Source organism: Euleptes europaea, chromosome 6 (genome assembly GCF_029931775.1).
Source record: "Euleptes europaea isolate rEulEur1 chromosome 6, rEulEur1.hap1, whole genome shotgun sequence".
Taxonomy (NCBI): Eukaryota; Metazoa; Chordata; class Lepidosauria; order Squamata; family Sphaerodactylidae; genus Euleptes; species Euleptes europaea.
In genome coordinates this window covers 47,542,901-48,696,333 of record NC_079317.1, presented here as the reverse complement: position 1 = coordinate 48,696,333, position 1,153,433 = coordinate 47,542,901, and the positions used below count along the sequence as shown (strand labels likewise).

Genomic DNA, 1,153,433 nt, shown 5'->3' with positions numbered 1-1,153,433 from the left:
CCAGTCAAAGGGCAGACAGATCACCACTGTCATTCACACTTAGATAACACATTGATAGACAGATCATTTCTGCCACTCAGGGCCAAACTAGAACAATAGCAATAAGGAATGGGAAAGAGGGTTAACATTTTCTCCATGCCGTATTCACCGTGTCATTCCCTACCAGTAGGACTGTCCCATGGTAAAGAAACACAAGTACCTGTATATATCCCCACAGAACAATTCAACCCATGTTGACTATCACTCAGTCAAGTCCCCTTTTCTATAACTTTGTATGGCTTTCTCCTTACTGGAGTCTTTGCTGCTAATTATAAACAATCATAAACAATCAGTTTTAAGCTTTATCCTTATTCTGTATATTCAATATTAGTATCATTCTCATCTACAGAAAAAGACCTTTCATTTGATAACATTCATTAAGTTCTAGGACCTAGCATTCATATTTAAATCATAAAACACAATTATAGTTTACATTTCAACTTTAGTATCTCAGGAGTAGACAGGCATCTTATGTGGATGTAGCCCTTGAAGCTTTATCATTGAAGCCTGTAGCTACGAAGGACCTGTGAAGGACTGTGAAAGGCTTCCCTGTCTTAGAAGTCAGGTAGAGGACAATGACAGTATCTAAGTCTAGAGGACATTCCAGATGTCATGCAGTCTAGAGGGCACTCTCTCCGAGAAGGTCCTTGGCAAGGACATGTCATTTGAAAGTTACTGCAGCCTCTGTTAGAGTGTTAGAGACAGAAACTTTTTGCTTTTAGCATTCTTCCCCCTCTGTTAAAGGGAATATAAAGTTCTTCATGTATGCAAAGTGTGTGTAGTTGTGTTATTGTCTGAATTATTCTGCATATGTACAACTTTAATATTATGTTTATGTGCTCTAATATGTTAAAGCCTGTAACAAAACCACCGTTCTTAACCACTACACCACGCTGGTGGAGCCTAGTACATATTTAACTGTCTGATGTCCCATAATACCATACTTTAACTCTCTCTGGATGGTACCCAAGTTGCATAAATACGGGCATAATAGTTACAATAAGTGAGAAATTAGCCAGATTTGTTAAAGTAAATATTTTGGTATTCCATTGGTGCTTATATGCAAGCTGCAGGAAAAATATTGCTGCAGTCTAAATGCTATGCTAGAGCAAACAAAGAGCCAGTTTAGTAACTTTCTGCTCTGGAGTTTGGAATGACTAGAAGAGCCCTCTTTTTTTTTTCTCCACAGGTAATTCTGTGGATTTACCCTCCTCCTGTGTCCTTTGCCTCCCTTCTCGTCTCAGCATGAAGGCCTTGTGAATTTGCAAAAGTCTGTCATTTTATCCTGGGAACTAATAGAAACCTGGCTCTGAGCTACCTTGTTGGTAGGTCTGTTGGAGAAACAGACTGACATATTTGGAAGCATTGCCTAAATGAACAACATAGCTATGGTTTAAACATTACATTTTTCACAACTTACAACTGTAACTGTTAATATTTAAAGTAGAACCAAAACATGTAAGGCTTTGTAAGTTTATTCTGCAGGCAATGGCCAAGGAATATATTGAGTATCTTAAAACTTAGATTCCAAATATATTCTTAAACAGTTCCTCTTAATATTTTGTTATGAAACATGGGCAGTGCCATCCTGAGGCCCGGCAAGGCAGAGGCAGCTGGATGCTGGTGCAACAGCAGTGCCACCGGCCCATTCTCTAAAGGGTATTGGCATAGGCCAGGGACAGGGCAAAAGACTTGGCAGTGGGTCACATGAATAGGGTTGCCAGCTCCAGGTTGGGAAATACCTGGAGATTTGGGGGTGGTGGAGCTTGAGGAGGATGGAGTTTGGAGAGGGGTGGGACTTCAATGCCATAGAGTTAGGGTTGCCAGGTCCCTCTTCGCCACCAGTGGGAGGTTTTTGGGGCAGAGCCTGAGGAGTTTGGGGTTTAGGGAGGGGAGGGACTTCAATGCCATAGAGTCCAATTGCCAAAGCAGCCATTTTTTCCAGGTGAACTGGTCTCTATCGGCTGGAGATCAGTTTTAATAGTCTGAGATCTTCAGCTACTACCTGGAGGTTCTGCACCGGAGTCTTCAGTATAAAAGTAGCAAAAAATCTTATTGGTGCTTACACATATGGCATCAACAATACAAGAGTGAAAGATACATATAAGAACAGTCAAAGTTATATACAGTATGTACAATCTAAATAGGGTGCAGTCTCAGTGCACCAATTGCCATGTTCTTTCAAGTAAATGTTGTATTTTCTTCAAAAAGTCCAATATTAGGTACTATCCCAAAAGCACACTTTTTGGGAAAAGGTGGGGGACGGCCGTTTCAAATCTTTTCTTGGTGGCAAAACCTTGTACTTGGCTTCACTTTAGAGTATCCCTCGGGGAACTGAGAACAGAGTGAAAGATTTGACTATTGGGTACTATTTGGATATGTTTACTGTTTGGGGCTGAAGAAAAGATCTGAAACGGCCGTCCCCCACCTTTTCCCAAAAAGTGTGCTTTTGGGATGGTACCTACTATTGTACTTTTTGAAGAAAATACAACATTTACTTGAAAGAACATGGCAATTGGTGCACTGAGACTGCACCCTATTTAGATTGTACATACTGTATATAACTTTGACTGTTCTTATATGTATCTTTCACTCTTGTATTGTTGATGTCATATGTGTAAGCACCAATAAGATTTTTTGCTACTTTTGTACTGAAGACTCCATGGCAGATTTTCTAACCATTGGTACTGGCACGGAGGTGCCTATTTTGTATTGTAACTACCTGGAGGTTGGCAACCCTAGCTGTAACCCAGATCAAGACCCCCTTGCCATGTAGCAGCATGTAGTATTTAAAAAAACAGGGAGGTACTAAAATGTATCATGTGTATCTCAGTCCTCAAACCTAAAAGAAACATCAGCAAGATCCGATCTGAACTTTACCTCCATCATTTTTTTTCAAAGGCTAATCTCGGTTATAAAAGGGATGAATAATTTATTTTAACTTTCTCCAATCAAGAAAAAAACTAAAATGGCTTGCATACAAGTAGTGTGTAATGCATTCCGCTTGGGAGAGCTGCCATGAGGCCAAATGAACCTCTCAGGTTGATAGTTGATTGGCCACAGGAGAAGAAAATGCTTTCTAATGGATTTAGCAGAAAATATTTCCAGTTTGAAAGTGACTACTTAGAATATTTTCTTTACCAAATTGGGATGATGGAATTCTGACCAATGAAAAAAACACCCATAATAGTTGCACATGATTCTGAAAGTTTTCTTGGCATGTGAACTAAGCCTGTACTTTTGTTTGTTATTACTGGCTTCCCTTATCTCTAAAATTAATCCTTTTCTTATCATAACCTTATCTTTTGTTAGCTAAGTCAACATGTTCTATTTTTTGGCAGCAGTGGATTTCTTGACTAGAATTCTCAAAATGACTTACTGCCTAAATCTTCTTTGTGGATACCTAATTTCAGCCCAGAAAGAAGGGATTGTCATCAATATGAGAACAAGCCTAAGAAAAGTGTACGAGTGCATACACAAGGTTAAACTACCTGATTGCAATTGACTGTACTTTGTGCTCCATCTTAAATTTATCTCACATTGTTAATATAAATACTACCAAATGTTTCCTTCTGCTTTCAGCCTTCAAAGAGAAATGTGCTTCTCACCTGGCTTTCTGAATGACATTTGGACTTGGCTGGACTTTATCTTTCCAATGTGATCGACCCTCAGTTGTTTAGTTCTTCTTCCCAGGAGGCCAGTGCTGTAATCAAAGAGAAAAAGCAATTCAAAATGACAGTCCGGCATAGCATTTACACCAAATCCTAGCATGGCCTGAAAAAAAAGCTTTTTTTCTCCCTTCAATTTTTTTACTTTTCTTTTTGTAACAGCTAGCCTGATGAAGTGTTCTGGCAAGCCAATCAGGGCTGCCAACATTGCCAATGGCGGGGGAGGATGCATACTGGCAGACTGCATCAGGGAGGTTCTCCATCTGGCCTCGTGCCTTCATCCCATGCAGCCCACCCTTTACTGTGTTGTTATGGTTTTGATTCTGTTCATTTGCTTTGTCACAACGTGGTAGTGTCATCATGGGATAGGGCTGCCAAGTCCCTGTTTGCCACCGCTGGGAGGTTTTGGGGTGGAGCCTGAGGAGGGCAGGGTTTGGGGAGGGGAGGGATTTCAATGCCATAGAATCCAATTACCAAAGTGGCCATTTTGTCCAGGTGAACTTATCTTTATCAGCTGGAGATCAGTTGTAATAGCAGGAGATCTCCAACTAGTACCTGGAGGTTGGCAACCCTAGCATGGGGCCAGATCCATTTATTCCTCTGCCACCCCAAGTGGCAGAGGAAACAACACTGTGGCCTACACCACAGTGGAATCCCACATGCTACTATCTCATGGTGTCTCCCCCAGCAGGCAGACTAGGGGTAGGTGGTCTGCACATCAGTCAACAGGCGGATCAGCTGACGCTCGGATCTGTTGCCCTTATGCTGTGCCAAGGCTCTGTCAGAAGTAACCAATAGAGTTGTGTCCTGTTTTACTCTTGCTACTTGTCATCTGTCTTTCTTGCATGCTCGTGAGGGGTGTTTGGTAGTGTTGCCAACCTCCAGGTACCAGCTGGAGATCTCCTGCTATTACAATTGATCCCCAGCCGATAGAGATTGGTTCACCTGGAGAAAATGGCCGCTTTGGCAATTGGACACTATGACAATGAAGTCCCTCCCATCCCTAAACCCCATCCTCCTCAGGCTCCACCCCAAAAACCTCCCGCTGGTCATGAAGAGGGACTATGCAACCCTAGTGTTCAGGCAGGAAGGTTGGGCTTCACTGTCCTCTGGCTAGGGTTGCCAGGTCCCTCTTCGCTATTGGTGGTAGGTTTTGGGGGCGAGGCCTAAGGAGGGCAGGGTTTGGGGAGGGGACTTCAATGCCATAGAGTCCAATTGCCAAAGCGGCCATTTTCTCCAGGTGAACTAATCTCTATGGGCTGGAGATCAGTTGTAATAGCAGGAGATCTTTTGCTACTACCTGGAGGCTGGCAACCCTACCACCCTAGACGCTGGGTCTGTAAGATAGTTTCAGGAGAGTATCCCTGTTGGTTTGCAGTAATAAAGCTAAATTCAAATCCAGTAGCACCTTAGAGACCAACAAGGTTTTCGGGGTATAAGTTGACAAAGGAAGCTTTGATTTTCAATAGCTTATACTACAAGAATTTTGTTGGTACCTAAGGTTCTACTGGACTCGAACCTAGTTTCAGAACAGTATCTCAGTATGTGTTTTGATAAATAAAGAACATCTGAGAGGTGGTTTAGCAGCTTGTAGAGCTGTGCTGATTATCGTCAGCATTATGCTGAAGTTCTCCAGTGAGATATCATACCAACCGTATAATCATTTTTGGTTCAATTTCGTCTTTTTTATTTGCTTAGTGAGGTGTATTTAGTCAGTCCTGTTTAGTTAGCATTTTATTTGAAGACGCCTGCATGTAGTAACAGTTGGCACTGATATAATAATTACTAACTTGGACTAAGCAAAGAATAATTCAAGGTAAATGAGTGCCGTGGCAAAGGGATATGTTAAAATGTATTTATTTATGCATTTATTACAAAGCTGAACAAGCCGCTTTCCTGGTTGGTGATAGCAGCAAACCAAAAAATTGAAAGAAAAAACAATAAACATAAAAAGATGAAACAAACCATAATATCAAGAAACCAAAACAGAATAGTCACCTGGTGACATCATAATGAAACCACTTTTTAAATACATTACTGTGTAAAAAGTAACATATGAATCTGCCCTTAGGTTGCACCTTTAATTGCATCTTTAAGGGTCTATTGGACTTGCCTATGTTTCTCAGGTAAACTGCCAAGGGGGAATTGCTGTGAAGGAGATCTGCTTTGCTCTGTGAGATCCACAAACACATCAACCTTTGTACTTTTTAGGTGGAGTTTAATGAAAAGGAAATGGAATCTAGGAATATTAATACCTTGATCTTGGAAACAAATTACTATGGTTTATTTTCTCTCTACAACATTAGAGGGAGAAATTTCTCCATGAGGCAGCCCATGAATTATTGCACAATGGTGTACTCAGATTGTCCCTGTGGTTTGCAAACCTGCAATAAATTATCCATAATTTGAAGCCCAGATGTGATCGTATCATCCTTTAAAAAAAATAATCTTTCTGCCCAGTAGACTCTATGTCTTTGTACAAGGCAAAGAAAATTTGGAATTCATTATGCTTATTAAAATAATGTTTTCGAACCATTAAAAACTGATTTCACACGTTAACCTAGTAGTTTTAGGCATACACAACCTGCTTTTATTCCCCTCCCTGTATCTCCTTGTTAACAAGGAGCACATCCATCTCTACATGAACACATCCATCTCTTCTGCATGAACCCAAGAGCAGGATCCCTAGTGAGTACACTATTCCTGATCTGCAAGCGAAAGGAAACATCACACAGCTCATATTTAGGAGGGGGAGTGCAGAAAGGAAAGTGAGCCTGCCATGTGGCAGCATCATCCTCCCAGATGCACCTGTTGCTCACTAGCTAGGGTTGCCAGCTCCAGGTTGGGAAATCCCTGGAGATTTCTGGGGTGAAGTCTGAGGAGGGCGGGGTTTGGGGAGGGGAGGGACTTCAATCCCATAGAGTCCAATTGCCAAAGCAGCCATTTCTCCAGGTGAACTGATCTCTATGGGCTGGAGATCAGTTGTAATAGCATGAGATCTCTAGCTAGTACCTGGAAGGTGGCAACCCTACCTGAACACTAGGGTTGCCAGGTCCCTCTTCACCACCGGCAGAAGATTTTTGGGGTGGAGCCTGAGGAGGGTGGGGTTTGGGGAGGAGAGGGACTTCAATGCAACAGAGTCCAATTGCCAAAGTCGCCATTTTCTCCAGGTGAACAGATCTCTATTGGCTAGAGATCTGTTGTAATAGCAGCAGATCTCCAGCTAGTACCTGGAGGTTGGCAACCCTACCTACCACTAACAGACACACAAGACTGAGCAGCTATACCTGAACTTCACCCTCATGCTGCCTGCTTTCCATGGCAGGACACATGTGCAGTCTTCTTTTGGCAATCGTATTTGGGGGTATCAAAAGTAAAATATCATTCTACTTCAAGGTATGCCTAAATCTCTCTCCAACTGGTGCTTAGCTCCCTTCACGTACTTTACTCTTTGGCATAGGTGCCAACCACTTTATTATTAGACTGAACAAGTAGGGGGCTCACAAGAAATCATAGGAAGGAAGGAGTAAATAATTTGAAGATTACCGCATACACAGAAATCTCCAGGATTCTGTAAACTCCATTGAGCGTGAATCAGCCAATTTTCTCATCACCTTCTCAATCTTCCCCCCTTTAAAGAACTCTCAACATTCTATGTGTCCTACCATGTGCTCACTCTCCTTCTGAATAGTTTTGACTGTTCCCTTTTTGGTTAATTTATAGAATCATGTTCTTTTGCATACCAGGGACGCATGTGAGTTGCTGGTTTTGCTGGTTTCATGACTGTCAAGACTCACACGTGTTTTGCAGGTGCCACCCTACATGGGCAAAATCAACAGCTTCCTGTACATGTGCCTTCTCCGTTGTGGCCCCCACCTTGCGGAACAGCCAGCCTGAGGTCAGGAAGGCTCCCACTCTCCTAGCTTTCCACAAACAACGCAAGATTGAATTATTCAGGAGGTTTGTAGTAAGATGATTATTATTTTTTACAGTAAGAGGGCTGTACTGTAAGGAAATGGTTCAGAAAGATGCTTTGGTAAAGGTGTAGGGAGTGTTGACTATACTACTGTGTACAGTCTCTTGATGTAAGTATGCTCCTACTAGATAATTTCTGCATCACTTAATGGGGCATGTTCAAATGCCTAGGCTTTATTTAAGCATTGTTTCAGCTCTGTGTCAGATTTCTGTTTGTTTGAAATTTTCTGCAATATTGCATGCTTATTGGATGTCCCAGCCATTGATTGTATTGATTTACACATGCATAAAAAACAAGGCATCTCAGCATAGGTGAACTATTTCAAAATCCCCTTCCCATACCACCAAGATCTCTCCCTGCAGCTCTCAGAGGCTTGAGCAGGCTAACTTACACTCCCATTTTTTCCTGCATGGCTAAAGAGTTCTTCAGGATAAAGATGTGTCACTGGCCACCAAGATTAGGTTAATTCATACCATCATATTCCCTATTACTATGTATGGGTGTGAAAGCTGGACAATGAAGAAAGCTGACAGGAAGAAAGTAGACTCCTTTGAAATGTGGTGTTGGAGGAGAGTGTTACGGATACCATGGACTGCCAAAAAAACAAATCAGTGGGTTATAGATCAAATCAAGCCTGAACTGACCCTAGAAGCTAAAATGACTAAACTGAGGCTATCATATTTTGGTCACATTATGAGAAGGCAAGAGTCACTAGAAAAGACAGTCATGCTAGGAAAAGTTGAGGGCAGCAGGAAAAGAGGAAGACCCAGCAAGAGATGGATTGACTCAATAAAGGAAGCCACAGCCCTCAGTTTGCAAGACCTGAGCAAGGCTGTCAAAGATAAAACATTTTGGAGGACATTGATTTATAGGGTTGCCATGAGTTGGAAGTGCCAGCACACACACACACATAGTGCAATTAGAGCACAATATCCAGCAGTGTGTAGATGCAGCCTGTGAATAGTCTGATTTTGCTAGTGTCATGATTGGCATGGGGGCCAGTCATTTCATTATTGTATATAGTCAGTGTTAAGTCCGCGTGGGGAGGACACACGAGGTCAGAGACGGAGTTCCAACAACAACCACTTTATTGAGAATGGGAACAGAACTGCTTACAGTGGTCAGACCCCCCGCTTATATGCCCCCCTGGCCGCCTGCGGCCACTTCCCCCCAGTCCGTGATTGGGGGGCGGAATACACCTCTAGTGACCAATGGCCACATGCAGTCTTAGGAGCCTTGGAGAACCCCAAGCTCAGCGAGGTCCCCCCTGCTTACTGTAATATACAAACATACATACATAACAGTCAGAATGATATCTTGTAAACAAATGAATGTCAAGAATAAACTTAAGTCATTAACACTCTGCCATGGAGGATCACTGGGTCAGCCACTTTCTCTCAGCCTGACATACTTCACAGGGCTGTTGTGAGGATAAATGGAGGAGGGAAAGAACAGTCTTGTAAGTGGCTTTGGCTCCTCATTGAGGAGAAAAGTAGAGAATAAATATCTGAACGAATGAATAAAATTACTGTGTTTAGGGAGCATCCGTACCATATTTTGAACTTTGAAGAAATTAACTGAAAACATACACCAGTTTTGTAACACTGACAGGCAAGGTGCTGGTTTATTGCTCATAGTCATATTTATATGACATGTTTATACTCATTGGCATTGGTAACTAGGACAAGGAAAAAAAATAAGAGGGAAAAAGAGGGGTACCTGAAACAAAGTTAAAAAAATATAACTGGAGGATGGACTTAATTACAAAAACATTCTGTATTGACCAGAATCTAGGATAATTACAATTCCACTCATATATGCATTCATAAGTAATAGGGCTCTGTTTTTTAATCATATATCAACAAGGAAAATGTAAATTATTTCATGAATATAATATTTTTTTCTCTTGAATAAATTCAACATCAGTTTGAAAATGAACAGTAAAAAAGTGGCATTTAAAATAAGGACCAAGTGAAGATATAGCTGTATTATTTACTCATTTAGTTCATTACAGAAGCCATCTTATTCAGATCTACTCAGAAGTAAGTCTTGTGTTATTCAACAGGGCTTACTCCCAGGAAAGTGCCCTGAGTACTGCAGTTTACCTCAGCAAATAGGTAACCAGAATGGCACACAATATGATGGAGTGACATCACAAGCTAGATCATTACAGAGTTGCTTCAATCACCATACACCTACTATTGAGTGAGACTACTGGTCTATCTACCCAATATCTTTCACTCTGGCTGGCAGCAGCTATTCAGAGTCCCAGGCAGGGGTCTTTGCCATCCCTGCCATCTGATTCCCTTTAATTAGGGATGACTGGGATTGTATCTGGAACTTTATACATGTAAGGCATCTTCTCTCTACCACTGAACTATGGTCCTTCTCTATTTTAATGAACTAGCAGTGACATCTCATTAGCAATGGATTATTTTCACCCTGATTGGTTGCATACATGGACACAAGAATCTGCTATCTCATGGAGAGTAGGTTGAAAGGTTAAAGTGATGCAGGCGAACCTTTTCTTCAATCATCACTGCATTGCTTAGAATGCAGTTTGTTTTCCCTCAGTAGTATCATCACTGTTACTCTGAAATCCCCGATTAGCTAGGATACAACCAATTCAGAAAGCGTTGCCCATCTCTGAACTGCAGCCAAATGTGATGAGTTACATAGCACTGTGACACTACATAGCTTCTGAGTACCTGGAGAGAAAAACAAGCGAATGGGAAAGAAACCATGGGATGAAAAAGTAAAAATTTAGTTCAGGGCAAACATGCAGCAAAGCACTAATCTCTTATAGGAGATCTTTGAGTGCAAGGTGTAATAACATTTTTTCCCTTCTGGAGTTTTGCATTTATGATAATACAACAGCAGAACTTCTTCAGATGTCTGACAAAGTAGGCTTCGGCAAACAATAGTTTCTTCTGCAACAAATCTGGTCATCTTTAAAAGTACAGGAGGGAAAAACTGGAGGGAAATTCCAATAAGTATAGAAAACAAGATAAAAAGGTGTTGTCCTCATGGCTCTTCACTGAGACCTGTGGGGGTTTTTTGCACCCCAAGATCCAGTCTAGCCTATATCATGTAATGTGTTTAGCTTACTGAGACTAGGATCCTGCTATGTATTTTTTGTGTCATTTCATGTGTCATGTTAAGACTGATGCTTATGCTTTGCTTCAGTTCTGTTTTTAGATTTCTGATTGGTTCTACAACCCTAATCCTTTTGTATTGTTTACTGAATAACCCATCTTGTCAATTATATTGACTCATGCTGTGTAATCCGCCTTGAGTCCAAGTGAGAAAGGTGGACTATAAATGACGTGAATAAATATCGAGGACATTGTTTACATGCCCACCCTGACACAGGGACCAATTTGGCTTAGGAACACAGCGGCTTAGGAAACTGTTCTTTATAACAAAGAAATGCAGTTGCCCAAGACATATCAGTTGAAAACCTTTCTTCTGGGGCACAGATTTCAGTCACAAGAAACTGTCTCTCTCTGGTGACACAAATAAATTATTAATATTATTTATTTATTGTGTGTGTGTGTGTGCATGTATAAAGTGCTGTCAAGTCGCAGCTGACTTATGGCGACCCCTTTTGGGGTTTTCATGGCAAGAGACTAACAGAGGTGGTTTGCCAGTGCCTTCCTCTGCACAGCAACCCTGGTCTTCCTTGGTGGTCTCCCATCCAAATACTAACCAGGGTACCCCGCCCTTAATCCCCGGCTGAAGCCGGGGTCAGGGTTGCTTCTGAAGAAGTATTTTAGCCAGACAATTCTGAGCTGCCATTTATTTTTTACCTTAAACTGTTTTCTACTATCTGTTCAGGTCTTTTTGTTTCTTGTTTTCTTTTCATTTAAAGGTGCCACAGCACTGTGGGGAGCTTTGCTACAACAGACAAATACTGCTAGCCCTCTGAATTTAGAGCTACACAGCTTAGTCTTACATAATGGCTCCTCCTTTCTTGAGATAATGGAATCTCTTGTGCCTCAAAAGACATGAAAATACATTAAGGAACAATAATAATTTTATAGGAGGAGTTTATAGTTTATTGTTCTGTTCCAGTTTGCTTACCAAGAGCAAATTAACTTTAGAAACCTAAACAGTTACAGCCCGCACATTCTTGAAAATGTTTAGTAAGAACTTCAAAATGTCTGAAGGAATAACAGTGCAATCCTAAACAGAAATATACCCTTTTAAGTCCATTGAAGTTTAGAGACGTAGAAGGGTGTAACTTTCCTTAAGACTGCACTTTATGTCAGCGAGACAAACTATTACTAACAATCTGTGTACATTCCTTGAAGTAGTCAATACCCCCTTTAAAAATCAATGAGACTCTAATCTCTATTGAAAGAGGTTCAGTAGCGTAGCTCCTTTGATTTCAACAATATCATTTTGTTTTGTCAGCATTAAACTCTCTAGAATGTTCACCTAAACTCTCATGATTTATGATTTATTTTTAGATAATGACTCTCAAGATCATGTATTTAAATATCAAAAGTTCTTGAATATTGTTTTCATAACATGCAACAATGGGTGTGACAGGAAAAAGATTAACTTACTTTTATTCAGATCAGCTCCCCGAATTTCTCTAAGCTATAGTGATAAGTTTTATTGTAGGGTATTGGTGGATAGTTCCCCTTTCTATTACTGTTAGCATTATGAAAGCCAACTATAGCAAATTCAAATGCTCCATTGTAAATATTTCTGAATTACATTGGGTACAACTTTGATTAGAATGCCTTTATTCAGAGGGTTATGAAGAAGTTCATAAATAACAGTTATAAATATTAAATTTGTAAGGTATTTTTAACTTTAAAATTGATGGGGTAAGTATACTAACAGCGCATTCCTGAGCTTTAAGGGCGAAAGCCCTTAGGAAGCCAAGAAGGCCAAGAAAGCCCTTAGGAGGCCAAGTCTGGGCTACTTGGATTGGCATTAGTGGCCCCAACGCTGGCAGGGAAGCCTGGACCATGCCACAGCAGTGCCACCCTGGGACGCTGACATGGCCTTCCACCAGCGTCCCACTGGTGTAAGGGCCCACGCCGGCAATCCAGGGGGTGTTCTGGCATCCTGGGAGGAGTTCCCAGGGCAGGCCAAGGGGAGGAGCTGCCGTTAGGCAGCCTCCTGTCCTCTTTCGCCTCGAGTATGCCAGTGGCGAGAAGAGCAAAGCTGAGCCTGATTTTTAGTAGGCACAGACTCACTTTTCTCTATGGGGGAAAAAGCCCCATTTAAAAATTAAAAAGCCTTTTAAAGGCATTTTTTGAGTTTTCGGCGCCAGGGAAACGAGTTAGGAGGAGCTGCAACAACGCCTCCTCCCTGCCATTCCCCCACGCCGAAAGCTCAGGAATGCACTGTAAATTGAGCATCTAATGACTTCGTGGTGTTTTTTCTTGGAGTGACTTTCAGAGCAATCCGAGGGGAGGGGGTACTTGGGTCAGAGGCTTCCCAGCCCAAAATAACAAGGAAAAAAGGTGATCCACACAAAACCCTGTGAAACTCCTCCATTGAGTTTCATGGAGCTACGGCAGCTATTTTGCAAGAACAAGGAGCCACCTGCAAAAGGGGGCGTTCCCAGGGTGATAGGGCTTAGGGAGCTAAAGTCAGCTCCGTCCCCAGGAACACTCCTGGATTGACCCCCTCAATTCCAGGGCGGGCTTGTGATGGAAAAACACTACCAGTGAGGCAGCACCGATGCCCAAGCCTCGTGCTGCTGCATCACTCCCTGGAGCCAGTGTAAGTGGCCCTGCACCAGCATCTGTGCCACTTTAGATGGCGTAAATGGCACATATACCAGCACTGGGTCATACTGGCTCCTAAGCAACTCTGCTGCCTCCCTTCAGGATTGCACGGGTAACTGCTTAACTGTTATTGAATACATGAAAAGGGAACCATAAGGGCAAGGAATGCTGTCATCTCTTTGACTTGAACCTCTTCCATTTCTCCATTTGGAACAGTTTAGAAGTTGTAGGATTTATGTGGCCAGGATTCTAATCGTTACATACACAGCCATTTTCTCTTGATGTTTTTTAAATGCTTTTCCTGGCCCATTAATGCAGTTCCCCTGGATGTTTTTTCCTGTGCAAGCTCGTTAAAAGAAATGACTAAAAAAATCCATCTATGTACCCATACTTGGGGGAGGGGAAACTACATGTTACCATTCAAACTTTGCAGACCATGCAAATGTTTGGATTTAAATTAAATTATTGGGAAGTTTTTGATAATGCTTCATTTAAGCATACTTCTTGGAGTCAGCGGCTTCTTTAGCCTTGTGGCACTGTGACCCCATAAATTTCCCATGTGCCACCATTACAACATTTAATCTCTTAAGGCTGTCAATGGGGTTAAGGTTTTCAAAAGAAATTGTGAGAATAATCACAGAGGAATAAAAACAGTTACTTTAAAACTTTGAAAGATAATTCTGCGTATCTTGTATAAATAAATCTGATAACAGCCAGCTAGGTAGGTCAGTAGAAACCAGGGTTAAAGACTAATTTTCCCCCAGCCCTGAACGTACAGAGTCATAGAATCATAGTTGGAAGGGACCACCAGGGCCATCAAGTCCAACCCCCTGCACAATGCAGGAAATTCACAACTACCTCCCCCACACACACACCCCTGGTGACCAGAAGATGGCCAAGATGCCCTCCCTCTCATCATCTGCCTAAAGTCACAGAATCAGCATTGCTGACAGATGGCCATCTAACCTCTTCTTAAAAACCTCCAGGGAAGGAGAGCTTACCACTTTCAGAGGAAGCCTGTTCCACTGAGGAACCGCTCTGACAGTTAGAAAATTCTTCCTCATGTGTAGACGGAAACTCTTTTGATTTAATTTCAACCTGTTGGTTCTGGTCCGACCTTCTTGGACAACAGAAAACTACTCACCACCCTCCTCTATATGACAGCCCTTCAAGTACTTGAACATGGTTATCATATCCCCTCTCAGTCTTCTTCTCTTCAGGCTAAACATACCCAGCTCCTTCAACCTTTCCTCATAGGACTTGGTCTCCAGACCCCTCACCATCTTTGTTGCCCTCCTCTGGACACGTTTCAGCTTGTCTACATCTTTCTTAAATTGTGATGCCCAAAACTGAACACAGTACTCTAGTTGAGGTCTAACCAGAGCGGAGTAAAGCAATACCATCACATCACGTGATCTGGACACTATACTTCTGTTGATGCAGCCCAAGACTGCATTTGCCTTTTTAGCTACCGCATCACTGCTGACTCATGTTCAGTGTTTGGTCTACTAAAACCTCAAGATCCTTTTCACACACACTACTGCTCAAACAAGTCTCCTCCATCCTATAATTATGCATTTGATTTTTTCTGCCTAAATGCAGAACTTTACATTTGTCTTTGTTGAAGTGCATTTTATTAGTTCTAGCCCACTTCTCCAGCCTGTCAAGATCATCCTGCATCTTGGCTCTGTCTTCTACCGTATTTGGTACCCTTCCCAATTTAGTATCATCTGCAAATTTAATAAGCATCCCCTCTATTCCTTCATCCAAATCATTTAGAAAGATGTTGAACAACTCAGGGCCCAGTACAGATCCCTGAGGAACTCCACTAGTCACTTCTCTCCAAGTCTAGCTATATTACTGCCTCTACAGTAACACTACTGTTGTACAACTTATTCAGTGTAATAGATAGCAGCTTAGCAGGTTGCATGTGCATGTGTTCTCTACCAGCTCTACTGACAACATATAGGAACTGGTGCAGTCATTGTAAACTGCTGTGCTCTGAGGATGAAACTTACACCGTCCTTAAAACTTTTCCAGCTTCGATGTGTTGCACTGCAAAAGGCAGAAATGATGTGAATCTGACACAGAAATCATCATAGTTTTCTGCTCAAGCTAATTTGTATCAGTGAGATTTATAAGGGAGAAATGAACAAGAACTGTTTCTCAATGATATTTTGCAAACGTGTACCATTTCAGTCCCAACAATTTCCCCACAGAAAGATAAACCCAAAACAGATGTGATCAGTACTCAGAATGCACAATTGAGAACCATGTGGTAACATGGCAAGGTTGGTGAGCTTTGTTGTGTTATCATTCATATGTTACTATTGTGAAGATGTATACTTCATAAACAAAGAGGCTTATGGATTTTATTTGTACAATAACCATTGCAGTTTCTCAACTGGGGAGTAGAGTGGGGATCAAAAAAATCCATACTGTGGGGCCAGAGACACCCAAAGGGGGATTTATACAAACCTGAGGGAAGTTCCAGTGTGCAGATACATATGAAATCTAAACAAAACAAAACATTGGGGGTTAAAACTCCAGAATTATAACAGTAACATTTGTAGCTTTAGGAAATGAAAGCCCACAGAGATCTCTTGAGACTACGGTGTGAGATCTTGGTGGCCATTTTGGGGGTTGCCAAGTGACCACAGCAATATTGCTAAGCTATCCAAGCCTTTCTGTCAGTCAAAGGTGATGGGGGAAGTCTGAAAAAAGGTAAAATATGGAATGGAAGGAAGGAAGCAGGGGAAAGGGACAGGAGAAACTGAAGGAGGGAAACAGGAAATGGTAACATGGAAGGAGAAAAGGAAGGAACACTGAAGACTGAGCTTCTTGGAAGAAGGGCTGGATACAGATGCAGCCAATCAGTGAATAGTTCCATATAATAATAGCAGTTATTTCTTTTTTTCCTTGATTATACATTGGACATCTGCATAGCATCAGCTCCATGTTATTAATAAATTTGTATACAAAAAATGGCAAGGATAATAAATTCAAGGAATGCTGTATTGGACAATGATTGCCATGATTTTTGAAGGGAGAGGGGAGGAGAGAGGACCTAGGGAGGTGGAAACTAAGCTGTGTGTGGTCAGTTGCCTCTGAATAACCCCACTGTATGCAAACATTGGAAGAGATTTTAGTGTGACAGCACTGGGAAAGTTCAGATGCCCAAATGCAAAAGCAACAAGGTTTAAAAATCAAGCCAGAAAAAAGCACAGCTGCTTTCATGATAGCTGTTCAAAGAATCACTAGCTAATCTTATGAGTGACGCTGCTAAAACAGCCACTCATAGGGCTGAGAGTGAGGATCCTAGCACCAGCCAAAGGACATATCAAATGCTCTGAATCATGATGCTTTGCCTAAACTGCAGTACGGGTTTTAGTACAACTATGCTGCAGCAGTTGCAGCAAAAGCACACATTTGTACATGAAACATGCAACACAGTGCCATCCTAAGCAGAGTTACCTTCTTCTAAATCCATTGAAGTCAATGGGTTTAGAAGGATGTAATTCTGCTTAAGACAACGCAGATAGAAGGATAAGAGTTGTACCAGAATGGCAATGATTCCTGGCACAGCATTCAACATGCCATTGAAGAAATGACAATTAAAAAGACTTACACTTGCTTCTTAGGCCAGATGTATAAACTTCATCAGACATAAAGAGGTGGACATAATAAGCAGAATTTATTTATTTAAAATATTTATATACCACCAAAAGTGCAATAGGGAGTTTTTCAGTGCTGTCCTAAGCAAAGTTACACCTGTCTAGCCTCTGACTTCAGTGGTCTTAGAAATGTATAGATAGAATCTGCTTCGGATTGCACTGCTAACTAATAAAACAGCACATATAAAATATTATCTAAACCAAAAAATAAAACCAACCAGGCCTACTAGAACAATTTTAAATTGGCAGCAGCACTAAAAAAGCAAGAAACAAATAGCATCTCAACTCTCATTTGAACTAACTACCCTACTTTTATCTAACATAAGAAGCTCCGTGGGAGGGAAGGTGGCATGATATATCCTGATCTCATCAGATCTTGAAAACTAAGCTGGGTCAGTATCTGGAATTGAAAATGGGAGTTTGAGTGGAAACTGGCCCTTTGCAATGCAGCACTTCTGGGAGCGCGTGACCCCCCTGCCCCTCAACTCCAAAAACCTAGAAGAAGAGGGACCTGGTAAGCCTATCCCTAAGGCCACTTAGCTAATGTCTGGCAGATTGCACTGCCCTACTGTTTTATAGTTCAAAAAAGATTCCAGATGTGCTTCATACCCAGGCATGAATTATTTCTTGGAGGCTCTTCATCTCTTGGTCCTGCATAATAGTTTTTTGTTCACCTTCTTGCTTGACAATTCCCAAGCCAGGCTTTAGCATTTTTTCAGCTCCACAATCTTGATTGCTAGTGCCCACCCTCGGGAGTTGCAGTGAGTAGAATGTAGAGAGCTATGGTGTTTAAAGTGCAGAAAGGTTGGGGTGAAGGAGGCATGCACCCTGTAAATGTAGCCTAGGTTCTATGTAGCCTACTGGATTCATTGGAGGACGCATAATTCTATGTATTGTAAGAGAGAGGAAACATTATTTCTACCCCTTGATTTTTCCCCTCACAAAATGCCTTTGAGAAAGAGTGGCTGGCACAAAGCCACCTAGTGAACCTTGTGGCAAAAATTGGGATTTGCACCCAGGCCTCCCCAGCCCTAGTCCAGTACTCTAACCATTGTGCACACTGCCCTTCTCTGTATGCTAGAAAGAAATTTTAAAGTTCATTTTGCACATCACCCTTGGCCATGGCTAGCTGTGTTCATTTTGCCTCTTGGATGATATGCCTGCTTATTTGTAGCCATCTTTTTTCATTGAACTAATCTATTATATTCTGCTAAACTATGTTGGTTAGAGACTGTTAAAAATCTGAATCAATGCTAAATATATTTATAGTCTGCTTATCTCACTGAATCTTTGATGATCTACCTGCTTATCTGTAGTCAACTTACCTCACCAAACTAGTCTGGTCTAGTAAAAAGTCCAGATATGGTAAAAATTGGGACCAGTTTTACTTGTATTTGTTTATTTGTAATGATTAATTGGCATTGGTGATGTTTTATATATCTGTGTTGAAATGGTTTGTTGTGATCCTTAATTGATTAATAAAGGAAATAATAAGATGTAATGTAGAATCTTGTTGTTAAATTTCCGATATCTTGTGGGGGAGGAGTCGATATATTTTTATGATGTGTCCAGTATTTTTGTTGAAACCATCTGGCACCCCTAACTCTGCTTAGGATTGCACTGTGAACTACCATTCTTCTTTCGCCTGGCTTCCATCATATCAAGAAATAGGAGCTAAAGTAGGACCAAATGAAAGATCATAAAAGAAGCCAAGCGCCTGCTGTGAGCAGCTGAGAACCTTCATTTTGAATTAAGTTTACTAGAACTAGAAGAGCTCAGCATCCAAATAGTAACCATCTGGTAACTCTCAACGCTTTCAGTGCTAAGAGCAAACTTTTGAGCAATGAGCAAGATCGGTTGAAAGATGAGCTCTAAGGACCATGTAAATGTACTTGAAATTTCCTCATTGATAACTACTAGTTTTTCCAAATCTTGATGTATTTAAGAAACCTTTTCCTTTAGGTTTTTAAATTTGTTTTACTGAAAAATATACACTTGCCATGCCATGTTTCACATTAATCAAAAGCATCTCGTTTAACAGTCTCCAACCCAAATGTGCCACTGGGAAGAAGTCAGTATGTTTTTAAGTAGTCCTGTAAATAGCATCATGCATATAATATGTATACAGACAAATCTTAATGTGACCGTACAGTTAATGGATCTCTTTGTGGCTTTGGAAACTGAGTCAATTTATAATAGCAAGTTTATGATTAGAGCTCCCTTTGTACAACACTTGGGTGGGTTCATTAATTGCTTTCCAAATCATCACATGTGATGATTACCTCAGTTCATTCTGGTAGAAATTTTAAATGTTTACCATAATGGGCATATTGAATTTTACAAGAACTGTTTTTCAGCGAAGGGAAAAAAGGACATGGAAAATATAATGTAATGCCAAAGGCTTTTCACATTAGACAATTGGCTTTGACATTTTAAAATGTGGAATTCAGGGTCATGCTGGCTAGGTCACATATTCCCTCAGGGCCATCTTTACTTGTCCTTTTTCTGAAGAGAGGAAAATTGCCTTGCTATCTAGCATCTACATCAGCCCCAGAGATTTCACTTGAATCCAGTTCTACAGAATGCAGACCCCCGGCCCCAAAAAAGGCACTGTTGGAAGAGCCCTCTCTGCTCAGGCTCTGTACAGATGAGGTACCAGGATCCAGAACTCTACTCTACACATGAGCATGAGGTCCAAATGGCCTTTTCATCCTCCATAAACCAAAAATGGGTACCCTATAACATGCAGCTTTTTCATTTAAAATGTGCCAATAATATTTTAATTTCTGACCCACATCTTCTAATAATTTCGATTAGCTTTTGTATAATAGGCATTCTATGCAAGAACAAGGAATGCTGCGAATTTTGCTGCAAACACATTTAACTGTCGAACTTCCCATGTTCGAAGGTGGGTGATCTGGTGTGAGCCAATCACTTCAGTTCAGTTCATGCCAAGCAGTTACAAAGGCTGCCCAACTGGTTTGCAATGGGTTTTTCCGAAACTGAGCAGGCACAAAGATGTTGCTGATTCAAAATGATTGGTAGCTATTAGCATCTCTAGGACTGCGCTGATGAACACTGAAGGGTAGGATTTATTTAATAGATTTATTGATGATTGGTTTATATAATTTGTGAGTGATCTAATCAGTGTTTTGTTTTGTTTTGTTTTTAAAATGCTGGCACTCATTGGTTGCACCAATTTGCACTAATCTCCCATCAGGACTTGGGAGAGCCCTCCCAGGTGCCAATACTTACTATTGGTGAGTACCACCACAAAAAAAGCAGTAGTGTAAATTGTCCTTTTATCCCCAGCTGAAAGAATTGAGTTTGGTGTTTCTGTTTAGGAATGCCTAAGGATTATAAGCGCAGCAGTACTAACTATATACTGTAACAATGTTTATCATGCTTGATTGTGCAACGTGCCCTTTTGGTAGCATTCCGACCAATAAAGTCCCTCTCCAATGTATGTTGTAAGTGTTTACAACATGAGGCCAGAGAGATGTAGCTTCATGCTGTGCAGACTGTCATCTGAGATAAGGATGCTCTGACTGGAGTTTACATAGGTCTTTGGAGAACTGTGATTGGCTGCAGATTTAGCATCCTGGGATGCCCTGTAGTGCCGTAGGCATGGCAGGAGACTGGCAGAGAGACTTTCTGCCCCATGGAGATCCATTTGAGATTTTATACTTGTGCCAGCATTTTCGCTGGAGCAGCATTCTTCTGGCACAGGGAGCCAAGCAAGGCTGAAAGAATTCTGAAAAGGTCTTGCTCCCTCCCTGCCACATCCCCAGTTGCTAGCTGGCCATTATGCCAGCATATAGCTGAGTTACACCCACATTTCTCTATGGCCATTAACGCATGGCTGATTTGTCTTGCGATTCTCCCTGTCATGTCTCACGCTTTTTTTATCCCGGGAGCCATATGTTATGCTGACACGGGGCTTGGTTGCTATCCTATGTAGTTGTGCTTGAACACCTGGCAATTTAACTTGTTTCCTACTCACTGGTCATGCTCAGGGAGCTGATCATTTTCCCATGGGTTCAGATGCGTCCAAATACATTTGTTTCTGTTGTTCTCTCTTTCTGATTAGACTACTTTCTGTTATAATTGCAGCTGTGTCCCCTCCTCCATCTGTTGCTTCCAGTTAGGCACATAGTTAAAAGGGGGAGAGGTTCTGTTTCAGATTTTAAACAGATTTACTTCTTAGATGTCTGTTTAAATTGAGATTTACTACCTAGAGTAGTTACTACTTACCTCAATGTGCCTTCAGATTATGTTTGCCCATAAACCTATGGCATCTTGCAAAATGTCATTGATTGCTGAACGACACTGGATGCATTGCATTGTCTGCTTGTACCACCTACAGGCAATATAGCTAGGGTTGCCAACCTCCAGGTGGTGGCTGGAGATCTCCCGCTATTACAACTTATCTCCAAGCAATAGAAATCATTTCTCCTGGAGAAAATGGCCACTTTGGCAATTGGACTCTATGGCATTGAAATCCCTCCCCTCTCCAAACCTTGCCCTCTCAGACTCCACCCCCAAAATCTCCAGGTATTTCCCAACCTGGAGCTGGCAATCCTAAATATAGCGAATGTTGGTATTTAAAGGATACATCAAACTGGAAAGAGAGATTAATTCTGTGCTTGATAAGTAGGTCACTTGAATGACCTGACAATGACACTGAGGAATATGTGCTTCTTCTCTGGCAACCGAGAAGATTTAATCAAGTGTTTTTGTTTGTTGCTTATAGTTATTGCCAAGGCATGACCATTGACCCTGTAGCACAAACAGCTACTGCCTAGGAGCAAAGCTGCTCAGCATGGTGCCTGAGGCAGATTTCCACAAAAGCTATCAGGGTGATCCAATTAGGAACTCACCTCACATACAATTGAATATGTTTGAGCAAAGTAGGTTTGCTTGGTCATTGTGTTCATGTTAAAATTCTCAGAATCTTAAGCAATTTATTTATTGGCCATTGGATTGCACTTTCAAGACTGAATATTTGTCTGGACTTCTGTTGCAAGAAGAGGAGTTGGATTCAGCATGAACTCAAATGCCAGATGCATTTCAGAAAAGTCAGAGTCATTAAGATAGTTTACCCATCTAGTCTGAACTGTATTTTGTTCTGACTTTTTAATTGCCTGTTTGAAACCTCCCAGGCCCTGAGCTAACAGAATATGAAAGAGATTTTGTGGATTGTTCCCCTGTAAAAAGTTCACAACGATGTGGCTAATCTCTTCAGTACATTTTAGAAAGTGCTCTGGCTGCCGTCCCTCCTTCCTTCTGTTCACAGGTAAAAAGGTGTTCTGTCCTACCAACCTTAACTCTCTGCTACCACCAGTTGTACAAACATGTCTCTTGGCATTTGAAACCACTCAAACGAAGCTGGGGAAAGTTAAAAACACACAGCCATTTTTCTCCCAGTGTCTCATCACCTCTTTCTCTTGTGATGTACATTTGTGGACTGTGAGAAGCCATTTCCACAATTGTTCACAGTTGATCCAAATGTGTTGGCTGTGTTTGACATAACATAAGTAGGCATCAGTATAATTGGTAGCTATTTAAACCTTGTTATTAGTGCTAAATAAATCCTTCCACCTAAACGCATAGTTGGAAACAAAGTGATTCCCAGCAACATAACAGCATCAGGCCATGGCTGCAAAGCAAAAATTGCAAAGGTTTCTACTGTAACCGTAGCTGCCTTTTGAGAGAAGTATGGGCCAAATTCATTCTATTTGTTATCAGTTACAGCCCCACACAATAGGACCACCATATCATTATCATGAAAAAAATTGCCTTTAAAGCTCTTGAGATGAAATGGGAGATAGTGTCTTGGATTCATCCATGGGCTGTCCGTATGGGCCTGCAGAAAGGGGGGAAGAGGCAAGAAAGCTGTACTCTGTTAATGGAAATATTTCCACCCACAGAAACGCTCCATTGCATCCATACTAGTACTTGGCCACTACTGTTCAGCAGAAACCAAGAGGGCAGGGATCCTACATCCTTACTGGTGGGCAAGAAGAAGCGATATCAGAGGCAGAGGTGGCCAGCAGTGCCCCATGATGTCCTTTGACCTCAGTGCAGGCCAGTCATCTACAAAGACTAATACCACCCAGTCACTTCTTGCCAACACTACTTCTAGATAGCTGGTACTCGGTACTGGCCAAGTACTATCTCCCATAGCACCTCACTAGCCACATTCCTGGTTCCCAGCTATGGAGACAGCCAAAAGTCAGGAAAAAAATATCCCTTATATGCAACTATACATGGGTGCATTTCCCCTTTCAAGAAGCTACTCAGGATATAATGAACCACAATATAGGTGGACCCAGAAAGCCAGCAACTTAAATGGCCCAAAAGGCTTATCTGGATCACCATTCCCCATTTATAAACATTAAATTATATAGCTGGGAATACTTAATAAGCCCAAAATCTTCACTATGTGCTACTGGCACAGTGGTCTACTTATGTGAGCAATTAGGAGCATAATTATATTGGGGGGGGGGGTATCACACAGTAGTATTTCTTTATGGGTCTAGGTCCTGAACAAAAATATTTCCTTTAGATTTTATTTGACTAATGCTTTCTTCAGGTGAGCTCTGGCAAACACCATTAACATTGTAAATCTGGGAATCTGGGAAATATAGAAAAGGGAAGGAAATTACCTCAGTTTGGCATACGGTACAATGTTACCTTCTTTAAATAAAATTTATCCTCTGTCCTTACTAACCCCATCTAGGCAAATTTAACATTTCATTGTATTCTTTCACTTACCCTTACCCCTTGCCAGACACTGGCTGCTTATGTTACAGTGCCTGGAGTTACAAAGGGCCTATGTTTCTAATCTATACATGATTTCTCACTTCCGTTGAAATCTTTGGTTGACTGGCACCTTTTCATTCAATTAAAATACATTTTGGCTGGAGGCAACAAAACTGCTATGAAATAATCATTATAGGTGCATTATTTGTGCACAATTAGAAATATCACCAAATAATTGTAGTATCAAACATATTCACTTGGATTCAAAGAAGCGCAAGCAACAGTCACACTTGAGGAAGGCACTTTCTTCACTTTTTGCCTCCCACTGCAGCCTTCTGTGCTTCTGAAATGGTGCTTCGGTGGGTCCATGGACCTCCAGAAACAGTGTAGGGAGCAAACTGAATCTCTACAGCAGTAAGGAATCAGCAAAAATCATGCTCAACTTCTCCACAAACAAAAATTCCATTCCCTTAGAGGAATGGCACCTTAGGAACCAAGCCGTTGTCCTCATTAGACGAAAATTACAACCTTTTCTTTAAGGCTACGTTCAATTGTTGCTTGGCTCCTGAACTTGTACCCCAGGTGAAATACCAAGCAGGGTTTGGGATCGCATAAACCATTTCCCTCCTTTCCCACCCCTCACCCAAAGTTTCAGATAAGCACTGAAGATTTTGAATTTATTTGGCTACAGGATTACCCTGATCTTAGGAGATAAAACCCACTAGAAAGTAATCTGTTCAGTCATTAACTTTTACCCACATAGAGGACATAAAGAAGAGTGATGAAGAAGAGTGAAAGGGTTACTAACCTCAAGGTGGGACCTGGAATTTTCCTAGAATTACAACTGATCACTCCCTTGAAGAAAATGGTAGCTTTGGAGGACAGGGTATGCCATGGAGTCTAGAAGAAATAGAAGTCCAAGTGTGGCATCACATCCCTGCTGAGGCAGGGATAAGATTGTGTAATGTGATTGTGAGTTTGCTATTGATTTTGATTTTATGAGTGAACCTTTAGACCTCAAGTTAGGTGACAGATTGAAGATAAATTTGTAATTTAAAAATCACCTCATGCAAATTAAAAATGACTGTCTAGATGTTATATACTCCCTGAAGCAAGCTTCCATGTGCATATCTATTGTGAGATGTGGCATCACATGCACAAATAAATTTCATATTTACAATTCCCCAGCTTGATCCAACAGCTGAGGTTGTACAAATGAAATCATATCAAATCACTGGCAAATGTACAGTTGGATGCTCGAAAGCAAGGGGCTGGTTCTGTGGCCCACACAAAGTAGCTGATCAGCCATTTAACTGAAATGCCTACACACATGTAACTTCAGTATGAGAGTGTTTATTAGGTAGGGTTGCCAACTCTTGGTGGGGAACTACCTAGATATTTGGGGGGGTGCAGCTGGGGATGTCAGGGTTGGGGATGGGAGGGACTTCAGCAGGGTACAAAGCCGTAGAGTCCTCCCTCCAAAGGGATCATTTTCTCCAGGGCAACTGATCTCTATTGCCAGGAGATCAACTATAATAGCAGGAGAACTCCAGGCCTTAGCTGGAGGTTGGCAACCTTATTATTAGGCCAAACAATATCTAAAAGTCATATTGCATGATTCCCTGATAGCTTAATCAGTTTATAAGGCAACCAAGGGAAATTCTTAAATAAAAGTTTCCTTTTCCAAAAGTGTCATGATTTCATTTTAAGCAGAAATAGGTCACCATTAAAATCTTCAATATCACTTTACACTGCATCAGTAAATAAAAAATAAAAAGAGCAGGCAGCCACAAAGCTGCCTTCTAGAGCAGCACTGACCTGTTTCAAACATAAGCCTGTAGGCATCATTCTGACAGAAAATTTTTATGGAAATAGAAAAATCAGTAAGGTTATCTTTTATTTTCATTCTGCCTCCATCTTTAAATCATGACAAAATGTATATAAGATTTCAATGTGCTTTAGGGTTGCCAGCTCCAGGTTGGGAAATACCTGGAGATTTTGGGGGTGGAACCTGAGGAGGGTGGGGTTTGGGGAGGGGAGGGTCTTCAATGCCATAGAGTCTAATTGCCAAAGTGGCCATTTTCTCAAGGTGAACTGATCTCTATCGGCTGGAGATCAGTTGTAATAGCAGGAGATCTCCAGCTAGTACCTGGAGGTTGGCAATCCTAGTGTGCTTTTAAGATGAAGTTGGGTGCATGATCTCAGCACCATCTTTTACAAGAAAATTATTGCCTTAAACACAAATTCATATAAAGGAAATAACATAAATTTAAACATTAGAACCAACGACGTCCAAAAGCAAGGCCTTTGACCAGTTTCTCATCTAACTACAGAGGATTTTCCTTATATATTTAAATCGTAATTCACAATACATACAAAAAAATTTACCCTCTTGACATAACATATTCTATATTATACCAGGTGCTGCATGTACAGTTGGACTGGGGCCAAAGGCAACAATTGCATCCATTTCCTGTTGCTATTTACAATGCTTAATGTTCTCTACAGTCCAAATCATTAAAGCCTCTGATAGATTTCATCAAAGTTATCCCCCCAATCAAACAGAAATCTCTAGCAGATTTCAAGAAAGAATGGCAAGTTCCAAATCAGTATTCAGCATTCAGTCCCAGATGTGATCTCAGTTTACTTTTTAGTACTTTCTACGTGCCTTGAAAATATGTGTTCATAAGGTGGTTTTTTCATTGCAAATTTAGAGTAAATTGGCCTGACTTCTGGTATGTGGCACCATGGCCCACTTCCTCACAGCAACTGAAAGTCTGTCTGGAAAACAAAATAACATCTCCAAGACAGCATGCCGAGGTGGCCAACGTACGGTTTCTGCGGCAACTTTGTCACGCCACATCAAAGGCGTTTCAAAGGCACGCTCACCTGATGAAAGCATTAACTGTTTTGCCTTTACCTACTTGTCATGGAAGCAGCTGGCTCATTTGCTCAGCTCAACCCAAGCAGGAAAGTGTAACACACAAGCAGATGTTTTCATACCCAAGTTTTGTCAACTTTCCTTCAGCTCTCCTCAAGGCAGAAGTACAAAGGTAGCAGTGATAAAAATTCGCTGAACCCAAAGATGGCTAGGAGAAAGCAAACATTTGGAAAAAAAGTTCTGCCAAATATTTTGCGGTTTGAAAAATTAGATAAATGTATCTGAGCTGTATTAGACTGGCTACAAACTGTATGTATAGACAAGATTTTGGATGATAGCAAAGCACTGAAGGTTTCTAGATTGATTTCATTTTAATATGCTGCTCTGAGGGTAGGCTGGCAGAAGTAATCTAGTTAAATTTAATTTCACTTTATTCCTGAAAAGAACACAATGTGTGGACCTTGCTTCTCATATTTGCTCATATTTTCTGACTCAAGATCTATTCTAGAAGTTCCGTTTGATCAGCACCATGTTCACAAATCTAGTGGCCTGTCCTTTAATACATATTTCTTGCCATATAGCAGCCTTTGTGTTTCAAAGACACATTTTGCAGTACTTTCTTAATATTCACAAAAACCAATAACATACATCAGCTGCAAAATGAAGCAAACATTTTGATGGGTTGAATCCTAGGAAACCTCATTAGCAAAAAAAATAGCAGAGCAGACTTCCCCCCTGCCTTTTTCTCTTCCTCCAGGAGCTCCCTTTATACCCCAAAACTCCTCAGCTGAGGCTCATAAGCAAAAGACACCACTGCACAGGTGGCTGCAGTGAGAAATCAAAACCAAGTGAAATCCCCACCTCCCTATTGGAAGACAGAGAAGGAAATGATTTCATATGATAAAATGTTGTAGGATCCAATCCTTTTGATTTGTTTTTCTTATTATTATTTTAAGGGAGAAAAGATTTCCCCCTTTTTCATTCTCAAAAGCCAAAACACTGGTTCTGCAGTCATGTAGCATTATGTGGCTACATTTCTGTTGGGATGAACTCATAGGTGCCATTGACAGTGTGTTATGAAAGACCTGCATCACATGGTCTATTGGCTTCTCAATGTAAAGAGTGGCAAGGAGTATTAATATATGTTGTGCTTGGAATTGGACCTCAGTTAAACTCCTGTGATGTCTGCTGGGAGCACAGATATAATGAGTGAAATACTGCAGAAACAGAGCTAGATCTCGTAATTCAGCAAACCTCAACTTCCTGCCACAAGCAGGAATCTTATCTTACATTACCTCCTTTCCCTGAACAAATGATTGTAGAACAGCAGGTGGAAGAGGGCCACTGGCCCTACCAATGGCCCTACCCCTGATTTCTAAGGCTGGATTGGCACTTCTTTTTAAAAAAGACCCAACTGTTGTAAGCTCATGTAACTTTTATGCATGTGGGTTCTGTAGAGAAAAGCTATCGAATGTATGGACATTGGGAGATTGGCCTGCAAGCTTCAAACCACCCACACCACCTCTGTGGGTTGATTTGTGGTATGAGAAGAGCTACTGTCTTTGCCAAAAGACTATGTAACCTCATCTCTAACACTTTACAGTGTATGGCTGAGAGTGATCATGCAAGGTTTCTCAACTGAATGTAGCTAAACATGTCTAACATGCTGTTTTTAAAAGCCTCTGCTGGTGAAGATTACGGTATTCAGTTCAGTGTTACACTTAGAAAATTCTTTCTGATGAAAATTCTTTAAACCCTTTTGTTGGCATTTGTGTACATTAGGTTAGGAACATTGACCTGTACTGAAATAACTACAGTGATTGGCCATGTAGTGTGCCATCCTGTGCTCCAAAGAAGTGGTCCTACTGTTAAGTGGTTTTGTGGCGGGGGAAAGCGGTATAATTTTGGCAGGGAAAGGTACATAAAATGCAGCCTCATTCAGTTCTAGAGTTAGCCATCCCATCTCTTCCTACCATATAAAATATTTTTCCATTTCTGAAGCGGACATAGACTGCTAAAGCAGTTGACAGCATATGCCGGCATGTGTTCTTCAGAGGGGACAGATCACTGCAAACCACAACATTGCAATGCCGGGAAAGCAGATATGCCAGCACAAATATTTAGTAACTCCCTGCCAGTTACCAATGTCACAGGCTTTTCCATACCTACATTTCCTATGACTCTCCATAAATATAATTTTCACATATGACCTCTCTCAGTCATAACCAGAGGGCAGAGGGAAAATGGAAACAAATGTTCTCCCTTGTAGCAATGAAACTGTTTGGTTCTCACTCTAATATTATATTTATTAGATTCGAGTCCAGTAGCACCTTGGAGGCTGTCAAGATTTTCAGGGTATAAGCTTTTGAGAGTCAAAGTTCCCTTCATCAGTGTGACAGGCCTTTTCTATCAACTTAAGGGAACTCACACAGCCTGCTATGATTTTGGGGAACCAGGTTTGTTTTAAACTATTAACATTCCCCTCAGTTAGCAGGTATTCTTAAGGTAGCAACTGTCCAGGTTTGCTGCCATCAGGTAAGTTTTGTGTTGCCCAAGTTGAATATGGAGATCACTGAGGGAGGATTTGTATATAAATAAGACAGGTTAATTTTTTTACAGGTTGGTTTCAAAGAACAGATCAGCAGCACAAGTCTCCAGGTAATGGCTAAGGCACATTAACCGAAGCTAGTTACGGCTTCAGAGTGCGGTTTAAATTTTCTTCAGTGCTTTCAGGTACAAACAGGCTTTTACTGACTAGCCACTAGGTTGGATCATCTCTCTCATACGGGATTGCATCCACAACTGCCTGCCCTTTCCCAAGAGTCAGACTAAATGGTACAAGGTCCGTTCATTAACAGTGACGGGACTAACAATCAGGTACTCTATTCTCTCCCACGGGTAGAGCTATACCACTCTGACACACTACTGAAGTGCCTGTGTTAAGTCTTAAGTCCCAATAACTATAACACAGGAAGAGGTTGATAATTCAGAGTAGTTTGTTTATTAAGCTTAATAATACATACCGGGTGGGAGCTTCCCAAATGCGCAGGACAGCTCGCACACCAGAACAAAGGATTGCCACAACATTTATAACCTCTGGTCAGGAGTGTTACCATATACATAATATAGTGCATAGATACACAAAGACCCAATGATGGACACCTTTGGATTAGCATAGGCCTATCAGTGGCAGTTGAGGCGGCACCTTAGCTGGTTACATGATCTGGGGCAGGGAACATTCCTTAGGCCATAGGTAATTCTGGGCCCTGTCTTGGTGGATGGCTGTATCAGGCACCGACAGCCTGATTCCCTGACTCCTGGCTCCTGGTTGCCACCCTCCCAAAGCCCCCATGTGTGTGTGCCCATGAATGCATAGTATCTCAAACCTGCTTTTATACTTTAGGCCTAGCTTTTCCAGAAGAGCAATTATGCAAACTGAACACATAAGCATACAATAATGATTACAGGCATTACACTACCAGGCAGAGCTACCCTTCATTTGTCTGCTCTTTTGCTGAGCCAGATCTGCTCTCTCTCTCTCTCTCTCTCTCAACTCCTCCTGCTGCGCTTCCCTCCAACATTCCACCTCCCTTCTGAATGTGATTGGATGCTGGAGCAGAACCCAGAGGCTCAGCTGAGTGCCTGTTCTCCCCTTCAGGGGCAGGCAGCCTCCTGTCCATCACAATCACATTCTCTCAAAAGCTTATACCCTGAAAATCTTGTTGGTTTCTAAGGTGCTACCGGACTTGAATCTAGCTCTTATACTTCAGGCCAACACAGCTACCCACTGAGATTATATTTGTTGTATGTTAACTGAACAGTGTTATATTTTCGGTTCTTGTAGGTTATCCGGGCTGTGTGACCGTGGCCTTGGTATTTTCTTTCCTGACGTTTCGCCAGCAGCTGTGGCAGGCATCTTCAGAGGAGTCACACTGAAGGACAGTGTCTCTCAGTGTCAAGTGTGTTTGGATGAGTAATATATATATAGTCAAAAGGGGGTTGGGTTTGAGCTGAGTCTTTGTCCTGTAAGTATCAAGATAATGTGCTAATGAGGGTGTGGTATGTTAATGTGGAACCATTGTATCCTGAAATGATCTGATAACATGTGGAATCCAAAGCTAATCTGCATGGCTATTGTGGACTGTAGTCTTTGTTAGTTTGGAGTTTTTCAGGACAGGAAGCCAAGCCTTATTCATTCTTAAACTCTCTTATTTTCTGTTAAAGTTGTGCTGATGTTTATGAATTTCAATGGCAGCTCAAACCCAACCCCCTTTTGACTATATATATTACTCATCCAAACACACTTGACACTGAGAGACACTGTCCTTCAGTGTTACTCCTCTGAAGATGCCTGCCACAGCTGCTGGCGAAACGTCAGGAAAGAAAATACCAAGACCACGGTCACACACCCTGGATAACCTACAAGAACCGATGAACTCTGACCGTGAAAGCCTTCGACAGTGTTATATTTTGTTCAACAATAAAAAATACAATGTGTAGTAAACACGGGCATTAGTATGCATCATTGGAAAATTGCTATGGTTATTTTTAACACATGAAGCTCCAATGTTATTAAACACTAAAAAAAATTGTCAGATGGGGAAAGCCTTTTAAAAAAACAACTATAGTGCTGGATCAACAGTTACACCCTGAAGCTTAACATGTCTATGTTATATTGGTCTTCATGGAATCTGCTTTCCCATGATGTGCATACAGTCAAGAAAATCATGATAGTTATGCCTTTGGATCCTCATGGATTTGATTGACAAGACCAATGAAACAATCAGTTTTAATTCTGAATTATGAAATACCGTTATTATTAAATTCTGATCTGGAGCTGTGTTTTAAAGGGCACAAATAGACATCTTTGTTGCAGCTATGAATGACTCCCTCTCTGTCTCGGTTCAGAATAAGATATAAAGATGTCTTAGATAAATATTATATAATTTCTTCATTCAAAAGTCTTTAAAACAGACCTGTAGCAAATTGTGGACATGTGGGGAGGACAGAGGGGGTTCAGGCTTTCAACCCTGCCTTGGTTTTGGTATTCCTATTTAAAACACATTACACTGAATTTGTCCTCGTAATTTCAGTACAGTGCATCATGAATCCCACAACAACATGGTTTTAATTATCTATATAGATGTGTTGGTTTTAATATTATTTATATGCATATTAAATGTATTGTTGTTTGCCACCCTAAGACTAATGCCATTGGGAAAGGACAGGATATAAAAAAACAAACCACTGGTCTGATCCATCAGGCTCTTCTTGTGTTCTTATGCTTCAGCTGGGGCATATGTCCGCAGATGACAAATTGCATATGCAAATTGTAAAATTACTGTTGTCTGACCCCATTCACATGCATAGATCTAACCAGATCATTACAACAGTTCCACTCATCTGTTCAGAGAATGGAAGTATGCCCCACAATTTTTGCCCTGCTAACAAATTATTGGGACTATGCCAGTGATTTGAACATGGAAATGTTTCCACGGAGCCCCATACTGTACATTCTGCTGAATGAGGGGAAGGACATTACATGAAACATTTAATTGGGCTCTGGACATCACATGTCTTGAGTGGCCATGTGCAAAACATTTGTGCAGCACTTCACACATAATAAATCTCATAAATACAGAGATAAATACAAAGATAAATATTATCTCTTTGTATGAAAAGTAGTCTGTAGTCTTTATGTTGCCTCTGTGTCACAGTTCACTTTCTTTTCAGGTCTTCTAACTCCAGTTACACATCTTTAAAATACAAAATATGTCTGAAACTGTAAATGGATATATATTGCAAATTTGTGGTAGTTGTGGCAGACTTTCTATCCTGCATACTTCTTGCATGAGTTTTGCTACTTCTAAACCAAATGCTGTAATGGAAGCAAGCATCTGTGAAAGCCATGGTTCTTATCAAAAGCAATTTTTGCTTATTGCAAATGCTCCTATAAATTGAACTGTAATTCATTAAAGCTGATAATAAAATGTTATCAGCTTAATAAATAGCTCAAATTTTTGCTTAAAAATAAGTATCAACAGTTTGATTCTTCATGTTCTTCACGTGTACCATCATGTACCCATATATAATTCTGTTGAAGTGAAAGCAATCATATTTGAAGAAAACCACATATTTAGCAACATTCCAGACAGATTACATGAAGTAGCTGCATGCAAACTTAATGAAGTACATGGAGCACCCTTTTAAAAACAGGCATTTCTGTAATGCCGCCTTTCTACAAATTCCAACTCTTTCATGAAAGTTTTGGATTAACTGCACAGAACTCATCAAATTTTATCTTTTGATTGCGCGCTCCTTATAGGGCAGGCCCATCCACTAGGTGCACTTAGTCAATTGCCTAGGGCACCAGAGGTGAAGGAGAACCAAAACAAACCTTATCGCTGCCTCACTTACCAACCCATAGCATAGAGGACTGTGGGTGCTCCTCTCCATTGGAGGGGTAGGCCCTCGTCCTACTTTACTCTTCCTTCCATTGGGGGAGTGGGACTGTGGGAGGGCTGGTGTTTGTGGCCCTCTTCCAGGGCCATTTCTGCCTCCTAATTAGGGTTGCCAGGTCCTCTCTTACCTTTGCCAGGAGTTTCTTTCTTGCGGGGGTTGGGGGGGGGGTTAAAGGAATGGGACCAGAAACCAATTTGATTGACTGTCCTCAGATGATAACAATAATGATGCAAAGACACTTGAAAGTAAAGGAATAATCTACAGAATGGACATGATTAGGCTGTTGCTTAAAAGGATGCAGCTGAAATGGAGTTGCTTCTATATTTTCCAAGAATCAGTTTGAATGTCCAACTTCCAGAGTGTACCTGGGATACATCAACTCTAGAATAACTTGTACTCTTTGAAAGACTGCTTTCTAGAAAATGAAAAGAAATTACAAAGATTACATCCTGGTAAATTATTACCTGTACTAATACTTATCATGGCCAAACTAAACACATACGTACCATGTGGTCATTGTATGGTAATTCTGAGACCTATCTTCCTTTTCCTTGGTGAGCCTCCCCTTTTTGCCATTTTTACTTAACACATATTAATCCCTATAATATGTGTTAAGTGTGTGTGTAATGGCAAAAATGATACTATTTAAACATTTCATGCATGCAGGTATGAGACTTCAACATCAGTATCATAAGCAGGAGTTCCAATATCAGCATTCTTTATTCTTCAGATGATCACTATTACAAACCCTTTATCTTTCCAAATGCTAGATACAATTCCAAAGTAACCCAAGATGTATTAATCTTACTGCCCTCCTATGAATACTCCATTAAATATCAGAACCACACAGATAATGGAGACTTCTGAAGATCCACATCTGGCGTCAATCCTGAAAACTTAGGATGGTATCCTATGGTCAGTTCTAATCATTAGGAGTGCCCTTCTATCAGTGAATGAGGAAAGAGATTTGGGGTAGTCCTCTTCCCACCGCAGATACCCACCTTGCCTCCATGTTGTCAGTGCCCCCTGACCCCAATCAGAAACAAATCTGGGGGAGGGGGCAGTGGGCTTCACCAGGAGGGGAAAGGCAGAAGAGTTCTGTACTGTGGACTTCATACAACTCACAGATCATAAAAGTACAAGCCACTATCTCAGGACAGGGATGTAGAGCAGATCAGTTCGACCACAGGAGCATAAACCCTAATGGAAAATAATGGAAATACACATCATAGAAACATAATTTCTTATGCTACCACTTCTACAGATATAATATCTAAATGAGTCAGCTGCAAAATTTAACAAGCAAGATGTTGTGCTTTTAATGGACATTCCTCTGGAGGCCTTGTCATCATTCGCTGCAGCAATAAAGGCCAGTTCCCTTTCACCATATTCACCATATGCATAAAAGTTATTTTGCCTCCTTTCCCCACTCAAGGCAGATGCACTGGTAAGAACAATATGAAAGATTACTATGCCAATGTGACTTTAGCTTGTTTCATTTTTTTTTTCTTGTTTGGCATTGCTCTTTCTGCACTGCTATTACTATCTTTCCATAATAGTGTTATTTATAAGTATCTCCCTTTTCTTTATTTTGCTGGTCTCTCAGTGTTAAGTTTTCCTATACCAACCGTATTTTGTGTTCCCCACATAGTAGAATAAAGAGAGCCAGCACAGTGCAGTGGCTAGAGCAGGGGTGTCGAACATAAGACCTGGGGGCCGGCTCAGGTTTGAGAACTCTTATACAGCCCACGAGCCATCCATGACAGCCACTGCCCTTACTCTTGATCTGAGCAGGCAAGCCCGCTGCGGGCTTGCCAGCTGAGGCAGCTACACACCCCAGTCCCAATCTAGGCTGGGGAGCCTGCTGCGGGCTCGCCCACCAAGACAACCACCACCCACTCTCGATCTGGGCTGGCGAGCTCGTTGTGGGGTCACCAGCCAAGGCAGCCACCTTCCCCAGTCCTGACCTGGGCTAGGTAGTCTGCTGTGGTCTCACCAGCTGCTGGAGCCATCTCCCAACCCTGGATCTAGGCTGGCAAGCCGGCTGCTGGCAAGCCCGCTGCTGGCCCACCAGCTGAGGCAACCCCTCCCCCCGGTCCCAATCTGGGCTGGCGAGGCATAGCCCTGCCCAACCAAGTGACATTTATGTCATATCGGGCTCTTGTAACAAACGAGTTCAACACCACAGGGTTAGCTTGTCAGGCTAGGATCTTGGAGTTTGAATCCTACTCTCCCATGGAAGTTTTCATCCTAACCACTCTTTTTCATCCTAACCTATTTCACAGGGTTGTTGTTGTGAGGTTAAAATGGAGGAGAGGAGAACAATATTGTAAGCCACTTTGGGTCCCCATTTGACCAGAAAAGGAGGGTATAAATATCTAAATAAATAAATAGTGCCTCATGTTCAATATAAGCATTTTTCCTGCATTATTATTGTTGTTATGAAAATTAACAGTATGATTCTCCCAATATACTCAGAAGTGAACACTACTAATTTCAGTGAGATTTGTTGCCAAAGGAGTTAGCTTAGAGTCCCAGAGGGAACAGCCAGAATGTTTTGTTTTCTGTTTCTCTGATATTAATTTACAGAAGCTACCTTAGGTCACCGCATAGTACAGTAGCGGTTGCTCATCACTCCATCTGACTGCAGGACTTTCTATTTTTCACAAGGCTCTTCTGAATGAATGGAAGCAGAGAAGACCCAAGTTTCTTTCACAGCAGCCCACAAGGCATATGCCCTCTCAGGTTCAAGTCTTTAGTAAACATCTTGCCGTGCTTCTTTTTTTGCATGGATTTTCATGGAATTTGAAATAACAGGAAAGAGAAATACACAGTCTTTCAGTGCTTGGAATGGCAAATGTGTCATGTGGTAGGAAAGGTATGTCTGAGAGTATCATATAGCTGTTAGCCTGGACACAGAGGAGCTTTGTATGGCTAGCAGAGGCATCCTGAGTAAAGAAGGCCAAAACACAGCCTAATAGCTGGGATAGAACTCACTCCATCTGACAGAGATGAGTTTTTCAGTCACCAGAACAAGAACCCCTCTTTCTCCCTCCCCTCATCACTTGCCGTTTCTAAAACTACAACATAATGTTTTCTGTACAAATGTTAAAAGCCCAGTCTCCTTCTCCTTCCCCATGCTACTCCTCTTTTCAGACTAAATATCTAGTCCAAGGGTAAGTTCTTCAGGATTCTAGTTCATACAGTGGTCAAATTAATTTTTGTTTGAAAGCCTCCTTACATGCCCTCGCTTTCTCATGCAGTGGGAAGTTCCAGAGGAACTGCTGCATGATTTACAGTGCAATCCGAACTAGAGTTACTCCACACTGAGCCCACTGATTTCAAGGACTAAAACTAGAGTAACTTTACATAGGGTTGCACAGGGAGCTTCCTTTATTTCAGAAAGAGAACGAAAGGCTTACAATGACTTTGTCACATTTGTTCTATTTACAAGCATAACATAGAGGAAATATACAGATTCCTAAAAGCAGGGAACCAAGCCACTGTTCCAGCATCAGATGCCTAAAAAGAGCATCTTCACCCCAGCTCTCTGTTTATCCTAGTTTGAACTAACAAACTAGCCTCAAACGAATCAATGGACTCCACAAGACATCCACAATCCTGCCATTCTCTTCCTCTCTGTTAGGCATCCAGTCGTTGCCCCAGCAGCTGTAACTTCTTACTTATGGCCAATCTGTGGTTGCTTAAATCCAGAAAATGGGGCCATGGACAGACAAGACATGTCTTGCCAGAAACCTGAAAAAAGCCCCAGATTTGCAGGAAAATATGTAATCTAAAAAAAAGGGGAGGGTCAAAACTCTTCAAAATTATAGCAGTGCCTGTACCTTTAAGAAACGAATGCCCTCAGTGGCCATTGCTAGTCAACCATTGCCATCCATTAAGCCTTGCTTTATGTCAGTAAGAGGCAGTTGGACTGGGCAGGGCCTTTTCCAGTGCTCTTTTGGCCTTTGAGGGAGGAATCACTAGGCCCTGGCCTGGCAGAAACCATTAGTGTCTTCATACCCCACAACCTGCATGACTCACTCAGGACTGGCTGATAGGGCTGTGCACCATTTTTCTAGTATTTTTCGGGTTCAAGTTTAATAGACCTGGAGTTTTTTGAAAAATCTGGAAAAAAACCAAATCGCCATGTTGATTTTCCCAATTTTTTGAAAATTTCAGGTTTATTAAACTCGAACCCAAAAAATATGTGGCACAGAGCTGAACGCTGGTCTCAGAGTGAGTTTTGCCTTCAGTCCTGTGTCGCCACCAGCTCCGAGACTTCGGAGCCCATGGTGACACAGAACTGAAGGCTGGGCTCACTCTGAGCCCAGCCTTCAGTTCTGCATCACCGCCAGCTCCAAAGTCCAGGACTTAGGAGGTGATGGCAACACAAAACTGAAGGCTGGGCTCAGAGCGAGTGCAGCCTTTAGTTTTGTGTCGCTGCTGGCTCCACGGTCCAGGTGGACCCAGCCAGCAGGTAAGGGAGGGAGGGAGAGGGGGGAGGGGTAAAAAATGGTGGGGCCAAAACGGCTCTGAATAATGCCAATTAAATTTGATATTATTCAGGGATCCGCTTTTCAGGCACCATGTTTTTGGTACCCTCAACCCCCCCCCCAAAATACTGAAAAAGTACTTTTCGGGGGTTTTCAGTTGGACTTTATTCAATGCACACCCCTACTGGCTGACTGCTACTGTTCAATAGTAGCCATGCCACAAAGGAGAAAGTTAGGTGCTCCCCATGAGTCCTTGCAGGCTCCCCACCACACAACTGAGCCCAGAGGCTGGCAACACGCCTTTGTCTTTGGCTAACAGTGCACAACTCAGCCATAGTTTTCCCAGGCAGAGGCTTCCAGGGCAAGACAAGGAGGGAAAGATGAAGAGTGGGGAGAAGACAAAAGTAGATTGGCTGGTGGATGGGAAGAAAGCAGGAAAAGGAGAGAGGCTATGAGGACTTTTGGAGAGGGGAAAGAAGAAATAGTGGAGGAGGAGAAATGAGATGCCCCCCACAGGTCCTTGCAGGTCCCCTGCTTATTTATCTATCTTCAGCCTTCTCTACTATAGTTTATGTTAATTGATTAGTCTGTTTTTCCCTTTCATGCTGCCATGCTGTGGATAAAATTCAGCTCCGACATACCTTGACGGTCTTTTCCATCTCTTTCCCCTGTCTTCATCATGCATTTTCAGCCCAGGCTAGAGTCCCCCTACTGTTGGTGGTTCTTTGGGTCAGGTGATTAAAAAAATAACGAGGTGACATATTTATGTGGCTCTGGCTTATAAACACTCTGTGCACTGAAAAAACAGTCCTCCAGGTTTTATATTGCATGAGTTGTGAGGAAAATCACAGGCAGCAGTTTGTAAGACAGCATACCATTTGGAGACAACTCCAGAAACAACATAATGCTAGTTATTTGCAGTTCTTTTATCCTGTATATGACTCCAAATACTGTTCTTGTGCTAACATAATAAAAAGACAGAAATAATACCACCAGTGAAAGACAGGCTCCAACGCCACCAGATGATACAGGGGCCTTTATTTATATGTGTATTTAAAGATTACATCTCAAGAGGCAATGTGGTTAAAATGACAAGCTATTACAAGGTAGTGGGCCAATAGGCAGGCCAATCTCCTGCCTATTGCCAAGGCTCTTAATGCATAAACTTTCTCACAAGAAACAGTGACTTTTCCCTCACACTAAAAGAAAGAAGAACAAAGGGCTATGGGTTTAAAGTCGACAGAGTATAAACATTAGGTGAAGTTTAGGAAAGTCCTCCTAACACGCGAGAAAAGGTGGGGAAATAATCCAGTCCCACACATGCAGAATTGCTTTCAATAAAATTGACAGCGATATGATTTACAAAAGACATTAACTAATTATAGCCTTTACATCAGCAGAAAGACCTTTGGGATATAAGAGCTTCCTTACAGGTAGGGGGAAGCACAACAAGAGGGAAACAAGAGAAGCATTCAGTAGTCCTTGAACAGCACAGAGAATATACAACAGCTTACCCTAGAGTTCAAATGGACTAAACACACCCTATATCAGTATTTATGTGAATGAAACCTTTCATATGCTGCTGCCTCTCCAACACAACTGCTAGAAGATGCAAAGGAAAACCTCAGTAGTGAACACTAGGGGATGGGGTGTGCATCAAAAACAACTGGGGAAATTTGGATTCGGGTATATTGGACCTGAAAATGTTTGGGATTCCTGAAAAATCCCAAATCCCCATACCAGTATGGGCTTTTGGGAGGGGTTGGAAATCCAATTTTTTGTGTGCCATATACCCTTTGGGGAATCTTTCTGGGGCTCGGGGGAGGCAGTTTTTCAAGATAGAGGCACCAAATCTTCAGGGTAGCTGCTGGTGCCTCTTCTTAAAAGAACCCCCAGGTTTGGTAAAGATTGGGTAAAGGTGTCCAATTTTATGGGCCCCCAAAGAGAGTGCACCATCCATCTGCCATAACAGTTTCTGAGGGCTTTTCAAGAATTCAAAAATGTCAGGGTCTATTATACCCTATGGAGAATCTTTCCAGGGTCTAGGGGGGCTGTTTTTCAAGGTAGAGGCACCAAATCATCAGAATAGCTGAAGTTTTTCTAAGGAGAACCGCCAGCTTTGGTAAAGATTGGGTCAGAGAGTCCTTTAAAAAAAAACGTGTTTCTAGGTTTATATTTTTCAGCCAAAAAAAAAAAAAATACACAACGAAAAAGTGCCAAAAAGGCATTTTTGGAATTTTTCAGTTTGGCAAAGCCAAATGCACACTCCTAATGAACACTAGACCCTCTATTAACATCAGCTTGGTTAACTAGTTTCCTTAGAAATGTCAAATTCACCTTTGAAAATAAGTTGCAATAGCAGGAGATCTCCAGCTACTAACTGGAGGTTGGCAACCCTATTTTATAGTAATCAATAATGAATACATATTCTTGATGAAAAGCTTCGTATTCGGGGATTACCTTTGATTCCACTGCATATTTCATGCCATTTTTGTTGCCTGTTTACTCTTATATCCAGCTTTTAACTGGTGCCGCTTGAAAAGGCAGCCAAAAGGTTCCTTTGAGATTTGAGAAATGTTAGAAAATTTATTAGCTGTTTTTCCTCCTGTCACTGGAGCCACTGCCAATGGAAGCAAAATCCAGACATTTGCAGCTCAACACCAGCCACGACAGGCTAATCTCATCAGGGGTGTCAAGACTCAAGACTGTGATCTCAGGAGCATGATATCTAACAGAAGCCAAGCCACTGTTGCAAAGTCCAATTCGCATGGTTATGAAACGTTCTTTTAGAATCTAGCATGCTGCCATGCAGTTCCACAACAGTTATGCCCATTCATATTTTTCTCTTTTCCCCCTCCCTGAAGGCTTTGGAAAATAAAATACGCCCTGATTTGTGATAGGCAGCTCTAAAAATGACCAAAGGCATAGCCTGGCATGGTCAAGATCAAAACGTCAGAAGCTAATCTGAGCTAATAGGTAATATAAAGTAAACTGAAAATATCTACCTCAATAAAAAAATTATTGAAAGATCTTAGTCATGCCAGACAGTCAGAAGTAGCAGAAACTGCTTTTTAAAAAAAATAACAAAATGTCTTGTGGCATCTTAAAAACAAATGCAAATAACTTAAAAACTAATAAATGTATTGAAAAGCATAAGCTTTTGTGAGGCAAAGGTCATTTTGCCAGATACATGAAGTGTTAAATTCAGTCTGCAGAAATTTTATTTAAGAGATTTGTATCACACCTTTTTCCTAAGACTGAAAGAGGCTCACACAAGTTGCGCTAAAAATTAAATCAACGTGGCAGAGTTCAACTAACAAACATAGGACAAAAACGTAGCCAGGTTTTCCCAACAGTACTTTATATGTGTATTATGTGCCATCAAGTGTATGGTGTAGTGGTTAAGAGTGGTGGTTTGGAGCAGTGGAGTCTGATCTGGAGAACTGGGTTTGATTCCCCACTCCTCCACATGAGCAGCAAAGGCTAATCTGGATTTGTTTCCCTACTCCTACACACGAAGCCAGCTGGGTGACCTTGGGCAAGTCATGCTCTCTCAGCCTCACTCACCTCACAGGGTGTCTGTTGTGGGGAGGGTAAGGGAAAGTGATTGTAAGCCGGTTTGAGTCTCCCTTAAGTGGTAGAGAAAGTTGGCATATAAAAACCAACTCTTCTTCTTCAAGTCACTTCTGACTTAGGGTGACCCTATGATTTAATGAACTCCAAAATTTCCTGTCACTGACTGCCTTGCTCAGGTCTTGCAAACTGAAGGCCATGGCTTCCTTTATTGGGTCAGTCCCTCTCATGGAAGGATAATCAGTGCTGTAATACCAAAGTCAGGCCAAATGGCACGAGTCCCAGGTCTGTACCAATCTATTGTTGAGTACAGATGAAAACAAGATCCAATCAAAAGAGTAAATAATCCACTCAGATTGATTGTGGATTGTTTAGACCATGCCACAGTTAGGGCTGTCAGGCTCAGCCCGCAGCCACCAGGAGCATTTTGGGGGTGGGGACTGGTGCAGCACCTGCGGACTGACGTCACTTTAGGTGAAAACCAGAACCGACATCATGATGTCAAGGGGACACTCTAGGATTTGCAAGAACTCAAAATAAAACCATAGAATTTTTGCAGTTCCTATAGGGGACCCCACATCATGATATCTCTACCACTAAAAACTGGAAGTGATGCCAGTGCACCAGCACGCAACTAACAGGTTTCCCACTATAGTGAAAGGCCTGTCAACAGCAATAGGAGAGGGACATTGCTAGGAAACCTGCAAAGCCAGGAGACCTTGCAAGATCTGAATTGAGGGTGTGGGCTTGGAGAGATTGCTGGAGAATATTTAATCCTCTGCACCCTCGGGCCAAGAGAGTTTCCCTGCTTGACTCTCAGTTGCCAACCTCAAAATGGGGTCTAGAGTTGGACCAGACTCTGGACTACACAGATCAGTTCCCCTGGAGGAAGTGGCAAGAGAAATGGAAGTCTTAGATTGGCTACAGAGGGTGGATGGTCTAGGATTTTCACTGCTCCTATGGTATACCGTAGAGACTAGGACAAACTGATTGCTTGTAACCTGTAAAAACATTAAGTTCACACCAGTTGGGGATTGAGAATTGGATGGGGCTGTTGACTAGCATCCTCCTATGAGCCCTCAAAGTGGATTTTTCTCCTTGATGCTAAGAGAAACCTGAAGAGGATTTTGAGAGCAGGTTTTTTTTTTAAAGATTGAGTGGAATACAACTGGATAACAGTTATACCAGTATAAATATTTAGAATTAAAGTTAGTACAATATACAGAACACCTACAACTAATGCAAGGTGGGAGAAAAAGCAGAGGAAATTTAATATGAGGCAGGAAGTGTACATTTAAAATGTGCATTTTGAGGGGAGGAGGTGATCTCACAGGAAAGGGAGAAGTTGGATAAACTGAACTTTGACCTAGACATAACATCATAGGATGTGACAGCACATCCCCTGATGATCTCCCTCCCTGCTCCAAACTCCACCCTTCCCAGGCATCCCCAGGAATTTCCCAAGCTGGAGTTGGCTACTCTGCTCCCAACATTGAGAAAGAGGTAAAGTGAATAGACCCAGGACAGAGTGTGAACCCTCTACTGTCCTTTGTTAATGTCCTAGTGACGTGACGGGATTATGGCTGGCAGGACAGAACTGGCCCACCACATATGGTGGAAAACATGGTTGGCTGTGGCCACATCCCAGAGAAAGTAACCAATGACATCAATAATAGACCTAACACAGTTTGGCCAGTGGCTGTTTAAGAGCCAGTATCAGCTGCTTAGCAAGTTAGCCGGCAGCATAAAGCTCAAATGGAGCTAGGGTTGCCATCAGCAGGAGGTTTGGGGGCAGAAGCCTGAAGAGGGTGGGGTTTGGGGAGGGGAGGGACTAAAATGCCATAGAGTCCAATTGCCAAAGCAGACATTTTCTCCAGGTGAACTGATCCCTATTGTCTGGAGATCAGTTGTAATAGCAGGAGATCTTCAGCTAGTACCTGGAGGTTGGCAACCCTAAATGGAGCTCATCCATTCTATGCTATGTAATGGCCTGCCAACCCACTGCTTCATACCCCATGCAGAAACTACTGGGCCATGTGGGAGTTCACTCATTACAGCATTATGCATTGATAAACTTCTCTCTGACCTTTCCCTTTTGTGTTGTGCTGTTTTTTATATCAGGAGCACATTGGCAGGGATTGGATTATTTCAGTCTTCATTCTTTGTATAAGTACAGTTGTACTAGATGGGAAAGTTGTACAGCAGTCGAAAAATCAATGCAGATTAATGGATTATTTCAGTCTTCATTCTTTGTATAAGTACAGTTGTACTAGATGGGAAAGTTGTACAGCAGTCGAAAAATCAATGCAGATTAACCATGTTGACCATGTTATACTACAGGTTAACCATGTTATACTACATTCTTTCACATTGCTTATTCTGTGGACTGGCTGACTAGTTTAGAAATTGTGAGCTGAATATAAAGTCGGGTGAATGTCTATTTCTTCTGCTGCCATGCTGGACCCAGAACCGGGGCGGGGTAGTGGTCAAAGCCTGGTAAACAGCCTAAATTATTGGCTCACTGCTGCTCCCAAGGCTGCTTGTCAGAGGGAAATACTAGTGGGTGCTCTACCTCTGTTCTCCCCCTCCCCTCCAATCCATTGCCATTCATGTTGGGGATGAGCTCAGTCTGAGGCTACTGCCAATGTTTCAGTGTGTCCTTGTAGGGCTCTTATTCAGACGTTTCCACTCCCCCCCCCCACAAAAGCCAAATGCTTAATCTTGGGGCTGGGCTGCTGTCAAGGATGACAGCAAGACTGCCTGCTCAACTAACACCTCTGCTTGGGCCAAACACCTCCTTTTGCCTGCTGCACAATTCTGCCCAGCTTCCCCCCTCCCCCATACTGTAGCAGGACTCTTCCTTGGAGATATGCTTTGCCAGAGGTACCTGAGCATTTTGAGCACGTGTTAGTAGATATTCAGAGAGGCACATGGAGAGAATCATGGCTGCCTTTATGGGGCTGTCAAAATTCAAGACTCCCTGCTTGCTATATATCTCTGCCTGCCTTTTTGTTGTTTTTGCCAAATACCTCCCTGGCCCTATCTGCTGTCCTATCTGCTGAGTATCTGCTGCCCTTGAGTTACCAAATGCAAGTTTCTGTATCTACCAAGTAACCCCATCTCTTTCTTGAGGTGCCAAATACCTTCCTGCGCCTACTCTTTAATTTTTCCTGCCCTCTAGAGGTGCCAAATGTCTGCTTCTGTCTGCTCTGCAAGCAAGAATTTTAATTGCTTATAAAACTGAATTGTACCCTTTCTCCTGTCTGGCTGAGATTGGCAGGGAACCTAGCAAAAATGTCTTGAATTTGGTCTTCTTCAAGAAGCTTATCCTGAGGCCTGTTAATCACTCAGGACCCTCTGAGAAACATGCAAAAACATTTGACAGAATGGGGAGAGAATGATGATTGATTGCTCTTCAGCTACCCCAGCAAAATAGGACCTCTACCCAAATAGCCATCTTTGATTTCTATTGACAGCACTGCCATAATCCTAACTACACTTTCATCCAAACTCTTAAAAATAGATGGGAAAAGATTATTCCTGTCTGATCCCATGAAGCGGATAGGTTTCTCATAATGTTCTGAGATTGCTGATATGACCTTGAAAAAATAACCTAGTTCTTTCACATATAAAAGTTGGAAGTCAGTTCCGCCTCGTGCTGCTCCTAGTGCTCTGGCTTGGCCTGACTCTCTACTCTGCATTCCTGTTGCTTTCTGTTTTCTCTTGGCTACAGCCTTCTTGGAAAAGTATGAATTTGACATTAGGTAACAAAAGCAAAATAGAACTCTTACCATGTGGCTTTTACATTGCTGGGCTGGTGTGTTGTGGCTTGATACGCTTAATAACACACGTTGCGTAATGGAGGTTTGCAAATTGATGCTGAGATTGTCTGATTTTTTTTTAATGGTGGTTTGTGCTGTCAGTGTTCCTACCGTAGACTTCTCAGTGATTTTCTCCATTTCTCTTTTACAATACAGTTCTCTGTAGGATCATTTAGATAAATATCAGTTAAGAGCTAACCATTTATTCAGTACTAAACAATGAGCTGATATAGAAGAAGATATGCACTGCTTGTTGTATATATGGACTAGTTTTGCAGTTTGGGCTGTCCTTAAAATTCTAAATGTATATTGTAGGAACAAATGCAATATGTATATGGTGCAATGTGTGTCTCCTCATTTTAAGTGTAGAAGTCCCTTTACCCAGTTTACTTTTAATTTCCTGATATATGCTTGAACTTGTTACGGTCTGGATGCTACATGCAGAGGTACATACACACGCCTTCAGTAGGGTTGCCAGCTCTGGGTTGGGAAATGCTTGGAGATTTGGAGGTGAAGACCAGGAAAGGCAGCATTCAGGGAGGGGATGGAGCTCAGCAAGGATGTGATGCCATACAGTCCAACCTCCAAATCAGCTATTTCCTCCATGGGAACTCTGTAGCCTAGAGATCAGTAGTAAATCCAGGAGAACTCCAGGCCCCACCTGGAGATTGGCAACCTTACTTCAGAGAATTCAGCCTCCAATTGTAATTTCATGACACAGACCTCTCCATTTCACTTGCTCATTCACATAAATGGTATTTTTTTGTTTCATTGGTTCATTTCCATTCTTCCATTGGCTTCAATGGGAAACACATAGCTGTAACATCTTTATTTTTCATCCACTTGGGGTGAAATTTACAGTAAATATATTCCTCATCTAAGGGGCCTTCTGTGCCAAATGTCAGACAGATGAGAGTGTTGGCCTCCACACCTGATTTGTTAGCCTACCAGTGCAACTCGTTGGCAACTGTATGAAACAGGATGCTGAACTAGATGGACCAGTGGTATGATCCAACAGGGCTCTTCCTTATGTTCCTAAATTCTAGTGTGCCCATGCAGCAAAACTGTGGTTTGGATTATGAGTATCATACATCTAAACATATCACATAGGATTCATATCCCCAGTACATGTATACAAGCAGCAAAATATGTACTGCGTTGTGTGATGTCTATGAAGTAGCATGAATTGGTCTAGTCTAGTCCAACATTCTAACCGCTATACAGATCTAGCTCTCTGAAGATACTTCAAGCCTTTTCTTTAGGTTTGGGGTAACCTTTCGAAAAAGGAAATTTTGTTCTTGTAAAAAAATTGAAGTTGAAATGGTGTTTTTATTACTCTAGTGGCAATTAGAAAAGCAATCTGTATGACTCAGAGAATAACTGATTCCTCCAAAAACTGCCATGTGCCCAGATAACTCAGTTTGGCTTTTGACTCTTGGAAGCACTGGCTTTCAACAGAAACTTGGACACCATACAAAAAAACATATAGCTAGGCACACCCTACACTGCAACACTGTGAAACACAGGCAGAATAATGCTGCTGCAGTTGTCTTGTTTGTGGGCTTCCTAGAGGCACCTGGTTGGCTACTGTGTGAACAGACTGCTGGACTTGATGGGCCTTAGTCTGATCCAGCAGGGCTTTCCTTATGTTCTTAACCCCAAGACAGTTTTTAAAAAAATGAAGCCCTCTTTCTCCACTATAAGGCTAAGAAGGTTGAATGCTAGCCTTGCATGAGAAATTATTATTTTGTTCCAGATTCTATAAAATGCTCAAGACTGTGTATCTCTAGAGTGGATCAGCATTGTCAGTGCTTTTGAACATACCTACAGGTAACAAAATGAATGAGGCAGTCCCAGTTCCATGCAAAAGACTTATATTAGTTTTCTTTCCTCACTGCTCGGTAATAGGAATGCAAAACTAACAAGATATGCATTTGGATTATAAATGTGTCTCCTCTGCTTTCTTTCTCTTTGGCACGATCATTGATTAAAAGTTAACCACTAATACAACAGAGCCCCAGATATAAATACACCAGAAGTTGTTCGTATAGTTTATGATAAAACATGTAATAGGACACAGGGAAAGGTTTCTGTTTTAGGTACTTTGATCCAAGTAGGGTTGCCAACTCTGGGTGGGGAAATTCCTGGATTTTAGAGCCCAGGGAGAGTGAGGTTTATGGAGGGACTTCAGCAGGGTATCATGCCATAGAGTCCATCCTCCAAAACAGCCTCTCTTTTTTCCGGGGGAACTGATCTCTGTAGTCTGGAGATTAGTTGTAATTCTAGGAGATCTCCAGGCTCTTCCTGGAGATTGGCTACTTTAGCTCAAAGCCATTAAGACTAACAACTCAATGCACATTAAATAATCTATCAAGTGTATAGAAATGTTATATTTTGGCCCCAGCTACCCAGTATACAGCCAAAAGTCTGAACAGGATCTATGTTAAGTACAACTATTTGTGAATGTGGTCTGTGTATATGTACACACATTCCAGGGGTGTACTGTCAATAGACATAAAGGGGAGAGAGGGAATGTGCCCATGTGCTCACTAATTCCTCTGTTATCCTCTGCATGTTTGAAGGAGCTTATGTGCATACAAAACTGTATGTGCATATGCTATGTATGCCTTTTCAGCATACTTTGAGCCAAACTAGACGTTACTTGTGACACAAGTCTCCCAACCTGATTGTGTCCTTTTTGGAGACTGAAAGTTAGTTGGGGAACTAACTTTTTCCAAGCATGCAGGGGCACAATTTGGCTTGGGAGTGTGATCCAAAGACAGAGCTTATGTGCATATATTTTGTCCAGGCATACACTCTTACTGTATGATCTTTATCATAAAGATTCAGGAAATTCCTAGAGCATCGCTCATGCACTAATGTTACTTCTGGGTCTTCCCTTGGAAGTGATGTTGCCAAGTTGAGCAAAGTCATTTTCTTATACACTGCCCCCACAGGCATGCCCCTGGCTATCCTAATTCACACTAGAGAGTTCATCCTCAGCGCCAGGGTTGTGAACTTTGGGCTGGGAAATAGTTGGAGGCAGAGCCTACCAAAGGATGAGCTTGGAGATGGATCTCAGTGGAAATGTGATAACACAGAATCTGCACTCTACAGCTGCCATTTCCCCCAGCAACCTTACTCGATGCATTCCAACTGACACTCAGAGTAATAAAGCTAGATAATTATTTCATGAGTTTTCTACAAGTCTGTGCCAGGAAACCAATGAATTGTTTGTTTGCTGGAAGATTGTTTATTTAGGACTTCTTTTGATATTGTACACTCTGCAAAGGCCAGGGCAAATCAATAACATTCTTTGGTTGCTTTTCTTTAAGGTAGGCCTGAGGTGTAGAAAATTCAGGTTAAGATATTCTTGGCAACCACAATAGCAGTCAGCTTGGGATATGTATTTGTTCTCTGAGAAATTAGACAAATTATTTCAGTATGTTTTATAAAGGTGCAGTGTGTTCCTTTAAGCATCTACTCTCAAGGCTATATTGTACTTGGAATTCTTCCTTGTTTTCACTGCAATGCCAGGTTAAGAGAAACACAGAAAAACAAATTTCTTTCATTTAGATAACCAATGGGTAGTGGGCTAAGCTCACAGCAATAATATAGTGGCTTTAGTTTTTTGGTAAATATCCTCCTGTATGTGACTTAACATTTTTTTTTTGATGCTCAGCATGAATCTATATACTCATAGTGCACTGCGTCATAGCTACTGGCAACATTTAGTTTGCAGATAACTCAAAGACAGAGATCTAGCTGTACAATTTCTTAGGAATTTTAGCCTTTAAGGGACCTTTGGCTGAGCAGGCAGAGACTCGGCAGAGGGACGGGACCTGTAAGCGGTACCTGGTTAAACTGGTAAAAACATTATGTCCTTCACTGTCCTGAAATGACTGTCTGAGAACTGCAAGAGTCTGTTCACCATTTGTGGCTACAAGCTTTAATTAGTCTTGTGTATGTGTAAAGTGCTGTCAAGATGGAGCCAACGGATGGCAACCCAGTAAGGTTTTCAGGGCAAGAGACTAACAGAGGAGTTTGCCATTGCCTTCCTCTGCATAATGACCCTGGTATTCCTTGGTGGTCTCCCATCCAAATACTAACCAGGGCTGACCCTGCTTAGCTTCTGAGATCTGACAAGATCAGGCTAGCCTGAGCCATCCAGGTCAGGGCATAATCAGTCTTAAAAAAGAGTATATGCAAGCCAGTATCAGTAGTGGTTATAGTTTTGGACTTTGACTGGGGACCCAAGCTTAAATTCCTCCTTTGCTCACTGGTTGATCTGGCCAGTCATTCTTTCTCAGCCTGGCTTAGCTCACAGAGTTGTCTTTGTGCAGCTAAAATAGGAGGGTCCATGTACAGCAGCAACATGGCATAGTGCTTAGAGTGTCAAACTAGACTCTGAGAGACCCAGGTTCAAATCTCTGCTCAGCCATGGAAGCTCACTGGGTGACCTTCGACTAGTCATTCTCTTTCAGCCTAACCCACCTCACAGGATCATGTTGTGAGAATAAAATGGGGGGGAGAGAATAACATGGTAAATTACTGTGGGGGCCCTCTTGGAGGAAAAAATGAGGGTATAAGTATCAGCAGTACACTGAGGTGGGATGCCATTCTAATAACAAAAAATCATGTTTGATCGCAAAATACTGGCCACAATCCAACATAGTGTTAAGTATATTTAAGCCCATTGAAATCAGTAGGTTTACGTGTGTTTTATTTGGTTTTGGATGCTATAATTTATTTTTGTTTATTTACTCTAAATAGATAATATTTCACTAGCGTTTGATATGGAGAGTCAGCTGTCTCATATACTCCTCCTGTTATATGATTCCTTATCATTTTCACAGTACTCCAAAGTCAAATTAAAAACACTTTATTGTTTTTGTTTCACATCTATCAACATTGCAATTTACACCTCTCCCTGTTTCAGCCTAACTACATGATACACATTGGCAGGTGTAACAGCACCCCATGCAGGGTTGCCAACTTCCAGGTGATTATACGTCTGTACTGAATCTTGTTTGTACATAGTCATCAATTGTACTGTATTTTTTGCTCCATAGCACGCACCTGACCATAACATGCCCTCCCCAGCTGGCCGTCGGGGCGGGGAAAGCCGGCTCGCGCTGGAACGACGTGAGCCGGCTCTGTGTGCCACGCCCACCTTTCAGCTGGGAGGCAGGAGGGGAAAGCCGGCTCACTGTTCCAGCGTGCCCAGCCGGCTCTGTGCGCACATTCGCTCCATAACACGCTCAGACATTTCCCCTCACTTTTGAGGTGGAAAAAAGTGCGTGTTATGGAGCGAAAAATACGGTATATTATTTCATGCAAAGGAGTGTAATGAATTAATTACATGTAAAATTGTGGTCTACTCAATAGTAGTGGTCTACTCAAGAGTAAAGATAAGACTTTAACATTGCATATGAGCCTTGTGCTGTTGTTTCTTATTGAAAACCTCCAGGTGATGGCTGGAGATCTCCCTCTATTACAACTGATCTCCAAGCAACAGAGATAAGTTCATCTGGAGAATATGGCCACTTTGGAAGGTTGACAGTATAGCATTATATCCTGCTGAAGTACCTCCCCTGCCCAAACTTTGCCCTCCTCAGGCTCCACCCTCAAAATCTCCAGGTATTTCCCAACCCAGAACTGGCAACCCTAACCTCATGGCTTTATTTTTTAAAAGCAAAGCTGCTTAAGAAAGAGGAAGTTGACATCACGAAGAGGTAGGGTTACCAACCTCCAGGTACTATCTGGAGATCTCCTGCTATTACAACTGATCTCCAGCCGATAGATATCAGTTCACCTGGAGAAAATGGCCGCTTTGGCAATTGGACTCTATGGCACTGAAGTCCTTCCTCTCCCCAAACCCCACCCTCCTCAAGCTCTGCCCCAAAAACCTCCCACTGGAAGCAATGAGGGACCTGGCAACCCTATGAAGAGGGAAGGAAAGAGGAATGTTCCATCTCTTCCCTGCCTTGCCTACCATTACTCTTTTCCAAATGTGTTTGTCAGAGGCTTTGGAATGAGGGGATGTGGAGTGGAGAAAGGGTTAGGGAGGACAAACATGCATTTGAATTCTCACAAAGCAAAAACAGAACATTTGTTTGGACCAAAAGATTAGTTCCCTTCCTCATCTCTACCGAAGTGGCTTTTTTAAGCCACTGTGGCACTATTATATGTGCAAGCGTATGGTGAATATTTGTCCCTCATACTGAGTAAACTTTACCTTCAGTTTTGCCAATGTATAATTCTAGAAAGAGAATTCACAAGGGACTATACACATCACTTGGTTTCTTTTCAGCTGATTACTCAACATTTGATGAGTCGCAGCTGAGAGCTGGCCTAGCCCTTACTAATATCTACAAACAGCTCATGAAATAGTGTCATTATGTTGTGTGAGCTTCCCCAGCCTTCACGCAACTGCCATACATATAGAGGAGAAATAAGGATTTACCATGTGATCATGAAACACCCACTGATGAATATTTGGTATAATGGTTAGAGAGTGGGACTCAGGCTCAAGTTCAAATCCCCATTCTGCAATGGAAGTTCACTGGGTGAGCTTGGGCCAATCACACTCTCAGCCTAACCTACCTTGCAGGGTTGTTGTTGTAAGGATAAAATGAAAGAGGGGACAACAATGATGTAAGCTGGTTTGGGTCCCCATTGGGTATATTTACTCTAAATAGGGAGCCAACATGGTGTAGTGGTTAAGAGCAGTGGTTTGGAGCGGTGGACTCTGATCTGGAGAACCAGGTTTGATTCCCCACTCCTCCACATGAGCGTCGGAGGCTAATCTGGTGCTCTGGATTTGTTTCCCCAGTTCGACACATGAAGCCAGCTAGGTGACCTTGGGCTAGTCACACTCTCTCAGCCCCACCTACTTCACAGGGTGTCTGTTGTGGGGAGGGGAAGGGAAGGTGATTGTAAGCCAGTTTGATTCTTCCTTTAGTGGTAGAGAAAGCATAAAGAAACAAACTCTTCTTGATGTTCTTCTTCTATGTGTGTGTATGTATAAATAAATAAATATTGTAAATATTGCAGCCTAGGTAGAAACTCAGCTTGTGAGAGTTACTTGGATGAAGCTGATGGAATAATATGTATACCAGTGATGGCCTTGACCTGGATGGCCAAGACTAGTCTGATCTTGTCAAATCTCAGAAGCTAAGCCTGGTCAGCCCTTGGGTGGGAGACCTCTAGCGAAGTCCAGAGTTGCTACACAGAGGCAGGCAATGGCAACCCACCTGTGTTTGTCTCTTGCCTTGAACATCCTATGAAGTTGCTGTAAGTTGGCTGCAACTTGATGGCACTCTCCACCACCAAACCAGTGACGAATGTGTGAATGGCCTCCCTTAAACTGCATTGCACTGAAAATTCCATCTGTCACATTTGACTTTCAATGCCACATTTGCTCACACAACATATTACATGATACTGCAGTCATTGGGCCTACCTTGCTTGGCTGGTTCTTGACTTACTTTCTCAGCACTATGAGTACAACATGTAAGAAATGTGGTGTCCTGCTTCCTAACCACATATCATAGGGACAAGGGAAAGTTCCATAATTGTGGGTGTTAAAGAATTCAAAATAATACTGAAGATACACAGTGTTAGTGCATTTAAAGATGGTTGTATGTTTATATAGGTTTCTGGAAAGGTGACAGCTGATGGTAGCATTTCTAGCATTATTATTGTCTCTCTCATGTGAAGAAATGAGATCCTAACAAAGAGACACCCTTTTCTAACCACCACAGGGATATATTTATTTACAGCTGGAATGATAATTACATATGTGGCTCATGTACACTAAAATTTGGATCCTCCTTAAATTTTAAAAACGGCAATCCTACCACCAAATATGTTATTACCAGTGCTGTATTCTTTTTCCTGTTACACATCCCTGACTGCCAACTTGCCAGCTCAGCAAAGATATAACAAGCACCTGTTTTATACAGACAGAGAAGCCCTGCTGGATCAGACCAAGGATTAAAAGTACAACATGCAGTTTCCAATGGTGGCCAGCCAGATTCTTTCATGAAGCCCACAAGCAGAGTATGAAAGCAACAGCTCCTTCCCTTTGCCCCCCAGCAAATGATATTCAGCCTCTCAAAAGAGTGATTCCATTTAGCTATTCCATTCAGCCATTAAAGATTTCTCGGAGCAAACGGATTATTTAGATCCCTTTCAGTCTGCTTTCAGCCTGGTTTTGGCACTGAGTCAGCCTTGGTCACCTTAGCTCAGTGGTCGGCAAACCGTGGCTTGTGAGCCGCATGAGGCTCTTTGGCCCCTTGCGTGCAGCTCTCAAGGAGGAGGAGGAGGCGGCGCGCTGCGGCTCCTCCCTGCAGGTGGAGGCAGAGAGCGGCCGGCAAGCGAGCGAGCAAGCGGGCAGGCGGGTGGGGGTTGGGCGGGTGGCTGTCGCCTCGCCTCTGCTCCCCCTGGCTCGCGGCCCTCCGCCAGGGGGCGGAGGTGTGGGGTCGCAGCCCGGGCAGGCCGGGCCGGCTGGCTGAAGGGCTTGGGAAGCACGCCCCCTGGAGCCGGAGGGCGAGGAGCCGCGGGGAGTTGGCTGCAGCCAAGGTAGGTGCGTGTCAGCCCTTGGCCCACATCTGAACCAAAAACCACTCAGAGACAGTCAGGTCCAAAGTAGCTGGTTTTTACTGGTCAAAATGGGTTAACAGAGCATGAAGGAAAGGTGTCAGCAATGAGGCCCGCTGACCCAGGCTTGGTAATATAAAGCATAGAAAACAGGTTAGAGATTACAGAACACAAACAGTGCTGTGATTCCCACAGCTTCAAACGGGTTAGGAATTCATAACAATCCTTGGGTCTGGGCAGTGGGAAGTGAAACTCACAGATATACCTACAGAGCAACAGAAACCGAGATACAGGCCTGACACAGGGAAGAGCGGGCCGGGGGTGCTGCCCTCTGCCCCGCCCTCCGCTTCGGAGTCTCCCTCATGGAGTCAGAGAACTTTTGGCCAGGCGTGGCTGCGGGGCATGGCGGCGCATTCACACGTGCACGACGACAATGCGGGAGCCGGGCGGAGGCAGCTGGCCAGTGCTACAGTGTCTCAGCTGCCGCCCCGCCCCAGCGGCGCCCCCACAGATCATCTGGCAGGAGAGGCCCCCTGTGCCCCCCTCCAACTTTCTCTGGGGGTTGGGGGGCTCCTGTCTTCGCTGGGGGGCACGATCTGGCGGGGGGCGGCATACAATGGCTGGACCCAGCTGGAAGGAGGCGCGGTGAGTGCGGGTGGGGGTGATATGGGGTGGGGGGGCTGCAGGAGGTCACCGCCGGACCCTCCTCTCTCCTCCCCTCCCCTCTCCTCCCCTCCCAGTCTGGGGTCAGGATCAAGGGGGGCGGCAGGAGAGGAGGGAGGGCAGCCAGACCCCCAACCCCTGGCCTGGGGGTGTCTCCTGGTGGGAGTTTGGCATCAGGCGCAGTTGGCTGCCAAGTTTCGGGGGTTTGGGAAAGTTTTGTTTGAATGCATTAAGGGTGGGGTTGGGGGGTGGGAGACACGGGGAAGACCTTCGCCCTGAGCAAAAGTGTGGGAGAAATGACAGATCCCAGAGGTTGGATGCCCTGGGTTTTATTGACAGCTTTACACATGGGGGGGGGGGCTTTTGCAAATGCAGGTCTCCTTCCCTTTTTAAAATTTACATCCTGCTTGGCTCCCCCCCCCCCCAAGTTGGGACTCCCAGCGGCTTTAGAACATCATTCTGGACAGCCACTGCCAGCCTGAGTAGGCAATACTGACTTCAATGGACAGAGGGTCTGATTCAGTATTAGGCAGCTTCGTGTGGCACTGGGTGTGTGTGTGGGCATGTGCAGGTGATGATAGCTTTTCTCCTTCTCGTTTGTGCATGGCCGTTGATGCACGGGAGGTTTTGCCTTGGGTTTGCCACTCAGATGCATATTTTCCCCATCCAGATTCTCAAAACTTTGCATAGGGGGTTATTGGCCATTTATGAATGGGAGGTTTTGCCTTGGATTTGCCACTCAGATGCACATTTTCCCCATCCAGATTCTCAAAACTCAACAATAAGCCCCCCTGCAGAGTTTTGAGAATGCAGATGGGGAAAATGTGCATCTAGAGAGCGGCAAATCCAAGGCAAACCCTCCCGTGCATGAATGGTTGTTAAAAGGCGTTTTGGCTCTCAAAAGAAATATCAATCGTTGTACTGTTGATATTTGGCTCTGTTGACTAATGAGTTTGCCGACCACTGCCTTAGCTGAAAATTGACACTGGGCAATGGACAAGGAGACTGCAATCCTATCAGTCCTCTTGGATCTCTTATCAGCTTTCCATACCATCTTCTGTACTACCCTCTTGGGATGTGATTGGGTGGTGCCATGCTCTAGTAGGTCCAATCCTTTCTGGATAGCAGGGTACAGGGAGTTGTGCTAGAAACTTCTGTTCTTCTCCATGGCCTTTTAGGCTATTGGGTCACACAAAGTTCCATCTTATCTCCCATGCTATTTAACATCTACATGAAACTGCTGGGGGAGGTTTTCAGGTGGTCTGGAATGTAGGCCAGTATACCTATGACACCCATCCTTACCTCTCTCTTTTTTTAACTGGAACTCAGAAGACTGTGGATCTGCCTGGAATCTGAATAAGGGTGATCAAACACCAGTTGAAGCCTGAGGACAAGATGCAGATGCTGATGGCTAGGAGTTCAACCTGTTTAGAAAGTCAGTCTCAACCTGGGAGGGATGGTGCTATACTCTCCCTGAAGGACCAGGATTGCTGTTTTTCTGGCTGGGAGGGGAAGACCAGGAATATTTCTGCCAGAATCAAAGCTGAACTTTTGTTTCCCCTTCCTATTACAGATATAAAGTTTGGGCTTAGCCAGAGACATGAGCCCTTTTGAGTGTTCCTAGTTCGAATGTATGGTGGCACAGAAACTTGCAAGAGTAACATACATTATGACCTGAGGGTTTGTACACATTACAGTGTGTGGTTAGAAAGTCACCAAGCAGAAACAGCTGGTCCTTAGGTAAAACAACTGCTCACTGCTGAGAGCAATCAGGTGCTGATCCATCAATTGATGAGAAAGCAATTAATGCACAGGCCTTTGTGAACTAGCCCTGGTTCTTTCTAGTATCATATAATGGCACAATGCAACAAAAAGACTGATCAGTAACAATAATGCAATATGCCAGTGTGGCTAGAGTATTGCACTAGGATCTGGGAGATGCAGGTTTGAATCCTCATTCTGCTGTGGACGCATGCTGTGTGACCATAGGCTAGTCACTTTTTCCCAGGCTAACTTTCCTTACAGAATTGTTGTTGTGAGGATAAAATGGAGGGGAGAATGCTGTTGTAAGCCACTTGGGGTCCCCATTTGGGGAGAAAAGTGAGGTATACACATCTAAACAAAATAAATATTGAATGGGCATGAAATGTAGTTCCACAATAAAAAACACTGGGTTGCCACCTTCCTTGTACAAGAACCTTGTCCTATATGGTCTGACTAATAAGTTTCCTTCCCCACCTCCAGTTCTGCCCCAAGCACAATGAATACAGGAAGACATATCACTGGCCACCAAACTGATGTCTGTTCTTGTAGGCAGTCAATAGTTCCTACATAGAAATTAAGTCTGAGCACCATTCTTCTTTATATTCTGAAGAGAAATGATTTCAGCTACTATGGTTTGGTTATAAAGACAGCCACAGAGGCAACCTAACAAAATCTCTCTCCTTACGCTACAGTTAACTTGAGATGATCACAGAGTACTGATCTGTCTGAAAAGCAAGGAAAACCACATGCAGAACCCATCAAATCAAAATCAAAATTAGAAGGAAGAAAAAGCATATGTGTAATTCACTGCATTTTTATACTTTCTCAAATGGAAAACTTCCCTTAGCTTTGTAACAGTACAAATAAACAAGTATATGTGAGGTGCCTTCCAGAATGGGAGAGGAGTAGGGTTGTGCATACTGATAAACCCGAAATTAGCCATTTCAGTAAATTTCAGGATTCAGGTTTACGGGATACCACAACCTGGGAATAAAGCCAAAGCTGAATAGGTTATTCCAGAAAAAGCCAAATAGATATTCAGCTTTTCGGGTTCGGCTATTTGCCTTTGCTCAGAGGCATGGCTCTGTGCTTTCTCCCCTTTTTCTTTTTCTTTTTTTCTTCTTTTTTTGGACTGGTTTAGTTAGAGCCCCATAGTTGGGACCCATTTGAGGTCAGGGTCATGTAATTGGAGCCAACTTGGTCTGACCAACTTTCCAGGTATATTACCCAACAGAAGACTAGTCTGCCTAGCAGAAGAGTCATTCAAAAGTCAGGGCTCACCCAGTCCATTCCAGAGAGATATACCCTGCAGATAAAAAGAGCAAGCTTCAACATCTGTTGACACCACCTGGCTTCCAAAGGAGATTTCTTTATCCATGTGGATGAGCAATCTCCTTTAGACAGGCCCCGTGCTTGAGACTTCAGCTGGTTCCAATCTCACCTCCTTAAAATCTGCTTTTCAAAAGAAGGTCGCTGCGAGTAGAAGCTTCATTTCCCCGCATTATGACCATCTCTTGAAATCACATTTTTGATGACCATAATAAAGGATTGTTCACAGGATGTCATTTGCCAGCAAAAGAAATGTTTTCCATGTCTTATTTCTCTTGCATTTAAGCCTTTTTCCTCTGTTTGGCAGCTAACTTGCATGGACATCATGCAAAGTGACCCAGAAATGAAGGCAGCCCCCAGACTTGGAGGTGCCAGCCAGGGAATAGGCTCTTTCTGTCAGTCCTTGGCAATGCTGAACTTTTGAACCTGAAAATCAATGGACAGCTCATCTTGCAAATGCCTGGAGGGTGGGGGTGACCCCTTTGTGGGCCCATAAAATTGGACCCCCAGTCCCAAAGTTCACCAAACTTTGGTGACTATCTAAGGAGAGACCCTTGCTGCCACACTACAAATTTGAGGGCACTACCTCCAAAAATGCCCCTCCAGGAGCTTCAAAAAAATCCCCATAAACTATAATGGACCTGATTTTTTGGGGAAACCTGAAAATAAGGCAAATACCAAAATTTATCAGTATTTTTGCTTGTGCCTTAATTGTGCCATGCGTCACCCCTATGCCAGTGTAAGTGCCCTTGCACCAGATTCTGTGCCCACTTAGTTGGCCCAAGTAGCACTTATGCCAGCATAGGGGGTCACGCCGCCTCCTCATCAGCTCCAGCCCCCTGTTCAAGATTTCTCAGTTAAAGGTGAAAAAACAAACCCCTTTTTAAACTTGCATTCAGTATGTTTCCTCGGGAGGTAGATAGCTTCTGAAATGTTTAAATAAACAAACAGGTCATCTAAAGAATGAATCCACTAGAACTGACAGATGAAATATGCATAACTTACATTGTAAGAACACATGATTCCATCAGGGCTCTTGGGACAGAAAGTGTCCCAATCTGTTACTCAACAATTGAAACAGATTGAAATGTGTTGCAGCTGTGCTTTTCCTGTGAGACCCTATGATAATTTCTGCTACCATGAGTCACACAGTCATAGTGACTTGATGTTACTACAGCATGTGTCTGAAAACTTGGAGGAAAGTTGCCAAGAATAATCAAACAAAGAAATGAAAAAGTTTATCTTTCCAATTTTACACAAAGACATTGAACCGTGAAAGATTATTAATTCTCCTGAGGGCCAGATGATGTGTCCCAAGGACAAAACTGAAGGACTCTAGTAAGTTTAAAATGCCATTCGGGAAAACTCTTTTAGACTCAAAGGAAACCAGCTGCTTTTCCAGTCTTCATGGTTATGTTTATTGATGATTATTGCTCATATGGGTTCTTCAAAGTATGGCTCTTTGCTGAATTTTTACTAATTGCACAATTATGGGTAATTCTGATGTGACCTGTATCAAGCCTTTAAACTAGACTAAGATTTGGACCCAATATACTGCTTCTGGTATTAAAATAAATTCAAGAGACAAATAGCAATTTAATCTTCATTTCATCAGAAGGAAACCGATACATCTAAATACACTTTTGGGACTGACAAGGTCAAAGTGCATTTACAGTGATCTGCTCTGTTCCCTCCCTCTTCTGTGTAATATGAATAAACATCTGTCAAGACAATTAGTTATTTATGTGTTTGAGTAACACAGCCTTTACAAAAAATCACAAGAAGGCTTGAGTACATTGACGCGGGAGCAGTCCTAACCAAGCCTACTCAACAGAAAATGTCATTTTATTCAATGGGGTTTACTCGCAGGAAAGTATTCTTAAGATTGCAGCCTGACTAAAACTTCCCAGATTTGAAAGAGTATTGTGAAACAAAGTAAATTAGCATTGATGGGGGGGGGGGGGAATGCTCAAGTAGTAGTTGGCTTCTAATGACCAATTGAGTCACCAATCACCTCTTAAAAACACTGACATTTATGGAGGTCTGGTCAGCCCTTGTACCCTTATAAAATAGTTGAGCAAAATAGTTGTGCAGTGTTATTCTTGTGGAATGGTTGGCACCATTAATCAAACTTCCAGCTGACAATTGAACTTCCAGCTGACAATTGAGCACTGACTGTCTCCGCAACGGGCAATGAGATCAAGCTCCAAGCATCCAGCTGTCTCTGGCAGCGAAAAAAGCGGTAGCCAAGGAGGACCACGTCTGGGTGTGGCGTTTCTAAAATAAGAAAATTCTTTGGGGTGATTTGAGGACATTAGAATAACAAGACATTTTTCATACGACGTAGTGAAAAGCATAACAAAGCCTCAATGAGCTAATAGTAGAGGTTAAAGTTACACTCCATGGATGTTACACCATGGGATCCCCCCCCCACAAGTCTCCTAGGTCCCCATCTGTATTTTCTATCAATGAAAACAACCAAGATTCTTTAGCCTTTCCTCGTATGAAAGGTGCTTCAAGCCCGCAAACATTTCGATTGTCCTACACTTTTTTCAAGTTCTTCAATGTCTTTTTTGACATATGGCAACCAGAACTATGCACAGTATTCCTAGTGTAGCTGCATTTCAGATCTATGGAAGGGATTACAGTACTGTGATTTTAGCACCCAAGACTCGCCAAGTGTGTGTGTGTATGTTGCAATCATAATAGCCAAAGAACCACAAATGAGGTCACCAGTTCTTTGCTGGTAACTGTGAATTATTTCTTTGAGACAGACTACACAACTATTGGCAGTGTATTCAACGATCCAGAGGAATTAGGGGAGGGAAAAGGTCAACATCTGCCCACTCTGGAACTGCAGGCACTTGGAAAACAGCAATGGCTTTTTGCATAATGTGCTGTGATCACTCACCATGCATGGGAGGCATTCACAAGCAGCAAGAGGGATTCTCACTACTTCCAAGGGCCAGCAAATCCCAGCACAAAGTAAGAAGCAACTCATGTTCTGCCTCTCAGGGGGCAACATCATGAGTGTGATGATGCCATTTCCAAGGGAATCCCAGAAGCGATGGCAGAAGAAACAGCCACTGCAAGGGAGGAAGAGCTCCCGCTTTGCCCGCCCCCCAGCCCCCTCGCCATTTTCCCATGCAGAAACAAAACACTGGGGGGAGTTATTCCCCCTTTTTTGCTGCTCCATGTGCACAGAATACTCCACATGAAACAGCAAAAATGAGGAAATAACTCCCCCGTCTCCCATGCTGCTTTGGTGTGAGAAAATGGCTTGGAGGAAGGCAGGAGCTCTTCCTCCTCCCAGAATGGTGGTCTAAGCCTATTTGGCCTGTCCTTTATTTTTTAAAAGCTTTCCCCACAGTTGCTATGTGGCTGCAGGGAACCCAAATTGGGTCTGGAGAATCCAGGCCCCACTCTTTAAAAACTCAAACATGCAGTTTGGCTAGGGTTGCCAGCTCCAGGTTGGGAAATACCTGGAGATTTTGGGGGTGGAGCCTGAGGAGGGTGGGGTTTGGGGAGGGGAGGGACTTTAATGCCATAGAATCCAATTGCCAAAGTGGCCATTTTCTCCAGGTTAACTGATCTCTATCAACTGGAGATCAGTTGTAATAGCGGGAGTTCTCCAGCCACCACCTGGAGGTTGGCAACCCTACATTTGGCCCTCAGTGCTCCTATTCTGATCTAATTCAAGCAGCTGCATGGAACTCTTTGATTTTTCTATGAGATCATCAGTTGTGCTCTTTTCCACACTTATGGAAAGGAAACTTACAAGTGTGTGGGGGAATCAAGTCCCAGGCTTTTAAATCTATATTGCTTTCTCTTTACCATGTCACAATTTAAGCGTTGTTTTTTTTAAAAAATATATTAGTGAAGCTGCTTAACCCCAGTGGAATTGAAAATAATGTTTAAAAAACCTTTCCACACTTGCAACAAGAATAAAATGTGTTTCCTCATATATGCATCTAACACATATAGGCCATTTGGAGAAAGTGTACATACATATGACTTGAACACATATGAGTAGGGTTAGCATCTTCCCACTGGGGGTGGGAGATCTCTTGCCTCCAGCTCCTATTGCCCACCACCATTCAGCTAGGAGGTGGGAGGAAATGACGGGGAGAAATGGGGGCGGGTGTCAGTGCTCCCAGTGTGCTATTGCTTCTGGCACAACCCAGGAGTGACCTCATAATGCCAGGTGACACTCTAGCATTTGCCCCAAACTCTGCGGTCAAGCCATAGAGTTTGGGGCAAATGCTAACGTTGCATTTTACTGCATTTCAGCAATTATTTTATTGCTTTAGTGCCTAGCAGCAGTGAGTCAGTACAGCACTTTTTTCAGTGCTGAGAGCCAGCATGGTGTACTGGTTAAGAGCGGTGGACTCTAATCTGGATAATCTGATTAGATTCCCCACTCTACCCCATGCAGCCTGCTGGATGACCTTGGCCCAGTCAAAGCTCTCACAGAACTCTCTCAGCCTCACCTACCTCACAAGGTGCCTGTTGTGGTGGGGGAAGGTGATTATAAGCGGCTTTGAGACTCATTTCAGGAGAAAGCAAGGTATAAAAACCAGCTCTGCTTCTGCTTCTTTAGCAGGTTTGGTACAAGCCTTTTCAGCAGAGGTGGACAAGGTTCAAAGGTCCATTTAGGTGTCTGTTTTTCTTCATATATTTCAAGCTTTGCCTAGATCTTGTAGATGGTTTCTTTAGTTTATAAAAATGCTATGCTTCCACTATGCTGTTCTCAAAATACAAAAGAGCAAGGGTTGCAAACCTTTTTCTTTAATGAGAGCTACTTCTGGGTTGGTTGGTTTTTTATGATCTTTTTCTGGGTCTTCCAGGGGACACAAGAGCTACTCTACAGCAGCTGGTGAACTAGCAGTAGCAATCTCTTGGAGACCCTTGCAATAGACTGTGCAACTGACATGTGAAAGGGTTTGCAATGGAAAGAATAGGAACAGAAATCTTCACTTTGGCCAGTCCCTGTCACCAAACCTTTTCATGAAGAAAAAAATATTGTTGATGTTCTAGAAACATTAAAGGCTTGGGACTAGTCTAGACAGTAGAGACATCATGGGGACACTTATACTTTGACAGAATATATTTGCTCTTTTATGAGACTTACTACATGTATCTGGTGCATTGAGTTAGTAGTTTGCCTTCTCAAGAACATCTCAATAATTCCATGATCTGTTTGGCCAATATCCTTCTCAACATTTGCATTAAAGTCCTGGAGAAGGAATCTTTCAGTATTGGCTGCCATAGAGTTCAATTCTGTTGGGAAGCGTGCAATGACTCATCGGATAAGAAGCCTCTGGAATGCCAGGGAAACATTGCAATAATTTACACTCATGGCACGTACTCTTGCCAGACTTTGCATCACCAGCCAGGCATACGGTAAGCATATCATTTAGACAAGGCCCTTTATATATTTATATGGGTGCAAGAAGTTCTTAACAACCCCAGACTCATTGTTTCCCCCATATTTGTATTCTCTGTCTTTAAAATTTTTATTTTTCCAGGTGTTACCTATGTCACAAAACAATGCTAGGTGTATTGTCACCATGATAATAAAATAGCAATTAAAAATAGGACATAGTCACTATCATGGGAGTATGAGGGAGCCAAATGGAAATTGCTTATCACCTATAATAAACTGTCAGTCCCTTGTGCAAATTATGAAAGCAGCAAAAACAAAAAAACAAAAAAAAATATGCTACCCACAGACAAGGCTGTCTTGTCTGATATGATTTAGCAAAATTGGAAAAATGTACATGCACAAAATAAGAAAAATGTACATGTCAAAAATTGCCTGATAAGGCCTAGATATGTTCCAGAGAGCATAATTTTGGCAGATGGGGGGGGGGTAAATCAGTCACCTCAGGCCACCTTAAATCAACAGCATATGGAATTCTGAAGGGGGAGCTTTTAGGAAGTAGTAGGGTTGCCAGGTCCCTCCTCACCACCAGCGGGAGGTTTTTGGAGTGGAGCCTGAGGAGGGCAGGGTTTGGGGAGGGGAGGGATTTCAATGCCATAGAGACCAATTGCCAAAGTGGCCATTTTCTCTAGGTGAACTGATCTCTATCGACTGGTGAGCAGTTGTAAAAAGCAGGAGATCTCCAGCTAGTACCTGGAGATTGGCAACCCTAGGAAGTAGATAGTTGAGTGAGATTTCCAAATCCCTCACCACACACACACACGGTTTCCCATTTGTAATGTTATAATCCTAATCCTGTCATTAACTGCCTCCTGTTTCAAGGGACTGAGCTCTTCATCCTCCTAAACAACACTGTAGTCTGTGTGACTCCACATTTATTGTACCTACCACAGATTGCTTCTATAGCACTTTCCATTTCAGGGTCTCACAGGATAAGCAAACTATCAAATCTAAAAGAACTTTAAGAGTGTGTAGCCCTAGATCCAAAATCATTAAAACATTTAAAGATAGCTTTAGTTTCACAACCTTGATTTTTGTTTAAAATACACCTGGAAGAACAAGAAGCATACATTTTGATGGGGTTTCCATATAAATTGGTTTTGTGGGAGCTTTCAAAAATCTTTTCTTCAAAATCTCCAAGCACAGCCAAAAATCTGAAGTGCCAGCCACATCCAGCTCTTGAGTAAATACAGCCAAGGGTTTGAACTTCTCTCGTTCACATGAATATAAGGGGTCCAAGAAGGAATATCTCCTTAAAAAGAGAGCTTGTTCTTAATGCCTGCCAGTCTTTTCTTTCCTGTCTGCCAAAGACATGAGAGAGGCCAGCTTGCAGTTCGCCTTAGTGCACAGTGAAATAGTCAACAGTGATGTCAAATGTTGATTCCAAATAGAATTCTCGGTCACTAGAAGCAGAGTTCTTAACCAGTTGGCCTGCCTGAAAAGGCTAGCAAATACTGCAACAAGTCTTCCCTTTTCTGGCTCCCAGCCAGTCTCATTTGTTGGAAGAATATATGTGGGTGTGCATTGCACACTTTTTGGATTAGACTAAACCTCAGGTCTGACCTACACATTCGGCTGAATGAGGTGGTACTATTCTGACACAATAGAATTGTACTATTTAAAACTGCAGGTGAAAATCTTTTTGCATTATTAATGAAAATAAAAATTAGTAGGTCATAGGGAAATGTTTTAGCCTAGCCCTTTGCTCATTATGCCAGTTTTCTACTTGCAGGAAATTTAAGGGAGCTTCAAAAAATGTAATCCTCCCTCTGCAGTGGTACAGTCCATTCTGCCATCTCCGCAGTCCGCACTCTGTGACCTCATGACCAGCTCATTCTGCTGCATGTGAAGACCAAGCCCCAGCCTTCAACTTCCACTTGGAGTGACTGTGGCTGGCAACCTGGGCTTATTCCATTCTATGTCTATTGCGTTTTTATTATTTAAAATAAAGCAGAACTGTTTTCATTAGGCAAAAACCTGATAAACAGATGCAAATTAACCTACAAGTACAGAAAATACCTTAATGCACACCTTAACGTGGTGAGGGGGTTTGTGTGTGTCAGGGAAGCTGAGAGCAATACCGTAAGGGATCTAGACTCTATCAAGAGACTAAACTTCTAGCAGAGTCACTCAAGATGGAATGGTCATAGCTGAGACACCAGACGAAGATGCATCCACCCCCTTAAGGGATCAATGGCCACATCCGCAGAAGAGAACAGCAGTTCCAATGGGGATGGGGGCAGAGGAATCCCTGAAGGTTAGCTACTGGGCAGCAGCAGTAGTGGAAGGTGACACTGGCTGAAGATCTTTCATAGACAACGGCAGTGCCATTATGGCTAACCATTACGGCTAACCCTGGTTAGAAGAAGGCACTGGTAAACCAGTGCAGAAGAAGGCACTGGTAAACCACTTCTGACCAACCTTTACCTTGAAAACCCTATGATGAGACAATCCAAAATGAAAAAAGATATAGTGCTGGAAGATGGGACCCCCAGGTCGGATGGCACTCAATCTGCTACTGGGGTAGAGACGAGGACGAGTAGCACTGTTCTTAATGATGTGATTGGACTAAAGCCGAAAGGACGTTCAGTGGTTGACATGAATAGATGCAAAAGGAAAGTCCGAAGCTGTTCGATGCATATAATAGGAACATGGAATGTGAGGAGCATGAATCAGGGTAAGCTTGAAATTGTTAAACAAGAAATGGAACGTATGGACATTTCAGTCCTGGGAGTAAGTGAATTAAAGTGGACTGGATTAGGACATTTTCAATCAGAAAATTACAAAGTGTTTTATTCAGGGAATGACAAAAAGAGAAGAAACTGAGTTGCTTTAATAGTGAGGCAAGATGTAGCAAAGGCAGTCAGGAGCTATAATGCAAAGTCTGACCGAATAATATCAATCAGACTTCAGGGAAAGCCTATCAACATAAGTATAATTCAAGTTTATGCCCCAACTACAGATCCTGATGAGGAAGAAATTGAAAGTTTTTATGCCAGTGTTCAGGAAGAAATTGATCAGACACCTAAACAAGATATGCTGATAATCATAGGTGATTGGAACGCAAAAGTAGGAAACAAAGCAGAATCAAATGTTGTTGGCAGATTTGGGCTAGGAGCACGGAATGAAGCAGGAGAACACCTCGTAGAATTCTGTGAAGACAACAATCTGTTCATTGCAAACACATGTTTCAGGCAACCAAATAGACGATTGTATACATGGACATCACCAGACGGCCAGTATAGAAATCAAATAGATTATATAATTGGAAACAGAAGATGGAGAAGCGCTATTCTCTCAGCCAAAACAAGAACAGGAGTCAACTGCGGTACAGATCATGAATTGTTAATATCAAAAATCCAGATAAAGCTTAAGAAAAATACCAAAACATTCATAGCACCGAAATACAATCTAAGCAATATTCTGGAAGAGTTTAAAGACCATGTAAGGAACAGATTTGCATTACTGAGTTCAAGTGAATGTAAACCTGAAGAACTATGGGTGGTAACTAGAGATATTATCAAGGGAGAATGTGCAAAGACTATTCCTGTAGCCAAAAGAAAAGAAAAACCTCGATGGATGTCTGAGGAAACTCTTAAAATTGCCAGAGATAGACGAGAAGCAAAAGTAGAAGGTGACAGAAATAGAATCAAAAGTCTAAGTGCAACGTTCCAGCGACTCACATGTAGAGACAAAGAGACCTATTACAATAACCAGTGTAAAGAAATAGAAGAGACAACAAAAAAGGAAGAACAAGAGATCTGTTCCACAAGATCCAAGAAATCAAAGGGAAATTTAAAGCAAGGTAGGCATGCTGAAAGATCAGCATGGAAATACATTAACTGAACAGGACAAAATAAAGAAAAGGTGGGAACAATACATTGAGGAACTATACAAAAGAGATGAAAGGATAAAAGATTATTTCCAAGAAGAATCTTTTGAAGAAGAACCTACAGTTTTAGAAAGTGAAGTGAAAGCTGCATTGAGAGCAATCGGGAGAAACAAATCACCAGGAGCAGATGGGATATCAATAGAGCTATTCCAAGCCACAGAAACAGAGTCCATCAAAATCTTGACAAGAATATGCCAACCGATATGGAAAACAAAACAATGGCCCACAGACTGGAAACGGTCCATTTACATTCCAATTCCCAAGAAAGGAGACATCAAAGATTGCAGCAACTATCGGACCATCGCATTAATTTCTCATGCAAGTAAAGTGATGCTCAAAATCTTACAGCAAAGGCTGTTACCATATATGGAACAAGAAATGCCTGGTGTTCAAGCTGGTTTCAGAAAAGGAAGAGGCACTAGAGATCATATTGCAAATATACGCTGGTTACTAGAGCATACGAGAGAATTTCAGAAGAAAATCAGCTTGTGTTTCATAGATTACAGCAAAGCTTTTGACTGTGAGGATCATGAAAAGCTATGGCTGGTTTTAAAGGAAATGGGTGTGCCACTACATCTGATCGTTTTGATGCGCAAACTGTACTCGGGACAAGAGGCCACAGTTAAAACAGAATATGGAGAAACGGAATGGTTTCCAATTGGCAAAGGTGTCAGACAAGGATGTATTTTATCTCCCTATCTCTTCAATCTATATGCAGAACATATAATTAGGAAAGCAGGATTAGATTTAGATGAAGGTGGGGTGAAAATTGGAGGGAGGAACATTAATAATTTGAGATATGCTGATGACACTACATTATTGGCAGAAAATAGTGAAGATTTGAAACGACTACTGCTAAAAGTTAAACGAGAAAGTGCCAAAGCAGGACTACAGCTGAACATCAAGAAAACAAAAGTAATGACTACAGGAGAATTACACAACTTTAAGGTTGACAATGAGGAAATTGAAATTGTTGAAGACTTTCTATTCCTTGGCTCCACCATCAACCAAAAGGGAGACTGCAGCCAAGAAATCAGAAGGAGATTGAGACTAGGAAGGGCAGCCATTAAGGAGCTAGAAAAGATTTTGAAGTGTAAGAATGTGTCACTGGCCACCAAGACTAGATTAATTCATGCCATCGTATTCCCTATTACTATGTATGGGTGTGAAAGCTGGACAGTGAAGAAAGCTGATAGGAAGAAAATAGATTCCTTTGAAATGTGGTGTTGGAGGAGAGTGTTACAGATTCCGTGGACTGCCAAAAAAACAAATCAGTGGGTTATAGATCAAATCAAGCCTGAACTGACCCTAGAAGCTAAAATGACTAAACTGAGGCTGTCTTATTTTGGTCACGTCATGAGACGACAAGAGTCACTGGAAAAGACAGTCATGCTAGGAAAAGTTGAGGGCAGCAGGAAAAGAGGAAGATCCAACAAGAGATGGATTGACTCAATAAAGGAAGCCACGGCCTTCAATTTGCAGGATCTAAGCAGGGCTGTCAAAGATAGGACATTTTGGAGGACTTTCATTCATAGGGTCGCCACGAGTCGGAAGAGACTTGACGGCACTTAACACACACAGAGAGAAAATATGCATACAATACAAATCAGGTCTCCTAACATTTCTCAAACTTAGCTAAATAAATAAGTGTTATAATTCTTTTAAAATTAAGGCAATTCTGGTTGAAAGCTGAAAGGCAAAATGTTATGTAAAGTGGGGAGCGCCAAACACAAGATACACTCACCCAACGTAAGGTCTTTTTTGACTAGAAGCCTCTAGCAGAAAGCCTGATTAGATCCTGACGTGACTTTTTTATAGTTACAGTGATGGTTAGCAAGATAAACCAATCTCTCTAATGTGATTGTCCTGTAAACAAGACAAGTGGTCCCCAAAGAGATTAAGCAAATGTATAACAGGTAGATTAGAATATAGATAACTGCCATTAAATTCTCAAAGCAAAGTTAGGTCAAAAAGTAGCACTCGTTTGCAATTAAAGAGCAATAAAGTTGCTATTTCTTCAGCTATACTAAAGAACTGTCAAGTTGAGATGAAGTCCCTCCCCTCTGCAAAAAAGAATTCCCTGCATCCATGCATGATTGGGACACAGTGAGACATTTCCTGCTTGTGCCAAACAGACACAAACAGCCAAACAGCTTGTCGATAAACTAGCTTCCCAATGGCAGCTGGCAATCTGATTGTGAGTCATACTGTTGGGTGCTTGAGCATTTGAACCTGGGTCTCTCCAGTTTTATCCGTGACTCTCATCATTACATCATACTGACTTCCTTTCACTGGTCTCCTTTAACATGCTATGAGTGGACTGATGAAATCTCCATCCCCATGAAATCCTTGCTCCCTCTTGACTCTCCCTCGTGTGTTGATATGATCATGTCTCAAAGCAGATCCCAGCAAGAAAAATGGGAAAGAACCTGCATATCTGCCTTGCCCAATTCAGTCTATTAGGTCCTAGTGGAAGGTCTAGCACTTGGTTTGTTACGTACTCCCTTTCTTTCTTCACGAGTCTGTGCTCACAAGCTGTTAAAGCAGATCTCAGGTTTACAAAGCTACATGTATTTCCAGTCCCTTTCTCCTTCCAATATTTAGGTCAGAGTCACGTTCATAACTTCAGATCTGCATACTGCATGATTAGGGTTGCCAACCTCCAGGTACTAGCTGGAGATCTACTGCAATTACAACTGATCTTCAGCCGATAGAGATCAGTTCACCAGGAGAAAATGTCCGCTTTGACAATTGGACTCTATGGCATTGAAGTCCCACCTCTCCCCAAATCCCACCCCCCTCAGGCTCCACGACAAAAATCTCCAGGTATTTCCCAACCCGGAACTGGCCACCCTAGGCATGATAGATGGTTGTCTGGCTGCTAACTCTCCTCCTTCTGAGAGTGATGTGTATAGTTAGTGGGCCAGAGGGTGTTCTCACAGCTGGAATTTGATCTAGGCATAACAGAGGGATTCCTAACTGCTGCCTGCCTTCTCTTGATGGCCTCACTGAAGACAGGCGGTGGCTAGAAGAAGGGTGTAAGATGAAAAGGTGCCTGGATTTTGCTTCTGATGGCCTCACTGGTGAAAATTACCAACTACAGCAATATTATCATAAACACAAAGACTCTCTCCTGAAGGTCAAAACTGACATATCTACATGGGAAAAATCTGATGATTTCTTTGATATATATCTTTCCAGATTGTAATCCCCAAACATTAAAAGACATTCCCCACACAGAGCTAAAGCCAGCTTTGGAAGGTCATTTTAAACCATGCAAGAGCCATAAAGTAAAAGTAAAGGTCCCCTGTGCAAGCACCGGGTCATTCCTGACCCGTGGGGTGACGTCACATCCCATTTACTAGGCAGACTTTGTGTAAGGGGTGGTTTGCCAGTGCCTTCCCTAGTCGCCTTCCCTTTACCCCCAGCAAGCTGGGTACTCATTTTACCGACCTCGGAAGGATGGAAGGCTGAGTCAACCTTGAGCAGGCTACCTGAAACTGACTTCCGTTGGGATCGAACTCACATTGTGTGCAGAGCTTTTGACTGCAGTACTGCAGCTTACCACTCTGCGCCATGGGGGGGGGGATTAAACACTGTCTCAGCCAGAGACCTTTTCCTCACCTTTAAAGCAGAGATATCTGTGGCTGCTTATTAACTTAAAAAAGAATATTCCAGCTGCAGATCTTTCATGTTGAGTTGCCACTTGACCAGGAAAAAGTTGAGTTGCCATGACTTTATCCACACCATCAGGACATTCGTGCAGATGATCACTCTACAGTGAACCAAACTGATCTCAAGATTGCCTTCTAGGCCTGACCTGTACTTAGTTTAGTCAGGTGAAACATTGCAAAAACTGCCCTGCCTCCATTTCCATCCCCTGGACGAGTGCATATGCTCCTGGGACTGGTCTGTTTGTTTTTCAGCATTTCAACTCCAGCTTCACGAACCTCAAATCAAAGAAGAACCGTTCCCACTTCAGTATGAGCTAAAACATTGACCACAGCAGCCAGTTTTGCTTTGCACGTGTGCAGCTGCTAACCAAAAAATGATGAGAGGGAGGGAAAAAAATCAAACCTCTTCCCTTCATCCATGCTTTACTTCCAAAAAGCCTTGTCTTCTACATAATTGAGCAGGTTTATTTGAATTAGTGTGTTTGCACAGCTTTGGCAAGCAAACGTTTTTTTTTAATTCTCGTCTCGAGCTGGAAGGAACAGTTTATTTTGAGAATTCAGCAACCACAAAGCCCCTTGAGATGCACTATATCCTATAGCTGTGGTATGTGATCTGCTATGCCTTAAACCATATACTGTGCAGCAGTCTCCCTTGGAGGAAACGGCTATGTAAACTATCTTACAGAATCTTTTCCTACCCGGTCTAAAGGCCTAGTGTCCGCAGACGTGGCCCTGGCAATTCCTGTAATTGGAAAAATGGCTACTGCTTGAAAGAATCAACAACAGGAAAAGGAATGAAATGAGTAGTAATCCAAACACATACCTAAAATTCCTTAGTTAATAATGTAATTGGCACTAATACTCCTGACAATGTACCACTGTTCATTACTGGCAGAGTTGCGCTTGAGATGGTGCTGGGCTACTTAAAACAATATTTACCATACCTTAAAAATCCTGGAAATAAGGCATGTTAAGAATAACATATAGGATAATCCCTTGATTAGTTTTATGGTTTGTATACATGAGGAAGAAATCAGCAACAAGCAAGTAACCAACAGCGCAATCCTATGCATTATCTGCACAGAAGTCCCACTGCATTCAGTGGGACTTATTCCCAACATGCCTACTCTTATGCTCTTCTTTTATATGACTTGGGAGATATGTGAACATGGTTGCCCCATCACACCTAGTTTATTGCATCTTTGAGCGTCAGAGACAGTAATGGGTATTTGAATGTGAGAAGGCACTGAAGAGAGGGGGAAATGTTCTTGTTTCTTTTTTGTCAGTAATAACCCTTGTCAAATATGAAAATCAATTCTTCCATTCTGCTGGCCAAGAAAAAGTGCAGTAGAATCCCCATCCTGGCACTGGGCAGTGGAGCAGCTGACAGAGAAAGGAGGAGGACTCCTTGCCCATTCTATCTCCCTGAAGCTCATCATGGTGTCTTGGAGGTTCCATGATATTTCTCCAGGCCAAGCAGAATTACACAGTAAGTTAAATGAAAGGGAGGAAGAAAAGAGGGATTTTCCATCGTGATCCTCATGTCACCACCTAATAGAGTCACTAAATAACAGTCACCACCTAATAGTAAACTGGCTACCAAAAGCTGCATTACTGGGCCACCAGAAGACAATTTCAGTAAGTCTGCAAACCCCGATAAATCCCCAAGTATACTGAAAATTATGAATGCTTAAATTAACCAAATGGAGGGGGGAAAAACCCTCAAAACATGGCCTGATGAGGTCTAAATATGCCACACAAGGGATGGAATGTTGAGTGCTGCTGAGAGCCCATTAAAAGGGAATGTGATATTTCAGTCTGTTGAATCCCCTGTTCTGGAGGGGGAGATGCTGTGGTGGGATATGGTGGGCTATCCAAACTGTTCCTTCCCTCCTGGGATTCCTTGTGGTTCCCTGACTGGTTTTATGTGTTGTTGATTGCTACATTACATTATGTTTGTAAATGATGTTACTAGGGTTGCCAACCTCCAGGTAATAGCAGAAGATCTCCTGCTATTACAACTGATCTCCAGCCGACAGAGATCAGTTCACCTGGAGAAAATGGCCGCTTTGGCCATTGAACTCTATGGCATTTAAGTCCCTCCCCTCCCAAACCCCGCCCTCCTCAGGCTCCGCTCCCAAAATCTCCCACCGATAGTGAAGAGGCATCTGGCAACCCTAGATGTTACCAGCCCTGAGGCAGCTTGCTGAAAATAAATAAATAAAATTTCATTTTCAAAATCAACCAGAAGAAAATACCCTTAAAATGACATTGTAAAGACTAAGTACACTCCAAAAGGGATGAATGAGCTGGGTTTCAGTTAAAAGAAAAGGGGGGAAGAGAAATCATCCTGCTCAAGCCCTGAAAAATCCTGGAGGAGATTCAAGAAGCATAGCTTTAGCTTTGCTGAAATTAAAGTCTCACACATGCATGAGGACAAGAGTAAATTTATAGGCATGGTTGCCAACTCTTGAAACTCACTGTTCTAGTGGGCTGGTTATGACACAGGGGTGGAATCCAGCAGCAACAGTGGGAGGGACCTGGAAGGTATGGGTAAGAACCAAGCAGGAAAGAGGGAGAGCCCCGCATCAGCACAACCAAAAATGCCCATAGAAAATGTTCTTTTTGTATAAGGGGTAACAGCTGCCACTAGAACAGCTGCCAGGTCCCTCTTTGCCACCAACGGGAGGTTTTTGGGGCGGAGCCTGAGGAGGTCTGGGTTTGGGGAGGGACTTCAATGCCATAGAGTCCAATTGCCAAAGCAGCCATTTTCTCCAGGTGAATTGATCTCTATCGGCTGGAGAACAGTTGTAATAGCAGGAGATCTCCAGCTAGTACCTGGAGGTTGGCAACCCTGCTGGAAAAGCATAAGTGCATTTCCCACATCTTTGACAAATGGGGCATATGTACATATGTGATAGTAGGATCAGGGTTGTGGTACGAGAGAGTTTAGTCTTTTCCCTCCATACTGTTTTACTAATGTCAGTTGTACACACACACACACACAAACACATGCCCTGTTGAGAGGAAGAAGAGACATACAGACCACATAACAACTCTGAGAAGGGACACTTGAAGATGGGAAAATAGTGCAGAGGAAAAGAGAAAATGACATCCTGCCATGACATGGCCCCATTCCAAGTCTTTCCTCCCCGGCAGCTGCTTTTAACATTTTTTTAAAAAAATGGGAGATCCTGATAAGAATAGTTGGGACCTTATTGGTTCTTGTAGGTTATCCGGGCTGTGTGACCGTGGTCTTGGTATTTTCTTTCCTGACGTTTCGCCAGCAGCTGTGGCAGGCATCTTCAGAGGAGTCACACTGAAGGACAGTGTCTCCCCCGGGCCTGACGTTCCCCACCCCTGACCTACAAGAACCAATGAACTCTGACCGTGAAAGCATTCGGCAATAAGTTGGGACCTTAGTTTGGCTACACAGATCATGTCTGAGTAAAGCTTGCCAACTAATAATGATTTTAAATTCTTATCATTTGTAAAATTAACTGGAGTCCAGTCATTTGCAAATTTCAATAACCTTATCATTACGGAAGGAAAACAGTTTGCCAAAATATTAGCTATTGTCCCATCTGTTTCTCTTTTTCTCCTCTTCCTGTTTTTGTAATAAGCTAGTTTTCTGGTAATGTGCGATGAGTGCTGTACATCACAATCTATACCAGCTTGAAGGTAATTTCATACTATTGGAAATGTTCCAGTGACAAAAGACTTAAAGGGCAGAGGTTGACATACAGGGAAACCTCCCTCATTTTATTTCCAATTTAGCTTGTGTGAGGAAAGCACTTTTGTGAGGGGAACAAAGACAACGAACCTCCTGGGTAATCCATCATATCTGTTGTTTTCCACTGGAGCAAATGTATGTCAAGTGGCCAGGATGCTGCCAAATTCTTATGCTGTTTATCAGTCACATAAGGGCTCTGCTGTTCAACTCTTTCAAAATAAGTTTATTCTAAATAGCCAAGTCACAGACATGAGGAGGTTTTTGTTGTTGTTGTAGTAGTAGTTTTTGTGAGTGAAATAAAAAAAAAATCTTTCCATTGTTTCTAACAATGTTGCAGTTAGGTAATTTTAGACTGTATTGATGGTCTTAGCTCTCCTTCATTAATTTCAGCCATTCTAAAAAAATACAGTTCTCAGAACGCACTGGAAGAAGGAAATGGAGGAATAAAGTTGAATTTTAGCAGGGCAGAGCACTACAGTCTCTTGATACAGCCTACATGGGGGGCTGCTGAGTCAAGCTAGCTGGGACCCAGGATTTTTGCCCCCAAGTCTGTCCCTGACTAAATCACTGGTTTCTAAGAGACAAGCAGATAATTTAATGATAAGACTTTTCCTGACCTGTACAACTTTGGATGGATGGATGGATGGATGGATGGATGGATGGATGGATGGATAGATAGATAGATAGATAGATAGATAGATAGATAGATAGATAGATAGATAGATGATAGATAGATAGATAGATAGATATCACATTATTGAATACTCACTCATATAAAATTCTCCCTGTACATGGAGAACTATTTTTCTATACTTACAAACTTTCAGCACATAGGCTTCCAAGGCGGCTTCCAATAGAAGTCAGTAAACGGACCAACAGTAAACCAACAATAAAACACTAAAATCAAGCAGAATGTTCAATTTCATGATTTCCCTATCTGACTTCTGAAGTGGTACAGTCCAGAAACAGTCTTATCACATTATTAGTTATTTCCATATCTTATTTCATACACATTACTGGTGTAGTTGCTGCCACCACTGTATTTTCCACCCTTCTTCAAATGCAAGTAAAGGCTTCAAGCCACATGGCCCTTCCTGACAGCATGTTTAACATAAGTGACAATCAGCCCTTCAAAATGTGAGGGACATGCAAATTAAGTTCTTCCATCAGGAAGTACCACGGGGTGATATTTTTACACATAATTGGATTTGCATGGGAGCATCTGCATATGCAGCAGCAGCTGTGACAGCTCAGGTGCATGTACATGTAAAAAGGTAAAGGTCCCCTGTGCAAGCACCAGGTCATTCCTGACCCATGGTAAAGAACATCTAATGGACACCCAACCAACAAAAGAAGACACTGCACATTGTTTAAAATAATTTATTTTTAATGGTAACCAACTTATGCTTATTATTATTATGGTGGAACGTGATTGCCCTCTCCTCCCACGGATCTGCTTCAGTCATACAGCTTTTTGTTCTACAAAGAAGTAACTGTCTTTGTAATCTACACTGGTCCATCCCTGTGAACTGAATCACTTTGCATTTTATCAACATGTGCCCTGGGGACAACTGGGGAATTATATGGTCATTTGAACTAGCCCCTAAGAGAATAACCTTTAAGGTGAAGAATTTTAACAAATACAAAGTTTTTCAAAATGGAATTTTTACTACAATAACAATATTTGAGAAACAAGTTATTCTTCCCTTTATTATGTAATTCCCTGGATACGTCTCTATTTTCCACCCCAGCTTTCCTGGATATATCCCTACTTTTTTTTTTTTTTTAGTGAATACCTACTTTTGATCAGTACTTAACTGCAGTATCCTGCTTTGTGTCTTTAGAAGGATATGTACTTTGCAGTACTTTCTTATTAGCTTGGAGCCAGCAAAAGATTGTCTATTTGTGGAAAGATTTCTACCAGTAAAATGCCATTTTCTTCTCTCTCCCCTCTGATGTAGCCCAAAGGGGCATTGTGGACTACAATGAAAAGGGAGGAGGGGGAAGAAAACCCCATCAAAAGAAAAAATGCTTTGGAACATTTGCGCTGAGTTCCTCAGGGCTTTAAAGTTTGAAACCCCCCCCCCTTTGGCTCCATTATAGCCTATGGGAAATCTTTCCAGGGCTCGGGGGCGGGGGGCTTTTTGTAAAAGTAAAACACCAAATTTGCAGCATAGCTGCTGGTGACTCTCCTTAGAAGATCCTCTAAGTTTGGTAAAGATTGGGTCAGGAGGTCCAATTTTATGGGCCCCTGAAGAGGGTGTCCCCATCCATCCTCCATTGTTTCCCATACTAGTGTATGAATTCAGGAACTTTCAGGGAACCTTGAAATTGTTGACTCCAATATAGCGGAATCCGAATTTCCCCCGAAATTTTTTTGTTTTGTTTTTTGCATACCCTTACTTGTGGCACCTTAGCAAGTAACACATTTAAAGTGGCATAAACCTTTGTGGGTCAGAACTCACTTTGTCATATGAATGTGTTTCCTTCATTGTCAAATACGTATGTGTGTGTGTGTATTCAGAAGAAGTACAGGGGATGAGGAAGAAGACGTTCCAAAATGAGACCAGAAGGTCATGTAACCAAGAAAAGGCATGCGGCATTACTATACAGAGCACATATGAAAACATTGCCCAGTGAAGAGAATAAATTGTCTCATCAGAGAGGGGTATGGACCACTCCCAACTAGTGAAGATAAATTTGCAAAGTAAGCTAAATAATGTCTATAAACCTTGAAGGAAAGACAGCTGCTTTTCTGAATTGAGCTAGCCATTCCCTGGTTGTGCTGAGATGACTAAATTGGAAAATTTGAATTCAGCAGCCTCAAGCTACTTTAATTATGACCTCCCCCCTTTCCCCTTGAAGCATAGCAACTTTAATTTTTTTTACTGAATGACAAGCTAAAACATTTGCCTACTTGTTTCAGGGTCTAACTTGTGTCCATCTATTCTTTGTCATAATCTATTTTGGAACTGTAAATGAGATAACGACATAGGTGGAACAAATATGATAGCAAATATCACATCAGAAGATATATATGCATTAGGATGCCTTTGACAATCTGGCTGGTGTTGTTGGTTCCTATGATAGTAACGTATTTACCTAAGGAAGATGATCCTGAAGGTAAGACATCCTCTTTAAAAAGGTTATGCATTAATGGGTGTGTTTTTTTTAATTTCTGCATGCAACTGTAACTTGTATGTGAATTTAAGACAGCCCCCTCTTTTTCTTGATGGCACAACTGGGGGGGGGGATTCTTTCAGGTCTAGACATAGATATGATGCTTGAGAAGATATGGGCAGAGTTGGCACCAGTGTTGTTACAGGGGCTAATGCCTGCATTTGTACCTCCACAGAGTGGTTCATTGTTGCAGCTGAATAGTTGCTTCAGGTTGGGTGGATGTGTGTAATTTGGGGTTTGTCTTCCAGCGTGGTGTAGTGATTAAGAGCGGTGGTTTGGAGCGGTGGACTCTAATCTGGAGAACTATGTTTGATTGCCCACTCCTCCACATGAGCGGCAAACACTAATCTGGCGAATCGGGTTGGTTTCCCCACTCTTACACCCGAAGCCAGTTGGGTGACCTTGGGCTAGTCATAGCTCTCTTAGATCCTTCTCTGTCTCGCCTACCTCACAGGGTGTCTATTGTAGGGAGGGGAAGGAAAGGTGATTGTAAGCTGGTTTGATTCTTTCTTAAGTGGTAGAGAAAGTCAGCATATAAAAACCAATTCTTCTTCCTCAAAGACTTCAGGAAAAACAATTCAAAGAGAGATTCCAGCATTACAATAGAAAAGAGTCTATATCAAAAGATTTTCAGTTGAGTATATCACCATATGTTCTATGTATTGGTAGTTACTGTATTATCCTGGAAGGTTTACAATTAATCATGATTATCTGTAATTACAGTACTATGGGAAGAACAAGCACAGATGTTGCAGCAGTACTGATACGTGCCAAAAATTTCTATAGGAATAACAAACTATATATCCAAATAATCTTTTAATGACTCATACTCTTGGAACTAGTAGTGCTTCTTCAGTCTTTCAGCAAAAAAGTATGTCAAACAATGCATTTTAATCTAATCACAGCCAGGAAATGAAAAACTGGGAATGATCATTATACTGGTGCTGTGAGTGCAAATTCTTGGAAGTTAGGTCAGGCTGAGGATTGGCAAACCACGCATAAGTGCTTTCTTTGCAGTGCAATCCCATGCAATCACACCAGTCGAAGCCCATTGTTTTGTTACAGGGGAATCCTAAACAGAGTTATACCTTTCTGAGTCTGTTGAAGTCAATGGGCTTAGAAAGATGTAACTCTGATTAGGATTGCACTGTAGGTGTCCCTGGTGGATTGTTGGACCAAATCACTGAAGATAATTCACAGTGGGTAGCCGTGTTAGTCTGTTTGCAGTAGTCAAAAAGGGCAAGAGTCCAGTAGCACCTTAAAGACTAACAAAAATATTTTCTGGTAGGGTATGAGCTTTCGTGAGCCACAGCTCACTTCTTCAGATACAGCTAGAACTTAAAGACCGATGGATTCACATTCTAGCTGTATCTGAAGAAGTGAGCTGTGGCTCACGAAAGCTCATACCCTACCAGAAAATATTTTTGTTAGTCTTTAAGGTGCTACTGGACTCTTGCCCTTTTTGACCAAATCACTGAAATGAGAGATTCAGAATAATTGTTGTTTCTACTATTGCCCAATGGAGTACAGGTCACTGGTACATCCTGTTCTTACAAAACTGACATACCACTCCCCAAGCAATTTCCAAGAGCCCAACTAAGGGGCATCACTAATTAAGGTAATAAGATTAGGGATGGTCCAGAGGTTATTTAGTCACTTGATGTAAATACGGGGAAAAGAGAAACTGGTTCCAGCACCAAGATAGAGGAGGGAGGGTGAAACAAAATGGTGGGTTGTTGGCATCCTTCTGATATCTGAAGGAGCTCCCAAACAAAAAATACAAGGCTTGTCTAAGCCTTCCCAGGGGTGAAGTTTGGGGGTGTATCAAACACTACAGTTAGGATTGGCTAGGAAACTTTTCCTTTTGGTCAATGAGAGGAGAATAGAAGTCTAGAAAGCAGATAAACACAGCACTGATTCCTCATGCATAGGATGGTGACTTTGAATCAAGCACCTGAGAAATATTAGACCATTAAGCATTAGATAGGTAATTTCAGAATCTGCATAGAATAGCTTGGCCTGATGCAAGAAAGTCCCAGTGAAGTATCTTACAAAACTCAAGACAGTTTAGCATGGCATTTACATGAGGGAAGAATCTGTGGACTAAATTGAGGTAGTAGGCCAAGGAGTTCTATATTCATATACCAGATTTCTGATACGGGAAAAAGAGGTGGCTTCAACTTGTAGATAAAACAGAACTGGATAAGTTAGCTAACCAAACTTTACAATTCAGCCAATAAATATGGGGTTTATGACACACCCAGTAAGGAAACCAAAACAGTGAAAAAATTGGTATATTTAGGAGTACTGTATAAACTGAGGAAAGTAGGTGGAAGCTTCCTGCAATGTGCCCATGCAGCAAAATAGATAAACTCCATTTCTGAACCAGCTCTATCATAGAAAATGTGCACCATATAAAATTTCCCTTTTCCTAGTTCAAGGATACCCAGACTCATTTCTGATTCATAATATATGAACACATCCTATGTTCATCATGTATTAGTCTGTACATAAAGCTGTTCTTGTGCATTCCATGAATTGTCACAATCCCCAGAATTTTTCTAATCCTGTGCTTTAAGAATTCAGTAAGAACACACTATTGCATTTCGAGGGCCAGCTAGACATTTGGCAGAGACCAAGGTCTGCATCGAGCATCTAAAAAACACTAAATGTTGCGAGTGTCATTTGTACATCTTCTCTTTCTTATATTTAAATTGTACTTCTATCGGATTGTATTTTTATTTGTTGTAAGCGGCTTAGGGGCCCATTAGGGAGAAAAGCAGCCCATAAATATACTAAACAGTTCAGAAAAGTATTGAGGAAGTGGGGGATAGGAGGTATTTAACCCTTCCCTGGCCTGACACTTATTTCATATGAACTTCTCTCCCACCCATTTTTCTTCAAGCTACAGCAAACACACATCTGCAAATTCTAGCTAGGAAAATTTGAGCACAGGAGAGAAGCAATGGCTGGAGAAAGGATACTACACCACCAATAGCCACTCTGCCTCCAAATCACCCCCCTTCCCATTTTTTAGAAGTTTGGTGGAGTCCCAGATTCCCTGATAAATGTCTTCTGACAAATAAGTACTTTGGTCCTCAGCATCCATGCCTTGGGAATGCACACTGTTTGTTGTTGTTGTTGTTGTTGTTTTTGCTTTTGTTTTAGGTTTGTTCTCTTTTAAAACATTTTATATTTCAGTGGTGAGCCATGTGATGTGCTTACAAGTGTCCGTGACACCATCATATCAGATGTAGCATTGTTAGGGTTGCCAGGTCCCTCAGCCACCAACGGGAGGGTTTTGAGGTGGAGCCTGAGGAGGGTGGGGATTGGGGAGGGGAGGGACTTCAATGCCATAGAGTCCAATTGCTAAGCGGCCATTTTCTCCAGGTGAACTGATTTCTATCGGCTGTAGACCAGTTGTAATAGCAGGAGATCTCCAGCTAGTACCTGGAGGCTGGCAGCTCTAAACATTGTGATGGAATTGACCAAATAAAGTGAGGAGGAGCACAGGGAGGGCTAAGAAGAAGCACTGAAACAACATGATTGTATCCTGAACAATACACAATAAGTACTGGAAACTGCCAGAAATGGGAGTCACTTTTCCACACTCAGGAAAACAAATACAAATTAAGGAAAGTCAATTCAGCTCAGCCCTAACTGGAATGCATGCCTTTGTGGAATTGTACGTTGATAAAGTTATAACGGACAGATGCCTGCTAAAAACATTGCCCCGCTCAAATTGCTAACTGTATCCCTGCATTATAAAACAAGAACAGGAAATCTTGTCAAAGGCTATGATTATGTGAAGTTCTTAGCAAAACAAAAATGTCTAACTCTTTTACTCTTGTGGCTTATTATGATGTCATTAAAAATTCTCAGTGAGCTTGTATATGGATACATGTGTGTATAAATAGCTCCTTAGTCTGAGACCTGTCATTTATTCTTTAAGTTAACGTTAGGATTTTTTTTTAAATACACAATGTACCTGGTAATTGTGAAATACCACAACCTCTTGCATGGTGTTTTTGAAGCCTGCACTGTTATTGCTTTTTCATTAAAAAACCAAAAAAAAAATTCAAAGGAGATCACCAAAAGTGGTCCTCAAGAGGAAGCTATTAACAGATGATCTGAAGACATTACACTACCAGCTATCTTATTCTATCACAAACATGTAATTATTTTCCCATAATTGTTCCAGATTTCCATGAAACAAACACATGAAGTATTGGTCTAGCAAGGTCAGTATTGCCCACTCTGGTTGGCATTGCCTCTCTAGGGTCTCAGGTAGAGATTTTTCTCAACACTTACTTCCTGACTCTTTTAAGTGGAGGTGCCAAGGACTGAACCTGAAATATTCTGCATGCAGAGCAAATGCTCTGCCACTGCTCCATGGCCCCTCTTGTTCTCCACCTTAAAAGTTAAAGGTAGGAGGCTTCCGGTGGTGCCGTTGGAGAGAGCACTCCATTTCCCCAGGTTGTCCTGGGAGAAATCCAAGTTTGCGTTATTTTTGGGGTACATAGATACCCCAATCCGACCCTTGCAAGTGGGTTGGAAAGCAGGAACTCCCTGCAGCCCGCAAACGCGGTTTGACCTCCTAGGTACTCTGAGGGGGCTTTTTTAAGCCCCTCGGAGTCCTAGACGCCGGTCCTGCGAGGGCACTAGGGAAGGACATCGCCAAAACGCAACTTTGGCAGCAAGCTCTACCCTCCACCGCCTTAATACCAACATAAGGACTACATAAAGAAAAGAACCTCACCTCTTGACACCCAAGTGAGTACAAAAGAACTCTTCGTCTACTTACTAGAAATTTGAACAGACGGGAGGCTGATAAGAATATTTCTGGGACCCCCACCCCTCCATAATCCGAACTGAAAAAGTTTGATCTGAGTTAGTCATCGGGATTAGCGACAGGAGCCTTATCGGATCGATCAGCCTAAACCATAACAAAGAGTCGGAAGGATACCTTTTAGACTGACAAGAATTATCACCAATGAGAGGTCCGAAGGAAGGGGAGGGTGATTTCTCTTCCTGATTTTCCGGCGAATTCCTGCCACGTTTGCAGTAAGGGAGTGCCTGGAACGGAAGACTCTCTATAACACCCTCTCTATCATTGGAACTAAAACAACAGGAAGTAGCCGCGGGACTGAATATCCGTCGCACTCGAGTTACTTTCAAATCATTCCTGAAGGAATAACCATCGAGAAGAGGCGATAGAAGGTCTGCAGCACTAGTAACTTCCTGTTTACTTCCTGATTAATCCGATCTAGAGCGACCGAAAAAACTCACTGGTATTTTAAAACTTTAAAATGCAATTTTAAAGCCAATTTCGACTCTTTTCAACCCGAAAAAATTACTAGGCTGATCTTTGAACTATCATCTTTTAACCAGCACCTTAAAGGCCCTGTCGGTGGACATGTATTTTACCAGCTTTTTTTGAATGTAAATGTCTCGACCCCGCTCTGGCTCACTACATAGCCCTGCCTATACTAAACTAAGGGACTCTTTACAAACCTCGACCATGGAAAAAAAGTTACAGGATATGCTAACTAAACAAACTGAGGCAACAAATAAACAGTTTGAACAGATGTCTGCACAGATGGCACAGTTGACTTCTATGATGACAAATCTTGGTCAAGCATCCCAAGCTATTAATCAGAAGTTGGATGTGGTCACTGGAGAATGAGCACAAGGACACAAAGAAAAAATTAACAAGCCAAGAAAAACAGATTGAAACAATACAAGCGGATCAGATGGCGGCAAAAAATCAAATGGCAATGATGGAGATGAGAGTGAAAGAGACCAACCTTCGTATACGCAATTTTCCAGATATGATGGGAGATAATAAAGAATCTGCAATACCAAATTTGGCCTACTTATTTCAGATAGATGAACAAGAATTAAAACAAGCCATTAATAGAATATACAGGATACCACTACCTGCTAGAATGAGAAGATCTAAGCCAAGAGATTTGATGATAGTGTTCTATGACACCAGAGTTAAAGACAAGATTATGAAGATTCATTATGAAAATCCAGTGTCAGCAGGAGACTCCTCTCTTATACTACTGAAGGATATTCCAAGGCATCTACTTTCACAGAGGAATAACTACAAAGACTTTGTGTCTATACTGAAAGCTAATGGCATCAAATATCGTTGGATTATGCCACAAGGTTTGGCTTTCACCTATAAGGAAGTGAAAACGACAATTCTATCCCAAGCAGATGTGGGGAAATTTTTGAGAAAATATAAAATGGACCTTAAAGAATTACCTGGAGAGAAGGAGGAAGAAGAAGAGGAAGAAGAAGAGGTACAGGGTGCAGAAGGTGGTACTAAATTATAGACTTTTTATTTTGCTAAAAAATACTACATTATGGCAAAAGCAATTTCTTGGAATGTAAATGGACTGAATGAGAAAACTAAAAGGGCCAGAATCTTCAAATATCTACAGAAATATAAATACTCCCTAATCTGCCTACAAGAAACCCATATAGCTTCAAAGCATAAAAAATACTTGGAGAAACAGATGCTTGGACAAGCATTTATTGCTTCTGCTAAAACTAAAACAAAGGGAGTGGTAATCTATGCCCACCCCAGTCTCTGTCCAGAACTAGTATATAAAGACAATGAAGGAAGAATTGTAATTATCAGAACTAAAATATTGGGACAAAGGACAATAGTGGTTGGAATCTATGCACCCAATGAAGGGAAAAAATCCTTCTATGAAAAATTACATGACCTGATAACCCAGTACTCACAAGACCAAATTTTATTGATGGGCGACTTCAATGGAATTATTCTCCCATCTCTGGACAAAAAATCAAAAGCAAAAGATATCAATGATGGATGCTTGCCTAAAACTTTCTTTGCCATGGCTTCAGAATTAGAATTACAAGACATTTGGAGAACAATGAATACAACAGCTAAAGAATACACCTTTTATTCAGCAAGACACGATTCACACTCCAGAATCGATATGATATGGGCCAGTAAATCAATTTTCACGCAACTACGTAAAATTCATATTTTACCTAGAACTTTTTCTGATCACAATCCTGTTACCTTTGATTGGAACAATAAACAAGCATTTAGATGGCGAATGAACGATAAACTTTTAAAAGACAACCAGATACAAAAGGAATTACAGGTTTTAATGAAAGACTTTTTTGAAATTAACCTTAATGGGGAAACTTCTTTAAATACAGTTTGGGACGCATTCAAAGCTGTTCTGAGAGGTTTTATGATACAGAAACACTCGGCCTGGAAGAAGACTCAATTGCAATTTACAAACAACATACTTTGGAATTTACAAAATTTGGAGCAGAAATTGGTAATGGTAACACAGGAAGAGGAGAGAAGAGAAATTCAAATACAGATTTCTGCATCTAAACACCAATTAAATTTGGTAATAATGGAGGAAATGAATAAAAATCTGAAACTTGCTAAACAAAAGTATTTTGAATATGCAAATAAACCAGGAAAATTTTTAGCAACACAACTGAAGGACTCATTTCAAAAGAAGATTATAACAAAAATCCAAACTGCTAAAGGACCAGTTTATTCAACTTCAGAAATTCAGAAAGAATTTGTTTCATTTTACTCTAAGTTATATCAGAAAGAAAATACTCCAAAACAGAAAATAGACAAATTTCTAAACTCAATACAGATGAAAGCTTTGTCAATGACCCAGAGAGAATGTATTGAAGCTCCAGTAACAAGGGAAGAAATACAAGAAGCAATACTGAGACAAAAAACGGATAAAACACCTGGACCAGATGGAATTACTGCACTATTTTATAGAACTTTTAGTGACAATTTAGTTGGATTTTTTGGTTCACTTTACAATGCAATTTTGGACGAGGGAACATCCCCGGAGACTTGGTCACACGCATTTATATCACTGATACCCAAAGAAGGAAGAGATCCAGAAAAAACATCTAATTACAGACCTATATCGCTCTTAAATGTGGATTACAAAATTTTTGCTTCGGTTTTGGCATGTAGGATAAAGCAATTTATTAAGGATCTTATACATGAGGACCAAGCAGGTTTTATACCAGGAAGGCAAATAAAAGACAATGTAAGAATTTTACTAGATTCACTGGAATATTATGACCATAATATTCAACAAACTGCGGCTTTTGTATTTTTGGATGCAGAAAAAGCCTTTGATATGGTCTCTTGGAACTTTTTGAAACGGATTTTGGATAAATTGAATTTTGGAGATCGTTTTCAGAAAGGTATATCGGCTATTTATACCTCCCAACAAGCTAAAATTTTGGTTAATGAATCAATGTCAGATAACTGCCAAATCACGAAAGGGACTAGACAGGGATGTCCCTTGTCTCCACTTTTATTTTTGTTGGTGTTGGAACCGCTATGTGTGAAACTAAGAAGTATGGAGGACATCCGCGGGCTAAGAATTAAAAAACATGAATTTAAGTTGAGAGCATTCGCGGATGACCTACTGCTAATTTTGGAAAACCCAACACAGTCAATGAATATACTTCAGGAGACTTTGGATGATTTTGGAAAAGTATCAGGCTTTAAAGTGAATCAAGAAAAAACAAAGATAATATTTAAAAATTTATCGGAAATACAACAACAGGAATTTATATCATATACTGGCTGGGAGAAAGCTAACAAAGTTAAATACCTGGGAATTTGGATCACTGCAAAGAATAAAGATCTGTTAACCAACAATTACCTCAAGTTATGGGGTAAGATTAAAACTGATATGATTATATGGTCAAACAAAAAATTGTCATTAATGGGACGTATCTCAACGATCCAAATGAATGTCTTACCGAGGATGCTCTTCTTATTCCAAAATTTACCAATAATATCACAAACAAAATATTTTGAAACTTGGAGGAAAGACATTTCAAACTTCATCTGGCAAGGAAAAAAACCAAGGACTGCTTATAAATACTTGGTGGATCTAAAAACTAGAGGAGGTTTAGCACTGCCTAACTTTCAACTCTATGCTGAAGCGGTAGCTTTAGTATGGCTAAAAGACTGGATGAATTTGTCAAATGTACGTTTGCTAGACTTGGAAGGTTATAATAACTTAAGTGGATGGCATGGTTATTTGTGGTATGATAAAATTAAACTACAAGCAACATTCCGTAATCATATAATCAGGTCCTCTCTACTTCGTATTTGGATGAGATATAAACACATTTTGGAACCAGAAACACCGATGTGGATATCGCCCCAAGAAATGCTAACTTTGCGCCCACTTAGACCAGACAAATTTATTACTTATCAAGATCTAACTAATTGGGAAGGAAAGAAATGCTCACTAAAAGACTTTCAACTGCTTAAGGATGATTTACAATGGCTTCAATATTACCAAATCAAATCAGTTTTTGTACAAGATGCAAAAAAAGGTTTCTCTAAAGAAAAATCTCCTTTTCAAAGGATTCTACTAGACAATAATACAAAGCTGATTTCTAAAATGTATAATCTCCTTTTAACAATATACTGTGAGCAGGACACGATTAAACTAACTATGATCGATTGGGCTCAAAATGTGGGACATGATATTGTTTTAAATAAATGGGAAAGATTATGGTCTAAAGATTTAAAAGGAATAAAAGCACAGTCAGTGCGAGAAAACATCTATAAAATGATGTATAGATGGTATCTAACACCCAAGAAAATTGCAAAGATTTATAAAACGATGTCCCCTATTTGTTGGAAATGTAACAAAGAAATTGGTTCCTTTTATCACATGTGGTGGACCTGTGACAAAGCTAAAGACTTCTGGGACATGATTTATAACGAACTGAGACTAATACTACAAAAGAATATATCCAAAACACCAGAAATGATGTTATTGAGTATGATCCCAGACGACTTAGCAACACAAAGAACCTTTTTGATATATGCCACAACAGCTGCGAGACTGCTTTATGCAGCGAAATGGAAAGGGCTAGAAACTCCAGAGAAAAAAGACTGGATTGTTAAAATGTTTGAAGTGGCAGAAATGGCAAAACTCACAGCTATTCTAAATGAAGAAAATGACGTTCGGTTTTTGGGGGAATGGGGGGCGTGGATGCATTATTGTGAATATGAGTTAAAATTGGGAAGAATGGAAGAATATTTTCTAATCTGATCCAGAGGATTATTTTTGATTTTTTTTTTTATATTGAATAAGCATAATTATATTTACTAACAGATTATGGTTTTTTATATATGGTATTGATATTTTATCAAGATTAGATTACCTATGACGGGAGGAACTTTTTATTAAGAGGCAGATAGAGGTGATGGGGAAGTCAAAAAATTTTCCATTTCTTTTTTTTCTTTTTTCTTTTCTCTTTTTTATTATATGATATGGAATTATAACAACTTTAGGTTAGAATTGAAATTTGATATTGTTATAGATGTTGTTTAATGCAATGGAAAATTTCTATTATAAAACCCAATAAAATTTATATAAAAAAAAAAAGTTAAAGGTAGTCCCCTGTGCAAGCACCGGGTCAATACTGACCCAAGGGGTGACATCACATCCTGGTGTTTACTAAGCAGACTTTGTTTATGGGGTGGTTTGCCATTTCCTTCTCCAGTCATCTACACTTTACCCCCAGCAAGCTGGGTATTCATTTTACCGACATCGGAGGGATGGAAGGCTGAGTCAACCTTGAGCTGGCTACCTGAAATCAACTTCCATTGGGATTGAACTCAGGTCGTGAGCAGAGCTTTTGACTGCAGTACTGCAGCTTCCCACTCTGTGCCATATAAATACTTGGTTACATCTGTAAATTACTCCTATTAAGCCATAAAAGATCTGCTCTTTGAATGTAATAATGGTGGCACAAAGGATGTCAAAAGAGTAGTTGAAGAATTCTGCATAGTACTGAGACAAATAAATGCCCAAGTGAGGACGCTGCTGGTGAGCTGTTGCTTATAGTAAACTGACCATTCCTCTACTTAATTTCACTTGTTTGTGGTTGGTTATTTTGGGAAGTTGTGAAAGCAGAACGTTTTAGGAGTGTTATTCAGTTAATATTTATTTTACCATTTTAAATATCCTGCTCAGTAGATTTTCCTTGGAAAGTTTCAATGAAAAGATTTTTTTCATATTCATGTTTTCATGGAATAAAAACTTAAAGGTTTTGTAACTGGTTATGCATAGTATAGTGTTCTTCCCAGTGCCTCTATGGAACATTACTTAGAAGACATAAAATGATATATTGGACAAATTTCTGGGGAGAAAGTTAGGGTCCATAACGTAGTCAAGGTCTTTAGGCAACACTTCCAAAATTGCAAATGTTTTGCTTTCTATGGCATGCACGTCCATAACTCTTGACTAATGGAACACCCCTGTAATGCTTCTGGGTTTCAAAATAGACCAGAAGAATGAAGAGTAGTTCAAACTGTTTTAATCTAAGGAGCAGCTCCAACAGGTTTATGCAAGCACTTTTAACTTGCTGAACTGCCTACTTGAACATGTGACCTTAGGAAAGGTCTTCAAATTAACGCACTAGACTAATACAGGAGAATATCTTGAAATTATAAATGCTATCACAACAATCTCCATGTCAATTACCTGTACCTGCATGAAGCACTGCTAGCCATTTCAAGAAGTACTCCTGCATGCTTCTATGTGAACTGAATATTCACCAGATGCATGGGGTCACATCCCCCTTGGTCACTGCTCAGCAACAAAGCCAGTTATGTATTCTCCTCTATCTCACTGGCTTCCACTGATCCCCACTGAACTCTTTTAAAAGAACTCCCTGTGGAAAATATATCTGCAAAACAGTGTGTATTAAATAAATAGAGAAGCCTGGATTACATCAATTTAAACTGGGTGTTGATGCCACCTCCTGGTTCATATTGGTAAGCATTCTTGCATCTAGTCCCAGTTGCAAATAAAGAGACATTTTTGCACCAACGTTGCAGCATCAAAAATACTTGGGAAATGAAATTAGAATTAAAACAAATAATTAGAAATAAAATGTGATTTTTCTTCCAGGCCAGAGCAAGGCAAATATAACAAAGATCCAAGAAATTTTTCCTCTCCCTTAGACTAGGTAAATGCAATTTTTTAAAGAGATTTTTAAAAGTGCAAAGTTCATAGAGAAATAATTAATATCAATTAATGCCATGTTAGTCTCTTTTTACTAGCATTAATAAATTGTTTGCTTGGTAAATTGAGGGTGTTATATGGGCACTATCTCTTCTAGGTTACCGTTGCAAAACTCCTCCAGATCATTTACTCGATCTGCGTACTTGAGTATTTGAACATTTCATAGCTCAATCCTGAGGGCCACTATGATGGAGGCAGCTGGCTGCTGATGCAAGAGTGTCACCGCTGGACTTTTCCCTAAGAGGATAGTGCGCCTGGTTGGAGGCTGGGCAAATGCCCCCACAGCAAGGCAGCATGGGCCATGAGTGCACCAGCATCCCCAGCAACTGTGCTCTCATCTCCAAAGGATGTCACAGGGGTGCAACAACATGGCAGTAATGGACAGGGGAAAACCACCCACAGGGTGGTAGCCACAGCAATCTGACCCTGGGGACATGTAAAGAGGTGTGAGGAGGGGCAAACCCATGCAATGTCAGGCCACACCCATGTTCCCCATCCCTTTAAAGGCACCGGCCTCAGTCTAACAGAATGGAGACAGAAACATGAACAGAAAGGGACCCCGCCACCCCACATACCATCACCCAAAGAATGCCCACAAATCCCCAGGGCCCTCTGGGCCCAGTTCATTGTGTATCATCCCCGGAATATGGGGCCAGACACAGGCACACAGCAATAAGTGGTGAGGGTGCATCACCTTGGGTACACTGGTAAGGGATTCCCAGGGACACCAGCTGCTGCAGGGGGAGAGGGAGGGGGGCTGCAGGGGCCACTTAAAGCACACAGAGCACTGCTCCCATGTCCATGAGAAGCCCCTCAATGTGCACCTGCCACCCATCCATGCCCTCAGTGACAGCCACCAGCTGTTCATGGCCAGTAGCCATCCCCTCTGCAATACCATCTAAGCACTGCTGATCCCAGGACACAGCATCCATCCATCCATGCCTGGTCTCCAGCCACTTTCTCTCAGTGGATATGGATAAGAGGATGGGGAATGTGCTGTGAAGGCTGTGGCCCCTATGCCCAGGGCCTGGGCAGTGTCTCCAAATCCCTAGCCACACCTGGAACCACATCAGCTGCCACATTCAAAGCAGGACCAAGAAGCAACAGCTCTTCACCAGTCTCCCCATCCCCCACCACACTCCTATGTCGAGCCCACCCACTGCGATGGCTCAGCCACATCCAGTTGCTCCAAGAAGTCTCCAGTGCCCAAGGCCAAGAGGACAACCAGTCCAGGCTCCATGGACAATTTCAAAGGGGTGAGGGTGCTCCAAAGCACTGAAGAAGAAGAAGAGTTGTTTTTTTATATCCCAACTTTCTCTACCACTTAAAAAGAAGATCAAACCAGCATACAATCACCTTCCTTTCCCCTCCCGACAACAGACACCTTGTGAGGTAGGTGGTGCTGAGAGAGTGTGACTAGCCCAAGGTCACCCAGCTGGCTTCATGTGTAGGAGTAGGGAAACAAATCCAGTTCACCAGATTAGCGTCCACCAGTCATGTGGCGGAGTGGGGAATCAAACCCAGTTCTCCAGATCAGAGCTCTTAACCATTACACCATGCTAGCTCTACACCACACTGGCAGAGAAGGTCAGGGCAACAAAACCTGGGGGCAAGGGAGAGCAACACTTCAGTCATTGGAACCTGCAACGCAACAGGCAAACCCACAGCCAAGTCCCACTCCAATGACCACCTAACCTCCATCCTCATCTACCCCAGCATCTGCTCTGATAGAGGAGGCTGCCCCATCACTGATCTCCCTCTCCTAATGGCTGCCCACCACAAGTTAAGTGGCAGGGAAATGGCCGGTCAGAGGACCCCACGGATTGGTCGCCCAATGGAGCTGAAAGGCCCACCATGGTACCAATGCCCTACTCCGTTGGGGCTGTGACCAAGGCCACAATCAGCAGGCCAGCATATGGACCAGCCTGCTTGGTGGCCCTGCCACCTGATGGCCCAGCTCCTGCCTCTCTGCTGAGTCACTGCAGGGGGGAAGACAGGAGTTCGCAGGCAGCAAGGGGCAAGCCCTGGCAGCCCCCTGGTACAATGTGGCCACAAAACCACATACTCACTGAACAGGACCTTGACACTGCAGCCACCTGCCAAAACAGGCAGAATCACAGCATTCAGCATAGCCTTGGACCCAGGCTGACCCTCTACCTCTGCCTGGCCATATGGAACACCCTGGGCCATGTGGGCCTCCTCAAGACTCCGAGGTGCTCTGAAGCTGTTGGTCTACCACTTCAAAGCAGACAGATCCATCAGTAACATGTGGCCCAGGACAGATATGCTCTTCCACCATGCACCAGAAGGCGTGGCAAACAACATGCACTCTTGATCCTCTTAAATGTCTATTTTGTATTTTCCTATAATTCCCTTTAGTGTTTTTTTTAATTAATTAATGTAGACATCTAATTATAAAGTGATGCAACAACAAATTGCTGCTACAGGAATCAAACTTTAGTTTAATTACCACAGGATCCTTACTACTGTTTACAACTGTCATAACCGACTAGTATGCCCGCAGCAACAATGAACTAAGCCAGCATGGTGTAATGGTTAAAAGTGGTGGTTAGGAGCGGTGGACTCTGATCTGGAGAACCGGGTTTGATTCCCCACTCCTCCACATGAGCAGTGGATGCTCATACAAACCAAGTCTGCATAAATGAATTGAGAGGAGTCAATTTGGGTCAGGAGTCAATTTGGGTCAGGACTACAACACTGGGGTTATATAACTAACTTCTCCTCTCCATGAATGCCATTTGCCCAGTAGAAATTGCCCGAGCATAGTTTTAGCCATAGTGGGTGGGAGGGGGGATCCATATGGTAATTAACTTTTTCCACTACTGCAACTCATAGTAGCTGTGGGGGCCAGTTCCTATGAAAGAGACAATGTGTGGGGGAGAGAACTGGTTCAAAACCTTGCCCCAGCACCATGACCCTAATCCAAGTTAATTTTCATAATTTGTAAAAGAAACACATTGGGAAATACAGGCTGCATTCCTAAGAACCCTTACCTGGGAGTTAGTCCCATTGATTAAAATGGACCTACTTCTGAGAAGGCCTGCATAGGATTCCTCTCATATTTGTAGATTTCACATGTAACATGTAATCTGGCCATAAACATATTGATGGATGCATTGCGGGGGTGGGGAGGCCTTCTTAAGACACAAGTCCCCAACCTTTTTGAGTCTTTGGACACCTTTGGAATTCCGACACAGGGTGGTGGTGGGAGAAACCACAAAATGGCTATCACAAGAGGTGGAGCCAACCACTAAATATCTGGGAGTGAGTTTATGCTTAACTCCAGTAACAACTATTCAACATTTCAGGCAGAAGTTGTCTTTACCAGGATCCCTTTTAAAATTAATATATTATTTAAAAATATTTTCTTGTATACACAAAGCTTGATGTAGGCCAGGTTGAGTGTTTGTGATGGGCCCTAGGTCACCCAGCAAGCTTCCGTTGTAGAAATGTGGTTTCGAACCCAGGTTGCCAAGGGACCTGGTTGGCCACTCTGTCCAGGACACCACACTGGGTCCTTGTGCTGTGGTGGCAGTTCCTGCTGAAGCAACATTTTCAAAATCTGCACAGCCATTTAGAAGCCTTGCTGCACAAAAGCCCCACTGACTTTTCTAAGGTTGCCAGATCCCTCTTCGCCACTGGTGGGAGGTTTTATGGCAGAGCCTGAGGAGGGCGGGGTTTGGGAAGGGGAGGGACTTTAATGCCATTGCATCCAATTGCCAAAGCGGCCATTTTCTCCAGGGGAACTGATCTCTATCGGCTGGAGATCAGTTGTAATAGCAAGAGATCTCCAGCTAGTACTTGGAGGTTGGCAACCCTAGGCTTTGCCCACTTTCTAAAAACACTTAGCAAGCACCAGAAAAGGTGGCAGCAGATTCCATGGTGTCCATCGGCGCCACATGGGGGATTCCTGCGTGAAGTGTTGCCAGTCTCCTTGCCCTTTCATGCCCACTTTCACCACCGGATATGACATCAAATGAGATATCTGAAAGAGTGCCATCAAATAATTCCTTTAAAAACCAGCTTGGGAGTCTGAGACAAGAGATCTTTAAGAAAAACCAGGGGGAAATGCCATAGAAGGAACAGCTGCAATTTTCCTTGGAGACGAGGGTTTTTAATTTTCGGAGTTTTACCTTCACCGTTATTTTATTTTCAAAGTAATACTGACCAAAACAAACACAAGAAGACATTTGAAAATACCAAAGAACCACGTTTTTGTGCACATAGAATTTCTTGTATAAATATTTTGAAGATTAATCTTCAGATTATAATGGCCCTTAACCAAAGGGAAGGTATTATAGAAATGGATGTGATAAGTGAGGTACCAGGACAGTTTCCTGAAGTCACATCCTTCCACAAGCTCCCAAAAGGGAGCTGGAGAGCCTCATGTTTTCCCCCCAAGATTCCTTATTTTATTTTTCTCTTGCTTTGATTGGCAACTAAAAACAGTTTAGAATGATTTTTTATTACTGAGGAAAAAGGATTATTTCATGAAGATTACATTGGAGATATATTCCATACCTCTAATAGCATGTTATTCACTGACAAAAATATTTATTCAGCTGTTCTTCTTACTGAACTGCCACAGAGGCACATGGCCCTTGACAGCAAGGAAAACAGCACCAGCTAGGGCATGTGACAATACAGGAAGTCCGACATGCAGTTCTATCCTGTGCAGAATTACCTCCCTTGAAATCAGTGGGCTTAGATTGGAGCAAGTCTGCATACGAATGCCCTCTTGGTGGCCTATGGGTATTTTGGAAATAACAAGGAACAACTTCATATGTTAATTTGAAGGCAATATTTAGAAGAATTGGTTTTTATACCCCACTTTTCTCTACCGTGAGGAGTCATAAAGTGGCTTACAATTGCCTTCCCTCCCCCCAACAGGCAACTTGTGAGTAGGGTTGCCAACCTCCAGGTACTAGCTGGAGATCTCCTGCTATTACAACTGATCTCCAGCTAATAGAGATCAGTTCACCTGGAGAAAATGGCCGCTTTGGCAATTGGACTCTATGGCATTGAAGTCCCTCCCCTCCCCAAACCCCACCCTCCTCAGGCTCCACCCCAAAATCTCCCATCGGTAGCAAAGAGGGACCTGGCAGCCCTACTTGTGAGGTAGGTGGGGCTGAGAAAGTTTTGAGAGAACTCTGACTGGCTCAAGGTCACCCAGCAGGCATCATATGGAAGAGTGGGGAATCAAACCCAGTTCTCACCACACCACTAGTGCATGTGTAATGAGAAGTGATCTGGGATGGGAGGACAGTTTAATGGGGGCTAAACATGACCATCCTCTATGGAAAGACTGGGGAAGCCTTGGGCTGTGAGTCTATCTGTAGCCAGGAGGCAAAGTCTGAAAACTCACTACCCAGACAGATTTATGTATCTGCATCACATTGACAAAGGGCTTTCCTACATTTTTACTTCAGGACTCTCATACTCATGACTCATACTCCCAGGGAAGTCTCCTCTTTGGTCTCTTGTTAGATCCACAACACAGCATGAGCAGAGAAGGCAGAGTTATATCTATCATGAGTGCCACCACAGACACTGTCTAATAGATGCCCATAATATTTGTGCAACCACATTTCAGGAAGTGTTCCAAAAAGCAATGGCCCTGCTAGGTGAAGAAAGAATCTCATTTTCCCAACAATAATAGACGGCAGTTCAAATGTAGGGGAAAGACAGTATCCCTAAATCACAAGTGGTTCTTTTTCTGTTTCCAGGAAATATGGAATGATGCATCTGTAACACTTCCCATACAGTTTCTCCACAAATCTGTTCACCTTCACTTGCTTCTTCTCTGCTTGTTGTAACAAATAAGACTCTTCAGGTCTTCATGGCTTGGCCACATATGGCATCTAATAATTCAGAAATGTGTATTTCTTGCCATTAGTGTATATCTTAAATTATAAATATTATTTCTAAGGTACTGAAATATTGCTCTGGAGAGTGTGAGATGATGACATCTGTCAGTTGGTGGATTCAAGCTACATCTACTTCTAAGAAACATTTACCTTCCATCCAGAAAACATTAACATTGGTGGCGCCTAGGATTAAAAATGGTTTTGAACTTGGCAAGAACAGATTAAGAGAAGGAGTGAAAATCTGAACTGCCAGTATCTCTGATCTGTTTCAATGTGAATATGCAAAAGAATACATCCGTGATTTTTAACAAAGGCAATGTACACATTTGGAGGCCATTCAGAATTAAAAGGGGGAAAGGGGAAGTGTTTTGCCCCAAGGATAAAATCTAAGATCCCAGACATCTCTCCCATGCCCATAAAAAAGTGACACCCAGAATCAAACCTAGCATTAATGTATGTCTAAGATCTGTGCATCGAATAAACCTAACTATATACATAATTCCAGGGGAGTAGCCATATCACTATGTTGCATTTTGTCCTGCACTTTATGGGTCCTTGACCCCGCTGTTCACTTTTTTTATACCCCTACATAAAATAGTGCATCCTCTCTTTCCAATTGAAGAAGTGGACTGCAGCCCTGCAACAACGTATACCACAAAAAGTCTTTACTTGTAGATTTGTTTGTTTGTTTGTTTGCTTGCTTGCTTTATAAAGTAGCAGCATCTTGGATCTGATGGAGTTGCCCTCTTTTCCAATTTCCCCTCCCAACTGCAAACTTCCCACCCCCAATGGTGTTCCATGAGTCCTCTGACACCCAGGAACAGCATTTGGAAGGGCATTTTGGGCTGCAGTGGAAGAGGGAGGCAAGAAAGTCATGCTCTGCCAACATAAATTCCTTTGGTCCATGAAAATCCTCTGTGGGAGTCAAGCCACAGTCAAGTCTGGAGTGTTTTTACGTCCTAAATCTTTGCTTGGGGCATTCAGTCACAATGTTATGCACTTGGTGTGAGATAGATTAAAGGTTAAGAAACTCTGGAATAGAACATATGTCAGAATGCCATATGGACATGGTGTCAGAAACAGTAATAGGCAAGAAAGATGTAGGCTAGTCAGTGTTGATAAACAGGAAGATTAGCAAATTGTGTGTGAGCGGGCACAGATACATACAAACTACTGTCATGCTTGAGCAGGGGAAGCCCTTGTGTGACCTATACTGGAGGGAAGAAAAGTGCTAACAAATCTGCCCCTAACCAACCTTCTTAGGGTTGCCAGTTGGTTTCAACAAAAATACTGCACACACTTGACAAAAAATTGTCAACGTATGCACAATTCAGCCAAGGCCAAACATGTTGAAATCCCACATTGTCCTGAAAGGGAAAAGGCATATGCTTAACTCTCCCACTAAAATCCCTTGGAGAATTACCATGGAATCCTAACCATGTTTACTCAGAAGTAATCCTCAATGAGCTCAGACACTCACCTGTGTGTAAATATGCATAGGCTTGCGACCTAAAAGTAATTAACAGGAATAAAGTGCCTGTAGTCACCGGGTCTGTGCAAAAGATAAAAATGCAAGGCAGAAACCCTGTACATATACTGCCCTGCAAAAGGACTCTCTGCCTCCAAACTCTCCAGGCGTGTTTCCCACCATGACCCTCTCAAGAGCTCTTTTTCACATTTCTTTAGAAGATTCAATCTTGCCAGCAGTACCTCCATGAACAGCGGGATCCAATATGGGAATCTGATTGGTTGGCCACAAATGTCTCCCCCTTTCCAGCTTTCTTCAGTTGAGTCAATAGGATTTCTCTAGGAGTGTCCTATCTGGCCGCTGAGTGGTGGATTTGCTGGCTGCGATGGAGAACAAGCGGACAGGGGTGTTACCACTTTATCAAGCCACAGAGGAAATAGTGTGTACATGGAGTTTGTCCCCAGTGATTGCAGGCTCACTTAATTGAAAATACTGGACGTGTATTTGTCCAGCTGAGCTTGCATGGCCATGCACCACCTCTCAGACCAGAGTCTTATTTGAAAAACCACTGCAAGACTAATAGTTTCCCCTGAAGAAGCCTCTTGGGCAAAACGCATAGGGAATTTTTATCTGAGTAATAAAATATATATTTTACCTATTTTGCACCATCAGTCTTGGCCTTATTTTTTTTCATCTCCTGTGACTTTTATTTCTCAGTGTTACAACTGGCACCTGATCCAGTGATCCATCAGAGAAATTCCATCCTCCAAACTCCTCTCTCTACAGGAACCTTCCCCAAGGCAGAGGTGGCAACCCTAACTGCACCCCAGGACCACTGAGTCTTTGTTTGGCTTCTGCCTTTTTATAAAGGTAAAGGTAAAGGTCCCCTGTGCAAGCACCGGGTCATTCCTGACCCATGGGGTGACGTCACATCCCGACGTTTTCTAGGCAGACTTTGTTTGCGGGGTGGTTTGCCAGTGCCTTCCCCAGTCATCTTCCCTTTACCCCCAGCGAGCTGGGTACTCATTTTACCGACCTCGGAAGGATGGAAGGCTGAGTCAACCTTGAGCCGGCTACCTGAAACCAGCTTCCGTTGGGATCGAACTCAGGTCGTGAGCAGAGCTTCAACTGCAGTACTGCAGCTTTACCACTAATCTGGCTGGGCTAGGGTTGCCAACTCCAGGCTGGAAAATTCCTCGAGATTTGGGGGTGGAGCCTAGAAAGAGTGGAGTTTGAAGAGGGGAGGGAGCTTGGCAGAAATGTGATACCATAAAGTCCACCCTCCAAAGCTGCCATTTTCTCCAGAAGAACTACTCTCTGTCATTTGAAGCTCATTTGTAATTCTGAGAGAACTCCAGGCTCCATCTGGAGATTGGCAACCCTAGGCTAGGTCAAACTGCTTCCCAACAGTTGGACTCAGGAGTTTATGGCTCAAGTTTCTCATGCATCAAACTAACAGGCCTACAGTTAATAAACCATATCCAAGAACCAAATCCTTCAACAGATCTAGGTGCCAACTTTGTCCCAATATATACTCAGGTGTGAGGGAGGGAAGCTTCAGCTTCAGGGTCCGCATGTCAGACCTGTGCCAACACTGATACAGCTGGATGTAAGCACCTGCAGGGCAGAAATGTTGTTGGACTCGCATTGTTGGGGTAGCCTTCCCGAACCCCGAGCCAATAAAAGGGCTGGTGGGGGAAGAGGAAGGGGAGGGCAGGAAGAGGGCAGGCACTCAGCTCTCTGATGGATCAGGTATCATCGCTTGGGGAAGTAACAGGACAGTTGGCCTTGACAGGAATCTCAAGAGGGTTGAGGACAGCCTCAGTATGGAGGGAACATCTGTTTGAAGATCCCAGCGGCTGGCTGGACCTCTCTCAGGTGAGGTGGAGCCACAAAGAGGGCAGACTCCAAACCCAGGGGGGAAGAGCATTTAAAGGGAGAGGTCGCCTTTAGGGTTGCCAGCCTCCAGGTACTAGCTAGAGATCTCCTGCTATTACAACTGATCGACCTCCAGCTGATACAGTTCACCTGGAGAATATGGCCGTTTTGGCAATTGGACTCTATGGCATAGAAGTCGCTCCCCTCCCCAAACCCTGTCCTCCTGAGGATCAGCCCCAAAAACCTCCCACTGGTGGCAAAGAGGGACCTGGCAACCCTAGTCACCTTTAATGTACAGCATCCTTGACACAGAATAAATACTTACATGAGCTGATAAGGAGGGTGGGACAGGGGAACACACTCAGCTAAGGGCAATCCCTCCCACTAAGGCTTGAACAGGAAGGAGTCTGATGATTTATGACATCAGGCAGTACCAGCTGGAATTAATAAAGCTGCAGCCTGTTATTCACCCAGATCTGTGAGTCACCTCCTTTTACAAACTTCTATTTACATATCCCAGCTTTTAAGTACAAAATGGACCTTCATAGTGGGTTACCATAAAAACAAGACCACCAACCAGTAAGCAGCATATAATTCTCTTTTTAACCAACGATATTAAAATCATCATCAGTTAAAACCAACATCAGTCAAGGGAGCAATCTTAAACAGGCCTAATCAGAAGTAAATCCTATTTTATTCAATGTGGCATACTCCCGGGAAAGCTTTTTTAAGGATACTGTCAGTCCCTCTTCGCCACCGGTGGGAGGTTTTTGTATCAATCAATTTATCTGCAGTCATAGTCCATCAAATAGAGTGAATTTACATAACTAAATATTATGAGCTAAAACAAGTACAAAATATACTTGAAGATACTGTAGTAAAAGATATAAAAACCAGCCTAACAATCAAACAGGAACATAAACAACAATGGCCTTATTAAAAAAAAAACGAGGCGCCGTCTTAAGAATGGTGGTAAGACTGGTGAAAGGCAAACTTCCCTTAAGGCATTCTCTTCCTCTCTTTCTGTAGACATAATTGTTTCAGCATCATTTGAAGCATACAGACAGGAGATGGTTTCTCATTCTACATTCAACATCTGGAATCAAGTTGCAGCCTGCATAGCATCTGAGATGACATTGCAAATTTCTACTGGCAGAAAAGATTTATTGGCCGATTTCAACGCATTATGAACATAACAGCTTCTGTATTCTGTATCTCCATGGAAGAAAATTATGTGGACAGAAAAATTATTATGGTGTTTAAATTGAAGACTTCAGTAGAAGTTCTACACGAGATGCAAACTAACTGCATGGCTGTGGACATGGCTTCATTCCAGCACATTGTACAGTATATCCTTCTGATCCCTAAGAATCTCAACTTTCATTTTTGAAAAGAGCAAATTTCTAGCATTTATAGGACTGGAAGTTCTGCTAAAACTGTGAGTCCAGAAAGTTACTAGAAAGGCAACCAGATCTGGCAACAAAAAATAGATTCTTCCTAGCTCCCTGTTTTTCTTTATGGGTTCTTGCACAATGACTCTTTCTTCTTGTGTGTGTATGTTAAGTGCCATCAAGTCACATCTGACTTATGACAATCCCTCGTGGGGTTTTCAAGGCAAGAGACGTTCAGAGGTGGTTTGCCATTCCCTGCTTCCGAATCATGACCCTGGTATTCCGTGAAGGTCTCCCATCCAAATACTTGCCAGGGTTAACCCTGCTTAGCTTCTGAGATATGATGAGATCAGGCTAGCCTGGGCCATCTATCCCATCTATCCTATTGCCTACTATATTCCCCTAAGCCTGTTTTGTTATTTCCTACATGAATCAAATGAAAACCTACATTGCCTAGGGCGGCTGATTCCACACAAAGGTCTCTCCCCCCAAGATGGTCATGTTGCTCTAGTGGAGCAACCATGAATGCCACTCGGAACTTCTTGGAAGAGGGGTAGGATAAAAATGAGATTAAAGTGTCAGATGTAAAAATTAGGGTCCCAATAACAATTTCTTGAGCACACCATTAACTATCAGATATTATATGCTTGTGGACTGAAATAAAAATTACTGGATTATTAAGTTATTAAAATACTTTTGCTCTACTTTTCTGGTTTACATAAAACAAGGAAGAATGACAGTCCATTGTCTAAGTTTCTGTCAAACTATTGCCTAGGACAGCAGAGAAAGGCAGTCTGAATAAGAGTAGGTTCTGAATAGAATACAAATTGGGAGGAAATCCTCCTTGAGTTTTATGTTGCCTCCAGCTATAGCAAAGTCATATCTGGAGTACTTCAGGATCATATCTTTGACAGATAGTTCTGATAGTTTTAAGAACCAAAACACAATTACTTTCAAGCATGAGCCATTATTACTTACATAATGCACACTTTGATTTATATACTAAAACAAGGAATGAGGAAACACTTGCCTTTCCCTGAAAAATTATTTGAATTGGAGGAAAACATTGCAAAATGAAGGTATTCAATAGGAAATTAAATCCCAAAATAAAGGAAATTGTACGGCCAAAATATAATTAGATTCATGCCGTCCTTGTAACCCGCTAGGACTATTGGAAGACGTGTCTAGAGGGAAATGACTTTTCCTTCAAGATTACATTTTATACAAGATTGATGACTTGTGTTTTTTTTTCTACTCAGTTAAAATCAACTTCTTCCTGCAAACGTTCTTTTGATTTTCTGTATTATAAATCAAATTAGCACTTTTCAGAATACAAATTGCTCTGTACTTCTCGCCACATATACATTTTTCAAACTTGAAAGCAATGTCTGTGTTTTATTCATTAGAGGAGGCACAGCCATCAGCCAGGTCTGAGTCAAGTGGCCCACACAGTCCTGGATAATCCTGAGGGGTTTAGGGTCAACCATCGCATCATCTGGTGCCAGTGCTGGCTAAACATATGTCAAGCATCTCTGTGACTTGGCCAGTGATGGTGTGGGAAGAGGCACCAAAACTGGCCAGGTCTAAGCCAAGTAGCTCTGGGTCCAGCTGAAAGTGGCATGGAAGGAGATGTTACCTCCAGTGAGGGTAGGGTTGCCAACTGCCAGGTAGTAGCAGGAGATCTGCTAATTCAACTGATCTCCAGCCGATAGTGATCAGATCACCTGGAGAAAAGTGGCCGCTTTGGCTATTGAACTCTATTGCACTGAAGCCCCTCCCCTCCCCAAACCCCGCCCTCCTCAGGCACCGCCGGTGGCGAAGAGGGACCTGGCAACCCTAAGTGAGGGTCCAAGACCAGTGGTCACTCTGGGCCCTCCTGAGCAGCATCCCACTTGGGATTTTCATTGCAGTCCAGTTCTGCTAAACCATTTCAGCATCAACACTGTAACTGCAGATCAGAGGAAGGGACATTTGTGTTTCTTTAACTATTCCTAAGCCACACCCTAGCCAAAAACTTCTCATGGCAGCAATGGAAGTTGAACCACCTTGTACAGACTACTAAACTTGCAGTGAATTACCTTTTTATTTGCAGAACACTTAATACTAGCCTTTTCAGAGTTACTGTGTATGTAATGGTAGGCATGAAGTTCTACATTTTCCTCTTACAGCATCTATTAAAAGCATCAACCTGTTTGGAAATATTTATCTGCCTAAATACAGCAACTAATGATGCTATGGAGCAAATGAACTATTCAAAAACACACCATATAACCTAACCCTGCTGAAGTTTACAGATAAACATACACTCTTTCAGCACTGAAGATCTAGACTTAAGAAAGAAATCATCTTTCATAAAATCGAGATGTTTGTCTTATTAAATACTTATTCATCCAGTTTTATGACGAGAATCTTTGAATGTTTCCAATTTGTCCATTGGCAAAATCAGTGATGTTACTTCTGAGGAAGAGCCTGATTGAAAATTAAGAATGATACCAAGTCCACCAGAACACATCAGCACAAACAAAATCCATGGCTATGGGGCTAATTTTATTTTGTATCCTACTTGAAAGAAGAATTCCTGTGCGCAAACATTTCATATTTTTCTTCTTCCTTTGAATTTTCACTTTAAAAAGTCACTCTTTAAGGAAGTAGATGAAGAAGACTCCCACATTCAAAACTGAACTTTCACACACAAAAATAGCATGAGGAAAAATGGAAATTTGGGGAAATTCTAAATATTTGCAAAAATCAGCTTTCGCTTTTTTGTTAGCATAAAAGACTGACTTATTTTGAGCTTTTAAAGGTTTCTTGAGAAAGTATGCATTGACAGTATAGCTTCAGTTGCCAACAATTTTTAATATCCTGCTAAGTTGACAGATGGAGGCAAATCAAACATTCAGAGGGGCAAATGGTACAGTAACAGTACTGCATGTCAGATCATTGGTGAGTAGTCAAGCATCCCTACAAGAAAGAAAACATAATTTGTGACTCCTCTTATATATTTCAATTAGTAGAACTAAGTGGAAAAACTCAAGTTCCAAAGCAGTAAAAAAGGACAAAGCAGTAAAGAAGAGGACCAGGATTCCTTGGGCAGGATTTGTTCTGTTTGGTACAACATGAGAATTTCCCCTACATTTACACCAACCTTGGGGAACGATATTTCATACCATCTGGAGTTTTGGAGCAAGTAAAATTCATATACTAAAAATCTGTGTGAGATGCGTTACTGAGCAGAGGATTATCTCCAAGCTGATTTATGGTAGAATTAGGAATCAGTAAAGCAGTTCCTCACATGAAACATTTTTTTCCATGAACATATCAGAAGTTCCTCTAACCACAAAAATCCAACAAATTAAATACCCTAGAGGATTTTCTTACACTGAGTTGAAACATAAGCTGAGCATAAAGCTACAGATCACATGCCCTAAATGTATAAGCCCAAATTCTTTACATCTTAATATGTTCCATTATTTTTAAAAAGAGGCAGTAAGAAGGGCATATAAAAGTAATTACTTTACAAAAAAAAGAAAGAAAAATAAGTACTTATCTTGGCACATACAGAAAGCACTGCTTATGAGTGGGGGAAACGGTGAGGAGGAAAAAGGAATCACACAAAACATCAGAAATATGACAAAGGTGACTTCCCCATTGGCAATTTGCTCTGGTTTGGAGTGCCAAACTGAGCACATTATTTCCGAGCTTCGTTGCCCTCACAGTTTTCCTTATGCGTTTTCCCCTTGTGTTCTCTGCGGTTTCTCAAACCTTCTTTGATTTGATGTTTTCTCCTGGTGCATAATTTCAAAAGGAGCCACCCATGTTTCAGGGCACTTTCACACATGCCAAATAATGCACTTTCAATGCACTTTCAGTACACTTTAATGATAGTTTGCAAGTGGATTTTGCCAGTTCACACAGTAAAATCCAGCTTCAAAGTGCATTGGAAGTGGATTGAAAGTGCATTAGTGTCACTATTGTGCAGCAGTCAAGTCACTGAAACCTTTAGCAGAGGTACTACATACAGGGACTTGATGGTTTGAAAGATTTTTTTTGAATTTTTTTTCATATTAATTTATTTAATATATTTGTTGTTGGTTCTTGTAGTTAATTATTTATTATGTATTTCTTTGGGGTGGGGTCTTATGACTCTTTGGGCACCCAATGAACAACCACCAATAGAGGTCCCTCCAGAGAAGCCAACCAAACAGGGATGTTTCTCAGTCACTTTATGGGTCAACCAACCAGAGGATTCCTCTGGAGATGCAACTGGGTGTGTGTAAAGTGCCGTCAAGTCGCAGCCGGCTTATGGCGAGTTGGTGACCCCTTTTTGGGGTTTTCATGGCAAGAGACTAACAGAGGTGGTTTGCCAGTACCTTTCTCTGCACAGCAACCCTGGTGTTCCTTGGTGTTCCCATCCAAATACTAACCAGGGCTGACCCTGCTTAGCTTCTGAGATCTGACGAGATCAGGAGATGCAACTAACCCCTACATATTCAGAGGTAAGAAACCAATTGTCCAATCATGGAGTACTTGAAAGGGAGAGCTGGTGAAAAATGAGGCTGCATGTAGAATAGGGTTGCCAGGTCCCCGCTCACCACCAGTGGGAGCTTCATTTTGGTGGGGCTGGGGGAGGGTGATCGGTGCAATAACATCACTTCCGGTTTTACCCCGGAAGCAATGAAGATGTTCTAGCATATTCCTCCAAAAACTCTATGGATTCCATAGAGGAGTTTCTATGTGCTTTTTTAGGAAAGTACTAGAGCGTCCCCATCACTTCTGGGGTACACCTGGAAGTGATGTTAATTGGCCCCCTTCAGCTGACCTGCTCCCACCCCTCAGCCAGCTGAGGGGCTGTGGGCAGCCCCCTTAATTGGCAGGCAATTGCCCACCATTACCTGGTATCTGGCAACCCTAATGGGGTAGGGAAAGAGTGCTACAAGAAGGCTGCAGGATTGGATTAAGGGACAAGTTGGAAGTTCCATCATCACAGCACTTCATCAGTAACCTCAGCAGTCACAAAAATACCACTAAATACCCAAGGGTGGTCTTAGTGATTCTGGGGCCCTCTACGAAAGTCCAGGATGGGGCATCAGTATCACTGCTACCCTACCTCCACCATGGCCAATATCTTAGTGATATTGTTTGTTTTTCTGTGTTATGTACTGGGGCTTGTTCAGAGCTTTACCACAGAAGCACTTCTAGTGGACTGCTGTTTGCTTTCTTTCGTTCTGTTCCTATTTTTGCAAGGCCTTTCCTTTGGCCTTGGTCTTGACTCCAGCACTTTTTGCCTGTCCAAAATATGTAGACAGTAAACTTAAATCACTTGTTTTGTTTATGTGGCAATAAGTTCAGAGTCCTGGCTGAAAAAAAATGCTCTTGGCCTTGCACAAAGCAGGCCTGAAGATACCACCATCTGTTTTAAATATGCCACAAATTGTAGTATGGAAACTATTGGCCTCAAATAGTAGCCCATGTGCTAAATTAAAAAAAATGCAAGAGTAATCCAAACACAAGATGTTTTTTAATTGGTTCTTGTAGGTTATCCGGGTTGTGTAACCGTGGTCTTGGAATTTTCCAAGACCACGGTTACACAACCCGGATAACCTACAAGAACCAATGAACTCTGACCGTGAAAGCCTTCGACAATATGTTTTTTAATGTTTGTGCGTAGATTACCTTTGAAGAAGTTTAGTCCTTCTAAGGAAGGCATTTTAATTAGTGTTTGAAAATGTCCTACTGATTAGGAAACATCTGGATTCAAAGAGATTAGTGAACTAAAGTAATCATATAGCACTAACTAAAACTATTTTTAAATGCACGTTTGTTTGTAAATGAATAGGGATATAGTTAAGTAACAATGAAGTAGGATTAAATAGCTTGCAACTCCTCAGCTGCCTTTTTTATTGATTTCTGGCATAGTGCCAAATTGGGGAGTGTCTTGGAGCTGGCTACTTACTGCAGCCCCCCAACCCTGGCCACCCTTGGCATGCAATAACCACCCCATGTTCCTTATACTATGATGACCTTAGCATACAATTAAACATGTGGAGACAATAGCTGGAATGGAAATGGTCACAACTTTATTGGTTACAGCATCAGGCATTGGCGTTGGATAGGGACTGGATCCAAGGCATCAGCCCGAACCGCCTGCCGACCGATGCATCCCACTCCCAGCCCGCCTGCTGGGAGTAGCCTGAGATGGCAGTATGTGGGACCCACTTGGGCAAAAGCCTGCTGTGTGGTCCCCTGCCACTTGGCAGGAGGCCACCCCACGGACAGCCCCTGACTGGGCATGTCCCACCCTGACAGCCCCCAACTGGGCATGTCCCTATTTCAGGCCACCCCCAAACCAGAATGGGGAAAAGGGGGCACATTTGTTTGTAAATTAATAGGGATATAGTTGGGTAACATTGAAGTAGGATTAAATAGCTTGCAACTCCTCAGCTAACTTTTATTGATTGTTTAAGCTTCATATGCTTCTGTGATGCATAATGTCACATAGCACGAAAAGGGGGCTCTAACAGTGCCATCCTAAGCAGTATTACATCCTTCTACGCCCCCTGACTTCAGTGGATTTAGATGGGCGTAATTCTGCTTAGGGTGGTTCTGCAAAGGTGAACTTTAGTGGGCTACGTAGACTAATTATCTTAGAAAGGTTGTTCTTGCTATTATGATTTATTCTGAATTGTTTATTAACTGCATGTGAGACATGTAGACCAGATGAGAGTGAGTGCTGGAATCAGAAACTTAACCCGCTCTTGTGCATGGTCTTATGTGACCACTGACTTTGTTTATTTCACTGCTTCTCCAGTATGCTCCAAAGTAATTTCAGATGTCTTGCTGATACCGAGGGTATGACTGGAGTGATGACACAAATCATATACAAATTGGGCCCCTGCCCAACCTGGCTGGGGGAAAAGCCACTTGGAAGAGGATGGGTCATTTGCCGGCTGATATTAATAATGCCTCATTCAGGGACAGCACAGTGCCAGACAGATGTTCAAAAGAAACTAATTTTCCCAGATTCGCTAGATTTCCCAACTTTGTATTCTTGGGAAAGGATGTTGACCTGTGTTTGCCCTCCAACTGAAGACATACAAGAATAATGCCACTAGTTTTCTAGACATCTGCTAGTCTTTTTTCATCTCTTGATCCAAGGATAGTATTGATACTGCGCTTGTTGGTGATATTTATTTATTATTTGAGGCATTTTAGTCCTCCTTCCTCCAAAAAAAGGACTCAAGGCAGGTTACAATGTTAATGAAAAGTACAAAAAAATAAAATCATAATAAAAATCCACAAACAATGGATATAACCTCTGACAGTTCACAACCTATCAAATAAGGTTTCATCCATACATCATAGAACTATGCACTATCATCACAGCAGGATTTTTTCTGAGCAGACAAGGCAGCCCAGTTGTGAATTACTGCTACAGTGCAACAATCGTGCCATATCCAACAGTGAATGAATGCTGTCCAAATATTAGCACTCAAAATGATTAACTCTCCATTGGAAACACCTATCTTAACTATTTAACCTTGAATTGCTTCCAAAATGACAACACCGAGAGGTCTTCCTGACCTGCTCAGAAGACCTTTCCATGAAATGGAAGCCATTGCCAACAAAGGTTTGACATGGGCAGAAGCTGCCCAAATCTGCTTATATGATGGCACCACAAGCAGGCATTGCACAAAAGAAAAGAAAAGTTGTTGCACATAAGCATACTGGGAGATATGCAGGTGCTTAGCCATCAATAGCTTCATAGGTAATAATCAGTATCTTGAACTGAACTCAAAAACAAATCAGTAGCCAATGCAGTGTTCCAAGATAGAGTAACATAGAAATTTTGGCTGCCTCCAGACCATCAATGAGCAGTCCCAGTCCATACCATCTGATGTTCCAACCCATGTATTGTGCATTACAATAGCCTAACCTCAAGATAATTGTGGAATGGGTCAGCATGGCCATATTGGTTGAGTCCAAGTAGGGGACCAATTTCCAAGCTAATAAAAATAGAAAGCACATTTTATCACCACATTTTCATCAAAACAGAACAGTACAGCATCTCCTAAACAGTTAATAGAATTAGATAGAAGCAAATTAAATCCCATCAAAAGTGAGAACAATACCCTCCAGACCAGCAATACTTCCATCCTGTCTAGATTCAACTTCAACTTCAGCCACTTAACCCTGACCGACAGATACTGGTCCAAAACAGAGATGGCTGTCTCTGGTGACTTTGATAAAGAAATATAGAAATGGCAGTCATCAGCATATTGATGACACAATACGCTGAAACTGTGGATTCTCCTCCCCCACCGCTGCCAAGATTTCACATAAATGGTTAAAAGTATCTTGGACAGGACAGAACCCAATGGTCAGTAATCTTGATCTGGAAACCATCAGGGTTAGTTTTCCCTTATTGATCCTGTTAGCCCATTCTTCTAATTTTTCGTATTTTTTATTACAAAGCATTACTCAAAGAACTGGGGGACCTGAAAACTACGCAAGCAAGCATTTTGGAATGCTTTTGCACATTACTGATGGGGAGCTTTCAAAGGACTTTGATGGCCAAATCCCTTCCTAGACAGATTCGATGCTTATGTGCAATCCTATGCTGAGTTATAACAGTATAATTTCATTGATTAAAATGGTTGTGGTTTTTTTTTTTTTTTTTTTTTTTTTTTTTTTTGCTGTAAGTCACATGTGACTTATAGCCTCTGGTAAGAACCCAGGATGATCTTTCGTTCCCAGTCTATTATTGATAGTATTCTATTAACAACATAATCTAATGCAATCAGCAGAAAGAGAGGCATAAAATAGGTTTTGATTGTGTTTAACAACATAAGCAAGTCTAAGAACAAGTTTAGAGGTATCATTACTTAGATATTTTAAAGTGGTATATCTACTTTCACATTGATTTCTCAGCTAAAAATGATAATGAAGCCAATAAGTATAATACAGTACTGATTATCAGTATTATAGATAGTATACCTTGTACTTATCAACTACATTATAACTTTTCCAGGCTTTTTGTACATAGTGAGAGTGTGGGTTTTTTTTTCTTTTTTCTTTTTACCTCTTTCATGCTATCTTGTAATCTTTTGACTCAGACTTCTTAGATGGCATTCTGGCACTTAACTTTCCAGGATGGATGAGTCACCGCTAGAAGCTTCTTTGGCTATGTGTGATACCAACACAGTTGTATATTTTCCCATTAGATTTAATTACCAGAACTGACTTAAAACATTGCCAGTTTTGGAATAGATATTATTACATATTTAATGCATGTTCCAAGAATTGGCAACATAAAAAAAATTCCATTTTGAATAGAGAAATGGGTACTTCTTTAAGGTTTTAGCTCAAGTTGATGATTCCTACACCCTGGCAATGCAGGAATGCAGGTTAAGGGTGCCTTTTCCCTAGCTTATTTCTTGTTGTGCCCTGACCTAGATGGCCCAGGCTACCCTGCGTGCTGTCACCAGATTTCAGAAGCTAAGCAGCATCAGCCCAGGCTAGTACTTGGATGGGAGTCTACCAAGGAAATCCAGGGTTGCTATGCAGAGGCAGGCAATGGCAAACTACCTCTGTTCATCTCTTGCCTTGAAAACTTTACAGAGTTGCCAAAGGTCGGCTACAACTTGATGGCACTTTCCACCATGTTTCCTTCCATGGAGATAGATCACGATGGGTTAGTCTGTCTGTAACAGCAGAAAAGAGCAAGAGTCCAGTAGATAGCATGGTGTAGTGGTTAAGAGCGGTGGTTTGGAGCGGTGAAGTCTGATCTGGAGAACCGGGTTTGATTCCCTACTCCTCCACAAGAGTGGTGGAGGCTAATCTGGTGAACTGGATTTGTTTCCCCACGCCTACACATGAAGCCAGCTGGGTGACCTTGGGCTAGTCACACTCTCAGTTCCATCTTAGCTGGACTCCCAACCCATCTATCCTATCCTTATTTACTTCTTATTCCCTATCTTTTCCTCACCCTGGGGACTTTTCATTTGTTCCTTTCCCCTTCCCCTTTCTCTCTTCCTTCTTTGATGGGTCTCTCGTTACTGTTACAAGGTTTTAAGGGCGCTATTGGAATTTTTTTAAAAAAACTGATGGTTTATGTATATGTAATATATTATTTTAAAATTGTTGACTTTTGTTGTTGGCCGCCCTGACCTTGGTGCCATATTCACCCTTGGCCTGATGTGTGAACCTGTTGGCAAGAGCTGAAGGGTTCCTGGCCCATGGCTCACAGCCCTTGGCCCCTGAATAGACTAGCCCACTATATCCAAAGCCTGCCAGGGAGGGGTCTGGGTCTTTGTTATTCCTTGTTTATCTGAACTGTATTTTTTTGTAATTGTTTGTTAAAATTATGATTGTAAGCCACTTTGGGTCTTCATCGGGGAAAAAGTGGGGTAATAAATTTCCCAAATAAACAAAATTGAGTTCTAGCTTCAGTTTCCATATATAGATATTGTACCTGTGGAAGGAAACATTTAAATGTGATTCCCCCACCTGTATTCTGGACAGATGTAGTCTAGGAAAGAGGGTACCATATTCATTTTTCTTGACTGAATAATTATATTGACTAGTTTACATCACCAGCCATACTGCTTAAATTACATAATGTTAAAAAGGTATTCATCACTCTCTGACTATTTGCAGTCTTTCTCAGAGTACAAACAGGGTGAAAGATTCATAAGTGCACATCACAGGTTGTTTTGTTCTTTGCCTCAGAAACTCATCCTACTTTCCGTCACCCATATTATTCTCTTCAATCTTCCTCAATTTCATCTCTTGCACCCCTCTCTCATTAGACACACCAGATGGCAATGTTGTGATTCTGACCAATAAGGTCCATAAAAACCTGTGGACCAGACATAAATGCCAGAGTTCATGTCTAAAAAAACATTTGGCAAGTTAATAAAACTCATAACAATAGAGTATTACAATAAGTTCTTGGATGAAATGTCATGAAACAGTGCTATTTTCATTAGCAAAATACTTCCTTAAGGACATGAAGTTAGACATTTTGTTAAAGCTTTTACTTCACCAAAGTGGTATTTCTCTGAATTCATAATTGCATCTCTCTCACACATTCTACTATAATGTTGTTCTCTCTTCCTTCCCTTCAGCAAGCCTGGAATTTTCAACTGTTATCACAAGGATTGTTTGTAAAATAAACCACTAACTAGGGCATCAGTCCTTCATGTTCACACAGATTATGCAGCTAAATATACACCTTTTGCTCAACTCTTCCCTCCAGAAAATAACTAGATTAGAAACACCCCCAGATTGTATATACATATGCAGAAACTTAAATACTTTTCTTTCTACCTTTCATCACTAGTTTAAGGCATGATTCACACAGTAGTGTGGTAAGTACTTGAAAGCAGGCTGAAATTGCTCCATTCTGCAAGTTTGCCATGTCACTTAAAAATCATTTAAGTATTTCTATCCTGAGTTTTCTCATCAGTAGTGAGCCAAAGCAGTTTACAAAACAAACACAAAAATATAATTTAAACAAAGAGGGGGGGAAGTTAATGGTATAATACTGCAGGGTCCATGGCTGGTCCTGGATACACTGGCCTGGCTCATTCAGGGCCACAGGCAAACATGCCTAGACTTCTTTGGCTCACATGAAAGACTTGAACCTCTGCCAACATCCAGGCTTAAATACCTGTAACACAGGAGGGAACAGAAACTTAGCCCAGACCTCACTCAGCTAGCAGAGGTGTTCCCTGCCTTCCTCCCCTTTTTCACCATACCTATAGGATTGCCAGGTCCCCCTTGGCTACCAGCAGGGGATGGGGGGTAGGGTTGCCAAATCAAGGTTAGCAAATTCCAGGAGATTTGAGGATGGAGCCTGGGCAGGACAGGGACCTCAGTGGGGTACAATGCCATAGAATCTACCCTCCAAATAATCCATTTTCTCCAGGGAGAACTGATCTCTGTAGTCTGGGGATGAGCTGTGATTCCAGGGAATCCCCAGCTCCCACCTGGAGGCTGGCATCTCTACATACCTCTGTAACTCACCTATCCGCCCCCGGCATTAATGGTGGTGTAATGAAAAAAGACCAATTCCATGTAGAGAAGGTTAAGCCTTTATCAGCTACATACTTCACAGTGCTGGCACAAGTTTCTTGCTAGTGGCATTTAAAAATGCTTAAATTAGGCTTGATCATTCCAGCTTTTGTTTTCTATAAATCTTACTAAGCCAAAACTGTCACTAGATTCATGATGTGTTCCAGATCCTGAAAATCCCCTGTGTGTGGCTACCACCCTCAGAGAAACCTCATGCCTGTTCTTTAAGATCACCAGTATGACAAATTGCTTGGTTACCAGAAGTGGGGATCTGCCTCACTTCAATATTATTCAATGCTACTTTACATTTGCTACAACAAAGGGAGCTTGGAGCCTCAAATGTTCATCCCCCCCAAATCTTGTGGGTCTCTAAGATGGTACAGAACTCGAAGTTAGCTCTTCTACTGCAGACCAAGACAGCTACACTTTAAAACTACATTTGCTGTGCTATCGTTGGTTGGTTGCATTTCCGGGAGACAAAGCAATCTCGCACATGAGTAAAAGCTGATATATAAAAAGCTCCACGCATACCTTCTGTGGTTTCTTGGCTTCTAAACACATATTAAACATGATTCTCTTCCAAAACACAATTTCAGCACTTGGGAGTTTTCGTTTTCTGAGAAGTGAATGAACAGAAGCTATGTTTCATATGAATTCTGTAGCCTCTGCTGTCTGGCTTGTATTAACTTTCCATTACCAGTCCTCAAACCTTTTCATAACGATGCTGTCTGCATCTGCAGGGAGGAGAGAAAGGGCATTTTTTCCTGTGGGTGGTTTTGATCAGCTATGCTGCTTCCAGCCATCATAATGGGCTGTCATGGAGACAACTTCTACTTAGAGTGCCAGCCTAGAACCATTAGGGATTTTAGCCTTTTATTTATTTAGCCTAAATTTTATTTATTTAGCCTTTTGATTATTGGTATATAGTATCCTTGAGGTACACTTTTGTTTACAAAATGTGCATATATATGGAGGAAAGATCATCCTGAACGTGACATTTGAAAGTGGCTGTGTAAATTCTGCAGCAAATATAAGAAATTCTATACTCAAAATGTATTTTTTAAAATAATTTTTATTGGTTTTTAGGATACAAAATTAAAAATGGGGTAGGAAGGGAAAGGGGAAACAAAAAGGGATAATTTTACATTTTATGCTTACCTTGTAACCCACCTCCATAATCATGCTAAATAAAACTTATCATTTGAATTAGATGTTTTCTTTTTATAGACCATTCATCCTCTGGGACTCATCTAACTATTACTGCAATATATCTATTACTGTATTTCTATGCTTAGCCATAATTTAAATACAATACTATTCGTGATGATTTTATGAACAAATCTAAAGTAAAAACATTATCATCTGTACTTGTTATAAAATGGTTGCCATTTTTGTTGGTGCTCTTCATTCTGTTTTTCTTGTAATTGATTGGTGAGCCTTGCCATGGCAGCAAATTCTATCATTTTTGTAATCCATTCCGTTAGTCCAGGTATCTCTTTATTTTTCCAATATCTTGCGTATAAAACCCTTGCTGCAGTAACCGTGTACTGAAAAATTCCTTCTGCGTAGTTTGTAGTTGGATTGGAATCATCCCTAGGAGCATACATTTTGGGCTTAGGTTGAATTCCACCTGGAGTATTGCCATAATCTCTTTATGAATTTGCTTCCAATATCTCTGGGCCTTTTTACAGGTCCACCATTGATGAAAAAAAGTCCCTTCAGTCTCTGAGCATTTCCAACAATTCGCTTGGTTAGATTTATACATTTATTTGTAAGTCTTTAGGTGCAAAATACCATCTGTAGAACATTTTGTACCAGTTTTCTCGAACATCCTGGGATCTTGAGAATTTTATTCCAGATTTCCACATTTTCTCCCATTCGTGCATTGGGATCATTTCACCAAAATTTTGCAACCATTTTATCATGCCGCATGTCTTAACTTGTTCCTCCGCAGTCTCCATGTCTAATAACATCTTGTAAATTTTAGAAAGTAAGTGGGCTTGTGATTTCGTTACTAACTGTTCAAAGCTTGTTGGTTTATCTGATGCTTGATAGTCTGATTTTAATCCATGTATCACTTGGTGATATGCCAACCATGTTATTCTGGTATTTCCTTCTCTTAATTCTTCGAGTGATTTAATCTGACCTTCTTTTTTCACTAAATCTCCATACCTCAGGAAGTCATTAGATTTTCGACTCGCAAAGTCCATACACGCTTCTGTTGGAGACATCAATCTGGACACTCTCCGGCTGACCATTGGTTTTAGAAAATTCCATGTTTTTATCAAATGAAAAGTTGTAGATTCTCGAGGTAGATGCTTAGGTATTGTCTTTGCAGCCTTGGACCATAACCAGTAATGGAATCCTTTTTCTAGCAGAGCCTTTTCCAGTCTGATTACATGACTCTCGGGTTGTAATATCAAATCTGTAACAGCCAACAATGCAGCAGCTTGGTAGTATAGAAGTAAATTAGGTAGTGAAAGTCCTCCTCTCTCTTTAACGTCTTGTAAGACCGCAAATCTAACTCTGGGCTTCTTCCCTTTCCAAATAAATTTGTTGATGATTCTTTGCCATTTAGTTATTGTAGTTTTGCTGATGTCAATTGGAAGCGTCTGAAACAAAAAGTTCATTCTTGGTAGCACATTCATTTTGATTGTTGAAATACGGCCTAATCAGAAAATTTGAAGTCTGCCCCATCTTTCCAAGTTTTTTTCGATTTTTGACCACGTCTCTTTGTAATTCAAATCAAATAGTGAGTTGTTTCCAGTTGGGATTTTGATTCCTAAATACCTGACACTTTTTGGGGGGATCGGACATGGCAAAAGTTTTGAAATCTCCAATTTTTCTGATTTTGGTCGATTTGGTATTTTATTTCTGCCACAGAAGGTTTCGGATCTTGATATATCAACACCACATCATCTGCATAGCTCCTAATTTTATACTCCTGGTCTTCAAATTTAAGTCCTTTGATTTTGTCACTTGATCTTATTTTATTAGCCAAAACTTCCATAGTTAAGTTGAATAGTAGAGGTGATAGAGGACATCCTTGTCTTGTACCTTTCTTAATTTCAAATTTGTCGGTTAGCATTCCATTAATTAACAATCTTGCATTCAGTAATTTGTATATTGCCTTTATCAGCATCAAAAATTCCTTCCCACAGTCTATATGGTGTAATACCGTTGTTAGAAAGTTCCATGACACATTATCAAATGCCTTTTCTGCATCCAGAAATAACATGGCCACCTTCTTCTTACTGACTTTAGTATAGTCCGTGGCCACTAATATTACTCTTACATTGTCTTTCAGTTGTCTTTTTGGAATAAACCCTGTTTGGTCTGGGTGTATTATTTTATGGACCCATTTTTTAAGCCTCTCAGGATAGATGTTAAAATTTTGTAATCCACATTTAACAGAGATAGTGGTCTGTATGCCTTTGGTGATTGTTTCTCCCGTTCATCTTTGGGAATTAATGAGATATGAGCTTCTTCCCAGGAACTTGGTATCTGACCTTCTGTGATTATGTCATTGTAGACTCTTTTGAGGTGCAGAATCAAAGTGTCTTGGAATGCTCTATAGTATTTAGCAGTCAGTCCATCTGGACTTGGGGCTTTGTCTAATTTCAGTTTTTTAAAAGCTTCCACTATTTCTTGCGTCGAGATCCTTTGATTTAAAATTCGCCGATCCTCATCTGAAAATTTCTGTAAATTTGCAGTTTTGACATACTTTTCTAATCCTGTCTGATTGGTATTTGTATTTTGATAAAGTTCCATATAAAAGGTCCGAAAGATCTCCTGTATGTCTTCTTCTTTATTAGAAAGACCATTTCCCTTTATAACCTCCAAAATTCTTCTTTTCTCCGATTCTCTCTTCAACATATTCGCTAATAATTTGCCTGGTTTATTAGCTTGTTCAAAATATTTCTGTTTGACAAATCTCAACTTTTTTTGCATATCTTTGGATGCTTTCGTGGCAATTCTAAGTTTCAACTTGGAAATATCTTGAAAAGTCTGTGGGTCACCTAATTCATGGTGTTTCTCTTCTAATTGATGTAGTTGTTGATATAGATCGTTTAACGCTTGTTCTCTTTTCTTTTTTCAACGTAGATGTTATTGCTATAAGTTTCCCTCTCATATGAGCTTTACTCGCGTCCCATATTGTTCTGTGCGCTGGTCTGGGAGTCATATTCATCTCAAAAAAGAATTTCAAGTCTTTCTGACATTGCTCCAAGATATCCTTCCTTAAAAGAATATTATTGTTCATCCTCCATCTTCTTAACCCTATTCTAGGGCTCAGCAAGTTTAGTTCCATTGGATTGTGATCTGCATAAGTTGCAGGTAGAATGTTAACTTCTCCCAATCTGTTGAGCAAAGTACTGGCAACCCAAATCATGTCAATTCTGGAATATGTCTTGTGTAGATTAGAAAGAAGGTGTAATCTTTCTCCTTCCGATGTTTATATCTCCAAGCATCTATAAGTTTCCAATCTTCCATAAATTGAAAAACCATCTTTGGTAGTTTTCCTCCATTATATTTAGCAGACTTGTCTAATTTGGTGTTCATTACTCCATCCATATCTCCAACAATTAGAAGTTCTCCTTGGTGAAAGTTGGTCAATTCTCAAAAAAGTGTCATGAAGAACTATTTCTTTAGCTTGATTTGGTACATAAATGTTAGTTATAGTGAATTTCTGCCCATTGGCTCCTTGTGCCAGTAAGATCAGGTATCTTCCTCTTTCGTCTTCAATTGAATCTATTACCGACAATTTATTACTTTTGACATAAATAGCTACTCCTCGCTTTTTGGTTGATGTTGAAGATGCATACAAAGTCCCCAATTTTTTACATTGTAAAAGTTTAACATGTGATTGTTTGATATGTGTTTCTTGGAGGCAAATGATGTCCGAAGAAGTTTTGAGAAGTTTGTGAAAGATTTTCTTCCTTTTAGAGGGAGAGTTGAGACAGTTGACATTCACTGATGTTATTTTGAGGTTCTCCATAGTTAGTCAATAGCTGTGGCTTCTGCCAACTTGAATTCTTCCTGTTCTTCTAGGGAAAGTTCTTCCATTACTTGGATACTCAGTTGACTTTCTGCTTGGTTGATCAGTTGCCTTGTTTTGGGAGAAACCACTGTTTTGATTGCTTTCACAACCTTGTTGACTTGAATCCTTTCTGTAATCGGTGTTCCTGGTTCTACTTGTTCCAAGCTAACCACTGCCTCTACAATTGCTTTCCTTTTCTGATATTTGTCCGCCTCTGCTTCTTGTGTTGGTGTATTTCTACCTTTTGGGTATGGTTCTCCTCCTGATCCACCCGACTGGAATGAATGCTCATATGTGAGCTCATCTATGAGTTGGTCAGCCTCTTCTTAATTTCTGATTATCCTTCTGCCTTTTGGTAAGGAGATATTTAAAGCATACGGTGCAATCCAACGAAATCTTATATTCCTTTTGTGTAGAATGGTTCTCAATTTGTCAAATTGTTTTCTTTTCTGTATTACTGCCGGTGGTAAGTCAGTGAGAACCAAGACTTCTCTCTCTTGGTAGGACAGTCTGTTGTCTCTTTGCACTCGAAGTATTTCGTCTCTGGCTCTCTGACTGGAAAACTTAACCAATATGTCTCTGGGTGTATTATGTTTTGAAGAGAATACAGAATTGATTCTGAATATCTTGTCAATTTGGAGAAGTTCTTGTTGGAAACCATAAGTTTCTTGGAGTAGTTCTTGTAGTTCTACTTCCAAATCCGTTAATCCGAATTTCTCAGGCAGGCCTCTAAATTTTAAATTGTGTTCACGATTAATGATGTCTTGGAAGTCAAACTTTTCATCTGCATCTTGATGTTTTTGCTCATGTGCCCGTATTGATGCCAATTGTTGTTCAAGCTTATCTTCTAATTTTTGATGTTTTTGCTGTAAAATATTTATTTCTTTGGGGTTGTCATCAATCTTCTTTTCAATCATTTGCAAGGATTCTTTAATGCTTTGTTTTGTATCTTCTTGTTTTTTTATTCTCTTCACTGAGTTGTATTATTAAGGCCTTAAGTTCTTCCATTTGCGATTCTTCCTCTTTTTCTTGGTTTTTGGTTTTCTTCTTCGACTTGGGCATTTCTTTTGGGAAGGCTCTTTGATATTGTATTAGCTCAGGAGATGTCAAGATTTTGGATGAAATTAAATGCTTCTTAGATTGTTGTAAGAACTTTTTCATAATCCAAAACAATGAATTTTATGCCTCCATTTATCAGGTCTACACCAGCAACCTAACAAGTATACAATTTGAAATCAACCACCAATACAATTAAATTCTAATTCATCAGATAAATAATTAATTGATATAAAAAATCAAACAATGGAAATTAATTTGTCAATATTTAAAGTTATTAATCAACACCTCAGCAATAAAAATTGCATCTTCCCAGCAAGATACACAGTCTACAGTCAGCTACAATTAGAATCAATTTTTAATACATCAAATGCACATTTAAAAAAAAACAGTTAAAGTCAATTTCTCATTCATCAATATTCAAACCACATACATTTGTGTCATTTATTTTGCACAATTTTGTTTCCAAATTTTAAATTTTCAGATGTTAATAATAACTGAAGTGAGAAAGAGGGAGCAGAGAATGGGGATTAACAGTTGATGGACAGGAGAGATTAACAGTTGGTAGACAGGAGGGCCTGGAAGATAGTCAGAACAGCAGGATACTGAAGTTCCAGGTCCCTGACCTCTGAAAGCTCTGCCTAATCTTCTCCAGCTTCTGAGCTTTCATTAAGAAGCTGCCTGTGCCTTTTCAAGTTTTTTTTTTAATAACCACTGAAACTTCTTTGGAAGGGTGGGCCAGGAAACAGGCTGCAGTGACCACCTTATGCCAGCAGGAGCCAGAGGAGAAGCCCTATAAATCTTCCCAGGGGGGAGGGGCGGGGAAAATGGGATCCCAGCCAGGCAAGTGCCCATTAGGCCTAGGACCCGCCACTACTATAGGCCCATCTCCCAGGATAGAGGGAGTGGGTGAGGCCAGAGTTGTCCTACATCCAGGGAGCCCTTTAAATGGTGCACCCTGGGAGAACAAAGGAGGAAGGGCCAGATCTCATCTAAGGCAATCAGGGAGAAGTTACTGTCAGAAGCAGGAGAGGGAAGAGTGTGTTGTAACCCCCCTGTGTTCTTTTCTGAGGTTCTTCCTCCAGGGCAAGTTCTGCTAAAGCAACCCTGGAGAAGGAGACAGCCCCAGACTCTAGCCCAATTAGGCTAGAGTTTTCTAAGAGTTTTCTGATTTTCTAAGGTGACTGCTGTGACAAGAAGCACTCCCAAGCTGTAAACCTGTCTTTTCAAAGACAGGAGAGATCTCAAGTCTCTGATCTAACCCAAAGCATCACTGTCTTGCCAGGATTCAGTTTCAGTTTGTTCATCCTCATCCAGCCCATTACTGACTACAAGCACCAGTTCAGAACATCAATAGCTTCCTTGGTAGAAAAGAAAGGTAGAGCCACATATTGATGACACCATAGCCCAGACCTCCTGATGACCTTTCCCAGTGGCTTCACATAGATATTAAGTAGTATGGTGGATAAGATTGAACCCTGCAGAACCCCAAAGGCCAACAGCCACAGGGCAAAACAAGAATCTCCCAGCATCACCTTCTGGGACCAGCCTCCCAGATAGGACTCGAACCACCATAACACAGTGCTCCTTTGGTCCCAGCACTAAGAGGCAGCCCAGTAGGACACCATGATCAATGGTATCAAAGGCCTATGAGAGATCCAGCAGAACTAGCAGGGTCACATTCCCCCTGTCTAGTTCTAGGTACAGGTCATCAACCAAGGTGAGCAAAGTAGTCTCTGTTCCAAATCCTGACCTAAAGCCAGATTGAAATGGGTCCAGAAAATCAGTCTCTTCCAAGAGCCCCTGCAGCTGAGAAGCAACCACCCACTCTAGCACCTTGCCCAAGAATTGAAGCTTGTAAACTGGCCAGAGGTTTTCCAACATGGTAGGGCTCAGGGAGGGTTTTTTTTTCAGCATAGGTGGCAAAAACCCCACTCCAAAGGAAGCATTTACCATTCCCCTTACCCACTCAGTCTGGCAGCTCTTATCAGCCAGGAAGGGCAAGGCACAGGTGGGAGGCCTCACCTCTCCAAGGATCCTGTCTACATCCTCAGGGGCCACAAGCTGAAAAGTATTCATGTAAATTGGACAAGCAGATGCCAAAGGTACATCATTTGAATATGCATCCATGCATCTAACCCAGAGTGGATATAAGCAATTTTGTCTGCTAAGTAAGTAGCAAATTGATTACACCTGGCTGTTGTGTGGTGAGAGTCCAATTCCCTGGGGCTATGAGGTAAGAGCCCCTGAACTACACAGAACAGCTCAGCTGGACAATTATATGCAGATGCAATGATGATGGAGAAATATTGTCTTTTCATCATCATCACTGCCATAGAATAGGCTCTATTATAGGTTCTATGCCATGTTCAGCCCCACTTCAAGTTTTCTGCCAGCGATGCTATAGCCTTCATCCCTCCCATTTCATTGCCTTCAACTCCTCTGCAAACCAGGGAGACTGTTTGGCTCTATCTAGGGGGATAGGGCGCTTGGAGGTGATTGTATCAACAGCCCGGGCCATTTCCCTATTCCAGGGCTCTGACAGCTGAAGGGGGAAATTCCCAAGGGCAGTCAACAAACCATCAGGATCCATTAAGCACCTGTAGGGGACCATCTTAATGGGTCCACCATCCCTGTAGAGGGCAGAGGAAGCAGTAAGTCTAAATTCTATCAAGTTATGATTCTGTCCATGACACGGGAGTAAGCTTTAACTCCCCTACCTTCTGATCACCCCCGCATCTGCACAGTAGACCAAATCCAGTGTGTGCCCTGCTAAATATGCGGGACCAGTCATTACTTGGGATGGGCTATTTGGTATGAGATTTTTCAGTAAAGAAACATGCTCAGTACAAGGGGCCTTGGGAAAATTCCCAGTATCATCCACTCATATAGAATGTGGTCTTTGGAATGCCAGTGCATACACTGATCTTGCAAGTGGTGGCGCTGCAGGGAAGGATGTTATGATGATAGAGAGCTGGAGGTGCTCATGTGGGATATGTTGGACACTAAAGCCCCAGCTTGGTTCAAAAAGTGAAATCAGAATGTTTATCAAAAGAGCATATATTAGCCAACCAGAGGGGGTAGTAGGGTGATTAGAGGATTACAGAGATTAATGGGTGGGGATATAGGTGTAGATGAAGAAAGACCAGTGGGAGTGGAAGCCACCCCCAAGTCCTGACAGAACATTGATATCAAAGAGCAAAGAAGATGCAGACAACTTTTTTCTTTCATTTGAGACTAATTTCCCCATGACTCCTATTAAGGCAGAGGTAGGGCCAGGAAACACAGGAGGTGGCTCATTATACAGCATGTGTGAAGCCAAAAGCTGAATACTGTAAACATAAAGAAGCTACCTTATATCAAGGCAGACTATTGGACCACCCAGTACTGTTTACTCTAAGTGGTAGAAGTTCTCCAGGGTCTCAAGTACAGGAAGGTTTTCACCAATACCTGTTACCTTTTGTCCTTTCAAGTGGATTTTGAACCTGGGATCTTTGGCTTATAGTTCATGTGTTCTAATCCTGAGCTACAGCACCTTGAGCACTGTGTATGGTTGTCAATTCTCATGATCACTCTGTGACAGTCACTGGAATTCAAAATGTGCAAAGTTTTTCTGGGTTGCCACATGGTGAAGTAGACATGTGATCCTTTCACTTAAGGATATATACTACCTAATAGGCACAGAGTGAGAAGTAAACATACCATTAGAAAATCCCAAAGTAATGTGATTTCAGCATAAACCTGTAGCAGAAGACAGATGGTAAGATTAATTACATGTGCTTCAACCACCTGAGAAAAAAAGGTGATTGTATATGCTCTATAAACAGCCCCTTCAGATTTTTAACATTGCTAAATTTCTACTGACCAGAGACCAGAAGAAGCCTCCCAATGCTGTCAGCTTCACAAAATAACTTCTGCTAAAATAATCAAGCTGCAGACGAGTCACTGAAAAGGGTTGTTTTTAAGTTCAAAAATTCTAGCTCCCAAATAAGAGCAGGATAGGTTAAATAAAACATTGGCAGCGGCAGTCAAAAGATGCCAAATGGTCCACTAACTCCCTTGAAGGAAATTCTTGACTACTTTGTAGTTTTCCACAAAGACACAAGCTGCAAAAGGACTGGTTTTCTCATTCATTTCAATAGGTGTGTTAGAAGGGCTTTCTGCCTGATAAAATCGCATCAGCATGCTAATTTTAGCTTTATTTTTAAACCATTTCTGTGTTTAGCTTACTAGGTCTTTGCTGATGCATTTCTAAAAATATACCTGTATAATTTCACTTCTCCTCTTCAAAATCTTATTTAAAGCTCACATTTTAAAAACTATATACAATGAATGTCTTATCAATATCTGGGAATCTAAGAATCTTCTGGAAACCCACTAAATTCATACCAGGATTCATATTGAAACTATGGCCTGGAGTGATTTCCATCCACTTCACATGGCAGGTTCAGACATGATGTTGCTTGTCACAGGACAATGCTGAAACTACTGAGGATTGTTTATTTGATCAATTCCTAGACCCAAAAAGGTCAGCTGATTGGTTCTGTGTGGTGTAGTGGTTAAGAGCGGTGGACTGTAATCTGGAGAACCAGGTTTGATCCCCCACTCCTTCACATGAGTGGTGGACTCTAATTTGGTGAACCAAGTTGATTTCCCCACTCCTACACATGATGCCAGCTGGGTGACCTTGGGCTAGTCACAGCTCTCTTCAAGTTCTCTCAGCCTCACCTACCTCACAATGTGTCTGTTGTGGGGAGAGGAAGGGAAGGGTTGATTTTTCACGGAGCTTTGCTGCAGTTTAAAATCTGATTTGTGTCGGTGCAAATTTTGGATTATTCATGGCAGCTCCAAATTTTTCTCCTCTGCCAGTGAGAAGAGGAGAGGGTGGCTGGGAAGTCTCCCAGCCAGTTAGAACTCTGTCTCAGCTGGAGCACTGTTTTGGGGAACAGGTCTATGCTGGTCTACTTAGAAGTAAGTCCCATGTTCTTCAGTGATAGAACTTATTCCTAGGAAAATGTCCTTTGGTTTATAGCCTTGACCACTTAAAACGTCTTACAAACAGCTCTTAATTTATAATTTGGCACTTTCTGTTTAAAGAATAGAGGGTTTTTTTTCAGAATAGTCAAACGTCTGGTTTTAAAATCCTCCTTTACAACTGTAACTATGAGCGCGGCAGTATTCTTAAGGAACTCAAATCAGGAATAACCAATTTCTTCAGCCTGGGGACTGGATTCTACTCAGCCATGATATCCTCCTTCCCTCCTTCATGCAAGATACTACTTTGTTGACCAGTTAAGAACCGAAGGCAAGGTTTTTAGAACTGATACCAGGAGTTTTTCCACAGTTGACTTACTCCTGATTTTCTTGGCAGTTGATCCACAACCATTAGAATAAGTTTGGCCATGGTTCTTCCTCAAGTCAGCACTTTCTGCATTTTCACAGTTGTGGAGTCAGTTTATTTTCTTCCATACATGCCTTAAATGATGAAATTACCCTCCCTTGAAAATTCTGATCATCGGTGGTGTCACTGATGTCATCATAGCACTGCTCCCCCTTTTTGGCTGCATTTATAAAAATATCAATATACTGTTGTAATGATAGGTTTAGCAGGTTCTCTGAATTCCCAGCTTTCTTCAAAAAAAAAAAAAAAGTCTCCAGCTAGGGTTACCAGACCGCAGCCTGCAGTAGGCCTGGTTTGTGAAATGCTAGAACATCCCCCTGTGTTTGAACCAAAGGTGACATAGGCACGCTGGTGCAGTGCCACCCTAGGGTTGCCATCTTCAAGTACTAGCTGGAGATCTCCTGCTATTACAACGATCTCCAGCCGATAGTGATCAGTTCACCTGGAGAAAATGGCCACTTTGGCCATTGGATTCTATGGCATTGAAGTCCCACCCCTTCTAAACCCTGCCCTCCTCAGGCCCCGCCCCAAAAATCTCCAGGTATTTCCCAACCTGGTGCTAGCAACCCTATGCCACTCTCCAATTGCTCCTGAAGGTTGCAGGCTGTGACCTGGCAACCCTAGGACCTTCCCTCACAGAGATATAAGACAAAAGGCATATCTCCACAAGGTAGGATACTACAGCCTTTTTTTTTTAGGGCACTTTCACGCATACTGAATAATGCACTTTTGTGAATTCCAGTCACCTGTTGGTACATCTTCATCTCCTCTCCTCAGCTGATCTTTAGGGGAGGGGTTTGCACCTTCTCAAATGTCAATGATGATCTTGAGAGATCTTGCAAGATCTAGGTTGGCATTGTCCATTTGGGGGAGGGGGAAAGGAAGTTAAAACCTCCCTTTTTTATTTTGAGATTTTTCAGCAAACCTTGAGGGATTTGAGAATCATCTCCCTTGTCTGTCCCTGGCCCCTATGTGCAGAATTTTTAATTCACACTCTGGGATCATTTTCAGAATTGTGTATAAGCAAAGAAAACCCAACCACCACCAAATTTGAGCCTTGAGAGGTCTGTATGAACTACTAATTCATTAGAGCCTCTTCTCATAGCTGTATTGCTTTCTTAGGAATAGGGCATCTTTCACCAGATGTCTAAAAACAAACCTTTCTTTAAATTGTTCCATGAAGTATTCGTGGAACTGTCTAAAAGGAGGTGAACAAGCTTGGGTCTGGCTGTTTTCTCATAAGACTTAAACTGGAGACACCAAAGCTTATAATGGAAAATGTCAAACTCAATTCCATCCACCTCATTGTTTTGATGGACTTCAGTCATGCACGTGTTGTACAACTAGCGCCATGAGAATTCTTTGGATAAAAATATATATTTCGTATTTCTAGTAAAATCCTCACCAGTGGCTTTTCGCCCTGCAATGGAAAAGGCAGAAATTTCCTGCCAAAGTTCAATTTTGTTAAAAACAAAAAATGTCAAAAACACCCTCACGTGTAACTTTGCCCTACTACAAATCCTTGATGCTTTCTTTTTCGTTTCATTTAATAAAAAACTCATTCAATTTTAGCAAACTTTTAAAAAGAGTACTTAATACAAACATTTTGAACAAAGTACTTAAAACAACCCTAGTAGCATTAAAACAAATATTGCTTTCAGTTCAGCAAGTTAAAATGAATGAGGATAGGAGCTATAAAAAGAGTAACAAGAAACTACGGTATGTTTCCTTAAATTCCATAGAGAAAAATCCATGACTTTTAAAAATGAGAGCACTGCAGATACTTTATTGTAGATGCTGCATCAGAACTAAAATGTATTAGAAGATATTATTGATGTTATTGCTCTGGAATCTCCATTACAATCATTATAGCACATGAAAGATCAAATTGTTGACATTCTTGATGTTTTCTTATTGCATTTTTTCTGATCATTCTGTAAATTGATATTCACATACAGCCACTACTTTTAACTAGGTATTTTCCTGAATGTCATAACCTTACCACCTCAACTTGATAGTCCTCCATTTATGTTCTTTGTGTCTGATTGCAAATGGCCTTTGGCTGTATACAATAAATGCTACTTGTACCTGTTTTGCTCACGTGCTTCTCATATGTGGATTGAAAGCACTGAGTTTTTGTACCATTTTTTGTTTCTTTGCAGCAATTTTTTTGACTGCTAAATTGAAAGAATTTTAATGCTATTTTTTCTGGAAATTTGTAAATGACAGTATATAGTATATAAAGGGCATACAGTGACATAAAATGGCATGAAAGAAAATACATGCACTGGGAATACCAGCAATAAAAATGGGGGAAATGAAAAGGGCTCCAAACAAACCTAAATATATAAAACAAACAGGCATATTTGTAAATCCTGAATTTAAACTTGAAGTAACTTCTACCACTTTATCATGCTATGTTCTTAAATATATATGCACTGGTAAACCTCACTCAAGAAGGTATTCTCGGGAGAGAGAATTATCTCCTCTGGACCCTATTTTATTAGAATTAGAGATAGGGAACTCCCCCTTACACACCAGCTTTCCTTGAAGTTCAAGCAATCTGAGCTCTTTCTGGAAACAGATCATACTGATAATGAGCACTGAATCCACTCAGAACTTGCCCCCATTTCAGTCTGAGCCATGCATGTTTACTCAGAAGTAAGTCCTTCTGTGTTCAGTGAACTTATTCCTAAGTATGAATCATTGCAGTTTTTCGCAAACTACAGCATTTCTTACATGGGAGAGTCCCCCTTCTTTGTTAAGGTAAAGAAAAGGGAGACAGGCTGTTTTCCCAGCAGAAAGATACACCTTCTCCCTGTCCCTGGTACATACTGTGTAGATGCACATACACATGCAAAAATAGAAAAGTGATCTCTTTGAGCTCCAAAAAGGGCTCTCGGTTGAGTAACAACTCTCCTCTAATTTCTTCTGGGGATAACAAATAGCACAATTTCAAGCTGCTAAGTAGAGAAATTCAGTATTGTCACTAATTAGGACTTCCCATGGTTGAGGATCCTGAAGAAGAAAATGGTTTTAAAAAGTGGAGAAGTTCATATAGGAGACAGAAAAGGAACCGGAAATCTTAATGTAGACATGCTGCCAATCAGGATAAATTACCAGTTTAGCAATTTAACAAGGCATTTGGAGGGGAAACGTACTCAGTATCTTAGCATGCTGTGCTGTTATTGAGGTCTTTTCCCAAAAAGCCATTGGTGCCATCTACATGATTATATAATCCATTTTGAGTTTTGAGTCTCATTGAGAAAGGCAGACTATATATGTAGTAATTAAATATATGATTCTTCAGCAACCAGACCCATGGCTTCAACTGAAATGTTACATATGCAATCACTTGGAAGAATGTAAGGGTTTCATATTAATGGATGCAATGTGCAAAGCTATTGCTACCCATAGCTTTGTGTGGACCCATTGCAAGCATTCATGGGAAACTGAGTATTCCCACGACTCTTGGGTACGGATGTGGTCGTTACAGACTGTGAAAAGTACAATCGCCTCACAATCACCTTCCCTTCCCCTCCTTACAACAGACACCTTGTGAGGTAGGTGGGGATGAGAGAGTATGACTAGCCCAAGGTCACCCAGCTGGCTTCATGTGGAGGAATGGGGAAACCAACCCAGTTCACCAAATCAGCATCCACTGCTCATGTGGAGGAGTGGAGAATCAAACCCAGTTCTCCAGATTAGAGTTCATCACTCCAAACCATTGCTCTTAACCACTACACTATGCTGGTTCAAGGGACTCTTCTTCCATGAAACCCAAAGCTTGGTAAAGTTTGGGACAAGGGGTCCAGTTTTATGGGATCCTGAAGGGGTCAACACCCTCTTCCATAGAGAAGCATTGTAAAGTTTATGGAGGAGTGGAGCAACCCCTTTGGGACGCCATAAAATTGGACCTCCTGACCCAATCTTCACCAAACTTCATGCAAGGAGAGTCCCTTGAGGCTACTCTGAAAAACTGGGAACTCTATCTCCAAAAATGCCCTCACAGGAGCTTCGAAAAAAATCCCCATAGACTAAAATGGGCCCAATTTTTTTCGGTAAACCCGGAAATAAATTTGAATACTCCTTTACCAGTATGGGTAATTCAGCTTATTTCAGGTTTACCAAAAAAAAAAAAAAAACACCCAGCCCCAATAAACCCAAACCCGAATTTTACTGAATTTATTTTGTACAACTCAGATCAGCAGTTATAGTTTTGCATAAACATATACATGCACCTTTTCTCTCCCTTCAGCTGGGTGCCATCTCCTCCAAGACCTATGGACATTTAACAGAACCAGTGATTCCTTCTGATATCTCTCTTTCCTGCCTAATGTTGTAATTGCTGATTTTATGTTTTTGTACGTCTATGTTAGCTCTGCCCTGGCCTAGATAGACCAGGCTAGCCTGATCTTGTCAGATCTCAGAAGCTAAACAGGGTAAATCCTGGCAAGTATTTGGATGGGAGACCTTCAAGGAATACCAGCATTGTGACACAAAGGCAGGCAATGGCAAACCACCTCTGAACGCCTCTTGCGTTGAAAACCTCACAAAGGGTCACTATAAGTGAGATGTGACTTGATGGCAAAAAAAAGCTCTGGTTTTAATTGCTGTTAAGGTGTGATTTTATTATGTATGTTTTTTATTTGTTAGCCGCCACGGTGGCCCATATAGAGCAGAAAAGCAAGGTATAGATTTGGTAAATAAATTAGTAAATAAATACTGTAAATTGCTCTGCAATTGCCAGATGCATCGAATACACAAAAATCTGTGGGAAAGTATAGCAATCACCAGATCAAAAGCCATTTCATGAGGTGTCTGTGATTTTGACATAACTAAATTAATTACATTTTATTTATCTTCATATGAATGGCTTGATATTTTAATATCAGAAATGAAATACCCAAAAAGTGAAAATACAAAAATGTCATGGAGGAAATATAAGAAGACAGCTAAACAAAAAGTGCAACTGTACTTCCTTAGGCTTCATATAACCAATCGGAAGAACCATTTGGTGTTGTAATTTTGAAGTACTAAAACCAATACACAGAAGCAAGGAAATTAAAATGAAGACTGTAACTTCATCCTTCACTCATGCCACTCAACCAAACTGCGTTCTTTAAAGACCACCCAGAGGAAAGGGGATCCAGCAAACCGTAGGCTTACCCAAGTATATTATATATAGAATTTTGAGTGAAATAAATTCTTATGGATTTCAGTTACTGACTTAATTCAGATCAGGAGCATAGTTTGTCATGGTTCACTTACCTTGTACTTCATTTACAGTGACTACAAAACCTCTTTGTAGAAAGAGCCTACCAGTGAAATCCAACAGTTTTCAAATAATGTCAATGAGCAAAGATTGAATTTCATACACATACATGTAACACTATCTTTAGTTGGCTTTATTTTCATAATTTCAATATGAAATGAAGAATAAAAGACTTAAAAGTTTCTCAACTTCATAAAATCAGTTTCATTACATCCAAATATGGGAGATTTCAAATAGGAATTGGAACTACTACTCAGGGATTAAGTTCAAAAAGATGTTTTGCTGCATTTTTCACTGCAGAAGTTTGGGGGAGGGGACTTCTTTATTAAATGTACCATTCTCTTACTTGTGGTAAGCCATGGAAAGTCCTTCTGCAAAACTGCTTTCAGACGTGGGCTACACTCCAGAAGATCATGCAGCGAGCATGATATATATGCCAGGGCTTCTGAAACTGTTGTTCTCTACCATGCCACACAGCACATTGCTTTTGAAACTACAGGGAGAGTTTCCAAAGGGACTTCCATGCTTCATTGGGACGTGGGATTTATGGGGGGAAATGAGATGCCTTTATGCACTTGTACGTTGTTGTGCCTTCCCAAAGGGGCTCTCTACAAGTCAGCTACAAAGCATATGCCAACAGAAAGGAAAGTGTACACAAACAGGGGCTGTGTGTGCACTTCCCCAAGCTGAAAGCTGGATCTAAGAAAGTACAAGTTATCATGTACAAGGAGAGAAGACGGATGGATTTAGTCCTCCTTCCTTATCTGCTTCCTCATAAACATATAATCAGCATGGAGTACAAATCTATCAGTTAGGGTTGCCAGGTCCCTCTTCGCCACTGGCGGGAGGTTTTGGGGACAGAGCCTGAGGAGGGCGGGGTTTGGAGAGAGGAGGGACTTCAATGCCATAGAGTCCAATTGCCAAAGCAGCCATTTTCTCCAGGTGAACTGATCTCTATCGGCTGGAGATCAGTTGAAAGAGCAGGATATCTCCTGCTACTACCTGGCAGTTGGCAACCCTAATCAGAGTTCCTAGATTGGACTTTTAGTCTAGGGAAATACACACATAACCTCCCTGTAGTATGCTTCCTCTAGCTGGTTCAGGGAAGATATTTCTTCCAGATGGTCTTCCATCATTTTGTATGAGAATAGGTGAGCGACTTTTATTTCACAATGGCATATCTGTATGAAATATCATGGATTTGTTTTATTTCAGACATTTCAACAAAACTTTAATCTGGTTTTACTAATTTTATGGAGCTCCCTAAATCCCCAACCCCAACCCCAAGTATCAGAATGTCTTACAATATTTTATCTTACTCTCCATTGTGGGTTATGTACATCTGCATTGCGTTATGCCACATTTCCATATTTCCAATCTGAGAAGCAAAAGAAGCATCTTGCATATACCGGCTACATAACAGCATAAGAAGAGCCTACTGGATCACACCAACATCCATCTAGACCAGCATACCATTTCACATAGTAGCCAACCAGTTGTCCTGGAGAACCAAACATAGAGGCCTGGAGGACCAAACAAAGTAGCCAACCAGTTGTCCTGGAGGTCCAAACATAGAGGCCAAACTCTTTCCCAGCTGCTGCCTCTTAACACCGGCACTTAAAAGATTTGCTGCCTCTGTAGATGGAGGCTCCCTTCAGTCACCATGGCTAGTAGCCATTGATGAACTTCTCCTCCATGAATCAATCTGACCGCTTTTTAAAGCTATCTATGCTTATGACACCCTGACCTGGATGGCCCAGGCTAGCCTGATCTCGTCAGATCTCAGAAGCTAAGCTGAGTCAGCCCTGGTTAGTATTTGGATCGGAGACCACCAAGGAATACCAGGGTTGTTGTGCAGAGGAAGGCACTGGCAAACCACCTCTGTTAGTCTCTTGCCATGAAAACCCTAAAAAGGGGGTCGCCATAAGTCAGCTGCGACTTGACGGCACTTTACACACACACACATGCTCATGACTATCATTACATCCACAGGCAGTTAATTCTTTAATTACTTGTTGAGTAAAGAAGCATTCCTTTTGTCCTGAACCTATTTCCCAACAACTTCATTGGGTGCCCATGAGTTTGGTATTATAGGAGAAAAAGAAAAAGTTATGTCTATCTACTATCTGTCTACTTTCTCCATCCCATGCAAAATTTTATAAATGTCTATCATGTCCCCCCTTAGCTTTCTTTTTTCTAGACTGAAAAGTCCCACATTCTCCGAACCTTCCTCATTGGAAAGGTGCTCCAACCCACTAATCATTTTGGTTGCCCTCTTCTGTACTTTTTCCAGCTCCACAATATCCTTGTAGAGATAATGGTGACCAGAAGTGCACCCGGTATTCCAAATTGGGCTGCACCATAGATCTATACAGGGACATTATAATATTGGCTGTTTTATTTTCAATCCCTTTCCTAATAATTCCTAGGATGGAGTTTACCTTTTACACTCCTGCCACACATCAGATCAACATTCTCATCAAGCTTTCCTCTACACAAGACTGTTCGTATACAGCTTCCACTTTATTAAGAACAGCATTGTCTGAACATTATCATGATTTTCAAAAAATAGGTGGATTTCTAACACTCATGGAAATAATATCTTAACATTTTGTTTTCTGTTGCTGAACTGTTCTAGTGGCGTGGCCAAAGAGAAACCACAGTGACCACTAGAAGCAAAGAATACATCTTGCTGTCACATTGAGTAACCAAAAAAATAGTTTGTCTATTTAAAAGAAATATTTTAAATAAAAACAGAGTTTCACAAGTTGCAACACAGTTGACCAGCCACTCCTCCATCCCACCAGTCTCTGTGATACTGTTCTCAGTTGGTTTCCTCCAGCCTATTGAACTGCTTATTCAACATTTTCTCTGGAGGAAATGCTCCTTCCCACCTGTCATTGCAGGGGTGCAGCAAGAAAGGAGAATTGGTGGAAATCACATCCCACCCCCATACAAACTCTTGCTCCTGTGCCAGATGGGGGACAGCAGTGATTTCTACCAATTCCCCCCCACACACACACACACTCTTCTGTTCCCTCAGGAGACACTTTTCTGGGAGGTGCAGGGTCTGAAGGGAAATGGGAGAGATCTGATCCATCATGGTTCACCGGATCCAATCCAATGAGTACAAGACCAAACTTACTTTTTTTTTTCCCTTCCAGGCTTTCATTTCTTCAGTCACAATCTTGGGGAATTCCATCCCATTTGGATAGGGGAATGAAAAGTTAAAAATAAAAATGTGGTGTGCCTTTAACTGCATATAAAAGTGAGGGTACTTTCTTCTATCCACCTGAGGGGTACAATCACTGAAAACCTCTTCCTGATTGGAGGGAAACAAAAAAGGTATCAGCCCGAAATGAGCTTCCCACTGGAATCAATGGTAACAAATAAGGGATGGAATTTAAAAAATGAACACAGGTAATTATAAAGCTAAAGAAAAGCATTATTGAGGAATACACTGAAAACAAGTATGAATAAAACGTTGATTCTCATGCTTAATCTTTAGTAATAAACAGAAGCAGTTAACTATAGACATTTGTGACACCTACATTCTAGAATGCGTATTTTTGCCCAATACAAATTAGCCTCAAACTTTCTTTTCAGGAAGTTATTTGTCTAAACTGAAATAAAACTGGCAGTCCCTAATCCTTCCTGGTATACACCATTGTGGGTGCCAGTGACTCTCAGTCTACTGCCCTCTAATATTTACTGACAATACCTTAAAGTTCTAGTTCAACTATAGCCAATATATACAAAATACCGTGAAACAGGCAATGCTAAAAAAAATGCTTCCGTATGTAATGGAATGTAAATATTTCTGACTGAATTATTTTCAGCTCAATAGAGCTACATTGTCTGAGGTACCAAGCAACTTGTTTTCATCTGGGAGCAAACTTGCCTCAAATAGTCTCAGATGCCATGTTCCTGACACCCTAAGAAGGAGGTGGAAATATCCTTTATCAATTCAATTGGTTATGATAGCTGTACATATAGGCATACCCTGCAAATGGTTCAAGCTGTGTCCCTTTCACCTTTGTACCCTCATCCCCACAGGCACGATGCCCTCTGATGATCACTTCCTGATTGTCTATATTATCTTTCTCATCCTATGGAAACCACACATGACTAGCTGTCATAACTCTCTGGAACTAGCAGCCATACAAATCTCCACCTTGGCTATTTTGCTAATAGTGAGCTTGACTCACCTTCTGCTTGGCCCAAGCTAGTGCTTTTGTTGTTGTTGTTGTTGTTAAAAAGAAAACAACTAGTACTTACCCACCGGTGCATCAGATCATGGCCCCAGCTGTCAGTGGGCTCCTTCCTACCCCTGGTCCATTTGCTGATCAAGATGCATCCCCTCTAGGGTTGCCAGGTCCCTCTCCAGCACCGGCAGGATGTTTTGGGGGTGGAGCCTGAGGAGGGCGGGGTTTGGGGAGGGGAGGGACTACAATGCCATAGAGTACAATTGCCAAAGCGGCCGTTTTCTCCATGTGAACTGATCTCTATTGGCTGTAGATCAGTTGTAACAGTGGGAGATCTTCAGCTAGTACCTGAAGATTGGCAACCCTAGTCTCTTCCCCAGCTTCTTTCCTGACACTGGGTCTAATGGGTGGGGCCAATAGCTCAGGTGCAGCTTGGCCCATCTTTTCCCATGCCCTTCATACTATACTGGCTACTGCAGTCAGGGGCAGGCTCTAGCCCACCTGTTGCCTTCTCCATTGCCAGCCTCTGGACTGCAGCCCTGACCTCCCCAACCTCCACCAACCCAAAAGATGCTGGTATGCTGTACCAGTGCACAATGTCACAAAGAAAGCTCCGGCCCAACCAAATGGATGGCATGAGCAATCAGTTCTCAAAAGTAACAGCCCTAAAGGACATGGAAAGAGAAGAGGAATGCCTAACTAGGGACTGTTCCTGGGGAACGTACTATATTTCTAAACCAAATTAACCACTTAAATATATAAGAAAACACTGTGACCAGAATGATAACTTTTACAAAATAAAATAATTAATATGCTTGATCATAAGAAAAATGGATAATTCCATGAACCAGCTGCAATTTCTAGAGATATTTCTTTAATTATTTGCCATAATAGCAGCTCATGAGTTCTTGCAGTTTCTGCAGACGCCATATATTTATTTGAACAAGCTCCTACAATTGCTATAAACCCCATGACAGATATTCTGTACTGGTATATATATTTGACTAAGGTATCTGTGGTTACCATACAGAGAAACAATTACTGGTTCTTACCAGGACCAGTTGGGGCTGGGCAGAGCCCTCCTAACCAAATTAACATGGTGTTTTCAAGTCACAGCAGATTTGTTATAATGATTTAACATATCATACGAAATTTCTACATACCTCATTTTTCATGAATACAGACTGATCAATAAATCATTTTACAGAACATTAGCACAGTTATTTCTATCAAAAGCAGAACAGAAGAAAAGAAGTTCGAAATGCTTGGTGCAGTTCATATATTTTATAAATGATCTCTAAAAGACTGTCAATCCCACCTTAAAGCTTGTTCTCTGGGAAAAGTATCAGTTGAAATGCAGCATATTGTAATGCTCTTTTTGCGGTAGTAAGAACTGCACATCTTCTGCTTGGCAAGGAACAGTAACCAAATGCTTGGAATTCTTTATAAGAAAATACATCTTTAATATGACAGAAATTTCCCAAGCTGCTTATTAGAGTGGGTATTTATTAAGGAACACTTAGCCAGAGAAATGATAGTTATCTAGAGCAAAACAAAAAACAAAAAAAAAACCCTGAATTGACTTAACCAAACTTAGGGAATGTTTAGGAGCCCCGTGGTGCAGAGTGTTAAGCGGCAGTACTGCAGTCAAAAGCTCTGCTCACGACCTGAGTTCGATCCCGACGGAAGTCGGTTTCAGGTAGCCGGCTCAAGGTTGACTCAGCCTTCCATCCTTCTGAGGGCGGTGAAATGAGTACCCAGCTTGCTGGGGGTAAAGGGAAGATGACTGGGGAAGGCACTGGCAAACCACCCCGTAAACAAAGTCTGCCTTGGAAACGTCGGGATGTGACGTCACCCCATGGGTCAGGAATGACCCGGTGCTTGCACAGGGGACCTTTACCTTTTAGGGAATGTTTGGGAGTTTTCCCCCCTCAAACAAAGCCATAATTTAAATGACAAAAATGAAAAGATAACAGAAATATATTTTGTATGTTTCTCAACTACTTAAAAATAATTCCATTTGTAAACTGTTGCTTTGTGGTTGTAGAAGCAAACGTGGCCCAACAGATTCAGTATCTTGTCGGAGTGCAGCCCATTCTCTTGGAGCCAACACAGGAACAAAATAACTTCATCCTTTGGTAATGCAATCCTAAACAGAGGTATGTGTAACTCTGCAGGATTGCACTGTGGGTCTCTCATTTCACCTACATTTTTACGTGTTTGAGAACCATTCTTGGAGAACTAAAATGTACAAAGTGCTTTAAATAGGGCTGTGGTGACCTGGGAGGGATTTCAATCCTCAGATTAGTATTTACCCTGTTGAAGAGGTGGGAAGTTTCATCAAATCAGTACTAATGTTTTAGCTGTAGCTTTAATACCATCAGGTAAAGCACAGATCCTTTACACTCAGTATACCCAGATTCACATTAGTACATATCTTAGAACCAGGTCAAATGTGTATTTGCTTGATTCAACTTTATTCTTTCTGGGTTCCCTGAGCTAATTGGTTGTCAGAGTAATGTATATAATTTGTTATACGGTGTTTGTAGTGTTGGATATGCTCTTTTTGATGTGAATGTGATGGTAAAATTTTGGTTCTCTAATAAAATTAATTAATTAAAAGGGCTAATGTTAGCATACAATAAGTCTTTCCCTACTTTTTGTCCACTGCTGTCCTAAGTATCTACCAAAGTTCTCTCCAACAGAACTCTCAAAATGTGGGACAAAATGTGGGATATGTACTAATGTGAAAGTCCAAGCTTTCACTGGCCATAAAAAGAGTCACCTTCTGCTCTCTGTTAAAAGCATGCCACCTACTTTGCAAACAGAACGGCTTTTATTTAGCTCTACCTATGAAGGCAGTTATTTGAATCAAAATCTGAGGTAACAAAGCCCCAGCATCCTGTTTATTTGGTTCCGTTTCAATCACTGTCATTTACAGTTTGAAGGGGCTGCCTGAGGATATAAGAGCAATGAAATCCAAGTTGAATCTCTCCACCCATCTTGGCTGGTAAAAACCACCTGGGAGAAGTATACTGTTCACTAGCTAGGGATATTTTTATTTCGTTCACATTGAAGCCTGTCAGGTTGCAGTCTGAGATCAACTTCCTTATGTATTTTCAAGGGGGAAATCAAAACTGGGTTCTCTGTCAGTGAGAACTTTAAACGGAAGAAGAAATAGGAAAAGCAGCTACAATTCTGTATTTCTCCTATATGAGATGTCGCAAATCCTTTTTGCCTGATATAAAAGGTAAACCTGATCAAATGTGACCTTAAACTCCATTCACATCTTTGATTCTTGTTGTCACCTGGCTCTGTCCTCACATTTACCAGTGCTTAGAGTACCAGCATGTACTGAGTGAGGAAAAACTTGTTCTTTTTCCAATCTTTAACCAGCTGGTTGTGATCAGGGATCATTTCAGAGAATGATCCTCCACATATGACTGCAAAACACTGGATGGAACTAGAGTAGGTCGGATGGTACATAACTACTTGCATCAGCACTTTTCCATAAATATTCATCTGCTGAGTATATCAAAGTACCATATGGAATGCAACCCTTGTGAAGCACCTGAACTGAGCCCCTAGCTACCAACTACCATTGTAAGCAGTGGCCATTTATTGTCTTCCATGAGCAGTACATGGCATAGTGGAATGCTCCGACGTTGTTCCCAAAGAAAAACTGGTGTATTCATTTTTGCCACTGTATCCAGTTAGAAGTGTGAAAAGCATTAATTCAAATTTTTTCCAAGCATTCCTTCTAGTGATAACCAAAATCAGCTGTTTCGAATCCTTCAAATGAGTTGTGGCACATACAAACTGTACTTGGAAACAGCTGGAGGAAGAAAAGTTATATAACTGAGCTGCTGTTCCAGACATTTACCAACTGTGAATCTAATTTGTTTATGCAATTTATCTCCTAGAAATTAAAGTCAAGTATGTGGCTTTTACAGGATAAAAGTAACTTGATACAACGTTTATACAATCATTTGTGGACTGCAAAATGTGATTAATGCAATGATACAGCAGCAGGGTAGAATAGAAATTCTTTCACTTAGTGTGTATGCCTATTTTTGAAAATGTGTATACTTTCTAATTTTAAAAAGGCAAAAATTACAGAGGAATAAACATTATTGTTTGGCACCTTCACCCAAGGCAATTACTAAGGAAGATTACTAGGTCTAGTAAATAGTGAAGCTTTCCAGAACAATGACTGTTTTCGATAAGATTTTAAAGAGGAAAATATTTGCAGATAATAGAAAACATTACAAGTCCTATGGTGAGTATTCAGTATCCCTTCAGATCTATGGCATAATCTAATAACAGGGCAGAACCCTGGTATGAAAAACAGGTTCCATGCCACAGCCCAGGTACACTCCTCTTCAAATTAAGTCTTGCCATTCCCCCTAACTCATATTCTCTCTAGGTAAGTCCGTGATTTCTTTCTATTTAAAACAACTGATGAAAAAGCAGTCTGGCAGGACCACCTTAAGTAGGTCTACTCAGAACCCTCCTCAGATCTATTCAATAGGGCTTACTCCCAGAATAGGGCTGGAAAGTTCCATGGATGCGGCCCCATGATTGGTTGTAGAGATCAGGAGGTAAGAGCCAGCTTTCTCCAAAAGTATAGCTAGTGAAAATAACATTTTCCTTCACCTTTTCCCCTTATCCCTCCTTGCTGCCAGGAAGACACTTGTATTATGCTCTGGAAACAATTTGCCTCAAGAACCAACTTTGCTCTGTTAAGACTTTGCTCTGTTAGGACAGCTAGTCAGCTTTATGATTTTTATGCATTCTACTGCCATTGAGCTGTATGCCTTTTTAATGTATTTTCTAATATCATTTTTTGTTTATAGAAATATATAATTGGTGAAAACAAAGCTTAAAAGGAAGTCAGTTCTGCAATATCCATGATTTCTTACCATCTATTCAGATCTTGCAGAGCCTTAGACACTCATGACATGATGGCTCTGCTAAGGCAGTTTGCAGTGAAAACTACAGACATTAATGAAGAAAAACTGGACCCTACTAATATAGGGTTACCAGGTGCCCTCTGGTGGCAGATAAATTCCCGGCCATTTACCCCTCTGCCCGCTGACCACCTGAGGGACGGCAGGCAAACATGCATGCAACCGTGAACTGGAAGTTCCGCCTTGCGAGGGGCCTTTACCTCTTAGTTTGAGTGGTAAAGGGCTGCGATTACAAAGAAAGGCCTCCCGCTCGAGGAGAGGAGGCACCTGGCAACCCTACTACTAATACCATGGGACAGCATATACAAAACATCTTGCCAGAGATAAACAAATAATAACAAAAGCTGTGTCCTGATTTTATCAGTTTTGTTATAGCGAGCCTTAGGAGTTAGCTAAAACTGAGGACATTGTGAAAGGAGATGAAAGTGTTCCCCCATTATCCAGGAGTGGTTGTTGAGGAGAGGGGTTGCATTCCCTTTGCCCGATAGGGTTGCCAGCCCGCTATTACAACTGATCTCCAAGCTATTACAACTGATCTCCAAGCAACAGAGATCAGTTCCCCTGGAGAAAATGGCTGTAATGGAAGGGGGACTTTATGGCATTATACCACATTATACCATACAAGACCCTCCTTTCTCCAAACCCTGCCCTCCTCAGGCTCCACCCCCAAATTCTCCAGGTATTTCCCAACCCGGAGCTGGCAGCCCTATTGCCCAAGCAAATAGGCCAATGCTCCCCATCACTAGCAAGAGCAGGCAATAAATCCACTGCAGCACAGCATGGTAAGACAGGGAGTGCCAATCCAGTTACCTCAGCAACAAAGACACATCTCAATACCCCTGAGACCACCCATTCAAAGTGAGGGCAATGTGGTTTTGCCCGCCTTCAGTGATGTCACCACACAGCCAAATCTGAATGGCCACATAGCACCATAATGTCACTGTATGTATGATCCCTGATTGTTAGGGTTGCCAACTCCAGGTTAGGAAATACCTGATGTTGGGGATGGGGAGCCTGAAGAGGGCAGGGTGTGGGGAGGGGAGGTACTTCAATGGGGTCTAATGCCATAGAGTCTACCTTCCAAAGTGAACATTTTCTCCTGGTGAACGGATCTCTATCGCCTGGAGATCAGTTATAGTAGCAGGAGATTTTCAACCACCTCTTGGAGGTTGGCAACCCTACTGATTGTAAAATTATATAGTTGAAGAGGAAACTGAACCCCTGTGGGGAAAATATGTCACCAAAGCAAGGGGAAAGGTTATCATAGCTGCAAGATGTTAAATCAAATTAAGGGCTACATGATGCATGTTTCTTACTGGCTGGGGGGAAGTTCTCAGAAGAGAAGATGAAACAAAGCTATTTTGAAGATTTTATAGTAAAGATCCACTGATTGCTCCACCCAGGATTGCATAAATGTTAAAAAGAAAAACGTTCTTTTAAAAGAATGTTTCTTGTTTACAATTTCAGCAGTCTAGCATGATTCATTCTTCAACCAAAGAAGAGATCTCCTAAAAATGGGGGAGTGTATTTTGATTTTTTTTAAAAGATGTTTCCAAGAAATTAGAATAATAAAATGATAGTATGTTATGGACAAAAGTTAAAAATCCTACTGCCAGCTGTCACCAGCCGTATAATTTCTTATAATTATATGTACTGAAAATGAAAACTGAAAAACTAGGAGACAGGATCTGTTTTATTTCAGAGTTTTCAAATGACAGCTATTGAAATCCTAGATGGGGAATATCATAATCTGTCTCCCACAGATATTTCCAAAACAGAATATTTGCCCAATGTAGGACATTTTGTTAGGTTTTTTTCATACTTCCTAGCAATTTAGTGAACAATTTTTAACCACCTGCTTGTCCACAGAAAAGCAAAAGAATAGTAAAGTGGTACATATTCATTGCCAGTTCTAATCTGTACAAGTTATTGCAAGCCTCAGGGTGATAGTCCTAATTTTATTAATCAAGATGTCGCGACCCAGACTAGTGGTCGCCTTGTCTGGGTCAAGTTCTCGGGCGGTTACCCGTGGTTGCGGAGTTTCCTCGGCCTCAGACCACTCAGCCGGGGAACCCGAGCTGTCTTCCCCGTCTGAGTCCGCCAGGGTTGTGGGCTCCTCACAACTAGCCCGTCCCAGCCGTATCCTCCTCGGCCTCCACCTCCACAACCCTTTTGGGCACTCCCCCCCTGGCTTCGCCCTCCCGAGCCCATAAGGCCCTCGGGTCCCCCTAATTTCTGGGCCCATCCGGTGACGAGGCTGTTTCCGCAGCCCCGCCCCCTCCCGGCTCTTGCCCTGCCGCTGCTCAGCTGTCTGTCGGGCGGGGTTCCCGGCGCCCGACCCCACCGCGGTCCGTCGCACTCCGGGGATCTCTCAGGCTCTGTGCCTCGCGGCTCCTTGGACCCTTCGCTTGATCCCCCGTCTGGTATCCAGCCTGCAAAGGGGAGAGGAGGGTTCCCTGAAGGGGAGGCGGGTCGACTCGGCTCCCGGGATCTAAGGACGCCGGGTTCCTCCTCCGCCGCTCCCTTCCTGGCCGCCCCCCTGTTCGGCTTCCCCCCATCCGGCCCCCGCTTCCCTCTCCTACTGGCGGGTCGACGCGGCCGCCTTCCGGTTCTCCCGGGTCCCAGGTAAGCGGCGGGAACAGGGGAGAGCCTGCGACGCCGGGGAAGGGCCTGTCGCAGGACACAAGAATAGGCAATAATAACGCTGAGAGATTTTTAATAGGTAGTAAGCTCATACACTTAAAATCTTGTTGGTCTGTATGGTGCGACTGGACTCATATCTAGCATTCATATGTACTAAAAGGTTCCCTATCTTTTGTGTAGAAAAGCTTGAGGCGGCAAATATGACTAGTCAAAAGCCTGGAGAAGACAGAGTTAATCAACTTCCCTTTCCCCCTCCTATTCATGCCAGTCTTCCACTTAGGGATGCGCGCCTCCAGGTGGAAACTGGAATTACAGCTCATCTCCAGACTACAGAGATCAGTTCCCCTGGAGAAAATGGATGCTTTGGAGGATGGACTCCATGGCATTGTACTCCACTGAGGTCCCTGTCCTCCCCTGGCTCCATCCCCAAATCTCCAGGAGTTTCTCAATTTGGATCTGGCAACCCACCCCCATCCTCCGGTGATGGTTAGGAGGACAAGCAACCCTACCTCCACTCACTCTGAAGACAGAATTATGGTTGTGTATATTTTATGCTGGCCTTTGGCTGTAATAAAGATGATGATGAGAATTATGGTCAAACAAATTTCCAAGTTCTGAGTTTCCTTATCTCTACAGACACACGTCATTCATCTTTACAGTCCTCGGCATACTCATAACTTCTTCTGACCTAGAGTTGCCAGCTTTTAGGTGGGGCCTAGAGTTCTCATGGAATTACAACTGCTATCTATACTATAGAGATTGGTCACCCTGAAAGAAATGGCAGCTTCAGAGGGTGGAATCTATGGTATACTACAGAGTCGAGGAGCAACAGAACCCCTAGAATGGCACTACATCCCCACTGAGCTCCCTCCCCTTCCCAAACTCTGCTCTCCCCAGGTACGGCCCCCAAATCTCCCAGAATTTCCTCAGCTGGAGTGGGCAAATGGCAACCCTATTCTGAGATTTTGTGCCAGCAAAACCAACAAGTCTGCTTCCTCATATTGAGACCAGACTGTGGTTCGTTCTGCTGTTCCTGGAGATACTGGGATGGTCATATTCTGTGCCATCACACAACCTCACAATTCTCTGGGGGTTTTATGTTCTGGAATGTTTGTAATATTAAGAAGAGAATTGTGAAGTTGTATAGAGCGTTAAAGCCTATTATTGCCATCACGTTCAGGCTATTTGCAGCTCAGAACTTTATTGAAAAAAGAGTATTACCCATATACAATGTTCATATTGTAATACTATAGAAGTAAAGTTGCATATGTTGAAACGATTAGTGGCTGTGTACTGAGATTATCTTCTTAGGGATTTACTAGCTATATATCAGATATAGTACACCTCCAGTTTATAATAATCACACAACCTCAGCCTACTCATGTAAGAGGCTTTACCACCATAAATGCAATACAAGAAAAGTAAGTCAATAGATTTGTAAAACACTTAAATGCTATGTCTGAGTTGTGACTCTGGCTTTTCTTGCCCTTTTTATATGTCACTGAGGTTACCAATAATCATAGATCTGTGTGCAAGAGAAATCTATGAGCAAAATTCTTTCTTCTGATTCCATTTCTTCATTTTTAAAAATATTTTAAATGCCAAAAGTTAGATCAGAATGAAAATGCCATGACATTTTGTTTGATGTCATTAAATGTAATGAACCAAAAAGACACGAAAAATGAAATTCTCTTCCAAGATCTGAGGAAGCAGTTGTTCCCATCATTTAGCTGAAATGTTTATCTTTTGGATCATGCCAGACTAGTAATACAGTTGGCCATAACAAAATTTCTCTATGAATGGCTTGATTTCTACCCTAGTATCCAAATTAGGCCATTTGTAAGTATAAATTTAATTTTGGCATATCTAGCTAAAAATAAATCAACAATTACAATTTAATCTAAAGAGCTAGCTGGGTTGTTGTTGTTTTTAAGTTTCCCTGTAATAAGAATTAGTGGACATTGGGGAATCGACTACTGCCTTCAGCTCTTTTCATTTATAATCTTAGAGGTTTTTAAAATATCACAAGTTAAAAAGGCCCATTTTTTCCCTGCAGATCTTGAGGAAAGGTGTTTAATGAAGCCTGTGCAGCAAAGGACCTATACTGTGCTTTAATTTTTTTCTCTGTACTTGGGGGGTTAAATCTAAATGAAAGTAGCATGGTTAGACTGTGTTTAAACACACCTTGAGGAAAAGACCAGCTTCTTTGCATCAGGTAATAAATAAGTGAACTGTTTATCTGCACCTTTATTAAGTGTTTGCATATCACAGGAACTTACACGTGACATTCTGTGTAACGCTATACAAATGTTCATTGTCATTAATAAGAGGGTGCTTATATTATTAGTTGAGGGGCAGGGGTGATATTTATTGGGAGGGTGATATAACCATAAGGAAATTCCAGACTGTCCACAAACATTTCAGGAGTCTTGAGGATTTTTCCAGTATGCTAATGAGAAACGGGAGGGGTCCAACAGACCTAAAAGGCTGTCACTTCATAGCACCTTCATATTGTTTGTGATACAGAAATCTTTCATCACTTTAATAACCCCCAGGCTTTCCTTTTAGAGGTCAAAGGAGCCAGGTTTCCCAGGAAAAGCATTCAATAAAACACAGAGGAAAAATACTAAACTAATCTTTTTGGACAGCTTCTTTACAGCATATACCTAGGGATAAGCATCAGGTTTCTGCTTCTGTTGGCTTTGCTATCACCACAGGAAACTGTAGAGTTTTACTTCACCCACAGATTTATCCAAGGGTCATAGAAAGACAGTAGTGCTTTTCATAGGAGGCACAAGATGCATCCTTATTAGATGGAAAACAGCAGCATATAATATAGGCTTGAGCTATAGTATGTATAGCAACAGGTTGTACTTAGAGGGCTGTATAAGAAAACTAAGGCAGACAGGATAATAAACACTCAAGGACAAAAAGGCCATTCAGAAGCATGAACAGAAATGCCAAAAATGAGCAATCCTGGGTATGGGACCCACAAAAATGAAAAAGATGTCAAGTATGAGGAAAGGGTGACAGAGAAGAACCTGCTGCCACCTGCTGCACACATATTCAGGGCTCAATCCTGGCTAGAGTCCATAATTCTGATTACAGAGACCTTAGGCTAGAAACCACATACTCCAGGTATGGTTTCTGATATAGATCCTCACAGGCCCAGCTCATATGGGTGTGGGATTTTGGATCTCAGCCAATAACCACAGGCTAGCCTGATCTCGTCAGATCTCAGAAGCTAAGCAGGGTCAGCCCTGGTTAGTATTTGGATGGGAGACCTCCAAGGAATACCAGGGTTGCTGTGCAGAGGAAGGCACTGGCAAACCACCTCTGTTAGTCTCTTGCCATGAAAACCCCCAAAAGGGGTCGCCATAAGTTGGCTGCGACTTGACGGCACTTTACACACACACACACACATCCATGTACCCTGTCATTCTTCAAATGTTATTAAGAACATAAGAAAGGCCCTGCTGGATCAGACCAATGCCCATCAAGTCCAGCATTGTATTGTTATCTATACATCTATATATGTATTGTTATCTATACATCTAATAGTCATGTGTGTTCCCACCTGAGGATAGCTAAATCTGTGGATTGGGACCACACTTATCGAAAACAGATAGTTCTGAAAACTTGGGGTACTCCCCAGGTCTGGAGAAAAATCTAAAAATTAAAAAAAAAAAAAAAAAACATTGGGGGTTTAAATCCTGCCAAAACACATTTGTTGTCTGTGCATACGCAGACAACGAACCTACCTTTTCCTCAGTTGCACGGCTCACTTATGTCTTCCTCCTTGACATGTGTGGGGTGTGGGGGAGAAGCTTCAGCAGGTCCAGCAGCAGAGGCCAAGACCTGTATCAGTCATGGTGGCTGGGGGACAAACCTTGGCAGCCAGGAACCATGTGGGGTTAGCAGGCCCATGTGAGGCCAGTGGTAGGGTTGCCAACCTCCAGGTAGTAGCTGGAGAGCTCCTGCTATTACAACTGATCTCCAGCCGACAGAGATCAGTTTACCTGGAGAAAATGGCCTCTTGGGCAATTGGTGCAACTCCTCCCATCTTCCTCCTTGATGATGTAGGTGGGCGGAGGAGAGAAGCTTTGGTGGGTCTTGCATCAGAGGCCAGGATTCACACGGGGCTTGCCAGCATGGGGTGGGAAAAGCCTTAGTAGGCATAGCTGGCAGGAGCTGCACTGGGCTTGCTGCCGTCAATCTATCTCATATTGGGTCTTCCTCTTTTCCTGCTGCCCCCAACTTTTCCTAGCATTATTGTTTTTTCCAGTAACTCTTCTCATAATGTGAGCAGATCACAATAGCCTCAGTTTAGTCATTTTAGCTTCTAGAGAGAGTTCAGGCTTGATTTGAGCTAAAACTGACTTATTTGTCTTTTTGGTGGTCCACTGTATCCAGAAAACTCTCCTCCAATACATTTCAAATGAATCAACTTTTCCTGTCAGCTTTCTTCATTGTTCACACCCATACATAGTAATGGGGAATACTATGGTATGAATTATCTTGATCTTAGTTGCCAGTGACACATCTTTACACTTAAGAATCTTTCTAGCTCATTCATGGCTGCTCTTCCCAGTCTCAATCTCCTTCTGATTTCTTAATTGCAGGCTCCCTTTTGGTTGATGATTGAGCCAAGGAATAAGAAATCTTTAAGAATTCCAATTTCCTCATCATCAACCTTAAATTGAGCATTTCCAGTCTGTGGGCCATAGTTCTGTTTTCATTTTTGTTGGCATATTCAAGATTTTGATGGACTCCATTTCTGTGGCTTGGAATAGCTCTATTGATATCCCAGGCAGCTACTCCTGGTGATTTGTTTCTCCCAACTGCTCTCAGTGCAGCTTTCACTTCACTTTCTAAAACTGTCAGTTCTTCAAAAATTTCTTCTTTAAAGGAATTTGTCATCCTTTCCTCTCTTCTGTATAGTCCTGCAGTGTATTGTTCCCATCTTTTCTTTATTTTGTCCTGTTCAGTTAATGTATTTTCGTGTTGATTTTTCAGCATGCCTAACCGCTTTAAATTTCCCTTTGATTTTTGGATCATATGGAACAGATCTCTTGTTCTTTCTTTTTCGTTGTTCTCATCTATTTATTTGCACTGGTTATTATAATAGTCTTCTTGGTCTCTATATGAAAGTTGCTGGAATGTTGCATTTGGACTTCTAATTCTATTTCTGTCACCTTTTATTTTTGCTTCTCTATTTTTAGCAATTTTAAGAGGTTCACCAGTCATCCATCAAGGCTTTTCATTTCTATTGGCTACAGCAATAGTCTTTGTGCATTCTTCCTTGATAATATCTCCTGTATCAACCCACAGCTTTTCCAGTTCATATTCACTTGAACTTAGTAATGCTAAAATGTTCTTTACATGGTCCTTAAACTCTTCAGAAATGTTGTTTAGATTGCATCAACACCTGCAGCTGCACTGAGGCTGCCACAGTTCTAAAAGGCATGCATATTGATTTGTGTGATTTGCCCAAGATAGAATCAGTCCCGATGCCTGGGGAAATGGGGAAGCTTCCCACATCTTCTCACAGTCTATTTACACACCTTAAACTGCTGGATACATTCTCATTCCCAACACTAACCAAAGAATAACCTAACTGGGTTATTCAAAAGCTATTCAATAATTAGAGCAAACAATGAACAGGAGGTGGGTAGATTCAGAAAATTTGCCCCAACTATTTTCACAGAGATTGTCTGCATTTGTTCACCAGGAACACATTTGCCCAAGATAAGTAAATATTCAGTGCCCAGACTCAACTGAAAGGTATATAGGGACTCCAAGATGTGAAAAGAAGCAAGAGTAATTAATACTCACCACAGAAATAAATTATTGGCAACAATAATATCATTCCTGCTTGTACTGATTTATACCAGACTATGGTATATATTTATTCCATATGTTTTGTTTTAAAGTATCCTAACCTTCCTTGCAAAGCCTGCATGGGAAAATTAGTTATTGTCCTATATTTACTTTTTCTACAATGATACAGTAAGTTAGTTCCTTCCCCCTTCAACTGCTAAGAAACAAGCAAGTATCTAAAGCCATCCGCGAAGAGAGGCATCTCAGGGTCTTTAAAGACTGCTTAAAAACCTACATCTATTTCTGTTTTTAAAAATAACACAGGGAAAATTCCTACATCATTTCCTCAGCATCTGTTGCAGAGAAATCATATTTTCATATGTGTAAGGAAAATGCATCTCTCCCACCCCACACCCCCAGCCAGCACAGCTATCCTGCATGTCAGTGCTGTGCCTTAGTATCACAGGCACTGATTGGATGATGTGTCTCAAGACAATTTAATGACAAGCACAAATCCCTCCCTGTTGTTGTGCCAGTACATGCCAGTACATACCCTGTTGTTATGCCAGTACATCCCCTATTTTTAATGGGTAAAAAGATGGGGTCGCCATAAGTCGGCTGTGACTTGATAAGTGCTTTACAACGGACAAAAAGATACTTTCCTAAGGGATACCTGGGAGGCTGAGCTTGTCCCTTATACCATGACTTGGGACTAGCATACCTGAAGGGCTACTGACTCCTTTACGAACCTACCTGATTACTATGATCATCTTCCAAGGGTCTGCTTGGGGTGCTCCCACCTTCTGGGATTAGGAGGGTGGCAACCCAAGAGAGGGCTTTCTCAGTTGTGGCATCGAAATGCTGGAACTCTCTTCTCAGAGAGCCTCTCCTGCCCCCTTCTGTTGCCATCTGCCAGCATGTGAAGACATTTTTGTTTTGTCTGGCGTTCCCACCTTATTGCCGTTTCTAATTGTTTTTAGATATGTATATTTTATTGTATTATGTGTGTATTTTAACAATTTTAATTATATGAATGATGTGTTTTTGTTTGGTTTTAATTGTGTATGTTCTGAACCCATTAGCTGACTTGGTGGCCTTGATGAGGGCTGAAAGGTGGGGTATAAATTTTCTAATTTTTCACATTTTTATCCATGAAATCACATTTTTCATCCTTAAGCTCCATGACCCGATGTAACCTCTGCTTCTAGGAAAAAAAATGCCTGAAGGAGAAATCTGTGGAGGGGAAGGTATGTTTGGGGGAAGGATTCATCTCACTCCAGTCTTCAATTATGTATTTTAAAATATGTATAAACTTTGTATCCAACAGGATCTACAGTGGTTTAGGCTGCCATCTTGTCTCATTTTCCCTAATATTTCCTCATTGACCTTCCTAGTGAAATATGGAGGACAAAGATAGACATAACCAGCTATGTAGGAAAGGGGTGATACAGTCAAACTGCATTACTATGCATTGGGACCAACCTTCCTCTAGCTGAGTGAAACAGAGCAAAAGCAAAGGGTTGAAAGCAGCTCAGATTTGTCATATCAGCATACATTAGCACCACCTTATGGATAACTCTAGCAAAGGCACTTGAAGGAACAGCACAGTAAGGTACACCACCTATTTGAATCCACTTTGATCTGTATGGCTTCCTTCAAGGACATTGCAGTGTCTAATTCTTTGTTACAGATCCTTAGACAACTCTCACTGTTACTTAAATAACATACTCTATCTTAGGTAAAGTGCTTAATGTTTTAAAAGCACTTTATGGAACTTAGCACCATGTGGTGATGGACTTTAACTTAGAAGGCTTTAAAAAAGGATTGGATGAATTTATGAATGGCTGGCAGATGTGATGGCTGAATGGGGCCTTCCTGTTTGCAGACACTATACAGGGAAGAACCAAGGCTCAGTGGGAAAGCATTGGCTTTGCATGCAGACGGTCCCAGGTTTAATCCCTGGCATCTTCATATAGCCAGAAGTTATAAACCCATCTCCTTGCCTCTGGATATTCCTACTGACCGGTATGCTCTCTCCTTTTCTTAGTAGGGACTTTAGATCACCCCTGCTGCCACCATATCTTTTGATACATCTTCAGTGACAGATGCAGCCACAAATGACTCTATACTAAACAAAAGATGTTATCCAGAAAAATAGTAATTATTCCAGTCATTTTTATTCTGCACTAAATTAAACATTGCATGCAAAAACAGCATGGGTATCCTGAAAACAATTCCAAGCATGTTACATTTTGGTCAATTATGTTTTTATTTTAAACTCTACCCTCCCCCCACCACTCACAGATAGTAGTTAATTTATATACTCTTTAAGGGCAGCAGATTATATACTTTGAAGAACAGTTCCGTTGAGAGTGCTTGATCACTACTAAATATAAACAAACATTCACAGAATATAAATCCATTGTTTCTTTGAGTATACCTTTATTAATAACAACAGAAAACCAGGAAAAATCTTACTTTGGCTCAACTTGCTTCCAAACAAGTTTCCTTCTAATATGGATTTTAAATTGTTTTTATTTTATTTGCAATATTTCCCAGCTTGGTGAAATATGCACAGGATATCAGATAGGTACAGTAGAGCCTTCCTCCCCAACTCTTCCCATGATTCCCTAAGGCGTCTGTGTTAAAAGACAGCTACTTCCGCAACCAGGGGAGTACCTTTTTTTTTAAAAAAAAAAAAAGCAGAACATGAATATTAACTTATTTCTTAAGGCAGTAGCCATTTTATGAAATAAACTTTAAAATATGCTTGGATAGGTTTTATAGAATTCTATGAAGGCCACCAAAATTCTATGAAGGCCTTATCTGGTTATTCTCGGTATTTGTTCCATCTGTAAAGTGTCAAACTGCACTAGATACCTGCCCACTGGGAGCTGGAGGGAGACTACAATTTATTCTTCATAGGTCATTATGCACATAACAGATGGTTAACATTCTGTCTCCATTAATCTGGGCTAGAGTTCAATTGGCAATTTAGAGGTGAATGACTCTATCCTATTAGTAGTCTCTTGAGCCATCTTGCCTCCAACTGGCGAGCTAAAGCTTATCAGATAAGCATGGCGGCTGTTACCATCCCCTCAGATAACTAATTTATGTCACATTTGAGAGTACAGTTTGATCTCAACAGGAGTTCCATTGCATAAACAGGAGTTCCAAGACATTTTATTGACTGGATCAGACACTTATCTCAAGAAAAGGAAGTAATACTGGAAAACTAAGATAACCAGTTGGCCTAATATTGCCTTATACAGATAAATAATGAACGTGAATTGGCAATGGTTAAAATATCAGGGGAAGTGGAAAATGCAACATGCTATGTTTTTATAAAAAGCCATCTGGAAACATAGAAAGACTGATAAGAAATGAAGTTTATTATGAATACGCTATAAGATTTTTAATAATGCTTACATCATCCTGCACCCAAATAAGAGATCAAAATATATTCACAATTTCATGTTGTTATAGAACAGTATTGTTCTTCTTGGTAAAATGTCCTCCTTTGATGTTTTCCCAAATAATGAGTCACATTTACCTGATTACAGGTTATATTGGGGATGCACAGTTTGTTAGACTATACAGCTCTAAGATCAACAGCAAACTCTTCTGTTGTTTAATGTTTCATAATGAATGCTACCGTATGCTGTATGACCCTTGAGCACAACTCAGGCTGCCATCAGATCATGCAACTACTGAGTTCTTCAATGCCACCATTTTCTATGTTATACGGAAAGACTGCCAACATGACCAAAGAAATTGCCAGACCCCCTCCCCACAAACAAAACATTATCAACCCTAAAGAATACAGTGCCAACCTAAGTAGAGTCACACATTTTTAAGTCAGTGGGCTTAGAATGGTGTGGTTCTGCTTAGAATGGCACTGTTAAGCAGTGCCATGGCCAGCTATTCTATCACATGGAAAGAGAAAGAGTTAACTTCCCTAATCTAGTAGGTAATTGTAAGGCTGTTATATGAACTAGTTGTGTTGTATACTAACAGAGTCCAGATCAGACTGAGTGCATGAGGGTAACATACAAGCTTGAATACCAAACTGGCCTTAGAAATGATAACAGTGTCAGAACCAGGGGATATGTCCAGGATGTACCAAGCATGTTAGGAAAACAAACCGAAGTATTGGTTCTTGTAGGTTATTCAGGCTGTGTGACCGTGGTCAAACCGAAGTATTGTTTACCGAAAGAGGGATAACAGGAAAGGAATGAAGAATCAGCAAAAACAAAAGAACATAGGACCTATCCACTACACAGTACTCAGGAAACTGAAATTGTCTTATGGTGTAGGTAAGGAATGCAGTTATCCCTAGAATAACTAGGGTTATTTACATACCAACTAGAAGACAGATGGAGTTAGGATAAAAAGCAACCAATGCAGGATATTACCTTAGGCAGCAGCTAATTCTGTGGTTAGTTAGTCAGATACTGGAGCTGGGTGACCCTTGATCTAGTCCTGAAGTATTTACCACTCATGTATACATACTTGCACCATGGAATCCTACTATAATATGGGGTTGAGCAATCCAAAAATCCATTAAGACAAAACTCTTAGAAAGTATCCTCAGCTTAAATAGGCACAGATCTTGAGCATGGTATTGAGTGAAATTAGTTTGTAAAAATGGCATACTGCTAAATTCTACATGATGGAATATGTTCTCATGTTATATAATCTCTGTCTACCATCTTTGCACCTAATGGAGTTAAAGTAGTGTAGCATTGGCTTATATATTTTGAGGCAGCTGTGGGGAACGCCTAATAATCTCCAGCATAGAGTTTTCTTTTTTCCCTGCTGCCACACACTGGGTTGACATGTTTATCATTTTATGCCACTGTCAATAATTATAACATCAAATACTAGAGCTGCAGTTTATCTATGAAAACAGGTAAGTTTTTTATTGTATACTACTTTCAGCTTAATCCATAAATCAATTAAACTAGAGTATTCAGCTATAAAATGCTTTAATATGATTAAAATATATGGAACTCTAATGCTGCTTTCGCAAAAGGAGTAGGAAAAGGCGCCTCCACTGTGGAGACAACAGCCAACAGCATGGGAGCAGGGAGGGAAATGTCTGTACACCCCACCCCTGCACTCTCCCCTCCCCCTTTCTCTCCATGTTGGCGCAATCAGGCTACGCTTGCCCCTGCAGCCTGGAAACCTTCCCTTCCTCCCTTCCCAGCTGAGCCACAGTGCAAAGCTGTGCTGCAGCTTTGCTGTGTGTGTGTGGGGGGGGGGAGCATGTTAAAGGGCTAAAGAGGGCTAAATAGTTCCACCGTTTTGAAGGACCTCAGCTCTGCACCCCTCCCCATATTGGCTACAAGTAGAGTATGAGGGTCCTCCCTTGCTGGTTCTGCCCCCTGGCCCTGAGCTGTTTTTACTCCCCAGGTCTCCCCAGGCCTCAGAATCGAAAGGGCGGTTGTGTCACCCAAGTCCACCCTCTCTTTCCTGGAGCATTGCTCTTGTCTGGGCAGTACAATCCTCCCTCTCTCCTTCCTGGCCTGGTTGTGAAGCTGCCATTTATGTTTCCTCCTCACCCTGAGCCAATCAGCCCTGGCCCCGTCTGCATGGCCTGGGTCATTATCTGGGCCAGGGGTTGGAGCACCATCTCCTACCCCATCCTTGCTGGCCCTTCCCCTTTCTCTCACTGGCCACTTCTTGGGAGGCCTTCAGTCAGGCCCTCCTTGTTTGGCTCCTCCCAGGTTCTTGCATGGCTGGGCCCTCCTGTGCTCTGCCCAGGCTATCACAGTTGGGCTTCTGCTGGCTGCCTCCATGTTCACTGGCTGGCCCAATGGCCTCTGAGGCTTGCTCTCGTCGGTATCATTTCTGTTGTCCTGGCGCCAGGGGATAATGTCATTAGCCAACACACAAAGCTCGGAGGCCCAGGAGGAAAAGAAATGTGGTGAGGCCTATGTCTGGTGAAGTTGGCAGGCCCTAGGTTTGCCAGCTCTGGGTTGAGAAATACCTTAAGATTTTTGGGGTGGAGCCTGAGGAGGGCAGGGTTTGGGGAGGGACTTCAATGCCATAGAGTCCAATTGCCAAAGCGGCCATTTTCTCTATCGGCTGGAGATCAGTTATAATAGCAGGATATCTCCAGCTAGTACCTGGAGGTTGGCAACCCTAGCAGGTTCTCTGCCCCCTGGAAGCAAGGTCAGACAGGCTGCCTAATTACTTTAGTGCAGAGGGCCCATGCCAAATGACATGGGGCCTGGGCGAGATCTGCCTGGACACCCCTGTATGTTCCCACTACTCGCAAAGCGGAGACCTACCATTGGCTGCCAAGGATGTAGGGGAGAGAAGCAGCATACACAGGTCTGATGCTGCAGCACCCTCCATGGACCCCTCCAAGCTGCTGCCCGTTCTGGTTGATGAGGATGATGACTTGGTTGCAGATCCCCTTCATTTTGCTTTTTGGTAATTTCCTCTTTGGTTAGGAGTAATGAAAGCCAGCAAGCTGGAGGCACTGCTACTTTCTCCTTTCACCTCTGCTTCCATTAACCAACCCATGTCCGTACTTCCTTCCCTCATCTGTAGCTGGTGGGAAAAACTGGGGTTACAAAAGCATGACAGGAAACTAAAAATGGGTAATTTGTTCAGTTGGGCTGGCTCTAATTTGGCTGGACAAACTTCTTTCAGACAAGGAGTTTTTGTAGTCTATCAAGAACTGCTCTTGGAACAGGCATTCTGTTACCTATGTTACGTTTTATGTTTTTTACTATCTGGTAGAGCATCACAGAAAGAATTATCTGTATCCATTACAATTATATGATCAAAAGGGCAATGAGATAAGGAAAATGGCAAACCTTTCACCTCTGCTTCCATGTCGCTTGCCTTGAAAACCCCACCAGAGGTTGCTGTAAGTCAGATGTGACTTGACAGCAAAAAAACAAAACAAATGATGTGTGGATGGATCATTTCCTTGTTGGGTACAAAATGAAAGCTTTAAAATACTAACCCTGCAAAAACATCTCTTTCCCTGCCTGCCAACCCTGGTATTCCTTGGTGGTCTCCCATCCAAATACTGGCCAAGATCAACCCAGCTTAGCTTCTGAGATCTGACCAGATCAGGCTAGTATGGGCTATCCAGGTCAGGGCCCACACCTGCACAAGCTTGTACCTGCACAGGCTGCTGGAGTTGGGCCTACACATACACCCACTAAGATCCAATGGCAGCAAAGCAAGTGTCATGCTTAGCTGAACTTGTGTACATTTGTAAATATTACATGGCAATGCTGCAGTTTAATCAAATCAGATACTTAAGTAGGTGTCTAGCAGAAATTACAACACTGTTAACTGACTGAAATCTAAGAGTTGAATAATAATACTTTCTTGAAGTACTTGAAGCATCTGATGTTCAAATTAGCAAAAAATGTATTAATTATAGTGGCAGTCCTGAGTAAACAAACCAGTTCTACCATCCTGAGAACTAATGCAAGGTCATGTGATCTTTCCTGCTAAAACAAATCCTTGCAAACCTCTGATGTACGTGTATGTTATTCCTACACTTGGAAGAACCATTGTCTATCATATATAAACAGAAAACTGCTTTCAAATAAAATTATTCAGCACATATCAGAAACCGAGAGTACTTAGTTTATTTTGTGTAGCTGATAGCAACTAGTGACAAAAGGGAACATGTAATCGTGGTATACCTTCCAGCAAAATGTGTGTATGTTCAATCAGAATAGAGGTGGAATGATAACAATATGGGTAAAAAGAAACTTTGTGGGTCATATAGTTCAAGTCTTTTAGATATTTCCAAGGTGTTCCACTGCCGATCTGCCCTTTCTAGAATTTAATTTAAAACTGTGATCTTGTGGTTTAAACTTTATGGCAGAGATCCAAATAACTGTGCCCTTAGCACTATATGACCAAGGAGGCTTGGAGCTTTTGTCAAACGTCATCCCTCCCATGCTGCAAGGCAAACCAATTTTCAAATGGGCAGGGTTTCGAAAAAGCATTGTGTGATCCTTTTGTGTTTTGTCCTTCTTTCCTGTTTTAGATGGGGTTCCACTGCCCTTGAAGGGTGCATAGACTGGGGGTACTCTTGGACCCAGGCTTACTACTGGATAAGCAGGTGGCAGCTGTGGCCAGAAGTGCCTTTTACCAGCTTCAACTGGTTAGCCAGCACAGGCCTTTACTGGGCAGAAAAGATCTGGCCACTGTGATGCATGCTCTGGCCCGTGAACGCACCAGCAATTTACCTCGCTATTTACACACGTCCAGTACAAAAGCATCCAAGACGAGTTTAAATTCCTGTTCCCACCGCGTCGCCTTTATCCGCAGCATGTGATAAGCCGGGATCAAAGGGCTCCCACGCATGCCCAGTCGGCGCTCGAAGCAAGAGGATGGCGATTGGTCCAGAGTCCATTAGGGAGGCGAGAGGAGTGGGGGGGGGGTTGGCTGGCAGCAGGAAGTGGATTCAACACTGATTGCATGTTCCCACTTTAAGCTCCGGATGAGAAAGACGCTTCGTTTTTTTTACTTCGCCGTATAAGCGGATCCTCTTACTGCGGAGAAATTGTGCTCTGATGACGCTTCAGAAATCCTTCAATTGAGAGTAAGTGGGAACATGCAAGGAAAGCCCGCAGAAGTCGGTGCCGCAAACGCACAGTGCAGACATGGCCCTGGTTACAGCTAGATTAGATTACTGCAATACCCTCCACATACTGCTGACTTTGAGAAGTGTTTGGAAACTTCAATTGGTGCAGAATGCTGTCACTAGGATGCTGACTAGAGTGGGTCATAGGGACCATATCACTCGTCTTGGCCATCTATACTGGCTCCAAATTTGTTTTCGGGCACAATTCAAAGGGCTAGTGTTGACATTTAAAGCCCTGTATGGTTTGGGAATAATGTACCTGAAAGACCACTTATTCCCTTATGAGCCTACCCGACTAATAGTCATTTTCAGAGGCCCTGCTTTGGATGTCTTCTGACATTAGGTGGGTGACAACCCTGGAGAGGGCCTTTTCAATCATGGCAAAACTAAAATTTAGAACTCTCTCCCCTGGGAGATTTGTCTGTCCCCCTCTGTTGCCATCTTCTGCCAGCAGGTTAAGACTGTTTTTGTTTGGCATTCCCTCTGTGATCCTTCTTTCCTGAAGAATGTTTTAATTGTTGTTATTGTCTTTGTATGTATTTTAGCTCTGTTTTTAATTATATTTTGTGGCAGTTTTTTGGTTGGTTTTAATATGTGATTTGCCAGCATAGTGTATTGGTTAAGGTGTCAGATTAGGATCTTGGAAATCCAGGTTCAAATCCCCACTTGTGCCATGGAAGTTTACTGGGTGACCTTGGGCCAGTCACAAGCTCTGAGCCTAACCTACCTCACAGGGTTGTTATGAGGATAAAATGGAGGAGAGAACAATGATGTAAGATGCTTTGAGCCCCCGTTGGGATGAAAGGAGGGATATAAATCAACGGGGCATTTTCTTTTATTTTAAAAATGTTTTTAATGTCTTCTTGGCAGCCAGGAAGCCTCTGTGGAGGCGGTGTGGCTGCGGCTCTCCCGGCCACTACCTAATTGCCCCCCCCCCTTCAGGAATGGGCTGGTAGTCTCCATAATTATGATGTTCCTTCCGCTAGTGCTGACATTGCTACTAACCCTGAACATATATGAAGTTGCAGTGTGTGATAACAATACACGTCTAGTCCCTGGACCAAAGCCTAGGATATGGAGTGACTTTCCTCCTAGAACAGATAATTTGGCTATCCCTCCTTTAAAGTATTATCAGTGTTCCCACATACATATCATCATAAAATTTGACAAGTATTTTTTTCAGAGATAACTGTTCCTGCCATCAATGACCATGTATACAACATGATTGTAAATATGTTAAATCAGAAATTCACACAAGTGGGATAGGCTACTAAGGTCTATAGCCTTAACAGCACTACAACATGAGGTAGTAAAAGGAATCAAGACCTCTACAAAATGAACAATACAGGCATAGCTACTATTCTGACCAAAGAGGATACGAACTGCTCAATTCTGCAGATTCCTGATTGGGAGTTAACTTTGCTTCGCTTCTACACTTAACAAAATTAAGTTGCCATTAAGTGTATATTTATGGCTGAGAACAAGCATGGTAGTGGTCAGAGTGTCAGACCTGGGAGACCCAGGTTCAAATCCCCACTGTGCCTTGGAAGTTTATTGGGTAACCTTTGGGCTAGTCATACACTCTCAAACTAATCTACCTCACAGGGTTATTGTGAGGATAAAATGAAGCAATGGCCCCATTGGGGAGAAACACAGGGTATAAGTATATTATTCTGGTAAATGTATTAAGAAAACACCATTAACAAAACCATTCTGAGGCTCTGTACTACTTTTTATTATCTGCATATCTACATACATTGAGTTCTTCATACAGAAATAGTTTTAATTTAACCTAACATTCTGGATGTTTAGTCACCGAATCACTTGACACATCTTAATTACCTCATGACACTACTTAGAAATATGATCATATACATTACCTTACAATCCAACCTGCTGTTGCAACATCACACAATTGTCACATGTTTGAACACAGTACCTGAGTTCTATAAGTCATCGCATTTCAGGAATGATTACAGCTTTGAAAAAATGTCAGGTAAATCTTAAAATTAATACTGCAATCCTAAAGACATTTACCTAAAGCGCATATTCCGAATCAGTGTAGTAGCATCAGGCTGCCTAACTGGGAAGGAGGAGAAAAATAAGATGTGGCATTTGGCAGCCAGATTTCATTAAAGCCGATTGAGTGAAAATGGGGAAAGGCCCATTGCAAAGGGAGGGAAGAGTCGTGCACCTGAAATCACCGTGTATTATTGAGTTCACACAAGAGAGGTGTTTCGTCCTGTTTGGGGGGCTTCCTAGAGGCACCTGGTTGGCCGCTATGTGAACGGACTGCTGGACTTGATGGGCCTCGGTCTGATCCAGCATGGCTTTTCTTATGTTCTTATATAGAGTTTAATGTACCTATGACGAGAGAAATGCAGAACTCTGTTCCTGTGAATACCTGAGCACTTAAAACGGCAATTTAGAAGGTGATCGTTTGCCTGTTGTGCAAAATAGAAGAAAAAAAGGCAACCGATTTGCAATAAGACCAGAGGTCTTCCCCAGCGCAATTAGCGAATATGTTTCCAGGACTAAGACCCATGTGTTGGCACTGTAGACAATCTAAGGGTTGGTTCTCCCACATGTGGTGGGAATGCCCAGAGGTTAGGGTCTTTTGGACACAAATACTAAAAATTATAAGGAGAAAATGTAAAGTATCTTTAACCAAAGATTTTAACCTAATGTTAATGAGCACAACGGGGGTAAACAAGAGGGATCAGGCCATATTCAAGGCTACGTTATTAGCAAGCAAAGCAGTAATAGCTCTGGGTTGGAAGGATAAAAGTAAATGGACTATAGAAATCTGGCACAACTATTTGTTTGAATTTATACAGTTGGATATCGTCGAGACGATGCGCCAGAAGACTTCATGGGAAGACAAGAGCAGGGAAATCACAAGTAGATGGAAGACCTATTTAGAGTGGATATCAACGGAAGGAAGAAAAGACATTTGGTGGAAAATCCAGACTTTGTGCCCGTGGCTGGGGTTAAGAGCCTAAAAAATCTAAGAAGGGGAGGGGGATGGGAGGGATGGAAGGGAATGAGAAAAGAACGTTATACAAACAATGTATGTAGAATAAGAAATATATATTTGAAATTTGTATAAAAAGAAACATTTTTTTAAAAAAAGACCAGAGGTCTTCCAAGCATGGAGGCAAAGGCGAGGAGAAATAAGTTGTGATGATAACGAGATGGACTGGTCGACAAAGGCTCTAATCACAGACCAATCTGGCTACAGGATGGCCAAACACCCGCAGCCTCCTGCTCTTAATTCATTCCCTCGCTCCTCCCGCAGCCCCACAGAGCAAAACACCTGCTCACTTGGGAGAGGGTGACGACCCCTTCTCCCCCACCCACCCCGTTGCTCTGAAAGAACCGCGGGAAGCTGGGCGCGAAGAGCGAGGGGGAGGAGCTGCAGAGGCTGCCCGTTCTTTGCGGCGCCTGCCTGGGCCTCCGGGGCCAAGGCCTGGGCCGCTGGGCGTGTGCGCACGTGACTGGAACGCACGACGACGAGGAGGCGGGGAGAGAGCAGTCTGGGCCTCACCCGTTTTGCCGGACTCCCCGGTCCCAGCATGCAGCGCGGCGGAGTTTGAATGGCGCTGGCGACGCTGAGTGGACCCCGGCGCTAGGACTCCGCCGCTGCCCAATCCCGGCGGCTCCCATTTGAGGCCGGGCCAGCAGCAGCTACAGTGGCAGCGCTGGACCATGAGCGGCAGCAGGTGGGTGAACCGCTGGGGGCCCGGAACTTTTCAGCTGGCGGTGTGCCAGGCCGCTCCGTTCACATGGCGCTGTTTCACGCCCCCCCCTCCTCTCTTCTGCTGTACGGACCGGGGTCAGGTTATGCTTTTGGTGGGATGAAAGGGAGTGCTGCTTTCTCGACCCTTCTGTTTCCCGAGGCGCCCGCGGGTGCGGAGGCCCATGGCTTGTTGTTCCTGTTGGGAGGAGTTCTCATGGGCGGGGATGGAGTCAGCTAGTCTCTACCTGTCTAGTAGTACTTGTTGGGAAGGCTACACCTGTGTCGGAACGGGAGGGGATCCCCAGCAGGTACTCTCTGCGGAGCTCGCCTGCGAAAATAGTACAATAGTAAATCAAATAGGCCACCCCAAAAGATTAAACTTACTCTTGAGACGCAGAAGTGTGTGGGATAGTACCTAAAATTTCCCCCCGAATAAGTTCTCTTTTTCTGGGCCTCTACTAAAGCCAGGTGAATATGAAATGTTTTTAATGAGGAATTTTCTTAAGCAGTTGCTAAAAGTGTTGCTCAGTATTGTGTGATCATACAAAACAAAAAAAAGGCCTGGTGATGGTTTTTCTTTGGGGGGGGGGGTTATACAAAGAAATAAATACATCAGCAGCGTTGAAGGTATTTTTGAATGCCCCATCCCTGTAAGGGAAGTTAAACATGCAACAGGTGGTTTACTAACTTAATTTCATTGGGTGCTGTTACTGATAAAGAAAAACAAAATGCTTGTTAGAGGTGTTTGAAGAAATGATTGGATACTTAAGAGGAGGTGTGTTTGTAAAACCAAGTAACAGCTGTATAGGGCACATTCAGTAGATTCCAAGTTTTTGTTAGCTCAGTAGGTCAATACGCTTTGTCACGTGAAGCCATTTAAAGCTTAGGAAAATATGGTATTAACAATATTTTATCTGTAGCATAGCATATGGAGTATTTGTATGTTTAGAAGTGGCTTTCTATCTTTCCAGTGAAGTCCTGATGTGTTTGTTATTGTAATTATACATCTGAATCAGCTGTGTAGTTTTGACATTGTTCATTTTTAAAAAGTTTAGGATTTACATGTTTTTATGGGATAAACACAACCAGTATAGAGCTGAAAGAGACTTCTGCGAGCTCTGATATGTAGGCATTAGTACTTGACTAACAGGAAACCTTATGAGTTACCTTGCTCACTGAGGCCCATCAGCCTTCTACTCACCATGATAGAGGGTGTGACTGAATCTAATCCTTTGGAGTTTTCAACAGATCCTGGTTTGGGGGGCTGAGTTCAGCGGGATGCCATTGTGGTGTAGTAGTATTTGAATGCAAGTTTGTAAACAACCCCAGCTGATCTGTGGAGGGTAACAATTGTTCTCAGGCAGTCAGGTGAGCCCTGGCTCACCCTTCTAAAGAGGTACTTGCTCATTAACATTGGCTGGGAGAAGATAGTCCCACTCCAGAAGATATCCTCTGACTGCAAGTTGAAGCTAGCTCCTTGACTTGTCCCTGGGATGCTCTAGTGCAGGGGTGTCAAAGATAAGGCTGGAGGGCCAGATCAGGCCCCTCGAGGGCTCTTATCCAGCCTGCAAGTCAGCCAAGGCAGCCACCTCCCCCCCCTCCTGATCTGGGCTGGCAAGCCCACTGCAGGCTCACCAGCTGAGGCAGCTGCCACCCCCTCCCCCCAGTCCTGAGGTGTCAATGATCAAAGACCGTTAAATAAAAGAAAATACTTTAAGAGTTCATTGGTTCTTGTAGGTTATCCGGGCTGTGTGACCGTGGTGTTGGTTTTTTCTTTCCTGACGTTTCGCCAGCAGCTGTGGCAGGCATCTTCAGAGGAGTGTTATTGTTTTAAGCATGTTCATATTTTAAGTAAAAAATAATATATTTAATTGGCTTTGCCTGTGTCTTCTATAGAGCTTGTATCTGCAGTATCTGGCATTAAATTTTATGGTACACATGGCCTGGCCTGACCAAGTGACAATTATGTCATATCCGGCCCTTGTAACAAACGAGTTTGACACCCCTGCTCTAGTGGCTGCTACAGATCCTTCAGTACTGGAGCCTCTTCAATTTAATAATATTGTCACTATATTCTGAACCTATTCACCACATCAGCTTGACTCTTGATTTGGACAGAAAGGAAAAGAGTACCTTGGCATCACTATATCTGACACTTCACCTAGTGGCTTCACATAGATATAGTAATATTTGGAAGGAAGACTTTGTAGAGCATGATTGCAAAAGAATCATGGCATCAAACAATTGTTCTTCAATACCACTTTCCGGGACCTATTTGACGGGTTGGGGAGGGGAGTCTCTGTCTGTCTGTCTGTCTTTCTTGGCCCACCCTGGTTAAATATTATAAACAAGTGGGTTCCAGATTGAGATATTGTGGATGGCTATATCCAAGCACAACTGTTGATTCCTAAGGCTACAATAGCTAAAAGTCTTCCAAGCAAATGCAACCCATTTCATTATCCAAGTTTCCAGATATCCATTTTAGTTCTGCTTCTTGGGCCAGGGACCACCAGTTGGTTCTTTCTAGCTGAGTGTTACACTCTTTGGGTGGGGTGTATTGGGAGAGGTGGTCCCACAGGTCTGATGGTCCTAGACCATTTAGGGCTTTACAGTTTAATACAAAAACATAGAACCTGATCCAGTACTCAACTTAGAACAAGTGCCGCTGGCGGAGCACAGGTTATATGTGCGCTTCTCCATGGGGAACCCGTAAGAACCCTCACTGCTGCATTCTGGACCAGCTGAAGTTTCTGGAGCAGCCTCAAGGGTAGGTAGCCCTGTGTAGAATGAGTTACAGTAGTCCAACCTGGAAGTGACTGTTGCATGGATCACTGTGGCTAGATCAGGGCGACACAAGTAGGGCAACAGCTCTCTAGTCTAGTGTAGGTTGAAAATGACAATGGCTACATTTGTGACCTGAGCCTCCCTTGAAAGAGAGGCATCCAGAATCACACCCAGACTCTTGACAGTTGGTACAGGTGTTAATTTCACCCTGTCCAGAGTCAGAAGCTGGTGTCCCAATCCACAGGACCTCCATCTTCGATGGATACTGTTTCAACCATTTCGACACAGCCTCCGGACACCTGCCCAATGTATCTGGGATTGTATCCAGCTGCCTATCAACAGATACTGCTGCCCTGTGGAATGGCCTCCCTAAAGAGGTCGGAGGGTGGGTCCCTCCTTGAAGATCTTCAGGAGGTGCTGCAAGGACTCCTTGTTTGCCAGGACTTTTGAGGGGATTTGAATGGCAAGCATCTTTGGGGGTGGAGTTGTTATTTTAAGAACTGATGTTTTTTAATTATTGTAAGCCACCTTGAACCACGAGGAAAGGCAGGGTATAAATGTTGTCCTAAATAAAAATAAATAAACCAAATAGTGTTCTTGAAACAAATTACACTTTAACTGCCTCTGAATTCTAACTAAGGGTGAAGGGAAAGTCTCACCCAGTGATTCCAGGACCCTGCTCTGTTGGGAAATATTTTCTGGAAGATTCTGTACTCTTCCATCTTTTGTGGCCCTATAGCCCAAGAAGAAGGAGTGTGGAACAAAGGGAAGAAGAGCAGATGGGGAGGGGTAATGGGATGAGTGAGAGGGGCAGAGACAAGGCTGACTGGATATCAGACGTTGAAGTATTTTAACACAGCTTTACAAGATTGGAGGAAGATCATATCCACTTCATTGTACAGATGGCTTGATTGACTCTGTTTCACATTGCCTTACTTCACTTATGTCTTCTGGGTCTTGCAAATTTCCTGAGTTAAAAATGAAGAATGTTAATATTTAGCCCTGGTTTGCAATGTTGTAATCACTCAGATGCAGATCCAGGACTATGGCTACTTTTTAGCCTTAATTAGAAAGAAATTACAGGTAGTTGTGCTGGTCTGTTGTAAAAAATCCAGAAGCAACAGTAGGGAATGAACTCTTAATTATTCTTAATAAAGGGGTTCCCCTGCTGTTGTGTGTCGATCCTAGCACTCTTGGTTTATGCAGGTGATTCCTCACATCTTCCAGGGAGCCCTGGGCAGTATGCTTTGGGGCTTTGGCTTGACCAATTTTGCCTCCCAACAGCACGGTGGTCTGAGAGAGATAGTGATGGGTAGTTTTCTTCAGGCAAGGTAGGAACCTCACCCACTTTTAATCTTTTTCACAGAATTCTAGGGTTGGAATCTGCAGCGAATGTTCAATTTAAAAGTGAACTCAGTTCACTCTGGGTTATCCTGGTTCCTTAATTATTACCTGCTTTTTGCTGGGAAGGGATGGGGGCTTCCTGAGTTTAATGTTCCTACCTCTAGTAGGTTGTCTGGTCTCGATGTAGCCCCTCAAGGGGAGACGCCCTTGGCTAATACTTCTCCCAATAACATTATACCCGGCCTAGGGAAGGGGTTGGTCTTAGATGGGATCATCTCAGGTCTTGATAGGGTGGGGAAGGATGGGGCTTTTTGATACTAGGACAGTGATTTTTGATCAGTTGAATTCTGTCCTCACTAAGTTGGATTATTTTACTAGTCTAATAATGAAATCTAACCACAGCAGTTCTTTACCAGTGACGGCACTGATACAATCCCAGCCTCCTGTTGGCTCCTTTATTGAACAGCAATTTTGAGATGTTTCTGGTATATCAGATACTAGTCAGTTGGTGCTACAACCTCATCAGATTTGTCTGAATGCTTTATTGGATAGTAGGATCCCCTTTGGGAACTCCAAATTTGGCATAGTTTGGTTTTTAAAGGCCCACCTGAATGTCAAGCGGTTCACCTATCACCCTGAGGTTAATTGAAACATTAAACAGCACCTTTAGGGCAAGAAGATTACTTCTATCCTTTGATGGCCCTTTATTCCAGTAGTGTTTATATGACAAAAAAACTCTGATTTCCAGGGGGATTTTCTCTTCCCAAGTTTCTAACTATGCTCTATGCTTCTCCCCTCTTTAGCTCTGGGTCTTCAAGTGACGAAACTGATGCTATGACTAAATGTAGGTTGGGTAGTTCAATATATTGCAGCATAAAATATTTGTTATTTTATAGTAAGAGGGCAATAAGTTCATCATTTCTTTATTAGTCAGTAGAAGGTCCTTTGTGACTCCTGATTGCATGAAGTAATGCTGATGAAAGTTTTTAGAAAGTACTTGCCACAGAAAACCTTTGCAAGATTTATCAATGTATAGCCATACCTTCCCCATCATGTACATCCTACCTTTAATAGTTGAAATTGGGAAACCATGTAAAATGTTACTATTTTCATCTTGTTTCTTGCCCTTCTTTATATTTTTTCTATTTTCTCTTATTTCAGGAATAGGTTAATCCATAAGTGTCCCCTGCAAAGCAGTTTCCAGTTGGCAGTTCTGTTTTATCCTCTAAGGCAGTTTACCAAATAGTCACCCTTGAGACACTGTCAGCACTGGAAGCTGCTCATAAGGTTGAGAAATATCAGCTTCATGTTATCAGAAGCTTCACATGGTTTGGGGAAATCATTTTCAGACTGCAGTTGGGGCTACATTTTTAAAAACACATACATCCTATTTATAGTCTGGAGAAAAAACCCAGCATATATAAAGCAGGATTGTTAGTCTGACTCTCAGTTTCAATCCTAGAAGAAGAATCTTTCAATTTTCAGAAAACACTGGTAATGAATTCTGCTTAAAGTTGTGAAGAAAGCCAGCCGATCACCTTTGTTATGCAAGTTCAGCTACTATTTTTACCCACTTTGCAAAGGTTGCTGTCATTTTCCTGAATTTCCCTCAGGAAGTTCTTCTCCCAAAGGAAAGAAAATGATAGAGGACTGCAGATCCCTGATGACAGGGAAAGCGGAAACAGCAGAACATACAAAGTGGCTAAGGGAACAACTTAAGCTGCTCTGTAGGGAGAGTTTTCAGAAGTTTTTGAAGTCTTTTCTCTCACGATGGTTCCTTGTATTACTTTTGAGGCAGTCTGAGAATTCATGTGCTTAATCCATTTTTTAAAAAAGTCTGCCTACATGTAAAGCCTCTGTAACATGGTAAAAATGATCATATTCTCAGTGAAAAACTTAACTATAACATGTTGGCTTGTGTTTTCAAGGAAGTAAAGCAGGCTTGTAAATACATAGGCTTGGATCTTATGGCACTGTTTCCCCCTGTGCTTATATCTGCCTTCTGCAGACTCTCACTTCCTTTGCTGCTAGCACTTCAGCCAATGTTATTGAAACACAGATAAGAACATGAGAAGAGCCCTGCTGGATCAGACCAGTGGTCTGTCGAGCTCAGCATCCTGTCTCACACAGGGCTTGGCAGATCCCAGGTGCCTAGAGATAGCCAGCGTGGCGTAGTGGTTAAAAGCAGTGGTTTGGAGCGGTGGACTCTAATCTGGAGAACTGGGTTTGATTCCCCACTCATTCACATGAGCTGCAGAGGGTAATCTGGTGAACTGGATTTGTTTCCCCACTCCTACACGTGAAGCCAGCTGGTGACTTTGGGCTAGTCACACTGTCTCAGCCCACCTACCTCACAGGGTGTCTGTTGTGGGGAGGGGAAGGGAAGATGATTGTAAGCTGGTTTGATTCTTCCGGAAGTGGTGGAGAAAGTCGGCATATAAAAACCAACTCTTCTCTATTGTGACACCGAGATCAGTAATTCATTGTAAGAGCCCTTTGGTGATTCTCGGTAGAAGTACAAAGCTTATTTAGATGGGGCATATAGGTAAGCTTTTTGTTGTGATGACAACCAGGATTACCCCATCTTTATTTATATGCCACAACACTTTTGTTACATCTTTAAAAGAAATGACAAGAAACTTGGAAGAGTTAAAGATTAGGTTTTGTGTCAGCAGTAATTAAAAAGTATGGTCATCAAAATAAAACCCCAAAGTCTGAAAAATAAGTCTGGCTTCTAAATTTTTGGGGTGGCTCATAAAGACGAAGAAAATTTGCCAAGGCCTGAAATAATCAGTTTCCTCCCACATATCATAGAGTTGCATACCCACCATTTGTGGTTTTTCCTTATTAGTAAACCCAGTTATCATCCCTATTTTTTAAATGTGTATCATAGTATTCATGGTTTTAAAAAACAAAGCAATCCTTCCTGTTAGGGGGATACAGCCCAAGAGTCCTACTAGATATCAATTTAAAAAGTTCTGTCTTGCATCAGCTTCCCAGTCTAGTAAGGAAGAAGATCATCTGACCTTTTCCATGATGCCGTTGTATTGCCGTGTGGTTACCCTTGAAACAGCTCATGTCCAGGCCATATCTGTTCTTACAGACCTATATGAAGAAGGCATGTTTAATAAGAACTACTAAGTAGAGTGCCCTGACCTGGATGGCCCAGGCTAGCCTGATCTTGTCAGATTTCAGAAGCTAAGCAGGGTCAGCCCTGGTTAGTATATGGATGGGAGACCACCAAGGAATACCAGGGTTGCTGTGCAGAGGAAGGCACTGGTGAACCACCTCTGTTAGTCTCTTGCCATGAAAACCTCAAAAAGGGGTCGCCATAAGTCGGCTGCGACTTGACGGCACTTTACACACACACACACACACACACACACACACACACACACACACACTAAGTAGAGTGCCTGGGTTGATATAGGGAGAGGAAGTCTTGCAAGTATCTTGGTCTCAGAAAATGAAGGGTTTTAAAGGTAAACTCCGGCACCTTGAATCAGGCCTGAAAACAAATGGCATGTTCCAGAACAGCCCTTGCATTTTGCATTAGTTGTCTTCAGCCTACATAGACCATGTTACAGCAGTCTAACTCTGAGGTTACAGTGGATCAGCGTGGTCAGGTCAACTGAGTCCAAACTTGTGTGCCTGATAAGAGTTGGAAAAAGGTATTCTTTGCCACCACTAATTTGCTTCGCAGTCAGCAAAGCTGAATCAAGGAGTCCCCTAAGCGAACCTATGGCACGTGTGCCGGACTTGGCACGCCGAGCCCTCTCTGTGGGCACGCGCGGGTAAGTTGAGCAGCCGTCACATCTGCCTTCCCTGGACTCCCCGCCGCCCAGCTTAGGGGCTTTGAACAAACATTAATTGTTCAAAAGCATGCCAAATGCAAACTTTTACCTTTCAATAAAAAGTTGTTTGTATCATTGAAAGCTCTGTTATTGTGTTTTTCTTTTAAGGAAAAAGATGTTAATAATGTATGTGTTGTTTTTTCTAAACTAAAACTTCAGTATTCAGGTTAAATTGCTGTGTTGGCACTTTGCGATAAATAAGTGGGTTTTGGGTTGCGGTTTGGGCCCTCGGTCTCTAAAAGGTTCCCCATCACTGCTCTATAGTGATTGTCCAAACCAATCCAAGTCCATCCGAAATGGGCAGAACAGCCCTAGGACAGAGCCTTTGCCAACCAGCATGGCCTCCATTTTATCTAGGTTCAGCTTTATCTTGTTCCTTCTTAGCCATCCGATCAGCGTCTCAAGACTCCATCCCAGGAGGGAGACAGAAGCTTCTGATGGCTGACACAAAGAAATACACAGCTTTGTGTCATCATTATAGGAACACACAACTCTACATTTCTTGATCTTATTAAGCAGTTAAGACAAAAATGTTGAAGAGCATCAAGAATAATCCAGATTCTTGTGGGATTCCATATGTTTCCCCTCATCTGGGTCACTATCATTCACAGTCATCCTCTATGTGTCAGAGTTTGAAACCATTCAAAACCCACTCTTCATACGCCCATCTTCAGCTTTGAGTATCTCCATGAGGTCACACATTCATTGGTATCAGATGCCTTAGGTATATCAAGCAAGATCAGGAGTGATGCATTCCCTTCATCCATTTGTAAACAGATCATCCACCAGAGCATTTTTAAAGCCATCTCTATCCCATAGCCAGGCCTGCAACCAGATTGAAAATGTCCGAGATGAGTCATTTGGGCAGCATTATGTCTGTACCAAACTGCTGTGGATGAAATGCATTATCACTTTCATTTAGTTAGTTCATTTATACACCATTTTCCCCCAAGTGGCTTACGTTGTTTTCCTTTTCTCCATTTTATTCTCACAAGAACAACTCTGTGAGGCAGGTTAGTCTGAATGTGTGACTGGCTCAAGATGACCAAGCAAGTTTCTATGGCAGAGTGAGGATTCAAACCTGAGTCTCACAGACCAACATTCTAACTGCTACAGCACACTGGCTCTTTTAGAAATTAGCGTGAATGTGTTTTTTCATTGTGGTTATATTAATACATTGTGAATGTTGCTCTTCCGTGATGAGAATGAGAGAGTACATCCTCATACTCTTCATTCTTCCTCCCCTTGTGTGCCAAGTTTGTAGGCTTCCTGATTTGTCTTGGTGAACAAGAGAATTGGTGTCTAGTTCTTTATCATTTGTGATATGTGTATGTAATTTGTGATAAAGCCAGACTACACACTACGTTTTTTGACAAGTTGGGTCCAGGCAGCCTGGACTCAGCATGCTTGCCTCGCATTCACACGGCAGCTCCAAAGATGAACAAATTGCTGTCCCTTCCCAGCCATTTTTACAGATGCTGTTGTCCCTAGCGCTATCAGACTCCATAGGGATTTTAAAAATGCTTTTTCTCTGCATTGTATGTGCTGCTTGTGCAACTGGTAAACAAGTGGTTTCAGGATTCTATCCTGGAGAGCTAATTTAAAATGGTCATAGGGCCCTTCAGTACATTACTCATGTACTAACTGATGGTTTCAGCTGAGCTAAGTAGCTAAACAACTTTTAATGTGCTAAATAGGATGACTAGCACTTTGGTTCTGGAAGTGGTGGATTGAGCAGCTCTCTGTTCTTAATGTATCTTTGCAAAGTCTTCAGGCAGTACTGTTCTGTAAAAATGTGAACCATTCCATATGTGTAACCACAGTTTAAATTTTTCTATAAACCTATCCCTAATTCTCACGAATATCGTTGATCAAAGTTTCTACAAGCAACTTTGTACCATTTATACCAGTACCATATGAAGCTGGCTTTATCCTAATAATCTCTATTAACAATAAAATGTACAATTTTATTAAAAAGCAGTGGCAAAGAATGTTAAATTGCCAAAATGGTGGGGTAAAAAAAATCAGTGCATGGTGACTCTTAAACATATCAGATGTGACTGTGAAATCAGGTTTCAAACGTAGATGAGATTGAGGGGGAAAGCTGGCTGAATCCAGCTCTAATTCTTCTCCTTATGCAAGTCCCTATCTCACACAGTTTTTGTGCATGCAGGTCCCATTATTCTCAGCATAGCTCTTTTGGGGTCAATGGAGACACCCCTCTTCCCTTTTTCTGCAGCAAAAACTGGTTGGATCCAACCTTTGAAATAGTTATAGTTCGGTTTGCTTGATATGGAAGCTAATTACAATGCTAGGTTTTATAAACAGAGGACCTAGGGTTGATGATGTTACTTATATTAATTTAAAACATAATTAACACAGTCAACACATTGTAAGAATGAATCACTGCATACCTTTGATATCCTAATTATTGATGACTATCATGTACAACCACAATCTGCATTGAATGTAATGGAGATTCTAGAAGAATTTAAGATTGGAGATGCAGTTGTCTTCACTAAAATTTATGAGTTTGTAAATAACTTCAGAAATTTGACAGTTTAAAAATGTCAATTTAATAAAATATTCAGTTGGCTCTGTTAACTGAACATATAGAGAAGTTAAACATGTTCTTAACATGCCATTCCAGAATAATTGGCTTTACTGTATTGTGATATTTATTTAGAAAAAAAATTGCCGCCTCTCTAGGAACCTGCTTGTAGTGGCTTACAAAATAAAAGTAATACAAATAAAACATTAAAATATATTAAAATTCAGCATTGAAACCCAGCCCAAAATAAAAATATAGATCATAAAAACCAACATCTTAAAATATGTTTCCATACTAAAAGGGTATTAAAAGATCAATCCCCTTAATTAAAAGCCGAGGTTAAAAGAAACTCTTGGCCTGGCCCCCAAAGAAAGCAACATATAGGTGGCCAGATGAGCCTCAGTGGGATGGGTGTTCCATAAGTGAGGTGCCACTACTGAAAAAGCCCTGTCTCTGGTTGCCATCTGTCTCACCTCTGAAGGTGAGGGCACAGAGAGCAGAGCTTGTGAGGCAGATCTTAACCAGCAGGCTGGAGAATATGGGAGGAGGTGGTCCTTCAAGTATCCCAAAGCATACCCTGGTTCCAAGCCATTTAGGACTTTAAAGGTAAGCACTGGCACTTTGAATTGTGTCCAGAAAAAATAGGTAGCCAGTACAGACATTTCAGCACTGGGGTGATATCCCTGTATCCTGCCCCTGATAATAGCCTGGCTTCTGCATTTTGGATGAGTTGAATTTTCCAAACTGTTTTCAAAGGCAGCCCCACATAAAGCACAGTGCAGCAATCTAACCTAAACTGGAGGCAATCAGAGAGCATTGAACACCAATATTGTTGTCTTTTTATGTATAATGAGGCTGCAGAGCCTGCATATTAGATATGTTTGTACTATTGTTAATATTGTGCAGGTATTGATGTTTGAAGAATGGTATTGTATTGACCTGCCTTCCCATTTTTTGTCGAGAGGAGGGGTTAATGCTTTTCTTTTGTTATAGCCCATGACAGAGCACAGAAAAACTTTCCATAAAAATATAACAGTAATATAAAATTTCCTCCTACCGTTTTTGGGTGGGATTTTCTATCATTACATTGCTTCATAGAATTAGTGATTTACACCTAGTTTAATCATGACTAAATCTTATTGGAAGCAATTAAGCTTATAGTTGTCATGAAGAACAAGTTTGTTTAAATGTGGCCATATCCCTTGACACCAATGGCACAACTATGGATTTTATATTGTGAAGTATAGAGCAAGCTAATATTTGTGTTTCGGGGTTTTTTAGGTTTATATTTGCTTTGTAAGCTACCCTGAGTACTTTTATTGGGTAGAAAAGTATGATAGAAGTCTCAAATGAAAAATTACTCTTCCCACAGAAAATCTAGAAAGTGTAGAAACTTCAGATATTCACATGGGACTGAATCACTAGTAGGGAAACTCATTTTCATGTTGGGTGTAGTAATCCCCTAGGCACTGAATTGCAGACAACTAATGTGTCTGCAGTTGTACACTGCAATTTTGTACAGTTTAGTGGTTACTGTGCTCTCTGCATTTCTGCCAGTATGCTAATGATTGATCACGGATTTCTGCCAGTATGCTAATGATTGATCATGGTTTTAGATATTGGCCAATCTTAGATGTTCAAAATGTTAATGTTTAAGAGTGTACAATTGTTTGTCTTTGAAACAGGGATTTTAGAGATTATGGCATCTGAAGCCCAAAATGTTAGAAAACAGAACCTGTTGTTCCTTGAGGGCCATCCTGTTGATCTCCCTAGAAAAAGGAGCTCTCGTTTCATTAATGAGAACATGAAGGAGGTAAGTTTATTCAGTTCAGTAAGTTTATCTATTTACTGCATTTATATTCCACCTTTCTCCCCAGTGGGGACCCAAAGCATCTTACATTGTTCTCCTCTCCGCTATTATATTGTCATAACAAATCTACGCGGTATGTTCAGCTTGACAATGTCTGACTGGGTCACCCAACAAGCTTACGTGACAGAGCTGGGATTCATACCTGGATCTCTTTGTCCAACACTATAACCACTACACTACACTGTATTATTCAGTCTAGACTCTCATCTAAAATAATTTGTATTCTACTTCAGGCTTGTACATCAATGTGAATATCAGTTCTGAAAACACATCACTATAGTGGTTGTTCTCCTTTTTATCCCACCCTTCCTATGAGAGGAGCTCAGTATATCATATGTGTTTCTCTCCTCACAAGAAGCTTGTGAGGGTAGGTTAGGTTGAGAGAGAGTATGGCAGGCCCAAGATCACCCAGTGGGCCTTATGGCTGAAAGATTTCATTCCAGGCTCCATCATTCATAGTGTCATGTTTTAATTGCTACACCTCACTGGCTCAGCTTTCATCTTAATACACTGTTACAATTAGTGTGAGCTTTATGTGCCCAGTACCTGTTTTTGTTTATTTACAGCTTTTGCCAAATATAGCAATTCTCCGAAAAATGGCATTTACTTATAACTTCATACAAAGGCATTAAGCTAGAAACTGTCTTAAATATGGCGAGTATCAAGGAGAAACAAAACACATTACCTTTTTCTAAGCAACCAGCATATAGTTGTCTAAGGCACAGCAATGTCTGTGCTCTGAGAAGCAAGGAACATTAACCTTTTCATAGTCAAGAAGAGTACTACAAGTCATACTACAATGACCAAGTTTTCTCATACCGCTGATGTCATAATCCCACCTCTTGCCAAGGATGTCACAATATCCTGCCCTCAGCTAAATGTCAGGGCAGCCATTGGTGGTTTGCTCCTTTGAAACACCCAAAAATAATTTTTCCCCAGTACCAATTGTACAGCACTTGAAACAAGGTGAAAAGGCATTATGTACTGTAAACTAAGGCGTTTGTAGCAGCTTTTTCAGTCTCTGTTAACATACGCTTTTATTTCTAGGGTAAGAAATCTGCAAAACATTTGGCTTCTTGCGCAAGCAGGTAAGAACTGCTTTTGTGAATTCTGGAAAAAAGAATTCTGTATACCTCCAAGATTCAAACATAGAAAGAAATCCTGTTTCTGACCTATAGTTGGAAAAAAAAATTAAACCAAAATGAAGTTTAATGGCTCGGTGGTTTAGAGCAGACTTGGACATGTTATGCCTCAGGACAGCTCACCAGCCCTGTCTGATGGTTTATTGGCAGTCCCTACACTGTTTCTATTGCTTACCTAGGGCCAGAAAAAGACGAGGTTTATGCAACCTCCTGTGGACTGCCGTGTGTTCAGTATAGTAAATCCCAAGGTGTGCAGGACTGTTTATGTGAGGGTGGTGATTGGGCTGCTGAAGTCACCACTCTTTCCGCCTTCCCTTTATTAAAAATGTTCTGGGAGCAATTGGAGATGCTCGAGTAGTTCAGAGGACAGGTCCTTAAATAGGCCCAAATTCTGGCTGTCCTACCAGTATAATTGATGGACGTTTTAATATATCTCGATTGTTAGTCCAGTCTTCCTTTATAGAAACATCCTAGAAGCATGCGAATATGCTGTTTTGGAAAGTAGAAAATTGTTTATTTATAGTATTTATTGTCTGCCTTCCTCAAACGACTCGAGGCAGCTCACTAAGATATTTTAAACTAGTAGATAGCAGTAAAACTAAAAAAAAATTAAAACCAATGAACAAAAAATTGATTTCTTGGTTTAAAGTATCATATTCCAAACAAATATTAGGTCAACACACCAGAAACCATAAAACATTGCATATGTATGCGGTATACATGATGTTTTGCCTTACCGGTAACTCAACTTTCTTGTTGTTGCAGAACAACAGTTGGACAAACTGTGACCAGCCCACATCCTCTCTTCAGAGTAGTATACTGCAGAAGAAAAGTTTTGTATTATTCTCCAAAGCCTTGTTTCAGAAAGAAACAGCTCCCTAAAGTCAGGGGCCGTGACATGGCAAATAAAGAAAATGAACTGGCATGTGCAGGTAATCTGCCAGCAAAACTGCCTGCTGATGGCCGAACGTTCTTATTGAACTCCAGTGATTCTGGCCGCTCTCAAGCAGAAAGTCCTTCGTCAAAATATAGTGGATTTTTTTCAGAGGTATGTTAAACTTTATTATATGATGCTTGTTTTTTCTATGTCCCGGGACGACTCTCAGCCTTAGCATCTCGGGTCTACCCTGATGGGAGACGTTCCAGAGCCATCCAAAGGGCCACTGAGCTCATGATAGCCACCGCACACACTTTCCCTGGTGCCACCCGCCTCGCTGACTGGACAGGGAAAAGGAGCAGGGGAGGAACCCAAAAGTCAGGCAACTCAACCCCAGCCGACACAGCAACCAGGTGGAGACAGCCCGGCATCCTGGCACAATGCCTCAAGGCTGCCACAACCCACGATGCCTAGCCCCAGCAAAGGAGGGGCTGGCGGCTTTAACAGTAGCCTTGCGGCAATATGCCACACCCCAGGCCCAACCGCCAGACAACTGAGGGGCAACTGGGCGAGGGCAGTACAGAGATGGGCCAGATGGCTTGCCTGCGACCAGTACAGGGAAGAGAGTGGGGCTGGAGAAGGGAAGGTCCCTATGTGGCCTCCCAGGGGAGGGGCCTGGGAGGAAGGGGAGAGGGGCCGAGGGCATACCTCTGTATAAAAGGGAGTTGTGAGCGGAGGCTGAGGAGGACAACAGGCTGTGAACGGGCCACTCACACGGGCAACCTGGCAGCCATGGAAAGTGAAAAGAGTTCTGACTCGCCCTCCGACTGGTCTGAGGACGAGAAAGCTCCTTCCGCCCACAGTGGGGCTAGCGTGGAGGGGCTGAGAGAGGAGACTGTGGATTAGAAGCCTTACATTCTAAAAAAAACAAAAAAAATCCTGATGCTACAAAATAGAATAGTATATTTCAGACTAACATGCCAGCAAATAATGATACAAGAGCTAGTACAGTCTAGTACAGGCTAATTCCTTTCTCCCCTTGAGAAAGCCCATTTCATTTTAGATTTAATCAAGGTGTGCATTGCACACAGGGAAACCAGTGAGACTGTGTGTTTCTTTTGTATTGCTATCTTGTGCTTTTTTGTTTCTGCAAAGCATCCAAAACTGTGACACCAGCTGTTACTGAGCCTGCTAGTCAATGAGGGGGTGGATTGTTCCAGCCCTCCCTACAAAGGCAGAATGAAGTATCCCCTAGCATACAAATGTTGGCCATTCATGAATTAGTGGATAAAACCTTTTTATAAATGGCCAGTTCTTTATATGGTTTGGTACCAACATACCTGAAGGGCCACCACCTATTCACTTATAAACTTGCCAGACAACTATGGTCCTTTTCAGAGGCCCTCCTTCAGGTGCCCTTGCCTTCTGAGATTAGGTGGGTAGGAATCCTGGAGAGGGTCTTCTCAGATGTGGCACCAAAGCTCTGGAACTCTCTCCCCAGGGAAATTTCTCTGTCCCCTTCTGTTGCCATCTTCCATGAGTGAGTGAAGACTTTTTAAAAATTTGGTTTAGCATTCCCTCAGTGACCCCTTCTTCCTGACCAAAGCTTCAAATGTTTCTATGTCTTTGTATGTATTTTTGGTCTGCTTTTAATTGTTTTAATGTGTGGGGGAGTGGTTTTAATGGTTTTAAAAGGTGATTTTGATATATGTGTCTTGATTTGTTAGCTGCCTTTGGAAGGGCAGAAAGGCAGGATATAAATTTTGTAAAATAAAATTGTAAAAAATAAAATTCACCTAAATTCCTGAAGTGAATAAAAATTACTAGCGAGTTCAAACACAAAATGCACAGCATTCTGCCCTGTTTCTGCAACAGGAGAGGAACATTAGCATGCTGTCACTTTGCTCTGTTTAGAAAGACAAAAAACGTTTAGGCTCACCATTGCTGTTCTCTAGTGGTCAAATACATTGGTATGCCATGGTTGCTGTCTTTGTAGAAAGGAGCAAGTGAGATGAGTAGGGTTGGGCCATCACTTCTTGAAGTGTTGATTGCAGGGTTTCTTTGAGGTTGAGTGTCAGATTGAGCTCTAGGACACATGCTATAGAAATTTCTGCTACTAATAATTGTTAAAGAACTGCAGAATTGCTATTTTTGTTAGCATATGACCCATAAGAAGCTGTACTTGGGTTTATTTCTTAATGCTAATGAGACTGTACAGGATTGGGGGGGATGTAGGAGAATTCATTATCAAATAGTTCATAACTGGTAAACCTTTTCCATGTACCTAGGTTTCTGAAGATCATGACACAATGGCACAAGTCCTCTTCAGTAGAAATCTCAGACTGAATGTAGCTCTAACCTTTTGGAGAAGAAGAAGTATAAGTGAGCTCGTAGCCTATTTAGTAAGGTAAATATGAACAAGATTAAGGACATGATCCAGCCCACTGTAGGGGCACCACCTAGATTAAAAGGATTTGATAAACTCAGTGGAGTCCTGTTTTTGTTTTTAAATCCTCTCTGAGTGGCAAAGGGAAGTATAGGTAGAAATCTGGTAGGATTGCACAGAATTGCTTTTTCCTGTAATGGCCTCTAGTGCTGCCTTTAGGGATTCTCAGTGGGTGCTGTGCCTGCATTAGCCTAGATCATGCCTTAACAGTAGTTTTTTTCTCTGTATATCTTTAACAGACTGCTATACTTTGCTTAACTTGAAAAATGTTTGTTCCATCTCTTGAAATACAGATGGTACAGAGCAGTATCTAATAATTTTTTTAACTGATGATTCCAGGATACAAGACCTTGGTGTAGTCGTAGACTGTCTTCCGGTGCTTACCAGCAGGTAGGTAAAAATCTAGGGGAGAGGTTGAATGATGTTCGCAGTTTCAAAATTGCAAGTTCTTGCTTATTAATGCTTTCTTGTTTCAGTTTACAGGAAGAAAAACCATATATTTCTGTTGGCTGCTGTGTAGATCTTCTGCCATTAGTAAAATTACTGCTTAAAAGTAAATTTGAAGAGTAAGTTGAAAAATATTATCCTTTCTTATGAACATTTGGATGCTAACAATTAGATATCTGCTGCAATTTATTAATCCTCCAGACATTCATAGAATTGCATGTCTAGATGGGGCAGTGAGAAAATCAAATCTAACTTTCTTGTATTTATGAACTGTAACACAGACACAACATCATCACTTCAGTTGCTCACTTTCTGCTTGTAATATGCTATAAATAGGTGGTCATGTTAGATGTGTCATCTCCCACACAAGGTGTAATTTAGCCAGGCTAAAAGGTGTTTAGTGCAGGTTCCATTTTTAATAATTCACACAGAAAAGCAAAACCCTAGGCTTGTTATCCTGAGTGATCTGATAGAAAATTTCTTCCTACCAACAAATGTGATAATCAGATATTGAGTGTGAACCCTTCAACTTTACCTCCAAAGAGAATAGGTCCATGATCATTTCCGCCCTGATTATTTGCCCTGGGTTCTACGTTATACAGAAATATTTTTTCCCTGCTTCCCCATAGCAGCATAATGCTTTTGTGAATTTCCAGAGGTTTTCCTGGCTTTTCTCCAGTCTTTCTCAAGCCTGCTTTGTTGCAGAGTTTTGGGAAATAGCACAGAAAAGCCTGGATGGGTGCTCTGTGGGTGGGAAAGTTTGGATTTTCTCTGCCCTGTACCAATGGCAGCCATTTTCCACCTGTCAGCGGGCAGTTTCTTTTTAATTGGAAACTGGATATTGTTACAGCATCATAATGTTATATCAATATGTGTATTAGGTTCTCTGAATCCCCAGGTTTCATCTTTGAAAAATGTCTCTAGCCCTTTTAGTTGCAGTTATGTAAGGGAAAAGACATATGTCTGGAATGAAAGGGATTAGAGAATTGCTTGCATTTTTAAAACGAAATCTAGGAATTCAAAGAACCTGAAACACAGATGGTTATAACTATATGATATTCAATAGAAGATTAAACAAAAAACAGAAAAGCCCTAGTGGCTGGGCCTGACCTGGATAGCCCAGGCTAGCCTGATCTTGTCAGATCGCAGAAATTAAGCAGTGTCAGTCCTGGTTAGATTTTGGATGGGAGACCTTCAAGGAATACCAGGGTTTCTATGCAGAGGCAGGCAGTGGCAAACCACCTCTAAATGACTGTTGCCGTGAAAATCCTATGGGGTTGCCATAAGTCAGCTGTGACTTGATGGCATACACATACACAAAGGTGGCTGGGCAGGGTGACTTACCACTTCTAGGGGACTATGGCAGAAAAACTGCAGGGAAACATGCATTGTGAACGCCCTGTAGCCAGTGTGATGTGTTAGTAGCGGCAGCAACAACTGGGAAATGACACAAATATGTCCTTGTGGGGAGAACACACGTGACATAATAGCAACTGTAGTTGTAGTTTTGTAACAGCCTCCTCTATGTCATGTCCTCCTTGTATAGGAACATTCCGTTTGCAGTTACATTGTCTGTATGGGTTTCCTTTTAGTTACGGAGTCGCTGACAATATCTGTAGAGCAGAAGGCTACATTTTGATAGCCAAAGAACAGATTATTTATCTTTTTCTTTACAAGAAACTTATAATGGATTCCTTTGTAATTATCATTCCTGCCTAACTGCATGTTCATCCCTCCACCTTTGGTCTGGTCTCCTATTTCCCACCCCCACAGGGACATGAGAGAACTCACGGCAGAGGGGAGAATCTTGCACACCTTCCCCTCACTCCTTTTTTGCTTCTTCTGCCTTCCATTCTGACCTCCTCCTCCCCATCATTCTGCCCGCCATTCCCCTCCTACTATTCTGGACTCCCAGCTGTCTACCTCCCCAACGCTTTGCCTACCCTCTGCCTACTTCCTTGCCCCTCTGCCCACCCAGCTGTGGGGATCAGCTCCCATTCTCCTTTCCAGGTCACATGCAGCACTACCTTTTCCAGTGCTCTTGGTGGGCAAATGTAGTTGTATTGTCTGTGATAGCACAGACAACGCTTGCCTATTCTGGGGGGATTTTACACCCCCCTTCCATTTTTTAAACTCTTCACATTTTCTGCAAACCTAGTCTTCTACAGCTAGACTGCTATGGAGTGGAAGGAAGAAAAATACCCAAGCGCTATTCTCTTTTCCACTCAAGCATGGAGTCCTGGGGGTGAATAGATTTCAAAAAGGAGCCCTCACGTCCGTGATCCAGGAAATCTAGATCATAATCCTGTATATCAGTGGCCCCCAGCGTGGTGCCTGAAGGTGCCATGGCACCCGTGAACACCTTTTCTGGTGCCTGTAAAGTGTTCGTAGGAAATGGGGCCAGCTAGTGCTTTTGCCCAGCATGGCTTCTGATTGACATTTGGAGACTTGATTGGCTGTGCAGATTTTTTAAAATGTTGCTTTGTTAGCAGCTGCCACCACAGCAGGAGGATCTGCACTGTGTTACTGAAGTTTAGCACTGGCAATCATTTTATGGCTGGTTCCATCTCCTGTGGTAGCCATTTGGTGGCAGCCATTTTGCTGCTGCGCCCACTATGCCGTGTCAGAATTCCAAATGTGCCCTCCTTCCTTTAAACTCTGTAACATAGTTCACAGGCTGAGGACCACTGGAACTCTACAAGCAACCTTCAGGTCACAGTGGCAACCTGGAATTGTTGAGGCCTGGGTTGGAGTGTCAGACTAGGATCTGGGAGACCCTGGTTTGAATCCCCATCCTGCCATAGAAAGCCTGGGGCCAGCCACCCTCTCCACACCCTAATCTACCTAACTCACATAGTTGTTGCGAGGATAAAATGGAGGAGAATGGTGTAAACTGCTTTGAGTCCCCATTGGGAGGAAAGGTGGGGTATAAATGAAGTAAATAAGTAGAAAATACCCAGTTGCATAGGTTATTTTGTTATAACACTAAAATATTCTGTTCCAGATATGTGGTAGTTGGTTTAAATTGGCTGCAGGCTGTGATTAAAAGATGGTGGTCAGAACTCTCTGCCCATTCAGAAAAGATAGAGGATGGGTAAGTTGCATGTCTTAAGCTGATAATGTGTGGCATATAATGTAATGCTTGTATTTTAACTTACATTGACTCCTAAATGGGGAATTGAAATTACAGTTGCAGAATGATTGTATCATTTTCCTAAGCTTGTATTGCTTGGAAGAATAAATACAGTCAAAATTTGAGGGGTACACTGCAAACATTTATTTTAGGCCTTTTTTTAGATTCCAGAGTTTCTGAAATTAAAAAGAAAATCAAAAATCCCTCCCCTTGCAATAGCCCTTTCCCTTTTTTTTAAGCTGGTAAAAGTAAAAGAAGACATGACTTACAGTTCTATTGGCAGGAGTCAGTGGAGCCCTTCTGGCCCCCAACAGCTGAAGCACATTTCTGAAGCTTCATAAAGGCTTCCAAAGCCCTGGCCAGCTGCTGTTTGGAGCCAGGAGCCAGTGCCACTGTCCCTGCAGCCCCACCACTCTCCTCCAGCTGTCAGGGTCCAGGTGGGATCCACTGATTTTTACCGACAGAATGAAGAGCCGGCAGGTGGTTGCAGTGCATCCCTGCAGAGCCGCCAGTGAATGCTGGCCCAATAAGCCATGCATGCCTTCCCTTTCTTCTTTTTTAAATGATATTGGGGGGGGGGGAGACCTGTCCATTCTGTTCCCTCCTCAAAACCCAAAATACCCATAAAATTCCAGGAGTAATGAAAAGCTATCTCTTGCCATTCCAGGAGTATTTTTCTTTTGTTTGGATATACCCAAGTCAATCCAAAATGGCTAATGTCGGTTATATTTTTGGCTATGCTATATCCAAATGCTCACCCCAGTGATCCATGTTAACAAGATTTTTTTTCTGTTCAATACAAAAGCTTTGATCCTTTGATGTTGATCCCCTTGTGCTTTTCTCCAGTCTCTGCAGACACTTCCTTCTGTTGCTAGTGCTTCTGTGTTTGCAAGAGCCATGTTTTTAAGAAGCCCTTGTGAATGTAGAAGTACTAGCAGTGTCAAAAGCAAGGGAAGGGCACCTTTGGATCCAGCCAGCTGCCTCAGACTTCCTAACTTCTGCTGAAATATAAACTTGCTGGTTACTAGAAATCTAAATATGCCACCCCACCCGGTTTAGAGTCACATTTGCAGAGTGCTTATAAATACGAGGTGAATTGCCTGATCTAACTTTCTTTTTAACAAAGTTCTTATTTAGAAGTTTGGTATTGCTTTTTCTTTTGTTTAATCTAGTAAAGATTACACATCATACATAAACAGTAAAAGACTTGGATTATAAAGTGTTCAACTTACTGTGCAAAATACTACATTGTTTGTGTAAATAATATTTAAGTTCTTGCAAATGTATATGACATAATATTAAGGCCTCCATTACATACTATCAGAAGATATATTTATAATGGAAAATCTGTACTAGGAGAGCTACCATAACACATGTCTGACATGTATCATTCCATATCTATTTCTTTTCCTACTAGAAATATTCAGATTTTAAAACAGCAGTTAAGTGGATTGTGGAAACAAGAAAATCATCTTACTTTAGTTCCAGGATATACGGGTAACATAGCAAAGGTAACCTATTTTCAGTTACGTTGGTTAACCAAAATAATTAAATTTAACAGGTTATACAAATTTGATGGCGAGCTGCTCTATTTCTTTGAAATATATTAAGTGAGTTAATCAGTTGGAAATTCAAATTGACTCTTTAGATACCTAATCAGGCAGTGTTAATATGTAGCCCTATTTTTTGATCTGGATTTGGAGCAGCAGACATTGAGTTAGCTTACCTTTTTATCACCTTATCAGACTTGCCCGTTATCACCTTTCATGGTGACCCATTAGGACAGTCTAAATACATCTAGCTTGATCACTTGTGCACCAGTTCACCTTTGCTTTAGCTCAGATTTTTGTCCCTTGGTTCGTTGCCTAATCCTTAGTCTGTTTTGCACATTCCTTTCTGTCTCTTCCATGATGTTGGCCCAGGATTTAGTGCTAACCCCTCCAGTCTTATTGCCTTTGTGTACTTGGGCTTCGTTTTGGGGAAAAAACATTAAACTTGTCTCCCTGTTCTTTGGATTATTAGAGAAGAGCAAAGAGTAACAATATGCAGAGTGATTCTCATTGGCTCCCTTTAACTTTAAAACAATCCAGGAAAATAGGTCACCTATATTATCTCCATAAGAATGGGGGACTGAGCCAGAGAGGGGTTTTTCTAAGATCTTCTAGTGAGCTGATGGCAAAAAGCAACGTTTAAACTGAGGGCTTCCTGAGTCATGGCCTGTCTTAGTGAGCATGCTGCACCAACGCATGGAGAGGCAGGCAGGGGGAGAAGAGGGGGAAATCTGCCCTGATCCTCACACCCAGCTGGATGTGTCTGCTGTCTCCTCTGCTTTCTGATGCTTTTGGGATTGGAGGAGGGAAAGCACACACAGAACGAAAGAGGCTTCTTCCTCTACTTCTGATAACTCTGACCCAAGGTGTTGGTGCTATTCTTGCAAGAGCAATATAGGAAGACATATGGAGGAGACAGGGAGATTTCCTGGCATGCATTTAGTACTGTTTCCTTCCTGCAAGAACATCTGTTACTAGAAGAATTAGCAGGGTGCATGCAAGAAAACTGTGCTTAATGTTCTATGGTAACCCAACAGCCAAAGTCTAAAAAGGTTTGCAAGTCAGAAGAGGCCATTAACCAGCCAGTCAGCAAAACTTAACTCTATGAGAATGCTTAGGTGTGATTTCTTTCCTAGTTACCTATGTTAGGGCAGGGACAGAATCTGCCATCCATGTGGATTTTTAGAAGGAAATGTTATCTGAGCAAGATCGGACATTCCTGTAGAGTGCAGTTCACTGAATCATTCTAGAAATATCCATGTGGATGTATAATTCTGAAAATGTGCTTCATGTCTGGAGGCAAACACCACTAGGCAAAAGTCTTCAAATGGTGGTACAAAAGGTCAGGGGAAGCCTACCCCAGGCAAGGAGGTGGAGGAAGGAGCGCCAGGGGCAGGGGGGAGGGAGGGTGTGTGCTGCGCGTGCACACGCACTGGAGCCAGGCATTTGGGCTCCAGTGGTTCATGGCAGCCACCCCCACAGAAAGAAAGAGAGCAGCAGCCGGTATGAGCTGAGGCCGAGTGGCATGCACACCAGCCGTGCCTCAGGCAGGCAGCTGTGCCTGAGCCGCTCCTTCTCCCCATGTCAGTGCTCCCCATGCCTGTGCAGGCGCCCTCCCTCTCCTTGCGCCCAGGGCAAGTGCCCCCGCCAGCCCCCCCCCCAAGATCCTGTCCTGGCCTACCCTTGGAATCCTACTGTGCGCCATGAATTCCTTTGAAGTAATGTAACTGACTTTCACCTTTGGCTTTTTAGGATGTGGATGCTTATTTATTACAGCTGCACTGACATTCTTGGAGGTCATAGTGTTTCTGTCTGTATGTGCGCATTTAACTGTCGGCTAAAAAAGCCCTTCCAATAGCTCTCGACAGTGTACTACTGCGAAAACGACACCTCTTTTAAGAAGAACTGTCTTGACAGAAGAGGACTAGACCTTCAGAACTGTTGGCTATAACCACTAAAAATCCATCTGCTTCACATTGAAGTGGAAAAATTTCTAACTGGAGCAACTTTTACTTCAGTGAGGTGAAAGTGCACTCTGAAAACTATACAGGCTGCATTTGGGGATTTGTTCAGTTAATTGGTCATGAAACTGCTGCTGTGGTCATGAAACTGCTGCTGTGTTTCTTCTACATCATTGTACCAAACAACAAAGCTTAATCATGAAGATGGGATTACAGAACCAGTTACTAGGAACCACAAGAGACCAGTCGCCATAAATATTTTTAAACCTTTTTTTTGCATATGAACTGTAAAATGTGTTTGTATAAATGTGTACATATTGAAAATTATGTTAAAGTTAAAAACATTGATCTGCTGTATTAAAACTCTGAAATGTCTGCTATATTAATCAAGGCATTAAAGACTATTTTTGTTGCACTCCTGAGAAACTCTATATAGTAAGAGGCCTTAACTGCTAGCATTGCAAATAGCCAGTATTTTAAGATAGAGCATAGAAAGATGAAAATTCTTTATTAGAAGTTATCAGGGTGGTGTTCATACACTGTGTACAAATCATTTTGGAACAGTTTGTAGTCTTAAATATTTCAGTGAGTATTTCCCCTATCTGACCAGCATTCTAAAAATTTAGGCACAGAGGAAAAACTATGTGCAAATGTCAACAGAATGGTGAATCTGCACATGTAACTTTTTAAGTGCTCTGTTCTGTAACCATTCAAATTACATGCATTCTCAATATTACTATGTTCGTTTCTAAAATTATGTTCAAATCATTTTACCTGGGTCCCCCCACCCTACCATAAACCTCATCTGCTGTACTCCAGATATTTATATCTCCTGCTCCAGAAATGTTTACAGCCAAGATAAGCCTGTGCTTCTCAGTTTCAACAAATCATATGCTACCTCCATGATAAATGTTGCTGGAGATCTTGCAGGTGTACTTGCCCTATGGCTGCTTTTCTTAACAATTACTCTGAGTGGAAGAGCAGTGCAGTACTTAAACACAAAGGTTTATAGCTGTATCTTGTCCTGCTAACTTGTGATTCTTTAGTTCAGTCTGCTGTGGTTTACCAGCTAGATTCAAAAGAGGGCTTGATGCTTGATGGGTATGACGGCACCTGTTTTTATGCAACTAGTGAATATGCTTGTCTGAATAAAATTCTATGAAGTGCCAGATGTGCACTAAAACAGATGTATTTTTACAGTACAACCAAATTAATTGTTGAATTTTTATTAAATATGACTTGAGACTTATACTTCAGCTGCCTCTGTTTATGCAACTGCAGCATGTTACACAGAAGAAGCCAGTTTGCCCCCCGCACCCAGACCATAATGAAGCATTTTTTCTGACATTTCAGAATCGGGAGCAAAGTACATGTGTGAATTTATTAGAATATTCACCCTACACACACATGTACAGCAGGTTCCTATAACAATTGTTCCCATGCCTGCAGACATTATGACAGATTATACATGCTTTTAACTTTGGTAAAATAACTTTGGGTTTCAGACAACACATAATGAATTGAACAGACTGCAATAAGCTTTATATGATTATAGAAATTGGTACCTAATCCACCCCTTGGCACAATCTTTGCTTGTGATCTACAAAGATACAGCATGTTGTGTTCAAGAATGTTTCCTCATTGCAGTAGCAATTGGAACAGCTTGAGGTTAAAAGCATTTAGGCCTGTATTAAGCAGGACATTGGTTGTTCCATAAAGTGTCAATGGGGAAACACTCAGGCAATCTTCTTCTAAATACACCCATAAAAAGCCAGTTTGAATTGTATATTCTAGCGTTGCTGGATGCTCCACTAAAGATTGCTTGTGGAAAGGCAAAGTAAAAAATTATCTGTCTTACTGCATTCCAGAAGAAATCTGATGCCCTGATCCTAAATACTTGAGCCACTGTGTCTTCCTACAGTGGGTTCAATTATTCTCTTTGAGGAAAGACTGCCATGGGATCAAAGCTACAGGAACCTTGCCCTGCACTCTACCAGTTCTTGTAATGATTCCATCATGAACTGTAGGTAGTTAGAGGGGCAGTTCTTAAAATAAGCAGGAACCAGGCCGTTAGGTACCCAGGCCTGATGTCCAGTGGCATAAGAAAACTTACCATGTTTACTCATGAGACTGCAGATTAAGTTCAGTAGCTGGCCAAAATTTAAATCAGTAGATTGGTGAAACAGACTACCACAACCTTATTCTGCCAGAGATACTGGGAGGTCAGCACAGATTTCATATGAGTTTGATTTATAAGAACTCTGGTGGTCAACAGCATTGTCAGAACTCATTTGTTCAGGCTTTATTAGGACTCGCATTGCAAAAATTTATAGACAGAGAGATTAAAAAGCAAGGCCAAACTAGAATATACTTCTTGAGCCAAAGACAATTAATTGTGATGTAGCTGCCAAGAACACTATGCCTGGGACCTGCAACACAATAGATACTATCAATAAAAATGCTAAACGGTTTCTTCTATTGTAAGGAATAGATGCACAAAATAGCTTGCAGCTTCCTAAGCTAACAGCTGCCACCCTGTCATCTAAATGAGAGATTCGGTGCCCTTAAATGCCAACCCAACAGATGTCTCGGTGGCACGAGAGATTTATCTCAGTAGCCAAACAAAATACTTCAGATGGAACAGTTAGAAGAAACAGCTACTTGGCAGGGGTGGGGAGAGGGTATGGTCATATCCCTGCTTGCAGTGCTTAATATTCTTGTATTCTATGGAGCTGTTTAGAGACTGAAGGTTATTTTCTATTCCCAGCAATCTGACAGGAGTCACAGTGATAAGAGTCCCGGTATCAATCAATATGGCACAGGTTTGTATTCACTGCCTCCAAAGAGAACAAGCTGTTTCTCCGGATAAATACTGACCTATTATAATTTCATAATTCTAATGATGTCTAATGGGTAAAAAAAATAAAGGTCAATATTGTGATTCAAGCTTTTTATTGCTATTGTAGCGTGTCTTCATTGTGTGTTGAGCTCCTGGAGAACAGGATTTACCACTCAAACACAGCATACATGGCCATAGCAGGAAGTTGTGCTGCCTAATTTGCTGATTGTTAGACCTAATTTTTAAAACCCATAAAAACAAATCAGGGTCATTGTTGGGACTGTGGGGTAGAGAGTGTTGCTGCTGATATTCCTGAAGGAGCTATAACTACCCACTCACCTCACAGCTTACAGTAATTACTTTGGCTGTTCTTTCATAAAGTTAACATACAAAGCACATGATTTCTTGTGTGCTTCCCTGTGGTTTCCACAGGCTTAATTGAAACCATACAGATCTTTGCTTGGAGCAGGCTTTCCATAATCACATCTGAACCATTTCAATCAAGGATATGGGAGGCAAGAATCCCTTGCCATAGCAGATGTCCTGGAAGCTCAAGCAAAGTCTATTGTTCCATTCAGAGGACTCTGAGGCTGTCCCTGAGCCTCGAGAAATTTGACAAAATATCACGGAGAAGCTTGAGAGACATTTCTCCAACTTGCAGTTTGGCAGATGCATCTCTGTAGTCCAGCAGGCGTTGACCTATTTTTCTGTAGTGTATATTACAGGAGAGAGGCAGCATGATATAGTGATTAAGGTGTTGGACCAGGACCTGGGAAACTCAGGTTCAAATCCCTACTCTGCCATGGAAACTTGCTGGGTGACCTTGGGCCAGTCACACACACTCAGCCCTGACCATTGCTAGTATTTGAATGGGAGACCAGAGTTGTGACACGGAGGCAGGCAGTGGCAAACCACCTATGAATGTCACTTGCCTTGAAAACTCTATGAGGTCACCATAAATCAGCTGTGACTTGACGGGGGGGAGGGGTGGATTACAGGATATCACGACAGGCCACCTAGTGGTTAACCATAGGTAGGGATTATCTTTTGCACAGGTGACATAACCACTTTGGAAGTTAAAAAGACTAGCACTTCAAGAACAAATTAAATCAGGAAAGTTTCAAATTGTACATATGCTTGGAGTTCCAGATGTGCATGTTTACAATGTTGCTATTTACTCAACATTGTGTTACTAACTGCAGTTCTTCCAATATCTTCTTACTTCATCCACTTTTGTTCATAACGTCCAACATGTTAACCTACACAGTAAAAGCAGGATATCCTTTAACAATGTAATTATATGTTAAATTTGACAACTAGTTGCCTTTAATTGCACAAGAGCAAGCTAGAGTTTTAATAGAAGTTCCATGTATTTTTGAGAGATTTCTTAATTTAAAAATTAGAAAGGCCACAGCCTGTATTTTTATGACCAATCTGTTTACATTTATTCATTACCCTTGCTTTCTCCTTTTTTCATTTCATTTTAATAGTGAAGAGTATTAAGTTCAGCATAAAGAAAGCATGGAATTGTGTAAGTAACATACATTTGAGGTGGTAAGAATGGAGGAAAAGATATATTTTATAGCAAATTTGTTTAATTGTATAAAATAATTGATCTGTAGAAAGTTGACCAGGGTAAGTGTGAAAAGGAAATTTAATATTGCAAGCCACAAAAAGAAAGAGCAACGTATACATTCAAATTAATTAAATAAGTAAAACCACGTGTATTATTTATTGATTTATTTATTGGATTTGTATCCCGCCCCTCTCCCTGCCAAAGCCAGGCTCATGGCAGCTCACAATCATTAAAACATCATAACATACGATAAAAACATACAAAATAATCAATTCCAATCTAAAACCAACAGTTCAAAATAACATTGGTAGGTGATCAATATTTGGCAACAGGGTCAGGGCCAGCCTGGAATATGAGCTCTCAGTAGGGTCCCAGTAAGGACCCTCACTACTGCATTTTGTACCAGCTAGAGCTTCTGGATCATTCTTGAGGGGCAGCCTTATGTAGAGAGAGTTACAGTTACCTAGCCTGGAGGTGACGGTTGCATGGATCACTGTGGCTAGGTTGGGGTGGGAGAGGTATGGCACCAGCTGCCTAGCCTGGTAAAGATGATAAAAGGCTGCCTCGGCTATGGCTGTGACTCCATTGATAAGGAGGCATCAAAGATCACACCCAGACTCTTGACTGCGGGAGCAGGTGTTAATCGCACACCATCACACCTCTGGGCCGCCCCAACCCAGCCACAGGACCTCAGTCTTCAATGGATTTAGCTTCAGCCAGCTCTGCTTCAACCAATTAGTCATGACCTCCAAGCACCTGGCCAGTGTGTCTGGGGCGGCATCCGGCTGGCCGACCATTAACAGATAAAACTATTACATTTGCTTGCAGTGGAATTTACCACTGATCAAAGTTGTGCACCATTGGTTCATGTACTGGAATGTTCCAGTAGGAGAAGGAATACTAGATTAGATACACTTTTATAGAAACACAGAGCTGGAATGGATGCTAAGGGTCATCTAGTCCAACCCCCTACACCATGCAGGAAAGTCACATCTACCCTCTCACTCCCCCAGTGGCCCCTGCTCTATGTCCAGAGGAAACTAAAACAATCTCCAGCATCCCTAGTATGATGATCCCTGTATCAGACTCTTGATAGTAGCCTGGCGTCTGCATTTTGGACCAATTGAAGTTTCTGAACAGTATTCAAAGGCAGCCCTACAAAGAAAGTATTACAGTAACCTAACCTGTATACAATCAGAACATGGGTGATGGAGACCAGATCATACTTTTTGAGGAATGGCTGTAGCTGGAATGTTAGTTATACCTTGACAAAAGGACTATGTGTTGTGGAGAAGATCTCACTTTCCCATTATTCTGATCACATGATGGCCCACTGTGATCAATTTGCTACCTACTTTGCAAGCAAAATTGCCCAGATTCGCTCTGGGTTAGATGCTAGTGTGGATGCATGTTCAGATGATGTACCTTTGGCACTTGCCTGTCTGGTTTACATGAATACTTTTCAGCTTGTGGAGCCTGAGGATGTGGACAAGATCCTTGGATGGGTGAAACCTACCACCTGCATTCTCAACTCTTGCCCTTCCTGGCTGATAAAAGTTGCCAGAGGTGGGCTCAGTAAGGAGAGTGCTTCCTTGAGGGCAGGGATTGTAGCACCCGTGCTCAAGGAGGCAGTGATTAGACCTGGTTTTGGGGGAGGGGATCCTTCCTAAGTTCTACTATGTTGGAGAACTTCCAGTCAGTCTTCAATGTTCCACTCTAGGGCAACGTGCTTAAGCAGGTGGTTGCCTCTCAACTCCAGGGGCTCTTGGAAGAGACTGATTTCTGGACCCATTTCAGTCTGGCTTCAGGCCAGGATTTGGAACACAGTCTGCTTTAGTCACCTTGGTTGATGACCTCTACGGAGAAAAAGTGACCCTGCTAGTTCTGCTGGCTCTCTGAGCAGTCTTCAGTACTATCAACCAAAGTATCCAACTGAGCCACCTCTAAGCATGGGTACTGGGGGAAACCATGTTACGGTGGTTCGAGTCCTATCAGGGTTACTCTTGAGCAAGACTTTAAGCTGCATGAAGATTTAAACTGCATGAAGTATAGCTTTTCACTAAATTTCATTGAAACTATCCATGGGATCTGGTTTTTTTGAGGGGTGGGGGAATGGTGGAACAAAATGCAAGTGAAACTTTAGGAGCATCTGCTGAAATTTCAGAATTTCCTGCCACCTCATTCGCAAGTCGTCCTCATAACTGACAACCCCTATACAGGGCTGTGCAGTTGCCAGGCAACCAGCCTAACTTCCGTTCTCACCTTAGACTCCTTATTTCTTTGCATTTGCTGAAGTGAGTTCAAACTCATGAAAATCTATGCGGCACTGTCACTCGGGAGTTAATGTTGTTTAGTTCAGTACTTCCCCCCCCCCCTCACTGCAGCTATCATCTGTTCAAATTTCTGCGCGTGGTGGGACATTTAAAAGTGTAGGATCCATACCAAAAAGAAGATAATCGTTACCTAGTAAAAGTCCCCTGTGCAAGCACTGGGTCATTTCTGACCCATGGGGCGACGTCACATCCCGACGTTTCCAAGGCAGACTTTGTTTGCGGGGTGGTTCCCCAGTCATCTTCCCTTGACCCCCAGCAAGCTGGGTACTCATTTCACCGACCTCGGAAGGATGGAAGACCGAGTCAACCTTAAGTCAGCTACCTGAAACCGACTTCCGTCGGGATCGAACTCAGGTCGTGAGCAGAGCTTTGGACTGCAGTACTGCAGCTTACCACTCTGCGCCACGGGGCCCATTATCATTACCTCGAGGATCTGAGTAATTGAAATAAAGGGATCTTCCTTTTATGTGAGGAGGATTTTTCAAACTCTATTCCTGTGCATTTGTAAACTTGACGTAGTAGGAGCCTACAAAAGGCCAAAGCCAATCGGAAGTGGTGTTAGAGACTGACACACGCCCTCTTCCTTATTCGTCATAGGCCTGCGCGCTTTCCTTTGGCGCGTGATTTCACGCGTTGCGCGCATGCGCCGTTAGAAGAACGGGTCCTTTCCGGTGGTTCTTCTGCCCCCCGCTGCTTCTCTCTCGGCCCTCACAGAGCGGCTGTCATGGCTGCTGGGCCGGGCAGCCTCCCTCTGGCGCGGCTGCTCTTCTTCCTGGCGCCCTTGATGCTTCCCAGCTCTTGGGCCTCGGAGGTAGCCGGCGGCATGGAGGCCCCGGGATCCGGGGAGCGGTTTAAGATCGAGGGTCGCGCCGTGGTGCCCGGGGTGAAGCCCCAAGACTGGATTGCGGGGGCTCGAGTGCTGGTGGAAGGGGAGGAGCACGTCGGCTTCCTCAAGTGAGTACCGGCGGCGGCGCCGGCCTTCGCCTCGCGGCGGTTTCCCCGCAGAGAGATCCCGCGTCTCGATCCGGGCTCGCTCATGGGGGGCCGCCGTCGCACACGGCGACCCTGTTCTGAAGCGGTGGGTTGTCCCACGGGCTCCTCGTAGAGAGGGGGCAGGAAGGGGCCAGTCTCCCCTGTGGGCCCGTGAATGCGCGCTTCTGAGAATAGGGGAGGCTGTTTTGGAGGTGAGCCGTCCCTCTGCCTTGCATCTCTTAGTCCGGAGAGTCGAGACTTGTCTGGATGAAACCTTCTCGGTATGGGGCATGTTTGATGGCATGCTCGGAAGTTTTTAGAGTTGAGAAGGTGTGTAGTTGCAGCTCGTTGCTTGTGCTGATTTTGAACTTCTTGCCCCGAGGAAACGCTCCTTTCAGGAGTTCAGTGGCACCTTGGAGAGACTGAGCCCTGACTCTCACAATCTTGTGCTGGAATAAATGTTAATATCAAAGGCTCAGCTGTGCCTCTGGTTTGTTTTTTATGCCTCTACGGGATGGACAAAACCTCTGTTTATTATTGGGCTTATTTTCCATTTGGGCTTAGATATCTGTTCAAGTACTGTCTTGGGTGCCTCCCTTTTTATGAACTGTAGGAAGCAATCCAGGAGCCCCGTGGTGCAGAGTGGTAAGCTGCAGTACTGCAGTCAAAAGCTCTGCTCACGACCTGAGTTCGATCTTGACGGAAGTTGGTTTCAGGTAGCCGGCTCAAGGTTGACTCAGCCTTCCATCCTTCCGAGGTTGGTGAAATGAGGACCCAGCTTGCTGGGGGTAAAGAGAAGATGACTGGGGAAGGCACTGGCAAGCCACCCCATAAACAAAGTCTGCCTTGGAAATGTCGGGATGTGACGTCACCCCATGGGTCAGGAATGACCCTGTGCTTGCACAGGGGACCTTTACCTTTAGGAAGCAATCTCATGCAGTATTTCAAATGTGAGCGCTGTCCATTACTTTCAGTAATATGTTTAGATGTACATTCTTCCTAATCCACTGGCTGGTTTGTGTATGTGCTATCAATCCCCCTCCCAAAAAAGAGGGTGTAGAGAAGGGCAACTGAATCAATCAAGTAGTTGGACCATTTTCAAAAGGTTGGGACTCTTTTGTTGTTGTTGTTTTAAAATGAGCATCAGGGAAATGTTCTCCAAAATTATGCATGATGTGGAGATGGAGTAAAAAAAAGTTTATCTTCCAAAATCCTAGAATTTGGCGGCAGCCAATAATATGGAAAGGCAGTAGATTCATGATAGAAAAATGTACATATTTCACATAATCTGTAATTATCTCTGGAATGTGTTAACACAAGCTGTGCTATAGGGGTGCTAGTTTAGGTGATATTAAAAGGGGATTTGGTAAATTCATGGAAGATAGATCAGTGACTATTAACCAAGGTAACTGGATGTTTGGAGGTAGTGTACCTCTGAATGCCATTGGTGGGACAGGAGCAGAGATAAACTTTGGCCTTTGTGTCCCTGATGTGGGCCTGCAGTTTGGTAAGCCACTTTAGGAAGCTTGATGCTGGGCTAGATGGAACGTTGTTTTGATCCATCAGAGCTGTTCTTATGAAAGTAACTCAGAATGAAGTAGAATATGGTTCAGGGTGATTGTTTGCATCAGCAGAACTACAATACCTTCATCAAACTAAATCTGATGGATTACGGTAACATCCTGAAGCAACATTTCATTCCTGCATAACTATAATTCCTTCCCGAACCAACAGGGCCATTAGTATTTGAGTGTTTCCAGAATGTAGTTGCATGTGTTACAGGCAACTATTGGGTAATGTCTGTTTCATCATTAATAGTGTCACACCTACTTCCTGTATTGCCCTATTTAGTGACCAAACCCAGTGTTGACTTTATAGAGGAGGAGGATCCCTTTCAAGTACATGTTAGTCTGAAGGTGAAGTCTGAGGCTCTTCCGTCCTTCTCTTTTACACTTACACCTACCAGCTTTTCATTTGAGACTAGGCAGTATCAAGTCTTGTTCTTTACATACTGCTCCCCATTCATTCAGCCTTCTAAAAAACACAAAGGTGTGTGTAGTAGAAGAGTCACTCAGCTTGGCTATGCACCCTCCAGCAAAGATGCCCTTCCTGCTTGTGTAGACTGTGAAATTTCCTATAGTCTTTACACTGTATTTTGAACGAAGCCTAAGATTTAATAGCACACACTTGGAAACGGCAGTCTGAGTAATTTAAAACATTTGAGATCCCTGGCTGCATAAATGATGAAGGCAAATTATGTAACCTATCTGCTCTGTGCAATATGGGGCTGGCACAGCCTTCACAGATCTATTTGAACAATCCTGGTCCTGCAGTTCTGTTGTCTTTCAATATTAGACATAGTTCCTCCTTAACAGAATAGACTCTTGTATTCGCTGATGACGTGAAATTACAGTTGCCATTATATCAGTCACTTGTGTTGTGGTGGTAAGTCTTCCTCTGTTCCCAGGCTAATGGTGAGGTAACGTTTTGGATTTGGGAGCTGTCTGTCTGCATAGCATTTCCAGAATTGATCTTGTGACCATAACCTTGGATTCTTCTTGTGCCTGCTCAAGGATTCATCCCTTTTTGAAGATATTGTGGGTTATCAGCTTCAGTGTAACTGTATCTTTTCCCAAGTTGCATTTAGAGGATCACTTGAACAATTTATCTTGTAAGAGAAGGACATGAAAAATGTGCCAATCTTTCCTTTGTCTTTCTATGAATTTGTACTATGGTTATAACTGCCAGGATTTTTCAAATGCTCTTCACATACATCATCTCAGTATTGCTAAAAATAGCTATGTAAGGTAGGCATTTTCTCACCCCCACTTTACAAAAGAAGACTCTGAGACTGAATAAGTATGGCTTGTTTTAAAGTGCTCTAATGATTCTTAAATTTAAACTCCCAGCTCATTTACTGTGCTTCACCAGCTCAGTGATGTTGTGGGTCAGTGGTATAAAGAAGAAAAGTTGGTTTTTATACCCTGTGTTTCTCTAATGTGTCTCAAAGCAGCTTATACTCATCTTCCCCTCCTCCAACTTGCACCTTGTGAGGTAGGTGAAGCTGAGAGAGTTCTGAGAGAACTGTGACTGGCCCAAGGTCACCCAGCAGGCTTCATGTGGAAGAGCGGGGAATCAAACTCGGTTCTCCTGATTAGAGTCTGCCACTCTTAACCACTACACCACACCTGCTCTCAAAAGCAAAGAGCTCCAGCCTTGTTGGGCCTTTAGGTACTTTTGGAATTTTGAGAGAGGTCAGTGGGTGCTACTAAAAATAATTGCAGTAGATGTTAGGATCAGTCACAAAATAGATGCTAGGGGCAATCACAAAATATTGAGAGATTCTAAACCCAAGTGTCATCCTATGTTGGGAACTGCTATTTCCGAATGAGTGGTCCAGGTCCAAAGTTGATGCTTCCTGGGTTTTATGAATGAAGTACCTCCTGCTCCAGCGAGGTAGAAGAAAGCCAGGGTCTTTTTGCTTTGAACAAGAGGTGGACACCAGGAAACATATTAGTGGGCATTATGATGCTCATGAGTGCCATATCTGGGGTCAGTGGTGTATAGAGTTGAATTGGTAAATAAGAGTTGTAGTTCCGTCATGACCAATGAATACTAGTACTGGGATGTCTAAATAACCATGGTATGTTTAAAATATTGCATCTCTTCTGGGGTGGAGTTAAATATATTATAATTTTTATTTTATCAGGACAGATGGAAGCTTTGTGGTTCACGATGTCCCTTCTGGATCATACGTAGTTGAAGTTATATCTCCAGCTTATAAATTTGAACCAGTACGAGTGGACATCACTTCAAAAGGCAAAATGAGGTATGAAGTTTATCTTAATCTGTTGAAGCAAACAAATTTTCTATATAGGGTGAAAGTGGGAAGAAAAAAACAACTACACTGTAAGCGCTTCATAAACATTTGCTGTTGTTTTTTCAGAGGCATTCTTATGTCAGGCTGTATATTCCATGTAGTTCAGGAAAAGAATTATTGTAAGTGTACATACATACATGCACATGTGTGGCTTGACATAATCGCAAGACTTAGGCCAGGGAATTTCTACTAAATGAACACTTTTTGGGGTTATGTTGTCCAGTTAATGAACAAAGCTATGTTACTGTATGTTTTGTCACAAATTCATAGTTGAAAAGAAAAGATTGATTTTTTATCTTCCTCTGCTTAAATAGTTTCATGGAAAAGCTTACTGACTTAGTTAATTTCTTTGTGAATAGAATTTAGAATGGTTTTCAACTAGTAACACAGGGATGGATCCAACTAACTTTTTTGCTCAATCTCATCCAATATCTCTCCTTATTCCAGCCCCCATTCGATGTGGCTTTTGTCCATGTAAGTCTCATGATCCCCAGCATAGACTTTTCTGGGCATTAAAGGGAATTCCCTCCTCCATTGTTCATTATTGGATAATCTGGCTGGATTCAATCCGTAATGTGTAATATAGCTATTGCTGAGAGTAATTTGGCAGTATTTTCTATGACTTCTGTAGTATTGGCTTTATCCGTGCTTTAATGTTTATGATGGATCAGTGTCCATTTGATATATTTGTAATACATACCAGAGTTAGATTGCCTTGCATCTATTGATGTGGTGAATTTTTGTCCCACCCTTCCTTCAAGAGGCTCAGGGTGGCATACAGCTATTTCCCTCCCATGGCTTCAATATTTACAGGCATTCTCATCTCTAATCAGCATATTATGAAAAACAGTTGTGGGCATGATACAATTCTCCAAGTCAGAATTCTGAGAGGGAAGTTCAGAACTATAAGCCTCTTGGGAAAGAAAAGTTGTATCCAAAAACTCAGGGTGTGTAAACATAGGATATAGCTCTAATACAGAAGCCCCAGAATAAAAGTATGACTATGCCTGTAGACCAGCACATGTTTAAGGCGTACAAGTCCTTTTGAAATCATATTTAAGTGGCTTGACTGTGCACAGAATAGCAGCTTAAGTACAAATTCACTGATTAGAGGGAATATGAAACCATTGTTACAATTTGCTGATGAAATTGTGTAGAAAAAATGTATTTAAATTTTCCGCAGAGCAAGATATGTAAATTATATCAAAACGTCAGAAGTTGTCAGGCTGCCATACCCACTTCAGATGAAATCTTCTGGACCCCCTTCTTACTTTATAAAGAGAGAGTCTTGGGGATGGACTGATTTCTTAATGAATCCCATGGTATGTATGGAAGCACACATGCAGGCACTTATTCGTCACTAATTAGCTAATTAATCTCAACATTTCAAAAGTTGTGTTGGTAGGAGTTTAAAAAAACTGAATAGGCACATGCTAATTATGTCTTTTCAAGAGGGAAGTAATGCAGCAAGCAGATACCATTAAGTAAGGCTTGTTTTCAGGCAAGTATTAGCTGTGGGATGTACAAGAGGCATCTCTAGAGAGAGATGGTTACATCATCTTAACATGAATTTATTTTCATACAAGCAGCTAGGAAAAGCTAGAATATTATGAAGCAATGCAGCCTTTAAAAGGCATTCTCTCAGCCAGGTATAGTTGCTTATATTTGTGTTAAAAAAGAGCAACATGACACTAGTATTGAACACAGCATTTACAAATATGTATCAAAGTCATAAATATACATGTACTAAAATTCTTAGCCTACCCAAACTATACATTTGGCATGAAGAAGGTGGGAGGCAGGAAGACAGATGGAACAACATCATGGAGATGGTTGGGCAGGCGTGTGTTTTGTGTTAGAACTGCTGCAGTCATTCTGAATTTCTAGGAATGCTGTGAAATAAGCTTCATCCGTATTTGTCATTTTAAGGTCTGCTTCCCGCCCCCCCCCCCCCCGCCCCCCAAAAATGATATTTCTGAGAGAAATTAACATTCTATTAATATCTACTGTTTAAGGTTATGATGATGATCCTTCCATTGCTGATCTTCGTATTGCTGCCTAAAGTTGTCAACACAAGTGATCCTGATATGCGGCGGGTGAGTAAGCTTTGGGTAGTTGATATTGAAAATATTATCTCTGAATGGCAAAAATATAAGAAGTCACCAAAGTAATCTGGAGTGCAGGCCAGAAAGAGTCTGCAAAACCATGATGAGTTAGTGGCTGCTGAGGTAGAAATACAGGTGTGAGTCAGAAAGGCAGTTGGTGAGGCATAGCAGTACCAAGCCTGCTGCAGGAAGTTCAAATTTTGAAGAGATGCTTAGTGGGATAAATTTATTCGGGTTGTATATTTTTGTATAACTTATTCAGAAGATGGTATTTTATATTTAGATGTAGAAACCACTGGAGAGTGTTCCACTAAAAGAACAGAAAAGGCAAGCAGGAAAAGGATGTAGGAAATGATAAATATATTAAGGGCAGGAGGACATGGACCAGGCTTGATAGGCAAATTATTGTGCTTGAGTTTATCAGGATAGTCTCCTTCCCTTCAACAAGGCCTTCAGCAACTTTCTGTTCCCATCAATTAAAGGGATTGTGATTCACTGTAAGGTTTACAATCCCATCTTTGCAGAAATCATGCAGGAGCATACCCATCAGCCCTTTTGTCCTGTTATTGAAAAATGATAGGGAGTTGTGCTTGGAAGGCTTTCATGAATTTGGGTTTCCATCTGGATGCTGGAAGCACAGAGACTAATATAACGGACTCTGCTTCTGCTAGATTTATTGGGATGACTGCCAAGAGGATCCAGTCTTGTCTGCTAATTAAAAAAAAATAGCTGCCTAAGAATTCTGTGCTGACAGCAGGAACAGCCCGGGGTGGGAGCTCTGGTGAGAAATGTGTATCCAGAAGAGCCACTAAGTAGATATCTTGTCGTTGTGTTGAGTGGTGCTTTGATCATCTGGCAAAGTATATACAGATATAATGTGTCATTAGATATGTTTCATGAGCGTCTGAGTATCATAGAAGAAAGTCTGCTGATCTCTTATGATGTTGTATCAATATCTCTGTTGAGATGTAAGATAAGGGTTGTTCTGCCTTTCTGCTTTTTCCCCTCTCCATCTTAATAAAATATCCTAGCCACATTCTGCTGTAACAGATCCATTGTAACATGAAATTAAGCCATGATACTTACTACATTATCCTAACTTATTGTCCTTTCACCATGCATTATGCCGAATAGCGGAGGGCTAGAACAAAATGGACATTCAAGGTGTTTACTAAATCTTCTCTATTTAGCAGTGTTACTGTCTGTCTTTGGCTGCTGCTTTTGGGGGTTCAGTTGGTATTGATTTCCCTTTCCTCTGAATAACCACTGTCTTTAGTAGTTGTCTATAGGTGTCCAGGTTGTTTTCAAGTTACACCTATTACAGTCTAAATCCTGAGATATCTGAAGCTTCTGGTTTAACTAAATGCTCAATGAAAGATAAAAAGTTATAGATTCTCTAGGAGACATGGAACTAGGGTGTATCCATTTGGTCATCTGAAGTTACACATGAGTTGCTTTCTTTTGGATAGCAAATCAGTTGACTGTTAGAAAGCTCCAAGTTGAAAGACTCTTGATTGCACATCTCTGTGGAGGAAGTTGGCTAACTGAAGTAACATTTTCTGTTAGTAACTTTTCCCAAACTTTCCAAATCAAAGGGGTTGTCAAATTGTAGCAATCAGATATTCAGGTCACTCACATAAACTTGGACTATTTTAAGATGGGTGCCAGGTATTATTTAAATACAAGGAAATAGTTGGAAGGAAATTGTTTTGTAAAAACGCTTATTCCTTGAGAAAGGTATGTTCAGAAACTTCCCTTGAAATTTTTAAAAGAAGAGCAGTTTTTGTATTTGAGATTGGGAGGTACTTCCAACATTAAGTGGGCTTTTAGCAGTATAAAGCTTTATGTAGCATTCATTTACCCTGTACAGCTACTCTAGACATGGTTATCTTGCTTACTGCTTTTAGATCTTTTCATTTTTACCAAACTTTTATCTTTAAGTTGTAGTTTGGGCTGTGGCTGTCTAAAGGAGTCTGTAGTGGGGGTATATGGTAGAGAGCAGCTGCAAAGTGACAACCACTGAAAGAACAATGAAACTACTGGATTTATCATTATATATGATTTGGAAATGTTGTCCTGGAATTTCACTGACGCATTCTTCTTCTTTTTTGTGTACATTTAGGAAATGGAGCAATCAATGAATATGCTGAATTCTAACCATGAGCTGCCTGATGTATCAGAGTTCATGACAAGACTTTTCTCTTCAAAATCTTCTAGCAAGTCTAGTGGTAGTAGCAGTAAAGCAGGGAAAAGTGGGGCAGGGAAAAGGAGGTAGTTGTTTCTCCCCCTCCACCCAGAACCACAATTTGCACAGCTCTGTTATGTGGTACCATCTGTACATTCTGTGGAAGAACAAAAAGCCACTACTGTAACCTTAATCAAATGTCAAATTGGACACAACACAACTATTGTGTCTGGTGTAGCTTTTTAACCTATTTATGTATCTTGTTCTTTAAATATGTGAGGGTGTAGCTGCAGTTCTGTATCACTATATGGTCAGTGCTGAACAAACTCCTTTCTAGAGAATGACATTAAAAGGTTTAAATTATGTGCAATATATTAATGGTTCTTAACAAGGCATCACTGTAAAATATTTGGTATCAAGACATAGAAAATATTGTTTGTTTTTAAATAAGCTTAATGGTATGTTTTTTCTTCTATATAGTGTCTAAGTATACAACTTTATTTTCTTTTAAATGTACATGACTTGGGCTTAGTAAGGGAGGAGCTTTGTCTGTCAGCAGTTTGGTTGTACAGCAGTACTGTACTGGGGCAGTTTATGTGGAGCAGAGAGGATTTTTTGGGGTGTTGAGGCTTCTTTAGGGGAAGGCTCATCTCCCTGGTGGTGCCTTCAAGTTCTTCCATTCATCCCTGACACCTTCTGTTTAAAAACACTTGTTTCATAAATGTAGAGATCTATGGTGATAACCTCCTTCATTGCAAGACATTTTTAGCTGTTATCAGGTACAATTAGGCTGAAGTTCTTACTAGTGCAAGACTAGTTAGTATCCAGTGTGTTCTCAACAGAAAGTTAGATACAAGATGATGTTATCAAAAAAGAACACTCCCAAACTCCGAAGACACTACCAATAACATTATTCACAGCTCAGGGCTTTAGTAAACCTGTACCAATTAATAGGCAGCAGTATCATAAATGACCTGATTCATATAGCTTTCCTCCCTCTCGTCTCACATACTTGTAGCTGAGGAGACTGGTAGGCAGAAATGAGCAGCTCTAGCTTCAGTTTTTCCCTTCTTGTAGAATTGGGAAATGCTAGCTGTTGTTCAGTCAGTGAAGTTCAATTCCATCTTTGACTAATACAGGCTGTAATATCAGTACAATGCCCAGTGATAGTGAGGAAGCCACCCATTTGTAGACAAAAGGTGTAGGTGCACACAGAAGTCACAGGGGCTACAACAGTAAAGTGGACAGCCAGCCTCTGCCCTGGTAAAGGCTTCGTGTGAGTGGCAGAACTATGTCTAGAAGGAATTACTTTCACGTTTGTTGGCTAGATCAGTGGTTGTGTTCAGAATTCCTCAAATGCTCATTACCAGTGCTGTCTCTCATTTTGTTCAATTTGATTAGCATCCCTGGTGGTGCTGCAAATAATGCTGAAGTGTGCCTAACAATATTTTGTATTGTCACTGAACGTAAATCAGACAAATGTGTTTTCCAAAATGGAATGGTTATGACAGTCCATTTTGAAATATGTGGCATCTTTGCAACTTGAGAGCTAGGCTGTACCTAGTAGATCTGAGTTTCCAGTCGAACTAGAGAAGAGGGAACACTTATATTTGCCACCGCTGCTGCCAACTAAAATAACAGGATAGGAGCGCCAGGCCTACATTAGTCACCTTGGGAAGGAATATTGACACTACTACAGTGGGGCACTCTTTTAAACATTTGTACACTTCCTAGCAATTTTAGGCATCTTATGTTGTCCAGCGTGGGTGGAAGATGGTATGGGACTTTGTTGGAGTAATGCTGTCGCTCTAGCTGAAGAGTTGCTATTGTTTCTTTTGAGGGATAGGGTACTTTAAACCTAATGACCATTAATGTCTTTGACATTTGTATTGCACTTGGAAAGGCCACTCAGAAGATCATGATGGATGGGGATGATATGGCAAGTCAAGACTGTGTATCAAAAGCTGTTGAATTGTGCTTGGAAGACAATGCAAACTTTTGAGCACTGTGCTAACATGCTTCTGATAACTGTTATGTTAGTGGCGGTTTGATTCTACTCTTGATTTCCAGGTAAGGAAGAATGCCTGTGATATAATTTCAGTTTTATCTGAAATAAATTTCTCTGCTTACTTTACACCTCATCTCCAGAGGTTACCATGTGCTGTATGAAGCTGATGGATCAGGGTGTAATAAAGGCACAGCCAGCATCCCCGAAACACCTGTGCCACTTCATTCCAAAGTTGAAGGTATAAGGGCAGTCTCTGTGACCATCATACTTCCTCTGGAGCAAATGTTTCTGACAGATCTCTGGTGCGAACTGTCCTGTAGTTCTGCTAGTGGTCACTTTTCTTACATGTCCCAGAAATACATTCCTAAAACTGCTTGATACCTTTTCTGTATGTGAACCTAGATCATTGCCAGGATCACATGTAGACCTTTGCAGCATGCTAAGGCTGGAAGTCTGCGGCAACAGGGATGTCATCAACATGAATGATGGCTTGATCTCTAGATTTAAGCCTTTCTGGCCAAAATGTCAGGCAGGTCCCACAGCCTGATCCCCAAATAGTCTAAATATTCAAGGCCTACAGCAATTGGAGCTAAACTGAATTATTATTAAAGAATTAACAATGAAATGCAAATTATGAGATTATGGATGGTTGGGATTAAATCTGCTCTGGTTTATGTTGCTGGGAATGCTTTTAAAGGACCACCAAATTAGTGTGTGGCTATAACAAGAAACGGTGGGATTAATTGAAGAATTGTATCAACTGTTGAGTTCTCATAAGAAACTAAGCTGGGGGGAAGCTTGAACATTAATAGCAGAGGGGATAAATTTGATCCTTGTGTTGAAGAAAACAGTTCTGGCTTCTGCATATCAATGATAATTTTTGCTATGGAGGTCATCTGAGAAAGCACACAGAACAAACATGCCCTTAAGCATAATCATTGAGGAGAACTAGCACAGCATGAGGGCTGCCCCTGAGGTTGCTACTTTGCTGTCACCCAGTGTGCCTGCTTTGCGTCAACAGAACCTGTGGGGGGGCAGGTACAGAAGAGTAACGCCTTTCTCACAATTTTCTCACAATGGTCCATCCTGTGACATCGTACGAAGGCCGCAGTCTCCTACACACTTGGGAGTAAGCCCTGCTGAAACGAGTAGCCTTTACTGAAGTTTAAAGGTTTATACATTCAGTTTGTAAAGCTAGAACATTTCTGATAACATTAGGGCAGTAGTTGTCTTTTTCATGGCTGGCCTGGGGAGGCCTTCCTACCGTGCTCTTGGCAACCATTGCTTGAGAAGGCCTTGACTGTACAGAGTTATGATCCCTGGGAATTTTTGAATGTTGAGGATCTCTCTCTTTCTCTCACCCTGTCTCCCTCTCAACTCTCTTGCATTCCTTGGCTGTCTGTTCACACAATGTTGGGAGTAAGATTTTCTCCCCCACTATCCACAATATCTCAAATGGTATTAGATTAAATAGACAGGACTCACACTGAAACACCAAGTGCCTCGGCTTGTTTTTACACCTGTACAGAAATAAAATAAGGATTTAGAAACAAAAATCTGTTAGTCCCAATTATATCTGTCTAATTTTTCCCTTCTTTCTTCAGCCCTCCCTTTTACTTTGTTTGCTGCTAATTGTATTTTTTATGGATGATTGAAATCTGGCTGTAATGGCTTGTTATTTTTTTAAAGTTGAAAAAAAAAGTGCACTCATAAGAATGCAAATTACTGTACTCCTGTATCATAGGTCAGAAATTCAAATGATATTTTCTCAACACAGAACACTTTTAGAAGCATTCACTGAAAAGAGATAATATCCTAAACTGGTGTATAGGTCATCATCATCACTGGCATGGTTTGAGTTCTGAACACAGGCATGGCATAGCTCTAGGTTGGATCCTATAAATCATACGAACATAGAGCTGGAACGGCCTCCAGGGTTATCTAGTCCAACCCCCTGCACAATGCAGGACATTCACAACTACCTCCCCCCACACCCTCAGTGACCCCTGCTCCATGCCCAGAAGATGGCAAAACAATAACGAAAACAACCAGGATCATGATCTTCCCATTCCTCTGTTCCCCTAGCAGCTGCCTGAGTTTGTTCCAAATGTGGCAGATGTTTCCTTCTTAAGCAGAATTAGCACTGTGTGTGGTTAAGATTACCACAGCAATACAAACCTGTTGCTTTCCCATCCTAGTCCGATGCTCTAACCGCTACTCTACACTGGAATCACATTGTATACATGCACTGGCCTTGCTGGATCCCTGCCAGTGTAACTTACTATATTGTTTGTTTATTGAGTTAAAATAAATGGGTCAATGCTGAAGCTCTCTAGTAGAATATCCCAATACACATCTATGAAAAGGACAATTTTAAGGAAGTGATTCTGCAAAACTGCACCATAAAAGTAATGGTTGCCCTAACAGTTCTGTGGGTACTTCACCTTCTGGATTAAATGATGTGGCTGTAGTGTTAAATTTCCAGTGGATTTTGCATAGTTCTCGCCAATAAGTTAAGAATTGCTGGGAAATCCTGGTGAGGTTTCCTCTATAAAAGTACATGGTATAAATTCACCCTCAGTATCAGTTCATTATAAAGTTAACGAGATAAAGCAAAGGCGAAGAATTTCCCACTAAAACAGCTCCTTGTCTCACTCCTATAATTTTGGCTCTACCATGCGCTTTGGCTTACCAAACCCTATAACCAGCAAAGTAATGCAAGCTCTGGGTAACTGGCGTCCTGGGGGTAGGGGATGAGTGTTGTAATGTTGAAGGTATAGATACAGAATCCAGAATCTGAAGCTTCTCGGTTTGCCGTGTTTCCCAGCAGAGGCCCTCGTACACCTTTTTATTCATTCCCACAAAGGAGGAAACTGTGGCTGAGGATATCTGGAGGAAGGACACCGTGTTTTTGACATTCCATTCACCTTTTATGTTCTTCCTGGAGAGAATCCAAACGATTGATTTCATTACAGTATTATTACTGTTTGGAGTAAGACCTGAGATTTTATACATGATTCTTTTATTGATGAATTTCATTGGGCACAATCTGCTTCTGTACTGGGTTTTAATTCAGGGGCGATGGCCTCGAGTGGGCAGTGGCCCGGTCAACTGCCACTGCTTCTGGTCACCAGGAGGTAGGTTGAGCAGCAGGAGTGATTAAGAGTATCATCAGATGTGGGATTGCTGGGATTCACTTTGCGCAGGTCTCTCACACTGTGTTTGGTTAATGGTGCCCCAGAATTCTTTGCATTTGGAATGCCAATTGGAGTTTATACGAGGCACTATCCAAGCTAGAAGCTTCCTAGAGGCACCTGATTGGCCACTGTGTGAACAGACTGCTGGACTTGATGGACCTTGTTCTAATCCAGCATGGCCTTTCTTATGTTCTAACACGAGACCTCCAAATTTTCATATTGGTTCCAGCATGGCAACTGCTCAGGTGAAAACTGGTACCACTGGAGCAGTCGTTCCTAAACTGTGTTCCCCAGAGATCTGCCAGTGTGTTGTGAGAAATACATTAGAAGAAGAGTTTGTTTTTATATTCCGACTTTCTCTACCACTTAAGGAAGAATCAAACCGGTTTACAGTCTTCTTCCTTTCCCCTCCCCACAACAGACACCCTGTGAGGTAGGTGGGGCTGAGAGAGCTGTGATTAGCCCAAGGTCACCCAGCTGGTTTCATGTGGAGGAGTGGGAAAACCAACCCAGTTCACCAGATTAGCATCCGCCGCTCATGTGGAGGAGTGGGGAATCAAACCTGGTTCTCCAGATTAGACTCCACCGCTCTTAACCACCATGTTGACTTATTCAATAATCAAGGATGCTTTTGGTCCAAAAGTACCCAGAGTCACAGGAGGCTGCCCTCTGAATGTCTGCATGAATCACTGTTCTGGCTTTGCCTTCCCGGCTTCCGGCAGCAGACAGCAGTGTAGGTTTCTTTACATGCACAGCGCTCCAGAGTATGCACTGCTTGAACTGGGCCTTCCTCCTGCTGAGGGATATGGCTAGGAAGCACATCAAACCCCCATTTCAAAGGCCATCATTTGGCCCTAGGATGTCACACTGGGTGGCTAACACTGATTTCTACTTATTAGGGTGCCATACAAAGGGTTCTGTGCAACACAGCTGCATTGAAGCCAGTAAAAAACCAAAACTGATTGGTATTTGTTATACACAAATGTGTGTAACAAAGCCCTGGCATCTTTAAAATTACAAGCAGTTCTGAAATATTGTAATTTTGCATGCAGGAAGAGTAAGGGGAAGGGTGCTTAACCCTTACCAGCCATTTTTTCCACGCAAACTTGCCCCAAAGTAGATTTTCCAGATTTCTATTTGTGCAATTACACATCTGGAAATTTGGACGAAAGCAACTGAGAGAGAAAGGGAGTTTGAACGAGGAATCAGTTGGTATGGAAAACTTTTAAGTCCCCCCCCCCCCGAGCCTAAAGTCCATGTACTCAAAACTGCTGCCTAAGAAGGCTGCCTTTCATTTACAAAAAGTTGGGGCTTCCTTACATGCTATTCGCATCCAGCATTCTTCTTGCTCCTAATTCTGCTGCACTGGCGCCTGAGCAAGGGTTATCTTCTGTCATCAGCACTGTACCACCAGAAAATAATTAGCACCCACCTTGAGGCCTTCTTTGTGAAAATGTTTGTTTACATATAGATTGTGTGTATTGATTTAAATGGGACTAATCCTGACCTGCATAGCCCAGGCTAGCCTGATCTCATCAGATCTCAGAACCTAAGCAGGGTCAACCCTGGTTAGTACTTGGATGGGAAACCACCAAGGAATTTCAGCGTGGCTATGCAGAGGTAGGCAATGGTAAACCACCTTTGAATGTCTCTTGCCTTCAAAACCCTATGGGGTTGCCGTAGGTTGGCTGTGACTTGATGGCACTTTACAAACGGAGGCAAAAAGCAATTGGTGCAAGGGGAAAATATTTAATAATTAAATTGCCCCACACGTTTCGCATACGCTTCCTCGGGGGAATCTTTCTTAACTCAAATGTCCTAAGCAAACAATAAAACAATCATTAAGCCTTGCTTGGGACTTTTGAGTTAAGAAAGATCCCCCCGAGGAAGCGTATGTGAAACGTGTAGAGGCAATTTAATTGTCAAATATTTTTCCCTTGCACCAATTGGTGCTTTTTGTCTCCATTTGGTTTGGTGTGGCCCTCTTTTCTTTTGTTTGATTACTGACACTTTACATACACAAACACACATCCATTTTAAATCCAAGTAACCGCTCTTAGTTGGTGTGTGATTTGGAGGTTGTCAAGGTTTCACCTGTGTGTGGTTCTAGTATTGGTACTTAATCTGTTGAAGGGCATATTTTGAAGTATATAACTATGAATTGACATATTTAATGAGGAACTGAAGCCTTTAGTTCTAGTGTATATTTTTATTAATACCTAGGACCATCCAATCATGTGGAAAATATGGTAAAGGCTAAGAATGCATGGCAGAAAAAAATTATAGGGTTGAATCCAGCCAGCTTTCCCTCTCAATGTTACCTAATTCCCTTTCTTACCTCAGCTGCCCCCCAATCCCACATGGCTTTTGTGTATGTAGGTTCCATGCACCCCAAAATAACCTTTTTTGGTGATCAAAGGGGACCCCCTCCTTCCTTTTCCATCCATGGAAAATCTGGTTGGATCCAACCCATAACACAGCAGTATTGATGATCACACAACCACCTGGTAGAAAACTATGGTGTGGTAAAATGATCATTTATCTTTTTTCACCTTCTGGTAAACATCATCTCTGATATTTTGTGTACTTTAAAAAAACACTATAGAGAGTACATTAATGTGTCTGGCAGTACATTCAAGAATGCCAGGTGGTCTCCTACTGACCTGTGCAATGACTTGGCATTTTTGCTAATAACATGGCAGCAAAAAGCTATTGGCTTCAGTGGAGTCAAGACTATGTCCTTAGACTTTCTTTTGTGACTTTCCCCTCCTGTTGCCCTCATTAAAAATGAAAGGCCTTTAGGAACTGCTGCCAGAAAGGACAATTCTGTAGGCAGCCTGCACACTAATTTTCCCACTGAGTCACTTTTGACAAACATTTCCTTTCTGTGATGCGCCACTCATATCGTTCACTTTGGCACTCACTTGGGGGCCTCATTATTACACCTATAGCAATAAATTGTTAATGAGCCAGACTGTAGACATTTGTTGTCTTCCCAGCTAAACTTTGTCCTTTCCCTGCTGCTTCCGATAGGACAAAATGATTGGGAGACAATGGTTTGCAGGATTTAAGGCACTGGCTTTTCTTTAAATGGGTTCATGCTGCTTATTCCCTCTTGTATATTTAATGGTTTTTCCTGTAGTTTGCATCGGCCCATTTTTATTGTCAGACAGGACTTAAAATCACAGGCGTATTTCTACAATTATGGGACATGTTACTTACGATATTAAAGCAGTTTATCCAAAACTGAAGTTGAAAATTATTCCTCTTTCTTTTATTACAGCCTATATTCTTATAAATGATAACCTATTTGCTCCCTTTATTCCGATGAAACTAGCTCTAGAAACAGTAAAATAGTCCTTTTTCCTATGTGTTCCTCAAGCTTCTTGTCATTAAGAGACTATATTTGGAATTGAAAAATCCCCACAAAACTGGCAGTCATGTCAAACTCTCTGCAGAGAAAGCCTGTAGTGATTATGTACATCTGTCTACCTCATTCAAGGGGCTGGCTAGAGCACTACTCTTCAAGTGGTGAGTTATAACCCACAACTGATTCATGTTTGACTGAAAGCTGGATCACACTGATACCACTATTTTTGGTTGTGTTTTAAGCAGGGTTGCCAAACTCCAGGTAGTGGGGGAGAAACAGGCACCTCTATACTAATACCAAAGGTTAGGAAAATAGTATAGGAGCGAAGAACATTTACAAACAAGGTGCAATTTATATAAGCTACTGAGATACCTATATACATACAATGTACAAACACAAGTAACCACACTATAACCAACACACAGTATGTACAAAATATACAATCAAAGGGCAAAAAGTCTTTCAAAGGTCTCAGCAGAGTACCAAGTAAGTAATGAGTTCAAGTTCAATATTCAAGATGAATGAGAAGTCACAATCTTCAATAGGATACGGCCCTTTCAAATTCACAATAATGTAGAATCCTTCTTCAGTCCTTCAGAGAATTGCTTCTAAAGAGTGTATAGTCATACACAATCATTTTCATATCCCACATAGGGTAAGTATAAATCAGGTTACTATAAGACGTCCAAAAGGTACTTCACACCATGCAGCAATAAACTCCAGGTAGTAGCTGGAGATCTGCTATTACAACTGATCTCCAGCCGATTGAGATCAGTTCACCTGGAGAAAATGGCTGCTTTGGCAATTGGAATCGATGGCATTGAAGTCCCTCCCCAAACCCCGCCCTCCTCAGGCTCCACCCCAAAACCTTCCACAAGTGGCAAAGACGGACCTGGCAACCCTAGTTTTAGTCCTCATGCATGCAACAACAGAAGGTGGGAATTAGTTGTCTGAGCCCTGGAGCAGTGGTGGAATGAACCACTGTACTTCAAACTGCAACAACAAAAAATCCATACAAGTAGAATAGGAAAGAGAGGACTAGAGCCCTGCTCCCCATTGGGGTAGTTTTTAACTTTCAAGTTTTTACAGAAGGGAACATAACTAGAAGCTAAAATTGCTAAACTGAGGCTATCTACTTTCGTCACATTATGAGAAGACGAGTCACTGGAAAAGTTGAAGGCAGCAGGAAAAGAGGAAGACCCAGTGTGAGATGGATTGACTTTATAAAGGAGGCTATGGCTAGAGTTGCCAGCTCCGGGTTTGGAAATACCTGGAGATTTTGGGGGCGGAGCCTTAAGAAGACGAGGTTTAGGGAGGGAGGGACCTCAATGCCATAGAGTCCAATTGCCAAAGCTGACATTTTCTCCAGGTGAACTGATCTCTAATGGCTGGAGATCAGTTGTAATAGCAGGAGATCTCCCAAGTATTCCCCAGGTTTCTTCCCATATTGATGAACTATAAGTTTGTTGTTATCCCTGAATCAGGCCAGGGAAAGTGAAAATGTTGCTTATGGTTGGGGGCACTTGGATTTTAAGTTCTGTGTGTGTGTTAAGCGGCATCAAGTCACTTCCAACTCATGTCGACCCTATGTATCAATGTCCCCCAAAATGTCCTATCATTAACAGCCTTGCTCAGGTCTTGCAAAATGAGGGCTGTGGCCTCCTTTATAGGGTCAATCCAACTCCTGTTGGGTCTTCCTCTTTTCCTGCTGCCTTCAACTTTTCCTAGCATGATTGTTTTTTCCAGTGACCTTTCCTTGTCATAATGTGACCAAAGTACGATAGCCTCAATTTGGTCATTTTAGCTTCTAGGGTCAGTTCAGGCTTGATTTGATCTATAACCCACTGGTTTGTTTGTTTTTGGCGGTCCAAATTATCCGTAACTCTCTCCTCCAACACATTTCAAAGGAATCTACTTTCTTCCAATCAGCTTTTGTCCTTGTGCAGCTTTCACACCCATAGACAGTAATAGGGAATACGATGATGTGAATTAACTTGTAATTAGTTTTAATTGTAAATGATGGTGTTTTAACTGTTTCTGAGCCACTCTGAGCCTGACCTGGTCAGGAATGGGCGGCATAAAAGTCCAACAAACAAATAAATTCAGATAAAGAGTTAATGTACAACAAATAGACAAGAAATCAGCATTAATACAAAACAAAACAAAATTACAAGTATTGCAGTATTGCAGGCTGATTTTATAAGTGGTTCTGGAGAAGTAGAGAGTACTGAGTAGAAGCCACTGGGCCGCCATGATTGTGTCAACTGTAGCAGTGGTGGTAGGGGGGTTATGTCTGTGTATGACATCCTGACTAACTTGAACCAGTGAAATTAAAGACCTAATTCAGACAGTGAGCATGCGCCCCATGTCATTGCTCCCTTTTTGTGACCTAACAAAAGCCTCATGGAGGTACAAATTATATGAGCCAGAGCGTATGTATGTATGTATGTATGCGTGCATGCACGCACACATGTACGCATGTAGCGAGCTGTGAGACTGCAGCAGTTTACAAAAGAATATAGCCAGGTCAGTACTTTCCACTGAAAATAGCTCTCCTTTGTATCATGTGGGTGACTCTGCAGTAGATACTGTTATGGGCTGCTTAAGATGATGTTGTAAACTGTTTCTGGGATTAGAAAGGGCTTTTATGGTGCGCTCAAACTGAGGTGGATTAAGTGGTGGGTACTTATCCTGAAAGTTCCCCAAACCATTTGAAGGTAAAGGATTGAGATTGCATTTTACTGAGCCTCAAACCAGGCAAGAGAAGGATATGAAGGCTCTCAAGAGTAAAATGGCTCTTTCTCTGAGAGAATCAGGAAAGAACTTCAGCTGCCTCTTCTAGCTGTTTCTTAAACCTCCCACTTAACTTCTGCTTTTCCAGCTTGAAGGAAAAGAGGAGAGAGAGGGGGAAAGAACTGAGGTTACATGAAGGAGTCATGTCAAAACAAATATAAATTGAGAAAGAGGGAATCACAAAAGTGTGTTGCAAATAACTGTTGTTGCTTACCTTCAGATCCACTGAGCAATAGAAATTATACAGCACAAGAGCCTCTTGAACTAATGCTTAGAAAATTTTCACATAACCCATACTGAGAAGACAGTAGTTTTTCATTATTTTAACCTAGCCTTTCAGATTTTATACTGTAGAATAATTTTATTTGCTTTTGAAGATAACTGTATTAAAGAAACTTTTATGAGCCAATATGTGAATCTGTTTTGTTTATGGGGCGGTCTTATGTTTATTAACTCTGTTTGTGAATTGACGTAAAACATACAGTGGTTATTTTTAAAACTGTATTTGTGACGGCACTTTACACACACATTTGTGTTTTAGAAAAAAACAGTGCAGTCTGACATGCAGTCTGATTCTATGCATGTTTACTTAAAATACATAGCTCCTCTTAAAATGAAGATTCAGCATGCTTGATGGTGGTTAAATTGTTAGACTAGGATCTGGGAGATCCAGGTTCAAATCCCCACTCTTCATAGAGCAGTGGTTAAGAGCAGTGGACTCTAATCTGGAGAACTGGGGTTGATTCCCCACTCCTCCACATGAGTGGTGGACTCTAATCTAGAGAACTGGATTGGTTTCTCCACCCCTACACATGAAGCCAGCTGAGTGACCTTGGACTCTCTCAGCCCCACCTACCTCACAGGGTGTCTGTTGTGAGCAGGGGAAGGGAAGGTGATTGTAAGCTGGTTTGATTCTTCCTTAAGCGAGAGAGAAAAGTCAGCATATAAAAACCAACTCTTCTTCTTCTCTGCTCCATTTTATCCTCACAACAATCCTGTCAGGTAGGTTAGGCTGAGAGTATGTGAATGGCCCAAGGTCACCCAGTGAGTTTCCATGGCATGAGTGGGGATTCGAATCCAGGTCTCCAGAAACTAGTCTGACATACTTAACTGTGACACCACACTGGCTCACTGTTCTTCTTGCATGCTCTCTCTCTTGCTAAATTTGCTTAGCAGTGGTTACAATCCAGCATATCCTTATAGATAAAACTTTAAAGCCTGTTTACTTAGGAATAAGTCCCACTTTATTCAGTGAGGTTTAGTTCCAGGTGCAACCTCACAGTACAATCCTAAAGAGAGTCACATCCTTCTAATCCTAGTGCATTTAGAAGGGTGTAACTGTTTAGAATTTCATTGTTAGCCGGGAATGTCTTGTTGTACGCAATGAGACCTAAACAAAGATTGGACTGCAGTTGTTTTGTTGGTTCTTTTTAATCTCACTGTTATAGCAGCTTTTCCTCCAAAACTAATCGTGTTAGCCATTTTGGATGCAGTCATCAAGACAGGATTTAGCCTGGGAGCGTGAACTGTAGGCTGTAAGTATTTCGTTCAATGGGTTCACTAAGTAGGAAAAAAAATCAGTGTTATCCACGGCAATATCTTTCTTAGATGAACAGAACTTTGGCCTTTTAAGATGCTTATTTGTGGATACAACGTGTCAGAGTAAAGTCCACCGGTCGAAAGATAAACACACTAAAAATGCAACGTCTTGTAAGATAGCTGGCTTTCCATGCTGGAGACAGAGATCTTGGCTGAGCTGTTCACCTAGACTTCAGTAGTAGGCAGGATACATATCCAAAGAATTATCCCATGGGTTTATGAGTTCTGTTCCTGCAGTTTGTTAATTAGAACAAGAAAGGTGAGCTTTCCTCTTGTTATATTGTCTTTATACCTTTCCTTGTCTGTGTCCTAGTTCAAACCTACTTTCTTTATAAAGCAGAGAACTTTAAAGGCAGCATGTAGATTTCATATGAAATTTAAATATTGTGGGGAGAGAAAACATTTGATCTCTTTTCAGCCTTTTTATATATTCTGTGACAGATATTTATCCCATTTTAGATTTACCACAATTAAGATCAGTTTGGATCTTGGGTCAAAATCACATTTTAACTTAGTAATAATAAATTCATTAGCTCATTTTGAGATCACTTGAAAAGGAAAACTACCACCTGGGGTAGGATTTTACTTCAAGGAATACCATTTAAGAGCAATCGCATGACATACACAAATCCTTTTGTAATGTATACTGCCAATATTTGGAACTAAACTGTTTGAAGTGGACTAGAAGCAAGAAGAATTTTGCTTATAGTGTAGTTCCAATATATGATACAAAGTTAATACTACGGCTTTTGATGTACTTATAGGAGGATGTTTTTGCAGCTCCAAGAGAAGTCTATTTTTAAGCTGGTCTGTTTTATGCCCAAACATTTTTTTTACTTTCTTCACAGGAAGATTTTTACATAATTTTTTACATAAAAAAGCCACAGAATTCCAGTCACTAGAGATAGCACAGACAGGACTGAAGTCTGAGGCTTCAACTATTGTCAACTATTCTATGGGTTAACTGTTTTTTGCCCTGACCTGGATGGCCCAGGTGAGCCTGATCTCCTCAGATCTCAGAAGCTAAGCAGGGTCGGCCCTGGTTAGTATTTGGATGGGAGATCACCAAGGAATACCAGGGTTGCTGTGCAAAGGAAGGCACTGGCAAACCACCTCTGTCAGTCTCTTGCCATGAAAACCCCAAAAGGGGTCGCCATAAGTCGGCTGCAACTTGACGGCACTTTACACACACACACACATACAACTGTTTTCTCCCCTAATAGCTCCCATGCAAGCACCTAGTGTTTTGGCATGCTTTAGTTCTTCCTTTCAATGGCACATTTTCATTTCAGATATGGTCCCGGGAACATGGCACATCAGATCTGATAAAGGAGAGACGTGCTTTTAAATTGAAACTTTGCCGTGCCATTATTTCCCATCAGTTGTTATCATGCACACACTTGTGCTATATCACACTGATAACTATAACAAGATTTAATGTCTTCTGCATGACATGAAAGTTCTACATGTCACAAATGCAGTGTGACACGTTTTAAATGACCTGTCACAAATGCAGTGTGACACATTTTAAAAAGTGAGTTTCAAAAGAGAAAAAAAAGATTTAATGGCTTTAGCAGATCTTGACTGAGAAACCAGGTGTTTTCCATTTCTCTTCAAGAAATTCTCTGCGCAGGCAATCAGTCTTTTAATGCTAAATGCCAGTCTCTGTTAGGTTTCCAGCATCCATCTGAGTGAAGAGCTTAGAAGAAAAAATGAATTTGAAAAATTCACTGGGGTGTATCCTACTGCTGTTCGTTCAGTGTGGACGAAGGACAAGCGCAGAAGAGGTCCTTGAACTTGCCAACGCTCACATGCTTTTACCAGGAGACTATTCAAGGCTGCTCAACATTAATACAAAAGGTAATGAACAAATGTATATGTGGGAGAGAGAGAAATTTATTAAATTGGCTTTATCCTATACTTTGATTATGTTCATCATTATAGTACCAGGGTGGTTCCTGAAAAAAATATTCTGTTTGTTCTGCCTTAATAATAATATAGCTTTATGGGTAAGTACATATAATCATTTACCAAATGATAACATACCAGATAGAAACTTAACACTTGCCATTGTAGCTCACTACTTAGTAAGCCCTTCGTCTGTATTGCCCTACCAAGCTGAAAGGACTTCGGCACCTGATCAGAAGTCTGAAGAATCAAGTGAATGAGAAGATTCTCTTCATCATGTGGCAGGACAATACAGATGATCAGCTTACCCAAGTGGTCACACACAGCATCGTAAGTTGCTGCTTGATACATGGTCTTCATTCACCTATGAAACAAGTTGCAACAACATGTTTACTCTTTAAAGGCTCATTTAACCTTGAAAAAATCAAAGGGTACTGAACTACTTACATGAAAAATAAATTTTCTCAGTCCAATCGATTTTCTCAGTATTCCTTAACACAAAATCCAAAATAATTAACTCAATACACCTTAACTCTATATAAGTAACATTTATGTGAATGGTTTTGTATGCTTTGTAGCACAGACAGTTTTGGGGAGTGGGTCCTTTCTTTATTTGGGGCACCTCACAATATTGTTCCGCATATGGTCACAAGTAATTTAATCTTTACTTTTGTTAGTCCTACCTATAAGAAGAGAGTTGAATGGTGTACATACTTCAAAACACTAGAATGCTGTCAGAGCCAGCCATTTTCCTGGATGACTTTTTAAAAAGATAGGCCTATCAATGGCTATTACTCATCACAACCAAGAATACTTATAAAGTTCAGAGGCTGTATCCATTTAAGTACCAAGAGATGATGGTTATCCCCATCATTCTCTGCTTGTGAGCTTTGAGGAGCACCTGAAGACAAAATGGTCAACTATGAGTCTTAGGCCTGACGTAGTGTTTGTTTGTTTGTTTGCATGCCTGACATTCCTTATTTGCCTCTTCAAGGCCCCTTTCCATTGATTTCAATAGAACCTGAAAATACTACGTGGACTTTGAAATGCATAATATTATGTTGCAAATTCTGATGGGAATAATACTTTTTCCTATATTTAAGTGCAAGTACTTATTCTTGAGGATGGTTTGCAAGCCAAACAAAAAATGATATGAAGTGTTCTCTTCTCTCCCATTATGCACAGATTATCCATGGGACTGCAGTGAAATTTTTAAGCAATCTGAACAGACTTCCAAAGATGGCATTTACATCATTCAGCCAGCAAAGGAGCCCATTGGTGTATACTGTCATATGCAAGATGGTGGCTGGACAGTGATTCAGCACATTACTGCCAACAGTACTGTGGACTTCGATAGGACCTGGCAGGATTATAAATATGGATTTGGCTCCCTTAAAGACAACTACTGGTTAGGGAATGAATATATGCACCAGTTAACCAGTTCTTCAAGACCATATATGCTTAGGGTTAAACTTGTTGACCTAAATGCTGAAATCAAGTGGGGAGAGTATGAGCCATTCCTCATTGAGGATGAAGCATCTCAATATAGGATCAGGCTTGGCTTGTACAAAGGCAATGCTGTTGACGCTCTGACTCAGGATACAGAAGCATATCTTCATGATAACCAGAAGTTCACTACAAAAGACAAAGATAATGATAACTATTTTCAGAACTGTGCCAAACTGGAATACAATGGTATTCCTGGTGGAGGCTGGTGGTACGATGCTTGTGCTGGAGCAAATCTGAACCGCAGGAATGTTATATATTGGCAGAAAGACTGTAACAAAGAGCACATGTGTAAATATGCCTGGATGATGGTCAAGCCAGCAGACTACAGTCAGGACTCTGCCAAAGCTTGTCCTGCTCAGAAAGATGAACTGTAAAAAATGCTGCAAAACTGAAATCAGCTCCTCAAGTTCTGATCTGGGGATGGAATAGAAATGTTCTATTTAATTTGCATGTAGAAACAGAATGTTTCATTGGGTTGTATGTTTTTAAAGGTATAAATTAAGGTGTAACTAGTACAAAAAGATCAGATAACAAGATATGAATAATGAGCACCCCAAATTTTAATGTTTGCACCCTAACAATAACTCCTGAGTGATCATCTAACCAAGAGGATGACCTACATATTATTAATGTAGTGGGTGAGGTAATGAGAAAGCATATTAATTGTTTTCATAGACCACAGGATGCCTGGAAGGTTATTGGGCCCTGTGAACATAAAGAAATATCATATAAAGTTAGCAACTGGAGGAACACCAAGACAAGATTTTTAAGGAACGTGAATTGATCATGGAGTAAATAAACAATAGCAGTTACATACATCTTAAATTAAATAGGATGGAAAACGGGAAAACTAGCATAATTAGTGAGATGCAGCTTTTATTTCCCTTGCTATTTTCCACTATTTTCTGTGATTATGTATTTCTTTTTTCCTAGCTTTCTTTCATCCTCAGTAATCCATGCTAACAATGAGTTTTTCAGCTGCCGCTGTTGTCTAAGAAAGGAAGCAATTCCCTGGAAGATCCAACGCTCTGTATGTCCCTTTAGGCCAAACTTATATGAGATGCTAGAAGACTTGTAAGCAATCCTCCAGAGTGCTTTTTAAAAATTAGTAAATAGCATCCATGCCCTCCATTTCACACGGGAACTGCAGGAGAGAGCTTAAGCATTTCCACTTGCATCATTACTTGTGACTGCAATTTGCCCTCCAGAGCTGTTACTTGGCTATTGGGGTAAATATGAAGGACACCTATGTGTGTTGTGCCATCAAGTCGCTTCTGACTCATGGCGACCCTATGAATCAATGTCCTCCAAAATGTCCTATCTTTGACAGCCTTGCTCAAATCTTGCAAACTGAGGGCTGTGGCTTCCTTTATTGAGTCAATCCATCTTTTGTTGGGTCTTCCTCTTTTCCTGCTGCCCTCAACTTTTCCTAGCATGACTGTCTTTTCTAGTAACTCTAGGACACCTATATGTTGCCTTATTTCCCTAATGGGGCAGATGACAGCAACAGGGGGCTGTTCTGATGTCAAGGGCGGGGGAATGGGTGAAAAAAACTAACCCCCACCCTTGCCATGGTCTCAGTCCATATTTGGTGTGTGTTGATGTTATTTTCCAATTTAAAAAAATGGTTTAACTGTTTGAAAGTAGCTGTTTATTGAAGTGATGAAACAGATGCTTACCAACAAAGTTTCTCAGCACAATATATCTATCTTGAGTGTCAACACAAAATATGTGTGATTCATGCAATAAACAAGTAAATAAAATTTGAGGAACCTTAATTGTTAAGGTATCACAGCAGTTTTCAACTGTTAGGTGCTTCAAAGTAACCGTGCCATAGTTTTGAAGAAACCTAGTGTTGCTTGTCTTGGAGAGAGACTGCCAGACTGGATGCTCCCCTTTAGTGATTCATCATCAAACAGCATACTTCATAAAGGGAGAGCAAAATGGTACCCAAAGACATGGCTTCTAAGAACAATTCTACTTTTTCAGTGTTGATCAAGGATGGATGAGCAAATGTGCAGATCTGAGATATGGATCTAACAGTGGACAGGGATGTATACGAATGTCTACTAACCTATTGTTTTGGAATGTGGCTATAGATTGTATCTTTCGTGCAGAGACTGATGCAAATTCATCTCATATTTATCTCATAGCAAATTTATCTCAAGCAAATTTATCGCTTAGAGAAAATGTTCTATAGTTTAATTTTTAAAGACATAGAATAATATTTGCTTAATCTGCTCTTTCCTTTTCATTAGCACTTTTGTTTAATATTTAAGTCAAACTTTATTTTCTTAGATTTCTCATTATCCTTATCTTTTGCATTTTGTTTCCTTCTCCCAAATTCTGATTCAGATGAAGTCAAATTTCTTTGTATCATTATTCACCTTTCTTATCTTAGAAAAAGTGTATATGGTCACAGAATTATATAAGCACAATGATTATTTTTAAATTCTTGCTCACTGGCAAACTCAACTACTTTCCCCACCTCCAACAGTGCAAACCTAAGCAAAGCTGTCCTTTAAAAGTCAACTTCAATGGACTTAGGAGGGTGTAACTCTGTTTAGGGTTGCAATACAGGTTGTCTGACTGCAGATCTCTAATTATATGTTCCAGACTGGGGTTTCCTCTCAGTTCTTTGCTGTGTTCCCCAACACTGTTGGTATGTAAGCAAAATGGTTATTCTTATTAGTGAAAACATACAATGGGATGGTTCGGAAGGAACCCTTCCACATGCAGATGGTAACTCACAGAAAGGCATAAAACAGATATGAATCTTGTGCTAGAGCATTGAGCAACAAACCAGTTCTAACAATGTTCTTCTTATTCCACAAGAGCTTATACAACCTCTTGCGGAAACATAAGAACTGATATAGAACCTATGGCACTTTGTGCTTGTGTAAGCTCTTGCTCAAGTATTTTAAATGATGTTAAGGCTCCCCCCCTCCACTCAGTTCTTTGGCTCTTACCCAGTGATATTTTATATGCAAAAATATAATTCGGTACTAGGGTTGTGAGCTCCAGGTTGGGGAATACCTGGAAATTTTGGGGGTGGGACCTGAGGAGGACAGGATTTGGAGAGGAGAGGGACTTCAATGCCATAGAGTCCAATTGCCAAGCAGCCATTTTCTCCAGGGGAACTGATCTGTCGCCTGGAGATGTTGAAATAGTGGGAAATCTCTGGCCACCACCTGGAGGTTGGCAGCCCTATTCAGTACAGCCTGGTTCCCCATTTGCTCAAAGATTAGCCCCATTCATTTCACAGAGGCATGTCAAAATATTAGGAGGTGACTAATCTCTGGGTATTTAATTAATAAAATGTCTGCTGTAGTGCTTTGCCTTTTATTTTTAGGATTTTCAGCTACTAAAAATCTGTTACTTTTTAATGGATTATTTAACTTGGCATTATTCAACTGTATGTGAAATTATGAACAAGCTCATTTAAAGCAGAGTTCAGCAACATCTAGAAGAATTATATAGCATTCATATGCACTTTACTCAAAGGTATGCCCCAGTGAATTTGACAAGACTTGCCATATGTAATTATATATACGATGGCAGCTTTAGCTAAGCAATTATAATATGGGGAGATGTAGCCCCTTGTGTGTGATGATTGTTTCCTCCATTCTTTCCTAATAAACTGAAAATTTTTAGTCTACAATGATCACCAAATTTCATCTAATCCAACACCTCAGAGGAATCATTACATTATATTGTTAACATTGATCATTGGGTTCATATTTGACTTGTATTGGGGGAAGCTTGTAATTAAGCCCTGTTGTGTACATCTGCATTGGTATGTATGTGTTTACACAGATCACAATCAAGATAAAAGTAAGCATATTGAAATCTCATTGGTATCAAAGGAAGAGAGTTAAATATGATGTGTGTGTGTGTGTGTGTGTGTGTGTGTGTGTGTGTGTGTGTAAAGTGCCGTCAAGTTACAGCTGACTTATGATGACCCTGTAGGGCTTTCAAGGCAACAGATGCTCAGAGGTGGTTTGCCATCGCCTGCCTCCACGTGGGCTGAGAGAGTTCTGAGAGAACTGTGACTGGCCCAAGGTCACCCAGCAGGCTTCGTGTGGAGGGGTGGGGAATCGAACCCAGTTCTTCAGATTAGAGTCCGCCGCTCTTAACCACTACACCATGCTGGCTCTCTTAAGTATGATATAGAATCTATTAACATTGTCAGTCAAAGCACCTTTTTGGAACTACTGCTTCAGAAGGTAAGTCAAGAAACCAAGACTTTGAGTGTTCCTTCATGTCAAAATTCCATATGCATAGTTAGGGAGATGGTTGACCGTCCTAGACCCTTTTTAGGTTTGAGTGGACAAGGTTTTTCTTTAAACTTTTTTACCTCTGAAGTTCTAAAGTGCCGCAAGGCTGTGCCAAGTAGTCCCCCCCACCACCACATATGTTGATCGGTCATATGATTAGTCATAGCATCCCAGCATGAGATAGAATCTCCAATTTCCTCCAACTCAAAGGTGAGGGGGTTTGAATGGGCATTTGGCATGCAGCAAATACATCTCCCTTGACCAGCTTGACCAGATTTTAATGGTTGCTGACTTGTGTCATCAGTACAACCAAAAACTATATGCGAAATATTTTGAACAGGCAAAATAGAACACTAGGAAGGAACAGGAGTGAGAATACTGTTCTGTACTTTGGAAACCCTGACCAATACTGAGGAGGTCTCACGGGGTGTTATGCAGTCTGTGATTCTGTACTGTCTTGGAATTCTTATGTGCTTTTGCTGACCATCTGTGTATTTATAAGGTATCAGCTTTCTGGGCATCTCTTCCAAGGAATGTCTCATCTCTGCTTCAGGAATCGATTAAGCTGGCATGGGAAGGAGCCACATAAATCACTTATTCTGCTTGGTTCTTTCTTTAGAGTGGAATGGGATCTAGCTACAAAGAAGCAGCTCCTGTTCAGCTCTGATACTGTTTACAATTTTTTTGTTCTAATCTACAGCAATAGTCTACTGTTCCTAGCCATTCCAGTTCTACAAGGAAGCATATAAATATTTTAAACAAATAAAGACATAATTAAGGATGGTCTCGTCCTTCTCTTCCTGTTTCCTCAAAACAAAAACATTCCCTTCCCCCATTATTTAATTATAGCATACAGGAAAGCAACAAACACATTTCATTTTTAATACAGTTCCGGATATTTACAATGTATCCCAGAGTTTGGCAGTGTAATGTCTCAGTTTTTAGCAGCATAGGTTGAGTACATACTTAAACAGTTACACTTAACTGATACTTTGGCATCCATCACTGTGAAATCTTATACATCTACTCAACAAACAGACCATAAACATAAAACATTCCTGTTCAACAGAAACTGGTGATAAGAATTACTTCCCATTTAACTTCAGTAGTAGAAGGCAAAGCTTTTTCATTGCAGCTAGCAGAAACCTTTTTACGGTCTTACATATTTTGCTGTTATTACATAGCTTGTGCCACAGTAGTGCACATTATTAAAACCAAGCACACATATTATACACATATGTATGCTTGATCAAATTCAAAACAAGCCAGGAAGAAAAAACACAATGCATACACTATACACAAAAGATGCTCTGATGGTGCTTAAAAAAAAACAATCAAAGGTTTCTATAATAACCTGCACTTTCCTTTAACAATTATATGCAAGAGCACCAAAAACAATTGGCACAATACAAAATAGAATCAATCATATTGAACCCAAAATACACATTTTTCACATTATTGTACAACTAGTTTAAACAATATCTAATCCCTCTGCAAAAGATGGGGAATCTTTTGTAAATAACTCAGTTCAGTTATTTACAGCGCTGTTTAATTCCTTATCTGTGGATAAACCTTTTCTTTCCCACTATACCCAGCTATTACTATAAGTACTTAATGAGGTCATAGGAAGCAATGATAAATATATAATTGCATTCATGAGATTCACTTCGCAATCTCTGAACTGTTCAACATGACATTTCACAACTCTATTATTACCATACTAAGCTATATGTAGATGATGCAACATGGCGATGAACCTTACACCCAAACTGTGCACGTGTACATTCTTGAACTCTAGATTAGGATAATATTTTTGTGATCTTTAAGCTGCAGTCGAATGTCTGAGGACTGCACTGTCAGCTAAAGAGCTACAAAACTGAATTTATCCCATGAAAGTGTAGATCTTTAAAGTTCTGGAGCTAGCAACCAAGACTTCCTAGTTGCTCCTTAGTACTGGATTTCACCTTAGTTTCGGATTGTGGACTTAGCTCCCAACCCACAGCCTGTGTACACCAGTGTGTAACTGGAACTCCTGCAGGAATGGTCTTCTGTATTTGCTTCAATGGAAGAGGTGATTCCACATATGAGCAGCATCCCATGGCATGCGCTGAACTGAACAGGGAAACCCTTGCTAGCAGAGAGCTCTCTGCGCACTTAGATCTCCCAGGTCTGCCAATAAAAGAATGGACCAGGGAGCTGGGATAGATTTTCTAGGCCTTTTAACATTTAAAAACGTGAACTCTCTATTTACTTGTATGTATAAATATCACCTTATTTTCATACTACATCGTACATTGTAATACTGCTGTGCTTTGTGCCAGTATTGGTTTACTTTGATAGCTGATTTTGACTGCAGTTCTCAGATCACTTACAGTCTAATCAGATGGTCATGCCTACGACAACACAAAAACTATGTGTCATAAATTCTTTTCTTTATGTACAGAGGAACTAAAATAGCCATCAAATAAATATTTTTCTTCCTCCTATTCTGGCAGAAGGGACATAGCTTCAGCAACTTGTGGCTGATGCTATGTTAGCTACTGCAGGGGAATATGTCATTCAAGTATTGAAACCAACAATCCAAAGGACAGAGAAGTAGGTGAGTGGAATGTTCCCTTTTTCTGATTGTCTTAGTCTTTTCAGTTTGACAACGCTAGATGATGTCAAGATGATCCATGGAGAAAACTGACTAAAAGCCATTAAATGAATAAAGCACCTGTAAAACTCTGGATAAAAAGGTGCATAAGTTCTAGACTTATGATTGTGAACATACACATTTTAAAAGCCTGACCTGTTTCATCTTTTAAGTAAAACCCATATTTTAATATATGAACTGGAGTCTTGTGGTAAACTAACAAAATCTTATTCCAGTATAAGCTTCCATGGAGCGGAGCCCACTTCTCTGGATAGTGGGTTCCAATCCAAGAAAGCTTATATTGGGATAAAATGTTGTTACTCTGTAAAGTGCTACAAGATTCCAGTTCATTTTTTTGTTGCTGCAATAGACTAACAAACCTCTGGAATGATTTTAATATGTTATTTGTAAACAGACCAACAACCCATTTAATTGATTTCTTGCACCTGCTTTAAAGACTAGAGAATAAAATTCCAATCTCAAAAACAATTGCCTATCGACAAATTTAATGGCACTAATACCTTTTAATGAGCCTCCCCTATAAGTAAGTGAAGTTCAGATCATCACCTAAGGCTGCAATGCTCAATATGCATGTTTGGATGTCCCATAGAAATTGAAGGGAGGCTGTTCAAATGCCAAGTCAATATAAGAAATAATGTGCCAACTGCATGCAGAGGTGTGAAACAGCCTTCTGTTTATGGGTAAAGTGCCATCAAGTCACAGCCGACTTATGGAGACACTGTAGAGTTTTCAAGGCAAGAGATGTTCAGAGGTGGTTTTGCCTTGTTGGTGTCCCATCCAAATACTAATCAGGGCTGATTCTCCTTAGCTTCTGAGATCTGACAAGATTGGGCTAGCCTGGGCTACCCAGGTCAGGGCTTACTGTATATGTATTTGGGATCAGTGCCAAGACAGTTATCTGGCAAGGTAACAAAAAAGTTAATAAGCTATTTTTTCCCATAGAAGCCATATCCTAGATTGCAGCCATGAGAAATGTAGTCAGTTCTGTAATGAAAAGTTCACACTAATACGTTGGATTTAAAAAATAAAATAAAACTCCTTCAGAACTATCCAAGCATGGATAAATAAAATTCAAAGGGAAATCAACTGAACCCTTCTTTGCAGTTGGCGTTCTTTGACAATGTTTGTGATGTAAATGGCTTTTCCATTTTCATAAGACATCATACCATATACTCCCTACAAGCCTTCTCTCTGTTGCTACAGAAAAATTAATGATCCAAACATAGTAGCATTGCAATTCAGTAAAAAAAAAAAAGGTTTGTCTTCTAAAATCTTTAAAGTCTTAACACTGGCGTTTTATTTCCTTTTGTTTCCACCCAATTAGGATACAGTTTTGCAGAGTAAATGATTCAAGCCTCTTTTCACTGGAAAGCTCTAAGTAAAGTAGACAAAGCTTTAGATTTGTGTGTGTGTGTGTGTGGGGGGGGGAGTACAGAGTTACTTTCCAGACAGACGGATCTGATGAATTTACGGGTCTATTCCATCACTAATCATTAAGGTCCCTTATTCTTTATCTGGCTGAAATGTGGACAGGAGACCTTCTATAGTGACATTAATACTCTTCCATTTAGTATAAAAATGTTCATTATTGTGGCAGCTCTTCATAGCCACAAGGATCTACCATCATCATACAAATTGTGCTTCTTGTGTCTCCAGACATGCAAAACGACGACTTTATAAAGAAAGAATTGCAGCCAATTTACAGTGCTTGGCCAAAATCAATTATTTTTTCAAACTCTTTAATTTAAATTTAAGGCAGCTTTGTATTACCCTGCCAATATAACTTTTCTTCCATTTTTTTCTTCTTCCACTGACAAAAGAGCAACAATTTAAAGGTTTTTCTGAAAGTTTTGTTACAGAGAGCATAACAGATTGGATTAACAGTACTATTCACATAGCATAACCAGTAGCCAAGGTGCCACAGTGTCGGAGGAATACAATCTGAGCAGAATGTGGAGACCAAAACCATTATATTATAGGGCGTCCAAGTGATTATGAAAGCTAGAAGAATGGCACTTAAAGTCTGTGCTGCTTTACGTTCCTTAATAAGAACCATTCTTTTTCTTTTAGTGATTTGATGGTTTATATTTGGATCCATGCTTTTGATGGAAGGGTCCTTGGATAAAGAAGCAGAACAAGGAGTGATTTTTACTTTTCGGCAGCCATTGTTGGTTTCTGGGGTTCCATCAGCTTTAACCACCAAGCGGAATTTATAAGCTACGCATTTGTTACTTTTTTGAACATGGTCTTTGGTTGGTGTTAGAAAGTATTTCTGGGTTTCATAGTCGATTTCCCTAGACTGGTCTTTTATAAAAGCTTCCCTTTTCTCTTCTTTATGCTCTTCATCATTGGCTTTTGCTGGGTTACTATAAGCTACTTGAAAGACGGAATCAGAGGCATGTTTATCCTCCTCTTCTGAGGATGCATAGCTGCTGCAGGTGGTTAGCTGGTCTGCCTTAGACCAGTCATGACAAGCATTTTGGATCTGAGATACTTTTGCTGTTGCGGAAGTACTTCGGCTGGATGAAGACCATGAAGCCTGGCATCTTTCCCTTTTGACCAAATTTTGTTGCTTGCAACTAAAGCAGGACTTTAGAAGAGCTTTCTGAGGCTTTATCATTTCAAACTCAGCCACAGAATGGGACCCTTGAAGTTCAGCCAGGTCCTTGGTGCGTTTTTCAGTCTCTTTATAAATACGGCAATACAAAATTGTCATCACTGAAACTGGGATATAGAAAGCCGCAATTGCAGTACCGAAGGTGACAATGGGTTCATACAAAAATTGTATCTGGCATTCTCCTGGTGGGACAGTTCGCTCCCCTACAAAGTACTGCCAACATAAGATTACTGGTGCCCACAGGACAAAGGAAATTAACCAAGCTAGGCCAATCATAATGCCAGCCCTTTTGGGTGTGCGTTTAGCCCTGTAGGTCAATGGTCTTGTAATAGAAAAATAACGGTCAAAGCTGATAACTAGCAAATTCATCACTGAGGCATTGCTAGCTACATAATCCAGAGCTAGCCACAAGTCACATGCCAGACTTCCAAGAGACCAGTGACCTATTAATATGTAGGACGTATAAAGATTCATAGAGAATATTCCAATGATAAGGTCTGCACAAGCAAGACTGAGTAAATAGTAATTGTTCACGGTCTTGAGTTGGCTGTTGACTTTGAAGGATATCATTACAAGAACATTCCCCACAATGGTTATTAAACTTAAAATGGCTGTTACAGTAGCAATGGTAATTACTTCCCAAAGACTGTGTCCTTCTGGATGTTTATGGTTAGTAGTTGTACCATTGGTTGAATTGTTATAGATTTTTTCTTCCATCCTTTTTCTTGGTGTGTTAACATCAGGCTCTTAAACGTTGCTCTAGATTTTTCATGTTGCTTTGAAGACACCTTTTTAATGAGAGAGAAAGAGAGAGAAAACTCATTAAACAATAATGGGTTGCTGCTAAATTTATTTGCATAAGAAAACGGTGAAACCATTGTATAACTTCAATTTTAATTACCCTGAATTTGAAATATGTTAATATTTTGTGACCCATTTTCACATACAAAATAGTCACAGTGACACCTTTTATCAGATAAACCTCCATTTATTTTGTATTGATTAAAAATATTATGAACTACTTTTTTCACTTTAAAAGTCCACAAAGCAGTTTTAGTAAAACCAAACTACAAATAAATAAAAACAATATATGACAACAACCAGAGGCAATAAAAACAGTCATAATCAAAGGAAGTAGAAAATGACAGATGAAATAAAAATTTCAATAAAACTGTCATAAAAGAGAAAAAACATTTTCAAACATATGGAAAATAAAAAAAGTATTGGTAACTAAAAAATTAATGTAGATGCCTGGGCAGAGTATTTCATAACCAGGCTGCCAGTACTGAAAATGCTCTCTTTCATTGCTATCTGCTTGATCTCAGATAGAAAGGGGCCTGGGAGAAACTTGGTTGGTTCATTCTCTTGCTGTTAGTATGCAGGATGCTTACTGATGCAGAATTCATCGGGCAAAAGTCTCATGAATAGTTTAACAGAACTATTAATCCAGCTGTTAAAAGGAATGATTAGGTGTGTTTTGGATTATTCTCTCAAGATAATGTAATAAAAACTATCTACATGGGACAGAAGTGATGTAAAATAATTCCTTAATTTTAATTTAGTATGATCAGATTTGTCTCATAGATTGTTTGTTTTTCTGCCATTGTACATAAAGGCACAATCCATCAGGTAGATGTGCTTGAACCCACTTATTTTATTGGTCTTAAACACACGTTGCTCAGAGCTGGAGTAAATAAACCTTATAAGGACATCTGTGAATGTAGCAATTGTGTGTAAATATCAAGAAATTTTAAACTGAGTAAAAACAAGTGTTCCGTATTGACTCAAGCTGTCTCTTCTTCATTTCATTTCACTGCACTGTACATCAGAGTAACTATTATTAAATAATTATGCTAGGACCATACTGCAAACAATTTTTAAGGAACCACTGTAAGATCTGGAAAGTTACATGGGAATTACTGAGAAACAGCTTTTGCAAAGGGAACAGGGAAACTAACAGGTCAGCCCTAAACCTGGATGCCATCACATCACTGGTGGTAGTGCAGAACTGGCATTGCTCACTGAGAAATGCCCCCAAAAGACCCAGTTCCAAGAAGGTGGGAGTATAGCAATGGTACTGGAGTCCATAATGACACCACAGACAACCCCAATCATCGAGACGCATACTGACAGCCCTGTATCAACCATAAAGGGAAAGAGCCAATCAAAAGACTGATGTTGGCCGGTCACCCTGTCGTCACCCTGCTCTCAACAGAACAAACAAGGGAAGGGACAAAAGCAACAGAGCACTTGCTGCTGTATGGAGGGTTGAGGCATGTCCAGTGGGAGCCCTGTAACTGCCTCATACCTAGGATCTATGCAGATGAGAATTAAAATATTTTGAAAATGTTCAAAATCTTTTGACAGATGGGCATACAGGGAAGGAAGCATGGGCTCCCCAACCATATCATTCCACTCATTTGGCAGAAGAAACCACAGTGGAAAAGCCACAACTTTCCCACAGAAGGGTTCAGGTCCTGGTGGTGTCTCAAGGAGCAGCTTTTTACAAGGGAAGGGGTACACAGACATTAGATAAGCAAGAAGAGAACACGCAACTACACATTCACAGATGTCCTATCCCCAGCAACTCACTGAAGTGAGGGGGTTTGAGTCCCACTAAGGGGAAACTGGAATAAAGCAAGGCTCACATTCTTGTTATTCAGCAGCAAAACAGGAGGAGGAAGAAGCACTAAGAATACACTTCTGAGCATTCCTGTAACCGCACACCCTGTCGCATCTTGGTGTATTATACTGAAAAGTTTAAATGTTCTTCAATTTTTTCTTTTATAATATCTACTCAATAAACCTTTAAAGATCCTTACTTTGTACATATTTTCTTTAACATCAACCTTCATCCCTTTATCTGCTCACTGCATCCGTACTTCTTTGCTTGTTGCCCAGCTTTCTCATCTCCCTATATTATAAAGCTTTCTATTAATATTCCTTGCCTATGCTTCTGGAGTGGAAGACAATATGTTCCAAAGCGGAACAGTAAGTCTCCCTTTCATTTGCTGCTTCAGAAGAAGCACTCTTAATACGATTTTATCATCAAGTTTTGACTGTTTAGCTTGGAGATCTTTAGCTATCCTCTGGGATGGTTCCTATGGAGGATTTCCATGGATGGAAGCAAGGGCGATTTTTGCAAATTCTCTCCTCTCATGACAGACCTCTGACTCTCCCCTTTGTGCTGCTTCTGGGGTTCCCTTGTCCTCCAGAAGCAGCTTTTTTTGGGGGGGGGTATTTGGAGATGCAGCAGGAAGGGGAAGTGAGGAAGTCACACTTTGTGGATGGAAACCCCATTTGTGGAAATTACTGGTGGATCCAAGTCTGTGCCTGCAACAAGACAATCACGTTTCATGAAATTGAATTGTGCCATACATAATTTCTGCTGGTAGGTTAGTATTTGGATGGGAGACCACCAAGGAAGTCCAGGGTTGCTGTGCAGAGGAAGGCACTGGCAAACCACCTCTGTTAGTCTCTTGCCATGAAAACCCCAAAAAGGGGTCGCCATAAGTCGGCTGCGACTTGACAGCACTTTACACACACACACAGGTTTGTTGCAGATAGAACAAAGTTGTCAAATATTAAATATTGCAATGTTTTTATAAAATTCTAGAACTCAATTAACAACTAGTATACGCACAATCAAAGCCAGAGGAAAATGAGTACATCTCAGTGACAATCATGTGTATTTTGAGAATTTATCATTTGTGCAGGGGATTAACACTCTCTACATACTTATGTGCAGAATAGTTTTAACAGCACTAATAGTTACTGTGCCTTATGCTACCCAACTCATTCGGTTACTTTATACAAAATGCACTGGGAAAGAGGAAACTGAGAGACCGTGTGAAATTGGGATTTCCAAGAGAATTGGTATTGACTACATGGTGTAGTTGTGTCCAGCTGATACCTACTTGAAGCAATTATGTGTATGGATTTCTACCTATTCTGTCCTTCCCAGAACACTTTTATTGTGGATTAGTTTCCCATAAGATAGTTTATAAATGCTACTGCACTTTCAAATGTGAAACTTAAGTTTTCATTTAACTTGTTTGTTAACGCAAATATCTTATTGACCACGACAAAGGCGGTTTCAAAATGTTTTTTTTTCCGCATTCTGATGAGGATGTTAATATGTTTTATACAAAGTACAAATAGTACAACAGAGGATGAGAAGATTTGTGTGTCTGTGCGCGTGTATCTAAAATTGCCCTTGGAAATAATATCTAGTTCATCCCTTAACTGAGCTTTTATCAGGATTGCAAGAATTTCACGAGGGAGAGAAAAATTTTATGCCACAACAAAAATTTTAAAAGTATAATTGATGAATATGTGGAAAGGAATGCAATGAGGAGGGAGACAAACATAATGTATTTTATTGTCAAAGGCTTTCACGGTCAGAGTTCATTGGTTCTCGTAGGTTATCCGGGCTGTGTAACCGTGGCCTTGGTATTTTCTGACGTTTCGCCAACAGCTGTGGCCGGCATCTTCGGAGGAGTAACACTGTCGTGTTACTCCTCTGAAGATGCGTGCCACAGCTGCTGGCGAAAAGTCGGGAAAGAAAATATCAAGACCACGGTTACACAGCCCGGATAACCCACAAGAACCAATAATGTATTTTATTGAACTTTGTTATGAATCAGCTATATTGTACCGAATGTATAATTACAATGACAAGTTATTTAACAAGGGCTTGATCCGATTATCTGCTGGGTCGATCTGTGGTGCAAATGGGTCTATCAAGGGCTTCCAACTGTACGCGTGGCCCCAGATTTTGATGGATACTTTTTCTTTTAATAGGGTTGCCAGCTGCAGGTTGGAGACACCTGGAGATTTTGGGGTGGAGTCTGAGGAGGGCAGCATTTGGGAAGGGACTTCGGTGGGGTATAATGCCGTAGACTCCACCTTCCAAAACGGCCATTTCCTCCAGGCGAACTGACCCGTCACCTGGAGAGCAGTTGTAATCCCGCGAGATCTCCACGGGAGATCCCGTTCGTGTCGCGACACGCTCCGCGCGGTGCTAAATCGCGGAATACTATTTACTCGTCCTCCAAGTATTATAATTCCCCAGAGCGGAGCGCTGCCCTCGCGCCCGCCTCCCCTGTGCGAGTTTGCGGTAGGCCTCAATCTAGGAAGGCGCGAGGCCTGGCCGGGCCTCCTGGGCCTCGCTCGCTAGGCCCAAGCCTGGCGCTCCTTCGGACGAGGAGAGACGCGTTTCCTGCAGGGGGCGGGGACCCCGAGCAGGGGCCGGCGGGGAGAAGCGCGGCGGGCAGCGCCGTCCGCGATGCAGCCTGAACGCGGCGGCCGGTCCCGAAGGGGAGGCGGCCAGCCCAACCCGAGGGGGCCAAGCGGTCGGAACAGGCAGGCGGAAGGGGCCGGGGGCCGCGGCCGAGGAACAGGCGGAGGAGGCCGCGGCAGGCCAGACTCTCGCGGCAGAGGAGCCGCGCCGCCTTCCTCCGCTCCTCGTTATGACGAGCCGGTAAGACAGAAGGCCGCCCTCCCCTTTTCGAGGCGGAGCTGAGCGGCGTTTCTTTTGCACGCCCGCCCCTTCCTCCGCCGAGGCATCGTGGTTATTTGGCACTCCTGTCTGGGCGCGTTACACTCTTCGAGGTTTGGAGTCTTTGACGCGCACGCGTGTGAATAATTGCCCATTGGAATTACGTTGTCTGAATCCAGGCTTTCTCTCCCCCCCCCCCCACTAATCCAGATCCTAATATGTATGTTCTTGGAAGTCACCAAGGGCGAAAACGCACGGGCGCTTGAGCCTCCTTTCTTCCCTGTTCCAGCCAGGATCGAACGCACGGCCGTGCGTTCGATCCTGGCTGGAACAGGGAAGAACGGCCGTGCGTTCGATCCTGGCTGGAACAGGGAAGAAAGGAGGCTCAAGCGCCCGTGCGTTTTACATAAGTATTCTTACGACAGTGGTTCTCAACCTTGTTGTTTTTTTTGCCCCATTTCCCCCCTTTCACCATTGTTCAGAATATAACAAAGAATATAACAATATGGGCAAAGTGCCCTGACCATGTGTAGAGTATTTTTCTTTTGTAAAGGGATAAGGGAATATTTCCTTTCTTTCTTGGAGACTGGGTAGGCATGCTATGGAAATGTGTCCTGTGCCTCATCCTGCCTGAGAAGCTGTAAGTGGTGCATTGCCTGAGAAGGAAGTGCCAGTCGTTGTACGCTAATTTGGGTTTGCTGGCTTACCTGCTTGGCAGATGAAAGATTCATGCTGTCTTGCAACATGTACCCTGTAAAATGGTATCAATATGATAATGTAGCAAGAATGGATTGGCGCCGAGAACAGGCAGTCTTCACATCAGGTGCTTTGTGCTGCAAATGCAGCCATCAGCGGTGTATGATGCCTTATAAAATATGTGTATGCTCTTATTTACTCGTTAACAGCCATTTATTTATTTTTTTGGCTTTGCAGCTTTCCGTTCTGATAACTGGAGAGGGGAGTAAAATGCTAAACAGGTAGCACCCTTATATGTTTACATAAGAAAAGCCATGCTGGATCAGACCAAGGCCCATCAAGTCCAGCAGTCTGTTCACACAGTGGCCAACAAGGTGCCTCTAGGAAGCCCACAAGCAAGATGACTGCAGCAGCATTATCCTGCCTGTGTTCCACATCACCTAATATCATAGGCATGTTCTAACTAGTGTACCTTTTAAATTCAAGTCATTATATCTAATTCTGAATTAGGCCCTAGAGTGTGGCTCAAAAAAAGCTACACAATGGGGTAAAGGGACAGATAGATTTTTAACAACAACAAAAAATTGAAATCTAAAAAACAAAAACAACATACATTGAGGGGTTTCCCTTCAAAGAACAGAGGCCATGTCTGTAGCTTTAAGAGACAGGTACTCTTTAGATCGCATTGAGATCACACAAGTAGGTTCTAAGATCTTGGTTGCCATTTTGGGGGGTTACAAAGTAACCACAACAATGCTGCTGAGTCCAGGGTTGTCAGCTCCAGGTTGGGAAGCCTGAGGAGGGTGGGATTTGGGAGGGAAGGGACTTCAATGGAGTTTAATGCCATAGAGTCCACCTTTTGCTCCAGGTGAAACTGATCTCTGTCACTGGAGATCAGTTGTACTAGCTGGAGATCTCCAGTCCCCCCACCTGGCAACCCTACTGCTGAGCCTTCCAAGACTTAGTTTCTGTCAGTCAAAAAGGCAAAAAAAAAAAAAAAAATGGTAGGGATGGAAGGAAGAAGGGAAGGATGTAAAGCTGGAAGGAGGGAGCAGGTAGATTTGCTTTCTCTGAAGGGAGACAAGGAAGAAGGGAGGAGGAAGGGCTGCTGTGGGAGGGTAAGATGAAATATTTAGGGAGGGGGTACAGGGGGAAAATGAGATGTCCCCTGCACTTTAAATATATATATATAAGCCAAACTGTATGTGACCCTGGGAGTTCTGTAAATGGAGCTCCTAGCATTTTGTCCTCCTAAGTAGGATGGGCATGAACCCCACAGTTTAGATTGGGACCATGGCATGAGGGAAGGGAGTGGGGTTAAACCTTCCCCCCACCTTTAGCATTTGACCTGAGTTGAAACAGCTCCTCAGGGCTGCTATTTGCTCTGCTGGGGAATCACAGAGATACTGATATGGGTACTTCATATGTTTGCACCAGTGAGGAAAATCATGGCTCTTTGGGGTGTTTAAACTTTCCAAGCAAAGTATGGCTCCAGTGGCTCAGTGTAATTAAGAGTGCTGATAATCTTTCTAGCCCTACATGGACCACACTGTTCAGTACCATGTTCAATACCAACACTTCAGCAGGCGTTAGTCAGGTGCCTTGGGGAGCTCACAAGCAGAGTAGGGAGGCCTCTATCTGAAAATTGTCCTCAGACCCTTGTATTTACTGGTGTATTTGCTTGCTGACCATCAGATGAGGTTCTGTTCTGTTGATAGACCTATCCTCCATGCATGTATTTAATCTAAAATAATATAATAAAGGTGCAGCCTCCTTCATTCCCTGGGGGAGATGTTGCAATGGATTAAAATTGGCAAATGCAGCAACAAGAGACTTGCCACAGGCAGCTGTGACTGCATTCATTAAAATTAGAAATGACGAGATAATATTCTACTGGCATGTAACACATATTACTTTTTTATTTGTATTTATCACAAATATTTCACAGGAGCTGATTGGAAGATATTTAAGGATGACGCACGTAGCCTTTGATTAGCACTACCAGTGTTTAGAATGCGACCTTAAATGTTCTGTCTAAATTAAGGAGTATATGTAACTTATTTTAAGGGACACCCCTTATTTCAAAATATTACAATATTAGATGTTCTTTCCCCCCAGACATTATAGTTTGAACTGACAAACCCTGAATTAAGAAATGTACATACAGTTTTGTCCATGCCAACTTTATGGCGACCCTGTAGGGGTTTCAGGGCAAGAGACATTCAGAGGTGGTGTGCCATTGCCTGCCTGTGTGTAGAGACCCTGGTATTCCTTGGTGGTCTCCCATCCAAATACTAACCTGGGCTGACCCTGCTTAGCAGCCAAGATCTGACCGCACTGGGCTATCCAGGTCAGGGCTGTTTCCAGTTACTCATTACACCAAAATTATATATTTTGATTTTGATTAGTTGCTTTGTTTGCTGTGATCAGTAAAGTGGCTCTTAAATTATCATTGCTGTTTTTGTTGCTTCACAATACAGAACAGAAATGGAAATTATTTTATAAATATGTTGAGACTTAAAGTTAATAAAGATGAAACAATAAAGTAGATACTAATTAACGGTAATGACATTTTAAGTATAAAGTTAGATAACCATTCCGGTTGTAGAGATACTACATAAGCTAAATAGATATAATAGGTGAACACTTGCCAATTATATTGTATGCTCAATTCTCCTGAATGTTTTTCTTTTCTTTTCTGTTTTACAACTTGGGCAATTATTGGATTGGGGTGGGGGAAGACATTGAAAAGCAGGACAATGTAGTCTGCTCATTCTGCTCTTAAATCTATGTTTTTTCAATTTTCTGCTGGGTATCCTTATATTTTCTCTTTCCCCCCTTTTTTCCTCTGTACCCTTTATTATAAAATAAAAAACATTACAAAAGAAAAGAGAACAAACCGAAGATAGGTTCCTGCCCTGAAGAACTTGTAGCCTAAAGGAATTCAAAATGGGTACTGCATGGGTGAGAGGCAATTGGGGGTGGGACTGAGGAAGGGTACAATTTCTCTATAAAAATGAGAGATTCTAGGATTTAAGTTTGCCTGGCAGTATGTTATCTGCCTTTGAAGTCCTTCTTGTTTCTTCGAAACCTGTGGGAATAGGCTGCACTTTCTTAGCGATAGGAGAAGGCATTCTGCACACTCTCAATCATATTTCTGTAGCATGGCTTCATAGTCCACAGAGACAGATTCCATGCTCGACTGTGCCACAAACTAAACCCAGAATGCAAGTCTTGTAATCTGACTTGTAAAATTAGTGGTGACAAAGGCAGAGCCAGTAGTTTGGATCCTGCCAAACTCTTCTGCAGATGGAAAGATTTCTGTCAAAAGAGCAAAACTTTCCTACCTTCAGTACTGCTCTTGGGGTTTGGGGGCCCCTAGGAACAGCAGGAGGGGGAAATTGGAGGTCTGTAGCAGGAGCCCTGGCCCTTCCATCAGTGGAAATGCTCTGTGGGATCCAACTCTATATATGCATATCTCCTTTAGGAAGGTGTATTCATACCTCTGACAGCTTAATACATTGCTTTCAACCACTCCTTTCACATTTGCTAATTTTTGTGTAAGTTTCAGCATTGTAAGCTAATAGCTGCAATAATATTTCTGAACAAATCTGTTAAAGACGCCCTGCTTGTGTCACAAAAAATGGACATGTGGTTTTGTCACACGTGGTGTATGTTCATGCTCATTCTTTGTCCTACACAAAAATGTTATGTGTCTGGGAAAGCAACAGCAATTTTTTGTATGTGAAGTGGCCCTTTGATGAACATTTGCAATAGCAGTCTGTGTCCACTGAGTGGCTCAGTGTTCTGTAGGATGCGTTCAGTAGGAAGTATCCATGCACCACACATTTCCCCCCTTGATCTGAATGAAATTATTCTGTTAGGTGCTGGGTTTAACAATGTTGGTGGGCCAATGTGGTTGTGTATCAGTGGCTGATTTTTGGTTCATGAACAGGCAGATTGCATATACTGATGTCACAGTATATTTTGACTTCAGCATCACATCTGAAATATGTCGAAGGATATTTTTAAATAGAAGCATACATTTAAATAGAAGTTTTTATAAAATTCTGGACTATTCTGTTAGCTAGGTCCTCAGTTCTATCTTAACATCCCTTACGTCTGTGAATGTTTGGTAACTACAAACTGTTTTTATTTTAATGTAAAGACAAAGAGATGTCCATGTAATTATATTGAGAATGAAACTATTGCTGGTGCTGTTCTAGCAACTGTAGCCTATTATGGATGTAGTTGTAATAGCCTATATAATTTCTGCGCTTATCCATAGATGTGCATAGGAGGTCTTTGACTGTGAATTCTTTGGCTTCTTGGCTACACATAGAAGACCACACCAATGCACTTGGTGTTGTCTTGCAAGGCTGGTCATTCCCTGGTTTTGTGCTTATGTACACTGATGCGGATTCAAGTTGCCTCTCTCCTGCTTCACCCATATTGAAAGGGATGTAGAAATTAATATTTTCACTGCCATGATTGTAAGTTGTAGAAATTAATATTTTCACTGCCATGATTGTAAGTTGGTTGTATTCACTGATCTTATGTGTGCCCTGAAGCATTTCCTCCTTGTTTATTATGGGTTTCTGCTTATTTACACCTTCATCTGGAGGGCCCCAGTGGGCCAATCTTGTCAGATCTTGGCTGCTAAGCAGGGTTGGCCCTGGTTTGTGCTTGGATGGGAGACCACCAAAGAATCCCAGGGTTGCTATGCAGACCACCTCTGCTGGTCCCTGTGGGCTTGCTATAAGCCAGTTGCGACATGATGGCACTTTCCACCACCACCGATTTCCAGGACCAGAGATCTGTACTTCTGTTTTATTCCCCCAGTGTTGCCAATGTTTGGGATAATACATTGTTTTCTACTTAGGTCCACTTTCAGATTATGAGAACTGACTTGCTGGTGTTATAAGAGCTAACTTCTTGCACTTGAGTACATTGAATTGTATGCTGCAAAGTCTGAACAGGACCTTTTTATGTAGAAAGCTATTGAAGATAATATGTCTGATATTTTAATATCTTGTCTATGTTGGCATTTCTGTCTTTAATATTATGCCCGTAATTGTGAGAAAGCTGGGCTAAATCTGTAAAGATGGTGTCAAATTAAATTAATACCATATTCCTGTCATTCTCATTGACTGGCCTCATTGCTGTGCAGATGAAAGATTAAATAAAATTATCATGTGGAGAAAAGATTTGAGTATAACTGTAATTACCAGAAAACAGAAATGAGTATTTCATCAAACTTATTTTGACGTGCATGTTTATGAACATACTTGCTTGGCAAAAATACATATATTTTCTTTCATAGCCAATTAGAAATGAATATTTTGATTTGGCAGTAAGCCGTTATACAAGGTTGTGATGAGGTACCGGTACCAGTTGCTAAATCACAGAATTAAATGTTTTTGATCGATTGAAAGTCAGTGAGTTAGATAAAGAAATGATCTTCTGTTTTCTGAACAGTTGGAACACTGTGTGATTACAATGGCGAGAAGAAGTTTCCTGGTCAGCTTCCATCTTGGAAAAAGCCAGTTGCTTGGGGCGGTGGGGGGGAGAGCCCATTAGGACTGCCAGTCTCCAGGTGGGAACTGGGGATCCCCTGGAATTACAGCTCATCTCCAGGCTCAGAGTTCTGTACCTCTGGAGAAAATGGCTGCTTTGGAGGGTGGGCTCTATGGTATTGTACCCCACTGAGGTCCCTGTCCTCCCAAGGCTCCAACCCCAAATCTCCAGGAATTCCCAATCTGGCAACCCTACCCCCACCCCCCACTGGTGGCCAGGGGGGACCTGGCAACCCTAGAGTCCATCAGTGCAATAACATGAACGTACCGTTTGCTAATTACGTTGTTGTTTCTGCTATTTTAATGCTGATTTTAAGGTTTTAATTCTGTAAACCTTGAGGGTGTAGCATGTTCAAATGCTAGGTATAAATCATACAAATGAATAAATAGTGAAAGAGATGCATACTCCCCTTTCCCGTTTTCCTAATTACTGTGCAACCTACCTTCTTATGAAGAGTAATGTATACCAAGTTTTTATCATCTTTCAGAAATCCCATATGGCCTTCCTGTTGAGGATGGCTTTAGTCTTTCTGATTTTAAAATGGCAATTGAACATTTCCTTGACTTGCTTTTCTTTAAACTGTTGTTATTGACTTCTGGGCCCTAGGATTAGGATAGGGAGGGGGAAAGCTGAAGATATAAATAAAGCCACTATGGGGTAAACAGCCTTGGGATGGTTACCATGGCCACAGAAGGGATAAGAAAAAGAAAACGCTGTTCTTTATGCATGTAGCTACTATTACACTGATCTGTATTGTAGATCAGAGTGAATGTAAACAGACCAAATTAAAAGGATAAATGCTACCTTTTATTATGTAGCTTATTAAAGCATATATCAGAAATAACTGTTCATATATTTATTATAATATCCTACTAACAAGCTGTAGGAATAATCCTCATTACGATAAAACAGAGCAACATGTCTTAATGTTAGGGTTGCCAGTAGGGTTGCCAGGTCCTTTTTCGCTACCGGCGGGAGGTTTGGGGGTGGAGCCTGAGTAGGGTGGAGTTTGGGGAGGGACTTCAATGCCGTAGAGTCCAATTGCCAAAGTGGCCATTTTCTCCAGGTGTGCTAATCTCTATTGGCTGGAGATCAGTTGTAATAGCAGGAGATCTCCAGCTACGTCCTGGAGGTTGGCAACCCTACTCAATGTATATCTAAATCCTTAGTGCTGGACCTTTATTTATTTGTCTGTCAAGTCACCGCTAATTTATGGCGATCCCCCCGTAGGGTTTTCAAGGCAAGAGATGTAGGAAGGTGGTTTGCCATTGCCTGCCTCTGAGTCACCCTGGTATTCCCTGGAGGTCTCCCATCCAAATACTAGCTTGGGTCAGGGCTGAGAGTGTGTGACTGGTCCAAGGCCACCCAGCAAGCTTCCATGGGGTGAGTGGGGTTTTGAACCTGGAGCTCCCAGATCCTAGTTTGTCACCTTAACCACTACACCATGCTGGCTCTATGGACCTTGATAGCATGGGCTAAATTTGTTCCAGAGACTGCTTGCCACTGACCTATAGCATGAGTGCTGGCCTTCTCAGTCTGCTGCCTGGGAAATTCCTAGAGATTTGGGTGCAGTGCCTGGCAAAGCTGGAGTTGGGGAGGGGTTGAAGCTCAGTGAGCATGGGATGCTGTAGAATCCACCCTCTGAAGCTGCTATTTCCTCTGAGGAGCTCTGTATTCTGGAGATCAGCTGTAAACCCAGAGCCCCAGGCCCCACCTGGAGGTTGGCAACCCTAATTAGTGAGCAGAATAAGAAAATATAGCTAACTAAACAAGGAGAATTGGAGCTGAAATTTGAAATCACCAGTGCCCTCCCAACTCAGATCCTGCAGAATTAGTTCATTATCCTCTTCTTCAATAGCAGGAGATTAAGGCCCCTTTCTTACTAGGAGTCACAAGAGTGTGGAAGTAGCTTTCCTTCACTGAGAATTTTCTGCAAACAGTTGTGTAGCTTGATCTATCAGCATGAATGTACCAGCAGTTCATCAGTCAGTTCCCTAGGAAATTTGATTTTGATTTTTGGTCTTAAAAAGGGTTTTGTTTACACAACCCTGGTTGATGTTCTCTCATTCTGATTGGAGCCTAGGTATCTTTTTGTTTATTTATTTTGATGCCATGGTATGTATGTGCTGCAGGCTTCCATGAGTGGTCTTGATATTTTTCATGGGGAGCAGGTGCTGTTGCTGTAAGAAATGTAAAAGGTAGGATCTTGTAGTAAAGAGATTGGAAAGTATATATTAGGTAGTTGTGCTAGATGTAAACAGACAAGTGTACTTAAAGAATTAGGAAATATTGGGTCAGGGTGCTATTTTTACATGTCCCTTTGTATTTCATTTCTTAGACGCTCTGCACCACATTAATAAATTAATTTCTCAACCAAGTTGACTTTATGCCTAAACATTATTTTCCATTTTGAGCATCACATATTGGGAAATTGCCTGATTTGATTTCTCTGAGCAGAGGTTTGAGTCCCTCAGCTATAGCTGAGCTCTGCCTGTTTAAGGAAAGCTACAAAAACGGGGCAAGAGTGTTGCTGTGCCTACTGTCTTCCCACTGAGCATCTGTTAGGGTTGACGGTCCGGAGGTAACACAGGAAACAAGCATTCAGGAATTGGAAGGCTGAAGCTCAAACTATATGTAACGGTGCCAGATGCATTTGTGTTTGCCAGTGTACTATACAAGCTTGAGGTGAGTGTCCTGAGTTTTAAAGAAATATACACGCGCAACTGGGCAATGCAAACTCCTTCTCCCTTCCTTATGGATTACCTTCCCATAACCTGGTACCTAAGCACTGTTCTCCCAGCTGAGCTCTGATATTGGAAGTTAGCTCTGATGGGGAGAAACATGCATGGCTAGGGTTGCCAGGTCCCTCTTTGCCACTGGTGGGAGGTTTTTGGGGCGGAGCCTGAGGAAGGTGGGGTTTGGAGAGGGAAGGGACTTCAATGCCATAGAGTCCAATTGCTAAAGCGGCTGTTTTCTCCAGGTGAACTGATCTCTACCGGCTGGAGATCAGTTGTAATGGCAGGAGATCTCCAGCTAGTACCTGGAGGTTGGCAACTCTATGCTTGGCAGGCAAGCTACTGGCCGATACAGGGGAGGGTTCAAGTACTCTAAACTGTTTACACTTTTTTGCTCTAGAAGTTTGATATTCACCTTCATGTTTTAACCTCTACCTGCCCCAATCATACATAAATATGCTATCATTTGTAATTTGCTGCCATAATTTGTAATTTGAGCTCAAGAGTTGATAAATTGTTCAGTCTGAGGAACCAGGTCAGAGTCAGCAGCTCCGTAAGGCCAGGCCCAGGCCAAATGGTCTTTAACGTCGCCAGACTTCTAGGAAAGGTAGCCAGCCTGTAGCTATTGACCAGTCATTTTCCTAGCAAAGATATGAGTAGGATTTTGGCTTTTTTCCATAGGGACAATGTTCTGTATTCTAGGAGGAGAGATGCTGCTGGGGTGAGAGCTGTAGACAGGCACAACACTGTACTTCACCCATTTTCCGTATCTTCCAGTCCGTATATTTGTCCTCATCTGCTGTAGTGAGCAGAACAGTTGCAAAATTGTGTTGGTGGTGGAAAGTGATTTGTGGTGACTCTGTAGGGGTTTAAAGGCAGGAGACTTTCGGAAGTGGTTTGCCGTTGCCTGCCTCTATGTGGGCTGAGAGATTTCTCAGAGAACTGTGACTGGCCCAAGGTCACCCAGCAGGCTTCATGTTGAGGAGTGGGGAATCGAACCCGGTTCTCCAGATTAGAGTCTGTCACTCTTAACCACTACACCACTCCGGCTCTGTACAGTTATAAGCACTAACTTTAAAGGAAACGAAGCCTTTCATTGTATTTAAAAATGTCTTAATTCTGCTGCAAACCCCGGGTGCTGCATCCATCCAGATGAGCTCCTGAATGCTGGATGATTGGGATTGTAAAACTACTGGAAATAGAGATCTTTTGTCAAAAATTAAGGGATAGGAGAACAGCCTTTTTTATGAGATGGAATTTCGTACTGCTGGCTTGCAACTTGGTGATTCTCCACTAAATAGTTTGGATAGGAGAGAGCTGTAGCTTCTCAACTGTTTTTTGTCCTCTCATCTTTTAATCTGCTCTGCTCCTTCATGTGCTATAGTGAGCAGGACTCCATCTGTGCTGGATAGAAAATAATGGAAGGGGAGGGAACGGGCAATCCTTTTATCCATCTTCCTCCACACTTTCCAAATGACAACCTGGAATCCTGCAGTAGGCAAGGGAAGTGATGGAAGCAACTGAAGGAAACTCCACAGCTTCCTACATGCCCTTGTTCATTGGCAAACTTGAAAGAAAGAATCTCTAGCTTGCAATCTCATCAGGCTGTTTGGTAATGTTTAATGTTACATCTTACTTACATCTTACTTGGGTCTCAAGGCTGCATATGCATGATAGAATTGCAACACTGCTTATGGCCCTCTGGTTTATGGTCAGCATGTCATGGGCAAGTTTTAAAAGAAGAAGAGTTGGTTTTTATATGCCGACTTTCTCTGCCACTTAAGGAAGAATCAAAGCAGCTTACAATCCCCTCCCTCTCCCCACAACAGACACCCTGTGCGGTAGGTGGGGCTGTGAAAGTATGACTAGCCCAAGGTCACCTAGCTGGCTTCATGTGGAGGAGTGGGGAAACCAATCCAGTTCACCAGATTAGTGTCCACTGCTCATGTGGAGGAGTGGGGAATAAAACCCGGTTCTCCAAATTAGAGTCCACCACTGCAAACCACCACTTTTAACCACTATACCACACTGGCTCTCCTATTATCAATCTATGAGGGTGGCATAGGTATACCTTTTTGAATACTCATTTTAGCAGATTATCATCCAAGGATGTGTGTTCTAAACTCCACTTGTTGATTTACTGCACTTAGCACTCTGTGTATTCTTGCCTACTGAGTTTTTGTCACTGAATGACATATCAGGCATGCTTGTGAGTACTCCTCCAAGGAAGCAGTACCTTCTTTTAAATAAATGGTGGCTCCTATTTTGTTCACTTTTGTGTGGTGGAGAAACAAGCTTCAAATGGATACTTGTTCTCATTCTTTTGTTATTCTTATTGGATAGTTTTGTTGTTTAATTTACATAAGATACCCAATCAACATACATTAGTATCTGCCATTGGCAACCCAAATTGTACTGTTCATTCCATTTTATACTGTGCCTTCTCTCTGCTGCAATATCTGGCAACAGCCACATCAAAAACCAATGCAGTCTAACCCTAGGTAAGTCTGAAGGAAGCATAAAATGTAGAAGTTGCTATGGTAGTATAACCTAAGCAATGGTCATCGGCTCTGAAATCCATCAAAAATTCAATGGCAGATTTTCAACTAAGATTAATTCAGCAAAAGATAATATTTAGATTACATTGACATATAGTCAAATCCTTCAAACATGGAACTTGACTGATCAGTGCTGGAGATATAATACACCACAAACAAACCTACAATATCTATTTTGACTTTGCCCTCTGATCACAACATTCTGGCATGAAGTGGAAAGATAGATTAACCCGATTCTGTCAACCTGCATAAGTTTCTTTTTCAACCATTGCATTTTAGGATATATTCCTGCAGTTTGGATCCTTCCAAATTAATGAAAAATAGATGTTGAGAGAGACTCTAGTTGCTAGACTTCTATAAGTAGCTAGACTTCAATGCTGGAAGTCTACGGAAACTTATTCAATAAAATATCAGACTGAGGACTTATCGTTTCTGGCAATACAGTAAAATAATATTTATAATCGATAGCAAAAGCCTAGGAAAATATAAAGGGATTTAGAAGAAATTGTAGAATTTATTCAAGAAGAGGTCAAAGCAACTGCACAATGGCGTTAGACTGCAGTTCTGGTTAGTCATACACTCTTCCTTCCTAACCTATCTTTCTTTCTGTTCCTCCTCTGCTCATTCTGTTCATTCCCTTTCTATGAATGAACACTGAGACAGGATAGACCAGTGAAGAATGAGAATCATAGGGCTAGAGTGGATATCAGGTATGGATTTGGGGTATGTAACAGATGCTTCATTTTATTACTATTTTGAGCATTAATAACATGCAAATAGAGAAAAAGTAAATTTAACCAACTTTAATATGATTGCAGTCTTATGCACACTTAACATGGACATAAGCCACATTGAAAAACATGGGATAGACTTCTGAGTAAACAAGCACAGGGTTGCCCTGCCAGTCTTATGAATAAGATTTCGCTTATTTATAATGTAATATGTCATTGTGAATGTCAATGCCAATGTTGTTATTGTTGTTATTATCTTTGCATGGGTATGGACCAGTCGTACCTCTTTCAGCGGATGCCCCATTTGGCCCTGACCTGTGTTTAGTCACCATTGCTCTAAGTATTTTGAGTTAAAATGTATTTGTATGCCTTGGGGGGGGAGGAGAAGCTCTGTTAAACAAATGACGTATATTTTGTTAAGGATGAAGGAAATAATAGGATTCAGTATTGGTGGTTTGTGATTGAAACATTTTCTGTTCTAATGCAGAAATACTTAAAACTAAAGTAATGTCTGAACTAGTACAGTGTGAAGTACATAAGGTGTTGGATTGAGCCCTCAACATAATGTGGACTATCATTCTAAAATAATGAAATTATCCTTTATCTTATTCCTTAAAAACCAGTTGTTGTTTGGTTTCCTTCTGACTGCTAATAACATTTATTTAAAAGTTAACATTTTCTGTGTCTGGATTAGACATAAATATGATTGACTAAGTACTTAGTCAGTAATGGTACTAGTGGTATAGTCTTTCAGAAGCAGTATTTCATGGATTTCCTTGGGAACGGAAAACCAAAGTAACCAACATTGGCGGTTAATCCTGGACGTACATCTAAGACATATATCTTTAAAAAATTTAAATAGTTGGTGGCAATGAAACCCAGGGGTATGACATTGGCTTTCACAGTGGAAGAGCCAATTTCCATTCTAAAATATATGTTGTAATTAATTATCAGTGGTAAAAGAAGCGTCAGTAGAGGAGTAGAGCAAGTGTTGAAGCTGCTTTAATTTCCCACCTCTGATAAGACCGCTGTGTTAGGAAATATGGGGTTAAATGGGAATAATTAAATCCCTTTTGACCCACACACTCTGTCTCACTCCCTCAGTCTCCTTTGTGCCATACAGCTGGATAGGCTCGCCTCTGTTCTGATGAAGAAGAACGAAAGAGCTTTGAGGTTGCTTGGCAACTGCCAAGCATACGTCAGAACTTGAAAACCAGAAAGCCATCTTGCCGTTCAATTTTTTCCTTCTTTTTGCTTTGTGAAAAAAAAAAGCAATGTTACTGTCATTATTGCTGTGGTGGCTGGTGGGAGTCTAGCTCTTGACCTCTTTAATTTTGTTCAAGGCTGTAAGTCTATGCGTACTTACATGGGAGTAAGCCCCATTGAACTCAAGGAAATATCATCCCAAGTAAATCTTCACAGTATTTATTTTATATCCTATTTGTTGTGCATGTATTTGGGAAATCTTTGAGACTCCTCACATGAATAAACTGAGTGATCAGTAATTAAATGATTGGGAGAAAATATTTTTCAAATATGCTCTTGCTCCATGGTAAAACAATATAATGCTGCGAACGAGGAAAAGGCCTGCTTCCAGTGATGAGGTGATGCATGTAGAGCCTTGCGTTACCCTGTCAGATTCCATACTTGTCAGCTTTCTTTGGTGTACCCATAAGTACTTTGCAGGACTCATTCCTGCTCGGTCCTGCCTTCCTGCTGTTCTTGTGTCTCTCTGCATTGGTGTATTGCAGTGGTGACAGAGATGCTTATCCTAAAGGTACCGAGAGTGAATAGTTAATTTCTTCAGCTGCGTGTAACTGCATTGCCAGTACACAATAACCTCAAACTCCTTTCTTGTTAGAAAAAACTTATAGGTGCTGACAGGAACAGTATTATTGCTTTCCAGCTACATTTATAGTAATCATGTTCTTTTGATGTCACTAGAAGAATTTAGTTGAATTTAAAGAGAATGGGTAGGTCATGTGAAATGACTCACTGGTAGCAAAGAATGACTGTCAGTAATCATACTCTTTCTCTTTGGTAGAAATCCTGGATTGCTTTTGTGGTGATTAACAACCGCTTCTCCCCCCCCCCTCGAATTGTCATGTCATTTATCTTCATATCGCTACCTGGTGTTTCTTTTGTTGTCCTAATGAAGCATTACTTCAGTTTTTCCTACAAACCTCAATCCAGAAGTTTTGTATGTAAAATCTTTATGGTTCAGGTATCTTTAAAAAAACATTTCTGTCCCATACTGTAATGTATATAATGTATTTATAGTAATGTACATTAAAAAAGTAATGTATATAAGAACTGCTACGGGTATTGCCCCTGCCCTTTACAGGTATACTTTAAAGCAGGCCAGCTAGACTTCACTGTGAGCCAAAGTGCTCTTGGTCTTTAGCTCTTAGCTGGTGGCTTGTGGGACCCATGGCTGTTGTAGGGGAGGGTACTGCAAACACCACCACCAGCATCTGAGAAATTTGAGGCACACAACAGTTGGCATCAGCAGCAGTTGACTTCCAGAAATTTCAATTTCCTAAAAAAAATCCAGTTTTTCCCCCCCAGGAGGGAAAAGGGTAAAAAGAGGGGGTTTCGTAGGGTTGCCAGGTCCTACCTCTCCTCCGGCGGGAGACTTTTAAGGCACAGCTTGGGATCGCACAGCAACGCTCTTAGTTTGAGTGGCATAAGGCCCCTCGTGAGGCGGGACTTCCGGTTGTAAACCGGAAGTGACCTGCAGCGGCGTGTACATGCGCGCACGTTTGCCCGCCTACCGTCAGCTGGTCAAGGGGCAAAGGGGCAAATTGCTGGGGGTTTGCCCGCCACCACCAGGCACCTGGCAACCCTAGGGTTTTCCCCCTGCAGAATTTAAATTTCTGGAAATTTTACATCCAGGTTAAATGACTTAAACGCTGTTTATGTGAGAGTGCCTTTGAAAACGGTTCAGAAACTTCACTCCAAAATGCGTCAGCCAGGTTATTGTCAGGGGCTGGATACAGTGATCATATCTCCACTGTGTTAAAAGATCTGTATTTTTTGCCAGTCTGTTCCCGGCTCAATTCAAAGTGCTGATTCTTATCTTTAAAGCCATAAATGGTAAGGGGCCAGGGTAGCTGAAGGACCACTTCCTCCCATGTTGTCTGGCCCACTAGTTAAGAGCCTCTTCTGAAGCTTTGTACCTCTGCCTTCAGAGGTGAGGCAGGTGGCAACCAGAGATGGGGCTTTTTCAGTGGTGTGGTCCTCCCTTTTGAACACCCTCTCCTGTGCAGTTTGCCTAGCTTTTTACCCAGCTTTTTATCCAGGCTTTTAACGTACAGGTTTTATCTTTCCAACATTTTATAGTCTGCTTCTGGCCCAATGATCATTTTATCTACATTGCTTTAGTCTGCTTAGTGTGTTTTTTATACTGTTAAGCCCCGGCTTGTTTTAATGCCATTGTATTATTTTTTAATGGTTGGCATTTTAATTGCTTTATTCTCTTAGTTGTAAGCTGCTTTGAGCAGGTTTCTGGAGAGACAGCATATACATTTCCAAATACATAAAGCAAATAATAAATAACAAGGCCAGCATAAGATTAATAGTTAAAAGGCTTGTATAATATACACCCCTAACAGCCCCGTGGCGCAGAGTGGTAAGCTGCAGTACTGCAGTCCAAGCTCTGCTCACGACCTGAGTTCAATCCCAACGGAAGTTGGTTTCAGGTAGCCGACTCAAGGTTCACTCAGCCTTCCATCCTTCCAAGGTCGGTAAAATTAGTACCCAGCTTGTTGGGGGTAAAGGGAAGATGACTGGGGAAGGCACTGGCAAACCACCCCGTAAACAAAGTCTGCCTAGTAAATGTCGGGATATGACGTCACCCCATGGGTCAGGAATGACCCGATGCTTGCACAGGGGACCTTTACCTAACAGCAAATAATACAATAAATGTTTGCAAACTTATAAAAGGAAACAGAGTGCAGCAGTGAAGAAACAAAGCAACTGTCATGGTCTCTGACATAATTATGGTATTTTGTGTACATGTGCAGAATTAATTCCATATAAATTCCATATGTAAAGCTTGCAAACTGAACTATAAAGCTGCAGAGGTTTGTGTAATGAAAAGCCTGTGTAACGTGAATGTCCTTAGAACAGGCAGACAGAATTCTCTATCTGCTAGAAAATGTTAAATGTAAGCTGTCAGCTGAAATCTCCAAGGCAGAACAGTTTTTCCCTTCTCAGTGCAGTAATAGCGTAAAGATTCCTGCAGTCCTATCAAAGATAAAAATAATATGCTTTCTTGCTTTCTGTAATCTGGCAAAAGGCTATGTGTTACTGACAGATAGTCACAAAGTGACAATGTAAGCAATAATTGTGCTACAGATTTCTAAGTAGTCTCATTTAATGCGTATTGTACTAACAAAGAAGATGGTATAAAAATTAAGTATATAATGTGATCCTGAAACTCAAAAATGATTGTTTATACTTTAAGCAAACTAGACTGAAAGGAAAGGAAGCCCATATATGGTCATGGGGAGATGAGCAGCTGCTACTAAAACATTACTGCACTGCTCATGATATCTGACAGAGGGAATGTGAAGTGTAAAAAGTATTCCTCCTGTTGGATGAAAAAGTTGTCTAACAATGGGGAAAAAAGAATCTCTCTTTACTCTTAATGAGTCTAGAAACAGTATAAATACAGCTACAGTTAGCCCAGAGATTTAGAAGCTTCCCAAAGACTCTCAGAAAAGGCTGAATGGTATGTATGGCTCAAATACTTACTCTAGACTTTGTGAATTAGATACTTTGTACTGAATCAGAATAATTTGACTGTTATATTTTATAAGTTGGATTTTGAAACTGAATAGTATGTAAGACTTGCTTGCTTTTACTGCATACATTGCTTTTACTGCATACATTGTACATACATACGTTGTATTTTTATAAGAGTTTTTATAGAAGTGTTAAAGACTTGATAATCTGCATTTATACATATTTTACTAGAAGTATTTCAATAAAAAGACTTGCTTTTTAAAAGTAAGTAAAGTTGTTGAGTCCTGCTTACTCGATGATTGGCTGAATAAGATATCTTCACTTCTCAGTAAGTGAAACATTCTAAGAGCCTATCATCTGAACAGCACGACCCGCTTCACAACGTCACTGTCTACTAGAAGAGCTTGCCTTCAGAGAATTTATATAAGCATTCAAGAGCCCCCTTAATCAGATACTAATGGGAGTTTTGACTCTTGAAAGTTTATACCCCCCAAATTTTATTGGTCTCAAGGTGCTGCTGGATTTTAATCTAGCTGTTCTACTGCAGTCCAACACGGCTACCTCTGAAACTGTCTTCAAAAGTGAAAACAACTGACTCGTTTCCAATAACACAGAGCACTGTAGCTCCTTAAAAACAAACTAACATTTGGTGGCAAGAGTTTCTAGATTAAACAGCTCTTTTTCAGAAACAGTTCATCCAGATTGAGGGGGGTGTTAGTTTAGTGGAAAAGCATGCTTTTCAGTCAGAAAATCCTCAAGATAAGACACTAGCATCTCCAGATAAATGGATCTCTGGTAGCACACCTGGGAGTGATATCAAACTAAGACCCTGTAATCCACTGCCAATCAAAATATACAGTGATGGGATAAGTGGACCTGTGTTCTGTGCCAGTATAAGGCAGGTTTATATGTTTGAGGCTGCAGTTCTATCAGCACAATTACATGAGAGTTAAACCTAGTGGGGCTTACTTCTGCGTTAATATGCACATTATCAGACAGCCCATCATTGGGGTTTGAAAAACCATTTTAGTAGAAATCTGTATGATAAGGTTGCCAGATACCCCTTGGCCACTGGCAGGAGATGGGGGGAGTAGAGTTGCTAGATCCAGGTTGGGAAATTTGGAGATGGAGCCTGGAGAGGACAGGATCCTCAGTGGGATACACACTGGCTAAGGACTCGCCTCCCCACGCATTCTGGCCCTGTCCCCTTTAACCCCTCCATTGTCGCCACTTCTGCCGCCAGCCCTCTTGTAATACAGAGGGAATACGTTTCTCCATGGCCCGGGTAGGAAAGGGTTAACACAGTTTCTTGGGTGGTCCTAGCAGCTCCATAGCTAACAACTCTTCTGCAAGGGGGAAAAAGGTTGTGCAAAACAAACTCACTGCAAAACAAACACACATCCACCTTGAATAGAGGCTATTCCTGTCTGCGGGAGGGGGCGGATCGCCAGTCTTAGATCCTTCTGAGCTAGAGATCTGCCAGGACCCATGAAGAACCAGACCAAATGATTTTGCGGGCCTTAAACGTGACGTTCCCCACCCCTGCCATAGGGTTTTCCAGGTTTGATTCAATTTTTTTTTTTAAAGAACTAACCTGCTAGATAGCACAAAATGGAGTGCTTTCTATAGTGGTACTTTGCACTCTTTCCCTTTTTGTATGTCTCCACCCTGTTTCTTTCTGGCTGAGTCTGAGAAGTTATCAGGATGCAAAGACAAACAGGAAAGTCAGCCAACATGCGGTGTTTAGGGAAGCTGCTTTTGAAGCACAAAAAAACCTTGGCAGAAAAAAAATGGCTGTTGCAGAGGTCTTAAAGGCACAGCAGATGCCGCTGCTTTTAAAAAGCAGTAAAAAACAAAGCCACCATGGTGTAGTGGTTAAGGTGTTGCATTAGGATCTGGGAAATCCAGGTTTGAATCCCCACTCTGCCATGGGACATTGCTGGGTGACTTTGGACCAGTCACACACTCTCAGCCTCGACCCTGGCAAGTATTTGGATGGGAGACCTCCAAGGAATACCAGGGGCATGACGCATAGGCAGACAATGGCAAACATCTCCAAACATCTCTTGCCTTTAAAACCCTATGGGATCACCGTAAATCAGTTGTGACTTGACAGCACACACATACAAAAAAAGAGTTTTTAACATATACACATACCACCAGCTTGGCTGTTTTAATTGAAACCTCTCAGTCCCTGCATTCTTGTTAGTAGGGGCATGCATGACTGTAATCTGCCTTTGAAAGTTTAACAGATTTGAGTTTTGTCACATCTACTTTGAGCTTAATGTTGCGTTTTAAGTGTTCTATGTATTGTCATTAAAAGAGAATTAAGGCCCTTCTTGCCTGGTAATGTTTGTAACATATCAACATAAGAAAAGCCATTCTGGATCAGACTGAGGCCCATCAAGTCCAGCAGTCTCTTCACACAGTGGCCAGCCAGGTGCCTCTAGGAAGCCCCCAAACAAGACGACTGCAGCAGCATTGTCCTGTCTGAATTCCACAGCTCCTAAAAAATTGGCATGCTCCTCTGGTACTGGAGAGAATAGGTATGCATCATGGCTGGTGTCCATGTTGACTAGTATCCATGGATAGCCCTCTTCTCCATGAACATGTCCACTCCCCTCTTAAAGCCTTCCAAGTTGGCAGCCATCACCACATCCTGGGGCAGGGAGTTCCACAACTTAACTATGCGTTGTGTGAAGAAATACTTCCTTTTATCTGTTTTGAATCTCTCATGCTTCAGCAGATGACCCCGTGTTCTAGTATTATGCATAATTTTATAGACCTTTATCATGTCTCCCTTTACCCACTTTTTTCTAAGCTCAACAGCCCTGAACTTCCTATTATTTGTGAAATTGTACACAGGAATGCCTAAAAATCACTGCAGTTGGTTGAGGCATCTCATAATCTTATTTTCTAGATGTGCAAAGCCGGATTGGTCTAAACCAGTGGTTCCCAACCTTTTTCGAGTCGCAACCCCCTTTTACAATCGCCAAGTAACCTGCAACCCCTGCCACATTTGCATAAAGCCATAAAATGACATTTTCAATAGGATACACATTAAAAATAGATTCAGCACTGAGAACAACATTGCACAAAATGCATTGTGGCTTCTCTATGCCATTGCTGATCAAGGTGGTAAAGCCAAATTTTAGATAGTCTTCTGAATATTTACGTTTTTTCTAAAACTTTTCAGGCTGCCCAAAAGAAAGGCACACAGGAAGGCCAGAATAGCGACCACGCTGCAGTCTCCTTTTAGTCTCCCTCCCCATTATTGCCTGTTTTGTTTTCTTCAACTTCCGGCCTTGTTGCTTCCCCCCCCCCCCCTCCGGGAAGGGGAGGCAAAGCAAGGTCGCTGCCGCAGGAGATCCTAAGAACATAAGAAAAGGCCCAGCTGGATCAGACCAAGGCCCATCGAGTCCTGCCGTCTGTTCACACAGGGGCCAAACCAGGTGCCTCTAGGAAGCCCCCCAAACAAGGCTCTATCCTCCCAGGAGCCGGGGAAGGAAAGCAGGAGGAGGAGGAGGAGGAAGGGGGGGGGGAAGAAGAGAAGTTGTCTCCCATCCCCGCCTCCTCCCTCCTGCGATCCCAGCGGCAGGAAGGGAAGGGGCAGACCGGGGAAGGAAGAGGAGGGCAAGGAAGGAACTGCCTGCTTGGCTGTGTGGAAGAGGAGGAGGAGGAGGGGCCGCCACCGCCGGGCTGTCGAGGCTGAGCTAAGCAGCGGTGGAGGCGCTGGGGCCTTGGACATGGGGAAGGAGAGGCGAAGGAGGAGAAAGAGGAGGGGAGGCGAGCGGGAGGCCAGTGCCCCTCCCCCCGCCCTCAGGAGGTCGTGCCCAGCTGCTGGAAGGTGGGCAGGAAAGAAAAAGCGACCAGCGACACCCTTGGGGGTCGCGACCCCCAGGTTGGGAACCACTGGTCTAAACTAAATTCCTGTGTTTATTATTTCTGACATGGTAAAGTTTTTGAGCAGCAGTTTTCCTTACCATCCTTGCATTTGGGGAGGCATTTGCGAGAGATGCTTTTTCGAGCATTTCAGATTTTCCATCAAGGCTGTACCACATTAATGTAAAAATGATACAGCAAGGCAGCTTTATGAATTAATTCATAAAAGGGCTAAATGGTGTCTGTTATATGCACCGTTCAATGTCCTTTGACTTCCTCTGTCCCTCTTGTGCCTTATGCTCTGTTAAAGTGTGCCTGCCAAGAAAAATATCCTTAAATAAAACATGCAGATAAAATGTTAATTTGCACGATTTAATTGGAACACTCGGCACCCTTATCTGGATCCCTAGGGTGCTGTGGCCAATGTCAGCTGCCATTCGGTAACAGAAGTTTTCAGTCAGTCTGATTGTCCTTAGTTCTGTGAGTTAACCAATATACCTAGAGGACAAAAGGCCATCTTTTTCTGTATTATGTTCCACATGAGGTCAAAGCTAATGGCTTGATATTTCACATTGATTAAGTGGGTTTTGTAGCTTTATGTTCTTCCAGAAATGTACATGACCCAGATTAAAAAGCTGTGTGCCCAGTGCTTGACTTTCTACCTGACCTTTCCCCCCTAATTAAACCTCTTTTTACCTTTCGAGAATCTCTCTGAAGGTCAAAGATGGAGCAGGTAAGTACAGAGAATTATGAATGAATATTTTCCCCCACAAGGTGGTTGCACTAGATAAGAGGTGTATTATTGGGACACAGAGGGTGATTGAGGAGAAGTAATAATAAATTACTCTAGTAATCAAAGGGCAAAAAGTGAAGGTGTATCCACCCATGGATATCTCTATCTTTGAATGTCATTATAAATTTAGCGTGATATGCTAACAAATGCATTATAGCGTTCTCGTACTTGTTCTCTTTGCTGTCCGATCTTACAGTTTTGACAATTCCTATGGATAATTTTTGTCATACTGTTTTCTTGCTTAAAGCTTCTATATGTTATCAGCAGAAAGGCAGAAAAGAACATCTTGATGCTAGGAAAAAAGCCATGCAGTTATGCCTTCAGACCATAATAGTCATCTTCAGGCAAGGTTTAAAGCGAACAAAGCGCAAAGGCGTGAGGAGTGCCAACATCTACTTTAATTTGCCTGCAGTCCTGATAAAATTGTAGCTGAATTGTTTTTACAAATGGTTACTTTCTAGAGAATAGTTAATGATTAATTGGAAGGAGAATAGGTTTATCTTTGTGCCATGAAACAAGGAAAGCTGGAAATATAATGTTGGATGATTTAGTTGACTTCAGTGAGACAACAAACTAGATTTGTTTCATTCTTCATCGTGTTGTCTCTTCTGTCAACCGCTAGGTTGCTAAAAGAGCACGCCATATAATTTAACATGCCAGACTTATGGGAAAAAACATAGAAAAGATGTACCTTTCCCATATTTAATGCATATAGTGTAGGACTGGCATTTTGACTTTCATCGTGGAAAAAAACAAGCCTGTTTCTGTTTGTAGAAATATTTGCTCAGAACTCTCATACCCTCTTTAGTTTATTCGTTTGTGATTTCATCTGTGCTTTACCTAGAGGGTTGTCTGCTGGCTAGCGTTTCTGAATTCTTCTGGATTCTTCGTGGGCAACTCTCTTGCAGAGGTGGGATCTGAAACTAGTGCTCTGCAAGAGGTATGTGTGAGAGAAAAGAAAGCAGATGGAATTTAAATGAAGGGAGCGCTCTAGGGATCTGATGCAAGGGTCAGAAGATTTTCTGCCTACGATACAAATGGCTGTTTGATTCTACTATGCTCTACTTGTAGAACAGTACATAAAACAAGTAGAACAAAGACACCATAAATCTCCTGTGCTTTCTCATCAAAAGGAAACCTAGCTTAATCGCACTGCCCCTGGAACTTCTCACCACTTGGGGAGTGCACAACATTATTTGAGTAAGGGAATTTGCCCATTTAGTATCTTCAGAACCACTGTATGAGGTAAATTAGTCTGATAAATGGTATCTGATCTAAATTCACCCAGGGAGATTCCTCGCTGAGCAGTGAGTTAAACACAGCTCTCCCTGGTCTAAGGGCTAGATCAGATTAGGAGTTCCGTGCCTAGAGTGCCTGCAGTTTATCAAATTCATTTATTGGACATTCTGGGGCCTGATTCTGATTAGGACTATGGTGTGAGGAGGAGAGAGTTTAAGCTTCCCCTCACACTTTTTTTCAACCTCAGACAAGCCCCATTAGGGCACATACCACTTCTGGGGATGTATTGGGTTGAGAAAATGGCGTGGAGAAAAGGTTTAAACTTCCCTCCCTTTGCAGTTTCATTCAGAATTGGGTCCCGGCATGAATGATAATTGCACTAAAATTCCTGGGAGCTCCAGTCATGGACCTCCTAGTGCCTAATCTAGCTTGCTTGTGATTTTAAAATTCTGTCTGCTTTATCAAACAAACTCATGATTCCAGTCCTTTTTCTGGTATGTCTACTTTACTTGCACTAGGATTACCAGTGCCAAGGTGGGGCCTGGAGTTCTCCTGGAATTACAACTGATCTCCAGGCTATAGAAATCAGTTCCCCTGGAGGAAATGGTAGCATCAAAGGGTGGGCTGTTTGGAACTACCATAGAGTCTAGGACAGTGGTTCTCAACCTTCCTAATGCCGCGACCCTTTAATACAGTTCCTCATGTTGTGGTGACCCCCAACCATAAAATTATTTTCATTGCTACATCATACCTGTAGTTTTACAGGTACACTGTTTATTAACTTAATAAATAATACACTCGCTGACTTGGATCATTCATCCTCCCCTTTCCTCAATGCCTTTTAACAACCATTCATGCACGGGAGGTTTTGCCTTGGATTTGCCGCTCTCTAGATGCACATTTTCCCTATCTGCATTCTCAAAACTCTGTAGGGGGGCTTATTGTTGAGTTTTGAGAATCTGGATGGGGAAAATGTGCATCTGAGTGGCAAATCCAAGGCAAAACCTCTCATTCATAAATGGCCAATAACCATCCCCATGCAGGATGGGGAAAATGTGCATCTGAGTGGCAAATCCAAGGCAAAACCTCCCATTCATAAATGGCCAATACCCCTCTGTCCCGGGTCACTCTCCCAAGCCCAGGCCCAATCCCGACCCCAGCGCCCCAGGCAGAAGAAGAGGGAAGAGCCCTTGAGCCTCCACTCACCGGGAGAGCAGTTGGGAGAGGCTGCGAATGGCAGCCGGCTAGAGCCTCCTCCCAGAATCCGGGGTGGGTGGGCCAGAAGCCCCCACAACCGCCGAAGGCCCGCTTGTCAGCTGGCGAGCGGGAGAACCGGCCCAGGCAGACCACGCCCAGCCGACAGGGCACCGCAGTGGCTGCGACGTTCCCCGGCCCCCAGGCTGGCCAGCCAGCCGGGTCCCCGGGGAGAGGCCAAACAGCCCGCCCATCAGCTGGCCGGTGGAGGGGGGAGCTCGCTGGGAGAGGGAGGCGCCGCGGGCGGTTCAGCGCGGCTCCAGCTCTGGCGCTCCCCAAAGCAGGCCCGCCAGCATCAGCAGCACGTGGTCGCTCCTTCATCACGCGAGCGCCTCCTGCGCAGACCCTCTCCCGCCCTCCTGTGCAGACTCTCTCCTGCCCCCTTTCGGAAACCTTTCGGTACTGCTGTGCTGGTATTCGTCTCGTCCCCCCCCCCCGTCTCGACCGGCATTCGTCTCGAGTTGACCGACACCCCCGTGCGTGCCTGCACTCCAGGGGCCAAAGAGTAGTTTGCCTACCCCTGGTCTTATGCGACCCCTGTGAAAGGGTCGTTCAACCCCCAAAGGGGTCGCGACCCACAGGTTGAGAACCGCTGGTCTAGGAGAACTTGAAGTCCTAGAGTGATTTCACATCCCCAGTGAGTTCCCTCCCCTCCTGAAACTCTGCCATCCCCAGGCACCCCCACCAAATCTCCAAGAATTTCCCAAGCTGGAGCTGGCAACTCTAACTGGAACAAAGTTATGTCTGTCTGATCTTGTGTTGTATAGTATTGCATGCATTTCCTGGTTGCCATCCTCCAGGTGGTGGCTGGAGATCTCTTGGGATTACCTATTTGGAAAGGGGACTCTGTGGCATTATACCCCACTGAAATCTCTCCCCTCTCTAAACCCTGCCCTCCTCAGGCTCCACCTCCCAAATCTCCAGGTATTTCCTAATCCAAAGCTGGCAACCCTAACCACCATCAAGTTCATGTGCTGTTTACTCAGACACTTGTAGTAAAAAGGAGTTTGTATAAATATTTATGGTTGACATTTTCTAAATACTTTGTGAAAATGGGAAAATTAGCAGTATCAATAGTTGTTTGAAAACATTCAAACGACCTGACTCATGAAAACCAGTTTTTATTTAATGTTTATAAACCTTTACTGACAAGCAAGAACAGTTGGAACACACAGGTTGTTCTACTACGTCGTGCATTTAAATGTTGTCCAAATTAAGGTAAATTGTTTCCTAAAACATCAGTGCATTTTGAAAACAAATGTAAACACTGCTTTGGAAACGTTTGGAATATATTGTAAGTTGGAGTTCTGTTTTTTTCTGATCCGTCTCTGATGTGTATAATGGAATTGCATTCTGCCTAATTTAAGTATGTCCACTCAAATATAGATAACAGTATAGCAGTAGAATTAGCCTGCGCTATGTACTTCAACAGTTATGAGTATGTCATGGTTTATTTCATGCTGAAATGGAAAAAATATTGCTGGAATATTGCTTATTTGTGGTTGATCGATGTTTTACCACTTTCATTTCCACATGCAGAAAATGGTGTTTTGATTTAATCTTACTGTAAGTATGGGGTTGTGGGTAGAACCATCTGGTTGCTAAGACAACCCTGGAGTGTTCATTCAAAAGCTAGCAGCTTGGTGTGGGCGTAAAACCAGTAGAACTTGTCAGCTTCAATTGGCTCATTGGGGACAAAACATAAGAATATTGGTGATGGTACAAGAGCAAAACTCTGATATTATTTTAGAGGGAGGTCTGTGTTAAAATGGTAAGTAACTTGGTTACTGTGGATGTCAACTTTAATAAAATAGTTACAATCCTTACTGAAAATGGAAAAGAAAGGTGCAGTTTTTCACATTTGGTGTGACCATATTAACCTTAAGTACCTTCCATATGGTGTTCACTTAGAGAGGAAGTTGAACTTCAGCTGCTATACCTAATAATAGTGGCTATGCTGCGCTGCAATGACCAACCAGGAAGTGGGAGATAATTAAATGTTTGGGCTAAAATTTCCGAACCGGGAATAGGAAGATGACAACATTCCCTGGAGGTGGGTTGCCTGCCTTTGAATGGCGGAAATGTGGTACTTGGAAGGAGCCAAAGTATGAGTCCTGTCTCGGTCAAGTCCTAGAGCCCGCATGCCAGGGGTAGAGCACTGGAAAAGTGTAGAGCAGGAGTGTCAAACTCAATTGTTACGAGGGCCGGATATGACTTGGCTTGGCCATGCCTCACCAGCCTGGATAGAAAGTGTGTGGGGAGGGGTGGCTGCCTCAGCTGACTCGCGGGCTGGCTAAGAGCTCTCAAGAGGCTGGATCCGGTCCGTGGGCCTTATGTTCGGCAACCCGGGTGTAGAGTCCTGTGGCAGAAGGCAAAGCTCATAGAGAAGGAGAGCCATCAGAAAAAGCTCTATTAATCTAACACAAATAGCTATTCTACATGTTTACCAGTTCCTTCCCACCAAGCAATGCACCCATACATGCTACCAGGTCATTTTCTTCCTTCTACTTCCCCCCTCCCACAGGGGCAAGCATGCAGGAACTCTTTACTGTCCCAATGGCCTGTAGAGGGCTGAAATGAATCACAGTGGAAAATCAGCTGCCTCAAGCATAGGGTTTCCAGGTGCCTCTTTGCCACCGGTGGGAGGTTTTTGGGGTGGAGCCTGAGGAGGGCGGGGTTTGGGGAGGGGAGGGACTTTAATACCATAGAGTCCAATTGCCAAAGCAGCCATTTTCTCCAGGTGAACTGATCTCTGTCGGCTGGAGGTAAGTTGTAATAGCAGGAAATGTCCAGCTAGTACCTGGCGGTTGGCAACCCTACTCAAGTATGTTTGGAGAGTCGACATACAAATGAATCACCTTCTTCCAGGCTGCTGCCCTACTGAAGCGCAGTGGGCATTGCTGCTGCTGCTGGCTTGGGCCAGGGCAGCTGGCTGTGGCCACATTTTCTCTCATTTCCTCTGTGGTGCTCAAAACAATTCTGCTGGCAATTCTAATAATGATTCATTAGTGGTAGAAAGCAATCATTTACTGTACAGCTAGTTTAATTATAGTAAACACAATGGCTGCTGTGGTTAAAATGGCCTACAAAGTGTGTAGTTTCTGTCAAATTTACTGCGGGCAACAATGCAGGAAAAAGCCTTAGCCGGCTTGTGTTTTAATGTCTTTATCTATTGTTGTATTTGCATCTATAGTCTGAAACAGCAATAGGTTAGTTAAGTAGTTTTCTTCAATTCTGTAATGTCCATATTGTCAATGCACATTACTGTTCCCTGAGTTGCCTGAGCAAATTGGAGAATATTACTCCTGCAATAAATCACTGATGTTTGAGAGTGTCAGAGTGAATACACTTTATGTTTGACCAAGGGCTTTCAACAGCTCAATCATGGTTCCTTTCAACCCTGGAAAACCTGTGACTGCCCTGAAGTGTTTCTCTTCTGTAGTAACGTGTTCAATTTATTTCACAGAAGAAGAAAAATGAATTACTTAGAGTTACTGTTTTGGACTTTTGGCGTGAACTTTAATTTTTGTAGCCCTTTTTTTGTGGCCAACCATGGCAGGTATGGGCTAGTTCATCTTGTCTGTGAATATAATAAGTGGCCTTAGACAACTAGCCATCTCTCAATCTCATTTGGGGCTAAATTAGTATGGTGGTTGTGATCACTTCTGCCCTATGAGAGTGTGATGCTCTGAGCAACAAAAGGTACCATAAAGATGCTGGTGGTGAGCTTTTCTCCCTCTCTCATAATACTAGAAAGCGGGGTCACCTGCTGAAGCTGAAGAGTGAGAGATTCAAAACAGATAAAAGGAAGTATTTCTACATACAACTCATAGTTAAATTGTGGAACTCCCTGCCCCAGGATGTAGTGATGGCTGCCAACTTGGAAGGCTTTAAGAGGGGAGTGGACATGTTCATGGAGAAGAGGGCTATCCATGGCCATTAGTCAAAATGAATATGAGTCATGATGCATACCTATTCGCTCTAGTATCAGAGGAGCATGCCTATTATATTGGGTGCTGTGGAACACAGGCAGGATGCTGCTGCAGTTGTCTTGTTTGTGGACTTCCTACAGGCACCAGGTTGGCCACTGTGTGAACAGACTGTTGGGCTTGATGGGCCTCGGTCTGATCCAGCATGGCATTTCTTATGTTCTTATGGGTTTTAAAATGATGCAATTAACTGGGTGTGTGTGTGTAGAAGTAGAACATTCTTTGGCATACAAGTAGCGTGCCTATATTGCCAGGCTTTGGTCTGGTGTAACTGGTAGCCTTCAGTGTGCTACTACAGTTAATTTAAAATACAGTATTTAGAATACTGGAAGTATAAAGACTAAGTTGACTAATAAAATTTCACTGTGGTAGTATCCTCTGCTCTAGTTACAAGGTAGTTAAGGTTTGTTTATTGAGATGTTAAATGAGGAACAGTTGTCTACACATGACATCTATTTCTCTCCCACAAACACTGGCATGCATCCAGCTATGCAGTTCCAAAGACTTAGTCTTCGTTTAAATCTCCAGAAGAGGGGGCAGCAACATCTGTGGATTTCCTCTTACGCACTGCGGACCATAATTTGTTGTTGATGCTATTGCTGAGTGTCTTGCTGATTCCCAGGAACAAAATGTAGGGAGGGATCAGGTAGGAGCTGGCATCTGATCTTCAGCTGGGGTAAATCTTGCTCTGTAATCAACAAAGTTTTTAGGGGAGGGGGAGCAGGAGCCAACTCCCAGCTGATTTTGGGGATCAGCTGGAAGTCATGTTCTTCTAATTTCCCACCCTGGGACGTTTGCTGCATCCCATTCTTGCTAAGATGCAGCAAATTGGAGAGGCTGACCAGAAGAAGCCCAGCTGATTCCCCTTAAAAACCTAAGAGCATAAGAAGAGCTGGCTGGATCAGACCAGTGGTCTGTCTAGTCTAGTATACTGTTTCACACAGCAGTTAACCGGTTGCCCTGGAGAGCCAAGCAAACATAGCGTAGAGGCTGAGGCCCTGCTGCTGCCTCCCAGTACTGCTATCCAGAGGTTTGCTGCCCCTTTAGATGGAGACTCTCTTCAGTAACCATGACTAGTAGCCATTGAAGGACCTCTCCTCCATGAATGTGTGTAACCCTCATTTAAAGCTAGCAGTGCTTGTGGCCATCACTTCCTTTTCTGGCAGTGAATGCCACCATTTAATAACTTGTTCAGTAAAGAGGTATTTCCTTTTGTCTGTCCTGAACCTATTTCCAAACAAATTCATTGGGTGCACCTTCTTTTCACAGTTTGGGATGGGGAAAGAAACATAATTTCTTTTATCCCCACCCCAAGCTATTTTCAAAGAAAAGGAGAGAATAAATCTTCTTTTGCCTTTTGCTATGGGCAGATCAGGGGCATCACTTCTGTTTCTCCCCCCCCCCCCAGCTTGGAGGGAAGGAAGAGAAGGGACCCCTTTCCCCCCCTCTTTTACAATGGGGATATCAGAAGGTGATTGTCTTCTGTTTTCCAGCTTCACCGCATACCATTTTTTCCCTAAGGGCGGATGAATCCATTTCCAGCTGATCCTCTTATTATTTGTGACTGGCTTCTAATTACTTCTGAAGCCCTTTTGTATCTGTGCATAACATAAGATGCAGAACAGTGCAGGGAGATCAGATGCTGACTCCAGGGAGTCGGCTTCTGATCAACAGGTAGCTGCAAACATTTTCTACAATTATTCAGGTTGCTTTATGCAAGCCATAAAGCTTATGGTCTGATCGTGAGTGTTGAATAGGGTAACTGCTGAACAGGTTCATTGTGAAATTCACATCATCCCTGTTTGTAATACTAGTGAAGAACCTGCATGATCCATAGTAAACAGCAGCACATGGATGACGGCACACCTATGCTGAAATTTAAACTGGCTGTTTCTTGGCAGCTATAATGTGTAAACCTGCATGAGACTTGTTATATTGAAATGTAAGTACTTGGGTGAGATTTACCCAGCAGCTAGGAGTAATATAAACAAATCTTTTAAAATAATAAAACGTAAGATTTGTCTCTGCTACAGCATGCAGTGTAACAACCATATTTTTCATTTCCCAACTATATTACCTGATGTGTGCCATTGAAAATCACTGTTTCTGTTTTTGCCTTTTGGAAATGTATTTTGTTCACTTGAATTGCTAGGAGTTGCCCTTTTGGAGGGTTCAGCTCCTTTTCAGTATTTTCTAGAAGTTAAGTCTCTGAGTAGGGAATGGATGCATCATTCTTGTTTCTAGAGGTTTTTTCTCTCCATCTTCTGGGTATGAAGTAGGGGTCAGTGGGGGTGTGGGGGGAGGTATTTGTGAATTTCCTGCATTGTGGAGGGGTTGGGCTAGATGACCCTGGTGGTCCTTTCAAACTCTAAGATTCTAGTGCACATGGGGGTAAATACAGAAGCATGAACACTAAGGTTGGCAACTATTGAGGTATATTTTGAAGTGGTGGTAATATTATTGTAGAATAATTATGTTCTCCTTTAACCAAAAGAACTATCACTGTCTTGGCTATTTAAATCAGTGGATCAGTTGTTGTAGAGAAAATCAATGAAGTAGGTGGTGAAGAGCCTTCAGTTGTGGGGTTCATGAAGTAATTCTTGGTATGAAAATATTGGTATCAGAGGCAAAAGAAATTCTGTGCAATGTTGACGGTTATGCTATTCCAACGTGTCCAGTTCTGCAACAGAGTGAGAAACTACCAGATTGTAATTCAAGATGTTTTAAATTTTCATTGTGTGAGACCAAAAAAGTAGCCTATACGAAAACTAAACTAAGAATTTGATGTTGGTGCTGTACAGATGAGAACCAGTTACCAACCTGCCTTTCTTTCAAAAACCTCTGTGAAGCTTTTTGCTGACAAATTGCTCAAAACCACTTGTAGAAGTATCTAATGCACTGTCTAACCCATTTATGGGTAATTACTACTTGATCACCATGATGTCAACAGGATCTTGGGGAGTGTGAAAGCCACCATGTGTACTCTTAATTCCTGGCCATTTGTTATTATTGAAATCTTGTAAAGAGCAGATTAGTGAAGCCAGTCACAAATAATATAAATCAATCCTTGACTGGAGGTGTTCTTCCTCAACTGTCAAAGGAGGTAGTTATTCATCCATTAATTCAAAAACCATTGCTGGTTAAGAATGTTGTAGCCAATTATCATTCAGTCTCTAATCTGCCCTTTCTGGGAAAGATAAATTAGAAAGTGATGGTAAAGCAACTGTAGGTCTGTTCTAGACCCCATTCAGTAAGGTTTTAGGCTAGGCTATTAGACAGAGACAGTGCTGATGGCTTTAGCTCAGGGGTGGGGAACCTCTGGCCCGGGGGCCGGATCCGGCCCGCGAGCTCATTTTATCCGGCCCCCGGCCTGCCTGTCAAGGCCGGGAGCTCCACTGAGCTAGCTGTTGCTAGCCGGAGCCTCCTCTTGGCACTTCGAGTTTTGCTGGGAGGCAGGAGTGCATGCTGGCCCCAAACCTCCCCCCTCCCAGCTTGCCTTTGTCTGTGGGGCGTGGTAATCCCCTGATCACACCCCCATGCCGCAAGCTTTCGTGCCGCCTGGGACCTCGCCAGCCTGCGAGCTGGCCGCGCTGCCAGCTCAGGGCCCTTGTTCAGCCCTCCCCCTGCTCGACCCCACCCCCCGGGCACACTCCCGCGCTGCGGCCTAATGCTGAGGTGGGGTGAGATTCGGGCCTCTGGGGTCTTGCCAGCCTGCATGCTGGCTGCGCTGCCGGCTTAGTGGGCCCCTGTGTGCGTGGCCGGGTTCATGCAGGAAGGAACCTGGGACCTTCTGCAAGCGGGTGGGTGCCTTTGTGTGTGTGCGGGGGAGGGGGGACCGGGAAGGAACCTGGGAGTTTTTGCAAGCGGGTGGGTGCCTTTGTGTGTGTGCGGGGAAGGGGCGTGAACCGGGAACGAACCTGGGATCTTTTGTAAGCCAGTGCGTGCCTTTGTGTTTGCGGGGAGGGGGGACCGGGAAGGAACCTGGGAGCTTTTGCAAGTGGGTGTGTGCCTGTGTGTGTGTGCGCGCGCGCAGAGGGGGGGAACCGGGAAGGATTCCATGTTCCTTCCTGGCTCCCCCTCCCCTCCCCTCCCCTCCCCTCCCCTCCCCTCCCCTCCCCTCCCCTGCACGCACACACAAACAGGCACGCACCCGCTTGCAGAAGGTCCCAGGTTCCTTCCGAGTGATGGGGGGAGGGAGAAAGACGCTTCCCCCAAGGCTGCCCCTACAACCGCGGTGTGCAGGAATGTCGTGGCACACTTAAAAAAACCCTTTCACTGCCTCAGCTGTTCCTGCATGCTGTGGCGGCGTGCGCAACTGGGCTTCAACCTTCCCGCCTCCCTACCTCTCTCCCTGCTGCCGGGAGCGGCTCGGCTTCTTCTCTTCTTCCCCCTCCCTCTTGCCACTCAACAGCTGACAGGTGGCGAGGTGGGGGGGAGAAGAAGCCAGCCGCTCCCAGGAGCCGATTAGGCACTTTGGGGGTGGGGTGGGGAGGTGGGAGAGTTGAAGCCCAGTTGCGCGGGATTGCGCGCGCTGCGGGGTGTGTGTGTGTGTGGGGGGAGGCTTTTCTCTCTTTTCTTCCTTTTTCTGTCACTCCTTTCTCTCCCTTTCTTTTTCTGTCTCTTTCTTGGTCTGTCACACTCTGTCCTTTTCTTTTTCTCTGTCCTTTTCTTTCTCCCCCCTCCATCTTTCTTTCTTTTTCTTTCTTTCTCTCCCTCTCTCTCCCTCCCTCCTTCCTTCCTTCTGCCATTTATGCATGGGAGGTTTTGCCTTGGATTTGCCACTCTCTAGACTAGATGCACATTTCCCCGATCTGAATTCTCAAATTCTTATTCAACAATAAGAATTCAAATGGGAAAAATGTGCATCTAGAGCAGGGCTGGGGAACCTTTTTTCTGCCAAGGGCCATTTGGATATTTATAACATCATTCGCGGGCCGTACAAAATTATCAACTTAAAAATTAGCCTGCTATATTTGGTCAAACATTTAGCCAAGAGGCATGACTGGAGACAGCTCCAAGTGTCTTCCACATAGACCAACTCGCGTTTGAGCTCTGCTGTCCCCAGCTGGGCCCAAGAGATTCAGGCAGGGCAGCATCCTTCTGAGCTAGAGATCTGCCAGGACCCATGAAGGGCCAGACCAAATGATTTCGCGGGCCTTATATGGCCCCCGGGCCTGACGTTCCCCACCCCTGATCTAGAGAGCAGCAAATCCAAGGCAAAACCTCCCATGCATAAATGGCCTTTCTTTCTTTCTTTCTTTCTTTCTTTCTTTCTTTCTTTCTTTCTTTCTTTCTTTCTTTCTTTCTTTCTTTCTTTCTTTCTTTCTTTCTTTCTTTCTTTCTTTCTTTCTTCCTTCCTTCCCTTCCCTTCCCTTCCCTTCCCTTCCCTTCCCTTCCCTTCCCTTCCCTTCCCTTCCCTTCCCTTCCCTTCCCTTCCACCCCAAAAACCTCCCTAGCCTCTTCCTCCCACCCCCCACCGGGAGATCTACAACCGGTATGGCACTGGTATGGCTCCCGAATGATGTGATAAATATGCAAATGGCCCTTGGCAGAAAAAAGGTTCCCCACCCCTGCTTTAGCTGGTGATCTGTGTTTGAAAGTAGAAAAGGGCCATGATTCTTTGTCTTTGTTGGATTTATCAACATCCTTTCGTAGATTGAACCATGCCATCCTTCTAAGAAGTAGGTATCAAGGATTATGCTTTGGAATTGTTTAAATTGGTACTTACGGATTTGACTCAGAAGGTTGCTGTTGGAGACCACTTATCAGCAGTGTGGGACTTTTCCTTGGGGTTCACAAGGCTCAATCTTATATCCCATGCCACTCAATCTCTATGTAAAGTTCTTGGTAGATACCATTCATAGTTTTGGGGTTGTGTCATCAATATGTTGATAACCCAGTTCTGATTTGCTTTTTCTAGACTTCACTGCTGTAGCTGTCCTGAGCCAGTGCCTGGCTGTGGCAGTTAAATGGTTAAGGTGAACCAGTTGTAACAGAATCCTGACAAGGCTGAGATGATGCTGGTCAGGAAAATTTGGAGATCATTGTGTCTCCCACATTTGGTGAGGTTCAGCTAACCCTTGCTGACTCATTTAATATTCTAGCAGTTATACAGGGTCCAGCATTATTGCTGGAAGAGCGAGTAAAATGCTTTCTTCCATCTTCAGTTAGCACAGAGGATGGCACCCTACCTTTGATTTGGCCATGTGGATCAATACCAAAGTAATCTTGAAGCTAGATTATTGTAATGCACTCTACTGGCTCTGCCAGTGGAACCTCCAGCTGTTACAGATTGCCACAGTTAGTTTTTTTATTGGGAACTAGGCAGAATATGCATATTACACCTACTCTGAAGTCACTCCATAGGTTACTAATTAGTTTCCAGGTTCAGTTCAAGGTACTGGTTATTATCTATAAAGCCCTCCATGGCCTAGGACCCACATACCTGCAGAACTGCAGGTTCTATTGATACGTTCTGCTGACCCAGCTTTACTCATTTGACCAAAGCCTTCTGACGGTAGCATCCTCCAAAGGGCTAAGGTCAACAACTTCCTGCTCCCTGCAAAGGGCTAAGATCAACAGCTTCCTGTTCTCAAGCATTCTCTTCTGTGGCTCCCAACTGGTGCAATGGCCTATCTGTAGAGATCAGGAATGCACCCACGCTTCTGTCATTCTTAAGAATGTGTAAAATTGGACTGTTCAGGAGGGCACTTTTTATAAAGTGAATGAGGTGGTATTATCTGTAAAAAAAATAAAAAAATGGTAGGGAGTTTTTTGTCTCCCCCTTACATTGCACTGTTGATTGAATGTATTGTACTATTTTTATTTCATTTTTTCTTTAACTGTGTAATCCAGTTTTATTGCATTGTTTATTGGATGTATAACACTGATCTTTACTACATTGTATTATAATTCTGTAATCTACCTTGACTCTCAAAGAGAAAGGCAGGCGATGAATTAAACAAGCAACAAATAAATAGATTGGGAGCTATAATATGCAGTTTGTCAAATGTACATGGTGTTCTTCTAGCTGGGAAAATCATTCCTTGATGATGCATTACTTTCAAATCTTTTTGTTGTATCCATCCATCTGGAATAGTTTTGCTCAGTTCCTGCTGGGGGTGGGGGATCCCCTGCCTCCAGCGGGCCCTTCCTGCAGCCACTCAGCTATATGGCGGGAGAAAAATGGGGTGGGGGTGGGAGGGATGATCCAAGCATGCTGACATCACTGCTGGCATGACTGGAAGTCCATCACTGCGTCACTGCTGATGGTCTAGCATTTGGCCAAAACTCTGTGGTTAAACCATAGCATTTTGGCCAAATGCTAGAGCATCACTGGTGATGTTGCACCAGAAGTGACATCAGAACATCAGTGCATTGCAGGCAACACCATTACATTGCCGGAAAGGTTCCCTTCCTCCTACAGTGAGTCTCCCACCATTTGCCAGGTTCATGCTGGCAACCCTAATCTGCAAAAAGGTTTCCTGTTACAATTGTAGTATTGTTTGATGAATGACTTCTTTGGGAAATCTTCAAACTTGGAAATTCATGACCTACAAAGTAGAGGAAATGGGATGATGTCTGTATGGGGGAAGGAGGTGCAGTGCAAAAATAGATAAACTCCTCAACCCAAAATACCTGCCTTGCTTTAAATCTTGACTCTAGTTCCATTCCAGATGAAAAGACATAAAAACTGATAGTAGATTACTGGAATCTAAGGAGGTTCCTTTTATAAAAACTGTTACAACCGTATTCTGGATCTGAAGGAATCTATCATACTTACAATGATTAGCACCTTTTGTTTGCAACACTAGGGAAGCGTTACCATGATAAGATGGACATAATAATGCAAGTCTGTAGTAGTACAATTAGTGTATGTCAATGAATGTAATTTTAGGTGGGGACATTGATTCATGGCACCTGTTTAATCCTTGAGAAAACCTAATTGAGGGAAATCTAATTAAAACTGTGATTCACACATCTTTCTCCTCCATGTTATAGGCTGCTGCTGATCTAGAACTGCAAGAGGAGGAAAAGGAAGAACAGGGAAGTTATTCGAGAAGAAAGGTAGTTTCCAACTGGCATCGTTACGAAGATGCTGAGAAGGAAACACAAAGTGACAGCAGTGAATCTCAGCGTGGGACTGACTTTAGTGTCCTGCTTAGCTCTGCAGGTAAGCAATAGAAATCACAAATAACCGTTAATTTGATATGGTGCAGTTTTCATATAATGATATTTGGAACTTCTCACTCTCACGTCTGGTAACGAAACACTTGTTGGAAGGTTACTTGTGTGTCTTACTGCTTAGAAGTCCATAGTCACAGGCTAGTTGGGTGGGGTTTTTATGGCAGAAGGTGTTTCAAGACAGAATAGTCCTCATGCACTTCCATGGTCAGTTTTTTAAAAACATGGATAGTCGCATAATCTCAACAATGGTAGGGTGCTATAAAAATTCATTAGGGATATTCTTGAGTCATGTATGACTTTGTAATTCCACTCCAATTTTGTCAGAAGTTTCCTTTATGCTCGATCTAATCTGTTTTGCAAGCCAAAAATTGGAGTGCCTTTGGGCTGTATTTTCATCTTGAGGTAAATTTGTTCCATTCTGAGAGAGAGAGCAGCACAGAATAATTTTGTTTTTTGGGCTGTACGCTTAATAATGATATTACAAGAAAGCAGTTGATTTTACTATCTCTTTTTCTTCAGTGTAATTTTCATTAATGAGAGTCCTTTCCTCTCAAAATGAAGCTATATTTTAAAACAAACAGTAAGGGTGTGTGTGTGTGGGGGGAGGGGATTTATGCTGATTTCCACCTTCTCACTGCCGCTCCCAGTTCCGCATCCTTTGCATTCCCCACACCCCCTGATCCCATCAGTTGCTTTTTGGGTGGCACAGTGCTTGCAGCAGACTACACTATTTGTAGTGTTCTGCTCACACTTCTCTGGGCCCAAACTTAAACGTTTGTACATTTTAAAAGAATTTACTGAATCTTTATGGTTGCTCTTAGCTGCACTCATAAGGATATGTATAGCAGTAACCATACACAGAAGAATATGTGTGATTCCCATCTAGAGCTGGTTTCAGGTGTATCTGATGAAGGGAACTTTGACTTGGAAATCTTGTTGCTTTTTAAGGTGCTGATGAACTCAAATCTAGCTCTGTCTAAAGCTGTTTCTGGAGGAGGGTAGCTGGAATAAATAAATTCTGCTACATGGTCTTGTCAAGTGCAGTCTTCTTAAAAACAACTTAACAGTATGCATTTTTGGAAAGTTCCATCAAGTTGCAGCCAATTTATGGCAACCCCCTAGGATTTTCAAGGCAAGAGATGTTCAGAGGTGGTGTGCCATTGCCTGGTGGTCCTTGGTGGTCTCCCATCCAAGTACTAATCATGGGTGATGCTGCTTAGCTTCCAAGCTCTGACAAGATTGGGCTAGCCTGGGCCATCCAGGTCAGGGAATAGTATATATCACATACATACATTTGTATAGAGATTCATAGCTCTAGAAAAGTGTTTTTTAAGTAGTTCAAAGATAATTTCACTCCAGTCCTGCCTTCACCATTATGCAAATGTTACAGCTTTGTACTATTCTTCACATTTGTTTATATTTACCATAACTTTGGATGTTAAGAATGTGTTCACATCCCTTTACCCAATAGTTACGTTGCTGTCTTGAGTCTATGCAGACATTATGCTCCTGATTCTTTCACTATGATTAAGGGATTGTAGGCGATTTATAGAAGCAGGGCCTGTGAACTCTCTATGGACAACTTGTGAAGCTAGGGTTGCAAAATTGGATGTGGATTTCAGTGGAGATCTTGAATATATTTGAGGTGAATGATACAAGTCTTTAATACATACTGCTTCAAATAAGAAAGCAGGGTAGAAATGTAACAAACACTGTTGTGGGCTGAAGTGTGTTGCACAAAATATGCTGTATTAACAAAGACTTGATGGCACTTTACACTCAACTCCCATATGTCAGTATCTTGGCTTACATGAGGAAGTCAGCAGGTAAAGTGCATGGAAAGAAGGCTCAGCCTAAACTTCCCCTGTTGGGGAACAGGTAGTTAAGAGACTTTTTCGTCTGTATATTTGTTTGTATGGTAACTAGTGAGTTAGCAGAACCAATGTTGATGGTTGTCCTTATTAAAAATTATTGGCTGATCACAGAACTTGGTTTTTATGGTGATATAGGGAAACTGTCTCCTGGTTGCATTGTTCTTTTCCCCTTACACCAGTGTGGTGTAGTGATTAAGAGCAGTGGTTTGGAGTGGTGGACTCTGATTTAGAGAACCGGGTTTGATTCCCCACTCCTCCACATGAGTGGTGAAGGCTAATCTGGTAAACTGGATTTGTTTCCCCGCTCCTTCACACTAAGCCAGCTGGGTGACTTTGGGCTAGTCACACTCTCTCAGCCCCACCTACCTCACAGGGTGTCTGTTGTGGGGAGGGGAAGGGAAGGTGATTGTAAGCCAGTTTGATTCTTCCTTAAATGATAGAGAAAGTTGGCATACAAAAACCAACTCTTCTTCTTTCTTCTTCTTATTGCCTACTGTGATGAAATAGGAAGCATATGGGGAAGGCTCTCTTTTGCTTGCAAATAAGCTACCTCACTTTCTTTCTCTAGATGAGCAAATGCATCCTTTCGGGACCAGACATTAATGATCAATTCTAAAAATACTGTGCATTTGCTCTCTCTTTATGCCACTGTAAATAAATTCCAAGAGTCTACCTGTGAGGGAAGCTTTAATATTTTGGCATTTATGTCTGCAACAGACAATGAGAATATTAAAATCAATTAATTTGTTATTGGGGATTTTTGCCTAAACACAAACCTTGCCCCACTTTGGGTATGTATGTGTGTGAGCAGTATAATGCCATGATTTCTTTAATACCTAATTTTTGCAGCTACTACAAAATCTTTTCTGGAGATGTAATTTAACTTAATGAAAATATGAAATGTCAACATTTACTGCTTAATTAAATAAGGCTATGATATTAGAATTCCCTCTAGATTTACAGAGGTGTTAATGTTTATTAAAATCTTTGCTTAAATAATTACTTTTGAGTACATGTAGCTTTTCCATTCAGGAAATTGAATTAGAAGATACACTATGTTTCTGTTTGTTTTTAGCAGTTGTGAGATAATTTTATAGCATGTGTGTATTGCATGCTTCCGTAAGGCAGTGCAGTGGGACAAATGATCTTGTTCCCCCCCCCATTTTTCAAGTGCCAAAGCAACCAAGTGGGGCTTTTTTGGCACTTGAAAAGGTGGGGTGGGTGGGAAATAAAATTAACTGATTCCTCCACTCTGTGGACTTGATCAGGATTGGGCCCTTGTGGGATTTTTTAATGGATGAGTTCTGCTCTAAAACGTCATCACCGTCCAAGGGTCCAACCAGTAGCCATCATGACTTCTAGCTTGGCCCCCAATGTTAAGATGTGATATCCCAGGCTAATGGTAATGCACGTTTCAACTCTGATATAGAGGCTATGCTGTTAGGGGTGGTTCAGAACTTCAGGGCTACCATGTCAACTGAGGATCTATTTAATTTGACTTTGGATCTGGTGCATGTAGCAGGGCACATTCTGGAAATGGAGTGTTGGTCCAGATGCAAGAGTGATATGGATATGGAGTTGTATGTGATTCTGTTGTCATGAACAGATCATTTCCTGGTAGGGTTTTGACTTACAGCTTCACATATCCCCTGCAGGTGGGGGAGGGGTCAATTGTAATGACAGATCCAAGTGTTTTTTCTGACAGTTCTGGGGTATTTTCCAACTGGAGTATCTGGCAGTCATGTCCAGGAACATATAGCTTCTGAAAGTAGGATACCATAAGAGAAAGAGATGGGATTGCTCCTAAGCATTACCTGGTTTATCCTGTTCCCCCACTCCCACTTTACCACATGTTTTGTGATATTGTGAACCAATTTAATTATCATTCTGTATTAAGAGACCATAACATTCAAATGTAATAACTTCTTCTGCTGTTATAATCTCATATATGACTTATAAGGCACAGAAAGCACTGAAAGAAAACACAACCATACAAGTAATTAAATTTCATGTTTTCCATCTACAAATGAATGAATTAGTATGCACAAGAGAATGTTGCTGAATTTTGATAGTACCAACATTGGATAACCAATGGTCAGAGTATGAGAAGTGATAACACAACAACAAAATACCAATAAAATGATAGTTTAATTCATAGTAAATATGCATATAAATATATGGAAAATGAAAATAAAATCCAAGCTATCCCTTCAGACTTGTACCAAAATACAGAGTCGTGCAGTACATGATTACATTTAACCCTGAAAAGCATGACAGCACAACTTAAGACTTCAAGCAAAATGTACTCTACCAGTCACATATTCTGGCCTGAATGAAATCCCTCTAGTGCTCGTAGAGCAACTGTAAAAAACAAGTTTATCAGTCTCTGGTTTGGGAAAGAATAGACCAAAGCAGGGGAAACCACAGAAGTGGATAATTGGAGGATGACTGAAAGACAGAGTTGAGTGGAAGCTAAAAAATAAAATGAACTATGATTTTAGACCTAAGCCAAAGCAAAACACTCGTGTGGAAGCAACTCAAGTCTTGAAACCATTTCCTCGCACAAAAGAAGTTAAAATCAAGACAATGAGATTATTCAGAAGTAAATGCAAATGAATGAAGAAATAAATTATCTGAAATGTATCCTGCCTACCCATGTATAAAATGTATTCAAAGTGACCTGCAAAGTTAAAACACAGAAAACAGAATATTCATAAAATCTTTAAACACAACGAGTGAAACAAAATAAAACCCAGATATGACACATACTTTACATCTGAAGGATATGGTCAAGTCTATTTGTATTTGAGACCTTGTCCATGCATTTTGAAGTTTTTTCTCCAGTACAATCATAGCCAGGAACATAATCATTTTTCAGTGTTCTGAGAGAGGACAGAATGCACACAGACTTGCTTAGAATCTCGTACTCAAAGCACAAACTTCTACTTCTTTTGCCATATGTTGAAGTCAGCAGGATATCTCATTATAGTGTTAGAATTAAACTGGACTGACTGAATTAGTAGTGTTCCTCTGTATATAAGTTTACTAAGTGCACAGAGTGTTGCTTTGTTTTTGAACAGCATGTTGAAGCTCTGTGCAGTCTTTGCAAGCTGTTTCTATTGAACTGCTAGAAATATTACATCTTATTGGCTTAGCAAAGCTTTAATGAATCCACTTGATTAAACAAAGCAATGAATGAATTTCTGGATTTTATTTTCTGATTTGTTTAGAGCAGAAATCTAGGCTTTTTACCGTTTTAAAAATAATTTTTGTTTCGCATTTTAAAGCTGGATTTTAAACAGCAATCTGAAGCCTTTCTCTTTCTTTTTCTGAAATAATGCTGACATAGATGAGGTGAACTTCAGGTCTCTTGTAGAGCCTTCTGGGAATAAATCTTGGACTAGTAAAATATCTATTCATGCAGAAGAAACAAAAGAAGTGGAAATAATGGAATAACTAGACTGGGTCCGAAGATTTTCACTGTTTGAAGAGTTATGCTCAGTTACTTATTGATCTGTCTGACTTAAGTGTCCAAAAATAGATTTTTTGCCTCAGTCCACATCTTATTTAAGCCTGCATAGGCTAGCAGTAAGCAGTGTATCTCAGCCGGTTTTACTTCATTTAAACTTGATTTGTGGATCAATTTTTTTCCTGAATGTGTGTTCAATTATTATAGCTCTTTTTTGCTAAGAAACCGATAAGTGGTATATTGTTGAGTAATGTGTTATGTATTGTGTGAATATAAAAGTTCTGTATCACAAGGATTTCCTAGCCCCATAATCATTCTGTTGGTTAAATCCCAAGTTTATTTTGGATAGCCTCCTGGCATAATAAACATCTTCTGTTTTTGCACTTTTGTAGGTGACTGGGCATCGGGGGAAACATTGTACATAGCTGTGTTAGTCAACAGTAAACTCCAGAAACAAAAGCCATGTAAGACCAACCAAAATAACATAATACCATGTACGAAGTTTCAAGTTCTCCAGAACTTGTCAGGCTGGATGTTTAGAAAAAAAAAAGGGGGGATTAAGGTGCTTCATGTCATGATCATAGGGTTTCTTCTTAAACAGACTGTTTTGTTGACTTCAGTGGGCATAGTCTGTGGCTAGTATAAACTTGCCCCTTTGGCGTGTTGGGAACAAGAAGCAAAAATGATAGTCTTCCAGTTGAAAAAATAATCCTATGTATTCGCTTTGCTCTTGACCCTTTTGTTGGACCCATTTGACATCAGAGAGACATTTAATCAACTATTGGTTGTTAGGCTTTATTTGGATGATGTTCCCAGCAGGGGTGCAGCTTAATACTAGCTGCACCCTGTGCTCAGTGAAGTTGAGGTTGATGCTGATGCAGAGGTCTGAAGTTCATGGCCTAAGAATTCTCCTTCTCTCCTCCCTTCTCTCTTTTTTCCCCCCACATCCAGCCTTGGCATACAAAGTGTTGTGCTTTGATTGGTCTCAAGTAAAAGGTATTACATGGCTTTTGCTTCGGGAATCTCAGGTGACTATTCATAATAGCTGTGTTATAGCTGTGCATAAGCCTGTGAAAGACTTCAATTATGGGAAGACACTTCCCTTAAAAAAAAAGGATTTAAAAAGGATAAAAGCATCAAGGCTATCAAGTTCCTTTATAAAAACTAGTTTGGAATATGTTTGACAACTACTTTTTTATATAGATTTTTCTGATTGTATTTTTTTTTAAATAAGGAACACTAAAAGTATGGAATTGCAGGTTGCAGTTGGATCATAGCTTTGAAGTGATATGGTGTGCCAAAATTAGGTTACTCTATTTAAATTCCCCCAAATCTGGGCAATTTAGGTTGTATAATATGCAAATTGTTGATAAATGATGCAAGCCATGCATGTTAATTGTTTCGTCATCTGCCACTTGCTTTGCATCTCCTCCTGTTAAATGCCACGAAAGAATGGGAAAGGATCATAAGAAAGATCTGTTTATCTGACCCTTTGCTCATACCAGGATTTGCCCAGGCTTTCTTCTGAGACAACCACAAAGCTTGTCTGGGAGAGAGGCAGATGGAGCAAGGCACAGTGCCCTAAGGTCTCTGATTTAGTTGTGCCAGCAATACTTGGCACTGCATCTGTTCCGTTAATATGCAAGTGGAAATTCCTGTGTGGGAGGTTCTTGTTCTGGTTTGTTGTTCTCCCAAGTTTTGAACCTTTGACAGTTTGTAACATTTAGGCTTGGTAGAAGTCTCGTAGTCAGGATTGCTCTGCCACCAAAACAGCAGCTTGGGGTGTCACATTGGTAGAAGGAGGTGGCCTCTGAGGAAGCAACATGTGGCTTGTCTGTATTGTTGATTCTTGTGCTGCAGCTAATTTGGGGTTCAAGGCAGGCTTCAGAAGCCCATCCTGTACAACCGGCACATATCCTGCTGGGGCAGCACAGGAGGAGGTGTGAATCTCTTCTTGCATGGCTGCTGCCTCTGATCCATCTGAGGTGGAATGCAGAATGAAGTACTCCCTCTGCAGCCAGCCGTGGATTCTGCTGAGGGAGGTGTACACCTTCTCTAGTGTGACTGCTGCCTTGGATCCATCTATGATCCATCTGGAGAGAGAGATGTTGTTTCTGCAGCTTTCCTTGGATGCTATGGGAGGTTGTCATGGGAGGAGGGTGATTGGGGCAGCTCAGTAGCCAGATGGAGGAAAATCTGGACAGGTAGTTTTGTGCATGCCTCTCTCCTATTGATTTCAGTAGGGTTTAATTGGTTGCCATGAAACTTGCTGTCAAAAGAAATTTGAATAGGGTGCAGCCGTGAAGTCTACTTGTAACTTAAAAGTAAGTCATGTTCATTTAAATGGAACTAACTTCCGAACAAGTGTGCCTATTATTGGGATTGCTGCCTTAAGAGTCAATGAGTTACTGTCACACACCACTAAGAAATTGACTTGAAATCACAAGATTAATATATCAGTTGATAACCTCAGCCACTTTGCTGAACTCGAAGAAGAGCTGTCGCAGAATCCTTACCAACTGCAGACTGTACTGTTGATCCACCCCTCCCCAAGTTTGCTGACCCTCAAAATGCTTTTTAATTGGCATACTTGATTAAACACATGTTAAATATCATCAATTAATAAGATTAATACTCTTCAGAGTATTCAATGTACAACTAGATTAGTCAGACTGTGCTGAATGTCCAGACATCAATGTTTTTGTGACCAAAGTATACTGAATCCTGCCCCTCCTCCAGATGTACGAAACCAGGCCCTATAGAAACAAATTAATTACAAACCAGTCACTTTTATTTAGATTTTTCAGTAAGCTAAATTCTCCCCAGTGTCCACAGCTGCCAGAGAACAATGTAGACCTGGAATATATGTAAAATGATAAAAAAGGAAATGGATTATTCAAGTATGTGTTGCTCTACAAATATGGGAATAGGGCTTCTGCTAAGCTTGAGCCTTGGTATCTTTACATAAAAAGTGTTAATTCTGGAAGTCAATGCCAAAATACTATTTATCTTGATGTTAAAAGCATTTAATAAAGCCAGTCAGCAGTACAAAGATGAAAATCTATATATTTTATAGAGAAGTTGGCAAATCTTTGGATACTTAAATCCAGTGACTGGAACTGTGGACGGGCAGAGAAATCTGAAATCTACAAAAAAATAGATTAGGGAGTATAAAAAAGCCAAAAATGATAAAAGGAGTGCCTGTAGCTTTAAGCAATGGATTTCCCTCAGGGACAGTTGCTAGGCAACTGCAGATTCCAGGCTTGGTTCTGCCAGTAAAAGGCGGGGGGCGGGGCGGGGAAGGGCCCTTTCCAGGCCTATTTTGGCCTTTGTGGGAAGACTCGCTGGGGCCAGGTCTGGTTAGGTTTGCCAGCTCCAGGTTGGGAAAATCCTGGAGATTTTGTAGTGAAGTCTGAGGAGGGCAGAGTTTGGGGAGGGAAGAGGCCTCAGCAGGGCATAATGCCATAGAGTCCACCCTCCAAAGCAGCCATTTTCTCCAGGAGGACTTATCTCTGTTGTCTGGAGTTCAGTTGTAAGCTAAAACATGCACTCTATTTGCTCGTTTTACCACTTGCCCCAGCTGCAGACTTTGACCTTCTGCTGACATTGTGAGCCCAAGTATGATTCAGCTTTATGCATCTGGTTCTTATATAGGGTTGCCAACCTTCCAGGTACTAGCTGGAGATTTCCTGCTATTGCAACTGATGTCCAGCCGATAGCGAAAATGTTCACCTGGAGAAAATTGGACTCTATGGCATTGAAGTCCCTCTCCTCCCCAAACCCTGCCTTCCTCAGGCTCCGCCCCCAAAATCTCCAGGTATTTGTCAACCCAGATTTGGCAACCCTATTCTTATAGCCTAACTCTTGAATGGGCTCCATCTATCTGCCTTGTCTTAATGGCGAGGAAGCCTCTAAGAGTGCTTTGTTGTCTGTTTACAATAAAAAAAATTAAGACAATCTTGTGGTGACCTAGGCAGAATTAATTTGCTGAATTAATTTGTACTAAAAGGTGCAAGTGTTTCTTCATAATTTTAAAAAATATTGGCAGTGTCTAATCTCAGAAGAGTATCTTGACACTTTTATTTTGTACTTCATGAATTGTGAAGTAGATGAAGGAAATTCTAATGTACTAACAACTTTAAAATACCTTGCTATTCTGAAAATATTTTTTTTGTTTTTAACATGTCTGTGAATTGTCTGTGTTTTAGTTACATTGAAGCATCAAATTATAGAATACCTAGCATTGCTTGGAAACAAACAAAAAAAAGCTTTAAAAAAGAAACCATCTACCTATTGTGACAGTACATAAATAAAAGTAGAAAATGGGACTACAGGGTATCTGATTAGTGATGTTCTAAACTCTACAGATTTACTTATAAAATAATTGTGGTATCTGGGGGTACCAGCCATCGTGGTGTTCAGTAATGCTGGTGTAAATACCTAAATTGGTAAACATTCTGTGTAAGAAACAAAGGAGAGGATTTCAAAATCTCCACACAATTTCATTTTGGTGCCTCAGATGGAAATAAAGAAAGATGTAATTGGTTTTCCATAATGGAAAACGGAAGAGATGAGAACATCCTGATTCCACAAGGGTTCAAAAGGAAGGAGCATCTTGTACCGTGTCTAGGAATATTCTTAGTTGTGATCATAAGTCATATGTCAACAGATGCAGAATCCACAACTTAAGCAGAGTCCTGAGAACATTTGCCACTATTTAAATGTGAAGACTTTGCTCTAGTCTGTGAAGCAGAGGGTAGAAGTACTGTATTTTCTGGCGTATAAGACTACTTTTTAACCCAGGAAAATCTTCTCAAAAGTCGGGGGTCGTCTTATACACCGGGTGTCGTCTTATACTCCGGATGCTGAATTCCGAGCCGGACTGGAGAATCTGCCTGGGAGCCGCCTCCGCTCTGTCCATGTCCGGCAGAAGAGGGAGGGGAGGCGAGCCCGGCGAGGGCGCTCACTGCCCAGCTCGGAGTCGGAGCCAGGTGCGCCGGGGTGCACGGAGGGAAGTGCTCGGCTGTGCTCCAGCGGCAGCGCAAGGCAGGCATGCGGCTGGCTGGCCAGCTGGCCGGGGCTGGGGTGGCCACTCTCTTCTCCCGGCACAGGGTGTTTTGGCTGCCGCCTAGCACACCCAACATGCCCCCTTTCCTCCCCGGCCTCCGCTTCAGCTTCTGTCTTTATGGGCTTCCCTCCCCTCCAAACCCTCCTTTAGCCCCGCCCTCCATGGGCCGTCGGCTCAGTCCTCCCCTCTCCTTTAGCCTCGCCCTTCTCGAGGGCCCTTACTCTCGCCCCCGTCCCCCTCTTCTTCCCCGCTCCCTTCTCCCCTCGCCGACTCCCCTTGAGAGCCACGTCCCGCCGCTCCGGGTCGGCACACACTCTTCCATGCCGGGAGGTCAGCCCCCGGCCTCCTCCTGTTCCTCCCGCCAGCCCCGCCTCCCGGAGCGCTGCCAGCTCGTCCAGCCGCCCCGCCCCCTCTTTCTCCCGCCCCGGTAAGTGGTGTTGTTTCCCCGGGGGTTGAGCCACCCCAGGAGGACCGGGGGTGGCCGCAGGGTTGGGGCGCAGTCCCGAGGGCCGGCCCCAGGCCGCGGACTCGGGACAATCCCAAACTCTATATTTTAACTGTAAAAATGGGGGGTCGTCTTATACGCCCAGTCGTCTTGTACGCCGGAAAATACAGTATATTGTCTCCTCCTGCTAAATGTTTAGGCTGTGTTATAATAACACCCCTCCCCCATCTCTTATCCCTCCTCCAAGAGATTTTAATTCAACACGTTTCTACCTCTTCGCATAATTCTAGTCACAGAATTTGAGTCTTATGGCTTCATAATATATTTTTTTTAAATCCAGAATCCTAGAATCCCTTAAATGTCATACATTGATGATCATCAGTTTCATCTTCTCTGTCAAATGTCTAGCTGGCACTAAGTGGCCTTGAAACTGGTAGGTGGACGATTTGTTTGCTGTCAGTTTCTGGGGCAAGGTTATTAGCACTGTTGAGTCACTATAAACTGGGGTCTGTATCTGAAGGAATAGTTTGTAGTATGAGGCAGGGAACAGACAAGGAATGATAGGAGTCACTGACAAAGAAAAAAATCAAGTGGGCTTGGGCTGATGGGTACCAGGCATTTGTGTCTTACTGACAGAAGAGTGCTTGTACAATGCCCAGGACTGAGGCTAACATGACTTAGGAAGCTTATCAAGGACTCCCAGTCAGTTTACAAGGCTTCAGTCCACACCTTCCCCCTCTCCCGATACCATTTCAATTATATATGTCTTTAAAATGTATTGCATGATAGCGCTGAACAACTATCTCAGTCTCTAAATCAGTCTTCGATATCTGGCTCTTAGAACTGCCTCATATGTTGTTTAAAGGCTGTGGAAGAACTCACTGACGGAAGTGGTGTAACTGATCTTTCCCTATCTCCTCCCCTCCCCGTTGCTTGTCATGAAAATACTGGGAAGACAGCATGAAATTTCTTTATGAATAAATAAATCACAGCACAAGGGGCAGCTGTGAGAAGGTGATACTGGGAATAATCACTCCCTCCTCCTACTTTCGCAGGAGAGTTGAGGAGGAGGGAGGAGGAGCTGATTTATCCAGGTATTCAACCCTCCTTAATCAAGTCCATTGTATTGTGGTACATCCCTCCCCCCCCCACCATGAAGTTCTTCCAACCCTCATAGTGGATTTTGAGGAGCAGAAGACTGCTGTGGGAAGAGAAGGTAGGAAAAAAATCAGATCCGCTAACTCCTCCTACATACTTTTCTGCTACATCCAACTTCAAGATTTTCTTAACTCCTTAGGAGCCAGTTATGACTGTGTGGATTTAATAGCCAGATTACGTTTCTGGTCAATTCTTGGGGCATAATGTTTTCGAGATATCTTTCTTGTTGAAGGCATAACGGTCACTAATGGGACTGTATTGCTGCATTCATATAGTCTAGTTACATGGGATCCCCAATATGCAGAGATAGTTAAAAAGAAATACAGTAATGAAAACCTCACAGTACAATGGTTGCATGAATCTATCCTTAGATGCTTAATTCTGAAGGAATATTTCAGTTGTCTTCAAAATATTTTTTTTCCTTTTCTACTAAGTGATCTTCCAGCTAAGAGATGGACTTTTAATGCAAATTAGTATCATGGGCCTTTACTGGCTCAAGTTTTTCTTTTAATTGTGCTTTATCCACTCAGAGCTAGGAGGAGGGTGTGCTTTTGTGTGTGTTTGTGTTTGCTGTGCAGGACCTGGCAACGGGAATTGGCCATATAAACCCAAACAAGGCTGGCCTGTTAAATCTAGTCCAGCACTCTTAACACTGGCTAGCCAGGTTTCTCTGGGAAGCTCAACAATAAAGCATGATTATTTATTTATCCAAACCTTTACACTGCATTCTAGTTAAAAGTTCTCGAAGCAACTAACAACGTACAGCAAATCAATGAAACATTTTAAAAATATCTCTTTTCATACCCTACCAGTCTAGATTTGCAATCTTTTATTGATTGATTGAATTTCTAACCTGCTGTACCCTGGCCAAGGCCGGGCTCAGGGCAGCTTACAACGTTAAAACATCGATACAAACATCAATGTGTTAATACAAAATACAAAAATAATTTACAATTAAAACCTAAATTATAATTCTAAAATCCATTTGGTGCATAATTTGCAACACACAGGGCGGCAACTAGCTCGGAGAGAATGCTCAGAGCCTCCAATCAATCAATTCAATCAAATGAAGATTGGGGGAGGGGAAGGCCAACTGTGATGGAAACTGTTGCTGCCCTCAACCATAGGCCTGGCATAACATCACAGTCTTACAGGCCCTGTGGAACTGCATCAAGTCCTGCAGGGCCCTGGTATCATTACATAGAGTTCCACCAGGCCGGGGCCAGGGCAGAAAAGGCCCTGGCCCTGGTCAAGGACAGCTGGACACTTTTCAGACTGGGGACCACCAGTAAGTTGTTATTTACAGAGTGCAGCGCTCTTCGGGGGCATACAGGAGAAACGGTCCGAAGATACAATGGTCCCAGATCATGTAGGGCTTTAAAAGTTAATATCAGCACCGTTAACTTGATCTGGAATGCCACCTGAAGTGGAGGTGGTAAAAGGCCGCCTTGGCTATGGCTGTGACCTGGGCCTCCATAGACAAGGAGGCATCCAGAATCATACCCAAGCTCTTGATGGTGGATGCAGGTGTCAGTTGCACACTATCAAGAGCCAGGAGCTGGCACACTGTCTCCAACCTGCCCCAACCCAGCCACAGGACCTCTGTGTTTGATAGATTGAATTTCAGTTGGCTCTGTCTCAACCATTTCGTCATGGCCTCAAAGCACCTAGCCAGTGTCTCCAGGGCGGTATCTGGCTGGCCACCCATCAGCAGTTAAAGCTGGGTGAGGTCATCAGCGTACTGGTGACAACCCAGCCCAAAACTCCAGACTAGCTGGCGCATGTAGATGTTGAATAACATAGGTGAGAGGATCACCCCCTACGGAATCCCACACACCAAGGGGTGCTGCGGTGATACCTTCTCCCTAAGTGCTACCCTCTGTCCTGACCATGGAAAAAGGAGCGCAGCCATTGAAGGGCTGTGCCCCGAATTCCTGCGTTGGCAAGGCAGTGGTCTAGAAGATCATAATCAACCGTGTTGAAGGCTGCTGAAAGATCTAATAAAATCAACAGCCTTGCCCTCGATCCAGCTGCCAATGGAGATAGTCTGTGAGGATGGCCAAAGCTGTCTCCGTCCCAGTCACCTCCTTTCTCTTGCTCTCGCGATGCTGTGTTGATAGTTGGAAACCCCCAGTAAACGTCATATGGAAATATCAATGAAATAACAATGCTATGCAGCATAGATGTTAACAGATATTACACACCTGGAAAAACATAGTATTTTTTTATCTTTTCTCAGAATTAGGCAAGTGAGGGAACAAGTAAATGCCTGAAGGGAGGGAGTTACTTGTGGTGGGGGATGACCAGCTTTGCTCCTGATGGATGCCAATTTACAACTACTAAAGATGGTGTCTTGGGCAGGGCCTTGCAGGTAGATCTTAAAGAGCAGAGGTACTCATACTGCAAGTACTGTGGATCCAAACCATTTAGGGCTTTAAAGGTCAAGACCAGCATCTTTCATTGTGCTTGAAAGCATATGTAACTAGTGTAGTCCCTGTAGCACAGATATTACCTCCTGCTTATGTCTGACAATAGATTATAACAGTATTTTATTTTGTCGAAGGCTTTCACGGTCAGAGTTCATTGGTTCTTGTAGGTTATCCAGGCTGTGTGACCGTGGTCTTGGTATTTTCTTTCCTGACGTTTCGCCAGCAGCTGTGGCAGGCATCTTCAGAGGAGTAACACTGAAGGACAGTGTCTGAAGATGCCTGCCACAGCTGCTGGCGAAATGTCAGGAAAGAAAATACCAAGACCACTGTCACACAGCCCGGATAACCTACAAGAACCAGTATTTTATTTTATTTTAGTGCATTTGTATGCTACCTCTTCAGGGAACTTGCCCAAATATTTTGGTCCACTGAAGCTGCTAGACAATCTTGATGGATAGCCCTAAGCAGAATGCATTCTATGACAGTCTAGATGTCACCAAGGCATGAATGACAGTGGCAGTGCCATCTTGTTACATTTAATGGGTAGACGAGTCTTAGCTGGGAAAAGGGCAGCAGTTCAATACTCCCTGTTCCAAACCTCTGAAGCGCTTCTCTCAGTGGTTTCACATTGAAACTAAACAGACAGAACCCTGAGGAATTCTATTGAACATCGCATAGGAAAGAATGGTAGTCTCCTGGAGTTTTTCAAAGAAGGACCAGAATCACAGAAAGCTGTGGTCCTGAGACCAAATCTTGCGAGATACTGAAGAAGGACACTGTGGTTAATAGTATCAAAATAATCTGGGAGACTTAGCAGGATCATGCTTCCTATGTTGCTCTTTTGGTGACGATCACCAACCAGAGTGGACAAAACAATTTAGAAAACGGGTCTTATGCCTGATTGAAAAGATCAAGATAATCTTTTTTACTAGCTGTCTGTCACTGGAACCATGCATAAGGAGGTTTATGTTCTCCAAACATGGGACACTCATTGATAGACCTATCTTTCATAAGTTTGTCTAATTCTTTTTTTAAACGATCTAAAGTAGTGGACATAACATCGTATGGCAATAAAATCCCTTGTTAATTACGGTTATGTGTTTGGCAGCTTACAATAATTTGTTTTGATGAGCCAAAAATAATAAATAAATAACAGGCAAAACAAAATCTTTTAAGGCTTTCATTGTACGTCAGAAAGGCCAGTTATAAATTTTGTAAAATAAAATAGTTTTCCCACTAGTGACTGAGGGCTTCTAGATTACTCTCGACAACTTTAGTATGTTTGTGGTTGAAAGTATGACTAGTCCACTCCACATTTTTTTCCAGTTCTTGAGAGTTTGTTCCCTTGGTAGAAGACTTAACACCTCCTTCTCATTTCTGCATATCCCTTAGCATGCAGAGCATCTTGTGTTCTAGTGGGGGGGATTTGGAAGGATACAAATATTATTTTTCTTTTCAAGCTTCACCACTGAGACATGTTGATACAATAAATAAAGAAAAAGAGTCACTGTCTTTTATTTCTTGGCCATCTTTTGAGATTTGGGACAATCTTCAGGCCTGTATTGCTTCTGTTCAGTATACTCTCCCCTCAAGTGGCTGTGCTACATTCATTGCATTTCAGATTGCCAGCATATAGTTGGCTGTGGTCTGCTTGAGCAACTCACAGCTTGAAAGAGCAAACACCTGCTCACTGTGGTGGCTGCCTGTCTCTAGTTCTGCTGGGTGCACACTGTGTTCTCTGTTGCTGGCCTTGTGCACAGATTTGGTTGCTTGACTTCCGTCTAGGTTACAAATCATAGGGTCTATAATAGAACTTTTGTTAATAAATAAAGGGAAATTAGCCACAAGCTTTTGAAGATGAACACAAGCAGATATATAATATAATATGGATTCACCCTTAAATGTAAATAAAGCCATATGTGTGGTTTGCATTTGCAAGCGAATACAGGCACAGGTATTTATTATAACTTGACAAGAAGAGTTGGCAAAGAAGGCGCTTTGAGTTAGTGACACCTAAATATAGATCATACTCAAAATGTCTTATAAAATCTCTTCCGCTGAAAAAAAGTTTTTTTTTATAAATTATAGAATCACTTGAAATAAATAACCTTGCTTCAAATGAAACCCTACTTTAATACAAACATGTTAAAACATACATTTATACAAAATGACTGCTATAGGAGGCGGGGCCAACCAAAAATGTCAGGGAGTAAGATTATGCATGCCCTGACCTGGATGGACCAGGCTAGCCTGTTCTTATCACATCTTGGAAGCTAAGCAGGGTTGGCCTTGGTTAGTGTTTGGGTTGGAGACTATGAAGGAAGTCCAGGGTTCTGATGCAAAGGCAAGTAATAGCGAACCACCTATAAATGTCTCTTGCCTTGAAAACCCTACAGGGTAACCATGAGTCAGCTGTGACTTGATAGCAAAAAAAAAAAAAAAAGATGTATGAATAATTCAAATAGTAATTCATCAACATTTCAAGCAGGAGCTCTTTTTAACAGGATGCCTTTTAAAATGAACAGTGTTTTAAAATATTTTCTTGCATACACCTTCAGTCATGCAGTAAAGATCCTTGTGCTCTGGTGGCAGCTGCTGCCAAAGCAACATTTTAAAAAATCTGCACATTCGATCAGATCTTCAGGGGCCAATCAGAAGCCCTGCTTAGCAGTAGCCCTATCTGGCCCTGGCCACTTTCTAAACACACTTGGTTGGTGCCAGGAAGAGTGTCAGCAGGTGCCACATTGAAGACCTATGGATTATGTGTCCAGCAACAGATTTTACTGACACCCATGGGCACCACATTGAGGACCCCTGCTCTAGTCAGGTATAATTCTGCCATGCATGTGTGGCAGTTAACCAAAAGCTTTATATCAGGGGTGCCCAAGGAAGCCATGGAACCTGCTGAAATCTTTCTTAGAGTTGTGCATGACTTTACTCTATGGTTGCCAACCTCCAGGTGGTCCAAACTACATTTCCTGTTTTTAGCACTGTTTTTAGGTGGTGGCTGGAGATCTCCCACTATTACAGCTAATCTCCAGGCGACAGAGATCAGTTCCCCTGGAGAAATGGCCGCTTTGGCAATTAGACTCTATGGAACATGGTGCCCAAGGAAGCCATGGAACCTGCTGAAATCTTTCTTAGAGTTGTGTATGACTTTACTCTAGGGTTGCCAACCTCCAGGTGGTGGCTGGAGATCTCCCACTATTACAGCTGATCTCCAGGCGACAGAGATCAGTTCCCCTAGAGAAAATGGCCGCTTTGGCAATTGGACTCCATGGCATTGAAGTCCCTCCTCTCTCCAAACCCCACCCTCCTCAGGCCCCACCTCTAAATCTCCAGGTATTTCCCAACCCTGAGCTGGCAACCCTACCTCACTCCCTGATATTTTGCGGTTGGCTTTGCCTTTTGTGGCAGCCGTTTTGTTGTTAGGATTCCAAGGTCCCCACAGGCTCAAAAATGTTTGGGGACTCCTGCTTAGACAGTACACTAGCTTAGTATAAAGACTATTTAATTGCAAATCAGTGGGTTGGATCTAAAGAATCACTTGCAGGAATAATCCTTCCCTCTTCTTTAGATCTTCTGCAACCCAATGTGTACCACAAATAAGCTGACTCTCAAAGCCAAGAGATCCTCAGGAACAGAGTGGGCTTCAGTGTGGGGGAATACAACTTGAGTGGGAAATCCACAAAATAATGGATGCCTCCTTGCATGAGCAGAATTGTGATCTGTTTACACAACTGCACCTTAAGATCTACCTCATATATTTTAATTGTTTTAGTAGTCAATTAGTATGCATCCTTATTCATGAAATATATTAATTTTGAAATAGGAAAGCTGAATTAAAACTCTTCTACCCTGAGAAGCCGTAGTTGATTTGGTGGCCTTGGAAACAATGGAAGTTATGTTGTTGTTGTTTTTTTACTGTCAAGAGCCTGCTTGCAATGTTCACTGGGAAAATAATTGGTCATCAGACTAGATAGGCCTGGAAAAGTGTGGTTGAAAGGCAGGATATAAATATTATAATCAAATTTAAATACTCAAGTTAGTTGGAAGAAAACTTTGGTGTGAAAATAGAAATTCATCAGGGCCCTTTAAATATGTACCAATATATCAAAATCTTATTTTTTTAAAGCAGAAATTGGCATCATTGTAGGCTGGATTTCCATCTGTTCAACATTTCCTTTCGAAAAGTTTCCAACATTACATAATTTTTTTTCGTTATTGAACAAGCTGTCCCTTTTCAATACATTCTGAAGTGCTAAAAACAGGAAATGTCAGAATTTAAGCTATCTTTATTCATTTCTTGTAGCTCGCATAAAGTTCCTTAATTTCAAAGCTTGCTTACTTTGACTAGTCTTTTTTTTAAAAAACAGACCAGGACATTTCTGAGTAACATAAGTAATTGAGTAAAAATGGTAGGAAGTAAAATGGCAAACTTGCTGAATTAAAACAATATTTTTGTGCCAGCGCAAATGCTTACAGTATATACTAAAACAGTGTTTCCTTAATTTGGTTAATGCTTTTAGAAATTCATATCTACTATGAATATGTTTTAGTTTTCTGAATGTGATAGGAGAGAAGATACAATGGGATGAATATGTTGGACGGACAGAACACCACATTTGACATTTAGAATCCTAAAATAATAGGTCCAACCTACACAAGGCATTTGGCTAAATATGTCATGTAGTTTTCCCCTACATTTTTAATTATTTTGAAACAAGTTTCTGTTAAAAATGCATTACTGTAACACAACATGCGACTAATGCATTGCTTGATTTTAAAAGTTGTCCTGTCCTCTGATTTTGAGCATCCAGCATTAGCAAAACTAGGGTTGGTTGAATGGTCTGGAAGATACAATCATGGAAAGCTAGTTTGTTTGTTTTTTTGAACTGGTAATTATTTGCCTTGAGGGCTGCGTCTCTGTCAGCCGTTCTTTAGGATTAATACACCCTAAATCACATCCAGTCTCTCCTGTTTTGTTATGAGTGACCTCTTGAAACTTTCATCTGTATTCAACATTCTGCTTATTATGTTTTATCAAGCATCAATCACCCTGTAGGATAACTTAAGGCCTCTATTTTTGTGACTGATAATAATCAGTTGTTGGCTTTATTTCACATAATCCGTGATTGCTTTGGTTGGTCAGTTCTGTTTTCAGTTCTGCTGGTTATGGCTGTTTTACTTCCAAGAAACGTTAACACAACCACATGGGAACTACGTGAATACATGCAGCTGCCTTATATTGACTCAGACCCAGAGTCCATCAAAGTCAGTATTGTCTACTCAGACTGGTAGTAGCTCTCCAGGGTCTTGGGCAGAGACACATTTCCAAGGAGCTGATCCTATGGGGGAAAGCCTCACCCTTATGGCTGCATCGTTCAGATTTACCTCCCAGCTGCAAGGGATCTCCTCACAGAAAATCATCTCCAGTGCAGCTGTTTGTACATCTGAAGGGCACCATATTAATCAATAAAATCATCTGTACTTCACTTTTATTGTCTCTGCTTTCAGTCAGGACCTTGAAAATAAAGAATATGCCTTATCAGTTTCCCAATCTGAATTGTCTACATTAGTTCTCTAAATATCACACTTTTCATGAGCTACATTGTTGAGTGTACATTTCTAAAGGAAGGTCATCTGATTCACCTCCCAGTAAAGGTTGAAAATGAGTCAGTTATACAAACAACCCTACTCTCTCTCTTCTGCCTAGCTCTTCCTGAAAGAGGCTGTAGGACAATTTAAAACAGTGACTTCTATGGTTATTTAGCTCTGAAATCAGAAATTGAGAGTGTGCTTCACAATTTTTTAATACAGCTGCACACCATTAAATCAAGTCACACTGCAATCTGCTTAGTAACAAATGTGTCTTTGTGAAGGACAAATTTATTTGAAAATGCTGTGCACTACTTGTCTTGGCTATTACTTGGTGCACAGTGACAAAATGGAAAACATCCAAAATGATGCAAAGATCCTGCTACCTTTCTTGTCTCCATTTCAAGCCTTAATTCTTCCTTAGGGAAACAGTTTTTGTACAGAGACAGAGGAACTGGTCTGATGGTCTTTATACAAAATTTGTTCCCATGAGGAAGACCTGAAACTTGAAATGTGTTGGGATTCTTTCATAATGATTTGTTTGCACCACTTCAGGTATTTTATGGACATGATGATCTATTTACACCATCTTCTCCACCTAAGAATGTGGGCAACAGACTCATCTTAAGAGAATTGGTACACTAGGTTTTACTCTTCTGCCCTACTGTGACAAGAAAAACACCTATAAAATATCCAGCCTCCATGTAAGGCACATAAAAACAATAAATAACATAATGAAATTATCTTAACATCCTGTGGCTAATATGCTGGGGACCCTGCTTCTTCCTATGTCTATGTTGAGAAAATTCCATTGAGGAAACCAATAACAAGAGTTCAGCATTGGACTACAGCCAGCAGTTCCCAAACTGTGCTCCACGGAGCACTTGGTGCTCTGCAAAACATCTAGTGCTCCGTGAAGAAATTTGAAAGAAAAATACTACTGTAATTTGGTTTAATATATAGGTGCTAGGTGAAAATTAGTGCTCTGTGATGAATTGGGGAGGGGCTGTGGCTTAGTGGTAGAGCATCTGCTTGGCATGCAGAAGGTCCCAGGTTCAATCCCCAGCATCTCCAGTTAAAGGGACTAGGCAAGTAGGTGATGTGAAAGACCTCTGCCTGAGACTCTGGAGAGCCACTGCCAGTCTGAGTAGATAATACTGACTTCGATAGACCAATTCAGTATAAGGCAGCTTCATGTGTTCATGTGAATTTCTCTCCTGAAAAGTACTCCTTGACTCAAAAAGTTTGGGAACCGCTAGACTATATAATGTGATTGTTCCAGGTAAACCCAATGACAGGGCTACAATCTCAGTGTGCACTGGATATCAAAACATCATTTGGAATATGTACTTGGCAGCACAGGCTGGATTTACAGTCAAATAACACCTATGTTATGTATATTAGGCAAGCATGCCTAAGCCCAAATGTGACCCCAGAACTGTGCAATAGTTCCTTAGAGCAATAGTCCCTTTAGACCAGGGGTGGGGAACGTCAGGCCCGGGGGATGTTTAAGGCCCGCGAAATCATTTGGTCTGGCCCTTCGTGGGTCCTGGCAGATCTCTAGCTCAGAAGGATCTAAGACTGGCGATCTTCCCCCTCCCGTGGACAGGAATAGCCTCTATTCAAGGCAGATGTGAGTTTGTTTTGCCAAGAAAAGGAACATTTCCCCCCCTTGCAGAAGAGTCATTAGCTATGGAGCTGCTAGGACCGCCCAAGAAACTAATTTTTAAGTTGAAAATTTTGTATGGCCCGCGAATAATGTTATAAATATCCAAATGGCCCTTGGCGGAAAAAAGGTTCCCCACCCCTGCTTTAGACCTCCACTAGAGAGGAGAGGAGCCAGGGAAATATTTGTTTTCTGTGGAAAGCTGGCTGCTGACTCACTGCTCCTGAATATACCTTCTCTTTAGCCACCTCCTTTCCTTCCCACCCAATCCAGGAGCTGGTTTCCAATGCTCCCATTACCTTCCAACCCCTTGAAAATCAAACTTGTTTCTGATATTCCCTGATCCCTAAAACAAGAGCTGCATCTTAGGTTTCCAGCTGAGCTTGGCTTCAGAATGTGTCTGTATCCTGAGGGTCTAAGCTCACTTAGTTTCTCTCAGTCCTCCTCCACATGTTCTGTCCCCACCCCTGGATCTATTATCTGAATTGCTTCCTGGTTTTCTCCTTGGCCTCTTGCCAAATGACCCTTCCTGGAACTTCAAGAGATCAACTTGGATCATCAGATGTTTGTGCTCTGATAAAGAAATCTCAAGATAGCATGTCCACACAGAACAGGATTGGTAATATCTCCTTCCATCCTCTTTCTGCCCTTCCCCTTTATTTCTTCCTGTCCTGTCTTTTCCTTTCGTTTCGTTTCCTCTCCCCTTAGAAGCTCCTTGATACATAATCTTTAGCACTGGAATTTTTAAAACCTGTTGCTTAAGGGACATACGGACTGAAATAAATTTTTCAACTGCCAGTGTAACTTTAACATCCCTATCACTCAATAAAAAGGGTATTACCTCAAACACAGATAATCCAGGCCAGTCAATTAAAAGAGGAGTAATGTAATACAGTCTAAGAAGCTCATAAAAGGGACATTCCAATAACATATGGGCCAGAGAGAATCAATCGAACCAGAGGAACACAAACAGGTCCTTTCTGAATAAAGTAGTTTAATATATCTACCTTTTATAATCATTGAAGAGTTGGCATTTAATCAGGCAAGCGAAAAAAAGCTCTTAAAAGGCAGGGGTTTGTCAAATAAGTATATGATGGCAAACGTCTTGGGGGAGGAATACCAAAAAAACTGAGATGAGGAAGCACGACAAGCTGGAGTCACCATACTAGCATAATCAGTCTCTTTAATACTTTTTTCACTATGATAAACACCTCCAAATTCTCAAGTTCGCTAATCATACCTAATGATAAACCAATCAATGACAATTTCTTATCAATAGCTTTTTACCAGGAGGACCTATAAGAATTGTGCTTCAGAAGAGCACCAAAGAACAACTTATGCCATAGCTTGAGAGCAAACAACCATACCCTAATTTCAAAAGACATTTGACCAAACTTGGCACAAAGGACAACACTTGCAACACACCGTGGAATATTCAGCAAGATCTTGAGGTATGGGTGGACTGTAAGCTAAATATGAGCAGCCAATGTGATGCAGTGGCAAAAACGGCTAATGCAATCTTTGGGTGTATCAACAGAGGCATAGCATCAAAATCACAAAATGTCATAGTCCCACTGTACACCGCATTGGTCAGGACGCACCTGGAATTCTGTGTGCAGTTCTGGAGGCCTCACTTCTAAAAGGATGTGGACAGAATGGAGCGTACCCAGAGGAGAAAGATGAGGATGATCAGGGGCCTGGAGACCAAGCCCTACAAGGAAAGGCTGAGGGACTTGGGAATGTTTAGTGTGGAGAAGAGGAGGTAGGGGGACATGATTGCTCTCTTTAGGTATTTGAAGGGCTGTCGCTCAGAGGCGGGCAGGGAGCTATTGCTGTTTGCAGTAGAGGAGAGGACTCAAAATACTGGATATTAGGATTTTTTTTTTAATAGAGTTGTTCAGCAGTGGAATCATCTGCCTAGGGAGTTGGTGAGCTCCCCCTTACTGGCAGTCTTCAAGCAGTGGTTGGATGAACACTTGTCAGGGATGCTTTAGGCTGATCCTGAATTGAGCAGGGAGTTGGACTAGATGGCCTGTATGGCCCCTTCCAACTCTATGATTTTATGATCCTATGAATATATTTTCTACCTTTAGTATAAAAGAAATTTACAATAGCCCCAACACTGTTTAATTTTATTACATACCTGCCTTTTGGTGCAAATTCCGATTCAGATTATGCGAAAAAAAGAATGCCAAGATAAACCTGTTCAATTTCAATACTATCCAGTAGACAAAGAAAAGAGGTCAATTTTCTCTTCTTAGAGAATATCATAATCTTAGGTTTGTGATGATTTATCAACAGATCTTCCCTAGAACAATAGAGGAATTTTTTAATGATCTTTTCGAGCCCACCCTTGTACAGGACAAATGAACCGCATCATCCGTGTACAACAAGATTGAAATAGTACAGTATGCTAACTTTGTGTCAGCGAGGGCATCCAGTCGGGCCACAGATAAGCAAGCCCCGTCTCCTCCCCCCCCCCCCGTTCTCATTCCTTTGCTCGACAGGCATTAGCGTTTCAATAGAGATCCGCTGTGAGATCTCTGGCACCGCGGAACAATGCCTGGGAGCCCGAGAGATCGCTCGGTCGTTTGCTAGTCAATTTCACCAGGAGGTTTAGTAGTGGGCAATCACCGGCGAACACTTCCTTGTTGTCACCTTGTATCCTTTCATATTCAAAACAACTCTGCTGCGCCTCACCCTTTCATGTCCTACCATTGATGTAATCTATTGTATTGTATGTTCCCTATAAAGATGACCAGTGTTCCCCCCATCTGTATTCTGACCTTAAGTTTGTATAGACCTACTGAACCCGTTTGCTTTCTTAATAAAACTTTAAACTCTCTGTAACGTCTGGAGTGAAGTTTACTATTGCTGAAATGCAACGAGGTACTGAAGTCTGACACTTTGGTGGGTGACAAGTTTCTTGCAAATTTCCTCATAAATCATTCAAATATGAATCAAACAGTAGGGCAGCCAAAAGACATCCTTGTCTAACCCCTTTATCCAAACAGAAAGGCTCAGTCAATTCCCCTCATCACCACAAAGGGCCTGAGTTGTATGAAGTTGTTGTATGAGCCATAGCAATTCATGGTGGAATCTTTATTTCTCCCACATTCTCTGAGATAAATGCTGTATGGTGTAGGTAAATACTGTGTTAGCACTGAGATTGGGTAGAAGTATCTGTGGGCTTAGTATTTTCGCACTGTATCACATTTAAAAGCTACTCAGACTGTTTGTACTTTGATTCCTATCAATGAACTTCCAATGATTTTTCTAAATCCCTGTCTATCTTGATTGCAACCTTGCATCAGAACTTGGTCACTTTGTCAAAAAAGTATCCCTAAAATAAAGGTGGTGTGGTTTAAGTCCAAGTCTAGGAACTTTATCTTGCTGGGTATTAAAACAGCAGCTCTATCTGGGACAGGAGCGAGGGACAATGGAGGAGAGGTTGCTTTCCTACACTTGGCTATTTATATTAATGTGTGCAGTTTGGAAAGAGGACTCATTCACTTAGGACACATGTCTGACATGTGTATAGTCCACATACAGTAACAAGGACAGTTGAAGGAAATCTTTGGATGACCACGACTGAACACAGGCTAGAATCAGTCATGGTGCCTACACTCTAGGGGTAATGGAGGTGAAGAATTATTTTTCCGTAACACTACATCCTCTTAGCAGAATTGTTTCAGGTGGTAAGAGATCTCCTTTCATATTGGGTAAGATAACAATACAAGGCAACCACTGACAGATTGCGATGATGTGATATTATCTGCCCTTTGCAGATAAGATTGTTCACATTTATTCTGAACTGGACACCACTGTTGGTACAATTACTATATCTGATGTTACCAGAATTCTGTATTGTCCAATGTCTTGGGATGAGCTTCAGTTCTTGCATCTTAAGGATATGAACAAAGTGTCTGGAGAAGTCCAACCTGCAATTAGTTTGTTCAAGTTTTCCCTTTTTGATGCCTGATATGTGACTGGAGCAGATTGACAAGCTGGATCCAGGGAACTGTGATTTTATTAGAGATGCAGGGAACTGGCAACCTTGAAAGACCACCTTGAGGCAGTCATGAGACCACCCCTGAAAAAAAAAACCTTTCATGGGTCCATTAGATTAGGGGTCTCCAATTGTGTTGTCTGCAGGCACTTCTGGAATTTGGACAAAGTGTAGTGAGTGCCAACGCCTGGTAGGTGGGCATAACTTTCCCCATCCATATTCTTAAAGTTGAGTTTTAATGAAATGACTCATTCAGGAGGAAAAATGGAAGGTTTCAGTTTTTGTATGAGGACAAAAATCTTTCAGGTAATTGTGCAATTTCCTGAGTTTACTAGTACTTAACCAGATGAAATAAATTTTGGTGGGCACCCTTAGTTACCGTCTGCAAGCCTTGTGGTATCAGGGACTCTGATAGGGGAATTCAGTTAAAGTTAATACTGGAGAATCTATAAACCTGTGTGCAATGGATTTTATTTGTGTGTATGAGGGGGTGGCATTCTAGATATCGCAGGTGCTAGGGAGTAAAGTGGTCATTCCTTGTCTGAAATTGTGAGAACACAAATACTTCATTCTCACCTGGAACTGACTGCATAATTTACAATATCAGGTGCTGCCTTCCCATGATCCATTGGAACCAGTTGCAATAACTGTCACCTCCCTGGGTGACACCTCCATGCCCTTCTCTGTTATTTTCTTGACTATATGCACAATTGAAAGCATTGCTTGTGACCTTTTGAATCCCTGCATGGTCTGGTCCCAGGGTATCGGAAGAGCTGCTTACTTTGTATCTACCTATCTGTTAAGATGTTTTATGCAGAGAGTGCAGAGACGGCCTTTTCAGTGGTGATACTACATTTGTGGAATTCTCTCCCCCTCAGGCTCTCCTGATATCTTCTCTGCCTAGATTTAGGAATCAAGTGAAAGCCTGTTGATTTTTCCTGTTATTTGAGTTACATTACTTTGAATGGTATCTTCCAAGTCGTAATCCGTTTACTGTTGCTGTCATTTTTATTACTGCTTTTTGGTTTTATGCTTTCACTTCTCCATTTTAATTGGTTTAAAAATATTTTTGTATAATTTATCTTAATTGTATTGGGAACCACTTTGAACACTGGTAAAAGCAGACCAGAAATAAATACATAGTGATAGCTATGGGACATAAAGGAGCCTCTTAAAGGCGCTTTATAGGGCTGGCTTCAAGAAGCCTTTCTCTTTTTCCTCTAAGAGGTTTTGGGGTGCAGAGCTTTTGAATTGTCCTCAAAATCAGTCAGGAACCAGGAAATGTGAATAAGGAACTGGGAATAGGAAACGAACTGGGAACAGGGAACCAACTTCAGCCTCCTTTACCTCAGGGACTCTAGCAGACCCTCCAATGTTGGGCAACCGCAGGGTGCAGCAAATAATGTTTCCCCAGAGGTGAGGCAAATTGAGAGTAGAAGGCAATAAACACATATTCAGAGTAGGAAGGGAGTAAAATAGATAGGCAAAGTGATTTTTTTTTAACCAGACTAGTAAATAATTTTTAGCAAAGACTAGTAAATAATTAGCTAGGGACACTATCCCTTTCTTTGTTTGTTGTCCCTAGCCTCTTCTTCCCCTGTCATTGCCTGTCAGCTACCCGTAGCTGAGGCAGGTGCCACTATCATACTGTGCTCTACTTCATCATTAAAGGATTCATGGGGTTCTCTGTGCTTTCTGCCGTTAAAGCATCCCATTCGTGCCTGAAGGAGAGAGTCAAGGTGAGCCTTTGTTATACCTGCATCCTATGGGCCCAAAATGCCTTCTGTAACAATCACAGATGTGCATGCAAGTTCTTTTAATCTTTCAAAAGTAATGAGAACAAGCAAGTCTAGCACCATGGTGGCTGCTAATCCTGGCTTTAAATGGCTGGATCCAGTGATAGCTTGGAGTTCCAGGCACCGGCAAACAGGAAGCCAAGGAATAGAATTGGGCAATTTGCTGTTGGGTGGCTCATTGTAGGGTATTTGCCGTTAACTTCAGGCAAATGTGTAAGTGGGAAATTGCATGGTTCTTTCCAGAACCTGGTAGGCTACAGGATGTTCTAGGTTCAGGGTTAATAATATGGTTTGATATTGACTGAACTGCCAGCCTTCCTCAGCACTTTCTGGGCTTTCCAAATTTTTTTGGAATATGTTTATTCGGAATCTTGCCTGCCTCTTTAAAGGAATGTCTTGTGTGAGTTTCACTTCCAACAGGAATTCCTAGCAATTAGGCAAGTGTGACAAGTCTTATTGCCAGCAAAATAGCTTCCTTTGTCTTATTACTATTTTATTTTGTAGCAGAGTTCTAAGATGATGGTTTTTATATTTTTTTAAAAAAGAAAACCCCACCCTTTCCTGAGGCAATGCCTAAATGCTAGCAATATTTTCCAGTAATCTTTCTGCGCTGTTCACTGCAGTCAGCAAACAGCCTTGATCCAGCTAGTGCTAGTCACGATTAAGTGCCATTGAAATCAATGGGAATGTTAGTTATGGTTAACTTACATCCCATTGAATTCAGTGAGACACAAGCACACTGACATTATTTTGGCCAGAACCATAAAAATTTGTATTTCCATTAAAAAAAGGATATCTCATGGGATCAAATATCAACAATATTGCTATCAAACTAGAGTTTTCCTAACCTGACTGAAGAACAACCTTAGCAAAAGAAACAAAATGCTTTCAGTTATAGCATTTTCTATCTGTTTGGCATGTATTGCACACAGAAATTTGAGCTCTTGCTAGGAGTACACACAGTTTTTCCTCCTTCCTTCCTTCCTTCCTTCATGGAATTTTCACCTTAGCCCTATATAGTTTTATTTTAAGTAACTAGTAATGTGGACCTATCCCCCAGAGATTTCAGGATGACTTTTGTCCAGATAAATGTCAGATTTGAACTTTGGCAAGCTCATCTACTTGAGCTTCAGAAAAGCAGGGAGACGTATATTCTAGTCAAAGTTCCATTATTTGCTTCTGTCAAATAGTACACGTATTGCACTCCCAATTCTCCCACTTAAAGAATAAGGTTGAAGGAGTGTTGGCTGTGGCCATGTTGAATATTTCCTTGTAATCCAGGAACTGGAATGTAGGAAATTCTCAACCATAGAATTGTTGACTTTTTTGTACTTCAGGAGAGCATTGCTGGCAAGGATTGTTGTGGGCACAGTCGAGTAATATGGTTCTAAGACTACTTATGGAAATGTTTAAACAACCACTAGGACTAGAGTAGTTTAGTAATGTATAACCATGCATGCTGGCAGCCTTGGCCTCTAGGCCCTGTTTGTTGGCCCTCCAAGGCCCTTCCTTTCTGCCCCCTTCCTTTCCCTCCATTTTCTTTCACCCTATTAAAGGATTTTTCTCTCCCCCCCCCCATTTTTTAACTTGTATCCATGAAGGAATCACCATTAGGGCACCATTTTAATTGTTAATTTACATTTTCAAAGATTTTATATTATGTTGTAAACCTCCCTGAGCCTGGCTTGTGCAAGGAAAGGGGAAGCTAGAAATCTAATAAATAATAAGAATCAAAGCAACTGGTTGGCTGCTATGTGAAACAGGATGCTGGGCTAGATGAACTGCTGGTCTGATCCAATAGACCTTTATTCTTATATATACTTTTAAAGCTTTAGGCTTTGAAGATTCTGAAATAATCTACATGTGATAGAATTTGGGCCTGAGTCTCAGGACTGTGCTGATAGAAAGAAATACTACTGCCAGTAAGAGACTCCTGCTCCCCGGTGGTGATCTGTTGACCATAATTGAGGACCTCTGCCTTCACTAATTATAAGCTACATTATGCCCATTAGGAGGAGGAAAAGTCTTTTGCTTTGTGCCTGGTAGGAGAGACAGATCCCACCCCTCTACTTTTATGCCAGATAACATGAGAGGAGGGGTTAACCTCTCATTTTTCACCTAGCTGAAAGAGACTGAGGGCCTAACAATATGTTACATTTTTCCTGGATCAGGTTGATGGATGTGGTCTGGTGATTCTGAGGAGCCTGCAAGTTGTATTCAAATTGGCATGACAACATGAGGATTGGGGAATTTATTTATTTATTAACACATTTATATACGGTACCGCCTTTCCTCAATGGTGGAATCTCTTGGCACAAAATGAGAGCACCAAATTCTCTGTGATGCACAGAGACAATGAGGGAAAATATGAGACTGTGCAGTCAAATGCAGTTTTCCATAAGGAGAGTTACCACTAGAATTCTGACTTTGATCGTTATTATGTGTTCTAACTGTAAAATCTCTGCATCAAACCCAGCTCAAGTGGCACTTGAGTATGGCAAGTTTTTTAAATTAAGGAACATAATTTTAATTTGCATAATGCCTATTTCAGTTGTAGGTTATAAAAAATAATCCATCCAGTTTGGAAGTACCATATTTAATAAGCTCAGGGATGGTGACTGCATTACAATGAACGGTTTTTTTTTTTTTAAACTGGGCTTTGCTGTACAAATTTCAGTCTACCACTCATACATGACAGGGCAGAGTTTATTCATAAAACCCACATACATACACGAAGCTGCCTTACGCTTGGTCCCTCAAGGTCAGTATCGACTAGCACCAGTCTGACCTCTGCCTGAAACTCTCCAGGGTTTCAGGCAGAGGTCTTTTACATCATCTACTGCCTGATCCTTTTAGATGGAGATGCTGGTGATTGAACCTGGGACCTTCTGCATGCCAAGCAGATGCTCTACCACTGAGCCACAGTTCCTCACAGTCTGCTGCTTGCACTCTTTCCTGCCTCCATGCAGAATCCCAGGATGCTATCCCACACTGCTATTTGGTTGTCTGGATTGAATAAAAGGGGAATGGGGGGGGGGGGGGCAGCAGCAGTCAGCCTTGGGCAAGCCCTGTTCTTCCTCTTTGTACTTGGCTAAGGATCGCCATTTCCTTTCCCATTCTTCCCTTTTCTCTTGCAAATTGCCTGCCACATCCTGTAACCCAGTGGTTTAGTACCTGAAAGTGTGTGTGACTGCTGGGGCTTGAGGCCAGGTGGGAGGTTGGAACAGGATGAACTAGGAGAGGAGGCTGATTTTGCCTCTGCATGATGTATTAAATGGCCATAAAATACAGTCTGTTGCTCCATAATGCTATATATTAAATACTAAAAATCAAAAATATAAAATTTGTTCAGTTTCAGCTGATGTGAGATTTGCATTTTATGTTGCGAAGGAGAAAGTAGCATGGTGTTATTTTGCAAGGGAGTCCTGAAAAGTAAAATAAGTTTAGAAGCTGGTTGTACTTCAAAAAGTTTGAGAACCATTTTGTTCTCCAAAACAGAAGAAATAATGTACAGCCATCTCTCCTCCTTTATTTCTTGGCCATTTGGTCTCTTTCTCTAACCAACTTCTCTAAGAAAATAAATTTGTGGGGAGAAACATGTTCTGGGTCCCTCATTCTCTCCTGGAATAAAGAAGGGGTTGGGGGGCTCTTTTTTTCAGGAATAAGATATAGTAGTTGACCAATAACATTTTGTGTAGAGCTTGCATTGGCAGATTGAATAAAAGCAAGCTATTTTGTCCTGCAGCCTTTTAAAGTTCTCATTGGGAAGATGCTGAAGTCTCTGAAGCACATAATGATCCATCATTAGCAGTGAGATGGGCATGGAGATAAGGCAGAGGGAAAGGAGGGAGAAAGTGTTCTTAGAATGCATACATCTGGTTAAGAGGAGCAGGGCTACTGAATAAACATCAGTTTCTGCATTCAGATCTTATGGCTAATCACATGATGAGCCAAGTACAAACCATGGTTGAGAATCCCAGTTTAGCACCTGTCAACAAACCACAGTTTGGGAAACCTGCATTCAGATATTGGAACTAATCTTGATTTAAGAACTGTGGGTTATTGTGACATCTGAATTCTCCCTGTCTGTATTGGTTCATTTCTTTGATTTAGTTATACCTTGCTCTCCCCAGTATTCATTATTGCCTGCTTGGTGTCTACCCTAGTTTCGGACTCACCAATCAGAATATTTTAATAGGAATCGTACAGATTCATTTCAATCTGCATTCAAGCCTGGGTCTGGGGTTGAAGCAGGGGCTTATCCTGATCATTACCAGGAGTTTGGCAGGGACATCCCTCCTGATTCTCCTGGACCTCTCAGCAAGTTTTGATACCCTTCACCATGATAGACTTCTGCAGAAGCTGGCTGTGTTAAAAATGGAGGCACTGAACTTTGGTGGCTCCATTGCTACCTGGCCAGCTGATTTCAGAGGGGGTGCTGGGGAAACTACTGCTCAGCCCTGTGGCATTTATGCTGTGGGGACCCACAGGGGTCCGTCCTGTCCCCCATGCTTTTCAACATCTATGTGAAAATACTGGGAGAGATCATCTGTGGAGGGAGGGGGCCAGTTATCTGAAACTCAGACAAGACAGAGGTTCTGTTGGCCAATAACAAAGCCACACAATCAACATGTCCTAGAGGAGGTTGCAGTGTCCCTGAAAGAGAAGCTTTTGGGGGTGCTCCTGGATCTTGGCCTATGGTTGAAGCCTGAAGTCTCCTCCATGGCATATACCGTATTTTTCGCTCCATAGGACGCACCTTTCCATAAGGCGCACCTAGTTTTTAGAGGAGGAAAACAAGAAAAAATCTTGTTTTCCTCCTCTAAAAACTTGTCCTATGGAGTAAATGCCCTGGGAGGCGGGCGGGCGCACAGAGCACGCCAAGCCGGCTCTTTGCACCCCCCCCTTCCCAGCTGGGAGGTGGGCGGGGGCTCAGAGCGGGCTGGGAGGCGGGCGGGCGCTCGGGCTGGGAGGCGGGCGGGCGCTGAGAGCGAGCTCTGTGCTCCCCCCCCCGCTTCCCAGCTGGGAGGAGGGCAGGCGCACAGAGCCGGCTGGGAGGCGGGCGGGCGCTCAGAGCAGGCTGGGAGGTGGGTGCGCGCGCCAAGCCGGCTCTTTGCACACACCCCTTCCCAGCAGGGAGGCGGGCAGGCGCTCAGAGCAGGCTGGGAGGTGGGTGCCAAGCCAGCTCTTTGCACCCCCCTTCCCAGCTGGGAGGAGGGCAGGCGCTCAGAGCGGGCTGGGAGGCGGGCGGGCGCTGGGGCTGGGAGGCGGGCGGGCGCTCAGAGCGGGCTGGGAGGCGGGCGGGCGTGCCAAGCCGGCTCTGTGCTTCCTCCCCCCGCTTCCCAGCTGGAGGCAGGCAGGCGCTCAGAGCTGGCTGGGAGGTGGGTGCGCGCGCCAAGCCGGCTCTTTGCACCCCCCCTTCCCAGCTGGGAGGAGGGCACGGGCTCAGAGCGGGCTGGGAGACTGGTGCCAAGCCGGCTCTTTGCACCCCCCCTTCCCAGCTGGGAGGAGGGAAGGCGCTCAGAGCGGGCTGAGAGGCGGGTGGGTGCTGGGGCTGGGAGGCGGGCGGGCGTGCCAAGCCGGCTCTGTCCTCCCTCTCCCACACTTCCCAGCTGGAGGCAGGCAGGCGCTCAGAGCCGGCTGAGAGGTGGGTGCGCGCGCCAAGCCGGCTCTTTGCACCCCCCCCTTCCCAGCTGGGAGGAGGGCAGGCGCTCAGAGCCGGCTGGGAGGTGGGTGCGCGCGCCAAGCCGGCTCTTTGCACCCCCCCCTTCCCAGCTGGGAGGAGGGCAGGCGCTCAGAGCCGGCTGGGAGGTGGGTGCGCGCGCCAAGCCGGCTCTTTGCACCCCCCCCTTCCCAGCTGGGAGGAGGGCAGGCGCTCAGAGCCGGCTGAGAGGTGGGTGCGCACGCCAAGCCGGCTCTTTGCACCCCCCCCTTCCCAGCTGGAGGCAGGCAGGCGCTCAGAGCCGGCTGAGAGGTGGGTGCGCGCGCCAAGCCGGCTCTTTGCACCCCCCCCTTTCCAGCTGGGAGGAGGGCAGGCGCTTATAGCCGGCTGGGAGGCGGGCGGGAGCTCGGGCTGGGAGGCGGACGGGCGCTCAGAGTGGGCTGGGACGTGGGCTGGCGGGCGCGCCCAGCCGGCTCTGTGCTCCCCCCCCCGCTTCCCAGCTGGAGGCAGGCAGGCACTCAGAGCGGGCTAAGCCGGCGCACAGAGCCGGCTGGGCGCGCTGGAACGGCGCGAGGCGGCTTTCCCCGCCTGCCTCCCAGCTCGCCCAGCCGGCTCTGTGCACACATTCGCTTCATAAGACACACCAACATTTTCCCTCACGTTTGAGGAGGAAAAAAGTGCGTCTTATGGTGCGAAAAATACGGTAGTTCCTTTTATCAGGTTTGGATGACACACCAGTAACAGTCTTTCCTTGCTGCTGAAAAGTATCCATAAGCTACCATAAGTCTAAGACATAACTTTCAGGTTGCTTTGGGCGGCTGTATAGTAGTGACCATATCACCCATGTGCTGAAAGACCTACTCTTGCTGCCTGTTTGTTTCTGGGCGCAATTCAAAGTGATAGTTGCTCACTTGTAAAACCTAAATGGCTTGACACCTTGGGATCTAAAGGACCATTCCTCCAGTGCAGTCCAGCTCAGGTCCACATCTTAACCCTTGCTCTCTTTGCCCTTAGTCATGGAGGAGAGGAGGGTGGTAACTCAAGACCAGGCATTCTTGGTAGTGGCATGCCATCTTTGGAATGCCGTCTCTTTGAGGCCTGCTTGGCACCTACTATGTAGGCGTTTAAGTTGCCAGCTAAAACATTATGTTTGCCTGACTTTGAATTTCCTATATCTCACATGTTTTGTATGACTTGCTCTTACGTTGTTTTATGCTGCTGAAGCACTGGTTTGTATGCGTGTGTGTGTGGGGGGGGCTTAATGATTTTTTAAAAGACTGTGATAATTTTATTGCTCATGGGCTTAGATTTCTTGAGAAGTTTTATTGGCCTGATCTATTAATTTAATTAAATTTTGTGAATTGGTAGCCACCTTTAGCAAGTCTCTGAAGAGGCAGTATGTAATTTCTTTCATAAATAAATAGTAATCAGCCCTTGTATGAGTAATGTATTATTTCTAGCCCCTTTCCGTACATTGTTGTAACTTGTAAAGATGCTTGCAATTACAAGAGAAACAGAGGTCGGCACACAGAATTGGGATGTCCAGAACAGCACTGGTAGCACAGAGTAATATCCAAAAGTTAACTGTGCAATGTAAACTTGATGGAATGACTTTGCAGTGGCGGCTTTCTAAAATCCTGTTCCGTGCGATTTTCTTCCATCAGTATTGGCTAAGGCACACTTCTTTTCACATTAAACCGGAAAGTGATTTCTGATTGCCTCATGGTGTAGCCCCCTGAGTCTCTGTGTAAGCACAGCAGGAGAGCCCTGTGGCCTCAGTACGGAGAGTAGAGCACAGCTGGTGCCATTGGGACTGGAGCAGCTGCCTCCTGTTAATACAGCAGTGGAAGGACACAAACACCAGTCAAAACAGGATCTCCTGCATGGCCCTTTGTAGATTACATGTTTCTTTAGGCTATGAGTTACAGTAATGAGGGTGCCCTGCTCAGCTCCACTTACCATACTGAGGATGTTTGGTGCTCAAAAGGTGAAACTCTGCCTATCAGTGCACCACTGGGCAGCAGATGTCTCTCAATAGGTTTAATGTCCTTAATCTGTACTGGCTGATTCTACACGGTGTGATTGTAATGTGTGAGCAATATATCAAGGTATTTTCAAAATCTTCCACAGCATGGGCGTGTTCAAGATCACACAGTACATCTTTGGGGCAGGATCTACATTTTCTCTCTGTTTGCACAAAGCCATAATAATGTTGGTGTTTTTAGAGTGCCCACCCACACCTCCATGTATGCCAATAGTATTTTCTGGGGCTGAATTTAAATGGCATAGCGTTGTTGACCATCAAGAAGGGAATTTATTACTATTTACTGAGTGTAATAGATGTTGTTCAACAGAATTTGTTCTTCATACAATTGAAAGCAGCACAGATCTGACAGACTGCTCAGCGCTGATTCTTAAATTGTGCTGAAGTTTGCTGTGACCTATAGTTGTCAAAGTAAAGGGACCGTGAGTAAATACTAAACCATGGCTTTCCGTAAGGTTCCTCTATTGTCTCTTCGTGTACTTTGCCTAATCCCTTTCCCACCCACATTCTCCTCTCATTCATACCAGACCCCACATTAATTATCTGTTCTTTTCCCACTCACTATTTATTTCATTTTGCCAACCTCCTCGTCAGTTTTATAAACTCTTGAACGCCACCCTTTCTGTTCATTGTTTTGTGTTGAAAGTGGCATAAAAAGGAAGGTGAAAGTTATGAGAAGCTCAGACTTCAGATGAGGGAACAATCTAGCAATCTACATAGGAAATTTAGACATCAATATGATGGTTAAAATTAGCTGGTCTAAATATAACTTGATAATGTTCACCTTTCAAAGCATAATCTGAGCATTCTAGCTTGTCAGAATCTTGTAAATCATATTTTTACCTTAGAGCTTCTGATATGAGCCACTATACTGAGCAAAGACCAGAATTTCAGGCAAAGCACAGAAAAGACACCAACCGGGGATTATAACAGAAAAGTCTGTATTCACCTCTTCTGGCAATCTTTTAACACTCTTTGTGAATGGCTTAAGCTGTTTGTCGTATCTAGTAAGGTATGGGTTTTCTGCTAGGCCTCACCATTTTTAGGGTTGCCAATCTCCAGGTGGTGGTTGGAGATCTCCCGCTATTACAACTGATCTCCAGCTGATAGAGATCAATTCACCTGGAGGAAATGGCTGCTTTGGCAATTGGACTCTATGGCATTGAAGCCCCTCACCTCCCCAAACCCCACCCTTCTCAAGCTGCACCCTCAGAATCTCCAGGTATTTCCCAACCCAGATCTGGCAACCCTAACCATTCTGGTTGGTTGTAGGCAGCTCAGACCACCAGTTTCATACCATGAGGGCTGGTAGGGCTGAAAGTTGGTTGGTTTTGTACATTTAGGACCTTAGAGAGCCTTGCAAGTAAATGTTCCCAAGTACTTGCCCCCCAGGCCATCCAGCTGCTCTTCTGCTTCACTCTTCCTTAGAGCAGCTAACTAGAAAATGTAGTGCTGTGACAGTCAATGGTCACCCTCTTCCCTTTTTAGTGTTAAGCGCTAATGTTTTAATGCCTTGATATTTGCAGCCTTGGGGACCCTATTTTTTGGGTGGAAAGTTGGCATATAAATATTTTAAATAAAGTAATGTTTAAATTTTTTAAAAAATGTTTTAAATAAAAATAAACAGGGAGAAGAATTAGAGGGGATACAGCTGCTGTAGTACAGTACTGTTTCCTTAACTGGAAGCTATAGTTGCTGTTGGAGCTACAGCCCTTCAACACTAGAAAACAATTAGTGCAATTGCCAAAACATTGAGCTGTGACCTCTCCTGGCCAGCAAACATAAATCACAATACAGTAGTTGCAGGAATGTAGGATGTAATTTTGCTACTTTATTGCATAATTGCAACTGCTGTTATAACAAGAAAAGGCATAAATCAAAGTACTAAAGAAAAGCCTTCCTTGTGTTCCTTGACACAGTTGACACCATTGGCTGCTGTTGATGTGATGGCAGACAAACCTTTGCTTTCCATTTAAACGCCAGGTTTCATGCCTCTGGTACCAAACAGAAAGATTCTCTGTCATGTGTTGGTGGTCTTAATGAAACTTCTGAATAAAACATCAGTATTTTGTATAGAATTTTACTTTACCTGGACTGATCTGTGTTGCTACCTGTTCACTGGCACATGTCACCATGGTTTTAACTTTTTGTTTAAGTTTTCTCAATTGTTTTTCATGTTTTTAATATAACGGGCTGTTTTACTAGCCTTAGAACTGCTTCTTTGCAAAAATGGTTCACTCTAAGTCTTCTAAAGTACCGCTTCACTGTCTTCTGCTGCAGTGATTGTAGAAGTTGTGTGCAGCAAATGTAAATTTCCCCCCAAGGATAGAAAAATGCAATATGATGGAAGAACAGTGCTTAGAAACTGTGGCCATACTAAGAGCTATGAATTTAAAGCATTTTTGAAAGCTCTTCCCTAATTTAAAATTCAAGCAGTAGGTTTTATAGAAAAACATAGAGTTTGGAAATATGATCTTTGAAGTGATAAGCACCCTGTAAAGTGGAGGACACTATTAAGATTATGGAATACAAGTGGGTGACACACACGTACTAGTGGGGGTCATCTCATTTCCCCCTCCCTCACAAAATCCTCTTTCCTGAAAGCTCCCATGTACTCTCCTCTTTTACTGTTTCCTTCTCTCCTTTCCACCCAACAGCCAACCTGTTGAACAGTACCAAGCAACCAGGCCTGAGTGAGTCAAGCAATTTGGGTGGTATCAAGTTGCCTGGTGGTTGCTATCAGGGTTGGCCCCAATGAGCCCTTCCTCAAAGGCCAAAAAATCCCCAAACACCAAAACAGATTTGGGAGTGGAGTCTTGGGAGGGCGAGGTTTGGGGAGGGAAACAGCCGCAGCAGGGTATCATGCTATAAAGTCAGCCCTGCCTCATTCTATTCTTCTCAGTAGGGTTGCCAACCTCCAGGTACTGGTAATCAAACACTGGCTACAAGTACAAAATAGGAGAGTAGGAAATCAAAAGTCTGCACTTGTATAAAGCTCAATAAAGCACATACAAAGCACTTTGCAAGCAGTTATATTGTGAGGTGGAGCCTCACCAAAACAATATCCCAAGGATATAAATACAGAGCAAGAACTTGTTATAATGCGATAAATTTACATCAGGTAAGTGTATATACACAACAAAATCAGGTGCACAAAAATTGACAATCCAGAATGGTCATGTCCAAATGAAGCACGGAACAGATTTCAAACACAATGGGCTTCCAGTAAAATCCCCATTTCAGAGCTTTCGTCAAGCTTCAAGGAGTATCACGTGCAAGTATCACCTGTAATAAAATGCATACCTACATAATATCTCAAAAAATCACAGGTTTGTACTATAATAAATAATTCATGGTTCTTAAAATATTTCGTATATACAAAAATATTTTAGCTTACAAAAATATATATCTTATTAATCTATTATATCTTACATACCAAAGTTTGGAGAGACATCTATTCTGCCATTCTGTTTAAGAGGCTAGCTGAGAGTCTGAAGTTAAACTCAATGCAATCTTTCTTAAGGTTTTCTTGATCCCACAAGTGCAAGCAATCTACTCAATAGTACAAACTCATGCTACCGTAAGTAGTGTGGAAGAAGCGAATCTACTAATTAGAAAAGTTAAAGGAAACTGGAGAGATCCAAAAATGAATTTAATCCATTAGGCATTAAAGTGTCAAAAAGGAAGATGAAGCGTGATTCTTGTTGTGCTAAAATTCTATCTATATTTTGATAATGAAATGCTCGACCATGAAACTGCCAAATAACAAAAAATTGCATATCAGTATCTGAATGTTTTAACTCTTTGTAGTGTGCTGTGAGTGGGGCTTCTAAATTAGAGTTCCTAATCCGGGACCTATGCTCCCCTATACGAAGCTTGATCTCTCTTTTCGTTTTGCCTACGTAAAGTAGACCACATGGACAGCGAATTAAATAAATAACCAGTTTACTATTGCAGTTACTAAAGTGCCTAAGTGTAAATGTAAAGCCCGTTCTGGTGTCTCGAAATTCTTTCACTGGGAGCGCTTGTGCGCAAACGCTGCAACTGCCACACTTAAAATGGCCGACTGGATGACTATACTGCTGTGGAGGGAGACAGTCCGATTTTACAAGTTTGTCTCGTAGGGAAAAAGTTCTTTTTAAGTCAAATCTTGGTGGCTCTTTACAACCTGGTATATTTTGTACCAAGTGCCAGTGTCGTTTAATGATGTTCTGTACTTCCCTAGTCTTATAATTAAATTGCAGAGCTGAAGTTTGGAAGTTTGGAAGTCGCAATGACTTCTGGGGGAAAACCCCTATTGGCTAGTGTATCCTTTAAGATCAATAACTAGGGGAGACACAGGGAGGGATTTTTTACCCCAACGAGGCAACCGACGGAGACTAACCTAGTTGTCAATCTCTCCAGTAGAGTACTAACAGAAGCAGAAAATAACGTTTTAAATAAAGGCTTGAGCTTTGTGCCTCGCCCTAAATATTCTGCTTTCCAAACCAGAATAGACATTTTCAAACTAACCCGCCAATTGAAACTACGTGAATTTTTTGGAAACACCTCCTTCAATAGAACTCCCTTTAGAGCTAAGTCCACCGTTATCCCCTCTACATGTAGCCATCTTATTACATCATTCCAGCATTTGGTTCTTAGAGATATCCAAGCACTTGAGAACAAAAAGAAATCTGTACAAGATAATTTTACTGAGGCTGATCACAAAATTATTGAGAATTTAGCTAGAGATAAAAATATTACCATTAAGGAGGCGGACAAGGGGGGGGCGCTATAGTCCTCTTGGATACAAAAGATTACATAAAAGAAAATCTACAACAATTGGCTGATCAAATTACTTACAAAAAACTAGCTGCAGATCCCAGTGAAAAGATCAAATTGAGCATCAAAACCACTATAAATGATGGTCTAGCTTTAGATTACATCACAAAGTCTGAAGCAGATTTTCTTATAAACAAATTTCCCAAAATTCCAGTTTTTTACACCCTTCCTAAAATCCATAAACAGCAACTCCCACCCCCAGGACGTCCGATTATTGCAGGTAATAACTCTGTCACAGAACCTTTAGCACAGTTTTTAGAGTACCACTTACATAATTTTGGTACAAATACAGATTCTTATATTCTAGATACAAAGCAATTTATCAAGGAAATAGAGGGACAAGCAGTTCCTGAAGGGGCAATTTTAATATCCTTAGATGTTGTTTCGTTATACACGAGCATACCATTAGAAAAAGTCAGAGAGATCACAGAAAATCTTCTAGCCACTAGAAGGAAGCCTATTCCCCCCACCCATTTCATTATGGATCTGCTTGACTTGGTTCTGGACAATAATGTGTTTCGCTTTCAGGAACAATTATATCTGCAGCAACATGGAGTGGCCATGGGATGTGCGTGTGCCCCAACATTGGCTAATATTTATATGGTTAACTTTGAGTACAATTTCATTTTCAATAATAATCCTTTCTTACCATGTATCACTCTATTTAAACGTTTCATAGATGACATTTTCTGTATTTTTCACCCAGCTGACCAATTTTCTCTATTTTTGTCTTGGCTCAATGACAGAGACCCACACATCAAGTTTACTTCTAATATCAGTTCTGCTAGTATTAACTTTTTAGACGTCACGGTCTATTTAAAGGAGAACACTCATACATTAGCAGTGCGCCCTTATAGAAAAACAACAGATCGGGGAGCTTTGCTACACTATGATTCCTACCATCCAGGACACTTAAAAAAGAACTTGCCAGATGGGCAGTTCTTGCGCTTAAAGCGCAACGCAACAGATACAGAGGATTATGAAATTGCTTCAGCCCACCTTAAGGATACACTAGCCAATAGGGGTTTTCCCCCAGAAGTCATTGCGACTTCCAAACGTTGCGCGGACAGCCGACAGAGATTTGTTTCCTGGAAAGGAAACAAAAAAATGCCAAACCGGCTTTATTAACTTCAGCTCTGCAATTTAATTATAAGACTAGGGAAGTACAGAACATCATTAAACGACACTGGCACTTGGTACAAAATATACCAGGTTGTAAAGAGCCACCAAGATTTGGCTTAAAAAGAACTTTTTCCCTACGAGACAAACTTGTAAAATCGGACTGTCTCCCTCCACAGCAGTATAGTCATCCAGTCGGCCATTTTAAGTGTGGCAGTTGCAGCGTTTGCGCACAAGCGCTCCCAGTGAAAGAATTTCGAGACACCAGAACGGGCTTTACATTTACACTTAGGCACTTTAGTAACTGCAATAGTAAACTGGTTATTTATTTAATTCGCTGTCCATGTGGTCTACTTTACGTAGGCAAAACGAAAAGAGAGATCAAGCTTCGTATAGGGGAGCATAGGTCCCGGATTAGGAACTCTAATTTAGAAGCCCCACTCACAGCACACTACAAAGAGTTAAAACATTCAGATACTGATATGCAATTTTTTGTTATTTGGCAGTTTCATGGTCGAGCATTTCATTATCAAAATATAGATAGAATTTTAGCACAACAAGAATCACGCTTCATCTTCCTTTTTGACACTTTAATGCCTAATGGATTAAATTCATTTTTGGATCTCTCCAGTTTCCTTTAACTTTTCTAATTAGTAGATTCGCTTCTTCCACACTACTTACGGTAGCATGAGTTTGTACTATTGAGTAGATTGCTTGCACCTGTGGGATCAAGAAAACCTTAAGAAAGATTGCATTGAGTTTAACTTCAGACTCTCAGCTAGCCTCTTAAACAGAATGGCAGAATAGATGTCTCTCCAAACTTTGGTATGTAAGATATAATAGATTAATAAGATATATATTTTTGTAAGCTAAAATATTTTTGTATATACGAAATATTTTAAGAACCATGAATTATTTATTATAGTACAAACCTGTGATTTTTTGAGATATTATGTAGGTATGCATTTTATTACAGGTGATACTTGCACGTGATACTCCTTGAAGCTTGACGAAAGCTCTGAAATGGGGATTTTACTGGAAGCCCATTGTGTTTGAAATCTGTTCCGTGCTTCATTTGGACATTACCATTATGGATTGTCAATTTTTGTGCACCTGATTTTGTTGTGTATATACACTTACCTGATGTAAATTTATCGCATTATAACAAGTTCTTGCTCTGTATTTATATCCTTGGGATATTGTTTTGGTGAGGCTCCACCTCACAATATAACTGCTTGCAAAGTGCTTTGTATGTGCTTTATTGAGCTTTATACAAGTGCAGACTTTTGATTTCCTAACCTCCAGGTACTAGCTGGAGATCTCCTGCTATTATAACCGATCTCCAGCTGCTGCTTTGTTCAGTAGGATTCTATGGCATTGAATTCCCTCCCCTCTCCAAACACCACCCTCCTCAGGCTTCGCCCCCAAAACCTCCCGCCAGTGGTGAACAGGGACCTGGCAACCCTACTTCTTAGCCATTCATCAACCTACCTCCTGTTTGCCTCCCATCCTCAACTTTATTTAAATATTTATTTATTTATTTTTATCCCGCCCTCAATCCCTGGCCAAGGCTGGGCTCAGTGCAGCTAACCACAATAATTAATACATAAAATGCAGTAAAATCACGATATAAAAATAAAATGATTTAACTGCCCCATAAAATCATCATATTGAAATAATAAACAGAAACAATAAACAGATGGTGCTCACTTTTGAGGCACAGGGACCACTGTTGGGCCCCAAAAAACAACCAGGACCCCCACATTTTAGTTGAAACTGTTTACAGCAACCTGGGGGGGAGTATTTATTTACTTTATTTATACCCTACCTTTCTCCACAGTGGGGACCAAAGCAATTTACGTTATTCTCGTCTCCTTTTTATCCGCTAAACAACCCTGTGAGGTAGGTTAGGCTGAAAGTATGTGACTGGTCCAAAATCACCCAGTGAGCTTCCACATTCAGATGGGGATTCGAACCCAAGACATTACTCTGAAGTTCTAACTGTTACACCACACTGGCTTTTGTAGGGTGCCTGCTGTTAACAGTAGCTAGCAGCTAGGCCTTGTTGAGTCATGCATATCTGGTGGTATCAAGTGACCCATAGGTTGTTTGTTTTTGTTGCCTACTTTCTTTTGTACTCTAGCAAAAGTCTCTGTGCATGGGTTTGGCTTCACCCCCCCCCCCCAAAGAAAAACTTATTGGCCCTAAAGAACAGACACTACTATGCTAAGAAGAGGAACTAGATAGGAACTTGAGATGGGAGGAGTATTCAGGGACAGCCATGAAGAAACTCAAACAAAACACTAAAATAGATATAGCAGCAGTGGGCAGACATTACTACTGATTGGGAGCGAGGGGAATGAAATTCTCAGTCCTGGTCACACTGGAAGACCATGGAACCATGCAGGTCATGTGATATGTTTTCATGTGATTAATTAATTAAAATAATTATACTCTGTTGTTTCCTTGTGGCTCAAGGAAGCTTGAAATCCAAATTAAAACTGTATACAATACAGTAAAACCCATTAATAGCTTCTTCAAGAAAATGCCTGCAACGTCAAGCCCCGGCAAATAAAACAGGTTACAACACCTTTGGAAAACATAGAGCTGCCCTTGAAAAGTGTTTGGAAACTTCAGTTGGTGCAGAATGCTGCTGCTAGGATGTTGACTAGAGTGGGTCACAGGGGCCATATACCTCCAGTCTTGGTCTGTCTACACTGGCTCCTAATTTGTTTCCAAGCACAATTCAAGGTGCTGATGTTGACCTTTAAATCCATATAGCTTAGGTTGAGCATACCTGAAGGGCCGCCATACAAAGCTACCCAATGACTATTGTCATCTTCTTAGGCCCTGGTTTGGCTGCTTCCACCCAGGAGTGGGCCTTCTTGGTCATGGCACCAAAACTCTGCAACTCTCTCCCCAGGGAGGCTTGTCTGTCCCCTTCTGTTGCCATCTTCCACCAGCAGGTGAAGACTTTTGCTTGGTGTTCCCTCAGTGATCCAGCCTTCCTTCTCAATGTTTTAATAGTTGTTTTAATGTCTTTGTATGTATTTTAGCTCTGGTTTTAATTGTTTGAATGATGGGGTTGTTCTTTTTGGTTGGTTTTAATGGTTTTTAAATGTGAATTTGTTGGCTGACTTGGTGGCCCTTGTGAGGGCACAAAGGCAGGACATAAAGTCTGTGTAAAACAAATAAATTAACTTCTAAAGGTAGTGCCCTCTTCACTTCCTCAGCCTGTTTAACAAAGTGGGAGCCACTACTGAAAAGGACTGAGCTCTACTAGATGCAGAGTGGGTACCTTAAGCTGGAAAACAGCCAGAACATGAAAGGATGAACACATTTGGAGGCTTGGGTAATGAGACATAGAGCTGGATTTCAGCTGCATATTGATGACACCTCACCCCCAAACTCCAGACAATCTCATTCATCAACTTCATATGAATATTGAAGATTATGGGTGACAAAATCGAACCCTCTCAACCTGCTCCTATGGTCTATAAGTTGTGTATTATAAAAAATAATACACGCTTTCAAAAATCGTGGCTGATGCTATCAATCTGTGTATCAGTGTGAAAACATTTCTGTACAGTCATGATAAGAAACAGGGTGATTTTGAACACACGCATCATGTTTTGATGGCCTCTATAATATAGTCTTGTAGTGTAATGCAGAAGAAAATGATAAAGACCACACTGATTGCCAGTCAAATATGCCTGATCTGACATGGGGTTAATTAGTCTAGTTAATAAGTGTCTGATATGCATATTTTTCACTTAGGTGTAGTTCTTGGTAAGTCTAGATTGTTGAAATGTTACAGGTTTTGGAAGTTGTGAAAATTTAAGATGAGCCTGGGATTGTCAACAATATTTAATCTATTAAGAATCAACCCATAGATAGAAAGATGAATCCTCCTCTAGGGATACAACTACATATGCTTGCATAAATGGTATCAACCAGCTGAATATGGTTTATGCTCAGAGTTCTTGGTTTGATACACAGACATTGTGGTTAAAGAACAGGTAGCCATGATATATTGGTTTCTTAAAGGCCTGATGAAGAGAACGCTGTTGTTTAAGAAACTAATTTTTTCTGTATTCTTTTTTTGCTTGACAGACTGGCATAACATTCTCGCAACAAGCTTTTATCTTAAAATATTTTAATACAAATGTAATTTGCAGTTCTATTTAATAATATCAGCAGATGTATTTACTGATTTTAACGCAAGCATAAGTTCTATGTGAAATTTCCATTACAGTTTTAAATTAAACATCTTTTGACGACATACTTAAATTTTAATTTGAAAATCTGCAACATTGTTGACAAATGACAAAACCCCACAGGAGTAGACAAAATGGATTTAAAAAAGCAGAACTGATCCTTCCATTTAGTTTGTCGTAATTGACTTATGACTAAAATCCTTGCCATACTTTTCAGTCATGTTTTGAAATGAACACACATTTTTATTGAGCTGGTAATAGAGTTCTCCTTCCAATGTATGCATTATCTGGGCTTGAATCCTATGACCTTATTCCCCTTGCACCTCTCTCCTGCTACTGTGGAGGCTTCCCTCTAGGGTTGCCAACCTCCAGGTAGCAGCTGGAGAACTGCTATTACAACTGATCTCCAGCCAATAGAGATCAGTTCATCTGAAGGAAATGGCTGCTTTAGCAATTGGACTCTATGGCATTGAAGTCCCTCCCCTCCCCAAACCCCATCCTCCTCAGGCCCCATCCCAAAAACCTCCCGATGGTGGTGAAGAGGGACCTGGCAACCCTACTTCCCTCTGCTGCAGTGCTTGCTCCCTTTGGCGCTAGTGCTTTGTGTGTACAAGGGCGTTTTGAAGAACATTCATCTTGTGCAAACACAAGTGTTAGTGGCAGAGAAAGTGAGCACTGCAGCAGAGGAAAGCCTCTGCAGCAGCTGGAGAGAAGTCTGAGAGGAACAGTCTCCTAGCATTCAAGCCATGGCTGTAATAACTAATGGAGGATAGCATTTCAGCCACTATATGTAATTTCTATTAAGGATGCCTATCTGAGTGGTAATTCCTCTCCCGAGTAATCAGGTTTAGTTGGCCTAATCTGTGAGAAAGAGCTAGGCATCTGTTGTATATGTAGTCACGCTGAGGGAAGAGCTAAAGTTACTTTCTTTTTAAGGGGCAACTAGCTAGGCGTAGCTACAGTCTAAATAGCAGATCCTCTTCTGGAGGGAAAAATACTATGGCTTGGATCCAAAGGTGGTAGTGGTGTACCAGCGTAAAATAACTGATGACAGTAGAAAGGAACTTATGTTGATAAGGAGACAACTTTCCTATTCTCCTGTAATACTGCAGACCCCACCACCCAAGAATCTGGGAAGAGCTCTGTTTAGGGTTGCCAGGTCCCTCTTTGCCATCAGTGGGAGGTTTTTGGGGTGAAGCCTGAGGCGGGTGGGGTTTGGGGAGGGGAGGGGCTTCAATGCCATAGAGTCCAATAGCCAAAGCAGCCATTTTCTCCAGGTGAACTGATCTCTAACAGCTGGAGACCAGTTGTAATAGCAGGAGATCTCCAGCTAGTACCTGGAGGTTAGCAACCCTAGCTCTGTCTGGGGTACTTTAAATCCAACTATATGCTTTTCTCTGACAGTATATCCTTGTCTCACTTGAAGAAATGTTTCCCACTTGAAATGAGGGAGGAAAACATCCACTTCTTTGTTTACTAGTACTCTTCCACCCAAGTGGCCAAATTTTGCCTTCAGTCTTGTGGGATTCGAAAACGGCTGACTGAAAATCTTACCCCATAGCTGATCTTTCCTCCTCCTGTTCAAATCATCTCTCCCAGAACCATTAACATATGTTTTCTTTTAATTATTTTAACCTAACTTTTAATTTTTATTTAGAGCTGATCTTATGTTGAAATAAAGATGATTTGATTTAGAACTCTTCTGTTTCAGTGTACACAAAGCAAGGAACTACTTTGCTGCCTGTAATATGGGAGTTCAGAATCCCATTTTGATGACATCATTACTCCTTCACTTTTGGCAACCTCAGTCCGTCAGTGTGACAGGTAGTGTGGAAGAATTTAAATCTGGGATGCCGTTCCTCCAGATTTAGCTTAGTTAAGACCACTGTTCCCTGTCAGCCCTTTCCTTTTGGTTCCAGTATTCTACATACTTCTCTTTCTTGTCTTCATTCTGTTTTCTAAACTTTGCCCACACCCTCCTTCATACACCCCTCTAGTTCTTTCAGTTTTTGAAGCATGCTTTGGTATTGCTGCAGGCACGAGCATTGTACATGTTATGAAAATTGAATGGTAGTTTTGAATATAATCATGGATACATTTACTTTCAATTTGTATGTAACGACAAATCTTTTGCGTGCTTTTTGGGTTAGCAATTAATATACAGACATCTTGCAACACAAATGAGACAGATACCACTGTAGGTGGCTGTACCACAATTACAGTGCTTCAAAAAGAATAACTAAAAGAGCAAAGGGTTGCGAAATCAGGAAAAAAATCTCCTTATTTCTGATTAAAAGTCATGAATGTGGACTCCTTTGTAGCGATGTGCAAGTTTTTTTTTAAGTTTCTAGAGCTTCATTCATTTTCATTATATTGTTATTACACTGATTCATTTTCATTATGTCTGTTTCATTGGTTTCAGTGGAAAAGAACCTTGCCAGCTCCTGCTGCCGCCTCCTCACCGGAGGAGGAGAATGCACACATGTAACTGGCTTATACTGAGTCAGACCGTTGGTCTCTTGCAATCGGTATTGTCTCCAAGCTCTCAAGGTCTTTCACATCACTGATTACCTGATCCTGTGTTAACCTGGAGATGCTGAGGATTGAAGCTGAGACCTTCTGCAAGTACAAAGCAGATTCTTTACCACTGAGCCATGGCCCCACCCAGGGCTAGTTCCAGGTGTTCAGAGGCCCAGGGCAGAGAGTACCCATGGCCCCTGCTTCCCTCCTCTCTGTCCTACCGCTCACATCTCTCTTCCTGCCCACACTCACAAGCCACCCACACATCCTTTCCTCAACAGCACTGAGTGGTTTGTGCAGCTGAGAGGGTCGCTGCTGTGACCTTCAGGAATACCGTTTGCATCACCTGTACACTCCTCTGTGGTGGTGCTGGGCGGCCCAGGAGGTACAGGCAGTTAGCAGAGGAGAATCATAGAATCACAGAGTTGGAAGGGACCACCAGGGTCATCTAGTCCAACCCCCTGCACAATGCAGGAAATTAACAACTACCTCCCCCCACATCCCCAGTGACCCCAACCCTCCCCCCGCCATTCAGGATCCCACAATCAAAGCACTCCTGACAGATGGCCATCTAGCCTCTGCTTAAAGTCCTCCAAAGACGGGGACTCCACTACCCTCCGAGGCAGCAGGAGGTGTGGGGGGTTAGTGGCAGTGGGCTCTGCCAGAAGCCCTGAGACCTGGCAGATGCCCCACCTTCTAGTGTGCTGACGCCAGCTCTGGCTCATTCCCTGTCAGAGGTGTCAGAGGCTCTGGAGTGGCTTGAGTAGCCAAGTGCCACTGCTACAGCTGCCCTGATGCCTCCTTATCATGCCAGGGTGCCTTTAGCCATGCAGCAAGCAAACACTGCCAGTCATACAACAGCTGAGGGCTGGCTGGTATAAAAAGTCCAAAGCCTGGCAGAGGGAGTTAGTAGGTGGCTGAGCATTGGAGCCTTTATATTTTTGTAGAGTTTTGAGAGCTTTTCCTGGACTCTGCATGCCCGATTCTTCTGCTTACCCTAACCTAACACTGTTGCTATGAGGGTCCAATGGAAGTGGGGAGAACCATGTGCTCCTTAGAGAAAAGTGGGATAAGAATATAATTGAAAGGAGGAGCTGGCTGGGCAACTGGGCTGTTTGGGAGGTGGCGTTTGGTAATCCCACCGCTGAGCACCCCTCCTGGCAGGAGGAGGCAGCCCAGGCACTTGGTTCTCCTGGCAGCAGCTCCCAGTGCTGAAGTAGCTTTGGTGCTGCCACCGCCTGGCAAGAGGAGGCAGCAAAACATATGAACAACTGCCGTTGGCTGTTTGGTCCTCTTTTTAAAGTACATTCTGCAATGCACTTAACAAATTTGGCCTTTTAAATGAATGCATATTCCTCATTTGCATTTTTAGAATGAAGAAACTGATAGTAAAAACTTCAGGACTCTATTACTGATTCCGTCAGCTGCTGAATTTATAACTTGAGCTAATTTTCTAATTAACTATTTTGTATTCCAGGAAGTCTTTGTGCTAGATTAGCCTATGAAGTATGTTGCTTATTAGATGCTTACCTTTTGACAATAAAGACCATTGAGCCAAAGGCACTTGTGAATCGCTTCCAGTGTAAATACTTGTACACAGTCATTGTGTTATAAAGAATCTCATTCTCAGGAAACAGTATTACCTTGAAAACTGGCTATTTAAATCACATTGTTTGTTTTGTACTATGATGATAGCATTATTTTAGGGCTCATGTATGCTGTGACTTTGCCAGAGATTGGTGTTACATTGAAAATGACTTTTTTTAAAAAAAGCTGACCCACATGGTCTACACAAAAGACACTTGGGGTAGGTAACAATTAGAAGCTGAATTTTCACACTGTGATTTGTAACACTTTTAAAAATGCCCATTAAAATTTATCTATTTTTAATGTGTTCTCTGTACCGAATTGTGTGTTTGCTGACCCCTATTCATCTCTGCCTTATATGTCTACTCCCCCCTGCTATTTCATTGCATCTGGCACAAAGAGTGTATTAGGACTATGTTGTGTTAAACTGTACGAGAAGCCTTCTTTGATGGTCATATATATATTATTTATGGGTTCTAAAGCGTGATAACCTTCAGCAATTTTAATTCAGATTGAAGGAGTAATGCCATATAATTAAAAGACCCTGTGATCTTCATGGCTTTAATATGATGAGCCTGGGATTGTCAACAATATTTAATCTATTAAGAATCAACCCATAGATAGAAAGGTGAATAGCTCATATAAAGCAACTCATTGATGCTATTTATTTATGTGCCCTGACCTGGATGGCCCAGGCTAGCCTGATCTCCTCAGATCTCAGAAGCTAAGCAGGGTCGGTCCTGGTTAGTATTTGGATGGGAGACCACCAAGGAATACCAGGGTTGCTGTGTAGAGGAAGGCACTGGCAAACCACCTCTGTTTGTCTCTTGCCTTGAAAACCCCCAAAAAGGGGTCGCCATAAGTCAGCTGCGACTTGACGGCACTTTACACACACACACACACAGTTGGTAAATTCGTATTTATATTTGATCTTTTTATTTGGAGTACAGAAGCACCAAACTGAATAGGATTTCTGAAGTGATACATTTTTTCGTAGGTTTTTAATCTGTAGGTTGAATCCCCTCCCCAACTTGGTCTTGTGTTATACAAAGTGAACTTAGTTGCTGACTCGTCAGTCTTCTTAACACTTTAGTGTTTTAATATTTGATACTGTCCACCGGCAAACTCACGGCTTTTTCATCCATGGCAAATAGAAATCTTTTGGATGAGACAAGCGTCTTATTTATCGATACATATAACCCTTTGTAACCCTTATAGTTGCCAGGATGGATTTTGGTGAGCCAATGTAGTGTGCTGATACTTCCCGTGTCTCCTGAAAACTGTTTCCACAGCAAGTTCTTACACTCAACTGAGTCAGAAAACTTTGACATTTTCACTGTTGGGTCAAAGTATGAAATAGCAGTAGAAAAGTGAAAGGCAGATTGCTAGCCCTTATGGATGCTAGCTATCTGGGAGATTAATTAAAGTGGAAACCTCCCTTCCACTTGCCAGCCAAGTGATGCTGAAGAGGTGGGCAAAAGTAGCTTGAAATCCAGAATACTTCCTCCTTTGGTACTTACAGCAGCAACACCAGTGGTTGTCTGGAAGGTTCCACATCTATAGATGAAGTACTAACTAGCATAGAAGGGGATGTGAATCTACGATTGAATCGGGCTCAGCATTCGGGTAGGATTCCCACACCTAATTGTACGAGGGCTATTTATTTCCCATTTGGGCATGACTCCTCAGTGTGGGCTCTATAAGTTTTGCTTCAGGGACTACCAAAAATTCCATAATCTTTGTCGAAGGCTTTCACGGTCAGAGTTCATTGGTTCTTGTAGGTTATCCGGGCTGTGTAACCGTGGTCTTGGAATTTTCTTTCCTGACGTTTCGCCAGCAACTGTGGCAGGCATCTTCAGAGTAGTAACACTGAAGGACAGTGTCTCTCAGTGTCAAGGGTGTAGAAAGAGTAATATATAGTCAGAAAGGGGTTGGGTTTGAGCTGAGTATTGTCCTGCAAAAGTATTGTCCTGTAAGTATCAAGATAATGTGCTAATGAGGATATGGTATGTTAATATGGAACCATTGTATCCTGAAATGATCTGTTAATGTGTGTAATCCAAAAATTTGGATTACACACATTAACAGATCATTTCAGGATACAATGGTTCCATATTAACATACCATATCCTCATTAGCACATTATCTTGATACTTACAGGACAATACTTTTGCAGGACAATACTCAGCTCAAACCCAACCCCTTTCTGACTATATATTACTCTTTCTACACCCTTGACACTGAGAGACACTGTCCTTCAGTGTTACTACTCTGAAGATGCCTGCCACAGTTGCTGGCGAAACGTCAGGAAAGAAAATTCCAAGACCACGGTTACACAGCCCGGATAACCTACAAGAATCCATAATCTTTGTGTGTATGTACTTGGTATGAGAGAAGACAGAGCAGTTAAGAAATATAAGAACATGGAGATCATCTGAACAGACTTCAGCAAAAATGTTGCAAGGAAACATATGAAGGAGAAAAAGAAGAGACAGACGCTCCATATAATAAAATATTAAATGGTGGCCAAATGTTTTACTGAACTGTTGTTTTTTCCAGCCAGTCCCAAAAGCCTTTTAACAAGATGCTCAGTAGTCTACCTGTTCTGGTTTTTGAACTAATGGCTCTTGTCCAAGCCATGCTATATATTAGATTTGAACTATGAAATTATATGCTCTGTTTATTTTGTAGTACATAAAACCACTTTACCAATGATCTTGCAGAAAAATGTATATATTCAGATACTATTGAACTCTTATCCTCAACTTACGTTCAAAGTGTGTGTTAAGCCTTCATGGTTTAAACACTGTGCTTTTACTTCAGTTACTATAGTTTCACAGCCAAACTATAATTGACACTTTTGGTTGCTTTAGCTAGTGTATTTTAAGCATGGGTTTTACTTTAATAAAATGTGCCTTTAAAATGTGAGGCTGCCATTGTATTCAATTATTTGCTTTAACAGCTTGCGTTAGAATCTGAATCACAGTAAATATTACTTTGCAAATAGTAAATGAGGTGTATAGCATTATATATGTGGGTATTTATGTATCTAACAGCTTTAAATAAACAGTAATTGAACAATTTAAATTTTTGCAAACAGTTCTAGTAGAAACCTGCTGTGAAGAGTTTAATAAGGTAACTTGTAAAAAAAGACACAATCAATTATTTGTACCGTGCAGGAAATGGAGCAAGAATATTTACCTTCAAGGTTTGAAAATCAGTCTCAGTGTGAATGAGGATGCAACTGAAATTCACTGATAAGTGTAGCCACAAAATGAGAGGAATATTATTTTTATGAACAAAGCTAAAATGATTTTATTTAAAATGAAAACTTACCTAACAGATGATAGATCTGAAGACCATTTCTGGATGCTGTGCCTTCAAATACGGAGACACAGTCCCCAGGTAGGAAGCTTTCTGTGTTAGAAATGCATTCTGCATGCTTGCTTTGTGATTTCTTTTTCTGTACTGTGGCTCGTTTGCTGCTGCTGCTGCTTCATTTGTTGATGCTTGCTTCCAGTTTGCCCCCAGTTATTCCAAATCGTTGGTGTGGCTCTCCAAATGGTACTTTAGATTATTCGTCTCTTATGAGGTTATTTTAAAAAAAGAGCAGTGAACTTTGCATCTTCAGACAATAGAGACAGATGCATCAATTTGAGTTAATTCAAATGTTCTGCATTTATCAAATATTAATTTAAAAGCTTCCGTTCTCAGTAAATCCCATCTGATTTTTGGTTTTTTTACGCAAATTCCAATACTGAAAACTTCTTTCTGTTCCAGAAAATCCTGTATGTCGAGGCTGTATGTTGCACTGAAAAGCAAGAAGGGCAGGTTAGCCGGAGTCCAGGTTCTGCCTTAACTTTTCACCTGCCTTGCCTCCTTTTTGTAATGAACGTTGAACAGTCTGCTGTTCTCTGCGTCTGTCAAACACAGATGTGAAACGCTGTTTACGAACAGGGGAGAAACTCCCAAAGGGTGTAGTGTTGTGTCATATCTCAAGACAGGGAGTACGCATGGCATCAATGAGTTGCTTTATATGAGCTATTCAAGTCAGGCACTGAACTGATAGGATGACGTTTTTCATACATAATCCACTAATTATTTCTTCTGATGGACAGCAGTATCTATTGGAAGAAAACTCAAATGATGCTACAGGCTTGATAGGGGTTCCTGTCTGGAATGTCTTGTCACCCCAGAAAACCTTCTATTATAAGCTGAATGAACAAAACAATGATTTTAGTGAAGTAAGTGTTGAAAGGAGGTGGTGGGCTTTTATCTCCCAATCAGACCTTTTTTTGCAGTTACTGCCTTAAGAAAGCAATAGTTACCAAAACTATTTTTATTGGAATAATCACTTTTCTTGGTGTATTTACTGCAAATAAAAATCTTAATCTTCTAGCTGTAAAAAAAATGACCTTAACAGCCCAATCTGAACCATGTTTACTTGGAAGTAAATCCTACTGATTTCTATGGAAATTCAAGTTATGTTTAGGATTACAGCCTAAGAGGTCACTAGTGTTAAAGAGAGCATTTAAATCCTCATTAAAATAAGATTTCTGGCTTATGAATCCGTTTGTTTTAATTTTTAGATGACCATTCTTTTTCTACTACTTGTGAATAAATGGTCCATTCCTGTTATGCAGGAAGGAAGGAGTAAATATGCATGTAAGATAACTGCAAAGTTTTTACTATGTTAGTTATATTAAAATATTATATATTACATAATATAAAATATTACTTGTATTTTCTTCTGAAAATAGCTGAATTTTAAAGATTAGACAATATCACCAGTTGGACTTTTATTTCATTAATCTTTTCCCTTACGCATGGGGAATAGTAGCAAAGGCATGACATTTTACCTGAAAAAAATAGATAGAAAAAAGATCATTGAACAGGAAGAAATGTGAGAAAACAACAAAATCTGGGGATATGACTATAACCCAGTATTCTAAGCAATTCATCATAATTTTGTCCCAGTCTTCCTACTTCTGTTCACTACCCAGTTTATCAACCTTTTGCTTGCTTGGTTCTTCCATGTAGTTAAGGGTGGCTGTTTAACTCTGTTCTTCGTACATCCAACGTATTTTAAGAACAGTAGCCTAAGAGATAGAATTCTTTGATCCAGAACAGGCAAGGCAGTTAACAGGCAATACAGTCTTGGCTCATGCAGCTAGGGTTGCCAGGTCCCTCTTTGCCACTGACAGGAGGTTTTTTGGTTGGGGCCTGAGGAGGACGGGGTTTGGGGAGGGGAGGGACTTCAATGCCATAGAGTCCAATTGCTAAAGCAGCCATTTCCTCCAGATGAACTGATCTCTATCGGCTGGAGATCAGCTGTAATAGCAGGAGATTTCCAGCTAGTACCTGGAGGTTGGCAACCCTACATGCAACTGATCCCCTTCAACCCACCTCATTGATAATAGCTTAACTGTGTACACACTTGTGAAGGTTGCATGATTCTGGTCAAAACAGGATACAACTGGGGTTACTATTATTATTGTTCAGTAATGCAAATTACGAGAGCCAGTGTGGTGTAATGCTTAAGGTGTTGGACTAGGATCTGGGAGACCCAGGTTTGAATCCTCACTCTGTCATGGAAACTTGCTGGGTGGTCTTGGGCCAGTCACACATTCTCAGCCCTGACCCTGGCTAATATTTGGATGAGAGTCCTCCAAGGAACACCAGGGGCAAAACGCTTAGACAGGCAATGGCAAATAACCTCTGAACGTCTCTTGCCTTGAAAACCCTACCAGGTTGCCATAAGTGAGCTGTGACTTGAGAGCAAAAAATAAATACATGCAAATTACCGATAGCTGTTGCTGATATCTGTAATTGTTCAGGTCATGCATTTGTCTACATTGTGCCTAGATTGGTTTGCATGATCCTAGAAAAAAAGTTTATTTCTCTCTCTGTAGGTTGTACGTACATATACAATATGAAATTCAGGGAAATCTTGATTGAAATATGAAAATGGGATAATTCTGAACTAACCTAGTTTCAGTATTCTCTAAATGTTGAGCAGAACCTAGGTATGTACTCCATAGTGTGACTTGAATCTCAGTCCTGTCTGCTGCTTCATATATTATTAAAGGTGGAAAAAGAGGGAAAGTGGGTGACTGTGTCACACAAGACCAGCTGTTGTACTGGAGCTGACCATGTGCCTCTGCTTAAAGATAATTGGAGGAAAAAACTGCAAAAAATCTACAACCTTTATTACTCCTTTCTTCCTCCTCTCATTAGTGGGAATGGGCCTTACAGTAGTTTGACTTATCATCCCAACTTTGTAAGTTTCATTCCTCTTTTGTGTACTGTATACAGAGATCAGTGAATGGATCTCCCAAGTGGTGTGTGTTGTTGAACAGCCAGTGATTTTAATTCAGTAAATGCTGAAGAGAGGCATAATTCAGATTTTGGGGGGGAGGGGTAACAGTTTTCATCCACAATCCTACTTCTGACCTCAAACACCTTATTGGAGCTGCTATTTGTCCCACTGAAGTAAACATATAGGTTATTTGTGTGGTGGTTTTATACTTTCCCCAGTGTGGGAAATAAATAACATCTGTTGGGGGGATTTGAGATGAGGAAATGGCATTGGAGGAAGCATTAAATGACTAACTTCTGCCATTGTTGAGACCCAATTTTAAGGGTGGGTATGGTCTGTCCACCAACAATTCTCAGAAAATCTATTCACAGATGTCTCAGTACTTTGTCTACTATGGTCCTAAACTGCCATGAAGGTCCCTCTTGTTGCTGCTTATGCCATGGAAAAGCCTTTACTACACAAAAGTGTCTGTTTAGCAGATTTGCCTTAACTAACCAGAATGTCCAGCAAGTTAGTGTCTTGGATCAGGAGACTGATATTGTGCACTTTAAAAAAGAATAGATAAGGAAATCTCGTAAGACTAGGCCTACGAGTTTTGGAAAAGATTATTAGTCAAAACTGTTACTCTAAGTACAACAACAACAACAACAACAACAACACTGAAGTGGGTTGTAGTTTGCTATTGAATTGTTAAATACAAATAGTAGAAGAGGAGTTGGTCTTTATTTGCTGACTTTCTCTACCGCTTAAGGAAGAATCAAACCGGCTTACAATCACCTTCCCTTTCCCTCCCCACAACAGACACCCTGTGAGGAAGGTGGGGCTGAGAGAGCTCTAAGAGCTGTGACTAGCCCAAGGTCCCCCAGCTGGCTTCATGTGTAGGAGTGGCGAACCAAATCCAATTCACCAGATTAGCGTCTGCCGCTCATGTAGAGGAGTGGGGAATCAAACCTGATTCTCCGGATCAGAGTCCATCTCTCCAAACCACAGCTTTTAACCACTACACCATGCTAGCTAGTATCAAACAAGTGCTCACTATGTAGCAACTCAAAGTGCAAAAAAATGGTAAACAGATTTTGGATAAAGGTTGATTTATTTTGACTAACATCTTCCTCAAGAGCACCATCTGCTGAATGCATTAATAATCCAGTATATGATACCATATATCTATACAGGATGGACCCTACTTAGGGTTGCCAGGCCCTTCTTTGCCACCGGTGGGAGGTTTTGGGGGCAGAGCCTGAGGAGGGTGGGGTTTGGGGAGGAGACAGACTTCAATGCCATATAGTCCAATTGCCAAAGCAGCCATTTTCTCCAGGTGAACTGATCTCTATCAGCTGGAGATCAGTTGTAATAGCAGAAGATCTCCAGCTAGTACCTGAAGGTTGGCCACCCTGATACTCTTTGTTTGACTGTTAAATGCTTGTTGACCATATTATTTGCACCAGTTCAAAAAACCACCCAAGAAAACCCTATTAACACTCAGTTATCAGCATATTTAGAAACGTTACATGAAAGAGGCGAGAAAGCCTTTTTATTATTCATGCATCCAAATACTGATACTCGCAGAGATGCGATATTCGCAGAGATGCAACAACTCGAGAAAGGCCATAATTAAGAGATATTTCTAAATAGTCAATAATGTCTTATTTCAATTTTAAAACTTTGCACATACTCTTACAAAAAACTTCTCTCAAGGAGGCAGATATGGAGGATTCATGAACTCATCATTGGTGCCAATAGAGTGAGTGAGAATTCAGGAAATCAAGAAAATTGAAGTCCTGTTTTTTTTCTTTTTCTAGCATTTCCCAAAAATACAGTCCTGTTTACATATGACCAATAAAAGCTTTGTATTTAAAGTGTTTCTAACAGATGGTGTATTTTTAAATTTTTCGTGATGTGAAGGAAGGCAGGGAGGGGCAAGTGGCATATTTGTGAAATAAATTTCGATGAGGCTCATTGCTTCCTGGAGAAAATGTAGTTATTGTTTCAGTTCTTTTGTGCTTGTGAATAGATTTGGCAAAATGAACAGAATAAGCCCTTTACTTTATTTTTCAGTGCTTCCTGTTCTTGTACTGTGGGATTTTTTTTTTGTGCGCTGCATTGCTTTTGTACAGTAATTATTCACTATTTCAGTTGAAATGGTTGTACTCTGTGAGCTGAATATGTGATTACGGCTCAGCTAAATTAAATCCATCTTTAAAGCTGTAATTTTAGCAGTCAGTTCATTCTTCTGTACATTATATTATTTGTGTTAAGGGAAATCAGTAAATATTTGTAAAAACAAAGAGGTCAAGTGCTTAGTTATTAGATAGCAATATAAGATTATTTTAGCTTTCTTACTTTGTGACAAAATAACCATTCTTAACATTATTTTTGGAACTTAATATTGGATGAGAGCATTTGATCCACCTTTATAAAATCGGAAGATTAATCCTGTATAAAATGGTAATAAACATGTAGAAAAGTAAACCACATTGAAGGAGAAGCAGGTTTAGTCGTAGATGGTAGGTAGGAATACAAGTCAAATTACAAAGGAGACATCAAAGGTTGGATAATGAGATCTTCTTCCAGCCTGGTAAAATAGTACCAACTACTTTCTGAGGGTTTTGTTTTGTTACCACTGCATGACAGCACAGTGACAAAGTGTAACTATTTAGAAATTCTGTATGCTTTTGGTGTAGGGCAGTCAGCTGGATAAGAAGTGCATTAATCTTTCTGACACTACTTTTATCTTTGCTGATAGTACTCCCCATCCAGAGTTGAACATGTGAAGTGACACCAACTGGGACTAAATCAGTATATGAGAGTTTGTCATGCTGCTTCTGATTTGTATTCCCTCTACAATTCTGAGTTTGGGTTCAAAGTGCCCTCCAGCCTACACTACAATTCTCACAAATAGATGTTGCGATTCCACTTCAGTCCTGTGGATGCTCTAGCTGAGTTGGGTGCCAAAAGAGGACTGCCTGTCATGCTTCTGTACCCAAAACTGAGGATCAGCACACACCTGTGTTGGTGGGAACAGTTGCTGCATGCATCTACAGAAATGGAGAGAGAGGCCTCATCTACATGCAGCTGTCATGTTACCTTCAATTCCCATTGCTTCTCTCTTGCCAGTTCTAGCAGCAACCACAGTTCTGATGTTGGTGACAACAGCTACCCCTCTATTTTTAATCTGAACAGCAACCATTTGTACAATGCAAAAGTAACTGTTGCAAATTCAACATTGTTAACTTTGCTATTTGCTATTGTTTGGTCTGATAGTTATTTTATCTTCTCATGGAGTTACATTCATATTTTATGGAATTTGCTGCCACAAGGTGTGGTGATGGTCATGGGTTTAGATTACTTTTAAAAGGGATTGGACAGAGTTCTGATGACTAATACCAGTTTTCTCCTGAATACTAGTAGCTGGGGGAAACTCCAAGTGAGGGCTGTTGCCTTCTTTCCCTACTTGTGGGCTTCCCAGAAGCATCTGACTTGCTCTTTTGGAAACTTGGGATGTTTTAAAAGGGGAGTGAACAGATTCACAGAGCATGGGGCTATCAATGGCTACTAGTCATGACATATAGTAGTCAGGATGGATATCTGCTCCCTCCACTACCAGAGGCAGCATGCTTCTTTATATCAGTTGCTGGGGGAGCACAATCAGGAGGGTGCTGTTGAAGTCATCCTGCTTGTGAGCTTCCTAGAGGCAGCTGGTTGGCCCCTGTGTAAACAGAATGCTGGACTAGATGGGCCTATGGTCTGATTCAGCATGGCTCTTCTTATGTTCTTAAAGTAGGTTTCTGGACTGGATGGACCATTTGATCTGATCCAGTTCAGCTTTTCTTACGATTATATATCTCCATACATGCCTTCAGCTGTTTCAGTCTACTTGTGCTGTTCCCCTGTTCACCTTAGTATCGATCACTATCCCAGCAACCACACCTTCTTTGCCAGAATGCTCTACATCTTACATTTTAGGTTCAGGGCTCTTTCTCTGTTGGCTCAGAGTTTAACTTTGCAGGTAAAGGCAGACTCCTTCCCAGATCATAAGTAGATGATCAGAAACTATTATTAGAATTTAATGACATGTATAACCCAGATAGCTTAAGAAAATGGCCCAGGTGTTGGGTCTTGAGATGTACCAGCCAGCTTCCCATAAAAAGTATCTATATTTAATTTTACTGCCAGGAACTGCTATCTATATTTTTTAAGATGTTACTCCTCTTAGAGTTGCTAGAGATTCCTGGGATAAGCCCTTGTCAAGAGAATTGACCTCAAGGAATTCTTTGGAAGGAGAAACATTTAGTGTCAAGAGATGTAAACATTAACACCCAGTAGATAAGAAAGGGGAAGAAAAGCTGACTATCACAAGAAGGACATTTTCACTGCACCGTCCTTGATAGTATGTGTGGCCATTTGTCAATATTTCTTAAGAAAGACATTATCCTCTTTCTTTGGTCATCTTGCTGTTGATCAAAAGAAGTTGGCACCGTTGTTTTCAAGTTGAATCTTTTCATATTCCCTAAGAGATTAACATCTTCAACACTGGCTACGTATCAAACATCCTACATCAGGTGTGGTGATTGGGCAATTTCTTGATACTCCCTAGCACTATGCTGTTTCTTTAAACCCTTATGTAACCTCTTCTCAGAAGGGGATGTGACTCATTTGCATGAAAAGTTCCAAGGTTCAGTCTCTTGCATTAGCAGTTAAAAAATTTCCAGATAGCAGTTGTTGAGAAAACCTTTTTCTGCCAGGACATCTGAAAACTTAGTCAAGATATTGGGCATCTTGAAAAATAATAAAAGGGTACCTTTAAGCTTCTGTGAAGGCTTTTAAAAACCACTATCAGGTAAATGTGTGGGGGGAATTGAAGGAGATGCATGGCAGGCTAGAGATGTGAAGAGCCAGAAAAAAGGAACATTTTGGAGGAAAAAATGTTTGGATGTATGTTTGTCTAGGAACTTAAAAAAAAATCAGTAGAAAAAATGGAAATTTGGTGGAATATTGAAAAAAGTATTTTATTTTTTGGAATGAATAACATTTTTTTAAAAACTAAACTTTACTCACTCATTCTGAATGAGTAAAAAGTATGAAGATCCTTATGCAGGACAATCTATAACATTAGATAATAATTTCTGTGCATATTCTAGACTACAAATGGGAACATCCCCCCTTCCCCCACTGCTTCCTTTTTCCCTTTCCTGAAAGCCTCCCATAGCCTCTCCACATTACTTGCTTCCTTCTCTTTTTCAAGGGTTGTCGTCCTCCATGTGGGGCCTGGCACTCTGAATGCACAGTAGATATCCCAACTACAGAGATCAGTTGCCCCTTAGGGTTCCCAGCTGCAGGATGGGAAATTCCTGAAGATTTGGAGGTGGATCCTTCAAAAGGTGAGGTTTGGGAAGGGAAATGACTTCAGCAGGGTATAATGCCATAATGCCACAGAGTCTACCCTCCAAAGCTGCCATTTTCTCCTGGAGAACTGATCTCTTTCATTTGGGATCAGTTATAATTCTGGATGATCTCCAGGCCCCACCTAGAGGTTGGCAACTCTAGTTCCCCTAGAGGAAATGGCTGCTTTGGAGGGTGGGCTCTAAGGCATTATACCCTTCTGAGGTCCCTCCCCTCCTCAAACTCCACCTTACCCAGTCTCCACCACCCTATCTCCTTCCCACCCCAAAGCCAACCTACCTTTATCTGCCCTTCTGTCATAAGCTTTACCTCCCCCGCCAGCCTCTACCTAGGAAGACTGTGGCCCGGTTGTGTGGTGCCACCTATTGGCCAGGCTTACTTGCAGGAAACCCTTAAGGACTTGTGGGATGACACCTTACTTTCTCCCCACACTATTTTCTCTTTCCTACCTCCTGGCAACTCCCATATCCTCTTCCCTTTCACTGTTCATTTGTTCCTTCTGAGCCATTCACCAACCTACCTTTTATCTGCCTATCATCTTCAGCTATATTGTTATTTACTTCATTTATACCCCACCTTTCTCCACAACTGGGACCAAAGCAGCTTACATTACTCTCCTCTTTTTTTTATCCGTACAATAACCCTGTGAGGTAGAGTAGGCTGAAAATATGTGACTGGCCCAAAATCACCCAGTGAACCTCTACAGCAAGATGAGAATTCAAACCTGGGTCTCTCAGATTCTGCTCTGAAGCTTTAGCTGCTATACCACCTTGGCTTTCATGGGGTGGTTGCTGTTGAAAAGTTGTAAGCAGCCTGGGCTAGCTTAGTCATGCAAGTTGGGTGGTATCAAAGCGCCCAGAGATTGCTTCCAGGCCTAGGGTTGCCAATGACCAGGTGGGACCTGGAGATCTCCCAGAAATACAGCTGAACTTCTGATGACAGGGACCTGACCCCCTGGAGAAAATGACTGTTTTGGAGGGTGGACTCTATGACATTCTATCCAGCTGAGGGCTCTCCCATCCCCAAACGCTATCTTCCTCACACTTCACCACAAAATCTCCAGAAATTTTCCAACCTGCAGCTGGCAACCCTAGTCAATTCTGACCCCATTGAGTCCTCCCTCAAAGGCCAAAATAGGCCTGGAAAGTACCCTGCCCTCCTTCCCTTCCTTTTAACTCTCAGAAATTCAGCCTGGAATACGGTGGTGGCCTAGCAACAGCCACTGTGGGAATCCATTGCTTAAAGCTACAGGAATTCCTTTTATCATCTTTGGGTTTTTAACCTCTATTTGGCCAACTTGGCTATTGGTATATAGACAAGTGGGGACCCACAACAAAATGTTGCACAATGTGTTGTGTTTTTTGCCCCCTGCCCTTCACTCTTTCTCTTTCTTTCTGCCTCCCCAACCCCATGACTCTCTTTCTCCATCCTACCACTGCTTCTCATACTCTCTCCCCAATGCCCCCCCCCACAACATCACTCTAACTTTTGGCCTTCCATCTCATCACCCTCTCTTTTTGCCTCTTTCTGTCCCCCTACCCCATCAATCTCTTTCTCACTTTTACTGCCACCTACCCCAGCATTCTTTTTTCTCTCTCTTTCTATCTCCCCATCTCAGCACCCTCCATGTGTTTGTCCCCCCACCAAGGCTTTCTCCTGCTGCTCCCCCCCCACTTCATCCCATTTCCCCCCATCTCCCACCTCTCCCAACTTCGTCCCTTCCCCATCTTCCCCATCACATCCCATCATCCTCCCATCCTGACTTCTCCCCACCACATCCCATCTTCCCCTCCAGCTTCCCCCACCACATATCAGCTTCTCCCCTATCCCAGCTTCCTCCCCACCACATCCCATCTGCCTCCCTAATGCAACTCACCTTGGACCCCGGCCACAGAGGTGGTAGTGTCTGGGAGCTGTGGCAGGGCCTGGAGTGGCTTCCGGCGACTGCTGCTGCTGTGGCTGGGCCTGCAGTGGCTCCCAACAACAGCTGTTTGCTGCAGCCGGGCCCAGAGTGGATCCCTGCAGTGGCCACCACCACCATTTCAAAAGGTAACAGAGGACATCAGAGGACATCAGACTCAGGGTATTAGTTGTTTCTACTATCACCATCCAGCTAGATCAAATCACCATCCAGCTAGATCAAAGTCACCAGAAGGCAAGCAGCAATGCACAAGCAAAGAAGAGACTGGTTCTTGTAGGTTATCCGGGCTGTGTAACCGTGGTCTTGGAATTTTCTTTCCTGACGTTTCGCCAGCAACTGTGGCAGGCATCTTCAGAGTAGTAACACTGAAGGACCACTACTCTGAAAATGCCTGCCACAGTTGCTGGCGAAACGTCAGGAAAGAAAATTCCAAGACCACGGTTACACAGCCCGGATAACCTACAAGAACCAATGAACTCTGACCGTGAAAGCCTTCGACAAAAGAAGAGACTGCCCATTTGTCTCAAAGATGTCAGCACCCTCTTCAGTGCAGAAATAGATCTTGCATTCTGGCATTATATCTATAAATCTAATTTCCAAGTGTGCCTCCTACCTGCAGGTACCTAAATCTGCAGATAGAGGACACACTCACCCCAAACAGATGTTTCTGCAGACTTGAGGGACCCACTAGGTCTGCAGAAAAGCTGAATTTTTTTTAAACGGGAGGGGGTTGAAGTCCCCCAAATAAGGCATTCTCTGTGAGAGAAATTAGAAATTGGAAATTAGATTTATAGATATAATGCCAGAATCCAAGTTCCATTTCTGCACCAAAGAGGGTGCTGACATCTTTGAGACAAATGGGTAGTCTCTTCTTTGCTTGTGCATTGCTGCTTCCCTTCTGGTCTAGCTGGATGGTGATAGTAGAAACAACTAATACCCTGAGTCTGATGTCCTCTTGATTTGGTCCCCAGTAGTTCAATCTTTTCAGATCTCTCTTCAAAGGGTTGTGACAAAGACCCTTATAGACTAGGTATAAGAAGCTTATTGCCCTGCTGGAGGTGATGCTGGTAGTTAGAAGATACAATTGTATTATCTGGAATATTTATGAAATTTAAAAGTATAAATTCTTTAGTTTTCTGTAATTAACTGCTGCACCTTGTGCCACTTTATCATATATAGCTTAGTTTTTGCCATGTTGTGGGGGGAGAGGAAAACATACATTTGCATTTTGTGGGAAACAGAAGAAAGTTTGCTACTTGGACAGAAGCAGGCTCATATACAGCCCATTCCTGAGGGGAGGGGCTCGCTGGTGGCTGGAGGCAGCGAAGCGGTGCCACCTCCAAAGGAGGATTCAACCCCCCCCCCGAAGCCGGGAAGCTGCCCTTACTTGCAAGCCCTGTGGAACCGCTCCATAGCGTTCCAAAGGGCTGTGCTACCTAAAAAGGTGGCATCAATGCAAATAAGGGCAAAGGGGGCATTCCCGGCTGAAGGGGGGTTAGGAGGCTGCCTAAAGGTGGCTCTGCCCTGGAACTCTCCCTGGGACAACGGTGCACCTGGGACGATGGATGTGCGCTCCCGCCAGGATGCCAGCGGGAGGCTGAGCTGGCGTCCCAGGGCTTCGCTGCTGTGGCAGCACTGGGAGGCCAGCGTCTGCGGCCCAACACCAGTGTCTGTGTGGGTCACGGCGGTGCAAGTGGCCTGGGTGCCAGTGCAAGTGGCACAGATGCTGGTGCGGGCCCTTTTGCCCTCCCGGGCAGGAATGGGCCCATGGTCATGATACGACTAACAGTAACGTTTGATGTTGAGTTGGACCTGCTAACTAAATTATAAATTATGTGTTTTAGGTTAAAGCAGTAAAACTGAGCTTGCAAGTTCTGAGTTATTTCAAGGGGGGGATGCTTTTTCATGAATTCAAAATTTCTGGAAATGGGAGTTGTGGGCAGACATGCAGGCCCTGCCACACTCCCAGTTCTGATGCTGGGAGTGCAAAAGGACCTGTACTTCAGACTGGAGCTTGGATTGTAAAATGAGTGATTTTCTATTATTATTATTTTAAAAAAAACTTCTAGCAGCTGAGCCCAGGAATGCTTGCACATGGGATGCTAGTGGTAAAATAACTATTGAAAGGGTTTTTTAAAAAAAAAAAAATCTGTGATAAATATGTCAGATTTTAATGAATTTTAATAACAGGATTATAATGTTGGCAGGATTACAACTATGCATGTTCTTTGTCTTTTTCTCTATCTAACTGCTCTAGTTGCCATAACAACTTGATTGTACCATAGCATTTCCTGCTTGGTTAACATTCTTTCAGCACTGCTGTTATGAAATGCATTTGCTCAGGAATTAGCAGTTTATACCCTCCAAATGGCAGCTACAGCGCACTAGGGCTACCAAGGCAAAAGAAAGCAGTTTTCGCATGACGGGAGGACATCCTAGCTAGGCAACCCTCCTCAGAAGAATAGAGGGTTGTGCTGGCATGCTTTCCCTTATGCTGCCATGGAAACATGGGGGCATGGCAGCATGAGGGCAGCAGACAGGTGCAAGCAGAGCCATTAGTGTATTTGGTGGCCACTTGGCTGAAAGGAAAAAGCTGCTTGCTTCCTTTTAATACAGTACTCAAGGGATAAGTACCAATGGGGGTAGTGACCACAATGCTATTAAGTTCATAATTCATATCAATAGAAAGCTACCTCTAGAGTACAAAACAGTAACATTTGATTTCAAAAGAGGGAATTTTACAAAAATGAGAATAGTTAAAAGGCAACTAAAAGGGAAGCACAAGATAGTCAAATCCCTAGAGCATGCTTGGAAGCTATTTAAAGCCACACTAATTGAAAGTCAAATAGAATGCATTCCACAGGTAAGGAAAGGTACTGTCAAGTCTAAAAAGATGCCTGCATGGTCAAGGAAGCCATAAATAAAAGGCAGAGAGTCTTCTTTTAAAAAGTGGAAGTTCTGCCCCAAAGAAGAGGTGGCCATTTTAGTGGTTGCTAGGCAATCCCAAGCCTTCTAAGCCTTGGTGTCTGCAAAGCTGTAGGGGGCACTAGAAAAACTCCTGTCTCCCTTCCCTGTCATATCCCCCTGGTGGAGGACTCATGAGGGACAGGTCCAGTGACAACCCAGTGACAAACTGGAAACTCACAGCCTGTGTAACTGAGCCCGTTGTCTCAGGGAGAGGCTGCTGGGGGTTGGAAGGAGAAAAAGCTGAAGACGGGGCAGGTAAAGGTAGGTTGGCTGGTAAGTGGGAAAGAGAGGACAAGCAGGAGAAAGGGAAAGACTATGGTGCCTGGCAGGGTAGGGAAAGGGGAGGAGGGGACACCAAGGGAAATTTATTTATTTATTTATTGCTAAAGTTTCTAGCCTGCCCTCCCCAGCCAAAACCAGGCTCAGTTGTTGCAGGGCCCCCACTTGTTTTGTCTATATACCACATCAGCTTAATCTATTTGTAGTAGCCTACTGAATAGATAACTTCTCAATATCATTACATTTTCATTAGTGCAATGTGTCTTTTTGAAATTCCCTGGGGACTGCTTGTCCAGACAGGAGCTTGGGTGCAAGGAGGACACAATTTTTGCTGCCCCCCCCCCATCCCTCAGGAGCAGCATTTCGGCATGTGTTTTAGGCTGCCACAGAATGGAGGAATTGGTAAAAATCACCCCCCCTTCATCTGGACATTCTAGGCAGGATCCAAGCGAAGGAGTGGAGGCCAAAAAGTTTAGAATTTTAATCCTTGGATAGTTTTTAATCAATACAATAGTAATGTATAAATAAGAACATTTATGTAATTACTTGGACTTCAAAAATAATGGAAAACTCTGTCGTGCCTACGACAGAGTTCAATCCATATTGTTTTTCAAGACAAGTACAATTTTCTCATATTCAAAAATTAGTCTGTATAGTTTAAATTGTGATTATATCTTACTGTGGAAGTGATAATTTAAAATTTAAAACAGGTTTTTCAACTATCCATGTACTAGCAATTTAATATCCAATCACACATCTAAAAGGCTATTGAATTCCCATTGAGAACAAAGTAAAAATAATTTTGAGCATCTATTGCTCTTTAAAGAAGGGATTAGAGTTTTAATTAGTGAAAGAATCATAGTCATAGTTAATATAATTCTTGCCTTTAGACTATATAACATAATGGTATAGAACAATGATCTTTTAAATCCGTTTACCATCCATTTTAATGTGAACTGTGTACGCTCAAGTCCCGCTTCTAAAAAGTGCTGCAGTTATGCTGATGCAGCTGTTCTACTGTTACTAACTTTATGTGGCTACTTGATTTCTTTGTGGAGTAATGACTATTAAACTGCTTCTCAGGCAGTGGAGTTAGTGTAACATATTTAGGAAAAGGACAAAAGGTTGAATTTCTAAGGCCCTAGACTTACAGCATATGGTTTCCTTTTTATGCAAGGGCAAATCTATGGGCAGATGGAGACTGTGGGTTATGGACAGAATTTGTGTAAAGCAGGGTTTGTGAGTGAGTTGATTATGAGTTTTCCAGTAGCTTGCCACCTCTCCAGAAGTAGCTCATGAGGGACACTTCTTCCTCCTCAGCAGTGGAGCACTGAATGGTGGGGGTTTCCCTTCCAGCACCAAACAGTTGATGGTGCCAGGATGTGCCCTGTGGACTGTTGCGTCCAGGCATCCCCTGGCCTCATCAACTGTCGAGCATTAATAGAAGGGGGTTTGAATGCATCGGGGACGGGGAACCTCTCACCGCAGCTGCCCCTCAGGAAGCAGCTTTGGGGCTCTCACTTCCTTCGGGAAGCAGCCCTAGCCAGCAAAAATGTGTGTTACCCCAATGTAGGGGATTCCATTGCAGACAAAGGCAAAGCACATTGTCTCATGTTCGTGGCACAAGCGTACATCCTAGTTCAGAGTACACAAATCAGCTTTCAGGTTTCCAAGGTAGCTTTCTCAGAAATGCTACCTGTTCCACGTGCAGGACCAGCTAGGCAGGCACAGTTGGTGAGTCTCAGTGCGTTGATCAGATGGTGGTGCAGGGAAGAGGGCTTTAGATTTGTAAGGAACTGGGCAACATCTTGGGACAAGCTGGGCCTATACAAAAGGGATGGGCTCCACTTGAATCAGGATGGAACCAGACTGCTGGCGCGTAATATAAAAAAGGTGGCAGAGCAGCTTTTAAACTGAACCTGGGGGGAAAGCCGACAGGAGCTGAGAAGCATCCGGTTCGGGCAAACTCAGTGCACATGGACAAAGGGAAAATTGCTTCAGATTGCCCACATGGGAATTACTTGGACATGAATGGGAATGGGGGAAAAATGATGGATAGCCACTTAAAGATGCCCAAAGGTACAGGGCAGGCAAGTCGAAAGAGAGAAACAGTGTGGAGGTGTTTCTATTCTAATGCTAGAAGCCTCCAAGCAAAAATAGAGGAATTAGAGTGCATGGTTTTAAGGGAAAACATAGATATAGTGAGCATTACAGAAACCTGGTGGAGGGGAGAGAACCAGTGGGATACAGTCATCCCTGGTTACAAACTGTATAGAAATGATAGGGAAGGGCGTATTGGAGGGGGTGTTTCTATGTATATCAAGGAAGGCATAGTGTCTAATAAGCTAGAGACCATAAAAAGGGCAGACTCGTCCACAAAATCCTTATGGGTGACGATTCCGGGCCCCAAAGGACATTTAGTACTGGGGATGTTCTATCGGCCCCCTGACCAAATGGCTCAGGGTGATCTTGAGATGGAGAATGAAATTAGGGAAGCATGTAAAGGTAATGAAGTAGTAATAATGGGAGACTTCAACTTCCCTCATATTGATTGGATAAATGTATGCTCCAGTCAAGCCAAAGAGATAAATTTTTTAGATATCCTAAATGACTGTGCCCTCGAACAGTTGGTCATAGACCCAACCAGAGGGGAGGCGATCCTGGATTTAATACTCTGTGGTGCTGCCAATGATTTAGTGCGGGATGTGGATGTAGTTGAGCCAGTTGGCAATAGTGATCACAATGCCATCAAATTTAATTTATCTGTAAGTGGGAAAGTGACTGGGAAATCTCACACAATTACCTTTGACTTTAAAAGAGGGAACTTCTCTAAAATGAGAAAACTGGTAAAGAGGAAGTTGAAAGGAACAGTTAGGAGAGTTAAATCTCTTGAAAAGGCTTGGGGGTTACTCAAGTCCACATTACTAGAGGCTCAGCTAGCTTGTATACCACAGGTCAGGAAAGGTAGTAATAAGTCCAAGAGGTCACCACCATGGCTAACAGGTAAGGTGAAGGAAGCAATTAGAGAAAAAAAATCTTCCTTCAGAGACTGGAAGGTCTGCCCAAACGAGGCGAACAGAAGCAAACACAAACTTGCACAAAGGAAATGCAAGCAGATAATTAGAGATGCAAAAAAAGATTTTGAGGGGCATATTGCTAAACACATCAAAACAAACAATAAGAAATTCTTTAAGTATATTAGGAGTAGGAAACCAGCTAGGGAAGCGGTTGGACCATTGGATGACAATGGGAGTAAAGGAACTCTAAGGGAGGATAAAGCGATTACTGAAAAAATAAATGAATTCTTCTCATCTGTCTTCACTGTTGAAGATGCAGGGCAGATTCCTTCTCCTGCACAGAGATTTTGGAGAGGGGAAAATGAGGAACTGAGGCAAATAGTGGTAATAAGGCAGGAAGTCCTAGAAAGTCTAGACAAACTGCAAACTAACAAGTCACAGGGACCAGACGGTATTCATCCTAGAGTTCTTCAAGAACTCAAATGGGAAATTGCTGAACTTCTAACAAAGATATGTAATATGTCCCTTCGATCAGCCTCTGTACCAGAGGACTGGAGAATGGCCAATGTAACACCCATTTATAAAAAAGGTTCCAGGGGGGACCCAGGAAATTACAGGCTAGTTAGCTTAACGTCTGTTCCGGGTAAATTAGTGGAAAGCATTATTAAAGATAGAATTGTCAAGCATATAGAAGGGCAAGGTCTGCTGGGCAAAACCCAACATGGCTTCTGTAAGGGTAGGTCCTGTCTCACTAACCTATTAGAGTTTTTTGAAAGTGTCAATAAGCATGTGGACAGGAATGAGCCTGTGGATATTGTGTATTTGGATTTCCAAAAAGCTTTTGACAAAGTCCCCCACCAAAGACTGCTAAGCAAACTTCATAGTCACGGGATAAGAGGACAAGTCCTCTTATGGATTGAGAGCTGGCTGAAAAATAGGAAGCAGAGAGTAGGAATCTATGGTCAGTTCTCACAATGGCGGGATGTGAGCAGTGGGGTGCCTCAGCGATCTGTGTTGGGACTGGTGCTTTTCAACCTGTTCATCAATGACCTGGAGTTGGGGTTAAACAGTGAAGTAGCCAAGTTTGCAGATGACACCAAATTATTTAGGGTGGTTAAAACAAAATCCGACTGTGAAGAGCTCCAGAAGGATCTCTGCATACTGGAAGAATGGGCATTAAAATGGCAAATGAGATTCAATGTGAGTAAGTATAGGGTGATGCATATTGGGACAAAAAACCCCAACTTCACATATACACTGATGGGATCTGTGCTGACAGCGACAGACCAAGAAAGGGATCTTGGGGTGGTAGTTGATAGCTCAATGAAGATATCAACCCAGCGTGCGGCTGCTGTAAAAAAGGCAAATTCCATGCTGGCTATAATTAGACGAGGAATAGAGAATAAAACTGCTGATATCATACTGCCCTTGTACAAATCTATGGTGAGACCACACTTGGAATACTGTGTACAGTTCTGGTCACCACACCTAAAAAAGGATATTACAGAGCTTGAAAAGGTGCAGAAAAGAGCAACCAAAATGATTAGGGGACTAGAGCAACTGTCCTATGGAGAGCGGTTAAGACGCTTAGGGCTGTTTAGCTTGGAAAGAAGGCTGAGGGGAGACATGATAGAGGCCTATAAAATTATGCATGGTTTGGAGAGAGTGGACAGGGAGACGTTTTTCTCCCTCTCCCCTAATACTAGAACATGAGGTCATTTGCTAAAGCTGGAGGGTGAGAGATTCAAAACAGATAAAAGGAAGTATTTTTTCACACAACGCATAGTTAAAGTGTGGAACTCCCTGCCCCAGGATGTGGTGATGGCTGCCAGCTTGGAGGGCTTTAAGAGGGGAGTGGACATATTCATGGAGGAGAGGGGCATTCATGGCTGTTAGTTAGAATGGATACTAGTCATGCTGCATACCTATTCTCTCTAGTATCAGAGGAGCATGCCTGTTATTTTGGGTGCGGTGGAACACAGGCAGGATGGTGCTGCTGCACTCGTCTTGTTAGTGGCTTCCTAGAGGCACCTGGTTGGCCACTGTGTGAACAGACTGCTGGACTTGATGGGCCTTGGTCTGATCCAGCAGGGCCTTTCTTATGGTCTTATGTTACATATTAAAACTTCGTATGTGAGTTTGCAGGGAACAACCAATCAGTTCAGTAATTATATTTAATATTCTTTTAAGTAAGATGCATAATATCTCGCATTGACCAAATCATCTTTAAATTAAGTCACAGTTCAAAAGTCAAGAAACATCTTTCCTAATTAATGCCCTCAGTAGGAAATACCAAATCCAGTTTCCCAGGAAATGCTTTCCTTAGGAAATATTTCTTAACCAGTACTGTCATTACAGCCAGGATGAGAGTGTTTGTGGAAGTCACAGACTTCTAAAAGTGTTTCTAATTTAAAGAAGCTTTGATTATGACATACTTTAGATCTTACATGCTTGATGGGAAATTCCAGCATCCTGGGAGCCTTTCAGACTGAAGACCAAGAGGTCACAGGCCTTGTATCAAATACACCATGAATATATAGCAGAAAGGATATAAATCCAGATCCAGTCAAGAGCATGCCTTGTAAAGGTTGGGGGAGGGGGGGAAAGGTAGCCCAAGTATAAAATATTTTATATTAGGGTTGCTAAATTCCAGGTGGAGCCTGTAATTCTGGGAAAATTACAACTTATCTCCAGACTACAGACTACAGAGATCAGCTCCTCTGGATCAAATGGCTCCTTTGGAGGGTGGAACATTATACCCCACTGAGGTCTTCCCCTCCCCAAAGCCCATCCTTCATAGACTCCACCACAAAAATCTCTAGGTATTTCCCAACCCAGAGCTAGCAACCCTATTTGATATATAGCTTGGACTTGACATCTCTCTTACGTAGCTTCCTACTCTGACTTAATCTTGAGTACCTGTCTGTTCTGCCCCCTTGCTTTGCCAGGATAGTTCCATGTTCTTTTTGGACTCTGGTCTGTGTGGTTTGCTGATAATTCTGCTGCAGGGCTTTGCGTGTAGCCCAACTATTGGACTGTTGACACTAAACCCAGACTGTAGAATACAACTAATAAAAAGGTTTAGTACCACTTTATACCGGTTGTTTATGTGATTGTTTAAATGCACTATGTGGGATTGCTCCTGAAGACCATTGGGAAACTGCACCTCATATAATACACTTCTTATTGACATTCAGGGATAACTTGCTAGGAACATAACCATGTCTGCTTTGCTGATTGTATTGCTTGCTTGTTGGCTCATGGTGCTGATAAATCCTGCATATCTAAGAGAGCACCTTTTTGGCATATAAATATGAAGAAATGCATACACAGACCATCTTGCTTAGACTTTATCTGCACTTGATACACATCTGCTTGGGAACAGAGCCAAGCCTTCTCAATAATGGTTGAACTCAACCTTCCAGCTATTCAAGAGGTATGTAAAGATCCTATGCACACTCTTGCAAATTAGAGACAAGAGGAGTGCAAATAAGACAAAACCCACCCCTAAATTGTTAATATAAAAGTGTGACTATGCACATAATACACATTATTAATTTCCCTGAGGAAGAACATCTACTTTCCAGTTGATAAGAATGACTTTTTTTCAATTTGCTGCTTCTACTCTGAGACTTTTTCTTTTTGCTTACACAGTTCACTCATTCCGCAGCATATATATCAAATGTGCAGTGGTGTTGCATTAATTTGTTCATTTCATTTTTCAGTGTTCGCAGTAGAATCTAGATAAGGTATACTTATTCCAGTGCACTTGGCAGGGTTTCACACTTTCGATGTGATAGGAACCCCACTTCTTCTCCAGATCCTGGAGAAGGATGTCAGCTCTTACATCGGCTTCAAAAGCAATGAAATGCCTTGCTGCTTTCTGAACATCATTGAGAACCCCACCTTTCCCCCCTCTGATTATCTGAGGCTCAGTAGCACAGGGAGGAGCTTCTTCCATCTTAGCTCAAAGCAGGGGAGAGGTCTTGTGCTGTAGGTATGTTGGCCCTTGGAGGTTTTGGGAGCAACCCCCCCCCCCAATAATGTTTCAGTGAGTAGGCAGAGTTATCGATCAACAGAAATTGTGGCTGGCTGTTAATGGGACTCTACCATTTGGAATTTGGAGGTGTGATAGATAGCACACAGATAAATGTGTCTAAAAATGTATGAGCATATAGCCCTGTCTACATGTAGCCAAAGTAACAAAGTGGAGATAACACATGACACATTCAGCATAGACACTTTGGTGAATGTATTTGTAGGCTAAAACAACTTTTAAATACATGTCGACTTTTATACTTGAGCTTTTCTTGTCATCCGGTTTGATTTGTTTTCATTTAGTTGATTTTCCTTTTGGAAGGAAATGGCCAGATTGGCCAGGGATCCTGTTTTTTTTTTTTTTTTTGGCATCTTCTGGGCGTGGAGTAGAGGTCACTGGGGGTGGGGGTAGGGAGGTAGTTTTGAATTTCCTGCATTGTGCAGGAGGTTGGACTGGATGACCCTGGTGGTCCCTTCCAACTCTATGATTCTATAACATTTATAAATCTTTAAATAAATAAATAATCTTTCCAGCAATGAAAACTCATTATATATTTTTGAATCTTTCCTGCTCAAGAGACTCAAGAAGCATTTTGTCTTGCTAATTAAAAGTAACATTGCTCTTTTACCTTTTAGGGAGAGTTTTTAATCTTTCAAAATACCTTGTAAAATTATATTTTTTGAAGCTAGTCCAAATGAGGCAGGGAATTAGAACAAACTGGGCTGCAGTGAACCACAGAAGTATATCACATGTGCAGATTAGTTTTACAATGATAAGGCACTGGTTTAGGTATATAAATCGAATTGAAATTATTGGTAAACTATTTGCCAGGTAAAGTTGACTTCTCCATTAATTCAAAAAATGTATTTTTGATCATTCTACAGGCATCTCTAATAGAATATTCCAAGCTATAACCCATTGCAAACATTCATGGGAAACTGAAATCCCCATAGACTAAAATGGGCCTGAATTTTTCATTAAACCCAGAAATAAAGCTGAATACCCCTTTACCGGTATGGGTATTCGGCTTTTTCTGGGTTTACTGGGGTGGGGGGAATCAGGCCAAATAAACCCGAACCCAAAATTTACCGATTTTTTTTTTTTTTTTTTGCACAACCCTATTGGTCTCCCATCCAAATACTAACCAGGGATGCTGCTGCTTAGCTTGCAAGATTGGGCTAACCTGGGTGATCCATAAGGCTCTTAAATATAGTACAGTGTATGAAAAACATGAGGAAGAAATGGAACCTGTTTTCTGTATAAGATTCTTAATGATCTGACCTCTGCTAGAATTATACATGAGCAACAAATACAAGTGCAGCAATGCTGAAAATAAATTGTGACTATTCACTTGAAATTTGTAATTGCTTCACTGATATTTGAGAAAAGATATACTAAAGTTAACATTTTAAATAAATGGTTGGCTAGGTTATTAGGGGGATGTTTAGTGATTGTAGGTCAAAATGTTCCTTTTTGTAAATAAGGGAAAACTTAAATGACACATTTATTTTGGCTATAGCCCTTGTAATTGGATAATTTCTTTTTCCTTTTTCAACAACTTGGACAAAGTTGTAGTCATCTTATATGTCTCTAAAATGGCTCAGATACTATATAATATGTGCATAAGGGTACAGTTCTTCCCCACCCTGTGCTTTTCCCCAGCAACCCCTTGAGACCTCCAAAATGCTGATAATGGAGGTTGCTGCCAGCCGGACTTGTGTGGACAAAAGGGGGCTGCCGTGAGCATAGGAACCACTTGAAATCACCCTTCACTTCCTCTTCCATCAGTGGAAGTTTTTTGGCCATCTACTGGGCATGGGTAGGGGTCACTGGGGGTATGGGGGGAAGTAGTTGTGAATTTCCTGCATTGTGCAGGAGGCTGGACTAGATGACCCTGCTGGTCCCTTCCAACTCTATGATTCTATGATGCTATGGTTCTATGATTCTATGAAATGAAGAAGAGTTGGTTTTTATATGCCGACTTTCTCTACCACTTAATGCAGACTCAAACCAGCTTACAATCACCTTCCCTTCTCCTCCCCACAACAGACACCCTGTGAGGTAGGTGAGGTTGAGAGTGTGTGACTAGCCCAAGGTCACCCAGCTGGCTTCATGTGTAGGACTGGAGAAACAAATCCAGTTCATCAGATTAGCCTCCGCCGCTCATGTGGAGGAGAGGGGAATCAAGCCAGGTTGCCCAGATCAGAGTCCACCACTCCAAACCACTTCTCTTAACCACTACACCACGCTGGTAAATGCCACTGGTATAGGAGCTGTGCCACCCTGATTCTACTTACTTAGGGCAGCCCCCCTCCCACCAGTCCCAACTCCACGTGGCCTTTTTCTCCATGGGCATTCTGCAACCTCCAGAATTAACTGTAGGCTTCTGGCAGGAAGAGTAATGCGTGAAGATGCAAGTCCATATGGGCAAATGCCATAGGATTTTCAAGCTGTTATTTCTTTCATTGCAAATTACCTCATAAGGGATTCTGTACTACTTCAATGGGCCACTGGTTGTAATTGTTAGGCAATTCTGTGTGGCTTAGCTGCTGCTGCGTCTTCTTTTTTAATCAACTTCATGTTTGGTAAAAAAAGATTGAGCCTATGTGCCAGGCCATTTCTCTCTCTAGCCATGTATTCTTCTTGTGGCCAATTCCTATTAAAAGCATAGTAGTGAAGATCTGTTACACAGTAAAATTCTGTAGATAGTACCCCCCCTTTCCATTTCTGAATCAGGGAGACTTCATCAATCTGAAGAGCCAGTGACCTGGGGTCTTTTAATTTTAGGGTGAATATGATATAAGGAAGCGGTTGGTAGTTAGCTACGATGCGGTCTAAAAGCAAAGAATGGGATGTATATTGTAGTTGCTTACCACCTGCCTTTGCCATCTCCTGTGAAGAGAGCTGGTTGATTGTGTGTGTGTGTGTGTGTGTGTGTGTGTGTAAAAGTGCCGTCTAGTCGCAGCCGACTTATGGCGACCCCTTTTTGGGGGGGGTTTCATGGCAAGAGACTAACAGAGGTGGTTTGCCAGTGCCTTCCTCTGCACAGCAACCCTGTTATTCCTTGGTGGTCTCCCATCCAAATACTAACCAGGGCTGACCCTGCTTAGCTTCTGAGATCTGAGGAGATCAGGCTAGCCTGGGCCATCCAGGTCAGGGCTGATTTTAAGTAACAAAGTAATTAGGAGAGTCATTCCTGATCAGCAACTTGCAGGGTTTTTTACACCCCTACCCATCAGCTCTGGAGTCCTTGACTTTGAGAACCAGGCCATCCTGATCTACCCTGATCACAGGTGGTTTTCAGTGCAATTCTAAGGAGAGTTACTCCAGTCTAAGCCCATTGAAATTACCCCCCTCCATATTGCTAATCTGACTGAATACCCATCCCTATAGGACATGTCATTCAGATATGGGTCCTTCATCAGCCACTACCTAGCTCCCAAGGCAAGCCTATCAACCTCACAGAAGGACAGGATGCAGACTTGAAACCATGCCGTCAGGCTTATGGATCCAGCTCCCAATATTGATTTGGAACCATCACCCTCTGATGTGGTAGCAGACACTTCCATGCCTTCTCCAAATGAAGAAGGTTGTACCTGGAACAACTCGTCAGGGGGCAAATGCCCCATTCTAAACCTGCATCTGCTAAACCAGTTTGTTTCCATAAACAGTTTTGTATAGTTTCCTTAAGAGATACTCTTCTACTGTTGGCATCTCATGTTTGATTTGCTACCATAGGTTTACAAGATGCATACTTCTATGTCTCAATGAAAAAAGAGTTCAGAAAGTTTATTTGTTTTCAGTGAGGGCGCATGTTACTCCAATATGTCTTTTTACCTTTCGGCCTTTCTTCTACCCTAAGGATCTTCACAAAGGTTTTGGCGGTAGTTGCTGCCCATCTCAGAGAACAGGGTTGCAACATACATCCTTATCTAGACAAATGGCTGGCTACAGTTTTGCCCAAAGGGGTGCTTTGAACACACCTCAGTCTGATCCTCCACACTCTCCAAAACCCAGACCTACAACTAATGCATGAGAAATAAATTCTCCTTCCAACTCAACACATAACCTTTGTGGGAGCATCCCTTGATTCAATCCAGGGGTGCACCTTTTCTCCCGAGCACAGGATTGCCAACACATTGGCAGCCCTTTGTTGCAACAAAACTCTTGAAATACCCAAAGAATTCTAGGTTTCATGGCACTAACAACATTTATAGTCCCATTTGCCAAGTTAAGGCTGAGGCTACCTCTGAATTGGTTCATAAGAGTCTTCTTCCCTCATCATCATATCTAGGGAAGAGATTTTCTATCCTTTCTATCTATTCTATTCTATGCTGGTTCTCAATTCCTTGACCTGGTGGATGGTTCAAGACATTCTACTAGCAGGAGTCTTATTTGGCTTTCCTCAGACGCCTCTTCCTCTGGTAACAGATACTCCCTTCTCCTGCAACAGGATGCAACTGAATGATATAAGGACTCACCACAAAACAACCCTGCATATCAATATTCTAGATCTGAGGATGATATGTCCTGTCCTCTTGTCTCAGGAGGAAAAATGTGTAAGTCTGCACCAACAACACCACAGCCATGCACTACATCAACAGGCAAGGGTGGGAGTTTCCCAGGTGTCATGAGGCTTCTCTCATATGGGAATGGGCCAGCTGTCACAAAGTAGGCCTCCATGCCATACATATTGCAGGGGAAGACAATGGTTTGGTGGATGGGATGCCTTGAGCCTAGGGTTGCCATCTCCGGGTTGGGAAATACCTGGAGATTTTTGGGGTGGAGCCTGAGGAGGGCAGGGTTTGGGGAGGGGAGGGACTTCAATGCCATAGAGTCCAATGGCCAAAGCAGCTATTTTCTCCAGGTTAACTGATCTCTATCGGCTGGAGATCAGTTGTAATAGCAGGAGATCTCCAACTAGTACCTGGAGGTTGGCAACCCTACTTGAGCCACACCTCTTGGGAGAGTCACAAATGGTCTGTTTCTGCCAAGTTTTTTCTCCCACTTTTCTCCACCTGGGAGACATCTTCTATAGACCTCATGCCACCTCTCTCAACACAAAATGCAGGAAACTTTGTTACCATTGTGGGGAGACACTCCTAATCCTTAGAGGATGCATTTCAGCTCCATTGGCATGGCACCCTTTTCTATGTCTTCCCCCCTCTTCCTCTAATACCTTCAGCAAGGTGCTACTGGGTGGAACAATGGGCATTGTCATAGCCCCTTACTGGCTGAGATGGAGCTGGTTCATCACCCTACTTCGGATGATCAATCACAGAAGCCATCCCTTTTCCTAGGCTCCCGACATCAGCTACAGGGAAGCTCAACCATGTTTTATTTTATTTTTTGCTTAAAAGGACATGTACAGCTTTATCATCCTTCTTTGTTGCAAACAGATGAACAGAATTTATTTAATTACATTGAAATGTTTAAATGGTTTGTCATGTCAAATATAGTTGTTCCCACATGCTTAATCATATTAAGGATGTTTCTTGACGTGAACTATTGGGTTTTCTTTTTATTTGTACTATTCCTGTCCTTCACCCAAGTTTTCTGTTTAAAAGTAAATTGTGTATATTACTATACAGCATTCAGTCTTCAATATTTATTTTTAGAGCAGCTCTTCTGTATTGCAATCCTTTTATTAAATGTTTCTTCTTGTTAGTAACCTATAATGTAGTGAACATGATTTAATTGTACCCAAGATTATAATGAAAATTTCAAGTATGATAGTGATCAAATGAAATTAAATTATTTACCAGGCTTGTGGATGACTGTATAATTACAGCTTGTTTGTTTTTATTTCTATTATAGGACAGTAAAGATTTTTCAATTAGAAATTAACAGAGCTCTGTTTAGAGATTAATTATTAACTGTTGTAGACTTCCTAATAGTTCCAACATACGCAATATGTACTTCACTTTATTCTGTACATATACTCATAAGCAACTTTCTTTGTGATACACATTTACCAGGTTTCCCCTAGAATTGTATTATCATGGCACTGAAAAAACAAAACTCCACCACCATCACTATGGAAAAAGAGGGTTGACTGATATTTATGGGGAAATTGATGTCTCCTATTAAAATTTTATGTTGCATTACAATTGTGCAAGATTTAGAGCTGGTTCACAAATGCATATGTTTCAATTTCCTACCTCTAGATTACTCCGTACTTCATAGCAGGCAGCTTGAAATATGAACAGAAGTGTATTGTGTTTCAGGTGATGTGAATTGAAAGCTCTACCACTGAAGTTTGGTTTATGATGTTCTGTTATCCACGAAATCTCTGTTTGATTCGGCAGTCATAAAATGATGAATATTATGAAAGCTGCAGGATATACTGATCTTGTTAACTGTCATGCAAAACTGTTTTGCAGAGGGAAGCGGAAGGTATGTGCAAGGGATGGCAACCGTGGATTATTGCTCCTGAGTCATTCTCTTGAGTTCTGTGGCTTTTCACACCTGTGAAATCTGATCACTTCTGAGAGGGAGAACATGTTAAGGACAGTATTCTGCCTTTCCCCGAGTGGAACACATGATATGCATTCCTAGCTGCTATTAGCTCTTACAGGCAGGAGGATTCTGCTAATACAAAGTACATATAAGTACAGTTACAAGAATAATTGTACTAAATTTATCATATTTTTTTCTTAGTGTAGTAGCATATGTTTAGGAATCAAAGCAAGTAAAGCTTTGGTGCCAAATTTTTGTCTTTATTTCGGCCTTATAATTGTTCTTCTAACCTCTGGGTAACTGGTGTTTGCCATCAGCGACTTTGTTACAGATATGATGGATTCTTCCTCGGCTGAACAAGTCTGGTCAGGGTGGTGAACGTCATATGAACATATCTATTTAGAAGGTTTTAAAAAGTGTGCTGTGTTCTGCCCATATCTGCTCTACAAAGCAGTTCACAATGCAATTTAAAAACCTTTTTATGGCGGCCTTATACTGCTAGTCTATCTATTGTCTACTGTGGCTGGCAACAGCTGTCTAGCTTTTCGGGCAGAGAATGGTGTTTTCCAGTACTTGCTGCCTCAGAGACTTTATCTAGAGACACCAGAGACTGAACCTGGGACCTCCTGCATACAAAACATGTGTTCTGTCTCTGAACAATAGCCTCATACAAAATAAGCCAACTAGCATAGAAATATTATGCTTTGGGGTTCTGTTGCTGAACAGTTCAGTCCTCTTTTTCAGATCTGCCTCCACAAATTCAGCGGAGATGAAACAGGGCTTTTGACATGTTTAAATGGGAAGAAATTTCCCTTTCCTGTAATCATTCTGTTTGCTCTTATGCCTGTGGATTGGCTAGGTAGGGAAGTGCAACATTCAGCGGCCTGAGTAACTATCTTTGTGACCTTTGATAATGATGATTTGTTTAAAGTTCAGTCTAATATGTTCATATTGTGTCTTATTTAAAGAAAATGTTTGGGATGTTGCTTTATCTGAACAAACAATTTTTTTCATTGTATTGTTAAAGCATGGTTAGAATTAGCAGTATCAATAAGCACTTTAACTTTTATTTAAGTAATTGTCTTTTAGGCCAATGGTATGAGTAGTGTTGTGCCTGATGCAGAATTCTTATGTGAAGCCAGTTAAAAAGAAAATTGTTGAATTTTGATAAAATGTTAGCAGAAAAGAATTGTATTTTGATTTGCTTTGAAGTGACCAGAGCAAAATAAATGGCCAGATATCTGTGAGCCTTTCCTGAGCCTTCATCCAAGATTTTCCATTTATAAGTGAAAGTCAATTGGAACTGCAAACATACTTCTCTCTCTGAGGCTTGTTATCTATTCGTTGCCTAGCAACCATGACTTTGCATACATGCAAGACATTAACTACTTTTATATTACTTCTTTGCTTTGTGTTTTTAAGCATGAAAACCGATAGAACATCTGAAGACTGAATATATCTATGCTTATCAATAGTCAAATGGCTTTAAATGACTTCACAGATAAATATGCATAAGTTATTTGCATGGGAAGTATAATGGAGTGCTAATATATATTCCATGTCTGAAATAAGAACAAGGTTCAATTATGAAATTATGCTGAACCACTTTATGTGTTACTAATTTGACTTCTGGCTTCTAATTTGACTATTAGCACAATAGTCATTTAAAAAAAATACAGAGCAGCAATTAAAAATAGTGGCAGGGAACCAAATGGCTGTGTGTGGCACCGTCTTCTTACACTGGAATACTCCGCCCCCCCTGCTTCCTGTTACAGCCTCTCACAGTCTTCAAAAAGCCATTCCTGAAAGTCTTGAGGACCTTCTGGAACAGTATGCAGTAATCCAAAGGATGACTGGGTGGTGGTAGCAGAAACACCAGTGTACCCATGGAAGTTCTCCCTATTTGTGCATGGGGGTATTGGATATTATTAGGGTTGCCAGCCTCCAGGTACTAGCTGGAGATCTGCTATTACAACTGATTCCAGCCAATAGAGATCAGTTCACCTGGAGAAAATGGCCACTTTGGCAATTGGACTCTATGGCATTGAAGTCCCTCCCCTTCCCAAACCCCACCCCCCTCAGGCTCTGCCCCCAAAAACCTCCTGCCAGTAGCAAAGAGGGACCTGGCAACCCTAGATATTATATCCCCCCCCCCCCCCGCACAGATCTGGGCCAGCTTTGTACAACAGTTAATAATTATGTCCTGCTTCTAAGCTTGCAAAAAATTAAAAATAAATTTGGGACATTTCCATGGTATATGTGTGTATTAGTGCAATTCTATGACTCACTGGCTTCCAGTGCTTTTTCATTTAATTTTCTTTAGTTAACAGTGCTGGCCCTTTATTTGAGAAAACTGTATTCCAAGCTGTGTGCTGTTTTAGTAAACTATTATGGAAATGAACACACAGGAAGAAAAGTAATAAATTGACATCTGGTAACAACGTTTTGATTCTTATTTATGTATATATTTAATCAGAAACAAAGCAATGATATACATTTCCTTTTTATACAAGTTTTGCTTGTGGCTAACATATCGTGCCCACCGGCTGTAATGTGGGGAGTGTACCCTTCCACTCTGGGTCTTTGTTGCTCTATCCGTTCAGCTGCTGCTTTATCTAGCAGACATATTTATGCAATCCTGATGCTCCTACGATGCACGTAGTGATGTTTCCTAAACATTTCACTACTGTACACAATTATTTCTTCTTCTTCAAGATCTGTATATAGCAGTCCTAAAACCAGGAGTCTGCTGCCTGGAATATGAAAGAGATGTGTGAACGGTGTATGTGTCAGCCATATGAGAAGTGTGAAGAGAGGACAGAACCTAATTTCAGCTTAAAAGCATCTCCAAAGCAAGCACTAACAGTGAATTACTATAAATAGAGTGGGATATATGAAAAAATTACTAGGTGTTTGGCAGGCAAGAAAGGGAAGGTAAAACAGAAATAGTGGTTTTGGGGTACCAGGTGAAAATAAGCGAGCTTGGTAGAGGATAAGGATACCACTCACTGTAAAGTTTTGGAGTCACCAGCTAATGGGGCCCTAAATTATTCACACAAAATTATGTGCTACTACTTTATTATTGCATTCAGAATATTTGAGCTTTGTATCTTAGGGTTTCCCCCCCCTCAGATGCTCATGTACATTGTTGATTTCTCCACCATGTTACTGTATGCAATAACTGGCAGCTAGATATGTGGTAATGAAAAGCAGTTCTGCAAGTTGCAACAGTGTACCTCAGCATTTGTGTTTTAATCAGGCTAGAAGCAACAGTGTTAAGGCTCTTTGTGGTAGGTAGAGTTGACCTCTCCCCATTTCAGTTGGAAGTATGTTCTCATGGTTTCAAGTAGGGTGTTCTCAAGAGGCCTGTGTAAAGACTGCAGGTGAAATAAATTAAATAGAATTTTGTAAGAAACACCAGGAAGTGAGAAATTCAAGATTGTAGTAGGTTTGAAACAGTAATTAAATCTTCATTCAAAAGCGGCTCTTTCCCACTTGGAAGCTTTGAGAGGTCTCAAAAGGCTGCCTCCAGTGGATTATACCAGTGACTGATGGAGCTTGCTGTGTCTGGTAGTGCATGTTCAACACAGTGAAGAACAAGCAGTCTGAAAGCAAGAATAACTGTTTGTATGCATTCTTATTATTATTATTATTATCATGCCAATAAAGGTGACTGAAACTGAATAACTATGTTAACAGCAGAATAGGGTATGAGAGAGATTTTGTCTAAATTAATTGTCAATACATGAGAAAAGACCTCATTTAAGTTCCCCCATTTTTTCAGTATATATGTGAAAAGTGATGTTTCAATCACAGTATGAATTTCCATTTTGTTTATGGCTTATGTGCTAGTCAAGATGAGGGCCTTTCCTTATCTGTGTTTGAAACTAGCTTATTAAATTATCTTTATATCCTACATAGAGGTTTAAATTACTCTTGAATATGCTGTGACTAGGATTTTGGAAGTATCCCTCTGAAACATAAATAAAAGGAGAAAAGCGAGATAAGGGTTCATAGCCCCAGAAATTATATTTAGAAGTGCTGGTCAGTTCTTTGAAAGTGACAAAAGCATTTGATAGATTTAACCATTGTTTATGATGTAGCATTATGCAAGGGTTTAGGGAAGTAATGAAAGGGTGAGAAAAATTCAGTTAGATACTACAGTGATTAAAAATGTACAGTGCTCTGATTCCCTTTTCCTCCCCTCTTCACAACAGACACCCTGTGAGGTACAGTGAGGGAAAAAAGTATTTGATCCCCTGCTGAATTTGCCCGTTTGCCCTCTGACGAAGAAATGACCAGTCCATAATTTTAATGGTAGGTTTATTGTAGCTGTGAGAGACAGAATAACAACAGGAAAAACCCCAGAAACCCAGAAGACAAAAGTCAGAGATTGATGTGCATTATAATGAGTGAAATAAGTATTTGATCCCCTATCAACCAGCCAGATTAGGGTTAGGGTTAGGGTTCTGCTGTCGACAGAAGCAATCATTCCATCAGATTCCAAACTAGCCACCATGACCAAGACCAAAGAGTTGTCCAAGGATGTCAGGGACAAGATTGTAGACCTGCACAAGGCTGGACTGGGCTACAAGACTATTGCCAAGCAGCTTGGTGAGAAGGTGACAACCCTAACTGTCAACCTCCCTCGCTCTGGGGCTCCATGCAAGATCTCATCTCGTGGGGTTGCAATAATCATGAGAACGGTGATGAAGCAGCCCAGAACTACACGGGGGGAACTTGTCAATGATCTCAGGGCAGCTGCGACCATAGTCCCCATGAAAACAGTTTGTAACACACTACGCCGTGAAGGACTGAGATCTTGCAGAGCCCGCAAGGTCCCCTTGCTCAAGACAGCACATGTACAGGCCCGTCTGCAGTTTGCCAATGCACATCTGAATGTCTCAGAGAACTGGGTGAAAGTGTTGGTTAGATGAGACCAAAATCGAGCTCTTTGGCATCAACTCAACTTGCCATGTTTGGAGGAGGAGGAATGCTGCCTATGACCCCAAGAACACCATCCCCACCGTCAAAAATGGAGGGGGACATATTATGCTTTGGGGGTGTTTTTCTGCTAAGGGGACAGGATACCTTCACCACATCGAAGGGACGATGGATGGGACCATGTATCGTCAAATCTTGGGTGAGCACCTCCTTCCCTCAGCCAGGGCATTGAAAATGGGTCGAGGATGGGTATTCCAGCATGACAATGACCCAAAACACTGCCAAGGCAACAAAGGAGTGGCTCAAGAAGAAGCACATTAAGGTCCTGGAGTGGCCTAGCCAGTCTCCAGACCTTAATCCCATCGAAAATCTGTGGAGGGAGCTGAAGGTTCGAGTAGCTACACATCAGCCTTGAAATCTTACTGACTTGGAGAGGATCTGCAAAGAGGAGTGGGACAAAATACCTCCTGAGATGTGTGCAAACCTGGTGGCCACCTACAAGAAACGTCTGACCTCTGTAATTGCCAACAAGGGTTTTGCCACCAAGTACTAAGTCATCTTTTGCAAAGGGATCAAATACTTATTTCACTCATTATAATGCACATCAATCTCTGACTTTTGTCTTCTGGGTTTCTGAGGGTTTTCCTGTTGTTATTCTGTCTCTCACAGCTACAATAAACCTACCATTAAAATTATGGACTGGTCATTTCTTCGTCAGAGGGCAAACGGGCAAATCCAGCAGGGGATCAAATACTTTTTTCCCTCACTGTAGGTGGGGCTGAGAGAGTGTGACTAGCCCAAGGTCACCCAGCTGGCTTCATGTGTAGGAGTGGGGAAACCAATCCTGTTCACCAGATTAGCCTCCGCAGCTGATGTGGAGTAGTGGGGAATCAAACCCGGTTCTCCAGATCAGACACCACCGTTCCAAATCACCGCTTTTAACCACTACACCATGCTGGCTCTCTTTTCTCCCTCATCTACCATTAAGAACACAATGTTAGGGTGGGCTTGTACTATAAAAATTCATGGCTTGTTTTTTTGTTTTGTTTTTTAAATCATGTGTCTTCCATGTAGCTCTTTGGCTGAAATGAAGGCAAATATTTTTTGGAACTGTTTTTCTACAGTTTATTCTGAAGGCACTCCTGTACTTATTTGACTCTGGGTTCCTCTTTGTTTCTTGCTTATATGGATCATGTGCTATCTGATAGCAGCACCCCCCAGTTGGGTGGGATGAGGATGGGGGATGAGGAACAGGAGCTGCCACTGCATGAGCCAGGTTGGCAGAAGTGCTACAGGCAATCAGGGGAAGGAGCATGAGCCACCACGGCCCATCGCTGCCATGTGAGCCAGGCAGGCGGAAGAAGCAGCACTGCAAGCAGGGGAGAGCAGGACACACCACCATCAAGTTGAGTTGAGAGGGTAGGGGCCCCTCCCTGTTTTATTTACATCATAAGCCGCCTGGAGTTCCTCAAGGTAGCTAATAAATGTTAAAAGGAAGGAAGGAAGGAAAGGTAGGTAGGTAGGTAATGGAAATGCCCAGGAGCAGCTTTCAGTGACAGACCATGAATGCAAAAGCAATAAGGAAAACCCCCCACCATATCTTTACATCTAAAGAAAATGCACGGTTTAAAATAGAATTCACAGATGTTTGCTCCTAAACAGAGATGACACAGAAAGATGAGCAAAAGGAAGTCCAAACTCATATGAAACACTAAGCTCTCTGGAGGGATTAGGTAAATAGCTTAGAAATCATAATTTTAAAAGGACGTTAAATTTTTACAAACTTGGGTTTACTATCAATAATCCTATTATAAAATGCTAGCGGAAGTATAATTTCAACATCTTCAGACTATTTCAGACAACCTGTTTATAATGGGATGAGAGGGGGATTATAAAAGCAACAAGTTGGAACAGAGTTCCCTATTTTCCCTTTACTTTTCTTATTTTTCAAGTAGTTATGAGATGGAGAGTAGCGCATAGAGGTCCAACAGAAGGAAAAGAGAATGAATCCTTGATGTGAATCCTTGACCTGAAAAGGTATGAAGAAAACCCATGATCATTGCACGAAAACAGATATATTCTGAACCATACAACAAAAGAGTGCACAGAGACATATTTACTACCTTGTAAAGGTTTTGTTTTGTATGCATTTAAGTGGTATGAATTTATTTCTTCATTTCCATGCTCCTTCCAACCAAAGATCTTGAAGGGACTTACAGTTATAAAAAATATAATTAGAAAATAACTTCAAAACTCTTACAAAGATTTCAAGTTTATATAAAATAGGCACTGCCTATAATTATTACACGGGCAGCCCATTACTGAAGGGAAGGGCTGAGACAGTGGCTGGAGGCGGCGCCACTGCACCACTTCCAAAGGATGATTCACTCCCCCACCAAAGCCAAAATGCTGCCCTTACCCTCGAACCCCATGGAACTGCTCTATAGGGTTCCATGGGGATACGCCACCTAAAAAGGTGGCGTACATCAAAGTAAGGGCAAAGGGGGCGTTTCTGGCCTGAAAGGGCTTACGAGGCCGCCTAAAGGCAGCTTCTCCCCTGGACTGCCCCAGGAACACCCTGGGAATGCCCCCACCCTGGGAAGATGATGCACAGAAGTATGCTGTCAGGACACCGGTGAGAGGCTGAGTCAGCGTCTCAGGGTAGCACTGCCACAGCATCACAGGGAGGAAGGTGTTAGAGGCCCAATGCTGGCGTCTGTGCCAGTCTTGCTGGCACAAGGGGCACTGGTGCTGGCGCAAGTGGAAAAGACACCAGCATGGGTCCTTGCACTCCTCCTAAGGACTTTCAGCCCTCAAGGTTAGGAATGGGCTGAGAGTCTATGTACTTGGTTTTTCATCCATCTATTTTTTGTGTCTTTTATCTTTATAGTTATTTGTGTTCATGTTGTTGTCAGTCTTATCCGTGGCACTCTCAAAAGGCTTGTTCCATCCACCCCATATTTCAGTTGATATATCTTCCCTGAGAGTGGTGAGCCCAGGATTGGTGCTTGTCTCCTTTTCAGTATCACACCTCTCTCAAGCATATTCAGAACCAAGGGGAGGAGGGTTACTGCTGTGGGTAAATGGCTCACTGTATGCTATATGACTAACTTTAACAGCACCCTGTAGGAACAGAGACAAAGGGTGTAGCTTATGAGCAGAAAAAGGGACTAAATTTCAGTCAGCGGGTGGGGTTTATAGATTCATTCAGGTCTCCTTTGTCTTTTCCTTCATTGTTTGAACACTGGTTCAGAGAGGTGCAACAAAGATGAGCAGGTGTCTTGTAAAGCCCTCTGAAGAAAGTGTGAAGCAATTACATATGTCCTGGAGAAGAGAAGACTGAGGGGGGGGGGGACACAGTCACATTCTTGGAGGGCTGTCACATAGAAGAGGTCAACGATTTGTACTTTTCTGCTTAGAAGGAAATACTAGTTCTATTGTTTAAAGTTATAAGATGATAGATTTCAGTTAAAACTTCCTAAGGATATGAACAGTTTAGGTCTCTGCCTTATAGAAGTTCTTTAAACAAATATTGAAGAGACATCTGGATTCCACTTCTGGATTTCTTGCACTGAGTAGGGGGTTGGGTTAGATAGTCTGTGAGGCCCCTTCCAACTCTCTATTTCAGCAATGAGTTGCAGAAAGGCAGATTAAGATATTGTTCAGCTGCCCGAACTCACTCAGACTTTATTGCTGTGTGATTTTTTTTAAAGCCAAAACTTGTCCTCAATACTCTCCTCACATACATCTGATTCCTTATGACTCACAGCAGAAGCTAAATCCAGTGCAAGTCCAGAACTGGTAAATGACTCAGAACTTTGCGTTAAACATCCTTAGAAAAGAAGAGGAACATTTGAAGGCCTTAAGCTGTGCTAATAATACAATGCTTAGCACTTCTTCCTAAGCCTCAAAATACAAGAGACATATGGAAACTACTAACCATGAATTGATACCACTATTCCGTGCAGTAAATAAAACCAAGGATTCATGTATTTTTAAAGTAATACTTCGGAATACAGGACAATCAACAGCAAACGGCACAGTGTATGAGGTAAGCAGCTCGCTAAAACACTAAAAGGCTTCCAGGTATTTTTTTAATGAGCAGAAATGCTCCAGAGTCCTCCACTCTTCACAATAGCTATTTTTAAATGGTTATTGGCTTTAAAGAGCTTAACGAAATTTGAGACCCAACATAGCCTGGGAAAGTCCCATTTACTAGCCAGCTAATGAGCATGCCTGTCACATCTTTCGTTCTAAGAGCAGTAGACCAAGTTAAATAGCCAACAACCTGAATCGATAGCAAAAGCTTGTTTGTTATGAACATCATCTGCTGAGTGTCCCCATTCCCAGGAAAATGCTAAATTGCCAGGTGACAGGATGCCAGAGTCATGACAATTACGGTTTGGATGCTTCAGTTTATTGGTGCTTTTAAGCTGCAGTTCAGAGGTCAGAAAATTATCATCATCAGTCGACCATTAAATCAAAATGTTCCTTCCTTTTAGGTCTGAGAAAGAGTAGGTGAAAATGGAGCATTGTTTACTCACCGTGAATGCTCCTTCTCTCCTGAGGCGAAGGCGTCTTGGATTTGTGGGTTATTTCCCTCCATCATCCGGGTAGGCAGGACTAAGAACTTTCAGACTTCCTGTCTTCCCTTGGCGGGAAATAGCCTGCAAACTCTCAGTTCAAACTGTCAAAGCTACTAATATAGGAATAAACACTCCTTTAACAAAGAACATGTAACAACAAGCCATACAGTGACCCAACAGGTTAAGTCGTAATGGAAAAAACTGCCAATAATTCCGAATAATAACAACCAATAGAACGGGTGGGCCAAGACGCCTTCGCCTCAGGAGAGAAGGAGCATTCACGGTGAGTAAACAATGCTCCATTCTCCTACTGAGGCTACGGCGTCTTGAATTTGTGGGACCTACCAGAGCTCCCATTAGGGTGGGTAGAGCACTCTATTCAACTACATTCTGCAGAACCCTGCGACCAAAGGCAGCCTGAGCAGAAGACCAGGTATTTATCCTGTAGTGCTTCGTAAAGGTAGAAACCGAAGCCCAGGTTCCGGCTCTGCAAATTTCTTCTACGGGCGCTTGACGGTCAAATGCCGCCGATGCGGCTGCGCTGCGCAAAGAGTGCGCTGTGATGCCTTCTGGGACAGGGATACCCGTGGACTCATACGCCTGACTAATGCACCTTCTAAGAGAGCGACTGATAGACGCTGCCGACATTCTCCTTACTGGGATTACTAACCCCTATGAACATGAAGTCTGAAAGGCGGAATTCCTTGGTTCTGTCAATAAAAATACGCAGAGTCCTACGTACGTCCAAGGTGTGCCAGACTTGTTCCCTAGGATTTGAGGGGCTTGGACAAAAGGAAGGTAAATTTATTTCTTGCGATCTGTGAAAGAATGAGTTCACCTTAGGTAGGAAGGTAGGATCTGGGATCAAGACTACCTTGTCTTTGTGAAAAGTACAAAGTCCCTTTCTTATGGAAAGGGCTCTGAGTTCAGAGATACGTCTGGCGGAAGTAATGGCAACTAAAAATAGAACCTTCATAAGAAGGAACTTCAGGTGCACCTTACGAAGAGGCTCGAATGGAGCCTTTGTAAGAGCATTAAGCACAAGATTAAGGTTCCAAGAAGGAAACCTGTGTAAAACTGGGGGTTGGGTTTGTCTAACCCCTTTAAGGAAGGAGAGAATGTGATGGTTCTTGGAAGTGGAGACTCCTTCCAACTCTGGGACCACGGTAGCAATAGCTGCTACTTGTCTCCTCAAGGTGGAAGCAGAAAGCTTCTGATTTACTCCTTCCTGCAGGAACTGAAGAATTCCCTGTGTACCTGGATGCATAGGATCTGTTTTCTTACGTTTTGCCCAACGGACAAAGGCCTTCCATGATGTGTTATAAATACGTCTAGTCGAGGGCCTGTGAGCCTCCAAGATAGTGTCTACCACTTCACTGGAATAGCCTCTGTCAAAAAGGGTTCCCCTCTCAATCGCCACGTGGTCAAGGAGAACCACTGGGGATCTGCATGCACTAGATGGCCCTGATGTAGAGTTCCCCATTGAGATGGTATGGGGAACGGTTCCTGAACCGACATTTGGCGAAGGAAGGTGAACCAGGGACGACGAGGCCAAAAGGGTGCTATCAGAATAACTTCGGCCTGTTCCTGTCTGATCTTTCTCAGGACTTTTGGAAGAATAGGAAGGGGAGGGAATGCGTAAAGCAGACCCCGAGGCCATGGGCTTAACAGTGTGTCTAAGCCTTCCGCTTCTGGGTGAAAAAAGCAAGAGAAAAACCTGTCCACTTGACGGTTTTCCGCGGTGGCAAATAAATCTACCAGGGGCAAACCGAAGGTATCTGTAACAAGCAAGAAGGTTGTAGGGTCCAAGGACCATTCGCCTTCGTCGGCGAACTGCCTGCTTAGGTTGTCCGCCAACACGTTCTGAATTCCTCTGATGTGTTCGGCTCGAATTGATTTCAGATTGGTTTGCGCCCATGAAAAAATTTGTACTGCCTCCCGATGAAGGGGAGCAGATCGGGAACCCCCCTGCTTGTTCAGATACGCTTTGGTTGCAGTATTGTCCGTTCTTACTAATACATGCAAACCTCTGAGGAGGGGGGCAAAGGCCTTGAGAGCCAACTTTACTGCCCTCAATTCCAAAATGTTGATATGTAGGGCAGATTCTCTGGTCGTCCATTTGGCTTGAGTTGTGTGGGATAACAGAGTGGCTCCCCATCCTTGGAGACTGGCATCTGTTATCAATTGAATCGGTTCTGCGTGTATGTAAGGGGTCTGCCTTATCAGGTTCTGTGGATCCGACCACCATAGAAGACTCTTCCGAGTTTCTAAGGATAAAGAGATTGGTTTGTCCCTTTTTCTGGCGATGTCCTTCTGGAAAGGATGGATCTGGAGCTCCAAGGGCCTGGAGTGGAAACGCGCCCAGGGGGTGATTCCGATTGCTGAAATCATTAACCCAAGAAGGTGAGCCAGAAACATGAGCCTGGCCCTCTTGGAACTGGCTGTGGAAGAAGCAGCCTTCCTTAGTTTCTGAACCTGTTCCTGGGACAGAGAGATAGCATTCTGGGCCGAGTCTATGTGAACCCCCAGGTGAACCATAGACTGTGACGGGAGCAGAGAGCTCTTGGCAAAATTTATGAGAAATCCGTGTTCTTGAAGAACCCGAATAACTCGAGCTGTGTGTAGTTTGGATAGAGATTCTGTCGGAGCACAGATCAAGATGTCGTCCAGGTACGGATGTACCTGGATGCCCTCCTGTCTGAGCATGGCGATGAGAGTAATAAGAATTTTGGAGAAAACCCGGGGAGCAGGACCCAACCCAAAGGGGAGGGCCTTGAACTGAAAATGGGACTGTCTGAATGTGAAACGAAGGAAGCGTCTGTGGGAGCTGTGAATGGGAATGTGAAGGTATGCTTCCGTCAGGTCCACCGCCGTCATGAAGGTGCCCGGGAGTAGGGAGTCCAAGATTGATTTTACAGTTTCCATGCGAAAATGCTTCCGAGCCATCCTTCTGTTCAGATATTTTAAGTCCAGGATGGCCCTCCAGTCCCCGTTCTTTTTGGGGACTGTGAAGAATATGGAATATACTCCCTGGCACCTCTCGAGAGCGGGGACCTGCTCTATAGCGTGAATAGCTAAAAGGTGTTGGATAGCTCTTACAGTTCTGTTGAGTTTTTCTATTAACGGGGACTGGAGACCTTAGAAAACGATCCTTCGGGAAGGAAGTGAACTCCAGTCTGTATCCCTCGTTGATGACTTGGGATACCCATCGGTCCGGTCTGGAGGCAGTCCATCTGGAACTGAAAAACAGAAGTCTTCCCCCCACCGGAACCTGATCAGAGTCACTGAGGGTTAGGTTTTGGAAACTTGTCTCCCCTGTCTGACCGAGGATGCTGCCCTTGAGGCCTAGAGAACCTACCTCCCCTGCGAAAGGGCCTGGAAGCATTCCAGGAGCCTCTTCTAAGGTCAGAGCGGAATTTAGATTGGGGTCTGGAAGCACGAAAGGACTGAAAAGAGGAATTTCTGGGCTCCTTCTTAAACTGCTTTGGGAGAACGTGTTTTTTGTCTTTTGTTTCAACTAGAATTTTATCTAGCTTGTCCCCAAACAGCCGACCCTCTTGGATGGGATAGGCCATCAAATTAGTTTTAGCCTTGAAATCGGCAGGCCAGGCCCTAAGCCACAGGGCCCTCCTGACTGATGTAACAGAGGCCATAGATCGGGCTGTGAACGTCATAGCGTCCAACGAGGCATCAGCCATCAAGGTAATAGCTGCTTGGACCCTCTCTAGGCCACCCAAAATTCTTTGCTGCTCAGGGGACACTAATTGAATCAATTTTTTGACCCACAGAAAGGAAGCCCTGGCAAATATAGATGTCGTGGCACTGGCCTGTATGGCCAAGGCCGCATTCTCATGTGCTTTCCTAGTGAGACTTTCAGCCTTCCTGTCAAGTTGATCTCTAAGAGATCCCAGTCCATCCTCGGGAACAAGACCCGGGGCTTGTAAATCCACCACGGAAGCATCCACCAGGGGAACCTTTAAGAGGTTCATTGCATGAGGGGCAAGAGTGTAAAGCTTTTTGATAGACGGTGGAGTCTGCCTATTAGAGGCAGGGTTACTCCATTCCTCCTGAACAGCTCTGAGGAAAAATTCAGGAAAGGGAACCAGGTTATGCTGTGTTCTCTTGCGAGGAAAGCACTCAGCAACCCCCTGTTTTAAATTAGACTTGTTTACCTCTAATTCAAGTGAATCCTCATTGAGATTCTTCATAATTTTAACAACAATGTAAAAATAATATCACAATCACAATTACATTAATTGTTGTCTTGATTACCATTAAACATAAAAAATAAATCGACTTCCCCATCACCTCCATCTACCTCTTAATGAAGTGTTATTATCCTTCGTTAACATATTCTGATCCTAGTATTAATCTCATTCTAAAGTTTCATGTTATATAAAATTTTACATTCTGGATCAGAGTAAAAAGTAACCTTCCGTTTTTCCCAGATCTTATACATTATCACAATGATTCCTTCAATTCTCCCCTTTTCCCTAGTTTCTCCAACTCCACCAGTTCTAACATTTAAATGATTTAATCCCTTTATTCTGAAACCTTTGTCCCTTTCCATTTGGCTGCATAAGATTGCAGCCAGTATAACATAAATTTAATCATATTAAACAACATCCTCTCCAATATTTTAGGGATATTTCCTGTTTAATCGATCTTATTTCAGTGTAAATCATATCCCAGATCCATATCACAAGTCCACCCCTTATAAAAAAAGGAGAAGAAACCAATATCCTTAGTACATTCCAACATTTTCCTTAAAGTAATAATCACATATTCCAGTATACTTTTATATCAATTGATAGTCTATATAAGGAGGACTTGTTTACATAATCCCAAAATGATGTCTAAATCTTAATTCCACTACATCGTTAATAGCCATGCCACCCATCCACACTGTCAAAGCCTTCCAATCCAGCAATCATATTTAAATCAGTCCTTTAACCATGGTCTAATACTTCCTTCTGCAACTGAAATAAGTCAGTCAGGTATGGGAACAGGATTTCTTTAAGCTCTCTCATTTCCTCAGACAGGGTGCGTGTCCAAAAATAATTATTTCTGGGCTTCATTTCCATCATGGCTTCAATCTGTGTTCCTTGACCTGCTCTCTTCTTCCTTATATCCACACGTCCTTCCATGACTTTTTTAGATGAAAAGTCCATTTCTTGTATGTCTGATCTCTTTGTCACCAACTGGTTACCTTCTTGGACTTCTGTCTTCTTCTTTGTATCCTTGTATTCTTCCATGACTTTTTGGACAGAAGAATCCATTACTTGTATGTCTGTATTTGTGGCCATCATTTGAATTTTCATGACTTTTATATCTTCTGTAACCAGATCCAACTTCTGATTACATACCTGTGATGATTGGTCAAGAGTCATCATCATTGAAATCAGTTGAGCCATCTGTGTTGATATCTGTTTTACTTGTTTAATTGTCGCCTCAGAATGTTTAGCAAGCATGTCCTGTACTTTTTTTCCCATGGTTAAATTCTGTAAAGTTTCCTTTAATTTCATAAGGGCAGGGCTATGAATTTAGCCAGATCAGGGAGAGGTTCCAGACATTTACATATGTAACTTAGTTAAAAAATTGATGGTCATCTAGCAGGAGTCCATTACATGTAGTTGATAGAGAATATTTCATTGACCAGCTTAATATCTTTTTCGGGTTGAAGAAGTGAGTATTTAAGCTTAAAATAACTTTTTAAAGTTGAAAATACCAACGAGTTTTACCAGACGCTCTAGATCGGCAGAACCAGGAAGTATTCCAGGAGTTGCCTCATCGCGGACCTTCTATCGTCTCTTCTCTATGGTTGTTACCTTCAGGAATGGTTTTGGTGTATCACGAGTAAGACGAATTTCCGGTCCTACGACCTTCTTCCTGTTGATTTGCTTGTAGAACAATAGAGAGGGATATTGAATGAAGCACAGAGTCTTCCGGTCAAGAAATCCTCTTTGTTGTAAAACGTGGCTGGAGGACCTTTTTTACCCCAAGCAAATTCTCAAAGGTTTCTCCCTCCCCTTCCTTTAAGAACGCTTCGGATTGGCAGATCTTACGTCAATCATTCAAGCTCGTTGTTTTAGTTTAAGTTGATCAGTTTGATAAGGCTCCTGCTGCTTTGTCTGATGGATCTCATGCAGCAAAATCATCCAGTTCAATTAAGGGAGGGAAACGGTTACCAGGAATGTTTTCTTCAACCCCCTGTTATTCGATAACGCCAGTGAAAAGCGAAGGATTCTTATCTACTCACTTGGGCGTCTGGAGGTGAGGCTTTAATCTTGATGTAGTCCTTATGATGTTTATAAGGTGCTGGAGGGTAGATTCTAAAGCCGAAGTTGCGCGCTGGCGATTTCAATCCCTTCGTGCCCACGGGATCAAACGTCTGAAACTCCGGGGGACTTAATAAAGCTTCTTCGGAGTATTCAGGAGATCAAACCGCATATATGGCTGCAGGGAATTCCTGCTTCTCAGCCCACTTGCAAGGGCTGGATTGGGGTGCGGTAAAACACCCCAAATTACACGCAAACTTGGATTCTCCCCAGGAGCCCCTGGGAGGACGTGGCAATCAGCCCAGCGTCTGCACCGGAAGCCTCAGTTTCTGTCCCTCATTTAAGGCAGAACAGCATATAAGTAGCACAGGAGTTTTTCTGAAAGGATCTGCCTCATGATGATAGCGCTGTTCTAGCATCCCAAAGGGTAAAGAATCTTCCACACCTTTGATTATGGATTAGGAAAGAAGATAGGGGAAGTCAGATCATGGATGATGTGGAATTCAGATATGTTAGATAGAAAGGAAATGTCTGGATACTGCCCGCCCTTGTCACTTTGTAGCTGCAGATATGGAAGATCACAGTGTAAAGCACACACTTTGCTAGACCTCAGCCCAAGTAGAAAAACAGCCCATTCCAGAGGCTGGGGGCTGCAGCCACTGCCAGTCTCCAGGGGCCGCTGCAGCAGTAGCCACCACCTGGCCCTTCTCCAGGTTACCAATGGTAATTTGATGGAAATTTAAACCCCCCAGTGATTTTTTTTTAAACACTTCAGATTTATCTACAAACTTGGGATGGGGGGCAAGTTTGCAGAAAAAAACTATTTTGGGTAAATGGCCCTGATCCATGGCTTCAGATATCTGCAGATGTCTATTTCCCACAGTGGGAAACAGAAATGTAGATGTATATAAAAATCTCTTGCACATAAACTTATAAACCTTTGCGTGATTAACGATATTTCATTGGACACTGTAGCGTTAATGTTTAAATCATTTACCAACACCTCAGGAGTGTTAAAATTAGATTCTTGTTTCCCCTTCCCCAATTTGATGCTGCTGTAAATCTAAGGTCTGCAGCACAGTATGCCTAGTGTAGTGGCGTGCCTTGCAAATGCAGGGCAATGGAGCATCACTGTGAAACATCAGATCCCCAACATCAAACTACTCAGGTATTTTAGGCCAACACCTCTGTTAATTATTCATAAAGGATTTATATATAGGACTTCAAGCACTGCCGATGCCATCAATATAAAAGACTTCAGACATGACTGAACTCGTTGAGACACCAGGCTCACGAGTCACAGCTAACATTACTATATTTCTTTTGTCAAGTCTCATTTATGCCTTGAAAATAAATATTGATGAGAAACCTTCAGCATAAACGCAGGGATTATTTCCTTTGGAATAGGTAGTATGCACCATCAAGCAGCACAAATAAAGCTTGGCTTGTCATGAACTTCAGCCTCATTACCTCCCTCCTGGGTTTGTGTTCGTTCTCTCTCTCTCTCTCTCTCTCTCCCTCTCCCTCTCCCTCTCCCCTCCCCCCTCCCCCCTCCCCCCTCCTGTTCCTATTCTTCTTCAGGTTATTGGTTGGTGTTTGATCATGCTGTTTCCATCCTGTGTTATATTTAACAGCCTGTGTTATGTTTAAATTTTATTACAGAATTTCAAGGGCCTGATTGTTTAAATTTTAATGCTGTGCCCCCTCCCATTGAACATACACTGTGTGAGGATCAGAGCAAAGTAACTGAAGATTATATGGCATGTGTTGCCCTCTAGCACGTGATATAAATGTGTATTTTTAGGTGGTCTTCTAAAAGGTGCCAGTAAGAGAGAGACTTGTTGGCTGTGAGCTGCTAGTAACTGACAAAGAAGCTTATTGGATATGTAAGGATGGTGATGTATTCACTTCCACTATCTACGTCTGAACATTCACTCTTGAAGTATAAGTGAGTTCCAAACTGTCTCTTCAAAGAGAATTAAGTGCCCATTTCAATAATAATTTGTAAAAAGTCATACAACACTGTAATATGTCATTGACAGAGGAAAGTGGGAAAGAAAAGAATGTAACATCTTTCATCTTTGGTACTGTTTCCAAGCACAAGTATTGGATGTGTTGTTTGTTGTATTCCACTGTCTCTCAGTCAGTGGATAATCCAAATGTCTGTTCAGATAATACTATGACCCTCTCTGCATCGTGAGCTCAGGAATGGGTCTTGGGCTCGTCTTCCTAGTATTCCCATTCTTAACTCTCCTCCTTACCTTTGATGTAGATGCGTGCTTTCAGTGATGGGGCAACCCATCAAAGGATCAGCTTGGGATGGCATACTATGAGCAGAGTGTATATAGTGCCCCCTTATCCCTTGCATTAATGTCCCTTCTTGGGCTTTGGTGGGTAGGGAGCCCAGAAACTGAATTCTTTCTAAATTCAGACATGGACAACACATCTGTTGCTTGAGAGAAGGGCCTGCAAATGCTCCTTGACTAAGGTTTCATTGATAGGACGCGAAGTGTGACACCAAAAACTTTACTTTTACTGCCATGATTACTAATGAATTCTATGGCTGACAAAATTTTAGGATACAGGTTTTCATTTTTCTTTAAAAATCTTACTGGACAAGCATTCCAAGGCCCTGTTTCACTTGAAAGATATTGGAGGTGTTCCAGTTTTTATAACTCCATACAGCTTTATCGTAGGACTTCGAGGATGTGCTAGAAAAGGAAGTGATTGTCTCATCCCTTGGTAGGTGGCAATCTCTAACCATAGAAATGGACTTGATGCTAGAAAATGCCATTGTGCTTCACCTAAGCTGCAGGCTCATTTAAAACTGGCCATTAGTGGGGGTTACCGCACTTGTATTCCCAGCAATGTATTAAGAGTTTGAAAATGTTATAAAAAATAGTGTTCGCACTTTCTATGTATTTCCACCGATGTATTAAGAGTTTGAAAACGTTATAAAAAATACTGTTCACACTTTGTTTGGCCCCTTTAGCTGTGAAGACGTCTTCCAACCATTTATAAGCCGTGGTATCCAAAAACCCTTTTAAAGCAATGTTTTTTATAACATTTTCAAACTCTTAATACATCGCTGGGAATACAAAATGTGGTAATTCCCTATATTGTCCAGTTTAACTTTATACACCTCAAGCACTGTGTGTTAAGTACCAATGATAAGGATGTTCACAGATTCCCTGCTGTGGATCAGAGATATGTGCTCACTATGGGGAGAGATTGCATGAGGATAATAGATGTGAATAAGCTACACAGTGTGTGGGTTGTAATGGTACCTACCCACCATTCTCTAGTTCCTCAGTTAATTGGCAGACTGAAAAATGATTCCAAGTGAAATAAATTGCAACAGGGTATTTCCTGGTCTGAGGCTGGGTGGCCTTTTCCAGTTATGCAGCAATAGTTAAGGAGGCAGCAGTACAAACTGTTATTTCTGTATCCCACCTAATAAATACTTCCCATATCAATGGCGCTCTCATCTGAATGGCAGAATTAGATACAGACTGCATCTAGTAACATTAGATCTCCATATGGGTCTAGTGAAGTAGAGACAACGTAAAACCAAAAAATGGATGTTGAAAATACCATTCTGTGAAGGAAGTGTCTGTCATTGAGAACTTTGGAAACTGAAGAAATTGATATCAAATAGAAGCAACTCCCCTCTTGAAAGAAGTTGATGGGGATCACAGAACAGCCATACCTCCTTCATATCTGGCAGTCTAATCAAACTGCCATAGTACCAGATCCCAGTGTAATAAAGTGGAATAATTGATTGCCACCTACCATCTTAGGAAACTTTTCCACCTACTACACAGGGGTATACCTTCTGAAATGATTCTGTCCTGCAGAAAGACATTGCTAAGGAGAGCCTTGCATCTGGAATGATGGCTATTTTAGTTCAAGATATCGGTGTTCACACCCATTTCACTGATTACATCTCTGCAGGCAGCCAAAGTGGCTTCTCCCAGTCTAATTTACATTCTCTAGGAGAGCATATTAACAAGGCTTTGTTGGAAAATCTGGCAGAGCAGTTGCTCTACTATTTTTGCTCCTTGGCAACTAAAATGGGCACCACAAGCTTTGAGAGTCAGCAGTTTACAGCACAAGATTGCGTATCATGGATGACTATATTTCCAGTAACTATCTGTCTATGTTGAACACTACATAGGTTTGTAAAGGAGTAGGCGGTCCTTAGGGCATGCTTGTCCCAAGCCATATAAAAGTCGATACCAGCACCTTGAATTGAGCCAAGAAATAGACTGGGAGGAAGTGCTGCTGCTGTTGGGTTTTTTTTTTTTTTTTAAGATTACGTGGTTTTTTCCTACTAACCTGGGGCGTTTTCAAATTTGTAGAAATATCTGTTGTAGCTATTCATGGACCCAGTCTTTGGATTTTAGCCACAGATCTGGCTGTGTAGAGAATTAGATAAATTGATATTTTTAATTTGTTAGCCTCTTTTGTGGCCCTGATGAGGGCAGAAAGGCAGCAGGGTATCAATTTTGCAAATAAATAAAATCTTTTTTTCCCCTCAGTCTCTCACTTTGTTCTTTGTACCGTGAAACTGCACTTTCTCAAAGCTGCTCACACCAGGTCCAGGAGTATTCTTGCTCAGATCAAGTGCTAGGGCTGAGTGATAAGAACAAAGCAGCGAGGAGGGAGGTGGGGGTTATTTCCTTTTGCCCTCCTCTCCCTTGTTTGTCACTCAGCTCACTGCTTTGTCATTCTCTGTGTGCAGAAGGACTGGATGGTGATCACAACAGCTTGCTATAGTAGTCTTAACTGTAACTCCATTATTATTGGCACAAAAGTAACACTCCTTGAGCAGCCAGTAATAATAACACAGATCCCTTCTGCCAGTCCCCCTTTTTACTTCAAGGTTGCTGCTGCTCTTAGTTCACATGCAACACAGCCCTATCCTGATCACTGTGTAATATTAGATGCTATGTAACCTCAGAGGATTTGCATTACCATCATTTGGTACTGCCTCTGTTCTGGTTGGAATGAAGTTGCCTGTGTATTTCCACTTTATCTCCTGGCAAGATGTATTTCACTTTGCATTTCCATCTTGTGCCTCTTTTGACAGAATTATCTCTTGGAGTACTTACTTCTGCAACTTTCTCCTGTTCCTCTAGCAACTGTTAAACATTCTAACTGTCTCTATCATGTCAGTTCCTAGCATCAGCTTTTTTTATTGTGCCTTTCTGTATTAGTTTTATTTCTAACAGTATTTATCTTAGGATATATTTTTTATTGCTTGCCTTCATAATGGTGCTTATGTTTATATGAAAAATATAACCTTAGCACAGTATGGCAAAGTTCAGACAGAATGTCAAATCTCTCAGCTTGTGTGGAGTCAGTTAATAATTTCCACAATCATGGTTTGCCATTGCATCCCGACTGGCAAATTGTGCCTGTGTGCTTCTCCTATAAACCAGGATTGTGGACCATGAGCAAGGAATGGTTTGCTATCCAAATTTGTACTGAGAATACATGCCATTATTCAGTGTCCCTGACCACTAGTGACCCGCATTATCATCTAATGCCTCCAAGCCACAAGTAAATAAAATGAGAACGTTAAAAACAGCATTCCAGACAAGGCAACTTTATTTCTATAGGTTACAGTTACGATATAGGCACATACATTCAGTGAAACTCTTGCCTAGGGTCCATAGTGTGTGTGCCGTCAAGTCACAGCTGACTTATGTTGACCCCATGGGGTTTTCAAGGCAAGAGACATTCAGAGGTAATTTGCCATTATCTGCCTCCGCTTGGGCTGAGACAGTTCTGAGAGAACTGTGACTGGCCCAAGGACTGGCAGAGGGGTTTAAAGACCCCCCCTCTTCCCGGGAGTCCTGGGAAGAGGGGCGGTGGGTTGACAAGCCCCTCTGCTCTGCCCGTGCAGGCAGGGCAGAGGGGTTTAAAGACCCCCCAGCTGGGAGGTGCAGATCTGTTTAAACGGGGGTGTGTGGAACAGATCTGCGCCTCCCAGCTGGGAGGCACAGACCTGTTTAAAGCCCCCCCCCCCGCCTTCATGGAAGCCCCGTGAAGGCGCACAGGGCCCCCCGAATCTGCCGAATTTATTCGCCGAACCCCCGAAGTCGGCAAATTCGGCTCCCCGTTTCCCGCCTTTTTTGAGTTCGGTTGTCCTGAACCAAAAAACAGCCGAATCGGGGAAAATTAGGCTTTTTTTTTTGTTTGGGACGAACCGAATCAACAGCCCTATCCAGCAGGCTTCCCGTGGAAGAGTGGGGAATCAGACCCAGTTCTCTAGATTAGTCTGCTACTCTTAACCACTACACCGCACTGGCTGTCAGTGACCATAGACCAACTATTTAATGTTAACTTTGATTCCTGTTTGCTGTGTGCCACTTTTATAAGGGCCTCTGGAAGAAATCTGGGATCTTGCAGGGTGGCTGTCAGAAGCTATTGCAAGTGGGGAGGATGAGGGCATCCTAAAATCCTCTGCCCTCACATTTATGGATTGATGCCATTAAGAATCACTACCATAGTTTGTCATTCAGTAGTTTTAGTTGCTATTTGATGTTGTTTTGTGTTTTAGTTTAGTTTTAATTATGTGTTTTTGTTTGATTTTAAAGGTTTTTAAGATGTATTTTTATTATGTATGTTCTTAAATTGTTAGCCACCTTGGGGGCTGAGATGAGACAGGAAGGTGGGGTATAAATTTCTTAAATTAAATAAATAAATAGAAATGTTTGGTTTGTACTAAATTGGAAGTTTCTAATTGACTCTAATTTGCATAAGAGTGATGGCAGAAGAGTATGGGTATAGATTTCATTCATGCATAGGGTTGCCAGCCCTATGTTGGGAAATCTCTGGAGATTGTGGGGGTGAAGCCTGAGAAGGGCAAGGTTTGGGGAGGGGAGGGACTTCAATGCCATAGGGTCCAATTGCTAAAGTGACCATTTTCTCCAGGTGAACTGATCTCTATTGGCTGGAGATCAGTTGTAATAGCAGGAGATCTCCTGCTGGAGGTTGGCAACCCTATTCATGCAGGGTAGTATCAGACTGGCATGTGTTTGTGTGCTTAAAAACAACTTTGAATATTGGACCAGGAGGCCTGGGTTTAAATGACACTCATCAGGTCACTTAGGGTCAGTCACACATACTCTGCCAAGTCTGCCTCACATAGTTGTTAGGAAGCCAAAATGGAGTAACTCTCAGGTATGCTGACCAGAGCTTCTAGAATGAAGGTTGGAATACAATGTTTATTGTTTAGCTTATTATTAGTCATTTCTGGAATGAAACATAGATAGCGTCTCTTTTCTTTTTTAATATTATCTTTGCATTTTGAGAAGCGGTTACATTGACTTGGAGAGAGTAATAGAAAATGTTCTGTTTACAAACGTTTAATCCAAGCACATTTAGCCTTGTTTTCAATTCCAATTTCTTTTGAGTGGAATTATGATCTGCCAGTTTTTAAAATATGAAAGCATTCACAGGCATTGTCCGATGGTTTATTAGTATGCATGGTGTAAAAGGAAATTATTTTCAAGCTAAGAGAGTTTTTTTTTAAAGATAATTGGTTAGACCAACATTCTTATTAACCTAACTTGCATTCATTGCGATTCTGTGAATTGGAGTTGTTGCTGCTGTATTAGAGAAACTTATTCTGTGATTTTAAGTGCCATCCTCAAACTGCTCAGTTGGGGACATTCTTACTGATTTCACTGGTAGCACTGTGGGTTGAGCAGTTTGAGGACTGTAATCTTTATGTATTTAAAAAGATAGTTTATCATCAAGTCTGGTTTCATTTACAGTTTGATTCAGTTCGTTTCAGTCTGATTGTTCCTGACTGCTTCAAGGGATAAACTGTCAGTAGTTTGTTGGAAGGGATATCAGGCCTTTTTTTGTGTGTTCACTGAGTGTTCGAGAAGCTGTCAGTTGTGAAATATAATATTTGTAGATACAGAGAGAATACAATCAACTCATTCCCCCAGCTTAACTAGTCCTTTGAAGAGCAGAGATACAATGCAAATGTTATCAGATGGAAATCCCTCCGTTACGTCTTCAGAAGACTAATAGCAGCTCAGATGATCAACCAATGGTTATTAGAGCTCGGAATTGCAGTAGTTGACTTAATTGGCCGTATTTGACTTCTGCGCTGTGTGCTAAGGTCTGTGTGATAAATTTATATTGCTACGTCAACAAGGTGCTATTGGGAAGCTCTTCAGAATATTACTAATGAGCTTGTTATTTGTGAGTAATGATTCTGTTCTCCTCATTGGGTGTTAGATTGGCCAACATGTGGCAACTTTTTTCATTCAGATTGTTTTCTTTCCTATTTGTTTTCACATTTAGCTTGACATATGTTTATATTACCTTTTGTTTTTGCTGGTTTAAAGACTTTACTTTAAAAAAAATCAAGGATTTAGTTTGGCATTATAATCCCATACCTGCCCACTTTACTTCAAGTCATTTTGCAGCATCTGGATTATATGTTTATTTTTAAAAAAATGTGTATTCTGATTTCAATAAAACCCTCAAGACTTTACAGTGAAATCAAAATGTATAGTTACAAATATACTCTAAAATAGAAGGACTGAAAAGCAGCAGCGATCAAAGACAGGCAGCTGATTAATAAAGCAAATGACCAGCAGGTGCTGTGGAACAGTGGTCCACAACGTGGTGCCCATGGACTCCATGGCACCTGCCAACACCCTTCCTGGTCCCCGCCAAGTGTTTTTAGAAAATGGGTGGGGCCAGGTGGTGCTTTGCCCAGCAAGACTTCTGATTGGCCTTTAGAGATTTGATTGGCTGTGCAGATTTGGCAGCAGCTGCCCCCACAGCAAAAGGATCTTGACTGTGTAACTGAAGGTAAACTGCAGCAACCATTTTGTGGCTGGCTTCACCCCCTGCAACAGCTGTTTTTTGCAGCCATTTGGTGACTGCGCCCGCCATGCTGAGCCAGATTTCAGAAAGGCCCACAGGCTCAAAAAGGTTTTATTCCCCTGATGTGAAAACTAAAATTCAAGATGAAGAGATTACTTTCATTCTGCTTAGCTTATATACTTTTGAGGTTTGCACAGAATTGTCACAGATTGTACCCCATGAATTTTGTGCCTGTTCACCCTGCTGTTCAGAGATTTTCTTCCTCTATGCATGTATAAATTTTCTCACCAAGCATTCAAGTCATGTATCTAATGAAGTGGATTCTAAACAAAGAAAGCTTATCCTACAATAACTCAGCGTGTTTGAGGTGGCGGCTGGAGATCTCCCGCTATTACAGCTGAGCTCTAGGTGACAGAGATCAGTTCACCTGGAGAAAATGGCTGCTTTGGAACATGGACTCTGGCATTATACCCCATTGCAGTCCCTCCGCTCCCCAAACGCCACCCTCCTCAGGCTCCACCCCCAAAGTCTCCAGGTATTTCCCAACCCAGAGTCAGCGACCCTATGGATAATCTTTGAAGATTCAAAAGATATGGATCTAAGTGTGATTCTGGAGAAAAGGTGTTCCAAAAGCTTGGTGTAACTACTAAGGATGGTTTTATGTTATATTATTTTTAATAATTAATTCATATAACTTTAGTTTTAAGTTACATTAAAATTTATTAAATGTTGTAAGATCTGTGCTACATGTGTGTTTTTACCTTTGTTGTTATAGGCGATTCTTTTACGCAGTTCAGATTTGCGGAAGAAAAGGAGTGGATCACAAAAAACCTTTGCCCTAAACAGGTAGCACAAATTATTATCATTATTATTATTGCAAGGGGTTGAACAGTGTTTATCTTTCTTTCACTTTCTAGTCGGTCCAATGTCCAGGACTCAGTTTGAGTAACAATTTAAACACACAGCCTAATCCTGAAGTAATATAGTGGCTAAAATTGAGTGCTGTGAGTCAGAAAGTTCTTCATTCAAATCTTACCTCAGCATGACCTCAGAAGATGGCTCAGGCAAGCCATATTTCTCTTAGCCTCATTCTCCTCCCCTCCTCCCCTATCAGTAATGTGATTATGTTAATCACATACCATAACAGATTCATGGAGATAATGTATGTGAAATGAATTGGCTATTTTAAGTGCTCTATAAAAGGATTTTGTCGTGTTTTAAAGTAACGAAGCTAGAATAAAATAGCTATTATGTACTGAGGAATGGAACAAAACTTCTGATTGGGTTCATGTGTCATTTTAAAACTTTGAGTCAGATTCTTCTTTTACATTGCAATTTTTTAAAAGTTGTTTTAGCAAATTATGACAGCATGGTATGTTGATATTAACTATAATAGCAGAATACAAGTTAGGCCTTTATAGTTTCCTTAAACTAGTGCTGGAAAGTAATGGCACTCAACCAAATATTGGAGCACTGACATATTATAATCTCAAAGCCTCCTTGTCAGGAGGTTGGTTTCTGCAGCTATCCTGCTACAAGTGAAATTTCATCACTGTGGTTCCACATAGGTACTGCACATATGCAGGCCTACCATGGAGAGGTTTTTGAAGCTCAAAAACCACCTGAGAGCACTCTGTTTCCCTCCCCTACACTGTTTCCCATCTTTAGCAGCACAATATAAGAAGGGGGATGGAATGCCCTTCCCTCAGTTCTCTGTTCTGCTGCCCCTGAGAGAGGTTCACCATTATATGCTCTGTTGTGTCTTCAACCAGTGCAAACTGTCAATAATTCTACCTCGTTCCTGCCTCCATAGAGCCTCATGTCCTGAAAATGGTGTGAAAAGCTTTTTTCAAAAAATGCGGGTCCTGTGGGTTGAAAATCCCCCACACAGAGACCTCATGTGCCTTGACAAAGAGCACAATGTGCCACACTGCTCTATTTGTCACAGTTTACTCCCAAACCAAGGCACAATAGAGCTTTCCTCCTAAAAGCAGCACTCTGGGAAAAGGCTTTTTCGAGGATCACTCAGGAGAAAGAACCAAGCACAACACCAACATCTAATGCCAACAGATTGATCTGATCATCCTTGGTTCCAGCAGTTCTGAGACCACACCTGGCCACTTTGGGTATTTTGAAAAATATGGGGAAAGCCTCAGGCTCAACCCCTGTGCCTTTGGAGCATAGCTCCTTGGAACCACTCAGCATAAACATAAACCCCCAGAAAACCATCCCAAGTAAAAGTTGTTGCCCAACCCACCCATTCCCACCCTGAGGGCTCAATTCCTCGCAAGTCAACTTTGGAACTGATCAAGGAGGCAGTTTCCATCTGAGGATGCCCTCTCCTTCAGGTCGTTCACTGTACTTATCCCGTTCTGTTTCGAAAGCTAAGGTACAAAACTCAGAACCTCCTATCCTATGTCATCAACCAAATACCTCAAGCTACCATTTGGATCCACCACCCAAATCGGATCCAATGGATTTTTGTCTTGCAACATCCCTATCCCCTACCAAGAGTTCCAGTGTGACTACTAATGACCATAGCTGGGATCCCTGTGCTTCCCTTGAGTCCAATCAAACAGAAGGAGGCCACTATCCTCTAGATGACCCAGAACTTCCCCTGGATCCCCATGAGGAAACCCAATCCTTCATCTGGCCTTTATGATCAACCTTCTTATGAGGACAGACAGCGCTGACCACACCGCTGAACCCTCACCCAACAATGCTATTCCAGAACCATCTGTATATTCCCCCAGCAAAGATTTGCTCATCTATAATGAACAACTCATTAGAATCCCAATAAATTGATGTATCTTGCTCTCGTGCAGAACTCCCCAGAACTCCTTGCAGAGGTTGACATCCTCCTCAGCAAATAGCAATTGTGACAGTACCTGCAAAACATCAGCACTTGGGATTTCACTCCAGATACTCAAGAAAGGGGGGAGGTGATACCTTGCACCTCATACTACGGATGCTCAAAGCACTGAACCTACAGATCAGTGCAAAGAAGTCCAAACTAGAACCTGTATAGAAGGTAATGTTCATAGGCACCACTTTAGAATGCACTCTGGCCAGAATTTCTCTGCCTCTAGGCAGGATCCTGGCAATCTGACTAAACATACTTTGTTGCCAAAAACTACGCTTCCAGCCTGCCATATTAATTCAAAGGCTACTAGGATCTTCATGTACCTTTGCACAGCACTACTCCATGGACATAGATGTCATGAGAGACTTGGTGGTGGGAAGAGTGGTCCTACAGTCTGTATTGAACTTGCTGTCCTAAGATTGGTAAGTCAACTCGCAACTTTCCCATGTGGGACTATACAGGTGACACCTCGATTAAATTAAATTAAATGCAGTCCTGTTTTCTAGGCAGTCAGGAAGGGATGACACATGTAGTTCACATAGTATTTGTCTAGCTTAGATGGCATGAGTGCAAGTTTATTAGGTCTTTCCTTCCCTGTGGAAGTAACAACATGAATATAGCAATAGTCAACAACATTCCAAGGAATAAATCAACAGGAAGCAACAATTTTGCATGCTGCATTCTCACCAAGCCATTGGGTAGATGGACATCATTATTTGATGACAGCATTCTAAATGCATATTTACTTGTGATTTAACAAGAGCCACTGTCAAAAGAGAGTTGTGCTTATAACAGTAAGAAGTATTTAATGGATTCTTTCGCAACTTCATTATGCCACACAACAGGAGTGATACTGTGTACTAACCTAGAGAAAAATAGTAGGAAAGTCAGACCTGTTCAAACTGTAACCTACTGTGTTGCATCTGTGAATGTGAACTGAACATGAATATGACATGCTGGCTCAGAGGAAGACAAGGGAAGGAATGAGGGTAAATAAGTATTCTAGAAAGAAGAGTGCAGCCAAGCTTGACAAGCTCCAATTTCTCTCCACTGTTGCTCAAGCCAGTATCTCAGTCACTTCATATCCCTTAGTTATTCAGAGAACCGGGGGAATTGTGTCCCTTAGAATGCAGAATAAGGTGGTTAGGGACAAGTCATATCTACTACCCACACAGCCTCCCAATTCCAGAGGCCAATAAGTTTTGCCTCCCAATTGCCAGCCATGCCAGTTGGAGAATCCCCAGAGTTGTGGAAAACAGTTCAGATCCATCTTTCTCCCACCATCTAAGGATTCTACCCTATCCATAGTTTAAAATCCTGTATTGGTTTGTCCAGAACAATAGAACCACATTAAACTCCTCCATTTCCAAATGCAGAATATGTCGTGCTATGTGTGTTAATTGAGAGAGACGCATGGTTGCTATGGCAATCATGAAATCCTGAGCAGCTCTGCACAGCACAACCTCGTCATGGATGTTGAATTCTCCAGGAATTCCAGCTCCAGCACAGACACCAATTTAGCCAGCACTTGCTGGCAAACCTATTTGGGGGAGGCAGATTAGGAAGGATCAAAGCTCCCCTGTCTCTGAACTCCTTATCGTGCCAATCTGATGTTTGTGTCCACTCGGTGGATATTAGAATTTCCTTGGTTGAGCTTTCTAACACTAAATTATACTAGGCAGTAATAAAGAATGGCCAAGGACCATACATCTGAAGGGCTCCCCCTCTTCTGATGACCACCGTCTAGTTGTTCCCCAGCATCCGATGGCCTGCTTGGCATCTGCTAGAGCCCATTCTTTCTGTACAATGGTTCCCACTTTGTGGAACAGGCTCCCTGAGGAAGGGCAGAGGACATCATTTTGAGATGTTTTTAAGAGGTACACAAGAACACATGAAGCTGCTTTATACTGAATCAGACCCTTGGTCTATCAAAGTCAGTATTGTCTACTCAGACCGGCAGCGGCTCTCCAGGGTCTCAGGTAGAGGTCTTTCACATCACCTCCTTGCCTGGTCCCTTTAATTGGAGATGCCGGGGATTGAACCTTGGACTTTCTGCATGCCAAGTAGATACTCTACCACTGAGCCACACCCCTCCCCCAAAGCCTGTAAGGCTGCTTTATTTGTGAAGGGTCTTTATTTGAGTCTAAGCTCCAATAATTTTCTTGAGGACTAGGCTTAATGAGATTTTACTGTATTTTGGGAGAAGTGGGTCATATCTCTTGTAATAAATAAATGTGATGCAAGGATGATGTTTTTACTGCAATCCAGTATCTGATATAATGTTTAATTCTTGTCTTAATTTCAATAAGACCTTCCAGTTCATTGTTGGGGACTTTAGCTGCAGCACACAGTTGGAGAATTTCCTGTGTTTTCATAAAATCTATGTTTAAGTCTGTGCATGCCTCAGACATTTTGAAAATTATTCTATCAAGTCATGGATGAACTTCAGCCACATTTTAAATCAAATGATTAATATTTTGTGGTTATCACACACCTGCATATCAATCAAATACCTTTTGTCACAGACTTTTGACATGTCATTTGATGAGAAGTAGACGATATAATTTATTCATTTGAAAAGCTGAGTTCTCATATTAAAATATAATTGCAATGAGATGAGTAGCCTTACATTATATTTCTACTTAAGGGTATTTCAGACTTCAAGTTAGCACAGATGACAAAGGCTAAATATTAAGCTCTGTAGACTTTGAGCTCTATGAAGCTCCTGTAGTATTTATTTTGATAGAGAAAATATAAATTTGGGCCCTGTCCTAAAACTTATGCTTTCATGCATCTGCCCATTTCCTATGGTGGCTTTCTTAGTCTTGAATTGTTTCTGATAATTCCAGGATTTCTAATTCTTGTTGCAAAGAAAGCTGAGGAATAACCTTACCCGATCTTGGTTTTTCCATGCAGTGGTGTTCTTTCAGAGCTTTGCTTATCCTCCAATCTGGAATTCTTGCCTCATGGGCTACCTAATCCAGGGGCTGTGGCTCAGTGGTAGAGCATCTGCTTGGCATGCAGAAGGTCCCAGGTTCAATCCCCAGCAGCTCCAGTTAAAGGAACTAGGCAAGTAGGTGATGTGAAAGACCTCTGCCTGAGACCCTGGAGAGCCTCTGCCGGTCTGAGCAGAGAGTACTGACTCTGATGGGCCAAGGGTCTGATTCAGTATAAGGCAGTTTCATGTGTTCATGTGTTCACTTTAGTGAGGGAGGAGGCCATACAGGGCTCTACTGCCTCTGTGGTAGTGACTAGAAGCCATTTGGTGACAAGCGAGGTGTTTTTGAGATAAGTTTTCTTCCAGGTTTAACCTACTGTACTGAGTGTTTATTTTGTTTCAGTTACCTGGGTTCTATGTCAACTGCCAGTCCTTGGTCCAAGCATTTGAAGAGCTGCCTCTGCATCTTAAACTGAATGTGGCTGCTGATCTGGTGCAGGTAATATCCACCCTGCTCATTAATACAGTGGAAGTTACGTTATGCCGAAGTAGCCTCATGTTCTTGTAATGCAATTGGCCTGTGTTGTGGCATATACATGCTGCATTGGGTCTGAAAGGGTGGAGGCCTGTGAAAGGAGGACTTAAGTGTCAGCACTTCTTATGCTTGGTTGCATCCTTTAAACAAAGTGTTTTCCGCATGCCGGGTTCATCTCGGTCAAAGCTAGCATCCCCAAAGAGTTGCTTGTTCTAATTTGGTTGTTTCCCCCCCTCCCTTCCTATTTCTTAGGAACAGAGCACTGAAACCGGAGAACGGTGTCAAAATGAAATGTGTGTTGGGTTCCGTTCCTCTATTTTAACTTTTTTGCTGACCTATATAGGATTCCTTGTATTAATCCTACACAGTGGCTCTGGTTCAGCACAGGGGCTGCCAGTCAGGCATATATCAAATGGTTGTTTATGCCCAGGGTTTAGAATATTAGGCAGCAACATGACAACAAAGTGTGTGTTTTTCAGATGCTGTAGAAGAAAATATTCAGGTAGAAGGAAGAGAGCTAGGAGTTAAGGATGGCTGTCATCTAAGATTACAGTTCATCAAAAGCTAGAAAAATCAATCTGGACTGGAAAGGGAAGGCTGGATAACTACTAAAAGCCGTTTTGCTGTCTTGTGGGAACACCTAAAGTGATTCAGACACTGACATTGCTCACTTTTTTTCTTTGTGCAGCTCAAAGGTGTTTCTGTGAATGTAGCAGGGAAATTCATATTTGTTTTGCACGTGGAATGCTTTTTTACTAATGAAATGCCAAGACTGGGTATTATTCCTTTTCCTACTGTAATTTCGTAGAAGCATTGGCTGGCTTTCTTAAACACCTTTAGGGACATTTGGTTCTGTTACAAAGTAAATATTCTCCTGCAGCACATGATTAGAGGTAGGAGATCAATGAAATTCAGACAGTAGTGTGTAGATTTACATCCCTTTTTTTCTTTTGCCCCTGAATTGAGCAGTGTGCTTACCTGGGTTGTTGCATAGTGACAGTGTCTGGGTAATCAGTGACCAAAGGTCTACATCAGGGGTCCCCAACGTGGTGCCCGTGGGTGCCATGGTGCTCACTGACACCTTTTCTGGCGCCCACCGAGTATTTTTAGGAAATGGGTGGGGCCAGATAGGGCCTTTTACTCAGCAAGACTTTTGATTGACTACTGGATATTTGATTGGCTGTGCAGATTTTTTTTAATGTTGCTTTGGCAGCAGCTTCCACCACAACACAAAGATCTACGCCAGGAGTGTCGAACTCAATTGTTAAGAGGGCCGGATATAACATAAATGTCACTTGGTTGGGCCAGGCCATACCTCGTCAGCCCAGATTGAGGGAGGGGGGTAACTGCCTCAGCTGGCTCGCGGGCCGGATAACAGCTCTCAAGGGGCCAGATCCGGCCCTCGGGCCTTATGTTTGACACCCCTGATCTACGCTGTGTTACTGAAGTTAAGCTGTGGCAGTCCTTTTGTGGCTGGCTCCATCCACCTCCTGCGTTAGACATTTGGTGGCAGCCATTCTATTGCTATGCACACCATCGGGTGTCAGAATTCCAGATGTGCCCACAAGCTCAAAAAGGTTGGGGACCCCTGGTCTACACTGTTTAGCAGGGATGGCTGCCAATATTAACGGGCTGTCCAAGAGCACCCCATCACATCTCCCAGGCAATGGGAAAGGTGCCTAGGAGCAGCACATCCATGGTGTTGCTTTGACCCTCGCCAGCACTAATAATGCTAAAAAGAGAGAAAAGAGCTACATTATTCAGGTGTCCTTCCTTTTGGAAAATAGGAGCTTTCCCGTGAACCCCCTACAACATCATACTGAACCCATGTAGTGCCACTCTCTTCATACTAATGGCACTAAAGAGTTATACACTGATTGCTGCAGCATTCCTCCTACTGGGAAATGGGAGATTGCCCTAGAAGCCCCTGCCACAATCTCTGGGCAATCTTCCATTTCTCAGAAGCGCTGGCTGGAGCAGTCCACAGGCCATGCTTCTCCTGCTCTGTTTCTTCTGGTGCTCCCTTATGTTCCTGCTGTCAGATGAGAGACCATGGTCTTCCAGGCTATGGGCCTCGGCAGGTGTTTTGAACATGCCAACCCCCTGACACCAGCCCTGTTGCTTAATAAACTGAAGCTTTTCATTCCGTTGTTGTCGAATAGGATTTAAATGTGGACCAACCTGGGAAGAAGAATATCATCAATATTTTACCGACTAAGCCCTTCCCTGGGGAAAAACAAGCCTGCCAACCTACAACTCTTCTGATTCATCTCTCTCTACTTCAAGTTTATTCATGTTTTTAACCCTTTTCTTAGAAGGAAACACATACACACAAATACAATGTTACATATCCAAGCCCTTCCCCCTGCAATGAATGCAAACAGTAACATAGTGTAAATAAGCATATCATAAAAGGACATCATTATAGAAGATGAGAAAAGAAATGGGCACTTCTTATAACGTTTAAATCATCAAGTCGGTTCGAACTGAATGGGTGTACTAAATGAGCGTCTTACTACTTTTTCTTTTCAGCTTATGCCTTCAAGCAGCATACATTTCATTTCAGTGCTGCACAAATGACGTACTCAATTTTTGAGAAATTGTTCCTTCTTTACATGTAAACGGCTTTCCCATTGTGAGTAGTTGTGGGACATTTCAAGAGCGTTCCCCATTGCCTAATTTGCTTTTCTCACACTCATAGGATGCAGTGCCTGTCACACTCCCCACAATTAAATCGAAAAGTCATGACATCTCCATGAGGAGCGGTGCTCATTTACAGCAGCCGGTGGGGCAAAGTCCGGTCGTGCCAAGCAGTTGCTCTGCCACAGTGTCTGCTGCCCACTTGATCCGACCTAATAAAGATGGATTTGAAATTATTTCTTCAGAGGCCCCCCAGAAGGGCCCTTCAGTTTCACAGCAAGGAACAGATCAATTGGACAAAGACCTTGATTTACTCCTGAAGTTGGATGCGCCCGTTGATTATGAAGCCATCTCTGTGGTGGAAGCAACATCCCACGGCGAAATGTTTAAGGAAGATTTGAAAATGCCTCATGAAGAAAATGGTGAGCTCCCTCTGTTAATTTGAATTTTTTTTTTCAATTTTGTAGTGGTGCTTTAGTTTACAGTTAATCAGGAACTTGCCCAATTATCTTCGTTATATAACCTTTTGAATTTCAGGGTACTGAGCTGCATTGTGCACTGACAATTCTGCAGATTCTAACATCTTTGCATATTGAAATATCTAGTTCTTCTGTCTCTTGCTTGCAGGTAGCAATTGTTATTTGTGTTTTGTACATAAGCCTGACATTTGAGTTTAAGGAGGCATTTCTTGCCCATCATTTGGCAGCGTATACGGCTTAGCCTAAAGCTGTCCATTGAAGTTTGTACATAGTCTCCAGAGGCATGCTGACACATGATATGGAGAGCACTTTAATATGATGCAATAAAGTATTCAGGGTTGGCCTCTGTGGGAGGGTCATCACTCCTGGTAAAACCACTTACCATCATCAGTGGAGGACAGCAAGTCTTCATTACTGTTATGTTCCAAGTTTTTTTATTCTAAAGCTGTAGCTAAGGCGGTGCCAATGCTCTTGTAGCGTTTCATTTCATTTTTGGCCATCCTTTCTTAGAAATAATCTTTGTACAGTTCCTAGGCACACATGCTATATGAAATTTTCTCCTGCAATGGATCCTTAGGGATTTTTTTTCTTTTTTTTTAATTGACTCTGAATTTGCTCAGTTGCTGTTAGGGACTCCTGCCCACCCAATAAATTTGATGTAGTGTGCCAGAGAAAGTGAAAAAATGTCAAGAAGAAATCTTAAAGTAGCCATGTTAATAAACTGGGGGCTCATAAAGTACCCTCGTTTTTCAATTCTGCTAATCAATAAACTTTACAAGATAAAATGTTTGGATGGTGGCCAGTATGTGAGTTCTGCAGAACTAGTATGTTACACAAAGAAATATTTTGGTCTCTGTAGCTGTGGTCTACACTACCTTCCAGGATGCTGTGAATTGCAGGGCCCAGAGATGCACTATTAGTTGAGTACACTGTGAAGGAGAGCAACAGAATGCTTAGAGACTTTCAAAATGCAGCAGTAAATCCATTTAGAAGAAGAAATACAGACCTTTTTTTGCCTCTATTGATTTTGCCATAATTAACCAACAGGAAAGAATTCTGCTTTGAAACATTCTAAACTGGAAATAAGAATAATCCAGTGAGACCCAGACTTTCTTCTGAGAAAGAGAGCGATTAAGGCAGAGACAAAGCAGCACCAAATCTTGAGTTAAAAAGTTCTAAAGGGGCTTACCTCATTCTCCTTTCCCCCATTTTATCCTCACTCGCCTTTTCCCCATTTTATCCTAACAACAACCTTGCGAGGTAGGTTAGGCTGAGAGTGTGTGACTGGCCTATGGTCATCCAGCGAGCTTCCATGGCACGAGTGGAGATTCGAACCAGCAACTTCCAGAAACTAGTCTGACAATCTTAACCGCTGTACCACACTGAAGAATCCATAAATTGGCTTGGACTGACAGGGCTTATTTCTTTTACTCTCTCCTAGCCCTAGTAATACCTAGAAGAAAGGTTACCTTAAAATAAAAGAACTAGAACTAAAAGGTATATAACAGCACAAACGGAGAACTGACTAAAGATTTTCATAACACATTTACATTGTGTGAGGGAAGCCTGTGGATGTTAGAGGGAGAAATAGAATACCTTTAAAAATTAGTACGTGAACGATGCATGGAGATTGTATGTGACTGGGTGCAGAAGATGACACATCTTAAAGACACATCTCCAGTATCTCCAGTTTTTGGTTTATGGTCCATATCCGTTTATGTGTGTTAAGTACCATCAAGTTATTCCAACCTATGGCAAGCCTATGAATGAATGTCTTCCAAAACATCCTATCATTAACTGCCTTGATCAGGTCTTTGAAACCGAGGGCCATGACTTCTTTATTGATTCAATCCATCTCACATTGGATCTTCCTCTTTTCCTGCTAGCTTCCACTTTACTGAGCATTATTGTCTTTTCCAATGAGTTTTGTCTTCTCATAATGTGACCAAAGTACAATAGCCTCAGTTTGGTCATTTTAGCATCAAGGGAGAGTTCAGGTTAGATGTGATTTAGAACCCGCCTTTTTGGTTTTCCATGGTATCTGTAAAACTCTCCTCCAACACCACATTTCAAATGAATCACCTTTCTTCCTGTCAGCTTTCTTCATTGTCCAATTTTCACAACCCATACATAGTATTGGGGAATACCATAGTATGAATTATCTTGATCACTAGTAGCACATCCTTACATTTAAGGATCTTTTCTAGCTCCTTCATGGTTGCTCTTCCGAATCTCAACCACCTTCTGATTTCTTGGTTGCAGTCTCCCTTTTGGTTGATGACTGAGCCAAGGAACAGAAAATTTAGAACAATTTCAGTTTATTCATTGTTTAATTTGTTTAAATTTATTTAATTTGTTAAGTTGTTTAATTCATCAGTAGTCATTATTGTTATTTTCTTGATGGTCAGCTGTAATACTTCTTTGACACTTTCTGCTTTAACCTTCACCAGTAGTCATTTCAGGTCTTTAGTATTTTCTGCCAGTAACGAGGTGTTTCCTGACAGAAGTCAGTGTCAGGTAGCTGGCTCAAGATTGACTCAGCCTTCCATCCTTCTGAAGTCAGGGAAATGAGTACCTAGCTTGCTGTGGGTAAAGTGTAGACTACTGGGGAAGGCAATGGCAAACCACCTAGTAAATGTAGTCTGTCTAGTAAACGTTGTGATGTAATGTCACCCCATGGGTCAGTAATGACCTGGTGCATGCACAGGGGGGGACTACTTTTACCTAATGAGGTGCCATCTGCATATCTCAAAATGTTAATGTTCCTTCCACCAATTTTCACTCCACTTTCATCTAAATCTAATCCAGCTTTCCTTATGATATGTTCTGCAAATAGATTGAAGAGCAAGGGAGGTAAAACACATCTTTATCTGACACCTTTGCCAACTGGAAACCATTCTGTTTCTCCATTTTGTCCTAACAGTAGCCTCTTGTCCAGAGTATAGGTTGCACATCAAAATAATCAGATGTTGTGTCATACCTGTTTCTTTTAAAACCAACCATAGCTTTTCATGTTCCATATCAAAAGCTTTGCTGTAGTCTAAGAAACTCAAACTGATTTTCTTCTGAAATTCTCTCATATGCTCCAGTAACCAATGTAAATTTGCAGTATGCTTTCTAGTGCCTTTTCTGAATCCAACTTGAACATCTGGCATTTCTCATTCCATATATTGTAACAGTCTTTGTTCTAAGATTTTGAGAATCGCTTTACTCATGTGAGAAATTAAGGCGATGGTCCAATAGTTGCTGCAGTCTTTGGCGCCTCCTGTTTTCAGAATTAGAATGTGGCTTAAGAGTTTCCAGTCTGTGAGCCATTGTTTTCTTTTCCTTATTTGTTTACATATTCTTGTTAAGATTTTGATGGACTCCGTTTTTGTGGCTTGAAATAGCTCTATTGATATCCCATCTACTCCTGGTGATTTGTTTCTCCCAGTTGCTCTCAGTGCACATCACTTCCTAAAACTGCAAGTTCTTCTTCAGAAGATTCTTCTTGGAAGGGATTTGTCATCCTTTCATCTCTTCTGTATAGTTCTTCACTGTATTGTTCCCACTTCCATCTCTTCTGTATAGTTCTTCACTGTATTGTTCCCACCTTTTCTTTATCTTGTCCTGTTCAGTTAATGTATTTCTGTGTTGATCTTTCAGCATGCCTCACTATGCTCGAAATTTCTTGATTTCTTGTGGAACAGATTTCTTGTTCCACATTTCCTGAGAATCTGACAAATAACAGCCTCAAGAGTTAGTGTGTAGGACTCATCTATCTCAGAGGTCTGTTCCCTTTCTAATGCAAAGTTTTTTGCTGGCCCTGTGAAGAGGAGGCCATGCACATGCTAGTTGTGTTTTTATCATTGGCCTGAGGGAGCTGGAGCATGTTTACTTTGTACCTTCTTGTCATCTTTGCTACCATAAGGTTGGAGTTTAGTTGTGGCATGGGTCACAGAGTACTGAAAGGTTTGGTAGTTGTAAAAGTGTCAGAGAGATTAAAAGGAAGGTTTGGAAGGGTCAAGAGTAAAATTTTTAATATACATGTATTGTATCATGGAGCAGGTAATCATAAAGATCCTTGAATAGTATCCCCTAAATAAGGCAGAGCAGGAACATATGCCTTTGATGGGGGGTAGAGCTCCAGAACCTGAACCTGAAGCACCTCCTGGCTAGGATGCCTGCAGGTAGTGCTTGACAGACAATCCAGCTGAATTCAGGCCAGCGTCTGCCATGTAAGTGGCAGCCAAAGATATTTTGTTGATGGTTGCCCTAACCTTTTTGTTCTTCCGAAGCTGAGCTTTAAGGTCAAGAAACCAAAGGAAAAGGAGCTCTGGCAAAACAAGTATTTGTTACAGAGGCCTTCAGGGCAGTAAGAAGAGGCATCAGCATTTCTCTCGCGCACACTTTCTAACTTGCAGTCTTCAGACTGAATGTCACCAACAGTGGGAAGCATTGTTTTATGGTAAAAGAACAACTGATGCTTTTAGCCTAGGTAAAGAAAATATACTTCTTGTGGGAGGTTGTCCACAGCTTCTGGTTGGCTGTTGGCAGAGCAACCGACATGGTGGCCAAATGTTCACTAGAGGAAGTAGTCCTGTGAGCTGTCTATGTGAGTTAAAAGATCAACACATCTACCTCTGCTGTTCCCTCTAATAGTATAACTGCATTGCTGCTTATGTTATTGTTATACAGATATATTGTTGGTGCTGTAGTTGAGGGTGCCTAGTTTTATTGTGTAAATTTTATGTAATTTATGGAATGGTTTTGTTTTAAAAGGTTGTGAGCCTGGCTTTGGCCAGGAAAGGGTGCCCTATAAATCCAGTAAATCAAGTCAAACACTTGTCTACATACTGAGTTTCTCATTATTTTCTCAAATTAAGAATTGGTACTATCTGTTTTTAATTAATCATAAAGGACATTTTCAGCATGATCCTTTTCCTCCTGTAAGTGCAGAAAGGTAGTGTGCTAAACTGAGAAGAGACCCCAGTGAAATCCTGTGTGTGTGTGTGTGTGTGTGTAGGGGGGTCTTCCTTCCATACAAAGCTGAGTGCTCATGGGGTCTGCACCCTTGGGAATGTCAGATATCCCCATCACTAACTTTCTGTAATACCAAGAGTTTATGTGGTACAAATTACCAGTTAGAAGGAACCTATTCAGTTTTGTTAGTGTAACCTCTTCACCTTTCCCATGGGGAGACACTGGTTTGTTTCATTATATCTTCCTGCAGCTGTTGGCTTACAACTTGTGGTGGTGGTGGAAAGTGCCGTCAAGTCACAGCTGCCTTATGATAACCCCGTAGGGTTTTCAAGGCAAGAGATGTTGGGAGGTGGTTTGCTATTGCCTGCCTCCACATTGGGGCTGAGAGAGTTCTGAGAGAACTGTGACTGGCCCAAGATCATCCAGCAGCTTCATGTGGAGGAGTGGGGAATTGAACCCAGTTCTCCAGATAAAAGTCTGCCTCTCTTAACCACTATACCACGCTGGCTCTCTTTACAGTTTGTAGCTGATGCTTTTCAGAACTCAAAGCAGGCCACCAGCTCTCCCTTAGAGGTCAGAGTGTCTGTTTTCTCATTGGTTGTCAGGCATGTCTGTATCACTGTCAGAAAGCTGCTTTTCTTGTTTTGTCATCTGCAGAGTTGGGGGTTTCAACAATATTTTGTAATTTGTTTCCAATGTTTTTAGAGGTTGACAAGACTGGAGCAAAAAGTACAGTATCTCAACAGCAGCAAGTTGTATCCAAAAGTATTACCGAGGAAGATCTTGAAGACTGGTTGGACAGCATGATTTCCTAAGGCCTGTGTTTTGGCTGTAATACTAGTAACTGAAAAATGAATTAAGATAGTAATGGCTGCATATGAAATATCCATTTACAAGCATTCAAATTAAGTAGCCGTTTCATCCTGATTTCTAATTATATTGCATGACATTTTGAAAGGCATATGTGGACAATTTCCAGGAAAGATATGTGTTTTCAGCAGAGAATTATTTGTATCAAAACGTCTAAAGAAATGTAATTACATTAATCTGAAATTCTTGTAGAAAAAGTCAGAGCTTTATCAGTGGCTTAGGCTGCACCCCAACACTGAAAAGCAAAACATGTTCTGGTTTTTGTTGTGCAACTGTAAAGCGCAATTGTGTGTTAATTCTGTAGTTTGAAATACAGCTTTCAGGGTGGTTTCTAACAAAATGTAATAAAGTATGACAAAATTGGAATTTGGTTTGTAAATTCTTTATTGCCATGGGCACTTCTTATTTGAAGGGGGGAAATGCATAAACATAGCAACTTTACCACTAGTTGACCATAAAGCATTATTTGGCCTAAAATTTACTTCTATAAGATTGTGAGACAATATATTTCTTTTACCAGCTGCATCTAACAAGCTGTTATTGGAACAAGTATGTGACTACCTTTCAAGTATTTCATACAGTTAGACAGGAAAGCAACAACTGATTTAACAAAAATGTCAATCTAAAATGCTAACAAACACTTTTGCATAGTTATTTTTGCAAAGATTTAAGGCACTTAATTAGGATTTCAGGGGCAATAAAGTGTTTCAGCAAAACTTTCTAACTTCCCATATTAACTAGGAATTGGCATGGGGAATATCAGGGCTGGTTGAAATATTGTTTAATATCACAACATGTGAATAAATGACACATTGTTCACTCCGTGTTCAAGTTCTTAAGTTACAGATGTTGTGCATGTAACACAATATATTAGCCCTTGTAGCTCCACTATCTCTTATTTCATGACTGGGTTTACTAATGTATTCATTATTTATAAATTATGCCTTATTGAGTTTAATAATAATACAAACTATTCCTGAACGAGAATAATAAACTGAAAACTTTAAGGTAAGCATATTTCTTTGTCCTTTTCCAATATGAAAATTGAAAATCAGACAATATAAGGGCCTGTTTTTTGCTAGGTGCAAAAAGCCCAGCTGATCGACCTACAATGAAGCAAGTTAGTTTATTGTATGGAGAAGTTAAACATATATAATATTTGCAATATAATGTTTGCATTATACCATTAAATGGCAATTGCTTGATTTGTATTTCTTTTTAGTTTTGAGTATGATAGCTTTGTTGCTGATGTGTTTATCCAAGTTGATCTTCATATTGTTTACGAAAGCAATCTCCAGCTGGGAAGAAATCCCAGCATCTTTCTTGATACATTTTCCATACATAGGACTCCTGAAATTGAGAGAGAGAGATTTTTAAAAAAGAAGTATTCTAAAATTTCTGAATGAAGCAGTGATGACACCTTCTCTAGAAAGCCTTCAGCGTACTCTTCAGATTTAAACTTTCTCCCTGTCCCCAGGTGGGGGCAGTGAATGTTGCTTGTCTGAGTGGTAGTATTTTAATCTGGCTTCTACCCCTGTTCAGATGCAGTAGTTGGTCACCCTGCTGGAAGTACATTAGCAGGCATCTTACTGGGGGAGAATATCCCTGTTAGTTCTCTTGGATCTGAGAGGCTTTCGATGTCATCAACCACGATAGCCTTCTGCATCATCTAGGTAGGTTTAAAGATAATACTGATTTGCAATGGCTGAGGTCATTCCCACCAGACAGTTCGTAGGGAGTGTTGGGGGACTGCTGTTCTACCCCACAGCCATTTGTCTATAGAGTTCCACGCAGTCCCATCTCATCTCCTGTACTTTTTCATATAGATGCTATCCAGAGATTTAGTGTTAAGATGCTGACAACACAATTCTCTCTTCCTCCCAATTAATTTTAGAGAGGTGGTCGAAATAAGGTTTGGAAGCAATAAACAATTAGATGTGGGCAAACTAACAAACTTAATCCAGACAATACAGATATACAGTTGGTTGGAGGCACAGTTGATCCAGGATTACAACTTAGCTTTGGATGGAATTGTATTTCTACCTACAGGACCAGGTTCATTGTCTTGGTGTAATTATAGACCCAGCTCTGCTGCTTCAAAAGCAAATTATCCAGGCATGCTGTTTGCCAGCAGTAGCTGTTCCCAGAAAGAGCTGATCTGGACACAGTCATCATGCCTTGGTAACAGCCAGGTCACATTATTGCAACATGAACCTTTTAAAAATGCCCAAAAACTTCAACAGAACCAGAAAATGGATGGAAGGGCTCTAATCAGAAACCATATTGCTCCAGTGTTGTCAGCTGCACTGGCTGCCATTTAGTTTCTGGGTTCAATTCAAAGTGCTGGTTTTAAGTTTTCATGCCCTGAATAGCTTAGGATCAAAATATAAGGACTCTGCCTGTGATCTACAAGTGGCTGCTGATGCCCTGCTCTGTGTCTCTGCTCAACAGAGGTGAGCCCATTGAGTATGCAGGACAAGGGGTCCTTTCAACCATGGACCTCCAAAGTATCCTCCAGGAGATCTGTCAAGCCCCTTTCTCTTGGCTTTCCAAAAACATCTGAAAATACTTCTATTATAGAAAACATTTGCTGCTTTTATTCTCTGAAGCTGTTTTATTCTGCAGATTCTACTGGTGGCTTCTTTAGCTCTGGTATTTTTAAGCCTTTGCTGTTTTTATTCTGTCACTGGCTATTGTTTAAGATCTTTTAGATTTCTGAAATCAGTTTATAATTTCATGCTGCGAGCCTCTTGGTGTGCTATTTGTATATCAGAAAGGCAAATATAAACCCTTTAAATAAATGCACATAGACACAGAGATTACTTACCTGTCCAGTGTGTTCTGTTTCATCCTTATTAATTAGGTACATCAGAAAAAATCTGAAAAAATTACATGAACACCGTGTTTCAACTGCAGAATTCTATTGCATGACAACATTGATTTAGTGTAAAAAAAATCCTTATGACTATGTTCTTTGCATGCAGGGTCATGGAGCCACAATCACCAAGAGGCAAAGAAAAAACTAAATGATACAAATTATTCTCTTTTTTTAAAAAAAAATGGTGACCTGATAGACATTATATACCTGCTCTTTCAAAAGGCCCTTTGACGAGGTACATCACCAATAGACTCCTGAGTAAGTTTAACTGTCATGGAATAAGAGGACAGGTCCTCTTATAGATTAAAAGCTGGTTACATGACAGGAAGCAAAAAGCAGGAATAAGTGAACAGTTCTCTCAATGGAAGGAAGTAATCCAGTGCTATTGAATTTGTTCCTAAATGATCTGGAACTGGGGGTGAACAGTGTAGTTCCAAAGTTTGCAGATGACACACAATTATTCGGGATGGTGAAAACCAAGGCTAACTGTGAAGAGCTCCAGTTCAGCGTAGGTAAGTGTAAGGCAGGGCACACTGAAACAAAAAATCTTAACTTCAAGTACATGATAAAGGGGTCTGAACTCGCTGAGAGCAAGGGGGAAGAAACCTTGGGATTGTAGTAGATAGCTCAATGAAAGTGTCAACCCAGTGTGCTGCAGGAAAGGGATTGAAAACAAAATGGCCAATACTATAATACCCCTGTATAGATTTATGGTTTGGCCTCATTTGGAATACTGAGTGCAGGTCTGGTCATCATATCTCAAAAAGGACATTGCTAAGATGGAAAATGTACAGAAGAAGGCAACCAAGATGATTAAGGGGTTGGAGCGCTTTTCCTATGAAGAAAGACTGAAGTGTCTGTGACATTTTTGAGTTTAGAAAAGAGATTAGTAAGGGGAGAAATAACAGGGGTTTCTAAAATTGTGCATGGGGTAGCGAGAGAGAGTGGACAGAGAGAACTTGTTCTTCCTCTCCCAAAATATTAGAACTTGAGGGTATCCAATGAAGGTAATAGGCAGTAAATTAACAATGGACAGAAGGAAATAATTTACACAATGAGTGAATAAAATGTGGACTTTGCTACCAGGGGATGTAGTGATGGCCACAAACACACAGCTTTAAAAGGGTATTAGGTTCATGAAGGATAGGTCTATTAGAGGCTACCAGCTATGGTGACTAAAAGGAACCTCCACATTCAGAGGCAGGAAACCTCTAAATACCAGTGCCAGAAGGCAACATCAGGGGAAGGCCTCAGCCTCTCTGTCCTGTTGTTGGCCCTCCATTATAATTGGCTGGCCACTGTGTGAAACAGGATGCTGGACTAGGTTGGCCACTGGTCTGAACCAGCTGGGCTGTTATTATGTCCCATCACAGGAGTCCTACTTGGAAATTTATTCCATCATTTTTATCCTCAAGAAGGCAGAATAGAGAGCTACCCTGAACTCAAATGAGCTCAATGAATTCATTATGAGTAACATATAAGATGAATACCCATTGACCATTGCCAAAGGCAAAAGACAAGGGAAGTATCTAAAACCATGGATTTCATGCCAGCCTATTTGCATATCCCAAGCCATCTTAACCACAGACGAACTTTCTTTTTTCACAGGAGCACTCTCCTGTTCAGATTCTTATCTGCTCCATGAATGTTCACAAAGCTGATGGTGGCACTTACAGCACACATCCAAAGCATCCACATTTATCCTGTATAATGTGGTCATCTCTACTACAGGGTTTCAGGGATGTTTGTGCTACTGTTCACTGTCTCTCAAAACTTGGTGTCATGGTCATCACCTAGATGAGCTTCCTCATCCTTGTCAGCCACAGATTCCCAACCTGCCATCTGTACAAGTTCCAAAAACCACTTAACAAAACCTTCCTTCAAACCACTGGGTTGGATCCAGCAATTAATGGGTGCAGGGCTAGCAGCTCTTTTGTTCTCCTTCCTCAGAAGTCCTTTTTCAGCTTGGGAAAGTTTGCTTCCAGGTTTGCAGGACCATGTGGACTAATAGCTACATGGGCCAGAAGACTGCACTGAGGACTTCCACCAGCAGAACTCTAGTGACAGAAGGAGAGGGACGAAAGGAGTGATTTCACCTCTTTTGCAATGCAGTCCTCCAGCCACAAGGTTTTTATTCCATGTGGGTCATGTGGACCTGGGACTTTCCCAGGGTTAGAAAGAACTTCTGCAAGGAATGAACAATCCCCCCCCCTTAAAAAAAAACAACCATCTGGACCAGAGCCTTCCACTGTTAGATTGTCGAATCCAGCCCACGGACGCCAGTTTCCCTTATGTAACTGTCATGTCAGCCAAAAGGATATCAGAAATAGGGGCTATTCTGGCCCACAGGAAAACATACCTTGGTCATAAAGGTACACTGTGAGGAAGAAAGTTGGCCCATGTCAGCCCAGATATGTTAAGTCCCACATCTCGTTTCAACATCCTGAATGCAATAAATGAGTGTATTCACACATAGCACAGCTACTTCAGCAGCCAAGGCAACAATGCTCTTGTAGAGGACAGCTGTAGGGCGTATAATCTTCCTCTTCTACTTTTGTTAGGCATTATAAATTGGATGCCTTTGCCTCTGCAGAAACTGCCTTTGAGTGATTTCACCATCTAAAATACTAGTACATGATTTTATGGGAGACAGGGTGTTATAATTTGGGTGTTAAACACGAAAATGGTTGCTGGCTGTCCCTATGTACTGCCCTGTTCACCTTTTTCCATACAATTACATGCTGAAATACATAAATGCTTGGAGGCATTTATTTGTGGTACCTGGCTTTCCCCCCTTACACAGCTATTATCTATCTCTAATTATCTGAATTACTGAACATCTCTATTTTTTTTATAACTATAGCCACGTGTCTGCACTGTTCTGTTTTGGCAAATTACTTGGGCTGCAACCTAACAGAGGAATGGGCATTCAGTCAAAGCTTTCTTTGAAGAGTTTTCTTTTAAATTTCATCAGCTTCCACTGCCAAAAAACCAAGCTGCTTTTGCAACTTCCTGCTTGATTATTTGTGAAACTTATTTCTGGATATGTGATTGATCTGAGGCTTTCATTTGTAAACTTTTAAAATTCATAAACAAAGACAAGACATTGTCGAAGGCTTTCACGGTCACAGTTCATCGGTTCTTGTAGGTTATCCGGGCTGTGTGACCGTGGTGTGAGACACTGTTCTTCAGTGTTACTTCTCTGAAGATGCCTGCCACAGCTGCTGGCGAAACATCAGGAAAGAAAGAAAGAAAGAAAGAAAGAAAGAAAGAAAGAAAGAAAGAAAGAAAGAAAGAAAGAAAGAAAGAAAGAAAGAAAGAAAGAAAGAAGGAAGGAAGGAAAGAAGGAAAGAGAAAATACCAAGACCATGGTCACACAGCCTGGATAACCTACAAGAACTGAAAGACAAGACAAATCATTTTAAAATAAGCAATGACTTTTGGTCAACTGAATGTTAACTCTTTGGCAGGAGGACACCTCCATTAGCTCACATGATTCCTACCAGCACATGGGTATGTCTCCCCCATCTTGGATCGGTATGCTTAGAAGTTTTAGTTTGGGCCGTGGAAGGAAAAAAGGATGGACTATTTAAATGTTACCTCTCTGAGTATTTTTATAAGGGCAGTTATAGAGCTGAAAGAGAATGGACATATACTTACAAGTAGTTGGCTAAGTTGTGCTCTTGCAAAGTATGCATTTCAAACCCATGTGGAATTGTGTCAAAATAGTCATTGCCAATTCCGCAAATGAAACATTTTGTCTAGAAATAAAAATAAATTTTAGTCAAATTTACCTGGTACCATGATTTAACTTAGATACTTATTAGGAAATGGTCTCAATATTAAACAAAGCAAAATATAGTATTCTTATTAAAGTACCTCCATGTCTTCTTTGACTTGCTCTTGCTGATCCCTCAATTCACCAAAAGCATCAATAATTAGACCTAGCATTCGAGTGAAAAAGAAGGCATGAGTTTAGAGCTGACATTTTTTTAAAAAAAAAGAACACAGCATTACACTTTTACTGTTTGTACCCCTCAGATATTAAAGTGTTGTAACATGTTCAAAAAGTGCTTTACTTGAAGGCCAGATAAGGAAACAAAGCATGACTTATATGGGAGGGATTGTGGTGAAGAAATATGTCAGCTGTGAGCAAAGCAATACTGGGGGTACATAAAACGCTATATTGTGAGGTGGGTATTGATCCATACAGGCACAATATTTATGGACACTATTTCAAGAGGGTTCAGTGCTAGAAAGGGGAACTACAATTGGAGATTCCTCTTAGGCAACAGAAAAGAAGAAAGAACGGCAAAACAAAGAAGGTGAGTATGGAACATGGATAGTTGAGAGGACTAAGGTGGAAAGTATACCTTAACTATCAGCAAGCTACAACCACTTCTTTAGACCTGATGGTGTGTGGGGCAGATGTAGAAGTATAGCAAATACAAGACACTTCCATTCCTTGTTTGTTCCACAACACCATCACATCTGAAGCTGCCCTCAAAAGCATGTATCACCCAGAAATTCCAGAAATTCCTTCCTTAGTAGCCAGCACTGAGGGTGTTGAGCACGATGTTATGCAGCATATCATGTGACATTGAACAACTGTTCGAAACATGGTAGTTATACCATTGTTAATAAACTTGAGGGAGGCAAGAACATAAAATAATACTTTTAAAATTATAACTTTACTTAGTACTGTGTGACTATGAAATGGATGGCCAGTTCATGAATGTTTACTGAGTCTTCCACTGTCTGCAGCTCCGTTATAGGACTACGATCCTGGCTAATGAGAGCAGGAATGTCTTATGCTTTTCTTTATTTACACTCTGAAGATGGTCTTTTTAAACTTTTTTCTTGAATCCCGTAATCTTCAATCTTTTCAGACCTGGTATCCACCTTTAACCAAAACGCATCATCATCATCTTCATCACTACCACCACCACCACCAAGATGCACAGGAAAGGAAGAAGATGAGATAGAGTTATGAACTCACTGAAATCAGGGCCAGGACCATGGACAGCAGACCCAGAAAGGGACAGGCAACACAAGACAAGCACCAGGAGGTGTAGCATAGAGGGACAGAAGCCGGCACAGACAGTTTCAGAGCCCCTTCCACCAAAAACAGTCTCTTCTACCTTCTGCATCTCCTCACATAGCATAGCCTGGCCCAGCCACACCCCATCCCTCCAGTCATCCTGTATTCCTTGCCTGAGCTTCTGTCCCTTACCAGCAAAACATCAGCTGTCTCACAGAAAAGGGCTTTAATTGTAAACACTGGCTGTAGGCCTGGTAGGGTGGATGGTGGGCATGCTAAATGGTATGAAAAGAGAAAAGGCACATGAGAGCTTTTATGGGGGGGGGGCGCTCCACACTTCAAGCATGTTCATGAAGCACGGGATGACTAACGGGTGTGGGTTGGCAGGCAGGATGAGGGACAGGAAGAGAGAAGGCACAACAGTGTTCTTTTTGTGTGTGGAGATGGGGGGAGGAGTTTGTGCACCTGCTGGTGCTTAAAATGAATCCTTTTCATTGCTGAGTGACCTCACCATACTGCTATCCTTTCTGCATGTATATAGAAACCAGGCAGGAGACATGGTGCCTTTGCTCTCTGCATGCCCACTAGTGGAGGTTCTTCAAACAAGTAGCAAAAAATGTTGGCTCCAAGGATGTTCATATCCCAGCTGGTGGGGATTCAACCCACCTAAGAGTCCCAAGAACACCACTGTTCTAATCTTATTCCTTAACGGTGCTTGGTTTTATGCCACTGATTATAAGCCTGTTACTAGGAAAGATGAGTAAAATCCATATTATCTTAGCTGTTAAGTCAACATACCTTGAATGATGGCCAGCAAGATGACAATGACAAAGAAGAAAAATGTGATATCAAACACGATTCGATACATTTCATAAGGGTCTCCTGCAGGGTCTTCAATTTCGTCTCCAATACCACCACCTGCTCTTACACCCACATACATGTGGAACAAGTAACACTAGGAAGAATAAAGTACTAAATTAAACCAATTCAACTGCTTTAAATTTTTTTTTTTTGCTGCTACTACATCCTGCATTGCATTCTACAGAATGGAAAAAAATTCAACAGAACGTAAGGCCATGTTGTATAAATGCTAAAGACACACTCCAATAGCATGCTTTTCATGCAGTTCCCATTGATTGTATTTGAGTTAGTACAGGAAAACCTTCTAGTGGCCTATAATCCACTTCTTGTGTTGTGCTGGGATAGCTTTCGGAATTAAGGCCATGGAGAATTACATGTACATGATACATGTTTTTCTCTATTATCCATAATTTGGTGAAAGAAACTTGAGCTAAACACATCCATGCAACCCATGGGAATGTGAACAAGTGGAATGAATGCTGTATTAATAAAGTCATTTCTGCATCCTTAGGAATTACTCCAAAAGCCACTGCCTGCATGCAAGCACTTTTTAAAAATAACAGTTCTTTCTTTGTTCTAATCCCGCCCCCAAAAACCCTTTCGTTTGAACAATTGCAAAATCTCAAATTTTAATTATTCCCAGATATTTTTAAAAGTCTGCCAGAAATTCTTTCAAATAAATTGGCTGATTAAAATCAATGTTTACAATTTAAATAAATTCTTACAATGTTAAAATCAAATCCCAGAAATGGTCCATTCGGCTAAGGGGGGTGCATTTCATTAGCAGGCATGATTGACAATATCCAGCTTACAAATCGTTTTATTTTCTTTGATAAGACATGTTTAAAATGCAATTTATTGGACAAAATACAATAACAACAAACTAATGTGCATGTGCTTGCATCAAAGGAAAAATACAATAGGACGGATTTTATCCCCCATCAACTGTGAAGACTTGTCTTGAATAAGCTCTGCATGTTTCTGCACATAAAAGGATAACTTGCAACTCTGGCCTGGTGGGGCTGGGGTGGGGGGAGTATGTGGCTGAATTATAATTGTGAAGGTAATTGATCTATTGGCATCAGCTGTTACTTTGCACTGGTCAGCTGGAACTGGGAGACAATAAAGCCATCTCAGTTAGTGATTTGTAAGCTCTATACATCTTGGGAGGCATTCAAAATCTGAGGGGACATTTGGGATTTTAGGCTGGCCCTTCTCACCACTCACAATGGATTCTGACAGCAAGTGAAGGAGAGATATTTTAAACTGATCACCCTGCACTGAGGATAAAAACCCAAATTTCTCACACGAGCCTTTTCAAAACTGGCACACAAAAAACTGGAGTCAAACCTAACATTAAGGAGTTGGTTGGTGGCCATCACACATAAAGGTCTAATTGAATAAAAGCTTGAGATGCTAGTAACATTTCCATATAGGTCATCAATATACCTATATAACATTGTCTTATCTTGATGGTTTTAATATCATTAAAAAAACTTGTTTATTCGTTCTGAGTATCTGCCACCTCAGATCCTCCCAGGACCATATACTGGTTGAAATCCTTTGAGTTATCTGTTAATTCCACTCCTTTTCTGCTCTTTTTCAAAGATGGTTTCTGAGTTATAGACCATCCTCCTCAAGGAGGTACAGCAAGCCCCCATACTGTTTGCTTTTCATATGGAATGCAACACTGTTCTCTGTAAGCAGGCATTTTGCAGTTAATTTCACAGGGAAGGTCATATTTTGAGAGAAAGTTGTATAGTTGAGTTTTTTCTTTCTTTTGTGACTTTGATTGTGTCTGTTTCCTGTCCAGCAGGGTGGGTTTTTTTGTAAACTGCCTGGAGTTACTGCATGATGGAAAAAGCAGCTTATTAATATTGCAATAAATAAATGAGGAGGGTATTCACTGATAAGTTATTTGGGACACCATAATGGATTAAAAATGACTGCCTTATCTAAAGACTTGTGAAAATCTATGGTGGACAGTCAAGGACGTGCAAGCAAGAAGATGACAATGATCCTATAGTCTGTGTTATACGAGTGGGGGGGATACATAATGAGTAGCTGTTAAGATAAAAAAAGAAAAGCATTGACTGGAATTAATATTAAGGCAAGCTACAAAAAGTGCCTGGTGCAGTGGCAGAGCATCTGCTTGGCATGCAGAAGGTCCAAGTTCAATCCCTGGCATCTCTGGTTAAAAAGATCAGGTAGCAGGTATAGGAAGGACCTCTAGCTGAGATCCTGCTGAGCTGTTACCAGTCTGAGTAGACAGTACTGACCTTGGTGGACCAATGGTTTGATTCAGTGCAAGGCAGCTTCATGTGTCCATGTACCTACCTCTAGTGTTAACATAGGAGTTATATATAAATGCACTGTATTGGTAAAAAGGTAAAACACCGGGTCATTACTGACCCATGGGGTGATGTCACATCACAATGTTTACTAGGCAGACTATGTTTACCAGGTGGTTTGCCATTGCCTTTTCCAGTCGTTTACTCTTTACCCCCAGCAAACTGGGTACTCATTTTAACAACCATGGAAGAATGGAAGGCTGAGTCAACCTGAAACCGACTTCCATCAGGATCGAAATCAAGTCGTGATCAGAGCTTTGACTGCAGTACTGCAGCTTACCACTCTGCACCATGGGGCTCTGTATTGGAGATGCCTATATTTTGGGAAACTAATCATTTGCCACTATGCCAGCTTGCCTGTATATGCACTTTGGTTGGCAAGGTGTGGCTAAATTAGAGACTGCAAGCAATTACAAGTTTAGTGTGCACATCTCTTGTTTCTAGATGATTATAATAAACACAATGCCTGACCTATACTTTTAGTATAATTCCTTCAAAAAATCCCAGACATCCTGGTTTGGTTAAAATATAATAAATTAATTAGCACAGGTTGTAGAAGCTGCACACCTGGTATTAAAAAGGCTAAGATAAATGAAACTAGCTTTGGATATTTGGGATCTTGCCTCTGTATTACACCAGCCACACACGTGTCAATCCGAGAAGATGATTTCACTAAATGTAGAGTAGGGTGTTCCCAGATTAACTGATTTTCAGCCTGATCAGGAATAAGTTGGTCAGGATTTGGATCAAGTGACATCTAGCAAATGCACTTAAAATATTCTACTTTGACTTGATAGCACTGGAAATTACAAACAGAACTGGCAAACCTTTTCATCAATTTTCATTTCACATAACAGTCACTTGTGAAAGACAATTTTTTCTAGTTTATTTAAAAGTTTCTTAGACTTGCAGGATGACTGAAGCACTCTCCCTCAGGAATTCCAAATACCAATCGTTTGTGGCCCTCTCCCACCTTTGGTGAGAATTTTTTTATTAGAGTTTTAAGAAAAGTAGTATCAAATACAGATACTGTACAGCCACAATGCACAGCCCACACTATCCCCACCTCCACAAGTCTCATAACTCAGGAGTACCTTTGCTAGGGAGAGATTAGGGAGCTGTAAAGGGGTCAGAGGGAGGGGCAAGAAATAATTCCCTTGTGTGAGTTCTTGCTTTGCATGTGAAAGAGGGGGATAATATCCACCAATTCCCTCTGTGCTTTACCCAAGTCTATTCCACTGAAGGGTCCTCAAACCTCAGAAGTAGCTTTTTTTAGGTCACAGGAAGGGCAAAGGGGGATAAGCAACAATCCCTTTCACATCTGAGGTGGTTTACATCCAAGCCAATATTTGTGTGATTTTAAACTTTTGTCTGTACAACATTAGTATTTTACAGCTGAGTCCATGGTGGTATTTCTGGTTTAAATTCTTTCAGTGATGTCCTCCAACTTACTGTCATCATGTCATCACACTTCATGTCTGGTTCATCCTCATCTTCACTCTTGTTATAGAATTTGCGGAAGAAGTTGAATGCCACCACTGTGTAGAGGTATACCACTACAGCCAGGAGTCCAACAGTCAACACGAGCTATGCACAGCCAAAATAAAACATCACACAGAATTAAAAGGCAATTAAGGACTGAAATCTCTCTCAATGTTTACGAATTACCTAGAATACCTACACAATAAATCTGAAACATCATGATTTTTTAACCTGGTGACATTATCATAATATATTTTGGATGGCATACCACTTATAATATTTCAAACAGGGTTTCAGTACATAAGTTCTTCTTGATGCTTAGAACAACACTGGCCAAGTGAGCCAGTATACAGGCTTTAAATCACTCCACAAACTGGTTCTTATCAATTGATAAGTCGTTCATGTGGAGTAGCTCACCACATGGGGCAAGTTTCCCTGAGTGGAAGCTGGAACATGTAGATTGGCTCTGAGGTTGTCCTCTGAAATGCCCTTTTCAGCATTACTGATTAATGCCTACAGTGGGTGTGCATGTATGTGTGTGTGAAAATACACACCAGCATCAGGAAGCCAAAATGACTAAACTGAGACTATCGTATTTTGGTCACATCATGAGACAACAAGAGTCACTGGAAAAGACAGTCATGCTAGGAAAAGTTTAGGGCAGCAGGAAAAGAGGAAGACCCAACAAGAGATGGACTGACTCAATAAAGGAAGCCACAGCCCTTAATTTAAAAGATCTGAGCAAGGCTGTCAAAGACAGGACATTTTGGAGGACTTTCATTCATAGGGTCGCCATGAGTCGGAAGCTACTTGACGGCACTTAACACACACAAAACACTGTTATTTTACAGACTTATTAATCTGGCTCTATCCCATCATTCGGCGAATAGAAAATGTCACTATGCAGGACAATCACATGAAGAATATGACTAAAATAGTGCAAGATACAGTCTGTTCAATACATGGGAATAAGACTGGCTCAACTGCTTGCTAATCCAACAGCAGGGCAGCCACTGGTGAAGTCAGCTGACTTGACATTGGATTCTAAAAGAGGCCGAAGTTCAACAAATAATACCAATGAATAGGCTTAAGCATACTTAACACTGCCTTTGACAACTAAACAATTTATAATTATTTTTAAATGCTTGATGTAAACAAACAAAATTGTATTTCATGTTGATCAGAAACGGAAACTGACATTTTACTTATGGGTAAACAGCGGACAGTTTTTGTTGTACAATGTAGATGAAAAGCATATAGGGGTACAACAGCATAATAACATGGTAAATCTCTAAATATGCACAGCAGTGTTAAGAAGGATATGGCTTCAGTCCAGAAAATGCAGCTGTGCTCAAGCCCCTTTTCAATCCAGTGGCCCTGGGGCAAATGGAATGCTTCGAGGCTGAGAGATGCTGAGCCAGTGTTGTCAAGTACAGCTGTTAGTTAGGATGTATCACATTACCTCCCAGAACTTCAACTGCAGTAGTTTGTTGCTGGGAAATGCTATTCTTACCACAACTAGTGAAACTTGGATGAACATTGGGAATATGGTTTGCAGGCTCCTGCGTCATCACTGATGCTGAGCTAAACGTTCCCTTGCCCCCCTCCTCCCTTCCCCCAAGCATCTTATTATGCAACAAGCATCACCAATAGGGGACGGGAGCAGTAGCTGACAGTGAATTGCCTCACAGCAAAGATTCACACATGCCCAGCAGTGAGTCAGTCTCTCCCTTGAGGTTTCTGCTACTCTCACCTGGAGGAGAAACTGACAAAGGTTAGAATTTTCCAAGCTTTTGCCTGAGTCTGGTCAGTTTCAGCTCCCATGCAATCTACCAATTGAAGGCTCTTAAAGAAAGGAGCAGGGTGAGCAACAGCAGAGCAATCTATTCTCTTGGTATCAAGGTTCCCCCTGGGAGCAAAGTTTTTGTTTAAAAATAAACTTTATGTTCCTGTCTGTGCTCGGATGAGCTGAAAAAACATCAGTGCTAATCATTGCATGTAATAGCTCATCTTATTTTTATGGAAATCTATGACCTTGGTGAAATAAGTTTTATCACTATGAGAAAGACAGAGAATTGACAAAGTGCAGAAATGATGGAATTAAACGCCGTTATTCTGACAAAGTAACTAGAGTGGGAGGGCAGCCAGAACCACATATGAATTAGCAACAGCCAGCTCCACCGAGAAGGAACAAAAGGAATATACCATTTCCCTTGCAACTTCTGACATTGACCCTGAAATTTTTTGCAGACATTGAGAGAAGAAGGAAAATAGAATACAGGTGTAAACGTAGGGAAGAAGCTGTATCAAATTTCACATTTTTAATCAGTATAAAAATGGTTTCTCAAGGATGTGTTGGTGTCTCAGGACAAAGAAAAGGCCAGGAATGGATTGGAAGAGGATGGATGTTGCTCTGACGCAATAAATTCTGTAGGAATTTAACAATGCATAGAGGGCATCTGCTTTTAAATGCCGAGACAAGACTGATCACTGAGCCAAGATGGATGTTACATTAAAAGACTGTACAACATTCAGGAGAGATTTTGGATGTTCTAATACAAATATCTTTTTTCAAACTCAAAAATGGAAACATGTGTAAATAACAATATTTTCCCATCACCTGAGAGAAGAGGTGTTACTCTTGCCTTGAAGTGGACAGTGGTGCATCCACTTCAAAAGAAACCTATTCTGGACCCAGGAGAGTTGAATAACATCCAGTCTCAAATGTACCATTCTTATTCCAGAGAAGAGCCTTCATGTTGGCAAGATTATTAAATGCCTTTCCATCGGCAGTGACTCATGGCAGATTTCTTTGTACACCTCACAATGCCCGACTATGCGCCTGTGACGCAGGAGTCCCTGACTCTTAGTCCCTGTTCTTAGAGGGATTTTTTGTTTTGTTTCAAAATGAGGGAGCATTTGGTGCCATTACTTGTAATCTGTAGCGGTATAGTCCATTGATGGATACATCACGTGAAGTTGTGGATAATATATAGCATCCCTAAAACCTAGCCTTTGTATACGCTTACATGACTAACACAGTATTTCTTTGACATTTCAGGTTCATTGACAGTAGGACTGTTTCGTTGAGTAGGTGACTTACTGTGCATTCCTGAAGGTGGGGCAGAGTTGGCTTAGGAGTTGATGTGATCCCGCAGCAGCGTAAGTGCCCATTTTCTGGAGATAATGGGCACTTACGCTGCCCCAGGACGCCATGCCACAGGGACTCAGGCTCCGGCGGAACCTTCCACCAGCATTCTCCCTGTGCAAATCCCTATGCCGGCATGCTGGGAGGCATTTCCGGGGTGTTCCAGGGAGCGGAGCTGCTTTTAGGCAGCTTCCCAACCCCTTTCTCCCTGGAAATGCCTCTCGGGATGCTGGCAGTCTTGCACCAACTTTTTAGGCTGTGCAGGCTCGCTTTCCCCTATGTGTGTGTGGAAGGGGGGGAGAGAAGCCTTTCCCCTTGATTTTATTTTGGAAAAAGGCTTCCCCCCCCCTCCACGATGGCCAGAAAGCCTCTGAGGAGGCTTTTCAGCTGCACCATCCCCAATGCTGAGGTTCGCCGTCCCCCTCAGGAATGGGTTCTTACAGTGCCACCCTAAGCAAAGTTACATTCTTCTATTGAAATCTATTGAAGTTAATGGGCTTAAAAGGGATCATTTCTGATTATGATGTCATGGTTAGTTTGATAGACATGCATTATAGTTACTGGAAACTTACCTGTTTGCCATTGTGAGTTACAGAAGACAGAATGGTACGCAGAGTCTTAAACCCCATAGCAATATCAAGCAAGTGAGCAGCAAAGAAGAAGTTGTTGTAGTGGCCGAGGATGGACATAGTTGTGTACCAAGCTAAGTACAAGAAGGACTGAAGAAAATGTTGTCAAAGAGAGAGAGAGAAAGAGAAAGAGAGAAAGAGAAAGAGAGAGCGCTCTTAGGTATTCCAGGCCAAATGAACAAATGGGAGTTGCATCAGTCAAGGTGTTGTTTTTTTGCAATTTTACAGAGTGATTTTATACACACACACACACACAGAGTATATTACACATTGCGACTTCTTTGCATTGTAAATTCCCAGTAATTAACATTGATATCAGAGGTCTGAGGGTACAAGCATGTTATGTTTTGCTGTATTTTTGGGTCTGTGGAGTGCATGCCAACACATTAGACTTTATGCTGACAGCTTAGCCTCCTAAATCCCAGATATCCCTTTCCTATATTCTGCCACCACCCAGAGAATGTGAGTATATTAAGTGGCTGCTCTAGGCAAAGCAATAATTCTCTTCTTGAACACAGGATGCATGAGTGTGTGAGATAAGGAAGGGATCTCACCTCCCTTTTCTCCTTCAAAAGGTAGCGTGAGCTTAAGCAGCCAGCATGTCAGGGAAGTTACTCAGAAATCAACGAACAAATTGTAACATGGTTTGATTCTATGCACACACAAACGAATGGGGGAAAACTAAGTGGTGAAACTGCAGAATGCAAAAAACAAAGGGAAAGAGTACTGTTTCTTGGTATCTAAAACACAAGGCTTCAGAATTCTCCCCCCTTTGATCGGGGTCACTTTTCCCATACCAGGCATCTGGCCTTGGCAAAGAGTGGCAAAAGCTTGCTCCTTGTTGCCCTTTATTTCAAGGGTCCCTCAGAAGCAGAGGGTTCCTTTTTGCCACAGCCAGAGAGGAGGGGGCTCATTCAGCCTTCCCGCCAATTATTTTCTCATACTCATAGGGCTCTTTGTATACAGCCCCTATAGTGCAAAGTGCAAAGGAATTGGGTGGGGTGCAAAGAGGAATTAACGGGTGTCAGACCATAAGAAATTCTCCACTGGTCTCCCCCCCCCCTGCATTTACTGTTGTCAGGTTATTGGGACAGATTGCTGTGACATCTGTATGCTGATTTTACCACTCCACCCCTCCCCTGGCCATCTGAGATGTTACATGCTTTGCTCATCTCTGTATAATAGAGTTTGTGGTTCACTGAAAACATGTGACAAATATGAAAATATTTTAATTTTTCTAAAAAACATAATGGATTGAATTATGAATATATTTTTTCATGGAGCTGCTGAACACTTCTTAAACTTTCAAACAAGTTCCTTTTTAACAGTACAGTGCTTACCACAAGTTCTGATTTTAAGGGGGACTGTGAAAAGTGGTGGGGTTTTTTTGCATTTTCCAGAAAATTAGCAGCCCAAAACATCATAAATGCATGAAAATACTGCAATGAAGCCATTATTGTGGGGCAGCTGTTTTGCTTAAAAAATGGAGCTGGCCCATCCTCAGGGCTCCAGGCCCTTTGTGCAGCCTATATGTAGGCTCAGGGGCGGCCTGCCAGTCAGGCCAAGTGGTGAAGGTGGAGGATATAGTTGGGCTGGTGTTGCCCCGCCTCCGTGGTCTACTTAAGGCCACACTGTCTAGCAGCCTGGCCTTGTTCTCAGCACAGTGGACCCTACCTCCCCGTTTCATGGTTTGTTGCTGTTTTCTTTTGTCACAGCTCAGGCGGTTTTGGCATCGGGATGGATCCAGTTTGGGGAAGATGAGTCTGTGTACGTGCCTTCCTCCTTTTTGGGGACTCCCATAAGAGATCTTGGGGTGGAGCCTACCATGGATTTCCAGCTTGGGGGCTGTTGTGTAGTTCCACTCCCAGGTGGTGATTTCTGTCCTAATGGAACCACTGGTTCACCACCACGGTTGCTACCCCAACAGTTGGGTTGGGGATCATTCAATTGAATGACAGGGTGGTCACTCGATGCCTGGATCTGTCCTCATGCCTCGCCAAATGCTCCTTTCTGTTGTAATCAATAAAGCTGTGGCCTTTTACAACCCATTTTCTCTGTGTTTGAACTTACTGATTTATCATTTTTGTGGCAAAACTGCATCTGCCCCTAGGACTGCAATACCTACAGTTTACACACCATTAAAAACCCCAGTGAATAAACACTGTAAATGCACTGGAATCAGGGACTATTTCTGGTTATGAAGTTCAGTAAAGAATCGTGCAAACATAACACTACACAGGCACACATGTGCAGAGATAAGCAGAACAGTCTTTCTGTTTATCTGAGCACATGCACCACATTTGTTGAATGTTATTCCCATACTACATCTCTCCCCTTCCTCCACATGCTGAATAACAAATAGATTTTAAAATGCTGGTGGGATTTTAAACACCACTTGGGTCATGCTTTGTAAGAACTGACCTCAAGAATAAACACATGAACACATGAAGCTGCGCTTCTACTGAATTAGACCCTTGGTCCATCCAAGTCAGTATTGTCTACTCAGACCGGCAGCGGCTCTCCAGGGTCTCAGGCAGGGGTCTTTCACGTCACCTACTTGCCTAGTTCCTTTAACTGGAGATGCCGGGGATTGAACCTGGGACCTTCTGCATGACAAGCAGAGGCTCTCCCACTGAGCCACAGCCCCTCCCCAATTTCTTGATTGGAGCCTTTTACGCCTGTTACATGCACTACGGTCTAGTTTCAGGTTCTTACGTACCTCATTCAAACTTCAACAGTTCTCTAACTTTTAATGTGAAATGTAGGGGTGCTGCTTGCACCAAGGACCTGTGGGCAGATCCACCTTGTTCAGGAATTCACGTTGGCCCAGTTCACACTAAAAATTGTACTTTTGATAAGAAAGGATGTATGAGCATGAGGGTTGTTCCTTATTCACACCAAGCCCTGTGCAGCCCAGCTAAAAGAATAAGAATGCAGAGATATTTTTGTAGAGAAATATTGTATACTTACATTATCCGTAAAGACTACACCAAGCTTCCAGATATGGTACTTGGCATCAATAGAACCTAACCTAAAAAAAAAGTCAACATTAATATCAGTATTCGTTATTTGATTAAAACATTCACATATTTTGTCACATTTTGTGCTGGCTATTTGTTTCTCCAACACTAAAGATATTTTTGGACTATTGTGGAGGTGTCAGCGAGGGCGTCCAGTCGAGCCCCGGATAAGCAGACTCCGTGTCTCCTTCCCACCCACCCACCCGTTCTCTTTCCTTTGATCGCCTGGCATTAGCATTTCAATAGAGATCCAGGTGAGATCTCTGGCACCGTGGAACAAATGCCTGGGAGCCCAGTGATCGACCGGCCGCTTGCTAGTCAATCTCACCAGGAGGTTTAGTAGAGGGCAATCACCGGCGAAGATTTCCTTACTGTCACCTTGTATCCTTTTATATTCAAAACAACTCTGCTGCACCCTTTCAGGTCCTACCGCTTATGTAATCAATTGTATTGTATGTTCCCTATAAAGATGACCACTGTTTCCGCAATCCGTATTCCAACCTTAAGTTTGTTAGATATCCTGAACCCGTTTACTTTCTTAATAAAACTTTAAACTCTCTGCAACGTCTGGAGTGAAGTTTACTATTGCTGAAATGCAATGAGGTACTGAAGTCTGACAGGAGGTGTGTTGGCTATATTCTGAAGAAATGGAGAAGTACATTTTCCAGCTCTTATGGATGAACTTCAATAAATGTTAGCACTGTATTTTTGCTCAGAATTGTGCATAGTGTATGTTGCTTTTTGCCTTCCCCAAACTGCTGACTTGTGCCAAATCACTGTTTCTGGAAAGAAAATTCAGAAATCCCTTTGAATGTTATGATTAGAGATGTGGGAGAAGTACTGGGATGTACAATGATTTTACATCCTCATAACTTCTGAATCTCCTCTCATTCTGCTCAGTTCTCTGATGTTCTGCTTTCTCTTGTCCGAGGATAACTAGGCACATTACCTTATGGGGTGACATTATTTAAAAGACATGTCATTTTAACCCCAAAGATCTAGCAGGGTGGGGATCATTACACACTGAAGTCCTATACTTTTTAATGTTACAACTCAATATTATAAGCTACTTGAAGTCTTATTTTTTAATGGCCTAATATTATAATCTGAAATATTTTTTAGCACAGGGAGCAATGCTACTTAGCAGTTCAACATCAAGAAATGATGCTGCTGTGGTGAACTGGCCAAGAACATCGCAACATGGTTACAGAATTGCTAGCAGGCGAACAGTTTCAGGATTACATGAGATCTGGTGGCATTACACAAAATTTGCCCAAAGGAGCATGATAGGAGTGGGACTGGGCTTGACTCACCTGTGCAACATCTTAAAGGCTTTTTGACCATCAGAGAGCCAACTCTACACACTACTGTCTGGCAGTAGCTTGTTTCTCATAATGGCATTTCTACTGACAGGCATCCAGGTGGATTTGTCCTACTTGCAAAGTATAGGATACTGCTGATAGCTCTGTTAGAACAAACTATTTGTTGTTTATTCTGCCCTTTTGTGGAGCTGAGATCACCACAAAAGGTCCCCACTCCACCATCAGTTTTCTCATCACAACCTATCTGTGAGGTAGGGTAGGCTGAGAGAGAACAGCTGGTCCAAGATCTCCCAGTGAGCTTTATGGCAGAGAGGAGGTCATGCAATGTCCAGCATAGTAATCACTATATCACAGTGGTTCTCAAATGTGCTGCACTGTTGGAACTGCATGGATAAACAAGAGCTGGGTATGCTTTCTTCTTTTATTGATATAAAAGCAACCATCCCATGAAGATTTTCCATCATGACAGAAATATTGAATTCATCTTGAAAAGCTGCTTGTTTTGATGTATTATTTTAAAAATGAATGTTTTTGGAATTCTTTGTTTGTCTCTTCAAGCATTCTGGTGATAGAGCTGGAAAACCAACATCAGTTTTGGTTAAACATTAAAGGCCAACCCATACCATGAAAGAAGAGATGCCTCCTCTAGTTCAGTATGTTCCACTGGACTGAAGTCAAGAGCATTTTTGTCCAGACCTAAGAGTTCTGCGATGCGTTCTGCTCCATATAAATCACCGTACTTGTTGATCACCTATAATGGGAAAGATGTAAGATACTATCAACTTTAATTTAACTAGTATTTGTCAGAGCTCTTAAAATCTCTGCATCCCAGAGTTGATACTCCAAGAACAATGACAGCTCAGACAAGGGAAAAAAGACATTCAAAAGTTGAAGAAACATAAAAAGCCATTACCTGAAAGCGTGTCTATAATTTAAAGTAATTTAAGGTATTATGTTTTTTTTCTCTTTTACAAGGATGTGCATCCCAGAAAAGACAAAGGCTGCAAATAAGAACTATGTATGACAGACAGCAAAGAGAAAAAACAAAATCTGTAGCTGCTCAGCAATGACACCAAAGTGTCATTCCCTCTAAGTAGACCACAGCTGGCATATCCTAGTGTTATGATCAAGTTTAACAGGAATGCAGTGAAGTAGCCTTGCCTGTATGGGCTAGTTCAGAGTGGGGAGAGAATTCTGCAGCAAAATGGCTGTTTTCATTTTTGCAGAAACAGTGCAATGCACGCAGGAAGACAGCAAGTCTCGTGTCAGCTGTAAGACCAGAATGTTATATGTGGATCGGGTTCTGAGGTGCCCGCTAATGGAAGAAAATCTCCTGCTGATTCCTGTCGCGGTCCACCAATACTCAACTAATTGGCAGGTGGCAGCAGGCTGGCCGAAAGGGAGGAGTGATTGGCATGCATGCGCAATGACATCACTTCTGGCGCGATGCCACCGGGGGAGACCACTCTATCACTCTCCCCAAAATTCTATGGAAACCATAGAGTTTTTGGGGTAAGCACTACAGCGTCCCTCTGGTGAGATTGCCGGCACTTCTGCATTGCACTGGATGTGACGTCATCACGTGCATAGGCCAATTGCTGCACCTTGTACTTGTCCCCCAGATCTCCCGCTGGTTGCTAGGTGTGGAAGTCAGAGCCCAGCACAGGTCTAGACTTTACCCACTATCCTTATCACTCTAGCTTTATTGTATTCTACTAAAGTTCTTTAAGATGCCATGAACTTTTGAAAGATACAGATCCAAATAATATATGTATTACTCACTCTCTCTCTCTCTCTCTCTCTCTCTCTCTCTCTCTCTCTCTCTCTCTCTCTCTCTCTCTCTCTATCTATCTATCTATCTATCTATCTATCTATCTATCTATCTATATACAGAGAGAGAGGAGAGAGAGATCCAAATATGGAGATAGACAGATCCTAATAAGAAATATATAAAATAGCAGGAAGATGGACCAGGGCCTCCCATATCAGTTTGCGGCTCAGTGGTAGAGCATCTGTATACAGAAGATCCCTGGGGATTTTAAAAGAGTTAGTTAGCAGGTGATGAAAAAGACCTCTGTCTGAGACCCTGGAGACCTGTTGCTGGTCAAGAGTAGACAATACTGACCTCGATGGATCAATGGTTTAGTTCAATATAAAGCAGCTTCATGTGTATTCTACTCGTGGAGGGAGAAGATCTAACAACTTAAAGATCTGATATGTGATTTGTAAAGTAGGGAGGCAGTCCAGAAGATAATTGTTCAGAGTTTATGGCCACTAGCAGCCTGTAAAGGACTAGAACATACTCTGCAAGAGAAACGAAGTCACACCAGCAAAACATTAATCCACTCCTCTCTTCTGCATCAGGAGAACACTGTGTCACAAATATGGCCAGATATACAGGGGAACAACTGCTGAACTTCACCGAAAAGATCACGGAAGATGTTTCTATATACCAGAAAGAGCTGATCTAGCTTCTCAGCCTTCCCCCACCCCTGTCAAGTCACAGCTGACTTATGGTGACCCCGTAGTGTTTTCAAGGCCTCTTAGCTAAACATGCCAAAAAAGGGAGCTTAAAGAATCAGAATAGAATAGCCTTGAAGAGGGGAAATAAATAAAGAAATAATACAATAATGTGGCCTTTTGTAGATTAGGAATCATATAACCCATATAGATATTAGATATGTGTTGAGGCCTGGGTGTATGTGTCTGAGAATGGCAAGGAAGTCCTTCTTCATAAAAGCAAATATATTGTTCAAGGGTGGGGTATATTGGTTGAGGGCCAACAGATGAGAAACTTGTAATCACTATTTTTAAATAGACTTTATGACAAAAATCACAAGAATGAACCATTTTTTACATATTTTAAGAAGATGTTCTAGTGTAGATAATTTTGTATAGTGTTTGAAGTTATAATTTAGTCAGCAAAGACTTATCAAATGGGACAGCCAGCTATTGTTAAGAGATGATTATTAAAACCTATAAATATGGGAAGCTGAATTGATCGGGAGCTTCTTCTTCTTAGAAGGGGCTCCTTGCCTGTGGCCTGCTTATCTCTGGGCAAGATATTTTTATAGACTCATGTAATTGATCTCCTTTAATTATCTATGTAGCAGTAACGGATGGTATAATTTTATACTAAGTTAGTTAATGTTAAATATGCAAAACAGTTAAATTGTAATAAAGGTTTAAAATGGAAATTCTCTAATAGTATCACTTGTGTACCATACCCATAACGAAGGTAAAACATTGCTGAGGTGTACCTCTTGCTGGGAATTAAATGACCTAATATAGGACAAATATGTAGATGCCTAGGACTTCTTAAGCGCATGTCTATGTCTGAATCAGGCCTGAGAGTCTTCCAGAACAGTTGGAATCATAAGGTAGTAAAGGCAGGAAACTAAGCAGAAGTGTTTTTCAGGGGATAAGGAACAGGATCAAGATGCTAGGCACAAAGCAGTCAGAAGTATCTGGGACAGCAAATGAGGCAACAGGAAGCTGCCTATCAACTTGGCAAACTGCCCCCAATTTGTAAGACTACAAGGTATGGATGCAAGGTATGGACTTTTCAGGGGATGGCCAAGTCCAAACCAGGGATCATAACTATGGCTCCTGACATCATCATTCCCCTTCTAAATTTTAGCACTCCTCTCCTAAGGATGACCAGCATCAGAAAGCAGAAGAATGTTATACAAGAAGTGTACTATACATGGCAGTAAGCCTAGGAGGGCTCCGTGCCACCTCCTCAACCCAGCATGGGTAGGATGGGCAATTGTTAGCTTGGCTTTCCTCAGTATCAGTTTTCTTAGCCCACTGGTTAAATTTTTACCCTTAAGGAACAATGATTTTTCAGTTTATGAACCCTGGTGACCTTTTAATCCTAGCTTTAATTCCAGAGTTCTCCCCCTTTCACATACTGCAACAAATATACCCATTTAAATACTTGTAGCTTTAAGAACATGTTCACTTTGGAACCTTGACAATAATTTAATGAGCCTACCTTCCGTTTCACAAACTTGTCCCAATAATTGTTAGGGAAAGATCTGTAGACGTAAGGGAAGTACAAATTAATTAGGTAAAATGCAGACAAAAGTACTTTCATTACATTAATAATTTATTCTACTTTAAATTAGGTCCATGTTGCTTGATCTGTAAGCAGAGTTTGCTGTCATGTAAATAGAGTAAATTTCCGAGGTTGTGAAGAAACCATAGTTCTCTTGCAATAACTAGGTGTTTTTCCCCCTGATGTAGTTACCCCATCATCTGTAAATTGGTGTTTAGACAAAGTCACACTGGCTTTTTTTATCCATCACTACATTGCATAATGTGGACTTATAAAATTATTCTCTTCAGGATTAATTCAGTTTATAGTCTCGATGGCTCTCAACATTTCTGAGGGAAAATAAAGTAGCTCTTTTCTGCAAAATACTCATTAACCTTTCAAAACATTAATTTTACTACACTTTAATCAAAATTTTACTTCTAACTACATATTCTTTACACAGTGGCAATTTTTTTTGAAAGAAAAAGCTATAACAAAGATGGCATCAAAACTGTACTATAGCATTTTAATTCATTTCCCTCTCCCCAGTCTCTCTCTCCTCCACAATATTTTACATGATTTTGAATGTGTTAAAAACCACTATATAGGAGGCCCGTGGCACAGAGTGTTAAGCTGCAGCACTGCAGTCAAAAGCTCTGCTCACGACCTGAGTTTGATCCCAACAGAAGTCGGTTTCAGGTAGCCGGCTCAAGGTTGACTCGGCCTTCCATCCTTCCGAGGTCGGTGAAATGAGGACCCAGCTTGCTGGGGGTAAAGGGAAGATGACTGGGGAAGGCACTGGCAAACCACCCCGCAAAGCAAAGTCTGCCTTGGAAACATCGGGATGTGACGTCACGCCATGGGTCAGGAATGACCCGGTGCTTGAACAGGGGACCTTTACCTTTAAAAAACAACAACAACAACACTATATCCACATTGCCAGTAGACTCCATCTGATAGCACTTTTGGAGGTAGAGAAATAATAACAATAAAAACAGCAGTAGGACAAATAGCAACAGAATATTTGACAGTAATAAAAATACAACGATCCTGCATTACATGCTCAATTCTGTGAGTTTCATGAATGGAACTCCCAGAAGTCCCCCCCCTTAAATAAGACACATAGGGACCCAATTCTAACCAAAGGAGGGGGGGGGGTTAAGGCTGCAACACTGAAGAGGGGAGTGAAGCTCCTTAGGAGCTGACCTGACCCTGCACAGGAATAAGTTCCCATTTAATCCATGATAAGGGGCACCTCTGCTGTCACGGGTGGCATCCCTGCCCATGCCAGGATGCCGTGGCTTGGGGCTTGGGCACAGGAGCTGCCTCCTGGCAGTGTTCCAGTGGCACAAGTCCCCATGCCAGTGACCTGGGAGGGGTTCCTGGGGTGATTCTGGTGGCAGAACTGCCTTTAGGTAGCTTCCTAACCCCTTTCGCCCTGGGAATGCATCTTCCCGTAGCTATAACAACTTTTTTGGTGTCGTAGTCTCACTGTTTCCAATGGAGGCATTTTCCTTCTTTTATATTTTAAATTCTTTTTATTTTATTTTCAGTGGCCTGGAAGCCTCTGTGGAGGTGGCATGGCTGCACCACTCCTGGCTGCTGCCTAACTGCCCCCCCTTCAGGAGTGAGCTGCTCATGTCTTCCAAGTGCAATTTTTGTGACTTGAGATGGTCCCAAGGAGATGGTATTTGCCCCATTGGGAAAGCATAACAGCACTGTATGACTGGGGCAAATAGCAGCTCTCTAAGACAATTTCAGGCCAGGAACTTGGTGTGTGTGGGGGGGATACGTAACCTTCCTTGCCCTTCCACCACAATCCCAATCAGATTTGGGCTCCCAGACATCTAATTTTCAGAGAAAACATGCTTTTCCCTTTATGGAACTTCCCTAGTCTTGCATAGTTCCTAATCAAAATGGCAATAAGCCAGTTTTCTCATGACTGTAGAAGGTTAGTAATATATAGATCATGTAAGAAGAACATATAATGTGGTTACAGTATTTACTCCAATGCAAGACGGGGTTTATTTCCAGGTATGCCATCAAAAAAAGGGGGGGCACATTTAACATTCACATAAAAAAGGATAGTTTATAACTTTTTTGGGAGGGGGGTCATCTTATGTTCAGGGTCATCTTCCTTTCGAGTAAATTCAGTACATCTTACACCAGCTCTGCCATGTTGCGTAATCACGTCCCTGCGATGTGGTCTCCCCTTTGCATATGTTACCAGGAACCGAAAGCAACAAAAGAATGGGGACCTTACTGTGAAAATTGGTATTAGTTGATGTTAACTTCAGCCTCCTTGAGACCAACCATGCTTCCCCTTTCATTATCTTGCCTTCCCCTACACCTGGCTCTAGCCCTGCCAGGTCAGTTTCCCTGTCCCAGGTGTCCCTCTTTAGCCATCTTCTGGATGTATGCCTGGGATTCCTTAGTTTGATCTAGCTGCATTGCCAAATTCTCAGCACTGGCTAATGATATCATCAGCTGGGGCTGGGAGGCAGCTTCACTTGTCTGCTGCTGTCGAGGCTGATCCTTATTCTCATGCCTCAACAAGGGAGACAGCAGCATTGGATTCTGGGCCACGTCCTTCAGGTCTGCCATTCTCCTCCATCATCTTGCAGCCTTGGACTAGGTACGTAGGTCAGCCTTGGTCAGCCTGAGAGGCTCTGGGGGCTAAAATGGAAAGGGTAAGAAGAAACAGTAGGGAACAGGAAAATGAAATGCCACTGTAAATCCTTGTGGGTCCTTTGATTGCATTATATTTTTGTGGCGTGGTCAGGAAAGTGACCAATTCATTATTTTGCATAGGTCATGCCAACTTCCAGGTAGGGCCTAGAGATCTGTGAAATTTAAAACTGATCTCCAAGGCACAGAGACCAGTTCTCCCCTGGAGACAATATATTTTGAAGGGTAGACTGCAACCTGCTGAGGACCCTCCCCTGCCCAAACCCTGCCCTTTTCAGACTTCACCCCCGAATCTCCAGGAATTTCCCAATCCAGAGTTAGCAATCCAATGTAGGGTATAGATTAGCAAAGTTGTGCTGTGAAATTTCAGCTCAAGATATGTCAACTTACGGAGTGTTTATGACTAGGCGATCCCACTGTCCTTTAATATCATCTTCAGAAGGCTGTTCTGTAATATAGAGACCATCGAATTCCAATTTTCTTGCAATATCCTTTTCCCGTTTGAATACAACCAGGGGAACCTTTTAGAAAAAAATAAAGACTTTGAATTATTTCAAAACTCTGAAGGAAGCAAAATATTTTCAAATTTCTTAAAAATAACTTTCAAAACATAATTGTACACTTCTACGGAACCTCAAAAGTGGAAATGGTTTGCCTCTAAGAATGGCTACAGATTGATGAATAGTAGTTGCAAAGTCCTCTTTTAGAAATAATGCTCATATTACAAATGGCCATGTGTGAGGCATATATCAAGGTTCTGATTACATAACTATTATATGCTGCTTTATTTAAACAATCTGTACAATGAAAAGCATTATCTTAAATAATGGGAGAATTCTTTGCTTAGAATAAATGCAGGAGTTGACTCAAACCAGGTCATGAATATACATTTCACTTCTATATCTTGATAAAAGCACCCAACTACAAAAGTTATGTAAATGTTGAAGTGCTTGAGCTTTTATGCCTGCCTATGGCACACAAAGAATGCTGAATGTTAACTGGATCCTACATACATAAATTCCTGTGAAAGTAGACTGAATACCAACAAAGTGGTATGCTTCCATTGGCATTTATGAACTTAGGTAACCGATAGGTTACACTGAAGGCTGGAGGAATGAGCAAAAGCCTTAGGCTTGCTCCAGGTTTTGCCTCATGGACACCAGGGCTTGCAAGGTATTCTGCCATTCAGTACAGTGACAGTAATTATAGCGCTGCAGATAAGAGGACTATTTATTAAGGAAATTTGGGTTGAAAATTATCTGACTAACCTTCAAGCAATAGTATCCAACAACACATACAAAAGAGATGATTGTATGAACAACAGCTAGAGCCCTTAGCGTTGGTGCCATATAGCCTGTACTCTCTTGTAAAACAAAGAAAACCACACCCTCTTCATCCTCATCCTCATCCAAAGAATGCCATAGGTCAGAATCTTCTTCTGTTTCCTCAAATGGCTCTTCAGTCACCTGTAATTGATATACATTCAAACATAGAGATTATCAATATATCTAATTCTCAATGTGATTATACCTGTGGATACTTAAATCCAGACATTGGAGTCATGGACAGACAAGACAGATCTTTCTACAAACCCGAGGAATGCCCCATGTCTGCAGAAAATTTTGAAAAACATCATGGTTAAAAAAACACACACAAAAAAAACTCGAAATAACAGAGCGGTAACTGTAGTTTTAAGAAATGAATGTCCTCAGTGGCTGTAGCTAGGCAACCACACAGTATTGCCAGCCTCCAACCTTTGATTTCTGTCAGTAAAAGACAGGGAGAGGAGGGAGGTCCCTTTCCAGGGCTGCTCTAGCCTTTGAGGGAGGCCTCATTGAGGCCAGACCTAGCAGCAACCGTAGGTGACAATACCACATGACCTGACTCACTCAGGACTGGCTGCTTGCTAGTATTCAACAACAGCCATTTCTAGGGCTGCCAGGTCCCTCTTTGCCACCAGCGGGAGGTTTTTGGGGCAGAGCCTGAGAAGGGCGGGGTTTGGGGAGGGGAGGGACTTCAATACCATAGAGTCCAATGGCCAAAGCAGCCATTTTCTCCAGGTGAACTGATCTCCAGCTACTAACTGGAGGTTGGTAGATCTCCAGCTAGTACCTGGAGGTTGGTAACCCTAGTCATTTCACAAAACCAAGTGTGGTACAATGTTTAGAGCTTCAGACTAGGATCTGGAATACCCACGTTTGAATCCCTACTGTCGTGTGAGCTCACAAAGTGACCTTGGGCCAGTCAAACATTCTCAGCTTAACTTACCTCATAGGGTGGTTACAGGGATAAAACGGAAGAGAGGAAAATGCCATAAGGTACTTTGGGTCCACATTGTAGAGAAAGGAAGGGGATAAATGAAGTAAATTATAAATATGGCTGAATTATAAATAATTATAAATATAGCTGAAGAGGGAGGGCAGATAAATGTAGTTTTGTTGGTGAGTTGTGGGTGGGAAGCAGGAAAAAAGGGAGTGGCTATGTGCATACGAGTATAAAAATGATGAACATATTTTCTTAATATTTGACAGTCCATGGTTTCTCTAATTTTTATTAAAACTGTTAAAAGACTGTGGGAATGTCTACATCCTCTTTGAGGACTAAAGATGCAAAGCAGATTATAGCACCTTCATTCCACCTATCAGACTCTTTATCACCTGAAGCCTGTCCAGAACCCTCAGGAGAAACCCTTTGCTTTTTGGACAGCTTTACAGTGATCTTGTGGATCTCTTCAAAGCTACTGGAAGGGCTGTACATCCTGCAACAACTATAACATGGTCCAAAGTTGTTCCATGTTCCAACAGATACAAGAAAATTAAGACTTTTTTGTGAGGTTTAATTTTATGATGTCATTTTAAAATCCCTACAATTCTTACCCCTAATTTGAAATGGTGTTGCTGTGATAAGTGATCTACTCCAGGAGTCAGCTAAGTAAATGACCGATCCAGGAAAGCATCCAAGAAGAATCCCTTGTCTGAATGTTGCCACTACCTGAACTCACTAAGTCAGCAATCCTAAACAGGCCTATACAGAAATCTAATCATGTCAGCTCAATAGGCCTTACTCCCAGGAAAGTGCTCTTAGGATTTCCATGTGACTTTAGCAACGCTACTCCCTCACAGTGCTCCATATGCAATATGCAAATAATAATACCAATTTACCTTAGAAAGTTTTTTGTGGATTACCCCTCAAATAACTTGTGTGAAGTATTTTGACCACTAAATAATTCCTAAATATTGGAGTAGATTTTTCTTCCAACGGAAGAGTCACCTATTGGAAGAAGGCTTCTTAGGTTTCAAATGTTTAGTCAGTGGAGTGGCAGGATAGGAGTGGGTTTCACCCAACTATTGTTTTATTACATGTTTATTAAGATACTTATACTCTGCCTTTCCTTTAGCTCAAGGCAGCTTAATGATACAATTACATTATTGTTATTTCCTTTTTATTTTGGTTAATTTACAACCATATTTTCTGAATATCTAGCTGATTTGCTATTAGAAGCAGCTATTACAGTGTGTACGAAACAGGAGATAAACAACAATTAAGTAAACAAATAATGGGTTAATCCTCTCATATGCAAATAAACACTTATTTTCCCACTCCTCCTGCAGCCCTCCCCAACCCTGAAAAGCCATCCCTGAGGGTCAGCAGATCTTGGGAACAAGGTATAGTGGGCAAGAGGATGAACCTTGAGGGACAAATCCATGGAAATTGTTGAATACTTCCATTACATGAGTTGAAGTGACTAATTTGGGATGATTTGTATTCATTCATTGTTCTAACTCCTAATGACATACAAAGGTTTCCCCCCTCAAGGACTAAATATTTGTACACTGGCCATATTTGTTTTAACTAATCCATGTTGCTTACTATAACAACTATCTAGATTTGCCCCACAAATGTCACTCTGAAGAAAAAGTCACCTTGCCTAGAACTAATACAGTTAGCTTACCTTGTAGAAGAGCAGGATAAAGTTGATGGCAAAGGCAACAAAAAGAGCTAGGAATCTTAAATTGTAAAAATTTCTGGCCAAATAATGCTGAAAATACAAAGAATATTATCAGTTTCTGAGTGAGAATTCAGAACTGAAGAAAAAACAAGCAAAGGAAATCCAAATCATACTGATACCACAGGAATTCCCCTAGAGAGCATGTGCCCCCTGAACTCAACAAAAGTGTATTATGCCAGCTGATTCAGTAGATCACAGTGAGGGAGCTGCTCTGCTATGTATAAATCCTTAACCCAAAACCATGTAATCTATGAACCATTTAGCATCAGGCTCCCCATTAATCTGTGGTGCACTATGGCCAAGCAACTACCCTCTTGAAGAAGGAGAAGAAGAGTTTGTTTTTATATGCTGACATGTTCTACTACTTTAGAAAGAATCAAACCGGCTTACAATCACCTTCCCTTCCCCACAACTGACACCCTGTGAGGTAGGTGAGGCTGAGAGAGCTCTAAGACAGTGTGACTAGCCCAAGGTCACCCAGCTGGCTTTTTGTGCAGGAGTGGGGTAACCAACCCAGTTCACCAGATTAGTGTCCGCCACTCATGTGGAGGAGTGGGGAATCAAACCTAGTTCTCCAGATTAGAGTCTATCACTCCAAACCACTGCTCTAACCACTACACCATGCTGGCTCTTTTAGCTGCGCTTCACTCCTGATAGAGCAGCTCTCTGCACTGGGCCAGGTGGTCTGGCTACTCGCTACTCAAATTGAACTGAGACTCAATGTGTTGTGGTATCTACATTTAGGGGGGAATCAGACAGAGAGGTTTAGTCATAATCCCAGTTTCACCCCACTGGCTTCTCAGCCAAGCTGAGTATTGTAACATCAGGTATTACAACACTAACTACTTTTCATTTCAATCTTTCTTTTCTCTGCAGATGTTCCATCTCTATTAAATTCCTATTTGCAAATACTCCAGTAGATCTCATTTATCTCTCCAAAGTTTGAAATAAATGTCATCTGTATAATTTTGCTTTAATTACTGGCTAGTGAGGAAGAGAGTCAACATACCAGCATTTTTGTCTGATAAACTTCCAGTACTTTAAAGAAGTTTGCCATAACTGCATCAGGTTTTTCTATTTTTTGCCCATGTCTTCGTTTCCTTTTTCTGGGTTCTTCAACTTCCAAATGTTCAGAATATACATCATCCTTTATCTTATCTTGTTTTTCACCATCCTCCATGCTACAGGAAATTGCATCATCTATTAAACAGCAGAGTCTATTTTCTACATTCCTACATGCCTACATTAAAATGAAGATATTTTGGCTTTTAACAAACTATGCTAATTCTGACAGTTAAAAAATGAACACAATTAGACTTGTATATAGTAGCTATAGTAATAGATGGCATCATAACAAATTTGGTGAACTTAAATAAGATTAATAGGAAAAGAGATCTATGAAGGTGGTTGTTTTACAGTGTGAAATAGTGTTTGTGTTACATACAGAAGGGTGAACTCAGCTAAAAATTAAAGATTACCTGGAAATAATTATTTTCCCAAAATTTTGTTTTGCAAGTTTCCTGTCTTATGCTATATCATATAGGAACAAGTGGAATTTGTTAGAAACCTGAAATATGAACAGATGGATCACATAGTCCTTCTAGTATTCACACTCTATTTTCACCATATGTTCCCTTGCCAAATAGACATTGAATGTCATGTGTGATCAGCTTTGTATATATATATATATATATATATATATATATATATATATATACACACACACACACACACACACACACACACACACACACACACACACACACACATATGGTGAGCACTTCAAAATTATCATTTTAGTTTTTTATTAAAAAGTTGGGAAGGACATGATTATAATTTTAATTAAATATAAGGATAATAATGGGATAATAACAAAAAATGAAAACACAATTACTGGAAACGGCAATGATAGGAAGATCTCTGCAGTCTCACACTCACTCATTCTCTGATACTACTGTGGGACAAGTTTCCCTAAAATGCCCAAAGGCATCACAGAAACTTTATTGACAGCTGCCACATGGAGCAATGTGTAGCAGCTTCAACTGGACATGATGTCCCAGCATATCAGGTTGAATTCTTCCGTAATGCAACAGAGAAATACCTAGTTTAATTCACTGTGCATTATGACTAAAATTATCTACAAACACTATAATAAAGACAAATGTAAAGTAGAAGCTGGAAAGTGTGACAGGTAGCAGTTTACACAAACACAACACTTACATTTGTTAACTACTGCTGTGGAATTATAAAACTGGGAAACAGGGTGGTATTTATTAGCTGCTTTATTCAACATTTTGTATTTTAAACGTCTATTAAAAACACTTTTCTTTTTATAACATACTACATCTGTAAGGTGTGCATGTTTCACTATAGCAGCCAGCATTCCAGGTTAAATTTGTATAACTCCCTTCCTAGATAAGATTGCCAGCTCCAGGTTGGGAATTACCTGGAGATTTTAGGGGTGGAGCCTGAAGAGGGCGGGGTTTGGAGAGGGAAGGGACTTCAATGCCCTAGAGTCCAATGGCCAAAGCGGCCATTTTCTCCAGGGGAACTGATCTCTATCACCTGGAGATCAGTTGTAACAGTTCACTGCCTGGAGGTTGGCAACCCTACTTCTAGACCTGACCTCAGAGGCTTGGTTTACACATGCCAGAATCTGAGGTGATAGAATGAACTGCCCCATGGCAGACTGTAAGGGGTTGCTTCAAGTTCTGAATGCTCCTTTGTGTGGAACCTCCATGCAAATACAAAACTAGCACAGGACAGAGAAAGCTTCTACACCCTCCCCTTTGCTTGTTTTGCTGGTTTTCTGTTTACATATAGGGGAACTCTTCACCTACAGTCTGATGTGATATGGTCCTTTCTATCTCTTCATTCTGACTGTCTTCCTCTGAATGTGTGAATAAAACCTGAGACACCTGGAATCCTGGAATTTTGCTCTTCTCTTTGAGATCTCAGGGCATATATGTGCCAGGAACAAATGAGCTAAAGGTCCAGTTTAAGTACCACATTGAAATTCAAAGCCTTAGCCCAGCAAGTTCTTTTCTGTTCTTTATAGGTAGAGCTTCTATCCTAGAAGTTTAGTTTAGCCAGAAGGCTAGGAGTGAGAAATATCTGGCAAAGACTGCCAGTTTTCTCCCTGCCAGAAGCCACGATAGCATTAAAAGAATTAATGAGCTGTTTGAAGTGTTCTGCTTTCTAAGCATTGCTCTGCTCTGCTCTAGGCTCTGCAGTTCCAAAGGCTACGACACATTAAAATATGGTAGAGAAGACTGTTTGCAAGTGCAGAATGAGAATGAATGTTGCAGGCATAAGAATTTTATAAGCCATAAGAACTTGAAGATGAGAAACAACAATAAAAACATATATGGAAAGACTATCAGATCTTAAACTTGGGTACAAACCTTGTGCTCTCCTTGCCTTGGAAACACTGATACTAAACAATCACAGTCAAAGCAATGAAAACGTTAATCAGTGCTATGTGTTTTAATAATTCTAAAACTTTAACAAGTTTTAAAAGTAAGCTGTAACACTTTGGGCTTTGAAGAACCCATTAGGGCTTTTATAAGAAAAACTTATTTTAAGACTGCTAAAAATGTGGAGATTGTTATTGAGACCTGTCGGCATATCATTCACTCAGGTAACCCTTATGCATTAAAACAATAAAAAATGCAACTTACTCAGCCTTCTCAGATTCTGTCCTTGTTTCTGATTCATCGTCCTTTACTAGTTCAGCTGCCTAAGAAAAGTCAAATTTGAATGCAAAATTAATTTTATTGAGAAAATATATTTCTTTTCAAAAGAATGAAAACGAATAATAAATATTAAGATTAACTAAAATTTTACATGTTTTAGGATAAATACCAAATAGCCTAGTAAGTAATGGAGAATCCCCCCTTTTCATTATTTTTATTTTTAGATACCCTTCCCCCCCCATGGTGGCTGGGAAGCCTCAGAGGAGACAGTGTGGCTCCACCACTCCCGGCTGGCATGGATCTACCCCCTCCTTTAGGAATGGGCTGCCCATCAGGAACAATTCTGTGAGATAAGGAACTGTGGCAAGCCTGGGGGGGGGGGTTCTTGCCACCAGAGCACTTCCTATAATACAAACAAATTTCCCCAAGTGTCTTCCAATTCTTTTTATCTACCTGTGATTTTTTCTTCTTGTGAGTTGTGCTTTCCAAACAAGGAGGGGTCTCTGATCCAACAACATCTGCAATATCCCCTAGGCCAACATCACGACCATGCTTTGATCCACTTTCTTTCGCTGTATGAATGTCAAAAATATCTGACAACATGTCTGTTTCTCCCTTTTCATTTTTTACAAACTGCACAATTTCCGCTGCAATGCTGTGGTCTGTAGTTTCAGCTTTCTCTGCTTCAAGAACATCGTCATGGATTCCAAACTGTGTTGGATCGGGCATGTCTCCTAGTATTTTGGTCACTCTGATATTTTTGGCTCCTTCCACTAGGCCACCACCAAATACAGTACTCCAAAGAATTTGAAAAATGCCCCACACTATAGTGAAAAGCATTTGAAAGAATCCTACAAAAAGCATCCAGAAAAAGGAAAAAGAAACTTTTACTAATTCTTTTACTGTCATCTTCTTCACTTTTCTGTACTGTTTCCTTAAGTTTTTAAATCTAATCATTTTTAAAAATGCAGTAGCGTTTTTCTTTACTGCAATGCATGCCATTGCAAAAGCTGAAATGGACTCAAGGGACTTTTCTTCTTTTTCGTCTTCTCCAACTTCCCTCATGTAGCAAGGCTCATCTTCCTCCTCTTCCTCAGGTCTGTCGACAGAGTCTGATTCGGAGATCTGAGATGCCAACTGCATTTCAAAAATTGTGTCCTCACAGAAGTTTACAAACAGCTCCATTTTCTCTTGTTCTCCACCCTCATTTACAACATCAAAAATAAACTGCCTTTTCGATTCTTTCACTTGAGGTTTCTCCCACTGTGTCCTGCTAGACTCGCTAATCTCAAAATAAACCCGTTCTATTTTCTTGGCACCGCCCATTATCTCAATTCGCCCCAAATAAGGTTCAAAATAGTTAAGGACACTTTCCGCTGGGTCTAATAAAGTTTGAAGTCGTGAATCGTTTGGCATATGCTCTGAAAGGTTTGTTAACAGTACTGCCACATTAAAACCAATGTCTTTAGCTGGTTCATGAAATCTTTCAACAAAATCAACATAGTTAAACATGTCATTTTCATCAGCTTCTGCGCAGGACAGCAGGAAATCGATTTCTGATTGTGTATATTGCTTCTGACCTTCCATGGCTTTCTGAAATTCTTTCTTTGAGATTATGCCTTTACTTTCGGGATCATACTCTTTGAAGGCTTCTGAGCTAGTTAGATCTTTTAGCTTGAGAAACATGTCAAAGAACTTTAAGATCATTTCTACATTACTGGATGATTCGACCAGGGTGTCCACCATCTGTTTTCCAATCGTGCCATTTACAACATTACCTATATTGGAAGTAGAAAAGTGTTACATGGGCCTATTTGTAAACGCTCTGAAAACACATTAATTCTATACTCACATTTAGAAATAATTAGAAGTTTTGTTCAGACACATTTTTGCTTTGGTTGAGTATCCTCATTCAAATATTATAAATAGTAAATTATCCCCAAGTTGGGGGGGCACCCACAAGACTTGTAGAGTGGGACATCCCCAACCTCCCCCCCACTTGCTTGCTCACCAGGCCAGCCACTTGCCGGCCAGCCCACTTGCAGCATTGCCACCTCCACCTGATTGGCTCCTATGGTGGTAGCCGGGGAAGAGGCTCCGGCTTGTACCCACATCCATTTTTAGGAGAAAGAAGGGGGTGCAGCAGCAGCAGCTCCCAGTGGGAGCCACCTGCCTGGCTTGCTGCAGTGATGGAGGGCACACGCAGCTCTTGGTCCTTCTCTCACATGCAGCAGCAGATGGCTGTTCTTTCCTTCTACAAAATGGTGGCCAAGGTTTTAACCAAAACATTTCATTTTTTTTTAAATTTTGGGGATTTTTCTGCACACTTGGCTGCCTATAGAAAAATGTCTAATGTTTGTACCTGGCTCTATTCTCTGGGGCTTTCTATCCAGGGGCCAGGTTTAGAATTAGATACAGGATATTTTCGTTGTCTGAATAAACATTTGATTAAGTAGGCATTTTATACATAGTGTTTTCATAATTCCCTAGCAATGGGAACAAGAACATTTAAAACAGAGTCAACCTTCAAGAAGGGACAAGAGCATCACCACCATATCCTTCAGAAGATCCAAAAGCTCCTTCAGCAATTCAATCTGACTGGAATCCTAAAAGTCAAACAGAGAGGGTTTTTTTTTAAAAAAATTCTTAACAAAGACAATCGCCACAACCCATCACAGATTTTAGTGTGCTTAAGCTGTTTGGTACTAATTGCTTGAGTGTGTCTGGATCTGTGCTGGATTATGGCCAATAATTTGAAGATAAGATGATATGAAGATACCTAAAGATAAATTATTTTCTTTAATTTATGACCTTAAAAGGTTACAACAGCAGATTCCCTCAGATAAAAAGAAAATGGTTATGCAATAAGAAACAACATCTAAGATAAATATGACATAAAACTGTAGGTGAATCTTACGTATGCTTACTTGGGAATAAATCCTCCTGTGTTCAACAGGAGTTATTCATGTAAGAGTACAAAGAAGTGCAACCTATGGATAAAGGCAAAAGGAATCTCATGCTCCTAAATGCCAACAGATTCAGTATTGTATTAGCTTTGGTGGGCTAGATTTCATCAGTTCATCAGATTATGAAATGAAATCTCAGCCCACAGATTTATTATTTATGTTACTGTTTTATTTACATTATTTATAATCTGCCTTTCTCACTTGGACTCAAGGCAGAGTATATAGAGTGAGTCAATACAATCGACGGATGGGACAATCTGTAAACACTGCAATAGGATTAGGGTTGTAGAACCAATCAGAAGTCTAAAAACAGAACTGAAGCAAAGCATAAGTATTAACATGTCACATTAAATGATGCAAAATTAGTTTCAGCAAACTATACCCAGTTGTACAGATCGGGCCAAACACAGTACCTCCCTCCTCACTTTGCAGGAAAAAAAAATCACAGAAGGGGAATAAAAAGAAAAGAAGGGAAGCCCAGGGTGGGGAGAGGAAGGGAGAAAGAAAAGGGGAATGGAATGACAACCCTGGTTGCCTACCAGTAATCCTGATGCTCTCGTGGCTGGTGATACTATTGCATCTATGGAAAATCCTTTCATTTGAATGAGGACAGCCAATAATATGCCCTGTCTTACAAAGGATCCACTCACTCTGAAAAGCTCGGGGGTTACCAGGAGAAGTACTGCTGGGTGTCATGGAACCCATGGTCACCACACTGGAGAACCCACAACTAGACTAGGGGCGAAAACGCACGGTCGCTTGAGCCTCCTTTCTTCCCTGTTCCAGCCAGGATTCAGCCAGGATCGAATGCACGTTCGTGTATTCGATCCTGGCTGAATCCTGGCTGGAACAGGGAAGAAAGGAGGCTCAAGCGACCGTGTGTTTTCACCCTAGGTCTCAATAAGTGAATGGGATGGTAGTGTTAGAAGGAAGGGTCACATTTGTTAGCCAAATGTTTGGGACCGGCCAACCCTGTCCATAAGAGCCAGGTTGTACTTGTACTAGAATAGAACCTGACTGCTATCATTTAGTATCAAAAGTTTGCAGATCAGCTTTTAAAGTAACTTCCAAGGGAAAGTCAACCGGGAACAAGGAACAGCCTGTTGGAACAACTGATCCCTAAAGGTTAATGGGAAATTTCCAGCTCATCTAAATGGGGACAAGCTAGACGTTGGTGATAATGTATAGAAAGAAATGACAGCCATTTAAGAACACCAAAGAGTTGCAGGGGAGAATGTACATGCCAAACAAGGTATAGTTTTTTATATAGAAATGTAAGTAGCATTTCAGAAATGAGGTGGAAAAATCAAAATTAGCGTGATAAAATTATCCCAAGATATAAACGCAATAGAAAGGCCAGAGAATTGAGAGTGGTATCGCTCTATATATTAAAGGAAGTATACAGAACACTAAATCAGAACACATGACCAAAACTCTAAGGCTGATCTTGAGATGGAGAAAAAAAATAAGTGACCAAAATAGAAAATAATAGCTGAGTTTAACTACCCTCACACTGATTGGGTAAATGTATATTCTGGTCATGACAAACATACAAAAGTTCTAGGTACCATAAAATATTATGCTTTGGCCAGTTAGTTATGGAACTTACTAGATGGGAGGCAAACCTGGACTGAACAGTACTCAGGATCTGGTACAACATGAAACTGTTGGTAAAGCAGTGGGGAACATTGACCACAGTAAATGGGAGGTTGTCTCCTCCAAACGGAGGGAATGAGTCCAAACAATGTTGAGTGGGTGGAAAACCTGAGCGACTGTGGTAGAAAACCTATGCTGAATCTGACAGAGCATGCCATTAAACTGATTTGAAGCCCTATGAAGTAGTGGTGAGAGGTTTTCTTCTACGCTATCAGTGGAGCAGCTGAACTGCATCTAGAGAAATTATTTAGAATAGTTCAGAATCCCCAAATGAAAGTAATTTGGCAATTAGATGTGTTATTTTAATGCATTTTTGCTGCTAAAATCTCTTAGATCTGTTCTTAGGCACCAGTTGAAGTGCAATCTGGTCAATTATCTATGGACAGATATGGATTAATTTCCTCAAGCAAAGATGAAAAAATTCTGGGGAGTTGAGAAGCATGCAAATTTGTAAATCACGCCCTGCCCACTTTGCTAGTTAAGGAGATAAAGTAAGGATTCCTTTGCTGAATATCATAAATTCATGATACTTAGAAGGAATTTTTTAAAAACCTCTGAAAGAGAAACTTAAAAAGCCTTCTCCAAACAACTAAATATAGACCAGTGATAGGACTGTGTCAAATTTACCCCTTGTGGTTAAAGTGAGAATGATCACAAGAGCAACTCCAAGGTTCCCTGAAATGACACATTTAGCCTTGACCCATTTCACAATTTTATGTCAAGCCTAGTTGCACAGTTGCTCTGCTTGATTATCTCCATTTGCAAACTGAGAAACCATGTCATGCTAGAGAAAGCAATCCTTCTTGACATCTGTGCCACATTCAAAATAGTAGAGCATTCTATTTATTATTTATACCTCACCTTTCCTCATGGAAACATTTTGAGATACCTTGAAGCCAAATTGGGTATTAAGGAGACAGTGATTGCAATCTTTTGTTTGACTCAGAAATTGTCACTGGAGAATCTGAACCAGTGTTGAGGGATCTGTCCTGTGGTGTTTCATGGGATCTGTCCTCTCACCAGTGTTTATGTCAGGATTTTAAGGGAGACTGTCCAGTTCCAAAGATTTGGGATGGGATGTCATCAATATGCTGATGACATAAAAGCTCAAGATTTCTTTCAAAAAGTCACCATAAGCAACAGTCAGTATTCTAGTGGCCAAGTAGCTGTGTGTTAATGAATCCAGACAATTCAGAATCCAGACAAGTTGGAGGTGAAGTTTATTAATAAGGCTGATGTTCTAGAGGAGACTGCAATTTACACTAAGCATGGAATGGTACTTGCTCTGACAGACTTTGAAAGGAGTGGGAGTTCTTTTAAATTAGGCCTCGTTGTTCAACAATCAGATCAACACAGCTGCAACTCGTACTTTTTTTCCAACTGCAGCTGGTCCAGAAATTATCTCTTCTTCCTCAGCCCATCTAGCTTCACTGATCCACACTTTTGTAATTCTGAGATTGGACTATTGCAACTACGTTCAACTATTACAGCACACTGCTGTTCATCTGTTTTGGAATGAGTCAGTTTGATCCTATTATACCTATTTTTAAAAGTTTCATTGGATACAGATTTGTTTCCAGCGTCAATTCAAGGTACTAGTTCTTAAAGCCCTTAATGACCTGGGACCTGCATACTTAAAGGACTGTCTCCTGACATGAATCTCTGTGTTGATTTCAATCCTCCAGCTGCTACTCTTATAGCTCCCACATTGTAAGCTAATAGATTTGCCTCAGCCTAGTCACGGGCGTTTTCAGTAGTGGTGCCATTTGTAGAGAAAAGACTTCTGATAGAGTTCTTACCCTGGCAATCTTTAAGAAGCATTGTAAAGTGGAGTTATTTAAGTAGGCATCTGAAAGAGGCTACTTAGTGCTGCTTTACGGTTTTGATAACTGAGGTTTATCATATTTATACTGCATATTTTATTGTTTTAATTACTGTATGTGGCATTGTCCTGGAGGGGAGGACTGCAAGCTTGCTTTGTAATCCACCTTGAGTCTCCCTTTGAGGGGGAAAAAGGTGGGATAGAAATTTCCTAAATAGAGTACAAAGGTCAAATCAGGATGCATTTTCCACAAGAACAGTATTCAAAGCAGAGTACAAATCTAATCACCCATCAGCATTATTTATAAAATCCATAAAACTACAATCAGAACCAGCAATTCATCAGGTTAGTATCCAGTAGAAGCCATAACTCATACATGGAAACAATAAAAACTTCCTTACTTGAAATCAAAGGCCCTCTGGAACAAGAAGTGATTTAGCCTGAAAGGATAGTGTCACTTTCTGCTCTAAAAGGAATTGCGGAACCAGCAACAAGAGGGCAAGAGGAGAGGGCTAGGTGAACCCACCAGACAGACCAAGTACCACAGGCACCTTGTTGGAGTTGAAATGGCCACAACTTTATTGGTTGCAGCATTAGGCAGTGAATCCCAGAATCAGCTGACCTGCCTGCTGGCCAACAGACACATACCACCCTCAGCCTGCCTCCTGGGTGGGATGGCAGAATGCAGAATTCCACATGGGTACAAGCCTTTATGTGGCTTACCCGGCTACTTGAGAGTGAGGGTGACCTGATGGCCCAGAGCTAGGCATGCCCCCTGCAAAGCCTCACCCCAAAATTACTTAAGGGGATCCCCAAAAGTGGGAGAAACAAGCAACCAGGCCATGTTTTCCCCCAAAATGGATCCGGCCCAATGCTGATACCGCCAGAACGCAGCTGTGACATACAAAACAAAAAAATTAATGTGACAATGCACCATTTGAAAAGCAACAACCCAATACAAAACAAATATGAAAACGCAAAACAAATTTGAAAACACAACTGACAGAGAGAAGGATGGGTGGGGGAAGCAATGAGGCCAACTGCAAGTCACAGTGTGGCAGAGCCTCCTTTTAACCTAGCTGGGTGGACCAGAAGGAAGACTGTTTCCCCATGGTTTGCCCTGCCTGAGCCCTGAGAAACCAAAATCATGTGATTGGCCACTTTTCAATTAAAACCTACACACAACTAAGGGTGGAACATGATAGAGGCTTATAAAACAATGAAGGGTATGGAGAAAATGGGCAGACAGAATTTCTTCTCCCTCTCCCAAGATACAAGAAATTGCTCTCCCTCACTTAAGTTGATAGGAAATAGATTAAGGTCAGATAAAAGGAAATACTCCTTTATACAATATGTAATTAACTTTTGAAACTCCCTACTACAGATGTAGGGATGGCCCCTGGCATTAACATATTTTAAAAAGACATTAGATAGATTTTGGACAACAGGTCCATCAGCGGTTATTAATGATGGCATTTAAACATCATGATAGCTACAGGGGACATCTATGTTCACATAAAGTATCTCTTTGAATACCAGTTGTTCTGCACCTCTTTTGTGGGCCTTGTGGGGCATTAGGTTGACCACTGTGAAAAACAGGGTGCTGAACTAGATGGAACATTAATCTGATCCAGCAAGAAACATCCAAAAGCAGACTGGTAACATTTATCATCTAATGTCTTCCCAACATTTAAGTAAAAGATATACTATACTGCATGCACATGAAAGGGGAAGAATTAAAAAGGTACATAAGGGGAACGGAATGAAACAAGGTAAATGTGGGTAGTCAGAAGTTATATGGATTTTTATAGAACTCTAGATGGGTCAAACACAATGTTTTTATATATTTAAATTGTGTAGGGAAACTGCAGTAAGCTAAATGAGCATTATAAAAGATACAAATAACATACTTCGTTTTCCCTAGTTACAATGCAAATTAAATTTCATGCACTACAGGAAATGTCATTCTAATGACGTTTAAGGAACGGAATGCCTGCCTAGAATAACCTAACTGACCATGTCTATTACAACTAGATACCACAAATTATACAGTATGTCTTAATTTTATGCTCTTGGTGTCCATTTTACAGCATTTTATGTTTATAATATATATATTTCAAAGTTGTGCAATGAAATTTACCTGTGAAAGTTTCATTTGCATGTTAGCAAAAACATGAAGGAAGCCAACAACTGCATCCCACAATCTACTGTGAGCCAGGCTCTGCTGGTTTCCTATGCAAGGACCCTAAAAGTAAGGGGAAATGCTTTAAATTTCAACTTAAGTCATCTGTTTCCAAGAGAAAAACATAAATATATGTTCAAGATGTGCACATATAAAGAATTGTTCAGATATTTTTGTGTATTCTAACCCATAAGAAATATAATTAAATCTGTATTCACAAGTTTACTCATAGAAATAAATAAAATGAATGTTGGACAAAATGAAGTGGGAATGTAAGCTTAGGAAAGAGTAGAGGTAGAAGAGTGAAAGAAAGAAGTCAGGAAGCCACACAGAGAGGAAAAAGGTTGGGAGAATGTATGGGCAGGAAGACTATTATTTAACCTTCCTGAATATCAGGTGGATATTGGTTATAGTTATTTAATTGATCACTCTGGAAGTGGCTGTTTTTTGTTTGTTTTCAACAAAATTGTTTTAGCATCTGGGCTACAAGGATAGATTCTTCATACACCTTGGATCTAAATTACTGGTCAGAAGGGAATTGATGTTCCAACAAGGGTCCAGCAGGAGAATGAAAGGAGTGGGGTTGTTTCTGTCCCATCAGTGGGGTTGTTTCAGCAGAATTCCACATGGGTACAAGCCACTATGTGGCTTCCCCTGCTACTTGAGAGTGAGGGTGACCTGAAGGCCCCAGAGCTAGGCATGCCCCCTGCAAAGCCTCACCCCAAAATTACTCAAAGGGATCCCCAAAAGTGGGAGAAACAAGCAACCAGGCCATGTTTCCCCCCAAAATGGATCCAGCCCAATGCTGATACCGCCAGAACGCAGCTGTGACATACAAAACAAAAGAATTAATTAACCCCATTAGTGGGGTTGTTTCTCTCCCATCACTACTAGCTATCTGGAAATAGAGGGGAATGTGCAGACTAGTAGGGAAGAACAGCAGTTAACAATAATGAACCATATGCTTTTGTTTGCAAATACAGACTCCTCTTTTGTATATAGACACTTCTACACCTAATAGTGATCATGACATTCTATTGAAACCAGAGACAATGATAACCTCCTCTCTTTAGCTAGGTTCGAAACCAGTAGGACCATAGCGACCAACAAGATTTTTGACGTATACGTTTTCAAGAGTCAAAGCTCCCTTCATCAGATAACTTTGACTCTTGAAAGATTATATCCCAAGGAGCTTTGACTGTTGTAAACTTGCATCCTAAAAATCTTGTTGGTCTCTAAGGTGCTACTGGACTCGAATCTTGCTGTTCTACTGCAGACCAACATGGCTACCCTCTGAAACTTTTCTCTTCAGAAGCTGCTAATTTCCTTCATAAGCACATTCATTTATACACTCTATACAATATGGAGATAACAGTCTACTTACCTGGATATATTCAGTAAGTGAATTAAAAATCTGTTTGGTTACAGCCAGTGCTTTAGAAAAGTTACGCTGTCCAGATTCATCAATCACATCTTTTCCAGAGTAGTACCAATAGAAGTCACTAATTGATTCCTAAGAATAAATATTAGATACCTTTTATCTATATTTTTGTGAGCTCATAGTCAAACAGCAGCACATTAGGATATTTTAGACTGTGCATTGCATTTTGTACATTATACAAATATGTTTGTATATATTTCTGTAATTTGAATATCAACAGGCATTAGCCAGAGGATAAAATGCTCAGATTTTCTAAGACCATAAATGAGCATGAAAGAATAATATATTTTATTATTTCACCTGTAGTAAAGAATTGCTATAAAAACTGTGTGTGTGTGTGTGTTAAGTGCCATCAAGTTGCTTCCGACTCATGGCGACCCTATGAATCAATGTCCTTCAAAATGTCCTATCTTTGACAGCCTTGTTCAGATCTTGCAAATTGAGGGCTGTGGCTTCCTTTATTGAGTCAAACCATCTCTTGTTGAGTCTTCCTCTTTTCCTGCTGCCCTCAACTTTTCCTATCATGATTGTCTTCTCCAGTGACTCTATAAAAACTACTATATTGGAAATGGCATGAAAACTGTATCCAAAAGTGCTGTCCTTCTTGCAGGCAGAACTGAACACAATGTCTTCTCTTCCTTCCAACATAGAATAAAATACATTAAAATGATAGTTAAAAATAAATGTATCTCTTCCATTAAGCAGAAAACTAACCAAATACCGCCATAAATAAAACTATATTCAGCTGTCTCCTAAAGATTGAGAATGGGGGGCCAGACACATCTTTTATGGGGAGTTTGTTCCATAACTACAGGGCTATACCTCCTTTTGGAACTGAGGATGGCTAGTGTAAACCAGAAGCACCTGTCTTATTGTGGTGCTTGGGTTTATCTGAAGGCAGCTCAGAATACTCGGAGCAGCAGAACCAGCATTGAGGCCTTTGGTGGATCCACTGGAACCAGTCATGGAATGGTCAAAACCAAGGAAGAGTGTGCCTGCTTTTCTGGAATCCGGAGAGGTGCCTTAAGCCAGGATCCCTGGTTATACCTCACCTTCGGTATGGACTGTTTACAGACAGAGCGACCGGAGATGTGCCCCTCACCAATGCAAAGAAGGCAAAGAGTTTTGGGGCCATTTTGGAGGCTGTCTGCTCTCTTACTTAGGGAAAAATGTAGTTAACTCTTTGGAAAAGTACCAGGCAAAAAGTAAAGAAACTGTGCCTTATTCTCCTCAAATGGAAGAGGGGAAAAACTCCAAAATTTTGCTTCAGAAAAGGAACTTGGATGGCACACACACTCTCTTAGTAGCAGCAGCAGAGAGAAAGAGGCTCCCCTTCCTCCTCCTTTTCACACTGAAAAAGGCTGGAATTCAGCATGGGGAAGGAGGTGCCCTTTGCTTCTTGGAGCTTTTAAAAACCTCACTGCACTTGGCTGAGTGCACATAGAACCCATGTGGGATTGCACAGGTACTACAGCAATGAGCAGATAGTTTAAGGCTTATGTCCCTAACAATCTACACTAAATCAATTAGAAATATGATTAATAAAACTGTACCTGTTTATTTACTCAGCTAGAGTTCTACAGGTTGGAAGGCTGCAGCTTTCTACAAGTCTGTCCCCACATGTATGTATATATACATTTGTGTACGTGTATCTCAAATGTATGTCTTATTGTTCATTATTTCTATTATAGTCCACTTTTCTCACAAAGACTCTGTTTCTGCCTACACAGTCCCTCAAAGCAGCGTACAATAAAATCACTAAAACGAACTTAAAATAATGGACAATATAATATAACCATGAAAAATAGGAAATGACGCAATAGTGGACAATATCATGGAAGCTCTAAGAGAGAAAGAGCAGTGGAAGTAAATTGCCAATAGTGGTGAAAATTATGGTATAAATGTTGGATACACTGTACCAGTGTTTCCAAAGCGGAAGGTAAGGTAATGGAGACCCAATAAAAACTGCTCTGCAACTTACCTGAAGACGCAAAAGATAATCAACTGTGCTAATAATAATATTCACTGTTGTGGTGTTGCCCATCTGAGTGCGTAGATAAGTCTGAAAATCTGAGTAAATAAATGAAAAACACATACAAATAAATATTTGCATCCATACTGATAAAAGAAAAATATGGATTGCATTATCATTATAAAAGGAATGTTATCTTTATCTGCTGTAGTTTATACATGCCAGTATAGTATCATGTTCAAAATAACAGGGCAGAATATTTCATAAGCAAAAGCTCTCAGCCATAATATTTGCAAATCTTCTCACATTGTATTTTGTCATTTATTACATGCATAAATTATGAATGGGCAATCTGATTTCTAGTTAGAAAAAAATTATATTTTATGTTAGAAATGTTCCCTGCTCCCGAATTCCAAGATACCATTTAATCAAAGACTTTTGAATTAATTCCCTTTCTAGAAGAAAAAAAAAATTAGATGGGGGAAATATTGGATTGCTTTTTTTCTCAAAAAAAAGGATGTTAATGAAACAGCAAATTACTGAAAATGAACTGTAGCCCACTTACCATTGTTATGACCTTCACACAGCAGTTGTAAAAATCTAAACAGATCTTTAGTAAACTCATCATTCTGTAGTACTTTCTCACCTTGAAAATATACAGTACAATGAATTATGCAATCATCAGTCATTTTCAAAACATGCAGAACATATATTGTATTCCAACAGCATCCTTCAAACTGAGTGATTTTAATAAAAAGCAAATACTGTAAGCTGAATTACAGTAATTTTTAAAAGAATGTATTGGAGAGAATGATAAAAACAAACTATGAAACAGAAAAAGCAAAGCCAAAATATTTAGCACTCCAAAGCATTCATGATCAAAACTACAGGACTAAAGATCTAATAGGTAAATGGTTAGTCATTAATCAAACCATGCCTTAAATATGAAAGACACTTCTTTAATTAAGCATCGAATCATTTCTCCAAGCTCAACACGCAACTGGCTGCAGACCATGAAACTAAACCTAAAGGATGTCTGGGAAGATGCAATTAAAGAAGATTTCTTTCGGAATTTGCAACACACAATAGCATCAAAAGCTGTAAACCCAAACGTACCACGCTCACGTACGATGACTGTGGATCAAAGAAAAATAATAATAATACAGGATAAGAAAGTTATAAATTACATGATTTTTGTTTAAATGTTTCTCTTGGAAACTAAAAAAAACCATAATAGTTATATACTAGATTATTTAATGAGACTATCAATAAATAAATCCATGAGATTATACGACCTGACTATTTTGATGTTAAGAGGAAGGGAAGGAAATGTAATCATTATGGTGAATTAGAGGTACCACATTTATTATACTTACGTGTTCCTTCTTCAGTAACCATTCCAAGGCCTTCCGCTTTATTTTGTCTTTCAAAGGCATTCAAATCAAGAACGCTTAAACAAACAAACAAACAATTCAGAAAGGATTGTGTTATCTAATAGCAACAGTCCCTGAACTAACGCTGGTTTGCATTTGCCAATAAACAAAACATTCAATCAACAAAGTTGCGAAGATTTTTTTCCCCACTCTGAAGGTTAAAATCTTAGAAAGTGTTTTCTTAAATCTAATAATGTTTCTACTGCTGTTAGACCAAGCTATACAGGTAGATAAAAATGATCTTACAATAATTAAAAAATACCTAAGCTCATCTTTCCCAGGAGGTGAGGTGGCATGGTATAGCCCAATCTCATCAGATCTCAGAAGCTAAGCAGGGTTAGTACTTGGAAGGGAGACCTCCAAGAAAGACTCTGCAGAGGAAGGCAGTGGCAAACCACCTCAGCTTAACCATTTGCTTTGAAAACCCCAACAGGGGTCGCTAAAAGTCGGCTGCAACTTGACAGCACTTTACACGTACACGAGCTCATCTCTCACCCAAATTCTATGAGAGTTGACCTATATCATTTAGCAAAAACAATCTTTTGAACATCAAAATAATTTCAAACATTTATTTTCTATACTGAGGCTTAATTTCTTGGACCTAGGAGAATTCATAAATGTTTTCCTTTTTTTTTGAAAGACATATATTTATAGCTTATTTCATTGTCTGGAACACAGATCATATAGCACAAATATACAAAATTGAGAATATATAAAATATAACTATTCATCTGATGGATGAAGGTAATCGAAGCCCCTTTATTACACTGATTGGTTGGTATCTAAATACTCAATTTTCTGTAGAGTGAACCAGTGACAAAAATCCATAATCTGGTGAATGCATAAGTCTGCTATACTGCTCTTAAAAAAAAAAAGCTTCTTTGAAATTTGGTATAAAAACTTTTCAAAGGGGAAACTGGAAAGAAAAAGTATGCACACAGTAGTGATAAATCCCTTCACCACTTGTTCAGCTTATGAAAATTAGAGAGCAACTTGGCATTCTATGAAATAGTCATGGCTGTCTGCTTGAGGATTCAGCAGTGTTACTGGAAAACTCACGTGTCTTTACCTGCAAGACTGCATTAAGCCAGAAAGACTCTGAAAAAACCCAGCATCTTTTTTCTCCTTCAGATAGTCCAACATTTTCTGAAAACGAAAGTTTGAGGAAGATATGTATTTAAAATGGGCAGAGGCTTTTTATGGCACTTCTGCTGAGAACAGGTTTAATCTTTTCTTACATTCCCAGAGTTTTTGCCATTTTACCTAGCAACTCGACATATGCTGAAAGAACAATTGCTCACACATTTTCTCATTCAATTTCCTAAATAGGCAAAGTGCTCTTAACAGTAATCCTTAATTTCTCAGTGCTTCTAACAATAAAATATTAACATTCTCAACACAATATGCGTACATAGATAGAATATATAACTGTTAAATATAGTTACCTGCTGGACAACGGAGTTACCACCATTCAGAATAGCAATACCAAGTTTCAAAGTTTCAACTACCATGGGCCCCATTTCCCCTGTTAATCAAGAACATAATCATTCAACTGTAAGTAAAGTAATTTGTGTTTAAAAATCTTCTCAAGCAGCACCACCAGTCATCACATTTGTAGAAACAATGCTGCTTTTGCAAAAAAAAACAAAAAAAAAAACAGCACACAAAACAACTTTACTGAGTGTACACAGTCCCTGCCATATCTGCCAGGTGACTCAATGGATTGGGCTGATAGGTTTGCCAGGTCGCCCCTGGCACCAGCCAGGAGATGGGGGGTAAGGTTGCCAGATTCAGGTTCAGAAACTCCTGGAGATTTGGGGATGGAGCCTGGGAAGGTCAGGGATCTCAATGAGGTCCAATGCCATAGAGTCCACCCTCCAAAGCATCCATTTTCTCCAGGGGAACTTAACTCTGTAGTCTGGAGATGAACTGTAATTCCGGGGGATCCCCAGGTCCCTCCTGGAGGCTGGCATCCCTAGGGCTGATACTGTTACATTTGCAATTTGATCTGGTCTCAGAAAGACAAAAGTACATAACAGTACAGTAACTGCCAAATTAAAGCGCATTTTTGTACCAGCACTTGATAATGAGGTTTAAGCTACCATGGGCTATCTTTGTCTTTCTTATTTTATAGTTTACTATGTTTATCATGTGCTATCAACCAATTTGTACCCCAGGGATAGAAGATCAACCAAAACAATGTATGCATAATTACTTAATAATCCTTTATTTATTTAAAGAAGCATTACCTTTACTGGCACTAATCATTTGTAATACCATCTCAGCAGCTCCACGTTCATGGAGTCGAGACTGTTGATAAAGAGTTTTTTGCTTTTCCATTTCTTTTTCCTGAGCATGAGAATACAGAGATTATCCAGTATTTCTCCAAAACAGTTTTGTAAAAAGGTTTAACTGATTACTGAAAATGTAACTATCGATGCATGATATCTTTTCAGGAACAATTTGGATAGAATGTATGTCTTCTCTCTCAAAACAACTATTATCACTACATTGTCTCAATTGTTACTATACTTTTTCAAATTGTGAGATAAAATAATCATAGTTAAAAGATTCACCTCAAATGTCTTCTCCTTTTCTTCATCGTCATCTTCATCATCTTCTCCACTTTGACAGCTCTGTTTTTCACATGGAAGATAATTCAGGAAGATTTAGATGGCAATATTTACAAGCAAACGTATACACCTTTTCTTTTCTTTTTTTTTACTTTCATACACCTAGCACCTCAATGAATTCACCCATACATCTGCACATCATGAAGCCCTTTAATATTCATTCTCTCTCTCTCTCTCTTTCTCTCTCTCTCTCACACACACACACACATAAATGACAGTAGACTGTCAATAAACATATGTCAAGATGGGGCCTCATTCCAGTCCACTGTGGGCACAGCATATGCACATGGAAGATCTCAAAAGAAAGACATACTTCCTCTCTCATGTGTGCACATGCAGGCACAGTGTTGGGCAAATACAGGGAGTGCAAGCTCACATTGCTTAATTGAGTGGACGGGAGGCAAACACAGGCCTCCTACTCTGTCTTTGCTGTGTTGAGTTTTTGTGCGTAGGGTGAAAGGCCCTGTTACACCCTTTGGGTACTTCTCTGTGTATAAGTGACTGGCTCAAGCCCCAGAACAAATTATTAATAGGGGGATTGTACTTATTGATCTCAAGAAAATAGCAGGGTGCTCTACGTATAGAAATGATACTTGTTATTTCAACTTAAAATTTCTCAGAGGCCTTAAACTACATGAGTGGCAACCTTAGGTTCTACCCCAAATTTAGGTTGAAAACTTTGTAACAGTATGGGGCAACCTACACAAATGTTGTATGAATAGCAGCTGTAAGGCTTCCTGATTTAGAATGGAGCCATGGACTGGGAGGAGGGGAGCAATCAGCCCTCCCCAGAGTTCTTATTTGACATACAGGAGGAAACACATAGGCAACTGTATAGACAAAAAGTAGCTTTAGAAGGCAAGCTGAAGTCAGGACAATTGTGCAGTGGAAAATAATTAAAAACCCCTCCTTCCATATCATGGTCCCAACTGATTCCCACTCACCCCATTCACCATTTAAAAAAATCAAAGGAGATCTGCCAGATCAAGCACCTCAAACCCCTAAAGCATTAAAAATATTATAGAGATATGTAACAAAAAAGGAGACCTGAAAATAATTGTTTTAAGGTGGATTCTGAAATTAGATACATACCTTTGCCATCATTTCTGAATATGCGGTATACAAAGGGTCATTATCCAATTTGCTGTAAAAAAGATGTATTATTAAAACTGTTTCTAAAGCGAACTTAAACGTCACCAGTTGTTACAATACCAGTGTGCTGCAGTTCCATGTATCAATAAAGCAGAGTGACTTTCATCTTCCTGCAAACCATGATACCATCTTACAAGCCTATAAGTCTAGGGACTATACTGAGTTCATTGTTAAAACATACATTTACAATTGAATAATATATCCGTTGACTTGCAAGAATTTATTTTTCCTCTATTGTGCCCAAGAAGAGCTTACAAGCTACCAGAGATTCCAGCCATAGTTTTTCTATAGCTCTGATGGTTATCTATGATTTTGTGTGGCACTAAATCGATTTTCAACAATAACTGAAAACTCTAATTAACTATAATATTCTGTTAAGAGGATTTCCTTTTTGAGAAGGATACAATCTGTGTTAAACAGGCACAAGTCTTAAAGTTTTAACTTCTCCTTTCTATTTACTCTGTTTTTTCGATTAATACCCTATTAAAACGACATAATACCTATGCCAACCAACAACATTTTCCCACACACTATTTGGGAAAAAAATACTACAACAAGTTGACAGTTAAAACTGAGATCTCCACTGTCATCTCCAGCACAACACGAACTTCTAAGGGGCTCCTTACACAGTAGGTGCAAATGCATGTACCAGAGTTCTAAAGGCCTGTTAGGGTTAATCCTTTCCTTATTCAATCCAAGACACCAGTACCCTTCCCCAGCTTTTCCCTCCATGGGGTTTGCACAAACAAACTTGAGTTTTGTACTCTACTGGGGAAAAGGCAGATAAGCCACAGCCATGGACTTACCTAAGGCCGTTTTGCAGCCACAGGGTAAGGGGCAGGACCAGGAGTCCGGTTTTACACCCAGGTGGTGTTGGGTTGCATGGGTATGGCAACAGTGTCTGACTGACAACCTGATGCCTTGCTTGCTTGTGGGGGTGGACTGGGGGGGAGATGTTAGCTTGGGAGCCTTCCCCAAGGTCCACCCCTCCCCTTTTAAGGCCACTCAAGAAAAGAGGAGCCAAGGCTCAGTCATAGAGCATCTGCTTGGCATGCAGAAGGTCCCAGGTTCAATCCCCAGCATCTCCAGTTAAAGGGACTAAGCAAGCAGGTAATGTGAAAGACAGCTACTTGAGACCCTGGCGAGCCGCTACCAGTCTGAGTAGACAGTACTGACTTTGATGGACCAAGGCTCTGATTCAGTTTAAGGCCGCTTCATGTGTTCACATGGCTGCGTGACTGCTCCCAGTTTGGCTTAGGCCATCTTCGTCATTCAAGTTCTTTTGTAGTGCGTTCTTCCTGGGCACAGCAGCAATGGCAGGGGCAACCAATAATGCTGCAGTGTGTCTACAGCTTGAGTGGCAGCCGCCCTCTGGTGAACTCTCAGCTTGGGCGCATCACTGTGGCTGTGGAGAGGAGCTGCTATTGGGCAGTCCCTCAGCAGCCAGGAGAGGAGAGCTTTGAAAGTAGCTGATAACTAAGAGAGCAGCCAAAGGGGTCTGCAGGCACTGGCAGGTGGGAGTGAAGAGAAGCGGCGTTGGTGAGCCGGGGCTTTGGAGAACAGCCCTACTTTTGAAGACCCTAGCCAAGTTTGGCCCATGCCCAGTGGCCTCCCTGTACCTAGAAGCCCTTTGGGGGTATGGCCAAAGCCTGTGAGGGACCAATAGCGCCTTCTGAAAAATTTCTACCCTGAACTCCCCTTCCCTGGCTCCAGGGTGGAGTTTCGCAATGGCTGATTGTCAGACAATTGGCTGTCATAGGGCAATCAGTGGCTGCCTGACTCTTCAAAGGCCAGCTGCCATTGAAAAGCTGGCTAGTGTGAGGATCTTCACAAGGTGCATCTGTAACCCCACTGGGCCTTGTGGATGCTGGATTTGACAATGGGGGGGGTTGAGGAGGGGGCCTGGAGGTGTCTCCACCCCCATCCCCTGACATGTACTTTTTCATTATCCATAGTGTCAGTAAGCAATTCCTACTGACTCACTATGCAGCTCCTTATGTCTTAATGCATTCCTGACCCACCTAGGCAACATGACGTTAGAAGCTTTCATGACTAAGGACATGATCCCTACCAGCTGACTGAGTAGTAGAGTGCCAAGCTTATCCTGGGCAAGTGCAATCCACATGTGCACCATTGGCATGGCTATAGACCAACTCTGGGTTTGGAAACCTCTCCACAAGGCCACACAAGAAATGAACCCTTCCCTTACTTTAGGATCTGGGCAGAATCTCTTTCTCAAAGAGTTAGTCTTGAATTTCCTCTGCCTCCTTGGTGCAAGAGGTGCTTCAGAAAAGCCTCCAAAATGTTACCTCTGTATCTACAGGGAATGTCCATTCAGAAGCAGCTGCCTCTGTTCTAGGAGAGTGGTTGGCTTCAAACCTCCCAACATTTTGTTGTGGGGTCCTACTCTCTTAATTCTAGAAGTACCTACTGGCTCAACAGGTTGGGGACCCTTGGCCTAGGCTTTACTTGAGAGAACTAGGCTGGGTTGGGGGAAAAGAAGAAAAACATAATCTTAACTTTAAGGCACATCAAAATGGAGCTCAACTTCAGCCAAGATCACCACTTTCACAGGAGGTCATGGCTCGTTGTTTGAGGAGCAGTTGAACCCTGCTCCACCAACAGATATTTTTCAAAGAGAAAAAACTGCTTTCAGACACCAGTGAAGGACATGAACAACATGGTTTTCTAGAGTTTCCAGAAATTCAAAAGACACTGGTTTGGGTCTATCCAATCCTTATGATTATAAACATACCCAGCATACTGATCTGTTTTACAGAGAGAGTGGTTTTTAAAACAGCAGAACCTCATAAGGGGAAATAAATATTACAATGGGGTCTATATAACTTTGAATATAGTCCAGCTACCTTCTTTCAGTGAGAGCATTCCGACTAAAATGAAGAATAATTTGATGAAGAGGGTCAGGATGTTTTTCAGTTTCGTCCTCTTCCTCCTCATTGTTTTTTGAGGGGGTCTGTGGAAGAATTAAATTGGAAAATATAAATAAAACATTATGAATAGTGAAAGAAACAAAATATAATTTGGTACATTTTTAACATTCAAAACATTAGATTAAAAACCTTTTCTAAGTGTCTATATACTTCAGAGTGTACACCATATGGAATAAGTCACCATTGTATTAATGAGAATTTGCACACCTAATTTGTAATTCTGCATTACTATGAACTTACTCCTTACTGTTCCTCATATGCACCTCTTCTAATATATTATTAAGGTTGCAAATACTTTCCTAACTTTCTGCAGGATATTTAATACAACTTATAAAAGCTTTCTTACGTATGTATACTTAAAATATTTTAGGATTATATCTAAAACCACAACTAGGGATAAACAAACTCCAGTTCTAATTAGCTGGAATTTACTACATTATTTTTCAAGACATTCACTAGCTCTTTTGGTTGAATTGTTCTGCCTAGTCTGCCATAAACTGATGATGTTATTCTGTGCCGAGGCCTAGATGCATCTGTACTTGCTGTGGCCTTAATGACATGGATTTGGCCTTCCTCATCAACCTCATGGACTTCTTCAGGATTCATGGTGGCAGAGAGGGCCCAGACGTGCTGTGAAACTATAGTACCCTCTGAAGTTCTAGATGCTCTCTAACTTACCCCACATCACTATAAAATAACACATTTAAAATTTGTGAAAGGTTAAAAACCCACTGACAAAGACTAACTGACCATTCTAAATCATCATTTGGCCTAGGGCTGCCAATGGGCCTGGAGATCTCCCACAATTACAGGTGATCTCCAGTGTACAAAGATCAGTTCCCCTGCAGAAAACAGCTACTTTTGAGGTTGAAATCTATGGCATTATACTGAGGTCCTTCCTCTCCCCCCATGCACCACCCTCATATCTTAACGTATTTCCAACCTGGAGTTGGCAACCTATAAAATGTTGCCTATAAAATGCAAGGTGCCGACTTGAAGACCCCTCCAATTATAATATAAGGGAAGGCAACACTATTGCTGAATACTGTCATACATATTTACTCTTCATTAAAATACCATTTCATCAGAATATCAAGGACAAGGAAAAAACAACTTGAATAGAGGCTCAGAATGTTAAAATAAATGGAGGATTATGCAATAACCAAAATTCAAATAGACAAAGAAGCGTTTATTATGTTAATCCTTCAAGTAAATTTTAGTTAAAACACTGAGTTGCCAAACTGAACAAAACAGAACAATGATCCATTTCAGTTAAATCCTATTCCTAAAGAAGATGCTTCAAATAGTGGCATATGCTATGGCTGTACACAGAACATAAAGCTGTGTTATACTGTACAGATTGGCATGATTTTTTTCTGATCACAGCAGGTAAACAGCTTGTGCGCTACAAATTTTAAAACTTGTTAACTGCCACAGAAAAGCTGTACACATTTAATAATATATAGATATATTAGTAATAATAGCATGTATTAATGTGGGCATTTCAAACCGAGCCCAGTTATTTCTGTACTTACAGCCAAATCCTGAACTAGTTTCTCCTCAAATGAATATTCCTCTGTTTCTATCCAAAATTTCTGATAACCATGGAGGAACAGGTTAATAGAACGGTGCCTGAGAGGGGGGTGAAAGTGAGATCAAAAGGGATAAACGGAATACACTATAAAAGCTTAGGAGGTTAATGATTAGTAAGCTTATGGATTTTGTACAATTTTGTTCCTCTGATTGGTCAGTAAATATTCTGAATAAAATAGTCAAGTTCCCAAAAATTGACAGAAGTTAATGCACGTAAACACACACATCAAAGTTTGCTTTAGCCATTTAGCACAACGCCAGTGTGACTTAGGGTAGCGCAGCAGTTAAATTGTTGGACCAGGAATTGGGAGACCCAGGTTTGAATCCCCACTCTGTCATAGAAACTTGCTGGGTGAGGTTGGGCCAGTCACACACTCTCAGCCTAGCCTACCTCACAGGGTTTTTGTGAGGATAAAATGGAGGCGGGGGGAATGTTGTAAGCATTTTGGGTCCCCATTGGGGTGACAGGTGGGGTATAAGTGAAGTAAATACATTAATTAAAAACACACATATATGAGTGTGTTGAAACAGCATTCACACATCAACATTCTACCATCCTATTCGTAAGATGGAACTCACAGGTTGCAGAAGTGGTCACCTTCATATTCTCTTCTGGGATGTGCACTTCAAACACATTATATTAATTTCGGATCCGAGTTTAGGGTAGGGCACTGTTTTCATTATCTTAATTTTTCAGGAGTATCGTTGTTGGATTGGATTTCTTTCCTCTGGAAATTCTTTCAGGTCCCAAAAATTCAGAACCATTATTCTTGTCATTTCCCCCCATTCCCCCTAAGCAGAAGCAGCAAGAGAGGAGAGAGAGGGAGAGGAGGAGAGGAAGCTGGCCCCAGGTTTATCATTCCAGCATCATCTGCCCTGGAGGCTTCTCCACACTGCTAGCACCAGAGACAGCAAAACCCTCCCCACAGCCAGAAAATGGCAGACAAGCTCCTGGATTACCATACGGCTTGGCTACCACAGCAGCCATTTCCTCCACTGCCACCAGGGGGCATTCAGGGGTTTTTAAACCAAAAAGTAAAACTCTAGTCTTTTCTGCTGTAGCGATATATAAAAAGGCATTTCTCTGCAACCAAAGAAACTAGAAGCTTATGTTTTTTTTAAAAAAATGAAAGCTGAAAATTATAATGTTAAATTGATGTAATGCTATTCAATTGTTAATTTTAACAAATAAATAAATACCATACTGATGCTGGCATGGCCCTTTCTCTTTCAAAATTTAAAGGACCACTGGTTGAGGTCAAGTCTACCCAACTATCAGCTGTTAGCTGGTGTCTCTCTTTTTTTTAAACAGTCTTGTCCTATCTACACCAGCTTCCAATCTTTTTCTGGGCACAATTCAAGTTGGCGGTGTTGACCTTTAAAGCTCAACATGGTTTGGGACCACATACCTGAAGGACCGCCTACTTCCGTCATGAACCCACCTGACCACTGTCATCATCTTCTGAAGCCCTGCTTTGTGTGCCCCTGCCTTCTGAGTCATGGCACCAAAATTCTGGTACTCTGTCCCCAGAGAGACTCATCTGGCGCCTTCTGTTGATATCTACCAGCAAGTGAAGACTTTTTTGTTTCATTTGGCATTCCTTCAGTAATCCCTACATCCTGCCTAATCTTTTAATTTTTGTTTTTATGGTCTTTTGTGTGTACTTTAGCTCTGGTTTTAATTGTTCTAATTATGTGTTTTGTTGGTTTTAATGGTTTTTAAGATGTGATTTTTATTATGTATGTTTATTAATGTATGTTTACATATTTTTATTGAATTGTATAAATGTTTTAAATGCTGCTTTAATATTTTAAACATTTCAATGTTTGTATGTTCACCTGCCTTCTTGAGGACCTTAGTTGGGTGGAAAGGTGGCACAGAAATGTTTTAAATAAATTATGAATGTTATTAATTTGTTAGCCACCTTGTTGGCCTTTATGAGGGCAAAATGTTGGGGTATAAATTTTGTAAAATAAAATAAATAAACTTCTCTCAACTGGCTTTCAGCTATGTGCCCAATTGACAGCTATATTTCCAAGCACCTTCTGTGCTGGCTTGTATCTTCCAGAGAGATGGCGCTCAAAGTTTCATCACCTGGGCAGCCTACCTAAAGCCTCTGTTTCAATTTGTCATTCTCTGTGCAAGCATATTTTGGCAAAATGGGCTGTATCATATGAACCACACAATGCCTTGCCTATTTGTATCAGGATCAACAGCCAATTTGTTTGAAAACTTATTGTCTCAGATTATTCCTAACTACTACAGAACAGAAATTCTGAAACCTTAGGAAGTTTATATTTATATATACCATACAGGGTCCCAAGATTTTAAATGTGGTAAAACACCCTCACAGGGCTTTATAAAGGCTGAACTACAGCAAATACAACTCAGATGTGGGTCATTTATAGTAAACACTACACACCAATTATGCTTTTCCCATTTGTTATTGCAAATAAGAAATTGTTAGTTCATTGGTTTCTTGCACTTCACAGCCAGCACTTATACTCTGTGTGAACTCATCATTGAAGATTGGCCAATCAGAATCCCTTATAAATTTGTACAAACTCATTTTATGACATCATATTATGGCTGGGAAAGGAGTAAGTGTGTGCATAAGGAAGAGGCTCGCCTTTACATTACCGTTAATGTGAGTATGAGCCTGTCATATTGAGTTTTTTCATGTACTTTTTCCAGCCATACACGTTGAAAGGTGTTCAGGAGGAAATTGCTAATTTTGTGTCTGAAGAAAAGCATATAAGTTTTAACTAACAATAAATACACAATTTAATTTCAGTAAAGCAGTAAGAGATAAGGTCTGAAATTATAAACTATTTTAGAGTCACCACCTCATTCTGGCCTGGTGTATATTGCTGTATGAACATAAAGATCAACAACATTTTTCTGTGTAGGTGTAATGCTAGAAACGTCAAATTCAAACATATATGTATAGTCATAACAGAAAACACAGAGAACAGTCTAGCAAAGGAGTATCATATGCACCCCCCATCATATACATCCCCCATTGCCAACAAGAATCTTTATGTAGAGATCCATGTATCATAAGTAGCAATCGAAATTTCATTTGTATACAAGACAGTTAACAATCCTTATTATTACATCCTGTGTGGTGTAGTGGTTAGAATGTACTGGGGAGACCCAGATTCAAATCACACTCAGACATGAAGCTCACTGAGTAATCTTGGGTTAGTCTTCCTCTCTCTAACCTACTTCACAGGGTTGTTGTGAGGATACAGTGGAGAACAGGAGAATTATGTGTGCCACCCTGAGGAAGAGTGGGATTAAAATATTATAGAAAAATAGACAATCACTGAAGTGGAAATCCTTATTTTATAATACTGTTTAAATGTTAACTTAAAATAAAGAGTGAATCCTTTACTTAAGTTCCGAATACTCCAGGCTGCTTCAGGCACTTAGGACCACAGGAGAGGGCAACTGGTATGGCCACTGCCATCAAGGTCTAAGGCAGAACAACCCTGAAAGCTCAGGCTACTACAGTTGGTCCAGAAAGGGCTCCAGAACACTGCTTTAACCCACCTTGAGCCCAGCAGGGCAGCACAAAAGGAGATGCTTGAGATGGCAAAATATACTAAGCAGGCCCTGCATGTACTTAATTCTTCAATAATTTACAATCTTTAAGTAACAACTACAGTCCTCAATATTTATAAGACTGAATTTCAGGCATGTTTACTGAGAAGCAATTCTCACTTAGTGTAACATCACAGGCTATAAGTTATATAGAACTGCAGCTTGTTTGTTTACCAGTATCTTTAAACTGCCACAGTAAGAAATAAAACAAATACATTTAATCCCTTTAAGGGAATTCTTGTCATGAATAGCCCTGCACATTTTGAATTGTGAAAAACATTGTGAGATTTTCACAAAAGGAGAAGTGAGAAACTGAACACATTCAGATTCAAGTAGGAAAAAGATGTGCAACAACTTTTGGATGGATTTTAAACACCAAAAAGAGGTTGCTGTAATATTAACTATTAAAATCATTAATAAATATATCTTATATGTGAGGAAGGGAGCTTTGACTCTCAAAAGCTTATATCTCAATAATCTTGTTGGTTTCTAAGGTGCTACTGGAATTACACCTAGCTGTTCTAATGCAGACCAACATGGCTACCCTCCAGAAACTATGAATAAATATATTGTATGAAAAACAATTTTCTGACTATTGTTTTCATTAATTATCAAATTTTGAATTCCCAGTTGTCCTAAGATAAACTAAAGTTAAAATAAACAGAACAAAACAAAAAAAAAGGTGTCTGCACATAAGGAAACACATGGCTACACAGCTCTTCTTATATACAGTCAGGCTTAATATGAAATAGATTGTCTTGAACATTGGACATGACCCATCCTTTATGATGTGTGAAGTGCTCACAGAGGGGCTCCCCACAGGGCACCATTCAGATGTCTTCCCTCCTTCCTCTTAGCTGGGCATATGCAATGCCAGGTACACAGCTATATGCTCCACCATTACCTGCAATGAAATATGGGAGCTACCTCCCACAGAAGGATCCAGTGGCCCCATTCTTCCCCATAGCCACAGGTTGAAGGAGAAATGAGGCTACTGGACCCTTCAGTTGCAAGCAATGGCCATGTGAGGTTTCTATTGCAAGCAATGGCCATGTTGATTGCTGTTTACCTGACATTAAGCATGTCAGACTGATGGCTAGAATGGATGGCGGGGAAAGGAGAGGAGGGATCAATGAAAGGGTACAGAAACTATGTAAATGCAAGTGAAAAAGTTGAAAGCTAAAACTGACATGCATTAGAATGTAAACCTACAAGCCCAGAGTCTGTTAAGGTTAAGGTTAGATTTAAGACTTCAGTTCAGAAGATATTATATACAAACATCTCATTGAAATAAATTAGAGTTTTTTTCTTTTCCATTATAATTGATGGCCTAAATATTATAGGCATGTATCACCCTTCCGTGTGCTCTACCCTTCCCTTTCCCTACCTACAGCAGGTAATTACAGCAATACTGTGGTATATGTGTGTGCCCAGCCAAAGGTAGGTAGGGAAAGGGAAGGGATAGATGGTCACTTAAACAGTTTCACGTAGCTTGATTTGGAGTAATTTGAATGGATAATAAAATTATAATGAATAAAATTGAGTGAATAAAATTATACAATCCCTCAAAAAAAAAAAAGACAGAGAGAGAGAGAAAGAGTTAAATTCATTTACAAGGGGACAGTCTGGTGCTTTGGTTGGAGTGTCCAAGTAGGATCTGAGAGATCTGGATTCAGATTCCCAGTGTGCTATGAAGCTTTCTCAGTGACCTCAGTGGGGAGGGGCTGTGGCTCAGTGGTAGAGCATCTGCTTGGCATTTAGAAGGTCCCAGGTTCAATCCCTGGCATCTCCAGTTAAAGGAACTAGGCAAGTTGGTGATGTGAAACACCTTTACCTGAGACCCTAGAGAGCCACTGGCGGTCTGAATAGACAGTACTGACTTTGATGGACCAAGGTTTGGATTCAGTATAAGGCAGCTTCATGTGTTCATGTGACTTTGGGCTGGTCACACTCTCTCAGCGTATAGTATCTCACAGGGTTGTTGTGAGGATACAATGAGGAAAGGAGAATTCTCTGCCCTGCTCTGATCTCTTTGGAGGAAGGGTGGGATATAAATGTGTTAGACAGATGAGCAGATTTACAAGACATCAGAAACTATTGAATATTGGTGCATAAATGAAAATGTAATTAATTTAAAAAGGAGAGATTGAATTGGGAATACCAGTGTGTAAATATTCAAATATGTTACAAGATTTTTATTTGGAGGACAATCATGTAACCATTTCCACTTAAAATGAAAATTTTTTTTTAGAGAATCTGCAATTATAAATAATATAACAAACTTTAACTTTGGGCCAATAGCCTGTTTTATGAAATAGGATGAATGTCAACAGAGTTTCACAGAAAACATGTTCAGAATTTCCAGTGTTGTCAAGTTCAATAATAAGAACCTCATGTAAAACACATTAAAATTAAATGTACCTTGGCAGATTGTATAACGGTGCCATCCTGAAACAAGCAACAACAGCTCTTTTACGTTGCTTTGACAAGAGTTTGTGCCACACAGCTTTCTTTGATCTTAGTGGTTGCTCAACCTATAGGAAAATACCACTCTGAATCAGATCGAATACCCTAGTTTACTTTACATGTAAGGGTAAGTTAGTAGCAAAGTCAATGATTAATTGGTTTTTATTTCTTTATTTCTAATACTTTATAACATTAATTAACATGATGGACTCTCACAGCAGCTTAAAAAAACCAAAATACGAAATACATAAAATGAACCACAATTAAAACTATGTCTAAACCATCTTATTTTAAATCACTTACATATATATAAATAGCAGACTGACACTGCCAATTCCAGATTAAAAGTGTCAATGCCAAACACAAAGGTTTGACCAAGGACTTAACGCAAGTCTTAGCACCGATTTAAACGGTGTCTTCCGAGTCAAGGCAGATAATAACGTAATGGAGGTGTCTGCCATAGCATCTGAAGTGTGTATAGCCTGTTCCCAGAAAGTGGCCCTCAGCAAAGAGGAGCTGTTTTGGTTGGATTGTTTGGTAAATATTTGACAATGGGTACGTGAATCCACACTATGGCTTTCACCAAAACAGAAAAGGTATTTGTCTTTTCTGCCAGTGAAAGGCAATTTGTTGCCATTCTCCCGTCACCTCTTAACCACTTTCTGCTATTCACATCAAAAGGCTTTAGCTCTAAAAAAAAGTTCTGAATGTAGGTTCTGCACAGGCATGAATCCCATTTGTGTGAGGCATAGATATCAGGAAGGAGTGCCAGTGCAATATAGTATTCCCAGCCCCTAACCCCAAGAAGCTGTCCATGGTTGATGAAACCAGAAACTGATAATAACTCTATACACTGTTAATTCCCCACAAAAGTGTATTTGTTTATAGCTGTATGTTCACAAAACCTTTCATTTGTTTAGTGACATCCATCTACGATGAATGATCATTCTCCTAGAATATGCATTCCATGAACTAATGATCCATGTATTCATCCAATGTACGTTACAGCTATAATACATTACAGCTATAATACCTGAGTCAGAGCTCTGTAAGTCCAATAGTAGCCTACGTATATTCACCTCGACTTACCCCCATCCCACAAACAGATTATCAGCAACCTTGAGAAAAGGGTGCCTGAATGATTCCCCCATTGGCTAAACTGTTCAAATTGATACTTGTTAGAGGAAATCTACCGTATATACTCGTGTATAAGCCGAGTTTTTCAGCCCAAAAAAAGGGCTGAAAAAGCCGAACTCGGCTTATACACGGGTCAATACGGTAGGAGAGGGGAGGAGGGAGGAGGGAGGAACTTACCGCTGCCATCGCAGCCTCGCCCGGGAGCCTTTCTCTTGCCGGCAGGGGCCTGGAGGGGCCGGCAGGAGGTCCCTGCTGGCCGCTCCGCCGCCGCCCAGGCGCTCGGGCGCCTTTCTTCTGCCGGCAGGGTCCTTCCTGGGCCGGCAGAAGGTCCCTGCTGGCTGCTCTGCCGCCGCCCAGGCGCCCGGGAGCCTTTCTCCTGCCGGCAGGGACCTTCCTGGGCCGGCAGGAGGCCCCTGCCGGCTGCACCGCCGCCACCCACTCGCCCAAGTGCCTTCCTCAGGCCGGCAGGGGCCTGGAAAGGCCTCCTGCCGGCCCAGGAAGGCCACGCCGCCGATTCTCCGCGTCTCCCGGTAAGTAGGGGGTTCAGGGGCTCTTCCCCCTCCCCCCCTTGGATGGCACTGGGGTGGGGTGGGGCGGGAGGGCCTGGGAGGCGGTGGGAGGGCGACCTGGGGCAGGGGCTCTGCGCTCTAAAATGGCGGCCGGCATTTTAGAGCGCAGCATTGCCAGTAAAGGGAATTTCTTATTGACCCTCGGCTTATACGCTGGTCAATAAGAAAAACCCTTTTCTGGCCTCAAATTTGGGGGGTCGGCTTATACTCGGGTCGGCTTATACCCGAGTATATACGGTATGCTGGCAACAAAATTCAAGTATACATGTAAATTGTAATGATTGCAAACTGTAGGTTTTGTATATATCAGCTCCATAATCAAAGCATTCTTAATGGATATTATTTCCATAAGTGAAGGTGGAACTACTTAGCCTCTTAAACAGCATTTGAGCACAGATTAATGTTTGCTTTTGTTTCTTTTTGAAATGATAAAGTTCCCAACTGCTGAATATTTGTATTTTGTGATTTATAGGATGATTGCATGTAAACAATATAAAGAAAAATGACTATCCTGCAGTGCTTCCTTATTACTTTAATATTTCAAGCATCTACATTTCAATAGAGAAATAGGATCTAACCAAGTACATGCTTTTAGCGTCATATAATAGGTTGGATCCAAAGACTTCCTCGGGCTAAGTGGAAGTCTTCCTCTAAAAAGTCTTCGGATGCAATCCATTAAGTGTTCTGTAAATGTTTAGTGAAGCAATGTAAAAGCAACCTTACAGCATACATGACCAGAAAAGCACCCATGTTCTACTTTTAAGACATATACTGTAGAGCTGTGATGCATTTCACCTGTTCCAGATGATAGACAGCTGCAGAGATCCTTTGCACACGTTCCACAGTTTTCTCAGGATCAGCAGGCTCTTCAGTTTTCAAGACATCTTTATAGAGATTCAGTTGCCATTTCACTGCAGGATCATCTGACTACAAGACGAGCATATTTGTTCTTGTATCATAAATACATAATCATAATCATAAATGTTTTTTTTTTTTTAAAAAGCATGACACCAGAAAGAAATATTCCTCTTTAAATGTTTAAATATGTTAAAATAGTCACTGAAGCGAGAAGATTTTTTTTTACCTTACAGGCTTTTTGAACATTACCTTCTCCTGCAAATGCAAGTTACTTCGTAAGTGTTCTTTGATCTCTTCTTCTGTATCTTTCTGTGGAAAAAAATATGTGTCAGTTAATCTGTGGCATGAACTAACATGCTAAGAAAATCCATGTTGCAAATACATATTCTAACTAAAACACAAAAAGGAGTATCTGAGCAAGTCTGTCAAAGATAGAACATTTTGAAGGACTTTCATTCATAGCGTCGCCATGAGTCGGAAGCGACTTGACGGCACTTAACACACACACACACACACACACACACACACACACACACACACACAATATTTAGCCAGTTAATCCATTAGAATTGATCAAAACTATCCTGGTGCAAGGTTGCTGAAGTGGACGGGAGTAACAGACTCTAACCCTACATGTCTAAGCTGCTCTGAGCCTGGCTTTGGCCGGGAAGAGCGGGGTAACGAATGGAAACAATAAATAAATAAATAACAATATTTGAAAACTGAATCTCCAACGTTTTTTTAAAAAGTACAATATTGACTTACATAGCTATATCTAGACTTAGCAAGAGAAATCAGCTCTTGATCTCCAGGCGTGCACATATTCAATCCAATTGGAAGCATCTTCTTAAGTGCAGCTACAATCAGCGATGTCTGAATTGAGTATAAATCTCCTCTACGCTTTGATTTCTTTCGTTCATGGTCATGACCTCCAGACTACAATTGGAAGACACATATGAAATACATTGTCTTGTTACTTGATTCAAAACATACTACAATAGTCAACTCTTTCTAATTAGTCAAATCTAGGCCTTTATATTAAATTTTAAAATATTTTGAATGGGTAAGGTTGTTAAAATAGAAATGAACCAAAGAACTTCTATGGCAAATTTAAAGTACTTTTATCAGTCACTTTTACATAAACAATTTAAAATACATATTTGTGATTTCTAGGACCTACACATTTCTGGATAAACATATATGCACATACAAAGAACATCTGAAACAGATTAGAAGTTATGACAATAAACTTTGCATTTGTTAAAAGATTTAAATTAGTGCTTCCGGTGTCTGAATAGTATATGCATGTATGAAATGTCTCTGTATTGCTGCATCTTTAAAAGTCTGATATCTAAAAAGTATGAATTCAACAAAACCATACACTTATTAGTATGTACGCTAGAAAACTAGTCTGTGTTAGGTCCGATGTGGATAAAGAAATCTTGTAAATTTATCAGACTATACTGTCAGCAGCTTCAGCCGCCCAAAGTATGAGCCCTAGGAAAGAGACAGTAAACAAGTTGCACATCAACATAACATCTGTCCTATTCCACTTTAGACAACATACAATTTTATTTCAAAATAAAACTTTTTATTTAAGGCAGCAAATCAAAGCTCTGAGCAACAGCAACATTTCTCGTTGGTGAGATATTCATACTATGAACAAGTTCACACTGAACAGCCACAAACAGCTTCCATTTCTGAATTGCATGTATGAAAAAGAAGCCCACTGACCCTGTGCATCTGCCTCACACATGAATTCAGGATTGGGCTCACAGCATGTAACCATTACATACAGCAGATGCTTGCTAATAACACTTCACCTCTTTTTGGTTCTACACATGACATTTTAAGGCCCAGAGCATGTATTTATACTGTACAAGCTTGACCCACTGGTACAGTAAGAGGCCCTAGTATGGATCATTTGCCAACAATTACCACAAAATTTCAATTTTAAGAAGAGGAGAAAATTCAAATAGGGCGCAAACATGCGGTAAATTGTTGCAAAGCTCTCTAATTAATGGAAACTACCAAAGCATCCAGCCATTCCTACATGTTTTGCAGTTTGAGGTAAACAAAAACATGATGTGGTGGTTTTCTTAAAGGACTAAGAACTGCAAAAGAGTAATTTGCCTCAAAGCTTTGCTTGTGGAAATGCCTTAGATAAAGTTTTCTACAGTAGCAATGAGTTAATGACTCTATATTTATAATGACATTAATCTGTACTCTACTTTGATAGCAGACAAACAAATGCCACAATGTATCACGGAGACCCAGTGGCGTCACTCGCCTCTTAATCAGGGGAGGTAACTGCTTTAACAGGGGAGGTAAAGTCAGATCTAGTTTTTCTTACTTCTGTTCCCTGGAGGACAACTGTCCCCATGAAAGATTCCTTATTATTCAGTTTGACTGGACAGGAATATTAACAAAAATAAAGAAAAATACAGTTAAAATGGGACAAAACGCTCCATTCTGTCTCTGCCACCACAACACATAGCAATATACTACGTCAACAACAGTAATATCTTCTGTACACTAACTAGAAGCCAATTACATTTTTGTTTTTGGGGCCAGGTTGGGGTGTGTGTGTTAGGTTCTCAGTCTCTATGTATCTCCTTCACTACCTAAATAAAGAGATAGACCTCTATCCAGTATTTGCTCACCACAATTAAGAATGGGATATGTAAGTTATCACTAAAATCAGCCACTGTGCCAGAAGACTGGAGCATAATAAATATTAGTGGTTAAGGTGTCTGACTAGGATCTGGTAAACCCAGGTTTGAATCCCATTCTGCCATGGAAACTTGCTGGGTGACCTTGGGCCATTCACACACTCTTAGCCTCGATGCAGGCAAATATTTGGATGGGAGACCTCCAAGGAATACCACGGGAGGTAGGCAATGGCAAACCACCTCTGAACGTCTCTTGCCTGGAAAGCCCTATGGGGTTGCCATAAGTCAGTTGTGACTTGATAGCAAAACACACCCACCCACCAGAGAACTAGACATTGTAGACCATTTAGAGTCTATTCCAGGCAAATGAGTAGAAACCGTAAAGATAGAATTATTAGGCACATAGAGGAACAAAGCCTGCTGAGGGGAAATCAGCATGGTTTCAGCAAAGAGAAGTCCTGCCTCACCAACGTTTTGGAGCTCTTTGAGAAAGTGAATAAGCATGTAGATAGCGGTGACCCAGTAGACATTATATACTTGGACTTTCAAAAGGCTTTTGACAAGGTACCTCACCAAAGACTCTTAGGTAAGCTAAGTAGTCAAGGGAGAAGAGGTCAGGCACTCTTATGATTTAAAAATTGGTTAAATGACAGGAGGCAATGAGTAGGAATAAATGGACAGTTTTTGCAACAGAGGGAAGAAGCAGTGGGGTCACACACACATCAGTATTGGGGCCAGTTCTATTTAATTTGTTCATAAAAGTCCTCAAACTGAGGGCGAGCAGTGTAGCGTCCAAGCGTGCAGATGACACAAAATTATTTAGGATGGTGAACACCAAGGCCAACTGTGAAGAACTGCAGGTGGATCTCCACAAATGGAGCACCGTTCATATTAGGAAAGACTGAAGAGTTTGAATTTTCAGTTTAGACAAGAGACTACTAAGGGGGGAGCATGATAGAGGTTTATAAAACTATGCGTGCGGTAGAGAGAATGGACAGAGACAACTTCTTCCTCTCTAAATACTAGAACTCAAGGGTGCCAATTAAGTTGACAGGCAGTAGATTCATGATGGACAGAAGGAAATACTTCTTTACACAGAAGGTGAAGGCAGCTCCCCCTGGCTCAGACTAGAAGATCTATTCTTTCTTTCTAAAACCTAGCCCCAGCATGTTTTTTAGAAGGGGAGGAAAGGAGGGTTAGGGAAATATCAGAAAGAAACTGCCTCTCCCTCCATGATGTCAGAGCTAGTGGGTAAGTTTCATTCACCTGCCAGAAATTAGAAACTATTTTAATTTATATGCTCACATTATGCTCAAGAATGCTGCACAGCAGTGCTGTCATGGGGAGCAACGTTTTGATGTTTTCTTATAAGATTTTCTTGTGTGAAATGCAGCACTACTGCTAACATTAATTTGTAAATGTGTTCACAGAAATCTGTATTTTAAAATTTAAATGAAAAGCCAAATTGCAGTCCTGGAGTTATGTAGTGCTAGCACTGCTAAAAAAAAAGTAATTATAATGGAAGTTATGGCATATCTGTACCATGAAGAGCTACACTGAGGGTGGAAACGAGGCTTACCAAATTCCTGCTAGGGGCAGGGCAATCCCCCATCCCCAGCTCCTGTTTCCAACCACTACTCTGATGACTGGTGGGAGGAAAAAACAAATAAAATCACTGTCAGGAGACGGCGTGAGGTCACTTTCAAGGAAAACCTGGAAGTAACATCAGTCTGCTCTAGAATTGCCGGAAACTCTATAGTTCACCATAGAGTTTCCAGCAATTTAAAAGGTGTAATGTCACTTCTTTGTCACACCATCACCAGACAGCCCCCCTCATGTCCACGCCTCCCAGACTCTGGCTGGCAACCCTAGTGGAAACACAGGGTAGCTAATCACATCATATGGAATTTTATGCAAAGGCCTCTATATGGCCTCTAGCCATGTAGTAGGCCATATCTCTTTCTCTCTCCCCCATCCCTTTCACACACACAAGCTCCCATGTTCCTTACAGTTTGAGTAGCTGTGGTAGGGTTGCCAGGTCCCTCTTTGCAACCGGTGGGAGATTTTTGGGGCAGAGCCTGAGGAGTGCGGGGTTTGGGGAGGGGAGGGACCTCCATGCCATAGAGTCCAATTGCCAAAGCAGCCATTTTCTCCAGGTGAACTGATCTCTATTGGCTGGAGAACAGTTGTAATAGTGGGAGATCTCCAGCTAGTATCTGGAGGTTGGAAACCCTAAACTGTGGTAATACAGGCCTTATTCTGTGGCTTTGGGCTGTGATGTAAGCTTCCATGTGAGCAGTACAATCCTAAGAGTTACACCCTTTAAAGCCCTTCCATTTCAGTGCATTAAGAAGGGTATACATCTGCACTGGATATCTTTCTAATTGCTTCCATGCAATTAGTGATCGTCTGCTTCTTTCCACCCTGTGATGCAGCAGATGCAGCAGATTACAGGGTGTATAGCTGAGGTAAAAAAAAAAGCATCTTAAAAACTGGGAAGGGGGTACAGCATGATATAAAGCCATCACTGCTTTTGAAACTGTGCAGATGCTGAAGGAGAGATTGCATCAGCAATTAGGAAGTGCTGTGTAGTTGCCATGGTTTGCTTGTGTGATGTTAAAATAATCCGTACATTTGCAGCCATGGAGACACAGCCTTACAAGCTCTCTCCCTCATCTTTTAACTCCTCTGCCTTAACTGCTTCCCCCCTTTGAATTATTTCTATGATTGAACCTCTAATTTCTTGTGAAGGATAGGAATTTTAAATAGACGGTAAGAAGCATACATATACATTTTAGTCTATTACAAGTTGTTTTTCAATATCTTGATTGTGGGGAATGAGGGCAGAAATGAGGATGTAGTTCCTTGAGAAGAGTTAGTTACCCTTGTGGACAATGAGCAAGTGACAAGCACAATGACAATTTGTTTCTAGTATCAAATGCTAAAAATGACAGCACATCCATAAGTGTTGAATGAACCACTTTTGACTAAGAAGATTGCTTCCCCCCCGCTTTAACATATAAAATTAACATGGTAACAGAGGCAGAACAGAGACCTGGTTGGACTAAAAAAAAAATTTCTTAATGAAATCAGTTCCCAGGCCTATATAGAAGAAGTGTGCTGGAGCATAAAAACAGATGATCGGTTAAAATCTGCTTTGCTTTCCAATAGGATTCATACTGGGCAGGACATGTACCTTCCCTTTGTGACGCCACTGCTGTGATCAATGGAAAGTATGCTGAGAGCCTGGTCATCTCTAACACTAAAACATAAAGACACATCATGCACTTTGACCTGTACCTTTACTTGCATGGCCTGTATGAAAGAAAAAATACAAGGGAAAAAAGTAAGTAAAGTTGATGATAGGATGGACATTATACAAATTCATTAGAAACATTGCCCCTCTCAGTAAACTAAAGTTGCCTGCACTTATAATGAACCAATATAATGAAGCACAAAAGTATAATGACATGCGTCCTTAACAAATGAGTGATTTACTGAATGAGATTAGTTTCTACTAAGGAGGTATCTGTGACGTTTATTGAGGGCTGTGTATGAAAACTTAAAACATTACCAATGCTTACAATATTCTTTCCACATTCAAAATACCACTGACACATGTTATTAGGCAAGACTATCTCAGCATAAATAACATCATTTACCATCTTTAATATTAACTTTAATAATATTAAACATCACTTGACCTTAAAACTAATGAATGTTTAACAGCATACACTTACCAATTTTTTAAAAGCCTTGTATCTGTTAACAAACAACATTCATAAGAAATGCGACATACAAGTGCTTTTGCCTTAGACATGAGAAACTAGTGTCAAAAGAAAACTTTGAACAGACTACAGAAACTTGTCTTTGCGGTTATTTCTGAGTACCTCTCTCTGTCCTGATCAGAGGTTTATAAAAGACAGCAATCGAGACATTGGAACTTAAGGGCTGTAGTCTTACATCTACTTTTCTCCCCAACAATATGTTTTAAATTTAAGCACCATTGTTCAGTGAATTTCAATGTGGCACCTTATTTTTTAACTGAAAATAAGGTGCTTAATTATGACTGGACAGTGCCCTATGTTCTATGTTCTATAAATACTATTCAACTTTAATCAGAAGAAATATTCATAGCCCTGTTACTAACATAATAACTCAAACATTTATGTAAAGATCATTATCTGAAAACAAGAATGATGCAATATTGTTTTAATTTGATCCACTGATCCACAAATAACTGAGCTGTGGCTCACGAAAACTCATACCCTGCCAGAAATTTTGTTAGTCTTTAAGGTGCTACTGGACTCTTGCTCTTTGCTAATGCAAGTGACAGACTAACAGTGCATTCCTGAGCCTCCGGCAGCCGGGGACAGCGTGGAGGAGGTGCTGCTGCGACGCCTTCAAACCAGTTTCCCAGCCACTGAAAACCTTTAAAAAGCTTTTTGCATCCTCAGAAACCTTAAAAAGCCTTTTACATCCTCAGAAATTAGGAATGCGCTGTGACACGGCTACCCATCGTGAAAAAACAACTGGATTGTAAGGACGACTAGCTCAACACCATTGAATAAAAAGACAGTACTACTGAATATGGCTTGTTGGTGCATATATTGTGGGTTCCTTGTGAGATGTTTTCATGTTCAGGAACAAGTCAGTGAATAAAATAGGTGAGATTCTCAGATACATAATATTAGCTCAGAAGATAACTTTGGATGAAGTTGTTTTCTGATTGTTCAGTGGATAAACAGTAGAGTCTAGTATTTATAACACAAAGTATGAGATCCATTTTTCAATCCATCTACAATATTAATTGGCCTATAAAAGCTATAAATTGATTTACATGGAATTGGCTGTTAGTAACCTTCTTGGTATTAACCACAACCACAATAAATTAAAACAGCTGTATATGAGAGAACATAGACAGTCACTGATTTTTAAGTGATGTGTCATATTATGTCAGTTCTTTACATACATTATGTATTGCGAAATGTTTTAGTTATTATATACTACTATCAGCAATCCATCTTCTGAATTTGTCTACATGTGCTTATAGCCTTACATAATTTGCTTATTCCTGTTTTAGTCTACACATGTAATTTAACAGGTGAATCAGATCTCACTGTCAGGAATTTTGAGTATTGGAGGTCCTTCATTAATCTGGAAGGACCAAATAGCCTTCAAGTCAATCATGCCCTAACAAACCCTGTTGCATGAACAAACAATGTTTAAATTTTTTTAAAGGTTTTATACACATATTTTAATGCCAGCAATCCTGAACATGTTAACTACATACTGAGCTCAGTGGGATTTTCTTCAAAGTACAGGATCTGCCTGAAAGCATCTTACCAGCCTTAGAGCGCAATCCTGAAAGAGGGGGTGAATTCGCATAGGAGCCGGCATGACCCCACACCGGAATAAGTGCCCATTTATCCTGGGATAAGGGGCACTTATGCCAGCATGGGGGGCATTCACACCGCCCCCGGGATGCCACACCACTATGTGGGGCTCTGCTGCTGGTGCTGCCTCCTGGCAGCGTTGCAGTGTTGCAGGTCCCCGTGCTGGAGTTCTGGGAGGAGTTCTCAGGGCATTCTGGAGGGGGGGCAGAGTTGCCTTTAGGCACCACCCTAACCCCTTTCGCCCCAGGAACACCCCCTCAAGTTGTAGTGTTGCTACACCACCTTTTTTGGTGGCATAGCCACGCTGTTTTCTATGGGGGCATTTCCCCCATTTTACATTTTAAATTGTTCTTATTTTACTTTTAGCAGCCAGGAGGCCTCTGTGGAGGCACTGCAGCTGTGCCGCTCCCAGCCTCCGCACATCCATCCCCACCCCTTCAGGAACGGGCTGTTATTCAATCCTACATATTTCGGGATAAACCCAAAGAATACAATAGGACTAACTTCTGAGTAAAAATGCAGAGGATCAGGATGCCCACCCCAATTACCACAGTGCTTTAAAAACTGGGTGTCTTTCATGAAGTCATTTGTTTGCATAACTGAAAGATAGCAGTCAGTTCTTGATTTAAAAAAACCCATCCAATGGAATTAATTCTTTTTTCTTATGCACTAGAAAAATATACTAATTTATGAAATATATTTTAATAATGGATGTAGAGTCAAGCACTTGTAAAGAATAGTTTAAAGCTTAATATTTTATATTCAAACATAAATTGTAAAGGATGTAGAGTCAAGCACTTGTGAAGAATGGTTTATAGCTGAATATTTTATATTCAAACGTAAATCTGATTATTGTGCCAGTTATCAAAACAAAACAGACCTGAATATTGTCGAAGGCTTTCACGGTCAGAGTTCATTGGTTCTTGTAGGTTATCCGGGCTGTGTAACCGTAGTCTTGGTATTTTCTTTCCTGATGTTTCGCCAGCAGCTGTGGCAGGCATCTTCAAAGGAGTACACTGTCCTTCAGTGTTACTCCTCTGAAGATGCCTGCCACAGCTGCTGGCGAAACGTCAGGAAAGAAAATACCAAGACCACGGTTACACAGCCCGGATAACCTACAAGAACCAAAAAACAGACCTGATTCAGTAACTGTGATATCTTTCTACACAATTTCCCAAACAAAATGGTTGCATGATATTTCCCACTGCCAAATCCCTGACCCAGCACATATTCAGTACAATCCTATGCACAGGATTGCAGCCTTAGTTGTGCCTAAAAGCCTGGATTTGGACCACACATGGCATAACATGCAAATCAGTACTGCTTCCAATCTTAGCAGTATTAATCACCTAGAAAGTACAAAGGGAAGCTAACAAAATATAATTATAATTGACCAGGGCCTAAATCTATCCAATAGTTAGAACTTATTTTAAAATGTTCAGACTATAAATCTGGATTCCTTTATTCTTGATTATGTCAACAAGCTATTCAGCATATGTTTTTAAGCATGCACACACTTTCTTGTATTCAAAGTGCAACTGTGACACTGAAGGAGTAGTGTAGATACTTGAACACACAGACACACACATACATTTTAGGACTTCTAGATGCTCATTTGTATGAGGAGGTATTTCATCATTTTTAAATTCTCAGTAAAGTATACTGAGCACATTGTACCAACGAAACCTAAAGTTTGCATCAAAAAGTCAGAATCTGTGATGTCAATACATTACATAAATGAGTTAATTGCATAATGTATTCTGTATTTTTTGCTGTTTTGCATACAGCTTCTACTAGTCATATGTCAACTCTGTCTTTTCATCACTGAAAATCTTATTTACAACTATTCTGATTTTTAAGACTCCATCAGGCATTGCACGATTCTCAACCACATATCCGTACGTGTATCAGTTAAAAAATTGTGCCCCAATCTATCAGGAGAGATCCTGGCACATAATCTGCTTTCCACAAGTATTGCCAATGCACATGCACATCCTCATCCCCATTGAGATGCTCATTAAAGAACAAATGAACAGGCAGGATACATCTTTTGACTGAAATGGGGATACACATCTCTATCTGGGTCTACAAGAGCTTTATGATGCTGTGCGAAATTTACATAGTCCTGGTTTTGCATTCTGACTGCCAGCATTTCTTTCCCCTATATCAATCACTTACATGTAGATTACAGTTTGGTCATAGGGTGATCCACCTATTTCACCTTAAGAGAACACAGACTGAAGCTTGACATTGTAAGATCTATGCAGAAGTATGTAAATGTCTGCTTTGTTCCCATAAAGTACTGATTCGGCCTGCATTCCTTTGATTAAGGTTGCAACAGGTAAATCATCCTATGAAGCAAAACACTATCTTAAATTAAAAACTGACCTATATGCAGTAACTTGACAGATACTGCATTATGTTGATATATATATATATATAAAGCTCAAATGCGATGTGATCCACAGTAAAAATTATTTACACCTGCATGTCTCCATTATGAAAGCACCTACATAAAGTTAAAATAAAATAACAGATTAATGGAGTGGGTTGTGTTTTTTTTCCAGTAACGTTTATGAGTCAACAAAAATCTGTAATTTCAATACAGTCTAAGTAACCCATCTTTCTCAGACTAAACGTTCACTAACTTACCATTCCCCTCTGAGCAATCTGCTGCCATATTATTAGAAAAGAAAAAATTTAAAAAATATGCTCAGCTTTAAATATCTTCAGTTTAACAAAGGTTAATAAAATGCTACTGCATGTTTTAAAATGGCATTCAGTTTTAACAGCTTTTGAGCTGTAATCAAATGTCATCCATAACAACACATGTCTAATATGAGATGCATTATTCATCTTCTGCATATAATAGCGCATATATCCTACTATAACATATATTTATATATATACACACACATAGACCCATGCATGCATATATACATATCAGGCTAGCCTGATCTCGTCAGATCTAAGAAGCTAAGCAGGGTCAGTCCTGGTTAGTATTTGTATGGGAGACCACCAAGGAATACCAGAGTTGCTGTGCAGAGGAAGGCAAGTTTGAGTAGTGGAGGAAAATGATTTGATAAATCTTTGAGAACCCTTACTGTTCTGAGTATCACAATTAAATGCTGAGAGTGTATTTAGCTTACAGCAGACTGGAGAAGTAGCATTCTCTTTAGCTCTGCCTTCTTTCCCCTATTGATGCTTAGGCACCGCTTCACTGTGGAGTTGTCTGTGGTTCAGACAGAAGGTGGCAGCTTGGTTAGAAAAAACACTTGAAAAACTGGGCTACAGACTGCCTTTTCTTATTGGGATCCAAGCAGATTTTTCCAAAGCACACAAGCTGACTAGTCTGGGATTAGGGTTACCATTTGCCCACTAGGGACTGGAGATCTCTGGCCCTCAGTAGGCACTTTCCAGCACCACTCAGCTGAGCAGTGGGAGACAAATGGGGGGAGGATTGTCAGCTTCCCAGCATGCTGTTATTTGCAAACCCAGCATCTAGGTGAGTGGGTGGGTGGTGAGGCGCAACCCACAATGACAGGCGTTTAAGAACGATTACTTTCACATTTGTTGGAGGAAAATGGTCACAACATTATTGGTTAAAGCTGAAAGAGCCTTGGTGCACCATAGGGGCAACAGATCCAAGGATTGTCCAACCCACCTGCCAGCCGATGTGCAGACCGCCTCCCCCCAGCTCGCCTGCTGGGGGAGTATCATGGTATGGCGACATGTGGGTCTCCACATGGGCACAGGCCACTGTGTGATTCCCCCTGCCACTTTGTAAGCAGTCAGACCCCTCCTCCCATCAGAAGGTGCCATGGAGGCATGGGGACTTAAGACTGCCATAAAAGTAAGACACTGCTCCCCACAAAATTGATTCCCCTCAGAGAGTTTTGGGATCCATCTTGCGTGTCAACTCTGGGCAGGAAGGAGGTTGGCAGCTGAACTTTCCCCCTGGCCCTAAGGTTTGTCTGGCTGAACAATGGGGCTAGTTAATCCCCATTGTGTCACCCTAAGGTGATTTAATCAGCACTCCGAGCAGACCATTACTAACCCTATCTGCACCCACCCCAGCAATCAATCAGTAGTCAAGAGAATAGGCATTCTCTTGGGTCCTGACAACCCATCAAACCTCTCCTACCTTTTTGTTGGATCCTTGGAAAAGCAATCAATTCTTTGTCTCTGGCCTTCTTGCCAGCTTACCTCAGGACCCATTCTGGGGTATAAATATTGGTCCTTTGGCCATTTATAGTGCATGTGTGTCCTGGATCAGTGCAGTCACCCCCACTTCTCTGTGGGCTCTTCCTTTTGCTCCCGGAAACACTGGTCATTTTCCTCCACAGCGCTGCCTTTCCTGGACGTCACTTCAAGACTGATAACTGTTACCCTTCCCTGAAACCATATCCAACTTCCTTCCTTTTCTCTTAGTCAGCTCTTGCATGCTTTGCATGCATATGTTCATTGTTTAAAATATATTTCTTGTTTTCATTATTTTATTATTAATAAAACTCAGTTTAATTACAGTATACAACTGCCTGCTCATTTAAGAGTTCTCACCCTGACGATCCTAGTATACATAGGTTCATAGATCCCAGTTACCCCCTCTTGATCTCTGTCTTCAGCTAATTCCTCCAACTTAAACGAAGACTGCCTGTCTGTTCAGGGTAACAAATCGGGGTGAATGCACCTTACAGCCTCCCAAGCTGGGCATGCCCCCTGTAAGTCCTCATCCCAAAATCCCTTAAGGAGATCCCCAAAAGTGGGGAAAAGGGGACACACAGGCCAATTTCCCCCAAAATGGATCCAGTCCCATGCTGACACCGCCAACAAGTTGTAACAAGAGATAGGTGTGAGCAGAAAATGACCCATAATAATAACATGATGCAGGGTGAGATGGGTGGGCAAAGACATGAAGCCACCTGTCCAAGGCAGTGCAGAAAGGCCCCTATTTATCCTGGGCCGGCAGACTTTAGCATAGACCACTGGGGTTCACTCCCCTCCTTGTAGTACATGAGAATGCCAAGAGTGGTCTATGCTAAAGTCTGTCTTGACACTGTTTAAGACAGTTGGATCTTCTGGTTCCTAGAAAAGTCCGTTGTGACACGTTTTTGGAGACTTTGTTATTTCCTGTTTGTGTTTATTGTTCTTGCACCAATTTGTGTGTTTTTTTGTTTGTACTTCACAATTGTTGTCACTGTATTGTATAAATTAATACACTGTTTGATACTTTTTGCATAACTGAGCTGAGTGCTGGTTCTTATTTATCTACCTCATCCTGCTTGATGCAGGCCTGCAAAGTGGGCCCAGAGTAAGTCCGGGGCCCTTGCTTCTGGTTGCTCTGAAAACTAGGGCGGTTGAAAAAAAATTCGGTAAATTTCGTCTTCGGCAAAATTTGGCGCTTTTTAATTCGGGACATGCCGAAGTCCGAACTCCCCCGCTTCGGATCCGTGAAATTCGGCGCGAGATCCGGAGTTTGGGGAAAAATTCGGCCGGGTCTTTGCAGCGCCCACCACTTCAAACCAAGAGTCAGGAAGGGGGCGGGGGTCTTTAAAGAGCCCCCCCGGGCCTTCACGGGGCTTCCCTGAAGGCACGGGGCTTCCAGCTGGAAGGCGCAGATCTGTTTAAAGCACCCCCCCCCCCGCGCGCCTTCAGGGAAGCCCCGTGAAGGCATGCGGGGGGGGGACAGATCTGCGCCTCCCAGCTGGAAGGCGCAAATCTGTTTAAAGCGCCCCCCACCCGGCTTCAGGGAAGCCCCGTGAAGGCGCGCGTTGGGGGGGACAGATCTGCTCCTCCCAGCTGGAAGGCGCAGATCTGTTTAAAGCGCCTTGCTGGAAGGCAAGAGTCCCTGGAGCCTAAGTGGGGAGTTTAAAGACCCCCCGCCAGGTTTCCCGGGAGTCCCAGGAAAGTGGGCGGTGGGTCTTTAAAGGCGGGAAAAGGCAGGTTCAGGAAGGCCGAACCTGCCAAATTTATTCGGCGATCGCCCCGAATTCAGCAAATTCGGGGCATCGTTTTCCCGCCTTTTTTGGTTCCATCCGAACTGAAAACCCCCGAATTGCGGAAAATTCAGCTGTTCTTTCGGTTCAGACGAACCGAATCGACAGCCCTATTGGAAACAATGCCAGTGTGTCACAGGAATGCAATGATGTCATCACCAAGCCCCCCATGCCCAGCATGGTTAGTTTTCCTCCAGTTGCCAGCCTTGTACTACCAACCCTGTTTAGCACAGTGGAGAAACAACAGCTGGATCTGGAAAATGTGTTCTCTAATTCATGGTCTTTAAGGGCTGATGTCTGAAAATAGTATGCAAAAGATACTGCTCTACTGAGCAGGCCAGGCTTCTGGTATTTATACTAGGCCGGACAAATTCATACTGCTTCTGAAATGCATAGTTATTAAAAATGCACCCGAGTCCCAAGAGTACTGTCCATAGTTGCTTGTTCAGCTAGGGTTGCCAACTCTGGGTTGAGAAATTCCTGGAGATTTAGGCTGGGGAGTAGGGTTGCCAGCTCCGGGTTGGGAAATACCTGGAGATTCTTGGGGCAGAGCCTGAGGAGGACGGAGTTTGGGGAGGGGAGGGACTTCAATGCCATAGAGTCCAATTGCCAAAGTGGCCATTTTCTCCAGTTGAACTGATCTCTATCAGCTGGAGGTCAGTTGTAATAGCAGGAGATCTCCAGCTAGTACCCGAAACGCGTTCTTGCCACTGACCAGCTGTTCACTCTTCTTTCTTCCCGTTTCTCAGTGATTATTATTACGTGACAGCACGGATTACTTCAATACGAACTTTTACCAGTGCGAACTTGTCACGGTTGAAAAATTGTAGCCCCTAGCGGCTTCATTGTATTTGTTTGTTTATTTTTTGGATTAGCCCAGTGTGGCATAATTTGCTTTAAGCCCTGCAAGGCATTTATGCGTGTAGTGCAACATGTATTACATTTGAATATATTCACTTTCTGCTGTGCTTTTTTTGGTGAATGAACCTTTATATATATTTTTTTCTTGAACAAGCATAGTCTAGATCTTTATTTCTTATTATTATCGTTGAGTCTCGTGCTGCCCTCTCTTTCAGTACCTGGAGGTTGGCAACCCTACTGGGGAGGGTGGATTTTGGGAGGGAAGGGACCTCAGTAGGGATGTGATGCCATAGAGTCCATCCTCTAAAGCTGCCATTTTCACTAAGGAAATGAATCTCTATAGTATGGAGGTCAGCTGTAATTCTGGGAGACCTCTAGCCCTTACCTGGAGGTTGGCAACCCTAGGCTATATCCTAGGCTATACCTCAGCTCATAATTCAAGTCACAGAATGCAGTACTTTCATTATTCATAGTATATTCTATCCCACACTTGAAGAAGGTAAACTATCATCAAGTAAATAACTTTCCTTTATATTATTTACTCCTCACAGTAGATGAACAAAAGACAGAAAAAGAAAGACTAAACAGTAATGGTGATCTCATATGTAACAAGGGGCCCTGTGGTGCAGCGTGCTAAGCTGCAGTATTGCAGTCCAAGCTCTGCTCACGTCCTGAGTTTGATCCCGATGGAAGTAGGTTTCAGGTAGCCAACTCAAGGCTGATTCAGCCTTCCATCCTTCCAAGGTCAGTAAAATGAGTACCCAACTTGCTGGGGGTAAAGTGAAGATGACTGAAGAAAGGCAAAGGCAAATCACCCCATAAACATTGTCTGTCTAGTAAATGTCATGATGTGATATCACCCCATGGGTCAGTAATGACCAGGGGATTACTTTTACCTTTTACATATGTAACAGACATGTAGAAATGTGCATCATTAAGAATTATAGATGCAAGAAGAAGTTAAAGTTACAGCTAAAGTCTTGTAGGCCTTTCTGAGGCCTTGTATTCATAATGTTCCAAGAAGTCACTTTACCTTCTTGAGGAAGAGACATGGCCCCAGTTAGCCACAGCAGAGTTCAGTGTGTGTGGAATAAAAAGCACAATCTTAACCTGTGCAAAGGTAGCATACCCTAAAATGGTCACATTGGGAAATCTGCTGGGAGTCTGACAAAATTATTCTGAAAGTTGGGATGCATTAACATGTACATGTTCAACTTCTTCTGAGGCTTTAATGTTCAAAGAACATCAGGGAAAGAACCCTGATTCATCTCTCTCTAAGTCCCCCCCCCCCAAAAAAAAACTGACTTCAGAAGATTTCTTTACACCACTATGACTTTTAATGTATTTTTTTAGCTGTCTGGTTTAATTTTTTAATCAATTAAAACACACCCCTTACCAGTTAGTACCAATTATCCCATTGTGATTTGTAATAGTATTGCTGTGAATCTGGTTGAACATGCTTTATTTAGATTAATGGCTTCACAGCAGATGCTTTCTCATATAGGTGTTAATTGATTAGATTAAGATGTGAAGAAACAGCAACATCTATCACTGCTGATGAAAATGAAGTAAATCATTTCTTGTTCTTCATTTAAAACTTGTGGTTCTTAATATAAAGAGACTGATTTCTTAAAAATAATAATTTTAAAATGTCTTCAAGATGTAAATCACACATTAATAATTACTTATAAACCTAATTCAAAACAAATTAACATTTTAAGGAAACGGCAAAGAAGATGCATTTTATTTTTATGTACACTACATGCTTTCCCCCATGAGCAACTGGCCTCAGAAAACAGTACTGATATCACTAAAGTTCAAAAATAACAGGATCCAAATAAAAAATTTCCCAGCCGACAAAACTCATTACAAGACTTGTATTACAAGTCAAGCTCTTCCTCATACACAGGGACGTGCATCTTCCTCCTATAGAAGAAAAAGGTCATAATCTCCATATTCCCATGGATACTTAAAGGAACCATCAGGGACTATTTCTGAACAAGTTTCTGAACCTATTTCTGAACCCATTGAGAAAACAGCAGCCAACCATTCTGAGCCTTTAATCAAACAAAGGTATGGCCAACCAATATTGTCAATAATACTATATAGATCATAGCAGAACACCTGCTATCAGCTCCTGAAGGTTTATACTAGCATTATGCACCCAGCAGGGGACCGTCCTAAGTCACAAAAGAAAGAAACAAAGATAGTGAAATAATGTAAAAATGAAACAAAAAAGGCTAAAAAAGACAATAGAACCACTACAAGCAGAGAATCCACAAGGAATTGTGGGGGTCACTTCATTTCCCCCATATCCTTCCTTCCCCACACTATTTTTCTTTCCTCCTGGCAGCCTCTATATCCTCTCCCATTTCCCTGCTTCTTTCTTTCCTTCCACTCACCAACCAACCTTTCTTTTATCTATCTCCCGTCTTCAGTATTATTTATTATTTACTTAAAAACTATTGAGTCTGCAAATTTTGATGTGTTGGCATGCGTTTGGTCAGTTGACAGTATTAATAAATTTAATTTGATTTACTTCATTTATGTCCCATCTTTTCCCCTATCTGAAAGCATGTTACACCATTCTCCTCTCCTCCATTTTATACTCGCAACAAATCATGTGGGGTAGATTACGCTGAGAGAGAGTGTCTTGCCCAAGGTCACCCAGAAAGCTTCCATGGCACAATGGGGATTTGAACCTGGGTCTCCCAGACTCTAGTCTGACACTCTAATCACTATACCATATGGTTCTCATCTTTCCCTCCCTTGACAGACTCTCCCTGGGAACAGTTTGGAACAGTTGCAAAAGTTGGTATTGAGTTATTCAGGTAGGTTGTGCTGCACAAGTTGTGTGTAGGCTGCTCGGGGGAAAGGTGAGTTGTGTTGCTTCGAGTCATCTGGTACCCACTACCGCACCTGGATGAGCTGTGCAAATTGCATTGAAGCATGTTGCCCTGTACTTGCTTCTGGGCTGAAAAGGGCCCTTCCTCTGCCTTTTACTCACAGAGACCAAGGTTTGAAGGCTGGCAATATTGTTGTAGTTGCATAGCAATCATCACAGTGGCCACTGAGATCTCAGAGGGCAATCATTTCTTAAAGGTACATATGCTGTTTCTATTATGGGGGAGGTTTAACTCCCTAAAGCATCTGTATTTTTTTCTTAGATTTCAGATTCTTCTCAGGTTTGTAGAAAGATCTGTTTTGTATGTACTTTAATCCACAGATGGGACTTAGATATATTTGAGAATTAGATATATTTATGATGATAGTTGTACACTTCTGCTTGAAATTGGACAAGCAATAAAAAAATCATTTGTTCTGTTTCTATACTTTATAGAAAAGAAAACATTAGCAATGCTATAGGTTGAGAAACAAACTAATATGATGATTTCTTTTGCATCAAAGTCCTCAAAGACCTAATCATGAGGCAAAACTACTTTGTGCTTATGGTCTGCCAGAAGATACTTAGAAAATTACTAGAAGCCTTGAGACTAAGACTGGAGACACATGTATATCAAAAAGAGGCTTCTGGGGGCATGAATGCATTATGTGGTCTTTTAAAGTATGTGTCTATGGAGAATATCAATGAATTGGGTACTGGTGCATGTTTATAGACTTTCTCTGGCCTCCTACTGTCACCCCCACCCCACCCCCTTTATTGGAAAACAAGTCACCCAGCAGCTTGTTGCTTAAAATGGAAGAATATTCTGTCATTTCCATCTCTGGCTGAGAACATGGATGTATGACAGAAATGATGTTTAGGTTCTAATACCAGACTTTTAAGTTAAAAGAAAAAGAAAGAAAAGGTATGGCTGAAGAACTATGCTTAGAAGAAGAGAAAAAGAAGGTTAGAAATGTTATCTTCCTATTGCCCAAAGAAGGTCTGGAACTTACGAGGAGTTGCTTATTGCCTATGATAACTGAATTTATATTTGTTTTATAGAATGCTTGGCTGAAGGCATAAATGTGTGGATGAGTGTGAATGTGTCCACTTGCAGGCCATGCTACCACAAGCAGAGGAGCCCATTACATTGTTTGCAGCAAACCAAACTACAAAATCAGAAGATACTTTTTCCTGTTTGCAGCAACACAAAAAGACATTGTATATGTAACCGACTCCACCACCTCCTCCACCTTCTACAGTGGTAACTTGGCTATTGTGCTAGGTAACCTCTGGCTAAGATACCAATGATGCCCCTGGATCACCCTGCCAAGTCTCCAGAATCAGCCAACCACAACCTTCTGATAATAAAGAATGTTTCACTAATCTGTCCCAAACAGAAGCCATTATCCCAAGAAAGCTGTGCATGTCTCCCATGTCAGTGTTTTGCATGCTCCCTCCAGTATGTCAGCAAACACTACTTTGTCATTTACTTATTTATTATAAAATATCAATTCTGCAGTCATTGTCTCCTTATGTGTAACTAAAATTAAGAATGAATGCTACCAATGGAAAGTGACAAGAAATAAATGAGGCTTGTATACTGTGCACTAAGGCACCAGATCCAGACTGCTAACTAGAAATCCATGTCCCAATCTATGCTTGATTCAACTGTATGGAAAAACAGAACTTTCTGAGTTCAGCATCCTATATGTGGTTTCCCCTCTACTTATGGGACAAATAAGCTCAAATCCTGGTAAAGATTTATGGCTAGAAGCATATGCTCATTTGCTTGGCGTAATCCTCATTAAATACAGCTAATTCTACCACTACCCCGTTTTACTGAATTCAAAGGAAATGAATCAAAAGTAACCTTATATAAATCAGGATCAATGTCAAGTTTTGAGCCTCAGAACTGAAAATTCCCATTCATTATGACCAGTGTTTCTTGAACCCAAGCTGTAACAAATTCCAGCTAATTTTGAAATTCCCTAACCATCTGGAATATATTTGACCTCTCTTATTACAAATGACTGATAAATTGTATGGCAGCAATTAATAGCAATGTAATGTATAGCCTGTAATTGAGTGGTTCATTCTGAGATGTCCTAGAATATTAAATCAAACTGATCTTAAGAACAGAACAACTAGAAAACAAAATTATCTCCACCTTTCCTAGATAAATCTTAGCTTGGTTGACACATGACTATGGTTGATGAGACATTCTAGTTCCAGAAAAAACTGTAAAGGGTTTAATTCATCAGCATCTAAGAAAGGAAAGTTACATTCTCATCAGTGGCTTCTGGGAAATGATTTGAAATATAATTTCTGCCATTTATATCCTAGTGCTTACCCCTTTCTTCTCCTCCTTTCACTCCTTCCTTCCCTCTCTACTGAAGGTTACTAATGAATTATGTATGTAAACTTCTCAATAAATATTCATTACTATCTCAGTAAAGATGTGCTTTGTTCTTTTTAGATGCAACCTCAAATTTAACAAAGGGAGATGTTTAACTCCTCAAATTATCCTTATACTGAAGTCCCCTTTTGAGATATTTCAGGATGTAGCAAACATCCTCCCTTTTTGATCCTTTTGAACCATGGTTTGAAGGCTGATATGCTCTCTTTCCCCCTCCCTCATCCAGTCATGCCCTCCTGTATTTCCTCTTTGTTGACTAACCATAGTTTGCCATTACATTAGAAACAAGTATACTATGGTTTTGTACACACTGTAGTTTGCCAAAGGAGAAATGGAAACCATAATCAACCTGTATTTTCTAATTTGGCTTGTGGGAAAATTATCATTTATACAAATAGTAGTTTTCCCATATATAACAGCAAACCATGGCTTGCTGAGAAAGAGGAAGTGCATAGGGAACAGGACACATACAAGGCAATAAAGAAGCACACGAGTATGAGGCTCAACTTAAGTAGCCAAACCATGGTTTGCTGTTACATATCAACCATGACATACTCTATTTGTATAACACCAGTACTGGGATCATCCTTGCTTTGTTACAGTGAAAAATACATTTTTATTGCATCAGTGGAAAAAAATTTTAAGAGAAATTTGTATAGATATATGTTCTTTCACAATATTTCTACGGCTTGTCTAACTTGTATATTTATTTGCAAAAGCTTCAGCACCATCTTTAATAATCAAACACTACATCATAAAATAGGAACAAGAGATTTCCACTTAGAAGTAACACTTCTTCATATGCCAGATATCTTTAGGACTACCCTTATAAAGTACAAAACATTAAACAACAGAATTTAGACAGATAACACTTGTTGACTTACTTTTGATATCTTACTCTTGCTATCTCCTGTCAAAAATGCCAAATTGTTGATTTCATTCTGAATCACAAAATTTTGTTCTTCTCTCTTGAAGTTCTGGAAGAAACACAACACTATGCTGTTTTCTGAACATTTAGGCAAAAGGGTATAGTACATTCATGTCTGTAAATATGCACCACCATTAGGGTTGCCAACCTCCAGGTACTGATATAAGGTTACTAAATCCCTAAGGAAATAATCTCAGTACACAGCCACTAATTTTCTTTAACATATGCACCTTTACTAATATACTACTGCAATATGCACACTGTGTATGCTTAACACAATATAACTAAGTTCTAAACTACAAAAAGCCTGAAATCAATGTCAAATAGGCTTCTATGCATTTACACAATTTTCTTCTTTATATTACAATCATTCCAAATCATGATACTCCCGGGGGAATATTTCTTACGACCAGCAGCAAGGTCCACAAAGTCCTTAAGATGTATTATACTTCGCCACGAATCAGGCAATACAAATCCAAAGTGTTCTCAATCGCGGTCAGCTGATCCCGCGTAGACCAATCCGATGATTCTATTCCCTTTACTGCTGGTTCTATTCCCTTTACTGCGTTATAACGCATAGCCATATAAGCTAGCGTTCACAATCGGCTCAACCAGCAGTAAAGGGAATAGAATCATCGGATTGGTCTACGCGGGATCAGCTGACCGCGATTGAGAACACTTTGGATTTGTATTGCCTGATTCGTGGCGAAGTATAATACATCTTAAGGACTTTGTGGACCTTGCTGCTGGTCGTAAGAAATATTCCCCTGGGGGTATCATGATTTGGAATGATTGCAATATAAAGAAGAAAATTGTGTAAATGCATAGAAGCCTATTTGACATTGATTTCAGGCTTTTTGTAGTTTAGAACTTAGTTATATTGTGTTAAGCATACACAGTGTGCATATTGCAGTAGTATATTAGTAAAGGTGCATATGTTAAAGAAAATTAGTGGCTGTGTACTGAGATTATTTCCTTAGGGATTTACTAACCTCCAGGTACTAGCTGGAGATATCCTGCTATTACAACTGATCTCTATGGTATTGAAGTCCCTCCTCAAGCCCCACCCTCCTCAGGCTCTGCCCCAAAAACCTCCCACTAGTGGCAAAGAGGTACCTGGCAACCCTAACCACCATATATCCATAGAGGGTAGAAAAAAAAGTCTGCAAAATTGAGTCAGGGAGAGACGGGGGATTTCTCTATAAACCTGAAGGGATACCCAGCTTTGCAGAAAAAATTGAAATCTAACATGCAGGGATAAACCCCCCAATTAATAGAAACAACGTGTGTGTAAAGTGCCGTCAAGTTGCAGCCGACTTATGGCGACCCCTTTTGGGGGTTTTCATGGCAAGAGACCAAAGAGATGGTTTGTCAGAGCCTTCCTCTGCATAGCAACCCTGGTATTCCTTGGTGGTCTCCCATCCAAATACTAATCCGGGCTGACCCTGCTTAGCTTCTGAGATCTGACGAGATCAGGCTAGCCTGGGCCATCCAGGTCAGGGCAATAGAAACAATACATGTAGTTTTAAGAAAAGAATTCCCATTGAGCTCCCAGCTAAAACATCAGTGGATGCTTTGGGTGTTGCTAGGCAACCTCAAAAATGTTGCTGATCCTTCCAAACATTGGCCTCTGTAAGGAAAAGCGGGGGGGGGGCAGGGTGGACCGAGAAGCCAAAACAGTACTGGAAAAGGTTCTGTTCTTCTCCCAGCAGTGACCACTGGTGACTTGCTACCCACCCAATTCAGCTGGGCCCGGCAGCAGTCCCCCTGTAGATCAGCCATGCCCAGCAGTGGAGGTATCAGCCATTGTGTGTAGGGTTGCCAGGTCCCTCTTTGCCATCAGCAGGAGGTTTTTGGGGTGGAGCCTGAGGTGGGCGGGGTTTAGGGAGGGGAGGGACTTCAACACTATAGAGTTTAGTTGCCAAAGCGGCTATTTTCTCCAGGTGAACTGAACTCTTTCAGCTGGAGATCAGTTGTAATAGCAGGTGATCTCCACCTAGTACCTGGAGGTTGGCAACCCTAATTGTGTGACTTGGCCATGCCAAATACTTAGAATATTTCTATGCTGCTTCTTCAGAGTCCTGATCAAGGAAGCTTACAATTAAAAACCACAGTATAAGACCCAAGCTATTAGACATAAGCAGCTTAAAAACAATCCATAAAATAGAGAAGGCCATTAAGAAGCTGATAAGATAAACCCCTAATTAAAGACCTGGGTTAAAAAATGGGTTTTAGCCTAGAACCTAAAAGAAAGTAAAGTAGGTGCCTGGTGATCCTCAAGGGGAGGGGAAATCCAAAAGCAAGGTGCTATCACGGAAAATGTTCTGTCCTGGCGGATAAAAATAGGTTGGCTGGTGGGTGGGAAAGGACAGCATGAGGCAGGAAAATGGTTGAGGTTGTAGGGGCTTCCAAGGAATGAAACAGGAATTAGTGGGGGAGAAGATACAGGGGGAAATGAGAGCTCCCACCAGCAAGTCCTTGTTGCTACCCTGTGTGTATAAACACGAAATGTGAAACCAAAACTTACATGTGATTTACACCAGAGGATGAAGACTTCAGCTACCATTCGGAAAAGTTCATCAGAATCTACATCTGGTTTTTTGAGCCAGTTTGATCTGAACAGAAAAGCAATACAATCACACCATTAGAACTTGGTCTGTGCTGAACACCCAGTTCTTGCCACTTTCCTCTTCCATTGCTTCCTTCAGAACTTTGTTTTTGACAAAAACAAGGGGTGATTAATTAGGCAACTGATGGTATCACTTTACTCTGCTCAGACCACACCTAGAGTATTGTGTTCAGATTTGGGCACCACAATTTAAGAATGATGTAGACAAGCTGGAACGTGTCCAGAGGAGGGCAATGAAGATGATTTGGTTCTGGAGACCAAGTCCTATAAGGAAAGGTTGAAGGAGCTGGGTATGTTTAGCCTGGAGAGGAGAAGACTGAGAGGTGATATGATAACCATCTTCAAGTACCTGAAGGGCTGTCATATAGAGGAGGGTGGCGAGTTGTTTTCTGTTGCTCCAGAAGGTTTGACCAGAACCAACGGGTTGAAATTAAATCAAAAGAGTTTCTGTCTAAACATTAGGAAGAACTTCCTAACAGAGCGGTTCCTTAGTTTGACAGGCTTCCTCGGGAGGTGGTGAGCACTTCTACCCTGGAGGTTTTTAAGCAGAAGCTAGATGGCCATCTGTCAGCAATGCTGATTCTATGACCTTATGAGAGAAAGGGCATCTTGGTCATCTTCTGGGCATGGAGCAGGGTTCACTGGGGGTGTGGGGGGAAGGTAGTTGTGAATTTCCTGCATTGTGCAGGGGGTTGGACTAGATGACCTGGTGGTCCCTTCCAATATGATTCTAGGAAACATTTTATACTTTGATAAGCATACTTATATTTTAATAATCATAGTTGACTTTAACTATGATGCAAATTTTGTTATTCACAAAAGTTAACAGGTAAGCTGTATTACCAGGCTGACTATCTGCTGTAATGCTGAATTAAATTGCTGTTTAGGGGAGGTTGTGTCCTCTATACACTCCCGATGTATCCCTAACATCTGAATTCTTGTTTATATGCTGCCATAGTAAATTTTAACTGATGCTAAGGCAATCATTCAAATGTTCCTTTCCCTGCCTAACCTAAATTTAGTGATGCTTGAGGTCAGTAATGTTCTCGTTATCCAATTCCTTATTGATTTATTCAAGAAAGCACTCCGTTCTTTCTTGTGTCAGGTGTCAAAGCTATCAAACTTTCCACTTGCTTTGTGCTTGTTGGCATTGGTTAACACTATTTGCTGATCCACGAAGTGACCTTGGCTTGTTTAGTGTAGAGAGGGATTATTTGTCCTGTCTTTTTGTCCAAAAATAGAGCGATTACACATCACCTGATTTTTCTATTTTGTAATGGTTCCCTATCACATATGCAATTTATATGTGAGAAAAATACCTTAAAGGAAACAAACAAACAAAATTGTTCTTTGCATTAAGGAATGGGGTACGAAAAAACATTCTGTCCAGCTGAAGAAAATATTTTGTTTTTTCATATGGTCTTCTCATACTCAGTTTCTTGCTCTGCTATTGATATCTATCCAGTTAAGAGCTAATTAGCTAATGTAGCTAATTTTGAGTCAGTCAAAATAGAAGGAAAACTTAACCTAGTTACAATGTTACTATTTCATATATTTATTGTACTTGAAACAGTACAACATTTGGGTTGATATAATTTGAAAAGGAAAATGAAGAGAGAATATGAAGGGAGGTAATTCTTGATTTTTACACTGGAATTTTCCTGAAGATTCCTAGTAGCTTATTCACCAATCCCATTCTTTGCTCAAAGACTATAACAATCTACACATAACACCACAAGCTTTGAAATAAATGCATGTAGAGTGGAAATGGCATAACTGCATTCCCTCCCCCCCATCCGTTATGACTGCAAGCTCATGAGCATGGAAAGTTTGGATATAGGAAGAGTACAGATGTAGGCTCTGTCCCTATGGAATGCTGCTTTCTCAAACATTCTACATCACAAGGAGGGAGCCTGCATGCATACATATCCTATGGATATAGATTTCATGATCACAAACCGGTGATCATGAGTGTAGCAGGGTGAGACCTGTGTGTTTGACCGCCCCCCCTGCCCAAATATACAGATTTCAACATGTTTAGTGTTGTGCAATGAGGACTACTGGATTGTCTCTTTTGATGATACTTCGTTGGTGCCTATGCACAGGATGACTCTGTCAAGGAAGAATACTTATTCCAGCATTTGCACTGGAATACTGAATGTTACATTATGGCCATTAGGAATGCTAACTTCCATAATCTTGTGATGAGTCTGATCATTTTGGGAGTACCTCAAGCACAAGTGAAAAAGGAGCTTGTTGATTTTCATATAGCTCTCCTTCTAGCTACTGTCCTGAGTACCACTTTCCATGCTTTTGCCAAGGGATCCCCAACCTTCAATAACAGCTTTCTTAGGGTACAGTACATCGCAGTGGGAACAGAAAGGTGGGAATGCTGCTTTGAACAGATATTCCCATGCACTGCTTTGGATCTCCCTCTGCTAATACTTTTTATATGTGGAAGATGCTGTTTTGCTCTCTCTGTCAGCTGTGGGCATTTAGCAAGCCTTGGAAATCTTTTCCTCCTACAGCAAAGCTGAATTTCTACAAATAAATAATAAATTATAGTATTTTGTAAATTAAAACACCAGAAACCAGTGACTTGGCTCCTTTATAACCATCACCTTGTACAAATCTGCTCATTTAACTATCTTGACTTGTTTTTCCACTCCTCCCACTCATTGGATTTTAACAAGTTCCAAAATTAATATGGCAACCATTCAGATATGCTTTTTACTCCTACTGGTGGGCAACATATAACTTCAGCTTTGCAGGTATTCAGGGCAAAAATGACAACTCATTTTTTCACCTGGGGTTCAAACCATCACTGCCTTTTGTAGTTAATAAGTACCTATATTTTCTTACAGTTCCATCATACTAGTCTTTTTTTCCTTGGACAATTTTAATGGGATACCAGTTGATTTCTTTGGTATATTTTCTAATATCCCATAATTATATCCTCTTTCTTTCTTTCTTTCTTTCTTTCTTTCTTTCTTTCTTTCTTTCTTTCTTTCTTTCTTTCTTTCTTTCTTTCTTTCTTTCTTTCTTTCTTTCTTTCTTTCGCCATGTAAACTGTACTGCAGATTTAGACATTCTCTGATCACGTTGTTTCTCATAGCATTTACTGTTTGTTCCACAACTATCACTTTCTTTATATTTTATCTGGAACCAATAAATATACCACCTTGGCTGTTGACAAATTCATCACTCAAATTCAACACTGCTAAGGAAGTGCTGGCAACCCTACCACATAGTCAACTGCAATCAACAGATTATCCTACCTGTTGTTGTCTACGTAGCGAATCAACATGGGATAAAAAGCATAAAGGTCTCGACAAAGAACTGCAAATTCATCTAGAATGAGGAGTTCTGCTTCTTGGGTATCAGTTTTATTGTCTGTTTTCAGTTGTTCCTCCTCCATCACTATTTTTATGGCCTTCTTCTTTAGTTTTTCCAGGGTTGGAATAAAATGACTTTTCAAGAGATCCAGCCTGGCTTTGCTAATGATTGGCTGAGCATACACTATATACAAAATATGTACATGTAAGCATACATTTAAAGCATAACTGTTTTGTTACACTGCAAAATTATTTATACACACATAAATGCATTCAAGCTAGTTTCAGGTTTATAACTGTACTGAACTGTGACCCTGGGTGAGTCCTATTTCCCCAAGGCATCAAAGCTCTTGGGGAATGCCTAAAAATATACATGTTTTCCCCCCATTTTGCAGCAAAGGCAAATTCTGACAATCACACTTAGGTGACAATTAACATTGACTAGCATATCCCTGAGTTTTTGGAGAGTTTAGAAAACATCAATCATACGTGAAGGCCATCATTTCTTGTATACACATGAAAATATATAAATATAATACATAAATATATAATATATCTTTGAATATTATTATGTATACCTGTGCATCGTGTTCTGCATCAGGGTTGGGAGTTGGTGTAAATAATGTTCATTATAGATTTTATATACTAAACACTACTATACTGAAACTATCAAGATTGTTTCAATCAAGTGTGTCAAGCCAAACACAACCTTATCCTTTCCATTTCAGCTAACCAATCTGACAGAGAATGTGAACCCCTGCACATGCAACAAAATGCATTCAGCTAACTTTCTTAGCTCTTGCTTTTCTAGTATATCTCCTTCTTCTGGCTGTGTGACATAGGCTGCAATCATACAGGCACTTTCTTGGAAGTAAGCTTCATTGCATGACTTGAAACTTACTTCCTAATAGACCTGAGATCCATGGAGGAACAGTGGGCAAATAATGGGTTGGGTCCAGAATACTGAAAGTGAATTTATTTATTTAAACTCCATTTATATACCACCTTTCTCCTTTATTGGGACCTAAAGCTGTTTAGAGTGTTCTCCCCTTGTCCATTTAATTCTCACACATCCCCCAAGGAAAGAGGAAAAGGAAAGGGAGAAAAAAAAACATTTCCCTGTATGCTTAACACAACTTACGTACTATGCTAAAAGCCATGAATACTCCTCATAAATATCTCCAATATTTATGTAACCGATATATGTAACAGTACACTATATAAGGTGGTTCCAGACTATCACAAGTGGAGCAGAGTTTACAGAAAGGATCTTGGACATCTTCCTCTTCACTCTGCACCTACTGAAAAACTCACTCTTTGTCACCTCCTGATTTGTTTGTGCAAGAATACGTGTGTGCTATTTCTGCCTATTCCACCTTTCTACTTTAGTTTTATATGTAGCATCGTACAGAGTCCCCAGTGACCCTCCAACAGTAGTGGATTTTGTGGAACATTGGAGGCTGCAAAATCAAGGAAATGGCAAAGATTCCTTTTATGATCTCCAATTGAGCCAGGGTTGTGTGATGGTTAAAGTGTCAGACAAGTATCTGGGAAAGCCAAGTCTGAATTCCCGCTCTGCCATGAAAGCTTGTTAGGGGACCTTGCGCCAGTCACACACTTTCCACCTAACCTACCTCATAGGGTTGTTTTGAGGATAAAATGAAGGAAAGGAGAATGATTTAAGCCATTTTGGGTCCTCATTTGAGAAAAAGGTAGGGTATATATGAAGTGAAATGAAGGAATGAAGGAATTAATGATTTAATAATTGTGTGATAGGGTCTCTAGGAGACTTACAGTTCAATCATAAACACAGTTATACCCTTCTAAGTCTACTGAAGTCCATGGTGTTAAAGGCTGTAACTCTGCTTAGTTTTGTACTTTATGGGAACAATCCTAAACAGGTCTCCCAAGAAGTGAGTCTCATTTTATTTTTTTAGGCTTACTTCTGGGAAAATATTTCTAGGATTGCAGTCTTACAGTCTCTAATTAAGGGTGATATTTCGTTTCTGAGCTCTGCAGATGTAAACTTTCATTTCCATTAAAAATGTTAGGGAAGAGCAGTAGTTTCGATCCTCCTTTTTAAAACTTATCTTTAAGCATTAATTGAAGTACATCACATGTGGGATGGGGAGAGAGTGAATTATTTTCTTACTTTTTTTACCCACTCTTCCTCCAAGGAACTCAGACAGCATGCATGCTTCTCCCAACACTCCATTTTATCCTCTCACCAACTTACATTTTGTTCTCATAACAATTCCATGAGCCAGGTCAGGCTAAACGTGTGTGTCTGATCCAGACTGACCCTAGTGAACCTCATTAATAGGACACAATCTGGGCCTCTTCAGTCATTGTCTGATTCTCTAACCACTACACCGAACTGATTCTCAATACTATTATCTATATAATTTTGTTAGGAAAGTCACTAATTTGTCACTATTTTGTGGTCAACAGGAAAGACAGCATGTCAATGCTTCAACAAATAAGCTAACTTTCTTTGAAGAGACTTCACATATTATCAGATCTATACTTTGTACAAGCTTAATAAATTTAGTTACATTTAAAATATAAACTTGAATGTATGTGGAAGCTATTATAAAGAGAAAGTAAGAATTTTCTTACTGTGGATTTTTCTCCTAAGGAGATATAGGAGTATATTTTAGATCTTTTGGATCAACATCCTCCTACTGGAATGGGAGGCAGGACCAGCTTTTGAATGATGAGTCCTCCACAGGTGAGGGACTCCTCCTCCCCAGGCTAGACTGAAAAAAGCAGCAACAATCCCACCACAACTGCAAAGCTACTGTAACAGTATTCAAACAATTAAGACAAAAACAAGGAAGAGGATGAAGGCACTGATCCCTGATGTCCCAAAATACCTCTCACATATATAGCCTACAAACAGGAAACACAGAAAAATACTGCCTACAGATAAGCATTGAATGCCACTCCTGAGAACAAGAATTCTAGCTAAGGAAAATTCTTGATATCTCCAGTAGAGGAGAAATGTCCATCCTGGTCTTCTTGCTCAACTAATCTGGGAGAGCATTCAAAACCTATGCCAGGGGTAAATGAAGGCAAGCATTTCTCTCTCCACACCTGATGATGTGATTTTTTTTCCTATTGAGGGTTAATAAACGTGTTCTTCCCTGTCCCCCTAGCCTCCAAGACTGGCAACTGTTGTAAATATTATATTGAGAAATGTCTCTAAACTCCTGCTGCAGTCTGCCTTTCTCCTGCCACAAACCAGGAAATTTCCTTGAACTCATCTGGGATGGTGATCTTGTTGGACAGCAAAGCAATCTCCTTCAGATTATGGAGGTGAGCTCCATGGTGTTCAAAGATAAGTCTGCCATGACAGCAGTTCCTAATGAGTTCTTCTTCAACCAATCTTGCATTACTTTAGGCAGTTGCATGTTAGAATATATCTGTTCCTCCTCCCACAAATAAGTTGTCTGAAGAAACAGTGAGTTTATAAAATATGATCTAAGTGGAGTTACTATTCTCTCAAATATTTACTTCTGTAACTGCATTCATGGGCCCTCCCCTTTAGTGCTCCACAGGCCACCCTGGGCCTTTCTTTGCCTTCTGATTGTATTACAGCTGAAGATAAAAGGGCTGCTGCTGGGGTTACTAAGAGCATCTTGAAACTCCATCACTCATTTGGTAGCTTGATGATTCACTGGTTGCTATCTTTGATCATGCTCAGCTGCCTTGACCATTTGGTCAAAAGATTCAGAAAAGGGGACAACAGGGTTTTGCTGGTCCCTAGCTTTCTTTGGCAGTAAGGATGTGTTTGCTCCCTTCACATTTTCCCTTGTCACTTCAGATACTCAAGATACAAACTACCTTTTTCTATATTCAGGAATCTGGGGGGGGGGGAAACTGTTGGGAAGAGTGTGATGGATACATGCCATTCTGTTAACCTGTTACTTTCTTCTTCAAGAGTTCTTTCAGCACAGAAAGAACACTGGATCTCTGGGTTGTTTTCATTACTTGATGACTGATTAGATTACGAACTTTTATTATTAGTATAGTCTGCTGTACTGGCAACCAAGGATGAGCCTTTTACCATGGAATTAGGAGATAAACTTTCTGGGTGAAGATTCTATATGAAGGATTGCACTGAACAGAGAAGCTGTATACATGGACTAATAAAAGAGAGAGAGAGATGCTGAAGTTCAAAAGATGTATGCATTTTGCAAATGCATAATTTAAACATGTCTGTATTGGTCCCAAGCTTTTAATAGAATGGTTCTCCTTTTGCTTGTGAAATTAAAACAACATTGATTAGATTTCCTTTACATAGGGGTGTTGTGTCTGGTGGTCTGTGCCTCCTCAAAAGGGCTATATGTGGCAAGAATCCACTTGGTCTACCTCTGACAACTCCCTGTTCTTCTCTGTTTGTGTCTTTGGAAACAGAGTAAGAAGGGATAATTCTTTTCTGCCCCATTTTTGGGTTTGTCTAAACTTCATTTTTATTGAAGGGTAGCAGCAAACATTCTCATCCCCTTGCCCCTGACTTGGGTGGGATATTTTTTTCTGAGCATCTGACTCCTTTTGTGGGGCACTTAGAATAATTAGAGGTCACATTGTAGCTCCTGAAGTTATATCTCAAAGACCTAGAAGACAGGGAAGCCAGAGGCTCTGCCTCCTTAGCTGTGGAGGAGGAAAAGGAGAAAGGAGGAGAAGAAGAGTTGGCTTTTATATGCCGACTTTCTCTACTACTTAAGGGACACTCAAGCCAGCTTATAATCACCTTCCCTTCCCCTCCCCACAACAGAACCCTGTGAGGTAGGTAGGGCTGAGAGAGCTCTGAGAGAGCTGTAACTTGCCCAAGGTCCCCCAGCTGGCTTTGTGTGCAGGAGTGGGGAAACAAATCCAGTTCACCAGATTAGCCTCCACCGCTCATGTGGAGGAGTGGAGAATCAAACCCGGTTCTCCAGATCAGACTCCACCGCTCCAAGCCACTGCTCTTAACCACTACACCATGCTGGCTTATGTTCCTTCTGAGATATTTATTTATCACATTTTATTATGCCTTCGGTGGAGAGAAGGAAGGGAAGGCAAAATCAAAAGCAACATTAAAAAGAAATAAAAGAACGAGAACCCTCTTCCCCATTTGGCTCTAAGACACAAGCTAAACTATGTTGTGCTCTGGAGAAAGTTCAGCCTAGACCTTGGATCCCTGATTCAAAGCAGGGCTGGTCTGAGAAAAAAGAAGCCCCTCACCAGTGAAGGAGTTGTCATTCATATACTGGCCCTGCCTCTTGCTCCAAAAGGAGGGGGCACTCCCAAAGAGCCTAGCTCTCCTACCTCTGCTGGCAAATTTTCTTAGTGCTAACAAATGTAATGGGGAAAGAAACGTTTTGACATAGATACCTGCTATTCTCTTCATCCAGGATGCTTCATCTATCCCCAGATTGTTGTTGATGATTTTCAAAATGTTTCCCAGAATTATGCTGAGGTGTTCAGAGGTTACCATTGTGCAGCAGGGGCCAGCACTTTCAGGAATATGTTCAGGCCCCCTTTCCCACCAGTATGACAGATAGTTGCACAGCATGGGCAAGATCACCTCAATCACATGTGGCATTTCAGTGTATCTGGCTCCAGACTCTGCCAAGCTGTTTATTTCTTTCATTAAGCCATCCAAGTGAGGAATTTCTGGACACATTTCTTCCACTGTTTCAGGCATACCTAAAACTTATTATGATACATAACAATTGAATAGGCTTGACTCTTTTAACATTAAAAAAACCAATTTAAATATTTTCTTATTTTTACCATAACACTAACCCTTGGAGGTATGTTCAATCCCTCCTTCTTTGGTCAGGTTAAGGTAGAGTCATTGTGACTGCAAATATGGTCCACTGGTTCCCTCTACTGTTCAATAGCAATGCATTATTATCTTGCACAATGTACACAGAGCTTTTAATTCAGTCCATACCATTTAGGCCTGTGACAGAAAACCTCTTTCTTGACTTTACCATTTCAGACTGCTGAAGGATCACGGAATGAATTTATGATCCCCCTAAATTGGAATTAAATGTTACAGAGAAAGATCCTAGCCTAGAGTTCTCTTTGCTGTTACAGCCCTCAAAGCGCAGGTAGGGTTTTTGAATGGAGGATCATTCTGTTACGTGAGCTAGCTACTAAAATCTAAAGCGATATAGCCCAGAAACACGCTTTTTATGAGAACTAGATCCAATTTTAACATACAAATGAGGATTTGAAGCCACAACTTGGATCCAAAAGAGGACTTCCATGGATGTAAGGTAGAAGATGACTTTTAATGATTTCCCCCTTCTTGCTACAGACCTCTGGCTTCTCTCTTATGTTGTTCCTGGGGTCCCTTGTACCCCAGTGGGAGCATTTCAGGTGAAAATTTGGGTTACAGTTGAAGGGGGGAGGTATGGATCCAAGCTGTTCTGATAAAAAACTTACAACGCCAAATTCTGCTGTGAATTAGGATAGCAATATATAGGAGATGCTTAATGCAGTGGTCACTGAATCGCCAAAGGAATCAAACTTTTGTTCTAGCCCAGCTTCGTAATTGCCATGGGGCCTTCTGAGACATTAGAACACAGCTCGGCTCTATAATAAATTCTGATAAATTCATTGAGCCACTAAAACCATACAGTTGACTGAGCATTAAAAATAATAACCAAAAGCAGCATTCTCACTAGACTTTTCCTATACTTATAATGTATAGCTGGTTACAGATGTCCCAGAAAGATTCAAAGCACTTGGGATGAACTAGTACCAAGCAAGTGTTTAGATATTTAATGGTAATGAAATTCCTAGCCTCCTTATTCATGATCTTCTTCTCTAGAATAAAGGTTATATAGCATTTTGTTATGCAGAGGTACTCTGAGATGAATTTTCAGTCAAGTACAGTTTCACAAGAATTTCAATCAAACACAATAAATTAACACAATATTCCATTCCCGGCTTGGCTGGGGAGGTTGAGTTAGAAATCAAAACAACAAACAAACAAATAAAAGAAATCTAAAAATGGATGAGAAAGGAGCAAATGTGAAAGACTATATTTTTCTGAATCAGAGTACTTACGAGCTCTCTCTCTGGAAGATTTTGTGTTGAAGACAGAAAGTGGATTGTAAAGATTAAGAGAAGGTTCAAGGAAGGCTACTGGAATTGCTGCTGCAAGGGAAGCTAAGCATTCACCAAGAGCTGGACGTTGCCTGCAAATGACATAATTAATATGATGCCAGTTTTTAAAAATCTAAAATATAGGAAGTGATCTGCACTTCCCTCTCCATAAGGCTCAGCGGAGCTGGCACACTCCTTCAGCATTCCACATTGGCCTTCTCTTGTCATAATGCACAGTAATATTTCCAGCTATTATCTGCTATAGAGTTGCAACGGGTTAGTGTAGGCTATGGGGCATCAGGAGTATCAGTGACTATCCCCTTGCTCCCACATTCAGTAAGCAACTCCTCATCACCTGGAATGAGCCCCCCCCCCCCGGTTCCAAAATTTGGCTGCATAACTGCTCTTATCATTGTTAGTAATACTCAGTCTTTTCCTATTAATTACCTTTCAACATAGATGTTCTTTCCAGTCCCAAGAGAGTATAGGCTACAAAGAATTCTGTAACATGAAACTTGGACGTCACCTACTGAAAAAGGAAAGAAAAAATGTTCAGCCAGTAAATCTTTCAAACAATTATATGCTATCTACCAAATTATGGCCGAATGTTTCATATATTGGTTTGAATCCCACTTAATGTTCCATGGCCACAAGAAGGGGAGCAATTTTTACCAATTCCCACCTCCTGCAGCCGTCCATCATCTCCTGAAATGCTGTTCCTGAGGGATGGGGACTTCCAAAAATAGCTTTGGAGAGGAATCTGAGATGTCTTAAGGGATTGGAGATGGGCAAAGATTGCCTCTGCTCCTTGCACCCATGGAAATTTGCAGTGGAAGCGAAGCATCCACACAGCGGTTTCCCCCTTACTGCCATAATTTCACCCCTCCCCCACTGGAGGGAATGTTTGAGCTTTTTAAAAATTGTCAGTGGCTAGATCACGACTGCACAAGAATATTAAACTACTCTATTGTCATGATCTAGTAGCTCCTCTGAATTTTTATTTTAAAGACGTCTCTAGACCTTTTTGCTATAGAGATATATCGGAGGCAGTGTTGGCAGGGCCTTCAAAATGCACATCTTCCTGTCCGCATAGTGTGTAAAGATGCTTTGACTGCAATATTTCCAAAAAGACTGTATCACAGCAGGTTTGGAAAAGATTGTACCAAAGCAAGAGAAAAACCAGAAAGTGGGTGATTGGAGGACAACCTTGTGTGGATGCTTCAAAAAACCCATCTCCATTTGAATGCCAAAAACACAGAAAACCTCCATGTGGACACGATCTGTATGAGGTTTTGCTAACCTATTATTTCTTATATAATTTACACAGAATCAATCTATTTACAATGCAGCTAATATCAGGTTTTGCTCTCATTGCACACCAGAGGAAATAAGAGAGAATGAAGGCAAGTATTCATCACTGGAAGGGCATACACTGTTGCAAATGTAGTCTCCCAAAATCAATATTTACAAAGAAGACAACTTACAAAGCAAATCAGTGCCAAAATGATGCTGAGCAACATGATCAAAAATTGATGTTAAGATAGGTAACAATGCTACTGTAGTATAGTTGATGTTCTGTGAAACTCCTTTAATTTGTGTTCGGGAATGTGTGAATTTTCCCAGTTTAAGATTTTCTGATGTCTTCTCCAGATCTTCAGCTGCATTTTCAAAGAAAGCTCGCAATCCTGCCTTAACCAGCTCTGAGCCTGATTTCATGACGGTTCTACAAAATAAGTATTTTTAAAACGTTACTTAGAAATAATATGAGAATATATTTCCACAATATATCAATTCCATTCTTATTCATGTGATGTGAGTTTTTAGCATATATTTAGACTGTCACATTATTTACACATAAAACTTGAAATGGGCAATTTTAAATTCAGATATTAAAAAATAAACTGAGATTTTATGGTGGCTTTCAGTTTTGGATGTATTTCTCAACCAAATCTAGCATGTATAAATATAGCAAAATCTCAGGGAGATTGAAAACTGTTTCAATTCAGATTTCAGGTGACACCTCATATGACAGATTGCTCCTCTATACAATAAGCAGCACACCCAAAACTCTCCCACCACACAGAAATTAGATGACAGCAACAAGAGTTATAGCTGGCAGGCCATTCCTGAGAGGAGGGGCTGTGCTGGTGGTTGAAGGCAGTACAGCCATGCCCCCTCCAAAGAAGGATCCCCCCTCCCCTTGAAGGCAGAAAGCTGCCCTTACTTGCAAGCCCCGTGGAACGACTCCATAGCTTTCCATGGGTCCATGCTACCTAAAAAGGTGTTGTAAGTGTAAGTAAGGGCAAAGGGGGCATTCCCAGCCTGAAAGGGGGTTAGGAAGCTGCCTAAAGGTGGCTTCGCCCCCTGGAATGCCCCCAGGGTGATGGCACATGGACCTGTGCTGTCTGGATGCCAGTGGGAAGCTGAGCCGGCGTCCCAGGGCTACGCTGCCATGGCAGTGCGGAGAGGACAGTGTCTGCACCGCAATGTTGGCGTCCATGCTGGTCGTGGTGGTGCAAGTGGCCTGGGCACTGGTGCATCTGGTGCAGATGCCAGTGAGGGGCCCTTGTGCACCTCCAAACCACTTTCTCCAGCATAGCTCAGGAAGGGGCTGTCAGCCTTCCCCTTGACATCTGGTTTACTAAGTGCAGCAAAGTTTTTATAAGGAGAATCCTTCAATCACTTGAGCCTCCCCTTGATGTCTGACATGGAAAATTAATTCCAGAACAGGAGAAGAAACGTCTTTCCCAACATCTGCTATCTGAGAGCCTTCTAACTTGATTGAACCTGGGATCATCTGCACAAAAACACTGTGCTCCACTACTGATCTACAGCCCCTTCCTTCAAACAGCCCCACTCCTAGATCTTTCATTGTCCTGTAGCTCCTATACTAGAAAATATTTTTTCTTTTAATTATAATACTGATTTTAACACATATATCTACACATTAGATTGGATCCAGTGGAGTGTTTTTATGGATGGCTTCCATCCACAGAGTGCCTTTCCCCTCCCACCACAGCTCAAAATGCTCCGTGCTCTCATAGAATGATTTGAGCTACATCTTGTTTACATTAATGGAACACAGGAATAAACTGTCCTGCTTACCTTGTATCTAGTGTCTGAGCTAAGATGTGAAGGCAACTAACCATTGTAGTAGCATCACTACCTGTTAAAAATTAGGGGAAAGAGAATGGGCTGCTTTTGTAAACCTCAATATTTTACAGTCATAAGAACTTTTTAAAAGTTAAAGTGCTTATTTATGCTGGAGAGACCTAACAACTAATTCTGCCAATGACAACGGAATTATTTTCAATTTTTCTGTTCTTCTTTCTTCTCAGTAAATCTGGTAATTAGGACAGCAAGAAGATTCTGCTCCCAAACCAGTCATTTCTGTTTTTCTTCAGTATACCTCTTCAAGATTCATTTCAATCACCGTTTGTTTTAAAATCTACCTGTACAGAAGACATCCAGAATATCAAGAAAGTATCCCAAGATTAGAAAGCGTACAAAAAGAGGAGGAGGTTCTTGTACCTCCTCTCCTCCCATGAGTGACTCTCCTGACTACCTCAAGTCAAGATGTTAACGTTGCTAATTGCAGGTTGGGAAATTCCTGGAGATTTGAGGGTAGAGCTTGGGGAGGATAGGGTTTGGGGATGGGAGGGAGCTCAGTATGGTATAATGCCATTGAATCCACCCTCCAAAGCAGCCATTTTCTTTAGGGGAACTGATTTATGTCATCTGGAGATCATTTGTAATTAGGGTTGCCAACCTACAGGTACTAGCTGGAGATATACTATTACAAGTGATCTCCAACCCCAAAAACCTCCTGGCAGTTGCAAAGAGGGACCTGGCAACCCTATTTGCAATTCTGGGAAATATCTTGGCCCTGCTTGGAGGTTGGCAACCCTAAGTCAGGTCAAGGTTGTAGAGAAGGGTGAAAGGCTGAATCTGATCCACCCTATTTCCCCTCTTGATTCCGGTCTTTCTTTGATTCAAAGAGATGCTATATTTCCCTTAACTTTTTCTTCTTCTTCAGCTTCTTGTAGGTGGCTGTCCAAGCAACATCAGTTTCCTGTTCTTCCCCACTTTATCAAGTACACCTTGGCTTATGATCAGGTTCCTGACTAGAAGAGTGCTTTTCTAGTCTCCTTCAAAGCTGTTTACCAGGAAGACCTAGTTGTCTGCTGCATCCCTAGCATGACTCCTGCATGCCTAGGGTTGCCAGGTCCCTCCTCAGCTAACCATTACCCACATCCCCTCTTCCCTACCATGGACTCAGATAAAATTTTAAAAGATAAGATAAAATTTTAAAAGTACTATGCAACCACAGGAGGCTAGTACTTTATTATTTATTAGAACTATCTAAATTTTTATTGCAGTATACTATCCTCACTTGTTAATAATCATTTGGAATGCTGTTCTTGCAATACTTTCTGTGCCAATAAATATATGTGGAAAATGAGGTATGCTAATCAATGAAACACTACAATATCACAAAGCAAGGTATTATGTCATTGCTTCAGCAATAGTGTGAAAACCTTGCAGTTAAGAGTCTTTAATAGGGTTGCCAACCTTCATGTGGTGGCTGGAGATCTCCTGGGATTACCACTGACCTCCAGGCAACAGAGATCAGTTCACCAAAATGTCCATTTTTGAAGGTGGGCTCTATGACATTATACCCCATTGAAGTCCCTTCCCTCCTCAAACCCTGCCTTTCTCAGGCTCTGCCCCCAAAATCTCCAGGTATTTCCCAAATAATTAAAATACTGAAATGCTTTTGTATTCATTATGTGATCAAAATATTTTAACTTACCGAAAAGTGAAATCCTATGTCTAACAAGAGCAGCAAGTTTGCAGAAAAGGCTAAAGGAGAAAAGAATGAAAAGCAGCAGGAAAAAGACACAGGGATTAAAGATTTGTTTAGATAAATTAAAACAATAGTGTGGAGAACAATAAGAATGATGGAATTTAAACAAAATGAGTTTGACAAAACTGCATTCAGAAATTAAACATTCATCTTTATTGTTTGTACATTAGAAAAACCCATATAAATGCATACCAAAACTACCCCAGCAGTTTCCTATTCCTTTGTAATGAGGCCTACAGCATGGGTTTCTTCTTACTATGACCTCTTAGAGTTAAGATCTTCATATCACATAGAAGAATCTGCAACGTCAGTAGCAAGCATCGGTGACATAAGACCCCAGCACATCCCTCAGGACCAAAGGCTCCACCCCAAACATTCAATTTGGAGAAAATTCCTTCCTGAAGAAGGTACCATTAGCATCCCCATTAGAAAGACTGGGTGTCCCTGGATGCCAGGTTGCCTTTAGATTACAGAAGTGTAATTCCCAGAAAAATGGGGGGAACGTGGGTTATCCCTACAGCTTCTGTCAGAAAAAAATGTCATTTTTGGAAAAACTGAAATGTATGCAAAAATTACTTTATTATCAAACCTAAACTTATTTGAATGCTTTAAAAGCATCAAGTGCAAAATTCATTAACTTTGTTACATATAGAATTGTTGGGTTTGTCACATCTATGAAATTTGAGAGTTTAAATACCTTAGTTTTATTCAAACAAAATTTTCATGTGTACCTAATACTACAGAGAAAGCACCAATGGCTGCACCATATACTACCTAAAGCACATCAACTTACTTTTTCCTATTTGAGAAGTAAGAAAAAAATTGAAAATATATATCATAAATTGAGTAGTACACCTAGGAAGGAATAGAAACTTTCTTTGTACAGACACAGTTCTAAGGGCTACCTGCAGATTGTGATACTGAACTGAATTTAACAATATTGAAAACAGTGGCAAATGTATGTCACAATATTATTATTATTATCATTTGGTTATTCATAGTCCGCCTTTCTTGCTCAGAATCAAGGTGGATTCTATTGTGTAAGTCAAGAATAATCAACAGGATGGACATGCAATGAACAGTATAATAGGGTTTGAACTACAGAAATCTGAAAACAAACAGAAATCTCAAACACAGCTGAAACAAAGCATGAGATTTAAAACGTGATATGTTAAGTGGCATTGAACTACCTACTCTGGAGCATATTTACAGCGATAGGTAGCAATACAGTAGAATAGGCAATACAGTAGTTTATCCACAATTGTGAATAAAATTAGCCATATTTTAACAACAAATCCTTGAAAATGTGTTGTATATGTCTGCGATATACACAGTAATTACCATTAACTGATGCTACAGATTGTCTTACATAAACATCTTCATACTACATTGTTCAAATAGGGCAAAGAGGCCAAGGCCTTTCCCTGGTGTTGCCAACTGGAACTGGTACTCGGAAGTTTGCAGCCTTTGACTTCCAGATCATTTCTACAGTATCTGTCTTAGATGGGGTGACCAGAAATGTATACAATATAACAAATATGGTCACACTATAAATCTAAACAAGGTATTACAATAACAGCCATTTCGTGTTCAGTCCATTTCCTAAAATTCCTTAGCGTGGAATGTATTCTTTTCACCGCTGCCACACACTGAACTGATTCACTGAGTTATTCACCACAACCTCAAGATCACTTTCTTGGTCAGTCACTACTTGATAAGGCCCAATTGGTTTAGTTGTGAAGTCAGAAATATTTATGTCAGTGTGTATCACTTTACTAACACTGAACATAGTTTTCCACTACCCCAATTATGGCAGATAAACTGTTCTTGAGATTACAGCTCTCAAAAAAATGTAAAGGTAGTCCCCGTGCAAGCACCGGGTCATGTCTGACCCATGGGGTGATGTCACATCATGACGTTTACTAGTCAGGCTATGTTTACAGGGAGGTTTGCCATTGCCTTCACTATGTTAATAGGGAGGTTTGCCATTGTCTACACTTTATCCCCAACCTCGGAAAGATGGAAGGTTGAGTCATCCTTGAGCCGACTATCTGAAACCTACTTCCATTGGGAATGAACTCAGGTCTTGAGCAGAGCTTTTGACTATAGTACTGTAGCCTACCACTCTGTGCCACGGGGCTCTGTCACAACTCCCAAAACTTATGTTAATTTGTTACTATGAGCATATGCATGGATTTTACCAAGCTTACTTGTGATATCATTGAACTGACTGAAATATAGATTTGAAATAAATTTTAAAAGATGTCATTATACCACCAAATCTACAGTGGCATAGAATGTATATACACTTGTTACATACCTTGCAACCATTTCTTTTTCTTTATTCGAAGCATATCCACTACTGCTTAGTGGCTTAGCAGGGGAAGAGAGGAAATAGAGGCAGTGGTTTGTAAAGTACTGGTCAACCAATGGCAATAGAACCTACAGAAGAAAGATAAAAATAATCAGCCATGTGAACCCTGGCATAATTATAATTAAGCACACTGACAGAGGCAACAGTTTCTCCAGGTTCACTGGTGGATCTGGCAAAGTCATCTGCAAGCTTCGCTTTCTCACCAGTTTTGCCCAAGGGTTGTTACTACTGCTAATGGAGTAAAGGGCTCAAGTATCAATGATTGGGTACTGTTTGATGGCTGTTGGTAAAGCAGGGGCATAAGCATCTTCCAAAGAAGAGTGACCCTGAAAAGTATAGAAAAGGGGAAAGGGGTGGAGGCTTCTTAACAGAGCACAGTTAAGGAGAAACAAAACCTGCCATCTCATTAAGGACACTAGTGACAGGGGTGTGATTGGCAGACATCTCCTCCTGAGTTGCATCCCCAAATATTGCCCTTTTACCAACGGGATTGATTGAGTTCACCAAATTGGCTCTAACTGAATGGAAAACTCAGAACAAGACAAAACCTGTTCCTCTGCTCCTGGACAGCCTGACCTCCATTGACAGGAACCTTGTGGAAAAGCCATATGCATCTCTTTATTCAAAGAGTAGGGACATGCATTGCAGATGCAGAATTTTTTTACACTCCTGCACTTTCACAATGACAATGAGCCTTTTGCTGGTTCATTCACACACAGCATGCTGATAAGTATGCCACTGAGTTCTTTACAAGGCTCGTTTTGCGTATGTTGAGAGGATTCCCCCAGCTCCATCTAAATTGGGATTCATTCTCTCTTTACTCCTGTAGTTTCCTTACAATAATTCAGGAATTGAGCTTCTTTTCAAGGGGTAGAATCCAAAGAACAAAGAGAGAATATTTTCAAATTTTTAAAAGAATCCTATAGGTATGCACTACCAGCTTCAGCTTTGGGGGACATGCTTCAAATTTGGAGATCCCAGGAAAAGCAGACCCTTGTGTTGCAACGTAGAGAGAAACAAAAACAAAACCAGAAAGAAACTCTTTCTGTCATCACAGCAGTGAAGATAATCTTTATCAGGAGCCTCATCATATCAACCACAATACCACCATATAAATTATTTCATCTGTTGCTTGGAAACATTTATGATTTAAAAAGTTGTTAAAAATTCCACTTCTTTAACCCCCACCCCCATCAAAATGTGATAAAACTGCAAAATTCGATCTCTGCTTCATTCGCTGCATTTGGACATCAAATGGCCAGAAGCTATAAGCTCTGGCATTAGTAGAACAGTAGACAGGTTTTGGATGCAGACTCCTGCCTTGACCCTAGTACCCAACACCAGCTCTGCTCAAAAGGAACCCAATGGTCCCTGCTGCATCAGTTCTGTTTGTGCCTGTTGTTAGGTAAGTGCTAGCACCACTAAATAATTCTGCAGGGAACCAGTGATCTATACAAACAAGCTGTTACTAATTTAAAGTGCAATTTGAATAATCTTCAAGAAAACAGGTTGGTGAAGTTACAGTATTCACAGGTTTCCCCCCAGGTATTCCATTTTAAAAAGTGATTATTTTACATTCGCATAAAAGTTACAGTTATGTCAGTAATTTTGTGTATGTGGTCATCTTAAATTTAGAATTGTCTTCTTTTTGAAGCAAAACACTAATTATTTGTCCCATAAAACAGACATGTTTTAATGTAAATTAATTGCTTTGCCTTTTAATTTCATCACTGCATCACTTACTAGGTAGAAAAGTAATTTTCGAGCAATAATGCCTTCAAGCAGTATTTTGAAAAGTTCAATTTGCAGTACTGATTTCATTACCCACCTCCTGAGATGGGAATTGGATGTTCCATTACCTGCATAACTTTCATATTAATGCATGCTACCTTTTTGAATTACTGTGGAAATGAAAGAAGATTCTTCAAAGATATGTGTCACTTACTTTGGCAAAGAATTTGATTTCCTGGTCATGTGGTGATTTCTCAGTTTTCCCACTGGTGACTATGGCTTCTGCAGAGAAACAATGAATGCAAGGGTAAGTAATACTTGGTAAGATTATCATTTAATTTCAGTCACATACTTTTTGAAATAATCTTAATATTTCAAGAGCACCAACCACATTTTCCATTTTAGAATGCCTCCTATGCATATTGCCTTTTGCAAGTGGAATGAATAGCAAGTGGAATGTCCAATTCCGGTTTCTCCTTATTTTTCCCACCCTCAGACTCATTATTATCATTAAAAAATGTTATTTGGGAAGTAATATGTGCTGCCACAAAGAACACTGCTGTACCTGTACAGGAATTTAAAATGGTTTTGACAGAGTCATGTCAGTTTCACGTAATTGGGCCTACATAAGATAGCCACACCCAATACACTCCTGAAAACTTAAGATGTGAGACTAATTTTTCTGAAAGTGCTTTGGTGACAATCTTATGATATGAGAGGGAGGATACCCTGAACACGGTATAAATGTAGCAGCAGAACTCCAGAGTAGTAAGGAGGGAAGTGGCCTATGGCCTCTCTTGCTTTCACTCTCTACTCTTTTTCATGTTATCTTCTACTTCCTCTTCTGTGAGTCTAAAGAATGCTGACGTGGAAGTGCCCAACTCATTCTATTGTCATATTGCTCTTGGAAACTGGTGAGATTACAATATGTTGTAATCTAGTATTGTGAAGAGTTACCATTGAGGAAAGAGTTAGCACTGATGTAAGATGTGTTCGGGTTATTGAGATTTCTGTTTTTGGAAATTTGTTCTCTTTGGTTGACAGAAACAAGGGAGAATATAACTGTTAGAATGTTGTTGTTATTCTTTGTAGATTTTGTTTGTTTTGGAGAATTTATCCTCTCAGGTTGAGGAATCTGTAATAAGAAGCTGAAATGAAGGAATAAACCTTGTCGTCGTACAATCTTCATTGCTGCATAGCTGAAAAAAAGTAGTTAAATAATGTTTGATTCTGTCTGGTTCCTTTCAAATTGGATTTTCCTTCTTTTATGCTAAGGATAAAAGAACCCTAGTAATTCAAAGTTAGCCTGGGAGCTGACCAGTTAACAAAACAGACTAACAGAAAATACATGTATATGATGCTCTCTATCTTTACAATTAGTAGCATAGAAATTCTAGAGCAACTTACCTAAATGTGCAATGAACTCATGAGCAGAGTCAACATATTTTAGAATATTTCTCAGAAACTTGTAGGCAAACCTTTTTTCCATAGATGAAGCATCCAATTCCAAATCATTTAAACCTCTAGCAAAAAAGATTGAAATAACATGCTGCTTATTATGACTTTATTATAGCATAAAACCTGACTTGATATACCATAAACAATGCAAAAATTATTTCTATAATTGTATGGATGTTCATTATTACAAATGTCTTCCACTTCTGGGTATCTTTCTCAGGCAACACTTATGACCATTTCACAGGTTTGTTTTATTGTACAATAAGTGTGTGTGTAAAGTGCCTTCAAGTCGCAGCCGACTTATGGCGACCCCTTTTGGGGTTTTCATGGCAAGAGTCTAACAGAGGTGGTTTGCCAGTGCCTTCCTCTGCACTCTGGTATTCCTTGGTGGTCTCCCATCCAAATACTAACCAGGACCGACCCTGCTTAGCTTCTGAGATCTGACGAGATCAGGCTAGCCTGGGCCATCCAGGTCAGGGCGTACAATAAATACCAATATGCTATTCAATAGCAGTGTTGGGAAAATCTCTTTCCTTAACCTATTATGTCTACTACGAGGATTGCACTCACAGGTCCATGTTTGTGCCCAGGGATCAGTAGACAGACATCCCCATGGGCATACAACTGTTGGTGTATTTCTTCCTCCCATGAGACCCGAACAGTAATCAGTTCTCATGCCATTGAGCAGCTAGATCCAGAACAAGAAGGTCCAAAAGTCTGTCCTCAGTTCTGACAAGCCACAGCAGATGCCCCCTAATGTCCTTGAGGCCCATAGGCCAGCTGCCATGTGGCAGGCCTGCAAAAGCCTCCATTTCATGCATGAGCACCTGGAGTCTGGTCCACCTCTTCTTCCAGGTGCTGCTGAACTGTTATCATTTGCTTGAGCCAGGTCACCATTCGAAACAGGACCACTAATACCTTCATGAGTGAATTGCCTGGGGGGGGGTGAGTGTGGATGGTTGGAGAATGGCTAGCCATGGGCTCACTGGCCCCACCCCTTGCCTCCTGGCCAGGTGGTAGGATGCAACCAGCCAACCAATGGGCCCATGGCATGGGACCATCCAACAACACGCTCAAGACCTGCAGAATGGGCCAAAGCTGACTCCCCCCTGCCGAGCCCAGCACTCGTTTGGGGCAAACTAACCTTCAGCTGAATGAATTGGAGAGGGCTGGGTTTTTATGCCCCAATTTTCTCTACCCTTAAGGAGACTTAAACTGGCTTACATTCCCTTCCTCTCCCCACAACAGACACCTGGGTGTCATAGGTGGGGCTGAGAAAGTTCAGAGAGAACTGTGACAAGCCCAAGGTCACCCAATAAAGTTCATGTGTCAGAGTGGGGAACCAATCCGGTTCACCAGACTGGAGTCCACTGCTCATGTGGAGGAGTGGGGGATCAAACCCAGTTCTCCAGATTAGAGTCCACAGTTCTTAACTACTACACTACACTGGAGAAGTGTCATGTCCAGGTATGAGGCCACAATTCTTTCCATGGAGATCTTGGGCCTGCTGCCAGTCCTGGCTAAGGAGGAGCTGATTGTGATAATGGCCCCCATTGCCAGAGACCATGCTCAAGTGGAGGAGTGCTGTGGCCCATGATCAGTAGTACTACAATGGACTTGCAGAGGTTTACAGGATGGCTACTGGTCACCTGAAGCAGCTGGTGACTGTTGCTGGAGACAGGAAGGGCATGCATCAAGGGGCTAGTCACAGACATGTCATTGGCATTCTGTGGTCCTGTGCCATCTTCTGTCCATGTGGCTCCTCTCCTGTTTCACCAGTGGTTGCAGCTGGGGTTCCAAAACATGGCCCTCCGGGCCAACCTCAAAAAAATAATAATCCATGGTGCTGGGATGAACCTCCACCACTGATTGCTGGGTGCCTGTGGCCTAGCCCCATGTTAATGTGCAGTGGGCTAGGCTTAGTTGGGCCCAGGGTGCAGGCATGTTGTGGGTGATGGTGTGTGGGGTGGGGGCCTCGTCTCTTTTTTTGTGCTACTGCCTCTGCTTTGTTTGGTGGCACAAGTGGCATGAGTGACATGGATGCCGGAGCAGGAGTCACGGCGCCTCCTAAGCCTATTCAGTCCCCAAGCTCAGGAATGGGCTGTTACAAGAGCACTTATTTTGCCAGATCAAATTGCAAAGATTCATACCTCTCCTTGCCCAAGTGATCTGGAAGAGATCATTATCTCAGTCAAAAATACACTTGGCTGGAAGCATATGTCTACAAAATCCATAGATTGCTTATTATTAAATATATGTACAAAATGTATGTAATCGTGTGAATGATTCTAAATACTAACTTACATTAAATAAAACGTCAGCAACTGGTTCACACGGTTCATCTTCTCATACCCTTTCTTGATGTGAAATGGTTTTACTTTAGAACATTTGTTCCTGCCAATGTGTCTCTAAAAGCAATTTTGTATTGACTATGTGAATACATCTAAATATTAAAAGCAAATTTATATGCTGTATTCAGAAATACAACTTTAAAAATATTAAAGCCCGGTATAATGCATTTTTAATCATTCTAAGTTATTATATGACTTATGCAAAAGCAGTAATATCACAACAGGACAAGGATATTATTGTACTTACCTAGATATGACAATTCCATTTACTAAAAGAAATTTAAAAAGTTCTTGTGCTTTTTCCCTGTCCCGAGACTTTTCTTTGGCTGTCAAAGTGTCATAAGGTACCAATAAAGGATGGGTGCCTCCACCTGTGATAAAGAACCAGAATTGTTGCGATTTATTGCTATATCAAACAGCTTTCAAAAAGCAAACAGACAACTGAACTGTTCTGAGTTTCTCTTCAGTATGTTGATTCTTAGGTTTTCTACAAAATATTTCAATCTCACCTTTACTTTCTAATTCAATTTTCTTCTTTTTAGCCCAAATGTTATGGTAGTTTTCTGCCACCACCTCAACCATTCCCTGCATCACCAGAAAATAGAGAAAGGATAATTCAAAGTCAACATATAAAAAAATTATAATACAGTTCCAAAATTATAATACAGTTCCAAAATTACAATACATTTCCATAGCATTTCTAGAACACTGTTTATGACACACATAGATGTTGTATGAAATATAAGAAATATAATAAAAATGTGTATTTAAAAAACTAGAATATCTAGCATTAAACCTAGTATTAAATGCCTACATAGCTAGTTGAATTCTAACTACCAACAAAGGCAGGAATCACTTCAGAGGGTAGTAGTAGAACAGCTTCTAGAACAGCTAGATTCGAGTCTAGTAGCACCTTAGAGACAAACAAGATTTTCAGGGTATAAGCTTTCAAGAGTCTAACCTCATTTTGTCAGAGGTAGGGATATGGATCTTTGCAATGCTCCTCTCTTCCACCTCAGTAGTCCCATCTGAACCCTGGAAATAGTGGTCTTTCTGCCCCTTCCTCCTCCCCACTCCAGTCCCTCAATCTACGAGGTTATTAATCCACACTAGTCCTGCAACCCCAGAATTTAGTTTCTGGGGGTCATAAGAGGCTGCTGGAGGAGACTTCAAAGATCTGCATTCCTACCGCGTTGGTAGTTAGGATACAACTAGATATGCCGTGAGTTTCTTAATGAACCTGTTCAGCAGTCATACTTACCCTATTCTATACTCACAATCAGACTGTGAGCCAATTAAGAATATGTTTGAAATGCATCGAGTAACTCAACCAGCCACCAAACACATTTGCAGCTTTCTCTTGGTCAGAAGCCAACTCACAGCTTATTGGGGATCAGCAGGGAATCAGATATTAAGCCACAACCACCCTTAGCAAAATGGTATGAAGTTGCAAAAGGGAGAGGAAAAAGAGCTCAGTTCTCCTTCCTCGTCTAAACTAGCAATACTTCTGAAGTCCCATTGCTAAAGAAGAGGAGAAAGCTCATTTATCTCCTGTTTTCTGCAGCTTGGGACAGGAAGAAGAGAAATCAGTTTCTTTCTCCCCACCCCAAACTGGGAGCTTGGGTTGGAGGGGACAGCAGTGATCTCCTTTTCTCTAGAGCAAAAACTGACAGCTTCTGATCACCGCTCCCTGCTAAATTTGTTGCATCTCAGCAAAGTTTCCAGGATGGGAGATGAGAAGCTGAGAATTGATTCTTGATTCCTCCTTCTCCCCAAAACTTTAGTGCAGAGGTGGGGAACCTTTTTCCTGCCAAGGGCCATTTGCACATTTATAACATCATTCGGGGGCCATATCAGGTGTAGATCTCCCGGTGGGGGGGGGAAAGACTAGGGTTGCCAGGTCTCCGGCCACCACCTGGAGGTTGGCAACCCCAGGGGAGGCCATGCAGAGAAGGCCTGGAGGGCTCCCCTGGCCCTCCCCCCTCCCAGGTGGGAGGGCAGCCAGCGGTGGGCCCGAGCAATCCAGGCGCCAGGGAGGCACAGCCCACAGTCGATCGGCAAGGGAGGAAGGAAGGGAAACAGAGAAAGAGGAAAAGGGAGAGAGGGAGAAAGAAATGGAAAGAGGGGGAGAAAGAAAAGGACTGAGGGAGACAGACAAAGAAAGAGACAGAAAGAGAGGGAGAGAGAAAAGCTTCCCCCCCCCACACACACACACCCGCCAGCCCCACGCAACCTGGCCCAAGGCTCCATGCCTTCCCGGCCTCAGAGTTCTCAAAAGGCCCCCTGAAGCCCGATTGGCTCCTGCGCGCATGCTCTGCCATCGGGAGCCGCGGGCCTCTTCCCCCCCTTGCTGCTCAACAGCCAACAGGCAGCAAAAGGGGCTTACAGTGTGCCCTGGCGTTCCTGCATGCTGCGGCTATAGGGGGCAACCTTGGGGGAAGCGTCCCTCCCCCTCCTCTCGCCGGCCAACAGCTGTCAGTCGGCGAGAGGAGGTCCAAAGGGCACCGCAGCACCCCTGCAAGCCGTGGCCCCAGGAACACCCTCAGGGAGGGCCGCCCTATGCTGCGCCTCTGCAGTGGGGCCCCAGAGCTCCCTAGGGCCACAAAAATGTCCTCGGGGGCCGCATACAGCCCCCGGGCCTGAGGTTCCCCATCCCTGCTTTAGTGGGTACACAGAAAATTTTCCCAGCAGGCAATCAGAAGCCGACTCCCAGTTGATCATACATCAGTTAGGGATCAGCTTCTGATGGCTGCAAGTAGCCTGTTCCTGCAAACAAACACAAAAAGGTTGTGAACAGCCAAAAAGCCCACTGAGTAATTGGCTGCCTAATCAATACTGCCAAACAGGAAGTGACCCACACTGGCAGGTAATTGATCATCCCTAGATCCAACCAATTTTGTTCCATAAACCAATGTTTATTCATGTATTTCTACATTTTTATTGGGAGCCTCTAGCTAAAAAATGACTGGTTGGTTTGAGTCAGTATGCGAAATTCACATTGATTGCTTTCTGGCCCTTATAACCTTGGGTCCCAGGTAACAGTACTTCCATGACAACAGAAGCCACAAGAGCAGAATTCCCCAGTTACAGTCTCCCCAAAACTACTGCCCTATTAAGTTCTCCCAAACATCCCATTCCTGCTCACTGTCTTCTTATTAATAGTAAGTTGTTCCTTTGATATCAAGGCCCTATGTATAGTTTGCTCCAGGCTCTATTTTCTCCTTGGCTCCTTTGCCTTTGTTACATGACAACTCATTCACATTCTCACGTTGTGCTTACTAAAAAACAATTGGTGTTTTCGAAGTGATATACTTTTGAATATCAAAACAAACCTGGAGTTCCCTAGACAGGACAACATTTGATAGATCAAGAGGAGCAGGGCTGTATCCATTTCCCTATTGATAAAAAAAGATGAATTATTAGCTGTTATTTTCCCATAAGTACACAATATTTACTTTATTCCATCTACAAGCTACTTTTTAGTGATGCAAATGCATCTAAATGTCTGTACTACACCTATATATCTATTTCCCAAGTATAGTCCCCATCTGCAAATATCTAAATCCATGGATTGGGTCCACATATACCCAAAACAATTTTTTTCTGCAAATGAGGGGAACCCCTAAGTAAAATCCTCCCAATTAACTAAAGTGTTGTCTACACATGTGCAGACAATGCTCTTACTGTTGGGAAGCTGGAGAGGGGTTCAGTGGCAGCAGCTGGGGCAGAGTCCTGGAGCCTGGCAGCAGCTGCAGCGTAGCCCAGTGGCAGCGGTGAAGCTTGGGAGCCCAGCAGCCACTATGGGTCTGGCTACAGACACCAAGAGCCACTCCAGTCAGTGGTGGTAGAGCCTGGGAGCTGCTCTGGGCCCAGTTGTTGGTGGATACCAAGAGCTAGTCTGGGCCCAGTCGCAGCAGCGGATGCTGGGAGTTGCTCCGGGCTTTCCCCCAAAAACATTTGGAAAGAAAGAGGGCAGTCAACACACCAAGGCAGAGCAGAACTATGTGCATTCAACTCCGATTAAAGTCAGAAGAGACTGTGAGACTTTGGATCTGCTTGGGCATAGAATCATAGACTCATAGAGTTGGAAGGGACCACCAGGGTCATCTAGTCCAACCCCCTGCACAATGCAGGAAATTCACAACTACCTCCCCTCCACATCCCCAGTGACCCCAACCCTCCCCCCCGCCATGCAGGATCCCACACTCCTGACAGATGGACATCCAGCCTCAAGATGGGCACTTGAATTGTTTCATGTTAATTACAGTTCTATATACTTAATAATTTTTTAGATACAATGTCTTATATATACAGTCGGAAACGACGGCACTTAACACACACACACACACATATATGGAAAAGGAAAAAAGTTATTTGAAGTTTTCTTATTGTTGATTTCATTAATATAAGCATCACAAGGTGGGATCACACTGTCAAAGACTTGAACACCCTCAATTCATCAATTGAAAAAAATATTTCTTTTGAGATCCCTCTTTGGGTTTGAATTAAATAGAAGTTAAACTAACCTTCCCTGGAATCCTTCTTCTTCAGGATGACTGATCATGCATCAGCTTATTAATAAAACATGTATTAAGTTCTCAACTCTTCACCTCCTGGCTCAATCTACTTTATTAAAGTATTTCCACGGCATGATGAGCCATGATTACAATGTTTTTGAGGCTATTTAGAAGATTAGCTAACCATGCTCTAATTCCTTAAAAGGAACCAAATAACACCAAGGGAATTATCTGTAACTTAATCACAGAACAAATATGGGAAAACCAACATGTACTTCTATATTTGAAAAAAACAACATGTGTGCTTACTTGACTGGACTGTGATATTGTGCGGAGCTTATCATTTTCCCGTTGCTGTACCATCAAATCTTCTTTGGTCCTTTCTAGACTCCAGCCCATTGCTAACATAGTTTTAAGAGATTCTCTGGCAGGCCATCGATATATTTCCTTTTCCTTAAAAAAAAAAAAAGAAGTTTATTGAAAACTTATAATTATTCAACTAAAAAAAGCCTAAAGAGATTTTCCCCCACAATGGCCAGCATGGCAATTCAGAAATTAATTGGCTGTAGAAAGATGCACCTAAGGACAGCCCTCAAACTTTTGTTACACATAATTTAGTTGCATTTTTATAACTTAAATCTTTTTCTAAGTGTGATTTTGCAATATACATCTTACAATATATATAAGTCTGTACACATTGTACATTCTGATCCAGATCAAGTGAAGAGTAATCCATACAGATTCATCGCATTCAACTGCCTGGATTGCATAAGCAGTTCTATCTTGGTACCATGGGCAAAAAAGTATACAAGCAGGTTACAGATCTCTCACCACTCTAAAACTCTGTGTGTTCTTTTGGACTGGGGGAAGAACTCAACTAAATGATATCTGGTGTGGATGTAACATCAAACTATGGCTAGCTGTGAACCTGGAAATACCTAATTAACTGGCTGCGTGCAAGGAGAGAGTACATGAGCCCAAGGATCCTTGTTCACTTAGCAGAAAACTTGGGGCTTTCCAAAACATTTGGACCTAGTTTTTCCCTGCCCCCTTTCAAACTGCTATTTTTTGCTGTCTCTTCCTCCTCTCCTCCTCTTGCCTTCTCCAAGCTCTGATGGCTCTTTCTACATATATTTAAGAGAGATTCCCTACTTATCAGGGGACTATCTTTTAACTCTTGGCTCTCACTAACGAAAAACTAGAATCCGCGAGTATCAGCCTGCAATCCACTTAACAAAGGCATGGTTTCCAACCACAGTCTTGTTTGCCACTCTAAAGTGCATTTCCCCCAATAATGTTATAACTGGGATTTAGTTCCCCTTCAATGTAAATTTATTGATAATATGCTGGGAGGACAGAACATGGTAGGCTGATGGATCTTGCAGGTCAGGTAAAAGATTATTACGTTCGTACGAACAAAAACAAAGTGATGCTGTGAAATCACTCTAAGTTCAGTGACCTAAGTAGTGCAAATCCTAGGCAAAGTTCCTCCAGTCTAAACCCACTGATTTAACTGGGCTGAGCCGGGAATAACTCTGCAAATAACTGCACTGTAAACTGCACACAGAATTACAGTGTAAAAAGATTAACTCTGTTATTAGGATTACATTGAAACAGTATTCATGAAAAGCTGCATGAAACTTGCTATTTCAGTGAATCAATCAGCTCAGGCTTTTCTTTATTACCTTTTCAATTAATGTTTTAAAAGGCCTTATTAAAGGATGTGTCTTCATAATTTCATCTAGTGAAGCAGCATACTTCCATCCATTATTACTCTGAAAACAAACAAACCAAACAGTGCACATTAGCTTATGGAGTTAACTTCATAGGATAGTTGCAATTGCTGCTCTTATAAAAAAAAAAATTCAAAAGGAAAAAAAGAATAGATGAAATGGCCTATAGATTATTAACATCCAGAAGCAGAGACTTCATGTTCAGAGATCATATCAATATGTGTGTGTGGGCAACATGTGATTTCTACATATTGGGAACTAACAAGAAAAGACTGTCAGTATCATACTTTGGTTTAACACCATAGGACACATACTTTTTGAAAACTGGTAGAGTTTTTTTTAAGAGGGCTATATTCTACTGCTTGTTTTTAGTGGTGGAAGGGCCTTTCTGTTATTAGAAGGAAGTGGGATTTTTGACCATTTCTCCTCTCTGCTGATCTCTCTCCCATGGAAGAATTTGGAAGAATCAATGAGCTGCAAGAGGAGCAAGAGGAAAAGTTCTGCTCTGTGAGGTCCAATCCATGAGCCAGTATAATTGGCTATAAGCTATTACCATATAGTGAATGAAGAAACCATTACATTCACATGAATTATTTCGTGGCTCAACTGTGCCCTGACTATGTGTAGAGAGAGTCCTAAATAAACTGAAAGTACATGTACACGTGTCAACGTATGATTTTCACATTTTCCATAATCCCAGCAGAACTTTGTCAAACTGCTGAGTTTCTAATTGCTGCCTTAACCCATGTATCTGCAGTCTAGAAACTGAATTCTGTGAACTCTTTTTTGTGGGTCTCTGGGTGACCTCATTAAACTGTCATACTGACAAGCATAAGACCATCAAATTTCCTGTCAGAACAAAACAAAACAATGAACAAAATCTATGCACTCTAATGTAATTATAGTAATTTCTGCTGCATTCAGCAGCTGCTGGAAAATCCACAGGTATGTTCTGATCAGAAAAAAAAGAAAGGTGATAAGCCATAACAAGAATGTGGTGCTATAGTCTATGACTCTGAAAAACAAATTTGTTGTGTAGATAAACTGAACAGATTTCCTGTGTTCAACTCTCATTGTTTCTTAGTTGTCCTTTTCTGACAGTCAATTGTCAGGAGTATAATAAGCCATACCTTCTCACAAGCCCATTTGTCATGTGTATGTTCAGCATACTTGTTGACGATATATTCCAGCTTTTCGGGAAGGGTAAAGCTACAAATATAAAACAGCAGTATCTTTTAGCTTCTGCTAAGCATGTGAATAAACAGACAAATAGGAAGATTCATAAGTCACATTGTTCTTGTTTAACACACACCTAAACCACTAAGTTTTCTTATTATATTTCTGCTTACAAGGAATAAAACAAAGCTACCACACCATTATAATGACATTTCTGTGTAACTTGTAACAAGAAGCAGACAGGGAAACAATAGCTCTACACTGGGGTGAGAGTGAGCACTTCAGTTCAGACATTAGCACTCTCCCAATGGCTGTCAAGGAGGACCAAAAACAAATGGGGTTGCACTTACCTGTAATCATTATTCATCAAGTGGTCTTCTGTGTAGGCACCCAAGGGACTATGCATGCATGCAGGCCTGACATGGAAGTACTGAGTTAAAAAAGCTTTTCTTCTAGTACTTTCCATAGCACTAAGAGCGCTCCCCCTCCTTTGCCTGCGTTGGCCTTTCCTGACTAAACCAACATGTGACTGGGGGCGGAGGAGAGGCAGAGCGCTCCTTCCCTCAGTATTTCCCTCTCCACTGTGGTGACTAAAAGGAGAAAACCATGGGAAGCGGCCCACGAAAGTAGGGAGGAATGTGTGCCTGCACAGAAGATGACTTGATGAACAATAGTTACAGGTAAGTGCAACCCTGTTTTCATCTTTGTGGCTTCTGTGCAGTTCCACATGGGAGAATAGCAAGCTCACCTGTTGGAGTGGTAGAGGGTGTGAGCCTGCTAGTGGAATAATGCCAGCAGCACTGCTCTTCCCACATCTTCCTTGCTCCTGGAATCATTAATTGAGTAACACTTCATGAATTTTTTTTTTTGAAATTTTTTATTGGTTTTTATAATATAAATTTTCCATGTTGACAAACAACAATAAAAATAATATAAAAAACTAAATCATAAGTAATGTTGTTATAACTATTTAAGTACTTAATAAAATAAAAAATAAAGGAAAATTTGTTGACTTCCCCATCACCTCTGTCCGCCTCTTAATAAAGTATTCTATCCCATCGTGATATGATCTGATCTTAATTATTCTTATATCTCAGTTAAATTTCAATCACAATATTCTATTAATATAGTTAATTACACTTCTTTATGTTAGCAATATCATCTAGATCAGATTAAAAGGTACTCTTCCATTTTCCCCAATCCTAGTTCATATTCACAATATTTCATCCAAGCCTCCCATTCCCCCATAAATTGAAGATTGTCCTTTTGGTTTAAAGTAGCTGTAAGTTTTGCCATTTCCACCAGTTCAAACATTTTCACAATCCAGTCTTTTTTCCCAGGAGTGTCTGCCCCTTTCCATTTTGCTGCATAGAGCAGTCTTGCAGCTGTTGTCGCATAGATCAGAAAAGTCCTTTGTATTAACAAGTCATCAGGTATCATACTTAATAGCATCATTTCTGGTGTTTTGGGTATGTTTTTTTGTACTATTAGTCTTATTTCATTATAAATCATGTCCCAGAAATCCTTAGCTTTGTCACAAGTCCACCACATATGATAAAAGGAACCAACTTCTTTATTACATTTCCAACATTTAGGGGATGTCACTTTATAAATCCTTGCAATCTTCTTAGGTGTTAAATGCCATCTATACATCATTTTATATATATTTTCTCGAATTGACTGCGCATTTATTCCTTTCAGGTCTTTCGTCCATAATCTTTCCCATTTGTTTAAGGCAATATCATGTCCCACAGTTTGAGCCCAATTAATCATTGTTGGTTTAATTGTTTCTTGCTCACAATAAATTGTTAAAAGAAGATTGTACATTTTGGAGATCAGTTGAGTGTTATTATCTAATAACATCCTGTGAAAAGGCGATTTTTCTTTAGAAAATCCATTCTTCATATCTTGTGTAAATACTGATTTAATTTGATGATATTGAAGCCATTGTAAATCGTCTTTAAGTAACTGAAAGTCTTTTAGTGAGCTTTTTTCCCCTTCCCAGTTAATTAACTCTTGGTAGGTGATAAATTTGTCCATTCTAAGTGAGCGTAATGTCAACATTTCTTGAGGTGATATCCACATCGGTGTTACTGGTTCAAGAATATGTTTATATCTCATCCAGATATGAAATAAGGAGGACCTGATTATATGGTTACGAAATGATGCTTGTATCTTAATTTTACCATACCACAAATAGCCATGCCATCCACTTATATTGTTAAAATCTTCAAGATCTAACAAACGCGAGTTAGATAAGTTTATCCAGTCCTTTAGCCATACTAAAGTGGCAACACTTCATGAATGTTGATGGCATGGACCAGGACCTCAGCATTGGAGATTTTGCTGAGAATCACCGCAGAAGATTCTGGGGACCTGCTGAAGCAGCCTTCACTGGGAAAAGGCAAGGAGTCCCAGACCTGAAGTATGTTTATTTGATTGTAGACACAACCCACTGGGAGACAAATGACACATGGCCATGGGTTCAAAAGGTTCCTGTATTAATGAAGATAACACCAGGGATAAACTCCACTGTGGAATCGGAGGGGGGGATGGCAGGGTACACATTATACAAAACGTTTAGGAACCATTGAGCCATAACATTGGAAATAACAGAAGCACTGTCGGCCTGATCATGGAAGTTAGACACTACAGCTAGGTGAACTTTTATAGAGGATAAGCCACCATCCTTAAGCTCCATTAGGTAAGAAAAAATATCAGCTAGGTCACAAACCCATGACAATATACTCCACTCTTGAACCCAATGAGCAAATCTCCTTCATTTGTATCTGTGAGGGTTCCCAACCTCCCTGTGCAAACTCCATAAAATCACTTGCTCAGACGGTCATGCAGAAACAAGGAACTTTATTGGAAGCTTCAGAGAAGTATAGGCCTTACACTGGTAAAGTTGCAAGTGCTCACGACTTCACAAAGACAGAATTATAACCCCTACAGGGAAGCAGATGTCAAACGTATGTTATGGGAATCTACGAGATAATTGTGCATGGTACAAAAACATCAAAGACCTCAGGGAGCTTGTTAGTGCTATCTACCCACCAAGGCCATAGCTGGTGGGAGGGAGTCAGTGAGAGCAAGGGAGGTGGACGTGGGAAGAGGCAAGAGACATTCCAACCTGGAGCCTGTCAGATGCAGCGCCTGAACCAAGGAAAGGCAAAAGGCCTGGACTGCTTTTACGAGTCCGGGGGGGGGGGAACATACAAGGCAAAGGCGTACAGACCCTCACATTCTGCCCCCCTTAAGGCCCCCCTCCCCGGAGTCCGGGCGGACGAGGCTTGTCCGGATAGGCAGAGTGAAACTCTCAAACCAGGCGGGGAGCCGCCACATGGGGAGCGGCCACCCATTCATCATGGGCGGATCCCAGGTGCTTCCAGCGGATCAAATAGAGCAGTTTTTCCTTTTTCAGCTTAGAGTCCAACACTTTAGAAACTTCAAGATGCGTTTCCCCCCCCCCACAACTGTAGGAATTTCGGACTTAGGGAGGGGGTGGAACTGAGGGGCAGCGACGTACGGTTTAAGTAGGCTGATGTGGAACACCGGATGCACCCCTCGAAGAGACTTGGGAAGTTCCAACTCTACCGTGACGTCATTGATCACTCGGGTGATGGGGAAAGGACCTACATACTTGTCACTAAGCTTTTTGCAAGGCCGAAGTGAACGTAGGTTCTTTGTGGAAAAGTAAACCTGCCCTCCCACCTTGAGTTCCCACCCTGGAGACCGATGTTTATCGGCCTGGTCTTTGTACTTCTGCTTGGCCCTTTCCAGGTTTTTCTGCAGCCAGGGCCAAGTGGTCTGCACTACTTGTACCCAATCCTGGACCTCCTGCACCCCTTCAAGTTCCGGAGTGATGTTAGGAGAACCAAAGGGCCCAAAATCCTTTCCATAAACCACATGAAAAGGACTGAAACCTGTGGAGGAATGGGGGGCATTATTATAGGCATATTCAGCAAAAGGCAGTAGGTCTACCCAATGGTCCTGGTGGTAATTAACATAACACCTTAGACAGCATTGACATGTTCGGTCTGACCGTCGGTCTGGGGGTGGTAGGCCGAAGAGAGACCTTGCTCTTCCACCCCTATGACTTTCAGGAAGGCCCTCCAGAATTTGGCAACGAATTGAGCCCCTCTGTCGGAGAGGACCTTCCTCGGGATCGAATGATGCTTCACCACGTGATTAATAAACAGTTTAGCCAACTTCTGGGCCGATGGTAGCCCCGCACAAGGAACAAAGTGAACCTGTTTAGAGAATAAGTCAGTTATCACCTACAGTACAGTTTTCCCCCGACTTGGAGGCAAATCAGTGATAAAATCCATGGCGATCACTTCCCAGGGCATGGTCGGGGTCTCCAGAGGCTTTAAGAGTCTGGGGGGCTTTCCCATCCATTTTTTGGCAGTGGCGCAGACGGGGCAGCTGCGCACGTACAACTCCACATCGGCTCTCATACCTGGCCACCAAAATTGACGCCGCAATAAATGCAAAGTCTTTACAAATCCAAAATGCCCCGCAAGTTTGGCCCCGTGAACCATCCCAGCACCTCTTTTCGGAGTACTTCGGGGACATAAAGCCTACCCCCCTGCAACCACAAGGAGCCCTGTTGGTCGAGATGTGCGGGGAGAACCTGCTGATCCGCCTCCCTCATGGAAGCGTCCCGGAGCCGCTGTTGAAAAGCCTCCGGGATTCCCTTGAGGGGAGGAACATCCTGGCAGTGGGATTGGGACCGGGTGGTTACTGCAAGTCCTGAGACTTCCCCTCTCTGTTCAGGGGTAAACAAGGAATCCACCGGCCGGTCAAAGTCATTGCGGTATTGGGGGAGTCTAGAAAGAGCATCCGCTAATGCATTGTCCTTCCCTGGCACATGTTTCAGGACAAAGCGGAATTTGGCAAAAAACTGTGCCCACCGAATCTGTTTCGCGGTGAGCTTTCTAGCCCCTTTTAAGGCCTCTAGGTTCTTATGATCGCTGCAAACCTCAAAAGGGATCTCTGCCCCTTCCAGAAAATGCCTCCAAATGGTGAGGGCATGTTTAACAGCAGCGGCTTCCTTCTCCCAAATGGCCCAGTTGATTTCGGATTGGGAGAATTTTTTAGAAAAATAGGCATAAGGTTTCAGCTGACCGTTCTCGTCCCGTTGCAAGAGGCCCCCCCCCCCCCATGGCAACGTCAGAGGCATCGACCTGGACCACGAAAGGTTTTTCACAATCAGGGTGCGCGAGAACGGGTTCGGACGAGAAAAGCAGCTTGAGCGTATCGAAAGCCTTCTGGCAGTCCGAAGTCCATTGCAATCTAGCAGAGGGCAAGGTGGCTCCTGCCCCTTTCCCTTTTGTGCGCAGGAGCGAAGTGAGAGGGAGCGCTACCTGGGCAAAGTTAGGGATGAAGTTTCGGTAAAAGTTAGCAAAGCCCAAAAACTGCTGTAAATGTCTGCGCGTGGTGGGGGGTTCCCACTCCATTACCGCCCGAACCTTCTCGGGATCCATCTCTAAGCCTTGATGGGAAATCACATAGCCCAGGAAAGTGATGGAGGGTTGATGGAAATCACATTTGGAAACCTTAGCAAACAGTTTGTGCTCGCGCAGCCGCTGCAGCACTTCGCGCACCAATTGTACGTGCTCCTTCATGGTTTTCGTATAAATGAGGATATCGTCCAAGAAAACCACCACCCCGCGGAACAATAAATCATGAAGTACTTCATTAATCAATTGCATGAACACACTCGGAGCCCCCGAAAGTCCGAACGGCATCACTAAATATTCAAACATTCCAAAACAACTGGAGAAGGCAGTCTTAGGTTCGTCCCCTTCTCGTATGCGGACTCGGTGGTAAGCCTCCACCAAATCCAATTTGGTGAAGATTCGGCCCTCTTTCAATTGTGCGAGAAGGTCTGGAATGAGAGGGAGGGGTATGCATTAGACTGAGTGACAGCATTCAGTCTACGGAAATCAATACACAGTCTTAAGTCTCCCGTCTTTTTCTTGACAAAGAAGGCGGGGGCCGAGTATGGAGCCTTAGACGGGTGGATAAAGCCCCGCGCTAAATTGGTGTCCAAATATTCTCGCAACACCGTCTTTTCATTAGGACTCATGGGGTAGACCTTCCCTTTGGATAATTTGCCATCCCCTACTATTTCAATAGCACAGTCCGTCTCCCGGTGGGGGGGCAATTCGTCGCATTCCCGCGCGTCAAACACATCGGCAAACTGGGAATACTCGCTGGGAAGCTGGGGCAGAGAAGTCTCGATAGAAAGGGCCCCCACGAGGGCGGCTGCGGGAGTGCTAAGTACTCGGTCTTTATCATGAAATTCACACGGGTTGTGGGGAAAGGTGAGCGTCCGCTCAACCCAGTCTATGGAGGGATTGTGCCCCAGCAACCAATTCATCCCTAACACAATGGGTGCGGCGATGGGGGTGATGGTAAAATAAAGTCGTTCCCAATGCTCCCCTATGGCCATGACGACCGCGGCGGTGCGGTGAGTTACAGGTCCTTTTTTAAAGTCACTGCCATCCATCTGGGAAAAGTGGATAGGTTCAGGTAGCCACTTTCGCTTAACTCGCAATTGTCGGGCAGCCTCTTCGCTTATCAGGGTGCGGGCACAACCCGAGTCAACTAGGGCCGTAAATTCTAACATGGGCCCCCCTTTAGGCAATGAGAGATTGACCTTTACATACACATTGTCTTCCTGAGCGCTTACCATCAATGGAGCTCCTTGCACAACGTTTGGAGCGGTCTGCTGAGGAGCCCCCTTTACAGCAGACCGACGGCGTTTTTTGCCGGCATGTCCCAGTCCTCCTCCTCGCTGGAGGACGCAGACGCGGTGTTTGTAATCCGTGACTCCGATGAGTCAAAGGCTTCATTTGTAATCCGTGGCCCCGATGGGCCGGAAGAGCCCGAGGCTTCGACCTCGGCGCGTGCGTGCAAGGCCGAGGGTGTGCCCCGTCGGCTCGGTGCGCCGCGCCGGCGGCAAGGTTGCCCCTCGGGAGGGGGCTTCTCAGGTTCGGTCGTTGCCGGACGAGACGGTCCCGGACGTCCGGGTCGTGAAGGGCATTGAGAGGCAAAGTGTCCTTTCCCCCCGCAAACGAGACAGACCCCGCTCTCAAAGCGTTTGCGGCGTTCGGTCACGGATGGTCCTCCCCCCGAGGGGGGACGAGAGTCCTTCGGACCACCGGACCTGTCTCCATGGGTCTTGGTCTCCCGTCCGGTGCGTTGTCGGGACAGGAGCAGCAGCTGCTTTCGGTTCTCAATGTCAGCGGCGTGACAAACCCACCCTTCAACATCGGGAGGGTTACCTTGCATGAAAGCCCAGTGTTGCAATTCCGGGTTCAAACCTTCGCGGAAATACTGCACCCTGGTAGCTTCACTCCAGTCCAAAATTTTACTCGAGAGCGACTGAAATTCGCTCGCATACTGCGTGACAGACTTAGTCCCTTGGCGCAGTTGTAGCAAGGCAGTTTTTGCTCGCTCACCCAAATGCGGGTCCTCGAAACGGTGTTGAAGGGCGATCATGAAGTCATTGAGACTTCGCAAGACCGGGGAGCAGAGCTCATACTGCAGTACCATCCAGGCGGCCGCCTCACCTTGCAGGAGGGACGCCACGTATTGGACCCGGGATTCTTCCGAGGTGAAAGTCCGGGTCTGTTCGCTCATAAAAATGTCCACTTGCACCATAAAAAACGTCAGCTGGTCACTCGACCCGTCATACGTGATCTTCAGATCTCGGCGGGCTGGTGGAGCAGGACGGATGGGAGATTCGGGAGCCACAGGTGGGCCTGGTTGCTGCCCTCCGTCCGCCGGAGCCACGGGTGGAGCCTGAACCTTCAGGTCGTCCATGGCTTGAGCCATGTCCAGAATTACCGCGTTCATGGCATCCATTCGGTTCAGTAATTCCTGGCGCTCTTCCTGCCAACGCTGCCACTCCTCATCCATCTGGTGAAGCAGCAGGGCTTCCTTTCGGGCGGGATCGTCCTCGAACTCAAACCCGTGAACCGCAGTCCGTCGTGACCGCGCATCGCTCTGCGGGAGCGACCAACCCCGGGGAGATTCCAGCCAGGTATTCAAGTGGGTAGGCTTGGGCTTTGTACCCAGACCCGATCCCGAGTCAGCTCCACTGGGCGTCTTCCCAGTCGACTTCCCTTCCGAAGGGGCCAGGTCGGGCTGTTTGGGTACGGCGCTGTCCTTCTTGTCGTTGTCATCCCCGTTGCCTGCCATAGCTGTCCAAGAACGGTACAGGAGCAGGATAACGAGGCAGAAGACTTGCAACTTAATGTGAGGGTTCCCAACCTCCCTGTGCAAACTCCATAAAATCACTTGCTCAGACGGTCATGCAGAAACAAGGAACTTTATTGGAAGCTTCAGAGAAGTATAGGCCTTACACTGGTAAAGTTGCAAGTGCTCACGACTTCACAAAGACAGAATTATAACCCCTACAGGGAAGCAGATGTCAAACGTATGTTATGGGAATCTACGAGTTAATTGTGCATGGTACAAAAACATCAAAGACCTCAGGGAGCTTGTTAGTGCTATCTACCCACCAAGGCCATAGCTGGTGGGAGGGAGTCAGTGAGAGCAAGGGAGGTGGACGTGGGAAGAGGGAAGAGACATTCCAACCTGGGGCCTGTCAGACGCAGCGCCTGAACCAAGGAAAGGCAAAAGGCCTGGACTGCTTTTACGAGTCCAGGGGGGGGGGAAACATACAAGGCAAAGGCGTACAGACCCTCACAGTATCCTTAAGAGGCACAAGTACATGGTTAACATTCCGAGGTAAAAATGTGTGCTACCCTAGAAGGTCAGAGCCTTAAAAACCCACTCTCCGAGCAGGGCCACCACCCTGGTTAAGATGGGGATGGGGGTGAAATGCATAAAAACGTGAGCCCCACCAAATGAATTGGAACACATCCCCCACAGACTGCAGGTCTGAAGCAGGCCAAGAGCTAAAATGGTGCAATTTGGCATTGTAGTGAGAGGCAAAGAGGTCCACCTCTGGGACCCCCCCTCGAGACAAAAATAGGTTGAAGGCATTTGTCTGCCAGGGTCCATTTGTGGTTGTTGGAACTGGTTCTACTGAGGGTGTCTGCAGTGATGTTGGCTTGCCCTGTAATATGAATAGTATGTGAGAGACCTTAGGAATCATCCACTCCCATATGTGACAAGCTTCCAAGCAAAGGGGAAGGGAATCCGTACCCCTTGCTTACTAAGGTAAAACTTTGCAGTGGTATTATCAGTAGTTATTTGCACACACTTACTCCTTAAAAAAGTAACAAAAGAAGCTAAGGCATATTTCACCATCCTCAACTCCAATAGATTAATGCGCAGGCCATGTTCCCATTCAGATCATTTCCCACTCACAGAAAAGGAAAGACAATGGGCACCAGTGATGCATCAGAAGTGACCTGAATGTCATGAAGCTGAATGCCAAAGAACCACCCATGGAGCAAATTTGTACATGATGCCCACCAACTCAAGCACCTGACCATTGCTGCTGTGGTGGTGGCCATGAGCCCCAATAACCTCTGTATGGCAAAGGCAGACTGACACCTGACTGTTTGAAAATACTTGACTGATGTCTACATGGCCAGAACCCTATCATCAGGTAAAAAACCTCTCCCCTGAAGAGAACTCAGGAAAGGACCTATGAATAGTACAGCAGAGGTTGGATGTTTCGGATTGTGCTACAAAAAACAGTCAACCAAATACGGATAAACCATGCATCCTTGGAGATAAGTGAGCTACTACCACTGATGCACACTTTGTGATAAACCCTAAATGCTGTTGCCAAACCAAAACATAATACTGTATACTGGAAAGCCTCTGTCCTGAACTGGAAATGCAGGTTCTTCCGGCACTATGGGTGAAGAGATGTGGAAATATGCATCTTTGAGATCCAATACGGCAAACCAGCAACCCCCACAAATAAAGAAATCAGGCAGGGTGATCATTTGAAACCTGGAACCTTTCAAATACTTATTTAACTCCCTAAGGTCTAGTATTGGATGCTTTTCTTAACATTTTATATGTATGAGGAGGAAGCAAGAATAGAAACCTGTGAGAAAGTCACCCTGAGGGACCAGCTGAATTATCCCTTTTTGAAGCAACAGGTGCCCTTCTTCCCTCAGTTGTGAGGGTGGAGCAGGAGGACTATAAAGCAAAGGGTTAGAGGAGGGAACTTTACATCTGAAAAGTAACCAAAACTATTGAGAGGCCTCAACAATCCTCCAGACGTCAGCAAAAAGAGACAGCCTATCCGCAAAACTTGGAGAGAAGAAGAAGAGTTGGTTTTTATATGCTGGCTTTCTCTGCCACTTAAGAAAGAATCAAACTGGCATACAATCACCTTCCCTTTGCCTCCCCACAACAGACATCCTGTGAGGCAGATGGGACTGAGAGAGTGTGATTAGCCCAAGGTCACCCAGCTGGCTTCATGTGTAAGAATGTTGAGGGGTTGGGTGTTGGTAACACCTTGGGAAGTACCCTGGTTTATAAGAGGCCAACTTCCTAGTGATGCCCAAGGTTTTTGCTGTGAAATTATTTTTCCTCATTCTGTCCAAGAACCCATCAGTCTGTGCACTAAGAGCTCTTTTCCTTTGAAAGGGAGGACCTCCACTTTCACCCTTGTTTCTTGGGGCAGAGCAGTGATGCACAACCACGAGTGGCGCCAGAGCAACATTGTCGAGGCCATAGCCTGGTTGGCGCAGTCAGTGGCATGTCTTGCCATGTTAATCTGCTGCTTACTGAGCCTCATACCCTTAGCATGAGCCACCCTGACTAATGACTTTTTGTCCTCAGGGAGGGTATACAGATAGGAGGAGAGGTGATCTCAAAGGAATAACTTATATCCGGGCATGAATGCACAGTAGTTAGACACCCTAAAGGCTTGCACTTTTGATGAGTAGATCCCATCCCTCTACCTATACTATCCAACTTCTTCTCATCTTTATCTAATGGGGAGGAATGCAGCCCTGCCCTATGTATTGCAGGCATAACCTCTACAGGTAGGTTCTTGAAAAAGGAATTCACAAAGTTCATGTTGCACCCTGTCCATGTTATCACGCTTGTGGGCCAAACCTTCCACCAGTGCTGGCCTGAACATAAGAAAAGCTATTCTGAATCAGACCAAGGCCCATCAAGTCCAGCTGTCTGTTCACATGGTGGCCAACCAGGTGCTTCTGGGAAGTCTACAAGTAAGGCGACTGCAGCAGCATTATCGTGCCGATGTTCCACAGCACCTAATATAATAGGCATGCTCCTATTCCTGGTCCTATGGCCTTGGCAGTCTCAAGCAGGCCTTGAAGAATGGGTAGAGTGATCTGCCCTGACAAGCTAGAATAGGCAATCTGAAGTATCAGATCCTACACCTTCACATCTGAGCAAACTATTTTAAATTGCAGAGCCTTGGCCATTCTGGTCAACTGGAGTTGGATCCCTCACTTTCTGCTCTGGTGATGGATCAGAGGAGATATCTGAGGCATCAGAGTGACATGGAAAATTGTCCTTTGGATTCGGAACCATCCAGCAGCAGGAGTGCAGGTAGGGCACTCAGTGCTGACTGGGTGCCTACCAGATCAAAGTCTACAACTAGTGGCCTCAGAACCATAGGCTAGAATCACATCTGCTGGGTACTTGGAGTGCCCCATTGAGGGCTGTACATAGATGTCAGAGGGCAAGGTTATCAAGGTGGTTGCTAGAACATAGCAATGAGAACAAGAGGATCCTGTATAAGCCTCATATTTTTAGGTTTAGGTCCCAGAGGCAACAGAGCCCTAATTTCCTCTACCTCATCCTTGGAATCAAGAAGGCACTCTGTACGTGTTAAGTGACATCAAGTCGCTTCCGACTCATGGAGACCCTTTGAATCAATGTCCTCCAAAACATCCTATCTTTAACAGCCGTGCTCAGGTCTTACAAATTGAGGGCTGTGGTTTCCTTTATAGAGTCAATCCATCTCTTATTGGGTCTTCCTCTTTTCCTGCTGCCTTCAACTTTTCCTAGATTGATTGTCTTTTCCAATGACTCTTGTCTTCTCATAATGTAACCAAAGTAAGATAGCCTCAGTTTAGTTACTTTAGCTTCTAGGGTCAGTTCAGGCTTGATTTGATCTATAACCCACTGATTTGGTTTTTTTTTGGGGGGGGGGCAGTCCACGGTATCCATTACACTCTCCTCCAACACCACATTTCAAAGGCTCTCGACACATTCTGTATGAGGCCCTGGAGTGCCAGGAGGGGGGTGGAGGACATTGGGTTCAGGGATGGATTCCCTTAATGGCGGCAACAAGGTAGCCAGATTAGAGGTATGCTTTCGCTTCAACATCTACTTTTTCAGAGGGAGTAAAGAGGTGTTTCTCAGAACTATGGGTATGCCAGGGGGTTGGAACTGAGGAAGAAGCCAAAGACACTGATGATACCGAGTACAGACCCATTTCTTGCCCTCAGCAGGGCAAAGCAGCTGAACTTTGGGGGCCATCAATGCTTTCTTCCATAAAGTCACTTTCAACTAGGTGGCCCATTCATGTTGCCCCTTCGAGGTAAGCTATTTGCACACATTGCAGGCAGTAACATTATGGGATTCACCCAAGCATAACAGGCAAAGGGTGTGATCATCTGTTTGTGTCATGTTGGTACCGCATTCAGTACATTTCTGGAACAGGGCTGTGGTGAACATTAAACAAAGAAACTGTTTTATTACTCTTTTCTTTTTTTTTACCGACAAGAGAAAGGACAAGCTGCTTAGACAAAACCCTTCTCTCCCTCTTCTTTTCTTTATGAGAAAAAGGTCAAATCCACCTCAGAGGAGAAGGAAAGAAGAATGTCCTACCTTTGCAGTGGCAAAGGAAGCACTGAAGGAAGGAGCGCTCTACCTCCCCTTGGTCACATGTTCGTTTAGGAGGGAAAGACTGACCTGGGCAGGGGAGAAGGAACACTCCTAACACTAGGGAAATGCTAGAAAGAAAAAGCTTTTTAAATCAGTACTTCTGTGGCAGGACTACACGCATACACAGTCCCATGTGCACCAAAACCACAAAGATGAACATCCGTTCCCCACATTATTCATTGGTTAGTGCAACACTGAACTAAACAGAAAAACATGATATGGGTTAACTCATGAGAATCAGTCTTTTAGAATGCTCTGATTTTGTATAATGCCACTTTTTGCTACAGAGACAGCAAGGACCCAAGCAGGTTGGAATAAAGCTCTCACATTAGTTATTAAGAATAAGGTTGTCATGACTCACTTCACTGTGCTGATAGGTTTAGGATCAAAGTTTCCTTCAGCATCTACTGAAGTCTGCTTTTCTAAAGTTGAGGTAATTCGAGTGTCTAAATAGTCTGGTGGCAAAGCTCCAGCTATAGCACTTAAACAAGGTAAGGCCATTCGGAAGAGCTCTGGATCATACTTCTGCAGGAGAGATAGGAACTGGTTGGAAAGTCCAATAGAAAAACATGCAAAGTATTAGTTCAGGCAACACAGCCATATGGAAGCAGCATTAGTAGATGCGGTTAAATGAAGAAGCAAATATTAAATGACACATGCCCCTAGCGGAGAATCAAGCCAGCATAAAGGACCATATTCACACATCATCCTTTTTGTGAGGAAATAGTTGTTCAAGGGCTCTATTCACAATAGCCACACAATTTGTTACAGAAACAAGTTTTAAAGCTAAGACTGAGCTGAAAAGGGGAGTGCTTTTTCACAAACATTTTCAGCAGCATCAGCAGTTTTGTGGCAATTTTCTTTAATGATTACTGCAAAAGGACATAACTGTATTTGCCAATTCAAGAAGCAATGTTTTCACTGTAAATTGGCTGTTTGCCTAGTGGTGTCACTATGGAGCCAGATGTAATTGTCTATGTACTACAGTGATGACATTCTGTTCGGTACATAATCCCTGAATGGCTGGGATTACCCATGTAACTATTGATAGGGCACATTGCCTCTATTGGCTTCATCTGCCTTCATTGAATTCAACATGAGCTTAAGCCTGACTGATTATGCAGTGTCCTACTCTTATCCTATTCTCTACATGATCCCAGTTGGTTGCCCATATGACTGTTCCCAAGAAAAAAATAGCCAATGAGAAAAAAAACGGTGCTAAAGAGCAGCCTATCAGGGAAATAATGGCAGCAAATGGGACCAAAGAAAGGTAAAAATTCACTCAGTGTAGGTGCCTTTTTAGAAATATTTCTGCTCCATGAAATTAGTGCTTTAAAAAAAACCCTGAATGTATTTGGCATGGTCTTACTCAATCTTAAAGATATGATGTGCTGATATATAGAGACTATGGCAAAATCTTTTCTAAATTTTTGTTTAATAAAAGATACCCCTCTGATTCTGTAGAGGAAGTTTTCACTGTGACTTCCTTTGACTCTTCAACACTGGGGCTTCCATGAGGCAAATAAAAATGAAAACAAAGTAATCTCACTGTGTAATCCTAAACAAAATTTCACTTCACTCCCTCAGCTCTGAAAATATCTTTTGCTATAACTTATCTTTTGCTATAACTTCTCTACTATCTAAACATAGCAGGGCATAGGTATTGTAGTTTTATCTTTAAGACGTACATTTTTTCCATTTGAACTTAACAAAAATGCTACCCATCCTCAACATAAGACTTCAACCTAAGGATCACATAAGACTTTAACTACCACATTCTACACTCATTTCCATAGTCTTTCTACGAGTTCATCTTAGCAAGAAAAGAATAAATAGTGAATGGAATTGTTGTATTTCAGGAATCCATTTGCAGAATACACAGATAATTCATTTGAGTTTGAATTTCACGTTGCAACCCATGAGTGCTCAGTCCATTAAAATTATGATTTTAAGTTAATTAAAAGCAAATCTAAAATCCATGATTCCAATGCAGCACACACACAATTGCTTCCCAGGCCTATGTTTTTATGTTGGCTGAATCTGATTAGAATCAGCAATGTCTGCATCTTATCACTGTTTATCTGACAGTGTGAGAAATTTGTCCCAATTCAAATGTTATTTTTCCTACTATGTCAATGGGTCCTTGAGGATCTTGTCTGAACAGAGTCCTTAGTGTTTAAGCAGGACATTTGGGTTTGGCTAGGTGCATTCATTGCCAGTCTTTACAGTATTAAGTAGAAGCAGAATTTAGACAAGCAATTTGGGTAGCTTATAGCAGCACAGGTATTTTTCATAGGGTCTCTTGCAAACCTTAATCTTGATTGCTATCTTTACCTTATGGGACAGGGAATCAAATATTCCCCAGAAAAGTTTCTCAGTTAAATGTAACTCTTCTTCAGCTGCAGTCCCATAATTTCCCCATCCTGAAGGCAAGCAGTAGTATTTCCAGCATTGCTCATAATGATTTGTTAGAAGCTATGGATGACAGGAAAAATACATTGTAAAAGGAGGAATACTATAACAAACTATATTCTATAGAAGAGAAAAACAAAATAGTAAATTGTCCCCACTGGTGCAGCTTTACTTTTTATTTATTTGTTCATTTTTGTTTGGCTGCAAACCATACTGAGTTGCAGACCACATTGGGTAGAGACTGGCTTACTTTATCTTTTGTAAAAAAAACATCTAGCATACTTCTAAGCACTATAAAATAACATAATCCTTATTACTAGGATTACTATAATTATTACTAGGTAAATAACACAGACAACAGTTACAACATTATTTTCCTGTATAATTGCTAAGGACTAAACAAAATTCACCAGATCCACAAATTGGGAATTGCTTATCCTTTTCACATTATCTTTATTAGGCCCTAGTTTAAAGAATCATTTTATCCCCAGGACTAGTACTATCCCCTTTCAACAACAAAAAATTTCTGATTTATGTTATTTTTATTTATAATGTGATGGTAAATTGTGTACCAAATTATGCTTTCAATAAAGTTCTTCATCTATTGAAGTATCCTTCAATCTTGAACTAAAAAGAAAATGATGGAAGATGTACATTTGATCATTGTAGAAGATGGCACACAACCTTAAAAAGAAAGAAAAGGGGGGGAAGTCCTCCAATTACTTATAAATTTAGCGTAATTAGCACTAATGCAAATATTTACCTTAAGTGGCATTTTACAGTATTCATTAAGTAAGGGTACATCAAAAACTAGCCGTCGCAATAGCTGCTGTAACATAGAAGGCCGTAAATGACTGCAATTGAAAAAGAAATTCTCAGTTAGCATTCTGCATATATTTTGATGAAGCTGCAAGGCAATTACAGAAATGATTGGAATGCAAGCCACTCAGCGGAAGTAAAACAGATTATCCAAAAGGAAAATAGGAGAGTGATTAGGATCTATTCAGTCATGAAAAACTGGAAACATTCTATTTAAAAAGTCATGATTTTGAGAATGCTGAGACAGGAAGATTCTTAGTTTGCCTGTCTTCACCAGGGCAGAAGAAAATATGTTTCATACACTCTTTTCTGATTTGCCCAGAATCTAACAAAAGGAAAGATATATAGTGGCTCACAGTGGGCTACATAAAACAGCCAATGTATCCTCTGCAGTGTACACATGATCTTAATCACATCAATCCTATCCCTTCAGATTACAAACCTTTCAAATCCTATCCCTTCAAATGTCCATTGCATTTTGCATAATTTTGCATTTTGTCCCCTAGTTCAACAAAAGACAATGCCATTTCAGGAAGAGGTATTGGGCTTTGGTAAAATGGCCACTTTTCCAAACTCAGATATTTTTAAAGGGTTTCAGAAAGAGATGCTTTACTCATGTAAAGGATGGGAATAACAAAGTGCTAAAAAAATAAATAAAGTGCAAATCTTCAGGAAGGTAAACCTATAAACCCCTGCAAAGTAAATGTGAAATTGATATAAAACAGAACATTTGTATAATACTTACTGGCAGATAGCAAGCAAGCATTCTTCAATAGTGTCTCTTTGTGCTTTCGTAAGGGATCGTCCTTTGGAGAGTCGATACATTGTATGAAGTGTGGAATCAATCAGAGAGACATAATGCTCAGTTCCCGAAAACAGAGCAGCACACCTTGTGAGCAATGGAAACACAGCTGTGCAAATATATCTATTTAGAGCAAGAGCTGTCTCTGTGGTACTTAAAGAAACCTGCATAAAGGATATAAGCAGCTATTAAATATATTTATACTTTATGAGGTAGGTGTGTTGTAAACACACATAATTTTCTGAATTTTAAGCCTTTTCTTTAAAAATAATGGTACAGTACTAGTAACCCCCTTAAAGTGTTCTCTTAACCTGACACAAACAACTGTTTCTTTTTTATTTTCATAAGGCCTGAGAACAGCCAGGAAGGCTTTATTTCTGATGTGTGAGCACTAAAACCCTTGCTGCTATAGATGAGATGAGTCAAGGCCATAATTTAATGTTCTATAATTCCTAGTATCTTGAGGCTATTTTAAATTAATTTTCCAGACCAGGAATTTGGTTGAAGTAACAATTAAGCCTGTCCTTAGTAGCAGTGATTATTTTAAATACAGTTCCAAATACAGATTATTTTCTTCCTATAGCAAGTTAAGGGCTAACTCTGTACATTTCTTTGCTGTGTTCTTCCCCAAATGCTAGAAGCGAACATTTTAATCTGAATACAACTGTGCTATTCACTGTTACTGGCATTAGCAAATGAAAATGTATAACATACACACTACACTGCAGAAGATCCAGGGTTTCCAGCTGATGGCAGGAACCCAGCAGGAGAAAAAAATATGTTAACATTGGGTGAAGATATCAGTTCAGGCCAATGGCCACCAAATACCCTCTGGAACAGAAGTTTTTACAAATTTCCAGAAAACCTACAGACAAGGGGCATGATGAGTATTCTGATACAGGGAGTTCTGAGATCTGGGGGCCACAGATCTCCCCACCAATGTCACCCTCAGTTAGTATAGGTTTGTGGAGAAGGGTGGTGTCAATCTATGGGTGGAGGAATCTGCAATTTTCTGGCAAGATTTGGCTACTGGAGCCCTGGAATTTCTGCAAGGGTAGAGTATGACATGGAAGGTCATCCAAATGGTTGATCTTGGATCATGGGCAGGGTCTTAAGTACCCAGGACCTAACACATTTATAGAATAATCCTAAACATAATCAGGGGATTTAGAAGTGCACAGCTCTGCATAGGATAACTCAGTTAGAACTTTAAAATTCAGTAGCCAAACTGAGAACTGATCCCAGTGGCAGTGTTTATCTATATCCATGGTAGCTCTTGGTAGTCCCATGGAAACGTTTCTTTGCTACCTACATGTCACAGAGTAGGTTTAATTAGCTCAGCATGTGTGTTCATCCACAGTCAATCTTCCCATTGTCTCTGTTTATTTCATCACTACCAGCTCAAACAAGGAGCCACATGAATAATCTCCAGTGTGAGAGGGCACTTGGGAGCAATCATGTTCACTGGCAGAAGCGCTAATCTGTCTCATAAACCGAACACAAGATATCTACACACAAAATTGGAAGAATGCTGGACAGAGAGATGATATCCTGATGGACAATACATTCCTTTCCCTTCCCAATCAAGTTTTCCCTCAAACGTCACTAAAAAAGAAGAGCTGAGAGTGAAGAGCTGAGAGTATCCCACCCTTCCCAGTTCATCCAGTCAGGTCAGCATGCTCAACCACAGTCATATTCTGAATGGCTGTTATTTTCCCATTCACCAACCTGGCATGCAACAGCAAAATATTTTAGTCTGTAGATGGAGTCTGAAGCTGAGAGAGAGTGATTTCCTGATTCATAGTTTCTTAGTTACTATGCTACACTGACTCTATCAGATCTTTTATCTAACCAAACTCTATTGCTCAAAGTGAATACAAGCTATGAGTTACCCAGAATTCTGTGCCAGGTAGCATAAAATATGCCATTTTGCTCTGATTTCCATTTTTATCAAATAAGGTACCTTTATTTGTAGACCACCCTAAATGCTGATGTAGAATAATCTAGTAAAAATACTCACTGTATCCAATGAGGCACATGTTCTCAAATCCGGTAAAAATCCAACCTCCAGGAGATGGAGAAGAAAGCTTTGGTCCTTTATACCATAGACGCGATCTAGAAATAGCACCATGGGTGCCTTATGGTCAGGGCAGAAACTTGCAGACATGTCAGGCTCAGTAACTGTTCCATCTGAAAAGAAATACAATTATCTTAATGTAAGATATATATTATACTACATACCGTATTTTTCGCTCCATAAGATGCACTTTTTTCCTCCTCAAAAGTGAGGGGAAATGTCTGTGCGTCTTATGGAGTGAATGCCGGCTGGGCGCGTGCGTGTCGGGACAGTGCAAGCCGGCGTTCCCCGCCCCGACGGCCAGCTGGGAGGCAGGCAAGGCGCACAGAGCCGGCTGGGCGCGTGCGCATCCAGACGGCGTGAGCCGGCTTTCCCCGCCCCGACAGCCAGCTGGGAGGCAAACAGGGCGCACAGAGCCAGCTGGGCGCATGTGCGTCCGGACAGTGCGAGCTTCCCTGCCCCGACGGCCAGCTGGGAGGCGGGCAGGGCTCACAGAGCCGGCTGGGCGCATGCGCATCCGGACGGCGCGAGTTTTCCTGCCCCGATGGCCAGCTGGGAGGCGGGCGGGGCGCACATAGCCGGCTGGGCGCATGCGTGTCCGGATGGTGCGAGCCAGCATAACCCGCCCTGACGGCCAGCTGGGAGGCGGGTGGGGCCGCACAGAGCCGGCTGGGTGCGTGTGCCAGCTCGAGCCATCCCTACGCGCACGCGCCCAGCTGGCTCTGTGCGGCCCCGCCCGCCTCCCAGCTGGCCCTCGGGACGGGGAACGCCAGCTCGCGCCGTCCCAACGTGCACACGCCCAGCTGGCATTCACTCCATAAGACAAGTTTTTAGAGGAGGAAAACAATATTTTTTCTTGTTTTCCTCCTCTAAAAACTAGGTGCGTCTTATGGTCAGGTGCGTCCTATGGAGCGAAAAATACGGTAAATTAAGCACCAGCAGATTATTGTTGAAAAAATTGTTTTAAAAAAGAGAGCTTGGTTTGGATGTAAACTGAGGAAAGTTCAGAGAAAATTCAAGGACCCCACTGATTATCACAGCCACAAAGTTTATGTGATAATAATGCATACCTATTATCTCCAGGATAGGAGGAGCATGCTCCTTATATTAGGTGCCATAAAACACAGGCAGGATAATGTTTGTGGGATTCCTAGAGGTACCTGGTTGGCCACTGTGTGATCAGACTGCTGGACTTTTTTTTTTTTTTTTAAAGTCTTCTTCTACCTCCTGACTTCTACCTTTTTTTATTGGGGGGGGGGGGAACCAATGGCAATAACAGCAACTAAAAAAAGCAGAATTAATGACAGTCTTCGTAATTTAAAATACTATATATATATTTCTATGTCTTCATATTCATCATTACGTCCTGACTGAGCACAACACATTCCTCTTTCCTGCCCTTACAGACTGCTGGACTTGATGGACCTTGGTCTGATGCCTTTCTTATATTCTTAAGTAAAACCTTTACAACACAACAGGATCATGCTTTCTAAGTGCCTGATCCCCTTGAAGATAATGAAATCACAAAGGAGTCAGAAAAAAAGGAGGGAGGTTTCTTCATTCCAGGGGAAACTTCTAGCTATGCAGAAAATACTATTTATTCCCAGACACCCTGAAAGAGAGAGACCCATATTGACGTAACAGGCTGAATGGAATTAACTGGAATGGAAGTCTGCTTAAGAAAAACTGGCCACAGTACTACTAGAGAGGTCTGAAGAGGCAGGTTATCTCCATCACCCCCCAACAACAGCACCAGAAGCAAATTTCTTCATAAACTCACAAAAGTAGAGGATGAAGATCTGGGTCTTTAAAGATCCCCAGTCCTCAACTCTTCCATCCTACGGAGACATTACTGATCTGTGCTCCTGGGATGGAGAATAACCTATTTATCTCCCCTCCTTGCCCCCACAGGAGTACTGGTGGGGACAAATTCTAGCAGCATTATCACTGCATGCTCTGATTCTTTGCCTGGAAAGGCTATGGAGAGCTTACAAGTGCTCTTCTAAGGTAGAAGAGAGAATAACCTGCTCGCATCCCTCTACAAATCTCTATCCTGTGCTTTTCAAAGCTATAAGAAAACCTGAGATGAAGACAATAGCAAACTCCTTATCTTCCCTCCCTCTTCCAGCTTTATAGGGCCACCTATAAATGAAATTTGCAACTTTGTGGTTTAAAGGGCCAAGTCTCTGCTTTTTTCACCCGGAGCCACCTTGTGGCTCAGGAATCTTCCATTTCCAAGAAAACATCCTCATAGGGCTGAGGATGAACAGAAGGAGAAGAGGAAGTTCCTTATCTTCCCTCCCAACCCAGGAAAATGGAGCCACATCCCCACGGGACTGAATTTCCAGCCCTTTGGGAATTAAAGGGACAGATTGCTGTTTCAAATATGGAGAACCAGCAGTTTGACTCTTCGAGCCCAGAAACTGAGAAATGAAGCCCTATATAGAGTATGTTCTGCAGAGTTGAGGTTGGAGGGGAGGAGCTCTTAATCCAGTCCGCTACACCTGCTCTCCCTAAAGTAGTCCAGGCTCATTAACTGTGAAGAAGTCTGAATTTGGCTTGTTACAGATCCAGTTACAACAAACAAGGATAACCTTGCTTATGTGGAAGAAGCCTAACCATGTGATCTCAGAAGTGCTGCAAAGGCCACTGAACCAGCAGTTGGGCAGAATATGTTTGCTGTATAACTGAAGAGGCAGAATATGTTTGCTGTATAATTGATAATGTAACAACCCATTCCTGAGCCTTTGGCGGCTGGGGACAGCGTGGCCGAGGCACCGCTACGGCGCCCCCAAAGCCATTCCCCGGCCACCGAAAGGCTTTAAAAAGCAGTTTGAAGGCTTTTTATTTTTTAAATGGGGCATTTTGCCCCAATGAGAACAGTGAGGCTGTGACAGAAAAAAGCTGGCGCAGCAATGCTGTTATCCCCATGGCTGTACCTGGGGCAAAAGGGGACAGGCCGCACTGGGAGACTGGCGTATGGGTCCCCCCACCCGTGTCCATGCCATCCCGGACAGCATAAGGGGCACAGCCACCGGTGGCCATGCCATTTACACTGATGCAGCCTCTTCCTGGCCTCCAAAGGAGTTTTGTCCTTTCAGGTCAGGAATGGGCTGAAAGTTTAACAAAGTTCAAGAACAGCCCAACAGTGCAAAGCTGATTTTATAATGAATTAAACAGCCTTGTATGCTTGGTGATAAGAAATGGGACAGACATTTTAGGGGTTTTATTTAAATCTAAAGAGAATGTGATGCACCAAGAAGAGAGTTTTCTAGGAAGATACCTGTCATGTTAATCCCAACCAAATGAAATAATTGGATAATAACTGTGGATAATTGAATAATTCGGAAAAGTTTGTCATATCTTTTAAAAATAGCAGGGACTGCTTCTGAACAGTGAAAAGGGTATAAAAGATCAGAGCAGAACACGGCTTGCATCCTACCACTCTTCTTCCAGTCTAAGGAGTCTTTTTCAAACCATAGGGGCTTTCCTCTAATAGAAGAGCCAATGAAGTCAGAATAAGGTTTTTTTTAAGCTGGAGGAACTTCCTCTAGCCCAAGATAAGATACAATGAACCAGACTTTCTTCTCTTGACTTCTACCTTCCACCAAGTTTTTCTCTCTCCTCCTTGTTTTATTTTCCTCCCTGCTACTTTATTGCCTTATTGTACTGCTGCTTTCTTTTTTCTTCCTGCTTGTTTGCTGCATTATTTCTCTGCTTCATCCTTATTTTCTTTTCTCTTATAGTATTGCTGTATTTTTTCTTTTTTGAAATTTTTGGTGGGTCCTGTTCTGGAGAGACTACCTATGAACTCCACAAAAGACGTTAGCTATAGAAACTGCTCTCAATTACAGAATAATGTACAGGCATAGGGTAATCTAAAGGGTTTAGCTTTTAACTAGATGTACAGGAGGTGATTAAGAGGGCAGGGTGTTGGATACTTTATTGTTATGTAGACTTTTTCTACTTGTCTTTATTATATATTTTGCTTACATGTTTGTTTGATTTTCTTAGTGATTGCATTCACCTATGATTTATATTGCACTGTTTATTTTACTCAGACTTTTCAATCAGTATGTGTTCCCTACCAGTCAGTGTTCCCACTGGGGCAAAGTAGGACCCAGATTTTCAGGAGACATTCAGCAGACCACAACATTTTGCTATGGGTTCCCTACTTGCATAATCTGAATTAATTAGAAGTGGTCTAGCACTCAAAATTTGAAAGAAAGAAAAAACAGTTACCCCACACGGTTTACCTTTAGATTACAAGGTGTTCAAAGACATCAACTGCCTCAGTGACTGTGACTATATTCTATGTTCTTTAGAAGCATGCATAAGCCTTGCTTGGAAATCAGGTAGGGTTGCCAATCCCCCATGAGGGTGGGGGTTCTCCTGCCACCAGCTCCCATTTCCCAATGCCAGAGAGTGGGAGAAAAATAAAATTAAAAATTGCCATTAGGCCTATGGCATGATGTCACTGCCAAAGAACTCTTTTACCAAAGAGTTTCTGGTGATTCCTAAATCAGTTCTGGGTTTCTCCTGGAAGTGAGAGCAGCACCCCATGTCCCTTCCCCCTTGGTCTCCTGCTGGTTGCCAGCCCTGGCAACCATAAAAAAGGCCAGCATCATCCTTGGGTTATGCTCCAGGGGTTACCAGAAAAGGGTATTACTTCCAGTTGTAATACTAAACCTCCCAGTGAAACTGTCTCGTTCCCCCCAATCTCCTGTTCTATTTATTTACATTACCTTCTATCCTAGGGTTAACTCCCAGGCTAGCTTTTTAACTAAAGCTAAGCCTAGGCTCCTTCAAGCATTCTTCAATTGGTGTCAGCTGTGTTGGCTGAAGGTCCACATATAATTTTGCTTCAGTGACCTTGATGCTGCAATTTACATTACAAGTTTGCCAGAAGTCAGAGCTGGCTGTTTCATTGCCATGGCTACTCAAACTCAAATTATACATTACAGAGTTCCATTTTTTTTAAGTCAACTAACTGCAAGGCAGAACAAAAGAAAATTAGCTAGAGAGAGGCTGTTTAACCCTTTCCTTCTGGTTGGTTATTCAGCTCACTATCAACTTCCTTAACCTGATTTTTCAACTATTGTGGAAAGGCATGGAGCTGAACCCTCTCATTCTGTTCAGTTAAGTCCCCATAACGTTATAACTGCAAGTGAAATGGGCAGCTCAAGATCAAGACATCACGAACCGGCAGCAAAAACTGAGGGAGTAGGGATTATTTGGAGCTTCATGTTACTCTGTATGTTTTTGATTTGTAAACTGCTTTAAGCCATAAAAAAATACCAGATATGCATATTTTATTGAATAAAAATAAATAAAATATGACTGCTTCCTTTATTACGTATTTGGTTTATTTATTTTTTATTTAGAAAATCTGGAAGCCACCTTTCCAAAAACCTGCTTGAAGTGACTGACAAAATAAAATAATAAAACAACAACAAAGTCATCAGTATACTGACAGTAAGATGGTGCCAAATGAACATCAAGAAGGAGGGCATTCTAGAAGTACCATTACAAAGAAAGCCATGTCGCTAATGAACATTTGCCTGAACTTTACAGGCCGGGGCACAAAAATCAGAGCTTGGGAAGAAGAAATTAACTTGGGTGGGAGATTTTAACAAAAATGTTAGCCATAAGTACCTAAAATTGCAAAAGAATTTTTTTCATTTGAGGTATAGATGAGATTTAATGACAATCTCTTAAAATGCTGTCAAGCTGGCAAACTGATAGTTACCTTTGTTTCCTGTTGGCAGTTTTAGTGGTATGCTTATAATTCCAACCAAATCTTCTGTTGGAACCAGGGAGCGCAGGATTGACCGGATTCTAATGGCTTCACCCTTTCCAGTTTGGATGAGCTGTGGAAAGAGGTTTATATTCTTATAGAATAAATACTCAATGAGTAGAGGTGAAAGCTTTCAGAATATTCTCTGTATGTTTTTCTGGTTGTTTTTCTATTTGAAAAGCACTTTAAATTTATGATCCCCTTCTTTTAAACATAACAGCCTAAAGTTCCATGGGATTGATATTTATGTTAATTGGAAAATGTTTTGGAATATTACCAACAAACATGGCGAGATATGTTAGCTACATACATCCAAAACTCACACAAATTCACTTCAGGGGAGGGGTACATGAATCATAACATATCAAATTGCTTGGCAAGTAGCAAAACAAGATGCTTCCTCTGTCACCTTTTGATTGTAACATCCAAAGCTGCATTGAAAGACTACATCAATATTGATGTTTCATTAAGAAAAAGAAAAGGGCCTGTCACAGCAGAGATGTGTTGCAAAATAAAATCATATTATTTGCCAAAGTTTCTTTTTACATAAACTACTACGTAAAAAGTATACACATATAGCAGATGTCTAAAGTTTACTTTGGCATGCATACTCATCTATTCAAAACCCAAATGAGTGTATCCTGATTTTTGTTACTACAAAATGATCTATAATATGGGATGTCACAGCTTTTTCAGTGAACCTTAGAGCCAACTCACAGCTGACCAGGGGATCAGCTGGGAGTCAGTTTTGATCCTGCCCCCTCAGCAAAATAGCTCTGAAGTTGCAAAAAGGAGAAGAAAAAGAAAAAGGAGAAGAGCTCCTTTGCCCTCCCTCCCCTCCAAATTAGCAATATTTTTTATTTCTGCATTGCAAAGGGAGGAGAGAAAGAGCTCATTTCCTCCAAGATGGGTGAGGACAGAAGCAATGCCTCTGAGCTCCCCATTACAAAAGAGAGAGGATTAAAAGCTCCTTATCTCCATATATCTGCAGCTCAAGCCAACAGCTTGAAGTAGGGAGAAAACAAGGTAAATCAGCCAGGCTTCTGATTCCCCCCTCCCCATCAAAATTTGCTGCATCTCATCAAGTCTGGAAGGCAGCAAACTATCTAGGTTGGGAGATTAAAAGAACCTGTCACAGCTGGGAGTCATTCCAGATTCCCCACTGCCTAAAACATTTTCTGGCAGGTTTTCTCCAGCAGAGGCACACCTCCACCGATTTCTCATCAACTGGCAGTCACCTGCTGACAGCCACAAGTAGTTGGTTCCTGCAAATAAAGACAATCAGGTTGCAACCAGCTGTACAGCCACCAAACCTGAATGCAGAAGCTGCCACAGCGGAGATCCATAGATGCAAAAATTCTCATGTATGTCCCTGAGTAGGGAAAATATTCTCAAAACAATAGTCAAGGGAAAACACTTGGGTAAATGGTCCATTACAAAGTTTCTAGCCCTTTAACACAGATCACAGGGAAGAGCAGGAAATGTTGACACGACCAATGTAGTCCCACCTGATGAACAGGAGCTGGACACAACAGCAGCCAGGAGAAGAGAAAGCTGAAGTAAAAAATCCCCCAAAGAACTCAGATTTCCCCACAGAACTGAAATGAATCCTGCATCCATCTCATGTTTCTGTGCAAAGAAGAAAGCCACTTACATGCATTTCTGGTGCACAACGCCCCAGCAAATCTATAAGAGCTGAGTAGAAAGACATAATTGCATTGCCCATGTGTACAATCTCTTCCTCTTCCTCATCTTCCTCAAGATTGCTAAAAAGTAATCAATCAGACACAAGTAGTAGTTGAAATCATTAAAACATTTCAAAGTGGTATGGAAATTAAAAGCTTAGTGAAAAATAAATTCCTAGGCTTCAGCAATGCAAGGACTAATGAGGCTGGGCTGGTTGCTACCTGTCGTGCTGTGCATTTCACAACAACCTACTCGTCTGTATCCCATGGCAAGATCAAATTAAAGGCAGAATGTTGAACTAGAACTGACTCCTTTTCTTTATATAGTCACTAAAATAAGAACTTTGACCTTCCATGTTGCCCGGAAGACTGGAATACATAATAGCAAAAATAGGCAATGAATAACCTTCTGCAATCTAACTAATAGTACATGTTAATGTGCTTAAAAACCCCACTGGCCTTTAGAAAAGAAAGAGAGAAGAAACCACTTCAGGAGGGTTATATTTAGAATAAAGAAGGAGCACGGCCACTTTAACGCATGGGCCCGATGGGCACTTGCCTGGGGGCCCCACGAGCATAGGGGCCCTATGCTAATCTGTGTATGTTAACTGACTTGCCATAAATTGTTGATTAGTTGCTGCAGTACAGCATGTTTTTAATGTTTTAACACCAGTTTTGTTGAAGTGAAAATAAATATATGTTTAATATTAGCGACCATTTACTTTTTATTCCTGTGAGTGGTTGTCGTTAGGGCTGTCGATCTGGTTCATCCCGAACCAAAAAACAGCCGAATTTTCCCTGATTCGGCGGTCTCTACTTCAGATAGAACCAAAGTAAAAAAAGGCGGGAAAACGACGTGCCGAACTCAGTGAGTTCGGGCGGACACCGAATAAATTCGTACAAATTCGGCACCCCCAAAGGAGCATTCTCCCACGGCCAATCGGTAGCCAAGCTGGGTCTTCTTCTGACCAATCAGTCGTGGGTGAGTGCATGAGCCCGGCCGCTGTGCAGGAGGGAAAGAAAGAGCATATCTGTGTGTGTGAGAGAGATCCCCATGGGGAGGGTGTGCACATTTTTTTTTTGTCAGCTTGCCTTTCAGTCAGACCCCCGGGCCGGGGTAATGGTACGGCCCAACTGCCAAGACAACCAGACTCCTGGGCTGGGGTAATGGTGCAGCCGAACTGCTGAGGCAACCACAACGGCCTTCTCCCAACTGCCGAGGCAGCCAGACCCCTGGGCCAGGGTAATGGTATGGCCCAACTGCCGAGACCCTTCTTGCAAGAACCCCCAAGTTTTGTAACGATTGGGTCAGAGGGTCCCAAGATATGGGGCCCAGAAGGGTCCCTCCAAATCGCCCACAGGAATAAAAAAAAAAGGTAAAGGTCCCTTGTGCAAGCACTGGGTCATTCCTGACCCATGGGGTGACATCACATCCTGACGTTTTCTAGGCAGACTTTTGTTTGCGGGGTAGTTTGCCAGTGCCTTCCCCAGTCATCTTCCCTTTACCCCCAGCAAGCTGGGTGCTCATTTGACCGACCTCGGAAGGATGGAAGGCTGAGTCAACCTCGAGCCGGCTACCTGAAACCAACTTCCGTTGGGATCGAACTCAGGTCATGAGCAGAGTTTGGACTGCAGTACTGCAGATTACCACTCTGCACCACAGGAATAAAGCCACTTAAAGCACATTGGCGTCATTCCACGGCTCCGGGGGGGCATTTCTGGAGGTAGAGGTCCTAAACTTTCAGGGTAACTTGAGGGGACCCTTCTAGCAAGAACCCCCAAGTTTTGTACAGATTGGGTCAGAGAGTCCCAAGATATGGGGCCCGGAAGGGGTCCCCCCCAAATCGCCCACAGCAATAAAGCCACTTAAAGCACATTGGCGGCATTCTGCGGCTCTGGGGGAGGCATTTTTGGAGGTAGAGGTCCCAAACTTTAAGGATAGCTTGAGGGGACTCTTGCAAGAACCCCCAAGTTTTGTAAAGATTGGGTCAGGGGTCCCGAGATATGGGGTCCCCCCCCATCTGCCCATTGGGGTGAATGGGAACAGGCGATCCTTAATGTGCATCTCTACAGAGCAGCAAATCCAAGGCAAAACCTCCCGTGCATAAATGGCCAGAGTGTCATGAGAGATCCTGAGCAGTTGCTTCTGCTTGCTGGAATCAGTATGGATTACTCCTCCTGACCCCCTGCTTCTGCTGGAAGAGAAGACATCCACAGTTTGACCCATTTTGGGGCTTTTATCTATAACCTTTTTCCTGTGTGTGTGTGTGTGTGTGGGACCAGATTCTCTCTCTGTGTGTGAGGGGGGAAGCCAAGGTGGGGTGGGTTTGATTGCCTCTGTCTGGGACTGTGCTTTCTGCTGTTTTCATCAGTTGCCAACTTTGGAGTTAACTGTGGGTCAATGAGTCTCTCTCTGACTGGCTGCTATTGTTTCCAATGGGCTGTGCAACTGCTTCTGTTGTTTCTAATGGGCTAACCTGTCATCCCATGTCAGTGAGTCTCTGGCTGGGCCGTTCTTCTCCTTCGTTTGGAATTTGCGTCTTCTGGTTGGGAGGGAGGGCTGTTCTGCTCGGGGGGGGGGGCTTGATCTCCTCCTTGCCAGTGTGATTTTGGGGGGTTTGCCTGTGCCAGGGGGGGCTTGATCTCCTCTTTGTGAGTGTGATTGTTGCTGTGGAAAATTTGAATCCAGCAGCATGAAATTTATCAATCCTGAAGATACGCAATTTGCGCAGTTCGCACTTACGCTAGTAGCCTTATGAGATGCACTTTGGCTGCTTTGAAATGAAAAGATACGTTACCCATGCTAGTTACGCTGTTTACTTACGCTTTGAGCGTTGTTGGATGCACTTTTGGCGTAGTTACATCAGCACTTAGAAGCCACGGACTGGCTTCTACTGTGTGTGTGTGTGGGGGGGGAAGCCAAAGGGGGGGGTGCTCATTAGAGATGCACATTAAGGATCGCCTGCTCCCATTCATCCCAATGGGCAGATGGGGGGGGGACCCCATATCTTGGGACCCCCTGACCCAATCTTTACAAAACACGGGGGTTCTTGCAAGAAGGGTCTCGGCAGTTGGGCTATACCATTACCCCGGCCTGGGGGTTTGACTGCCTCAGCAGTTGGGAGAAGGCTGTTGTGGTTACCTCGGCAGTTGGGCCATACCATTACCCCGGCCTGGGGGTCTGGTTGCCTCGGCAGTTGGGCCATACCATTACCCCGGCCCAGGGGTCTGACTGAAAGGCAAGCCAACAAAAAAAATGTGCACACACCCCCACACCCCCACGGGGATTTCTCTCTCACACAGAGATGCTCTTTCTTTCTCTTCCTGGGCCACACAGCGGCTGGGCTTACGCCCGGGACCCTCTGGCCCAATCTTTACAAAACTTGCAGGTTCTTGCAAGAAGGGTCCCCTCAAGCTACCCTGAAAGTTTGGGACCTCTACCCCCAAAAATGCCCCCCCCGGAGCTGTGGAAAGCAGCGAATGTGCTTTAAATGGCTTTATTCAGCCAAATTTATTCCCGAACTCCGAATCTCATGCCGAATTGCACGGATCCGAATCGGGAGAGTTTGGACTTCGGCATTTCCCGAATTAAAACGGGCCGAATTTTGGCAAATCCGAATTTTACTGAATTTTGTTTTCAACAGCCCTAGTTGTTGTAGGGGCCCCAGCACACTGGTTTGCCCAGGGGCCCATAATGCTGTTAAGATGGCCCTGAGAAGGAGCACTGTATGTATATGCGAGTGTGTGTGCTCATCTGCTCCTCCCACAGCAGCTTTTCTCCCCTACATGGTTTAAAAAACATGCCTGGAAGCAAGAAAAGTCTTATCTGGAATAATGCAGTGGTAGAAACAGTGTGCGGGGAGCAATTTGGAATGGAGAAGCAACAGGTGCTCACCTAGTGTTATACATCTGGTTATTTAAACTTGATTTGTGGCTTTCTAGTAGCAGAAAATTAGATCATAGACTCATACAGTTAAATTATTTTCATATAAATAGCAAATGAAATACATTAAGTGCCTATATACACACAGTGTTTCAATTTCAGCTTAGCAAATCCTGATCTCTGTGAACAAAAAAAGATAGCTTGACATATGACACTAGTATACACTCATTACTGTCAACAAATATGAATTAGGGCCTAATAACCTTATGGACAAATTAGTTCAGCACTACTAACAATGCTCAATCTGTATCAAAGTGCACCACTACAGCATGCACTGCAGTTACACAAAGACATAAGCTCACTATTTTAAAAGACATAAGCTCACTATTTTAAAGCAAAGTGATTTCTTTAACAGCCAGTTAATATAAAAAACAGTCCCCCTGATTTTGTCTGATTACTTCGACTATTTCTAGTTCAGTCTCAGAATTACAGAACCAAAAGCATTCTATTACAGTTTGATGTTGTATCATAATTGTCAGTACACTGACAATCATAATTAATTTAAACAGCATCTTCCAAAAATGATGGAAGATGTTGCTTACTTTCACTTACAGTTCCCTTTTATATCCCTGAGAGGGAAGATCAAGAGCTGGGTTCTCCAAGATCTTAATTGCTCCTTGCATAGCAGCCAACAAACCATTTCCTCCTTCCCCTCTAAGGGCTGGGCCAAAACATTCTGGGCGTCGAATAAGAAGCTTGACAACAACACTGGCATTCTCCTCAACACTTTCACCTAGAGGCATAAACAAAAACCCAACTGAGCAAAAACTGAGCAATAAAACCCAACAATACAATGGATCCCACAATCAGGGATTTTTCCTTATTTCCCCTCTCCCAATTAGTCCCTTCCAAACCCTTAAAGTTTACTGGGAACCTGCATGGAGTAAAAACTATGTAGGAGGGGTGATGGTGGTATGGAGGGGGATGAAGGAAGCAAAATCATATATTCCTTTTCTTCTGCAAGCACCAGCTCTAATATTCAAGAGGCAGAAGGGTGATTTTTGAGAGCATTTATAACCATGTCTATTTAGAATCTTACTCAGGTGTATTCAGTGGTGCTTAATCTCAGGAAAATGTTCTTAGGATTTCACTATTTGCTGCTCTCTTGCCCCATGTCTATGCAGCTTCCCAGCCCACAAAGCTATTAGTCTATATAGGCTCTACAACTTTAGGAATCAGCTTTCCCAGGGAGGGAAATGCTAGAAAGATACTTTATAGCCAGCACCTTCTGCTGATGAACCACAAGATCGAACCCAGTGCTGGGTGAGTTTAACCCACAACATTATATATATTTATTCACGCATAGTTAATTAGTCAGCTTTGTCTTTTCATATATGTGATATAGATATTTTCTTCTTAAATAAATGTTGATTCTTAACAAGGCACAAAAGCGTCATCCCCAACAAATGAAAGTAATCTCTATTTCTTCACTGATCTGCAAATTTATATCATACTCTTAAACTTTTCAATACAAATGTAATAGCTAGAAATTTATTATTACAAATAACTAGAGTTACAATATTTGCAGCTTGATACTAGGCAGCATTTCTTGATCTGTTCTTACCTAATATTCCACTTCTTTATCTAATTTCCCCCAAATATGTAATCAAGCCAATAATTTACACTTACCATTAACAAACACAGCAAATCTTAAGAATGATAGGTAACGCTCCCCCTCTATCGGATTCCAACCAATGTCAGGATACCCTGTTGCCAATAGCATTGGGCAGCTCTGAAGTCCACAACCTGCCAAGTAGGTTACAACCTGGAAAATATAAACCCAGACACAGCATTACACGGTGGGCTCCAAGAAATCAATTCTTAACTACAAATTAAAAAGATAGGTTTTATTTATGTGTTTATTAAAACATTTATACCCTGCCTTTCATGGTTTAAATATGTGGAAAAGTTCAAGACTCAAATAGGTAATTACTTCAATCTGGAAAGATCTCCTTCAAAAAAAATCAGTTTTCATGTGAAGACGTTTCTAAACAGGCAGAAAAATTATGACAGCTAGATAGGGTCCGGAAGGGGACTGTGACAAGCCTTTTTTACCTATGGAGGAGATGCACAAAGTCTCCTGTGATTTTGTGGGATCTAGATTGGTTTTAAACTATAAACCTTCCCTCAGTTACTAGGCATTCTAAAGGGAGCAAGTGTATAGGCTTTGGGTTCACTATTGTGAGGTAAGAATTGTAGTGCACAAGAAGTATATAAACAGGAAAGAAGATTTATTTATTTACAATTTTAGTTTCAATGAACAGACCAGCAGCACAAGTCTCCTGGTAGACTGAGGAGAAACCTGGCTGAGGCACTTAAATTTAAATTAGTTATGGATTCAGAGAGTAGTTGGAATTTTCTTCAGTGCTTTCAGGCACAAATGTTTTACTGACTAGCCACTAGGTTGGATCCTCTCTCACACAGGAAATAAAGTTATTTTGAAATTGGTAACTTGGTCTCTAGCATAAACTCACTGTAGAAAAGAAAAGGCTCTGAAGAAGCAGAGCAACACATAATTTGTTTGAGGTAATGAAAGCTTCACACACAGTTTTGGCCCTATGCGCTGCACTGAGGACCCGCCCAGGGTTGCCAACCTCCAGGTACTAGCTGGAGATCTCCTGCTATTACAACTGATCTCCAGCCGATAGACATCAGTTCACCTGGAGAAAATGGCTGCTTTGACAATTGGACTCTACGGCACTGAAGTCCCTCCCCTCCCCAAGCCCCGCCCACCTCAGGCCCCCACTCCAAAAACCTCCCGCCGGTGGCGAAGAGGGAACTGGCAACCCTACCCCCCCCATGCTTTTGTGCAGTTCGGTTTGGTAAAACTGTGTGTGTAACTCGGTTGAGAGATGGCACTGCTACAGCAGACATGATTCTTCCACTGACATTTTATGTTCCTTGTCAGGGGTTTTGAATTGGACCAATTAGAACAGCCACCCAAGACAGGGAATAAATGGCTGAAAACTCTTGAAGCTATTAACTGTAGTCACAGAAAGTGCTATAACTAACATAGCAGTAGGGCTATGAGGCAATCTTTCTTCTGATGCATTAGCATAGTGAAAGTATATATTGTATCCTTCATACGTATATGGAATATTTATAACAACCCAGCAGCTTGAGAAATAATGAAAACTATTACTATTTTACTAATGAGTGAATGGATTGTGGCAACTTAATACAAATAAACAACATGGGTAATGAAAATTAAGTACAAAAAAGCAGAGGAAAAACTCAGATGATAAGTAATTTACCTTTTCTAAGTCTGGCTCCTCCAATGCAAGCGCGAGCTCATTATTGTCCATTACAGAGGCAGCTGCTACATCTAGTGGGGTAGAACCTCTCATAGAAGGAGAGGCTGGAGGGGGGAAAAAGTGAAAACCCACAGTGACTACAGTAAAATGATTACATTGCAGTTCCATACTTTATACAGCAGAGGGCAACAATTACATAGCAGTTCAGGAGAAACTCAACCATTTTCCAGCCTTTTAGAGTTTTAGTTCAACTTCTTAGCCTATTCTCATTACTGAAGGGGGACCCAAGACCTTTATTTCTCTCATTCATTATCCCTTATTATAATTTGTCTTTATTTGTCTTAGAGCATGGTCAATCTATGATTATCAAATTCTTATACACAAAGTATGCTGCTTAAAACAGTAAAAGTATGGCACTGTCAGTTGAGAACTGTGCATGAAAGTTTAAGTGCTTGATTTCCCTGCAATGGAAATGAGCCCAATTAACATATCTGTATTTAATTTAGAGACATTAACAATAGGCACTACAGCTTGTATATTTTGGATTTTAAATTCAAACTTTTTAAATTCCAATGTCTATGTTTAAAGTAGGGTTGACAGGTCCCTCTTTGCCACTGGCAGGTGGTTTTGGGGGCGGAGCCTGAGGAGGGCAGGGTTTGGGGAAGGGAGGGACTTCAACGCCATAGAGTTCAATTGCCCAAGTGGCCATTTTCTCCAGGTGAACATATCTTTATCGGCTGGAGAGCAGTTGTAATAGCAGGAGATCTCCAGCTAGTACCTGGAGGCTGGCAACCCTAGTCTAAGCTGTATGAGGGTATACTGTAAACAAAATGTCTTCCTGTGATAGATTATCATACTTTCTGAAAAACACATGCATTTTACCCTAGCTGACAATATTAAGAATTTTCTGTCAGTCTACAGTATTCTTAATTTTGTCAGCTAGGGTAAAACGCTCTTTATTTTCCATGTTCTCTGAATGTCCATGATAAGCTCAGTTCTCTCAGTTAACTCCTCTGTATTGAAGCCCCTGGGATCAGATTCCCTGTCTCCTCAACTGGGACAATGTTAAAATCTGCCAGGTTGACTAAAGTCAGGAAAAAAATCCCTAATATGACACAAACAGGAAGAATATTCTTTGTTAGTAGCACACTATTGTACCAATGTAGAATTACAAGTACTTACAAGAATTACAAGAATTACAATGTAGAATTACAATGTAGAATTACAGATACCATACAGCCCCATCCAACAATATGGAATTCTAAATTTTGCTCTGTAAGCATTACAAAAAACAAAACAAAAAACAACTTTCATCTGGCAGGAAAAGAGGAGCTAGACTACTTATTTGCCAAGTGAAAAGCACTGCTTTAGTTGTGCCTAGAGCACAGGTTGGCAAACCGCGGCTTGCGAGCCGCATGCGGCTCTTTGGCTCCTTGCGTGCGGCTCTCGCACAAACGACCCGACACACAGCCAGAGGGTGGGGGGATCTAGGAAGGGGGCTGGGGAGGGGCCGCGGTGGGGCGCAGGGTGGACCCGGGTTGGCGAGTGGTGGCGTCCGCCTCCCCGGCCACACCACACCACGTGGCCCCTGGGACTGCGGCGGGGCCCAAGCCGAGGCCGCCGGGAGGCGGTGGAGGGAGAAGGAGGCTGGCGTAGCGCAATCCCCCACCCTCGTTGATATGCCAGCCGAGCGGAGGCGGCTGCAGGTGAGTGCGTGGCGAGGAGCGTTTCCCCCCTGCGGGTGCACGGCAGGCCATGGACTGCGCTGCACTGCTGGGAGGGGTGGCGAGCGTGCTGGAGGGTCTGGCTGGGGGGGGCTGTCAGCTGCTGCACGTGCACGCAGGGATCGTGCCCGGCCAGGGCGGGAGGCGGCCAGCAGAAGGTGGTTGGTGGGCGGAGGTGCGTTTAGGTCAGAGAGGGGGCAGAGGGCTCCTCGGGGCCTGGCGGCGGAAGGAATGGGCAAGAGCCGGGGCTCACTGAGCGCCTCCTCTCTGCTTGGTGAAGAGTGAATGGGACACCGTGTTTGCCTGGGACACTGTGTGGCTCAGTGGTAGAGCATCTGCTTGACATGCAGACAGTCCCAGGTTCATTCCCCGGCATCTTCAGTGAAAGGGCCCCTTTCCCCTTTTCCCCGGCCTTTTCTGGACTTCCCGGGGCCCGTGCGTGGCCGGAGAGGGAGTGCCGAAGGCTTCTGCCTGGTTGCACCAGGCTGCGGGGCCGCATGTGCGGCCCTGTGTGTGTGTGAGGGGAAAGCACACAGTGGGGCACCGACCAGTTCTGGGCCACCTAGACAGGCCCTGATGGTGCCCCACCGCTGCTGTGCCCCACCACCTCCAGGAGGCACCCGTCAGAGCTCAGCCGCCGCTTGTCCTCCACCACCACCACATTCTGGCAAGCACCCAAAATGGAGGGAGGGCTGATAAACTGGCAAACTTAAGTGGAGGAGTGAGAGGATTTGGGGATCATGATGCACTCCTATTCTCTCCAGGATCAGAGGAGCATGCCTATTATATTGGGTGCTGTGGAACACAGGCAGGATGGTGCTGCTGCAGTCATCTTGTTTGTGGGCTTCCTAGAGGCCCCTGGTTGGCCACTGTGTGAACAGACTGCTGTACTTGATGGGCCTTGGTCTGATCCAGCTTGGCTTTTCTTATGTTGTAATGGCCTTCATCTGTTTGAATTTCACAGCCAAGTTGTCCTTCCCCCAAATTGTATTTGTTGCACTTTGCAAATTTGAGAGATTGTCCGCAGCCCGGGATTTTGCTAGTATATGGCCTGTTGTTTGAGTGACTGTACTGACTGTTACCGAAACTGCTCTTCGATTGGGGAAATTAGCATGAGCAGTGGCACTAATTTATTTATATAGCGGAATCACCTAATGTATACCACGGTTGTTTTCAGTGAATCTCAGAATAACGACAGACCAAGGAATTCCAGATTAAAAGTGTTTATATAGATTCATTCATTCAGTGTTGCAAATACATACATACAAGAAACTAAGAATAAAAGGAGGTAGGATTAGAGATGTTTCTCAAGGAGAGGATATTGTTGATGGGGTGATAAGTTACCGATCTAGAAGTGGAGATGTCCAAAATCCGTGGCATATAGGTACAAAATGAAATATAGCGGGGAATGGGAGAGAGATATATCGGAGACTTGAGCCAGCCAAGTCACCGGAGGGGGGGGGAGTGTGGAGCTCCGCAAAACTCAACACACACGATATAAGCAAGGAGAGGTAGGGCAGAGACCAAGAAGAAGAAGAACCTTACTGTTCTGTCGGGGAGGACAAAATATACCCTTCTCTTGGGGGGGGGGAGGTTGAGATTCCCCAGATGGCTCCTATCTACAAAAAAGGGATCAAAGACTTCAGTTGCAGAGATTGGGCAAAGTGACAATTTGTAAACTAAGCTGGCACCAATGATTTACATATCTCCGGGATGTCTTGACTCGATCTTCTCATGTCTGACAAAACCTCAGGAAGGTGTGAATCTTTACACTCCAGGGATGCAGCAGAGGAGTATTGATGCAGATTGCAGCGGATGTTTTTCTCTCAGGATACTGGTGGAGGGGGACTGCAGGAGAGAGCGACATGATGCTCTCGCTTCGGTGTAATGGCTTCCCTTTGGGGAAGCCATGGGTGACCCGATCTCTTGTCCTGGACAGCCTGGTTATGCAGCAGAGCGCAAGCCCAGAGCAGCAGGCTATTAACACTTAGACAGTACAGTTAGTCTTTGAAGTAGTTGCCAAGACCAGGGCGGGAGGTCTGGCAGCGCATTTGGCAACATGACCATCATAGGGTTCTTAATTATTAGATTTGGGGAAAGCAACCCTTAATCCAGTGTTTTATATACATTAAATTCGCAGAGCTTGTTTTTAGAAGTATTCTTCTTCAAGTAATAAATGTAGCTGCCTTTCATGTGAGAGAGCTGACTTTGTTTCAATTTATGCTATTTAGAACATTAATAGACATCGTGACATCTTGGGGACTAGCTGTGCTCTAGCTGAAATACAAACCTGACTTACCCAAACTTTCCATGGAGATGCAAGGCCATTGTTCACATTAAGTGTTTGTCAGACATTGTCATGATTTAATTTTATGGATACCTTACTTACAATTTAATTTGTATCAATAAATAAGATCATTATTAAGTATGATATCAAGTTTTATTCAGTGTACTTATAGTTTAATTAAGACTTAAAACTTTAATTAAAGTTTATTAAGTTAATAAACAGTGTACCTACCTATATAGTTTAAGTTTAGGAAATTTGGCTCTCAAAAGAAATCTCAATGGTTGTACTGTTGATATTTGGCTCTTTTGACTAATGAGTTTTGACTAATGAGCATTCCCTTACAACTTATCTATTAAGTCTTTATTTCCCCACTGTATTTATACCTAAGTAAACAACATCAAAAGCAAGTAGTTCTAAATTGTTCACACTATATTTAAATAAAAAGATGTACCTTACAATTATAATTCAGTTCCCATAACTCTAATGCTACTGAAAAAGTAGGAAAATACACATGTGCATTGTTTTCAAGCACAATTCAAAGAGGTGGTTCTTATTTTTAAAAGCCTTAAATTGTTTGGGCCCTAAGGTACCTGAAGGACTACCTCCTCTTGTACTATCCAAATCACCAGTTTATATCATCACCCCAAGCACTGTTCCCTGTGACCCCACCCATTATGCAGGTGAGGCAGGTGGCAACTAAAGACAGTGCTTTTTCAGTGGTAGCACTTCCCCATCCCCCTGAGGTTTACCTGGTACCCTTATCAGGTTAAACCTCTGCCAGGTTAAAACATTTGTGTTTATCCTGGCATTTAATTAACATTTTTGTCCATATTTGGTTAATATCTTTTCATTTTATGGCCTGTATCCTATCTGATTGTTTTAGGATGCCTTTATGCTATTTTTATGCATATTTTATCATATGTTATGCTGCTTTTAATTGGTTGTGTTTTTAAGATTAGATTGGATAGGTTCTATTGCTGGTGGACTAGTTTACTGTACCTGTTCTATTGAGTTTTTGAATTTGTTTTTACCAACTTGAGCAAGTCTCTGGAGAGGCAGCGTACATAAATCTAAATAATGTAATAAACATTATTGTTGTTCTTGCTAATAATGACAAGAACATTTAACGTCAAAACAAAACCATACAATATGCAAACGCAGAAAGGACAAATTACGTAACTGTTAGCTGCAAAAATTGTACAGCATACCAAGTCCCACACTGCTGTTTTCAAGTAAGTAGCTTAGATGCTCAAACATGGCTTTTTGGTTTTGGCGACTGATTCGGCAGAAATAGCACAGGAACCGACAACAACTTGCCACCATTTTAGGAAAAGCAATCTACGGGAAGAAAAACATTAATAAAAAAGTATGAATTTATTTTCAAGTTACTCATTAATTAATATTCATTTATTAAAATTTAAACCCTGTCCACAAAATGAAGGATTCTTGCTAGCATAGTTAGGATTAGCTTTTGCTAAATTTGTGCTCTTGCCTGTTATCAAATCTTGGTAAATGATTAGACTGATAGAGCTCCCTTCTTACGTTTTAGGATTCTCCTTTTAGTATATCAAGAATTAAGCTTCAGATGATTAAGATTTTCAAAATGGGATTGCATCCGGATTCCTGTATCTACAACTGCAAACATTTTGTCTTACTACTGTAAACATTGTTAACATTTTGGTTATTTATTATTTGGCCACATTTTGTAATTCTTGTAGACATCTATTTGTTACATGTTCAATCTTCGGCGTAGTAAATAATTAATGTGTTTTTTATCACAGTGTATTGTGGTTTTGGTTTGTATTTCACACTGTGATCCTTCATTTTCCCCCCTAATGTATATTGAGGCCACAGGAATGGAGGCAATCCCACTGTAGACTTCCCTTGACATGAAATGACGGGGATGCTTTTTTAGTGGCTTTCGATTGGAGGCAGATCAAGACCGCTTAGCCTGCAAACGAAACTTGTAAATCCAGAAGCTGCAAAAAAGCCTGCCAAAACAATATAATTTTGCATAGCCACCTAGAACATAGCAGAAAAAATGACTTTACACACAGCATTTCATGTCATTCCACACAACTAGGGCTCTTACAGAAAATGTCAAGGATCTCATGGATGCTGACCTGAGGGGACATTCAAGTTAATTGCTCTGAGAAACTGCAAATCTCAGAAAGTTTCTATTGTGCAAGAACTTGATATGCTAAATGCCAGATTAACTGACCAATTCCAATTAGTGACCACATCATAATTATATTTTGAACTCTGCAAAGTTCAGCTAACAGCCTGGGCAGTCTGCAATGATATCTTCTGAATAAGGAACTCAGAGAAAATTTTTGAAAGTGTGCAAATTGTGCATATTCACAAAACTAAGTTAAAGTGAAACAGAATTTGACTGCACTATTATTCTTGATATCAATATTAAAAAAAAGATTAGTCAATTTGCGTAATGTAATAAAGTAACCACTGTTTAATTTATGACAAAGGTATTCTCTCCAATCTCAATAATGCAACTGCTTTAGGGACATAAAGTTTCCAAAGGATGCTACCAAAGGTGTTATGAATGGAACCAGCTGCCTTGGTACAAATAGTTACCTGCTCTATTACAGCAGGAGACCCACTCTATGGCTGGGATTTATTCCATGTTAAATTCCTCTTTCTTTGTCCCTAATGTGCTATAAGCCCTGACCTGGATGGCCCAGGCTAGCCTGATCTCGTCAGATCTCAGAAGCTAAGCAGGGTCAGCCCTGGTTAGTATATGGATGGGAGACCACCAAGGAATACCAGGGTTGCTGTGCAGAGGAAGGCACTGGCAAACCACCTCTGTTAGTCTCTTGCCATGAAAACCCCCCAAAAGGGATCGCCATAAGTCGGCTGTGACTTGACGGCACTTTACACACACACCCAATGTGCTATAAGGAAAACCTGTGTAGAGCTCTGGTGTATTTCTATGACCTAGCAGCCAGAAAACTCCTAGACTGCCAGTTTTACATGCAAAATCATTGTGCATAAAATTTTTAAATATTCCTAGATTATATTCCAGTAGCACCTTAGAGACCAACAAGATTTTCAGGATATAAGCTTTCCAGAATCAATGCTCTCTTCATCAGATACCAAGCACTGACTTTCAAAAATGTATACCCTAAAAATGTTGTTGGTCTCTAAGGTGCTACTAGATTTGAATCTAGCTCTTCTACTGTGGCTATCCTCTGAAATGATCTGCTAAATGTAGAGAAAGGAAAACCAGGAATTTTCTGTCTAAGTAAAGGAATTAAAATGCTATGTCTCAACCACTTGCATCACAGAGGGGATGTCTGGGTCAATACTCAAAACCATTAGCGATGTTCTCCTGTCATCTGAAAACATTTGTTATACAAAATTTGTCAGCCTAAGTAAAAACCTATAACCATTCAAGTGTCAAACAACAGAGTGCCATAAGAATTTTCCAGCTTCCTAAAATATCAGCTGCGTAAGTAGTATTAGAATTCTGAGGCTTCATCACTGACAAATAGCATGTCTTTGAAATATCTCCTGCTGGCATCATCCAATTATTTTATGAATATTTTTTAAAACCACTTTAACACCATCACATCCAAGCACCTTCCACAAGTCTTAAAAGAACTGAATGATGTCTGCTATTTTTTTTGTCTCGTCATGTTCTCAATTTAAAAAATAAAATTGATTTTTGATCATTATCATCTTAAATTAACACTGATTTTTTATTAATTTTATGAAGGTAACCACATTATTTCACCAAAATCAACAGAGAATCTTGTTGCATAAAGTAATGTCAGAAGGATCTTTGTTCTCATTTGCACCCTGTAGATAACACATCTCTGTCTTCTACTGCTGTTTTCAATTGATGCACCTTCTAGATTCATTGTGTAAATACCCTCATGTTTCTGTGTATTCTGCCAACTGAAGGTAACATAATATCTTATGTATATCTTATAACTTTGGCCCATAGAAAAGTATGCTATAATACATTTATTCATCTTTAACATGCAACAGGATTCTTTGTTCTTTTGCCTTTTTTTAAAAAAACAGCCATGTATATCTATACATTTTATCCACCTTTCCTCCAAGGTGTTCAGGGTGGAGATGGCTACCCTCCCATCTTCTTTCCACAACAATCCTGCAAAGTAGGTTAGGCTGAGAGAGAGTGACTGGCCCAAGGTCACACAGTGAGCTTCGTGGCAGTGGGGCTTTGAACCTGGGTTTCCCAGGTCACTTACAAACAGGCTTGTTACTGCAGTTTCTCAGCTAAATTGCAGCATTTTGGCACCTTTCAAACATGTCTTATCTAACCCATTTGCCTCTAATATGTAGCCCCAAATTATGTATAATTATTTTATTTATATCTTTATAACCCTCTTTTCTCTCTAATGGGCCCCCAATATTCTCTCTCCTACATTTTATTTTCACAGCAACCCTGTGTGAGGTAGGTTATGCTGAGGCAAAGTGATTGGCCCAAGGCAAGAATCCACAGGAGATTGGGGATTTGGACTTGGGTCTCCTAGATCCTACTCTGACCCTCCACCCCTATAAGGCTATATCATATGGCTTCACTATATGTCAATACTGACCTATCCATAGTGCCACACAGACTCGACTACTTAGCCAGGGTACTGTATAAACTGGGGCGCAACACACATAAAATTAAACACTTGTAAACTCTACTTATTTTTTGTTCATTCATTAATGAAGGAGTTAAGCACATCCTTAATTATGACATGCTGCTATTCATAGGACTTTAAAATGAGGTCACGCCAACTCCTATCCTCTTCCCCCTTTCCTGTTAGAATTGCATTGTTAGACGAATTAACCAACTTGTATTGGTAGGTGTCAGAATTTGTTCAGAAGTGTAGAGAAGCACTGTGACATTCCATTACAGAGTATATAGTTGAAAACAGTTTAGCAGCTATCATAATAAAGCATAACAAACACACATATATTTATTTATATATATTGTTGTTTAAAAGTAGCATTCCCTTTACTTATAAATTCTGAAAATATACATACTGTTTCCAAGCACATTCAATGGAAAGTGTGATCAAATTTAAAAAATTTTTTTTAAAAAATATGCTGAAGATCCCTCAACCCTGAAGCAGCTTTTGGGAAGGAAGGAGACTTGGTCCATGATCATGTCCACTCAATGGAGCCAACCCTATTTTTTTTAACTGGATGCAGCACAGTGATCTTTGTAGCTACATCAATATGCACTTAAAGGTATTTATCAAAAGGCATTCTCAATATCAAAAGGTTTTGTCTTCAAAAGCTCCCAATAGTGGGCTATTTTACTAATAACTACTACTGATAAACTATATAGAACTGATTTGGCTGAATTTTCATCTTTTTCTTTATGATCTCTATAGCCATTCTCTAACGCCAGAAACTTTGTCTGTACGTAACCATGAACATCAGTGACAATCCTTTCATGTATGAGTGAAATACATCTTCCTTGTTGGCATATAATTTCTTCCAGCTCCAGATGGCATGCTTTGCAAAAATCATAACAAACACATGTGCAAAATTACCTGAGATTTGTCTCCTCCAAGAACATTTACCATTACTTCCATAACCGTCTCGTGCATACCGAGGACTCTCATTAAATTAGGATGCTGATAAAATACTTTGTTGTTCATTATATCTCTACATAGAATAAGAAGAAACAAATACAATAAAACTTTTTTAATGTTATTCTATCAGCAATGTGGATTGTTGAGTTGTTTTTCCTTTCATAATCTAAGATACATTACAAAAACAAGAACATTTCTATTTTAATGATAAGATTGTGACAGGTGTATATTATGCATTTTCTCTTTCAGCCTTATGATTGTATTGAATATACCCTCTGATTCAGCAGCACTTGCATTCCCCAATACATTGAACTCATCATCCTCAAAGTGGGGAGGGGGAGCCAGTTTATTATTAGATACAATTATGTGCGGGGAACATAATTGTATCTAATAATAAACTGGCTCCCTCTCCCCATTTGAATTACAGAAGCCAGAAAACCAGGCTGCCCACAGACAAGAAAGAGACTCGTACATACTCAGGGGATGCCCCAAGTATGCAATAAAAGGGACTTGGTATACAGCTAAAGTAAAAGAAAAGGACTCAAAAATGGTGAAGGGGCAGAATTTGGAGAGCTGCTGAGCATTAGTAAAGGGGGGATTGCAGGGGGAGGAGAAATCAGCTTGAGAACATAGAGAATCACAGAAGGAATGATTGTGGGGGTAGGATTTCCAAACTGTCCTCCTTTGCAACTCAGTTGGGGTCCCCACTAGGTTTAGCATTAACATTAAAGTGCTCTACCCATAGCTAAGAGGGAGAGCATATTCACTGCATACAAGAAATTCCAGGTTCAATCCCACGTATTTCCACTGCCAGTCAGACCAGACAGTTCTGTGGTCTAGGGGATCAGAAAAAGGGGGATCAGTATGGCTGTTATGCACCAAAAATAACTGAGTCAAAACAATGTATATGCTAACATTGCAGAGTCAGGTTTATACTGGCCTTATGCCTCCACTACAGCCAAGGCTCAAGACACAAAAAGTCTTCATATTTATGTAGCAACCTTATGTTTAAGAGTTAAAAGGAAAATGATGTTTATATTTCATACCCTAGGCCATTAATCATAAGCAATTCCTCTTCTTTTCCCATCCTGACACTGAGAAGGGAGCGAATTTGACCCAGTGCTGCTAATAAATTGATTGTATCCTGCACAGAGGCAGCACTTATAGTGTAGGATTTCCTCAGAGCCTGCAGTAGCTCACCAATGCTGTCATATTGCCTTCGAAGGAGGTTAAACATAATGCGAACTAATTCTGGATCTTGGATCTGATCTTCTTGAGCCCAGCGAACCATAGTTTGAGATATCAACTTCTTCAAAGTAGCTGAAATGGAAGGTTAGAAGGGAGAACAAAAGAAAATACAAACTACCTTCTTCAGCAAATAAGGCATATCAAAGGATTATTTTAATTCAATAACTAAGAAATACAACTTGCAATGGCAGTACAAAGGATTCACCAGGGATTTTAGCCAGGATACAACATCTCCGTCCCCATGTTGAGTAGAAAAGGCTTACACTGAGCAAGTGGGAGGATTTGGCAGTTTTCATTTTCACCTGCATCCCCTTATGTTGCATCTAACTGCACTCCAGAATATCAACTACACTTCTGGACTTTATAGTCTTAGTCTGTAGACCGTAACATGTTCTTGAAATCTGGTGCTATAGCTTGGTCTTGGGCCCTGCTAAGCCTGTGTAACAGGGCCCTGGTCTTCTGCCCCAATCGCTGATCCTGCTAGCACTTTGTGAATATCTGGGCACTGACAAAAAAGCATCTTCCATTTAGCGATTTTTCATGATACATATTGAAAAGGTGAAGAAAGAAGGCAAGCAATGAACCAACTGGCTGGAAGCATCCCCGTGATGCATGATACTGCCCTAACTCTCATTCGGCTTTGTTTGCCTTTCTTCTAAATAACAAAACGGCAGGGCTCTGTTAAGATTAATGTAAGAAAAACACAGACTAAACTTGAATTCCCAGTTCACATTGCCAAAGCTATGTTTCCTGCAGTGGCTCTCTTTAGTCAAAATAAACTACATATCAAGAGGTCAGCTTTTGAAGGCAATTTTTAGATATGATATTTATAAATAGCAAAGAATTTTCAGTCAGCATGAATACTGGATGGCCAAAGATGTGAAGAGTATCTCTGTGAAGAGATAATCATCAGTAACATTCCATCTCTTGAGAAGCAATTTAAATAGAATAAAACACATATCCCTTATTTATGTTTCTGCCATGTATATTCCTGTTGCTTTCAATCAACAGAACATCTTTCTATGATCTCTGCCACCTTAGGTTTGCTTTTATATAACATAGTATATGTAGAAAGGATTGTCATAGATAGTCATGAATGCTGTGAAATTTTAAATTATTAGTGATATACATCCACATAATAATAATGCTTTCCACAATCTGAGTAGCGCTGTTTAATACATAATGTTCTGGATGCATTACACCTGTCTATCTGTCTAGTTTTTGTTTTAACGGTTGACAAACTCTGAATCCCAGCTGCTTTCTTTTATTATAAATTATTCAGGGGTAGCACTGCAAAATTTTCAGACACTAAATCTTGCTAACATTTCTTTAAAGTGAGGCTAGAGGAGGAGAGATCTTCAGCTACATAACTGTTGGAGGACTAATGGGTAAACAGAGTCATACTGAAACCTGTATGAATAGTAAAATCAGAACTGATTGGTTAAGCAGCTTGTATGATTTAATACTTGAGGTTGTAGCAAGTAAATTATTAGAGACAGCTGAGGTTTGTACATATGCTATGTTTTGTATCACTGCCTTTATTCTTGTCAAATGGTGCAGCAGATGAGGTAGAAGCATTGTCCCAAGATACTATATTGCTATAGTCACATCTGCCTTCTTTTAAGTTGCTTGAATGATATACAGTACAGCTTTGGTGAGCACTCTGGGATATCATTTGTATGGTGAAGGGTTAACCCTCAGACCAGGCCTGTAGCCTTGGTGTTTTCATGGACCTGGTACAGGAAGTCCTTGGGTGGTTTAATTTCCTTGACCCCTAGACCATGCAGCTAGGGGACAGGAAGTGGCACACCTCTCTCAAGGATCATGAAGGCTTGGCAAGGAGGAGCCTGAGCCATATGCGTGTGATGGTTCAAGGCTCGGAGCCAGGGTGGCCTCGCCCATAAATTCAGGGATGCACAAACAAGAGAAGGCCTGACTCCTGCATCCCACCACTCTTCCACTTTGCAAATGGGTTTGGAATGGGGTTTGGCCTGCGGGCACTGCAGATACCCTTTGATCAATGTAAATACATAATTGAATAAACTTGGCCCATTTTATTTCCCAACAGAGGTGTTGTCTCTCCTTACTCTGCATCTGTAGGCAAATGCAAAAATGCAGAAAGACAGGATGTAGATACCAAAAACCTCGGATCAATGGATACCAGAGGTGAAGAGAAGAACATCCTTCTGTTTTACATCTCAAGGATCATACATGAGTTTGTTATGTGTCCAAATTATGGCTACCGTATAAATTAACAACCTCCAAAATGTCCTATCATTAACAGCTTTGCTCAAGTCTAGCAAATTTAGGGCCGTGGCTTCCTTGATTTAATCAATCCATCTCATGTTGGGTCTTCCCCTTTTCCTACTGCCTTCAACTTTTTCTAGCATTATTGTCTTTTCCAGTGAGTCTTGTTTTGTCTTCTCATGATGTGATGAAAGTACTATAGCTTCAGTTTAGTACTTTTAGCTTCTAGGAAGAATTCTGGCTTGTTGTGATATAGAACCCACTTGTCTGGCTTTTTGGCAGTCTATGGTATTTGTAAAACTCTCCTCCAACACATTTCAAATGAATCAGTTTTCTTCCTGTCTCCTTTCTTTATTGTCCAACTTTCATATCCATACATAGTAATGGGAAATACCATTGTATGCATTATCTTGATCTTGGTCTCCAGCAGCACTTCCATACATTTAAGGATCTTTTATATTTACTTCATGGCTGCCCTTTTGAGTCTCAATCTCTTTCTTATTTCTTAGTCGCAGTCTCCCTTTTGGTTGCTGATTGAGCCAAGGAACAGAAAATCTTTAACAATTGTAATTCTTCATTGTCTACCTTAAAATTGTGTAATTCATTAGTTTTGTCTTGATGTTCAGCTGTGATCCTGCTTTGGCACTTTCTGCTTTAACCTTCATTTGTAGTCATTTCAAGTCTTTATCATTTTTGCCAGTAATGTGGTGCCATCTGCATATCTCAAATTGTAATTATTATTTTCTCCACTTTTCACTCCATCTTCATCTAAATCTAATCCATTTTTGTTGTGATATGTTCTGCATACAGATTGAAGAGATAGGGAGATAAAACACACCCCTGTCTGACACCTTTGTCAACTGGAAACCATTTTGTATCTCAATATTCTGTCTTAACAACAGCCTATTTTCCAAAGTACAGATGGCACAGCAAAGCAACCAGATGTTGTAGCATACCCATTTCTTTTAAAATCATCTATAGTTTTTCATGATTTTTATGCTCCCATAGCCATCATAAACATGCAATATGATCTCTGGTGTTGCTTTTTTTCTGAATCCAGCTTGGCTTTTCTTGTTTTATATATGGTAAGAATATTTTTTGTAACATTTTGAGCATCACTTTACTTGCATGAGAAATTAATATGATAGTCCAGTAGTTGCTGTCATCTTTGACATCTCCTTTCTTAAAAATTGGAATGTAGATTGAACATTTCCAGTCTGTGAGCCACTGTTTTTTCCCCCATAATTTTTGGCATATTCTTGTTAAGCTTTTGATGTACTCAACTTCTCTAGCTTGAAATAGCTCTATTGGTATCCCATGCACTCCTGGTGATTTGTTTCTCCCAACTGCTTTGAGTGCAGTAGGAAAGGTCTTGAACAGCTTGAAGACCACAGGAATACATCAGCGCAGACTTCTTTGATGTTTCCTGATCCCCATGCACCTTTTGGCTCATTTATAATAACAGGTTTAAACGGAAAACACTGAAAGCCCTTTTGTTTCTCACTTGCATATGCAATTCTAATTATCTGCAGGAAGCACTATTTGCCCATTGCTGCGCGTGCTTCCCTGCTGCCACAGCAGACAAGTACATGGTACAAAGGGAAGAGTTCTTCAGCTCAAAATATATTCAGAGCCAGGGAGGAAAACCTGGGTCATAATGTTCAAACCAGTGCACATCTCCTGTAGCCATACTGTCAATCATAGTAGCAAAAAACAACACTGACTTGTAAGCTGCTATTGTCCAGTGAGAGATAATAGTCTGTGTGAAGTTTTTGAAGATTACAGACCAAGTCAACAAACGACATGACCTGGGGAGGGGTTGTGGCGCAGCGGTTCAGTGCTTTGCATGCAGAAGAGCTTCAAGATGAATCCCTGGCACCCCCAGCTGAAGGATCTCAGGACCTTTCCCTGCTTGAGACCCTGGAGAACTGTGGCCAGAGTACATAATGCTGAGCTAGATGGTTGAATGGTTTTCCTAACATCCATAGACCCTCTCAGAGTCAAGCTCTCAGCACATTCAAGGTGTTGGTTACTCTTTGGAATCATCAGAATATGTATATATGTAATAAAGAAGAGATCTTATTCCATGGCAACTTGAAGCATGTGTGCCTTTATCACCTTGAATGAGAAAGAGGGAATTGGCTCAATTAAAATGACCCTTCCTTGAACAAAGTGCAATGGGTATCCTGATGATAGAGTTATGCCATTAAAGGTTTGGTGTATGTTTGTATGTATGATGATAGAGTGTAGGTGAAACCCACTTTTGATAACTTATTGAGAGAATCAGAAGTTCTCCATTCTTGCATTTTACTTTAAGTTATTTCAATTGGCCCAAAAAGTGAGAGTAGTAAGACCTTATTTGAAAAACTGGGAAAGGCAATTCCTTTCAGTGTGTTTGTGTGTGATATGCTCACTGCCATTGGCTATATTTTTCAAACAGCCATGCCCAGTTAAAGAACCTCATGAGTCCTTTTTCTGACCTGAAGAGTCATTTCAAGTAAGGGCAGTCAATACCAGGAAAGATGGACCAATAATCTGACTCTCGATAAGGCAACTTATTCATAACTGCCATCCAATAAATTTAATCCTGCATCCTCCATGTGTAATCAGGGAACATCAACTTCCCATTTACTCATAGAATCATAGCGTTGGAAGGGACCACCAGGATCATCCAGTCCAACCCCCTGCTCAATGCAGGAAATTCCAAACTACCTCCCCCCACACCCCTAGGGACCCATACTCCATGCCCAGAAGATGGCCAAGGTGCCCTCCCTCTCATGATCTGCCTCATTTGGTAAGAATACTACATCTTTACCTATTTTATCAGACATCTTAGTTACTTACTGACAGGGAACATCACATATTTTTACACATGCAGGAGTTACTTGTAAAGTAACTTGGCATTTTAGCACAAATGTGAGAAATAAAGTAAGGTTTTTTTAAACTGATTTAGCTTCCCCATTTCACAACAGCAACTGTTATTTTGCATTCAAATAAATAGAAAAAGAAATACAAGAATAGTTTCTCCGCCACAATATCCTTGTGCATTGTGCTGCATTAAGAGTATCATAGGAAGTATGAAAACTCTGATGAAAAGCAGTGGACAAAAATAATTCATTCTGTCAGGTGTCAAGGGTAGAGTGGACTTTGTGGTAAAAGGGTACTTTTATCATTTGTAACTGGTGCTTAAGAAGGATGTATTTCTCCTTGTTGTGGCAAGTAGTCTTTCAGAAGCAGAATCCTCAGGCTTATTGAGGCTTCTTGTTACTTATTCCATTTTTAAAGGAGAGATTAAAACCAGATACAATTATTAAGGCTCCTAACAACTGAAAATATCAATAGTTTTCAGTGGTTTTTGCAGGCTGATTTGATGAGAGCATGCTGCTAGATTTTTATTATTTTATCACATTATTTTATTGTCATTTTAAATGTAATTATAAATTTATATTGCTTTACTACTATATAAACTGTTGTTAGCTTACGAAAAGCAGTGTGACAACATAGGGTTGAATACCTATGGATTTGGTCAACTAAGAGCAGAAGGACTTTTGCACTAGAGGAAAGCTCCACCATTAGCAGAACAAATTCATAGGACTCAACCCTTTCTAAATAAAGACTGAATTTGGAGAGTACTTTATATATCCAACATGACGTATGACACATGTTTTTAAAAATATTAATAACATTGATTTATCCATCACAAAAATGATGATGAGTTCCTACACAAAGAAGAATATGCTACAATAAAATCTGTTAGTTTTTAAAGTACCACAAGAACCCTTTTATTTATTTATTCCTTATATATGTAGCCCGTCCTCATTCCCAGCAAGCTGGGCTCAGAGCGGATCACAACAATATAATCATAAAACATTAAAACATACTTTAAAACTTCATTAAAACTCTATACTCCATATATTAATAAAAGAGGATGGCATTCAATAACCCTAAATAGTGGCCATTATACAATCTGAAGAGAAACCAGAGTATTTATTGATTCTATTTTTATTGGTCTTGGACTGTATTAAATAAATTTGATTTGAAATTAGTGGCCTTTAGAAAAACCTGGCCAGGATGGCTCTAGATATATGAGACATCTAGAAATATTTCTGATCTGCTTACTATAGTAGATCAGTGGTAAATTGATGTTTCTAGAAGACAGAGTACTTGTCTCAGCAAAATCCTAATTTATCCACTTACTATGAAATGTGATTGTTCATCTACAAATTTCACATTATTTAAGATTACTGGTGTGGTTCTAGTAATAAAGAACTGCATTTTTATTTTATTGTCATCTATACACATTGAACAAAGTTAAATAACCCACAGTACAATTCCATGCAGTTACTCAAGCCTAAATCCAATGAAATCAATGGGCTTAGACTAAAGTATCTGCATAGGGTTAGTGGTCTAAATCCCTAAGTACTTCCAATATTATCAACTCCAGAGGAACTTCCCCAATGGCAACTGAAGATCTCAAAGAAAAATATCATTGGTGACTATCCAGAAAGAGATTCTCAGTCATTTCCGTTTCCAATTTTAATTTTCACTCATTATTATTCATTTCATTAAGCATTGTAAAGAATAATGCATGTCATACTAATTACCACTAAGTGATTGATGACTGCCTGGAACAATTTCAGTTAAGGACTCAAGGGAAAAACTAGTGACTGTATTGAGCATTATTTATATCACATTTAATGAAAATGTACCGTACATGTAAACCTAGTTAATATTTTATTATGCCTGAAAAATTCTTGCCTTGTCATTCCATCTGTTTCTGGACACAGTTCAAAGTACTGCTTCCTACCTGCCAAGTTCTAGAGTGGTAACTATGTGTCAGGGATCCAGTGATCCTGACATCTTTTCCTCTGAGGCCACAGCAAGAAGCACTCAACTATCTAGATGTCAATCACACCTTGGCAAGCAGCTATGCTTCAGAGCTCCAGATACCTAGGGGCTGTATTTGGCCACTTGCCAAAGCCACTGAGCTAAATGTGGAGGTCTACCTATCCACCAGAATAGAGACAGGGATGGGACTTGCACAGCCTGCAGGGGGTCATTTAAGTCCTTGGACCAGGTCTGAGTGCAGGAGCAGGGTGTGGAAGAGAAGGACATGAATGAGAAAACCATCCCCCTCCTGAGCTGAAGCCTCAGGGATATAGCCTACAAGGGACACCAAGAGTAGTGCCACCCAGTGGATGTGCCCCAACCTAGCTCACAGCACAAAAAAAGTCTTGTGGTGGATCAAACTGTCCTGCTGTCTACAATTAGAACGTAGATTTACAAGTAAGATTAAAACCTCCTTTGCTTTGACAGTGGACAGCAGGAGATGTTAAACAGGATCTAGAGAAGCATCATGCTAGGCAGGGTTTTGCCAACTCTCTCAAGTTCTGATCAAAAGGGCCAAAGGGATCCAGCACATGTACTATTGTGAGGCTAAAGGTATCATCTACATAGGTTCTCAAGTCAATGTTAATGTCTAATGAATGTTTGGAGATTTAACCTGGTTGCCACTCTACATCTTTCCCACTATGGAAGAAAGCCCCTAAAGTTGTTGTAGGTCTAAGGAAATAGTTTATTTTGCCTTCTGGTATATGTATATCTGAAGGATGGTGGGCTGCAACTATCTAACTAGTGGCTGTGTAGGAAATTTTACAATACTCTGCATGAATGAGAGAGAATCCTAACATTTGATGGGATTTTATTCAGTCTAGGTATACCTTCAGCACTTCCTACAAGTGCTCCAGAAGATAGAGCAAAAACAAGATATATGGAGAAGGGGCAGGTTTGAAGCTCTCTCTGCTACAATGCCACCTCTTTTCCCTTCCCTCTTGTAACTTTGGTTATAAACATGTCTGTAAAATAGTTATACACTTCACACATCTGAGGAAATGAGGTCTGACTCATGAAAGCTTAGTAGGTTGTCCAATATTACCTGTTGAATTTATGGTTACAGCTAGATTTGAGCTAGATAATTTTTCATTTTTTTTCTTTAAAAGTAAAATAAAATGCATCAATAGAAATGAAGCTCTTACTAGGATATTTTTCTTCCTCCTCTGTAGGCTTTTTCTTTTCTGTCTTGGGTAGCCCTTTTATTTTGTGTATCAAAGAACGCAGTTTACCGGTCCAAGAAATATCATCATCATCTTCCTCCTCTTCTTCCAATGGAATGCCTAAAGGGCAAGACACTTAATTTGAAACAAAGCGGATTCCATGCATTGCCAGAACTCCCAGTGCTAAGCCATTTCCCTAATGGGCTCGCCCAGCTGGTCACTTTACACTAATTTGACCTGTTCTCTTCCATAAATTCATCTGTCTGCAAATAGGAGGGCTACTAACCAAGGGGAAAGGGGTCAGAATGAAGAAGCTCCTATGTACTTCAAATATTTTTGATAGAATTATACAAGGGGCAATACACATTACCAGCAAAAGGCCCACTATTATAGCAACTTGGGGTTAGGGGAATGGGTGAAACAGGGCATCTGTTCATATATTTCATATATTTGTGCTGAGAGAGGATGAATTCAGGAAGCAGCTCTTTCCAATGCACTGTCTCAAAACATTTTTTTGCATGTAAATATTATGTTTTGCAGTTTGTGAAGGGAATATTTGTGAAGAGAATATTTGTGATGATAATTCCAATGTTTTTATTTTGGCACCTTTCTATTTGATTGTATCTATATCACATTTGTCAGGTAAATGTAATAATAAAAAACTAGAAGAAGTTGTTTTTCAGAGGCAACAAAGGATAAAAAATGCCAGCAATACAATTCTACACCAAGCACAAACAGAAGTCAATGTTTTACCGCAATGAATCAGGAGATCATCATGAAATTCATACAGCTCTTCCTGAATCTCCTCTGGGCAAGGACAATCTTCTCCCAGTTGAAAATTTAGCAACATATTAATCTGAAATGATAAAATTAAACAGAAACATCTTTGATGTTACCATCCATTCAATATGCTCTGGTGAAGTTGGCAAACCACTTAATCCACAGTAGTTCTACTGATTTTGACTATGAGGTAATTATTTAAACCAGGGGTGGGGAACATCAGGCCCGGGGGCCATTTAAGGCCTGTGAAATCATTTGGTCTGGCCCTACGAAGGTCTTGGCAGATCTCTAGCTCAGAAGGATCTAAGACTGGTGATCCGCTGCCTCCCACGGAAACAACTAGCCTCTATTCAAGGTGGATGTGAGTTTGTTTTGCTGAGAAAAGGAACCCTTTCCCCCCCTTGCAGAAGAGTTATTAGCTATGGAGCTGCTAGAATGGCCCAAGAAACTGTGTTAACCCTTTCCCACCAAGGCAGTGGAGAAACGTATTCCCTCTGTACTACAAGAGAGCTGGGGGCGGAAGTGACGACAATGGAGGGGTTAAAGGGGGCAGGGCCAGAATGCGTGTGGGGGGGTAGTTCTTAGACAGTGTGTCCTCATTTCATCCCTGCAGGCGGAGGTAGCAGGAGCTGGCTGTAGAATCCGGCCCTGACCATGCGAAGCAGGAGCAACTCCGGCGTTTCTGAAGATTCTGTTACCTTTTCTCTCCATGTACTTCTTTAAAAGAAAGAAAGAAAGAAAGAAAGAAAGAAAGAAAGAAAGAAAGAAAGAAAGAAAGAAAGAAAGAAAGAAAGAAAGAAAGAAAGAAAGAAAGAAAGAAGGAAGGAAGGAAGGAAGGAAGGAAGGAAGGAAGGAAGGAAGGAAGGAAGGAAGGAAGGAAGGAAGGAAGGAAGGAAGGAAGGAAGGAAGGAAGGAAGGTGCATTTACCTGTTCTTGTGGAGGAGAACGAAATTCCTTTGTTTTCCTAGCAGTCAAAGCAGCAGACATATTCAAGGCTTGCATTAATTCATTATATCTGTATTTCTGATTATACTGCAGTTTTGAGACATAAGTATCTGCAAAAGATACGATGGCTTCCACTCTGTGTTTCAGCTCGCAGTCACAGAAATAATTTAGCAGCTCACACATCTGTTATGAAATAGCAGAGATGCACTATAACAGGTGAATTATGAATCTGCACTATACAATTACAAACAAAAGAACTACAGTAAATTTGATCCATTATTAGTGGTAATTCTAGTCTGCAGGCAAAGTAAAGAGCTTCCCTTATTTGCTTATTAACCCATGTGATAGTTAACAAAGGAGAATGAGAATTGCATATACGCAATATGAATAAAACCCATTCTACTTTCATATGTTCTCCTGTTCTACAACTGTTCATTTCCCTGTATATTATGCATGTGATGTAGCAATTTACCAATTCTGCCTTTTCTCAAACACAGTGGGTAGCCGTGTTAGTCTGTTTGCAGTAGTCAAAAAGGGCAAGAGTCCAGTAGCACCTTAAAGACTAACAAAAATATTTTCTGATAGGGTATGAGCTTTCGTGAGCCACAGCTCACTTCTTCAGATCAGAAGATTCTGATTCTGAAGAAGTGAGCTGTGGCTCACGAAAGCTCATACCCTACCAGAAAATATTTTTGTTAGTCTTTAAGGTGCTACTGGACTCTTGCCCTTTTTCTCAAACAGTAGCACAGAATGATACAAGTCCACGATCAACACATTAAGATCTTTAGGGGAATGAGGACCAACCTTTCATAAATCTTGCTAGCCAGACAGTTGGTTCAGATTACCTAGGAATGCTTTACAATGTACAAACATGAGCACCGATAAAGCTGCCCTACATTGCATGAGGCTACTTTTGGTCCATCAAGGTCAATACTGTCTACTCAGACTGGTAGCAGCTCTCCAGGAACTCGGGTAGAGGTCTTTTCCTGTCACCTATGACCTGGTCCTTTTCACTGGAGATGCCAGGGATTGAACCCGGGACCTTCTGCATGCAAAGCTGAGGCTTTTCCACTGAGCCACACAGCCCTTCCAATTTTCAATAATGTTTTCAATTATATTTCCACATTTATGCATTTACTTTAAAGTTATCACCTGGAGTTTAACAGATTCAGGTAATCTTGTTTGCAGCAAGCCTTTTATTGGAGTTTTAGTTTCCTTGATTGCCTTTTCCCCAGCTTCTACAGCCTTTTCTTCTATTTGTGTAACATCCTCCTTGTCTGCTGTCTCCATGACTTCTTCCTTGGGCTCACCAAACACACATGGATCAATCAGCAGTAAAACCTGTTTAACATCATCATCATCAAAAACTCCCATTACGAGTAAAGTTCCTATAAGTTTGAGAACAGGAACAAACTGGAACTCAACTTTCCCTCCAACAGGGTCTCGTATGTGAGCTCCACTGCAGTAGACCGCTTCCGATAGCATACTTATAGCCTTGGACTTAAGTATATCAAGTGGTATCTCTGGACTAGGTTTCTGATGATCCTCGTGAGACAAAATAAAACAAGGAGTAGAGAACTTAAAATCTGGTTTCAAGCAGGTGCTAAGTCCTACTCCAGGTAAGCCATGCCTTTTTTTTCCATCTGGAAATAATTTAATTTTTCTCGTTTCATCTGTAATTGGAATGATAAATTCATTGTTCATCATGAGCTTAGCTTCCTTGGAATATTCTAAATGAATGCTGATAAGTAAGTCATAGAATCCAGATCGTAAGAGTCCAGGTAAATATTGATTATCTATTGTGTAAAATAACTGTGCAAGATCCACATGGCTGCAAAGGGCATAAGCTACTCTGTTGTTACCAAGTGCACAAACAGAGCTATAAAGTTTTAAAGTATGGTAGTGGAACCTCATCAAATCCTCTTGTTCACATAGCTCCAAAATATCGATACACCTGAAATGAAGGGGAGGGAAAAACAGACATGTAATCAGTGAGCTTCCTGGGGATGTAAACCAGATATATCCAGAAACGTTTGTAAACATGAATGATTTCTTGTTCCGATGTCTTAAAAATACATATATAAAAGACTATAAACCCCCATATAATAATTTTGTATTATTTACAAACATTTTGTAAAAAAAAGACATGGGCAGTACATCCTAGGCAAAGTTATATCCTTCAAAGCCCAATGAAGTAATGAGTTTAGAATGTACGTGTAGTTCCCAAATACAATTAATACTATTAAATGACAATTTTGACACATATTTTAGTGACCTCCAAACACTGGATCATCATCATGATGTTAAGCATTTTTAAAACTTTGTCAGAATATACCTCTGCAGTGAATTTTGATAATATGCATTCTATTGCTTCCTAATTGGCCTAAATGTGGAGAAAAAAATCAACTGTTAGGCTAGGTTCCAAATTGAAACTTGATATAAATTTGTTTTTTCCAGATGGCATTTTTTCAGATTTATGGTTTAATATTTTTAAATATATTAATCTTTAAATAAGGTGTTACAATACTCCCATATAAGAAAGGCCAGGATTTCTCATTAACCAGCCAGGGGAAGTCTGGGGGTCAAGAAGGGGCAGCACCTCTTTTTTTATTGGACTTGCTAGAAGACGCCTGTGACCATGACGAGGTATTTATCCACCACTCAAAAGCTGCTCCACCACATAACATTGCAGAAGTAGGTAAGGTAGTCAAGAAAAGACACTGAAGAAGAGGGTTTTGAGGAGAGGCTTAATGAAGTGACATTGAAGTCATTCCAAACAAACAGTGGAAGGTAGAGAGATGAAAATGGTAGAAGAGTAACAACAGTGGACAGTTGCTGTAGACTGGATAGAACAAAATGAGGAAAGAGTACTCAGTGCTGGCAATGTATATAGCCATAAATTCAAGCAAATCAATTTGCAACTGCCATAGTTGACTTATTGTTGTTCCCAGACATGTTATGTCTGGCAGCCAACCCCAAGCAGGCCAAATTACCTAAAATTATGAAACATTTTACTAAACCAAAGAAAGATAATCAATACAAGACATATTACTGTGGGAAACATTGCCATTTTGCAACCACCTATCCTACAAATCGTCTCCCCTAGATCTGTAATCAATCCTTGTCGCTTTCAAGAGTATGATTACCTAAACCAGGGTTCCCCAATGTGGTGCCCACAAATTCTTTTCCTGGCACCTGCCAAGTGCCTTTAGGAAGTGTGTGGGGCCTGGTGGGGTTTTTACCCAGTAGGGCTTCTGACTGGCTGTGCAGATTTTTAAGAAGTTGCTCTTGCAGCAGCTGCCACCACAGCACAAGGAGCTTCACTGTATGAGTGAAGCTGTGATGCAAGAACATATTTTAAGCAATATATTCATTTTAAAAGGCATCCTGTTAAACAGAGCTTCTGCCTGAAATGTTGAAGAGATACTACTAAAGTTAGGCATAACCTCGCTTCCTAAGATTTTGTGGTGGTTCTGCCTCTTGTGGCAGCCATTTTGGTTGCACCCACCATCCAGTGTCAGAATTCCAAAAATGCCTATAGGCTTAAAATGGCCAGGGACCCATGACCGAAACCGTAGGACAGAGTATTTAAACCTTCCATGGAAGAAGCTAACTTCTCCCACATTAATTTCCCTGCCTTCCACATCAGAGTATTTTTGCTTAAATAAGCATGTCACAAAGAACTGAAAAATCTGTCTGGAGGTAGAAGAAAAATGTTATTTATTTGTTTAAATCATTTATTAGCCGCCTTTCTACCTTGAGGAACTGAAGGCAGCTTACAACATAAACAAATCATCAGTTATTAAAAACATAAAAGACAACAGTTTAAAATCTGAATTAGGACTGCCAATAAACAAAAACAAAAAAACTAAATTAGTCAATTGCAGTCCTAAATACAATGGTTTTACACATGAAGCTGCTTTATACAGAATCAGACCACTGGTCAATCAAGGTCAGTATTGTTTCCTCAGACTAGCAGAAGCTCTCCCAGGTTTCAGGCTGAGGTCTTTCATATCACCTACATATCACATTTTAAGTGGAGATGTCATGGATTGAACCTGGGACTGTCTTCATATCAAGTAGAAGCTCTTCCACTGAGCCACAGCCCCTTGCTCCCATATCTTCAGCTGCCTCTTGAAGATCATTAGTGAGGGGGCCAGGTGTGTTACCTAGGGAGGTTGTTCCATAATTGCAGGGCGGCCACCCAAATGGCCCTCTCTTGTGTGCCCACCAGGCAAACTTCTTTGATTAGTGGGACAGTCAGGAAAGCCTGTGATCTTTGTTCCAGGGAAAGGATGTACAGGAGAAGACAGTTCTTCAGATACCCCAGTCCCAAGCCTCATAGGACTTTATAGGACAAAAACAACACCATGAATTGAGCTTTGGAGCAGAGCAGTAGCCAGTGTAATTGCCGTAGGTGTTGGTTCAGAATATCAACAGCATTTTCAGAATTAGGTGGAAAAGAAAGGTAGAGTTGGTATTATCCACATATTGGTGACACAGTAGTCCATACCACCTCATGATGTCTCCCAGTGGCTTCATATAGCTATTAAATAGCATGGGGATACGATGGAACCGTGTGGTACCCCCACAGGCCAATGGCCATGGGGCATAGCAGAAATCCCCCCAACACTATCTTCTGAAACCGATTCCCAGATAGGACTTGAACCACTGTAACACAGTACCCCTTACTCCCAGTGTGAGACGCAGCTCAGTAGGATACTATGGTTGATAGTATCGAAAGCTGCTGGGAGATCCAGCAGAGCTATAAGAGTCACATTCCATCTGTTTAATTCTCAATAGAAGTCATCAACCAAAGCAATCAAAGTAATCTTTGTTCCAAATCCCAAACTGAAACAATTCAGCACTACATGGAGCTGAGTGAAACCACTCCAAGCCACTGCAGCCAGAAAACTAGTCTTTCCCCCCCCCAAAAAAAATGGAGCTGAGAAGCAACCACCCACTCTAGTACCTTGCCCCAGAATGGAAGCTTTTGTTGACGTTTACCCCTTTAAACAAACCACCATTGAATTCTAGCACATTTTAATTTTCATACATCTAATTTGGCTTCATGGTGTAGGTCAAAAACTCCACGCACCAGAGAAACTTGGAAGTTGAATAGATGTTTCTGCAAACTGGGAAAATCTCCAATTTGTAGAAAAAGCAAACTAGTGAAAAAACAACAACTGGGGAAGCTTAAACCCTTGAATAACTAAAAAGCGACGTCTGTGCAGATGTCACAGAAGAAGAAAAGATGTTTATGAAATATTTTCAGTTGCTGTAGCAACCAAATATGATGTCCAGACAGCAGTGGCTCATGTGGTAGGTGGAAGGGAATATCCCAGCACCCACCACAGATGGGGTGCCAGGGCCATGGGTACCACATAAGCATTCAGCTCTATTAAAAACCCCCACCAGGTGACTGGCAGTGGCTGGGGTGATCCCCCTGTCCACTGCCAAACAGCCAAATTGGGGAAGCTTGGAACTGAGAGCAAATCCTGCTCTTTAAGCTCCATTCTTTCCCTATCAGCTGGTCATTTGTAGGGCTGTCAAAAAAAAAAAATTCGGTACAGTTCGGATTCGGCCGAATTTGACCCTTGTGGGGTCGGTACGTGCCGAAGTCCGAACTCCCCCGCTTCGGATCCCCGGTAATTCGGGGGGATCCGGAGTTCGGGGGAAAATTCGGCCGAAGCACGCCTTCAGGGATTCCCTGAAGGCGCGCGGGGGCCCTTTAAACTGATCTGAGCCTCCCAGCTGGGAGGCGCAGATGAGTTTAAATGACAGCCGCGCCTCTCCAGCGGAGCCCACTGGAGAGGCGCGGCTGTCCTTTAAACTCATCTGTGCCTCCCAGCCGGGAGGCACAGATGAGTTTAAATGACAGCCCGCCTCCCTTCAGCGGGCTCCCCTGAAGGGGGGCGGGCTGTCATTTAAACTCATCTGCGCCTCCCGGCCGGGAGGCACACATGAGTTTAAAGGACAGCCCGCCTCCCTTCAGCGGGCTCCCCTGAAGGGGGGCGGGCTGTCATTTAAACTCATCTGCGCCTCCCGGCCGGGAGGCACACATGAGTTTAAATGACAGCCCGCCTCCCTTCAGTGGGCTCCCCTGAAGGGGGGCGGGCTGTCATTTAAACTGATCTGCGCCTCCCGGCCGGGAGGCACAGATGAGTTTAAATGACAGCCCGCCTCCCTTCAGGGGAGTCCTCTGAAGGGAGGCGGGCTGCCCTTTAAACTGATCTGAGCCTCCCAGCTGGGAGGCGCAGATCAGTTTAAAGGGCAGCCCGCGCCTTTCAGCGGGCTCCCCTGAAGGGGGGGCCGAATTGGCCGAATTTATTCGCGAACTCCCGAACTCGCTGAATTCGGCCCCCCCGGTTGCCCGCCAGATTTGAGTTCGGATCCGTCCGAACTGAAAATCACCGAATCAGGGGAAATTCGGTTGATTTTCAGTTCGGACCGAACCGAATTGACAGCCCTAGTCATTTGTGGATGGGCAATTTGGATCAATGGGTAGGATGGAATCAGGGAGGGAGCACAGGGGCCTGGAGAGGCAGGAGGGAAGAAACAAAAAAGGTAGGTGAGTGGAAAAGCAAAAAGGAGAACTCAGAGCAACAGAGGAAGAGGAAGGAGGGGCAAATGGATAAAACATGGAGAGAAGGACCAGCAAAAAGGGGGGTATGAGATCTCCCCCTTGTCTCCTCTATTGTGATTCCTACCTCCCAACAATACATTGCACACTTTGCACTTGTGAACTTTGGAGGAATACTTTTACTTGTAAACCAGAAAGTGTTCATTGAAAGTTTTAAAGGACATAGAAAGTGAAAACATGTTGAAACTTAAACATTCAGCTTGTTTGCACTGAAAAGAAGAATGTGTAAAATGGCAAAAAGAAACATATAACTAACATACTTTAGCTGTTCTTAAGGAAGTTACTGCAGTACCTGCTTTCTTCAGGAATATGAAGGGCCATCATCTGTAAAGGTTCCAGACACTGCACTACCCAGCCATGGCGATCACTGACTCGCTCAGCCTCTACCTTCAGGAAACTGTTTGGCATTCTGCTCCACACAACTGGTGTGAGTGTTTGAACATCCAGTCGAGGAGGGCACTGAGGAATAGGGTTTTTCTCTTCACTTTTAAAGATTGCAGCTGATAAAGGCATGGTGTTCTGTTAAAAAAAATGCATAGATAAAAGTATAAATGGTAGCCTGAAATTAAAGATAACATTTCATGGTATTGTTAATTATGAAGTATTATTTTAATTTACCACAGTATAATACTAAAGTATTACTTAGCTTTGGTCTACTGTATATGACCAAAAGGTTCATGCTATCCAGAATTCTGTTTCCAACATTTGTCAGTACGGCTTTATCTGATGCATACCCCTAACCAGGACATTTTAACCCGCTTTCCTTGTTTGTCCCCAGCATATGCACTTGGAACTAGACAGCTTCTGCAGAGATGCTATGGCTTATAGCTATTGACAGATTTTTATTTTGCTATATCAGTATATTTTTGACAGTCTGACAACACATTATTGGAATACTTCAATTTTTAATTTGTTTCAGGTATAATTTCATTAATGGTTTGAGAGGATAAGGAGAAAAGAAAGAGACTTATTACAGATGGACACCCTTGTTGATTAATGAATTCAGCTTCATTCCTGAATTTATTTTAAAGTCTGTGATGTACTCATAGTAATTAAAAATACCTTTAATTTACCAAGTTCAAACTGCACCAGGTTTGTGCTCGTGGGGTGTAAAAAAACTGCTGGAAATAATTTTGTGTTTGGTTCAACCTGAAAAACACATTTATCACAGTTAAAACACAGCATGAGCCTATTATTAACTTACACCAGTGATGCACTATGGCACATTTACTAAATCTTAGAAAAAGACAGCAAACAGATATTGTCATAAATGGCCCATTGCTTTCAATGGTGGGAAAGTTGGCCAGGCTCCTCCATAGAGAAACATAGTGATGTTCACAATAGGTAATCTGACCAGTCACTTCACTGTGTTTCTGTATGGAGGAGGATGGGGGTGACCCCTTCCAGACCCCATAAAACCAGACCCCCTGATCCAATCTTTACTAAACTTTGGGGGTTTGTGCAAGGACAGTCTCTTCAAGCTACTCTACAAATTTGGGGGCTCTACCTCCAAAAATGCCCCCACAGGAGCTTCGAAAAAAATCCCCATAGACTCTAATGGCCGAATTAGGTATGGGTATTAGGTATGGGTATTATTTTGGGTTTCCTGATAAAATTCAGGCCCGATAAACCTGAACCCAACATTTACAGATATTTTTTTCTTTGCACAAGCCTTGTTCAGTGTCATAACTGCTGCATATGCACTCTGCCAACAGATATCATACTACACATATTGGCAAGAGTCAGGTCAGTCATTCCCCCATAAAATGTAGCACAAGACAACAGTATAGACTGACTACCACACTGAAGCAATGCTGATACCATTTTTAAACTACAAAATATGAATTCTTTTAAATACTGACACAGTGCTAAAAACATATGTGGGGGGGAAATGACAGCAACATTATGAGAGCAATCCTAAGCATATCTACTTAGAACTATTTAGTGCCCAGGAAAGTGTTCTTAGGATTGTGCTGAATAGAATCTAGGAGCTATGTGGAAAAATTGTATCAGCAAAATTAGATGATGGTGGCAAAAAAAAAAAAACCTTTATAAGTGAAGACAATTAAAACAATTGTTTTCCTCTTTCATAATGTGATCTAATAAACAATTCAATGATTTTACATTCCTTTTTTTATTTTACAAATACTACCTCTTCTTTCTTTCAGCACAAAGGGTAATGAATTAACAGTCAAATCTTCTTAAGGATCGTGCCATAATAATTTCATGCCATGTTTATTTTACACACATCACATACTGAACTAAATATAGAATTATTCATTTCATCGTTGGCTTTTCTATAACAGTCCCGATTGAAATAGAAAGGGCTTCAAAGGGAGAATCATCATAATTTCACTAGGCAATGACACCCTTCGTAGAAGGAATTGCAGCAAACATTGCTAAGATTTTAAAAATATGGCTGATGTAAATTGCAGTCTATTGCATCTAGCATGGTGTCAAAATTTAATTCACAAGAATGCCTCCAAAGTGTTATATAGATTTGCAATAATACCTGGCAAGGAAACTGATCATGAGGATGTTCTAATGTAACTTCACAGCCAGCCTTCCTCACTATTTATTTTATTTAATATTTATAGGCCTTCCTTCCTTCCAGATAAATGTGACCCAAGACAGATAACTAGAAGGAATACCAGATTTCCAGCTGGAACTACAAATAAATTAATGGAGAAATCAGTAGATTTGCCCTCAGTCAACAGAAAGAATCTTCTATAAACCAAATACAAATATATATCCTGGTGTCTACAAATTGGGACCTGTAACATCCAGAAGACTTTCTCTAAGGAAGCTCTTTTGCTATGGTCATATTCCCAGCACATAGCCAGCCATATTTTAGCAAAATGCAATTTACACACACACCCCAATTCTCCAGCTAGAGTGTCTCCAGGAGTGTTGTGAAGATGGGGGATGTAGTATTTCATAGTGTCCATCACTGGTAATGAGCAACATGGTCCTCTACCAACCATGTCACTTTGTATTTTTTTTAAAAATTAAAACACAACAAGAGTGAACAGATCTTATGTTAAACTTGATCTTTTTCACACTAGAAGTTTTACAAGAGACTTTTCAAATCCCAGAGTCATTCTCATAACTAAGCACATACATAACAAGCATGTTCAACCTGTCTGTGAAGTAGTCCCAAATTCCCTGCAACTGAGTCAATATTGTCTGTACAATGTTATGCAATGTCAGTACTAAAACTTTGAAGAATAAAAAGGAAAATTATCAGAAAGCCATATTCAGCACAAAATACTACATTCTGTACTACATTCACATGGCTGTGGAACTTGCCCAAACAATATCTCTAATTGCCCTTCTTTTATAACACTGTTACGAAGTTCAAAGTATCTTTCGGAGGCCCACAACATCCAAAGTCTCTAAGAAAGCTCTTGCATTACAGCAAGTTTTAATTTATTTAAAATATTTTTATTGCTGTTTTCTCAGAAAATGCAAAGCAACTAACAAAACAGTTGCTTCAATCAAGATATTATTATTTCTGCTACTCTAGCCCTTATGGGACAGAAGACACCAAGAAGACACAGCATGCAAGAGAATGGATGCAAAATGGTACACATAGATCCTCTTCAAGATCACATCTTGAGCACACAAAACAATGCTGAGGACTTGTGACTGCTACTACCGCTGTCAATTGGGCTGTGTACAGACACCAGACTACTCTACCTCAAGTGGATTTTAATCTGAATTTAGAAGTTACAGTGGCAGGCCTGGGTACCCTAGAACATAAGTTATAACCATTTTAATTCAATTCCAAAGTTTCAATCAAAATGTGTAGCATTATTAAACTTACAAAGGAAAAGTTTTATTATATCAAATTGTTCTTATAACCACTCATGATCTCCTGTTCAGGGTGTGGTCCTAGACCCTCCCCCAAATGGTTATCAGTATTGCCAAAGCTGACAGCACTATCTATCTTCATGCAGCATGCATATGTGAAGATCCTAATGCACATGTGCACAACCTAATACTGTACACACAAAGATATTTGGACCAATGCCCTGTAATATACTCTAAAATTTTAAGGACATACATAGTCAAACAGTAACACGAGCTCAAAAATATATCTAATTTTGTTTCATAAATAGCCATCATTCATGTATAATTGTTAATCATGTATAATTGCTTTGGAATAAGTAAAGTGGAATTTTCTGAAAAAACACTTATACCTGGTAGAAAGTTCCCAGCTCCTTTCCATTGGCTGTGAATGATAAAATTCCAGTAGCCAATTCAACAAGGCATCCAATTTCTAAATTAGCATTATTACGACCTGATCTCTGTGAAGTAACAGATGGTTCTCCTCCCCAGACCATGTAGCAATTGCTACGTTTTACACTAAAAGGAATCAATGAAAAACAATCAGGAGGTGTAGAAATTAAGCACAGTGAAAATACATACTTCTTAAAATACATTTTATTTATTGTAGATTTTGATTGCCACATCCTATGACAGGCCGCGTTACAAAAGAAAAATACACGATAAAATGCTCCACTATAAATCCAAGTAAATAAAAATATGTGCTAAAAACTCATTGCCATATAATAAAGTTTGGTCAATAAAGTCCAGTCAGGTTGCTTGTAAAGATTCCAGCTGAAGGAACTTCTATAAATGTTAGGGCAGTCACCAAGAATGCCGCGGGTGCAGAGGAGAGTGACGAGGATGATCAGGGGCCTGGAGACCAAGCCCTGTGTGGAAAGGCTGAGGGACTTGGGAATAATTAGTCTGGAGAAGAGGAGGTTGAATGGGGACATGACTGCTCTCTTTAACTATCTGAAGGGCTGTCACTTAGAGGAGGGTAGGGAGCTGCTCCTATTGGCAGCACAGGGAAGGACTTGCAATAATGTGTTTAAATTGTGGGAGGTAAGGTACCAGCTGGATATTAGTAAAAAAATGTTTACAGTAAGAGTTGTTTGACAGTGGAATCAGCTACCTAGGGAGGTGTTGAGCTCCCCCTCACTGGCAGTCTTTAAGCAGGGGCTGTACAAACACTTGTCAGGGATGCTCTAGGCAGATCCTGCATTAAGCAGGGGGTTGGACTAGATGGCCTGTATGGCCCCTTTCAACTCTATGATTCTATACAAGTTCCATAAACATGGGGATGCATAAAGACACACAGGAATAAAACTGGTGTCTAAAGAATGCAGGGTCCAAACGGAAGTTAAGATCAACACTCTAAATTGTGCCCAGAAGATGGATCAGTACTCTCAGGGAGCCTCTTCTACCATCAGTAACCCTGCCTTGAAATTACAACACTGTAGATTATTGATGCCACTTCACTAGCTAGGCAGGCAAAAAACCAGACCACTGCAAACTAAAAACCCAGACATAATAATGAATCTAAGAGCACCATGAGGCTAATACTAGAAACTAATTGGGAAACATGGGGAGTTACTCAGTGCCACTGAGAGGGGAGGGCTGGGGAGGGAATTCCTGGGGCCCACGTCTGGAGGTCCACTGAAGCCAGCTTCAGGTTGCATTCCCATCTCAAGTTATTTGACTTCTAATTCAGTTCTGCACTGTCATCACTGGGGCGCAGGGAAGGGGAAGTACACTAAACAACAGTAGCTCTCCTTTCTGCAAAGTTTACTACAAAGAGGCAAACACTTGTATATCCTGCTAAATTTATCATTCAAAACAGCACTGGAGCAAGGCAAAACCAGTCAGCACAGCTCATGGCAATTAGCATCATTATCAGGCTGCAGCCTCCTAACAAGGTTATTGTTTCCAGCAGACTGTTTCCCTCCTCCTTTCCTTCCACACATATTTTTGGCTGCTCATCCAGATCTTCCCTGTTGTGGAAAAATAAAACAATCTTTCCCCTTTTCTTTATCTTTTTCACATTTTTCCTTCACTTTGCTCTCTTCTTTTTTATGATTTGCCTCCATTTCTCTCCCCCGACTTCTAATCCCCCCCTTTATTTGTCAGTCTTGGTCTCAATTCCTTCTCATCCCTGGATGGCAACTTAGAACGTACTTAATAGTAGTATAGCAGCAAACCCTTGTTAATATTATGAACAGAAGCAGGGGAAGGAAGTTAATATTTCCCCCATGATCTATTAAAATAGTAAAAAGATGTCACCCTTACGTGTCTGGTAATGGAATATTAATCTGTTTTAGTGGTTACACTTGTAGAATAGAAGTTAGAACCCCTCCCCACCCATGAGATTTAAATACACTTTTAACACTGTTCAGGCAGTGGGCTGTTGTACTGGTGGGACATCTAATATCCCTTCGGTAATGCTACTTTGCTACTGTAGATATTAAAAAATGTCTGAATTTTCTGTCACTCAGCAGTTTACATTATGTTACACTTGGGTGTATTTATTTAACAAAACAATTTTTGTAATTAGATATGTATTTGGACTCAACAGAAATTTGCCTTCCAGAGCAAGGTGGGCATAAAATTCATGGCACATAATTTAGTCAAAATGTTGTCAAGAAAGAAGAACACATTTATCTTGCATAACATAAGGAAATCATAAACAAGGTTATAAGAATGTAAAGTCCTTTCCAAACATGGGCTTGGATCTACTGGGAAGTTTCCACAGATGGAACGGATTTTGATCCACAGAACACAACTTTCCTGCCTCTCCCTACAGTCCACATGCTCCTCCCTGATATCCTGCTGCTGGGGAGAAGGGAATTCCCAGGAACAACAAAGGAGAATTGATGAAAAGTGTCCTATCTTGGGCATGTAGAAATTCTCCAGAGAATCCAAGCTACAGATAAAAATTAATTTAAATATGGATTATTCAACAGGTAATTTCAAACCTTTCATGAACTCTGCCTCTTTCATCTCCCAAAGTCACTGTAACCGTGCAGTTTTTATTTAAGTCAAAATGTTCACTATAAAAGTGGTAGTCAGGAGTTACCCAACCAATCCACACTGAAGACAAGTCTTGACCAGCAAAAATCCGCACTGAGTAATAGTACTGAAATAAGCAAAATACAGTAAGCATATCAGCAGTAATATTAAACTTTTAAAAATATTCTTAAATGGAAATTAGCATGGTACATTTTCCCAAAAAATATTCACTCCATCTCATAAATAGAGAAAAACAGAAATTATTCACAAAATTAGTATAGCTGGCTAGACACAAAACATCTATTCTTTCTCTTATCACTACAGAAATGCTGCCAAAGCTCGTATTCCCATGAATCACAATATGAGCTTCAGCAGTTCAAAATGCTTACCCTTCATTACAAAGATGAGCATTTCAGCTTGTCCTCCATATTGTTCTCCATATTGAATATACAGTTTTAAACCTAAGTAGAACTTCCTCCAACCTCACCCCCTTTCCACCTATGTTGCGACAGATAGATAGATGGACAAGATAACAATAGTGGCAGCTGACAAGCCAATGGAATTACAGGGAAGCCTCTCACTAAATGATTCTCCTTGCTCCTCCTCCTCCTCATGTTGCCTCAGTGTATTTTAGAAGTAAGAGTCAATGAAAGGTAGCCAATGACACCATGTGCCTGCTTGCTGGTTGACAGCCTGGTCACAGCAGAGCAGCAGAAGCAGCAAGATAAAAAAAGTTGGGTGCAGTTGGCATGGCAGGAAAGAGGTAGTTCAAATTTACTGTCCTTGAGTAGCTTTCCTGAATTACAAGCAACTGGAGAAGTCTGAGGGTATTTTGAAAGAAGAGTTATCCAGTGCTATTTTTAATTTTTTCATACAAGCCAGGGTGTATGTGGCAGGGATGCTCAGCAATAGATGTTGAAAATGAAATATAAATTTGCACTACCTTTTTGGGGTTTTGTTGTTCCATTTTCACTAAGCATCTTTGTGCCTAATGATATCCCAAGTGCAGGGCCAAAAGTTGCTATCTTCTGCTTCAACTGTGTGAGCCAGCATGGTGTAGTGGTTAAGTGCAACAGACTCTAATGTGGGGAAATGAGTTCGATTCCCCATTCCTCCACATGAAGCCTGCTGGGTGACCATGGGCCAGTCACAGTTGTCTCAGAACTCTCTCAGCCCACACAGAGGCAGGCAATGGCAAACCACCTCTGAACGTCTCTTGCCTTGAAAACCCTGCTGGGTCACCATAAGTCAGCTATGACTTGACAGGACACAACCACACATTTCAACTGTGCTATCTTTGAGGAGCCAGGAGAGTGCAGCCTTCCTGAATGTTTAATATGGTCGCCAGGTCCCTCTTTGCCACTGGTGGGAGGTTTTTGGGGCAGAGTCTGAGGAGGGTGGGGTTTGGGGAGGGGAGGAACTTCAATGCCATAGAGTCCAATTGCCTAAGTGGCTATTTTGTCCAGGTGAACTATTGGCTGGAGATCAGTTGAATTAGCTGGAGATCTCCAGCTAGTACCTGGAGGATGGCAAACCTACTGTTTAATAGCCAGGCATTTCCACCTTAATGACCCTGAATAGACTACAGTTTACCATCCAAGAAGCCACAAGGATAAAGCTTGTCTCTTTAAAAGGCAATAATGCCTCCTGAGGTTGCTAAAGAATATAATGCTTAATTACTTATACTTTTGTTCAGATTTCTGCTTGTTTCAGACTTCAGCAATCCCAGTCCAATCACATTGTTTTTAGGTGTAACATCCTGTTGATTGTTTTGACTTACATTGTTTAATCTGCTTTGAGTTTCAGTGAGAAAGGCAAACTATAGATAACATAAATAAATAAGTGAATAAAGAATAGTAATGTTAACTGACATTAATATTTTTCTTTGTTGTAAGTCACTTTAACAGGTTTGTTGTTGTTGCACCCCACTAAAGGAGCAGGTTTGTAGCTTAGGGATGCTGCTGGACCTCAGCCTCCTGTTATATAAGCAGGTTCCAATGGTGGCCAGAAGCTCTTATTACCAGCTTTGGCTCTTGACTAGCTGCAGCCTTCCCTGGGCAAAAAAAGATTCCAACTACCAACATTCTAGGTGGGGCTACTCTTGATGAGTGTCCAGAAGCTACCATTGGTGCAGAACAGTGCAACAAGAATGCTGAGCCTCCAGTCACCAACTGCTGCACAGTTTGGGGGGATTTCTAGAATACTGTGGTGATGCCGTGACATCACTTCCAGTTGTAGCATTGCCCCTAAATGGCCCCAGGAGTTGCTTGGCTGGCAACTCTATGTGCAAACTATGTCATTCCAGTCCTGTTCCACGAACACTAGCTCCCAGTTTGCTTCCAAACCCAATTCAAATTGCTGGTGTTCACATTTAAAGCCTTATGCTGCTTGGTAAACATAGTGTCCCATATGAAACTACCCAACTGCCTACGATCATCTTTAAGACCCTGCTTCAGGTACTCCTGCCATCTGAGGCTATATGGGTGGTAACAAAGGTGGAATAAAATCTTTTAAACTAAAACCACAACATATTAAACAAATTACTACTTGCAAGAGCTAGTGAGCAGTGGAGTGGAGAAGCAAAGGTGTGGAAAGGATTAAGTATTGCTCCTTGTCACTTCTGTACCACATTCCCCTTCCCAAAGCTGCTTAAGAACAAATGAAAAGCACATGAAGTGTTGGGTTTCTGTTACAGTTTACACGTATTGTTATTTTCAAACTATTTACTGATTTGAGCTATTGGAATTGCAGAAGGCATATTGCCCTCCTTAAAAATGAGTGTATAACTAGAAAATACCGTCAAGTGTGTACAAACAGAGCTATATTCTTACTGTTGTTGCATGAAGATGTATCTCTTGGTTCTGTTTTCTACAAAGAAAGTAAGATCATTAGTAACTTGTAAATCTAAAATATTAGGTAATGTTAAAATAAGCTCGAATAACAGTTTTTGGGGAGTGGCTTTTATTAATTGAGTATGATTTACCACCCTTTTTTTCATGGAGTGAGGTATAAGTATTTTAGGGAGTGTTATGAAAGGATGAAATGAAACTGTGCAAGGATTCCTTTTCTCACTTAGAAAGACATAAATGAGGCCCACTTCAAAATGACTCTTGGTATCTTGCATGCACTATTTAAAGGAAGAATAGTCTAAAGAAGAGGATTCCCAGCAGTATATAAATTAAAAAAGCAAGACAATATAAGTTTCTGATATTCAGTGTCACTTAATATTTTTTAATCATCCAGTACTTTGAGTTTTAGCTGAACTCATGTTCAGTACCCTGAAGATCAAACCTGTTTGCTGAGGAATGAAAACTAACCACAAGATAGATAATGTTCCTATTTTTAAATCAAGGATTTTAGCCCCTAAATTACTTTAATGTTATCCAAATTACAATCCAAAAACACTGCATTTGATAATAAAGATTTTGTTAACTGCTGTCCATAAATTATCAATAAATCTAATCCTCAACATGGCCAACTCCATAGATACTTTAATCCAGATTCTGAAGTCATGAACAAACAAAACAAACCTTTCTAAAAACCTGAGAAAAGCCCCAGGTTTGCAGGGGAGAAATACATTAGAGTGTTAAAACCCTCCAATATAATAGAAGCAGCATCTATAGCTTTAAGTAACAAATGCCCTCAGTTGCCATTGCTAGGCAACCACAATGGTATTGCCAGCCTTCAAGACTTGGTTTCTGTCAGTAAAAGGTGGGAGGGCAGAGTCCTTTCCAGGGCTGTTTTGGCCTATGAGAGAGGACTCATAAAGGCCAGGCCTGGCAACAACTACTGGGCAACTTGACACCATGTGACTTGAATGACTCACCCAGGACTGGCTTCTTGGTACTGTTCAACAGCAGCCAACCAGTACGTGTAGCAGTTAGAGTTTCAGATGAGGATCTGGGAGATCCAGGTTTGAATCCCCAGACAATCATAGAAGATCACTAGGTGATGTTGGGCCAGTCACACATTTTCAGCCTAACCTACCTGTTCAGGTTGTTGTTGTGAGGATAAAACGGAGGAATTGAGAATGATGTAAGCTGCTTTGGCTCCCCTATGAGGTGAAAGGTGAGGTATAAATGAAGTAAATAAACAATATAGCTGAAGATGAGAGGCAGATAAAAGGTTGGTTGGTTGGTGCATAGGAAGGAGAGAAAGAAGAAAGAAAAGATGAGGATATGGGGGCTATCAGAGGAGGGAAAAGAGGAAATAGGGTGGTGATGTGGGGAGGGTGGTACAGGGGAAAGTGAGGTGCCCACTGTAAGTCTTTATGGATTCTTCACTATGTAGTTGAGCCTGTTGGCCAGCACTGCACAATTCAGCCATAGTATTCCAAGCAGAGACTACCAGTGGGAGGGGAGAAAGCTGAAGACAGAGAGGCAGATAAAGGAGGGTTTGATGGAGGGTGGGAAGGAGAGAAGGAAGCATGGCAAGGAAAGAAGCTATAGGAGCTTTCATGGATGAGAAAGAGGAAATAGAGGGGGGAAGGAAATGAGGTACCTGGTTGGCCACTGTATGAACAGACTGCTGGATTTGATGGACCTTGGTCTGATCCAGCATGGCTTTTCTTATGTTCTTATTAGTTGCGCCCCCAAATTCTTAAGCATCCCCCACTTTTATTGTATAAACAAAGCATTAAACATGCCATAAGTTTAAACAGAGAAGTTTTTTAAAATAGATTTGAACCCAGCATAAGATTAAACTCAAATCTAACCTTTTTTGGAAACCATCAACAAGTTCCAAACCAGAACAGTAGTTAAAAGATGAATGGAATTCAACAGGCATACTCAAGCGACAATATATCATTTCTGCATTATTATTCTGTGTTCCAAATGTCTTATGGGTTACTTTCAAACGTGGTGGGCTGTCAATGTTTCCATCAATTCTTGTCACCTAAAAATGAAAGTAGTCCAAAATGTGCTTACCAAATAGAGAAAAAAACAATTCTACAAGTTCTTGACAGTGTGGTAAGTAATTGCCATGTTGGCCCTAAAGAAAGGTAAGATCCAAAATGATATACATCTGTGATGTCCAGGTTTTAGGCTAGGGGAACAAACAGTTTTTGCAACCAAATTGTTTAAGAGACTGTATCATTAACAAGTATTAAACTCTATTAAGTATCAAATCTATTAAATATAAAGGATTCTGTGTGAAGCTGATCCAGAAGAACACATTGATAGTTTCATCTTTGGAATGGGTGGTAATGGCAGGAAACCAATCTCTAGGATTCACAAGACAGGGTAGGCTAGAACCACCATGTCTGTAAAGCTAGGCAAAACTATCTTTAGCCTGTAAGCTGTCCACAGTGTCCCAGTCACCATTTCTAGTTTAGATAACATTTTTGCTTTAACAAGTTTTGGTATGTTTATAAGCTTTTTGGTCATTTGCCACCAAAAGGAATGTTTCCATGCCTTATTTCTCTTGCATTTAAGCCCTTTCCCTCCATTTGGAAGCTCATTTGCATGGACACCATGCAAAGCAACCCAGAAACAAAGAGGCGCCAGCTGGAATTGCCTCTTTCCGCCAGTCCTCGGCAACGCTGAACTTCTGAACCTGAAGGACAGCTTGGCTCACAAATGCCTGGGGGATGGGGGCAACCCCTTTGTGGGGGGCCCTGTCCCAAAATTCACCAAACTTTGGTGACCATTGAAGGAGAGTCACTTGCAGCCATGCTGCAAATTTGGGGACTCTACCTTCAAAAATGCCCCCTAGGACCTTAAAAAAAAATCTTCATTGACTATATTGGGCCCGAATTTTTCAGGAAACCTGAAAATAAGCCAAATACCCATACTGGTAAATATGGGTAGTTGGCTTATTTTAGGTTTACAAAAAAAAAAAGAAAGAAAAAAAACGGGGCAAAAAAACCCAAACCCAAAATTTACCAAATAATTTTTTTAGCACAACCCTACTGTTTCCCTTTTGTCTCCTATTGATACCAAATAATTCTTAAACAGTAGTAGTAATTGAGGTTCATTAATATATCACTGTAATACAATAATTTAATTTATCCCAAAAGAGGAGTAATGCACAGGTAGGAGGTGATGTGAAAGACCTCCACCTGAGACCCTGGAGAGCTACTGCCAGACAGAGAAGACAGTACTGACTTGATGGACCAATGGTCTGATTCAGTATAAGGCAGCTTCATATGTCCATGTGTCCAATGAAGTGAAGCTGTTAGTGTTAATAACAATAGTGGGTTGGATCCTATGCTTATGCTAAGTGTTCTTTCAAGGAAGAAAGACTTCATCCAACTGAGAATGACTTTTTCTAATGGAGAAATTTTGATGGAGAACACTGTCTCTCTTCAAGAAACTCTTTCTCTGTTGAATGAAGACTGGGATCTAGATTAATCACATTTTGTATAATAAGCCAACATAGATAGATTCTGCGGTAAAACTCTTGATGACCAAAGGATTATGCAGGATTAATGTCTTCTTAAAATGCAGTATTACCTCAATATGAGGATGGTTTTTTGGCACATTGACAAATGTTGGTAAGCGTTTGCTAAACCACATAGCAACTTCTCTGTTCATGTTGACAGCAAACGGTTCAAAGCCTTCTTGAAGGCCACACATTGTATAGTATTTGAAGTTGCTGGCATCCCTTCCAAAATTCATTCGACCAATTTGAGATAGACCCAATGAGCATATAGGGACAAAACCTAAATAAATGAGAGATCAATAAGGAAATAGAGGAAACTTTGTATCAAATATTTCAGAAGTGATTATGGTAAGACCCTTCAAGTAAATAATTTCATTTATTTGTCAGACTGAAATTTAGCATGAACATTGGTGATGACTCCATAAATGGCAAATCACTAGGCTCCATTGTTCTGAAAAATCAATGCCTCATTTTTAATCTAAAACATTTCTTTGATCTTGCCATGCTAGAGTTGAATTATCTACTATATAAAGATGACTCTGCTTCCAAAACAAGAACAAAAACCTGCTGTTTCTTTTATAGCCTGGATCTTTCCCTGAGAATAAAGTGCAAAAATATAAAATTTAAAGACATTGCCAGTGTTGTTGGCAAGTTGGTATCTCCTTGCAATCTAGGACTCTCAGACTGCCTTACTCACAATACTCAGAGCTCCCTGCTTATGAAAAGACCCAAACGTAAATACACAGATCTTCAGTGATTCAGACAAAGCTTGGTCAGCTTTAATCAAAGTGATTCAATGCTGAAGAAAGCAACAAATCATTTGCTGTGTTGTTATTCTAGTTTATATTCTGATATAGATATATGAGTCAAAGATATTTCAGGCTTTGATTTTAATTACGTACAACAGCTCACAGGAAACCACTATCAAAAGTACTCTTGACTGATTTTCATGCTCTGAAGCATGTACTTCCAGTATCGACCAAATTGTATTCAAGTAAAAACACAGTTCAGAATTTGAGAAACTTCTCTTGCCACAGTTCTAATTAATTGTATCAACTGGAATATCCAAATGCAGTGGTTTCCCGGCCAGCATGTGGCCTCTCATCACGGAATAAGAGGCACTTAGCTGGCGGTGGGGGCAGTTCTGTTGGTGCCTGGGTGCTGCGGAGATGCACACCACTCCTCCAATGTTGCAGTCTCTCTGGGACCTAAATCCTGGAAGAGATATGCAGCGCCAGCAGGAGGGGGCATTCCTTAATGTAAATCCATAGTCCAAAGATGCCAAGGGGCTCAAACTTGTTATGGTATCCCTAAGTTAAGTATCTACGCTCATACTTTGAAACAATCCATCTCAAAATTTCAATCAACATGTACTGCAGAGTTAAACATCAAACAGCTGACTGAGCCTGCACCACAGGAAAACATTGTTGCAAAACATTTTAGAAAGATGATACTGTAGACCGGTGTGAAGCTTCCATAAGAATCTCATCTGAAGAGATATATCCTCCAACTAAAAAGCACCAGCTTCAACAGGCTTTGCTTTCCTCAGTTTGGAAGCTAATTTGCATGCTATGCACCCCGGATACAAATGGGCCACCCAGACTTTGAGGCGCCAGCCTGCCAATCGGCTCTTTCCACCTGTCATCAGCAATGCTGAACTTCTGAACTTGAAAACCACTTGATAGCTCAGCTCACAAATGCTTGGAAGATGGGGTGACCCCTTTGCAGACCCATAAAATTGGACCCCCTGTCCCAAACTTCCCCCAAATTTGGTGTCCATCTAGGGAGAGTCCCTTGCAGCTATGCTGCAAATTTGGTGACTCTGTCTCCAAAAATGCCCCCACAGGAGCTTCAGAGAAAAATCTCCATAGACTATAATGGACCCAATTATTTTCCAGAAATCCTAGAAATAATGCCATAATATCCATTTACCAGTATGTAAATTTACTGAAATATTTGCACCCAATAAACCCAAACCTGAAATTTACCAAACTTTTTTTTGGCACAACCCTATATTTTACCAAAAGTTGAACCTATGGTAACTGCTGCCTATTAGGCATTGCGGACTGGAAGCTATGAAGTGCCCCATTTAACAGTCCAATAATTTGAAACATCTTGCAAACGATAAATTTCTCTCTATTTCTTTACATCTTCCAGTATTTCTGAGGGAAAAAAGACTGAGCTTACCATTATCTATTTCAAAGTCAGCAAAAGCAAGCTCTGAACCTTTATTTGTTATAAGTAACTCCCCATTCAGAGTAAAAATCATTGATTTGTCATCTAGATTTATCATGCAGCCCACCACATCTCCTGCTTGCCAATTTCGTCCAAACAATCCACTCCCTTGGTGCCAGCGTTGACCCTTAAAAATAATAGGTTAAATATATGTGTATTAGAACATATTCACAACAGGCACAATATAAAAAGAAGCTAGTCTTCTTAGCACAGTAACAGAATTAACTGCACCAAATATTAGCAATAAATGAACAATATCTCATAACTCACACTTGTGTACAAAGTTGCTTGATACATTGTATGTGTGTAAAAATGTGAGACTGGTTCCAAATTTGTTTGCAAAAATCATCATAAAGGAATACCTCGATTTGCTCTCAGCCAACTAGATCTGGAGCCTGAATTAATATTACTTTGGAACTAAAATGCCTCTGTTTATTCCTAGACCAGTTCCTTCTAAATGTATGCTTATAAACATACATATATTTTAACAAAGTCTCCAGTTCCCTTTTCTCTAATGGAAATTAATCCTAACCTCCTTACACCCTGAATGAAAGGTACAATATATTCTATTTCTATCTTTCTGCCTACATTTTGATAAACTGTTAGTATCATTACTTCAAAACAAAAACTGGAATAATGCTACAAATTCTTCAGCGGAAAAAAACTCCCAGGCAAATACTGCAACCAAATAAACAGCATGCAAAACAGAAATGCACCATGATTTACACAATGTACTCAAACATCAGAAACTCATTTTGTTTTAGAAAAGTACTATAGATCTACCAACAAAAATATAAATCACTATCTGAAAATCTAGATCATTTTCCAACCATATTTTGGTTTTCATATCTCGGGGATTTAGAATTTCACAGTCTTAGAATTTTTGAAAAGTCAAAAGGCATAACAAACGCATACTGAAATAAAAATTCTGACTTGCTCAGCCCACATGAACAGCTCCAGTGAACTTATATCTTGGTTTGGTTTTTCAAAAAGATAATTAAGGCTAATGAGTGAAAAATAATTTCTTAGTAGAACTGATACCTGTTTGTTTGGTTTTTGCCTGGACAGTATATGAACTGAAGATCTATTTCCTAAACAAGATGTTCATAATCTAGGAAAAGCTATGGGGAGTAATAGCATTTCCCCCTTCTCTGTTCATACCTGTTTTGTGTCACTTGACCCACCATGGTGGAGCTTTTGTTTGGGAGCCAGAAGAAAAGCACAAACCTGAGTGACACCATCAGCTTGTCAAGTTTAGTTTATCATGAAATTTAATCTCTGAATTCCAAAATTGGGATGAATTTTATGGTCTCTGAGCAAAAGACATCCATGGGTGTATTGTTCCCTTTCCCTAGCATACTTATGAGAATTCTAAACAGCAGATATCAGAGTCATGGGAGCCCCATGGACAAAATGCCACAGGCCATAGGGAGCTGTGCGAATAAGGGGAAGGACAAACTGCTAATCTTTAACTGGTGTCTGCATAGTCATCTATGCAACCCATTCTCCCAGCCTGGCCAGAGCAAACAGTGAAAAAAAATTATAGCTTGCTTCTTAAAGGTTCCAAACAATACTCTCCACATGCTTGAGTTCTCATCAGTGTGTTGCACAAAAACCATAATGAAAGATCAGGCACTCCCTCTCAAATTTCCTTCTAGTTGTATCAATGGGAACTCTGCCAGGAAGGAGCAAGATGTCACCCAGTTCTCTTCACAACAGACCCCCACCCTACCCCATTACATTTGGTTTGTGGCATCCCATGCTTGGAGAAGATAAAAATCATATGTGTTGACAACTGTCTCTTACTTGTGGTTCTTAGGATACAACTAAATATTTCTGTGGTAGTAGGTAATTTAGGCACAGCTATAAACTTAGGTTTTTCACTAATTATTTAATTTTGTAATCTCATGTACTAACTTTGCTGCCTTCAAATACAAATGCTTGGTCATCAGCTCCCAATTCTACATCAGGACGACAGCCTGGTCTCGCCCACCCAACACGCATATCTCCTCCTGTTACAGCTTCAAATTCAAAATACCAATTCCCAGTCTTAACTGCATAAGACTGCTCTACTCTGAAGAAGCGTATCTTGTCAATGCTCACTTTCTCCACAGTTTGGTCAGCTGTCAAAACATGAAAAACATGAAAAATTAATTACAACTGAAAATTCCAAGTTCTTTTTTTCCTTGTGTCAATTGGGAAATAACTTTACTATTGGGAAAATAAGACATGATACCAAAAATTAAGTACTATGTACTTTCCAAAAAATTGTAAAAAAAAAAAAAGAAACATTCTGTCATTATATATAATGTTCTTCAGATAGGCATTTGATTTCCATACATTCAGAATGACTGATTTAGATAGTATAAGCATATAAAAATCTATTTTCTAATATAAATATCTAGCATAACTCTGTACAGAAGCAGTGTTCAACATGCAGTGTACAGATCCAAAATAATTCCCAGTGAATTACCGTATTTTTCGCTCCATAAGACACACTTTTTTCCTCCTCAAAAGTGAAAGGAAATGTCTGTGCGTCTTATGGAGTGAATGTGTGTGTTACCAGTAACTGGAGCCGAATCGCCGAGAGGAAAGTGCTGGGGTTCCTGTGTCTGTCCGGCGGTCTGTCCAGCGGAGCGCTGCTTCCCCCTGCTGCAGAGAGGAGGCTGCTGGGGTTCCCTTTCATAAGGTTGCCTCCCCTCCAAACCCTGCCCCCGAGCCCATAAGGGTCGGGCCCTTTTGCCTGCTTCTGGGTTGGGTGGCAGTCTCTGGACGCACTGCTGGCCCCGCCCTCCCCCTGGCTGTGCCCGGCTAATGCTCAGCTGGCCGGTGGGGGTGCCGCGCCCTGCCCACTCCTGTGCCTGCTCACTGCCTCCGATGCGGCTCCCAGTTCCCACCCGGTGGCCGACCTAAGGGTCTCTGCCCGTTTCCCCTCCTGGCTGGTGTCCTGCGGAGGAAAGAGAGGGAGCAGGTAAGCCTGCGTCCTGCCGCCCCAGCCTCCCCCAGGCCCCGGCGTCAGCCTTCCACCCATCTTCTCTCACTTCCCCGTTTGTGCCGGGTGAGACTGGGCGGCCCTCCGCGGAGGGGAGAGAGGCATCCGCGCTACGTCCCGCTATCCCTGCCGGAGGGTCCATCACGGGACACAGAATATATTTTTTCTTGTTTTTGTTTTCCTCCTCTAAAAACTAGGTGCGTCTTATGGTCAGGTGCGTCTTATGGAGCGAAAAATACAGTAACTGAAAGGTTCGTCAGTAAAATGTTCCATCAAATTGGAAGATGGTTTACACATTATAACAGTGGATCAACAAAATCCTCTAATCATTTGGAAAGGGGCACAGCCTCTTCAGTCACAATTAAAACTGCCTCACATAAATTAATGGAGTTTTAATGCATCTTTTCTGTATTATAGAGTTGCAATGATTTCGAACAAGGGACAAACCTTTTCATGTTCAATAGAGTCTTAAGGGTCTCTCTAAAGGAAGGCAGGTAAAAATAGAGATATCTCAAAAACCCTCTTTATAACATAGTGGCGCTGGAACTATCCTTCTGAGATGTTGAAGTGACTACAGGGTAGTTATTTATTATTTATTTAGACGCAGTAACCGTGTGCACAAATAAGAACATAAGAACATAAGAAAGGCCATGTTGGGTCAGACCAAGGCCCATCAAGTCCAGCAGTCTGTTCACACTGTGGCCAACCAGGTGCCTCTAGGAAGCCCACAAACAAGACAATGCAGCAGCATTGCTCTGCTTGTGTTCCAAAGCACCTAACATAACAGGCATACGCCTCTGATCCTGGAGAAAATAGGTATGCATCATGACTAGTATCCATTTTTATTAGTAGCCATGAATACCCCTCTCCTCCATGAACATGCCCACTCCCCTCTTAAAGCCGTCCAAGTTGGCAGCCATCACCACATCCTGGAGCAGGGAGTTCCACAATTTAACTATGTGTTGTGTGAAGAAATACTTTATTTTATCTGCTTTGAATCTCTTACCCTCCAGCTTCAGCAGATTCTAGTATTCTAGTATTATGAGAGAGGGAAAAAAGCTTCTCCCTGTCGACTCTCTCCATACCATTCATAATTTTATAGACCTCTAGCATGTCTCCCCTTAACTGCTCTGATGTGTTACAGGAAAATGACAACCAGTCATAGTATTCACTGGAATGTTGTGTGTGTTAAGTGCCATCAAGTTACTTTTGACTTATGGCAACCCTATGACCCTATTTGCAGGACCCTTTGTCCTGCAAAACATTCTATCATTAACAGCCTTGCTCAGGTCTTGCAAACTGAGTTCCCTGGTTTCCTTGATTGAGTCAATCCATCTCATGTTGGGTCTTCCTCTTTTCCTCTTGCCTTCAACTTTTCATAGCATTATTGTCTTCTCCAGTGACTCTTATCTTGTTTCTCTGTCAATTAGGGTAAAGGAAACAAGAGGTGGCATCATACAGTTCCTGCAATGTTTTCCAGTTTTCCATCATGTAGCTGGCACATGACAATACTGTAATAACCAATGTTACATGACATTTGTGAAGATGAAAGAGATTGCAATGCATGTTAGAAGTACTAGAAAGTATTAACAAAATCGTAACAACGTGCCTAATTCTTGATCTGGTGGCTCAACATTATACCCATAACCTGCAAAAGTACGAACAGCTTCACGAAGGCTATCTCTGTTTGACTTCTTAGTACGCTCATCTAATAATGGATATGGCACCAGTCGAGGGTTTCGTTTGTTTTTGAGATCCTGAAAAGTATACATGGAAGAAATGTAATACTCAAGTTAAATGCACATATAGAATAATATTTTTAAAACAATTTTTTCCAAAAATGTCACATGTACTGCCCTTTCAAGTAAATAAAAAGCTAATTGGAATATCTACAAACACAGTACATAACAAGAATATTAATTTAAAGGTCTATAGAATTGATCTTTGGGCAAGTATTTGCACTATTCATTATTCTGCACATTTGTTTGATCTTAAGATATACTCACAAACAACACTAGGCCAATTCAAACAAACCAGATCTTAAGGTGAAAACAATTGTCATGTGATAAATTTGTTTCCTCAACACATTGGCCGAGTTTAGTAAGTACAGGCTTTCTTGAACAAAATATTAATCAATCAGGCATTATTTTCATGAAACTAAATGTATCAATAGTATAATTTCAACTAATCATGAACCTCTCTATTCACATTTAAAGAACAATCGTTCTTTAATATATTTCTGAAAATTATGTCTTACTTGCTGAATTCCATAAGTCCAACCTTGTTTTATTCTGTCTTTTGCCCAAACATTATGTGCATTTTCTGCAAGCTTATCAACCAAAACTTCTTGTGCAGGTGATAATTTCACTTCAGAAAGATCTAGAGGTGCTGGTTTGTAACCATTCGACATCATGTAACTGTAAACAATAAATAAATAAATAACATAGGAAGATGTACATTTGTCCTAAAATCAGTCTTATTAAATGGCTCAAAAACTGATAAATACAAGAGCTCTAAAAAATTCTAACTCAAAATGATTTTAAATATTTTTAAAACAGAGCTTGAAACCTACAAAGATTACAAGGGCAGTAGATGTGCTGTAATGCTCTTCCTTCAGCTATATCGGAAGGGAGATATAAAAAGTTACCTTACAGTGAACGTCTGTGCCCTTGCTCTGATGGAGTATAGAGACCCTCGATCATGTCATGTTTGACTGTAAAATCCATAGTAAGATACGTGAAACCATCTCCTCTGTAATAGATGGCTTCCCAGGGAGATCCAGAGCAATCCACCTTTCTAACATGCTCTCAGATAAGAACATGGAGCTAACCTTTAAAGTGGCCAAATTTGGATGGCAAGCTATGAAGACTAGGCGAGCCTGGGTTGAACTTAAGGGAGGAGTGACTTTTATTCTGCATACTTGGCAAAGGGCAAATTGCATGAGAAAATTGTTAGATACATTTGTGTACATAACTGCACGTAAACATGAAGACATAAAGCTCCCCACTGCAACATTCCAGTTACTTAACTACCCAGTGCCAAGATGTTCTCCGTAATAGGGCATGTAGGGGGGACATTACCTGTTTTTCTATTTTGCCATTCATTCCAAGTGATGAAACCAACAATCTAGGTTCATTTCTCAGGGCTCATGGGAAAGAACACTGAAATGGGAGGGGGGTGCTTTTTCATGCCTGATAAAAGCTGCGTTAAAAAAAGTCTCCCTTTGCACTTCAGCACTAGCACTATGTATAATAATATTATGTAACAGAATCCCCCCATCTGAAATTTGAGTGTCAGTTCAATAACTGTATTTATTAGCTAGAACAATATTTACCCCTATAGCCTTAACAGTTTTCATTAAAAACACGCTTTAACATTTTTGTTGCAGTCTGCAGAAACTGAAAATGCCTCTTTATTGGCTGACATATTATGACATCACTAGTCTATTCCTCCAGCTTTTGCTGTTGAGCTTGGCTTTTCCATTCTATCCTGCTTTTGAAGGCAGAAAAATCTTGCCATTCTAGGCTTTTGACAGAGAAAAAAAGCTGCATTCTTTTGATGGATGAACGATGGGATATTGGTTGCCCTCAATCCTCCTTGGAACAAATATCAAACAACAGAATAAAAAAATGAAATTAGTACACAGTCATTGTTATAATGCGCTTACTTTTTTTGGAGCTTGATTTTCTTAAGATCTTCCTCTGCTCCTGGATTGACATGAATGATATGGCATCCAAGGGCCAAAAGAGTTCTGTAAAAATAGTTAACTGATACATTTACAACTTCTACCAGGTGTTATTAAGATAGACTTTTCTCCCTTCTCCTTATCTAATTTTTATGCCTCACTTTCCTTGCCATCAGGGAACTGCTACAACCAAGGTCAGGATACCGGGAGGCATGTGATTGTGCCTCATAATATTTCATTCATATAATCCTAGGGATGGTGATTGTTCACAGTCAGAGTAATCTACTTTGGTTTTTTGTCTTTCTTTGCACTATGGTGGTTTAGCCTGCTTTCTGGGTTAACTTTCTGGTTTGTATCCAACCATACATTCGAAAACACTGTGTGATAGTATTTTCTTTATTTCATTTATAACTCACTTCAGAGTTTCGGTTGACATCTGTATGTTGTAGTTCTTCTCCGTTTCAGGTAACTTTGAAAATTCTACTAGACAAGGGTGTTGTCTTTTATTATCATCTCTGATCTGTAATGAAATATTAAAATAATATTTAAAACTATTTTAGACCAAAGTCAACCCCACAGCTGAGCAAAAATACACTTACATCTTAAAGATAAAACTTGTAAAACAGATTTTACCTGATGACAATAATTCATTGATATATAAACAATTGTACCCTACAGAGATTATACACATGTCTGGGACAACCAATTAAATGGTGAAAACATATAAAATAGGGGACATAAACTGAAATTGAATGAGTCCTGGCAAACCTGAGTCATTGTTGCAATTGCTGTGATTGGCTTCAGCAACTGCAATAGTTCCCTGTACCACCAGTTTGTTCCTCCTGTCCAGGGTTTTCTGACTTTTCTTACCAGACACAGCAGTGTTGCCAGATACTGCACAGCAGCTGAGTAATGTGGCCTCTCAATTGTAGGTGAGAACGGCATATTTACAAAGTTGTAAATATGCTTACAATCATATGCATTACTTAATGCTTCAATTTAAACTCAGATTAACAAGAGAAGCTGGTAATAATCATGGGCACAGGTATAAAAAGATAGCAGGTAGGAGTCAGTACATTGTGGAGGAGGGACTGTTTTCATGTTATTTATGTCTTCATGGCACTTAGGCTCACATCAGATAATGCACTCAAACATATCTAAGCAACTTAACATCTATTCCCCATCAAACAGGCATCAGTGTACAGAGTAAGAATGTAAAAAGCAGGCAAGAGGATAAACTGAGGCACTTTCACTCAAGAATGTCTCCAAGAGGGATAGTTGGATCAGATGGAGAAACTCAAAAAAAGTACATCATGGAATTCTTTATCAAAATCTTGATGGTAGAAGCCTACTCACTCCTCCCGATTAGAATATTATTGTATATTTGAGTACTTCCAGAATCTTGTGTCCAGGACTAACATTAGACATTATAGAAGACTTGGGTGCTGCTGAAAATAACATCCTCACGTATAGCTACTCAGATCTCTTAAGGGTTTATGAAACTCTCCAGGTTACACAATTTCATCATAGTGTGTGCTTTTCTCTGTCACTTTTAATTATGCTGCAGTGGTTGCAGGACTCACAGCACAGAAAACAAGAGAAACTATTGCTTTCTCCTCTTCATTTTGCTATGGTGAGATCAGAAGCCAAAATCCTCTAATCTCTGACTTCAATGTGTAGTGATTTAGGGGAACGGGTGATCAGAAGCCTAGTCCCAGCTGTTCCACCAATAAGGTATGAGTTGGCTTCTGACCAACAGGCAGCTGCAGACTTGTTCAGTAGCTGTTTGAGTTGCTCTACGCAAGCTGAACATAGCCTTGACTGGTTCGTAGTATGTTTGTGAGTGTTGAATAGGGTATGTTTTGAGTGCCAAACCAGTTCACTGAAAAAGTGGCAGCATCCTTAGTTACAACTGTAGCTCTCTTACCTTTATTCAGTTCAAGTGAACTTTACAAAATTTTGTTCCACAAGATTATTACTTTAACACAACTTAATATAGATTTTGTGAGATTTCCATTGGTTCCATAAATAGGTTTTTCCTTTATGGAATAATTCTCACTGTACCTTGCCATAAGTCCAGCCAAGTTCTATTTTATTCATTGCCCACAGTTCGTGGATATTTTCAGCAAGCTTGTCCCTAATTTTCTCAAGATGAAGAGGCAAAACAACCTATAAAGTAAATAAATGAAGAACAACAAGTTAGAAAATACTCTGATTTTATTAAAGATTAGATACACACAAGAAGCCTTTTACTAAGAAAAGGTATGCTGATAGAGGTTCATTCAGATGTGTATTACATATTTTTAAAGCATACCTGGCTGGTGTCAATTGGACAAGGAATAAAGTTAGCTTGGGAAAGAAACTGTGTTGTACCAAGCAAATCCCTAATTCCATCAGAATCTCTCTTATATTCTTTTACTGGTTCCAGCTTCATCTTCTCTTTCAGAAGCAAAGCTTCATAACAAGGCACATAGCCAGTAGGAGGTAGAAACTTGAACTCTCCATGACGCCCACCCATTAAGAAACGTACTCTGCACAATTGTGAATAAAAAAGATGAAAATACGTAAGGAAAGAAACACTTTAACATTCTTTGATATACTAATCCATAAATTCCAACCCTCCAAAATTCATACAGCAACAGTATTGATATCATCAGTCAGTAAAATTAATAAATGTATACCTTGATATGAAATTCAAAATATGATTTTATTCACTGAAAAACTACTTCATAAAAATCATCCATGACTGAAAACATTTTAATTTAGTCCAGAATTTTGTTTCACACAGAGCCAAACCAGTTGGCCTGGAGGACCAACAAACAGACCATAGAAACTAAGGACCTCCCCTGATGTTGCCTCCTAGCACTGCCTTTCAGAGGTTTATGACCTCTAAATATCACTCAGTTTTTTAAAAGGGGGTTTAGAGGGGATCCAGGAAATTAAAGGCCAGTTAGACTAACACCTGTCCCTGGTAAACTAGTAGAAATTGTTATTAAAAAGAAAATTATTAAGCACATAGAAGAACGAAATCTGCTGAGGGAAAATCAGCATGGCTTCTGCAAAGGGAAGTCCTGCCTCATGTTCCCAAACAGCTTGGGAAATTCCTGGAGACTTGGAGATGGAGCCTGGGGAGGGTGGAATTTGGGGAAGGGGGGACCTCACTGGGGGATGTAATTCCATATAGTCTGCCTTTTGAAGCTCCATACTCCATCTACCTCCTGGTGGTGTCTGTGAAGAAGTATTATTGTGGTTGTTAAGATGGCTGCTGGAGTTGTTACAGTTAGGGCCTCTAAATCCAAGTTGTATATATGTAAATGAAACCTGTTGTTACTTGACAAATGGCTGGGATCAATTATTTGGGGAACCTGGAGGGATCTTCCAAAGTTCCCATTATAACACCGGCCATATGCCATCAGGATGCTTTCTCCAGCAGACAGATAAGTATAATCTGCCTCACAGCCAATCAATTGCAAAAAGAAAACTTTGTGGTGGCAGCAGCGAGAAAAGCTTTCTCCTCTCATCCCAAGCATTACAAAATGTTGCCCTACTGGACATTTTCATTGGATATAATAAAGTTCAGCTGTCTCCATCCAGAAAAAAATCATGCTCACTAACACCAAATTTTCCTTAAAATGATTTTATTCAGTAAAACGTGTGGTAGCTATGATAGCAGCACCAGATCACTGTTAGGGTATTCAATACACCATTGCCCAATTGAGATGTAAGTCATCCACATTGCCAATAGCAGAAGAAAGTTCACATGTGTATGTTGAAACACTTGTGCAGTAAATTATCAGTACTTGTATCAATAGAGCTCCTTCATATTATGAACCAATCAGACATTAAAAGATTCCATACAAATGTGGGTTGAACACAGATGACTATTTGTAAGATGAATATACTCTCAGCTTCTCATTTAAAAGTTAGATAAAATTAGGAAATAATTAAGAATGAATGCCAGACAAATAGTTACCTGTCCCCTAAGAACATAAGAAGGGCCCTGCTGGATCAGACCAGTGGTCCATCTAGACCATCATCCTGTTTCATACAGCAGCCAACCAGTTACCCTGGACGGCCAACAAAACGGACATAGAGACCAAGACTAAGACCCTGCCCTGATGTTACACCTTCTGTGGGTATTGCAGCAGATTAAAATGTGTTTTGGGTACCCTGTTAGCAGTAGATCAGATAGAGAGGCCTTAATCTCTCTAAAGCATCAGCGAAACACTGATTTGAAGTGGAAAAACAGAATCAGAAATGTATCTTTCTCCTAGAACATCCTACACATATTTAGTCAGCTCTGACGACCATGTCAATAGTACCATGTTTGTTCCCTTCATTAATACCTCAAACAAATAATTTTTATGATAGAAAATTTCCATGCTGTCCATCTTTAATTTTATAAATTTTTATTTGAATCAACACTGTTATACTCAACAAAAACCTGTTCATTAGAGAATTGCAACGCTCAGTCAAAGTTTATATGCAATATTTAGCTAATATGGAACACCAATTATCTATTGAAACTGATTAAACAATCATTGAATTCATCTCAACATATCCTATTTGGCTTGTTCCCAATTGCCTGAACAGATGTGACAGCATCTTCAGCCATTTTACATAAGCTTCCCAGGATGAAGTTCAAGAATATGTCAAACATCTAATATTGTTCTGTGACACAGTGCAAGTTTCAGAAAGAGGCTGCCCTGTAGCATCACTACTTAACACACCACCTGTTAAATGACAAAACGCACCAGGGATTTATCTCAAAGATGTTGACTTTTCACATCAACACATCTGGACTCCTCAGTTCCTAAACCCTCTTGGCATGTGAGAGAGATGAAACTGTTAGAATGCTAATTTCAATTTGGTCCTTGACTCAATGCATTTATATATTCACATTAAAAAATATAAATGAATTTACCCCCCCCAAAATTCTCTAGACAGATGTGCTTGTTAAGTGCCTTCACTGATTGTCTGTAAAGTATAACAATATAGAACAAGAGCTGAATACACTTTTGCATCATCCAGATTATACTGTAATTGAACCCTTTTTCTTAGGCAAGAAGAAGAAAAAGAAAAGTGAGTTTTTATACCCAAAAGGACTCTCAAAGTGGCTTACAATCACTTTCCCTTCCTCCCCCTTCCACAACAGGCACGTTGTGAGGTAGGTGAGGTTGAGAGAGTTCTGAGAGGAGGAGAAGAAGAAGAAGAAGAAGAGTTGGTTTTTATATGCTGACTTTCTCTACCACTTAGGGAGACTCAAACCAGCTTACAATCACCTTCCCTTCCCCACAACAGACACCCTGTGAGGTAGGTGGGGCTGAGAGAGCTCTAACAGAGCTGTAACTTGCCCAAGGTCACCCAGCTGGCTTTGTGTGTAGGAGTGGGGAAACAAATGTAGTTCACCAGATTAGCCTCCACCGCTCATGTGGAGGAGTGGGGAATCAAACCCGGTTCTCCAGATCAGACACCACCGCTCTTAACCACTACACCATGCTGGCTAGCCCAAGGTCACCCAGCAGGCTACATGTGGGGAGTGGGGAATCAAACCCAGTTCTCCAGATTAGAGTCTGCTGCTCTTAACCACTACACCATGCTGGCAATTACAGCAAATTCAATAAATACAATGGGCCTGCCATTATTCCAAAGCAGATTTGTAATGGAGAAAGGTTTTTAATGTTTTTATAAGAGGCAGTGGGGAAATATATTTTACAGAATTTATAGATACAAAATCAGTCAGTTCTACAAAGAGAAAATTAATTTCATTTATATCCTGCTTTTCCAAGGCTTCTTAGTTTTCTTTTCATGAAACTTTGCAGAATTTTAACTACATTTGGCTTTAAAACTACTTGCTAGTTCTATTTCAAATAGATTTATAAATTGATAGTTCATTTCATTAACTTTTCATGTGGCTTTGCAATTGCATCCACAAATGTTACTCGCCCACAAAGTTTTAATTAGGCTGCAGTGTAAGTAATTTTTGTCTTCATAACTACATTACTACAGTGTAAGTAATCTTGTCTACATAAACATTCTGAAAGGAAGAAGTTCTAACTCTTCCAGTTTACAAGCATAACATGCCTGCTCACTGAGACATAGGAGAGTAGTTGTAGCTTTTTAAAAGACAGTTTTAAAGACTGATTTATTCCATATATATATGGAATTCTACAATTTTTGATCCACACATTCCAAATCCACATTTTTGTAGCCATATTGAAGATAAAATGGCTAATCTCCCTTGGAAGATGGAGATATATGAACTACATGCTACACTGAGCTTAGGTTAAGAGCACAAATGCATAATTATAGGATGGGGGAGACTTGTCTTGGCAGTAGTACGTGCAGAAAGGATCTAGGGGTCTTAGTAGACCATACACTGAACATGAGTCAGCAGTGTGATGGGGTAACTAAAAAGGCAAATGCGATTTTGGGTTGTTATCAACAGAAGTACAGTGTCCAGATCACGGAAAGTGATGGTAACGCTTTACTCTGCTCTGGTTAGACCTTATTGTGTTCAGTTTGAGCACCACAATTTAAGAAGAATGTAGACAAGCTGGAATGTATCCAGAGGAGGGCAACAAAGATGGTGAGGGGCTGGAAACCAAGCCTTTTGAGGAAAGGCTGAAGGAGCTCAGTATGTTTAGCCTGGAGAAGAGAGGACTGAGAGGTGATATGATAACCATCTTCAAGGACTTGAAGGGCTGTCATATAGAGGATTATTTTCAGAATTATTTTCTGTTGCCCCAGAAGATTGGACCAGAACAAACAGGTTGAAATTAAATCAAAAGAGGTTTTGGCTAAACATTAGGGAGGCCTTTCTGACAGTTACAGTGGTTCCTCAGTGGAACATCTAGCAGAGGCTAGATGGCCATCTGACAGCAATGCTAATACTGTGAACTTGGGCAGATCACAAGAGGGAGGGCAGGAAGGGTTGCGTCACTGCTTGGCTCTCATGGACCTTTTTTTACAAGCTCAGGTTAATGCAGATCGCCACTTTGAGGTTAGGAAGGAGTTTTCCTTCAGGCCAGATTTGCCAGGGATCCTGGACCGTGGTTGTTGTTGTTGTTTTGCCATCTTCTGGCCATGGAGCAGGGGGAGTGGGTGAGAGGTAGTTGTGAATTCCCTGCATTGTGCAGGTGGTTGGACTAGATGACTCTGGTGGTCCCTTCCAACTCTATGATTCTATGAAATGTGAATAAGGCAGAAGCACTATAGTAAGAGGGTCAGTAGTCACTGTACAACAGTCAGAACATAATGAAGACTCTTTTTTATTCAGTACACATTTAATATATCTGTCCACAAGCATGAAATTGTGAATGCTCTTTTGATAAACTGCACTGTGTCTCATTATTACCCTTGAAATATTATTGCCATTACAGTTTTCCACATAAATAAAATTTCTAAGCAGTTATATATCTTGAAGAAAACAAAAAGGCACAAACAAATCCAAATATTGATACCTTAGTAATATTAGCAACTCTAAAAATCATTTGAATTCCTTAAGCATCAGTGTATGGACATGACCTACCCAAAGTTACCACTTTAAAGGGTCGCTGATTTTTGATCGGAGAATTAAGCACATGTTGAAAAATACTTATTAACTCTAGCTTGGATTTTGCCTTTATTTACTAGTTTCTTCTTTCTTGTTTAAATGGAGTGATTTTGAAATGCACTGGAATTGATAAAAATGATATTAGATCTGGGGAGAGCTGCCAAGTTAACACACAACTATCTTCTCTATTACACAGCTGAGCAGAGAGGAACTCTCTGATTCATCACTGTTCCTTAAATCCTTTTATGTGTGAGAGACTTTGACCTCCTGCTGACGATGCAAAGAAAGATCTCAGTTGGAGCCAAATGTAGTGCTCGTCCACTGATAAATGACAGAGACAAAAATCTTTTCACATAGGTCATGAAAAAAGCATCAAATAATACTGACTTCAGTCACTGCTAACCTGGGATTGATTCAAGCATAGGCAAGAAGAGTCGATGATTTCTTTATTTCATTGTCCACCCATCTATAGCTCACAGTTTTGATACAAAATTGTTTTTTCTTTTCATGAATGACAATTGCTAAGTTATCTCAGCACTGGGATGCAGTAACCATGGATAACATTAGGTGGAATTAAATATACAGAAGAACAACTTACTTGACACCTGCTGAGAAGCTCACCACAGGAAAAAAGAGTCCATCAGTGTTGAAGTTCTCAAACATTCCTTGCACTGGTTGTCCATTTATGCGGAAAGAAATACTGGGTGCTCCTAGATCCAGGCAACAGCTGACCACATCATCAGATGCTAGCAAATGCTGATTGACAGATGCAACAGCTCTAGGTATTCGACCTAATAAACAAGAAGTCACAAGGTTTTTGCCAGCGTAAAACCATTAGCAATGAGAAGAAACTTTGTTAGCAAAGAACTGTGAGGTTATTGTGACATTTCCAATATATTATTTTCTTTCAAGCACAGAATATGATTTTGTCTCTTCATCTCTTTTACAGCAGTTGCTAATCTGAGAGACAAATGAAATACATTGTCTAAACTGACTACTGAGAGAAGACTCCACATTATTTAGTGTGTCACTGGAGACTTCTGCAGATGAAAGGAAACAGAGCTCCTCTATTTACATGATCCTATAGATAATGCTTTTTCCACTTCTTGAATAAAGAGGCACAGTGGCAGTTAAGTAATTTTTATCTTATTTTCTTCAGTTCCTGTCTCATTCCTCTTTTTTAAAAAAGAAAAGAACAAGATGGTATCATAATTAGGATGAAATATTCATAGGGCTTCTTTGAAATCTGGTTACCAAATTTATTGAGAAAGCAAATATACTTTGAGCTGTATCAAAAAATAATGGGTCCGTTATTAAGAAGACATGACTCTACAGAACATCTCGATTTTCATGGAGAAATTCACTCATTGGCTTTTTTTTAATTTTTAGGGTACCATTATTGACCAACACCAAAAATAATTGATTTTAATGGGTAAACAATCCCATAACTTTTATATTCTGTTCCTCCAATCTGTTTATTCTGGAATTCTAGTTTGTAGACATAAGAATTAAGCCAAAGTACAAACACTACATGTGACTCCCAGAAGTCTTTTTTGCCTTGGACTGATCACCTAATAAATCTGATTATAGTTGTGGCAATCTTTGATGTCCAAAGAAAGGGTGCATGTGAAATTATAGGATATTTGTTGGAGAAAAATGTTCTCAATCCCAACAAGTCTGTACTGAGTCATCAATACAGATGTCATAAGGTATCCTCTATAATTGTACCTACATCCACCATGAATCTGGTAAGAATTTTACTTCCCACACAGTTTTAGACTCCTTCAAAATGTTACAACTAGTAATTGAAGTTATGGTTCTATAGGCCTTAAAAGTTATGTTTCTATTGGCCTTCTAAGTTCCTAATTTTTTAATAGCCACTGTGTAGCCTCTGTTTGGGCAACAAGCTGATTTATGCTCACCTATGGAGACTCATGGATCCTGTTGGATTCCAGAGGGCTCTGTGGTATCCTATTCTTCCTGGTTCTCTGTGGCCATCGATGAAATTGCACTCTGATGCCCTCTCCGCCCCATCAAAATCGCCCCCCTTGGTACACCAAGGGGCTCCGAAACACGAAGCGGATGCTGAGACGGCTAAAGCGAGTATGGTGGCAAACTCATGATGGAGCTGCAAAGGCATCTTATAGGACATTTATGAAAGCCTATGAGGTGGCAATGAAAGCTGCTAAGAAAGAGTATTATGCAGCCGCCATTGCATCCACTAGCTCTCACCCAGCACAATTGTTTAATATAATTCAATCTCTGACATCCTTGTATGGTCAATCAAATGTAGGTACAAATTCGGCCTATAGCTGTGAGGTTTTTGTGAGCTTTTTTGTGGATAAAGTTCATTTATGCATGGTTGCTTTACCCTCCTTTATCCCCTGTTTCAGCCAGGATCCATTTTTTCAGTATGAACGTTACCTCATTCCTTGGAAGATCAATGCTGTTTCAACACAAAACACACCCGGGTTTTCCCATTCCTCTTCTGGCCTGAATTCAACCATTCATCCTGGCTCATTCCGGAGGCACAGAGCATACTCTGTTCTCGGGTTGAGCTTCACCCCACCCTTATCAAAACCCCTCTTCAAGGCAGCATGCAGATAGCCAAACAGGGGAAGCACAGAAGATTGGCTTCTCTCACAGCCAATCATGAAGCAGTGTGTAAAGAGGCAGGGATTCAAGTGCTTCCTGCTTCCTGCTATCTCGGAGCTCTTTCTGAGCAAAAGAGAGATGCCCCCCCTTTTTTCAGATTGCTCCGTTTTTTGTATGCTCCGTTTTTTGAACATACAGTCAGTGTTTCATCAACTGCACTGGCTCCAGTAGAGTATTGGATCAGGTTCAGGGTGCTGGATTTAACTTTTAAAGCTTTACACAGTTTGGGATCCTCGTATCTTCAGGACCGCCTCTCCTGGTATACCCCCCCCCCCGAAGAATGTTACATTCAGTTGATAATATTCTATTGGTGGTCCCCGGCCCTAGGAGTGTGCAGCTGTCCTCAATGAAAGCCAGGGCTTTTTCAGCCCTGGCTCCAGCCTGGTGGAATGCTCTGCCTAGTAACATCAGGGCCCTGTGGGTCCTTAAAGAGTTCTGCAGTGTAAGGCAGAGCTATTCCACCAGGCCTACCACTGAGGGCAGCCACAGGCATTATCGGTGCTGGCCTCCCTACTCCCACCTTGCTTCTTCATAATTCATTCTGTATAGACATTGATTTGAGGGGTCACTGCTTTCCTATAGCCTCTCAGTGAGTGCCTTATGATATTGTGCGCCATCTACAGTTTTAATAGTTAGAAGATTGTTGTAGCATGTTAAATATATCAATAAAACAATTTAAAACAATAAATTTATGTTGAACATATGCTGGTTTATGGTTGTTACCCGCCCTGAGCCTAATCTTAGCCAGGGAGGGAGAGCTATAAATTGAAATAATAAATAAATAATAAATAAAATAAATTTGCCTTCTTTAATATAAATAGCTCTCCTTCCTCTGCAAAATGCTGTTACATTCCTTTCAGCTCAGGCTCTTTCAGCTACTAATAATAAATTCTATATTCATGTAATCATTCTAACAGCTCTTCGCTATAATTAGATCCAGATTGTATTCAGTTTGTTACTTCTCATTTGAATTCATACTTCTTCAATACAGGTGAGAAAAACTAAATACAGCATATCAGATGTGGCTTCATCAGTAAAACAGGGTTTTGCTTACCTGTAACTGTTGTTCATTGAGTTGTCTTCTGTGTAGGCACAGATTGGGACTGCGCATGAGCAGGCCTGCCATGGAGAAGGTTTTCTTTAGCTTAAAAACTCACTAGAGGGGCACCCCTCCTCTGCTATGTGTTTTCCCACTAAAACCATCACATGCTCAGAAGGAGTGGTACTCCCTTCCCTCAGTTCCACCTGAGCTGCCACAAGCACATAGACCTTTAAAACAGAGTTCACAGAGGGGCAGGAGGAAGGGAACGTGTGCCTGCACAGAAGTCAATTCAATGAACAATGGTTACAAGTAAGTGTAACCCTGTTTTCATCTTTGGCCTTCTGTGCAGTCCCACATTGGGATTTTAACAAGCTACTCACCAAGGGAGATGGGGTGAAGCTCTCCCAGGTGATCTTATTGGAACAAAGAATGGAGAATTGCGTTGCCAACTTCTGTCTCTTTACTCACATGTAGCTCAAGGGCATAATATTTCACAAAAGTATCAGCCAAGGACCTAATAGCTGCTCTACACATCTCCAGAAGAGGGACCTCCTTGAAGAGGGCTGTTAAAGAAGCCTGTGCCCTGGTAGAGTGAGTGTGAATAAGGAGAGGGCAAGGCAAACCAGCTTTAGCATAATAAAGTTCAACTGCAGAAACAATCCACCTGCATAAGGACTGTGAAGATGCTGCCAGAAGTGGCAGTCTCAATGGGAGTTCAGTCATGGCAGTAGATTTTACCAGAATATCATTGGATAAGAGAGCCTTTTCCCATAATGTAGCCTTGAGCTGGGAGGCCCTGTCTCTCTGTGCCTTTGGCATGAATTGTTGAGATGCTCAACATGAAGCAACACTGTGTTCCTCAACCAAGCACAACAGACAATGCTCGTGCTCATCTGTGTGCATCATCTTGGTGGCGTAATGGGTACATTTCTTTAAAAGAACCTTTTGAAACATCTCAAAGCCCAAGATAGGGGCAATCATTGAAGAACAGGTGGGTGAGGTAGGACTCATGAGGGCCCATACGGCCATCTCCCTCAGCCCTCCTTTCTCTCTGTTACGTAGGTCTTTTTCTCCTCCCATTTTTTTAGTGGTAGAAAAAGAGCTCTGATCAGAGTGGAAAAATACCTCAAAAAAACAGCTAATTACAGTGATGGAAGTAAAGAAATGCGATAGAATCCACAGAACAAATGCTAAACAAACCAACTCTGACAGCAGCGAAGAAGGAACTGAGGGAAGGGGGTTCCACTCCCTTGGACCACATGATGGTTTCAGCAGGAAAACATGTCTCAGTGACTCTGAGTGAGTTTTTAAGCTAACCTTCTCTGTGGTAGGCCTGCTCATGCACCAATGTGTCCCAATATGTGTCTGCACAGGAAGTGAAGATGAACGAATATATCCATATGTCTGCTGTTCGCCCAAGAATAGCAATTATCTTTTTGCAATCACATTATGCTGGCAGCCCATACTTTGTAATCAATCAATTTTACAAGATTTCTTTTGTACTTTGTTCTTTCCAGTAAATGAGCTCCAGTTACAAAGGTACCTGTTTGTCCCCAAAGGAATGATGTTCTATCTATCAATTTAATTCAATTACTATTAATCCAGTTCATAAAATCAATCCAATTCTTCTGTACTTCTCTACATTATCGAAGCTTCCTAAACTGATACTACCTGCACATTTCATCTGCAAATTTTTTCTTCCCTCCCCAGCATCACAAATGATTAAAAACAGCATTTTTGATACAACACTTTAAACTGTGTGGAAATAATTCTAGAAAGTGGGAAGTCTTTCCCCCCAAAAAAATCCCCCCAAAAGCACATGACACTGTTATAATGGTGAAAGAAAAAGTTCATGACATAAGCAACTGTCCTAGGCCAATTTAGATGTTACTTCCTGTTCAAGGTCCATTCCTCATGTATGTCAGGTAGTGGTGCTTTATGTACTAATTGGCTATGCATGCCACATTTGCTCATTAGCACCATGTAGCCCTAGGGGAGCATACAGTTATGTAAGTAGTGTATGTACATAGATGCATACAGTAGAAGCATCAAAGCATTAATCTGCACTGGGTGGATCACTGGCATAGAAATGTTAGTCAGTGGCAACCCTAGATGAAAAGTGCTGTATAGTAAGCAACTAATTTTAAAAAATAAGCTTCAAAAATTATTTCTCGAATATATTAAATGATTACTATGTAATGTATGACTCACACACAAAGTTCAGATTTTCCCTATGATACCTCCTTATTCTGCGTTGTCTGTATCCCATAATATTCTACTATGATATTTAAAATGTTATTTTAATATTAATCAAATTACTAATTATAGTCATGGCAAAAATATTTTTGATGAATGACTGGAAGGCAGACTTTCATACAAAGAAAACTCATTATCTTCTTTCCTGTTATTCAGTTTCAAATAGTATGCATTTTTAAACTGTTCTATTTTCCATTTGATTTAACACAATAAAGAATTATCTTACTGAAGTCCCATGAATTTAAAGTGTACACATGGAAGCAACATTCAGTGGTTTGCAACCAAAAGGCTCAAACAAAAAAAAGATACTAATGTAATGCATCTTAAAAGCTCAACATAAATGTTTATGTGTGGCATCCATCTAATGACAGGGTTGCAGTCAATTTTTTGCCACTGAACATTTTTTGGGAAAAAGGTATTCTTCTGAGAAGGAGATGCACCCTATTGCTGAAGCAACCAGCCAACCTCTTTCTTTTGCTACATTACTATGGTGGTTTCATTGTCCAAATTTGCCGCTGCTCTTGTAGAGCAGCATGTTAAGATAGGAAGTGTGAGCGATGTACTCCATCCCCAGTCCATTCAGAATAAGTGTTAGCCAAAAGTAGACCACTTTCACCCCAATTCACAACCTCTCCTGTGGGGGACAGGCATTAAAAGGGAAGCGTTTTTCAAAGCATATGAAAGTTTTCACAAAACATTACACACATTCCTCACCATTTGGGTACACACCCATTTATGCATTAATGATCAGCATTCAAAGAATTAACTCTATGCTTTCTACCTTGAGGCATAGATCCAGAATGATTCGTAAAAAAAAAAAAATCCCAAAAACAAAACAAAAACCAATGTCTATGAAAACCAGTTAGGCCTTTTCCTCTTCAGCAATTTTGCCCACTAAGTCACAAATTAATTTTAAAAGCTGAAGGAGTTTAAAAAGGGTTTTGAAGGTTTGGTGTCAGTCAGATACCAAAAAAGAAGAGACAGGGAATGACAGCATGCTAAATCCTAGTTAGCACATAAACCAAATATATGCTTGCCCTTGGCTCACAGCCAAGTCCTTAACCACAATGATATCCTTAGTATCATCTGGCAGTTGTGCTTCTTGATCTGAATTTTATAAGAATGGGTAATCATCAACCTTTATGGCCATTAATTTATGCCTCAGGAGAAGATAAATCTGATTTGTTTACATCTAAAACAAATGCAATTTGATAAGGGTTACAATTAAAATCAATGCTACATTTCCAGCCCTTTAAAGTGTAGCCACAGCTTTTAAAAACTATCCTAAATAATACTTAATACTCTAAGAAAATGCTAATGCTTAGGGATTTAGAAAATCTTGAAGGAGTTTCACAGCTGTGTGGAATATTTCCAGAACACTTCTTCTTTTGTCTAAACCTTGCTTACAGATAAAATAATCAAGAGTGTTTTTCAGCCAAACTGAGATATGCTAATAGAATATATGGGAAGGAAAACAACACTAGATGAGCTCCCTCAGATTTCACCCACTTCTAGCAAAGTTTGCTTCAAATCTTGCAAAGACCAATATGGATGTCATGAATTGGCTCCAGCCTTTTCAACATCTTTATCAAGGCTAGATGCTATACATAGCTGAAACAGAGCAAAATCTCCTTCTACTACCATCTAATTACACCAGCTTGTTCAGCTCCAGACTCTCCATTTGATCCAGTAATTGGCCATTGCCAGCACCATCAAAACTGTCCCATAACACTTCCAATACTGTTATAAGGTTAGCTAGAGCACTGAACTATGGTGCCCAGAGCAGCCATTTAGAAGAATGGGGAGGTCAAGCAGCAATTCAAATGCATCCATTTCCCGTGACCATCCTTTCTTTACAGTAGTCAAAGTAAATAGTATTGAGGGCTGCCCCCATGCCTTTTCTCTGACAATACACAAACACTGCACTTCTAAGGAGAGTTACTCCAGGCTAAGTTCATTTCAATGGGCTTAGACTGGAGTAACTCTCCTTAGGAATGCCCTGAAAGTCTCCCAGCATTCCCCAGTCACCACTGGCTACACTGGCCAGTCAAAGAAGACTGCTCTGTTTCTCTAATAACCAAGCCAGGCATCAGTGTGCTTAATTATTTGCATCCCCTCAATAAGAGAGTTAATGCATACATCAGTATTTATAAAACTGGCAAATGGTAAAACAATATAGCTAGATAGCGTTATTAAATCAGTTCTCACCAGACCATAGATGAAGTCCATCAAATCCATATGAGCATAGGTCATCGCCAACACCATTGCCTCCCCATCCTTCTCCACCTCCAGGATAAGGAGCATAGCCTGATGTGGAAGCCCAGCCAACCCGCAGATGTGTGGGTTCTGCTGTCAAAAATGGATCTACCTGATCAATTATTAGTTCAAAGTACCATTTCTTATATTGTGCTGAACCCTCAGCAATTCCCAGAAATATGTTTGGTCTCATACTGAAAGAAAACAGAGAACAACATGTAGTGAGTTAAATTCACTGGTGTTACATTTTTTGTATTTCCCTACAATGCTATACTTTGACGGAAACCCCAGAAGATAAAAAAAGACAAAGCAAAATAGAATTAAGTATTTAAGTACAAAATTAGAGGAAATCAGATTGTTATAATACATAAGGACTGAATGCACAGGATTGTTAAGAATAATTGTGGCACAAAGTCATACATGAAGCTATTAACATATGAAGCTGCCTTATATTGAGACAAACAATTTCTCTGTTTATTCAGTCCTGTGTGCTATGATTGGCAGTGGCTCTCCAATGTTTAGGCAGAGAAACATTTATTTCAGCCATCAAAGAGCTTTAACTGGAGATGCTAGGTGACAGGCAGAGAAATCCTAAGGGGTGGGGTACTTCTGGGGTGGCCAGGGACAGTGCCGTCATGTGCAGCAAGCCAAAAATGAACCCCCCAAGCCCCGTCAAACTGCTCTATGCAGTTCCATGGGGCTTCATCACCATTTCTGCAGGCGCAGGTTTGCGCTGGCAAAAATGGACATTTCCAGGGCGAAAGGGTTTAGAGAGCTGACTAAAGTCAGTCTCACCCCCAGGAACATCCCCTTTGCAAGCCCTTGTGCCAGAGAAACGCTGTGCCAGAGAAAGATCATGTAGTTTCTCCTGAGCACCAGGCCTGATCAGGATTGGGCCCTTGCAGCTTTTGAAATGGTCAAATTCTTCCCTAAAATGGTGGTAGCCACCACAGGTCAAACCCATGGCCACTACAAGATTTAATTTGATCCTTAGTTTTGTTAGTGAAACTTGTCAACTACATGAGCTTCTTGTCCCAAAACCAGTTGCTCTGTTCCCTGTATTTTCTTGCTGATTAATGGATGTTGTTTTGAATGCACCTATCTCTGATGTGTGAACCTAACAGCAGGAATCTGAGTACCCAATCCCTGATTTGTAAGCAAAAGGGAACATCACAATAGGTCTCAGATAAATCTCACAAAAGATGAGCCCAAAAGAGTAGAAATGCAGTGTCCCAGAAACAGTTTAAGCCCTGAAATACAGTGTTGTAAACTGCTGTTTCTATCCTTTAACGTTGTTGTTGTTATTTTGTTGTCAAGTCACAGCTGACTTATGGCAGCCTGGAGAGTTTTCAAGGCAAGAGACATTCAAAAGTGGTTTGCCATTGCCTGCCTTTATAGCAACCCTAATATTCCTTGGTGTTCTCCCATCCAAATACTGGCCAGAGCCAATCCTGCTTAGCTTCTGAGATCTGATGAGATCGGCTAACCTGGACTATCCACATCAGGGCTATAGAAACCATTTATTACATCAAGAGGTCTCAGACAGGTACCCCGAGGGGTGGAATATAGATTTCTAAATAAATAAACAATAACATCCCATAAAATGCAAGTTATGACATATACATGATACCTTGTTACATCATTCACCAGCCGTGTTTGTAAGAGTAGATCTCTTCGAGGGAGAAGATTGTCACAAATTAAATTCTGATTAGCGCGCACTGCTACTCCATTACAGAGACAGAGAGAGCACAGCACTTCAAGAATCTGGAAGACATTATTAGTTGTTGCACAGCATTCAGAACACACAATCTTGTTGCACAACATTCATTGATGGTGGGTGTTTGAGCATTTCTTAATGGCTTTGGATTATAGGACCGATTGTTGGGAAACTGCTATGTTCTAGTATTCATTATAGTTTGCTGAAGATAGCCTCTTTCTCCTCAAGGAAGGGGCAGTATGAGTTTGAAAGATCACAAGAGAAGCAGACAGAGATAGCTGTGAGTTGTCTGAAGTAACTTGTGTATCCTTTCTGGAGATCTGATGTGAGTTAGTGGATCTGGTGACCTATTAAAGGACTAATTTGCCTCCGTGCTCAATTTTTGTATTTGTAAATAAAGTAAACATTACAAACAAGCAACAAAGCCTCCAGTGCTCTCTCCTCCAAAAGGAACCCACCCCAGGTTGTATTGTTTAACTGTCCTCCAAAGAAAGCCAAGCCTTTATAAGCAAAGACAAAACATACTGTTAAGTATGAACTGTTGTTCTTAGAGCAATGTAACAGCTGAGATGACTAAGAGGCTTGAAGAACAAGAATAAGTGGAGAAGACCAATAGCAGACAAATCACAAATTGTAATTGAAAGGGGAATCACATAAGCCCTACTGTTACTATGTTTTACATGAAAAATTGGCAACCAGTTCCCCACATACATGTCTTAAAAGGAGACATAAAACAAGAGTTAATTAGTTGTAAAACAGCTGTCAAAACGGCTACAAAAGAAATCACCAGAACCTGGGGAAATTTAAGAGAAAACCGCTGGAAAGACCATTTTGAAGTGATAGCAAATTTTAACTAACAGAGGGTACAAACAGAGGAAGTTAATAAAATCCCTTGCTTGACCCAAACCCCTATCCTTAAAAAAAGCATTTGTGGGGCTAAAGGGAAAATAGATGCTAGTTCTGTTTTACTAAAAAATTAATAGTCATGCCGAAGAATATGACACAGAAACTTTCAAATTTCTGATCTCATCATATACTCAAGAGGAAGCATCATCACTTCATTCTATTCCTAAATCAAGTGAGTTTGTACAAGGGATGCTCCCTTCAACATGGAGTACATATCCCCTGATCCATAGTGCTCATTTGCACACCCTTTCCCATAAGCTTCCATAGTCAGTTTTGCCATGATAATTCCTATTACCAAATACTGAGGCAGTGCAAGTGCAATATTGGATGCTTGCTAAAACCCATTAATCATCAGGTGCCAGCTTTAGGAACATGTTCCTCCCTGCAATGCCTGATCTCTTGAGATCATTTTGTTGTTAGCCACAGGTAAGACTAACCAGGGTTCCCCCTAATCCAAGATCTTAAATCCACTCCAAACTACACATTCAGATCCTGACTTAAAGTTGAATTATAGTTTAATTAAAGTTTAGCTACAATTAACAGCATCAATGAAATTCTGAACAGTTGTAATGGCAGGAGGGGCTAATTTGCTCTATGGGGGGGGTGAGGGTGCTGTAGGCAGGCAGTGGATGTTCCTGCTATTAATTTGTTAATAGGGAGCCAATCAATATGGTGGAGCTGAATGTCTGCTTAGAGTAAACTATAAAATAATCCTGAATTTCATAACCAGAGAAATTAGAATGCAAAATTGTTTTATTGTTTGCAAAACAGATTTCCATCAATATGTGTTTACTACCTTTTGCAATACGATATCCAGGTAAAACAATAAAAAACCCAATTTGCTTCATCTATACACTCTTCTGCAGACCAGTAAAACCTTCTTCATTTGCCAAGCATACCTTCTGGTTGCGTCCATGCTTGTCCAGCAATGAGATGACAGATTTTATATGACCTTCTTCTATCAAATTTAAAGCCTCTGGGCTTTCAATCAAGATGCAGTGCAAGACTTCCAAAATACCTGTAGGAATGCCACAGGCACAGAGATAGTTTTGACATTTAGAACAAAATCAAGCATACCAAACACAGTTCAGAAACTTGGGGGAAAATAACACCCTAAGGGGAAAGGAAGACAATGTTTCCATATTTTTGATCTACCAAAGCTTTAACCTGTAAGGCATGAAAGTGTTTGAAACAGGCATTGAGGACCTTGAGACAGTTATTTAACCTAGGCTTGTGTTGAAAGTGCTTTCAAGTAGCAGACAACTTATGGCAACCACGTAGGGTTTTCAAGGGAAGAGACAAACAGAGGTGGTTTGCCATTGCTTGCCTCTGCGTAGCAACCCTGGGCTTCCTTGGTGGTCTCTATCCAAGTACTAATCAGGGCCTATCCTGCTTAGCTTCTGAGATCTGGTGAGATTGGTCTTGCCTGGGCCATCCAGGTCAGGGAATTTTAAGCTTAGATTTTCAAAATCTATGACTAAATACAGTTAATACTGTTATTTGACTTCAGCTATCTGTATCTGAAGATGACAGAGTAATCACAAGGGGCACTTGTAAAGAAGTTCTTATCATGGTATAAGTCTCAAGCCCTAACAAATCTGACCCATTAATATGGGTAATCTTTTGTACTTTTGGTAAAATACCAAAAGACCCACAGCAAATAAATATGTATATATGCACATCAAGGAATAGGTAACCCAAGCATATACTAGATCAGGGGTGTCAAACTCAATTATTACGAGGGCTGGAAATGACATAAATATCACTTGGTTGGGCCGAGCCATGACTCGCCAGCCCAGATTGAGAGTGGGGGTGTGTTGCTGCCTCGGCTGGCTTGCAGGCCAGATAGGCGCTCTCAAGATGCCGTATCTGGCCTGTGGGCCTTATGCTTGATGCCCCTGTACGACATCATCTTTTTTAATATAATTGTAAATACAAATGTCTACTACAGTTGAAATCAACACCTTTTAATGGAAAGAATCGCTCCTGATTTTATCAAAGATTTTCAGAACAATGCATAGGTAAACCACAGGTAGACAGTTCTCTTGCTAGAAATTAATACAAAGCAGATTGTCCCACAGAAACAGGGGGACCTGAAAAAACTCATTCAGTAGGCTCAAACATATTTGAGATGTGTTAGCTTCCTCAGTCATTACAAATCATCATCTACTGATAGCAGCTTCCCTGTCAGCCTAGTCCCACTCTAGCAAGCACTCACCATCTTCCACGTTTTTCAAAACCCAACTGCCCAGCCACCTCAGCACAAAATCTTTGCATAAAATTGTCTCACTCTTGTTTGTTGCCTCAAGCAGGTGTCTGGAAAGGAGGGTCACCAACTCTGGGTTGAGAAATTCCTCGAGATTTAAGAGTGGAGCCTGAAGAGGGCAGGCTTTGGGGACGGATGGGACCTCAGTAGGACATACTGCCATAGATTTTACCCTCCAAAGTCACCATTTTCTCCAGGGAACAGATCTCTGTAGTTTGGAGATCAATTGTAATCCTGAGAGACCTATAGGCCCCACCTGGAGGTTGGAACCCTATTGGATAGCAGGTCTATAAATGTTCTAAATAAGTGAATAATAAATGCCTATCAGGAAACGGTCACTGATGTCAGAGAATTACAAAACTGTGAATAATTAGCTGGTAAAATAGTCTAAATTTATTTCTGAAATATTGCTTGATACATAATAGATTATACATAATAGATTATCAGTTTTCCTGCTAATACAAAAGACTCCGTGTGGATCTTTTATACCCAAGCCTTTAATACCCAAGCCTGTTAAAAGAATAGCGTTGGAGTCTAATTTTGATGAATGAAATGGTCCAAGGGCCTAATTCACTGGGTAATTTTGAGGTGCCTCAGCTCTGAAATAACAGGAAATTAAATTCTTTGTATATAATATAACAAGCACCAATATTCTTCTGTATAAATAAAATATCTCACCTGAAGATGATTCTAGTCTGTCCAATTTACTAATTAGCCAATCTAGGTTATTAGAAAACTGGGCACAGTTATTTCTGTTACCACAAATAAGAGCAGCTGAAAGAAAGATTTCAGATCATTAGTCAACTCTGGACAGAAATATTTTAGTAAAATGCCAAATTTAGTAAAACAAATGTTTACATTTAGTAAAACAAATGTTATGTGTTTTCCAAAGACATGCTGATGCTCACTTTGTTACTTATTCATGACAGATTACTGGAGCATCCAGTTTGGATAATTCATTAATACAGGCCAAGAGGAAACCAAAATGTACTGACACTAGATAACTATTTAAAAAGATATTATGCTATCTTTTCTAGTTCTGACAACAGTTAACGTTATTTATAAATATCTTTTAAGTTGCTCCAACAAATCTCCACTGAGAAGTGTTCATACAGATATCAGTAACACTGCTAATTCTTTATTCCAGAAAAACAAAGCAGGCATATTAGGAATTTTTGAAATTGTCTTTCCTTTTCCAAACAAATTTTGAAGTAGTTCCTAGAATCAAAGGGTTTTGTACATAATTCAGATTGTACTAAAGTACTGATCAAATGCTACTTGTTCCAGGTTTCACCCAAGTGAAGATATGGGACAACAGCTTGGGTTTAACTAGTTTATTAATTAAACTGATATACATTATAATTTAAATATGTGAACATATTTAAACAGTGGGCTGTTTTAGGCTGCCTTTGTTGATCAGACCAATGGCTGCCTTGGTTGGGCAGACCCACCCTGACTCCAATCTTGGCCAGCATCTTCTGCTGGTTTTGTCTTCATAGAATGTGCCAAGAGATGCCCAGCATCCTCTCCTCCCCTGATGATGCACTGCACAGCCACTACCAGGCTCAGAAAAGGTGTTACTCAGCACCAAGGGCACTCCTTCCCAGAAGCACCCCACCACACAACCAGTGATGTGCTTTTCTTGACATACTCTCCATCACTATTGATGTCTCGGTGTTTACCTATCATCCCTACCTACCACCCTATCCCTTCTGAACTAGTCTACACAGTCTACCTAGCCTTCACAGACCAAGCCTAATTAACAAGCTTCCACTCCAATTAAAAAAAAAATAGGCACTATTACATCAAAAAGAAAGTGACAAAGGCTTCCCCTACAGCCAATCCAGGGAAACCCCCAAAATTCCTGCTTGACCCCAAAAGGCAATAGACTAATCCTGTGATGTCCAAAAGGGAGGGTGGGTCAGCAGCTAGCGGAAAAGATTGGTGTGGGGAAGATGCAGCTAGAATAAAAGGCGGTAAACTCTGCCTCCCTACTGGCTGTGCCAAGGGATAGCACCAAAAAAACCTTGTGCCTCATTTGAACTCAAGGGGCCGAGGCAAAAAACTAAAAAGGTAAATGCAGTCTTGGGCTGCATCAACAGAAGTATAGTGCCCAGATCACACGAAGTGATGGTATCGCTTTACTCTGCTCTGGTTAGACCTCAACTAGAGTACTGTGTTCAGTTTTGGGCACCCCAATTTAAGAAAGATATAGACAAGCTGGAACGTGTCCAGAGAAGGGCAACAAAGATGGTGAGGGGTCTGGAGACCAAGTCCTATGAGGAAAGGTTGAAGGAGTTGGGTATGTTTAGCCTGAAGAGGAGAAGACTGAGAGAGGATATGATAACCATGTTCAAGTACTTGAAGGGATGTCATATAGAGGAGGGTGCAGAGTTGTTTTCTGTTGCTCAAGAAGGTCGGACCAGAACCAACGGGTTGAAATTAAATCAAAAGAGTTTCCATCTAGACATTAGGAAGAATTTTCTAACAGAGCGGTTCCTCAGTGGAACAGGCTTCCTCGGGAAGTGGTAAGCTCTCCTTCCCTGGAGGTTTTAAAGAAGAGGTTAGATGGCCATCTGTCAGCAATGCTGATTCTGTGACCTTAGGCAGATCTTGGCCATCTTCTGGTCACTAGGGGTGTGGGGCGGGGAGGTAGTTGTGAATTTCCTGCATTGTGAAGGGGTTGGACTTGATGGCCCTGGTGGTCCCTTCCAACTCTATGATTCTATGAAAATGATCCCCAGCTTTAATGCTGGGAATGCAACATCTCCCAATTTAGCTCCTTGGCCCTCTGGACTACTGTTTAGTAAATAAATAAAACCAGGGCTGGTTAACATTTTAAAATAATATGTGTGAGGTGGAGAGAAGAAAGCTGTCTCCACGTTTCTCACATTTCTGAGTAGGAGGATTCCACACAGCTGCAGGAGAGGCTCATGGCATGCTCAACAGTGGTCCTGTTGACAGTGGTCTATCTACTAATTTAAAAGCACCATAAACCAGATAATTAGTATTCTTCAACATTATGTGCATGAAAATGGAAAGTTTAGTCACTTTCATTAAGCTTAGATAGAAACACCCATTGGAATAACTGCTTTTACTATCTACAATAGCTATCAGGGTGACATATTTGTGATATAAAACTTTTAACATCAGGACAATGATAATATTGTCAAGGAAAAGATCACAAACATCAGTGTGGAAACTGGATGTAAAATAATAATTTTCCAAATCAGGTAGCTGTGCCCTGTTCTGGATTTCCTTCTTTCTAATCTTCTAACAAGAACCTTCTTCACTGTCAACTTATTCCCCTCCCCATTGCTCATCTTTTCTCATAGTTACATAATTTTTTTCTGGATCTCAAAAGGAAAAACAGCCCACTTTTTCAAATGGCAAGAGAACGATCTGGACTTCATGGGCCTGCATCTACTTAATAAAAGTAGAAAAGCTAGATTTGGAACTTTTGACTCTTGAGATCTTATATCCTGGAAATCTTGTTGGTCTTTAAGGAGCTACTGGACTCAATACTAGGCTCTTCTACTGCATAACCATGGATACCCCCCTGAAAAACCATGTCTACCCACCTGAAACTATCTTAATAAAAAAGTAGCCAAGCAGCCCATTCCTGAAGGGGGGGGGCAGTTAGGCAGCAGCTGGTAAGCCTCTGTAGAAGGTGGCAAAAGGGATTTATCAAAAAAAGAAAAGAAAAAAAATCCGAAAATCCCCCATAGGGTTTAGCGAGACTAATTTTGGTGGGGTAGCAACACTGCAGTGCAAGGGGGCATTCCCGGGGTGAAAAGGGTCTGGAAGCTGACTAATGTCAGTTCTGCCCCTGGAAACACCTCAGAAACGCCCCCCACACTGGCATGGGATTTCCCTTATGGGATTTCCCTACTGGCATGGCAGTGATGGCAGCAGAGGCTGCTGCAGCTCCGTGGCTCCCTCACCAGTGTGTTTACCCCCGTGCCGGCGTCCATGCCACTTTGCACCATGGTAAAGTGGCAAAGATGCCAACACGGGGTTATGCCGGCTCATATCGTGCTTCCCCCCCTTCAGGATTGCACAGTTAATCAAGCCATTTGTTGGCCAGGCTCTCCTAAACATCAAAACTTCATGTCTATGTTACGTGGAAAAATATGTACGTGGAAAATATGTTACGTGGAAAAAGGATGTACTAGCTCTGGCTGGAATGAAGAATTTGAAAAGATTATCTTTATAACAAAGATGGAGGAACAAAAAAAGATAAATCATATTTCTATTTGTTTGTGTGTTGTGCTTAAATATAATTTTGTTCAATTTTCTTCCACTTTCATGTAACCAAGAATAAATTATGCAAGTGATACACGTTGCGTTGAATGTATTTTTTATCAAACTGCTAATTACAGATTTCTGCTCCCTTTGATACAAATATATATAAAACAAGTTGGAAAAATACGAATATTTCAAATAAATGTGGAGTACATTTTATTGTTATTTATTAAGAGGAGAAATGATCCTGTTCTGCAATTTAATTTTACAGCTGATAGATGTAGAACTCACCTAACAATTTGTAAAGGAGATTCAGAATTTCTTTCCATGCTGTACCACTTTCCTCTCTGCCAACCCCTGTAAAATGAGCAGTACTATAGTAGACGTTTAAGCGATCAATGCAGTTCAAAACCAGTGCCAGCATTCCCTGAAAAGATGTCACAGATAACAATATGTTTACATGTCCAGAAATGTATTCCTTCTCAGTTTTAAATGTTTACTAAGATAAATGTTTAAAACACATTCAATCTTAAATACAGTACTGAACTTAAAAATATGATCACCATTACTTACAATGGAGAGTCTTTGCGCAATGACCACCTTCCGTCATGCAGGGCTACTTGTGCTTAGCACATATGCAGCCTGCACATGCAAAAAAAGATAGCTGACAGTGCCATCCTAAGTAGAGTAATGTCTTCTAAGTCAATTGGCTAAGAAAGGTGTAATTCTGCTTCGGATGGCACTGTGAAGCACTCTTTGGGAGGTGAGCATAGGCCTCCCATTCCAGGAATGTTCATATGCATTCCTAATACTGCATCTTTCCAACGAAGGGCACCTGATACAAGGGAGTTAGAGTTCTACTGTGTCTTAAGAGGATCAACTCCCAAAGGTGCAGCTTACTACCTAGGAGGAGATGGCTCATAATAGATTTTTTTTAATGAATGTTAATATTTATTCTACTATAAATAGTCTCTTCTCTGTAGCAGCTAACTCAGATTGCAGTATGGTCTATGATAAAGACAGAAATCTCCAATGTTCTTTCAAACTCTAAATTTGGAACATTTCAAAGAAGCTGTTCACCTAAATTATATAATTTTCAGAAAAGATCAGTATACTCAGACTGGCAGCAGCTTTCCAGGTCATAGGCACACACATGAACACATGCCACCGCCTTATACTGAATTAGACCCTTGGTCCATCAAGGTCACTACTGTCTACATAGACTGGCAATGGCTTTCCAGGATGTCAGGCCTGATTCCCTTAATGGGAGATGCTGGGGACTGAACCTGGGGCCTTCTTCATACCAAGCAGATGCTCTTCCACTGAGCCACAGCTGTACCTAGGGTTGCCAGGCCCCTCTCTGCAACCGGCGGGAGGTTTTTGGGGTGGAGTCTGAGGAGGGCAGGGTTTATGAAGGGGAGGGACTTTAATGCCATATAGTCCAATTGTCAAAGCAGCCATTTTCTCCAGGGGAACTGATCTCTATTGGCTGGAGATCAGTTGTAATACCAGGAGATCAGCTACTACCTGGAGGCTGGCAACCCTAGCTGTACCTTAGTAGGTTACGTGATTGTCAGAATGAATGTGCACAAACAAAATGTGCAAAACACCAGAAAGAATGCTGAGGCCCCCTTCCTTTCTGTAGGCAAGTGAGTTATGTGCTAGTAATAGGGTTGCCAACCTCCAGGTAATAGCTGGAGATCTCCCACTATTACAAGTGATCTCCAGGGAACAGAGATCAGTTCACCTAGAGAAAATGGCCACTTTGGCAATTGGACTCCATGGCATTGAAGTCCCTCCCCTCCCCAAACCCCAACCTCCTCAGGCTCTGCCCCAAAAACCTCCTGCCGGTGGCGAAGAGGGACCTAGTGACCCTAGCTAGTAACCTCTGATCTACTTCCTGAGGAAGTACAAGCCACTTCCCTCCATGAATTTGCTGGCTGAAGTAAAGGGAAGGTGATCCAGGTATGAACAATATTATTATAGCCAGAGGTTTCAGAAGAGCAGGCCTTTGGGACAACTATCCAGGAGCCATAAGGCCTGGCAAGCTCATGACAAGAAATAGGCAGTGATTAGGTTACTGAAGATACAGCACATTGAGGCTATAAAACTGGGCCTTAGGAAAGGACTGGGAGAGCTGTTTTACAACAGACTTTCCAACTCAAGTTGTCAAAGTGCTTCATCTAGTTCCTGGCCAGAACATAACAAAGTTTACCTAAGCAGATTATTCTGTTTGAATTGGCAGACCACTCTGTCTGGGCTTTGCCTCTCTTTCACCTAGGGCTGCAACCAAACACCATTCTAGATTCGCATAAATCTGTTCCAAATTGATTATCCACAGCGTAGTCTGCCAATTCAAACAGAATAATCTGCTTGTGTAAACTTTGTTATGTTCTTTGTATTTAAACGTATAGGTGTGAAAGTATATGTTAAGTATATTTATGTTGGAAATGTTTTATAAGTGTATTTGTGTTTTAAAAACAGGATTTGAATCAGAGAGACTCAATGGAGCAGTCAAGATTACCCTATAATGGCAAGATATCGAGCAAAAGACTTCTGATGAAGCTGACATGTGAAACAAGGATAAATAGTGAAACCTTGTATAGTCTGTTTTGTGTTGACAGAAGTGTTTTGGAAATTATAAATTGATATTTAAAATTATAAATCACCTTTTTGGAAAATTATATAATTCATTACATTCAGATGTATAGTGGTATTTTTTCTCTTTATATATATGAACCTCCAGGTAGTGGCTAGAGATCTCCCACTATTACAACTGATCTCCAGGAGACAGAGATTAATTCCCCTGGAGAAAATGGCTGCTGTGGCAATTGGACTCTATGGCATTGAAGTCCCTCCCCTCTCCAAACCCCACCCTCCTCTGGCTCCACTCCCCAAATCTCCAGGTATTTCCCAACCTGGGGCTGGCAACCTTACTACCTTGCAAGGTATGGAGAGGCCAGGGGCCAGGAGACTTGATCTCTCCTTGGGCTCATGCCATACAGAGCCTGGGCCTGTTTACCCTTAACATGGGAACATAAGACCTAGAAAGTACTACTTTCAGATAAATGCAGAGTCTCTTGGTTTGGTTGTATACTCCTCTAAATAATAAGAGTAGGGGAAAGACAGTACACGAGCCACTTTCAATCTTTCCATGACTTGAAAATATCATCTGCGCAGAGCCTGACTTATTATAATGAACCCCTAAGAGTCTAGGAAGAGTATTAAAAGCATTCCTGCATGTTAAAAGCACTTCTGTAAGGTAAAAGTTCTGCTGCCGGTGATAGTCAAATCCATTTGTCATATACAAATAAAACCATTGTCCCTCCTAACCTCTTCTTTGAATAGATTTTGTCTATTCTTGAGAGAACGAAGTTTGTTCTGTTTATCTTCATGTTCTAGCTCTTCTTCTGGAGGCAGAAAATATGTGATCAGGTCTTGCAGAGTCTGCAGTACCTCTCCAATAGGCAGAGGGATGGGAGCTGAAGTTCTGTTATTTCCACTAAACATCAATAGAAAGATAAAGAAAACAACTGTCACTGAAGAAAATCAGTAATAATAATCCTTGTGATCAAAACACAAAACAGAATAAAAAGCTTTCAAAATATTGTCGAAGGCTTTCACGGTCAGAGTTCATTGGTTCTTGTAGGTTATCCGGGCTGTGTAACCGTGGTCTTGGTATTTTATTTCCTGACGTTTCGCCAGCAGCTGTGGCAGGCATCTTCAGAGGAGTAACTGTCCTTCAGTGTTACTCCTCTGAAGATGCCTGCCACAGCTGCTGGCAAAATGTCAGGAAAGAAAATACCAAGACCACGGTTACACAGCCCGGAACCAAGAACCAAAGAATAAAAAGCTGTTTCAGTTCTGAAATACAACTCCTGTTATCTATGGAATGTTTGATATTACCTAGTTTCAAGCCAGACAAAATGAAGAATTAAGAGCTTTTTATTAATCTGATTGGGCAGCCCCAGTCATCAGAGGGAGTCTCTACACAGTCCAGCTAAAAGTCACCATGAAAACTATTAACTTCAGAATACAAATAAGGTGGGGGAAGAATGACTAGTATCAATCCAACGGAATGATGATTCCTCAAATGGAGTCTGCCTGAAGGGAGAAAGGACAGTTCACTCTCTCTAAAGCACCTCTCTCTCAAAAAAATCCATACTTGAGTATATGAACAGTGGAGTTTATGAAAAACTCTAATTCAGCAGCATCAATGGGCAGAGTACTTTCCAGCATAACCAGAACACAGGGAAGGGGAGAGTAACATCAAATGAAGGTGAGCTGTTAGCTCTATTGTTGATCTGTTGCAGGAGTGAAGACCTGGCCTCAGCCATGTCAAAGCAAAGCCACTTAAGGAAAGAAATCCATTCTTTCTCATGCTGCTGCAAATAATTGCCTAAAATAATGAGATGCTATCTGCAATAGCAGATTAGCCACCAAATTAACTGATAATGACCAAATCTATGATAACAAGGATGAGCTAGTTTCAGACGATGTCTAGAAACTGCAGAACTACCTTGGTGAACCTTTTCTTGCAAATATGATTGTTTAAAATCTGTTGCTAAAGAGGGGGGAATTAGTCAGGAGGACAGATGTTCTACTCATCTAATGTAATAAGGCATGGGTCCCACAGAATTGTCTATTCAACCTATTTCTGCTGGCACCATAACAGCCAAGGGTATCTTCAGAGCCCCCTCCCCCTCCCCAAGTCTATTGGGCCACTAAAAGAGGTTTCTGGAAGACTCACCAGATACATTGACATCAGTCTCTGTAAACTATCTTCATACATAAACTTTATTCAATAATGTAATCTGTCTCCATGTGGGTTAATTATCACTTGCCTTCACCTTACCTCAGTGATCAAACAGAGCTATACTTGTTTAGACTATTTTGAAGATAGGATTAAATAATTGTTCAGAGACGATGTGGGTTCCAGGGAAGCATCTGAAGAGAAATGGCAATATCTACATTTTGTGGAAGGAGTTCTGTGAAAATGAGCGCAGTTATTCAAGGAAGCAAGAAAACTGGAAACAGGTAAGGATGGAAGATTGATGGCCACAAAATTGGTCAATAGATAAGGATAGGAAAATAATGAAGCAAATCCATGGACAATATTAAATATAACATAAGGATCATGATTGTTGGAACATCAAGACTCTACTTGAAAGTGATGTAATCATCATCCTTATATTTAAGGGGTGCTTTTCTTCCCAGTGGGGAAAAATATGGGTACCTGTAGCCTTCCCCCATCATTACCACCACCATAGATTGGGCTGGGGCTTTGAAGTGCTAAGGTGTGCAGAGTTTTGGACATGGAACCAGCTTTGCCATGATCACCTCTGACAAGCACCTATGGTAGAAGTTAACATATGCAGCACACACTATAAAAGGAACAGTCATGAGAATGATCCCTCAATATACTTAACTTGATGGAAGGACTTAAAGTTTTGAATTTGGCAAAATGCTGAAGGCTCCTTTTGATGAACAAATTTGCTTTTCTAAAGTACAAAGCATTCATTTCAAGGGTATTTGCTACAGACTGGTACTACCAAGACTGGGATATGGAATGTTAACACACCATTAACTTCAATGAACAGGGGGAGGGTTTGATTTTTAGAGATGATTTATTGTAGAAACTGTGCATAGACTTAGTGTTAAAACTTTCTTTTAACCGGAACGCTGTAAAAAGCATTAAACAGAAGACTTCAAAATAATACAAGTAAGGCTGCAATTGTAAACCAATGGAACCTACTTCCAGCAGTAAATATGGTTAGGACCAGACTGTAAACGTTCTTTTTACTTAAATGGAATTTTTAAAAACCTGAGACTGGGTAATATGCCATACCTTATAAACTGACTAAATAATCTTGTGGTATTGCGAATGATTCGAGCAGCCTGGGATTCTTCATGTTGACATCTTTGTAATGTGAGACCATCATCCATATGTCCTTCTTGGTGCAATATAACCTACAAACAATACCCACAACAATGCTCTAGAAATAATGTGTCATTCATGCTTTCAAATACTAAGCACTACACCAAAGTAATAAGATTTGTTTTATTGCTGGAAATGATCTGATCCTAAATTTCAAACATCTGGACAATGCAATTTATTTGGGCTTTGTTATTTTATTCAGATCAGATAATATTCAAACTAAACACCTCATAATAAGTTAGAATGGCTTCTTCAGGAAACTGTAAGAGATGAAGAACCGATAGAGGTAAAATCTTAGATCTAATCCATATCCTTTTTCATTACAAGATTTACTTAAGACATACAGTCAACATCTTCCAAATATAGAGCACATTTAAAACAAAATCCTTCTCTAGCTCCATTGCTTTTAGTAATTGGGTTGTCTCTCAGAATGAAAAAGGTCTTATTCCTAATATCTTACTTGGTATTTTAATAGCGCAGCCAAGAAAAGAAGTAGTAGTAGATCTAAATGTACAGTTTAAAAAAGCAATAGTAAGAGAGAGGAAGCAGGTATTGCTCATGAAATGAAACTTGTATGATATACAATGGCACAAATGCAACTGCTTGTTTTAAAATGGAAGGAGCTGATTTTGTCACTGCTGTAGTATAACGGTCAGGGTAAGGTTCCAAGACTGCATAAATACAGGTACAACATGGACCAAGTAGCTTGAATTGCCCAAATGTTCAGTCTAGCCCCTTGGAGCAGCAGTGCTTTAAACTTGCACAGTTCACATATCTCTGCACTACGTTGTAGTGGCACAGTGCAAAGCCACCTGCATCTCTCAGCTAGAAATTCAGTAGAATGGCCAATAGGCTTGCTGTCTACTCATATCTGGAGTTTCGTGAAAGTTTTCATGGATTGAGTCTAATAATCCCAACACCTGGGTTATGACACATGCCAGAAGGACAAGTGGAGGTATCCTGTCAATGGGCAGCAATTTGAAGAAAGCTAAGGTGGGAGGGGTCAGAGCGATTGCGCTCCAGATGCCACATATCCATCCTCATATAGTCAAGAGTATGTGAGAGCACATAACTGCAAGCCTTGGGCTGTTACCTATTACCATTTATTTCTTCAAAATCAATTTTAGCTACATTGCACTGTATTGAAATATAAAATAAAGACAGTGAACACATTCAATTCATCTTGAAAGGCAATGCTCTCTCAAACCTATGTCTTTGTGGCACTCTTGTGGTAATACATTTGTTTGTATCTCCAATCTGGACGAATTTGCCTTAGAAACAAGACAATCTTTATTTTGTTTACCTTCCTTTTCAGCGGTCCCAAACGCACTGTTTTAGCATCCTGTGATTTATAAGTCAGCCACAGAGTGCTGGCTACATGCTGCACAAAACAAATGGAATCACCATACTTTATTTCAGGAACTCCCATGCCATCAATATCACGCTTATGAGCAGAATCCAATTTTTCCTTTGTCCCATAGAATTTAAAAGAGAAAACAATATTAACTCAATACCAGCAGCCTTTTATCACAAACTTGGAAATAAAAAATAATCTACAAACAGATATCACCAAAAAAGAGGCAAAAGGCAGTTTCAGTGTTATTGGAGAAAAACAAGTGAGGACCAGTGGAAATCACAGGGGTGATTCCCATCCAGTCTGCACAACCCCAGCTTCGCCATGGTGTTGGCAGTGCCCCTGGCCCACCCAACCCCAGCTTTGCTGCCTCAATGGCACTGATGATGGAAGTAGCTCCCCCAATACTGCCCAACCCCAACTTCACCATGCTGGCAGCTCCCCCCTATTTCCACCACCTCAACAGTAGTTGCAGCAAGTCCCCTCCAGTCCACCCAACCCCAGCTTCATGATGGCTTTGGTGGCTCCCCCACCCTGCCTACCCAAACCTAGCTTCACTGCATCAATGGCCTGGCCACAATAGAGGTGTAGGAGTATTGCCTGATGGATTTAACGCCCTCTCCATCTTTTACCAGTTTTCAGATTTTTCTGTAAACCTGGGGAGCCCCCCAAGTTTGCTGAAAAATCTGACATCTCTCAGTGTGGCCCCGATCCTCAGATTTAAGTATCAGCAGATGGGGCTACATTTTGCTATTAGGATATACAAGTGGGAAGCCACACGATGAGGAGGAGATCTAATCTCTCCCCTATATCAATGGCTCCAGGCTCCACTACCTACCTTAAGCCCAGCAGTGTTCTCTGCCATGGCAGCTGTGCCTGGAGAGGCTTCCAGAGTGCTCTGCCATGGTGGCCAGGTCCCAAATGCCTCACACTCCAAAAGCCTCCCCCAGTGTCAACTGCCACCATGGCCGGGCACAGAGCCACTTCCGACATCTGCCGCCACACATGTGCAGACAATGCTTTTTTAAAAAAATTGGGGTGGGGTGGGATGGGATTTAGACACCCAATGTATTTTTTTTTACTTCAGATTTCTGCAAATGTGGGAAGTGCCTCAAGTTTGCTGGGAAATCTGTTTAGCATTGGTGTGGTACCGATCTGTGGATTTAGGTATCTACAGATGGGGGTCACATGTCATGATATGATATGATACTTCTGGGTAAACATACATTGAAATTAAGCTGTTAATTAGAATTGTACTTATACTTTTTTATAAAAGCAATGGGCACTATTCAATGGGCATTAAAATAATTATCAAGACAGTGGAGGGAAAGTATCTGGGGCAGATCTGCACTTAAAGAACTGTTATGTCCAGATAAGCCATAACATTAATCATTAAGCATTAAGCATCTTTCAGAGAAGAAAAGTTCCCAGAGAATTTTGACCAAAGACATTTCTTTCTTTCTTTTTAAGTATTTGTGCAGTGGAATTTATATATACCCAGTATCTTTTTTCAAATCTGACGCATAAAAGAAATTACATGCCAAAATACATTTGAGAAGCTACAATATTCATTTTTAACATTTTGTATGGCTAACCTTCTAGAATTTATTGTGTTACCTTTGATGCTCTAAAACAAAAAGAAGTTGATTTTGTGTCAGCCTTTTCTCTGTCTAACAACACAAGCCCCTGTTCTTCTGTCAGGGCTAAAAATTGCCCTGTTGTAATATGTCGAAGGCGAAAAGGCTGTCCCCAGCGAATGTTACTCCCACTCCAGCTAAAAGAAAATGACAGAAAATATTACATTCATGCTCTACACAGGGAAAATCGAAACCATTTAATTAAGAACACAATCAACGATTGGCACATTAAGCCATCTGGTGAATCCCATGGCCCTGCAGAGGACACATCACACAAGACCCACAGGCCACGTGCTACCATCAAAAATAGTAGACCGTCATAGAGGCTTATGGGATGTCCTCCCATTTCCTGCTTAGGAAGGCACACAGTGGACCATGGCTCTCACATGAGAGAGCTATATTCCTCTGCCTATCTCATATATCGTTCGCAACCAACAGGAAAAGGGGGGAAGGTGGGGATATGGGGGCATCCATTAGTGACAGCATGATGTCACTTCTAAGAAAACCTGGAACTGATGTTGTGCCTCTCTAGGATTTGCTGGGAACTTGATGGTAAAACCATTGAGTTTCTGGAGAGTCATAGAGAGGACAGACATCACTTCTCTGGAAGTGATGTCATGTCATTGGCCCAGCATTGATTTTTAAATAAATTCTTCTGTGACTGCCAAATGAGAAGTAGCAGTGGAGATCTCTACCCCACCCCTGCCAGAGGATTGGCAGCCCTAGTCCCATAGCCTCTCCAAACAGAATATGGGAGATTGAGCCACATTTCTGTGCAACATCAAAGAAACCTGGAGAAGTCTACCACATCCTTCTGGGAGGAATACTAAAAGGAAAACAGCAAAGCTTTCTTGCCCTTTGGTTAGCCTTGCTCGCACTGACATGACTTAGATCACAAAACAGTTGCACTGTTTTCAAGGACAGCTCATGGGCATGCACATAAGGGGATGGTTTGCTTGGTAAGAAAACCACTGAAGTGCATTTTGCTAGGTCTTACCAAAATCTAGTGCTAGCCCTGCCTTTTAGGCCAAATTAATTTCCACGAGAAAGACTTAAATCCACTCATAACTGTCACTGAAATAAAAGATCTCAAATTGCTCAGAAATCTAAATACCCTACTACTCACTATTTCTATCTTTTTAGCCTTTTTCTATTACTATTTTCATTTATTACTAACACTGTCAGCTCAAGATATTTTACCACTGAAACTCTGTCTGCCTCTACCACTACCAGAACAGCAAACATTTCTTGCCTTCTCACTCTTCAAAAACCAGCCCAGCAAGCCACTCATGTCCTACAGAGCATCCCAGATTCCTGCGAGATTCTTCTTGACAAAGAGTTCAGCTTATTTATTTATTGTATTTGCATGCCACCTTTTCCCCCAATCAACAAGACAACAAACAAAAATATTAAAATATTTAAACAATTAAAAATACAGTTAAAATTATTAAAAAATTGATTAAAAACATATAAACAAACAACACTAGAAGGAGGGCCAATAACCATCATGGGGAATATTCCAGATGAAACAAAAAGACTTCACCTGCTGGCAAAAGAAATCGATAGAGGGAGACAAACAGATAGAGGGAGACAGACCTGTATAGTCTCCGATAGTGGGGGCAACTGAAGCAGGGCCTCCAAGGATACCTACAGTGAGCAGATGGGTTCATATGGGAGAAGGGAGTCCCTTAAGGTACATTGATCCCATGATGTACTGGGCTTAAAAGGCACCTTACTTGAGCCCGGAAGTGCATTGGAAGCCATTGTAGGTGGACCAAGACTGAAGTGATATGGTCCCTATGGCTCACTCCAGTCAGCATTCTGGATGCAGCATATGGATAGTCTTCAAGGGTAGCCCCCTTGTCAATTTGGTTGCCTTGTCAATCTTGTTGATTATTGATTGTCTAGACAATCAAAATGATATTAAACTCTCACAAAAAGAAGGAAATCTCATGAGAGTTTGGGAAGTTCCTATAAGGCATGGGGGAAGAGTGCACAAGGAAGAAAGCCAGTAGCTCCTGGACAGAGGTGGTAGAGGCTACAGGTGTCTTGACAGGTGGGGAACCAATTCAAAAATACCCTCAAAAACACCTCCGTTTGTCTCATGGTAGAGCTGGTTCTGATTAATATGAACATGCCAAACACACACACAGACACAAAACCTTGTTTTAATTTACTATTTACAGAATCAAGACGAGACATTATACTCAAACTCATTTAAATATCATATAACAGGCAGAAAATCAAAATACCTTATGCGAAGAGGTTCTATTCTCCACAATGACCTTGCACATGCAGTAGCTCCTCCTGCTTCATAAAATGGCCGCCTGCAGAAAGATTTATATTTAGAAAATCAGATTTTACAAACAATCCTATTTACAGCAATCTAAACAGGTTGTGATGAAATTTTGGATCTTCATGGTCAGATCATACTTTAAGAAGCAATACTGCTCATGTTTATTTTTTGTGTCAACAGGCTAACATGCCCACCGCTCTAGACTAAGGCTCATACATGGTGATAATCCACTATCTAGCAAAAGAATACACTTGGTTGCAGTGCCTACAAACACAACAGACACCCTATGAAGTAGGTGGGGCTGAGATAATGTGACTGACCCAAGGTCACCCAGCTGGCTTCATGTGTAACAGTGGAGAAACAAATCCAGTTCACCAGATTAGCCTCCGCCGCTCATGTGGAAGAGTGGGGAATCAAACCCGGTTCTCCAGACTCCACCGCTCAAAACCGCTGCTCTTAACCACACCACCACGCTGGCTCTTGATTCAAGTTACGCTGTTTTCAACCAGACAGGACAAATCACCAACCATTAAACATCCATAAGCCAAGCACCTTTTATCCTATGTATTCTTTGTATCCTATGTATTAATTGGCACTGGCCAATGAAGGAAGAATAGATAGGATACAAGGTGCTTGGCTTATGGATTTAAAGGGGTATCCTATATTACTTAGACTGGAAGACGGCGAAGCCATGAGAACCATGTAAGTATCTCCCAAAATGTCAAGTCTTTTATAAAGCCTGGCCTGATAAACCAGGACAGGTAGGCCCTAGGAAATGACTTGAGAAAGGGAATGGTGTCATGTGCTATGGGGACTCAGTCCTAGGACATAGAGTCAACAGTTCCAGAAGTTTATTCTGTGTGCCATCCCATTTGCCTGGCTTCAGGGAGAGCTGCTGGCCCAATGTCCTCTACACCAAAATGTCCACTTCAGCACCCATCTCTGCCTGTTTCAGACCTGTGCTTGATTTTGCCCTGAACAGTCTTATGGATTCTGGGGTGGATCCTACTTGTATCCTACTGAGCCAAGCCTATTTATTTATTCAAATATTTATGCCCCACTTTTGGCACAGGTTTAAGACTTCTTCCAGTCTAAGAATACTTCCTCCATTGGATGAAAAACCACTTAAATTGGAAGAAGTTGTTTTAGGCCAGAGGAAAACGATTGGAGAATGGTTTGATCTACCTCTCTGACATCATACCTGACCTCATGCATGTTTTGGCATAGTCTCAGGCCCAACCTCCATAGATACTAGCATATTGCCTGTGATTGGTTCCAACTCCCATGGCAGCCATTTTGCTGTGGTGCCCATTACCTATTCTCAAAATTTCAAAAGTGCCCACAGTCTCAGCAAAGTTATATATAATACCCTGCATTATAGAACTAAAAATATTAAAGGTTTGTGTCCTCGTTCTTTTATTTCTGTGTCACAGCATTTGGCTTAAATTACCGGATTAACTCTTCAACCATTTGTAACTTTTTGTTGTAGTATAATCGAAAGAAGATACGCTTGAGAAAAACTGGCACAATGTATACTTTTTCATTTCTTTTGTATTCTGCTGAGCACTGTGAATATCATCATCAATGTTCCTTTTGACAATTATAATGATTATATGTCCTAGCCAATGTTTAAGCTTCTGTTCATTGTTCTATAGTCCTCTGTAATGATATGTATCATACAACTTTCTTGTTCTGGCTGGAAATGCTGAAATTATTCTACCAAATCTAACAATGAAAAAGCTAAAGCAATTAACTTCTTTTCTGACTTGTCAAAAATATTCCAGAAAAGCGCCATTAGAATACAGCTCAAATAGATTATTCTTCTAAAAACACCAAAAGCTGTTACTAGAGAGCTAATCTTCTAGCAAACAATGTACTCCCCTCCCTCCAATAAAAAACCCAAAGTATTTAACTACAAAATGTAACAAAGAGTGTTTCACTGCTAGATACCAACATGCAGCAGACAAATCTTACAGTCATAATTATTTCTGTTATCTTAAGCAAGGTAGCAACTCTTACATTTAAATTCTTGTCTTTCAAGGTTTAGGAAGGGATTTCTGCCATTAAATATATAATATTTTGTTCTCTATTCATAATTTGATTTCTATTAAAAGATGTGTATGTTTTTATACCACCACTACTACTTATATTATGTACTATAGATATGAAGAATATTCTAATTATTAATCTGTCCCCAGACCTGGTCTCTGACCCCTGAAGAAGTCCAGTTTGATTATTTTGAAGTACCCTGAGTATGGCCTGTTACAGTATGGCTATGATGGAGAAAATCACCTTTATCAAGTGGAAGCAGTCTTACCAAGTGATCTCAGGAGATTATAGATACCGTGAAGGCAATAAACAGATTGTTTGACTAGAACAAAGCTTCTTAAACTGTGGGTCGCGACACTATATGGGGTCGAGTAACTGAATGTGGGGGTCGTGAAAAATTTGGCAACAGTAAATGGCAAAATTATATGTATACCAAAGAATTGTTTTAAAATAAATTTCTTTATGATTTATTATTAGTAAATGTTTGATTTGTATACCTGTTTTATATACCTATATACCCAGGGTCACATAAAAATTTCTCGGGTGAAAAAGGGTCGCAAGTGGGAAAAGTTTAGGAAGCCCTGGACTAGAAGACCGAGGTGGCATACTGTACAACTGATGACAAAAATATAGTAATGTTGAAGCACAGCTGACTTGATTGTATAATGAACCAAATGGTTTTTCACACACCTCTGCAAATAATGAAGATGGAATGGAAAATTAAGAAAGTTCTTTGATGACAACATGATGGACAACAAAGGAAGTTTTTTTGGTACAATATCAATCATGTTGAATCCGCAAAAGAAAGTAATATGAAATGCTGATAATTGGATAAGTAGAAAAGTTTGTCACGTCTCAAAAGAACAGTGTGGGATGCCTTTGATCGATGAAATAGGTATAAAACTACAGACCAGAACACACTTTTCTCTTTCAACAAACATGGCTTAGCTACAAAAATTCCTTTTACTTTCTTTCCTTCTCTTTTCTTTTCTTTAGAAGCAGCCTCTCACTTCTTCTTAGTAACAGTAGTAACAGTTAATCTGGCTTTTAACTTTGGCCCTTTTCTTTTTCATACTTTCTGTCACTCTCCTCATTTTTTCTACCAAACCTACTGGACCTCTCAACAGGTAGCTATGTATTTCTTGGAACACCAAAGTATGCATTGCATTTTCTCTGGTGGTGTCCCTGGGTCAAGTGGAAAGGGGTCTTCAGCAATTCCATGCTTCTTAGGTGCACACTGTCCCAATTTGATCACCTGCATTAATTGTGGAGTAAGTGTATTGTTTGAGCCCCGTGGCGCAGAGTGGTAAGCTGAAGTACTGAAGTCAAAGCTCTGCTCACGACCTGCGTTCGATCCCGACGGAAGTCGGTTTCAGGTAGCCGACTCAAGGTTGACTCAGCCTTCCATCCTTCCGAGGTCGGTAAAACGAGTACCCAGCTTGCTGGGGGTAAAGGGAAGATGACTGGGGAAGGCACTGGCAAACCACCCCGTAAACAAAGTCTGCCTAGGAAACGTTGGGATGTGATGTCACCCCATGGGTCAGGAATGACCGGGTGCTTCCACAGGGTGCTTGTACCAGGTGCTTGCACCTTTACCTTTTTAAGTGTATTGTAGTGATTAGAGTGAAGGATTAGGATATGGGGGGATCTGAGTTCAAATTTTCACTGATCCAGTAGCCAGGTAATATTGTGAAATAAAATGTTATTTTTTAAAAATTTTATTGACTTTTTGAGATAAAGAAATTACAGGAGGGAAAAAAGAAAGAAAAAAGATTTTAAGCAAAATTAAAACAAGTTAACAGAAATAACAAAAAATAATATAGAATTAAAAGTAAAAGTCCCCTTCCCTCCCTCATGTTACGTGCCCACCCACCCCACATTGTGACTTCCGGAAAAGTACCCCTTAACTTTATATCATCCACTATATATTTAGCTTGTGAAATAAAATGTTGGGAAGTATGACATATACAGTATAACTCACTTGTGTGGTGAATCATTTTGTTCTGTAGATGGGATGGTCAAACACTCATCATGGCCATGAAATAAACGCAATACATGTCCTCCAAGAAGATATCCTAGAGTAAAACAATATTCATTAGTTTTGTGAAAACAGTAATAATATAATCTGGCAATCTTAATGTCTAGCTGCATAAATCTTATGGTAGGGGTCCCCAACGTGGCAACCGTGAGCACCATGGCAGCCACCAAAACCTTTCCTGGACAGCGCCAAGTATTTTTAGGGAGTGGACAATGCAAGGCGGGGCTTTTGTCCAGGAGGGATTCTGATTGGCCAGTGGCAATCTGATTGTCTGTGCAGATTAAAACAACAAAAACAATGCTTTGGCAGTGGCAGCTACCACAGCACAAGGATCTTCACCGCATGACTGAAGATAAGCTGTCTATTAGAAAGAATGTACTTTTAAACAATACATTCATTTTAAAAGGCATTGTGTTAAGCGGCGCTTTTGCCTTAAGTAGTAACTGAAGAGTCACTATTAGAATTATGTGGAGCCTCACTCCCTGACATTTTGTGGTTGCAACCACCACCTTGTGTCAGAATTCCAAAGGTGCCCACAGGCTCAAAAGGGTTGGAGACCCTGTCTTATGTCATAGTGTAATGGCAAAGAGAGTGAGCGAGAATCACTAGGTTTTAAATATGCCTCAGCTGTGAATTCATAAAAATGCTTTAGAAGGTCATTCTCTCTGTCTCTCCCAACTTCATCTGTATACCTACCTTACAGAATTGTGAGAATGAGTGATATAATTTATGCAGCCATATACTCTCCAGTACAATACTATTATTATTAACTGAACAAGATGCTGTTTTCAGCGACAACAACAGACACCCCATCTAGAAACCTCCTTTCCACTTAAAAAATATAAGGAAGTGCTATTCAGTAAGAGTTTTAAAATTTGGGGAATTTAAAAATGGCTCTGGCTGAGTTATGGGGAGCAGTCCTTAATTCAGATCTCTCCTTGTGCTTCTCTTGATTTGGGTCAGAGAGTCGAGCAAACCTTTTTTTTCCTGAGGCAAAATGTGAACATAGGTTAGTTAAAGCCTAAAATGACTGTTCCTGCAGAGTAAAAAATTTTCAGTACAAGAGAAGTTCAGAACATAGTAGTATAGTTTAAAGAGCAAATTGTCCAAATTATTCAAACATGTCCCCAGAGATTTAACATACCCTTTCACAAAATTGGTTCTTGTAGGTTATCCGGGCTGTGTAACCGTGGTCTTGGTATTTTCAAAAAACTTTCACAAGCTATCCCCGTTTCACAAAATTAATCATTTATACAATAATCAGTACTGCGCAGACATAGCAGGTGATCCAGGAAGGGTAAACAATGTAGCTGTTCTATGGATTTACATTTTAATGGAAAGCAACTTTCCAATCAATTTAACATAGAGTTCACAACACAAGAAGGCACTTTATTTGTGGACCCACGGGCCATCGGCTCCAAGGGAAGGAGAAATACTTTAAGTAAACACACATACACATGCTCTTTGGGTGTAAATGGCCACAGTTTTTATTGAACACAACAGAATGGAGCATTGGCGGAAAAACATGGGGGCGGATCCAAGATATCAAGTCACCACCCTGTAACTTGACACACGTATCGAAAGCATCGATAAACAGCCCAACCACCAGTGGGCACAACACCGGAGTAGCACTTATGAGGCCCCACCAGGACGGGCATCTCTGTGTGGAGCCAGTGCCACCTGGGATTGGAGTACCCACTGCAGGCCCCTTAGCTGGGCATCGTTACTGTACTCCATCCCAAGACCCCTTATGGGGGTCCCCATAAACGGGAAGGAAAAGCACATCTTCCCTTCTTGGATCAGACCCCATGGAAAAAACCGCCAGAACAAACTGTGACGAAGAAAGCAAACAATATAACCAAACACAGGGAGGGTGGGCGGGTGACCTCACTGTCCCGTCGCAAAGAGGACGGCAGCTGGGCTGCGCCGGCTTAAATAGGCGCAGGGAGGGGTGACGTCAGGACACCCCCCCCCGCATTGGGAAGGGAGGGGGAGAAGCCGTGAGGCAAGCCTGGCCTCGCGAGACGGCGGCAGTCCCACCCAGAGGGACCAACTCCCCTTCCCCTGTCTCCTGCCCGGTAAGTCCACAAGGGTGGGACCTGTTTATTCAGGTCCCCCTTTTTTTCAGCAAAAAGAGGGCAAAATGATTCATCAGCACCTCACTGTGAACAATTTTAAACTCCCCTGTTGAATAACTTTCAAGCTAATATGTATATTTAAAGAGAAGCATTGCAAATGACATGGCACTCTAGATATTATGCACCTACATACAATAATGCCATCAGAAAATTGTTCAAATAATTTTGGATTCAAGCCCAATACAGCTGAAATCAGCTATTAAATGATCTGCCCTGGCTCCTCATGGATCCTCACATCCGTTTCCCTGGCTCCTGTCCAAAGAGGTTTGAAGAATTCCTAGAACATCACTTTATGTTGATGCTCAGATTGCAGAATGGAGAAAAGGTATTTTAGTGAATAAACACAATATCAAGAATCTTATACTTCTCTTATGAATATGTTCTATCATGAGGTTTTTCATTCTACACTCACAGTGCTATATTCCTCAACCACAAAACAGATCACCTAAGGCTATTTATCTTCATGTATTGAAGTGTACATCATATCTTGCCATAGTAGCTTGCATTTACCTGCCTATAATAAAAAGGTAATGGTGGACTGCCCCACCTGGAATGACTGGTGTTATGTTAATCTCCATACTGTTCACAATTACAAAATTATTGTGGTCTTGTTGCTAAGTAAGGCCTCCTTCTGTAGAACTTCACAGAATTCCTCCAACCTTTTATTCTTCTCATATGCTTTCATTAGGGTTGCCAACCTCCAGGTAGTGGCTGGAGATCTCCTTCTATTAGTTCACCTGGAGAAAATGGCCACTCTGGCAATTGAACTCTATGACACTGAGGTCCCTCCCCAAACCCCACCCTCCTCAGGCTCTGCCCCCAAAATCTCCCACTGGTGGAGAAGGGGGACCTGGCAATTCTAGCTTTCATTCACTGATTTCAGAACTGTTATTTGCCTTTTATATGTTGAACACAGGATTACCAGACTCTTGCACATAACTCAAACATCTCCAGCTGGCATAGGTACACCTGTGCACTAAGTTGTTCAAAAAGGTTTAATTAGCCCAACCTTTATGGGATGCATATTCTAGCACCCACAATTCCTTTTCTTTACTTTCATTTTCCAGTAAGTGCTGAGTTGTACGGTTTTAAGGCTGCCGCTTGTCTGAATAGACAGCATTCTCATTAAAATAACTACCACTGTGAGTACCTGTGTATTAGGAAGGGTCACTCAGTGGGACGAGGGTGTACAAACAAGCATGTCTTATGGTTAAAGTGTTGAAGTATCAGGGAAACCTGGATTCAAAACCTTGCTCTTCTATGAAGCTATTAACTTCAAGGTAGTGGCTGGAGATCTATTGCTATTACAACTGCTCTCCAGCCGATAAAGATCAGTTCCCCTTGAAAAAATGGCCACTCTGGCAATTGGGCTCTATGGCACTGAAGTCCCTCCCCTCCCCAAACTCTGCCCTCCTCAGGCTCCACTCCAAAAATCTCCAGGTATTTCCCTACCCGGAGATGGCATCCCTATATTTTAGATACTATCAAAAGCATAAATCAACAAACCTTCCTCAATGCTACTTCCTGAACGTGTGGGGTGAACATTCCATAGCGTTTGCATAAAAGAAGCATCCACTTGTATGTTTCCATATGATACAGAGAGATGCTGAAAAAGAAATGCAAGTTTACAAATGCCACAATGAAACAACATATTGTGAATAAAGTAATAAAATCTCAGTGGCTGCATAAAGGTATAGACTAGGGTTGCCCACCTCCAGGAGTTGCCTGGAGATCTCCCAGAATTACAACATATATTCAGACTACACAGATCAGTTATCCTGGAGAAAATGGCTAATTTGGAGGTTAGACTCTATGGCATTATATCCCACTGAGGTCCCCTCCCCAAAATCGTGCCCTCTTCAGGCTCTACCCCCAAATATCCATGAGTTTCGCAATCTGGAGTTAGCAACCCTAGTATAGACTTCCCCCAAATTAATGTATGCCACCTTGAGCTCCTTGGGGAAAGGACAAAGTAAAAACAAACAGCTGGCTGTAATTTATCTTTTCATTTTCATCTTGCGCTTTCTCTAAGGAGCTCATGGTTTGTAAGGAGAAGCGGTGAAACAATGTTAAGAAGCAACAGTTGTCCTCTTCAGACTAATCTTGGGGAGATTTCCATCTCTTCAACAAAGCACAATATTTTAGTATGAAATAAAACAGGACTTTTCTTTTCTAAAATTCTTTTACAATATCTACTTATTTCCTTCACCTATTTCTTTTAGCAATCAAAATCTTGTTTCAGACCACATCCAATGAACACTTCATTCTCCCAGCACACTACTTCAAGTTAACCAAAGTATAGATGGAAATTTTGCAGATTTGTTTTTATTTTAGGGAAAGACACTGAGATAGGATTGCCAAGCCTCCTGCTATGGAAGGAGACCTTGTGCCAGGACTCCTCTCTTCCTGCCATTACTCAGAGCAGCTGCAGGAGAATTTATTTTTTTAAATCACAGTCGGGCCAACAGTGTGACATCACTTCCAGGAAAAACATGGCCAGTCCTTTTTGGAATTGCTGGAAACCCTATGGTTTCATCATACAGCAAATTTGATTCCTAGAGAGGCACTATGTCACTTCCATGTTTTCCTGGGAAGTGATTTCATACTGTCACAATGGTGACCTGCATGGCTCTACCCCACTGGGACCCCCACCAGTTGCCAGGCAATCTTAATCTGAGGTCACAGTTCTGTCAAAAGAAAGGCCATATATATAAGAAACATGTAGTTTATAATTTGGAAACTGTGGAAGTGAGGATAAAAATGGAAAACAACAACATTGTAGGTGAGAACCTATACAAAAGAGTCATGAAGATCCTTACCAGGTACCTTTCAGAGGACACACTAACCAAGATAAGATCATCTCCAATACGGACCTTTTCTCCTTCAGACCTTTGTTTAGAAGCGGGATGTATGGTCCACCAGCAAGCTTCACCTAAGGTGCACAGAGGTGCTAATATTATCTATTGATTATATGTTATTCTGTTTTTCAGCTAAAATTGACTCCAGATAAAAATTAAACCAACATTCAATGTACACATTCTGTGAAGAGGGGATTCTCAACTAACACAGATGGATCCAGGCACAACACATGGCTGTTTCCTGCCCTTCCTCTGATGGTGTCACTGACAGCTGTTTGAAGTCAGACAGAGTGGACTTCTGCTATTTTATTTATGAATTTACTTCATTTATGCACTTGCTCTCCAGGGAAGAGCTACAGTGGTATACATGGTTCTCCTCCCCTACATTTTATTCTCCCAACAACCCTGTGAGGTTGTGTGACTAGCTCAAGGTCACCCAGCAAGACTCCATGGCAGAGTGGGGATCCCAACCCTGGTCTCCCAGAACCAAATGTATCACTTTAACCACTACACCACACTGGCTCAGCTCTAACTGATGCAATAATAATACTAATTTATCTGATTATTTCATATGGAAAGTCAGAAGGGGGCATGGCTCAGTGGTAGAGCATCTGCTTGGCATGCACAAGGTCCCAGGTTCAATCCCCAGCATCTCCAGTTAAAGGGCCTAGGCAGGTAGGTGATGTGAAAGACGCCTGCCTGAGACCCTGGAGAGCCACTGCTAGTCTAAGTAGACAATACTGACTTGGATGGACCAAGGGTCTTATTCAGTATAAGGCAGCTTCGTGTGTTAATGTATTAATATGAAGACATTTACAAAGTATATGGCACATAATTTCATTTTGCATGTAGACAGCATTCAGTGCTTTCATGGGCACTTGTTCTTTATCATTACAACACTTTCTATGGGTTAAAAATAGTTCACAGATTTGCGTCTGAAAAATTTCACTAGTCTTATCAAAACTGCTTTAGTTTCCTTTAAAAACCCTGCTCCTATTTTATCTTAGCAGGGTTTGCCAAATTTGCTTCAAATGTTGCATTAAGCAAAATGAAACAGCTATGAACATCTCTTTCCCATTTTAAATAACATGGCTTAAAAGCTACCACTTAATATCAGGACCAGTGAAAACTTACCTTAGTTTTCAGCCACTATTGCTATTTCATACTTTTCTATAATCACCATTAGTCATAAGGATAACTATGCTTGTTGCTGAAATTCCAGTCATTTCCACTCACTGAAATTCGAATAAGTCCCAGAAATGTATCCTTCTGTACATATAACAAAACTGAAAATTGTCCCAAGCAGCTGCTTGTGCAGTGAGCCATCTCTGCCCTGGTAGCCGAATAAGTGGCAGCGCAGAGTACTGAAAGAAGAATCTCCTTAGGTAACTACCAGAACCAAATGGCTACTAAAGTCACACAGAAGATTCTGATGACATGAATGCCTTATTTACTGCTCCTCTGTGAACCAGGTCCTTTGTCTTCAACTTAAACCTTTGTAAACATACAAGTATGTTTAGGACTAATCCTACCTCATGTAATTTTTTTGCTACATAGGAGCAACACAAATTGTTTTAAATGGTTACAATTACACTTTCATGCACTGTAGGCTTTTGTTTTCTTTAGTGTTTTCTCTGCATGCAGCAGTACCTAATAAAACTGATTATTTTTTCTTTATGAATAAAGGCAGATGCAAAGTTTTCCAGTATTAATAATATTCATGTCTCATCTAAAAATGTTTTAAACATAACCAAAGTTAATTTTCTTACAATATGCCATTTAAGACACAACAGTTTCTGAACATGCATAGGGTGTTTCCTGACGCACACAATTCATGACCCATTATACATAATGCAATTGACTAACCATGGCTGCCTTCCAAAGGACAATTTCTTGGGAGTAATCCCCATTAAATAAAAAGAGGGTTACTTCTGAGTAGACCGGCTGTGGATTGTTCCTTATTTAATGCTATCTGCCAGATGGTAACACTCTGGTTTTACAGTTTCAGGTGGACAACTGTTTTAGAAAGGTGATCGGCCCTTTCTTGCCCAGTTTATGTGGCTATTCAACTGCATTCAGTTTGATGTATCTCAAGTTTTGCCAACCTAACACAGAATAACAACTAGCTACTTGTGATGGGTTGGGGTGGCAGGAGCAGGCCCTAAAATATTTTTGGTGGGAAAACTCCCATTCAGACCAGACTACCATCCTCACTGTGGTAGCATTTATTTTGGGATTAACTGCCCACACTAACCTTCCCAATCATACCACCAAGCACAGCTGAGAAGGAGGCCACCCATTACCTCATCCTTTAAACTGGAGATGATGGGGACTGAACATGGGACCTTCTGCTTGACAAGCAGATGCTCTACCAGTAAGCCACACCCCTTCCCCTAGCCACCCCCAAAGTAATTCATGATGATGCTCCTGAGGTACCCTTTCCTTTGCCTTGGTTAAACACATGTATAACCTTTTGTATGCTTAATAATAAGGAGGAGAACAGAACTTAAACACAAAAAATGGCTTACTTTACACTGAGGGGAAAGTAATCTGTGGATGTTCAGGACCAACTTTATATAAATGTAACTTATTGAGGGATTGAGTTATGGAGATACAGGTTATAACTGCCAGACTTTGGACTTTAAAAGCTGCTACTTTCTTCCACAGGTTAGATTCTCCGAGTTAGATTCTATGATTCTTCCACAGGTTAGATTCTACCGGTTAGATTTTATGAAAGCCTTTTTAAGCTGCAGACCTCTATCTGCCCCATAGCTTCCAAAATAACCCTGACAGACTACATATGAGCACCACACTGGCCATCCCGCTAAACAGTCCACTTCCACCTGGAGACAGAGCAAGCTCCACACCCTGCCCAAGGAGCCTCTAAACCCTATCTGACCCAAACAGCAGATAAATGTCTCGTTTCCTCCTCCACTCCCCCCCCTCCATCCACAAGTTCTGAGGGTCCTGATTGGCTGTTGCTGGTGTTCTCTGCCAGACCACCATGGTACAATGGAGATTGGCAGATGTGAAAAAGGGACAGACTTGGCTCTGTCACATCACTGATTACCTGAGATTAAGGTGGGAGAGATCATGGTTTCCAGGATATACATACCTGCTGCATTCTCTTGTAGCCCCACATCAAATGCAAGTTTATCTGTCTGAGACCTTGATGTAGTCAAACACGTCAAATACTGGAAAACATCAATTGAAATCAACTAATTATGGTGTATACAATCGTGTGCCCAAGTCTATTGGGACTTAAAATCTCTTTTATACTTTGTACATATGGATTAGATGCCTGCAATGAAATAAACAAAGAAGCCCTTGCAGATATTAAATTCAAGAATAGAATTGTATTAAAGTTCTATTAAAGCAATCACCAGATTAGGATGAGTGACTTCAAAGACAGCCTATTATTTTAAATGTCATTATTCAGGAATCACAGGAGTCATACGGCTGGAGTTTTTTTTACATCAACAGATGGATCTAGTATCAAAGGTAGACTTTTATAGAACAGTTTCTTTTATAAATGTTTCATTTCCACGATTTAAAAATAAATCTTGATTACAGGTTTTCACAAGTGAAAGATGCCTGTGCATACTATTGAGCAATGGTTGCTGTGCAACAGAGGGCTCGTATGGTGACTGTCTAGATGATCGCTCCTGCTCTGTTTCCAAAGGGTATCTCTATAAGCACCCAGAAGGACACTGAGTTTCTTCTCAAAAACGCTGCAGTTTTTCATTGAAGAGATCAACAGATTTGTTGAAGCTTTTGTTATCTAACCCTGCCTCTTTCTGTTTATTCATGTTACTTATAAAAGGGGTTTTTTTTACCTTTAGAACATTTTCTATTTATTAATATACTTTAAACAATTACTTTGCTATTTGCTGTCTCATACACTCACACATACACTAAAGCAGGAACCCACAAGGACTTCTGGAAGGCAACTCGTCCCCCCCCACACACACACACAATTTCCTCTCTCTTTCCTGAAAGCTCCCATAGCCTTTCCCCTTTTTCTGCTTCCTTCTCTCCTTGTAGGGTTGCCAACCTGGAGATCTCTTGGAATCACAACAGAGCTCCCAACTACAGAGATCATTTCCCAGGTTGGGAAATTCCTGGAGATCTGGGGGTGGAGTCTTGGGAAGGTGAGGTTTGGGGAGGGAAGCAACATCAGTAGGTTATAATGCCACAGAATCCACCCTCTGGAGGAGCAGGTTTATCCAGGGGTACTGATCTCTGTCAGGTGGACAGCAGGTGCAATTTTGAGCAATCTTTAGCCCCACCCCCAGAGGTTGGCAACCCTAGTTCCCCTGGAGGAAACAGCTGATTTGGAGGATGAGGTCTATGACATTATACCCTTCTGAGGTCCCTCCCCTCCTCAAAGCCCACCCCTCAAATTTCCATGGATTTAGCAACCTGAAGTTGGCATCTCTATCTCCTTTCCACCCAACAGACAACCTACCTTTATTTGCCCCTATATCTTAAGCTTCCCCTCCCCGCAGGAGCCTCAACCTAAAAAAACTGTGGCCTAGTTGTGTGGTGCTGGCCAGTGGGCCAGGCCCATTTGCATGGTAGGGAACCCTCAAGGACTTGTGGGTGGCATGCCACTTTCACCTGTATCCCACTCTCCATATTATTTCCTCTTTCCCTCCTAACAACCCCCATATCCTTTCCCCTTTCACTGCCTCATTCATTCCTTCTCAGCCATTCACCAACCTACCTTTTATCTGCCTCCCACCTTCAGTTATATTTATTATTTACTTCATTTATACCCCACCTTTCTCCTCAGCAGGGACTAAAGCAGTTTATATTATTCTCCTCCTTTTTATCAGCACAATAACCCTGTGAAGTAGGTTAGGCTGAAATTACGTGATGGTCGGTGGAGAATGGGGGTGTGTGTCAAAGGACAGAGAAGTGGAAGGAGTAATTTTCAAGTTCAAAGGAGGGGGAGAGGGAGAGAGACTGTACTTGTGGGAAGAGCCTTGTTATCCCATTTCTTCTGCTCAGCTCACCTAGTAAGCAACATACAAGTACCTGTCTTCATCTTTCCATCCCCAGAATGACAGGCAGGTGCTTGGTTAGTGGGAATAAGGGATCAACTTACCATTCCACTGAAGGAATGACGAAGTAGAATGGCATGGCCATACAGCAGTGTTCTATGACCACCTCCTTGAACTGCCTGTAGAATATTAGAAGGAAATCTCAGTAATCAAATGAAATGGAAACTATGAAATTTCATTACCTTAATAGTGAGAAATAACATACATTTTAGTGAAGCTATTAAATTTAGATTAGCCTGAGATTTTTAATGTGGAATGTACATTCAGAATGATGCCAAAATTGTTATTCTAATATTTGCATATTTTTGTGAAGGATAACAAACAGATTAGTATCAATGTTCTGACCTTGCACCACCCAATTAAATCAAAACAATTCAAATGGAAATTGATGAGGAATTAGATCCATGGGTTCAGACAAAGCATGCTATACTGTCTCCCTGAGAGAATACAACTTCAAAATGCTAGTAAAGGATTCACAATGGGTAGCCGTGTTAGTCTATCTGCAGTAGTAGAAAAGGGCAAGAGTCCAATAGCACCTTAAAGACTAACAAAAATATTTTCTGGTAGGGTATGAGCTTTCGTGAGCCACAGCTCACTTCTTCAGATACAGCTAGAATGTGAATCCATCTGTCTTTAAGTAGAGGAGAGTGAATTCAGACAAGCATTAGTATGTAAATGTTAACAGTATGTAAATGTGAATAGCAGGCGTGATGGGATTAGGTGTGGTATGCAGAAGAGTCTGTGATATCCAGGGGAGAGATGGGTGTGGAGAAATCAGCATTGGTAATGAGCCATGAATGCAAGATCTTTATTCAGCCCAGGTAAATGCATTGACTTTAGTTTGAATATCAACTGTAATTCAGCAGTTTCTCTTTCCAATCTCCCTTTGAAATTCCTTTGTAAGAGAACTGCTACTCTTAAATCTGCAACAGAATGTCCTGGAAGGTTGAAATGTTCTCCCACTGGTTTTTGAATATTGTGGTTTCTGATGTCAGACTTATGTCCATTTAATCTTTGTCAAAGAGACTGACCTGTTTGTCCAATGTAGATTGTGGAAGGGCATTGCTGGCATGTGATGGCATAAATCACATTAGAAGATGAGCAGGAGTATGAACCTGAGATAGTATGGCTATCCACAAGCAACATAAAACAGAATTGTTCAGGAAGGCATTTTTATAAAGGTAACAGGGCTACAGAATATCCAATGCATTAATTGTTATGTTCTTACTGCATTATTCCAACTTCTGTAATTCCATTTTCTGCATTGCTCAACATTTCATGCATTGTTTATTATTTTTTGTAATCCTGGGCCTATTGCATTGCTTATTAGATGCCTCATGCTATTTGGTTGCATTATTTTCACTTATGACTGAGTGAGAAAGGTGTGCTATAAATAAATACGTAAATTAATATATCTTAGCCCACTGATTTTAATGAGCTTAGCCTGGGGAAACCCTGCATAGGATCTGCAATCTGCCACAATGGTACAGGATCCATCTGCAATTTGCCACAATGGTACAGACAGTAAAGTGTCATGGTCCCTTCCCCAAAAGCTGCAGTTTGAGATACTCATTGATCTATAAAGATCAGGAGCAGAATCTGGGATGCCCCCTCCCCCCGACCCTAGCTGTTGCCTCTGAAACAGTCCCGGATTATATCTGAAGGGCTGAGAGTTAAAAACAGTTGCTGTAGTAATATCTGCCAAATGGTAAAAGTGTAAAACTACTTACCTTTCTTATAAACTTTCCAGAAGCATTAAAAAAAATAAAAAATAAAACTTATAAGAATGATTCTAAATTATCATTACAGAAGACTGATAATGCTGCTGATGAACGCTAGCATTTAATAAATGCTTTTATATCTCTATTATTTTATTTTAAATCGTATGCTTTATTTTCAATTTTCCATCATAAATTAGTGCTATTTTTTATGAGGAAAGAGTTTGAAAAAAAATAAACAAACTATACAGTGGTATGCAACTGCTGTTGAGCTTTTTGGGAAACCTTTTAGATAGCTGATGGACAACAATTTCTATGTCTTTACAAATGTATACCCTCTTTTTCACTTTATACTCAAGACACAGTCAGGATATTATTTCACTCTTTGAACTACATGACTGGAAACCTTAAATATACACAAGAATTCTTTTCATTCATGTTTTGGGCTCACATCTGTTGTTGTCAAAATTAGAATGTTTGACAAATTCTACTACTGAATGCCTACTGAAATGATTGCACAAATAGCTTCATGGAGTAAGCCAAGGTGCTCATATCCATAAAAATTTTCATTGGTACATGCTCAATTCACAACTGAAACCACCACTGACAGGACAGTGTAAATCAATTGGCACCTCAAAATATTGTCGAAGGCTTTCACGGTAATATTACTCTTCCTACACCCTTGACACTGAGAGACACTGTCCTTCAGTGTTACTACTCTGAAGATGCCTGCCACAGTTGCTGGCGAAACGTCAGGAAAGAAAATTCCAAGACCACGGTTACACAGCCCGGATAACCTACAAGAACCAATTGGCACCTGTTTACGGAACACTTTTTCAAAATGCTGTATTTTATTTATTTTATTTAGAACATTTTAATGCCACCTCTCCAGGAACCTGCTCAAGGCAGCTTACAAAAAAAAAAAAAAAATTAAAGGATATTCATTAAAATACAGCATTAAAAAAATAGACAGACAAACAGCTTCAACTCTACTCTGGCCTTTGAGTATTAACCATTCGGTATAGATGTGGTTACAGCTGCCCGCAGTTGTGGCCTGGTATTAAGATCACATGCTTGTAATGAAACACACCATATAAAAGCTATACTATACTATGGAGAACCATACTATGGGGATCTATACTATGTGGACGTGGTCATGAAAGTGGTAATACTGTTTGGAACGAAAAGGTCAACACAAGCACTAATTTTAAACATTATTGGACATAGTGATTAATGGATGTTTCTGTTTCCACAACCAGAGATAAGCTAGGATACAGTGATAACCACACTGTTGCAAGCCAGTTCTATTGTCTCTACAGTTTCTGCTCCGTTATAGAAGCAGGGTATTAATGTTTGTTCTACCTTGCTAAAGAGATGAAAAATTATTCCTTATATAAGCATACAATGCAGACTGAACTCTCAAAATCAAATTAATGTTGACTGAAAATGTCTTCACTCAGTGCTGTTTCCAAAATGCATACTTATCACCATCTAATTCTGAATAGCAAACATTATGTTCCTGTGAGAAAGATCACTTGATAGCAACAGTAAGTTACTTTTGTTATAGAGTCATATGAGATCACAGTTGGAACTTCTTACAATCTTAAATGTAAAAATTTTAATAGCTCATATGTTCATTACTGAATGACTGAAAGCCAGGTCCTACATTACACTAGTAATGTCATTGCTGGTCCTCCACAGCAATTTCCCATGCTGCTCTAGAGCTCATGGGATTGTGTAAGGGGGCTCTAATGTGATTGTTGCCCATGCAAGGAGTACCATCCCCAGAGAAGTAAAGAGAAATGTTGGTTTCTCCTTCACAACTGGTTTGGTTCAGTTATTATGAGCTACATGTGAAGTGGCAACAACACTGGTGCTGTAATGAAGAACAGTCCCCAAATAAAAAGTTTAGTGGTATACATGTATATCCTGGCTAGAAGATTGTGGTTGCTCTCAAGAGAGTTTGCGAATCATGTTGAAGAGTATTTTAATACCAGCATTTCCTGCTAAGAAAAGCACCTTTGTGGGCAACAGAATAGCCTCTTACAAATAGCTATCAGTTGAAGAGCTGGAGGATTTCTCCCATTTCTAGAGGTAAAATTGATAGACATTTTGGTCACAGATGAATGAGAAAGAAATGTTGGCTAGTGATGAGTAATACTTGGGGCGGAAATTCATAAGTATTAACAGGATTTTAAAAATGTTGCTAGGTTTTCCTGGCAAGACTGCCAACCCAGCTGGCTATATTAGGTTAGAGCAACAGCTACAGCTAATTGGCATCAGATTTTCACCAGATGATCTGAGCGATGAATCAACAATTCACACAGTGATTCAGTTCTTATTGTACTGTTTACTAATTAACCTAAGAGTTGAAGTCAGATCCAAGTATCACAGATTTGTGGCACCTATATACTAGTGAACTACTAAAAACTGCATCTTCTGTTGTCTCATGCTCAGCTTCCACACATAATTGGATATTGCACTATCACTGTGCTATAGCAAACATTCACAACCCAGTTGCAAATTACTGCTATAGTACAACAACAACACAGTACTTAACAATGCATGAGTGCAGACAAAGACAGGTTTTTGATTACTCCCTTTGGGAGCATTTGCATGGCAGGCAGCAAAGCAAGTCATATTGATCCAGGTTGCCAGATAGACTCCAAAAAGGGGAGGGGGAAGAGAGAAAAACTTCCTTCTCTTCACACAAACAAAGTGCACACATCACTAGCATATTGTTTTTTCTTAGCCAGGGGGCTTTTCCGCACACTGGACTTACTCCTGATTTTCTTGGTGGTTGATCCACAAGCACTGGAATTGGTTTGAGGACCGTTGTTCCACATGTCTAGCCTCCCTTGGCATTTTCACAGTTGTGGAGTCAGTTTATTTTCTTCCACATGTGCCTTTAATAATGAGGATTTTCAAGGGTAGTGCTGTCATCATGGATGCTACCATTGGTGGCATCACAGCACACACACACACACTTTTCTAAGGCACTAAAATATTGCAATATCTCTAGAGCATTGAAGCAATATGCTTAGCAGGCTCTCTGAATTCCCAGCTTTAATTTTTTTTTTTTTAAAGGTTAGTCTCCAGCTCCCTCCTTTGCGGAGATATGCCTTTTTCCTTATCTCTCTCAAGGGAAGAGGGATAAAGACTTACTTTTTTAAAAAAAAAAAGAAAGCTGGGAATTCAGAGAACCCACTAGGCCCATTTTTACAGAACACAAATTGGGCATGATTACAGCTGGTGTACTTGTAACAGTAGTGGTTGCTTTACCATGGTTAAGCACTCAAAAGCAGACCACAGGATCTGACACATCCCCCTTCCCTGTTTTCTCCTGGAATTAGAACTGATCCCTAGTCTACATAAATCAGTTCCCCTGTAAGAAATGGCAGCTTTTGCAGCTTCAGAGGGAAAACTGTATGACACCACATCCACACTGAGCTTAATTACCTCCTGAAATTCTGTGCTCTCCAGGCACCACCCACAAATCTCCAGGAATTTCCCAAGCCACACCTAGCAACCCTGTCCTCTATACTTTCCCTTCCGGAATGCACATCAGATCATTGTACCCAGCAACATCAATCATAATAAGTGTTAATCAGGGGTTCCTATCTAATCTGGGACCTGAACAATTTTAAGCTGCCAATATATCATTTAATCAGTGATGGCCCAGTGGCAGAAAATTCATGCTCCAGGTAAAATGAGGTGGGGAAAGGTTATGTGCAATCTCACAGCCCTGCTCTGACTGCTTAACCATGGTTGCTTAGCCATGATTAATCAATCAACGTCTTTAACAACCCAAGTGATAAAATCATTTTTCACTGATTGATGCAACATAGATTAGCTGGACATGAGATTCAGTGAACATATATATGAAAGCACTTAAAGGGATTTCTTGTTGACAATAAACAAACCACGATGGGATTTCTGACACTATCAGCACAATCTTAAGACTAGTGTCTTTCTAACTTCATCGATTTCAATGAAGTTAGAAGAAGGATGTAACTCTGTTTAGAATTGTGTTGTATATTTCTGTCCTAATTAGTGGGAATCTGCAAGGGCTTGTGGGGGGTGTCTCATTTCATCCCCCACTATTTCCTCTGTTGTATATTTCTGTCCTAATTAGTGGGAATCTGCAAGGGCTTGTGGGGGGTGTCTCATTTCATCCCCCACTATTTCCTCTTTCCCTTCCCTGAAAGCCCACATAGCCTCTACTCATTTCCTCCTTCCTTCTCTCCTTCCCACCAAACAGCTAACCTACATTTATCTGTCCCTCTGTCTTCAACTTTCTCTCCCCCTGCCCCAGCAGCCTCCACTTAGGAAAGCTAAGACACAGTAGTGTGGCACTTGGGTTTTAAAATGGCCACTCACCAGGGGCAGAGGGGAGCTGGTGGGGTGGTAGTGGTGGCGACGTTTTTATAACAAAAAACACTACAGCCAATTACAAAGCAGTGTGTTCAAGGGGCAGGACTCAGACACTTCCAGATTTCTGCTGGTGATTCTACAGTACTCCTGATACTCCAGGAATTTCTTTGGGGGAAAAAACAACCACCATGCACAGAATTTTGAGAATTCGGATCAGAAAAGTGTGGGTCAAGAGAGCATTGAGCCCAAGGTTAAATTCCCATGCATAAGAGACCTACACTGCACTGCCAGTTTTCCTGTCCCTGCTCCGCTGCATTGGCTATCTGTTGTAGGGGAGGGAAAACTGGCATTAAGTGCATAATATTCCTAGATATTATATGGAGAGGTAGAAGTTATTAAAGGAATTGTCTCTTCCTGTAAGTGCTCACTTTTGCACCCACTTTTCCCACTCCTTTTATCACCTTTTTGCATGTGATACCAGGAGTGTAAAAAGTGGATGGAAAAGACTCTTTTGCACATGGTTCTTAACATTTTCTATAAAGCTGCCCTGCCCCTGACCTTCATTTTTCCTTTTGAGTGCTGGATGGGTAACTGTCAGAGATCTTCAACCCTACTGCATTTCAGTCCTGGTCAGATTTGTAATTTCTGGAGGCAAGAGAATGGAAATGCTTGTGGTTGCCTAGCAATAGCAGGGGATACCTCTCAAAACATTTTTGATATCTCTGCCTGATTCAGAGGCAGAATGCAATGGAATAGTTAATGTAGACAGAACAATGTGTTGCTTGCAGGGAGCATGTATTCATGCATGTGCTGAATGCTATCTTTGCTCAGCTGTCACAATTAGCTCACACAATTAATGTATGAGGTTTAAGCTGAGTGTCTGATAGTACAGTCCTATACAGAATTACACCCATTTAAGCCCATCAAAGTCAATGAGCTTAGAAGGGTACAACTCTACTTAGTACAATGGTATGAGTATTCTACTGTATTCAGCAGTTGAGAGCAACACAGAACAAAATCAGGCACTATTCAATGTCATTGACTACATCCTCAAAGTCTGGGACTCTACTGTTTGGAGCTATGCGAATTTATCCTCCACAAGCATACAACCCTAAAATTGCCTTTTTATTATTACACAGCATTGCAATATTTTATAAATATCTGGTTTGTCTACTGTAGTACAGTTTAGAGTGGTGGTCCCCAACCTCTTTCAGCTTGTGAGAACCTTTGGAATTGTGACAAAGGGTCACAGACTGAAACACAAAATGGCTGCCGCAGAAGGTGGAGCCACAGTTACAGCCAGAGAAAGTCCAAGTGTAGTGAAGAAGAGGGATAACTTAAAGCAAATGCTACCACCAAAGCAATGTTATTTTAATCTGCATAGCCAATCAGAAGCCATGCTGGGCAACAGCCCCACTTGGCCCCACCTACTATCTGAAAACACTTGCTGGGCACCAGATATGGTGTTGACGAGCACAACATTGGGGACCCCTTGTTTAGAGGTTTTATTGCTGCCTCTTTTCTTTCTTTTTTTTGTATTGAGGTTGGTTTTATTACTTTTACTGATTGTGTATTGATAGTGTTTTTATTCTGTATACACCGTATAAGCCTGGGCTATGAGGTGGTATAAAAGTAATTAAAACAAACACATGATTAATCATTACTGAGAGAAGAAGCTTGCCAGCAGTTGGAAAAGGAACAGAATTTTATGGGTCCTGTAGTTATTTCACTTCCCTGGTTCTAGACTGCTAAACAGAAAATACTACCATATGGCTGCTTCCCTCTCTGGTATCAATGGCTTCCCAGGGCTTCATGGAGGGGATGGCTGAAGACTGGCTGGAGGAGGAGTGGGAGGAGGAAACATGAGAACTGGGTGTGGGGGTGTGTGGGTACAGAGACCTTCACTTTGGCTTATGCACAGTAATGCCGACGATTTGACCTGGGCTGATCTTGGAGAAGAACTAAGAATTGAGTTAAAAGAGCATCGGGAAGACCTGGAGACAGTGCGGGGTGGGCACGAGGTTAACTCTGAGGGATAGAAAGCTCATGCATAACTCCAAGGAACAACCGAACCAGTCCGGGGACAAATGTGAGTCAAAGAACCCATGCATAAAAGACCATAGATACCCTTCAGGCTTTGAATAACTGTAGATGTTACAGAAGGGTGGTGACACAAGGCTACGATTTGTGTGCCAGCCTTGCATCGATTGTAATGTCCCCCTGCTTGACTCATTGTTTGGGCAATGCACAACTTATTCCTTCATAGTGAAATCAGCCACGGTAGTCATGAATGCATGCACTTTGTGGTGTGTATATTACTACTTTGTGTAACATACAAAACCATTGTGTTGACATAGTTTAGAGCGCTAGTTAGGACTAGACCTTAAGACCAACTATTTTAAGATACTTTTTCATTTTGCACACTGCTCAGTATAATTCGGGTTTTTAACCACCTATCCATAAATTCCCTCAGCAAAAGTGTCTGTTTATTTACTTTCAGTTGATAAAACAAATACGTATTAAGAAATATGACAAACATATCAGGCCACAATCGCTTTTAAAATGAAGACTCCTGGCAATCTGTCTTGCTTTTAAATGTTTGTTTAACATGAGTTCCCCCCCACCCGATATTGGTATTCAGTGGCTAGAACAATAATTTTTGTCCTATCATTGGTAATAATTTCTGTTTGAGAATGTTCTGGTTTTGTTAGTTATTCATTAAGCTGTTCATAATTTTTTCCCTTAGTTTTGCTCAAGATGACGGAATGCCCTCACACTGATATTCATGCATGCAATTAGCAGGATCTCAGACAGGACAACCAAACAATTTTTCTTCATAATTGCCTAATTATAATTCATTACAAAGTTGCTGGGATCTAGACAATCATAACCTACCTCATTCTGATTCTGGTGTGCTGAAAGAAGGAATTAGCAAGGTGTCTTTGCATAAACTCTGCATGCGAAACTAAGTCATTTAGTATTGTGTAATCGTTGACAATCGGTTGTGAGCCACATCCTCAGTTCAAATCGCTCATCTGCAACAAACCTAACCACATGGCCTTAGACAAGCTACTATTATTTTAATCTCAGCCTGTACCTTTTCCAACCTGGGGACAATAGTACTGGTCAGTTTTACTTGGCAAGTAGGAGGTTAACTGAGACAAGCACTTTAAATGTGCTATGTGGCAAGTATTATCATAAAATTGTCCAGAGATGGCTCAATCAAGTGAGTCAAGCCATGTGATGTAAAGAAAGGAAAAAGGCATATAACTGCAGCATCCATCTAAACTAACCTGCAATCTATTATAGCATTCCATGGGAATGTTATACACAATAAATTAGTAGCCAACAAAGCTTATTCAAGATATTTTCCCTCCTTGAGCTTCTAGTCCTTCTCATGTTGTTGACATCTATCATGTCCCAGAGGCAAAGAAAACTCTGCCCTGAAATACTGCTCTGAAATTCTTCAAATTCTTCTGGATCAAACCAGATTAAGTAACAGAAGACTTTAATCTGAGCAACAACTCACCAAAACAGAACCACCAAACCTGTTTTCATTGTCAGTTCCTGGTAATGAAATTGTCCCAAGAACTTGTTTCTGAGCATGTGCAAAGGGGATTTCCTCAGTAGAGATACCATAATCCCTTTCAGTGCATCTAAGGCTACAGATAAGATCTTCCAAGAGAAGATCTTCCTCAGCTTTAGAATTTAAGTATTTTGCATCGAAATCTATTTTTCTTACTTCCTTGCTGAAGTAGATACATCTTTTTGGCATGCTAGCTTCCCATACAATATTAGTCAGCAATGCTAGAAGCTACCATGAATCTAAAACAACAGCAGCAGCTAAACAGAAAATTAAATTTTAAATTAAAATAGCCAGCTACAAACTGCACTGACAGCAACTTGTAGGAGTCTTTGGGGGGTGGATGATAGAATTCCATTCTGTTTTATGATAATCTGCCTCCTTGGAGGGTTAGATTTTTAAGTAACCACTAATTTCCCAGTGGATTGGGAAGACAATTTTAACACAGGGTGATAACTTAGCATTGCACAGAAACTGGAGGCTGATTGCTCTGCTGACCCGCAGATATTTTTTTTTAACTACATACAAGGTGTATTGAACGAAAAATCAGCAAATGTAAATGGCTATTTTTCATTCAGGGGAATAATAATAAAATTACAATGTAATTAGAGAACCAGAGTGCTGCAAGTCTTCTGTGCTGTGGCAAAATTCTTCATATGAATCACCCCAGTCAAGTGGATCACAACAATCAGATTATACTGCGTCTCAACTAGTAAGAGCCACAAGCTAACACTGCTCCTTTAATGAAGCTGTTTTAATTAATTCCTTTCCTCTAAAATAGTAGAATTGGGCCTACTAAAGCATATTCACATTCCCAAGAAGGATGGTGGTGGGAGCAGCACAGAACATGCATTCGATATGGCCAGCTTCTCATTGCTAAGTGAGGCAATTTGCCCAGGAACAGGAGGAGTTATCTATTGTTTCTAATTATTGGAACTGTCAATTGACCAGAAATGCATCCTCTAAGAAGGCGGCACATTGCACCTGCTAAGAAACACTCAGTTCAAGGGGCCAGAGTTCTTGATAGGGTTGCCACTTACCCCATTCTATCAGGCAACCTGGCACTGATACTCTCCATCCCATGTGTTGCTCAATTGAGTGGCAAGGGGAAAATTTCTGTGTGTATGTTGGTGGGCGAAACGGCATTGATTGACACCAAGACATCACTTCTAGCTTTGAAACAGATCGTGATATCACAATGCATTAGGAATTTTCAGATCCCTATGGAAATAACATGACTTGCTGTCCAAAACCAGAAGTGACATAGGGCTGTCGATTCAGTTCGTCCCGAACCGAAAAACAGCCGAATTTTCCCTGATTCGGCGGTTTTTAGTTCGGATGGAACCGAACTCAAAAAAGGCGGGGAGCCGAATTCAGCGAGTTCGGGGTGTTTGGCGAATAAATTTGGCAAATTCGGGGTTCGGCGCAGCAGCATAACCGTCAGTAAGCAGCAATCTCCTGTGGCCAAACTGGGTCTTCTTCCCCACCCTTAATGTGCATCTCTGACAATGGGGGTTTGCAATTAGCAGAGCTTGCCGCCCACGCCCAAAGCTCCCAGCCCCGACAAACAGCTGAGCTGTGGGGAGCAAGGGCGGGGCAGGTGCGAAGAAGACGGAACAGAAGAAATCCACAGTAAGACCCATTTTGGGGCTTTTCTCTATAATTTTTCTCCTGTGTGTGTGGGGGGGGAAGCAGAGTCTGTGTGTGTGTGGGGAGGGATCAGTTTCTGTGGGTGGGGGGAAGCCAAAGGGGGCTTTCGCCTATTCTGCGGGGGGGGGGGTGCCCCCTGATGGAACAGAAGACATCCACAGTAAGACCCATTTTGGGGCTTTTCTCTATAATTTTTCTCCTGTGTGTGTGTGGGGGGGGGAAAGCAGAGTCTGTGTGTGTGTGTGGGGAAGGAGCAGTTTCTGTGGGGAGGGAAGCCAAAGGGGGCTTTCGCCTGTTCTGCGGGGGGGGGGGGTGCCCAAGTCTCTCTCTCCCTGGTTTGAGGGGGGGGCTTCAGTTGTGTGTCCTCAGGTTTTCCCTCATTCATAAGATCGGTTAGGTCTATGTTGATGCTTGCTCAAAACTGGTTTTCAAATTGTGACTTAAAGAATGCATTTTCCTGGTCCTGAGTCCGATGCAAAAGGGGAAATTCCACCCCCTCCTGCTCCTTATGCATAGCTAGCTGCCTCTGTCCCTTTCCATGGTTTGCAAACTCCCAGGTGTTGCTTTGCATGGTTGCAAACGTGTTGCTTTGCATGGTTTGAATGGTTGCAAACATGTTGCTTTGCATGGTTTGCATGGCTGCAAATGTGTTGCTTTGCATGGTTTGCATGGCTGCAAATGTGTTGCTTTGCATGATTTGCAAATTCCTTTGCACCTGCCCTGCCCTTGCTCCCTGCAGCTCAGCTGTTTGTCGGGGCTGGGAGCTTCAAGAGTGGGCAGCAAACTCTGCTAATTGCAAACCCCCATTGTCAGAGATGCACATTAAGGAGGGGGGACCCATTTCGGGGCCCATATCTCAGCCCCCCCTGACCCAATCTTTACAAAACTTGGGGGTTCTTGCAAGAAGGGTCCCCTCAAGCTACGCTGAAAGTTTTGGACCTCCACCCCCAAAAATGCCCCCCTGGAGCCGCAGAAAGGAGCGATTGTGTTTTTAATGGCTTTATTCGGCCGAATTTTCCCCCGAACTCCGGATCTCATGCTGAATTGCACGGACCCGAAGCGGGAGAGTTCGGACTTCGGCATTTCCCGAATAAAAACGGGCCGAATTTTGCCAAATCTGAATGTTACCGATTTTTTTTTCAACAGCCCTAAAGTGACATCCCAGCAGTCACCTCCCCCACCCCCATGCTCCTGGCGATTGCCAGTCAAGGGATTGTAACCCTAGGTCTTGAATATATAAATGTTTGAAGCAGTTCTAATAGGGTTGCCACAGCTTTTTCACCCTTTGTTCCTATTCTGTAGGAATGCATCCAGAGATGGTATATTTTCTACTAGGGAAGGGGGAAAGCTAACTAAGCAAGACAATTAAATCCTGTTCCTCTACCTCTAGAAAATTAAATTACTCCTCAGCTCTGGCTCCTGCAATTGGCTGCACTTTTTCCAGACTACCTTCACAGCATGAAAAGCTAAGCCTTTTTTTTTAAGCCAAAACAAATAAAAAAGAGGGCATCAACAACAGAATATGCAAAACCATCATACTTCAATATCTTTGTAACAGCATTTGATATTACAGTAAATTGAGTAAATCCAGCAAACTGAGTCACAAAAGGTTGTATTTTCTCCAGAGGCTATGCCAAATTTTCAATTTACTCTTTTAAAGATTCAGTCTGCAAACTATAAAATCTCCACAATGTTTGACAGAAAACAAGATCTTTTAAAAACAATTTCAGACACCAGTTTTAATAAAGGATGAGAGAAAGTTAATTAAAGACCAATATTTCATGGCTGATCATTAGTTCTGAGGTTTATGGCAAAAAACAAAAACCACATGAAACAAATGGCATACAGAATGAAACCGCTGAGAACAGGGACAAATGAAAGATCTAATTTACTATGAGGAAAAAACTAAATGAGTTTTATGTAGTGGCTGTGGATTCAATGCGTGAATGAAGAGAATACACATTCAGAGAGATCTCTAGGCTAGCAACGTGAAAACAAAATGGGAAGTGGAATTTTAGGGCTCTTTTTCTTTGTCTCCAAGTTCCTGTTTCATTGATATTTCTTAAAAGTTCTGCACATGTTTTTCTCCCTCTAGAGGTCAATACAATATCACACCCAATTTTATCAAGAGTAAAAAAACTGCTGCTTCAATCAGCAGGGAAATAAACTAGATTTAATCTTCTGCTATATCAAATTGACCACTAGAGAGAGCAAAACACATGCAGAATTTAAAACACACACACACACACACACACACCCCGAAGAAACAGGAACTTCAAGACATGGAAAAAGAGAATGCGGAAAAGGCCAAAGTCTGACACATAATATTTGTAAATGTTGCATGAACAGTGACACAAAACTGAAACAATATTTAAGCAAATATAGAACGAAGACACAAAAGAGGGTATTAAAGCTGGGCATTTTCATCTTTGATCAAACTGTGTGTGTGTGTGTTAAGTGCCTTCAAGTCGCTTCCGACTCATGGCGACCCTATGAATGAAAGTCCTCCAAAATGTCCTATCTTTGACATCTTTGATCAAACTAACCACAAACAATTAGGGCATGACAAGGATGTTTCACCCCATGAAGAGCTACTTAAATAAAAGGGAGATGTGGAAGAACTATGTATCATTGCAGTGAGGCTTACACAGGCAAATTGATCCCATTGTAGTTAACATTCATTGTCTTCCAATAATGATTTCCCCACGAAACTGACTAGTAAGCAGCATACTAAATATAAGATTGAGCTTCAGGGAACAGTAAATTACTGCCATAGTACTGCAGTAGCTTTACATAATCACATTTATGAGACCAAAGAAAGTGGTCAGCATATAAGAGAGCTGCTCTTGCTTTTACTGTGAAAACCCATCAGAATACTTTAGCTGGCATGCTGTTCTTTTCATAGCTTTCCTTTAGAAAGATATTCCTCAAGTGGTCTGGGCAACTGCATTTTGTTTATCAACAGTATAAAGTATGGTGAATTTAAATAGGAAATCTATTTAAACAAAAATAGAAGAAGTTCATACATAAACCACACACATACACCTCTCAGGCATTAGACCCATTCTAAGGGTCTTCACACAAAGGTCTGTCCATTTACTTTTGCCGAACAAGTGATAAGTGCAGTTAGCTTTCATTTGAGGGTCGGAGCTGGTCTCAGCCTACCCAACCCAATGAATAATCAGCAGTTCTTAAGGTGAACACTCAGCATCTTGATTCACAGAGAGACATGCAAGGTCTCCCTAACTTATATATCTCTCTGCTGAGAAAGACACAAACGGTCTGCTTTGTCATTATGGAGAACAGGAAGTGTGAGACACTTGTACTTAAAGACAAGAGAGCTAGCTAATGCCATATTACTGAATAAGTTATTTAAATGTCATTTGTTTCACAATATAATGACGTTGTCTGCTGTTTTGAAGAACATCTGGATTTTGGGGCTAGATTTGGTATTGGTTAGAATGAGGAAAAGTGCAGTGGGGAGACAAGAAAGGGAAATGAAAAGGCACTTTTAAATGTTATATATATTTATATATGTTATATATAGGGCATTCCTATGGCATATCATTCCAGAAAGTGGTCCTCCAAACAATAGCAGCTTCTTTGTGATGCTGTTTAATGCTAGCCATATGCATCAGCTGTTTTTGCATAACAATTTATGCAGCCTGATCCTTATCATAACTACTAGGAAGTATGTCTTACTCCTTAATTAGATAGCAAAGAATTGTAACCTTGGTTAGTTCTGAAGGGGCTACAGCTGATTGCCTGGAAGCCCCATGTATGCTGCTCTGAATTCCATGGTGGATGACCGGTGTTGATATAAAACAGGTACAAATCTTCTGGTTGGCCAAGGTTATTATTTAGAAAATTCCACATTTTTTCAAACACTGTATTATTGCATTCCACACACCATTCAGACAAACTATACAAAGCCCATAGGCAACTATTCAACATTATACCTTTTCTGGTTTTTTAACCCTATCAAAGCATTTCTGCCCTAAGGAATCCTTCCAGTCTATCCGTTAGCTTGTAAACAATTCCTGCCCCACCAATACACTTGTTGGAAGAAGTAAAAATGCTAAGTGTATATGTAAATAATAATAAACCCACAGAAGCATGAAGATTTGTAGTCAAAAGAGTTTTTTAAAGACATCATGGAACAAGTCTGGAATAATTTATCACTACTGCCAGTATTTATATTTATGTAGGCTGGTTTTTCACTTCTGAGAACCCTTGTATTCCCAGGCAGGCTTCCTCCATTACCACTTCACTTTTCCCCTGCATTGATTTTGACAGATGCCTTCTAGATGCCCCATAAGGAGAAAACTGTAGGGACATTTTGCTGTAGGGAAGCTCATTTGCATAATTATAGCTTCCTGAAATGTAGCTGCAATAGTTAAGAGGGGTTTTTTCCTCTTTATGCCCTGTTTATAGGAATATATAAACAAACATAGGAGAATACCAAATACTTCTGCAGACTAAAAACAGATGCATGGATAATAATAGACTGGTTCATTAGTCAGACAGGTTGGCTCGTTAAGCAGTGCAGATAAAAGTCAGGACACGCATTGTGTCCACTCATTTATTCCAGCCTTAATTTCATAGGTCTTGAAGCCTATTACTTGCAGACCCAGAGTTGAAGAGAGCCGGGGAGGCAGCGAGGCCATCCCAGCCACGTGCAAAGAAAACCAACACCTTATTGGAATGAAAATGGCCACAACTTTTCTTGGTTACACCTGACAGAGCCTTGACACAGCACAGGGGAAAGGATCCAGGGAATCAGTCGACCCGCCTGCTGACTGATATGTAAGCCACCTATTACCAGCCCCCCGCTGGGGAGTACCATGGGATTAGGGTTGCCAACCTCCAGGTGGTAGCTCGAGATCTTCCACTATTACAACTGATCTCCAGGCGAAAAAGATCAGTTCACCTGGAGAAAATGGCCACTTTGGAAGGTGGACTCTTATGGCAATTTACCCCCATTGAAGTCCCTCCCCTCTCTAAATGCTGTCCTCCTCAGGCTCCACCCCCAAAATCTCCCAACCCAGAGCTGGCAACCCTACATGGGATGGCAGTATGTGGGACTTCACATGCGGTGCAGAAAGTTTTAAGAAACACTAGAGTGTGTATAATGGTCCAATTTTATCAGTTGTCAAGTGCACACAGCAACTCCCAGAAGGGGCCAGTGAGGCATCAGCATTAGACACTCTGAGTCCTGACCAGTCCATCAGAAGGAGCTGTGTAAACGCTCTTCTGTGATGCACCCATAGCAAGAAGCAACTGGTGCCGTAACATCTTTCAATGCTCAGCAGTTAGCTTCCGTAAACTGGGTTTCAATTTTTTAAAACCCCAAATAAACAAAATAATGTCACTCTAGATCGCCTCTCATTTGAGTGCAATGTATTGAGCAAAAGGATTTTACTCATCTATTCTGCTCCAGTGATTCCTAATAGAAAAGTAATGGCACCCTGCACATGACCTAATTTCAAAGCAACTTAACTTTCAAACACCTTGCGTTGGCAGAAGCTAGATGCAGCTCAAAGGATTCACTTGTTTGCCTCTCAGCAGACAGTTTTGTTCTGGTAGTGTAATAATTGGTCTCTAAAGAAATGAGGATGCTGTTTGTTTGTTTGATTGTTTAACTTTACTGCTGACAATAAACTAAATACACCATGCACTTCTTAAGCTATGGCTGAGATGTGGGGGGGATTGACTAAACGTTTTCCATTAAAAAAACCTGAAGATGTTGTTGACCTAATTCTGAACATCCTCGGTTTTGAAAGTTCCTGGATGAGTGGCAGCTTGTTCTTCAACAACTGGCATCCCATGATGCCAAAAAGCAAATAATTTACTTACCCCTTCACTTGAATTGTCTCCTGTATTGGCAAGCATTTCCTGGAGAGCTCTGACAGATAAAGACTGCTCCAATACAAAGTTACAGATGCAAAGGTCAGGAGGGACGTACTGTAAAACAAAACAAGCAGGAAAGAAAAGTGCTGCATTTAAAATAAACTCTGGCCCACAAAAGCTTATACCACAATACCAGTAGTCTTTAAGATGCCACAAGATTGTGTTGTTTTTGCCACAAGATTGTGTTGTTTTTGCCACAACAGACTTACACACCCCTCTGAAAAGATCAGTATAAGACTGCAGATTGGAGAACACAGCACATGAATACTTGCAGCAATTGCTCCCAAATCTTAGCTATGTACACCAAGCTAAATAAATATGCACCACGTACTATGTCTGTAAATCACTATAAATTTTTAACACACCTGCTAAAAGTACGGTGTGTAAAGGAGGCCCAAATCATATAAGGGATGGGAACAGCTTCTAGTTTTTTAAAAAAATATTTATTGACTTCAACAATGTTTAAGCTTTGCAGCTTTCTGTTAGTGTGTGACAGAAACAAACATAAGTGGTAGTACAATATTCTATTAAATATGTATCAAATCTGAACCTGGCCTCAAGAGCACAAATAAAAAAATCCATACAATGAGGCCAGAGAGAGAACATGACAGGTTTTCAGAGAAAGCCCCCAAAATCCACAGGCATACATATTGCAACATTTAAAACAGTACTGATTAATTGGTTCTTGTAGGTTATCCGGGCTGTGTGACCGTGGTCTTGGTATTTTCTTTCCTGATGTTTCGCCAGCAGCTGTGGCCGGCATCTTCAGAGGAGTAACACTGAAGGACAGTGTCTTAATCAGTACTGATTAAGATCTCATGAAAGCACAGCATATTTATTTATTGAAGTATTTATATCCTGCCCTTTTCAAGGTGGCTTACAAGTCACAATTAAAACATTACAATTTAAATCCAACAGAGTAGAACTACTGACATTCCCTTCTCCCACAGTAATTACATGGTTGCCTCATACATGGTTGCCATGGAGAGAAGAGGAAGAAGTGGCCACAGAAGTGGATATGGAAGGCTTGCTGGGGAGAAAGACAGTGATGGGGAATAAGAAGAAGAAGAGTTGGTTTTTATATGCAGACTTTCTCTACCACTTAAGGCAGAATCAAACCGGCTTCCAATACCTTCCCTTCCCCTCCCCACAACAGACACCCTGTGAGGTAGGTGAAGCTGAGAGTGTGTGACAAGCCCAAGGTCACCCAGCTGGCTTTGTGTGTAGAAGTGGGGAAACAAATCCTGTTCACCAGATTAGACTCCGCCGCCCATGTGGAGGAATAGGGAATCAATCCCAGTTCTCCAGATCAGATTCCACCACTATACCATGCTGGAGAGGTGATAGAGACAGTGGGTGGGGTGGTGGGAAACATGTTGATGGGAAGGGCCCGCAGCAACAAGGGAAGGGTCGGGAATGGAGAAAGGGCCAGTGGGAGGTGGGAGATGCTAAGCAACTGGAGACAATTGGGCATATGTTGGTGAATGAAGGTTCCCCTCCCCCATGACTATTCACAGGTCCCCCATCATTTAGCATAATATGCGCTATATTATGCTATGCATTGCATAAGTTACAATATATAAAGTACATACTATGTAATGCATTCTATTATATTGACTCACTGAAATTTCTCTGAGATGTGAACTGTGGAGAACATCCGTTTGATTATACAACCAGTGTGTTAATTTTGCTTTGTATAGCCATGGGGGGAAAAAAGGCTACCCTGGTAACCACCTCATAAACATGCACAAAACAAAATAATCATTTGGAAGCATTACCTTTTTATTTGAATATATTTTCTGTGGTAATTGAGGATATATTTCATTTTGACTTTTTAATGTTGTTTCAAATATTACAACCTGTCCAAGATCTCCAGAATCAGAAAGGCCTAAGGCTGCAATGCTGACATTTACTTCCTTGAATTTAAGTCCTAAATATTTACTGAGATGTACATCTCGGTCAGTTCAGTGGGATTTATTTCCAAGAACACACATTTGCAAACAACACCTCTGCATTATCTGTCTGTAACATTCTATCCCATCCTTCTCAGGAGTTTGAGATGGTGTAGACACCCCTCTCCATTTTATCCTCAGAACAATTCTGCAAGGTTGGTTAGGCTGAGAGTTTATTTTAGAAAGAATCACCACTTCACTGAAAAGAAAGGTTTACTGAAAACATGGGTACCACTTAATGCATTACAAAATGTGAAAGATGCAATGAGACTGGCTAGTACTTGGGGACGGTTTCCACACATAAATAATACATTGTACATGTAATATACAGCCTGTCACTGCTTGTTATAGTTACACAGCTAGGCAACAAAAATCTATGTATAACATTCTGTGCATGCACAGTCATATGCTTTTGTTGAATTAATAGCGTCACTGTCTTTGATATCAAAACCTCTCCCGAAAAAATCAGCAAAATTCTTTCCCCCCTTCCAGTTTCATTTCACAGAAGGTGGGCTGTGCTCCATAAACATTTTTAAGAGGGGAAGGTTATGCTCTTAACACTGATTTGATTTAAATATATCCAAACATTATAATATTATAAAAGCCATGTCAGTGAGTGTTTCCTAACTGTAAATGTGAAGGGGGAAAAAACAGAGGACAAAAGCTCTGGGCAACATGTCCCTATTTTTCATATTCACAGCCAAGGGATTTGCTAGACTAATTAGGTGACATAATAGGAAACCAAAAATTCCCTGTGGCTAATTTGATTATAGTGTCTATGGCTCTCATTTTTTTAAAATTCTTTAATTATGGCTCAAAAGATCAAGTGCTCACACACTTTTATCTTTCTGCAGAATGTGTAAAATGGTTTTTCAGGAGGGCACTTCTTGTGAAAGGGAATAGGGTTATAATTTTAATGTCTGTGAAAAAATTAGGTGGTTATTAAATACTGCTTTGTATATTGGATTATACTGTTTTTATTACATTATTCTCTAATTTTGTAATCCAGTGTTATTGTTTTCTAAATGTATTATACTGATTTTATTGCATTGTATTCTAATTCTATAATCTCACCTAAACTCTCAATGAGCAGACGGATAATAGATGAAGTAAATAAATAAGCAATCATGAACATAACTATTATTGCTGGAGACATTCTTCCATTTTCTCCATTCCATTAATTTAAAAAAATCTTACTTGAATGCTTTCTTCTATTCTTGACCTGTATTAGATACAACTACATATTGAAATCCAAATAACACTTGAGATTCCAGTGGGAAATGTGTCATTTTGCTTTTTTCAGCAGCATGTTTTACAGCAGAAAATTTCATGCTAGCTCAGTGGACTTCAGACAGCTTTACAGCAGTGTTATAACTCTGTGAGTCAGCAACACACATAGCAACTAGGTTACTATTTTCATTTAAAGGATACAGGAAGAACTAGGCCAAAAGACATACTGGAATAAGATACCTAATTTATTATTTCATTGCCCGCATAGATTTTACTTGCATTTTTCAGATCTTGAAAATAAAAAGTTGAACAATCTCAGATTGTGTTTGTTGTTCCCACACAACATAACACAAAAAGAACCAGACAGAGATCCAATATTACACACTTTCAAGGACAGGTACAAAGATGAAAATCAATTCTGACAAGCAATATGCAGAAGGAACCTGATCAAAAATTCAGGAGTAATTCTAGAGGTAGAAAAGAGCTAGACTGAGAGCAAAGGCCAGTCAGATGAAAATAATCTGAAAAGAGAGTTCCTTATGTCCAGTTCTGGATATGATGAAGATTACTGTAGGTGTAAAGATCTAATAGGGAGATGAATCACAATAGCAAGGAAGTAAATGGGCAAACATGGTGTGGTGCATAGGGGAAAACTCACACAGCCCAAATTATGACCAAGAACAATAAATTATTGAGAAGCTCTTTCTATGAACATTTTTGGCAGCAACTCAACCCCCTTCCTTCTTGTGCTATAGGGTTGCCAACCTCCAGGTACTAGCTGGAGATCTCCTGCTATTACAACTTATCTCTAGCCAATAGAGATCAGTTCCCCTGGAGAAATGGCCGCTTTGGCAACTGGACTCTATGGCATTGAAGTCCCTCCCCTCCCCAAACACCACCCTTCTCAGGCTCCGCCCCAAAAATCTCCCACCCGTAGCGAAGAGAGACCTGGCAACCCTAGCAATATATAGGTGATTACTCCTACTACAACACTGAGCATGTTATTTAATGTTCTCTTAACTATAATGATATGGAAGTTCAGTCTCAAAAATAACATTTGTCTAAATATGAAGGTCTCCCAGACATAGTCTGTGGGGGTTATCGCACCAATAAATTTGTGTGTCCTCGCCACCCAACCCTTTAAACCATTTAGGGAAATCCTCACCGCACTTTCCCCCACTGACGCTTTCAACACAAGTGTCAATACGTAACATTTCCCCAATGCACCAGGGTGAGCAGAACGTTTGGGGGGGGAGTGGGGGAGTGCCGCGTCATTGTGCAGCTGTACTTTTTGTGTCAATGGCCCAACGTCCTTTTGTCCCTTCGTCCTAACATTCTTTCCTCCCAGTGATAGACTCAAATGTTCGGTTAAAAAACATTACGGAGGAGATGGAAGGAAGTTAAATGGCCGCCTGGAGACACAAACTGGGACGAACTGGAGGGAGGGCAGAGTCAGTGAGGAGAAACATAGGGAAAGTGGGTGGTGCCACTGGGATTCGCAGCAACGTTCTCGGCCCTTCGCACCTGTGGAGGAAACATCATGGAGAAGGAGCATTCAAAAACGTCGCCAGAAAAGGGTTTCCGGAAAGAACGATTACTTGGCGCTTTGAAAATGGTTCCACAACCAAACGGGGGGAAAAGGTGTGGTGAATGCTGAAAATGCGGGGTTTAAAAGGCCCAGAAAATGTTTGGGACACTTGGTGCGGTAAACCTCATTATGTACAACTGGTAACTCTGCACTACCTTTTCTTCCATTATTCTTTTAGCTATTTCTTTTCTTTCCAATCCACTGCTCTTTACTTATATTACACATTCATTCTTCATCCTTTCCTCTATGTCTGTATTTTTTTCAGACCTTTTCATCTGGAGTACTTAGGCTCAGTGTAGGAGAATCACCAATTTCCCACTTTTGGACCAAAGTTTATCCATTCTTCTTCCCTCATATTTTCAAAGGCATTTAAAGAATGATACAGATTAGTAAAACCATAGAATTGGAGGCTCACATAAAGTTCATGTTTAGAATTAACAACCAGGGGACCTGCAAAAGACTTGTAGGGGACATTTTCATACCCCCCCAACTTGTTCCTTTCCTTTCCCGAAAACTCCTATAGCCTCGCCCCTTTTCCTGGATCCTTCCCTACTTCCAGGCATCCTACCTTTATCTGTCCCACTTTGTTAAGCTTCCCCTCCTTACATCCCTCTGGCAGACTGTACCTGGGAAACTGTAGCCAAGTTGCATGATGGTCACTGGGCAAGGCCCAGTTGCATGGTGGAGAGCATTCAAGTACTAGCAGGGGACACCTGATTTTCTCCTGTATCCCCTCCCCCATGCTATTTCCCTCTTCCTGGTAACCCCCATATCCTTATCTCTCCCTGCCTCTTTTTCTCCATCCCATATGCTACCTTTTTATCTGCCCCCCATTTTCAGCTCCATTATTATTTATTTACTTCATGGGTACCCCACATTTCTTCATTTCTGGCATAGTGGAGAACCAAAGCAGCTTACATCCATCTACCTCCATTTTATCCGCACCACAACCCTGTGAGGTAAGTTAGGCTGAAAATTTGTACATGGCCCAAGGTCACCCAGTGAGCTTCTATGGCAGAGTGGAGATTTGAACCGGGGTCTCGCAGTTCCATGCCTAAACCTCTAATCACCACATCATACTGGTTTTTGTTATTTGGCTATTGGAAAGTGAGTCATGCAAATTGGGTGGAAGCAAATCACCCAGTGGTTGCTGCTGGCCTTGGCCTTGAAGGGTCCTCCCTCAAAAAACGGAACAGCCCTGGAAAGGGTCTGCCCCCTTTCACTGCCTTTTACTGACAGAAACCAATGCTTCAACTTCCAATAATGTTATAGCTACCTAGGAACAGCCACTGAGGGCATTTGTTCTTTAAAACTATAGGTGCTGCTTCTATTATCTTGAGAGGTTTTAAACCCCGCAATGTATTTTGCTTTAGATTTCAGATTTTTCTGCAAACCTAGGGCTTTTCTCAGGTTTTTAGAAAGAGCTCTCTTGTCTGTCAGGTCAAGTGTTATCAAGTCACCCAGAGGTTGTTGCCAGGCCTAGGGTTGCCATTGCCAAACTCCAGATGGGAGCTAGAGATCTCCCAGAATTACAACTGAACTCCAGATGATGCAGATCTATCCCCCTCCTCCCCCCCGGAGAAAATGGCTGCTTTGGTGGATGGACTCTACGGCATTATATCCAGCTGAGGCCTCTTCCCTCCCAAAACCCTGCCCTCCTTAAACTCCACCACAAAATATCCAGGAATTTCCCAGCCTGGAGCTTGCAACCCTAGCCCAATGAGTCCTAAGGCTAAAATAGGCCTGGAAAGGCCCCTGCCCCCCCTTTTACTGAAGGATTCAAACCAGGAATGCTGTTGCCTAGCAATAGCCACTGAGGGAATCAGTTCCTTAAAGCTACAGGTGCTCCTTTTATCATTTGGGGGGGGGGGTTTAATCCCCCATGTATTTTTTTTATTTCACATTTTTCTGCAAACCTAGGGCATTTTTCAGATTTGTAGAAAGATCTGTCTTGCTCGTTCAAAGCTCCAATCACTGAATTTAAGTGTCCTCATATTTAGCCAACTTGGCTATTAGTATATACCATATATACTCGGGTATAAGCTGACCCGAGTATAAGCTGAGGTGCCTAATTTCACCCCAAAAATGGGGAAAAATTAGGCACCCACGTATAAGCCGAGGAGGAAATGCACCCCTCCCCCCCCCCGCAGGCTTAACTGACCGGGCTCCAGGCGTGCAGGAAGGCGGCAGCGGCCCCCTCCCTGCGCACAGGAGGCCCCGCAGGGTCAGCTGGCAAGAGGGAGGACTGGCCCGAGTGAGGTGGGGGGGTGGGGTGGGGGAGGTGGGGGGGAAGAAACCGCCGCCGCCCAGCAGAAGGCGCGATCGTGCGACGATCGTGCAAAAGGCGCGGTGGGGTGGGGTGGGGGGGAGAAGCCGCCGCCACCATGTAGAAGGCGCGATCGGGTGGGTGGGGGAAGAAGCCGCCACCGTTGCCACGCAAAAGGCGCGATCGGGTGGGGTGGGGGGTGAAGAAGCCACCGCCGCACAGAAGGCGCGATCGGGTGGGGTGGGGGGGAGAAGGCGGGACAGCCCGCCCATCAGCTTGCCGGTGGGAGCGCGCTGGGAGAGGGCCCAGCAGGCGAATTACCGTATTGACCCGAGTATAAGCCGAGGTGAGATTAAGCCAAAAATCATGGCTAAAAACTTGGCTTATACTCGAGTATATACGGTAGATGATGACAGCATTCAAAAATGTAGACCAAAACTGCAAGAAACAAATTATAGCCTTAACATGTATAACTTCATACTATTGCTATAATTTCAACACTGCTGGTTTATGCAAATGTTGCCAGTGTAAAGATATAAAATACCAGTTCTGCTTAATATGAACATTGTTTCTGGCAAATGATTTAACACACTTTAACATGCAATAAGGATAAAGCTGTTTATCTAACTATCTCAAAATGATTTAAAATATTAATCAACTCAAGTTTTACAAAAGCTGTTAGACACAATAGACTAGTGTGAATCAGATGAGAATCTGTTTAGTTAGGCAGTTCAATAAGCAAGTATAATGAGATGGTAAATGGATAATGTTAATTAGCCACCCAGGATCCTCAATGAAAAAATCTGTACATACTGTTACAAAATACCTTCCAAGTAATTTTACCCCTTTTAATTATATTGCTGGTTTTGGGAGTGATCACTGGTAATCTTGTCTATATTATAATATGGACTGAGCCTTTTATGGCTTACCTTTTTATCACCTTCCATGTTTTGTTTATCAACTGAAGTCTGTACCATTTCTCCAGCAAGGCATAGTAAAGAGTATTAAAGACCATAAAGCCATCTACCCATACATGGCTTTGTAATGTAAAGGTAGATATTAAAATGACTTAATATAAACAGCATTTACATATATGTTATCTCATGATGTAACAATAATGTCTTCTTAAGAATCGTTGATGGTACTAAATGCTTCTAGCTATGTCATCCAGATGTGTAAGCAAACAGACATACAGCCCATTCTTGAGAGCTGCAGCAGCCGGGGACGGCGTGGCTGTAGCGGTGTCATGGCGCCTCCAAAAAGCTTTCATCATTGCAGCGGTGGGAAGGGTTATTTTTAAATAAAATATTAGGAAAGGGGGAGGGAAAAGGTGGTGCAGCACTGCCATTGCTTAAGGGGGTGTTCCTGGGCTGAAATTGGTTAGGAAGCTGCCTAATGGCAGCTCTGCCCCCCCCCCCAGAACAACCTGGGAACACCTCCTGGGATGCTGGCGCAAGGAACACCTCCTGGGCTGCCGCACTGCCACCACAGTCCAGCAACGCTGGTGTAAGTGCCCCTACGCTGGTGTCTATGCCAGTTTAGACGGTGCAAGTGGCACGTTCGCTGGCGTAAGGGTCACACCGCCTCCTAAGCCCGTTTGGCCCACAACCTCAGAAATGGGCTGTAAGCATCTTCAATCCTTGAGTTTAATTCTAAAAACAAAAAGTGAATTAGAAACTTATAGCACGCTACATCCATTAAGGCTGCATTCCTATGCATACATAGGCTGCATTCAGATGTCATGACAAAGTGTGGCTTATTTAAACTGAGATTTGTGCAACAAACTCTTGTTATCTTACCAGACAAATGTAAACAAATCCTTGGTTTGCCTACTTCTTGCCTTTTAGCAGGTAAGACATCTTGTATATACTGCTGTCTCTATGGCCAAGCAGCTACAATGATGTGCTACTTGATTAACTGGTTTGTGAATTCACTCATCACAACAAACCTAGGAAAACTGGGGTTAATGAAGGCATCTACAAACCATATTTGCTTTAATAGTGAGGCAAGACGTAGCAAAGGCAGTCAGGAGCTATAATACAAAGTCTGACCGAATAATGTCAATCAGACTTCAGGGAAAGCCTATCAACATAAGCATCATTCAAGTTTATGCCCCAACTACAGATGCTGATGAGTAAGAAATTGAAAGTTTTTATGCCAGTGTTCAGGAAGAAATTGATCACACACCTAAACAGGATATGCTGATAATCATAGGTGATTGGAACGCAAAAGTAGGAAACAAAGCAGAATCAAATGTTGTTGGCAGATTTGGGCTAGGAGCACGGAATGAAGCAGGAGAACGCCTCATAGAATTCTGTGAAGACAACAATCTGTTCGTTGAAAACACATGTTTCAGGCAACCAAATAGACGATTGTATACATGGACATCACCAGACGGCCAGTATAGAAATCAAATAGATTATATAATTGGAAGCAGAAGATGGAGAAGCTCTATTCTCTCAGCCAAAACAAGACCAGGAGCCGACTGCGGTACAGATCATGAATTGTTAATATCGAAAATCAAGATAAAGCTTAAGAAAAACACCAAAATATTCATAGCACCAAAATACAATCTAAGCAATATTCCGGAAGAGTTTAAAGACCATGTAACAAACAGATTTGCTTTACTGAGTTCAAGTGAATGTAAACCTGAAGAACTATGGGTGGAAACTTAGAGATATTATCAAGGAAGAATGTGCAAAGACTATTCCTGTAGCCAAAGAAAAGAAAAACCTCGATGGATGTCTGAGGAAACTCTTAAAATTGCCAGAGATAGACGAGAAGCAAAAGTAGGTGACAGAAATAGAATCAAAAGTCTAAGTGCAATGTTCCAGCGACTCGCATGTAGAGACAAAGAGACCTATTATAATAACCAGTGTAAAGAAATAGAAGAGAACAACAAAAAAGGAAGAACAAGAGATCTGTTCCACAAGATCCAAGAAATCAAAGGAAAAATTAAAGCATGGTTAGGCATGCTAAAAGATCAGCATGGAAATACATTAACTGAACAGGACAAAATAGAGAAAAGGTGGGAACAATACACTGAAGAACTATACAGAAGAGATGAAAGGATAAAAGATTATTTCCAAGAAGAATCTTTTGAAGAAGAACCTACAGTTTTAGAAAGTGAAGTGAACACTGCATTGAGAGCAATTGGGAGAAACAAATCACCAGGAGCAGATGGGATATCAATAGAGCTATTCCAAGCCACAGAAACAGAGTCCATCAAAATCTTGACAAGAATATGCCAACAGATATGGAAAACAAAACAATGGCCCACAGACTGGAAACGATCCATTTACATTCCAATTCCCAAGAAAGGAGACATCAAAGATTGCAGCAACTATCGAACCATCGCATTAATTTCTCATGCAAGTAAAGTGATGCTCAAAATCTTACAGCAAAGACTGTTACCATATATGGAACGAGAAATGGCTGATGTTCAAGCAGGTTTCAGAAAAGAAAGAGGCACTAGAGATCATATTGCAAATATACGCTGGTTACTGGAGCATACGAGAGAATTTCAGAAGAAAATCAGCTTGTGTTTCATAGATTACAGCAAAGCTTTTGACTGTGTGGATCATGAAAAGCTATGGCTGGTTTTAAAGGAAATGGGTGTGCCACTACATCTGATCGTTTTGATGCGCAACCTGTCCTCTGGACAAGAGGCCACAGTTAGAACAGAATATGTAGAAACGGAACGGTTTCCAAATGGCAAAGGTGTCAGACAAGGATGTATTTTATCTCCCTATCTCTTCAATCTATATGCAGAACATATAATTAGGAAAGCTGGATTAGATTTAGATGAAGGTGGAGTGAAAATTGGAGGGAGGAACATTAATAATTTGAGATATGCTGATGACACTACATTATTGGCAGAAAATGTTGAAGATTTGAAATGACTACTGCTGAAAGTTAAAAGAGAAAGTGCCAAAGCAGGACTACAGCTGAACATCAAGAAAACAAAAGTAATGACTACAGGAGAATTACACAACTTTAAGGTTGACAATGAGGAAATTGAAATTGTTCAAGACTTTCTATTCCTTGGCTCCACCATCAACCAAAAGGGAGACTGCAGCCAAGAAATCAGAAGGAGATTGAGACTGGGAAGGGCAGCCATGAAGGAGCTAGAAAAGATTTTGAAGCGTAAGGATGTGTCACTGGCCACCAAGACTAGATTAATTCATGCCATCGTATTCCCTATTACTATGTATGGGTGTGAAAGCTGGACAGTGAAGAAAGCTGATAGGAAGAAAATAGATTCCTTTGAAATGTGGTGTTGGAGGAGAGTGTTACGGATTCCGTAGACTGCCAAATAAACAAATCAGTGGGTTATAGATCAAATCAAGCCTGAACTGACCCTAGAAGCTAAAATGACTAAACTGAGGCTATCGTATTTTGGTCACGTCATGAGACGACAAGAGTCACTGGAAAAGACAGTCATGCTAGGAAAAGTTGAGGGCAGCAGGAAAAAAGGAAGACCCATCAAGAGATGGATTGACTCAATAAAGGAAGCCACAGCCTTCAATTTGCAAGATCTGAGCAAGGCTGTCAAAGATAGGACATTCTGGAGGACTTTCATTCATAGGGTCATAAGAACATAAGAAAGGCCCTGCTGGATCAGACCAAGGCCCATCAAGTCCAGCAGTCTGTTCACACAGTGGCCAACCAGGTGCCTCTAGGAAGCCACTAACAAGATGAGTGAAGCACCATCCTGCCTGTGTTCCACCGCACCCAAAATAATAGGCATGCTCCTCTGATACTAGAGAGAATAGGTATGCAGCATGACTAACATCCATTCTAACTAACAGCCGTGAATACCCCTCTCCTCCATGAATATGTCCACTCCCCTCTTAAAGCCCTCCAAGCTGGCAGCCATCACCACATCCTGGGGCAGGGAGTTCCACAATTTAACTATGTGTTGTGTGAAAAAATACTTCCTTTTATCTGTTTTGAATCTCTCACCCTCCAGCTTTAGCAGATGACCCCGTGTTCTAGTATTATGGGAGAGGGAGAAAAACCTCTCCCTGTCCACTCTCTCCAAACCATGCATAATTTTATGGTCGCCATGAGTTGGAAGCAACTTGACGGCACTTAACACACACACACAAACCATATTGGAAATCACATATTTTAATTAGCAAAGGTTTGATCAAACCATAGTTGATAAAACATGATTTGGTGTGACATCTGAACACAACCTCAGTTGGGAGAAAGTCACGCTGAACTAAGTGAGATTTATTTCTCAGTAAATATGGGTAGAAGCAGGCTGCAAGAATGTTAGCATGACCAGCTAAGGGGCTATACTTGATTATAGTAATACAAAATTGTCCACTCCACTCACTTTTTTAAAAAATCGTGAACTATCGCATCAAAATCTGATCTACTAACTTTGCTTGTGTCAGCCTCATCCAAAATGCTGTACAATCATTAGTCTTAAAAAAGACTATTTTCTAAAAGTAAATGGAAATTAAAGTTTTAATCCAATTTACACATGATGCTAAGGTAGTCTGGGCTCTTTCAAACTGACTTAAACATTCCATGTCTTTAACATATCACAAACGTATGGTTTCCTAATTTGCTCTATCTTCCCCCTTATTGCCCCATTATTGATATAATCTAATAGCTTGACAAAGCTTAGAAAATTCCCCCTGTCTATCCAGCACTGAAATATTCAGGGGTATTTTCTCCAGTTTTCTTCACAGTGGCCTTTTAGAATATGTTGGTTATATTCTGTCTGCATGTTGTTTTTGCTTAGGCTTGTGCCTACATTTTGTTGGCAGATTTCTCATGCAGAACGCAGGTATTTATTTATAACTTGCTACACAAGCAGGTTATAAATCACATGAGATAACAAACATCAGCCTCCAATCTGCCTCCAAAATTTGGGGCCGTGTCCATTCCTACCATTCTTCCTCCAATGCAAAAATAACGGGTCCCAGTCATAAATAAAGCTCCACAGTCTCAACCTAACCTCTGTCTGCTAACACTATTTACAAGGACTATCTTAATGACTCTCTCAAAACTTAATGCATTCATTTAAAACCCATCTAATTTATTTATTCATTTAAACATATCTAATCCACCTCACAACCAAAGCATGAGGAGCAAGGCACAGCCATGTAGGACTCCAGATTGCTTGCTGAATCAAACAACATGCTCCCAATACCACCCCTTTAGTACCAGCCATCCAAACAGATAAAAAGGAACCACCATAGCATAGTGCCTTGGCAACCACATAATGCTACTAACAGAAGGAACCACAGCTGATAATTCATCCGAATATGTGATATTTGGTGGTGAGGGACCAGGACAGAGTTCTCAGTACCTTTAGCATTTCTATAGAATAGAGAATTTTGCCTAACTCTATAGCACAGGGATCCCCAGCCTTTTTTTTTTAGCCTGCGGGCACATTTTGAATTTTGAATGGCATGGTGGGCTCAGCAACATAACGGGAGCCAGCCACAAAATGATTGCCTTAACTTCAGTAACGTAGTACAGATTCATGTGCTGTGGTGAGAGCTGTTGCCAAAGCAACTTTTTACAAAATCTGCACAGCTAATCAAATCTCCAATACAATGTTTGGAGCATGGAGCTGCACAAAGTCCACGGCATGGAGAAAGTCTCCATCACTGTCCAGATTGAGGGGGCCCGTGCGTGATGGAGGTTGATTCCAGGTCCGCGCTCTCTATCGTCTTGGCGGATACCTTCCGCGCCCTGGGCGTGCATGCCAAGCTTCCCAAACTCCAGCCGACGGGCATCCTCATCACCGACTACCAGCGACGTCGGGTGCTGGTCCGGGGCATCACCTTCGTTCACGTCCGGCACAAGCACTTCACGCAACGCCTCCGCCTGGTCGTCGTTGATGGGCCTCGCGCCAGCCTCCTGGGGCTCGAGTGGTTCCAGGCTTTGGAGATCCACCTGGTGGGGGTGAATCACGTCTGCCAGGCGCAACTCGACTCTGTATGGTCCAACTTCGAGGACGTGTGGAATGCTCCACTGGGCCGTAACAAGGGGCCGCCAGTCCGGCTGCATATCGACACCGCCATCGCAGCCATCCGCCTTAAGCCCATCCGGGTCCCCTTCGCTCTCAAAGACAGGATCAAAGTGGAGCTGGACCGCCTTGTCGTGCAGGGCATTCTGGAGCCCATTCCCAACGCAAGGTGGGAGACGCTAATTGTGACGCCGCTGAAGGCCAACAGGGACGTCTGGATCTGTGCAGACTATAAATGCACCATTAACAAGGCCCTCCAGAGTCACGCATACCCGGTGCCCGTTGTCAGCCACCTGCTTGCCTCCCTTGCAGGAGGCCGTGTTTTTGCAAAGCTCAACCTTGCCCAGGCTTACCAGCAGCTGCTGGTCGACTCTGACTCAGCGGACGCTCAGACGATCGTCACTCACCGGGGCACGTTCTGGGTGACTCGTCTGCAGTTTGGGGTCAGCACCGCCCCGGGCATCTTCCAGAACTTGATGGAGGACCTCCTCAAGGGTTTGCCGGGCGTCGTCCCCTACTTCAACGACATCCTGGTCGCCGGCGGTTCGAAGGCTGAACTCCTGGAGCGCGTACACCAGGTCCTCAGCCGTTTCCGGGAGGCCGGCCTCACTGTGAAGCATGAGAAGTGCCAGCTGGGCCTGCCACAAGTGGAGTTCCTTGGCTACCTGATCGACGCCGATGGAATCCACCCGACGCCCGTCAAAGCCACGGCCATCCACAATGCCCCCCCGCCCTGGTGCAAGCAGGAACTCCAGGCTTTCTTGGGCCACTTGAACTTTTATCACGCCTTCCCACCCAACAAGGCATCCGTCGCCGAGCCACTGCACTGGCTGCTCAACAAGGCTACCCCGTGGTGTTGGGGCAAACAGCAACAGCACACTTTCGAGGCCGCCAAGGGCCTTCTGTCCTCCTCCAGCCTGCTCGTGCACTTTGACGAGCGGCTGCCCGTTGTCCTGACTTGCAATGCCTCGCCCTACAGCATCGGTGATGTCCTCAACCACCAGTTTCCAGATGGTCGGGAGGCTTTGATCGTGTTCTACTCCCAGACTCACTCTCCTGCGGAGCGCAACTACGCTCAAATTGACAGGGAGGCTCTTGCCATCGTGGCCAGCGTGAAAAAGTTCCACGACTATGTGTACAGCCGACCCTTCTTCATTGTCACCAACCACAAGCTGCTCCTTGGTCTGTTCGTACCGGATTGCCAGTCACCACAGATCCTGCTTCCCCACATGCTCCATTGGTCGATCTTCTTGAAGGCCTACGACTTCCAGCTATTGCACCAACCTGGCAAGAGCATCGGCAATGTGGACGCCCTCAGCCGTTTGCCTGTTGAGGGGTCCGGCCCCGACCCGGCCCCAGCCTACAATGTCATGCTGTTGGAGACCCTGCGTGAGCCGCCTCTCCATGTGTCGGACATCGCCACCCATTCCATGAGAGACAGCATCCTTGCCCAAGTTCTCAACTGGGTGGGGAAGGGGTGGCCGTCGTTCCAGCCAGAGGAGGAATTCAAACCATTTGCCACCTGCCAGCATGAGCTGTCCGTGCACAAGGGGTGTCTGCTCTGGGGGAGCTGCGTCACTATTCCAACTAAACTCTGCATGAGAGTCCTGGAGGCCCTGCACGCCTGTCACCCAGGAATCATCCGAATGAAGGCACTCGTGAGAAGCTACGTCTGGTGGCCGGGCATCGATGCCGAAGTAGAGGAATGGGTTAACCGATGCCAACCCTGCCAGGAGTCCCATCCCGAGATGCCGTGCGCACCGACCCATTGCTGGGAGTCGGCCCACACCCCCTGGTCCCGCATTCACATCAACTTCGCGGGGCCGTTCCAGGGTAAGACTTTCCTTATAGTTGTGGATTCCTACTCAAAGTGACTGGAAGTGGTGGCCGTCGCCTCCATGATCTCGTGAATGGTCGTCCGAGTGCTGTGCCAGATCTTCGCGACACACGGCCTGCCAGACATGGTGGTCTCGGACAACGGGGCCCAATTCATGTCCGCCGAATTCCGGGACTTCATGGCAAACAACTTAATTCACCACGTAACCTCAGCGCCGTTCCATCATGCCACCAATGGTCAGGCAGAGCGCATGGTACGGACAACCAAAGATACGCTGGGGCATCTCGTCTACGGGGACTGGGACGTGCGGCTGGCAGATTTCCTATTGTCCCAGCACACCACGCCCTGCACAGTGATGGGCAGGAGTCCCGCGGAACTCCTGATGGGCCGCCGGCTGAAGACCCTGCTCGACCCACTGCACCCCGACTTAGCGACAGAGCAGCCCGCGGCCAGGGAAGTCACTGCCACCCCCAGGGTCGTGGAGCAGGCGGACCCAGTCTTCGCCTGAAACTACAGCAATGGCCCAGCCTGGATACCGGCCATGGTCCAGGAAGCGACAGGCCCGGTGTCCTACAGAGTCACCACTCCAGAAGGGCGGGTCTTGCGGCGACACATTGACCAACTGCGCCGCCGCCCTGCGGACTTGCCCGACTCAGTTGCCACCCTGGAGACACCAACATTCCCCATTGCCACGGAACGGGAACACGCCGTGACAGCAGGGACAGAGCAACCAGGGGACCAGCCCCCAACTTGCGCGGCAGACCCCTCTGAAGACTGAGCAGAAGGAGAAACTGCTGCCACAACCGCAACTGGCCCAGCAATCGTAGAATGGCCGGCAACCCCTGTCCCAGCACTGCGCCACTCCCAGTGGGCACGGTCGGGCCACCTGAAAGACTTTGTGTGCTAGAAGGATCGTTTGAACTTAGGGGGGAGGGGTGTTGCGTATGTATGTATGTATGTAAGTATGTTAACAGTAAGCAGGGGAAACCCGCTGAGCTTGGGGTTCTCCAAGGCTCCTAAGACTGTAAGTGCCCATTGGCCACTAGGGTTGTTCCCCCCCAATCACGGTCTAGGGGGGAGTGGCCGCAGGCGGCCAGGTGGGCATATAAGTGAGGGGTCTGACCACTGTAGTTCAGTTCTGTTCTTGTTTGCAATAAAGCGGTTGCCGTTGGAACTCCGTCTCCGACCTCGTGTGTCCTCCCCACATGGACTTAACAGTCAATCAGAAGCCTTGCTGGATAAAAGCCCTACCTGGCCCCACTCACTTCCTAAAAACAGTTGGCGGGTGACACAAAATGTGTCAACAGGCACCATGGTGGCCACAGGCAAGACGTTGGGGACCCCTGCTATAGCAGGACAGCAGGACAGCATACTCCTGCCTAATTCTCCATACTGTACAACTATCAAAATAAAGGAGTTCTGATTTCTAGTTAACTAAAACAACTTGTTCATGCAGATTCTCTTCCCTTAAATAATATGCAAACAATACATGCTGGAGGCCAAATATGCACAGGATTGTTGTTTAAACTAGAGCAATCTAGTAAAATTTAAGAAAGTTTTGGACTAGAAGGAACCACCAAAAACAGTGACTGCAGATTAGAAAAATCACATAATCCTGTTAGTCATTGGCCTGATATTGATCAGTGTCTTCACTAATCATGTTAAAGGCAGATAATTAAAGGTCAAAATGCCTGCAACAGCAAGTATTTTGCATTATGCCGATTGTTGGAAATAATTTTCCAGCTCCAAATAAAATGGAGGATGCAAAATAGATTTTTATAAACTAATGCATGATTCTTCCCCTTTTATATTAAGAAGCATTTTCTACTTTCAGAATGTTTACATATAGACTTTATTTGGAAATCAAAATGGGGGGAATGAAAAAAAAAGAACATTCAGAGCAATGCAAGACTACATCTCTCAGCTAGCAGGAACACAGAGTGTATATTGAGTGTATCACTATACACTAAAGTGTGTTGGCCACTGTGAAGATTTCAACATCCATACAATGGGTCAAAGTACAAAAGGGACAGAGGATTCTATATATGCAGGGGAATGTACAACAACTATGCAGGAAAATGCAATTTACTCTCTTAACCTTCAAATTTGGTAGGAAGGGGTTCCTGCAGTCTGTACTGGCACCTGGCACAGACAAGGTAATTGAAATAGTACCCAAAGCCTTAAGACAAGTGTCATTTGGGGTTGCTTGAGTGACACAATCAGATGTCAAGGCCTCAGTTCCCATTAGGGTTGGCAGCTCCAGGCTGGGAAATATCTGGAGATTTTGGGGGTGGACCCTGAGGAGAGCAGGGGTTGGTGAGGGGAGGGACTTCAATGCCACAGAGTCCAATTGACAAAGCAGACATATTCTCTGGGGGAACTGATCTCTGTCACCTGGAGATCAGTTGTAACAACAGGAGATCTCCAGCCACCACCTGGAGGTTGGCAACCCTAGTTCCCATTGTGCCATGGGGTACTGCTACACAATTCAGCATCCTCATCCAAGGATCAGGTGGGATCCCTGATGTTTGGCCAAAGAGGCAGCACAATGGAAGCTACTCTCCATGGCATTTGTCAGGTTGCTACGACAACTCAAAATGTTATCAAAAGTCTTGCAAGGCACTATTTTGGGTTGTTGCTGCAACTCAATTGGCTGTTGGAAGACAATAATGGGGGGATGAAATGAGGGGAGGGAGAAGAGATGGGAGGAAGAGAGGGAAGACCCCCTACAAATCCTCGAAGTTTACCCACTTGCAACCAAAAAGCTTTCTCTTAAGGATATAGCAACTGTTTTAATTTTAGCAAATGGTTCCATGTATCAGAGTAGGAGCATGGGCAGTAATTATCATTTATATCACCATCAGTATACAGACATTTTGAAACATGATATAAACAAAAGCCAGGCTCTTGATGAGGAATTTACAATCTAAACCATGACATGGAGAGAAGCAGGCTTCCTACTAAGGTTGTAGAACATTTCCAAGGAAAAGGTCTATTTTAGACATTAAAATGAGGTATTAAATAATAAATCAAATGTTTTCCACATTGTTTCTACTGCCCAGTTTTCAATATATTTGAAAAGTGGAATATCTGGCAACTGTCAAAGGTATCACATCATATTGCAAAAGCAGTTTGAAAGGTCAGTCATTATTAGTATGGTAAAGTTTACCATCATATTATGTTTTTACAATAGTGTGCAGCAGCGAATTTACATAAAATTGCTGTCCCTTATAAAGCAATGAAGAAAACAGTTTACATTCATCAACTAGTGAAATGTAGAACACTTTCTAACTGCAGCGATACAGTTCTCCCATTAATTGCATCAGATAGCTAAAGAGACAAAGTTAACACAGATGAAATAAAGTATAGTGTTTGAGCTATCGCTCAGAAAGTCAAGCATCCAGCAGCTTCTGTTCTATTAAATTTTTTGGAAACAATAAAAATGTATCTGGCTTTGGCTTTATCCATCTAATGAATGTTAAGAACAAAATAGGAGCTGTATTTTGCAGAAAATGAGACAATGAACATTACAACATACAATGAATGCAAAGCAATTATTCCTAAAACCTCCAGGGAAATTTCTTCAGGTTGTGAACAAACTAGAAAAACACGGTAAAGATAGTAAATTTGGCAGATTAATTAACTATATGCTGTATATTGGCAAAATTAAGCCAAAGCACTTTTAATTCCCATTGATTTTAGTGGGAATTAATAAAGCAAGTGCCTAATTCTGCTTCTGAAACCAATGGATGTAGTTTACTTTGTTTTACTGTTTTTTTTATTTACCAAAATTAAAACATAAAACCTAGAATATAATTGTTAGGCACAAACAAACACATCAATAAACAACAATAGATCAGCAAAAATGAATAGTTGCGTTGATTCTGAAGTATCTGAGAAACAGGGAGCTTTGACTCTCGAAAGTTTATATCCTGGAAATATTGTTGGCCCTTTAAGGTGCTATTTAAGGCTTGAATCTTGCTCTTCTACTGGAGTCTGTAGCAATCTCAGCAACACCCAGACAATGGAAGCTGATGATGCCGCATGAGAGGCATATACAGGCACAGCCAATCACCCTCTGCCGATCCAGCCACTGACTCTTGACACCATTCCCCCAGAAAAAGCCAGCAGACAGAAGGAAAAACCCAGAAAAAGCACAACCCTAACAGAGCACGCAGCTGGGAGAGGGAAGCAGGAACATTCCTCCTAGCCCCGCTGTCTGCACACTCTGACACGCAGACAGAGGGGCTAGGAACGCTCCTGCCTCCCTTTTGAATCTTCATGCCAGATTGGGACTGATCTGGCTTGCAGCTTGGAGAGGGAGGCAAGAACATTCCTCCTAGCCCTGCTGTGTGCGCACTCTAACTCCACTGAGCATGATCTGGCTTGCATCTTGAAGAAGGAGGCGGTGACATTCCTTCTAGTCCCACTGTCTGTGGGTTCTGACTCCACAGAGTGTGCAGACAGGGGGGCAGACACCCCCACCCAAAAGAAGCTCCTGCCAAATATAAGTGGGAACCCTACTGGCAGCAAAAGTGCTGCCCACATGCAACCATCCTTGCTCCAAGACATACACTTCCTTTCCATGGAAAAGTTTTTTTTAAAAAAAAGACAAAGGCCAGGACTGATCCTCCAACCCCCACAACCACAGCCCCCACTAGGCCAAGATGATAGCTTCAAAGGAATTCTCTCCATGTTCAGATGATCATGACTATTTTATTAGGTGCTGTTGAACACAGGCAGGATGGTGCTGCTGCAGTCGTCTTGTTTGTGGGCTTCCTAGAAGCACCTGGTTGGCTGCTGTGTGAACAGACTGGTGGACTTGATGGACCTTGGTCTGATCCAGCATGGCCTTTCTTATGTAAAGGAGGCACTGACTGCACACTCCACTGCAGCCTTGACATCACCACTAGCCACATAGAGCCAAGCATACATCACTCATTGCAGACAGAAATAACTCGGTGGAAAGGCACTGGGATAGTGTGGACAGAGCTCCTGGTTAAATTCCCATGTGGAGAAAAGCTTTGGAACCGAATTTCTCCCTTCAAACCTCAGAAGGGGTGGGCCACACTGGATATCCATTGTTTTGGCAGAGATGCCGCCTCCTCATGTGGAGGAGTTGGGAAACAAACCTGGTTCTCCAGATTAGAGTCCACCATTCTTAACCACTACACCACGCTGGCTCTCAACAGCTCCCAAAATATATTTCTAAGAACACATTGATCAATTGGGAGCATACAAAGAACATAATGTAATTTTACCATATGGCTGAAAATTAGTAGGATTTTTAAATGCTGAGATTAGGATGGATTGTACTCAATAAAATTAGCATGGGCTCCTAAAAAGAGTAAGATAGGCAACAGCCAGGAATGGCGCAGCCATGCTGCCTCCTCTCAGGCTTCCCGGCCAGAAAATACATAGAAAAAAAAACCTTTTAAAAAAGAAACCTGTGAAACTTCTCCAAGGAGTTTCATCAGGCTATACCAGCTATTTTGCTGGCATAGCTCCACAGCAGCCTAAAGGTGAAAATGCTAAATTGTATGTATGTGAATTGTATGTAGAGCAAGTTTTGATATGCTCTTTATAGCATTAGTCTCTCCTTGATTACTTATAGAAATAGTGGTTAAGCATTTCTGTTTTTACAGCGCATGCCTGACTTCTGAGGACAAAAGTCCTCAGGAGGCCAGGAAGGGTCTGTGCTGGTGTTGGGGGCCCCAACGTGGGCATCCGGGCTACTTATGCAACCAAAAGTGGCCCCAACGCCAGTGGAGAGGCCTGGACACTGGTTTTCTGGCGCTGCTGTGACAGTGCCTCCCTGAGACTCCGACGGGGCCTTCGACCAGCGTCCCACTGGCATAAAGGCCCATGCTGGCATTCCAAGGTGCGTTCCAGCATCCCGGGGGGCATTTCCGGGGCATTCCAGGGGGTGGGCTGCATGGAGACAGCCTCCGGTACCCTTTCGCCCCAGGTACTCTTGCGGGGAGAAGAGCAAGGCTGTGCCTGCTTTTTAGAAGGCGCAGCCTTGCTATTCTCAATGGGGCAAAATGCCCCATTTTAAAAGAAAAAAGCCTTTAAAAGCAGCGGCGCCTCCTCCCCACCATCCCCGGCCGCCGGAAGCTCATGAATGGGCTGTTAGTGTTAAAGCTGAGGTTACAAAACCTTTGTAGAACATTGTTTGATGAGGGTTGTATAATGTATCATCACTAACCGCGCAATCCTGCAGGGGGGGCAGACCCACATAGGAGCTAGCATGACACCTAAGCCAGTGACCATGCCACTTGCGCCATGCAAAGTGGCACAGATGCCAGCACAGGGCAGCTTATGCCAGCCCTGGAGAGCAACACGGCCAAGTGAGCCTCGTGAGCTGGCACTGCCTCCCTCGTGGTGTATGTCCAACACAGGTGCTCGCATCGGCGACCACACTGGCTCACATATCTACTTTACCGAACCTTTAATGAGATACACAGAGTACAAATATACTTTTAATCCTCAAAAGTGTGTACAGAATACAGATTTTCTTAGGGGAAATTAATTTTCAAGTTAAAACAACTAAGAAAAGAACAGGAAAGTAAAAGATATGGCTTTGAAAACACAAAGGACAAAATAGTTTCTGCTGCAACTATTGGGGCAATTCCATGAAGAGTTACTCCAGTCTTAGCCAATTGAAATGAATTGGTTTAGACTAGAATAACTCTGCATAGGATTGCTCTGCAAATCTTTTTTCTTAAACACTGTAAATTCCATTGAACTCTCAAAACACTGTAAATTCACTGAATGCAAAGTTAGTGGGTAATGAACTGCAGCCTAAGTACCATGCAATAATATGGATGAAATAATTCCTATAATAGGTGATTCAAAAGATGGTCAATAAAATATTATATTAAAATTTGTACTTGTTCCACTATGAGGGGGGGAATCAGACCACCAGTCAGATTGCCTTTGCCATTTGAGACACTTAAGAAAACACCCACACACTACTGGCTGGATTTATGATCCCTTCCAAAGAGGGGAACTGGCAGTGCTAATCTGCCTGCCTCTTTTAATCCAGATGTTTGAACACGTACAGAAAGAATACCTGAGGCAACTCAGGGGGGAACTCTTTCAGTCAACAGAACAGAGGGCTGGAAGACAGCCTCAAGCTGTGCCACTGCCTAGCTAAGGGGAGAGAAGTCCTTGGTTCCAGGATCACCTGGAGCCAGGTTTGCTGGGGCCAGGTGAGAGGGTGGCGTTTCTGTGCTGGACGGGGGGCTCGGGGGGGGGCTGCTGCCTGGCAGCCAATCCGCTCTCTCCCCTCCGAGCAGAAGGGAGGGGTGGCAAAAATAAGAGCGGTTATGACCATTGAAAAAAGGTGGGGGGGAATAGAACCGACTGGGGGGATAGTTCCCTTCCTGGTCCGTCTAAGTAAAATAAAAAGAGAAGCCCAGCAGAAAAGGCTTCAGTCTGTTGCCTCCCCCAATCTTTTAACTGCATCCCCTCCTTCACTGTCATTTGGGTTGTGGAGCCTCAGAGGTTCTTATGGGAGGTGTTGAGGAAAAACTGGGAAAGAAGGAGTAGGAAGAAATGGGAAGACAGAAGAGTTCTTTGGGGAGATCTGTGCCCCCTTTTCTTTCAGTTTTGCACTTGAGAGCAAGAGAACAAGATGCAACCTCAAGCCTATCTCTCTCACACTCTCCTCACATCCTTCATTTTCATCTCTGCTCCTCGGCATCGTGGCTGCCCATTTGAGGTGGAGGGCAGTGGTGGCCACAGCAGCAGCAACCCCAGCCTCTTGGGGGCTGTCAGTAAGCAGGAGCCACCTACTTATTTACTACACCTGCTCACCCACAATCCCCTTCAGCTCTGGTCAGATGGGGGGAGGGATGAGGTGGGAAACAAGGTTGCTGCTTTGCCTGGACTGGGGCAAGACCCTGCTTGAAAGGAAGGTGAGATGAAGGGGTGGGGGAACAGAGGCAGGGGGAACAGAGGTGAAGTTAAAACGTCCTCTCATCTTCCCTGGTCTGGCCTTCTACTTAGCCCAATTGCCTAGCTCCCATCCACGCAGGCCTTCTCAAATTGCTCCCTGAGGAAAACCAGTGGCAGCTGGTTGCCGAAGCCTTTCACTCACACAAACCCTGAGGGGAAAGAGGCAGAGGAAGGAGCTGCAGACTGCTGCTGACTCACCTAGGGAGAGAAGGATCGAGAGGGCTGGGCGGGAGGAAAGTGGGGAAGCAACCACAGCCTTCCCATTCTGCACAGTTTATTTTCCCTCGTGAAGGAGCTCAAGCAGTCAAACATTAGGGGGAAGGTGGCACACACTGCTCAGGCTGAACAGCAAGCACTTTGCTCAGGAGGAGTGGAGGGGGAGGCAGCCAGGCAGCCCAGCCAAGAGCTGCAATTGTGGAGTCTGCCTGCTGGTAGACAGAGAGATGAATGCATGCTCCTCTCCCCTCTCCTTCTGCAGAACAGTAGGTGGCCATGGCATGCACACCAACCTCTAAGTGTAGACCGCTGTGCTGGCAACGCTCTGTGACTTCCCTTTGTAGTCTCTATGGTTACTATAAAGATTCATTATAGAGCACTGCTCCCATTTTTCTCCTGCATTTGCTAAATTAATTAGCGGGCAGAGTAGCATTTCAGTGGGATTTCTCCTGCCATAAGTGAGCATTTGGGAAGCCTATTGGCAGTAGTTCTCAAGTATTCTTAAAAATCTCACATGCTACAATCATGAGGCTGGGCATTTTATAGAGGGTAGACTATTCCCCTCCAAAAATATCATTGCCCGCTCCTGCCACCCCAATCTGCCATAATGGAAGTTATATATGCTGAAGTGCAAAGCAGTTAGCAGCCAAAGACTTGAGAACATACAATGCAGGAAAATTCAATTAATTAAAAAAGAAATAATTCAATATATTACATTTTATATAGCCTATATTACAGGCAACACAATTTTAAAAAACTTAATCACCATTTTTAGATTAATTACCATCAACTCCACTAACTAAAATCCTTTCAAAAGTGATTCTTACTTTAGCTTCTGAAGTTGGTTCCAGAAAACACAGGCGATTCCCAAGCCCCTCAGCTGCCAGGCAAAACTTTCGCTGTTCTTTGTGAATGTTGGCAATACACTGAAGTACTACTTCATCATCCTGTTGGGAAACATGAAAACAAGTGAGAAAACAACTACAAAATTTAGGCCTGTGATAGACTGGCTGCACTTCTACAAGTCTCAAAAAATTAGGGTTGCCAACCTCCAGGTGGTGGTTGGAGATCTCCTGGAACTACAACTGATCTCCAGGCAACAGAGATCAGCTCCCCTGGAGGAAATGGCAGCTTGAAAGGGTGGACTGTGTGTGGAGTGGGGCCTTTCCAAACATTGCAATCCTATAGTACCTCCGAATAGAAGATTTTTCCCCCCTAATATTGGGTTGATACTAGGATCCACTTTGGGTTGGATCCAGCAGAAGGACCACAGATGTTTGCTTTGATCTCCTCCCCATCACTCCCAACTGTGGGGAAGTTGAGTCTCTGGATTGTGGCACCCATAGCCACCTGGGTTGAGGGGTGTGTGTACGTATGGAGTGGGAAAAGGTTTATACAGGACATCTTGGAAACCATATTACATACTTTACAGTGCAATCCTAAGAACACATGCCTGGCAGAAAGCCCCATTGACTAAGACTTCATTCAAGTTCTGAATAGGAATGTGCACACAAAAATTTCTGGTATTTTTCAGATTTGAGATTATCAAACCTGGAAATCTTCAAAAAAAAATCAGGAAAACCTGGATTTTTCAAAAATTATCAGGTTTGATAAACCTGAACCCAAAAAATACCAGAAAAAAACTCAATCTGTCAGATCCACCTAAATACACTAGTGCTGCTGAGATGAAAGTCAGCCTGAATCCAAACAGCTAAAGGTGTTGCAGTGGTCATGGGGACTCAGCTAATACACATAATCAAAACAAAATGGATTCCACTGAAGGACTGGTACTACTTTGTCTCACCTCTCCTGCTGCAGCCAAAAATAAACCCTAAAATACTGTTCCTGAGGGATAAATTAGAGGAGGGGTAGCAAAAATTGCCTCCTTTATCTTAACTTCTTCTTTTTTTTGCGGGATCCATGCCCAATGGTGTATGGCCAACTTATGCTGTCCTTCTATAGAACAAAGTATGATATTACTTCATCTAGATATGGATGGATCAAAAATGTGCTGAGTATCACTTTCTTTGCTTTAGAATACCAATAGGATGAAGTTTACAAATAAGCCCACTAAGCTTCAGTAAGCTTTATGTTTATCAATGTGTGCTGTTAAAAAGAATCCTGAATTACTCACATTATTATATATATAGGGTTCAGCCCGATATATATATGACCCCTCCACTGAACTAACTGGGAAAGTTCCGGCATGCATGTTTTTGTTATCTGGCACATGGTGTTAGGGCACCACTGGAGTGAAAGGGCTCTATTCAAATTTTTACTTTGATGCTAGCTAGGAGCAGTCTAGGTATGGCAGAGTCCGAATGTCAAAAGATTATCTAATGGTTGATGAGCAACAATCTCATATTCTGCATCTATCTGCATTAGTTTGTAAAATAACATGTAAAAGCAAATAGCAATCAAATAGTATCAACCAGTATCTTCACCAGTGACAAGTTGGATGTCTGGAGTAAAATGATGCCCCAGGTAGGACTACACATAAGTACAGACGTCAGAGATGACCTCATAAAAATTAGCATAATGTCTACTGCTCGTTAGTGCAACATTAAAGATACAGGACTCTCCTGGAATAAACCATCCAACACGAACAGCCACTTCCTCTGAAACAGACTAGGAAGACTTTGAAAGGACAGAAGTAGTATGAATTTTAAGTCTGTTCTAGCTCACATTTGAAGAGGGAGAGCTGCTTGCCTTATTTCTTTTTCAATATATATTTGGAAAGTCAGCTTTCTTCTCATATTGTTATATGCACTTATATTAAAAGTTTTCTCTAGTCCGAAAAAAGTGTTTCTCATAGCCTTTTATTACATTCTCTTCCTATTTTAACCAAACACAAGCCAATAAGATTTTAGTAGTAAGAAAAAAACTATGTCCACGTTAAGGAAACTCTGCTTTACACCTCTTTCCTATCTTGAAATATAACCAACTCAGCTCAAATTAAGTGACACACACTCTTTCTGTATAAAGAACAGTATTGATTTAGAAAGTCCCATTTTCTCCTGCAGCTGCAAGTAATTGTTGTTTCAATCTATTCAATAACTGTAAAGTAATGTTGCAATCTAAGTAACAATATATACCAGGAGATGGCCAAAGTAGCAAATCAAAACAGATGAACAATGAAGCACCTGAGAAGACTTTTCTACAATCAACATTTGTTTTTCGTCATTAAGTTCATTTATGTTGTTTTGTGAATGTATGTCATGTTTGTGTCATTTTCCCTCCTACAGATATATAGTGTCCTTCTCAGAAAATGAGAAATATGCCAGGCCTGAAGAAAAACGTGTCATCTGTATTTGGAATAAAGTTCATTAATGTCACTGATACTTTTATTTGATTCTTCTGTCTTTCTGATCCGGAGTCAATTCCCACCATTAATTCAGCCCATTCAAAGAAGAATATTTTGTTAGTCATACTAGGGCTGTTGATTCGGTTCGACCCAAACTGAAAATCAGCCGAATTTCCCTTGATTCGGTGGTTTTTAGTTCGGGACGAACCGAACTCAAAAATGGCGGGAAACCGGGGAGCCGAATTCAGCGAGTTCGGGAGTTCACGAATAAATCCGGCCAATTCGGGGCCGTCAGTAAGCAGCATAACCTTCAGTAAGCAGCATTCTCCTCCCCCGGCCAATCGGTGGCCAAGCTGGGTCTTCTCCTAGCCAATCAGTCAGGATTGAGTACTGGAGGAATCAGCTGATGTGCGGCCCCACCGGGGAAAGAGAGAGAGAGGGAAATCCTCGTGTGTGTGTGCAGGGGTGCTTGTGCACATTCGCTCCTTTCTGTGGCTGCAGGGGGCGCATTTTTTGGGGTACAGACCCCAAACTTTCAGGGGATATTCAGACAAGCCTTCTTAAGAGACCACCCAAGTTTTGTAAACATTGGGTCAGGGGGTCCCAAGATATGGGCTCCCCCCTTTTTCTTTCCATGGCTGCAGGGGCGCATTTTTGGGTGTGCCGACCCCAAACTTTCAGCGGAGCATCAGACAAGGCTTCTTAAGATACCCCCCAAGTTTTGTAAAGATTGGGTCAGGGGGTCCCGAGATATGGGCTCCACCCCTTTTTCCTCTCCCCCCTTTTCCATTTCCGTGGCTGCAGGGGGCACTTTTTGGGGGGGTGCAGCCCCCAAACTTTTATCATAGCTTCAGACAATCCTTAAGAGACCACCCAAGTTTTGTAAAGATGGGTTCAGTGGGGGCAGAAATATCGGCTCCCCCCTTTTCTCTTTCCGTGGCTGCAGGGGGCGCATTTTTGGGTGTGCCGACCCCAAACTTTCAGCGGAGCTTCAGACAAGGCTTTTTAAGAGACCACCCAAGTTTTGTAAACATTGGGTCAGGGCCCCCCGTGATATGGGCTTTCCCCTTTTCCCTATTGGGATGAATGGATCACCCTCGAGAGATGCATACATATGGATCTCATATTGGATACAAATGGAATCATATTGGATTACCCAGCCTCCCAGCCCCTCCTGATGGAACAGAAGACAGCCACAGTAAGACCCCTTTGGGGGCTTTAATCTGTAATTTTTCTTTTCTGTGTGTGTGTGGGGGGGAATGCAGAGTCTGTGTGTGTGTGGGGAGGGAGCAGTTTCTGTGGGGGGGAAGCCAAAGGGGGCTTTTGCTGGTTCTGCCTGGGGTGTGTGTTCCCCCTCCAGTCTCTCTCTCCCTGGTTTGAGGGGGGGCTTCATTTTTATGTCTTCAGGTTTTCCCTCATTCATAAGATCAGTTAGGTTATTTTGATGCTTGCTCAAAACTGGTTTTCAAATGGTGACTTAAAGAATGCATCTGCCTGGTCCCAAGTCCAATGCAAAAGGAGAAATTCCACCCCCTCCTGCTCATTATGCATAGCTAGCTGCCTCTGTCCCTTTCCATGGTTTGCAAACTCCCAGGTGTCAGGTGTTGCTTTGCACTGTTGCAAAGGTGTTGCATTGCGTGCTTGTGTTGCTTTGCAGTTGTATTGTTTTGCAAAATTCTTCACACCTGCCCCGCCCTTTGCATGTTTGCAAAGGTGTTGCTTTGCAGTTGTGTTGCTTTGCAAAGTTCTTAGCACCTGCCCCGCCCTTGTTCTCATCAGCTGTTTGTCGGGGCTGGGAGCTTTGTGCATGGGCGGCAAGCTCTGCTCAGAGATGCACATTAAGGGTGGGGGGACCCCTTTCGGGGCCCATATTTCAGCCCCCCCTGACCCAATCTTTACAAACCTTGGGGGATCTGGCAAGAAGGGTCCTTTGAAGCTCCTCTGAAAGTTTGGGACCTCTACCCCAAAAAATGCCCCCCCCAGAGCCGCGGAAAGGCACGGTTGTGTTTTTAATGGCTTTATTCGGCCGAATTTTTTTCCCGAACTTTGAATTCCCGCCGAATTACACAGACCCGAAGTGGGGGAGTTCGGACTTCAGCATATCCCGAATCTAAACGGGCCGAATTCAGCCAAATCCGAACTATACCGAATTTTTTTTAATTCAACAGCCCTAAGTCATACCACTAACCCAGTATCTTCTCTATGTGCAGGCAAACTAAGTACTACATTGCAGCAACTGAACTGGTATTTTTATTTTATTTTAAAATTTATATGCCATCTTTCCAGTATTTACCCAGGTGGTTTACAACTGTAACAGTAAAACCAGGGCTGCTATGCCTTTGCTGGGGGCAGGGAATTTCCCAAACCCGTGCCTTTTCCCCTTCTGCCAATCAGCTGGCTGGAGGGGGTACTTACTGGCAGCAGGGGAGGTATAGGCCAACATTGCCGCAATGTCATTTGCAACATCGTGGCAACATCCCTTTCAGTGCACACTGAAAATGATATCATTGCATCATTGGTAACACACGATGCTCTCGTATTTGGGAAAAAAATTATGACAAAGATGACTTCTACCATTGAGTATTTGCCCAAATATCAGATCATCCCCATGAACACATGAAGCTGCCTTATACTGAATCAGATCCTTGGTCCATCAAAGTCAGTATTGTCTACTCAGACCAGCAGCTGCTCTCCAGGGTCTCAAGTAGAGGTCTTTCACATCACCTAATTGCCTAGTCCCTTTAACTGGAGATGCCGGGGATTGAACCTGGGACCTTCTGCATGCCAAGCAGATGCTCTGCCACTGAACCATAGCCCCTCCCCACTGGTGATGCAATGATGTCACTTCTGGTGTGATCTGGTGTGAGCTGGAAGTAATGTTGCTACAGTGCCAATGGCATCACTGTGATGCTGGCCTAGACCTCCCCCGCTGCCATTATGCCCCCACTCCGCCCCCAGCACTAATTAAAACAGATAAAAAATGGAGCCTACTGAAAGAATCTTACTCCACTTCCATATAAAATACTTAATTTATGAATTCCCAGGAGGATATTACACAATCTGCATTGCACTCCTTCAATATCACCTACAAATCGCTCCAATTAATACTTTAATTTTACATATTTTATTTTTCTTCAGCCATCGTTCAACCCATTTTAATTATTTGTATTTATATCACACCTTTCCCCATGGCTCAAGGCAGTTTACAATGCACAATTTAAACACCAAACAACGATTTTCATGTTTCATGTCAACCAAATAAAACTTAGTAAAATCTTATGTCACACATCACTTCATTGCCACAGCAAATGCACATGCACTCTGTCCAATGCATTTCATAGAGTTTGGGGGAGGGGAATCTTCCTATCACAGTTTTCAGCAATGGTTTTAGGTTGTAGGTCTCTACCCTCTTGTGCTCGACAGCCAATTTCTTCAAATCAGGTTCTGAAAGAAAGATTTGCCATGGAAGTTTGCTAGGTGACCTTGGGCCACTCACATGCTCTCAGCATAACCTATATCTCAGGGTTGTTGTGAGGATAAAATGGAGTAAAGGAGAATGATGTAAGCTGTTTTGGGTACTAATATAGAAGAAAGGCATGGTACAAGTATTAGTAACAGAAGCATAGCATCTAACATTGCTGTCAGTTATATTCAATGAATATCCATGGTGGGTACAGTGTGAACATAAAGCTATTTGCAAAAGAAATAAACAATAAGTATTACATGTGGATGAGAATTTTGGAAAGAGTTTTAAAGGTATATTATACATATTTGATTAACTAACACCAGAATATTTGAAATCCCTAATCAACATTTTTTGCCATCAAATCACAGCTGACTTATGGTGACCCTTGTAGGGTTTTCAAGGCAAGAGAAGTTCAGAGGTAGTTTGCCATTGCCTGCCTCTGGGATATTTGGGAAATGTTATGGGGAAGTTTATATATGGTTATATTTTTGTTTGTTAATTTACAAAATTTGTACTTCACTTTTCTGCTCTTACAGGGGCCACCAAGGTGGCTCACAATTTAAAACAAACATAATAAAATCACATTTTAAAACCATTTAAATTACACACACACACCTTACTATAGTAACCCTATAGTGGCTCTGTATGCCATGAGATACATTTCAAACTAGTTGGTATACAACAGTCCCACTTTTACTAATTATGGGGCTATAAAAATGTTATATTGAAACGGAAAGGTCTAGAATTAAGTGAACTAGTAAGGGAGGAGGATTTTTTCCTCTTCACTCCATATGACATCCCGTTTTTCTCCCTGTGGGAGATAAATGACTTAGCTCCAGACCAATTTCACACCCTTTGGCATTAGGCTAACATCATATAAAATTCTGTGACCCACATATCCTTGGGTTTTGCAACTCTAAAGAAGGAAATTGCACATGGGTAAATGTTATTGTCATTCTGAAAATGAAGCCTTGAGAAAAAATGTTAGGGATAACAAGGAATTAAATATTTGCCATACTTATACAGCACCCAGATTTTCACAGGACTCTTCATCAGCACTTAATTTTATGAATAAGAAATGTATTATTAAATGGAATAACCTTGAATTCTGCTGGAAGATAACAGAATATCATGCCTGCCCACTTTTATCACGCTTATGCTGGTTCCTTGGAGGGGATACCATGGTGGTGACAATCTAATAATTCTAATTTTGCATTATTAATATATTCCATTTGTAAACAAAACTGCAGAATTTTTAGCTCGCTACAATTAGTCCAACTTTTGGTTGATATTTTCTATTTCTGAGAGTTCATTACTGGATATTTTTCATACCTGTTTTCACATCTGAAACACTTCTGTAATGCAACATAGTGGGATATTTTTGTGATACGTGCAAAATATGCATTTTAAAACTCTTTAACCTTTAAAACTTTCCAAAATTCTCATCCACATGTAATGCATATTTTGCACGTATCACAACAATATCCCACTATGTTGCATTACGGAAGTGTGTTTAAGATGTGAAAACAGGTATGAAAAATATCCGATAATGAACTCTCAGAAATAGAAAATATAAACCAAAATTGGACTAATTGTAGCGAGCTAAAAATTCTCAACAGTTAATAGGCATATAGCTACTTATTATAGGACACCCAGTAATATTCTCGGATTCTTTGATGCCAGGTGGCTCTTATTTGCACCACTACTGACCTTATTGCAAGTTCATTTATTTTATTTATTTTAAATATATAGATCCTGCACACCTCTGCTAACATTGGCACTTGAGGCAATTTGGCACTTGAATAGGGTTGCCAGGTCCCTCTTCACCACTGGTGTGAGGTTTTTGGGGCGGAGCTTGAGGAAGGCAGGGTTTGGGGAGGGGAGGGACTTCAATGCCATAGAGTCCAATGGCCAAAGTGGCCATTTTCTCCAGGTGATCTGATCTCTATCGCCTGGAGATCAGTTGTAATAGCAGGAGATCTCCAGCTATTACCTGGAGGTTGGAGAAGGAAAAAAGACACCTCTGTACAAATATCCAGGGGATAAGAAAATCAGTACAGGAGCGAATATTATTAGAAATCAACAAATTCTTATTGTGACTACACACATATATATTACAAAAATAGTCACGTTGACCATCAACATACAAAACACAACATGCATCAAACACAAAAGGTGGGTAATAAATAGGGTGAGTACACTTCAGTCAATAATCTTTCTATGTTTCTTTTTCCACAGGAGCAGGTTTGTATGGACGAAAGGATGTCAATGGACACAAGTTCATCAAGAGGATACGATCGTTTTGAAGTCTCAAAATTCAAATCTTCATCAGTCCTTCATAACAGAAGTCTCATAAATTCCTATGTTATCATCCATGTTGCACAATCCCCTTAGGGTAAGGTTGCCAAAGTATTGCAATATCAAAATATCCCAAGCAGGGTAAAATTCAAAGTTCCTTCCTCTAAGGGTAAGGTCAGAAAAAGGAAGGAACTTTACCCTCAATTGAATTTTACCCTCAATTTGCAAGATCTGAGCAAGGCTGTCAAAGATAGGACATTTTGGAGAACTTTCATTCATAGGGTCGCCAAGAGTCGGAAGCGACTTGATGGCACTTAACACACACACACTAGAAACTGCACAAGAAAGTAAACTGAATCCAAAGATGCTCTTCACTTGCATAAGGGTTTAAGAAACCTCTGCACTACATGAAATATAAGAATTAGTATAGAATTCAGCTGTGCCTGTATTGTGAGGATTCTTGCAGCTATTTTCCTTCTACTTGCAGTTGTTTTCAACCATAACAAATTTATAGCTAGTGCCTTCCCGGCTTTAGTGAATTGTAGAACTCAGTAATCTTAAAAGTAAAGGATGATTTCTCTTTTCTGAATACTATTTCTACAATTATTGTTCATTTAATTTCTTCAAAATGATTAAGCAAATAACCCCGGTTAATATCTGTTCTTTTAAAAAAAAAAAACATTTTAAAATAGAAGAACATTCAATTAATGCACTCTGGATGTGATGAATTTTTTATATTGGCTATTTCCCCCCCTCACACCAGCTAATTGGATCTCCTGAATGCTTGCGAAATGTGCCAAATGCTAGGTTTATGTACATTGCAGTTTTTGAGACACTAGCTTCTGGCAATCCATGATTATAATTGTTACTGCCAGCAAGGGCTGCTGTCTGTCTCTGCAAGGGCAAAGGCTGGTGTCATCTTCCACAAAGCACTGTGACACAATTTATCCAGAGCACACAAATTCTGAAAGAACAATACCCCTAAATCTTACAACAGGTAATGTTTTCCCTAAAGATTGATTTAAACCCCGCCCTCCCCAGCCAAAGCTGGGCTCAGGGCGGCTTCCAACAAACAATATATAACTATAAATACACAATTTAAAACTTCTCACATTCAACTATAGATTTATAAATGCAATTTAAAACATAAAATAACAAGGCCCTAGTACAATAACCCCTATAAAATGAATACCGAGGAAGTTGGCAATGACTGAACTCTGCAAGGCCAAATCCCTCCAGGGGGCCAACCGGCCTGGGGCCAGGAGGGCGAACAGTGTCAGGGACGGAGAAGGCGCAGCAAGGAATGGGTCCCTCTTCGCCACCGGAGGGAGGTTTTTGGGGCAGAGCCTGAGGAGGGCGGGGTTTGGGGAGGGACTTCAATGCCATAGATTCCAATGGCCAAAGCTGCCATTTTCTCCAGGTAATCTGATCTCTATCAGCTGGAGATCAGTTGTAATAGCAGGAGATCTCAGCTATTACCTGGAGTTGGCAATCCTAGCCCAATTGGGTAAGATAAGGAGTACGGGCTGGGTTGCCAAGTCACTTGGATTGGCTCAGGAGCGGGGTTCACACACGCAGCCACGCACAATCCCCACCCCATCACCTCCCCAAAAATCTCCCGCTGGAGGAAAGGGGGGACCTGGCAACCCTGGAATAGGTCCCACAGGGCCCGGGTCTCATTTGACAGAAAGTTCCACCAGGCAGGAAGCGGAGCGAAAAAAGGCCCTGGCCGAGGACAGCCGGGTGGCTCTAGGGCCAGGGACTACCACCAAGTTCTTATCAGTTGAGTGTAATGCTCTCTGGAGGTTGTATTGGGAGATTCATGACATGGAGGAATGACTGATAGTATAAAATACTGGGAGAAAGGGTTTTTAGAGCACTATGCATTTGCAGTTTATAGGATTTTCTGTCTCTTTTGCTATTTGGACCACTGATGTCTGGATTTTAACTGATAATTGTTACACATTTTCAAGCTTTGGTGGATAGGGCTTATTAAATAGCTTCCTTGTTTTACAAATACCTTTTGAGATTGTTTAGGAATCTAGAAATGCCAGACACTATCATGTTCAGACAATTTCCCGCCCCCCTTCAAAAGTCATATCTATGGAACAAGTTGGTACTTGCAGCTTGTGGCAGAAAGATAGAAAAGGGGAAAGGGTCCTTTTGAAATTTCTAGTGAACCCCACTGCCAGCTGCTTTCAAACCAGCCACCATTCATCCTCTTTCCCGACTTCCAACTAATCCTGCTGCTCAGGCAGTGTGGTGTAGTGGTTAAGAGTGGTGGACTCTAATCTGGAGAACCGGGTTTGATTTCCCACTCCTCCACATGAGCAGTGGACTCTAATCTGGTGAACGAGTTGGCTTCCCCACTCCTACACATGAAGCCATCTGGGTGATCTTGGGCTAGTCACAGTTCTCTTAGAGCTCTCTCAGCCTCACCTACCTCACAAGGTGTCTGTTGTGGGGAGAGGAAAGGAAGGAGATTGGAAGCCAGTTTGATTCTCCTTAAAAGGTAGAGGCAATCAGCATACAAAAAAACAACTCTTCTTCTTCTATGGTCTGCAACTCTTCCTACACAGGTGTACTTTCCATAGTGCAATGGATCCAGCAACAGCAGAAGCTCTCCACCATAGTAACACTGCCTCTTGTTTGGTGTACAGCTTTCCTCCCTCTTCTTTCTTTTCTTCTGCTGAGGCAAAGAGACGCTTTGTAAAGCCATCTCAGTCATTTTCCTTTTCAGTGTTCACACTCAGCTTCTTCCTCCTTGATGCAGCTTTCCAAGAGTCCTGACTTCAAAAGCACTCACAGGAGTAATTTCCATAGTGCAACCGATCCGGCAACAGCAGAACGCCTTCAGGAAGCAACCCTCATCTCCCATTTTTAAAGAAAATGTCCCGCCGAGGCCTGCAGTCTCATTGGTGCATTCAGATTTCACTGGATACTCTCGGAGTGATAGAGGAAAGCACCCTGAGCCTATAGAGAAGTTAAACACCCCTGTTGGTGTGGCTTTCCAAAGTCGGGGTACTTGGGCACCCCAACTCCCCACCGGAGCACCAGACTGCTCCAAAATGGCTCCCTGAGTTCCACAACACCAAGCCAAGATTGACAAGGAGACTTACAATACTTCAAAAGAAAACAAAGCATCCTGGCAGTGTTCCCCGCCAGTTAGAGCCGACGCACCCCACAAACCAGTCCTGATGGTCTGGACTTGCTTCGTGGCACCCAGGAGCCTCCTCTCAACCTCCCTGAGAAGACAGGGTGTTCTATGTCTCCCCATGCCCCGCAGGGACATGGAGAGCTTTCTTTCACCAGTAATGACTACTGAAAGATCTGTAGTCAGCACAGAAATAATTTGCTACCAAAAATAATTTGAGATGAAGTACAGAAGAGTTTTCTGAGTTTCATTAAGCATCCTCTCCCCTTGGACATAGAACAAAAGCTGACTTGCTACCAATCGCTAAGTAGAAGTGGAAAATATTGTCGAAGGTTTTCACGGTCAGAGTTCATTGGTTCTTGTAGGTTATCCGGGCTGTGTGACCATGGTCCTTTAGAGGACCGTCTCCTTTAGAGAATCTGATTCACTGGGATGCGAAATAAACCCACAAGATTATGCAAGTTCTTAATGTTTGGTTTTCATAAAGTCATAGAACTAGGGCTGTTGATTCAGTAAAATCCGAACCAAAAAAATACCGAATAAATGCCAATTTGGTGAATTTCTGGTTTGGGTATACTGAAACAGCAAAATCCAGGAGGTTGGCAAAGCCGAATTTGCCATTCCCAAATATCCGCCTTTCTGTGGCTCCTGCGACGACATGTTTGCAGGTAGAGGTCCCAAATTTTCAGGGTAGCTAGAAGGGACTCTCCTTGCAAGAACCCCCATGTTTGGTAAAGATTGCGTCAGGGGGTCTGGAGTTATGGGATCTGGAAGGGGTCACCCCATCCTCCTCCACTGCAATGCATTAGAAAAGTGGCTGTGTTCAGACTCTTTAATATGACCTTAGCAATGTATCTCAATGGGGAAGCTGGGCTTTTAGCGGTGGGAAAGTTCACCCTGCACCTCCATAGAGACAAAGTGTATCACATAGTATCTCTATGGAGGAACCGGGCAAATTTTCCCACCCACCGTTTAAAGCCCAGCTTCCCCATTGAGATACATTAGATCAGATTAAAGAGTCACACAGCCACTTTGCCAATGCATTTCCATGGGGGAGGATAGAGGTGACCCCTTCCATACCCCATCACCCAATCTTAACCAAACCTGGGGGTTCTTGCAAGGAGAGTCCCTTCAAGCTGCCCTGAAAATGTGGGACCTCTACCTGCAAAAACGCTTCCCCCCGAGCTGCGGAAAGCCGTGAATGTGTTTAAATGGCCGAATTATTCAGGAATCCTGAATTTAAACCCAAATTCCTACCTATACTGGTATTGGGGAATTTGGGGTTCGGGATTTCCCGGTGGGGAGGGGAAGGCCATTTAAACCCGAATCCGAATTATACCAATTTTTTAAAAAATCAACAGTCCTACACAGAACTACCATTTCCCAGAAAATGAAGTCCTTCTATGACATACTATCAATAAAAGGTATTCTGTTCTCTTTGGACTGTCTACTTCAAGTTATCTTAATGTGAAGTGGAATAGATCTTCTCTCTCTCCCCCTCATTTTCTGAAGCTCTCAGCATCACCCAAAAAACTCCTCCTGATCTCTCTCTCTCACACACACACACACACACACACATATATATGAACACAGACGCTTCTGGGAGCCGAAGTGCCTTCATGCAAGGGCACCTTCAAATCCAGTTCTCCAACTAAACAAAAATGCAGCATATCTTAGCAGATGATCATGCATTCATATGTGAAACACAATTTTTTAAATAAAAGATGTACTGTACCCAGTCCTAGGCACTCTGATGATGCTAACAGGACTTGGCTGTTACATTAGTAACTCTTTAGTGATATAATACTGTCAAACTTGTTTTTTTTTTAAAGCATCTTGTATTTGAATCCAAGATACTGTATTTGAATAAAATATTCCATAAGAATTCCAGAGCACATTTATGAAAAAGTGATATTTCTTACAGCAAATATCACACATGCTTTAAAATATGTTTTATTGCCAGGTTCTATACAAGTTGTAATAGTAGCAGTATCCATTTATTTAATGAAGGAATGCTATTTCTGCAGCCCGACATCTGGGCAGGTTATAGATTAAGTCTGTAAAGATCATCATAACACATCATGACCAAACAGTAAAGGAGAGTGTGATAATTTTGCATATAACAGATCACAGTGAATTGTGAGATTTTTATCCCTGGCTGTACATCTTGTTAAATATTTTAACTCACTACACAGAACAGACGTATCATGCAAACTTGGGGGGGGGACCCTTCAGTTGTGTAGTGGTTAGAGCATCAGATTAGGAACCAAAAGACCCAGGTCTGAATCTTACTCTACCATGGAAACTTGCTGAGTGACCTTGGACCAGTCAATCTCTCTCAGCCAAACCTTTCCCACAGGATTGTTGTGATGATAAAATTGAGGAGAGGAGAATGATGCTGTAAGCTGCTTTGGGACCCCATTGGGGAGGAAAGTGGAAGATAAATAAACAAACAAACAAATAAGAAATTTATATTGCCAGCATTGCTGAGATACGTATTATCCAGTGCAAGCTTTATTGAAATGGCATGCCAAATAATTTCAGCTCTCCTTCATTGACAATTCTTTCATATGAACCTCTAAAGAAAAGAACAGATTCTCATTATTATAGGTCTGTATTAAAAAGATATAAAATAATGGCTATTACTGAGATAATATGCATTAAAATACATCAGCGGAATATGAAAATTATGTACCAGATCTGCAGTATGCAGCAGGATAGAAATATGCATTACACCAAAAAAAAAAGTGTGAGACGTTATTCCATTCTATTGAACTTCTAATGTCACCGTTTACCGTATAAAAAGCATATGGAGGCCAAGATTGTTTTTGTTCTAAATGTTTAGCTACTATTCCAAGAATATAAAGGAAATGTTGCCTAAGGAGTCAAATGTTATGTCCCAACAACTGTATGATTGGACATTAGTTATGGGCTCTTCCAAGGATAACCAGGTACCACAGCTGCATTTATTCATTGACAGTCAAAACCTGCAAGACCTTCACATTTTGATTGCAAGCAGTAGATGCTAAGTAGTTGTTTTTCCCTCCCCAGTACTTACTAGGAGCACTTTTTTCCTTTATTAAAATGGTACAACAACGATTGGTATATCCCAAGTAACCGAGCATAATTTATCAACTGTTTAATTAAACGCCTAGAGCAAATATATGAGCCCCATGGTGTAGAGTGGTAAGCTGCAGTATTGCTGTCAAAGCTCTGTTCATGACCTGAGTTTGATCACAACAGAAGTCGGTTTCAGGTAGCCAGCTCAAGGTTGACTCAGCAATGGCAAAACACCCCATAAACATAGTATGCCTAGTAAATGTCAGGATATGATGTCACCCCATGGGTCAGTAATGACCCGGTGCTTGCTTGCACAGAACAAATATGGAAATGAGGCACGGTGGGCTTCCCTACAGAAACTAGGTTCTATAGATTTATAGACAGATTTCAAACCAGGGATGGTCAGATTTCCCCAGCTTTGTCTCATTTAGAATTCAAACTAATCATCTTCCATCAAAGTTCATGAATTTTGAGGAGCAGACTCAAAAGAGGAGAAAGGGGACTCTTCTTTACTACCTCCATTAGATTTAAAACATTTTTAACTAACCTACTCCCAGTAACCATGGACACTGAAGAACACTTGGGAAATCAGTAAATGAAATAGTGATCACTTTCATGATCCTATGATGTAGGGAATTGCAGGACAAGTGCTCCCACGGTCTTCCTAAGATTACCCTACTTTTGCCAAGCATAAACCCTAGAGAGGTTGGTCGTGAGCTTCCAATATTATGTAATGTAGGAATCTCAGTAAAAGTGCTTCTCTAAGGTTTCCTGGTACCCTTGTTTTCTGTTAGTAGAACATTAGAACATCCCATAGGCAAAATCTAATGTCTTAATGCAATTATATTAGAGAATCACAAAAACAACTAGAATGATTCCTAGTTGCATTTTTGCAGCACTCTCTTAATCTCATCAATGCACACCTAGGAATGTTTTTTGGTTTTTTTTACTCCACTGTTCATATTTAATAAAGTTTAGGGCCTGTGGAAGTATTTCCCCCCCTGTAACTCCTAAACAGAAGGATCAAAGAACTGCATAACTACATAAACAAATCTCAGTATTCATGGTGTTTGTAGACAATGCAAGAATTTTTTCCCCATCAAGTCACAGCTGACATATGACAATCCTGTGGTGTTTCAAGACAAGAAACATTCACAGATGGTTTGCCACTGCCTGCATTGGAATTTGCATTGGAACCCTGGACTTCCTTGGTGGTCTCCCATACAAACACTACCCAGGGCTGACCTTGCTTCACTTCCAAGAGCTGACAAGATCTTCCCCCAAAAAAAGCACAGTTGGTTTTACTGCTTTTTAGAAGTGACACTGATCAGAATTTGTTCCAATATGTATTCCAGACTGGGGTAGGGATACTGATGAAGGGAACTTTGACTTTCAAATGCTTATACCCCAAAAATCTTGTTGGTCTCTAAGATGCTACTGGACTCTGTTCTACTGCAGACCAACACAGCTACCCTCTGAAATCTGATTCAATAGTGAAACCCAATATGATTTCATGATAATCTTTAGTCAAAACTGATAAGGTCTGCTCTACACATTAGCAGCAATTGGTTTGGAAGTGTATCCACCACCCCAAGCCCAAATCCAACCATCAAGCAAATACATTATGGCAGCAGGAGAGAATGTTCACAATAAACAAACTTTAAAACCATTATGTTGGCCTAACAACACAAATTGTAAAAGGCAACACTTCACTTCATTGCTTACCTGTATCAGTTTTCTTTTGCAAAAAGTCATGGGACATATGGGGTAGAAAAATCAGATTAATAGGGATGTTTTATGGTCCAGGTGGTTTTCTTTTTACATAAAGTAAACTAAGTGCTTAAGTGCTGTACTTTGGGGACCTTGTTTAATAATGTGTAGAGGACAGTGTCCTAAAAGGACAAAGTGGTAGAGCCACTTCTGTCTGCATTCTGCCCTCCCGCCCCCCCAAGCAATCAGATTATTTCCAAACAGTTGTAATGGGAAAGGAAGGGAAAAGCAATGAACTGAGGGTGATGGATTCCTTATGCTCAAAGCCCTTCTGTGGTTATATGGAAATCAGTTATCTGATAAAACAGAACACTATACTACTTTCCCCTTTAGAGAAATACTTTTATCCACCATTGGGGCAGCCACAGGAGAGGGTGTCTTAATAGCCCCTAAGCTGGGCATGTCCCATGCAAATTCTCACCCCCAAACCTTATAAGGGGATCTTCAACCTGGGAGAAGAGGGGCATGTAGGTCGATTTCCCCCCAAAAGGATCCAGCCCCATCCTGACACCGCCAAGATGTTGTGACGAAGAAAACGAACAGAATCGAAACCATAACAAGGCAATGAAGGGTGGGCTGGGTGGGACGAAGGCATGAGGCCGGATGGCCCCAGCTGTGTGGCAGGCTCTATTTAAGCCAGGCCAGCAGACCAGAGGGAAAACCCCCCTGGTGGTCCACTGGTCTGCGCCCTACCCCCCTACCCCCACTGGCCACAAAGCAGGAAATAGTGCGCTGGGGAGCCTGCACAGCCACAGAGGCCTCCCTTGCCCATTGCACAGCCACACCACAGGTACCCTACAGCAGACTGGCATCGCTTTCCTCCCAGCCTGACACAGGCCCACAAACGGGGCCCAAGGTAAGTCCTGGGGCTTTTGCATTTGCTACATGTCATATAAAAAACTAGATCTTGGACTTGTTGAGTAGGGAACAAAAGGCCTTTTTTTTTTCTCAAGGAGACTGAACACACTATTGTGCTACCCTGGTTCATAAAGCATGATAAACTGGCTGCTGTCTCTTTTGTTAATGTTATTCAGTGGGTACTTGGTCCATTCCAATCACTTAAATGGGAAGATATATAATTTTTTTCTTCTATCAAGTGAAAAAAATTGCTTCGCTGTGTTAGTCTTAAATAATCAACACATCTTTAAAACTTACATCCAGAGTGAACAGAAAGAGAACTGTTATATATTCTTGTTGCCTGAACTTACACTGCATACTTACATTATATATCCTAGCTCAGGGACATTTCATATATTTACAGTAAAAAGCCTCATATGCTCATTTTAACACATTGTTCTCAGGTGATGAACTATTTGTGAAAAAAATATCCATGCAAAATCAAATAATTGTGTAAAACCAAACTAACATCTTCTGCTCTTAAAATTGTCACTTTACAATTGCATTTCCGTGCTCTCAAATATTATTCTCACTCCTGTTTGTTAAATGTAATGTCACTTCTGTTTAACAATACACCAATTAAAGAACAATAATTTAGTCTGCTTGTTTGGCCTTCACTAAATATTCCTGCACTAGATTTTATTTTTTAAAAAGACCAACATTCTATTTAAAATAGGTATTTTAAAAACCATGCAAACCAATCTTCTGCATAAAATAAAGAGGTATTAGTCAAAAAGATCTTTGTTTCTAAGGGGGGCATATGGTTTAAAAGCAGATGTGGGTAGGTTCTTTTGCGGTGATGAAATTTCTTAAAGTCAAGCTGGATTACGTTTCCATGGAGGCAAGACTCCCACAGGAAAAATTATAGCATTTTAAAGCACTTGTTGGAAGCTCCTGGGCAGCCAAATAAATGACACTGCACCAGTTGTGAGCTTTATTAGGTCACTTAAATTTTTAGCTGCAAAATGGTAGCTCAAGAGAAAGTGCTTCCTTTTTCTTTTCTTTCTCTCCCCCCTCCCCCCAACCAAAGACAAAAGTCATCTTTTATCATTGACTGGAAAGATAAGCTTAATGATCTGTAATGAAATTTCTTGTGGAATTCAAGCCTTATCTATACTAGGATCATCATCTGTTCCTGGCAACAGGTACTGCATAAACAGTCCTAAAATTGTTTTGTTTATCTCAGCATATAGCACCACACTGCACCAAGGCACACACTCTTCAGCAGTGACTTTTTTTATGGAATAACCTTGAAGGACGCTTCTGATAAGAATTTCCCCTTCAGATTTCAAGGTGCTGCAGTTATAATCAAGTGTGTAGAATGGAGTTGGCACTGAGAGGGCAGTTAGATGGCTGAACTGACACTTTCTGTAGATATATTTTCTGCTTAACCACCTAGCTTGTGAAGCATTCTCTCCGAACCTGCAAGCATACTAAGTCATAAGGAAAGAAGTCTACATACTTATATGGATATACTTATATGGACATACAGAGATCAGGGACACAGAATGTCAATGTGATCTTACTCTGCCACATACACACATTGATTTGTCATAGGTTTTTTTTTTAGCAATTGTACATGTCACTTTTAGAAAGATGTCATGCTGTAGGTGCTCTTAAAAGGCACAAAGCTGAAGTCACCAGCCTCTGCTACCACTTTAGATGGGGTTAATCTGCCTAATGAAACCAGTTAAAAGTGTTGTGTTACAATGGTCACAGTTTAGTTACACTGTTATTGCTGTGCCAAAGTATTAATGTTTATACATGGAGCTGAATGGATGAACAGATGGAAGAACAGCATATTTATTCTTGAGATGGAGTTTTAATACCAATTGGGTGCAGCTGACTCCCTCCAGCCACAGTTAAATTTCATTTCATTGAACACTGATGGAGTCGACTGTGAAGAGTCAGGTCTAAACCTAGAAAGAGGATTTGCTGAAATCTGCATCAAATGAAATGGGCTCTAGTCCACCAAAGCTTCTGCTAGAACACATGAGTGTTGGTCATTAAGGTAGCAACATACTTTTACCAGGAGGATCATGGGTAGAAACAGTTTAGATAGGAACTTACCCCAGAAAAGGAAGACACAAATTATTCTTAGGAACATATTATCAGAATGGCATTTCCCAATAAACAATGCAAATCAGACGAACTGCTGCACCATGGGTACAGATGTTTCTCACATGTTCTGGCATGCCACCAGCCAACAATGCAATCTGCTTTAATCCAGCTCCTGGATGCAGAGTACCATAATACAGGTCAGTAATAATATAGTACTGTAGCTGGCCTGCTAATCACTAAATGTATGGACTACCAGTCTCTGAAGAGCACATGCAAATGTGGCTCTTGCCAAGAAAAGTGTGTTTTTGCTATACATGCGTCATCCTGAAGTTATTTTTTTTTAAAAATCTAATAATAGTAAATTTTAAATTATGCAAGGATTAAAAATACAAGTTATCTTTTAAATTTAGAAAACCCAGTTATTTTTGCATAGGAGAATAATCTACCACAGAAACATTTTCCAGATTTTTAATCATCTCAAAGTTGTAAGGTCTGGAAATTGGAAAATTAAGAACTTTATTGAGCTAAGCACATAACTTAGAAGCACCCAACATTTATTTATTTTTATACTTCATTTATACGCTTTCTCCCCAATGGAGACCCAAAGTTGCTTGCATTGTTCTCTATTCCTCCATTTTATCATTCCATTGAAGTAATCAGGAGCATAGGTGGGGTTTTTTAAATTAAGGTTCTTATTCTTATGGATCAGGTCCACTCTAGGCACTAATAAACAACTACAATCTAAAACTGCATGCCTTTTGCTACTTTAAAAAAAATATCAGAATTATTTTTCTACTATCAGAAGTGTTGTCCACCTTTATCTATATTCATGTTAATTGAATTGTAACATACTTTAATCAACTGTATGTTCTTTAAACCCATAAATACCCAGAAGGCTGCTATATGAACACATTCTCTTTTAAACAATTTTCTTCAAGCAAGCTGTTGCCTAGTTACTTGGATTAACAGAACACCTGGCATATTTTAAATGTTAAAGCTCTAAATCCCATGAAGGATTCCCACCAACTCCCCCCTCCTTTGGTAGACCACTCATTCTCTCCCTGGGACCCCCTGTCTCAGCAATACCTTGGAGAGGGGGTTATTTTGGGGGCTATGGGACCCGTTAATATCCACTTAATATCTGTGAATAGAAATATTAATTGCTCCTTTGAATCCTTTTACTTTCCTGCCATGAGCAACACACAGTCAACACCACCTTGTTTCTCTGTAAGTAATTTCTGAGTTGAATCATTTCTGTTTCTAAAGGAATATTTGCTTTGAGCAGACAAAAATAGAAAAAATGAGGTCATGAAACCTGTGAAAATGGTTTATCATCTCTTCTCATATGCAATTTGCAGCAAGTGTTAGCACCATTTTATCCTTCTGAATTGCTCTTCTGATACTTATTTCCAGAGTTCCAGAATGATCTACTGCACTGATAGCTGGAAATCACCGTTTGCCTGAAAAAAATTAAGACCTTTGAAAAATTGCAAGCTTTACTAACTTTACATATGTACCTAGTGAGACAATTTATCACTTTTTTGTGACTCTTACTAATGTAAAAATAATAATGGTCCTATGAAATCTTGGCATAATGCAGGTGAAGTCTTTGTGTTTTATTTCCTGATCCATGTGTGCCTGACTGGCACACCGTATTGCCACACGCACTCTATCACATTTTATATTTGTCAGAAATTGAGGTATGGGGCAAGGATGAATGATGTGGTATTGGAAGTCAAGAGCTAGCAGAATATCACTGATGTAGGAGAGGGGAGGAAGAAAGCAAAGAAAATACGACTGGAGCATTAAATGGAAGCTTATCCCAACCCTTCTCAATTTTGGCAGTGAGAACAGTAACAGCAGTAGTTCTGTCAACTAGGGAAGGCAGGTGTGTGGTAGATGAAGGTAACCAATAGTAACATTGGAAGTGCTCTACCATATTAGTAATCTTCCATTCATTGCCCATATTTCAATTTTTTCCATTACATTTGTGGTTATTGTTTGTAGCACTGCCTCCATGCTAAGTCACCCTCATAACCAGGCAGGCTTGCCAGGCAAACAACAGGATGTATTTCAGGTATCAGTGTAGCCCAGTGACCTGTAATTTAATAAGATTGTGAAGAGGAGTTTATCAGCAGCTCACTGGCTCCATCACAGAAATGTTACATTTTACTTCTATAAGTAATATATCAACAAGTTTGGTCCTTTAAACATCAATCAATTCACTGTTGTAACTGAAATTCGCCATACCCACATTAAGTGGAATAGATCCAACCATCCTCCAAGTAGCCTTATTAAGCAGCCTTTCTCTAATTTGAGTGACTCTTCCTCCAACGGGAGAGCCACTTAAATTGGTGGAAGGTTGCTTAGACTGGAAGAAGGCTTCAAGCCTGAGTCAAAAACGAAAGGTGGGGTATAAATATTTCAATAAATAAATAAACTGTGCTCTGTGGAGTGGTACAATAAGGGGTAGGCACCACCCCAGCATTCAAAGTGAGATTAAGAGATGTGATGCGGTAGTATGTTGTTGACAGCAGTCTCTGGAAATACGTCCAAATGACATTTTTGTGAGGATTCCCGACTTTTCTGTGCAAATTCCATAAAATCACTTGCTCAGACAGTCATGCAGAAACAAGGAACTTTAATTGGAAGCTTCAGATGATACAGGTCACACACTGGTAAAGTTGCAAGTGAAAACCATTTCACAGAGACAGAATTATAACCCCTACAGGGAAGCAGATGCCAAACGTATGTTATGGGAATCTACAAGATAACTGTGCATGGTACAACCATCAAAGAACACAGAGCTTGTTAGTACTATCTACCCGCCAAGGCCATGGCTGGCGGAAGGGAGTCAGCGAGAGCAAGGGAGGGGCGTGGGAAGAGGGAAGACATTCCAACCTGGGGCCTGTCAGACGCTGCGCCTGAACCAAGGAAAGGCAAGAGGCCTGAACCGCTTTTACGAGTCCAGGGGGGGGGGAATCATACAAGGCAAAGGCCTTACCCAAGGCACGACATACAGACCCTCACAATTTTTTCTTTTCAGACAACTCAGTTTTGTGGCTAGAATATTCCTTGTTCTATGCTGGAAACCACAATCCTTGCCAAATATGGAATCTTGGTTTTACAATATTTGGTATTTAACACTAATGGTCAAAAGACTTTAACAAACTGAACACTTGGACTGTCTTATACAGTGTTTGTTATCCTTCATTTGATACTGGAATGGAAAACTTCCTGGAGAGGATGTTTAAAAATGTTCTTAGAGATAGTGATCATATAGATGGGAGAATTGTGGTTGAGTCTGGTTGAAATCACTTGTCTGCATGTTCACAGCTCATTTATGTAAATAAACAATAACATATTTATAAATATCGAGATTTTGTTAATAAAAAATTAAAAAGAGAAATGATTAATGTAACAATAGTTACTTTGTTCTAAGTTTCTGCTTCCATACAAATGATCTAGAGTAGTCTGTTATTTCATACGTTCTTGAGAATCCTTGCACTCATTGCCTCATAACTATGATGAGTATGCACTTTTAGTAATTCACCACTATAGCAAGCTTCGATTTATTTGCTTCATTTGAAATGGCGGCTGACAATGTGAAGAAAAGCTGAGACCATTAATTCATGCAGGGCCAATTTACTCTTCCAGAGTTAGATTGAAAATTAAATCAATTTAATTAACAATCTTCCTGTGCAATTACCATGAAAATCGTCAGTAATATTTCTAGCAATGCCTGCTTGAACTAGTCCTGCTTTCTCAGCAAGTACTTGGTATTTTGGATCTAAACTGGAAATGTGATAGATACTTATTGAATTCCAAATACATTTTCCAATAGTTTTAGTATATCTTCCACATATGATACTGTAGGACTAGTTGCGGAAGATCATTTATCATTCATATAAACCATTTGAAGTCTGACTTGAGGCTGCAGTTTTTATACTCTATGGCTACATTCAGATATCATGATAAACTACAGTTTGTAAAACCTAATTTGATAACACTCCTGTAATTTGCAACACTGAAATGCAGAATGTGCCTCCCCCAAGTCATGTCAGTTAGCAGCAAGGTAAGATTTCAAACTAGGGTTTGTGGCCACAGTTTGTATTAATTGTAGTTTGTTGTGATGGCTAAATTCACAAAGCACAATTGGTGAAGTTTGTTACCCCTAGCTGCAAATAGCCAGAGAAGCAGAATATAAACTATGTTTTTCTTTTTTGGCTCATGTACCTAGTTTTAACATTTAAGAATGATATCAATTTTCCACAGCCTTAACAGTAGCTAATGTTTTTAGGAAGTGGGTGAGCCAGGTAAAGCTTTTATTTCCAAGGCTCCTGATTGACTATTGGATTGGCTCTGCAGATTTTTTTTTAATGTTACTTTGTCAGCAGCTGCCACAACAGCAAAAGGACCTACACTGTGTTACTGAAGTTAAGCTGTGACAATCATTTCATGGCGGGCCTCTCCTCCTATGGCAGCCATTCTGTGGTAGGCATTTTGTTGCTGCACTCACCATGCCACGTCAAATTACAAATTTACTCACAGGCTCAAAAAGGATGGGGATCACTGCCCTATGATTTGATTGATGTAAAATGTGAGAAAGGACTGATTTATGGCATCAGATGCAAAGCGGGACCTGGCAACCCTACATGTGCTCCTGTAAGTCTGATAAGCTCTAGCAAAATAAAAGACAATCATCAACATTTGTGAATGAGGCTTATCTAACAAGTACTAAGTTTCTTGTTTCCAGTTACAGCAAAGAGACTTTTATGAGTGACATTAATCTAGTAGAAACATTATAAAAATCTTGTTAAGGGTGTGTGGCATATAGGATTGCCAACTCCGGGTTGGGAAAAACCTGGAGATTTTTGGGGTAGAGTCTGAGGGGGGCAGGGCTTGGAGAGGGGAGGGACTTCATTACCACAGAGTACAATTGCCAAAGCAGCCATTTTCTCCAGGGGAACTGATTTCTATCGCCTGGAAATCAGTTGTAATAGCTGGAGATCTCCAGCTACCACCTGGAGGTTGGCAACCCTAGTGGCATAACTTTTATCACACCAGTACCAGCATTCTGTCCAGGGGTGACACCCCCACCTCTGCACTTACCTCAGGAGTCTGCATACCCCACCAAAGGCATGCGGTACCAGCAAGCCCCACAGCCAGGGAAGTTGCCTGTCAGGTTGCAGCAGGGCTTGGCCTTAGCAGAGTCTACTCAGGAATTTGCTGGCTTGAAGGAGCCCAGCCAGTTCTCAGCACCAGGCTCAGCAGGACTGACCTTCTCAGAGGAGGTTGGGTGGGGCAGCCAGTAGAACAGCAAGAGGCAGATCAAGGCATGCCTCCCAGGTGCTGCTTGAGCTTGGATTCAGGACAGCTGGGGGAATGGGCAGAAGACCTGCAAAGCTGGAGCTAACTCATCAAGGCCAGCTGGAGGCAGCCCAGCACAGGCTTGGCAGGAGAGTGAGTGAGGGATGGGAAAGCCTATGGGGAAGCTGGCTGGAGCCCTACCAAGGGAAAAGGGACAAGGGGAAGAAGAAGGAAATAAAAGGGATCCCAAATGGGCTAACGAGGAGGCCTGCTACCAGACATGAGGTGCAAAGACTGGTGAAGCACAGGGAGCAAAGGAACAAGGTGGTGCAACCCCCTTTCCTTCCCAATCTGAGGTCTTTAGGGATAGCGCAGGGTTGGGCACTACGGTGAGCACTCCCACAGACAAGGGGGCAATGTAGGGTTGCCAGCTCCGGGTTGGGAAATACCTGGAGATTTTTGGGGTGGAGCCTGAGGAGGGCAGGGTTTGCGGAGGGACTTCAATGCCATAGAGTCCAATTGCCAAAGCAGCCATTTTCTGTAGGTGAACAGATCTCTATCGGCTGGAGATCAATTGCAATAGCAGGAGATCTCCAGCTTAGGGTTGCTAGGTCCCTTTTCTCAACCAGCGGGAGATTTGGGGGGTGGAGCCTGAAGAGGGTGGGGTTTGGGGAGGGGCTTCAATGCCATAGAGTTCAATTGCCAAAGCGGCCATTTTTCTCCAGGTGATCTGATCCCTAATGGTTGGAGATCAGTTGAATTAGCAGAAGATCTCCTGCTACTACCTGGCAGTTGGCAACCCTACTCCAGCTAGTACCTGGAGATTGACCAATGCTAGGGTGACAGCAGAGCTTTGCACATACTCAGCTAGTGTTGTCCTGTTTCATGCATTGGTGGTACAAGAGGAAATAGAGGGTAAAAGATAGCAAAACAGACATTTGACGGCGAATCAGTGACAGGGGTTAAGTAAAGTTAATAGAAACAGTGAGGAAACCTAAAAAACATTCAGCAGTCAGACAGACAAAACTCTTCATGTTTGTTTGATTGGCAATTATGAAGGCACTGGAACTAAGCATATTATTGGGAGAAGAGGCAGACAGAATTGCTGTAACATAACATTTAGTTGTCAGATTTATTCACTGGATATGCATCTATGGAAGAATGATCCAAAGGCTTATTAGTAAATGGTTTAAGAAATCTGTGGCTAAGAGAAACACATTGCCATCTACAAGATATTCAGAATACATACCATCCATGTATTGCCCTTTTCTCTTCGCGTGCGTTCTGCAGCACAGTCTTAATACTTCAGGCACTGGATTTCAAAATGGTTGCTCACTTGATGGCTGAAGATATTTGGCCACAAGCAACATTTATACCATTGCTCAAGGCATGATATTCTGTATTCCAGACAACGGGTATTTGCATTGTATTTCTCATTACCTATTTGCTGGAGTTATTTTTTAATGCGCTATCGAGACAAATCCTCTACCTTACAGTATTCTGGGGAAGTGAGAACCAGTGCTGAAATCCTGACCTTTTGAATTTTAATATACATACTTATAATAAAGCTATATAGAATTACACTTTCTTTTTTTTACTATTGAGACCTTTACAAAACCACGACCTATTTTAATATATGGTGGTGTTAGAAATGTAAGAATAGCTTAAACCCCCCAAATCTTGTTGGTCTCTAAAGTTCTACTGGACTTGCATCAAGCTGCTCTACTATAAACCAACACGACTACCCTCTGAAACTGTAAAGTTGTGTAAAAGGGGCATTTGAAGAAATTTTTGCCTTTCATACAGCATGATTCACAAGTCTATTATATTTAACTAGGATACTGTTGCAAAATAAAATGTCAGTCTATTTTTATAAGTATGATAAAAAAAAGAATCAGTAAAATGATTTCATCGCAACGTTTAACAGAAACCTTTCTTTATTTAGCACCAAAGCCATTCTATTGCCTCTGGTAAGGATGATCTATGATGAAATGTGCTCCCATAACATTAAAAGTTATTTATCTCTAGTGAATGGCAGAAATTGCTAAAAATTGTGACATGCTCACCAAATGCTAAAGTGGTTGAGCAAGCTTGCGAAGTTCAATATTAAAGAATTGTGATTTTTATTTAAATCCATATAAGTTCTCTCTTCCGAAAGGAAACTAATGATGATTTGACATCTTTACCTAAGAGAGCTTTAATGCTTAAATTGCTTCAAAAGTGATTAATTCCTTTGCAAAAAACATTTGACATTTTCAGAGCAAAAACCACCCAAAATAGATGCTTGGATTTGAAAAATTAAGCTCGCAAAAGCCATTTTCACTTTTAAAATTGAGATGGTGTCATGGTCTTTTATGAACCACAGGTAGGCCAGATTGTTATCAAGGAGGATAAGTAATCCGTGATTGCTTGCTGAGTCAAAAAGTAGGCAAGTAATATGATGAGAATGTAGTCAACTTCAGCCAAGTGCATTCCACTGATAGAAGGCATGAGACAATATAAGGAATCGGAGAAGCCACAGAAGAACAGGACCAAGTGTGATACCCAAAAGGGTTTCTGAGGCTTTATATCAGGGATATTCAGTGGCTCAGGAGCTACATGTGGTTCTTTCACATGCAGCCTGTGGTTATTCTGAGCACCAGTCTCTAATGTGCCCCCCACCCCAGGTTTCTGGACACAGTCATTTGCCCAGTGATGCTTCTGGTTCCCAACTTGAAACAACAGCTATTGGAGGGACTGGAGAACAGGTAGACGGTAAACCTTCCTGTGATACAGGCCTCTGCGATACTAGGCATGGACGTAGATGGCTTGTTGTCTCCAACAACCCTCCATCCTTCTCTGTGGCCTTGGCATTTTCATCCAGAACCAGGACAGCTGCCAGGAGGAAAGCAAGATGGCCATAGAGAAGTGAGAGTAAAACCACCACCATGGTAGCCACCCAGGACAAATGCAAGCTGCTGGTAGCTATACTCCCCTTTCTTCATGACTGGTTTCCTCTCCTCTGGGCACCTTGGCAATCTCAGACTTTCCTAAGGTTGCCAGCAGAATCTGGGGGTGGGGGCATGGGTGATATGCCTCTCTACAGATTGATGGAAAACCAATGGTAAAACCACAGAGCCCCTGGTAATTCCTAGAGAGACATTATGCCACTCCTTAGTTTTCCCTGGAAGTGACAGAATGCTGTCAAGCTGATTTTTTACTTTATTATCCTTGGGATGGGAACTGGGAATGATTGATCTCCCCAGCTCCACTGGATAACTAGCAATCCTAGTGTCTCCTAGGCTTCTGTGATAAAACCACAGAGTTTCTAGTGCTCCCTAGAGTGGAATGATGTTACTTTTTCCCAGAAGTGACATAATGCTGTCCTGTTAACAGCATTTTGTTGCATTTATTCTTGGAGGTAGGAGATCTTTACAAAGAAGCAGGGTGAGGAAAATGCAGCCTTGGACGGACGGATGAACCCCCTAGCCAGATTCTTGTCCAGAAACTCCCGCAACACAGTCTTTTCCAGGGGGCTCATGGGGTAAACCCAGGCCTTGGAGGGCTTCATGTCCGCAGTGAGCTCAATGGCACAGTCCGTAGTGCGGTGAGGGGGTAGTAAGTCACAGTCCTTCCCTTCAAATACATCCAAAAAGTCCTGATACTCCGGGGGTAGTGTCACGGGGGTCGATGTCATGGCAGTCACCCTCCCCCCATCGGGCATGTCCTCCCAGCAATGCCACCAGCATTGTGGAGACTCAAATACTATTTGATGCTGTGTCCAGTCAATGCTGGGGTTGTGACCCGCCAGCCAGTTGCTTCCCAGAACCACTGGGTAAGCGATCCCAGGAGCAATGGTAAGGCTTATCTGCTCCTAGTGATCACCCACCCCCAACAATACTGGGTCAGAGCGCAAATGAACGGGACCCCCCTGTAGGTCGCTCCCGTCCATCTGGCGGAAACGCAAGGGGTGATGCAACTCCACAGCCTCCAACTGCAGTCGGTCAAACACACCCTGGTCTATTAAAGTCCTGGAGCAGCCAGAGTCCAAAATGCCGACTACTGCAATTGGATCCCCTCCCCGGGGATTCTTTAACACCACTGGCACCAGTAGAGTCTCTCCCTGGTCACTCACCCAGGTCGGAACCGGCTCGTTGTCTTGCAAGGTAGCCTCCTGTGCCGGTTCAATCACAGGTAGCTTTCTTCGTTTTTTGCCGGTGAGGCTTCTCCGGAGCAGCAGCGATGTTCACACAGAGTAGGCTCCAGGTCTGCTCTCCTTCGGTCTGGAACTCGGGGGTCAGTCGGGATCGCTCTGTCTGCCGTCTGTCCAGGGGATCCGTTTGTACACGTGTCCCATTCTCCCGCAATGCAAGCAGGCCGCCTCCTTGAAACGACGTGCCTTCACTTCTGAGAACCTGCCTTGGTTCCCCTCGCCATGGTGAGCCCCCACCACGGCATTCCCCCTGGTTGGGCCTCTGGGGGGGGTTCCCTCCCCGGGTGATCCTTGGCAAACTGCAAGGTAAGCTTACTGTGCTCCACTTGCCCTGCCAGCCGGATCCAGACCTCCACTGTTTCAGGGTCGCACAGAGTCAGGCAGCCCTCCAACACTTCCCATCGCAGTCCCTCGTAAAAGTGTTGGACCTTGGTGGCCTCGCTCCACTCCCTTACTTTGCACGCCAGGGACTGGAAATCTTGGGCATATTCCAGTACTGTGCGGGACCCTTGCCTCAATTTGCGCATGGCGAACCTGGCCCTCTCCGCCCGGTGCGGGTCCTCAAACCGGCGGTGCAGGGCTTCCAGGAAACCATTGAGGGAGCGCAAAAGTCCGGGATTAACTTCTGTTGCTGTTACTGCCGACTCCACCGCCTCCTTCTCCAGAAGTCCAATGGCGTACTGAACTCGGGCTTCTTCGGAGGGGAAAGTCTCACCCTGGTCCTTCATGAAGCCAGAAAGTTGTAGTAAGAAGTGGGGTAACAGGGCGCAGGTTCCATCAAAGAAGATCCTCAGGTCCCGGGGGGCTGTGTGTGGAGGATGAATGCGGGGGAGGTCGTAGCGACGATGGATGATCAGAGTCCTCGCACCGTTCCTGCTAGCGCCGTCATCTCCCTCCTTAGGATCCCCAGCTGGTCCTGAAGCTCCTGGTTCTGTCGAGTCAGGTCGTGGTTCTGCTCCTGCAGAAGACGGCATTCCTCTTCTCGGGGGTACGGGGTAGAGGTGACTGCAGCTCGGCCTCGGAGCGGTTCCTCGTCCCTGGAGTACAGGTCCTCCAGCAGGCCTCGATATAGGAGATCGAAGTTTGGCCCTGTGGTTGATTGGTGGACTTACTGTCCGGCGATCCATGGTGCCCCCTCTGCAAGTTCTGCGGGGTACCTTCCCGGGGTTACTTCCTCCCGGCTTGAATCTGCTCCTCTCGGGGCTGCTTCCTCCCGGGGCAGGACTGCTCCCTGCTGTTCCGACAGAGGCGTTCGTACCGCCGGATCAGTTCTGCGGATTGGGTCGAACTGGGGAACATCTTTCCCAAGAACTAACTAGTAGAAAATAAAAAAGATGATTCCAACCTAATGTCAGGCTTCAGCAAATACACAGCGTTTCAGGCAATAGACCTTCAATCCAGGCAGAGCAGCGATTCAAAGATTTATTTCAGAAAGTCAGTGATTTCAGTAAGAGACGCGCAAGGTTGGAATACATGACAGGGGGAGTGTGGATACATTTATAGGGCTGATACAATAGGGTTACAGGAACAAAGAGACAATGTAGTCATTTCCTGCCGGTAACGACTTAAGTAAAACTGAAACAGAAACAATCATGAACAATCAGTGGAGGAGATGGCCGAGCTCTCGGCTTTGTGCGCGGGACCCGATATCAGATCGAAGATTTACACAGGCAGGTCCCAATACAATTGTAAATCTCTGGCCGGAGCTCGTGTGCAAAACGGGGGGTGGGGAAGGAGTGCACAGAGAACTCCATTTTGTTTGCGGGGAAACCATCTTGTTTGAGGACGGAGCTGTCAGAAGCCCTATCTGACAATCTGACTGCAAGGCAGGTTACACACCTGTGACTCGACGTGTGTCTGGCATAACATGTATTTTGGCCCTTGCTCTCTTCCTGACATGAGGCAGAGTATCCTTGGCCACCCAAGATGTGAGCCACTTGCCAGGGAGAGAGCAAGACAGCCCAGAATAAAGTAAAAGGTTTAGCAGTGGTGGGGAGAGACGAGCCTGTTATCTTTCTATTACCATAAAAGGGCCACCAAGGACACTAAAACATACATGATAAAAATCACACTTAAAACCCAATAAAATCAATACCCCCAACCACACATCATTTAAAACTAAAATTAATTAAAAGCAGGGTTAAAATACATACAAAGACACAAAAACAGCAATTGAAATATTGTTCAGGAAGGAGGAATCACTGAGGGAATGCCAAATGAAACAAAAAAGTCTTCACCGATCAGCAAAAGATGGCAACAGAAAGGGACAGAATAATAAGGGACAGAATAAGAAGAAGAGAGTTCCAGAGCTTTGGTGCCATGATCAAGAAAGCCCTTTCCTGGGTGCCATCTGCTTAATCTCAGAAGGCAGGGGCAGCAAAAGCAAGGCCTCTGAAGATGACCATAGTGATTGGGAGGGTTCATAAGGGAATAGGTGGTCCTTTGGGTATGTAGGTCCCAAACTCCACAGGGCTTTGTAGTAATCTCATCTAGATGTAACCAGGGCAGGCACCACAGTGACCAGATGTTTTCTGCCCAGGAAAGGCCACATCTGGCTAACCAGTTGAAGCTGGTCAAAGACACTCCTGGCCACAGTTGTCACCTGCTTATCCAGAAGTAGGCCTTGGTCCAAGAGCATCCCCAGATTACAGACCTGTTCCTTCAAGGGAAGCGTGATCCCATCCAGAATAGATGACACTTTATATTCCGGGTCTGGCCTTCCACCCAGCAGTAGCACTACCATTTTGTCAGGATTAAGTTTCAGTTTATTAGCCCACATCCACTCCAAAACTGTTTCCAGGCACCAGTTCAGGTTTCCTACAGCTTCCCTGGGATCAGCTGGAAGTGCAAGATAAAGCTGAGTATCATCTTCATATTAGTGACATCCCAGCCCAGATCTCTGGATGACCTCATCCAGTGGTTTCATGTAGATGTTAAAGAGCATAGGGGCCAAGGTGGAACTCTCCAGGACCCCTAGGCCAAAGATCAAGGGGCTGGGCAGCAGTTTCCCAGCACCACCTTCTGAAACCGACCTTCCAGGTAGGACCAGGACCACCACAGAACAGTGCCTCCCAATCCCAGTCCAGACAGGCTGTCCAGAAGGATACCATGAGCAATGGTATCAAAAGTCACTGCGCAGTCCAGGGGAATCAACAGAGTCGCACTTCCTCTTTCCATCTCCCGGTCTAAGTCATCCACAAAGAAAACCAAGGCTGTTTGAGTCGCATAACCAGGCCTCCCAGACTGGAAGGCATCTAAATAATTTGTCTCATCCAAGAAAGCTTGGAGTTGTTCAGCCACCAACCCATTCAATCATCTTGGTCAAGAATGGAACCTGGGTCCAGGGCAGGATTCTTTAGAAGTGGATGACCACAGCCTGTTTCACACCTATGTGCGCATCAAATTTAAAGTTATATTTATATATTTAATAGTAGTAGTTATATGTGACATCATTGTATTTTATGCTTGGGATGGCAGACAGCAATTTTGTAGCTCTTTTGGTTCATGGTGGTAACTGTTAATGTGGCTCTCTATGAGCCACAAAGTGAATACCATCGCTTTAAATAAAATATTATATGTGCACTTAGATCAACAATTTGACAGAACTTCGGTTTTAAAGAAATATAGGTAATTAGGTTGTTCAGCATTTCTTAACCAGGACAATATGAATACTAGGAAGATTACATAGACATAATTTTTCCTGAGTATGAAAACTTAATGGCCTAGAAGGCAACAAAGATACTGTCCTGCACATCTGCAGACCAACTTTGAATCAGATAGTACCCAACAATAAGCATTACAACTTAAAATGATTGCTGATTTTCACCTGAAAGCTCCTTTCAGTCCCTTTATCACTTTAATGATAAAATATGCACATACCAGGTGGTCATAAATAAGGTAACATACACCTTAACTGGAACTTTAAAGCTGCATCCTTGAACCTTGTGTAATTAGTGCAGTGAATAATAATGACACAAAATTTCTAAATATTAGTAAAGATAGAACCATTTAAGTTGATACTAGTTCGATGTTTTCCTGGGGCACCCCTTTTAAAACTTCATTTTACCATTTGCCACTCTAGGTTTTATCACTATCCCACCTTCCCACTGTACTGGAGAACTCCGCAGAAATAACATAATGAAGAAAGAATTCTGGTTTAGATATAAAACCCAGCCTCACGTTCTCTTGGTTGATGTAGCCCCACTCACATTAGCTTGTACTATGTTGTACTATGACAGTGGACGGAGAAAAACCTGACAACTTCACACAGCAAACCTATCACAAGGATGGTTCCTATGTACTATGACCTTCTACACATAGGTGCTAACATTTGAAAGCCTTTGGAATACAATCCAGGGTCTTCCTCCTCGGCCTGACTGTCTGTCTCCCCTTTAAAGACCAGTTGTCTCCCCTCTCTTGGCCCCCACCAATCCTGCTTTCTTCCCCGCCCCCTCCAGCCGGCCCTTCCGGTCCAATCCTGAGGTCATGCTGTACTTGAGCCTCCCCTTCTTCCCTGCTCCTTCCCCCCCCATTGCTCCCCCTTCCTGCCTGTCCTTCGTAACCCTGGCACCACCTCCATCCTACCCTGGCCCACCCCGTCTCTCGCCGTGCCTGAGTCTCTTGGGTGGGCTGATCCAGCAGTTCCCTCTCAGGGGGCCCCTGCAGGGTAACTCCTTTCGGCAGCTGAGGGTCACTGCAGGATTGCTTCTGTGGATGGCCATCACTGATGACATGACCAGGGGGAACATAATTGTTGCTGCCTCCTGTGCTCTCTGGGAAGTGTTAGGCAGCTCCATTGCAGCCAACCTGACTTCCTGTGCCTCCCCCAGTCACATCTTCGAGACCTTAGCTGGCCCCAGGTAGGATAAAACAATATCCTGTAAATGGTATATCCTGTAAAAACAATATCCTGGAGTCCGTAGTCACACCAATTGGTTAAACCTCAATCATGCAACACTTCAAATATCTGGGTATCTTTAACTCCAGCTAGCAGTTGTAGCAACATTACTTCTATGGGGGGAAATTAAGATTTTGAAAATGAATATGAGGACTCCCTGTCACAATTCTAAACAATACCTTTCATCACGTGGATGCTGTGTTTTGTTCATTCATTCAGTGAGAAGGCCAAAGATGATGCAGATAATTAATTGCAAGTAAAAACCCTACAGTTGCCATTAGACAGTAGTTTTAGTCTTCTCAAATTTAAGCTAGATCATATGGCATTCTGTATTCCTCAAGCTAAATTTTGGCATGACACACCATCCACTGGAAAATAGTCCTGAATGGGCTATTCTAGAAAGATAACAGTTTTATCTTTCGCATGGCTGGGACACTTTAGGTCTCAGAGATAGATATACATCAACTATAACTTTGTGGTAACACTAATATTCAAATAGGGGAAGTGATTCTTTAGAAAAACTGGACTGTATAGTTCTAACTTGTGAACGTTTTGGGCTAGAATTAATTTTGTTAGCTTTTATGGTGCCACTAGGCTCCTGCTCTATTCTGGACCAAACAAGGTATCTTTTGCTGATCTCAGCTAAAGTTGCTCAAATACCCGCTGGCTTGGCTCATGCTTTGTTTGCCAGTTGGTAAGACACATTATTTTTCAATGATTTTTCAATGATCAGTTTGATAGTTTGTACATTGTGGGTGTTCAACTGGTTGTTTCTCTGTCCATGTAGAACAGCACAATTGGCTTTTTGTGAGAGAAAAGTAAGCAGGAGCCAATCGTGATATATTGGCCCCCGGATCCTTTCTACTGCTTTTAAATCGATATTTGATATATTCAACAGAAAAGCTAGGTGCTGCCTGGCATGCCATTTTGGAAGCCAGTGTATATATTAGCCCAGATAGGAGTGGACTTCCAGCACTATCTGACAGAACTCTTCATGCGGGCCTGAGAGGTAAGCTGGGTCAGAAGAGGGACTCTTGATAACTTCTCCTCTTGTTGCAATTGGAAATCAATTTCCGGAAGATGGTTTCCTATTTGTTTGGACATTTGTATTTACCCTCAGCTCCCTCTGGCAGCATTGGATTATCAAATATAATTTTTCATAAGAACATAAGAAAGGCCCTGCTGGATCAGGCCAAGGCCCATCAAGTCCAGAAGTCTGTTCACACAGTGGCCAACCAGGTGCCTTTAGGAAGCCACAAACAAGACGAGTGCAGCAGCACCATCCTGCCTGTGTTCCACCGCACCCAAAATAATAGGCATGCTCCTCTGATACTAGAGAGAATAGGTATGCAGCATGACTAACATCCATTCTAACTAACAGCCATGAATACCCCTCTCCTCCATGAATATGTCCACTCCCCTCTTAAAGCCCTCCAAGCTGGCAGCCATCACCACATCCTGGGGCAGGGAGTTCCACAATTTAACTATGCATTGTGTGAAAAAATACTTCCTTTTATCTGTTTTGAATCTCTCGCTCTCCAGCTTTAGCAGATGACCCCCGTGTTCTAGTATTATGGGAGAGGAAGAAAAACTTCTCCATGTCCACTCTTTCCAAACCATGCATAATTTTATAGACCTCTATCATGTCTCCCCTTATGTCTTATAATTTTATAGATCTCTATCATGTCTCATATATTTTATCAAGTGTCTGGCCAATTAAAAGAGCTTGCTTAGCAAAGTAGTCCAAAATCTCTGCTCTCTTTAGTTCTGGTCTCTTGTTTGCCTCTGGAAAAACTTGGGAAAGATCAGTAAGGTTGGGTGATTCCCTCAAACCCTCATCTAGTTGTGAGGGTTGTAAAGATTGAGAGTTTGAGATTAGAGGTAGTCCTGACTCCTCAGATAGGCACTGATATTTATTATTAGCCCATAGGGCTCCCTCTACAAAAAAAAAATCTTCCATTTTACTTTGTTTGGTACAAGGGGTGTGCCCATCTTTCAAAGGTTCTCCCACAGCCCAGCTGATGTCTACTACTTCCCTTTCCTTGCAGCATAACTGCTCTGCCCAGCAGTCACTAGTTTAAACAGACAATTAAATCACTCACAAATAATATAAATCAGTCATCAATAAATGCCGTGTTTCAATAAAATCCTACCTTTAGGTGTTCATCTAAGTAGTCCTTAGTGATGGTAATGGCTGCTGATCAGTTTGAATTGGCAGGGTCCTTGTGCAGGGCAAAGTTTTGAGAAAACCTGATGCAAACTGGTTCAGCAGGCATTTGCGGTGCTCAACACAAACTGAACAGACCAAGCAATTGGCTCACATCTGATGACAACCTTCAAACACAGTAAGTTCGACCATCAAATGTGTTTACAGAATAATTCACAGCATCCTTAATCTCAGCTACTAGATCATGTGTGTGTGTGTAAAGTGCCATCAAGTCGCAGCTGACTTATGGCGACCCCTTTGGGGGTTTTCATGGCAAGAGACTAACAGAGGTGGTTTGCCAGTGCCTTCCTCTGCACAGCAACCCTAGTATTCCTTGGTGGTCTCCCATCCAAATACTAACCAGGGCTGACCCTGCTTAGCTTCTGAGATCTGACGAGATCAGGCTAGCCTGGCAGCCCTAAATCCTTTGACAATCTTAAAAAATAATTCCACATACCCTCTTCTAATGTTTGGCAATACCTGCAATTCAGACATTGTCTTCAGACCAAATTTGGGCTGGATTCTTTAGCAGCATCAGTATCTCCATATTACTATTTTAGCTCTATAGAATCATTTAGAAAGAAAGGCACATCAGTATTGATGCTCTTATTTTGCTCTGAGTCCTAGACTTGCAGTTGACGTGCAACCCATTAAATGCAATAATAAAATTAACATGCAGTTAATTGGTTCTCATTGGAACTAAATCCTGAAACTACAACATAATCTTCCTTGTGCCTTAGATTGCAACTCAAGAATATCTAAAGATTCATTGGACTCCACATATATTCTTCAGACTGGGAATGACAAGGCAAAACGCTTGTCAAAGATGCAAGTCTATAGGAGGAATGTTACATATGCTTTGGTCTTGTTCCTACCATAATACCGTTTTAGCAGGATATTTAAAAAAATGTTCAACTCTATTTTAGAATCATCACGCCAACTCACATGGTAGCACTAGGCTTAATACCCAAATCTTGGCATCTTACACCAAGTCAAAAGTTGTGGTTTTATATATACACATTTTTAAAAACCCAACAAGTTTCTATGTTTCATAAGCATTTAAAGCTACTATCTGCACCTGCAGTCTTTTCATGAGGACAACTGTCTGTGGCCATCACATTGCACAGCACCAAATCATGTCACCGTTCTTTCCTAAAGCAATTATTGGAATTCCACAAGCACATTCTTTCTCCAACAATGTCCAATGAGATGCCTCAGGGAAGATCATAAGTAGGACAAACTGACAATATCTTTCGATGTCCCTGCAAAATCAAAGTTATACCATCTCTGTCTGAATATAGAAGTTGGGCTTCTAACTATCCTCACAAATCAGCTTTACATCTAATCCTTTACATTCACAGCAGGGCCCTTCACAGTTCCACACCACACAGTGACAATTAATTCCATAGATTTTATGTATTGTCTGAAATGGCATTTCCCACTGTTTCATCTTAAAATTGCTTCCCTCTGATTTCAGAAAAAAAAATCTTGCATTTTTCTATCCTGAAAAGGATTACATAATTTATTTTCCATTAATCATCAGTCCTACACAATGTATGGTTTTATAGACCTTGATCATAGTCTTCTGTTACCAACACTGAAGAATGGTGTAGAACTCCTGAATCTTAACTGGATAATGATCAGAATCACTACTTGTGTGTGCCAAGAAAAGTAAATGAAACTTTACTTGGCATTCAAACGTAGTGATGGGAAATAATTCACCTGCTGAATTTCTGTTTGCAGTTTTAGGCACAGAAAAACAAACTGCTTCAACCTACAAACATACCCTTTCTTACATACAAAATCTGTTTGTTGTCTGTTTGTAATTTACCTGCAACAGAATAGCACTTTGATTACAGTGTAGCCCTCCAAAGTTTAAATATTGATCTCCATAGATTACCCACCCATTCACACACACATTACCAGTATAGCCATCATCTCATACTGGGAAAATTTTGTCAGATAACTATAACTGTGGCTATATATTTTTCTTCACTTCCTGAATCAAAGCTTCTTACAATATAATTATGCTGATTTTTTTTTTACGGTGCTACATGCATACTCTTTAATCCAAATAATTATTTCATATTTAGAAGAGACGGTAGGAAAAAAATTGTCTTGAACAGAAAAATGATAAAAGTGCAATAAGAATTTGATAGATACACAATCCCAAACTCAACCATCTGGAAGAAAACCAATGGTCTCTAATCACTGTACCATGGCAACCTTCAAGAAACACAGGCTTATTTCCACAGCCTGTCCTCCTGGTGATGAAGATTCTACAATTTCCCATTCTTTCCATAAGTCACCGTGGCCAAAAGAAGCAATGTACACAAGCCCAACTCCCACTTTCATCCTAAAGATACCAGGTCACCATCCAATGTTGCAGCCGGGAAATTTGTTCTGACTTCTACCATTATTAGCAAAGACAGGCCACTCTGCACGCTTAACATGTCCCATCCTCAGCATTTAAGAGTCCTGTGCAGCCCTTATATACAAACAACTTCCACAGGATAAACTCAGTGAATTTATTCCTGACCATTTATCAAATTGGCCCACATTTACTTTTTGATTTTTGTAATTTGCAAATCTTTCAGCACAGTTATGAAACAGATATTCATGGCTGAAAGCAAAACAAAATGAACACACTGTGTAAATAGGTGTGTATCTGCATGTGTACATATGTGTATGTGTTTGTGTGTGTCACTGATGAGATTTTGCTTCTCATTTCTAACATTTAATACATTAAGGAGGAGACATGAGCAAATCTTAAGATATGAAACATTAATGCAAAAGCAATGATTAAGTTCCACAGTGGAAGCCCATTGAAAGAATGGAACATTTGTACCACTTCTCTGTCCAAGGAGTGCAAAAGGGCAACATAAACCACACAAAAATGAAGTAGATGAGGTTGATAGAGAATTACTTGCCCTGGCTACCAACTGTGAAAATGTCCCACTAATTTAATGGACCTCAGTTCTTACATAAAGGGATTACAGGATACCAGCCTTGCTTTGAAAGCTCAAATGTTGGTACGTGGGGAAATGGATTAATCATTACTAATGATATAATAATTACATTTTTAAAATGCCCAAACAGCCATCTGACTGTGGAGTGTTGGGGTGGAAGAGCTTAGTCACGGACAATTCTGCTGATCTGGGCAGGACCTGCAAAGATACCCACCTTCCTGTGCACACAGCATGCAAATGAGCTTTGATTGCAATCCTTCTGAAAAGATCATAGCAAACCAGTTTCGAGAAAGATTGCAGTTAAAGGAAGAAAACATGGAAGCAGGACAAATAGAGGACAAAGTCCTGCACTGCAGTATGGAAGCCTAGGCAGAACAGGATACCTGTGGAAGCAACTTTACAGTCTGTTTTGAGAAACTAGAGTAGTTTAATGGATAACAGTTTGTACAGCAAGTCCCTGATTCAAATCCCACCTCTGCCATGAACTCCCCAGGTGGGCAAAGCAAGCCCCTATCTCTCAGCCTCAGAGCTTCACCTGTAATAGGAGAATAATAGTGACCTTTATTATAGGGTCCTATATAAGTAAGGGTTGCTTATATGACATATAGGACATGCTTTGAACATTCTAAAATGCAATACAGATTAATATTGTTGTTTACAATGCCAGACAAAGAGACTGGCTTTGCCTCATTACAAATAGCTACATCCATTTCTCGTATATTTGAAATGCTTCCAAGGCAGTAGAACAGTTGGCTTGACTATATAAGCAATACAAGTCGTTGTAATAATTTCATTTGTCCCAATGAAATAAAATTTAATTCAAATGCCAGAATTTCTTGCATAGAGGATGCAGTTGTGTGCAATTTAATAGAGGAACCCCTTCACCCACATTGCAAGGAATCCTGAAGGACACTTCTAGGCTCTTTGGGAGACAACAAAATGTTTTGGGCCAGTCTTGAGAAGAGAATGTGATGTCTAGGTGAGCTTGAATCCTATCACCTTTCATTTTGGAAATTAACCATGGAAAATATGTGTTCTAAGGTAGTCAGCAAGGACATCCTGGAATTTCTTTGCTAGATACATTGGTTCAGTACAGCGACCCAGACTTAACAGTATCCAAATTGTGTGAATAAACTCCATGATAGGCTCCAGTCCTATATGCTTACAACAACAAAACAGGTCCTAAATCACACAAATTACAATCAGATGGCAAACTAGAAATATTTAGACACAAGCACAACTATTATCATTTAGAAAATACAACTAAAGTGGATTAAAAAGAATTTTAAAATGGGTGTGAAAATGGGGAAAAATCAGATTTGACTTCAGATCAGATTTGATTTCTTGACTTACATAGATTTTACTAATACATGAAGATATCAAGTTGCTCATAAAAAGTATGGGGCCAAGTAGAACATCTCTCACATATACAGAGTAGCACATTCAGTGAGAAATCCTATTATATAGATGATTTTTAACAACTACATCTAATATGTTGTAAGCCTAGTACTGTGAAATCTAGCCCTCAGCATGTTTGTAAAATAAGCAATAATGTCTGCCAGTATGAGACTGGAGTTGTACCTCATGTAAGAACCTATAAATGCTTTAAGGAAAGAGTCTGGTATAGATATATGTGTTTTAGGACAGAATTATTTAGGACAGGATGTAGGTTAGTAGTTAGTCCAATAGAAGATCTAATATCCCATAAGCAAAAAGGCTTTCATATTGTGTTTATGCCTTAATAAACCATTAATGAACCAAAAAGTGTAATTAATCTTATTTATGGCCACTACCACTGAAGTAAGTAAAAGACTAATAATACTAATCATCTTGGTTTGTAGAATTCAGGGAAGGATTTAGTAGCGGATGTCTTTCTGAGAGATGAGAGAAGAGAGGACAGGGTTTTTATTTCGTTTTGTTTTTTGGCTTTGGGATGAGAACTGGGGACGCAAAATAAAGAGTGGTATTGGGTAGGCACATGGAACAGCAGTTCTATTGTGATGCACTATTTCATGGTACCAAGAGAAAAAAACCTTTATAAAAAGAAGTTCATCTTCATACTGGTTCAGTAAAAGATGGAAAGGTCTTCTCTGACTCCCAGTGATAAATCAGGTTGCGGTCTCATCACATATTATCTTATTTGCTGCTTATTTGCTACTTTATTATTCAGTGAGCCTATGAAATGAAGCACTTTGGACAACTATAAGGAAGAGCGCCATGCCAGAGACATACTTTGGAAGAATCAGGAAGAACCAGGGACTGCTCATGACTTAGGTGTTTCAAGAGCAATAATCTATGCAGAGTTACTCCAGTCCCAGTCCACTGAAATCAATAACTCTGCATAGAACTGTGCGATCACTGAGTGAAAGAGATCCCACTCCCACACCACATAAAGCCATGGAAAACATAATGGAATGAAAGTGTACTTTGTTGAAATCACATTTCTCATCACAAGATTCTCAGTGGCATCCAAGTGCCAGCAACACTTACCACACTTCACAGTTTTCAGAAACTGCACCAGCCACCCCTTCTCTCACATCCATCCCTCCTCCCTCACCCTCCCCGGCCACCTGCAATGATGGGTACCAAATACTTATTTTGGATAGTGAGCATATCGGCTTTGGAAACTCACCTTTTAAAAAGTTGTATTATAAACTGTGGGGACTCTCTGTGTTTTTAACTGTTTCACACAAAGAATGAGGGAAAAGGCAAGGGGCTAATGGAAGCAAACAGCGCATTTGAAAGGCTGTAGCTCATGCCATTTATACTTCAATAGGTAGGATTTTGAAAGAATAAAGAAGGAAAGGATGTCTCCCACCTCACACCAGAAAAGTTAGTGTGTGGATCAGACTCTAAAATCAGAGCTAATTACGCTAGCTTGTATAAAACCTTATAGATGAATGGTTTGAAATCTCTTTATAAAAAAATATGGGAACTATGGATTATTATACTGATTAACATAATTGGTCAGAGAAAGCTCTGCAGCCATGTAAAATAAGCCTGCTCTTAAAGCAAAGTATCAGTTTACTTCTGAAATAGACTTGTTCACAACAAGAACATTCATTATGCCTGTACATTGGCTATAAAGGGGTGGATTGCAGGGGTGTCAGAACCTATTGATCATTTTTTAAAATTCTCTTCCACCTGCAAAGCTCCTCTTAATTGTTGGTGAAATGAAACCTAGACAGAAGTTTCAGAGGTCAGGTATCTGAGCATGCAGCATTTAGTAGCCCAAGTCCAAAGTTGACAAGGATGCTTCAAAGCAGAAGGAGCACACAGCAAACATCTCTCTTTCTGTAACAAACTGGTACTGAGCTAGCTAGTAAGCAGGTTTAAAGGGAGATGGCACAGAGAACGCTCAAAGCCTGTCTCTTTCAGACAGAATCTTTTGCATTATTTCCCTCTTCCCAAACAATCCTCCCTGGGTAACCAAGCAAAAGGAGAGAGGCTGGGGAAAATGTTATTCTGTAATGCAATACGGAAGAAACAGTCAAGAAAACCAAGGGGGATAGAAACTGGTTCCTGACCTAGAAAAAACAACAACAACAACCAGATACTTACAGTTCGTAGGAACTGTATTTCATCTTCCCCTCCTTCACCCCCTTCAGCCATGGCTTTGGAGGAGGTAGCTCTGCTCAGCCTCTGATTGCCTCCACCGGCAGCAGTTTGCCGGTCTCAGCACAGCTCTTTTTTCTCTCTGTCGGTATTAGCATATAGCTAATCCATAGCCATATAGGGAGCCCAGCTAACTCCACTGCACTGCAGACTGTCAGTCAACCCCCTCACTGCCAGAACCAACTGAGCCTCCTTCCCTAAACCACAGCAAGCTAACCCCTCTAGTCCCCCCCACTCCTTCCCTCCCTCCCTCCTTCTCTCTCTCCCCCCCCCTTCTCAGGGGAAACCTATCGTTGTAGGCATTGCAGGAATCATCGCTAAGGGTTTTTTCCCCTCCCCTTTAAATGTCTCTCAAAAGCACAATAGTGGGATAATGTTAATGAAAGCAAAGCTCTCATTCCCATTTTGCTCGATTAGTGCTTCCCGTTGGTTGCTTTTTTTTTGCATGTAAAAAAGTGTCACCATCAGCATCTCTTCCCTATTGATGAGTATTCAAAGAAGATACGATCACTATCCTTCCTAAAATGACAATTTTAACAGCCCAAATAAGCCAATTGTTGCCTTTCTATTGAAACAGAAATAATTCTCAGGCAAGACTATTTAATCGTATAAAGGAAGAATGTGCAGTTGTTAATCATGGTGCCATTTTTCAATCATAACAAGTTTTGGAGAAAGTTTTTAATCTGAAGCACGATGAAATATAAACAGAAAATATATGATCATTTCCTTTCAGATTCCCTTGCTCCCACAATATTGAAGCAAATACAGCCATTTGACACAGCATGGATCTGACAGTCCTACAAGCATGTTTGCTTGTGAGACTCTTCCATTGAAATCAATAGGATTTTCTAAAAGAAGTAAGCATGATGAGGACAAGACTTTCATTGACCCTTTCCACTCCACAGTCCCTCACAATCCATCAAATTAACAGAAACATGCCTTTCCAGTTTTTTGTTTTGTTCATCCAGCAGCCTTCTTGGTGGCTACTACATAGCCTCCCCTATGGCAGTCACCAAAATGCACAATCAAAAAGTGACCTGAAGAAAAACCTGTGGAACTAATAAGAAGCTGCACAAAAATGCCTGTGCCACTTTCAGAAACACAGTAAGACATTCACATTTGGGCTTGCTGTTTGGACTTACGGGGTACTAGCTTTTATAATCAAATTTTCATGCTGTCTGATTTCACTGTTTTTGTTGTTCTTGTTGTTTTTACATGTCCTTAAACAGTTACTGCCTTCCCCAGTCATCTTCCCTTTACCCCCAGTAACCTGGGTCCTCATTTTACCGACCTCGGAAGGATGGAAGGCTGAGTCGACCTTGAGCCGGCTACCTAAAACCAACTTCCGTTGGGATCGAACTCAGGTTGTGAGCAGTGCTTGGGACTGCAGTACTGCAGCTTACCACACGGCTCTTACTGGTATAACATAACACACTATGAATTTCTCTCGATACAAACTCAGGAATTCATGGCAAAGAACATTTCATACTACACGTACTAATATAAAATAAAGGAGTAAATATTAAGGGTCATATATTAGAGGCAATATTCCTGTATCCCAAGTCCACACAATATCAGCTTCTTTCACCACTTCATTTAGTGAAAATCCATGTTAGATCTTCTTGTTTTTGTTTGATGGTTAGAAAGTAAAACTCTGTATCTTTCCGTACATTCAAGCACCATAAAAATTGCTGCCAGCAGCTTGCCTCACTACTAACCTGAGAAGGTGGAACCTACTAGCCACATGCAGCTCTGGTATATTTTCCTTCTCTTCTTGGAGGGTAAAATGCAAAAAAAAAACAAAGGTTGTTTGTTTGGGCAAATACCATGTGGGAAGGTTTGCTTGCTTCTTAAATGTGTGCTTAAGTGCTGTGATGCAGACAACCAAGGTTGCTTTTATAATACTCCATGGTTGCTGTCACTCCATCCCTAGTTATCAACTTGTTCTGTTGCTATGAAATGAAAACATTCCTTCGACATATTCCTCAAATTATTCTTGAAATGTTTAGTTACTACTACTGGGTCCTTATTTACAGCAGGAAACAGTTATGATAGGAAGATTAAACATACTCTTGTTGTGCATCCACCTCTATTCTCTGCAGGTATTCTTACTGATGTGGATTTCGCATAATTTTCCCCTAATGGTTGCTATACTGTGCACACTTGTGCAACAGATCCAAAATAAAAGAAGCCCACATCTGAGGCCAAAGACGGCAAAAGTTTTAATTAAGTGCATTTACACATACACCAACCTCACACAAAACACAAACATATCACAGTGTACAGTTTCTCAGTAGAGGAAAAAATGCAGATTAAACACCACATACATGAAAATTTGGGGTGGGGGGAATACCAGATGAAAATGGCAGCATTTTAAATCTTACACAATGCTGAAAACCAGGAAGAAAAAGCAGAGAAGAGTGTTTCTTAAAAGAAGGTTCTAGTATGAATCAGGGAGATTCTTTCCCTATTAATTTTCAGCAGCTACAGATTTGAAAGCCATGGTCAGCACTTGGACAGGAAACCACTAATGTGGACCAGGGTTGCTGTGCAGAGCAAGGCAACAGCTAACCACATCTGTTCATATCTTGCCATGAAAACCCCATGAAGGGTCACCATATGTTGGTTGTGACTTGAGGCACTTAATTATTATTACTTGTTATTAGGGTTGCCAGGACCCTCCTCACCACTGGCAGGAGGAGCCTGAGGAGGGAGGGGCTTGAATACCATAGAGTCCAATTAGCAAAGCGGCCATTTTCTCCAAGTGAACTGATCCCTATCGGCAGGAGATCAGTTGTAATAGAAGATCTCCTGCTACTACCTGGAGGTTGGCAACCCTACTTATTATAGATTACTAATACAAAGAACATTCCAACCATGTGAGTAAACCTTAATCTTTGACAAAGAACTTTACTTTTTAAAATGTTAAACTTTTTTTTTTTGCTTTTGCAGTTTTCTGCTTTTAAAAGAAATTGTGTCATTTTTGTTCCTTGCCTTTGGTCCTCTTTGGGAGAAAGTTAGGCCTATATATTTTAAATAAATAGATAATCATGCCATATTTGTAGTTAATAAGACAACCAAACAGCCACAGACAACCATATAGTAGAAAATCCTACCACATAGTAAACTTGTAACCTGTGTTCACACTTGCTTTGTTGGCTGTTTGGGATATGGTGGCAGACAGAGACAAATGCATCTTGTTACCAAGATCCTCAATTGCTCTCCCTTCTCCCTTTCTGTTTGGAGAGCCAGTGTGGTGTAGTGGTTAAGAGAGGTGGTTTGGAGCAGTGGACTCTAATCTGGAGAACCGGGTTCGATTCCCCACTCCTCCATGAGCGGCGGACGCTAATCTGGTGAACCAGGTTGGTTTCCCCACTCCTCCACATGAAGCCAGCTGGGTGACCTTGGGCTAGTCACAGCTCTCTCAGCCCCACCTATCTCACAGGGTGTTTGTTGTGGGAGGGGAAGGGAAGGTGATTGTAAACTGGTTTGAGTATGCCTTAAGTGGTAGAGAAAGTCAGCATATAGAAACCAACTCTTCTTCTTCTTCTTTGTTACCTAGAAAGTGATTCTAGCCAGTTAAAAGCAGTTTTAAAATATCTGTCGAATATATGTCTAAGCTTTCCAAGCTTGTAGCCAACCCCATGTATTTTCCCTCCACTAATGTTAGCAGCAAATATGTTGCCCTGTAGCAGGTAAACTTTAAAAAATTCTTCATCCATTTCCCCTCTTTTGTTCTTTCCGTGCATCGTTGAAAATTCTATCATTAAAGGAACAACAAATCTCATACATCACAGGTCTCACATGGTAAGTCTATGTTGATTAAAGAGAGGTGAGCCAAACCTGAAGGAAAAATGAAGAACTGTACTTCAGGAAATATTTGAAAGCAAACCAATACATTCTCTTCAAAAAAAGATAGCAGCAGGTGGGGAGGTTGGTATATTGCATGTTCCCATCTGTAGTTTTACACTGATTATGAAGCTTGGCACATTCCAATTTCCATCAATAGGCCAGAGGGTTTTTTTTTTCTTTGCTGAGATTTATTTTATCCACCATGATCTAAATAATAAGAAAAAATGAAAAGGATGTGAAACAACACTTTTAAATTCGTGTAATATTTTAAATTCCACTGTAATATTAGTGGAAGAAAACTAATTTTATAGAAAAAGATTTATGTCCCTATGCATCAACTGCAGTTTTCTAGTTGCCACCTTCTAGTTATTCCCCCACTTTAGATGACTCACTTGGTATCTGCTTAAAACCTGGTCCTTTTCCATGTTTCCCATCTTGTGAAATGGGCTCCCTCAGGATGTGAGGACATGCTGTTAGGTGTTGCAAGACCATTTCAGTCACAAGGGCTTTTCATGTGGTTTACACTGTAGGCATTTCTTGGGGAGGGGAGTAAATGGGTTTGTATATTTAATTTAATATTTTTAATTTGGGCGATTATAAACCCCTTTAAGCCACAAGGGAGAGGTTGGGTATAAATATTTTAATTAAAATGTATTTTACATCTGATTTCCCATACTGAGATAATTTGATTTTTTTTTTAAAAAAAGATTAAGTGCTATAAGTATATTTTAAAACTTCGCAATTGGATGCCCTCACACAGATATTACAGGACCTTATGAAAAACGTGAATTGGTGTAACTAAACTATAAGAACTTATTTTCAGACTGCAGCTCAGTCCTTTGCATGTTCAAAAGTAAGCTCCAACACATTTTTTCCCCAAGAGTGTTAGAAATGCAAAAAGTCTGAAAACAAAGATTACAGTTGTCCACACGGGCAATTGGTAGTTATTAAACGCTTTCATAAATGAAAACCTACAACTGAATTTTACATAGCATGTTGTGACAAATCTAGTTCTCTTTAAACATATTCCTGTTCAATTTACTTGACCTCTAGAATTCGAATCCAAAAAATTGTGCTTGGGATTTTAATGGAAATTAATGGGATGTATTTTGTAGCAATCAGAGCCAGATTTAGGACTTGAGGGTACATATCACAGACTACTTAATGATTCACCCTTCAGCTCAAATTAATAATACAAATACTTCATCTTCACCTATAAAGGTAGAGATACATAGCCATCCTTATGTTAATGTTGGATCGGAAGAGGGTTATGGGGAAAATTGTAATATCAGCACACACACACACACACACCAGTATTGGTCCACAGTTCAGTTTTGTGAAGTTAGTACATTTTAATTATTCTTCAAATTAAAAAGCTTCCAGCGGTAGGGACCATCAGAGCACCTATTGCTTTGGCTCATATTTTGTTCTGGAGACATGAGAAGGAAGCTGTGTTTTCCATAGGCTGTTTGGGAGCTATTCAAGCATGCTCATCGGGACCTTTTCTGCACATATGTCTCTTGGCCAGCTTCCCCTGTGGCAAGATCATAAGCCGCAGCTTCAAGGTGGCCGCTGTCCTTCGAAGTGTTTTGCTGTGAAACTTACAGGCATGGTTCTGCTGCATGTCATATGCCACCTCTCCAAATTGTGCTGCTTTTCCCATGAGGCTTTACCACCTCTATGGGCATTTACATTTTAAATTACCCTCTCCTGACTCAGTCACCATCACCTGAATCTGTTTACAAACATCCTCTCTGCAGAATACAAACCTCCTCGTGTTAGGGTTGCCAACCTCCAGGTAATAGCTGGAGATCTCCTGCTATTAAAACTGATCTCCAGCCGATAGAGATCAGTTCACCTGGAGAAAATGGCCACTTTGAAAAATGGACTCTATGACATTGAAGTCCCTCCCCTCCCCAAACCCTGCCCTCCTCAGGCTCCGCCCCAAAAATCTCCCTCCGGTGGCAAAGAGGGACCTGGCAACCCTGCCTCATGTGTGCCCCCGTCCATTGTTCATGGAACAAAACATGGGGGGGAGATAAAAAGGGAGGAATATAGGCGCACTCCAATAGGCGCACTGAACCCATCTTTACAAAACTTGGGTGGTCTCTTAAGAAGGATTGTCTGAAGCTATGATAAAAGTTTGGGGGCTGCACCCCAAAAAAAGCGCCCCCTGCAGCCATGGAAATGGAAAAGGGGGGAGAGGAAAAAGGGGTGGAGCCCATATCTCGGGACCCCCTGACCCAATGTTTACAAAACTTGGGGGGTCTCTTAAAAAGCCTTGTCTGATGCTCCGCTGAAAGTTTGGGGTCGGCACACCCAAAAATGCGCCCCCTGCAGCCATGGAAAGAAAAAGGGGGGAGCCCATATCTCGGGACCCCCTGACCCAATGTTTACAAAACTTGGGTGGTCTCTTAAGAAGGCTTGTCTGAATATCCCCTGAAAGTTTGGGGTCTGTACCCCAAAAAATGCGCCCCCTGCAGCCACGGAAAGGAGTGAATGTGCACAAGCACCCCCGCACACACACACGAGGATTTCCCTCTCTCTCTCTTTCCCCGGCAGGGCCGCACATCAGCTGATTCCTCCAGTACTCAATCCTGACTGATTGGCTAGAAGAAGACCCAGCTTGGCCACCGATTGGCCGGGGGAGGAGAATGCTGCTTACTGAAGGTTATGCTGCTTACTGACGGCCCCGAATTGGCCGGATTTATTCTTGAACTCCCGAACTCGCTGAATTCTGCTCCCCAGTTTCCCGCCATTTTTGAGTTCAGTTCGTCCCAAACTAAAAACCACCGAATCAAGGGAAATTCGGCTGATTTTCAGTTCGGGCCGAACCGAATCAACAGCCCTACACAAAACAACTTTGAGGGAGGGAGGTGATAGGTAGGCAGGGTCTGAGTGACATACTGGTAATGCCCACCAAAATTCCAATGAATGGAATTGAGAGAGAAAACAATTTGGGGAAAAGGCACTTCTGGGGAAAGTGAGGAATTCCCCCACAATCTTCGAACATGCAGTGAAAACAACAAGGACAAATGAGGGCAACAGGGTTTATGATTATAAATAAGCAATGTCTTTCTTAAAGAAGTCTTACCGTTTGGTGTTCATAAGTCCATGTTATTGTAGAGGTTAGGCCTAAGCTAGGCATTAATGTCTGACATGAGTTGGGCAGGGGTTCCCCCAACCCAACTGTATTCTTTTTACAGTCAGAGATGACATCAGGGAACTAATGTTCCCAAGCACACCAGGACACAATTCAGCTCAGGAGTGCAATGCAGGGGAAGGACAGGCTGCAGTCTTCCCTCCTGAACTGTTTGCCCAAGCACTCTGTAGGGCTGCATTTAGCATCTAGTCTGGACCTTATAGGCGTGCATTTTTACACACTTTCTTGGGAGTGTAGCCCCCTCTGAGTCATTTAATTACATGACCCAATGACAGGCAAGAAGGTGGAAGGCAATGCAATTCAGCCTCCACAGCTATTGTACAGCCACAAAGCTCTTTGGCTGCTGTTTGAGTCAGACAGCAAACATACAAACAGATCTAAGACTCAACTCATGAATGGTCGTGGCCATTGAACACTGTAGGTTGAATCCAGACTAACGTTTCTGAGGGTGCAAGGATTTCCTGAAATGCTTCCTGAAACGTTGTTCACCTCTGGATCCCACTTGGTATGTTCACCTGCTGAACTTGTCTGTCTTGAACTTTCTAGCACCCTAAAGGTAAAGGTCCCTTGTGCAAGCACGGGGCCATTCCTGACCCATGGGGTGACATCACATCCTGACGTTTACTAGGCAGACTTTGTTTATGGGGTGGTTTGCCAGTGCCTTCCCTAGTCATCTTCCCTTTACCCCCAGCAAGCTGGGTACTCATTTATCTAGCACTCTATCTATAAGCTTACAGGACACACATTTATATATGCTACGGATAAAGACACTGTTACAGATCCTGGCTGTAAAATTAATCATCTTATGGCAGGCTAAATCATGCATGCAAATTATGCATCAAAGTTGTGCAATGTGCAAAAAATAAATTATTCAGACTTACAAATGGATGCTCCTTGAATGAGACGCTGAAGACACTACTTGCCTGAGATGAATCATAGAATCATAGAGTTGGAAGGGACCACGGTCACTAGTCCAACTCCCTGCACAATGCAGAAAATCCACAACTGCCTCCCCCACACACCCCAGTGACCCCTACTCCATGCCAAGAAGATGGGCATGATGCCCTCCCTCTCACGATCTGCCTAAGGTCATAGAATCAGCATTGCTGACAGATGGCCAACTATCCTCTGCTTTAAAACCTCCTGGGAAGCAGAGCTTACCGCCTCCCCGAGGAAGCCTGTTCCACTGAGGAACCGTTCTAACTGTTAGAAAATTCTTCCTAATGTCTAGATGGAAACTCTTTTGATTTAATTTCAAACCGTTGGTTCTGGTCCGACCTTCTGGGGCAGGGGTGGGGAACCTTTTTCCTGTCAAGGGCCATTTGCGCATTTATAACATTATTCGGGGGCCATAACCAGGTGTAGATCTCCCGGGGGGGGAGACTACAGTTTCCTGGTCTCCAGCCACCACCTGGAGGTTGGCAACCCCAGGGGAGACCACGCAGAGAAGGCCTGGAGGGCACCCCCACTCCCTTGTCCTCCCCCCCTCCCAGGCGGGAGGGCAGCCAGCGGTAGGCCTGAGCAAACGAGGTGCCAGGAGGCAGCCGATCCACAGGGAAGGAAGGGAGGAAGGAAAGAAAACAGAGAAAGAGGAAAAGGGAGGGAGGGGAAAAGAGAGAGAAAGGGAGAAAGAAATGGAGGGAGGGGGAGAAAGAAAGAAAAGGACGGAGGGAGACAGACAAAGAGACAGAAAAAGAGGGAGAGAGGGAAAGGAGAGTGACAGAAAAAGAAGAAGAAAGAAAAGCCTTCCCCCACACACACACACCTGTGTACGCTGGCCCCACGCGACCAGGCCCCAACCTCCACACACCCCCCACACACACACACACCCGGCCCCGGAGCTCCCGAGGGCCGCAGAAAATGTCTTCGGGGGGCGCATACGGCCCCTGGGCCTGAGGTTCCCCATCCCTGTTCTGGGGCAACAGGAAACAACTCCACACAGTCCTCTATGTGACAGCCCTTCAAGTACTTGAAGATGGTTATCCTATCACCTCTCAGTCTTCTCCTCTTCCGGCTAAACATATCCAGCTCCTTCAACCCTTCCTCATAGGACTTGCTCTCCAGACTCCTCACCATCTTTGTTGCCCTCCTCTGGACAAGTTCCAGCTTGTCTACATCCTTTTTAAATTGCAGTGACCAAAACTGAACACAATGTGCTAGGTGAGGCCTAACCAGAGCAGAGTAAAGTGATACCATCACTCCATGTGATCTGAACACTATACTTCTGTCAATACAGCCCACGATCGCATTTGCCTTTTTAGCTGCCGCATCACACTGCTGACTCATGTTCAGTGTTCTATTAAGACCCCAAGATCCTTTTCACACACACTACTGCTCAGACAAGTCTCCCCCATCCTATAATTATGCATTTGATTTTTCCTACCTAAATGCAGAACTTTACATTTATTTCTGTGGAAATGCATTTTATTAGTTTTAGCCCAATTCTTCAGCCTGTCAAGATCATCCTGTACCCTGGCTCTGTCTTCTACCATATTTGCTCCCCCTCCCAATTTAGTATCAACTGCAAATTTAATAAGCATCCCCTCTATTCCTTCATCCAAATCATTTATAAAGATGTTGAACAACACAGGGCCCAGGACAGATCCCTGAGGCACTCCTAGTCACTCCTCTCCAAGAGGATGAGGAACCATTAACAAGCACTCTTTGGGTGCAATCTGTCAACCAGTTACAGATCCACCAAATAGAAGTAGGATCGAAATCACATTTTCCCAATTTGTCAACAAGAATATTATGTGGAACCTTTTCTCCCCATTGAGGAGAAAGGCAGGATATAAATATCTAAAATAAATTAATGAGCTTATAGTCAACATATATAACTTTTTGGCTACTTAAGGCTTTTATTATTTTAATGTGCATGTTACTCTGTTCTACACAGTACTGCACGTGTTAATTTGGGAAGCAATTTCCTTCCTCAATTGGCAAGGTATTTTCATTTGATTTCGTATTTCTAACATTGACAACTAAATTGCCATATCATTTTACTGTACTTGTATCCCTTGGAGCTTTGTTCTGTGACATATCGTGTCTATATGCTTAATGTGATAGAAATATTCAGTTCCTGTAGGATGTCTTTTCAAATAGCTGGCAGGGATCTCCTGCCTCTCATCCAGGCATCCCTCTGGGTTTTCGAAGCCTGAGTGCACTTTAACCACATAGGAGCTGCTGATCCTACAATGCTGGGGGAACATTTAAAGGACACCCGGGACCATACACTTTACAAATAACCCAAACTAAATCAGACGAATCAGCCACTTTCAGAATAAGCCCACTGAGTGCCTACATGAGAGTTTTCTACTGGATTCTTAGAAATCCAAAGTACCTTTGGAGAAACAAGACATCAATAGCACAGAGGGTAGTCGTGTTGGTCTGCAGTAGTACCGTTAGATTCATGTCTGATGAAGGCAGCTTTGACTCTCAAAAGCTTATACCCTGAAAATTCTGTTGATCTCTAAGGTGCTACTGGATGCAAATCTATCAACAGCATAGCTTCAGTAAAGAATGTCATGTATTAAAAACAGGGGGCTGAGGCAGTCTCTTTCTCTTTCTCACACACAAAGATCATATGTGATTATTCCTCAGGAACAGCTGTACTCTGATTACCATTAGATGATGATGAAGGTAAAAGGTAATCACACTTTTAAAATAAATTTGCAAGTTTAGATTAAATATATTCATTAGTAGGTATTTGTACTTTGTCTTGAGTCTATTCTCTGCCAATTATCTGTAGTCCTTTTTGGGGAGGGGGAGCAAGAAGAATTTACAGTACTTATCTACCTAAGTAGTTTTCATTTTGCAGCATTCCAAAAAGCTGGGATGAGACACTAGAGCAGTGATGAAAAACACCTGAAACAGAGGAATGCTCAAAGCCCTTGGTATCTGAAGCTCAATCCTGAGAGAATGCAAACTCCTGCTGAAGGTATCATCAGGATGTAGGTCTTTAAAAGTTCAACTCTTCTTTGCTGTATAGGTCTATAAAAATAGAAAGCTTTATTTTTACCTTCTAATTCCTCCCCACACTGGGTAGTCTGGATCTTGGTCATAAGTCCCTTACACACCAAACTATAAAATACCCCCAAGAGATCTGCTGAGTCCCCTTGTCACACTTTGATAACTGATTTCAGACATCACATCTTGCATGATGCAGATTTACTGTGCAATCCTGGGGGGGGGGGCGGTCTGTGGCGGCCAGAGGAGACAGAGCTGCACTGCTTCCAGAGTGGCTTGCTTCCAGTGCAGCAAGCTGGAAAAGGGTTTTAAAAACATTTTTGAAAAAAGCCCTGTGGAACTCCCTATAGCGTTCCACGAGGCTGCACCATGAATTTTGCAGGTGTGTCCTGATGCCTGCAAAATGGCACATTTTAAGCCTGAAAGGCATTAGGAAGCTGCCTAAAGACAGCTCCGCCTCAGGACATCGGCAGGGAAATGCCTGCTGGAGGCCATGTCAGCGTCCGAGAGCTGCGCTGCTGCTGCGGTGCAGGGGAGCTGGCATAAGTCACCCTACCAGTTTACACGGTGCAAGTGGCACAGACACCAGCGTAGGAGTCATGCCCACTCCTATGGGCATTTGCCCCCTCTTTAGGAATGGGCTGCCCATGACTTAACTGGTCTTTATTTACATCAGGTCACTACATTTTAAACAATTCAAATAGAAGCAGTCTTGTGTACTGTTGATTAAAGGTGTTATGTATGCATAGGTGTGTGTGATTGAATCAAGGGAATAACGATCCTTGTAATTGCATCAGGGGAAACCCTGGGCAGCTTGGTGTTCCCCAAGGCTCCGGAACTGTATGTTCCCATTGGCTATTGGGGTGGGAGTGGCCGCAGGCAGCCAGGGGGGCATATAAGCAGGGGTCTGGTCACTGTTAGTTCTGTTCTCGTTCACCTAATAAAGCGGTTGCTGTTGGAACTCCGTCTCTGACCTCGTGTTTTCCCCCACACGCACTTAACAAAAGGCACATGATTTTAGTAACAAATAGTACATTTTAATGTGGAATCTATATTTCCACTTAAAAAAATAGACTGGTTTTGTCATCATATCCATGTAAAAGAGCCAGTGTGGTGTAGTGGTTAACAGTGATGGATTGGAGCAGTGGAATCTAATCTGGAGAACCGGGTTTGATTCCCCACTCCTTCACATGAGCAGCGGACGCTAATCTGGTGAATTAGGTTGGTTTCCCCACTCTTCCACATGAAACCAGCTGGGTGACCTTGGGCTAGTCACAGCTGTCTTAGAGCTCTCTCAGCCCCACCTACCTCACAGGGTGTCTGTTGTGGGGAGGGGAAGGGAAGGAGATTGTAAGCCAGTTTGGTTCTTTCTAAGTGGTGGAAAAAGTCAGGATATAAAAACCAACTCTTCTCCTTCTTCTTCTCCTTCTCTTATAAGCAATCCTTCTGAGTTCCACTGTGTAATACTGATGATTTTTTTTAAATACCACAAATGATATCTGATGAAAACACTAAAATCTTGGTCATTTTTTTTAAATCATGGGCAAACATACAGAGTCAAATATACAGATGCTCTGTGGTCATAGTGGGAACTTTAGGATGGTTGTTCACATTAGAGCTTGCTTCTAGATTGTCTTTTGGCAGATTTTGCAACAGCTACTGCCAACCAATAAGTCGAATTTTTACAGTGGCAACAGCACGGCAGGAAGAAGCAACAGCATGATGAGTTTGTCAACAGGAAATAAAGATCTATGCTGCTGCTGCTAGGAAATATCTACGTTCCATGCTTGCGTCAGCATTGAAAAGGTTTCATTTCTGTACTCAGAAAAAAAGGATCAAAAGACACTTAACAGATGCTGTTTTTCAAAAGCCACTGTCATATGCTCGGTACAATACAGTTTGTCTACAGACTGCAGTGCCAAAAACTGTAAATCACCCTCCCCGCCTTTTGAATAACAGAAGCTCTTACAGTCACAAGGTTTTACACTCAGGTAGGCTGATATATATAGGTGCCAATCTAGCATGGTATTGTACACCCTTGTGTTTATTTTATGATTTCCCCTTATGAAGCTCACACCCAAACTTCATTTTGAACTCAGAGCAGTGTGAAGAACTGGCATAGTACTTGCATTCTCTTAAGACCAAACTACACATGATACAGGAGAAGATTCATTAGCAGGGTCTTTTACAGGTTTTTAATTTAACTCAGCCAGGCTCAGAATGTGGGAACTGGATCAGGGCTCCAGCAGTGTGGGGAAAGAGGACATTGACCATTCCCATTTCACTTATACTACTGCCCCTGTCTAAGGGCGAAAACGCATGGTCGCTTTAGCCTCCTTTATTCCCTGTTTCAGCCAGGATTAAGGCACGTCCGGCGAAAACACATGCATTAGATCCTGGCTGAATCCTGACTGAAACAGGGAATAAAGAAGGCTAAAGCGACCATGCATTTTCACCCTAACTCCTTCCCACCCCCAGCTGCTATTTTCCCTGCAAGGAAAAACATTCAGGCACAGTACAGGAATGTGTAGGTTTTCTCTTACATGGCAAACAAAAGCTGCGGCCTTCAAAAATCAAGGCAACAATATGATATTAAAGGCTTGAATCTGTTCACTCATAGTGCTATGATCCCAATCTGACTTGGGTTTCCTATGGATGCTTTGACTCCCCCTCCAAAAAATGCTGCAGGAGTTCTTAATCATGGATTTTTCACATACCATCTAGGTTGGTTCTACAAACAGGCAGAATCATTATTTTGATTTATTTTAAAATGTTATTAAACCGCATCACAAAATTTAGTCTCATACAATTACATAACAATGGAATTATATACATTATACAACCATGTACCCCATGTATACTGGAGTTCTTCCTCATAACTGATTTAAGTTCTCCTGGAGAAAATGGCAGCTTTGAAAGGTGGATCCTTCAGCACTAAATCCCTGATGAGTTCCCTCCCCAAACTCCACCTTTCCCAGGCTCCACCCCTAAATCCAACCTGGAGTTGGCAGCCCTAGCATACTGCTTAGGGTGGTCTGCCTGCCCAGTAGGGTTGCCAACCTCCAGGTACTAAATCCAAGAAAACCTGTGCTGAACAACTCAAAGTGGCTAGTCAAACACGAACAGCACGCAGGCTCAATTTCTACAAGAGTTCAGCTTTACTAGAAGTCTTCTACAGGGAACAAACTTAAGTAACTATAAAGCTGTAAACATAAAGGAAACTTATCGTTGCAAAGGAAACTTATCGCTAAACCGCTAAGGCATTCAATTCATGACTATGCCAAAAATCTCTCAATCTTACAATATAATTATACAGTCACTGAGTATTCCAGCATCAACAGTAACAGTAAGTCACCAAGGAGACCACCTTGGTGGGAGACCACCAAGGAATGCCAGGGTTGCTGTGCAGAGGAAGGCACTGGCAAACCACCTCTGTTAGTGTTTTGCCCTGAAAACCCCAAAAGGGGTCGCCATAAGTTGGCTGCAACTTGATGGCACTTTACACACAAACATATTTACTAAGATCTCTAAAAATCTTTGTTCCAAGTTGTGCCAATCAAATCCTTCACCACAAGTTAAGCCCCTGCATTTTGCTCCAGTAGACAGGATGAACAATGTGAAATTCTGATTTCTTATTTTTGCATATTTTGTTTGTGCTCCAGAAGAAAGAAGTGTAGTACCACAGTAACTATGGACAGGAATAGTTAAGAACCATTAGAAATACAGTGATACTACAAGGACTGCACAGTGAAAAATGTGGGTTTTTTGTTATATTCCCTGTTTTGTCTCTTTCTTTTCTTTTTTAACAATGACTAGTCAACATTTGTGTGAGGTTGCCCTCTGGTGGCACTTAAAAATTAAAATAGGTATCATACAAATTCTCTTGGATCGGACCAAAGTGGCACCTAGTCTGAAGAGGTGAAAATCTGATTTTTGGTGTTAAAATGCACAAGCCAGACAAGTGCAGCCTGAATTGAAAATTCAGATGTCTTTTTATGGTTCTGATTGGCTCTAGCCTAAGGGCTGAGCTACAGAACTATTAAGCCGTGCACCAACAAAGGATTTGAGGATCCAGCTGCCAAAATGTAGGCTATGAATAGATTCTGGTGCGCTCAGTGAGCCCTCACAGCTGGGGGTTCGGGTGCTGCAAGCCCCCAAGAAAATTTTGAAATTTTACAAATTACAGGGACATTTTGAGGCCATATGAAATGGGTATTAGAGCATATTCTAAGGTCAATATTAAGTACTTCAACCCATTGGCTTATGATTCTATCACTAAAATAGCCTTATTTTAATAACACTTTAAAAAACTTCATCGATTTTATTGAAAAATTCACTCATTTTAAAAAAAGGTTGCTTCAGGGCCCCTACAGGATTAGGGGCCCTGAAGCTTAAGCTTCATTAGTTTCATAGAAGATCTGCCACTGTACACAATGAAGTACTTTCCATCTGTTCTTTATCTACCTTTTTTGTTATATGTCTCCTTTTCTCTCTTCATTTTTTTAAAACAATGGCTATTCAAAGGTGATTCCCCAAAGCCACTGAGTACTGATGGTTTCAGGGATGATTCTGGGGCCTTGGGCAACAGTCCAGGATGGAGACCCAGAATCACCACAACTACCCCACTGCTGCCCCCCTCAAGTGGGCAGGAGCCTCTGCTGCCACCAGAAGCCAGCTGCTTGAGCCCCAGACTAGGGCTGTCGATTCAGTTCATCCCGAACCAAAAAAGTCGAATTTCCCCCGATTCGGCGGTTTTTAGTTCGGATGGAACCGAACTCAAAAAAGGCGGGAAAATGGGGAGCCGAATTCGGCGAGTTTGGGGTGTTCGGCAAATAAATAGGCAAATAAATAGGGGAAAGGGGGGACCCTATATTTCAGCCCCCCCTGATCCCATCTTTACAAAACTTGGGGGTTCTTGCAAGAAGGCTCCTCTGAAGCTACACTGAAGGTTTGGGGGCTGTACCCCCGAAAATGTGCCCCCTGCAGCCACAGAATGGCTCGAATGTGTGCTGTAAATGTAATAAAAATGCACATTAAGGGGGGACCCCTTTCGGGGCCCATATTTCGGGGGGCCCTGATCCCTTCTTTACAAAACTTGGGGGTTCTTGCAAGAAGGCTCCTCTGAAGCTACGCTGAAAGTTTGGGGGCTGTACCCCCAAAAATGCACCCCCTGCAGCCACGGAATGGCTCGAATGTGTGCTGTAAATGGAATAAAAATGCACATTAAGGGGGGGACCCCTTTCGGGGCCCATATTTCGGGGGGCCCTGATCCCTTCTTTACAAAACTTGGGGGTTCTTGCAAGAAGGCTCCTCTGAAGCTACGCTGAAGGTTTGGGGGCTCTACCCTTAAAAATGCACCCCCTGCAGCCACGGAATGGCTGGAATGTAGTTTTTATGGCTTTATTTGGCCGAATTTTTCCCCAAACTCAAATCTCGCGCCGAATTCCACGGATCTGAAGCAGGGGAGTTCGGACTTCGGCATTTCCCAAATTAAAACAGGCTGAATTTTGCCTAATCCAAATTTTACCGATTTTTTTTTCCAACAGCCCTACCCCAGACAGGGCAGGTAAAAGTGGAAGCAGAGCCTGCTCTTCTTCTTTCTCCTCCTCCATGTAATAGTAGAAAGTACTTCTTTGGGTTGTGTGTGGGGGGGTATGTTGATTTTCCTTTCCAATTGCACTGTGTCAAACACCACTCAGGAGTATCCTCTGATCTCTAGGAGCAGATGGGAGAGCAAGGGCCTGCGGTGGAAAGGGAGACAAAATCCTATAGCATATGTAAAACTCTGCTTTTAGTGCTGGCAATAAAAGCAGTAGCATCATTTTTTTTAAAGTAATCATTTCAAAAATGCCTTGGTACACAAAACACTCTTTACTTGACTAGTCATTCAAATACTTTGCCAAAACAGTGATGTTTGGAGAAAGGTCAATAACAAACTGGGAAACTGAAACTAGATTTGATTTTTTTAAAAGCAGGAGCCAAATATAAACCATTCTGCTTAATCTCATCAGCAAAAAGGGATGGAACATTGCATTACTAGCAATCATGAAGCAGTTGTTGCCACACACAAGGCTGAACCAAACTTTTAAAAACAGGTTATTTATAAGTATAAAAGGAGATAATAAGTGAGAGTTTTAACAGAGACAATGCTAACAATAAAACACTGATTCACCCAGTCAAAAGTCAACCTAAGAATATCCAAGTGTGATTGAACAATAGGCCTTTCAGCCCTCACCACCACTCCAGAAAGGGCCTGGACTTTCTCTCTGGATCCAAGTGGAAAATGTTCTAACAGAGTCACTGTGGCTGTGGTATGCATGTAGTTCTCCCTTCTTTACCAGTTATGGAGAACATCCTCAATAACTGGGGAGGAGGTAAAGGCATCCGTACCTCAGGTCAGCTGCTCAACCACCAGAACATTACTTGCAGTCTCCCTTAGTGGGAACCAGCAGGACTTCTTACTCTCCTGTTGCTAGGCAACACCTCACAGAGGCTTTCCAGAAATCTCTCTTTGTCCTCTTGCTTAGATGGCAGTCTTCCTAAACTTGACATTTCTGAATACCACAAGCAGCAACAGATTTGAGGCATTCAGCCTTTCTTGAATAAACTAAGGACCAAGCCTCTCCCAGCTGGTTTTAACCAGCCAAGATACTCAAAGCTCTCACTCATAGGGGAAAACTCACAGATTCTCAACAATACACCTTCTGTGGTCATAGGCAACACCAGTTGACGTCAATCCAAAATAAAATAATCTACTTTTGATACCTTACTCTCCAATACTGTGTCCCTAGTCTACCCTGAAATGGAAACAATCTTGTCTTAAAAAATGAGATAGGAAGCTGATCAGAATGAGTACGGGATACCTCAGTATATACCAGGTTGCAAAGCAAGCCTGGGATTGGGACCCTGGGTCTTTGCTGAAATCTGCAGCCATTAAATACTGGGAAACAGGGGGGGGTGCTTAACCCTTCCCTCATCTGCCGCTTCAACCAAGGTGGGGCTCTAGATGCAATGTTGGCCACCTTGTAATTGTATTGGCTATTACATACAAAGCCCTTCATGGACTTGTGTTGGACCCTCATATTTGTGAGACTGCCTCTTCCCCTATGCACTGCCACAACAGCTTCACTCATCTGCCCAAGGTCTTCTGCCGGTACCCATCTGCAGACAAGCAAAATCAACCACTGCATGCACACGTGCCTTCTCTTTACTTACTTACTTACTTACTTACTTACTTACTTACCTATTTATTTATTGGATTTATTGAATTTATATTATGGAATGGTCTGCCTGAGGACGTCAGGAAGGCTCCCACTCTCCTGGCTTTTTGCAAACTATGCAAAACTGAATTATTCAAGAGAGCTTTTCTACACTGGCAATAGAATTGCACTGTACTAAATGATTTACAAAGTTGCTTAGATAAGTTGTTAGGGACTGTGGTCTAGGCTACTGTGCTTAGCTTACTGAAACTAGGATTCTATTATGTAATTTTTGTATCATTTAATGTGTCATGTTAAGAGTGAGGTTAAACTTTGCTTCAATTCTGTTTTTAGATTTCTGATTGATTCTACAACACTGACCTTATTCAATTGTTTATTGAATACCCCAACCTGTCAATTGTATTGACTCACTCTTTTATGCGTGGCTGTTTCACTTGCCGTCACCCCTCCGATGACTTCATGTCTTTGTTTGGATTATGCATGCCGTTTCTGATCATCTGAGGTCGCCTCGCTCTCCCCTTGCTTGTTCAAATTCCAAATAAAACAGGTCCCTCAAAACGTGGGCAAAACGTGGGGAAATGCAGGGGGAGAGCGAGGTGACCTCTGATGGTTGGAAATGGCATGCATAATCCAAACAAAGACCCAAAGTTGTCAGAGGGGTGACAGAAAGTGAAACAGCCATGCATAAAAGACCAATCTGTGCATTCCTCCTTGAGTCCAAGTACGAAAGGTGGACTATAAATGATGTAAATAAAATGAATTGCTTGGAGGAAAAGTGCTAGGGGCAGGTTTTGCACAGAGAAAACAGATATTCTTCTATAGGTCTCTCCTTCACCTTGCCACTTGGTTTGGTGGAGATTGGCTCCCTAACCTTCAAAACTCTGCTGCCACACATGTAGTCCCAACCCCAATGTCTAGGTGAAGGCAGCCCTACTTGCTTCCTGCTATTCATGGGAGGGGACTCTAGATGACACCCCCATGATAGGGTGTAAATGCTGATTTCTTGCAAATTCCATTGTTAAGGAAGTGTCTTCTATGAAAACTCTTTGTTAACAAGCAAAACTGCACTCTAAAGAGATAGCAAAAGATGAAGAACAGAGGAGGCAGCACAGCAATATGGAGGAAAGGGAAGGGTAGACTGAAGAAACTGAAATGACAGCTGTCCAAGGAAAAAGAGCCGGGGAAACAAGCTATCACATTCACAAATGTGAACAAATACCAATAAACAGAGTAGCTCTTGCTGTTCAAGAGTTACGGGTTTGCTGCTTCAATTACTATCTCAGACAGGTAACACCTATGACAACCCATGCTGGGCCACCTGTAATTTATGCAAATTGTAATCCATCCAACCAGCCAACAGGGAATTGCACTAATTCATTTTCACAGCAATAAAAGCATGTCTAATCATTTTAACTACTGGCTGAGTCCAAAATAAAGCCAAAGTAGCAATACTGAATAAACAGTTGTCTTTTCTGCATTAAGCAGAGACATAAATTAAGTTCACAACAATCAGTAAAGACCATAACTGTATTATAAGAGTTAACATGTAATTACAATTGTTTTCACAGGAATCCATGTCTATGTAGCTTAAAATATTACCACATTAAATGCACAGCAGTAGATTAACCGCAGAACTGGAGCCGAGAGAATAAATTCACAATGAATAATTTATCTGAAGAATTTTGCCTGTTCCTGCTTGCTAAATATCTACAAGCATGCTGCAGCCTCCTCAAATTTGTTATTTAAATATGTTGCTTTTTCAAAAAAAGATTCCACAAATGGAATGTTGTGTTTACCCAATATTATATATGGAAATGGTGTTCACTGAATACACATTTGGGGTCATAGCTGAGCCATTTGAATTTGAAAAGATTTCTTAGAGGACAAATTTTATGAACAGCTAAAGATTTTTTTGCATGAATACTAAAAAATGCAAAATTAAATAAGGGCTTAACGAAACATTTCATTTCCCCCCAGATAAGATGGCAGACTTGTGCCAGATGTTCTCTGCACGTTGTCCCTCTACAGGGAATCTACTACCTAAGTCTCAGTTGGTTTTGTCTTAGGGCCAAAATACACATTTTCTTTGAAACGTGTCAGGACACAGGCATCCGACCTGATTCATACTGAAACAGAGCAAGGACTAAACCTTAAAAACATTGTAGTCACCCTGTGTGGCTCCAAACAAAAGGGGGAAAGAGGGCTCCATGCTTCCCTCTCATTCCATTTTCATCAGAAACAGCCATGTGGGGACAGGAGGAGCCTGAAGAAAGGCATGCAAGTTTCCCCGCATGGGAGGGAAGCATGAAGCTCATCCTCCCCTTTGGAGCATTTGGAGCCACATGAGGTGACAAAGATGTTTTAAAAGGGTTTTTTAAGGCTTTAAAGGTTAGTCCCCACTCTAACATTTGACTATGAGTCAAGTCTAGGGATGCTAGCCTCCAGGTGCGACCTGTGGATCCACCAGAAGTACAGCTCATCTCCAGACTACAGAGATCAGTTGCCCTGGAGAAAATGGATGCTTTGGAGGGTGGACTGTATGGCAGTGTACCCCACTGAGGTCCCTGTCCTCCCAAGGCTCTGCCCCCCCAAATTTCCAGGAGTTTCCTGGATCTGACAACCCTACCCCCCATCCCCTGCTAGTGGCAAAGGGGGACCTGACAACCTTAATCAGGTCAGGCACCTGTGCCCCAACATGTGTCAAACGTAACATGTATTTTTGGTCCTTACTAATTGCATTATTTTCTTGTCTGTCTCTGCTGTTGGCTACTGATATTCTATATGGTTACAGAACCGTGGCAAACAGTGCAATCCCAAAAACACTTTCCTCAGAGAAAGCCCCAGTGAACAGGCCTGAATAGGACTGAATGGACCTGCTTACAATTGATCTCAAAAGGCACCACTGAATAGTACCTGTGATGACTGATAGAATCATAGAGTTGGAAGGGATCACCAGGGTCATCTAGTCCAACCCCCTGCACAATGCAGGAAATTCACAACTACCTCCCCTCCACACACCCAGTGCCCAGAAGATGGCCAAGATGCCCTCCCTCTCATGAACTGCCTAAGTTCATAGAATCAGCATTGCTGACAGATGGCCTTCTAGCCAGCTATCATGCAATGCCATATTTCCACCTGAGCCTATTCTAGTATGGTTTTTAGAAGTTTCCATTTTTAATGTTTGTTTTCTTTGTAGGAAAGTATTTTCCTGCTCAGAGATTTTAAGAGGTATTCCTGGGTGGGCCTTAGCACTTCACATGTTTTAATATTATAATGATGAGTTAAAATAGCAATTGTTCACCGAACAGATTGAAATGATTGCAGTCATTTGTTTGTTTGTTTGTTTGTTTTAAATAAAATATCAGAAAAAATGTAAAAAAAAATCATGCCACAACATAATAAAAGAGTATTGCGTTTTTAAAACAGTGAAAAGCATCTCAGATGTTACTCAAGAAAGGGGGAAATTCTGTCAATTAAAAGTGAGTGGACTGTTGTGCTTGGGTGAACATGTTCTCATTCAGAGTAATAGAATTCTGAATGAGTGTTGACAAGCATGACTCGAAACCATGACTGTTGACAGATAAAGTTTAGATGGATAATCACAAAAGAATATAAATAATTGCCTTTGTCGGTAGTAAAAATGTTTATTAATTACCAAATGGGATTTCACAAGGCTGTCTGTAACTTTTCATCCAATTTAATGGCTCATTTAACTATGATAAGCTCTATGACCAGAGAGTAAATAGGATGCTGAGAATTATATACTGAGCCCCATTTCTACAAATTATTTTGAAATGAATCATAATGACATGAGCCTTTAAAAAAATTATGATGGAATCTGCAATTAAATGAATTTGCATTCATTTTTAGCAGAGTTGGAAACCAGTTTAAAGCAACAAATGTTGCAAAGCAGTAGCTCTGGAAGGACAGAGATTTTCTCTAAGTATTTGTGCTGCTGATTTGTCATTGACTCAGTTGTTACCATGATGATGTAATGACCTTGGTACTAGGGTTGCCAATTTCAAATTGGGAAATTTCTGGAGGTTTGGCTGCAGTGCCTAGGGAGAAAAGAGCTTGAGGAGAAGAGGGAGCTCAGCGGGGACGTGATTCCATTGTAGTTGGTCTGTCTGCTGGTGTCTCCTCAGATGGAGGAAGCTAGCCCCAGCCTTGGATTCTGCAGGAAGACTCACTACAGAAGCAGGAGACTTCGTCAGGTGCAGAGGGAGAGTCTCGGACCGAGGCCAGCACACCACACCCTCAGCCCTGCAGCCTGGGACCTGAAGCAGAAGCTTCACAACCACCAGAAGAAGCCCCACTGCCAGCAGGCTTACCCCTGGGGTTGCTAGATCCCATGGCACACGGGAGAAGGTAGGCCTGGAGAAAGATGCAGGACCAGCACTGAAGCGCTCAGTTGGCAGCTCAGCACCGGTCCATCTCTGTGTGTGAGCTAGAGTCACTGCAGGACAGCACAAAGGCTGCTCAGCCATTGATGAGCTGCACCTGTCCCTGGATGACTCAGCAGGGTTTTCCCAATAAAAGAAGCCGGGAAAAGGTGAGCCAGCATAGAAACAACTTGAACACAATGCTTGTGGGCCTGCCACTGTTTCTTGCCTTGGTCTGAACCTTGGTGTGTTTGACCTCCTGGACCATGATCTGACTTGTGCCTTTCAGATTTGCCCTACTGGTTTTGACACTTAGACTACTGAATACCTGTGCTTTGACTATGCTCTTTTACCTTGGTTACCTGCCTGAACATGGACAGCTATAGAGTCTCCAACGCTGCCATTTTCTCCAGGCAAACTGATCTCTGTAGTAGGAGATCAGTTATAATTCTATGCTAACTCCAGGCTGACAACCCTATTTGGTCCCTATACAGCACTATAGAACAATAGTCAGGACCTGCCCTACAGGTTTTGGTGCCCTGGTCAAACATGACTTTGACTGGTCAAACATGACAAGATAATATATGCCGTTTGTGTGTATGTATATTTGTGCGTGTAGAGGTTAAACACTGATCAGAATTACCTGAGCATTGTAGTGTAGATGATGAGATTATTTTCTAGAAGTAGTAAGCATCCCCTTCCTCTCATAGAAAATGAAACTTCTGTCTTTTCTCTCTATTGAATTAGGAGAGGTAGGCCTACCTCTCCTAATTCAATAGAGAGAAAAGACAGAAGTTTCATTTTCTATGAGAGGAAGGGGATGCTTACTACTTCTAGAAAATAATCTCATCATCTACACTACAATGCTCAGGTAATTCTGATCAGTGTTTAACCTCTACACGCACAAATATACATACACACAAACGGCATATATTATCTTGAATAAAGATGTTAAGACCAATATAAAGCCTGAGAAACTTGAGTGGAAAAACGCTTTTCTTACTAGCTAAACTTTCATTTCTAAGTATTTCCAACAATAGGCCACTCCTCCAGCCCCTCCTGTTGTGTGCACTTGTGCAAGCTGCCAACAGAATTTGAAATGTTGCTCCCAGAAGAGTCCATCCATGTGAGCGAGTAAGTCAACCCAACTAATGGCCTCCCATGAGCTCTCCCCTCCATGTCAGTGCCAATGCACCTGGGTGGCAGCTGGGGCTTGCATACCTGGCCTGTCTTCTCCCATCACTGGGTTTGGCATTTGCAGGCTCCAACGTACAGCACCTATCTGCAGTAGGGTTGCCAGGTCCCTCTGCTCCACCAGTGGGAGCTTTGTGGGGGTATGGCTGGGGGCACGTGACATGTGCAACGTGCTGGCGTCACTTCCGGGTTAACCCAGAAGTGATGCAGATGCTCTAGCAACCTCCACTGAAATTCTGTGGTTTCCATAGGGTTTCAGCAGAGATTGCTAGAGCGTCAACGTTGCTTCCAGGTAAACTCGGCAGCAACATTGGTGCATCACGCACACTGCGCATCTCCCCCTTTGCCTGGCTCTCTTTTGTCCGCTGACCAGCTGAGGGTCAGCGGGCAGCATGGTGGATTGGCAGGCTTTTGCCCACCTCCACCAGGCAATTGGCGAGCCTAAGAACATAAGAACATAAGAAAGGCCCTGCTGGATCAGACCAAGGCCCATCAAGTCCAGCAGTCTGTTCACACAATGGCCAACCAGGTGCCTCTAGGAAGCCACAAACAAGATGACTGCAGCAGCACCATCTTGCAGTCGTCTTGTTTGTGGCTTCCTAGAGGCACCTGGTTGGCCACTGTGTTCCACTGCACCCAAAATAATAGGCATGCTTCTCTGATACTAGAGAGAATAGGTATGCAGCATGGCTAGTATCCATTCTAACTAATAGCCATGAATGCCCCTCTCCTCCATGAATATGTCCACTCCCCTCTTAAAGCCCTCCAAGCTGGCAGCCATCATCACATCCTGGGGCAGGGAGTTCCACAATTTCTGTGCGTTGTATGAAAAAATACTTCCTTTTATCTGTTTTGAATCTCTTGCCCTCCAGCTTTAGCAGATGACCCCGTGTTCTAGTATTATGCATTGGTTTGGAGAGAGTGGACAGGAAGAAGTTTTTCTCCCTCTCCACTCTCTCCAAACCATGCATAATTTTATAGACCTCTATCATGTCTCCCCTTAGCCACCTTCTTTCCAAGCTAAACAGCCCTAAGCATCCTAACAGCTTAGGCGGTTAATCTGCAGGGCCAGTCCAGCCCTCCTGTAGCATCCGGATAAAGTGCAGAAATGGTAGCCCCAGGAAGTACCACCAGACTCCAGCAAGAAAAAGCAAGAGGACAGCAGGAAAAGTAGGGGTAGCTTTGAGGTTCTTCTGTAGAACAGCTAGGCAACTCTACAATCCCTTGGAGGGGAGAAAATGGCATAAAGGGGTAGAGCCAATCCCAATGCCACTTGAGGGCCAGCCTGGCTCTGCAAAGAGGCACTGGGTGTCTGGGCCTGCCATCACTGGCCATAGGGGAAAGGAGGCCCGTTGAGCAGGCCCGGCCACTACCTGGGTGCATCAGCTCCAATAGGGGGCAGGCTTAGGGAACAGACCAGTTAGCCCAGCCAACACATGATGAATGCTGGCTGCCTCTCTTCCCTGTGCCTGGGATCTGCCCTCTAACTATACTGGCTCCCCTCCAGCTCTAGTGCCCTAGGGGATTCCCTAGATTTGTCTAATGGTTGGGCCAGACCCGATAGTAGTAACAGTACTACTAGAGAACTGTGAGAGAAGAATTAAATAATTTACAGGCTCCTACAACCCCAGAGAAGACATTAATGAAGGAGGATACTTGCTGCATCTCTGCATGATTTACAGCTCCTGCCATTTCTCCTTTCAGTTTGCTTCCCTGTCTCTTTATTGGGTAATGACTGAGCATTTAGTAATTCCCAATACAGAAAAACCAAGGAATTACTCAACCTCAGAGAAAGCTGTCCATGGTAGCTCTGTATGAATCTTGATTTTAGGCTTGCCTTCTTTTAGTACAGAGACAAGCCTTGGACAGTGTCATATGGAAAAAGACAGACATGAATGGACTTTTCAGAGGATGGTTAATTTACATGTGTAAAACCTCAAAATACAATTTTGGGGGAAAGTGTACTTTAAGAACTTTTGGAAGAATGACAAATCATTATACCTTTATGCTAGTTAGGAAATGGCTTTGTACAGCTATCTAGTGCATTTTAATCCTGCCCTTCCTCCAGGAAAAGAGGTGTTCTTGGTTCTCCTTTCCCCCTTTCATCATAACAGCAACCCTATAAGGTAGGTGAGGCTAATAAATAGTGGCTGGTCCAAGGTTGCCTTAGTGAACTTCATGGTAGGGTGAAGGTTTGACACACTGACTTATTTGAAGGCTATGTCAACAGAAAAAGTGCAAGTGGGTTGTTTCTCTGTTTGGTGCTTTTAGGGGTTGCAAGAAGAATCAGGGGGGTATTCTTCACGGTGGATTTTGCCTCGGTTTCGAACCGGAGCAAATAATAAACTGATTTAAATAGCTTCTTCATGGCAGTGCAGATTCTCCCCCCATCCCAATTTTTCACGGGAGAAACAGCGCACTTCTCTGCGCTGCTTACGTCTGCTGCCGCTCATGACTCACCGCTCCAAATCCGCCTAATCCCGCCCACTCTTCCCATGATCCTGTGTGTGTGTGTTGGGCGGGGGGGCATCCCAAGAGCAGCAAATCCAAGCCAAAACTCCCGTCACCCTTCTGAAGAGAGGCAGCCAGTCTGCTCTGGGTCTCCCTCCAGCCGGTGTGATCCTATGTGTGTGTGTGTGGGGGGGACCATGAGAGCAGCAAATCCAAGCCAAAACTCCCGTCACCCTTCTGAAGAGAGGCAGCCAGTCTGCTTTGGGTCTCCCTCCTGCCGGTGTGATCCTATGTGTGTGTGTGGGGGGGGACCATGAGAGCAGCAAATCCAAGCCAAAACTCCCGTCACCCTTCTGAAGAGAGGCAGCCAGTCTGCTTTGGGTCTCCCTCCTGCCGGTGTGATCCTATGTGTGTGTGTGGGGGGGGACCATGAGAGCAGCAAATCCAAGCCAAAACTCCCGTCACCCTTCTGAAGAGAGGCAGCCAGTCTGCTTTGGGTCTCCCTCCTGCCGGTGTGATCCTATGTGTGTGTGTGGGGGGGGGGGACCATGAGAGCAGCAAATCCAAGCCAAAACTCCCGTCACCCTTCTGAAGAGAGGCAGCCAGTCTGCTCTGGGTCTCCCTCCAGCCGGTGTGATCCTATGTGTGTGTGTGGGGGGGGGGGACCATGAGAGCAGCAAATCCAAGCCAAAACTCCCGTCACCCTTCTGAAGAGAGGCAGCCAGTCTGCTCTGGGTCTCCCTCCTGCCGGTGTGATCCTATGTGTGTGTGTGGGGGGGGGGGACCATGAGAGCAGCAAATCCAAGCCAAAACTCCCGTCACCCTTCTGAAGAGAGGCAGCCAGTCTGCTCTGGGTCTCCCTCCAGCCGGTGTGATCCTATGTGTGTGTGTGTGGGGGGGGGACCATGAGAGCAGCAAATCCAAGCCAAAACTCCCGTCACCCTTCTGAAGAGAGGCAGCCAGTCTGCTTTGGGTCTCCCTCCTGCCGGTGTGATCCTATGTGTGTGTGTGTGTTTGGGGGGGGGGACCATGAGAGCGGCAAACCCAAGCCAAAACTCCCGTCACCCTTCTGAAGAGGGGCAGCCAGTCTGCTTTGGGTCTCCCTCCTGCCGGTGCGATCCTATGTGTGTGTGTGTTGGGGAGGGGAATCCTGAGAGCGGCAAAACCCCCATCACCCTTCTGAAGAGGGGCAGCCAGTCTGCTCTGGGTCTCCCTCCTGCCGGTGCGATGCTGTTAGAGTGGCAACTCCCCCAGCCAATCACCGTTCTTGGGGGAGGAGAAAGGAGACGTCCCGGGGAGCGAAGCAAACATTTCTTCATGGGCATCCGAGCAAAAAAACGCTCTTTTACTGGAAAGTACGGCTCAGAAGTGGTTTGGATTGCCTCTCTTTTAAACCGGCTTATTTTGCTCAGTGAGTGAAAACACGGCTCTGCAGTGAATAACCAAAATTTGCCTCCGACGCAAAACAGCGTCGAAGCAGCAGCAAATATCCATGAAGAATACCCCTCTGTGTACGTCACCAGTTTGTACATGAGGAACCTCTGCATAAGTCACCGATTTGTAGATTTTGAGACTTCAGCATCTCTTATCAAGGGGCATGCATTGAAAAGAACATGTGTCTCTCTAACTTCATATGTTTGTTACGGGAGACATTGGTACAGGTGTGCCAAATACAAGTGGTCTAACTTAGCCAGGCACATGCTTTCAATCAACCCAGTGTACTATTACAACTGTACAGGCATCACCAACATTTTCACACCTGGCTAAAGCTGGAAAAAATATGCATAAATAAAGCAGAAAAAGTAGGCAAAATAAAAGGTTAAAACAAAATGAAAGCTCCTTTCCTAAATATTACTCTTGCCTTCCTTTTTCCATCCCTGAGTAATATATCATAGAATCATTCTATATAGTCTATATATCATAGAATCATAGCGTTGGAAGGGACCACCAGAGTCAGACTATATAAAAAGGACTATCATGAATTTTATCAGGAAATTACTTCTGAAGGTATTTCCTTCTGCTGTTCCTGTTCAAAGAACTGGATTTATTACTAATCTCTTTCCATAAACTCACTGAAGACTGGGATTCATGATAACCACAATGCACACAGACTAGTCAAAAACCCATAACAAGGCAATAGGTTCTTGGCTGGGTGTTTATTGTTACTCTTCCCTCTCAAATCTAAACTTTTGCAGTGGTACACATACCTGCATTGCTGATGTGATGCATCTGCAGTGCTGAGAAAATATTGGCACAGGTTTCTATGCTACATCCTAAGCAATTGTTTGCTGCGACAGCAATTTTTAAATCCGAAACACAGCCTTGCTAATTTGTTGCAACAACAAATTGACAGGGATCTTGTAGTACTTTAAAGACTAATTTTTTATTTGCACACCAATTTCCATGGACTAGGGCCCACATCTTCAGACCTCCATTAATGATAAATATAAAAGAGATATAACTCACAAGTTCTCTTATCGGCATATCTGCAGAAATGATAATGAGCAATTTTAATTCACATACTACAGAGATTTATCTTGGCATAATGTTTTAATTAATGGACTTGATGTTGAAAGACAAGATTGTCTTCAGCATTTTAGATAGCAAGGTCAAGGCATAGCTCTTGGAAAACCCCAATTTAACTCCAATTTAACTTCTTAAATATACAGAAGTCTCCCTGTGTATTTACAAAGATTTATGGGATCCCTGTATCACTGCTTTAATTAATCCTGTTTGTTTGCTTCATCCAAATAATGTATATCTCTGTGGCCTTTAATATATAGCAAAGAAATTCTAAAACTTTCCTAGTGTACCCCAAAGTTGGATACCTCTTGGTAAACAACTGTAAAATTTACCCTCTTAAATTTACCCGCTTTATTTCTGTGATCAGGACTGTCAACTTTTATTTTAAACTAGCCCTGCTTCTATCCTTGTCCTGAAAGATGGCAAAGAAATTTAGCAGATGAAACCATTCCCACCACTTATTGACAAGCTCCAGCTGCTTAATTTTTGCATATCAAACTTCTGATAAATGCAGAAAAAAGAATCACCAAGTATAGCTATCACAAAAAGGAAAGTCAGCAACCTTACATATTACAGAAATAGAACCAAAAAGTTGGATTGCTTTATTGGTTTGTTTACATTATTTATAGTCTGCTTTTCTCACTGCGTCTCCAGGTAGTTTACACTGAGTGAGTCAATACAATCAACAGGATGGGACATTCAGTAAACAATGAAATAGGAGGTTGTAGAATCAACCAGAAATCTAAAAAAACAGAATTGAAGCAAAGCATAAGTGTTAATCTGACACATAAAATGGCACAAGATTACATAGAAGGATCCAATTTACAGCAAACTATACACAGTAGTATAGACCACAGTCCCTAATAATTTGTCCAAGTAACTTTGTGAATCATTTTGTACAGTGCTATCCTATTGCCCACGTAGAAAAGCCCTCTTGAATAATTCAGTTTTCTGTAGTTGCAGAAAGCCTGGAGAGTGTGAGCCTTCCTGACCTCCTCAGGCAGGCCGTTCCACAAGGTGGGGGCCACAATGGAAAAGCACGTGTATGGGCAGCTGTTGATTTAGCCCATTTGAGGGTTGGCACTTGTAGAAGCCCCTGTTCAGATAAGTGAAGCTGTCATGACAGAGCATGGGGAGAAAAGGTCTCACAGATATGAGGCTTCAAGGCCAATACCTTAAATTGAGCCCTGTAACTGATAGGCAGCCATTGGAGTGACTGCAAAATTAGAGTAATATACATTCTGCACCAGCTGGAGTTTCCAAATTTATTTTGAGGGAGGACCAATGTGCAGTGCATTACAGTAGTCTAGTTTTGATGTGATGACACTTTGGCATGAATCCAGGTTGCCTCACTGTAGAACTGGCCTCCCACAGATTACCTCAAACACACATTAACAGTGTCAAGTATCACAAATTGACCAGAATAAAAACGGCCTGGTCATGATGTTATGTTTTTTAATAGTAGCTGAATATGTGGGAATAAGCAGGTGATGCTTTTCGTGATATGGATAAACATGATCACCTACAAATTCCTGCACATGAAACAGATGTTGAAAGGGATTAGGAATTACAACACAGAGATTGGTTCAAATATTGCAACTCAGTGTACCACAACCAAGGAAACCACAAAATGAAATGAGAATATGTTCCACTATCTAATCATATTTGTATTCCACCATTCCTCGAAGCAGGGGCTCATGAGGACTCAAATGCAGCATCTCATTTTCCCTCTGTATCCCCTTTCCCTCTTTGGTAGCTTCTTTCATTTCCCTGCTTCCTTCTCTCCCTAATCTTCATATGTCCCCCAATCTTCAACTTTTCCTTGACAGCATTTCCATTTTTCTTCTCTCCTATCTACCTTTTTCTGTTCTCATTTCCCTGCTTCCTTTCCTCCCTCCCATCTTTTACCTTTCTAAATCTCTCCCTCTCCCTGCCTTTGACTGACAAAAACCAAGGCTTGAACATTTGACAATGTTGTGATTGCCTAGCAACACCCCAAATAGCCACAAGGATCTCACAACATAGACTCCTGAGATTTCAAATGGCATTTATCTCTAAATGCTACAGATGTCACCTCTGTTATTTGGGCTTATTTTTAACTCCCTGCTGTACTTTTTTTAATTTCAGATTTTCTGTGATCTTGGGGCTTCTCTCTGGTTTGCCGAAACCTCCCCCCCCCCATCTGTCCCTGAGCCCAAAGTGTGGCTATGTTGATCCACATTCTAGGGCCTAGTTCAGAATCAGATATATTGATGAGGCCCTCCTGGGTGATGGGTTAAATTTAGAGAGTATGACTGGCCTAAAATCACTCAGTGAGCTTGGTACAAATTTGAACCCTGGTTTCCCTAATCAATAGTATAGCTGGATAAACACAGGTTAATATCCTCTCTCTTACCATCAAGCTCACATTGGGACAGTCACTGTCTCTCAGCCTTCACAACAGTCACACACTATTAAGAAGATAAGGAGGGAAGAACAATGTACAAATTCCCAAGACCTTTGGAGGAAAGGTGTGAGAAAAATATGGCTGTCAAAACATACTGTAGTCCCTTATAAATGATAAGAAAGCAAATGCACAAAGGGCAGGAGAAAGCAACAGCCACTGGGACATAATCATTAAAGAGAGTTGGACTATTCTCAAGCCCCTGCTTAGCCATGAGGGCCCTAGGTGACATTGGGCCAATCACTTTCTCTCAGCCTCACAGGGTTCTGTGAGGATAAAATAGAGAGAACTGTGTATTCTGCCCTTGAAGAAACAGTGAGACAAAAATAATTATTAATGAATATTTAAGCTATCCTATAATGAATATTTAAGATATCTTATAAAAACTAGCAAGCCAAAGTTGTGGGGAGATAACTTTATAACACAAATGTATGGTCCTCATTCAGGCCTTGATTGTAACACTCCTTCATTGTGTCCCGACCATTACAGTTACAGACATAAATTATAAAAATTGCATGTAATCTAGAAGGTATCCTTTCAGTGAACCATAACATTTAGTGCAACACTATAGCTTCTGCATTTCACAAATATACAAGATTGCCCTGAGATGAAGAACTGCTGATATAAAACTAGTTAGCACATTTCAGGAGCGGTTTCTAAATTATTAATAAAGCATTAAATTTTGTTTTGCCTTACTGTCTGCTAAATGTCTTTAAGTCCTTCTAAGAGCCAAATAAAAATGATGTTGGGAGATCTAGTCACAGATCTACTTTTTTATGCATAATAGCAGACATGGGCAGTGTGGGTATGAGCCATGGGGCAGGAGGGTGAGAGGGTCAGCATCTTCCACAGTATGATTTTCTGATCTCGGTTGCCATTTCTGAAGCTTCCTGCTTTGTGCCCCATGTGATGGAAATGTACAGAAATGATACAGGTTCTGTTTGCTTACCTGATGTCATGATAATGCCATTAATGTAGGGATCTTTTAAGGTAAAAAATGAGTGATCTCAGTTCACTTCCCCATGCATGTGTCATAACAAATGCAATGTGAGAAGAACAGAAAGACACAGGCATATACACACACACAAACCATCATGCTCCCCTGTTCATTCTGGGGTTGACCAAAGGTCCATATAAGTTCCTGGAGAGAGGGACAGTCCGGTGCCTTGAAGTGTCTAAAGACAGCTGGTCTGGAGAAAGTTCTGTAATTTCTAGAAAGTCATTTTGAAAAGTATCTTGTGATGTGTCCATGTAAAGCAGAAAAAGAGAGATTATGAAATTCTTGTAATTGGAAGAAAGTCAATTTGAAAAAAAAAATCTTGTGATGCGCAAGATTATTCCACGTGAGGCAGAGAAGTCCAAGAGAAAAACAGAGTGAAGCATCCATCTGGAGCACAAGACACAGGAGATCACTGGTGAACCAACCGTGTCAGGTAAATCAGGTAGAGTCCCCCAACTTGCTACATATTCCATGAGCCTTCTGTAGGGTTTCAAGATCTTTACAGCCCATTCCTGAGCCTTCGGCAGCCGGGGGCAGTGTGGCCAAGGCACCGCTGCCGTGCCTCCAAAGCCGTTTCCCAGCCACCAAAAGGCTTTAAAAAGCCTTTGGGAGGTTTTTAATTTTTTTTAATGGGGCATTTTGCCCCATTGAGAACAGCGAGGCTGTGCCAGCAAAAAAGCTGTCACAGCAATGCTGTTCCCCATCGGTGTACCAGGCTGAAAGGGGACAGGAAGCTGCCTACTTCTAGCTCCGCCCCCCCTGGCATGCCAGCACAGGGGTTTGCGCTGGTGAGATGCCAGTGGAAGGCCCAGCTGGCGTCCCTGGGCGGTGCTGCCATGGCAGCACCGGGAGACCAGCGTCTGGGTCCCCCCGCCAGCATCCATGCCAACCTGGACGGCATAAGTGGCACAGCCATCAGTGGCCGTGCTACTTACACCGGCACAGCCCCTTTTTGGCCTCCAAAGGACTTTCATCCTTTGAGGTCAGGATGGGCTGTGAGAGAATCCCCCATTTTCAACTGGATTCAACCAGTTTAACTTGGCTCACCATCTGATGTTGACGCCCAACCCTTACTCTTGCTTGTAATCTTCTAGTCTGCTTGGCCTTCCATCATAACTTTGACAAACATTTCTGCTTTTAGCCACCCAGCCATAATCTTCCATTTTATTAACTGATACATTTTATCTGTTGTTGTTTTTTCACTTTACTTGCCCATCTTGCTAGTTTATTCTCATCCCACTCATGATCTTCCAGGGATTTTAGTCCATGCATTGTCACAACTTATAGCCTCCCAGAAATTTCAACATATCAACCTTATCTCACTTTCATGTTGCACACATACCTTCTTGTATTCCAGCACGTGTGATCTATCTATTAATTCCTCAGAATTCCCAGCTTTCATTTTTTTAAAAAAACTAACAGCAGGCTTTTTTGTTGTGGCAATATGCTTTCCCCCTGAGGCTAGAGACTTAATAAATAAATAAATAAAATATGGGAATTCAGAGGACCAAGTAGATCTTTATATTAATACAGTGCTATGTCAATTGCCATTCTTTTTTAAGGCCTCCTCCCCAAGCTTTCCAATGGCAAAGGGGGAAATGGTATCTGTAGGGGGCTGTGGCGAAGACAGTGCAGGGAAAACTGCTGTGTGGCTGCTCCATTGCTACTGTGAACATCTCTGCTACAAATCCTACTTGGAGAATCACAGCCTTGTAGAAGCAGCTGAAGTCACTCCACTTTAAAAAAATTTTTAAAATAAAGGAAGCTTTTTCCTCTCTTAACCCATCATTCATTGACATCCTTAAATCTGTTCTTTCATATGACAGCCTCGTAGGTAGACACAGGGCAATGCTGATTCCATTCTGATTCAAATTTAGCTTAATTTCTAATGATGTTCCACTCTTCTTGCCCCGCCTCCCACTGGTAAAAGCTGAAGAGGCTTCCCAGAAAAATATCTGTCTTAATAGCATTTCAAGAGTACATAAACCAAGCTGAGCTGACTGTGAAAGCAGTGATGGTAGTACTTTAATTAAAACAGACTTTGGCAGATGGAAAGGTGGGTCAGAATTCTGTGTAAAAGATACAGCTGATGGATTTCTGGTGCTGTCTGCGTGCTGCATGGTATTGGTTTACTGCAGGTTAACTGGCTGAGGACAGCTTTAGAATCATTTTTCAGTTACAACTTTTCCCCCATTCAAAGCATTTTATCTCCTCTGTTCTCCTGTTTCTTTCTTTTTTCCCTTTCCATCCTTGGCACTGATGTTGAATGCTGATGAAGCAATTTCTTGGGCCAACTGTCTTTTCTTTCAGGGAACTTCTGTATAATTTAGGATGGGGGAATGATATGCCAGATTTCGGAATGCATGCTTGCAGGGTTGAGACAGTGGTGATTTGTGCATAATATATAAGAACACTGCCACTCTAATTGTTTTTCTTTGCACTGTGGATCCTTTTTCTTTCACAGGGTAGGGCACAGTATTTTCCCCTGTTTCCTTTGTATAAGATCATGTATATTCAGACAACTTTAATCCTATTCTATTTTTCTCTAATGTTGCCTTGCTCTGTGTTTCAATTTTTTTTTAAATTGACTCTGAGTGAGAGCAGTGGCTCACTCTTGTTATCCCTTCTGGGTCTTTTTCTTGGCTGCACATCCTAAGTAACTGGGTGGTTATTCATTGGTACATTTAAGACGGTAAGAGAAGGAGGAATAAAGCTTTGCCTTGAGATTTGATCTGGCTGCATTCAAGAAAGTAGCACTATGGGTGGGGAGCTGCAAGGGACAAGATCTGAGTAGTCACAATCAGCTTATTGTGCATTTGTCTGAGTAACCAGTGTTCATTCTGTGTAATCATCAAATGGGCCAATCTTCAAATCAATGCCCTAGCACACTGTGAAGAGAAAGGGGCTTGCACAACAAAGCAACCTAAGAGATACTTTGCAACAGTTAAAGGAGGGGAGAAAATTAGTGTGATGTTAGCCTAACCAACATCACAGGGTTGCTGTGAGGCTAAAATACAAACATGATAATATGTGGAAGACTAGGGTTGCCAGGTCCCTCTTTGCCACCGGTGGGAGGGTTTTGGAGTGGAGCATGAGGAGGGCAGGGTTTGGGGAGGGGAGGGACTTCAATGTCATAGAGTCCAATTGCCAAAGCAGCTATTTTCTCCAGGCAAACTGACCTCTATCAGCTGGAGATCAGTTGTAATAGCAGATCTCCTGCTACTACCTGGAGGTTGGCAACCCTATGGAAGACACTTGAAATTACCTCCATGTGGTAGCTGCTCAGTACAGTGCTACATGTTGGATGTATTGGCTCACTATACTCGTGAGCCCTACCAGGAGTTTTGCTCTCTCTCCTTTCTCCCACTGTAAAATCGAAGTTTACAACATTATAAATACAAAACCACATTGTGGTGGATGATCTACTTAGCAAACTGATACAAATTAAACTGCTTCCTTACAGAGCAACTGCTATAGGGCAGTGGTTAAAGAAGGCTGTGAAGTAACAGCCATATCATGTGAATATAGTGTCCCTCTATGCCAAAGAATCACTTACAGAAGTTCAAAGAACCACACTAATATATCTAAACCATATATTATTCAAGACCTAGACAACTTGAATATATTCTGCATGGGGCTGCTTTTATACTATCTTCCAAGACAGACCTTTTCACAGTGTGATAGCATTCCTGCTGACAGGGTGGATAATGCATTAGGGATACAATCCATACAGCAACTTCAAGCAACAAGCCCACATTGAAACCTATAGGAAACAACTGTTCTGCCATTTAGAAGCTCTCTTCCTTGGATGCAGTGTTAAGACTTTTCATCAGAAAATACCATGTGTGACTTAACAAAGCCATTGCTGTATTTTTCTGTACACAATTATTTTGCATCCAGTATGCAAGTCCTCTGTCAAATGCACACTTCCAGACACATGCCAAAAGATAATGGGCAATCAGGTGCACAGCTACCTGCATTTTTGAAAAACGTTATTGGTTGCAAATTGCAATGAAACATGAGTGTGTGCATAATTTTTTTTCATCTCTTGCCTACCTTTTCCACACCATGAAACCAGAGATTAAATTGCTGTTTTATTTTCAGTTTTGATCTTTGATGTACTTGAATTTTGGTTTAGCTTGCATTTTGAGGAGGGGTCCACCATTGAATTTCACTCATTATGTGAAAATGCTTTGCTTTCATTTGATATTTCCCCTCTAGCCCATTTATTTATTTAGATATTTGTAGACCTTTTTTGTCCTTAGTGGGAACCCAAAGCTGCTTACAACGTTGTTCTCCTCTCTTCCATTTTATCCTCATGACAACAGCTCTATGAGGTAGATTCGGCTGAGAGAGAGCCGTTGGCCCAAGGTCAAGCAGCAAGCTTCCACGGCAGAAGGAAGATTCAAACCTGATCTTCTAGATTCTGGTCTAATATTCAAATCACTATACCACACTGGCTCTCAATGATAACTAAGGGTGAGTTTACAGAATTAGAGATTCACACAATGTTTTCTTTATCTGCATTTCATGTATACGACTAAATTCAATCCATTGTGATTGAAAATGCCTTCTGCCACATATGTGAGCAATAACTTTCACCTGAAAGTTCTTTTACATAGTTGTTCGGCCTTCCTAACTCCTTTCATTTTGATCGTTGTCAGGTGGAGAGGTTTCTGAGTCTGTACAATCTAGAATATGGAAAAGGCAGATTGTTTTCCAAGAAAGGTCTTGTTTGTCCTTTGACAGGATTCCCCAGCCTTTTTGAATCGGCAGGCCCCTTGGGAACTCTGATACAGCATGGTGGGCACAGCCACAAAGTGGCCGTGGGAGACAAAGCCAGCCACAAAATGGATGCTGCAGCGTACCTTTAGTCACACAGTGAAGATCCTTTTGCTATGATGGCAGCTGCTGCCAAAGCAATGTTTTTAAAAATCTGCACAGCCAGTCAAATCTCCAGTGGGCAATCAAAAGCCTTGCTTGGCCAAAGCCCCATATGATCCCGACCACTTAATAAAAACGCTTGGCAGGCGCCAGGAAAGGTGTTTGCGGGCACCACATTGGGGACCCCTGTCCTATGACATCATACTGCAGCTACAAATATGGAACTATATTGCCACCTGATGGCAATTTGGAAGCATAACAAATGTTACACTACAATACATTTTTAAAACACAGTAGCAAAGGATACAGGGCAAAAACGGCCCCACAATTGTTGCATGTTTAACTGGAAGTCTATAATCATTAAGTAACTATCTGCAAAAATAAATCCCTCATTCATATTTATAGCGTAAGCTCATCATAAGAAACTGTCAATATCAGATTTATAGTTTACTTCTATGTGTGTCTAAACAGACTGTAGAATCTGCCTTTCTTATGACTGAAAGAGCTAATAAAAATAATTCCCTTACATGAGTATTGGTCAAATCCTTTCTCCTAAACAAGTTTCTATGTGGTTTATGTCTGTGCTTGAGGGAATGGTGCCGACAATCACAATAGTATGCATGCTGTTTTGTTATCCCTATCCTTGGGTCCTATGTGATCGATAAGCTGTAAATTATAGTTGATAACAATAGAACCTGCCTTTCTTTCGAAGACTTAAGTACTTAATGAATATGAAATTAGTGTTTTTGGCCAAAGAAAATAGTTGTATATTTTCCAATCCCATTGCAGAATGCAAAGGCACGAGTTTCTATCCCAACTGAAGCCTCTTCATGTTGTCTCCCTGCTTTAGAGCTATTCCAGAATGGTCAGTAATTGGAACTTCCATTGAAAACAAAGAGTGTGTATGGGTGGGGTATATGGGAGAAAGCCCATACTCATGTGCATGTATGCAGTCTTTTCTGGTAACGACAGGAAGGTCAGATGTTGAACTAAGTACTGTGGACAGTTCAATTGCCACATAGAAGAACTCAGTAGAAGTGTACTGCTTAAACACAGAAAAAAAAGTTTAAAGTTAGAGGGAAAAGCATTCTACATCACTGTCCCTTGAACACCTAAAGTTTTATAAGTGGTACCCTGGAAAATTACTGTGATACAAACACACAGAACCTTTGCAAAAAATCAAGGGAAACAGCAGAATTTGGATTGTATGACATTATACCCCATTGAGATCCTGCCTGTCCCCAAACCTACTCTCCCCAAGCTCCACCCTCAAATCACCAGGAACTTCCCAACCTGGACACGGCAACCCTACTTCGGACTCATATGGCTATTACTCTGCGGGCCTTGCAACTCCAGGAATAATCTTTTCCAGGTTCAGAAATGGCTATTGAGGGGTGAAGAGGGCAGGAAAGACTTGCAGCTGTCAGCACTTTCTGCTGATCACGGGATTCAGGATGTCATCAGGCTGATGCAATGTATTGATTGTGCTCTGGATCTGATATTTTGAAAGGCTAGTTGATCTGTGGCTGGAGGAATTTTCAATAGCTCTATTATCATGTGTAGAGCACTTCCTGGTGAGGTTGAAACTGATGCCACCTGTGCAGGTTTGGGAGTCGGTTGGTTTGCTCCCAGAATTTGATGGATCCAGATGGTTTTTTGATATATGTTGGGGATTTTCCTGTTGGTAGACATTGAGATGACCCAGCATATAGGCATTATTGTTCCTAAGTGCCTTTTCTGCTGAACAGAGCCCATCTGACTCTTTGGGCTCTGGATGCGATGGAGTAATTAGGAAACCGACTAGAACAAAAATGGAGGACAACACAAGCAGAATCTGACTGAATTCAGGGGAAAGTGCATTTTAGATCCTGCTGTGTGAAGGTGATAACTACTGCTCTATTATTTCTCTCAGTGTCCTCTAGAAGAAACATTTAGATTTAGCATTCTTTTGGGCAAACTGGGAGATCAAAGAGAACCCTTGAGAGGCTGCTGTGACTTGTTTTCGAAGAACACTTATAAAATCACTTGCATTCAGTCTCATTGCATTGGGGACTCATTGCATTCCAGTACTTTCTGCAGTGTTTTCTGCCTCTTCAGACCTGATTTGTGACAGTTTTATTTAACATAAAACACAAATTACACCTCTAGTTGTTAATAAGCGGGCTGTTGTAACCAGCTGTCATTACTGAGGCTTCCTAGAGTTACAGTCCTTTTACATTTTTTCCTCCTTTCCTGCTCTTTTCTGCTTAATTAATTTTCTTGACCATTTGCTGCATTTCAGGTTATCTATCTGATCTTACTGTATGTTGGTAAAGCGGCTGAAGTACTGTTTTTTGTTTTGGTATCAAAGCTACTCTTTTTTTTTTCCTGAGTCTGATTTCATAACAACACTGTAATAAAAAAATGAGTACTTAATTTCCTCCCCGATCACAAAAGCAAGAACTGATATTATCACCTGGTCCTCCCTGCAATTTTTCTTTGTCATTGAATTTTATTATCACAGTTATAAAGAGGTTTAAAAATTGGTAGCTTTACTGGTCTATAACAAATCCGAAACTAAAATCCATGTAATACTTTTTCTTAGGGCCAACCAAAATAGCACATCCCAGGCTAGCCTGATCTCGTCAGATCTCAGAAGCTAAGCAGGGTCAGCCCTGGTTAGTATCTGGATGGGAGACCACCAAGGAATACCAGGGTTGCTGTGCAGAGGAAGGCACTGGCAAACCACCTCTGATAGTCTCTTGCCAGGAAAACCCCAAAAGGGGTTGCCATAAGTCGGCTGCGACTTGAAGGCACTTTACACACACACATACATCGTGCAAACTTTGAGTCCTCCAGAACTCTTCATCAGGCTTAAAGAGTTTCATCTTCCTTCTTCTCTCTGTAAACATCCACCCATAGGCCTCCATGGCCAACTGGGTGGTCTCATAGAACAGGAAACAATCAATTAGGATGTACAAACTAAGGAATAAAAGACAATTACAGGGCAAGGCAGTGAGTGAGACTTAAAAACAAAAACAAAAAAGTGCATTTTCCCTCTCAAGCACTGGAATTAGGCTTACCAACCTCCAGGTACTAGCTGGAGAGCTCCTGCTATTACAACTGATCTCCAGCTGATAAAGATCAGTTCCCCTGGAGAAAATGGCCGCTTTGGCAATTGGACTCTATGACATTGAAGTCCCTTCCCTCCTCAAACCCCGCCCTCCTCAGGCTCCGCCCCCAAAACCTCCCACCAGTAGCAAAGAGATACCTGGCAACCCTAACTGGAATACATATCAAACTTATCAATTTTCCCCAGGTGTACAATGATATTTTTATGACAGAAGAAGGCAGAAATAATGTTTGACATAAAATTCATCCATGAATAATTAAATAACTTTTGACCAGCTAAACTGCTTTCTCCCATAGTACATCTCACCATTTTCTATAAATTTTGGAATAGCACTGAATATATTAGTATATCACCATTTCATTTAATAAAGATGTGTTTCTTTTACTCTCCATGATTTATTAATTCAGTGACCACTTAAGGGCAATTCTTTCATGGTAATTTCTGTACAATCATAATTTTCACTATGATTAACAAATTAAAAATCTACTAATTCTCCCATTTTTCAGTATAAGTAACAAAACACTACAACCAATGGACCCATAAGACTTCTTCTATCATTTGAAAAGAATGCCTGTCAACTGTTTCCCCCACAAGCAGTATGTATCTTGCTCAGCAAGGTCATTCTTTTCCCCAAGTGGCAATTATTCTTCAAAATCTTTCTTATGAAGGTAAACTGTTTTATATTCTTTCTTTTCTTCTACTGTACATTACCCATTGTCTTGTTATTATTCTTCTGTTAAAATATCAGTGGATTTTAATAGATGCTTGTATCTGCTTTTTTTAAGCCTTTCTTATTTCAGGGCATGAGCTATTATTTCAGGGCATGAGCTATTTATTAGTGCTTCAACACAAATATCATATGATTCGAAAACAGCTGGTTTTTACATGAAACGGCTTCTGTTTTAAATTGCATAAGTGTTCTGTCAGCAGTGTTTTAAAAATAAACTCCTATGATCTCTTCCACTGGGGGGCAATCACGGACGGGTCATAGGACCAGATTGAACTGTGCTCTCCATTTGCTCCTCATTCCATCCACCCAGAATATTTTGGTGTTTCATTCTTCCGAAAAATGTGAGATGCACTAAGGTAAGAGTTATTCAGTAAAAACTTAGCAAATGCAGGGACTCGTATTATAGCACGTTGAAGTGAAACTTCATCACTTTGTGGAGGCAGCTTTTTTCTTACAGTTTAACCTATTATTATAAGTTTTGAAAGAAATTATAACAGATTGCTATTATTTCATATTCCGAATTTAAGACTTATAAACTGACCTTCTAGGCTCACTTCACGAGTTAGTCGCAGCAATTGACGTAATATCTTCTGTTGCCCAATTTTTTTCGTTTGTGATAACAGGAGACAGTTTTAAGTGCTCTTCCATCTCAAAGGTCTCTTTTTTATGTTCATTGCTTTACTTAATGGCTTCTGTAGCAAATCTATTGCTCTTACTTGTGAAAAAAGATTTTTTGGTTTTAATTTTTGGTTCAGCAAATTCAGTCTTCTGACGCTGTGGCCAAGCTGCATTCTTTCCTACACATGGATTATTATCAGTAATAAGATTATTTGCTTGCATGAATCTATTAATATGGGAACCAAAATTAAAAAGGAAAGTCTGAAACACTGTGCCTAAGAAAGATGACGTTAACGGAGAAAAAAGTTGTGATGTATCAAGAAAAATACGTTTCATAATTCCAACAATGGTAGAATAAGGGAGATGCATAATACATATGCTTCCAATCCTCCATTGTATTGCACTTGTGGCCCTGAAGCCTTGCCACAAATAGTCCATGTGTTAGTCAGGAAGGAGGAAGGAAAAGAGAGCAAGAGAGATGGGCAGAGTAGGAAAAGAGGCACAAGGCAAGCAAGCAGAGGTCGTTCCACCCAAGTCCTATGTTGGTCCCACATTCTGCAATGGCTTTGTTTCTGCAAGAAGGGACTGCTGTTTTTTGCTAGGATCTGCTTTTCTCTTCACAGAGCAAAAGGTGCAAGGTCCTCAGGTGGTGAGAAAGTAGATTGGTGGTAGTGGTGCTCCTGACCCATTTTTCAACCAACCTACAACCACCAATCTAGTTTATCACCACACTCCTCTACCTTTGCTCTGATCAGATTTGCAGCCGTCCACATAGGGCTGCCAACCTCCAGGTACTAGCTAGAGATCTCCTGCTATTACAACTGATCTCTAGCCAATTGAGATCAGACTCTATGGCATTGAAGTCCCTCCCCTCCCCAAACCCCTTCCTCCTCAGGCTCCACCCCAAAAACCTCCTGCCAGTTGCCAACAGGGACCTGGCAATCCTACATCCACAGCTGTATTTCATTTTTTTTTAAAGTACACATTTGAGGCATGTGTCTCAACGCATCTAGAAATCAAATTTTAGCCAGAAGGCTTTCCGAAGCCCTGAGACTAACATGAAGAAAGATTAAAATTAACGTAGATCTCTATCTGGTTTCTGAGGAACTTCATGTTAGGAGTTTAATAAACAACAATGTTATAAGCTGGTAAATGGTTTTTATTGCATTTATTGGTGGCTTTTAATTTTTGTAAACGACCTTGATTGCATGTCAAAAGGGATGACTATAGGGTTACCAGGTCCCTCTTCACCCCCGGCAGGAAGTTTTTGGGGCACAGCCTGAGGAGGGAGGGGTTTGAGGAAGGGAGAGACTTCAATGCCATAGAGTCCAATTGCCAAAGTGGACATTTTCTCCAGGTGAACTGATCTCTATTAGCTGGAGATCAGTTGTAATAGCAGGAGATCTCTAGCTAGTACCTGGAGGTTGGCAACCCTAGATGACTATTAATAAATTAACTGAACAACAGGATAAAAGCAGGACAACTGATAAAACTCAATAGAGGAGGAGGAGGTTTACTGAAAGTCTTGGATAAATAAATACATATTTGCAGGCTAAAAGATTGTAAATTCGTTGCTAGGCGAACTTTTGTGAAGAGGAAGTTCACAATCTGGGTGCTACTACTGAGAAGATCCCGTCTCTGATGGTTCATCACCAAGCCTCTGACAGAGGCACACAGAGCAGGGTCTCTGATGGAGCTCTTAATCTGTAGACAACCTATAGGTGATTGTTCACAAATCCTGATCCAATGGAAATCTTTTAGAATGGGCAAGATGTATTCCCTCTAACTTATATTTGCTAGTAGTCTAGTTATTGCATTCTGAATCGACTGAAGCTTCTGAACAATCCTCAGAGGCAGCCCCACAAAGAGAGCATTGCAGTAGTTCAACCTGGATATAGTCCAAATGTAGGTATCTGTGGCAAAATCATGTCTTGAGGAAGTACTTTCATATAGTATCTCACTTATCTTCCCCACTTCCTGGGATATTTCATATTTAATACTTTCTTCCCTGTCCACTATGGGTAACCAAAAGCAAGATTTCAGTATTTTGTTAGCAGAAGCTTGGTATAGCAGCTTGGGCCATCCTCCGTGATTTTCCACAATTTATTTCTTTGGTTTCATACCAGTGGTATTTGGACATTAACTAAAAACATTAAGTGCTGTCAAGTCACAACAGACTTATGGAGACCCCCCTTGTGAGGTTTTCAAGGCAAAAAATGAGCAGAAGTGGTTTGCGCATTGCCTTCTGCAAAGCAGCCCCAGTCTTCCTTAGTGGTCTCCCATCTAAATACTGACTCTGCTTAGCTTCCAAGTTCTGACAAAATCAGGCTAGTGTGAGCTATTAGGGCTGCATTAATGGACAGTTCAAATAATCAGTGATAGTCTTCCATGCAATGACCTGCAGGTGTTCTCTGTTTCTTTGTCTAGATGGAGATGCTTATTTGGGGACTTTAAGGTCATTTATGCATGGGTACTTTCACTCATCTTCGCCCCCTGTCTCGGTTGTTCCTTGGAGTTATGCATGAGTTTTCTGTCCATTAGAGATGACCTTGCTGCCAGCCCTCACAAATCCCAGACCTTCCCATTCCTCTGTTAACCCAATTCTTCCCTCTCCCCTCAGCTCAGCCCAGGTGAAATCCCCTTGCATAATGCAAAGTGCAGGACACCCAACCTTGGTTTCTATCACAGAAAGTATGCAACCAATTACAAAGCAGCATGTAAAAAGGCAGGGATTCAAATGCTTCCTGGGAGCTCTTTCTGAGCAGAAGAAAGGCTTTTTAAAAACAAGGTTTGGATTTCCCCCCCCCCTTTCAGATTGATCAGTTTTTTGGCAATTGGGTGTTGGGGATGGGATTTTCTCTCAGAGTAAGCACTACAAAGTAAGCCAATTACAAAGCAGCATTTAAAGGGGCACAGACTTGATTTGACCTTGGAGACTGCTGGTGCATAGATTCCCAGCAGGAAGGTATGGGTCCAGCGAGCAACGAACCTGAGGTCAAACTCCATGCATAAATGACCTAAGACTGTTTTCCCACCCCCATTACTGTATCAATCCATATGTGATTATTCCCTGGAGGTTCCTATATATCTGGCCCGCTCACTAGTTCTACCCTCTGTGTATATTGTAAATCAGAAAATCCCTAGTTCAAATCTTATCTCAGCCACCAACTCTCTCAGTGACAAGGCTAGCTCCATATTTTGGGGGATCTTGGACAGCATGCCCTCCTGCAAGCTTATCACTAAACACACCACAAATCCCTCCTTCTCCTGCACTGCATTATCTGTTCTTCATTCCAATATGCATTCCTCACACTGCACTCCTCTACCTACCACGTACCTATCTCTGTAAGGCAAAGAAGAAGGAGCTGGGGAAATTATAGTCCCAGTACGGTTGCCAACTGCCAGGTAATAGCACGAAATCTCCTGCTAATTCAACTGATCTCCAGCCGATAGAGATCAGATCACTTGGAGAAAAATGGCCGCTTTGGCAATTGAACTCTATGGCATTGAAGTCCCTCCCCTCCCCAAACCCCGCCCTCCTCAGGCTCCACCCCAAAAATCTCCCGCCGGTGGCAACCATAAGTCCCAGGGACTCCTACAAGGTAATGAGCTGCTCTAATTTCTTGGTGGACAAGGCAGTGGGAGAAGTGTGTTCTTTTCATGCTCCAAGGAGACTCTGTTACAAAAGGAACTAAAGAGAGTCACTCTTCCATTTCCTTCATGGGCATTTCCTGCCAGGGAGACAGAAAAGGGGCCTCTGGGACAATTTCCCATTTCCAGATGGGCAGGATGCCTCACAAAAGCTGTGGGGGATGGCACTTTTGCACTCTGTGTTCTCTGCTTCCCTCAAGGCACCTTCCCACTGTGAGAAAAAAAGGATGATGGTTGGCCTTCTGCCCATCAACAGCCTCTGTAAGTACCCAACCATGCCAGCTTCTGGCACTGGCCCTGAATTAACTGCTCTCTTAACCCTTGCTCTGCAACATAGAGGTAAAGATATAAACAACAGGGTTATTGTGTGAGATAATGTGTTTCAAGCATTCTAAAAAGTGCTATAGAAATGCCAAGGGCATGATTCTTCCATGCAAGTGAAGGGATCTTTATTATATTCAGCAAACCATGATTCTTATTCAAATGAATAAAGATTTAGAACTTAAGGTAGGGGGAAGAAAGAAATAGGTCTCTGTGCTGAGTAGACCCATCTCCATGAAAGTATACAGTGCTTTCACAAAGGGAAGGATTTTTATTTGTTTATTTACTTGTAGCCTGCTTTTCTCCCTGGTGGCTTATGAAAGACAGACAGAAAGAAATACAGGAAAAATAAACAAGAAAAAGTGAGGAAGGGAAGCTTATGAATCCAGAGCAGTTCTTCCTCTTTCTTTTGACTGATCTTGTCAGGCTGCAATCCTCAGACTAAAAGCAAAAGTCTTTCAGTTTATGCCTCTTGGCATACCCAGACCTTAAATAACTGTGGAGCTGGAGGAAGTCACTTAGATGTAATGCAGCTGCTGCTAGCCAGCTAACAGACTCTTCCCGATTTTCTCCCCTGCCAGGACTGTATTCCAAGAATTGTTATCATTTCATCAATTAAATGGCTTTTAATCTTTTTTTTTTATTACCCCACCAATTCATTGCTTGACTCAGAGGCATGAACTGGGAAGTAGTAACTAACAATAGTGGACCAATGACAATGACTTCAAACAAACACATGGTTTCAGTTTATCATGAAGGAAACTCTAATGCCAGTCAGCTGTGGTAATATCCCATAAACACCTTCACAATGGTCAAACCTTCCTAGCGAATGAAATCATCAGGATGTTTTTATCTGCTGAGGTCAAACGCACATACAAAAAAGTGTTCAAAATCTAGCTGTCATCTTCCATAATCACATTTACCAGAAAAGAACACACTGTGCTACTAGGGCTATAATCCTGAGGGTACTTATTTCAGAGAAAGTCCTCTTGAAATTTATAAGAGTCAACTAATTACTTATCTTAGTTATCTTAGTTTACATTAACAAAATATCAGATGCTTTTGATTTTTTGTTGCACTTGAATTGTTCCAAGCTTGAATGAATCTGTATTTGCAATGGCTCACATACAGATTCATTCAAGCTTGGAACAATTCAAGTTAAAGCTAGTATGTATGTATAATGGTAAATTTTCTCCTTTAATTTAATCCAATTGACTTTAAAAGGATTTGTCTAGTTAGTAATCCCAGATAAATCTGAATACTTGAAATTCCCCTCAAATTATCTAGTGCAAAATTGATAATTAAACCAGCATGGTGTAGTGGTTAAGAGTGGTGAACTCTAATCTGGTGAACCAGGTTTGATTCCCCACTCCTCCACGTGAAGCCTGCTGGGTGACCTTGGGCTAGTCACAGTTCTCTCAGAACTCTCTCAGCCCCATCTACTGCACAAAATGTCTGTTATAGAGAGGGGAAGGGAAGGTGATTATAAGCCTCTAGCAAATAGCATTCAGAGGTGTGCTGCCTCCAGACATGTAGGCAATTTATCCTTCACTTTATCAAAGAAAAGGGAGATTTGCAAGAATTCATTAAAAAGGAAAACTCCAAATCCCATTTATAGCTGGCCTTCCTTTCCCTCCCTCCATTCCTCTGCCTTAACTTTTCCTCCACTCTGGCTTCACACACCTCACATGCTTACTCTTTCTTTCCCCCTTATCCAGGCTTTTCCTCTCACCTGGTCTGCCCTGCCCCCCTCCTGAATGCTCATTTCTCTATTCCAGCTGTCATGGCAAAGGTGGAGGAGAGCCAGCAGGCAGGGAAGCAAACTAGAGCTAGCACTAGCTTCCCCGTTTCAACTATTCCTGATGACCATTGCCTTTATCACTCTTTCCTTTAACTTTTCCAGTTGTATGATATGGCGAGTCAAATTGTAAATGAGAATGCAAATGCATTTCCACCATGGATCTATGCAAAGATATTACAATAGTGGCTGTTTTGTTTACAGTCCATAGCATATAATTTGCTTCTTTCACCACTGTCATACAGTAAGCAGTCGGACCCCTCCTCTCACTAAGGGGTGCCATGAAGGCACGGGTGACAAAGACTGGCATAATAACAAGATACTGCTCCCCACAAAATGAATGCCTTTCAGAGAGTTTTGGGATCCATCTTGTGTGTCAAGCCTGGGCAGGAAGGTGGTTGACTGCTGTACTTTCCCCCTGGTATGCCTGGCTGGACAATGGAGCTAGCTAATAATCCCCATCATGTCACTCTAAGGTGATTTAATCAATGCTCCAAGCAAGCCACTACTCATCCTATCTGCACCCCATCCCACCAATCAATCAGTATTCAAGAGACTAGTCTAGGCATTCTCTTGGGTCCTAACGACTCATCAACCCAGTCCTATATTTTTGCTGGAATTCCAGAAAAGGAATCAATTCTTTGTCTCTGGCTTTCCTGCCAGCTTACCTTATACCACCTCAGGACCCATTTTGGGGTATAAATATTGGTCCTTTGGCCATTGATAGTGTGTGTGTGTTCTGGATCCGTGCACGTACCCCACTTGGACTCTTTCCTTTGCTTCTGGAAACACTGGTCGTTTACCTCTTCAAGGCTGCTTTCCCTGGATGTCCCTTCAAGATTGGTATCTATTAACCATCCCTGAAAACCTATCCAACTTCCTCTCTTTTCTCTTACTCAGCTCTTGTATGCTTTGTATGTTCATTGCTTAAAATATACAGTATTTCTTGTTTTACTATTTTTATTCTTTAATAAAACCAATTTAATTATACAACTGCCTGCTCATTTGAGAGTTTTCACCCAGGACTATCCTGGTATACAAAGGTTATAGATCTCAGTTACCCCCTCTTGCTCTCTGTTTTCCACTAATTCCGCCAATGAAAATGGAGACTGCCTACTTAGGGTAAAATACATTAAGTCAATGTGTTCACTGAGCTATCCAGCATGACCCCAGAATCTCCTTTTGGTTGGTCACTGTCACCTCAGACCCTGTTTTTGTAGATTCCCCCCCCCCAATGTGTATCACTTCACGCTAAATTACATTGAACCCAGTTTGCCACTTTAAAGGCAATACACTCACTTTGGAGGGCTTCTCTTGGGAGTCCTAACAATCTGAATTGGTTTTCACTATCCTGAGTAATTTGTCAGTGTCCACAAACTTGGTCCCTTCACTGCTCACCCCAGATTCCAAAACATTTATCCTAGAATTGTTGAATTTTCTCAAGATGCCTGGTAAATAGCCAACTTTTCATCTGGTACCTATAATGATTAAGAGAGCATTCCATAGGCAATGACTGACCATACCAGAGAACCCTGCCATTGTTCACCAGCCACCTCACTTTGGACTCTGGAATCCAGATCCTGATTTAGCATTTTGTCTCTTCATTCCTTCAAGCTAATCCTAAATAACAGTCTGCCTACATCATCCCCAGCTCTATATCTTGTTGCCACTGTAAGTGACCCTACTTATCTGTATCCAGAAAAAAATACAAATTACTTTGGGCAGCCATTCCAGAATCATATGTGTATTTTGTTTGTCAAGAAACAAATATTTTTAGCCATTGCCCCTAAACAGCTCTGTGTTCTTTGAACTGATTTTCTGATATTGGCTATTGTAATATTGTAAATATGAGGACTAATTAAGCAACTTTAAAGGGTTTTTTTTCCCAATGAATTCCCACATGGAGTTCTATATGAGAGTAGAAAAGAAGCCAGTCTGGAACATTCTGATAAGTAATAACTAAATGTTATCATTGCAATAGTGAATATATGCATGTATTATGCATTTTTAAAATGGCATTTGATTGAAAAATGGTTGAAATCCTGCTCTGAGTTATGAAAACTTAATCCCAATTGAATTTAAAGAAAATTATACTAGTATGGCTAAATCAGAATGATTCAGTTAGTAAACTAATGCATTTTAGTTCAGTTTTGGCTTATCTGAGTAGAAAATATATCCTAAAATTAGAAGAATGTTTAGCATATATAAATCCTTCAAAGTACTAAACCGAGTGATGTGCACTTTCTCTCACAAACCCATCAGTATAACTTACCATACACTTTCAGGAGTACTGTTGTTTCAAGTATATTCTCTACCTTACAAGTTTACCACCATTACCAGTCAAGGAATTTTAAAGATGAGGAAGTGTGTGTGTGCTGTGGAAAATAAGAATCCTGTCTCATGCTGCAATCCTATGAATGCTTACTTAGGAGTTGTCCCACTTTGTTCAAAGGGGCTTTAACTTCTGAGTAAACATGTATAAGACTGTACTCAATCACATGTTTATGAGGCATGAATTTGAGCTTTGTTACTCTTTTTAGGGAGAGCTAAATATTGCTGTAAGACATGGAGCTGTGTGTAGTCAGTTCATTTTCATAAGACTGATTATAGTTGTATGGAGCTTCACATAGTGAATTGAACTCATTTGACCCAATTCAATAAAACAGTTATTTTATTTCCAGTGTACCGAGTCAAAGATTTTTCATTGAATCCCATTTCATCAATACTACTGCTGTCCTCCATGAACTGTATGTTGTTTGCTATGTACGTAGACTGAAAGTAATATTACTGAACAACAACCTTGTTTGAGAAACATAAAGAAAGGTTTCATTTAGGCTACAATCTATGCACTAGTTTTGTGGAGTCAGCCCTCATTGAACTCAGTAGAAATTACTTCTATATAAAGATATAGAATTGAACTGAATCGAGTTGCTTAGCCTTCCTGCTAATATATGGAATGCAATTAAAGTTTTCACACTTTTAAAAAATATTGTGAAACTTTGCAAGCAGGAGTTTTGTTTTGTACGTTTTGGTTTACTCAAGCTGTGACTGTTTGATTCATACACCATAGCTGTCTGTACAGGGTAAAGGAAGCAGCAGGCAGGTTGCATTTATCCTATGCTGAGATGAAAAGCTGATTATGTAGCTGAGTGCGGATGAAGGGGAAACCTCTCAGAGATTAGGTTTTGCTCTCGGTGTGCCCTACATTGCTGACTGACACAATCATTTCAGGGTGGCTACTTTACACATCGTTTTCCCTTCTTTGGGGGGGGGGGGGCAAAGGCCTATGGGTCAGTTACGATATGCCTCTGGAGGGTTATGATATGCCCCAGTAATATTAGAGTCTATAGTTTGACAGTCACTGCCAGGCTAATTAAACGTCTACCTATGTATGATTTTGGTGTTATCTAAAAAAAATAAAGGGATCATCAGGACATTCATTTATTATTCCATTAAAACATGTTTTAACAAAATGTGGTGCTAGTATATGCTGTCTGATATTCCAGTGGATATTTCTTTCACTTTTAAAGTAAATAGCATGGCTTAAAAGCCAAACTAGAATTAACCCTCTGCCCCCTCCCATTTTATAGTCATTAGAAGTCCTACTGGCCGGTAAAAAAAATCAGTATATCAACCCTTTTGACTTATATCCATTTTAAAATACTAAATTATCACTAAAACATTTTGTCTTTTTTAATCTTGAAGCTGGGCTTGTGATTTCAGTGCTCAGAGGAAGCTTCTTTCATTGTTTCACAAGTTAACCAGCTGTCTCTTATCCCACCCCCATCTGCCTTTTGTGCCTCACCTGATATGGGTTGCTGCACCTGCCTGTTGCTGCTGGTGCTTCATTGATTCCCTGTTGGTACATGTACTGCAATCTTTTGTTGTTTGGATACAGTGCAGTAGAAGCAGGTACAGTGAGTATTGCTTTAATAGAGATTGTTTTTCTCGCTTACCCTCCAAGCAAAAGTTTTATGGGCCTGTCCCTGGGATGGATCTAATCTCCACATTGCAGACAGTACACATTCACAGTTCTGAATTTCCTTCACTGCGTCTGAAACCACACAGTTTAAAACTGACATTGACAGGAAAACTCCAGTAGGAGAGGGGTGGGGTGGGGGTGGTAATGGAGTCTATTAGATGGTATACCGTAGCTACACCTGAGAACTACTACACCCCAAACCACACACCCTTCACATTTTAAATGTTATGCCATATGAAAACGGTGGACTGTAAATAAATAAAGTATGTAAATAAATTAATGGAATGGCAAGTCTGGAGTTGCATTCAACATGTACCATTAATTGCAGAATTTTCTGGGCAGTGGCCAGTTCATATTTATGTTCAGCCATGCATTTCAGAGGGAAGCTTTTAGGAAAGCTGTTACCTTAGTTTTCTGCTATAAAATGGGAATAATATTTTAGTTTACAGAACTGTTGAATTAGGACTGTAAAGCATAAACAGTCAGGATTGCCAACCTCCAGGTAATAGCAGAAGATCTCCTGCTATTAAAACTGATCTCCAGCTGATAGAGATCAGTTCGGCTGGAGAAAATGGCCGTTTTGGCAATTGGCAATTTGGCAACGTCTATGGCATTGAAGTCCCTCCCCAAACCCTGCCCTCAGGGTCCGTCCCATAAACCTCCCGCCGGTGCCAAAGAGGTATCTGGCAACTCTATAAACAGTGGATATTTAAAAAAAATTATGCTTTTTAATTTTATTTTCCAAAATTTATATCCTGCCTATCTGCCCTCACAAGGGCCACCAAAGCAGCTAACAAATAAAATTACATTTTAAAACAATCAAAACCATTAATGACAGAAGTAATTTATATAGTTGTTCCACATTTCTGAGAACTTCTTTCAGTGCTGCAAAATTCCTTGCAATACTCAGTTAACATGTTGTTTTAGTTCTTTGAAAAATAATAAAGGAGTTCATTTGATGGTGGGAGATACTTTGAACATTGATACATTTGCTTTACTTGCAGTAAAGCATCAAACGCACATTTTACGTGCAGCATTACATTTTTTTAAAAAGCAGTGAAACTTGCATATGTCAAACTTATACCTTTTGAGAGGCGGGGGAAAGGGAGCATTCTAGAGACTGACCGGGCTGCGAAGTGGAAATGTCATTTCTACTCTCCATTACTAATCCGACTGAAATATGAAAGGATTGAAACATTTATTTTAAGACTTAATATTTTGATCCTAATGTATGCCCTGAAGATAGATAGATAGATAGATAGATAGATAGATAGATAGATAGATAGATAGATAGATAGATAGATAGATAGATAGATAGATAGATAGATGCTCTCATATACAAACATACCCTCTTGCGTAGGGGGAGATGAGGCAGAAAGAAGGAAGGGGGGGCACGGTGCTTCACCAATATGCCCGCATAATGAAATGTCACTTAGAGTTCACGGGTACTAGAATGTGCCTGCCTGTTTCTCTTCTAGAGTCAGTCACCCCCACCCCGCCTTCATTGGTTTGGCTGGGGTCCTCTCCTGCCGTGCTATTGGTCACCTAATCAAGCCGGGAACCCGCTGCGAGTTCAGATTGGTCAGTGGGCCTGTCCGTTTCTTGTTCTGAAGCCGCCGCACGCACTGGCTCTTTCGTTGTGAATGAGCCTCTGCGAGAGCGTTCGAGGGCTGGGGGGTTTTAAACGCGAGGCGGCATCATCCCCATCGTCGTCTGCAGCCGGGCGGGGGCCGGGGGCTGTGGATTATCTGCGAGCAGCCGCAGGACTGGGCTTCTTCCTCTCTCCTCTGCACCTGCAGTAGCGGCAAAAGCCGAGCCCAGAGCGAGCTGCACTTCTCCCAAGGTAAATAACCATTGATTTGACTGGGACACTCTGCCCATCAACTTCTCTGCAGTGTCCTCTCTTGCCAGCACCTTCCCGAGGGAAGCAAACTTCGGGTTTTTGCCACTCCCGTCAGCCCCTTTGACTCATACCGGATCCTTCCATTACAGGGAAGAAGCCAGAGATCCGTTTGGACATCTTCTGCTTCTTTTCAAAATCTGTGATCTCTCCCCCCCCCCCCCATCCATGCGCGCTTTGATAATGCAGCTCTTATTAGCCGCATCCAGCAAAGCTAACCTGTCTGGATTATCTTTCTTATTCACTTACTGCAGCTGTACAGGGCGCTCTTTAATTTGTCACTGTAACGAAATGACAGCGCCAAAAAGATTTAGGGTAAGAGCAACCTCAGTTAGATCTTGTGGGAGCTTTTAAAAGGCTGCAGAATAACCCCTTCATGCTGTAGGTGGGTTGCAGAATAAAACACGTGATTAATGTTTACAGTCTTCAAGCAGCCTGTTAACCCTCGGAGTGCTTTTGTACCTGAAAAGCAGGGAACAGGTTGGCCCCTCCTGTGAATACGAACATTTTTGCATGTCCCTAAGTATAATATGACACTAGTATATTTTAAACTTCTGTGAAGCTGATTAAAGAGATGGTTGCTGAATGGTTCAATACAACCACTACTAAAAGACTGGTGTTGGTGGTTCTTGCGTTCTGACAAACTCCAAAGCACTTGCTCAAAATGCAGAGACGTAGGGGAAGATGTTGGCAGACTGTGAAGTCTAGTGAAAAGATGGAAGACAGAATGCTTGCTACTGTAACCTTGCATCTGCTGCTGTCTCACTCAATGGCCTTTTCTGCATACTCGGCTTACTACAGGTTTTCTTATCAAATCTCCAAGCATCTGAATTGGTTTGGATATGGTTATTCCACATGGTTATGCCCTCTCTCTGCATTATTTCAGTCATAGGATTAGTTTATTTCTTCAAGCCCGTGCCGAAATAATCAGGAATATGTCCAATCATGTTAATTTATACAGCATCCACTTCATCCTCTGTGAAAAAGTGGAGGTGTCATTGCATTTGTCTGTGTCCGTAGCAAAAGGAACCCCTTTATAAAGAGACTGGAATGGTACCTCCAAAAGTATCTGCTTATATAAAGGTAAAGGTCCCCTGTGCAAGACATTAAAACCTCTTTGGTAGGACTCTTCTTCAGTGGTATGGCACGTGTATTACATGGAGAGGGTTTAGTCCTTAGCATCTCCAGCTGAGGGATCTCCAGTACTAAGTGATGGCAAGAAATCTGCTGCCAGTAGAAGTAGACAATACTGAGCTAGATGGACAAATGTTTTGGCTTGGTATGAGTCAACTTTATGAGTTTGTATGAGTTTGTTGTGAAAGCCAGTGTGGTGTAGTGGTTAGAGTTTCGGCCTAGGATCTGGGATGTTCAAATCACCACTCTTGTCATGGAAGCTTGCTCGATGATCTTGGGCCCGTCATGTAGGCAGCCTAACCTACCTCATAGGGTTTATGTAAAGGAAGAACAATATAAAAGAGCATGATGTTCTGCAACTAGAGGAAGCAAGGGCTCTTCTTTCCATAGGACATGAAGATTATATAAGATCCAGTACCTTTTTTGGGTAGGGGGATGTATGTCAGAATTTGGAATAAAGTAGTATTAGAGAAGGAGGAAATCCTTACCCTTTTCTCCTCTTGCATAGTCGTCTTCATTCCAAACCACCCCTTCCATTTGGTTCTTCACTATGAGGTTCAGGCCGCAGACAAATATGCTTTGAGGGAGAACATCAAGGGTGGTGATGGTGTAAGCACAGAAACAGCAAGCAGGGAAAGAGTCAGGCACCACCCCTACTGCCCTTTTATTGGTTTTTGGCTTCAAATTCCCAACACAGGTTTCTAACCCCACCCTCCTTTCAGTGCCATGGCTCTCAAAACATAGTTAGTTCCATAGTCTGCTTTTGAATCCAGTGAAGGTAGCACAACTACTACCGATTTAGTCTTGCTATCAGTTGCTGTTCTCCCACTGGGAATCTTATATATTATGAAACATCTGAGTATGGGTCCCCAGTCTTGTTGAGCATGTGAACTTTCCTTTGTTTTGTTATCTCCCTTGTTTTGAGTTGAACATGGTAGGTGATGTGAAAGACCTTCACCTGAGATCCTGGAGACCTGCTGCCAACCAGAGGAGACAGTACTTACCTGCCATAAAGCAATTTGTGGGACCTCTAAAGTAAACTGTTGCCATCCTGTTGTAGTTTATAGGTCAAGCGCAATTGTGGCGATTTCTCATGATTATGGTTTATCTGCTCAAGTCTTTTGTTTGTTGCTTTCCTTTTCTAGACAGCTTTCATCTTCCTCCTCTTTTCCAGTGTTCCTAAGTGTAAGAGAACACATGCCCAGTAGCATCCTTAGGTGGCCAGGTACTTTGTCCCATTGCTATTAAGATAGATGATGAATAGGTTAGAGTCAAATGATTCATCAAGACTGGACAACCATAACTCAAGTATATAAGCAATTATTGTGTATATCTTGCTCTATGTGATTTTGATATGGCTTGGCTAAGCAGTGCATGTGTCAAGACTTATTGTTAACTACATTGAAATTACTTGAAGATAGGGCAGGATAAAAATGTCTTAGTTTTTAAAAAATTATTAATGGTAAATTTGTTAAGAAACAAATATTGATTTGTTGTTGTAGGTTATCCGGGCTTTGTAACCGTGGTCTTGGTATTTTCTTTCCTGACGTTTCGCCAGCAGCTGTAGCAGGCATCTTCAGAGGAGTAACACGTGTCCTTCAGTGTTACTCCTCTGAAGATGCTTGCCACAGCTGCTGGCGAAACGTCAGGAAAGAAAATACCAAGACCACGGTTACACAGCCCGGATAACCTATAAGAACCAATGAACTCTGACCGTTAAAGCCTTCGAAAATATTGATTTATTCTTAAAACTAAAACAGCATGTCTAGTTTGATGCTTTTATTGTATCCAAACTCCAAATCGTCATCAGTCTTTTGAGCATTGTAGCCTAGCTTCTACTGAGATGTAACCGCATCTCCAGATCTACCCACACACCTACTAAGGCATAGTCATACTCTCTAAAAATTTCCTAAAAGTCATTTTATAAAATTGGCCTGCCCAATTTGTGACTCACTGAGCTGAACGCAGCCCATCAGAATGTTTTGTGGCCCAGCAGTTGCTTGCCAGCTAAGCAGTTGCTTGCCAGCTAAGGCAACTCCTGCTTCCTGCCACTGCTCCATCTTCAGGCAGGAGAAAAATAAACTGAAATGAATTGAAAAATGGCCGTCAGCATGATGGTTTTATATCACTTCCTTATATCACTTCCATGAAAAACTCAGAAGAGATGTCACATCGCTCTATGAATTACCATGCACTCTGCGGTTTTACCGTAGAGCTTCCAGTGATTCCTAGAGTGACATGAGGTCACTTCCAGGTTTCCCCCACAAATGACATAAGTTTGTTGTGCTGATGGTGTGCCCCATGTGTCCCTCCCCCACAGACTCTCTCTTGCCATTTGCCTTGTTTTTGCAAGCAGGAAAAACAAGCATTTGGTAGGCCCCTTCGGTGCTTGCTGGGTTGTTGTTAGTTTCATGAGTCACAGGATGTTAGGCCTATTGTGTAAAATAAGGCTTGCTATACACTGACTTCATAGGGGGCTGGAAATCTGGAATTATAACTGCTTTCCAGACTACAGAGGTCAGTTCCCCTGGAGAAAATGGCCACTTTGAAAGGTGGCTGCTATAGCATTATACCCTGCCGAGGTCCCTCCCCTGCCCTCCTCAGGCTCCACCCCGAAATCTTCAGGATTTTTTTTCCAAGTGTGCCACTATACTTTCTGCTCTGAATAGTTTATCGTATGCAACAGCAGTGTTGAAAGTATATTTGAAAGCTCTGTGTTAAACTTTCAAGTTCTTACCTTCAGGAGGCTACAGTTTGTATCCCATGATGATGTAGTGCTATTTGGCTTTGGGGTTTTTCTTAATTGTATTTGTGTGTCACTAAGATGTGTTTAGATTAGTGTAAAAATCAGTAAGTATTCTCTTTAGCATAGTTGGTATCTTCCACACGTGCAGCAGTATTTCAGATGTAATGGCTGAAAAGGGATGCAACGTTTCCAAGTAGGGTTGCCAGATCCCCCCTGGCCACTGGCGGGGGATGGGGGTAGGATTGCCAGATTAAAGAGATTTGAGCATGGAACCCAGGGAGGGAGATCAGTGGGGTACATTGCCATAGACTCCACCCTCCAAAGCATCCATATTCTTTAAGGGGGACTAATCTCTGTAGTCTGGAGATGAGCTGTAATTCTGTAATTCTCAGGTCCCACCTGGAGGCTGGCATCCCTATTTCCAAGATCAAAACTAGCACTGTATATTGTGCTTGGAAAGCAAGAGGTGGCTATTGTTTCCAGTGATTTACACCAGTCATGAAAAGAGCTTCTGCTCTGTGATACAGAAGTTGCAGCTTCTCACTAGGCTTTCAGGACTGCTCTAGAAATTAAGTGTAACAAAATGATGACTCTGAATTTTGATGCAATATTAACGTACTGTTTACTAACATCATTGTTAGTTCACATATACCTAAACAAATGCTTCTTCGTGTTTAATGGCCGTTGTTCTTAGCTGCTGGTTTTTAACCAATGTTCTGGGAAACCCTGGACTTTCCTGGATGCAGATTAGGGATTTTTAAAATGAGAAAATCAGTAATGGCAGATTAGTCTCCGTGATGAATTGTTGATCTTCCACTAACAATCTCCCACTGCAATGCATGTCTGGAAAAGGAGTTTGAGGGGAGCAAATGATGAGGCCCAACTGGTTTGAATAGGGCCTTTCAGAAACTGGGGATGTGCCTCAGAATCTTGTGTGAATGTGGTGGGGTTCGATGCTCAGACGTTTCAGGCGCAAGATGATATGGAAATGTTTCACTGAAGGTTCAAAGTATGAAAACCAATGTTTCGGGTATTATAAAATCGGCCTAATTGTCACATTCTCTGTAAACCCTGGGGTTGGGGGTTGGGAAGGACCTCAGCAGGGTATAATGCTATGGTGTTCCACTTTCAAAGCAGCCATTTTCTCTGGGGGAACTGATCTCTGTAGTCTAGATATCAGTTGTAATTCCAGGAAATCTCCAGGCCCCACATAGAGGTTGGCAACCCTAATTGGTTGATATGTTGACTTTATTTTATTTATTAATTTTATCTCTGCTTTCCTTGTTGCTTAAGGCAGCTTTAAAACATACAGAATAAAATAAAAGCCCAAATAACCCCTCCCTCCAAAAGAGAACCACAGTCTGTTCTCTTCTAAAAGCCCTGACAGCTAAAATGGCCTTACAATACCTCCTAAAAATTTCTAGAGATTGTGTTCTCTCACTTGCTCAGGGAGCCTGATCTACAGAGTGGGAGGTAAAATAGAAAAGGCATGGTCTAGTTGATGCCAGGGAGGCTACCCTAATTGGGTGGGCAAGTGGCAACCTAATTGCTGCAACTGGTACACAGGGGCATATTGGTTGTGTGAATTGTAATAAGCAATAAGGGGCCTTAAAAGTCATAGGCAGCACCTTCAATTGACCTAGGATTTCCAGGGTGCCACCTGGCACTTTGGGTGAAGACAGGTACGCTGGTGTCATGCTGGTGCACAAAGTCACTTCTGGTGAAAAACTGAAAGTGACATGATGTCTGGGGCAAAAACCAGAAGTGACCTTAAGATGTTGCAACACCAGCATACCCACCCTATTTTCCCCATTTTTCTCCTCCACCAGCCTTTAAGGTATTGGTAGGCAATGCTTGGGATTGCCAGGAGCATGTCATAGCAGGACACCTGGCATCCCTAAATTGACCTCTGGAAACAAAGTGTCAGCCAACATAGTTGTTTTAAGGTGGGTGGAATATGTTTCCATTGGCTAGCCTTAGACAACAATTGTTTTCTGAGCTACCTTCATGGGCAGTCCAACATAGAACACATTGCTATAATTCATGTCAATACTTTTAAACAAGAAAAGCTAATACAATGATGTTATAACATCTGGAAAAGCAGTAGGTATTTTATCAGTAGTTTCTGCTTTCACTTTATGTATACTGCAACAACAAGTTACAAATACTGCTGTAAAGTAGCAAGTACAAACAAGAAAAACAGCACAAGCTCCAATTTCAGAATACAAAATATATTCGCAAACAATGTTCAATAATCAAAGGACTTGCACTTACATATACACAAAAAAAAGTACCATGGATATACAAAAAAAGCTCAAGACCAAAAGGTAAGTGGAAATGTATCCAAATAATCTAATGGTTAGAAAAGTTCCAAACGGTCAATGGCTCAAAGAAACCCCAAAAGGTCCATTCCCAAAGATGGCAAGGAGGAGAAAAAACGTTCTATGACAAAACTCTGACGGTGGCAGGGGTTGATCATTCCCAAAGATGGCAAGGAGGAGAAAAGCCGTTCTATGACAAAACTGACGGTGGCAGGGGTTGATCATGCGCAGTGGAGGTGGTTGAAGCAATTCCAATACCAGTATTGCTGCTCATGCGCAGTAGCTGGTAGTTAGATCACGCGCAGTAAGAACAACTGAAGGAACTCAAGTGCCCGTAACGGTGATCCTATGTAATGGAACCAGTGTGTACAACAGGAATCCTCAGTCATTCAGAAATATCAAAAAACCATGGTGCAGAGGGGAGAATCACGGGAACGTGGACTCCGGATTGTATTCACGTTTCGCTTGAGGGCTTCATCAGCCTGGGGGGAGGGGTGTGCAAAGGAAAAGCTAGGTGACTATGATATACATGCATATAAACAGACATTTAAAACATGGAATAGCAAAGACAATTGCCATAATAAGAACTGGCTTACCAGTGGTAAACAATGTCATTCGTCAGTGACGAGTTCTCTCAGACCCGCAGGTTCAATATCAGTCATCAGGTGATTGAAAAGTCAATTGTGGAACCCAGTTAAGTACTGGAGAGAGAGTGACTCAACATTTTATTTAAAGAAACAGTATGCTATTTCCAAAGTTGCTTGTGGACAATCATAGAAAGCATGAAAGGTCGAATTCAGTGTTCAGGCCATGGGGAGTCATGGTTTTGAACATATGGATGAATTTACACTCCTATTGCAACAGAACACGTTTGATGTCCGTTTGATTAAAGGGATGTGGTTTAAACTGCCAAATAACAAAAAATGTGAAGGCGCTATCGCCATGTCCTTTTTCGAGGAAATGTTGGACCAGGGGAGCGTCCAAACCTTGGCTCTGATGCGTGAGCGATGCTCCCCAATACGGGCGTGAATGGCTCATGTGGTGGACCCTATATACATCAAGTGACAACTGCAAAGGATGACATAAACCACGCCCCTAGAGGCACAATTGGTGAATTGTTTTAATTCCAATTTAAAGCCTGTACTGGTTGCGTTCAGAGTTTTTATAGGTAAACTTAGAGGACATACTGTACATGTCCTACATTTATGATGACCGCAGGGAAGAGAAGTATGAGGAGGAGGAGGTGTAAGGCTATCAGAATGTGTAAGTATATTACTGATAGTTTTGGATTTGCGGAGACCACAGGTGGGTAAAATTTCACAACCTGGAATAGACCTAAGTAAGTGCCAATGTTTTCGGACTATTTTTTTCTATTTTGTTAGATCTTGGACTGTATTCTAGAGACCAGCATATTTTTGATCTGTTTAAGTTGTTGGGCTGTGTGTGTGAAGGGTCAAAAGTCTGGAGAAGGGTGGAACGTTGTTGTTTGTTAACTTTGTCTCTCGCCTTTTTTAGGACATTCATTGGATAGCCTCTTACTTTTAGGATTCCTTCATACTTGTCAGCTTCTTTATCAAAGTCTTCCATATGTGTGGCATTTCTTTTTAACCATAATAGGTTACTATATGGCAAGTTGTTTATTAAATGCTTAGGATGGTAAGATGCATAATGCAGACCTGCATTTTTAGCATGTGGTTTATTAAAGGGTTTAACAGCTAATTTCCTATCTGTAGTTACAAAAGCTTCTAGGCCAAGGAAGGAAATCCTAGTGAGGCTGCATTGCCCTGAAAAGGATAGATTGACGTCACAGCTATTAATCCATGTTTTAAACTCTTCAAAAGATTGTATGGAGTCAAACTGAAAATAAAGATCATCCACATACCTCCTGTATACTGTCATGTGTTGTTTACATGGATTGGTGTAGATGTATTTAAGTTCAAAATCTATCACGTAAAGACTGGCTATTGTGGGGGCACAGGCGGTCCCCATTGCTACTCCCTTAGTTTGGATATAGAACTGATCTTTATATCGGAAGTAGTTGTTTTCCAGAACCATGTTAAGTAAGTCCAGAAGGAATGGGTGGGAGGGAATAAATTAGGCCTCCTGTATAAATGATCCTGTACAATGTTTCTAACTTCGGCAAGAGGTATGTTGGTGAAAAGTGAAGCGACGTCTAAGGTCGCAATGACACACCCTTTAGGAAGATGAGTGCCTTCAAGTTGGTGAATAAAATCTCTGGAATCAAAAAGAAAAGATGGAGTTTCTTTAACAAAAGGCTGTAAAAATGATCTAAATATTTAGCAATGGGTTCAACTTGTGAATGCAATTATTGGACGAGGAGGAGGTGAGAAAATATTTTTGTGAATTTTAGGAAGGGTATGAAAAATAGGTGTAGCTGGATGTTTAGCAATCAAAAATTCAGCAGTAGACTGGTCTATATAGTTTAAAGCTGAGGCTTCATAAACAACTGTACGAATGATTCTGTCTACTGACTTAACTGGGTTAGAAGGTAAGGGTCGGTAGAATTTTTTGTCATTGAGTTGTCTCATGTTTTCGAAATCATAATCTTTTTCATTCAAAATAACAATCGAGCCGCCCTGATCAGATTTTTTTATTACTATAGTAGGGTCGACACTTAGATTGTTAAGAATCTCATTTTGTTAAGAATCTCATTTTGCCTATCAGTAAAATTATTTTGAATTACTGGATTGAATTTCTCAGCTTTTGCAAGGTCTTTCAGGACTAGATGTTGAAAGGTGTGTTTAAATGATTGGAGCTACAGGGAATGAATGTGGATTTTGGTCTGAAATTAGAGCAACAACCAGAGGCACCTTGAAAATACTCTAAGTTTTATTTGATGAAACAACTTATAAAGATCAACCCTACTATGAAAAGCAGAATATTTTGCTGTGGGAACAAATCCCAGTCCCAAGTTGAGTACGCTTTTTTCTTCAGGAGTGAGAGTTTTATTAGACAAATTAACCACTAGGTCTACCTCTTTTTGTTCCTGCGTGGTCGTGGAGGATGTTGGAAGTTCCAATACTGGTATTGGAATTGCTTCAACCACCTCCACTGCGCATGATCAACCCCTGCCACCATCGGAGTTCCGTCATAGAACGGCTTTTCTCCTCCGTGCTTGCCATCTTTGGGAATGGACCTTTTGTGGTTTCTTTGAGCCATAAATTTCCACTTACCTTTTGGTCTTGAGCTTTTTTTGTATAACCATGGTACAATTGTATTTTGTGTATATGTAAGTGCAAGTCCTTTGATTATTGAACATTGTTTGTGAATGTATTTTGTATTCTGAAATTGGAGCTTGTGCTGTTCTTCTTGTTTGTTTTCACTTTATGTATGCCATGACTCCTAACCTGTAAGAAAAATTACTTCCAGTCCCACTACTAAAGAGTACACTATAAAATTCTGTACTACTTTGCAAAAACAAGTTATGTGCCTGAATGAATAACTTCTGTTAAAAAAAATTTCTCATCATGTAGATATTTGTGTATTGACAGAACATATATAGGAAAAACATGAGAAAATAATTCTGATCTGATCATACATGTATGAATTAAAGTATTTAAGTACAATCTTTTTGTGGACTGCATGACAGAATTCACAATTAAAAAAAAACCCAGTTGCAGTTTTAATACTTATTTGTAGGGTTGCCAGGTCCCTCTTTGCCATCGGCAGGAGGTTTTTGGGGTAGAGCCTGAGGAGGGCGGGGTTTGGGGAGGGGAGGGACTTCAATGCCATAGAGTCCAATTGCCAAAGTGGCCATTTTCTCCAGGTGAACTGATCTCTATCGTCTGGAGATCAGTTGTAATAGCAGGAGATTTCCAGCTAGAATCTGGAGGCTGGCAACCGTACTTATTTGTCTGGCTTTCTGTATCTTCCTTCTAACTTTATTACATTTTGTGTCTTTATTTGAATAACGTCTTTTTAAGAAAGCAAGATGCTGCATAAATTCATTGTGGCTTATCTTGGTGATCTCCAACCTTATGTTCTGAGTCGTCTCGTAATGCTTTGTATTAGTGGGCAGGCTTCATAAATCAACTTGACTGTTTTCTTTATACTAGGGAGTATATAACATCATGCTTGCAAGGAACACAGTTTGATATTTATTTGTGTCATTTGTAATTTGACCTTCTCCACAAGATAGAGGCTGTTCAATTTTTTCCTTCAACACTTCTGTTGTAGTAAACTAAGAATAATTTTAAATGTAAAACTATTCTCTCTTATGAATAGGAAGATTGAGAAACTGTTGGCCAGCAAAGACAGACTGACACTTGTTCATAATACATTTATTATTGCCTTTGTGGGGCAGTCAGGGACATCCTGCAACAGTGGCTGTGAAGGGAGAAGACACCTGTCTCTTTGTTTGGAAGTGGAGACAGTTTGAAAAGTTGGCTTGGTTTGGCACTTCAAACTTCTGTTGACTTCAAAATATTGTCGAAAGAAAATACCAAGACCACGGTCACACAGCCCGGATAACCTACAAAAACCAATCTGTTGACTTCCTTAATTATATAAGTGACCCTGGAAGGTTTTCATCCAATGAAGAGTCCCAGTGTTCTTGTAGTCTGTTGTTTTTTGAGTGGGGAGTTAATGACCATAGAGAACATTGTAGGTCCAGTGGATATTGTACCTCTGTTTCTTGGGGCCTTCTGGATGGTAGTATAGGGCCTGTGGTCGGTCAAGGAGGACTAAAGATGGGGAGTAGCTACAGAAACCTTGGTTAAGATTTGAAATAACAGGTTGGAAGAGGCCATCGACAGAGTTGCTCCCCAGTGTCCTCTTCCTCTTTCAAACCGAACCCTGGTTCCTTGCTTTTCTGAGGGAGCTGAGGGGACTACAGAAAGTTGGGAGGCATCTAGAGCACTGCTGTCCCAATGCTTGTCCCAAATCAGATGGGAAATGTATCTCATTTGAATGCCTATGAGATAGTGATTATGGAGCCAAATATAATTTTTCTCCGCTTCCTTTTCATCTGCTGAAACTCGGCTAGCTCAATCGTTTAGGGTCATTTGTAGTATGATGACTCCTGAAATGGAATCAGTTGGACAGAAACTTGGTACTAAATTATGTTTTTTGCTAGATTCTTTGCAGACAAAGGCTATAATCCTAAAAAATATTTTCTTGGGACTAAGTATCACTGAATAAAATGGATTTTACTTCTGAGTAGACCTTCTTGGGAGTGCTCCTAAAAAGTCTGATCTGGATACCAGTTAGACTACATGTCAGGCAGTAGAGGTCTGTGGCACTGTCTAGTCAGGTTGTTGAGGATAGAGACAGACTGATCCTTCTGATGGGAGCTGACAGGATTACTGGGGTTGTGAAAGCCACCTCATGAATTAGATTATTGTTATTCCTGTCTTGTAGTAGAAAGATGTTTTGCACCGGCTGCCTAAAATAATAAACCAGTCTCAAGCAGATGAAATTTCCCCCAGACTCATGGAAGGAAGGGGCTATTAATCCGTTACTAAAAATGCCTACCTTACATAAATGATCCCAAAAGCCACGCTTGTAGACAAGGGGCATTTGGGAGCATATCCTCCTTTGAAATGTACCATGCACTCTCTCTGAATTGCCAGAATTTTTTACAAGTCTCTAGCCCATTTCCTTATAGGGATATAAGGGGAAATGTGTGAACAGTTCTTTATCAGAATTCCTCACAAGGGATTGAGAGGGGAAGCTGCAAAAAGAGTTCCTGTTTTAAATCAACTAACCTGTCAAATTCATTCTTCTGTCTGTTCAATAATATATGCTTATCTGCTTCTTCCTTTTTTGTATGCTTACTGTCTCCTTTAATATGAGCAGCAACAAGTAATAATATTAAGGAATGATGCTGGACAGAATCTGAATGAGATCTATACATTTCTGGGACTGCCTCTGCGGTTTGCATTAGACAAATTGTCACCAAGGAAAGAATAGGAAAAGGGGACAGGAGGAGGGGGAAAAATTGTCTGTCCAGTCTCACCGTGGTATCTGTTTACAATTATTCATTGTAAAACATCTTGCCACAACTTACCTGAGTGAGAAACATGTGCCTGTAAGAATGTACAGGCCCTGACCTGGATGGCTCAGGCTAGCCTGATATCGTCAGATCTCAGAAGCTAAGCAGGGTCAGCCCTGGTTAGTATTTGGATGGGAGACCACCAAGGAATACTAGGGTTGCTATGCAGAGGAAGGCACTGGCAAACCACCTCTGTTAGTCTCTTGCCATGAAAATCCCCCCCCAAAAAAGGGTCGCCATAAATCGGCTGCGACTTGACTGCACTTTGCACACACACACAAGAATGTACAGTGCCTTTTACTTAGCAAAATACATGCCATCTATTCATTTAGCAAAATACATGCCATCTATTCATTTTCCACAAGATCTAGAATTTGGAGCAAAAGTACTGAAGAAGGCATTATACTCAGGCAAATATAAACCCTGGAACCTCTCATTGCAGCAAAAAAATAAGAACTATTGTATAGGACCACTTCCCCCTTGCGCTATGTGGTATTTTATCCAGTGTGATATTTTGACCTTTGGCATCAACATTTTTGTGTCAAAGGGGGTTTCTAGGGGAAGAAGAGGGCAGAGGGTATGATTTTCCTACATAACTCTTCTTGTAGGAGCCCCAACTGCCCCCCCTCACAAATCCTGCTTGCCATGAGAAATTTGCTCTCCATTGGGGGAAATCCTTGCATCTGAGGAAATGCTAGTCTGGATCCAAGCCATGGTGAAGGATTATATTCATAGAGCATAGAAAATGAGTGTTCATGTGGTTGTTCTCTGAGCTAATTACTGTGCAATGGAATTTTCAGCTGTTATGCAATACATCCATTTTAAAAGGCTCTTTTAAAAAAATTATTTTGGATTAAGTAAAGAAAATTAACAGCAAGACAGATAAAAATCTTGTGTGTGATGCAATTCAGAACATTCATTTTACTTCTGTTTATTTTCAGGTAAACCTGCATAAGATAGTGGCCAAATGTAGTGTCTCTTGCACAATCCTAGTATTGACTCTATTCCCATGAAGGAATGCATATAGAAACACCCCACTGTGGATTTTCAAAGTGCGATCCATAATCAGAAGTTGGTAGGAATCTAGTAGCTTGTTTGTCCCTACATTGTGTAAGAAATGGCAAGAGTAGCATGAAGCAAGCTGAGTGGTAAGACGAAGAAGCCCTCGTCCCATAATTAAAAAAAGCAAATAGGCTCAACACATGGAGAAAGGAGAAGCATTGTGCCTGTTGCCCGTGCTCTGGCCTCGATATAAGATTACCAGTCCCAGCTGGCAACCCGCGGGGATAAATTTGGGGGGTGGGGACAGGCTTGCTGATGTGCAGAACTGGAAGTGACATCATGATGTGGCACACTGTTGCAACACTGGCAAGCCCCCTTCATACAGACCCTGCTGGTCTGTGAAGTGGCAGTGGGGATTGGGGGGGGGTGTTCCTATGAAGACTCCCAGTATAGAGGATATCTACCCCCACCCCTCCCCAGCTCCATGCCTTAATTCAAAGATTGGAAAAGAGCCTAGATTGGAAAAGAGCCTAGATGCAAGTACAACTTGTATAAGTAAGGGTTGCCCTCTGACTTTAACGTTAATGAAAGTTATGGTAGAAATAACAGGTGTTATCTCACTCCCACACTCCATGAATTGAATCAGTCAAGTGACAAATCTTTCCGGGGTGAAATGCTGTGATGCAGGCTAACAGTGCAGCATAAAATGATACTAGAAAAATTGTTAAACATTTTCACACTTTTTATAACTAGGGTTGCCAGGTCCACCTCTCCTCTGGCAGGAGGCTTTTGGGGCAGAGCTGGGGTAGGGATCGCGTGCAGGGTTGAGTGGTAAAAGGCCTGTCGCAATGTGGCGCTTCCGGATATAAACCGGAACTTTACACTTCCAGGTGAAAACCTGAAATTTACACGGACCGGCCGAGTGGTAGAGCATCTGCTTGACATGCAGAAGGTCCCAGGTTCAATCCCCAGCATCTCCAGTTAAAGGGACTAGGCAAGTAGGTGATATGAAAGACCTCTGCCTGAGACACTAGAGAGCCACTGCCAGTCTGAGTAGACAATACTGACTTTGATGGGCCAAGGGTCTGATTCAGTATAAGGCAACTTCATGTGTTCATGTGGAAGTGATGTGATCACAATGGTGTGGCCGGGCATGCTTCTGAGCCAGGCGATGGATTGGTGGGCAATTGCCCGCCAATCCAAACGAGCTGGCAACCCTATCTATAACAGATCTCTTCATCTGAATGCTGTCCTACCAGCATGCCATAGTGAAGTGCATGTCATTCAATATTAAATATTATCTCTGGGTTGAAGTGTTTCACAAAATAAACACTCATTTCAGTGGGGATTGTGCAGTGCCTGTTATGTGCTCACACATCATCAGACAGAAATTAGCCCTTCAGCATACAGAACGAATTACTGTTTCAAAAGAGCTTTGAGCTCTTGAGGCTGTGTGGCATGGTGCCCAGGGTAAGGTTGCATATATTGGCTGCTAGGAGTTGAGAGAAAATGAGACAAAGCAATTAAATTTGTCTGTCTGCCTGGTTATCTTCTCTAACTGTTCTTTCCCAGAATATTCATGTAGGCCTACCCACTTGGCATTGCGTTTCGGGTGCGGGAACAGCATTGCTCTTCTGTTTTTCTCAATTTTCAAGGTGTCATGAGAAGAACCACTGTCCCATCTCTGTGCCATCATTATGGCACAAACCCTTAGCACAGCAGTTCTTGGATAATGATCTGGCCCAGTGGTGTAGAGTGTGGAAGTGTCTTTTTGCGCTGGCACTTTTTTGTGCACTGTTTGAGCATTGGGTAACTGTTGTAGTTCAAAGTTGGTATTCCTAAACTCCCCTCATTCCTTGTGCAGCTGTTATATTAGGGTAGCATCTGGAGAATTTTGCATATAGGACAGAGAGTCAGAGAATTTCTGAATAAAACCAGGAGTTAGGAAATGGCTGGTAGTGACAATCACTGGAAATGGAAGTGAATGCCATGATCTTTATATGATATTTGGAGAAGTCCTGTTTAAAAACTAGTATTTTGTCATCTGCCATACGTCCATATTAAATGTCTGTAGTTTATTCCAGTGTGTTCAAGTGGTGCAAAGGTAGCAGTACAGTGTACTTTTTGAACAAAAAGCACAGTGTACTCTGAACTGAAGTAGAACTGGAATGGAACTTGTCACTTGGAGAAATTAAGTTAGAAAAAGGCGTAATGTGATTACTGTGTCTCTAGCTTCCATAGTGTTGTTAGCACACACTCATATATCATACCTTATCAATAAAATGTCTGACCAGAGAGGAAAAAACAGAACAATTGATTTGTTTGAACTTAAAAAATTCAATTTCCAAATGTAACCTCTTAAAAATGAGGGGAAATCTGTTTTAAAACTGTTTCTTTTGTGCCATTAACAGTGTTTGTTTTAATAAAACTTTTTTTAATCCATTTCATTTTTCTGTAGTACTTCTGCATGGTGAATTGACAAATGTATATCATAGTAGGACTTGTTTTTTCAGTTCAAGATAATAGGGATTCCATATTTTATAGTTTCATGGAAAACTGCAGAGAAAGCTATGCCAGATTCCCTCAGAACAGCATTGTCTTAATTAAAAATACAAAACAGGGATGGTGGTCCGGAAGAGGTTTATTTAGGCTGTATCTTCACATGAACCTAAGGGGGTGCGGTGTCAGCTGCACTCATAAACATACCTTTAGCAATATTTTTCTGCCACCATTGCATCTGCACAGTGTAGACCTGCAGAACTCCTCCGGGTGGTTGGGGGCCTATGGGGTTTTGGCCAATTGGAGGAGGTGGATTGCTCTGCAGCCTGCTGTAATCCTTTTGCTAAGCACTTTGTAGGCTCAATCTGTTCTGACTTGGACTGTACATTAGCAGCAACTGGATCAGATGGTCCTAGGGTGCCAATATGTCCAACTGTGTGGGATACCTCAGCTTGTGCAAATGGAGGATTTGGACAGGATTCTTGGAACTTTGAGACCTACCACCTGTTTGCACAACCTTTGCCCCTCCTGGCTGCTCACATCTGCCAGGGAAGGGGGCTGGCAGACTGGGTCCAGGAGACAGTAAATGCCTACCTGAGAAATGGGGTGGTTGCTCCTGCCTTGAAGTGGGCAGTGGTGCGTTCACCCCTAAAGAAACTTACTCTGGACCCAGGAGAGTTGAATAACTACTGTCCAGTCTCAAACGTACCATTCTTGAGTAGGGTGATTGGGCAAGTGGTGCCTGGCCAGCTTTCCCCCAAGGTTCCCTTTTGTCCCTCCATGCTTTTCTTAGCTCCGTCTTGCACTACCAGCAGATCTCAGGGAGGCTGTGGAAACTGTGAACAGGTGCCTGGCTACAGTTTTGGAATGGATGAGGGCTAACAAATTGAAACTTAATCCCAATGAAATGGAGGTACCACTGGTGGCGGGAAGGTCTGACCCAGGAAATGTGTTATCCCATGTTCTGGTAAGGGTTGCACTCCCCTAAAGGATCAGGTTCATAGCTTGGGGGTGCTCATGGACCAGGGCCTCCTGTTGGATAAACAGGTGGCAGCGGTGGCCAGGAGTACCATTCAGCAGCTTCAGCTGGTGATCCAGTGGCAGCCCTTCCTGGGCAGAAAAGATCTTGCCACTCTGGTGCATGCCCTGGAAACATCTAGATTAGATTATTGTAATGCATTGTATGTGGAGCTGCCCTTGAAGACTGTCCAGGAGCAACAGTTGATACAGAATGTTGTGGCCAGAGTGCTCACTGGAGTGGGTCGTAGGGACCATATCATTCCAGTCTTGTTCAACCTACACTGGTTTCCAGTTTGCTTCTGAGCTCTATTCAAGGTGCTGGTATTGACTTTGAAGCCCTGTAGAGCCTGGGACTAATGTGCTTTAAGGATCTCTGCCTGCTTACTTCAGTCATCCTCAGAGGCTCTGCTTTGGTTGCCCCCGTTTGAGGCTTGATGGGTAGCAATCAAAGAAAGGGTCTTCTCTATCATAACACCAAAACTTTGGAACTCCTTCTCCATGAAGATTCTCTAAGGAGAGTCATCTATCTCCCTCTATCGATGTCTTTCACCAGCAGGTGAAGGCTTCTTTGTTTCATCTGGCATACCCCCAATAATGGTTATTGGCCCTCCTTCTGGTGTTGTTTGTTTATGTGTTTTTAATTGAATTTTATAATTTTAACTGTATTTTTAATTGTTCTAATGTTTTTATGTGCATTGCCTTGTAGACCCTGATTGGGTGAAAGACAGCATAAAATGTTTTATATTTTAGCTGGCACTGGTTTGAGACCAAGTGACTACGGGCCAGCATGGATTATGCTGTCTTCATGGCAGACCATGCTACTGGGGCGGGGTGGATATTCAGCAGGAAAAGATGTTTTCCACAGGTACCTCCTACTTTTCAAGTTGTGCAAGTTGTGCAGAACAGAGATTCACTGAGAATATGAACAATTTCTGGGTTGATGCATCCTTAAACCAATAAAGGCAAAATTTGAAACATCCATAGGCAGGCAGAATCAATCTGAAACTGTCCGTAACAAAAGGACAAGCAGGTGCTTCTAACACAAAGTGGCTGGAAGGTGGTGGTGCATGAAGGGCATCTCCCTCTAAGCCTATGGTCACTGTCCATCTAGCAGCCCCTAGGTTGCACTGCTGATGTCAGCAAGGGAAGCTAGTCCTTTCAGCAATCTTAATGCTTTCACAGACCTGTCTGTGATTACTCTGCCTCCATTGTCTCTGCCCCACTGTTTCTGATAGAAATGGAAATTCCTCTTCCTCCTCAATCACTCCACTGTGATTTCCATTAGGAAGCCATTCTCCCACCACCACTGATTATTAGGAACAAGCCAATGTGACTTGTGTGCTTGATTTTCTCAAGCATTCATTATATGCTGAACTCCCAGTGCTGGATGTCTGATATAATAGTCTCATTACAATCAAGATAAGCAGGCAGCTGGTACACATCTTAATCAAAATTGCTTTCTTTTTATTCTATTTGTATGGTTTTGTGCTTTAACTCAGATTTTGATCTATTCTCAGTGGTAATCTATTGTTTAAGAAAGGTTAAATAGAGTTAAATGGTAGAAAGCTATGCCACAAAAAATGGATGAACTTTTTTCAGTCTTACTACATTGACTGGAATATTAATGTTCAGCAGAGTAGCAGAAATGTGTATATAGTTCAGATGAAATTATAATGGTATGGTTTAGGATGTAGCAGAGTTTTCTATCGTAACTTGACTAATACTGTGGAGTTGTCTCCACATGGAGACTTGTCTATCCCCTTCTGTTGCTGTCTTCTGCCAGCGGGTAAAGACTTTCTTGTCCCATCTGGTGTTCCTTATGTTTTAATTGTTATTTTTATGTGTTTGTATGTGTATTTTAGCTTTGGTTTAAATTGTTTAATGATGTGTTTTTGTTTGGTTTTAATTGTTTAAAGATGTGATTTTATTAGGCATGTTTTTAATCTGTCATCTGCCTTGGTGGCTCTGATGAAGGCATAAAGGTGGGGTATACATCAAGTCTAGAAATACATAAAAATGAAATGAAAATAGCATTGCAATTCTTGTGACAAAAGCCATTATCTTGGATTAAAGGTAGGGTTGCCAACCTCCAGTTGGGGGCTGGAAATCTGCTGGAATTATAACTGATCTCCAGACTACATAAATCATTTATTTATTATTTAAAACATTTATTCTGCTTTTCCTGGAGAAAATCGCTGTTTTGGAAAGTGGACTGCATGGCATTATACTCTACCAAGGCCCCCCGCTCCCAAAACCCCATTTCCTATGCTCCATCCTCAAATCTCCAGGTATTTCTGAATTGAGTTGGCAACCCTAATTAAAGGAACTGAAGCCTTTTATTCTTAATTGTGCGTGGGGCTGGGGAGGACTGTCATCGTTGATTTTGACAAGCTTCTCTTTTCCCTTTTAACAGGAACTGTTACCGTAGAAGATTAGTCAGATGCCTCCTTTATTTTCCTTGCATCACATGGTGTGTCATGCAAGGCTAGAAATACAGGCCACATAACTTAAATGCATGAAAAATTAGGCAAACACAATGGAAGGCACTCATACTGCACTCCAGTTGCACAGACCCATTATGGAGCTTTGCTACGTCAGTTTCTGTCTCCCAAAGGGAAAAGTCAGAGGATTCACATACAAGGGTTGTGTTACTCTAGACAGATCCAATAAACGTTTTCATAACTGCTATCAAGTGAGGGAAGGCTCAGAGGCGGCAGGATCAAGTGGGCAAGCCTACGAAAACATTGGAGACATCTTCTTCAAGCAAACTCCTACTAAGGATATTCTCGCTGAGCTGTATAAGCTAAATGCTGAAAAGGAGAAGCTATTAGCCACTTTGCTGAGTTCCAGCCACATTCTAGGAGTTAAAATGGGAAATCAGGATGGAAAGCTAGAAGGAGTGTCTCAGAGTCTTGCGTATAACGATGAGGATAACCTGGGTTTCAGCGATCAACAAGAAGCTTTTTTGGGATCTGTGGAAATTAAGCCCACCCTGAAAAACAAAAAGGCAAGAAAATTTAGCAAACGGAGAGAGAGCATTGAGGATTTTATAAACAAAAAAATAAAAAGAAAGGTCCCTGCAGTTTTGGATCATTCAGCATCGAAAAGCAAAGACATTTTGTTGGGATGTGACAAACAGAGTTCTTCCAGACATCCTGGTAATATTTCTTCTAGTTCTTATCAGGCAAAAACCGCAGGCCAAGATGATTTATCATCAGATATTAATATACCACCAGAAAGATCAAGAAGAGACTGGCTTTTGCTTGAGGACACTTGGGCTTTTGGCTCTGATACAGACCTCTCTGTTTCTTTTTCTGAATATGACAATGATGTGTTGGGACACTGTTTTGCACATTCCAGCCATAGTCTGTTAGAAGATGTAGAGGGTACCCTTAAAGTGATGCAAGAGCAGCCAAGCAGCCTTTTAATGCACAATTTCCAAGAAATAGCACCCAACAAATCTGAGACCTTTGATATGGCTGCTACATCAAAAAGACTACACAGTGAGAATCGTATCGCGGAGGTTGGCAACACCAAACTTGATGTTAGAGAGCATTCAAAAGTACAGAACGAAGAACACCTACAGAGAGCCTTAAAAAGCCCTGTAGAATGTGGCCAAAGAGTGTACAGTAGCAAAGAATGTATTAATAGTGTATTTGCCCCTGAGATACAAGAAAAAGATTGTGAAGGCTCTGTCCAACAATATGAAAGAGAACAAGAGCATGTTATTGATGAATCATGCAAGCTGGCGGGAGCAGTCAATAAAACCCTACTGAAAGTTATACAAAATGACAGGTTAGATGAGACTGCAGAATGGAAAAGATTACAGCATCTTACAGGAGCAGAAAGGAAACCCTCAGGCTTGGGATATGAAAAAAGAGCTACAGTCCCCCGGGAGAGCAGCAGACATTTGTCTTTACACTTGCCAGTAGGTTTGAATCCTGATATTTGTCAGACAAGGACCAATGTTAAACAAGAAGATAAAAGGAAGCCATCTCCTCCTTTAGTAGCAGTTAGCAATGTTTTTAATAATTCATATCCAGCATCAAATATACACAAGCAGATGTCTCCTCCTTCGTCCTCAGGACTGCCTAGCCCACAGTTCCACCACAGAATACTTCCATTGCCTACACCAGACGCTGCAGAAGAATCTGGGTTTGGTGACCCCAAAAGTTCAAAATACTATATTACAAATCTCCTTTTGGATAGAGATTTGGAAGCACACCCTCTGAAGTTTTATGAATCTGAACATTCCGGACTCTTTATGAGACAACCAAACATACATCAAGGTGCTACAGAGGACCTTTTGAAGGAAAGCATCCCTACAGAAAAAGCTAATATCCAACTACATTCAGGTTAGTGATTTGAAATATTTAAAAGTATATAGTAAGATGAAGCACATTTTTACCATTAAGCTTTCCTGTGTGAGTCCCATTGAAATGAATGGGACCTGCACCAAACAACCTTGTGTTAAGCCATCAAACATGTGCCTTGGCAGTTATGCTTAACTGGGAAAAATTATTTGGGATGAAAATGATATGTTGAATTATTTTATGAATGGATTACATTTTAAAATGTTGTTATGGTGCTTAGGGGTTAAGCTGGTTTGCCTTAGTGGAGGCTGTGGGCCAGGATGACAACAGAAAAAGGCAAGTGAAGGTACAAATGTGACATAGTATTTGTGAGACTGCAAAGCACTTGGTTTATAAACCTTTTTGACAAACATATGAAAAATCATACACAAATAATTTGTGGGTGTATTCACTGTTTCAAGCACTCTTCTAAATCCCAGCTGCCAACTAACAAATCCATATTAATGGCACCAGTGCTGTACAACAAACTTTGAACCCAAATGTTAGAGAACTAGAAAACTGTAAAGTAACTGTACAGTTCTGTCATTATTACTAATGTTGTTGGTGTTTTTGGCGTGTGTGTGTGTGTGTGTGAAGTGCTGTCAAGTTGCTTACTTGTCTGTCTACTTGTATCCCTATTCCATCTCCATTCTCACCAGTCTTTGAATGAACCTAACCCCAGAATTCCCATCTCAAACCCTGCTGGAGCTTTCACATTTGCTCCCGTGTATTCGGCTATACAGTCAAGCACTAACAGCTACATACTAAGTAAAGACAACAGCAAGTGAAGGCTGTTGTCTGCCGGGCCTGCTTGTGGCAGATGATTGGCCACTGTTGGAAACAGGACATTAGGCTAAAGGGACCATTGGTCTGATCCAGCATGGTTACTTTTTTATATTCAGTCACATAAAGTATTTTGTGCTTTTTGTTTTTTGGGGAAATGTATGATGTGGAGAAAGCTAATATAGATTTTTTTCATAATAGTGGAAACCTGGTTTACTTAATGAAATTGATGGGCAGTAGATTCTTGAAAGACAAAAGGGTTACTTTACACAATGCCTAATTAACCTATGGAATTTGCTGCTACTAGTAATGGTCGCTTAGTTGGCTTTAGATGGTAGTAGACAAATGCATGGATATTGGTCTGAAAATAGATGGGATGGCTAAATGGAACCTGTGTGTTCAAAGGCAATATACCTCTCAACATCAGTTGCTCAGGTGCAAGAGGGAGGAGAACTATTGCATGTCCTTCTTGTAGTAGTACTGGAAACATCCAGTTGGCTCCTATAAGAAATGGGATGCTGGACTAGATGGTCTGACCCAGTAAGCTATTCTTATGCTGATGTTTAATAAAATATTGGAAATCATTTCTACAGGAAGCCCTGATATTTGAATGATCAATGCTGTTCTTGAAAACCTGAAAGGAAATGTTGCTTGAGGTTAGGCCCTTTAGTTATCACCGCACATAAGCTAGCAAATGCTTTACTTACTAGCTACTGCTAGAACAATAAGCTGGTCTTACATTTTTTTTAAAAACTTCTTCATAAGATTATGTCCTACCAGTTTTTCCATTGGTGAAAAAGAGAGGAGGGGGGCTCTTTCACCAAGAAGGTTATTCTGGGCATGACGGCATCATCTTGTGTTCTTGAAAAAAAATCAGTTTTATAAAACAAAAAGGAGCCTTTTGCAAGCTTGTTGGAAAAAAGACAGCTGATAATGGATGTAATTCATATGTTCGGCGTAAAATGTCTCAATTTTTATTTCCAACCAAACGCTCTTAAGGAAAATGTATACTGTTCTTGCTATATAAATGTGTCTTCCTGGTAAAAGCCCATCATTGAAGTGTAGTGAAGTGAGTTAAATTACTCAGTGAAAACCTAGAAGATGCTTAAATGTTTCATTCTGGTCACAGATTAACAACTCTATATTCTATGTGTCAAAAAGGCCATGCATTCATACCAGTTTCTTGTATCATGATACATTTTTTAAAAGCTTACTATGACAGTTTTTTTACAAAGAGCCTGGGCCATCCAGGTCAAGGCGAGAAATAATTTACTAAACTAAAATTACCATCGTGCAGTCACAATATTTTGCTGGACTAGAGGGATAAATATAATAAGTCCAATTACAGATACTAACTTTACATGGTAAATAATACAGTTTTTGTTTTTAATTCTGTGTTTTCCTTTCATGTGTTGGGTACTTGGATATATAGCTGGTAATGTAAGTGGGAAAATTCGGTACATCTTTTAATGAATTGTGAGTCAGAAATAAACATGTTCTAAAAAGGCAGTATTAGAAAAATAAGATTTAATTATAAATAGCAAATATAATGAATGCTCTGTTTAATAAAATCATCGGTATACTACATTGTAATGTAATAAATGCAGTTAAACAATGCTTATGTAAGACATCAGTATTGTAATGTGCTAAGGGATGTTTTTGGCAGCACAGAAGTCTGTTGACTAAATTGATGGGATATCTCGAAGTGTTCACACACACATTATAAGTTAAGATGTCACAAAGAGTAGGGTTGCCAATTCTGGGTTGGAAAATTCCTGGAGATTTTGGGGGTGGAGCATGGGGAGAGTGGGGTTCAGAATGGGGAGGGAGCGCAACATGGTATAATGCCATAGAGTTAGGGTTGCCAACCTCCAGGTGGTGGCAGCAGTTCTTCTGCTATTACAACTGATCTCCAGCTGATAAAGATCAGTTCACCTGGAGAAAATGGCCCCTTGGCAATTGGACTCTATGGCATTGAAGTCCCTCCCCTCCCCAAACGCTGCCCTCCTCAGGCTCTACCCCAAAAACCTCCCACCGGTGGCAAAGAGGGACCTGGCAACCCTACATGGAGTCAACCCTCCAAAGCTGCTATTTTGTCTAAAGGAACTGATCTCTGTCATTTGGAGATCAGTTGTAATTCCAGGAGATCTCTAGGCTTCATCTAGAGGCTGACAAACCTCGTCCACAAAAAAGTAAATAGGTGGAAGAAATTGCTGGTGAACAATGTACTCTAAGGGAAGTGAGAAATCATTTTGACTGGAATCTTTCGTCTGTGATAGTAGCCTGTAGGAGGCAAAGGTACCACCGCTGCCAAAGGACAGTATAGCAAGATGAGGCCCAGGCCTGATCTGTTCTTCCTCTTTCTAAGCCACTGGTTAACCACTACAGTGGAGGCTTTGGGCCTGTAGTGAACCATAATTAGGGTTGCCAAACTCCAGGTAAGGCCTGGAGATCTCCTGGAATCACAACTTACTTACAGACTATAGAGATAAATTTCCTAGGAGAAAATGGCTGCTTTGGAGAGTGGATTCTATTGCCTTATATTCCACTGAGATTTGTCTCCAGGTTCCATTACTAAATCTCCAAGAATTTCCCAACCCAAAGTTTTCCCAACCTTAACAATAATGGAGCTACAGTAGTATGAAAAGTTGGTGAGCTGTGTCTTTTAATTAAGCCCAGTGCATTCTTGTGACTGGTACAGGACTGTATCCCATCTTAAAACTGTACAATCAGAATAATTATGCTCATAATTCATAATTTTAATATTTGTATTAAAATATGTTCTTCATAGTTAATTGCCTGCAGTCTATCTTTAACTGGGTCTCTTTTGTATAATAAGAGGGAAGAATGATGCTGAGAAGCAATTTAAATTAGTATTTTAGAGCCACTTAATCTGGTTAACTTTTGAACTTAACTTTGAATTTAATAAGTCAACAGACCATGTGAGGATTTTCTGGAAAATGACTTTAAATGTCCTTGTTCTTGTGGGGAGGGGATTTCCTTTTTATTCTGACAGAAAAAGTGATGAAGTGCAACTAATTAGACACATTTGATGGAAGGAAAGTATGTGGTTCAGAAGACTGAGTAACTTTTTACTTCATACATGAGTGAATAGGGGTGAATGTTTAGTAAACTTGCTGCAGTATGGAGAAGAGGAAATGAATTATGAATAGAAGAGAGGTATCCTTTTTATTCATTCAACTGGAGGATAATGAAGGCATAAGGGAGGGAAACAAAACTCTGGCAGGGGGAAAAAACTTTGGCAGCAGGCTCCACCTCACCCTACATGTGTTTATGGGAGATATGTATAAAATCTATCTATGTATAAATGTATACGTATACGGGGCTCTCTGCATCCAGTTTCTAATTGGACTGAGAAAGTCATTTGCCCGTACATTTATTTATTTTTATGTTTATAAAATATTTAAACCCTGCCTTTCCTCTTGGCTCAGGAGTGTATGTAGTTGCCAACAAATACACTTAGGTTGGGATTGGGGCTTACAGGTGCAATTCCCCCTCCCCCATGTTCATTGTTGGAACATCTGGAAAAGCATAAAGGAACTTTTGTGGTCCATTGCCTTTTGTATATAACTAGGGTTGCCAACTGCAAGGTACTAGCTGGAGATCTCCTGCTATTACAACTGATCTCCAGCTGATAGAGATCAGTTCACCTGGAGAAAATGGCCGCTTTGGCAATTGGACTCTATGGCATTGAAGTCCCTGCCCTCTCCAAACCCTGCCCTCTTAAGCTCCACCCCAAAAACCTTCGCCAATGGCGAAGAGGGACCTGGTAACTGTAACTGTAACTGAAGATGAAATATTTTTCTTAGACAGTTATATACAACAGATCGTCAAATTATTTTGCGCTAAGAGTTACTCTTAGGATTGCCAATTCCGGCTTTGGAAATTCCTGGAGATCTGAGGGTAGTGCCTGGGGAAGGCAGAGTTTTGAGAGGGGAGGTAGCTCAATAGGAAATTATAGTGAGTTTTTTTTACATTGTTAAAATTTTGCTTTATCTTCAGTACAATAGTTAGGATGACAGACTGTGGCTTGCCAGTTACATAGCAGTAACTTGTCTTTTGCTAACATCTTTGCACTTCATGTCAAGAAAAGGTAATCTCATGTGAGGAACATTTGTTCTTGTAATGAACTTCTTTATCAGAAGTCCTTGAACTTTCAAAGGCAACAGTTATGCCTCCATGAATAATGTCACATAATTGCCCAGCACAGCTGCAAAAAAAAAAAAAAAAAAGAACCATATGAAAAATATATTAAAAGAGATTGAAGCAAGTTACTTCTTGGGCAGTTAGATGCCTATAACTTTGTTTAGCTATGCAGAATTGATAGATGTCAGTAAAAATAGAATTTCATAATGTTTTCTTTGCCTAACGTTTAGTTACACCCACAAGGAGCTATGGAATTCCTGCAGAACACCAGTGTAGTGTAGCGGTTATTTGACTAGGATCTGGGCTTGAATCCCCAGTCTGTCACAGAAGCTTGCTGGTGTCCTTTGCCAGTCATTCTCTTTCAGCCTAACCTACTTCACAGAACTGTTATTATAAATGGAGGAGAGGATAATGATGTTATAAGCTGTGTTGGGTCTCCATGGGGGGGGGGAATTGAGTATAAATATCAAGATCTATATATCTGTTTCTCAAGTGTGACTCCCATCTGTGGATATCTAAATCTGCAGATCAGGGCCATGCTTACCTCTGCCTGAGACCCTGGAGAGCCGCTACCGGTCTGAGTAGACAATGCTGACTTTGATGGACCAAGGATCTGATTCAGTACAAGGCAGCTTCATGTGTTCAAAACAGACAGTTCGGCAAACTTGGGGGACTCCCCAGGTTTGCAGAAAATTCTGAAAACTTTAACAAATAGAATGGGGGTTTAAATTCCCTCTCCAAAAACCCATATTCATTGTCTGTGCATGCGCAGACAATGAACCTATCTAATCTTGTGGCTCCAACATTGGTGTTGATGGCTATCACGGCAGGCCAGGCAAAGGAGGCCAGGAGCCGCACCAGGCCTGCCGGGGGGGTGGGGCGGGGGGGCAGCAGATGCAGCAGGCCAGGTAGTGGAAACTGAGAGCTTGCTGGGAGCAGAGTTGCTTGGGGGAGCTGGAGCTGTTCCGCATCACCCACATCTTTTTGAGCAAGGTTAGAAATATACTTTAAATAAAAGCAGGTGTATCAGGAAGCTGAACTCTGTATTGAGAAGCATGCTTTGTAGGTTTCCTGTGCTCACCATCAAATGTACTCTCTTTAGCTTTATGATCACTTACTTGCTGTGGAGAATTCAAAGAACAGCCTTTCATGTGACAATTGAGCTCCCTATGTGATCATGTGAACTTTAGGTTGCTGATGTTGGGTTCCCTTCTCCTGTCTCTACTGATGATGATGTTGATGATTTGGTTTGGTTTGGTTTGGTTTGCAGTGGAGAAGATGGCTTTCACAAATGCCACAGTAATGTGTACTGGGATGGCAGAAAGCTTTCCCCAAGTGATTCCTGCAGAGGGAGTAACATCACAAACAAATGGTTTTATATATACTGTTTTATGTGAATATCCATCCAGGACTGTTGAGGCCAAAAAAGCATTTCTGGGCAGGGAGCCCATGTTACTTTGCCAGTTAATCCATTTGGAAATGGTTATTCTTCTGAATTTGTCCAGAAGCTGGAACTCTGTGTTACATTTCATAATTAGCAAAGTCTGTTTCTTACCCTGCTTCAAACCGTGTTCCTTTTGTGAAGCAAACAAACCTGAAAGGAGTCACAAATAAGTGAATTTGGAAGATTCAAAGATTCTGATTATTTTGATAAATAAAAATATATGTATAGTATAGGGATGCACTGTTATTGATTTATTATTCATAAATCTCTGGAACTCTCTGACAGAAAAGACCCAGGCTCTGAGAGACTCGCTCAGTACTGCAGGGCCTGTAAGACAGATGTTTTGCCAGGCTTATGGTTGAGGGCAGCGACAGTTCCCATCTGACCACTGGCCCCGAGCACTGAAGCCTGCCCTTCCCAACTCCACTCTTACTTCATCCTTGGTCATCTCTGATATCTGGGGTTCTTTATTCATTATTCTGTTTTTATACTCCACTCCACCAAGAGAAGATTGTGTACCAGCCATCACTATGTATAATTTATGGAATTTGAAATTTTAAATCAAATTTAGACTGATTATTATTGTAGATTATTGTTACTGTTTTGCAGAAATTGTATTATGTTGTTACTGAATTGTGACCCGCCCTGAACCCTGCTTTGGTGGGGGAGGCCGGGATAGAAATATGACAAAATAAAGAAACAAACAAAATGCATATCATACACCATGTAATATAGCACATGTGATTGGTTATTTCTTTGTCAAACTAAAGTTGTGTTCAATTAACATGGAATATTGTAAGAACCCCATCTTAAACACAGTGGCTATAATCCAGCAAATTAGAAACATGAATGTCCTGTTGGTTGGAATCCCACAGAAGCTTCTTAAAATTGATTGAAGTTAGTGGGTTTTAAGCAGCCTAACAAGGCATAGGATTGCAGTCATTTTTTGCTACAGGAAGTCGATGGGTTTCTTTTCCTGAAGGCCAAACTTACATTGTAGAGATTACCCATACCTGTTCAACAGACCACGCTGGGATCCAGAGTGAGGGGCCTTCCACAGGCCTCGGGTACAGTCAGGTACAAATCTGTCCATGAACCTTAGAACTGAGATTGCTAAATAGAAACTAATTCAATTAGAATTTTAAAAATTAGGGACACCTTTTCAGGAATGCTCACCATAGATGACTACACCATTGTAAAACAGGCACAAACTATGTAAGGCACTGGGATATCTGTGACTCTATATATGTTTTCTGTTAGAAGCAACCACATTGGGCCTGAATAAACCCTTTCACACAATTATCTGTAAGTTCTCCCCAGTGTGTGTGTGTGTGTGTGTGTGGGTAAATTGCAACTTCAGAGTATGTATGAGGATTGATTTAAGTTTGCTATGTTCTTGCTGGGCGGGAGATCTCTCACCCCCAGTGCGACTTTCTCGCTGCCTCTTAGCTGGACAGCAAGAGAGAAATGCGGGGGATAGGGAACCAGTGTCCAGCACCCTGATGTGCTGTCATTTCTGGTGCAATCAGAAGTGATGTCATCACACCACTGATGATGCTCTAGCATAATCAGTCAAAGCTCTATGGTTAACCCATAGAATTTTGGCTGAATGCTAGAGCATCATCAGCGATGTCATTACATCACTTCCGATTATGCCCTAAGTGGCATTAGTGCATTGTCATTATGTTGCTGACGAGGGCCCCTCCACAACTGTGACTCTCCCGCTGGTTGCCAGTCTTGTGCTGGGAACATGGAACATGGGGAAATGTTAATCTTTCCTTCTCTAGCATTGTGGTCCTGGAGCAATTCCCCCCTCCTTGTTGAGTTTTAAAAGAACTACAGTACAATTCTAAACAAAGTTACAGCCTGCTAAGCCTGTTGACTGCAGTGGATTAAGAAGGGTATAGCTCTGTTTAGGACTGCACTCTCAGAGCTCTAGTTCCAAGAGTCTCATCTAGTTTGGCCACAAACATCACAGGTGAAACATCACAGACAGAACTTCCATATCGCGTGATACTGGCTCAAGTGCAGCTCTTTTCAACATAGACACTTAAAATCCTCTTTGGACATTGTTACACATGTTGATTTCAACTCACATAAAAGGATAATGAATGTGAGTGCATTGTTCCTATCCCAGTTTGTGCATGATTGCCAGATTGTGTGCATGGTGTCTTCATGTGTACAATGTGTGTATACAGAAGCTATTTCTCTGTGATTGGGAATGTTTAAAAAGTTGTGTTCCTAGGTGAATAGAACCTATATTTTTATATTTATTTGCAAGTAGACACCGTGCTCTTGGCCTGGTGATCACACAAAGGCTGAGAATATAAGAGATACAAAAAACGTTGTTGCATATCTTAGCATATCTTAAAATATTCTTTGAACTATAACCATACAGTTATATGGTTTCTTAAAACTTTACTAAGTCATTGTAAAAGAATAAAGAGTTGTTTCTGTGTAACAATCTATTTGAGAATTAAGTATAGGAAACAAAAACTATAAAGACTGGGTGTTGACTTGGTTTGGAATTTAAGAGTTGAATGTTGTAATGGTGATTCAGTACCATGCTCAGGAAGAGTATGGAGTGGGAAGTGTGTTGGTAAGGATAGTCTGAATGCTATTTAATTTAACCAAACTAGTTAAAAAGAGACTCTTGAGGAGAGATGAGTTTTTTCCCAATATGCTCCCTTTCAAAAGAGGGTGAACAGCTGAAAACATGTTTGCAATGGAGAAAGAGCCGTTCCAATGTGAGAAGACATGGCATATGTTTCTGTGGTGTCATAAAGAATCCTGGATTTCACAAAGGTAACCCTGTTTTAGAAGGTAAGCTGCTGTTGCTGAGTATAATTGAAAATGCTAGCTTGCTAACCTTTTAACATAATAAGGATTGGGATTTTTACAGAGCAGTCCTATAAAGAGTCCAAGCCAATTGAAGTCAAACTGGAGTAACTCTGTATAGGATTGCACAGCTAGCCCTCTATTATTGCTTTCCATTAGCAGGTGAAGACTATTTTGTTTTGTTTGGCATAACCCCAACATGACTGTTATTGACCTTCCTCTCTGGTTTTGGTGTTTATATGTTTTAATTGATTTTTAAATATATACTTTATTTCAAATGTTTTAGTGTTGAAATGTTTTAATGTTTTGAAGTTCATCACCTCGGGGACAGTATTTGGGTGAAAAGGTGGCATAGAAATGTTTTAAATAAAACAAGTAATGGGAAAGGAGAAGTATCAGCAGAAGCAGGTTGGGTAAAGGAAATGGTAGTAATACAATATACCTCATGATCCAGATTATTTTGTTTTGTAAACTGTAAATGACAGCACATCAGGATGCTGGACACTAGTTCCCTATCCCCTGCATTTTTCTCTCGTTGTCCAGCTGAGAAAGGCACACATACAATACAATAACCATTAAATATAATTCAATAAATACACCATTAAAATTCTAAAAAACATGCAAAAATATAATATCTTCCCACTTCAGTGTTTCTCTGGGCACTGAAGAACCTGCACCAAGATACATCAAAAGCAAATGGCTTAGATACAAACCTGCTACTTGTACAAGGTGGGCAATTTTCACTAGTTCCTCCTTCCTGATACAGCCCTCCCACACCACACCCCAACCATCAGGAGAGAGTATGAGGGCCTGCAGCAGGAAGGGAGAGGCAGGATAGCCATGCTGTATAAATTCTATGTTCTGTTTGTACATTACTAGAGTCAAACCCCTTGTTTTTCTCAAACCCTTAATTGGAATGATATAGTGTTCTGTAGAATAGAAAGATACAATATTCATCTTTGTAAGTATTCCAAGTAGAAAGGTTGGTAGCTCAGTATTCAGGGCAACTAACAATCTCACAGCAAGAAAAAATGCAACACACTCATTCTGGAGGGATAATAAGACTACATGGGGAGGAGGGAGATGGGAATATAGCACTCTGTGGGTGCAAGTTGCCAATGGGAACACTAGTGTGGATCCAAGCTGATTTCAATGAACTTAGAAAGGTGTAACTCTTCTTAGGGTAGCACTGGTAATCTTCTTTATCCCATTTAAATGTTGTGGCCTGAAAAACATAGAAAAAAAAACATTCAAAATGCAATACAAGAATATGCATTATACTATGAAATGAGTCAACATACTAGTCAAGTCAAGTTTATTTAAAACAGTCATAGACCAGAATATAAATAAGAACACAATTAATCCATAAGTAAAATAGCTTACATACTACCAATATACATCTTATTAAAATATGAATTTACATAAGGCATCTTTATACGCCACTCTGCCTTTTCTTAATTTTAAGAACCAGCCAAACAAATTTGGCAACTTTACAGGTAATCTCCTGCTGCTTATCCGATAGCAGGATTGAAAGAAGAGACCTTCTATTTTCATGAGGGTAACATGCAATTATAGGCACAATCAGGGATTCTCTAATCTGCCTATATATTCTACATTCAAAAAGAATATGTTCTAAAGTCTCTACAGAACCATCACCGCACTCACATAGACAACTTCCATATGGCACGCCTCTATATCTTCCCTCTAGAACAGCTGTGGGTAGCATGTTATATCTTAACAGGGTAAAAATCCTCCTATATTCCTGGTTATCCAATAACTTAATATATGGCATCATGACCAACCTATTCAACCCACTTATATCATAAAGAGGGCTCCTTAGCCTATTCATATCATGCTGTCTTTCAACATCCAATATACGAAATTTAACAATTTCTCTTGCCTGAGCATAGTCATTTGTTTTGTAGAGTTGTTTCGACAGGCCATAGTAGCTCAGTTTTTGCTCAATCATCTTACTCCAAGGGGAGACAAAGGTATCTGCCAGGGTGAGTGAAACAAGTTGCCCAGGGAAGTAAATCAGCTTAAGCCAGTAAAAAATGGCAGCAATCCAAACTCTAGCCTCGACTGTAACCATTCCAACCTCCAGTCGAATGGCAGCATTTGACACTCCAGTAGATACTTGGAGGATATTTCTTAAAAATTTATATTGAGTTTTTTCAAGCAACATCTTATTTGCCATTATACAGAGTGGGGCTCCATATAATAATTGAGCCAAGGATTTCATATTAAAAAGCTTAATAGCTGCCGCCACATTCCTACCCCCCTTAGACCAATAAAATCTTTGAATAGCCCCCGCACTCATCTGAGCATTCAATGAGACTTGGGCCAAGTGGGCATTCTTCGAACCAGACTCTTGTAAAGTTACACCTAGATATTTATAGGTATGTACCTGTTCTATCGGGGTAGTATCTATACGCCATGAGTGGTTTTTTGGCCTCTTAGCAAAGGCCATTATTTTTGTTTTTGAATAATTTATCTCCAAGCAGTTCTCCTTACAGTACTGGTTAAATGCATGGAGGGCCCTTCTGAGACCAATGGGAGTTCTAGATAATATTACTGTATCATCAGCATAAAGAAGAAGATGTAGGTGTTTGTCAGCTAACTTAGGGGGATGAAACGCTGGACTTCTCAAATAATCCACAAGATCATTAATGTAGAAGTTAAACAGTAAGGGAGCCAATATACAGCCTTGTTTCACTCCCTTTAGTGTTCTTATTTCCTTGGTCAGCTGACCCTGGGGATTACATCTTATTTTAATAGAGGTGTTTTCATGTAGGGCTCTAATTAGAAATAACAGTCGCCTATCTATGTTGGTTGCTTCCAGTTTTTCCCATAGGATGATTCTAGACACAGAATCAAAAGCTGACTTAAGATCAATAAATGCTGTATATAGGGAGACCGTTGATTTAGAGGAGTATTTAGCTATTAAATGCTCCATAATCATACAATGGTCCAAGCATGAACGACCCTCTCTAAATCCGGCTTGTTCTTCTGATAGGCAATTTTCCTGTTCTAACCAATCTCTAAATTTCCATTGCAGATGTCTTGCGTACAGCTTACTAATTATGTTTAATAGACTAATAGGTCTATAATTGGCTGGGTTTTCTTTGCAACCTTTCTTATAAATAGGGACAATTATTGCTAGGCCCCAATCAGGAGGGATCCTACCTGTTCTATCAACTGCAGTGAATAGTGCTGCCAGGAGGGGTGTCCACCATTCCACATTCCTTTTAATTAGGTCTGCAGAGATTAAGTCACTTCCCGGAGCTTTACCATTCTTTAGTGTACCTATAAGATTCCTCACCTCTGCATATTGCACAGGGGGCCAGCATGGGACACTATTCAAGTTCTCAGTGGAGGGGGCTGGGCTCTCCAAGCTAGAGTAGAGGGATCTAAAATGTTTTTCCCATGCTTCAGGTAGAATAGTATTATTGGAATTGGTTAAATTAGTGGAATTGGTTAAACGGCTCGAGGTCAAGGACCAAAATAAAGATGAGTTTTTATCCCTTATTGCTTGAGTTAGCTGTTGCCAAGCTAACTCCATTGACTCCTTTTTTTTTCTTACAGATGAGGGCTTTATAATGAGACTTCAAGCTCTTCATTACCCCCATCAAGGCCTCATTCTCAGTACATCGATATTTAATATAGGTGGCACTAAGGGCCCTCTTGGCTTCCCTGCATTCACTGTCAAACCAGGTTTTGGAGTGTACATTTATCCTCTTTTTACGTATATAGTTAGGCTTAGTGATCAGTTTGTATATTTCATCCGTTATCTGTTCATAGCATTCTAGCTGTGTGTCAATGTTTTCATCACCTAGTAATCTCTGGGCTAAGGCATTTAGAGGACCCGATTGAAGGAGTTCTTTAATACTTTTATCAGTTCTATCATTCCACCTGACTCTACAGTGTTTTCTCTCGTAAGTAAGGGTCTCTTTGTGTGTGTCTATAATGCGCAGGTTAATATCTGGGGATTCAAACATCATGATAAGTGGTAAGTGATCACTATCATAAAAAGAGGACACCTCAAAGGATTCAACAGCTTGGACAAAGTTGTCAGATACCATAATGTAATCTATAACACTCTTCCTAGTTCCTGAACAATAGGTAAATTCCGCCGGATGGTCGTTAGGGTATGAGCCATTTAGAATTAAAAATTTACAGCTGTTTGCCATCTGTGTCATCCTGTATCCGGCATAATTTGATTTTAAATCTTTGGAGGATCTAGGAAATGGAAGAACTGGATTCCTAATTTCGGGAAAGCAAACCTTGTATTTCATGTGTAAACTATTGTCATCCCTTCCCACCCTGGCATTAAAGTCCCCGCCGATGATCACATAAGTTGTCGAATTGATCTTTATAAGATGTCCTATGTAAGCCTCAAGCCCCTCCCATACAGTCTCAATTTGAGATTTAGTTTTAAAAGGGGGACAGTATATATTAATAATTAAATAAGATATCTGCTTATAAAATATGACCACAGCCATAGCAAGCTTCAAGTAAGGAGCTAAAACTTCAACTCTAATATTCAGGGCTGTGGAAACTAAAATCCCCAGACCCCCTTTTGCTCTACCATGAGGGGAGGGATCAGCTGCTAAATCGTATGATTTAAAACCATTAAGTATTGGAGTATGTAAACACCAGGTCTCTTGTACAAGTATAAAATCAAGTTTAGTTAAAAAATTATATGTATCCTGATCCCTAATCCTTGCCTCCCAACCCATAACATTCCAGGAGGCCAATGAAAGAGTCTGTGGTGCAGTTCCAGAGTTCAGTAGTAATGCCCCATCCAGTCAGTCCGCAGATATCATATCCAGTTGTCCAGACGAGTCTATGTATATTGAACCATTTTTACCAACACACCAGTTCATAACAGCATTTATGGGATGTATCGAAGGTAATTCAATTTCATCCCTCTGCTGAGGCTCAATACATGCCTTTCCCTTATTAAAATGCGGGGAGATGATTGGGAGCACTGGTCGGTAGGAGCACTACAGGATGTCCTCAGTTGAGTGGAGAACAGTCTGGTTCACAGGCACATCCCCTATTTCCATTAAATTACTCCTAAACTCATCCAGCCCGTTAATGATATCCTCTTGATCAACTCTTGAGAGAGAGGGAAAGATATTGAGTATTTCCTCTTCCATCATGTTGTTAAGCTCCTTACAATCCAGACTGGTATGAGATACTGGTGATTTCTCTTCAATAGAGTTTTTATCCATCTCTGCATGGGTAGTGTGGTTTCTCTCAGCTGGAATAGGCACCAAGGCCAAATCTTGCTGAAGCATTCCCATCTCAAAATCCCATTTCTTTCTCCCACAAACAGTCTGCTGGTTTGGGAGGAGGGGAGTAATCAGTAAGTTAGAAAAGGCTCTTACTGGAAAAATTCCTTTACTATTCAGCATATCCTTTTGTCTCAGCAACATTGAGGGAATTCTTGAACTCTTGAAGGTCAGCATAATTCTCTGGGCCTGATTCCAGTTGCTTACAGTTTCAGCCCGAGTAATGTCTATATTGGGGCCACTCATACTGAGCAACTCACTCAGATGTTTGGTGGCCAAGTATTTAGAATTCCATGGTGGCAAGTACCCTCTGTATCTGTAAACTGTTAAGCAAATCTTATGAGGTTGAAGAATCAGTAGTTGTTGGCAATTTTTGCATTGCTGTTTCCTCTCAATTTCTCTCTTTGCTGACTCTTCAGGAGCCCTACTTACAGTTGCTGAGGTAAGGGGTGAAAGCCAAGGATAATTAGAGTGTTCCTTATGTTTTGATAGAGTCTGCATCTTATCAGTTAGAGATTGTACCATTTGCATAAGCTTTTTTAAATCAGCTGTGATGTTACCAAGATGGGCAAAAATAATATCAACTGTTTTAGCAGTTAATTCAGAAAGTTTCAGAATAACTTCGGCCTGTTCCATCTGCTCTTCATTCTTATCTGAATCCTTAAAGGGAACAGCTGAGTTATTTACATCTTCATCTACACCAACACTGTCCTCCTCATTTATGTTGACTTCCAGGGGAGTAAACCGATTCGCAGTAGGCACATTAAAAACTGTAACGTTCCTTGAGGGAAAGTAGTCAGCTATTGTTGTCTGTTTGCTGGCAGGAGGAGAGGATATTTCCTCCTGTTCCCTTGGGCGTTTTCCACCTCCCATATTAAACTCGATAAGAGTTTAAGTCCGTCCAACCAGAACACAAATGCAGAAGCTGTCTAACTCTCCCAGCAGTGTTATGCAGAAATAGTCCAGGTGGCATGAATAGGGATAAGGAGAAAGAAAATATTGTTGTACTTGCGGAGCATAAGACTGCAGCTACTATCCGGTCGCCATCATGGCTCCTCCTCCACATACTAGTCAGATTCTCAGGTCATAACGTAACACCTCATTAGAGAACAGGTGGAATCTTTTTCTAGGACAAGATGAATTGCTTGCGCAATTCCTTAAAATTATGTGGACTAACCAGTAGAAGCCCAGTGATACAATTAACTGCACTTTCATCAGTATGTTACAATATATAAATTTCAGTGTCAGCCTAGCCTAGGACATGATTGATCACATTCAAATCCTTATTGTGCCCTGAAGCATGCTGGGTGGCCTTTGTCCACCACCACCCTATATCACAGGATTGTTACCTAAAAATGGAAAATGGGGTAACTATGCATGCCACCTTGAACTCCTGGGAGAAAGAACTTGATAAAAATATAATCAAGATCTAAATGTTTGTATGCAGGATACCACTCCTCAGTTAGGGGAAATGAACGATAGCTATTTGTTGTAATTTAAGGGAAGGAGTGTAATCGATGAAATAAACATCCTTTTGATTTTGGGTCACCTGCTAATATGCTTTGGGCCAGAATATGTGGCTCATTTTCAGGTTGGCTACCTACTGTTTAAACAGTACCTTAACCTGTATGTTTGCACAGTAATTAAACCCAACACTTTTGTTTTAATGGCTCTCTATTAATAGCTTTGTTTCTAGTGAGGAACATATGAGGGAACCTCTGTAGCTGCTACCTAGTAAAACAGGTTTTGCAAGCTTTTATAAGGACAGGTTTGTCAAAAGTGCTTTGATTCGAATCCTTCCATGTTGTTTTTAACAGAAAGGGGGGTGTATATGCGAATTCTCAAATCTTCTTCTGATAACCATTTATATATGGGCACATCAGCGCATTATGATAGTGACACATGATTTTTACACTACCCCTTTCCTGCACACATTCTCTTTGATGATAATCCAGTGTGCTCCTTTGTACAAATAAGTAGTCATTCGAGTGAGCAGTGTTAGTCAGCAGTGTTAGTCAGCAGTGTTACATCAGAACAGCAGGCTTATTGAGATAGATCACCCTGCCCCCCACTCTTTAGTGGACTTGCTTTGAGTTCTTCCACCAGACGTGTGTTAGATTTCAAATGCAGCCTTGTCAGGCACGCAGGACATAGTCACTCACATGACCAGCATCCACAACATTCTTATTGGGATGTATTTGCAAAAATGAAACTTTATGAAGAAACAAAGAAATCGTTTATTCTGACCTCTGAGTACATTTGGTGCTCAAATGCTTTATTTTATCATTTGGCCTTGTGGCACTCCCCATTCAGTTCCTGATTGCCTGGTCCTATGACCTGGCAGAGTGGAAAGTTTCTATTTACAGTTTCCATGTGGCTGTCTCCTGGAATAAACATGATAAACAAAATACAAAAGTGACATTATATATTCACCCACTCTCCTTTTCTGTTTACCTGGCTAATCAACAGCCACGGAGAATTCACAATGGTCCAAGAAAGATTTAGTAGGGAAAAAATAAGCATATAGGGATTGCAAAAAGAAAGGCAGATGGTTGGGAGTGATGTTCCAAACATACTTCTGTACTGCAGCTAAAGGCAAGAAAATGGGGAATGGGAGACAAATGAGATTGTAGAAATGGGATCAGTGCAAGGGAAAGTCATAAACTGTAGAACCACCTCTCCTTGATAGACCCCACTCACCAACTTCATTTGGCCCATCATTTTGCTGGAAGTGTCTGTTGTGACAGGGGAGAGTGAGATGGCTTGAATTATCCAAGAGACCCCATTCCCAGGAAACAACATTCTTTCCAGGGGAAAGGAGTAATAAACTCCTTAAATTGCCAGCTGAAAGGAGATGAGTTTCCTGCAAGGAGGTAACCACTTGACCATGTGCCAGGAAGGGGCAAAATGGATGGTTCAACCTGAGTTGGACCATTAAGGTTGGAGAAGTGCACTCTTAATTGATTGGGGAAAAAGGGTGCCCAGTGATCCATGTGGAGTGTCCCACCTTTGACTCAGGACTGGGCAAAGGGAGACCCCTTCATCTGGAGGAGGAAGGGTTAACAGATCTGGACATCCTGTTAGTGGCACTTGAGCTGGGATCAGGAACAAGGGAAGGGAATGGAGTGGCATCTGCCTTGATAAGTGTCTATGTTCTGTGTTTCAGCAGGCTTGTTTCCATCCCAAGGAGGGGATGCTACGGTAACACCTGTGTCTCTAAAGCTTAGATTAGCTTCCTATGTTTTATTTCCTTTTTTAGTTCTGCAATAGCCCTCTACTCTCCAGGGCATTAAGTTTCCCTGGAATTACTACTGATCTCCAGATTACAGAGATAGTTTTCCCTGGAGAAAATGACAGCTTTGGAGGACGGGGAGGCTGTATTATTTTGGCTAATGAATAACACAGGATTCTCTGAAATACCTAAGGGTTGGGAAAGCACAGCTCCGAGGACCATCAGGCTTTGGGACAAGCATGATGGGGCTCCGCCTCACTCTGGGATGGCTCAGTAATGCCCTGCTGGCACATCTCAGCAACCTTTTGGGCAACTTCTTCCCAGTGTTTTCTGGGCAAGGGGCACCAGATTGCACCAAAAGTTACTCAAAGCTATGTATACCTAGGCGTTTATTAAAGGAAGAGCGAGTTCAACTATAATGGTTTAGACCTGGTTCAATTATCACAAGCAGACTAACAATGCAGTAACATATAGTTGCTCGTCCTCATTTTAGCTCCTCTCTTAGAATCTATCCACATGACTCTTGGAGGACTTCATGACAGCCATGGTGTTTCATTGGCCCATACTGAATGGTAGTCATACTGCCACCAGAATCAATATTTCCTAATGTGATGCCTCGGAGCACCATGGCACCTGCCAACACTTCCCATGGTGCCCAACAATCTTTTCAGAATGTGCTCAGAGCCTTGTTATTGGCTGTCCTCATTCAAATGAAAAGGTTTCCCATGGTTGCAATAGCAGCCACTGGAGGATCAGGAGGACTGGTAAGCATTCCCCCTTCAAGATTTATTTTTTTATTTCATTTATATCCCACCTTTCTCTCCAATGAGGTTCCAGAGTGGCTTACATCCCTGTCTTCTTCTCCTTTTTACCCTCACAATAACCCTGTGAGGTAGGTTAGGCTGAGAATGTGTGTCTGCCTAAGATCACCTAGCGAGCTTCCATAGAAAAGTAGGAATTAGAACCTGGGTGTCCCAGATCCTAGTATGACATTCTAAGTGCTACACCACACTGGGCCTCCTTTTGATTCCTTCTCCTTCTGCATTCCCTACCAGGCTTTCTGTTCTTTCTTTTTTTATTTTCCTATGTTTTTTCTTGCTCCCTCCCCTCAGGCTTTCTTTCATTGTTTTTTATTCCCCTTCTGTAGTTCTTTTGCTGTTCATTTTTTGAAGTGACCAGGAGGGTATTGAGTTTGGCTCCACCTCCTGTGGCAGCCATTTTGGGGTGGCCCTCGCAACCCTTTCAAAATTCCAAAGGTTGTGGACCCTGAGAGAAACTTTCCATGTCACTCTTGGTGTATGTTAATTGGTCAGTTTTGCAGAAATAGTTATGAGTCAGTGTCAAAACCAGTTCCAAAATTATAATTTAGCATATGATGGAAATGGTTACATGACCCATCAGGTTGTGATGCAGATGGTTAGGTTACACGACCTGTCAGCCTGTATAGTGCCACCGAAACTCATCCCATACCAATGAAAAATCATGGATATCATAGTCTCAGAAGGGCAACAAAAATGGACCTTTGGTGAGAGCAGCATGGAAAATTGAGGTTTTTTGTTTGTTAATTTAGAAATGTGGACACCTCTTCTATGGAGGTATTAAGGGTTTGGCTGAACTGAAGGTTGGGTGAACATGGATTAAGCAAGGATTTTATTGAATTTATTGATAGAAAGCATGGAGCCAGTTTTGCCTAATTTTAATGCCCAGATCATTAAATGTAATATTGAATTGTGAATAATGAAAGCAGCACAGTGGGGGCCACCCACACAAACTAGGAGCCCAGCTTATCCGAGGGCTACAGAAAAATATGACATTTTAAATTAACCAAAAAGAAAAAAAATTCTCAAAAGGAGCCTGATAAGAACTGAAAGTGCTCCAGAAGGAACAGAATAGCAACAGCAGTTGAATGTCATTCAGAGGGGCAAGGGGGAGGGAAATCAGCCTGCTCTAGCCCCTGAAAGTACAGGGGACCCTAGAAGAGGAGATTGTGAAGGGTGGAGTGAATTTTTAAATAGTAAAATTAATTTCTCAACAAACACTTGAGTTTTATAAGTCTTTCTGGTCATAACTGTATGTTATGTAACAAGCAATTATGTACTAAAATGTATATGCATATCCATAGTTCCCACTGTGTGTGTAATGTGCCGTCATATCACAGCTGATTTATGGCAACCCAGTAGGGTTTTCAAGGCAAGTGACTAACAGAGGTGGTTTGCCGTTGCCTTCCTCTGGTATTCTTTGATGGTCTCCTATCCCAAGTACTAACCAGGGCTGACCCTGCTTAACTTCTGATAATGTGACTGTATTGGATAATCAGGCTAGCAGTTGTCTTCACAACTTCTATCCGATTTAATTATTAGATTAAATTAATTTTTTGTTGGTAAAGGAGTTTGGTGAGGGGAGAACTGCAACTTTGCTGTGTATGGTTCCTGTCTTTACTATTGCTTCATTGACAATGTGAAAAACATTTGCTTAAACAAAATCCTTACATCAAATAATTTTTTAGGGATGGTAGGCCAAGCCATTAAAACAGGAGGAATGTTTATACAAATTCCTAATTGGTTAAAACAAACACTAAGGCTAGTATCCTGATTTCTACAGTGAATTTCTTGGGTAGCCAGAAATTGAGCATACTGTCAGAAAACAAGTTCCCTACTAAGGGCATAACTACAAATTATTCTTTTCTTTGGCTCCTGCATGAGTAGGGATGCCAACCTCCAGGTACTAGCTGGAGATCTCCTGCTATTTCAACTGATTTCCAGCCGATAGAGATCAGTTCACCTGGAGAAAATTGCCGCTTTGGCAATGGGACTCTCTGGCATTGAAGTCCCTCCCCAAACCCCACCCTCCTCAGGCTCCACCCCAAACACCTCCCGCTGGTGGTGAGGAGGGACCTCACAACCCTATCCATGAGACTACACCATCAAATGTGCATTGTGTGTTTATTAAAGGGATAGGATTGTAGCCTATTCCAATGTTTATTGCATGTTGTATCCCACTCATACTTAGTTGTATTCTACTTTTGTGATTCCATTTTCTGCATTGTTTATCTATATCATGTCTGATACCTAGGGTTGTCAACTCCAGGTTAGGAAATTCCTGGAGCTTTGAGGGTGGAGCTTGGGGAAGATGAAGTTTGAGGAGGGGAAGGATTTCAGTAGCGTAAATTGCCGTAGATTCCACTCTCCAAAGCAACCATTTGTTGCCAGGGAAATAATCTCTTGAATGTGAAAATCTGTTGTGGGAGATCTACAGGCCCCAACTGGAGGTTGGCAACTCTTCTGATAGCTTTTCATCATTTTACTAAATTTGCTAGTTCTAGTCTGATTGCATTGTTTATCGCATGTCTAATGCTGTCTGAATACATTGTTTATATCATGTGATCCTCCTTGAGTTTCCACAAGAAAGGCAGGCTGTAAATAAAGCAAATAAATACAAATTCAGAATGGGACCATGGCATGCAGGGAGAGGGGGTCCAACCTTCCACACCATGCTGCTTTTCAACCTGAAATGGGCCAGGGAAGCTGCTGTTTGCCCCAATTGGGGGGGGGCCCTCCATGTACAGTGATGTGTATACCTCAGTTTCACCAACAGAACAAATAGTGCCCCCTAGGCTGTTTCATACATGCCTGGGATTAAGTTCCCAGCACGGAACTCCCAGTGCATGTGTGATTGTGAGAGGGCACAAAAATGGAGAGGGCACAGGAAAAACAATAAGTAGGTAGGCTCTTTAAAATCTAGTAATCTAAATGATTACGTTAAAATCTCTTTGTTGACAAAATTCTGAAGTAGTGTGTGCTTTTTACAAAATTCACCAGGAACACATTGAGCAGATGGCCAAGCGTTTATGGCTTGATACTTATTACAGTGCTGTGAATTTCATATGGTGTACTCAACATGTTCTAACTTTGTCGGGTAGAATAATTTATATTTGACATTTTTAAAATGCAAACATTGTTAAGTTCATATATATCCCATTCATTGCCAAGGAATACTGAGCAACCTTTTTGTCTCATAAAAACCCCATAAAACAGGTTTGGCTACAAAAAGTGCCTGATACATGGCTGACTGGGAATTTAAACCAGTATTTTCTCTATTCAGCTCCAACACTCTAGGACTCTGCGTGTTTTCCCTTGTATGGTTAATAGGAAGAGGTTGAACACTACTTCTCCAGGCTCTGTTCCTGACCTGATTCCTCTGATCTGATACCCCTCCCATATCATGTATTGTTTGGCTTAAAGTCTGCTTGTTCCAAGATGCAGGGCAATGGCTCTCAGAAAGCAGGTGTGCACAATAAGGGGTTGGCTTTGGTGCTAGGAGCTTCTTGGAATGTCAGATAATAAAGGGGTTAGATAGATTCATGGAGGATAGGTCTATCAGTGGCTACTAGCCAGGGTGACTAAAGGGAACCTCCATGTTCAGAGGCAGTCATCCTCTGAATCCGAGGATCGAGGCACCATCAAGGGAAGGCTTCAGCCTCTATTCCTTGATGTTGAGCCTCCAGATGAACTGATTGGCCACTGTGTGAAACAGGATGCTGGGCTAGATGGACAACTGGTCTGATCCAGAAGAGCTCTTCTTTTGTTCTTATGTGCCTTTGGGGGCTAGAATAAACCCATGGGCTGCTACCACTTGCATATCTATGTCTAGCTACTACACCACAGGAAGTTTTAAAAATGCTGTTAAGCTGCTTTTCATAATTATTTTTTAAAAACTTTATCCCACTATTCTTCTGATCTATGGGACTCAAAGTGGTTTACAACATTTAAAAAACCAAATTACAGCTAAAAAATCACAGAAATACAGTATAAGTAAAAAGACAGAAAAAGGAAGCCATTACTTGTTACCCATCACACTGGGTGGATCCAGCTAAGCATTTTTCTGGCTGCAAAGACTTCTGCTTGGAGAACATGACTTTTTCAGGCTCCACCTTCACAGGGCAACCCAAAATACTCTCCAAAATTGTGCTCCAGGGGTTTCCCTTTTTCCCAGGAGCAGGATTTCGGGAGGCATTCTTAGCTGCCGCAGGAGGGGAAAACAGCAAATGTTACAATCTGTGAGGCGAAGTCCTTGTGCCTACAACAGTTCTGCACTGAATCCACACCACTGACTACCAATCAAAGATCACGAAAAAAAGTGAATGACAGAGCTGCTTGTCTCTGTGCAAGGCTAGGGCCTTCCTCACATCCTCAGCGACAGGAATGGCCACTGGAAAGCCTGTGCAGAATCTATTCTCATTGCCCATAGGGAAAGAACAGAATAACTTCTAGTCTGATTATCGGAGCTGCTGTACAGGTGGGAGGAGATGATCCCACAAATAGGAACATTCCAAATTGTGCAGGGCTTTAGCGGTTTACAACAGCCCCTTGAATGGAATGTAGAGGCAACAAAGTGTAATGATATTATCGAAGGCTTTCACGGTCAGAGTTCATTGGTTCTTGTAGGTTATCCGGGCTGTGTGACCGTGGTCTTGGTATTTTCTTTCCTGACGTTAAGTGTAATGACCTTAAACGTAAGGGTAATGTGCATAGAATGTTGAAGCCTAGCTGCCATATTCTTCACCAATTGAAGCTCCAGCAGTCCCATGCAGTGTGTGTTATGGTAGTTTAGTCTTGAGGTCATTATTAGGGTTGCCAGGTCCCTCTTCACCACCGGCGGGAAGCTTTTGGGGCGGAGCCTCAGGAAGGCAGGGTTTAGAGAGGGAAGGGACTTCAATGCCATAGAGTCCCCTTGCCAAAGCAGCCATTGTCTCCAGGTGAACTGATCTCTATCGGCTGGAGATCAGTTGTAAAAGCAGGAGATGTCAAGCCACTACCTGGAGGGTTGGTAACCTTAGTCACTGAATCATGGATTAGCGTGGCTAGGTTGGATGAGTCTTAAAGGAGGGACAATTTCTGTGTCATATGACGTTACCAGAGGACACTATTTACCGTCCAATTAAAAGGTGTCCCAGGGTGCTTTCTTTACCTTTTTCCACGTAAGTGAATGAGGAAGAGAGACGTAAGTGCTTGCACTTCTGGGAACTTTGTAGTACATGTAAAACATCCCCCCCCCCAATTCTCCTTTGCCCGTCTCCCCTACCCCATGATTTTCAAATGACTAATTCTCTAAGAATGAACTGTACTGATGAGCCAATTATCCATGATCAGGATGCACCTATAAATCCATTGTTGAAGTAGAGCAGAGCTGTATATGCTAAAGAGCTGTGAACTAGGAGCCTGCTTGAGTGTGTGAATGATTCAATTTTTGTCTGAATTGGTTCCAGAAGAGCCCAGATAAATGATTTCAGTTGAGAGAAAGCAGTTTCTGTTGTGATACTATACTGCAACCCCCCAGTGGTATATTAGAATATTACAGTTGTATAGTTCGCATAGTTGGGAATAATTCTCCTCTTCTTCTTTGTTAAAATCATGTAGGTATTCCAACAGAGGCTGATTTGAAGAATGGCATCTCAGAACAGGCATCTAATGTACATGTCACAAATAGAGATGAGGATGCCTGGGTTTTAAGTTACAGGTTGGGACAGTCTAATTCACCAGCTTGTTGCAGTGAGTCCGGAAGAGCTGAAAGACATTTACTGCACCTAGACTTAAAGGTAAGTAGTTCTATAAATGATGTAATCAACTGGTGTTTATCCAAACTATTATTTAGTGCAAGAGCCTATTATATACTAGACTGACAGACTTTCACAGACAGGCAATTGGGCTCTTTAATATTTTGGAATTCTGAAGCTGGCTGCATAGAATCATGCAATAATTTTCAGCCAAACTATCTGCAACAGACAAAGCGATGCTTGAAACTGAATGACAGTGGATAATATTGACATCTGGACGCAGCCACAAGAATGGGTTTGTAATACCTATAGTTTTAAAGAAATTGTTCTCTTTATTTTTAAAATTCTGATTTTTTGCTCATTCACTTGATAAAATAATCACAGAATTTACAATATATTGTGGCTGTACATGCATAGAACACAGTAAATGAATGAATCAATATGGTAAAAACCAATAACAGGTTCCTAAAATTGCTATTTTTGACATTATTGGGTATTCCTAATATTATAAACAATCAGTACAATAATAATGTGGGGGAGCTCCCTAAGTAATTCATTCAGTATATTTTTTGCAGTTTGTCCTGTCTAATACAGAAGAACTCTTCATTTTAATCCTTTCCTGTTTTGGTGGGTTTTGCCAAACAATTCTTTCTCTTGTGCTTGTGCTTATGCGCAGAGTCTTTACTTTAGTAACCTTGTAGTTATTAAGTGCAAATTATGGTTACAAAATTTTGCCTTAAGGGATTTTCCATCCTTTGAATTCTAGCATATTCCCAAGATTCCCTCCTACCACAAAAGTTAATATGAGGTTCTTAATCCTTGCTCATAAATTGCCTTTGGCATTTAACAATATACAATAAAGAGATCTGCCAGAAAGGGTAGAATAATAGCTGGATTCTGTATAGCATGACAACAGAACTTTCTCCAAAAAGGGGACATAGGACATTCTGGAGGTCATTAATTCATAGTGTTGCCATAAGTTGGAAGCGATGGCAAGTACACACACAGAGAATATGTAATAAAGGAATTGCTCTTCTTCAGTGATAGGATCACCAACTATTGTTGAGGCAACCCCTAAAGTCAGTGTAATTTTGCTGCCGTATGTTGAAAGCTGATGTGTCAGGTTTTCATTATATTATGTACTATGTTACACACTGAGCAATACATCTCTTCAGCTACTAACAGTATCCCAATAAACAGTAATTTAATTTATGGATTGATTTGTTGTTACTTCTGTAAATAATAAATTAGCTTTTGTATGTTTTGGTATGTTTGAATGTGCAAGTCATTGTTACAAAAGAAAATAAATGGCTTATATTCTTACAAGATAGAGTAATGGCAAGTAAAATCAAATTGAAAATTCTTTTTAAATTGGTGACAGTTCATTTTGTCCTGCGATTTCAGCATAAAAAACTACTGAATATTAGTTGAATTTTGTATTCATAGGAACTTTGGTATTGACTGGTGATAGCACAGCTTCAAATCAGTAGTTAATATATTTTTTGTTGATTATCATTAATATTGCATGATTGAAATGTTCTTTGTTGCTGATGAGTGAATACTTTCGGCTGCTTTTAAGTAATTATTTCTAATGCATAGATAATCATCAGAGTCATAATTGTGCAAACAGTTCTATGGAAGTAATTTTCTTTACAGTTGTGTTACAGTAGTATTTTTGTTCTTGAACCATCATCTTAGTTTATCTCTCATCTTTGTAGCCATATTTGCTTCGTTTCTGTCAATGATCCTTTCTTATTCCTTTCCCCAATCCAAAGTTCCTCAAGATTCTGTTTTAGATATGTTCACTTTTTATTCTTAATCATTGTCCTATGCAGTCTTTTGGTATTAATTGTCATTTCCAGGCTGACAGTATTCAATTCTTTTTTTCATTCCCTGATTTTCTTTTATTAATTTTTCATCGTGTGGTCTTGTTGTTTTCTCATGGCTAACTTGTTGTTCTTTGAAGCCAAATCTTTCAACAACAGGATTTCTTATTTTTCCTCCAGGTTCTTCCTGTTTCTTCTGATCTTTTGTGGTTTTGTGATGTCAGCATATCTCTCTAGTCAATCTAAAGATTTTAGCAGCATTTTTTTGGGTCTTGCTCTTCTAGATTTTATCATTAGCCAAGCCATGTCATTTTTCATTGTCAAATATTACCAAAATTTGGTTTCCCCCCCTCCCCACTGATCCTGCTCATATAATCCCGTCCAGTTATTTTATCCTGAATAGATTATTGTAATGCTATTTTAAAACATTTTCTACCCTACCACTTTAAGCCTCTTGTTTCTGTTTTGCATTCTTCTACTTGTTTGTTTTTGCTGAAGACAAATATTAACATATTTCTTGATTTTCAATTTCTCTTCACTGGCTATCTTGTCACATTCAATTTAAGATTTTGTGACTTCTTCCAAATATATTCCTTCTCTAGTTTCTGCTTACCTTTCATCTCTGATTTCTCATTTTCCAAATAATTCTCCATGGTCTTTTGTGTTCTGTTTTTTTGTTGCTTCTTATAGCTCATATCTCTTTTTCCCACCTCTGTTTCATACCTTTGTGCTTTTGCTTTTTCTATGAAACTCTTTACAATCTGATATTAATTTGATTGGTTTTCTTCCTCTTTTTTTTAAAAAAGTGCTTTGACTCATTTATTCCAGGGGGCCTATATCGAATCACTTTGTCTCTTTTCCTTCTTGGACTTTTTGTTCTTTACTTCATTTTATTTGTAATGTAAGCCTTCTGGTCAGGGTGTATCTATTTTTAATGTACTTTGTAAAGTGCCTAATTATTTTTAAGGGACTTTAAAAATCACTGCTATTAGGAATCCCACTGAAATCAACAGCACTTACGTAATGTCATATTATATAGATTCGCCAATTTTTGGTCTTGAGTATGGAGAGAATGTTTATGATACAATCCAATACCAAGAAGAGATTTTAAGAGAAAATGGCTAGGTGTGGGACTAGATCTGAAGGGCCATGTTGTTGGGGAGCTTCTACATGCCCAGGAGGGCTTTTGAGCCCATCTTCAGAAGGAGGCCCCTTATGTAACTATTTGGGAACACTACTAAAATTGTAGGCAATGGGTTGGGTCCAAATTAAATTGGCAGTTTGCGCTGATTTCCACTTTTTACTGCAGACCCCACTCGTGTAATTCCTTGGGTTCCCTTTTCCCTCAGGAGCCACATTTCATGGAGATAAGTGGACTCCATTGAGGAGGGGGGGGGGGAAATTCCATACTACCAATGACTGCTTCACCAGGTTGATATCTGCACACAAAATATATGAGAGACTTATGCTAACCAGTACTATAACAAAAAAACAATATACCAGTTGTTTGAATAATTGAGAATAAACTTTACAACATATTCACTTACCTGGTTGGGTTTTAAACTATTTGTACTTTGTATTTTGTATTTGTATTGGTTCACTTCATTGTATTTCTATATATGTGTGCAGATTTTAGAAAAGGTTTTAACTTACCACTGATGAAGGCCCTAGAGGCCGAAACGCGTTTGGGTTTGTGGTTACAGACATCAACCTTAAGTTTGGCCATTGTGCCATTTTAATGCTTTTAACGAATTTTAAAATCTGTATAGCGCTTCTAATAAAATAAATTTGTAATATTTCCACATAGACTTACATAAATTTTCCTCTCACCCAACCCCTGGTACCCAGCTTTTGTTTTTAGGTTGGGTTTCATTCTCCTTTTTTTTTCTTCCCCTAGTCTGTATCTATCACCAGTTGCTCCATTCTGGGTGTACTACAAATTTTGGGGGCGTGTTGCCCTCATTGTGTCTAGGACTCAAGAAGTGATAGTACTGTTCTGCTCAGGATGGGCAAGAATTCATGTACTACCAGTGCAATCCTAAGTAGAGTTACATCCTTCTAAGTCCATTAAAATCCACATTTTTAGGATTACCCTGTATGTTCAGACACAAAGATCCTAATTTTGTTTACTATATTAGCTCAAATCAGGCAGTTTTAATTTATTGAAAGTTAGCTATTTAGTTATACATTAAGCTACCAGGACTTTTATAAATGCTGGGCTTAACTATAATTATATCCTAGACCTTGATGTCTGTAGCAATTTCAAAGGTTGTGTCACCAGTTTGGCCTATAGTTCCCTCAGGAGATGGTCCTGTTCAGCACAAGACAGCTTCACGTACCGAAATGTATGGTAATTATTTGGAAAACTGCAGGCTGGCATGGGTGAGCAGTGGTGTTGTTGGGCCGGACTTCAGGGTAGAAATCTAGGGCCTCAGCTAACAAGTTCAGACAGTAAGTATGTGCACCTCTGTAGCGGGCTGTAGTTTCACATTTGAAGTATACATTTCTATGTAAAGCCCCCCCCCCCTAAGACCACTGTCCAGGGTCAAAAGTTACATGACCGTACTGTTGGGTGAGCACAGCTTTTGCTATCTGTGTGGCCTGTTTGTAAACTTTCTGCTGAAATAAGTCTGTACAGATCATGGAGGATAGGTCTACAACAACACCATCATCACTATATTTAACATAGTAAACCGGCTGGCCTATATGTGGATGATGCACATGTCAAAATGGTACAGTGAGGCCACCTGCAGACGAAATACGGCTTTCTGTATACGCAGGGAATTTCCCAGGTATGCAGAAAAAGATGACTGTAAGTTAACCAAAGGAATATAGATGTCCTCTAAAATAGCTGAAGGGGGACTAGAAATGCTCCAGAGAGGACAGAATGTTTAGAGCAGTTAAGTGTCAATTAAAGTTAAAAAGGAGAGGAAGGAGAAATGAAGTCTCCTCAGGCCCCTAAGAACTCACAAAAGCCTGGAGGAGCACATTTTGGAGGGGTTTCCTCTTCGTGGTATTCCTCACAGCCCCCAAGTTTGTCATTATAACTAATAGTAAAGTGTTTGGTTCCTGTCTGTATCATCAGAGTAGCAAAACCAGCCCACCCACAGATCTGCTAGGGGTTTGATGTTTGTGGGGGACCCACAGACATATGTAGTAAATATAATATTTTAAATTAACAAAAAATGTGGGGGAGACCTTCATCAGGACACCCAGGGTTACTAGTTCCCCCTTCCCCCCCCTGTCACCAGTGAGGGATGGGGGTAGGTTGCCAAATCCAGGTTGGGAAACCCCTAAAGATTTGGTGGTGGAGCCTGGGGAGGACAGGGACCTCGGTAGAATACAATGCCATAGATTCCACCCTCCAAATCATCCATTTTCTTCATGGGAACTGATCTCTGTAGTCCAGAGATGAGCTGTAATTCCAGGCCCTGGAAACCAAAACTTTGACAGTAAGTTAGAAAAGAAGAAGAGTTGGTTTTTATATGCCAACTTTCTCTACCACTTAAGGAAGAATCAAACCAGCTTACAATCAACTTTCCTTCCCCTCCCCACAACAGACACCCTGTGAGGTAGGTGGGTCTGAGAGAGTGTGACTAGCCCAAGGTCACCCAACTAGCTTCATGTGGAGGAGTGGGGAAACAAATCCAGTTTACCAGATTAGCCTCCGCCGCTTATGTGGAGGAGTGGGGAATCAAACCCGGTTCTCCAGATCAGAGTCCACCACTCCAAACCACCACTCTTAACCACTACACCACTCTGGCTCCCAGTTAAAAGGGAAAATGGAGAGAGAAGACTGGCCTGCCCAAATGCCTAAGAGTTTATAAATTCTTGTAGGTGGAGATTTGGTGGGGTGAGATGATTGCAAAATGATTCACCCTTACCTAGGATTCACCCTTCCCTAGGATTCCTGCCTTGTAGGGCTATCATCTCTATCATATCTGCTTGGGAACTTTTAGGCATCAGGTTGGTTGGACACCAATGGACTAGATTATTTCTGATCTGATCCAGCATGGTGGTTATTATGTTCTTAATCTCTTTGCACTTTCAGGTGTTATATAGCCATAAACCTGTTTCACAAAAGGAATTGGGTGGGGGTGGGAGACAATTTACTGAGCTGACTTGCTTCATGCTAGAATACCTTGCTGGTCCCAAACTTTTTATATATGGTTGTTCCACTTATCAGTGGTTATTGGGAGGGGATGTGGCTCAGTGGTAGTGCCTCTGCTTTGCATTCAGAAGGTTCCAGGTTTACTCCCTGGCATCTCCAGTTATGGATCAGGTGGTAGGTGAGGTGAAAGACCTCTGCCTGAGACCCCGGAGAGCAGCTGCCAGTCTGAGTAGACAGTACTAACTTTGATGGACCAGTGGTCTGATTCAGTATAGAGCAGCTATATGTGTAAATTGTGTCCTTGTTCATGTGTGCATTTGGCTCTGTTATTTTCTGGAATGAGACAATAAAATAAATGCAAAGTTTCAAATAGCAGAAGTTCAAAAAGCCTCTCCTCCAGCTGCCCAGAACTGGAGAACTGAAAGAGAGATGTTGTTTCACACTGAACTTGAATCTAATTCTTTCTTCTGAGTAAATCGCTTTATTTTGGATTATACACAACAGAGGTGCACATACTCCCTTCTGTTCTTTGTAGAGCTAATTATAGAGTACTGGGTTGTGGCTGTTTACCTTCCCCTCCCATGTCAATTCTAATCCATAGGTGTGGTGAATATGTCTGATAAGTACCTGTTTATAGTCCGCACAAATAGCTGTGCAGAGTTTAAAAGGTAATACGAAACCTGTCTTGTTGGTCTGTGTTCACTGGCTGGAATCGGCATTCCAGATGCAACCTGCAGGAAAGCGGAAGAGTGGATTTTTTTTATTCAGCTTCAAGGGCACCGGCATTCAGTTAACTGAGGCTTTTCAGTAGCCGGAACTCTCCAGAAGTTAAAAGAAGGCATAAATTTGGTGTTCAAAACTTTCCTATCAGGATTTTCCAGCTTTGTAGCATTTCTTCCTTTGAAGGATTTTCTAAAAACAACTTTGACCATCGTGGACGAGACTTCACAAAACTGACTTTCGGGAGTTTTCTGCTGTGAAATGTTATTGACTCTTGAGCCGACATAAGGAAGTAGCAAACTGCAAGTACCAGTTGTTCAGTTTGAACTGTAGTTCGTTTTCTGTGCTCTCTAGTAAGTACAAGTGTGTGTGTATAGCAGACAGAATAGCAACAATTAGTTTGTAGAAGATTTGCCTTAACAAAAAAAAAGCCCTTTTAGTAAAGAATAAGTTGTGACGCTGCTGAGAAAATTTATGCTGTGCAACAACATGCAAAATCTCTTCTCTGTTCAAGTTGTAAACTTCAGCAGAAATGTACATTTCAGACTGCTGGACTGAAAGCGGGGAAGAGGGCTGTCTATGATCTGTGGGAGCTGCCTCTCTCTGTGGAATTTTTAAGCTAACAAATTAAAACGTTACTCGGAAATTACTATACCGAAATGAACTAGCATCTGTTCCAGGAATATAAGAGCAACTGTGATTTGCCCAACATGGAGGCAAAGCAAACTTCTGATTGCAACAAGCTCGTAGAGAGTACAGTGAAAGCTGAACCAGGCCAGACTCCCTTCACTAAACTTTCTGTGAAAGCGTTTTTTGGATTTCCAGATAAACTAGACTCCAGAGCATCAGAAGAGCAAGCAGTTCTTAAAAGATTTCAAAATGTCAATGGTGACGTCCATATTGACAGCCAGGAAGAGGGGAGCAACATTGGTGGTGAAGAGGATCCTAGAATAGCTGGTCTACTGCCAGAAGTACTACAATCTCAATGTGAAATGCCACAAAGCATAAACGATGCTCAAACTACTCTGGATGCTGGTACTGGCAGCTTGTTTGCCTTAGAGACCAATGCCACTGCCTCCATGTCCTCAGGGGTGCCGAGTGCCTCGGGTGACACTGAAGCTGATGTTGGCAGCACAATTGACTCGGAAGCCAGCGCTGGTGTCCAAGATAACTGTGAGGCTGATACTGGCAGCCCGGCTGACCTGGGACTGATGGAGCCTGAACAGAATGAGCCGTTTCTTTGTAGTACCGAGTCAATACATTCGCCTTTGTCTGAATTCAGCAGAAAAAATGGGAAGGATGTCATTCTTGCTCAGGGTACTTTGGTTCACACAACAAGTGACACAGAGTCGGACAATGAGGCCACAGATCTACACTGTGATGAAAAAGCAATCCACAATTCTGTGATCGACAGTGCCGTGACTTTGCAGGATAATGACCAGAACAAGGAAGAGCAGGAAACAGAAGGATGTAGACAAACTGATGGTACTACGAGTGGAGACAAAATAGAACCATCTCTACCAACTTCTAAATTGCCTGTAAAAGAAATGGATGATACCATACAGGAAATCGGCTTCAATAGTGAAAACATAATGCTAGGAGATGAGGACAGTATTAGCCTGCCTGCTACAGGAGAAGATGCTCAGGAGTCTGGAGAAGAGCAAGGATCTCTGGCAAGCAGTTCTAGTAGTGTATCTATCCAAAAACCAACTGCAACTGAAAAGTCCTTTCAGCTTCCTGCCTTCTTTAGTGGATTACGTGTACGGAAAAAAGGGCAGCCCAGAGATCTGGGGGAAAGTGTAACTGAAATCAAACAGAAGGACGGTGATTTGACTATCCTTAAATTAAGGCAACCTGTTAAGAAATCCCATATTGCACCTGATCAGTTCTCTAAGAGGAAATTAACTGAGCCTAAAGCTAGTCCAACTTTTTTGGAACAACTCTCTCAACTTTTAGGGCCTAAAAATGATGATAAAGATTCTAATGAGGTAACAAGTGAATCTGGAGGCAGCGATGACGGTCAAGAAAGCAAATCTGCTGTGCGACCAGAACCTTCACTCCCCCCTGAAGAAGTCAAACCAAGTCCTGCTGAATCAGCTCTGGATGCATTCAAAGCTTTATTCACACGCCCTCCCAAAAAAGAAACAACTGCAGACACTTCAGAGCTAGAAGCCATAAAACGCAAAATGAGACATGAAAAGGAATCTTTGAAAGCAGTATTTGAAAGGTCAATAACGAAAGCTGGGGATGGAGCAAGCGATACAAAACCAGTAGGTTGACTAAAGTTCTTAATCTGGACTGTAGACACATTTGTCAAAATTAATCTTATGCATTTAATGGGTGGGCATGAGCTAATTAGAAGGGTGTGAGCTGAATAATCGTAATTAAAACTAAAGGAGAAAGACCAAACTTTGGGATCTTCAAACTGAGCGACACTAGAATTTAAAAAAATGTTCTGCATTGCAATGTTTAATTGTATTGGTGAATACTTCAGGTATTGAAGATAGAGCAGAATATTATATAGTATAAAAATATTGTAGATCCATTGGGTTGTTCATCCTCACAACAACACTGTGAGGTACGTTGTTTGTGGTCTGTGCAGTCCCACATATGAGGCTGCTTTGGAATGTTCTAGTGCTCTAGTCTATAAATTGGTACTCAAATACTCTTCCTGAGGGAGGGTACAATGCCTCTGTGCCACAGGGGGTTCTTCTCATTCCAAAAATAACAACATAAAATTAAGATATGGTTGTTTGGGCAGCAACTGTGTGAGTCTTTGGCTAGTCTGGAATTTAGATCCAGTTTCCTTAGTCCAACTCAACATATCTATATCAGATTAATTTAAAAGAGGTTTAATGGGGTGCCACTGATACTAAATATGAGATATATAAATGGGTTGCTCTTGTAAGTTAGGACTCTATACTACTGTTAATTGTTGGTGAATAGCTCATGCAGCAGCTCACTGGACTTCTTCTGCTGAGTGCCACTGAATGGATAGGGGGGATCTGACCCACCTACTCGAGGGCATCGGGGGTGGTATCAGGTGCATAGCTGATGCTGAGATAGTATTGCCTGCAGTCCCAATAGTGTCATCACCTATACTGAACTGATGCTGTTACCCGCTCACCAACTGTGTGCTTATACAGTGATCCCTCATGTCTCTGATGCACTTTCTGGCATCCTCCTGTAAGGGTGCCAGCTCTCCCCATCCCATTCAGAGGCAGAAGCAGGGAGTCTTCCAATAAACCGCTGCATGAATTGCCACTGGTGCATAGTTCCAAGTGCACATTTGGGATGTACCCGGCTATGCAAGACTGAAGAATGGAGAAGAGGGGCTGTAGCTCAGTGGTAGAGCGGCATGCAGAAGGTCCCAGGTTCAATCCCCGGCATCTCCAGTTAAAGGGACTAAGCAGGTAGGTGATGGGAAAGACCTCTGCCTGAAACCCTGGAGAGCCACTGCCAGTCTGAGTAGATAATACTGACTTTGATGGACCAAGGCAGTATAAGGCAGCTTCATGTGTTCATGTGTTCAAGACCTTATCTGTATGGAAGCGTGAAGGTCTCATCAGCATTTCCCAGAAGTTAAAGTAATTTTAACTTAGTTATATGATTTGGATTGATTTCAATAAACAAACACATGAATTTAAATGCAGTTTTAATAGACCTTAAATTATTCTGTGCTTTGTTTTACTAGACTGATGCAAGTTCCTCGGAACAGGATGACAAGACTCCAGGAAGACTCCAGACTATCTGGCCACCACCCAAAGCAAAAGATGAAGAAGAGAAAGTTGGATTAAAGTATACTGAAGCAGGTAAAACAGAATGGTGAAATTTCTATAAAAGAATCCAAAACCTGTTAGGTTTCCAATGCAGGCCCTTACACAAAGGTTATATTCTGTTTGAAAGGGGAAAAAATAGTTATAGTATTTCTTGTGCTGTAAAGAGCTTTTCAGAGGTTACCAGATAGGAATTTTGTTTCAGGCAATTATGTTTCGATAATGCATTTTTGTTTATTGTTGCAATGCTTAGCCCATGTTAAATGCCTGTATCAAACAAGTAGGAAAAGGGAGATAATCTAGTTGTTAGTTTTTACTAAGGACTAAATATATACGTGATTTTACTGTTCGATGTAGTGAAAATACACCAGAATTAATACATTAACTAATTTATCACCTGTTTAACTGTTAAACTCGTTGTTTTCAGTGTAGGTTCTAGATTTTCGTCTAACAATTGTATTTAAGTAGCACTGTTTGGATAAAAAATTATAATAGTGGCTGCTTTATTAAATTCTGCTCATTCCCTTGGGTCATAGGAATAACAATAAACGTTCAGAGTATGTTGAATTCCTGTATACTACAAAGGGCTTATCTGTCCAGTTTTTGGTCTGCATTTATAAAAAATAGATGAGAGGAGGAAGAGCAGGCTTGGGGCAGCTCCAGCCTGCCTTCCACAGGATGAGTGCTGCCGGATCATGCCCATCTCCCTTGCACAGGGTGGGGACTGCTGGCTTACAGCTTCTGCCTACCTTGTGTAAGGAAGGAGCCACTGGCTCACTTGATGGCAGCTCCCACCTGTCCTGTGTGAGGCAGAGGCTGTCAGCTCACAGCAGTGGCTCCTGCTCACCAACCTTGCACACCTTGTTCTTTTCCTGGAGGCCTTCACCCCTGCACACCATACCCATGGTTAGGGTTGCCAACCTCCAGGCACTAGCTGGAGATCTCCTGCTATTTCAACTGATTTCCAGCCGATCTCTATCAGTTCACCTGGAAAAAATGGCCACTTTGGCAACTGGACACTATGGCATTGAAGTCCCTCCCCTCCCCAAACCCCACCCTCCTCAAGCTCTGCCCCCAAAACCTTCAGGTGGCAAAGAGGGACCTGGCAACCCTACCCATGGTGGTAGGCCATTCCAGAGCAATGGTCCTACTATAGAGAATGCCTGTGCCTGGACTAATGCCAAATGGACTGTCCTAGGTGAGGGTACCACCAGAAGAAGCCTGAGAAACATAAGTGGCACATAAGAGTGGCCTGCGAGATATAGTTTGAGAGGTATGAGGGTCTCAGGCTACAAAGGGCTTTAAATATGATAACTTGCACTTTGAATTGGACATAGAAGAAAATAAGCACCCATTGTAAATGACACTGTGTACTGGCTATGGCCCTGGAAAGCAGTTGTTTCTCAATTTAGATCTTATAAGATTAACCCAGTGATGCTGTTTTAGGTTATGCATATACCAGTGAATCCAGACTATCACAACCTATCTGAAGTGTAGTGGCACTCCTAACTATGCATTTATGGCAGAAATACCCACACGGGTGCTACACTTCCAATGCTGTGGTATACATATTTTGCTAAAATATATGGTTCTCTGGGAAGGAAGAAAAAATAAAAGTTGAATCCTTGCACCAAACATTTTATTTGCTGCATATCTCAAAACATGGTATATTTATATAACATTTTAATATTTATATACTATTTTATCTATACACTATATTATTTCCAAAGCATATTGAAACAATTCATTTTCTTTGCAGTCCTTTGTATTTTTGCATATGAGCTGGTACTTCAGTTTCACCCTCATATAAATTTCTTAATGCCCTTTAGCTTCACTGTGTGTTTGTGTGTGTGTGTTCAAAGTCAGAAATGGGTAGCACAGGCTCCTATTGTTTCTCTGAAGTTTCATTATCACATAAATTACCGGTAAACATTCAACCACCAGCAATGTCTTGGTTTGATGGGACCGAATTCAGGAGTGGGCCTGAAGCAACATACAGGGAGTGCCAACCAAACAATACAAGGTGCACAGCTTGCCATCCACCTCCTTCATCTGCAATACCACAATATGAGTGGTCCAGCTTTCCCTTTTGTGATATAGCCATAATACAAAGGGCTGCAGTGCTGCGTGCGTGACAGAGATATATTTTTCCATACTTAAGCAAACATTGACTGTGTTGCTCACCTCTTTTGCTTTGTTCCCTTTTCCCAATCTTTTTTTTATTAAGGCCTCATGAAGGCATTTTATTGTTCTTTTCAAAATGTTCCATATTATACTAACACTCTCAAGAGCTACAGCATGATTCAATGGAATGTTGTTAGAAAGGTGGAACTGTACAAGATCTTGCATACAGTGCTATTGGTTGTTGCAGCCGTGCTTTGAATGGTAATAATTAGCATACCAGTGGTATTCTGATTTGCATCTATCTTGGATTCTGAAGTAGCAATTACTCATCCAGTGACTAGTAGAGATGGGAATTTAGCAGTGACTCAGGCCAAACAAGACACAATTACTGTGTTCTGTGGAAGTTTAGGCCATCTGTTGAGGATATGTCTTATTTGCATGAAATCTATACACGATACTTCTTAATTTAGTATCATTATGGTGTAATTGTCCCGGAAGTCTACTCAGATGATCCTGTAGACGCACAATTTGTTTTTATTTTTTGTTAAGATCAGTGATGCTGTCCTGACCCAGCCAAGACACTTGTGCATCGGTTTCATGTTCAATTTCAGGGGTGCTGTGTTAGGGTTAGAGTAGGTGCCATGTGTTGCCAAATAGTTCGTTCCTATGAGAAATATGCCCCAATGGGACATATTTGCTTTCATTGGTGGTATTTAAAATAGGGTCCAATGGCAAGTTTTCTCTGCATGTAGAATCTATTGCACTTGGTCATAGTAATTACTCTTTTTAATAGCAGATTTGCTGATCATATGTCTACCAGTAGGCAATGAGATAAGGCCAAAGTGGGGTTTTTTCATCATCAGAAGATTTCTTAGGTGTGTATGTCTATGAAAAATAAATGCAAATAAAACAGACTCCCCACCCCGACAACCTGATGAGGACCAAGCTACTCATTTGCCCACCAGAATGCACAAAATACAGAGAATAGTTAAGCGTCCATTAAGGGGGTGGGGAGGAAGACAGAGGTGGATGCATGAAAACCTAACATAATATCCTGGAAGGCATAAGGCTTTCATTCCTCCTTCCCCCCCCCCCCACACACACACAAAACCCCTTTCCTATAGACAAGCTGGGTAGGTAGCAATGCTTATCTTTCTGCTCTGCATAGTTCATCTTTTGGAGCATATGAGCAGCTTCTTGTCCACCTAACACTGAACTCCCCAGTCAACATTATTGAGCAGCTGCACTCTATAGCAATGCTGCTGAAGATCTGGGCTAGATGATATGGCTAGCTCCCTATATGGAAGACAGGAATTTCCTAATTTTTTATTTCCCCCTCTCCATGGTGGTTTGGGAGGGGGAAAATGGTCCTGGAATATATGGTCCTGGAATATGCTGCTGAAGATCTGGACCATGGAAAATGGTCCTGGAATATGCTGCTGAAGATCTGGGCTAGATGATATGGCTAGCTCCCTATATGGAAGACAGGAATTTCCTAATTTTTTATTTCCCCCTCTCCATGGTGGTTTGGGAGGGGGAAAATGGTCCTGGAATATATGGTCCTGGAATATGCTGCTGAAGATCTGGACCATGGAAAATGGTCCTGGAATATGCTGCTGAAGATCTGGGCTAGATGATATGGCTAGCTCCCTATATGGAAGACAGGAATTTCCTAATTTTTTAGTTCCCCCTCTCCATGGTGGATGGGGAGGGGGGAAATGGTCCTGGAAAAGGTCCCCACCTGCCACTTGATGAAAGGGGGAGGGAGGGAGGAATAGAGCCTACCCCCAGCCGTGTCTGCCTGATGGAGTGGGTAGGGAAAGAGGAAGAGGGCCTGTGTCCTGCCCCCATGGAGTGGGGAGTTAAAGAGAAAACTTGCTGCAGCTCCCACCCTCTACTAGTTCACTCTACTATTCCAATCATTATCCTTTTATTTTTTTTATTTTTTTCATCAGCTATGACTATAGAAAACAATGTAGAAATAAAAATGCCCCTTTTATGTATTAGTTTAAACCAAACTAATTTTCTTGCTTTCTGATATCAACCCTTTTGTTTCCCAAAAAATGGCACTTTATGGCCTAGCAGCCAGGAAGATTAGAGCAAAATGAGGAAAGCCGCTAAATGAGGAAAGGGACCAAATTGGTGTATTTTAATCTTATGACTTTTAAGGGATTTTATATTTATATTTTAAGTTGTTTTAATATTGTCTAGATTGTAAAGGCCTATGGCCATGCACAATAAACACGTGACTGACTCACTATTAGTTTAAACATATGAAACTGTCTTATACTGTATCAGTTAAATGGTCCATCAAGATTTGTATTGTATACTCTGCTTGGCACTGGCTCTCCAGGGTCTCAGGCAGAGGTCTTTCACATCACCTACTGCTTCATCCTTTTAACTGGAGATGTCTGGGATTAAACCTGGGACTACCTGCGTGAAAAGCATTAAGCCTTCGGTCATCCCTTAGTTTAAGGCAGTGCCAACTTCAGACTTCCAGAGCCCCGTGGCGCAGAGTGGAAAGCTGCAGTACTGCAGTCCCAAGCTCTGCTCACGACCTGAGTTCGATCCCAACGGAAGTTGGTTTCAGATAGCCGGCTCAAGGTCGACTCAGCCTTCCATCCTTCCGAGGTCGGTAAAATGAGGACCCAGCTTGCTGGGGGTAAAGGGAAGACGACTGGGGAAGGCACTGGCAAACCACCCTTTAAACTAAGTCTGCCTAGTAAATGTCGGGATGTGACGTCATCCCATGGGTCAGGAATGACCCAGTGCTTGCACAGGGGACCTTTACCTTTTGACTTCATACTATGCCTTATATTATGCTTTAACCATGCAATCTTGGAAGGGAGGAGTGAGGAGGCAGTGTGATCCATATGGCAGTGTAAGTGCCACTTATGCTGTCCTAACTGGCATGGATGCCGGCACAGGGGAACTTAATGCCATGGGCACCGCACCGGCACAGCCTCGCTGGCAGTGTATCTCTGGCGCTTCCTGGACATGCTGCAGCTATTCCCCCCTTCAGGAATGGGGTGCCCAGCGATGTTCAGATCCCTCTGGCACTTTATATACTTTATACACTTTATGGTGTAGTGGTTAAGAGTGTCAGACTAGTATCTGGGAGACCTGGGTTCAAATACCCACTCATGCAATGGAAGCTTGCTGGGTGACCTTGGTCCAGTCACATGCTCTCAGCCTAACCTACCTCACAGGGTTGTTGTGAGTTTTAAAATGGAAGAGAGGAGAATGATGTAAGCCACTTTGGGGCTCCGCTCGGAAAAAAGGTGGGGTACAAATGAATTAAATAATAAAATAAATAAAGCACGGCTGAACCAGATGACAGCACTGACACCGATAGATCCGATTCAAGATGGGTACCGTTCAAGATACATTACATTCAGTTAATATTTATTAGAGAAGTTATCATCTAGGAATGCATCCAGAGATACTCCTTAGTGGCATCATCCGGTGTGGGTATTTAGCATATGTGGGCTACCTCAAATCCGTATTCCTTTGTTTCTCACTGTGAAGCAAAATTATCTTTTCAGGTTGAAAGCAAAATCATGCAATTTCCCCAACCTTTAGAATGGAGACCACATTCCCAAGTGGTAGGCATACTGGTGCTGTTGTCATTGAGTCTGAAGTCTGTTTCATAGCTTTGGTTGCATTTGGTATTGACAAGCATTAGTGTAGGGAGTAGTCAGTGAGGAAGTATAGTGACTCCTCAAAGTATATGAAACAATTTTCTTTTAAATGGTACCTCAGTAAGTAAACATCTCCTTTGATAAAGTTTGAAGCCCCGCCTTCTTTTTATACCTAATTTTTTTAAGGCTATTCAGGTTGTATATATGAGAAGGAGGAGGGGGAGGAGCAGGAGGAGAGGTTTTTTATATGTCAACTTTCTCTACCAGTTAAGGAAGAATCAAAATGGGTTACAGTCACCTTCCCTTCCCCTCCCCACATCAGACACCTTGTGAGGTAGGTGAGGCTGAGAGAGCGTTAAGAGAGCTGTGACTAGCCCAAGGTCACCCAGCTGGCTTCATGCGTAGGAATGGGGAAACCAACCCAGTTCACCAGATTAGCACCCTCTGCTCATGTGGAGGAGTGGGGAATCAAACCCGGTTCTCTAGATTAGAGTTCTCCACTCCAAACCACTGCTCTTAAAACCACTACACCACACTGGCTCTCTTAAATATTAAATGTTAGTGTTTTGGTTCCCAGTTACATGGCTGTTTGTTAGTGAATATGTAAATTAAATCCACTTTCCAAGGATTATAATTTTGTTTTGCTTTTTAAATCAGAACCTGCTTATTTTAATTTGGCTTTTCTCTTCTGTTTATCTGATGTTCTTCAGCTTTCATTTGAGATGTTTTACTTGTATGTACGGGTTAGAGTTGCCAAGTCCTCCCTGGCTACCAGCAGGAGTTGAGGTGTAAAACCAGGGTTCCCCCCTCTTGTTTATTTGTTCTTGGCTGATGTTGTATGTGCAACTAACTAGACTTTGGTGAAATAAAAACTAAGGGTACGCTTCTTCAGTTGGGGCAGTGTTTTAGAGGGATATTCTGTATGTATGCAAATATACCAATAAGGCCAATGTTCTGTATATGTATAAACAAGGTTATAGAAGAATTTCTCTACTTCCTGCTCTGTTGTAAAATCTGTTGGGATATAAGGAGTAGGGACATGGGTTCTGGTTACACTGAATCAGTGGTTTTCTCACTAGAAATATTAACGTAAGAGTTAGGTACTACTTTTGTTCTTGCACTGAGAAAAGCACACCAAAAGTAAGAAGATAAAAATGGAATAGACCAGAAAAAAGATGACTTCTAAGGCTGCTAAATTTGTATTCTATCCATTTACTTTTACTTTCATCATTCTTTGCCAAAACATTAAATATTTTGGGTTTGACAGTAAACTTATGGTAATATTGTAAAGGCATGACTGCTGGAAAGCTATCCTAATTGGATATTGATTGAAAAATAACATGGCTTCTTGCTATAAAAGCAGTTATAATTAAAAATATATATTTTGAGTTCCAAGCTGATATTAAAAAGAAAGGAAAGATCAATTACCAGTTAGATTATGTTAGTAATGATCATACTGAAATGTAAATCCATGTCACTTCTGACTTAATTCTTAAGATTGCCTGTTGACATGGCTCCTTTTTAAGTTGCTTCATCTTGCAGCAAAGTCATGTTGTCTCTATGGCACCTCCATTTCTATGGCAACAGACTTTGACGCTATAAACACTATTTTTATTTCAGCGTGAGAAAAGAGATACAAGGTTGTGAATGAAAAATCCTTTACTAAAACACAAACAGGCCTTAAATGAAATATTGAGAATAAAAAAGTAGGTTACTGAAAAGTGATTTTAGTGACATTGTGAGTTGCCTAACAGTAATTCAGAATACATTTAAATTAAAGCAAGCTGCTTTTGCATTCAAAGATGCATGAACTGGCACCCTGCATACTAGGTTGGAGGGTTGCCAACCTCCAGGTGGTACCTGGAGATTTCCTGCTATTACAACTGATCTCCAGGCATCAGAGGTCCGTTCACCTGGAGAAAAAGGCCACTTTAGAAGGTGGAATCTATGGCATTATACCCTTCTGAAGTCCCTCCTCTCCCCAAACCCTACCTCCTCAGGCTCCACCCACCCCAAATCTCCAGGTATTTCCCATCCCGAAGATGGCAACCATGACAGTAATTATTGCCCATGCTGTTGGGGAATATTGAAGATTCATCTCACCACCTGCTTGATTGCACATTATGCTGTACTAAGTAGAGCTTTGCAGATATGAGGGTCCAAGGCCATGCAGGGCTTTGTATGTGATAGCCAATACTTTAAATTCAGCCCAGTAACAAATGGGCAGTCAGTGGCGTGACTGTAGAATGAGAGTAATATGCATATTCCATCTAACTCCCGATAGTAGCCAAGCTGTGGCATTCTGCACCAACTGGAGTTTCCGATTTGATTTTGAGGAGAGACCAATGTACAGTGCACTACAGTAGTCTAGTTTCGATGTCACCGTGGCATGGACCCAGGTGGTCAGATCAGCCTTTTCAGGGGTAAGGGGCCATTTTTCGAGCTAGGCTGAGTTGGAAGAAAGGCTTTTTTGCAACTGCTTTAATTTGTTTCTCCAACAATAATGTTGGGTCCAGTACAAACCTGAGACTCAGTCAGCAAAGGTCAGCTTAACCCCATTGAAAGTATGGAAAATTGGCCCCCCACTACTGCTGCCACCATGGAATATTAATGCCTATTCATTACTGAAAACCAGTGGATTTCCTGTTACTATTTTCAAAGCAGAGTAGATGAAAAAACCCATCCAGCCTAGTACCAGTTCGCTGGAGGGGGGAAAAATTCCTATTCAGCCCTGCAAATGGGCAACTATCTTGGGCCCATTCTATGAGGTGAGGGTCCAGGAATGGCCTTTGCTAAAATATATACCTCTGTGTAGAGTAAATTATTCCTTGCCAGGAAAGGTGAGGGGTAAAAATCAAATCAATTCCTTGGAGTTATTAAAACATATTAACTTAAAAAAAAAGTTTAATTTGTTTTTAAAAGTCAACCAGAGTAGTATACACATATAGTTAACTATACTGAACACTCTTAACCCTTCCAAATAAATATTTTTCTGTTTGTGGTTTTTCTATTGTAATACCTTAGCATTTCTAACATTTCAAACTGGAGAAAATTGAACTTACAAACCTCCATAGACTGAACTTGTTGAATCCTTTAACTTTGGTTTGAACAACATAAAAGTTTGAAACGTTTTTGAAGCTATTTTTATTAGCTAGTGCGAGCAAGGGTGGGTTAAGGGTGACTTGATAAAATTTCATATGGCAACCAATCTGTGAAGTATTGTGAATATAAAGAAGACTCAAGAAATGATGCAATATTAAATGGGTAATCTCATGAACTGAAGAAATATGCTGATTGAAATGTGATATAAATTATACGGTTGTATCTTTTGTCTGGGGATCTAATAAAATTGCCTGTGGTATCAGCACTTGAGAACAGGAGAGATCTCAGTGTATTAGTAGAATGTGAGCTGTGAGCCATGTATATGATGGAATTAGGGATTTTGTCTACCTTTTGTGCAATACCAATGTGGTGTAGTGGTCAGAGTGTTGAACCAATATCTGGGAGACTCCAGTTCAAATCCCCACTCTGCCATACAAGGTTGCAGGGTGACCTTGGGTTGGTCACACTCTCTTAGCTTAGCCTACCTCACAGGGTTGTTGTGAGGATAAATTGGAGAGAAAGAGAATATTGTCAGCCACTTTGGGTCCCACTGGAAAGAAAGTGGAGTATAAATAAGTAAAATAAAAATAAATACATTGCTTGTCCACTTCTGTAATTCTGTTATGGTTGCCATTTACCTGGTTCCAGTGGGGAAAACTCTCAGCAATGCGCCCTGTTCCTGCCCTTCTTCAGTGAAGCAGAGGGGAAGAATGGAGGGGAGGGATGTCAATTGGCATCAATTGACTCTGGGATTTCACTTCCAGTCCCATAACAGGAAATTATATCATGGCATTCTAGGAATGTTGAAATGTCTACGGTAACAACCATAGATATTTGGAGCTATTAGGTTGTTTAAATAGTTCTGTGTTCTGAGTGACTATGTCAGTGAGTTTCTAGTCAAATAGACACCCTTCAACATTATTTATTTAGTTGTGGCCTGCTTAATTTGGTAAGAGATAGATGGATAAAACCTTTTATTCGGGACTCTAGCTGTGAATTGGATAAGCTGAGGTTTCTTTAGCATGGGTGGATTTTATTATTACTTTGGAGGTTTCCAAGTTTTCCCCCTGTTATTGTGGTTGTTGATGATGTTGTTGTTGTTATTGTTGTTGTTATTACATTTCTACCTCGCTCTCTGTCCTGACCAAGGCCGGGCTCAGAGTGGCTCACAACCATCAAAACACGACACATGACATGCAAAACCAATTCAATAAAAATTCTAACACAGGATTAAAATTAACCAGCAACCAATGGGCACCTGTTTTGAACACTGGCCCATAACGAGCCCAGGAATGGCAATCTGGACCCCCTTAGGATTCAATAGATGAAACAGAAAAGATGTGGGGGGAGTGGGGAGGAATTGATTAAGATTTAAATACAAGCTGAAACAGGTGCAAAGGTGAGAAGCTAAGATTATTGCATTAGCTGGGAACTTGTGTCATGAGGTATACAAAAGAAAATTATATTAGCTCTGAAGAACAAAGGCTAAAATGGAATATAATATCTAGCTGCAAATAGATGCATGAGCTTGATAATCCAAAAGAAATATGGGTAAAACAATCACAGATTGGGCATTAAGGAAGTTGAGTGAGAAGTTAGAAGGTTTTTTAACTCAAAATTGTCAACATTCTGCTGTAGTGGGTGACATTTTTGTCCTTTCAGATATTGTTTTGATAGGAATAGCATACTGGATCTATGGGGAATCCACATAAGAGACCAAGGCTTTTTTCCTGACAACCAATTTCTACAACCAATGATATTAGCTAGAATTTAAAAGAAAAATTGTATTGCTTTACTTTATATTGCTTTTGATAGATATTGACTAATGTTTTATTAATTTGTTTTTATGGATCTTCAAGGTGGTATACAGTCCAAAATAAAATACTTTCCAATCAAATGCAAAAAAAATTAAATCAATCCAAACTTATAACCACCCGAATACAAAAGACAATAACATCAAGTATAAAATAGGCAGGCAACAAGTTTAGGGTATAAACTATTGTCTAAAATATAGGTGGGTAAGTTCTAAACAAAAATGTTCCACATGTGGGGTGTTACCACAAAGAAGGCCCTGTCTCCAGTAGCACCTTCCTAACCTGTGGGTGCAGAGCACTGGATGACAGGTCTCAGAAGATAACTTCAATGAAAAGGCAGGTCCATGTATTAAATATGGTTCATTCCAGAAATACAGTTCATTCCAATTCACTTGCACAAGATTCAGTTCATTCCAGAAGCAGGATGCCAGTTTTTCTTTGCACTGTGTTATTTCATAAAACATTTCAATTAAATTCAATTACAAGAAAAGAAACCCTATCTTTTTCACTTCTTTCTGTATAAACTGATAATGGACATGGATACCTCGAATCCTATGTATTGGTTTATGCTGCTATAAAACAAATTTTGCAACTGAAACATGATCGTAGAAATATACCAATGTTTGATAACTGTAAGAGGAAGATATGTCACTTATCAGTCTCATGTGCTCAGTGACTTCTGTGGGCCAAAGGAAAAGAAAGAATCCATGCAATAGCATGGAAGTAGATCCTGCCTAGCTCTGAGGCTTGTAGGATTATGCTGTGTATGACACAATCCAAATATTTATTACTATTCCTGTGTTTGAAATGGGTGGTGTGAGTGTGAAATATGTAAATGGCATACCTATTTAACCTGGTAAAATGTTTGCTAGCTGGGTGGTAATTATTTGATGTATTGTAATCTTGGCACAGTAATAGGATAATTATTCGACCATGTATTCTGCCAGCAGCTGAGTAAATTATTTGTAAACAGGGAGACAGCAAGGTATTTACCGCAGCATAAGTCTGGATGCTGATGCCTCATAGTCTTTTCATTATTGCCTTGCTGAGTAGTCATGAGTGGCAGGTGAAGTTATTAATGTCATTTGTAAAGCAAACAAGCCTGTTGCAGGAGATCAGTTAGATAGTTGCTTAGGTGATTTCCTCTGGACAGTGTTCACTGTAACAACCCTACATTATGTAAAAACAATTGTTGCTTTTTCCCCTATGCAAAGTCTTGATGCCTGTAGAAATAATTTTACTATATTTCTTCGAATCAAATCACATGAGACTTTGAAAGTTCTGTTAACAGAACTTTATCACTTTTTGTTGCTGAAAAGCAGCTGGAAGAGAAGATTATCTTTTTCCCTCATAATGTTTTCCTGATAACAGATGGTTCATTGAGTGGAGATTTGCCCCACTAGAGGAAACATACAGGTAGCTCTTCATTTCCCCCAATGAAACATATGAGGCTCCCTGTATTTGTGGTTAAGAAAACAGAGGAATGAAGAATTAATCTCATTTTACCCCACAGTCTTGATCCAAATTGGGGCCTACTGTGGCTACTGTTGTGTAGTAAATAAAATGTGCCAGGGATCCATTGATGGATCTTCTACTGTCTCGTCTGGTATGATCCTTAGTTATTCTATATGATGGTATTTGGTTTAAATTAAGGTACCAAATAACTTTACTTACTGCTCATTTTAAAATTTATTAGTTCAATAACCATATTAAGTAGTGAACCATATTAAGTAGTGAGCCAGACATTACAATACACAAGAAATATTTCATACCTTATAACATACATAGGGTTGGATCCAGACTAAATTGGCAATTTCCACTGATCCCTTCTTCCCTCTACAAACCCTGCTTATGTCATTGCTCAGGGTTCCCTGTTCTCCAGGAGCCACATTTCATGGAGATCTGTGGGCTGCAGTGGGAGGAGAGAGGCAGGAAAATTCCATTCTGCCACTGGAAAGTTTAGTTTGGATTCAACCCATAACCTTTACCACATCTTAAATATTTGTCATCTGTGTGCATTTTATAATCTTTTGTCATTCTAATGTTTTGCTGTGTTGATCCATTGCCCTGGCATTTGTGTGTGTGTGTGTGTGACTATGGACTAAAACAGTGTGCTATGTGAAGGACTGCCCAGTGACTGTCTAGGAACTTCACCTGATTCAGAATATAGAAGCTCAGTTGTTATCAAGACTAGCCACATGAATCTGGTTACACCAGTTCTTAAAAATAACGTCACTACTTGCCAGTTCATTTCTGGGCTAAATTCAAGGTTCTAGTGTTGACCAATAAAGCTTCCTATATAGCATACATAAAAGATACTTGAGGTATCCTCAGATAGGTCACAGAACCCTACCTCCTGGGTCATGACACCTATAGAGCCGCCATTTTGTACACACTCAATGATGAAGGCAATTTCTCCATGGCTATGACCCTGTTTTTTCCCCTCACTATAGTATACTTTCTAATGCTCAGCTTCTACTTTCTGTCCTGCCCCTGTCCTCAGTCTGCTGCCTATGGTCCTAGCCTTGAAATCAGTGAAGTCATAAAGCTGGTTGCCCCTGTTCCTATCAAATGATGTAATTTGACTTCGTTTGTGTGTTTTTCATCTCATCAGTTTCAAGCTCTGAAAATGTTGAAACCCATATTGTCTAGCCCATATTGTCCAGTGTGACTGGTCGTGCTTCTCGAAAAGTACAGGTCGTGGATCTTTCCCTTACCGAACATCCTTTAACTGGAGACATGAGACTAAACTGAGATCTCTTTTAAGCAAAAAATGTATTATTTATGACCCTAGTATCATTACTAGCCAACACAGCTTCTTCAAGATGAGTGATATGTGCTCTCAAAATTTACTACAGCGGCAAAGAACAAGAGCATCCCACACAAAATGCAGACTGGGTTAGGAACGAGGCATAGTCTTTCCTCATTCTAGGCCAGAAGCATGATTTGCGGTGGAAGGAAGCATATTTTGAAATAGCCTGCCCAACAGTTCCAGTAACTTTCAAGCCTACCCTAGGATTAACAGAAAAGTGAAAGTGTTTTTGTTTACCTGTCTTGGATATCTTGGCCATACAAGGTGTGTATCTATTGTACCTGGAGGGTTACGCTGGGCCTCTGTTCTGCTTTCTGATGACCCTGTCAGGCAGCAATGGAGTGGTGTTTTACCTGGTCCATCACTAAGCTTCCATCCTGGGATGTAAAGCTTTGACTTGGAATTCAGTGAAATTGGACAGAATTCTAGAGTGAATTATGTAAACAGGAATAGCATCCACAGATGTCCTATGCATACACAATGACCCTGATACACAAAAATCAGACTGTTTCTACCAGTGCATCTTTCCAGACCTTCCGTTGGAGGCTATGAAGAGTGATTGTTTTATCCACCTGTGAGTTTACTTTAGGAGTTTGTTTTCTTGATGCTCGTTCATTTCAAACATTGTCGTAGAATGTACTCAGTAAAAGATTATATTTTATATTTAAATGATAAAATAACTTTTAAAATAATGAACATAAATTGAAATTATCTGTACTTTTAAAATGTTTCTTTCTTAAAACACATAGGAGGCATTTGTGTTGTTGTAATTATTCTCTTACAGGTTCAAAACTGATTTGCACAAATTATTTGCCCAATACCAGTGATATCAGCCTTCCTTATTAACTACTGACATTATACTGCAGTGGACTGAGAATGTCCTGGTGACATCTAGTGGTTTGATCTGAAAATTGCATTGGGAAAAATGGAGGAATTATTACAAAGATGCAAACACTGGGGCAAGAGAGGGGGAGCCAAAATAGATGTCACAGGGGAAGGAAAACCAGGGGAATTTCACTGTCTTTTTGACAGTGAATAATTTATCCTTCTCTGATCTTTCCTCATTACTCTTTATCATATTTCTAGTCTCACACCATCTGCACCATCTCTGCCTTGGGTATAGACATCATTGTGAGATACTTGCCGAGCTGTGCTGCATTTATTTCTCCTACCAGTTTCTCCTGCCACTTCTGTAGTTCTTAACAGTATATAGATTCTATAGGCATATCTATGGCAAAGAGTGAGAAATGACCCTTCCTGCAATTTGGAGGAGGAGGTCATGGGTTGTTTCATCCATATGCTCCCCTAGTGAAGCTTTGCTTTTGGAAGCTGCAACATTTCCAGCTTACAGCTTGTCTTCCATGGCCATTTCACATTTATAAAGCTCCCTTTCTCCAGTTCTGTGTGCTTTTCCTTTGTGATTCATTCCCTTTAACAATTGATTATGGCATTAAACAAAATATGGCATGCCAATCTGCTGACTTCATGCTAGCTATTTGGTGAATAGGGTGTAATTTCAGCAAGGCCTTAAGACAGTCATCTTCACTATTTATTGCTCAAAAATCAACAGGTCACAAGGAAAAAGAAAAATAGTATACAAATTAACAAATAACTAAAATCATATATAACATTTCATTTCAAATTTCTCATTTTAACTATATGCCATAGACAAGAATTTTGCAACTGCTAAGGACGCATTTGGATCAACATCTGCTAGCAACTTACCTACAAACTCTTGCTTTGTATTGGGGCTCCATTTTTTAATACGTCTATTGATCCATTTCTGGCAGGCCATCTTGTATTTTTTACGAATGATAAAAAAGTGCCAAATGATATCTAGGCCCCCTGAGTTACAATAGCAAAATCGATTTGAGATGGGACTGCCTTGAAGTCTACCTTTTAGTTCCCCTAATGGCAAAGTGTTTAATCTTGCCCTGCAGAATAAAATTCTGTATTTGGGAACCATTAGAAACTTACAGTATGCAGGTAGAGACTTCGGGACTGGGGGGCTCAAGTATAGGGAGCATACTCTTCTCACTCTACAGCACGTGCTCCAACTATCAAGTTGTAATACCTTAGATTTAATTTGCCTGTCATGCAGATCAAAAATCCATTTGCTTAAGGGTTTCCAGAGGGAGGCCCACTTTTGGTCTGTCGTCCACCAATTTTGACCATGAACTTTGGAAACCGCCATTGTCCAAATAGAACAAATAGAAACCCTGTGATGAAACAGATTTTCAGTCTAAGGGAGAAGGCTGCTATCCTAGCCTTAGCCTCCAGGGATGGTTCTGCAAATTCCAATTGGATAGCTGGGCCTGAGACACACACAGGCATGTTTGACAGTGAACGTAAAAAATGGTTTAAACAGGAATCATATTTTTCATTAACATTGGCTATGGCAAGTGAAATTCCATATAGCAAGGTCGGAGCTAGGGTTGTGCATATCGATATACCCGAACCAAAAAATTAACCGAAATTAGCTGTTTTCCCAATATTTGGGTTTCAGGTTGACCGAATACCAAAACCAGGGTATCTGCCTGAAGCCGAAAAGCCAAATAGATATTTGGTTTTTTTGGGTTTCAGCTATTCACCTTTGCTCCGATACAAAGCTCTGTGCTTTCTCCCATTTTTCTAACTTTGACTGGTTTTGTTAGGGCCCCATAGTTGGGGCCCTTTTGAGGTAGGGGTTGTGTAATAAGAGCCAACTTGGTCTAACCAAACTATCCATCAGGATAATAGCACTGTATCATCTGCATAAAACAGATTTGAAATGGGTTTACTCGATAGATGCGGGGAGTGGAAAGATTCATTGGAAAGAATACTTTCAATATCATTTAGATTTAGGTTAAAAAGATAAGGGGCCAAAAGGCAATCCTGACCAACCTCTCTGTTTTAATTACATTGGTCAATTGGCCATTTGATCCACATCTCATCTGTGCAGTGTTATTTTGATATAATTTAGAAATTAGCCAAAGCAGCTGACAATCCATCGAGGTCACCGCCAATTGCCTTAAGAGAGTACAGTTCCCAGTACCTGTTTTCAATGCTAAGGGTCAGTCACCTGGTTTGGAAAGGTCCTGTCAGAGTTCTTCACAGTCTGCTTTGGATATTATTGTTCTAAATAATATTTTTGTTACTTGCAAGTGTTTTCAAGCTTACAAGATACATACGAAGACAGTTGCTGTTATCTAATATTCAACGGATACCTTGCCTCACTTGTTCCTTGTAGCCAAAGAGATGTCATAATGGATGAAAAAGATTCATTTGCCATTTTCAACAATTGTACTGGGAAAACTGATGTTGGGTTCCCTGGCTTGTGTATTGTTGCAAAGCCTCATGAAGAAGTATGCACTTTTAAACAATGACTTCATATATAAAAAAATATTGCAGAGCTTGAGAAGGTGCAGAAAAGAGCAATCAAAATGATAAGGGGGCTAGAGCAACTGCCCTGTAAGGAGTGGTTAAAATGCTTAGGGCTGTTTAACTAGGAAAGAAGGTGGTTAAGGGGAGACATGATAGAGATCTATGAAATTATGTGTGGTATGGAGAAAGTGGACAAGGAGAAGCTTTTCTCCCTCATAATACTAGAATGTGGGGTATTTCTTTACACAATGCATAGTTAAATTGTGGAACTCCCTGCCCCAGGATGTGGTGGTTATGTGTGCAGTGGGAAGCTACAAGCAGGGTGAGCTTGGATCTCTACAGGCTCCTGCGACAGCACATTCTATTGGTTCATTTAAATTGCAGCCACCCAATCACGGACTGAGGGGGCGTGGCCCCGAGGGGTTGGGTTGGCATATAAGCTGGGGTTGTGGGCACAGTTCTCCAGTTCTGTTCACGTTCTTCCAATAAAGCAGTTTCTGTTGGAACTCGGTCTCCAGTCTCGTGTATCGCCCACATGTACTTAACAGTGGTGATGGCTACCGACTTGGAAGGCTCTAAGAGGGGGCTGGACATGTTCATGGAAGATAGGGCTATCCATGGCTACTAGTCAAAATGAATACTAGTCATGATGCATACCTATTCTCTCTAGTATCAGAGGAGCATGCCTATTATATTAGGTGCTGTAAAACAGGCAGGATGCTGCTGCAGTCATCTTGTTTGTGGGCTTCCTAGAGGCACCTGGTTGGCCACTGTGTGAACAGACTGCTGGACTTGATGGGCCTTGGGTATTGGCTCTTCACCTTTGCTAAGATGCACAGCTCTGTGCTTTCTCCCATTTTTCTATCTTTTGACTGGTTTTGTTAGGGCCCCATAGTTGGGGCCCTTTTGAGGTAGGGGTCGTGTAATCGGAGCCAACTTGGTCTGACAAGTATTCAGTGGGCTGATCTGCAGTTCTGCATCAAACATAAGAGTTATTTAAAAGATGGGGTTCACCCAGTCCCATCTGGAGGGATATACCTCTGACTAAAAAATGCCAGCAACTTACAGCTGCTGACCACCAGGCTTCTAAAGAAGACTCACCCATGCGGATGAGCAATCTTCTTCACAAGAGCCGCCTTGGTCATGACTTTGATTGGTTCTGATATCACCCCCCCCCCAAAAAAAAAACCTGCTCTCAAACTGAAGGTCGCCCCGAGTAGAGGCTTTGTTTCCCTGCACTGTGATCATCTCTTGAAATCAGATTTTTGATGACTATAATAAAGGAGTGTTCACAGGATGTCATTTGCCACCAAAAGAAATGTTTTATGTGTGTTATTTTTCTTGTGTTTAAGCCATTTTCCTCAGTTTGGAAGTTAATTTACATGGACATCATGCTGTGCGCCCCAGGTACGAAGGGAGCCCCCAGACTTTGAGGTGCCAGCCTGCCGATTGGCTCTTTCCTCCAGTCCTCAGCAACGCTGAACTTCTGAACCTGAAAAACAATGGTCGGCTCGGCTCGCAAATGCCTGGAGGATGAGGACAAACCCCTTTACTGGCCCATAAAATTGGACATCCTGTCCTAAAGTTCACCAAACTTCGGGGACCAACTAAGGAGAGCCCCTTGCAGCCATACTGCAAATTTGGCGACTCTACCTTCAAAAAATGCCCCCACAGGAGCTTCGGGAAAAATCTCCATAGACTATAGTGGACTTAATTTTTTTCGGTAAACCTGTAAATAAAGCTGAAATACCCCTTTATTGGTATGGGTATTCAACTTATTCCGGGTTTACCAAAAAATTAGAGCCCAATAAACCCAAACCTTTTTTTTTTTTTTTTGCATGACCCTATCTAGCTTCCTTGAGATATTTAAATGAGGCACAGTCAGGTGGGTAAACCTACTTTTGTCTGTCATGTTGGTGTGGTCCCTGTTCTGTAAAGTTCCAGCATAGTTCTAACATGTATGCTTGAGACATTACTTATATTTGTTGATGCAGAATTGCCACATAGGTTGATTCCTAAAATTAGTGGAATATTAGAGAAATTCATAGATGAAGAAAGAGAAAAAATACCACAGTTTGCCTTTTCATGGGAACTTTGTATGCAACAGAAGTTCAAGAGTGTGTTTTGTGACCCAAAACCTATTGAGTTAGATTGAAGGCACTCGCACCAATGCAAACAGAATCTACGCTTTTTGTAGTACGCCCTCTTAAGCTTCAGCTCACTGTGTTGTTTCTTAGGGTGTGGGAAATTCCAAGGATGTTGTCCCTGGATATTCCTTGGCACAGCCCAGATAACTGGTAATCTTGCTTAGTAGAGAGAGTTTAAAAGCAGGACCAATAATGACTTAAAGAACTGACTTGAAAACATTAAGATTATAAAATATTAAGATTTTAAAATAGTAAAATTCATTGTATTCCATTGTTTAGTGTACTCATATGGTGTTCCATATACATGACATGTAACTCTTCTTTACATTTTTGTGCCTGTTGGTACATATTGTGTCAACTGTTTTATGTCCATTCTTTGTATATTATGTACTCTTTGTCTCTTGAATAAATACTAATGAAAGAAGGTTTAAAGATCTGTTTCTTATTTCTATCTTGTAGCTACCATTGCAACAGCCTATCATGCATTTATGCACGCAGCAGTCAATTGTACTATGCTTTGTAGAATACACTAAGTTTTGTCATGCTTTTGATTGATTTCTAATCTTTATGCAGTCCTTACAGTATGAATTAAGACTTGCGTGAAATTTGGTTTGCATTAACATCCTGAAGTTGTTGTGAATCCTGAAGCCCAAGTAGGGTTTCCTGGCCACTGGTGGGAGATGGAAGGTAGATACAGGTTGGGAAGCTCCTGGAGATTTGGGGAGTAGAGCCTGGGGGTACCTCAGTGGGGTACAATGCCATAGATTCCACCCTCCGATGCATCCATTTTCTCCAGGGAAACTGATCTCTGTCATCTGGAAATGAGCTGTAATTCCGGGGGTATCCCTGGGTCCCACCTGGAGGCTGGCATCCTTATATTCAAGTGGAAACTAGAAAATATGTCTAGCCCCTCCCAAAACACATACACAGCGCAGACACACACACACGACAGGAAAGGCTTGTGAGATCTTTGTATCCTGGAATTGTTACTGTTAAAGTAGAAGTGTCTACATTGCCATAGGGGCAATGGAGATGGCTGGATCTAGTGTAAGGACCTTGTGTTTTCCATCCAGTGAACTTCAATTTCCCCTTATGTCCTCTCCCCACAGCAGTCATTTCAGACCTGGGAAAGTGTGTGGAGTAATAGCCACCCAGGCTGGGATGCTGGGATGTAGAATGGGAAGGGGGGATCACTCTTTTCTTGCTGTTTCATGAATGGATTGATTGTGGGATCTAACCCACTGTCTGGTTCCTATATCCATCCCATGGTGATTTTCCTTCCTGGACTATTGTTGTAATTGAAAGAATGAAAAGAGGAATCACAGCAAGTTTCTTTCCAGGTTCATAATGGAATCAACAGATGACAATAACAGCAAATCAAACACTTGTTCAACCAGTCTTGCCATTCCCTTATTGCCCACTTCTTCCATCCTTTTCCCTTCCAGCCTCCTCTGGCTGGAGCAGGGCAACAAAGTGCCCATTGCCTTACCATAATTAGATCTTTTGTTTCAGTATAATCATGTTTTTAAGAGCATTTGTTATTATAAAATTTTCTCAGGGACTTCTGACAAAGTCAATAAATATTTGTGTATTTGTTTCACAAGAGGGGCATGCCTATTATATTAGGTGCTGTGGAACACAGGCAGGATAATGCTGCTGCAGTCATCTTGTTTCTGGGCCTCCTAGAGGCACCTGGTTGGCTGCTGTGTGAACAGACTGCTGGACTTGATGGGCCTTGGTCTGATCCAGCATGGTTTTTCTTATGTTCTTATGTTTCTTAAGCTTCTTATGTTTTAACTGAATTTCAATCCCCTTTATAACTCTTGAGGACAGCCATCACATTCTCTTTTTTTGTTCCAACCTGATTTTTACTGTCAGATGGGCCAGTGGTTTATCGCTACTTTGATTTCATTCCTGTATTTTCACAGTGTGCTGTAGATGCAACATACGTTGCATTTTAGTTACTAACAACTGTGCTCTTTGTCGTATATGGAAATGTGTCTGTAAGTGAAGTTCCACTTTTCAATAACTCCAATGTAAATAGTCAAGAAATTTCTGTGTCTTTCTGTGTTTCCTTTTCTTGTGTATTTTTGGTTTGCTTGATTAAAAAAAAAGATCATGGAATACTGAAATAAATGAGTGAAATGCCTCCCATTCATACATTGATAGAAGACAGTTCATAAGTTTAAACAAATGTGTCTTTATATGTTTTACTGTTGTGATCCATAGTCTCTCTCCATATCTTCCAGGAATATTGGTTTTACCCAGTGCAGTTTCAGTGTATTGGTTCCTGGACCAGGTAAATTCATACCTGTCAATTCTACCAGTTTTTCAGCAACAGTAGTGTTGTCTTCCTGGATCTCTTGCAACATTGTAGAAGATGCTGAGATGAAATTCTTAGCTTGCAAATTTGGGAACTGTGAAGAAAGTGCCCAGAGATGCATGTAAACCCAGTTTCTGCGGGCTGAAGATTTCAGTCTTAAAAATTGGGGTTCTTTCCAGTTTCTCAGTAGAAGTAACTAGATGAGCATACCAACAAATTGAAAACAGCTGGCTGAATATAACAAAAAGATACCCCAAAATCCAATGGTAAAACAGCCAGGATAACCTGATTTCAGAAGCCGTTGCACAGGGACACGTGAACTGATTAAGTGTACTGTCCCCCATGAAAAAGAAGAGGCTTGAATTAGTGTAAGTAGCACTGGACGAGGGTGATATTGGGAAGGAAATTGGAACTAAAGGCGCTGAGAGATTATGATGCACCTTTGCTGCCTTCTCCCACTGCCCCATACCCAGTGCAAGGAATCCTGGGCTAGCCCAGTCCCATATGGAATATCAAGTGAACTATCATATGAAGAGCATTTGTGTGTTTGGACAGGTGCAGAGCCTTGAACAATTCAAGAGCTGGTAGGCTCAGGGTTTTTCCACAGATAATTTATGCATCTATGTTATTAGATACTAACAAGTGGGAACCTCTAAGGACTTGTGGGAGACATTTCATTTCCCCCTTCCCCACTATTTCCTCTTCCCTTCCCTGAAACCCCCCATAGACTCTGCCCTTTTCCTGCTTCCTATTCTCTTTAGGGTTGCCAGATCCAGGTTGGGAAATTCCTGGAGATTTGAGGGTGGAACCTTGGGAGGGTGAGGTTTGGGGAGGGAAGCAACTTCAGCAGGGTATAATTCCATAGAGTCTACTCACCAAAGCAGCCATTTTCTTCAGGGGAACTGATCTCTGTCATCTGGAGATCAGTTGTAAGGACTTGTAGGAGAGATACCTCACTTTCCCCTCTATCCCTTTCCCCAAACTATTTCCTCTTTCCCTCCCCCTAGCAGTCCCCATATCTTCTCCTTTTCCTCTGCCTCTTTTTCTCCTTCACAGCCATTCACCAACCTACTTTTTATACACTTCCATCTTCAGCTATATTTATTGTTTATTTACTTCATTTATACCCCACCTTTTTCACAGAGGGGACCAAAGCAGCTTATATTATTCTCCTCTCTTCTTTTTTATCTGCACAACAACCCTGTGAGGTAGGTTAGGCTGAAAGTATGTGACTGGTCCAAAATCACCCAGTGAGTTTCCACAGGAAGATGGGAATTTGAACCTGGGTCTCCTCAACCCTACTTTGAAGCTCTAACCCCTATACCACACTGGCTGTCATAGGGTGGCTGCTGTTGAACAGTAGCAAGCAGCCAGGCCTAGTTGAGTCATGCAATTCAGGTGGTATCAAGTCATGCAGAGGTTGTCAGACTCCAGGTGGGATCTAGAGGTCTCCCAGAATTACAACTGAACTCCAGACAACTGAGATCTGTCCCCCTAGAGCAGTGGTTCTCAACCTTTTTCGAGTCGCGACCCCCGTTTACAATTGCCAAGTAACCTGTGACCCTCGTCACATTTGCATAAATTTGCATAAATTTGCATAAATTTGCATAAATGACATTTTCAATAGGATAAAGAAAACACATTTGTGGGTTTTTTTTGGCAGTCCAGGGTATCCATATATATAATTACTTTACATTTTAAAGTTTAAAACAAACAAGCAAACGGTACTACCACCTGTGGCGCAGCGGCTGTGACTGTGTGGCTCGGCAACCTTTCCTGGCATGGAGGAAAGAGTGCCTCTGAGCATGCACTGCGTTCCTTGTCCTCCCCTCTCTCCCCAAAAACTCTTCCAAGCAGGCCGGGGCTCTCGCAAGGAAACCCCCTCTCTTGTGACTGGGACACTGCTTGTGCACAGAACTGCAGTTATCCCTCAAAGCGGAGCTCCGTTTAATCACCTCACGAGAGCGAAAGGCCAGGAAAGAGCCAAGGGCCGCTTATCCCGCTCAGACTTTTCCTGCCTTTTTCTCCCCTCCGCCAGTCACCGTTCCTTCTGTGCCTCACCGAACCTGCACGCTCGAGGGGGAAATCCCGAACTGCGCATGCACCTCGACTCTCTCCCCCTTGGCCTTGCCAGAGCGGAACTGATGACTCAGGGCAGAAAAGCAAAGCCACACTACAGACATGTGCACTTGGATTCCAGGCTGAAGCTCCCGCCCCACCCATTTTCTCCAGGTGGACAGATCTGTATCAGCTGGAGATCAGTTGAAATCCAAGGAGATCTCCAGCTAGTACCTGGAGGTTGGCAACCTTAGTATATTCTTGGTGGTTTATTTTTAATCTGAATCTGTTTCATAATCAGGATCTCTAGCATTGTGGTGGCAGCATATAGTTCATCTGGTCAGAGAAAATGTACCCTCATCCTATATGGTCAGGTGAATATGGATTGAAAAACAAGAGGGATTTATATTCCCCTTTGTCAGCCCAACAGCAGTTCACGGTACAGTTACTTCCTTTCTGTTCATGAAGCCTCTTCATTCTCTTCCCTTAAGAGACCATTGTGATACAGTTTCTTCAGCAATTGTTTCCTCAGCCTCTTTGATCCCACTTTAATTGCCTGTACTATCACCACAAGTCATTCCTCTGACTCTCTTCCAGCTTGTGTGTGTGTGTTTGTGTGATGTAAATTATAAGGTCTATGGGATGTATTTGTCAATACTAGCAACCAACACCAAATAAATATTAACTAATCATTTCCTTTCCTATCCCCTTTACTTTTTTTATAGATTTGTAGACATTGGCTCATTTTCTTTTTATTTAGTCCAGCACTTAGTGCAACGTTAGGCAGCAAAAAATATTCCTAACAATAACAACCATAATAAATAGCAGTAATAACAAATGGAATGCTGCAAATCTTTGCAAATGATATTGTTTTTGGCAATACCTGGTATGTGCTGTTCCCTTTCCTCACTCATCTTTCAATTATCCAGCATATGAATGTGCACTTGCACAAATGGTTCACTGCACTCCATTAACACCTATGACATTCCCAAATGCTACTCACTGATTTTCTGCATGAGCACTCACCACTCCCCTGATTTATGTTGCCAGTAGTGGTTGGCAATTGCTTGGAAGGGAACAGAACTGTTATATAAAACTTCATTTAAGATGGGTTTGTATGTATAGGTTTCTGGAAAATATTTGTTTAGGCAACTATAGCAGTCATAAATACAAAATGAAAAGGTGAGAGAGATTAACAGTGAATTAAGAAATGGAAGCATGGATTCGCAGGATCCAGTGCTTTGGGCTTCAGTCTACTGACACTACTACAGCGTTGTAATTTGTCTGCACAGATGTCCATGCTACCATCTCCATCTCTGTACCATCCTCTCAAAGCAACAGCCAGAACTGATTTGTTTGGAATAGCCACATGGAATCAAACAGGCTGGTATCATGAGTGCTTACACTACAACTATTTTTATAATTGACCTTACAAGAGATTTCGTTCTTTTCCAGAATATCATGCTGCTATTTTGCACTTAAAGAAGGAGCACAAAGGTGAAATTGAAAAACTGAAGGTAAATATTTCTGGTTCTTCAAATCTGTTAAAAGGGTTTTTTCCTTATAAAATGTTTAAAACAGTGGCATAATTCTGCATATATTGTTGTATATGTTTTGCATTGGAAATATTTTATTCTCCAAATGATGCCCGATCTACATTCTAGCTGTATCTGAAGAAGTGAGCTATGTGACTCATGAAAGCTCATACCCTGCCCACAATTTGTTGGTCTTTAAGGTGCTACTGGACTCTTGCTCTTTTCTACTAGACATACATTGAGTTAATTGTCCTCATCCAGAGCTTTGTTACGTAGACAGGTGCACACAAGCTCTCTTGCTTGCAAATCAGTCAGTGTGCCGATCCTTCTGTTTATGTGATCTGTTCTCTCTATTGGAAGGAATGAGATCAGAACCAGATACAGAGTAGTCTTTTTCAGAGGGCTGAAGGCAGTATGACAGAGTCACAGTTGCCCTTAGGATGCACATTCATCCCACTGTCACCATTGGCTAGTTTGGTTTTGCAGGTTCTTGTAGTGTTTCAAAAACCTGCATATCCTGTTTTGATTGGAGATGACAGTGTACAGACAAAATGTGTGTGTGCATGTCATAGCACCTTTTTAAAAAGTCTCTATCCAGCTTTATCCTAAGCACATTTCCATGAGCTAAATTCTTCTGAAATTGGCAAAAACCACCTCCATCTATGCTCGAGGCATTACAATTTGGGTTATAGTACTTTTTTTCATTCTTCCAAGTTGGCCATTTTCTTATATTGCAGTTAGTTACGTACCACTATACCATGGTGAAAAGGGCAGCATCCGCATTGTTAGTATCTCTGTTTAACAATAGGTTGTCTGACCAGTGGTGGCCCTCAGGGACAGTGCTGGAGGAAGGAATGGGCAGGACACATCCACTTGGGCATTGGGAAAGGCTGATTCTTTTATTCTCTGAGACAAACTTATCTTTTATTCTCTGAGACAAACTTATCAAATTGTTAGAGAGGTGCATTTCCTTATATTCCCCACTAGAGGTCAGCTAGGCATCTCTTACTGAGAGTTAAAAATGAGGTTGTATTGTTGCCTCATACTTTATTTAATCTGAGTACACTGCACACAGACAGTGAAAACAATATTGAACATATTATATCTTTTAAAATAGTGGTCGTCTGTATACAGAGGAATATCTATAGTTATCCCATGAAATTCTAATAATTCTAATTAGCATGAATCACTAAAGGGGTTTGACCTGAGATTAACTACCGAGGAAAGTGTTATTTGAATCATAGCAGAAACCTCACTGAACTCACAATTACTTGGGATTAAAACCCATGGAACTCTGTAGGGCTTACTTCTAAGTCAACGTGATAAAATGAAATGTGTCATTTTAGGGTGTGTTTATATCACCACCAGTTTTCATCATAGAGTTTGAGATCTGTATTCATTTTTGCAGTTACTATTCTAAATGCAAAATTAAATCTACCCATGATTTTCTGCCATTGAAATGTTAGCAGTCCTTTAGGGAATGAAGTTTTATAAAACAGAAAAGAGTAGAGAGCCCAAAACCCTTGTAAATGCACCTTTAGTGTGATATGATTTCCAGTTTCCCTACTATTATTTTCACTGTACTGAAATGCACCAGTTGATTATTCTGTCTATAAGACAAGGAACATGTGTAATCATGTTTCTGGCAATGGAATCTGACATATATCTCTTCATGTAAAACAGAATGAAGATCAGTTAGAAATGTAACCAGCACAAAATCTAAAAGAGATCAAAGTGATAATTTTGTCATAGTGTTAAAGGATGGTTATGTCTGAAGTCTTATTTAGTATTAGTTGGAAACCTGGTTTTTTTTATTGGCCTAGAAGAGGTATGCTGTGAACAATGAGAAATTCTCCAGAAAGGCAATAATTTCACTACTTCCTAATGCATTAAGTGAGGTTGTAGTACTTTTTGTAGTTTGGTTGCCTGACTACGAGAAAACAATTTCCATAAATGCCTAAAAAATCAGAACTTTGATTAGATGTATGTAGCTATATTCAGTATATCTGTCCTCTTAAATAAGTAATTGTTCTTCAGACTTGCTCAAGTATTTTTTTCAGACTTCCATAGACATGATCCCTTTGGCATTGCTAACAATAGTCTGAAAAGTTCTCCTAGCATATTTTCTTGGAGTGTTGTTAGCTTGTAAGTAAAAAAAAATACCACTTTTATGATTTGACATTTTCTACCTCTAAGAACCATAATTTATTTGTGGAGGATGATTACACATAAAACAGAAAGCCATGCCCTGCAAGAGCGGTCCTTTTTACAACTTGGAAGAAATGTACCATATGGCAGCATGGTTTAATAGGACTTTTCCATGCCAAGCATGTTGGGGGTTTTTTTGCCCTTTAGCAAGAGGAAATTCAAAACCAAAACTTACTAGTAGCACTATGTGTTCCAGGCTGAGATTCCACTGAGCTCAGCACACACATTTTGAAGAAAACCTGTGCCGTGTACAGTTGCTTGGGGTCACCAAGGGTTTATTAGTCAATTTTGCCTAATGAACTGTTCCACCTTTACCAGTATTTCTATTAGTTGCTGCTGCTGAAGGTCTCCCAGCTTGACATTTATCATGAACTATCTCATTCCCACCACCTTTGCTTCCTCCCCCCCCCCAGTTCTGTCAGTCTCTTACACTTTCTCCCTCCTGCCACCTCTTTTCTTAGTATCTCTCCCTCCTGTATGCCTGTCACTTTTTGTGTTTTTCTGCCTCCACCATCACTCTCTCTGTTTCTGTCTCCCCACCTCATCACCCTTTCCCCCTCTTGCTGCCCCCAATCACTCTCTCTTTCTGCTCCCCATTACTCTCCTGTCCTCCCGCCTACTACCTCCCCCCCCCCCATGGCAGCAGTGGTGGCAGCGGCAGCTCTTCCTGAATCACAATAGATCTCCCAATGACAGATATCATTTTCCCCTTAGGGTTGCCAGCTCTAGGTTAGGAAATTCCTGGAAATTTGGGAGTGTTGCCTTGGGAGGGTGAGGATTAAGGAGGGAAACAACCTCAGCAGAGTATAATGCCACCCTCCAAAGCAGCCATTTTATCCAGGGGAACTGATGTCTGTCATCTATGGATGTATGGGTCAAGGATAATGGCATCCCTGAAGGGGTTGGGTACCCAAGGTTGGGTGAAAAGAAAATATATATAGGTCTATGTGTAAATATTGAAAGTATAATTTATTAGAAGCGCTATGTAAAATTTAAAATTCTTTAAAAGCATTAAAATAGCACAATGGCATATCCTGAGGTTGATGACTGTAACCACATACCAAACGCATTTCAGCCTATGGGGCCTTCCTCAGTGGTTAATTAAAACCCTTTCTTAAGCCTGCACACATATACAGAAATACAATAATGAATACAAATACAAACAGTTCAAACCCAACCAGGCATGTGTATATGTTGTAATTTCTATTCCCAATTACTCTAACATCTGGTATAATAGGTTCTTGTTGTAATGCTGGTTAGTATAAGTCTCTCATATATTCTGCGTGCAGGTATCAACCTAGTAAAGCAGTCTGATGAAGGCCCCATAGGCCGAAACGCCATTGTGCTATTTTAATGCTTTTAAAGAATTTTAAATTTTACATAGCGCTTCTAATAAATTATACTTTCAATATTTACACATAGACCTATATATATTTTCTTTTCACCCAACCTTGGGTACCCAGCTTCTGTTTTTAGGTTGTGTTTTATTCCCCTTGTTCTTCCACTACATCCCTCAAGGGGTCCCATCTCAGTTTCATGAAGGCCCTAAGGTCCTATACCTCTTGTCTGAAGCTTGCCCCTTCATCCTACTAATTGATGCCTCCGGGTGCTCTCCAAAGCTTTACTGCATACCACTCAATCAACTTTACCTTCACTGCTAACAACACAGGTGGGGACCAGCTTGCTGATTGGCTCCCAACCACCTCACTTGCCCGAGGTTGCATCCCCTAGGCTCCTCTGAAGATCCCTGAGTTGCTATTGTGCCTTTCTTTCACAGGCAGGCTCCATCCATTTGTGCCAAGTGAACCCCTGCCCACTTCCCCCCTTTTCATCCTCTGCTGGACTATGCCACCTGAATCAACCAGACTATGCTGCAAATCCATAATGGCAATGTCTGCAAGTGGGCCGGGTGCACCCCTACCATGTTCCCTGTCTGTTTTAGCATGGCTCTATAGAGGTATGAGGTACCCCCTCTACCCCCTCTGCTGAGCACTGCCAGCCAGATTGATGGAGCAACCAAAGTGGGCCCCAGGTCCAGAATGGCAATGCTTGCTGGTACCCCCTGCATCTGCCAAATCAATTCATCAAGATTCAGCTCTGAAAGGCCGTGATCTAGTCAAGGTAGTGCTGGGTACCATATAGTTGCCCAAATGTCATAATGATCACTGATATATTTGCAGGTGATTCCTGTTCAGCTGAACCTGAAAAGATAATGGGTTAGTAATAGCATAGCCTGGTGAAATGGCAGTTCCTGTTTGAGTGCCCTGGAAGAGAAAGAATTAGTAATGAACAGTAGAGGAAGAAGAAGAGTTGGTTTTTATATGCCAACTTTCTCTACCATTTAAGGAAGAATCAAACCGGCTTACAATCACCTTCCCTTCCCCACAACAGACACCCTGTGAGGTAGGTGGGACTGAGAGAGTGTGACTAGCCCAAGATCACCCAGCTGGCTTCATGTGGAAGATTGGGGAAACAAATCCAGTTCACCAGATTAGCCTCCGTCGCTCATATGGAGGAGTAGGGAATAAAACCTGGTTCTCCAGAGCAGAGTCCACCGCTCTTAATCACTACACCACGCTGCCTCTCTTGTTCATTTACTCCCCTTGTTCATTTACTTCCCTTTGGTCACATAGGGAGCTTTGGGGGTGGGTGTCACCAATATGCTGACACACAGCTCTATATTACATTATCCAAGCCTCCAGATGTGTCTATCTTGATTCTGAACTGGTGCTTTGAGGCTGTGGTCAGGTGGTTAAGGCAGAACAAGCTGAATCTGAATCCAGACAAGAAGGAGGTAATGCCAGCTGGGTAGACTGGTATTCTGTAGGGACTGAATCAACTTGTCCTAGATGGAGTGACATTTGCTTTTTCAGAGCAGGTTAAGAGTTTGGGGGTGCTCCTGGTCCCTGTCTTGCTGTTTGAAAAGCAGGTTGGCATTGTGGCCAGGAGCTCCTTCTGTCAGCTATATATGATTCGCTGACTCTTTCGTTACTTAGACTCCAATTATCTGGTCATGCTGATCTATGCTTCTGTAACTTCACGGGTTACTGCAACACTCTCTACGTCAGGCTGTTCTTGAAGACAATCTGGAAACTACAACTGGTCCAGAATGCAGCAGCCCAACTATTGTCAGGGACTAGCCGCTGGGAACTTACCTTGCCCGTTTTGAAACAGCCACATTTGCTTCCGGTCTGTTTCTGAGTCCAATTCAAAATGCTGGTTATGATCTTTAAAGCCCTTCTGACCTAGGACCTACACATTTGAAGGACCATCTCCTTCCATGTGTGCCAGCTACAGTAGTCAGGCAGCCATCTGTTGGCTCTTTTAGAAGAAGATGAAGAAGAGCTGGTTTTTATATGCCAACTTTCTCTACCATTTAAGGAAGAATCAAACCAGCTTACAATCACCTTCCCTTCCCTTCCCCACAGCAGTCACTCTGTGAGGTAGGTGGGGCTGAGAGAGTGTGACTAGCCCAAGGTCACCCAGCTGGCTTCATGTGTAGGAGTGGGGAAACAAATCCAGTTCACCAGATTAGCGTCCACAGCTCATGTGGAGGAGTGAGGAATCAAACCTGGTTCTCCAGATCAGAGTCCACTGCTCCAAACTACCGCTCTTAACCACTACACCACATTGGGTCTCCACTTAGGATGGTCTTTCTGGCATTTTCCATTGTGGCTCTAGCTCTGTGGAATGGTCTCCTTGAAGAGGTGGGAGGAGTCTACTTGGAGATCTTCAGGAGACGCTGCAAGACCTGCCTGTTTGCCATGGCTCTTGAGGGGGTTTGGATGGCAGGCATCTTTGAATCAGGGTGTGGGGAGATTTGGGGTTTGCTATTTTACTTTTGGTTTATCTGGGGATGTTGTTAACTGTTGTTGTAAGGTGCCTTGAACCAGTTTTGTTGTATAGCTGGAATCATTTGTTGAAAGATTGTTGCAACTTGTATAAATCGTTTTGTTGTGTAACTGGAATCATTTGTTGGAAATCACGTTTTTGAAACCACATAAACGATCATATTCAGTGCATCAGTGGAACTTTATGTATATGTGTGTTCCAGGTACCACTCCCCTTTTGGTACTGAATCATGATCTGGCTATGATGATCCACACTTCTGTAGCCTCAAGGCTCGATTACTGAAATACACTGTGCATGTGGCTGTGCTTGATGACAATCTAGAATCTGCAGCTGGCGCAATATGCGGCAGCCTATATCTGGAGCTAGGTGGTGTGGCCATGCTACTCCTCTTCTGAGGCCCATTCACTGACTGCTGATTAGTTTCCAGGTCCAATTTAAAGTTCCGGTGCTTACCTTTACATGTCCTGGGGCCAATATACTGGCACGTTTCCATGTGGCAGCTTCATACTTTCCAGCAGGTTCAACGATCAGAACTTTCCCCTTGTCCACGGCTCATTTAGCAACAGTCTGGTTCAATCCTTTTCAGTGACTGTCCCTTGCCTCTGAAACAGCCTCCTGGAGTAATGAGGGCTCCTATCCTCCTGGCTTTCTGGTGAACCTGCAAAACAGAGCTGTTCCTCAGAGCTCTGGGAGCGGGCTGAGCCAGGGTGAAGGGGGAATACTTGTAGATAGGCGACATAATTTTTTAATTTTGATTTTATTTTTGAATTTATATCCCACTTTATCCCAACCAAGGCCAGTCTCAGAGCGGGTCGCATCATAATAACATCATATACATTCAAGTACATAATAAATAATTTAACACATTAAAATACTAATGCTAAAATCAGTTCTAAAATCAGTTCACTTTCATAAGCACACTGGTCAGCAACCAGCCCAGAGAAAAAGGTCCCCTAATATAATCAGATGGCAGGGGGAGGCCAGCTATGGTGGAAAGTGTTTTTAGATTGGTGTGTTTTGATGTCTGTTGTTTTTAATGTTTATATTATAAGATTTTTTTATTGTTACCACCACCACCCCCTTAGGTCTTGAGATGTTCAGGAAAAAGGTGGGGATATAAATATTTTAAATAAATTTTAATTTTATAATTTGTCATTAGGCTCATACTGACTATACATTATTATTCCTACCAAGAAGACTTTTAAAGAGCTAACTGCTTGATCCTTATGCCTTGGCGGAAATAGAGCAGGGTATAAATTTAAAAATAAATAAATAAAAATGCATTCATCTTGATCAATTAATTCATGAACTACGCAATGTAACAGGTGATTAGAAGAACAAAGGAGACACTTCAGTTGCTTTCCTCTAGCAAAGGGAGAGAACAAGCTGGGCTCTTGAATGCTAAATATTTCACATGCCTGCAGCCCCCACTTGCATCTGTACATTGATTGAGCTTCTGGGCTTTTGTATTTGTCTGCAGTGGCGTTGTAATATCACTATAGCATCAAGATAAAACCATGCTGTATGATTGGTTTGGTGTCATGTCTCTAGAGGTTCATATAGTTTGGCTGGGTTTGGTAGCCTTCCTGAATCCTACTGCTTCCTGTCCCTGACAACAGAGGAGCATAATATTGTCTCTGATATCACATTTTGCTCAGAGGTATAGAGTACCTCCAAAGCTCAACATGACTGCAGGGATAAACCCTCACCCAGCTACCCAGCTCCAAGCTATGGCTACCCTGGGGAGCAAGCTAGTGATCCCCTGATATTCCCCATCCTACACATTATGTAACATTGCTGTAGAGTTTGGGCTGGATACTTGTAATATACATATTTGGAATTAGGTTTCACTGAAATTTATAGGACTTACAACTAAATGTGCATAGAACTCAGATATTTTATGCATGGTAGTTTAATGTTCCAACACTAACAATGCAGTCCAAAGAAGAATTATACCCTTCTAAATCAACTGAAGTAAATGAGTTCAGAAGAGTATAACTCTGTGTAGGATGACACTAACCATGGAGAAAGTTCGGTTAAAAAAATGGGATCTACTTTCATGTATTACTGGGTTGTCAGGCTTTTAACTAACACTTTCAAATGTGAAATGGTTTTACTGCCTTGTACCAAAAATAAGGAAACAAAACATTTTTTCAAAAATAGAAAAACATGATAAAAGAAAAAAGCCATTCCATATCTGAAGTAATCTTTGCTGAAAAGATATCAAATTGAAAGGGATTTAAGATCATATGACTGGACTGATTACAAATCCTTTGTGAAATTGTTGGTTTGCCATGACTTGTTTTGTGTAAAATCAATTAGAGTTTATTATTTCCTGATTTATATATCCTTATGTTCATCTTTAAGAACTGTAAGGAATCAAGAGCAAAGAAAGGTTGCCCATAGGAAATGTTTTAGATATTAAAAGATGCAAGCTGTAATGTAATTGCTGTGGTTCTGAAGCATCCCACTTACTCCAGGCAAACATATCTAGTTTCATGTATTCTGTTTTTGCAGAGTAATTATGATGCTTGAAATAGGGCTTCAGTACAAATCTCATCATTATCAAAGTGGACAGCGGAGCTGCTTGCGTGACTAGACTTCTGGTATATTCACTTGCCATTGGAGGCATACGGAAAACATCTTGATGCTATTAGGAAGCATCGTCATTTTTATACAAAATATTGGCTCTTTCTTCCAGTTCATGTTAGAATGAATAACTGGAAGTAATGTGGCAAGCTCCAAGATGTCGAAGATGCACTTCAGAAAGTTTACATGATTCTGTAACTCCTTTGATGATCAGAGGAAGTTGTTACTTAAAACTCAAATTGGAGACTTGGGTTTTTGGATGTCCTCTTCCACCTCTTCACTGCAGGGGATAAAGCAATATCTGATTGGGGCTGTTTTGAGTTTATTTAAATGCACTGTTTCCCTGTCCCTTCCAAATGCTGAACCAGCATTTTTAATTGTGATGGTGGAGAGATACCACATTCAAATAAGTGCAGTACATCTTTTTCTTTCTCCCTGCTGTAAAAGGGCAGGGGATTGTTTTGCACTCATAAGCCTGACCAAGATGATATTTTCCCATCAAGAGTTTGTACAAAAGTCATAAGCAAAGCAACAAAAATAATTGAGCAAATGACAGCTACTCAGCTATTCTGATTTTTATCATTGTCCCCCTTCTTGCCTCAGCCTCTCCCACCCATACCACATCCTATGCTGTTCCTGGACCTTCAGGATCATCTTTACATGGGCAAGGGACAGCCACCAGAAGGAGAAGGAAAAAGCACAAAAGCCCCAATCCACAAGCAGAATTCTGTGCTCAGAAGTTAGGTTACAAACTATCAACTTATAAGACTGTCAAGGTGCTCAATAAGTGAATGCTGTTCCATCAAAACAGAGTCCTTTTCTTTTTTTTATGGAGCATTACAAGTGTGCCTGGAGGAACATTTTGAGACTCTCAGTGGAATCCTGTGCAGAAGTACTCCAGTCTAAGCTCACCGATTTCAGTGGGTTTAGCCTGGAGTAACTCTGTATAGGATTGTGCTGTCAGTCTCAAAAGAATATTCTTACCCCAGGTCTTGTCTAGCCATTAAATCCATATTACAGCAATACTGTCTACTTTTGTATTTATTTATTTATTTCATCAACAACAGCAGCAACAAAAGAACAAAAAGGGGGGAAACTCACAAGTTTTTCTAACAATTATTCAAAGTACTCTGTACATCTGCCCTTATTGTCAATACCAAGGCACTATTCCTAGACCAATTCTCCGTGTGTATAAAGTGTCGTCAAGTCACAGCTGGCTTATGGCAACCCTGTAGGGTTTTCAAGGCAAGAGACTAATAGAGGTGGTTTGCCATTGCCTTTCTCTGCTGGCCTGGGCCATCCAGGTCAGGGCCAATTCATTGTAGAGACATGAAAATACTTCTGTGAAATATTCATACGCCATCTCCTCACTCTGATGTTATTCAGATGGAAATAGAATGTGATAGAATTGGGATTGGATCCAGCAGTCTGTGGGTGCAAGGATTACCTTGCTCTCCTTCTGAAAAGTTGCTGCCTGCAACTGTGGGATCTGTATGAACTAATAGCAGGGTTACCTGGTTGCCTAGCAACCAGTAGAAGACTGGAGGGGAGCATGGGAAGTGATATCATGCATCTCTAGGCATGAGAACCTCTGTGGTTTTGCCATAGAATTTCCAGCAATTTCTAGAAAGGTGTGACTTCACTTTCATGTTTTCCCCAGAAGATATGTCACACCATTGTCCCAATGACCATTAAAAAAAAAATTCTCACACTGCCACTCCGTGTCGGTTGAGGGACTGTACTGAGTGGATAAAAACTCTAGTGGAATACAGCCAAACCCAGGTGACAGCACATTTGTGCCTACTCTGTCGCAATGATATGAGCTGTCTTCTCTGCCACAGTTGTATCTACACAATGCTGTCCAGTTAAGCTTTTCTGGGTTGTGAGAGTTTTAAAAAAAATTATTTCATTTGTTTTAATCATTTTTATCCCGCCTTTCTACCCAATTAGGGCCCTCAAGGTATTGAACAGGCCTCTAGAAAACATACAGAACCAATGTGATTTTTTTTGCTAAGCATTTAACGTATAAAATCACTCACATCTGTCATGAGTTAGATTCTGTGGTTGGTTCCACTCAATCTCAGGATACCGTTGGAGTGCTCTCTTCTATCTTCTAAATCAGTCTGGAAAATTCAGTTTATCCAAAATCCAGCAATTAAGCTACTGTCAGGGGCTAGATACAGATATTATGCCACTCCTGTGCTGAAAGATCTGCAGCGGCTGCTTGTCTGCTTCCAGGCACAATTCAGAGTGCTGCTTCTTACCTTTTAAGGCCCCAAATGGCCTGAGGATGAGGTCCTTGAAGGGCTGCCACCTCCTGTACTGTCCAGTACACCTGTTAAGATTCTCTTCCCAAGCCTTCCTGTCTGTGCCTCAGTCTGTAGAGGAGTAGTGGGGTGGTGACTGGAGCCAAAACATTTTCAGCAGACACTCTCCGTGCTTACTCATGAGTCACCTGCTTGCGAATATATAAAATCAGTATGTGAGAAGGTCTGTACAGACTTGGAGTTTTCACGGACTTCTGTAGTTGCTCTCTTCAAGGCTGGGAAGTAGCAGGCAAGAAGACGTCCTAAGTAGCAAACTGTGAAGATGAAAAGATTGATTTTTATTTTTTATTTTATTTTATTTATACCCACTCTATTCCAGGCAAAACCGGGCTCAGAGCGGCTCACATCAACATCATTCCAGTACAATCTATGTCACATTAAAATACTAACACAGTTCTACAATTAAAACCATACTTCCTAAAACTAAGTCCAGAACTGGCACCAAATTTTCAATTTCTTAGCACAGAGGTAGGCAACCAGTCCAGGCAGAACGGACAGGATCCCCAATCACATCAACCCAGATAAATAGGGGAAAGGGAGAGAGGGGAAGGGAGGCCAGCTACAATAGAAACCATTGCTGCCTCAACCGTAATGGAGAGTGAGGACAGCATTTTTTATTTTTTTTTACCCTGCAGGAGGACCTCAGTCAAGTTGGGGTTAAAACGTGTTAATTCTAACTTTTGACCTAAAGGATGGTATGCACAAGTTTATTAAGTGGGGAGTGGTGTTACGGGTAGGCTGTGTAGGTGGTGGCCTTTGGCCTGGCCTGAGGACAGCAGCTTCCCATTGTCTAAACAAGACCCAACATGGAGAGGATCTAACAGTGTGCATAGTGGGTATGGCATGGTGGTGATCAAGAAAATGGGTGTGCCTTTTTTTAATTTCAGCTTTGTTGATAAACATTTATTGGCCAGAATGTGAACCAAATTGGAACATCTTCAGTCTGACTGAACCAGGCCCAAACCCAAATAGTTTTGTTTCCACGGATGCTTTGGGTTGTTTACTGTAGATGAATTTTGCCTGAAAAATATGTTGGATAAAGGCACACTCTCTGTGATGCCAACTTTTAAAATGGTGGCTTAAATCCTGACCTTTCTTTCTTTCTTTCTTTCTTTCTTTCTTTCTTTCTTTCTTTCTTTCTTTCTTTCTTTCTTTCTTTCTTTCTTTCTTTCTTTCTTTCTTTCTTTCTTTCTTTCTTATACCAGTTGTTTCATACACAGAGATCACGATAGAAAGAACTGGGAGGTGGATTCCAGGTTGCCTTATAAGTATGGCAACACTACAAGTCTGGCATCAGCCACACTAATAAAATCAAAACCAATGCTGTTTTATGGCCTTGAATTTATGTGACTACAGAGGATCAAAGGATTTCTGTCCCACTGGACTATAAGGTCTATAGTTCATGGCAAAAAAAAAAACCTCATCAAAAAGAACATTTTTGTTGTGAGGCTTTTCATTTTAATCAGCTACAGCAATAAAAGAGCTGCTAGGTGTCCAAAAACATTCTCCAAGATCAGAGACAACTCACTCTCAAGTATGCCCTGTTTTCTTATTAGAGCCATACAACACCTCTGGTTTCACCATGTCATTGAACCTTCTCCTGCAACTTGTTTTGGCCATATTTTTTTTTTTTAGTTTTTCACTCTTTTTGAACACAAAACTTGTCACGCTGCAATAAGATTAATGATGCATGAAGTCTGCTCATTAATACTAAGTTGCAACGGTTTTCTCAAGATAGAATTTCATTGTAATTGCATTCCACTGAATATCTGAAATAAAGCTGAGCATTCTGGTTTGCTTTCTCTCCCCCCCCCCCCCCACCGGTGGAATACATTTATATAGGGACCTATATGCTGCTCATTGGTGTGAACAATAGTATGTGGAACTGATCATGTATGTCACTGACTCAGAAGGGTGTTAAAAGACAGAAGAGGTTTCTTTATGCTTCAGGGCAGCTGCAAACTTGGTGACATGACTATTGTTCTTCTCTTCTGATTAGGAACCATGGGAATATGGAGAACTGATACATTGGGCAAATCAGATTTCCTTGAGTAAATGTTAGCATTTCCACAGACCTAGGACTATAGTGGATTTGCCAACTCAACCCCATTTTGGGCTTGATAAATGCAGCAAAACCATTTCTTCCCATCCAAAGAGAATCATGCCTGTCAAGGAAGACAATACCAAACAATGGGACTTTGGACAGGATTGCTGTTTTAGTAACCCCCATTCTACCACCTCATCTTCCTGCATGTATATAATCTATAAAAACGGTTAGTCTAGATGCTCTGGTATTTGGGTAAAACTCTATAGTAGAAGCCATTTTTACCACAGAATGTAGCCCAAATACCAGATCGTCTCTTCAATCACTGGTGATACAATGATGCAACTTCTGGTGCATTCCAGAAATGGTGTCACTGCATTGCAGATACCAGAGACCTTGACCTAATTTTACTGCTGGTAAGTTCTCCCACTGGCTGGCTAAATGGCGCCAGGGGACGGGGTGCCAAAATGAGGGATCCCTGCTAATAGCAGTGGTCTGGCAACCCTACTTCCCAGGGAGATTTGTCTGTTTCCCTCTATCGTTGTCTTCTGCAGACTTTTGTTTTGTTTGGCATTCTCTCACTAACTCTCATTGGGCCTTCTCCCTGTTTATGCGCCTGGGTACTTCTTATTTTATTGTTTTATGTATTTTAAATATTTTATATATATTTCACTGTATTTTAACATTGTTTTGATTGTTTGCCACCTTGGGTATCCTAAATTGGATGGAAAGGGGAATACAAATAGTTTTAAGCAAATTAATTAAATAATATGGCATGTAGAACATAATTCGATTTTTATTCTTCTGGATTAATAATTGTCTGTAGTAACGACTGTAGTAACTGTAGTAACCTAAAGGACATGTTAAATCTCTCTAATATCATCCTACTTTACTGTCAATGGCTGTGTTATCCTTTTAATCTTGTAACTATGAGACCTAAAAAAAAGACCTTGAAATCTTAGTTTTCAATGTTGAGCTTCACTGAAGGCAACAAGAGTGAAATAATTTCCATACATGGGTATTCTTTATATTTCTTTCCTACCCTAACAGAAGAGTTTTACATATATCAACAAATGTATAGTGTCCAAATCACACAAAGTAATGTTAGCGCTTTATTCTGGTTAGACCTCACTATTGTGTTCAGTTTTGGGCACCACAGTTTAACAAGAATGTAGACAAGCTGGAACATGTCCAGAGCACGGCAACGAAGATGGTGAAGGTTCTGGAGACCAAGTCCTTTGAGGAAAGGTTAAAGGAACTGGGTATGTTGAGCCTGGAGAGGAGATAACTGAGAGGTGATGAGACAACCATCTTCAAGTACTTGAAGGGCTGTTATATAGAATATGGAGCGGAGCTGTTTTCTGTTGCCTTAGAAGGTCGGACCAGAACCAACAGGTTGAAATTAAATCAAAAGATTTTTCACTAAAACATTAGGAAAACTTTCTAACAGAGCAATTCATCAGTAGAACAGGCTTCCTTGGGAGGTGGTGGGCTCTCCTTTTTAAGCAGAGGCTAGATGGCCATCTGACAGCAATGCTGATTCTGTGAATTTAGGCAGATCAGATCATGAGAGAGAGGGCAGGAAGGGTTGTGTCAGTGCTTGGCACTCATGGCCCTTTCTTGCATGCCCAGGGTAATGTAGATCGCCACCATGGGGTCGGGAAGCCATTTTCCTCCAGGCCAGATTGGCCAGGAATCCTGGAGGGTTTTTTGCTATCTTCAGGGCATGGAGCAGGGTCCCTGGGGGTGTGGGGAGGAGGTAGTTGTGAATTTCCTGCATTGTGCAGGGGATTGGCCTAGATGACCCTGGTGGTCCCTTCCAACTGTATGATTCTATAATTCTATATCCTTATGTTATTTACCTATGGAGAGTCAACTCTGTGGCAAATCTACACTCATAATCATACCTATCTTTCTTTTCTCATTTTAATTTTAATTGATTACTTTAATTGATTAATCTTTGATTACTCATCAACAAGATGGAACTTATTTTTTCCAGTTTTGTTCTTTATTTTACTTAAATACTTTTTACCACTTTTCTCCCCAAAGGAATCTAAAGTGGTTCTAAGAACAAAGAAACACACAATTTAAATTTAATAAAATTTAAGCCAATTAAAAAAAAACACTATATGTGGGGCCAATCCTAGATCCAATGGACCATTTTATCCAAGGCCCCAAGGTATAAACCACAGGCTAAGAGCCAAGGGCAAGTTCTTTGGTTCATGCCCAAGGGCTCATGTTTCTGACCATGTCTAACAGTGTATTCCTAAGGAGAGTTACTCCAGTTTAAGCCCATTGAAAAGAATGGGCTTAGACAGGAGTAACTCTCCTTAGGAATGCACTATGAGTTTTATACTTTGAGATAGGAAAGAAAAACAAAAGCTGAGTTCAGAGATTACAGCTAAGGTTGCCAACCTCCAGTTGGTGCTTAGTGTTCTCCTGGAATTGCAATTCGTCTCTGGACTACAGTCCCCCTGGAGAAAATCAGATCCTTGAGGGGTAGACTGTAATGTTCCGGTAATGTTCCTCCAAAACTTTCTTCCTTTTTCCCCATTTCTGATGTGGATATATTTGCTGTTGTAGTTTGATAGTTGGTGTATTCACTGTTTGGCAAGACCTGATTCAGGCCAATTTTGCCCTTGGATCTGAATCCCTAAAACTGTTCACAAGTCAAGTTCAAATTTCTTTTAATGTGCTTTCTCTTGTATTTTATTTTATATTATTTCATCAATTTCCTTACTTTCTTTGCAGTTCATATTTCTAAACATTCGGGTATGCCTAATGATAGCTTTTTATTCTTAAAGTAATGTGCAGGAATGGTTTGACTGAATTTCCCGCAATCTCTTTACTGGCTTATAATACTTGTAAGATAATTGCAAAGGGTTCAGCTGGTAGCTGAAAACTAGATGGAGACCTATGAGGGAGGGGAAATTCCATTCTCCCACCACTACCTTCCTCTATGTCCCCCCTTACCAGTTCACTTTCCTCACACATCTCCCTGCTGGCTTCAGCTCTCGCTTTCCACCCAACTCTTGTTGACTCCCATTTCCCCCCACTGCCTTTGGCACCAACTTTCCCCATCTGCTTCCTTTAAGTTAGCCAACCTCCTGATGGGGTCTGGAGTTCTCCCAGAATTACAACTGATCTCCAGACTACAGAGATCAGTTTCCCTGGAGAAAATGGCATCTTTGGAGGATGAACTCTATGGCATCATATCCCTACTGAGCTCGCTCCCCTCTCCAAACTCTGCCCTTCCCAGGCTCTGCCCTCAAATCTCCAGTCATTTCCCAACCCAGACTTAGCAACCATAGCTTCCTTTCCAAGGGGCAGCTCTTGCTGGCAGTTATCTTCTTCTGACCTCTTGGTGGTTTTGTTTTCCTAACTTACAGCCCTCCTTATCTCTTTTCCCCTTTCCAGTTTCCTCCCTTTCCTGCTTGACTCAGCATTGGGCACAGTTGAGTTGGTTGTCATAACCAGTGTAATGTCATGACTTGTGAACCTCTGCTACCAAAGATAACTTTGTGGCTCATTCCTGCATACCCTAGGAACACTTATTTTTAGATTTGGGTAATATTAGGCAGGCGTGTTTGCAAATATTATTCTGTAAATGTAATGTTTAAATCAATTCCATATGTAATGTGTGTTCATGGTCCTGTTACTTCCTGTTAATCTTCTGAAATTGCAATTGCTATGTGAAATCAGGTCTTCATTCACACACACATTTGCATTCCATAGACACCTCTTCAAGAAAACTAATATTTTAGTGTCCTGGGAATTTTTATGTGTCATGTGTTGAATTCTCTTATTCTCAGTTTAGTGCATTAGGAATAAATACAAAATAAATGTCCTTGAAAACAATATTAATGCAGCATATGTAACAGATTATGATGACTGAGGTGTCTAAAGAAAGGAATTTTGATTTTGAAGGGAGTTGGCATACAGTATTTTAACAATCCTTTGATTGTTAAGCCTGTTATTGTTGTTGCTGAAATTTAAAACAAATGTATTCTTTGTTTTTGTCTTTAAAGAAAAATCCAACAATTTGTTGTATACATATTTTTTCCCGCTATGTAACGTAAAATTTCCAAGAAAAGAATAGTCTCTCCATGATTTGTAGGCCAGTGTAGAGGCCCACTATTGCCAGAAATGAAATAATTCTGCCAGACACAGATAATTTTTACCTAGAGAAGGAAAGTGTTTATCCCTGAAGTCACTGGATAGGATACCAGTTCCACATTTGGAGGTTGTTTGAGCAAGTGGAATAAGTATAGTTCATAGGGCTGAACATAAATGTAGAAGGCACATGTTTTGAAAAATGTCCCTTATGAAATACATTCCTTATCCCAATTCCAGCAATGGGGCAGAGGATATGAATCAGGAAGAAAAATTGCTTGCCATTGTATAGTGAGGGTGCAAAACTTTGTCTTCACTCTAATTTGGCTAAGTGTTCTGTTAGCTGGATTGTTGTTGAATCTAAACTTATTTTACTGCTTTAACAAAATAAAGTGCATCATTTATAACATGGCATATAAAATTTCTACTATTTTGTTTATTTATGGAATTCAAAAGTAGAAATGTTTTAAGTTTCTATAAGAAAAATGGCAAGTACTTGAGAAGGAGTTGCAAAATGTGCACCATACACTGCCTTAGCACAGGTATCATAATTTTTAATATCTGAGATGGTACAAAATAAATGTTAAACTACAGAAAAGAAAGTGTATTATTTGGACAACATGTAGGTACTACCAACCTATTTGAATATCGAGTTAACAATGTGTTTTCATCATACACATTATTGTGCATTAATTAAACACTAAACATATCCTTGAAATTATGTTGCATATGTCTATAGTATACATAGGAATTATTATCTAATGCTGTCGCAGGTTGTCTTGCATAGCCATTTCCATGGTACACCTTTTGAGTGACTGTCTCAAAAAGCTTTTCACTTATTCCAAAAGAGAAAATATCTCATAGGAGACTTTTCAGTGCTCCCAAAAATTTCCCATTTATTTCATTGAGGGGAGGGGAGTGTTTATATTCTCAGGGGAAATGTTTTCTTAATGTTTGTGGGTTTTTCAGTGCCTTCACATCTCTGGGCTAGGATCCATATACATGCAGAAGTAGCTTCTGTTAATGTATCCCTTGGGGCAGGGGTAGGCAAACTGCGGCTCGAGAGCCGCATGCGGCTCTTTGGCCCCTTGAGTGCGGCTCTGGGCTGCAAGATCGCGGCCGCCCACCTGAGAGAAGCCACCTTCCCCGGGTGCAGAGGGCGCGGGGGGCTGGCTTCTTTCGGTGGAGGATCGGGGCTGCACGTCGCGGCGGAGGAGAGCCTGGTGTCCCTTCCTTGCCCCGGCTGGGCTCTGCGCGCACGCAGAAGTCCCGCAAAAGTTCTCCGCCTTTCCGCCAGCCCAGAGCCGCAGCTGCCGCCGCGCCTGGGGGGGGGGCAGATCTTTGCAACGTGGTGGCCTGAGCACCGGAGAGAGGGAGGGAGGCCCCGATCCAGCACACACACACCCTCCCCTGCCTTCCTCACCTGCAAGCTCCAGCATGTCGCCCTCGTGGCCTGCCCTTCCCTTACGCCCCTGGAGAACGCCAGCGAGAGGGGAGGGGGGAGGACACCCCTCCGCCTTCCTCCTCCTCTTCTTCCTCCTCCTCCTCCACCTCGGAGGCCGAGACGCTGAGGAGGGGCGGACGGGCAGGCGGATGGGCGGACGGCAGGCCGGCCAGGGAGGGAAGGAAGGAAAGAGCCCAGGCGGCGAAGAGGAGGAGGCCGAGAGGCGAGCGCGGGAGGCTGAGGCGGCCTGGATGCGCCAGGGCGGCCGCCGAGAGGTCAGTGGGGGTCGGGGAGATGCAAGGCCATTGTTCACATTAAGTGTTTGTCAGTCATTGTCATGATTTAATTTTATGGATACCTTACTTACAATTTAATTTTTATCAATAAATAAGATCATTATTAAGTATGATATCAAGTTTTATTCAGTGTACCTATAGTTTAATTAAGACTTAAAACTTTAATTAAAGTTTATTACGTTAATAAACAGAGTACCTACCTATGTAGTTTAAGTTTAAGAAATTTGGCTCTCAAAAGAAATCTCAATCGTTGTACTGTTGATATTTGGCTCTGTTGACTAATAAGTTTGCCGACCACTGCCTTGGGGCAATCTTCGCTACCATTTAGGGTGTGGAGACTTTTGAGATGTCACTTTCTTATTTTGGAACAAGAAGTGATGTCACAGTGCTTTTTACCATTGAGATTTCGAAATCCCTAGAGTATTGTGACATCACTTCCTGTTCTAAGATGTTAATTGATGTCAACCCCCCCCCCAAATACCTACACACACACATGGTTTCATTGAACAAGGGCAAAGGTCAGAGAGCATTGCCAGGAGCTCCATTGCTAGAACCTGGTAAGTGGCGACTCTACTTGTGGCTGAGGAACTACGTATAAAGCTCAGTTAGCATGTGTTCCTGTGAAGACAGAAGAACCATTTTGTTCTTGACATCAGTATTATTCTCCATTTTGTGTGCTTAAGTTTTAGCTTCATGAGTTTCCCAGAGGCCTAGCCAGCATTCAGTCCTAACAAACAAGACCTGCAGCTTGTTACCCTAACAGATAGTACCATCAAGGACACCAGCTCATACCATCTTAATTAATTGAGTCAGCACATCTGTAGGAAGATAGGAGGGGGATGAGGTCACTCTTTTCTCCTGATAATGCTATTCCAGCTCAAACTAGCTTGAACCATCCAGAGACTTCTCCCTGGAGACTATCCTGATTGGGAGTTGTGGGTAATCTGACCTGAGTCCGCTTTACCATGAATTAGACTAAGCCTCACGGTGGTTACCTTTTAGCTTTACTATTCTATTCTACTTTCCTCCGCAATGCTTCAACTCCAGCAAGTTATTTTGCAGCCTGAAACTACATCTTTATAGCCTTTAAGATCAGCAGCTATGTAACAGTTTAGTAAGTATATTGTAGCCAGCTAAGATTTTGTTATTTTCCTTGCCAGTGTGCCTTATCACTATGTAACTGTGTTTTAATCACTGCTCTGTTATTTTATTCTGGCCAATGGCCATAACAATAAATGTGTAATGTGTACTGTGTTTTAATTTACTTTTGAACTTTTTAGTATCAGTAAAACTTTTTTCAGCTTTTAAGGATCGTTGAGTTTACTGACCTGGCCCGGTTACTCTACAACCATGGCTGGGGCTCAGTCGTGTCAGTTCTACCATCCAGATGATTGTGTTTAGAGCTCAAGTAGTTGTTTGTTTGTTTAAATATTTGTACCCTCATGGTGTCTAGCTGTGCTTGTTGGTTGATCAGCATGAGGGGCAGGGGTGGGGAAGTTGGACGAAAGGTTATGCGTTGATTTGGATCAAGATGGAATGATTTATGTTATTCTCAATGGAAGCACACTGTTAATCTTTGTTATTCTGATTTATGTGTTAAGGTATGGAATTGTTGCAAGAAAAGGTGGGTTTTTGTATCTTATTAAAGAATGCTTTGTGTGGTAATCTGTACCATCTATAATCAACCACATTTTACATAAATATGCTTTTGTAGTAATATTGCCACTGTCCCTTTTCCATATAAGTAAATTACATTTATGAATACAAATAAAGTAAAATCACTCAGAGACCAGAATGGGACAGAACCTCTGGAATGCTTTTTGCAGATATTCATCTGGTGCTGAGTTTACTCAATTAGAGTGCAGGTAAAAGACTTTCCTGTAGCTTGGCCTACAGAGTTTGATCTCTGAGACCTATTTCATAAGTGCAAGTCATTTTGGGTTGCCAACCTTCAGGTAGTAGCTGGAGATCTCACGCTATGACAACTAATCTCCAGCCGATAGAGATCCATTCACCTGGAGAAAATGGCCACTTTGGCAATTGGACTTTATGGCATTGAAGTCCCTCCCCTCCCCAAACCCCGCCCTCCTCAGGCTCTGCCCCACAAACCTCCCACTGGTGGCAAAGAGGGACCTGGCAACTCTAAAGTCATTACTTGGTGCTGATGTCATTGGGCAATGTCATGCTTGTGTGTGTAAAGTGCCGTCAAGTTTCAGCTGAATTATGGCAACCCGTTTTTGGGGTTTTCATGGCAAGAGACTAACAGAGGTGGTTTGCCAGTGCCTTCCTCTGCACAGCAACCCTGGTATTCCTTGGTGGTCTCCCATCCAAATACTAACCAGGGCTGACCCTGCTTATCTTCTGAGACCTGACAAGATCAGGCTAGCCTGGGCCATCCAGGTCAGGACAATGTCATGCTTGCACAAATGCAAATCTAAATCTAAAACCAGAAGCCAAAGATACTGAGAGAACCTGGTTAGTAAATATTTTATTTACCATTGAGAAGTCTATTTTAAGTAGTCCTTTGTAACTTATATTGGATGAATAAACCTAAACTGAAGTGTTTTAAGGGACATAGGTAACTAGTATAGAAATGGTTCATAAAGAAAATGTAGTATACAGTTCTATAACTACCATAGCTTAGATTTCATATTTTTACTTTGCTTGAGTGTAACTTATACTATTTTCCCATGATAACCTCTGATCAAATGAAACAGTAATTTTTCATTATCCATTTACAGTCTGAGTTTGAACTCAAAGCCTTTCATATTCGAGGAGAGCATGCTTTGTCAACTGCAAAGCTTGAGGAAAACATTGCAAATTTAAAAAATGAACTGGAGAAAATATTATACAAGAGAAGTGAGGAAGCAAAAGATGCCTGTGTATCCACTGAAGATGACTACCCACCAAAGACATACAGAAATGTATGCATACAAACGGACAGGGAAACTTTTATAAAGCCAAGTGAAGATGAAAACCGGACAGTCAAGAGTAACCAAACGATACCTAAGAAGCTTAATATATCTTGCTTGAATAACAGTATTTCTGCCTCAATTGATCATAAGGAAACTTGCAGTTCAGGCTATGCCTCAGGAAGGTTTCCACCATCACCACCTCCTCCTCCTCCACCACCACCACCTCCACCACCTCCTCCACCACCACCTCCTCCACCTGGTCCAATTCCTTCAGCACCAGGCTTCGAAACCTCCTATCCACCGCCACCACCTCCACTTCCTATACCTTTGGCGACTCATCACCTTCTACCACCTCCACCACCAGGGCCTCCTCCACTGGGAGGGGGACCGCCTCCTCCTCCACCTCTTGGTAGCATGTTATCAAACCAAAGTCCTCGAAAACCTGCTGTTGAACCCACCTGCCCCATGAAGCCGCTGTACTGGACTAGAATACAAATCAAAGATTGCAGGTAAAGCAATTACTTGTCATTTTGATACATTACAGAAACTTACATGCAGCATTTCAAACTTGACCTAATTTAAAGAGCTGAAAGTAAATTGTGGAAAAATAGAATATATCCAAACCAGACTTTTGAAGTTGAAATGCAGAAAATTATTTTATTTAGAATACTTTATCAATGTGAAGTGATAGAATTTTTTCTTCAAGGGGTCCGTCATCTGTCTTGTATAGTATTGTCCCTGTGGCTTATGCAAAAGAAGAAGAATCTGATTTGACATGAAATATTCTTAGTATGGCTCAAGGCAGAGGTTATGAACAGCCTGATCTGATGGGATACTAAGGCATGAAAGCAGCTAACATGATCACCCTTCAGGGTCTGAGATGTGGCAGGAGGGCACTGACAAACCAGCAGCCAGTAGCACAGCACCCCTGTCCATGCTTAATCAACTAAATATGATTTAGAAGTTATTGAAAATAGCTAGAAAGGGAATTTCACTAACCACAGCCATTTTCTGCATACATAGTATTTGAGCCCTAAACCCTGTGCAGTGATGACTGATGAATCCACAAACAGGCTATTACAAGTTTCACTTACTATACAAAGAAGAGTAGATTTTTATACCCTGCTTTCTCTACCTTCAGGAGCCTCAGAGTGACTTACAATTACATTCCCTTCCCCTCACACACAACAGACACCTTGTGAAGTAGGTGGAGCTGAGAGAGTTCAGAGAGTACTGTGACTGTCCCAAGGTCACCCAGCAGACTTCATATGGAGGAATGGGAAATCAAACCCAGTTCTCCAGATTAGAGGCTGCCGCCGCTCTTAACCACTACATCACGCTGGCTCTCCCACTGCCCCCACCTTGACTATGGCACTCCAAAATACCTGCTTCCAGCTCCACCCTAGCTCAGACCATCCCGACCTTATAACTTTTGTTATACTGGTCAAAGACTGCAATAAATTTTATGATATGACCATCCAGACCTTCCCTATCAACCATGTGAGCCAAATGAAATCTTGGTAAATTAATACCAGAAGTTGGGGCACAGACAATAGGAGAATTCTGTTGCCTTTATTCTCTGGTTGTTAACTTCTCAGAAGCATTTGGCTGGGCCCTCTCAAACACTGCATATTGGACAAGATAGATGTAGGCAACTTGCCTAAAACCACAAGTTATTCCAAGGCAGAGATGAAGTATGAGCTCTCAACATTAAGCTCAATTGCTCCTCCTCTGACTTAAAATTTGCTGCAGTACCATGCCATGCTCATGAGTTTTTCTTCCTCCCTGCACACCCATTTAGACTTGTAGAGACAAAAAGAAAAACTAAGTTAAACAGCACACAAAGCATTGAGGAACACAGTACTTTCCCAGATAATGCATAAGTTACATATGGAATTAACTGTGCCATCCTAAGCATAGTTAACTGTCTTCTAAACATATTAACTTCAGTGGACTTTAAAATCTGTACCTCTACTTAGGATGATATTACAAATGCCACAATGTGTAGTGATGCCCACTATTGGAGGTAGGTTTTAAAAGTTTTTTATTAGACTCATTCATGGTGTGTTATAGCTATGAGCTCTGATAACAATAAGCCCATCTTTCTTCCAGACAACCGTGACCCAAACATAAAACAATTCAAGAGAAATAAAATAAACCATTGACATGACTTTTTATCAGCAGTTGAGTCACCCATTGAATTTTCCATTTCATCTTACGTAGTCTGGGTAGTTTCAGGTTACATTCTGCATGGGGATATGCGTTAATTACTGTTGCTTCTTTCTTAAACTGAAGATTTTTCAAGCAAGAGGAGGGGAAAATTTTATATGTATGCATGAGTTGACTTGTGCCGTTTTCAGAATTCTTTCTGCTGACGGTGCAGATTGTCTTCTCACCTGCTATGCAAGGGTGAAAACTCATGGTCGCTTTAGCTTCCTTTATTCCCTGTTTCAGCCAGGATTCAGCCAGGATGGAACGCATGTTCGGTGAAATGCATGCGTTCGATCCTGGCTGAATCCTGGCTGAAATAGGGAATAAAGAAGGCTAAAGCGACCATGCATTTTCGCCCCAACACTGCTGCAAGAATATGAATGGGTCATGGAATCCCTAAAGCCCGGAATACTGCTGGGACCTGATTTGCTCTCGTTGCAGAACTGGCCACAATGAGACCATCAGTTATATCCACCTGAGGTTCTGTTGACAGAAGAGACTGATTCCCTTCTTCACTCCAATCACCAGTCCCTATGCAACTCCTAACACCAGCTTGGGGTGGTGGTGGGCGGGGGGAAGGGAGGGACAGAGATTCCACAGGATGCTGATGTTGGAAGGGAAAGGTTGGAATCAGTCTGCTTCTACCAGCAGAAAGCTGGTGGGATCCAACTCCATGTTCTGAGTAGAAAAAATAATTGTCAGCCAGGAGCTGTTAGGACCACATTTGTATCAAATGTGAGCATTCTTCATTTGTGAAAGTACCTTAACAATTTATATGCTCCTATTAATGAGTGTGTCAATGAGACCCAAACTTTATTCTACATATAAAACATGGAACAAAAAGCATTTTTAGAATGTTTTCCTCATTAACATTTTAATTAGTTTTACTTTAAGGTACATTAGAAGCTATTTCCACTGTAGAAAACATCTTCAAATCTGATATTATTTTATGAATATTGTTCGTTTTCTCATTATGATTTCAGCAGCAATCCTAGTTTAACTTTCTCAGGTCCACAAAAACATTTGGGTGTTAGGTATGAAATGATAGGCAGGAATAAAATGTTAAGTGAGTGACACCTGCTGGAAGACAAAGATCAGTTGCTTGCCAATAAAAGCAAGAGAGAACTTTGTTCCTTAGTTTACAGTCTCCAAAGAACTATACTCTAATCCTGAAGGTTTCTTTTGATGTAGTACACATTAATTTCTGAAACGGGGGGTGGGGGGACGACAAGATAATTTCAAATCACACATCTCAGCACTCATTGGTAGTTCAAAGTCCTTCTAGTAATGCTGTTTTTTTAAACAATATTGAAAATCAGAAAAATACGTACAGTCAGAAAGCAAGCACACCATAGTCCATTACTTGCACTTGGGGGTAGTGCAAGTAATGTGCTATGCTGTGCTTACTTTCTGTCTGTACATACTTTTTTCTGATTTCCAATTTCTGTGTATTCGGAGTCCCACAGTCAGAAACAGCGCAATTCACCCGATGGGATAAAAGGAAAAAGGAAATGTCATCGCTGCATCAACATAATCCAGACTTGACACAAATTACACAGACATGTCTCTGTGTTCCAGAGATATATAAACTATGTAACAGAATAAATAAGAAACAAATGCATAGATTATTCAGTAGCTGTAGAGCAGCACTCAGCTTTAGGCATAGAGCTGTTACCTGGAGAGTAACCCAGTTTAAGCATTGCTATTGTAAATGGTGATGTAACTATATGGCAAAGAAAATATGTAGTTTTGGACCAACTTTGATTTTTCTTTTCTCGTTTTAGCCCAAATGTAGGACCAACTCTGTGGGAGTCATTAGAAGAACCCAATATATGCGATACTACGGAATTTGAAAATTTATTCTCCAAAGAAACAGCTCAGGAAAAGAAAAAACCTTTATCAGATTCTTATGGAAAGAGAGCAAAAACCAAAAAGGTATTCTTTATTGTCATTTTAGCCTAATTAAGGTGGGGGGGAGTAATCTGACAGTAAGTATTTACTTTAAGATAATTGGGGGCCAAACTTGACATGAAGAGAAGAAGTGTTGGTTTTTTATATGCTGACTTTGTCTACCACTTAAGGAAGAATCAAACCAGTTTACAATCACCTTCCCTTCCCCTCCCCACAACAGGCACCCTGTGAGGTAGGTGAGGCTGAGAGAGTGTGACTAGCTCAAGGTCATCCAGCGGACTACTTGTGTAGGAGTTCAACTGAACAAATCCAGTTCACCAGATTAGCCTCTGCCACTCATGTGGAGGAGTGGGGAATCAAACCCCGTTTTCTAGATCAGAGTCCACCGCTCTTAAGCACTACACCACGCTGGCTCTCAGAATTTTTCTAAAACATGATTCAGGATAGGATATCTGCTGTTTCCAAACATGTAATTGCACAATCAAAATATACACCACCACACTAGTACACACAGTCAGGAACTTAGTATGGAGTCGGCTAGTTAATTTCAAGTCAATCACGGACACAAAGTAATCCAGAACTTGACAATTTATCACATAGGTGCAAAAGTTCAAATGTGCAGTGAAAGACTTACAACATACAATTCTATATACAATCCTATGTTCTCAATCCTATAAGGTAACAATCTCCACAATTTTCTCTTGAGTAATCTTCACAAAGGTAACTGGAGAGCAAAATTCAAAAAGTCCCGTGAGGGTAAGTTTTCAATAGTATTTCTAGAAGAATGAAGAGGGGGACGATCGTTTCAGTTCTTCTTCAGCCCCTTTTCCTGTAAAATCCCATTAAATAATATAAATTGTATCTTACATAGGTTCAAATATCTCATTTCATTAGCAAATATCATTTTACTTACAGTTTAATTCAATTGTATATGTTCACAACTTATCTCCATTTTTCCATTCAGGATAAAGCTGCAGCCATGTACTGTATATATTTTTTCAAAGTTCCCACTCAGGGTATATCATTTCACATACGTGGTTGCTCAGATGCTGTTATCTGTTCCCAAAGGGATACAAAGTGCTACTGCCGCATAGAGACATTTCCAAGCTTAAATGATTACAGCCGGCACACTCAGGCACTATTTTCTTAAAGAGACATATTCTAAATAAAACAAGAAAAATCATTTTCTAAATTTAGTCCATTTGGTTCCAAAGATCCAAAGAGGTGAATGAAAAATGCCTCTTTTTGTCTCAGAATGCATTCGTTGTTCCTTCTGTCATATTTTTTGCCCCTCAAGTGCCAAACCACAAAAAAACATAATTCATTTTCATTATGGCGTGCCCTGAGAAAATGTTCTACTACCGGAGCCGAACAATTGCCTGCACGTATTCTAGATTTGTGTTCTAATATTCTAGTCTTAATCGGGCGTATGCTAGATCCAATATAAAGTTTATTACAGGGGCAAATTAAGCAATAGTCACAAAATTTTGCTTGGGAGTGAGGGTTGCCAGATAGCTCACAGCAACTGCGGGGGGTGGGGGGTGGTAGTGGGGGATAGGGGGGACTTACAGGCTGCAAGCGTAGTCCGAGGCCTCTGGCAGCCAGAACATGATGATGTAATTTCCAGTGTGCGCTGGAAGTGACATCATTGCATCACCATTTTACCATAGAGTTTTGCTCAAACACCAGAGCATCTCCACAGCCATTGGCAATGCGATGACATCAGTTCCAGTGTCACTGGAACTGACGTCATTGTGTTTCAGCTGCTGGAGGCCTCGGACTACTTTTGCTGCCCTAAGTTCCACCATTGGCTGGCTGAATGGTGCCAGGGGAAGGTTGTTAAAGCAGGGGATCCCCCCTCCACTTCCATCAGGGGACTGGCAACCCTATTGGGAGCATAAGTACACAGTACCCCCTTCCCACTGTGCTGACAGAGCCAGTGAAGTATCTCTTTTCCATATTTCATTTGTTTTATTTTGTACCATAAATAAAACAATTACCAAATTATTTTATTGTCATATTAAAACTATCATGTGCACGTCTTCTCATAACCTGCAAGATGTCTCAGTTTTGTTGTAGGGGCAGAAAAATAACGCTGCAAATAACTGTTACATAGTTATGCATTTATTAATTCATTTTAGAATAGAAAGTGTAGCCTTACTAGCTTATGGGTGTATATATGTGCATGCATGTATGAATGTATTGTTTATTTAGGCACTTTTTACATATACTGACACATACGTTAAATATATAACAATGTATATGTGGGAAGAAGTATAATAGTTAACAGAAGATTCTTCAGACTCTTCACCACAAGTACATAGAAGTAGATTTAATTGAAATCCAGAGTTATTTCCATATAACTGTATGGGTTCAGGATATAAATATTCTACTCCAAAAACTTCAGGATTGGCTCCATGGTCCTAAAAATACCATGGAGATGGCACATTAGAAATTTAAACCATTGGGTTAGCCCAGGTGTCCCCAATGTGGTGCCCATGGGTGTCATGGTGTCCACCCATAGCTTTCCTGGTGCCCACCAAGTGTTTATAAAAAGTGGGCAGAACCAGGTTGGGCAGTTGTCCAGCAGGGCTTTTGGAGATCCGATTTGCTGAGCAGTTTAAAAGAACATTGTTTCAGCAACAGCTGTCACCACATGGTCGGTTTTATTCTCTCCCACTCCTCTTTCCCAGTGTATTTTTAACAAAAAATATATCCCACTTCTCCCCTGCATGAAGGCTTCTTTTGTGTGTGTGGTTGAGACCCTGCAGTGGCCATATTGTGGTTGTGCCCACCAGCCTGTATTCAGGATTCCAAACATGCCTGCAAGGCTCAACAACGATGGGGACCCCTGGCTAAGAGGAAAACTTAAAATAGGATCCACCTGTGCTGGACAAGTTGGACTTGCATTGGTCTTCCACCATGCTTTTTCTGAATTGCCATGAATAAATATATGAACTAGGGCTTTGTCCTACCATGAAGCAGGCAGAGTCTTTTGAGAGTAATTTTAATACCACACAATATGTCATGATTTACTGGTTGCTTCTTGTACTGCTCAAGGCTGAGTTACAAAAGGCAGGACTCAAGTCACTTCAGCTGGAACCAGTGGCATTGTATCATGGATGTTGTCCAGCGAAGGCTGAGAGTGAAATGAGGCCTTAAATACTACTGCAAGGAGGTGAATGTGCAAGTCCCACCCTTCCAGGAGCGGGCTACTGGCTCCTAAATGTGCCATTACAGATTACAGCCGCAAATACTCCAACGGGGTGGTGGTTTAGGGCTTTGTGAGGGTTGAAGAGTCAGCTGGGGAGAGACCTCAGGTGCGTAGTGGCCTCGGGGATGGAGGGTTCAGGGTCTAAGTCTGAGGCGGAAGGAAAGAGCTGTATCTGTGGGTAAGAAAGCTGATCCAGGCTCCTCTGGCACATCAAGGGAGGTTCCTGGAGGTATGTCAACTGCCTCCTTCTGTGGTAGTGTCAGGTGTTCATCTCCCTTCCCATCTGAATCCTCAGTCTCTTTGTCTGATGAGGAGGAGTCTGTACCCCATATGCAGAATTCAGAAATTCACACTTTAAAATAGAATCATAGAACCATAGAGTTGGAAGGGACCACCAGGGTCATCTAGTCCAACCCCCTCACAATGCAGGAAATTCTGAACTACCTCCCCCCACACACACACCCAGTGACACATACTTCATGCCCAGAAGATGGCCAAGGTGCCCTTCCTCTCATGATCTGCCTAAGGTTATAGAATCAGCATTGCTGACAGATAGCCATCTAGCCTCTTCTTAAAAACCTCCAGAGAAGGAAAGTTTGCCACCTCCCGAGGAAGCCTGCTCCACTGAGGAACTGCTCTAACTGTTAGAAAATTCTTCCTAATGTCTAGATGGAAACTCTTTTTGATTTAATTTCAACCCGTTGGTTCTAGAGCAACAGGAAACAACTCAGCACCATCCTCTATATGACAGCTCTTCAAGTCCTTGAAGATGGTTATCATATCCCCTCTCGGTCTTCTCCTCTCCAGGCTAAACATACCCAGCTCCTTCAACCTTTCCTCATAGGACTTGGTCTCCAGACCCCTCACCATCTTTGTTGCCCTCCTCTGGACCCATTCCAGCTTGTCTACATCTTTCTTAAATACAATTTATAATTCTCCAAATGGCTCCAATTGCCATGTGTGTCATAGTACACTTGTGGTGTATGTTATCTAGAGCAGTAAACACCTAAATATACATGTCTGGTAACCTCAGCCAGTAACCCTCCCAGACACATGTTTCTGCCGTTTATACTTAACACATTTGTTGTGAGAAATACCAATGTTATGCAAGAGAACAGCTATATTCCGTCATGTAGCATAGTTACAAACAGGTTTATTAAGATACCATATGTATTCGAGTTGGTGTCATTATGTTTCCCTTCTACAAGGAAATGGGCTAAGTGTCAGGTAATTTGTGTCATCTGCATGTTCTAAATAAGACTCCATCAATCATTTTCGGCTCTTTAGTGCAATGATTATCATATCAAAGTCCGAGGATAACATTAAAGATAATGACTTTTCTGTTGTCTATTATCTCTAACTGGCTTCATGTAATTATTAGCACATGTTCCCATTTACAATGAGTGTCAATATTTTGAATGAGGAGCATTTTTAAAAGCAGATATATCTGTCATCGGGTGTTCTGCTTATTTTGTAATTGTGAGATACTAAAAATTGCAACTTTTCTGTTCCTTGAAAATTTGGTTTTAGGATTTTGGGCTAGATTGCTGAAATAATGTTCTACTCATTAATGTATTTACTCTTGAGTAAAACCTAGTGAACTAATGAGGTCAATTTATTAGTCTCAGTAGCATTTACAACTCAGGATCACTATGAAATGTAACTGAACTTTACAATACAGTATTCCCAATAACTCCTAAATGTTTGTTAATCTACTTATTTATTTTGTGGCCTGTCAAGTTCTAAGCACATTTACTTGAAAGGAACTTGTCTCAGGATCATTAAGTATGAATTTTTGTACTAATTCTTGGTCCTGGCTCAAAATGTGCTCATTATAAACTCATCATATGAACAATTTCTCACAGGTATCACCCATGGGGTTTTCTGCATGCTGTTAGCCAACCCATTTTAGAGTTATGAAATCATGGCCCTTGTTAGTTAGAAACTAACCACCTCAGCATGTGGTTAAATAGTTATCGCAAAACAAGGGTTGCCTGGATTGTCCCTTACTTCCAAATGGGAGTCCCTCTACTTTGATACTGATTGAGTGTTAGACATACTGATTCATTGTACCTAGTGCCCACGTGACTCGGTGGGACTGAGTTTGGGAATGGGCTTATCATGAAGTGTGGTAAACTTTAGGTAGAAAACTCCAGAGAAGGAACCACTTTCTTATTTCCAACTTCCATCTCCGTGCTCCAAGTTAAAAAATTAGCTCCCGTTTACAGCATGGGATGGAGGAGGAGTGTTATTTTTAATGATTTCTTCATATGCTTAAATGTTTAAGGCTGGCATGGGGTGTGACAATTCCCATGTTTGCACCAAGGAAAAAAGAAAGTCTGGGAAAACAGTATTTACATTCTTGTCACAAGGTCAGGAGATGCTCCATCCTTTTCTGTTATATATTTAGTAACCAGAGAAGAGACAGACAGTTGGCTGCCATGTCTGTTGCTTAGACGTTCTCTGCCAGCTGGCACGTAGTTAGCATCAGCTAGTAAGAGCTAGCAAGTTAACTGCTTACATACTACTGTCATCGGTGTGCAAAATGCATCTTCCTGGTACAGACGGATCCACTAATGCAGTCCATCTGTAAGGCATTTTACCGCCTTCTGTTTTTTGTAATTCCAAGGTGGCAAAAAGGGTGCTTTTTCAAGCAGTACATGACTGGTGGGTCATAAAGGTTTGATTTAAACGATTAGGGAGGAAGCTTAAGCAGAACTACTCTGAAGTAAGTCCCATTTTATTCAGTGGGTCTTACTTCCAGGAAAATGTTCTTAGGATTGCATCTATTTTGTATCCTTGGAAATAAAGCATCTTACCTGTTTTTCAAATTAAAAAAAAAACACGTTGAAAACGTCGGCACTGTTAAGCCAAACTTAAGTACTTTTATCCCATTGATTTCAGTGGGAGAGAATTAAACATATGCCTATGGTTCCCCTTAAAGTCACTGAGACTAAAAGCTATGCAGCTCATATTTTTCTTCTTTTTTATTATGACCCTTCCAAAATTAACTATAATCTGAGAATGTCAGATGCGCTGGGAAAATGATTTTCCTCTTTCTAAGCATATTTTACTAGCAGATTCAAAGCACGTTAAGCATTGGTTTCTAAACCTGAGGAAAAAAATATTGTCGAAGGCTTTCACGGTCAGAGTTCATTGGTTCTTGTAGGTTATCCGGGCTGTGTGACTGTGTGACCAAGACCACGGTCACACAGCCCGGATAACCTACAAGAACCTGAGGCAAAAAGTTGAATGCTTAGGTGTACAGCTGCCCATAGGATGTAGAGTGTTGGTGTACTTTGAGGAGAGATCCCTGAGAATTTGTGGTGATAAACCTTACAACTCTGGTAAGAACACCTATTTACCAGTGTGTCCCAGGTGGCTTTTCTTTTCTTTTTTCTTTTCTTTGACAACCATCTTGGTAAACAATGAGAAATACACTAGATTTCAGTTATACAGTGACTTTGTTTCTTTTAGTTCAGCAGGTAGCAAGGGCTGAGTTTGGTCATTTGTAATGGTGACCATATGTACTTCTTTGCATAAAAGGCTATAATCATAAAGCTCATTTTGTTCTGAAGTGAACCTTTGATATTTTAAAATTATGTAATATTCAAGGTATTTGCAGTTTAAAATGAAGTATGGGGGGTAGTTGTGTGAGCTAACCTGATCATATCTTCAGATCATACCTACAATTTTCAGAGGAATCACAGTGTGATGGTTTCAAATGTCATATTCCCTGTATGAGGTATAGTCTGGAAGGTTTTACCTCAAACTAGGCATGCCTAATAGGGTTTATGACAGCCTATGAATTTTACCCTGAAAAGGGTCAACCTGGAGGTCAGTGAATTCTATACAAATTGCACCCTACTTAAGCCTATAATTATCCCTATTAGAAGTTAATCTGCTGCCAAGTTCATCAAATAACATGTATTACTTCTGAAATGTCCATGATAAACTCTGTTTAACCAGCATTTATTTCATAGTATCTTTTGAAACTCTCTATAACGGAATGAAGAAATCTATAAATTTTATTCTGTTTTGAAGATTTATGTTGTTGGGAATCTAAGAGCATTGACTGCACACTTAGTGTGAGGATTAAAATGAAATTTGGCCAAGGCACAGCCAAAGTAGTTTAAAGTCCCATTGACCATATGCTTAAATCTCCCCCATTGAAATTGGTGGCTGCATAATACCCATCAGTTTCATTTCCCTGTGTTATAAACTGATATACAGTGTCATAAAAATCAATCAATCTCGGTTATACTTACTATATGTTGTGCAGAATCTTCTTTTTTCTCAAAGCAATGTGTCTATTTTTATTATGTTCCTTTCACAAAATGGATTACACAAGCTTTAACATTTTTGTCTTGAAAGAGAAAGGGAAAAGAAAGCCACAATTGTGCCATGTGGCATTTAATTTAGAAATGTGAATGCTAGCACAAATTTATTTGGACATAATCAAATATCCTATTTAATTCCAGATTATCAAACTGTTGGATGGAAAGAGATCTCAAACTGTAGGAATTTTGATATCAAGTTTGCATTTGGAGATGAAGGACATACAACAAGGTGAGTTTATCTTACAAATTAATCTCTTCTCTATAGTAATTAAATATATGCTCATAAAGCTGTTCTATATCTCACATAATGTGTTGGGTCATGCAATCTGAGGATGCAAAAACTGCAGAGATTCCCTGTGTGTCGTCGTCCCCCCCCCCCCCGCCGCCCACCCAGCCTCTCTTTCCAACACTGAGGACATTAATTCCTGGGTTTTGGACTTGCCTTATTAGGCTGCAGTAGGGAAGGGAAAGTGTGTAAAATTGTCTTCTTTTCTTTCTTCCATCAGCGAGGTTGTGCTTATGTGAGATATGGGGCTATTTTGTCCCCTTTTCTATGGCAGCCTTCTGATCTGCATGGCTGCTAGATCACAGGAGTCCCACAAAGCCATAAATTAGGTTCCAGCTTCCAGGTGGGACCTGGAGATGTCCCAGAATTACAACTGATCTCCAGACTACACAGATCAGTTCCCCTGGACAAAAAAGGGTGCTTTGAAGGGTGGACTCTATGGCATTATAATTTGCTCCAGGAATTTCCCGACCCAGAGCTGGCAACCCTACCAGAAATCCCAAGATCAGAAAGGACTGTTAATAGGGTGGGAAATGTTGGAAAGATTCACAACTGTCATTGCCTTCTTCTTTTTTTAATATATTAAAAAAACGGAGTTTATTTGGCTCATATTTTGGTTAATTAAATATCCAAATACATGACCTCTCCACTGAGGATTAACGTCGGGATTTAAATCCTCTTGGCTGTTATCTATTCTTGTTCAATGCAGGGTATAATAGCTCTGGCCTGCCTTGGCCAGCTGTTAATATACAATGTGCTTTGGCTACCTGGAATGTGCTATGTCATTGCCTTCTGTTGATGGATTGTGAGATCCAACCGATGGGCTTGGATGCTATGAATGAGTTTGGTGTGCACTGCATAGTCTTTTCTGACAAGCACACTTTCTTTTCCACTAAAATTTTCATTTGTACAAGGACCCATTGAAACTATTGATCTAGGACCCAAGCCATTCTCTGTAGAGCACTTTTGATGTTTACGTTTTTTGACACTAGATGCTGAGAATAGCCCTGTCAAATTGTAGGATCCTCAAAATTTACTGATCATAATTGTTGATGACCTAGGAATGGGTTCCAGACACTAGGAGGACTAAAGTTCTTGTGCCCAGCATAGGTAGTATCCAGAAGTAATGATGGTTTGTCATTACAAGAATGGCCCTTCAAAGTCCTCAACCCTGCACATTCCCCCTTTCCTTGCACATGGCTCAAGGATTAAAGTCTTCTTAATTTGCAACAAATAACAGTTGTCATGATTTCCAAAACACAAATTGTGATTTGTTCCCCTGCCTACAAGTCGGGTTCCAAGCATGGTTTAATCCTCATGTCTGGTTTGGATGTCACAATAAACTTTGGTTTGTGGTGACCCAGAAAATCTTCTCCAAACCACACATTTTGTGGGAGAAGGAGCTGGAAAACCCTTAGATTTCCCAGTCTGGCTCTGCATGTAGTGTAGGACCTCCTGGCTTGCCATATTGGAATTCTTTCTCTTGGCAAAAGCAGTTTTGCTCTCCAGTTCAGTCTGATGCTTCCTTATACCACTGTTATTAAAATGAAGTTACTGCTGGTTATGTAGCTTCTGAGTGGCCTCCCCTTCATGTTACATAACACTTGTATAATGGCAAACCGTGTGTGTGTGTGCGCGCACGCACGCATCTGAAGACAGCTACAGGGTATCATAAGATCAGGCTGTGAAATGAACTGTATGTCAGATTTTGGCTTTACTAAAAGTTATAGTATTTTAATGGGAACATAATATTTTTAAAACAAAAAATGCTATCCTCAAGCCATTGTCATACTGGCCTTAATCAGCAGAGTAACCATTATTCAGCATGTGAAACTGCTACCATCAGGAATAACTGGAGTGCTTTGAAAAACTGTAAATCTCTAGAAAACCAGAGCTAGCCAGAAATTAATATGTATCAGGTTTGTGCTTAGATTACTGGTTTTAAAAGAACTGATTCGATTGTAATTACAAATACACAAAATGGTTTGGTACTGCCACCTAGGGTTGTCAACAGGCCTGTTCCTTTAATAGAGGCTTAATATGTAGAAATAATCCATTGAAGCTTTTCATAGCATAGAGGTCAATAATATCATCTGTTAAATAACATCCCATTACGCCTCCATTCAAGGGAAATGATTTTTTTTCAAGGCAGTTGGCACCCCTACTGCCACTGTTTGAAAAAGATTGAAAACGTAAAGGAGACTGTTCTAAAATATATTTGAATAAGGGTTTATTAATAATAGAAATACGGGATCACGGACTGATTCTTAGATAAATATTTGCTGTAAGTGATTCCTATTATTACAGATGGGATTTGCTTCATGAATGCTATGAATTTGTAACTGAATTTCTTTAGTTTGTACAACTGCAAGATTTCCCCCCAGTATTCATAATTTTTTAAAAAGTTGTTAAAATTGATTTTTAAGGTGTGTTCTTGCTATTGTTTTCCATCTGCCTAGACAAATATATTTGCGGTTTTGGTGTTGAGCTGCTTCTGGCAATAGTTATTATTTGTTTAAATCTAGTCTTGAAAACTCCAGCATTTAGAAAAATTGCAGAGGGATATAGGAACAAATACTGTCAAGACTTCCTGAATTCTTGTACTGTAATAAGAAAACAAAGTCATACTAAAGAGTAAACATTTGCTCAGAAAGATATTTGCATGCAGCTGGACGTTTCATATATACCTAGAACAAGTCTGTTATTCACACCATTACTAATATATTCCTTGAGGGGGGGGGGTTGTGCAGAGGTAGGAGCACTCTATTTTCTCCCCAAAATAACTACAAAATTGAGTCCTGATTTCAAAGGGCAGCATAGTAGCTTGAACTGACACCTGGGTCTCTAGCCAGTCTCTGAATGGGGTTCCTCAATTAAATTTAAGGAAAAAAATGATTAAATAAAATCGTGATATAAAGTACAGGTTTCATCACCCCCAAGGCATTGTGGTGTGTCAGAGTGTTAGAATAGGGTCTTGGGAGACCCAGGTTTGAATCCCCACTTTGTCATATATGACCTTGAATCAGTCGCTTACTTTCAGCCTAACCTACCTCATGGAATTGTTGTAGAGGTAAAGTGGAAGTAAGGAGAATAATGTAAGCTGCTTCAGTTCTGTCTCCATTGGGAGGAAAGGTGAGACATAAATGAAGTAAATAAATAAATAAATGTTTCCATTAGAATAATTAATGATACTACCTTGTTTTATCATGCTTCACAGACATTGTGTTTTTGAGCAAGTCTATCGGCGCCTTTTTCCCAACAGCAGGTGCTCACTTCATGTCTCTGTGTCACATTTTGGTAATTCTTGCAATATTTCAAACTTTTTCATTATTATTACAGTACATTGTTTTAAGACATAATGCTATTGCACACTCAATAGACTACAGTATAGTGTAAATATAACTTTTATATGCACTGGGAAACCAAAAAATTCATGTGACTGGCTTTATTGCAATATTCGCTTTATTGTGGTGGTCTGGAACCGAACCTGCAATACCGCCGAGGTATATTTGTATAGACTTTAGCTCAGCTAAGAATACCTTCCACATTTTCATGTTCCTGATGTTTCTCACTAATCTGTTGTATTCTTTTAATTTGTCCCGCTCCAAGGTCCTTAATGCCTTTTAATATGTCATGTTGGAGCCCAGGATTAAGGCAAGTGTAGTGCAACTGAGTATAGGAATTGCTCCATATTACATTTCATTGTATACTTAAATTCTCACAGAGAATATATTTCCCCATTCCATTGCAGTAAACTCAGAAATAATTTGTTGCCAAAATGACAACATGATGCCACAATTTAAAAATGTAGTGCCTAAAAAATGGGATTGCATTAATGTTGAGGTTTCTATTATGTAAATCTGAAACTGATGCCCATGTAAATTTAAGGACAATGTAAAATAAATGATGGGGAAAGAATGTAGTGCTTCTTAAGGGCACAGTGTTTCCATGTATGAGAGCTTTCTACCCTCAGTCATCACCAAGTCCTGTAACTAGTATGCTTTTTCGAGCAATGATAGTATATGTAGCTCAACGTGTCTGGTGCACAGATGTTTCAGTTTGCATTTGATTAGTAGCCAACAAATTGAAGACTGCCACATTTGTGGAAGAAATCGGGCACAGATGTTTCTTAGGAGAGGGTTACATTTGCTATTACAGAACAGGGTGAATCACTGCTACACAATATTTGCTGGCCAACAGGCAACAAGAGAAGAACCCTCCAGTCAGCCTTCTAGTTTGTTTTGATCTGTTAATTGGAAGAAAAATGTTTCCATGCAAAGCTAAAATAGGATTTTGTCTCAGAAAAGAAAACATATTAGAATACAGTATTGTTTCTTTGTAGTCCCACACCCGATGTCATATACACCATGATTGTTTGGAATCAAATTGGATTTCACTATTTATATAACTTCATTGAGGTATGGGAATGACCACGTAGGTGTCCTATACTAAAAAGTAGTAATTGTACCTGGTAGATGCAAAATCTAACCCATAGTAAATTCTAAAATGATAATTTTCTTTTATTCTCTGCTCTTATGACAACTGTCTTGAGCCCAAACAGTTCCAACAACAGAACAACAACAACAACAAGAGTAACAATAATAATAACAATAAATACATCTATGACAACTAGGCCATCAGGTTGCTCAGATCTATCTGTTAGATTTGATTACATGGGGGAAAAACTTGTCAACTGCCAGGGTAATATTATGATGACTTCCAGCCAAAAGGGTCTGTAGTTTACAATGGGCTGGAATGCTAACCAGATCCTTTAGAAAGCGAGAGATAAAATGATAACTAAAAGTATTTGGAAAAATTTAATAAGTAATTATGATAAAGGAGCTGTCAATGTGACTTCCAGTAGACTGTGGTTGTGTTGGTCAAAAGGTCAGGAACAGAGGTTTCTTTTATTGGATCAAATTAGTTTGGTGTAAGATAGATATAGGCAATTGGTGGTTTGGGAATTCACTATAGTCCATGATCTTCTGATCTTACCTCCAGCATATGCGGCCAATATCAAGGATAACACTAGAGATTTCTGACAAACATTTTTGTACTGGGTACCTTGTTATTCAGCCGTTCTGAAGGCTTGCTGAGTTATAGGCATTTTTCAGCCTTCCTGTATCAGAAGTGTGAATATGAAAAGAGGAGTTTTCTTCTGGAGTACCTCTGCTACTGAGATGCTGAGGCACACAAGTGGAGGAGTTAAATGAAGCCTCTTGCACTGTCCACTGGGATGAAGGGAAAGAGCTATTCTTTATTTCTTAGTTAAGACAAAGCACATTACGTAGTACACAAAGTTTATGTCACAATAAAAATGTCAGAAAAATAAGAGAGAGAATACCTTTTGGTATTTCTCCACATGGCAGTTTCTGATGGGGAAAGACATTTGGAAGCTTTGTTCCAAGTGAAAGCTCAAGTTCCTCAAGAAATTCCTTCTAAACTAAAGGCACATAAAATATCCAGAAGTTAATATCCTCCCCATAAATCCATTAACTACCACTTCCATATTAAGCCTTACATCTTCTGTACTTAAAATAATTCAAGAAGCTCTTTGATTGTCAAATAGTGTAGTCTTGCGAGTGATTTTCATGAATAGTGCCAAATTGGGGGAGAAGGGCTGAGGTGGAAAGGGAGATGTTGTTAAAATTAGTCTCCCATACTCATATATAAACTCTTACATGAATAGGGCAGGACCCCTCATAACAGCAACATTCAGAGGTGACTGGGGAGCATGCAGAGATGCATACATACTAAACATATATATGTGTGAATATGTCCCATTTTCCAATGTGAACTTGAATCGTCACTGAAATAGCCTGAGCATTATCAATGTGATGAAAGATCTATACTGGCTGCTCATCTGTTTCTGGGCACAATTTAAAATCCTGATTTTTACCTATAAGGCCCTAAATGACTCAGGGCCAAGAATGGCCTCCTCCTCTCTTTTTGTCCAGCATGCCAGTTAAGATCCTCTTCTCAAGGTATGCTGTCTATGTCCTTGCATGCAGAGGTGACATAGGCAGGGCTTTTCAGTGGTGGTACCTCGCCTTCGGAATCCCCTCCCCTTGAGGTTCACCTAGTGCCTGCTTCATTCTCCTTTAGGCTCCACTCCAAAACATTTCTCTTTACCCGGGCTTGTGATTAAGGGGTTGCATCTTTTTGCTGTTTTATTTTCCACTCCTAGCCTGAGGACTGTTTTATTATCATTATTTTAGACAACTTCACTTTATTGGCTGTTTTATTGAGTTTGCTTTTGTATGATTTATTTTTATTGTTTTACTGCTGTTGCTTAATTCTCTTTTACTGTTTAAGTTCTGAGCTGCCTCAAGGAGGTATGAAGAGGCATACCAATATTATATATACGTACATACCTACATATATATATATATATATATATATATATATATATATATATATATATACATACATACATACATACATACATACATACATGAAATAAGGAAGAAATCCTTCCTTTTGCTGCCACTTATTCATAAATTATATGAGCTCCTGGATTAGATTCTGCATCTAGTTTAAAGACACCCAGAAATAATAATATATGCATGTGAGTGCCAATGCATTTTTACAAGTGAATTGCTAAAGTTGGAAATTGATGACTAAATGTGGGTTAAAAGCTATCTTTCCTTAATATAGTGTTTTGAAACTTTTGTGTGTGTGTGCTTGTGGATTTTTGTGTGTGTGTGCTTGTGGATGTTATCCGTGTAATACAGGGCAAGCCCTACTACACAATTCAAAAGTTGGGAAATAATTTCCTTTAAAAGTTATGTCTTTTGTTCTGGATAATTTGCAACATATGGTTTTTGTGAATCTGCCTACGGGCACCAAGTCTGATGTGGTTAAGCTAACATGAGTTACCCAAATTTTTGCTCATGACTTCAAACAGCGGTTCAGTTCTTCGAACCTTCTTTCATATTTATATCCAGGCTGCTTTTCTTCCCCATAAATCTTATAACATTTTTACATGGTAGATAGTCAAATAGGAGAAGTTGTCTTTGGAAGAACTCGTGCATTTCCCCCAAAATACGATTTGCTCAAAAAATCTAAAATAGAGTCATGATTTGTTAAAAATTATGCTAGTGCAGGATTTATCTTTATATTGGAACATAATTAATGCAACTTTGGACTGATGAAAATTCAGTTTCTTTTAAAAATTGCTAATATTACCTTCTAGTAATGGTACTGGTATGAAAATGTACAAAATAGGATATTTTAATTATTTCATTTGGAGTTACTATTACATTTATTTGCCTTATCAGCTGCTTATAATAAGCTATATTTTTTACCATAGGTAATTTATAAAAAGAATGCAGTACACAGTAGTTAACATCATCTTTAAAGAAGAAGCATCATTTTAAAAGTATATACAATATGTTAAACTTTTCAGTAGCAGCTTAATTCAGAGTATTTTTTCTAGCTAAATCTTTTTTAAAAAACTAGAAATGTCTGCTTTTTATGTTCTATTGTACGCCCTCACTGTATGCCTTAAATCTTTTTCAGTACCTTTTTGTTGTCTGCATAATTTGAATCAAATTGAGTGTATGGAAAGTACAGTGAAAGTACAAGACAAACTTTCAGTGAAAGTACAAGACAAACAGAAAAGCAACTCGTTTATTTTTAGACTTTTTTTTTTAATAACACAGTAAAGTTTATAATTCACACACTGCTACCTTCGTGTGTAATGTAGTTGGCAAGTATTTTTATGTGTGCCTGTTAGTTTGAATGCATGATGCTGATCTGTTTTTTGTCCTTACTGACGGTTATTATATCTTAATGGGCGCAACACTGTGCTAATTATCCTTGTGTATATAAATTCTTCTTGTTGTGAGCAGACACCATAGAGTCACATAAAAATGTTTGCCTCAATTTCCCTACTAAAAAGGAGTTCAGAAACCAGACTTGGCCCAGTAACAGATTTTTTAAAGGTAGAGGAACCCAATAAAATTACCAGCTTCTCACAGCATGTGTCTATTTCCTTTTGACATATTGTGAGGTGTAGTTGAGATATTCTAACCAAATTGACAGTGTAAGGAGGACAAGAAAGCAAGATTAAATGTAAAAATAAAACTTCATGAGTTGTTTGGGGATGTTAAATTTGAAGAAGGGAAGCCTCATAGTGAATACAGATATAAAGGTATGTAAATGTAACCTTATTTTATACGAAAGAGTCTCCTGTCACGCTGGTGTGTTTTCTCTGACAACATTTCTAATTCAATATCAGTTAAACAAATAAATTTGGGTGTGATCTATTCTCCCATGCACATGTGGGTCGCTCTTGCTTGAAATCCAAATAACGTCTGTTACGTATAAGTGGCTTTGGGAAGAGCAAGATTAATAGATTGCCTTTATGATGGTATCTACAGCACACCCCATCCTATGGCAGATGTATCCTATAGTAGCTGTTTGCCTGATACATTACTGTACGTACAAACTTGAGGACTGGCAGGGAATGGGAAAGGAAAATAAAGCCTGTATTTGGTTAACTGGTGTTAAAATAAAAGGTTTGGGCAGAATGAATTATGTCTCATATTTTTATATCATCATTCACTTAATATTCTTTTTAAAACTTGGGGCACAATCTAACTAAAATTAACAAGTGTAAAGTTCCATTAATTTCAGTAAGAAAGTAGAGTTAAATTGAAAGTTAAAGTGAAGTTAAACACATAGTTAAATTGTGGAACTCCCTGTACCAGGATGTGGTGATGGCTGCCAACTTGGAAGCTTTAAGAGGGGAGTGGACATGTTCATGGAGGCAAGGGCTATTCATGGCTACTAGTAAAAATTGATACTAGTCATGATGCATACCTATTCTCTTCAGGATCAGAGGAGTATGCCTATTATATTAGGTGCTGTGGAACACATGCAGGATGGTGCTGCTGCAGTTGTCTTGTTTGTGGGCTTCTTAGAGGCACCTGGTTGGTGCCTAGTGAATAGACTGCTGGACTTGATGGACCTTGGTCTGATCCAGCATGGCTTTTCTTATGTTCTTAAGTCTCTCTCCCAGTGATATCAGCAGGGCTTAGCTTTGGCAGCATGAGTGCCCTTTTAAAATAAATGATTTTTTAAAAACCAAAACAAAATGATGTATTGTATTCCTAATCATTACTTACTCTGTTGGTCATCATTACACAATGTTTAAACTCCAATGCTGCCAATTTGGAAGTAGGGGTAGAGCCTGGGGAGGGCAAAGTTTAGAGAGAGGAGAGGCCTCAGCAGGGTAGAGTCCACCCTGCAGGGTGGAGTCCACCCTGCAAAGCAGCCAATTTCTCCAGGGGAACTGACCTCTGTAGTCTGGAGATCAGTTGTAATTCTAGGAGATCTCCAGGCCCCACCTTCAGGTTGGCAATCCTAGTTGGATGGGGGACTATAAAAACAGTGTACCATCTGTCAATAGAGAACTGCTTCAAGAAGAGAAAATGGGATGAAACTTACTCGTAGTCTGCTTGGGCAAGAAAGAGAGTGGGTGGGTTAATGCAATTCATTGTTCATATGGCAAGCCCCCCAAGCACGTGGCCTTTTGCTCTCAAAGATACTCCTCCCTCAGAAGTGTCATTATGGATGCAAGAAGCTGGTTGCAGAAGGGAAAGGCCAGAAAGATGGTCCATGAATCCCCTCTATTTATGGATGCTTGGGATCCATTACCTTCTCTGTGCTTTAATGCATAGGTACCTCTGTTATCAAAGAAAAACTGTACTCTTGTAGCACATTTATCACAGTATTCTGACATGTTCTGTGTGTGTAGTTATCACTTGACAACCTGAACACATGGAATTCAATACCTTTATTGGCATACTGGTTACAATGTGTGTGTGTGTGTGTGTGTGTGTTAAGTGCCGTCAAGTCGCTTCCGATTCATGGCGACCCTATGAATGAAAGTCCTCCAAAATGTCCTATCTTTGACAGCCTTGCTCAGATCTTGCAAACTGAATTGGTTACAATAGCAATCATATAAAAATGGGTGTCCAATAAATAATACAACGAATAAAATAAAGTTTCATTTATGGTTACCTTTGGTTAAGTTGTGCTTGTTTCCTCGGATACTCATGGCAGCAAAAAGAAATTTTGCTACCTTCTCCATGGTACAAGAGTGCCAGTCAGCCAAAAGGAAAGCCACTTTGTCTTTTGCAGAGAGATATAAGATGTCTTTTATCAGTGGTTCAATGTAAACTTCCCGTAAAGACACATAGGTACAATGGAGCAGCACATGGGTCATTGTCTCTAGGAGGTTCTGTGGATATGGGCAAGTCTGATTGCAGACAGGGATGTTCTTAAATCTGCCCCAAAGGATTTCAGATGGAAAGATGTTTAGGCGTGCTAGCATGAAAGGCCGTCGGAGTTGTGGAGAAGTTAAAACAGGAGAAGTAGGTGAGTAGAGCTCTGAGTGTTGGGTAGATACCAAGTTCTAATGGAGAACAGAACCTACATGCTGATGAGGACAAGGTTTGCCACTCATTGTCTAACCTGAACACATGCAAGCATCTGTCAGGGTGTACTGGATCCCCAGGAAGCTTTGGCTGTTACTATATCCAACAAATATCTTCAGTTGTGCTCTAATGTGGGAGATAATGATGCAGTGGACTATGGAGATACACTTTGAAAATCAATACTAACTGACTGAGTTAACCTAACCTTCAGTGCCAAATAATAAATGGATCTAAATGAAGTGGAAATCATAGGTGGCAAACCACTGCAGATTGCAAAAGTTGAAGTAGATGGTGTAAAAGGCTATAAAAAAAACAACTGCACAGAATTAAGTAACAACCATGACCATGTTATTTCTTTACTTATTAAAATCTTGTTTTTGCTGTTCATAATACCTATTTTTTCCCAACTGCCTTTGTGTCCAAACCACGGAGAGAATCATAATTGACAAGCAAAATTGTAAAGCACTTTAAATGTCACTGGTCCTTTTAAAAGAATTAATTAGCCTGCCACAGAGAAAATTTACTAGCCTGCTGGTTAATTTCACAATGTAAAATCATGGGGTTAGAGGTAGAAGGGGAGAAACCTTATTACTTTTAAATAATTATTTAAAGATGTGAGCCTTGCAGCTTTCACATATCATGGAAGAAAATCTGAACAAGAGCTTTTAAATTCTCTTTAAATTGTGAATGGTCATGTCTCCTCTTATAGGTAAGGAAATCTATGCTGCCAAAATTAAAAGATATCATATAACAGCTACAGAACATTCAGTGGACACACAAGAATTGTTGAGGGCCTAACCTAGTTAATGTTATTAATAATTCTATTACCATTTTAATTTAAGCAAACAATTTATATTTAAGATGCAAGGGTGAACTGAAATTGTATGCCTAACAAAGTTACCTTTGTGGATCTTAATAAAATAATTGTTTTCAGAAGAAATGAAAGTATTTCAGGAATTTCTGTGCTATTACATATAGAATCTCATTATTTATTGACAGTAGTAATCTGTTTCAGAGTGTGCCTAGTACTTTAAACTAATTTTTCAAAATATTCTGAATGCATTATCTAAATTAAATTGTGACTTATTAAGTAATTTCAATTGTAAAATCAGGTTGCTGCTAGGAATCAATTAGTCCTCTAACAATTTTCAAGGAAAAAAGCACTCTGATGTATAGAATGCTTGCTTAACTCTGCAAGGGTATACCTACTCTGACAATTTATTTTTTCCTACGTCTGAATTTCTTTCTAGTAGAGAGCTGCTACATGATCACATAAGTCACAAGTAGTTGTTCCTTATCAGTCTGTGAGCTACACAGCCACACTTTATTCAAACTACCCATATCTTTCTCACAAACCAACAATATGTTTATTGTTTATTTTATTCATTTAGATAATAAGTAACTTGATTTATCCTCCGCTCTGCTTGGAATATGTCAAGGGGCTTCCCAAAATCTTGCCTGCAAAAGTTGATGACATCATAAACTGGTTAGATAGGAGAAAGATTCTGAAGTGTAAGGATGTATCACTGGCCACCAAGATTAAGTTAATTCATGCCATCGTATTTCCTATTACTATGTATGGGTATGAAAGTTGGACATTGAAGAAAGCTGATAGGAAGAAAGTAGATTCCGTTGCAATGTGCTGTTGGAGGTAGAGTTGCCAGGTCCCTCTTCACCACTTGCTGGAGGTTTTTGGGGTGGAGCCTGAGGAGGGTGTGGTTTGGGGAGGGGAGAGACTTCAATGCCATAGAGTCCAATTACCAAAGCAGCCATTGTCTCTACGGGAACTGATTTCTGTGGGCTGGAGATCAGTTGTAATAGCAGGAGATCTCCAGCTAGTACCTGGAGGTTGGCAACCCTCGTTGGAGGAGAGTGTTACGGATACCGTGGACTGCCAAAAAACAAAAAACAAATCAGTGGGTTATAGATCAAATCAAGCTTGAACTGACCCTAGGAGATAAAATGACTAAACTGATGTATTTTGGTTACATTATGAGAAGAGTCACTGGAAAAGACAGTCATGCTAGGAAAAGGTGAGGGCAGCAGGAAAAGAGGCAGACCTAACAAGAAATTGATTGACTCAATAAAGGAAGCCACAGCCCTCAATTTGCAAGATCTGAGCAAGGCTGTCAAACATAGGACATTTTGGAGGACTTTGATTCATAGGGTCGCCATGAGTCGGAAGCAACTTGACGGCACTTAACATACACACAGGATATAGTAGCACTTTTAAATGAACTATTTCTGGGCCATGATTCATTCTGGTAATCCAAGCTGTATAACAATAAGTGATTCATCCTACAGAGGATTGTTGCCACTTTTCCACATTGTCTTAGAGCAGTGGTCGGCAAACCGCGGCTCTTGAGCCGCATGCGGCTCTTTGGCCCCTTGAGTGCAGCTCCTACGCATACCTGCCCAGCCAGGCAGAGGCGCCGCGCTTCCGCCAGGCTCCAGCACGCCCCAGGCGGGAGGAGCCAGCAGGCGAGTGGGAGGTGGCCGCCTCATGCGCGACCACAGTGCCGCAACACACGCGCCGGGCTGGCAGCAAGCAGCACCCGCTCCTCCCGCAAGACCGGACCACTCTCCAGCCCCCAGCGGGAACGGGCCGAGGGAGGCGGGGGCCTGGCCCTCGCGATGCCCCCTCCCCGCGCTCGGCTGCCGGAGGAGAAGGAGGAGGGGGCGGCGGCGCCATGCCTCTGCCAGGAGGGTCTGCCATGAGCTGTTTAAATGCCGGGAGCGCAGGTGGGCTCCCGAAGCCGCAGAGAGGAAGGTGGGCACGGCGGGGCGGCGGGGCGGCGGGGCGGCAGGTGAGCTCCCGGACCAGCACTTCCGTGCGGTGCAGCTGCCTCTGCCCTGCTGGGGCTGCGTCCCTGCAGGGGACTGTGGCTCGGGAGGGGTGGTCAGTGCAGCGGGCCGCTTGCCCCGTGGGGTGTGGGGGCTGGCGGGCAGGCAGGAAGGCAGGCAGGCGTGGGCTGCTCCTTGCGGGGGGACCGACCCCCGCTCCAAGCTGGCGCCGATGCCTCGAGCCTCCCAGCGCCATGACAGCCTCCCTCCTCGCATGGCCAGCCCTCTCCCGCATCCCAGGAAAGCCCCCTGCCTTGCCTGGCCCGGCCGCGAGGGTCCCGGCGCGTCCCGGCCTGGCCCTGAGCTCTGCCAACCCAGGCCCCACACTGGTGCTGCAGGGGAGTGGGAGGGCGCCCTCCCGGTGAGGGCGGGCGGGGGGGAGCAAATAGGACGGTGGCTCTCAAAAGAAATCTCAATCATTCTACTCTTGAAATTTGGCTCTTTTGACTAATGAGTTTGCCGACCACTGTCTTAGAGCCATACCATTAGCACTATGTAAGAAAAACATTCAACTTAAATAAAGTGAAAGACCTCTGCCTGAGATCCTGGATACACTGCCAGTTAAAGCAGAAAATACTGATGGAGTACTAACAAGTAGCTGTGACACCTTTGCAAAGTTTCTTTACTGAGAACATCTCTCAAATACACTGTGATTGAGATGCTGGATATAAATGAGGCACTAGAGACCCTCAACAGAACATCCGGTTGCTTTGTGGATCAATTTGAGCCGATTACAGTAATGGATGCTGCCAGGATCCTGGGGTCTGAAGGCCATTACATGTGTGTTAGACCCTTGTCCATCCTGGATACTTAAATCATGTAAAGATCATGTCAGGGAGTCACTAATGTCTGTTATAAATCAATCACTAGCCCTAAGCACCTTTCTTTGTGCCCTAAAGGAGATGATCATCCGTCCATTACTTTAAAAAAACAAGTGTTAGAGAAAAATGATGTGCCCTGGTCTCTAATTTGCTCTTCTTGGGCAAAATTATAGAAAAAGTGGTTGCAGAGCAATTCCAGACCTTCGTGGATAAATCATTTGTCCTGGACCCCTTTCAGCCTGGTTTTAGCCTGGGCTATGGGATAGAGGTAGCACTGGTGTCCCTAGTAGTGACCGCCATCTAAATATAGACAAAGGCTGTGCCTCTCTGCTGCTTTTACTAGACTTATTGGCAGCCTTTGACGCAGCAAACCATGCCATCCTGTTGAGACAATAGGAGGCATAAGTAGTGATTAAACCAATCTAGAGCATATCTCTTAAATAATTTTGTATGGCCAGAACTCAGAAGGTTGCTATTAGGGACAGGTTTTCTATACTGTGGGACCTGCCTGTGTGGTTCCACAAGGTCCAGTCTTCTCTCCCATGTTATTCAATCTCTTTGTGAAACCCTTAGGAGAAATCACTCATAGGTTTGGGATAGGGTGCCATCAATGTACAAGTGATGTCAGTTCTATGTTTCTTTATCAAAATCACCCAGTGATGCTATAGACTCTCTGAACCAATGCTTGACTGCTGTAGTTGAATGGTTAAGAGTAAACCAGCTGAAACGGAGTCTTGTCAAGATGGAGATCATGTTGATTGGGAAGGCTGAGGCCCTGGAGGATGTGGTGCTCCCTACTTTTGCCGGGGTCCAGTTGCTGACTCAGATAACTGCCATGGTGTGATTCTGGGTCCAGCTTTATCAGTGAAGAAGCAAGCTGATGCAGCTGCAAAAAAAGGCATTCTAACAACTTCACAGCTCAGAATATGGCTCCCTACCTTGACTCAGCTGACCTTGCCACATGGATCCATGCTCGTCTACTTTAATGCTTGAGGCTAGACTAATGCTTGAGGCCACATGGGTCTGCTCTTAAACGGCAAACTGTAAACTACAGTTCAGAATGCCACAGTTCATCTACTATTGAATGCTAAGCAGACTTTGAATGCCAATCTGTGACAATCATCCTCAAAAGTCCTGGCTCTCCTCCAGGGCTCTGAACCAATCCTTATGATTTTGGCCTCATGCACATCCAAGTGATTGTCACCCAGTCAGAGTCCATGAAACTCCACTAGATTGGAGGGAATGAGCCAGCCTCAATTTAAGGATGAAAGGCTGCTGTGCAGATAAAAATGAGGAAAGGAGAATAAGCTGCTTTGGTCCCCACTGTGGAGAAAGGTGAAGTATAAATGAAACAAATACATAATAAATATAGCTGAAGATGGGAGGCAGTTAAAAGGTAGTTTGGTGAATGTTTGAGAAGAAGAGAATGAAACAGGAGAAGGGGAGAAGACACAGGGTTTGCCAGAGGGAGTGAAAGAGGAAATTGTGTTGGGAGGGGATAGAGGGGAAAGTGAAGAACCACCCCCTCCAAGTCCTTGAGGGTTCCCTACCATGGAAGTGGGCCTGGCCCAGTGACTGGCACCACAAAACTGGTCCACAGTTTTCTTCGGTAGAAGCTGCTGTGGGGGAGCTGAAGAAAGAGGGGCAGATAAATGTACGTTGGCTGTTGGGTGGGAGGGACATAGGGCTGTCAACTCCAGGTTAGGAAATACCTGGAGATTTGGGGGTTGAGCCTGGGGAGAGTGGTGTTTGAGGAGGGAAGAGACCTCAGAAGGGTATAATGTCATAGACTCCAAGGCAGCCATTTCCTCCATGGGAACTAGGGTTGCAAACTTCCAGGGGGGAGCTGGAGATCACCTGGAATTATAACTGCTCTCCAGATGACAGAGATCAGATTCCCTGGAGAAAATGGCTGCTTTGGAGGGTGGACTCTATGGCATTATACCCTGCTGTGATTCCTTCCCTCCCCAAGCCCCGCCTTCCCCAAACTCTACCCCCACATCTCCAGGAATTTTCCAACCTGGAGTAGGCTGGTAGAGCCACTGCTGCTGCTTCTTAGGAGGGGACCAGGCAGGTGGGTGGCTGGAAGAATTATGAGGGTCAGAAAGAGAGAGTGATGGTGTGTGGGGTGGAGAGGAAAAGAGTGATGAGGTGGAGGGCAGAACGAGAGAGAAAGTGACAGGCATGGGGGAGAAAGAGGATAAGAAAAGGGGTGGCGGGATGGAGAAAGAGAGACTGAGAGAAGTAGGGGAAAAGGGGAAAAAGTTGGGGGGATTGGATAGCCACTCCCACAAGTTTCTTGCGGGTCCTCAGTTGTCTAATCTAATAGCCAAATCTTAGGATATTTAAATTGGGTGATTCAAGCTATGAACAAACAAGACAGATCTTTCTACAAAGCTGAAAAATGCCCCAGGTTTGGGGGAAAAAAAAAAAAAACTGAAACCTACAAAAAAAAAAAAACTGAAACCTCCAAAAAAAATTAATTGAGGGTTTAAAAAACCCCAAAATGATAAAAGGAATCCTGGGGTTATACTGTATATGTGGGATTAGATTGGATGTTGCAAATTTGTACCAGCTGGAGAAGAATGATGCTTGAGCCCTGAACTCATTTAGCACACTGTGCTGATTAACTTATTGTTTTTTCTTTTCTATAGCTATACTGAATTTGGATGATTCAGTAGTAGACCTAGAAACACTGGAAGCACTGTATGAAAATGTAAGTATTAAAACACTAACTCCTGTTTGGCTAGTTTACATACACACAGTGAGATATTCCAGTTTCACGTTCTGTATCCACCTTACAAGTATTGTCTTTCTTCAGTAAAAATGTTATTTTGTTGCAGTCTATTCTCTGTGTTTTCCAGCTTCCATCAGATATAGCTGTTGTCTTGTTCAAACATATTGCGCAGTTCCCTGCATACTTTCTGTCTCCTTTGCTAAGTTACTACCACATTTGTCAAAAGTCCACCTAATTAAAAAATGTTGTGAGACCAAGGCATTTATTCTCAAGAACAATCAGATGAACACATGAAGCTGCCTTATACTTTATCAGATCCTTGTTCCATCAAAGTCAGTATTGTCTACTCAGACTGGCAGCAGCTCTCCGGGGTCTCAGGCAGAGATCTTTCACATCACCTACTTGCCTGGTCCCTTTAACTGGAGATGCCGGGGATTGAACCTGGGACCTTCTGCATGCCAAGCAGATGCTCTACCACTGAGCCACAGCCCATCCCCAGATAAAAATGTCCAAGTTATTTCAAAGAAAATAACACAACTATGAAATGTAGATAACTGGTGGTGGTATTTTACTTACTCAAGTTTTAGAACCAACTACTGATAAACACCCCTCACTTAGCACAACAGCTTGGCTAACAACCTGAATCTGCCACCACCAACAGATTGGTTGTTAACCATCTCAATCATAGGAGAGGCTGAATGTTAATATTTTAACAAAAGAAAATTGTATGCAGGTTTGCCGTCATTACTGCACAGGTTGAGGCCCCACGTCACTGCCATTAGCACCACATATTTCTTCTGCAATATCTGTGTGATCAGGAGGCGGCAAGTTTCTGCTGCCTAGGCCATCATCCTCAGAAACCTCTACAGCTGGTTTGGCCATTGGACTGCACACTTAGGAAACAGCACAGTGTGATTCTCTCACAATGCATATACTAAAACTTCTACAGTCTCCAAGATGCTGTATGGACTATATTGGTTGGACCATATTGGTTGGGCCCCTTCATGTGTTTCCCAAAAACATGTCACAAAAATGTCTCAGTGATGTTGCTAATGACCCATATCTAATTGGCAGCACTGTCCATTGTTGATCATAGTATGCCAAATTGTGCAAAGTGAAATTAAAATTAAATCTAAACAGAAAAATGTAAAAAGAAAATTATGCTAATTAGCACTAAAGAAAAAAATTAGCCTTTTTTCTTGCAAATAAAATATGAAGAATGTTAAATTCCCTAAGCATTATGACAGTTATGAGTAAGCCCTGTTGCCTTTTCACCTGGCTTGTGGGCTATAATGTTGCCTTATAGTGAGTTTGACCATTGGTCCACCTTACTTGCAAGGGTGGACTGGGAAATTAAGATGGCTCAGGAGTGACTGGCCTGTGCAGCCCTACAACGAGCACTGCAGGGGGCATTCTTCTTAGACCCAGCTAGCAACACTGAGGAGGGGTGTCACCAGGTGATGGCAGTGCAGAAGGAGGCAGTGGATTGGCCAGCACCCATTGTTGGGACCTCTGATTGGCTCTGAGTTGAATGGTCCCTGCAGTGCTGGCAGAGCTACTGGGATTTGACTGCTTACTCCTGGCTGCCAGTGGCTCTCCAGTGCAGTAGGCCACTGAGAACTTTCCCTGTAATTAAATGGCCTGTCCATCCCTGCGATCTTGCCATTGTCAACTCCAGCAGGCAGCAGTTGTCGGAGGTCTCCTGTAGAGTAAGGTCTTTTTCACTGCCTGTACATGGAAAGACCCTGTATGTGGACATACATGGGACTGAACCTGGGATCTTCTGCATAGAAGGCATGTATTCTGCCTCTGAGCTTCAACGTCACTAGTTAGCTATTTCCCTATAGTTTTGCAACAAGCTCATCAATACACTCTGAAATGTAAAATGGCTTCGTATTGGGATGAATGAAAGATAAATGAAACTGAAAATCATATGAACTCTGTCAATCTGACATGTGTGGATAAAGGATCCACAGTGTCTTTTGTATTTTGTGTAAGAAACACTTTTTAAACAGAGCACAGTTGCCTCAATCCAGCAAGCCAAATCTATGCAGAAAAGTTGGTTGGTACTTTGGGATCAGTAATGACACACAAGTGCATTTCTATTTCCATTGGCTTCTAGTTCTAGAAGGAGCTGCATATGCAGCTAATCCCCTGTAGCTGCAGTTGAATCACTGAATCCCTTTCTCTTCCTCAAAAGAGATTATCACTCTCAAAATTGATTGTGTCAAAACATGATATTTTCGCCGTAAGGCAAAGAAATGAAACTTATTGCTGATATTTCATTGAAATCACAGAGAGCACAAAGTGACGAACTGGAGAAAATAAAGAAGTATTATGACACTTCAAAAGAAGAAGAAGTAAAACTCCTGGACAAACCAGAACAGTAAGATGGGGGGGGGGTTGTTCCTGTATTTTCTCATCATGAAAAAAACTTGAAAGGAGAATGAGGGCATATCATTTTGATTAGAATAAAATAACATTGTGCGTGTAAAGTGCCTTCAAGTCGCAGCCGACTTATGGCGACCCCTTTTGGGGTTTTCATGGCAAGAGACTAACAGAGGTGGTTTGCCAGTGCCTTCCTCTGCACAGCAACCCTGGTATTCCTTTAAGGGTATACAAATACCTACCCTAACACTTGGAGAACCTATACCTAAACTATCCCTCAAAGATGTCTGCCTAGAGTTTCCTTGGATAGAGATTCGTAAAATTAGACAGCTCATTCTGTTAACCATTTCATTTTCTTAATGAGCCTAAGTCTACCTTCCTGTAATTTAAACTCACTAATTCTTTTCCTAACCTCAGGGTGCCATGCTTTCAGTCTCTGAGCATCATTCTTTGAATGTGGGTAATAGCAATTTGAAAAAACAAAGGCTATAATTCTGTGTTTTATTGGAGTAACCAAAAGCACTGGGTTTCAGCATGTAACTGAGCATAGGAATGTATGCTCAATGTCTGTGTTGCTTGTACGTTATTTGTCTAGCAGACTGATAGCTTGAAGTGTGAAATCAAAATGTTATACAATACTGTCCACATTACTCCATCATAAAGATGCAGGCCATGTAAACTACTTTGCCCTGATTGTACCAACCCAGTGAACGATTATAGCTTTTAAAAATAGACAATATACAGTTGTCTGGTATGCTGGGTATTAGGTGAAGTCTGTGAGATAATGTATGCGAATGCTAGATTTGAAATTTCGCTGCTCAAAATCAATGGATCAAGGAGCTTCTAAGTGATAAAAGAAAGCTATGTGAATGCTGTAGCACTGACTATATCACTTGAAAATGCTGTAACAATACTACAGGAGGGAGGAATCACAGGAAGGCATAGTCCCAAACGCATGCTTCAGCAAGAAGGCAAGTTTGGCAGCTCAGAATACTCCTTGATCAAATTGGGCAGCTGTGGTTTAGAAAGAATCCTCAAGTTCATCTCTACCCGTAGGGACAGTTATAGATTTTCATTTAACAAGCATTCACTGAGGACACAAAGTAGCACATGCTGTTTGCCTGAGTTGCAGCATTTGGAGTATTTGTTCACTGAATCTGTGTTATTTAAGGTCTTCATTTTGCAAAGCATGATGTGTTTGGTAGTAATAGCTATATGTTATGGCCAATGTTTAGGGATTATTATCCTGAATAACCAAATTTGATTTTCTCACATTTTCGACTCAACAACTGCTACAAATTATAGATTAATCATCTGTTGCTAGTAGCATAAGATGTTTTCAACCACTACAGTTTTAGTACTCCTGACATGTATATTAGGAGAACATGCCTCACACAACCCTCTCAATACATGTTTGCCATTTCTGTGTGAAATGAATAGGGCAATATGCATATTTCCAGCTTCAGTACACAAGACTGAAAATCCAGATTATCGAGGGAACATATTTACATGTACTGAACCTTGAAAATAAATGTGTTGCTCTATTCACACAAAATGGTAAACACATATATTGGTAGGGTCATGCATAGTGCTTAATGTGTTGGACTAGGATCTGGGAGACCTTTGGTTTAAATCTCCAGCCTGTCATATAAACTCACTGGGTGACCTTGGGCCAGTCACTCTCAGTTTAATCTACCCCACAGTGTTGTTTTTGTGAGGATAAAATGGAGTAGGGAAGAATGATGTTGTAAGTGCTTCAGGTAACCATCGGGGGAAGAAATTGGGGTAGAAAATATATAAATAATTAAGTATCTTTTAAAAGCCACAGATCTACTAAGGTCTTAATAAAATATAAATTGTACATTTAATGGTTTAAAAGACAAATGATTAATCAACTAAAAATCCTTAACTAGTTGACAGTTCCACCATTCTTAATAAAAGCTGTATTTTCCTACATTGCTGATCACAGGAGATTAACATGTTTGAAACCTTTATGTATTTATAGCCCTTTCCCATTTACTCAAACAAATACACTTTTTGCAAGTTTAATACAGTATATTATCTGATGCATTTTATCTAGTAAGAGTTTTAAGTGTAAAGACACCAAAACTATACTAAACATCTTTGCTTGTATATTTGCCCTTGATGTCAGAGCAATACCACAGCTTGAGTCATTACACTGCACCGCAATAGATGCATCTCATCCTGTTTCCTGAACTATCAGAGTACCTTATTGCTGTGTAGTGTTATTTCTCATACCATACCAGTCTCTTGTACATAAAAAGAAAACCCAACCATGAGCAATTATGCCATGGCAGGGATGAGCAGGAAAAGGGTCTTTTTATCTACTGCTATAGAATCTGTATGTAACTTTCTTTTTACAAAATAATGAAAAGCAGTCTCAGGAGGCTGCCGTAGAGAATGCAGGAATAACAGGTGGAGTTGTAGCTATTTTACTCTTTTCTCATGGCTTTTCTGTTCAAAATCTTCCCCAAGGGGCTTTTTCCTCTACAAGGGAAAGGGAAAGATGTGCCTCTTTTCTGTTCTCTGAGGCTGCATTGAAAACAGCTTTTTGTTTAAAAAAAAATAGAAGAAAGTGACATGCAATTGGCTATTTCCCTTTCCTCAGCAGTTCATGTACCTCTCCTCCTCACTGCTGAGGACGGGGAAACCTTGAGAACAATGCACCACATGTCAACAAAATTTGGCAAAATAGCTGCCACCTGCCTCTTGTTTCATTTGCACAAGAGTGAGGAGAGGGATATAATGCAAATGCCGCTTTTTGTGGTACCCCAGCATGCTGCAGAGCTTATTGTTCTTGAGCTTCTTTAACAGTTGCTTAATGGGGTGCAAGGAGCTGCTTGTGGAAGCCCGGCAAGTTCTTTTTTGGCAAATTACTTGTATTTAGGAGAGCTTAGATCCAGCCCCAAGTCTTCAGAAGGAGGTGGCAAAGAAACAAGGAGCGAACCAGAATCATAGGTCAGCTGAAATTGTTCACACCTGATGAAAAGCCTGATCTCAGTACATTTCTTTTGATTTATAACATTAAATAGGCCAGTATCTTGCTATAGCCAATTAATAACTTCAGTAAGATCAACTCACCATTTCAACAAGTAACACACTGTGAACAAACCAAGAGCCTTAAACTACGGTAACAAGTCAGCACTGAACATTGTTTGGGAAGGGGTACCCAAAAAGTGGTTTAGATGACCTAAATGGTACACTGAACTTTTCATAGTTTACAAGTGCACAGCGCCTTCTGGTCCCTGCGTCATTCAGCTTTTCAGTGGTTCCATATAGATAGAATAGGATTAACTGCCTGATTTTAAGAATGTTTATTAGAAGCAAGGCCTACCAGCATCAGTGGGCCTTATTCCCCAACAAATGTATTTAGGACTGAGTCCTGAAAATGATTGATTGGTCACAGACACTTTTGGATCAATGTTTAAGCCTTGCCTTAAGAAGCAACCCAGTCATCTATATCAAACAACCACACTGGAAAAATAAACAAAGGATCTATAAACTCTCCATCCAGCAGAGGTCAGCATCTCTCTCTCTCTCTCTCTCTCTCTCTCTCTCTCTCTCTCTCTCTCTCTCTCATTCATATATATATATATATATATATATATATATATATATATATATATATATATATATGTCACTATGTAGTATGGAATAGAAATCTTGAGTTGGTCTCTTTTTCTGGAGGCTTAGTGATAACAAGTAATAATACTCTGTATGTACCAAATGAATGTAAAATAATATAGGATCGGAATTTTAATAGTAAATATTTGTTGCTCTTTCCGCAGGTTTTTGTATGAATTATCCCAGATTTCCAATTTTGCAGAACGGGCCCAGTGTATAATCTTCCAATCAGTTTTCAATGAGGGGATAACTGCAGTGCACCGTAAAGTGGACATTATTAATCGTGTTTCCAAGGTAGCTGAGTCAAAACTAAGGAGAATGAAGGCTTCAATCCTGTGCACATTTAGTTTGGGGCTAAACCTCATTGAACTTAATTCCAAATAAAAATCTGCAAATCTCTTTAAAATGTTGCTTATTGATATTATTTCTAATGATTTACTCCTGCGCTTTGAAATAATTCAAAATCATTAGAAATTTTAGGCATGTTAATAGAAATGAAACTGTGGTATTTCGGTTGCTTCGCTTGTATTTAAAACCAAATGCCTTAAATGTTTTAGTAGAATATTAATATATTTGAGTAAATGTTTAAATCAGATCTGAATCATAAATGCACGCTTAGTTTGAATTCATCATTTGTTAAAGTAACTGAATTCAAATGCCACAAAGCAAACTTTACAAAAAAAACCACCCTAAAATACTATGGGAATACATGAGCTCCATGCTTGTACTGCATTTAGGCATGGGATGTCAGGAGTTTCCACCAACAAGGAGAGACTTAAATTCCACTGTGCCTGTGTGGGGAATTGTATGTGGCTTTTGAATCAGAGTGTCAATTTAGGAATAGAGAAGCTGGTTTAGGTTTGTGTATTTTGAATTTTCAATATTTCGATTTAATTTTTGCACAGATTTGCTTTGTTGTATTTACATTCATGATCTGACCTTTTTCCTTGGGGACATGGCCCTCTGCTTGCCCTGGCATGTGGACAGATTTTGATTTATCTTGCTGCCACAGATACAGATTAAGCAACATGAAGCTGAATAGTGGATCTTGACTGGTGGTGAAGCAGTCATAGAACTGCTTTAAGAGGCTAAAAATTGCATTTCGTTATAGCAAAATGGCACGTGTCCATTTGTGAGAAAATCAGAAATTATTTTCAAAACTTTCCAAATTAAGACTTTAGTAACAGAAGACAAAACGTCTCTTTAGAAGGATTTTTTTTTTAAATAAGCATGGATGGGTAATGTGTCTTTTAGTTTTTTATGCTATTGATTGGTTTTTTTCTATATAATGTTTTATATACACAGCAAAGAGGGATATAAATTATCCAAATCAAATACAGTCTAAGCTAGGACAGTAAAATGGGGAGATGAAGTGAGATTCAAAGATGTGTGCCTTCTTCTCTACTCTCTGATGTTAACAAACTTACCTTACTCTTTCAGGAGTTGCTGGACATGAAAACTGTGAAAGAAGTTTTGGGTTTGATTCTGGCTTTTGGGAATTACATGAATGGAGGAAATAGGACACGTGGTCAAGCAGATGGTTTCTGTTTGGAAATACTCCCCAAACTTAAGGATGTAAAAAGTAGAGTAAGTATTTCACTTTCATTAAATGAACTACATTAAAAGGCATAAGAACATAAGAAAGGCCATGCTAGATCAGACCAAGGTCCATCAAGTCCAACAGACTGTTCACACAGCAGCCAACCAGGTGCCTCTAGGAACCCCACAAACAAGACAACTGCAGCAGCATTGTCCTGCCTGTGTTCCAAAGCACCTAATATAATAGGCATGCTCATCTGATCCTGGAGAGCATAGATATGCATCATGACTAGTATCCATTTTTACTAGTAGCCATGAATAGCCATTGGTTTCTCTCTTGACTCCTGCTGCTTGTTACACATGAGACTTACAGTTCACAGATATTGATCCTCTCCATAGTGAAGTTTGCAATATTTCTCTATGGAGAGGGATAACCCCTTCTGGACCCCATAAAATAGGACCCCCTGACCCAATCTTCACCACACTTTGGGGGTCATGTAAGGAGACTCCCTTGAAGCTACGCTGTGAATTTGGGGGCTCTACCTCAAAAAATGCCCCTGCCGGAGCTTCCAAAAATCCCCATAAATGGCCCCATTTTTTGGGTAAACCTGGAAATAAGCCGAATACCCATATTTACCAGTAGGGGTATTCGGCTTATTTCAGGTTTACCAGATAAATTGGGCCCGATTAAACCCAAACCTGAAATTTTCCGAGCAGCAGCAAATGGAGAAGATACAACAGTTCATGATCGATGGCTATTGCTGTCTTATGATCCCATCAGATTAGGGGATTCATAGTGAAGACATCACAACAAAGGGATTGTTATGATTCATTGTGTCAGTACCAATCAAAATCAATATGGATTAGTAAGGTTTTATTGTAAAAAATATAATAAATTATAAATTAGAGTCTGATTCCCTTGTCCCTATGTCTCATCTAAGCAGGCAGCCCTAGCTGCCAATAAAGTTTTTTTGTATTATTTTGCATTTATAACAAATAGTGGCTCATATAGTTAACTATTTTACTGCTGCACAATAGTAATAAAATTGAAATTAGATTTAATACATCCTCTTGATATATTTTGCATAGTTAAACCCTAATCTGGTAGCTGTTTGTATGCTCTACAAAAGCTAATACACTTCAGAGACATTCCACATATAATATAATTCAATGTCATTCTTTTTATGCTATTTAATAATTTACTATAACTAGTGATTTCATATCTGAAGCACAGTTTATCTTTCTTCCTAGTTCAGCTTGACTAAATTGATTCCGTACCCCATATAACAATAGGAAATACATGGATATGAGCAATATTATTTCATTTGATATAAAGTGGTGGGTTTTTGGGTTGGGATTTATATTAGCGAAATAATTTTAGCTATATCTGTAAAATTGTCAGCCCAGTGCTTAATCACTATGGCAACTCAAGCAGAAGTTATCACAGCATCTTATGTGTGGTAAGGAGGACAGAGATTACTGGATCTACTGCTTTGTCGCTTAAGACTTCCCATCATCTGCCTGAAGATAACGTGCAGTGAGATGGTCATGCATCCACCACCACTCCATTGCATCTTTCTCCTGTGCTAGTTAAATCCAAATATCCTTACAAGACAACCAACTATACCAATGCTTACTGCCATACATCACTGCTAATGTAGGAAAACCATTTATTTTGCTTCACTGGCATAGGGTCTTATGGGCATCCAATACACTTTAGCTTCAGAAGTCTTTAGGTTTTGGCTGCTAATATGAAACCCTTTGCCTGTAGCCAGGTCACATATTATACAAATAAAGTGTAAAGCACTGATTGCATGGGTTGTCTGGATAAAAGAGACAGGTAATTCCCACGTCAATGTTAATAAAATAAATGTCATTAAAATAAAATTTATCTTATTTCATTCACTATTTTTATAAAGTAATAGTCTTATTTTTATTATACATACTGAATTTAAAGAGGTAGGGCAGATTAACTGTAGTTTATTATATTTTGAATCCCTGTGTTTTCAGCTTCACGCACCTTTAATGTTAGATTATTTTGGAATTCAATAGCTTAGTATAATTTATTAAATGAAAGGGATTTTTCATATCTCAAACTGCAGTGGGTTTTTTTGCTTTAAAAAATCTCATTTCATCTCTAGAGATACCTTTGAATGCTTGTTGAATCTTTTCTTTGTTTTTAGGATGCTAGAATTAATCTTGTGGATTATGTTGTGACGTATTTCCTACGCCATTATGACAAGGTAAATTATTTATTAGAGTAAATTCTTGTGCACTGGCAGGACAGTAACTAAGTATTTATTTGGCCTCTTTCACATCTGTGCTTGGTGGTATGACAGGGAAGTGTGGTGTGGGCAGTACTCTTCAGTTAATTCCAAAATAAATACATGCTACAATCTTTACTATTGTAAAGAGATCCAGCGGGTTATAGTGGTTAAGAGCAGTGGACTCTAATGTGGATAACCAGATTCAATTCCCCACTCCTCCACATGAAGCCTGCTTGGGTGACCTTGGGCCAGTCACAGTTCTCTCAGAGCCCTCTCAGCCCACATGGAGGCAGGCAGTGGCAAACCACCTCCAAACGTCTCTTGCCTTGAAAACCCCATGGGGTCACCATAGGTCAGCTGTGACTTGATGACTCACACACACTATCATGAGGACAGAGGCACTGGACTGAGGTTTTTCCCCCCCTGCTAAACATATTTTAGTGATTAGGTTTTTGAATGAATTAATCAGAAATGACAGGAAATTTATTGCAGGTTCCAATGAGGGTTGCCCAATGATGCACTCCAAACAAAACAGAGCCTTTAAAGTAATCCTTTATTAAAAGCTCAAGGTGAGAAGTTCACCTAGTCTAAGTCACTTAAAGACAGGGACGTTCTAATGAGCTCATTATGCATACAACTTTTATAGTTTTAATTACGTCACAGTGTTACTAGGGAAGAACTGGAAAAGAAAAATTATCCCATCCAATTAGACATAGGCAAGTATTGAGGCATTTATGCAGCTTAGAAATTGTATTTAGCTTCTTATAGCTACAGGGAAGGTAAATTTTACTCTGTACCATCTTATCAGCGCCCAAGGATGGAGGTTTTGTTTTCTTTGACAATAGTACTTTTAGAATAGCAAAGCCAGCATAAAAACTTGTCAGGGTGCAAAGGCTCACTTTCAGCCATAGAAACCTAGCAGACAATAAAGATAGCTCCTCTTACGCCAAGTTAAAATTAACCCACAGCATCCACCCATAGGGCCCTGCATCAGGGAAATTCAATTCATCAGTTGAATTGCATACATCTAGAAGGTGTGGTATCAAATCAAGAGAGTCTAGAAACCATGGAATATGATTTTTTTTTCTTTAGGCCTAATTTTGTACCTTTTCATCATATGCTGTTCCCTGGATGAAAACATGCACCTTTTAGCCAGGCAGTGTGGACTGCCTTTTATGTTTTGTGTATGACTCAGGAACATCTTTCTGAACGTCTGACCAACTCACACGTTCTGTAAACTAAGGGCGAAAATGCATGGTCGCTTTATCCTCCTTTAATCCCTGTTTTAGCCAGGATCGAACGCACATTAGGCGAAAGGCATGTGTTCGATCCTGGCTGAATCCTGGCTGAAACAGGGATTAAAGGAGGATAAAGCGGCCATGTGTTTTCGCCCTAAGAGTCAGATAAGACATGATAGACCAGCTGCATGAATTTATTTATTACCTGTAGGTGTTGTTTCTGTTTTTTACGTGAGAGGCACATGTGAGTCAGTGGTGCTAAAGCCTCCCTCTGCTCCTGTTGTGATTCATTGTTTGAAGTACTTTTCTCCCACCTTCATTCTGATTCAGTGCCCCATCTAGGCTCATTCTGAAGTGCACCTGGTCAAGGAGAAAAGTATTTCAAGGAATGAAGTCAAGTAAGGTAAGATGGACAAGAGAGGAGGCTTTAGCATGTAATGCAAAATAGAACCCCACACTTCACTTTATACACTAAAAGGGCAGACATATACATAAATAAATGTCGTTTGGTTTTATGCACCTACTGTTTTAAAGAACCAAATGGGACAATGTACTAGGTCTGCCAAGGACCTAAACATAGTGCCTAAACATAGTCTTGTGTTAATGATATTGCTATTGACATTGAGTTATTAAAAAAAATCAAAACACATTGAAAAAGCACTGGGTGCTGTTAATTACATTGTGAATGCATTTAGTTGAAAGCCTTGAAATTCTCTTTAAATCGTCTCTGTCCCTCGTTTGCCACACACTACTCAAATCTGAAATAGTGTCTCAGCTGATGAAGACTGAGCTTTTGTTGATTTTTGAATAAATCTTCTATGTACTATTTTGAACTGTACTCATTTTGTCTGCTACCCTTTTGTTGAGCTACAAGATTTCAAAGTAATATTTTTAGGACTGCTAGTTAAATTGCATTGAACCTGTGACAAGAATCTTTATAAATCTTGTTAGAAAAGCTGCATTAATATCTTTAGGGGTTTTTTAATGTTGTGACCATCCTCATTCTTTGGGATAACATGACATGCGAATCTAAATAAATAATGTTTAAAATAACTAGTATAATTAGATTGTTAGATGATGATTCATGTTCCTTTTGGGTTTTTGATGTAAATAACTTGGTCTTTCCAGCATGTAACCCTCTGGATTCATTGTAACGGTGTATCTACATTAGTAGTTAAGGGGGCACTGATTTCTTTCTTTCAAAAATTGATGTTGCTTGTTTTTCCTCTCCTGTTTAGGAAGCAGGGACAGACAAGAGTGTGTTTCCTTTACCAGAACCACAGGATTTCTTCCAGGCATCCCAATTAAAATTTGAAGATTTAATAAAAGACTTAAGAAAACTGAAGAGAGATCTCGAAGGTAAAAGGATATTTTAAAACTTTGTATAGTTTTAAAATATCCTGTTCAGTCTTCCTGGAAACCAGTTCTCTGTTTGTGTGTGTGTAAAGTGCTGTCAAGTTGCAGCCAACCCCCTATGGTGACCCCTTATGGGGTTTTCAAGGCAAGAGACTAACGGGGGTGGTTTGCCAGTGCCTTCCTCTGTATCACAACTCTGGTATTCCTTGGTAGTCTCCCATCCAAATAATAACCAGGGCTGACCCTGCTTAACTTCCAATGAGATCGGGCTAGCCTGGGCTATCCAGATCAGGGCCAAACCAATGCTATTCATGTTTAGTTAGAAGCTTAATGGTAAGTTGGCAACAGACACAAAAAGAATGATCAAGGCTGAAAACAAAATCAGTAGCAAATACTGTTCTTAATATCTAGTGCCCAATGATATCTTTAGGAAATAAGTTTTGAGAAAATTTCCTCTAATTTCATTGGGTCTTTGAACTTAAATGTTAATGTGAGAGCTCAGTAATATAAATATTTGTCTCCATAGAATTGTAGCAGCAGTGTAATCAACATTAGAACTTTTAATATTAATAGTCATGGTAAGTAAAGTAATCATTTGGGCCACATTGCATGGATGAGGTCTGATCCTCCAAGGAGTTAATATCCATTAGCCATCCTCTGCAGCTCAGACAGTTTTGAATTTGTTATGGAAGTCCATAATGAACCTAGCAGCCAGTTCCCTAGATGGGAGAACATACAACTGCATATTGCATGCAGGATGAACCATTGCAGTAGCCATTAGGTTCCATCCTGAAGCTGTGTTCCTATCTTGCAAATCTTTGATATATCTTGCAAATCTTTGATATACAGTCCCCATAAGGTCCAATTTATTAATCTTATCCCATTTTAAGATCATGGCCTTCCTTGGGGGCCCATTTTATTAATCTCACCTTCTCTTAGGCCAGGGGTGGGGAACCTTTTTCCTGCCAAGGGCCATTTGCGCATTTATAACATTATTTGGGGGCCATAACCAGGTGTAGATCTCCCGGGGGGGAGACTACGGTTTCCAGGTCTCCAGCCACCACCTGGAGGTTGGCAACCCCAGGGGAGAACACGCAGAGAAGGCCTGGAGGGCCCCCCCAAAAACCTGTGCACGCCGGCCCCATGCGACCAGGTCCCAACCTCCACGCCTCCCCCCCCCTGGCCCCGGAGCTGCCGAGGGCCGCAGAAAATTTCCTCGGGGGCCGCATACTGCCCCCGGGCCTGAGGTTCCCCATCCCTGTCTTAGGCAGATCATTTTATTTATATATATATTTATATATGTATATGTATGTATGTATGTATATATATATATATATATAAATTATATACCACTTCTCCAGAGACCTGCTCAGCTCACATAGTTAAAAACATATGCAATAAAATCATCAAAAACTCATAAAATTGCATCAGCATTAAAACAAGCCATAAATCCAAGCCATATCCCCTGCAGGACATTCAGTTTCTTACATGCCTTGTTCTAATAAAACCTTTCATTAATGGAAATGGAAAGCGAGAAGAAATAGAAATGGGGATGGAAGACATAGAAGTTTTGTAGGAAAGTAATGCTAAGGGTAACATGGGTGAAAAAAGCAAGATGCCAGTAGCACCTTAAAATAATCAAAATTTCTGGCAGGGTATGAGCTTTTGTGAGTCACTGCTCTCTTCTTCAGATACAGCTAGAATGTAAGTCCATCTATCCTTAAGTAGAGGAGTGCATTAGGACACCCGGTGGCAATAGCATATAAATGACAAAAACAAGCGTGATTGTATTAGGTGTGATTGGATTAGGTGTCAGATGCAGAAGGGGAGTAGGCATGGATAAATCAGTATTGGTATTGAGACAGGAATCTCAGGTCCCTATTAAATCCAGGAGAATGCATTATTAGTTTGTAATGAGCTTCATTATTAGTTGTAATGGGGAAATGAATTAGGGTGGTTGGAGGGTAGACAAGAAAGGGCAAAGCGGGTGGAGAATGTGAGTAAAAGGTTTTGTGTTGGTAGCCAGGGGCTCTGAAACATTAGGTGAAAGTTGGCACCTGAGTGACTTGTCTGCTCCTCCATGCCATGGGGTAAGCTTGTTCCTCCAACCTGGGCAGAGCCCACAGCGTCATCTGACTGTAATGTGCCTGGGCTTTCTGCATGTGATTTGACTGGGAGGGAAGTTCATTGGATGTGCAAAGGTGCAGCCATAGTAAAGTCCAATGTATGCCACTTTAAATACATTGTCAGGCTGCATACATGTTGTCAGGATATGTCCCACTCTATATGAATGCTGTTTTCTTTGTACGCAGATGATTCACTCACAATGAAATTGGCCAAAGTTTCTATGACTGGATCAGGGCCACTGTAAAGATTTTATTGGTGTTTTAAACATCATGTCAGCCAAATAATTGTAGGGAAAGTTGCTTGTAGTATCACAAAATGATGCTTAAAACCACTTTTTAAAGGATGAGGGATAAACTGCTTTTCTTTTCCATTCAGACTAGAATAAGTTGATTCTGCTCAAGGTAGGACAATAAAAGTCATCACAAAATAATTTATCCTTTTACTCAGATATGGCTGAATTAGATCGCAGTCACCTTAAAGAAAGTTTCAAAGGTCAACAGTGGTAAGGAAGTATCAGTTGTTGTTTATTCAGCCTTAGAGTACATGAATGCTCTATCTCCCCTCATCTCTTGGCTCTGTAAAACCCTTGGTCTGCCCTCTTTCGTGCTCATTTGTGCTGAAATGTGATCTGTGTTTGATCTTCTGTTATTCCAATGCATAGTCCTGGTGCCATACATTTCACTCTTGCCAGCAGCACTTCAAGACTTTGACATTCAAACGATTTCAGTGATAGCTACAAAATGAAGACAGAAAAATGAGGAAGAATGCTGATATTATTTGTAGATCATATTTTAGAATTTGTTTATGCAGAGTACTATTTTTACAGTAATCTTTGTTTTTCTACTTTGACTGATGATCTCACAGAATATTGCAAAAAAATGCAGACATGCCATTCTGGACACCAGTTATTTTGCTTTGCACATAATGTTCTATGTGTCTTTCTTCCTTTCCTCCTCAACAATACTTCACTCTTTAATATATTAAAATAATTACAGAACACAATACTTGGAAATGTAATTTTAAAATAAAAATAATGTAATATATCTAGGGTTAGATCAAGACTATTCCCCCCACCAAAGCTTCTCTGAGCTCCAGATTCTGACTTTCTTATTTTTGTTTGTTTTGTTTTTAATCTCCCCTGCTTTCCTTTTTCTCTGAATAGGGATCTGTGGCTCTAGGTCAAAGAGATAAGGAAGGTGAAGGGAAAGAAGTCCCGTGGCTCAATAGGCAGCTTATGCCATCAGCACAAGAGGGATTGCTCCCTTTCGCCTGTACATTATCCTGCATTTCCTTCAGTGCTTACGGACACAGAGGCAGCATGGCCTACTGCTAAGCAATGAAGAAAGGAAAGCCAATGCACCTAGTTTCTTGTGGGCTCCAAGTCTGGCTGAAAGACCTAACAAGTACAGGTGGGAGTGCTCTACAAATTTTGGGCCATTCTTTATCCTTTAAACCAGGAAAGCAGAATAACACTTTGGACAAAAAGGGGAATCCACCACAGATGCCAAGATGTTGGAGGCAGTCTAAACCATATGTGCTGTGAAATCCATAGGGTAGCCCAGGGACAGATTCATAAATTCCACAAATGAAAGAATCCTCAGGATCACTGGCTAAAGTACACTTTGGTTGTTTATGCATGGGTACTTTCACTCACATTTGCCCCTGGTCTGTCTGGGTTGTTTCTTGGCGTTATGCATGAGTTTTCCATCCATTAGAGATTACCTCGCTGCCAGCCCTCACAATATCCAGGCCTTCCCATTCCTCTATTAACCCAACTCTTCCAGCTTCCCTGAGCAAAGCCCGGGTGAAATCCCCATGCGTAAGACAAAGTGTGGGGCATGTAAGCTTGGTTGCACTCACAGCCAATTACAAAGCAGCATGTCCAGAGGCGGGGATTGAAATTTTTCATCCTTCTTGCGTCCTGCTTCCTCAGAGCTCTTTCTGAGCAGAAGAAAATCTTTTTAAAACCGAGGCTTGGATTTCTCCCGCCCCCCTTCACATTGCTCTGTTTTTTATGTTGTTCTTCTTAAAATTCTTTTTTATGTGGCAAAATTTTTGGGGGGGATTTCTCTCACAGTAAGCACTACAAGTAAGCAGCATTTAAAGGGGCAGGACTTGATTGGAGCTTTGAGACTGCTGGTGCAAAGATTCCCAACAGGAAAGTGTGGGTCCAACAAGCAGTGAACCTCAGGTAAAACTCCCATGCATAAATGCCCTTTAAGGAGCTCATCTTTGTAACTCATTTGTTGAAAAGAACAATAGAGTAGCCATATAGACATCAGTGTCACCTTCATCAAGCATTACGAGATTGGCCTTCTGCCATCTGTGGAGGCGCATTTGGTTGAATTGTGATGCAGAAAGAGCTGATATCCTGATTTGTGGCCATAAATGTGGAAAAGCCCATTTTGGCAGATGACTCTGCTTATATACACCCTGGAGCTGAAGGCTGTCATCCTGGCTACTTTAAGAAGAAAGGAACATTTTGACATTGTAAATTCCCTCTCTTGAAGGTGGCCAGAGAGAAGTTTGCCCATTGGCTAAGCATTTTGAAGCTGACCCTTCCATCACCAATGAGAGGGTTCTAAAACACAGGCAAAGATTATTCTCTGGTCACCTTCCAGAATGGGAATTTAAAGTTAAATTGGATTTTAATTTAAATTTCCCTTTTTTTCATCTTTTTGTTTATACGATTTTACTTGAAATGTTTTAATTGAAGGGGATATTGTTTTAGTACATACAAGAAAGATCTGATGAGCCTCTGTAGTTTATTGTAGCCATTAAAAACCTGTGGCTGCTGGCAAAACACAAGTGAAATACTAAAGCTGAAACAGATGTGATTTGCAGAAATGATGTTAAGAAAGTGCAGCTATCCAGGCATGCACAATTTTCCTATATAAATCATGTGGACAATATTAACTGGAGTTGCCTTCATTATAGACATACAGATGGAGAGATAGATAGATAAGAAAGAATGCTTAGCCATGATTTTAGTAATGTCCTGAACCTACAGATTTTCATATTTGTTTCTGAGTTCATTTGGGGTTATTCCAAAATACTGGAACTGGCTTTAGCCATTAGAGTATACATTCAAATAAATATTACTGTGTTGTTCTTTTAAAGAGCAGAAGTAGTTTGTGTGATCAAGGAAAGCAAACTACCATGCTAAAAATGGGTGATGTGCTCATTTTCCAATCAGGAAATGCAGTTATTTTTTCTAGTGGTTTTTTCACATCAGATAAGCAAATACAGAAATTACTATAAAAGACAGCCAACACAAGTCTGATCTAAGGCATACTTTGAAATGATGTTGTTAAGAGTCTTTTTTCTTGAAGTAAAATAAAAAGGTAGAAGTTAATCCAAATCAACACTTCATACCAGAGTAAATGACTCTCTGCTTTAAGTCTCCAGTTTGAAATTCCTAGACTCTACGGAACCAGGAGTTCAAACACAGACGGGGCCACTGATATTTTTATCCTTTTGATATAGATGTATCACGTTCCATGCACTTTACTGGGTTCTTTCACTTAGAACTTTAAAGGAATAGTGTCTGCCAAAAACAAGTCAAAATGTAAAGATTTTGAGGGAAACTCTCCCCTCTAATATCTCAGAAAAAATATTTTTAAAGTATTTAACCTAGGTTATAAAATCTGAAGAACTTATATAGTTAAGAAATAAAAGTGTTAATCTGATATACATTACTGTAAAAGTGATCAGAACAGACTACACTTCAATCGAATTAATTGGGAAGTACCATCACTTTCTGAAAATGAACTATTTTAGCAGCAAAGTATAAGTACAATCACAGTGTGTCAAAGTACTATTAATAGCATAAGCAAGTACCCATTAGTTTCACAGTACATTTTAAAAAGCTAGTTATTAACCTGATACTATGACCTCATAATAATTTGGGGTACAGTGCAGAAATAGATGTAATTATATCCCATAGAAGTGAACTGAATTATATTATTCAGGTAACTATTTGAGTCCCATTGATTAAGTTCCACACCTGGACATGCTTCACTTTTGATCACATTAGTGGGTTCAATTGATCACATTTACAGCCACTGCGAACCTATACTTGAGTATGGTTACAGAAATCTGACTACCTGAAGGTATCACAGAGATATAACCTGTGTTGTAACATTCTAAAAAAGAATATGTGTTGAATTATCTCATAAAATATTATGGCTTTTTTTCATTTTGGTGGCCCTGGCAAAATTTATCTAGTTAATATGAAAAGATGAACGATGTCTTGATATGCACAGGACAATGTCCCAAAGTTCATAGTGTTTAGTGCATAGCTCTTCTTGATCATTAGATGTAATGCTTAGCTAGTCACTCTTCGTGTTAAATGGTTCACTATTAGCATGTGGCCATTTCTGGAGAATAGTAGTTTAAAAAAAACACTCTTAAGAGGTCACTGAAGCAGTGGGCTTGCCAAGGAAGACCAACATTTGACAGCTGCTAAATATTTTGCTCTTTCCATTACTCACAGAGTAGGCACAATTTGGAACACGGAGGTGGGGGCTAAACGGGAAACCTGTCTATTAACAATAATAATGTTGCAAGAGGTAAATTATAGTGGGAGTGAAGACGAGGGCACCAAAGAGAAATTGGAAAGGGTTCCAAGTGTTGAAGAGCAGTTTCCGTAATGTACAACATACCAAGGCCAATAGGAATTTTTCCAGTTAACAGTGTTGTGCTTACTTGGAGGGCTTTTTACTGGTATTTCTGTTTCATGATTCTCCATTTCCCCCATTTTATGTATTTGTGGGCTACAACGCATGCTAACTCTAAACAAAAGTTTTAAAGCAAATACACTGTCCAGAGTCTTAGGTGTGTTGCCATGGTATGAAAATATTTAACTTTGTTAACTTTGTTAGTTTATTTTAAAAATGTTAGTATTATTTTATTTTGAGGAAGCATCTCAGTATAATGGAGTTAAGCTAGTATGGAAACCTAATAATGATGACATGCTGGTTTGTCTTTTTTGAACAAAACACCTTATTTTGTTTTGTTTACTCTTATTTTCTATATGCCTGAGATTTATGGAGTGTGGATCAACAGATCCACAAAATAGAGTTAGGGACAAATAGGAGGAATTTCTGTATGAACCTGAAGGAAGTCTCGAGTTGGCAGAGGGGAAAAACTGGAAAAAAAATACATTGGGGGATTAAAACTTCCCAAAATAATAGGAACAATACATGTAGATTTAAGAAAATAATGCCCATTCAGCCCTCAGGACAATTTTGGAGGTTGCCAGTCAACCACAACAATATTTCTGAGCTTTCTAAGCCTTGGTTTATGTAAAGCAAAGCCCTAGGGAGAGCACTTTTGAAGGCCAAAACATTCCTGCAAAGGTGCTGTTCCCCTCCCCTGTCATGTCCCCTCCCCTCATGGAGGAGGATTCACTGGGGACAGAGTCAGTAGCAGACATCAGAAACTCACAACCCAGAGAACTGAGTCTTGCCCAGCCATCACTATACAACTGAGCCTAGCCTGGCCCAGATGGGACTGCACAACTGGGCCCATATGGCACCATGCACATAGGCCCAGATGGAATTACACAACTGGGCCTGGCACCATGCAACTCGGCCAGACTCTCCCCAGGGAGAGACTGCTGGGGGGGAGGGCAACCTGGAGATGGGGGGCAGAGCTAAAGGTAGGTTGGTTGGTGGGTGGGATGGAGAGGAAGGCAAAATGTATGGGGGCTTTCAGGGAAAGGAAAAAAGAAATAGTGGGCGAGGGGATAAGGGGAAAATGAAATGCCCCTGGAAGTCCATGTAGGTTCACTGATTGTAATTATACTAATTTATTGGTATCTAAATAGTAATCTTTGAAAGAGCCATTTTAACCTATATCTTTGAAAGAGCCATTTTAACCTATATCTTATCAAAGCTATTGTTCTCTTACTAAAGTGGCCTCAACGTATGTCTGCTTTTATTGTTTTTGCTCAGAACAGCCAAAGAACCAGTTCTGACTGAAAGACAAACTGGGACTCAATCCCTTGGCCTGCATACTTGTAGTGACAGCACTGGGTAATTCTGTCTCGTATTGCCATAGGCTTTCAAGCCACTGAGAGTTTTGGAGTACAGATTTTATGCATTGTTGGGTACAGCTGCAAGTTATATTAGCCTTTTCCCACTGCATTTTGTGTATCAAGTGTGAACTAGGGCACAATCACCACAGAGTCTCTCAGAAGCTCCCTGGTGAAATGTCCATGCAACTTTTCAGAAGACAAAAAAGTTAACTAAAAGTAACTCAGTTTATTTTTACATCTGTTGTGTCATTAACCTCTCCATGTCATCGATGGGTGTGAAATCCAATAATGAAAGAGACAGAACAGCAGTCCCCCAGCACCACACCTGAAGCCTGTCTAAAAAGATACCATCAAAAGGTATCAAAAGCCACCAAGAGGTCCAGGATAATTAACAGGGTAGCGCTCCCCCTGTCCATCTCCTGGCACATGTCATCTACCAGGGAGGTCCTTAAGACGTGCACAACCAAGGCTATGTCAGTCCCATAACCAGGCCTGAAACCAGATTGGAATGGATCTAAACAATCCACTTCATTCAGGAATCTCTGAAGTTGGCCAGCTGCCACTCTTTCAGTCACCTGACTGAAACTCTCAGCCCCACCTACCTCACAGGGTGTATGTTGTGGGGAGGGGAAGGGAAGATGATTGTAAGCCAGTCTGATTCTTCCTTAAGTGGTAGAGTAAGTCAGCATATAAAAACCAACTCTTCTTCTTCTGCTTCTTCTACCTTTCCCAAGAATGATACATTTGAGACAGGATAGTAGTTGTTCAACTCTCCTGGGTCTAGAGTAGGTTTCTTTGAGCATAGACGCACCAATGCTCACTTCAAGGCAGGAGCAACCACCCCGTCTCTCAGGGAGGCATGTACTGTCTTATGGACCCAGTCTGCTAGCTGCCCTGGCAGATTTAAGTAGCCATGAGGGGCAAGGGTTGTACAAACAGGTGGTAGGTCTCAAACTTCCAAGAATCCTGTCCACATCCTTAGAATGCACAAGCTGAAAGTTATCCCACACAACTGGGCAAATGGGCACCCTGGAACTATCCTGTTGCTGCTAATGTAGAGCCCAAGTTGGAATGAGAGATTTTGTCCACAAAGTGCTTAGCAAAATGATCACAACAATCTGCAGAGCAATCCTCCTCCTCCTGTCAACCAGAACTCAATTGGCTCCTGACCACCCAGAAGAGTTTTGCAGGTCTACACTGTGCGAATGCAATGCTGACAGAAAAGGCTGCTTCTTTGCCACCATCACCGCCACGTAGTAAGCTTTCAAATGAGTTCTAGCCCTTGCCTTGTCAGATTTGTCCTGCATCTTTCTCCACTACCTCTCTAGCCGCCACCTCAGTCTTTTTATCAACTGCAGCCCCTCAGTAAACCAAGGGGCTGCCCGGGCTCTTAAACTTGAGAGAGGGCAGCTACGTGCAATTGCGTCAATTGCCCAGGTCATTTCCCCATTCCAGAGTTCAACCAGGGCATCGACAGGAACTCTGACAATTTCAGCAGGAAAATCCCCTGATGCCACCTGAAAACCTTTTGGATCCATCAGGCTATGGGGCGGATTGTCTTGATATGCCTGTAAGTCTGAACCCAGCAAGTAGTGATCTGTCCATGACAAAGGGATTGTCTTTCATTTCCCACCTTCAGATCACCTTCTTCCTACCCAGATAAAGAGTGTGATCTGCACAGTGTGTGGAGTTTGTTATTACTTGAGACAGGCCTATGGTTGTCATAAATACCATGAAATCTCATGTCTTTTTATGATAGAGTGACAAGTATTGTAGACGAAGGGAATGCTGTAGATGTAGTGTACCTTGATTTCAGTAAAGCCTTTGATAAAGTCCCCCATGATCTTCTTGAAACAAAGCTAGTAAAAGGTGGGCTGGACACTGCTACTGTCAGTTGGCTTGGTAATTGGTTGACCATCCGAACCCAAAGGGTGCTCATTAATGGCACAACTTCATCCTGGAGAGGAGTGACCAGTGGGGTGCCACAGGGGTCTGTCCTGGGACCGGTACTATTTAATATTTTTATAAATGACTTGGATGATGGAATAGAGGACATGATAATTAAATTTGCAGATGACACCAAGTTGGGAGGGGTAGTTAATACCCCAGTGGACAGGGTCAGAGTTCAGAATGACCTTGATAGACTGGAGAGCTGGGTCATAAACTATAGAATGGATTTCAATAGGGAGAAGTGTAAGGTACTTCACCTAGGAAGAAACAACATAAGGCACAGGTACAGGATGGGAGATAGTTGGCTTGACAACAGTACATGTGAAAGAGATCTGGGAGTCTTAGTGGACCGCAAACTGAATATGAGTCAACAGTGTGATATGGCGGCTAAGAAGGCCAATTCAATTCTGGGCTGCATCAATAGGAGTATTGTGTGTAGATCAAGGGAAGTAATACTACCACTGTATTCTGCATTGGTCAGACCTCTCTTGGAATACTGTGTCCAGTTTTGGGCTCCACAATTTAAGAAGGATGTTGACAAGTTGGAGCGTGTCCAGAGGAGAGCGACCAGAATGATCAAAGGTCTGGAATCTGTGCCCTATGAGGAGAGACTTAAGGAGTTGGGTTTGTTTAGTCTGGAGAAGAGAAGGTTAAGGGGTGACATGATAGCAATGTTTAAATATTTGAAAGGATGCCATGTTAATGAGGGAACTAGCTTGTTCTCAGCTGCTTCAGAGACTAAGACACAGAATAATGGATTTAAACTAAGAGAAAAGCAATTCCACCTAAACATTAGGAAGAACCTTCTGATGGTGAGGGCGGTTCAACAGTGGAATGTGCTGCCTCGAGGGGGGGGTGGAGTCCCCGTCTTTGGAGGACTTCAAGCAGAGGTTGGATGGCCATCTGTCGGGAGTGCTTTGATTGTGCGATCCTGCATGGCAGGAGGTTGGACTGGATGGCCCTTGTGGTCTCTTCCAACCTTGTGTGATTTTGTAATTTGTGAAATCTTGAGCTGCTCCCAGCAAGGTAACTTTGGCATGGGTGTAGAAGTCTCCTAAGACAATCCGCCTAGGAGTCTTCAACACTATATCTGAGACCACCTTCACAAGCTCAAGCCAGGAGAAACAGTTAAGCAGTGGGGTGGGAGGTACAACAACAGAATCCCTACCCTTCCTTGCATTCCCACCGCTAGATACACACTCTCAAACCCAGCAGAGTCCCAGACAGGGCATCAAACCAGAGGGATAGAATCCTGATATATTTACAGTGACACCACCTTGTTGTCCACCAGGCCTATGCTGATGCATCACCCTGGGGATGGGGGGACATAGTTGTGAAAGAGTAACATTTCCCCCCCTCCCCCAACCAAGTCTCAGTGGTACAAGCCAGGTCAGCCCTCTCATCCAGAATTAAATCGTGGATGGCTGCCACTTTACCTGTAACCGACCTGGTATTTAAAAGCAAGATATTAAAGAAGAATGTAAACAGAGACAAGCAGCTCTCACCTGGTATAAAGCAGACATCAGAAAGGCATATCCCCTCCCTCCTGTGTAAAAATGCAGGTCCAGGCTCAGCTTCTCTCCACATGTAGGAGGCAGAATTCTCCTGTGTACTGCAGCTCTTCGTGTTCAGAGTTTGACACTCATCCAGTCCACAGACTAATAGTCCTTTGGGTCTCACCCTTTGGCTCTTCCCAGAGGCTCACACCTCACCCGAGCTCCTGTTTAAGTAGGCCAGGTACCTGGGGAAGAGCCAAGAGTTCCAGTGAGTCAAAAGATTATCAGCAGTCAGGGAGCTGCTGAGGAAAGAGGAGGGTGAAAAAGACCCACTTTTCCCTCAGTTTGTGGAAGCTGAGATTCAACCCAATATCTCCACCTACCGAGATAAAATGCTTACATTATTTTTATCTTTAGCAAGATCTTAGAAATAGGTATATTATGTGTAGTGCTGAATGCAGTAGTTGGCACCTAGGAATTAATCACAGTAAAGGGTAAACCTCATAGTGGGTATTATTTGGATGGGAGACCTCCAAGGAATACTAGGGTCCTGATGTGGAGGCAGACAATAATGGCAAACCTAACGTTGCTTTCCTTGAAAACCCTCCACTGGTGAGGAAAGCAGTGAACAAAGAGGAGTGCAAGCGGAAAGGAAGTATATGATCCAACGTACAACATAGTTAATTATAACTATAACTTAGTTAACATACAACATGGTTAATTATAAATTAGTGTTCTTGTATCCAAATGATTGACCCTTGTTACAAGGCATACGGTTTCAAATGGGCTATCAGGTTGCTGCATCGTTAACAATTCCACAATGGCATTACTCTGAGTAGACATTTGGAGAAACACAGAGAATAGCAGTTGTTAGAAACTTTCACTGGAGTGTATAACTCATGAAGGGTAGTATCAGTGACAGCTTTACAGGGTCCATGCTGTTAAACGCTTGGATTCACTGTCAGGATGATTCCAATAAGTGCTACCGGAGGGCTCTAGTATTTGTTCAGCAATTCATTCTTATCAACATGGAACTATTTCTAGTTTTGCATTTACTTTAAAAATGAGGTGTAAAAATACCAACTCCTTCCTGATTGATGTTGTAATTCTCCTTATGTGAAGGCTTGTTTATATGTATTGATTCTTCAGACAGATTTACAAGTGCCTGTGGAGTTTTAAAAGACTATCACCCAACAGTCATTGGGGGAGAAACACTCAGCTTTGTAAATAGTTTAGTTTGTTTGGATGACTTTAAAAAAAGTTCAGTCAAATACTGCATTAAATCTGCAGTGGAAACCTGATAATCAATAGCTCTAGTTATATTTTAACGTTTTACTAATTATTTCTAAGTTTTGACATGGAAACCATAATATGCAACAGCAGATGAGTTGATAAATCTAAAATAATGCCTCTTGTTGGATTCCATGCACATAATGTTCTTGCAATATTTGCAGTTTTCAAATGAATTTTATACTTTACACAACGCACAGGATAAATCCAGATAATACATTAAAGAAGTACTGGAGAAAAATATATATATAGTGATTTGCATATGATACTAAAGCAAGTTACCCCATTTAATACTCACTTCAGAACTGACTGTATCTTAAGTACTTTATGTCGAGGTATAAATAATAATAATAAGAGTTGGTTTTTATATGCCGATTTTCTCTACCTTTTAAAAAGAGAATCAAACCGGCTTACAATCTCCTTCCCTTCCTCTCCCCACAACAGACACCTTGTGAGTAGGTGGGGCTGAGAGAGTTCAGAGAGAACTGTGACTAGCCCAAGGTCACCGAGCTGGCTTCATGTGTAGGAGTGGGGAAACCACCCCAGTTCACCAGGTTAGAGTCCACCACCCCTAACCACTACACCATGCAGGTTCTCTACCAGTACTTTGTTAATGCCAGTAGAATGCAAGATGCTTTTCAGAACCAAAGAACGGCCAAATCCAAAATGGCTTACAGCCTTTCACTTGAAAAGGAATCTACCTACCATCTGTAAGGTGTATGGTCTGAGGATTCTGTGTCATCAAAATGGTTGCAAATCCATGTAATGCAGAGGTTAAGTATCACCGCTCATTAAATAGGGCATTTAGTTTCACTTTTGTTTTGGCATTAGGGTTTTCAGCAATTTTTTGCTCTCAGCTGGAGCTTTTTATTAGTTCATGCAATATTGGCCTAAACAGACACAATAATTGACAGCTGGTCCTATCTTATTTATTGCACACACAAAGCAATGTTCAGGATATTAATATTGTTATTGTAAGTGAACCAGAAATCCACACTTGTGTAGCAACCAGCCTCTTAAAACAAACAATGATTTTCAGTCTGCAGATTACTGTCTCTAGCTTCAGATCTCTGGCATTCTTTGGCTGCAGTCTGTATATGTTGTTTGCTCCAGCAATGTCCTATTAAAGTCATTCATACCTCTCCAGAGCAAATGGGCTGCATCTCCAAGATGTATTAAGAATATAAAAAGAAACTGGGTTTGACCAGTGAGGCCATCTAGTCCAGCATCCTGTTTTCTACACTGGTAGACAAGATGCAATGTAAGATCCACAGCAGGGACAGAAATCATCCCCTGCTGCTGCCTCCCAGCAAATGGGCATCCAGAGGTATATTGCCTCCAGACATGGATGTGCTATTTAGCCATCATAGCTAATATTCACTGATGGACCTGTCCTCTTTGAGTTTATCTTATCTCTCTTTTGAAATCAGCTAAACTAGCAACCATCAGCTCCCCAAGTAAACTGTACATTGTCTGAAGAAATACGTTTGTTCACCTGTCCTTAATCTAAGGCCCATCAATTTAATTCAATTCCTTCAAGGTCTAGTGTTTTGGAAGAAGAAGAAAAATCTCTTGATCCACTTTTGACACATCGTGTATAATTTTATAATTCTCTATCATGCCCGGTTTTTTCTAAATGGAAAAGCCCCAAACATTTTAGCCCTTCCTTGTAAGGAAGGTTTCCAACCCTCTGATAATTTTTATTGTCGCTTTTCTGCACTTTTTGCTCTGGGGCAATCAGAATGGTATGCAATATTACAATTGTGGCCACACCATATAGGTATCTAACAATACAACAGTTCCATTACTTTTGGTTAAAAACAGGTAAATTTAGGGGGAGGGACTTTAACAAGAAACTTTTAACCTGAGCTATCCATGTAAGCTACTACTATTCCTTGGTTCAAGATTTCTCGTACTTTACAGACACAGCACAGAACACACTTGAGAAGAGTAGTTTTAGCCCGCTCTCATTTACTGCTATCACATATTTCCTTTATATCTACAATACGTGTGCCTGGAATACTGTGTATAAGCTGGAACTTGTGGCTGGCATGGTAGAAATTTTGGTGATGTTCATGAGACCCCCAACTTAAATAATAGCTCTATTTCGATTTCTTACCAAATAAATTGTTAGAATATCTATCATGGGGATATTCCGGTATTTAGCAGAGTGCCTTAAGCTTAGCAGCAGAAGCTACACGTGCGTGCGTGTGTGAAAATAAAAGGAGCATCAGTCGTTTGCTCTAATCAAACTAAAGTACATTTATTGTTGAAATACACATTGGATAGGAAAGGACAAACAAGGGTCCCCTATCCTGATCTACCTTGCTAATTCTCTAGGTATAAAAGGGTATCTGCCTTCCACTCCATCTTTGGGGTGGGAAGGCCTGGACGCACGGAGCGGCCGGCTCTAATCTTGCTTGGATGATGGGCAAAGGGAAAGAGAGAGAGGGGGGAAGTTTCCCTGACAATACATCCTCTAAACATCAAAGGGGCAGGAAATGAGGGCAAGGTGTAACTAGAGATGACCTTCCCCCTGTCCTGTCTATCTATCTGACTCTGTGGTCAGTGCCCCCTCTCAATGTGCAGGCAAGTGACACCGTCCTAGAAGGGCAGATTTTCCAACATGAATGAGTCAGTGTCTCCATTTGTACAGCTAGTATAAATTGCATAATATGGTGTTTTTTTTAAAAAAAAAATCTATCAGGAAGATCTGAACTAGACATCCCATGTGTATGCATTATATATCCTGATCCACAAAACTGTATGTAATCCCCCCATTTTCAAAAATAGCAACATAAATTGTAGCTGTTGTATTCCCTGATGCAATTATAGGTAGTAATGACTATGGGGAGTTGTTCATGGAAAATCATACCCACAACTGTGAAATATATTAAGTTACACAAATGTAGAACACTTATCCAAGCACTTATCATCACTCTCCTTAGGGTCTTTCTCACATTACTATGTACACCTCTATGTAACCTGTGATAAGTATCTCTCAGCCATTTATCCAGGTACTTTTCAGATGCATTAGAACTAATTAAAATAAATATTAACTGGATTATCGCTGACACACTAGAAACTACTTGGTTCTTGGTGGGTTTGGTTTATTTTCAGTACATAGCATCACATGAAGATTTATAGTATGATGTGCAGACATTCTCACTAGGTGCAAATAAAGTTCAGTGCATCATGAAAAAGCACCTTGTATCACCATAGCCTGTGAAGCTTCTTATTTAATCATTCTTCACACACCCATGCCCCACTTCTTCCTTTTGTTGAAATGATATGTAACATAAATCTAATATACTAACTATACACAGATTGATTTCCTTTTCTCATTTGTTATGTGCATTCTTCGTACTCTGCAATCCTAAAACCATTTGTATAGGAGTAATATTCAAGTAAATCCAACAGCATTTATTTCCAAGAATTTTCAGAGTGCTAGATTGTAAACAAAATAAAAAGGGCACCTTGCTTACCTCTCTGTTTACACACCATCTAGAAAAGTGCACACTCTGCTCCTAAATGGGTTTGCTCAGAATTAAGTCCCACTGGTCAATTTCCTAAGTAATGCATGTTTAGGATGATAGTCTGGTCTCAGTAATCACAAAAGCAATATGCTCATAGCTTCCAAATATCTTCTTGGGATTTCTTGAGCCATCTGGATTGTTTTATTAAACTGTTCTTTGAACCATGGAGTCACCTCTAGATTGAGGTGCATTGCTGAATCTTATGGTGTTATAGTGTATAGTTGTCCACCTAGTGTTGATGAAAGGGCTGCCAACTTCCAGACTACAGGGATAAGCTCCCCTGGAGGAAATGGCCGCTTCAGAGGATGGACTCCATGGCATCGCATTCCTGTTGATCTTCCTCCCCTACCCAAACTCTGCCCTCTCCCAGGCACCACCCACAAATCAACAGGAATTTTCCAAGGGGGGGTTAGCAACCCTAGTGGATGACAAGGCTACTTTGTGGGTGGGTAATGTGTAAAGAGGGAGGGAAGGCAGCATGGTATAGCCTGATCTTGTCAAATATCGAATGCTAAGCAGGGTTGATTACGTGGAAGGGAGACAGTCAAGGAAGATTCTGCAGAGGAATGCAATGGCAAACCATCTCTGCTTAATCACTTTCCTTGAAAGCCCCTTGCAGGGGTCACCATGAATCAACTGTGACTTGACAGCACTTTTTATACAATGTGTAAAAAACCTGGCATGGCATAGACTGCTGGTCAAATTAATCTAATCTGAAATATACTCTTTTAGGGAAATATCTATAAAAAGATAATTCAGTTAAGAGGGCTGTTGATGTGGGTCAGAAAAATCAATTGTTCTAAAGGAAATGTAATTAAATTAGTATTTTTTTCAAAACACTTAAAAAGTATATAATATTTCTACTGTTCTGATCAGAGCTAGTTTTTGTATTCATGCTCTTCTTTGTTGCAGTATGAAGTAGCCATTATTTGAGAATGTCTGGATGCTATTTCAGTCTCTCTGTATATTAAAAATCCAATATTGAACTTGTCCTTACAGTTTGTGAAAAGCAGATGAAAGTGGTTTTCAGAGACTCACCAGAAGATCATCTCCAGCCCTTTAAGGATAAATTGGAAGATTTTTTTCTTAAAGGTATGTCATGTACAAAGCTTCTTATTTATATGCACCTCTTCATGCTTCATACAGCCCTTTGATAGCTCTTAGTTCACTAGGCTTAGATCTGCAATCAGATCTCCAGATTTTTTACTTTTCTTTTTACTTTTAGTACTAGTATTAGGAAGCAAGAGCAAGGGGGAGGCCTCAGCCTTTCTGTTGTTGGCCCTCCAGAGTAACTGGTTGGCCACTGTGTGAAACAGGAGGCCAGGCCAGATGGATCACAGATCTGACCCAGCATGGCTCTTCTTATGTTCTTATGCCCTCCTCACTTAATCTAAATCACTGTCCCCCTGGACTCACTGTTAGACCTGGGATGGGGGAGACTTGATTCTTCCCCCCCCCCAATAGGGCTGCTTCAGTCTAGATGATGGTGTAGATTCTGTATATCTCAGATACATACAGAATCTTCCTAAATGACACACACACCCCAGGGGGGTCATGCACAGAGTCCTCACTTTGAAGGGAATTAGAACTAGAGCAGGGCTTCATCTGTAATATCCCCAACATGATGCAACCCAGCAAGATTTATCTGTGTTACACGCTACTGCTGTTTGTTTCAATGTGTGGATTATTACAGTTTATGAAAGCATTTCATAATGCCTTTTGAGCTGCTTAATTTATTGGCAAGCCTTCTTCTTTCTTCAGATGTGACATACTTTTATGGATTGTTGTTGTTATATTCTTATCTAGTCATTCACTGAAAAAGTGTACACAGTATACAATGAGTCATTAGCTTGTGTATCCCCTAACATTTCCGTGAATTGAAGATTTCCTATCTCCTGTTGCAGCCTCAAATGCCCCCTGAAATGCTGCTTTGGGAGGAACCCCAAGTAATAGCTTGGGGGGGGGGGGTTGGAGGTCTGCCACAAGAGAGAGAAAAAGGTGAAAATCCTTCCCCTTGCATATGCAGAACATTAGGAAAGATATAAGCCACCCATTTTATGTTCATTAACAGCCTGATAGGTTAGATGGTAATTCATGACTCACTCAGAGCCACCCTAGTGGTCTTAATAGACATCATCGATATCACTATGTCACTTCCAAGCTCTAGGAACCTCCAGAAACTCCATGATAAAATCATAGAAGTTCTGGTGATTCCTAGAGCTACTCATTGTCGATTCCAGGTTGTACTCGAAAGTGATGTATAGTCACAAAGGCTGATTGATGGCTTTTTAAAAAAAATTAAATTTATTTTTCTTGATGCAAGGCTTGGCAACCCTATATGTTGATGTTGTGTTTGCATCTTTTATGCTCCTTAAAGTATCAGACAGGGTAAGAGGAATCAAGGAAATTTCTTTACAGCAAGGGTATACTTCATTTCAACAACAGAATCCTATTGGAATTAGAATGTATTCAGTTGCTATTTTCTGGTGTCAGAAGTTCACGTGCTAGTAGAGAAGAGAGGTAATTTTGCTGATTTCTTCTTTCGCTGCTGTAGACTTAACACTTGTGTCTTCATTATGTTTGTGAAGGTCTCCCAACTCCCAGGACCAAAATGGGGTGGGGGTGACATGAATTACAGTGCTATGGTGTCTCATATACAATGATAACTATGATAATTTACACTGGGGCCACCAACCTTCATTTGCCTTCTTTAGTTCCCAGCCTATATGCCTGGCGTGCTGCTTTGCGTCAGTGCTAATTTTAAGTAAAGCACAAGGGCACTGTTGACTCTATGCTGCTTTGTGGAGTAACTGATCAGAAGAGCACTGGAGAAGCTGCCCTGCTGTAGGCAGCAGGCTTTTGCTGCACCCTGGGCCGCCCACCCTCCCTGTTTTATTATCTGGTCACCTTCTGAGGGCTGAACAGGAATTTTTGGACCTCTTTCAAATTGGCCTCTTTTTTTGCCTGCTCCATGGAGTCCCAGGGAATGGTGGCATTCCCTAATTAGGTCTTTTCACTGTTTCAGCCATAACTAGTTCTGGCAAACATCAAGAGCCATCTAAGGACGGGGGGGCTGTTTGTGCACTAGCCCATGATTGGCTTGAGCAGCTGGGTGGACTGGGAAGGGAACGCCCTTGGTGGCTGAGCAGCATCAGCTGAGCCTTAGTTGCTGGAGTGGCACGTGGGGGAGAGGGGTGAATGCTAACACCTCTTGGCAATGTTTTATGTGCAGGTGAGGGTAACACTGGCTAACTTTGAAGCTACAGTGGGTTTGCCAAAAATGCTGGTAGACATGGTAGGCTGTTTGTTAGTGGCAACTTGCACTAATTCAGAAATGTTAGTTGTTGCAGTTCAGTGACCATTAATATACTAGTTCACCCACATATTAGTGTCTTGTGCTAATTAAGCCATCCGGACTCTGCCCTGGACACACTGGCCAGGTGCTTGGATGCTGTGACTGGGTGGTTGAAGCAAAGCCAGCTGAAACTAAATCCATCAAAGATGGATGTCCTGTGGCTCAGCCGGGGAGATTTGGGGGTGAGGTGCCGACTCATGGCTCTTGACGGCGTACAGTTAACACATAAGTGCGGGCAGGAGCCTGGGTGAGACCTTAGATGCCTCCTTATCAATGGAGGCACAGGTCACAGCCGTCGGCCAGACGGCATTTTACCACCTCAGCTGGGTCCGGCAGTTGGTGCCTTACCACTCCTGCCCTTACTTAGCCATGGTGATCCATGCGACGGTCACCTCCAGGCTAGACTACTTCAACTCACTCTACGTAGGGCTGCCCCTGAGACTGACTCAAAGACTCCAGCTGGTACAGAATGCCACAGCGAGACTTCTTACTGGTACCTCAGTGTGGGCACATATTACGGCAGTGCTCCATCAACTGCACTGGCTCCAGCTGGAATATCGGGTCAGGTTCAAGGTGCTGGTTATGACCTTTAAAGCCTTACACGGTCTGGGACTGTCGTATCTATGGGACCACCTCTCCTGGTATGTTCCCCAAAGAAGCTTATGTTCATGTAATACCAACTTGCTGGTGATCCCTGGCCCAAGGAATATCTGGCTGGCCTCGACCAGGGCCAGGGCTTTTTTGGCCCTGGCCCCTGCATGGTGGAATAGCCTCCCTAGTGAGATCAGGGCCCTGCGGGACCTTCAGGAGTTCCTCAGGGCCTGCAAGACGGAGCTATTCCACCGGGCTTATGGTTGAGGCCAGCGACGGTTCTCATTATAATTACTGGCCTCCCTAGTCCTTCCCCCCCCTCCCCGCTGCTGAGCACTACCCCTTTTATACCACCTTAGGGTGTGGTTAGATTAATTTATTACTTGCAAATTCTGTCTCTGGAGTTTTGGCGCCATTGAGGGGCATTATTGGGCTATTTTAAATTGTATTTTAATGGGTTATTGTTTTATTGTGTTTTAGACTGTGTAAGCCGCTCTGAGCCCAACCTTCGGGTTGGCGAGAGCGGGGTAAAAATGCAATTAAATAAATAAATAAATAGATAAATAAAATTGTGTCCTAATTTGGAGGTACTAGTACAAAAAAGGTTAATAGAACTACAAAAATATTGAAGGATTTTTGATCATATACCTGTAAACCTATTTTGAGTTATTGGATGCAGTATTATACATATATAATCAAGAAAGTGTAAATGTAATTTATTAAATTACGTTGCAATTGAAATATTCATGTATTGTTAGCTGCAAAGTGCAGGAGCTGTTTCTAATAATTATGACTTCAATGCAGCTGTGACTTATGCTTCAATCCTACACATATTTATTGGGGAGTAAGTCCCATTAAGCTTATTGAGTAAATATGCATAGGGTCAGGCTATAAGTTCCATTGAAACCAACAGAACAAGTTAGATGTAATAAAATTTAGCTGTACTGGGGCAAACCAATATTCTGAAATATCAACTGAATGAAATCACTTCACCTTGTTTATCCTTGATTAGGTTACTTAGAGAGTGTTTTAATTTTTGGGAAACAGTTGAGGAACAATGCAGAGTCAAATTTGGTAAAATCCCACCAAATACAAAAGTAGGAGTTTTTATACAGCTTTTTTTGTGGATTGCACTTTTAGACATTGTGAAGTACAATTAGGAACACAGATCTAGTATTGTCGTGGCAGTTATACGAGACGCTCCAAAGGAAAAGCAGAGCCAACTGTAACTATTGTGGTGCCTATACAAGGAAACTGATATTCCCAAATGGGCAATAACTCTCACAAAGTCTTAAGCAATTTAGTAGCAAGTGTCTGAGAAATCTCATGCACAGTGACTCAATTTTATTTTTTGAATTGGTATATTTACAATTAATTTTTTCTTCAAAAAGTATAGCTATTTGCTACATCTATATGAATGAGCTCTTCAGCTCGAGAGTTCTTCCCCAGTATAAACATTTTTCTATTGAGAAAGTTTAATATGTGTTAACCCTAAATTATAAAATTATTTGTGGTTGATTATATTTAACAACTCCTAATAAAAGTTTCATTCTTCTTCAAATTTGAGGTATGCATTTGTGTTAAATTTTCATCATAGCTTTTTTTTACCTAGACCGCAAACTTCTCATCATGGATTCCAACAATTCACTAATGATACGTTTCCAGAAATTGTAATATATATATTAAACTTCTCAATAAACTTAGCAGGGTTCCTGCAAGAAAAGGCCTCCACAGTAGGACTGTTTGAGTCCAGGGTATGTCTGTTCTGGTGGTCTTTTCATCTCATTTAATTAGCAGTTTATATTTATGGCTCCAGCAGTAAGTGCATTTCAGAAAGCGCTGTGTATATGTGCACATTAACACCAGCAGTCTCCCACACTTTGATATATATTGCCTTTCACTAAACTCTGTATGCCAGTCTTCTGCCCAAATTAAGGAACCCTAAATAACAAACTAAAAACATATGGAGAAGTCCTTGCTAATGTTTTCCTAATGCTTTTTTCTGCAGGTTAACAATTTCTTTTTTCCAGAGTATTGTATTATAATTGTATTTTGATAACAGGAATAGTGACTGCCCTGCTGAAGTAGTTCAGGAGTCTCACTGTCCAATTGATTCTTGCCTCTAACTGTTAGTAACCTGTGCATAGAAATCTATACATTGTATACAACATATACATGAATCCAGAAACAGTGGCATAGCTGGAAAACATAAAACAAGTTTTCATGAGTAGTCCTTCTGTCTTGTCCCATTCTGTCTTGTCCTATTCAGAACATTCAAGCGCTCTTTGGACAGCTGCTGTTGTGTTTCCCATCCAGCTTATGCATGGCTTCCCAAATGAACATCCATAAATTGGACCTGATTTTTTTTGTCAGGATTTTGTCTCTTTAAATAAAAGTTATTGCTAATAGTGTGGTTGACCTAAACACCAGTGTTTCACATGTTATCCCACTTGCTACAGTGCTGTTTTACTTCACCATATATTGTAAAGATGTCCACATTTATACTAAGGTTACCAGCGTCAACATGGGGCCAGGCATTGTCCCAGAATTAAAAATGACCTCCAGGCCACAAAAATCACTTGTTCTTTATGGTATACCACCGAGTCTAGCAGAAACAGACATCCCAGAGTGGCTACTGAGGGTGGATTACTAGAACTTCTGCTTCTCAAATACACTGCTATTGGCTGGCATCTTCCTATGGATCTTCAGTAGGTCTTTTTCTTAACACTAAAAAGAAACCTAAAGAAGATTTGGAGAGGTTTTTGGAACCGAGTAAAATACATGGATAAAAGCCAGTTAACAGCATGAATATTTAGGATCAAGGAGTTAGTATGACATGCAGAACACAAAGCCTACAAGTGATGTAAGATGGGAGGGGAGAAAGCAGGATGGATTGATATGAGGTGGTAAATGTAAAATTTGAATTTTGGTGGGAGGAAGTGATCTCACACGAAGGGGAAGAGTTGGATGAGCTCACTTTTGATCTTTACATGACACCACAAGATGTGGCGAAATTGTTGAGACAGAATCAACAAGTTGAATCCATGGAAGACGGAGATCCTGTAGCAGGGTTGGTGCAGCCTGGGTCAGGACAGCCTACTCCTGACTCTTGATGGTGTACAACTTATTCCATCATCTTCTTTTAAGAGTATGGGCATGATCCTGGATTCATCTCTTTCATTGGTGGACCCGGTCACAAATACTGCCAGGACAGCATTTTATCATCTCCGCCAAACTGAGCAACTGGCTCCCTACTTGTCTTGCGTCAACCTAGCCACAGTGATCCACGCAACGGTCACCTCTGGATTAGATTACTGTAACTCACTTTACACAGAGCTACCCTCGAACCTGATCCTTAAACTCCAATTGGTGCAGAATGCGGTGGCCCTGGTCCTTGCAAGGGCCCCATGGAAGGCACATATAACACCTGTGCTTCACCAGCTGCACTGGCTCTGGGTCGAGTACCAGATCAGGTTCAAGGTGTCGGTTTAAAGCCCTAATCAGTCTGGGACCGTCGTATCTCCAGGACCACCTCTCCCATTATGCCTTGTCAGTTGTCAGTCACTGTAAGATTGCATAAAAGCTGATGCAGGCAGGAATCTTTTTTTAAATACTGCAAGCAGCATTCTCCTGCTGAGCCACGGTGAGCCCCTTTCCCCTCCCCCCACATAGGAATCAGTGGAGAGAAATGAGTCTGCGCTGTGGGTATATTTAAAATTGAACCCCTTTGCTTGAAACTTAGAGGGAAAATGATGCTCTATGCAAATTTGATACTGTTATCTTTAAAAACAGCTGCCCCAGTTCCCCAGCGGTTCCTCATTGAAAATAATGGTCCCAAAATTGTGGAACCCAAAAAATATACACAGGTTTGAATTCTGAACAAGTAATGTCCTACTCAAAAATCAGCAAACACACTAAAGGTTTCTCTCCAAATCCTTGATCCAAAATTATAACAATTTTTTTCTTAGAGCACACTCTTAATCAGTATCAACTATTAAATGACATAAATTATTTCTAAAAAACATTAAAACTTTTGCAATTTTGGGGTTTTCACCTTGCTTCTGAGTTTACTGCATAATTAAATATGTTGCAACATTTTATTGATTATGGATTAAAGATTACTAATTGCAGTAGTATCAGTGGTAATAGTAAAAGTAAATGAAAATGTTTTGGATACTTGTATATTAAACAATTATTTGAATTCTTCAGAATATATTCAATTGGCATACAATAGATATGGCTGTTATGTGAAAGAAGAGTGGAGGACAGTCTGGTTTCTATGCCAAGTTTAGCCCCCAGCTTTCTAAATATGTATAAAAAGCATAACTGTAAAAGAAGATTAATTGGAAGTCACTGTGCTTCTATGTTAGTGGTGTAGTGGTTAAGATCAGTGGTTAGGAGCAGTGGACTCTAATCTGGAGAACCAAGTTTGATTCCCCACTCGTCCACATGAGCGGCGGATGCTAATCTGGTGAACTGGGTTGGTTTCCCCACTCTACACATGAAGCCAACTGGATGACCTTGGGCTAGTCACAGTTCTCTTAGAGCTCTCTCAGCCTCACCTACAACACAGAGTGTCTGTTGTGGGGAGGGGAAGGAAGGGTGATTGTAAGCTGGTTTGTTTCTTCCTTAAATGGTAGACAAAGTTGGAATATAAAAACCAATTCTTATTCTTCTAAAAGAATAAGACAAGAGTAGTAAGATATGTAGGATGACTACTGAGTAGGGTTGCCAACCTCCAGGTACTAGCTGGAGGTCTCCTGCTATTACAACTGATCTCCAGCTGATAGAGATCAGTTCACCTGGAGAAAATGGCTGCTTTGGAAATTGGACTCTATGACATTGAAGTCCCTCCCCTCCCCAAACCCCACCCTCCTCAGGCTCCGCCCAAAAAACCTCCTGCCAGTGGAAAAGAGGGACCTAGCAACCCTACTACTGAGAAATGATGAGCATTGTAAAGGCAAATAATTAAGTAACTGTAAGAAAAAAATACAGTAGAGAAGTACAATTCCCATGTGGAATGAGACATGTCTTACCCATATACCTTTTAAAGGGAGAGACACAGAGAGGAAGATTTTGTCCTTGGTACTATATTCTTGCAAATTCTGATCTATCAGCAGCAACTTGGGGAAGGGCTATGGCTCAGTGGTAGAGCATCTGGTTGGCATGCAGAAGGTTCTAGGTTCAGACACCAGCATCTCCTGCTAAAAGTATAAAGTAGTAAGTGATGTGAAAGACCTCCCTGTTTGATACCCTGGAGAACTGATGTCAGTCTGAGTAGACAATAGTGACCTTGGTAGACCAATGCTGTGACTCATTATAAGACAGCTTCATGTGTTCATGTGATCCAGCCTACGCATATTAAAGATGGAAAGCTTTGTTGAAGGGGTGAGAACATATCTGCTCGGGAAGGCTTGCCCCCAAATTACTGGAAATGGGTATTCTAATACTGACAGAAAGGAAATCCACATCTTCCCAAAAGCATATATGCACATGCACACAGAGTAGGATATGACTATTTTGTAGGGTCATTTTGTTACATTCTTTGATTAACCTCATTGAGTCAAGTAGATCCCTATTTTACCAGTAAAATATAGAATCAGTCACAGGGCCCTTAAAATACGTGGCAAATACAAGCATAGAAACATACTCCTTGCAGGCCATTTACTCCCAATCCTTGAGACATATTTAAGACTCTCTTCTTAAGGACTCTCTTTTTTCATCATCTGGAAACATCATAAGATGATCAGTGCTGCTTTCCAATCAACATCTGCAAGTATTTTTCCCCTTAAATATAGTATCACCTATTTGTAAGTGCTTTCCTGTCTTCAAACTTTCCCATGCAGTGAGGCTACTTCTTCAAGATACTGTGTTTTGCCCATATATAACCTCCTGGAAGGAAAACAAACCTTACTTAGTATAATTTGTTACAGAAGATGTTAGCATATCTAAGGCCAGCTGCTCCTATTCATAAAGAATGAACTGGAAAGACATCTCTTGGGTGGATATTGGGAACAATTCCAAAGCACAGTATACCCCATTACTATTTTTAATGAGTAGATATTGATTAAACATAGTGGAATAAAAATGTGGGGTTATTAAAAGTAAGCTTCCCAATTCATCAGTGTTTCCATCTTTGGCATATGTTCTTTGTGAACCAGAGAGTGGTTGAATAACCATAATTTTCATGTTTCTCAAGTTGCAATTATTATTACATCTTTATTGCAATCCTGATTTTCATTGCCCCAGGCTCAGGCATTTTCCCATTTCTTTCCATGGCCATGACGTGCAACAGCTGCAGGCAACTGGAAAAATGATAGAAGTGCCAGGGATAGGATAAACTACAAATATTATCGGGCAGCAGTGGTTTTCTCTTGACGAGCCTTGTTTCTTTACACATTAAATTGTTGTCTGCCACTTGGAAAACAAGTTTCTGATATATAAATAATAATAATAAATAAATAATGTGAAATGTGGAACTTAATTTTCAAGTATTAGGCTCTACTCACACTCTTGGGTCTTTCAAATAAACATAAAGAGTCATAATATACTGGTCATTTTTCGCAGTTGGAGTGTGTATTCAGGAACCAAATTAACTTGTAGGTGCCAGTGCAGCCACACCAGCAGAGCTGACCCGGAAGGGAAAGCTCATGCCAGCATGGGGGGGGGGGCGTTCCCATGGGTGGAGCTGCCTTTAGGCAGCTTCCACAGCCCTTGCACCCCGGGAACGCCCCCTTGAGTGGCAGCGGGGCTGCTCCACCTTTTTCGGTGGCACAGCCCCATTGTAGAAAATTGGGGTTTTCCCCCTTGATTTAGTTTTTGAAATTTTTGATCGTAACTTTTTGCCTCCTCTGAGGAGGCGGCAAGGCTGCGCTGCTCCCGGCTACTGCGGATCTGACCCCCCCCCCTTCAGGCTTGGGCTACCCATCCTGCAGGGCCATATTTAGATACCAACAAATGTCAAAATTGTAAGTATTGCCATTCTACAAAAGGTGACAAGTCATATCTAGACCTCAGCTTAAAAAATGAATGTAGGATGATCTGTGTTACCTATCCATGGCTCTAATCTCTAGATTTAATTATCCACATATTTGGCCAAATTGAGAATAGATATACCACCCATATTGGTGGGGTATGATCTACCATGATCTGTCTAATCCCATTTTGAAGTTATCCAAGCTAATCACCATCATTACAGGATTTGTGGCAGTGAATTCCATAGTTAGACACAGCTATAATCTGAACTAAATGAGGGAAATCCTGCTAATATAGCCTTGACACTTAATGTAACTAAATCCTTTCTCCAGCCCAGCCCCAAATGGTTGTGGTTTTCGTAAATGTAATTTGAAGGAACTTTCTCTCCAGTAAAAACACGGCTCACCGCCTTATTCCCTCAGTTTCACTTGGTTTAGATTTTTTTTAAAAACCAGATCTGGTATTTTGGGTCATCCCTGGTGTTTCCAAATTATATGCACAGGACCAGGCAACGAGTTTTTCTAGCCAAATATATGGATTTTTTATTTTGGACATTGGGACTGGGAAGGAGTGGTTGGAATCCCATTATATTAGGGAAGTTCCTACTTTTTGTAGCAATTGCAATACCCCTCCATTTCTAAATGGATCATTCAATGAATAGTATTATAAAGAATGAATAAGATACTTTTCTGATGGCCCAGTTTAGCATATTAAGCAGTAGTTTACAGTTCAAACCTAAGCAATGTCATACCCTTCTAAATCCATTGAAGTCAATGGCCTTAGAAGGGTAACTCTGCTTTGGATGGCACGGTTAGTGTCCGGGTCGCAGCCATAATGGAATGCAACCTGCTACAAATGATAACTGACACTGGATTTTTCTCAAAGGCCGCTTTCCTTTCCCCCACCATGACTGTTAAAACTAAAGGCTGCCAAAAGGCAATCATTCTTTCAAGCAACACTTTTTCAAAAGTAAAAAATATGGATCTTTTTTCTATATTTTTTCATTCATGCTTTTAATCTTTATTCATTGTTTTAGCTTCATTTTTAAAGGGTAAAAAACAGATGTGCTGCATTTAAAAGATGCTATAAATCTTGTCTCATGACTTCTTTGCTTCAAACTCCCTGTCAGAAACTGTCAAATATCCAGTTTTCATTCTTTCTGGTATAAAATGGTCATTTTGTGACACGGCGCCAACCACCATATGCCAGAATAAAGCCTGTAACGGGCAACAAAAAGGTAACAGGAGCATCTTTGCAATGGTACAAAGCAATTAACGGGGGGGGGGGGAGAGTCTATATAAATTGTTGGAGAATTAATCAGAGATTTGCCACTGTCCTGCTGAGTATTTGCACTGCGCCTGGGCTCCTGACCACCAGAAGTGACTTACTTTGTAAAAGGAACGTGCTCTAATGAGGGAAGGGGATATACAGAAATGAAAGCAATAGTTTTTTAACCCTTCCCCCTCCCCTTAAATCTTCTCTATAGTTCAAATATGTTCTGACCTGTGGGGCTGCTACACATCTTGCACCCTTCTATTTTCACCTGATCATGTGAAACCAATCTTTACCAAGCTCACTGTGCAGAAATAACTTCAGCTTCATAAATCATTGTTAGTATCTCGCAGGAGGAGGTAATGCTGTGGTTTTTATCTTCTAAAATATTTCAAGCCGTCCCTTTCATATGCTTTGCTAAAATTAGTTTCTTTCTGTTCCTCTTCCACCCCCACTACAATTACCCATTCTTTACAAATCAGGCTGAATATGTTATCAAACTGGATAACATATTCAGCCTTAGTTGGGTATTTATAACAATCTCATTTTTTAAGGAAGACCTGCTTCCTATTGCTGTTGATCATCATTCATCATACTTTCAAAGACATTTCCCTTTGCTAAGAATGTGCTGATCTTTATATTTTTGCTGCAGTGCAGTTCTTACAGTAGAAAGCTGTAGTTATACTATCTCTGCCTAGCTTATTTCCCCAAATGCAGAGCAGATTGGTTTCAAGCTATTCTGTTTGAAGGGAATTAAAATAGTTTTCTAAACTGTTAGAATTCTTTTCATGATCTCCAAAATATTAATCAACAAAGATGTACTTGGAATTCAAGCAAATGAAGAGCATATTCAATTAAGGGATAATATGTTTTAGAAGTTATTTTCTGTCTATAGGTAGGAGTGATTTATTAATGTCATTGTAATTTAGCAGTTTTTAAAACTTAAAGAGTATGGGATAAAAATATATTACATACATAAATATATGGTCACCTTACCATTTAAACCGAGTTCTAGGATAATCACTTTTGCAAAATGTGATACTTGCAGTTGCTACTTACAGAATTTCTAATCCTAGCAGAATCCAGAGGGTCTCCTGCTAGCCACAGTATATTTTACTAGAGCATTAGGGAAAAAATTAATTGAAAACATTTTAAAAGATCAGCTTTCATCTTCTGAGCACGAATAAAACAATTGTTCTTTCAAAAGGTTGCTGTTTATATTCAAAGATATCCTGGGGGTGGGGGGAGAAAGAAAAATGAATATATAATATCTGGCTTAGCTGGCTTCACTGCCATAATGATCTAGTAAACTAACCTTCAACACTTTTTTGACAAATTTATGGGCAGCATTATCCATTTTTAAACAAAGCGTAATTTCTTAGTTTCCTTGTATTACCTCTGATAATAAACAGTTGCATTTGTACTGTGGTTGGAATGTATAAATATAACTGGTATTTTTGTGTTAATGTTAAGCGTCCTTGAGGTTTCATGCATCATGTACGTGAAAAATGTGAGGACTCTCCCAAAAGCCCTCAATGGTAGGGGACAAGTAATATCTCACTCTGTACAAACTCACAAACACAAATATGTATACACTATACTTACTAGATAAGTAAGTATGTCATGTGCATATTTTTTAAAAACCAAACTACACTTCTTTGAAAATAGTTTGTGCTGCATGTACAGTACAAATAAAACATTACATTTTTAAGAAATGGATCAAACCAGCCTTCCTGCAGTACTTCTATAAAATATTTTTGCTTATTGATCCTAACTTTTAGAGCTGTTTGGGACATTGTACAACTAAATCCTTAGTTTCAGTAAACTTTTCGTACCTCGTATTTCATAACAAATGCAGTTAAGCATTTCTGTTTATGTTTTGTTTTTCTGCTGTTCCTTGCTACTATTGCTATTAATACCATTGATATTTAAACATGATTTATCTATCTGTGTAGTAATGTAATTTTGTAGATTGTTGTAGTAATGCAATTTAGTATTTGTGTGTATGTGTGTAAAGTGCCTTCAAGTCGCAGCCGACTTATGGTGACCCCTTTTTGGGGGGTTTTCATGGCAAGAGACTAACAGAGGTGGTTTGCCAGTGCCTTCCTCTGCACAGCAACCCTGGTATTCCTTGGTGGTCTCCCATCCAAATACTAACCAGGGCTGACAATTTAGTATTTAGCAATTTAGTATTTAGTAATGCAATCGGAAGCCGGCTGAGGTCTGCCCCAAGCTCGGCCTCTTTACATGCAAGGAAGCTGGACCTGAGTGAAAACCTCAGGTCTGGCTGCCAGGAGCCCCCCCCCTCCCAAGGGAGCCCGAGCCTGAGGCTCATTTTAACTGGCTCCTGGCCAATCGCAGGCAGGTACGCGGCTGTGCACACGGCGTCAGGTCCGACGCTTAGCGGCCGCCCGCCCAACCCCAGAGCGAGGGGGGGATCCGGTCTCCCATCCAAATACTAACCAGGGCTGACAATTTAGTATTTAGCAATTTAGTATTTAGTAATGCAATCGGAAGCCGACTGAGGTCTGCCCCAAGCTCGGCCTCTTTACATGCAAGGAAGCTGGACCTGAGTGAAAACCTCAAGTCTGGCTGCCAGGAGCCCCCCCCCCCTCTCCCAAGGGAGCCCGAGCCTGAGGCTCATTTTAACTGGCTCCTGGCCAATCGCAGGCAGGTACGCGGCTGTGCACGCGGCGTCAGGTCCGACGCTTAGCGGCCGCCCGCCCGACCCCAGAGCGAGGGGGGAATCCGGTTCGCCCCGCGCCCTCCACAGCCCAGCCCAGCAACCTTGGGCTCTTCGTTGGGGTGAGTTGGTGCCCCGTTTGTGGCAATTCTGCATTCTTTGCCCTTATTTGAGAGCCAGTGTGTTGTAGTGGGTTACAGTGCATAAAATCTGGGAGACCCAGGTTTAAATCCCCAATCTTGCTATAGAAGCTTGCTGGGAATTCATGGCCAGTCATACTCTAACCTACCTTGCAGGGTTGTTGTTGTGAGTATTAGATGAAGGAGAACAATGTATTGTAATGGATACCCATTGGGAAGAAAGACAGGGTATAAATGGAGTGAATACATAAATATTCGTATGGCAAAAGTAGGCTTTGGTGTATTTGGGGTCTTTGTAAATATAAACTCATTCTCGGACTGTTTTTGCATTTTAATGTTTTTAATCAATTTTTACATTTAAAAGCGATAAAACCCTATCCTTATACACAGGAGTTCCAATGTGAACGTGGGGTGAGTGTACAAGATGGTTCTGTGCTTCCTAGTGCATATGATTTTTGGAATGTAAATAGAATTACTTCCCTCCTTTGGGATTTAATAAATCGGGTGCCCTTCATCCCCAAGAACACACAGGCTATTTTTTTTTTCTTATGTGAATGTGTTTGTGGGTCAGGCTGACTGAGTAAGCACCATGGATGAAAGAATCCACAGAATGCTTTCTCAACTGCCTTCTCTGATTTTAACAGTTGAAATGAGCACAACATGATTTCAAAGTCCATAAGATGAGCCTGCTTGATCGAATCAATGGCCCATCTAGTTCAGCAACCTGTTTCACACAGTAGCCAACCAGGCATGGAGGCCAAGTTGCCTCCTGGCACTCTGAATGTGAAGATTCCCTTTAGTCATCCTGTCTAGTAGTCACTGACCTGTGTCCAAATCTGTTGTAATTGATGGATGCTTAGGCACTTATTTCAGTGGGGTGTGAAAGTGCATACATTTTGGTAGTCTGTTAGGTGTCAGTGGTTTCTGGTTTGTTTTTGCGACAGCTAACAAATATGGCATTTGCCTTATGGCATTTGCACGCACCTTATTTTCAGGCTAGATTTCTGGACATGGTCCACTGTTTTAAATAGGAATATTGTTCTCCCGCTCAGAATCAAGTTTTCAATGTGCCTTTTAAAATCTGTCAAACATATTTGAATTTATTGTCGAAGGCTTTCACGGTCAGAGTTCATTGGTTCTTGTAGGTTATCTGGGCTGTGTAACCGTGGTCTTGGAATTTTCTTTCCTGACGTTTCGCCAGCAACTGTGGCAGGCATCTTCAGAGTAGTCTCTGACACTGTCCTTCAGTGTTACTACTCTGAAGATGCCTGCCACAGTTGCTGGCGAAACGTCAGGAAAGAAAATTCCAAGACCACGGTTACACAGCCCGGATAACCTACAAGAACCAATATTTGAATTTGTTGTTATATCTGTATGATTCTGTCCCGTGTGAAATGATCCCTCTAGATATTTTATGTTCTAATATTTTTCTAATAAAGTAAAGCATATGTTCAGTGCAACAGAAATGCTATCTGTAATTCAATTTATAACTTGCCACCTCACCCCAAGGTTATGTTATGTAAAATTTCAGAAGAAATTTCCCAGAGAGTGTTTTTGGCTGGAATGGATAAGAGAGAGAAACTTTCTCTCCTGGTCTGATGCCAGGCCATTTGGAGAGATGGGTTATGTTTCTTGTCAGAAACTGTTGAATCTTCCATTGATACGTGGTCCTGAGAAAAAATCTTATTTGCCATAGCAATATTTATCCTTCCTACCATTAGAAAAGCAGCACTTGTAAGGAAATACAGGTTTCTTGGCTTTTTCTTTTTTTAAAGAGAAAAGGAGAGGGAGGAAGAATATAATGTTGAGAGCATCCATAATCTTATCTGTCTCCCCAACACCCTTCTCATAATTAGTACCATCCTGTATGTGCTTTAGGGTTACCAATCTCAAGGTGGAATACTGCCAGAATTACACTGATCTCCAGACTACACAGGTCATTCCCCCTGGAGAAAATGGCAGATATAGAAGTCCTAGAGTCACACCTCTGCTGACCAACCTCCCACCCCAAACTCTGCCCTTCCCAAGGAACCACTCCAAAATCTCCAGGAATTTCCCAAGCTGGAGTTGGCATCTGTAATGTACATCCAGCTGAGCCTCAGTGCATATATTCTTTTACGTTGACTTTTTTTTGGTGGTGGTGTAACCCAGCCACTGTCTTCTCCGCAATGTTAGCATATTTTAAGAAACTGGATCTGAAGGGAGAGCATCAGTTCTTTCCCCTGCAGAGACTTCAGTTGCTGCATCATTGCACATTGTTATCTCTGCTGGAAGATGAGAAAGTGCTGGGAAATAAGTCCTTTAATAGAGGCTTAATGTGTGAAAATGGGCAGTTGGATTTTTTCATGGCATTAAGGTAAATAACATCCAGTTATGCCTCAATTAAAGGGACATGACACTTTTTATCTGGGCAATTGGCAATCTTACTAGAACATGGAAAACTACCACAAGCCTTTGTGATTAATCCTGGTAGAAGACAAGAGCAGGAGAAGTTAAGCTTTAATTTACAAGGCATGAAGCGGCACAGTCTGGTAAATCCATTGATTAGTCAATGTTCTTGTTCTGTATTGATGAAAGTCCTGACCTGAAAGTCCTGAAAATAGTTCAAAGATGAACTATTTTGGGGCAGATCTATCAATGGCTGGTGAGAAATGTCAAATGCTTTAAAATGTTTTTACATTTTCTTTTTGTAGCTGTAGAAGAACATAAGTTCGAGGAGAGCCATTTGGAGAATGCACAAAAATGGTAAGCATTCTTCTTTCTTTAACATAAGGTACTGTATTTGCTTAAAGGTCTTTCTTCTGTATTGGAATGTTAAAAATCATGTAATAGAATTTCAAAAATATTCATGCTTTTTGAGATTTTGACACAACTATATTTGATTTTGAGGGGCAAGCTGTATGAAATGGAGGCTTCAACAGTTGCTGATTAGTTAAGTTTAGTTCTTCAGACAACAGGCAAGGGGTTACTTGGAGTGGTGAACTCTGATCTGGAGAACCAGGTTTGATTCCCCACTCCTCCACATGAGCGGCGAAGGCTAATATGGCAAAATGGATTTGTTTCCACACTCCTACACATGAAGCCAGCTGGGTGACCTTGGGCAAGTCACTCTTTCTCAGTCCCACCTACCTCACAGGGTGTCATCAGTTGTGGGGAGGGGAAGGGGGTGTGATTGTAAGCTGGTTTGAGTCTCCCTTAAGTGGCAGAGAAAATCGGCATATAAAAACCAATTATTATTATTCCTCCTCCTCCTCCAAATGCTTCACATTGGGAAAAACAAATGGAATGCACTCCTAAAAAACCAGTATGTTAGCAGGAAAGCTAGGTGATTCTCCCAGACATCTTGTTTATGGTGTTCAGGGAGTTTTTTCTTCACAAGAGCACATTCTGCCAAGACATTGCCCAGTGTCAGTTGGAACTATTTCATCCAGGAGCAGTTTTACACACAATGAGCTCCTTTTTAAACTGGAGAAACTGTTTCAGTTTAAGTGCTTGTTGTTGTAAGTTTAGGCCTTCGTCATAATGTCAGACTGGTATGTCTAGGGAGCAGAAAGCTTCAGAATAATTGTTCCAAGTCAAATAACATCAGCTGGAATCAAAAGAAGTTGCAAGCAGCTGTACAGGTGCCAAAGTAACATTCATAAAACCAGAACATGATCCACATAATACCTTTTATTAGGACTATCCAAATGACACAAAAACAGTTTGTCAGCTTTGAGTTCTCCAGAACTCTTTGTCAGGCTGGATGTTACAATTTAAAAAAAAAAAAAAACTTTGAAAAGAGAAAGAAAAATTCCTCAGGTGAGTCCTGATCGAGTTTGCAGCCTCAACGGCTTTTAGCCATTGAGCAAGCGTGGTGTAGTCGTAAAGAGTGGTGGTTTGGAGCGGTGGACTCTGATCTGGAGAACTGGATTTTATTCCCCGCTCCTACACATCCTACACATCTCCTTCACATCATTGTGAAGAGATATTCCCTTTGCAGTATTGTTATTCCTACAGTCAGCTGCCCAAGGACAGGTTATCGGATTCCTGACATTAGATCAGTGCAAGCACTAATACAGAGCCCAGAAAAATACTACTGATGTGAGTCATTGTCTGCCTTTCCTTAGTCTGATATAATAGCCTGGGAAAACATGAAAATTGGGATTGGGATCGTTAGACTTGCCCATTGGGATGTTTTACTTTTTCCTTTGGGCAAGTAACCATCATGTCATATTGTAAAACATTTTTGAACATCTGTTAAAAAGTCTAAAACATCCTTGGGATATGAAGTCAGTTAGTTGCATGTTCTGTGGATCCCAGCAAATAGCATTTAACTGCCATTTTCTGTAAAATGTTGACTTTATTTTGTCATCTGGTCTGCCACACTGGCTGGTGTGCTTAGATTCCAGAATTGTCAGTGAGAATACAGATTTGAAAAGTATAGTGTTATAATATAATTATATATGCTAATGTTATTTAATCACAGACTGTTTTTCAGATCATAGGTGGTATTTCATAAGTATGCTACCCACCTAGAATATAGGATATTCTTACAGCATTACCAGCAACACTTTCAGGTTATTGTAGTGGTTTGCTAAGACTTTGAGATATCTGCAAATATGCGTTTTAATATTGACATGGAGATGCTATTATTGCTTTTCATTAAATAATACAATCATTTAAATCTAACAACCTGCAAATGAAATAGAGTTATTGATCTTTGCAATTCTCCTTTTCCTCTGAAGTGCCTCATTGAAAAAATGCTTCTAAAGGTCTATGGACTGTCAGGAACAGCATGTGATATAGCAGGGGGGAGGGAAACATCTTGATTTGCATACAAGGGTGGTGGCGGTGGGTGAATTCTGTATTCCAAACCATACATGAGGTCCCAACCTCAGGAACAGCTTGTCAGGAGAAGGGAAGCAGTGGGAAGGGGGAGCTGGTAAAGATCTGATCTGAAAATTCCACTGTATTCAAAGTTATCTGGATCTAAGACAGTGAAAAGTAGTAGGAATAATTGTAAAATCCTGCAAAAAACAGTTGTCTTAAAACCAGAATCATTTAAAAAATCTCTTCCCTCACCCTACTTCTATGTTTATATCTTGTCTTATGGTACCCAACCACCAAAACAGAACCATAATTTTCCTGCAGAAAAAAGTGTTGGAAGTTTTGTTATATTTGTTGCATATTGTTCATTTAGTTTCCAAGGTTAAAGCAGATTTATGTTAGTTACTAACCTAGGCTACCAGGTCAGAAATTTACCCTGAGGGAAACTGAACTTCCCTAGTGAGTTTATGTGTTGACAGTCTTTTCCCCCACACACTGTAGCTTTGAAGAAATGGTGAGATATTTTGGGATAAAGCCAAAGTCTGGTGAGAAGGAGATCACGCCAAACTACGTTTTCACGGTATGGTACGAGTTCTGCAGTGACTTTAAGGCCATTTGGAAACGAGAGAGCAAAAGCATTTCCAAAGAAAGGTAAGGTTCTAATAAAGTCATTAATACCATTTTAGATGTCTGGGAAACTGTTCCTTTTCAAACTCAACAAATTATACTCCCATATTTCACAGGCGTCATTGTTTTCTTTCAGATCAAATGGACATCAAGGAAAGATTATTCCCTCAGGGTACCTAGGAAAATTTACCAAAGGGATGCTGTCCCCACAAAAAGATAAACACATATAATCTGATAAATTACACTTTCTTAACCCCTTCCAATTACTAGCTAGTAAAATGAAAGGGGAGCTGTGCTAATTTGTAACAGATTGTTTCTCTTTGCATTTTCATGGTCGGCTACACTAAATGAGGCGATATTGCTCTTGCAGACAGCACAGACAAATAAAAGTGAATGCTTTTCCCAGCTAATGTAGTACACTTGCATCAAAGGGAAGCCCATGAGATTTGGGCCACACTTAGCACAGTGTTGAAGTCCCACACCGAATTTACAGCACTACTTCTTGGTAACCTGCTGTGGACATCAAACTCCCTGCCGCTGCATCTCCCACCGTCTCCTGATTTTATTAGGTTTAGCCAAAGCCTTTCTTTAAAAAAAAAAAAAAAGGCTTCAGCTCTAAGCATCATACTTTTTTTAAAAAGGAAGGATGGGCTCTATTTAATATACAGACAAATTTTACAGTGTACACATGTCATAGTTTGGTGGCTACCCTCTCCTGTAAAAGTACTAAGTGAATTACACTAGGTGTTTCCAGCCCCGACTCTCTTGTTTCATTTCACGTTTGTCTCCTGCTGTCCAGTACTAAATGCATATTTCCTGTGCATGTATGGGTCTCCCATTTGGAATTACAGGCTCATGGTTTTTAGTTTGTTTGTTTTTTGCCTTAATAAATATTAATGTGAGCTGCTGCTCTCATGCTCTGTGATAAAGTTGATGTTGTTTGTGTGTGTGTGTTAAGTGCTGTCAAGTCGCTTCCGACTCATGGCGACCCTATGAATGAAACTGTCCTATCTTTGACAGCCTTGTTCAGATCTTGCAAATTGAAGGCTGTGGCTTCCTTTATTGAGTCAATCCATCTCTTGTTGGGTCTTCCTCTTTTCCTGTTGCCCTCAACTTTTCCTAGCATGATGTTGCTTATAATGGGATTATGAAGCTGTTTCCATTAAAATTAGTTTCTACTAAAAAAAATTGAGCAGGTGTAATGAACAAGGTTTTTAGGTGAATGGAAGCACAGGTGAAAAGCTTCAGATTCACTATTAAAATGTCCTTTAATAAAATACTAAGAAAGCTGTGGTAATGACTGGGTCTACATTAGTGGGGCAAGAGCTTGCACCTCTTCTTAAGGAGGTACAAGGTTTTGCTTGGGAAAAAAAGAAGTTATGTATTAATAGGGAAGGATCACAAGGTGGGTGTAGACCTGACCTGTCTCCCGTCAGGTGCCAAGACTGCCTTGTCTTTTTCACTTTCAAGCTTGCAGCAAATGTAACAGGGTTATTGAACCCCTGACGGGCCGTGTGATGTATTTGGCTTGGTAGGTCACAGGTACTGCGGACTTGAACCACACACCTTTCTTGTTAAATATCAAGACCAGGTTGCCTGAAAAACTGCCAACCTGAACATTCAACTATTTCATAAAATGTACTGTATACATCCTGTAAACTGTGTAGTAAGGATATGAAAATGTAGTTTCAACTTGTCAGGTTATTTGTTGGTCTTCAACAACCAACACAAAAAGCTTAATCATCTTTAAATTTTACAAATCTGCCAGGGGAGAGGTCTATAGACTGTGGGCTTTTCCACATGGGTTTTTTTTAGGTCAGTTCTGGCCCAATACTGCTTCAGTTTATCTGCCTATTTCTGCACACATTTTACTTTGTCCCCCCCGCCCCCCGCATTTTTTTCCTGGTTCTTTTGAGACCACTTTTACCCTGATGTTTTCTGGGAAGCCAATTTTAAGTTGCCCTTTTCCTTGTGCATAATGTTTCTGTTGATTTTCTTAATCCCACCCACTTCCCAACTCCAGTCCTCTTTTCAATGATTGGACTGTCATGGTCAAACCATTCCCTCTCCTGAAGTGATTTCATTTTCAAAATATCAATTTATTGCTAGAGCGTTGGACCATAGGCTTAGCTGGTTCTCTTAATTCTCAGCTTTGGTTTTTAAAAAAAGTAAGTCTCTGTCCTCTTACTTTGCTGAGATAATCCTTTCTTCTTATATCTCTTTGAGAATATTTATTTAGCATTTTTAAATGCTAACTGATTATTTAAATGATTATTGAAAGGAAAAGGCTTTTTGTGCATGGCCAGTTTGTCGTGCTGAATGTGAAAATACAGTGGAGGTAAGCACTCCCCACTTTATTATATTAGCTGCCAGCCTACGTCCAAGCCCTGTTCAAGGTGCTGGTACTGCTCTTTAACCCCTTCACATCTTTTAGGCCCCCCATTTAGCCCCTCCCTCATGCCAGTACATTTCTCAAATGCTTTTTATTTCTATTCCATAGTCAAGCAATGTTGTCTAGGTAGGAAGCAGAACTTTTACCGAAATTGCCCATGGCAATTTACTGCCTCTAGAAAATATTTATTTTGTCTGGCTTTTGACATTGTTATGCTTTACTTTTGGGCACTGTATTTTATTATGTTTTATTTTAATTTAATTTTTGCACTATACAGGCAGCCCATTCCTGAATGGGGGGCAGTTAGGCAGCAGCCAGGAGTGGCACAACCTCGCCACTTCCACAGAGCCTTCCTGGCCGGAAAAAAGAAAAATAACATGTAAAATACAAAAGTTGAAAAAATGGCCCATACACTTTAGTGAGGCTATGCCAGGGGTGTTCCCGGGGCGAAAGAAAGCATCAGAAACAGCTGACAGCCAACAGAAGCTCAACAAAGTTGTTAAGGAGCGGAATTGCTCACTCCAAAACACAAACGGCTTGGCTTGTCGCAGATTGCTTGGTAGTATCAGGCATAGGTGATCAAGGAAACGCCATCCCAGGTATTCACAGCGCTTTCACCACATAAAAGTGGCTTCTTCAGCCAAACAAGCTTGAATTTTCAATCTATAATCAGCAATAGCTCATATGCTCCCTAGACAGGCTGCTTCTCTCCTGGAGGTTGGCAACCCTATCGTGCTGGCATCCAAGAGCCACGCTGCCGCCATGGTCCAGAGGAGCCAGCATAAGTCACCCTATGCCTAGGATTGCCAGGTCCCTCTTCACAACCGTGGGAGGTTTTTGGGGCAGAGCCTGAGGAGGGCAGGGTTTGGGGAGAGGAGAGACTTCAATGCCATAGAGTCATTTCCTTTCCTTTCCTTTCCTTTCAAGCTCCCATGACCCACAGGTCTTGAGCAGTAAATGGGGAGTGCCATAGAGTCCAACGGCCGAAGTGGCCATTTTCTCCAGGTGAACTGATCTCTATCAGCTGGAGATCAGGAGATCTCCAGCTAGTACCTGGAGGTTAAGCAAGCAAAACTGAACACCTCTGTACTAATATCACAGATTAGAAAGAAAGTACAGAAAAAGGCAATATTATAACAATATACCAAAAAGTGTAATGAATAGGAATTCATATGATATACAATGTGCAAGTGCATAGATACATATACAGTAACATTCAATCCAAGGTAGAAATCTTGAAAGAAGGGTGGAAAAGGGGATACAATCGTTTCAAGTCTCAAGTCTTCCTCTGTCCCGTTCAGTTAAGATGTTAATATGCACACTTGTTTCAAAAAAGCTTCTAGTCAATATTATAAATTTCCCATAGGGATCAACAAGAGCAATCCATGTATTATTTTCATATTTATGATTTCCTTAAGTTAGGATCATGATTTGCCAATGCATGGTAGCACAGACAAATTCAGCTAGTTACAACGTTCCCGGACTTTACATGGATTTTTCATTTGTAAAAAGTGGAACTAACTGCTATTTTAAAAATCAAATGACCTATAAATAATTAAATAAAACATCTGTGTCAGTTTGGGGTGACTTTTGACTAAGCATTTCCATTTATTTACATTTTATGCTGTTTGACTATTCTGTGGTTGTGGGGGGAGAGAAGAAGAGTTAATAGTAGCTTCAACTAAGTAACAGGCTAGGCAGCAAGAGTTGTTTTGTCTGAAAACTACTTTACTTCTAATGTCAGAAAAGTGTAAAAATCTAATTAGATTTTTATCAGACATTTTAGAAGAGGAAACACTTTAACCATGCTGCCCTACACTTAACCTGCCGTGAAAATAAATTAGCTGCCTGTGTAATATAGCAGATTCACCCCCTCCCCAAGACAAAATATGCATATCATATAAGAAGGTTATACAGATATATCTACATTACATATGAATAAAAACACATTTACAATTCTTTATTTAAACATATTTGTATTCTGCCTTTCCACCCAATACAGGGGCCCCAAGGTGGCAAATTCAAACCACAGCCCAGTTAAGATAAAGTTCTTGGATTACACATGTACCACAAATATATATTAAAAGGGTGAAGCAGAAATGTATTTTAAAAGCCCGATATTCTCAAGATTTGGAATGTTTGGTTTTTTAAAAAATGGCTGTTTTACTTAAGCTGAGTTTTCAATGAAATAGTTTAAATCCCATTTTATTTTCTCTTTGTACCTCTTTATACTACAGAGATACAATATTGTCTTAGGGTTGGTTTATATTTCACATAACCAATTTTGGAGCTTCTACTTTTTCTAGCCTTTGTTGAGTGCAGACACAGTAAAGCAGCCAATGATGAAATGAGGGTGTTTCGTTACCATCTGTTTTCTTTTGTGAGACATCTTCATTTGTTAAAAACAACTGTCAGGGACAGGGCCACCAAGAGGGGGGACTGGGAGGACAAAATCCCAGGGGTCCAAGTCAGTTGGAGGGCCCCTGAATCCAGCATCATGCTGTATTCATGCAATGCTTTTTTAAAAAAAAACCCAATACAGTTCTGACTGCAGCCACTAGAGTTGCAGGGAAGACAGAGCACAGTAAACAGCACTATTTCTGACTCTGCTGGAGAGTTTACTTAGTTTCTGCAGAGTTTACTTAGAGGCTGAGGAAAATCCTTGCTTCTCATATTCTGCTACACCCATCAGCAAGGCCAGCCCTGGAGCAAGGCAATACCAGCCAGGATAAGCTACAGTCATTGCCAGAATGCAGCTTCTTAACAAGGTTGTTATCTCCAGCAATGGTTTCCCTCTTCCATTAGTTCCACCCAGCTCCTGCACAGCCAGATCTTGCAAAGGGGCAGCCTTTGTTACTGTATGGTAGCAAAAATTTTAAAAACCTCTAATCTTTTTCTACATTTCTCTTAACTATTTTCCATGCTTTTCTCCCCTTTTGTTGTGCTCTCTTCTTTTCATTTTTCTATTCCTACTTCTAATCTCCTCTCAAAAGGAATACGGTAATGCTCATTCAACTTCCCAAAGGAAGGGTATCCTCCCACTCTTGAGCAAGACTACATAACCTTTCTACCTAACTTTTAGGGGGGCTTACGATGCACAAAAGCAAGAATGATTACGTATCACCATTTTTAAAGATAACATACAGTACTACAAATTATGGTTAGTATCCTCTGCATGTGCTACTAATTCAGAAGATTATTATGGAATTCCATATATTAATTAAAGCAAAAATGCATATGTTCAATAAGAAATGCAAGTTGCAATCTAAAAATCAAAAACCACTCAAAGCATACATGTTTGTAACATGAGCTATTCTTGTTTCCGTTTTCCTTCTTTATATGTCTGCAAGTCAGTTTTCAGTGCTCCATAAGCTCACCAAGACTTTTTATACTAGTATATTACAAAATGTAGTTGGTACCCTGAATTGCCAATCCATCTTGATGGAACTTAATATGGTGCTGAAAGTATATCGGTGCCAACAAGCATTTAATCGTGCTTGTTGATTTAAGGCCAAATCAACTAGTTGCTGCTCCAGCCTGGAAGCAAGTCTGTGGCTAATAATCAGTCTCTAGGTATCAGATCGCTTCATGCCTTAATTCTTGTTCTTTCCTCCCTCAATGTCGAGAATGGAAAGAGGGCATGGGGTTAAGTAAGCAGTGTTTTTTTCCCTAACCCTGTGGCACAGCTATATGTGTTTCTGTAAAGGTGAAAATTATTCTTCTACTTGGTACAATGCTGTTTTTAACATCTGCATTTACTTTGTATCATTAAGAGAGAGAAGAAATGGACCATTGTCATGAAATTTAATGCCTACGTTTTGTTTCCAGTACGACTGTGGTTCTTGTGTTCACTTTGAATCTTTCAGTTTGGATCACTGAATGAGCAATCCAGAGCAGGTCTACTCAGAATCCTACTTGGGTCTCTTCAGTGGTGCTTACTCCCTGAAAAGGGTTCTTAGGCACCAAACTGAATTAGGTGGAAAGTATTAATGCGTGTTTCTCTTTGCAATAAAAATTCAGTTACTTGTTTTACTTTGCTAGATAGATGGGTAATGGAACCACAGTTTGTTCGTTTTAAAAAAATTGTAGATTTCATTGTTGCTTTCACTGTTTTGAGTTTTTTTCCACATCATGTGGAAATTCTCTACACTTTAAAGGCTTAATGGTATTGCTGACACCAGCAACCTTTCTTCTCTATTCTTTAGTGAATTTTGACCTTCTTTACACAGTGATGAGTGATCTTGATTCTTCTTTTGAACGTATTCCCCTTACATATGGTCAGATTTCATGGTTTAAACAAACTGCATTCCTTAAGGTTTTCCCCCTTCCCTCTCTACCTGAAGCTTCAAAAATTATTAATGGATAGTGTCTTGAACAGAAAGTAGGCACTAGCTGTGTCACTTACAGATTAATACAACTCAAGAGGATTATGCTGTCCCCTCCTAAAAGTCAATATAAATATAAATGGCATATGACCTATAAGGGAGTGGTCTTTTGTTGACTGCGCAGGCCACCAAAATGTCAAATCTCACAGAGTAGTAGATGACAGCAAAACATTTATTTACTTACAATTATATCCTACTTTTCCTATTTAGCCCAAGGTGCTGCCTACAGTAACACAGAGACAAGTAACACAGATAAAACAGTATAAGATGTTCACAGTATAAGATGCTCATAGAGCTGCCAAAGAATAGAAATCAGATTGATCGGCTGCTAGGAAGAATTAATTCCCTTCAAATTCAGCTTAAAATTTACCTCTCAAAAGTACTGCTGAACAAGAATATTCTTACAGGCCTTACAATAGATCAGTGAGATCTGGTGCTTTCCAAACTACCTCTGGTAATCTAAAAATCCTGGGTTGGAGAAAGGCAGAAGGTCCACACAAGGATAGAGACCAAGAAAGGAACTGAGAAACTAATGCAAGGGACTGATGCACAGTGGATGCCTTATACGCCAAATTGTTAATGATTTACCATTCACTTCCGAGGATAGATCAGTATATCAGCCTCATCTGCCTGTTCCCAATATTCTGTCATTCTTTGGTGAGGGCAAGAAACAGAACCAAAGACCCCTGGAAACAGGCTTAAATCTCAGTGTTTTGATTTTCAGTAGCTCCTGTGGATAAAATTTAGCCCTGCACCTGAAGACCCTTACAGTGAAGATCAAAACCTCCCTGGCCATGTCACAGGGAGGGCAGTGTGTTCTTTCCCACATAGGGTTGCCAGGTCCCTCTTTGCCATTGATGGGAGGTTTTTGAGGTGGAGCCTGAGGAGGGCAGGGTTTGGAAGGGGAGGTACTTCAATTCCATGGAGTCCAATTGCCAAAGCAGCCATTTTCTCCAGCCGAACTGAACTCTTATCGGCTGGAGATCACTTGTAATAGCAGGAGATCTCCAGCTAGTACCTGGAGGTTGGCAAGCGTATTCATACATTCTTTGTCATGGGTATTTTGCTAATTAAGAGGACCAAGCCAGCAATCCTGATTAGCAAAACTGGTCCTCTTAATTAGCAATCAATCTATGATGCAGCGAGAAATTGTGCTTTCTTTGGAGGGTGGATCATCCCAGCCCTGAGAATTGTGTGTGGTGTAATAAGCTATATAATCAGTGTTCCCTTGTATTTCTCAGTATTGAAGAGCTGAATTATCTCATATCCTAATAAGGTCTCAAGTCAGGGCTAGTGCAAACATAGCAGTCCTGACCTCATAGCTGAGATTAAAAGATCAGGAGCAAGCTAGGGATTCATATGCTTCCCTCCTGTAATGCTTCCTTACCCAGTAGTAAATTCTTCCACGTGCTTTTAAGCAACAATCATAAATACATTTTGCATTGGTGTTAACCATGGTTAAGGAAACCAGGTGTCTGACTTAGCTAGGATTCTTGGCTGGTTTTCTCCCGGGACCACAAGATGCCAAATCATAATTTATCCTCATTATCCAATAATATTGTCTTTTTTTAATGGTATGGTACTAATCTTGAGTCCTTTGTAGCTGTACCCAAAGTCAATAGGAATAAGCAGCCCAAACCCATTCTACTAAAAACAGCTGCTACTGTGCTAATGTGAATCATGGAAGGGCCCTCTTCAGGTCTAATATCTTCCTGAAATGTGCAGGCAGCTTGGTAGAAATAAGTATTTCTAAGAACAGTATTCTGCTCCATCTCTTGCTAAAGCTTCTGAGCACAAATTGCTGTTGTTTTCATGGGAGAGTAGTTTCATAGGTATAATTTTTTTGTAGAAGAAAATGACTATTCTATAGTTTAGTGCACATATTTTGGTGGACAGTAATCATGTGTGCAATGTAAAGTGCAGTAGAGTTTAAATGCAATTTGTAAACCAACCCTATATTGCCATCAATGAATTCAGATATCACATTGAAACCTGCCTTTCTGCTTTTCTCACATGCACACCAACATCTGGAGAGACAAAAACGTGATTTAAGTGGCACATTCAGTCAACCATCCTTTTTCTGCTACATAACTGAGGGGAGGATATGATGTACAGAAAGTGTTCAGTGTTTTGGCAGGAAAGTGTGAGCACCTAGCCTGGGAATCTGTATTTATAATTTCAAAACCATTGGGATGGAGTGTTGCCATCTGGTATTCATGTGACACCTCTGCTGATCCCCATATCACCATATATCACTTCGAAGCCAGTGCAATGTAGTGGTTAGAGTGTTGGATTAGGATTTGGGAGACCGAGGATCAAACCCCCCTGTCTGTCATGAAGTTTACTGAACGTTCTTCAACCAGTCACTTTTTCTCTCAGCCTAATGTAGCTCAGAAGATTGTTGTGAGGATAAAATGAAGATGGGGGAACCACATGTGCCACCGTGACCTCCTAGACCAATGTACTTCCATGTGCAGAGATCCTGGCCAGTACCAACATTGTTTGGTGATTGTGTGAAATCTGATTAATGTGCCCTCGTACAATCATTGTACCATGTTTCAAAAGTCTGGTTTCACCTAGAAACTTTCACTGGATAAACATTTACAAACGCAGCTCTCCTCAAAAGCCACTTTCATATGCCAAGCAGATGCCATTTCTTTGGTTCTAACCATACATGTTGTGTGTGTTTTGTTTCAGACTCAAAGTGGCCCAGCAATCAGTGAGCAAGTTAACTGCAGAAAAGAAGGTGGAAACAAAGAAAATCAATCCCACTGCCAGTCTGGTATGACATTATGTTTTGGGGAGTGATTCTGATTCCAACTTACTTTTATATATAGCTGATTTCAGAAGCTAAGCAGGGTCGGCCCTGGTTAGTATTTGGATGGGAGACCACCAAGGAATACCAGGGTTGCTGTGCAGAGGAAGGCACTGGCAAACCACCTCTGTTAGTCTCTTGCCTTGAAAACCCCAAAAAAGGGGTCGCCATATATCGGCTGCGACTTGATGGCACTTTACACACACACACAGAGTAGCTAGTATATATCCCTTCCAATCTCAGAGCACGTATCTCCAGACCATTTTTTTTAACAAGCAGAATAATAGTTGAATAAGATTCACAGACCCATGAAGGAGGCTTTGTTCAGTCTGTCCCTGTTCATTCCTTTGCTGGGAAAGAGCATGCCTAAAAATAATCTCCAAATGCTGCCTCAGTTTTGTCACTCCTCTCTGACTCATCAGTGCCTATATCCCTAATAATCCCATAAACCATTTTTACATTCTTATTCTTCCAAGGAGTCAATTTCGTTTCACGTTTCTGAAGCAGGAAGGAGCAGATTAAAAACCCAGCTAATAGGGCATCATTTTCTGCCCTTGCCATTCTGTTTATGAATGAGTCTTGCTTGTGGCGTTTTCTGCAGTCTAGGCTGATGTCTTTTTTGTATGTGTAAAGAAAAATGGAAAAATCTTATTCTGTATTTGGATGCAGCCAAAACCAGTTACCCAAATTAAGGTGGATTCAATTTAGCAGCAATATACATAAAAGCAATTCTTAAATCATGCTTAGATGCAGTATGATATGTTATAAAAGGCCAAAATTAAGGCAGTTTGTCATTTATCAGTTTGGTAAGAAAAAACAGTGTGGGTAATTAATTTTTGCCAGAATTGTCTGCAATCCAGGAATTCCACTGTGCGTAAAGTTCTCCACATAAGCAAGGCTTCTGTTTTGTAACCAAGGGTGCTCTCAGCAGCAAATACAATTAATAATATCTACTGTACTGTCCCATTGCAGAGGGAAGAAAATAAGAAGCTCATACACTCAGTGAACTTTGGATCACACCTATAATATTTCTACTTTGGTTGTTACATGTATTCCTTCTCATACAAATAACCTCCTTAGTGTTTCCACTAAAAAATCACAATATTGCCTAATATTAATATGAAAATTCTTCTAGACCACAGTAGAGGTGTTTTCAGGAGTCTCTGTGTGATACACAAAGGAGTGAACTAATGCCAGTGGGAATGGGGGGTCAAAGTCCCAGAATTAAATAAAATATTCCCTGAATTTCTAAATATGCTTATATTAAAATATGAAATCCTTTTCTTGGTATGGTACTCCAGGAGTTAAATTTCTGAAGGGAAAAAAATACCCTGTTTACTCTGGTTTTGGACTGTTCCATTTTCATCTACTAGACCACATACTCTTTACAATTTGAGAACAAATGGAAAATTAAAGAAAAGAATTATAATAAAGTTCCTTTCTTCTTAAACACAGAAAGAAAGACTACGTCAGAAAGAAGCCAATGTGACCACCAACTGAAAGAAGACACATGAAAATAATGACAGTGTGACTTAATACCTAGCATGATGCTTCACTCTGCGCATCTCCCTAGGGAGCACCTTATTGTAGATGTTATGGAGTTTTGCTTTGCTCTTCCTTTACTCAGACAATCCACAAAAGACTTCTCAATCCCTTGGTTTACACTGAAGAGGAGACATGAAGAAGTTTGTTTACATGTGAATTATGAAGAGTTTTGTATAACACTTCCCTTATGTGGCTTTAAATGCAGCTCTTTTCCTGGAGGTTATTTGAGTACTCTATGCAAAATGTGCAAGTTGTTGTAGAAGGGGGACAAAATCAGGAATTAAGGCAATGAATTTAAGCAGCTTTATGTCAGGAACAAAAGAGGTGTGGGATAGCTCCAGGAACTCTCTTGCACCTGATCTCTGTAGGCTGCGACATTTATTGAGCGCAGTGTCTGTTTAAAATTATTTTGATAGTATCTAAAAGATAAATTTTATCTTCTCTAAAAATGGTGGAAAGTTAAATGCATCAAATGTATTCTATATTTTATTACAAATATTTTATAGGAACTTCCTTCTGTGCCATAGAAGTAGAAATACTGATTTGCACATGTGGAGAGATGAATAATCTCACAACCCCTGATCTTGATGATTGTAGATAAGATGCTTGGTAATATATTTATAGCATACTTTTAAAGTCCATCCCAAACTTAATTTTTAAAATCTTTTGCATTTCATTATGGATCTCTATCCAATATTTTCTTGCTTTCTTACATGACCACCACATATGATAGAAAGATGTATCCATATTTTGGAATTTCCAACCATTTCCTCTGTATTTGCTATTGGTTTTCGCTATATCTTTGGGCAAAATAGATGATAAACCAATTCTCTCTTAGTGGTTGACATTCTGTAAACTTGATTTCTTTAATCCATAAATCCTCCCATTGCTTCATATATACGTTTTCTCCAAAGCTTTGAATCCATTTTATCTTTCACCTGCTCTGTTTCAGTATCATATTGCAATAGAACTTTGTAAATTTTCCCTAACAAATGTCCTGTATTTGTGGTTATTAATTATTCAAAGTCCATTTTCCTTCTTAGTTGTCCTCCCTCTACAGCTATATGTACTTTTAATCTTGTCATCATTTGAGAATACTTGAGCCATTGGATATTCTTTCCTTCTTCTTTAATTTTTTGCCAAGTTTTTATTTTTCCTTGATTATCAATCATGTTCTCATAATTATAAGGTCAGTTATCCTTCTTATACTTCTTTCACATTAAGCATCAACTGAAAATATCAATGGCGATATTGAATGACTTATTTTACTTCTGCACTGATACCATATTCTTAGTAAACCATCTCTCTGACATGTTTCCCGTCTTGGATTTGAATTGTCCTTAATGATTTCTTAGTCTATAGATAATTATGCATACCTTCTTTTGTGTCAGTTGTTTCCAATTTTACTGTCCTTCGCTTGGGATCAATAATCCAGTCTGCCAACCAAACTAGTGTGGCTGCTTGGCAATACAGCTTTATATTTGGTACTGCTAAACCACTTCTTCTTTCCCCATCATCCACATGAAATTGTTGATTGTTCTCTGCCAAAGTTGTAGATAAGATGTAACTTGTATATTAAGTAATGGTTTATGTTTTGTTCCTCATGTCCTCTTCATGTTGTCTAATGGCAGAAGACTTTCCATGTCAGCATGAAGTAAAATTAGTGATGTTCAAGAACGTTTTATTTATAAGCCATCTGGCAGAGAACATACATCTCTATAAGGTCAAATTTTTATCATTAACCAATGTCATGGCCTATAACTTTTCATAGTCAGTATTTGATTTTAGAATATGTTTTCATAATCCAATATATACACACACATATATTTGTACATACACTACTCATATTGACTCTAGTATGTTGCCTTTGAATAGAGAGAGAACATTGGTCTCTTCTTATGGTACTGAACAAGTGATTGTGAAATACCATTTAGAATCTGGGAGATTTGTCTAGGTCTTTATCCTCCAGGCTGTAGCTGGAAGAACATAATGCCTCACAAAAATCACCCCCTTAAAAAGAGAGAAAGAGAGAGAGAGAGAATAATCCTTGAAATGGAGATGTGATCCAGTAAAACAGGATGATGACTGATCAAAGAGAATTAAAAATGAGGCAACAAATAACTTAGTTGATTATGGAAAGTAGGTAATGTTAAGATGACACAGGTTTCTGCACTTGAGAGGAGAGACTAGTCCTTTTACCCCCTACTTCCCCCCAAATAGTGCCTAATTGCATTGCTTCCAGTGCTCACCCATGTACAACTTACTCTCTTTTTCTTCTTCCCATCAACTGCTACCTCTATTGTAGAAGATCTCTTGTATGTTTGAGGGAATTATTTCCTCATGGCAAGTGTCCGTGCTCAATAGATTCAGATCTATTGTGCACAACTGGAAACACAATGAATGTCTCTGGAGAGGGCAAGGCCCTTCTCAATTATTTGGGTTGCCAACCTCCAGGTGATGCCTGGAGATCTCCTGCTACTACAACTCCAGGAGATCTCCAGGCGACAAAGGTCAGTTCACCTGGAGAAAAGGGCCACTTTGGAAGGTGAACTCTATGGCATTATCCTCCACTGAAGTCCCTCCCCAAACCCTGCCCTCCTCAGGTTCCGCCCCCAAAATCTCCCGGTATTTCCCAACCCAGAGCTGGCAACCCTAGCTCTAAAAAAAACACCCCATCTTTCAGTGATGATAGGGAGAAAGCTGCTTGATCAGATTCTACTGCCTGCATTGGTCCTGCCATTGTCTGTAATAAAGGTGGAAATCCATCTGTAATAAAGGTGGTTTTCAGTCTTCATGTAGAGTGCCTGAAGACATCAGATCTTTGAAGTAAATACTGTGTACATGATGATCAGTGCCACCTTTTGGTGTGTCTTCTCTTATAGTTTTGGTCTTGCTATGCCTCTCAACTCTACATAGTTATGGCCTCAAAAATTGTTTTGCTTTGTTTGCATTTATGTAGAAATTGGAAGTGCAGTCCTAAGCGAAATTACACTCTTACATCCATTGACTTTAATAGATTTAGAGAGGTGTAACTCTGCTTAGAACTGCATTGCTAGTTAACCAAATGCTCCTAGTCCTAATTAGGGCTCAAAGAACAGTGATAATGTATGATAAAATTAATTTGAGAAAAGAATACAGAAGAAAAGGAAAATATTTTCTCTATAGGGTAGGTAAAAGCAGATTTAATAAGAAGCCAAAACAAGGTTGATGTAAGTTATTAAATATAACTTGGTTGTTACATATATTTCAGTAACTGTTATAAGAAATTAATGTATAACTACCTATTTGAAAGGTTTAGTATGTAGATTCTTGTTTACCTTATCTGAGCAGAATTAAATAGAAAGTTTCTTAACAATGCAATCCTAAACAGTGTTACACTCTTTCTAAGTCTATTTAAGTATTTGGGCTTAGAAGGGTTGAACTCTGTTTAGGTATGCATTTAGCACATTTTTATGTCTGCCTTTGATATGCTAAAGTTGTAAAACTATCATTCAACTGCCCTCCTAAACATGAAATAATTGAAGACATTTTTTGCAGTTAATGAAAACATAGCAGGTATGGAAACCTGAGATAACTCATTGATCTTACAATTTTCCACGCTGAAGGAAAGCAAATTCTAAAAATTGACACTCTGTTTTCCTTTGCTTGATACACAGAACTAGGAAAAAGTGTAGTGTACATCGATATTTCTTAATGATGTTTATGTAAACCATTTATTAACAGCTATATTGTTAGATCAGCTCATAAAGATCTCATCTGTACTTTCACAAGAGATGTAATGACTTCTCTATGACTGCAAATTATTTTCAACAAAATACCATTCTGAAATAAATGACCCATATTAATGGCAGTGTTACTGGCTGATCTTAACATGATGTGCTAGCAGTGAAAAGGTATTATCACTGGCTAGTATTATTTATGGATTGCATAGGAATTGGTGCCCTGACCTGGGTAGCCCAGGCTAGCCTGATCTCATCAGAAGTCAGACGCTAGGCAGGATTGGGCCTCATTAGTATTTAGATGGGCTACCACCAAGCAGTCCAGGATTGCAATGCAGAGGCAGGCAATGGCAAAACCACCTCTGAATGTCTCTTGCCTGGGTCCCCAACCTTTTTGAGCCTGCAGCATGCTGGGCCCAGCAACAAAATGGTTGCAACAAAAAGGCTGCCACAGGAGGTGGAGCCAGCCACAAAGGGATTGCTCACAGCTTAATTTCAGTAACACAGTGTAGACCCTTGTATTGTGGTGGCAGCTGATGCCAAAGCAACATTTTCAAAAATCTGCACAGCCAATCAAATCTCCAGTAGTCAATTAGAAACCTTGCTGTGCAAAAGCCCTAACTGGCCCCACCCACTTCCTAAAAACACTTGGTGGGCATCAGAAAAGGTGTTGACAGGTTAAAGGCACCCACGGGCACCACATTGGGGACCCCTGCCCTATGGAGTCGCCATAAGTTGGCTGTGACTTGACAGCGCTTTCCACCACCACCATCACCATAGGAACTGGCAAGTTCACCTGTCCAAAATACGGCAGCTGCATTTACAATAGTTTAATATATGCTGTCACTGGAAAAGACAGTCATACTAGGAAAAGTTGAGGGTAGCAGGAAAAGAGGAAGACCCATCAAGAGATGGATTGACTCAATAAAGGAAGCCACAGCCTTCAATTTGCAAGATATGAGCAAGGCTGTCAAAAATAGAACATTTTGGAGGACTTTCATTCATAGGGTTGCCATGAGTCGGAAGCGACTTGACGGCACTTAACACACACACAATATATGCTGTAAAGTTCTTGAGTTGCATTTGGAAGGTATACTATATAAAGCTTAAACAGAAATATAAGAAAGGATATGAAGTGACTTTAGCACCTGATCCACAATTTGGATTTTGTAGGAGAGGTCCTGATACTGATTACAGGCCAATGAATACTAAGCCTTTTAAGACCCATTGATTGCAGCTGGAAAAATTTAAGATATATTTTATTTTCCCCTTGAAAACATTGAGACTTAAAAATAATTTTGGCTGTTTCATGTCCTCTGGGATTACTTTCTCCCACTCTCATCTTTCAGGCATGTATAAGGAGAATATGCTTGAAGCCAGGAGACTGTGAGTGAATACACATGACCATTTACCAGTTACATGTAGCCCTTTGGTAAACTGAGCCTTCCTGCTATCTGCCAGCAAGTGGAGAAGCTTACCACATTTCTGCATCTTATCAAAATTCCAGGGAAGCAGGAGAGTCATAAGATTCTCTATAATATAAAACAGGCCAATACAGACGATCAGGTATTCATTTGTTAAGTAGACTCTGTGATAGGTTATGCCTTGGTTGGTTGTTTGGCTGTTTTGCCCTATGTAATGTCTGAGCAACTGGCTGTTTAAGTGTGATGGACACAGACAGCAGAGTTTGAGACTGACAATTCTGAAAATATAAAAACGTGTATTTTGATGTGTTCTTGCTTTCTTTCAGTGTCTTAAATATATGAATAAGGAAAAGCAATATTGCTGTTCATGCTTAGAAAAGACCAGTATCAAAACAATACTTCATTCAGTTACAACTAGCCATATTTAGTCGGAAATACTAATAAAAATGTAATACTGCATAAATGCATGTGTTTTATATTTTGGGACTGAGAGGAGAAACCCTATATTGTTATTACTTTGTAATGTTTTCAGAATGGAATAGGTTATTTTACATATTTAGGAAATATTTTAATAATTAAGTTATATGCTTTTGGATCCAAAGAACCCACAGCACAAGAAGAAAGTGCTCGGGAGATCATGAGTTTTTCTTGCTTGTCATCAACCCTTGTACCCAAAAACTGCTTAAAAAAATTACTCCAGAGGGTTGGGGACTCTGCAGGGTGGCTTTTTATGGTGATGGGAACACGAGAAATCTGTGATATTCCACACTCAAGAGCTCAGTTCAGACTTAACACAGAACAGTGCTTTAATTGAACTAACTGGTTAGTGTAGTTGTCTAAAAACAGGCAACTCCAATAACTATGACTAGTTAGGGTACATGAAACTAGACTCTAAAATTTTGGTTTGAAGTTTGTTTATTAACCACACAAGTCTTAGCTATGAATCCTAGTGTAATCCTTGCTTCTTCCTCACTACCGCTCTCAGGATGAGCCCAGCATTTGCTGTGGCAATCTAGGATTTGAGTGGAAGCCAAATTACACTTTCATAAAATAACCAGTTAAAATAAACTATGCTATGTTACATCTGAACTGAGACACACCCCCAAGCCTTCTGCTCACATAACAAGATCTCTGTATCCCAGCTATCATTTTTATACTTGAAAATGGATATATATATAATATTATAATTGCTTCACCATGACTAAACTGTCTTTTTATATTGTTCTTTGGAGAGTCTAAAGTTATATTTTCAATGATATTAGAATATAATTTATAAAATGTTGGAAATAGTATGTTAGATGTAATACAATAGAAATATAAATCTGAGAAGCGGTGAATGTAGAAACTTGTATAATTCAACTGGTGGTATATAAAAACAACATCAAACAAAAAATAATCAAAATTGTTCTGTAGATGCATTTCTTGTAAACAATGCTGAGTAAAATATGTAATTAAAAATAGTTATCCCTTACAGTTAAAACATACCACATTTGATATATTTATGGGGGTTGAGTATGATTTTGAAGGCCAACTGAACTAATTATCTGCCAATGCTGGAGTCTCCTGGGCTATATCCAAATTTGTTAGTCTGGTGTCCTGTTGAAACGCTCGAGGAAAGATGTATTCCCTAACTTCTCCAGACAACTTTTTAATAATCAAATAATTTGCTCTGCCCTAACAAGGACCCACTGCTCTTTCCTTTGGTGGTGCTAGTGAACAGTTCTTGCCCTTCTTCTTTACAGCAGACATTTAGATGTTTGAAAATTGCTCAAATCACATTATTACTTAAAACACATTTCTTTTTGCTTGGCAAGTCCTGCAGCTTAGCTTAACATGATCAGCAGCAGCACAAACAGTGACGTGCAGTAGAACCCCTTGCCTTGTCAACTGAGATGCAGCTGGAAAAATGTCAGTCCTTCTTTTCCTCCAGAAACAGGAGTGACTGCCTCTTTATGGCTCCTAGAAGAGCTATGTAAGCTCATCTGTATGGCACAGCTGTGCTGTGTAAGGGCTAAGAAAGTGCCATTGTTAGGATGCAGAATGTAGGAATCAGGAGTAATCCTCTTGCGTTTGCAGTAGGAGCAACATACAGCACATGCTAAGTAAGCCATGCTTCCAAGTTTTTCTTGCATGTAATATGTTCCAAATCTTTTATTGACAATGTTGCGCTCATATAAATATGAATCTTTGTGAGTTCATTTATATACTTAATACATGGTTACCAAAACTGGATGTAGCTGAATTCTTTTTTTAAAAAATGGCCGTGTTCCCCTTTGTGTTTGGGACCTCTCTATTACCAGTCAGGCATGCCATACTGTGCCTTCTGTTAATGTCACCCACCCACACCCCCTTTCATTTGAGAACTATTGCTGTAATAGATGGGTGTGGGTAGAAACAACAACTTTAATGTTACTCCCAACGTCACTGAACTAAACACTGTGAATTTTGGTGTCCAATTCCACTGAATATAGGAAACATCATCTCTGGGCCAAGCATGAAATGAATACGTTTCCAATACTGCTCTTAGACTAATGCTCTAATGGTCAGCTTTCTTGTTTGGTGAGTTCTGATGTTCTGTTCAGTCTGAGTAAAATCGTCTGTGAACATTTTGCAGTTAATCCATTTCTGGGATATTTTGTTTGCTTACATTTTAGTGACAGTAACACTGGAAATAGATCCGAACCGAGGATAAACAACTGACAGTTTCCTTTCCTGCCCTTCATTTTAGTACTCTAATGTTTAAATATTGTGATATGGACAGGAAAGTTCCTTATGTTCTCCTTCCTGATAAAACAAAGAAAGATAAATGCCATGTTGCCTTGAGACTTAAGGAGCTACGCAGCCAAGCCGATGTGTTGAGAATGTGGGCTGAGAGAAAACCCATGCGGGATTTGGTACATGGGAAAGCAGTCATACCATCGCTGTACCACACCCACATAATAACTCCACATAATAGTGATGAGAATACCACATCACTGTTCAACCCACTTTTGGCAGTTGCAGAAGCACTGTGGTAAATGGGGGATAGGTTATGAGCTTTGTATTAGGTGAAGATAATCATTCAGACATTTTACTGCTTACCAAATTATACGTGGATATATTCAACCAACATATACCTACCAGTTTAGTGATGTAAATAACCTTGAGTTGGTTTCTGATGCCATCAAAAGCCAGCAAATCTCTCTTCCCCCCCCCCCCCGCATTTTTCTGCCTAACACAGATTGAATAGGGTACTCTTCTGGAAGGCAGGCTACATCAGTTTCTATTGTGGAAAGATTGGACAAAGCTTCATGCGAATACAGAACTCCGTATCAGGTAGAACAGAAATGTGACTAATTCAAAAACAATATAAAGTGTACTTTTGGTGTAAAACCTCTGCTGTGGCTCTACTATTGAGGAATATTTTAAGATTAGGCCACTAGAATTAGTACAGTGGTAGAGCTAAATAACTGTTACATATACGTGACAGGATATTTTAAATGTCCATGCTGAGAAAAAGCTGTTATTCTGATTTGTAAAAAAATTATTATGATGATGATTATTGTTATTGTTATTATTGTTATTATTATTTGTCAAAGCACTGACACAACTATTTTCTGTGTCTGTTTGAAAGCTTGTATTCCCTCCCACAAACAGGTTTAATCAATGGTTGCCCATACTTTCTATTCATTCTGCAAGACTATCCATTCTTTAACCCCAAATAGTTGTCTATACCAGAAGAATCTAATCTTATGTGGGTTTTGCCACAACTAGTGCACCTCTGTCTTGTTTACATGTTAGCGTTCCATGGAATAGTGGTTTGTCCTAGTTTCCCCCCTCATAATCTCTCTGGAATATTCACTTCTGAAATAACTAACCATCTTTTTTCCCTTTGTTCTAAAAAGCCATTGGCTCAACCAACTTGATCATTTGCTGTTGTTTTTTATTTTACTCTGAGCACTGAAGCCTGACAAAGCACTTGCAGTATAAAATTTTCTTCCAGTCTTCCCCCTCCCCCCCCCCATGCTGTGGGCCAGACAGGGCCATAACCATTTTAAATTAGCTGCTCTAGCCTTCTAAGGAATCAAGATAATTGTGGGATTACCTGCTCTGTTTTTCCCGTTCAGAACTCCTTTGATGGGGCACTGAATAGAACCTTCTAGCATAGATTTTGAATGTGGCCAGAAAACTTTTTGAATTATACCCATTTGGGATCTAGGCCTGGAATCATTTCCTGCACTGACCTAAAATCTGAAATTCTTTTATTTACTCTGTTTTCCAACTGTTTTATAACACACCATAATAAAGTTTTATCTTGTTTCTTTGCCACTCTTGATTTGAAACAAATCAGATTCCATACACACACACACACACATGGTATTTTTAAATTCACAGTTCTAGTCTTAAGACCACCTCTCCTTGACAACAATTATTTGTGTAAGTAAAATATCTGAAATCTACTTCAGTTTTTGTTTAGAAAAAAATATATAGCAATAATTCCAAACTACAACACTAAACAATCCACTGAAAGAGTGCCAAGTATGCAAAGCTCTTGCATGATGTAGAACAACATTGCCTTTTCACTCTCTTGTTACTACCAAGTATGAGATCATAAGCAATTAAAGGCAATTTTCCCCCCAGGTTTGCTTAAATGCCTTTCATACCTCAGTCATCTTAGTCACTGCAGGACATCATATCAGAAGTCTGTTGTTCAAGTCTGTTGTTCAAGAAGCCAATTGTGTGAAATGTCTCCATATTTCACTTGGGTAAATAAGCTTCTTGGCCCAGACCCTTAAAAATGTTTTCCCATGATCCACTGCTGCAAATATGTCAATAATCTTCCCTCATGGCAGAAAATGGAAATAGTACTTGGGTGAATAATTCATCTTTACCTGGATTATGAAGTTAATTGCTCTAGTATCATAAATCATTGTGACAACCCTGTTTGTGGGCATGCTTGAATGGGAAAATTGAGCGCTTATTTAAATATCTGCCATTATAATCAAGAATTCTTCCCAATATTTTTGTCTTCTCTAGAAGAAAAACCTGAATTTAAACACATGACTCAAAACAAAGCCTTTTGTGTGCTATTTCTGTACAAATACAACAAATTTTAACATCTGAGAATGCTTTCAAAGGCTTCAATGGCTGAGGTATTGCTTATATTGCCTGTTGCCTTGGAGGTGGTAGTCTCTCTCAGATTTTTGTTATAGCTGATCTTCAGATTGCTGTTGCAGGATAAAGGGGAATATTTTGTTTTCACATAGGTTCTTCAGCAAGTCACTGCTATTTCTAACAATGCTGGCAAGAATTTGTGTGTGCTCCTTTCTGGAGAGTAGGAATGATTGAGTAAACTTTCTTCCTTGTCTTTTTAGACATGGGAGTGAGCTGCGTAAGCACATCGGAAGCAGGATTGCATGAAATATCAGAAGTGGTCCTGAACTGACATTTTCCACATGAAATCTGTATCCATGTGTATTTTTTACCCAGTCATAAAGAATTTGAATAAAAATTCTCCCATAAAATGTAAATTCTGTGTTCAGCAATTACAAATGCTGACTCTTCACTGCACAAAAATCCTGTTGAATGCAAGTGGGTGAACTCAAACATTCTCTCTTAATCCTAACAGAAAATATCCAAATATAGTAGTATAAAGTATTTTTATGATACAGCTCACTAACAAGTTGTTGAAATATCGAGGCTTTGGTGGTAATCACTGGGATGACATCATTGGCAAAACATGCTAGGAATGTATTATAACAGAACTTTATCAAACATGTTTGAAATTTGATAATAGTTCATTAGTTAATGCAAATGGATTTTTAACTTACTGACGTCTGCAGGGTAGATCAAAATATTCAACTGTATGGAATCATCTTCCTCCTTGGCATGCAATAAACACATTCCTCGGTGCTTGAATAAATACACATCTTAAGCAACTTATTGTATCTTATAAAAACCACATAAACTGATTGATATTTCCTCTTGTGGGAAACACCATCAAGTAATAAATAATTCTGTAGTTTAACATACATTGTTATCGCTTAGGACATGGAAGGGCAGCATGGCTTAGAATGAGAAATGCATCATAAGGAGGGGGGCTACAGGCAATTTGTCTGTTGTATGACCCAATTCTATGAGCCAATGTGTTGATTCAAGAGCTCACAGGACTGGGTGTAGGAATCCTGGCATGCAGTGAAAATGTTTTCCCTGTCTTGTTCAACCAGCAGCCACAGGGGTTTGTTCTGGTACTACATTTATTATAAAAAGAGCAGGACAGAGAGCCAAATACTGGATCTCTTATTAGCTATGGAAGCATCAGCTATGGAGCACTTCAGGGCTTTTCTTGATTTGCAATCAGACACAAAATATGGAGTTTGGGTGGAGGGGATGTGGACTTTCAAAAGAACATCTGTGCCAGTCAAAACTTCAAGTAATGCAAAAGTTGGGGTATCTTTCTTCCCAGTGGGGACCCAAAACAGTTTACTTCATTCTTGAACACATGAAGCTGCTGTATACTGAATCAGACTGTCGGTCCATCAAAGTCAGTATTGTCTACTCAGACCAGCAGCTCTCCAGGGTCTCAAGCAGAGATCTTTCACATCACCTACTTGCCTCGTCCCTTTAACTGGAGTTGCTAGGGATTGAACCTGGGACCTTCTGGACTAATGTTGCTTTCACACCATTTTGCTGAGGATCTGCGATTGAAAAGGGGGGCTGCTATTGTTTGAATTATGCTTAACTCTTGCACCTCAGTCCTAGAGGTCTTTCCCAATGAGATATTTTGAATTTGGGATAGTGATACTACGATGTACACTTATCCCGATAAGTATGAAGAGTGTGTGCATGTTTCAATGTAGCATCTCCCTTTTTTAATGTACCTATAAACCGAATTTTATTTTCAGAAGGGATAGCTAGCATGTGTTTTTCACTTTTGCAGTGAATCAATGGTATCAGCAAGTGCTTAGTTTGGGCTGATTCATGACCACACACAGGTAATTGCTTGGGAATATTATCAGGGGAGGAATCATGTTTCTTTGGCCCTAGGTGCGTGTGTGTCACTGTGATGCAGCAGGTAAATCAGCTGTGTTTTATGTCTGCGTGTTGTTTTGTCTGATATGAAATCTTGTTAAGAGAGGCCATGAAAGTTGCTGCTCCAGGCCTCCAGCAGTAAATTTTTAGCAGTTCACATCATTGTCAATGGTGATATGGTAGGCACTTCATGCAATAACACAAATGGGAAGTGTTAGACTTTGAAAAACTGAAGAATAACCATTACGTATCTCTCCATGGAGACTGATTCTTTCCAGAATAAATCCTCCTAAATACTTAAAAAAACTAATTAGCATATGCTAAGTTTTTCTTTTCAATGTTTCTTTTGATCTGAACATCTAATTTTGATGGAAATTTCCAGATCAATTTGTAAAACTGTTTATTTTTCAACAGGGACCATTGCTTGTAAATAATAGAATATATTTTCCATAATATTACTGCTGTTCAGCATATTGGATGTACTTTTATATGTGAAATACCTTGCTTCAGTCATGTAGATTTCTATATTAAAATAACTGTATCTAATGATTAAGTTTTACTAAGCCTGATGCAGTGACAACGTTTGCTGCTGTAATTTTATTTTTTTAAAATAATAGAATATATATTTATAGAAAGCTTTCAAATATAAATTTGCAGGTATTTTTGGTTTCATATTACTGGTTTCATTAATGGCTGAGCTGCTTTTCATTTTCATAGGCTGAAGTCCTATGCATGGTTATATATATCTTGGTCCTACTGGTAAAAAAGTTTCAACTTGTTTTCTTTTGATTAATACACCACCTCTAAATTTCAATTGCTGTTCTATCAAATGCTCATGAATTAAAAATCAGAAATGTTAAAAGATTGTGTATATCTTTGTTGTCTATAATTAGGTTTTTTTATTTGTGCACTTGACCTCAGATTGCTAAAATGCATTAGCAGTATACACTGTTTTCAAAGAAATAAAGATGTTTAAAAGCATTTAAAAGCATAAAAACTAAGGAGGAACCGGAAATTCGGAGCAGTTGCCTAGGACACCATCCTGAATCCAGGGCCCTTGGAGGAAAAAAGACAGGTATGCACTTCAAGTATACCATTGCGTGTGTGCGTGAAGTGCCGTCAAGTCGCAGCCGACTTATGGCGACCCCTTTTGGGGTTTTCATGGCAAGAGACTAGCAGAGGTGGTTTTCCAGTGCCTTCCACTGTGTTTAATAAATAGATTTCATGAATGCCTATGAGAACTAAGCTGCTGTAATGATCACTTAAAGACTGGGTCCTGTTGGTTCTCTCACAATCTAAATAGTAAGATTTTTACTGGTACATAATATGTGGCGATTCCGACACAAAGGAACTCGCCTCTTTTCTGTTGAACTGTGAAAGCTCATTGAAGCTACACACCAAAGAACATACATTTGATTAAATAGCTTTTTCCTAGAATCAGACTGCAACATCTGCTAACCCAGTCCAAATATTTCCTATATATTTGTATTAATATTTTCCTTGATATTTCTGACCCACCAGCAAGTCATTTTCTTTTATAACAGAAACAGCAATATCATTCAAATGATGGTTGGATGACATTGTTAAAGCATCATGCTTTGAAAATGTATTCAAAGTCTTAGTACCCATTCCAGTGTCTAATATCTGCGGAGAAATAACTGTTTCAAGAAGTAAATTGTGCCAAGATCTTCTAGTTGGAAAGCAAGGGTGTACTCCTTCTGTGAGTTTTGATTCTATCATGCCTTGTTTCTCACACAGCCTAATCCTATGCATGTTTACTCAGAGGCAAAAACCCACAGATTTCAGTCTAAGGGTCCATCAAATTGCTCGGTCCTGGGGCCACACACTAGGGGTGAAAACGCATGGTTGCTTTATCCTCCTTTATTCCCTGTTTCAGCCAGAATTCAGCCAGGATCGAAAGCACATTCGGCAAAACGCATGCGTTCGATCCTGGCTGAATCCTGGCTGAAACGGAATAAAGGAGCGGAGGTTAAGCGACCATGCGTTTTCGCCCTAGAAGGCTTCAGTCCATGCTTTGGCAAGGTTCTCCACAAAAAATCAGCAAAGTTTGGCAGGGAGGAATGCAAGAAGCATTTTGGCATTTGGAGACAGTTACTGGGAGGAGGTGCTGGACTTTGCCCAAGAAGCTTTTGATAACCATCTCATAACGCAGCAGGAAAGAGTGTATTCTCCCTGCTTTTTCAAGAAGCAATCATTATTAACTCCCTACATTAATTAACAGAGTATCCAGAGATGTCTACTGATGCTGCATTTTTTCATCTCCCCCCCCTCAAGTTTTATTTTCAGATAAAGCCAGAGATGTGCTCTGCAGTTTGCATTCTCCAGTCCACAGATGTAATCTGGCCAAAGTTAAGTTTCAGTTAGGGATAATAAGGCTGCATTTAGTTGAAAACATATCTGCCTTTAAAAAAAAGATTCCTGGATTCTACTATAGGTCTTATGGTATCAGTTAGCAATGAATTTCCCAGTTCCCATGTGCATTGTTGTTCTTGTGTTTGTTTGGGGAGGAAAAGCGAATGTATGGTTCACGCCTTAACCTTGTCAAGTTCTGACCTCACCAGCTCAGGCTGACACCATACAAATGCTGAAAGGAAAGGGCACAGCCAAAATTAATCATAAACATTAACCATAAAATATTACTGTTGACCTTGCCAAGTGGCAGCCCTCTAGGAATAACATCCTGCTTCTTAAAAAAATAACATCCCTCTCCAACTGAGAAGAGCAGACGGTCTCGCCTATGCGTGACTGACATCCTGACCTTTTGCCTCAGGGATCAATGCCCAATTCTAACCTAAAGGGTAAGAGGCACTCTGAGTTTCAAATGACCGATGTTCTGCCCCCATACATGTCCTTGTTCAAACTTCAGTTGCACTTCCTTCCAGGGCTGGCCCTGCCCTTGGACACAATGGACCTCAGCTAGGTAACTAGGTTCTCAGCAGAAATCTTGCATACAAAAGGAAAATACACAGAACCCCTGACTCCAGCTTGGAGAACCTGGTGCCTCTTCCCACTTCTGTCCAGTATTTAGGATGTGAGTATGGTTACCAACTTTCTTGTGCCTTTAGTAAATGCATGACAAGCAGAATTTCCTTTTGGTCTCTTTCGTTACTGTGGGCCAACTAGTAGCTTGTAATATCAGTACTAAATTATCATTTGTATCATGGAGAGCAGGAAAGAGCAGGCCATTTTCTCCACCAAGGATTTTTTTGCCTACTCTTACCTTTAATGGCTTGAAGATGTGACCCGGAAACTTGGCTCAAACTTATGCACTTGTGCATATGGTCAGTGCCTGGACAGGAGACCTTCGGGCAACTTTATGTATGCTTTGTTGAGTTTCTATGACGGAAGAAAGTTGGAATATGAACAAAGGCACAAATAATATTTCCAAACATGAGAAGCATTCACAAGTCATTCCTGTTCATGTTTAAACATTTCACATGAAAATCTCATACATCTAGTTTCCTCCCTATGCACTGCACCTAGGCCACCAGGGCATTCCTATTAATGAGATCCTGGTGGGAAACCATACCTCTTTCCATATATTTCTCATCACAGGATTCAATCACTGCAGGTAAGTGGTAGTTGTATATAGGGAGTGGTTGTAACTGTAACACCCCAGGAATAGTCAAACAATTTGTAACCGTGAAAATAAAGTCTGCAGCAGCTGCTACTGCCAAATGAAGGGAACCAATTAATACATATTGCAACTCCTGTCCTTTAATATTATTTTAATGTATTGTTAGAGCTTCCAATAATTTTAATGCAAGATGAAAGGTTTATAAGAAGCTGGGCTACAGATGCTTCAAATGGCTTCATCCTGAACACAACCAGTCTTTTATTATATGAAGAAAATTGATGATTGCATCCACAAGAGCTCATTTACTTATACTGCAAAAGTTCTAATCAGAATTTTTTCAAAGAGGCTTAATGATTTGACAGTTTTGATGCCACCACAGTTGCCAATATTTAGAAATCTGTCTTTTGTAAAGACTTTTAAAAGCATTCGAATGTAGAAATCAAAGAGACAATAAATTTTAAACCAATCTTATTGTCTGCAGTCTAAAGTGTTATTAAGATCAAAGTGGAGAAAACATCTGGCATTTGCTTGGCTGCAAAAACTGAGACCCAATCACTTACCGCTTCCATCATGCGATCCAGTTGCCAAATTCTCTCCATCATCTAGGCAGCTTGAAATTTCCTTTTCTCTTGTGACAACTCTAATTGTGCAAAACTAACCTTTTCGTACATCTGAACTGAATAGAAATAAATATTTTACCATTAGTGAAATCATAATTTTTTTCCAATCTCAAATAGAGATAAAGTTATCTAATTAATTGTTGGGAGTAGAGTTGTCTAGCATGTGCTCAAAACATAGAGGACTTTAAAGCTGTTTTAAATAAGCTGATAGAATAGAATGCCCAGAAACTGAATGCTGGTATTTAATCATTCCTGGACCTCTCCCTTGCCTTTCGCTCATTTTCTTTCTCACTGATTCTCATCCTATGTTTTTAAGTTGATTTTGCACATGGTAACCCTCCATAAGGATCATCTCATCTTGGAAAATATGTTGCCACTAAGGTGTGGCTGAAACAGGAAACATTAAAGTTATTCTATGTCACATGCATATCACCAAGAACTTTAAGTGCAGGTTATATAGCATATGCCTTCAGTTTCAGTAGTGCTTCTCACTGGGTGTCAGATTGCATCCCAGCCCAGGTAGGACCATGTCTATAGGTCAATATAATCAAAAGGATGGGATATCCAATAAGCAATGTAATAGGATAAGGATTACAAAAAGCTAAAACTGCAAAAGTATTAACATGACATGTTAAACAAAGAAATTACACAGTAGGATAACAACAGATACTACATACCGCACAGAATGATAAAGTTCACAGCCCATTTCCTTTCCTTAAAGTAGCTTTCTGAACCATTCTGTTGTAGTATAGCCCTATTACCTGTGAAAGAATGCCCTCCTGAATAATTCAGTTTTGGGTAGTTTGCAGAATGCCCGGAGAGTGGGGGCCTTCCTGACCTCACCAGCAGGCAATTCCATAAGGTGGGAGCCCTAACAGAGAATGCACATGTATGGGCAGTTGTTGATCCACCCATCAAGTCTGATGGGCCCTCAGTGAGAAAATGCATCAGCTGTATCCGCAAAGGTCCATTTTCTCGATGGGGTGAAATGCTTAGCACAGGGGGCAAGTGCTTCTGTGAGAAAGCAATAATTTAAATATGACTGTTTCCCTCACTTCCATTTTCTCTGTGCGTACTGTCACTGAGTCAAAAACAGTACAGTGTCAGAAACTAGGGCTGTACCCCTTTTTGGGGTATTTTTCGGGTTTAATAAACCTGGAAATTTTTGAAAAATCTGAAAAGCTGAATATAATGGATTTGGGGTGTTTTTTTAATTGAATAATTTCAGATTAATTAAACCTGAACCTGAAAAATAGGTGGTGCAGCTGGGGCACCACTGGGGTATTTAGGTTGCCACTGCTTGCCACTTCTGACCTCCACATCGAGTTTGGAGGCAGCAGACATTGGGGATCTGAGCGCTGGGGAGTTCAGATCGCCACTGCTTACCGTTTCCAACCTCCACATGGAGTTTGGAGGCAGCAGGCAGCAGCAATCTGACTCAGGTAAGTGAGGGGGAGGGGGAGGAGTGAGGAAGGGAGTGGAAAAAATGGTGGCAGGGTCAAAGTGTCCCCGAATAATGCATTATTCAAGATCCACTTTTTTGGCTCCCTTTAATTGCCGTCTTTTTTTAACAGGTTAAAAATACCCAAAAAATACCAAAAAGGTATTTTCCAGGTTTTTTTGGTTTGGCTTTAGTTATTGCAACCACATAGGAGTGGATTGCACCAGATGCCTAGTATTGACTTGCCCTACCTGCATCAATCTAGAGATAGTAATTGTCTCACTTACACCTTCCCACTGAACCTGGCTGCCTCTTTCTTCTTTTGCACTTACATTATCAGTATCTATCTGCTTTTGAGCACGTAATTTAAGTGAGAAATACAAGTGTGCTTTTTAGGAACCACTACAGATATTCTGCTCCATCTGATTCACCCTTGAATTATGTGATTTACATCTGTATCACAGAAAAGATGAAAGAGGCACAGCCACTTGCATCTTAGAAATTTTTCTGTTTCAATGTTAACTCAATCATTTTTCTTTTATGGTGTTCTATTTGCCTTTCACATCTTCTTACAATTACTTAAAAGAGTCATGGTATAAATATCATTTACAATAAGATGGGAAAATAACAAAAGCACAATCAAGCAGCAATTAAAAAGGAATTGTCCCCTCCTCCCTTCCACTGTCAAAACTAGGCCAAGAATTCAGTCACAGGCCACATGTGGTATTTTATGGAACCTTTTCAAAGTCATCAGATCTTTCATTCAACAAATGTAACTGACTGGACTTCAAATGAAAAATGTTCATGATGAGTGCACATAATTGAATATACATTAAAACAAACAAGGCATGAATACAGGTACCATTTACAGTGGGCACACAGTTACTTGACAAGCCAATTGGTTAAGTCCATGCTGGTGACCAGATAATGTAGGGGTAAATTCTCTCACTCCAGGTAAGCATGGTATCATCCTGTATCAAATGCAAATGTGTAGTAAAATGTATTTTTAAAAATGGCTGTGTGAATTTATATAACTTTCTGACAACATCCCTGCTTCTCCAGAATTCTCATCAGATACACTTCTATGTAAAAATTCCCTTCATCAGTTAAGAGGACATGAGATTAAACGTGATTAGAAGAACCACATGCTATAAATTAACAAAATTACACTGTTTCAGTGTGCAGGTGGGTGTCACATGTTTGAAATCTCCATAGAAAGCTATCTGCAGATAGAAAGCTAGCACAGTAGTAAGAAGGCTTGGCCTCTGATTGGATGAACCTAGTAACTGTAGCCTTTGACAGTGCTCCAGCTTTCAAAGACCTCCACTTACTTCAGGATAAGAATTCAGTCTCTTGTCTCCAGATCTACTAAGAACTGTGGGTTCGATTCTCCTTTGGAGCCTATGGAGCCAGGCAAGTCATGAGATTTGTTTTCAGATAAAATTGTGTTTGGCTTTTGATGGAATGTGGGGCAGTCACCTGGGGTGGCTCTCAGGAGTCTTCCTAGGTTTCCGTGATTGAACAGTTTGCGTACCTGCAAATGAACATGCCTTGTTTCTGCTGTCACAATAACGGGAACTAAAACCTGAGAAGAGTACCAGTTGAAAACTTCTACAGATAAGATGGGGGTGGGGGATTCATGGGCTGGCTCCACCCATCCTGAGGTGATAAGTGGAACATGGGTACATCAAGTGGATGGGCCACGATCCCTCTTAGGTTCTAGGTACTGTATGAGGTTTTTCTCCTGCACTAGCCCATTTTCTATTTGGACTTTTCATGACCACTGTGCATCATTCCCTCAAGCTTTTCTGCTGCCGCCTAGTTGGTCCACATTCTTCCCCCACCCTTGCTTGCAGTGAACATTGTCTGCTGCCCAGTAGTGTAATTTCTCTTCCCACCTTGTTGTGCTCAGCAAGATACAGCTGTTTCTTCCTCTCTAAGCCATGTGATTCCCCTCCCTACGTATATGAATTACATACCTTTATTGGCTACTAATGATTCAGTGAAATTACATTTTGTGGGGGGTGGGGGTTGTGAGCAACTCCCTTTGATACAACAACAACAAAAAAAAACTTTTTTGTAAGAATGTTTCCTTGAAGGGCAAAACAAATGGGGTCGACGTTTCTGCTTAATAAAATCTACTTCATGAACCAATTTATCTCTTTTATTTCACTGCATAATCTATCTAAACTAATCAGTCTGAGACAAGGAACTTTTCATCCCCAACGCCCAAAAAAAAATTGCCTAGAAGATTTAGAGCAAAATTTAGACTAAACCGAATTCCTATTTGTCTGTTGGATTCAGTACTCAAGTCACAGCTGACTTATGGCGACCCCATAGGGTTTTCAAGGCAAGATATGTTTAGAAGTGGTTTGCCATTGCATGCCTCCCCATCACAGCCCTGCGGTTCCTTGGAGGTCTCCCATCCAAATACTAACCAGGGTCAGTGCTGAGAGTGTGTGACTGGCCCAAGCTCACCCAGGAAGTTTCCAACGTACAAGTGGGGATTTGAACCTGGGTTTCTCAGATCCTTGTCCATCACTTTAACCACTACATACATTCAAGCCCTACCAACCAGTAGAATTCCATGGGTTCTGACTGGCTGACAATCTCTTGAATTTGCATGATGCCACAATCACAAGGATTGGTTCAGAGCCATGGAGGAGAGGCGGGATATGTTTTAGTCCAGTTCCAGCAACTTTGCACTCTCTTTTATCACATCTTTAGCTGCAATCCAAGGCTCAAGTGCTATTGAGAGGAACTGAGGTTAACTTAAAGATGTCTTACATTGTTGTATGTGAGAAACTGACAATATGTAACCAACCAGTTGAGAAAGATGGGAAGACAATTCTATTCACTTACAAAACAAAAGTTTATTTTTAAACCAACTTTCGCATTGTGGATCACTACAAGAACACATAATGGCTTTGAACTTGTTTCTTAAAGAAAAAAGTCAGGCATTTAAATACATAGGCTTAAAATCAAATTCTTTGTAAATCAGAGGACTTTTTTATCTTAACAAACTCATTCAAAAAGGCCTTTATTTTTAAAATCTACACTTCTTGGTCTGAAGGCATCCTTTGATTATTTTTGCATAGATAACCAATGTTTCCCCTGTTGTATAGAAATCTTGCTTCAAAAGTATTATTCTATATGAAAAGTGGAATTTTAAAAAGCCTGAGGTCTATATTGCTTTGTGTGCTGTGTACCAAAAAGAGGAAGAGAAGCAAGAACTAGCTAGACCTCTTAACATTTCAAAGAGAGGGGAGTTTTTAACTTGTTCTGGAAAAAAAGTTAGAGGAAACCCCTCTGATAATATGCAAATGGAAATACCATTAAATATCTTTCTGCTTAACTATTCACATTCCACACAGTGGAAATTATCTCCTGTAACTCAGAAATCAGGTTTTTAAAAATAATCTGCAAAGAAATGAAGCCTGAAAACATTTAGTTAACGTGAAGCAGTGGGTTGTATTAACAAGTAGGAAACTTGCAGTCTCCTACTGGAGTAGACAAAGTGGAGAATCTTGCTGTTAAGCTGTTCACTTCAATTAAGTAAAAAAGATCTGCACAAAGAAGGCAGCTTTCACACAAGATGACTGGAGGAAGATTTCCTGTGTACAGAAAAATCTATTCCCATTCAAGACCCCTGAATGTTAGCGCAATAACTAGAACAGGACTGGAGCCATACTACAGAAAAAGCAGTAACTGCAAACACAGTTACATCTCTTCGACATGTGTGGCTGCTAAACAGGAACGGCCTCAATGCTTAATATGCCAGACATATTTTTGGCACTTTGTGTTCTAACAAAACAGATTTTTCAAAGGACATACAAATAAGTAGCGTGCCTGTACTCCCCCTCCCTTTTCTTGCATGGGTCCCAGGGTACAGCTGGTCTACCACCGATTCAAGGATCACATCTTAGAAGTATTGCACATGACTGCGTGAATTGTTTGTAGGCTCCACACACATAGGAAGCAGACTGACACCTTGGGCCGTCCACATTTCCATACAGTTGGCAGTTATCTAACTGTTGACTTGCTACGCAAGTGGGACGTAGTTGTGGTTTCCAGCTCAAGAAAACACAGAAGGAGAAATTACTGCTTCAGTCAATGAGAAACAGGAGCAGAGGAGAGCCAGGCAGGGCATCCTAACCTCCAGACTATGACAGGGTTTAATCTGACAGAGTGCCATACATGAAATCAAACTAACAAATTGTAAATTGCCTCATTTTGAATTAAAGTCTCAAGTAAAATGCATTGCTGAGGAGGAAGACATTGGTGCCCATCCTTCCTGACAGGGTCCCTTTCACACTTAAAGCTTATTACAATTTCTGAATGAAACAAGGGAAGGAAGGGGAGCAAGCAGATCTCTTTAAATAGTATGAAAAGGAACGCTAAGGAAGCATTATAATTCAGGCAGCGGTCATCCTCTTCACACCATTTTTTTTCTTGGGCACCATTGGCTCTCCTAAGAATTTCCATGGACTTGATTTTAACAACAGGCATTCATCAAAATCCCTGCATGCAAAGGTCCAATGCTATTCAGTCAAGTTTGGGCAGTAATGGACCCTTTACATACTATCACTGTACCTTATTCCAGATTCTAGTCTATGGTAATTTATTTACAGTCCACCTTTCGGTGGTTTTATCTTGGTAAAATCGCGTCTTTCTCTTTTTCTCCGCCTCCGAACTGCTATGCTGACATGATCACCCGGTTGGTGACCGCTTTCCCTTCACACAATTACAGCATTTGAATTCCTACAATACTTGCTTAATTTTTTTTTTGTTTACTCATTGTTTACTGAATGACTTTGAGCTGGTGTGCAGTGAGACATGGTATAGCCATGTAGAGCTGTTGACAAGCATTACGGGTATATGATGTAGCACAATAAAAGCAAAATGCCAAATGAAATATTACAGTTAGTTTCACAGAATATAGCAAGATCGTAGTTAAGAATTATATCTAATACCTTCACAAGCATCAATAAAGTGATGATGCATAGTGCTTCCCCTTTATTGTATTAGTTTTCTCTGCATTTTCTTCTATCTTTCCACTCCCTGACATTTTCCTCTCTTGGATAGTAGCTTTTCATATACTTCTTTCTTATAACTCCAGGGCATGGCTGTGTTTTCCAGTCACCCTTTCTACTTACCAATTCTGATGGCACCATTTTTCATTATAATGTAATTGAGTGTAATCAGCAGTTTCTGTAAATCGTATATGACTACATCCTTTAACACTTTCTTCAGAAGATATTTTCAATATCTAGAACACATTAATACCCTCACTCTCAACAGACAGTTCAAATAATCAGTGGCATAGATTCTGGTAGGAAACAAACAACCCAAGTGCAAGAATCCTGTCATGTGGTGAACTAGTGAGATACTGAACCTAGGTTACAGGCATAAGTGGTTATGTCATTCCAGAACATGCTTTCAGAGGATGTATAAGGTCATAATTGCACACAGGTAACATACATTGGTTTGCTGTGGTTCTCTTTGGTTTGTGTCCCCTTTTGGCACTCTAACAGGCACTTTCTCTTCAGGAGGTGACATGGCACCTTTCAGTCCAAGTCTATGGATATGCAGCGGCATTCTTTCACTCGTGTGATCCTCTTCTTCCTGCTGGGAGGCTGAAGCTCTGGGCAGTTCAGTGTCACTGACATGGTAGTGAATCTTTTCGGCTTGCAAAAGGAACAGGACTGGAAAGAGCCTTCCTCTTTGCGGACATGCCTCGGGATGTAGAAGGAATTGCACTGGCCATAACAGAATCTGTTTATGATGGTCTGGCTGTTGCAGCCTTCTTCATGGATGGTTTGCTTGAGTGGTTGGGTTTTGCACCAGTCCCGCTTCAGGTACCTGCGCTCTGTGACATGCAGCGCCTCTTGGCTTGATTCCAGCACTTCTTCAGCAGATGGAGGTTTGATTCGATCCCTGACCCGGGGGGGTCTGGAGCCCGGCTTCTTCTGCACCTGTTCTGAATCGTTGGGCTGGTCTTTGTCAGGAGGAGGGATGGCTCCTTGAGAGCCACGGTTCCTCTTGCCCCCCTCTGCTGTGAGAAGCAGGAGTCCAAGCAAAAGCAGCAGAACTCCAAAAGCAGAAAATGTGTGAGCCATCCTAGGAAATACAGAAGGGAATATTATCAATTGGAAGCAACCCACTTAAAACACACACACAAGCACCCTGTACTATGTTTTCTCACTTGTTTAGATCACAATTCATTCTGGTTGAGGAACACAATATCCAGGTTTTAATAAATATTCAGAATCAAAATTGAACAGCCAAACTTAGGGTACTCAAACAACTGCACCTTAAAACCCAACAAGAGTAATTTCCTTCTCATTCCGGCTTATGGTGGCAAAATTCTGATCTCAGGCAAGCAGGGTTGCCAGCTCTGGGTTGGGAAATACCTGGAGATTTTTGGGGTGGAGCCTCAGGAGGGTGGGATTTTGAGAGGAGGAAGATCTCAGCAGGGCATGATGCCATAGAGTCCACCCTCCAAAGTAGCCATTTTCTCCAGGGGAACTGATCTTGGTTGTCTGGAGATCAACTGTAATAACAGGAGATCTCCAGGTGCCACCTTGAGGTTGGCAACCCTACAAGGAAAAAATTATTCCGGTTCAGACAAACTCTTTATACTTGCTGGGACTTCTATCTAGAATACGTAACTATTACTTAGAACACGTAATTTGTTCACAGACATCCCAAGTCTTGATGAAACTAACAGACAAATGCCTAAACAGACAAATGCCTATGCAAAGGTCCCAAAGCACGAATTTAAAATAATCATTTAAAATTTCTGCTTCAACATAATGCATAACAGAATTTTTTGAATACCTAACTGCAAAGCAACACTAAGCAGTCTCAAGCATTGCCTCAAGATCAGCATTTCATGGCATTTGCCAGTTTAGGATGCAGCTATCATTAGTTAAACATGTTTCTTCTTACATTCGATTTCCTTGTTTTGTCTTTTTTTTTTTTAAAAAAAAAAATCCCTTTTCAAAGCTCCGGTTATTTTCCTCAGAAGATCAACATGGATCAAAGTTGCCCAGAGTTGGTCTCTTGGGTAGATAAATACACACACACACACAATGTAGTTGGAAAACAATGTTGGAAGTATTCTTTGTGATCTTGGAAGTTTCTAAACAGGAATTCACTAAACAGATATAGCCTGAAATGCTTGTAAAGAACCACTAGCAGGAATGGGTACATCCTAGGTATTCCTAGGATAGCCAGTGAAACGTTTTATAATCTGATGATTCTTGCTTCAAGATCTGATTCCTTGTATGCGTATTCCAGATCACTGTAAGGCCACTATGTCTAACAATTGATATTTAGTCTGCCTCTTTATTTCATTGGTGTAACCTAGTCAAGATTTAGAGCTCCAACCGATACCATTGGGAAACTCAACACTTCTCACTTCAGAGTTAATCACTGATGTGGGACTCAAAGACCACGTAGGTTTGACTGCTTCAGGAAGCTGATGCAGACTGTGTAGTTTCACAACAGTGTATAACAGACCAATCAGAAAAATCCATCAGTTAGTTATGTCACAAACTCACAAGATAGCCTTAGGTAAGCAATATAGGGACAATAAAAGTGGCGTATATTGTAGGGCTTGTTGTAAGAACTGCAGGAAGATAATGCATTTACATTTAAGAATGTATATACATTTCCAACTCCAGTAGCATGCATACATACACACACACACCTGATGGAGTCCCTCCCCTTCCCAAACCCTACCATCACTGGGCTCCACTCCCAAAATCTCCACGAATTTCCCAACCCAGAGTTGGCAATCCTACACATAGAGCTGCCAGCCAGGAGTCTTTTGGGGACAGAAGTGTGTAGAGGCACAGACTAGGGGAAACAATACCACACAATGCTCTAGAAATTCCCTATATCTCTATGGTTTTTACCATAGATACTGGGGGAATTCCTAGAAGATTTCATGACACTTCACACAGTTAGTACCTAGAAGTGACATAATGATGCCACGTGACAGTCTAGGAATGAGTCCTTTGGGCCGGCATCACTCCCTCCCTCAGTCTAGTCAGTGATGCGCAGAACACAGAGGAAGCCTTTCCCTAACAGCGAGTCCTTTTTGTTCATACTGTTAGTCATCCTGAGACTAAGAGAAAAGTAGGTTTCCAATTTTAATTCAGAAGGAAGTGTTTCATCTCTGGAGAAAACAGAGGTATGCCAGTGCAGAACCCTCCCGTTACACTACACCTACTTTAGGAAAGTCTTATTAGGTATTTAGTGTTAGGTTTTATGACTTACGTCAAATACCAAAAGCAAAGAACTATGAGTGCAAGATGCTAACAGAAGAGATTTTCCATGCCACGTGAACAAGGCCATTTCACGGTTTCCTCCTCAGCGAAGCTCTCATTTTATCCTATCCTTCCTCCAAGGAGCTCAGGATGGTGTAGTTGGTTCTTCCCTTCCTTGTGAGGTAGGCTAGGCAGAGAGTGAGAGACTGGCCCAAGGCCACCCAGCTAGCTTCAAGGAAAAATGGAGATTTGAGTCTAGGTCTCCCAGATCCTAGTCCAACCATTCCACTACAAAACTCATACACATCCCATACCACATAGGCAGAAATGGATTTACACACAAGCTAAGTAAACTACAGTTTGTCTTGAGTAAGAATTTATTTATCAGTAACATGAACAGCTCATGCCAATCATAAAATCAATAAAACCAAACCAGCTGCAAACAAGGTAGGGTTTTTACATACTTCCAGGAACTTCCCAACATACACCCATGTATGATTTTGTAATTAATCAAAAGAAAACAGTCTGATGAGGACTGAACATTCCTTCAGAGGCATGAAATTGTAAGAGCCATTGAAGGTCTGCTGAACTACAAAGAGGGAACAGAATCTTGGATAGGATGCAGCAGGGAATTTTTAAATTCTTTATTGACACTTCATGATACCTTGTGCCCCCTTCCCAACTTGTTCCCTCTAACAGTAAACTGAACAGTCAACTATTTAGCATAGAGGCAGTGAAAGGGCCCCCCTCTCAAATGAGCAGGATTTCTGCAAACTCTTTAGATGTACAAATGAAGATTTCTCTGCACATTAAAACATCCCACACCAAGCCATCTGAGATAAGGATTATGCAAAGTCATTACCGTTGGAATGCTGAGTTGAAAATGAAACGGGGGGAGGGGGGATTTACCCGCCCATAAATGTTCATAATATCCCAGAGAAGGCAATCTGAGTAAGGAATTTTTCTGATGTCCTCTCTCTGCACAATTTCTCTCCCCACCCCCCAACTGTACCTCAATATTGCTATTGCAACAGAGAGCAAAGGTCTATCAAACAATGTTCATATTTCTGGCTGGAATAGAGAGAAGTCCTAGAAAGACTGGCATTCTATTTCCAGTATATAAAAAGACTGGCATTCTATTTCCAGTTGTTTGCATGCATCCAGAAATAATCTGTGCTGTATTGTTTGCATCTTAGTCACTACTCTGCATTCAGCTAATAGAAAAGACAACCAGGGGAACCATAAGGACTTGCAGGGGCATCTCATTTCCCCCTCTCCCACTATGTCCTCTTTCCCATCACTGAAAGCCCCTATGACTTCTCCCTTTTTCCTGATTACTTCTCACCCACCAGCCAACCTACATTTATTTGACTCCGTCTTCAGCTTTCTCTCCTTCTCTCACCTGACAGCTGCTCCCTGGGCCAGGGTCAGTTGTACAGTGGGGAACCTGAAAAGACTTATGGGGGTACCCCTGTTTTTCCTGTATATCCCTCCCCACACAATCTCCTCCTTTTCTCCTCCAGGCAGCAGCCATACCTTTACCTAGGGTTGCCAGGTCCCCCCCTCTCCACTAGCGGGAGGTTTTAGGGGTGGAGCCTGAGGGCAGGGGTTGTGGAAGGGAGGGACTTCAATTGCCAAAGCGGCCATTTTCTCCAGGTGAACTGATCTCTATCAGTTGGAGATCAGTTGTAATAGCAGGAGATCGCCAGGTAGTACCTGGAGGATGGTAACCCTACCTTTGCCTAATTCCTTTTCTCCTTTCCACCCACCAACCCCTCATCTTCAGCTATATTTATTTAATTAATTTATATCCAACCTGTCTATCCAATGGGGACCCAAAGCAGCTTACACTGCTCTCCTACCTGTGAGGTAGTTCAGGCTGGCAGTGTTTGACTGTCCCTAAGTCACCCAGGGAGCTTCCACAGCACAGTAGGGATTCATACCTGGGTCTCCCAGATCCTAATCTGAAACTCTGACCTCCACACCACTTTGGTCTTTGTGCACTCACTGCTGTTGAATAGTAGCAACCAGCTGATTCTTCTACTGGTTGCTGCTGAGCCTGGCCTTGATGAGTCTTCCCTCAGAGACCAAACGAAGCCTGGAAAGACCTTTCCTCCTGCCTTTTACTGACAAAAAATAAGGCTTGAAGGCTGGCAATACTGTTGTAGTTGCCTAGCGACAATAATGGAGGGCGTTATTTTTTAAAGCTACAGGTGCTGCTTTGTTATTTTGAGAGGGTTTAATCCCCACCAATGCTTTGGGCTTTTTTTGGTAGATTTTAGGTTTTTACGCACACCTGTGGCTTTTTTCACGTTTGTAGAAAGATCTATCTTTTCTGTTCATGGTTCCAATTTCCAGATTTCAGTATCCACAGATAAGTCCATGTTAAGAATTAGATGTATTGAATTACTTGCCAAAAGTATTACATAGATAGTGGAACAGCCTGAGTCTTGCACCCATTTCACATTGCAATGTGACCAGGAGTTCTGCAATTCAGAATGCCATACTGCTACAAGGCAACGCAGTAAAGTGAAAAAAAAATTCAGTGGTCATACTTGCATTTCAATGGGAATGATCTCAGCAAAGCCAATAAGACCAATTAAGTACAAAGGCACTGCATAGGTAACTTTCTCAAAACCCTTTGAACTTAATCAGCACACACAAATCCATTGTCCATTCTTGGCTGAATATGCACATAGTCAAGCAGCTGTGCTGACACGGGTCTTGTTTACCACTACAGCTTTGCCTTGCCTTCATAAACTGGATTCCAGATTCCTCGTGCACAAATATTTCTGGCTAAACAAAAAAATCCATCTGTGTCATAAGAATCTGCTTTATTTCCAAGTACAAGTTTTCAGAACTCAGGTAGCTGGTATCTTTTTGTTGAAATCAACTGACCTAAAAGGGTGTAACTCTACTTAAGGTGGCACTGTAAAAGCTTCCTTGTAGAGAAACCCACGTTCACTGCTTGTCCTGTATAACCAGCAACTTCCAAATATGTGAAAATACAACAAAACGCCAACTCACTGCTCTAAGCGTAAAAATCGAACATTTGTGCATTGCAGATGGAGACAGTCTTCAAGATGAGGGTCTTCTTTCTGGCAAGGCCCTAGGGCTTCAATGTTCCTTCCTGCCTGATAATCTAGAGGTAGTATGGGGACTGCATGCAGCTAGTCAGCATGCAAATGCCCCCAAGAGGATGCTACTTTATTATTACATCCCAGAACTAAGCACCAATATTTGCCAGGACCAAACTTGCCTTTCTCATGGCAAGCTGCATTAATGTAATGGCAGACTAGCCATAAGTTTGTTTTACCATTTCCTTCCTCGCGTAATACTGGCCTTTTTGTAAAAAACAAAACAATCACTTTCATCTGGACTACAGAACCTTATTACAGTACAGAACCTACAGTACCTAAAGAAGGCAGAGGAAAAGAGGAAGACCCAACATGAGATGGATTGACTCTATAAAGGAAGCCACGGACCTCAGTGAACTGAACTAACCTCAGTTTGAAAGACCTGAGCAAGGCTGTTAAGGATAGGACCCTTTGAGGACATTGATTCATAGGGTTGCCATGTGGCGGAAGTGGCTTGACGGCACTTAACATACACACACAAAGAAACTCCAAATCCTCCCCTAAATGCCACTGATTTCAGTATAATTGCTCCTATGGAAAAGTATGCTTAAGGTAGCAGTCAATGCAAAAGCAAGGGATCCTGCAATCAGTGGCTCGTTCCCTTCCAAGCAAGTGTTTAAAAGAAAGATGGACAAGTTCCCAAGGAACAGAGCAAAGCCCCCATGGTTACTAAACTTCTGCTACACAAGTATTTCCACTCCCCAGGATTCCATATAGAAGTGATGTACACCAGCAGGTATAAATGTAGAAATATTATACTACCCACCCAACCACTCCTTTTTTGAAATCTATTACTTCAGACCTTGCTCCACAGAAAGTCATTGGGGCTCTTCTGGAGTAAGTGGCAAGCAGGATCACTTGATTCACAACCCGCTAGCTGCTCCATATATGAAGGCAGATAAAACTCCCAACAGAAGTCAGTGTATGTTCTAACGAACGAAGGCTTTATATTCATGTTCAGGACAAAGGGCTGTGCCTTAATACACCGCGCCAAACAAGGTGAGTGCAAGATTTTGACGTCAGGAGGAGATGCCTTGAGCCAACAGACTGCACCACACTTAGTGGAATGGGGTGGTAGGAAAACGCTTGTTTAACCATTGTATGTAAAAAGACCTATAATATCTTCAATGCACACATTTCCATTTAGTTCACTAGAATGATTCCTTGGATTCCTCTGAATGCAACAGAACTTTACTTCAAGTAAGGAAACATTCAGATAGCCAAAGATCAATATACTGTGGTTATGGATTAGCTGATCCCCTATCATCAAATGAACCCTCCCCCCCCCCTCAGATATACATCGTTCAAAAATCCATGTTCACCTGAAGGATTTGCTTTCCTGGTCTGTCATATTCCTCTGGGCTGTAAACCTGATTGCTGTTTTAATCTCCATAAGAGACTTTTCAGGGATTTACAGATTACAGATGTTAGGATCAGGGGCAGAAAGCAGGAAAAAAAGTAGCCTGAAACAAGTAGATTTGGGTCTACAGAAGCGTGTGGCCACTCCAGCACAGTGGTTTGTTAATGACCTGAAGGGAGAGGATCCCCAACGTTTTGAGGGGAGGCCCGTCAACTTTAGTGACATTTACAGAAGAGTGCACCTTCTATGGCACTGCTATCGACTGCTGTTTTATTCTGCCCTTCCTCACAGAAGCACAGCTCAGCGTACATCGGCCGCTTCCAAGGAACTAGGAAACTAAAGTAGCCATGTGGAAGCCCTGTTGCCACTGTGCTATATCAGCAGCCGTGAATAAATGGCACAAGCCTCTCCCCATAAGGAAATCACCCAGGATGCCCCCCCTTCTTCTATTTATCACTAGGCAAAGGTAGAAAAGGAGGGTGAAACAATTCCATCCTCCCAGCAATGAAGAGCAGGCTCTGCTTGGTTTTCAATGATTCGAGCTGCCGTAGTTATTCCACATTCATTCAACTGGAGTCCAAAAGCCTGAGTTGTGGGAAGGGAGATTGGGGTCCCTTTCATAAGGGGTCTTTAACCTGCTTTGACTTCTGAAAGCAAACCGGTTTTTAAAGGCTTCAGGCACCTTCAAGATAAAATGTGACAACAACTAAACATCGGATCAAAGCAGGTTTGGGGAATTTGAATTAAGTCTTCATTAACTGCAGGAGGACAGCATTTTATCCTTATGTTGTCTGAAACTTTTAAAGAGCCGGTAGGAAAGGGCGCTAGGAATGCACTACGAATTGAGGTGCCATTGATGCCCGGGAGGTTTGGCCTTGGATTTGCCGGTCTCTAGATGCCCATTTTCCCCGTCCGAATTCTCAAAACTCTGCATGGGGGCTGATGGTTGAGTTTTGAGATTTTGGATGGGGAAAATGGGCATCCAGAGAGAAGCAAATCCAAGGGGAAACCGCCCGCGCATCCCGTTTGCAACCGGTTGCCTTAAACCCGCTCAATCCGCAAACTGCTTTCGGAGAAATTAACTTTCCCTTTCTTGGCCATCGAGGCCTACATTCACAGCGTTCCCAGGACCACCCGACAAGGCTCGGACCCCCCCCCCTCCCTCGGAGGTCTTCTCTCCGGCCCCGCGCCTCGGAGCTGCCCGTCTGGGGCGGTCTGACCAGCGGCGACCCGGCTGGTCCCTGGAGGTGGCGCCCAGCAGATGCCAGGGAAGGGGGGCCGAGCGGAGGCGCACAGCTGCCGGGTCGCTCGGCCTCGCCAAAGAGAGAGGGCTCCCCGGCCGGGATCTGGCACGGCTTGGACTCCAGGCCTCTCTCTCCCCCTGGGCGGGGGGTGGGGGAGATGGCCGGGCCGCTGACTTTGGCCATTGATGCACGGGAGGTTGCGCCTGGGATTGGCCACTCTCCGAATGCCCCTTTCCCCCGTCCAAATTCTCAAAACTCCACCATCAGCCCCCATGCAGAGTTTTGAGAATTTGGACGGGGGAAAGGGGCATCTGGAGTGGCAAATCCAAAGCAAAACCTCCCGTGCGTCAATGGCCTTTGCTATCGCAACTGCAGCTTCCCAGAGCCTGGCAGGGGGGTTGCCATTCCGGCCTCTGATGCGGGGCCGTCTCTCCCGCGGCCACCCCCGCCGACCGCTCGGGGCTCCCTTTGGCTGCTGCGTGCCCTTTCCGCCCGTCAGGGCTCGCCTGGCGCTCCCTGCGCGCTTGCCAGAGTCTGGCTAAAACAGGATCTGGAAAACCGGGGCGAAACGTGCAGGGAGAGCGGGGCGACCTCAGAGGGGCGGGAAAGGCCGGCAGCATCCAAAGCATCCGACTTGCCCCTCCCAAGCATCTGGGAGAATGTCAATGGGGAGCGGGGTAAGAAGGACCATTTAAACGCAAGGTCCCTTTTGAGCGTTGCAGGGCGGCGGAGGGGCCGCAGGCTTACTCGGGAGCAAGCCCCCCACTGCTCCAGCTCCGCTGCACGCGTCCTCCCTGGTAAATAGGCCGCGGCTCGGGTTGAGGAGGCTTTCAGACGGGAAAGCGTCAAGCGTGGACGGTGTTAAGCAGAGAGGGGTCCGTGTCAAAGGTCTGTTCCAGCCAGGGGAACAGCCGCCTTAGAATTTCAGCTGCACCGTGCAGGCTTTAAAAAAATACAAACCCCTATTAAAGGGCCCTTGCGGAAACTCACTTACCCAAGAGCCGTTTTGTAGTCACAGGCGCTGGAACCACACCGGGGCAACGCAAAGAAAGCAGGCAGAGGCGTATAACGGGACCCCAGTGGCTCTATCCAAACTAACGAGAGGCAGTGCAATCCTAAACAGGTCTACTCAGAATGGTATTCCCGTCTACTCAGTGGGGCTTACTCCCAAGAAAGGGTTCTCAGGGTAACACTTCCACTGAAGTGGGAACAGATCTAGGAAAGCATTTCTGTGTGCGTGTAAAGAGCCGTCAAGTCGCAGCCGACTTATGGCGACCCAGCCAAGGGTTTCCAAGGCGAGAGTCTAGCAGAGGTGCTTTGCCGTCGCCTTCCTCTGCACAGCGACCCTGGCTTTCCTTGGGGGTCTCCCATCCAAGGAATAACCAGGACCGACCCTGCTTAGCTTCCGAGATCAGGACCATCCAGGCCAGGATTTCCACGGATGCCCAGAATTTACTCCAGGGTGGACTCCGCCCGTCGTCTTTCCGACAGGCTGCAGGAAGCCTCCTCCTGGAGCTCCGTGTATTCCAGAGGAAACCTTTCCCCAGAGGCAGAGGTGGAGGCTTCCACAAAGCCACCGTCTCCGTGGACTTATTGGCTCTACTCCCGAGGGAAGGCGCGCGGTGGACCCCTGCGGGGCAAAACCGCCGGCGCGCGGCCCCGATCCCGCCCTCGCTCACCTGCTCCGCCGCTTCCCCCCGCCCGACTGGGGCGCTTCAGTGCGCGCTGCGGCGGCGGCGGCTCCGGCAACCCATCGCGAGCAACTGCGAGCGTCGCCCGCCGGCTCCCATTTAAAGGGCGGCCAGCTGAGCGCGGCCCCGCAGATCATTGGCCGGCGGCGGCCCCGCAACCCCCCCCCCCCGCCACTTCCAGCCGTCGCCGCTCCGGAGCAAGGCGCGCCCGGCCGGCAGGCTCCCCCGACCGCCCTCCTGCCCGCTCGCCCTGGGCGAGGGAGCGCCACGTGGGCCAGCCGTGGCCCTCCCGAACCCCGTCTGCGGACCGGAGGGCCCAAGAGAGGCGGCAGGCCCCCTCCCACCTCTCTCCTCCCTCTCCTGCGGTTGGGTGGGGAAAGAACCTGAATCGAACTTGCATGCAAAGCAGGGCCAGTTTTCCCCCAAAAAATCACGAAAGGTGTGAGGGCCCGAAGGCTTGGGGGCAGAGTTTTGCTCAAGTCTGCCTTTTGGGACCACCGGTACCTGGCTTTGCTTTAGGGCAGGGGTGAGGAACCTTTTTTCTGCCAAGGGCCATTTGGATATTTATGACATCATTTGCTGGCCATACAAAATTATCCACTTAAAAATTAGCCTGCTGTATTTGGTCAAACATTTAGCCAAGAGGCACCACCGGAGATGGCTTGAAGTGTCTGCCACGTAGAGCGACTTGCTTTTGAGCTCTGCCGTCCCCAGCTGGGCCCAAGAGATTCAGGCAGGGCAGCATCCTTCTGAGCTGGAGATAAGCCAGGACCCATGTAGGGCCAGACCAAATGATTTCGCAGGCCTTATACGGCCCCCGGGCCTGACGTTCCCCACCCCTGCTTTAGGGGCTTCATAAAGGGGTTGGACTAGATGACCCTGGGGGTCCCTTCCGACTCTAGGATTCGATTCTTTGTGTGTGTCCGGTGGTAAGTGCCTTCAAGTCGCTTCCGACTCATGGCGACCCTATGAATCAATTTTGGAGGACATTGGTTCATAGGGTCGCATGAGTGGGAAGCGACTTGACGTCGCGTAACACTTAACACACACAAAGAATAGAATCATAGAGTTGGAAGGGACCACCAGGGTCATCTAGTCCAACCCCCTGCATAATGCAGGAAATTCACAACTACCTCCCCCCCTCCCCACACACACCCAGTGACCCCTATTCCATGTCCAGAAAATGGCCAAGATTCCCTCCCTTTCATCATCTGCTTAAGGTCATAGAATCAGCATTGCTGACAGATGGCCATCTAACCTCTGCTTAAAAACCTCCAGGGAAGGAGAGCATACCACCTCCCGAGGAAGCCTGTTCCACTGAGGAACCACTCTAACTTTTTGAAAATACTTCCTAATGTCTAGACGGAAACTCTTGATTTAATTTCAACCCATTGGTTCTGGTCCGACCTTCTGGGGCAACAGAAAACAACTCGGCACCCTCCTCTATATGACAGCCCTTCAAGTACTTGAAGATGGTTATAATATCACCTCTGTCTTCTCCTCTTCAGGCTAAACATCCCCAGCTCCTTCAACCTTTCCTCATAGGACTTGGTCTCCAGACCCCTCACCATCTTTGTTGCCCTCCTCTGGACACATTCCAGCTTGTCTATATCTTTCTACATAAATTGTGGTGCCCAAAACTGAGCACAGTACGCTAGGTGAGGTCTAACCAGAGCAAAGCGATACCATCACTTCGTGTGATCTGGACACTATACTTCTGTTGATACAGCCGAAGATCACATTTGCCTTTTTAGCTATCTCACCACACTGTTGACTCATGTTCAGTGTTTGTTCTACTAAGAACCCAAGATCCCTTTCACACACTCTACTGCTAAGACAAGTCTCCCCCAACCAAGTCTCCCCCAACCAATAATTTGATTTTTCCTACCTAAATGCAGAACTTTACACTGTCTTTGTTGAAGTGCATTTTATTAGTTTTAGCCCTGTTCTGCAGCCTGTCAAGATCATCCTGTATCCTGGCTCTGTCTTCTACCTTCTGTCTTTTACCTTCTACCTTTGTCTTCTGTCTTCTAATAGCTCTAATTTTTTCCATTTCCAAATCTAGTCCATTTGCAAGCACCGGGGATGAAGGCTTTCACTATCCAGAAGAGGTCACCTAGCTGTCCAAATGACAAAACTGACGAGGCGCCAAGGCAGAGAGGAAGGATGCACTGGAGAAAGGGGCTTATGGGTTCGTGCACTCCTATGCACACTTGCCTAACTGAGCATGAATTCCATTAATATAAATTCTACGTAACCGTGCATGAGATTGTCCATCCAACCAAAGAAGGAACATCTCCTTGGATTCCTCTGCACAGCATCGTTCTTCAGATGGTAGCCTTGCAGGGGAATTCTGAGCATTGCAAACATTGGTGCATTGCAAAACTTAAATCAGAGCAGTCTTATGAAATTTAGGATTACTGTAAAATAAATGGACAGTGGACTTCAGATAATATTTCTAGGGTCCAGCTGTGGGGCAGGTGCAGCAAAAGATCTCTGAATTTGCCCTCGAAGGTTTGTACTTTGAGCAAGTATTGCCTTGCTGGAGTGGCACTAGGGTTGCCAGGTCCCAGCGAGAGGTTTTTGGAGTGGAGCCTGAGGAGGGCAGGGTTTGAGGAGGTCAAATTCCATAGATTCCAATGGCCAAAGCAGCCATTTTCTCCAGGTTAATTGATCTCTGTCGGCTGGAGATTAGTTGTAATAGCGGGAGATCTCCAGCTACTATCTGGAGGTTGGCAACCCTAAGTGGCACACAGTTGCCATGCCAACTAAAGGGAGCAAGTTTCAGAGGGTAGCCATGTTGGTCTGCAGTAAAACAGTAGGTTCAAGGCCAGTAGCACCTTAGAGACCCACAAGATTTTTAGGATATATGCTTTCAAGAGTGAAAGCTCCCTTCATCAGATATAAGTAGGAATGGGGATCACTGAGTCGTTATATCTCTGTCAGTTGGGATTGAAATGTGCATTGTACCTCTGCATCCTGCACCCCTCCTGCTTTCTGAGTGGGGGAACTAAGGACTCAAAGATCTCCATTCCCACTCATATCTGATAAAGGGAGCTTTGACTCTCAAATGCTTATACCCCCCAAAATCTTGTTGGTCTCTAAGGTGCTGCTAGACTTTAAACTAAAGGTAACATCAATGCCAGTGTTACCTTCAGCACACATTTGGCCTGCTTTCACTGCTAGGGAGCACACAGTATCACACAATAATATTGGCAACTTTTGCTCCTTCCCACTCTGTGTTTGTCTGCAACCCAACAGACCTTGGAATTTTGGAAGTACTCATCCTTGCCTTTGTTTTCCTAAGGATTGGGACAGTCATTTCTGCTGATTCATAATATGCCACAAAATCTGCTATCCCAAACTACTTCTTCACCCTACCGAATAGCTATATTTGCCAGATACACATCTTACAATTGTCCTCCTTTGTAGCAATTTATGTTATCTCCCACTTATTAACAACCTAACCTATGCAAACCCTTTTCTGAATTTTCTTAGTTCAACAGTATCTTTTCCACTGTCAGCTGATCCTGCGTAGCATATCTTCTTCACATTGTCAGTTACTTAGGGTTCTGTAAAATAATACTGAAATCTATTATAGGTGTTTACTAAATGTGTTTATTAAATATCTGGTGGTGGTAACAGTAGAAGTTAATTTAATAGTAAGTATACTATTAGGCGATTTGAGCAAGGCAGTTAAGGATAGGACATTTTGGAGGAAATTGATTCATACGGTTGCCATGAGTTGGAAGCAACTTGACAGCACTTAACACACACACACACTATTAGGTGCAACAGAATCTAACAGGGTAAAGAGACATCTGCCTGTCATAAATGGGAAAAGATCACAAGGTTGAGAGCAAGTTCCATGTATTGATGGCTCAGAACCCCTGTTGTGTATCTACAAATAGAACAAAATACAATATATTTGGTATGGAAACCTGGCTCCAAGACTGATAGATCTTTGGTGGCCAGGATTTGGACAGAGAAAAGATTTAGGAGTTCTTTATCTCAACGCAAACATCATTTCTACTAAAGACGTGGTTTAGGGTGAAAAATTCAAGTTGTATAGCTGTGCGTGTTTGTAGAGGAAAGAAGATATGGCCCCCAACTGGTAGCCGCAAGTGAGCTTTCATAGATCAAAAAGTTACCTTTGGTGGGACACAAATCCATCTCTAATACTAGGTTCAAGCAAACCATTGTCCAGCAGAAGGTGGGTGATGACCTGATTTAACTATTCCTTTTCAAGTAAACATACGGAGGACTGAGATATAAGTGTTTCTTGGGCTTCATATGTATGACTTGTTTCATCCATGGGTTACACCAACAAGATCATCAATTAGTGTTAGGGCTGTACCACTCAGTCCAGTAGTGAAGCAAAAGTGGTAGAATGGAAATTTGAAAAATATGGGAAGTCTAAATATGAAAAATGTTAAAAGATTGTTTTTGAATGTGTCAGCCAGTTTCACATGTGGAACTCTTTACTAAGGCCAGATGAGAAGATGGCCAATGGGTCATTTACACATAAATTCCAATGCAGCCAAGTTTCATGCACATTGTCTTTGGTTCTGAGCAACAAAATATAATTATAATCCAAATTCTGCAATTGCCATTAACTTCACTGAGGCTTTAGCATGTGGTTTGGCACTTTTATGGAGCAGAGACAGCTGAACGTGCTTGGACAAACTGGGATATATGACTGAAATCGTTTAAAATATTACAAATGGGACAACTGTGAGCCTTGCTCAAGGAAAGCATCACACATCATTGTATACTGTACCTTTCAGAAGAAGTCCACATTAACTTTGCAGATGTTCAGTTGCAGATGGCACCTTTTTATTATGGGTCTGAGTTGCAAGTCTGTACCTATAGAGTTAATAAATACGAATTATAAAAATAGTCTTTACCTTTGAATTGTATTATTACCACAAATCTGTTTTTTAAGAAACTGCCAAGAGTTTTGTTTTTATTTCTGGGAAATGGTACCACAAGTCTGTGGCCAAATCTTTTGTCTTTCTATTTCCAAATGTTCTGTTTTTCTTCATATGTTTCAAAAAGTTATCCTGTTCTGTCCTACTTTAGCTAAGGGCAATAGGAAGTTTATTTCTTGATCTCTGCCTTTATTATCTTGAATTGCAATTAGCATTCCTCAGTTCTTGCATTTTATTCTCCAACCACATCCACATCAAGAAGGGTTTGTCCCTGGTAGGATCCACAAATGGTTGGATATTGTGTTATTTGTGATCATTTACTTCCTGGATAAAGTGATCTTGATAGGAAAATCACAATGGGATGGTAAATGATCTTGATAGGAAAATCTAGAAAATAAGTACTTACTATAGCATAATATCTAACAATGTGTGGATTTAGCTCCCTTTTTTGCAAAGAATATATTCTTTAATTTTTGACAAAGAGTTGAGTTGCCTCTTTGCTTCTTTTTATAAGATGATGTAATTGATTAAAACAACGAACAGTGTAACATGAAGGAAGGTGTGTGTGTAAATGCAGGTGATGATTACCTTGCTAATAAATAGGTTCTTACGTTATATCAAACATTTATCTAAAACACATCATTGATTGTAATTGCCTATGTGTTGGTTGCTAAACAACAAAACCCTAAGAGTAGCCATGCTGGATCAGACCAATGGTCCATCTAGTCCAGCATCCTGTTTCCAACAGTGGCCAAACAGATGCCACAAGGAAGTCAATAAGCAGGGGTTGCAGACAACAGCCCTCACTTGCTAATTGCTTCCCCCAACATCTGGGTCCTATTTGTCATTCATGGCTAACAGCCAATGAGAGATCTATCTTCCATAGATCTGTCCAATTCCCTTGTACATTCATTTAAGCCAATGGTCATCAATGTATTTAGGGTTGCCAACCTCCAGGTGGTAGCTGGAGATCTCCTGCTATTACAACTGATCTCCAGCTGATTTTCTCCAGCTCAGTTCACCTGGAGAAAATGGCCGTTTTGGCAATTGGACTCTACGGCATTGAAGTCCCTCCCCTCTCCAAACCCCACTCTCCTCAGGCTCCGCCCCCAAAACCTCCTGCTGGTGGCGAAGAGTGACCTGGCAACTCTAAATGCATCTCATAGTAGTAAGTTCCACAAGTCAACTATTCACTATTCAAAGTGTGGTCCTTGCCTGGATATGGCACTCTCAGGTACTGGTGAAGTCTGGGCAGGTGTTACTTGAAATATATGTTGGGGGTGAGGTACAGTACTAGTCCTTATACTCTCAGCGCATAAAAAGGAAGGGAGCCCCAATTGCACAAGGATTCTCCGAAAGCTGGAACAAGCTGTCATAGTCACTACCTTCCTTAGGATCTCTACCTTATAGACAGCTAGCCTGTTTGGATTCCAATATAGCTGCAGCTGATTTCCACCCCAGTGCTATCTGCTGTCTTTCTTCCTTGCTCACTTACTCTGGGCACAAATAAAGTTGATAAACAATGAATTCCCAGAGCCCTCATCTTTCAGACTGTGGCAAGATGTTTTACTTACAATTGTTTCATAATAAACATACTGACAAAAATGTGTCTGCTGAAAATAATGGGGAGATTTAGAGGCATGTATGTTTTAGAGCAAACCCTGCAAAAAGAAGGAGCTCTCCTCACACTCTAATCCATAAACAAATTGAATTAAACAATCAATCACTTATTTCTAAAAATGTGGCCATTTGTGGAGAAGGATGCATAGTTTGTGTGTGTGTGTTTGTAATCATATATGCGCACTCAGCACAATTATCATATTTCCCTGATTATGGTAAAATGATCTCCGCTTGACAATGCCTAGATTTTAATCTCTCTTCAGAAATATTTGAAACTAGATTAAAATCTAGGCCTTGTCAAGCCAGAGTCTTCATCTGGGATATAATTTGATAAAATGAAAATGGATAAAATTTCACACATCAATACAATTTATGGGTTGGGTCCAGACTCCAGCACAAAATTTCCATGTGCTAGTGCTCTTTTGCATGTGGAAACTCAAGAAAAAGATTGCAATAGTCACTTGCACTTACTGTGTGCCCACCAGTGTTTCTGTTTGTGCAAGATCTTGTGCAACCAGTTTCTGGGCAGTGTAACACGCAGGGAGGAATGTACTAGGTTTGCAAAAGATCTCGTCCAAGCAGAACAGCACGAAGTCCATTTATGATTCCACTTGTGCATCGCTGGATCCAAGCCAGTAAGTGAAATATTTTATGTGCTATATTTAAAATAAAATCTGAATGCCATACACATGAGAACTGCAATCATACCCTTCTTCGGAGCTCTATATGTCCAGTATACCTACAAAGCTCCTGCCTGGGTGTACTTCCTTATTTATTTCAGCAGAGGGAGCAGCAATCAGAATTCCAGTGTTTCTGCATCTGTACAAGTGTATTTCTGCTTCCCAACATTCTCCTGGAGAAAATCCTGACTGAAGATGCAGTATTGACTTCTTAAATAATACTCTCAGCACTTGGCACAAAATCAGCAAAATATATGGGGGAGGGGTCAGTGGGAAAGACCTATCTCTACATAGGATGGAGATGAGCAAATGCAGTGGTGTTGGCTGGTTTTGCTTTTATTAATCCAAATATACAAAAGATGCTATGATATAACTTCCGGGTTGAGTCATATGATAATATAATCCATATTTGCTATATCAAATATTACCTATTTTATAGGCAAACTTTCATCTCTTTCATTCTCATCTGGTTTGTTCTTTTTCCAGTACAGAACAAAGGTTGCCAATTTTTAATATATCTTTCTTTGATGAATTGTTTCCTTTCCCCATGTGTCTATGTACAATTATTTTATCCATGATAAACCACACCTTATCTCTGTGCATGCGTCTTGTTTTCAGCACTGAATTAACCATGTTCTAGTTAAACTAGTTCTGTAAAATAATTCTTATTGAGATATTTACATTTTATATTTAGAACTTTGGGAAATAACCCAACAGAGCGATCACATGGTATATTACTCTTTACTGTTTCCTCTAAAGTCTTAAATTAAGCCACAATGTTGTAGCAATTGGACATCACAACCAGATGTGGGGAAAAGATCCTGCCTGCTTGTTATACCTCCAGATTTTTGAGGCTGATGGAGTAATTTTTGTTTAGTTGTGTTTTGATAATGGAAGAAAATTAAAGACTTGATTCCAAGATTTTGTAGAAGAAGTTCAAAAAAGATAGAGGCAAAGGTGTTAGCCAAATTGCCCTTTAACTTGGGGAATTAGTAAGCAAGATGGCAAATTACAATATTTATTTCTATAGCGGTTTCGCAACCTTTGTATACCAGAGCCGGTAACTGTGACCTTTAAATAAAGACAGAAGGAATGGATTCCAAATCAAATTGAGTTTATGTAGTTTTCAATCAAATCAGTGTTGCATACACACAGAGAGAGAAATCTAAGAAATTCAAAGAGAGGAGTACAAGCACAGATGCCAACGTGGCAGGGATCGTTGGTGGGGTGATATCTACCTTCTTGAAGTGGTGTTGTCCAAGTTCACGTAGACTAAGACAGAGTGGAAAAATGAGCAAGATGGGGCAAGGGGTTCCTGTGGACTTGACCAGCAAGGCGGGAGGGAGTGTGGTCAGGCGGCGCAAAACCCAAACCAACAGAGTAACGGCAAAGGTGCCAGGAAAGACCTAAGGTGGCATAATGGGCTGGGGGCACCCCAGATATACTGTTTTTCTGGGGGCGGGGAGAGGGGGTTTACCCCTCCTAGGTTCCCAGGTGACAAAAGGTGACAAAAGAATTAATCTGTGGCTACCGGGGTGGGGTAGTGAGAATTTGGAAATCTATTCTAATTCCAATGGCTTTTGCAACCCGGGAGGAACCGGGAGATCTCTGCTGAAGTGATTAACGTTCTGGAACAATAGGTGCGATCTCTGCAAATGTCCGGGGATCGCTGCTGCATAGCTGGAGGAACGACTCATCGCTGTTATCAGGATCGCTGCTGACTGTCCATTAAGCTGCGGATGTTGCAATGGGGAAGGGGGGGTGTTGGCACTGACTACGTGACTGTCTTCTTTCCACGACATAACTGCAGCTGGAACAGTGATTGCACAGGAACATGGAGTCTCTCAGGTTCATTGGAGGCTGCCCTTGCATTGGTTTCCTAGCTGCTGGCTGCACGGAGCTCGCAGGAGCGGCCGTGAAAGTTTTAACGGAGCGCACAGCGGCCATCCCGTAGCATTTGGGGCGCACGCGCAGCTGGAACAGTAGTCGTGTGCCTGCATAGCGGGTTGCCAGGTCCAGTCCGGGAGTTTAGGCAGCCCGTATGCTATCAGAGGTGATGCCGTGAAGATACTGAGGCAATTCAGGCATCAGGGACCAGAGGAGACAATGAGCAGAATGGATTAGGACAGCAGAAGAACTTCAGGTTGTAGAAGGTGGTAGAGTGGAAAATTACGAAATAATGAGGAAAGGGATTGCATGTCAGATTGTGTCAGGTGACTAAGAAAAGCCTCCAAGATGTTGTTAGTTTCCTGCATAACTTCAAACAAGTTACCTTGCTAGGGTTGCCAGTTCCAGGTTGGGAAATTTCTGGAGATTTTAGAATGAATCCTGGGGAGGATAGAGACCGAGGAGGAGGAGAAGAGCTGATTTTTATATGCCAACTTTCTCTACCACTTAAGGAAGAATTGGCTTACAATCACCTTCCCTTCCCCTCCCCACAACAGACACCCTGTGAGGTAGGTGGGACTGAGAGACTAGCCCAAGGTCACCCAGCTGGCCTTATGTGTAGGAGTGGGGAAACCCACCCGGTTCACCAGATTAGCATCCTCCGCTCATGTGGAGGAGTGGGAAATCAAACTTGGTTCTCCAGATTACAGCCCACCGCTCTTAACCACTACACCACGCTGGCTCTCAGTGGGGTACAATGCCATAGAGTCCACCCTCCAAAGCATCCATTTTCTCCAGGGGAAATGATCTCTGTAGTCTGGAGATGGACTGCAACTCTGCGGGATCCCCAGGTCCCACCTGGAGGCTGGCATCCCTCCGTTCTGTGCTTACAATGTATTCATTCATTTCACCTAGAGACAAAAATTCTGTCATGAGGACCAAGGATAGGCTAACAAGGGCAGTGACAAAGCCTTCGAGGGAAGAATCAGAGCAGCCTGTTGCATGCCTTTGGCTTTAAATAATAAATCCTAATTTCACTCTACAGGGAATGCTGTGCCACCAACTCTCACTGCTGTTTTTGTTGGAGGAGAGGATGAGGTCAGACCATCTTTCTCTAGAAAGCAATTATTTGTCTTTGTATTGGAAAAATGAATTTGATGACCCCAATCTTTCAAGAGTGGAGTGACCTTTAACCCTCCCACTTTCCCTCATGCCCTCAAAGCTAAAAAAAACTGGATAGCACTTGCTGAGCGAGATCTTCAAAGTTCTGTTGGCTACAATTGCTGATGTTTCTGCAATGGCATTTACTATCATTTAAGATCTGTAATGCTCCCATGTGTTCAGCACATGGCTACCAGATAGTTCTAAAGTGAGGAACTACACAGTCTATGGAAAGCAGTTGCTGTCATAAATAAAAGGAGCATGGGCAGTTACTACAGACTTCCTTCTCATGGTGAATTAGGCGAAAGCGCAGGAATTTGAACCAATTCTTCAACTAACGTCAGCAAGCTTCAGCAGGGAAATGCTGGCATGGTACTTATGTCAGAGGAGAATTATGTGCTTTTACTCTTGCTTGGAGAAACAAATTTATCCAGTTATACTCTAAGGTGCTTAAGAACTACACAAATTGAAATACTGCCTACTTAACACATCAGCTCCATCTTTATTTATTCCAGTGCTAAGTATACCTAATGGACAAAGTAAAGGTAAAGGTAGTCCCCTGTGCAAGCACCGGGTCATTCCTGACCCATGGGGTGATGCCACATCCCGATGTTTACTAGGCAGACTACGATTACAGGGTGGTTTGCCATTGTCTTCCCCAGTCATCTACACTTTACCTCCAGCAAGCTGGGTACTCGTTTTACCGACCTCGGAAGGATGGAAGGCTGAGTCAATCTTGAGCCGGCTACCTGAAACTGACTCCCATCAGGATTGAACTCAGATCGTGAGCAGAGTTTTTGACGGCAGTACTGAAGCTTACCACTCTGCGCCATGGGGACAAAACATAGTAATAATTCATCATAGTGTGTGTATGTACATAGAAGTGTCCCATATGAAGCTGCCTTATAATGAGTCTAGCTATTGGCTATTGGTCCATTTAGCCCAACATTATGTATTTTGACTGCCAGAGATTCTCCAGGGTTAAAGACAGAGAAAAGGACTTTCCCACCACCTGCTACCTGAGATGCTTTAACTGGACATGTCGGGGTTGAATCTGCGACTTCTGCATGCAAAGTGTGTACAAATTATTGTGATGTATGCAATGAACCGGGTGTGCCAATGCATCTACCATTAACCTATGGCCCCTCCATACACAGATGGGTCCCCAGTCTTGGGATTCTCTTGGTCACATTGTTATGCCTGCATTGTCATGTAGTGAAGATGTCTGGAGAAAGCTTTTTTATCAGCTTCCCTGAATGAGATGGTGTGGCATTTGTGATTCTGAACAAGTACCATTTACTCATTCATTTGTAAAATCTTAAAGCAAGATTCCATTTACCAGGCACAGGCCGGCACAATCTGAACAACATTCACCTATCTTCGTTGCAGTGCTCAGTGACCGCTAATAATCCATCCAACGCGGCTGCTGCTGCTGCACAGGGCTATGTTCCTGCAAGTGAATGAGTTCAAGGGTTATGTGACAACCTACTCCACTTAGAATGGAGGGGCTCCACCTCCCCCATCAATATGTCCTGTCTGGGGGGAGCCCAGCAATCGAATGAGCTTACAGCCCAGTGCAGAGCTGAAAACTTGGGCTCCCTCCCCTGGCAGCTCTCCTGGGGTACTCCCCATGTACCAATCCCCCTTGAGTGCGAGGGGTCAGGGTGCCAGGAGGTCACAGATCCTGCCACCCCCAACTCAATGGCAATGCTGCTGGGCTCAGGTGAGGGAGGTGGCATTGCTGGGGCGGCTTCCAGCCACAAGCAAGGGGAACGGGGGAAGCGGATTTGGGGAACAGGCCCCTGCTTACCTGTCATTGTGTGGGTGCCCCTTTGGGTCGGGCCTCTGAAGATGGAGTACCCGTTAGTTGACTAAATGCAGCCATGCCCCTGGCCGCCCATAACCATGCCAGTGCAGAGGCCTATGCCTCCACTGCACTAATGGGCAGCTGTTGTGGTGCTGGGATGGCACCCGAGAGTGGTGGAATTGCACTTCCCCCCCCCCCTTACGATTGCATTGTTCTATGTGACCTTTCTACCCAAATAGGGTCTCTAAGGCAGTGAACATCAAATCATTTCAACACTAAAAACCTGTAAAATAAGGTTTATATACAATAATTCAATAGAAACATATAATCCAGGAAGGCGGTCAATAACAATTATTGGGGGCATGCCAGCTAAACCAAACAAAACATCTTCACCTGCCAGCAGGCAAAATAGAGGGAGACAGACAAATCTCCCTGGGAAGGGATTCTAAAGTTTTGGTGCCATAACCAAGAAAGCCTTTCTTGGGATTCCACCCATCTAGACTCTAGACTCAGATAGCAGGGGCACCCAAAGCAGGGCCTCCGAAGACCAGAATGGACAGATTGGTTAATATGGGAAAATGCAGTCCTTAAGGTATGCTGGCCTCAAGGACCACCTCTCTCAGTATGAACCCATGCGCCAACTTAGGTCTTTCTGTGGTTTTCTCCTGAGTGTTTTTCCCTGAAGTCATAGACTGAACACACTGTTTCTCAAACAATCAGAAGATGTCAAGCAGATTCCTGTGTTGGCACAATTTCAGAGGCATTGTAAAGCCTTTCCATTTAAAGAGGATGTTGAGAGTAAATGGTGAACAGGAAATAATGCTGTACAGTTATGTATGTGTTGTACAGTTAGATTTAAGGACCTTTTTGCTTTTATTTATTGTGGTTTTAATATGCTTTTGTGCAGTGAGGTATATTCCTGCCCCTGTAAACTGCCCTGAGCTGTAAACTGTATGATGATGGAAAATGTGAGGTATAAATATTTTTAAAAATAAGAACAAGAAAAACATTTCTATTCATCCAGCTTTGTTGATTAAGCACTGCATCATTGTGCTACCTCTGCTGTGACGTTCACTACTGAGAGTTCTATGTGCTATTAAAAAATTCTTCCCTTCTTGCCTAAAGTTTCCAAATATGTATGGAAAATTGTAGTGCTCACCTAATACCAACTGGGTTTTACTTTAAGTATATAGTGAGGCCTACAAAGTTTGCACACTAGTTTTTTCCTAGCAACAAAGAAAAAAAGTGGTGATTTGATCATAATTCTCTAGTTTCCCTGGCAATATGAAACTCAAGATTGCTAGCTAACCCACGGAAAGAGGCCTTGTTGATTTTTAAAGGTTGCATAGTGTCTGGTTTACTTAGATACTCTGAGAAATATTAAATTATATATACAAATCTATTATCTATGCAAAATCAAGTGAATTCCCCAACATTCTGGTTCTATAACGGGGTGTTAGCTGGCCAAGTCTAGAAAGTTGCTTGCCTCCGAGTCTTAGAAGGGCTCGGTATGTTAATATTTAAGTCAAATAGGTATGGATTTCAGTGTCCAGCCATAATATCTTAAATAAGCCATGTGCATTGAAATGTGAAGTAAATGTCTTTCAAATGCAAGTGCCAGGATCAGTAGATTAGTTAGTAAAAATATCATAAAATAAAAGCTCATACCCCGCGAGAAATTTTGTTAGTCTTTAAGGTGCTATTGGACTCTTGCTCTTTTCTTCTGCTCGTGACAGACTAACACAGCTACCCATTGTAATAAAATAAAATATAAAGTATCATATGTAAATATAAAGTGTATGTTTTCCATATACTTTTTAAAAAGCTTTAATACTTTTTATCCCCAACAACTTTTTTGAATAAGGGTATCAGTTCTGAAAGCAGATAAAAGCAGTAACCAATGCTTCACTCTGTAGACTTCATTCACAGCTTCCAATTTTAAAATTTGACTTATAGCAACTATCACAAGCTGTTTTCTCAAAAAGCTTCTGAAACACATTTAAGTCTCCATGCAAATTCTGAAGATTGTTTTAATAAACACTGAAAGCAAACAACAAGAATCTGGACATTTATAGTGAGTTGGGCTATTACCTGTGAACAAAACCTAATAAGAAACTATTGTTCGCAAACGTCAAACATTACATAATGTAAATAAGCACAATAACTGGAAAACGTTAAAATAATGTTTCTCTTTACATGCTTCTTCTTAAAGCCATTAAACTCACATAGGATATTAAACTGATTAATTTTAAAGCTTGTTCCGGGTTTAAAGCAAAAACAACAACAAGGAATTATTGTCATAACATAACAGAAAGCAGAACTGGGTTTTCGTTTATTCAGAAGAACAAAAGTCATAAATGCAGCTGCTCTTCGGTGACAATTATATAAGTAATAAACATGCAGCAGCTAAATAAGGATTTGAAACAGTGATGATATATGAGGACGACACGGAGTCTCAGTGTTTACTCGGTCTCTTTGTCTTCATCTGAAAAATGTGGAGCAGACTTTTTTGCTACAACATTGTCCAGTCTCTGTCCTTGAAGATATGGATTCACACTCTGAAAAAAAATTTTTTTAAGGGATTAGGAATGAACTAGAATAGTTCAGGGAAATGAAGCCTCACAGAAATAGCCACTGGCCTTTATGCTGGTGTATCTTCGAGATACACGTGTATAGTCCAGCTATGCCCTTATGGATGGACACCCTATCCAAGTGGAAGAGATCCAGGAAGGTTTTATCTGATATCTGGACTGTCCTGATGTGCTCCCCATATCGCCGAGCATGCCGCCTTTTCTACTGTCACAGTGCCACCCAAATGTACAGTGTTGGCAGTAGGTGGATGAGTTGCAACCCTAGCAGAGGCTGGAAGCCAGTACATGGAAGGGATTGCAGCGTCTATGACAGCAGCTGCCGGGCACTTAGAGGGGCTGCTTGCTGTCACGAGGGACGTTGGGAATGGACAGGTGCACAGTGAGAGGCTGCTGGGGGACCTGTTGGTACTACAGGCCTCTGCATAACACCCTTCCAGCCCCCCTCCTGCTCCACCGCCAGCATGGGTGACCCAGGGGGTGGCCCGGGAGCAGCGCCCTCAGCAGCACGGCCACCAGTGAGCAGTACAACTGCACACTCTCCTCGATATCGGTCAGTACTCATTCCAAGGTGAAGGAACCCTTTGCACCATGTGGGCCGAGGGTGTGTGCCACAGACACGGAGCCAGCTTCCCTGACCATGCCCCTTCCCACCCCTGGGCTATGATGAGCACAGGGTCAGACTCTCAAATGTGTCGGCAAGAACACTAGCACCACAGCCATACTCAACATGCCCACTACACTTCATGTGCTACCTGCATACTGGTGATTTATCATGCTACTGGTATTTAGTAGAAAATGGTGATAGACAGATGTTACCTGAAGCACTTGGACTATAAATTATTGTCTCAGCAGTAGGCACCATATTTAGAAGTGTTGTATTTTTCTGCATTGTAACATATTATTTCTGTTTTATAGTCTATACTATATTATTGTACTGACGACATGTTTTATCCTGTTGTAAACTGCCCTGGAGCCCTGCTTTGGCAGGGAGAGGATGGCATATAAATTATTGTTGTTGTTATAATCATCACCTTGCTTCCTTCAGTTTAGCCTCTGCTGGGGCTGGCAATTCTGCCACATATTTGCACTGGGTGCAATTGGATAATGTAATCGGATAATGTAATCGTGCCTGATGCATAGAGGCAGAAGGAAAACCTGCCGTCAAGGGAGACATACCCCAAGTAGTGCAATTCACAAAATACCTTGGATCTTCTAGACTATGAAAGTAAATATTTTGGGGTATACGAGTGAAGTGTGCCCTTAATTTTAATTTGGTTTTAAAATATGCCTCGGGTATCTGAACATTGGGAAGTAGAACAAAGAAACTTTTGCAAAAAGTGCACTGCTTATCAGAAACATTCTCCTGAAGCAAAGCGTAGGTCCAGGTTTTAATACAGATGTACTAGTCTGAATAATTTCAACAATCTGATTTTATTTTGCATTCTTGACTGATCCTGCACTAAGACATTGAAATGAAAACAAGTTGTGTTATGAAAATTACCCTTTTCTTTCTTTTTGGTCCACCCTTCATTTTCTCAAATAGTAAATTCTTATTCTGAAAGAAAGGAGGGAAAATCATACAAGTATGGATCAAATTTTCTAACTCCTCTGTTCAAGCAAGACTGTGCCATCTAAATATTAGCATATGAAGATTTTGGAAAGAAGTTTAGAAGAGAATGTCATGTTGTTGGAAAGATATACCACAAGAAAACATTTGAATTACTGCAGCTCTTACTAAAATATTTTGCTATTCTTCTGGGATTCTCAGTGTCATCAACCATTATAAGTACAGGAATATATGATTATTTTAAGTTGCACAATGGTTTTAATCTTAACCGTTTTAGCAAGAGAAAAGTCAGAGTGGAAAAAACGCTCAGTGGTATAGTATATGCAAATTATCCTAGGTTCCATCTCTGTCTAACAAGATGTCAGGTATCAGGGATAGGAAAGACCTCAGCCTGACATCTTGGAAAGTCTTACCAGAGGAAACACTACTGGAACAGATAGACCACAAAGGTATGACTCTATATAGGGCAGCCTCATATATCACATTAAAACTTCATGGAAGACTACAATTTCCAGTGTGAAGAAAAACTTTCTTATGATGGACTCTTATTTCCAATGTTTTTAAAGAATTATTCTTACCTTATCAGCTCCCCTATTGATTTCCATATTTCATTCAAGCGGCTAAACATAATAAATGCGAAGAAGTTCTGTTCGCAGTCCTTTCAGTGCCTCTCCCTTCCCTCATTTAAATAGAACCCTAATAAAACTTCATTTTTGAAATATAACGGTTTGGTCTATAACATTTTTAATAGAGTGAACCTTTTAAAAACTGCCAAAAATTGCTTTGGCAGACAGAAGAGCTTTACAAAAATGAGAGAGAGAGAGAGAGATGACTATGACCACAGCCTTTTAAATGTTTCCACATACTGCTATATTTCAAATAAGGTCTGGAACGTCAGACACATGCTTAACAGATTTTATTTCAATTGAGATTACACTGTGGAACCCCCTCCCAAAAGAGTTACAAAATTAGACAACAGGAACTATATTTTAAGAGAAGCTATACTGTAGTAAGCCGAATGCTGTACAATGAATTTTTTATGAACTGGGTATCTGTTCTACAACAAAGTAGTGCAAAAGAGAAATTAACAAAGCCTTTGCTTCCAAACTGAAACTCTGATTTCTGAGGAATAAATATTTTAGAAGGCTAAAACCATCTATGCCAAGTGCTGTCTGTTTGGTACTTGCATGTTAATTTAAATCTCAAGTTCACATTACATATCTGTTGTCTGACCCCAGCTATTTCAGCTGGGCTGAGAGACAAGAGAAGGAAGATAAAATTTGGCTACAATCTGTGCACATTTACACATGGGAAAGCTTCAATTTAACACTAAAAAATACAGAAGAATAGATGTTTTCCTCCAGGAAGCTGAACATTACTTAGTTTCTCTGAACATACTGTTTTACCGAATAATTGTCTATAAAAGAAAAGGTTCTAGGTTTCATTTTAAAAGCTGCCCTTATAAAAGCTTAAAAGGTTCAACATTCAACAAAGATCATATTTTGTTTTGTCTGAAAATATTTTAAGGCCGTAACTAATGTTTAAATGAACTAGGCAGTGGTGTGCAGATAAGGTTATGAAATGTGATATAAGAATTTATTCATGTTAACGATGATAAATCTGGAACTACAGCAAATTTCATGCCATTTCTTCTGATCATAATTTCCCCCCTTTAAACCTGTCAGGACCTGGAATGGCCTCCTCATCTGAGCAGGGCTTGGTAGCAGACTCCTCCTCTGACAAAGACCAGTGTGCTCCAGAAACTCCAAACTCTGCCAAGGATCCCCTTATACCTGAGCACTTTGATTCAGGCAGAGGACCCTGCTCTGAGAGCACCTGTTAGGGTCAGACAACCATCCAGCCCTTAGATAAGCCATCCTATTAGCTATGAAGGGTCCAGCCTCAAACTAACAGCCCCTCAAGCTCCCCTCCACTAAGACTGCCAGAGAAGGTAGCCCATATGGAGGTAGTCCAGTATAGGAGAAACATCCAGCTTGTAGGCAATGCCAATGCCACCTAGCAAGATAGTAAGTCAAGAGGTAGGGGCTGTGTCTCAGTGGTAGAGCATCTGCTTGATATGCAGAAGGCAATTGAACTCTATGGCATTGAAGTCCCTCCCCTCCCCAAACCCGGCCCTCCTAAGGCTCCACCCCCCAAAAATCTCCCGCCAGTGGCAAAGAGAGACCTGGCAACCCTAGCGCCAGGCCAAAACATTTTGTTATTCACAGACTTTTAACTACAGGTTTGATCTTTTAGTCTGCTTTTAGTCTGAGATGTTTTAGGCTTCTGGATGTCTTAGGCTCTATATTTTTAGTGGCAATGATGAAGTTCTTATTATTTCAGTTTGTTCTATTTTGTGAGCTGCCTTCAACAGATCTCTGAAAAGGAAATATATATATATGTTTTAAATTAATTAATTAATCAGTTAAGGCTATCAGTATTCAAGCATGAATAGCCATTAGGCAGTGATGAACTGACCCCAAAACATTTTTTTTTTACAAGCGGTGAACATTTTCTGAGATAATGATTTTGTACATATAGATGGTAGAGTGAATCAGCACCTTTAATTGCATTCTGTTATCTAAGACCAAATCTACAATATGCTTGGCAGAATGGTTTCAGTAAATCAAAGTCTTTTAGGAGAAAGAGACTCTTAAAGTTTATTGAAATCCTTCCTTGGTAGATCAGCAATATCACATTCAACTGACAATGATTATTTGAAAATCTACAGCGCAAAGAGAGTTACTCACCCATTTGCCCATGCTGGGATAGTCATGTTCTGGATCAAACAGGTGTTGGTGAAGCTGGTATTCTTTGCTGAATTGTGCTGTATCAGGTGTGTTTTCAAGGCATCCATCATCAACTGCAAAAACATTGAGGGAAATCTGAGTTCCATTACAACTTGTAATAAATAACGAAGAACTTCTCATCAAGAACACATGCAATGAATTTTATCAAGGATGGGAGATTAGAATAACATTTTTTCTTGGCAATAACCCTCTTGGGATACTTTTTTACAATGTCAATAATATCTTAAAATAAATTAAATCAATGTCTTCCAGTAGGGTCATAGGTTAACAGTGCAGCTGGAACAAACTGTTGTTCATAAATTTATCCAGCATTTGTATTTGTAGTCATACACACAGCATATTTAAAACCATTATTTTGTAGTTGCTTGCCATTTAAAATGTAGATTCACAATCCTTATTTTGTTGCAAAGGCATAACTACTGAATGTCTTACCGTAACATAATAAGATTTTTTTCCATTACTCCGCTTGGAAATACCCAAGTAAAAAAAAAATCAAAGGACAGTTTCGGAATGAAATAGAATGGGAGATATTTATTTATACTCATGAAGTCTATCTCCTTGGTAAGAAAGGGACAATAACTGCAATTGGTAAGTGAATCACATGAAACTGCCTTATACTGCTTTGAACGATCAATGTCAATATTGTCTACTCAGACCGGCAGCCAACTTTCCAGGGTCTCAGGTAGAGGTCTTTCCCATCACCTACTTTGGGTGCGGTGGAACACAGGCAGGATGGTGCTGCTGCACTCGTCTTGTTTGTGGCTTCTTGGAGGCAACTGGTTGGCCACTGTGTGAACAGACTGCTGGACTTGGGCCTTGGTCTGATCCAGCAGGGCCTTTCTTATGTTCTTATGTTACTTGCCTGGGATCTTCTGCATGCCAAACAGATGCTCTACCTCTGAGCCACAGCCCCTCCCATTTATCTATAACAATTATTGGGTGAAAGGTCTAGTTGCCTGTCCTAGAAAAGGATCATGGACTCTTGCTTGTGGGACTGCAGGGGTGGGAACAGAGGCGATGCGGCTTTTTGCTGTCTCCTTGGTCGGTGGTGCAGCAGGCAATGGAGCCTGCTGCAGCTGCCCAGGCTCTCTGCTGCCTCTTCCCCTGGCATGGTCAATCAGGCGAGGCCTGGGCGCATAGTGGTCAATCAGGGGTGGCTGGGGAAGGGGTGGGTCCTGGCCGGTGGACCTTGAAGAGGGAACTTTACCTCAGGCCCGCCTGCCTGGGATAAAAGGGGCCCTGCTGTGCCACTTGGCCTCATGGCTTCAGGCAAGTCTTGATATACCACCCCTTCTAATTATGTTTTAGGAAAGGGGGGAGGCTTTAGCATAGTAGTAGGGGCCTACTGGTGAATGCTTTAGGTGCCAAAATGACTGAATCCAGCCAGAATATCTTGCTGTGGAAATAACAACTAAGAAAGACTGGTCTTTCAATAAGCCAGTCCACAAACCTAACTGAGGCAATTCCCTAATAAGTTTAACATGTAATATATTTTTATAGTATCTGCTTAGGCACAGACTGCAGATTATATTTAAATATCTCTGAAACCGCTATGCTTAGATGCTAGTAAGATACGATCTTCATTGAGAATGTATCCATGAAAGAGAGCAGCTTTACGCAGACAGCAGCAGTTTCTGAGGAATGCTCTCAATTTTCATATCTGGATGCATCATCTTAGCTGAACCACCACCACCATTTTTTGCTGTATTTATGAATCAAGGACAAAGAAAAGAGGCCGGAAACCTCCTTTTTTAATAAAATAATTCCACTGGAGTCATGATTTCAATCTTGATGTCTTAACCACTAACAGAATCTATTGGGGTAAACAAATGGGAGGAAAAAAATTAGAACGGAATGAGAGAGATCCAAGTCTATATTCAGAATTTTTAAAACTGAGTTGTCAAAAAGAAAATATAGATGCTATTTCTAAGGGAAGAAACTACACAACATTAATCTACTGCTATACACACCACAAGGAACTTGTGCTTGTATCTTATATCACATAGATTGGAACAAGGAAAGGATATCTCATGGAAGAAGAGTTGGTTCTTATACCCCGCTTTTTCTCAATCTTTAAGGAGTCTCAAAGCGGCTTACAATTGCCTTCCCTTCCTCTCCCCCCAACACACACCTTGTGAGGGAGGTGGGGCTGAGAGAGTTCTGAGAGAACTGTAACTAGCCCAAGGTCACCCAGCAGGCTTCATGCGCAGAAGTGGGGAAACAAACCCAATTCTCCAGATCAGAGTCCACCACTCCTAAACACTAGACCACGCTGGCTCACACTGGGATCTAAGAGATGGCTCCAAAAATACCACAAACAGACCTCTGCTCTAGAACAGATCTTTCCTGCTATCACAATCCATGCCTACCGAGCAAGAGAGAGACTACTTTCCAAAATGTTCGACTGGAGTTTTAATTTTTCTCCTTAGTCCCTTTACTTATTTTACCTCAGTAGAAATGAGACACCAGAGGCTTTTTCAAGTTAACAACCAAATAACAGAGATTTATTAAACACTGTACAAGAGATGGACTTAGAGGGAAAACGGAAGGTAGGTAAGGCATAGAACCAGAGCTAGTTTATAAGTTTTACTACAGAGAAGGCATAGATCTCAGATGGCTTAGTTAGTACAGGATTACAATTCTTAAATTCCCAAATTCAGTTCACAAAACTTCGAATAGATGTTCCTATTCAGACTCTGCTGCCTAGCTAACAGGAAAGTATGGAGATTATACAGTCTCTCTCTTCCAGAGAAGAAAGTATGGAGATTGTTCCTCAAATCTCTCTTCCAGTTCTCCCTATAGATCTACCCCACTTTGGGGGCAGTAATCCCTTAACAAAACCCCGTATCTGGAATATCTCCTTTCTAGAGCCTATTCTCTTTCAGTGACCTGAGAAAAGGACCCTTTCCTCCCAATCTCTGCCTGTCACTCCACAGGAGCCATCTCACAACTGCTTAGGCAAATCTGAACCCTCAGTTCCCGGAGTCAAAAACAACTACTGAACTCGCAGGTTACCAAAAAGCGACTCCCTACCTTTTTTCAGAAAAGCGAGCATGAGCTCCTTAGCTCTGACCACTCCCTGCCAGGTTTTTTTCTGAGCTTCTCTCAAAGATTAACTCTTTGTTCGTCACACCTGTCTCCTGCTGCCCCGTGTACCGTCTGAAAAGCTACTTCTGAGAGTTGAGAGACCCTGGGAAACACTGTGGGATGTAGCACAGACAGATCAGCTTGAGCAAGGAAATCCATGGAACTCATGGACACCCTCTCACAGCATGAGCAGAAGTACTACTTGCTCATGCAACAGTATCTTTGGATCCAACCCAATGCCTCTAATTTTGTCCGACCAACATGGCCATCAGCATCTGTCAGGAATGTCATGAATGAAAACAAAAACATTGTATGGAAACAGAAAAGATGTACTCATGCGGTGTTCTGGGAAATATCAAAAGCCCGGCAGTACTCAGCAGTTTCTAGTGGCTATGGCTATATTGTCCCACACAGTTCCTTATCGTTCCTTACCCCTACATGGTCTCCAATTAGGGTTTGTCAACATCAATGTGCAGCCAGGAGATCTCCCAGAATTAGAACAGACCAACAAACTACAGCAATCAGTTCCCCTAGAGAAAAATGTTGCTCTGGAAGGTGAACTTTATGGTATTATTCTCAACTGAAGTTTCTGCCTTCCTCAAACCCCTCCCTCCCCAGCTCCACCCCAAATATCCAGGAATTTTCCAACCCAGAGTTGGCAACCCTGTCTTCAGTATCTGTAACTTTCCCTACTTCTGCCTCTCTCTTTGCAAAAAATAAAAGATAAAGATTTTAAAAACCTGGATCTTGGAAGGAGAATGAATTGTGAAAAATAAGGAAAGATGCATATTTATTTATTCTGATTGGAGTATTTAGGTTATCCTTATGTAAAATGTAAATTTATTTTTAATGCAAAGGTACATAAAACCCTCCCTTTTTAACCCAGAAAATACTTCAAGTCAATGAACTTTAAAAAGTGTAACCCTTTTTAAGAATTGTACAGCAAATCTTGCAACTTACCTGTTTTTCCAACTGGGCAAGGATTTGGAGGATCAGGATATCCCTGATCTTCACTGAAATCTTTAGGTATATTGTCACCAGTTAACTCAGCAACAATATTTGGTATATTTCCATACGGGCCCAAGTGCTGCAGACCTTCATGTGCACCACCTAACAAAGACAAAACCAAAGATATGATTTTGCAAGTCAAAATCTCTGTTTATTTTTGCAACAGCAGAGCTAGGACATAGCATTAAGGCTGCAATTCTAAGAATACTTTCCTAGGAATAAGCTCAGTTGCACAAAATGGGTCCTACATCTAAGTAGGCCTGCTTAGGATTGCTCCCAAAAATTTCCTCTTTTTCCCTTCAATACCATTCTGTAATCACTTCTCAAACACCTCCTACTTTACTGCTACTGAAGTTCAAGTACATTAAAACTGGTTTCGAAAATAACATGGACCCAGAAAAAGAGGGTCTATAATGTCAAAACAAATTAGTAATGTGCCTGCACAAATAAGATTGGAGCTAGCCAGTTCTTTCTCAACCCTGGTGGGTTCCAACTACTGCAATGATACCTGGTTACAACAACAACTTCAACGAGGTAAATAATAGGAAAGCTTCATCTCAAAAGGGGTAGGAAATAATGACTGAGCTCCAAGCATGAAGCTTTAACATAACTAGGCCTTTTGTGCCTGCCAATTAAGCAGTAAGAGCTCACTAGTTACAGGCCCTTCTTCCTCAGGGTTTCCTGACTGTCAACATTAAACCATCTCTACTTTGAGCTTCAATCTGACAGCAAGCCTCCAAATCCTTTGCTCCAACTTGTACAGTCTTCACTGGTATGCTTCCAACTCTCATAGGCCTAGGTTGCCTGTGAGCAGAAGACCTCCCACCCTCTGCCCTCTTGGGGCAAAAATGGGTAACAAAACCAGAGGCATGCCACAGCATGTCACTTATAGTGCATAACCAGAAATTATATTAGTGCATTGGCATGATGTTTTAGGATTCTCTCAAAACTCTGTGATAAAACACAGTGTTTGGGGAGAATCCTAGGGCATCATGCTGACATGATGACATCACTTCCAGGTATTCACTGGAAGTAAAGTTTTTCTTTTGGCACAACTTCAATTTCCCCACCCATTTTTTCCCCTGCCAAGTGCCAATGGCCTGCAACCCTATGCCTGTTCCTGGCTGCAGTTTTCCCTCAGACCTCTTCTTTCTCTTTTCTCTCTTTCTCTGTCTTCTTCTTCTTTCTCCCCTCAGGAAAAAGGCAACTGTTTCTTAGGCCATAGCCAGTTTCAAGGTTACTGGAGATGCAGTCCCTAATCTCAGAGCCACCGTTACAGTTCCATGGGCAATAAATATATGAAGCAGGAACAGAATTTTTAATATGTGGGTATCTGAAATGATCATTATCTGTCTACAGAGACTTCTGAAGTTGAGACAATTATCCATTCATTGTGGGTAATCAGATAATGAACTAATAACAAGATATTTGTTATAGGAACTGTATCATTTTGCTAAATTACTAATGAAGAATATTCTAGTGATTATAGATCAATTCTGTCATACCAGAAACAATCACCAAATGAGAGCTGGCACAGCAGCCTTAGGTGTCAGGCTGAGATTACCGCACAGCACAGAGTGGGAAGTAGGATTGCCAATCTCCAGATGGGGCCTGGAGATCTCCCAGAATTACAGCTGATCTCAAGACTACAAAGAACAGTTGCCCTGGAGAAAATGGCTACGTTGGATGGTGGACTCTTTTAGAAGCAGATGTTGAGAAACCTCAGCAATGACTATCAACGGTCAATGAGGAGATGGGACTTCTCTTCCCAGTCCCAATTGTTAAAGCAGTCCCAGCTGCTTCTTTTGCAGCACTACTGAGGAATTGTGGGGGTGGGGTTTAAGATGGCAAAAGTTCTCACCTCAGCTTTCTGTTTGTCCTGCTGCAGTAGACAGTCTCTTTAGAGGCAGCAGTGGGCCCTAAATGGCTGGAATTTCATTAACAGATATTCTCTCTCACCAAGAAAACCAGAAAACTCCAGTTCTGCAAGGGAGACGAGGGCCCCCTGACATAAAAATCTCAGCACCTTCATCAAGTCACAAAGCCAAGGATTCACTGACAAAAGATGAAACGGTTGAACTACCGGTAGTACAACCCCGATACAAGAACGCAGTGCAGTTATCTCCTAAGTGCCATATTCTGTAGATATGGTGAAAAGAATATTGCCTGGTGTTCTGATTTTTTCCCTTCATGGAGCTGACTCCAACCACATGATCTCTATATGAATATAAATACAAGTCCTTCGATTGTTTGCTATTTCATGACCCCTAAATTAGGATTTAATTGTTCTGTAATATATTCCCCTAAGTATTTGGCTATGGTGATCTATATCTTTCACTTAGTTTGAAAAAGAGAGCCCATCAGACACCATCAATTCAGTTCCTCTACATTGTACAGATCTCGCTGCATCAGAACTCTGCCCACTAAGGAGAAGGAAAAAAAGGCACCTCACAGTCTCCATATATAGTTATTTACTGTATGTATATAGTTAAAATTTCAAGTGCCTGCCAAAATTTCCCTGGACTAAATACAAAGCAATCTTTTATACTAATACACATTATTGTTTCCTTCAGTTCAGCCCCCCCTTCTGCAGCTTCATTTCTCCCAGAAGACAGAGTCAATAAACCCCTGATTTTAATGCCTTATTTTTGTACTTTTGAGTGATTTCATAGTGTTTGCAAATCGTATTCCTTATAAACCTTCATGCACTGTTTACCTTGTAAAGGACCGGAGTGGCAGAAACAAAGTACTGACTGGTATATTGCAGACAGTAATTCAAACATGCCATTAATTCTGGTATTGTACTTTCGACATTAAGTCTTATGTGACAGTGCAGTTCCAGAATCAAAATAACACATTATAAACATGGTGCACTGTAAAACTAGGAAAGTTAACAGGAGACTGTCCTCTGGATTACACTGATAACAGCAGACAGGAAAGAATACAAAGGAAGGAACAGTGTAGCTAAGAAGTGGACAATCAACTATGCAGATGACTACCATTCCGCTGGCCTCAGCTCACCCACGGGACCCCCAGCCTTCTGGAGTTTATGCAGGCTGCCATGCAGTGTTCAGGAATTGTTAGTACAACATTCAGCTCTAGTAGCACCTTGGCAGCCACTAAGGATTCTCTGGAAGGGTCTATTTTAACTTGGGTGTTGAGGGATCATAGTGCTTTTCTAGAAGAGTGCTTTCATATTCTTCTCCAGTGGGATACAGTCATCCCTGGTTACAAACTGTATAGAAATGACAGGGAAGGGCGTATTGGAGGGGGTGTTGCTATGTATATCAAGGAAGGCATAGTATCTAATAAGCTAGAGACCATAAAAAGGGCAGACTCGTCCACAGAATCCTTATGGGTGACGATTCCGGGCCCCAAAGGAGATTTAGTACTGGGGACGTTCTATCGGCCCCCTGACCAAATGGCTCAGGGTGATCTTGAGATGGAGAATGAAATTGAGGAAGCATGTAAAGGTAATGAAGTAGTAATAATGGGAGACTTCAATTTCCCTCATATTGATTGGATAAATGTATGCTCCAGTCAAGCCAAAGAGATAAAATGTTTAGACATCCTAAATGACTGTGCCCTTGAACAGTTGGTCATAGACCCAGAGGGGAGGCGATCCTGGATTTAATACTCTGTGGTGCTGCCAGTGATTTAGTGTGGGATGTGGATGTAGTTGAGCCAGTTGGCAATAGTGATCACAATGGCATCAAATTTAATTTATATGTAAGTAGGAAAGTGACTGGGAAATCTCACACAATTACCTTTGACTTTAAAAGAGGGAACTTCTCTAAAATGAGAAAACTGGTAAAGAGGAAGTTGAAAGGAACAGTTAGGAGAGTTAAATCTCTTGAAAAGGCTTGGGGGTTACTCAAGTCCACATTACTAGAGGCTCAGCTAGCATGTACACCGCAGGTCAGGAAAGGTAGTAATAAGTCCAAGAGGTTACCACCATGGCTAAGGTGAAGGAAGCAATTAGAGAAAAAAAGTCTTCCTTCAGAGACTGGAAGGTCTGCCCAAACGAGGCGAACAGAAGCAAGCACAAACTTGCACAAAGGAAATGCAAGCAGATAATTAGAGATGCAAAAAAAGATTTTGAGGGGCATATTGCTAAACACATCAAAACAAACAATAAGAAATTCTTTAAGTATATTAGGAGTAGGAAACCAGCTAGGGAAGCAGCTGGACCATTGGATGACAATGGGAGTAAAGGAACTCTAAGGGAGGATAAAGCGATTACTGAAAAACTAAATGAATTCTTCTCTGTCTTCACTGTTGAAGATACAGGGCAGATTCCTTCTCCTGAACAGAGATTTTGGAGAGGGGAAAATGAGGAACTGAGGCAAATAGTGGTAACAAGGCAGGAAGTCCTAGAAAGTCTAGACAAACTGCAAACTAACAAGTCACAGGGACCAGACGGTATTCATCCTAGAGTTCTTCAAGAACTCAAATGGGAAATTGCTGAACTTCTAACAAAGATATGTAATATGTCCCTTCGATCAGTCTCTGTACCAAAGGACTGGAGAATGGCCAATGTAACACCCATTTATAAAAAAGGTTCCAGGGGGGACCCAGGAAATTACAGGCTAGTTAGCTTAACGTCTGTTCCGGGTAAATTAGTGGAAAGCATTATTAAAGATAGAATTCTCAAGCATATAGAAGGGCAAGGTCTGCTGGGCAAAACCCAACATGGCTTCTGTAAGGGTAGGTCCTGTCTCACTAACCTACTAGAGTTTTTTGAAAGGATCAATAAGCATGTGTACAGGAATGAGCCTGTGGATACTGTGTATTTGGATTTCCAAAAAGCTTTTGACAAAGTCCCCCACCAAAGACTGCTAAGCAAACTTCATAGTCACGGGATAAGAGGACAAGTCCTCTTATGGATTGAGAGCTGGCTGAAAAATAGGAAGCAGAAAGTAGGAATCAATGGTCAGTTCTCACAATGGCGGGATGTGAGCAGTGGGGTGCCTCAGGGATCTGTGTTGGGACCGGTGCTTTTCAACCTGTTCATCAATGACCTGGAGTTGGGGTTAAACAGTGAAGTAGCCAAGTTTGCAGATGACACCAAATTATTTAGGGTGGTTAAAACAAAATCGGACTGTGAAGAGCTCCAGAAGGATCTCTGCATACTGGAAGAATGGGCATTAAAATGGCAAATGAGATTCAATGTGAATAAGTGTAAAGTGATGCATATTGGGACAAAAAATCCCAGCTTCACATATACACTGATGGGATCTTTGCTGTCAGCGACAGACCAAGAAAGGGATCTTGGGGTGGTAGTGGCTAGCTCAATGAAGATGTCAACCCAGTGTGCGGCTGCTGTAAAAAAGGCAAATTCCATGCTGGCTATAATTAGACGAGGAATAGAGAATAAAACTGCTGATATCATACTGCCCTTGTACAAATCTATGGTGAGACCACACTTGGAATACTGTGTACACTGGATACTGGAATTCTGGTCACCACACCTAAAAAAGGATATTACAGAGCTTGAGAAGGTGCAGAAAAGAGCAACCAAAATGATTAGGGGACTAGAGCAACTGTCCTATGGGGAGCAGTTAAGATGCTTAGGGCTGTTTAGCTTGGAAAGAAGGCGGCTGAGGGGAGACATGATAGAGGTCTATACAATTATGCATGGTTTGGAGAGAGTGGACAGGGAGAAGTTTTTCTCCCTCTCCCATAATACTAGAACACGGGGTCATCTGCTAAAGCTGCAGGGTGAGAGATTCAAAACAGATAAAAGGAAGTATTTTTTCACACAACGCATAGTTAAATTGTGGAACTCCCTGCCCCAGGATGTGGTGATGGCTGCCAGCTTGGAGGGCTTTAAGAAAGGAGTGGACATATTCATGGAGGAGAGGGGTATTCATGGCTGTTAGTTAGAATGGATACTAGTCATGCTGCATACCTATTCTCTCTAGTATCAGAGAAGCATGCCTATTATTTTGGGTGCGGTGGAACACAGGCAGGATGGTGCTGCTGCACTCGTCTTGTTAGTGGCTTCTTAGAGGCACCTGGTTGGCCACTGTGTGAACAGACTGCTGGACGTGATGGGCCTTGGTCTGATCCAGCAGGGCCTTTCTTATGTTCTTATGTTCTCTTTCCCCAATCTGGAAGCCAGGCAACAACCTCCATCACATTCAAAACTTTTTCAAGTGATATAACTGCCACTTGAAATGTGTGGTATTTATGTGTAATGTTCATACTTATGTCTATGGCTGAACAATCAGTCATGATATAACTAGTGTGATGACACAAATTCAGATATTATGTATCTTGATGACTGGTAGCACTCTTCAGACAAGTTATTATAGAACCATGCCACTAACAAACCATCTTTCAACCCATGGACTGGAACCCTCAGGTGGGTTGAGAAACCCTTACTGTGGGCTTGTGAGTCCCTACAGAACCATCTTTTTAACCGTCTTTTGGAAGTACCTGTTGTATAACTAACAAGGGCACCATGCCTCTTGCATTTCTTTGCATGCAAGCTGAGAAGAGTAGCAGGACATCATGATGAGGTCACTGATTAATGAAGAGGATTCCTCCATGGCTCTGATTTTTGGCTTGTTTCTCTATATGGTATACCTCCTCGTACATGGATTACCTTTCCTATTCTCAGCTCAGAATCTGTTGCCCATGGCCCTGGCCTTGACACTGATGAAATTAAGACCCACTTCCTGTCACATGCCTACAGCTCAGCAGGTTCCATACTCAGTGGGTCCCAGGTCTGGAATGGTTGAAGACTCCTGCTCTACAGAATAGACAAGGAACTTTTATTTAAAGCAAACGTTTTTTAGACTGGTGAACTCATTTACCAAAGGAAGCTGAACAACCATCATTTGAAGTTTGGTTGGACAAAACAATGGAAAAAAAACACAATGGAGAACAAAGTCACTCTAGAGGGATGAAGAGCTGAGTAAGCCTGTTGGTATTCTCAGAAACTAATTTCTCAGAATGTGTGACACAGAATGTATCTGATTTTTTAAAAGTAATTTTAGTTTCAAAATGGGTCCTCAATAGCTTAATTGTGTTCTTTTAATAGCTTTCTCAAACATAAGCTGTTATATTTGAGAACAGACTTTTTTATTTCAGAGGCAACACAGATAAATTAGTTGCTGAATTATTACCTATATGGCTTATATTCTTGAAATGGAAAAATTACAGCCCATTCCTGAAGGGGGGGCAAACCTCCTTAGGAGCAGGCGTGACCCCATGCCTGCGTAGGTGCCACCTTTAGGCAGCTTCCACAGCCCTTTTGCCCTAAAAACATCCCCTTGAGCTGCGGCGGGGCTGCGCTACCTTTTTTTGTGGTGCAGCCTCACTGTTCCCTATGGGGCATTCCCCCCCTTTTTCCGTATTTTTTAAAATGCTTTTTTCCCTCCACAGCAGCAGGGAAATCTCTGAGGAGGCAGTGTGGCTGTGCTGCTCCTGGCCACCGCAGATCCACCCCCCCTTCAGGAATGTGCTCCCCGTCACACCTTTTAGGGTACAATCTTAAACCAATTATTCTTGAATAATCACTTTGCCCCAATATGTCAATTAAAGGTACAAACAAAACTGCAATAGTATATTAAAATAGTAAAAACAGCTAATGTCCTTGGCTTTTCCCAGGAAAGACTCCAAAATTACTTATCTGATTGGCACCAGCAAGGTATCATTCATAGTCCCAAGGTGTAGAGCACAAATTACACAGTCTTACATCACTTGCATATGGTCGTTGGAATTCAGTTTATAAAATATCTTTATATCCACTCCTGAATTACCATCCATTCTGAGATTAATGCTGACACAGGATTTTAGGAACAAACCACCAAGCTCTGGTCCTGCAATACAAACTCAATCAAAATGCTTGAGAGCTTTGTAACAGAATTGCTTGGCGGATGCTTGCTTTTCTGTGTTCAAACACTGCTTTATGGTTTTGTATCTCAACAGTTACTCACTGAACATTTATATTTGCTTTATAGTTTTTGTTTCACACCATCCTGCTTTAGATGGTCAAGTGACATCAAGACTGCATTCTGACATCATGCCACAATGTAATAAAACTCCAATACACTGGGGCAAGGACGAACGTGGCTTATTTGCCATGCATGCACCCCTTACTCCTTCCCTACAGCAACAGAACGCTAATTGAAAGCAAGCTCTCAATTGCCCATGGGGGTGAATAGAAGTGTGTTTTCTTCCTCTGCTTCAAGTCAGAACTCTAAATGAGGGACGAATCCCTGTTTGCACGGGGGAAAACAAAATCCAGTTTGCCCAAGTACCTGCATTTAGGCATCATGGAAAATTGGAGTTTGTTTTTACTGGAGTGTGCACTGCATGCAAGGAGGGAGACGTGTTGGGAACACTCAAGCCTATTGGGGTGAACTGGAATTCAATTACAGCTTAGTGTGATGTCTGAATGCAGCCCAAGCAAAGCAATGTGAAGTAACGATTCAGGAAGACCTTAGATAATGCAGTAATACTTTTTGTTCTTTTAAGGAGTTATAGCAAATCTTCAAAGGAAACCCAGCCAGGAGCAAATAAATTGTTGTTAACATAGAACTTTGATTTGTAACACTAACATCTTGGACGTTATTCCATTACACTCTTACAAAACGCATTTGGCTTCCAATTTGCACTGCACCATCTGCTGACTGAAGAGTATAAATACTCTTAAGTGGATTCCTAGAATTTCCACCCAGCACTCAACAGCCACCTAATGTCTAAGCAAGGAACAGCAAAGCATTCATTAAGGTCACCTTTTGAAACTTATTTTATTAACAAAGTTCTTTCCTGTATCATTCATAATGCCTAAAGTCATGCAAACAGAATCAGGCATGTTGCAGAGACTCCGTGCTAACTATGAGTTCACCTCAGTTCCGGAACAAGGCTTTTCCGAATTCTACTCAAAGAAGACTTGTTTGTTTTACTGAAAACTTGTCAGTTCCCTATGAGGAGCGGTTAAAATATTTAGGGCTGTTTAGCTTGGACATAAGACATGACAGAGGTCTATAAAAAGGGGAAACATGATAGAGGTCTATAAAATTATGCATGGTATGGAGAGAGTGGACAGGGAGAAGCTTTTCTCCCTGTCTCATAATACTAGAACGCGGGGTCATCTGCTTAAGCTGGAGGGTGACAGATTCAAAAATGATAAAAGGAAGTATTTCTTCACACAACACATAGTTAAATTGTGGAACTCCCTGCCCCAGGATGGGGTGACGACTGCCAACTTGGAAGGCTTTAACAGAGGAGTGGACATGTTCATGGAGGAGAGGGCTATTCATGGCTACTAGTAAAAATGGATACTAGTCATGATGCATGTCTATTCTCTCCAGGATCAGAGGAGCATGCCTATTATATTAGGTGCTTTGGAACACAGGCAGGATAATACTGCTGCAGTTCTTGTTTGTGGGGTTCCTAGAGGCACCTGGTTGGCCACTGTGTAAACAGATTGCTGGACTTGATGGACCTTGTTCTGATCTAGCATGGCTTTTCTTATGTTCTAGCAAGATGTGCTCATGAGGAATATAACAAGGGTTTAGGAAGTCATATTTGGCAAGAGCATCTTTGCCACAATGTGTGAAAAGAAACCATTCTTACCTTCTAATAAACATCCTTAGTACTATAGCCCTAATCAACAGAAACACTTGCAAATCAAATTAAACAAATGTTATAATCTAATACTAATTTGTACAAAATTTTTCATTGTTTTTTCATATAATTTGAATAATCAGCTGAAAAACTATAAAATAAATTACAAAATCTAATTATAACAAAAATAGTAATATAACTCAAAGTGATAAATATTCACCTTCAATGCTCTGTGGACCGACCAGATTCATTGCTTGGTGTGCAGGGTATTCAACTCGGGGTCTGGCAATGCCCAGTTGCTCCATTACCCCATGCAGAAGTCTTTGAATGTCAGCTTCAGAAACTCTGTCTGGTGTCCTAGGATTGTGACCAGAAGCCAAAGCTAGCCTAAAGGCCAGAAGAAGGAACACACTACAAAGCAAGGTTGTGGCCATGATGCTGTCAGTCTGTTTTGCAACCTGTGCCAATGCAACAAAGAAATCAATTAATGAAGACATGACCTGTCACATCCCTTTACTTTTCAATGGAACTGTCTATGGGAAAGTAAATAGACTGGTTTCTTAAAACAGGGCTAGGACTGATGTGTCCTGAAGGACAGCACATGGGCCTGGATCCCATGGAAAGCTTCAGGGATCATTTTGAGCTGCAGTGTAAGGGAGGAGGGAGAAAGTCCTATTCTGCTGGTGGAATCCCACATGAAGATGTTTAAGTATGAGGACTGCACATGCCTATTTCACCATGTGTTTACATGCACAGAGAAAACTTTACCATTGTGGCTTCTCACTGCACCTACTTCATTTTCTTACTGTCTTATTTTGGAGTTTCTTATTTTGGAGTTCTTCAGTTAACAACTCAAGTCAAAAGATGTGCTAAATGCCCTTGCTTCCATATATCCATGCCCTTCTTTACAACTTTAGTATACCTTTTAAGACATTGTTATTCCAATATGAAAATTATTGAGCATAAAATAAACACTCAGAAACTCTACAAAGATTCCAAATAACCTAGAAAAACTGAGCACTCCTTCACTCATTAATAAAAGCTGGAAAATGTGGTTGCCTATTGGTGATAGGGATTCATAGCCACTCCCAGGCTACCTGATAGGCGCCTGCATGTACAGCATAGATTTTACAAATGCATGTAAAATGATGTGTGTTCATCTTAAAAACTATTTATGAAGGAAGGGCCATAAGGGAAGAAAGCCTGGAGCACACTCTGGGCCTTTCCCCCCTCAAATACATGAGAGGTTAAGAGAGCTGTACCTTCTCTCCTCCCTTAAGCTACTCTATGTAGGGTTGCCAGCTCCAGGTAGGGAAATACCTGGAGATCTTGGGGGCGGAGCCTGAGAGGGCAGGGTTTGGGGAGGGACTTCAGTGGAGTATAATGCCATAGAATCCACCTTCTAAAGTGGCCACTTTCTCCAGGTGAACTGATCTCTATCGCCTGGAGATCAGTTGAAAAAGTGGGAGATCTCCATCTACCACCTGGAGTTTAGCAACCAAGTTACACATGCCTCAAAATCCAGGTTGGCCCCATGTGAATCTCAAGACAAAGCAGAAATGGGACTTAATGGTGGCAATAATTATGTGATGGGAAAGAAATGGCTGAATGAAGTGACCAGGCATTTGGTTCCAAAACTTTCATGGTGAAATCTGTACTCTGACCACTGAATTGCACAGACTCTTTCTACCCACTTACCAAGATTTCAAGCTGGTTCTCTTTCTGGTTTTTAAACAGAGAAGCTTTACTTCTTTCCTAATGAAGTTCTGTAATGCTGGACAGTGCTTCCTATCCGTGGATTTGATTTGGGCAGGGCAAAGTGATCATGGCTGTCAGCCTTGTTTTGGAAACAAGCAACTTCATTTTAAACATGGCTAGATAGATTGTTTATTTCACTCACATTCCGGCACTCTGACACATTCTGCACACAAAACAAATGTGTACATATTCCTCCCTCCTTCATACTGGAAGGAACAGTTCCTTTTATGCATGTCAGATAGGATTCTCCAAATGGCTGATGAGATGAAGCAGACAATCTAACCACAGCCGATTGTCATTTCACTTAAATGCACACCAACATCCTGTTTACCTCTGAAAATTCTTCCAGCCCACGCATGTGCACTTGGGTGCAAACCCCACTGAACTGTATGGGGCTTACTCCTCAGGTAGGGTGCACAGACTTGCAACCTGAATTTAACTGTCAGACAGTGAATGCCGGGGAACCAATTTCATTTCAGATTAAAAACGCAGCATATCCATCGTTACTATTCTACAGCAAAATGGGGACATGCGTGGTTTTGAAGATAGCCTCCCAGATCTGAAGGAGAGTTTGCCTTATTGCAAAATTCCTTTTGTTTTTTCCAACCCAGCAACCCCCACCCCACCCCACCAACCCGGTCACTATGACAAAGGCTAAAAATAAAGGCCGGCTAGGCCATCCGTTTGCTTTTCTACCTGGCTCCTCCCCTATTTCGAGAGGGGCTGAGAAGCCCCAGCCGCCTCTCCTTTCAAGCGAGAGGCCGACCCTTCCGAAACAGGCCTTGCCATCCTCATAAAAGAAAGCGGAGGCACCCCCACGGGCATCTGGCCTTCCCTCCATCCCAGGCTCCCCGCATCCCCGACTCGTCCGCAAACGAATCGCGCCCCGGGGAAGCCTCCCTCGTTCCCATGTCCCTTCCTCGGCCACGCTGCTGGCCACTGTGGCCACCTCCCGCGCCCCACTCACCGCCCACACCTGCAGAAGCCGCTGCGCGTCCGCCTTCTCGGTGCTTTGGCGCGCGCGCAAGGGCTCCCCGCGTCACGGGCTTGGCCAAGCGCAGAGGCTGCCCGCGTGCGGTGCAGGACTCATTCGTTCGTTGCTAGCCGGGGGGGAGGGGGGGGCTCAGTCCGCGCAACCCTGCCCTCCGTCAATTGCAGGTGCACGAACGGTTGCTAGGGACCCCGGAGGCTGACGCAAGCAAGCCCCAGCAGATGGGCTTCTCGCTCCCCGTTGCTCGCGCTGGAGACAACAAGGCCCGCCAGCTGTCCCCGAGCTGCTTTTGTTTCCTTTTGGCCGACCTTCAGCTAATTCCTTCCCAATTTTTTTTTCAATGCAAAGAGGGGATCCAACCCGGTGCTAGTTTACTGCGACCGCCTTCTTTTCCGTATCCTCTTCTGTACGAAGTACTGGAGTCAGGTTTGAGGTGTTGGGTTGCCAACCTCCAGGTAATAGCTGGAGCGCTCCTGCTATTACAGCTGATCTCCAGCCAATAGACATCAGTTCCCCTGGAGAAAATGGCCGCTTTGGCAATTGGACTCTACGGCATTGAAGTCCCTCCCCTCCCTAAATCCCAGCCTCCTCAGGCTCTGCCCCAAAAACCTCCCGCCGGTGGCAAAGAGGGACCTGGCAACCTATTGAGGTGAGAAGCGGTGCTCTAAAGTAGGGGAGCAAAGCCACCGGAAACCCTGGTTCAAATGCCCACTGAGGTATGAAACACACTGAAAACCAATCACTTGGCAAAAAAATGGAGAGGCATGTGTGCCAAACCATGTAGATTACCACTCTGAGCTCCCTGGAGGAAAGATTACAATTTCTCTGTATCAGGTCATAAGAAAAGAGGAAGACCCAAGTATGAGATGGATTGACTCAATGAAGGCAGCTCCAGCCTTCAGTTTGCAAGACCTGAGCAGGTCTATTGAGGATAAGGCATTTGGGAGGTTATTAACTCAAAGGCCATTTATGCTTGGGAGGTTTTGTCTTGGATTTGCCACTCTCTAGACGCACATTTTCCCCATCCGAATTCTCAAAACTCAAAAATAAGCCCCCATGTAGAGTTTTGAGAACTCGGATGGAGAAAATGTGCATCTAGAGAGCAGTCACCGTAACTCTAAAGCAACTTAACAGTACATAACAAAGGGGCTTATCGCACTTGTATTCCCAGCGATGTATTGAGTTTGAAAACATTATAAAAAATACTGTTCGCACTTTGTTTGGCCCCTTTAGCTGTGAAGACGTCTTCCAACCATTTATAAGCCGTGGTATCCAAAAACCCTTTTAAAGCGATGCTTTTTATAACGTTTTCAGACTCTTAATACATCGCTAGGAATACAAAGTCCGGTAACCCCCCCCACACACACACACACACATCTACACATTAATATCCCACTCATCCCCCATGGATAGAAGGCCCCAAAAGGCAAAATAGAATAAATTTTCTCAAGACATCCCAGGAAGGTGAATTCCTGCCCCAGCATTTTAAAGCGGCACACCCATTCATACATTTCTTTAGCTTCACTGAACAGCAAGTTTTGATACACTGTAGTGGAAATGCCTCTCCTTGTAGATATTACTACCCACTTTGGCTTCCATTGACTCTTTATGTAGTGTATCATCTAAAATTATTCTCCAGTATTATTAATGTAATGGCCATATTTCCATGTGCACTCAGCCTTTTAAAGATATCTCTCTGTCACCTATGTATTCCTTTTGGTGTTCTAAAGACATCTGATGAACCACTTTTTAAAGTATTTGCAATTGGGGGCTTCCAAGAACCACCCCCTTTCTTTCCAGAAGGCCAAATTGCAAGTAGTTACCAGCTCCACCAACTTCTATTGAAACCCAACTGCATTCTACACAAAATACTGGCAGGAAGCCTTAGATATCATGACCCAAAACATCTTTTTTCCTCTCCAGACAGATGAAGAGTTCTGGAAACCTCAAACACTACTTTAGTTTGTTTTAGAACTGTCCTTTGGGCCAACACTGCTAGCCTAATCTCTCTCCCTGCTTAACCTCATAAGACTGCAGTTGGCTGTCTCTTCCCCAGCACTAGTTTGGGAGTAATGAGAAGTTGGTATGAGTTTATACATAGAGTCCACCAAATATAAATTATTCAGAATATCTGTCTTTACTATTGGATCTAATAGGTTTTGTTAGCACAGCCTTGGTAGCAACAACCTTCCTGGCACAAAAGTTAATTCTGGCATTTAAGGGAAACAGCCCAGGTTTAGCATCATCTCCCTCCCCTGCATAGCGTTCTTCCTGTTCACATTTAGGATGCGACACCCTTCTGTGCTGGCTCACTGGGTTCCAGGAAAATAAAGCACTTAAAAGGACATTTGCTGTTTTTAGGTTCTGGCAAAACCTTACTAGATAATTGATTGACACAAAATCATCACTGCCGTTTGTTCCCACTTTAAATGTCATCCATGTGCCAATTAGCACAATGTGAAACGAATACATTCACTGCAGCATGGCCCTGGTTGGTCTCAGAAAACAAGGCCTCCCCTTCACTGGAGGTCACTTGGGGTGCAGTTAGCAGTTCTTTGCTCCTTCAGCAACTCAGGAATGCTCTGGGTCACTCTGGAATATTTACTACCTCTTCTCCCCCTCCTCTTGGAAACTGACTTGTCATTAGCCCAAGTCTTTTTCTCTCTCCAAATCATTTGTTGTACCATTCACATACAGAAGCAGAGAATCTCAGTTCAACACTTAGAATTTTACCTGAGTGTAAGATTTCCTGGGGCTCAGTAGGTACACACAGATCCGACTCCACTGCTCTTAACCACTACACCACACTGGCTGAGCGGATTATACTACTTCATAACACAGGTGCCAAACCCCATGCTTATTTAAAATAAGGAATTTCATATAAATACCAGCATAGGAAGGAGAGGATTGGATTAGGAATTCTTGATGTCCTTGGAATTTTTTTTATATTACAATGGTGTGTCTCATAACTGCTGTCTGAAGTGGTGCACATTCTGTTCTACCACCTCAGAACCTACCACTTCAGTTTGCTGCCTGTGTTAATCAGACCTTATAGCTGCCTCCTCCCCCAATTCTTGCTTAACCTATTGCTACCCATATGGGAACACCATTTAGGACTGTCAGCAGGCTATAGTTCCAGGCAGGCTGGTTTAAGGATTCTCCCAACCTCCCATGAGTTATGCATCCCCAGGTTAATGTTTCTAAATGCTAAGGATTAAAAAATGAGTTTAAATTAGGCCAAAGCATTTTGAAACATGATTTCTTTTTTTGAAAAGCCAAGAACCTTGAGCAAGCATTTTCAAAGAGAAAATTAAAAGTGAACATAAAATCCACTCTAGCCCTGCAAAGGCTGGTACACTTGTGGGGCTAATTCTAGGAGTAGGTTGCCAAGATTCTAAACCTTGCCATGATAAGCGGTGGGCAGAATGGGGAAGGTATTGGGAGACACTTTTCTCTGGGAACTTTCATCTAATTCATTTACAAATTTGGATCAACCAATGAAAAAGCTGGCTTTGAAGCTACCGTATTTTTTGCTCCATAAGACACACTTTTTTCCTCCTCAAAAGTGAGGGGAAATGTCCGTGCGTCTTATGAAGCGAATGCCGGCTGGGCGCGTGCGCGTCGGGACGGTGTTCCCCGCCCCGACGGCCAGCTGGGAGGCAGGCGGGGCCGCATAGAGCCGGCTGGGCGAGTGCGCCAGCTCGCTCTGTATGGCCCCGCCCGCCTCCCAGCTGGCCGTCAGGGCGGGGAACGCCGGCTCGTGCCATCCCGATGCGCACGCGCCCAGCCGGGATTCGCTCCATAAGACAAGTTTTTAGAGGAGGAAAACAAGATTTTTTCTTGTTTTCCTCCTCTAAAAACTAGGTGCGTCTTATGGAAAGGTGCGTCCTATGGAGCGAAAAATACGGTAGTTCAAAGGAAGCCTCATGCTTTCCTCTGTGTCTTTTTCTGATATTTGATCTGCTGGCATCTGGGGCAGGGTTTTTCTAGTGACAGACCCAAGTTTATATAACTTCTTCGCCAAAAAGAATTGTTCAGCTCTTTAAAAGAAGTCACATAACTTAGAGAAAGGATGGAAACTGTGATTTATACATTAAAGTGACATTGTAAATATGGACATTTTCAGCATTGACTAGATGTCCCAGTGACAGATTAGGCAAACAAACAGATGCCTAAATTAATTAATACATTAGTAATTGCAGTAATGACCAGTTATACAGGTACAAAAAAAGTTAAAAGCTTTTTTATTTCAAAGATGGTGAGTGTTTAGCACTCCTATTGCAAATCAAAGTATACAAAGTATACTAAAGAAAAATCAGTTACAAATTTAAATAATTTTTACACTTGACCACATATAACAGATAAGCATTTTCCATAAATGAACAGACCCCTTTGTGCAAATGAACAGTATGGCTTTTTACAGTTTGTTTTATTTCAATGACATAATCAGAATATTTTAGAATTATACAATAGGCTGTATTTCTCTAAAAAAAAAAAAAAATTAAGACCTGCAGGTTATTTCAGCCCATCTCCCCAATTACATAGTACAGAAAACCATGTACTTCCAGCTGCAGATTATTCTACCACGTGCTGGAAGCCACAGCGTACATAAAATTAGATAGCTGCCTACCTAGAAAAATGTGTAACTGCTTCTAACATTTTACTGGGTGGGCAATTGCTTTAGTCAACAAAAATGCACTTGCTTTCAAGAAGTACACAAGCTCCTGGTTCCCCACATTATTGTTGCTGCCCACAGGAACTGGAGCACAGCTGCTGCTTCACACGTGTTTGAATGTTGCAGAAGCTGGCTATATTGCAAAATTCACAGCCGTGAAAAAAGGCTCCCCAAATATAAGGTCTAGACTTTGCTAAGAAGGGCTACAGAATCTTAACTATCAGTTCTCTAGGAGACAGACTCATTCCTCAATAACTGAAATTTTAGGAATTACCGTAGCCAGCTGCACTAGCAAATATTTCCCCATAAATTCCAGTCAAAATCAGAACTGAACCTATCATAAGCCGCAGCGGTACAGCTATCCTTTATCTTAACAGAATTTACTAGTTTCAGCTTCAGTCACAACTGATATTTGCAGCACATTCAAGAGAGAGGTATATTGAAGGAGAACTAAACCATTCTTAAATGTTTTTCTAAAAACAGACTGAAGTAACACTTCAACAGACTTTGGCTACAGTTCTAAACGTGTACCTTGATCCAAGAGTTTGCCAAAATAAAAGGACATCAGAATAAGCAGGCTTCGGATTGACTGTAAAACCTATAAATCAAGAGGCTTAATAACTGGAAGAAGCTGAGTTGTAGACATGGGGTTCTTTGGAGACCCTCTGTAGCGAAGCTTTTTTTCTGCCACAGTCTTTCTAAGTACACATTTCTCAGGTGTAGCAACTGAAACATTCACATTTGCATTCACTTTTACAACTGCTTTTGGTGCTTCATGATTTGTGAGGTCCTCAAGGGCAGATTTGGATTGGTTATTAGTAATCAATTTCTCTTTGCAGGTTTTATCAAGCTTTTTAGCTTGCTCTGTTGGATGTATTACTTGTGAGTAAGATTTGGAAGATAAAGCGAGCTGATCACATGTACATATCTGCTTATTCATTGTTTCAGAAGGCAGTGAAGTTGTAGATGTTCTGGAGATACTTTCTGTGCCGGAAGACAGTGCAGTTTCAAAACTCACCGACTTAACAAGGGGATAGCCATCACCAGATTTCATTAGTTTGCAAGTAACTGCCTGCCTGTTAGCCTCCAGGAGGGAGTTCATCCTCCTTACAGACTGACGGACGGGAGTACGTTGAAACTTCAGAGGTGGTTTGGTTTTGGTTGCAGAGCAGGGTTCATTCAATGACAGTTTGTTAAACCAATGTATATGGTCAGCAACCTTCCCTGATGGTGAAAGTTTAGATTTTTCAGAAGTTTCCATGCGTAGGTGCTGTTTCCTGTTCCTGTCTTCATCTTCTGGCAATTGCGAGACAAGCAGCTCTCCTTTTTTTATAAATTCCTCAATCTTTTTCTCTGAACTGTAGGATTTTAATGTCTTCTCTTCAACAGTACCTTCTGGGGCGAATTGCCAGTTTGATTCTAGAATTTCTTTTTGCAGAGTGTGTATTTTATTCAAATGGTCACCTGGAGAGACCAGCTCAGTTAGTTGATCTTGTGACGCACCAAATTTGCTTAACTCGTGGATGGAATGATCAGGCAAAGTAGTATTTTTGAAGGGTCCCTCCGCAGCGTTCATTTCATCCTTACTTGACAGAGATTTATCAGTGGCACTGCATTCATTAGCAGAGCTAGCAAACTGACTCTCCTTTTCCACCTTTGCCATTTCATGGACTTTTAAGCACTGTCTCTCCTCGCTTTCTAAAATACATCCAGTCTCTTGTGTTACATGTAATTTTGAAGGGTCTGTTTCACATAAGTTATGAAGGTTACTTCCAGATTCGGAAAACGCTTTCTTAATTTTTAATAAAGTGTCTGTAGTTATATTATTTTCTTCCTCACAAAAGGAAGTTTGTCGTTTATTGCTATCCTGTTCCACACTTGCTTCGGTGGGCCTGGGTACAGCAGTAAGGGCTGAACATTTTCTAGCAGTAAGAGCAGGCTCTGAAGAACAGGTTTCTTCTTTAAGACATGCCTTTAAAGTAGCACCACTGTTACTGGTTTCCTGAGGTCCAGTGGTACTGGGGCCAGTCCAGGACATTCGGTAGCTTGCTTCACCATTGTGATTTGGAGTTAACAAGTTCTCCTCTGATTTGCTGATGCTTTTGGAACCTAAAGAAATGCAATACCACTTTAAAAAAATCAGCCAGTTATAATCTTGCACCCATTAAAACAAATGGTAATGCCACAATCCCATAAGAGGGCACTGTAATTGGATGCTCATTAGGTTGCATGCAGGAACTGCCTTCAGGAGAGGACTCACCTGTGAAAAAATGGGGAATATAGCAGCCGCTTTGCTCTGGCTTCATTAAATGCAAAAGTCCCCCAACACATTCAGAGCATTTATGACTGCTGAGGAATAGTCATATGTGATTTGAATCACAGGGATAAAGGCAGACTGTCTCATTCATCTTGTTAAATAGGACCTCTTGTGTCTATTGTCTGCGCCCACACTTGGGACAACAACATGCTGTTGCACCGGCCCACAGGGAAACCCAGCAAGGCTGCTTACTCTGTACTCCTTCAGCATGTGCATTCCACCTAGACTGGGGCCACCTCAGCTTCTAGCCTGTCTTTTAGTTTTGAGGCTCAACAGCAGAAAAGGAGCCATGAGCCGCACCCTAAACAGTGGGCCACAATAACTGCCCATCTTAAGAGCCCCATAAGAGCAGCCAAAAAGTGCAGAGCTGGTGGATGAAAGGCAGTGGGGAAAGAAGCAGGGAGCAGAAACACACAGATATGTGAGTCTTCCTCCTAAATTATTAGCAAAGCAAAAATTAACCCTTCATGATGAACACTTTTCCTGTGCATCCGGATCAAATGCAGTGCATTAGTACTATAAACATATACAATATCTTAAACTTCTAAACTACGGGGCTTGCTTTCAAATTTTTATGAAACACCTGATACAAAGAAAAGTAAGAAATCTCAAGCCAAATCTGTATGATAAATATTTATCTAGAGGCTCTACCAACTTGCACGTTTTCTCCCTTGAAGGGACTTAGTATCTTTTCACCTACTATAAGACATTTTTTTTTAGATTCTTGCTCCTTTTCAACCATGAATGAAACACAGTAAGCAGGACAACATTTTTTTTAGCAACAAGACACGCTTACCTTTCTTTGTTATACAATCGCAAGTACAGGGGCTTAATAACGCGACTGTCTTTAGAAAATCTGCTCCACTTTCTGTGTCTTGTTGATTTGCAAGTCGACGACCAATATTTTCAGATCTGACAACAGCATGCTCCACTGCAGTATTCTTTTTAGATTAAAAAGAAGAAGTTAATTTCATGTTGATTCTTCAAATGTTTTTACAATTTAAGAAAGCAGAGCGGAATGAAGAGATCCTGCCCCAGCATACACGGGAGCTAGGAGTTCCAGAGAAGGCTTGCATTTACCACTTGCCATCCTCTTCCCAAGAAGATCCTTGGGAGCATACATCAACTCTGTTACCAGAAATCTAGTTTGTAGGCCCTTAAGACCCAGGCCTGTTTATTTAATGGGCTGTGGCAGGGGTCCCCCAATATGGTGATCATGGGAACCATGGCACTCACCAACACCTTTTCTGGTGCCCACCAAGTGTTTTTAGAAAATGGGCAGGGCCATGTGGGGCCTTTTCCAGGAATGCTTCTGACTGACCATTTGAGATCTGATTGGCTGTGTAGAGTTTTATACATGTTGCTTTGGCAGCAGCTGCCACCACAGCACAAGGATCTTCACTGTGTGACCGAAGGTAGGCTGTGGCAGCCATTTTGTGGCTGTACCCACCATGCTGGTCAGAAATCCACAGGTGTCCGGAGGCTCAAAAAGTTTGGAGGGCCCTGGACTATGGTCAGGAAAGAGAAACAGCAGATGGGGCAGGGGACAGAGACTAAAGTAGTGATGTGATGCTATAGGAAGGGACGGAGGAATGCAGACAGTATTGAGAATTGAAAAACAAGGAAGATTATGCGTGGAAGACAGAGAAATGGCAGTGACACAGATCTTCATGTGGTTAATGCACTATTTCAGCATGCATCATTTAGGCTTTGGAACTTTGGATACTGGGTTGGATCCAACACAAAATTTCTACTTGTACTAGAGCTGCTGTGCAAGTTGAAAGGAAGAAAGAAACTTCCACTAAGCCAAATTAATTGTATATGCAATTTCATTTCTACTTGCATAACATCTTGTACTGCCATTTCTGGGCACTGTAATATACAGGGAAGAAAATGTTAGGTGTTGCTTGAGGTCTTGTGGAAGCAAAGCTGCTCTAAGTCCGTCTACGTTTCTACTTGAGCACAGCTGGATCCAAGCCACTGAGTCAAAATTGCTGTATGCCAACCTTGGAGTCCCTCAAAGGTCACAACTCTTTAGAAGACATTACCTGGAGAATGGTTTTGCGACCCAAGGATTACAAATTAAATATGATCACCAATTGTTAATAGAACCAGAGTGATCTGCCTCTCTTTACTCCTAACCAAGCCACTAAATGGAGACACAGAGCAACTGTATTTTATATATGTGTGGGAGGGGTGTACACAATATATATAATAGTAACTTTTTGTTAAAATTAACAAATGACCTTTAAAAGACCTGAAAATAACCACCACAGAATAGACTTCTATTATGGAATGAAATAAATTAATAACAGTGTATATAGTACCTCTCTGCTGCTCTTTCCCAAACTGAACTTTAACCGCAATGACCTGCGCACAATTTCTTTCCGGCTAATCTTAGGAGAAAAGCAACCCGTTTTTCCAGACTCAACCCTGAAAGAAAGTAAAGAAAGTAGCAACTTGACTGTACGTTGTTTGTGTATAGATTATATATCTATACACACACACATATACATACAGGTCGAGAGGCTGAATATCCCTTATCTGAAGTGCTTGGGACCAGAAGTGTTTCAATTTTTTTGGGATTTTGTAATATTTGCATATACATAATGAGATATCATGGGGATGGGGCCCAAGTCTAAAAATGAAATTCATTAGTGTTTTATATATACCTTATACACACAGCCTGAAGGTAATTTTATACAATATTTTAAAATAATTTTGTGCATGTGGGGCATTGTGGGGAACCTCCCATTGGCACAACCGGCCTGCACATGTGCCATTTTATTACCCTTTGTGGGCACTCAAAAGGTTTTGGATTTTGCATCATTTTGGATACCAGATTTCTGGATACAGGATACTCAACCTGTATATATAAATAACATTTTATTAATTTAATTAAAGTACATTGTATATTTCTAATACTGAAGTCAATCAGTTTAAATAAAAAAAACCATGATAAAAGGGTGGTGTTTTTTTACAATATTTAAAATATTAAAAGTGAGATCTAATATGTGAGACTTATCAAGTTCTTGGAGCCAGCATGGTGTGGTGATTAAAATCGGCGGACTCTATTCTGGAGAACCGAGTTAAATTCCCTACTCCTCCACATGAAGCCTGCTGGGTGACCTTGGGCCAGTCACAGTTCTCTCAGAACTCTCTGCCCACGTGGAGGCAGGCAATGGCAAACCACCTCTGAATGTCTCTTGCCTCCAAATGCTACGGGGTTGTCATAAGTCAACTATGACTTGATGGTGCACACACACATCAAGTTCTCAAAACAAAAGTGATTTTAAAAAATAAATCTGACAATTCACAGAGACAAGGAATAATCTGGGAACCCAAAAGATGTCAGCTCCAGCTTTCAAAGAACTATAGCTGCAGATCTCAGGGGCAGTGCTTTAGCAAAATTACCTGTGAACTTTTTTGCTGGCGATCCTTTTGCTTCTTCGACTTCCTATACTAGGCAAGTGTTTGTCACTAGTGACTGAGGTAGACAGTGATCTCTGAGATGCTTCAAGAGGACTTGCTTCAAACTGAGCTGAAGAACATAAAATTGCAGAGTATATACTGGCAGTTATTGCAAAGTAATTTATCTTTTAAAAACCAACATCTGAGCTTCCATTGGCAAGAAGAGCCTCTAATACATTTTCAATATTTTATTATTTCAAAATATATATTTCCAGCAGGCAAAAAGACATTGTTTGACGATACTTAATGCCCTCGTATACTCTCTGTATATGCTTAAAAATACAGACACATACATGGGTTTGGTTAGTTTATTTATCTAAACACATATTTTGATTCATTCACAGAAGTAAACTAACTGCCTATCAGTTTGCAGGCACAATTAAAGTGCTGGTTCTTACCTTTAGAACCCCCAGTAGCTTGGGGCCAGGGTGCATGAAGGACCACCTCCTCCAGTACTGCCCAACCCGCCAAACAACACCCTCACATGCCCCGCCTCCTTAAGTGAAGTGGGTGGTGACCAGAAACAGGGCTTTTTCAGCAGTTGCACCTCACCTGTGCAATGCTCTGCCCCTTTAGGCTCACCCGGCACCCAGCTTACTGTCTTTTAGGTATTAGGAAAAACAATTATTTTTTTAACCAGGCTTTTAATCAAGAGGTTGAGCTTTTAAAATTGTTTTTACAGTCTGCTTCTAGCCTGAGAACTGATTTATGAGACTTGTTTTAAGCTACTCAATGTTTTTAGCTGGTTAATAGTTTATTATTGTTAACTGCTTGTATTGATTTATGTTGTGTTTGATAAGCTGCCTGCAGCAGATACTTCAGAGAGAGGCACTATAGAATCTTAAAAAAACAACAAATTTTTAGTTGCATAGGCTTAGGGAAACAGCAGTACCCAACAAGATTAAACAAACCTCAGGCTTGTTTAAAGTACAACCTTTGCTCAAATCAACTGCTGGGGGTTATAACAAAGGCTACTTTCACTAGGTGGCCTCATGAAAGCTAGCCTCTTTCAGCCGTCCATTTCCCATTGCAATATGGGGAAATTAATTGGTAGGTAGATAGCTTGATGAAAACGTCAACCCTGAGTGCAGCTGCTAGGATTGCCAACCTCCAGGCAGTGGCTTGCAATCTCCTGGAATTACAACTGATCTCCAGGCAACAGAGATCACTAAACCTAGAGAAAACGGTCACTTTGGAAGGTGGACTCTATGGCATTATACCCCACTAAAGACCCTCCCTTACCCAAACCCCATCCTCCCTAGGCTCCACCCCTCAAAATCTCTAGGTATTTCCCAACCCAGAGCAGGCAACCCTAGTAGCTGTGGTGAAAAAGGCAAATGCCATGCTGGCCATAATTAGAACAGGAATAGAGAATAAACTGCCGCTATCATACTGCCCTTATACAAATCTATGGTGAGACCGCACTTGGAATATTGAGTAAAGTTCTGGTCACCGCATTTGAAAAAGAATATTGTAGAGCTTGAAAATTTGCAGAAAAGAGCAACCGAAATGATCAGGGTACAGCCCTATGAGGATCAGGCTGTTTAACCTGGAAAAAAGGTGAGTCAGGAGACATGATAGAGGTTTATAAAATTATGCATAGAGTAAACAGGGAAACCTTTCTCCCTCTCCCATAATATTAGAACCTGGGGTCATCCACTGAAGTTGAAGAGTGGGAAATTCAGCACACACAAAAAAGTACTATTTCTTCACACAGTGCATAGGTAATTTGTGGAACTTGCTGCCAACTTGGAAGGCTTTAAACAGGGAGTAGGCAAATTCATTGAGGACTGGCCTATCAATGGCTACTAATCATGATGGATAGCTACTCCCTCTAATACCAGAGGCATTATGTTCTTTAAATCAGTTGCTGAGGAGCACAGATAAGATGATGCTGTTTCAGTCTCCCTAGAGGTAGCTGGTTGGCCACTGTGTGAACAGAATGCTGGACTAGGTGAGCCTTTGGTCTGATCCAGCATGGCTCTTATGTTAAGAGTGAATTTCACTTAAGAGTGAATTTACAGAGCCAAGGATAAAGCTTTTCCTGAGCCACACTCAGACTGAAGATAGTGGTGCTGAAGTTTACAGATTGGAGACCACTCTCTCCCATTAAAAAAATATCCTGGTGCCCTACAGTTTAAAAAAAGGACTTCAGGGGGAAGGCTAGGTGGAACCCTTCTCTCTGACATGCTATTTTTTCTAGATGCAGAAGAGTTTTTAAGGCCGGGCGGGGGGGGGAGTCAGACAGTCCTAGCCCAGCAGCCACTGAATAGCGTGGTGTGGTACACTCCAGGAAAAACTTGTCACAATTGTCTAGGTTGTCTCAACTCATGAGAAGTATGTCCTGAAAGTGTTACAGAAATGCAAAGCTGTATCGTTATTACAGAAGGAGCCAAAGTTGGTTAACTTTACAGAGTGTTTGACTGCAGTAACTCCACACTTTTGTCAGGCCAACAAAATGAAATGTTAATGAGCAGAAATCTGAATTAATTCAACCAGAAAAAAAATTATTTGTGCAAGTATAACTCTACCTGGTGCAGGTGTTGAACTAATGCTAAAAAGGCTACTTGGTAGCAATTCAAGAGCCAAGTTATGCCTGAGAGATCGCCTTTTCTTGCTAGAGAAACCTTGACAGGAATCAGCGGGACATTTACGCTTTATAGTTGGAGTAACAATCATTGGGGTCACTGACGAAAATACTGTAAAGAAAGTAACAGCTGTCAAAGCCTAAAAATGGTAAACAATGACAAAGCCATGACAGTTACAGTTGAAACAGTCTTATATTTACAGCAGTGGTTAAAGCAGATGTGGCACTTCTTTTCATAGGTGAAAACCGGATACATGATAGAGATTAAGTAGCAAAGATTTTAAGTAACAGTTGCGAATATCCATGAGAAAGATTAAGAAAACTATAGGGGGGGGGGGAACTCAACTCTGTCCTGGTTAGAAATGGAAAAACTGGAAATTTTGGATCAACTGAGAAACTGCTCTGTGAAATCCACCTTCTCAAAAGGAAGAGAAACAATTAGCTAGTCATTAAGGTATTATTTTCCACTAGCCATCATAATTAGCTAAGGGCTCATCTCATCTGACAGTGGACAGGAGAGAAACAGAAAAAAATCAAATCAAATACTTGATTTAAAAAACCCCTATGAGAAGTATTATATTTGAACCACAGACTTTCAATTTAACTTTGGTTGGTGCAGATTGGTTACAGGGTCTTGAAACCTTTTGCTGGAAAAGGCAACCCTTTCTGTATACAAGTAGATAGACGGTCTAAGTTAAGTGCCTTTCTGTAGTGACTGCAGTAAATAATTTCAATGACATGGGGATGTATCCTGTGAATCCATTTTGCAGCGCATTCTCTGTTTGCAGAAAGAATTGCTGATAGCAGAATGGTATCTAACCCATGGGGTCTAGGATTGTCTCCATCTACTATATTTTGGTATACAGTATTGCATCAGCAAATTGTTTGGTTACACACACATTGGTTTCCCTGCAGTTTCACGATCAACTTTGGCCAATACTAGATTTAGTATTAGTAATCAATGTCTGAAATCTTTTTTGTATTCTCCAGATTTCCTTCCTCAGGGCTGTTTTTAAACAGAAATAAACTTTTAACCTCTGCCTGTAGATGACTAAACATGCACTTTTGGCAACCAAAAGAAGGAGTTTGGTAAGTTTATTGGGGGAAGAGCAATGTTTCCAAAGCAGCATATACTCAAGCACATGAAGCTATAGTAGTTGCACCCATGCTTCAGTATGTAGCAAACAAATGCAGTCCACATTCCAATTACAGAGCTCTTTGGTCAACTACTGTCAATGCAACAGAAAGTTTAGGATAAAGTCAAGCAAGTCAATGTTATAGACTTGCTTGTAGAGAAATCTGCCAATCATTCACAGTCTTGTTAGACTATAATGCAATAAGGGCTTCATGCAAATACACTATACCTACCACTGCTGTCTCTTTGAGGTGTGGCACAGGGTGTTCTATTAGATTTAAGTTTATTCAGAGCCCCGCTAACAATATCTGAAATTGAAGACACACCACGCAATCAAGCTTTTGAACAGGAAATTGATCCCAGGTTTTTTTTCTTAGTAGAACATTAGTTTCAAGGGGTTAGACCCAAAGGTCAGTTTACAGACTTCTGTCACTGGAAAGGAACTTTCCTGCCTCTTGCCTCCTCCTGCAGTCCACTGATCTCCCTTCAGGAGACCCTCAGGAACAGTACAAGGGACAAAGTCATTCTCATCTTCTGATGATGGAAACTGACCATGGATCCAATTCTGTATCTCCAATTAATAAGATCATCAATGAAAGTATTGCTGATTAGAACATACACACACACGGAATATTTTGGAATGAAGTTCCAAGTTTTGCTTATGAGTCCCACAAGACATGCAAGACAAGCACGTCTGTGTCAATCCAAGGTTACATCTTCTGCTTCAGTATACAATAAGGGACATGATAGTATGTAGTACTTCACTAAAACCTAGCCATTGTCTCAAATATTCAGTTGAGGCAAGTGGTTCTTGGCATAAGCTATGGTTACAACTTGCTGCTCTTCAAGAAGCCCCTTTGTTGATTTCTGTAGAAGTGGAAAATTCAGTCCAGTTTTATTTCCTACGCTGTCTGGCAAGGTTGGAGAGCAGATGCACGTGGATCCTGCCAAGAATTTTCATGCATGCAGGGGAAGGCTGGCAATCTTTGCCAATTTTCCCATGATAGTCCAAAATGCCCAAAGTGCTGTTCTTGGGGAATCCTCAGGAATAGCTGCGGAGGGGGGGGGGGAGTTGGCAAAAAATGCCCCCCTTGTGCACATGGAAATTCTCAGCAGGACCCAAGCCATTTAGGTTAAACTAAACAGAAAAAAAACTTCCAATCTTTCATTCAGAAAAATCACAGCAAAGCTTGGTATGTGAACAGTTTTCACTCAGTTAAGAAATATTAAAAATGGCTGCAGTATTCAAATAGACTGTATCAAATTGGTAAAGTCACTGTAAACCAAAGAAGAATCCATATACGTACACCTTAAACAGATCTGGAGATTTAATAAAAATCTTTGATACACATAATGTGAAGCTATCAACTGATCACAGAAATTCTTTACATTGCATATTCAGCATTTAGGGGATTTTTCGTACCATTTCTTGCTTGTTAATCATTGTATTATTTCTAATTATACTGGACCATATGACAGAAGCATTCATCACCATGAGCTTTCAGATTCACCTATCAGTCAGCTGGCTGGTCAAATACTGTCAATGCCTATTTCACTGGGATTAAATAGTCCATTAACCAAGAATGCCACTATGTAGGCAGCACCTTGCTTTTTTATTTCATGATGATTCATTGGCTTCTTGCCCTCTTAAGGGCAAACCTAGCCACACAACAAACCTCCTACTGACCACTTGTTACCTTCCTCTCAACATAGCCTTGTTTCTAACCATTGCTCTTACTTAGCTATATTTGTTTTAATACCAGGTTTTTTTTAAAAAAAGGTAATGGTCAGCACACTGTGGTGTTCCAGGAGCAAAGCTGAAGAGAACTGTTCCTGCCATAGTTTGAATTCATTTATTTATTCAATTTATTATATTTTAAGAGTTAATTTCATTGTTTCATAAGTTATGTTAATTACAAAAACTGGCTAGCCAAGTAGCAAACTTAATGTTGATTAAAAGCATCTTTTTATTGATTTTGAGTTAATAGTTCAAGAATTGAATGCTAAAATGATTTTGTGAAGTGCTCAACTACAATTGTCTTTCTAGTACATTTCAAGGTATCATTTTTTATTTTCCTGGTCTTATCCTTGAGGTTTATCCCTTCCTCTGCTGCTTCTTTTTTGATTATATTCATACATAGAAAATACAGACACAGCACTGCCAAAAGTTAAAAGCAAATTCAATGGAGAGTCAAGACACCGCAGGTTAACTCCAAAGAATGGCTAGCGAAGGAAACAAGATGGGGCTTTCCCTTCCCCCCTCCTGCTACTGCCCTTTGAGCCCCACCCAATTCTGCTCCCAGGAATCAGTGGACCCCAAAGTGTGGGGAGAAAACTATAGATCTGTAGTGGGAAGGGGGAAATCAGCAAAAATTACCACCTTACTCTGCCAATGGAAGTGCCATTCTGCTAGTATAAGTTCCATTATATTGGCAGAACAGCATGTCTGGAGTCATTTTATAATTTTCCACACATTGGGAAAAAATTAAAATCACACATCATATTCAGCACTGTCACTGATAATCTGTCTCAGTAAATTCCTCCCTACTACTTCTAACAAGAAATGCCGCTTACAGAGAAAAATGCACAACTATATTGCCAAAATTTGAATCCAATACTTTTTTTTTATTAACATTGGTTAGATATGGACATAGCACTTTAAAATAAATCCCTACAGATGACATATTACACTTAATAGACCGAATACTAGTTGCCTTTCTCATGACCTACGGCTAACTACTAACACTGATGAAAGGCCCAAAAACTAAGTAAATCAACCCTTACCGAGTTCAGGACCAGTTTGAAAATGTTCTGCCTTCAAAAGGCAGAATGGCCATTGGTCAAGGGCAGCTTGAAAACAACACATAAACATTTTAAACTATTTGGATGGTTTATCTTGCCCAAGTACCTCTAATTCAAGCTAATAAAAATTCACTAAGAGGGCCTTCTAGTGGTGAGACCAAACTATTATCCGCTTTTACCCCAAGACTACAATCCTATGTCCCAATGAGCACAGTCACAGTGGGGCTTACTTTCAAGTAAACATGCATAGTTTAGTTCAGCAACCCATTTCAAACAGCCAAAACACATACAAGGAACTTATTAGAACCAAACAACCTTATTACTAATGAGCCACTGTGGATTTCTGTCATTCAATATCAAAATAATCAAAGAGAAAAAGGTTTAACTTTGAACAAGCAGTTTCAGAAGGGCAATTTGCCTACCTCCTACGCTCCGACTTCTCCTTCTCTTGTGTTCCCCAGGAGTTTCACCTTCACTTTCTTCACAATCTTGCAGTGAAGGAGTAGAGACAGAATCATCAATGCCAAGCATAGCAGGTATCTTTTCCAGGATAAACTTTGGTATGCGTCCTGAATTAGGGAACAGTTAACGTGCTTGTTATAAACAAAATAATATGGCTACATAAAAGTGTTAGATCACATTGACAAATGTTGTCACTTTACCTATTTCTTCTGCATGGTCGATAAGCGTCTGCACAACTGCTGCCTGCAATCGAAGTTTTCTGTCTGTGTGAGCCGACATTTTGTCAGCATCACTTGATTGCAAGAGATTTGGAGCAAAAATTACTGCCAAGTTACTGCTGTCCATTTTATTCTCAGTGGATCTGAAATCACAAATAAGTAACTTCAGACGTTTCATACTTTTAATCTTCGATCTCCGTTGGAAGTGTTGTATAAATTACCGGTATGTTGCATTTTCTATTGACCTGAGTCCTAATCAGCAACATTATATTTTCTCCTCCGGTTTTACAGGTTAATTAAGAACACCATAGTTGCATCTAGCTTTTAAAGAAGTTCTGTTTAAGAAGTTCTGTTTTCACAAGGTCACCAACAACTTCAGCAATGAGTAAAATGAAAAACTAAACTAAAATAAAATCCCTGCAAAGGAAGACAGAGCCAGACCAAAGTTCCTGAAGTCAGCAAGGGCCTGGACTTGGTGCAGCTGGAACACCACCATGCTCACCTTTCCCAACAGCCAGACTTCAATGCTATGTATGAATCAAGTAAGGAGAGGATGATGGATGTCTCCCAACTGTTTTTCATTTGTGAATATGAGATTAGGGAAGGTAGATGCTTTAATGTTTGCTACTGGGTTGGTGAGGTTCAGGAGAAGTATCAGGGAAGGGACAGTAAGAGTGAAATGGGGGAAATTATACCTTCCCCTACACAAGGGGGGCAGAAATGAGAGTGAATGTTTAGGTATTAAGGAGGAGTTTGACGATAAGGAGTTTTTTGAGCTTAAGAGGAAATCAAAGGGCAGGCTTCTTCATTAGTCAAGAGGTTAAAGAGAATCTTTTGAATGAGAACCTTTGGTGGAGGTCTCTAAAAGGTAAAGGTTGACCCTGTGCAAGCACCGGGTCATTACTGACCCATGGGGTGACGTCACATCGCAACATTTACTAGGCAGACTATGTTTACAGGGTGGTTTATCATTGCCTTCCCCAGTCATCTACACTTTACCCTCAGAAAGCTGGGTACTCATTTTGCCAATCTCAGAAGGATGGAAGGCTGAGTTAACCGTGAGCCGACTACCCGAAACCAAGTTCTGTCGGGATTGAACACAGGTTGTGAGCAGCTTTGACTGCAGTACTGCAGCTTAGCACTCTGCACTTTGTGGCAGGGAGGTCCCTACAGGCAAGAAACTAAAAGCCTACGCCTACTTTCTCTTGTGCAAGGACAAAAGTCAGGAAATGACTATGATGTATTTGTTTGAGAAAAGGGAGATAACATAGATTTTACAACAAAATGTTATAAGATGGTATCTAAGAAGAGAAAACAGCATTTCTGCTGAACATTCATGTGATGAAATTTCTTCTTAGAATTTCAGAAAGCTTTATTACTATTATTTAAGAATGAGCTGAAACTTTTTGCTACATTAAGAAGTTGTAACACCTATTACTATTTTCCTTTCCTACAAGTTATGAGTTGAAAGAAGCTGGGAAAGACCTTGAATTTACCTTTAATTATAGTTCTTGAAATATTTTCAAATATATTTCTTCACCGAGTTCATGAATAAGCCTCATTGTGTATTCATATGCTTATAAACCTTACAATAAAGGGTTTTTGTATCCATTTTTAAAAATTTATAACAGCTTCTCTGACATCCTCTACATTCAGAAAGGCATAACAATTTTTTTAGAAGCTCATCTCAGTGTGTCTGTTGGAATGCAACGCCCATCCTGTGCAAGGGAAGAGGTTTGGTTTAGGGCATGGAAAGGACTCACCTGCCCAAGAAATTCAGGAGTGAGAATAAATGGAATGGAGGATAGCGTTTTGACTTCACCACTTTATATTTTTCCATCTGACTTTGTTTTTTGTTGTGTAAAAGTGGAAGAGGGAGGCGATTTTACTTAACTCTCCTCACTTGTAGCCTCTTTACACCCACAACTTTCTGTCCTCTAACTCCCGGCATCATTTTTCCAGAGGCCACAAAGGATTTCAAGGGGAAGCAGAACACATAGGAAATCATTATACCATGTTTGCAGGCAGCTGAATGCAACCCACAGTACCCTCTACTTACCTCAGAGACACTTTTTTAAGAAAACTGAAAAAATATCTCAGAATATCAACTGTTCTGTAATTCACAAGGCAAGACAGCAGCAAAGTAGCAGAATTCCTCTCCTCGTCACCTAGTTGTTGGGCCTTGATGAGAGCTTCCTGGAGATCGCTTGGGAGGATCGGCTCAGGCAATTCTCTAAAGAACTGTTTGAGAAGTCCTGCGACATCACAGGGCTGAGCAGTGGACAGGCAGCTTTCACCCTGATCAAGTGTATTCTAAAAAAAATGTGATACAGCCACTGTAAACCAAAGCCATATGAATAATTATAGAGTTGGAAGGGACCACCAGGGTCACCTAGTCCAACCCCCTGCACAATGCAGGAAATTCACAACTACTTCCCTCCCACACCCTCAGTGTCCCTTACTCCATGCCCAGAAGATGGCCAAGATGCCCTCCCTCTCATCATCGCTAAGGAATCACTAAATTTTAGAAAATGATGTGCTTTGAGAGAAAGCTGTGTAAAATTCTGAAGGAAGCTCAAATCTGTTCAGAGATTTGAAGGAACATCTCAATAGGGTATTTTAACTGTGAAGGCATTTAATCGCACATGATAAAAAAATGAACTGGAAACGTGGAAAAGAGCAGTACCTTCAATGCTTTTAAACGAACAAACGATCCAGATTTTCTGAAGAGTCCTTCCGTGTGAATATGTTCTTCTAAGTATTTACAAGCGTCAACTAAAAAGCTGGACAGAAAGTGTTTGACATTTAGAATTCAATTACTGCATAAAACTGTTATATCCAAACGGATAGAGCACCTTATTATACTTCAAGTGAGCAGTCATTACTTGATGCATTCTGAATACCCAAATGCTACATTTGAAAATGTCCACCTCTTCCCCCATCGTGTTACACAATTTCAGCAGTTTTGTTTTATATTACACCACCAAGCATAAGTACCATATCCCAACTTCTGATTAGTAGGCTTGCAATTTACTTGTTCCTAGTAAGGCACTGAAGATGAACATGAACCTGTAGAACCTTCACCTGACAACCATTTTATGTATAGGGAGTAGGGGCAACATTCTTCCCCAGGTAATCAGCATGTTCCTGCTAACTATAAAGTTAGGTTTTTCTTCAGGAACAAACTACCGTATATACTCGCGTATAAGCCGAGTTTTTAAGCCCAAAAAAAGGGCTGAAAAAGCCGGCCTCGGCTTATACGTGGGTCAATACGGTAGAGGGGGGAACTTACCGCCGTCACCGCCGCCGGGCCCGCGCACCTTTCCCCGGCCGGCAGCAGCCTTCCTGGGCCGGCAAGAGGCCCCTCCAGGCCGCGCTGCCGCCGCGCCTGGGCCACTCCCTGCAGCTGACAGCGGCCTTCCTGGGCCGGCAAGAGGCCCCTCCAGGCCGTGCCGCCGCCGCACCCGGGCCGCTCCCTGCGGCCTGCAGCGGCCTTCCTGGGCCTGCAGGAGGCCCCTCCAGGCCGTGCCCGGGCCGCTTCCTGCGGCCGGCAGCGGCCTGGGGGGCCTCCTGCAGGCCCAGGAAGGCCGCGCCGCCGCCGCCAATTCGCCGCGGCCCCCGGTGAGTAGGGGGTTCAGGGGTTCTCCCCCCTCCCCCCCCTTGGATGGCACTGGGGTCGGGGTGGGTCGGGAGGGCCCGGGAGGCCAGCGGGAGGGCGACCTGGGGCAGGGGCGAGATCATCCCTGCGCTCTAAAATGGCGGCCGCCATTTTAGAGTGCAGCATTGCCAGTAAAGGGAATTTCTTATTGACCCTCGGCTTATACGCGGGTCAATAAGAAATTCCCTTTTCTGGCCTCAAATTTGGGGGGGTCGGCTTATACTCGGGTCAGCTTATACCCGAGTATATACGGTATATCATTTAAAATAAAAGAATGTATCTGTAAAGATTCTACTCACAACTTCAAGTGATTATAGGTATACTTACCAAGGTATACTTCCATATTTAGGGACCACTTGTTGAGGTAATTCAAGAAGAGGTATTCCAAAGACTTTACCCTGAGAAATAACACAACATTTAAATAGCACACTGCAAAAACAATCTGCTTTCAGTAAATTGCATAACAAGGAAATAGAAGGAAAGCTAGAACTATTGACCAATAATGAACCCTTTTAAGTTATGGTAAACTTTCTTAAAAATGTGGGCCAGTATTATCCATTCATAAATCCCAAACAGCAATTTATAAATCATTTTCTCATAGTTAGATACTATCACTCTGTCAGCAAGACACTCCTCATTTGTTGAAAGGACTGGTAGGATCTAGAGATGTAAAAATTTCCACGGAAATTTTGAACCCATGGAGTTCCCCCCACCCAGAAAAAAGCAGAAATTTGGGGGGAAATTGGGGGAAGGACAAGCTGAAGGTAGAAAATAAATTCTTAAATAAACAAAAGGAAGTGTTTTATTTGAACAGAAACAGAGTCACAGAAGGTAGAATTACCAGCGCATCTGGGCATTAAGCTAAACTTTATCACTGAACTCTTTAATAATATATTATTAAGTGCCAATGACAATTAAACACATTTTAGCATATTGTTGCTAACATTTACATTGAAACTTTTACAAATGTTGCATATGTCTACAGTATGAGAGTTGTTTCTTTTTTTAGTGCTCCCCCAAATTTCCCAGTTTTTCCCCTGGAAAACCTGAGAAAGTCCTCAGACTTTTTATGAAATGCTCTGTAATACAAGGTTCTCTCACTCAAAGATAAAATATTTCAAAGGAAGTTTTTAGGGCTTCCCTAAATTTACCAATTGTATTACCAATTCCAATTCTAGTGGAAAAAACTGAAGAAGCCTACATTTTTTTCACACTATACATTTTAAGTGTAAAAATCTTGCCTTAAGAAGCATTTCACTCATAGAGAAATAACTCGTAGGAGCCCACCCCCCATGCTTCCCCAACGTTTCCAGTTTCAAATGGAATAATGGGGGAGGGAGGGAAATCCTTGAGACACCCACCCCCCAGAAGTGTTCTGCTTTTTTGCCAGTGGGATCCATACTAGTCTGCATGAACTTGTACTGCTACTGGGTTTGAAGTGCATCCAAAACATAATATGAATTTCAGAGAGGGTTGGCGCTATAGTAAGACACCTGAGATCACGGTACCTATTATGTGAACAAGTGTTACATTTACATCCTGCCCTATCCCCAAGGTTCTCAATCATTTGCATACAATCCTTTTTACATGTTTAAAGAAAAATGGAAAATTTCTAAATATTTAATGATAACCTTCCAAGGATCTTGTGCCCTTAGACACTAATTGGTTTATTGTGATGCAAGTTTCACAAGAAACAGCTCATCTCATCACATGTTGCGTGTATCTAAGAAAATTATCTGCAGGCTACTCTTATCTAATCACAGTAACCTAGTACATGACCCTTGTTCAATCAAAGAATAAGTAACTGAATGCTCAATTGTCTTTCAAATGTAAATTGCATCTTTGTTGTTAAATCATATGAACAATGGCAGCAGTACTGGTTGTGATAATTTATTTCTAATAATTTAGTCCTCAATTGCTCAAGCCTGTCAGTAATAGATTGTTTTTCCACTAGTGAGAGAGCTTTAAAGGAGTTGATTAAACTCAATAGCATATATAGTTGGAGTCCCCACCCTAGACGCCAAATGAATGAAAGGTTCATCCCAACTAACGAGATCACACTCTGAAGGGCCGACTGTGCCACTGGGCCCTACCATAGCTCTATTTTATCTTAAACTGAAGTTCTTGTATTTGTAGATCAGTATACACTTCTGAATTTCTCAGAACTCTTTTATTTATAGCCCTTTAGAACTCACACTGCTCTTTAAAATTCAGTTTTTAAAAAATGGGGGTTACCGCATTATGTATTCTCAGCGATGTATTAAGAGTTTGAAAATGTTATAAAAAACATCGCTTTAAAAGGGTTTTTGGATGCAATGGCTAATAAGTGGTTGGAAGACGTCTTCACAGCTAAAGGGGCCAAACAAAGTGCAAACAGTATTTTTTATAACCGTTTCAAACTCTTAATACATTGCTGGGAATACTGAGTGCAGTAACAGCCGATTGAGGGAAGTGAGTGTTTTTAAAGGTACACAACTGTCAATGTATGCATGCTATTCCCCCACCCCCTTCCTCAGTTTCCACTCCAATTGTTCTTGTACCAAGACCTCAAAAAAGTCATTTGCAGGGTGTTTGCGTGAGTTACACAGTCTTTGAGAGCACAGGCTGCAACTGCAGTTGCTAGAGGCACAAAGATTGGACAATCTTTTCTTGCTCCACTACCCATTTGGATTCTTAGGCAAAAGATTTCCAGAATTCCAGAGAGGCTGGGATTTTATATTTTAAAACTGAAAGGGCTTGTATGGCCTGTACACCTCAATGTCCCACCGCTTACTCTCAAAATATGCCTTTGTGGAGAGTGAAGTCTTGAGAGCTTTCACTCTTATTATATAACATAGAATCTCCCATGGAAAAACTGATAATTTGGCTAGAGTAGAAGCTTAATGTTTCAGAACCTAAAAGAAAGCTGAAATCAAACGTTTACATAAATAAATGAGATGGTCTGTGAACACAAAAGTACTGGATTATACTAAAGGACTGGTATGACAACAGTTAGATGTTGAAAGCTTCTCCTCAAGGGTGATGGGAGAAATGTTTCAGAACTACTTTTGGTGATCACTGTCTGACATGCTTTGAACCCTGTATTAAATATTAATCCATTGTTTTTGAAAGCTACCGTAGCTAAGCTAAGAGAAAAGAGCAAGAGTCCAGTAGCACCTTAAAGACTAACAAAAATATTTTCTGGCAGGGTATGAGCTTTACCCTGCCAGAAAATATTTTTGCTAGTCTTTAAGGTGCTACTGGACTCTTGCTCTTTCCTACCACTGCAGACAGACTAACACGGCGACCCACTGGGAATTAAGCTAAGAGAGCGAGACTTGCCAAACGTTGCCCAGCGAGGGTCACGGCAAAGTAGGGATTCGAACCAAGGTCTCCCCTGGTCCTAGCCAAAACACTCTAGCCACTACAGGGCTCTGGCTCCTGCCCCCGCCCCCCACGGTAGGTGGGGAACGCAAAGGCCTACCGGAACTTCTCGAGATGCGGCCGCCCAGCTCTCACCCGCCACCTTCTCTGAAGGCCGCGGCCGGTTCTGCCCGCAAACTCTTCTTGGAGCCCGCCCTGCTTTGACGTGGGGAGAGAATAAGCGTCGCAGCTTGGCCCGGACTCACCCCTTCGGCCCCGGTAGCTGCCGAGGGCGGCGGCTTCGCCCTCGCCGCCCGAGTCTTCACCTTGATCCCGTAGGCGGCTCGGAGTTGCTGCTGGACCGCCAGCTGGGCCAGGCCTCTCCCGCGGCCCCCCGCGGCCGCCATCCCGGCAGCCGCCTTCAGCGCTCAGCCCTCATCTCCCGACCCGACGACGCCTCCTTCGCCACACGGCACCTCAAACTCCCCGCCTCTGGTTCCTCCTCCCTGATTGGCCGTCTGCCCCGTTCGAAATCTCAGGACCCCGCCGGCCTCCAACGGCTGGCGCGACCCCTGAGGTGCCTGAATATTTTTTCCTCTTTTGGCTGCTGATCCTGCGCTCCGTGACAAATAGGAAAATAAAGATAGGGGGAGCAGAAGCCCAGCGCCTGTTCGAATGTCAGCTGTGGGTTTCCAGATGGGCACGGAACGGTTGGTGACAAAATTCAGGCGGTCACCGAAGACACCTAAATGGCGCTTGCCCTTTATTTGTATGTTGAAACAAATACGGTGGCTGGCAAGCAGAAGTCGAGGGCTGGTCTTGGTCACGTGGGGCAGCGCGCTGCAAACGCAAGAAGCGATTTGAGTTTTGGAGGGCGCGACCCGTGTTTTCTCTGCAGTTGTGCAGCAGTCGCTAGAGCAGCGCACATTCCCGTTTAATAACATACGCATGTAGTTTCATACTTGTGGCTACAATATTAAATGAGACTATTCATAAATTTCTTTAGAAAAGAGCAGGAGGAGTCCAGTAGCATCTTAACGATTAACAAAATTTCTGGCAGGGTGCGAGCTTTCCTGAGCCACAGCTCACTTCTTCAGATACATAATTTCTTTGTCAGCCTTCATGAAGGCTGAAAAGTCCTTTACTGGAACAGCCTCTCCGCGCCTAAAACAAATGGGAAACCCCATGTGGCAGTTCACTACGTAAATTTTGTGTGTATGTTTTATTTCTGTAATTTAATATGGGGCTTTATATGTACGTTGTAGCACTTTGTACCCCTTTGGGAACAGATAGCAGCATCTGAGCAACCACGTATATGAAATGATATACCCTGAGTGGGAACTTTGAAAAAATATATACAGTACGTGGCTGCAGCTTTATCCTGAATGGGAAAATGGAGATACGTTGTGAACACATACAATTGAATTAAACTGAAAAGGGGCTGAAGAACTGAAACGATCGTCCCCCTCTTCATTCTTCTAGAAATACTATTGAAACCTTACCCTCACGGGACTTTTTGAATTTTGCTCACCTTTGTGAAGATTACTCAAGAGAAAATTGTGGAGATAGGATTGAGAACATAGGATTGTATGTAGAATTGTATGTTGTCTTTCACTGCACATTTGCACTTTTGCAACTATGATAAATTGTCAAGTGCTGGATTACTTTGTGTCTGTGGCAAGTGAAAAGATAATCCTTCGTGGCTAGGTCTGTTTGAGGAACTTTAGAGAAAGAAGAACTGTACCTATCTGAAACCATTATGCTTATTACCTTTACTGAAACCATTATGCTGTTACACTTCTAAATAAACTATATGTTTAAAATAAAACAGTTTTATTTAGATAAACAGATCCCCTTTTATCTCAGAGCTGCCTGGATCTGCTGACCTTTCTGTCATTCTGCCAAATATGACTAACAGCGCATACCTGAAAATTGGTGTGTGGGGACAGCGGGGAGGAGGCGCTGCCGCGCCGCCTCCTGAAACGGTTCCTTGCACGCTGAAACACACAAAAAAGCCTTTTCAAGGCTTTTTTGTGTAATGGGGCCTTTTTGCCCTATAGAGAAAAGCAGGCGCAGCCTTGCTCTTCTCGCTGCTGGTGTACCTGGGGCAAACGGGGAAAGGAAGCTGCCTAATGGCAGCTCCTCCCCCCGGCCCACACCGGAAACGCCTCCCGGGACGCTGGAATGCCTCCTGGGATGCTGGCACAGCCTTCTATGCCGGTGGGATGCCGGCGGAAGGCCCCGTCGGTGTCCCAGGGCAGCACTGCCTTGGCAGCAACCGGCATCTGGGCCTTCCCACTGGCGTTGGGGCCACTAACACTGGCGTAATTAGCCCGGACGCCGGCACGGGGGCCCCCGACGCTGGTGCAGCGCCTTCCTGGCTCCTGAGGGCTTTCGCCCTCAGAAGTCAGGAATGCGCTGTTAGCCATCCTATTCTTTGTGTCCAACTAAGAATTCTAAGGCAAGAGCCTTTGGTGACAACGAAAATAAGTAGGAAATACTAAGGAAGGCAAGGAGGCAGCATAACATGTCACCTTAGAACACTACAGAGAGGTGCTTTTACAGGTGTTTCATATAAGGGGTCTCAGAAAAGAGCAAACGTTACACCCCTCTGGTTTAAATTAGGTTTTATGTACAAAGAGTTAAACCAGAAGAGGGTGAGCTCCTTTTTTCCCAATGGATATCTTGGTCGTTTGTTTTAGTACATCCCTGTTTGAGTGGGATCATGTTTGTACTTGTTAAAACATACATAAAGAAAGAATGCTTTAGTTGTAAATTGTTTTAATTGTTAATTTCATTGTGTTTTCAATTTCATAAAGCATTTTGCTGGTCTTGGGAGGAAAGGCAGGGTAGAAATTCCTAAACTGAGTTTTAAGAGAACCCAAGCAATTGAGTGTTACCCTTTTGGGGTAGATAATATTGGCCAGCTTCTCCCGTTTATTGCAAAAGGGCATATGGTCACAAGGGGGAGCCCTGGTCTGAAATATAGAAATGTGGTTCTGGCTGTACAAATCTTAGTAACAGCTTGTCGCTTGACACTTTATATCATATGTTACACAATAAGCCATAGTTTTAATAGCTTTGGGTATGTTCACTACATTGTCAATTTTAACTTCAAAGACAGCAATTTTAAATTGTTTATGTTACTTCTCTTAAAGGAAAGCGTGGAGCATTCCAGTTTTTCTTACAGGTATTTTTGCTCTCTGAAGATAAATAACAAAAGAGAGATGCAAGCCTTTGATTAGAATAATTGAAGGTGATGGAACTATTACAGAGTTACCAATTGTTAAATTTTGGCCTGTTTTAAAACTGTTTTTCTGTACAGTATGTTATTTCATTAGCTAGTTTTTAAAAATAATGTTAATGGTAGATCAGGCGTTTTGAATAATGTTATGTAATGTAACCTAACTAGAATTTTCTGCCTTTTTTGTTATCTCTGAATTAAATGCCAAATCTAGGATTCAACCAAACAAATTTCATTGTTATCATAGTCATTTATTATATATCATGTTGTTGATATGGATGAATGTCCTTGATCAGCAACTAGATTTGCTGGAGGGCCACTTTGAGGAATAGAGAGTAATACACCAGGACCCTACTTCCAGCTCCCCCCTGATGTCATACTGTTAGAGCTCATTGACACATATGCTGCACATCCATACTCTTTTTTGCCTCAACAGTAAGGACACTGTAATTGTCACCCAAAAAGTGATCATCATTGGGTGTTGTACCCATGTGGTGTAGTGGCTAGAGTGTTGTACTAGGAGCTAGGATATCTGGATTCAAATCCTCAGTTGTCATCAAGTCCACTGGGTGGCCTTGGGCCAGTCACTCTCTGTTAGCCTCACCTTGCAGGGTTGTTGTGAGGATTAAATGGAGGGGAGAACCATTAAAGGAAGGGTGGGGTAACATAAACTAGATAGAGTCAAACACATTATTTGATCACCTTGACAGCTGGCTCTCAAACAAGATTTTGAGTAATATTGTCGAAGGCTTTCACGGTCAGAGTTCATTGGTTCTTCTAGGTTATCCGGGCTGTGTAACCGTGGTCTTGGTATTTTCTTTCCTGACGTTTCGCCAGCAGCTGTGGCAGGCATCTTCAGAGGAGTAACACTGAAGAGTAACACTGTCCTTCAGTGTTACTCCTCTGAAGATGCCTGCCACAGCTGCGAAACGTCAGGAAAGAAAATACCAAGACCACGGTTACACAGCCCCGATAACCTACAAGAACCAAAGATTTTGAGTAGTGTGTCATCTACACAGTAGTCTTATTCAGCATGGCAATTGGATATATAGCTGTTGTGGATGCATGCTCACAATTACTGGCTTGCTTGGATTATGTATGTCCCAGGATCATCAATACAGGGTGAAAATGAGCTACATTATCATATATGTGCTCTTTTTGCACCTGCATAGTTGGTGATATTTTCAATGAAGAGCTGTGTTGCAGTGTTGTCTTCAGTTTGTAATCCTGAAAACTGGAGCATGAACAGCCAACATTGTCCTATTAATATCAGTGGGAGATATATAAGATTAAGGTTAAAAGATTAGCAAGTTCCAGACCATAAAGCATCTGTATTGTAATTGTACTGAGTTTAAGTCCACTACTAGAAGAAATTGCCTGAAGCAAGAAAAACCTTTAAACAAACAAACAAACAAAAAACCCTTACAAATAAACCCCATAGGAAAAAAACAGGACTTAGTTCTGAGTAGACCTACTTAGGACTTGCTTACCCTTTATGCGGTAAGTTTTATCACTAGACACATACTGTGAACTAAGTGTCATCAATTATATTGGGATTAAGTTCCAAGTATATTTCATCTGAAGGCTCCTCCTTTTTTTAACTTGAAGTGCACTGTAAAGCACTATATACTCGTTTTATAGAATAAGAATATATATATGAAGCAAAACCTCTGTAAAAAGCTTACTGTTGACTCAAGCCTGAATTAGGGTGCCTGATGCTGATCCCCTGTCTGCTCTCAGAAATCTTGATTGGTATTTCGATAATGCTGTTCATAATATCTCTGTTCTTTCAGCGCTTTCAGTTTTGTCAAAGAGACAAGTACTTTCAAAGCCTGGATTCTATCCTTTCAGTAGGAGTGGATGTGAAGATAGGAAAGTGAGCTATGTGCTGAAAGTTATGATGAGAATAAAAGCATGCCCAAATTATGCAGTTAAGAATAATTATGCTATAAAATTACTCTTCAGCTAGACTTGTCAATGAAAATTATTAGGATTTTGAGAGAAACAGGTGAGGCTGTTCCATGTGGTTTGGGGGCTCTTACATTATAACCCCATGGAATTGGACTCTGACCACACAACTGCCTGCTATGATCAATTTGCTACTTACTTTGCAGACAACACTGCCCTGATCAACACTGAGTTAGATGCTGGCATGGGTGCGTGTTCAGATGATGTACCTATGGCATCTGCATGTCTGATTTATGTGGATACCTTTCCGCTTGTTAAGCTTGAGGATGTGGACAGGCTCATATGAACAAGAACATAAGAAAGGCCTTCCTGATCCCTACTATGTTGGAAAACTTCCAGCAAGTCTCCAATCTTTCATTCTTGGGCAGGTGGTTACCTCTCAGCTCCAGGGGCTCTTGGAAGAGATGATTTTCTGGACCCATTTCAACCTGACCTCAGGCCAGGGATCTTAGGGTGGTAGTGGATAACTCAATGAAGATGTCAACTCAGTGTGCAGCTGCTGTGAAAAAGGCAAATTCCAGGCTGGCCATAATTAGACAAAGAATAGAGAATAAAACTGCTGCTATCATACTGCCCTTGTAATTAAATGCTCCTGTGAGGCTATGAACATACCTCCTATTAATCAGATGCCTTTAAGTCAAGTAATTCTGCTATGCTTTACAGCAATTGACTGAATCACCTGCCCTCAGATGAAGTCACTCCCTGAATATCTGCACATGGCACTTCTCTAGACAGTAAGGTTGCCAACCTCCAGGTGGGGTCTGGAGATCTGGAATTACAACTGCTTTCCAGACACCATAGATCAGTTCCCCTGAAGAAAATGCTTGCTTTGGAGTGTGGAATCCATGACATTATATCCTGCTGAAGTCCCTCTCCACCCCAAACCCTGCCTTCCCCAAAGTCCACCCCCAAATCTTCAGGAATTTCCCAACCCAGAGTTGGCAACCCCACTAGGGGCAGGCTTTAGCAATGCAAGGCCAACCAAGAACAGAAACTCATGAAGAGCTACAGCTAGGGTTGTCAGCTTCCAGGTGAAGGCTTGGCGATTTCCCAGAATTGAACCTGATTTCCAGATTACATAGATCAGTTCTTCTGGAGAGGATGGCTGTTTTCAAGGGTGGACTCTATGGCATTATGCTCCACTGAAGTCTCTCCCCTTCCCTTTCCAGACTTGCTCCCCAAAAATCTCCAGGAATTTCTCAACCCAGAGTTGGCAACCCTAGATACAGCAGATGACACCTTGTAAGGATGGGTAATTCTCCCATGACGCATCATGGGTGTCTATAGGGAGACTAGTTTAAATCACTGTGAAAGTTCCAAAATGGAAGTGCTAATATTGTTTCTGCAGTCTCATGGACAAGCATGAGATAATGGGGGAAGGATCCAAGTGTCTGCTCATTTATATCTTAAAAAAAGAGGGGAAAGTGAAAAGGCCCATTTTTACCAAAAAAGAGGAGCAGCATTTCAGAGGCATTTTGGGGCTGCATTTGGAGGTGGCGGCAAGAATGTTGTGCTTGTTTGGCTGGATCTGAACCTAAGTGCTGGGATCAATGGAAGAAGAAAAAGAAGAAGAGTTAGTTTTTATATGCTGACTTTCTCTACCACTTAAGGAAGAACCAATCCAGTTTACAAGCACCTTCCCTTCCCCTCCTCCCAACAGACACCCTGTGGGGCAGGTGGTGTTGAGAGAGCTCTAAGAGAGCTGTGACTAGCCCAAGGTCACCCATCTGGCCTCATGTGTATGAATGAAAACAGGATCAGATGTACACCTTTTCTCAGTGTTTCTTTCATGAAGACAGCAGTCTGAAGTACACTTATTTGAACCAAATCCATTGAAATAAATGAGTGTTACTTCCAACTAAACATGCTGAGAATCAAGCTGCAAATTTGAATTCAGTACTGAATGTGTGGAGAACGTGAATATTTATACTTTCTTCACTTAATAAATTCAATAATTTTATTTAATTATGAATTGGTAGCATACTGTATTTAATTCCCTGTGAAAAGTTAAACTGCCTCTCATTTTCATAGAGACAATGTGCCTCAACTAACTGAAGTATGGAAATCACTGAATTAGTAGGATGGGGAATAAGAACATTTGTAGCAGAAAGCTTCTTACTCTCAAACCAGTTCCAGTAACTTAATTTTAGCCTCTTTCCCAGTAACAGGTTTTAACCACAGAGCAGTCCTTCCTCTCTGTGGTTGGATGTGTTTCTGAATATCACCATACTACAGCTCTAAGCAGGTAAAATTATTGTTAAACCTTCATGGTTTCCACAAAAGATTAAACATTAGGTATACAGATATGTCCATCAAAACCAATGACTTCGACAGTTACCTATTTTATCACAACTTTTTCAACAGCTAGTTTGGCAGATTTAGTGCAGTGCAGAAAGACACGCTTTCTGCAGGATGTCATTGAACTGAACTGCCATCTCATTTCTGTTGGTTTCTGAATCCATTCTGCATTGAGCTGGCTAGAGCATAGTATAACCGTTCTTTGATTGTGCAGCGAGAACAGTTCAGAAGCTGCAGTAGCCCAACCTCTTCGGGCATGGTGGTTTTTTGCTGTTTGACATAACGAAGGCAGGGCCTACATTAGCTATGTCAAGTTAAAGAAAACCACCATGCCTGAAGTCTCCTTCCTGTTTAAAAATAATGAGCTTACTGCAAAGCAACTGAGTTCAGACTCATCTGATATAGACAAACCCCAACCCTGTAAGCACATTTTGAGAACCATTCCATACCTAGGTTCTTCTAACTTCAGTAGCCAATGCAGCTGTTTTAACACTGATACATACATAGCACCTAGTCCTAAGCCGAAGACAGGCAGCTACATTCTGCACTATTTGAAGCTATGTAGAGCACGTTACAATAGTCCAGGCTTTTGAGGTTACAGAAGCATGGATTGGTATGGCAAAAGGTGATGAAAAAAGACACTCCCAGCAACAGGTAAAACCTCCTTCCCCATTAGCAGAACTGGGTCCAGGAGCACATCTAAATTCATTATGTGATCTGTTAAAGATAGCCAAACCGTATCCAGAAAGGCTGCCTTTAGTCTGTCTCCTCCCCACTGCATCTTCTTGATCTGTCTTCTTTTTTGTAGCTACACAGGTTGGACAGCTGCTCTTCACAGTACACGTGCACCTGTAGCAAAGTACACGTGCACCTACACAGTACACGTGCACCTGTAGCAAAGTAATGGTATCTCATGACAGCTTTTTATTATGTCAGCAGATAAACAACATGTAAGAGTACCCAGCTTGCTGGGGGTAAAGGGAAGATGACTGGGGAAGGCACTGGCAAACCACCCCAAAAACAAAGTCTGCCTAGAAAACGTCGGGATGTGACATCACCCCATGGGTCAGGAATGACCCGGTGCTTGCACAGGGGACCTTTACCTTTTTTAAAAGATATGTAACACAGCTAAGATTTTAAATCATGAGAACTTCCATCCTATTGACGTGATGAAGTTACTGCCCAGGCTTAGATGCTAAGGATAAAAGATATTGCTTGACCACGCTGGATATTGCCTACATGGCTTTTAGCCTGCAAATTAAGAACATACCTTGCACAAAATAATGCAGTGCATGCATAATACAAACAAGAATGGGATTTTGAAAAAAAAAATCTTCTTTTAACATTTGTGTTTGATATACTGACTTCCCCTTTAATTACAAAAGTTTGAAAAGATTCTCAGATAAATGAGTTAGGAAATCTTAGCGGTGTTTCAACTAAACTTCAGGCAAAGTTCTTACATTTGCATCTATAATCATCACTAATGTATTTTAGCAGCTTAGCTGAGTGGAAAATGGCTGGCCCTACCCAGACAGATTGTGCTCAGCAGTAATTTCCAGACAATCAGGGGAACGGGATTACTGGTAGATAGCAGAGCACAGATCAGCACATGAGCTGTTCAAGGAAGTTGGGAAGCAGGAAAGCTCTGAAAGCTGACAAGTCATGACAATGTCCACTACCTAAACAAGAGCTGGTCTCAGGGAACGTTGTAGCAGCAAAGCCCAGGCTTCAGGGTCAAATTAGACGTGACAGCATCCTCGTGGCTGGCATGAGGATACCGTCGCCATTTTAAAGTCATTTAAAGATGCTGTGTGGGCCTGCTGCACCACAGCGCTCTTATCCCCCCCCCCCCAGTGCCTTTTCAGGTGCTGAAACCGCTGGTGTGTGTGGCCGTTTTGGTACTTGATAAAGTGCAGGGGTGGGGAACAAGAGCACCTCAGCTCACCGTGCTGCGGTTGCTCCACCCTTTCTATTGATCTCGACAAGGGTCAGCTTTCTGCTACTAAGCACAACCGTGAGATGGGACGCCTGTTTTTGCTAGATGTGAACTCTCTCTTGACTGTTGCTCAACTCATCACCTTCTTGGAGCAACAGGGGTAATTATAGGTGTTGCAGAGGATACTCACTCAGGGACTCTTGGATCCCCACCTGGATACAGCTTCTTCTAGAATTGTATGTTCGGGGTTTCCCTCTGAAGCTCCCAGTTTCCTTGGTCCTTGAGTATGGCATAGATACAGGAATATCCTCCAAGGAGGAGGACTTTCTGCCCAGTCTAGTACTTGGCATAGACATGTCCTGAGACAGACTACTTGTTTTGCCTGGAATTGTCATTGTTTATTCAGTTAGTATTCAGAAAACATTATTGTCAAACCAATGCAGTCCAGTATTTTTTGAGATGTTCTTGTATCTTTTTTTCAGATCTGGATTGTAGTGATTTTTGGTTAACTTTGAACATAATCCTGTGGAATGACAAAGTGCTACAGATGCACCTGATAAGAGAAAAAGTTGACCTGGTTCTACCATTTTGTGGTTGCATTGCCATTTTAAAATGTTCTGCAACGTGGTCTCTTTACCTGTTATATTTTAAATAGCGGAGATTACAAAGACAAGAAGAAGCAGGCAATCAGGACATGTTCCATTAAAAGGCCAGTTAAAATAATGGTAGAAGAGTACATGAGTTCATAATTCATTTTATTTTTGTTTTCAGCTCTGCTAAAGGGAAAGACAATGCCTCAGTGGAACAGCACAGGGTTTGCATGCAGAAGGTCCCAGTTCAGGATAAGATAGTTTAGCCCCATTGCAACAAACCAACATTTATTCCAGACAAAAATATTTTCTGGTAGGGTATGAGACTCTTGCCCTTTTCTACTACTGCAGACAGACTAACACGGCTACCCATTGTGATTTATTCCTGAGTAAACATATTTAAGTTCTTGTTGTGTGGGATTTGAATGGGGATATAGCACTATATTAATTGCAGTGAAGAATCATTACTGTAAATCTTCTTCCAGCTTGTTATAGAAGAATAATCTTTCAGCTGCACAAAAAAACTCCTCTTGGGGATAGTCCTTCAGATTTACTTTCTGAACTAGAGTCTACAATAGGGCAATGCAAGGTAACTGGGTCCTCGGTAACAGGAACTGCATGTAGTGACTTATGATTCCAACCTGACACAATACAACATATTCTCTTGTACTGTCCACTTTTCACACAGCTTCGATGCAGCTTAATTAGTTCTCTTCCTCAATTTACTACTGCAATGACTACTGGAAACATAGGCCATTTATTGGATGACAAAAGCTTCGAAGTTACCACTCAAGTAGCCGAGTTCCTGGCCAAGGTCCTAAAGGAGGGAGAAAGAAGGAGGGGAACCCTCATTTAATTGTTTTTATAAAATTTACTGATGAACTGTGAATTCATTCCTTTTTTACACCCATATCTAGCTGTTTTACCTGTTTGTTTTGTTACTGTAAATGCCAATAAAGGTTCTGTATTCTGTATTCTGACTTATGATTCCAATAAGAAAGTTTCCAATGAAAAAGTTCAGATATGACTCATTAAGGATGATTGAAAGATCTTTTGTTTCCAGCCCAAGTTCCTTGTTTGCTGTTGGGTAAAATAGTCTCTAGTAAAGAATTATTTTAAAAGCATAATAGGAGGTTACTGTGTTCCAGCTCAAATTGTGTTAAATGAATAGAACTGAAAGGCACCTACTACTGATGTGCATTCTTTACCTAGAAAAACCTGTGTGCTATACATGAATAGTGATTTTCCCCATACACCATTTATTGTGATCTTTTGAAACTATTTTCCATACAGCACAAAATATTACATGATGAGAAAAATCAATAGTCAATAACCATAGGACTACAGCACAGAATATTATATGATGTAAAAAAATAATCATGAAAACACATATCATAACTAGGTAAGTCCACTGGTGTTCTTCATATATCAACCAAGCTTTCAACCAATTAATCTATCACATTTAAACAGTCTGAATATTACCCAGACTTCAATATGAGTGCCTCTTTGAAGGTATTCAAGAAAGTAGGAGCTAATTTTAATAGTTCTTTTCATGTTTCAACTCTTTCTTGTCCATTAACCTAAAAAAGCTGCATTAAGGTGTTGCATAGCTCCATTAAAAAAAAGTATAGCTACTTTTCTTATTCACATCCATAAACACAAACTTTGAACACTCTTTACTCCTACTTGATGGATTTGCCATCCAGAGGCCTGTTACTCTCTCACCATGGCCTATTTTCCCATTCCAATACATGCAGTCATCATTGTTTTAAAAAAAATAATTGTAAATACACAAGCATCTGCTCCCCATCTGTTGTAGATGGAGTTATGGGCACACATATATCTGTAAGGTATTGTGCAGATGGAGGGTGGGTGGGTAATGTTTGCCCCAGAAACATTACCTCAGTAGAGGCTGATTAATATTGCACAGGATCTGATGGCAGGGTAAGGCGACAGCGGGGGTTGGGGCAGGGATGTGGTGTAAAATATCCAGCAGATGGGCCAAAACAATGTTATCTATACATAAAAAGGAAAAACAAGGGGATGATCCAATGACAGCATAGGTGCAGCACCTGCACCCGGAAGATTTCCTTGTTTTTCATCCTCCCCTATCCCCATCTAGTCCTTCCTTACCTTATGATATAAGTTGTGCATGCTCTGGAGCATGTTTAACTTGCATTGGGTAGGAAGGGAGGGTTAGATATGAGAGGCACAGACAGACTTTCCTTTCTCACATATGATTCAATACACTGCCTGCACATGAGTCCAAGGCCACGCATAGGAAGGAGTAAAGGAAAACTCAAGCGTTCAGTTCAGAATGGAATTTTTTTAATGCGTGATTTGTGGATTTCTTTCAGACATCTTGAACCTTCTTGGCCTCAAATGAGGAAATAAATGTATGAAAATTATAGCTCTAAACAAACTAGCAGGCAGTAAAAATTGGGGCGTAGCGTGTGCTTTTCAATGTATCATGGGGGGAAAGCAGGACAGTTTGTAGGGATCAAAAATAACTTTTGAGCATGTTTTTGCTATCCACCTAATGTCGCATGTGCACTGCCCCACAGAATTTGCCTGTAGCTATTGCTGAATGTTTTAAACAGAGGTGGGGCTGAGGTGGTCCCAAATAAAAAAAATGGCAGGGTTGATGTGTGTTTCAACTGGGTTTTATGTTACAAGAGCTATTCAGAATAAGATGGGGGGAAAGTAAATACAATTTTCCACATCATTTATTTTTCTTTTCTTCCATGTATTTTAGCAAATATGGGAGGGAAGGAAGCACAGTGTAAGCCCTATCTTGTCAGATCTCAGAAGCTAAGCAGGGTTGGTACTAAGATGGGAGACCACCAAGAAAGGCTCTGAAGAGGAAGGCAATAGCTTCTCACTTGTCTTGAAAACCCCTTGCTTGAGTCAAGTTGGTTGCAATGTGATGGCACTTATGTATGCATTTTAGCAAATATCTTGTGTGGAAATGGTGAAGTTCTCGGTTGCCAGAGGGGGGTTCTTGTTTGCTGCTGGATGCAGCTCAAAGTTTGGTGTTCCTGGTTTATTAGATGAGAAAGCTACTTCTTGATCAATTTTTGTAACCCCCTGATCTGATTGAAAGTACAGGGAGCTCCATCCTCATTAATGTTCACGAAATCCAGAGTTTGTTTCTATATGGTTCTAAAATAGCTTCAGTGCAAAAGGATTATTGTGTGTTCATTAAATTAGCTCCGACTTTATTTCAGATATCTCAAATGTTCTATAATTTCTCAGGATTGCTCTCTTTTCCAGGTATGTGTCAAAATCCGTGTGCCATCCTATATCTAAGAGCAATGGGTGGTCCATTATGCAGATTTTAAAAAAGCTAAGGTACCATTTTCTGCAAACTTGGTAGATCCCCATGCCTTTTTCTGTATATCTCTGCAACAGAAAGGGGTTAGAGAGGTGCTATTGTTTAAAAATGAAAACTCAGAATTCAGAGTACCTGACCAACAGACTGTTATAGTGTTACATCACTATAACAATATATTACTAGCCAGTTTTGAAAAATGGAAATGCCCTGTGGCAGGAGAGAAATGCAGGCTGCGGGGGACCGAGGCAGGGAAAATGTGGGGAAACCTGCCATGCAGGTTGTTGCCATTGTACTATGCCTGCAGCTGCAGCAGAAACTGGGAAACCACACAAGGCTGTCTCTTTGTGGAGAACACCTTTGCGTATATTTCAGCAGCAGGATACAAGCTGTTGCTTATGAAATTCTAAAGAGATGGTCCAGTCAACGTTAAGCCCCACCATTTCAATGGGAGTTACTGATGTGTTTAGCTCTCTCCTAGAGAACTCAATGGAGTTGAGAAATCATTGAGATCAATGGATCTGATCTGAAATCAATGGATCTGAGAAATCATTGTGTTATATCATTTTGATTTGGAAAAGCAAAAGAAATAACCTTTAGTTGGATTGTGCCCCAGTTATCTGTTATACCAGGTAATATTTCTTTAAGCAAGAAAAACAGTGTTACTTTTCCTGCTTATAGTGAATTTTTTTTTAAATCTCAAATGAAATTCTGCAAGGAACTGTCCAAATCACAAACAACAAGATCTGGAAGACCATTCAAAATTTTTGAAAGCATATAGTATCAGGTGCAGACTGTGAACTCTAAAGACCAATTTTACTTGAAGACTTTAAATGTCAAGCCGCTTTGCATAATTAAATACTAAGAGGTATTTATGAAGGTAATAAATGTGGAGCTTTGTTCCTTACATTCCAAAACCTAAAATCCTTTTTAACAGGAAATTTAGATGTCACACAGATTATACGTACCCTAGCAACCAGAATGTTGTTGAAACGTTAAGTGTGTGACTCATTGTAAAAAAAATACAGTGGGACGTTTTGAATTTTAATGCATGGCACAATGATCCTAGAAGAGTTCCTGCTCTTAAGAAATCAGTGAGTTATGCCATTTTTATTTTAAAAGGCAAGCTGAATTATTAGCCAGTTACCCAAACCTAATATAGTTTAGTGCTTCTGGACGTAGGTATTAGATCTCTCTGGACTTTAAATATTTTCGCTGTCTGGAGACGTGATTGTCCAAATGATATAGAAACCCTGTATGTGGAAAGACGTTCTGCCTCATATACATATACTCGTAGGTCTTGGCATACGCCTTCTCCTGCATTTCTTCATGTACTGAGAAAAGCTGTGGGGGCCTTGCCTGGGTGCCAGCCATCTATATGTTAAGTGAGAATAACTTGTGCTTGAAGAAGAAATATTTAAAGACTGCCAACCCAGTGGAGTAAAGACCATGGCTGCAATCAAAAGAACTGCACAAGTTCTGCACACTGAAAGGGTATTTGGGTTTGCATTTGCTGAACAGCAGGCCCTCGTGCCAGAGGTCAAACAATGAACATTTTCAGAAGCAGTTTGGCTATTTAACTGGGATATGAATAATTCCAGCGAATGAATGAATTCAAGAAGTATGGGGTACGTGGTGGCTTTGCCATTCAAAGAGAAAAGCGAAAGTCCCATTGAGCACGGATATGCCTTGAGGGTCCTTTGGCCCACACTTGAGGTACATCTCATATATTTGCTTTCATTTTTATACCTTTGTTACTGTGTTGTCGTTTTTGTAATGTTTGATCTGGTCTTACAAATCACATTTGTTTCTGTTAAAAACAACCCAGCCACTTGCATTCCTAAGCAGCTTTGCAAAAACCCACATGATCAGAATCTCAGCGCTGGGGGAGCTGGCAGTGGTTTGCTGGTTGCAGAGCTGGGCCCTGAAGAGGCAGAAGGGCAAGCCTATCTTCCTAATTATTATTATTTGTTTTTTTACAAAACCCAAGGAAACACAAGTGGCATTGGGAATAGACCTTGGCTTCAGCAACTACAGGTGATCTGAAACCCATATGATGCTTACCTAATTTACAAAGCAATTTACTCACACAAGTGCAAAGTATCCTTATAAGTGCACTAAGGAAAGAGGAAGAAAGATTCAGATTCAGATAGTTTATTTGCGGCCCTTGGCCAGATAAAACAAGATACGTGGACTAAAATGGTCTTACCGACAAAGGTTTACAGTCCGAGTCTTAAGTCACTTAAAAAGATAAAAATAATAAGATAAATAACATCCGAGTTACATCTGCCATTTGGACTAAGAGACTACTCTGTGGCAACGAATTTTCATTGCAGCCGTACAAACTTTTTCTACCTGAGAGGTGATTGAGGGATTATCTCCTTGTAGGAGCTTTTCTATCTTTTCTCTTTCCCTGTCAGGTCCCATTCTCAGTATGAGGGGCTCAATAAACTTAGAACGGGGTATAGTGTAATAGTTACAGTTCAGGAGAACATGTTCAGTGGTTTCTAAATCCTCAGATTTGCAGGGGCATAGTCTCTCTGCCCTGGGTATCTTCTTGAATTTCCCCTCTAGCATAGCAGAGGGTAAGGCTGCGCACCTAGCCAAGGTAAAAGCCCTCCTATATTTGTTTATCTCTAAGTAACGGAGATAGGCTGCCGGTGCAAGGATAAATTTGGAGTGGGGGAGCCATAAACAGGGGCACTCTTGCTAGATCTACTTGTTGCTTAATATCTTTAACTCTTTGGTTTACAGTTGACTTAGCTTGATCCCACCCTAACTGAAGTAGTGCTAGGGGAGTAAAACCCAGATTATTTAGTTTGTCTTCAATGGCTATTATTGTGAGCTCCAGACTGAGAGCGCAGCTGGAGTCAAGGTCGAGTAGCTCAGAGGTTTGTTATGACGGCCTGTGCCCCGGCGTGATAACTGTAATCTATCATGGGAACCAGGCTCAGCCTGGTATCCAACGGTGCCTTTCTGATGTATATGTTTCAACCTGCCCGCTTCCCCCCACTTGAGTCCTCGTACCTTTTCCTGTAAGTTGCTGCTATACACCTTATGCTTCCCAAATAAACTGCTTCTTAGATGACTCTGTCTGGATGTTCTGTTGTTTGGGATTTGACCTTACAATAGGACTCAAGTCCTTTTCACTTTCTTTTTTATTTTAGTTTCTTTTTTTTATTTTCAAGGAATGTGGTTCTTGCCTCATTCCTAAAGTGCATGGCAACAGCACCTGGGTTCACTGGTTCCTCATCAGGAGAGGACCACCGGGGGGGGGGGGTCAACCGAAGGCCTCCACCGCTCAAGAAATTCTCCAACAGCTCCTGCAAGAGGAGACTGAGGATCGAATCTGGAGTGCCCAGAGGGAGGTCGACCGGCACCAGCGTGAGAAAAGGAGGAAGGCCACCAGGTCCTACCTTTTAAACCAATTCCGTCACTTGAATAACGGTACCGCTGGGGGTGCGCCAGAGGAGCCGACCCTGCTCACCCAAGAAGGGATTTCCTTACTAACACAGTGGGTCGCGCGCACTGCGGCTCTTGAGGATTTATTGGACAGTCCTTTTTTTACGGGCCGCTATGGCTGAAGGCTCCGGAGGCTTTCAGTTCGAGGTGAGTAACGCCGCCGCCAAAATTGTGTTACGCATCATGGAAATACCACCATCGGCCTCGGAAGCCCAAATCCAGGAACTGTTGTTGTCAGATTTTGGGTCCGCTGCGACAGACATGGTGCGGCAAATAATGCCGCTGCTTACCAGAGCGCCACTGCAGACCAAAGTGACTGCACCCCCCACAGCTCCACTAATGGTGAGAGAAGTGGAAGACACTATGTTTCTTGATGTAATATTGCAACATTATAAGGGGGGGCCAAGTAGCAGTTAAGGCTCTAGTAGATTCTGGATGTGCTCGTACCCTAATCAGTGAGGACACTTTTAAAAACATAAACATAAAAGCAAGCGTTTTACCGCAGCCCCTCCGATTTGCCCAGATGGACGGGAGTGACTTCAAAGGGGGCCCGGTTGACAGGCAAACGGGCATAGTCGCCATGGGAGTGGGGGACCATTGGGAACAGATCTGCTTCACTATAGTGCCCTGCATCCGCTTTCCAGTAGTCCTGGGAGTAAATTGGCTTTGGGGGCATAGCCCCATAATACACTGGGCAGCCCAAACTCTTGAATTCGTCCAACCGCAATGTAAACAGCACCAAAAAGAGGTAGCCGTCTTGCCTTGACGGCAGAAGATGCTGATCTGCAATTGCCTCCCGAATATCTAGATTTTGCAGATGTTTTCGATGTCAAAGAGTGTGATGTACTACCCCCACACCGCGCAACAGACTGTGCTATTGAAGTGGAGGGGGGGAACGTTTAACTAAGAGTAAGATTTATCCTATGAATCCCAAAGAAAAGGCAGTATTGAAAGACTTCATTGACAAGAATCTGGCACGGGGCTTCATCCGCCCCTCCACAGCCTCCTACTGCGCTCCTGCCTTCTTTGTGCGTAAAAAGACAGGTGACTTAAGACTGTGTATAGACTTTCGCAAACTTAACGCAGTCACCCAGACTAATGCCTACCCCATTCCCCTCATTCCAGATCTCCTAAGCCAGCTAAAGGAAGGACGCATTTTCACCAAATTGGACTTGGTTGAAGCGTATTGTCGCATATGGATTCGAGAGGGGGATGAACCACTGACAGCTTTTTCCAGCTGCTTTGGGATGTTTGAGTACCTTGTAATGCCCTTAGGATTAAAAGGGACCCTGGGGGTCTTCATGCAAACGATTAATGAGATCCTCCATGATTTGTTGTTTAGAGGGGTGGTAGTTTACTTCGACGACATCCTCATCTACTCCAAGAGTTTGGATGAGCACATCACCCTGGTAAAAGAAGTTCAGAGAGAACCACCTCTATGCTAAGGTTTCCAAGTGTGAATTCCATAAAATGGAGCTAACCTTTCTAGGCTATAGAATTTCACACCAAGGAATAACCATGGACCTGGACAAGGTACAAGCAGTAGTTGACTGGGAGCCGCCAACTACTCGCAAGCAAGTACAGAGATTTCTCGGGTTCACTAATTTCTACCGCCATTTCCTCAGAGACTTTGCACAAGTTGTGCTTCTGATTACTAACTTACCCAAAACCAAGGGTAAAGGAGTTGCCACTACCCAGCCCTCCGCTAAAATAGAATGGACCCCAGACTGTCAGGTAGCCTTTGAGACTTTGAAACATTTGTTCACAACTGAACCGATACTTAAGCATCCGGATTGTGACCGCCCTTTCATTGTTCAGGTGGATTCTTCTGAAGTAGCCATGGGAGGGGCCCTCATGCAAGAGGGGGAAGGTGGCCAGTTATACCCATGTGCCTATTTCTCAAAGAAATGTTCCCAGTCTCAGCTCAACTGGCCCATTTGGGAAAAAGAGCAGTAAAAACACGGCAGCAGTAAAACACGGCTTAACAATCTGGAGACACTTCCTACAAATCAGATGGACGGACTTCTTTTCTCGCTTTCGTTTTGTAATCAAACACATTCCTGACAAAAGAAACCTCTTAGCTGATGCTCTTTCTAGACTTCCTCAATATCCTGTTAAGGTGGAACGACCCACCGAGTCCCTGTTTACTCCAGAGCAAAGAGGTATCCTCCCCACCTTAGCAGTCCTCAAGCGCGCCCAGGCGCAGCAAGCCCAGGCCAGGAGCGACTCCCCACAACCCACTAAGGGAGTTGTCCCTCCTAGTCCTCCGCCGCCACCAGAGGACGCTAGCAGTGATTCTCCAACCCAACCCCAAGCAGGGGGTGACACTGTCATTCCAGCAGGACTGCCCCAGTCTTTCCGTGACACTTTCCGTGAGTGCCTAACCGAGAGGAATAACAATGTACTGCCTTCAGGTCTTGAGCAGTGGGGAGAAATATGGGTCAAAGACTCTAAATTGTATGTGCCTAAAACTTTGCGAGCAGAGGTGTTAGAACTAGCTCATGGAGCAAAAACCTCTGGACACTTTGGGTTTGTAAAGACACTACATTTGCTCCGTCGTCAATTCTGGTGGGCGGGTATGCGTTCTGATCTGGACTCCTTTATCTGCAGCTGTCCAGTATGCGCCACTGCGAAACGTCTGACAAGAAAGCCCACCGGGCTACTAAAACCGTTAGAAGTGCCTCAAGGGCCATGGGAAGTAATTGCCATGGATTTCATGAGTGATTTAGCATTAAGTCGAGGGAAAACTGTCCTGTGGGTGGTTACGGACCTTTTTTCCAAACAGGTGCATTTAATCCCTTGTGCAGGCATGCCCTCCGCTCAAAGACTGGCTCACTTATTTGTGACACACATATTCAAATATCATTCCTTCCCACACAAGATAATCTCAGACTCTATATTTATAGCCAAGTTCTGGAAAGCTTTCCTCAAACTGGTAGGAGTTGAACAAGGTCTGTCAAGTGCCTTCCACCCCCAAACAGATGGACAGACGGAAAGAGTGAATGCTGTACTAGAATGTTATCTCTGATGTTATTTGAATTATCATCAAGATGACTGGGTTGATCTATTGCCTTTTGCAGAGTATGCATATAATAATTCTGTTCATCAATCCACAGGCTTCAGCCCCTTCCGCATTGTGTATGGCAAGGAATTTGGACCCGTCGGGCAGGGCGGGGTGTGTGTGTGCGGAGATGTCAGACTGGATTCAAACCATCCAGTCTACGTGGCCTTGGTTAACTGAAAACTTAGAACGGGCCAAAAGAAAATATAAAGCTTAAGCAGACAAGCATCGGTCCCCCGGCTGGACGCTCAGGGTGGGTGATTTGGTAAATCTCTCCACCAAAAATCTACGGTCTCTGCGACCCTCCAAAAAACTGAGTGAAAAATACATTGGTCCTTTCCCTATCACCCGAGTTATTTATGAAGTTACAGTGGAGCTGCAACTCCCCAAGAAGTTGAAAAGGGTGCATCCAGTTTTTCATGGTCAGTTTATTAAAACAGTATGTGCCCGCGTCTCAGTGGCATCCAGAAGAGCCTCCAGAGGTTCCTGAAATGGTGTGGGGGGAGGAGTACTGTGTGGCTTCCAAGATCCTTGATTCCTGCATTCATAGGGGGGCCTGGAATACCTAGTCCGTTGGAAACATTTCAGTCCCGCCCATGACGAATGGGTTAAACATCGTCACATCTCCGCCCCTCACTGATGCGTCAATTCCATGCTACGTATCCAGATAAACCCGCCCCATCGGCTGAGGTGGGGAGGGGGGAGCCCTGGGGGGGCAGAATGTGAGCTCCAGGCTGAGAGCGCAGCTGGAGTCAAGGTCGAGTAGCTCAGAGGTTTGTTATGATGGCCTGTGCCCCGGCGCAATAACTGTAATCTATCATGGGAACCAGGCTCAGCCTGGTATCCAACGGTGCCTTTCTGATGTATAAGTTTCAACCTGCCCGCTTCCCCCCACTTGAGTCCTCGTACCTTTTCCTGTAAGTTGCTGCTATACACCTTATGCTTCCCAAATAAACTGCTTCTTAGACGACTCTGTCTGGATGTTCTGTTGTTTGGGATTTGACAGGTGGACTCAGACCTTACAATTATCCACTTTGACCTAAAGGTATCACAAAGAATCAGTGGAAGAAGACCCTTGGGACTGAAATTAATTTTCAGCCAGAGATAAAGCGAGGACAAGACAACCCTTGCCTCCACCTTCATCATGCCAGTTTCTAAACGGATCATAGCATTTGATACACATCTTGGCAATTGCAGGGTAGCTCTAAGAAACTTGGATTGCACTCGTTCCATGGGAAGAAGACATGAGGGTGGAGAGTCAAGTTGTGTTCCATATAACATTTGAGCTAGAGTTTTTGCCTGAAAAAGTTTAAGGGCGGCTGGAATATAGTGTGCCCCTTTGGTCCGGAGAAAATTTATTATTGAACGGGCTGATCTTTCCCCTAAATTGGCAACATAGGTATTTTGGGCCAGCTTGGAGCCAGATGCCTGGATTGTTGTTCCAAGATATTTGAATTGGGTTACCTGTTCCAACCTATGGCCATTTATGCTTCACCTCCTATAATTAGGGCGATTGCCAAAAGCCATTACTTTTGTTTTGTCATAATTAATAGTCAGGCGTTCCTTTTCACAGAACTTTCCCACTCTCACTAGCGCCCTCCTTAGGCCAATTGGGGTTCTTGAAAGAAGATAGAGCAGAATATGAATATGCCTGTCCACTAGTTTAGGTGGATGTAAATCCGGTGTGTTCAAGGAATTGACTATGTTATTTATATAATAGGCAAATAGCAAGGGGCGAGTAAACAGCCCTGCCTAACTCCTCTATAGGTGTTTATGGGGACGGTAAGATGTCCTCTTCTATTGCACCTGACTCTCAGTGCTGTCCGTTCATGTAGGGCTCGCAGAAGCAACAGGAGCCTTTTATCTACATTTGAGAGAGGAAGAAAGTGTAGCTGGTGACATAACCAATTCTGCCTTTTTGTTTCATGCTGCAACTGAAGGTCTCAGAGGGCTTTACACCTTTGCCTGCAAATTAAAAACTTGCATGTGTATGCACACATGCTAAGATACTTATTCCATATGCATATACATTCTATAATATTTTGTGTGTCTACACTTCCTGGAAACATTAGTCCTTGTCTTCACATTTCCTTAGTAGAACATCAGATCTTCCAACATTTCACACTTTAAAACAATAATGCTTTTATCTGCAAGTGTTCCCATATTGTTACCCAAAACCTGCCTATTATGTCTGTGTCCTTTCGCTCTGTAATAACCTGTCTTGCATTGTATGTTGTATTTATTTAGTCTTGTGACAGCTTGCTCTGTGCTGACTTCTGAAACAGGGTATATTAGCAAACTGATCATAACAGGTGTGGGTTTAAAAAAAACACCTGTATAAAAGTGGGAGCCATGGCTAGTGGCAGAGCATTTGCTTGGCATGCATAAGGTCCTGGGTACAATACCCATTACATCTAGTTAAAAGGATCAGATAGTAGGTGATGCAAAAGTGCCAGTGCCAATCTGACTTTGATGGACCAATGTAACACAGCTCCTTGTGTCCGTAACAGAATGTATAATCTCAAAATTGATCTGATTGCTCTTATTATAGAATACATGGAATGAAAACAAATTCAGTTATCAAGAATCAAAGCTCCCTTTGTTACATATGAGTTGGAATGGAGATCTGTGAATCCTTATATCCCAGTCAGAAGGTGGGAGGGATGTTGCAAAGAAGGAACTCAGGATGTAGCGATACAATGCACATTGTAATCAGCTTGATTAGAACATAAGGCAAATGCTTGGGGGCAGAAAATTAGTGTCTGTAGTGAGATAAAAAAAATCCTATGTCCCTATTCAGCCGGGACTTGTGAATGAACTAAAGTTCAGCAATCTCGCATTGTAATCTCCCCTTGAAGCTTCACTGTTTGAGGACTGCTTGTCTTAGGTCAACAATATAATATCCTAGGGAATTAAAATGTTATCTCACAGGTATTTGAGTATTGTGGTTTTTAACAGATAGGCAATGGACAGGCAACATCTTCACAACATTGCAATTCACAATCTACTGCTTAAAAGCTGCCATCTCTCCCATCTACTAATAGACAACACATTGACCACCAATCGCCACCCACTCAACACTACTGGAAAAGACTCTACATGACCAACCCCCAATGGCTGTAATGCCACACTAGATCTCTACATAGAATGTTTTTGCCACCAAGCCCAAACCGATGTGATCCAGAAACATCATCTCTCTCAACACAACCTCACCCACGCCAAAAGAAATGCAATAAGCCCAAGAAACAATCCAGACATCATTATTGAAGAAGATGATAGAGGAACAGTTGTCATCATGGAGAAACTAGGGTTGCCAACCTCCAGGTACTAGCCAGAGATCTCCTGCTATTACAACTGATCTCGAGCCAACAGAGATCAGTTCACCTAGAGAAAATGACTGTTTTGGCAATTGAACTCTATGGCATTGAAGTCCCTCCCCTCCCCAAATCATGTCCTTCTCAGGCCCCACCACAAAAACCTCCCACCCGTGGCGAAGAGGGACCTGGCACCCCTACCTACAACAGTGCTTTCCTAACATGGACATGGACTCTGCAACAAGGGCCTGCAACAAACCACAACACATAAAACCAATTTTTATCTCACTACAGATGCTAATTTCCTGTTCCCAAGCATTTCCCCTCTGCCCTAATCAAGCTGATTATAATACGCATTGTATCTCTGCATCCTGAGTTCCTTCTTTACAACACCCCTCCCACTTTCTGACTGGGATGTAATGACTGAGTTCTCCATTCCAACTCATATCTGATGAAAGGAGCTTTGACTCTCAAAAGCTTACAACCCCGAAAATCTTGTTGGTCTTTAAGGTGTTCCTGGACTTGAATCTAGCTGTTCTACTGCAGACCAACATGGCCACCCTTTGAAATAAATTCAACTATGTTTACTACCTGGTTGTAAAGAATTGGAAAGTGAACATGGCATTTGTGTCTCTCTGTGTATATTTATATGCTTGTGCATTAAATTTCATGGTAAAATAGAGATATAGACAGAGGTTCCAGAAATGGGACTGGGCAAGTAAATAGCGAGGGTACATGGAACATGTTAGTAAAATCAGTTTAGAGAGTATTCCTAAAGTAGGATAGTATTCCTATCCTATTCAGGGCTATGCAATGGGGTTTACTCCAATAAAAGTGTTCTTAGGATGAAACTGTTAGGGTATCTTTTAGGACAAGTAAAAAGACTAATTTAGGCTTGTTCATTGGTAGTCTTCTACGACCATTGCTATCTTCTAAACATACAAACCATCCTCTTCTCCCTGCCTAAATCCCGAGCCGTTTAACTTGTTTCCTGATTCAACCAGATTCAATTTTTTGACTAACAAGGAAACAGAAGAGGACACACTGAACCTTTTAAACCTATTATTCACTTCACCTAAATAGGCAGACACCCACTCATGTAAAGTTTTTTTTCCAGATAATTAAAAACAGAGAAAGGTTCAGGAAGGGCAAAATCACAAGTGCAAATGCACAATGACAGAGCATTAGGTTATTTTTTGCTAAGTAGCACATTTGGGTTCTTAACACTTTGTGTCAACAGTTTCAAAGATTTTTATACATCTAAGGTTTTTTTTTTTTTAAATGAAATCTCATTCCTATTATCCCTGTCTTAAAGTGGGAAAGGAGACCCAAAATGATGCAAGAGAATATTTTAAAATATATTCTACAGTGCCGTGTGGTGCATTCTTAACATAAATTAATAGGGATTTGCTAGCCCATCATCAGGGAGATTAAAGCAATTATTTACAGTTTGTGCAAGTCCCAGGCAGAGATCGTGTACTGGCTGAGCTTCAGATGTGATAATGCAAAGCAGTAAGAAATTCAGTGAACTTGGATATCATTTTCCTATATGGAGCTAGGCAGCATCTGAAGAAGTACAAAGAATCAGGTTCACATACTGAGGTTTTTTTTTTTAATTCAGATGTCCTGTGATCATTATGTTTTTATATTTAGTCTTTGCTGCCACTGAGGCTATATGGAGAAAAGTGAAGGCTATGGTTATGAAAAAAAATCCATGGGAACCTTCAGAATAGAATCTTTATTGGAGTGGATCTAAAGAAGCAGTATTAGGGTCATTTGGGATGGCTTTCAGAACAGAATTATAATTGAAAGCCAGCAGCAGAATCAGAGGTTGATTTCCCATTTTTGGCACAAGACCTGTTTCCAAATCTACAGAACTGTTCCACTAGTTTTAGCAGCAATGCTTTTCTACTATTTTTAGTGATTGCGTTCTTTTGCTGTGCAAGTCAAACTAAGAACAAATCCTAACAACTGGCAACATGCACCATTACTGCTGTAGTAGAAAACAAACATTTCATTCATTTGATTTTATCCCACCCTACTGACAAGAAGCTCATGATTCCCCATCCCCATGAGTGGTCCAAGTCATTGAGCCTCATGGCTAAGAGGGGATTTGAACCCAGGTCTCCCCAATTCTTGTCTGACAGTCTAATCTTGACATTAGCTCTGATTTCCTTATTCCTGTACAAACCTGTAACAAATGGAATGCAAGCAGACCCATTTCTCTCACTTGAATGGATCCTTATATCTTTAACTGCATGCTGGACTTTTACTGGGAAGGTCTGCTGAGATCAAATCCTCATTGAGGCATAATACTTTTGGTCACTACATCTCAATCCAATTTTCCATGCAGCAACCCCTCCCCCCCCACATTTAATTTACTCAAGCTTTTTGTCACAAGCATGGGTTACAAACATAACAATGGCAGTAATAACTAATAACAGTTAATTGAAAAAAATGCATTTTTGAAGAAACTTAAAACTTATGAGAAAGATCTGACCATTTTTGACTAATGTTCATAAATTTCTGAGCCTGTGCAATTGCCTGGACTTCTTTCCTGACAGTTTCTTCCCAATGGGCATGACCTCAGGCATCCCTCTTCAGTACTTTACTTTTCTTGCCAATGTAATTTTCCTCTGCTAAGAGGAAGTCAACAGTAACGTCCCCTTTAGGCCACCTGGAGCCAAAGACAGCTGTTAAAAGTGAGCTTCTGGCTGATTTCCCTCTCCACCTCTTTAAATTTTAATGTAACGTAATTTTAATGGAAAAGGGAATATCAAGCCAAGAAAATTAGGACTTTTTTTTGCAGAATAGGTGCATAATTATTTCTTATTTGTTTTCCCTAAAGATAGCCCTGACCTGGATGGCCCAGGCTAGCCTGATCTCATCAGATGTAGGAAGCTAAGCAGGGTTGGCCCTGGTTAGTACTTGGATGGGAGACAACCACAGAATAACAGGGGGCATTTATGCATGGGAGGTTTTGCCTTGGATTTGCCCCTCTCTAGATGCACATTTCCCTCATCCAAATTCTCAAAACTCAAATTCTCAGAACCCATTCAGAGTTCTGAGAATTTGGGGGAAATGTGCATCTAGAGAGTGGCAAATCCAAGGCAAAACCTCCCATGCATAAATGGCCAGGGTCGCTATGCAGAGGAAGGCAATGGCAAACCACCCTAGTCTCTTGTCTTGAAACCCTGCTGGCTTGCAATAAGTCAGCTGCAACTTGATGGCACTTTATACACATAGAGGCAGCACTCCTATTGCACTTTACTTACTGAGCATTAGAATTAAATACTTGTACATTACGAAAAAAAATCCATTCTTCTTTCAGATAAGGCGGTCATTGCTAACTAATTGCTGTATTAAATGATATTGCATGAAGTCACTGACTGGAAATTGCCTGTGACATGTATTGTTATGACTGACCCAACTTCCCTTTTCCATGCCAGTGCAATTTTGCAATTTCTTTTATTACTGTTATTATTTTTCTAAGGTCATAGAATCTGAGTGCTTCCTTACTGTACTGTTCCAGGAAAGGAGCCACCATGGCCAATAAGCCCAGGCCACTTTAACTCCTCATGCAGAGTTAAAAAGCACTTTTGCACTCCTTCTTGTCAAGTATACATAAGATTGTAGCCCTAATGGTATATATATATAACACTAAGAAACAGGACAATTCTTAAGCAGGGTAACACCTTTCTAAGAACACTGAAGTTGCCTTTCTCCCCAGTGGGGACACTGGCGGCTTATATCATTCTCCTTTGCTTCATTTTATCCTCACAACAATCCTGTGAGGTAGGTTAGTCTGAGAGGCCTAAGGTCACCCAACAAGCTTTCATGGTAAACTGGGGATTCGAACCTGGATCTCCCAGATCCTAGTCCAACACTCTAATCACTATACAACACTGGTTCTGTTGAAGGACTAGTTATACCATGTATGAAATGTGTCATTGTGAGAAGCTTAATGCTCACTCAAGCAATTGTAAGTTTCACATTCAAATCATAACTCGGCTTCAGTCAGTTGACGTTAAGCTTCGCATATATGAAAATGTCATTGAGGCATTACCAGCATGCTGTAGCGGTTAGAGTGTTGGAACAGGTTTTGAGGGACCCAGGTTCAAATCCCCATTCTGCCAAGAAAGCTCACTTGGTGACCATGGGCCAGTCACTATTTCTCAGCCTAACCTACTTCAAAGGGTTGTTGTGAGCATAAAATGGAGGTGAGAAGAACAATGTTGCAAGCCACTTTGGGCCACCACTGGTGAGAAAAGTGGGATCTAAATAAATAAATCATAAAAATAAATGCATAATAATACAGTATGTAAAATAATTAGTTGTGTTTTGATAATGACAAGAAATGAAACTTTTATTTCCATTTTGAAACACAGCAGATTATTTCCATAGTATTACAAATTATTTTCTTTTAAATTATGTATTGTGTTGCATTGAATTCTAAGATTTCTGAACTCTAACCAAAAATGAAGCAAACTCTTGTGAAGTTTGCTGTGTCACAACATGTTGCTGATGTTGCGGCTTGCACAGAAAAACGGTCTTGTAAATACTGAATGAAACTAAATTTAGCTGGGTTGGGGGGGAGAGACGTTAAGGACTTGTCTTTCATGCAGCTATTTTTATCCTCAAAGACTTCCTAATCAGCATCTCACAACTGTTAGCTCTGAAAGCATTACAAAAAGGTTAAAACAATACACCGTTTATTGTTCACGAGAGCTGTGCCAAAAGATAGCCTGATAGAAAGGTAGCTGTGTCTTTGTTTTCTGATTTGGGATAGTGCTATCTTCTTCTGCTCTAATCAGTTGTTTTTCTTGGAACAAATGGTGATCATCAAAAAAATCACCTCAATATAGGAAATCAATGACAAAAAAGAGTCTTTTTAAATGTATTGAACCCATAAAATAACACAACAGCACAGCCTTGCTAACTGTAGTCAGTAAGCTCTTGAATTGTTTCTAGAACTTTTCATCATGATTTTTGGATTCATAGATAAACCTTCAATGTATATTACACCCCCAACACTTATGCAGCCAAAGTGTGTTTTATACTGTGGCATATAAAAGATGCAGGCATATCTCTGTATTCCTAAATTCTTCCTTGTAACTGGAGCTCTGCCTGTTTAAAAAAAAAATAGGGAACTGTCAGCAAATAACTGTAGCAGACAGGGAAATAGGATGAGCCACTGTACAAAGGCTGACACGTCATCTGATAAGCAGAGCATGACAAAACAGTAACAACGAAACAACTTAAACCGACTGTTCGACATTCAAGTATAGCAAAAAGACTTTTTTTTCATTTAGCATAAAAAATTGGAAGCATGATCGAAGTTACAATACCTAATGTAGCCTTATTGCTTTCCTGTTCAGCATGAATCAAGATGGAGGCTTTGAGCATAGCCAGGAAAGAGGTGCTGAATAAGACAGAAAGTGGGGAATTTTAAGTGGGTGGGGATGAAAAATGCCTCTGTGGTTTTAAAATTAAAATGCTGACGGTCATCAGGATGTAATGAAGAAGAAGAAGAGTTGGCTTTTATATGCTGACTTTCTCTACCACTTAAGGAAGAATCAAACCATAAAATGGAGGTGAGGAGAACAATGTTGCAAGTCACTTTGGGCCACCACTGGTGAGAAAAGAGGGATCTAAATAAATAAATTATAAAAATAAATACATAAGAATATGTAAAATAATTAGTTGTGTTTTGATAATACACAACCTGCTTTGGGAATGTTTTGAAAGGAAAAAACAATCCCACAAAATCCAGGGACACCAGCTAAAGTTCAACATATAATTATAGTGCTGTGGTCTCAGCTCCAGCTCCGAGTTATGATCTCTTAACTAACATCAATAGGCTCAAACGTTTCTCAACTCCCCGCCCATACACTGTGATTTTTACAGCAGATGTAGCTTTATGTAGGGCAACAATCAATATTTATAACTGCAGAAGTTACAGCATTGGTCCCCTGCTGCATTTTCAGCACCTTGCCTTAAGCATCTATTTTGTAACACTCAGCATGTGCCAGGACACCATATCATTTTGTTATCTCAAAGCACAGATTTGAGCCATTCTCTTTCTCCAAAAGACAGTTCTGTAGATCCCTGTCATTCAGGTTGTCAGTCAAAATATTTAATAAAACATAATGACATTAAAAAAAAAACCCTGACAGAAAGCATTTGATAGAGAACTTTCCCTCACCTCCAAAGCTGACTCTCATCCTAGAGGGTAGTTATATGTATATGGACAAAAGTTATATGTATATGGACAAAAGTTGGCTACAGTTGCATTATTGTTATTGTTCCCTTTTCCTGTGATAAAAATAGTGTTTGAAGTTATTTGGAGAAAGAGAAGTCTCTTCAGATAAGAACTCTTCTTTAAAAGCATTTTGAACGGCATGGAAAAGCCAGCTTTTGCTTCCTTCAGCACTGTGGTGGAGGAAGGGAAAACAGCAATACCATGTACAACTGTGCTCTTTGCACCATTAAGGTGTCGATATTGGTGTGAGGCTGGAAATCTTTTCTCCTCACCTCCTCCTGGTGCCAGTGCATAGAAGGCTTCTGGGCCACACATTCCAAGTGTTTTCTCACTAGGGGATGTCTCCCACTAGTACTGTTGCCATTTCATCATTGTGGGACGGGGGGTGGGAGGGGGAAGGATGGACAAAATTTGATATTTTAAAAGCGGATTTTATAATGCAGCACAGCCGTTGACACACAACTGCTGCAGGTGCACAACCAGGCAAACCTCACTATTGCTCCTTTATACTAATAATAAAACCCCCAAAAAGGGGATATTTCGCTCCATTGCTCATTTATACTAATAATAAAACCCATGAAAGATTTCGCTCCATTGTTTATTTATACTAATAATAAAACCCATGAAAGGGAGATTTTGCGTCATTGACGTTTGAGACATCCCACCTAAGGCTCTAATCTTTTGTTTGTTTGTTTGTTTGAGATGGGATTTTAATGGGCTTCGTAAAGCCAAAAACTCAATACAGGAATATTGTCGAAGGCTTTCACGGTCAGAGTTCATTGGTTCTCGTAGGTTATCCGGGCTGTGTGACCATGGTCTTGGTATTTTCTTTCCTGATGTTTCGCCAGCAGCTGTGGCAGGCATCTTCAGAGGAGTCACACTGAAGGACAGTGTCTAGGGCAGGGGTGGGGAACGTCAGGCCCGGGGGCCGTTTAAGGCCCGCGAAATCATTCGGTCTGGCCCTTCGTAGGTCCTAGCAGATCTCTAGCTCAGAAGGATCTAAGACTGGTGATCCGCCCCCTCCCGCAGGCAGGAATAGCCTCTATTCAAGGCAGATGTGAGTTTGTTTTGCCAAGAAAAGGAACCTTTTTTCCCCCTTGCAGAAGAGTCGTTAGCGATGGAGCTGCTAGGACTGCCCAAGAAACTGTATTAACCCTTTCCCACCCAGGCCACGGAGAAACATTGGTTGGCTAATTTTTAAGTTGATAATTTTGTATGGCCCGCGAATGATGTTATAAATATCCAAATAGCCCTTGGCAGAAAAAAGGTTCCCCACCCCTGGTCTAGGGTGTCTTGAGACAGTGTCTTGAGACACTGTCCTTCAGTGTGACTCCTCTGAAGATGCCTGCCACAGCTGCTGGCGAAACGTCAGGAAAGAGAATACCAAGACCATGGCCACACAGCCCGGATAACCTACGAGAACCAATCAATACAGGGACTTCAAATGCAGTTTCAATGGAACTATATGCACACATCTTCCAGTAAAGAAAAAAGAGGACAATACAAACAAACATTTTCAAGAACCGCTCAAAGCGTCAGAGTCCTACGTCACAGATTTTATTCTGATCAATGTGAACCGTTTAACCCTTTCAGTAACACCAGGGCGGCTTTTGCCTTGAGCACCCTCCCCAATGCTCTCTAATCTGGAGCACGATGAAGCGAGTCCCCTAAAAACCGACGGCACCGGCTTCTGAAGGACGGCGCAAAAGGCTGCGCCCCTGGCAGGCGGCAGACCCTGCAGCCTTTTCCCCGCGGCCGCCTGCCACTTCCCTCCTCCTCGCGGCGTGCTCGCGCTCCCGCTAGGCCCGCCCCTCGGCCCTCCCCTGGGGCGCGCGCAAAGCGGGAGGCTCCGAGCGAGGCTGCGGCGTCGCGAGCTCCACTAGAGGGCGCCCACGGGGAGCGGCGGCAGCGGCGGCGGGCTCTGTGCGGGGCGCTAACGCAGTCGCCGCGGGGCCGAGGTCGGCGCCGGCATGGACGCCCTAGAGGCCGGGAGCCCGAGCCAGTAAGTGCCTGCCGGGGCGCCGCTCCCCTTCCCTTTCTTCCCTCGGCGGTCAGCGCGAGTCTTCCCTCCCTCGCTTCTCCCTCCTAGGACACGCGGAGAAGATGCGGAGAAACTTCGGACTTTGCCTGGGCGAGAGAAACAGGGGTGCAAAGAATAATGGCCATTGAGGCACGGGAGGGTTCGCCTGGGATTTGCCGCTCTCTGGACGCCCATTTTCCCCATCCAAAATCGCAGAACTCCACCATCAGCCCCCATGCAGAGTTTTGAGAATTCGGTTGGGGGAAATGGGCATCTAGAGAGCGGCAAACCCAAGGCGAACCCTCCCGGGCATAAACTGCCAAAGTCCCCTCCGAGGACATGGGGAGTGGAGGGCACTGGGGCTCCTCTTTGCTTCGTAGCCGTGTTAGATGCCCGCGGGGTGGAGGCGGTTGCCCGTAAGTGATAGTGTATTAAAAAAAAAATTAGTTTAATAACTTTGAAACGGAAGAGCTCCCTGATCTTGGGTCGAGTTACCACTGCTTAGAACTTGGGAACGTTTAAGAGCTTTTTTTTTTTAATAGCTGTTACTTTTGATGCTCCCCCCCCCTTTTTAGTGGCCTTGAACAGGTTCTCTGCGGAAGGCAGCATATGTGTGTGCGTAAAGTTGCTGTCAAGTGACTTGTGGCAACCCAGGAGAGTTTTCAAAGCAAGAGACTTAAGGCCATTTATGCGCGGGAGGTTTTGCCTTGGATTTGCTGCTCTCTATCTAGATGCACATTTTCCTCCATCTGAATCCTCAAAATTCTACACGGGGACTTATTTTTGAGTTCTGAGAATTTGGATGGGGAAAGTTTGCATCTAGAGAGCAGCAAATCAAGGGGAAACCTCCCATACACACAGCCATTTATTCATGGAAGGTTTTGCATTGGATTTGCCACTCTATACATGCACATTTCCCCCATCCAAATTCTCAAAACTCTGCATGGGGGCTTATGGTTGAGTTTTGAGAAAGTGCATCTAAAGAGTGGCAAATCCAAGGCAAAACCTCCCATGCATAAATGGCATAACAGAGGTGGGTTGCTATTGCCTTTCTCTGCATAACGACTCCGGTATTCCTCAGGGGTCTCCTCTCCAAATACTAAACCAGGGGCAACCTTGCTTAGCTTTTGAGATCGGATGAGATCAGGCTTCGCTAGGCCATCCAAGTCAGGACCAGGCAGCAGGGAAAATTTCTCAATGAATAAAGTATACTTCATAGTAGGGCTGTTGAGTTGGTAAAAACTACTTCATAGGAGTAAGCCCCACTGACTGCTCTTGAGGAGGATTTAGAGTAGTCCTGCATAGGATTGCACTGCTGATCACTTTTTGTTTTCACTTGTTAAATGTGGATGACAAGTAGAGCACACATATCTAATATATTATTCTGCTCATTCATTTTAAATGTTTGAAGTTTGCATAGTATCTAGGTGTGTGCCTCCCCCATTGTATCAGATTCTTTAATCAGCTTCTTTGGGAGGCTGTAGCTCAGTGGCAGAGCATCTGCTTGGTTAGCAGAAGGTCCCAGGTTCAATCCCCGGCATCTCCAGTTAAAGGGACTAGGCAGGTAGGTGATGTGAAAGACCCCTGCCTGAGACCCTGGAGAGCTGCTGCCAGTCTGAGTAGACAATACTAACTTTGATGGACCAAGGGTCTGATTCAGTATAAGGCAACTTCATGTGTGTTTGATATTGGAATCAAAGCTATCTGCCTAAAAAAATAAATCCATTACTTGGTTCAGTTTCTGGATGTAAATTGTCCCCACTAAGTTGGTATAAAATTTTCAGGCATTGCATTTTCAGAGATCCCAAAGACACATCCATCTGGAGAGTCAGGAGGACATATCCCAATTCTACTGGCAATTACAATTTGTATTTACAGAGTGGGCAAAGGGTGATGTGAATTGGCTTAGTTACACTTAGTTTCCAAGGTTTCCCTGACTCTTGTCAAGCAGACTAACTCTAGAAGTCCCTGTTGAAACTTAATTCTGAGTCATGTGGGGGTCCAAAACCACAGCAGCAGTGTTCAAATGAGTTGTTTGTGGTCTTGAAGGGCATATTTGGAGCAAGGGCTTTGCTTGGACATACTGCAAGGCATGGTTAGAGGCTTAGGCAGTATGTCCAAACAAAGCCCTTGCTCCAACCTGCCGGTTTCACGTCCGAAGCTTGGGAGATGATGCTGGCCCTGGGCCTCCTGTTAGATAAGAAGGTGGCAGTGGTATCCAAGAGTGCCTTCCACTATTTATGGCTAGTGAGACAACTGTGGCCTTTCCTGGGTAAAAAAGATCTTGTCATTTTGGGGCAGGCTCTACTTAAACCTAGATCAGATTATCTGATGCACTTTACTTTAGACTGCCCTAGAAGAAACTGCATTTGCTACAGAATGCTATGGCATCAATGTTGACTGGAGTGGATAGCAGGGACCATATCACTCCAATCTTGTTCCATTCTAAACTGGCTTACAGTTTACTTCTGGGCTCAATTGAAGGTGCTGGTATTGACCTATAAAGGTCTATATGGCATGGGACTGGTATACCTTAAGGACCATGAACTCCCGTATGAACTTGCCCAACCACTCTGGTCATCTTCGGGGCCCCTGCCATTTGAGGTGAGACTGGTGGCAACCCAAAAAAGGCTGTGGCGCCCAAACTGTGGAATACCCTCCCCAGGGAGATTCATCTGTCCCCCTCTATCATTGTCTTCCACCAGTGGATGAAGACTTTTTAAAGTTCATTTATCATTCCCTTACTGATTCCCCTTCCAGTTTTAGTTTTAATTGCTGTTTTGTATATGTGTAGTTTTAACTGTGTGCGGACATGAGGGCCCTAATTGAGTGGAAAGACAGGATAAAAATGTTTTAAACAAACAAACATAGCAGGCACAAACACAGACAATGAAGTAGCTCACACAAACAAGACACGTGAATATGTAGACTCCAAAAGCCCTTCCAAAGGCACTAGTGCAATTAGCAGAACATGGAACATGTAGAGTACAGAAACACTAACTATCCTGTTTGGTGGGAATATCTGTTAGTTGTTCTGGTTCAACAGTGTCTGCTTCAGATACGTTGTGGAGTTACTTGTTCTCTTTATTGCCCCTCCTGTTCCCCAGAAAACTAATTAGTCTCAGGTACCAGGGTTACTGTTGAGTTGGAAGGTATCTGAGAACTACCAAATGTCAGAAATAATTTGTTTTGGAATTCAGAGCATTTGCAGTATTTATTAATGTTTTTTGTGTCATATCTTGACTGCACGTTCCTGGTGGTACCGCCTCATTTTTCTTTCCCACCTTCTTCAACAGCACACATGCAAAGTTGGAAGACTTGTACTCATTTTATTAATAATCAGTATGGACTTGATAACAGCTACTTTAACAAAACACTTTTTTCCTGCAATTTATTATTGGACTGATAATATAAGTGTATATGGCTGAGGATGGCATTCCAGCATAATGTGCTGCTGAAAGAAGCCAAAATTGATAAGGCCACGATTGCTAAGGCCATCACTTCTGCACTGTCAAGAACCTTATGGCATAACAGAGGGTTTTGGGGTCCTTCCAAGATGAGGGACTTAGAGGCAAGACGTTCCCTGCATCCCTTTGAAGATATTGCCTTAGTTAAACCCTTGGTAAATGTCCTTTCTTCAGATTTAATTTTGATCTGACAGTAATTCAAGTGAGCTAGCCATCTACATCCACCCCTTTTTGGAAGGTCGTTTCTGTCCACTCCCTCCCCCTGAACTGAACTTTGCACTTGTATGGTGAAGGAAACTTGTGGCTAGCTTGATGTCTCTACTGTGTATTCATTAACAGCTTGTTCATATGCTTCAGTTTGTGGTTAGATACAATTTGGTATACAGTGTCCAGTTACTTAGAGTGCTAGCCAACTGCAATTAATGTCTCAGTATTGTAATAAATTTGAAATGGAAGCTATCAAAAAGTGTTTCTCTAATAATAATAATAGTAATAATAATAGTTGTTGTTCTTATAGTTTTACTTGTTAGCATTTTCAGGGAACTTAAATGTGTATTTATTTCATTATATTCCAGCTTTCTTTCATGATGGAAACTTAAAGTGACTACCAAACATCAAAAGAAAAATAAAACCAGATTTCAAAACTGCATCTTCTTGGCTCAGCTCTTCTGCTTCTTAGTACAAGTTTGCAACCACTAGAAATAGAGGAAATTTGCTCCACACATCCCCTACCTCCCCCGGGCAAATCATTGTTAGGCAGGGCAATCCTAAGAACACTTTCCTGAGAGTAAGCTCCATTGAATAGACCAGCTCAGGACTGCACAGTCAGTAACCCAGATGGCTCTGAGCTAGAATTTCATCCATCGTTCTTCTTGGCTAGTGAATACAAAAGTATTGTTTGGCTCCAACTGTCCTCAGATTGATTGGAAAATGTCATTTTGGGTCATCACAAAGAGACAACATGTAAGATAGTTGTGATTTGGAGTTGTTTGCCATGGAAATATCTGTTGGTTTAATTCTTAGCAGGGGCCCAGTATCTAATGCACATTATTGTTTAATTCTTTGGAAATGGTGACCACAGTGCTATCAAATCTGACATATATATAGGAATGAATAATTTCTTACAAAATCCAGCATACCTGCAATTTTAAAAGGGAAATATTTTCAAAAATGGCAAGCAAAAAAGGAGACTAGAAAATCCCATCAAGGGAAAATTACTTGTGGAAGCTTGGAGATTATTTGCAACAACTATATAAGTTTGCGTGAAACATATTAAGATGGCACAAGCAAGAACAAAAGAATGCCGCCATGGCCAAATAGTAGTGTTAAGTAAGACTTGAAAGTCTTGCCCAAACAGAATAAGACAAACTGCTTCACCAATTCTAAATATATCATAAGATGACTATAGGAGCAAATTGTATGTGTGAATGTGTAAAGTGCTGTCAAGTTGCAGATGACGTATGGTGACCCCATATGGTTTTCAAAGCAAGTGATTAAGCAGAGGTGGTTGGCCATTGCCTTCCTTGCAAAGTATTCCTTGGTGGTCTCCCATACAAGTACCAACCCTTAATATCACAGGTATGAAAGTAGGGTTGAAGAAGGCTGGCAAACTACAGGGAAATTGGATGAATTGTTTGTCTCAGTCTTTGGAACAGAAGATTCTGGAGAGATCTGTATCTAAATAATTGTTTTTAGACAATGCAACTAAAAGAAAAAAGGGCTTTAGAAACAGTTGTAAAATTAATAATTAACACTGCTAGGGATGAATAGTAATCACCAACCTGACAAGTTCGGAAGAAAACACACTGTTCTATAGCTATTTATTTTGTTTTTGGAAAAATCATATCCCACACTTCTGAAACTCATAGTGGATCACAATAATACAGCCAATTATCAGTTAAAACCCAGTACAATTAATTTAATTCTTACTTTCTCCTTCCTGTTATCACTCTACTAAGACAGAATTACCTAAAGCCAGTTTTAAAAGCCAAATTTTTCATAGAATTATAGAGTTGGAAGGGACCATGCAGACCATTTAGTCCAACCCACTGCTCATGAAGGGTCAGCCTAGAGCATACCTGACAAGTGTTTGTCCAGTCTCTGCCTAAAGACTGCCAGTGAGGGGGAGCTCACCATTTCCCTGGGTAGCTGAACAACTCTTATTGTAAAATATTTTTCCCTAATATCCAGCTCGCAATTCCACTCGCAATTTCAGGCTTCTTTAAAAGCAATAAAGTTGGAAGTTACCTCATTTCTTCTAGCAATCCATTCCACAATGATGGAGGTACTACTGGAAATGCTGATCCTCTCACCAAATTGTAACATACTTCTTGATGAGAGGGAACCAACAGTAAAGATAATGGGGTATATCTTAATGTGTGTATGGGTCCATACTAGGAGAGGTAGTCCCTCAGATATGTTGAGTCCTAGGTCATCAAGGGCTTTAAAGGTCATAATTCAGATTGCCTTGTATTTTATATCTATATTGTTTTAATGTCTTGTAAGCCATCTTGGACATATTTGATTGGAAGACAGTGTATGGAACTTCTGAATAAATAAAACTTTGGCGAAGGCTTTCACGGTCAGAGTTCATTGGTTCTTGTAGGTTATCCAGGCTGTGTGACCGTGGTCTTGGTATTTTCTTTCCTGACGTTTCGCCAGCAGCTGTGGCAGGCATCTTCAGAGGAGTAACATCCCCCCTTGGATGGCACTGGGGTCGGGGTGGTTGGGGTGGGTCGGGAGGGCCCGGGAGGCCGGCGGGAGGGCGACCTGGGGCAGGGCCCCTGCGCTTTAAAATGGCGGTCTCTCAGTGTCAAGTGTGTAGGAAGAGTAATACCGTATATACTCGCGTATAAGCCGAGTTTTCAGCCCAAAAAGAGGGCTGAAAAAGCCAAACTCGGCTTATACGTGAGTCAATACGGTAGAGGGGGGAGGAGGGAGGGGGGAGCTTACTGTGATCACCGCCGCCGCCAGGCCCAGGCGCCTTCCTCCGGCCGGCAGGGGCCTTCCTGGGCCGGCAGAAGGCCCCCGCTGGCCGCGCCGCCGCTGACCAGGCGCCTGGGCGCCTTCCTCCGGCCGGGAGGGGCCTCCTGCCGGCCCAGGAAGGCCGCTCCGCCGCCACCGCCGCCGATTCGCCGCCTCTCCAGGTGAGTAGGGGGTTCAGGGGCTCTTCCCCCTCCCCCCCTTGGATGGCAGTGGGGTTTGGGTGGGTTGGGGTGGGGCGGGAGGGCCTGGGAGGCCGGCGAGAGGGCGACCTGGGGCAGGGGCCCTGCGCTCTAAAATGGCGGCCGCCATTTTAGAGCGCAGCATTGCCGGTAAAGGGAATTTCTTATTGACCCTCGGCTTATACGCGGATCAATAAGAAATTCCCTTTTCTGGCCTCAAATTTGGGGGGGTCGGCTTATACTCGGGTCGGCTTATACCCGAGTATGTACGGTATATAGTCAGAAAGGGGGGGGTTGAGCTGAATGATTGTCCTGCAAAAAGTATCAAAGGTAATGTGCTAATCATTGTCCTGTAAGTCACCAAGACACTGAAAGAGAAGCCATTGAAGCACAGAGAAGCCATTGAAATTCATAAACATCAGCACAACTTTAACAGAAAAGAAGAGAGTTTAAGAATGAATAAGGCTTGGCTTCCTGTCCTGAAAACCTCCAGACTAACAAAGACTACAGTCCACAATAGCCATGCAGATTAGCTTTGGATTTCACACATTAACAGATCACTTCAGGATACAATGGCTCCATATTAACATACCACACCCTCATTAGCACATTATCTTGATACAGGACAATGATTAGCACATTACCTTTGATACTTTTTGCAGGACAATGATTCAGCTCAACCCAATCCCTTTCTGACTATATATTACTCTTCCTACACACTTGACACTGAGAGACACTGTCCTTCAGTGTTACTCCTCTGAAGATGCCTGCCACAGCTGCTGGCGAAACGTCAGGAAAGAAAATACCAAGACCACGGTCACACAGCCTGGATAACCTACAAGAACCAAATAAAACTTTGCTACTTTATTGATCAAGCACACTGTCTAGATTGTACTTTAATTATACAAGAAGTTCAAAACAAACAGAACACTATTCAAAATATGGGATGGTCTTGTAGATGTAAAAGTTCTGAAGGGAACAACCATGTTTACTTTTGAATGCTGGTCAAGAACAGATCTTGCCTCTGGTGTCCACAAATATTGGGCTTTACTTCTTTCCATAGGCCTGTATTGCAGCCAATCACTTGGAAGACACAGATTTAGTGGGAACTAATGTTTTCCTTAGTGAGCTCAGTATTTTCGGGATGGAGGATTATAATTCCCCTAAACGTCTGCTAGTTAGTATGTTTGCACAATCCCACAGAACATGAGAACCACTGAGAATTTTGAGCTTGACTTTCTGCATAGCCTCACCCTGAGTTCCTGGCAATGCAGAATATGGCAAAGGGATGGAATTAGAATAGCATTTTTATATACCACCATTTTTAAAATGTTAAAACAAATGAAGAAAAATACATTTTTGGGAGATTTTGATAAGTTAGACACACTCTCGCTTCTGTTGTGTTCTCTTTTCCAAATGTATGCCTCCCTAAACATTTTAAACCACTATCAAGGTTATAGATAGTGATCTTATACCTTCATCGCAGTTGCATTTCTCTTTGTCTATTGTGAAGGCACTGTGGAGCATGTTTCTCTTGCACGGGGAGGAGAGTGGGAGTGGACAAGAAGCCTTCACCCTTGACCTGTACATGTTTAGTGGAAGTTCTGTAATGGCTCTTCTGCACACATACAGCTAGTTGGTAACCCTGCTTTTTTAGAGTTCCTAGTCTTGAACGAAAAGCTCTACATGTTAACACCTGTATGGATCTATGTGTATGTGTGTGTGTGTAAAGTGCCATCAAGTCGCAGGCGACTTATGGCGACCCCTTTTTAAGGTTTTCATGGCAAGAGACTAACAGAGAGGTGGTTTGCCAGTGCCTTCCTCTGCACAGCAACCCTGGTATTCCTTGGTGGTCTCCCATCCAAATACTAACCAGGGCTGACCCTGCTTAGCTTCTGAGATCTGATGAGATCAGGCTAGCCTGGGCCATCCAGGTCATACAGACATCCAATGACCATGTGTAGATTTTGGGCAGGGCCTGCCCACTGCTGTCTTCCTCCATCCCCACAGGTGTTCAGTACACCTCCATGTTTAGTGTGAAAAAAGTTTGTGTGATTGGTTTGCTTGTGAAATCTTCTGTATCATATTCCACTTAGAATGACAGTAATGGATAAAAATAATGATAATGAAGAACTCTTTGTGCTATAGAGGCACATGACAAATGCAGGGAAGAGTCTTTTACAAAAGTGGGGGAACCTTATTTGATGGATTTTCCAAGTGGGAGGGGGAATGTTTGAGTAACCCAATTCATAGGAGTCTCTCCTTTCCCAACTTGCTGTAGAAGCTCTTGAGAAATTTCTCACAAGTGTCGGTGTTCTCATATGTTTCTGGGGTTTTTTTCCTCTTTAGGAAAGCTTCACAGGGATGCAGCTCTGATCAGAAGGCAGCTGTTGAGCTGAAGCAGTTCTGTCAACATTGCTTCCGTTCAGATCTTGCCCAGACTGCTGAGTTCGGAATAACGATGTCTCTGGGGCACTTAGCCAAGGGAGCCAGCCTAGATGACCTTATTGATACTTGCATTCATTCATTTGGTGAGTTGGGTGCTTGGACTTTTCTCAGACTGTTTTGCTGTGGCATTTTAGGTAATTTATTGTGCAGTGTGTTTGATATAGCCAGGAGAGACTGTCATTTTATTATTGCTCTTATTAATGTTTGGTTTGATGCATGCATCATTTTGTGATTATATTTCTATTTGTCTTTTGAGAGCTTAGGGTAATAACAGTATCGGTACTGCCCTTGCAGACGCTCACAAGTGCACCAGAGTTATTAGTGTTTCTGGAATTATTTTATTTTCCCTCCCTTAAGATATAGAATCTGAATATATATTAGGCACATCGATAATTTTTAAATAAATGCATGCTCTTCCTGAACAGAGATGAAATGTTCAGATCCAGGAATTGTGTTGTATGCTGTCTTTTTTGGAAAACTTGTTTCATAGCATAGCTGAATAAATGGTTTTGGGGGGGCTGCTTGTTGTTTTAACACAAAAGAGAATAATTTAGCCTTTTTGTCAAGGAGAGGGAAATGAAGTAAAAAATCTCGATGGAACAGCTTTTAGCCAGCATATGAATTATTCATGTTTTTTTTACTTCTTCAATAACAGGATACCTTTGAATAGATTTAGCACATTAGACACTTTAGAAGTATATTCTGAGTTACCTTTTTCAGCATATTCTTTATTAGTTGTGTTGCTGCAGTTTACAATTCATTATATACACAAGGGCAAAGTACCATTTAAAATTGGGATTCTGACAAGGACTTTTTGAGTATTCTCCACACTGTTGTTTAGATTGGTACTGCTAATGTTTTTGTATGCTACGGGCTGAATATTTCAGAATAAACGATCTATTTGTTCATGTCCCATTTATGTCTGGTTAATGACTAAAAACACACAGCTGAAGGCCTATATTATTCCAGTTGCAGTTAAGTAAAATTCATTTTATCTCTCTGTGGAGGAGAGGAATAAATGATATCAAGTGCAAAAAATTGACCAAGCCATTCTCATTTTTGGCCATATGCGCATGGCATAATACACTTTGATAGCTTTCTTTCCTGTGAAGGATGTGAAGGAGCTGAATAATGCTCAGCACTTACACAGCACTCTACCTTCCTGAATCAGGCACCAAACAATGACTCATCCTCCCAGCACTTCCATAGGAAAGGCATGTGCTGTTGTTTATTAATGACAAAGCATTTACAAAACCAAGTACATATCTGGTAAAGAATTAAGGGTATGGGACTTCCATTAACCATAGTTCCGGGTTCTTTGTTTCTATACCAGAGGTATTTCATGGGGTGAATTTGTTTCTTCTATAATACCACTGAAAGACCAAGACCTCGCACTTCCACGACTGTCAAAGCAATACATTTTTGTTTTTATTCTTGATAAAGTATATTAAGCTAAACACAATCTTGATCTGAAGGCACTTACTCTGTTAGCATTCCTTTTGCAACTGTATTAAAATACAAGCATCAAAAGCAAACCATAATTTACAGCTTGCATAAATGATGTTTGCATGGAAACAAGTGCTGTTGGTTTTGGCCGAACAATACGATCCTGTTCTGGTGAAGAAAACAGGGATTACATATTAATTATACAGATGCTATTAAAAACTGTATTTTCTTCTCTTTGTTGATGTCAGATTGTACTGGTCTTTTCCCAAGATGAATTGAATCCAGCCATAATCTTATGAATCTCAAACTAAGGCTAGTTTGCCAAATTCTTAACTGGTGGCTAGACTGCAGGAAACCTATATTTTTTAAAATAAAAAGTGTATTGTCTAGTCACATAACTGAAACAAACTGTGATGTTCCTTCAAAGCAGGTTAAATTTTATTTTAAGAACATCCATTGTGTTAAAAAGAAAACTATCTTGGGACTTCCTGAAAGTTTTAAAACAGCCATGAATTGAAGGTGGTACCACCAGATAAGGGTCTTAAGGAAGCATCTCGGTTATTTTTGGCAACTATAAGCATTGGAAATCAGTGGAGAGTAAGGAATTAGCAGCTTTCTGCTCTGCTACTTTACATTCAAGAAGTAGTTGCTGTTGGGTTAATAATGTCAAATAGCTGGTTATCTGGTAGATATGCTATAGGTTTGGTATTGGCGTTAAAATTACTTGGGATTCTTGCATTTCAGTTTTCCACTCTAAAATGTATATAGTCGTCATTCTGGTATATTTCAGATAACACACTTAGTTTTGTTTGCTTTTGTGTAGTTAGATGTTTGGCGAAAGAATCAATACTTAGTGATTCTGGTTGAAATACATTTATTGTCATTTAGACCAAAGCATGTCAGAAAGTACATTATTTTTGCAGTATTTAAGAAGCTGGTTCATATGAAAACCTCATCTGGGTTTAAAATGAACCCTAAATCTAATATGCATATACTTCTTTTCCTCTGAGTAGCTTACACAATTCTGTTGTAAGTTTTTTGATGTGTATGTGAGAGAAAGATTCATTGAACCATCTTCAAAACTGTATTTGGTTTAGCAGTCTGAAAATAGTACATATGTGTAAGTCATAAATGATTTACAAAGATTCAGAGTTGCCAATTATTGCAGTTTAGTACCTGTTGTCATTTTGGACTGAGCCTGCAACTATCATTGTGCGATATAAGACACATTGTAAGGAATATCAGGTTTCCTTGTAGACAACATAGCAGAATAGAAAAAGCCTAAATCAAGATAAAAATCTATAGATCAATGGTACATTGTATAGGTGGCCTAATACTCTTCTTTTGCCCTTTAGATATTTTGCCCTTTAGATCTCCATGGCAATTCTTAATTGAGGGTTTCCTTAAAAACGCTGAAGTCAGTGGCTCTTAACCATATCATTGAGGTAGATCAGGGACTTGGCAAAAAGCTACCAGCTGCTTGAGCAAACACAACCGCTCAAGATTAAGCTTGTTTTCTTGTGCGGAGGAGAAGGAGGTTTGTATGAGGTGGCCTCCAATCAGTATATTCTGTTCAGGTGAGGTATTAATATTTCCAGGTATCCTAAATAGGCAGGGAATTAAAACCTCGAGAGGTCTTTAGTTTCAAAACCTTGATCTCCTGCTGCATTTGGATTTCCAGCCTGTGCTCATAATGAGCAGATTCCCTTTTAATAACACTTCATGCCTCATTATTTTCTCTGGAATTCTTCTGCCAAGAAAAGTTGTTTTGCAACCATGACGTAGGTCTTATTTTGCACAGAACTGCGTAGGCACTTGGTGTGTCCTTATTTGGTTCCTGTTATCCCAGAAATTTGGAGCTATAATAGCATTTAAGGAGAGCTTATTTGGATTTCAGGCTTTTTTGCTTGTTGGTGTTTTGGAGTACTCACACATCAGATGTCTCATAAACCACTACTTTTTATTTGGTTTTTAATAATATTTTAAATATTGCTTATGCTTTATTTGTAATTTGTAATTTTAAGAATGAAGAAGACCATTATACCCTTTGTAAAGTACTTCATACCATACTTCATGTAAAGTACTTCATGCCACATGTTGAGGTATTCAACATGGAAAATTAAGAAACAAATTAGATATATTTGCGAAGGAAATCCACTAATTTCCTATGTAATTATTGGAATTTAATTTCACTCCTCTAGATCCTTAGCAAATTACTACAATAAGTTAACAGTTAGCATGTTTTATACTGCACAGATGTGTGCTTACGACCAGAACAAACTACTTTTCCCCTTCAGTTTCTCTTTTAATCAGTATGTGTGCCTTTTCTCTTCAAATGTATTAGTTATGACCCAGCACTGTACACATGACTGTGTTCCCAGTAAAGTGTTTTAAGTGTTAAGATTTATTTTATATTAAAATAAGATTAATCTTTGTACATTTAACTCATCCTAGTGTAATTCTGTCAAAAATGGCATAAAAGCTTTAATGTTGCTTGGCAACTGAAATGAAGCTAATGGGGAGATAATCACATTACAGGAACAGAAGTCTTCTCAGAGTCCTTTAGAACGCTAGACACTAATTTAGTTAACAAGAGATTATTTTGTTTAACGAACGTAGAACAGCTTTCTGATAAATCAACATTTTCCATTGGAGCATTCCATAGGAGCATTTCCTCCACGACTATGAAAGTTTGGATTAAGTTTTAAAAACCAGTTTAAAATGGACAAACAACTCCACTGATCTTTAGTGAATGTACAACTGTGGGTGTTTGCTGAAGAATTAATCTGTTGTGGTTCGATAAAACTATTGGGGTGAAAGCAGTCGTTTTTAGTGTTTGGAGTCAAGTGAGTGAAAAGTTATTTTGTGCACTTCACAGGCGTGTGTGATTTTTTCTGTGTGTGCTAGCCACAGAATGCATTCCTCATACTCTGTGCACAACATGATGCGACAATATCAAAAGAGAGCCACGAAATGCTGGTCCAACAAACCTTTTGGTCGTTTTGGTTACGACTTCGCATGCTTTCATCGCCAGGCCCATGACATCATGATAATCGTTGTGTCACACAGTGGGAGTGGAGCTTGGCCTGACAGTGGGTCAAGCCAAGAAAATATCTGAGTGGGCTAATTCTGTTCTTGTTATTACCTGTGAAAGGTGGGTCTCGGTGTTTCTATTTGGGGCATGTCTATAGCTGTATTAACATTTATGTAATGTACACAAAATACGTTGAATGCTTAAAAGTGCTTACGTTCTCATGCTTGTAGATACAGATGATATTTTACTTCTTTGGCTGTCACTTGTCCGGAATCAATTGCAATTAGGGTTACCAATCTCAGGGTGGGGCCTGGAGTTCCCTCAGAGTTACAACTGATCTCCAAATTACAGAGAACAGTTCCCCTGGAGGAAATGGCAGCTTCGAAGGGTGTTATGACATCACATCCCCACTGAACTGCCTCTCCTCCCCAAGCTCTGCCCTCCCGAGTCACCACCACCAAATCTCCAGGAATTTCCCAAACTGCAGCTGGGAATCCTAATAGTGATGCTTAAAAGTGCTGTTATTGTGATTTGGGGTGCGTGTGTCAATTTTTGCATCATTTTAATGTAATACTTTTCTTTGTATATGTTAGACTCTTGACGTTAGGAGAGGATAATTGAGAATAGACTAACTAGGGAAAAGGCAAGGGTCAAATGCAGGTATCAACTTTGCTATAATTGATACAAGTGCTGTTTGTACAAATAATGTCGCCTCCTGTGTCAGTGACCTGGTCGCTTTGGTCACTGAACTCCATCTCCTTTTGGCTCAGCACAAGGGGTCGGAGGCATGGGTTGTCCGGCCCCAGCATCTCGGTTGAGCACCCAGATGGGGGAGATGGGGTGGCCACGTTGGTGGAGGCCCCTCCTCCCTGGGCCCCAGGGCTGGTTCCTAGCTGCCTGGGACACTAGCCGTCCCAGCACTTCCCTTGGGTACCTCTGTTGATGGCCCTGTGAGGGTGTCCCCACTTTTGAGAGTCATCTGCAGGGGGATGGGCAGCAAGTGATGGGAGTGAGGCAACAGCAGGGGGAGTAGCCCTCCTTGCAAGGATGAAGGGGCGGCAGGTCCCCTCACACTCACTGCACAACAGATCAATGCTGTACCCACCCCCTACCACAGGTGGTATCACTGCCCGCATAACAGCTTCAGCTCTAGGCAGGCCCTCCATCACGGCTTTCTTTTGAGGGACACCCTGGGCCATGAGGGCATGCATGCGTTTCCAAGCAGTGCTGAACAGATCATTCTGTGCCGAACAGATCAGGGTTGACATCTCCGTTCGAGTGGCGTGTCACAGGGCAGAGATCCACTCAGCCACTGTGCACCAGAAGGCATAGCTGGGCTCGTCCTGGTGGTCACTAGGGCTCCGCTTGCATGTTCCACCATCAACCTATTCAGCAACACTTTCTTAGCCTCAGTCCAATTAGGCTGGTGGTGGCTATCACCACCAGTTGTGGTGGGAAACAAAATTTTATTGAATGGCTAATGGGGGAAGGGGCTGAGGACTCCAGAGACCACCTCCGAGGAGCCACAGGGAAACGGACTCTTCCTCTCCTGGGGCAGCGAGTATCCATGTGGGGCGGAGCCGCAGATGGAGCAGCAGGCTGAGAACGACAGTCAACTTCTGAAGGCAGGCTGGGACAGCGGCCTGAGCAGAATGGGGGCAGAAAAAGTACTGGCCTGGCCTAGACTTCACCCTGTTGGATTTCACCTGCAGAAAAGTAAAATAGAGGCATGTGCAGCGACTAGAAGTGGCCAGGAGTGCCTTGCTAGGTGGAGCCATGTTCATCACAGCCTGCCAGGGACTCTACTCCATGGCCCATGAGACGGAACTTCACTGCAGCCCCCTTCCAGGCACAGGCTGGCACCATCTGGACAACACTTAACTGTCTTGCTTTGAAGTGCTCAGCAAGTGGTAATGATCCCTCCACCACGGCAGCTGCTGCAAAAGGCTGTCTTCCTGTAGAAGAAGGAGTTCAAGGGTTGTGTGGCAACCTGCTCTGCTTTGAATGGAGTGGCTCTGCCACATGCCTCTCAACAAAGCGTCCTGCCTGATGGGGTACCTGGCAAATGAATGAGCTTACAGCCCAGTGTGAAGCTAAAAACTGGGGCTCTCTCCCCCAGCAGCTGTGCTGGGGCACATCCCATGGCCCAATTTCCCTCATATGTGAGCTGCCATGGTGTTGGAAGACCGTGGCTTCTGCACCCCCCTCCCTCCTTGACTGCAATGCTGCTGGGCTTGGGTGTGGGAGCACTGTTGGGCGGCTCCTGGCCACGAGCAAGGGAAATGGGAAAGGAGATTTGGGAAAGAGGCCCCTGCTTGCCTGTCAGTGTACGTCCTGTTTGGGCTCTGGAATGGGAGATGCCAGCCATTTTGTTCTCCCCTGTAGGTGTTGGCACAAAGTGTTTGCCTAGTAGTACTAAGTGCCCTTTCTGTGCTTTTCCCACCACCAAAGCACCTCACTGCTCACTCTGTCTGCATGACAGCGAGCTCTGAAATTGAGTCCCATGCTGAGTTGTGCATGAGTTGTGCAGCATCCTGACCAGGATTTTTGTAAGGCTGGGGTGTGTGTGCTGCGATTGGGCGCTGGGGAGGGAGCTTGCCTGCCACAGCAGAGGGAGACCATTGGTCACGCCCGTAGTCAGCAACCTGAGTTGCTTCGGACCTCATGGGCTTTGGGCCTCATGGCTGTGGCCATGGCAGTGAGGGGGGGGCATCTGATCCTTGAGTACAATTGGCACCTACAGGTTACACCATGTTTTTTGTTGGCTTAAGTTTGTGCCTCTGACGGGGGGTGGGTGAATGGGGGTTCCCAGGCTGAAAGGGTTTAGGGAGCCGACTAACTCCAACCATGCCCTCAGAACCACCCACAACCACGCCGGCACAGAAGTGTCTGCCTCAGTTGCGCCGGCAGGCAGCCACTGCAGGACTGCACCAGCACTCGAGAACGATGGAGCAGTGCTGGGAACCTGTGCCGGCATAACTGGCCCTTACACTGGTGTACCTCGGAGATATGCTGGCATAAAGGTTAGTTGGCTCCAACCACATTCAGCCCCACCCCCCAGGATTGCACTGTAAATGCGACAAGCTCTATAGCGGAAATAACGCAGTTTGGATAATGTTATGTTAAACAATTCCTAGTATTAATATAACATGAGAATGATGTGAAGGTGCATGGCATTTATTGTTAAAGATAGAGGTTTTGGCCTAGTCTGTGGGCAACCATAGTGTCTCAAAAGAAGAGTATATAAGTGTAATTTGTGTGAATTTAAAATTTATGATTAGTGCTTTTCAGAAATTTCTGGCTGAGTTCAAAGGCTAATCAAAGAGGGCCAGTAATGTCACAAATCATGTAACACCATGGGAGAACCATCTTTCAAAGGAAGGAAATCTCCTGTGAACTCTTATTTGGAAACTTGACATTTCACTATGCTTATGTTTTGATGTTGAGAAGGGAAGGCAGCATAGTCAGATTTCAAAAGCTAAGCAGGGTCAGTACTTTGAAGGGAGATCACCAAGAAAGACTATGCAGAGGCAGACAATGGCAAACCACATCTGTTCATCTCTCGCCTTGAAAGCCCCTTGCTGGGATTGCCATAAATTGACTGTGACTTGATGGCACTTTACACACACATTTTGAGTAATATCCTTAACTGTACACAGTGTTAGGGCCTTAGAGCATAGACTGTAAGATGTATCTTAACTCAAGCTGCAAATTGTAAGCCTGTTTAACATGGAAATAAGTTCTTCTGCAATAAACATGATTTACTTGTAAGTAAATATGCTTAGGAATGGGGAAGGAGTGCCTCTTGATTACTACTGTCCTGAAAACATGTATCAAGCTTGTTAGATTTAGAAGATACGGTAAGGGGGCGTCTGTGGGCTGCAAGTTGGCAATCCTATAAGAAATTGGCCTCTGTTATAATATAATACAATGTATACTTAAAAGATCTTTCTAGGATAGCCTCTTATTGTAATGTATCAAAGAGACTCTGGGCTTCAGAATGAGAGAGCATTGCATTTTTATAATAATAGGACAATAACATTTTTATATTGCAATGGTGTTTATTTTTAATGTATATCACATTTAAATGCATCTTCCTAAGCAACATTTTGTAGTATTATTGCCTACAGATTTTACTCCATTTTGCATTTACTTGGTGGTTTCTTTTTTTGCTTAGCAGGGTGTGTGGTTTCTCTGACAGGTATGACAACGGAAATGAGAGTGAGTCTTCTACAGCTTTCTGCTTGTTAAGACTGAAATAAATTGAACATACTTTTAGTATGTATTGGAAAATGCTAGCACTGCTCCATATAGAGTCACCTTTCAAAAAATACAAGTTGTTGGTTGCATTCTGATGTTTGGATGAAAACAATAACTTTGAAGCAGTTTGTGGAAGCTAGACTTGCCTACAAAGCGGGCCTAACAATGTCTATAGTGTGTTTAATTTTTGGATTATTCTACATTGCAAGTTGTAGTTTGTAATTTACATGCAGGAGCTATACATAGTGGGTTGGATTCAAACTTCTTTAAACATGAAAAAAGGTTGCAAAAGGACCTTACATGACTCACAACCTTGAACAAGTATGCTCCTGTGGTTTTCCTAAGGGTCAGGAAACCTTGGGGAAGCTGTGGGAGTGCAAGAGAGCGCACTTGTGCATTCTTGGAACACTTACAGGCAGAAAAATAGGGTTTTTGGGGGGAAAAGGGGCTTCCCGGGGCAAAAGGGGTGAGGAAGCTGCCTAATGGAGAGCCAGTGTGATATAGTGGTTAAGAGCAGTGGTTTGGAGTGGTGAACTCTGATCCGGAGAACCAGGTTTGATTCCCTACTCCTCCACATGAGCTGCGGAGGCTAATTTGGTGAACTGGATTTGTTTCCTCACTCCTATACCTGAAGCTAGCTGGGTGACCTTGGGCTAGTCACACTCTCTCAGCCCGACCTACCTCACAGGGGGTCTGTTGTGGGGAGGGGAAGGGAAAGTGATTGTAAGCCGGTTTGATTCTGCCTTAAGTGGTAGAGAAAGTTGGCATGTAAAAACCAACTCTTCTTCTCCTCCTTGTACCCCAGGAAGACCCTCCCTCCACGCCAGTATGGCTGCACTGGTGGCGAGGGCTAGTGGTGCCAGGATGCCGGTGTGTTTCCCCCGCGTTGGCATAGGTGCCACCTTATTCCGTGATAAGGAGCACCTACACCAGTGCAGGGTCATACCGGCTCCTAAGGAGCTTTGCTCCCCCTTCAGGAATGGGCTCTTAGAATTTTTTTCTCTAGTGTCTATGGTCTCTGCAGAAATTGTGGGGTGGGTGAGTTAAAAAGAATCCTATACTAGGTTGGGCTGCTTGTTAGAAGTCATTAGGGTTGTGCAAAAAAACATTGGTAAATTTCAGGTTTATTGGCGAAGAAGAAGAAGAAGAGTTGGTTTTTATATGCCAACTTTCTCTACCACTTTAGGAAGAATCAAACTGGCTTACAATCACCTTCCCCTCCCCACTGCAGATACTTTGTGAGGTAGGGGGGGAATGAGAGAGTGTGACTAGCCCAAGGTCATCCAGCTGGTTTCGTGTGTAGGAGTGGGGAAACAAATCCACTCATGTGGAGGCGTGGGGAATCAAACCCGGTTCTCCGGATCAGAGTCCACCACTCCAGACCACTGCCCTTAACCACTACACCAGCTTTACCAAACTGGTAAAGGGGTATTCGGATTTATTTCTGAGTTTGCCAAAAAAAATTGAGCCCATTGTAGTCTATGGGGACTATTTCCGAAGCTCCTGTGGGGGCATTTTTGGAGGCAGAGTTCCCCAAATTTTCGGGATAGCTTCAAGGAACTCTCCTTGCATGAACCCTGATGTTTGGTGAAGATTGGATTAGGGGGTCCAATTTTATGGGGTCCTGAAGGGGTTGCCCCCCTCCTCCATCTCTGTGGAGAAGGATGTTGACCCCTTTGGGGGTTCATGCAAGGAGAGTCCCTTGAAGCTACTCTGAAAATTTGGGAACTCTACCTCGAAAAATGCCTCCCCCAGAGCTCATTAAAAGGTTCCCATAGGGAAAAGCCTGGGGAAAGTTGACGCCGAAAAAAGCTGAATACCTATTTGGCTGATTTGGCAATCAGCTATCTGGCTTCAGCTTTATTCCCAGTTTTAATATTCGGGTTAAATTAAACCTGAAAGAAGTTGAAAAGGCCTTTTTTGGGTTTATTTTCTGTTAGGGTTTATCGATATTAACAACCCGAGAAGTCATATTGAATGGGATTTGATTACATGAACAGTGCAATAGAGTAGCATCCCTGATCTCATCAGATCAGATTTTGTGATTAGATATTGGAATTATCTTTATTCTTCTCCCTATCTATCAGCATACTTTTGTCACTGTGTGCCAACCCAGTGGTTACATACCCTGAATAAACAGCACATCTCCAGTAGTCCACTTAAAATGTATCCAACAAACTTTTATTCCTTACATTTTTTGCAGTTTATATTGAAATATATCCGAAATTTGAATACCTCCCTTCCTCTGTTGAAATGGTATTCCTGGTCTGGGAGTTCCCTTAAACATTTTAATGAAATCTAGCCATCCATTGAGATGACCATTTATTTTATTTTATTATTGAAAATATTTTTATCCTGGTTTTCCACCATATATATATATTTCTGTTGCGTAGCTTTCAGGGTGACTTACAAAATCCATTAAAAAAAACTATAAAAGGTATCAACAGCACTAGCAACAAAAGGAAAAAACCAAGAGTTATCCAATCCTCAAGGTGATAACCCACAGATATTAGGCATAGAGTAAATATTCCCCAGCCCTCCTTCACCCACGGAAATAGACTATTGAGCTTGTGTTTAGCAGCTGGGTATTGCTGAACTCTACAAGGATAGTAGAAAAGAGCAAGAGTCCAGTAGCACCTTAAAGACTAACAAAAATATTTTCTGGCAGGGTATTATCTACAAGGATAGGTTTGAGTTTCAAGAGTTGAAGCTCCCTTATACCCTGGAAATCTTGTTGGTTTTTAAGGTACTACTTGACTCAAATCTTGCTCTTCTACGGCAGACCAACATGGCTACTCACCTGAAACAATCTACAAGGATAGAATCTCTTTCCTGTGCATCTACATCTCTGCTGCAGAACTCAACTATTTCTTTATAGGTGGTGGCCAAAGAGGTCCCAGGAGTTAGATGTTGTTTCAGTAGCTTCTCTCCAGTTTTAAATGTTGCCCTTGCTGTGCCCTAGAAATACGTTGCCAAGATAACAGTTGGCTAGCCAGACCAACATTCAAAATGATAGGTTCTTGTAGGTTATCCGGGCTGTGTGACCGTGGTCTTGGTATTTTCTTTCCTGACGTTTCGCCAGCAGTTGTAGCCGGCATCTTCAGACCAACTGTTTTGCACAGAGAACTAGATTGCACAGAGAAGCCATTGAAATTCATAAACATCAGCACAACTTTAACAGAAAAAAAGAGAGTTTAAGAATGAATAAGGCTTGGCTTCCTGTCCCGAAAACCTCCAGACTAACAAAGACTACAGTCTACAATAGCCATGCGGATTAGTTTTGGATTCCACATGTTAACAGATCACTTCAGGATACAGTGGTTCCACGTTAACATACCACACCCTCATTAGCACATTATCTTGACACTTACAGGACAATGATTAGCACATTACCTTTAATACTTTGCAGGACAATGACTCAGCACAAACCCAACCCCCTTCTGACTAGATATTACTCTTCCTACACACTTGACACTGAGAGACACTGTCCTTCAGTGTTACTCCTCTGAAGTTGCCGGCCAAAGCTGCTGGCGAAACGTCAGGAAAGAAAATACCAAGACCACAGTCACACAGCCCAGATAACCTACAAGAACCTATGAACTCTGACCGTGAAACCCTTCGACAATAATTCAAAATGATGTAAAGATTCTCCACCAACAAAACAATTAAAGAGATCAAAGTGTAGTTCAGTTTGTACATACTTTCTTCCACCATGTGTGGTCTAAATGGAATGTGATAACACAGGAACATCTACAGTGAATTGTGGTTAAATCTGTAAAGAAAGATTGATGTAATTTACACTGGCTGCTCAAGATGTTTAGCTTGCTGATTCTTGGACTGATATATTTTAGAAAATACCTCTCCCTATGTGAAAGCAATCACCTTTCAAGGTCATCTTTAAAAGCTGTTGATTCCATTATCAGTTACATGAAACAGAATGCTATCAGTTGTTACCCTCTATGGAATAACCTCCCCACATCTGGAGTTCCAGCAACATTTCTGCTTTCTTCTCTGGATGCTTGATGAAAGAATAGGACCTAATTTTTAGTTTTGCTTCTGTTCATTTTTTAAATATTTATGTTTGGTTCAGTTTTATGCTATGGAATAATTGTGTTAATTGATGTTGTGAGCCATGTTGGATGATTGGAAAAAAAGGAATATAAATATTATATGTGGATAGAAATGCAGCTTGAAAATCTGTTTCCTCTTAAATATATGCAATTTCCAAAGCTACAAATCTTTTTTAATTTAATTTATTTCTTCATTAAATAATACTTATAATATGCTGTTTTGCTTGCTTGCCTCACATTTACCAGCATTTAAAAACAACTTGTCACACAAATATATTTAACCCATTTGAGAAAGATTTATATTATGTTTCAAACTAGCAAGGAACTTGCATTTCTATTTAAGACAGCATTTTGGTTTGTATGAAATTACAATGCTTTGGCCACAAAGCTGTAAATAGCTATCTGTATTCACAAATGCCCTGGTTTTAGTGTATGTATTAGAGGATTGTACACAACAGTAAAGTATATTGCAGAATGACAAAGTGAATGTATCTGATGAAGTCAGCTTGACTCATGAAAGCTTATACTTTGGGAAAAATTGTTGGTCTTTAGGGTGCTACTGGACTCTCAGATTTACTTCGGCCAGGATGGGGTATAACCAAAGTTTCTTTAAAGGGTCATTATTTTATGAGGTTTATTTATAGACTTTGTTTCAACTAAAAAGTTTCTAAGATGGCTTGCACCTTACTTAATGAAATGCAATAAAATCACTTTAAGAATACTCAGGTAATCTTTATGTAGCTGTGTTCAGCTCAGCAGCTAAATAACAGATGTTTGATATAGCCAAATCAACTGGTCTCTGCTTACTGTCCCTTCTTTCAGTACCATTGTCATGCTTTTGACATTCAGTCTCTGCTTAAGTGCTTGGCAGGAGACAAGCTGTCAGGTTTGCCTACTCTTCCGATATCTCTAAAGAAAAATGTAATATTTATTGAAAGGCTTCTAGATCCCTTGATGAAAGAAAATGTGTTAACTCTGAAGAGTAATAGCATGTATTGGTTTGTGAAATCACTGTTACTGCTGTAACACATTTCTTTCACTGGGGTGTTGGATGGAGGGCCTGTGGAGTAGGCCACCAACCAGGTACAATAAAAAGAGGTCATCCTCCCTTCTCCTATTTAGAATCACCCATACCTGATCTACTGAACAGAGAGGCAAGGTGAGCTGAAAACCAGCTTGGAACCGTCTATTGGACTCACAGAGACTTGACCTTCTGACTATCCTAGCCCCTTTCCTTCAAATTTGTACTATTATATCACACCCATATGTGTCTCACACTATCTGATTGATACTTCTTCTGGCTGAGGTATTGTGAAAATCTGAAGCAATGTTGGCTACCCCCCTATCCTTTAGTTAGCTGACACCATGGAGCTTTCAGTCAGGTGTACGTCCTTTTGCTTAAGCATCATTTCAGTTTCCCTATCTTTCAGTAAACTATCTTACCACAAAGGGTATGACAGTAAGCTAAACTGGAATCTTGAAAGTTGACCAGGAAGTGTCAAAGTTTGTTTGTTCATTTGTAATATTTCCGGTAACGGTGAACTGATTAACATTTTCAGATTCAGAAGGAAATCTATGTAAAAATTACCAGCTGGTGAAGGTAACGTTGACCATGCACAGATTTATTATCGCCTCCACTGAGATGCTGCAAAAATTGGTTGATCTATATCCTTTTAAATGCTTGCAGTTAATGCATAAAATATAATGGCCAGAGGATTTAGAAGTGGTGTGCCATCAGAATACTTGGACGTATTGGACACAACTAAAATTGTTGTGACTGTTTCTGTGGAAAGAAATAATTTTGGTGGCTTTAACCTGAGATTCAGTACCTATGTAATAACTTGATTTTGATCAGCCAAGTATGATAGAATTGTAGGAGCTTTATTATTTATTATTTACAAATTGAAGAATTTTAGCAGACAGCAGTTACTTTTTCCAGAATGAAAGCTTCCTGTTTCTCGTGTAGAGTTTGCCAGAAATGCCAGTTGCTTTCACTTTCAGTCATGCTTGAATCCAATCATTCCACAATATTTTGTGATTATCTTTGTTCCTTCTTCTCCCGAAGCTGTTTAGTTTAGACGTCTAAGCTTAACACTGTTATTAATTGTACTGTTTTAATTCTTGTTGATTTTCCTTAAATCAAACCAAATTTTAGAATATAACTTGTTTTGCACAAAGTATGGCAAGTATTTAGAAGTTAGCATTCTTTTATGTGTAGGGTTGCCAGCTCTGGGTTGGGAAATACCTGGAGATTTTTGGGGCGGAGCCTGAGGCAGGCAGGGTTTGGGGAGGGGAGGGACTTCAATGCCATAGAGTCCAATTGCCAAATCAGCCATTTTCTCCAGGTGAACTGATCTCTATTGGCTGGAGATCAGTTGTAATAGCAGGAGATCTCCAGCCTCCATCTGGAGGTTGGCAATCCCATTTATGGGCTGTGAGTTTGGGAGTGGTCCTCTGGCTATCATACTTTCTCCCCTCCCCTTCCATTTTTGTACTGTTTGTAGAAGAGAGATCTCGTGAATTGAATTTAAACAGAGAGAACTCACAGTTAATTGAAAGCAGGATGTCTTGGTTTGTACATCTGGCACATTATCTTTTGTGCAGTGAAGGAGTGGGATGAGGACATATAAGCTTGAGGCATACTTATGTGCAGAACCGTGGGAATAATATTTCAACAGGCCTTGTGCTCCCCACCAAAGCTGTTTGGAGTTCATACCATATTAATATAAAACACCATATCCAGATGTTAGTCATCCTAATTTTCAGTCTCCATTTAACCATCTTCTTTAGTATCCTGAAATATTCTTATGTAATTCTCTCTTGCTTGCTGACTTAAAGTCACTGATTTGATATTGGTTGGATAAAGCAAAATGAAGAGATATTAAATAATCATTTAAAGGGTGTTGTGGGGATGTTGGAAGATAATTGCTCTTAATGCTTCCCATATTTGTAGTGTACCCATTTATGTTCTGTTCTAAAATATAATCATTAGTACTAACTAATTTCTATCAGTTCCCCATCCTTTTATTCAAAATGATAATGTTTCATCCTGTCATAAATCTCAGCTCATCCTACTATATATAATACTTTATGTAGTTAAATAATGTGTGTGTGTGTGTGAATACTGTTTAATTTTGCACATTATAATGCCCAGGAAAGACTCCTTAATTGTTCTTTTCTATCATTAAAGCCATTTCCAGCTATGATTCAACATATTTCCCTGACTTTTCCCCACAAGATATTTTAAGAAATCCTAATGCAAGGTCAGAATCAACTGAATAATTTTGAGGGCCAGCGTGGGTGGGAAGAAATACTAATTTGACCAGAAGTAAGATTTGTTGGCTTTATTTACTATACTCCAGAGTAGATTTTTTTTGTTTTGTTTTGTTCAGTATTAAATTCTAAGCCTTCAAGATAATTCTGAGTGGAAGATTAAACAACCACACTTCTCATCATTAAACCTTGGTCATTTTGACCAGAAGTCAGTTCTTTCCTTACAAATGTCTCTCTGCAGCATGGTCATGATCCTACCAAAGCGAAGTACTTTGAGATCCTGTTATCTTTTAGAAATATGCTGGGTCTAAAAAATTATTCCTGAAACCTGCTATATTGTAATTCAGTAGCCCAGTTCTCTTCACTGAGAGTTTATTGTACTATAATTAGGAGCTAGTCACATATTTATTGTTGGAACAAAGTGACTTTCAGAGTCATGCAATTTTCAGTTTCTGTTATATGGCTGCAATTGTAAGAATCAGACAATTCTGATTTACAATATTTAGAAATGTATCTATATACTTTTCTCCTTTATCCTTTTAATATAATGGTCACTTAACTTTTATTTTTAAATTTTTGTGGAAAAAAATTAATTGATTAGCAAAATATTGTTTTCTCAACTTCAGCAGTTTGTCCCTAACATTAATGTTTTCAAATGGGATTTTGTAATCTTTTTATGTTCTCTGGCATGTTGACACACTTTCCTTAGCAGCTGCCTACATACCTGGATGCTTTGGAAAACAATTCTTCTTTGACTTGCCATAAGATATGCTACCTTGTCAGGTAAGCCATTTTGTTTTTTACATATGACTTAGTAAATAAAACATGAGATGATAAAAGTTGTTGCCATTTATCAGTATTATGAAACAAGGAATAACAGGAATGTAGCTCTCTTTCTTCTTTCCCTGCACTCCAATTATGATTTTGACTACCATGTGAACTGTTGTCTTATGAATGCCACAGGCATCTGTTGGACAGTGCCTATGATGACGTTGGTCCATATTATTCTGTAAATATTTGGGTGTGTTAGAGGCTGAGTTGGGTGTCATTGTTACTACTGGGTTATTCATTTAGTCCAGGGACAAGCAACCATTTTGGCCTGGGTGCTGAAAAAAATGTGTGAGTTCTACCTATGAAGGTGTTGGCATACCAGCAAGTTAAAGAGGGTGGGAAGATGAATTTGGCCAAATGCTGTGCATGTGTTGATACAGATCCAGTTTTTGTTTCCCTTGGAATATGGGGCTTATATAAGACTGCTCTAGAAATGTCATTATGAAACATCAGTGGCTTTGCCTTCAATACAGTCAGTTAGGAAGGAACTGCAAAGGATAAGGATAGCAGATACTGGGACATGGAGGCACAAGCCCATCTTCAGGCTTTCAATCTCAGAACTACCAAATTGCTGCTTCATAGGAGTGAACCCCCTCTTCAGCATCCTTTTGGCCTTTGCCCTGTCCAGCTGCCATTGTGGTTGTGGGTCACTTTCCTCTCACCTGCTCTAAAATCCACCTTGCTTTCAGGCACACAAAGCTTGGCTGGGAAAGAGGGCAGAGAGGGCATATTGCTCTTTCTTGATGGTTCCTCCTTGGTGTAGGGAGGAATTGGTGGAAATTTATGCAACCTTATATATGAGTATTGGCACCTTTCTTTTTCTTCTTACAAAAAAGCACTGGGTGTATATTTGTGATTTATCAATAGTATTTTACTCCTTAGTTACAGTACCTAATAAATATTTAAAATTACACTACAATTGAATAGAAATTCTCAAATATGTTTTGGTTGTAGTGATGGCAAATTCACTTTGTAGTTGCTTATGGTGTATGGTTGTAAAAATGCAAGTGAAAACCCATCTCATGTTCTCAACAGGTACTGGATAACAGAGTTCTGGATCATGTTCAAAACAGATTCTAATCTTACTAATGCTGTGGAGGAATTTCAGGAATTGGTGAGAGCTAATGGTGAGGAGTTACACTGTCGCCTAATTGACACATCTCAAATGTGAGTGTCAAGGTCTTAATATGTTGGAAGAAAAACAGTTTTGGAAAATGTAATAAATGGTCTGTAGTTGAACCACTTACACCCGTGTTATGCTTGGATCACAAATGCATGGGCACATCATCATGTGGCAGAGCATTTTATTTATTTGTACCTCTGTCCCCTTTCTTCTGGGGGGTCAGCAGTGGTGTAATAGAAATTCTCCAAATGAAGAACTGTTTCATACAAATTACTTGGTGTGTTGTCCCCATGCTGTTGTTGTTCAAGGAACCATAGTGCAGAGAGCACTCATGAACTGGGCCTTAGGAGAATGCTTAACATGAAGACTTCTGCAGTTGATATGGGGAATCCGGGTCAATCAAAGTAAAGCTATCTCTGCTGTCCATTTTTGTCAAGCCAGGTTTTTACATCCTGAATTTATTGAAAGCAAAACAGATTCTTGGTTTATGACTTCGAAATGCACAAGCCCAGAACTAAAATTTCATTTTGATACTGTTGGAAAACTATGGCTTTTAAAAGCTTAAAGATCACACCAGGGCCTGTTAAGCGATGCAGCGGCATTGTTTCCCCTGGGAGAACCTACAGGAACTGCAGATTGGGAATGAGATTGCAGTGTTCTATATATGTGATAATGGGAATGGAACAGATATTTAGTGGGTGTTCATCAGTGTGACATTAAGCCATGCATAGTTTGTCCCTAGCACTTTCTTGTTTTGTAAAACAAAGCCACAGATGCTGTAATCTCAGCTGGAAGACTGGCAGAACAATCTTGGTTACCTTTTTCTCCCAAACTTTCCAGCTGTAATTTTTCCTTTAGGAACAAAGCTATGGCTTTCTTTGGTGGGGAGGGGGAATGAAAGAATTCCAAAGAATAAATGGTTGTGCTTCCAGCCACCATATCCTGGTCTTCTGTAGCAGTTTGCAGCATCCACAGTGACATTGTGTAAAAATTGCTATTAAGGGTCACGTGTAGCTTATACCTTTATATAAAGGCAACTTTAAGTAAATTCTGGCATTGTGTGCACCCACACATGCACCCATGTGGTGCTTCTAATTCCTGCTCTTGTTAGATGTATTTTTGCTTGATTTTCAGGGCTTTTATCTGGTTAAGTAACAATTCTGGAGCAGAGTGCTCTTAACATGAGATTGATTTCCAGCAGTTCTCTCCTTGAAAGAGAGCGAGCGAGCAAAATTTGGCCTATCCACAGTATTACATTTTGCTAATTAAGTTGGAAATAAAGCCTTATTAATCAGTAGCATAGTGAAATTTCTAGACACATTTTGCACTTGAAAATTAGCACACAAGATTTACATGTGTTGTTGGTTGGATAACAGTTAATAATGATAAAATTACTCTCATTGTCCTATCTACAAGAATTAGTTTTCTGACTGATCATACAAGTACTGATTTCTTCTGTTATATATAATTAGTTGCATGATTTTGATCTAGAAAAATCATGTAAATAAATCTTGCAGCGGCAGATGAAATATCACTTTTTCCTTCTTAAAGAAATGCTCGTGATTGGTCTAGAAAGATCACACAGCGTATAAAATCCAACACCAGCAAGAAACGAAAAGTCTCACTTCTCTTTGACCACTTGGAGCCAGAGGAGTTATCAGATCATCTCACGTACCTTGAATTCAAGTCCTTCCGACGAATATCAGTGAGTGAATGCCATTTTTTCAAGTTCTTTAGGCAAATTGTTTCTCTGAACAGCATGTATGTGTATGGGTGTATGTATGTTTTTAAAAAGAAGCTAATAGTGCACGTCTGTGCAGAGTTACTACAGTGTAAGCCTGTTGAAACCGTTTTTGAGATAGATTGATGGTTTTTGAGATAGATTGATGGTTGCTATATGCTGCACTGAGTTTTCTGGAAGTTGTTCTTTGTAAACTTGGTAGTTCTCTACACTGAAAGTATTTCACAGGTGTGTCAGTATGAAGAGAAGAAAGGAAACTTAAAAGAGTTCTTGAACTTGCGTACTGTTTTCCATCTTGTTCCTTCATAACTGGGTTCAAGGGAAGAGGCTATTATGACTGCACACTGGTAAGTGGTAATCTAATGGACACATCTCAAATGGAGTGAGGGGCAATAATAAAACACATGAAATATGTTAAAGAGAAAATGGAATGTAAACTAAGCAGCTAGTCAAGCCATTTCTGCCTTTATACACCATCTTGGAATAAAGTTGATCCAAAAAAGGAAAAGTTGTTTTTATTTAATTCTTCCTCTCCATCAAATAGTATGTGAAATATTTTGTTCCAAGGAGGATCACTTGTTTTGAAACAAGCTGCTGCTTTGGATAAATTGCCGTCCTCTAGATAAAGAGAACAAAAGGAAATAGCTAATGATATAATAAATCTGGTAGTCTTCAGTGAGGCACAAATTGTACAGGATTAGTTTTACACCAGAGAAAGTATACTTACAGCTGTTTCTTTTTTCTTCCAATCACCTTCTTCCTAGAAAATATCTAATGATATTGTTGCAAAACTGTGGACCAGCCTGTCCAACATTAAAACCTCCCCAATGTATCTTGTCTTTTAAATAGCCGTGCTGGAGCCTCAAATATAGCAGTTAGAGGAACAAACTCTCACTTAGTCAGGCGTTAGTACTCTTTATTTTAAGTTCTAGGTTCATGACTCCTCTCATGTGCTAAGTGAAATCTAACAGCCTTGGAAGCTGAAGTCACGTCTCTGTGCTCAGGCTGCTACCTGGAAGCAGTATAAAAAAAACCAGGCTTATATAATGTTTAAAAAATTGTCATTAGCTAATTATTATTCAGCATAATAAGAAGAATGTCTTATGATAGTTTGCACTGGCAGATCATTACTGGATGGACAGTAAGGCAGTGTGCTATACAAAGATAATTTAATTTGATCTTATTTGTGTGTAAAACATTCAAGAATTTATGCAACATAATGATTGAAACCAGTGCAGCATTTGTGCAAGTGCGGGGATTTCTGCCTGCGGAATGCAACTTGTGCAGCTCTTTCCCTCCTACAGCAGCCCAAAATGTCCCCCAAATTTATGTTCTTGGAAGCCCATTTTGGGCTGCCATGTGGGGGGGGGGAGGGGCATGACAGTCTAGTTGTGTGGGTAGAGGTGTTTGTGCTTATGGAAACCCTGTGCTGGATCAACCCCAAACTGTGCTCCTAAATTAGAAATATTTCGTATTAGAATACTTTTTCAGCTTTACGCTGTTTCCCAGAGTTGCTGTGGATAAGAGAAGCTTCAAATGGCATAAAAGCTCATGCAGTGAGTTGCTTTCAGGTGACATAGGCTGCATTCCTATCTCACAATGAGCTGTAATTAAACTGATATCTAGTGTAAACACAGTTTGTTGCTGTGCTTCTCTTTCCATCTCCTTTCTCCCTGCACATCCGAAGCTTGATCGGTAAACTTCTTGGTTTGATCAAGCTCCAATTTGGTATGGCATCTGAATACAAGTGCCTTAGCAAATCCCCCCTCCCCCCAGAGCTAAAATTCTCATATCTGCTATATTCCAGTTTAGAATCCCAATTTGTGGGCTTGATCTAAAAGTTGTAAAAGCTGCTCTGTATATTAAAATACCTGTGGGTGCTATGGAGGTATACATTTTTAAAATGTTTAATTTTATTTGCACATTTTCTTTAGTTTTCATTCTGTTTATTATTCATAGAATCATAGAGTTGGAAGGGACCACCAGGGTCATAGAATCATAGAGTTGGAAGGGACTACCAGGGTCATCTAGTCCAACCCCCTGCACAATGCAGGAAATTAACAACTACCTCCCCCCACATCCCCAGTGACCCCAACCCTCCCCCCGCCATGCAGGATCCCACAATCAAAGCACTCCCGACAGACGGCCATCTAGTCCAACCCCCTGCACAATGCAGGAAATTCACAACTACCTCCCCCACACACACCCAGTTCCCAGAAGATGGCCAAGATGCCCTCCCTCTCATGAACTGCCTAAGTTCATAGAATCAGCATTTCTGACAGATGACCATCTAGCCTCTGCTTAAAAACCTCCAGGGAAGGAGAGCTTACCACCTCCCGAGGAAGCCTGTTCCACTGAGAACCACTCTGACTGTTAGAAAATTCTTCCTAATTACAAGGTTGTTATTCAGTTCATTTTTCGATTTGTCTGTATTTCCATTGGGAAGGTAACTCCTTCTCTCTTTCCAAAGTAGCTACTGTGCCTTGCCAATGATTAGGGTGGGTACTGCTGTGAGGCACTTTCAGTTCCAGTTGGCCAGCCAATAAGCAGGCAGATGGAGTATTCCATTCTGTCCCCTCCTAGTGCCACCATACGCCAGTGCCTCAGATGGTATTTCTGCAGAGACCAAAACATTGCATCTCAGTGCACACTGGGAAATGTAACGTAATGTAAAACACACAATAAGAGCTACATTTCATAGGATGCAGTGGGATATGGCACTTCAGATACTGCAGAAACAATGTCTAAAGGACCGGATGAAGGTGAAGGGGGTAGAAATCTTCCACTCATTTGGCTGGCCTGCTTCTACTACCTTGTTGCTGGCTGGAACCATAATCACTCTCTGAAGCAGCAGCTATGGCTGCCTGGATGTGAACAATATGTGCTGTTTGGCAAGAGAAGGAGGAATAACAGTGAATGAATGGCACCTGTTGATTTGCCATTATTCCCCTTTGTTGCCCAGACTATTGAAACAAATTGGGCTTTGAAATATTGTCTTCATAAAAAGTGCTCCATGCAGTGATTATAAACAACTAGCCAAGTGGATCACTCTCAACACACGGAGAGTTTCCACAGCTCTGCCGGTAATGTCCAGTTCTGACATGGGGAGCCTCAACGTTATATAGAATAACTACATGCTATGGCACTCTACTTGCTACATGATATTGTTTTGTGTAAACAAATTACACTTGGCTAAAGGCTGTAATAGTGGAGGCTTTCTTACTCATTTTGTGTCTGCAAAAAGCCTTGTTCAAAGAAATTCTGGTCCAGATTTCAATCCAGAATTAGTTTCCAAGAAGGGGGTTGGATATTAGCGTGATTTACAAAGGCTTACACATGCTCAGCGAGTCATGTATGCAGTCAGCATTGGGAACAGTGGGCTGGTGGTTCACTGTGTATTCTCTGGTTCTCCCACCAGCATGTTTTCATGGCTTCAGTCCCATTGAAATACATTGTTTTCTCGGCCATTGGTTTGTTGAAGGCAAGCTATGACAGCCCTGCTAAGTAGAGATCCAACTGTGTAGGAGGTAGAAGAAGAGTGGGTGATGGCATCTACCTGGCTGATGGTGACTGGAGGTTAGCCAACAGGGCAGTCTCTTTTAGCAGTATTTCTCAAAGCTGCAGTAGAAACTCCTGTGGGGTTACTATCTACGGACTTTATTCCCATCAAGAGCTAGTTGGAGATTGCAGAGCAAACAGTTCTGGTTGCAGGGAAGAATTTAATATAGAGGTGAATGTTTCTTTAAACTTTCTCATTGTCATATCTCAACATCTTGCTGTGTTGTATTCCAACCTTCTTCTCTTTTTTTCCTGTTAATATCCCTAAATAAATTCTTTTTCTCTTTGTCCTGTGCAAAAAACATATACTTCTCTATTCCTTTTTCTAGTCATATCCTTCTCATATCCTTTATCAAATGCCCCAGCCCCTTTACCCTTTCATTGTTCTGTCATCTGCCCATTGCCCTCCACCTGCCTTTTAAAATCCCCATTCAACTCAGCACTCAATTTCTAAATTAAGAACTGAATTGGAAATTGCACATGTCAAACTTGGATGCCCTTCTTTCTAATCTGAGATAAATGGATTCTGGTTGTGATTCTGGAATCCCCATCCTGTGTCAGACATGAGCTGTGAGTTCTCCTCAGTTCCCACACGTACAGGGCCTGATTCACATGGCAAGTGTAGAGAGGGGGCTTCAGCCTTTCCCCTGTCCCATTTTTCTGACCAGAAATGGTGGGAGGAGGGCTAGTTGGCCTGATGGGAAAGCCATGCGTATTCCAGGGTACATGTAGATTTCCCCAACAGGCCAAGTAGTGCCAGGCTTAAGGTATGTGCACCATAGTCCTGATCCAAATCTGGCACCACACACATGGCATTTGAGCAGAACCTTGACTATTACACAGAGTGGGGACCCAGATCCAATCTTTGTATTCTGTAATGTTTGCTGCATTTCCAGAATGGAGTATTAGAGCAGTATGAGGCTTCATCCAGAGCGCTTCCTTCTATATATTTTTTGTCACGCAGGAACTACTGTATTTGTATCCAATGGCTGATGTCTATGGAAGAGCTACATGCTCATTGTTTGGCAAATACTTTTCTCTCAGCCTTACCTCTCAATCTGAATACGGAAATTAAACAATATATCATTGCTTGCAATTGTGTCTAAGGATTTTATGCCACAGACTTACTGTCTGGCCTTGAGTATGTAATTTCACCCAGTCTCCTTTAAGGTGTGGAGTATGTATGTAGTGATGGGCTTAGGTGTGAGTGTGTGGATCTGGGTCCAGTGAGAAGAACTGGAGTGGGTAAGAGCATAAATAAATAACTAATAAAATATCCTGAGAATATATGATCTTTCCTTGGCAGTCCGTCTTCCTCTGGGATCCTTGAGAAGAGATACAATCTAGCCTTTTGGCTTTCCCAGTCTCTGTTGTTTAGGCGTGACATTCTAGCTGAAGTGTTAAATGGTTAACTTTTCGTTCTACTCAGGTCCAGCCGCATAATTACTGAAGAGTTGTTCTGGGGAGATAGATGACTCACCTGTTGTTTTCCTTTTGCCAGTCTTTTACCAGCATTGAAAGATTCTTGAGTGTGTGTAGAGTACAGCCCCAATTACTGAAATATTGGGAGAATTCTAGGGTGGAGAGCATTTCTCCACAAAGAGTAGTATATAAATTTTTTTAATCTCACTTATATAACATTTTAAATTCCCCTCCTTTTTGTCAAAGTTACCAGATTACCAGAACTATATTATGAATGGCAGTGTGAAGGAAAATCCAACAATGGAACGTTCAGTTGCTCTTTGTAATGGCATATCTCAGTGGGTTCAACTAATGGTACTCAATAGACCAACACCACAGCTTCGATCTGAAGTATTCATCAAATTTATTCGTGTGGCCCAGGTCAGTCTAGTCATAAACATTTTGGAGTTTGGCTCTTCCTCTCTTATCTGCTTAATAATAGCAGTCATTTCTTTAATATTTTGGGAATGTCTAGCACCGTGTTGGCGAACCTATGGCACGGGTGCCACTTCCGGCACGCGTAGCCCTTTCTGCCGGCACGCACGGTTCCTCCAAGGCACTGGTCTTTCCGGCTCTGCCCCACCCCGGATGGGGGAGGCTGTAGCCCAGGGGTGGGGAACCTCCGACATGATTGGCGGTGGCCCCCGGACTCTCCCACAGAAGCTGCCACCATTGCCGCCGCTGGAGCGTGCGCGGCCAGCCAGGCGGGTGGGAGAGCGGGGAACAGAAGCCGAGCGCTCACACTCGGCATGGCCGGAGGCTTCTCCGGCGCCCTCTGGGCCTGTGCGGGCGAAGGGGCATGGCTGGTCGGTGGGTGCGAAGGAGGCGCCCTCTGCCCCACCCTGCTCGCCTCTCACAAGCCTGCTGCCGCGCCCCACTGAGTGGCAAATCCAAGGCAAAACCTCCCATGCATAAATGGCCTCTTTCTTTTTCTGTCTCCCTCTGTCCTTTTCTTTCTCTCCCTTGCTCCATTTCTTTCTCCCTTTCTCTCTCTTTTTCTTTCTTTCTCTCCCTCCCTTCCTTCCCTTTCCCCCTCCCTTCCCTTCTTTCCTTCCTTCCTTCCTTTTTTCCCTCCAGCGGCTTCTCCGGCACCCTCTGGGTCTGTGCGGGCGGAGGGGCATGCAGTCCTATTCCACCTTTGAAGTGCCCACACGCTATCCTCCAAACACCTTTCCATTTGTCTTGATATGTAGAGAGAAAACACTAAGGAACTAGTTGCCAATCTCCAGGTACTAGCTGGAGATCTGCTATTACAGGTGATCTCCAACCAATAGAGATCAGTTCCCCTGGAAAAAATTGCCACTTTGGCAATTGGACTCTATGGCACTGAAGTCCTTCCCCAAACCCCGCCCTCCTCAGGCGCCACCCCAAAAACCTCCCACTCATGGCGAAGAGGAACTTGGCAACCCTAGCCTCTCCCTCTGGGCCCCCTCTGGGGGTGGTATTCAGGTTAAATTGCCGCATTGGCACTCAGCGATAAATAAGTGGGTTTTTGGTTGCAGTTTGGGCACTCGGTCTCTAAAAGGTTTGCCATCACTGGTCTAGCATTTTCCTGGCCCTGACCTGGATGGCCCAGGCTAGCCTGATCTCGTCAGATCTCAGAAGCTAAGCAGGGTCGGCCCTGGTTAGTATTTGGATGGGGGACCACCAAGGAAGACCAGGGTTGCTGTGCAGAGGAAGGCACTGGCAAACCACCTCTGTTAGTCTCTTGCCATGAAAACCCCAAAAGGGGTTGCCATAAGTCGGCTGCGACTTGAAGGCACTTTATACACACACACAGTATTTTCCTGTAAAGCAAGAGAGCAAAAATAAAAGATTCTAAGGGTTTTTTTGTTTTGAAAAATGTACTGATTTGGAACTGTTTGGGTGGGAAATGTGAAATAGGTAAACCCTGGGTCAAAATATGTGTGTGGACAATGAATAAAAGTATTTTTTTAAGCTGCACTGAAAGGAACTATTGAAAGGAGATATTGAGGCCATCCTCCTGCCCTGTTAAGATATCAGATACATACATCTGACAAAATTACAACTGAATAATGACCGCTGTTCATTTCTCAATGCAGAAACTTCATCAGCTGCAAAATTTTAATACATTAATGGCTGTAATAGGCGGTCTCTGCCACAGTTCCATCTCCAGACTTAAAGAAACTAGTTCTCATGTTCCAAACGACATCCATAAGGTTAGTTGTACTCTTCGCTGATGCTTGATTGATGCTTGATTATTTTGATCCAAAATAATCTGGTAGATATTGCAGCTGCATCTTGTTTCTTAAAAGAAAAGTCATGTATAGATGCTGTACCTCATTGGGGGAATTCTGATCTGTAGAGTTGGGCTGTAAATATATTGCATTTCATTTTAACTGCAAGTGTGAATGATGAACATAGCAGATTAATTTCTCTTCTCTGTTTTCCTTTAGGTGTTCAATGAAATGACAGAACTACTGTCATCCTATAGGAACTATGATAATTATCGGCGTGCCTACAGTGAGTGCAGTCACTTTAAAATCCCTATCCTTGGAGTACATCTGAAAGACTTGATCTCCCTGTATGAGGCCATGCCAGATTACTTGGAAGACAAAAAAATTAATATTCATAAATTGTATTCTTTGTACAATCATGTCAATGAACTGATACAACTGCAGGAAATGGCACCTCCCTTGGAGGCTAACAAAGATCTCGTTCATCTCCTCACAGTAAGCCTGTGTATTTTGAATGGACTTTTCCCCATTTAGAATTAGAGTTGAGTGGAATTACTTAAATGTCAGACAGATATGTCAGGTAGGACAATTTGAAGTGGCTAAGCTATTGTTCCCTGTCGGTTTCTGCTTAGAAGTAAATATCAGTAGACAGGAAGGGCAGAGTGCATGTTCATGTGGTTTCCTAAATGAGGATTGGAGCTAGTTGGTTAACTTTTGGGTTCGTGAGCCAGCATAGTCCTTCTGTGTTTGTTTATGGGATGTTGTACCCTGTTGAGCGCATTGACTTACACTGTGTAATCTGCCTTGAGTCTCAGAGATAAAGGGGGACTATAAATAGTATTGAATGGGGACTTTATTAGGGCCCCATTCAAATTCTATCAAAGTGGTATAACTGCAGCCACAAATTGTTTCTGTATATATCTGGGGCTTCATTTGGCTTTAACTTTCCACCAAAGTCAGCCAAGATTTATGGTAAGTGTACATGCCAGTGGTTGCAACTGCTGAGTTCCACGCATCTGTGGCATGTACTATGCAAGGCAGCTAACCCTGGTGGAAGACTAGTTCTACACTTTAGCATCATTCCATAGGACCCCAGAAGTAATCTTTGGCAGCAAGTACGTTGCAGCAGTAACATTTGAATTCTCTTTGAGACTAGTAACTCCCCTCCTTTCCCTTGTATCGTAGGTTTTTTTCTCTTTGACTTTGATCCTCAAAACATCTGCCTCCCACTGAATTTCTGCAAAATAATTTGACACATCAAAATGAACAAATCTGTGATCTTTCACAATTTAAGTGTAAAGCCACCTTAAGTGAAAACTGCCATCATTCTGTGAATGTCAGTGTGAAGTATAAATTATTTTTGTTTTGGTTACGATATGAAACAAGATTTTAAATTCCTTTGGCTTTTTAAACATTTTTTCCATACTGAAGAAGCTCAATTATCAGTTAATTTTAAAAAATCCTCAAGAGCAATAAAAGTGATATAATGAATCGCTTATTGTATCTTAATACTAAAATGAGCTGCATAGCTTAAAATAAGGGTTGCTGAGGCATGCTACCCATGCAATCCTGAAGGGGTGTGTGAAGCGCCTCAGGAGGTGGTGTGACCCCCCCACCGGCGTCTGTGCCACTTTATCACAGCGCAAAGCGGCATGGACGTCAGCACTGGGGCAAACATGCTGGGGCTGGGGAGTGATGGAGGTTTGTGGGCCTCTGCCACTGGCGTTGCCATGGCGGCAGCAAAATCCCAGATGGGAAAGCCCACACCAGCATCGAGGAGTGTGTGTGTTCCCATTGCATTTCCAGGGGCAGAGCTGATGTTAGCTTCCAAACCTCTTTTGCCCCGGGAACACCCCTTCATGTTATGGCGTTGCTATGCCAGCTATTTTGCTCCTCCATGGAGGAATTACACAAGTTTTTAATTTTCTTCCTGTTTTAATTTTTATTTTGCAGCCGGGAAGCCTCTTAAGGCCATTCCCATCAGGAATGAGCTGCCCAATTGTTCCTTAATTTGTCTTGCCTGTTTTGTATATCATATGACAAACAGATGTGTCTTTCTTGCACTCATATATCTTGGGGTAGAAAGAACTGCAGTAACATACAGCTCACCCACAAGATCTCAGCTTTCTATTCATGTGTAGAAGGTTAAGAACATAAGAAAAGCCATGCTGGACTGGACCAAGGCCTATCAAGTCCAGCAGTCTGTTCACACAGTGGCCAACCAGGTGCCTCTAGGAAGCCCACAAACAAGACAACTGCAGCAGCACCATCCTGCCTGTGTTCCAAAGCACCTAATATATTCAGCATGCTCCTCTGATCATGGAGAGAATAGGTATGCATCATGACTAGTATCCATTTTAACTAGTAGCCATGAATACCCCTCTCCTCCATGAACGTGTCCACTCCCCTCTTAAAGCCTTCCAAGTTGGCAGCCATCACCACATCCTGGGGCAGGGGGTTCCACAATTTAACTATGCATTGTTTGCACAGTAGGCTTATGGGTCAAGTAGCCTGTTGCAGTTCTGTAGCACTCTGTTACCTGAGCACTTCTCATTTAGCTGGTTATATTGCTGTGGTACCACCTATTCCGTTAATTGTAATCATTTTACACAAAATATACTAACTGTAATTCCCAAACTATTGAAATATTGATGCCCCACTTTTCCCACCAATGGGGATTCCAAGTGGCTAACACCATCATTCTCTCCTCCTCCATTTGAGCCTCACAACAATAGCTGTGTGAGCCTGAGAGTGTGTGACTGGCCCAGATCACCTGGCAAGCTTCCCCGGCAGAGTAGGTGTTTGAATCAGGGTCTCCCAGACCCTTGTTTAAGCATAATAGCTAATACACCATGCTGGTTTATGCATTTTCTAGGTATTAGTTGAAAGTGTAATACTGTTAATGTGTAGTGTTTATACAGTGGTGCACTGGCTTTCCGCTGGCGTGATGGGATTCACAATTGGGTCATTAGTCTAAGATGGATCTCACACAACACTGTCACCCAACACACAAAAGTCCTCAGGACTCCAGGAAGGGGCTACGCCGGCATTGGGGCCCCCTGCGCCGGTGTCCGGGCTACTTATACCGCTGTGAGTGGCTCCAACACCGGCGGGGAGGCCCAGATGCCTGTCTCCCAGCGACACCGGCTGGGCCTTCCGCCAGCGTCCCACTGGTGCAAATCCCAGTGCCGGTATTCCGGGGTGTGTGCCGGGGGGACGGAGCTGCCTGTAGGCAGCTTCTTGTCCCCATTTGGCCCGGAACGCCAGCGCTGAGGATGGTGCTGCTGTGACTGCTTTTTAGCAGTCACAGCATCACTGTTCTCTATGAGGTGAAAAGCCCCATTTTTACACACACACACACACAAAAAGCCTTTAAAAGGCTTTTTAAAACGGTTCAGCGGCTGTGAAATGACTTTGGAGGTGCCGCAGCAGTGCCTCAGCCATGCCGTCCCCTGACGCTGGAAGGTGAGGAATGGGCAGAATAAGTGACAACTGGATTTTGTTGGTTGTGTGCTCACATGCCAAATGACTAGAACTTTAGCGTATGGATCCCTGCTGGAAGCTTGCTATTTTTCTTGTTGCTTGTGTCACCCTGACCTTTAATTATTATTATTATTAGTAGTAGTAGTAATAATAGCAGTATAGATTATTGATTTTGCATTGTACAGTGAAAACTATTTTCTGCAGCCCTCTGGACAAGTTACAGTGTCTTGGGTAGTAAGCTGTTCCTGTGTTTTGGTTGCAGCTGTCTCTTGATCTTTATTATACAGAAGATGAAATTTATGAACTTTCGTATGCTCGAGAGCCAAGGAGAGACCGGGCAGCAGTAAGGAACCTAACAAATTATTTCCGCATTACAATATAATCTTAATCCTATGTTTCTCATGCAGATATTTCCCCTAGATATTTAGATATTTGCCATGGTTGTGTGTTTTTTTTTAAATTGCAGTGTACCATAATGTAGGAAGAGCTCTTACGTCTAATAGCTTCTGAATAAGAATATTGTAGTATAAATTGCAATGCGCTTGACAGCTGTAGTATAGCATTTCCTTGCTCATGAAAATCATATGCCATTGATGCTAAGTCTATACAACTAAGATATATTAATTTAAACATTCTAAAATAAATATCGGCCATTTCCGCACCATTCACTTACAGTTGATTATCCCCGTGGTCAATTTGCGAGGTATGACTACAAATTCAAAATTTCTGTCCTCATTTCACCACTTTTGCCATTTTATATATTTTACCCGAGAACATTTTTCCCTGTCCGTACTTCCCAGTTCACACAAGCGGGGTCCTCTCTTTCCCCTCCCCTCCCCCCATGGATAGTCAGCCGAGTCCTACGAATAAATAACAAAATTCACTTCAAGGAAGTAAGGTATTGGGGAAAAGTAAAATCGGGACCCCACACAAATCAACAGGGTTAGTCCAACTCTCCAATGATGCTTTGGTAGACCAAATGCAATTAAGAAAAAAAATAAAGCAAAGAAAATGATTAGTGGATGGAGAGGGGAGGGGGAAGGTGGAATGGGAGGAGGTAGGCTCCGCATGGGTGTGGCCAACAGAAGGGCGAAGAAATGAATAGCATCTCCAACGTGTCCGCACCCCAGGGATATTGGTCCATGAAACGGAGTAATGAAATACATCGTCATATAAGCGTTTGTTGAAACCACACACATTAAATGCTTGGAAATCATTTCCAAGACCAAATGGAGGGAGAATTGTGTGGACACAAAAATATAAAACGTTTCATTAAATGTTACAAATAATTAGTGTGGAAATTACCATTGATGGCCTCTGTTAGAGGTGCAGGTTTGGTAACATAGGGTCATTATTGTCTTTCCTTCAATAATACAAATTATAATTCTTATTTTAGCCTTTGACACCTTCCAAACCACCAGTAGTAGCAGACTGGGCTTCTGGTATAGCTCCAAAACCTGATCCAAAGATAATTAGCAAACATGTTCAGAGAATGGTAGATGTGAGTATATTTCATTATTTACTACATATTTTTTATGTCATGCCTCCTTCATTTTTGTATGGTCCAAGCTACACATTATGGGTACCCATAGATAAGTCCTGCTAGCAGAGGCACTTTCCTGCTATAGAAGAAGCCTTCCCCTTTGGGATCCAGCCCTATACCCACCATGGAGGATGGTGCATTTGTTCATCTATGTCAGTCTTATCATATCGTTGCAGTTTCAGTATGAATCAGAAAATCAAGTAATAACTGTGTGTATAGCAGGAAAACACTTTGTGATTACCCTAATTCATATGATGTATGCTGCTTAGCTATGGAAGGTGAGAATTGTGCCAAAGCCATGTAAATATCTGTGGTGACCATACCATACAGTCATGAGAACCTTGATGCCACTTTGAAGGCATCAAGGTTGTGTTTATAAAATGTCCCCAGTGCTTTATGTAACTTGAATTCCACTGTGTACAAGGATAGTGGGAGGCTGTGGGGATGGGAATATGGTATCTTGAGCATAAGGGCATTTGTGAGGAAGTAGGAGGAGAGAAAATCAAATAGCTGTATGGTGTGGGGTTCTGTTATCATTGCCAAGTTGTGTAAGCGACAAAAACACTTCAAATTTCTGAGTTAGCTGTGCATTAGACAAAGCTGTGGTAAGCATGCAGTATATATACTGTTGCAGTTGGCTAAATGCAGAGAATATAATCAGTACAGCCCACAGAAGTCTGCTTGCTCTGTTAACAGGATAAAATGGTCATATATCATTCAAGAAGCTAGTTCATGGAACACTGCATACTTCTGTTGGCTATGCCAGTGAAAGGAATGGAGATTTCTTATTCAGAAGCATTCCCACAGGATTTAAAACCCATCAATTTAATTGTATCCCACATTCTCAGGACAGTGTATGCCCTACTCCCTTGAACTGGAGCATAATCCTGTAAATTAGTATCACCATACTAGATATTAATTTTAAAATACTTATTATAAAACGCTCTTGGATTTAATAATTTGATACTCATCTGTTACAGAGCAAATACTTTTAAAAACCTGAAGTGATATTTAGTTTGATCTATTTTAAATTTTCCTCTTACCTTATCCAGTCCGTCTTCAAAAATTACGACCATGATCAGGATGGTTACATTTCTCAGGACGAATTTGAGAAGATTGCAGCAAGCTTTCCTTTCTCTTTTTGTATAATGGACAAGGACAGGTGGGTACATACTAACACTGGTTTTACATTTACTTTTGCATTATTGAAATTGCAGAGATGCAACTGTAATTCAAGTGACATATAGATGAGCAGGTCACCTTTCGTCTTGTCCATCTGTTTACATTTGCCCTGTGGAAATTTTGCCCTATGGTACTGGTGATACAGAAGAAGCAGTAAAATGAGTGAAGAATCCTGCAGACTTTTAACCCTACTGTACAGACCAATGACTTATAACTTAGCCACATATTAGCCTCACCCCAGCCATAAGCAGGAATAGAGTTTGGTTCCAAAGTAGTGTTTGATCTGGGCACTTTGCTGGCAGTTTATCCAAAGTGTTTGGTGACAGGACTTATGTCTGAACACTGAGTGCTGAGCCAGGCACTGCTTTACCAGAGGTCTTGGCCCACAGCCTCATATGTGGGCGTGGCAAGATGAACAAAACTGTATTCCCTCCAAACTGACTGCAGTTAGTTCTTGGTTAAATGGAGGAAATCCTCAGCTGGGAGAATGACAGTTCTGGTACTGAATTGGTATCATGTAGTTATCTGGCACAGTAAACACTGGTTAGGATGCTGCCGTCTCCAAAGAAGCTTATTTTCCCTGGCTAGCGGCTATAATGGACATTTGGAGTGCCTTCACTTCTTTTTGTCTGAAATGGAGGAACCAGTGCGGCCAGTCAGCTATATGAACCTTCCTGAAAGATGATTAGCATACAAGAAGAGGTCCTCTACTAGAGGGAGAGAGGTGCAAACTATCATGTTACTTGTACAGTTTTCATTGGGATCTCCAAGCCGTGTTGTTACCCAGACAGCCAGTTTAGAGAGATTCTTCTGTAGCACCTTGGTTTTGACCACACTGAATAATTTGATGCCCTATGCAAAGTTGGTCACTTTACTACTTGCTCCCAATTCCAAATTATGTATGAAGAAATTAAACAGCACCAGTCCTAATACCAATGCATGTGGAATTCCACTGCTTGCTTCCCTCTGTTACGAGAACTGTCTTTTTATCCCTACTCTCTTGCTTCTTGTCATTTAGGTTAGCTGTGGCTAGGAGTGTCTTTTACCAGTTTTAACTGATTAAAGTCAGTTGGGGCCTTTCTCGGGCAGAAGAGATCTGGCCACTGTGAGGCATGTTCTACCTGGGACTACTCTTGAAAAGGGTTCAGAAACTTCAGCTGGTACAGAATGCTGTAGCCAGAATGTAGAATGGAGTGGGCCCATATCAGTCTAGTCTGGTGTATCTTCACTGGCTCCCACTTTGTTTCTGGGCCCAGTGCAAGGTTCTGGTATTGACCTTTGAAGGATACTTGAAGGATACTTGAAGGACTGTGTACTCCCATACGAACCTACCTGACTGCTAAGGTTATTTCCAAGGCCCTGCTTCGGTTGCCCCTGCCTTCTCAGATTAGGCAGCTGGCAACCTGAGATAGGGCCTTCTCAGCCATGGCACCTAAACTATGGAATTCTCTCCTAGGGATATTCGTCTGTCCCCTTCTATCAGTGTCTTCTGCTAGTAGGTGAAGACCTTTTGTTTCATGTGGCATTCCTTCAATGATCCATCCTTCCTGCCATATGTTTTAATTACTTTTTTATGTACTGTTAATATGTATTTTAGTTTTCGTTTTAATTGGTTTTTGATATATTTTACAATTTTTTGGTTTAACGGTTAGCCACTGGTGCCCCAAGTTGGTCAGAAAGGTGGCATACAATTTTTAAATAAATAAATAAATCTAGCCTATTTTTAATTCATTAGCAGATTAATTGTCTTATCCTATGACTGCCAAGCTTACCTAGGAGTCTTTGGTAAGATACTTGGTGAAAAAACTTTACAACGTCACCCTTATCCACATGCTTGTTAACCTTGCAACCTCCTGTTGCAAGCAGAAATGTGGATGCCAAGGAAGGAGTCTGAGAAGCTGCATACATGAAATTCTCTGTTACTGAACAGGAGAACATATATGCCAGCCAGATTTGGGGGCGTTATCAAAGGGCTTGTATATGGGCTTGTAAGCTCCTTTCCAGACAGGGATAATTGGCAGGCACCCATTTCTATGTCACCACTCAAACAAAAAAACAAAATTGTCTGCTTGTAATTTTTTTTTGAGGGTAGAGCAGAGTTGCATTTCTAATTTCCTCCCTATTCTGAGCTCACATACAATAGGCTTTTTGGTGGCCTGGCAGTATATTCTCACTCAGAGAGAGGAAGGGTCTTGTCTTAGGTTGCTTTCAGGATGGGGTGTGAACCTCTTGAGATGAAGTTTCTGTTTTCTCAACCCATTGCCTCAAGGGGTTAACATTAAAACAAGAGAACATGAATTCGTGTATTTTTAGGGATTCCTGTTGTGCCTTTTCCCTCCTCCTTCAATTCTGTTCATTGTCTAACTTGGCATTAGAAATTGTAAAGAGCAATTTGAAGGTAACAGTGGTTTGAATTATTCCCCCTGCTCCTTCTTTGTTTCGTTAATTGTACAGCATGTTCAGAATCAGTTGTAAAGGTTGATCCTTAAGCTGTTATGCTGAATTTTAGATGAGGTGCTGCAGAACTTGCTACCTGCCTGACAGAATCATGCATGTATGTGTGTGCCACACACACATTCACACATTTATTTATATATTTTCATATATTTATCGCTTTAAAAATGAATTGCTGCATTTACCTTGTTGGGTTGTTAGGTATTTGGGGAGGAAGGAATGGGGGGAGGGGGAGAAAATTAACTGTTCATTGTTCTAGAAAGATTAAGCTTCACTTGTGACTCTCATTCTTGTTTGTTTGCAGGGAAGGCCTGATTAGCAGGGATGAAATAACAGCTTACTTTATGAGAGCCAGCTCAATTTACTCTAAATTAGGCCTCAGCTTTTCCCACAACTTCCAGGAGACCACTTACCTAAAGCCCACATTCTGTGACAACTGTGCTGGATTTGTAAGCTTGGGAGTTTGTATGTATGTGTGTGTGTGTGGTGGGTGGAGGAGCATGTTTTTAAAAGTAAATTGTGCTATACTGTCTGTGACATTTATTCTTATAAGCAATTTTTATTGTATTATAAACTACAAGCAGGGGACTCACAAGGACTTGAGGGGGACTTCTCATTTTCCTCTCCCCCACTATTTCCTCTTTCTCTTCCTTGAAAGCCCCTACAGCCTCTCCCCTTTTCCTGCTTCTTTCCCTTTTCCCCACCCATCAGCCAACTTACCTTTATCTGCCGCCTATTTTCAGCTTTCCCTTTTCCTAGCTGGGCCGAGTGGTGTTGGCAGGCTGGGCCCGTTGCATGGTGGGGAACCAGTAAGGACTTGCAGAATGCACCTCTCTCCTGTATTCCCCTCCTCATACTATTGCTTCTTTATTTTTCTGCAAACCTGGGGCTTTACTCTTGCTACTCTAGGAACCTATTCCCTACAACTTAATAACTGCCAGTACGGTCTCCCCCAGGTTCCTGGTGAGGGCTGAGTGGATGAGAGCATTTGAATTATTGCAATGCTTATTTTCTTAAGAAGTCTTGCTAGGATCAGTTGGAGAACCCATGGAGCTGTGTACTTATTTATGTATTACATTAATATGAAAGTAGCATAACAAGTAATACAGGTGGTCAGAACTGATGCCCTTCACATTTCAGTGTGGCCACTCAGATCCTATGGCATATCTATTTAATCTGTGGTAGCTATGCCATCTTTAATTTGGGAGAAGCAAGGTGCTTGAGGACACCTGGGGCTGACACGAAGTGCCATCACCTCCTCCTAAGAAGCCTACTGACCAGTTTTAGAGCTGCTTGCACATAAGAACAAGTTCCCTGGATTTAGTTGCTGGGTTGTTTTTAAAATAACCTCAATTCTCTGAAAGCCAAAATGTGCTGGTAATTTACCAAGACAAATAAGTATCAAACGGAGACTAGATTACAATCGTGACCTAGATTTTGTTAGTTTTGAAGATGGTATTGTGGGTGGCTGTCATTTCTTATCTTCCTTGTTGATCTTCTTGTTTTGAGAATTCTTCTGCTGCTGATAAGAAAAATGTGGCTTTTTGACAAGGAGTAAAGGAAAGTAGAAGGTCTTGGAACATATGGGTGGGGTGGTCATCCAGTTCAGACAACTTTGTTGAATTGGTGTATGGTCTGCAACTGACAAAAGATATGACTACAGCCTTAAGTTGAATGTAGAATGGTAATATTTCTTTTTTCTTCTGCTTCAATTTCAGCTTTGGGGAGTTATAAAACAAGGATATAGGTGTAAAGGCAAGTAAAATTCTTATTTCTTTGTTTGTTTAAAACATTTCAATATCGTTCTTCCACCCAAATAGGGTCTCCAAGGCAGTAAACTTAATATTAAAACATTTGAACATTAAAACACCATTTAAAGTATATATAAAATAATTAAAATATATATAAACACACATAACATATAAACACACAAATAATAAAAAATGAAAACGCCAAAATCAGGGAAGAGGGCCAATAACAGTTAATGGGAATATCCCAAACAAAACAAAAAAGTCTTCACTTGTTTGCAGACAACAATAGAGAGAGACAGTTTAATGTCCAGGGAGGGGCGGGAGAGTGTCAAAGTTTAAGCACCATAACAATGAAAGCCATTTCTCGGGTTGCCATCTATCTAGACTGAGATGGTACATGGTAGAGGTACCCAAAGCAGCTTTTCTGAAGATAACCAGACACGTAGGTTCACATAGAAGAAGGTTGTTCTTTACGCTGTAAGTAATACAGCGTAAAAGACAATAGCGAGTGCTTGTTGCAATTTACTTGCATACAAGGATTCTGTAATATGCTATGGAAGATGGGAGATGAGTGAATTGATCTATTGGTTTCTGACATCAAGTCAATTAACTGCCTCTGTTTTTCATTTGCAGATTGTGGGATGAACTGTCACAAGCAATGCAAAGATCTGGTTGTATTTGAATGTAAGCGAAGATCCAAAGCCTCAACGGTGGATAATAGCCCCGCATCAGCCCTTGCATCTAGCCTCTGTCCCATGGGGCTGAAGGAGCACATCCATGGTGAGAACATTTCAGTGAATGAAATGTTTCGGCATAATAGTTACTTAGGATCCATTCCTTTGCAGATGTTTGTGGTTTATTTCCTTATTTATCGTGTGTTTATCATAATGATAGCTGAAAACCTGAAAGGTGATAATCTCTTCTCTTTTGTAACTCTTTCATATTGTCCGTAGTCAATATATGCTAACTCTCAATACCAGTTGTAGCCTAAATAGAACTCCACGACTGACCAGGCTTGAGTGTATTAAGTTACGTAGTTGCTGTAATATTACATTACTTTTTCTGGTTCGTTCTTTCTTTCTTTCTTTCTTTCTTTCTTTCTTTCTTTCTTTCTTTCTTTCTTTCTTTCTTTCTTTCTTTCTCCAATGTAAAGGGATCTGTAGAACTTCATTCAGCAGGCTATCTGTGTTGCGGGCCACAATTTCTAACCCTCCTTGACTCACCAAATTCAAGAAGCCCTCCAATGTGACTTTCATTTGTTGTTGTTGCCTATTGTACCATTGACCTGCTGTTTGAAGCAGTAAAAAGTTAAAAAGTCAAGTAGCTGTACGATTTAGTAGTGCTTAAAAAACACACCTCTCCTTCTTCAAAGAAAAAAACAACACTCTTACTATATTTGAATATAGTTTGTATTTTGGATCCCGGCTGTCATTGTGGGTTGTTCATACATCCCAGTCTCAACGGCCAACTGTGGTTGACTTGGGGAACTGGTTACCATCTAGTTTGGCCCTCAGTTGAGATTGTGAGATCCAGTAATAGAAATTCTTTTCATAGCTCTATCATCTCCTGCCAGTTTGACCCAAACTAAATGTAAGATTGCTGCTTCCTAATAATCCCTAAGACTTCAGACAGGTTAACTCCCATTAAAAAGATAAAGGTAGTCCCCTGTGCAAGCACCGGGTCATTCCTGAGCAATGGGGTGACGTCACATCCCGACGTTTACTAGGCAGACTCTGTTTATGGGGTGGTTTGCCCCAGTCATCTACACTTTGCCCCCAGCAAGCTGGGTGCTCATTCTACCAACCTCAGAAGGATGGAAAGCTGAGTCAACCTTAAGCTGGCTACCTGAAACCAACTTCCGTCGGGATCGAACTCAGGTCGTGAGCAGAGCTTTGACGTTTCGTACTGCAGCTTACCACTCTGTGCCACGGGGCTCTCAACACCCATTACGTTATATTTAATGACAGATGTGAGTTCTCTAGTTTAGATCTTTATATTCTGTGATTAGTTACTTTTGGTTGTTAGCTGTCTTTAGGTTCCATTTTTGTTTACTTGAATGGCATGACATAAATCTTCTGAATAAACAAAATAAATTCTCAATTATCTTCACAACAGTGGTGTATAGTAGGCCAGTATTATTATAAATCCCAGTTGAAAACATACAAAAAAACCCTCCCTCCAAATAATTCCCCCCTCCAAAGCATTCATGCAGTCTACATCCCATTAAAAGCCCTAACAAGTAAAATGGCCTTGTAGTGCCTCCTAAACATTTCTAGAGACGACACACACCACACCTCCTCAGGAAGCGCATTCTATAGGGTGGGAGATAGAAAAGGCACGGGCTCTGATCAATGCCAAGCGGGCTACCATTTGTGAGGAAACAGTGAGTAAGTTGCAACCCGAGGACCATAGTTGACTGTAAGAAGCTGAGGCCTGACCTATATAATACAAAGTGTTGGCCACTACAGCCTATAGAGGGATAAAGAAGGAAAGAATGGACAGGAACCAAATTCTGGGAAATACTGTCCAACAGCAAAACATTTCATTGACTTTGATCATTGAACTACAACATCCAGCAGACTGTGTAGTTTGCTTTAATAACTGGACTGCTTTCCCCTTCCATGTTGCCATTAACTTCATTTCTTGTGTTTTTTCCAACAGGACTAGAGGAGGGAGGGTTTCCCTTTCCTAACGGAGAAGTAGTTGAGCACAATGAAGAGAGCAAGGACAGAACAATTATGCTTATGGGTGTGTCGGCTCAAAAGATATCAGTCAGACTAAAGCCTGCTGTGGTACACAAAGGCACACAGACTGACCTAGTTCCGGCATCTGGTGATGAGCTCAACAGACAACAGAAGGAGTCAGCAGTGCCATCCGAAAATACTTTTCTCCAGCCTGCTCCAGTGTCTCCGTGCCCAAGCCCAGTTCTTAGCCGCAAAAAGGCGTATGTAAAATGGGAAAACAAGGACGGTAGTCAAAAAATGAAGGAAGAGCCGTTTATTCTTAAACCTTCATACCAGGAGCTAGAGCAGGTACACTGAAACAATGACTTGAATGGTAGTTCATAACACATCATACAGCCTTTTTTGTGTGTCTGTAAGAGTTCCCAGGCAGGCTGTAATGTAGAGTGTGGAAAATCAGAGAGAAATTCCTGAGCTCTGTAAAAAAGAGCCAAAGCCCAGTTTGGAGTAGTTATTTTTAACATAGTGGAGTCTTAATGTACTATTATTATTATTATTAGTGAACATTACCTTTAAATATAGCTACACAGACCCAAAAATATTTTTCTTTCCTTATGTGAACTGTTTTCCTGGCTACCCACCAAAATATAGCCCACCCCTAAAACCCATATGCTGAAACTCTTTTGGCATTGATATGAAACTCTGTGATATTTCAGCAGCTAATAACAAAAGGAGGGGGTTTTTTGCCGTCAAGTCATAGCTGACTTATGGCAACCCTGAAGGGAATTCAGGGTAAGAGATGTGCAAACAAATGGAGTAAGGGTGAATAATAATATAGCGTTTATATCACACTTTCACTGTTCAGAACACCTCACTTACATTATCTTGTTGTAAGCATTACAGCAGTCCTGTAAGGTAGGCTAGTATTATCTACTTATTGAAGATTGGGAGTGGGGGAAGCTGAGGGAGAACGTTAGCTAAAGTTTGTTTAGTGAGTTGACCGGGGCAAGATTTGATCTACAGACATCCTGGATGACAGCTTGTCTGGGTGATGGCAAGGAGCCCTGCCCTGGTCAATGGTCCCACTTACCATGGCAAGATCCCCAATGAGGGCCCAACCTGGCCAAAGGCCAAAGTAAAGAGTCCAACCCAGCCAAGCTGGAGACCCAGCAAGAGAGATGATTGGCCGGGAGGGGAAGAGGAAGCCTCTAAGGGCTGATTGGCTCAAGCAAAAGGGTGTGGAACGTGTAAAGACTGTGAGGGCCTGTTTAAACCCTCTCAACCTCAGGCTAGGGAGGAGGTGTTTGGGGCTGGTCCTGCCTCAGAGCTGGCACAGAGAGAAGGCCAGAAGGGACAAGCAGGGAGCACTCTGATGGGAGGATTAAAACCCGGGTGAGCACAACCCTCTCCCCTCCACATCTGAGGCTTGAGGGACCTGAAGGCCCAGACTCCACCTCCAGCCAGGAACCAGAAGCCACCAGGCTCAACTCCTCCCTTCTCTGCTCCAGTACCCCACTTGTCCACACCAAGCCACATTTCTATGGCCACCCTTCCTGAGACAGTCCAGCACAGCCCAAGCCTCTCACACAGCCCATTCTGTTTGCTCTACACTGTGCTGGCTTTTTAATGAAAGGTAAATATATAGAAACAAGTGCACAAAGTGGGATTTAAGGAAAGGAATCATTGGCTCCCTAACTAATACCAATAGTCTGTGAATTGAAATGTAAGCATATTAAACTTATTTCAGTTGATGGACCTGAACCACTAGCAAACCACTGACACAAGCAAAGAGCCAGCGTAGCTATAGGTATCTTATGGACATAGGAGTTTCTTGGGGGAGCCACTCACGTTCACTACCTTTCTTGTTTCCTACACAACTGTAGGTGTCCTGGATGAGCTGAAGGTTAGAATACAGAGAGGTTCCCTTATAGTCAGAAAATATCTATCTTTGCGCATGAAAGCATGGGGATACCAGCCCATTAGATATTTTCTTTAGAGATACAGCAGTGTTAAATATTCCCATCTCAGGTAGACAGTTTTTGTCTCTTTCAATCCATTTACTATGCAAGTTGTTATAATTTGGGGACTAGTTAAGTACACAGAACAGGAGAATAAGGTGCAAATCAATCAAGTGCTCCCACTAAGTAGGAATAAAAACACTGAAACTTTTAAGTATGCACTGTTCTAATGAAACCCTTTTGTGTGTGTGTGTGTTTTTTTAGGAAAGGAACATTTTAACAGCAGACAACGAGGCTTTGAAGTTGAAGCTTAAACAGGCACATAAGAAAATAGAACTGCTCAGCATTCAAAGAAACCACATACTGGATAGCAGGGAACATGGAGACTGCTTGTAGCTAACAAGTCAGTAGCCCTCCTGTAGAAGGTTGAAAGGAAGAAAGTGGCCTTTGAATTTTATAAAGGCTGATGCGCTTGAGCATATGCAAACTGGCAGGAGGATTTTAAACAGAGGTACTCCTGCTGAAACATCCTGTTCTGCTTATTAATAATAATCATGGATGTATGCATGTTCCATTAAATAGTTTGCCTTCAGTTTGGCAGGAACAATGTAGTTTAGAATTCCTTTAAAGTAGGCACCATTGCTGTCTTCATAGCAAATTTCATTGCCAAAGAAGAATGCACAAAGTGCTGTCTCCATAGACACCTCCATTTCTAGAACTGGAAGTCTGCTGTCATCTTGAGCATATTTTCTTGGTAAAAGGTACAAATGTAGACTGCGTATGTTTTTAAAAATACATTGTGATATGTGGAAACAACCTAATAGAGCACAAATCTGAAAATGAAGTAACACTGTACAATGTGTGGGTAAAATACTGGTTTACAAAATGATCAGTACCAAGTCTTCACCACGTTCTTTCTAAAAGTATATATTTAACAATGAAACCATAGGACAAGATCTGGCTAAGTCAAGTCCCATTGATTTCAACTGGACAGAGTTCAGCTTGTAAGCTAACTGGCTCACTGAAATCTGTGGGTCTTTAGTGGCTGATTTGACATTGTACTGCCTTGTAGAAATATAGCATGCTATATGTAGCATGCTGCAAAGCATAGTACATTGATTTTTCCATACAGCTCAGACATATTTCTCTGCCACTGATTTTTGTGGGACTTGGAAATGTCTGATTCTTGGCTGGATTATATCCATAAATCATAACTGGGAAACATGCATTTTGTTTCCTTATGATCTTTCCCATGAGTTAGATTCTTAAGTATTAATAATAATATTTAGAATGTGTTGAATGCATCCAGTGTTCAAAGCGTTTTGCATGTATTATCATACTCATTGTACCAGCCCTATAAGCTAGGCCAGTATTATTGATGTCATATGGCAGACTGGAGACTCGGTTTGAACAGAATGGCTCGCCTAAGGCCATCTAAAGAGTTTGTAGCAGAGTTGAGATTTGAACCAGTGACCTCCTGCATTACAGCCAGTGTGCTCTGCTAGATCCCATATTCAGATTTGGGGCACAGCTCACAACAGTGTTTTCTGGACAAATTGTACTTTTGTGCTGCTTTCATTAATTCTTATAGGGATTCTTTTCACTTAGAGATTGGAGTGGACCTTGGGATCATATTTTTCCTTTGACACCCTTAGTAAGGGAATATTACATTCTGCTAATTGCAGAATCACTTCATCAAGGCATTCACCATGGGGACATTGAGCATGCAAACCCACCGTACATTTCTGTTTCTTCCCTGGTCATAATCCAAACTGGCAGACAAAAATCAACTTAGTTTCTTAGTTTTTGATGCCCCTAAACAGCATTTCTGCAATGAGTTCAACCAAATGGCAGCTATAAATTGTGTTAAGAGTTGGTTTTTATATCCTGGCTTTCTATACAATTTAAGGAGAATCAAACCAGCTTACAATCTCTTTCCCTTCCCCTCCCCACAACAAGCCTTGTGAGGTAGGTGGGGCTGCGAGAGTTCTGAAAGAACTGTGACTAGCCCAAGGTCACCCAGCTGGCTTCATGTGTAGAAGTGGGGAAACCAACCCAGTTCACCAGATTAGAGTCCTCCGCTCATGTGGAAGAGTGGAGAATCAAACCCACTTCTCCAAATTATAGTCCACCACTCTTAACCACTACACCACACTCATGTGGACGAATTTTAATGACTTGAAATTGTCTTGTATTATTTGTTTGACCAATGCATATTTGAAGCTGTTGTAAAGGAAGACTTTTCTTCCACTTTCCTAGTCTAGAACTGCATAGTAATAACAGTGCACAGAGGACCAATAATGTGCTTCAGGCACTTCTGGTTCACAAAACAGAAATCACATGAAATGTAAATGCACCTCTTTATATGCCCCTCAACTAAGTATGATGTAGTGGCTATTTGAATATGGGAAACCATGGTTCAAATCCTGGCTTAGCAGTAAAGATTACTGAGTAGCCTTGGTCCCATACTTTCTCTCTCGCGCTTTCTAAGCTGCTTGATTGGATGGGCATGGCTAAAACACTGCCATGTGTTCTTGTAAACTCCTTGGCACTTCTAGGAGAAGTGGCCTAGAAATATTTGAAATAAATAAGGTATAAAAACTAATAATCATTTAAAAAACTGGTCTCTTGTACATTCAGCAGTGCATTAGTTATTTCCGCCTGTGGACAGGTAGCACACAAAATGCCAAAAAGATTATTTTAGTTTGTGAAAATCACCTTGGGTATGCACCATCATTAGATCTTTATAGTCAAAATGGCTCCAGCTGTTGATACTTATATCCAGAGGTAGGAGCCATGAACAAACAAGAGCGATCTTTTTACAAACCTGAGAAAAGTCCCAGGTTGGCAAAAAAAACAAACAAAAAACTGAAATCTAAAAACAAAACAGAAAGCAGTACCTGTACGATTAAGAAATGAATGCCCTCTGTAGTGGCTATTGTGGGAATGGCTAGGCAATCACAACAATATTGCCAGCCTTCAAATCTTGTTTTCTGACAGTAAAAGGCAGGGAGATGGGGCAGGACCCTCTCCAAGTCTGTTTTGGCCTTTGAGGAAGATGGGGCCAGGCTTGGCAGCAACCACTGGCATACCTGGCTGCTTGTTACTATTCAACCGCAGCCACCACACAAAAGCCAGTGTTGTATAGTGGTTAAGAGTTTCAGACTAGAATCTGGGAGACTCAGGTTCGAATTCCCTCCCTGCTGTGAAAGCTCTCTTGGTGACTCTAGGCCAGTCACACACTCGTAGCCTAACATATATCACAGGGTTGTTGTGAGGATAAAATGGAATATGGGCGAATCATGTAAGCTGCTTTGGGTCCCATCGGGGAGAAAGGCGGAGTACAAATGGAATAAATAATAAATATAGCTGAAGATGGAGGGACAGGTAAAAGATAGGCTGGTTGGTGGACAGTAAAAGAGACAAGAAAGCAGGGAAGAGGGAGAGGACATGGGAGCTGCCAGGAGGGAAAGAAGAAACAGGGAGGGAATACAAGGGAAAATGAGATGCCCCTTGCAAATCCTTGCAGGTCACCCACTTGTATTTATAATAATACTAGAACTGACAGAATACACTATGGCATCAGCAATTTGTGACCTTATGTCGCTTGTGTTATTTATTTGCAACCTCTGTTTAAATCTCTGCCTTTGAACAAATTCCATAATTTATTTTAGAAAAGCAAAATATTTGCTTGTTTGTAGTGGTATTCGAACTTTGTGTCCCAGCATATGTATGTTTATTCTGTTTGGAGTAATTTGGTGTTAATAAATTACTTTGTACTTTCATTTGTAAAAGTCCACCTGAATCTACTAGTAAGATTCTGTATTCAAGCTGCTTCTGTAACCTTTTTCTTCTTGAGAAACTGGCTACTCTTTCAGTTAATGTTGATAGATAATTAACTTGTAACTATACTTTACTGAGTGTAAATACTTGTATAATATTTAGTCATGCATGGATTTTCTAAGGCACCTGTGAACAAAGTTAACATTGTGACTAATACACGAAAGGCGGCCAATCTCAGGAGCATAGAAAATGAAAACTAAACTGACAACTTTGGCCAGTCTGTGCATACTCCTTTTCCTCATGTGCAAGCATGCTTGGGGGCTCAGAGCGTTCCCCAGGATGGGACAGAGAAGGCGCACTGCTCCACCTCAGACTGTGCATGAGGTATGCTATCACGTCTCGGTATACATGGAAGTTCACTTCTGCCCTCAGATGTCAGTGACTATTTACTTTCTACTGTGGGTACCTATTTTCCAAAAGGCTATGTGAATGGAACAGTGGCGTAACCACTGTGGAAAACCTGGCTGATGGCTTCTACCAGGCACAGAACTAGCTAACCGTATCTGCTATCTGTACAACTATCTCCTGCTATCTGGAGCAAGCTGACTCCTTGGCACAAAGGATTAACCCTTTTCTTCTGGTCAGAGTAGCTTGCCCAAGAGGCATCCGGGATGTGTCTGAGCTCACAACAAAAGTAAAATATATTAACCCTTATTGAACACATGAAGACTCCTTATACGGAATCAGACCCTTGGTCCATCAAAGTCAGTTTTGTCTACTCAGACCAGCAGTGGCTCTCCAGGGTCTCGGACAGGGGTCTTTCACATCGTCTACCTGGCTGGTCCCTTTAACTGGAGATGCTGGGGATGGAACCTGGGACCTTCTGCATGCCAAGCAGATGCTCTACCACTGAGCCACAGCTCAGGTAAATAGGTATAAGGAAAAGAGATAGGATAAAAGGGAAGGAGCTAGGAGAAAGTATGGGTTTAATTGTGAGAATCCAGTCTCAAATCTAATCTCCAAAAGCAAAATAGAGAAAAGCAGAACTTACAACACTAGCCAGGACTGCCCTCTGTGTATAAGATACCGTGGCATGTATCCAACCATGCAGTTCCTCTAATGGTCTGGCATTTTCCCTTGTGAAGGAGGAGTCAGTAGTTTCTATAAATTTCCCCTTCCCATTGCAAACCCCCCCAACGATGTGCCCAACGGTCTGCTGACTCCAAGGGACAAAGGGGGGTGAGAACGTCCTATAAAGTCTGTAAATGGTTGAATACAAGCCCCAGCTTGTGGTGAAAACATTTGGATTCTGCCCTCCATGTTCTACCGGTGATGGTCAGCAACAGAACAACTTCCAAACTGTTTTTGAGACTCTTCCTATAGAAAATTGAAAACAGCTGCTTAGATATCTGGGGCAGTACATCCGGATTGCCGGGTGACCAGACCTGACAGACTTTGTCAATCTCTCCTGGCTATTGTGGAGCCCCCCTGCTAGAGTCGCACTCTGGGGTTTGATTACACAGACAATCAGTTTTTTCCGAATTAAAACAGAAAAGGGGACTTTATGGACGGATACCTTGTATTGGCACTACAACTACTCACTTTTATTCTTTTACTGGTCTTTGACCGTAATAAATCATTCATTCATTTACAGCATTTTTGCTGTTTTGAGGCCTCTAAATCTGTAGAACTGGCTCATGCACGGCCCTCTGGAAAAGGCAGAGGCAAATGGGGATTAAGTAATGTGTGAACCAGCCATGAAGAATTTGTGAGTTTAGCCCTTTTCGGACATCACAATCACACAAATTTGTGCCCATGCTATTGGCATAACCTGCATTTTTTTATTACATTTCTATCCTGCCCTCCCAAGCCACTGCTGGGCTCAGGGCAGCTTCCAACGACAAATACACAGAGAAGTATTCTGGCATATACCCCTTGGTCCAGAGCCACAAACCAAAATATCACTTCCTTGGTGCGTTATTAGGACTATTGTTTAAACTGATAGAAGCCATCTAATACTTTTAAACACTGTAAACCATATTAGCAAAAACAGCAAAAAAAAAAAAATGCTGTTGCAATGGCAATCTTTGTTTTGTTAAAATAATCCACTTTAAATTGTAGGACAGCCAGGAAAACTAACTTTCAGCATGCATTGGCTGTAAAGAATGGACAAAGTACAATTTCCGTAGTATTTATTGAAGTGATAAAAGTTGTTTTTTTTTAAATGATTGCCACTCCCTCTCTCAATCCTACTTGGTCTGATTGTCAAAGAGCATCCCAAACTTTCAGCTGAGTGCTGGCTTGTAGGTTCCCCCACAGGTGCAATTCCTGTGCTGATTTTTTGACAAGATAAGGACAAGGTTGTTTTGCTTTCTTAGTTCATCACTTAGATGTCACGAACATTCCATAAGGTAGGTGCCCCCCCACCTGGTGACAGCTGGTATTTATCTTCTGGCAGCTTGTCAAGGCTTGAAAATTAACTTTCTCCATTTGGGGAACCTGTTAACTTTTCGAGCCTTAATGTGATACCTGAAAGTAAATACCAGCTGTTAGTACAAGGGATAAGTTTATAAGAAAGCGAATGTGGGGATGGGAGTTGCCAGTGCATTGCAGCAGAAAAGCAGCCTAACAGTTCTACCAATAATATGAGACATGTTTCTTTTGGGTATGTGAAAAATATAAAGAACTGGAACCTCAGTCACTCACCATATTTAAAGTCCTAGAGGATTTGAAAAATCATAAAGTTAACTAATCTGAGCTCCTGCTTCAAAAGCAGCACTGTCCACTCATCTGATAGAATTACCCAAGTATCTCACACAAGAAGGTTTGGCCGTATTGGTATAATCCAGTTATGCAGCAGGGCATGTTACACAATTCAGACAAATTACGGTTCCCAAGTGCGCCTTCATTCTTACCGGATTGGAGGGAAGAGAACAAACCATCATTTGCGGTTCAGATGAAATATGCGTGGACTCCAGCTTTCTTCTCTGCCACCATTGTGTCAGCAGAATCTCACCCAGCTCAATTGTTTTAAGTGGTTTGTGATATAACATCTAAGTCTGACCCAGAAGAGCCAGCATGGTGTAGTAGTTAAGGTATTGGACTAGGACCTGGGAAACCCAGATTCAAATCCTCACTTGCACCATAGAAGCTTGCTGGGTGACCTTGGGCCAGTCACACATTCTCAGCCCTGACCCTGGTTAGCATTTGGATGGGAGACCTCCAAGGAATACAAGGGTCATGAGGTAGAGGCAGGCAATGGCAAACCACCTCCAAGTTTCTTGCCTTGAAAGCTCCATGGGGTCACCAGGAGTCAGCTGTGCTGTATGTGGAGTTGCTCCTGAAGACAATCCAGAAACTTCAACTGGTCCAGAATACAGCAGCCCAACTATTGTCAGGAGCCAGCCTCTGGAAGCATGTTGCCTATTTTGAATCAGCTACATTACCTGCCAGTCTGTTTCCAATTCAAGGTGCTGGTTATGGCCTTTAAAGCCTTTCACGACCTGGGACCCACATGCTTTAAGGGCTGCCTCTTTCTGTGCGCCAAATACAGTCTTCACTTAGGGTGGCCTGTCTAGCATCAACGAGAGCCCAGGCATCTTCCATTGTGGCTCCTGCTCTGTAGAATGGGCTTCCTAAAGTGGGCGGGGGCTTCTTTGAAGATCTTCAGGAGGCACTGGAAGGAGTGCTTGTTTGCCAGGGGGTTTGAATGGCAGGCATCTTTTAAGGAGCGGGGGAGGGAGAGACTGGGATTTGTTATTTTATTCTGGTTTTAACTGAAAATGTTTCTAAACTTTTATTGTAAGCCACC

General features: G+C 41.6%; 12 protein-coding genes across 13 annotated transcripts; 6 read left to right on the top strand and 6 right to left on the bottom strand.

Moving 5' to 3' along the window:
- Nucleotides 1-158,883: 158,883 nt before the first annotated feature.
- On the top strand, nucleotides 158,884-182,811 carry KATNBL1 (katanin regulatory subunit B1 like 1). Its single transcript, XM_056851221.1, has 10 exons — nucleotides 158,884-158,947; nucleotides 171,183-171,310; nucleotides 172,415-172,455; nucleotides 173,275-173,557; nucleotides 175,675-175,793; nucleotides 176,172-176,222; nucleotides 176,309-176,398; nucleotides 179,284-179,373; nucleotides 180,830-180,923; nucleotides 182,715-182,811. Exons 2-10 carry the CDS (start codon nucleotides 171,197-171,199, stop codon nucleotides 182,745-182,747), a joined length of 915 nt encoding a protein of 304 aa, XP_056707199.1. The 5' UTR covers nucleotides 158,884-158,947; nucleotides 171,183-171,196; the 3' UTR covers nucleotides 182,748-182,811.
- Nucleotides 182,812-190,395: 7,584 nt separating this feature from the next.
- EMC7 (ER membrane protein complex subunit 7) lies at nucleotides 190,396-199,375 on the top strand. Its single transcript, XM_056851301.1, has 5 exons — nucleotides 190,396-190,625; nucleotides 194,353-194,472; nucleotides 195,707-195,845; nucleotides 196,539-196,619; nucleotides 198,751-199,375. Exons 1-5 carry the CDS (start codon nucleotides 190,396-190,398, stop codon nucleotides 198,901-198,903), a joined length of 723 nt encoding a protein of 240 aa, XP_056707279.1. The 3' UTR covers nucleotides 198,904-199,375.
- A 14,117-nt stretch (nucleotides 199,376-213,492) lies between these two features.
- On the top strand, nucleotides 213,493-215,571 carry LOC130479401 (fibrinogen-like protein 1-like protein). Its single transcript, XM_056851793.1, has 2 exons — nucleotides 213,493-213,640; nucleotides 214,874-215,571. Exons 1-2 carry the CDS (start codon nucleotides 213,493-213,495, stop codon nucleotides 215,569-215,571), a joined length of 846 nt encoding a protein of 281 aa, XP_056707771.1.
- Nucleotides 215,572-223,867: 8,296 nt separating this feature from the next.
- On the bottom strand, nucleotides 223,868-319,806 carry CHRM5 (cholinergic receptor muscarinic 5). The gene is made up of 2 exons (XM_056851761.1): nucleotides 319,456-319,806; nucleotides 223,868-225,535 (listed from the first exon to the last, which is right to left on the bottom strand). Exon 2 carries the CDS (start codon nucleotides 225,462-225,464, stop codon nucleotides 223,881-223,883), a length of 1,584 nt encoding a protein of 527 aa, XP_056707739.1. The 5' UTR covers nucleotides 225,465-225,535; nucleotides 319,456-319,806; the 3' UTR covers nucleotides 223,868-223,880.
- On the top strand, nucleotides 230,035-386,540 carry AVEN (apoptosis and caspase activation inhibitor). The gene is made up of 6 exons (XM_056851763.1): nucleotides 230,035-230,229; nucleotides 266,452-266,623; nucleotides 371,966-372,036; nucleotides 377,395-377,490; nucleotides 380,228-380,588; nucleotides 386,313-386,540. The coding sequence occupies exons 1-6, from the start codon at nucleotides 230,035-230,037 to the stop codon at nucleotides 386,420-386,422; spliced, it is 1,005 nt and encodes a 334-aa protein (XP_056707741.1). The 3' UTR covers nucleotides 386,423-386,540.
- Nucleotides 386,541-387,715: 1,175 nt separating this feature from the next.
- RYR3 (ryanodine receptor 3) lies at nucleotides 387,716-724,682 on the bottom strand. The gene is made up of 103 exons (XM_056852142.1): nucleotides 724,505-724,682; nucleotides 682,187-682,306; nucleotides 657,261-657,368; nucleotides 640,124-640,198; nucleotides 638,129-638,207; nucleotides 634,975-635,087; nucleotides 633,662-633,761; nucleotides 629,961-630,054; nucleotides 625,887-625,961; nucleotides 623,615-623,771; nucleotides 621,947-622,111; nucleotides 620,554-620,675; nucleotides 618,039-618,207; nucleotides 614,997-615,132; nucleotides 611,139-611,234; nucleotides 609,094-609,212; nucleotides 607,202-607,335; nucleotides 605,524-605,765; nucleotides 597,961-598,153; nucleotides 592,122-592,338; nucleotides 591,872-591,976; nucleotides 590,224-590,327; nucleotides 589,790-589,873; nucleotides 588,380-588,539; nucleotides 587,732-587,879; nucleotides 585,048-585,253; nucleotides 583,083-583,257; nucleotides 580,967-581,175; nucleotides 579,229-579,407; nucleotides 577,346-577,382; nucleotides 574,481-574,641; nucleotides 571,880-572,045; nucleotides 568,740-568,826; nucleotides 567,970-568,196; nucleotides 562,187-562,988; nucleotides 561,017-561,217; nucleotides 560,063-560,165; nucleotides 559,292-559,429; nucleotides 550,808-551,081; nucleotides 549,720-549,834; nucleotides 545,394-545,523; nucleotides 540,175-540,278; nucleotides 538,550-538,685; nucleotides 537,473-537,653; nucleotides 532,947-533,058; nucleotides 531,245-531,365; nucleotides 525,439-525,608; nucleotides 523,362-523,582; nucleotides 522,561-522,651; nucleotides 521,720-521,860; nucleotides 519,747-519,928; nucleotides 506,467-506,545; nucleotides 505,289-505,378; nucleotides 503,913-504,056; nucleotides 502,419-502,481; nucleotides 499,596-499,671; nucleotides 499,334-499,457; nucleotides 496,685-496,800; nucleotides 495,492-495,559; nucleotides 493,493-493,614; nucleotides 491,119-491,168; nucleotides 489,411-489,471; nucleotides 487,790-488,028; nucleotides 486,753-486,834; nucleotides 486,267-486,397; nucleotides 484,578-484,898; nucleotides 479,142-479,382; nucleotides 475,762-475,849; nucleotides 473,191-473,283; nucleotides 458,051-458,065; nucleotides 452,844-453,014; nucleotides 452,328-452,387; nucleotides 452,016-452,147; nucleotides 449,470-449,582; nucleotides 443,384-443,480; nucleotides 441,765-441,871; nucleotides 438,838-438,889; nucleotides 437,689-437,748; nucleotides 437,362-437,461; nucleotides 436,558-436,637; nucleotides 436,182-436,258; nucleotides 435,056-435,129; nucleotides 434,245-434,325; nucleotides 433,689-433,777; nucleotides 431,651-431,779; nucleotides 430,225-430,329; nucleotides 424,165-424,246; nucleotides 422,094-423,418; nucleotides 421,626-421,684; nucleotides 418,955-419,126; nucleotides 417,889-417,975; nucleotides 415,205-415,402; nucleotides 414,327-414,457; nucleotides 411,207-411,249; nucleotides 407,833-407,960; nucleotides 405,838-405,898; nucleotides 402,811-402,957; nucleotides 399,061-399,195; nucleotides 395,195-395,351; nucleotides 393,235-393,299; nucleotides 393,016-393,116; nucleotides 389,305-389,356; nucleotides 387,716-387,827 (listed from the first exon to the last, which is right to left on the bottom strand). The coding sequence occupies exons 1-103, from the start codon at nucleotides 724,553-724,555 to the stop codon at nucleotides 387,732-387,734; spliced, it is 14,604 nt and encodes a 4,867-aa protein (XP_056708120.1). The 5' UTR covers nucleotides 724,556-724,682; the 3' UTR covers nucleotides 387,716-387,731.
- A 72,302-nt stretch (nucleotides 724,683-796,984) lies between these two features.
- Nucleotides 796,985-969,835, top strand: FMN1 (formin 1). Its single transcript, XM_056851867.1, has 19 exons — nucleotides 796,985-798,838; nucleotides 823,013-823,191; nucleotides 830,487-832,076; nucleotides 833,501-833,618; nucleotides 858,422-858,483; nucleotides 880,116-880,798; nucleotides 884,285-884,435; nucleotides 892,107-892,194; nucleotides 909,016-909,077; nucleotides 911,396-911,484; nucleotides 915,296-915,425; nucleotides 916,572-916,718; nucleotides 918,854-918,913; nucleotides 921,414-921,534; nucleotides 938,970-939,062; nucleotides 955,680-955,731; nucleotides 958,297-958,446; nucleotides 967,897-967,981; nucleotides 969,470-969,835. The coding sequence occupies exons 1-19, from the start codon at nucleotides 797,020-797,022 to the stop codon at nucleotides 969,512-969,514; spliced, it is 5,724 nt and encodes a 1,907-aa protein (XP_056707845.1). The 5' UTR covers nucleotides 796,985-797,019; the 3' UTR covers nucleotides 969,515-969,835.
- Nucleotides 969,836-992,776: 22,941 nt separating this feature from the next.
- On the bottom strand, nucleotides 992,777-993,491 carry GREM1 (gremlin 1, DAN family BMP antagonist). The gene has a single exon (XM_056851747.1). The coding sequence runs from the start codon at nucleotides 993,489-993,491 to the stop codon at nucleotides 992,940-992,942; it is 552 nt and encodes a 183-aa protein (XP_056707725.1). The 3' UTR covers nucleotides 992,777-992,939.
- A 23,755-nt stretch (nucleotides 993,492-1,017,246) lies between these two features.
- On the bottom strand, nucleotides 1,017,247-1,036,264 carry SCG5 (secretogranin V). The gene is made up of 5 exons (XM_056851331.1): nucleotides 1,036,032-1,036,264; nucleotides 1,026,182-1,026,331; nucleotides 1,022,075-1,022,187; nucleotides 1,019,259-1,019,312; nucleotides 1,017,247-1,017,724 (listed from the first exon to the last, which is right to left on the bottom strand). Exons 1-5 carry the CDS (start codon nucleotides 1,036,243-1,036,245, stop codon nucleotides 1,017,629-1,017,631), a joined length of 627 nt encoding a protein of 208 aa, XP_056707309.1. The 5' UTR covers nucleotides 1,036,246-1,036,264; the 3' UTR covers nucleotides 1,017,247-1,017,628.
- Nucleotides 1,036,265-1,043,766: 7,502 nt separating this feature from the next.
- Nucleotides 1,043,767-1,063,624, bottom strand: LOC130479041 (rho GTPase-activating protein 11A-like). Of its 2 annotated transcripts, XM_056851329.1 has the most exons (12): nucleotides 1,063,494-1,063,624; nucleotides 1,060,213-1,060,283; nucleotides 1,058,914-1,059,010; nucleotides 1,058,287-1,058,540; nucleotides 1,056,210-1,056,370; nucleotides 1,055,970-1,056,116; nucleotides 1,052,979-1,053,053; nucleotides 1,051,555-1,051,722; nucleotides 1,048,967-1,049,093; nucleotides 1,047,880-1,047,985; nucleotides 1,046,349-1,046,493; nucleotides 1,043,767-1,045,344 (listed from the first exon to the last, which is right to left on the bottom strand). In XM_056851329.1, the coding sequence occupies exons 5-12, from the start codon at nucleotides 1,056,352-1,056,354 to the stop codon at nucleotides 1,043,834-1,043,836; spliced, it is 2,424 nt and encodes an 807-aa protein (XP_056707307.1). In that variant the 5' UTR covers nucleotides 1,056,355-1,056,370; nucleotides 1,058,287-1,058,540; nucleotides 1,058,914-1,059,010; nucleotides 1,060,213-1,060,283; nucleotides 1,063,494-1,063,624; the 3' UTR covers nucleotides 1,043,767-1,043,833. The 2 variants fall into 2 exon arrangements, with proteins under 2 accessions (XP_056707307.1, XP_056707308.1); XM_056851330.1 differs by lacking the exon at nucleotides 1,052,979-1,053,053 and having other exon boundaries at nucleotides 1,063,494-1,063,623.
- On the bottom strand, nucleotides 1,058,283-1,063,634 carry LOC130479467 (inactive Rho GTPase-activating protein 11B-like). Its single transcript, XM_056851866.1, has 4 exons — nucleotides 1,063,494-1,063,634; nucleotides 1,060,213-1,060,283; nucleotides 1,058,914-1,059,010; nucleotides 1,058,283-1,058,540 (listed from the first exon to the last, which is right to left on the bottom strand). Exons 1-4 carry the CDS (start codon nucleotides 1,063,632-1,063,634, stop codon nucleotides 1,058,283-1,058,285), a joined length of 567 nt encoding a protein of 188 aa, XP_056707844.1.
- Nucleotides 1,063,635-1,080,170: 16,536 nt separating this feature from the next.
- Nucleotides 1,080,171-1,146,259, top strand: RASGRP1 (RAS guanyl releasing protein 1). Its single transcript, XM_056851865.1, has 19 exons — nucleotides 1,080,171-1,080,398; nucleotides 1,097,198-1,097,317; nucleotides 1,100,371-1,100,498; nucleotides 1,103,694-1,103,875; nucleotides 1,118,162-1,118,259; nucleotides 1,120,588-1,120,658; nucleotides 1,121,742-1,121,873; nucleotides 1,123,381-1,123,534; nucleotides 1,128,797-1,128,970; nucleotides 1,130,653-1,130,769; nucleotides 1,131,007-1,131,282; nucleotides 1,134,533-1,134,613; nucleotides 1,135,667-1,135,771; nucleotides 1,136,866-1,136,975; nucleotides 1,139,754-1,139,898; nucleotides 1,141,168-1,141,204; nucleotides 1,141,834-1,141,980; nucleotides 1,143,862-1,144,232; nucleotides 1,146,104-1,146,259. The coding sequence occupies exons 1-19, from the start codon at nucleotides 1,080,171-1,080,173 to the stop codon at nucleotides 1,146,233-1,146,235; spliced, it is 2,808 nt and encodes a 935-aa protein (XP_056707843.1). The 3' UTR covers nucleotides 1,146,236-1,146,259.
- The last annotated feature ends 7,174 nt before the right edge of the window (nucleotides 1,146,260-1,153,433 follow it).

What these genes read in the sequence shown, in the direction of transcription:
- EMC7 (XM_056851301.1), top strand. Translation starts at nt 190,396, where the DNA reads ATGGCTGCTGGGCCGGGCAGCCTCCCTCTGGCGCGGCTGCTCTTCTTC. An exon ending in ACTTCAAAAGGCAAAATGAG is followed by an intron (nt 194,473 to 195,706) that starts GTATGAAGTTTA and finishes AATTTTCCGCAG; the next exon opens with AGCAAGATATGTAAATTATA. An exon ending in GTGATCCTGATATGCGGCGG is followed by an intron (nt 196,620 to 198,750) that starts GTGAGTAAGCTT and finishes GTGTACATTTAG; the next exon opens with GAAATGGAGCAATCAATGAA.
- LOC130479401 (XM_056851793.1), top strand. Translation starts at nt 213,493, where the DNA reads ATGAATTTGAAAAATTCACTGGGGTGTATCCTACTGCTGTTCGTTCAG. An exon ending in GCTCAACATTAATACAAAAG is followed by an intron (nt 213,641 to 214,873) that starts GTAATGAACAAA and finishes CATTATGCACAG; the next exon opens with ATTATCCATGGGACTGCAGT.
- GREM1 (XM_056851747.1), bottom strand. Translation starts at nt 993,491, where the DNA reads ATGGCTCACACATTTTCTGCTTTTGGAGTTCTGCTGCTTTTGCTTGGA.
- SCG5 (XM_056851331.1), bottom strand. Translation starts at nt 1,036,245, where the DNA reads ATGGCCACAACCTTGCTTTGTAGTGTGTTCCTTCTTCTGGCCTTTAGG. An exon ending in TTGCCCAGTTGGAAAAACAG is followed by an intron (nt 1,022,188 to 1,026,181) that starts GTAAGTTGCAAG and finishes ATGTTTTTGCAG; the next exon opens with TTGATGATGGATGCCTTGAA. An exon ending in GACCAAAAAGAAAGAAAAGG is followed by an intron (nt 1,017,725 to 1,019,258) that starts GTAATTTTCATA and finishes ATTTTTTTTCAG; the next exon opens with AGTGTGAATCCATATCTTCA.
- AVEN (XM_056851763.1), top strand. Translation starts at nt 230,035, where the DNA reads ATGCAGCCTGAACGCGGCGGCCGGTCCCGAAGGGGAGGCGGCCAGCCC. An exon ending in AAAACCTTTGCCCTAAACAG is followed by an intron (nt 372,037 to 377,394) that starts GTAGCACAAATT and finishes ATTTTGTTTCAG; the next exon opens with TTACCTGGGTTCTATGTCAA. An exon ending in TGGCTGCTGATCTGGTGCAG is followed by an intron (nt 377,491 to 380,227) that starts GTAATATCCACC and finishes TCACACTCATAG; the next exon opens with GATGCAGTGCCTGTCACACT.
- LOC130479041 (XM_056851329.1), bottom strand. Translation starts at nt 1,056,354, where the DNA reads ATGGACAGCAGTAACTTGGCAGTAATTTTTGCTCCAAATCTCTTGCAA. An exon ending in CGACCATGCAGAAGAAATAG is followed by an intron (nt 1,056,117 to 1,056,209) that starts GTAAAGTGACAA and finishes TCCCTAATTCAG; the next exon opens with GACGCATACCAAAGTTTATC. An exon ending in TGGGAAAGAGCAGCAGAGAG is followed by an intron (nt 1,046,494 to 1,047,879) that starts GTACTATATACA and finishes TAATCTAAAAAG; the next exon opens with AATACTGCAGTGGAGCATGC.
- RYR3 (XM_056852142.1), bottom strand. Translation starts at nt 724,555, where the DNA reads ATGGCTGAAGGGGGTGAAGGAGGGGAAGATGAAATACAGTTCCTACGA. An exon ending in AGCATGGACGCAACCAGAAG is followed by an intron (nt 607,336 to 609,093) that starts GTATGCTTGGCA and finishes AATGTCTTCCAG; the next exon opens with ATTCTTGAAGTGCTGTGCTC. An exon ending in AAACAGAACACACTGGACAG is followed by an intron (nt 387,828 to 389,304) that starts GTAAGTAATCTC and finishes TCTCAATTTCAG; the next exon opens with GAGTCCTATGTATGGAAAAT.
- RASGRP1 (XM_056851865.1), top strand. Translation starts at nt 1,080,171, where the DNA reads ATGGCTGAAGGCTCCGGAGGCTTTCAGTTCGAGGTGAGTAACGCCGCC. An exon ending in CTGAGATGCTGCAAAAATTG is followed by an intron (nt 1,118,260 to 1,120,587) that starts GTTGATCTATAT and finishes TTTCCTTAGCAG; the next exon opens with CTGCCTACATACCTGGATGC. An exon ending in AGTCCTTCCGACGAATATCA is followed by an intron (nt 1,123,535 to 1,128,796) that starts GTGAGTGAATGC and finishes TTTTTGTCAAAG; the next exon opens with TTACCAGATTACCAGAACTA.
- KATNBL1 (XM_056851221.1), top strand. Translation starts at nt 171,197, where the DNA reads ATGGCATCTGAAGCCCAAAATGTTAGAAAACAGAACCTGTTGTTCCTT. An exon ending in TTAATGAGAACATGAAGGAG is followed by an intron (nt 171,311 to 172,414) that starts GTAAGTTTATTC and finishes TTTTATTTCTAG; the next exon opens with GGTAAGAAATCTGCAAAACA. An exon ending in TTGGCTTCTTGCGCAAGCAG is followed by an intron (nt 172,456 to 173,274) that starts GTAAGAACTGCT and finishes TTGTTGTTGCAG; the next exon opens with AACAACAGTTGGACAAACTG.
- CHRM5 (XM_056851761.1), bottom strand. Translation starts at nt 225,464, where the DNA reads ATGGAAGAAAAAATCTATAACAATTCAACCAATGGTACAACTACTAAC.
- FMN1 (XM_056851867.1), top strand. Translation starts at nt 797,020, where the DNA reads ATGGAAGGCACTCATACTGCACTCCAGTTGCACAGACCCATTATGGAG. An exon ending in GTGAAATTGAAAAACTGAAG is followed by an intron (nt 858,484 to 880,115) that starts GTAAATATTTCT and finishes ATCCATTTACAG; the next exon opens with TCTGAGTTTGAACTCAAAGC. An exon ending in TCAATCCCACTGCCAGTCTG is followed by an intron (nt 967,982 to 969,469) that starts GTATGACATTAT and finishes TCTTAAACACAG; the next exon opens with AAAGAAAGACTACGTCAGAA.
- LOC130479467 (XM_056851866.1), bottom strand. Translation starts at nt 1,063,634, where the DNA reads ATGGCGGCCGCGGGGGGCCGCGGGAGAGGCCTGGCCCAGCTGGCGGTC. An exon ending in AAATATGGAAGTATACCTTG is followed by an intron (nt 1,059,011 to 1,060,212) that starts GTAAGTATACCT and finishes CTTTCTGTCCAG; the next exon opens with CTTTTTAGTTGACGCTTGTA. An exon ending in TTCGTTTAAAAGCATTGAAG is followed by an intron (nt 1,058,541 to 1,058,913) that starts GTACTGCTCTTT and finishes CATTTTTTTTAG; the next exon opens with AATACACTTGATCAGGGTGA.